Here is a 1112792-nt window from a genome sequence, read left to right as displayed (position 1 = left end):
TCATCTCTGTTTCTTTGTTCTTTAATTCTTCTAGGTCTTTGTTAAACATTTCTTGCATCTTCTCGATCTTTGCCTCCATTCTTTTTCCAAGGTTCTTGATCATCTTCACTATCATTAATCTGAATTCTTTTTCTGGAAGGTTGCCTATCTCCACTTCATTTAGTTATTTTTCTGGGGTTTTATCTTGTTCCTTCATCTGGTACATAGCCTTCTGCCTTTTCATCATGTCTATCTTTCTGTGAATGTGCTTTTTGTTCCACAGGCTGCAGGATTGTAGTTCTTCTTACTTCTGCTCTCTGTCCTCTGGTGAATGATAGATGATTGATAAAGTATATTGCATTATGCTTAGATCTAGTTAGTTTTCAATGTTGTAGAACTTAATAGAAATTTTATGTTGTTCAGTCTCAAAGCCTGTTAGGTAACTGTGCTGGCTTTATTTTTTGCTGTAATGTATATCTCCAATTTACCCGTTAACAGCAAATAGAGAAGAAGCCATAGAAGTTATAACATTAAAAGAGATGAAAACCTTAGCAAAGATTTAAATGGGGGCAAAGAAGTTTAAGATAGTTAAAAATATACATATCACTGTTTTCAATTTGAGGCATCCCTAAGAAAGTCACAAAATATTTACTCCAAGACTTGTTTTCAATTGCAATATATATAATATTTACAAAATAAATAAAATTTTAAAAACCTAAAACCCAATAATACTATAGGTGACTTATTGGCTACTCCTAAATCTTCCTTATGTTGGACTTATCTAAATTCTAAATTGAAATATTTTTTTTTGGCCTTATCATGCGGCTTGCGGAATCCTAGTTCCCTGACTAGGGATTGAACCTGGGCCACGGCAGTGAAAGCACCGTGTCCTGATCACTGGACTGCCAGGGAACTCCCTAAAGTGAAATTTTTAAGGGAAGACTTTGATATTTTTCTAGACAATTATCTTCATCTTGAGTGATTTATCTCTTGATTTGGATTTTATTTTATGAAGTTTATACTCCACCTACATTTTATTCTATATCTTCACAGATATATTATTACTAGAAGTGTTTGTAAATATTTCAGTTAGTCACAGTTTTCATGATTGAACTGGGAGCAAAATAAGTATACTCTGAGACTTAGAAACTGTCCTTCAATCTTATTGCCATAAGATGTTTGCTGCTAACTCCTTTGAAGTGACACATATTTACTGTTTATGATTGTTCTGGTTACCATACTCATGTATTTAGACATGAAAAGTCATTTTCACTACACTTTAACACAATATGGATTTTCTTAATGCCACATCATAACATGAATAATGCTATGCTTCATTTACTGATCTTCCTAAATCTTATATCAATTCATTTTATAGAGTAATTGAATTCAATTTTGTCTTTCTTAGCAATATGCCTGTTTTTTAACATAGCATCCAATTCCACATAAACTATGGCAATTTATATTTTTTAAAGTAAGACAAAATGAAACAAAATATACTTTGGAACTGTTTTTTCTGAGACATGTTTCTAGCAATTTTTTTTTGATTATCTCTTCCTCCTCAACTTGTTTTACTGCATTTAAAATGTGGGATTTAAAGAGAACCTATGGAAAGTTTGTTTCACACTCATTTCTAAACCCTCTTTTTTATTTTGTTTTAACCCATTCTATGTCAGTGTCCTTTATTTAGAAGATTGTTGATCATTTTGAACATGGATTATCTCATTTTCTTCCTTAAATGTTTAGTAAACTTTACCAGCAAAATAACCTGAGCCTGGAGTTTTCTTTGTGGAAAAGTTTTTGAAAACAAATTCAAATTTTTAAATAGAAACAGGACTATTCAGATTTTCTTTGTGATCTTGTACTAGTCTTGGTAAATTGTGTTTTTCAAAGACTTGTTAATTTCATCTAAGTTGTCAAATTTATTGGCATTTAGGTGTTCATTACAATTATTATCTTTTTAAAGTCTGTAGGATCTGTAATCTTATCTATCCCCTCTTTTGTTCCTGTTATTAAGTGACCCCTGAGTTAAATACCATCTTTAATCCCCTTTTCATGTGGGAAAATAAGGCCCCAGTGATAAAGTGTATATCTTGCTGGCTCAAGATGGCATGATTTACTGTTAACTTCTGATTTGCAATGTACTGTGTTTTCCCATGTGTACATTTACCTGGAATAGCTTACAAAATTTTATTTGGCAAAGGATCAAAACTATCACTGGGATAAAAAATACTACTAATGAAAATCCAGGTCATACAGGTCTTAGATATTTTGGGTTGGAATAATTCAGTATCAAAATTACTAAGTATCAAAAATACTAGGAGATATTTCAGGCCTAGAATTGAAAATTATAGATCATAGCTGCTACAGATTGCAGTAGTTTAAAGATACTTCTTTTTTGTAAAGTAATCATTTGGAGATGGACTGCTTGGTGTTGCTCCACAGTCATCATGATTCCAGTACCATCGTGATGGTGGAGGGCTACTATCAATTTCTTCCTTCCCTTTACAAGCATGCCATACTCCCATCAGGAGACAGAAGAAAGAGCCCGTTCCTTTTCTTCTTTGAATCTGGGCTAGCTTTAGTGACTTGCATGATGAATAAAATGCGACAGAAGTGATGTTCTGGAACTTCCAAAACTAGATCATAAAAAGCCCTGCTTCTGCCTGGGCCTTTTGAAACACTCATTCTTGGGGAAACAAGTTGCCATGTAGGAAGGCAGATTTCTCTGAGCTCATCATGCTCTAGAAGTCATGTGAAGGTGCTCCAGTCAATAGTCTGAGCCTGTGTTCTAGCCATACCCATCAAGGCACCAGACGTGAGGTCAAGTCATCTTGAACCCTCCAGATCAGCCCATCTACCAGCTGAATGCCACTAAGTGACTTAAGTCAATGCCATATGGAACAGAAGAAGTTAAGCCATCCCCAAATATCTGACCAATGAAATTGTGAAATATAATAAAGTGCTTGTTGTTTTAAACCACTAAGTTCTGGATTGTGACACAGAAGAAGATAACCAGAACAATGACTATTATGTAAATGGAGGCAAACATCCCTATTATCTGGCCTTTTAAATACAGCTGTAATATTTCAGATTAGTTGAGAGAGGATCTGGAAAAATGCCACCACCAAATCTGTCATGCTAAATAGTACATCCTAGGCAACTTCGTGCCTCTCCACAGTGCGAGAATGGGATTATAATTCCTAAAAATTATAAAAGGTCTTGCCAACGCAGTTATTTCAGTTTAAGATGATTGACTCTTTCTGGTCTTCAGCCAATTCTGACTTATTTTTATGTTCAAGGTGCTATAATGAACAGGACTTTTAGATTATTCAGTATGATCTTAAAGAGAAAATAAAAACGTCTTCATGTATAAGGAAATGTTTGAGTAGTGATGCAAGGGTAGGGCTGTGAGGTTTTGGCTGGTAGACTTACTGGGCTAGTTCAGATTTCAGACTGCTTTGAAACAAATCTTTGTGATTGAATTAATCTGTGATAGGGGATTTGCTTCCTGAGAGAATTCTCTCACTGGCGTGTTGAAAGGCTTTGTGATGGGTACATGTGGAGCCCTCTGTAACTTAAAAGTTACTCTAAGCTTTGCAAGCTACTTTAGCCAAGAGGATCATAAGCAATACAACAAAGGTGAACATATAACTGAAAATGACTGTTAGGGCTTCCCTGGTCGCGCAGTGGTTGAGAGTCCGCCTGCCAATGCAGGGGACACGGGTTCGTGCCCCGGTCCGGAAAGATCCCACTTGCCGCGGAGCGGCTAGGCCCGTGAGCCATGGCCGCTCAGCCTGAGCGTCCGAAAAAAAAAAAAAAAAAAAAGCTAAATTTAATCAAATCTCTAGGGCTTTAAAAATAACATCCTGGATCATAAATTACTTTTAGTAAAAGCCTAGTACCTAATTTGGCTTGGTGAGAACTTAATTGGAAAGTGTATGTAAAATAATTGAATATGTTTATTGTGAGTCTTTAATATTCCTTTTTATTCTTTAATGAAGAATAATTGTATAGCAACAGAAAACACAGTCAATATCTAAAGTCCTTGATTCCTTTCCTGCTCAAGCAAGGATCATTCTCCTTAAACAAAAATAATGTAGAGGGCTTCTCTGTTGGTGCGGTGGTTGAGAGTCCGCCTGCCGATGCAGGGGACACGGATTCGTGCCCCGGTCCTGGAAGATCCCACATGCCGTGGAGCGGCTAGGCCTGTGAGCCATGGCCGCTGAGCCTGCGCATCTGGAGCCTGTGCTCCACAACGGGAGAGGCCACAACAGTGACAGGCCCGCGTACCACAAAAAAAAAAAAATAATAATAATAATGTAGAGAAATAGTTGCCATTAAAGAATCATCTCCTTGGGGCATATTAAAAATTATTGTAAGACTCATATGGATACCATGCTTCTATAAAGTGAGCTCTTTTTATTTAGCTTTAAAGCAGTACTATCAAAATTGTTCAGATTACCAAAGAAAATAAACAGAAGGTGAACTGGCTCATATGCCCACTGAAAGCAAACTGAGTTGAATGACTTAAACTTCCAGCCTTGTTTTTAGCTCAGAAGGGCAATTTTTCAAGTCTTTTTCCGTGGTCTTAACAAAAGCCATTAACTACTGAGCAGACTTTTTAAAGAAAATGGCTTATAAACACTAAATTATACCTATCCCAAAGCTCGATAGCTAGATAAATTCATAAATCAGTTAATAATAATGACCATTTTAGAAAGTGTTGATTTCGCTGGATATACAAAGTCCTATGTCAGTAGTAGAGTGGCTTGTATTTGGCAACCATTGTTGGGAAATGAGTAGAAAATCTATCTTATCTCCTGAGGTTACTAAAATATAAAAAATATTTTACTCATTGAGCGGACCAAATTGTTTTGTGATGTGATTACATTGTAATTCAATAAAAACCATAATTTAAAAGCTGTTATTTTTGGTTATTTATGTATATATCAAAAGGTGTATTGTGGATTATTCGTATGCATTGCAAAAGCTCTTGCTTCCTCCTATATTCTGGAGGGTTCATTAATTCATTCATTCCTTTATTAACAGGTACTTAATGAGCATCTATTGCTAAGAACTATTCTGTATTCTGAGTTTGCAATGGTAAACAAACCAGGAAAAAAAATTCCTTCCCTCTTGAGGCTTACGTTCAATTTGAAGAGAGAAGAATAAACTAGTGGTTACCAGTGGGGGACCGGGGAAGGGGAGAGGAGGGGGAGGTACAAACTACTGGGTGTAGGATAGGCTCAAGGATGTACAACATGGGTAATATAGCCAATATTTTGTAATAACTGTAAATGGAAAGTAACCTTTAAAACTGTATAAAAATTTAGAAACATTTTTAAGTAAAAAAATCTTTTTAATTAAAAAAATTTTTAAAAAGCAATTTGAAGAGAAAGTTGATTTTTAAATTTCAAATAAGCATATAATATAATGTCAGAGGTTAAAAATTAATGTGAAGAAAAATAAAACAAAGTATGGAATAGAGTATAATAAGTATATTTTTGAGGGGATGATCAGGGAAGTTCTCTCTGAGGAGGTGACATTTTCATCTCTGCAATGAAATGCAAATGAAACAGAGGGAAAAACCATGGGAATATCTGGGGAGAGAACGTTCCAGGCAGGAACAGCAAGTGACCTTGAGAAGAATGGTTGGTAGTGACGATGGAGAGATGGCCAGTAGCTTGGATTTTATTGTGTGATGAGAAGCCTTTAAAGAATTTTGAGCAGAGAAATGAGGGAACCCTTTAACTCCTTCTTAAGTGACAATAGAGACAAGAGAGAAAGCTCTGAGAACAATTTGAAGCAGTTAGGAGGCTCCGGCAAGAGAAGATAGCGCCTTGGACTAGGGTGTGTGCTGGATATTTTCTGTTTGCCTCTCCAGATCCCTTTCTATCCTTCATGGGTGTTTTGTACCCAGAAGGCTGGTTTGATTCAGCCAATAGGAGATACTGGCAGAAACTGGAGAACAGGAGGAGAGTTAGGAGGGTACTTATTCTCCAGGCTCACTCCCTGCAGGGTCACAGGAGTTGGTCCATTCCTCTACCATAGCTTCTCCTGAGCGGCCCCTGTCCAAACATCTGTTCTCTCCTGGTTCTATAACATCTCCCATCAATTGCCCCTTTAAACCTATAATGATAAGGCTTTGTGCTTTGGTAACCCCAAGATTTTATACTATCCCTTGTTGAGTTTCCTAAACTCTACTCATACCTTTAAACAATCCCTTCAATATATCGTCCTCAAATTAGCTGGTTTTAATGAGCCACCTGTTTCTTGCTGGGCCTTGAATGGCAAACGATGATAATAGTGAAGATGATAAGAAGTAGTTGGATTCAGGATATATTTTGACAAGATCTGGTGAAAGACTGGATGTTTGCATATAGCATAAGATATGGAGAAGGGATACAACTCACTTTTTTTCCCCCTTAATAATATGGAAGTCTTCTAAGTTAAAACATGTACCTGTATTTATTTTCAACTAACTCAAAAGAATTCCAGAACATGGATATACCATAGCTTATTAATTAATCACCCCACTTGAAATGATTTAGGTCATTTCTGACTTTTTGCTAATCCAAATAATGCTGCAGTGTACACTTTTTTTTTTTTTGTGGTACGCAGGCCTCTCACTGTTGTGGCCTCTCCCGTTGCGGAGCACAGGCTCCAGACGCGCAGGCTCAGCGGCCATGGCTCACGGACCCAGCCGCTCCGGGGCATGTGGGATCTTCCCAGACCGGGGCACAAATCCGCGTCCCCTGCATTGGCAGGCGGACTCTCAACCACTGCGCCACCAGGGAAGCCCTGCAGTGTACACTCTTGAATATACATCTTTGTGCATGTGTGGATTTCTTTTTTCTTTTCTCCTTTTTTTTTTTTTTTTTTTTGGCCTCGCCACTTGGCTTGTAGGATCTTAGTTCCCCTACCAGGGATCGAACCTGGGCCCATGGCAGTGAAAACACCAAGTCTTAACCACTGGACTGCCAGGGAATTCCCAACAGTCCATTTCTGTGGATTTCTTAAAGACCGACATATAGAAATAGAATTACTATACCAAGAAATATATACCTTTAAAACTTATTTTATTATTTCCAAATTGCACTCCAAAAAGCAGTACTAATATCACTTCTAACAATATTGCCTTTCACCCTTACCATTAGGAGATTTTTCTCAAACTTTTAAAAAATCTTATGATAAAAATGTTTGTTACCTTCTTTGCTTTTACTTGAATGCTAGTGATAGTAAGCATATTTTCATGATAGCTGGCCAATGTTTGTTGAGGAATAGGATTAAACACAGCTTCAAAATAGCTTTCCACAAAATACTTAATTACAAAGAGAAAAAAAACCCTCACAGTGGGGAAATCTGATACCACCTTAATTAAGTGACCAAAGTGAATGTCATCAGTAATGAGACAAGTTAAAATTGTGGACCACCTCATGGCAATGAGATATGATGAGAAAACAGCATCACCTCTGTGATATTACTACCAAAGATAGATAATCTGACTCTAATCATGAAGCAAACCCAAACTGAGGGACAAACTACAAAAAAATCTAGTTTGTGTTAAATTCATGGAAGGCAAGGAAAGACTTAAGAACTGTTTCAGAGTGAAAGAGACTGAAGAAATATGACAATTAAATGGCGTCTGTGGATTAGATGGTAGTCTTGAATCAACATTAATTTTCCAATTTTGAAGGTTGTATAATGACTTGTAGGAGACACGGGTCTTGTTTATGGGAAATTCACACTAAAATATTAGGAAGTGATGGGGCATCAGGTCAGCAACTTACCCTGAAATGGTTCAGAAAAAGAAGTTATTTGTGTTCTATGTGTAATTGTTATGAAAGCTTGAGATTATTAAAGCAACAACAACCAAATTTTTCACATTGGTAATCTTCTGAACACTTCACTCTGCTTGGCACGCAATGGACACCACATATTCAACCTTGTGACAGGATAAATCTTAACTTGCTTTCTCTTTCTTAGTTTTCTTTTTTTTTGGCTGATATAGGTTTCAGCAGTCATAAATCATATAGCATAATAGTTGGAGAAATATTTCATCACACTATCTACAAGTCAGAAGAATAAAAGTTTCCCTGAGCTAATCAAAGGCTGTCTGTCATTGAAGGGGAAACCTCAGTAAGGTACTGGCTTGTTCCTCATATACTCCAGCCTTTTCAGGATTTAAGATGTAGAGAAGTCTCCTGAAATCCTGTGTTAAAGTAATTCAAATGTTATGCAAATTTCAGACATTAAAAAATAATAATAGGTCACCTAAATCTCAATTCTCTACAAAAACAACTGTGTTCTCTACAAATTATTTGCAAGAATCAACATAATTTGGGTTCAAAAATTGGTTGCAGATACTGTTATTGAAATAAAGCATGAAAATCTCTAAATATGACTTAAGCCAAAATATTTGCTTTCAGAATTATTTTTGCCCTTATAACTAAAGAGTTATATTTTAACAATATCTTCTCAATCTACTTCACACAGGAAGAGTTACTATGAAATATCCCTTTTAAGGGAAAAAAAACCCCTGAGAATCTATTGCAGAGTTTCGAAAACAATATGATTGTTATTATTGTTTCATTTTCTTTTTTTCTCTATCCCACCCCCTTTTTTAAATAAATTAAGCTGAAAACTCAAGTAACAAGCTTTGAAAACAGATACAATTGTTACTTTGGGCTGCCATCTAGTGTTAAAATAAAGAACACACTTGCCATTTCCTTTTGAAAACTTGTATTGATAATATTTTCAATATGACAGAAGTTAGAAGCTAATACTATAGTTAAAATATTTTTAAAATAAAAGTTAAATATATTTAAGGTATATAACATGCAATTTGATATATTGGGTTGGCCAAAAAGTGCCTTCGTTTTTTAAGTAAAAATAAAGACACGTTTTTCATTTTCACCGAGAACTTTATTGAACAACGTATTCACCCTTTTGTTTCACTACCTTCTGCCATTTTTCAGGCAACTTCATAATTCCATCTTCCCAAAATTTTTTATCTTTTTGAGCAAAGAACTGTTCCAGGTTCCTTTTACAGTCTTCCGGGGAATTGAAATTTTTTTCCATTAAGAGAATTTTGTAAAGACCGAAATAAATGGAAATCCGAAGGTGCAATGTCTGGTGAATATGGTGGATGAATCAGAACTTCCCAGCCAAGCTGTAACAGATCTTGCCTAGTCGTCAAAGAAATATGCAGTCTTGAGTTATCCTGATGGATGATTATGCATTTTTTGTTGACTAATTCTGGATGCTTTTCATCAAGTGCAGCTTTCAGTTGGTCTAATTGGGAGCAGTACTTGTTGGAATTAATCGTTTGGTTTTCCAGAAGGAGCTCATAATAGAGGACTCCCTTCCAATCCCACCATATACACAACATCACCTTTGCATGAAGACGGACCTTTGGTGTGGTTGGTGGTGGTTCATTTCGCTTGCCCCACAATCTCTTCCATTCCACATTGTTGTAGAGTATCTACTTTTCATCACCTGTCACAATTTGTTTTAAAAATGGAACGTTTTCATTACATTTCAGTAGAGAATTGCATGTGGAAATACGGTCAGGAAGGTTTTGTCCGCTTAACTTATGTGGAACCCAAACATCGAATCAATTCATATAACCAAGCTGGTGCAAATGATTTTCAACGCTTGATTTGGATATTTTGAGTATGTCAGCTATCTCCTGTGTGGTATATTGTTGATTGTTCTCAATTATTGTTTTCATTTAATCGCTATCAACTTTAACTGGTCTACCCCACCATGGAGCATTGTCCAGTGAGAAATCTCCATCCAGCATGGGAATTTCACAAACCACTTTTGACACATTTGATCAGTCCCAGCACTTTTTCCATACACTGCACAAATCTTTTTTTTACGTTTCAGTTGTGTTTTTACCTTTCTTGAAATAATAAAGCATAATATGCTGAAAATGTTGCTTTTTTTCTTCCATCCTCAGTATTAAAATGCCTACACAAAAATTCACCAATTTTAGTAAGTCTTTTTTTAAATGCACACAGATATGACAGCTGTCACATATAATCTAGCAAAAATGTTTCAAATGAAGTTAAAGACAACTAAGAGCTACTAGAACCATCTTATGGAAAAAATCAAATGAACCTTATGGCCAACCCAATACATATACATAGTGAAATGATTACTACGGTCAAGTCAGTTAATATATTCTTTCTTTACATAGTTACCATGTTTTGTTTGTGACAAGTGCACCTGAAATTTATAGTCAGCATATTTCCTTGGTTCAATACAGTATATTTTTTTTAGTTTAATTTATTTTTGGCTGTGTTGGGTCTTCGTTGCTGTGCACAGGCTTTCTCTAGTTGCAGCGAGCGGGGGCTACTCTTTGTTGTAGTGCACGGGCTTATTGTGGTGGCTTCTTGTTGCGGAGCACAGGCTCTAGGCGTGCAGGCTTCAGTAGTTGTGGCACATGGACTCAGTAGTTGTGGCTCCGTGGGCTCTAGAACACAGGCTCGGTAGTTGTGGTGCACGGGCTTAGTTGCTCTGCGGTATGTAGAATCTTCCTGGACCAGGGCTTGAACCCGTGTACCCTGCATTGACAGTCGGATTCTTACCCACTGCACTACCAGGGAAGTCCCCAGTATAGTATAAGTATAGTCATCATGCCTGTACATTGGGTCTTTAAACTTATTCATACTCACATAACTATAAATGTGTACCCTTTGACCAACATCTCTCCAATTCCCCCACCATCCCAGCCCCTGGTAACTATCCTTCTACTCTCTACAACTATAACTTTGATTTTTTTTTTTTTTTAGATTCCACATACCATATATGGAATTTTATATATATATATGATACATCTTTATTCATATGTCGGTGGACACTTAGGTTGTTTCATATCTTGGCTATTGTTGAACAATGCTGAAATAAACATGGGAGTATAGATATCTCTTTGATATCTTGTTTTCAATTTCTTTAGCTTTTTTTTTTTTGCGGTACACGGGCCTCCGGACGTGCAGGCTCAGTGGCCATGGCTCACAGGCCCAGCCGCTCTGTGGCACGTGGGATCTTCCCGGACCGAGGCACGAACCCGTGTCCCCTGCATCGGCAGGTGGACTCTCAACAACTGCACCGCCAGGGAAACCCCTCTTTAGCTATTGACATCCAGAAATTGGATTGCTGCATAATATGATAGTTCTATTTTTAATTTTGAAGGAAACTTCATACTTTTTTCCATAGTGGATGTACCACTTTACATTCCCATCGACAGTGCACAAGGTTCTATTTTCTCCACATCCTTAACAACATTTGTTATTATTTTTTTGATGATAGCCATTCTAACAGTGTGAGTTAATATTTCATTGTGGTTTTGGTTGCATTTCCCTGATAATTAATGATGCTGAGAATTTTTTCATGGACCTGATAGCCATTTTTATGTCTCCTTTGGAAAACTGTCTATTCAGTTCCTCTGCTTATTTTTTAATTGAATCATGGTGGGTTCTGCTATTTACCTGTGTGAGTACTTTGTATATTTTAACCCCATATTAGATATATGATTTGCAAATATTTTCTCCATTCTGTAAGTTTTCATTTTCTTGCTGGTTTCCTTCTCGGTACAGAAGCTTTTATGTTTTGATGAAGTCTCACTTGTTTATTTTTGCTTTTGTTGCCTTTGCCTTTGGTGTCAAATCCAAAAAGCTTTGCCAAGACAACTGTCAAGGATCTTGCTCCCTATATTTTCCTATAGGAGTTTTACAGTTTCAGATCTTGAATCTGTTTTTAATTCATTTTGTGTTGGTTTGTACATATGGTACAAGATAGGGGTCCCATCTCATTCTTTTGCATGTGATTGTCCAGTTTTCCCAGCACCATTTATTGAGGAGACTATTCTTTCCCCATTGTATATTCTTGGCACCTAGTCATAAACTAATTTATATGCATTTGTTTATTTGGGGGCTCTTTATTCTCTTCCATTGATCTATGTGTCTGTTTTTTTTGTTTGTTTGTTTTTGTTTTTTTGCGGTACGTGGACCTCTCACTGTTGTGGCCTCTCCCGCTGCGGAGCACAGGCTCCGGCGCGCAGGCTCAGTGGCCACGGCTCACGGGCCTAGCCGCTCTGCGGCATGTGGGATCCTCCTGGACTGGGGCACGAACCCGCGTCCCCTGCATTGGCAGGCGGACTCTCAACCACTGCGCCACCAGGGAAGCCCTATGTGTCTGTTTTTATGCTGACATTATGCTGTTTTGATTACTATAGCTTTTACAATATGTCTCATATTGAAGCCTCCATCAGCTACATTTTGACATTGGGGCCCAGCTCCTGTCTCTGGAAGTTCCAGTCCACGTGTGTATCCCTTCAGGAAATAGAACTTGCTCATTTTTCTGAGTTTTGTCTTGGTAAATGCCTAGCATTCTCGTTCTGTCACAGAAACAGGGCTCAGCCATGCCCAAGACCAAAATCAGGTTCCCTGGCTGATGCCTAGTTTCTGATACCTATAGATGCCCTTTGGCCTCCTGAGATTTCTCAGCATTTTTCAAGTAAATCCACCATTACCATGCCCCTTTACCATAGGGTTTTTGTTACCAACTATTTTCAAAATGTTTTAGTCAGCCCCTATTACAAGGAGAGTTTCCTTGTTCTTATCAGCCCCAATAGGTATGAGAGTCCTTGGTCTATGCCTTATCTTATTAGAGGTTAAGTGGGCAAAATCTACTAAATCTAAGAAATGGCAGTTTTACAAAGGTTCACCTCATTGTCTTCATGCTCAAGAGCTAATGACTGGAGGGGATTGGACTGCTGCTGTCCTTCAGAAGAAGTGCCATATTAACCTAGGAATGCAGTTTTAATGGCAGTCCCATTAAGAAGGATTTGGGGATTTTCAACACTTCTTGAATCATTTCATGCAAAGCTCATTTCATTAAAAAAAAAATTGCCATTATCTGTGGGTTCAAAATCTGGTAGATATTGACCAAGAGCCAACCTGGGAGTTGTGAGGCTCAGGGAAATACCTTTGTCTTATCAAAAAGGAAAAATACATACATATTCTTTTTGTATTTTCCTAAAAGTTGCATTTATTCTTCTAATCATTACAGTAATGAAAGAAATAATTTATAATTGAATCACACTGAGGTTAAGTATTCCCAAAATATAGGAATATTTTTCCAGTCCATAATGTCATAACTGGCAATTCTCCTCTTTAAACTGACCCTGTTTGTGGTAGCTCAGTGGTTCTCAATCCTTGCAGACCCAATGCCTTATTTTTTATTGCAAATATTTGGCAACATTTTTACCATTCTAAAATAAAATTCATAGATAATACAACCCTTCCATACATGTAATGTTCTAACTGTAATATAAATGAGTAGTGAAAGAGAAAGTTATTTATAATAAAATATATGTATTTCTGTGTAAATGCTCAGACATGATCACAAAAGGAGACAAAATGAGGCAGTCTGATGTTGGCACCTATATCTAATATCAACCTGAATACTACAGCTACAAATATTGTTTACAGGTGTGTTATGTTGTTTGTTAATGTCACAGATGATATTGCCATTGACAATGTGATTTTCCAAAGGAATGAACAATTCTTGTTAAAGTTCTGAGGAAAACAGAGTAAAATCTTTCCTCAATATCTATGGTAGCTACATTTCTGGAAATTTCAGAAAATTAAAACCATACCAAGAAAATACTATGTGTTTATGAAAACTGAATAAAACCTAACTAACTGCTCTGATTATTATGAGCATATGTTTCAATTCACAAATGTCTGGAAGAACATTCAAAAACACAGCAAGACCTGATAATTTTGAATTGTGTGCAAGGCAGGGTGTCTAGCCTCTGACCCCAGCCATCAAATGCCAGTGGTGCTCTCTTATAATAGTGTTATCCAAAGTGGCCTGAGAGGCCAGTGTCACCCCCACTCCTGCATGAGATTCACTTGTAAAGCAAATAGAGACAAAAAACTAGCAAATTGAAATTTTTTGTTTATTCTGTAAATATTAATGAATAAGATATTTTATATATTGCATTTCTATATTTGGGATAGTATTTCTTATAGGTCCACAAAAATAGGCCCTTTATTATAATATCTGATAATACAGAGAAAAGCATAATTGCCAGACCTCAACATAATTTAAAGTCTGGAAGAGCAATACAATCTACAAGCTAACAGATATTATGACAGTAAGATATGGATATATAAGAAGAGAAATGATGTAATTTTCATAAATAATTTTTAAATTTTTAAAATATTTTACTATAATTATTTTCTTACACATTTTATGGGTGTAACAAATTTTCTCACAACTTTTTTGGGTCTTAGAAATTTTCTTACAAATATTATGGGTCAAATGAGAAGGAAAAAACTAAGAAAAGGTGGGAAAAGAAGACAAATAAGAAATTTAAAAACTATAACTATAACTTAAAAAGAAAGAAAGATGAATAAGTGAAGGTTTAAAGCAGGAAAAAATTTGGATAAGTCATGTATGTATGTTGTTGCTTTTTCTTCCTCAAAATTAATTTATATGACTCAGCAATTTTAGTGATCATAAAACCTCCAGGGGTATTTCTTATTAATCTGATAAATTTGTGGATGCATAGAGTATAACAAATAAAGAAAAATCTTTAAATCCTGAACATTTATCTTGCTGGGGAAAGAAAAAAGTTACCTTAATTCATTCCGTTCTTCTCTTCCTACCATGAATTGCTTCAGGTTCAGAAGGCTCAAATATGAAACTGGATCAGTTCTTTGGAAAGTTTCAAGATTGTGAAACTTTGAGGGAAATAGTAGAAATATGGGCACAAGGCAAAAAAATCCATAAGCCTGTGTTTCAATTTAGCAGCCCCATCTCATAGCCTAAATTAATGGTTTTCCCATATATTTCTCAAGAGTTCTTTTTTTTTTTACAATATTGTTTTTAATTAATTGAAGACACAACTTTAAGGGTGAGAGGGAACTCTAAGATTTCAGTATAACTTTGTCTGCAAGGGAAATCTAAATTGTGGCCCAGGATATCTAGAAATCCTCCAAAAAACAGAAAGGGGGAAAATTAAATCACTTCCCTTGGGAACTCATTTTAATGCCTAGCAGCATATTGGTCAGGAATATTGTCTAAGTTACAGTTTCACCATTTTTTAGATATACTCAGTAAGCTTTTAAATGATTTTTGGAGATATTGAGGGAGTTGATCCCATGTCCTTAAACCAGACCTTTCAAAGGACAAATCTAGAAAATTATTATAGCAGAAGGCCACAAAGAGATCTGTTTCTCTTGATGTCTAGATAAGTGACTTCCCACCAAAGTTATGGTAATCTAAAAAAGTTTTTTACTACTCTCTCCCCTTATCTGTTTTTTGTGAGGGTGTGAGTGGAATAGTCATCTCATCTGGTTAGCCAAATAGAGCTTGTGTCTTTGAAATGACCATGATCAGGATTAATTTACCTAAGGTTAAGTGGAATGAAAAGAACTAGAGGGCTGAGTCCAATCCAAAGCCTAAGAAAAGACCATGTTTCAAACTGAGGAAACTAAAATAAGCTAGTAAAACTCAGAAACCATTAGACCATGGTACCTGGATGGGCCAAGTAGATATTTTATATTGGAAAATAATGCAGTATTGCAACACCAGGTAAATTGAACATTACTAGTCTTTGTATATGTATCATTCAGAGATGGTAGGAATTAAATAAGGGCTGAAATGAAGGCTCTGACATTTTATAGTCCTTTTATTTGGCTGTATTAAGGCATGGTTTTAATCAAGTAATGAAATAACTATTCCTGTTTCCACTCTCAATATTAAGGAAGTAATTCTGAATACTATACTTTGTGGTTAACGGCACAAAAGGCAATTCCATAGGTCAATTATCTTTTGCTTAAACCAACGGCTTCCCCCAAGAACAAAGAGCAGCAAATCAAAGCAGCTAATCGCTGTTACACTCAAGAAGATTTCATTATAAAATGCAACATTGTCATTACAGTCACTTGAATGTGCCATAGTGTACAAGTAATAGATCCTAAAGAACTGGTAGGGAAGGAAGCAAATAAGAATGACGCCTATAAAAAGCAGGTTTTTCAACTGGGCCCAGAACTCCTGATGGGATAGTAAGGAGTGGTGTAGCTTCCGCACCATCAACACAATGATGATGCTCTGGAGGACCAAGAGAATCACTGCAATAACTATGACGATAATGGTTATCAAATAGTTGATGACTTGCACATATGCATAAACAAGTTCTTTCTGGAATTTAAAACAGTGGTATTTGTCATAACCCTCATGAATTCCATACTGAGAAACAACCAGGGGCACCACAATGATAATCACAAGTAGCCACAGGGCAGTACTGGCAGCCACAGCATGCAGTTTTCTGTAGAATTCCACTTTGTCCTTGTGCTTGAAGAAGATGAGGTACCTGATGGCTAGGATCACAACGTAGAACAGGAATGTGAGGTACATGTGGATGTGCAGCATGGCGCTCACAAATCTGCAGAAGGGCAACCCAAATGTCCAAGTGTTCTCGATGAGGTAGGTCAGGCGAAAAGGCACTGTCAGGAGAAAAACACTGTGGACCACCACCAGGTTAATGACTGCTGTGGTGGTCACAGACCGGGTGTTCATTTTCACCAGCAGGAACAAAATGGAGATGATGCCCACCAGCCCTCCAAAGAGCACTATGAAGTAGAGCCTGGTTAAATGGGGTGACCTTATAGGGTTATTGCAGGAGGAACTATTGTGGTCAGCCATACTTCAGGAGTCACCTGGAAGAGATAAAGCACCAGTATAACTAACCAACTTCCAGAATTTTGTTCATATTTTGTTCACATTGCACTGGCAATGTGACTTTGTCATTTATCTGTTTACATGACGTAAGCTTTATGTGCCTTAAGAATGAAGATTATTGTCATATGCATTTCTGTGTACTCTACACTGAAAGCACAGTTAAGTCATTGATTCTTGACCTTTAATGGTTAAAGACCTCATCAAGAGGTCTGTATATCTACACAGTAAAAACTATTTGCATAAAACTGATTGCAGACCATTTGAAGCTGATACATGGACACTATTACTGTAGCAACCACTGGGGGAAAACAAATCTTAAGATGGACAGAAAGATGAGTGGGTGCATTAAATACGTGGAATATTTTTTTCTTTTATGTATCATTATAATTCTCTAATTCCTTCCAGCTCATCAGCAAATGATCCAAGAATATTTATGCTTAATTCCTTTAGGATGCTGATGAGTTTGGCTAAAAAACTGGCTAAATCAAGGCAGCAGCAAGCAATAGGAGGGTATATCTGAGTTTCTCATCACAGTTATATTATCATCTAAAAGTGAGACCTTGGCTAAGTTTTTATCATGGGCCCCACTAAGAATATAGCATGTCTCCTAATTCTCCCATTCCCCCACCTTTAAATTCATAAAAGAACCACTATCATTTTTCCTCTGGACTCTTGAAAGATTCTTTCCCTATACAGTCTTGGGCCCTTCTAATTATTATCCACATTCTAATTTATTATTTACTAATTAATAAATATAGTAAATAATAAAGACGTATTAATCTAAATACTTATTAATCTTTACTTACTCTAATCAGGACACCTCACTTTCTTATTTAAATTCCTTCAATGGCTTCCCATTTCTTCTAAGGTAGAACTCAAAATTCTTGCATGTTTAGAATGTTCTGAGTTGTGGCAAAATCTGATCCCTTGAGACCAGATTCAAGAAATAATCTAGAGATGAAATTGACAGGATTTGACATGAGTTGTATATTGGGAAATGAAGGGAGAGGAAGTGTCTCAGTCACTCTCAGATTTCTTACTTGAACAACGGGGTGATAAGAGGTCTGTTTACTGATACCAGGGAAACTGAGGCTCAAATTTAAGGAAGAGCAGTAGTTGAATTATGCACTTCATAATTATGCACTTTGTAACATGTTTGCAATTATTCATTTTTTAAATATCTCTTCATACAATCAAACTTACCTAGCAATAAAAATGGACCAACTACTGATAAAATACTGATGAATCGAAAAAGCATTATACTAAATCATATATTCTCAATAGGGTAATATTGCCCCCAAGGGGGCAAACGTTTGTTCTGGAGGTGTGAAAAATCTTACTTTTACTGTATAAAATACAGATATACATATAGTACATAAACAGACAAACAGTATATCTGTGGCATTAAAATTTCATAAGAGGGAGAAAGATAATTAGGGAAATAGGTCTAAAAAGGCTCTTTAGAAGGGCAATAATAAAGTTGAGAACACTATACTAAATAAAAGATGCCAGCCACAAAAGACTACATGCTGAATGATTTCTTTTTCTAAACAATCACAACTAATGTGACAGATCAGTGTAGCTCAGGGCCCAGGTTGCAGGGGAAGGGATTAACTTCAAAGGGGCCTGGGGTAATTTATGGGATGATGGGATGTTTTATATTGTGTTGGTTACAATCGTAGTTATTTGTCAAAGCTCATTGAATTGTACACTTAAAATTAGTGAATTTTCTTGCATAGAACTTATACCTCAATAAGACTAATTAAAAAATAATAATAACCTGGCCCCAGAGAGCCTCTACTTTCCTGGGTATGGAATAGAATTTCCTTGCAGCCGACCTTAAAACTTGCCTCATGTTATACTGGTTCTGTGTGATGTGTACTCTCTGTACTTGCCTTTTATTTTTCTCTGTAGAAAAGTAGTTCCATCAGGTAAATGTGAAATTATACTGTGTTCATATCTGATTCAAGGATGAATAAGTTCTGCTCATCATTTTTTCAGCTATTTACCTAGAAGGACCAGCTTCTAAAAGAAGAAAATATGATCAGTTGCATATCATCTATCTCAAGTCCTCCTTCCTTATCACCAACTGCCATGGTCTCTCTCTTTCAGATAGAAGAAGCTCATGTTAAATCTCTTCTATGTACCAGGTACTACATGAGATGCTTGCCTGAACATAGTCTCATTTGACCCTCAAAGCAGTCCTGTGTATTGTATACGTATCACTATACTGATTTTCAAATGAAGAAACTGAGCCCCAGTCTGGATATCATTTGCCAAGTTTTCCAAAGTCTCTCTCTCTCTCTCTCTCTCTCTCACACACACACACACACACACACACACACACACACGCATGCACGCACACACACTCATTATTGTAAGTCATGGAGAAGCACGTGTGCACGTGTGCATCTCCTAAGCCCAAGCTTCTAAATCTTAACATAAGAAGGGGGGAGGCCATGAAAAAATTTGGTTCTACTCACATAGCTGTATGCCAGTATATCTTAAAAGCTGCTTTTCCTTCTTTTTTTTTTGGCCGTGCCATGTGGCATGTGGGATCCCAGTTTCCCCAACCAGGGATCAAACCTGCGCCCCCTGCACTGGAATCACTGGACCACCAGGGAAGTCCCTGTTCTTCTTTCCTTTTGGATTTCTTATTTTCTTATTCCCTTTACTTAGTTTACAGCAGATCCCGTAAGTTAGCTCATTCAAGATCCATTCTAACCTTTTCTGGTCTGCCAGAAAATTTCTGTACAGATTTTTTGCAGTTATAGTGGTTGTATGTGAACTAGTTTCTGCCAGTTTGTTGCACTACTGCAAAACTTGGAGGCAAAGTGAAGGATATCAATGTGGAGAGAGTTTAGATCATTTGGCAAGACAGTAATGGAAATGTCTGGTTGCTCTAGGACAGCAATGGCACAGGTCTCCAGAGCTATACATCATGAATTTCAGGAAGCAGTAGTTAGTGATGTTTCTGCTATTAATCCCATGGTAGTATTGAATATTTTTCTCTACATGGAGCATGTCTTTGTAGCAGCCAAGCCTGGTTCCCAGACATTCCATGATATTCTGTAAACTGTTACCTTCTAATAAACACCTTCTGCTTAAACCAGCTAAAGTGGGTTCTGTCGTCTGCAACTAACAACCCTGATATACCCGGTTAATTCCTATGATCTTTTAAGAATCAACTGAGGCATCATTTCTCCCAGGAAGCCTTTCCTAATATGCATTCTCAATTCAGATTGGATGTCATTCCTCTTTTGTCCCATGGAATGCACCAACCACGCTTACCTCTATTATAGCACTTATCACACAGACCATAATTCAGTTCTGCCTTCCAAACGAGACTGAGCAAGGAAGAATCCAGTTTTCCTTTGTATTCAAAGAATCTAATGAAGTTATTTAAATTAATGTAAATATTATCATTGAAAACTAACATACTTATAGTAGAGTGCCCTAATATGAGTATACAGTTCAATGAATTTTAACATAATAAACATACCCTCACTGAAGGTAATCACTATCCTGACAACTAAAACCACATAGTAGGTTTGTCTACTTTGAATTTTATATAAACTCAGTGTCGTTTTTTTGTGTGTATCTAGTTTAATTCACTCAACAATATGCTTTAAGATTCATTCATGTGTATGGTTTTATCTTATTTAGTATATTGTGTCATTGTATGACTATTTCACCATTTATCCAATCTATTGTTGATGGACAGTAGTGTTATTTCCACTTATAGGGCTATTATAAATAACGCTATAAACCATAAGCAAAACAAAAAGACAACCCACAGAATGGGAGAAAATATTTGTAAACAATGTGACCCACAAGGGATTAATCTCCAAAATATACAAACAGCTCATGCAACTCAATATCAAAAAGACAAACAACCCAATCAAAAAATGGGCAGAAGATCTAAATAGACATTTCTCCAAAGGAGACATACAGTTGGCCAAAAAGCACATGAAAAGATGCTCAGCATCACTATTATTAGAGAAATGCAAATCAAAGCTACAATGAGCTATCACCTCACACCAGTCAGAATGTCCATCATGAAAAAGTCTACAATCATACTAAATACTGGAGAGGGTGTGGAGAAGAGGGAACCCTCCTACACTGTTGGTGGGAATGTAAATTGGTACAGCCACTATGGAGAATAATATGGAGGTTCTTTAAAAAACTAAAAATAGGGGCTTCCCTGGTGGTCAGTGGTTGAGAATCTGCCTGCCAATGCAGTGGACACGGGTTCGAGCCCTGGTCTGGGAAGATCCCACATGCCACGGAGCAACTAAGCCCGTGCGCCACAGCTACTGAGCCTGTGCGTCTGGAGCCTGTGCTCTGCAACAAGAGAAGGCCACGACAGTGAGAGACCCGTGCACCGCGATGAAGAGTGGCCCCCACTCGCCGCAACTAGAGAAAGCCCTCGAACAGAAACGAAGACCCAATACAGCCAAAAATAAATAAATAAATAAATTTATTTATTTTAAAAAACCCTAAAAATAGAACTACCATACGACCCAGCAATCCCACTCCTGGGCATAGATCCAGAAAAAACCATACTTCAAAAAGACACATGCACCCCAATGTTCTTTGCAGCACTATTTACAATAACCAAGACATGGAAGTAACCTAAATGTTCATCGACAGATGAATGGATAAAGAAGATGTGGTACATATATACAATGGAATATTACTCAGCCATAAAAAAGAGTGAATTAATGCCATTTGCAGCAACATGGATGGACCTAGAGATTATCATACTAAGTGAAGTAAGTCAGACAGAGAAAGACAAATGTCATATGATTTCACTTATATGCGAAATCTAAAAAACGAACTTATTTATAAAACAGAAACAGACTCACAGACTTAGAAAACAAACTTATGGTTACCAAAGGGGAAAGGATAAATTAGAAGTTTGGGATTAACATATACACACTACTATATAAAAAATAGATAATCAACAAAGACCTACTCTGTAGCACAGGGATTTCTACTCAATACTCTCTAATAACCTATATGGGAAAAGAATCTGAAAAAAGAGTAACTATAAGTATATGTATAACTAAATCACTTTGCTGTGCACCCAAAACTAACACACCATTGTAAATCAACTATACTCCAATATAAAATAAAAATGAAAAAAAAATGCTACTCTGAACATTCTTTTTTTTTAAATTAATTAATTTATTTATTTATCTTTGGCTGCATTGGGTCTTTGTTGCTGTGCTCGGGCTTTCTCTAGTTGTGGCAAGTGGAGGCTACTCTTTGATGTGGTGTGCAGGCTTCTCACTGTGGTGGCTTCTCTTGTTGCAGAGCCTGGGCTCTAGGTGCCTGGGCTTCAGTAGTTGCAGCACGTGGGCTCAGTAGTTGTAGCTCTCAGGCTTTAGAGCACAGCCTCAGTAGTTGTGGCACACGGGCTTAGTTGCTCCTCGGCATGTGGGATCTTCCCGGCCCAGGGTTTGAACCCATGTCCCCTGCACTGGCAGGCGGATTCTTAACCACTGCACCACCAGAGAAGCCCTGAACATTCTTATAAATATCTTTTGTGAAAATAAGCATTTCTGTTGGGAATTTACGTAAATGTGAAATTGATGGATTGTTTGGTATGTATATGTTCAGTTTCAGTGAAAACCGCAGTTTCTGAAATAAATTCCCACTAACAGTAGATGAGAGTTTCAGTTGTTCCACAACCTCGAGAACATTCAGAATTTTCTGTCCTTTTTGTTTTTGCCATTGTAGTTGATATAGTTGTATTGCATTGTGCTTTTAATCTGCATTTACCTAATGAATAGTAAATATGAGCACATTCATAGGTATCTGTTGGACACTTGCATATCCTGTTTTGTGAAGTGCCTTTTGAAAGTCTTTCACATTTCTATTTGGTTGTCTGCCTTTTTCTTATTGATCAGTAGTAGTTCTTTATGTAGCCTAGATATTACTCCTTTGTTGGAGATATGTATTGTAAATATCTTCTTCCACTTTCCTTTCATTCCTTAATTGTTATCTTTTGATGAACAGAGCATCTAATTTTTGGTATTACCAATTTGTCAAATTTTCCTTCAGTCAGCACTTCCATGTTCTTTTAAGGAATCTGCCTACTCAAAAGTATTAAAGATAGTATACTGTGTTTTCTTCTATTTAACTTCCTTTTTTTAATTTTTAGATATACAATTCATCTAGAATTGATTTTTTTAATATAAAGTAAGGTAGGAGACCATGATTATTTTTTCCCATACAGATAACCAATTGACATGGAATTGGAAATACCATCCTCACCCACATAAACTGTGTCATAAATCAGGTGACCACATATGAGTCAATTTAGCCCATTTTTAGGTCTCCAGTATGTTCCACTGGTTTATTGATCTATACATGTGCGAATACCACACTGTCTAAATCACTGTTGCAGTATAGTAAGTTTTCATAGCAGGTAGTGCAATTTTTTTAGCTTTCTTTTCCTTAAGATCACCTGAGCTATACTTGACCTTCTGCATTTCCATATAAGTTCTGTAATCTGCTTTAAAAAAGTCTAGTGTTTTTAATGGATTTTCATTAAAATTGTAGATACCGATAACTTCAGACAGATAGTAATAGCTTTTCAATATGTCTTCTAATCACTGAACGTAATATATCCCTCATGTTCTTTTTTTTCTAATTTTTTAATTATATTTTTTTGAATTTTATTTATTTTTTCATTCAGCAGGTTCTTATTAGTTATCTATTTTATACATATTAGTGTATATATGTCAACCCCAATCTCCCAGTTCATCCCACCACCACCCCACTGCCATTTTCCCCCCTTGGTGTCCATACACTTGTTCTCTACATCTGTGTCTCAGTTTCTGCCCTGCAAACCGGTTCATCTGTACCATTTTTCTAGGTTCTAGGTTCCACATATATGCATTAATACACGATATTTGTTTTTCTCTTTCTGACTTCCTTCACTCTGTATGACAGTCTCTAGATCCATCCATGTCTCTGCAAATGACCCAATTTCGTTCCTTTTTATGGCTGAGTAATATTCCATTGTATATATGTACCACATCTTCTTTATCCATTCGTCTGTCAATGGGCATTTAGGTTGCTTCCATGACCTGGCTATTGTAAATAGTGGCTGTATCAGTTTACATTCCCACCAACAGTGCAAGAGGGTTCTCTTTTCTCCACACCCTCTCTAGCATTTGTTGTTTGTAGATTTTCTGATGATGCCCATTCTAACTGGTATGAGGTGATAACTCATTGTAGTTTTGATTTGCATTTCTCTAATAATTAGGAATGTTGAGCAGCTTTTCATGTGCTTCTTGGCCATCTGTATGTCTTCTTTGGAGAAATGTCTGTTTAGGTCATCTGCCCGTTTTGGATTGGGTTGTTTGTTTTTTTTACTGTTGAGCTGCATGAGCTGTTTATATATTTTGGAGACTAATCCTTTGTCCATTGATTTGTTTGCAAATATTTTCTCCCATTCTGAGGGTTGTCCTTTTGTCTTGTTTATATGGTTTCCTTTGCTGTGCAAAAGCTTTTAAGTTTCATTAGGTCCCATTTGTTTATTTTTGTTTTTATTTCCATTACTCTAGAAGGTGGATCAAAAAAGATCTTGCTGTGATTTATGTCACAGAGTGTTCTTCCTATGTTTTCCACTAAGAGTTTTATGGTATCCAGTCTTACATTTAGGTCTCGAATCCATTTTGAGTTTATTTTTGTGTATGGTGTTAGGGAATGTTGTAATTTCATTTTTTTACATGTAGCTGTCCAGTTTTCCCAGCACCACTTATTGAAGAGACTGTCTTTTCTCCATTGTATATCCTTGCCTCCTTTGTCATAGATTAGTTGACCATAGGTGTGTGGGTTTATCTCTGGGCTTTCTCTCCTGTTCCATTGATCTATATTTCTGATGGTCTCCTTTCCTCTGCAGAAGCTTTTTAGTGTAATATAATCACACTTGTCTGTTTTTGCTTTTGTTGCCTATGCTTTTGATGTCACATCCAAGAATTCATTTCCAAGGCCAATGTCAAGAGGTTTTTCCCCTATGTTTTCTTCTAGGAGTTTTGTGGTTTAAGCTTTACAATTAAGTCTTTAATCCATTTTGAGTTAACTTTTGTGTGTAGTATAAGATGAGACTCCAATTTCATTCTTTTCCCTCCAGTTTTCCCAAGACCATTTATTAAAGAAACTACCCTTTCCTCATTGTGTATCCTTGTCAAAGATCAGTTGACATATATGCATGGGTTTATTTCTAGGTTCTCTATTCTGTTCCGTTGGTCTATGTGTCTGTTTATATGCCAATGCCATACAATTTGCATTACTTTGTAATGTATTTTGTATTACAGCTTTTTATGGTAGCTTTGTAATATGTTTTGAAATCAGAAAATGTGATGGCTCCAGCTTTGTTCTTCTTGCTCAAAATTGCTTGGGTACTCAGAGTCTTTTGTTGTTCCACATGAGTTTTAGGATTTTTTTCTCTTTCTGTAAAAAATGTCATTGAGATTTTGACAGGGATTATATTAAATCTGCAGATCACTTATGCCAATATGGATTACTATGAGTAGTAATTATAACAATATTAATTCTTTCAGTCTATGAATGCAGAGTATTTCCACTTATTTCTGTGTCTTAATTTCTTTCATCAGTGTTTTATAGTTTTCAGTGTACAAGTCTTTTACCTCCTTGGTTAAGTTTATTCCTGAGTGTTTTATTCTATTTTATTCTCCTATTGTTAATGGGTTTGTTTCCTTAACTTCTGTTTCAGATAGTTTATTGTTAGCTTACTGTTAGCTTATAGAAATGCAACTGATTTTTGTATGTTGATTTTGTATAGTGCAACTTTAATGAATTCATTGATTAGTTCTAACAGGTTTTTTTTTTTAAGGTTTTCTACATATTAGATAACATTATCTGCAAATAGACATAATTTTACTTCTTTCTTTCCAATTTGGATGATTTTTATTTCTTTTTCTTGCTCTTTTTGCTTCTTTTTAATTGCTGTTTTAATTTCTTTTTCATTTCAGTACCGTGGTGAATAGAAACAGCAAGAATGGGCATCCTTGCCTTGTTCCAGATCTCAGAGGAAAAGATTTCAGTATTTCACCATTGATTCTGATGTTAACTATGGATTTTTCACATATGACATTTATTGTGTTGAGGTAAGTTCCCTCTACACATAATTTTTTGAGAGCTTTTATCATGAAATGGTGTTGAATTTTATCAAATGCCTTTTCTGCGTCTATTTACATGATTGTGTGACTTCTATCATTCATTCTGTTAATGAGGTGTATCACATTGATTGGTTTATGCATATTGAACCATTCTTGCATACAGGGATAAATTTCACTTGGTCATGATGTTGGATTTTCTTTAATGTGCCATTGAATTTGATTTATTAATATTTTGTCAAGGATTTTTGCATACATGTTCATCAGGGTTATTGTGCAGACTCCCAGATGGTCTGCCTTAAATCCCAGCTGCTGCATTCTGCTGTATCTTTTGGCTAAGCTGTGCTGTGCACTCTCTCAGCCTGCCTGCAGGGGGCACACTCTCACTCACATCACTCCCAAGGAAACCATCTCCACTGTGGCCTAGGTAACACAATGAGAAAAGAGAGGTTAAAAGGCTCTTTCTTCCTAGAGGGTGTTCCTTTTTTAAAAACTCTCTTCCTCTTTGCCTCCTTCTACATGGCACTTTCTCTTTTTTGTTCTCTTGAAGACTGCTCCATTTCACACAATTGTCCTCCTCCACCAGGATGGCTCATCAGCTTTTGAAAGCCAAACAGAACTAGAATGGAGCCTAGAGGAAGAAGACAATGAAGCAGTAAAGGCTTTTGAGAGTCATAGGTAGTAAAGGAGATCAGATAGGGATTTGGGCCCAATTTCTTGGGGGGGGGGGTTGGAAATGTGTGTCCAAGAAGTATTCCTCTGCATGTGGGATATGACTCCAGTGATTAATAGAAAATTTTAATTAGTTGGCATAAAAATTTTATTTCTCCTCTCCTTCATTCTTTCTCAGAGAAGCACTTAATTCTCCTACATAAATGACTTGCTTGTAGCCGTGACTGTGTATGTCCACACTATCAGTCACTTTCCCACCTGTGTAGGGACATTGTGAGCAATGTCATATTTTTCTTACTGTCAAATTTCTTTATACAGTGGTTTACTTCAGTGACAATAGCAACATCAGTTCAACCAAAGTAAACGGATTTGTTTGAACCTAGATGGTTAAATGTTTCCTAACCTATTACTTTATGTGTTAGAGTTGGACACCCACAAAGAATAGGGGATAGCTCAAGTTTTTGCACAAAATTGGAATTTCAAAGCTTAAAAATCTTGGAAAGAAATGCCTTCATTTCAAAAACTTTGAACCACACAAAAATAGTAAATGCCATTCAGAAATGCTTCCAGTGCATCACTGTAGAATAATAGCTTGCTAAAGAGAACAGTCCTACACTGGAAGAACCGAGAGGATGTCTGAGAGAAGCAGTAAGCTGTGTGACAGACGGGCCTGGGAGACAAACACCACAGGCAGGACCTGGGGACCTGAAACAATTGAGCCACCACCCACAGTCATAGCGCTCAAGGGCAAGCTCAGTTGAGGGCTTTGACATGTGTTATATATAGAACTTGACAAGTGAGGTTCAGTAAACACTTGCAGATAATATATACTCTCTTATTAAACGAGAAGTTCTCTTTCTTCACCTGGATGTCAAGTTTAGATGCTATGTGTTTGGATTTTTTAATATTCAGGCTTAGGTTTGAAAATTTGCCCTGTGCTTTGGGACAGACATTTTGAAGAGGAAAAAGCCTGAAACTTAGAAGACACCTGGATCGAATGTTTGAGACACACTAGTTATTATTATTTAAAGACTCCACCTCACACCCAATTTTTGTAGAAAAAAATAATGTGAGCACTAGCGCAATATTTACTGCATGGTAAGTGGCCAGTATATCTGTAGTGATTGAATGAGTTAGTGAAAGAAAAAGAGAGAATTCAAGAAAAAGGGGGATGGAAAGATAGAGAAGGGAGAGGAAAAAAGAAAAGAATAAGAAGGAGGAAGAGGGGGAAAAGAAGAAGGAAGATGAGGAAGACAGGCTGTAAGGTTCCCAGCCAGCCATGCTGTCATCACTTGCAGGCCTTGAGCTGACTAATATCTTCCTGGCATCGAAGTCTTTCTACCTGGAAATAATACAAATATATTTATTTACTCACTTGATTGTCTACTATAATATGAACTTTTTGCAAAAGAGTGCAGCTGACCTCTGTAAGACCTGAAAGTAAGGGCTATAGTTTCTGCTTTCAGGGAGATGATCCATTATGAATACAAGGAGCCAGGGAATTTTTTATTTTATTTATTTTATTTTTTTTATACAGATTCTTATTAGTCATCAATTTTATACACATCAGTGTATACATGTCAATCCCAATAGTCCAATTCATCCCACCACCCCACCACCCCCCGCCGCTTTCCCCACTTGGTGTCCATACGTTTGTTCTCTACATCTATGTCTCACTTTCTGCCCTGCAAACCAGTTCATCTGTACCATTTTTCTAGGTTCCACATAAATGCGTTAATGTACGATATTTCTTTTTCTCTTTCTGACTTACTTCACTCTGTATGACAGTCTCTAGATCCATCCACGTCTCTGCAAATGACCCAATTTCGTTCGTTTTTATGGCTGAGTAATATTCCATTGTATACATGTACCACATCTTCTTTATCCATTCGTCTGTCAGTGGGCATTTAGGTTGCTTCCATGACCTGGCTATTGTAAATAGTGCTGCAATGAACATTGGGGTGCATGTGTCTTTTTGAATTATGGTTTTTTCTGGGTATATGCCCAGTAGTGGGATTCCTGGGTCATATGTTAATTCTATTTTTAGTTTTTTAAGGAACCTCCATACTGTTCTCCATACTGGCTGTATCAATTTACATTCCCACCAGCAGTGCAAGAGGGTTCCCTTTTCTCCACACCCTCTCCAGCATTTGTTGTTTGTAGATTTTCTGATGATGCCCATTCTAACTGGTGTGAGGTGATACCTCATTGTAGTTTTGATTTGCATTTCTGTAATGATTAATCATGTTGAGCATTCTTTCATGTATTTGTTGGCTATCTGTATGTCTTCTTTGGAGAAATGCCTATTTAGGTCTTCTGCCCATTTTCGGATTGGGTTGTTTGTTTCTTTAATATTGAGCTGCATGAGCTGTTTATATATTTTGCAGATTAATCCTTTGTCTGATGATTCATTTGCAAATATTTTCTCCCATTCTGAGGGTTGTCTTTTCGTCTTGTTTATGGTTTCCTTTGCTGTGAAAAAGCTTTTAAGTTTCATTAGGTCCCATTTGTTTATTTTTGTTTTTATTTCCATTACCCTAGGAGGTGGATCAAAAAATAGCTTACTGTGATTAATGTCAAAGAGTGTTCTTCCTATGTTTTCCTCTAACAGTTTTATAGTGTCCAGTCTTACATTTAGGTCTCGAATCCATTTTGAGTTTATTTTTGTGTTTTCTGTTAAGGAGTGTTCTAATTTCATTCTTTTACATGTAGCTGTCGAGTTTTCCAAGCACCACTTATTGAAGAGACTGTCTTTTCTCCATTGTATATCCTTGCCTCCTTTGTCATAGATTAGTTGACCATAGGTGTGTGGGTTTATCTCTGGGCTTTCTATCTTGTTCCATTGATCTATGTTTCTGTTTTTGTGCCAGTACCATATTGTCTTGGTTACTGTAGCTTTAGAGTATAGTTTGAAGTCTGAGAGTCTGATTCCTCCACCTCCATTTTTTTCCCTCAAGACTGCTTTGGCTCTTCAGGGTCTTCTGTGTCTCCATACAAATTTTAACATTTTTTGTTCTAATTCTGTAAAACATGCCATTGGTAATTTGACAGGGATTGCACTGAATCTGTAGATTGCTTTGGGTAGTATAGTCATTTTCACAATATTGATTCTTCCAATCCAAGAACATGGTATATCTCTCCATCTGTTGGTATCATCTTTAATTTCTTTCTTCAGTGTCTTATACTTTTCTGCATACAGGTCTTTTGTCTCCCTAGGTAGGTTTATTCCTAGGTATTTTATTCTTTTTGTTGCAACGGTAAATGGGAGTGTTTCCTTAATTTCTCTTTCAGATTTTTCATCATTAGTGTATAGGAATGCAAGAGATTTCTGTGCATTAATTTTGTATCCTGCTACTTTACCAAATTCATTGATTAGCTCTAGTAGTTTTCTGGTGGCATCTTTAGGATTCTCTATGTATAGTAACATGTCATCTGCAAACAGTGACAGTTTTACTTCTTCTTTTCCAATTTGTATTCCTTTTATTTCCTTTTCTTCCCTGATTGCCATGGCTAGGACTTCCAAAACTAAGTTGAATAATAGTGGTGAGAGTGGACATCCTTGTCTTGTTCCTGTTCTTAGAGGAAATGCTTTCAGTTTTTCACCATTGAGAATGATGTTTGCTGTGGGTTTGTCATATATGGCCTTTATTATGTTGAGGTAGGTTCCCTCAATGTCCACTTTCTGGAGAGTTTTTATCATAAATGGGTGTTGAATTTCATCAAAAACTTTTTCTGCATCTTTTGAGATGATCATATGGTTTTTATTCTTCAATTTGTTAATATGATGTATCACATTGATTGATTTGTGTATATTGAAGAACCCTTGCATCCCTGGGATAAATCCCACTTGATCATGGTGTATGATCCTTTTAATGTGTTGTTGGATTCTGTTTGCTAGTATTTTATTGAGGATTTTTGCATCTATATTCATGAGAGATATTGGTCTGTAATTTTCCTTATTTGTAGTACCTTTGTCTGGTTTTGGTATCAGGATGATGGTGGCCTCATAGAATGAGTTTGGGAGTGTTCCTTCCTCTGCAGTTTTTTTGAAGAGTTTGAGACGGGTAGGTGTTAGCTGTTCTCTAAATATGTGATAGAATTCACCTGTGAAGTCATCTGGTCCTGGACTTTTGTTTCTTGGAAGATTTTTAATCACAGTTTCAATTTCATTACTTGTGATTGGTCTGTTCATATTTTCTATTTCTTCCTGGTTCAGCCTTGGAACGTTATACCTTTCTAAGAATTTATCAATTTCTTCCAAGATGTCCATTTTATTGGCATAGAGTTGCTTATAGTAGTCTCTTAGGATGCTTTGTATTTCTGCGGTGTCTGTTGTAACTTCTTCTTTTTCATTTCTAATTTTATTGATTTGAGTCCTCTCCCTCTTTCCCTTGGTGAGTCTGGCTAATGGTTTATCAATTTTGTTTATCTTCTCAAAGAACCAGCTTTCAGTTTTATTGATCTTTGCTATTGCTTTCTTTGCTTCTATTTCATTTATTTCTGCTCTGATCTTTGTGACTTCTTTCCTTCTGCTAATTTTGGGTTTTATTTGTTCTTCTTTCTCTAGTTCCTTTAGGTGTAAGGTTAGATTGTTCACTTGAGATTTTTCTTGTTTTTTGAGGTAGGCTTGTATAGTTATAAACTTGCCTCTTAGAACTGCTTTTGCTGAATCCCAAAGGTTTTGGATCATCGTGTTTTCATTGTCATTTGTTTCTAGGTATTTTTTGATATCCTCTGTGATTTCTTCAATGATCTCTTGGTTATTTAGTAATGTATTGTTTAGCCTCCAAGTGTTTGTGTTTTTTACGTTTTTTTTCCCTGTAATTCATTTCTAATCTCATAGCGTTGTGGTTAGAAAAGATGCTTGATATGAGTTCAATTTTCTTAAATTTACTAAGGCTTGATTTGTGACCCAAGATGTGATCTATCCTGAAGAATGTTCTGTGCGCCCTTGAGAAGAATGTGTAATCTGCTGTTTTTGAATGGAATGTCCTATAAATATCAATTAAATCTATCTGGTCTATTGTGTCATTTAAAGCTTCTGTTTCCTTATTTATTTTCATTTTAGATGATCTGTCCATTGGTGTAAGTGAGGTGTTAAAGTCCCCCACTGTTTTTGTGTTACTGTCAATTTCTTCTTTTATAGCTGTTAGCAGTTGCCTTATGTATTGAGGTGCTCCTATGTTGGGTGCATATATATTTATAATTGTTATATCTTCTTCTTGGATTGATCCCTTGATCATTATGTAGTGTCCTTCCTTGTCTCTTGTAACATTCTTTATTTTAATGTCTATTTTATCTGATATGAGTATTGTTACTCCAGCTTTCTTTTAATTTCCATTTGCACGGAATATCTTTTTCCATCCCCTCACTTTCAGTCTGAATGTGTCCCTAGGTCAGAAGTGGGTCTCTTGTAGACAGCATATATATGGGTCTTGTTTTTGTATCCATTCAGGAAGTCTGTGTCTTTTGGTTGGAGCACTTAATCCATTCTCGTTTAAGGTAATTATTGTTATGTGTGTTCCTATGACATTTTCTTAATTGTTTTGGGCTTGTTTTTGTAAGTCCTTTTCTTCTCTTGTGTTTCCCACTTAGAGAAGTTCCTTTAGCATTTGTTGTAGAGCTGGTTTGGTGGTGCTGAATTCTCTTAGCTTTTGCTTGTCTGTAAAGCTTTTGATTTCTCTGTCGAATCTGAATGAGATCTTTGCCGGGTAGAGTAATGTTCGTCATAGGTTCTTCGCTTTCATCACTTTAAGTATATCATGCCACTCCCTTCTGGCTTGTAGTGTTTCTGCTGAGAAAGCAGCTCTTATCCTTATGGGAGTTCCCTTGTATGTAATTTGTTGTTTTTCCCTTACTGCTTTCAATAACTTTTCTTTGTCTTTAAATTTTGCCAGTTTGATTACTGTGTGTCTCAGCGTGTTTCTCCTTGGGTTTATCCTGTATGTGACTCTCTGCGCTTCCTGTACTTGGGTGGCTATTTCCTTTCCCATATTAGGGAAGTTTTCGACTATAGTCTCTTCAAATATTTTGTCAAGTCCTTTCTTTCTTCTCCTTCTGGGACCCCTATAATGCAAATGTTGTGCGTTTAATTGTCCCAGAGGTCTCTTAGGCTGTCTTCATTTCTTTTCATTCTTTTTTCTTTATTCTGTTCCACAGCAGTGAATTCCACCATTCTGTCTTCCAGGTCACTTATCCTTTCTTCTCCCTCAGTTATTCTGCTATTGATTCCTTCTAGTGTAGTTTTTATTTCAGTTATTGTATTGTTCATCTCTGTTTCTTTGTTTTTAATTCTTCTAGATCTTTGTTAAACATTTCTTGCATCTTCTCGATCTTTGCCTCCATTCTTTTTCTGAGGTCCTGCATCATCTTCACTATCATTATTCTGAATTCTTTTTCCAGAAGGTTGCCTATCTCCACTTCATTTAGTTGTTTTTCTGGGGTTTTATCTTGTTCCTTCATCTGGTACATAGCCCTCTGCCTTTTCATCTTGTCTGTCTTTCTGTGAATGTGGTTTTTTTTGCACAGGAACAGGAACTTGCTTCTGCTGTCTGCTCTCTGGTGGATGAGGCTATCTAAGAGTCTTGTGTGCAGGGAATTTTTTATAAACAGCATCTATAGTATTTATTGCTGATGTTACTTAGATATGTCACCCAAATATCTTATTGTGTTTCCCCTCCCCAAAATATTATACCCTATTCATTCCCTTCTGCACACTCCTGAGGTCGAAACTCAAATTCCTTTTCTTTCAGGAGCCCTCTCTGGCCCCCTTATACATTCTCAGCTGCTTTCTCAAAATGCTTCACCTAAGTGTCTCATTCCTTCTTTCATTGCTTCATTAATTCCCATTTTAATTTTTTATTTTAGTCATTTGTGTATCTGTTTTTAATGTTGAATTTCTTTCAGAACTAACATGAGTGTTTTTTTTATAGTAGGCATGAATTTTTAACTGAATGTGTGAAATAATGGTTAAAAACCACCTTGACCTTATTAAACATATCCCTGAAAGGGCTGCGTTTGGATCTAATTCAGTAAGTGATGTCGCGATTTTAGAATAAACTGTGGGCCCAGGGCACACTCTCCTAAGGAGCAGGGCTGCCTCCCCGGCTCTCTGTGAGCCACCTTGCCTTGGGCAGTGAGCTCTTCTTTATCTCTGTCATTGACCCCTGAAGCACAGCAAGAAGCCTGGCCTCAAACTCTAGTTTCCCTCTGCCTTCTCTCATTCTCCTACTTTTGGGGAATTCCCTGGTCCAGGGGTTAGGACTCTGAGATTTCATTGCTGAGGGCCCAGGTCTCGGGTTCAATCCCTGGTCGGGGAACTAAGATCCCTCAAGCTCCCACAAGCCAAGTGGCAAAGAACAAACAAACAAACAACCACGCTTCCTTGGTTCCTTTTAGTGAAAAGAATGAAGTCTGACGCTTACCACACCACACACCGTACACACCATATAAGCCATTTGTAATCTGACCCCAACTTATATTTCAAAGCATACTTTTTGTCATGACCGCTCTTTCCTCACCCCACCCTCAGCTGATGCTCCAGACCTACAGGCCTTCTTGCTATTCCTGGAATGTTTTTTTTTTCATACCTACAAGTTGTTTCTTCTCTCTATAGACCCCAAATGTACAGTTTGACACAGGAGACTGAGGTCTAAATTATATCCTAAATGATTTTATTTCTGTTCTTAAAAACTCCCGCTTGTTTTCCCATTGCCTCTCAGAGATGTATAAATGTCTTAGCATGACATACTAAATCTCTCCCGCCAGCCTTTATAATTCTATATCCAGCCTCTCCGCCACTGGAGCACCAGGATTCCCCCATCTTCCCTGAAGAACTTCTTCATTGTTCTGCTCTGACCTCAACCCACACAGGAGAACTCTTCAGCTTTGCCTGAGGCTTGGCAGGGGCTATTTCCTTGAGTCTCACCAGTTCCCTTCCCCATGCTTTGCTCACAACCCTGCTTGGGCCCCAGTGGTCATTACCCATGGCCTGAGGCCTACCTCCATATCATAAGTAAGACATAAAGTGGCTTCTGTGGCTGTTTTATAAGGAATCCATGATGGAACCAACATTAGAGGCCAGTCTACGAGTTGAGAATCCTAAAAAAAAATTGTACAGTCCTACAAAATAGCATTAGGCAATCCATATCCTCATGAGTGCCTAGACTTCAGGTCCCAGGACCACCTCTCCTTTCTAGAAGTGCATCTATAATCTACTTTGGGATTTCTCACTTCGTTCAATAAAGAAATCATATTATTTTACGTATCTTTCATCTAGTAGGTAGTTAATATTCTGAGATTAATAAAACATATCCCTCCCTGCATTTAAATCTCCTTCTGTCTAGTAGGGGAGAAAGAGGTACATAAGTTATTTACAACAACACCTACACCTACAGGAAAATGCCACAAGAATTCAGAAAGGGGAGTAATTTATTTAATGCAGTGGAGAGTGAAGGCATCAAAATGTAGCAGCAATGGAGTAATGCTTGGGCACAGATTTGTAACAGGTGCTGGATCTTGAAGGATGCATTCAAGTTCTAGATGCAGACAGAAAGAGGTAGAGCACTCCAGGTAAAGACAAGAGTCTGAGAAAAGGCATGGATGCATGTTCAGGGAATTACCGATAGTCTGATGTGCCAGGAATATTAGGTAAATGAGTAGAAAAATAGGTGAATATCTGTAGATGAAGCTTGTCTACTGAAAATTATAAAGATGCAAATTGTAAAATATCAAATGACGTTTTAATATTTCAATTCCAAAAGCTTACTTTGGGCAACAGAATGGAGAAAGGATTGGAGGAAGGCAGGACAAAAAGATTAATACTGTTAGCAGGCTATTATGCTGATCATGTTTAAATATTATAAGGATTGGTGCAAGTTGACACCACATAGGAGAATTCACCCCCAACTAACAAAAATTGAAGACTCAGGTTGGAGAGGACATTGCGTGCTTCACGTACATCCGTTAGCAAGTGATGACATTTATATATTAAATCAACAATAAAAAGACAGGAATAATCACTGGACATTTAAAGAAAACAAATGCCACATTAAAAAAAAATCAAACTCCGCAGGCAAATGAACTAACAGACTAGCTAGTTTGCTAAGAGGACAAAGGATAAAAAGTAAATTTAAATGTAATTAATACCGTCAAAGAGAAGAGAATGATGTGAAAGAAATTCAGTTATAGTTGTTACTGAATAATAGATGTACCAAAAACCCAATTGGTGAGCTTGTAAGAATGTTCAGAAAGATTCTCATAGATGGAACAAAGAAATGGCCAAGAGAGAATATTGAAAATGAATGCTACAAGACACTTAGGGCAAATCTAGAAGTTCCAACATCATCTGGAGTGAACAAAATGGCATGGAGTACTCATAATCGAAGACCATCTCCTACACACAAAAAAGATGACATCTTTATGTTAGTAGATCTCACCCAGTGCTGAGCTGAAACAATAGAAGAGATTCATGTTTAGAATCAGGATGGAATTTCAAATCACAAAGAACACACTCACATATCCACTTGGATGTCTAATAAACATCTCAAATTTAGTACATCCAAAACTGAACTCCTGTACCTTTCTCCCCCCACATCCCAGACATACACATAAACTTGTTACTCTCAAAGTTTTTCTAGTCTCAGGTGATAGTAACTCCACTTTCTAGTTGCTTGAGTGAAAAACCTTAGAGTCATCCTTGATTCCTCTTTTTCTCCCCAAATTAAGCTCCACTCCGTAAGCAACTTCTATCCTCTTTTCTTCAAAATAATCAACATAGGATACCTGGACCAGATTTTTTTTCTATAAAGTACATTCCTGAGACAATTGACACAGAGTCTACAGATGATGTAACAGAATTGCATCAGTGTTTCTTTCCTGACTGTGATTATTGTATGTGGTTATTTAAGAGAATGTACTGTTCTTAGGAAACGTACACTGCATGTCATAGAGAATAAGAGAATGTACTGTTCTTAGGAAATATATACTGCATGTCATAGAGATAAAAGCATCATGTCTTCAACTTATTTCCAAATGAATCAAAATATTATAATATGTATATATAAAAAGTGAAAGGTAAATGTGGTAAACGTTACAATTGGGGAATTGGGTTAAGGATATATTGGAGTCCTTTGTACCATTCATATAATGTTTTTGTAAGTATAAAATTTTTCTAAGTTAAAAGTTACAAAAAAATAAAATAAATCTAAGGTGTGTCTTCTCTTCACCACTTACATTGCTACAACTGTAATTCAAGCCACAACATGTTTCACTGGGATTATAACAAATTCATGAATTCTCCCTTTTTTTACTCTTGCCTCCCCTATAGTCTATTCCCAGTTCAGCAACCAGAGTGATCTTTCAAAATGTAAGTCAGAATGTAAGTCATTCCTCTCTTCACAACCCTCTAATGGCCTCTCATTTTACTCAGAATCTAGTCAAAATTTGGAAAATAGTCTATTAGGCCCTACAGAATTTAAGCCCTCTTCCCTCACACTCTCTTTCTTTGATCTTATCTCCTATAACTCTCCCTTCCACTGGTATATTCCAACTAAACATAATAACTCCTTGCTTTCCCTCAAACATCCCTGGCATGTTCCCACCTCAGGGCCTTTGCACATGAAGTTTCCTCTTCAGGATGTTCTTTCCCCACATATCTGCACAACTTGCACCTTCACCCCCTTCACATCTCTGACCAAAGGTACTTCACTGATTCCTTTCCTCCATATTTAAAATGTCAACACTTGACCACTTCCACCCAGCACACCTTTTCCTCTTTTTCTACTTTATTATTCTCCACAGCATTTATCACCAACATACCATGTTTTCATTGTTTGTCTTCTTGCTCCCTCCACTATGATTCAAACTCCTTGAGGACAAGAAATTCTGTTTTGTTCACTTTTATACCTCCAGCACTGGGGACACAGCTTCGCACATAATACCTTCTTAATAAATAACTGTTGAATGGATGAAACCAAACGTACTAAAAGTTCTCATGGGGTGGTGGAGGGGGGGAATCCAGATACTCTATAAAAGAACTTAAGAAAAATCAGCATCAGACTTCTGACATAGTGAATGCTGAAGAAAAAAATCTAAATGGTTCTGAAAGATGATTTTGAATTTAGAAGTCTGCTTTCAACCAAACCACCACTTGAGATGGAGACAAAAGGAAAGATATACATGAACGCTCAGAAAGTTTACCTCTCTCAGATCTTCCTTGAACTATTAATGTTTGTTCTAGTAACATGAAAAAGTTACATGGGATACCAAAATAAAGTAGTCGGGGAATGACATCAGCATCACACTGATGTGAGAAGCTCTCTTTGTTCTTCCCCTTCAATCTGCAACCAGTAAAACATCCACAACTCAACAAAGGTGCCCCTGCCCAACACACCAGGGTGCTGGGGAATTCCACATATCTGTACATCTAAAAGTGGATGCATTGGAACAAATAGAGGAGGTAGAACCAGAAAAACAGTAGAGGTGACACCTGCAATCCCAGGTCACCAGTCACAGCAGCTGAGCCCAGAGTCCCAGAGAACTCAGTAGCAGCAGAGGAGGAGGTACAAACAGCTCTGGCCTCCCAGCCACCTCCCAGCCACAGCCATGGATAAATGGGCAGCAGTGTGGTGGGTGGCCTGTGACCCTATCCTGCCAACTGCAGAGGAACCCACAACTCCAGCCCCTCTGCCCTCTGTGTGCAGCAGCAGAGCCTGTGAACCTGACAGCACCAGACATGGCAGAGGTGCCTGCACCACCCCAGCTCCCCATCACCTTCCCCTCTCCCGTGGTGAGGGAGTGTGCAAATCAGGAGATCCTGAGCTTAGTGGAAGAGCCTACCATTCCGGTGCCCCAGGCAGTGATGCCAGTGACATGGGCAGCAGCAAGGTACCAGTGATGCTGGAGGCACAAGCAGTGATAATGAGGGCTGTGGGCCACATCTCTGACAGGCAGTGAAGGGCAGAAAGTGCCAATTCTCAAATATAACCAGAGGCAGCTCAAGTAAGAGAAACCAGAAACTCATGCTATAGTGCCAACTACTGGAAAGCAAAAGAAAGGCCTTTAATTTCTAACCTGTTGAATTCTTAGAGACAAGTGAAAAAACAAAACAAAAAACAACTTTACCTAAAGAAGAAAGGTGTGCAATACTTCAGATGCGCCAGCAAAGGAAGAAGTCATCAAGCACCACAGTAACATGGTACTACAAAAAGAAAATGACAGTTCTCCGGAAGCCAAACTTAAAGTCACAAAATATTGTGATCTAACTGATAGGAGAATTCCAAAAAGCTATCATGAGGAAACTCAACGTGCTACAAGGAAAATCAGAAAGGCAGTTTAGTGAGCTCAGGAATAAAACTAGTAAACAGAAGCAATACTTTACCAAGGAGATTGAAACGCTAAAAAAATAACCAAACAAATTCTGGGGCTAAAGACCTCAATAAATGAGATAAAGAATGCATTAGAAAGCATTCTAAACAGAGCAGACCATACAGAAGAGGGAATCAGTGAGCTCAAAGATAGAAATCTAGAAATGATACAGATAGAAGAGGAAAGAAAATCAAGATCCCCCAAAATGAAGAAACTCTATAAGAAGTATCCGACTCTTTTAGGAAGGGAAACATTAAGGTGATGGGTATCTCAGAAGAGGGAGAAGGGAACAGAGAGTTTATTTAAAGAAACAATAGCTGAGAACTTTCCAAACCTGGGGAAGGAACTGGATATACACAACTGTGAAGCTAAGAGAACATCTAATTACCTCAATGCAAAAAGACCTTCTCCAAGACACAATATATTAAAACTATCAAAAGTCAATGACAGGGCTTCCCTGGTGGCGCAGTGGTTGAGAGTCCGCCTGCTGATGCAGGGGACATGGGTTCGTGCCCCGGTCCGGGAAGATCCCACGTGCCGTGGAGCGGTGGGGCCCGTGAGCCATGGCCGCCGAGCCTGTGCGTCCGGAGCCTGTGCTCCGCAACGGGAGAGGCCACAACAGTGAGAGGCCCGCGTACCACAAAAAAAAAAAAAAAAAAAAAAATCAATGACAAAGAATTTTAAAGGCAACCAGGAGAAAAAGGATTGTATCCTACAAAGAAACCCCTTTTAGGCAATCAGCAGATTTTTCAGCAGAAACTCTACAGGCTGGGAGGGAATGGGATGACATTCTCAAAATGCTGAAAGATAAAACTGTCATCCAAGAATACTCTATTCAGCGAAGTTGTCATTCAGATACAAAGGAGAAATAAAGACTTTCCCAGACGAACAAAAGCTAAGGGAGTTCATCAGTAAAGACACAGTTTGTAAAAAACGTTGAAAGGAGCTTCTCTACCAGAAACAAAAGGTAAAAATACACAGAACTTTGAGTAAGGTGATAAATAGACAGACAGGATAAAAAAATTGCAACTCTATATCAGCATATGTTCTTGAACACTTTATTAAAACATAAAGGTTAAAAGGAAGAGAAGCAGAAAATAATAACTATAGCTACTTCAATTTGGTAAAAAAAAAAGCAAAAACTCATAAAAAGGGATAATTTGAGACAACAAAAACACAAAAGGGGAAGAGGAAAAGGATGGATCTCATGTAGGTAAATGAAGATAAGATACTATCAGCAGAAATGGACTATTTTATCCATGAGACGTTTTATATAAACTTACGGCGACTATAAAACATAAGTCTAGAGCAGAGACACAAAACAGAAAAAAGAGGAAACCAAGAAAAACATTATAAAAAACACCAAACCAAAATGGCAGATGGAAGCACAAGGAAAAAGAAACAATGGAGATATAGAGCAACCAGAAAATGAAAGATAAAATGAAGAGACTGAAAAACATGCTACTGAACAATTATTGGGTCAAAGAGGAAATCAAAAGAGAAATCAAATAATATCTGAAGACAAGTGTAAGTGAAAATATGACATATCAAAATCTGTGGGATACAGCAAAAGTGGTACCAACAGGGAAGTTTGTATAGCAATACAGGCCTACCTCCAGAAACAAGAAAAATCTCAAATAAACAATGTAACCTAAACTTACACCTAAAGGAACCAGAAAAAGAAGAACAAACCAGGCCCAAAGGCAGTTAGAAGGAAGGAAATATTAAAGATCAGAGTGGAAATAAGTAAAATAGAGACTAGAAAGACAGTAGAAATGATCAATCAAACTAAGAGCTGGTTCTTTGAAAACATAGACAAAATTAACAAACCTTTAGCTAGACAAATCTTTAGCTACGAAAAAAAGAGAGAAGTCTCTGATAAATAAAATCAGAAATGAAAGAGGAGAAATAACAACAAATACCACAGAAATACAAAGAATTATAAGAGAAAATTATAAACTGCTGTATGCCAACAAATTGGACAACCTAGAAGAAATGGACAAATTCTTAGAATTATACAACCTTGCAAGACTGAATCATGAAGAAATAGAAAACCTGAATAAACTGATCACAAATAAAGTGATTGAAATAATAATCAAAAACCTCCCAAAAAACAAAATCCAGGACCAGATGCCTTCACAGGTAAATTCTACCAAACATTTAAAGAAGATTTAATACCTACCCTTCTCAAACCCTTCCAAAAAATTGAAGAGGAGGGAATGCTTCCTAACTTATTTTACGAGGTCAACATTACCCTGATACCAAAACCAGACAAAGCAACCCCATAAAAGACAGTTACAAGCCCATATCTCTGGTGAACATAAATGCAAAAATCCTCAACAAAACATCAGCAAACTGAATACAGCAATACATGAAAAGGATCATATACCATGATCAAGTGGGATTTATTCCAGGGATGTAAGAATGTTTCAGCATCTACAAATCCATCAGTGTGATACACCACATTAACAAAATAAAGGATAAAAACCATAGGATCATCTCACTAGTGGTAAAAACCTGAAAGCTATTCGTCTAAAATCAGGAACAAGACAAGGATACCCACTCTTGCACTCTTATTCAACATAGTATTGGAAGTCCTAGCCAGAGCAATTAGGCAAGGAGAACATATAAAACTCATCCAGATTGGAAAAGAAGAAGTAAAACTGTCACTATTTGCAGATGACATGATTTTACATATAGAAAACCCTAAAAACTCAACCAAAAAAACTATTAGAAATAATAAATGAACACAGTAAAGTTACAGGGTACAAAATCAACATACAAAAATCTGTTGCATTTCTATACACTAACAATGAACTAGCAGAAAGAGAAATTAAGAAAACAATCCCTTTTACAATTGCAACAAAAAGAATAAAATGCCTAGAGATAAATCTATCCAATAAGGTGAAACACCTGTACACGGAAGATTATGACATTGTTGAAAGAAATTTAATAAGACACAAATAAATGGAAAGATTTCTGTGTTCATGGATTGGAAGAATTACCATTGTTAAAATGTCTATATTCCCTAAAACAATCTATATATTTAGTGCAATCCTTATTAAAATCCCAAGGACATTTTTCACAGAAATAGAACCAAAAATTCAAAAATTTATATGGAACCACAAAAGACCCAGAAAGCCAGAGAAACCTTAAGATGAAAGAACAAAACTGGAGGTAACACACTCCCTGATTTCATGCCATATTATAAAGCTATATTGATCAGAACAGCTACTAGGAGAAAAAACAGATACATAGATCAATGGAACAGAATTGAGAGCCCAGAAATATACCCACACATACATGGACAATTAATTACGAATAGAATATACATATGGAGAAAGGACAGTTTCTTCAATACATGGTGCTGGGAAAACTGAGCAGCTACATGCAAAAGAATGGAACTAGACCACTATCTCACACCATAGACAAAAATCAACTCAATATCGATATAAGACTTGAAGGTAAGACCTGAAATCATAAAACTCCTAGAAGAAAATATAGGCAGTACACTCTTTGACATTGGTCTTATCAATATCTTTCCAGATATATCTCCTCAGGCAAAGAAAACAAAAGCAAAAATAAACAAATGGGACTACATCAAACTGAAAAACTTCTGCACAGCAAAGGATGAAAAATGAAGACAACCCACCAAATGGGAGAAGATATTTATTGACAAAGGCAAAGAATTAATACAGAGGATCAATGGCTAAGTGGCTGCCTTAAGGTCGGGAGCAGAGTAATGAAGTATGACTCACAGTGGCTGCTGTGCCAGTAACTGGGAGCTTTGGGTGACCTGATCAGGCTCGTGATAAAAGGCCTGGTCCCTCGGACCTTATTCTTCATTCCTCTTTGCTTCCCATTCCATCCCTGGGTCACTTCTCCTGCTGCACACTGAACAAAAGGGACTGTGGGTGACAGCTTCCTGATCATTCAATATCAGAAAACAAGTCCTACCCCAGTTATTTCTTCATAGTGCTTATCACTGTCATCTGACTTTCTCCTTGTCATCCTCCACACCCACATTTGGACCCTTCTGGAAAGAAAGGATCCATGAAAGCTGTATACTTTACCACTGTGTCTGCAGGGCCAGAGGAACACCTATGCCAGGGATCAGAAGACAAAAATCACAAAATCTTAGCATTAGGGTGAAACCTAGAGCTTCTTGTGTCCATTTAAACTGAGGAAGACACTGCGGCCCACACAGGGACCTTCCTTACCTAACACAGCAATCACTAGCTTAATCTCAGCAATCCTGTTCCCGTCCAGAACTGTTCCCATGACACAGCACCATTATAGGAGGGCATCAGAGGCCTAGAGAGGTAAAAGGCAGCTTCTACATGGCAGAGCCATGCTCTAAGCCCACCCTCATATATACCTCTTCAAGAACACCAGATAGGAGCCACAATGAATATCCAGCCCCAGCTAGAAGAGGCAAAAACATGAGAAAGGTTGTGGACAAATGGCTTCCTTGACTTTGAGATACCTTTAGAACAAATTACATTTTGTTATTTCTGTTGGAAACAAATAGGGGCATTCACTTTAATCATTCTGGGAAAATCAAACAGCGTTTTATCCAAAATATTTTGAGAAAAGACTCTGGAATGACAGCTCCATGTTAAGAACCACCTCAGGGTAGCTAAAAAAAAATCTGTCTGAAAATATCAGAAGCAGGGTGGAAAACACAAAACAGAAATATCGGTTCTAAAGAAATCCATGTGAGGGACTTCCCTGGTGGTGCAGTGGTTAAGAATCTGCCTGCCAATGCAGGGGACACAGGTTCATGCCCTGGTCCAGGAAGATCCCACATGCCACAGAGCAACTAGGCCCGTGCACCACAACTACTGAGCCTGTGCTCTAGAGCCCGTGAGCTACAACTACTGAGCCCACGTGCCGCAACTACTGAAGCCTGTGTGTCTAGAGCCCGAGCTCCGCAACAAGAGAAGTAACCTCAATGAGAAGCCCATGCACCATAATGAAGAGTAGCCCCCCTCTCCACAACTAGAGAAAGTCCACGCGCAGCAATAAACACCCAACACAGCCATAAATAAATAAATGAATAATTAAAAAAGAAAGAAATCCATTTGAAAGAATTATATGCCTAAGTAACATTAAACAGTCACCGCTCTCCTGTTTTTTCCTTGTGTTTGTACTCTTTCATGGTCATTTTCCTTTGCTTATACTATTTCTGAAGTTTGAAAGGAATCTCCTGCTTCTTCAACTAAAATAGCAAAAAAAAAAAAAAAAAAAACCTTGCTTGGGCAATTTTAAGTACAGTTATAGATCTGCAGCCTCACGAATGAAAAAATTCAGTTTCAACAAACAACAGCATTCTGGATTTGAGCTATTATTTTTGCAATCACTTGAGGAGTTAAACCTTGTTCCCGACTTGATAATTTCTGGTGACCCATAAGGAAGTGAAAGCTGGGGTCAGATCCCCACGAGGGTGAAACTCAGAGCCTTTGTGTTTGTACAGAGTAAGAGCCACACTGCCCTGCAAGCCACTCAGCACACTATTTCACCACCTACTTTCTCCAAAATAAGGAGCAATCTGTGAGTTCTTTCCATTCCCAGGGGCAGCTTTTCTCAGATATCGAGGTCTGTTGGTAGTAAATGTGAATTCTGATGCTCGCATATGTCCCTCACCTCCTTACTGGAAATCTTCCTCCAAAGAAATACCTAGTTGCCCAAGGATTGTGTGTTCTCAGAAAATGTTAAACCTGTGGGAGTGTGTTCCTGGAAATCCCCTATGCCCAAGGCTGTAATGGTCTTCTTGCCACCTTCATCACAGGACCTGGCCTCCTTAATCACAGGACCTGGCCTCCTTAATCCACCCCAGCCCCAAAGACAGAAACAACCTGTCAGGTAACCAGTAAGGGAGGAGGGCTTCCGAGAGACAAAACTCGGTAGTCGGCCATGCTAGTAACTTCCTCGCCTCTAAGCTTGCATATAGCCCAATGAAGAATTGAAACTTAACAAAGTCAGGATAGAATATCACTAAAGAGGCTGCTTTTCACATTTTCATTTCACATGATTCACGCTGAGTATGTTTCATCAAGAGTATCACAAGTAGGCTTTCTTCTTTTCAGCACCACTCTGACCATTTTTGGTGCTTAACTATCTACTTGTTCATCTTCTCCATTTTTTTTCCTTCATAATAACTACAATGGTTTTGTTTCCTTTACTTTTCTCGGTGTTTCTATGTTTTATTTTATTACAGAAAGAGGCAACAAAACTAAAGAAAAATTAGATGAACAGAATTTTTCCACTCTCTTGAATATTTTAGTATATTTTCTGCTAGTATCTTTCTATTCATCTATGTTAGTGAGATAGATATAATTACATTGTACCTCAATTTTCAACCCATATTTTTCACTAGTGATATATTGAAGGACTTAGCCTTGAAGCTTCTGTACTTATTTTTTTTTTTTTTTTGAACGGGGGAAGTTGGAGTGGGGAGCTCAGAAAGGGGCTACAGGCAGTGTCTGTGGGGAAGGTCAGGGGCCCCTGCTCACCCTTCCTTGGTGACAGTGACTCTCAGAGGGTGGCCGGCTCTCCACTTCTTTTTTTTTTAAAGAAGATGTTGGGGGTAGGAGTTTATTAATTAATTAATTTATTTTTGGCTGTGTTGGGTCTTCGTTTCTGTGCGAGGGCTTTCTCTAGTTGTGGCGAGTGGGGGTCACTCTTCATCGCGGTGCACGGGCCTCTCACTCTCGTGGCCTCTCTTGTTACGGAGCACAGGCTCCAGACGCACAGACTCAGTAGGTGTGGCTCACGGGCCTAGTTGCTCCGCGACATGTGGGATCCTCCCAGACCAGGGTTCGAACCCATGTCCCCTGCATTAGCAGGCAGATTCTCAACCACTGCTCCACCAGGGAAGCCCCAAGCTTCTGTACTTTTAAATAACATCCCATCAAGTGGTCATCTTCAAATGCTATTTAACCAAATATTCAGCAATGGGACATTTCCAACTTACTGTTGTTATAAATAACTCTATGATAAACATTTTTGTGAATTAAGTGTTTTACATATTTTGGATTATTTCCAGAAGCTGGCATCCAAGAAAAGAGTGGTTGTATGACATGAAAATATTTATGGATCTAGATTTACAGTGCCAAATTGTTTTACATTGACGGATACAAAATATTCATTTAAAGTAAAAAGTTTCTTCCTGCTTTCTAATTTAAGCTGTTACTCTCAAGCAGGTTTTTAAAAATACTTTATCTAAATGACTCCAATCAGCCAGCAATCGTTATTAGTTGTTCTTATGGGCAGAATACTGAAATGAGCAAAACGAGGAACTATGGGTAAAATGCTGTCCTCAAGTAACTAATTGCCCCTTGAAACCATACCCTCAGCCCTCAGCAAGCTAAGCCAACAACGAAAGAAAAGTATTCCAGAAGTTCTACAGGTATTCTCCTGTTCAAATCCTGTCTTTGCTTCACATCTAAATAGAGCTCTGGAAAAATCACTGACCTCTGTCTTGGAGCTCAATTTAATCTGCCAACAAGTCAAGATGCCACTGCCAACAGAACATCTAGGGAGGACTGGGAATGGGAAATTACTTTAGAGAATGTTGAGTCTCTTTATTAAGGGAAAGATGACTTTTCATTTGAGAACTCACCAACATCTATGGTTGGAAGGCACCATACCTCCAAGGCGAATGTGAAATATCTTAGAGCAGTAAGGCTTTCCACAAGTCAAAGCTACTGAGAAATTAGCAAGGCAAATCTGCTGAGGCTCCCCCTTCTCTCATCTTCAGTCCCAGGTGCCTCTGGGTCTGTGCTTTCTCATCAACAATGGACATGTTGATTCTAGCACAATTTGTTGATAACAGAGCTGCCATGTTCTCAGTTCTTCCTCATTTTGGAAATGTCACATACGTTACTTATAATCCTCCCAAGAAGTCTAGGATCTGGGTATTTTTATCCTTAATGAAGAAACTGAGGCTCTGAAAAGCTCAGAAACTTTCCCAGGTTCACTCAGCTAACTAGTGGCAGCACTGAATCCCAAATGCTGAGTGCCAGTTCACAGAGTTGCAGCAGTACAGAAGTCTTCCTCCTGTGAAAAAAAGTGGACATTCCATCCTGCTGCAGCCCTGCTTTCCTCTGAGGTGGGGATTCTCCTAGATAGTTGGTCCTTTTTTCTCCACTGCACTTGTTTACACATCTATGACCAGTTACCAGGGTATTTAAAGGCAGTTAATTTGAATACTAGCAGAAGACTTGGAGAAGTAATTAAATAGGCCACTTGATATTCTCTAAAGCCAATAAATGTTTGAGAAGTGGTTCATCAGGTTGCACGATAATAGAAAAACAAAACCACATTAAAGTTTAATTACCAAAATTTGATTTGTCCTGAAGATAGAGTCCTGAGCCCCTTTCTTAATTCCTTTTCACTTCTTGAACTGTAAGTCCATAATTCCCCCTTTTTGTGATTGGAAATCACACTCAGAGATGGTTAAAGTGAGCCTGACTAGCTGCTCAACCCCAGATGAATCTAGCCCAGGGAGAGCCATGTCTAGCTATCGATGGACACGAGGGGCTGCTCTATGTAAGTGCCTGCTGCCCGGTGCCCAGGGATCCCTGATGAGCATCTGGGACACAGTCTTCTCCTAAGAATGTCAGGCTGGAGTCATACCACACCTCTCCTCTGACTGCTTTTTGCCTAGTTCCTGGTTTTGCTTTCCAGCCCCCTCTTGGTCTTGAGTTTCTCTGAACCCAAAAAACATCTTCACATTCTGCTGCTTCTGTCTTTCACTCCATGCCCTCGCATTAATTTAGATGTGTCCCTCCCAGGACCAGCCAGCCCCTCAAATATTGACTCCAGCCTGGCTCTAAAGTTCTTTAGGGACTCCTTCCTCTGTTATTCATTTTGGCCCCTATTTCCAAGGGCTGCTCCTGCTTCCCTTCATCGTTGCATTATTTCTAATGGAATCTCTGGAAGAATTCAAGCTTTGCCTTATGCTCTTATTCCCTCACCTCTTTCCTTCAAAGTTTATCCCCTATCCCATCCCACAGGGGCTAAAGTAAGTTCTTGCAGAAATCCCAGCATAGGAGGAGGTGCCACTTATCTCCTCAGTTTCCCATCTAATTCTCAGCTCTCCCCACTCCTTTGTTTTTGATTTGCTACCCAGCTGCCTCTGAACTGCGTATTCTAACCACAGTCAAGGTGAATTCTAAGATAAGATAATTTAGTCCCTTCTTACAAAAATGACTCATGACTCTCAGATACGTGTGGCAAAGGGTACGTTCCAATATTTTCTAAGAGAGGAAACTAAGTTGCTAGGAGCATTTTGGTCCTCTGTACAGGAAAAGAGGACCATTTTGTCCATTATTAAACACAGGGTGAGATCCATGTCAGAAGTTAAAATGGGTAGAAGAAGCAACGAACCATTAATGCCCGATGAAAGAAGAGGTGCCAGATATTCAAACATGGATTGGAAAACTTCTTGGCAGATTGTTGTACAGAAAACTCATCACTGAATCTGATGGTAAGATAAGATGACCAATCCTGAGATTCCATAATTTAACAAAGACAGGGCTTTTGCAGTCCTATCTTAACTCCATCTCTTAGCTCACCCAGACTTCCGCTTTAGGCTCAGACAACAGAACTGCCTTGTGATGGTCTGATTACCAGACAGCCAAAGGCATTTCTTTCTTGGCTCTGATTCACCCTCAGCTTCTTAAAGCTACCAAATACCAGTATCAGTAGCTTCTCTGGATTCTGGCCACAGAATTATTCTTAAGATAGAATACTCAAAAAGGACTTGGACTTTCAAGTTCCAAGAATGGCCAACAGTGAAAAGCATTCACTGGAGATCAAAAACCTGTGTCATTGACTTGTCCTCAATATTTTTCCCCTGGATGATGTTTTTTCATCTCAGGTGACATGCTAGTATTGTGGCTAATATTTCTATATTCATTTATTTAAGCTACAGCTATGTACAATGAAAGTAGAAATGCCTTGCCTTTCCCATGTTTTCTGAGTAAGATGGTGTAGTGGGGTTGAATGGTGGCCAGCACCCAGAAAGATATGTTCAATTATTAATCCCAGAAACCTATAAATGTGACCTTATTTGGAAAAAGAATCCTCGTGGATGTAATTACATTAGGGATCTCAAGATGAGATCATCCTGGATTATCCATGTGGACCCTAAATCCAATGACAAGTGTCCTTTAAAGAGACACACAGGGACTTCCCTGGTGGCGCAGTGATTAAGAATCTGCCTGCCAATGCAGGGGACACGGGTTTGAGCCCTGGTCGGGGAAGATCCCACATGCCGTGGAGCAACTAAGTCCGCGCACCACAACTACTGAGCCTGTGCTCTAGAGCCTACAAGCCACAACTACTGAGCCTGTGTACCACAACTTCTGAAGCCCGCGTTTCCTAGAGCCCATGCTCCGCAACAAAGAGAAGCCACCGCAATGAGAAGCCCGTGCACCACAACGAAGAGTAGCCCCTGCTTGCCGCAACTAGAGAAAGCCCGCGCACAGCAATGAAGACCCAAAGCAGCCAAAAGTAAATTAATTAATTAATTATTTTTTTAAAAAAGACACACAGAAGAGAGATACACAGAGAGAAGAGAAGGTTGTGTGAAGACAGGCAGAGATTGGACTTTATGCAGCCACAGGCTAAGGAATGCCTGGAGCCTCTAAGAAGCTGGAAGAGGCAAGGAATGATTTTCCCATAGACCCTTCAAGGGGAGTGCGGCCCTATGAGTCTTTGATTTTAGACTTCTAGCTTCCAACCTGTGTTAGAATAAATTTCTATTGTTTTAAGCCACTAAGATTGTGATGATTTGCTATGTTACCCCCAGGAAACTAATACAGGTGCATATTAGTTTGGTGTTTACATTAATACCAGCAGAAGAAAGTCTGAATTGTGGCAGAACCTCTGAGTCTGTAATGTCAGAACCCCCCAGATTTGTGTGAACATTTTCAAGTACAAATTGGCTGTGTTCCATACCACTGGCTTCGCAGATTGCAGAAGGAAGTTAAGAACATCTGATGAAACTCCTCATTTACAAATAGTAAAACAGACTCTTCATGCCTCTATATTGCACCCCCTCAAAACACACACACACACACACACACACACACACACACACACACACCACGTATCAGGGAAGTCTAAAATAAAAGAGTATGAATCTGAGCTCTGCTTGAGTTATGTATCTTCAAATTCCATGCTGTGGGTGGACATCCAAAACTTTAAAAAATTCCCTAAGGTCCTATGAGTCAGAGATATCTTCATATTCTCTACCAGCCTTGAGACCTCAGAAGAGCCAAGATTTACGTGGATGAGGTGCCAGTTGGCAAATGTCCTGTTTCCTTTGCCTACTGGTGGCTCTTTCAAGAAGTTCCCTGAATGGGTGTCACTCTTATTGCCTCAAATCAGACTCACCAGCGGAAAAGCCTTTCTAACCCACATTTTCCCTAAAGTTTCTATTTTATCCAGAATTATCATTCACTTTCTTCATATCATTTAATACAATGTCTGTTAATGTATCTGTTAATTTGTATATTGATTGACCATTTTCCTCACTAGGCAAGAATCTCCATAAAGACAGTGACCATGACTATTTAGTCCATCACTATTATGATGCAAGGTCCATAGTAAACACTAAATATTTTGTTGATTATTTGTTGAATTTAAGACTTCTAATCTCCCTTACTAGGTATAAACTTTTTAATGGTGGAAACTTTCCATATAATTGATGTATTTTATCCCTGAGAGAAAAAAGGAATACATTGCAAAGCTATGAGACCAGGGGATCCATTTCCTGGTGTATTTATTGTCTTTGAATAATTATATTTAAGATGCATATGTTTTCCCAAGAGATATGTAAAGATTATATAGTAATGAATGAGGGACACAAAGTAAAAGGAGACACAGGCCTGCCCTCAAGCAGCTTATAATCTAGTGTAGGGGGCAGATGCATGTAGTAGAAATACATGCAGGTGGAATGAGATATTGCTTTGAGGGCACAATGGTGGGGGGAGAACAAGCTGCACTGGGAGAAGGGAGAATCCAGGAGGGCCTCACAGGAGAGGCTGCTTTTGAAATGGAACTGAAGGATGGAAAGGATTTTGCAGGCAGAAAGAGAGTAGATGAAAGGAGGAGGAGACTGGAAATGTCAAGGGATGGAACAGCATGAACCACAAAGAACAGACAACAAACTTTGAAGGGTTTGTTAAGGAGCAACATGGTCCTCTCCATTATGGGCTGAATGTGTCAACCAGCAAACACACAACCTCCATAGATCTTGATGATCTAGTCCTGGTTGTTCAGAGATGTCCTCAATGCATTTAACTTTTGGAGAGAAGGGTGGTGACAGTAAGAGATATGTCTGTATTTCTCTTTTCTTGTTTTGTTTTAGACCATATGCTTTAGACTAGAGGAAAGAAGTGTAGCTTTTCCCTTTCGTAGATTTGGAAGCAGCTTCTCATTCTTCTCACAAAGCCTCAGTCCACATTTTCTGCAGCCACATTCCCTGCTGACAGTTATTATGTGTTATAAAAATGATGTAAATTTTAATCTTAGTCAGAGACACACACAATTAGGAAGACCTGTCTGTAATCAGAAATAGCCATGGTTTACACATGGCCTTGCTCCACTGTGATAATATCCATCATGGAAAATTGAGGGTCTTTGGCTAGGGAACCTACCACATATCTTCCTGGGCACCTTATATAGAGCTGGGTCCTAATAAATGCTCACAGCACCCTTGGCCCTGTGGGAGACACTTTATGCAGTCTGTAAGGGAAAATAATGCTCAGATACAAAGAGTTTGAGTTGAAAACCTAGCTGAAAGTTCAGCAACATTATGTCCTCTTTTATAACAAATGAGATACAAGTAGATAAAGTTGAAACTTCATTCAGAAATAGAAATTCTTAAGGGAATCATGTAAACTGAAAGAAAAACATGCTTTGCAGTACACGGATTCCTGAGCAACAGAACTAACTCACCTGAGAATACAGAAGTTACCACTTTCAGCCAACAAGAAATGATACTTTTGATCACACGCTAATTTATTTTTTTACCATTCTTATTGAAAAAACAGATCCAAGTAAAACAGTGAAATAGGATAATTTTTGTTCTTTAGGGTGCTACATTTTATACTAAAGGCCTGGATATTACTTCCTCCAGTCTCTGTCCATCCTATTCCCTAACAAATCTTATTTTTTTCCTGGGTCCTAATTTCTCTCAGCAACATATTATACATGGCCCAAAAAAAGTAGTCCTTTATGCTCTAAGTCATCTTTCATTTCCTTTAAGAATTTTCCATTATTCCTCTCCAAGGAATCTTTCCCACCCTAATACTTAGTTGTACCAGTTTTGTTTCACATCATTTCAAGGTGTCATTATAGTCATTAATTTAGCTTCTCCCTCTCTATAATGAAATATAGACACCCATGGCAGGAACTGTGTCTAATTCTTTTCAGTTTCCCCCATAGTTCTTAGCAAGACTGTTGTCTACATGGTTAATTGAAAGAATGAATGATTTGTAGACAGATGTGTTTGCCTGCCTCCTCAGGCTCCGTTTCTGCCTTCCTCAAAGCCCATCATTTCCATTTCAGGATCTATGTCATTCTCAAGAAGTTGACTCCATGCCTCAGCTTCGAAGATGGGATTCTATACTTGGGTTAAGGTAAACTGAGTAGTACATTTCATCCCCCATCTTATACATAATTGCAATTATTGGTTCAAGATAGACATACGACCTCAGATGGTCCAGTCAGAAAGAATTTCAGGACTCTTTCTGGGAATGCTGGGCAAAGGCAAATCCTCTTGTTTTGTTGTTTTTGGCTGTGCCACGTGGCTTGCAGGATCTTAGTTCCCTGACCAGGGATTGAACCTGTGCCCCTGCAGTGGAATCTCCGAGTCCTAACCACTGGACTATCAGGGAATTCCCCAAATTCTCTTGTTTTTACTAAGTAGAGTATATTTAGACTTAGAAGTGTTGCAGTCATTTCACTACCATAACAGAAATCAGCATACATTAGGCTCATGATGCTCGTTAGTGATAGCTTGTCAGTAGACATTTAGGTATCTGGTATATGAAATACGTTCTAATAGAAAAAAAACAACAAAAAAATAGGAGACAAAATCCCCTATCAAGTTTTGAACCACTAAAATCTGATAATTAAAGAAGTTAAAGTTTTATCCAGTTTGCATTCATAAAATGCTATTACAGTATTTCCTCATCTGTAATATGGAACCAATAATGAGGTAAATTATGTAAAGCACTCAGCATGGGCCTGGACACTGAGCAGCCACTCTATAAATCTCAATAGTTTCCCTTTCTTTTCTTCCCCATCTAGAGGTCTTTGTCAAAAAACAAAAAAAAAAAAAAACCAGTAAAACCCTGAAATATATCAATAACCTGAAATTCTTATAGTAGCATGTTCTGAAGAATTCCGAAAAAAGATAAATAATACTCAGGAACGAAACTTCATCTTCCAACTTTCATGAGGATACAACTAACCCATACCAGGACTCATATTTTTGAGACTCCTAGTGCTTGAGACACTGATTAATGGGAAGCCATTGCAAAGACCTTACATCCTGTTTCTACACAACATAGTAACAAACCATGGTGTAATAGTACTTGCTACACAAATGGCAGGTTAAAACACAAAGAAAAATAAACTCTCGATTTCTCAAATTAGACCTTTACAGTAAAAAGTATTCATTGGAAAATAAGGATAATGTAAAGGTATAAACTTCAGTTTGATTTATTCAAGGTTATTTGGATAAATTCGAGTTTGCTTCTTTTTTGATTGTCCTTTACCTTGAATTGCCTAAGAAGTTGGGTAACCAGCAGTTAGTTACCAAGAGTTCTAAGTTATTAAAAAAATCCTATTACAAACATAATGCTCTAGAATCTAGTAGACTGTAAGCCTGCATAGTAATTATCTTCTACCAACTTACCTTTTATTTTGTTGTAATGTGAGGAAAACCCACTCTATTACTATTCCTGAAATATTTTAGAGCCTTATAGGAAAATACAGTCCTTTGGAGTCAAGTTAACCTATTAGTTCCATTAGCAAAACTGTAGACTATCACTTTCTTGATTACCATGATTAAATGTAGTAATTTAAAGGATATATATAGGAGAAAAATAGCCTGAGCCTGGGTCCTAGCTCTGCCACTTATTGGCTGTGTACATCTCTTCACTTTAAAATATTACCACCTCAGCTTTATAGAAGATAATAATACATGCCCTGCCAAACCCATAGACTCTCAAGAGACTAAAAAAGGATCCCACCAACATTTGCCACCAAAATATCTGGCATAAAACCTATCCTTCACTGTATATCAGAGGGAAATCTAGAAACCCAGGTCCAGGAGGGAAGAAGAGAATGAAACAAAAGACATGCAGAAAATAATAGAAAAGCCATTGACTTTGCAGACAAAAATGACCATATTTGAATTTTGATACTATTATCAATTTGAACTTAAGCAATTCAGGGAACTGAACTGGGTTCAGTTCCCTTATTTATAAATGGAGATTACACTAACAACACTGCAGAATCGTTAAATGAGAGAACAAAGAGATGCAAAAGGTCCAGTTTAGAGGCTTGCGTTAAGAACTTCTTAATAAATGGTTGCTGCAATTACACAGAATAGTCAAGTAGAGAAATAAGGTTTCAATCATGTAAATATGTAACTAATGGGTATTTTGTGCAGTGAACTGGAGGTTCTTTAGCAACAAGGCAGCATATATTGAAGACGACATATATTTAAAGTGATGGAACAATTGCAGATATAGAGTCTGGGAACTTTCATTAAGTAATAAGGCTCAACGCAGACAAGTGTAACCCTGGAACCATGTGGAACCCAGAAAAGCACTTAGAATCTAGGCAGCAAAAAGGAAGAGATATCTAAACAAGACCTAAGAGATATGCCTGGGAGACATTGGCTAAGGTTTCTGTTTTGTTTTGTTTTTAACAGTTTATCCATAAGAAAGCATTATAAATTAGCATCAGAATCTAATGATATTTTATCTGAATTTTCTTATATGTAAATTGTTTGACTTGATTGGTATCACACTGTGTATATTTGTAGCAGCGCATTGTTTGCCCAATTCTTCACCCTTCCCTTTATGCACACCCTCCAACCCGTGACTTGAAGTCCCTAATTTATTTCCAGCTCCCTTGACTGTGTTTGGCCAAGTGACTTGCTGTAGCCAAAAGATTAAGGTAGAAATGACAGTATGAGAGTTTCACACTTAGACCTTAAGAGGCGGTATTTCTGCCCGTTCCCCATGCCTCTGCCATTACCCTGAGAACAGAATCCTGGGCTAGCCCCTGGTCCCATAAGGAGGATGAAAGACACACGGAGTGGAGCTAAATCATCCAGGAGAGTCCAGCCTCAGTCAGCAGACACAGGATGTTGGAGCAAGACCAGCTGAGATTTGCAGAGCTGACCATCTGGGGCTAGACCAATTGGCTGACGCTCATTTTGCTATTGAGTCTTGGGATGACATATCACATAGCATTTTGCTGGCAGTAACTAACTGAATACAATGTCCTTAACAGGTGTTTTGTTTTTTAAAATAATGTCCCCATCTAGCTCATGCATTGCCACCAGAAATGTAACCACTCTTTGCCATCTTTCAGGCATCAGGTTTATGGTTTTTTTTAAAAAAAAATGGCCTTTGATTCGTAACCTGATATGTTATCCAGAGACACGGAGAAAGGTTGTGTGAAAAAAAATTTTAACAGTAACTGGCTATTTGATGATATTAAAAAAATATTTTGGGCAAGATAATAGTATTAGAGTTATTTTTTAAACAGAATCCTTGTCTTTTATAGATACATATCAAAATATTTATGGATAAGATGGTATTACATCTGGGGTTTTCTGGGGTTTTCTTCAAAATGATCCAGTTTCAGGGTAGGTGTAATAAATCAAACCAGAGCAGCTGGGAGTTGCATCATTGTAGCTGGCCGTAGCTGGGTAATGAGTACATGGGGTTCACTACTCCCTACTGTGCTGTATATCTCAAATTTTCCATAATAACAGTTCTAATTAGTAACCTGAAAAAAAAAAGAGTAAGGGCAGAAAACATTTTCTTTAAAAAAGACAAATAATGGTGAAAGATAGATATACTTCCATTTTCTGTTATGAGGAGTAAATATGATAAAATTCAATACCTCGAAAGGAGATATTGCCAGTGGGGCTCCCTCCAGATCACCAAGTACTCTCAGCTTCTCTACTAGGAACCCATCCTCATTTTACCCTCTGCAGAGAGGGCTTTGTGAACAGAGAATCCACGCTGTGGGACAAATGCAGAGGGGAAACTTAGTGCAGGTGTGCTGGGCACACACAGACATTCTATGACTGTTCGCTCAATAAAAAACTCCTGGTGGAGGGAAGAGAGGCCAGCTCACACACAACAGACACACTGTAGTCCCTGCTACTGTGCTCCCAGCTTTTACACTCAACTCCCAAGCCTCCCTCTCCCTTAAGTACTTACCACACCCACTGGGGGTTACTTGTGGTTGTCTGAACTTCACCCTTGGCAGGAAACATCTAGTTCAAGACATCCCTTTACAGATACTTCTTTTATCTGTGCCTTAAATGAGTTGTGTTGGCAAGGTATTTAAAAACCATTGCCATCAGTGAAAATCAAAACAACACTAAGATCTTTTTCATCTAGTGAAGTAAAATATTGTGACAATCTTCAGTGCTGGCAAAGATAAGGTAACACTGCTCATTAGAGTTGAAATTGAGACCACATTTCTAGAAATCAATTTGGCAGTGTATGGCAAGTTCATGAAAAGCAATCATGCTCTTTGAGTCAGTAATCCCTCTTCTACTAATTACTAAGAGCAATATTAGCAATGTGTACAAAATGTACACACTAGACGCAAAGAGATTTGTTAACGGTAAGTTAATTCTGCTACACCCATATGACCTACTATGCCACTAAAATAATGCTTATAAAGAAATATTAAATAAAATAGAAAATTCCTGTGATAAAGAAGACAAGACTGTTTATACACTGTATTTATTGAAAGTGACTTTATCAAATATTTGAGTAGTTGCTTTGGGCAGGTGGATCATGAATAATTTTGATTTCTTTCTGAAGACTTTTTCAGTGTTTTCCAAATTTTCTTCAATAATAAGAATAAATTTTCATTATTATAAAAATATTTTAAAACAATTAAAACTATTAGTTCTTCTAATATTTCCTCCATCATGCAAAATTGCCCTATATTTCTTTTTTTTTCCTTTCTCATTTCAGTGTTCTTTTTTAAAGTAAAAAAAAAATTTTTGTTGAGGTATAGTTGATTTACAAAGTTGTGTTAATTTTTGCTGTACAGCAAAGTGATTCAGATATATATATATATATACATATATATGTATATGTACACATTCTTTTTCATGTTCTTTTCTATTATGGTTTACCACAGGATATTGTGTATAGTTCCCTGTCCTATACAGTAGGAACTTATTGTTTGCCCTGTATTTCTTAACTGCCTGATAATAATGACTTTGATGACAGACACAAACAACAGCCTTAGATATACTCAGAATAGGGGCTATGGCTTGTGCATCTATATATAGTTTTCCTTGGCTTAGTTAAAAATATAACTTAATAACACCTTCATCTCAAGGTCATTTTGAAGATAAAAGAGACACAATGTATGAAAAGTTTTTATAAGCCTTTAAGTTCACAGTTTCCTTTGTATGTAAAATGTTGAGAAGACATGGGTAATATACCGTACGTGAACATGCCTTGTAAACTATGTAAAATTGCCGTTATTATTGCTTATTTGAATGAGTACTTTAAGCAAGGCATTTGGACCTTGATATTTTGTTGCTGCTCAAACCCTCTTACCTAATACAGCCAAGGGTTATACATAATAAACCCTGGCTATCTGGGGTCAGTCCCTGCACATGACTCCCTCTTCCCCCTCATCAGTTTCCTGAAGTCATCTGCCCTTTCCCGCGAGGGACACGTGCCTTTCCTGCAAGCACAGCGCTCCTCTGAGACATGACATTATTACTTCCAGGTCTTACAAGGGCAGTTTTAGCTTTCACTACTCCCTGCAAATGACACCTTCTTTTGTCACCACCCTGTTAGAGCTCCCATTAAACTGTGGAAGAAGAAATGTGCCTCTTAGCACAAAAATAAATTCAGGAAGAATAACAACTCCCTGCGTAATTGGACAGACTGCTTTTGGCTGGCTTTTTTGCCAAGTAATTATTTAGGAGACAATTTGAAAAAAATGCTGACGGAATGAAAGACCAGATTCAGAGCTCAGTTCATTGACTAATTAGTTCTTTACCCAGGTTTAGCCATTTTTCCTCATCATGCTTCAGTAGGGCCACTTATAAAATTATAACCTTAAATCCGCTGGGCTGCTGTGATGGTCTAAATGAGCTAACTTCTAGATTCAAAGCATCTTAGAGGTCACATATTATCTGAGAGGTCATCCACATTCCAAGGTTCTTTTCAATTTAGGAAATTTCTTTCATACCCAGGCAGACACTTTCAGCTTCACAGAATTCACATTTTTATTTTTCGAGACAGTCTGTGGTATTGTTAGACAAAAATAATAGCCGGAAGGTGCTTTATTGTACGTACAGAAGGCTACCCTCCTCTAACAACCCCCCCACAGTTAGAGTTCTGTTCTTGGGGTCTTTACAATGTAACTGTTTTTCCTTTTTAAATGATATTCCTTCATCAACTGAATATTCCTACCTTCTCTCTTTTCTCTCAGTACCCTGCCATCTTTTCTTATTCAGGCAAGTAACTAAGGTTTTCAGCATAGTGTAGGATTATAAGCTTTGGCACTGGAGTCTTGCCTTTATTATTTACTAGCTGGGCCATCTTGGGCAAGTTAATTACTATCCCCATATTTCATTTTCCTTGTCTGTCAGCTGTATGACTATAATGGTACATATTTCATAAAGTTGTTGTACTAAATGTTTTACTTGCATGCAGATAGTCTACATAAAACACATCACATAGAACTTGGTACAGAGGTTGCACTTCATAAATGTTCATCATTGATGATGGTGATAAAGATGGTGTAGTTTCCAGCACCTTCCTTATATGACTAGATTATTTGAACATTCTAGTTTGCCAGTGTCCTTCTTAAATTATAATGGCAGGGGGACTTCCCTTGTGGCACAGTAGTTAAGAATCTGCCTGCCAATTCAGGGGACATGGGTTCGATCCCTGGTCCAGGAATATCCCACGTGCCGTGGAGCAACTAAGCCTGTGCACCACAACTACTGAGCCCGCATGCTGCAACTACTGAAGCCCGTGCACCACAACTACTGAGCCCACATGCTGCAACTACTGAAGCCCGTGGGCCTAGAGCCCCTGCTCCACAGCAAGAGAAGCCACCACAACGAGAAGCCCGTGCACCACAACGAAGAGTAGCCCCCACTTGCTGCAACTAGAGAAAGCCCTCATGCAGCAACGAAGACCCAATGCAGCAAATAAATAAATAAATATTATAATGACAGAACTGGAGGCATAAACGTGTTATAATCAGGAAAACTCAGAACACAGTGGAGTGCTCACCACTTGATCTGGGTGTTAGCTATTTGAAATTGAGTAAGTTAGCTATTTGAAATTGAGCAAGTTATTCAGTCTCTTGAAAGTCTACAGATTCCTCATGTATAAAATGGGAATAATAAGATTATTCACTTTGTAAGGCTGTTGTGAACATCTTAGTAACGGTGCTCTACTAAGGTACTAAATATGTACAAGTCATGGTTCTAAGCACTACATTTAGGACCATCTTGACAAACAGTAAACATTCAGTATTATTATGACAGGAGAAGGTCTAGGAGGTTTAGGGTACAGCTGTCTGAATCTAGGGTGATATTTTTTCCCTAGGCTCAGGGTCTGAGGTTACCTCACCCCTGAGAAACCCCACACAGATCTGACCACATCTCTGCCCAGCTCCACTACCAGACACTTTAACAGGAAGGAGGTAAGGGGAAGAAGAGAAGAAGGTTGGGGAAACACAGGAGAGAAAGAGGAAGAGGCCATAGCAGTGACAGAGAACTAAGGAACACACCAGGTGGGTGGTCACTCTCAGAAGGAGGAAAGAGGAGAAGAGCTACCAACAAGAGAAGGGCTTTCTCTTATTTTCCTTCATCCATGCCCTTCTCTTTGCAAGAGTCTACAGTCCATAAGATTTCTGTAAAAAAAAGAAAAAGAAAGAAAGAAAAGAGCCTTACAATATTCAAACTGTCACTTGCTTATAAAGAGGCAATGGCATGAAGAGCAAAGAACATGAGCTTTGGTATCAGATGCATTTTCCTTTTTTTGTAGTTGCATTTTCATGGCACCCATCAATAAACCTCTCCATTTGAATACCAGATTCAGCTGTCTCTGCAAAGTATAGCTTTTGATTCATATGACTAAGATTCTTCTTGTAGATTCTTTTTGCAATTCATTTGTGAATTCTTATCACTGCTGGAAAAGTTAAAGGCCCTGTAGGATGATAAAAGATATTTCCACTTCCTCTTGGTACTTACAGAAATCTGGAGTATTGAGAAAAGTTCTGTCCACTGGGAGAGTTTAACCTCAAGCCTCTTTCTTGGATCTTTTACAAGCATGTTGATGTTCCGAGTTACTGATAGGCCTGAGTCCCTCTGTGCTCTGAATTTTGGAAGTTTACCCATCCCAAACCAGTGATTCTCAATCTTTTGACAGATTTGCACCTTTTCCCCCCTTCTCTGCAACCCCTAGAATCCCTGCCCAGAGGGTTTAGTGTTAGATGCCACCAATAATAAATATCCCCGTCACAATCTGAAGGTGAAACTGAAGAGAAGCCGTGACTCTTCCTGTGTCAACAGCATCCAGGCCCGAGGGCTTAGGAGACAGCAGACAACCCCTTCTAGTGGAGGGTCTCAGTCTTCCTCTGAATCACCCTCCTTGGAGCATACATGGCTGTCGTCTTCAGTGGTGGTTTTCTGAGATCCCTGTACCTCCTGATTTACAAAAAAATGTAGCAGATGCCCCGAATCTTTATTCTAATACCCCTTCCAATAGAATCTCTATTCCTATAGCCCTCCAAGTGACATGGAGGTTAAATTTGTTCTAGAATAGACGATGGAGAGAGCGAAGTAAAGGCAATTTTCTGAGAGATAATTGCTGATTATAATTGCAGCTTCTGATCCTCTACATTAAATTCCTCCCTGTTTGGAACACCTAGAGTGTTGTGTTTTTCTTTTTCTTTTTTTTTTTTTTTCCATGATGCTCTGGCTGTTGCATCAATGCTGGCTGCACAGTAGAATTGCCTGGGAAGCTTTTGAAAAGGACTGATGCATGGCTCCCACTTCTGGGAAGGAGCCAAGGTATCCAAATTTTTCAAATGCTCTTCAAATATTTCCAGTGGGCATCCAAAGATGAAAACCACTGTCTCAATCTCAAATTGAATTCCCAACCTCAGGGTTTGATTTCTTTTCTGTCAGACCTCATCTTTTTTTTTTTTTTAATGTCTTTATTGGAGCATAATTGCTTTACAATGGTGTGCTAGCTTCTGCTTTATAACAAAGTGAACCAGCTACACATATGCACATATCCCCATATTTCCTCCCTCTTGCGTCTCCCTCCCACCCTCCCTATCCCACCCCTGCAGGTGGTCACAAAGCACAGAGCTGATCACCCTGTGCTATGTGGCTGCTTCCCACCAGCTATCTATTTTACGCTTGGTAGTATATATAAGTCCATGCCACTACCCTCATCTTTTTATCATTTCAAATCAGGTTTATTAAGTCAGAGGACTCACTCTATCCCTTCCCTCAGTGTTTTCCCAACAAACTGAAGAGAGGCCAGTATAAGCAATTTTCAAAATGGCTCAGGGTTTCTGGATATCTGGCTGAAAGTACATGGCAGACACAAATCCCAGTGCAAATGTAAAAATATAAAGAAATAAAATATTTAGCATAAGTGATTTTTAAAAATTGATCAGGCAGTTTGAAAAATAAACGAAATTGTATTTTGAAAATGAAAAATATACCCATAGAACCAGAATCTCAAAAGACATATTCGACAAAGAAAATAAAAATTGGTGAACTATATAATAGATATGAAAAAAATTACTCAGAGTGTGGCTCAGAAAGGAAAATAATAAGAGCAAACACACTATATACATTTCTTATCACAAAAAAGAAGTGACATAGAGGTTAAATTTGTTCTAGAATAGACGATAGAGCAAAGTAAAGGCAATTTTCTGAGAGATAATTGCTGAGCATTTTCCAGATTTGATGAAAAACATCGATTGTCAGATTCAGTAAGGTCAAAAAATCTTAAGCAGGGTGAATAAGAAGAAATCCAAACCTAGACATAGCATAGTGAAACTGCAGAATACTAAGGAAAAAGAGATGCTGACGCTAAGCCAGCCTATTAGAAAAGATGGATCACCTAAAAAGAAAAGCCTTCACAGATACAGGTGGGTTTTTAAAAGCAGCAGTGGAGGCCAGAATATAGTAAGATATTACCTTAAACAATGAGTGAAAATAACCATCAACCTACAAAGAATACACAGCAAAATTGTCTTTCAAGAATGTAGGCAAGAAAAAGACCTTTCGTACAACAAAAATTGAAAGAGAGTAACACCAACTTATTCTTTCTAAAGGAACATGTACAGGATATATTTAAGGAAGAAGGAAAGTTATACAAGAAGGAAAGTCTAAGTTACAAAGGAAAAAAATGTTAATCAAGGAAACTAAATATATGGTAAATCTAACCAGATTTTGTATAAAACAACAATAATAAGGGTCCCTAATTTATTGGGTTAAAATACAAGATAATACTAAAATATTGGGCAATAATATCATATATAAATGTTGGAAGGGGGTTCTCTGTCAGTGTATTCCAAGATCTGTATATTGCTTAGGAAAAAAGTAAGACATTGTTTAACTTCAGGGTTTTTAAATTATATGGAAGTTCATAATTCTTTAATAGCACTAAAAGAATAAAACTTGAATGTATATCTTCCAAACTAGTAAAGGGAGAAAGATGAAGTGAAGAAAAAACAAAGTTCAATTAGTCCAAAAGAAAAGAACACAAAGATGGAAGGAAGGAAAGGAGGAAGGAAGGAAGGGAGGGGAAAAAAATGAAACCTACAAAAATGTATACAAATAGAAAGCAAAAAATTAAAAGGTAGAAATTAGATGCACCTTTCATTAATAATTCATTTAAGTGGACCATACTCCACAGTTTAAAAAGATTATCAGATTTATGCCGCATAGCACAGGGAGATCAGCTCGGTGCTTTGTGACCACCTAGAGGGGTGGGATAGGGAGGGTGGGAGAGAGGGAGACGCAAGAGGGAAGAGATATGGGGATATATGTATAACTGATTCACTTTGTTATAAAGCAGAAACTAGCACACCATTGCAAAGCAATTATACTCCAATAAAGATGTAAACAAAAAAATCCATTAGAAGTCCATTATTTAGATACATCTTAAATAAAAGAAACTGGAAAGTTCGAAAGAAAAAAAATTTAAATGCTATGCAAGGTAAACTCTAATTTCAAAAAAAGGGAGGGAGGAAAGAAGAAATTAATGTATCTATTATCATTACAAAACAGGCCTTAAGTTGTGTATAATAAATGCCATATGAAATAGGTACAGCCTATTGTGAGGGAAAAGGGAGTAGCACCTAATTCTTCCCAAAAAGGTTAGGGGAAGAATTGAAAGAATTTGAAGGAAGAAAAGGAATTAAACATTTGGGCAATGTTTGCTGAGCAGCTGCCTATTCCTGGCCCTACCCCAGGTGATTTATTTGCATTCTCTCCTTGCAATTCTTATGACAAGTCTCTACAATATGAATTATTACCTCCAGGTTAAATAGGTTGCCTAAGGGCTCATATGTGGCTGAACAGGAAATTGTATCAAATTCTGTGTTTTTTTTTTTTTTTTACATCTTTATTGGAGTATATTTCTTTACAATGGTGTGTTAGTTTCTGCTTTATAACAAAGTGAATCAGTTATATATATATACATATGTTCCCATATCTCTTCCCTCTTGCGTCTCCCTCCTTCCCACCCTCCCTATCCCACCCCTCTAGGTGGTCACAAAGCACAGAGCTGATCTCCCTGTGCTATGCGGCTGCTTCCCACTAGCTAACTATTTTACATTTGGTAGTGTATATATGTCCATGCCACTCTCTCACTTTGTCACAGCTTACCCTTCCCCCTCCCCATATCCTCAAGTCCATTCTCTAATAGGTCTCTGTCTTTATTCCTGTCTTGCCCCTAGGTTCTTCATGACCTTTTTTTATTTTTCTTAGACTCCATATATATGTGTTAGCATACGGTATTTGTTTTTCTCTTTCTGACTTACTTCACTCTGTATGACAGACTGTAGGTCCATCCACCTCACTACAAATAACTCAATTTCATTTCTTTTTATAGCTGAGTAGTATTCCATTGTATATATGTGCCACATCTTCTTTACCCATTCATTTGTCAATGGACACTTAGGTTGCTTCCATGTCCTGGCTATTGTAAACAGAGCTGCAATGAACATTGTGGTACATGACTCTTTTTGAATTATGGTTTTCTCAGGGTATATGCCCAGTAGTGGGATTGCTGGGTCATATGGTAGTTCTATTTTTAGTTTTTTAAGGAACCTCCATACTGTTCTCCATAGTGGCTGTATCAATTTACATTCCCACCAGCAGTGCAAGAGGATTCCCTTTTCTCCACACCCTCTCCAGCATTTATTGTTTGTAGATTTTTTGATGATGGCCATTCTGACTGGTGTGAGATGATATCTCATTGTAGTTTTGATTTGCATTTCTCTAATGATTAATGATGTTGAGCATTCTTTCATGTGTTTGTTGGCAATCTGTATATCTGCTTTGGAGAAATGTCTATTTAGGTCTTCTGCCCATTTTTGGATTGGGTTGTTTGTTTTTTTGATATTGAGCTGTATGAGCTGCTTGTAAATTTTGGAGATTAATCCTTTGTCAGTTGCTTCATTTGCAAATACTTTCTCCCATTCTGAGGGTTGTCTTTTGGTCTTGTTTATGGTTTCCTTTGCTGTGTAAAAGCTTTGAAGTTTCATTAGGTCCCATTTGTTTATTTTTGTTTTTATTTCCATTTCTCTAGGAGGTGGGTCAAAAAGGATCTTGCTGTGATTTATGTCATAGAGTGTTCTGCCTATGTTTTCCTCTAAGAGTTTTATAGTGTCGGGCCTTACATTTAGGTCTTTAATCCATTTTGAGTTTATTTTTGTGTATGGTGTTAGGGAGTGTTCTAATTTCATTCTTTTACATGTACCTGTCCAGTTTTCCCAGCACCACTTATTGAAGAGGCTGTCTTTTCTCCACTGTATATTCTTGCCTTCTTTATCAAAGATACGGTGACCATATGTGTGTGGGTTTATCTCTGGGCTTTCTATCCTGTTCCATTGATCTATATTTCTGTTTTTGTGCCAGTACCATACTGTCTTGATTACTGTAGCTTTGTAGTATAGTCTGAAATCAGGGAGTCTGATTTTTCCAGTTCAGTTTTTCTCCCTCAAGACTGCTTTGGCTATTCAGGGTCTTTTGTGTTTCCATACAAATTGTGAAATTTTTTGTTCTAGTTCTGTGAAAAATGCCAGTGGTAGTTTGATAGGGATTGCATTGAATCTATAGATTGCTTTGGGTAGTAGAGTCATTTTCACAATGTTGATTCTTCCAATCCAAGAGCATGGTATATCTCTCCATCTATTTGTATCATCTTTAATTTCTTTCATCAGTGTCTTATAATTTTCTGCATGCAGGTCTTTTGTCTCCTTAGGTAGGTTTATTCCTAGATATTTTATTCTTTTTGTTGCAGTGGTAAATGGGAGTGTTTTCTTGATTTCTCTTTCAGATTTTTCGTCATTAGTGTATAGAAATGCCAGAGATTTCTGTGCATTAATTTTTTATCCCGCTACTTTACTAAATTCATTGATTAGCTCTAGTAGTTTTCTGGTAGCATCTTTAGGATACTCTATGTATAGTATCATGTCCTCTGCAAACAGTGACAGCTTTACTTCTTCTCTTCCGATTTGGATTCCTTTTATTTCTTTTTCTTCTCTGATTGCTGTGGCTAAAACTTCCAAAACTATGTTGAATAATAGTGGTGAGAGTGGGCAACCTTGTCTTGTTCCTGACCTTAGTGGAAATGCTTTCAGTGTTTCACCATTGAGGACGATGTTGGCTGTGGGTTTGTCATATATGGCCTTTATTATGTTTAGGAAAGTTCCCTCTATGCCTACTTTCTGCAGGGTTTTTATCATAAATGGGTGTTGAATTTTGTCGAAAGTCTTCTCTGCATCGATTGAGATGATCATATGGTTTTTCTCCTTCAATTTGTTAATATGGTGTATCACATTGATTGATTTGCATATATTGAAGAATCCTTGCATTCCTGGGATAAACCCCACTTGATCATGGTGTATGATCCTTTTAATGTGCTGTTGGATTCTGTTTGCTAGTATTTTGTTGAGGATTTTTGCATCTATGTTCATCAGTGATATTGGCCTATAGTTTTCTTTCTTTGTGACATCTTTGTCTGGTTTTGGTATCAGGGTGATGGTGGCCTCGTAGAATGAGTTGGGGAGTGTTCCTCCCTCTGCTATATTTTGGAAGAGTTGAGAAAGATAGGTGTTAGCTCTTCCCTAAATGTTTGATAGAATTCGCCTGTGAAGCCATCTGGTCCTGGGCTTTTGTTTGTTGGAAGATTTTTAATCACAGTTTCAATTTCAGGGCTTGTGATTGGTCTGTCAAATTCTTTCAAACCAGAAAACTCACTATGTGAAAACTGAAGCTCAAGGTTTTGTGTGTAGAGTTGACAGATAAAACACAGAATACTCAGATTTGAAATCCAGATAAACAAATGATTATTTTTGTATAAGTATCTCATGTAATATTTGGGACATATTTATACTAAAAGAAAATTATTTACAATTTATCTGAAATTCAGATTTAATTGGGAGCCCTGTATTTTTGTTTTCTAACTTTGGCAACTCTAGGTAGGGATGAAATAAAAGGGAGGGAGTTGCATTGAGTGACAGTGCTTATCAGAAGTCTCCCCTTGGGTCACGAAGCAAGACTCCCCTCCATTCCTCTGGCGACAGCCCATTCAAACATACAAAGAAATATATAGACTATCATTTTCTTAATTGTTATTTATTTATATTTATTATTACTATATAATACTATATAATAATTACATTATTATTATTATGTCACAAAGCAATATAAGAGGTTGGAGGAAGAAACTCAGGAAAAATATTAATACATTCTCTTTTTTGCCATATTCCATTTTGAGCCCTTGGAGGACCTATTTGTAGCTTGCTAAATCACAAGTGAATTGTGAGATTTATTGTCCCTAAGTTTTCAAATGGAATTCTTAGGGGTATATTTACTATAAAAATGTTTCATCACAGCTACATAGTTTCATGCATCACTGGGGTCCACATTTGCTTCATAGTCTAAGCTGAGGGTACAAATCCTGGTTGGACTGGAAGAATGAAGCACCCAGGCTGGGTTATTCATAGATTTCCTGGGGCAGATGTGTTTTAAATTAAGCTTTATGGGAGGAAAAGAACATAGGTTAGACTCTTCTATAAAAAAGAATATTGCCTAGTAGGCTGTATCATAGAAATATGTAGGAGCTGGGTAAATGGTATAAATAAATGTCTAAATTATAGGACTTTTAATTTACGTGAAAAATATCAGTGTGATATTCAATTTTAAGTATGAAATCATATAAATACATATGTCAATTGCCCATACACACTTGCATTTTTTCTGCACATTTGAAGAATGGGAGATTCTAATTAAAAATCCCTTTTCATCAGAGCAGTGGCATCACATGTGCTTGGGAAGATTCAGAGTAGAACATCTCCTGTGATATGCCTCACCCCATCTTTCTACCCTCAAGTCACAAATGAAGACAATCTGACATGCTGATGGTAGGTGATCCTTTTTTTTTTTTTTTAGCTCAGACACTATGTTATGCCTTGCTGAAAGAGAAATCTATAAAAAGGGAATTGGCTGTTGAGGCTAGACATGCAATGCCCTTCCGATGCTATGCTACTGAATTTCAGTTTCCACATTCACCCCCTAACCCAAATTTTTCAAAGAGTTAAACTGTAACAAAATACATGTCGCACTAAGTTTATTCTGATCATATAATTTTTCTTTGATGATTCAGAAAGCAACCCAAGCATCTTAGCATGCTTCCAAGCCATCAATTCCATAATTTATTAAAATTGAGGCATAGGGTGTAATGAAAAGACTGTGGGGCTTAACACCAACTCTACCATAATATGGATAACTGAGGACAAGTGTTCAACTCCCTGAGCTTCATTTTAGCTAACAAGAGTTATCCTTTAAGAAATAATGAAAGGAGGCACGGACTATCTGTTAGGCCCTTTGGCCTCTCAAGCTCCAGTTCTCACTATATAGGATCAGAGAAGCAAATGGTATGAGGCACCATCCTGATTCTTTATCATGCCTAGAAATTGGCAGTTTATTTAAATAAATAAACAAACCCCAGATTAAATAAACCCATTTATACCTATAAATATTTAACTATTACACATAGTTACAATTTTTAAAATTAACAATTTACACATATTTAATTATTCAAAATGTAAAATACAATTTTAAAAAGTCAAATTGATTTGGGATTTCTGGCTACTTGTAATCTAGAGCATAGGTTTGCAAACTACAGCCCAAGGGCCAAATCCCACCTGCCAACCAATTTTATAAGTAAAGTTTCATTAGAACACAGCCATGCTCATCTGTTCAAGTATGATCTGTGGCTGCTTTCCTCCTACAGTGGCAGTTGAGTAGTCATGATAGGGATGGTATAGCCTACAAAGCTCAAAATATTTACTATCTGTTATTTTACAACAACAAAAAAAAATGTTGCCAAACTTTGATTATAGATCAAAGGATTTTTTTCTGTTGTAAGTAAACTTGAGTGTGATCCATTTAGAGTGATGGGCAGGAATTTATTCATGGTCTCCAGTGGTGACCAAAGCACAGCGCAACAAGGTGGTAGCATACCAGACTGACAGCTTCTATAGTTAGAAGTCAGATCTGGCTTCAAATCCTCCCTTATGTAGATAATATACATGTGAAATTGTTGGGAGGATTAAAGCTAAGCATGATTTAGTAAGTGCCCCCAAAATGTTCAATCTTTCTATTTAAATAAGTTTAAATAGAAATTTAAATTTCTATTCTGTTTCATCTCAGAAGAAAGAAAGAGAAAGGGGGATCTCTCAGGTATAGTCACTCTGATAAAATGAAACAAAACAAGGTCCCCTTGCAGCACTATTTACAATAACCAGGTCATGGAAGCAACCTAAATGCCCATCGACAGACAAATGGATAAAGAAGATGTGGTACATATATACAATGGAATATTACTCAGCCATAAAAAGGAACAAAATTGGGTCATTTGTAGAGACGTGGATGGATCTAGAGACTGTCATACAGAGTGAAGTAAGTCAGAAAGAGAAAAACAAATATTGTATATTAACACATATATAGAGAATCTAGAAAAATGGTACAGATGAACTGGTTTGCAAGGCAGAAATAGAGACACAGATGTAGAGAACAAACATGCGGACACCAAGGGGGGAAAGCGGGGTGGTGGTGGTGGTGGTGGTGGTGGTGGTGGTGGTGGTGGGATGAATTGGGAAGTTGGGATTGACATGTATACACTAATATGTATAAAATGGATGACTAATAAGAACCTAATGTATCAAAAAAAAAAAAACAAAGCAAGGTCCCTGTGTAATTTTATCTAAGCATAGACAAAAACAAGGTCACAGGACCATCCATAAAATACCAAATACTCCCTTTCCTGATTAAAATTAATGACTTCTTTTTCTTCATTGAGTGTAAAATAGTTTCTGCCTTATGACAGCATCCAGTACAGAATGAAGCCCCACATCCTTAGACACTCCCCTGAATCACCCCATGAAAGCTCAAACCCTGTAATAGATTGTTTCTAACACTGCCTCACTGAGGTGCCCATGGTTCCCCATGGTGTGTGCTTTCCCTCCTTGCAATGAATCATAAACCCAAGTTGTCCAACTACAGGTGTCCCTGTGGTCTTTGGCTGAAAGTTGTTGACAGTGAGATATGAATAGTTTCAGTTTGTTTTATTTGTATTATAAAAACTATAAACTGTACAATGGTGGTAGCAGGGAAGAAGAGTAATAATTATTGAATAATACTATGTCCTAGGCATTTTTCAAACGTTATTTCTTTCGATTCTTATAATTCTCATTTGAGTTAGATATTGTGATCTACCTTTTACTGACAGAAGAAGCTAAGGGTTGTTGAAGCTGACCAAGGTCTGGGGCATGGAAGATGTGTGTGTCACTTAGAAGTGTGTAATGGCTGAGAGAATCACAACTTTCTATAAAGAAAGCCAATCTAGTAAGGAATAAAGCCTTTGTCTCCCCCTGTGACAGCCTCTCTTGTATATATCACACAGTGCTGGGCACTGGGGCCAGGATGCATAGATTGTCTTTCTGAACATCTTAGAAACTTCTCCATTCCTCCTTCTCTTAGACTTAAGCCCTCAGAGCAGCTGTTAGTTATGTCCCTGCTGTGAGCACTTACAATACAAGGTTAGGAATATGGGATGAGAAAGAACCAACCACCCAACCACAAGCCTTCAGAATCACCCTGGGAGATCAGTCAAACCACTGATGTCCAGAGCCCCACCTCAGACCCCTGAATCAGAATCTATGGGGAGACCTTGATATTGGTGCCCTTAACAAGCTGTTCAGGTGATTCCAGTACAGACTCACCTTGAGAATCACTACTTTAATGTAAGTGAGTGTCATATTCCTTGTTGTTTCTCCAAATTTCATCCACACATCAAGTCTCATTTAAGAGTCTCAACCTTCAGACCTCTCTGTCTTCAGGCACGTTCCTCCTCACTGAATTACCCCAGCACTCAAAGTCTGCATCACACAACTCATGCCTGAGTATGGAGTCTGATGGGGAAAAGTCGGGACTTGAAGACAAAATTCACTCTCCTGATCTGCCAGGGTATCCAGGTGACCTTAAGCCTTGATTTCATCATTTGCAGTATAAAGGAAAAATAGTCTCAAACCTGGCCTAGGACAGAGTTTTCTGTGTAATCCAGTTCACATGTTCTTCTGGAAAGCAATTAGCTTTCCTGATAAAACACTTTAAATTTTTTCTAATAAGACTTAATATTATTAAAGACCTGTTTTAGAAAACTAGTTACCCATCCAATCATTTGACTAATGATTTGCACTTATTCTTTTTCCTTTTATGTGATCTAATAAAGATTATCTAACCACTTTTTTTTTTTTCTGTCGTTGCTTCTGTCAAGAGAAAAGTCTTAGAATTGGTCTGTTCCAGATCTTTTCCCTTAAAGGAAATTTGACATTAAACTTTCACGTTCTCTTAATTAAATTTTCTGAAAAAATTAATAGTAAAATAAAGATTAATATACCTACCTCCTCCTTATAAGCTACAAAGCATTTGACAAATATAGAGTCTCATAATGACTTATGACCTTTGCATTTGTTTTACATGGATAAATTGTGTCTCTCCAACTATATTATTGTCTCCTGGAAAGCAGGGATCATAAACATCTTTGAATATTTCTGTATGTCTTTCTCTCTATAATATTATAAAGAGTGAAGTAGATATAATAATTCCTATATTCCTATCAAAATTTTTTTCTGAAAATTAAGAGAAATTAAGAGAAACTGAAGTGTTTTATGTCAAACTTTCTTCATGGGAAGAGATCTGAAACAGACCAGTTTAACAATTTTGCTCTTGGTAGAGATGTTTGTAGGTTAGATTATGTTTAATGGAGTATGGACAGAAAGAGAGAGGGAGAAAGCGGGGGAGGGAATTGATGAATGTGACAATTTTTTTCTTAATTCCTGAATCTCATGTTCAGATACCAACTAAAGTTTCTCTAAATTAAGCCCTTACATAGAATACAGTCTGTGCTTGATAGGGTCATGGCTTTGCAAAGAGATTACAGTTTAGGAAAAGATAAGACCTGCACTAAAATAATCTTATGCAGTCTATGCTGAATTAATTACATGAGTGGCACTGTATCTGCTGTGAAATAATAAGAAATAAACATATTGCTCTGCCCCTGGTTCACAGAGCTCCTAAAACCATTGTAATTTGGTGGCATTAAAAGTGTGGATCACAATATTCCAAAGAAAATAATGTGTGATGTGCATTTGAGGAAAGAGGAGATGTGCTAATAGTTGATGCAGAGGAAACAGACTGGAGAGTAGTGGGATATAATTTATGAAAAGTATACAGTCAGGTGTTCTCAGACTAGTCCCCAATATTTCTAGACCAGAGATAGCTGGAAGCCAGAATAGATAGGCAGTTTATTTTTTCATGTGATTCTAAGTATAGAAGCAAGAATTTGCTTTTTACACAAGAGAACAGATATTACGGTTCCATTTATGTGAATAACTTAAAATAGTCAAACTCAAAGAGACATAAAGTAAAATGGTTGTTACCAGAGGCTGGGGTAGGGGGAATGGGGAGTTACTGTTTAAGAGGTACAGAGTTTCAGTTCAGGATGATGAAGAAGTTCTGGAGATGGGTAGTGGCGATGGTTGCACAATAATGTGAATATACTTAATGCCAATGAACTGTACACGTAAAAATGGTTAAAATGGTAAATTTTCTGTAATGTATACTTTACCAAAATTTTAAGAAGAAACAGGAAAAGAGTTTTTTAGGGTGGACTCTCCGTTTAGCCAAGAAAGCATAATTTTGGTGAGCCTTTAGCTGTACAAATGGAAGGTAAGTGACACTCTGAGTACTGAAGGTGCTTCAGACCTAGGTGGGCCACAGTTCTGTTCAATGGGTCTTGCTCTTCAGAGATAATTATGATATGAACTTATTTTTGACACCCTCTAACTGGGGATTAATGTAGGAAGGAAGAGACTTGAATTTGTGGATGTAAAGATAAGGAGGGGAGAAGACCTCTGCCCAGGATGATAAGTAGGCCCCAGCAGCATGGCCTCACACCAGGGCTAATGAGAATGGCTGCTGGGAAGAAGTGCTGATGCCTCTAGCAGGTGATCTCTAACTTTGAGTTTTTCATTTCTGTCTAAAACATTGTAATTTCTTAAGCTTGTTATCAAGCCTTCATATAATTCGTGGGCCAGAAAACTATAGCCCATGGGCCAGCCACATGTTTTTGTAAAGTTTTTATCTGATCACAGCAATGCCTATTTATTTATGTGTCATCTCTGGCTGTTTTCATACTACAACTGGAGAACTAAGTAGTTGCAACAGATATTGTATGGCCCTCAAAACCTAAAATATTGATTATCTGGTCCTCTAAGAAAGAGTTTGCCCCAAAAAGGCATGTCACAGGTTCAAGTTAGTTGTGTTTGAGAGGAAACTGAAGGGACCTTGTCCACCTGTTGGAATAAAGTGGACCAGAGAGGTGGAGAGATGATATTCAGATAGACCTGAGGGCAGCAGTTAGACTGAGGGGCACTCCCTGTCGTGGATTTGTAGAACGTGTGAGCCAGGTCTCCAGAAATCTTTGGGAGGGGACTGAGCTCCTCATCATCACTTAAGCGAGACCTTGGACCAAGAACAGAAATGAGCTATATATTTGAGATTCCATGTATGAAGCTTCTGGTTTTGGGACTCTGTCTGACTAGTCTTAATCTCTAAGGAGATCCAGTGATATGCAAAACCTCCAAATATTGATAATTGAACAAATGATATCACTTAATGCACAGATACTGCACAGGCACACTCTATAATTATACCCCAAAGTGAACAGCAAGTTGCTATTTCCCTCACAGTTTCTGAGGCAGAGGGAGAGTGAAGGGAGGGGAGGAAGTAGGACGCACCCTTTAGAATAAGGATGTTCAGGCATAGCACCAGATTATACAAAGCTCTGTAGTCTTTTCTTTAAACATTTCTTAAATTTTTTTCAATCTTAGGATTTAAACTTCCCTAAAGAATTTTAGGGAAGTTTACAACCAGCTATTGTAGATTGAATTTCTCTTTCAGAAAATGAAATTATTCCTAGAGAGAGAAGAGAGGTATGTTTGGATCTCAAGTCATTTCCCACCCCCTGTAGCTGTGGGGACTCCCCAGCCAACAGTGCTCAGATTTTGGCATCGTCAATTAAGCATGCACTGGAGGTCAGGCTGAACTTCTTTATCAGGGAGCAGAGTGATATCCTAAACCCTATTAGATCTGACTTTTGGATTGCCCAGGAAAACCTTCCATTTATGTGTAATGCTCAGCTGGTACAGCTTCTACCTGATGCTGAGAATGCTGCTATTCATTAACAAAACTTCACTCTCCAGTCCCTCGATCCCAGAGGCTAAGTTATTGGAAAATCTGTAACATGTGAATTAAATTCAACAGACTTCGCTCTTTTTAAAAAATGGCTTAATCTCCAGGAAGTATAATCTTTAGTTGACCAAGTATTTTGAAATCCCAGTTACGTCCAAAGTTGAAAAGAAAAGCAATCTTTGGACCTAGTAACTACTGTTTTTAGAGCATTTGGGGTTCAAAGCCTTTAGTATTTATTGTACATAATCTTAATGACAGTGTCTTTATCTTTTCATTCATTCATATATTCATTCCAGAGATGTTGAGTACTCAGTGACAAACACCATTCTAGAATACAAAGATTAAAAAAAAGCATAGTTCCTGCCTTTAAGGAAATCATATTTTTAGGAAAGAGACTCTGTTTAGATTAAGTTTGATTATGATTGTCATGAATAATGCCATTGTCATCAAAAACAAGTTAGGACAATGAAAATATTTGATGAATATTTTTACATAACTCATAATAGATTTGAAGACATTTTGCAAAGCAATATTTTCAGAAATGTTTGGCCAATTACAGAATTTTTCTCAGGGTTATTACTTGGAAGGATATCACTGATGTGTGCATATTAAAATATTCTTTAAAATATTTTTGATGTGTTATTTTAGTCATAATATGCTAACATCTCTTATGGTGCCAGCACAGAGGCTTAGACATGGTAGACACCCAATAAGCATTCCCTTGAATTTTAGATTTGGAATTTTTAGGAATCAGCTAGTCCTGTGGTCCTTAATCTTAACTGGGTTTTAGAGCACTTTGAAAATCTAATGAAATCTTTGGAACTTTTTTCCCATTAAAAAAGCACATATTTACAAACACTTAGATTTTTGTATACAATGTTAGGGGATTGGTGGATTACCTTAAGTATCATCCATAAACTCCTTTGGGGTCACATAATCTAGTCTATATCTTCCATTTTATAACTGTTAAAAATCATTGCCAAGAACCGGGATTGGAAAATTATGGCCCTGAGGCCAAATCCACCCTTCTTCATTTCTTCTTCTTGTACAGCCTGAGCTAAGAATGGCGTTTACATTTTCAAATAGTTACATTTTAAACAGTTATGTAAGAGCCTGTATATTATCTTCAACTTTGCCTTTTGGCTTGCAGAACCTAAACTATTCACTATCTAGGCCTTATAGAAAAAGTTTGCCAATCCTTGCCCTAGAATGGTCAGAAAATCTTCTAAATCACTCGGTCAATTACTAGAAAACAGAGGACTAGAATTCATACCTCCTGATTTCTCATCCATTGGTCTCTCATTACTCCTGTTGATCAATTAAACTGTTGACTGATTGATTTAAACCCAATAAAAAAGAAAACAAGGAGTTGTAAATCTGGAGTACTTGATAAACAATTTCTTAGATAAATAATTGGACATTTTTGCAGGAAGTTGAAATCCAGAGAACTAAATGACCTATCCAAAATCATATTACAAATTTGTTAAGGAAGCAAGACTAAGCTGTGAAACTCAGGCTGCGCATTACTGACTACTTTTTTAAACTTTGCATTATTTTCCATTCCACATGTTTGAAATGCAATACTTCTTGTGAAAGGAAATAATGGTATGGAAGGAACTTACTTAAGGAAAATATTTGAACAGATGCTGTTGTTAACTTCTAATTAAGTGATTTTTAAAGCTATTTTCAGATTCCTCCTGTCATGTCATACTGTAAAAATGGAATGCAAAGAATTATGATAACCATTATCACAAAATCACACATGCTATCTTGAATATATTCTTTTAGAAATTTCAAAGTACCTGATTGCTATTGATTGTTTTCTTCTATCGATTAGGGCTGCCAAAATGGTTTCAAACTATATATGACAATATTAGCAATAATATAGTTTAAAGAGTTTCATAATAAAAAATAATAAAACTACTTAAAAGATAAACATATGGGGCTTCCCTGGTGGCGCAGTGGTTGAGAGTCTGCCTGCCGATGCAGGGGACACGGGTTAGTGTCCCGGTCCGGGAGGATCCCACATGCCACGGAGCAGCTGGGCCCGTGAGCCATGGCCGCTGAGCCTGCGCGTCCGGAGCCTGTGCTCCGCAACGAGAGAGGCCACAACAGTGAGAGGCCCACGTACCGCAAAAAAAAAAAAGATAAACATATGAATAATATGTGAAAGCAATACCAGATCCCCTAAAGACTTCTATGAGGTTTTTAGCCACAGTCCTTTTTTTTATTTTCTGATCGGTTTTGAAAACATTTTTGTCCATATTTAACCACTAATAAAAATTAGGTGTCAAACTCAGAGTAGTGTGTACTACACAGGAAGAACAAAACAATTGTTTCTATAAAGGAGGAGTTGTGGTCAGAGTAGATAAGCTTGGGGGTTTTTTCAATATATTTTTTAACATCTTTATGGGAGTATAATTGCTTTACAATGGTGTGTTAGTTTCTGCTGTATAACAAAGTGAGTCGGCTATATGTATACATATATCGCCATATCTCCTCCCTCTTGCGTCTCCCTCCCACCCTCCCTATCCCACCCCTCTAGTTGGACACAAAGCACAGAGCCGATCTCCCTGTGCTATGTGGCTGCTTCCCCCAGCTATCCATTTTACGTTTGGTAGTGTATGTATGTCCATGCCACTTTCTCACTTCGTCCCATAAGCTTGTTTTTCACAGTAAGACTGTCTGCAGATTCTGAACTAGGACTACGTTGGTAAGTCTGGCATGCTCTCTTTATGCATAACCTCTGTTCACATGCCCCCCAGCCCAAGTCTTTTGCACTTACCTGAAAAAGCCAGATTTCTCAGGGAAATGTGCAGAGTTAGGCCATCTGTCTGAATTCCAAATCTGATTCTTTTTCAATGACAAGGCTGCTTGGGCACTTCCACGGTCTGCATGCACTCACAGGGCCTGGCCGGTTCACCAAACAAAAGGAAGCTAGTGTTTTAAGTTAAGTTCTGCAAAGAATCAACAGCAACCACAAAACCTCAAGACCATTTCAAACACACTAACACTGAAAAACCAAGCTCTTAAAGATGAACAGTCCAAGTTGCAAAATTATAGGAAGGCCAACTGTCAAGAAATTCTTTTTTAAGGTTTTAGGACTACTATGAGAACCCATTTTAAAAAAAATTATTCAAACTGAATTTTGTAGAGAATGGGGGGAAAAGGCAGTGATATTATAAAAATGTGTGCTGAACTGTGTGCTGTGTTTAGGGTGGAAGAATATATATATATATATATATATATATATATATATATATATATATATATATATATAATTTCCTTTCAGAAAATTTACGGAGTTGTTCTATACCCCATTGGGGACCTAGGACTCCTACTCTTATAATGTATTTTGGTGATTAGCTCTGTCATTGATATATAATATTGACTAAAACATGACACTAACATCAGCTCATTTAATTAGAGTTAAGAAAGAGGATATTTGAACCAGAGTCTATTATAGTGCCAGAGGAGGGGAGTATGTTAGTCCACAGCCTCGTTTTTTAGACCATGAACATTATCTTCAAAAGAAGTTCTGCACACAGTGATAAAGATATACTGCAAATGTTGAAAGAAAACTAAGTTCCTCAAACTGCTCTAACTTGCCTGCCATTTTATGCAACACTATAAATTAACATTTTATCAATATTGTAATTATCTTGTAAATCACCTAATAACATATAGAAATCTGTGACTTTAGATTGCTAATTTATTAAATATCAACATTTTAAACACCACTCGAATTTTTAAACTCTAATTTGACATTTCTTTATTTAAAAAAAATTACGGGAGCATCAAACTTGTACCGTCCCTGAGTTCTCTCTACTTTAAAGGCCCAAATTAGAATTATGATTTTGGTAACTTCAGATGATTTGTGGTCTCCTTTGCAATGCTGGAATACTAATATTCTAGGCAAACATTTTGCAGCTCTTGTTACTCATTGTTCACATTTCTCATTTCAAACATAATGTTATAAATGCACCTGATTTTGTTTTTTCAGTTGCAAGGGAAGTATTCTACATCTGGAAAGTCTTCAATTTCGGCAGGTGTGCACCATTTGTGTTATAGGAATAAAAATGTTATATGCTTCAAAATAACTCATGCTGGAGGAATTTCAATTCTTAGTAATGGTAGAGAAGACTGTTATAGACAAACCCACCCTCTGAGAAGAACTAAAAAAATTGGATAGCATATAAATTCTATTGGCTTTAGAAAGCTGGCCAGGCAGTGAGAACCTGAAGAAACCAAATCCCCGGGAGAAGAGAAGTACAAAAAGTGAACCTGATTTTTGACTCTTTTTTACTCAAGGTGCTCCTGTTTATAACTGGCCACTGAGAAGCAGAGAAATCAAGCAGAAAAGGGTAGCATTATTGGCAATAAACAATGGGAATTTCATTATGATAAATGCCACAATCTTTCTAAAATATTACAATTCTAAATTTCTTGCACTTAATAATGTAGTTTCAAAATATATAAAGCAAAATGATGACACAATTAAAAGGAAAATGGACAAATCCATTATCCTAGGAAGAGTTTTAACAGATGTCTCTTAGTAACTGATAGACCAAGCAGATAAAAATTCCATATGGATATGGTAGATTTTTAACAATGCCATCAGTAAATTTGACCTAATATACATACCCTATATCCAGCAAGAGCAAAATTCACATCAAATGTCAAAGCCAGTTAACTAAGTGATGGGTATAAAGGAAATCTCAACAGAGATCTAAAAACTAAAATTATACACAGTATATTTTCTGACAATAGTAGTTAGGCTAGAAATCAATAACCAAAAAGATAATATTAAAACTTTCTTATGTTAGAAAAGTTCTTGATATAAGTACTTTTAAATAATTCAAAGGCTAAAAAAAATGAATACAAATGAAAATTAGGAAACTTTTTCTTTGAATGATAATGAAACTTCAACTTGTCAAATCTTTCAGAACACAATTAACACCATACTTAAATGCTTATATTAGGAGTTAAGCTGAAAATAAATTCTCCAAGCATCCATGTCCATAAGTTAAAAGAAAAATAAACCTAGGGAGAACAAATAGAAACAAATAATAAAAATAAAAGCAAAAGTCAATAAAATATTAAACAAACATGCACTGGAGAAAATCAATATAAAAGTTGTTTTTTTAAAAAAAGTTGGTTTTAAAATTTGATAAATCTCTGAAAGACAGGTCAAGAAAAAAAGAAAGAGGGCACAAAACACGAATATTAAGAATGATTTTATTCAAAGGAGGGATTTCAGTACAGATCCCACAGTTAAGAAAATGAAAACAAGAGGATATCATAACAGCTTTATAGTAATAATTTCAATGAAACAATTAGATGGTTTTAAAAGCCATAATTTTCCAAAAGTGCCAAAATACCACAAGAAGAAATATAAAATACAAATAGTTTAATATGTAGTAAAGAAATTGGATCTGTAACTAACATCCTTTGAAAACAAATTTCCAAGCCTGGCAGTTTTACTAGTGAATTCCTCCAAACATTTAGAAATAAAAATCAATCTTACATATACTATTCCAGAGACAGAGAAAGAGGAAAAATTTCCCAAGTCATATTTTGAGGTCATTGTAACTTTGGTAGCAAATACTGGTAAGAACATTACATTAAAGGACCTAAGGGAGCCCACTCTCTTATTTATATAGATACAAAACTCTTACAAAATGATAGCAAAGCAAATCCAGTGATATATAAAAACGATAATACAATTATTCCAGGAGGGCAAGCTGGTGTAATATGTGAAAATCGATGAATGCAATTCACCACATCAACAGAATAGAGGAGAAGAATCATAATCATCTCAAACAGAGGCAGAAAGATCACTCAATAAAATTCAGCATCTATCTGTGATTTTAGAAAAGAAAACCTACAAACTAAGAATAGAAGGATGTTTACAACATTTTATAGCAAACATCATGCTTCAATGGAAAATATTGAAAGCTTTTCTTTTGATATCAGGTATACGTAAAGGATGACTTCTGACTATTAGAATACTATTCAACATTGCATTCTAATCTAGGATCTATCTTAACCCAGTGTGTTGAGGCAAGACAATCAATAGAAGGTATAAGTATTGGAAAAGTAGAAATGAAACTATCTTTATTTGCAAGAGCCCTGATTTTATACATAAAAATTCCAGATTTTTGTAGTTCATATAACTGACAAAGGACTCATATCAAATATATATCAATAAGAAAAAGACAGATAATACAATAAAGTTAGTATACACAAAATACATTAACAATTTGCAAAAAATTTCCCAATAAACCCACAAAATGTTGGTCACTCTTATTAGTGATTTGGGAAATGCAAATAAAAACTGCAATGGAATATCACTACACACCAGATAGCTGAAATTTTTTAAAATTTTTTTTATACAGCAGGTTCTTGCTAGTTATCTATTTTATACATATTAGTATATATATGTCAATAAACACACCACCAGGTGTTGCAGAGGGTGTGGAGTGAATAGAATATTCATATACTACTAGAAGGAGTGGAAACATGGCACAACTAAAGCTTTACTTCTAAAGCTGAGTATACACATATCTCATGAACTGGCGATTGCATTTCTAGATACACACCCAACAAATAATGCATATGTATGTGTTCCAAAAAAGTTACAAGAATGTTTGAGACAGCAGTAGGTATAACAGCCCAAGTCTAAAATCTTCCAGATGTCAATCAAAAATAAAACGTATTATCAGAAAAAAGTGGGATGTATAGAATTGCTCTTACCATGAACATGAATAAAGTACTGCTACATGAAAAACCATAGATGAGTTTTGCAAACAATGTATTAGTAAAAAGAAGCCAGACACAAGAGAAGTCGCTGTGTGATTATGTTCATACAAAATTTAAATACTGGCAAAACGGATATGATATTATAAATCAGGTAGTTGTTACCTCTGGGATAAATGAGAGGAGTAACTGAAAGAAGGGGGACTTCTGTGCTATCTCCTGGTCTGGGTGGTTGCTCCCGGTAATTCTGTGGTTGTACTACTATAATTGGTGCACTTTTCTGTCTGTACATTATACTGAAACAGTAAAAGTTTATTTGAAAAAATGACCCTCACTGGAAATTCGGTGCTATACTTGATTTAACACTAATTATTTTCACAGTTCTATTATTTCCACATAAGGATTCAGCCAACAGTCTCTTTCTTCCTTGAGGCTTGAGATGGAGTGTCCTCCTCTTCCAAATTCCTTGCATGCTCTTGCTCATTTTCTGGGATATGATGCTAATACATCCTCTTCCTCACTTTGAAATATGTTTGGTCAGTGCTTCATCCCCACTGAAATAGTGCCAGAACAATTCGGTCCAAATCCATATTTAGAGCTCATTAAGAGAAAATTTGCATGTGGCATTTGTGAACTTCCAGCTCTTACCTATTAAATCAATGTGCAAAGTACACTTTGGTTGAACTCTGCTGCAGATCTTCAGAATCATCTTAATCACATAAAAAGAATGATTTCCAATATTGGCACCCCATATAAAAATGAGGCTGGTGATGATAAAATGTCAAATATTTAAAGAGCAGGAGAGGGATCTATGAAGACAGAATCTCAGTGTTTGAAGATAGGCACTGATACTAGAAACACCTTCCACGTAATCATCCAGTCTCTACCTGTTCATTGACAGCTCTGATGTTTAAAGCTATTCATTACTTACAAGCTGAAATGTCTCACTATACCATCTACCCACATGTTCAATTCCCCCTCTACCACAGAGAAAAACTTAATCCCTTTTCTATACGACAGCACTGTAAGTGCTGATAATACTTGACTTGTCCAGTCTTCTCTTCTCCATGCCTGGAGCTTTGTTCTGTTAAAACAATACATGTGTGGTGTGGCTTTGCGCTCCTCCATCCTCCTGGCCACTCTGCTTTCAATACCCTTCAGTTTAGTTAACTTCCTCCTTCTTCACAGTTTATCCAGAATGGCACCTAATGCCTTCAGTGTACTGTGACCTGTGAAATGATGTCTCTTTGTTATATGGTGCTTTCTTTAAGAGCTTCCCACAAGCACATTTTCCACCATCCTGTGGTTTAGACCCAAGAGAAGACCTTTGCATTGATCTTTGCTAAACTTTACTTTGCTCCAGGCTTTTCCATAACTTTTTGGATCCTAAATCTGATCACCACGTCGCCATTCAAGGTGTCCAATAGACCATAACTGAAGCTCAAGGCCTCTCCCAGCCACCTGAAAGCTTCCAGTTGGGCAACAGTCCATTCATGTGTGTCCTTCAGCTAGAGCCATTCTCCAGATATCATCCAGCCTAGGATTCCAGAATGTCAATATGGCCAGCAGCTACCTTGCTGAATACCTGGATGAAAACCACATAATCTATGTCTAATGAATATTGTTCATCTTCATTCTGGTAACATGTCCAAGATATCCCTGTCACAATTTAACTTTCCAGCCACGTGAATTAGCATGTGGACTCTGTACTCACAGTAGAACACAAGGATTTGGAAATCATCTGCGTTCAAGTTCCTCCCTTTCACCTGGTTAACTGAGTATCCTCAGAAAAACCACATAGACTCTCTGAGCCTCATTTTGCTAATTAAGACAATAGGCTAATTGCCTAGGCCTCTGCTGGAGAATTTTGCTTTGATTTGTTTTATGATGTGCATGAACTTTGTCTAAAGCAGCATTTTCCCTGTAAATTATTCCATGAATTGCCAACTCCACATACAGAATGTTCTGAAACAGACTATCAAACATCCCCATGAGTGCAAAGGCCCAAAGTTTTTACTATTTAATGCATTCAGACACTATATTTAGTTATTAAAGAAAAGTTGCCACCTGTAAAGAAGTACTGTTATACAGGAAGGTAATGATGATGAGAACAACCATAGTGAGGATGACAGTGATGATGATGATGATGCCTTTATATTCAAACTGTGGCTCCCACCCTGAAGTCTACACCATAAAACTTCTGTTGTTGGAATAACTAATAACACTCACCTGGCTTCTCATAGTATGAGGAGTTCTATTTATATGCATGTCAGGATATTGTAAGGCATTTCAGGGCAGTTGCTAGGGTGACGAATTAATTATATGAGGAAACATAAATGTACCTCAAATCTATACTTCCTCTCAGCAAGGGACTAGATTTGAGGTCTATGTAATTCCTAGGAAACAAGCTTCATGGTGCCATTTTTAAAACAGAACTTGGTTTTCTAGAAGCAGAGCATCAACCCTTGCACTGTAGGAGACTGCCCTCCTATAAATAGATAAGAAATCTAATGGTATTTTGACTTAGGCAGGAAATCTTAGAACATTGGGGAAGACTTTCAGTTTTCAATGTATTTATTCACCAATAAATTTCACACACACACATACCCCAAATAGATCTAGTAACTGGATCACCAGAAACCTTTATTCTAGGCTAAGCCAGGCCAGCACCTAATCTGAGCTTCACACATCCCCACCCCATTTTCAGAAATAGTCTTGGGCTTTTCCTCTTGATCTTAACCTTAACTTTTTGCCTCATCATCCATTTCTATGTACACCCAGCTCCCAACTGTTTGGCTTTGTCTTCCCCTTAGTGGATCTGTGCTTGCCCTTTGTAGCTTAAGGTAGATTTGGCTTTTTCAGTTCCAGGAAGCCTCCCTACCTGATTGAGCCCTACCCTGGAACTCATCAATGATGGTTTCCTTGGTTACCTAACACTCACTCCTCAAGTGAGAGGTTGAGAGCATTTACTTGAGAATGGGCAGCTCTTGCCAGAGAAGTTTAAGAGACAATTGCAATAGACCTTTCCTTTAGCAGCCCCCAAAGTTTCATTCTCGTTGAAAAAAAATCTCCCCAGGTTTTCTGTTTACTTAACATTTTTGTCTCAGTTCTCTATTTTGGTCACTGTGTCTCCAGAGTACATTTTTTTCTTGAACGATAAATTTATTAATTTATTCAATGAATACTTATTGTACCAGGCATTGTACTTAACGGCATAGCTCCAGAAGCTTCATGTTAGTTTGATTCCTGCCTTTGCTGGGGACCCTGTCATCTGCTTGTGCAACATCACTCATGGGCCTCGTCACATGGGCCAGCACTCTGCTAGAGAGTGTCTCTTTGTCTTTGAATTCCTTCACCTGGGAGTACAAGTCTTCCCATTCACACTCTCTCTCTCATTTGCTATCATCCCCAACTTGTTCACCAAAAGCTTAATTTCTCTACCATAATAAACTCATTTGTTTAATCCAGTGTCCATATGTCATGTACAGTTCAACAGAAGATGAGATCCATGAAATTAGGGACTGTGATTTATCTACATCCAATTGACCAAAACTTAGCAAACAGCACAAAACACATTGTATACATTCAATAAATGATTGCTTAGTGAGTGGATGGGTTGATGGATGGATGGATGGTTGCTTAGTATGTGCCAAGCAGATACTAAGAATTTTATATAAAATAAATAAACCCTGGGGATGTAATGTTCATCATGGTGGAACTAGTTAATACTGTATTGTATATTTGAAAGTTGCTGAGAGTAAATCTTAAAAGTTCTCTTCTCAAGAAAAAAAAAACTTGTAACTATGTGCAGGGTTGGATGTTAACTAGACTTATTATGGTGATCATTTCACAATATACACAAATATCAAATCATTATGTGGTATACCTGAAACTAATATATGTCAATTATATCTCTATTAAAACTAATCAATAATTATATTATCCCCTCAGCAATTGTAGGGAGTAGGAATCATTAGTCTCATTTTACAGATGCAGAAAAACTCAGAAATATTTTGATAACTTTCCCAAGATTATTGTTAACAGTAATACTGTTATTTTGTTTATTAAGTTATAGTTGATTTTCACTATTATATTAGTTTTAGTTGTACAATATAGGGATTCAAAATTTTTATAAATTATACTCCATTTGTAGTTATTATAAAATATTGGCTGTACAATATACCCTAGTAGATTATTTATTTTATACATAGTAGTTTGCATCTCTTAACCCTCTACCTTTCCCCTTCCCCTTCCCTCTGCCCACTGGTTTGTTCTCTATATCTGTTAATCTTATTTGTTATATTCACTCATTTCTTTTATTTTTTGTAGTCCACATATAGGTGATATTATACAGTATTTGTCTTTGTCTGTCTGACTTATTTCACTAAGTATAATATCCTCCAGGTCCATCTGCGTTGTTGCAAATGGCAAATTTTCATTCTTTTTTATGACTGAGTAATATTCCATTGTATATATAAACCACGTCTTCTTTATCCATTCATCTGCTGATGGACACTTAGGTTGCTTCCATATTTTGGCTATTGTAAATAATGCTTGTATGAACACTGGGATGAATATATCTTTTTGAGTTGGTGTTTTCATTTTCTTTGGGTATATACCCAGGACAGCAATATTGTTATTACTTGGTATCATGTTAGTCAGAGTTGCATTAATGATTAATAATGATTAGTAACCCTGTTAGCTAGCATCCATTGGATATTTATGCCTTCAATAAGTATTTTCTTCACATTATCTTATATAGTCCTCAGGTAACTGTAGAATAGGGCTATTATTATGTCTATTATATGTATTTTTTAATGCCACCTCCAAAAGTGTCCTATAGGTGCATGACACTCTGAATGAAAGATGTGAAAGCTACCTTTTCACTTATTCACAGTTCTTTCTCCATGGCCAACACAGGAGGTAGAGCATACAAAGAACCCCTGCTTCTGCTTTTCTAGGAAGAGTATTGCCCAAAGCAAATAAAATCAGTAGATATCTACAGTTGCTCCTTCAGTTCTTCAATACTAGAAAGATAGTCATCTGGACCACTAAATTAGTTTGAATTTATCTCCCAGTAGGGATAGCAATTGGGATAGGACCACAAGGTTTTGACAAGCTATGATAGTATTAAAAAATACATATATTTCTCTTACACGCCATCTCAGACAATTAAATAGCTAGTTAAATGTGGTGTTTTTGTGATGAGGACACAACTATGAATCAAGTTCATCTAATGTCATCATTCCTAATTTTATTTATTTTTATTAAAAATTTTTACTGTGGTATAGATGACATATAACTAATTGTTATATTAGTGGCAGATATACAACATAATGATTTGTTATTTATATATACGGAAAAATGGTTACCACAATAAGTCTAGTGGACATCTGTCTCCTTAAATAGATACATTTTTCCCTTGTGATGAGGACTTTAAAGATTTACTCTTAGACACTTCCAAATATGCAATACAGTATTATTAACCATAGTGATACTAGTATTCTAGTACTAGTAATACATAGTATTATAATATATACATAGTATTATAGTATTATAATATAGTATTATATATAGTATATATAGTATTATAATAATACATAGTATTATTAGCCATAGTGATACATTACTCTTATATCGGCTTTCCCAATAGAGACTGATAGCTCTCACAGGATTTCTTCACTTTTTAAAAATCTTAATTCTCTCTTCTCTTCCACCTGAATCATTTTTAAATATATAATCATTTTTATAATATAGTATTTTATAGTATTTTATAATATAGTATATATAGTATTATAATAATACATAGTATTATTAACCATAGTGATACATTACTCTTATATTGGCTTTCCCAATAGAAACTGATAGCTCTCACAGGATTTCTTCACTTTTTAAAGATCTTAATTCTCTCTTCTCTTCCACCTGAATCATTTTTAAATTTCTCTGGGTCACTTATTCTCTCTTGCGTCAGATCAACTGATGCTTTCTAATGCATTCTTCATCTCATTCATTGAGTTCTTCAGCTCCAGAATTTCTGTTTGGTTCTTTTTAATAATTCCAATCTCTTTGGTAAAGTACTCCCTCTGTTTATTAATTTTATTCCTGAGTTCATTAACTTGTCTTTCCGAGTTTTCCTGTAGCTTGCTGAATTTCTTCACAACAACTATTTTGAACTTTTATCAGTTTAAGTAGCAATACTTCATGCATTTGAATTTTACCACTGGAGAATTGCCATTTTCTTTTCGTGATACCGTATTAACATGATTTTTCATAGTGGTTGATGAAATGTGCCTCTTCTGTTGCATGTGAAGTATCAGATACCTTTCTTATTTACAGAAGGAAGGCTTTGTTTACTTTGATTCTGACAGTTCAACAATCTAGCAATTGGAAACTTTTCTTTTGCTTTCCAGAAGATGGTGCTATAACACAGGGTTTTGGTTTGTTTTACTGAACAGACTCTCCATGCTACACACTTTCGCTTTCCACCTCCTCTGCCAGAGAGGTCGCCCCTGCCACCACCACAATCCCAGCAAGTGGCAGTGTCGGTCTGGGTTGTGAGGCTCCCCTGGCCTGTTCCTCCTTTTCCTCTGCCTCCAAACTCATCTCCATCCTGTTCTGATGGCTTGCTGAGTTCTCCCGTCAGGTGGGCTACACCTCTACAATTTCTCTGTCTCCCATGAGTGCCCAGTTTTGCACTCTCCAGATTACCTTCTTCCTTTTGGTAGCAAGTGGGGGTGGGCAGGCTAGTGGGTGTGGATCCACATCTTCCTCTGAGGTCCTATCCACTTCCTATCTACTTCTCACAGGTGGAAAGGTGGCTTTCCCGGGTGTCTTGGTGTACTGTGCAGAGGCACTTTTGATGGGTTATGGATGTCTGGTTAGTTGTGAATCAAAAAGAAGAGAAAAAGGGAATGACTCTTGCCACCACTATGTCCACATCACTCTCCTCAAAAACTTTGCTTTAAATAAGAGTGGCCCGGGGCTTCCCTGGTGGTGCAGTGGTTGAGAGTCCACCTGCCGATGAAGCGGACACGGGTTCGTGCCCCGATCCGGGAAGATCCCACATGCCGCGGAGCGGCTAGGCCTGTGAGCCATGGCTGCTGAGCCTGCGCGTCCGGAGCCTGTGCTCTGCAATGGGAGAGGCCATAAGTAGCCCACGTACCGCAAAAAAAAAAAAAAAAAAAGAGTGGCCCTAGGATAACTATAGGAAAGTATATTTCTTTTCTATTTATTAAATATTTCACCTTTTTGAAAATATAAATCTAAATGATATATCTTGGTCCTGGTCAGCCTTTATCCTGATGTGATAATGCTGCAAGGATGGCTGTTTGCCACCTCTAGTGAGACTTGTGAAAAATGATGCTCATCATGTCATGTCTCTGACTGCAGCCCAGGACACAGCTCTTCAGTGGCAGAGGCTTGTCTCCAACCAGCTGATGCTGCATCACAACCATGTAGATATACAGAGAATTAAACCTCCTGTAGCTATGGTGACAATAGACTGGAATATCTGTGGGTACATCCTGTAACAGGGCCAATGTCACAATAGTGACCCCAGCAGGTTTTAGGTTCTCCACTGGACAGGCTCACAACAAAGTTTAATTTGAGTTGAGTTTTATCTATACTGATGCACTCATTATCTTTTGTAACACATTGTTATTCACCACTCTGTGTCCTAGTTTGAATAAGCATCTTCAGGAAGCATATATCTTTTTTTTTTTTTTTAATTTTTGGCTGCATTGGGTCTTCATTGCTGCGTGTGGGCTTTCTCTAGTTGCAGTGAGTAGGGACTACTCTTCGTTGTGGTGCACAGTCTTCTCATTGCAGTGGCTTCTCTTGTTGCGGAGCACAGGCTCTAGGTGCACCAGCTTCAGCAGTTGTGGCTCGTGGGTTCTAGAGTGCAGGCTCAGTAGTTGTGGCGCACGGGCTTAGTTGCTCCGCAGCATGCGGGATCTTCCTGGACCAGGGCTCAAACCCATGTTCCCTGCGTTGGCAGGAGGATTCTTAACCACTGCACCATCAGGGAAGCCCACATATATCATTTTATGGGATGCTTTAGGCAGGGGTCAGCAAACTTTTTCTGTAGATGGCCAGATAGTACATATGAGCTCTGCCACAACTACTCAAATGTGCCCTTATAAGTCAAAAGCAGTCATAGACAATAAACCAATGACTGTGGTCCAATAAAACTGAATTTATAAAAAGAGACAGCAGGTCAGGTTTGGCATGTGGGCCATATTTTGTGGCCTTCTGCTATTAACAGAAACAATTGTAGTTAGATGCAGGGTTCTAGAGCAAACTTGAAGCAGTTCTGAAGAGTATTATATAAAATAATATTATATCAAATATATATATTATATTATATAAAATCCAGTTTGATCCATCTTCAGACTGCTAAAGGTTTCAAATCGTTGGAATCTTGATCCAATTGTTAAACATTCTGAGCCACCTCAGACATTTCACTAAAGCACTGCCATTCTTACTTCTTGCCCAGGAAAATTGTGTGAGAATAGGTGTAGACCTTCTGAAATTTATCTGGTACCTTTTTTCTTTCCTCTGCATTATCTTTGAGCATAGAAAATGGGCAGAACCTCTAGTTTAAAAATTTGCCAGAATAAACATCTGATCTGGATACTGCTGCTAACACTTTCCAAATTTCTCTTTCAACTCAAGGGCTCTCATCTGTTCAGTTGGTACATAGTGGGCTTCATGACTATTCTCTTGCCAGCCATGGTGCAAAAAATCTCCCAGGCTTCTCAGGAATTAGCCTGAGTGATGGCAAATTGCAGTATGAGTGCCTGTAACCAGTTATAATCTTGAAGGACATTTTGCTCTGAAATGAGTTCTAAGCTGTAAACTCACCCATTTTAAATTTTAGGGTCTTGTTAAATCAGTCAACAATTCCTACTGTAACTGAGTCATCACAAACAAAATTGTCTTGTTATATATAGGATTTTAGAAACTCAGACATTAAGAGATTTTGAAATTTTTTCCCTGATCAATTTCCCATCCCTTTCCTTAAAATGTTCCAAAATAAAACTGACCCCCATTTTGGCTGCTCATTCCCCGCCTCCCCAAAATAGTAAATCTCTTTTTAAAATTGTCTGTGCCACGGTAATTTTAGAGAACTTTGTCATTAAAAAAAAAAAAAAATCACCTTTATTCACATAAGCAGTCTAGGCAGAAAGCATGTATTTATCACATCAGAGAAAGTTCTTTCCAATAAGACCTATCTTGAGGCATAGGTTCGGACAAGTATCTAACTTTTGGCAGGCGGCTCATTGGGAACACACTCGCTGACCCAGCCCTGCTTTAACGACCTTGCAGCACACTCCCGTATCATTTGCAGAAGCATCCTACTGCAGCGTAAAACTGTGGTGGCAAACTCCTGTATGAGTTTTTTATAATATAAACAGTTCAGAGTTTCTGTCATAAAATTAAGAGTTTCCCTAATAAAACACAACATCTGCATTTTATATCTACCGTGGGTTATGAGCCCCAGCAGATCAGAGAGTTTGAGTTTGCCTTTTCCTCCTCACTAGGTACCAGGTACAGGAAAGCTATTCTGAGTTCCAGATTATATCGATTATAAAGCTATCCACCAGAAGACATTTAGAAATAACCCTCCCTAGGAGACCTTTCACATCAATTGCCTGGCTGATCTTAGGAAAGAATTGTGAGCAACAGATGGTGGAGGCTGATGGTCCATTCTCATTGGCAAACACATCCAGGCTCTCATTTTCTTGGTCAGCCATAAAGCCTTAACATGGAGAAGGAAATAACATGAAATAAAATGAATTCTATGTAATACAAAGTCCATCCAATTAATACTAAAACCCAGCTGGACTGGAGTTTCAAACCCCTTCTTGGTCTTTAGCTTCTGAAATACAGAGCAAACACCAGCTTTGTTGATAGTGACAGTGCCCCAGAGAATAATTTTTTTTGCATAGCGTCAGAGCCAACCTCTGCAAACCATGTCAACCTACTTTTCCCTCTGCAGTGAATTCTGGGAGACTCTTCTTTCAGTCTCTTAGACCACTAATCTGTTCTTATATCAGCTTTGCAATTCAGTTCATCTACTGTTTTCTTTTTAATTTCCAAGGACTCTGTCTCAATTTATAACATCTATGAATTCTCTTTTGTTAATGTTTTGTTTGTTTCCCCCATTAACTCTGCTTCCTTGAATATTTCCTTTGTCTTCATCTTATCAGTGCCTCTGTTTCACACTATTAGCCTTCTTGAAAATTTGAAGATTTAGAACTCTATGCTGGTATTTTGAGTTGAGGGTTTAGACGTAAAACACTGTTGGTCACGAGTCTATTTTCATTCCCCAAAGAGGGTTCTCATTCTCCTCCTGTGGCTAGAAGTTCTGATCATGGACTAGTGGTGTTTGTTGACAGGAGGGCCTGGGGATGAGGTTGGGCAGAGTGGGCAGGAGGTCAAATGAGTAGAGTGGTGCTCTCCATTCTTCCCGTCAACCAAATGCTTCTCTGGGAATCTCTATGTCAGAACTTTCTCTACAGCAGTTCCTGCCTTGGCTTTAATCTAGGGGTAAAGCCTGGTGTCTACTGCTCCTTTTCCATTTTTAATTCCCAGCTGTCACCCAAAGGTAGAGCCTAATCTCCACCTCTGCTCTGCCTCTTGGTCCAGCCCAGTCTCCCCAGAGATTTCACTGGCGGGCAGTGCAAGTGGAGAAGCAGCAGCCCCCAACTAGCTCAGCTATTTTGAAGGAAGACCTTTAATAAATTACCCCAATGGTTGCCTTGTTTGCATTTGTTGACTCTGACTTTAAAATTTCTCTGGATCTCTTTGGAGAGGAAAGAATCCCATCTGAGATACTTTTCTCCAGCCTGTATTTTGGGTTGTATTCTTTTAGCTCTGATTCATAATTGCAATGCCTCAAGACTTCTGCTCTACTGATAGCAGACTTTCATTTTTTTTTTCCCATCACTGTTGGAAATTATATCTTTTAAAATACATGTTTCAGATCTGTCAATGAACTTTGGGACAGAAGAGGAAAGAGGTGCAAGTGCTGAATCCTTCAACTTACAGCAGTAGTTTGAAGAGGTTATTTAACCTTGTTAACAAGAGGCAAATCTTGGTAAAGATGTATGGGTTTGCTTTATCATTTACTCTCTGTCTGTCTCTTTCTGTGTGTGTGTGTGTGTGTGTGTGTGTTTGTATGTGTATGTATGTGTATACATATATTTATATTTTTCCAAGCCTTAAATGATCTTTTAAAGTATTATGATCAATTTTATGGATGAAAAATTCAGTTGAGGCTTAAGAACAATTAACTTGATATAATTTCAAACAATAGGTATCTTCGAACTACACCTGATCTAGTACATCATTTTATCTAATTTTTTATACTTTTAAGTGATTTGCCCCATCTAGACTTTGAACTGTATCATTTCAGGATAATCGTTTATTCATCTCTGTCACTAGTGCCTAGTAGTGGCTGACATATACAGTAGGCACTCAATGCATGTTTGCTAAAATCAGTTGAAGTGAAAGAACCAGGACTCTAATCCAAGTTTGTCTGACTTCAGAGTATACGTTGTTTTCACCACATTCTCCATCAGAGCTGACAACTGCTCTAATTCTTTAGAGTTAAGACATCACTCCTTCCCAATGCAATGTAAGGAAACTGCATACTCTTGCAATCCCCTTCCTCTAGCTTGACACATTTCCCCAAGTGATCATTTGCGTATTCAGTAACTATTCTCCACAGAAGTCTCTAGCAATGAGTTTTAGAGACTAGAACCCTAGAGAAGACAAGCAACACGTCTCCGTTTTGCTTTTTCGAGTTGCTTCCCTGGTGGTCCACAAACTTAGGATAACATACAAGTTGGAAAATTAACCAGATGTGAAAATAAAATATAATGTCAGGAGTAACAGCTTTGGAGACAAACAGAAGCAATCAATTAAAGCTGAGGCTGCACCAGTGCTGGAATTCAACAGTGTCTGATCATGATTAGCAAACAGCACTTAAAGGCTATTAGTTCACATAGATCCATTCAGGCTAGTGCTTTTGCTTTGGTTTAAGAAGAGAAAGGAGGCTGTACATGCAGGTTTACATGAATACATAAAGGTTCAAAAAGGGCTAATGGAAGCAACTTCAAGTATCTTCCCAAGACTGAGTTCATGGGCTCAGTTCTAAGTCTTACAGAGGCTAAAAGATCTCCTTTCACGAGGAACACTTTCAGACTTTCAGGCATGAGTAGGGTAACTTGGATTTCCAGACCATAGATGAAGTGCAACACAGAGTGGGTACGATGAGCATGGTCCTCGTTTCTGCTCAGAACCCATTAACTATCATGATTCTAGTCCTGTGAATTAGTGCATTGATGATGGGGGCCACAGAGTAGTGACAGGACACCCATGGAGACCAGGAGGTCAAGCAGGAGGTGCTGTAAGCCCACTGGAAACTTGTGAAGAAAAACAGCAGTACCTAGACCACATTTGTAATATTTGTGAGACAAATGACATACCTTGTAGGAATCCCTCAGAACTTTTGTGGGAGGTGGGGGCTGCAGAAATCGACTTCACAGGGGACCAAGAAATAAGTTAATAAGCCAAAATAATTTGAGAATTAATATGAACATGACCTCACTTTCACCCACAGCTCTTGGGATCTATGAAGATTCTGATTTTATTTCCTTTATTTTTAACCATTTCCTTAATTCCTAATATCATGTATGTTTAGGCATACTATCATAGCTTATTTAATAAAATAGTCTCTGAAATCTCACTGCCCAGTCTGGATACCCAGTTTTGTCATTTGCTAGTTGTGTTACTGCCCTACATTTACTCCTGAGCCTTTGTGTGCTCACTATACACATCTGCAAAACAGTACCTCCTTCAAAGCATCATTGTGAGTATTAAATGAAATAATGGATTCAAACATAGCATAGGGCTCAGCCTCCTGTAAGCATTAGTTCATGTTAGCTGTGTAGCTATTGTCATTAGTATCATCATCATCATCGTTATTATTGAGTTCATCTTCATTTGGGGCATTAGACCTACTCATCTCACTGTAATTTTCATTTTCTCAACATGTTTTTTTTTCATCATAGACTTCTTGGCTTTCTGAATAGTCACCTGCATGCAACGACTTAACTCTCGCTGCGAATTTTCCCTTTTCCTTTCAGCGGATAGTGGTGTTTGTTGATTTATTTATTCCTTCATTATTCACTAAATCACTTAGTCAACCACCGTTTAGTATGCCTACTTTATGTTAAGCAGAATTCTAGGAACTAGGCATATGGCACGGGAATCATGCATACAGCATTAAACTGCCCTCAGGGAGCTTATATTATCATGGAGGAGATAGACAATAAGATAAATAAATATGTAATGTAATGTCAGGTCAAGACAAGGGCTATGAAGAAAAATAAAGTAGGGCAAATGAAGAGAGAGTGACAGGTAATGTAAGTTAAAATAGAGAAATCAGGAAAGGTACCTCTTTATTTGTAACAGAGCATGAGGATGTTCAAGCTTAAGGACACTGATGAAAGCAATAGAGTTCTTGGAGGTAAGCAATTAAGAGGAGTCTCCTTGATAGCAACAAGGAAAATGGTAAAGCAGCTGGAAGTATAACAGAGAGAACCAGAGAACAAGATAGCTAAGAAGAGCTGTACTGGGGTAAATGAAGCCTCAAAGACTACCTCTGCAAAGGGGCCCAACTCTAATTGAATCAGACTGTGGAGCAATTTATGACCCAAGGTGTTGTCAAAAACAATAGAGAAATCAGCCGGCAAATAGTGGAGGCTAACAGCTTGGTGTGATAATCTGCCTAAAGCTTAACAGGGTGTTCAGGGAAAGAAACAGTCAAAGAGAACCAGCTAAAGCCATATTCATCCCTGGGGAAGGAGGTCAGTGAAACTATGCACATGCCCAGGGCTGCACCTACATGGGAAATAGACTTCACTGAACTAGCCCAGCCATGTCACTAAATTAATAAGCAAGCAAACAATAAGAATACCAAAGAAAATAGGGAGGAGACAGATTTGTATTCCTGTTTGCAACAATATATTATTGAAAATGTCTGGTTTTCAACAAAAAAAGGATAAGACAAAAATAAACAGGAAAGTGTTGCCCGGAAACAGAAAAAAAGAGTAGACAACAGAAATTGCCTTTGAGGGCATCAAAGCAGCCATTATAAACATCAGAGCTAAAAGAAGCATGTTATAGAAGTAAAAAAAAAAAATGATGTCTCACCAAATAGAAAATGTCAATGGAAATTCTGGAGTTGAAAAGTACAATAACTGAAATTAAAATTCACTGAATTGGTTCAACAGATTTGAGCTGGCAGAAGAAAGAATTAGCAAACACAAAGATAAATTGATAGAGGCTGTGTAATCTGAAGAATGGAAGGAAAGAAGACAAAAACTATAGTCAGCCCTTTGTATCTTCCGGTTCCACATCCTCAGATTTAACAACCACATAACAAATTTCAAAGCTGGTTGAATCTGCATATGCAGAACCCCCAGATACGAGGGCTGACTCTATTCCACCATTCTATATAAGAGATTTGAACATTACTGGATTTTGGTATCTGCAGGGGTTCTGGAACCAACCCCCTGCAGCTACCATGATAATCTCAATACATACAGAAAAAGCATTTAACAATATTCAACATGCTTTCATGAAAAAAAATTTAACTAGAATAGAAGATATTTCCTCTCTCTGATAAAAGGCATCTACAAAAGTCTCACAGCTAACATACTTAATGGTGAAGCTGAAGACTTTCCCTTTAAGGTCAGGAACAAAACATGGATGACCACTCTCATCACCTGTATTCAACATTGTACTAGAGGTTCTAGACTGAGCAATTAGACAAGAAAGAGAACTAAAAGACATACAGATTACAAAGAAAGAAGTAAAACCATCTCTAGTTTCAAGTGGCATTATATTTTATGTAGAAAATCCTAAGGAATCACTAATTAATGAGTTAAGCAAGGTTACAGAATATAAGATCAACCTATAAAAATCACGTGTATTTCAATAGCAGCAATGAATAATCTGAGAATGAAATTTAAAAAAAAATTTTTACTTAATAGCATCAAAAAGAATAAAATACTTAGATGTAAAATTAACAAAAGAATTGCAAAACTTGTACTGCCAAAACTACAAAACATCATTGGAAGAAATTAGAAGAAAACTAATAAAATGTAAATATGTTCATGGATCAGAGACCTAGTATTGTTAAGATGATAATACTCCCCAAATTGATCTATGAAGTCAATGTCATCTTTATCAAAATCCCAGCTGGCTTCTTTGCAGAAAAGTCATCACGGGACTGTGGAGTAGAGAACAGATGGAGAAGGCAAGAGTGGAGGTGGGAAACCCAGTTTACACGTAATGCCACTCATCTAAGTGAAAGACGGTGATAGTCTGTATTAAGCTTAGGGTGGTGAGGGACTTCCCTGGTGGTCCAGTGGTTAAGACTCCACGCTTAAAATGGAGTCTGCAGGGGGCGCAGTTTCGATCGCTAGTCAGGGAACCAAGGTCCCACATGCCGCAGGGCACAGCCAAAAAAAAAAAAAGAAAGCTTACGGTGGTGGAGATAGAGAAATGTGACTAGATTCAAGACATATTTGTGGGTTAAATATGAAAAAATATGAAAGTAAACATAGGTATAAATAACATGTCTGTAAATGTATATGATCTTGGAATAATTTCCTCTAATGAGCCCTTCAGAGAATAACTGCCAGATAAATCTAAATAAATAATGAGAATCTGCTCATTGACTAAGATGCAATGTTATTCTTCAGTGAGTGTTCTGCAGAAAAAGCAACATCTTTCTTGATTGTTCTTGGCAACTTCTCAGAAATTCTCATTTAATTGTTTTATTGTGGAGCAGGAAATCTTGCTGTATCTTTTAAAACCTGAAATCTTGCTGTATCTTTTAAAACCTCCTTCCCCAACTCAAAGCCTCTGGCAGAGAATTAGGGGGTGGGAAACAGCACAGGTTCTCAGGATTCCTAATAAAAATAGAAAGCCATTAATTTCAGAATAGATGTTTAAAGCTATTACATTATTAACATAAATGAAGGTCTGAACTTTTTTTCTAATTTCCATTTTATTGAGGCATAATTGACGTATAAAGTTGTAAGATAAATTGTACATCATAGTGATTTGATATATATATACACTGTGAAAGGATTCTCCTCATCTGGTTAATTAACACATCCGTATCCATCACCTCACATATTTATCTTTTCTTTTTTGGGGGGTGAACATTTCAGTTCTACTCTCTTAGCAAATTTCAATTATACAATACAGTTTTATCCACTATAGTCTGAACTTTTAAGCAATTTTTTTCTATCTCTCATCTTCAAGATACTACAACAGATAGCAAGCAAGAGACAAATACAAAAGTTGTGGTTTTCTTGTAAATATGAGTTCATTCTCAGGCTGCTAAATCAAAAGGATTAAACCTACTGATGTCTATTTAATCATTAAACTAAGTAACGGGATATTTTACTTTTAGCCTTATAGTCCGTACTTCAGGTATCAGCTTTAGCTCCATCAGCCAAATTCATCCTTTTAATTTATGACTTTCATTCTAATTACTAATTTCTTTACACAATGTGTTTAACTGCATTTTTGTACCTGGGATTATCTCATTTGAAACTCATTTTATCAAATATTTTAACATCTCATTTTGTGTGTGCTTTCAGAATTAGATAGCCTAGAGGGAAAATGCTTTGCTGAGCCAACAATAAAAATACTATTTAAAAAAATTCTATACTAGCAGATGCAGTTGACATGGCTTTTTAGAATTTTTATTGACTATGGTTACCCTAGGACTTTATATTCATTGAAGTCAAAGCCCATGTTTTAGTTACCTTGTTATTAGGAGGTAGTGCATTGTTATGTTTTGTTTTGTACACATAGTTCTTCTAACTCGGTGCTGAACTCAATACTAATATCAAAACTAATGTATTTTTATATTTAGCATTTATGCTGTAACAGTATTAAAATGTAAGAGTTTTTAATGTGATAAGCTCTGCAAAGTATTTGTAGAAATTTCAGGATCTGAAAATCAGATATCTTTAGGACAGATAAATTTTTTGTTCTAATAAGAGTTTAATTTAATTCTAGGTAAGTAAAAATCAGGGAAAGGGCTGATTAATAAAGTTAAGGAAAGAAAAGAACAAGTACTTACAGGAAACCATCTGTGGAAATGTTTTAAAATCAAGTACATTATATATAATGGCAATATATACCCATTTACGCAGACTCCAGATATAACCAAGCAAGTATGACAGGCCATTATGCTGGCTGTAATGAGACTCCACCTATTCAGATAATCATCCTTTTGCTTAAATCACACTACATATCTTTCCTTGACAATGAAATTAGGTTAGAGGGGAAAGAGAACATTAACAGTTACTATGTGCTGACCATGGGGCTTGGTCCCAGGTTCATAAATTGATTTCAGACATTAGAGCACCAAAAACTCCAGTGTTTTTCCTCAGTGATACCATCTGTAATTAAGTAATAGCAAAACAGAGAACTCCAAAGATGCCAGGCCAAATTATTACCACAAATAAAAAATAAAACATCCAGATTTATAGCAGAAAACTGAGATAGTGGTACAAAGAAACAGAGATGATAAATGTTAATAATTACCCACAAATACTGCAACTACTACTGTTTGTGCACTCCATAGCACAGTGTGTGCACAGAGCCCTTAATCTTCCAACCTGGTAGTATTTCAAGGAGGTATTTTTGTTGCATGTTCTCATCTTAATATTCCCCTGTGCAAAATGGTTAAGCTTTGGATGCAGCTTTGTGAATTCAGTGAGTCAACATTTCCAATGTGATTTGGTCTCAGAGAAGCAGGTATTGCAGAATATGATAAGCTGCACTGTAGACATAGACACATAATGGATGGGTGCATGAATATTTAGACAGAAGCCACCATTTCTTGAGTACTTCCTATGCATCAGACACTGCACTAGGTACTTTACATAATTACTCCTCACAATAGAACTATTTCCCCATTTACTTTGCTATAAAGCAGAAACTAACACACCATTGTAAAGCAATTATACTCCAATAAAGATGTTAAAAAAAAAACAAAAACTATTTCCCCATTTAAAAAGTGTTCAAACAGCAAGGTTTATTATTGTACTAAGGTTAAATGAGGGCAGACTAGGAATCCAACCCAGGCTTGTCTGTTTCTAAACCATGTGGTTTATAAAAATCATTACATCATGCTCTGTCTTATAATTAACAATTGTGTAGGAAATGTTTACTGGGTGCCAGTGTGTTTACCCTTTGATTACATGGTATGTGTTTCAAATACATGAGCTCATCTCAGCTGAGGATTATTTTACACATGAGGCTCAGAAAAGCCAAATATTAAATCGTCTAATGACTGCTAAACTCTTGGAGTCCTTTGTTTAGTGTCCAAATTCAATCACTTGGAAAATATGTCTTTCCTCTTAAGCGTTTCTATAATCAATGCTTAGGAAGGAAGAAGCAATATCTTTTGTTTTTAACTTTTAGATGAGGCAACTGAATCACAAAAAATTCAGTGACTTGCAAAGTCTCCTTGGCCAGTCATTGGTAAAGTCAAAATAATAGCTCCTATATCTGAATCACGCTGTTTCTCTGGACTGCTCCTCACCTGAAAAGGCTACAATCAGCCTTTGTTATTCCACTGCCCATGAAGCTCCTATGACTTTCACGTTGCTTTTGTCCTCTTGATGGTCTCCAGGGAGACCAGGAGGATGCTGCCTGGAGAAATAGTGCCTCTCTTCTAATATACAATAAGACCTTGATGGGTCTTTTGGCAGTGCGAGTTTTTTCTATGTGTGGGGCATGTGTGTGTCTTTTGTTTTTAATAAAAGACACTTTGGAGGGATAATATGCTGGCTGGACTTCAGTTTTAAAAATAAGTTTTTTCAGCTTGTAATCTAAAGGACTCACCAAAGATATGAAAAACCTAATAAAAGATTGATGATAAAGGACTCATAAGCAGCACCTGTCCTGTATATACATGTGAGGCCCCAAGGGGAGAACCAAAGCTTTGCAAAGCAAGATCTACCAAAAATTCAGCCTCTTCTGCAAACAGAAGCGCCTATACTGTAAGAACACAAAGACCTGCTTCCTGACTGGCCTTGGCAGAGGAGGACATGCATTCTTATTACCATGACACTGGTTAATGTGGGCTGTTAGCTCTTACAGGGGGCAAGGTAAGGGCCAAGCTCTGTACTGAGCCAAATGGCCAGTATGGACAAGAAAGAATGGACAGCTAAGGAAACTTACACAATCCTTGTTCCTAGGAGGTTTAGTAAAAATAGCACATATTTAAGCAGGTAACCTGAATTAGTCACCATTCTTGATCAGTAAAATTTTGGTAAAAATAATAGCAACTACAATGATGACCTTACTGGGCTGTTGGGAAAATTTAAAGAAACTATATCTGCATGTGGTGTGTATTTTATATACATAAATATTTTACAAATACTATATACATATAAAGCATTTAACAGTAATTATGCATTCATTCAAACACACAATAAATGCTGGATACCTAGGTTCTTTTTGTTCTGCTCTCTTGTCTTATCTCAACCTGAGTTTTGGCACAATGCTTGAGATGCCTCTGAAATCCATTTTTCTATTTTGATTTGGATTTAAAATACATTTAAAATACATTTTGATGGTTTAATGGTTCTGAAGAACCTAGGGGCAGGACAGGAATAAAGACACAGATGTAGAGAATGGACTTGAGGACATAGGGAGGGGGAAGGGTAAGCTGGGACAAAGTGAGAGAGTGGCATGGACATATATACACTACCAAATGTAAAATAGATAGCTAGTGGGAAGCAGCTGCATAGCACAGGGAGATCAGCTGGGTGCTTTGTGACCACCTAGAGGGGTGGGATAGGGAGGGTGGGAGGGAGATGCAAATGGGAGGGGATATGGGAATACATGTATATGTATAGCTGATTCTTTATGTTATAAAGCCGAAACTAACACACCACTGTAAAGCCAGGGTCTTGGGAAAAATCAAGGATGCTTTTTCAGATACCTTATAGTCAATCCTTAGGTTAAACCTAATTCACATACTATGTATGGTGGCAGCATGAATACAACACCCAGGATAATACGAGTTGTGCTTTCTGTTCCACGACTGTGTACCCTGCCCTTCTGAACACCACCAGGCACACAGGAAGGGAAGGGCATCAACCTCTGTAGCTCTCCTGTGATGTGCCAGTTATTTTACCTATGCCATTTCCTTGAAGAGAAGGATGTAATTCTGTTTATTCCGTGTTGCCTAAGGCACCTATGTCAGTCTAGAACATATAGCAAGCATTGTATTAACTATTAATGCTTGTTTAAAAAATTGTATGAATGAAAAGGGGGATCCTATGACATGCAGGCAACCATAGATAAGCAAAAACAATGGTTACTTATGGGGACATGTTTTATATACATGTGATTTAGAAGAGAGAACTGTAGCTGGAATAAAATTCTGAAAATTAAAAAAAATACATTTGGTTAGTGCTATAGTAGAAAGTGTTGAAGTAAAAGGCAATTAAGAGTGTGTTAATCACTGAGATAAGTTCTTAGCTAACTGTGAAAAGATAACCAAATTTGAATAGGTAAGAATAAGGAGATGCTTGTTATGTGGTACCTACCTCCAAAGACATTGCCTAAGAAATCTGCTTGGCTTCAGCATAGGTAAACCCTCTAGATTTTGTTTGTGTGTTCACGATGGAAAATTCCAAATAAGTGCAAAAGTAGAAAGAATAATACAATAAATCCATGCACCCATGGTTCAAACTTCAATTTTTTTTTTAATATTTTTTTGATATGGACCATTTTTAAAGTCTTTACTGAATTTGTTACAATATTGCTTCTGTTTTATGTTTTGTTATTTTGGCCGTGAGGTATGTGGGATCTTAGCTCCCCAACCAGGGATCAAACATGCACCCCCTGCACTGGAAGGCAAATTCTTAACCACTGGACTGCCAAGGAAGCCCCTCAATTATTTTAAACACATGAAAAATCTTTCATTTATACCCCCACCATTTCTCCCATAACACTAGATTATTTTGAAGCAAATCACTGGTATTATAATATTTCCTCAATGAATGTGCCAATCCTAAAATATAATGACTCTTCTTTTTAACATAACCACAATACCATTGTTATACTTAAAAATTATAATTCCTTAGTATCTTAGTATCACAATATATCACATAAATGTTTTTATTGTTTATTGGTTGGTTGGTTGTTTTTGTGTTGTTGTTACTTGGTTGTTTTTACAGCCGGCTTGTTAGACTCAGAAGCCAAACAATCCATATCTTGTATTGGTTGATATATCCCTTGTGTCTCTTTTAATCAATAGTTCCCCCCTCCTTTGTCATTTTATTTGTATTTTGTTTATCTTTTGAAGAAAGTGGGTCATTTGTAGAGTCTTCCACGTACTGGATTTCACTGATATGTCACCAGAGTGCTGTTTAACATGCTCTTCTGTCCCTTGTGTTTCCTGTACAGTTGTACTTAGAGGCTTGATAGATTCATTTTCGATGTTTGGCAAGAATACTTCATAGCTGGTATTTTGTACTTCCTTTTGCATCACTTTAAGCGTCACACAGTATCTGATTGTATCTCTGGTTTTTGTTGTGTTAAAATTGATCAGTAGATTCAAGTGTTGCCAACCTGAGCAGTCCACTATAAAGTTTTTTATTAGTGTTTTTTTTTTTTTTTTTTTTTTTTTTTTTTTTGTTGCGGTACGCGGGCCTCTCACTGCTGTGGCCTCTCGCGTTGCGGAGCACAGGCTCCGGACGCGCAGGCTCAGCGGCCATGGCTCACGGGCGCAGGCGCTCCGCGGCATGTGGGATCTTCCCGGACCGGGGCACGAGCCCACGTCCCCTGCATCGGCAGGTGGACTCTCAACCACTGCGCCACCAGGGAAGCCCTTTCATTAGTTTTAACCAAATAATTTTAATAGCCTTTGATACTCTTTGCCTAGATGCAGTTTTCATTAGGGGTTGTGAAATGTTGGTATTCTAATTCTCTCATTTTTTCTGCATTTATCATTTAGAATTCTTTTATAAAGAACATTTTCTTATCAATGGAATATGAATATGTATGTATATTTAGTCTTCATTATAGTTTGTATACAAATTACAGGATAAATGCTTTCCCTTTGTTTACCAGTTTTCAGAATGAATTGGTTCCCTAGCATCTAATAGTGATCACAAGTTTGTTTTTCTTCAAAGCATTATGAACTCATGGATTAAACACGTTCAATACACTTCAATTCACTGTAGTTATTATCCCTATTGATGGTTCAATTACCCATTTTTGAGACAAGTAGAAGCCAATTCAAGTTGCCTCTTGAGTCCTTTTGATATGGCTCCAGTGATTTTCAATAATCTCCTTACTTTCAATATTGAGATTTCAGGCTAATTTTGTACATTTGCTGCCACAGACCTGGAATCAGCTATCTCTTCAAAGAGCTCTTGTTCTTTTTATGGAAATGAGTGTTCAGGGACTACAGTCTGGATGCTTGGGATGATCTTTGCTCTGGGTTAGTCATTTTTTCTAGTCCTTTTCAGTGGACAAACTTAGAAAATATGTAACTTTTGAAGAGAAAACTCATCAGGTTTTTATAAAGTTCGTATTTACAATTCAAATTTAGGCCTATGGGTTTTTACACAATTTCTTTGATTTTATATTTGCATCTCTTTCCTCTTATACTGAAAATATTGACTCAACAGCATTAACATAATTACTTATTTGCTTTATCCATATATATATACACACACACATATGTGTGCATGTGTACACACCCTTATTATACACACATTGGTTTAGGAAAAAAAATTTCCATAACATTAACACTATGATTACTAAAAACAGCTAAATTTTGTTGTTCTTTTTGTCCATAGGATCTATTCCACAAAGGATATACTGTCAAATTACTGTGTTTTACAATCAATGAAATAATTTTTCTCTCACTGATAAAACCACCAACTCAATACAGAGTTAGTTTCATTTGTGTCATTTTGCCTTTTATTACTTAGACTTAATTTTGTTCATAATAATGTGAAGAATATACATGATTCCAAATCAAATCTACTAAATAAGACACATGCAAAGAAGTCTAGCTTCTGTCTTTACCCCTTCCAATCTATTTTCTCCCTCCCCCTAGAGATAACTATTCTTAGGTTTATCCTTCCACTGGTTTTTAAATATAAGTAAATGTAGGTATATATTTGTATCCTCTCCTTTCTTAGGTAGAAGTTAGTATAGTTTGCAAGCTTGTCTCCAGAGTGCTTTTTTCATTAAATAAAAAAATCCTAGAGATCCCTTTATAGTGACATACGGAGAGCTTTTGCATCTTCTTTATGCAGCATGGTCCTCCAGTGTCCTGACCTACTAGGGCTTATTCCTCTACTAGTCTACATTTGTCTGGTCTCTAGGCTTTTACTTATCAGAAACAGTGCTGCAATAAATAGTCTAGAACATGTATCTTTTCGTATTTTTACTATTGTATTTTCTGGATAGATTATTAAAAATGAGATGGCTGAGTTAAAGGGTAAATGCATATGTAATTTTGCTAAATATCACCAATAGTGAATGAGAGTTTTTCCTTTCTCTCAGCCTTGCTGACGATGCATGCTGTCATACTTTTGGATTTTTGCCAATCTGGTATGTGAGAAATGGTATCTCAGTGAAATTTTAATTTACACATCTCATATCCTGAGTGAGGTTGATCATCTTTTCTCACACTTCAGGACCATCTGCATTACTTTTATTTTTTTCTAAAGATTTGTTGAAATTTTTCTTCTCTATTTCTAGAAGTCCTTTATGCATGAGGTGATATAAGTTGAAGTATTTTTCCAAGTCAGCCATTTGTCTTTTTACTTGCCTTATCATGTAAAAGTTTTTTCTGGAATTTGAGTCGTAAGAGGAAAGTATTCCACACTCCTAATCCATAGAGGAATTTGTCCATGTTTTCTTTTAGTATTTATATAATCTTTTGCATTTAAATTTCTAATAAATTTGAATTTATTCTAGTACACAGTAGAGGGATAGATTGATTTGTCTCTTTCCAAATGGGTATCTAGTTATGCCAATATCATTTATTAAAAAGTCCACCTTGCTCTTCCTCTTTCTTCCTCTTCCCTTCCTTTCTCTCCATTTTTGGAATAATACACTTTCAAAGCTATTTAGTGGAGTGTCCCCATGTGACACAGAGTGGTAGTGCCTGAGTAGAGTGAGAAGACTCAAAGAGGAAAGGCCTTAAATAGGATATCAGAGTTCGGGTTGTGCCTGAAGGGGGTGTGTGTGTGTGTGTGTGTGTGTGTGTGTGTGTGTGTGTTGGTTAGGAGGACCCAGTGTTAGGCGTGAGAACTCAACGAAGGAAGGTGGACATTTACATGTTTGGGAATCAAAGTATGAAACATCAGGGCCAAAGCAGAATGAGGAGGTCATACGCACACAAGGTTGGCCTGGCACACAGTGTTGAAGCCCAAGCAGGGAGAGGAGGATGTCCACACTGGGGGGAACCCCAGCATAGGGTGTCAGAGGCCAAGTAACATGTTGTAGAAAAGCATCTGCATGGAGGAGGATGTGTGGCAGTAGTGACAGGAGATTGGTTATATCCAGAGGAATTGAAACAGGTAAATATGTGAAGGATTTTGAGAGATGATTATCTCATTGTTAAAGAGTTACAACATAAAATGAAACAAAATGAAATTGGACCCCCTTAAAATAGTGCAGAGAGAAATTAAAGAAAAACTAAGTAACTGAAAAGAAATACAATGTTAATGTATTGAGAAACTCAATTAAGGAGTGAATCTTTCCCAAAGTGATTAATAGAGTCAATGTCATCCCTTTCAAAATTCCAGTGACATTTTGGTAGAAATTAGTAAGTTGATTTTAATGTTTATAATGAAATACAAAGGATCTAGAATAGCTAAAATAATTTTGAAAAAGAAGAAAAAAGTTAGAAGACTACAAGTATATGATTTTAAATCTTATTATAAAATTATACTAATTAATAAAGTATGCCATTGGCATAAGGATAGATATATATCCATGGTATAGGTCTTGTTTAATTTCTCTCTGCAATATTTTATTGTTTTCAGCATAGAAGTTGTACATGTCATTTGTAAGTATATTGAATTTTTGACTCTATTTTAAATGGTGTTGGCTTTTAAATTTGATTTTTTAATTGGCTGTTGCTAGTGTATGTAAATAAAATTAACTTTGCATCTTGACTTCTATCCTGTGAGCTTGTTATATTCCCTGTTTAATTTCAGTTGTTCTTGTGGATTCATTTAGAATTTTCTACATATATAATCATGTCATCTATGAACAAAAATAGTTTTTTATTATTCCTTTCCTCTGTATACTTTTTATCTCATCTTCATGCCTTATTGCACTAGCTAGGACTTCCAGTACAATATTAAATAGAAGTGATGAGAGTGGGAAATTTTGCCATATTTCTAAACTTAGGGAGAAAAGAAGTCTTTTACCATTAAGTATATTAGCTGTAGTTTTTTTTGCAGGTGTCCTTGATCAGGTTAAAAAAAGCTTCCCTTTATTTCTAATTTGCTGAGAGGTGTTGTCATAAATAGATATTTAATATTTTTCTGTATATATAGAAATGATCATATGGTTTTATTCCTTTATTCTGTTAAAATAATGAATTACATTGACTGATTTTCAAAAGTTAAACTAACCTTGCATTGCTGGAATAAAACTCAGTTGGTTATAATGTATTATCTTTTTTATATATTTCTGGATTTTATATCCCAATATTTTGTTAAGAATTTTCTATCTAAGTTAATGACACTATAAGTTTGTAATTTTCCTTTCTTATAATATCTTTTAATATGTTTGTCTTATCATCAAAGGCAATATGTTATGTTGGCCTCATAAAACAAGTTTTGATATATTTCCTCATCTTATGTTTATTGAAAGCACTTGGGTAATATTAGTTTTATTTCTTCTTTAAATGTTTGTTAGAATTCATCACTGAAGCCACAATAGCCTAGACATTTCTCTGAAAGAAAGCATTTAATTATGAATTCAATTTCTCTAATAGAGATGAGACTATTCACTTTTTCTATTTAATTTTATGCTATTTTATGTAAATTGTGGGGTTTTTTTTTTCAAGGAAGTTTTCCATTTCATCTAAGTTGTTAAATTTTTTGGTGTAAACTTGTTCATTGTTTTTTCTTATCACCTTTCAATACCTATAGATCTTGTATTGATGTTCCTTTATCCTTCCTAATGTTAGTAATTTCTGTCTTCTTTTTTCTTTGTCTTTATCAGTCTTGCCAAAGTTATCAATATTAGTAGTCTTTCAACAACCAAACTTTTGGAGTCATGATATTCTTTATTAATTAATTTCTGCCTTTATTTTGGTCATTGCTGGGTATCTCTAAATATATGACACATTTCAATGCTCAGATATGTGGAAGTGACCTGTTTATGCACAGAGGCCAGTCAGGAAATGAACTTCTATTTGTCAGAAGTTACTGACTGACTTTCAATAGAAGCTATTTAACTAACCGTTAGACATAATTCAGTTAAGGAAAAAAAGCAAAACAACCCCTTTAATAGAATAGGAAATGCAGATAAAAACCCTAGTGTTATTTGATAAGACTTATATTTTATTGTTAAACCTAAATCTTCTAAATTATTCAAGTTCAGTCACCTGGGTTGTAAAAAAAAATATTATTTTCATGGTATAGTACATAATCGATTGCTCATAGCCAAAATTTTTCAGAAAAACCTTTGACTTTTAATGAGAAAAAAATCATAGACCTAAACTTTGATTGAGAAACTAAAGAGAGTGGTTTGCATTTAAAGGTGTGCCATTTTTTAGTTTATTTAATAAGATTTTTTTTATTGGTGATGAATTTGTCATTGATATCTCTGAATTCAAGAAATAACATACATAAGTATTTTTCAGAGAAATGGTACTCAGTGTCTGTGTAATGGGTACAGTGTTTTAAAAACATTTTCTGATTTGTTTTTTCTAACTGTGAATCATTGTATCTTGGCCAATACGAAAGGCTTGGTTTGAGAAGGGGGAGGCCTGATGTAAAGAAGCCTCAGTGGAAGATGAGAGTGTGAAAAAAAAAATGCACTCTGGTCCCTAAAATAGACGGAAGAAAGTGACTGAAGGATAGAAAAGTAGTGAGGCACTTGGATCCCGATCTCCTCTTCTGGTCTAAAGTCCCAGAGTAGGCTAGGGGAAAGCCAAGGGCAGAGGGGCTTTCCTCCCACTTCCTGCCTGGACTCTGGGAGGAGACCACCTTGCAGGTTGCTCTGCCTCCAAACAGTGGTGGCTTCATCAGAGTAAAGGGCAGTACAGCAAATCTGGAGAGGGGACGAACCATGTGTAAGCCCGTGAGCGGCATTGTCCTGCTGCACCTTCAGTAGCTTATTCTGCTATTAGGTGTCAGAGCTGAAATGCCAGCCTGGCAGTCTACATTCAGAAACTGAACATTTAATTACCCAGCTGTGCATGGAGAGAGGGGGCATGGAAGAGAATCTCTGCTGTTTCCAAAATGCAGTGAGCCTTCCTAAGATCACTAGTGCTATTGTTTTCCCACCTGAGCTTAAAGGTCCTCCAAGCATGACTAGACTCGTGGAAAGGCTTATGCCCTGCCATCCAGCAAGGGATAGCTACACCTGTATTAAGAGAAAGATGTATAGCCTTGAATGTACTTGCCATTAATTAAGAATGAAAATATATAGCCTAATATTCAAAAGAAGAAGTTAGAAAAGCAATGATAAATAACCATTAAAAAAGCAGGTGAGAAGAATTAATGAAGATAAAAGCAGAAATTAACTAATTGGAAAATAAAAATTTTGCAAGAAATGAATACATATTGATTCTTTGAATATACCAGTCATCAAAACAAATCTCTGAAAATCAAATCAGTATAAAAATAAAGAAAATATGAATATGAAACATCTGGAATTAGAAAGAGAATATAACTAAAAATACAAAGGGGTATATTTTGTTTTAAGTTCTAGGGAATGTTATGTATAATTACATGCTGAAACTCTGAAAATTTCATTGATACTGATGACCTTTTAGGAAAAATAAGAAACCAAATTAAAACAAGAAAAGGAAATAAACCTGAACTGAGCAATATTCATGAAAGAAAAAGATGAAGCTGTCGAAGTGCAAAAGCTGCTGCCCCTGGGGAGCCATTTCTCAGACAAGTTTGTTCAGATCCTAAAATGTATGTCCTTGCTGTTTAGATTCTTTTTGAGCTTATAAAATTTCCTTATTAATATTAAAAAGCTAACATTTCGGCTTCCCTGGTGGCACAGTGGTTGAGAGTCTGCCTGCCGATGCAGGTGACACGGGTTCGTGCCCCGGTCCGGGAAGATCCCACATGCCGCAGAGCGGCTAGGCCTGTGAGCCATGGCCGCTGACCCTGTGCTCCGCAATGGGAGAGGCCACAACAGTGAGAGGCCCGCGTACCGCAAAAAAAAAAAAAAAAAAAAAGCTAACCTAATCCTGATTCCTAACCCTAATAGAAATAACACACAGAGGGTAAAAACAAAACATATTGCATCTTCATGTATAAATGTTAATGCACAAACCCTAAATAAGATAGAAAATCTAACTTTTTCATGAAAAAGCTGAATTGAGAAATTCAGAGAATTTTGAATTCAAAATTCAAAGAATTTTGATTCTTTGAATCAAAGAATCAAAGAAATTTCAAAGAAATTTCCTGGCTTCAAGTCTTCTCAGTGCCTTTAATTTGTTCATATACAAGAAGGAGCAATTGTCTTCAGTCTTTCCAAATTTAGTTGATTATAAAATCTTTTTTAATGCCTGACATGCTGTGCTTGATAACTGTTTGAGAAATATTCAGCAATGTCAATAGATGAAAGCAAGGGAAAGCAGGTGATCATTTTGATAGATGGTAGAACAGGGAATGACAAAATTCATTTTGCTAACACACTTTGGAAAACCAGAACGGGAGTGTACTTCAAAACTAAGAGCCAACATAAAATTTCACAATGATGGATTAGAGGCAGTTTTGCTAAAGTCAGAAAAAGAAAAAAAGACTCAGCACACTTATGTAAGAATGCTTATATATTCCCACTGGGGTACTGATGAAAGAAAAGAAATAACAGACACAAATACAGGGAGGGGAAAATATAGTGTTAGTTTACAATGACTGGTTATCAGGAAAAGAACTCAAAAGAGCCACCCAGTAAAAGTTGAAATCATAAGAATGTTCAACAAGGTAATCAGTCAGCAAAGAAAAGCTCAAAAGTATATTAATAAAAAATAAACTATTAGGAAATGGAAAAATCTTCCTATTTTCCATAACCACAAAATATAGGAAGTAAATAGGAAAAAAGTAAAAGAAGTATCCTGGACTTGAACAAGATGCTTCAACTCCAATGAGGGACATAAATGAAGGCTTGGATAGCTAGAGAGACAACATGACTCTGACAAAGCAAATATCAAGTTATCTAAAGAAATGCAGTACAAGAAAAGCAAGTAGGCTGATGAGGGGGAGCCAGCAGGACCAGGATGGTTCCTTACAGAGCTGACATGACCCGACCAGAATTGCTGGTTATTGGGCAGCTAGTTCATCACCCTGAAAGAGTATGATGTGATGGTCGAACAAAATCCACCCCAAGGAAAGGTTCTGTGGAGGGCTTTGGGCCCTGGGACAAGTATCTGTTAAGACTCCTGTTGGGAGAAAGCAGATCAGCACTGTGGTGAGCTCCAAAGAAGTTTCAGATGGCGTATTCAAACCTACTGAGAACAAACGTGGATAGGCTGAAAAAGAGGGACAGAAAGCAAGAGTAAGAAGAGCAGAGCAATCCAGTGGGAGGCACAGAATTTCCTGCTTTCATTTTACTTTTGGCTACAAAGCCAGATTCCTGGTTCCCCCACAGTAACTGTTTTCGTGTGAGATTACGGTCATTTTGGAGGAAAGAAAGTTGTAATGTTTACAGGGCAGTTGTGGTAAGAAGCCAGGTTACTTTAGATCTGGCTAATTGGTCTGGGTTGTATGCTTGTGTATGCCTGGATTATAGTTTAGAGCCTCTGCAGCCATCTGTGTGAAGAGCAATGTTCACCATTAAGAAAACAAAACAAAGGAAAAGAAAAAAGTTACTTTTTGAAGAAAAACAATCAGGGATAGAGTAGGGAAGACTTGGAATCCTAGATGTAAAGCCACATTATTTAATACACTGTGCTATCAGAATAATGTAGGGTATACAAATCAATGACACATATTAGAAGGCCTTGAAACACCCTCTAGTATGTATAAAAATACATTCATTATGAAAGTGATTTATCAGTTAAGATAAATTTGGCTGCATGAAACAGAAATCCAGTTATGCAGAATTCACTAAAGAGGAGTTTCGGTTTCTCACAAGCAAGACGTCTAGAGCTAGCATGATTATTCCAGAAAATCACCTGGGGTCAGAGTTCTCTGACCTCCTGTCCCACCATCCTCAGCAGATGGATTTGCCTCAGGGTGGGAAGATGGTTACCTCACTGACTAACAGCATCCACCTCATATTTCAGGAACAAGGAAGGAAAAAGGTGAAATGACACTTAACAGTGAGACCACCACTTCATAAGATGTGAGCTGTTCTGCTCTCTGGCACACACAGTCAGCTGCAAGGAAATATGTGCCCGTTGCTCCCGACAATTGGGTTCTATTAGTCTAAAAAACAATGAGAAACGGCTATGATTAGTAATGAGTCAGCCATGAGTGGCATTTTAAATGAAGGATGAAAGGTTGGATTGATCAACACATAGAGTGATGCTGGCTAAGCATGGCACGGCAGGGGTGGGGGGGAAGAAAACTAAATTAGAATTCTCCCTCACTTACTACATAAATATAAATTCCACGTGGATAAAAATGTAATTGCCAGGATAAATCATGGGTAATACTCATGCAGTCATGCGGTGGGGGGGATGCTTTTCTAAGCCCAATGCCACAAGCGTAAAGCAGCATAAAGAAAAAGGTTGATGAATTCAGTTATTGAAATGTTGAAAACTATTTTGCTATAGCTTCCAAGCAACAAAATATCCATGAACATAATTCAACAAAAAACTATTTATTAAAAAATCTTTTCAATATATACTACAAAGGGTAAATCTCCTTAATGTAAGATTTAATTAGAGAATAATTAATACAATAAATGGCAAAGGTTCATTAACACAGTTTGGAAGAGAAGAGAAAATTAACCACCTGATACATGAAAAGATGCTTAACTTCATTATTAAGCAAAGGAATGCAAATTGACAGTAATGAGTTACCATGTTTTACCTATAAAACTGTCTATTAAAAAACCTGATGACATCAGTGACTGGGGTACAGACATATATGCCTACTAGGAGAAAAACTCGAACTGTTTTTCAGTGGGCAATATAACAGTATATAATACACAATATATTATAAATAGTATATAATATATTAAATACCTTAAATGCCATTGCTAATGTTTATTCTATAAAAATTTTTAGAGATCTGTGAAAGGCTTAGCTATGAAATTTTTGTCATGATATTGTTATTCAGAGTAAAAATTTGCAGAAGCATAAATGTTCACAACGGGAAATTGGTTAAATAATTTTGTTATACAAAAATAGTTTATTCTCTCATTATTAATTATACTATACATGAAATTTTGTGATATGGAAATACTCTCCTGATATATTAAAAATAACATACAGGGTAAGAAACATTAAAGAGATTGACAAACAGAGACTAAGAACAAGATCAACATGCAGAGAAGATTCAAATGAATCTTTGAATTTATGTTTCAATTATCTGTGATTTCCTTTTATAATTAATATGCAACATTTATAACAACATCAAAAAGCAATAAAACTTATCGTGAATAATGTTACAGCAAAATATCAATGATGGTTATCCCAGGATCAGAGGACCGTGGAGGCTTTCTGTTTATGTTTTCATTTATAAACTTTTCTGTGTTTCCCTTTAATGAACAAGTAAACTGCAATCTGAAGAAACAAATACTATTTTTTAAAAAATAACACTGAGATGCTCTCTGTTGCTCTCATAATAGAGTCCAAAGTTCATTAGAAGCTATGTAAGTTTCTTCATGATCTGGCCTTTACTTGCCATGAGACTCTCTCTTACTATCTGTTCTACCACAGTCCAAGGCTGGCCAGAACTACTTTCAGTTCTCTAAAAATAGCAAAGCTCCCCCTCCTGCTCTGGGCCTTTGCTCCTGCCCACACGCCCCTTCCTGACTTCTCACAGCTCCTTCTACTGGAACCCTCCCACCCCCTCACCTTCACCACCCAGCTTGGCGGGTCAGGTGCCCTGTGCATGCCTATATCATTGCATTAATCGCACACCATTTTCTGTTTGCTTGTCTTTCTCACACACTGGATTCTACATTCCTATAGGGAAGCATTTAATGAGTGATCAACAATTATTGTTGTCAAAGCAGGTAATGAATGAGTAAGAGAACAAATGGAATCAGCCTCTGTGTATCAGATCCTGCTGTGGACATCTCATTTACTTTATCTCATTGAATACTAACCAAGATTTATGAGGCAGGTGTTATACGCCCCTTTCTAGCTAAGGAGACCAAAAATTTAGGAATTTGGATCACACTCAGCAGCCCCTGGCGCGTAGTAAGTGATAAAAATTACAGAATAAAAGTGCACTCACAGTCTGTGGCCATTTCTATAAAGTCAAAACTAAGTGAAGAAATGAGATAATTAAAACAAAAAGCACTTTGCTATGATGAGGTTGAGAGTGGAAATAGAAACAGGTTATTTTACTTTTTTCTTTTCATCTTGAATTATTTTAGATGTCTACATAGAGTGCCTGGATTCATCTGCATTGAAACCCCTTGAGAATTTTGATAGGTTGAACCAAAACAGAATAATGAAATGCACCCTTCTAGGCAGGAAGGCAGAAGCAGACATAAAAGAATATTTCTCTGTGTTATTTGGCCTTTATGGAAAGGACCATGATGAGCTTCTAGAAAATGCATTATTGATGTGATGTAATAAAGTGAGCTATCTTTCTTCTTTTCCAATAATGACTTATTTTATATTAACCGTGGTATGAAACATTGCCACTAAAGTTGTTTTTCAGCACAAGTGAATTGCATTTGATCTCATACCCTGCCTTTTCCATCTGTTTCAATAACTCTCATGTTTCATCAATGAAGCTTTATTCATGTCATTATTCCATTTCTAGTTCAGCATGGATGCAATGGATTCGAGAAATTTTTCTTGCCTGAATCATACCCTTTGTTCCCTACATTTAGTTTTCTTTGGTTTCTGAGTGATTCTTGGTCAATTCACGCTTACCTTCATATTTCATTTCCTTCTACAAAAAACCTTTAACTGCACTACAGTTGAGAAAACAGATGTTTGCCAATAATTAAATATTCTGTTTTTTAAAACGGCAGCTGCCTCTGCTTAATGTCTTGAAAAATATTAAAATCCACAGCCCTGTTCTTTTACTGTATATGTGTATCTTAATTGCATGCAAGACTGTTACTGGAGCACCAGGGCAAACAAACTCAAAATCCAAATAAAGGGATTTTTATTTAGAATATCAATTTGGAGGAGAAAAGCTAATTAGGGCTTGATATAACATTTAAAAATCCAAATTATACAAACATTAATGTTCTTCCCCAGCTACATTTGATAATGATGTATTTGTTGTCTACTTAGCATTCAGTTGGCACGAACTCATAAATATATACATAGTGAGTGAATATCCATTTTCTTCCTTCCCATGATGGAAAGTCTTTTGTGTGCCAGGCACTCTGCTAGACAGCGTCTCTGTTCTCTCGGAGCTCACGGTCTCGGAGGAAGATGAAATCACACTGATGAGTGTATAATTACAAGCCAAGGTGAGTGCCCTGAAGACAAGGAGCAGGGTCACAGGAGCTTCTCTGGGGTGAGACAGTCCACACCTTCCAAACCTCTACACTGTGGTCCCTGGGAAATCTGTGAAATGCCTGCCCTGCCTGTGCTCACACTGAAACATTTTCCCTGCCAAATGCTTGAGGCAAAAAGTTTGATAGACCTGACCTGGCCAGAATTTTAAAATTCAGTTAGAAAGTCCTTGCTTCTGCGGTTGATACTGCAATGCATCTTATTTTCAGATTTTTTAAGTTTTTTAATTTTTAAAAAAATAAATTTATTTTTGACTGTGTTGGGTCTTTTGTTGCTGCGCGTGGGCTTTTTCTAGCTGCAGCGAGCAGGGGCTACTCTTTGTTGCAGTGCACGGGCTTCTCAGTGCGGTGGCTTCTCTTGTTGGGGAGCACGGGCTCTAGGTGCACGGGCTTAGTAGTTGTGGCGCACGGGCTTAGTTGTGCTGCAGCATGTGGCATCTTCCCGGAGCAGGGCTCGAACCTGTGTCCCCCGCATTGGCAGGCAGATTCTTAACCACTGCACCACCAGGGAAGTCCCTTATTTGCAGATTTGAAATGAGAAATTTCATCCAGGTGGCTGCCCACCTACCAAGGCTTTATTTAGAATGTTTGGTTTAAAGAGTATCTGCAGCAAAGAAGGGCCTGGAACAAGCACCAGAGTTAAATCCACTGTGGCAATGGCCAGGCAATGTGGTAGTGCTAGGCAGCATGCCCAGTGTTGCCTGGACAACTCTGTCTCGCTTCACCATTGCTCACAAACTCCCTTTGCATCCCATGTACACACACACACGTAACCCTTACATCAAATGCGTACTATTAATTAGAATCATTAGGAAAAGACTGATAAAGCAAGAGGTGCTTGAGTCCATCCAGGATAACTGAAACCCAGGGAAGGAACTGAATGAGAAGAGTAAAAATTTGGCCTTTTGACAAATACACACGGTCAAGGTAAACACTGTATCTGGGAATGATTGACTGGGCTCCCGGTTAAGTGAGTTCATGTTAGACACTTGATGACTTCACATGGGGTAAGTATTATCTGACCAAGCTGCAGAAAAACACAACTCAGAAAGTTAAGTCTGTTAGCAGAGAAGGGAGGGGAGGAGGGAGGGAAGGACAGCCCAGTCCTCAGGGTTATTTCATTTCTCTTTGAATGTTCAGTTTCAGATTTGAACCCAAGTCTCTCTGACCTCAAAGCTCTACATTTTCTGCTAAAGTGTAAGCATACAACAAAATCCCCATTTCCAAAAGTCAGCCCTCCACATAAACTCAGTTCATGCTGATTTCAAAAAGCAGAGGAAGTTTTAATGGTTTCCCGTGACACAATGAAAACACCAAAACTCCCAGAAAGGCTTTCACAGCCTCCCACCCAACAGCTCGACTATTGATCTGCTCTTACTTTCCACTTCCAGGAAAAGCTCTAGTCTGCAGCATCTCATGTTTTTGGCTGTCTCCCTCTGGACGTCCCTTTCCCACCCACCAAAGTCCTTTGTGTTCCTTGTGTCCCTGCTTCTACCATCCCACCTGCTGTAGGAGGGCTTCCCAATTCCCTTCCCAATTCTTGTCACTCTCCCTGGGCTTCTGTCACCTGTCTCATGTCTGAGGTTATCTTCAGCCATCTGAGCATCTCTCTACAGACTCAGCACAATGCAGGGCACAGAACTGGCTTCGAATAAATATCAGTTACATTGAATTTAAACATGATGGGTCTGTAACTTTATTTGCAGCTAATCTTAATATCCTCTGGAGGTTTCTCCTGGAAAATGGGAAAATCACATTTCAATGATTAACACAAAATTCAGAGGGAGCAAACCCAGCATGGCTGTCTTGTAAGTGGCTCCTGTTACTTCCGGTACCTGATTAAGAACCTGCCTGCCCAACCAGATTATGTGTTTATGTTAGACCCAATTTGAAGGATGAAATGATGCTGGATAGAAAAAGTCCCATTGATTTTCTTTCATGTGCCTCAGCTCAGCAGCTATGCCTGGGTGCCAGCCATGTCCAGTGTAACAATAACCAGAGGCCTGGGTGTTCTGAGGTGAGCTATGGGCTTGAAAGGCACGTTACAGGGTCCTCAGTGTTTGCTCTGGGAGATGCACCTGCTTAGATGCCATTTGAACTACCAGTTTCTTGATAAATTGTCCTTGTACAGCTCCAGCAGACCCCGGGGGGCTGTCTGCACAGCCCTCAGGTTGATGGCTAGCAGACCTGCTCTGCAGGACTCTAGAAATGCAGCTCCTTTGTCTTCCTTAATTCCTTAATTGGCACGGAGGAGATTCCATCCTCCTGGGAAGGCCACAGAGAGACAAAGAGCAGCGTGGTAAAAAAAAGCATCCCGCCCACCGAAATGATACCCATTTATTCCATGAGCACTTACACCCAAAAGGAAACAAACATAAAATTACAAAGTAGTTTATGCCTTTCTCCTTATTCATTATTTCCAACATTATTCTTCACAGCCACATGCTGCCTTCCTTTAAAAGGCACCAAAACACTTCTCAGATGTTGTCTGGACACAAACATCCTGAACAAAAGAGCAGAGGCTGCCGAGGGTCATATCCTGTCCCTGCTTCAACAGCCTTCTCCAAGTTCAGCATCATTTGAACATGAGGAAGGGAAAAAAATGGTAAAGAGAGGAGGTAGACTGGACAGACAGGCAGATATAAGGACCTGACAGAGACAGCCAGAAAGAAAGACGGAGAAGAGAGAGACACGGGGAGAGAAAGGGTGTGTCCAAGACAGCCTTCACCCAAGTGAGTGCCAGGGGCTGTGCTGGGCTCAGTGGCATCCAAGACCTTTTTTTTCCTCCCAAGCACCACTCCCTCTGCTCCCCTGCTACACGTCCCTCACTCTTCCCTCCCCCAAAACACATCGGCCCTCTAAGATTCGGGATGCCCAAGTTGGACCCAGCCTGGGATGGCAGTGACAAGGAGACGTTCCACAGAGTAACAGAGTAAGAAACAGACTCAAGAAAAGAGAACATGAGAAAATAGCCATGGGGAGAAGAAAAGGAAGAGAGAGAGAGAGACAGGGTGATGCTGAGACAAGGATGAATCTCTCTGGGAAGCCTTTTTCACATTACAAAGTAAACCTGCTGGGAGCGGGCATGGGGAAGGTGTGGGAGGATTATCTCCCCACGTTGCTTCACCTACGCTGGGGCCACACTCCCTGAGAGGTGCAGTGGGGGCCTTTTCTCTGTCCCTTACTTTGTAACTAAGATGCCAACCACCCGTGCTTTCCAAGTTCCTCAGCTTTTAGGGCTCACCCTGCCTTTTAATATTTAAGTGACAGTGGCTTATATTTAGGAAATATATGCTTCAGTCTATAGAGTTCAACTGTCATGATGCCCTGCAACTTACATGCCAATGGCTCCTCCAAAAATAAGGTGAATAATAAAAATTTAAAACATACATAGAAAAAGAGAAATACAGCAATTGTGGCTAAATGTTAATAATCCTTGACTCCATGTAGTGGGCTTAAGGAAGTCAGAGTGCTCTTCTTTCAACATTGCAGGATGTTGAAACTTTTCAATTAATATAAAAGGTTGAAATATCTTTTAAAAATAATAAAAAGCAAGGAAAAAGTTCATGAAGGCCCTTGCCCAGTGAGTGGGTAATGGCCGCACTTCCACATTTCTCCCAGGCGTTGCTTGCTGTGACTTTCTGCACCTGCCAAATCCTCTCATCATTTTCTCCTCAGGTTTGCTGATGCTCCCTTCTCTACAGCTGACACAGACCAAACATGGAATATGAGCCCTTCTTCCTTGATTCCCACAAAACTCCCTACACAAGGCAAGTGTGTGCGATCACTTTGACCAAAGATCCTGGGGCAACGGTTGGGGGCAGGGCTTACGTTACAGAGCATCAAAAGAATACATGAAAATGGAATAGTTTTCTTTTTAAAAATAATTTTTATTGGAGTGTAGTTGCTTTACAATGTTTTGTTAGTTTCTTGCTGTACAGCAAAGTGAATCAGTCATATATATACATATATCCACTATTTTTTGGATTTCCTTCCCATTTAGGTCACACAGAGCATTGAGTAGAGTTCCCTGTGCTATACAGCAAGTTCTCATTGGTTATCTATTTTATACACAGTAGTGTATATATGTCAGTCCCAATCTCCCAATTCATTCCACCTCCTTCCCCCCTTGGTAACCATAAGTTTGTTCTCTACATCTGTGACTCTGTTTCTGCCTTGCAAATAAGTTAATCTCTGTCATTTTTCTAGATTCCACATATAAGCGATATTATACAATATTTGTTTTTCTCTTTCTGACTTACTTCCCTCTGTATGACAATCTCTAGGTCCATCCATGTCTCTGCAAATGGCACTATTTCGTTCCTTTTTTAATGCCTGAGTAATATTCCATTTATATATGTACCACATCTTCTTTATCCATTCCTCTGTCGATGGACATTTAGGTTGCTTCTGTGTCTTGGCTATTGTAAATAGTGCTGCAGTGAACATCAGGGTGCATGCATCCTTTCAAATTAAGGTTTTCTCTGGATATATGCCAAGGAGTGGGATTGCTGGGTGATATGGTAGCTCTATTTTAAGTTTTGTAAGGAACCTCCATACTGTTCTCCATAGTGGCTGTACCAATTTACATTCCCACCAACAGTGCAAGAGGGTTCCCTTTTCTCCACACCCTCTCCAGCATTTCTTGTGTGTAGATATTTTGATGATGGCCATTCTGACCTGTGTGAGGTGATACCTCATTGTAGTTTTGATTTGCATTTCTCTAATAATTAGTGATGTTGAACATCTTTTCATGTGTTTGTTGGCCAACTGTATGTCTTCTTTGAAGAAATGTCTATTTAGGTCTTCCACCCAAAAAATGGAATATTTTTCAATCAAACTTATAAACACCATTTTCCTTTATGGTTTTAAAATGAGTAATGCACTTTAACATCCTATTCTTGAAGTCATATTTTCAATAAAGTAAGACAACTGAAAGGTGGCCATTGCTATTTCTAGAAGTCCCCTGGCCAGTCCTACTACCAGGAGGACCAGCCTAAGGTTTTTTGCTGCTTTTCTTTTCTCCTCAAGGCCCAGCCTCCCATCACGCACTCAGCTGATTCCCTTTCCTCCTCCACCCCCTCCCTCTCTGAATTCAACTCAATTTCTCATGCAAAGCCACTCATTCTCTCTATATTCTGTCCCCTGCCTTCAAACCCTGTGTCTATCTGAGTGGTAGGAGGGAGAGCTACACTCAATAGAGCCACAGATCTATTAATTCATTTGGTTAAGCAAAATATCATTTGCCCCCGAGAGCAATCACGTTAGCAGAGGGCAAAAGCATAGATGCAGTGTTTGTTTAAATAGCAATTAGAAAAATTGTTGCTACCCTGAACTGTGGCTTCACCAAAGAACCCTATTTTTTTTTTTAAGAACCCTATTTAAAATGTAGCAAACACTCAGTGGCAATTTGTATGCGAACTTTGTCTATTTGGCCTGCTGCAGAAAGGCAGTCCTCTTTAAAATGAGCTCTAGAAATGCTACTGTCATCGTATCTTCCTGGGTCACTAGCAGGTGACAGGACAATTGAGACAATGTAAAGAAGACTACCCCTACCCCCTTTTCCCAGCCCAGTGATCTGCCCAACCATCATTGGTATTCTTGACTCAGCCCTCCCACAACAGCTCTATTCAGTCTCTTCAATTCTGTTCAGACTTTTTGACCTGGATCTCAAATCCTTTTGGGGGCCTTACTTTGTACTTCCTATGCCAGGGCCCTGGACCTGTTCTGAATCCACCCTGATCCTGGAAAATCTGCTTTCTGTGCATTGTCCCCACTCCAGCTAATCTGTTTGGCTCCATATGAGCAGGATTCAGTGACCTCTGCCTTCATATCATTTCTGCCAGTCCCAATTTCAAAGGTCACATGAAAACCTTGAGGAACATCATCCTTTCCCTGTCATTTCTTCGTCCAATATCCCAACTCCCACTGGGAGCTGACGTTTCTTCCCAGAGGCTTATTCCAATCCTCCACCTTTGAGTGGAGTGCACTCTCTGCCTTGCTTCTGGAACTTTGAACCATCAGAAAGAACCATGGAAATATTACTGGTCTAAGACCAGCCAAATGCCTCTTTGTTCTGAACAAGAGGATGTTGGAGTCGTTTGCTTGCATTAAAATGGAAATTTCAGGACAATAAGAAATAGAAACTTGCTCAAGGTCTCACTCTCCAATCCCCTATTAAATGAAGTACCAGGGGATATTTAAATAGCACCTGCACTCCTGGATAAAGGAGGGCTTCTTCAGCTGCAGACCTGCAGGGAGCCCCAAGCAGTGGGTGATGGCCCTCGAAGCAACCAAAACGCTGTGAGCAACCAGCATGACCCTTTCCGGGGCAGGGCAGCCATCTCTACCCTCTTGCTATTGCATCCAGGCCCAAAGGTATGATCATAACTTGTCTTACCAGATTTGGGACAATATGGGGTAAATGTCATCCTAATTTTGGTAGAAACATAAAAGCAAGTAAGCATGATTTCTAGACAGATGGAATTTTAGTCTAGGGTTTGCAAAAGTTATACTCGCCTTCATTGTAATTGTAATTGCCTATAGAGTGGCAGGTAGAACTCCTTGTTCCTTTCCTAAAAATCTGCAACTAATAGCCTCAGCCTGTTAATCCTGTTTCTCCTAATTGGGAAACACTGTCTGATGGACTCAGGGGTCTCCTGTAACAACCACATGCCAGCGAGTGGTACTGTTCTGAGAAGAACATCTGCCTTCCTTGAGGACCACACACCCTGGTCCTCTTACAGGTGGACACACATACTCTGCCTCAGGGACTAGTCTGGGGTTGGCAACATCTTCATCCTGGGCAATCAGAGCCCTTCCCATGGAACTGTGTAACTTGAGCTCGCCAGAGACAGCCCTTTCCACTCTGGAGGTAAGATTGGGAATATGTGAGTCCAGAGCCATCAGCTGCTCCTGGGCCTACTGCCTGTCCCAAGCCCACCTGCAGGAGGAGAAAAGGAACCTGACACACACAAGAGAAGCAGAGGTGAGGGACACCGAGGGGGCCCGAGGTTCCAGTGACAAAAGTCCTTAGAAAAGTCGTGGGTACAGCCTTCCTGAGGCTCTGTTTTTAGGTTGTGGTTTTTTTTTCTGATATTGGTTTTGACTTTCTGAACTACCTGATCCCTCCAATGTATCTTTTTTTTTTTTTCTAAGAAGATGTTGGGGGTAGGAGTTTATTAATTTATTTTTGCTGTGTTGGGTCTTCATTTCTGTGCGAGGGCTTTCTCTAGTTGTGGCAAGTGGGGGCCACTCTTCATCGCGGTGCGCAGGCCTCTCACTATCATGGCCTCTCTTGTGGCAGAGCACAGGCTTCAGACGCGCAGGCTCAGTAGTTGTGGCTCATGGGCCTAGTTGCTCCATGGCATGTGGGATCCTCCCAGACCAGGGCTCGAACCCGTATCCCCTGCATTAGCAGGCAGATTCTCAACCACTGCGCCACCAGGGAAGCCCACCTCCAATGTATCTTTTTATGCTTAGATGAATCTATTTGGTTTTCTAATACCTGGAACTCAAAGAATCCTAATTATCAAATGGCCCATTATTTATCTTGATAATTGATATAATTACTATGTTCCAGGAATTGTGTGAGGCCTTGAGGAAATGCACATAAGTAGAATGGCTTCTCCTCCTACAGTACTCACCCTCCGGGGAAGCCGCAGCTGGATAGCACTTCTTTCTCTGAGTTCCTGGATTTATCTGGGTGTCAATGACCCTTTCTGAGGATACTTTAGCACACTCTCTCCACAGGAGCAGCAATGGCCCTTTTTCCATTTTATATTCCTATTATCTAGTGCAATCATAAAGACCCTCTGAATATTTGTTATGAGAATAAGTGAAATGCAATAATAATAACAACGAAGATGTTTTATAGTTTTCAAAGCCCTTTCAGATAAATTATATCAAATACCTAGAATATCCATGGGATCTTTATAGTAGAAAGTTGATGTTTATCAGCATCACAGCCAAATAAAAACGTCCTGTAAGACCTTCAGCTTCCTTCCCTTTTCTTATCTAATCTTAATCTGGCTTTCTAAGGAGGCCTTCTTACTGGGAAAAGAATGAGCTAATGACCAAGAGCAGGGGAGGAAGGGTGATAAAAGCATCTGGTTAACTTGGTTGCATTTCCTGAAAATAAAATTAATTGGTTTCTGTCGAAGATGAATCTCAGGGCCTCAGGTACCTAACAACCTGATCCTCCAGTGGTGACCCAGGAAGCAAAGTTCAGGATCTGCAAAGCTGAGGCCCCGACACCTCATTCACTCTTTCATTCAACAAGTTCTATTGAGTGCCAATTATGTATCAAGCATTACGGTAATTGTTGTTACTCTCCCCACTCTCCGTAGTTTACAGCCTAGTACAGTGGTTCTCAAACTGACTTGTACCTTGGAATCACCAGGAGAGCTGATATCTGAATCCCATCCCCAGAGACTGAAATTTCATTAGTCTGGGGTGTGATCTGGATATCTGGAGTTTTCACATGTCCCCAGGTGATTCTAAGTGTGTCACCAAGGCTGAGAACCACTGGTGTAGGGAAAGAGAAAGGGAATTACTAGCAAGATTTAAGCACATGATGCAATGGGGCCACGTGAGACCCTCTCTGCCCAGGCTTGGAAGACCCTGAGAGGCTTCCCAGAGGAGGCAACAGAGACCTAAGGGGCCATGAGGACTGGCCAGGTGATGATGTTGGGAAGATGGGAGAAGAGTATTCTGAGCAAAAAGAACAGTAGATGTCATAAGAAAGTGCCCTGAAGAGAGAGAGCAATCCTGGTGTGTTAGATGAGAATAGAAAATGGCTTTACAGCAAAGGAGGGATAAGCAGTGATAAAAATTGAGCTTGAAAAGGTGAGCAAAGGTCAAAACACAAAAATGGAAGTTTTGGGAAGTAACTCGGAAGGCAATGGGGACACGTGACAAGGTGTGCCCCAGGAGAATGAAAGCATCAGCTGTGTTAGAGCCAGAACCCTCATTCATCGGAATAACTGTGATGGCCACACCTGTAAATAGGACCAGCTTGGTGGCGTGTTAATGTGGCTTTGTAATTGTGTTAATGATTTATCCTCCCTTTTAAAAATCTTGTCTATACCTAGTCATTGTGTGTGATAAATTTATAGGCTTCTTTTTCTCCCCACGAGATCAAAGCTACTGCATCATCTCATTAACCTTCACCACTGGAGAAGATGGTGAGGTAAATGATATCATATTAGGGAAAATTTTAAACACTTAAAATCTAAAAGACTTGCCAAAAACTCAGTGTGGTAAACTGAGAAAATGCCAAGTTCTGGGGCTGCTTTTTCTGCTGATTCTTAGGCTCTGATTTATCTGTGAGATGACATTGTGGAGAGAGGGGAACAGGTCAAATTAGAGCATTTCTGAAGAGCAGGGTAGCACCGAGCTTCAAGCTAACCCGCATTTAGAAAGATATCAGAGGGGAACGAAATTGCTTTTTGCTCAGAGAAACTCTTCCGGTTTCAGTTCCAGGGGAAATAGTTAATTCATGAACTGAGCTGTGAGAGAAATGAATGCACTGGTTCCCAGAGGAAAAGGGATCTGGCCATCTCACCAACTGCTAATACAAATTTTAGGCTATTTTACATTTGCCCTGAATGCTAGATGAGCTAGCTAGATATTGCTTATCTAAAGCTAAAACACTTTGGACTGGATTTGACGGGTAGATTTTTGCTAACTCAGCCACAACACGATGAGGTTGGCCCATTTATTTGGTTTTGAAGCGGTCGAATGTGTTTCCCAACAAACTGGCAGCTCTTGTAGGCCCCCATCTGATTTTCTGCTGCTCATGCCTGAAGTTGCCTCTCAGCCTGATCACCTGAAAAAGGTGGTTCAAGTTCATCTTTCGGTTCCAGCTCTGAACTCAGTCCATTGCCTGAGTTCAGACAAAGAGGTCAGAGTGTGGATTAGACCAGTACTTCTCAAACTGTAATGCATGTACTCCCACATCACCTGGAGATCTTGTGAAAGCGCAGACCCCACATGCTGCATTTCCGACAAGCTCCCAAGTGGTGTCGATGCTGCATGTCTATGAGCCACACCTTTTTCTCTACCTGTTCTGAAGCTCTGAGATCTCTCCTCTCAAAAGCATCTTCCCCGTCAGCCTGCTTCAGTTTCTGTTAGTAGAACATCTGAGTCTTAAAGGCCTTTTGCCCTTCCAGAGTCTCCTTTTTAAAACACTTTCCCTGGAGGATTAATATTTGATGCTGTGTCTCAGCTAAGAGTATCAGGGATTAGGTTTCAGTTGGTTGAAATACAAACCAAACTGGAATGAGTCAGGACTGTAGATATTAAAGGGACAAAAGCAGCAGGGAACAAAGAAAGGGACTCATTGATGATACATTCTTCCCCAATTAAAGGGAAACTAACAAATGAAAACCAAGCCACTCTCCTTGCCTTCAGTAGAGTTTCAAACCAGAGAATGTTACCTAGAACACACTGGAAAGTCATAACCTTGGAGGTAAATCCCACTCTGCCCTAGGCTTGGGATTTAGGGCAAACTATGTAACCTTCTGCATTGGTTTCCTAATCTGTAGAATGGAAATGACAGTACCTACTCCATCCACCCCAAGTTATTGTGAGGGTTAAATGAGATACCTAATCTTAGCTATTGCCAAGCACCTAGTATGGTGGCCCTAATAGTCACTCAAAATATAATCAAAATGTAACAAACAATGCTGTTGAGGTCTGCAAAATTCAGATTAGCAGAAGAGCTCGAGAAGGACTTCAGGAATTCAATAAGCTCCAGTTTGGGATGTACAAAGGAATTACACATCATCATGTAATTTGTCCTCTTGTATCTCAGCTCTCCGCCTGCGATGACGCCTTCCTCGACTCCTCCTTTTAATGATTGTGCCTATCTCATTTACTCCTAGATTCTTTTTCTAGGAAAATGCATATTCAAGAAAGAAAACAGCCGGAGGAATTATTACAGATTCTTCTTGGTATACCTTACTTAATTAGAAGAAAACACTGAAAATCCATTACTTCACTTGCCATTTACTACCTGATGTTGGGCAAATAACAAACTTTCCCACCCTTGGTTTCCTGCTCCAGGAAACCAAGTGGAAGCAAGAGCAGCTATCCCAGAGGGTTGCTGTGCAGCTAATATGGAATATTATTGTACATGGCCCTTCAGTCATTGAAAACTGCAGTCCCTTCTACCCCAAGCCCCCTTCAGTGTCCCTTCATCCCATGTGTCAAATGGACTAGTCCCTTAGAAGCAAATAAACCAACCTAAACGTTGATTCTAACGTTATTGCTTCATTTTTTTTCCAAACACGATATGTTCACTCCTGTTCTCTTATCCCTTCCCAAGCTGATGCTGCCCATTGCTGCCCATTTCTCCCCAAACCGTAGCAGCCCAAAGAACTATTTGGAGAAGCTGAGTTGAATGTGATGTTTTAGGGCTGTTCTTTTCTAACAATAGGTCTAAACAGGGCCAGTTTGAATTTCTAAGGAGGTCAGCATCTCAGCCACTCAGCCTCACAGTGGGAACTGCTCATGCGAAAAGGAGGTGTCAGGGACAATACTGCAGGGGACAATGGGGATCCCCCAAGAGGGGCTCTCTTTCTCCTCCCTAGGACTCAAATGGCCCCAAGCCAAGAATCCAAAACAAAATTGTCAACATATGCTTCGTTTCCCGACAAATGATGTTCGGTTTAGGCCATGATAATTTTTCTAAAATACCATTTAATATAAATTTTGTTTTTTATATGGGTTAGCAGGTGGGGCCTGAAAGGTGCAGAGCAGAATGGCTGTGTGGTATGTCATAAGTCAAGTTGGTAGAGTGACAGGTTCCATGGGTCTGCATGGGGTAGGGAGCTGTTAAAAAAATAAAAAGGAAATCAAGTCAACACTTAGGTGTTGTGAAGATGGAAAAAAATCATAATTTAAGAATCTAGGGGTTGTTAATCTGATTTTTTTTTAAGATGGGAAATGAAGTGTTGAAATACCCCTTGGGTAGAGTACCACTTTTATCAATTCTCACCTCCTCTTTGGGTCTCAGTTTCCTTATCCAGAAAAGGAGGCTAGTTTTGGGTCAGAGATCACAAAGAGATTTCCCTTCATGTGCTAACTCTGACCTGTGGCAGTGGCTGCTCTGAGGACTGGCCTGAGAAGTCTGAGGCTCCAGCTGGACTGGTGTCACGATAAGTAATTATCTGTCATGAGTCTAGGGTAGAGCCGGTTACAGTTGTGCTAAACGCTTGAACCCATGTGAATTAGATGGTTTCTGAAGTCCCTTGCATTCTTTTTTTAAAATATTTATTTCTTTTCCTCTTTTTTTGGCTGTGTCGGGTCTTAGTTGTGACACATGGGATCTTCGTTGAGGCATGCGGGATCTTCTTGTTATGCATGCGGCCTCTGTTGTGGTGCTCAGGCCTCTCTCTAGTTGTGGCACACAGGCTCCAGGGCACATGGGCTCTGTAGTTTGCGACACGTGGGCTCTCTCATTGAGGCTCATAAGCTCAGTAGTTGTGGTGCATGGGCTTAGTTGTGGCGTGTGGGATCTGAGTTCCCCGACCAGGGATTGAACTTGTGTCCCCTGCATTGGAAGGTGGATTCATTACCACTGGACCACCAGGGAATTCCCATGCCTTGCATTCTTAATAGTTATTGAGCCTAATGTGCCCACCATGGGATGAAGGGCACAGGAAGAGGAGGAGCTGCAGAGTATTAGATTGGGAGGCTCCAGAGAGAGGAGAGTCACCTACAGGTCACCTAGGAGCATAGCTTTGGTTAAAAGACACCCTGAAGTTTGGCTCCCTTTGCAACTAAATGCCACCCACAAAAATTCAAGCCCAGGAAATATGTGTGACACAGAGACCAAGAAACATTTTTTTAAAAAAACAACAAAGGGCTTCCCTGGTGGCGCAGTGGTTGAGAGTCTGCCTGCCGATGCAGGGGACGCAGGTTCGTGCCCCGGTCCGGGAAGATCCCACATGCCACGGAGCGGCTGGGCCCGTGAGCCATGGCCGCTGAGCCTGCGCGTCCGGAGCCTGTGCTCTGCAACGGGAGAGGCCACAACAGTGAGAGGCCCGCGTACCACAAAAAAAATAAAAAATAAAATATAAAAGAACAACAAAAATATAGGTCCTCACAGTTCCCTCGTTTGGCACGTAGGATGGGTTGAATGGTGGTTCCCAAAAAGATTTTTCCATTTCTTCATGTCTAGAACCTGTGAATGTTCCCTTATTTCATAAAAGGGTGTTTGCAGAAGTAATTAAGTTAAAGATCTTGAGATGAAATCATCCGGGATTACTCAGGTGGGTCCTAAATCTAGTGATGAGTGTCCTTATAAGAGACAGGAGAGGTGACACAGGAAGAGGAGGAGGGATTGTGGCCATCGAGGCAGAGGTTGGAGTGATGCAGGCCAAGGAGGCCAAGGAGGGCTGACAGCCACCCGCAGCTGGAAGAGGCAGGGAAGGATCCTCCCCTGGCCCCCAGAAAATAAACATGAGAAAATAAACGTCTGTTGTTATAAGCCACCAAGTTTCAGGTCATTTTTACAACAGCCTCAGGAAACTAATATAGCAGCCTGTTGGACTAACGGTGGGCACAGAATGGCTCAGGCTGGCCAGAGGAAGAGTCAGCGTCGTGGGTTCTGCAGAGGACACTGGCCCAGGTCCCCACCATTCCTTCCAGCCTCCCCTGCCCTTCAGACTCTCTGCCTGACACAGGATCATTTCCGTAGCCCAAGCAAGGGGCCCATGCCCGGATTCCTCTGGGCCTCCACTCAACTGCACCACCTTAGCCTTCAGATGGCCTCATGCAGGCCACCCTCAAGCCCACCTTGACCTCAGCCAAGTTCTATAGTCTAACTCAGCTATAAGCTTAATAATTCAGGTAATTCTAGTTGCACAGAACACTCCTGGCTCTGTTGGAGAACATACTCTCAAGATAGACTCCCTCCGCTTTATTACCCAAATGACAGCTTATGACTGCGTGCACAAATACCACCGAAGCTTGGCCAGCATTTGCCAGCTGAAAATGGAGCAGAAGAGGAACTCAAATGTGATCAACCTCCCTGAAACAGTGTTTGATAAGGAAACGTTACTCTCCAATTTGCAATACATAATGGGCAAAGGGACCATGTCTGAAATTTCATCTTGATAACCTCAGAATGTCAATCTATAGGAAGGAACAGCAATTCACAGTAATAACAAGTAGACCAAACCATGAATTTCTTTTGCTGTTATTGCCCCTGCCTTACCTTTTTCTAATGACGGGTATTGCTGGGCATACTGAGGAAATCTGAATTTCACTATATAGCAAGCCCCTCTCCCTCCCCTGAAACTTACACACACTAGGCCCACTTGTCATTTCATTCCACAGCCACTTACTAGACCTCTCTAGGAAAAACAGAGACAGCTGTCCTGTGAGCTCTCCCTCCCCACCCCTGTCACAGCTTGTGGCAAGGGACTAATGTGGCTCAAACCTCTCGTTTTATTATGAGAGTTGTGGTGAGGAAAACCCAGGCCACGGATTCTATTTACTATATATTGCTATAATACCATATATTATTATAGCTTACTATTTACCATCTGTGTGACATAGAGCATTTATTTGACGTCTGGGAAACACTGGCTTCTCATCTATGGGGAAGGAATAATAATAGTTTTCTTGCATGATTACAGTGAGAATCAACGTACTTAATTCTGGGCCCGGCACATCTGAAGTCCTCAGGAAATATTCGTTACTGTGATTCCCATTGCTATTTTTGTGATTGTTGTCTTGACTACCCTCCCCCAAAGATACATAATCCTCTACCTCCCCCCCACCAGGTCTGCTTGCCTCCATGTTTGCTCATATGATGACTGAGGGAGGGATGCATGGAAGAAATGGAAGCACAGACTTGGAGCCCGCTGGATCAGAAGGGGTCCGAGCCATTCCAAGACTAGGAGATGCATCTGTGTACCAACCTCTTCGATGAACTCTCTTTCATATTCTGTACACAGAGTCCTCATTAGACACTTTTGCTTCAGAAATCACAGCAGCCTAACTGACACTTGGTTTTATCTCCCAAATCACCAACCTGTGTATGAAATATGCATCACCCCGAGAAACCCATCACAAATTTTGCTTTGTGAATAATTAGACACGTTACTCCAAAATTGCCCAGTGCAGACAGCCCAGGCTGCTTTGGCCCCTCCCTTCCACCTGGGATGGCCCTGCCAGTCACCTTTGGCCACGCACAGAGGGAAGGGCTTCTGTTTCTGTCCCCACCAACCTGGTCTTTGTCCACCAAAAACTCCAGCCTCATCCCCCTTGGGGTGCCGGCTCTATGCAGCACTTTAAACTGTGGTGCATCCCACTGCACCCCCTTCTGCGCCTCAGCTCTGACTCTTCCCCTCAACCTGCCCACCGCTGCCCTCACCTCTCCATTTAGCCATGCTCTTCTGTACCTGTACACATCTGGCTCTTGACCAAAATGCAGGTTATTGACATTGCCTCGGACCTCCTTAGGCGAAGTTCAACCTTCCTGATTGTTCCCACCAATGTACTCCAGCTCTGTTGTAAGTGGGAGCTGGGGAGCGTGCCTGGTCATCCAGGCAGTGATCAAAATCGCCCTGCAGTGTCCTCACCCGAATCAAAGTTCTCCCTTTTGCTGTACAATCAATCAGCCTCGAAGTTTACCTGATGAACTTATGTAAATGACTGTGAGAAAGCAAAGGCTCTCCCTTCGGGACTGGTAACCTAACAGGTAGGCATTCCTCAGGGTCCTCTGTTGGCCAAAACATTGGGAACCTTTGTACCCTTTTCAAAAATGAGTTATTTAAACAAAAGTCAGTCAGTGCGTTAGTTTGCTAGGGCTGCCATAACGAAGTATCACAAACTGAGTAGCTTAAACAACAGAAATTTATTATCTCAGTGTTCTGGAGGCCAGAAGTCTGAAATCAAGATGTGAGCAGGGTTGCTGCCTTCTGAGGGCTGTGAGGGACAATCTGTCCCACGCGTCTCCTCCAGCTTGTGCTACCCTCAGGCGCTCTTCGCCTTGTAGACGGCTTTCTACCTGTGTCTTCACATCATCTTCCTTCTGTACATATCTGTCTGTGCATCCAAATTTCCACATTTTATAAGGACACCAGTCATATTGGATTATGGACCGCCCTAATGGCCTCATCTTAATTCGATCATCTGCAAAGACCCTATTTCCAAATAAGGTCACATTCACAGGCCCTGGGGGCTAGGACTCCAACACATTTTGGAGGGGACACAACTGAACCCATAACTTAGGTACACTGTATCCTTATTTATATCAAGGATTCATTCCCCAAAACCTCATATGATATAAAGCTTTCATAATTAATTTTTCTAAAGGAAAAACAATAGTTGAGGGCAAGGTGGAGGGACAATTATCTCAAGATGTATTTATCATGTTGTTCTTTAATATCTCTTTTTTTCTTTTCTCAGTCTCTTCTCTAATATTTTCCTTTGGGGACTCACTGAATTTATTGCCTGGCCTATCCCAGTGGTCACTTGGCTCATGTAATGGCATTTTATGTAAATTTCACTGCAAAGTTACTGATTTTCAGACCTGATTTTCAGCACTTGCACAAGCAATATGACAGTGACATCTTGGATGATACAGTTATGTGATACAGAAATTTTTAAATGTTTAAGTAGCAATGAATATTAAAATAACAGCACAAAAGGGATCAAAACCCCTTGCAGAAATTCTGGTGCATGCAGACCTGAGGGTGATCCACAGCCCTCTGACAGGGAAAGCAGGGTATTTCCATTAAGCAGCTGAAGTGACACTGTCGCCTGGCAATAGTGTGAACACAGGATGCAATTCATACAGGCCCCCTGCTTTGAAATTGTGAGAATTTTTATTTTATTGAAGTATAGTTGGTTTACAATGCTGTGCCAGTCTCTGCTGTACAAAAAAGTGACTCAGTTTTACACATATAGACATTCTTTTTAAAATAATTCTTTTCCATTATGGTTTATCCCAAGAGATTGGATATAGTTCCCTGTGCTGTACAGTAGGGCCTTGTTGTTTATCCATTCCAAAGGTAATCAGTTGTGTGAATTTGTTTTTAATTTGAGGAATTTATCACTTTTTTTAAATTTCAAATTTGAGTAACCAGTTGAGACCTTGTTATTACTTCCAGGTCACGCTGTTTCAAATTCACATAGCTCAAATTTGCATTAAGTGCCACTGAACTGTGTAATAAGCATCTTTCCTTTAGCAGGAAGAACCGTAGACTAAAACTACCCAGAGGAAACCAGACAGATGGAAGCCTCATGTCTAGTCACAGACGCCAGCTTCGTGTAGATCAGTGGGTTTAGACATGTCTCATGGTTTTAAATTATTTATTCCCCAGTCCCTTCTGCCTAGCTCTGAAGTCTACTAACAAAAGAAATATTACCTTTATTATATGTTCTTTTGTCCTCCCCGTCTCCAGCTGCCGAAATAAGCTTTCGTTTCTTGGTATAAATGCTAAGCTCCTACAGCAAAATGACCTAAAGGTGACATGAGGCAGTTAGCACTCAGCAGCGTCCTGCTGTGGGTGTCCTCATATCGGGAGTCCTGAGACTCAGCTTTTAATTAAGACTTGGCTCTGCCATTAACAAGTGATACTTCTTGGGACAATTTGTCTGGGTTTCCATGTCTTCATAGTAATTGGTTTTGTGCATTTTTGTTTGAAGTGATGGAATGACAAAGGCAACACAGGAGATGCATGACTATGCTCTTTTAAGGAGAACTATGGCTCGTGAGAAGGGGATCTCAAATCCTGAGCCCTCTCTTCTCCCCACTACAATCATGGTTCTCCCGAGTCCCCAGGTGGTGCTGAGGTTTCATGGGCCGTGGAGAGCCCTTTGGGCCCTTCCCACCGCTTTGCTAACGTTCTCATTACGAATGGCTACACACCACCGACTCCCAAGCTTTCGTCTGCACCTTCACCCAGCCCTTATGAGAAAGAAGAGGCTATCTCGGCAGTGTTGTGCTCATCCTGACTTTAACTGCCCCACAGGTCTTGGACCAGCCCATCCTTGGGCTCTTGGATAGAAGGGCCTCAGGTAGACACAGTATACATTTTTCTGACTCAAAGCACATGATTTGTTTCACAAGAGATTTGTGAATTTTCAAATAATCTGAAAAATATGACAATCAAATCATATTTAGTTAAGCCTCTAATTAATTGCCTTGACCAAAAAAGAACACAATTACATTAAATTCATCTACCCAAGGAAATCAGAGTGGAACCCATGACCACTCACTTCTCCCTTATTAGTGAGAAACAAGAATCCTCTCCCCCGCCCCAACCAATCTCTATTTGTGATTCCACAGTCCAGCCCCATTTTTTTTTTTTTTTTTTTTTTTTTCCTGGTACGTGGGCCTCTCACTGTTGTGGCCTCTCCTGTTGCAGAGCACAGGCTCCGGACGCGCAGGCTCAGCGGCCATGGCTCACGGGCCCAGCCGCTCCGCGGCATGTGGGATCTTCCCGGACCAGGGCACGAACCCGTATCCCCTGCATCAGCAGGCGGACTCTCAACCACTGCGCCACCAGGGAAGCCCCAGCCCCATTTCTTCTTTCCAAAATCCTTTCCTCTCTATGTAAAGGAAAACATTAATTTTCAGCCTCATGGAAAGATAAACAAAAGGAAGAATGCATCTTGTCCCAGTCTTTAGGAATTTCAATGTAAAAATGCGTTCCATTTGTAGAACAAAGGCTTGTTATTTTCACCCCATCTTCAGGAATGGTGATTCCCAGAAAGGTCTGGAATTTTAACTTTTGGTTTCATGCTTGACATCTGGATGGGTTTGTTTATGTGTGACTGTTTCTCATCTTGGGAAGGTGGGAGTGGCGAGAGAAAGGCATTAAATACTCAACTCTTGCCTGCCCATCAGCACTGGCAGCAACTGGTGTCAATAAAGATAGTGGAAAATGAACTGTGATTCCAACATCTGTGAACCAGGTCTCCCTTGGAGCTGACGTGCAAGTTGGAGACAGGTAGATGGCGCCTTGCCTCTTCAGGCTGCAGTGGGGCAGAATAACTTCTTAGGGAAGGTAAACAGGCTTCCCAGGCATGAATATCATTCTACTCATTTTCTTCTGGAAACAGTGCTCCGAAAAAGGTTGATGAAGACGTCAGGATACCCAGTTATTTTAAAGCCATTTGGCAATTTTTTCTGTAGTCGTCCAAAAGGTCATTAGACTTGCCGACAGCCGATGTTGCATGCCAACTTGTTTGCAGAAGAACCCAATTATCACACACAAAAACCCTCCGGTTGCAGATCAGTTTACTCGCCTGCCAGCTTTCAGAAAAGAGAAAGAAACAGATGTTCCTCATGCTCTGACTTCAACAGGCCTCCAACCAACCCTTCCAGCAGCAGAGACCTGATCTCAGCCCAGTGGGCACCTTTGAACCAAAGTCCTGCGTCCCCTCTGGCATCTGGTCCACCCCACCCCCTCTGCCCCCAGCCTCCCAGGCCCAGTCAGTGCTCAGAGGAGCCAGGTCTCTTCTAACTTGTTTTCCTTTTTTAAAACAGAGAAGTTATTTTTTTTCTGGTTTTGAAAATAACCAAGAGCTGCAGTGCTAACTCTCAAGGTGAACTTGGCCGAAGGGAGGTGTAGTTGTGGACTCTGTGACCTGCCAGCTTGAGTGACAGGATGTTTACAGTCATCGGGAGACTCTGAGAATTGAAGGCCTCTGTAGATTTCTTGGTTTTTATGAATGTTTAAAAATACAGTGATTTTTTAAAGGGCCTCATTTAGGAATCATCTATCTCATGTTTTCTAATCTGTATATTTAAACTTCTATGTCATTTATCAATACAGTAGAGGCACTAATGATGAATAATTATGAGTGTGGAACTGTAAAAGTTCAGAATATGTAGTAATTTACAGAGGCAGCGCAGCACAGTGGTCAAGGCACAGACTGCCCTTGGGTTTGCTACAGCAGAATGCCCAGAAATCCAACTGGCCCTAAGGTCCATGCTCAAGCTGCCAGTGCCTGGCCTTCACAGCCTCCAGGCTCTGTGTTCATTTTTCTAGTCAGGCCATGGTATAAACTGAATTGGTGACCCTACCCACCCACCCCAATTCATACAATGATGCCCTAGCCCCCAGTGTGACTGGCCTTTACAGAGATAATTAAGGTTAAATGAGGTCATAAGGGTGGGGCCCTAATCCCATAGTACTGGTGTTCTTAAAAGAAGAGGAAGAGACAGACGCCATGGAGCTCCCTCTCTCTCTGCACGTGCACAGGGGGAAGGCTAAGTGAGGACACAGTGAGAAGGTGGGAAGAGAGGTTTCACCACAAACCAACCAACAGCACCTTGATCTTGTACACCCAGCCTCCAGAACTTCAAGAAAATAGATTTCTGTTGTTTAAGCCACTCGGTCTGTGGTATTTTGTGATGACAGCCCTAGCAGACTAATATAGACCATAAATGTCCAAACAGGTCCACTCAACAACTAATAGGAATCGCAGTGCAGTAAAACTCCCCACACGCTTTCTCAGGGAAAGACATTTCTGGGACACCTTTTGCCCCAATGATTATTCCTCACCCACTGATTTCTGTATTTCAAGGAGAAGCTTCCCTTCCTGCTGACTTTAAGCATCCTGTGGAATAAAGATCATCTACCGGAAAGGCTTCATCTAATCTCAACCACAGAGACTCCCTGAGGGATCAAGGAACACAGCCAGAGAATTTCACTCTCTGGGCATCTCTGCTCCTATGCAAAGAGGGGCTTATGCAGAAAGGATTTACCCACATGACAAAATTGCCATAAGGTAACTGCTAATGACATGGCTGCCGCTCCATGCAGAGCACCTGCCGCCACCTGACACAGCACAAAGCTCCGCATTTTGGCAGCACTTCTTTGTCTAACACAAATGATCTTATTTTCACAAGCAGCTGGAACTGCCAAAAGCCCCAGTGAACAAACACAGTCTGGCAGATGCCACGATGGGGCTGAGAATATGAGTTCCTGGGATGGGAACTGGCAGGTTTACACACTTCCCCAGGTCCCAGCAGGCAGAGCACAGGCGACAGACACACACTGACCTGCATGTTAACGTCCCCAAAGTGCAGAGAACAGGACATGGGAGACGCAGGGGTGAAAGTGGTATGAAAGTGCTTTAAGGTGAAACGAAATGCTTCTCACCGCTTTAACCACTGAGGAGATTTTCAGATTATTCAAAGGCAAAGGCAGCCTATAAACAAGGTACAGGCACAGAAAATATGTTTTTAACTGGAAAAGCAATCCACGGCTGTCTAAATGCTTCATATGACAGAAATATTTACATTTACACAGAAGGAAGAAAAATGGTTAATTGGATTCTTTTGAATGAAGGACCGTTAAAGTGTATTTTCACAATAATTGGTAGCTTCTTGCCCAGGGACACTTGCAGCTATAGGAGTCCCTCAGGAATGTGGGAAATCACCCCTTCTCCAGTGGCAGCCTCTTGGATACATCCTCTACACTGCCACCGTGCCCCCCCAGAGAGCTTTATAAAATGCACAACTCTTCCCATCCTCCCGAGGGTTGCTCTTTTTTGCCCTTAAAGTTATAGCTACAGTCATAAGCATGGCCCATGCATGAGTCCCTTCATGATGGCCTTTGCCTACCCCTCTGCCATCATCTCCTGCCCTCAGACATCACTCCACACAATAAAGATCCCAAACTACTCACTCTCAAGCTGTCTTCATCTCCATAACTTTGCATATACTCTTTCATCCTCTACTCTGCTGAGTGAATTATGACCCATTCTTCAACATATGGGTCAAATTTACCCTTCTTTTCAAAGCTTCCCCGATGCTTCTAGGCTGTATTACTTGCTCCTTTCTTTACATTCCCAGAATACTCGAGGAGTCCCTTTGACGTGAGGTTTAATATTCCATTTTGTTAGGATGTCTTGATACATATTGAGATGATGGGCCCAGGTGGTAGGTACCATTCTTATTTTTCTTTGAGTCTCTTTAGTATCTCTAGGGCCAAGCATATTTAGCTGTTTGCCTAGCAAAATCTTTTGCTATTAAAATATGTGGAAACAGACAAACAAATGAAAAACACAAGGTGATTCATAAAATATCTTGAAGTATATGGAAAAGGTAATGTTCCCTAAAAATGTAGAAAAGTATACAACAAAACAACAAAAGAGGAAGGGAGGGAGGAAGGAAGGGAAGAAGGAAGAAAAGAAGAGCAAAGAAGATTATAGAGGACATTAGCTTGATGTCTTCAAAAAGACATGGAGGGCATGACCTCCAGGAAACAAGATCAGGGAACCACAAGAACAGAAGAGGTTGTGATGAAAGAAGAGACGTGACAGGAACCTGTGGAACTGGGGGAAAAAAAAGCAAAAAGCAAGGAATTACAAAAGCAAAACCAAGACTAAATTAGAGCCATAAAAACCTTTCTTATTGTTCAGCTGTGTTTCCCCAGCTGGCACATCAGGCCCTGGCTTCTTCCTCCTGCCCAGTCTAAGCTACAGGAGTCCCAGCAGAGCTCCTGACTTAGCCCCACCCCTGCTAGGAATCTCTATTATCTGGAAGAATCCCAGCTGAGGTAGAGGGTGATAAGAAGAGCATTTAATTAGCCTTCTTAGGTAGGTAATCAGCTGCATCTTGGTCACTGGATGCTGAAAAATTGAAGAAAATAAGTTATCAAAGAGAGAGAAAAGAAAATCAAAAATTAAAAGAGTAGTAAAAATAAGAACAGAGGCAAAGATTGTTATCTTTACAAAATATGCATTTTGTGTTTTAAAGATAAGTTATGAGTCTGACTCCAAAAGTATAGGCCACAAAAGCAAAAGTAAACAAACTGCACCATATCAAACCAAAAATCTTCTGTACAGTAAAGGAAATCATCAACAAAATGAAGGGGCAACCTACTGAGTGGGAGAAAATATTGGCAAATCATAGATGTGATAAGGAGTTAATATCGGAAATATATAAAGAACTCTCATAATTCAATAGCAAAACAAAATCAATTAAGAAATAGGCAGAAGATCTAAATAGACATTTTTCCAAAGGAGACATACAAATGGCCAACAAGTACTGAGAAGATGCTCAGTACCACTAACCATCAGGGAAATGCAAATCAAAACCATAGTGAGATATCACCTGACACCTGTTAGAATGGCTATCATCAAAAGGACAAGAAATAACAAGGGTAGGCAAGGATGCGGGGCAAAGGGAACACTTGTGCACTGTTGTTGGGAATGTAAATTGATGCAGCAACTATGGAAAACAGTATGGAGGTTCCTCAAAAAATTAAAAATGGAACTACCGTATGATCTCACAATTCCACTTCTGGCTATTTATTGAAAGAAAATCAAAACACTAATTCAAAAAGGTATCTGGACTCCCATGTTCTTTGCAGCATTATTTATAATAGCCAAGATATGGAAACAATCTAAGTGTCCATCAGTGGATATATGGATAAAGAAGATATGGCGCATAGATAGATAGATATAGATAGATAGATAGATATAGATAGATACTACTCAGCCATAAAAAGGAATGAAATCTTAGGAAATCTTGCCTCTTGAGAAAATATGGATGGACATTGAGGGTAAAATGCTAAGTGAAATATGGAACACGGAGAAAGACAAATATTGTATGATCTCACTTATATGTGAAATACTTTTAAAAAAACAAACAAGCTCACAGATAAAGAGAACAGATTGGTGGTTACCAGAGGTAGAGGGTGAGTGAAATGGGTGAAGAAGGTCAAAAAGTGTAAACTTCCAGTTATAAAATAAAGAAGTCCTGGAGAATGTAATGTATAGCACAGTGAGTACAGATAATAATACTGTATTGCATATTTGAAAGTTGCTAAGAGAGTAGATCTTAAAAGTTCCCATCACAGGAAAAAAATTTTTTGTAACTATGTATGAGGATGGAAGTTAACTATACTTGTTGTTGCGATCATTTCGTAATCTATAAACATATCATATCATTACGTCATACACATGAAACTAATATAATGCTATATGTCAATTATGCCTCAATACATCTTTTTAAAATAAAGTTAAGTTATATTTTTATGACAAACATCAGAAAATACCCAAAAACAAATATTCAAAAGAAGTAAAAACTATCCTCAGATTATCACTAACATTGTAATCTATATTTTTCCAAAAATTACAGTTTTCATACTCTCATACACATTCCCTACATCAATTCTGTAAGTTCCTGTTGAAGATATTCTGTTAGACCAAATAAATTTAGGTGCTATTGAAAGATAAACCCAGAAATCTGCATGTTAAAATGATAAAAGTGTATTGCTTTCTCAGATCACAGACCATCGCTGAAAACAGAGAGATTCTGCTTTTCACTCCAGGGCTCCTTCCAGCTTGTGATGCCAGGATCTCGGAGGCAACATCTGTGATATGTCTCCAAGGTCACTATGGAAGGGGAAGAGGGCAAAGTGAGCTTCTGTGGGGACAGGCCTGCAAAAGGTGTGCATCACTTCTGCTCACATTCCATTGACTCCATCGACTGAAAGGGATGAGGATCTAAGATTTAGCTTTGTGCCCAACATAACAGGAGACACACAGAGGTTGGGGAGCATTAGCAGTCTTTGGGTTGTGTAGTGGTTTTAAAAGAAGCCCACAAGTTGTCTGACGCTCCTCCCTTCAAAAGGTAGAGCCTAATTTCCTACCCCTGAGTGTGGGCTCAAGTTCTAACAAATGCATATGATGATGTGTGACTTCTAAGACTGGGTCATAAAAGGCATTGTAGGGCTTCCCTGGTGGCGCAGTGGTTGAGAGTCCGCCTGCCAATGCAGGGGACGCGGGTTCGTGCCCCGGTACGGGAAGATCCCACATGCTGCAGAGTGGCTAGTCCCGTGAGCCATGGCCGCTGAGCCTGCGCGTCCAGAGCCTGTGCTCTGCAACGGGAGAGGCCATAACAGTGAGACGTCCACGTACCGCAAAAAAAAAAAAAAAAAAAGGCATTGTAGCTTCCTCCTTGCTTATTCTGTCTTCTCTCTTGAATCATTTACTCTGAGCAAATGCCAGCTGCCATGTCAGGAGGATGCGCAAATGGTCCTATAGAGAGGTTAGGATGATACAGAATTTAAGACTCCTGCCCATAGCCAGCAATAAATCGAGTCAGACTTCCTCCTAACAGCCACAGAGAGGGCCATCTTGGAGTTCATCTTCTAGCCCCAGTCCAGCCTTCAGATGACAGCAGCCCCAGCCCACAACATGACTGCAACCTCATGAGAGGGCCCCACCAGAAACACCCAGTAAAGCTGCTTGGATTCTGGCCCCAAAAAACTGTGAGACAAACAATGTTTACTGTTTTAAGTCATTACGTTTTGGGTAATTTATTATGTAGCAATAGATAATCAGTGCAGCATGGGTCCACACACATAGCATAAGACGAAGCAAAGTTACCTCTTTTTCACTAAGTGAGACTTTGGGACCAGACCCAATATGGAACCTTTAATGGAGACTCCGTGACTCTCTTGCTTACACTTGGCAGCTATGAGACTTAGGGACGATGCTGAGAGAGACACTTCCTCTATGCATTTCCTTGAGGCCCAAACTCATAGTTTAGCCCTCTAATTATTGCCAGTCAAATGGCCAGGTAAGGCCATTCCAAGGAAAACCATGCCAAGTAAAAGCAAGGAAGAGGGAGGTGGAATCTGAATCTGATCAACAGGCCCATGGAGGTGGGAGGAGGGGACGAGGAAATAGCTTGTAAGAGGACACAGCCGCTCACCCTCTTCACAGAAGCAATCCCGGAAGAAAAGAGCAAATTTGCAGAAAAGGGAAAACTTTCCATTCTGACCTGAAATCCAAACCTCTTTCCTTGTCCCTCAAAATTCTCCACCTCCAAGTGCTCAGAGTTATTAAATATCTGTAATCAGATCCATTCATATTAGATTCCTCTGACCTGGGATGCAGTGGGGTTAATGCAAAGGAGCTTTATGCCTTCCCTGGAGGCCAAATGGCATTATCTCCTGGCCTCCTAGGGCTATTGTTCTCTGCTTTTTACTAATAAAGGCTGGGGTCTGATTAATTCTATGACAGAATAACAGTTTCTAATAATAGCCTATCTTCTCAAGTTCATTTTCACTTAATAACATCATACTCTAGTACATAGAGTCACTCAAACGAATAATCAACCGAGTGTTTTCACACTTACACCTTGCTAAAGTGGCTTTAATGGGCAGCGTATTTAGCACAATAATTGTTTACATACAGCAACAAAAAATTGCATGAATTCGTTAATGTTTGTAATTTTTTTTCTAAATTAAAACTGTCCCCTTTTATTGAATTCTCTAATTACTTTCATCTTGACAGATAGCTCATATTATGCTTTTGAATTATCAGCAAATTGATGAATTTGTGTAGCTTAAATGAAAGAAGTATTTCACCAGCAACAGCTATTTGACTATTGCCCAGCAGTCAGTTTCATTCCTTGTTTAAAAGACTAACTTGCATGTTGGGCCCTTTTTTACGTGGATGGATGGATGGATAGATAGAACAGGAGATAGATGGGTAGACAGACAGACAGACAGGGAGAGAGAGAAAAAGAGAAAGGGAGAGAGAGCCACCCGGGTATACAGAAATGGAAGGCAAGACTGAACCACACAGGAGACAAAAAGTCATTACCACTTGATAGAAAGCACAACACACTGGAATCTGAGTCCTGGTTCTGTGCTCTGCTCCGGCACTTACAACTTTTTTGCCCAAAGCAAGTAACTGCAACCATTCTCAGGTCCATTTCCTTGTCTGTGGTAGGGGATACCACTGCCCCCTGTCCTGCCTGTGGTGTTGAAATATTTGAGTAGGTGACAGTGCTCTAGAATGACAATCAACAGTGTAAGAGATCATAAAGATGGGGAGAAAACCCCTCATGTGGCTGCCACCTTAATTCCTACCCCTCTATTTCCAAAACTGCTTATGCTGTTCTGATGGGCACAGCGTAGGATTCTTGTAAGGATTCCAGTGTTTGGTTCCTTTGAAACACCGCCTCTCAGGGACTATGGCCAAGTACCTAGAGGAGCAGCCAGGGAGTATCTGTATCAGCACCTTATCACACTCCAAACACTTTGTTCTTGCCTACCCCAAACCTTCACTTCCAGAATGGACCCAAACTCCTGCTAAAATAAAAATTAGCATAAAAGTGACTTTAATATCACTGAGCACACAATAACCAAGACCCAAACTGTGATTAGATGTTCTGCTCTGCTTGGCCCTAAACTAAAACCACCAAAAAAACAAAACTGTTCCCTCTCTCTCTTCCCTCCTTGCTTCTGGCGGGTTGGAGTGACCTTTGATGACCTGTGCCCTCCCTCTAGGACTAAGAATTTTAATCATGGCATCCCGAAGCCTCACTCAAAGCCATCGAGTTCTCCTCATTTTACAAAGCCCACCTTGAGCTGTCGAGACAAGCACACAGTTATACGGCCCCTGGGATGCCCCCACTCCCACCTCCCCAAACACAGGATTGTGCAAAAGAGCATGTTTTTTGCCCATCTTTTCCCCTCATATCCTCTGTTAACCTGTGACACAGTATTTTGGTCAAAGCGTCAATGAATGAATCACAAATGGTGAGAGAGAGTTTCCACTTCACAAATAGTTTTCAGTGTGGGTGGTACCTTACCTTAGTAGATTTGTCAACTGCTTTTTCAAGCTCGGGAATCATGGAAACCTTTGCAGCACTGCACAGAGCTCAAGAAAAATTAGCCGAGAAACCATTAATGTGATATAAAAATGCACATGTGCCCTGGGCCAACGGAGGCGAAGGCAGATGTGTAATGCTAATGAGATGATTCACAGGCACTTCCGGGTCCTCTAAGGATGCCCAGGACCCAGAAATAGTTGTATCATCTTTGCAGCCGTTTGTATCAACAAAATACATTTTTCATTGGCCATGAAACAACAACAAAAATGCTCAGAGATAATCTCCAACATCTATTAATCCAGTCTGAATTTTAGGGGAGCCAGGGAAGAATTCTACGGAAACGTGGGTTTTTATCACCTCTAGGCAACTGAATGAACACGCTCATCACTTTAAGACTCTTTTCCACAAGCCCACAAGTGCCATCCTCTCTGCCAGGAAAACCTAAGCATCCATGCTCACTCGTCCCCTCTGGATCTTCACTCTTATGCCTCCCTCAATGGCCACCAGAAAAGACATTTATTGGAAGCCACATCAAAACCAGATGGCTCGTCATGGATTTGGGGAGCCTGGCTTCAGCCCACTGTTGCCGTGACTTTCATGACTTTTTATCAGCATTGCCACCACTGCCACCCCAGATGATTAATTAAGAGAAACCAGATCTATTACTATCACACCAAGTGGTGGATCCAAATAATTCTGAGAGTCCTAGATGGGTGAGTATGTCATAGTTTAGAATCAGGATAGGAGTGGGGTTTTGCTTATTTTCTTATTCTAAGGAAAAGCAAGCTCTCAGTTGCTGGCCTCCAGCCCAGATTCATGGTCAAAGACCTGGGCTTTGTGGCCTTAAGCTTTCTCCACCTCCACTCCTCCCTTCCAAACTACATGATGCAGACTCTGCTGATGTCCGTGGAAGATGCTGTGATGTACAGCCCAGATCTCCCTTCAGGAATGAAGGGCTCATTTTCCTGGCTGTTCAGTGGGCAGCTGGCCAACAGCGCTTAGCTCTGAGCCCTCTCGGGGAATTGCCTTGGCTGAAGGGACCCACCTTGCCCAGGGCAGCCCTCATCCAATGACTGGTCCACAGGGGGATATAAAGACCCTTCCCCTTTGCCCCAACTCAGGACAACTCTGAAGAGCCATCCTTCCTTCAAAGCTCCCTGAGAGGTCAGCTGCACCTTCCTTAGAACCGTATCACAGCCAAACAAACTTCTCCCTCTGCCCACGCCTGCTTTCTTCCATCCCCTGCAGGTGTTGATCCCAAGAAAACTTCCTATAATATTTCTTGCATACTCATCTCTTATCCCAGAGTCTACTTCCTGGAATCCAACCTGTGGCTATCCCCATGTCCCTTGGCCCACCTCCATTTTGACTTAAGCTGAGGCTGAGAATCTGGTGACTGACAGCGTCCAACCTCGAGCACCTGCATTTCTTGGCATCTCTGCCTGGGGCTGCCTTAGCAAAGTGGTACAACTGGGGAGTGTGGAAGTTAACAGCTCTGGAAGGACCCAGGATAAACGCCCACCTTCCCATATTTGGGTGGCACAGTTCGGAGGCATATTCCACAGTTTCTCCAGAGTCCCTGGGATCTGAGTCTCCACTGTGCCCCCAGCCACCTCACCTGTGGACACATTGTTGGCTTTCTCCTTCTTTGTCTCACTGCTTCACTCCCTGCTTCTCTTCCCGGGATCACCTGCCAATAAGCCACTAGCACCCAGGTTCCTGCCTCAGAGTCCACCTCTGGGTGAGATGTGCTTATTTCTTTTCCTTTCTAAGCTGGAAACTCATCTTCCTGGGGGCAGAACCAAGGGGGCACTTGCAGGAAGGGGGCCATGAGTCACGATGAGTGTGAGTGGCAGGACAGCTGTGGAAGATGCTAAGGACACAGGCTAGATCCTCCACAATGCCTGGCTAGTGTTGACGTATTTTATGATAAAATTTATTAGGAGAAGGTAGGCTTAGATGTCACCCTTCCCCCATCTTCCTGTGTGGGAACTCCCCAGGTGCTCCAGAGACTGGATGACAACAACGACTGTCGCTTACCAAGCCCTGTGCCGATTCAGGGAGGAGCATTGGACAGGATCTCACTCATCCTTCGAGATCGATAAAATCATTGACTCAGGTATGAGAATGGTGAATGATTTCTATGGTCTCACCATTAATCAGCTAAGAGCCAGGATTCAAATCCAGAGCAGATCACTTCAAACTGCTAATTCCTAATCGGGGTGTAAGAGGTCACTGAAATATGCATGTGCCCAGGCAGGCGAATGCTGGGCAGCTTGGGGTCAGTGATTTGAAGAGGAGAAATGAAATGGTCGTTGTGTATTTCAGGGATACCTAGGAGAGCATGTAGGAAAAGGGCTAACAGGGTCCCGAAAGCTCTAAAAGCAAAAATATACTGAGGAGGGTAGAGAATGAGAAAAGATAAAATAACCACATCATCTTCCAGGTCAGCAGGGAACCCTTGAGAAATGAACTTGGTGACAGTCCGAGCAGGCTGAATATGATCTGTCCTGAGGAGGGCCTCTGGTTTCGATAGTGTGCCCCCAGATGTCACTTTTCAACCAATATTTATTGAGCGCTCTTGAACTGGAGACGTGGAAATAAGCAGAAAAGGCAAGTGCCCTGCCCCCAGAAAGCGAATCTACTAGTCAGGGGAAACTGACGAGAAATAAATAAATTGATATATTATAGATGTCCGAGAGTAATAAGAGCTATGAACAAATTAAAGTCGGGGTGTGTTCACAGTTGATAATGGCAGGTGCAATCTTAGATGAGGCAGCAGAGAGGCCTCTGGGGAAGGTCACATTGAGGGAGATAGACGAACAGGAGGCAAAGCGTCCAGGGGAGGGACCAGCAGTTACCAAGGCCCTGTGCAGGGCTGGGGAGCAGCCAGCAGGCCAGCGTTGGGGTGCAGAGGAAGCAAGGGAGACGTCAGTGAGAGAGGAAGCAAACCGAACGGAGGCATTTTCTTGTGGCCAATAACATCCAGGCCTGGGAAAGTTTAAAGCTCTCCCCCAAGTTCCTGTGGGCCTAACACTCCCCACGTCCTGCTGCTCCAGCCCCTTCATCCTCCTTTACTGTGTTGGGTTCACCTGGTGACAACCAAGAGTTAACCTATCACAGCTTTTTTTTTTTTTTTTTTTTCTTTTTTTTGTGGTATGTGGGCCTCTCACTGTTGTGGCGTCTCCCGTTGTGGAGCACAGGCTCCGGACGCGCAGGCTCAGCGGCCATGGCTCACAGGCCCAGCCACTCCGCGGCATGTGGGATCTTCCCGGACCGGGGCACGAACCCGTGTCCCCTGCATCGGCAGGCGGACCCTCAACCACTGCGCCACAAGGGAAGCCCTATCACAGTTGTTTTATAAGAAACTAACCAGAACAAGCAGTTTCTGGCTGTTCCATGTATTAAGATCCAGGGTATGCGAGGGAAGGCTCGCTTAACCCAGCCCAGTCCATCGGTCCTCTCTCTCCCCCTATTTCTGCTCCAAGTGGAAATCTTAAAAGCATTTCTTCACCAAGGTAGATCTTCCCTAAGAGGAATCCTCCAACAGCCACTGAGAGAATAAAATGTTCTCGATCTCGTTAGAACCCCGCCCCCCGCCCGGGCAGGTGTGCGGTAACAGCGCTGGAACCCAGGGGCTGGGCAGCAGGACGGAAGTGGCATCGGTGTGCAACCAACAGAGTCGGCTTGCACGCAGAGCCGCGTGGCGTGTGCATTTTTCGTCTAGAGAAAAATTAGGTCAGCTATAAATGGAGAGGACATGAGCACCGTGAAGCCTGCAGATCTCTGCTGGGTTTCCTAGAGGATGATCTACGGTACGGAGCTGTGGAGGTGTGCTTGGAATACGGGGCTCAAGTCGGGCATTTAACAGAAAGCTCAGCTTGCTTTCTGATAAATACACACACCGCTTTAATGTTAAGCCTGGGGAAGGTGTGTATTTAGTGGGGTGTTTTATTTTTCTTTCGTGATAATCTAGATTAGGTAGTAAGATGAAAGATGGATTTCAGAAAATAGATAGGCCATGCATAAACATAAATAGTCCCCAGCCTATGATATCTTTGTGACACAACTCTTTTTCCCTCTCTCTCCACCCCTTCACCCTTCCACCTTGGGGGTGCAGATATAATTACAGTTGCTGCCATTTCTTGCACTCCTAATATATGTGCAGGCATTATCTTTAATTCTTCTAAAACAAGATAGTTAATACTACTGTTTTATAGATGCAGAAACCAAGGCTCATGGGGGCTTGCTCCAGGCCACATGACTAAAACAGAGAAGTGCCTAAGTCCTTCTGAACTGATTTCCCGTAGCCTCCAAAAAAAAAAGTCTTTGGCCTTTTCTTGATTCCGAGAGGAACCAATCTCTCTGTTCTCTGAGAGTGGCTTTTGCAGGATCAATCCTGGGACAAGCCCTCAATTGAGCTTATTCCTTGGCAAAGCCAAGGTGGTTCAGGTCACCAACGGGTACTGAACATTTGCCATGGGAGGCTCAGAACAGAAAGAGCAGAGGGTGCAGGGCAAACGGGAGCATGGAGGTGTCCAAAAAACAAGGGATGGAGTCCCTCCTTCCCAAATTTCTAACGAAATTTTAAACATGCCTACTTGGTGACTTTACCAAGCTGTCCGAAGAATCCAGGAGCAGGAAAGATGCATGTCTCTCCCTGTATACCTCCTTACTCCTCTCTTTCCCATCTTCATGGCTTACCCTGTGGCTGGTTGAATATTATTCTGTCCCATATCTTCCTCGTTTTGCTGTCAGGAGGATCCAATACGATAAGGTGTATGCCAGTACTTTGTAAACTCTACTAAATTACTAGAAAAGCACCGTTCTTGGGTGTGGTATTAAGCCTGGTGGAGGCCATCCACATGCTTGTTTCAGTGTCCTCACAGGGTGTTGCACCTCAGTTACAGCCATTATCCTCACCAGCACCAGCAGCAAGAAATATTCATCGACCTCTTCTGTTATGCCAACCTCTACGCTGAGCACAAATGTAATTCTATCTAACCTTTCAAAACACTCTGCAAGGGAGGTATTATCACCTCCATTTTACAGAGGAGGATGTTAGGAATTTCATCCTTAAATAAGATGCTTTGGGTGAATTAGGTATATTGCTTTCTGGAACCATGTATTTGAACGTTGCATGAAGTAACTTTCTTGGTTAAACTATATACTTCAAGGAGTTAGAAGAAAAACAGTAAGGACAGGTGCTCTTAGGGAAAACAAGTGTTTAACAGGGACCCCTTAACTCAGTCCACAAACCCGTAAGTCACAGAAATATCCTACAAGCATCTCATGTCCCCTCATCACCATGAGCGTAGATAATTCCAAGACAAGCTGCTCTGGGAAGGTCATTTGCAGCCAAGTCAGCCTTTGAGAGAAGGAGACAAGCTGTGACTTATGAATGCATCAGACCCAGGCTGGGGATGACATGTCACCCCTGTTGTGTCAGATTCTACTTGGTCCCTCCCTGGGGCCTCATTTGCCTCTACTCTTTCCCTGCTTTCTACCCCTACTTCCTTCTGTGTCCTCCACAAATCTCATTACCAATCAACCCAATATTGGAACTTTGTGTTTAGAAAAGGCAGTAACAATGATGGTCCTGTTTAGTCACGGAGCCAGGTACTGTTCTAAGCGATTTACATGTACCTCGTTGTCAGATCCTCACGGGCACCTGTGAAGCACTCTTAGTCCCCATTTTACAGATGAATGAACTAAGGCACACAGAAGAGAAGAGACTTTCTTAAACTCATCCTGACTTTAAAAGGCAGAGCTGGAGTGGGGACCCAAGCAGTCCAATGTTGCTGCTTTAGAGACTGTTTCAGTCATTTTAAAAGATCATTTTATTCTGGAAAGTCCCAAGTATCCAGGAAGATGATAACTGAAAATGTGGTAATCGGTGAATATGTCTCCGGAAAGCCATTGTTCAGCCTAGAACTGGATTACAAAGGAAAAGAGTGGCAGGGCCTCACTCATAACAAGAGTGGTTTTAAAAAGACAGATGAAAATAAGAATGAGGGATGGAGCGCAAAGCAAGAGCCCCAACCTGGAAACCCAGATACCTTTCAGAAGTCCAATGAGAGCTACTATGCACAGAGTGAGCATCTGGTATGGAAACTGAGCCAGGGCTTTAGAGCATCACCTCGTTGGGTGTTCCCAGCCCCCTGAGAGGGAAGTCGTTTGCCAAAGGTCTTTGAGCCAGTGAGAGGGCGAGTTGGGGTCTGAATGCCTTTCTGTGGGAGGCCAGAGCTGGAGCTCTGAACCACTTGCTATGCTTTTCAGAAGGTTGAGATAGAAAGTCAGTTGCAGCTGGCTAGGTGCTGTGCTGATGACGCCAAGTGTCGTGCTGATGGAGCTAAAGATACAGGCACTTTTCCCGAGGTGGGCAGCTTCATCAACAGGGTAGAAATAAGTGGGGCGTTCACTTGACCAGCTCGGTAAGGACCAATGAAAACTGATGTCCATCCAAGAAAGACCACTCCAGGAGGTCCTACCAAGACCAAATAAAGACACTTCTCAGCTTATATTAGAGGTAGTTCCCTATTACATATTAATTATAATGTACTCTCTGGTCTTAGTAAATCAGAGTGGGAAGATAAATGTTATGCCTACAAATCTAATTTAAAATAAAAATGTTCTCTGTAACTCATCTTTGATTCTTATGAGCCAGTTTATTGTCATATAAATGGGTGAGAGTTGATCATATTCTAAGAAATATCGCTTTAAATATTTTAACTAAAGTCCTCTCTAATGGTTTATTCAACCGCTAACCATTTATTAAGAAACTACAACTCAGTTGTAAATGTCATCAGTAAGCATAAAATTGTTAAACACCAAAATAAACTCTGGTAGGAGCAGCAAAGGACAGTCCTGAATCTAGTTGCTGTGCTATTCTCTAGTCCTGAATCTAGTGGCACTGACAGTCCTGCCTGGGAAGCCACCACAGAGTAAGGGCCCACCAGGGAGCAGTGTCTGGGAAATACTCTTCCAGATCAGAACTTTTATCTTTCCACCAAAATCTGGTAGAACTAGAAATTTCCCCCGACACTGCCAGCACCAACAGTGAGAAGGATAGTCTATCTGCTTGTTTTTAAACAGCTAGTAGATTTATAGGATGAGAACATCACCTCTCCAGCAATTGCACAGACTTGTCAAGAGCAAACAGGAACACCAACAACTAGAGTGTTAGAAATGCAGTAGATAATAAAGACTCTGTGACATTAAGTGGGAACTCAAGCCCTTGCAGGGAGGAAACCCAATGCACAGGATCTAGATGTCTAGAGTCCCATTCTGAGGGCCTCTGAGCTGAGCGAGGAAGTGGCAGCAGCAGAATCTGTGCAACATTTCCAGTGCTCCAACGTGCTGGCGACAAGGTGTGCTGCTCGTCAACCTTGGAAGCACAGCGAAATTAGTTTTCTTTTTGTTGTTTGGTCGTTGGCTATACCTGTGTTGAACAAAAGGAACCTCCTGGGGCTTCCCTGGTGGCACAGTGGTTGAGAGTCCACCTGCCGATGAGCCATGGCCGCTGAGCCTGCGCATCTGGAGCCTATGCTCCACAACAGTAGACAAAACTAATAATAATAATAAATTAAAACATAAAAGGAACCTCCTGTAGATTCAGTTTGTCTCAACTAATTCTTTTGTCAATTCTACAGATCTCCAGTTTAGAAACCGCTCCGGCATCTTTAAAGAATCTTTCCAAAATGGGGTCGACCCACATGACAATGACTGTCAAGATCCTGGGGACGCGAGTGAGCCCACACTCTAAGTCAGCAGCCACCCTTCCATTATAATGTTTCAGACAAAAAGTGGGATGATGAGAGATACTTGGGATTCAAGGTCTCGAGGTCAAACATATTAAATGAACTGTTAGGTGACTGCACCCTTGAGAGAACAGTGAGGAAAGAGCATGTTCTTTACCCCTGGGGAATTTCTTAGTGTCGTGAAAGGTGAGGAACTGCACTGGAGGACATGGGTTGATTAAAAATATCAATGCAGTGAAACTTTGGAATCTGGAAATCCTGGACTCAAACCAAGCTCTGCCACCTATTAGCTGTGGTCCTTTGTGCAGTTTCATTATCTGGGCTTTATTTTGAGCCACAGGGTCATAACAGTGAAGCACCTGCCAGGAGTTGCTACACTGCTCTTCTATCTATTTGCCACTTTGTTTATGTTGACTGCCTGTCTCCTTCCCTTGCTCATCAAATATGTACTAATTATATACTCTGTTTCATCTCCCCTCATTGTTACTTATATATGCTTTTACTATTTCTTTATAAGTAATAAAAATTAACACCTGATTACAAATGGATAAACATTATATGAGGTACTTAGAGTAATCAAATTCATAGAGCCAGAATGTATTTAAAATAGTGGTTGCTGGGCTTCCCTCGTGGCGTAGTGGTTGAGAGGCCACCTGCCAATGCAGGGGATGCAGGTTCGAGCCCTGGTCCGGGAAGATCCCACATGCCGCGAAGCCGCTGGGGCCGTGTGCCACAGCTGCTGGGCTTGTGCTCTAGAGCTCGTGCTCTGCAACCCCCCGCTCACAGCAACTGGAGAGGGCCCAAGCGCAGCCAAAATTAAATACATAAAATAAATAAATGTATTAAAAAAAAAAGTAAAATAAAATAGTGGTTGCCAGGGGTTCCGGGGCAGGGGGTGGTAGGGAAATGGGGAGTTAGTGTTTAATGGGTATAGGATTTCAGTTTTGCAAGATGAAAAAAGTTCTGGTGATGGATGGTGGTGATGGTTTCAAAATGATGGGAATGTACTTAGTGCCACTGAACTGTATACTGGTTAAAAATGGTAAATTTTGTGTTATGTATATTTTATCATAAATTAAAAAATAGAAACAGAAAATAAACACCTGACTCACTTTCGCGACACTTACCTACAAGATCCACCAGAATAGAAATATTTGTCACATCCAGACCCACCTCAACACTGTCTTTTGGGAAGAACTGAGGTGGGAAAATACACACGCTCCCCGCTCCTCCCCCACCCACCCCCACCCCGACAAAGAGGATATACACAGTACCCAGCAGAGGGCAGAAGAGAGTCAAGGAGGCATTTCGCCTGGAATTTTGGTTTTGTGATCATTCTTTCTTTTCTAATTTGCTGTCTTAATTAAATGTTATTGCCTTTAAAAGTGAGTGTCTTTCAAAGACAACCACATTAGAGGACAGAGGATAAACAACTCTTCCACTGAGTTAAATGATCACATCATTTAAACTATCACATGGAAATAACTGCTCTGTGCTGGGTTTTCTGGTAGTACCAAGTTCCAACTTAACTAGTCATTTTTGTTTTGTGTGTATATCCTGTACCTGGATTATTTTACAAAGTACTCTATGAATAACTGTGTTTCCAGAAAGGACAGTAAGAACTGCACTAAGTCTCAGTGGAAACACTATTGTAAAATTAATGGGATTCAGGGATTTAGGTGTTTTCTTTCCTCCCAGCTGAGCTACACTGCCAACCAAATACCGTAAAGGTGCTGCCATTCACATTCACTTTAACTGAGATAATAGCTTTCTCCTTCCCTCGATTTTCTCCCTACCCTGATTTGCTACAACATAGTTACAGTTATCCTTGATGGGCAGTAATTACTTTGGGGAGATTTCTTTCTGGCTTAAAAGGATATTGCCGTTTTATTATGTTAAAACACCAAGGGGATAATTTTCAAGGAAGAGAGCAGTGTTTTTACGACAGGGGTTTTCTCACTTGTCTCTTAAAGGAAGCCGCATTTAAGGTTGAGGATTGTTTTCTGGCGTCTGGTTTCAAACAGCCTGGGAGTCGCAGGGCTGGCCTGTTTAATGATGATGAGCATTAGCTCTCGCCTTCTCCCGTGGCAGCTGCTAGGCATCGTGTTAAAACGAGGCAGCAGCAGTAACTGCCCAGGCAATAATGGTTCTTCCTTTTCTTCAGGTAATTTGGATGCACATAGCTCTCTCTTTCCTGTATTGAATATGATTCAAGTCCCAAATATCCGTTATTATTTCACCTGCCTTACAACGGGAATTGTAAGCGCTCTGATAAATGATTTGAAAGACTGTCTAATTTCCGTAAATACCTCTGCCAGCTGTTAACTTGCAATTTTATAACGTCTAAAACATTCTGAAATTCCTCTGTGCATACCCCGAGTGAGCTGACAGCCAAGTGTCCCCTGCATCAATTATGCCAAAAAAAAAAAAAAATTAGAGAGAAAAGAAAACTATTTTTCTCTTTCTCTGGCAGTGGAAGAATACTGCTCACAAAATCCCGCTTGTGTGAACAATGAGCCTTTTTCTATAGAATAGAAATGATGGGGGAGTCCATCCCTACGCGTGCTAGGATGGGCTTAAGTAATTTAATTTCTGTCTTCAGAACATTCCCTTCTCCTTTCTCGGAGTCAAGCTGAAGGGAGAGTGGGAGGGCACAGAGATGGGAAGCTAGGAGATCAAAAAAGAACTAGACAACTGAACAGCCTTGAGTTCTTTCAGAGGCTGAAAACCCTCTGCGTTGAGCTACCTTGTGTTGTGTGCTATGTGAATATTTGTGGCAACGTAAAGATGGGTCGATGTCATCTCTAAGCTCATTTGCCCTTCAGTACATGGTAATCGCTTGGTTTACAATAAGCTTCAGGAAAACCCACTTTCATGTGGAGTTGACCACATGAAATCTCTGTAAGAGTTATTTTCATAACCTTAAATCCCGAATTTCCATGAGGAGAATCTAAACAAATTGTACAGACTAAATAAACATCATTGTGGTGAAGGAAAGGCTCCAATATGGAAATCATGGTGACACATGCGTTGGCAGGAGACGCATGCTACAGTAAAGTAAAATGTAAACAGCTTTCCTTGATAAAGAATCCCATATGGAAAATGTAATCTGGCTGTAGAATGCAGACCACATAAAACACCATGTCTCTGCACTGAGTGGTAAAGCTAAAGAAGACAGTGTTCATGCTTGTGTTCATCCAGGCTGCACCAGGAGGGTGAACTTGTCTGTTGAACTCCATTGTGGAAGGTGGGTGCCCAGCTCCCCAGGGCACACTCCACTACAGCTCAGGCTCACAGAAAGGTTTGTTTCCTTGGGTCACAACTAAATTCATCACAATAGAGACTTCGTCCTTCTGACAAGGGCTGTGGAAAAGGATCTGAATCCATATTTAGTGTGCCCTATATGCCAGACGCTATAAAATTTAAATAAAAATTTAAAATAAAAGTACAGAAAACAATTTAACAAGCACTGTCTCCAGATTAACAAATGCCAATATTGTATTCTACTTGTGCGTTTGTATAAAAGATGCCAAATATTCCAGCTAAAACAGAAGCTCCCTTTGCTCCCCTCCTGAGTCCTTTTCCTCTCCCTCCCTCCTTCCCTGAAAAGGTGCCGCCCTGAATTTGGTGAGCATCATCCTCCTGTGGATATGTTAACCACGTTGCCTCATTTATTCCTTCTAGCAACTCTCTGAAAAGGGTATTATCCCCATGTTACAGATGAGGAAACTGAGACTCAAGGAGATCAGTATTTGCCTAGGGCCACACAGCAAGTTGGTAAAAGAGTTGAGGTTCAAAGTCAGTTTGATCTTATTCGAAACCTGTGCCCTTTTTACTGCAGCCTACATCCAGAAGAGCTGGTCCTATTCCTCACGGCACCTGAGGACCACATGGATCCTTCCCAGCTGAATTATTTCACCTCTCCAGATCTTGATACATGAGCTTTACTTTACGATTCCTTAATGGAACTATTTTCAAAGGTTTGCTTCTTGGGTTTGTAAAGCCCAAACACAAACCCAACTGGGGAGGGGTAAAATGGGAGAATTACACTATCTTATTATATGCATGTGGACCTCCTATCTAATATTAAATACACCGCTGGTGCATGGTTGCCTCCCTGAGGGCTAACTGTGCATCCCATATTTCATTGGTTCCATGCCATTAGGGAGCTAACATCTACATTAAAGATTTGGGAAAACGGAATGGGCTAAAATATGAAACAACTTGTCCCACTTACTGGCACCGGGTAGTGCTCAATGAATTGTATCTAAAGGAATGATTACGTATATCTAAAAGGGTACAGATCTACTGCAAATTCTAGAAAAATGTCAAGACTGGATTTAAATATATAAAAAGATAAGAATCCGATTTATGTTGTGTGCTTTTTACTACAGTAAAAAAAAAAAAAAAGAACAATCTGATTTGAGCTAATGGTGTAGGGGTGGAAATATTTTCCTCTACCCTCTTAGGTTTTGTACTAGGGGTCTGCAAATTAAACAAACTTATAGCTTAACAAGGAATGCACCAAAAAGTGGCTCTCTAAGCAGCTAAAAATGGGAGTTTATATACCTAACTTAATGGCAGGGGAAAAGGGGAAGGAGAGAAGAATATTCTATGAAATGAACGAATGGTTTTCTAGGGGAACAAATGGGAGATAAGAAAGTTTGTGATAATGTCTGCTTAGGCAAATGGGAGTGGTCTTTTCAGATTTTTTCTTCATGGCCATAAAGCTCCCGGGGTAGGGGATTCTTGGCAGCCTCACTCCCAGAAGTTTCTGCTTTTCGTGGTAAAGGAAGGCTTCTTTCTGCATCTGTTAGATCTAAAATGTCTTTACTAAAATAATCATCATATCAATTGTGGGCATCTGAGTGGGTCTCCACATTGGCATTAAAACCCTTCCCCACCCCTATATATTAAATAAACGTGCTATAATGTTGTTAGGCAGATTTTATAAAGTTTTAAAATAAAGTGATATCTTCTAAGCTGTTACTGTGTAAACGAAGACAAAGGAAGCCTTTCCAATCCAGGAGAAAAAAGTCCTAGCAGAGTGTAGATTCAGAGACCATTGCAATGGTGAAAAGAGCCCTGGATTAGTAAGCCAAGACCTTTGTCACAGGAACAGTGTTTACCTCCTGTGTTCCACCGCCCAAGGGTCTGGGACCTGCTGGTCCTCAGTTTTTTTACCTATAAAATGAGGAGGATAATAATGTCTAAGTTACAGGTTTCTTTGAATAAGATCTATGTAGGCTGAAAAATCATTTGGCTTATAAAGGCTCATTTATGTTAGATTAAAACATTTTAAAACAGTATGATCCTATAAATAAGATGTCATTTTATTCATTTAAATCAACAGAGATGGGACGGTGATTAAACTTGAAAACTTAACTTAAAAAAATACATATATATATATAAATACTCACCTCCAGGGAATGCCAAGCTGACATTCACCCTTAGGCGCTCTGGTGGCTATAGTTTAGCACAATGACAGTCAATGCTGTTGTTTTGGAGACAAAACTTTTTAAAAAACTGGAGTCAAGTAAAGCCAGAGACCTTACTGAAATAAAGCAATAGCTACTTAAGGACGTCCTTGAGCACGGTGACCTTGTAGAATGCAATTGTTCTTACAGAACGTTGTGTCCTCAATACTTTAGCCTTTTTATTTTCCTGGCTCAAGCCAGAAATGCCAACCTCTCCATCCATCCTAGAATCTCTGGCATGTTTATGGATGGAAAATGGCTGACCATAGGTTCATTTTTGGTTAGGTGATCTTCAGTTAGAACTGAAATTCATCTGCTATTTTAAGCAAGATTTTATGAGCTAGCCACCTACCCTCCCCACCCCAAACACACAAGCACACTACCTTTCATAAAGAGTCCTCCCCAACCTCACAGGTTTATCTGGAAAAAAGTGAAGCAATCGTCAGCGTAGCTATTAACACTAACTTCAGAATTGCAAGGTCCAAGTGGATATAAACATCAGTATAAAGTATTCTATGTGCAGTGATTTTTTAAAAATAATATGCTTCTAAAAATTAAGCTTTTCATGTGGAAATTGTCAAATAAATAGCTGTGCTCATTTCTAAAGGGATAAATAGCTCCAGGGTTTCATTATGTGCTCCAAATTTTCAAAAGAATTGATTAAAACTCACATCTGGCTAGCAGTCCCTGAGAGACTCTCCTATTTTCCACTAAAATACCTACAAAGTTGCTTTTTGTTTGTTTTTAAATGTCAGTCATAAAAAAAAAAAAAAAGAACCACTGTGTTCAAACTCCTTTCATGGTCTGGCCTTTCCCTACTTGCACTTTCATCTTAACCTTTTCCTTCTTAATGGAACAAACTTCCCACCTATTATACCAGGTGATCTTCTATGCCTCAGGCTCACGTGCCCCACCTGACTCCAGTTCTTTGAATTACTGTTTATTCTTCAATACTCAGCTCAAACACTGTCTCCTCCAAGACCCATTGTCCATTGAATGACTTAAAAACCCACCCAGTCTTATGGAGTTCCAGAGCATTCTGTAGCAGTAGTTCAAAAACCTCTTCACATTACATTGAAGCTATCTCTTCCCCTGTCTATTTCTGCTCTGTTAACCTAAAACATTATAAAAGAGCCAGGTTTTTTTACCAGCAAAATAGGGTTTACTTGGGAGCAGCAAAGAATTGCAATCCTAGACACGCATTTATGGCGAACCACATGCATGTCAGGTTTAGCAAGGGAGAGGAGAAGGGGAAGTGGGAGAGGCTGTTATAAACAAAAAGTTCATTGGAGGGAACTGGGAGTTCAAAGTATAGTGGTTTTTTATTGGCTGAGCTGTTGCCAGGCAAGGAGAAAGCCTTTCTTCTTCCTGCTGCCTATAGTAATGTCACTTTCTGCCAGAGATCTAAGAAGGTGTATCTCTCCTTATTGGGATCTGTACTGATACAAGTGGTAGGTGCATGAGAGCTCCCCCTTCTGGCCTCCCAACTCCATTTTCGTGAAATTTCCCTTTTAATTTTCACAGCTCCCACTCCGCCGAGGTCTTCAGGACAGAGCTGATGTGCTGTTTAGCAATTCCTAACTCAAGGTTTCACCATGAAATGATTATTTCCATTTTATAATGGGTAGTTAAAATGTCATTATTCTCAAATTAACAGTAAACTATGTAGTTAATTACAGAGCACAGAGAACAATGGTTCAGTTGTTCCAAATTCATGTTTAACATATGCATGCACATCGTATGTGTGTATGTGCACAAAATACCTCTGAGTTAAAATAACCCATGAAACCAACATTTTCTAAAGCAAATTTCTAGAAACATTTGTTTCATGAGCTACTCAATGAAAAAAGGAAAAGTGAAATTAAATATTCTGAGATATCCTACACTAAGAACATCGTTGATCACAATGGTTCCAATAGTTATCTGACCATGACACCAGTTTTGTCAAGTACGCTTCTGGACATTCAGAGGAAGTAGAGTCAGGTGGACATCCATTTTGAGAAATGCTGCATGACTTATTCTAACCAGCCAGTTGCTAATGGGGCAGACAGGTCAGACCTAGATGTCCCAGCACAGATGGAAGATTTTTGTTGGACTGGACTAAGCTCTTACCATAGCACAACCAGAAGGAACAGACACATTCCAAGTGGTACTCTGTTGGAGGACTATCCATCTTATCTTTTCCAATACTAAAAATTCTGCTCTGCTTTCACAGGCAGTCCTTCTAATTCAATGAATAATGTTTTCTCCTTTTGGGGCATGTGTAAATGAATTGTTACCTATTTTGAAAAGTACCCATCTGTGATAACAGTCATGCTTATGGGTGGCAGTTAATTGAGACAATTTGGGAGATGATGATGACTCACAAACAGGAGGGAAGAAAGGGCAGAGAGGCGCCCCCTTTCTTTATAATATCATATTTATTTTTAATATCATATTTTCATATTTATTTTGTATTTGTGTATAGTATCATATTTGTAATATATTTTCCATTTAGGTGTTTTTTTAAATTAAAGCATAGTTTGGGGAGTAGGTACCAAAATGCACTCCTAATTGACAATTTTGGGTGGAATAAGGACAATTTAGCTTCTCCTACTTTATTCATGAAATCAGCACAGGAAATGCTACACTATCATTTGTTTGTGGCTTCATCTTCAGCACAAAATTAAGTTTTCTGCCTGGTGTCATTTGTCAAACAGTCTTTTAAAGCAGCAATTTCCCTGCATCCCTTACAAAGGCAGCCCATCTTTAAAACCACTGCATGCCTACGTCACGCAACAAACTGTCACTAAGGAGAAGGAACATGCTGAGAGTTATAACGCTGACCAACTGCAGAGCAGACAATCTCTCTGACCATCATCTTATCACAAATGCAGACTCAACTGTTAACTTTGGTAATAGTTCAGAAGGTTAACACTCTGCCCTATGTCCCACAAAGTAGGCATAACTACATTATACACAAAATCGTACATGTGTTGAACATACCAACTATACAGAGGAGCCCAGTGCGCCATAAAATATACATGTATCATATACAAAATGATGAAATGCCAGCCTAAATATTAAAGAAATTTTACTCTAAACTGAATGTTCCAGCAATAATAAATAATTTACAATATTTGATGAAATATACATTTGCTAAATGCTTAGGATTTAAAGATGCTGTAAGGAAATTATAGGGAGTCCATATCTTTTTGAAATGTTGGACAGAAAAGTCCGGTTTTCAAATCCCTGCCTAAAGTAGCATTCAAATCATTTTGCGTTTTCAGGAGAACCTGTAATGACCACCTTTCACGCTAGGTGGTGTACTCAAGAACAGAAAAAGCTATCAAATGGCTGAATACATTTGATTTAGTAAGGTCAAAAGAAACAGAGAGAATAATTTTAACCTTGGAAAGAGGTAACCATCTTATAAAGAATTCCAATGTGTTTGATAAAGAAAACAGAGACAGTCAGAGAGGTATGGAAAAGTGGTTCAAATAGTCTTGGGGATACCTCTCAACAGGGATTCTCCAAGAGTAAGCCACCTACCACCAGGAGAGCTGGTTAAAACACACATTCCTAGGGCACACTGGCACACCCCCAAATTACTGCATCACACTGATGAGGATGAATTAGAGACCTCAATCTGTCTAGTAGTAAGAAACCTCAGTTGATTGACAAGTTCTTGATGTTCAGAAACTTTGTTTTCAGCTTCCTATAGCTCAGAGGTCCCCAATCTTTTCGGCACCAGGGACCAGTTTCGTAGAAGACAATTTTTCCACGGCTGGGATGGGGGGGAATGGTTCAGGGGGTAATGCGAGCGATGGGTGGCGGCATTTCGCTCGCCCGCCACTCACCTCCTGCTGTGCGGCCCGTGGGGTGTGTGGGAGGTTGGGAGACCCCTGCTATAGCTTGTATCTTGAAGATCAGCCGTTGTAGGTTTCACTCTAAAATCTCCAGATTAACTTTTGCTAAGTTACTATCACTCCAAGAAAATTCAGACTGGCAGGTTCAACCCTGTATGTAATAAAATATTTGGAAAGCACTTTGAGCTTTGTAGAATGGGAAAAATGTGTTTTATGAAATGCAGTGAAAATGAATCTCTTCTGGGAGGAATGGGTGGTATTTATATTAGGTATTCAAAAGTCGAACCACATTGATCTGCCTTTCGAAGTAATTACATTGATCTCTGGAGTGTACAGAAATGTATTGCTTATTCCCTGTGGATATTTTCAAAACCTCTTTTAAAAAACCAAAGCAGTTTTCTTCCTCTAGTCTGAGTCACAAAGGAAAACATCTTCCTGAATTGCAGCTAATTATCGTGAGTAATGTGTGTGTGTGCACACGCGCGTGCGTGTGTGCTCTCTAGAACCTCCTGAAGTGAATTTTCTGGGTTTAATTTAATTTAATTTATTTATTTATTTTACATCTTTATTAGAGTATAATTGCTTTACAATGGTGTGTTAGTTTCCGCTCTATAACAAAGTGAATCAGTTATACATATACATATGTTCCCATATCTCTTCCCTCTTGTGTCTCCCTCCCTCCCACCCTCCCTATCCCACCCCTGTAGGTGGTCACAAAGCACCGAGCTGATCTCCCTGTGCCATGCGGCTGCTTCCCACTAGCTATCTATTTTACGTTTGGTAGTGTTTATATGTCCATGACACTCTCTCACTTTGTCCCAGCTTACCCTTCCCCCTCCCTATGTCCTCAAGTCCATTCTCTAGTAAGTCTGTGTCTTTATTCCTGTCTTACCCCTAGGTTCTTCATGACTTTTTTTCCCTTAAATTCCATATATATGTGTTAGCTGGTTTTATTTTAAATGAGAATTTTTTGGTATAGTCAAAAGTTTGCTCTTTTAAACTCACCTGTTTTAAAATATTTTAAAATGGATAATATACTAAGATAACCACTCCAACTTCAACTGAGTATACAGAATAAAATATAACCATTGCTTTAAGACTTAGCACAATCTGTGTGAAAATATATTCTGTACAGAGTTTGAAGTAGTGGCTTCTTCAGGACCCACTGAGGACTATTGGCCCCTACAGTACATGAACCCAGGCATCTTTGCTCTTTGAATATTTGTACCTACATTGTATGGTTTTCTTACTTTTTCCTTACTTTCAATTGTTATTTCAGGTCACTATCAATACACCAAAGCAGTAGGGAGGACTCTTTCTATTTCTAATCTGCGGAAGTCTTGGAAGTTGATAACCACATTTAGTTTGTTAGAAATGTGTATAGAACAAGGAGAGTAGGGGTCCCGTGGAGTTAAGGAATGCTGCATTAATGAAGTGGCACATACTTTGCGATATCTACTCTGCCAATGCTTTCTAATTATTTTCTCATTCTTGATTGTTTTTCCAAAAGGTGAAACTGCAGGTAGTTGAATTGTGGGTAGTTGAACTATTAGTTCAAGCAAATCTTCCTAATCTACTTTACTTGTGATTATAATCATAATATTTCTAGAAAAGATTTGTGGCCCCCTCCAATTATATGTCTTCTTAATAATAGTAGAACATATTTTCTTTCTTAAATAAATCTAAATGTGCTTCAGAGTTTTCATTGATAAGAAAGCGTATCTGTATTATTTTCTAGGCATATATGTATATGTACATACACACATATACATGCACATATGTGAGTGTGTATTTAATATGGGGCAGAGTGAAAAAGGAGCTCATTCTTCCACGTTGGGAAATGACTTCACATGCATCTGCTTTCTTTGAGTTACTTTTACTGCTTAATTATCTTTATCAAGGTCATGAAAAGGTAGAAATGCCAACAGAAGCAGGAATAAGGGTACTTTACAAAGGATCAGTACACCAGGACTGGAACTGTTTGTCTGCTCTCTCTGGGGCAGGATAGGGGAGTTGCTGAACAAAAGTAGCCATTTCCCAGAACAAACAATGGCATTCTCTGTGACCTGGAGCACAGCTGGCAGCCCTGGATGCCCAGACATAACTCCCTCCCGTGCTGACTTTTCCTCCAGCCACGTCTACAGTGCCAGCAACTCAGACACGTTGAGCATCTTACTGTTTCTTTTTGATTTTAAAAAAAACATTTCTTCTAATGGAAAAAAATTAGCATTTTCTTATTATTTTTCTTTTAACTAAAGAACAACTTTGGTAAATTTATAAATCTCTAAATACATGGAGTTTGTTTGTTGGGACTTTTCTCTGGAATTACTAAATACCCACGTGACCAGGTGCTCCAGGAGGATGAAGACAGGATTTGCTTTGCTCAACATGGTCTGTCTACCATGGCCCAGTGCCTGGCACACAGTAGGCCCACGCTAAACATTGTTCATCAACTGACTGATGATAGTTACAAACAGAAGCTCATCTGTGGGTGGAGATTAAGGTTAGCCATTACAGGGATCAGTTGGATGACAACATAAATGTGATTTTTTGTGTGTCTCTTACTGATTTATTTCCTCTTGTTCCCCTTACATAGCTTTGAAAACATATTTTAAATTTCATGAGGAGCAAATGACATGTTCCACTATGCCATCTAAAATCTCCTTCTCTTTCATCTTAAGTGTGGAAAAAGTGATACAGGCTCACTGTAGAAAAAGTAAATACAAAAAAGTATATTTTTGAAAATACCCATAATCTCACTGACCAGAAATAACAACCACTAAAATGTTTGTTGTTTCCTTATATTTTTCTGTATTCACATCTTTAATTTATATCTACATTCACATAATTGGATATTGTAAATATAATTTCATATTCTGCTTTTAAAGTTAATGTTATTTCTTAAGCATAGGCAATATCATTAAAACCTCTTTAAAAAAGCATAATTTTGATAGCCATGTTGTATTCTATCATAGAGAGGTGCCCCATAATCAAGTAAAATTCATGTTTCTATTGTTGAGTATTTAGGTCATATGGAATATTTTATCTTTATGACCATCTTTGCACATAATGTTTGTGAACATCAGAGTACTTTCTTGGAACCCTTTCCTAAAAATATACTTGATTATTTTTAAGGCTTTGTTTGATTAAGTATTGCCATATTGCTTTCTGGTTTTATTACAATTAGTAGATTAAACTTCTATCAACAGTGAATGAGACTCTAATAGTAGCTGATAGCAGCTACCTTTTTTGTTGAAGTCTTATTATCTGCCAGATACCATGCTAAATGCTTTACGTGTATTATCTCATTTAACTTTATCCATAACAATATAAAGTAGGTATTATTTTATACCCATTTACAGATGACAAACTGAGGCACAAAGAGGTTACATAACTTTCCCAAAGTCATACAACCAGATTTTTGGACCCAATGATCTGACACCAGAGCCCTGGCCCTCACTATACTGAAGGAATCTATGGCAGCATTGAAAGGTACACCTTATATCCAGTATTTTAATTCTTTGCTAATTTCATAGAAGAAAAAACAGTATCTCATTGTTGTTTCTAAGTTTCATTATTTTAATATTATCAACTTTATGTGCTTTGCTGATATAGTTATTCAGCCAGTTGTTTTTCTGCCAGTGTGAATTGTGTGTTTCCATCATTTGCTACTTAGTGACTTTTTTTTTAATATAAACTTACTAAGTATTAAAAATATTCTAATTTGTCTGTGCCTGTGACTGTTGTGGTTAAATACGGTTCCTGTTTGGCATTTAATTGTATTTACGATATTTTGGATATATGAAACTTCTTCATTTTTAAGCAGTTGAATATATTGATAGTTCTCTTTGTGAGTCCTTCCATGTCTTTCATGCCCAGAAAGTAGTTCCATAGCCAGATACCAGATCGATGTTAACTTAAATTTTCTTTAAAAACTATGTGCTTTCCTGGAAAAGGAAAGTCTTACGGATAGCCTCGGGTTTCTTCTATTCGTCTGAGACTGCATTGTTAGAATCAAAGCGGAAACAAATATTTTCTAATATTTTTGGTACACTGAAAACACAATTCATAGAAGTTTCAAGGCAGCAATTTTGTCTGTCCCTCCCACCCCTCCCCGCCAAGAAGGGGAAAACAAAGAAAGCATAGGTACACATTGCCGATAACAATCTGATACAAAGGATTGGGTTTTGGTTCCGGGCATTCTGTTTTGGTATCACCAACGTAGGTTCCCCCTTCCTGGCACTGTAATACACTTGGACTGGTTCTCAGTATAAGACGCCAAAAGACTACGGTTACTCATGAGGTGTTACTTTTAAAATTTAAGCCCTAACAGGATGTAGTTCTAATCAGAAATATCTGCCTTCTGAGCTAGACCACTGTAGAGTAGTCTTTGTTTACAAAGCCTCTCATTAAATGGCAACAAAGCCTCCTAATGCCACAATTAGGGCTCCTTTCATTTTGCCAACACTATTTGCTGATACTTCTTCCCGTAAAAGCTTTGACATAAACCACTTTTTCTTCATTCTACTAACTTGTATCAACCTATTTGGGAGTATAATATTCTGTTTAAAAAGAACATATTTGGGGGAGACAGTGCAAAGCTTCTTCATCCACTCTAAAATCTAAGCCTAAAATTATTTACATGCAATCTTCAGTGATTTATTAATAAATTATCAACTAAAGTAGGGCTGATGTTGAAAAGGGTAGATTTGCTATTGGTTACTGATGTGCCAGGAAAAGAAAACCTATAATTATAAACAAGACACAGGCAACCATGGTAACAGAGAGATCTACTTTTCAGAACAAAAAAAAAAATTTCAAAAACAACTAATGTTCCTTAATGTTTGACTAGTTGTCACAAGGAATTCCAATGGCCTCTGTTATATTTTTTAAGAAGTTAATGTCTAGATAACTATAGATCTAGACCCATTAACTTTAGACTAGCTACATGGACCTGGGTTTTACTGACTTTAGATTTTAAAATCCTGCAACTGTTTTTTGATCCAATTTTAGACTATTCTATAATGTAAGTAACTTATCAACAGTCAATAATGTGGAAGCTACATAGTGATTTATAATGCATTATAGGATAGTGAGCAATTACTCTTTTAAAATAATAACTGTAATGGGAATCAAAATGGTTTTCCAAATATAATGAACAGTCACTCTCATCCAGCTACTTTTCATACCACAAGACTGGAAGATATTTCACAAATTATCTGGACCAGCTTTGAAAATAAATCCAAGAAACTGAAGGGAATAAAAATCACCTCCCAGAATACCCTAATCAGAGATAATTATTCATAGCAACAGCTAAAATTTATTGAGCACCTACTAGATGCCTGAGAGTTTCCAATCAACTGACATTGATTTCTCAGGTGCTGTGTTGTCCTCATTTCATGCATAAGAAAAATGAGGCTTAGAGAGTCAAGTAACTTGTTTAAAGTTAACCTTCCGGTAAGGGGCAAGCCTGGGACTTAAACTTGACCTGTCTGAGTTCAGGATTCAAGCTCCTAACTCCTATGTAATAAATAAGTGTCAACCACATTTTGCCAACCCATCCTAGGTACATGACTATTAATAAGGCTGACTCTTCCACCCTTCCCTAAGCTTCATTCAGCCAACATAGTGTTCAAGATATCTGGGAAATTGGGATCCCACAAAAGATGCCAGGAGTGACCCAATTAGCCAAGATCACTTACCTTTAAAGATAACTAAGACTGTTTGAAGATCTCTTATTTTTGGAATAAAGGACCCCGCCTCCCTCAGAGTAATGCACTACCTTTTACATAGAATTTTTTCTGTGTGGGAATAGAGTTCAAGGTGGCCCGGAATAGCTTTTCATGGGATCTTTTTTTTTCATGACACATGGAATGTCCGTGTGTGACTAATTTATAGCCATTCTTTAAGCAAATAGTGGACCAGAACTCCAAATACTAAGTGTACCTCTCAGGCTTTTTGATGCCCATTCTCTCCTGCCATAAAAATATTGCCAATTTCTTGATTGAGTTAATGTACTGTATTACATAAGATGGTATCATTGGGGAAAGCTGAGTGATGAGAACATGGGACCTCTCTGTACTGGTTTTGCAACTTCTTATCAGTCTATAATTATTTCAAAGTAAAAAAGTTTTAAACTATTGCCAAATCTCCATTTTGCCTGGGAAATGAACTTCTGATTTTTGCAGCTGGTAACTTTCAAGGTTCCTCTTGGGGAATTGGCCATGGGTTTGAAGAATCACTGATGTGTGAGACGGGCACGATTTGTTAGCATACAAGGAACAACAGAGCGTGTCCATAAACCTGCATCAGAGGGTCAACCACATGCCCTTCTCCAGGAATCCAGCTGAGGGCCAGGCTGCCTCTGAAAAGCCTCATTAGAAATGAAAGTCAGCCTGTTGTGGAAGAATCCCAGCTACCTCTGGTGCCACTAACACCCCTGAACAAGAAGAACTCACCAGGTGACAGGATGAGCCGGAGATTCCTTCCTGCAGGGGAGGAATTTGCCGAACTCCTCGCCTGACTGCTGCCTCTGCATGTTTACTGAAATGTATCCGTTTCAAATCCTGACAAGGACAGATCACAGGACTGCTGGGTTCCAGGAACAGAGTGTGCAATAGAGAGAAAAGCAAAGCAATCTTGCACGGGAGATCAAGGCCAGCCTTGAGCAGAGCCTCAGGAGGGTGCAGGTCCCTTGTCACTGGGGGATGGTATGCCCCGTCACCCAGGAAGTTTACTCTCTGTAAAACGCCTTGAGCAACGCCTTGAGCAACTAGGAACAGTTGCTGAAATAAGACACTGATGTGAAGAACTGAAGGATGCTAAAGGAAAACATTGAAAGATTTGTTCTGGAGGCACCTGTCTGAAATATGATCATTGCCCTTTTTTTTTTTTTTAAGAGGGAGAGGAGGGAAATAAAGGACTCAGTAGCTTCATCCAGTTAATGAGGCTGATCCTGGAAGTTCCTGGACTCACTTTGGCTCATCCTGCCCAGAAATGCTGTGCCAATAAAGGTTTGTCTCCAGTCGGTAGTAGAGGAACCTGTCGAAGGTAGTATTCAGAAAAAAGGCTGCAACTTTGAAAAGATAGTTTCACGCTGCACACAGCATGAATTCAGAGATGGAAGAAGATCTGCTAACAGAATCTTGGAAGACAAATGACAGGGCAAGGAATACAAGGAGCTCTCGCATGAGCCATTTCACAGGCTGCCTCGAAACTGCCCGTTCGTCTTCTGCCGTCAACCAACTAAAAGCCCTGTTGGCCTCTCTGGAAATAGATTGCTAAATAAACCTAAGCTTTTTTGGTTTGTAGGATTGGGGAATCAAAGGGGCAGCAGATTTATTTCATGCCTCTAAATATCATTTATAACATGGCTAAGTGCCCCAGAGTAAAACCACAATAAAGGTGATTCATGCAGGAAACCCATTCTGTTGAGGCAGAAAAGAAAATCCACATTAAACCACAGTCCATTCTGTGCACGGGGGGAGTTAGATCAAGCCAAGCTCAGTGGATTCCCAGGCACACCGAAGGCTGAATGCAATTGCTCTTGTAAAATGGGTATATGAGACTCCTTTATAGTGAGAATGCAGCCTCCAGCTCTGGGAGCAGGGGCACCCCTGACCACGGTGAGTTACCCAGCAGCCCTGCCATGTGGGTATCTGGGACCATATTCCCAGATGGCAGCCAGCCTGAGGATCTATTCAATTACCACAAGCTCCTTGCCGGGAAGTTTTCATCAGCTCCACTATCTACCAAGACAACTGGACCAAGTACAGAAACCCACCTTTGCAAATTGCCCTTAAAGGGGCATCTGTGTGACTGAGTCAGGGATGTCCACTGCCTCTTGGCACTTGAACTCAACCGTAAAGTTGATCACCTGAAAAAGTTGTTGATCCTCACCTTCACCTTCCTTTCTTGCCCTGAAGGTCTAAAGTATTAAAGAATGATGTAAGTGCAAGAACGGGACATAGACATAGAGAACAAAGGTATGGATACCAAGGGGGAAAGGGGTGGGGTGGGAGGAACTGGGAGCCTAGGATTGATACATATACATTATTGATACCATGTATAAAATAGACAACTGATGGGAACATACTGTATAGCACAGGGAACTCTACCTAATGTAGTGTGGTAACCTAAATGGGAGGGAAGTTCAAAAGGGAGGGGATATCTGCATGTGTATGGCTGATTCATTTTGTTATGCAGTGGAGGCTAATACGACATTGTAAAGTAACTATACTCCAATAAAAATTAATAAAAATAAGAAACATATAACCAAAATAAATAAATAAATAAATAAAATTTCAGTAAGCTAAAAAAAAAAGAGAACAGGTCATAGAGCACGTGTGACGGCCCACTATTCTCCACGTGGCTTATTTTTTGTGACATTAAATTCCTCCTAGCTTTTCTTCCTTCCTTCAGCTGACACCACATTTCTTCCCTTTTTCCTTCTGACATCTATCAGTTCTCACACCTGGGCATTGGTAATGATCAAGTGAGATGCTTTCTGTGCCCAAATCCTCACTTTTCAGTGAGAAGTTGACTGGGGCTCCATCATAAGGCCTCCAATTACATTGTAAATTAATCAAAAATGTAAACTCTTTTTAGTACATCTGATTTGGGGTTTTCCTTCTCCATTGGTTCTTTCCTTTGCGTTAGTAATGTTGCAACTTCACATATAGCTATTCAATCATAGTGAACGATCTCTAATGCAAGCTGGTTGACAGCAAGGGTATCTGAAATGGAGACAGTCTGTAACTACACACAGATCAGAGTGGTACTGGCCATAAGTCATTGGTCCTCATCTGTTGTCTTTACTGAAAGCTGACTGTGGTCATTGTGACACATTCTAAAGGGTGGTCTAAGCAGCATGTCCAGAGCTGTGATAAAGGTAGTATTCCATCCACAATGAATTTAGCAAAGACAAAACCTCATCAAAGCAAAGCTCTTTCCCTGAAAAAAAGGAAAATCTATTAACTTGTTACACTTTTATCAAAAGTGCTGATGTCCTTAGAGGTAATAGTAAGCTATCTTGTCTATTGACAAAACACTTGAAAACTGGATTTAGATGGGAATCGTTGGCTTTCTTCAAAAATAATTCATGTCTATTACTATGCCTGGAAGGGATGCACTGCAAACACCAGCAATAAAGAAGGCTTATTTTATGGGAAAAGCAATCTGGTAGACTGAAGACAGAACACTAAATTTGTGTGGTCATGCAAATCTCATAAGCATGAACTAAAACATACTGAGTGCATCAATTAACCAGAGCTCTTATTGGATTTTTTTTTCCTACAAAAATGGTTTCTCATCTCAAAACAGTCAGTATTTTAATTTGTTTCCTTTTCAAAGACTAAGGATGTGCTCCTGCTAACAAGCTGCTGCTCATCAAACTATAAGGAGAGAATTAATTTAATGAAGAGTTTCTATGTAGGAAGAAGCAGTAGGAGGAAAGGGCAACAGTTGGAGCTTCCACCAGGCTGGCTCGGGTTTTACATGCTGGAGAAGCAGCTGGAAATTTGGATGACAGTTTTCAAAGATGGATGATAAGGAAAAGGTCACTGAAATTGAAATGGTGGGTGGGAAAATGGAGCAGACCAGGATAACGTGGCAAAACTGAATCATCTCATGCGTGTTAAAGTTGTTAAGGAACTCTTTCCTTTTTGTTCCAAACAGTTTGCTCTTCTCCCTGGTGACTAACTGTCCCATGAATGGCATAGATCGTTGGCCCTTTTCTTCCACCCAAATCAATTCTAAAAGCAATTTTTAAAGTTCAGTTTATATGATAGAGGATGTTCCCTTCAGACCCAAGAAAAATTGTGAATGTGTGTCTTTTGCTTAAGTATGACTTCTTTTAAGCAAATGTTTGTTTCCAAACTACCTTAAAAACAGTGTCTGTATTTACAAAACTAACAAACACTATAACCTGGAAAATTCCTTTGGCACAGACTGGAGCGATCAGCCACAAATGCTCCTGACTTAAAAGCTGCACCAAATAAAACTTGACAGCAAGGCAAAATATTTTATAGGCAAAGTGACATTTTATAATAATGGAATAATAAATGCAGAAGGGAAAATGAAGCAAGGCTGAAATATCATCTCAGATCCATTGGATGCTAAAGAGGGGTGAATCTCAATTAGACTTTTCCTGTTTTTATTGCGCTAATTATTATGGCTAAGACTGAAGCACTCAAACTTGGAGAACTCCAGTATTTCTAATCATGGTGTCACATGTCTCCAATCACTTGTCTATATGAGAATGTGCAAAAGCCTTGGCAGCATGCTGAAGTGGATGGAAGAAAGCGATGGGCAAATCACAGGACCACTTTATCAAGCACTTCAATTTGGAACCAAATCAAGCAATGTTTTAATCATCCTGATGAACACAATCCAACCCCAAACATCTAGAACTTGACAGAAATCAGATGACAAATGGAATTAATAAAGACCAAGTAAGTTTACTTGCCTGTCTCCATCTTCCTCCCCTCGATGAAACTCAACTACCAGAGGTGATTTGGGCCAGTTTAGGAAAATCAGCAAGAGTCTATCAATCACTCTTCTATTACATAGCACAACAATTGTAAAGAGGGTTAAAAAAAAACACACAAAAAAACCCCCAAAAAACCCTGATGTTTAACTCTGGGAAAAGAGAAACAGTCAAGGCTGGTCTTAACACAGTGGTTTTTTAGATTAGGATGAAAAGACAGCCAGGGTAACAAGGAGAGGAAAGTTGGGGTGTGTTTTCACTCAGTTCTAGAGATATGCATCTGCCTTTCTCTAAGTCCTGGTCAAATGTACTTTGGGACAGATGGTAGCTAGACTTATTGTGATGACCATGTCGAAATGTGTATAAATATCGAATCACTATGGTGTACACCTGAAACTAATATGATACCGTATGTCAATTGTATTTCAATTTTTAAAAATGTATTTTGCATTCACAATGGACTCCAGACTGGAAAAACCCTGTAAGTCCTCATTTTCATCACTCAGAAACAGATGTTTCCACAAAAGAATGACCATGGTGTAACACAGAAGAAATAAACCAAGGCAACAAGGAACTCAAAATCATCAAATTAGTAGATAAAACAGTGATTTAGCTAAGGCATTAATTATTCATTCATTTGATAGCCATTTATTGATGCCCACTTTATCCAAGGTACTTATGAGGTGATGGAGTACAACTGGAAAAGACTCAAGCATCTTATCTCTGGATAGTTGGTTTCATTAGGTCTGGAGGGGGGTTTAGAAACAGGTCACTGCTTTTTTTTTTCTTTTTAACTACTAAAATAATTCTAAGGATCAGCAAATTGGGAACTCATGACCTGAAACAGTGATTATCAATCTCTTTGTTGTCTGGTAGGTCAGAGAGAGAGCGGTAGGGAGGAATTAGAGCTGATCCAGAGACCATTGATCATAACTCCAGTCTCTGTGGTTGTAGGACAGCAGCTACAAGGTGTGTTGCTGGGGAAGACTCAGGACTCTTGATTCAAACACCATGTTACTGCTTAGAAGATGTGTGACCAGGATCAAGTCATTAAACTCGAAGAGGAAATTACACCCACTTTCAGAATTGTTCAGCATTCCAAGTGAGATCATAACAAGGCTCTGCCCAGTGCCTGGTCCATCGTAAGGCTGAGTTTCTGTCCTTTTCTTGCATGTGGTGTACCCTCTCTTTTTTCCCTTTTACTTTTAAAAATTGTTTTCATTTTTCATAACCCAATCCCAACCCACATTCTCCATGAAAGCTACTTGACACCCCACTACTCCCACCTCTAAGGCTCATTGACCTCCCTCTTCTGTACTCCTTCAGCCCTCATATTCAGGATCACAAAATCTGATGCTGAATTGTCCTCCAATTACTTCATAAGTATTGCTTTAGTTTTCCTGGCTGGGTTCTTGTTGAGCACTTGGACAATGTTTTCCTCCATAGAGATACAAAAGAATTACTTGTTGGTTGGTCAAAAGTACCTGTTGGGCTGCTGCCATAAGAGACATCTAGGGCTTCCCTGGTGGCGCAGTGGTTGAGAATCTGCCTGCTAATGCAGGGGACACAGGTTCGAGCCCTGGTCTGGGAGGATCCCACATGCCACGGAGAAACTAGGCCCGTGAGCCACAACTACTGAGCCTGCGCGTCTGAAGCCTGTGCTCCACAACAAGAGAGGCCACGATAGTGAGAGGCCCATGTACCGCGATGAAGAGTGGCCCCCGCTTGCCACAACTAGAGAAAGCTGTCACACAGAAACGAAGACCCAACACAGCAAAAATAAATTAATTAATTAATAAACTCCTACCCCCAACATCTTCTAAAAAAAAAAAAAGAGAGACATCTAAAGAGGGAGGCGATACCCTCACTTTTCTGTTGGCATAATGCAGTCGAGACCTGCCAACCCTGCCACCGCCTCTGGTGGGCATTAGTATTCTGAAAAAATCATCAGAATGCCAGTCTCCTTCCACCCCCACTCATTTATTTTGTTGGAAAAATGCAGGTTTTGCATTTTTCCATGAACCAGATTTTACTCTATGCACAGAGTGAATGCAGCGCCTGTGTTTAGCATCCCAATGTGATAATTACGCATTATGCTTACTCCGTGGTTAAATCCTACATTTCTACACTAAAACACAAAGGAATGACTAAATACTCTAGTGTGTTATCTTGCCCTTCCTTTCCATTGTGATTTTTTTTCTTATCATCCAGATTGCCCCCATGCTGAACCGTGACTGTAAAAATTACAGAGAAACCTCAGATGCGTATATAACTTGAAAGGTGAGTGACAAGAAGAGGGGAATTGCAGGGACATCTGTGCCAGCAAACACATGAGCATATTGGGAAGAGGTAGCAGTGCGTGTATCTGTGTGTGTGTGTGTGTGTGTGTGTGTGTGTGTGTGTGTGTGTGTGAAACAGTATGCCTATGGAGAAAAGAGATTTTTTTTTTTTTTAATGAGAAACAAAAGCTGGGTTATGTAAGCAGCATGGTTCAGAATGGCTTGTATAGCAAGAATGGAAACAGGGTATGAATATTAATAAGTAAAATGGAAGAAGTGTTCATTTGCAAGGAGGGAGTGAAGATGAAATTCTGAATATCATTTGACCACAATTTTATCCAGGAAGCTTTAGATGTGTAGATCACATAATATATCATACAAATTCAAAACCAACTAACCCCATTGCCTAAATTTCCCCCTTCAGCACACTAATAACCAGTTTATTAATACTTCCACATATTACTCAGCCAATTTGCCTTAAACAAATTAGAATTTTGCATCTCTGAAGACCTAAAAGTGAAAGAAGAAAGAAATAACAAAACAAGAACCATATACAGAAATTAATTCCAAATGGATCAAAGGATTAAATGTAAGAGCCAAAACTATAAAACTCACACAAGGAAACATAAGGGTAAATCTCTGTGACCTTGGGTTGGACAATGGATTCTTAGATATGACCCCAAAACATAAGCAAGGTAAGAAGAAAAAATAGATACGTTGGGCTTCTTTGAAATTAATTAGGTACTTTCAAAAGACACTATCAAGAAAGTGAAAAGACAACCCACAGAATGGGAGGAAATATTTGCAAATCATGTATCTGATAAGGGCCTTGCATCTAGAATATACAAAGAACCCTTATAACTCAGTAATAACAAGTAACCCAATTAAAAATTGGCAAAGCATCTGGGGTTTCCCTGGTGGTGCAGTGGTTGAGAATCTGCCTGCTAATGCAGGGGACGTGGGTTCGAGACCTGGTCTGGGAGGATCCCACATGCCGCGGAGCAACTGGGCCCATGAGCCACAACTACTGAGCCTGTGCGTCTGAAGCCTGTGCTCCGCAACAAGAGGAGCCGCGATAGTGAGAGGCCCGTGCACTACGATGAAGAGTGGCCCCCGCTCGCCACAACTAGAGAAAGCCCTCACACAGAAACGAAGACCCAACACAGCAAAAATAAATAAATTAATTAATAAACTCCTACCCCCATCTTCTAAAAAAAATTAATAATAATAAAAATTGGCAAAGCATCTGAATAGACATTTCTCCAGAGAAGATAAACAAATGGCCAGTATGCACATGAAAAGATGCCCAACATCACTAGTCATTAGGGAAATGCAAATCAAAACCACAGTGAGATACCACTTCACATTCACTAGAATGGCAATAAAGGCATACCTTGGAGATATTGCAGGTTTGACTCCAGACCACTGAGACAAAGTGATTAGCTCAATAAAGGGAGTCACACAATTTTTTTGATTTCCCAGTACATGTAAAAGTTATGTTGACACTACACTGTAGTCTATTAAGTGTGCAATAGCATTATGTCTAAAAAACAATGTACACACCTTAATTTAAAAATACTTCATTGCTAATCATCTGACAACTCAGGGTTGCCACAAACTTTCAATGTTTAAAAATGCACTCTCTGTAAAGCACAATAAAATGAGATATGCCTGTAACTCAAAAGTCAGGTAATAATAAGTGTGGGTGAGGATACGGAGAAAATGCAACCCTCATGCACTGCTAGTGGGAATGTAAAATGGTGCAGCTACTTTGGAAAACAGTTTAGCAGTTCCCCAGACAGTGAAACATAGAATTGACATTTGACTCAGTAATTCCACTCCAGATATATACCCGAGATAAATGAAAACACATGTCCACACAATAATTTGTACACAAGTATTAATAGTAGCGTTACTGATAATAGCCAAAATGTAGAAACAACCCAAATATTCATCAACTGATGAATGGACAAACAAAATGTGGTTATCCATACAATGGGATATTAATCAGCCATAAAAAGGAATGAAGTACTGATTTCATGCTATATCGTGGATAAACCTTGAAAACATTGTGCTAAGTAAAAGCAGCCAGTCACAAAAGACCACATGTCATATGATTCCATTTATATAAAATGTCTACATAGGCAAATTCCTAGAGATAGAGAGTTGAGTAGTGTTTGCTTAGGTCTGTGGAGAATATAATCGTGACAGCTAAAAAGATGTGGGGTTCCCTTTTGAAGTGATGAAAAATGTTCCAGAATTGACTATTACGGTGGTTGCACAACTCTGTGAATATACCAAAACCCACTGAATTGCGTACTTTAAATGGGTAATGTATGTGAATTATTATTTCAATAACACTTTGCAAAAGAAAAAAAAAGAAGAAAGAGAGAAGAAAAAGGAAAATGAAGCAATCAGCATGATCTTGGACTCTGTTAGAAGCTCAAACTATCAAATAAAGCCGTATCAATGAAATTGTTAGTGAATTCGATGATAGAACAAAATGAAAAGAAAATGCTCACATGAAACCCCATCCCAACCTCTAATCCATCCCCTAAAGCTCATGCACCATGATGTGAATTTCAATGTTGGGCTCTTACATATGTGAGATTTTCTTCCTCAAGCAGAACTTTGATCCTCCATACATTTGTCTTGAAAATTGGAAGCCTCAAAGCGAAGTTGGTGTCAAATGGCCGACTACCAGGGGGCATTCGTCACAGCGTTCAACCTCTGATAGTATTTTTGTTGAGTAATCTCCCAGCATTTGATTAGGAAATCAGTGAATCTCGAGAATGAGATCAAATGACCAAATCTTAACTCCTGAATCAGGGATAGTAAGGGCAAAGATTAAATATACTTCAACCTGTTCAGGGAATCTAATTAGCCCAGAATGGATCTCTAGGCCAGTATTTTCAAACTGTGCCCTGTGGAGGTTACTGTGGGGAGAGAGCCCAGGAGGATATGCTTCAGGGCCTCCCCCAGAGAATCTCTGCTTCTACCTGTTCTAAATACAGAGTTTCCGCTTAAAGAAGAGATTTAGCAGATTTTTGGCTAAAACAAGTATTGAAACCTAGGGATCTAGACCCTATTAATTCACAGAAGCATCCTCACAAGGTTTTTGGCAAAAAATAGATCGCATTCAGGTCCTGATATCACTCACAGAGGAAACCTCACCAGCTCACAGAAGACCTGCTTCCTACAAAGGAGCCTCACCCAAAATATTTCTGGGAGGGTCCTGGAGGCATTTTGCATACTCTCGAGAACAAGTCAACATTTATTCACTCACAAAGCATCACCTCTGTGCCTGGCACAATGCAGGTATCTGCCATGCTTCAGGTCAGGAGTTCCTGCCCTTCCCTCATCCTTGACTTAGTTTTTTTGGCTAGACAATACTAACACTTCCAACCATGAGAGACAGCCTATCTTTCTAGTCACTTTTGACCAGCTACTAATAAAAACAAAATGCCCTAACACCTTGATGTTTCCTTCAGGAAACATGATTCTCCCTAATCCTTCCAACACAAACACATACCAAGAAGATTTTCTGGCTCTTAAAAAACGATCGTCTTAGGTCAGAGATAAAGCTAGATTTTCATCATGTAGCTTTAGACTATGGGGTTTCTAATATTAATGGACTACCTGCTGTTTGCAGAATAAACAGGCTTTTGAAAATCTAACTACCAAAACCAGCCATTGCTGGTTTCATGTGGAACCTAACTAGCAGTTTCTGACTTGGCCTCACCCAGCTTCCCACTAAAATACCCATGGGGACTCAGAACAATGACCCCTCAGACAGACAACCCACCCATTACCAGAGTATGTATGGCAACTGCACTAACTCATCAGTGGTGTTCAATATTTGTAGGGAAGAAACCAGCTTTGGCAGAACCAATGAAAAAACCTTATGCCTTCCACCCTGACTTAGGGATCTGAGTCTCTCCCAGCCATAACTTGGACAAGTGCTCTTTTGCCGTACTCCATCTGGGAGGTCAAAGCATTAGAATAAGTCAATCTTTTCAGAGCAACCTAGGTAGAAAAAAATTGGATATTTAGATTTTTATCTCTATATTTTTGGCAATATTGCTTCTATGTGCCAACACTATGGTGAAATTATCTTAAATTTAAATGATGATAGAAAGAATTCTATTTTGTTCACTGATGTGCACCCAGTACCTAGAACAGTGCCTGGCCATAGCGTAAACACTCAGTGAATATTCACTGTTTAAATGTTTGTATGTAATTAGTTTTAAAAAAATCAGTAGGACCTCAATTGGCTTCTAATCACACTTGCACTTTAGTTTTTGAAGAGAATTTAGGCATGGGATTCTTTAATAATTGATGGATAAATAATTTCATAAAGAATTTAATCATGAAATTCACCAAGAACTTAGAGGAATAAAAGTAGGAGGTGGACGAAAGAAAGAATAGTCCATTTAACAGCAAAAGAATTAAAATAAAAAGGAACTTTGTTTATTCGTGACCTTCAAGGAGTCAGCCCCGCATCCTCTCCCTGCCCACCGGAAGCCAGTGCCAGCAAGTCTGCTCATTTGCCAGAGCAGAGCTGGGTTCCCTGTCAGTGCTGCTGACAGCAAAAACAAAATAATTACTTCTTAAAGCCATGTATTAATTGAAGCCCTTGGGAGAATTCAATTTGTGAAAAAATACAGAATTCAGTGGGAACAAAAGAAATACTGTGTTTAAAGTCAGAATAGAAAGGTTAGAGACTAAAGAGAGGTGAACTGAACGAAGTGTGGGGGAAACATGGTGAGCGGAAAGCACTAGGGAGACCAACCCGCACGGTAGTGTGCTTTGCACACACCTCTCCACCTGCCAGTGTGGACACCGCCATCTGCACACTTACACCACCTGCCTCCCGCTATCCAGACAAAGTAGGGAAGACTCACTAACCTCCTGGTGTTGATTCTAGAACCTACTTATTTTAGGAAAGGGCACTGATGTCATGAGTACTGATTGGAGATTGAAGTCCACATGGCGTTAAAGGTAGCTCTGGGGCCTTCTTTCTTTCTCTTTTCTCCCTGTCCCAACTCCTATGACTCTTATCTCTAAATTATTCCTTGACTTCCTCAGCTTTGAGGAATAAACATAAAGTAGGAGGCTAAAATAGTTTTGTTTTTTTTTCCTTTTTGCGGTACGTGGGCCTCTTATTGTTGTGGCCTCTCCCGTTGCGGAGCACAGGCTCCGGACGCACAGGCTCAGCGGCCATGGCTCACGGGCCCAGCCACTCCGCGGCATGTGGGATCCTCCCGGACTGGGGCACCAACCCGTGTCCCCTGCATCGGCAGGCGGACTCTCAACCACTGCGCCACCAGGGAAGCCCCTAAAATAGTTTTAATTCTGTCATTTAAAGGTGCTTTCAAATATAGGTTTTATTATGCTTTAAGTATGGTAAGGCCTCCAGATCAGAAGACAACTGCCACTGTAAAAATAGTTTGTTATACTCACAGATGCCAAGAAGAGGGGCATACTACATCATGGAGGGCTACATAGGGAAGCACCAGGGTTGGTCAGGAGGCAGAGGGAGAGGGGAAAATTGTGAGCAAGAGCCTTTACTATGATTTCTGAAGGAAGGAATGGGTCTGGCATGGTACATGGACTTAGGATTGGCTAATTTGGACCATTTCAATGGGCTCTGGGGCACAGAGTCAGTTCCTAGTCTGTCAGTTTTCTAGTACCTGACCCTGTGGAGATTAGGGCAAGTGGACAGTGGCCCAGAATGTGAAAGCTGGATAAAGGCAGTGACTGGGGATAAGGGCTCCGGATTGGTTGCTTTGCATTTGAAAGGCGTGCTAACTGTCCAGTTGTTCACTATCTCTAGGAGTCGGCTAGCCCCGGGAGGGGTAGTCCCTCCAAGGTCAGCAAGGCCCTAGAAATGAAAGCATCAGAACACAGAAAATAAAAGACAAGGTTCATACAAGAGGCACTTGCATAGATTGAGTTTATGAGACTAGTAAAGCATTTCACTTGGTGACTTCCATCATAGCACAGAACTCCAGTTTTTGGAAGGTCAGGCTCCCTATAAATTCAAAACCAAAAAGGGTCCCACAGTGAACGCGAATAAACTGCTTCTATTTCTTGGGAACCATCCTCATCCTTACCCTGGGGATTTGCCCTCTCTGAATACTAAGAAAAATGCTTCAGGAGAAGGGTGCTTTATATTTCATTATTGACGGTTAACATCACAATATGAAGGAAAAGGATGGTTTAGGAACTGTGGATGAGAACAGGGAGATTTTCTCTCCATCACAAGGTGAAAATCCAGCCTAGTACATCAATAGTAGAAGCTCTTATCAGTCAATAGAAGTTCAGAGCCTTGGAGAAACGGGTCTGCAGGAAATTACTTTGCTGGAGTGAAAAAAAAAAATGACATCAGGTTATTGGCCCCAAGTGGCTCTTAACTTCCAAAAATAAAATACAGATGAAGATGTCAAAAGAAGGGGGAATGTTCAACCACACTAAAAATTAAGATTTCCTACAGCATATTACTGGAGTTTGGAAAGAATTCTCTCTAGCACTAAGGCTGATGGAGTTGAATTGAAAAATATTATCAGTGGCTCATTCAATGAATACCAGTTTGCCGAACGGTAAGAAGAGCTTGCTTTCTTCTTGAACTGTTTACGCCCTGGTTGCTGGAACCCAAGAGAGGGTATATAGATTTATCGTTCTCTGGGATGGATAGACAAGCAAAGCAAAAACAGAAGCAAAATATGCCCATGGAGAAAATGTATTAACAATGAATAAAGGATGTCAGACCCGATGCTGAAAAATAAGCCTCTGAAATGGCTTTATTTCAGAAACGAAAGGAAATTGTTAAAAACTGTCAACCTTAACAGGATGAAAGATACAACTTTTGTGGAAATGAAGCAGGAAAAAAATAGGAATAGAAAAGTCTGAGATGAAAAGGGGACTGGGTGAGATAAAGAAGGTGTTCAAGAAAACTAAAAATGTAATGATAGCAGAAATCTGAACCACAACAATTACTGGGAAAAAACTGAAACTGTCAGAAAATCAAATCAGTGTAGAGGAGGCAAGATTTAGAAACTCTTCAGGAAAACAGAAAGAAAATAAAGAAATAAAAAATGATAAGAAAGAGGATGATAAATATCTAGGACAGAGAACAGAGAGTCAGCCGAGAAATTGTGTGGTGGACCTGAGGAAGGAAACACAATGACAGAACAAGAGCAAGAATCAGACAGAAACGTGTACCACTTCCCCAGACCAAAAAAACTGGGGAATTTGACTCGGTAGCCTTCATCACATTCCTAGAAAATTTAGCACATCTTCACAAAATACTTGATATACAAGAACTACAAGAAAGGAAAAAAAATATATAAGCCTATAAGCCAAAAAGTGGGTTATGTGCAAAGGACAAAAATCAGGTTAGCCTCTGTGACACTAATCTGTGACTAGATTTTATGGTGTGAAAAGTCAGCTGATAACGACAGGAACCACTTAGTGCAAATAACTGTTGAGAATTTAGTTACAATATCAAAGACAAGTCCAAAAATACTTTTTGAAAAAGAAAGTATATATGACAAAAGAATAATTTAATTCTTAAAATTTAAGTCAAAAACTTAAAATTGTGTTATAAAACCCAAGAATTAAAAAAAAAAAAAAACAACAAAAACCCCCCCAAGAATTAGGGCAATTAAAGTAGGAAAAAGGTTTTAAATCCCACATATCATATGAGGACTCAGAAGATTGCTATCCATTCTTGATTTGATGTAAGAAGATTACAGTTTTTAATGTTATTTAAAAAAAAAAGGTTAAAGACAACCAACAGCAACATGAAATGCACAATACATGACCTGCAAATCAGGGAAGATAAGTGCAAACGTATCACAATATGATCCTGGTTTTAGTTTTTACAATGCCTATTAAAAAACTCAAAATGGATTAAAGACCTAAATGTAAGGCCAGACACTATAAAACTCTTAGAGGAAAATATAGGCAGAACACTCTATAACATAAATCTCAGGAAGATCCTTTTTGACCCACCTCATAGAGAAATGGAAATTAAAAAAAATAAACAAATGGGATCTAATGAAACTTAAAAGCTTTTGCACAGAAAAGGGAACCATAAACAAGATGAAAAAACAACCCTCAGAATGGGAGAAAATATTTGCGAATGAAGCAACTGACAAAGGATTAATCTCCAAAATATACAAGCAGCTCATGCAGCTCAATATCAAAAAAACAAACAACCCAATCCAAAAATGGGCAGAAAACCTAAACAGACATTTCTCCAAAGAAGATATACAGATTGCCAACAAACACATGAAAGGATGTTCAACATCACTAATTATTAGAGAAATGCAAATCAAAACTACAATGAGGTATCACCTCACACCAGTCAGAATGGGCATCATCAAAAAATCTACAAACAATAAATGCTGGAGAGGGTGTGGAGAAAAGGGAACCCTCTTGCACTGTTGGTGGGAACGTAAATTGATACAGCCACTATGGAGAACAGTATGGAGGTTCCTTTAAAAAACTAAAAATAGAACGACCAAATGACCCAGCAATCCCACTCCTGGGCATATACCCTGAGAAGACCATAATTCAAAAAGAGTCATGTACCACAATGTTCATTGCCGCACTTTTTACAATAGTCAGGACATGGAAGCAACTCAGCCATAAAAAGAAATGAAATTGAATTATTTGTACCTCAGTAGGTGGATGGACCTAGAGTCTGTCATACAGAGTGAAGTAAGACAGAAAGAGAAAGACAAATATTTTGTTCCTTTTTATGGCTGAGTAATATTCCATTGTATATATGTGCCACATCTTCTTTATCCATTCATCTGATGATGGACACTTAGGTTTTTTCCATCTCCAGGCTATTGTAAATAGAGCTGCAATGAACATTTTGGTACATGACTCTTTTTGAATTATGGTTTTCTCAGGGTATATGCCCAGTAGTGGGACTGCTGGGTCATATGGTAGTTCTATTTGTAGTTTTTTGAGGAACCTCCATACTGTTCTCCATAGTGGTTTAAAATAATAATACAAATTATATATATTTATACAATATAAATATATATATTATATTTATATAATAAATAAATATAATTTTATATTAACTTTTAATATAAAATGTTTTATTCTTAAAAAAGAGATGTCTCTCATACATAAATGAAAAGAAATTCATTGGCATTTTCCAACCAGTTTCCATGACCAGCATTTGTTTATTCTGTGCAATTCACCATCGGAACGGCCCTCATGGGCAGACTCAATTAAAAAGCCTAAGAGAAAATGGTCTTAGTGCAAACTTCAATTGGATTTTTGGAAAAAAATAATCTGAATTGCTTTAGATAACTATTTTGAACATTTACTGAGGTTATATAGAAGGTTCTTTTCTTTAAATTCTAGATTGGCAATTCTTTGTGTGCCTTTGTCTTTGATTAGACTATGGTCTCTTGGAGGCCCAAGATTTTTTTTTTTTTCCGATTCCCACTACCTACCCCAGAACCTGAATATATGATTGTTCCATTGAAGTGAAATGAAATGATGTAAATGAAATTATTCTGCCACATGGTTGTTGCCATCACCATGTTCATTCCCATTATTGGACAAAAGGCATTGAACTCACAGCTTCAGCTTTCTTTAGTTGCATCTTGGGCAATTTCAAACTATTCCTCCCTCCAATTTTTTTTAAAGTTTACTCACACCTGCAAAACCCAGGTGGTGTTTGTTACTATAAATGCTTTTAATTACCAGTAGCTTAAATGTACCATAGTTGTAAAATTGTATTTTTTTTGCTTACATTTAAAACTTTTTCCATCATCTGACTTTATTTAGGTCCTGACTTTTCTTCCCCCAATTTCTATATAGCTGCATTAATTTTACTTTCTTCAGAAAACCTGAGCTAATAATTTAAACATGACATGCTTTTTCACAGCTCCAGGCCTTCACTCATGCTGTTCACTTGGCCCAAGCCTCCTTTCCCTTCCTTTCCCCCCATCATATTTATACTCATCTGAATTCAAATGTCACCTCTTTGATGAAGCTTCTTTCCCTATGAGTTTTCATTGCACACTGTATGGTCATTATGCTAATGCTTCTCCAGCAGGGCAGCGCCTGTCTCCTTCACACCCAGCCCCCTTCTTAGAACACTATGACATACAAATATTCAATAAACCCAATTTACTGAGAATTGACCATGTGCAAAGTCCTCTACCAGACCCCCAGGGTACAGCATTGAACAGGCAAGTAACAGTGACAAGGTACTGTCCTCAAGTAACTCCCAAGCTTGTCTAATAAGATAAAGATTAGTTTTGATAGAGCTGTGACCAAAATAGAATGAATACGTGCAGTGTCTGTTTAGATAGGAAGGGTCTGTTCTGATAGGTGATCAAGGCAGGCCTACTTGAGGGGAATCTAAGGCCAAGGTCTGAAATATAAGAAGGAGCTCACCACGCGGAGAACCAGGTAAGCGCCTTCCAGGCAGACAGAATAGCACGTACAAAGGCCCTGAGGAAGGCACAAGCTTGCTCTGTTCAAGGAAAAGGCCAGTGTGCCTGGAGCAGAGGGTGAGAATCACCCCCAGTGGAGAAGAGTGGTATGAGTTGAAGTCAGGCAGGGGGACCCCGATAACGCTGGCCCTGCAGCCAGCAGGGAATTTTGTTTTAATTCCATTGGCCATGAGTTCCCACTCAAGAGTTTTAAATTGGGAAGTGACATTACCTCATTTCTATTTTTAAAAGGTCACCGTGAAAGTGGATTGTTGCAAGACATATTTTGGGTGGATAGTGGTGCTGTTTACCAGGGTTGGGAAGAAGGTGGGGTGTGGAGTGTGTTTCCGGGGCTGGGGGTAGGTTTTAGACACAGTGTGTTTGAAAGTGGAACAATCAAGTAGGTAGGCAGATTTATGAATTCACACTTCATGAGAAATGTCTGGCTCAGAGATTTAATTTAGGAGATAGTCGCATCTAATGGTATTTCAGGCTATGGCATAGTAAAAGATTATTTTGGAAGAAATGGAATAGGACCCAGGTCAAGTCCTGAGGCAACCAATCATTCAGAGGTCAGATGGAAGAGGGAAAACTAGCACAGGAGTCCAAGAAAGAGAAGCCAGTAATGTTGGGGGAGTGTGACTTGAAGGGAAACAAAAGGAGAGTATTTTAGAAGGAGGAAACAGCCTGCTGTGTGGAATGATGCTGGCAGAGTGAGTGAAGGAGGATAGAAGATGTCCTTCTGTGTTGATAAATCCCAGGTGGTTGGCCGCTTTGTCAAAAGCAGTTTTGATGGGGTGGTGGGAACAGAAGTCAGGTTGGCATGGATTGTAGAGACGGTGGAAGTGAGAAAGTAGAGACAGTGAGGGAGTTGGCCTTCAAGACAAATTATGCTGTGAAGGGGAGCAGAGAAGTCACTTTCTACCTATCTCCATAATACATACAGGACATAAGGTTTTGAACACACTATAATACTTCTTCACTACTGCTCAAAATATAGCAAGAGGGCTTCCTTGGTGGCGCAGTGGTTGAGAGTCTGCCTGCCGATTCAGGGGACCCGGGTTCGTGCCCCGGTCTGGGAGGGTCCCACATGCCGCAGAGCGGCTGGGCCCGTGAGCCATGGCCACTGAGCCTGTGCGTCCGGAGCCTGTGCTCCGCAACGGGAGAGGCCACAACAGTGAAAGGCCCGCGTAACCGCAAAAAAAAAAAAAAGTAGCAAGAATCAACTGACCAAACAGCAATATTTACAAGAAATGGTGTGGTTGGGAGAAGTCTTCTTTTAATCACGTATTGAAGCCAAGTTCCCCTGAGACTGAGTTCCCCTGCCAAGTTTATGATTAACTTCTTTATCCAAAATTTTATTCCTTTTCTTATCCACTCTGACCTCAATCCTGTGCTAACTGAATGCTAAACATCCAGTGTAAGATGAATAACACTGCTGGTGTTGATAACACTGTTAATGTACTGAGACTCAGGTTGCTTCTCCTGGGTAAGACGAGCTAACAGACCCACCCCGCCGTGCCCCTGGTCATGAACCACCAGACCAGAGACCCCTAAACTGCAGGCATCTTGACTCCCAAAACTACACCTAAGAAATGTCACAAGACGATGAGTACCCCAGCCTCTTTGTTCTTCCCCTTTAAAAAATCCCTAACTCAAAGACCAAGTTGGAGTGGATCTGAGGCTCGTCTCCCACTCTCTTGCTTGGCGCCCTGCAATAAATCCTGATTTTGCTGCAAACACCTGCCATCAGAGTTTAGCTTTCTGTGCCGTGGGCACATGAGCCCTTGCTTGGTTACAGTGTTTTTTCGTTCATTTCTGTACTATCCTACACAGCTAAATTAACAATAGCTGACATCTTAAAGGGAATTATAATTTTCCAACTAAAATATTAATTTATTCAATACTCCTAACAACCCTATGAGACAGATACTCTGACTATCCCATTTCATAGATGAGGAATCCAAGAGAGTTAAGAGAGTACACCAGACCACAGAGCTAGTGAGTGGTAGAGGCAGAATGAAGACCCAAGTTCTAACTCCAACCTCTGCATTCCCAACCTTTGCAAAACAAGAGGTGGAGATAAGAAAGAAGTTATTAATGGCTTAGGATAAACACTGGAATCTTAGCCATCCTCATTTAAAGAAAAATGGTCTTTCTCAATTCACTAATAATTTTGGTAACAAGATGAATGGCTTTGTTGAATAATCCTTAGTAGTAATTTAAATAATTCTGCTGGTAGCTAAGAATAAATGAATGGAGGCCTTAGGTATGATTCCTTCCCTTTTTTTTAGTGCTAGAAGGAAAGGGATTTAGGAAACGCTGTGAACTTCCTACTAAATTTGGAATACTGAAGACAATATTCTAAATAAAGTCTCTTACAATATGCCCCAGATATTCATAAGAGAAGTGTCTGAGTAAAAGTAGTAGTACATGCTTTATCTACTGGATTTATGAAAATGTGCTTACAGCAGTAGCTTCTAGGCATGTTTAAAAAGAAAGTAGGTTCCCCAAACATTTGACAAACTTCCATCAGTAGTTAAGGCAACATCCAGGTAGAAAAGTTGAGTCACATGCATTACCTAAAGAGATCACCAAATGCATAAACATCAAGAAATGATACACAGGAAGTGTGAGCATACACAGGATGGATGCCCCCTTAAAACAGAACCCATATGGCTCTTCAAATATGGCTCTATGCATTAAGAGAGCAAAGTGACACAACTCAACTCTAAGAGATGTTTAAGGCAGACAGTCATTCAATCATACATGCAGTTAGTCATCTCACAAATGGTTTTGAGTTTTTCTGAGCACTCAGCATTGCAAAAGAAGAGGCTCAAGCTCTTGGGGAATTTATGATCTTCATGGAGAGATGAGTTCTTTGGCTTATCTGTTGAGCACCATAGGAGTGATAGACATAAGAGTGACATTAGGATGAATGAATACAAGGCATAGTTTAAAAACTTTTTTTGCAATTTTTAAGGAAATATGTGCCTGGTGTTTAAATTACAAACAAAAGAAGTAAAACAAACACACACAATTCATCCTTAGAGAGCATTGATATTTTTGGATATGCATTTGTACAGTTGAAATATAATGTACATACAAACATCTATCTCTTTTTTTCATTCAATGATATGTAGTGTTTCACACCACATGATATAATTTCTAACATCATTAAAAATTCTTCATATATACAGGCCATTTTAATGATCATTTATACTCCATTATATGGATGGATGAACTGTAACTTATTAAAGCATTGCCCTATTGTTGACCATTTGAGTTTCATACAACTTTTGATTGTTGTAGCTATAAGCTAAGCTGGAATAAACACATTTGTGCCAATCATGTTTGTCTTTTTTTATAAATTTATTTTATTTTTATTTTTGGCTGTGTTGGGTCTTTGTTGCAGTGCGTGGGCTTCTCATTGCGGTGACTTCTCTTGTTGCAGAGCATGGGCTCTAGGCACATGGGCTTCAGTAGTTGTGGCACATGGGCTCAGTAGTTGTGGCTCGTGGGCTCTAGAGCACAGGCTCAGGGGTTGTGGCGCACGGGCTTAGTTGTTCCACGGCATGTGGGATCTTCCCAGACCAGGGCTCGAACCCGTGTCCCCTGCGTTGGCAGGCGGATGCTTAACCACTGCACCACCAGGGAAGCCCTCATGTTTGTCTCTATCCCTTATTATCTCCTTAAGTACACATCACCAGGAGTGAGTGAAACTTCAGGGTCAAAAGATATGAACGTTTTTAAGGCTCTTGTCAGATCACTTTCCAGAAAGACTGCAGCAATTTCTACTTCTTCAAGGAATGTATAGGTGTGTCTGTCTCATTAAACTTTGGACCACTATAATCCCAACTTTAAAAAATATACATTTGTTAGTTTGATGAGGAAAACAATTAGTCATAGTTATTTGAATTCTTTGAGATTTTATTTAAATTCCATTAATGTTCCATAAGCCACCTGCATTTCTTCTTTTATAAATTATCTGTTAATATCATTGCTCATTTGCTTTTTGGAGTTTTAGTGTTTTAATGATGTGTTTGAGTTAATTGTATATCAATATCATACCTATTAACAAATATTTCAAAATATCTCCCTCACTAACAGTTTGCCTTTCAATTGTGTCTCTGCTTCCTGTCCACAGGATGGACAGGAAGCAGAGGCAGAGATGCATTAAAGCATCTCTTTGGGAGGAAGAGGGTTCAGGTGGGTGTGGAGTTTCCAGACACATGTATGCCTCTCTTCTGGCAGATGAGGGTGAAAAGTGTGCTGGTAAGGGCTGTGTATGGTTCATACTTCACATTCTTGTTAGTACGTAGCGATGAACTATTGGAGGCTTAAAAAAAGTGACATAATCAGATCTGCATCTTAGAAATCAAGATCTAGTGGTAGGGAGGAGGATGGATTAGAGGGAAAGACATTTTCATTCAGCTCCTGGACTCCTGGAAGACCCTCCTCAGTGGTCTCCTGGGTTTAACTGATACAACTTTAAGTTTCTTTATGTTTAAATTTAAATATTTAAACTTAAACTAAAATATGGAATGAAGTAGGGTCAATAATTCTTTCTGAGAGAAAGAAATAAAATAGGTGAGGATGAGTGAAGAGATCAATAAATTGAAAGTGTTTATGGGACTGATGTTAAGGGAACACAGGCCTTTCTTTTGTAGTATGTGCCTGTTCGGTGAAATATTTGACTAAATCCTGGCAATCATATAGAAAAGTAGCAGAGATGAAACTGTAAGAGATGGGCTAGCCTGACAGCAGAAGGCATTAGTGTTAGAAGTTAGAATTATTTGTAGATAATGGGTAATCTAAAGGTTTTAGACATGAATAGAGTAGCTTATTGGGAACATTAGCCTGGGAATGTACAGTTTGGATTGGAAAGAGAGACCAACTAGAAGCAGAAAGCTCAGTTATGAGTTCATTGTTTTGGCACAATATTTCCAGAGGGCAATTTGGTGATAATGCAGCAACATACATAATACATCCATCTTCTGGCCCTACAATTTCACTCCTAGAAATTTATTAAAGAAATAATAGGGAAAGTGTTTAGAGTTGTATGTTCAAAGTGTTCATTGAACTGCCATATATAATAAAGAAAATGTAAAAACTAAACTTCCAACAATTCATAAGATGAAATACTGTGAAGTGATTAAGTACCATGAAGTAAATCTGTATTTATGAACTTTGAAATGGTTTCATAATATACTTAAATACCCTACATTTAGAGTGCCTCCTTCACTTTAATCCATATGTCATCCTATCCTGGTGATGCTTGTAAGATTGTTATCACAGTGGTGATTTCTAAAGCAAATCTTATTTAAAGTAAACTTCACAAAATAGAATGGTTCAATTCTCCTCTTTCCTTCCTATAAGGAATGAAGTAAAACAGGACAAGGGCCAGGGCTTGTTTATACACAGTCCCTGATGCAAAACAGCACTCCATAAGTCTGTGCCTAATGTTAAATTAGTGCAGGTTCTGTGGTCTGTAGGTTAGTAATACACAGTAATATACCAATTCTTTTTCATATCAATGACTGCCAAGGCACTTTTCTCGAAATACAGTTAGTCATCTGAGGGATTCAAACTTAGGTCTTCAACAGTCTCCAGAAGGTCCGCTAGAGAGATGCGGTGTGGACTTCTACTATAGCAGAATGATCCTGGCTCTGGATTGAGAAATTTGCTTTCAATTTGCATCTGTCACTTTACAGGTGTATAAATTTGGCAAGTCACTTAACCTCTTTGAGTCTCTGCTTCATCTTTAAAATGGGGATAATAAAATATCTTTCCTTTAGTTGTGTAGCTGAACAAAAACAAAAGCCCTTCCATTACTTAATCCTTGCTACTCCACATTAGAAATTTCAGACAAGGAATATCAATATCTAGAAAAAGTTATTTTTTATCTTACTTAAAAGTAACATACCCACAACCCACTATCCAGAATGCTAAACTGTTTTCTCTTTATAATTAATCTCTTTGGAATAAACCACAGATCATTTCCCCCAAATATTACAGAACTTTCCTATTTTCATAAGTTTATATGCAAATTGAAGATCTCACCTCAGTTATGAGTACTCAAGATAACATAATTATGTTATTCATGTAACCTACCTTGAACTTATCTTCAAATCCATAGTGTATTTTCCAGAAAAGAGAGCCTACCTTCTTTAGGTTCATCTAAAATGTTTTTGCTCGTGGAAACAAAATGCTATTTAAGATTTTTGCCTTCAGGCAAATATATAGGGAATCTCACTTGCCCTTTACTTTCCCTGTTTGTGTCCCAAATACTAGACTCATTAGGGGAACAAATTCACAAGCTTATTTGGAAAAGAGGAGCAGCTCCATCACAAGGATCCCGCATGCAACCTTTATGTAACCATACACCTCCTTTCTCCCTCACTTTCCCATCCACCATCGGTGACCCCTGGCAACCACTAATCTGTTCTCCATTTTTATAGGTTTGTCATTTCAGGAATGATATTTAAATGAAATCACACAGTGTGTGATGTGTGACCTTTTAGGGTGGGATTTTTTTTTTTTTTTACTTAGCATGATTCCCTGGAAATTCATCCAAGTTGTCATCAATATTTCATTCCTTTATATTGCTGAGCATTATTCCATGGTATGGATGACCACAGTTTGCTTAGCCAGTCCCCTACTGAAAGACAAAATGACTAATTTTAAGTTTAAGGTTTTGATGAGTTTTGACAAATTGATATGCCCTGGAATCATTGCCATAATCAATAAATAGGACATTTACCCAAGAGAAAAGAAAATATATGTTCACACATAAGCTACATGAACCTCTGTAGCAGTTTAATTCATAATAGCTAAAAACTAGAACTAAACCAAATGGCCAACCACAGATGAGTAAATAAATGAATAAATAATGATATATCTGTACAATGCAATACTACTCAGCAGTAAGAAGAAGTGAACTACTGATATAAACGTCACACATAGCGAAAAAAGGCAAGACATAAAAGAGTATATGCTCTGTGATTCTGTTTATATGGATTTCTAGAACAGGTAAAGCTAACCCGTAGTGTCAGAGAGCAGATCAGTGATCACCTAGAGCTGGGTGAAGGGAGGCGAGAGATTGACTGCAAAGGGGCACAAGAAAACTTTTCACGGTTTAAGAGAACACTTTAAACCTGCAACCTGGAGAGAAACTACTGCTCAGAACAGAAGGGCCTTACTTTCACAGAAATCAAGAAACTGGTGCAAATTAAATTTGTTTATGGAGGATAGGAAAAAGAGTAAAGTAGGAATAGAGGCCCAAAAAACCAAGGTATAGAAGAATAATGAACCCCAAAGGTGAAAATAGAGGAAACCTGGAAAAAAACTTATCAAAGCTTCAAACTGCAGAAGGCTGATGGGAACATTGTAACACGAGGATGTGAGCTTCATCTATTTGACATCAAGTTTATAGTATGCAAATTCCCCCTCCTTCGCTTGTGATCTTTACACAGCTGTGTGTCTGCCTTTCTTTGGGTCCTGCAGGAGAAGTTAGCCCAGTAAATGCAGAAGGAAAGGGTGTTGAGATTGCAGGTGTGGTCTTTGACAGGAAGATTCTCTGATTCCACTAATTAGTAAAGACATGAAATTATCTCTAATAGCAGAAAGCAAACAAGGAACAGTTTCTTGGCTTTTCTTGGGACCCTTTCATGACAAAATACATTGTCATATTTTCCACCAAGATCCTTCTGGAAGCCCTCTCTATCCCTCTGAAAAGCATGTAGTGCTAATGTAGTAAATGGCATGCCTAGATAGAAATAAGCCCTTATGGCAAACATATATGCCAAATTCTTTCCGCCTTTGAAGGAGACAGTACTTACCTGGGTTGTAGGGAGAGAAACTGGAGCAAAGACAATGGAAGACTAGCGACATGAGTTGAGTCTGAAAGAGAACAAAAGAAGGGAGGTTCAAATCCAGGTGAGAATAGGGATAAACGTCCATTCCAGGGGACTTGTAGGTGAAAGAGAAGTGAGATATGGTTTCTGGAATTCAGAACTGGGGAAATAAACTAAAGTAAATAGGAAGCCAGCTGGAATTAAATTGTAATTGGGGAGAATTATCAGTAGATGCTAAAATCACTGGGTAAAAGATTGTTCTGGAATAGGCTACTTGTACAGTGTAAAATATCCTCCCACAGATTTCTTATTAGTTGTCAAAGGACAATGTCCTTTTTCACTGGCCTAATCTAGCTGGTGGTGACAACCTTCCCAAGAGTGGCACAGACTGACAATGCATATATGATGGGATGCAGCATCAAGCACCCGTATCACCCATGAAGTGTTCATGCCAGAAATGTTTAACCTGAAGCTCATCACACCTAACGCCTACAGAAGCACAAAGGATAGAGGGATAAATAAAATGAAACCATAGGTAACAGGCAAATCCAGAGTGTTTGCTGTTCTATAAGAGGACTTGCCTGTACCCTATACATTATTAGTAATAGTAATTAGTAATAGTTCTAGACAGAAGGGAGGATTTCACCTCCTAATACTGTAGGCCTTAGATAAAGTTAATTGACAAGTTATAACTCAGATGACTAAAGAAGAAACTCCAGATAGATCTTTAGACCCAGTGCTTAATAAGCAAAAAATTGGAGGTTAAGGCCAGGGTTTCATGCTATAGCATTTGTAAAATATAAGTACACATGTTAACTAAACTATTAAATATGTATAGTTTTCATTCAACATGAGTTCAGTCATTTTCAACTTGTCCTTTTGTTGTTGTCCTTATAGAGTCTCACATAAAAGATGTCTCTTCAGAGATGAAAGATGTCTCTTGTAGCTTTTTACAAGAACTTGGTAGACCCCACTTCATTCCAGTAGACAAGATTCTAAGGCTCAAGGAGAGCACCTTACAGGAGAAATCTATTAATTCAGTGGAATCGGCCCAAGTATTCTGCATCAGCTGGCCAATACAAGTAAATCTAAGTCCCTGCCAGCTTTCGATAAAATAACTCAGGACTGCTCCCTCCAAAAAACATAATTTTGTCCCTTACGTTTTATTTTGAAAAATTTCAAGCATACAGAAAATTTGAAAGGCTATTTAAATAAATGCCTTTGTACCCTCCTTGTATGTTCAAGAATTGTTAACATTTTGCCCAATTTCATTTATATATATATATATATATATATATATATATATGTTAAGACATTCTCCTCCATAAGCCCAATACTATTTTTATACACAAGAAAGTGAAAAATACCATATCATCTACTATACAGTGACTAAATTCCCCAGTTGTCCCAATAGTACATTTTACAGCTTTCCCCAGTGAATTAGGATCTAATCAAAACTTACTCATTGTATTATTTATGTGTGATTAACATTTTTTATCTCTTATAGTCTGGAATAATCTCTTTATTTTTTCCTCACTGTTTTTTTTTTCTTTCTTTTTTAAATCTTCATGACATTGACATTTTGAAGAATCCAGGTAAGCCCCCCTGTTCATGAGGAGTGGGAAAGCTTGGCTGCATGGGGGCCAGAGCATGGGGAACTGAGTGCCAGGGCTTTGGAAACCACAGCAAGCAAGATCTCCATGCGTGGCAGAATGACCTGCAACGCCGGCAGACTTGTCAGCCCTCATCACGGAGGCTCCAACATGAAGAAGCCACAGACCAAAAGACCTCTTTGGGGGTCACCCATAAACATTCTCATCCACTCATATGATCGTGGAGGGGGTGATGGACCTATACAATCAACTGAGATTGGATCTCCAGCCAACTCAGTAAGTGGGTGCTAAATTAGAGTGAAGTGATTTGGAAAATTAAGGGAGGTTTGTGTTGAAGATGGTAGCCTGAACACTTGGGTTTTCTCACCTTTGTCCAAAAATCCCATTGAAATAACAGTAAAGGTATACAAAAGGGGATCAATAGGTAACCACAGAGAGAACAGAATGGGGGAACAGAGGCCAGAGTTTTGATGAAATTATGTAGCATCGAAGGTGGACTAGATCTTCGTGATCATCTATCAGAGTGGAGGGAGCTGTTACTTAGAAGAGACACAGGGGAAGGATGATACAAAGACATAGGGGCAGATCTGTCCAGCAAACCTTATGCTGGCTCAGAGGCTGCAGGCACTGGGAGCAAGAATGGACTACGGAGCAGTAATCAAGGAATTTAATTAAGCAATAATCAAGGACTGAGTACAGAACAGCTGGGTCAGTGGGACCCACCTATATTTAGAGGGTGACCAGCATCAATACTGTTTACCACTTAGTTAAAAATGGAGAGCTACTGTCTGAAGAAACTAAAAGATATGCCTGAAAATACCTACACATATACGATCCGTGTTCACAGATATAAATATTAGGAAATATAAACTGATAATCTGTGATCACTGGACTATCAAAGAAAACCATCAGTCCCAGAGACAAGAACCAAGGTGAACAAACAGAAAAAATGAACCTCAAATTAACAGATAATTCTGGAAACAGAGAATTTATAAACAAAACAAAACAGTTTTTAATTAGAATCTTCGAAGAGGTTCGAGAAGACATGTCCTTAAAAAAGGAATTGGCTGCTATGAAAAACGGAACAATCAGAAATACTAAAAAAAAAAAAAAAAAAAAAAAAATGATGGCTGATACTAAAAGAATTCACTAAAGGGGTCAGAGGATAAAGTCAGGAATCTTCTAGAAAAGCACAGAGCAAAAAAAGGAAAGAAATGTAGGAGATAAGGAGATATGATACAGAAGGTCCAACAATGATTTAGATAGAACTTCCAGAAAAGAGAATATAAAAAATGAGATGAAAATGAAGAAAATACAGAAAGAAATCTCCTGAGGTTGAAAGGGACAAGTCTTCGTTTGAAAGGCTTATGTAGTGCCAAGAGGGAACAGTGATAAAATACCCTCCCCCATTTCCATCCTGACAACAGTTCAGAATGTCAAGGATAAAGAGAAGATTCTAAGTGCTTCTAGAAATGAAAACACATACACATAGGCACACACACTGGTACATGAGGCAAACCACAAAAGAAGAAGATGGTTTTGACCTCTGACTTCTTATCAGCTGGAAGACAGGAAGCCATGTTTTTAAGAGTTCTGATGGCTACTAATCTGCCAATCAAATGTAACTGCAAAGTAAGGATAGTCTCAGACATGAAGGTTCTCAGAAATGTTGGCCTTCCATTCACACTTTCTAAAAAAAAATTTTTGGTTATGTATTTCAGTGAAAAAAAAAGAGCCTTAGAAAGCAGAAGACAAGGTATTCGAGAAATGGGGGACATAACGAGAGGGTAATGGAAAGAAATTCTAGGAAAACAGTGAGGGAGTAGGCGACAATGGGACAGAAAATCTGAAGGCTCTGTGGAGAATGTCTTCAAGAGTAAAGTGGATTCCATGTGTAAGGACATGGAAGACTTTAATATGTTTTGGCAATTTCAGACTCCAAGGAGGGAAAAAACCATAAAGTCACTATGCCTCCATGAAGTAAGTTAAAATATACCCAAATTGTGGACAACTGACAGACTTTAGAAGAGAGAATCTGTTCAGTCTTGACTCCTGACACATTCTTCTTCAGGGGTGACTGGTTTAATGACATACGATTATATTCCTTCTCTTTCAGTGCAGTCATGCTATTTGCCTCTGCCATGTGTAATAACATATAATACTGTAAACTCTGCTTTAAAATTTTTAGAATCAACTAATAGACAATATATAAAGAAACTTTCATTATAGTGTCAGGAAAGAAGGTAGCAGAATATAAATGTAATAAACACTGAAAATGTAAAACTAGTATTAAGTTTGGAAATATAATGTCATAATTACACACATCTAGTCCTCCTCTAGTCCCAACCCCCTGGGGCTAAAAAGAAGAGTGTGTAGCCACACCAGAAAAGGAAGGAAGGAAGGAAAAGAGGGAGGGAGGGAGGGAAGGAAGGAGAAAGAAAGGCCACCAGAGTTTTGGAGAGTAGACTGGATCAGATATAGCGAAAATTAACATGGGAGGAAACCTCAGCTGATCTCTTTTTGGCTCTAGAGCTGGGATGGCCTTGAAGAGATGCTCTGAACTGGGCAAGGGAGGGCAATTCAGGGAAAGGTACTCAGGCATGAGGTATCAACACCGATATTCTCAGCAGCCTGGGGGGATCAGGGACAGGGTGGTGATTCCACAACTGAGCACCTTGGTCCTGAGGTGGGGGTGGAGGATAGAAAGGAAAGGGGAAGGGGTTTGTGTGGTGCACACAGCATCCACTAGAGGTAATTATAAAAAGTGTCGATTAGAGAATCTGGAAATTAAAATTTTGATCATCAAAAACAAACAAAAAACTAAAATAAATTAAAGGTAAGAATGGACAAGGCTAAAGAGTGAATTAACGAGCTGGAAGACAGAGCCAGTGTACTCTCCTAGAGGACAGTATAAAGACTCATAGGATGAAAAGAATGAGAGAAAGTGAAGTGACATGAATGATAATATCAGAAGGTCTGTGTCAATAAATAAAACACTATCATCAATAAAACACCAAAATGTGATGTTATAATCAGAAAGAAGAAGAACTGAGAAAGAAGGGGTAAGCCAAAGTTTTAGAAATCTTTCATAGAAAGGAATAAATAAGATACTGTATGAAATTGATAAACCAAGAGATAATAGTATAGACAATTAGAACCATGGCACTAATCACCTAAATAATTAAAAACAGAAATGATTAAGTGTGTTGACCTCTAGGGACCAGGACTGGAAATGGCGGGGGTAGGGGGGAGAGAGTTTTACTTTTCATTTACTATTTTATATTTTAAAAAAACATTTGACATATATTTCTTTAAAAATTTTTTTAAAGAAAAAATAAAGATTATTGTACTTCCACCTGACCATTATAGAAGAGGTTAATAGCCATTACTAGTGCAGAGTGGTTAACATTCATCTTGGCTAAATTTACTGAGTACTTACTATACGCTAGGCATTGCTTGAGAGAAGTATCATCATATAATCAACTCCATATTATAGGCTCAGAGAAAAATACAATAATTTGTTCAAGGTCACATGGCTATTAAGAAGTAGAGCTGGGATTCCTTTCCATATCTATAAACTCCACAAGCCTGGACATTTGAACACTTTGCAGATTTTGCTCTGATGAGACTGGTGGGTCAATCCTCTTGTCAGTGTTTACTGTAACACTGTAGGGATTCCTTGAGTTATTGATCAATGCAATTTCTTTGGCCATTATTCTTTGGGCAAGGGGAGGTAGAGAGTGGATATAGATCTGAAAGTCTTGATAAATGCCCTGCTAAACACAAATCCAAACAGGAGAATGCATTTGGTTAATGGATGACTTGGCAGTCCATGGAGATATTTTTTGTTTAAAAATAGGGTGGGATGGCTAGAGCAGAGGGAGCTGGTGCAGGGAGTAAAGTTTACATGTTTTGATGGGTGTCCTCCACCACTGGACAATTTATAATTACTATGAAATGAGGATCTGCTGGGCATGAACCCAGAGTAATGGTGTCACAGAAATGGTCAGTAGCCAAACAAGAGTAGAGTCATCCCTTTCATCATTTCTCGAGCCCGTCCTTGACCTGGGGGCAAGTGTTGCAGGTAGTACCATGTTGGACACAGGGTTACAAGAAGGCCAACCAAGTTCAGTGTTTGGTTGGGCTGAGGCAGCAAGGCAAAAGCAAATCGTTTGTTTGTGGGCCTCTACAACTAGGATGACCGACCATCTGTTCTACGGGCCCTCTGCTTCCTTTGTAACATTTCCGTTTCTCCAGTTCTCCCCAGGCCCTTGGTTTTGGTGACTTAGGCTCCATCTTCTCTAGCCTTAGCTTCCTGCAATAACTCCCTATCGGTTCTTCCCACGTGCCTTTTTGTCTCCCCTCTAATCCATTCTCTATTTGGTAGCATGAACCTTTAAAATAAAAAACCAACCACGATAGTCTCTTGCTTAAAATATTCCACTTGGAAAACAAAACAAAACAAAACAAAAGAATTCCGAACAAAAAACTTTTCAGTGCCTTCCCATTATCCTTAATATATTCAGTATGACTGCCAAGGGCTTCCAAATTTTGGCTTTTGCCCTGTGCTCTTAGATTCAATTTTGATATTCTCACACTTTAACCAAATTGACTTTTTTAAGGTGCTGCCTGCACTATGATTCCTATAGACCTTTGTGCAAACTGCTTTTTTTGATCTAGAACCCCTCCCCATTACCCAGCCCACCGCCTTCCCCCACTGTCCTGGCTAACGTATACTCACTCATCCTTCAGGTTCCAACTCTAGCAGAGCTTCCCAGGGAGACTTACAGGTGATGGTAGCATCCCTACCTCCACATGGTACTTCAATATTTGGTTATTACTATGTTCTTCTGCTACATTCTGTCTTCTTAACTAGGTTGGAAGTGCCAGGAGGGGCCCCCCATGCTTCTCATGCTCACCATTGTAGCCTCCCTTCCTCCCACGGTAGCTCACATTTAAGGCCTTCAGTGCACATTGAATTAAGGAATGATGGAGAGAAGGAAGGCCCTGGCATACAGACCCCCTTGTCACTCTGCTTGTCCCAGGGCTGACCCCAGTGGCTCTGGACTGCAGGTGTCTGCCTGCTACCCAGACATTGTTATCTCTGGTATAGCAGCTTCCTGGAGCTGAGGTCACTCTCTCTACCCCCAGAGCTGTTTCAAGACTGGAGTCAAGCCATCGTGAGCCTGATTCTAAGACAGGAAAAGAGAATAGATTTTTCAAGCTACAGATCAAGGAAGTTGAGGCTGATTTGAGGCAAAATTCTGAAGCAAATTATGAAATGTATTATTAAATGCACAGGGCTTATTTGCAGTTCAGTAAGTGTTTTTTTAAAATGAATTAGAAATGAATATTTGTGAATGCTTAGGAAGGAAAGAGTTGATCAACATGAGTCATCATTGATTAAAAATATAACAGGCCATTTTTGCAATTTGGGTTTCATGGTGACATTTGGGTACTCATCCCTCCTCTCTTGGAGTTCTGTAAACACAAGGAAGAATAAAGATGTTGGAAACACAGGATCGAGTTATTAAATCTGGGAAATTCGCCCAAATACCTCTCTATCCATCAACAGTGCAAAGCTGTCTTGTAAGCATGGTTGCCGGAAGCAGTTTAGACCTCAGGCTTCAGGGAATTTTGTTCTTTAGCCAGCTCTCTCTGCCGTGCTTCCTTTTCTCCTATAGCCATCTTGAGACTGAGATGGGTGGTCCTATAGGGGAGACCCTGAGTCCACTTCCCCAACCATTTGAGATGTAGATGAGGCTGGCCCAACTGCAGAGAGCCTAGCCCTGCCCTGGTGGACTTACTGCAAGTGATGAGCTGCCCTTGGGTCCTGATCCTTATTATAATGGCCACCCTCTCTACCACAGCATGACCTGTGGGATTGAACGGCCCAGTCTCTGACCAGGAGCTGAAATAAAATCAGAGTCGTGATACTAGCTCTTTCCCTGCCCTATGGGTAGAAACTGATGCGTGGGAAAATGGAGGAGATGTTGCTCTTGTTTACTGATTAGAGGACTGTTATAGATAATAGCTAAGCTAACATTTAGTGAGTGCTTCTATGTGCCAAGCCCTGTTCTAAGAGCTTTACTGTATCAACTCATTTAATCCTCACTCAACCCTCCCAGGTAGGTATAGTTTTAGTCCATAAGTTAAGTCACTTGCATAGGGTAATGCAGCCAGTAAATGGCAATGCTGGAATTTATATCCAACAACCAAGTCCAGAGATGGAGCCCTTCTACATGTTACCACCACACTGCCCGCTCTACAAAAGTGCCCACTGCAGACCACCAGCTAGCCCAGGGTGAAGGTGGATTTCTCTAAGGCATTTGACACATCTAATATGTCTTTATGAATACAATAGAAAAATAAGACTTGGTAATGGCACAGTTAAGAAGGTCATTAGTAACTGAATGAACCAGTGAACTCAAAGAATGCTGATCCCCACCATGGTGGAGGGAGCTTCTTAGTAGGGTGTCATCCAGGACCCTAGTGTTCTAACCTAACCTGCAGACATGGGGAGACACTGGATGCCTGAATCAAGTCCAAAGAGACTTAGAGAAGGTGGACCAGAAACTGGTTTCCAAGACTAACTTCATAAGCATGGACATGGCCTAATCGTAACACAGCAAAGAATTTCCAGTCTTCCCCTTGCACTGGGATTAACAGTGAGATGTATCTGAAAAATAATTGACAAGAGCTTATAAATAGTTTTTAATGGTTAGTTAGTTAGCTAGTTAATTTATATGACAACTAACTTTTTTAAAAGGCAGAGACAGGTGTCCTTTAAAAAATGGTGAAAGAGATTTGAAGCCATATCACATGAAAAGGAGTTAGAGTAGCTGACAATATTTAATCCTCGGAAGAGAAAGTTTAGGTAGAATTCTAGGGCTATCTTCAAAGATCTGAAAGATTATCTCTTGCAGGAAGGATGTGACTTACTCTGTGTTAACTGCAGAGGGCAGAGCTGGGAGCAAAGGTTACAGGGAGGTGGATTTGTCTAATTGCTGTGCAAAGTTCCCCGTCTACCCTTGGAACAATTATGACACCTAACATTTACCGAGTATTCATGGAGTCTGCACTAAAATAAAGGTCTTTATGTGCCTTAGCTAGAAAGTTGTGGATAAGATTCATACTTATCACTATAAAAGTGTCTCATCATCATTAGTAAAGGCTCCATTTACTGACTGCTTATTAAATTACCTCATTTGATAGCTGCCCTGTTGACTGTTATTATTGTATCATTACTGTTTTACAGATGAAGAAATAAAGAAGTGAAATTACTTTCCTGGAATCATACTGTTTTAAGTTATTAGTTTATAATGATCTGGACCCGAATATTCCAGCTACTAATACTGCCTCCTGGGGTTATGCATGTAATAAGGGGTCAGATCAGGGCAGTTCATTAGAAATATAATATAAGCCGCTAATGAGAACCATGTGTATAGTCCTACTTTTCCTAGTAGTCGTGTTAAAAATGTAAAAACAAACCAGTGAAATTATTTTTAGTGTATATAATATACATTTTATATCTTAACCCAACTGAGTCATCACATCTAAACTATCATCATTTGTTGGAATGATGTAATCAACATTAAAATTATTAACGAGCTATTTTACATTCTGTTTTTCACACGAAGTCTAGTGTCTATTTTACACTTAACAGAACATCTCAGCATTAGCCACATTTCAGCGTTCAATAGCTACTTGGAACTCTTGGCTGCTAATGGACAGTCGGCACATGGTTAAAATTTAAGTCTCCTTGGGGGGCTAGGGGGTGGGATTGAAACTTAAAGAACAGGTTTGCTTCCACCTTACATTCTAATGCATCCCTGTCCCCGACTTACCTCCTTTGTCATTTTGCAGGGAATGTATAGCAACTGCCTTTGCCTTTTCTGGTAGAGCCAGCGTAGATATTTCTGAATTCGGAGAGGACAGGTGTTTCTCCTGCAACCTTCCAACAACTGTCATTTCCCTCCTGGCAGCTACTCGGAGTTAACGTGTTTGCTTTCTGCTTTGAAAAGGACTGAAGTAGGTTGTATGAATCAAATAATGTACCCTAAATACCAAATTGGGGGTAGAACGTTTTGCTTTATGCAAAGTTATGCAAAATTAGGGAGTCCCTGGCTTAATTGATGAGAAATAAATCCTTTGGTCGGTAAATGCACAGGTGACTGAGGAGGAGGAAACGTTCTCTTGTTAGTTTTGTCGCGCCGTCCAAGGGTCGAGGCAGAACGTCAAAACAAACACATCAGCCTCTTCAGGTAGCTTTAAAACAGCCCACCGAAGTTTGTCCTCAAAATTCCAAACCAGTTGCCCAAATTGAAGGCTTATAAAAAGATACCGCGTACTCTCGGCCTCCCGGAGGTGGCGCTATGAGGGTGACGGAGTTCGTGCCTGCAAAACGCCGCGTGTGAGCTCATTCGAGAAGTCATGCTCTGCACACATATTATTTATAGCAGAACTGAGGCGTACACGGTGTTTGACATTTTCTTCTTTTTAAGTAGGGGGACTTCAAAAAGTCGTGGGCACCCCCATCCCCCAGGCAAAGTGCAGTGGGCCGGCGTCAGGGCGCCGGCTGGAGGCGAACGCGCCAACCACGCGTGTCCGGGCGCAGGTGCGGGGGGCGACGGCGGCCACTCCGCAGCGTCCGCTCGGGAGGAGATTTCGCGGCTAATCTCGGGATGCCTTGCAGATGCAAAATGTGTCTCTGGCCAGCAGGAGGAAGGAAGAGGAAGTGAGAGCAGCGGCCGCCGGCGGCGCAGCAGCCGGCCGACCCGGAGTGTAAGTGCGTGTGCTCTGGCGAGCGCGAACCGGCGAGGATGGGCAAGGGATAGAGGCAGAGCCACTCACACCGCCGGGGCCCCGAGTTGGGCGACAGACCCTCCGGTCCCCCTTCAGTGGTCGCGGGGTCGCCAGAGCTCTGATTGCTGGGAACCCTCGCCGCCGCCGCCGCCGCCGCCGCCGCCGCCGCCGTCCTGCGACCCCGGGCAGGTTCGTAAAGTTTCCTGGGCTGGCGCGGCGCCCTGACTCGCTGACCTCAGCGCAGCCGGGGAGGGAGCTGGGGCAAGGAGGAGGCGTCTTGCGCGGGGGGACTCTGGGCGCCGCGGAGACACTTTTGTTTTCTCCCTGGGGGCGTCGCGGCGCAGGCGGGGGGTGGCCGCCGGGGTGAAGGCTGCGGGCGCGTGGGGCACTCTGCCCCAGTTGGGAAAGTCAGGGCGGAGGGGGCGGCGGGAGGGCGAGTGGGAGCGGAGGAAGGGGCGCAGAGGAGGGAGCGCAGGGCCAGTGGCCAGGGAACCCGCAGAGATGTTTCGGTCAGGGCGGGCTGGAGGGGGCTGACTGAGGGCTGGGCTGCTGGCGCCGGGGGGCTGGGGACAGGGAGCGTGTGGAATTGTGGGCTTGGAGACCCGAGAGGCTGCGCGGGAGAAGGGACTGGCAGCAAGGACTCCCGGCTTTTCTCAGGCGCTCGCAGATGGAAGGGAATCCCCCGGCGAACGCGCTCCTGGGAGGGGGCGGTGATGGTCTAGAGGCGTGGAGGGCCGGGAGGGACGCGAGGGGGCGGTTGGGGCAGCTGGGAGCCCCGGGCGACTGTTAGTAAATACCCGCCTCCCGGGGACACGCCGAAGTCCCCCCTGGGACCGGGAAAGGAGGTGGGGGGCTTCGATGGGTGATCCCTGCCTCAGAGAGGGGGCGCACCGGGTGCGCCTGAAGAGAAGGAAGGCAGCCGAGCTTCGGGGGCCCTGGAATCCGAGCAGAGAGGGGCGGCCGAGATCGCAAGAGTAGCTTTGAGGAAGAGGAAATACAGAACTCAGCCGGCCCGGGGGTGCGCGCGTGCGTTTGGGATTGGGAAGTTCGTGTGGTGCCGCGGGCGCGCGCGAGGGCGGCGAGCGTGTGTGTGTGTGTGTGTGCGTGCGTGTGTGCGTGTGTGCGTGTGTGTGTGTGTGTGTGTGTGTGTGTGTGTGTGTGACCGCGAGGGGCTCCGGAGCCGAGTGACCCTCTGCCACCTAGGGGCTGTTTGAAATTGGCTGCTCAGGGCAGGGGTTGCTGGCGGCGGGACCTGCGTTGACCTAAAGCCTAGCGCTTGGCCCCCGGTAGTGACCCTGCTCTGCGTGCCTCTGGACAGCTCCGGGGACTCGCGGGGCATATTTCGTGATGTCCAGTGCCTCAGACGTAGGGCCTGCTAACACCACTGGCCATAAATGATGCGGATCTGGTTCGTTATATTTAAGATTTCAGAGAACCTATGGCAAGGGTTTCTGCCTCTGGAGGCAGAGGCCACAGGCTCCTCGTTTACGGCTGCCAGTGACTTGGGGGTGGTGTGTGGGGCAGTGGAAGAATTTCTGAGTTGTTGTTCTTGGGGTTTTTTGTCTATAAAAAAAAATAAAAGTACATAAAAGTTACTGTCTAACCCTAACCCTAACCGAACTAGTAAATAAAAGTAATTAATGACCCGTATTTATATATCAACTTTACAGAACTGGGCACTGTGAGTTAGAAGGTCAGATCCCCTGCTGTCAAGTAGCAGACTTTTTTTCCTTACAGCTGACCTTCTGAACCCGCTCTTTACTATGGTACATTTCCTATCTCTTAAGGGCTGTGGTTAAAGGTTCATGTTAATTTCTTACCACACTTATTACTCACTTTTGTTTGTTTTTAATTAGATGGATTGTACCTCCTCTGGGGAAATTGTGAGGGAATGACCTAGAGTGTTGGGACTCTCCAGGGTGGATGGTGTGAGGAGGGAAGGGAACTAGGGAAGAAGCTTGGTAGGTGTCAGGGAGGGGGTTGCTGGGAGGCTGGCCCAGACCTGGGTGGAATTCAGGACCTGGAGCAGTTACTGGGTTACAGGATGGGTGGTCCTATTGATGGCCTTATCCCCCTTTTCCCCCCCTTTCCCGTGTCTCATCTCTCTGCCTTTCTTGACTACAGACAGCTACTCTGACTGTCTTACATTCTTCTATTTCACCAAGTTCTCTCATGAGGGCCTTGGCACGTGTTATTCCTTTTGCGCAAGGAGCCTCTCCCCACAGTGCCCAGTTGGCTCACTCTGTTGCTTCCTTCAGGTCTCTGCCCAGTTGTCAGTTTGCAGGAGGACTTCCCTGACTGCCTCATATAAAATAGCAACCAGCCACTCCCTGGTCCTTTTAAGTCACTTAATTTTCCCTCTTAGCACTTTTTACCCTCTGGCATTATATATTCACTTGTTTGTTTGATTATTGTTTGTCTCTCCCCTTAGAATGGAAGATCCACGAGGGCAGGAGCCTTGTCTTGTTTACAGGTCCAGAACTTAGACTGGTTCCCATGTAGTAGGTGCTCAAGAAATACTTGTTGACTAAGATACGCCTTTATGGTAGAGGCTCACCAGGGAAATACACCACAAAAGCAAAATACTGCAGCATCAGCGGCAAGTAAGAAGCCCAGGTAACGGGCTTTTGCTTTTTCTCCTCTGTCCTCTCCCCATGCCCAGCCACACTTCTTGCAGATCCCTTTCTACCTTGAGTAAACTCCTCCCCTTAGAATTTCAGCCTGAAGAAAGGAACAGAGAGGTGATTTCCTTGGGGGAGTGGAAAACCAGAACAGTTTATTAATAACACATAACTGCTTCAGATCTGCTGTCTGTGTCATCACTCTCCTTGGAGAATGTCTTTTAAAAGTGTGTGGTACTTTAGCCAAAGAAAGACTCCCCTGGGAAGAAGGGAATTACTGTGAGTGGAGTGAAGTCAGAGACATCCACTGTATCCCACTCCACTCCCCCAGCAGATGGGAGACAAGGAGAGGAGAGGAGTAAGGGAAGAAGGAGAGGGAGACAGAAAGGGGCTGGGTGGCAGGTGCTGGGGAGAAGAGAGATGAGAAATGCCCAGGAGAAGCAAAATGAAAGAGAGAAAATGGATGAGGGGTTTCTACAGTGCTGCTAAATCGTAAGCCTTTATTAAATTGAGATAGGGCAATATTTGAGTGTTTTAAAGTAATATACCCCTTTGGATGTTGGGTGTGAACGGGTCGGGAAAGGTGGAGGAAGGGAGTGCTTTGAAGCCTTGCAGAGAGGATGTGGCTAGGGGTGTGCCAAGGGGCTCTGAGCACACACTTTGCTGACATTATTATCTTTCTTAACACTGAAGGTTTAGAGGTAATCATTCCTACGGAGGATGTTTCCTGTCCGGAGCTAAGACAGTGGGTACCCTTAAGGTTTGTAACTGAAGCCTGCAACCACTTTTCAATGCCTGAAACTATCCAAGTGGGTAGTTTGATTTATAAGACATTCATTTTGTTGAACTTAGAAAAGGTGGGGAATTACTAAACCCTCTCTCCATCACAAAGCCTCAAGTGTTTGCTGCTAATTGTGCAACTCCAGTTCTGCTTCTTCTAATTAACTAGTCTCGTGTTTTTGAAGCTTAGCGTTACAACTAGGAATGGATCATAATATCAATTTATTAGGTCTGGACCAGCAGTTGAAAACATGAAATAGAAGAGAGTACAATAGAAAATTGAGTGTTTTACAAAACGGACACCAAAACTTAATGTCAAATGTATCACTTAATGTGGGTCATGATGAAAAAAGTCTGCTTTAATAATTCTGGAGGCCCTAGGAATGTACATTTTAAACCATTTACCAGGGATTCTGATGAAAGTGGTTCATAGGGCCATACTTTAAAAAACACTTAGCTCCCCGCCCCCCAAAATGCTATTGGTTTAATCTCCTGCAAGAGATGCTGTTTCCAAATGTTGAATCAGATGCAGTAAAAGCATCAGTCATTGACTTAACTTTTAAAATACTACTGTTTATAGAACTTGATGGTCTGCTAGGCCCCGAGGCTGACGTCCTGGCAAAGCTGGAGAGCCAAGTGTATGTATTTCACTTTAGTGATATGGAGAGACAGTAGATTATCTGTAATAACTCTTTAAGTTAGAATAAAACGAGTGAAAATACTCTTTTCTGGACAAGTTTTAGTTTAAGCTTTTGAGATCTTTAAGTTTTTGAGGTCTTTGGAACCTTACTTCACTGAACTTTTCCTTTCATATTTTATGCCTCACGGTCCCCATATGCATGCTTTTAATTACTTTCAGAGGTTTGCAAAGACAGAAGTAATCTCTTCTGGTGGCAGCCACACTGCTGTGATACACAATCAGATTAAGCTTCTTAGTTGACCAGGGCTTGGGACTGGCTATAACCAAAGAAGAAAAAGGCTGAGAACTTCAGCACTGTCCAAAATATCAGGATTTTGAAGACCAGCCATCCAGGGTACAGAGTGTGGCTCCCATGAAATGCGTGTGGCCCGTGAAAGCCTTTGAATACGCCAAGCACAGCATTTTTAGGTACAACAAAGCCAGCCTGCAAGCACAATGCAACACTGGTTGCAGTTTTCGGTTCCCTGGATAATTTAGGTTGTCTGAGTGTCAACAATTGGAACTTATAGATCGTAGCCAGAACTGAAGCTCTCAAGTCACGCTTTTGATCCATGATTAATTTAACTTGTGACTTAGTACTATGCTTCCAAGCTTTCACAGGATAAGTACAGGTCTGTCTGAGCAGATTTTGGTCACTGGCCTAAGGTGGGGTGAACAGCCAAGTATTGTGTAGGAATCCATGCAGGAGGAGGGATGCTCGCTCATCAAACAGAATTAACCACAGCAACAACCTGGCCTAGTGCTGAGTGGAGAAATTAGTCACATGTATAAATAGAATGAGATGATGAGTCTCAGTCAGTGTTCTAGGCCCCCGCAAACACTGATTTCCAGAATCTGAGCAGGATTATTATTGGAACCTCCATTTTAGGAACTGAGGCTACAGTTTTGACTATTTTCGTTCTAACAGTTAATACGGGGAGCAAAACTTCCCTCAGTAGAAAACACCGGAAAACGTCCGTACTAATTGCTGGGCTCCAGGACTGCTATGGGTTGGGTGGGTCGTACTTGCCGGATAAGGAGCAGTGGTTTGAGGGCGGCAGGACTGAGTAAGCCCTGACTGAGCGTTGCCCCAGGGGGCTTGAAGTCACAGGATCCATGCAACATTTTCCTCCTTGTGCCGACAGCTGACATGCTTCCTCCTGGAATGCTGTTTGCGAAATGGTGGGGATGAACTGGTATAGTATTCATATCCCATCTTATAGAAGTGGCTTGGAGAAGTGAAATGTCACTAGTGTATTTGGAGAGTAGATCTGAGCCTACACCCACCTCTTCTGACTCTTTTTACCCTGTTGTTTCTTGCCCGTGCCCCATGACGCCTGTGTTGAATACTTATTCTTCTTGTTGGTTCTCCTGGACTAGCCTGGTCTGAGGCCAGGATCCCCACATTGAGCTATGCTGCGGCCCTCCCAGGGGGCCCTTCACTCCTGTATGCTGGTAGAAATTCCCTGGGATCTGATGGTTGTGCCCTGGGTTACCGTGGCACCTAGGGATGTGTCTGCCACCACCGAGGCCAAGTTTTTCAGTGCCTCCCTTTGGATATCCCATTCTAAAGCTGACCTCTTTAGTCCTGAGAGTCAGAGATCCTTCTCTCAGGGACAGCATGCCCATCAGCGTGCTCATGATATTGACGCGTATAAGCCAGAATGCAATTCATTAATCAAAAATGAGAATGATGTTTGCTGAGGGGAATAGACACATATTCTTTAGCCAGCATATTTTTTTCCTCTGTTGGTGAGTCATGGTGAAAGCAAAAGCATGGAACCACTTGGGGGGGTGGGGGGGACCAATTTGGGGGAGGGAATACGTTTAACAGAGTAATTTCCAGCTAGTCATATTTTTTGCTGTTTCTCCTGCCCCATGTATTAATACCAAACTAAGTGAACCAGACTGGAGTTCTTAACCAGGATGGTTTCTCCCTTGGGTGATGCTGAGGCTACTGATTCTCTTCTTTTGCTTCCTGCAGGCTGTTGCCCATTCTACGTTGACCATTTATATCAGGCAGTCTCAACCTTGGCACTGTTGACATTGATTATCCAGAGGCTGGATAATCCTTTGTCGAGGCGGGGGGGTGCCCTGTGCATTGTAGGAAGTTTACTAGCTTCTCTGGCCTCTACCCACCAGATGCCAGTAACAGCACCCAGTCGCGATAACCAAATATGTCTCCAGATGTTGCCAATTGCTAACCTCCTTCTCCTAGTAAGAACCACAGTTTTTTGTGGTTTTTTTTGTGGTACGCGGGCCTCCCACTGTTGTGGCCTCTCCCGTTGCGGAGCACAGGCTCCAGACGCGCAGGGCCAGCGGCCATGGCTCACGGGCCCAGCCGCTCTGCGGCATGTGGGATCCTCCCGGACCGGGGCACGAACCCGTGTCCCCTGCATCGGCAGGCGAACTCTCAACCACTGCGCCACCAGGGAAGCCCCACAGTTTTGTTTTCTTGCGTAAATTAGTTCAACTGTGGGCTATCAGACATGCTAGGCTTTTGACAGCAGTTATAAGTGCCCCAGTTTTCTATTTACTGGTTATCCCTTTGCCCTAAGGTGGTTTATTCACAGATGGGTGGTCTCGTCCTTTATGTTCATTTATTTCCTCTACTTCTCCAAATTTCCTCTCTAGCTTCCTCTCCTCCTAAAATTGCAATTGTCTCCCTAACCCAGATTGCTTTCAATTCTGAATTTCATGTGTATTTCTTCCTGGCACCCTCTGGTTGAAAAAAACTGTAGCTGGTGACTTTATGCCTCAGTTTCCTCACAGGGTCTTGAATTCTGGCCCCTGGTTACTGTGTTAGCTATAACGTCCACGTAATGCGAATAAGATAAATGAAATGAGGGAGGTGGTCGCAAAGCTCAGCTGGGCTCTTTCAGAGGTCTCTGTCACCAGATTAAGGAAATGTCTGCTTGGGAATGAGTTAACAGGGTGAAATGCCTCCTCCGCTGGTAAAATACGCCTTGGGTAGTTGAGTAGTAATAAATATTGATGTTCCATTAGCATGACCAGGACATCGCTTTAAGGTATTGCTATATGTGGAGTCCTTTTCCACTCTGTCCATTAGATTTCTGTCCTAATCTTGCCACATTTGTTTTCTTATGTAATTATCTGTCAACCTGTTATTTACCTTCGCTGTAGGGCTGCTGTAGCAGAGTAGCATCTAGGGGCTTAAGGGATGGAGAGAGATTGTCCAGCCTGTGTACTAGCTTGTCTCCCCAAGGCAGTCGCCTTCTTATAAGTCACAGCCCTACAGTAAACCTCCACCCTTCCTTCCGCCCTTTGTGCCTTTTTTTTTTTTTTTTTTTTTTTTTTTAGCTTGAGATTGCGTTTAGAAAGCCAGCGTTTTGTGCTGTGGGGTTCTGCGGCTGAGCAGTCCTGGATGAGCTATATTTTCCAGGCTGCTACACACAATTACCCTTAATTTCGAAGCATAGTGCATTTCAAAATAATTTTTTTTTCTGTTTTCAGGCTCTTTAATCCAGATGCAGAGCCACAGCTGGCTTTGCCCTTGCCCACCAGAAGGCATGTGGCTTGGGAGGTAGAACCAGTGGAGGGACTTTGGTTAGATTGCGTATTTTTGGCTGAGTGAAGAGTGAATTCCAATAACACTCAGTAAGGCTGATTTTTACTTGACTCCTGCCCACCCTCACCACTGCCCCACCCCATCATTTTCACAACATTTTTATAGTGGACCATGTGACCTAGTTATTCCAACTGTGGGCCATTCATAGGAAGTGACCAAGTATTCAAAAATTTCGATTTGGGGGAATAGGACTGATCCTTTCATACACTAAATAGTAAGTGTGTACTGTGTATGTATGTGTACGTGTGAGAAAGACACCCCCCCCCACACACATATATCCATGTAGCTCTCCCAATATTGAAAGGTCTTTAGGAGCAAAGAAACTATTATATCACCTGCTAAATCCTATGTTCTCCAGTGCTTGTCACTTTTATAGCAAGTCAGTATAAATCACATTAAATCAAAACTTTTCTCAAGGAATGAATATATTTCCATCATCCTTAGACTTACTTTACTGCCAAGAAGTGAGTTCAACTCGTTAGAACTACTTTCTCAATTACTGTCCATTCTTTGAGAGTTTTGAGAAACATTTGCCTGGATTAATATGAGAGAAGCACAATAAAGATTTATTTATTAATTGTAGTATATTTTTAAAATGTGTGCCATATACTTAAATATGCATATAAATATTATTAAATTGAAATACTGTTGGGCTTACAGTACCCATCATAATACTTCACTCATTCATTCATTCATTCATTCATTCTGCAGCCATTTTGATTGCATTTTATGTCCTGTAGTCAAGTCTCTTGCTGGTCATTATAAGACCTGCTTCATATGAGCAGTGTGGTGAGAGGGGCTGGAGGGGAAACAGATCCATTAATAGATAGCCATTATAGAGTGTGATAAATATGTGTTTACAATGTGTGCAGATCACAGAGGAAGGAGCTCACAGTGAAGTGACTTTGAGAAGGACCTGGAAAGCTGAGCGTTAAAAGAAAGAACCTGGTAATCCAGGGAATACAGCCATCAGGGTAGTGGGAGAATGTTTGAGAGAGGCCTTGTGTCAACTCTTCTGGGAGCTGGGCATTTGGACTGAGCGGAAAGGAGTGCTGAAGGATTTTAGGCAAGAAAAGACACAGTTGGAATTCAATAAGAAATCTAAGTCCCAAGGCCACATGGAAGACAGATGAGATGGTACAGCAGGAGGGAGGTGCCAAGGAAAGATGGAAGCTGTAAGCCCTTTCCTTCTAGGCCTACCCGAATAAACACACAATCTTGGTCAAATGAATAAATAAAGCAGTGTGTTTGCTGTGTAAATGCAACTCCATCTTCAAGTCTGAGTAGTGGGCCAAAACTCTTCCTTTAAAGAGACAACTTCCAGAGGTCCAATGCCCCACCCCCGCTCCCCAGGTTGGATTCAAGCCAAAAGGAAAGGATATTGATGTTGATGAAAAAAAGATTTGCTGACTGAATGGATTTGGGGGGAAAGGGAAAAGTCTTTGAGGTGTAAAGCTAAGTAAATACATACTTGTTGGTTGAGGATTCAAATTATCTTTTGGACTCTCTTGGCTGGTTGACTTGGTGTATGTTAATTACCTTTCTCAGCCTCAGTTGTTTTTTTTTAAGAAGATGCTGGGGGTAGGAGTTTATTAATTTATTTATATTTATTTTTGCTGTGTTGGGTCTTCGTTTCTGTGTGAGGGCTTTCTCTAGTTGTGGCAAGCAGGGGCCACTCTTCATCGCGGTGCGCGGGCCTCTCGCTATCGCGGCCTCTCTTGTTGCGGAGCGCAGGCTCCAGACGTGCAGGCTCAGTAGTTGTGGCTCATGGGCCTAGTTGCTCCGTGGCATGTGGGATCCTCCCAGACCAGGGCTCGAACCCATGTCCCCTGCATTAGCAGGCAGATTCTCAACCACTGCACCACCAGGGAAGCCCTCAGCCTCAGTTTTTACACCTTTCAAATGGGCGTACGATAAGTCCCTACCTCTTGGAGTTGCTGAGGTAATTAAATATAATAATAATTGTAAAGTAGGATACTCCGAAAGCATTGGTTTGGACTTGCTATTATTGTTGATGTTATTAGTACTAATTCAGTAGTTTTTATTCAAGTTTTCAATTCAAATATGTTGCTAAAATCATTTAAAGACGTACATTTATTACTTTATCTTCTTTAAGTGGCTTGGGGAATTCCTCCTAAAATCTTGACTAGACTATTAGGTTGATTTACATATCTTTTCTTCAAGAATACAGCAGAAGTAAACTGCTGAAAAACAGGTCAGGTAAAATTACCATCGATGGTGAATTAAGAGAACTGACATAACAGATCATGTTAGCAATGTGGGATCCTCAAATAAAACCTCTTGTAAACGGATCTCTATCTGCCATTCATTGACAACTAACCTGGGATTTTACTGTTTTATTATTATTTTACTTTGGGTAGAGAGAATGGAGGTTGCTAATCGGGGGTCTTTCCCTTTCCTTGAATCCAGCCTTCTGGGGGCTGTTTGTACTTGTCCGGCGTGGATTGGAGCCCAGTGAGAAACTCCCAGTTTGTGAAACAGTAGTGGAGGAGCATGTGGCAGGACTTTAATTGGTTGAGCTGGGTTTCATATGATTATGTTGTTTGTTAAGGAGTTAGCTCAATGGTTCCAATGACGCTTTGTAAATGTCCCTTTCTGAATCATTTGGAACTTCCTGTGAGTAGGGGACAGTTCAAATGTTCATTGGCCGGTGGGTGGTAGGAAAGTATTAATTTTTCTTCTTAAACCTGAGCCTAGAAATCAGATTAGAAAATATTCTGGAGATGAAAAATAGAAAAATAAAAGTAGGACGTCTATAATCCTGAGTGCACAGACCCACTATAGCTCTGTCATCTCAGCATGATTAACTGTACCAACTTTCTCTTTCAAAAGTGCCCCAGGTTGGACCATTCGTTTTATGGCCACCTAAGTAGAAGCCACCTGTTTCCATTTCTACTCATTCTGTCTGGCTGTTGCCAGTTTGTTTGAATGCCTTTTCTACTTTCTGTTCCTTCAGGAAGGCGACAACTAGCTGACAGGCTCACCAGCTCATTAAGCAGAGGCTCATGTACCCGCCACTTGGTAATGGCTTTTATGGAGTGGGTCGAAAAAAAAAATAGACCTCAGTGTAGACACTAAACTGCCATGAAGTATGGGTGTAAGAGAGAAATGTGCCGAATGAAAACTACTTCTCCAAGCTTGTGCTTTGAAAAGTATAGTCCCCGCACCTCCTGTTACTATAGTCATGAAAAGTCACTTATCAATCACTATAATCAAATCTTGTTTGGCACCTGACAAATTATATACTCTCTTCAGTGTACAATAAAAATCTCCGTCACTTTCTCTTCTCCCAGACAGGGTGATAAGTATGGATTTTTCAGCTGCTAGATTGTCAGTTGTGTGACAATGCCTCTTTACTCTATATCAGGATTAGTGCGGAGCTTTAAATAGGATCCAGTGTTAAATAAATGTTTAAAGACCCATAAAAAGATTTTTATGGTGAAATATAGATTTACAGTAAATCACTGGGGAATTATATCCATACCAAAATATACATCAGATTAAGAGTGAGTCAAACATATTAATTCACCTTGGACCCATTTTACAGATGAGGAAATTTACTTGTCAGGGAGGCTGGCTGCCCAGATCAATGCAAGGCCCAGGGAAATGGTATAATAGCAGTTGTTACGTTGAATTTCACTCTTCTTTCAAAATCGAGGAATTTTCTGCAGCGTACCGAATGCTACTCTCTTTTGCTTCCAAGTCTCCGTCCATTTGTCCAATTCATTTGTGCCTCAGTTGAACCCATTACATGGGAATATTGTGTTCAGCTGGGAACAATTTGCTGTGAGAGCTTTGCTTCAGGAACATGTAAAAGAGCACAGTCAGGGCAGCAAACCATTCATTACCTGAGCCAGGGCCTACTGCCAGCAAGATGGCAGAGAAAAGAGGGCAGTAATGGTTGATTCGTTTATATCCCCATGAAACATCATTCCACTGTAGTAGAGATTGTGTTGTAATTATGGCCAACTTATTGAGGGCCATTCGAAATCATTTACATATGCTGCTAACAATTCTAGCATTTGAAGATGCAGTGAAACAGTCTGAGAATTGGCACCTGGAGCTGAGAATGGTAAGATGCACGAAGGTGTACACAAATATAAGAAGTAAGTCATCATGGAAACCCCCAGGTCTCTTTTCATTTCAACATACGTCTTTCAGACAATGAATAGGCTTTAGGGTAATTTTTCATAACTAGATCAGTGCAAGGCCCAGAGAAATGGCATAATAGCAGTTTTAATGTTGAACTTCACTCTCCTTTCAAAATGCAGGAATTGCATTAGGAAGAGTTGGGCTCATCCTTTTGAAGTGGTAAGTGCAAAAGAAGGTATCTAGTATCATATGCAGGGGAAGGGAAGCTGCCATAGGACTTAGTCTTCAGGGTGCCGGCGAGACCCTGGAGCTTTTAACTTTTAGGAGAGGGATCCCAGTGTATTTTAAATTCCTGGTGGCTATTGTGGGTCTGCCTTTGCCTCCAGTGTTTGCTTTTTAGATACTCTTTAGTTCCTTTGTTCATTCACAAATATTTAATGAGCACCAGCTATGTTCCATGGGTGTGCTAGGTGATACATAAACAATGATGGGTTTCCTTCCTAGGGAAGAAAACGAAATAGTCCTTTAGCTGATGTCATGGGCTACTTAGACACCGGTGGAGGAAATGTACATTACTCAAAGGATTGCACAAATAAATGTGACATTTAAACTGTGCCAGGGGCTGTGGGGGAAAGGGCTGATGCTGGGAGAGCCTACAGCAGGGGGATTTATATAGTCAGGGAGATCTGGGAAGAGGAAGAACGGATTTTACTGGGGAAAGAAGAGTCCCTGTGGGTGGCTAGTGTGTGTGAAGGTCATGTGAAGGGCGGACTTGGATGCTGAAGGAACTGAAGACCAGAACGTTGGGCAGGGGACACTCCGGGCCTGGATTAGGCTGAGGAGGTGGGCTTGTTGGGACCACGGCTCTGGGCCTTTACCAAAAGATCAATGAGAAATCACTGAAGTGTTTATCCAGGGGAGTGATGTGACCACATTTACGTTTTGCAGAGATCTTTCTGACTTCAGTGTCTAACTTTTACATCATTTAAAACCGGTCACAATGTGACTGCACCATTACTACTTTTAGAATCTTAACAATTTCTAAAAGAATCAATTTAGCCACTGGTGTCTCCTTCAGATTTTAAAGAGCAATTTAACTGAGTGATTTAGCATGGGTGTTGCAACCACTTAAGAATGATATGGTACCGACAACTGTGGTTCACAGACTTCAAAATGCCTAAGAATCGCTGGGGACCCAGAAATTGCATTTTAACAAGTCCGTCAGGTAATTCTAATGCAAGTGGTCCTGATTCCACTTTGAGGAGCCTGGCCCTACAAAGTGCTAAGGAGTGAAAGAAGAATTATAAACCTCAAGGTAGGACATTATCAGGCAGCCAGTAACGGATGGATCCTCTCTACTGCCTGGGTTTTAACTTGGACCTGTTCTCCCCACACTGGCAGGATATTCTTGCAGTGCACCTGAAATGGATTCTAAATCCTTTGAGTTTCTTCTAATTTCTTTCCTAATCCTTTCATATGCAGCTGTTTTGTCAGACTTGTGGCTTACTACTTCTACGTCTCTGATATTTTAGTTTTCATTTTGTAGCCATTTCATAAGAATCTTCTTATGTAAGTGCCGAAGGAAGCCACGAGGCAGGGAGGTAGTGGGGAAGCCTGACCCGACGAGGAGGGTGGTGAGAAGCCCCTCCGTGGATTTCGCTTACTTCGCCATCCGAAGCAGGAGACTGAGCACATTGTACGAGGGAGAGACCAGACCATAGTTGCCACAGTGTGGAATTGTTTCCAGGGACGTAAAGGGCCAGGGATACAGGAGGATTACTTTGGTGGGGAGGGCGTCTCCTTTAAAGCTATTCTCTAGTGCCCTCTTAAAATTCTGCTCAGAAACCGATCATGAGGAAGAGAGTGGGCTCATGGCTGTTCCCCAGGGAGTGTAAGAGCCCAGAATTCCTTCGCAAGTGAAATCAGGTTGAAATGAACATTAAGAGTAAACTTAGGACAGAAAAGTCACAGAAAAGGCATCAGGCAATTGGTGGCAAGAAGAGAGAATGAAGTGCCCTGAACCCACATCTCCCCCTGGTCAACGTGACACATCTCAGTAGTCACCGCCTCAGGGAGCCTTCCTTGATTTCCTGGTATCCCCTCCTGGGACACGCGGAGTGCTTCCCTGTGCTGGCATTTATCATGCCTCTTGTGCCTCTTTACGCTCTGCTTCCTGTCTTTGTTCCTGAGTAGACTGGAGGTCCTGAGGGCAGATATTCCCAGCGCTGAGGCCACAGCAGGTGCTCAGTCAGTGCTCGCAGGGAGAAGCACTAGGGTACGTGTATGTGCGCACTGCGTCCTTTTGGAAGAGCCCTTTAAAATGGCTTCTTTGCCCCGAGTCCGGGCCGCAGGGCCATGTGGCTCGGGGATGGCTGGCGTGTAACTCATTGCACTCAGTTTTGCTGAAGACCAGTTCTGCCTGAGGTCACTGTGATGGAGGCGGGGCCCAGACCATATGTCAGATGTGGAGGACAAACGGCCGCTGGCCTTGCAGTGCCCTAATCCTGTGGTGGCAGTGGTTACTGCTTTACTGTCATTCCCCTGGACCCTGCGTGTAATGAACACTCCAGAGGAGGACACCAACGTTGTCATCACATTACTGTCTGCAGAAGTATTTATACCTCATGTGTCTGCTTGTAATTCTCTCCTAGTCACCAAAAAATCCTATGGGGCAGAGATATTAGAAGAGCATAAGCTGGAAGAATGTAGAAAACATTTCTTGGCTTAAACCCTGAAACTTCTACCCCCTCTGTGCCTTTATCCACAGTTCAGCCAATGTTGAATCTGGAGAATATGTTTCTCTCTTCCTTCCTCCCAGGGCCTGTGGGCGACCAGGCATTCATGACACAAACTGGGGCTGGGATCCTTACCACATACGTGGTTGCCTACATTTTATTTATTATATTCTGAGAGCACTGTGACCTTTATAATTTATGTTTCTAGGCTAAAATTGCACATTATTTTTCTAGCAGCTATCAAAGGTTTCAGCTAGCAATTGAAACTTGATAGGTGTCGTGGCTCTTCATTGCTGGAACCATTTATCCTGATGTTCAAGTGCTGAGCTGAGCCCATTACTTTTAAGCCAAACAGCACACACACTGTAAACCCCAAACTTAGCGTTCTGAGTTCACGCTGGAAGTGGAGCATATTTGGGCCTTTGGAGCCACATTCTCAGACCTTCTGCAGCCCTTTCCTCCTTCAATTAAAGAACCAAACGACTCCTTGCTTCCCCAGCATGGGGATCATGCCAGTTGCTGAGTATGTCTATTCCGATTATGTATTCTGGAGCTGGGGAAATAACCACAGGATGGGTTTGGGGACCCACTGCAAGATGGATCTGAGCTGAAACCCCATTGATCACTTGAATTCCATAAGCACTTTCTCTGACTGGTGGGCCACCAGGGACATTTGGGGTCTCCTGGAACTAGTGTCAGTTCAGAGGCTGTGACCAGTAATCCCCCAAAGGTTTGATTATTTCCTATTCCCCACTGCACAGTCTCCTTAGTAAAAGGCTGCCAGTCCCTTTGGGGGAAGACTGGGAGAAAGATTAACAGTATAGATTTTCGGCAATGTACCAGGGTCCTTCCTCAAGGGGGCCCTGCCTCCCCTTCGGTTAAGGGATTTTGGGTCTATAAAGTGGTTCAAGTTGAGGAATTGATGGAGGGGCCACGACTCTGTTTTTATGGTTCATGTCAGACTTTCATTCACTTGACCTAGAGCTCTTCTGCTTCTACAGATCCAGTAAGAATGTAGTAGGCTTCCTGTATATGTCACTTGTAGAAACACCATGATTAACTAGCTAACACCATAGGCCTGTGCGAACCCGGCTGTTCTGATTGCCGCTTTGACTCTGCTGTCTGTATGGGAACCACGCCACACTAGAAGGTACTTAAATAGAACCCTTGACTGGCTGGAGGCCTGACGCCCTCGCTCCCTTAGACACTTTGCTGAGCTGCCTTGGGGGAGTGACAGAGGCAGGATCTCCACAGCTAAACAGATGGAGTTTGAAATGACTCATTCTCTACTTGCTGTGGGCAAATTCATTAAGCTCTCATAGCTTCCATTTCCTCTTGTATAAATGGGAATGGTGTCCATGTAATGCCACGATAAAATGAAACACGTTGCCAAGGAACAGAGTTCCTTGGCTCCAGCGGGTGTGCAACAGATGTGAAAGGATGTATACGTTTTGAACCTCTCCTCCAAGATTGTGTGTTCAAGACCAACAGTTGGTTAGAAGGGATGGAATTAGGAATCACAAATGAACTCACAAGATACACCATTCCTGTATCTTTCCACACCCTTCAGGTTCGCTGACTCTGAAACACGTGCTCGAGTTTAACTTTTGTAGAAAAAAAAAAATGCCATTTCATTAGAATAGGTTATGTCTACAAGAAAATTTCATGATGTTTTCTGTTCTTTGCATTATGACTTTTTAAAGTTCACTGTGTTTTCCACTACCAGAATTGATTCCTGCGTCTTATTTTTCTCTCTTTAGAGAAAATAAGGTCCCTAGGACAGGTGACCTTCTCAGTACTTCCCTGATGCTATGCAGAGTCCTGTTTGTGGACCCCATTTGTGGACTTCATTCATTGACTCATTCTTTAGACACTCGATGCCAGGGAAGTGGTGATACACAGGGACTGACTTTCTTCCCTTTGGGGGGCAGGAGGCAGTCATGGACACACCAGTAACGCAGTGTGGCTGGTACTCTCATGCAGGCACCAACCACTGTCGCTATTGGTCAACGTCCTGCTTCATGGAAGATGTTGTACGTCATGAGCTCTGCAGGCTCTGGTGGTCCAGGCATGGAATTCAGGGTCAAGTGGCCAGAGTCTTGGTCCCGGGGCTGAACTGACTTTAATCTGTGACTACCTTGATGGCCTCAGTTTTCTTAGCTGTATAATATGGAGGAAGGGGGCTAGATGTAATCAATGGGTCCCAATCAGAAATCTCTGGATCAGTCAACTGCTTCAGAATCATCTCAGTAGTTACAAAGAATTAGAATCTGGGCCCTCAACACCAGAAATTCTGATTCTGGGTGAGTTCTGGAATCCGTATTTATACAAAGACTTCCTGCCCTAGCCAGTTGTGCTATGAAGCCCCTTTGGGGAATCCTGGATGACTTCTAGGTGCCTCTTCCCTGTAGTTCTGCTCTTCATCCTTTACAACCTGTTGCCCTCTTAAATGTCTCCTGCAGAAAGCCTTCTGACCTCTGACTTATTGGTCTCCATAGAGAATTAGTTCATGCATCTGTGCAAAAAAAAGGAAGACAGACCTCATCAATTTGTGCTTGTTTACTTTTCTGTCTCTTCTGTTGGCCTGGGGGCTCCTGAGTATACTGAGGGTACCATATTGGTCTTTACATCCTCTGTGCCCTGCCCATTGCCTGGCATGTGGAATGTGCCCAAAGGGACATTTTAAAGACAGCAAGATGGGAGAGTATGAAACTGAAGATCAGCCCTTCTCTCTGCCTGTTAGCACTTCTGGGAAAGGTTTAAGAGACGTTTTGAACAAATCGCTCCAACAGGTTTGCCATTGCCCATTGAGTTGGTTAATCTATGCTGGCCCCTTCCTTTCAAATATCTGACTGTTACAGAGGTAACTGTATTCCATCCTGTAGCCTTGAGACCCCCAGGATGGATGTGGAATCACTGAGAGAAGCGGGAGGAGGAAGGCAAGTTGGAAATTAACAGTTTAAACTCAGGGGTTTTGCAAATGCAAGTACTTCCAATATATGACTTGGCATTCCCTCTGTATGCCTGCTCCCTTCCCCAATTGAAAAAGACAACCGACAGTATGTGTGCCCAAATCATCCTCTGGACGGAACAGAGTCACACTGAGAAAAGGAGAGTTGCTTTCCTGGTTGCCCTCCCACTCACAGAGTTCTGGGTGGCGCCATCCCACACTGTTTGCATCACTGAGCTACACACACTGCCAAGACTGTGTCTTAAATTTAAACACATTCTCGGGAGGATGAAGAAAGCCTGAAGGAAAAAGGTAGCACTTCGCCATAGAGGTGCGTAAGCACTGTACATTGTATGTTTTACTTCTGCTTTTGGGTTAAGGACAGAACATTAATTAAAAAGGAAAAAGCTCATCTTCTGAGCAGCAATTAATGTGTGTATTGCTGTACTTTCATCTGTTGAGTCTTTGAATTTTTGAAAACATAAAGACTGAAAATTATTTCCTAGGGGTCTCTCCAGTGTGCCTTCTCACTTAATTGTTTTGATCTTTAGGCTACATGTTGACGTGGGAAAGAACCAGTGTTAAAGAAAGAAATGTCATCGTAAAGTTCTGGTTCCTGATTTGCCGTCCGTGTGACACAGATGTGACAGGGCTCTAAGCGTATACTCTGCTGTTCACTGGTTCTGCCCCACCCCCGTCCGGAGTCGAATGCTCCCATTTAATCAAGGCTGTTAAGAAGCAACATAACTGGATTCATTAGGCTGAGTTCTGAAAGCTCCTCTGAAGAGTTATTTTTGTATTCATCCAATTTTAATATTTGGGGACAGGCTGAACCACTTTCCAGGTGCCAAAAGTGATCGTTCAGTTTTCTTATTAAATACTATTTTAGATTCAAAATTATTATTATTTTTTTTGTGGACTGCTTTGTGCCTTTGACCCGGTTCTCTTTTCCCTGGGATGTGTGTCCTGAGAGGATGAGGTTTATGATATTAGTAATACCTGAAATATTAATCCCTTTCAAGTGAAATCACTGCCCCACCCTCCTCCAACGCACACACAAACACACACACACACCCTCCCTTCCCAAACATGCATCTTTCATGTTGCTAAACTGCCTTTGGAGCATGTATGGGGAAAACTGATTTTTCTCCTCTTTTCAGAATGAGAAAGAATATACAGAGGCCTTGTGAGACAGAGCTGGAGTAACCAAGGTCTCTGAATTCGCAAACCTGGGCACTGTTGTCTTTACTGTTCCTTTTAAGCAGGACTTCTGTGCTCCTGGATGATGTGCCAGGAAGGAGGACCACAGGCCTTGCAAGAATGAGTGAGCGTGCCATTCACAGAAGTGGGGAAGCTGTCAGCAGCCATTTCCTCTAACTATAATTTGCTACAGCCTGGAAATGAATAAGCAACAGCTATTAAAAGGGCTTTAGAATGATTGCAGTTAAAAGTAAAGATATTATAGACTACCACTTATACTTGTTTCTACTCATGGAAGGGCTGGATATTGGGGCCCATAAAATGTTTACAAAATAGTATCCTTGGTCTTTTCTATTTATGACCAGTCTACAATACTCTTTATGTCTTTTTCCATTTCATAGTGGCTTTGGTTTTGCTCATGTCTGAAGGAGGGTGACATTACATTGGAGGGAGCTGTGACACATTTTCAGCATTGGTTGCTGCCAGCCTGGGTGAGGTGACTGGGGGTTATTTCATCTGAGTGTTAGAGTTCTTCAACATGTGCTTTTTCTGGGGGTGGGATGGGGGTAGAGCAGGTGCTCTTGTTCTTGGCTGGGTGTCCTTATGCCTGTTATATGCTTTTTGTGAGTTTCAGTTGTGGAATTCGAAAAAGTCTTAGCCCGAAACATATCTTAAAAATGTCTCCCCACCTTCAGCTAATGTAGCACATCCTAGAGATGCCATTTTTTTTCTTGTGAATTGAACTAGAGGATCGTTGTCCATTTTGACAAGCCATTTTGTTCCAAATAAGTACACACGTTAATTTGCTTGACAGAGGAAAAGAGTACATGTATCTGAACTTGGGAGAGAATTCTGAAGGTCATTCTTGCTTTGGAAAGTCCCAGGCAACTCCATGCCCTTTGTCATCTCTGATTTCCTGCTGTTAAATGATTCGAATCGAGTTTCTAAAAATGCTCCCTTCGATGGTCTGAACCATGATGCTTCCTTGCTGGCTGGGTGGTGGTTGGCATTTGCCAAGCTTTGTTTGTGATTTTTCAGGAGAGATGATATCTCATCTTTTACTGAAAGGATCTTGGAGATCCTGAGTTACTACTTCCCAGTGTGTGGTGTTGAAGATGATTTAGGTATTAATGCTGGCTTTTGAAAGGTATTTAAATAATTGTTCATTCATTTTAATGCATATTGGAAAAAGGTAACAAGCGCATCAAATATATGATTTCACAGATTTTCATGCATAGGGTGAGACTAAGGGGAAATAATTTTAAGAGAATATTAAGTAAAATAGGGCTGGAAAATAGTCTTTGAAGAGCTAGAGTTTGGGAAATGCTGATATAATCCAAAGTCTGCCTTTTGCCAGTGATAAGGCTAGATAGGGACCAACATGCCAAAGTCTGCTTAGTGGTGACTTTGGGACAGAAATCCAAACAGTGTGTTACACTAGTGAATAATAACAAGGACAGCTAACCTTTATTGAGTGTTTACTGTGTGTGATGCAAAGTGATTTATACACATTATCTCACTTAATTCTCACTACAGTCCTTTGAGTTAACTACTATTGATATTCTTATTTTATAGATAAGAAAACTAAAAGTTTAGAGAGGGTGAATAGCTTGCCCAAGGTCATAGAGCCAGAAAGAGGCAGAACCGAAGAGAAAGATGGACTGATGTCAGCTGATCTTAGGTCAATGAGAATAGTTAACATCAAAGAAGACCTTGAAGAAGGGATCCTTTTGTTAGGAGATTTGAAGACCTGCGGAGCAAATATTTGTTGAGAGCTTAAAAGTGTGCTCAACTGCTGGGCACCAGGCACCAACTGAGACTTGCGGAAACCCTTGTGAATTAAAGGGTTTTGTAGCCTTGTTGGAGTGGGTGACTTTCGTAAGACTTTCTTGGGGAGATTCTCTATGAATTAGCATGTTAAATGCTGAGAAGCCTCCAGTCAGAGATCTGTTTTCTTCTGTAACATGTTGGTTTTCAAACTCAGTTAACCACAGTTTCCCTCTTTCTCCAAATAAAACCTATCACATTTTGTAGAACCATTATTCTGTGTAGCACCCATTTGTGATCTCACCTAATCCTTTTAACTCATTGTACACGTGAGAAATCGGAGGCCCATGACTTGGCCAAAGTCAAAACTAGTTGTTGGCAGAGTTTGTGTCATTAGTTTATTCATTCAATGGATATACATCTAGTGTATGTAACTATAATTGCTATCAATTTTGGTGTGTATTACTCTTTGGTACGTTAAAAACAAAATGTTGCAGAGGTCCCTAGACTGAAGTGAGTCTACTGGTCATCCTTGCTAAAAAGCCAATTCTGAAACCATTGACCTTAGACAGTCCTTAGAAGACAGATTATTTATGAAAGCAGTCATGTTGGAAAATCATCTCTATAGGTTTCTCAGCATTGCTAAATTGTTTCATTGGCTAGAATTATCATATCACATCTGTTTGTTGATTCCTGGGCTTTTGGCCATGTTGCTACAGTGCCAGCATCTCTAAGGCTCTACCCAAATTGCTAATATGGACAGATTCCTGAGTAGGATATAGTTTGTTTAGTTACAATAGAGATGGGACACAGAATCTTATCAGATGGCTAGCCTTTCATAGCTTCTGTTTGGAGGAACTACCTGTGGGTACTGGGCAATGTGTCCATCTGGTGATTTTCTGAACTATATAGCACACTGTGGCCTTGTAAATCTCTGCTCATGAATACTGAAGAGGACTCATGGAGGGATGCATAGCTTCTGTTGCGTCGTACATTTCAAGCATACAAAAAATGGCTGCCCACTGGGGAGTCCACTGGGCTAGAGAAATAAGGTCAACAAACAAATGGCTTTTCCACTTGCATATCTCCTTCTCTAAGGGATTTGAGACTGAGGAAGATCATTTTGCTATGGAGGAAATGATGATCTGGTGCTCATGGCTCTTTACAGTTTGCTTTGTTGTCCTGGGAAAGGGGGAGGTGCCATGCTGGGCCTTGCTCTGCATCCCACAGGGGGCTCCCTGCTTCTGAGGGGCCCTCACCCATCAGCTCCACCCACATAGCCCTCAGGAAGCAATACTCCATCTCAAGCAGAGCATTTAATTTAGGAGAAGGGTATCCTGAATTTCAGATAGGGGTATTTTAATGGTTAGAAATGCAACCTCTCTGGTAGAGGACACTTATGATTTAAAAGAAGAGAAACGGAAATGAACCTGACACTGTCTATCAAACTCATTTCTAGGTTTCTCATGGGAAATCTAGGTTTCCCCAAGCGGGTATTTCCCTGAGAAGGAATTGTTTATTTCATTCTACGTGGCTTTATGGATCACAGCATAATCAGACATTTATTTCTGGGCTAAAAAGGCCAAAAAACACTTACATAAAAAGGTTAAGAATTGAGATAGATGTTTTAGAAGTAATATAAAATGGGAAGCTGCAAGTTTTATTTAGCCTCAGAAGTGAAAGCAAAGCTGTAAGAGGTTAGGTAAAGAGACACAAGCTTAATCGTATCTGTAGGAGTTTACTGTAGGCTATGAGAGGAATGCCTGACTACATAGAAAAATGACTTGAAGGGAAATGGTGGACTTTTTTCCCTTCCATATTTTTAGGAAATAAGCTGTAATGTGGAAGACATTGGTACAGGTCAAAGAGCATGATACCTGGAGCTTGAAAGAGCCAGGCCTGAATCCCACATTCTCCATTTACTAGATATGGGAATTTAAGCAAGTTATGTGATATTTTTGAATCTCAATTTCTTCAGCTGTAAAATGTAGATAATAATACAGACCTCTAGAGGATGCTATGCAGTGCTTAACAGGCCTGACACATGAGGAGTGCCCAATAAATGGTAGCTTTTATTAGGAGCTATAAATAGGAAAGTATCTAAGTGCTGCCCACCACACCTGGAAAGGAGCTCTGAAATGCTCTCTGGAGGTGCCATAGACCCTGTGACCTAACTTAGTGTGGCATCATGCTTGTCCAATTTTGTTTGTTTCTAAAGAAATCATATAGTGCATCATTACTGGAACACATTTTAGAGTTTTTACAATCAGTTAACTAATTCTAAAACCCTTTACCTAAATAGGAAGGCAGGTGTTGTCTGCTTCATCTGTCTGTTCGTACACCTGTTTAAGCATTTAAAAATCCACCAAAACATTTAAAGTCATGAAAGCTAATTGCTTCATGACTAAACAAAATTCCCTAAAAGTGTATATTCCTGCCAACAGTTGAATCCTCTAAAAGAGGCAGGAAAACCACATGAGCTTCTCTCTACTAATGCTGTTGATGTGTTGGGACTTGTACCAGGTCCCTTAGGCCAAAAGGAAGCACAGATTTGGGGGGGAAAAGTCTGATGAGTTAAGCCAATAACATCCAACCTCTTGGCCAGAGAGATGTAAATTCTTTGTCTAAACTCACAGAAATAAGACTTTCAGGGTTGGAAAAGACTTCGATAAGTAATGCAAACTCCTCTTGTTATTGAATTTATTTCTCTGGATGCTATATATGTAATTGGTAATCAATAAATATTATTTGCTTGCCTTGTGAAATTGTTTCAAGTTGGGATAAGGATGAATCTGTTGTGTTGAAATAGAGGAAAGCTAATTTTCTTATGCTGGGACTGGCTGTAATCTTATTAGCCAGATGGTCTAACCATTAGAGCTAACCAGCCAGACTAGGCCACAAATATCTCAGTTGCACAATGCAATTGGATTTGTGAGCTGCAATCTTTTTTTTTTGGACATTTTTATTTTATTCTTTATTTTTTTATTTTTTAAATTTATTAAATTTATTTTTATTTGTGGCTGTGTTGTGTCTTCATTGTTGCGTGCGGGCTTTCTCCAGTTGTGGCGAGCGAGGGATACTCTTGGTTGCGGAGCACGGGCTTCTCATTGTGGTGGCTTCTCTTGTTGTGGAGCACGGGCTCTAGGAGTGCGGGCTTCAGTAGTTGTGGCACGTGGGCTCAGTAGTTGTGGCTCTCAGGCTCTAGAGCGCAGGCGCAGTAGTTGTGGCGCATGGGCTTAGTTGCTCCGCGGCATGTGGGATCTTCCCAGACCAGGGCTCGAACCCGTGTCCCCTGCATTGGCAGGCGGATTCTTAACCACTGCGCCACCAGGGAAGCCCCTGCGAGCTGCAGTCTTTAAGCATCATCATTTGTATGGGGACAGAGGCACTTCTTGTCTGCATTTTGGGAGCGTAGGTTGGCTCCCTGGTCTCACTCAGGTCAGCAACACCTCTGCCCATCCTTACTGGCTCCAGCTCCTTGCGGTTAAATCCCAGTGCATTTGTAAGCCCCAAGTGCAGGGGCCAATTTTGGCCGATGAAAGTGGTTAACCTTTCTGGCAGGCCCTCTCCTGCTGCTGTTTATGAGGCGTGGCTCTTTCATCTTTGCCTGTTGGAAGAGCATTCAGAAAAATCAGTTGCAGCTCCCAATTTTGAAAAAGCCTTTAATTTTCCATTCTTTCCTTTTGCAACTTCATCCACTTGCTGAATATTCAACCCCAAAGAAGCTGGGGTTGAAATGAGATGATAGATTCAGAACGGCCTGCAGTTTAGAGGATGAGATTATAGTAGAGGGTTTCCAGCCTTGAGTTTGCTTAGCTTTGAAATCTGGAGGACTATCCTCACAGGGAAAGATTCCTGGCTTCTGGGGAAACAGCACTGTGGCCCAAATGAACTGTGATATTTATCTTGATAAGGTGCTTGAGGAGGTTGCTGGATGTAGAAGAGAGTAGGTCTCTGAAGAGTACAAGCAATCTTGAGCCCTCTTGGCTGATAACTGCAAAATGTACGTGCCCTAAGAAATCAGAAAATATGTGGTGGGTATGGTAGGAAGAGTCAAGTTGGCTAAAATAAAGAAATAGGGAGAGAAAGCTATTTAGAGAGAATTTGGCATATATTTGGTATTTGTGTCTGTTTTTCTCTTGAAATGGGCTCATGTGTTGGCAAGAAGCTTCTAGCTGTTGTCAGAGATATGAACATCTGTGCTCCTTCACAGAAAACTCAGGATTCTAAAGTGTTTGGGGGAAACTAAGTAACTGCCACTTACTCTGTCTCCTCCTTAGGAGCTGAGTCTCTGCTGCTCAGAGTGTGTTTTTAAAAGGAAGACGTGGCTTATGGCTTTCGGCTTTACTTTTGCATACCACGTGGCAGAGGAGTTCCCAGAGATGAAATCTAAGGCTGTCGGATGTAAGTGTGCATACTTGAAGCAAATCAGTTTTACTTGCTTTGTTAGAAATAAGAAGGAAAGATGCCAAGTTAGCAAGCTCATTGTGACACAGGTATGCAAGGAGAGCCATCAAAGGTGTGAAGCCTTTGCTTTAGTCCTCGTGGCTAATGCTGAATGCCGTTACAATGACCCCCAAATATCAATGGCAGCACAATAAGAATGTAATTTTTGATCACTTTAAAGTCCAACGGGGTCACCCTAGGCATCAATATCTACCCAATACACTACCCATAGTCTGTCTTCCTTTAGCCAGAACTCAATCACAGGCGTGGCCAAATGCAGAGGAAACCGGGAAATGTACTTATGCCATGTGCTTGTGGAAAATGCAATTGGTGTACGGAACTTTTAGTATCATCTCTGCCATCTCTGTCTGTTCTTCCTAGACAGTTGTGGATTTGGGTTTTGTGGGGTCTGAAGCTTATGCAAGTCTGGGACTTACGTTAGAAAATTACACAGAATTAGATACACAAGTAAATATTTATTTAGAAGGAGGATGGGAAGGATTCAATCAAGTGAGAGGCCCTGGAGATTAAGGTTGCTCAGCGCCATGGTAAATGTCTCTCTGTTCTTAGATGTCTGCATATAAAATGTGTTTTTCCCCAACTTGCTCGGTGCCCCCATGGAGCACTTAGTGCTAGTGAGGGTGTCCCAGGCCAGCTACCTCACATTGCCCTTCAGAGTGAAAACTGCTCCAGCCTTTCTGGGAAGCCAGTAGTCTGGCTATCCGCGCTGAGAGCCTGTGAGACGTCTTCAGCTCTAAGTCAGTGGTCTTGCCTTTGCATGCCTGTGAGAGGCTGAGGGCATGGGTGTAGATACAGATTCAGGCTGTTCAGAACCCAGCCACCATTTACTCCACGTTCTTTAGCTTTTCCAAACTAAAAATTCTGCCCTCCCCCCCAACCCCCTGCCAGATTTATACAGTTGGCATAGCAAAGCACGTAACTCGGTGCTGGTATCAAGATTAGCTGGGATAATGCATTGAAAGTGCTTAACTTAGTGCCTAGAAGTTAGCAAGAACTTCATCCATGTTGTCTGTTTTTTACTATCATCACACTAGGCAAAGATTTATGTTTGAAGATGCTCAATCTGCATTAGCCATATGTAAGAAAATGAAAGCTTTCTAACTGGCCAATGACAGGTAAATGCTTGAATTATGTCTCCATGCAAAGGACTATTACAGTAACTAGAAATGATGATACAATGTTTTGTTCAAGGAAAAATGCATATCATATAATAAGTGAAAGCAGAATGATATGAAACAGTATGATCTGAATTATGTAAATCATGAGTAAATTAAAAAAGCACAGAAATTAGGAAAACCTTAGCATTGCTCATCTCTGGGTGATAGACAAATGACCAAACTTTATTCTCATCTTTATAGTTTCTGCATCTGGCAAATAGTATTTATTTATTTAAATAATGATACTGCTGATCCTGCCTTATAAATCCAATATTGCAGCCTTAAATTTGCCTAATATTATATTTTATTGTTTCCAAAGTGCAATCACATCACATTTAATCTTCACAACAATTCTGACAGAACAACAAAGGAAAAACATGCTTTTAATGGAAAACAGATCAAACAAAACAAACCCACCCAACCACTAAAAACTTTGAATTGGTTGAAATTTCCAGACATCATCGTCACAGAAGTCTCCATCTCCTGCCTCATGTTCCCCTAATTAATTCTGCTGTTCGCCAAGCACTGTAACAAAGGAAAAAAGACTACTCCCTTCTAGATTAATATAGTTTTCTATTTAGATTTGTAATTACAAGTATTTTAACAGTATTGGTTTGGATTATTTCTTCAGAGAAGTTTTAGAATGGAGCTTGGAACCTTAGCCTTGTTCTACCAGAAAAACGCTTTCTGCATTTCATGGAGGTGAAAAGTCCACTTTAGGTCAGAGCCTGCCTGCTTTCTGCTCTGTGCTCCCCACCCTCCCCTCCCCTGCAGGCCCAGCCCTTGAAGATGGGGGCGGGTGGGATTGCTGAAGGAGTCTCCAGGACCAGGGAGCCAACACCTCCTGATCAGGTCACCCTGGATGCTCTTCTCCCCTGGCTGACTTGTGTTCTGTACCTGGCTTCTGCTTTGTTCCAAGTGCCAGCATCCTTGCTAGAAGAACCCACTGAGAGCTGGGCCCTGGGCTCATACCAGTCCCTCCTTCCTTCCTGCCTGGTACTCCTCTGCAGAAGCTGGAGTTTGCCTCCTGCCCTAGCCAGGTGACTGACACCACCTTATAAGTCTGATTCTGGCTACCTGCCTGTACCTGGGAATACTGTGTTCTCTGATTGGCCTTGCCTGATGCTTCTTATTTCCAATCTGACCTGCAGATGCTGACCCAGTTACTTGAGCTGACTCTAAGGCATCCTTGCCTTGATATTCAGCAGGTACAGAGTTCCACTGGGGCAGTTCACTCCCTTCCAGCTACCTCAGCTGCCTTTCTCCTTGCTGTCGGCCTTGCTCACTCCTGGGGCCTGGGCAGATCCAGTTCCAGGTTCTGGAATCTCCCATGGGTCTTACCTCATTGCGGTGATCTGGGCCAGGTCACCAGATACTGTGCTTTGAAAAGACAATCTGTTTTTAAGTTGCTAACCGCTTGGAGGACAGCAGAACTGCAGACTGCTGGAGGGGCTGGAAGTTAGGGAGCAGGGTAGGATACTCATTTCAATTTTGCTTAAAAATACTCTTCAAGACAGTTCAAAATATGTTGCACTTTCTACTTGTAACAGTCTCAAGTCTGCGAAAGTATCGTGGAATGGCAGTGTTCATTTCTCTTCTTTAACAGACAGGTCAGGTTAAGTGGAAGTGTGGGCAGGGAAAAGAGTACTCGGTGAGAGCCTGGACTGCTGGGTTCGATTCCTAGGGCTGCCCGAACAAATTGCAACTGGGTGACTTAAAACAGCAGAAATTTGTTCTCTCACAGTTCTGGATGCTAAGAGCGCAAAATCAAGGTGTCAGCGGGGTCTTGCTCCCTGGGAAGTCTCTAGGGGAGGATCCTTCCTTGGCTTTTCCAGCTTCTAGTAGCTCCAGGTATTCCTTGGCTTGTGCAGCACAGCTCCCATCTCTACCTCTATCTCCCCATGGCCATCTTCTTTTCATGTGTGTCTGTCTTTCATGATGTTTTCCTCGTCTTGAAAGGATGCCAGTCATATTGGATTAGAGTTCACCCTAATGACCTCATCTTAACTTGATTATACCTGCAAAGACCCTGTTTCCAAGGCAGGTCACATTCATGGATACTGAGGGTTAGGACTTCAATATAGCTTTTGGGAGACACAATTCAACCCATAACTGCTGCCTATGATCCAGTTCTGGGTGCCCACTTCATTGGTGTGGCCACCAGCAAGGCTGCTTTGGGTCTCAGTTTTCTTGGCTGTAAAGTGGAGATAATAATAGTGCCTTTCTTATAGGATTGCTGTGAGAATTAAATGGGAAAAGGCTTGGGATATTATCTGGCTTATAGAAAGTGCTCAGTAGGGGTGAGCTTTTAAGGCCAGTCACTTCCAGTCCTAGGATTTCACAAGCTAGTTCATGGAGAAATTGAGGAAGTGAATGAGCCACACACAGAGTAACATTATGGTAAAGCAGAGGTTAACTCTTTCGATGCTGTGGTGCACAGGGCTCATCTGCATACAAATTTTGCTTCCAAGGTTGTTGTCACCACTGATTTTGCTCAAGTATTTGCTTGATGGAAATCTCCTATGCTGCTCTTTAAAGTGAATGCGAAATAACCCTGTTGGGCAAGTTCTAGAAAATCTTGGCCCCTAGCTGGACTGAGCAAATGTCTCTATCCTTTCAGGGTGGTCCTGTAAGACACCTGGCTTGTGCACCACTCAGCTCCAGGGTGCAGTTCATATCGTGGTCTGTGTGAATGCTGCCGCATGCCTGGACCCTGTGTGTGGTGGCGCCAGGTCCTTCCTGGGGTTGTGTGGGGTTTTCAAGTAGCATAGTCATGGTGTGAAACTTGAACCACATTCCGCTGACCTAATTATTCAATAGAAACGGGGTTCCCAAGATTCTAAACAGTAGTCCATCCCTTTGGAGAATATATATGTCTATTACCTTATCCATCAGGATAAAACCTGAGAGTTGAATGCAAGTCAAATTGTTATTTTTCTCCCTGATTCATCTTTGTGAGGTTGGTGTCATCAGTTTTATAGTTGGCAGCACATCTGATTTAGGAAATAGATGCTACAAGTTGAAGGCCTAAATAAAGCTAAATAAATCTAAAGATTGAAGTCCAATAAAGGAATTATCTATAGTTAGTTCACTTATTTCTAGTACCAGTCAGTTGCAAATCTGAAAATCCAGGCTTAAATCTGCATGTTCATTTAGTTGTGCTGATCATCTGAAATGCTGGTCATTAGAAAGGTTATAGTTTCATTATGGAGTATACTTTGAACTTAATTTGTATGTGGGTCTATTGGTGTTCTGGGAATTTTGCTCTAAGATGTGTTGAAGGTATGCTGTAGCTATGAGGTGTATGAGTGTTGACGAGTTGTTGAGGTGCTATTTATTTTTAATATACTCTCTTCTTTTTTCTTCCCAAAGCGAATAATCAAGGATTAATGTTTAAGTGGGATCCATTTACTTCATACTGAGAGTTATTATTACTGTAATTCATGTTTCTTTTCTCTTGAAGCTCTGATGTATCTTTGGGAAGATAAACCTTTTTGTGTATTAATTACTTTTCAGTATTAATTATTACAACACAGCAGTGAACATTATTGCACACTTATTATGTGTCCGGCACTGTGCTAACTGCTTTAGATAGATTTTTATTATTTAATTTTGCTATCCATACTAGACTTTTGAGTAATGTCTATTAGAATTCGCGTTTTATAATGAGGATCTGAGACCTGGGGAAGTGGACCTGCCGAGGTTTCATGTTTGTGAGTGGCGGAGCCAGGGTTTGAACACAGGTATTCTGGCTTGGGATCCCCTGCTCCTTAACCCTACAGTCTTGATATTGCAGATACAGGCAAATCTTTGCATTTGAGGAGAGAACTACAGATGCAATCTAGCACTTTCCAGTGATTCAGAAGGGCTCTGCGTTTCCATGTAATATGAATTTCGGGACAGTGGATTGATTCACTTTGATTAATTTGTTTTGTTCAAGTTGGCATCCTGCTAATTTGCACAGGCAGTAGCTGAAAGCAGTGGGAGATACCCCAATAGGGCTCTGGGTTGCAAGATATGTTAACATGGAATTAAGAAGTTCACAGGCTTCATATATAACCTTGAGACTGACTCACTTGTTATCAAGATGAAAACTATGGCCCAAAGTATGTGTTTCAGAACATAGGATGTTACTTGGTTTTCCGTAATAAATAATAGCAAAGTCAACTTAAATAACTAGCTTAAGTTATTAAATCAACTTAGATAACTGGTCTAAAAAGTTAAATAAGTTTCTTTTTTTTATTTCAGAAGATTTTCCAGGCCTTTAATATATGTATGCTATGTGCACTGCCATTTCCAAGAAGAAAAAAAAGGAGTATTAAGTGTTTTTGGAATGTACCTGACAATTATTTGATTGTTCATTTGTTCTGGCAGATAAGATTTGTCGTAATGCACCCATGATGCATTGTTTTAGATTTTTCCAGTCTAGCAGTTAGGATGACTTTGATTGCAAGTAACAGGAGACCCTGCGCCTAGTGGTTTAAACAATAAAACTTTATGTAAGTGAAAAGGTTAGAGGTATAGGGAAAGATAGAATTAATTAACAGCTCGATTCAGCCACTCCCTAGGTCATTTAGGGTTTGGTTTCTTTTTGTTTTTCTCTGTCTGCCAGAGTTGAACTTTGGAGCTGGGCAAGGGGCAAATTCCCCTAGCTAATGAGCCGGGTGATCACCAAAGAATGGCAGGACAAAAATCTGATACTTTTTAGGAAGAGTGAATGGGAGCATGGATGTTTGAGAGGCAGCCAACCAATGTCCACTGTGGCCAGTGACCTGGTACCCCTAACTTAGATTAATGAAGATATTAATCTCCTCTCTTCTTCACCTTGTATGTATTGATATTCTACACGTATTGTGTAGGCTTTTTCCCTGCCTCAGGTATTTTCAGTGAATATTTCTATAGTTACCTCTAAACACAGAAAAAATTTCCAGCAGCATTCTTAGAGGTAGCATTCTGCATATTTCAGTTTCCCATATAGCAATCCTGTAGACCTGATAAGATATTAGTATTGGCTGTTAACATCTAAGAAAAGTTTTTTCCAAGGAAGTTAAAAAAAAAATTTTTCTTAGCAAATTGAATGCCATTATGACATGTTACCCATTCCCTGCTGTATGATTCTTATTTACACTTAATATTATTTTGATATTAAAATATCCTGGTGGATGTAAATTGAGTTCTCTTAATTCACCCTTTCACATTACTGCTTGCAGGTTTTCCCTCGGTTCTCAGAAAAGTGCTGAAGGATGTTTCACTCAATGACAGGCTGGGGTTTTAGACAGCAAGAAAAAGAGAACTAAGGGCTGTAAGTTTGCATGTCACAGGGACAGTCAGTTTTGGCCCTGGGGATTTCTTCTGAGAAGTGAGAAATGCCTTCAGATGACTTGGTTCATTTGGTGGTTGACCTTTTTGCCACGTTGTAACAACTGATATTTCCTTATGTTCAGTAAATGGACCGAGTGTCTGCTCTGTGCAAGGTATTTTGTGTGGAGTCTAAGTTGATTGGGAGACTTTCCTTAGAAGTACAGGCTTCCTGGTCTTTCAGCCTGGTCAGGGAGATGAGACAAGCATACAAATAACTAATACAAAGGATCAAATGTGGAGGGAGGCACAGAGAAAAGTCTAAGGGGCTGAGAGGAGGGAAAGATCCCTGGGAAGATGAGGAGTCCTGTGTTTGTGGAGGAAGGGGGAAGAATGGGGACTTCAGACAGAAGAAGAGTTAGGAAAAGGGTAAATAATCTAGTTTGGTTAGAGTCTAAATGTTGTGAAGCAGTTAAAAAAAAAAAAAGAATTCTCGTACTAGTGATTTATTGTTGTATAACAAATTAGCCCAAAACTTAGTGGCTAAACCAACAGTCTTTATTATCTTCTATGGTTTCCGTGGGTCAGGAATCCAGGAGCATCTTGGCTGAGGGGTTCTGGTTGAGAGTCTGGCCTGAGGTCATAGACACATGTCGGCTGGGGCTGCAAGTCATCTGAAGGCTCAACTAAGGCTAGAAGATTTGTTCCAGGGTGGCTCATTCACATAGCTGGTAAGCTGGTGCTTGTGCTCTTGACATGACAGCTGGCCTCTCCCAGAGTGAACTTTTGAGATCGAGATGGTCAAGTGGCAGCTGTATCCTTTTTATGATCTAGTCTTGGAAATCACAAAGCATCATTTCCTAAGCATTCTATGTTTTAGAAAAGGCCAGTCTAAGGGGAGTGAGTAGGAGTCACTTTTTAAAGGGAGGAGTGTCTAAGAATGTGCACACATAATTTTAAAACCACTACTGTTCTTGAAAAAATAAATGACAGAAGCAGAAACAATAGTTGCATTGCAGTGGTTTTCCTTTAGTTGTTTCTGCTACAGTGTTACTCATCTTATATTTGGCATGCTAGACTGTTTTGATTGGTAAACTATGGTGTAAATAATGTCGAAAGCATATTTTCTTCCTCTAAGCTAGTTATTTAAAATAAAAATTGGTAATTTATTCAAAAGTTTCTCCTGTAGCAGAAACTTACTACATTAAGAGAGATAAAGCAGAAGTGACTCAGGCTGAGGTTGTGGGGGAGGGGTGCAGCCTCCCATCAGCACCCGGGAAGGCCCCACAGACACCTTGGATGCTGAGAATGGCACTCGGTTTGGAAGCCATGCCATGGATCCATCCAATTCTTTTTCGATTTTCTTCGAGAATTCAGTTTGTTCTTTTGAAGAACTCTTCCCCATTCAGGGATTCAGAATTGCTTTGTAAAGTGTATTCTAATCGTTAGAATTATTTTCTGTAATTTAAATAACGTGCTTGAGCCATGGCACTGAATGATGGTTAGTATTGTTTTATTCAAAATGTGTGTTTTGTGGGTGATGGTGGGAGGTGGTTGAGAGAGAGGAGGGGACTTTAGTTGGAACAGACTTTTCCCCTCTGTGGAGCACACATTAGTTAAATACACACTTGGGACTCAAACATAAAGCGATGGTTACAGCAACGAAAGACAGGGCCCACCATTCTCCTGTGAAATCAAGACTAAAAGCTATCCATGACCATGTGACCTCAAACCATCACGATGTTGCTGCTGGAGTGGGAGGCAAACTTCCGAGAAATGGAGAATGTTTGTGCTTTGACATGAGTGTTTTGATAATTACCAGAAGTAACAGGGGAAATTTTCATGAACCAGGTAAGGAAAAATATGCTTATTAGTCATATGAATAGTAGTTTTCTCAACACGATAATATACTGCTAAAGTCCACCCCCCCCAAAAAAAAGCCCTTTCTGTAGACTGCAGGAAAAGAGACTCTTTAATACAATAGAGAAATTGGAAAAGCAGAGTGCGTTACCTCTCTCTAATTTAGCACATTTAAAGGGCAATAGCCAGCAAAATTAAATTTTATTTAAAGAATTTTGAGGATGAAAAGCATGAAGATATTAATTTTTCTCCACTACCACTTTCCACTTTCATTGCTGCTACGATCTACTTTACCCATTCATTCCTGGAAAAGAAAGAACGTAAAGCTTGCTGCAGTGATTTCTTTTTAAAATAAAGAAGTATTGTAGCAGATGTAGAAAGCCTAGAAGAGACCAGAAGCTGGGTGCTAAATGACAGAAGGGAGACTATTTATTTTTTTACAAAGTTGTGTGTGTGGAAAGTGATGATTGCTCAGTGAATTCATCCATTGACCATCAGTATTAATACCAGTGGGATTTCCCATTTAGAATATTGCTAAGGTAGAATTAGTTGCTGTATCTCCACAATTATTTCTTAAAATGATTTTCTATGAGCCAGTAAAATGCCATGCTACTTTTTGTCCCTACTTCCTGTTCCTGCTGTTCTAGGTTTTATGTGAAAATGTATTTGTGGGAGTGTAAGCCTGAGCTCTTAGCAGAGGGCCTGGCATGGAGTAGCATCTGTAACCATGAATTCCCTTCCTCCTCTTCTCCTCATGCGTATTTGCACTGACCTCAGCATCCAAGTTGGGAGGGTGTCAGAGAAGATGCCTATAAATTGCATCTTTTCTTCATGCAGCTGAAAATTTTTCCACTTACGTCTTCTTCGCTTTGCAGGTTTATCTGTTTCTCTCTCAACACGCAACCCACTGTTTCTTTCTCCACCAAAATATAAGTCAGGTTGCCATCATTTAGGCCTAGGCCAGCAGGACCAATGATGGGATCTCATTTCTCTGTTAGTTTTCTCTTGTTTGAATGAGGAAAGTGATTATAAACCTGGATTATTGTTCATTCTGTTTTCATCTTTATATGCCATTCATTCATTTGTTCAGGATAACATTTATTGTGGGTCCACTGTGTAGGGCTATGTGTGTGTTGGGGTGAGGTGTGGGGCATGGAGGTTACTGTGATCTAGGTATCCAGGCCTTTGTCTCTGCCTTTTGGTATCTCACAGTCTGGTGGAGGGTTGGAGAGATAGACATTTAAACAAGTAGGTACATTTCAAATAAGCACTTATGGACCTCCTGTGGTATGCAGTGAAGTGAACCAAATATCATGTAGATGTCAGGTTTTACTAAACTTCCTTTCTTTCAAGGAGTTCATAGTTTAGTACAGGAAAGAAGACATACCTAACTTGGCAAACATTTAGAGAGCTGTGTCTGTCAGTAAACTGCTCTAGTTGGGAAGTTCAAGTTTATTTTCATGTTAATTACATGAAATAAGCCCTTCATATGCAAAGAAAGTAAAGACCTTTGGAAGGGACGTAATTAGAGTGGGAATTGTGGAGGAAGTGGGAAGCAGAATAGTTAAGAGTAATTAAGGGCTCAGACTCTGGGAGTTATATATATCTGCGTTGGATCTTGGCTCCATTACTTAATAGCTGTGTGATTTTCGGTGTGTGTGTGGGTGGAATTAATTTCCTCTTTAAGACTCAGTTTCTCCATCTACAAAATGGGGATGATATTGGTAATATTTACTGTGGTAGATGGTATTTTCTGAAGATGTTCAAACCAGTATCTCTCATCCCTCATGTTCTTTTTACAATATCACTTTGACAGTCCTTGCATCTAGTGATAGAGTTTATGTCCCTTCTCTTTGATCTTGAGTGGAATGTCATGACCACCTTGACCAACGAAGTATAGCAAAAGTGTTGCTATATGACTCGCAAGGCTGGATGATAAAAGTGCTATGCATCTCCATCTTGCTGTGTGGTGTTCATTATTGGAAGCCAGCCACCATGCTGTGAGGAAGCCCAGGCTGCCCATGGAGAGGCCCAAGTGGGAGGAATTGAGGCCCCTGGCCCACAGGCCTGGCTGAGCTCCAAGCCGACTGCCAGCTCAACTCTCCAGCGTATGAGTGAGCCCTCATGAAAGTGGATCCTGCAGCATGCTGCCCGTGAGTTGCCCTGGCTGCCTCTACGTGGAGCCTAGACCGGTCATGCCTGCCCAGTCCTGCCAAATTGTAGTGTCATGAGCAAAGTAAATGACTGTTGTTGTTTGAAGGCCCTAAGTCTTAGGATGGTTTGTTACACAGTAATAAATAACCAGGACATATGCCATATAAGGCTGTCAGAAGAGTCAATGAAATGATGTGTGTAAACCAGCACAAAACTAATGCTTCACTAATGATTGCTCTTTTCATTATTGTTGGTAGTTGAGAAGATATTTAATGAAAATCAGCATTAATTCAAAGTGAGCTCACAACCTAAAGTTCCCCCCAAGAACTTCTGGTATCTAGTAGGTTTTAGGGAACTTGTTTTATTCACTTTTTTGTCATTTGCAAAATCTGTTTTGTGTCAGCTTCCTAGAGTCCTTTTCTCCTGGGTTTGTGATGCTGACTTTGTGCTGGACTCTGTCCTCTGCTGAGTCAGAGTTTCACTCAGGCTTTCAGTGTCATAACCAGACTTGTAATCAATGTTTAAACTTTCATAATGTTCTTTTTTTTATTGTAGTAAAAAAAGTAACATAAAATTTATCATTTTAATCATTTTAAAGTGTACAGTTCAGTGCTGTTCACTCTATAATATTGTTGTGCAACAGATCTCTAGTAATTTTTCATATTTCAAAGCTAAAACTTCATACCTATTGAACAACAACTCCCCATCGTCTGTTCTCCATCCCCCCCCAGCCCTAGGCAACCACCATTCTACTTTCTACTTTCTATTTCTAAGAGTTTGACTCCTTCCTGTAAGTAGAATCATGCAGTATTTGTCCTTTTGTGACTGGTTTATTTCACTTAATGTCATGTCCACAAGATTCATTCATGTTGTAGTATGTGACAGGATTTCCTTCTTTTTTAAAGGCTGAGTAATATTCCATTGTACATATATACCACATTTTGTTTACCCCCTTACCCATCAGTGGACATTTAGTTTGCTTCCACCTCTCGACTGTTGTGAGTAATGGTGCAGTGAACATGGGTGCACAAACATGGCTCTGCTGTAATTATTTTCCCCTCCCACCAACAGCAGAATCTCTTTGAAGTGCATTTGAGAGAGGTAGGGGCTTATCTGTGTTCATTGCCATCTTTTTTTCCCAACATATCTTAAGAGAGTTACAAGTAATCAGGTAGTGAGGCTGCCTGGATTCTAACGGGGTTTCAACCTCAGTAGGCATATCTGTTGTGTAACCTGAATAGTATTAGAGTTATACCTCTATTTGTAGGCTCTATTGCTTTCAGAGCAGTTTTAAAAGCATTATTTTATTTAACCCTTGCTACATGGTGGCTGTTTCTTTCATATGAAAAATATGAGGATACAATTATGGTACAGATATAAACTCTATGAAGCTATAGGTATTCAACGTAGTATTCACTATTCTTCGCCAAAGTGGGCTTTTCTTATGAATAAACTTGAGATAGTTTTTTACCTGTCTTTTAAATTAATAGATGTTATATTTTAGAGCAGTTTTGTTTTAGAGAAAAATTGGGTATAAAGTAGAGAAAGTTCTCATCCCCTCTCTCCCTGTACCGTGTCCACTATTATTAACATCTTGCATTATTATGGTACATTTGTCACAACTGATGGACCAATAACAATATATTATTACTAACCAGAGTGCAGAGTTTACGTTAGGAGTCACTCTTTGTTTTGTATAGCTGTATGCATTTTGACAAATGTATAATGTAGGTATCCATTATTCCAGTATCACACAGGATAGGTTTTATTGTCCTGAAAATCCCCTGTGATTCACCTATTCATTCCTCCCTTCTTTCCTCCCCGCCCCCGACTGACAACTATTGATCTTTTTATTGTCTCTATAGTTTTGCCTTTTCCAGGCCATCATACAGTTGGGATAACAGTATATAGCCTTTTCAGACTGGCTTTCTTTACTTAGAAATATGCCTATAAAATTAATCCACGTTTTTTGTTTGTTTGTTTGTGGCTTGCTAGCTCATTTCTCTTTAAGGCTGAATACTATTCCATCGTGTGAAGGGACAGCAGTTTATCCACTCTCATATTGAAGAGATGTCATAGTTGTTTTGGGGTTTTGGCAATTAATAAAGCTGCTATAAACATTTGTGTGCAAGTTTTTGTGTGGACATGTTTTCAACTTATTTGGGTAAATACCATGGAGTGTGATTGTTAGATCCTATGGTGGGAGTATGTTTAGTTTTGTAAGACACTGCCCAACCGTCTTCCACAGTGGCTCTCCCATTTTGCATTCTGACCAGCAACGAGTGAGAGACTTCCTGGGGGTGCACATCCTCACCAGCATGTAGAGTTGTCAGTGTTTTGGATTTTAGCCATTCTTACAGGTATGTTGTGCTATCTTGTTGTTTGAATTTGTAATTTCCTAATGAAACACAATGTTGATAATTTTTTCATATGCGACATGTTTTTATTTTTATTTTTAAAAGTTTTATTTTGAACTAAGTATAGACTCACAAGAAATTGCAGAAAAATAGTATGGTGGGATTCCTTAATTCAGCTTCCCCCAATGGTAACATCTTACTTAACTAGAACATTATCAAAACCAGGAAATTGAGACTTCACAATACAATGACTAGACTATAGACGTTACTAGAATTTCACCAGTTTCTGCATGCACTCATTCCATTTTTATGTGTGTATCCAGTTTTATGAAATTTTATTGCATGTGTAGATTCATGTAACCATGGCCACAATCAAGATAGAGAACTGATCCATCACCACAGACACTCCCTACAGCTCTGCCTTTGTGGTTGCATGCTCCCCCAAACCCTGCCATGCCCCAATCTCTATTGACCACTGGTCAGACATATGTTTTTAAAAATTAGCCCTGGAGTTATTGATGCAGTTTTGTCTCTGCATCAGTATAGTTTGAAGGTTATTGATTGATTGATCTTCCTTTTGACTTTGATACTTATGGCTCTAGTCCCAGGTTAGTTAGAATGAGCACGTGTATCTTCATGTATTGTTTGGAACAGGAATCTTTGCTTCTTAGAAGTTGGGTACAAAGAAATTTTGCAGAGTGCACTGCAAGGTTTTGAATGGGTAACACAAACAGTTGCAGTTTAGTGAATTTGAATAAAATGGGAACACTTCAGGAACTTGGGACAGGCTTGTTGCTGCAGATCCTGAACTATAGTCACGAGTCCTTATGCAGCAGATAAAAGTAGGCTTGCATTATTATTTTTATTATATGTTATATATATGTATATTATTATAATGTTGCAAAAGTTTTATTAGCAAGTTCCTTTAAGTAATGACCTACTTTAGTTCACTGAAAACATGATTCAATTTCCTGAAACATAATTTACAAATAATTTTTCAGATGAAATACCAATGGGTATTTCCTAACCAGCAAATGATAGCACTGTGAGGAAGTGGAAAAGTCATGAGAGAGAAAACACAAGGTGGGAGAAGGAAGGAAGGAGTCCTTGTGAATGTGAGCCTGTTTCAGGCCTGGTGAATGGTGTTCAACAATAGTGCTGGAGCCCATGAAAGATATTTATTGAGGGTGCTGGGAACATTTTAATCTCTTATTTCAAAGGAGAGAAAAGTGTACTTCAGAAATCACTGGTGATTTTTATTAAAAAAATTTTTTTTTTCTTTTAAGGAAAAGGAAGCACAGCCCTCAGACTCCAGCCAGTGGCCACTTAAGAGGTCTACATATAGTGGGAAAGTTAAATTTTTGCTGGGGGATTATTAGTTAAAAAATTAATTTGTAAAAACAACTGCATTCCATCGTTCTAGAGCAGAGTTTCCCAACCTCAGTGCTACTGACATTTTAGGCCAGATAAGTTTCTCTGTTGGGGGGCTGTTCGTTGCATTGTAGGAAGTTACCAGAATATTTGGCCAATACCCACCACAGTAGCACTCCCTGCCCAAGTTATGTCAAAGAAAAATGTTTCCAGACATTGCCAAATGTCCCCAGCGGAGGAGGAGCTACTCCTGTTTGAGAACCACTGGTTTTATATTATATATATATGTGTATAAACAAACACATATATTCTTGAAAAATATATAGTATTATTTCCCAGTTGACATAATGGTGTAGTGTGTGTATATGGTTCTGCATCTTGGCTTTTGTCCATTTGTTAATGTTTTTGAGATTCAGCCATGTATATAAATACAGTTTATTTTTATTTAATTGCTGTATATTGGGTCACCTTTAGACCGTATCACATTTTATTTATCTATTGATGGGTATGTAAGTTGTTTCCAATTTTGCCGTAAAAAAAATTATTCCTCAGTGATTATTTTTATCCATGTCACCCTGAGCATGTATGTGATCATCCTAGATATTGAATAAAAGCCCACTAGAATTTATTCAACTTTACTGTAAATGACCAAATTGTTCTCCAAACAAGTTATATTAATTTATACCCCCAGTTGGCAGTATATGCGATCCTATTTACACCACATTCTGACACTTGATGTTGTAGAATTGTTTAATCTTTGTTCATCTGAAAGGTGAACATGGTATCTTATTGCGGTTTTAATTCACACTTTCCTGATTACTAGTGAGTCATCAAGTTTTAAACCTGGAAGGAACTTTGGAGTCTTCTAGTCAACACTTATATTTTAAAGATGAAAAAAACGAGACTAAGAATATTTTCTTAATTCTTTCTTACCTTTACTTTTCTTCACTAGGAATATTTTTCTGCCTCATTGTTTTATGTCCCTCATTGTTTTGTCATATTGAATTCAGTAGCAAATCAAATGAAACCTTTCACATTTGCAAGGAAGGCAGGAAATGTATAGAGAAAAAAATGAAAGATTTTGATAGTACAGATTTCCTCCTTGCAATATTGTTTTTCACTAGCCACCCCAAGAGGATGGCTCTTTACTGAACTTATTGTGTTAGGCACAGGACCTAAACCAAGGAGGACACACAGGTGTATACATGAATGATGGAATGAACCCTAAGATGTAATGAGCAAAAGATAAGATCCTAGAAGCATCTAAGGCTTTTTTTTCTCATCTCCTCTGCATCTTGAGTTTAATTTCCTGATTGTGCCTGCAGCCTCAGCGGACCTGGGAATTACTAAGAATGGAAGGAAGTGTCGCTCTTTTCCTTATTTGGACGGATTCCCCAGTGAATTTTGATCCACGCTTCTGGGGTCAGCCCTCTTGAGTCCAGCCTCTTAGATGCCAGCTGTTGAGACCAGCAGAGTTGACCCTCCGTGGCAGAACAGCCTGGGCACTGTCCCCTGAGGGACACGTGGTCTCCTCTGTAAGGCCTCCAGACTGGAAGAGGTCCTGCCTGTCTGTGTTATAACTGGTCCGACTCTAATAAGCCTATCTTCCTGAAAACTTCATTCCCAGTAATGAACGCAGCATCCCGAGTACCAGTAAGCATGTCCAACATGATTTCAGTGCCCCACGCACGGGCAAGTTTAATTGCTATGTGCTTGCCTCAGATGGGAAATGAAGGCACATGTGACCTACAAGGCTAGCATTGCGGTTCTATGTCATCCATTTCATCACAGGTATTTGTGTCAGTCAAAACAACATGGAAATATATTTGTTTTATTTTGTGATTTGGGAGAATAACTGCAGATAAGCCAGCTTTCCCCAGAGTTAAACTCTGGGAGCTTATTTTTATGCTAAATGGTGCACGTAATGCATGTTAATATTTTGTCAAGCTGAAAAATATTTCTTGCTGAAAGAGACTCTGTTTAGAGGCTTTTTCAAGCCACTGCATGCAGGATGCGCTAAAGCCCATTTGTGTGTTCAGTTCTTCTGTGATTTGTGTTTTGAGTAGGCATCTGTTGATGACCTATTATGGGCAGCATACAGTCACGTTGCTGGAGCTAGAAAGAGGACTAAGAGGAAGACCCTGTCTTTGGAGCCCTCTGTCAAGTGGAGACAAAGACGTGCAAACAGATAGTCACTGAGAAAGGAGCCAGGTACAGGCAATAGGGGACAGAGAGGAAGAACTGAATAACCACTTTGGGGAACTTGCAAGTTTCCTCAAAGGAGGAGCATTCCTGCTGTATCCTGAATAATGTGTGACGGTGACAAGGATTGGGGTGTGGGCGGGGCTGAGACTTGGGTTGGACTGGGAGGGGAGGGCGTTCAGGCAGAGGGAACAGTATGTGCAAAGGCTGGGAATTGTGAGAAAGCCTGACCTTTTGGGAAGAATTGTTAGTGACTGTTCATTCTTGTTGTTTGGTCTGGATGTATTAAAAACACCCATGCCCTGCTTATGGGAATGATTCATTTGAATAAAATCCTATTACCACCCCAAGTTATGCTGTGTAACACAAGCATTTCAGCTCCCCAGCTGGTGGCCCCCATTACCAAGGCTTCAGTGATCTGGCCACAGTGACTTCTCCCCAGGGAGTATTTGCTCAGCAAATGCCTTCTCCGGGGCCAATTTCATAGCGTCCACACTTTTAGTGAGGACTCTTGATAGTGCACCCATTTGCATTTTATTCAGTAAAGATGGAAAGGGGGAAAAAAGAGGGGAAGAAATCTGAACCAAGTAATGGCTGACTTTTTTTTTTTTTTTTTACTAGATATTTTGTTTTTTCTGATGAAAATAGTAATTGATAGTAACAGTTATCTAGCTACAACCTCAGTCTATTTAGTACTAAACTTTTAAGTTAGCCTTTCAGAGTCCATAGAAAACTATGAAAAAAAGATCCAGGAAACTTTTGGGACTGGAGTGTGAGACCTCCTTCTTTTCATGCTGAATTCAGAGTCTTTGCTACATTTCTGCAGAGAAGCTAGATCTCAACACTGATTGGAATTCTGGGTCCTGCAGATGAGGAGTCGTTGGACAATGTTAGGGTATAAGAGAGCCCTTATGGAAACAACCTGAAGGACCCGGGGAATTTACTTATTACTTACTAGGTTGTTATTTCCATTAATGCAGGGAAGCGTCTGAACGATGCCTTTTTTTCTGGAGATGTCATTATCAGAGTAAAAATAAGTGGGAAGCCTAGGGATGCCCTGGAAAGCTGAGGGAGCTGCAGTAAAGTGCATTCCTTGGAGTGAAGTGAAGGTGAAGGGGAGGAACCGCCCAAGGTCAAATTCAGGGTTGGGTCTTGGTGGGAGGGGGAGAGGTCGTTTGTTGAAAGGTGAGGATGGCAGATGCTCATTCAAACCTTCCCATGCACTCCTTAAATTGGGTAAGTTTCTGAACTGATTTGAGAAGAAAACTATGATAATTTTAGGGATTCTTCCCCTCCCCCAGTCCCCTCTTTCCTTTTTCTTTTTTTTTTATGAATAGACTTTACTTTTTTGGAACGGTTTTAGATTTTACAGAAAAATTGAGCAGATAGTACAGAGAGTTCCAATATACAATCCCCTTTCTGCACAGTTTTCCCTACTAGAAACATCTTGCATGAGTGTGGTACATTTTTTAAAATTAATGAACCAATATTGATACATTAATATCCATTAACATCCACAGTTTACATTAAGGTTCACTCCTTGTGTTGTACATTCTGTGGGTTTTGACAAGTGCGTGTGTCACGTAGCCACCATTACAGTATCATACAAAGTAGTTTCAATGCCTTAAGAATCCCCTGTGCTCTACCTGTTCATCACTCTTTCCCTTCTCCATCCCTTCCACCTGCACTCGCAGCCTTCAATCCCCTGGCACACACACATCTTCTGATCTTTTTACTGTGTCTGTAGTTTTGCCTTTTCCAGAATGTCATGTAGTTGGCATCAAACTGCCTGTAGCCTTTTCACACTGGCTTCCTTCACTTAGAAATATACATTTAAGATTCACCATATTATTTTATGACTTGATAGCTCCAGCACGGCTGCTGGGTTGTATGTTATGGACTAAATGTTTGGCTTTGTAAGAGGCAACTGTCTTCCAAGTTGGCTGTGTCTTTCCTCCTTGCTTTTGAACCTTCCACATGACTTTCGTTTGGGAGCAGAACTTAGAAATAATTTGTGGGAAAATGCAGCTGCTACTTAAATTGTAGTACACGGATTCTGAAATACCTAGAGAAGTGTTTTGTATTAGGTAGATGTGGTAGGTGGAGACCTGACCAACAGTCTCTTACTGTAAAGACATTTATTGTTTACTTAACCAGAAGTCAGGGCCAGGTGGCTTCAGATTCATTAAGTAGCTCAAGAAAATCATCAAGGACCCAAGATCTTTTCTTCTGCTCTCCCATACTAAGTATGTTGGCCTTTTGTCTTTTGTTCACACTTATAGTCTCAAGATGGCTGCTGTAGTGCCAGGCACTATGTCCTCACACCCTTAACAGGAAGAAAGAGGAAGGGGAAACACCAGCAGCTCTCCTGTTCCTTTGTTTCTTATATTAGAAAAATGACCTTTAGCAGATATCCTCTGATGTCTTTTCGGCTTCAGATGGTTCATTTGATCACTCTAGCTGCACAGAGGCCAGGAAGTGGCTTATCTGAGCCCCTTGAATGTTTGACCAGGCCTCATTCATCTATCTCGGGGACTATTGCACGAGCTACTTGTCACTTTCTTTGGCCTCAGCCTCCTCACTCATCTGTGGTATGATATGTGAGATCAGTCACTTTCAAATTGTGCTTCCATGAGACCAAACTTTCTGAAGATGAGCTTAGAGGTCACTGCAGGGGGAGTGAGTGGGAGCGGGGGACAGTGAGCCAGGCTCTGGCCTCCCACTTCTTCCTGGATAAGCACACTTCCAGCTTCCTCACATGTTAGGGCTCCTGGAGGGTTTCCTTTGGATAAGTCCTCTACAGCTAAAATTAAGGGTGAAAGCACCCTGGGTTAGATGATGGTGAATGTTTCAATTCTAAGAGTCAGACTTTTGGACGAAAGTGAGACAAGGTTATTAGTCTCTTCCTAAGTGCTTCACAAAATTCTTAGCATTTTTGCCTTGAAAATTTTACCAGATGCACATGCTGTACAGAGATGTTGTCCTCTGTCCTAAAGGAGGAGGACTTTGCCATTTGTAAAGTGGTTTAAATCTTACCTCTTCTTTGACGAGGAGATGGTCTGGAGGTGGAAGATAAAAAGATGGTCAACAGCCTGAGTGTTATCCCCAAAAAGTGAAAAATTTGATCTTCCTTCATCTTTTCAAACACAGTTAATCAAATGTCCCTGAGTAATTGAAGAGGATGATTTGTGTTCTCTTCTATGCTCTTTGAACTCTTTTCCATGTTTATGTGAAATATGTTGACTTCTCAGGTGGACATTTTATCTTTGATGTAACTATGTCATCTATAGTGAAAAATGTTATGGGCTTTTAAAATTATTTCAGTTAAAATGCTTTGTAATTTATATTTGTCCCCGGAAGTGATTTTGTGAAATTTTAGGAAGAGAAAGTACATTAAAAAAAACCACAAATAGGGCTTCCCTGGTGGCGCAGTGGTTGAGAATCTGCCTGCTAATGCAGGGGACACGGGTTTGAGCCCTGGTCTGGGAAGATCCCACATGCCGCGGAGCAACTAGGCCCGTGAGCCACAACTCCTGAGCCTGTGAGTCTGGAGCCTGTGCTCCAAAACAGGAGAGGCCGCGGTAGTGAGAGGCCCGTGCACTGCGATGAAGAGTGGCCCCCGCTTGCCACAACTAGAGAAAGCCCTCGCACAGAAACGAAGACCCAACACAGCCAAAAAATAAACAAATGTGGGGTTTAAAAAAAAAAGGAAAAGAATTTAAAATTAATCAATACAATCATAAATAGCATGTAGGTCAAATAATAAAGCATAATTAAAAAAAAACACAAATAGGTATGTGTTTAAAAGATGGGCAGAGGGTCTTAATAGACATTTTTCCAAAGAGGACATGCAGGCACATGAAAAGATGCTCAACATTATTAATTATTAGGGAGTTGCAAATCAAAACCACACTGAGATGTCACCTCACACCTGTTGGAATGGCTATCATCAAAAAGACAACCAATGGAGAGTGTTGGCAAGGATGTGGAGAAAAGGAACCCCTCATGTACTGTTGGTTGGAATGTAAATTGGTGCAGCCACTATGGAAAACAGTATGGAGATTCCTCAGAAAATTAAAAACAGAACTACCATACAACCCAGCAAGTCTACTCTGGGTATTTATCCAAAGAAAATTAAAACACTAATTCAAAAAGATATGCACCTTTATGTTCATTGCAGCATTATTTAAAATAATCAAGATATGGAAGCAACCTAAGTGCCCATCAACAGATGAATGTATAAAGAAGATGTGGAATATATATATATATGGAATATTACTCAGCCATTAAAAAAAGTATAAAATCTTGCCATTTGCTCCAACATGGATGGACCTAGAGGGTATTATGCTAACTGAAATAAGTCAGAGAAAGACAAATACTGTATAATTTCACTTATATGTGGAATCTAAAAAACAAAACAAATGAACAATTATAACAAAATAGGAACAGAGTCAGAGATACAGAGAACCAACAGGTGGTTGCCAAAGCAGAGAGGGAAGAGGGGTGGCCGAGGAGAGAAATAGGTGAGGGAGATTAAGAGGTACAAACTCCCAGTTGCAAAATAAATGAGTCAGGGGTATGAAATATATAGTGTGGGGGAATAGAGTCAATAATTATGTAATATCTTTGTACGGTGGCAGATCATAAGTAGATTTATTGTGGTGATAATTTTGAAATGTATAGAAATATCAAATCACTATGTTGTGTGACAGGAACTAACATAGTGTTGTAGATCAATTATACTTCAAAAACAAACAAACAAACTCACGAAAAAAGAGATCAACCTTGTGGTTACCAAAGGTGAGATATGGGAGAAGTGGGAACTGGATAAAGGCAATCAGAGGTACAAACTTCCAGTTATACGATAAATAAGTACTAGCGATGCATTGTGCAACATGGTAAATATAATGAACACTGCTGTATATTACATGTGAAAATTAAGAGAGTAAAGTTAAGAGAGCAAAGCCTAAGAGTTCTCATCGCAAGGAAAAAAATGTTTTTCTATTTCTTTAATTTTGTATCTTACATGAGATGATGGATGTTCACTAAACTTATCGTGGTCGTCATTTCATGATGTATGTAAGTCAGATCATTATGCTGTACACCTTAAATTCATACAGCTGCATGTCAAGTATTTCTCAATGAGACTGGAAGAAAAAAAAAAGAAAAGTGAACAAACAAACTAGGTCTGTGCTCCCTAAGGACGAGTTGGTGAATCTACTGCTGCGTGAAGCTGACTTTTCTGGGGTTTTTTTTGGAAATAATTCCAGTGGCTTCATAGTTGGCACAGCACTTTGTGATATATGGACAACATGCTGATGCAGATTCCATCCAGGAATGCCCCCCAGATCCTGGGCTGCATGCTGCTTTTCAGGTCTTATTGGTACAGTGTTTAGATAGAGGAACCCTGCTGTGTGCAAGACAAAGGGCTTCAGTTCTACCAGAGCATATGCCCTCTGATGTTCTACATAGTCATGTGTCATCTCATTACGATGCATAACTCCCTCCAAAGTAGAAGTTATTACATTTTACAGGGGAAATGGCAGAGCTGGAGCTGTAGTCTCCCCAGAAGCCTGAACATTTGCCACTAAATCAGTTGCTCTGCCCTTCTACAATTAATTGGCATTTCTCACACAAATGCGGGGAAAGAGAATTATCAATTTTTGGAATACGTTTTTGGGTCAGATAATTTGCATATTTTAAGATATTTAATCTTCACATCAACCCTAGGGGGAAGAGAGTTTATGCTAGTACTTGGAGTGGTTGTTACAGTATTATCCTCATTTTATGTCACAGCAAATTGAGAATTTTAGAGGAAATGGGTCCTTTAAAGGACATGTGAAAATCTGCTCAAGATGTTGGAATAATGGTACTACAGGAAACTCCAGATAATACGGTTTCTGGCCTCTGTGGATTTATAAAGGTCCCCCCCAAACAGAGTCACTCAGTTTATTCCTTTTACAGAAAGCACAATGCCATGCCTTGTCCAAAAGGATGGTGAGTGTTTGTCTACTGGAAGAAAAAGATAAAAAGTCCAGCCTTTCCTCCTCTCCCACACACTTTCACAGTGGCTCATAGTCAGAGTACTTGGGTTCCCCCTCTCTGCCTGCATCGGGCTGACACTGGGGCTAATGTAGAGGGTAGGATGTGTTGGCACATTGTAACTGTCCACAGGGCTTCCTGAGAGTGGGTTAGGGCCCTGGTGAAATACAGAATCGGTGGTCCCTCCAGCAAGGACTCACTGACTGAAAATCTCTACATAGAATTTAGATCAAAATTGCCTGACACTCCATTTCCCCAAGTCTAGGAAGAGACTCATTTGCCTCCCGCTCTCCTCTCCCCTAAAAATTTGTTGAGTGAGTTGAATCAAGGGCATGATCCCAGCCCTCACTGTCCTGTCCTGGCAGAGCCTGGGTGGGTAATGACATCAAGGAGAAGCCAGAACCTGGAATGGATGTGCCTCTTGGATGGAGGTGGGTTGCAGATGGGAGGGCGTAAACCAGCTGGGGACTGAGGACCTTGGTCCAGCCAAATGGCAGAATGTGGTGTCCAGAGTGGAGGGTCTCAGGGGCAGATGTCTGGCCAGCAGTTGTTGGGTTGGTGAGGGTGTATGTGAGGTGGCTGCTCCTTGTCACACCAAGTATTAGCATTAATGAAGCTGTGTTTGGACCAGCTCCCTCTAGTGTTCCAGTGTATCTCAAAAGTTGGTACTGGGTTAGAATATGCTAGGAAGGTGGGGCTGATTCTCTTAGGAGGTCAGAGTCTTAAGCTGAGCATGGTGTTTCCCAGAGAGGAGCCAGCAATAGAATAGGGCCCCTTGAAGGAAGCCCTACTGTGCCTCTGGGTTGGGGTTGAGGGTGATGAGGGAGGGCCTCCCACACGGGACACAGACCTGCTTAACAGGTCTATCATGGGGCTGAGTCCAAGAAGTATTAATGTGCCTCAGTTAGGATCATCCTTTTTTCCATTTTCCAAAAGGGATTTATGGGTGAAGGTGAGGCTGGAAAACCGTGATGTGACAATAGCAGCAGTACACAAGAGCCTGTGCTATCTTCTGATCTCTTGCCCTTCTTTGTCATTTCCCTGGGGGAGGAACCTTCTGCCCTTTGGTTTCCTTACTTAGAAAAGTTTTCTTTTGTTTCAAGTGTCCAGGAATCATGTCAGGAGGTAAATAAAATAATGGAAACAAAGCAGGAACATAAACAAGGTTGGTGAAATCAGCCCCTTTTTGGTTCCCATCTGAATTTCCTTATCCTGTTACTTGAATTAAGCAGTGAAGAGAGCTTCAGAAGAAAGAGCATGTCATGATTAATTGAACCCTTACTTTTAAATAAATATATAGATTGAATTTTCATGTGAAAGAAACTTGAAAGTCCTGGAGGTAGGAAGTGAAAATAAAAATAAACAAAAAAATAGTAACCTCCTTACTTTCTAGGTGACTGAGAATACAGTTCAAAAGCCCTTTGCTGTTTTTCATGTATTTATACATCACCCCCCAAAAATGACCCTGGGAGCAGAAAAAGGTAGTACTTATTTACTAGTGTCTAGTATATGTCAGGGACTGTGCTGGAGTTTGTATGGACGTGAGCTCATTTAATGCTCACAACAGTCCTAATGAAATGTGTATTATTGGCCATGTTGATGAGAAAATTGAGGTTCAGAGACATTATGTGGGCTGTCTACAGGAAAATCACTGGTAAATGGACCTGTAGGATTCTAATTCTGTCTTCACAAACATGCTGTTCTTAACCCTACTGGTGCACCTGTGCCACCAAATGGGACTGTATTACAGATAATCCTTTATAGTCATTACTTTTACCCTATATATTCCTCATATATTGATTCAAAGATGAGCTTGAACCTACCTTCAACTTTCTTTATCTTTGATAACTGAATCTTCCTATTTTGAGCATGAAGTGTTTTAAGCATTGCTATTCAAAGGGATAGAAAGATAAAGAAGAAATGAAATTAAGAAATTTTATACTATGAGAGGCTGTAAATTTTACAAAGTATTTTGAGCTTCTCTTGGGTCTTATATTATTTCTTGTTTTAATATATAAGTTAAATAAAATTCAATTGGCTATACATGTTGCAGACATTCTACTGTTCATTAGAGTTTAAGAGTATGACTGATTTTATATTTCCAGCCAGTTTGTTTCTTTCTGATGAAAATTCCTATCTTCAGTCTATACCATTCTGTCTTTCTTAGGGTTATGCTATCAGATTTAGACAAATAATCCTTCATAACATGATGCAGGCATTTTTTATTTTCCCTTTTTTCTTGTTCAGTGAAATCGTTTGATGCTGTGAATTTTCCTCTTATTACTTCTTTGCCTGAGTCGTCTTGTAGGATTTTGTATATAGCTTTCTCAAAATAATTAGTTTCTGGATAACACATTGAACACCTGTGACGTTCTAGTGAAGAGGGAAAATACCTGAAACTTGGAAACAGGCGAATAGGCAAAAGGATAACTGTGTGTCCCTTCAAAGTCATACTGGATTATAGTCCCTACCCAAGGATTATCTAATTCTATAGGCTTGTGTGCCTTTCTTTGCTTTTCTTTGATTTACTATTTACTGTTGTAAAATAGTTTACAAATCTATAAGGGTGGATGAATACCTATAGAAACTTGTGCAATGCAAATGATTCTTTTCCATTAGAAAAGATAATCCCCAAAGTATAATTTTGATGCTCTGCAAGGCATTAAACAAAGTTTGTATCTACTTTAGCAATCTGATTTCAGCATTCTTTCTTTCAGCGACTACATATAAATATTTCTCTTCCATAATCCTTTGAAACAATATTTCTGTTCTGTTGGTTTTCTCATTGAATTAAATACATCTTTAATTATTTTATGAGGGTCATTTTTTAACATTTTGGAAGTTGCTTTACACTAGGAACAATGTTAGAATCTTTCACCTGTGTCAAAAGAAAAACCAGAGCTGGACAGTAAAGTCATAAAACCAATTTTACTCAGGGACCATTGCAATAGGGGGAAAAAAGGCCTTAGTACAGCTCAATTCCAAATGCAACAAGGGAAAGTGGGGATTTATAGCCAAGGAACAGGGTTGGGGAGTGGTCAGTGGAAGGAAACTCACTAAGGGGAGACATTAAAAATAGGGGGATTCTTGCTAAACAGGCTCGACAGGATTCTTGCTGAAGGCAGGCCAGCGTGATCACAGTTCACCTGGAGGATGAGGAATTTGATCAGATATTGAGGGTGAGGATTCTTTCTAAGACAATTTAACAGGATTCTTGTTAAAATTGGACTCTACAAGGACAGAGACGGAAGCAGAGGGCTCAGAGGAGCCTGACTAAAGTTTGGCAAGGAGAGGATCTTTGTTATGTGTATTATGCAATTTAATATTCACATACATCTTCTTAGGTGAGCTTATCATTGTCTCCACTGCGCTTAGGAAGAAACAGAGGCTCAAGAGTGTTCAGGTGGGGCTTCCCTGGTGGCGCAGTGGTTGAGAGTCCACCTGCCGATGCAGGGGACAAGGGTTCGTGCCCCGGTCTGGGAAGATCCCACATGCCGCGGAGCGGCTGGGCCCGTGAGCCATGGCTGCTGAGCCTGTGCGTCCGGAGCCTGTGCTCTGCAACGGGAGAGGCCACAACATTGAGAGGCCTGTGTACAGCAAAAAAAAAAAAAAAAAAAAAGGAGTGTTCAGGTGACTTAGTTCAGGATGGACAGGGTATAATGTGGAGGCACCAAATTAGCCCAGGTTTATATGAATCAAGGTCCACTGCTGACTATACTTCACCATGTTGCCCGGAAAACTCACATGCTTCCCACCAAGGAGAGTGATGACAAAGTGTGGCTGAGGGGTGACCCAATACTGTGCACGAAAGAACATAGATAAATAAAAGACAGAAATAAGTGAAGGAAAAAAGGCTGAGATGGTCTACAAAAGAACTATGATACTGTTGGGTTTTCTTCTCCCCGTAAATCAAAAAGAAAGTGTGTAAAATGTGTGTGCAATTATTTTGAGTCATTGGATGGATTTTACTTGGAAAATCCGCATCTCTTACTTCAGACCTGAATATTTGCTAATTGGGTGTATGGAGAGAAGTAGGTAAAAAATAAGAAGTAGCAGAGGTGCTTGCTTTACATTAGCAGAACAAACAAAACATTGGGGGGGAGAAGCGCCATAACTGCTTCCAGACTTTGGCCAGACATCGAGTTTTCATCTTTTACTGTGTAAAGGTATAGTTCCTAAGCTTAGCTTTTGAACACTGTAGGGTGTTTTCAGTTTTTCTCAAGGATCTCATAAAGTTCTCAAAACAAAATTGGTTATAAGTCACATTACTTAAAAATAAATATATGAGAGGTGTGCTATGACATTAAGTCAACAGTATGCTGCCTCAAGTCCAAAATTTCTGGAAATGATTAGGGAAACGTAAGTGGTAGGTGGCAGTGAGAGAGGCAAGGATGAACAAGTTTTAAACATCTCTCTCTCTCTTTCTCTTACTGTAAAATTACCCCCAGCTATGCCCACAATAATCACTGTAGTAGGTAATGTTAGGAACTCAAATGTATTTAAAATACTAGGGCTGAAACTCAGTATGCTGTGGTATCTATCTGTAACAGCAAACAGTCCTTGAAATCCTCTACTAACCCGGATTTGTGTAAATTCACTAGAATTCCAGATTTAAGAGGTTGGGAAATTGGTTTTATGTCTGGAAGTGTCATTAGCAACACCTACTGTTGTTATATTCTGGATCCTGATTCAAGGCATCCCACTTACATGCACTTAATCCAGAAGCCCCCGGGCTTTTCTGTATGTCTTGATCCTCTACTTCTCACACTCCTTGGATGCTGCATCCTGTGTTTCTGTGGAATCTGGCCCCTGTTTCCTCCTCATTGTTCCTGTCCTGGACTAACCTTCATCAGCTTCTGGTCTGACCGATAACTGCAATTTTCTCCTCACTATATTCTGTGTACTTAGCTTCCCTTCTGTTCCCCCTTCTTCCTCTCTGTAGATGGTTCCTCGAATTGTTGTAAAAATATCTGCATGATCTTGCCACTGGGCTTCAAACCCTTTAGTGGTTCCTCATGGCTTAAGGGACAAGGTATGCAGAGTCTTGCTAAACCTATGAAGGCCTTTCTGACCCAGTCCCTGTACACCTCATTCTCCAATCTCCCCTCTCCTGCAGCTCACCTTTGCTCTCAGGCTGATCTGAGATCTATTTACATCTGCTTTCAGCAGAACACGCCAGACTGTGTTGAGCCAGCCGATCCCTGTGCTGGATTGCTTCCCTCTCAACCTGGACTAGATTCTCCTTCTCAATACTGCACTGTAGCTCTTCATTTATATTGAATAACATTTCTGGGAGGGACCATGCTGTCCTTCAGGGCAGGGCAGTATCCACTGTATGTTGGTGTCCCTGTGCCTAACAGGGAGAGGCTCTGCATAAATGTTTGTAGGTTGAATGAATGAATGAGTGAAGTGGGACCTTTTTTGCATGAATAAATGGATGCAATTTACCTCTATGGAAAAATTGTGTGAGTAGGACCTAAGGAATTGTATTATTTATCCGCAAAAGCATTTCATCTGTCTTCTTTTCCTTTCTCTATATCTCATCTCTGTAAATGCATCTCTGTGAATCTGCTGTCATTGCCATCATTACAGTTCCCCCCAAGGGGGAGGCAGAGCAGGGGGGCACTGTTTGTGATAGAGGGCAGAGAAGGTACAAACCAAGATATGCCCAGATCCTCCCTAGCTCAGCCAGTCCTTGGGTTAAGCAGGCCAATCTTCATGGACTTGTGGGGATTTGAACACCACACACAGACACACACACAGACACACAGACACACACACAGACACACAGACACACACACACACACACACACACACACACACACACACACACACACACACACACAAGCGGGTGGGGGGGGAAATTGAACATTACCAGCAAAGGGAGAAACCAAAATCATGTACCACTCAATGACATTCAAGGGAAAGGATGTACCATCACTTTTCCATGATGGTCTGCCAAAAATTCATAACCTGAATTTAATCAGAGGAAGCATCAGACAAAGCCAAATTGAGAGACTTTATCCAAAATAAACAGCCTTAAAAATTGTCAAGGTCAGAAAAATCAGGGAAAGACTGAGGAAAGTGTTTTAGAATAAAGGAGGCTAAGGAGACCTAACAACTAAAAGCACTGTGTGATTCTGATCCTTTTGCTATAAAGTACATTCGTGGGACATTTGGTATAATTTGAATGAGGTCCAGGAGCAAATGCAACATGTATTCAATGTTAATTTCCTGATTTTGATGGTTGTGTTGTGGCTATGGGGGAGAATGTCATTGTTGTAGGAAATGCTCACTAAAGTATCACTGAGTGATGGGGCTTCTGTTTGGCAAGTTACTTTCAAGTGTTTCAGAAAGAGAGAAAGGTTTTTATACATGACTTACAATATTTTTTGGTGAATTTGAGATTGCTTGAAAATTAAAAAAAATTTTTTTTAAAGAAAAAAGTTAAGAAACCAACTTGGACTTTTTCTCGTGGACAAGTTGCCTTGATGAGATTCGATCTGCATTATATGCTGAGGGAAATGTGCAGAAGAGGGGCCTTGGTGTTCCTTGAGAAGATTTAGGGGTGGAGACGTGGTGAAGCCCAGGGTCATAGCCAAGAGCAAGCCTGCATCTCAGCAGCTCTCAGCAAGTGAAAACAGACTCTGAAGACAAAGACTGTCAGCTCTGGGAGAGCAGAGCGACCTCCCAGGGGCAAGTGCAATTAGCAGGTTTCTGGGGACTGGGGAGCAAGATGCCAATTTGATGATTTAGTGTGAGAAAACATACTCAGGGCCATTGGCACTCTTTGACTAGCGGATTTCCTCCCTGTTGCAGACTTCAAGGGGGAAGCCAGGTGGCAATCAGGAGACTGCTTGGTAAATAAGGAATCACAGTGAGAGGAGCTGACCAGTGTGATCAGAGCATCCAGAGGCAACCGGCCAGGGCAGCCTGATTTCTGCATTCTGCACGTGAGCCTCACACTTGGCAATGCTCTGTGGAGGCGTGAGTCTGGGGTGGCGCTTGCCCTCCCTTGGGCAGAGCTGGGGTGGCCTCCCAAGCTTCAGCTTTTGTCTGCTTTCATGGTTAGCCACCTCTCTGCGTGTGTTCTTTCTCTGGATACGGTAATAGCCTCAGCCAGGCTGTGGACCCCTGAATGTCTTTGCTTGTGTGTGATTCTGTGTTGCCTCCTTCTGGGTTGATTTCCTACGTTCACTCTCAGGGACATATACTCTCTTCATTCAGGTTCCTTAGAGATCCTTCTTGCTGCTACTGGCCACATGAGAACTGTGTTAGAGAGAGACTGCACTCTAGAGTAGCAACTTCCCTCTTCCTGTTTTTATTTATTTTTTTAAGTCTGCAGCCATGTAAAAGGAAGGAAAGACTTTTTTTTTTTTTTTGTAAAGAGGCTTACCTGCTTGGAATATCATATTATCCTCTGACTTCCCTGGGTTGCAGGCTTTCTTTTAAAGATTTAGCCCAAATGGATATTTATTCCCTGTTGAGGCCAGCGTGCCCTCCCCTGCTATGAACCAAAGGAATTCGGTTCCTTGGGGCAAAGTCCACGCAGGGCTGTTGGATGTGGGTGGAGATTACAGTTCACTTTCTACAACTGAGTAGTGCTGTCTCAGGGGTGAGACCCCACCCCTGCCAACCCTGCCCCTTCAATCCCCCCTCCGCTGGAGGGTTTGCTGTTCTTTTTCCCATAGGTAGCCATATCTCCTCCAGGTACTTGAAGGCCCCGGGCTACTTAGCCCTGGAACCTGTGGTCCCAAATGGCTCCTTATGTAAAAGCCGTTCGTTTCCTGGTGAGTGTTAACGCCAGTTGCCTCAACCTTGAGGCTGCTGAGTGCTAGAATCTGTTTTTGAAGAGGTGCTGGAAACCCGAAACCTGGCATGCAGGTTAAGTCTGCCTGCGGCCCAGAAGCAATGGTTCTGTATGGCTCATTGGTTAGAGACCAGCCAAGAGGGTCTGGGTCCTTCTGTGAGTGATGAAGACCATGGGAGCCCTCAGACATGAACCCTGTATTCTTCAAAGGAAGGTTAGAAGGTTGTTTTGATTTTTACAAAGGAAACACACATACATATATGGACTGGCCCACACTGGTCTAACTTCAGAGTCCTCAATTTAGTGTAATTTTATATTTTGTTTACCCCTTTGCCCATACCATGATAAAGCCTTTCATACAGATGCCTTTATAAATAACTACTCCTTTTCCAGAACATGCCTGATTTGCATTTCTACACTGTGGACGTTGAACCACGTGTTCAGTTGGGGTGTCTAGCAACCCCATGTAGTTGCTACACGCTCACTGGGTCAGCTGTTGAGTCCTGGCTTGGCCATCTGTGCTCTGTGGCAGATGTCGGACCATCCTCTCATCTAAAAGTGCTGCCTCATGAAGAGCTCGTGGCCCTTAGCACCTGGCGGACAGAAACACTAGCTTAGAGGGTGGAGTGGTGAGCACCTGCAAGGCTCAAGGAACAGAGACTTGGTATCCATTTGTAAACAAAACAAAACCAAAAGCCCCATGTGAATTTTGGCACTAGTCTTTGCCATCTGTTTGCTTTCTTTACTGGGTCAGGCGCTGTGATGAGTACCAACCTCTGCGGACCAGTGAAAAGGATTAGAAGTAGAATCACCTGAAAGATGGCATTCAGAGCAGGTAGGGCCTGTGGTCTGCTTAGGGACGTATAACTTTCACTTGCGTTCTGTCTCTAGTCCTCCTTGCATCTGGGAGTAGGGGCTGGGGTGGCGGGGAAAGGCAGGCAATAACAAGAAATGTGTCCCTTGGGGTCTCCTACTAAGCTGTGCCTCTGTCAGTCAGATTTCCTATTTGATGGAAATAGTTCTGCCCTCTCCAGCTCTGCCAGGCATCCCCCTTGGAGAGAGGGGTGGGAACTGGATGTGAAACTGATGTGAAACTGATCCCATTCCTCCAAGTGGCCAAGTGGCTGGAGGCTGACAGCTGTGTAAGGAAACGCTCCCTGTCATGGGCTTTGGGTCCCTGCTCAGTCAAAAGGCAGACTTTTTACTCCCAGTGACAGCTGCAAAGTACAGATTTCTGGTGGGGCGCTAGCTCTGAATTCCAAATACCATTTGAGTTTCAAAAGCGTCTACGTTTCCATGTCTGTGGTGCTCTTTTACAAGTTGGCACTGTGATAGCCGATGCACGGCCATCCGCTTTTACTAAGAATTCTAGCCAAATGATTGGCGGAATGAGAGCACAGGTGATAGATACTTAAGGCTTTGCTCCTTGGGGGATGAAAGTGGTGCGGAATGTGCTCTGAATTTCAAGAGATGAGAAAGGTGGGTGGTATGGGGAAGGAAGGCGATGAGATTTTGGAAGCTGGGTGACGCCTGTGAGGCTGTGGAAAACATGTATTTCTGTTTGCAATGATTAATTTTTGTTTCAGAGAGCAGCTCTCCCTACTGAGGGTTGCATGTGCCAGAGAGTTAATAAAGGATCCTGGGGACACCCGTGCTTCATGCTTTATGCATGCCCGTAGGTGGAGGTGGAAGCATTTGGATCTAGTACAACTTGACAGTCTATTTCCTAGGGTTGAGGGATGGCTGGATTCGCTACTGTAAGAGCAGGTTCTGGAGACTAGCTTCGCCCAAGCTGTCATTCTTGCCTGTTAATGCAGGATGGACGGTGTTATCTTTTAACTTCGATAATTTGTGACTCAGAGATTCTTGCTTAGCCGAGATGTTTTAACAATGGATTAAAGTATACAGATTTCAGGTAACAACTTCTTTGCTTCTGTTTGAGGCAATACACTTGACTGTCCACATTCATGTCAACGCAGTGGTGGAAAATAAATCTCAGTGTTTTAAAATAGACTTTAAAAAGCATTACCAAGACTACTCAGTGCCTTTAAAAAAAATCCTCCTCCTGAACTTTGAAAGTCTTTCTCTCCAAACATGAAGGAAAGGTCTTACATGGCTGTTTTGCTTAATGTGGGCTGGTTTTATTTTGGACTCTTTGAAACCCAGCATGAAGGCTAAAATTCTGCTATGTAGAGAAGTAAAAATGAAAGAAATGGTGAGGTTTTGGTTGTGCTAAATTAAAGTGACAAGGTATAGATAACAGGGCACGGCTGTGTCCACAAATTAGCCCTCTCTAATTTGCTTCTGTGGAAAGTACTGCTTTGGTGTTGCATTGTAATTTCTTTCTTGAATTAAAAGTTTTAAAAAGAGAAAGTCTACTTTGCTCAAAAGAGGAAACCTGAAAAACTCAAGCCTTTCAGTATTTAAATGGCCTATGGTTCCCTGTGTGCAGGGAACTATTTGAGCAAATCCTGCTTCAAAAATATGTAAATTACATGGTTTTATTTTTAGAAGCCATAGTATGTGTTGGATTGTTTTGTGTGCTACTTAAAGTTATCCTTTTCCAAAGTTTTTGTTGTAATTCAGAATGTATTTTGCATTGAGCAGGTGGCAGCTGTATTTTGTGTGGTCTCTTGTGTAAATACGGTACCATGTCATGTACAGAATAGATTTCTGATGGCTGGAGGATGGGGCCGGAGTGGGGGGAGAAGTCCAAGTCTCCCTTCTCCAACTTCTGTTTAGTTCTACGCAATAACCCGATGCTGGTGGGGAGCCAGGATGACATTTGGTTTCCCCAGTCACAACATGTCTTGCCCCAAATTATGATATTCTTTTCCCCAAAGTCAACTTCCCAGAAGGCTGAAATGTCATTTTGCAAAATGTGGTGGCACATGAACTATTTTATTATATTACAGAAAATCAGCTGCACAGATTGCAGAACAAAAGTCAGGATTGTTTATCACAACACTTTAAAAAAATTGCAATTTGTGATCATTTGTCTTTTGTTTTCAGTTTCTTATGGGTATTTGCTCAAGGAGAGACCCATGACTCCACATCAGACCGTCCATTCCTGGGTGCTGACACTTTCACCCTCCTTTGAGGCTTTAATTCGTCATGACTCATTCCACACAAACATCTAAGGTGTTTCCTAAAGTGTGTTCCACAGATCATTAACAGATGTTTTGTTGAAAGGGTTCCACAGTCAAATTTGAGAGACACTGGGAAAAACAAAGTTAAAAGACTGCTTTACTGAAGGACTGTTCCAGGGCCTTTAACAGACAAACGTGCATGTGAATTGTCAGGACAGTAAGTTCATCTTCTTGCTGTGTCCTCACCTGTGGTCTCTTTTGAAAGGGCACCAATCTCATTCATGAGGGATTCACCTTCAGGAGCTAATCACCTCCCCAAACCCTACCTTCAATACCATCACACTGGGATTAGGTTTCAACAGAGGGAATTTGGAGATGCAGACATTCAGTCTGTAACATGATGGTTCAGTGAGAGGCTGTGTGTGAAGGCATTGAGTTCAGGGCCTGGGAGACCAGCGTTAGACTATTGGGAGACGTATCAGGAAACCTGCCATTCTCTTCTGCAACCCCTTCCTCCTCAGTGAGGCTCCCTAGAGAGGAATAATCTGCCCTGCTACCTTATGCCTGTTATCCAAACCTTGATTCCTCTTTCCTTATTCCTCTCTTCCTCCCCAACAGTCTGCTCATAACAAGCCCAACATTCAATAGGCTTCCAAAGAAAAGGAAACCTGCATTCTTTGTTTTTTAAATTGTTTTTCTTTTTTAAATTAATCTATTTTTTTGGCTGCGTTGGGTCTTCATTGCTGCATGCAGGCTTTCTCTAGTTGCGGTGAGCAGGGGCTGCTCTTCGTTGCACTGTGTGGGCTTCTCATTGTGGTGGCTTTTCTTGTTCCGGAGCCTGGGCTCTAGGCACGTGGGCTTTCAGTAGTTGTGGCACGTGGGCTCAGTAGTTGTGGCTCACGGGCTCTAGAGTGCAGGATCAGTAGTTGTGGCGCAAGGACTTAATTGCTCCACTGCATGTGAGATCTTCCCAGACCAGGGATCGAACCCATGTCCCCTGTGTTGGCTGGCAGGCGGATTCTTAACCACTGCGCCACCAGGGAAGTCCCAGATAACTCAATTCTGTACGCAATACTGGGTTGGCTCCCAGACCAGGGAAGCAAATTCTTTGTTTTTGTACAATAAAGGAAATAATTGGGCCAATTAGTGAAATTTGAATAGGAAATCATATACTACTGTTGTATCAGTTTTAATTTCATGACTTTGATAATTGTGCTTTGTTTATGTAAGTGAACTTTTTTTTTTTTTTTTTTTTTTTTTTTGCTGCGCTGCACAACTTGCAGGATCTTAGTTTCCTGACCAAGGATTGAACACGTAATCTTGGCAGTAAAAGCTCGGAGTCCTAACCACTGGACCACCAGGGAATTCCCTGTAAGTGAATGTTCTTGATCTTCAGAAATACATGTTGAAGTATTTAGGGGAAAAGGGCATCACGTCTACAACTTATTCATATACAGTTATAGGGGAGGAAAAACTATTCTTTTTCCATTATGTTCTAGTTTCTCCACTTGGGGCCCTGCAGATTAGACTGAAAAAGACAGAATAATGAGAGAAAAACAAGTAAGTTTATTGACATAAGCAGCAACTCAGTGATGAGTGACTCAAAGGGATGGCTAGGACTTGGGTTTGTATAGCATCTTAATAAAGAACAATACATTTTAGAAAAGTGATAGGACAAAGGAAAGGGGCTTTAGGTTTCCAAGGGTGGCAAACTGTGGGAAGGTATATGTACGTGGAAACTAATGGAAGGTAAGGGTCAATTTAATAAGGTTCGTTTGTGCAGGTCTACCTGGTGCCACCTCAACTCGGGTGTTAAGGTTGTTATTCTGTTTTTGAGCAGATTAGCAGAGGGCAGAAAGCTCATCCTGTGTCTGCTTTTTAAGAAATTGCCTTCAGTCAAAACAATCCTTGTGACAGAGTGGCGCACTTTGGGGTGGTGTACTCTGAGCTACCTCACAATTCAGAAAAAAGTAATAATACAAAAAAGAGATAAAACGTTAGTATTTGGGGAATCTGGGTGAAGGATATACTTCATATTCATCTTGGAACTTTTTTTAATTGAAATATACTTGATGTACAATTTTATATGTTACAGGTGTACAATACAGTGATTCACAATTTTTTAAGATTATACTCCATTTATAGTTATTACAAAATATTGGCTATATTCCCCAGGTTGCACAATACATCCTTGTAGCCAAACTTATACCCAGTAGTTTGTACCTTCTACTCCCCAACCCTTATATGGTTCCCCCCGACCCCCACTGGTAACCACTAGTCTGTTCTCTATATCTGTGAGTCTACTTCTTTTTTGTTATATTCACTAGTTTGTTGTATATTTTAGATTCCATATATAAGTGATATCATGTAGTGTTTGTCTTTGTCTGACTTATTTCACTTAGTGTAATGCCCTCCAAGTCCATCCAGGTTGTTGCAAATGGCAAAATTTCATTTTTTTATAGCTGAGTAATATATGTATATATATGTTTTATATATGTATATATATATATATACACACATATATATAAAATACATTTTCTTGATCCATTCATCTGTTGATGGACACTTAGGTTGCTTCCATATCTTGGTTACTGTAAATAATGCTGCTGCTTTGAAAGTTGGGGTACATGCATCTTTTCAAATTAGTGTTTTTATTTATTTTTTGAATATATACCAAGGAGTGGAATTGCTGGGTCATATGGTAGTTGCAGTTTTAGTTTTTGAGAAACCTCCATACTGTTCTCCACAGTGGCTGCAGCAGTTTACATTCCCACCAACAGTGTGTGAGGGTTCCCTTTTCTCCACACCCTCACCAACACTTGTTATTTGTGTTTTTTTCTTTCTTTTTTTTTTTTTTGCTAATAGGCAATCTGACAGGTGTGAAGTGATATCTCATTGTGGTTTTGAGTTACATTTCCCTGATGATTAGCAGTGTTGAGCATCTTTTCATGTGCCTGTTGGCCATCTGCCTGCCGTCTCTGGAAAAGTGTCTAATCAAGTCTTCTGCCCATGTTTAATTGGGTTGTTTATTTTTTTGATCATTTTGGAACTTTTATGTAAGTCTGAAATTATTTCAAATTGTGAACTCTAAATTGAGTTTAGGAGAGAACATTTAGTTTTCTCCCAAACTTCAAAACCATTTCTAAGCTAGTAGTCTCTAAATAGTAGGAAGAAGGCTCTTCTTTTTTTTTTTTTTTTTTTTTGAGGTACGCGGGCCTCTCACTGTTGTGGCCTCTCCCGTTCTCCTGTTGCGGAGCACAGGCTCCGGACGCGCAGGCTCAGCGGCCATGGCTCACGGGCCCAGCCACTCCGTGGCATGTGGGATCTTCCCAGACCGGGGCACGAACCCGTGTCCCCTGCCTTGGCAGGCGGACTCTCAACCACTGCGCCACCAGGGAAGCCCGGCTCTTCTTTTTTAAGTATAAGGCAAGTGATTTTGAGATTGCCTTAAATTCATATCAATTAGCTAAAAATATTTCAGACATTATACCTTCTATCCATAGAGTAGTGTGAGTCTTGACATGCTAACAGAGCCACTTAGCATAAAGTGGACCAGTAGGAAGTATTTTTCTAATGCTGAATTTGTAAATAGTCTTAAATAGTCTTTTAAATTCTTAAATAGAAAACTAGTCTGTAATTGAAGATATTTTTACTCATACTGTTCATAAACTTACAGGCTGATCTCAACCCTTGTCATTGAATGTGTTTTAAAAGAGTAAATAAAAATGTACTAAGAAGTGAGAAACCGTAGAGGGGATTTCCTGAAAAGTGAGCGTGATCATGTACTGGAAGCTTGTTGAAGAGTCTTTCCTCCCCTGTGGACTAGGAAGAGGCACAGATACTTGATTTCTCATGGTCTACATGTCAATATACCTGGACATTAGTCTGTGGATGATTCAAGTTTTGACTCTTAAAAATATTTATAGCCCCACAAATTTACAGTTTTTATTAATCTTAGGACCTACATCCCATTGTGAAATCACCCATTGTTATTACAAGTAACTTGGGACTCCCTTGTGAATTGTCACTTATTAGTAGCTAGTTCCTGCAGTTTAACTCTGCAGTAGTGTAGAGTCATAGATTGCTAACTACTGTTTTACAGATTTGTATCCATTCTGTGAAGAAGAGTTTTGCCTCTCTCTGTACTTTCCAGTGGAACTTTGATAAACTGACAATCTAGGAGTCTTAATAATTATAACTAATCTAGCTAGAGTAATGGTACCCTGCTTTAGAAAGAGCAGTTCTTTTCTTGGTGATACTGATCTAATGAATGGATGTAAGCTGTGAAGTTGGACATTTTTTCTGGGGTCCGTCCTCACTCTAACGTATCTGTATAACCTTATACAAGCTACAGTCCATCCTCATTATTGGGGGCTTCCATAGTTGTGAATTTGCCTACTTGAGAGTAGTAACCTCAAATCAGTGCTTTTGTAGTCATTCACAGACATGAACAGAGCAGTGAACATTTGGAGTTACCCAGTGAACAAGTCCCCAGTTGAAGTCAAATAAGGCACTCTGCCTTCTTTTTTCAGCTCTTGTACTGTAAACAGATGTCCTTTTTTCATAGTCTATTTAATGCCATGTTTTCCACATTTTTATGCTTTTTGTTTGTAATTTCACGGTTTAAAATTAGCCCAAAGCACCGTGATAGAGAGTTCTCTGTGTTCCCAAGTGCAGGAAGCCTATGCTATGCCTTAAAGAGAAAATATGTATGCTAATTATCTTTGTACATGCATGAGTGACTGTGTTGTTGCCATGAGTTCAATGTTAATGAATCAACAATATATACTAAATGAGGTGTCTTTAAACAGAAACACACATGAAACCAAGTTATTTATTGATTGGCTGAAGGAAGTATTGTGGCCAGTCACTAGCTCGAGGAAACGTAATTCTGCATTTCCCCTTGGAGCAGTGGTTCAGCATTTGCTAATTTAGTGTTCATGAAGACTCTATAGAGCATTACTACCATGAATAAGGAGAACTGACTCCTTATTTGATCTCTCCAAATCTCAGCTTCCTTATAGGTAGAGTGACTATATTACTCATCATAAAGCCCAGAACGAAGGTGAGAATTTATCAATCGTTATCCTAGTTCAACAGGTGCAAACAAAGACTGTGTTGAGCAGACTGGGTCATATAGTCATCCTATCACAGGTAATGTGGAGATTAAAATATCTAATTGCAGTAGCATTCAGCAAATATTTCTTGATCCTCTCCTATGGGGCTGGGTGTTGTATTGGGAGATAGCTATCAGTGGTAAACAAAACCACCATGTCCCCTGCCTGCATAGAGTTTACTGTCTGTTGGAAGAAGGGACATGAATGAATAAGCACACAAATAAGTATATTGTCACACGTCTTGACTGATTCTATGAAAGAAAATTACAACCAGTTCTATAGGTTTTAATTGTAGAGAATATCTAATTTTGAAGTTGGGTGTGTTGACTGAAAAAAAATGCACAACCTAAAATTGAGAATTATGTTTTACTCGGTGGACTTTCTGAGGACTCAAGCCCAAGAGGCAGCCTCTCAGATAGCGCTGAGGGGCTGGTCTGAAGAGGAAAGAGAGGAGCCAGGATATATAAGAGTTTTTGCAACAAAAACCAGGGAGTCAGAACATCAAAAGATTACTGTTAATTAAAGAAAACCAGACATCTCAAGTTAATGAATTCAGCACTCTTCTGTGTATGGGAAGATGGAAGAGTCTGGGCTCACTGAAATCATTCCTTTGATATGCACCTTAGATATCTGGAGCCAGCATCCTGTTCTTTCCTGTCCTGAGCCCTCTCAGGGTGCACTGTTGGGGTCCACTGTAGTGGCTGATGACTTGATGGCCGCAACATTCTTTTCTTTTCTTTTTTTTTTTTTTGCGGTACGCGGGCCTCTCACTGTTGTGGCCTCTCCTGTTGCGGAGCACAGGCTCCAGACGCGCAGGCTCAGCGGCCATGGCTCACGGGCCCAGCTGCTCCACGGCATGTGGGATCTTCCTGGACCGGGGCACGAACCCGTGTCCCCTGCATCGGCAGGCGGACTCTCAACCCCGCGCCACCAGGGAAGCCCCCCAGTGTAGACGTCTAATGTCGCAGTTCTTATATGTACACATCTGAGCTCAGCTGCTGCCCGGGTACCCTCAGCCAGCATGACTGGATTGTGGACAAACTCTCCAGATCCTGTTTTTGAACTTGGGTTTTACTTCTGACTTTTCCTTCTGTCTTTGGGACCTGCTGGGCGGAAAACTTTTCCTCTACACACTTAGGTTGGTCTGGGGTTTGCCCATTAACTGACAATAGCCAGATTAAAAGGAGAAAAGAGAAACCTTATTTACCTGTGCTTGGCAATAGTACTCAATAAGGAGTAATTTGTCAAATATTCAGAGGTAAAGATCTATACACCAAATTTAAAAAAGGGTAGGGGGCTTAGAGCTTCAGTGGGAAAGTATGGAAAGTTCTGTTGGACTCCTTGATGTTAATGGAAGCAGAATTCATACTTTCTGGTGGTAAGGGTAACTCTTCCCTCTGAAGGGGAGGTCAGGGTCAACTGTATTATGAGGAGGCTCTGCTCTGAGTTTAGATAATTTTTTTTCTGTAGCTGTTGATTGTTTTGATGTTTTCAGTTTAAAGTAATTTTAATACCACTTTGGTGGGCTATTAACTAATCCCTTCAAACTCTAGGTTTCCTTTTGCTCAGGACAATCCCTACCCATCTGAGAGTCTAATAAGTTGAATGTCAAAAGGAAGGGTTCTGGGTCCCTTTTTTACTGGCAACTCCTCTATCCTTATGCAAATGTACCCATCTTCTCCCCTTTGAATTGCTCTGCCTACCGAGGATTGTTGGGTAACCCTTTCAGGTCACAGAAGGTCATGGCCCTCCCTTTCCTGGTGAGGTACTAGTGTTTCATCCCTCATTTGCATAACTGTGTGAGGCCACAGAGGTGACTCATCCCTGAACTAAGATCCGTTTCTAGTGACCTAAGTTTGCTGACCCAAAGACAGACACATGGCCTGTCAGCTTCCCTTTCCTGAAACTTTAAGACCTGCCACATCCTATGGATATGGAGATTTTTAGCTAATGGATAATTAAGGGATGCTTTGAATTAAAGGCTCAAGGATTTCTTGCAACTTTTTTATCTTGGATAAACAAAAATGTTTAAAAAAACAGTGGTTATAAGGCCAGGTCTCTGTTCAAAGGTGTAATCCTAAACCTTGCTGAGCTGATTCAGCCTTTCCCTCTTGGGCTGCATGAACTGGTCCTTTCTGATTAGGAAAAATTTGATATCTGGTTACTGGTTCATAAGAACAGAAAGATTTTCCTTCTTTTTCAGTTACCAAGTTTTTAGAAGGGAAATGGTAACCTGTTAAGGTGTGATTATGTGTGCTTTTGAGTACTGCTTTGCTTCCAAGGAGAGAAACTGTTAGAGGCATCAGGGAGATAGGAACAAAGAACCAAAAATTACTATGTAAAGCTTCCAGATTTTTTTTAAACAATTAAGTAATGTTCTTTTTACCTGGCAAGTGATAATGATGCCCTGGATATATAGTATATTGGGCTTTTGCAAGACTTTCAAAAATTTATTATTAAGTTTTTGGGCAACGTGGAGAAATGGGAGCTAGATGCCTATACAGTTAGGTACAAATGGTTGTATAACAACAGCAAAGCTTCAGCAGCCACCTCCTCCTTCTTCCTTCCTGGACTGCTTGGGTGTTCAAGGCACTGGCCTTCAGCCAGGACTCTCTGGTATACTGGTCCCTCATGGCCAGAGTCCATTCTGATTGGTCACCGTGCACCCTGTGTCTGTGTTAAATATTTTAAATGTGATCTTAGGGTATAAACTACAGCTCTTGGGAAAAGCAGGCTGAAGCTGGGCCAGGGCCATATGAGCTCTTTGGGAACGTCATACGTGGTACCCATACCCCAGCTATAATTGAAACGAAAAATAAATCATAGTGTCAGGAAATCCAACACAGTGCATATTTTCCCATGATGTAGACTTCAGCTTTCTGTTTAGAACTATTAAGTAACAAATTACATTTTATTTTCTCATTGATTGGATGCTCCTGCTTTGTTAGTGCCTTAAACATGAACCTTTGCTGAGCTCGGAGTGGGCCTCCTAAGGCAGCAGGGAAAGGAGAGAACTGGGGATTATGCATTGATTCTACTTACATTTTGAGCTTCTATTGGTAGTTGCCTCGGCTTAAAGTGAGTAAAAATTGTTTGCATAGCCATTAAGCATTTATGATACTGTGTAAAGTTGTTTTTTTAAAAAAAGCATTGCTTAAATTAAAATAGCACCATGAGCAAATAAGCCTTAGACTTCTTGTAATAAAATAAATGAAGCAAAATACTCAACAGAGGCATTTGCCACAAAATGTATATTTATTAAACGACCACTTTGCATATTGGCTTAGTTACATGATTTGCTTTTGGCTTTAGGGTAAATAAGCGTGCTTTTGCCAGAACAGACCTCCCCTAGCGCCATCTTCTGTTTTACACCTGACTCTCCTGCTGTCATATGAAATGCTGACTTGCAAAGCGGATGATGGGGTGGGATTTGAGGTGATGATATTTGGGGTGATCTTTTCCTAGAGATGTTACAGCGTGCTGTGACTATTTCTCAGCCCTGAGAGTCTGGGTGGAAGACTAGCAGATCTTTACAAACCTCAGGATGGGCTTCTAGCTTCATTTGCCATCATAAAAGCCTGTCTGACTGGGGAGATGTCTCATGATAATCTCAAGCTCCCTTCTGCTCTATGCCAGGTGGAAAAGAAAGATAATTATGAAAAAAAGAGTGATGGAGAGAAGCACCAACTGCCGGATCCCTTAATGAGTGAAGGATTTATCTAGAAACACAGCTGAAAACACCCATTAAATGTGTAAACTAGACTGAAGGGATTGACAGAAAGTAGAGGGACAATTATTTATTGAATTACTGCATTTTTATAAGTTTGAAATGCACTTGCATATGTTCCAGTTAGCCCTGGGGAGGAGAGAAAAGTATATTAGTACAATTCAAAGTTATAAAAAATGTTAATTATTAAGCTGCTATAACTTTAAAAATGAGATCTGTAGGTTAGGGTTGGATGGATAGAAAGAGAAATCTATAGAAAATTCTGTTTTGGAACTACCAGGCTTTATGACCTTAGGAAATAAAGATAATAAACATTTACTGAACATTTATTGTGTGCCAGGTTCTCATGGGAGCACTTGGCATCATTTAATCATCATAGTAACCTTATGAGGTAGCAGTATTATTCCCGTTTTACAGACGAGTTACTGAGGCCTGGAGAGCTTAAGGGAAGGTATTTGGCCAGAGTCACCTGGCTAGTTAGTGACACAACCTAGGCCCTCTGACCTCAGAAGTTATGGTCTTAAACATATGAAGATATGTTTCTTGCCTCTGTCATTTAACTTCTCTGGGTAGTTTTCTTATTTTTAAAATTAGGGATCGGGACTAGATTATTTGTGATTAATCAGAGATTTTTGAAACTAGAAGCTCATTGTTTTTTTTTTTTTTTTTTTAACTGAAACTGAGAAGAGCCAATGTTCATCCTATACTCAATACAAAAGGTCAAGAGAATGACTAAAGGGCAATTACTAGCAAGTATTTGTAGCGACTTAAGTCATTTCAGGATTTTACTTTTGACAGTTACTTTTTATTAGTTTTAGTAACAGGGACATGGAAAAAAGGTATTTCTGAGCCTACATCTCAACTGCTTTCTCATTTCTCTCTGTATGAACCCCACCCCCAGCCCATCATCCCCCGGACTAGCTAAATAATCACATGACAAGCCATCAACTCATCAAGGGAGTGATGCAGGAGGTGCATGAGAGGAGGAAATTTCAGGCAAGGAATAAGGAACATGCCCCTGATTAAGAGAATCAGGAAGAAACAGCAGTCATTCTGTCCTGTTCAAATCTGAAGGTTTTTAAAGTCTACAGCAGTAGAAAATATGCTCCTTACTTCTTTACGAAAGAAACTATTTATTCTTTACCAGATTATAGATTCTTCTATGTTATGCATAGTTTCTTAACACATAGCTAAGTTAAATATATACAGGAAAGTTTAAAGGTACTTCCAATGTTTATTAATTAGTAAAGGAATGCATCATTCTTTTGTTATTATGCTAAACTTTGGCCTTTCATATAAGTGAAGTTGCTAGGTAAATAAATACCAAAATTTAACATTTTTTTTTTATTCATACAGAAAGTCACAAAAAATATAATCATCCTCATCGGTTCACACAGTCCCATGTAATTAATTTTGTTTCATCTTGATCTTTTGTTAGCACTTTTATGAATTCATCAGTTTTCCATCAGAGTTCTGAAAATGCTTATTCATTCAGTTCAGCAGTATAGTCAGTTACAAGAAACCTGTACTTGTCAGAGTCTTTTCCATGAATTCCTTGAAGATGAAACCCTTTTATAGGAACATTTTTGCAAAAGCATCAGAGTACACCCAGAACTGTCTGTAAATGACAAAAGACTTAAAAATGACCACGGTTAAAGTCTTGATGAAAGTTCATAATAATACAATTGACAAGGAAATTTAGTTATTTCTGAAATATACATTTTAAAGTAATAACTAGAATTATGACTTATAACATTATACCAGAACATATAAGATTTTTAGGAATCTCATGTAATGTCTGAAACATTTATATTAACATATTTCCATACAAATAACCCAAAGAAAGTTTAGTATTAGTTTTTTTTTTAATTTTTAAATTTAATTTAATTTATTTTTTTATACAGCAAGTTCTTATTAGTCATCAATTTTATACACATCAGTGTATACATGTCAATCCCAATCACCCAATTCAGCACACCACCATCGCTACCCCCCCGCAGTTTTCCCCCCTTGGTGTCCATACGTTTGTTCTTTACATCTATGTCTCAACTTCTGCCCTGCAAACCGGTTCACCTGTACCATTTTTCTGGGTTCCACATACATGTGTTAATATACGATATTTGTTTTTCTCTTTCTGACTTACTTGACTCTGTATGACAGTCTCTGGATCCATCCACATCTCATAAAATGACTCAATTTCGTTCCTTTTCATGGCTGAGTAATACTCCATTGTATATATATACCACATCTTCTTTATCCATTCGTCTATCGATGGGCATTTAGGTTGCTTCCATGACCTGGCTATTGTAAATAGTGCTGCAATGAACATTGGGGTGCATGTGTCTTTTTGAATTATGGTTTTGTCTGGGTATATGCTGAGTAGTTGGATTGCTGGAACATATGGTAACTCTATTTTTAGTTTTTTAAGGACCCTCCATACTTTTCTCCATAGTGGCTGTATCAATTTACATTCCCGCCAACAGTGCAAGAGGGTTCCCTTTTCTCAACACCCTCTCCAGCATTTGTTGTTTGTAGATTTTCTGATGATGCCCATTCTAACTGGTGTGAGGTGATACATCATTGTAGTTTTGATTTCAGTTTCTCTAATAATTAGTGATGTTGAGCAGCGTTTCATGTGCTTCTTGGCCATCTGTATCTCTTCTTGGGACAAATGTCTATTTAGGTCATCTGCTCCTTTTTGGATTGGGTTGTTTCTTTTTTTTTAATATTGAGCTGCATGAGCTGTTTATATATTTTGGAGATTAATCCTTTGTCCGTTGATTTGTTTGCAAATATTTTCTCCCATTCTGAGGGTTGTCTTTTCATCTTGTTTATGGTTTCCTCTTCTGCACAAAAGCTTTGAAGTTTCATTAGGTCCCATTTGTTTATTTTTGTTTTTATTTCCATTACTCTAGGAGATGGATCAGAAAAGATCTTGCTGTGATTTATGTCAAAGAGTGTTCTTCCTATGTTTTCCTCTAGGAGCTTTATAGTGTCCGGTCTTACATTTAGGTCTCGAATTCATTTTGAGTTTATTTTTGTGTATGGTGTTAAGGAGTGTTCTAATTTCATTCTTTTACATGTAGCTGTCCAGTTTTACCAGCACCACTTATTGAAGAGACTGTCTTTTCTCCATTGTATATCCTTGCCTCCTTTGTCATAGATTAGTTGACCATAGGTGTGTGGGTTTATCTCTGAGCTTTCTATCCTGTTCCATTGATCTATATTTCTGTTTTTGTGTCAGTACCATATTGTCTTGATTACTGTAGCTTTGTAGTATAGTCTGAAGTCAGGGAGTCTGATTCCTCCAGCTCCGTTTTTTTCCCTCAAGACTCCTTTGGCTATTCAGGGTCGTTTTTGTCTCCATAGAAATTTTAAGACTTTTTGTTCTAGTTCATTAAAAAATGCCATTGGTAAATTGATAGGGATTGCATTGAATCTGTAGATTGCTTTGGGTAGTAGAGTCATTTTCACAATGTTGATTCTTCCAGTCCAAGAATATGGTATATCTCTCCATCTGTTGGTATTATCTTTAATTTCTTTCATCAGTGTCTTATAGTTTTCTGCATACAGGTCTTCTGTCTCCCTAGGTACGTTTATTCCTAGGTATTTTATTCTTTTTGTTGCAATGGTAAATGGGAGTGTTTTCTTAATTTCTCTATCATATATTTCATCATTAGTGTATAGCAATACAAGAGATATCTGTGCATTAATTTTGTATCCTGCAACTTTACCAAATTCATTGATTAGCTCTAGTAGTTTTCTGGTTGCATTTTTAGGATTCTCTATGTATAGTATCCTGTCATCTGCAAACAGTGACAATTTTACTTTTTCTTTTCCAATTTGTATTCCTTTGATTTCTTTTTCTTCTCTGATTGCCATGGCTAGGACTTCCAAAACTATGTTGAATAATAGTGGTGAGAGTGGACATCCTTGTCTCGTTCCTGATCTTAGAGGAAATGCTTTCAGTTTTCACCATTGAGAATGCTGTTTGCTCTGAGTTTGTCGTATATGGTCTTTATTATGTTGAGGTAGGTTCCCTGTATGCCCACTTTCTGGAGAGTTTTTATCATAAACGGGTGTTGAATTTTGTCAAAAGCTTTTTCTGCATCTGTTGAGATGATCGTATGGTTTTTATTCTTCCATTTGTTAATACGGTATATCACATGGATTGATTTGCGTGTATTGAAGAATCCTTGCATCCCTGGGGTAAATCCCACTTGATCATGTTGTTTGATCCTTTTAATGTGTTGTTGGATTCTGTTTGCTAGTATTTTGTTGAGGATTTTTACATCTATATTCATCAGTGATATTGGTCTGTAATTTTCTCTTTTTGTAGTATCTTTATCTGGTTTTGGTATCAGGGTGATGGTGGCCTCATAGAATGAGTTTGGGAGTGTTCCTTCCTCTGAAATTTTTTGGAAGAGTTTGAGAAGGATGGGTGTTAGCTCTTCTCTAAATGTTTGATAGAATTCACCTGTGAAGCCATCTGATCCTGGACTTTTGTTTGTTGGAAGAGTTTTAATCACAGTTTCAATTTCAGTGCTTGTGATTGGTCTGTTCATTTTTTCTGTTTCTTCCTGGTTCAGTGTTGGAAGGTTAAACCTTTCTAAGAATTTGTCCATTTCTTCCAGGTTGTCCATTTTATTGGCATAGAGTTGCTTGTAGTAGTCTCTTAGGATGCTTTGTATTTCTGCGGTGTCTGTTGTAACTTCTCCTTTTTCGTTTCTAATTTTATTGATTTGAGTCCTCTCCCTCTTTTTCTTGATGAGTCTGGCTAATGGTTTATCAATTTTGTCTATCTTCTCAAAGAACCAGCTTTTACTTTTATTGATCTTTGCTATTGTTTTCTTTGTTTCTATTTCATTTATTTCTGCTCTGATCTTTATGATTTCTTTCCTTCTCTAACTTTGGGTTTTGTTTGTTCTTCTTTCTCTAGTTCCTTTAGGTGTAAGGTTAAATTGTTTATTTGAGATTTTTCTTCTTTCTTGAGTTATGCTTGTATAGCTGTAAACAACCCTCTTAGAACTGCTTTTGCTGCGTCCATTAGGTTTTGGGTCGTCATGTTTTCATTGTCATTTGTCTCTAGGTATTTTTTGATTTCATCTTTGATTTCTTCAGTGATCTCTTGGTTATTTAGTAACGTATTGTTTAGCCTGCATGTGTTTGTGTTTTTTACGTTTTTTTCCCTGTAATTCATTTCTAATCTCAGAGCATTGTGATCAGAAAAGATGCTTGATATGATTTCAATTTTCTTAAATGTACTGAGGCTTGATTTGTGACCCAAGATGTGATCTGTCCTGGAGAATGTTCTGTGTGCACTTGAGAAGAAAGTGTAATCTGCTGCTTTTGGATGGAATGTCCTATAAATATCAATTAAATCTATCTGGTCTATTTTGTCATTTAAAGCTTCTGTTTCCTTATTTATTTTCATTTTGGATGATCTGTCCATTGGTGTAAGTGAGGTGTTAAGAGTCCCCCACTATTATTGTGTTACTGTCGATTTCCTCTTTTAGAGCTGTTAGCAGTTGCCTTATGTATTGAGGTGCTCCTATGTTGGGTGCATATGTAGTTATAATTGTTAAATCTTCTTCTTGGGTTGATCCCTTGATCATTATGTGGTGTCCTTCCTTGTCTCTTGTAACATTCTTTATTTTAAAGTCTATTTTATCTGATATGAGTATAGCTACTCCAGTTTTCTTTTGATTTCCATTTGCATGGAATATCTTTTTCCATCCTCTCACTTTCAGTCTGTATGTGTCTCTAGGTCTGAAATGGGTCTCTTGTAGACAGCATATACATGGGTCTTGTTTTTGTATCCATTCAGCAAGCCTGTGTCTTTTATTTGGAGCATTTAATCCATTCACGTTTAAGGTAATTATTGATATGTGTGTTCTTATGACCATTTTCTTAATTGTTTTGGGTTTGTTTTTGTAGGTCCTTTTCTTCTCTTGTGTTTCCCACTTAGAGAAGTTCCTTTAGCATTTGTTGTAGAGCTGGTTTGGTGGTACTGAATTCTCTTAGCTTTTGCTTGTCTGTAAGGCTTTTGATTTCTCCATCGAATCTGAATGAGATCCTTGCTGGGTAGAGTAATGCTGTTTGTAGGTTCTTCCATTTCATCATTTTAAGAATATCATGCCACTCCCTTCTGGCTTGTAGAGTTTCTCCTGAGAAATCAGCTCTTAACCTATGGGAGTTCCCTTCTATGTTATTTGTCATTTTTCTCTTGCTGCTTTCAATAATTTTTCTTTGTCTTTCATTTTTGCCAATTTGATTACTGTGTGTCTCAGCGTGTTTCTCCTTGGGTTTATCCTGTATGGGACTCACTGTGCTTCCTGGACTTGGGTGGTTATTTCCTTTCCCATGTTAAGGAAGTTTTCGATTCGACTATAATCTCTTCAAATATTTCCTCTGGTCCTTTCTCTCTCTCTTCTTCTGGAACCCCTATAATGCAAACGTTTTTGTGTTTAATGTTGTCCCAGAGGTCTCTTAGACTGTCTTAATTTCTTTTCATTCTTTTTTCTTAGTTTGTTCCACAGCAGTGAATTCCACCATTCGGTCTTCCAGGTCACTTATCCGTTCTTCTGCCTCAGTTATTCTGTTATTGATTCCTTCTAGTGTAGTTTTCATTTCAGTTACTGTATTGTTCATCTCTGTTTGTTTGTTCTTTAATTCTTCTAGGTCTTTGTTAAACATTTCTTGCATCTTCTTGATCTTTGCCTCCATTGTTTTTCCGAGGTCCTGGATCATCTTCACTATCATTATTCTGAATTGTTTTTCTGGAAGGTTGCCTATCTCCAGTTCATTTAGTTGTTTTTCTATAGTTTTATCTTCTTCATCTTGTACATAGCCCTCTGCCTTTTCATCTTGTCCATCTTTCTGTGAATGTGGTTTTTCTTCCACAGACTGCAGGATTATAGTTCTTCTTCCTTCTGCTGTCTGCCCTCTGGCGGATGAGGCTATCTAAGAGGCTTGTGTAAGTTTCATGATGGGAGGGACTGGTGGTGGGTAGAGCTGACTGTTGCTGTGGTGAGCAGAGCTCAGTAAAACTGTAATCCACTTGACTGTTGATGGGTGCGGCTGGGTTCCCTCCCTGTTGGTTGTTTGGCCTGAGGCAACTCAATACTGGACCCTACCTGGGCTTTTTTGTGGGTCTAATGACAGACTCTGGGAGGGCTCACGCCAAGGAGTACTTCCCAGAACTCCTGCTGCCAGTGTTCTTGTCCCTACTGTAAGCCACAGCCACCCACCCGCCTCTACAGTAGACCCTCCAGCACTAGCAGGTAGGTCTGGTTCAGTCTCCCCTGGGGTCACTGCTCCTTCCCCTGGGTCCCGATGTTCACACTACTTTGTGTGTGCCCTCCGAGAGTGGAGTCTGTTTCCCCCAGTCCTATCGAAGTCCTGCAATCAATTCCCACTAGCCTTCAAAGTCTGATTCTCTCGGAATTCCTCCTCCTGTTGCCGGACCCCCAGGTTGGGAAGCCTGACATGGGGCTCAGAACCTTCACTCCAGTGGGTGGACTTCTGTGGTATAAGTGTTCTCCAGTCCGTGAGTCACCCACTCAGCAGTTATGGGATTTGATTTTACTGTGATTGCACCCCTCCTACCGTCTCATTGTGGCTTCTCCTTTGTCTTTGGATGTGGGGTATCTTTTTTCGTGAGTTCCAGTCTCTTCCTGTCAATGATTGTCCAGCAGCTAGTTGTGATTCTGGTGTTCTCGCAAGAGGGAGTGAGAGCACGTCCTTCTACTGTGCCATCTTGGTTCCTCTAGATCTAACATTTTTATTTTAATAAATTATGATGGAATTCTATAATTTTATTAAGTGCACTATATAGACAAATGATGATATATAAAAGATATATATTGTTTAATGAAGAATAATAAAATTAATACCCAGGTACCTACCACCCAGCCTAAGAAATAGAACATCACCAGTGCCTTTGAAGCCCTGATCCCATTTCATTCCCTCAACCTTGTAACCTTTGTCTTGAATATTTTATTAATGATTTTTTGTTTAATTTTTAGAGTTACACAAATATAAACTATATTTTGCAACTTTATAAAAAATTGGATTATTCTTTATGATCTTTTCTGTGACTTGCTCAACATTAAAATTATGTTTTTGCGATTCACTCATGTTGATGTATGTATTGGTAACTGTAGTTCATTTTCACTCTTTATAGTATATTCTTCTTTATGGATATGCTGCAGTTTATTTTTCTTGGGTTAGACATTTATTTGAGTTGTTTCCAGTTTCTTGCTGTTAGGGTGATGCTGTGAATATTTTCGTACACTTCTCCTAGATGATCAAGAGTTTCTCCAGGATGTATACCCAGGAGGAGGAGCCATGTTTTAGTGTGTACAACCTATGGCTTTACTAGGCAATGATAGTGTATTCCTAAAGTAGTTGTGCTAATTTAAATTCTTCCCATGGCTATATGAAACTTCCTGTGTCTTCATCTATTTGTCAGTACTTGAGATTGTCAGGTTGTATAAATTTTCTAGTCTCATGCGTATAAAATGGTGTTATATTGAGGTTTCTTTGCATTTCTTCAATTACTTATGAAGTTGACCATCTTTTCATAGGTTTATTGACCTTCATATTTTCTCTTGGATGAAATGCCTGGGTATACCTTTTGGCTTGCATATTCTTTTCATATTGATTCATTGGAATTCTTTATATATTATATGTATTAAGTCTTTGTTCATTATGTTACATATATCTTCTCAATATGTGACATATTTTTATATTATATTTTTCTTATGGTACCTTTTGATAAATAGTTTTTATTGATCATTTTCTTTATGTTTTGGACTATTTATATCTTGTGTAAGGTATCCTTCTTATCCTATGATAATTAAGATGTTCTTGTATATATTTTTAAAGATTTTCTTTCTGTTCATTTTAATATTTAATCTCAGGAATGGTTCCATTTAATGTAAATTGTGAGGCAGGGGTTGAATTTAATTTTTTCCTTCATTGTTCCAGAGCCATTTATTAAATAGTTCATTTTTCCCCACACTGGTCTGCAGTGTCAGCCTTAGCATATAGCAAGCTTCTGTCTGTCTGTAGACCTTTCTCCAGCCTTTATGTGTGTTATATGTCCTTGTTGATGTCTTTACAATGTTGATTCCTCTTATTCATAAACTTTAGATATCTCTCCATTTATTTTGGTGTTTAATATTTTTCAGTAAATTTTATTATCTTATACAGAAAGATCTTGTAAAAATCTCTTTTGTTATTATTGTATATTTAAAAGACTGCTATTTCTAATGCTTTCTTGCTGGTGTATAGAAATGCAAATCACTTCTGTATTTTGATCTTATATGCAGAAACCTTGACAAATGTCTTATTAACACTAATAAGGTTTCTAGTAGACAATCATATCATCCAAATAATGACAAATCTGCTTTCTCTCCCTTCCAATCCTTATAATGCGTGTTTGTTTTTCTTGTCTTATTGTGTAGGCTGAGACCTGCCATACAATATTTAATAGAGGTTGTGCTATTTGACTTCCTTGCCTTGGTTTTGATTTTAAAGGGAAAGCTTGATTGTTTATAATTAAGAATGATTATTGTTTTTTGTAGATATCCTTTAGGAAGAAAATTCTGCTCTACTCCTAATTTGTCTACTTTGCTAAAAGGCTTTAAAAAATTATGATTTACTAATGTGTTGGCAATTCTGATGCCCTGTTTAGTTATGGCAGAGAGGAGTTAAGTTTATTATTCGTGATTGATGAAGATGCCTGCAGTGGTTGTTAGTGGAGAAGGGAAGTTAGGGGGAAGTAACATGTGATTGCTGTATGCTTATTTCTACTTGTTTATATTGCTATAAAACAATTTCACATACATCACATCATTTTGATTATTCCCAGCTTTTTTTTCTTGTTTAGAGCATTCTGATTCCATGACTGTGACTGGAACCCAAGTCTGATGCCCACCAATTTTTCCAACTACACTCTGGTAATACTTAATTTGCACCATTCTTAAGTAACCAATTCTTTCTTCTATTGCCTTCCCCAGTCTCTCCAGTTCACACACTTACTGAATTTAATCTGCAACCTGTTATTTTTCACTGTATTTCTGAGGAATTGCCTTAAAGCATCTAAGAAATAAATGACTTCCTCAGAATCTGATCAATTTATTCATTTATTCACTTCCTCATTCACCAAATATTCATTGAGAATATACTATGTGACTATAGACATAATAGTGAAGAATACAGCATCCCTGCCCTCATAGAGCTTATACTCTGGCGTGGAATCACAATAAACAAACAGATGAATATATAATATGTTGCAAGGTAGTGATAAGTGATGAGTGAAGGGGGGTGAGTGAGAGAGAGAGGGAGAGGATGACTGGGAATGTGTGTGCTGGGGTGTGTGTGCCAATTTTACTGGCATTAGGTCATGTAGAGAAGGCTTCTCTGAGGAGATGACATTTGGGCTGAGTCCTGAATTCGGTGAACATGCCAGCTATGGGAAGTTGTGGGAACAGTGGGTGGAAAGTGTGATAAATCTGAAGAACTTCAAGACTTCCTGGGTGGTCAGAGGAGATTGAACAAAAAGGAGCAGAGTAGGAGGTGGGGACAGAGAAAGAGGCAGAGGCCAGAAAATGTTGGGCTTGTAAAAACTCATCAGATAGATTTTGCTTTCCTATTCTTTTTTTTTTTTAATTTTAATTTTTATTTATTTATTTTGTTTGTGGTACACGGGCCTCTCACTCTTATGGCCTCTCCCGTTGCGGAGCACAGGCTCCGGACACGCAGGCTCAGCAGCCATGGCTCACGGGCCCAGCCGCTCCGCGGCATGTGGGATCTTTCCGGACCGGGGCACAAACCCGTATCCCCTGCATCAGCAGGCAGACTCTCAACCACTGCGCCACCAGGGAAGCCCTTTGCTTTCCTATTCTGATTGCCATAATGGAATTAGGTAGGTATAAAGTAATTCAGTAGCATCTGGTATCTTTTTGTTCTTTTACTGTTTCAGTCCATTATCCAGTTGTTGAGAATAAGAATGTAGACTCCTTGAGAGCAGCAGCCTAAGTTCTTTCACTCTTGTGTCAGAGTCTCCAGGCTCCATGATTGATGGAAGGAAAAACCTGTGTTAATATTTATGAAACAAATAGAGAATCTCTCTTTTTCCCTTAGAGGTGTATGGGGAACACTGTTACTGAACTGGGTCAGGTTCTTGGCATCATGCTGGGAGATGCTGCTGTTCTGCAAGGACTCTAGAGGAATGAAACTTGGAAAAGGGCAGGTGTAAGCTAGTTGTCTTCCCAGCCTTGAAATGCTCCATGGATGAGGCTCGTTATGTGAGGGTTAGAACTTCTCAGAGTCTGACTTCCTCTCTTCAAGTGGTAACATGTAACTTAGTCAAGTGTAAATGATTCGTTCATGATTCCTAACTTTGTCTTACTTCAGCTACTGTTCTGAGCACTAGGTGTTAGGAGATTGGAACTAATCTTATTTTGAGCTGGGTCTTAACTTCTATGCCTCAGTCTTCTACCTGTGTAACAGTATTTGCCTCCCTGTCTCACAGAGATTCTATGTGTGATGAAATGAGATGGATGTTGGAAGGTTTGGTTTGTCTGTTTTAATATGTGAGAAATAGCTAATACTGAAGTCTGATATAAAATAGTAGTTGCTAATAATGTTTATTTTTGTTGTATGCAACATAATCTAACTTTGAAGAAAAAATATACTGGACATTCCATTGAGACCACCTAAATATGAATGTGGTTTCTTCCTTCATCTTTTAGAAGAATGGCACAATTATGAAAATTGAGGGGCAAAAGTAAGGATACTTTTTCTGAATTTTCCTTCTCATCCTTTAGCCTCTTTGAGCTTGATGGGGTTTTCTGCTTAGAATTTAGAAACAACTTCTAGGTCATTTTAATAACAGTAGGAACCTCATTGGTGGAGAGGTCCCTGTAAGTGGTGGATGGAAGTGAAATCTAGTTTGGTGACTCATCCATCTGATGTTTTCTTATCAATGTAGTTGTTGTAATCTTTAGTAGGTTATACAGTGAATATTAACTATTTTACATTTTTATACTTGTGAAGCTTAAAATAATTGCACGTAGTTGATATTACGACAACACAGGAAGGGTAACGGTGCTCATGGCGATACTTTACTATGTCTCTATCTGCCTAGCAAAAGCTAAGTGATGAGTTGGAATAATTACAAGTAATGGAGAGAAAAGAGTCCACTATTGAGGAAAAGAAGAATCTTCAGATGCGCCGCATTGATTAACTGGTTGGTTAGTTCTTCAGCTCTTCGCTTTACCTCAGAAGCCACATTTTTTTCTGTATCTTCACACTGGGTTTGAACTTTTACCATCACTGAGATCAAAGTTTTGGTCTGAAGAATTAATGACTGAGATGAGTAGTTGGTATTTGAGAATAGTCAGTTCTGCAGTAGAAGACGGTCTTCTCTTCTGCTTTTTCTAATGAGGAGTGCTTCTCCAGGTACCAGTGTTGAGCAGATCTCCTGCTGCCTTTGTATCCTGCGGCTGCTTTGGTGCTGGCCAACACGAACCAGAGGGAGCTTGGATGTGTCTCTTCCCTGTTGAGAGCTGAACTTCTGGCTTCATTCCTGTCTCCTCACACTTCAAACACGATCCCCTGCAGCGGCAAGCTTGGGAGTTGATCACTGTTCACCAAAACAACTTCTTTTATTTTCAGGTGCCCTTTTAAAAGACTCTTCATTCTGTGAAGTTTCACAGCCTTTGATTACTCTAGGAATTTAGGACCACAACTTAGAATTTAAAACACAAAGTGGAAATGTGCCCTGATATTATAAGACATTTCAGTAAAAGTGGATGTGTTTCCCAATGGATGGGAATAGACAGGAAAACTACGATTGCTTTCCCATTTCATGCAGGCTCCGATGTAAACCTGTGGGAGTGAAGAACTTTTTATTTGATAAAAGCTAAAAACTTACCTGCATTTCTCACCTTTCAAGTTATGATAGTCATTCACAACTGCCAAATATAAAGATGTTTTGGACACCATTCAGAGCTTATCTTTAGCAAGTTCCAAGTGTGAGACGTATAAGAGTTTATAAAAACATTCTGAGCTTTGTTAAGAAGATGCTTCTGACCCACTTTCAATAGGATTCACTTTTTGAGTTATTTTTCCATCAGTGGTGGTGGAACAGGAAATATCCTGAGCTGTCTTGCACCTGAAAAACAGGATGTGTCCACAAAAGCACTCTAGTGTGCTCCATTTTCTCAAGCAAAACTTGCCAAATTTTAAGATGGTGAAATGAAAGGAAGAAGAAATTTGGTTTGACTTGAACTTTTATTTTAATTATTAAAAGTAAGGGTTCTGGAAAAAAAATTTGAGAGCAGAAATAAAGACCAGAATTAAAGTACTAAAGCATGTCTTATAGAACTCATCCATTATTTTTCCTATACATTAAAGGTTTTTGAAATGAACAAATAAATATGGAAAGAAATCTCTTTTCCCAATTGGATTAACATTTAGGTGAAAGCAAAAATGGTCAAGTTTGAGTAAAACTCTTCAGAAGATCCTTAATTTAAGCATAAGTCTGTTTTAGCACTCTAGATCTTTGTCTGAAACTTGGAACACTTTTAGTCATAGAGTCAATACTATATTTGGCAGAATTGATGTTAGACACACAGCCGTATGAGGGCCCCCTGAGTATCTCTGAAGTCTCATTTTGTATTAATAAAGAAAGAGATAGGGCCTCCCTGGTGGCGCAGTGGTTGAGAGTCCGCCTGCCGATGCAGGGGACGTGGGTTCGTGCCCCGGTCCGGGAGGATCCCACATGCCGCGGAGTGGCTGGGCCCATGAGCCATGGCCGCTGAGCCTGCGTGTCCGGAGCCTGTGCTCTGCAGCGGGAGAGGCCACAACAGTGAGAGGCCCGCGTACCGGAAAAAATAAAAAATAAAAAATAAAGAAAGAGGTAAAAACTGATTGGAGAATTTGATTCTAAGGGAAAAATGTATTGAGGGTTCCAGTTTGGCATGCTGGGAGGATATTATCCTTCACCACTGCTTATTCCATCTTAAAGTTTTATGAATACCTTAAGTGATTAAATAAATTTCCTATTAGTAAACCTTATGTCTGTTTATAACATTCTCCCATTGAAAACAATGCAGTCACCAACTGTGTAGATGGCAGTGAGTTCAATATTATTCCTACTGATTAGGGTGCAGAGTGCAATTACTCTTTATTCCTGGCAGTTGCTTGCAACCACATATGCCTTAAGGAGTCAGTTGATCTGGGGATTGGGTTGAAATCCTTTTGAAATTTGAGGAGCTTAATTTGATCCCCCCCTCTTCTTTTTTTTTTTTTTTTTTTTGCGGTACGCGGGCCTCTCACTGTTGTGGCCTCTCTCGTTGTGGAGCACAGGCTCCAGACGCGCAGGCTCAGCGGCCATGGCTCACGGGCCCAGCCGCTCCGCGGCATGCGGGATTCTCCCAGACCGGGGCACAAACCCGTGTCCCCTGCATCGGCCGGCGGACTCTCAACCACTGCGCCACCAGGGAAGCCCTGATCCCACTTTTGAATAGACAGTCACCTACCTCCTGGTGGGTATGCCAAGGAGTACCCTCAAGCAAACCCTGGATTTTTCTCAAAATAAGTAATTTGTGTCTCTTGGCCCCTAAGCTTGTTTTATGCTTTAATGCATGGCTGAATTAATTTTTTAAAAAAATATTTATTTATTTGGTTGTGCTGGGTCTTAGTTGCAGCAGGAGGGCTCCTTAGTTGCGGCTCGCCGGTTCCTTAGTTGTGGCATGTGAACTCTTAGTTGAGGCATGCGTGTGGGATCTAGTTCCCTGACCAGGGATTGAACCCAGGCCCCCTGCATTGGGAGTGCAGGGTTTTAACCACAGAGCCACCAGGGAAGTCCCTGAATTAACTTTTGCCTGGAAGTTTTTAAAGTAGATGTTTGAAATGTCTACCTTATTTTTTTAAAAAAATCTCAGCGGAATTTCATAAACTTTCATTTTAAGCTGTGTAACTCCCCAGTGAACTCTCTTGTGCCTGAGTAAATTGATTTGCTATTTAGGTTCTTTGCCATAATAAGCTCATTAAATGCTGAGGCCTGCTACCAAAAAGTCATTATTTCAGTTCTGAGTACTTGTTCTGAGGCTGTACTCTGACAGAGCTAGGTGTCAATTAAGATTATTCCTTGTTAGTGGAAATAAAATCATTTTACCTGTTTATAAAAGAATCCCTCTGTTCTTTCTCTGGGGGAGAGAGGGATAAACTCACACAAAGTTTATCCATTAGGAGAAAAGGTAGAAAGATAGAGGTCGTGAAAAGATCCCTGTCTAAACTCACCGGAAGTTATGATCGCAGTCAGGGGGTACTTTTCCTGCAGAGCTGTGTCTCAAAGTGCCTTTCAAGTTGCAGGTTCTGTCACAGCATCAAGAGGTATGTCTGTGATACGCCTGAAAAACTCAGGCTGTATGATTCCTGTCCACGGGGTCAAAGTCGGAGCAAGTTCAGGAAGTCACCGTCAATATTATGTAAGTATGAGATGGGAAGGTGCCGTAGGAATCCACGATGGAAAAAGCATTTAATGCCTTCTTCCTTGTGAACCATATTGGTTGTAAAAGCCTAGAGTTGCTGATTCATAGGGCTAATGGCGGCCGGTTCTCAGTTTGCGCCAGGCCCTGTTCTAAGCACTTTGTGTGTGTTAAAAGTCAGAGGAAGTTGAATATAATGGTCTGAGCACAGACTGTGGACTGAATAGATTGCTAACGAGCCAAGTAAGTGGCTGGTTTCCTCAGTGACTCCATCTCTTCATTTTTAGAATGGGGATTATAAGGGCACCTATGTCACAGGGCTGATGGGTAGACTGAATGAGTTAAAATACGTGAACTGTTCAGTAGGGTACCTGGCACATAATAAGTTATGTACACATTAGCTATTACCATCATCATCTTATTACTCATCTCAAGAAAGCTGTGAGATAGTTACTGTGTTTTTCTCCATTTTAGAGTTGAGTAAACTGAGGCACAGAGAGCAATTTTCCCAAGGCCTCAGGCTAGGAGGCAGTGAAACTAGGATTAGAATACAAGCAATCTGAGTCCAATCTGTGGCCATAACTGCTATACTCTGCTGCCTCTCAACTTAGTAAGAAGGAAGTGGCCATGAGTTTTAGAGGTAATCTGCCGTAAAGCAGATTAGGTTTACAGAGAAGAGGAGGAGGGGTGTCTCTTGTACTAGAGGCTTGGACTTTACTACTGGGTCATCCAGGTGAGTCTACTCGGTAGTGGTCAGAAATTGGCTGGGATGCGTCTTCCTTTTGGAGTATTCCTATCTCAGTAATGGCATCACCATCTATTCTGTTGTGTAAGTCAGAATCCTGGCTCACCCTGGACTCCAGCTTCTCCCTCTTCCCCTAGATTCAGTTTATCATCAATTTCTGTTGATTTTTATTTCTAAAAACAGCTCATAAATCCTTCACCTTCTCCATCTACAAGGCCACCACCCCAGCCCAAGCCATTGCCATCAGTCTTACCAAGCCTTACCAGTCCATCCTTGCCCCATTCCAGTCTGCTCTCCGATAGGCTGAGGCAGAATGCAAAGCTACTTATCTTGTGCCCTGACTTAAAACATCACCCACTTTTGCATTCAAATCCAGATATGTCTGACTCTAGAACCCGTCCTCTTTCTTATGCCATCTTGCCTCTATAAAGTTTGGAGCCGTTGGCTGTGATTTGCAAAGCTGAAGAAAGTAAGATTCTTAGGTGTCAAGTGGAATCTGATTTTCCTTGACCTCATTTATTAAATTCATGCTTCAGGTAATTAGGCCCTAGAATCTGACCCCACTACCAGACCTGTCAGCAGAACTCAAGTGTTCCACAAAGATTTATAATATCTGACCTTTTTTCTAGGCAAGGCAAAGTATATTACAGTAGGAACATAAGATGCAGGGCAGTTCTTTCTAATTTTCTTCACAATCTCCTTCACTAATCTAGCTAGGTTTTGTGTGTGTGTGCAGGGTTGTTTTTATTATTATCGGTTTGTTGGTTTGCTTTTTGTATGACTGAGTCCTTATCAAAACAGATATTAGCAGGTTGAGTCTGAATTTTGCTAGAACTGAGTACAGATAAAAAGAATCTTTAAAATTCTTTTAATTGACATATAGTTGATTTACAATGTTGTGTTAGTTCTGTTGTACAGCAAAGTGATTCAGTTATACATATGTATACATTCCTTTTTTATATTCTTTTCCATTATGGTTTATCACAAGACATTAGGTATAGTTCTCTGTGCTATACAGTAGGACCTTGTTGTTTACCCATTCTATATATAATAGTTTGCATCTGCTAACTAAAAAGAATCTTAAATCATCAGCATGCTGTTAATTAACCAACATAAATGTGAAAAGGTACTCAGTTCGCAAACTGCCGCACTGAGTTGGAATCCTTCTATCTTCCTCTTATCAGTTTTTAATCTCACCGCTTCCCAGGGCGTGCAGACAGATTGTAGGGAAGCTCTGCCCAGTGAAAAGTGAAGGGGAAAAGCATTTTTAAAAAAATCCATCCAGAATGTGATCTTCTGGATATCAACAACCTCAAGGTGTAATCAGTAATACTGGCTTTCAGAATAGAACTGCAGGCCACCTTTCCCCCAGTGTGTACCCTGGTTTTATTTTATTTTTTTAAATTCATTTATTTTTATTTTTGTCTGCGTTGGGTCTTCGTTGCTGCGTGCGGGCTTTTCTCCAGTTGCTGCGAGCAGAGGCCATTCTTTGTTGTGGTGCGCGGGCTTCCCATTGTGGTGGCTTCTCTTGTTGTGGAGCACGGGTTCCAGGCGCGTGGGTTTCAGCAGTTGTGGCTCGTGGGCTCTAGAGCACACCCTCAGTAGTTGCGGCGCACGGGTTTAGTTGCTTCTCGGCATGTGGGATCTTCCTGGACCAGGGCTCGAACCCGTGTCCCCTGCATTGACAGGTGGATTCTTAACCACTGTGCCACCAGGGAAGCCCCCATGGGTTTGATTTTTAAATAAACATGGTGAGGAGTTTCTGGATTCGTATATATATATGTGCGGAAGAGCAATCCTTTTGTTCCCCCATCCACAAGGAACACTGACCCCCTGGATCCACTGTTATCTTGGTGTTTGTGTGAAGCACTCTTCAAAGTGTGGCCACCTGTCCTTGCTGCTAGCACGTCCTCTGATAGTATTTTATCTTAAGATAAACTGCAGCAAACTTGTGAGGGAACCCAGATAAAAACCAGAAGGAAGAGACTTCTCTCCTACAATCCAGGGAGTTTTGATAGCACCTCCTAAGGTGAAAGAGATAGCGAAAAACCTACAGGCTTTTGTTTCTGTTCGTGTTGCTGGGGTGTGTGGGTTTGTGCCTGGTAACCAGAGGAATAAACTACCTAAAACCCTGAAAATGGTGGAAATTCATGTTTTCTAACAAAATCTTTCCTAAGAAACGTTTTGAGGTTCTTCTGTTTAGAGCCACAAGAGGAGCTGTGTAATCATTGGCCACTGTGCCTTTATCCCCACTGAAACCTCAGCTTCTGCATAGCTGCTAGGACACACAGCTGGGGAGGCTGTGCAGTAACTGGGGCAAACCCCCCTGCTGTGCAGAGAGCACTCCTTTGGTCCTTGTTTGGGGACTATTAACTGCCTCATGACTGAAGACCTCAACCACTTCTCCTTGTGGAGAAAAGGTCTAGAAGAAGCCGAGTCCCGGTCACCTCCCTATACTCAGAGAACCTTCCTGGGAGACCTAGGCCTTTGGTCAGGAGAGAAAATGGGTCTCTTCTGTTTCAGCAGGTTATCTTCTCAGGCGGTTCTCTGTGACTTCCTGCCTTTGCAGTGCAGGTTAATCCTTCCAGAATCTTAACCCTAACCTTCCTCTTCCAACTCCTCCCAACCTGGTCACTTACCTAGAAACTTTTGCTCATCCTTTAAAACCCATAAAAAAAAAAAAGTTCAAATCTCTAAAACCTCCATGGAGGTTCAGGCTGAGTTATCATTCCCTCTCGACCCTCAGAACAGTTTGTCCACCTCTATTATGGTGCTTAAGGGAAAAAAAATTGCCGTGCATTGGGACCTGCGTGTGTTTCACTATAGGAGACAACAGACAGCATCACCCAGTTTATTCATCCAGGTACCGCATGCCTGGTAAATTAATAGTCATCATAATGCCACAGCAGACCCTGTTCTCGTTGCTTTACGTGTTTAGTCTTCACTGCAATCCTATGAGAAAGGTTCTACTGTTGCCCCAGTTTTACAGATGAGGACGTTGAGGGTGAGCCATGTTATGTAACTCGTCCAGAGCCACAGAGCTGTGGACATGGAGAGCCAGGATTAACCCAGGCAGACGTCTGACAACACTCACTCACATGCCTGTGCTCATCTGAAGAATAAAACCTAAAACGCCAGAGGAGGGAGAAAAAGGCAGAGGCTATTGCCATCCTGTGTGCGTGGGGCGTGCGGCATTGCGTCAGGCACTGCCGTTCAGTATGACTAATTCTGTGCTGAGTTGTCAGGTGGAAGTCTGTGGAAGCACAGCCCAGCACCCGCCTTCTGCAGAAGGCCCTCACTGCTAATCTGATGCAATCGAATTTCCTAGGGTGGCCTTTAGGGCTCTGCTGTGGCTGGAGAGGGAAGGAGAGAGGTTTTGCGTATTGTTTTTTGATCAGCAGGTTTGGAAACTTTGAGTGTTTGGCTCACAGGATGGTGGAAGTGCTCCAGCATTTCCTGTGGCCTCGAGTCTGGGTTCTGAGATAGGGAACTAAGGCTGAGCTTTGCCTGCCCCACTGGGGAATGTCAGCACACATCACCGAGTGACAGGGATTGCCGGAGGAGGGTAGCTGGGAGAGATGCTGGGGGCGGGGGGAGGGGAGCAGTCACTGGCATTACAACAGCCGAAAAGGAATTTGAAAAGCAAATATCCAAAAACCAGAACAAGGGAGGAAGTGTGTACATTAGTTTGAAAATAATGAACTTTCCATTTGAGATGCTGATTCCCTAAGTGTGAGAGAGAGAGCTCAGAGTTGAAGGGATGAGAATCAGCGGCTCTGATCTCATCTTGTTTTTGACAGAATTTCTCTGGGAGGAAGATGAATCTGGAATCAGCCCTGCTCTCACCTGTGAGCATCTCCATTTCTTTTTCTGTCCAGTGGACAAATGACTAGGTGCTGCTTGAAGAAGCTCCTAAAGGTTTTCTGTGCAAGGAATTCTGGATTTTAAAAATGCATCATTGGCTTGAGTAATCTCTCATATCAAAAAAAAAAATCTCTGAATTTGCTTTTAAGGAAAGAGTGATTCATTTGTTTATTTATTCACTTGTCTGAAAAATATTTATTGAGCAGCTGTTTGCCATGCCATCTGGTCAGGAACAGAGGTACAGAGATGAGTAAGATATATGACCCCTGCCCTTGGGGAACTCATAAACTAATAGCATAAGGTGTAGAAAGGTGCTCTGGTTGGTGCATTGTAAGCACCTAAGAAGACAGATGTTGCGGCAGTTACTTCTAGCCTTGGAGGCTCTGGGGTCAGGGAGATCTCTCAGAGGAGCGGGCACATGAAATTGGCTTTGAAGTCTAGTTGGGAATTTTTGAAGCCAACACAAAGGGAGAGGAAGAGACGTTCTGGAACGCAGAGGGAACATTATGAACAGAGGCAGGAGCCACAAGAATTTGGCAAGCCCAGGAAATGGCCAGCAGTTTGATGAGGAGAGAGATAGCCAACATTTTACTCGGTGCTGTCCCTCTGCGTTCAGTAGATCATGGTGCACTCGGAGAGCGATCCTGACCTGGCCAGTCTGGGGCTTGCCTTCTTTAAGTAGTGCTCCTATCAGCCACTGCAAAAGCACTGTATCGATGATCTTAAGGGAAAACCTATTTGTCATCATGTCTGACTTACAGTCTTTGCCTGTGTCTGTGGGGGTAGGACGCAGGGATACAGTTTGGTGGGGAAGGGTGTACTGGAGTTGTGGCACTCAGAGGCAGGCTGGAGCCAGAAGGGTTTATGTGCCCTGAATCACCTTCCAGAGATTTAAAGCAAGAAGTGAGATGTTCAGATTCTAGCTATCACAATTACAACTCTTCTCTTTTTTTGTTATTTATCTTCTGACAGTTTGCACAGTAGAAGCTGTGGTTAGTTGAATTCCTGTGTGAATTGGAAAGAGTTACTCAAAGAACTGGGCTGCTTTCCTGGAGACAATCCCGTAGACGCAGGTGATGATAATTCAATACGGGACTAAAGGAGAGAGTTTTCTCTGCCACTTTCCACTATATTTCTGGCCAAGACTATTCAACAATTCATTTTTCCTGAGAGACAAAGGAGGCAAATGGACTGAAAGCATCACTTCTCAAAGTGTGTCCCATGAGAAACCGGTGTCACTGGATCCTCTAGGAAAAAGATAAAAGAGTTTTCTGGACAGATACATTTGGGAAACATTGTATATTGCATATGAAGATTTCAGAGTACACCTACATTACATTAAAGGCCCGATCAGTCCTTTAGTAAATAAACCGTTTTCAAAATATGGTATAGTGATTAAAACCATGGGCTATGGAATCAGACCAATGTGGATTGAGTTCTGGCTGGGCTCCATAGGTGGCTGTGAGACTTTGGGCAACTTACTTAAATGTCTCTGCATCTCAGTTTCCTCGTCTGTAAAATGGTTTAGTAAATGGTACCTATTTCATAAGGTTGTTATGAAAAGTATGTAGTCCGTGAAGTAGTTATTATTATTAGCTATTATCCATTCAGTGTTTTACACGAGCTTTGACTTTTTTTTTGCATTAAATTAATTAATATCTCAAAGAAATAGTGCTGTGTGGGAAATGCTAGACTAAGACTAATTCCTGAATTGCAGGCATGACTGCTGTTAGCAGTCCAACAGAGCAAAGGCAGCTCCTAGGCACCGAGGGCTCCATCAGGAATATGCATGTACAGGTATCAGAGCTCTAGAATTGGGGAGCACAGTATCATTCCCTCTAGGCTGCGAGGTTAGATTGTGTCACTTCAGTGTGTTTTGTGTGCCAGTCATCTCTAAGGGAATGGCAGGATTCTAACTCAGGGTAGTAAAATGTTATGGTAGCGTTGATTTGTTAGTTAGGAGGTTTTCAATTACAGGTGGTGGAAACCTAACTCAAACTCACTTAACATAACAGGGAATTTAAGAGTTCATAAATCTAGGAAGGATATTAGGATAGATCAGAGATCGGAAGGAAACGTGTAGGAGACAGAAACTCAACGAGGCCGCTTTTCTTCCCTCCTGTCTCTCCTCTCTACTTGTCTTTGCTTCTCTTTGCCTCAGTCCTTCCTATAGCAGATGGCCCTTCCCTATCTGGAGGGAATATGGCTGCGGACAGCTTCAGCTTAACAAACCCTGCAGAAAGAGAGAACTCTCTCCTTCCAAGGCCTCATAAATCAATCCCCAGAAATCGATTTGCTTGGACCATGTCTGTCCCATGGACCAATCACTGTTGCCAGGGAGATGGGTGCTGTCATTGGCCAGGACTGCCACATGCCTGTTCTTGGTTAGTAGCCGGTGGGACAGGGCCTGCTACCTGAAGAAAAGAGATGGAAAAGCTCACTAGACCACTAGACAGACAGAAACTGAAGCTACAAGAGCTTGCTAGAGCTGTGTGTGAAGGAAATAACGCTGGAGTAAAATGTTCCAAATTATCCTCAAGTGGTATCAAGGTATTCATGTTTTATGTCAAATTCCCTTTCCTGTTGGTTTTCTTCAATTGATCCTTGCTCTATATCTCAGCTCCCTTTTCTGTAGTTAAAATGTTATATGTATTACTATTAATATCCACTTTGTAAAGTTGGTCTCTATAAAAAGTTTTTTTTAAAAAGCAAGATTAGAATCAGTCACCTGAGTGACCTGGTTCTCAACCATGGGTGATTTTGTCCCCCAGGGGACATTGGGCAATGTCTGGAGACATTCTGATTGTCGTGACTGGGAGGTACTACTGGCCTCTGATGGATAGAGTCCAGGGATGCTGCTAAACGCCCTGCGTTTAGCAGGATGGATCTGGTCCAAAGTTTCATTAGTGCAGTGCTTAAGAAATGCTGCTTTAGTGGTTTCATCAGAACTGAAATTATAACAGCCAAATTTATTACTCAATTTTATGGATTAAAAATAAATTTCTTATTTTCAAAGGGCTTTTGCTTTTATCTTTTTTTCCTTGATGGTAACGATATATGAGAATATTATTTTGCCTGCTGTGTCACCAATCAATAAGTGTTTGTTTCTTTTTTACCGATATGATATTCAACAAAGGTATTTTTGTATTTTAATTTGAGTTTCTCTTATTACTATTAAGTATGAAGTTTTTAGGTATTTATTGGTCATATAGTTCCTCTTGTGTGAATTGCTTTGTCTGTTTTTTTTTCCTTTAGGTTGTACAAGTATTTTTTTCTTGTAAATTTATATTATTAATGATATTTATGCCAGGTTGGGTCATAGTTGTTGCAAGTATTTTCTCAGATTGTTTTTTGTCTTTAAATTTTTATGGTGCTTTTTGGAATGCAGAAGATTCTAAGCATCTTTGTGTTAAACAATCAGCCCCTTATGTTTTGTGTTTTTGGTGTCGTGAGTTTGCTAGGGCTGCCATGACAAAGTACTGCAGACCGAGTGGCTTAAGCAACACAGATTTATTGCCTCACAGTTCTGGGGGCGGAAAGTCTGAGATCACGGTGTTGGCAGGGTTGGCAAAGTGAGGTCTCCCTTCTTGGCCTGTAGCTGGCTCTCTTCTCCCTGTGTCCTCAAATGGTCATCCCTTTGTACCTGGGACCAAATTTCTTCTCCATATAAGGACACTAGTCAGATGAAATTAGGGCTGCCCTAATGACCTCATCTTAATTTAATTACCTCTTTCAAGGCCCAATCTCCAAATACAGTCACATTCTTAGGTACTAGGAGTTGAGACTTCAACATGTGAATTTGGAGGGGGACATACAATAACCCACAATAGGTATCATGATAGAGAGGCCTCCATCGTCTTGAGAATATGTAAATATTTGGAGGAAGTTATTCAAACTGCTGAGATTGAGCATCTTCATTCATTTACTTCAGATAGTGGCAGCTGTCGCTGGGGGCTGAGGTGAAGAATAAGTGAGAAAGTGTGTATTTCAAGTGCCCAATTCAGTGCCTGCTCTCAGCTCGTGCCTGCCCCTTTCTGCCAACTGTCCCATAGCCTCCATGATGAGAATTCAAGATGCTGTGAAAGCACTGTTCTCTGCAAGTTTGCAGCATATAGTAAGCCAAGAGTATCTAATTTCACATTTCCCCACCTGGCAAGTAAATGGGCCGCGTTAATAGTGAGATTACCACATGAGGCTTTTGTGCACAGCATATCCATAAAATGAAATATTGGGTTTCTGCATTTGATTCAATTCTCTTTACTTTCGTCGGCCATCATTTCCCTAACTCAGATGGAGAATCTGAGATGGCAGCCCCACCATTTATCGCTCCATACGGACCCTCCAGTGCAGGGGGCACACGCCCACTACCTATGGCAGTCATTGCTTACCTATGTGACTGGTAAAGAGGAGTGTCTGTCCCTCCCTGATATATGTTTGGGAAGGGAAACAAAGGCAGAGTTCAGCAAGCCTGAATGATCACAACATCCCAAGTAATGTCCAGCTGACAGCTCCTATTTCCTGTATCTTCTACGTAGACAGTTAGGGTGTTGAGATACTATAAGTCTATTTGGAATAAAAAGAATGTTGTACAAAGAAGAGGGGAACAAAACTTTTATGCAGATGTGTTTCCAGTGAGCCTTCCTGAGGCACAGTGTATGGTGCAGGGCAGTGTCCTCAAAAGAGAAAACTAGAGAGCTCAAGGCAGACAGGGTCGTCAAAGGAGATTGGAAGATGCCACCTCAAAATATTCCACTTTGCGTTAAGGATTATTTTTGAGCTGAAAGCAATTAAGAAACAGTATATTCAGAAGGAGCTCTCTGCCCTTCTTCTTTCTACTTAAAAGCAGGGCATAAATTTCCATTTGTAAAAATGTCCTTCTCTCCCAAACTAGAAAGAGGACTATTCCAGAGACAACTCTTGTCACCTGAGAGGACTTGAGATGGCATAACAAACCTTACTAAACAACCCTTTCTTACCATATATTTCCAAGTTACCTTTCCACAACATACATTTCCACCCCACCCCCACCCAAGAAGCCCTAACCCCCCTCGTCCTTTGTCTAGCCTTTTCTCCACACTTTATCACCCCTTGTTAAGACGGTTTGTGAGCTCCAACTTTTAACCATCTCTTTGAGTTACTCATCTCTGAGTTCTTCTGCATGTATAGGCATTGCATGAATAAATAAACTTTTTTTCTCCTGTTAATCTTTGTTTTGTTAGTTTAATTTCCATGCCTCAGCTACTGAACCTAAGAGGATTGAGGAAAGGTTTTTTTTTTTTGTTTGATTTCTTCCCCCCCCCCCCCCCCCCCACATAGTACAGAGAGAAAGGCTGCTTTCAGTTCCACTTTCAGAGGTCCTTTTCCTTTGTATGTAACTCGAATGCCAAGGGAAAACATTGTCTATTTCTTTTTCTATCAAGGACCACTTAACATTTAAAATATGGGACTAGTTCTCCCTCCCCACTATTCATTCCCATAATCATTATAAACCTATTATCTGTCATAAGTGGATAATGATGGCCAGTGGGGCAGAGGACAGCTTGCCTATGGAGAAAAGGGACAGAGGAGTTGAAGCAAATCGTTTCTCCAGCTGTTTGGTGTTTCTTTCCCATTGATCTGCCTTTTGGCCTCTACTGATCCATCTGTCAGGCTCTTTCAGTTTGTGGCGGCACACAGTTCACCAGGGCAATCGTGCTAGTTTTCCCACTACACAGGTCCTATAGAACATCCTCATAGGCTTAACTTTTTATTCTCTTAATAGGGTTTGCTGGTGTAACAGAGAGTCTAGAAATAAGATAAAAGGGTTTAAAGCCATTCAGGGACCCAAAGCTAAAACTATATGGAAAATTCAGCAGAAAAAAATGTGTGAGGTATTTGGGAATTTTATGAACTCCAAGACCTAATCAAGCTGCCTGGAAAAACAGGGAGAGACGTAACAGAACTTTAAGAGACTTTAGTGAGATGAGTTTCCAACACAGACACGTAGCACTTTGGGCTTAGAACAATGTGTAGCAACAGACAGATTCCTAGATGGGAATCAGGAGTGGTTTTTTGGAGACATGACCCAAAGATAAGAAGGAGACATTCAGCAGAATGATAAAGACAATTTCAGCTTGCTCAGGGGTTATATATAGAGTCACATCTGACATGCAGATTTTGGTAACTAACTCCCAAGTGAGAAGTGACTCCTTTTTTTCATTTAATTCACTCAACTATAAACAATCTCTTTGACATGCTTATTAAGGTTGTAGAATCTTGGTACTGGAATAAAGTAAATCGATCAGCAGTGAAGCAGGAACATTGTAGAATTCTCCACTCATTCCCTAGGTAGGGAGAACCACAAGGCAGAGTGGTTGGAAGGTCTAGCCTACACTTCCCTTTAGTGATTCTTAAATTTTAGCTTGCATAAGAATTATTATATCAAGGAGTTTATTACACAACTTCATGCAGCTTATATTTACTGGGCAAATTTGACTAGACTTGGTTTTATCGCCAGTAGCTCTGATGAGATGTCAGTCGTGGAAAGTATGCATTCAGCCGACACCATGAATGAGATGCTTGTGTGCCCTGGTGAGGTAACTGTGTTCAGGATGTGCACCCTGCCATGAGAGTGCTCCAGGTGTGGTAGGAGGAGGTTGAACAGAAGACTCAAGTGCCCTGAGTGCTGTGCCCGGGGAAGCAAAGACTCTAGGAGATTGCGTTTGTTGACTGAAATTTAGAAATGCATTTCCATCTCAGTTACGCCTGACCAAGCACGGGGCCTGCGTGTTGATGTTTCTTGGAGAGTCTGATGAGACTGTTTGTCTTATATGAAGTTCAGCCATGGGTTTCCCTGATCATTAGTAATCTGCCCAGAGAACTTGGTAGCTCACAACTTAACTGGAGGATGATTTTGCCTCACAGAGGACTTTGGCAGTGTCTGGAGACATTTCTGCCTGTCACAGCTAAAGAGGAGTATTGACCTCTAGTAGGTAGAGGCTAGGGATGCTGCGAACCATCTTACAATGTACAGGACAGCCCCACAGCAAAGAACTATGGCCCCAAACGCTAACAGTGCCAAGGGCAAGAAAACCTGAGCTACAAACTTTCTCTTCTGAATTACATCAGTAGCAACAGTGACGATATATAGAAGCCTCAGAGCTAACTGTTCCCTCCTGGAAATATAAATTCAAGAGGATAAAATGTGGACTTCTGAGGATAACGATGTGGTTCAGATTATTCATTCTGCACTTGTGCACCTGACTCTACCCATGGGAGCCTGGCTGCACCCTGTCTGTGCCATTTGTTAACGTGGGGAAAACTGATGAGGTCTAATTTGGCTGGTTAAGTGAGTTCCCAAGGGATGAACCCTCGCCTCTTTGCTCCCAATGGCTGCTTTATACACTGCTCTAATGTTGTTCTCCACAGAGACACAGGGAGAACTGCATTATTCTCTTCTCACCTGTTCAACAGGTTTTGTCTGAAGAGTCTTTGAGAAATAAATATCAGTTAAAAAGGAAAAAAGCACGCTCGGCCTTTGATTCCTGGAAGGCCAGATGACCTCTTTCAGTGTAATTCTAGACTATTTTGTGTAGAGTTGGGAGGAAGGCGCTCAAAATGCATTTTTATTTCTATTATCTACTCTCTTAACCACCAAGATTATGTGTTCTTTGTTTTGAATAGTGTTACCTGATATTTATACTGAGTCTGTTTTCACATTAGAACCTGTTTTCTTAACTCTTACTCTAGGAAGTGTAATTGAATCTAGATCTTGAATTGAAGTGACTTGGTACAGATAAAATACACTGTCCTTGGAATTCTCAAGTGAATTAAAAGAGTGTAGAGACTATGAAGAAGTCTGTCCCAGTGCAGATTGTCTGCTTGTATTTGTACCTAGGAGATCCAGAATTTATGGAGCAAGTTCCTGTTGTTGAATATTAAATTGTTGTCAAGTTTGGGGAATTACAACCAAAACAGCAATTGGCATTGTTATGGTTAAGTTAATAATTATTTCTTGAGGAAGCATCCTAGAAAAGTAAAATCACTCAAAGGGAACACAGAATTTTAAGGCTTTTGGTACAGTCTGCCAAAAGTACCTCTGGAAAGTTGTACCAATTTATATTCTGAATAGGTGTGCATGGACATGGACTTCCTTCTTTAGAAGTCACGACCAAGAGTTAGGGTAGGAGTGTCTAGGGGGGACAAGAGTACGGTCAATGAACCTACCAAGTTATGATCCAACAGCTGCTGGAACTCATTCTCTTATTACTCTAGCTCTTACTTGCTTGGCTTTGGCCACTCACCTGTTTCTGGAACATACAAGGCATGCTTCTGCCTCAGGGCCTTTGCTCTTGCTGTTTGAGAAATAGAATATTGCCTACCATATTGGTAAACAAAGAATCTAGCTACCACATGACAGCCACCCTGATTGTGAGCCCTGAGGGCACTCAGGAAGGAAACAAAGAACGCTTGCCATCTAGCAGTCATCAGACTGCAGCCAACCCCTATGGTGCAGCTTGAGGAAACTCTGGATGAGGAAATACTACTGGCCCCAGATAGCTGAGGTGCATATCAAAGGAATGATTTCAGTGAGCCCAGACTCTTGCATCTTCCCATGCATAGAAAAGCATTAAATTCTTTAACTTGAGGTATCTAGTTTTCTTTTATTAACAGTAATCTTTGTTCTGACTTCCTGGTGTTGTTGCAAAAACTCCTATATATCCTGGCTCCCCCCTTCCTCTTCAGAGCAGTTTGCTCAGGGTTATTTAAGATGCTGCCTCAGGGCTTGAAGTCCTAAGAATGTCCAATCAATAAAACATAACTCTCAACTTTTAGGTTGTGCATTTTTTTTTCAGTCGACGTGTTCCCTTGGCCTGTGACATGATTCCTCCAGATGTCCACATGGCTCACTGCCTCACTTCTCATAGGTCTTTACTGATGCTGTGTCTCACTGATGCTTTCCCTGGTTTCCCTATTTAAGACTGCAGTCCTGCCCCTCCCACAGAGATATACTCACATGCTTCAGATTCTCCTTCCCTGATTCATTTCTGTCCATGTCCCTTGACGCCACCTAACGTGTAGATTTGCTGCTGTATCCCCAGCACTGAGAACAGGGCTGGTACAGAGAAGGGCTCAGTAATTATTTGTTGAACGAGCTGTTGAACCACTGCTTTGAAGATTTGCCTCTGCTGGTTAGCACTCATTGTCGTCACACCAGGCTGTCTTCATCATCCTTGGCCAAAGGGACAGCGGTTCTGTTTTGCGTCATTTCCTTTACTTGTCAGCTCTGGTGAAGTTAGTTATTCATATAACTGCTGGTGTTGTTATGATTAACTGCCATTAGGCTGCCGTTATTATCTCTGCTATCTCTATCATCTTAGTCACGCCCAAGGGCCACTGAGCTCGGGGGATAGTAACTGACAAGGCCCACTCTGGTTTGATAAAGAACCAAAGGCACATGTTTGATTAGCATCTTCATACAGAGATCAATTTCTGGAAAAAGGCTAAGAACCCAGTAGAAAAAAGGCAAAGTATTTGGACAGTTCACAGAAAAGTAGACATGGAACTTTGCATCTTTATATTCAGCCTCTCTCACAATAAGAGAAATAGACATTGAAAGTACATTGACGACTTCCCTGGTGGTGCAGTGGTTAAGAATCTGCCTGCCAATGCGGGGGACACAGGTTTGAGCCCTGGTCTGGGAAGATCCCACATGCTGTGGAGCAACTAAGCCCGCGCGCCACAACTACTGAGCCTGCGCGCCGTGGCTACTGAAGCCCGCGCACCTAGAGCCCATGCTCCGCAGCAAGAGAAGCCACCACAATGAGAAACCCGCGCACCGTAACGAAGAGTAGCCCCGGCTCGCTGCAACTAGACAAAGCCCGCACACAGCAATGTAGACCCGACGCAGGCAAAAATAAATAAATAAATTAAAATAAAAGGAAAGTACATTGAGATACATTTTTTTTCAATTCATCAGGTGTGCAAAAGTTCAATCTGTTGGTGAGTCTGTGTGTGAAGAGGCAAGCCTCATCCATTGCTAAAGGGAATATAGATTGGTACAACTCTCACTGTGGAGATATACTTGGAGATGGCTATCAAAATCTAAAACTGCCCATGCTCTTTGACCCACAATTTTGCTTCTGTGAATCTACTGTAAAAATATACTTGCACATGAGCAAAATGATGTATGCATAAGATTTTTCACCAGAGGCTTGTTTATAACAGCCAAAGGTGAGAGATCACCCAGTGGCCCACGGCAGGGGACTGGTTCTTCAGATGAGATACTGGGAAGTTGTTTCATAGCACAGGGAGATCAGCTTGATGCTTTGTGATGACCTAGAGGAGTGGGATAGGGAGGGTGGGAGGGAGGCTTAAGAGGGAGGGGATATGGGGATATACATATACATATAACTGATTCACTTTGTTGTAAAGCAGAAACTAGCATAACATTGTAAAGCAATTATACTCTAGTAAAGATGTAAAAAAAAAAACAAAAGGCTGATAAACATAAAAAAAGAAATCAAATAAAATATTAAAAAAAAAAGGTATAAAGAACAACTATGCAGCTGTAGAAGGAACCAGGACACAAAATTTGTATTAATATAGAAGGATTTAGAAGATACATGAAATGAAAAAAAACCAGGGTATAGAATGCTGCCTTTTATGTAAAGGAAGTGGGAAATATAATATGCTTTTGCATTTGACTTATATACCTGAAGAAGTTCTGGAGCGATACATAAGAAACTAGTAACAGTGGCTAGCTGGAGGGGTGGGGATGGAAGTGAATATTGGGTGGATGTATCATTTCAGGAGGAGGGAGTTTCTACACTGTCTTTACATGCACACACACACTTGCACACACGTTCAAGTTTTGAATCACATGAGTGTTTTACCTGTTCAAAAATATTGTTTTTATTTATTTATTATTTTGTTTTAATTTATTTATTTTATTTATTTACTTTTGGCTGCGTTGGGTCTTTGTTGCTGCACGCAGGCTTTCTCTAGTTGCAGTGAGCTCGGGCTCTAGAGCGCAGTCTCAGTAGTTGTGGAGCACGGGCTTAGTTGCTCTGCGGCATGTGGGATCTTCCCGGACTAGGGCTCGAACCCGTGTCCCCTGCATTGGCAGGCGGATTCTTAACCACTGAGCCACCAGGGAAGCCCCCCAAAATATTAAGTTAAAAAAGTTATCCTAAAAGAAACGAGTGAGTCTGGGAGAGAGAGGCAGCAGAGGATAATCTTACTTCCTTTGTGTAAGCAACACTATTCATTCCAGTGAGAATTCAAGGTCTGTTCTGAATGCTGTACTAGGCGCTACAATTAATTTTCTTCTCATCTTGTGAACTGGCCGTGGGGAGCGAGTGTGTGTGCATGTGTGTGAACCTTGGGGCATTGTGCCTTCCTTAAGATATCTTGGTTGCTATAGTGCAGAGGAGCTCTATTTGTGACACACAGAAAACATTTTAAAGATATGCTGCTTCCTGGCCATGACTTCCTGGATGATCTGTCCTTCCGAAGGCTGCTGAGCACGAGGAGTTTGCATGTACTTCTGGGCAGAGTGAGCCAGGCTCATTCAGACCCTGGGCACCATTCAGAGTAGAAGCAGGCAGTAAGGGACGCCTTGCTTCCCACTGAGACCTTGGGAGGCTGTTGCCTCTCCGGGGCCTCATCTCCAACTCCAGGGCATTGGCACCGTCCCCTCCTTTGCCTTCTCTCCTCTGGAGCCACCCGTGAATGGTGCAGTTGGCACCCTGTGTCTTCTGCACCCAGAGCCGTTTCTTGTACCGAAACCACCAGTGAAAACAGGAAGTGATAAAACAAAATTCGCCCTGCATCTGTACTGAGCGACTTCTCTTTCTCTTTTTGTCATTCCTCATTAGGTATAGACACGTGCGGCCATCTACACTGTAGGATCCCGCTTCCACCGGCTTTGGACATTGCGGGGATTTGCAATGCCACCACCTGCGGACATCGTCAAGGTGGCCATAGAATGGCCGGGTGCCTACCCCAAGCTCATGGAAATCGACCAGGTTAGTAATACTGGCAGTCGTTTAGGGGTTATTTTAGTTTCCCTTCTATTCTGAATTTACACAGACTTCAGATAGCTCTTTTTTCTCCCGTTCTCTCTCTGGCTGTGTTGAAAAATTGGTGCGATAATAGTTGCAGTGTAGTTTGATTTCTGTACCACATGCAGTGGCGATGGATGGGGTTTTTATACTCATCCAACATCTACTTGGAGTGTGTCAATACAGGGTTTGTGTCTGAAGCTGTGAGGGAGGCAGGAGGGACAAGAGGACTAGACTCTGGGCAGTTGACACAGTGGAGGCCGTCCCAGCCCTGCCTTGCAGAGACTCATGACTATGTGCTGATTGTTTTATCATAGACAACACAAATCTTAATTTTTGGAATCACTCTTCTCTTTGGTTTTTGCATAAGCAGCCAACAAGTATGTTGCTACTTTGTCATATTAATAGTTTGGTCATGCGTGGATGGATCTAGAGACTGTCATACAGAGTGAAGTAAGTCAGAAAGAGGAAAACAAATATCGTATATTAACGCGTATATGTGGAACCTAGAAAAATGGTACAGATGAACTGGTTTTCAGGGCAGAAATTGAGACACAGATGGAGAGAACAAACATATGGACACCAAGGGGGGAAGTGGCGGCGGGGGGTGGTGGTGTGATGAATTGGGCGATTGGGATTGACATGTATACACTGATGTGTATGAAATGGATGACTAGTAAGAACCTGCTGTATAAAAAAAAAATAGTTTGATCATGAAATTAGTGTAGAGGAATGAGTCTTGGATCCTAGCCGGTTGTAATTTTATTATTAGAGTAAAATGCACTCTGGGTCTAGTATATTGTCTGGTATGTAATAAATACTCAGTACATTTTTAGTGAATGAAAAAATGTCAAGAAGACTTTTAAAATGGTTTTACCTATGGAGGCATCGTTTAGTTTGTGTACTGACAGTCTTATGATGTAACTCTCATTTACTATTGATTACAGGCTATCTCAGGAAGGTGGTTTTTGTCATTGTAAATGATTTAAAGGAAAAAAAAAATTGAGGCCTAGTGTATGCTTAAGGGTTTCATGAAGCATATAGTATAGGATTCTAGATGGCTTTCTACATTTTTGAAATTAGGGTACCATGGCAACTCCACTTTTTATGTTCTTGATATTATTTTATGATCTATACTTTTCTGATACTATTTTATGATCTATACATTTTTTCTGGTCAGATTTTATTATCTGATTGAAGACCACTGCAAAATTTACATGGCATTGTGTGGTCCCAAAGGATTCATTAGAATAAATTATAAAGGTCAGATAAGAATTAGTTGAGTTTGAGCATGAATGTAAGAAAGGGTACATTTTTAGGTTTGTTTTCAAAAAAGGTGTCATCAGACCAGCATGTCATAGTCATTTTAACTGTTCTCTGAGGCAGATTTTGTTGACTTCAGAAGCAACCCATGAAAGTAGAGAAGCCCGCCCAGTAATTTTATATACATTTGTGTCAGACAACAGTTGTTTACCGTTTTTTCACATGCTGTTTGAGAGAGGATATGTGTTGAATGTTACTTTAAAATATGGCTGGACTACTTGGTGAAGTCTAAATGTTGTTAAAATTAGGTTTGTCTACAACCCAAGAGAACAATGGTTCAAAGAGATAGAAGTTGGCTTCTCAAGTCCACATGGCAGTCCTGGGCTGGCATGATGCTCCAGTGGACCCAGGCCCCTTCTGTCTTGTTGCTTTGCCTTCTCCATAGGTGGGGCTGAGGACCAGTTGCTTGAGCATCACCTGAGAGCTCAGTAGATATGCAGAGTCTCAGACCCTACCCAGACCTCCTGACCCAGATGTGCGTTTTAACAAGATCCCCAGGGGATTCCTTGTGTAGTTAAGTCTGAGAAATGCTGAGCTGGATACCAGGTACCCAAGCCCAAGGCCACATCAGAACCACCTGGGGCACTTGTTCAAATGTTCTCTGGGGCCCCAGCCCCCGAGATTCTAAGTTAGTGGTTTAGGTAGACTATTTCTTTTTGCTTCTGCCATGGCCCAGGGTGTTTGGAAACCTCTTCTTTAAGACAGTAGCTCTTGATACATACTCTTAGGGGCCTGTGGAGTCAGTATCTTGTTCCTGCCTTTGGGGATGGCCTTTGCTGTATGTGTGTCTTAATAATTTTTTTTTAAATATTCTTTTTATTTTGGAACAAGTTTAAATTTATAGACGAATTATGAAGATTGTATAGAGAATTTTTTTATACCTTTCACTCAGTTTCTCCTGATGTTAACATCTTAATATAACTGCGGTACATTTGTCAAAACTATGGTAGATTACTAGTAACTGAACTACAAACTTTATTAGGATTTCATCAGTTTTTCCACTAATGTCCTTCTGTTACAGGATCCAGTGCAGGAATACCAACTGCATTGTGATGTTTCATGTTCCCTTTGTCTTCTTCAGTCTTTGACAATTTCTAAGTCTTTCCCTTGTTTTTCATGGCCTGATAGTTTTGAAGAGTAACTTTACTTCAGTACAATTTCACACGCAGAAATGACAAGAATAGTACAAAGGAATTCCTGTCTACCTTTTATCTAGATTCACTAGTTATTAATATTTTGCTTCATTTGCTTTATTGTTTTTTCTCTCTCTAGTATACCTATCCCCTTTTGAACCATTTGAGGGTGACTTAGGAGCATCACCTCTGTTTACCCCTAAATACTCAATGTGTCCTTCTTAAGAACAAAATCATTCTCTTACATAACCACAGTCTCTTTAAAGAAACCAGAAAATTGAACATTAGTTCAACATTATCATCTAATTCAAAGCCCAAAGCCCATATTCAAATTTCATCAAGTATCCCGATAAGGTCCTTGATAGGTATTTTCCTCACAGTCTGACATCCCTCCAGGATCATGTATTACATTTATTGCCATGTGTCTCTGGTCTTCATGGATCTAGAATGGTTCCTTAGTCTTTCTTCATCTTTTGTGACCTTGATAGTATTGTAGAGTACAGGACGGCTGTTTTGTGGAATGTCCTTCAGTTTGGGTTTCTCCGATGTTTCCTTCCAATTAGATTCAGGTTTTGCATTTTTGGCAGACAGGCAAGAGAGATGAAGTTGTGTCCTCTTCAGGGCTTCATATCAAGAGGCATCTGAAGTTTCTTTGTCTCCTTCTTGGTGATGGTTCTACATTTATACATGATAATATTGAGGTTCATAGAAGTTAGATGATTTCCTAGTTAGTGAGACCAGGACAGAAACCCAGGCCTCCTGTACTTTGAAGACTGAACTTTTAAACCGTTGGCTAAATTGTAGGGCTCCTGCTAATGCCATAGGGAGACCTCCACAAAGAGTTAGAGACCCAGTCCCTTTTTGCCCTGCAGCCGCTGAAGTTGGAGAGTGGCAGTTTTGGTATCAGGTGCTGTTTCTTTTTTCTTTTTAAGATTTATTTATTATTTATTTATTTATTTAATTTATTTTTGGCTGCTTTGGGTCTTAGTTGCAGCACGCAGGATCTTCGTTGAGGCATGTGGGATCTTTCACTGTGGCGCGCGGGCTTCTCTTCAGTTGTGGCGTGTGGGTTTTCTCCCTCTAGTTGTGGCACACGGGTTCCAGAGCGCGTGGGCTCTGTAGTTGTGGCGCACAGGCTCCAGGGCACATGGGCTCTGTAGTTTGTGGCGCACACGCTCTCTAGTTGAGGCACGTGAGCTCGGTAGTTCTGGCGCGCAGGTTTAGTTGCCTTGCAGCACGTGGGATCTTAGTTCCCTGACCAGGGATCAAACCCGCGTCCCTTGCATTGGAAGGCAGATTCTTTACCACTGGACCACCAGGGAGCTCCCCAAGTGCTGTTTCTTGATCCAGTTGGAAGTTGGCACAAGAATTGGAAATGTATTTGCACAAACAAGGAAGACTTGAGCAGTGATTATTACTGGGGTTTTCTCCTAATCTTCTACCTTGATCAATAAAGGTCACACCACCTGTTTCTCTCCCATGGCACATTACCTTTGCTCCTTTGCTCTTAGCTACCATTTCACTAAAAGGAATTTCTGGAAGCTGGGTCAGGCATTGCTGCCCCATCTTCTCCCCAAACCTCCAGTACCCCTCCACTTGTCACACTGTGTTGTCCTTGTCAATCAGCTTAAACCAGTGGTCCTCAGCCTTGTGTGTGCCCAAGAGTCACCCGGGGAGCTGGTGAGAAATGCACATCCCCAGCCCAGCTGCAGAGACTGTGATTCTGCCGACCAGGGATGGGTCCTTAATCTGGTTTGTGACGAGCATTAGGTGAGTCCGAAGCAGGGCCTCCCACACTGCATCATGCAGGGGCTCGTGAGAAACAGCCATGAGCCCGAGTTACTCCATTTTTGAATACTGTTTCTCTAGTGCCTGGTGAACAACCTTCCTTAAGAAGTGAATATTTAATTAATGAATAACCAGGAGAGGGAGCTTCCTGAGTGGGGATCAGTTCTGCTCAGCCAGGGCCCATGAGGTTCAAGGGGATGTCAGCTTGGAGTGGATTGGTTTACCTTCCTTCTGGATTTTGAGGAGACCATTCTGTGTTTCCACTCCACAGGAAAAGCCCCGAGGAGCTTCTCACAACTGGAGTTTGGTGTCATATGAGGCTCTCGGAAGAGCTGTCAGCTAGCTCTTTTGCTCACGGCGGCAGCCTCTGCACCTGCCTTCACTGTGTGTTGTTGGCTTTCAACCTCAGGAGCCACTTGAGGCTGTAGGTGATGATTGTCTGGATACACAGAGCCAGAAAGGCTCCCCATCCACTCTTCCTGTTAACCTAATATTTTTTGAACAGCATATTTCTTAGTCAAGAGTGTCAAAACCCTAGTGCTTTTTTTTTTTTTGGCGGTACACGGGCTTCTCAGTGTTGTGGCCTCTCCCGTTGCGGAGCACAGGCTCCGGACGCGCAGGCTCAGCGGCCATGGCCCACGGGCCCAGCTGCTCCGCGGCATGTGGGATCTTCCCAGACCGGGGCACGAACCCGTGTCCCCTGCTTCGGCAGGCGGACTCTCAACCACTGCGCCACCAGGGAAGCCCCCCCTAGCGCTTTTGACACGAGGCATAATGCTGAGAGGCAGTGTGTCCTAACAGACACAGTACGGGCTCTGGGACATTTAAATCTGGGTGTGGGCCCTGGAGCCCCCCATTCTGTAAGAACCCAGTTAGCCTCTATGAGCCTTGGTATCTTGGCCTGGTCAAGTCGAGATAATAATTTCCCACTTCTTTAATGGTTGTGAAGATTAAAGAAAATATATGAAAAGAATATAGGACACTGCCAGCTCAGAGTAATTACTCAGTAAAGGCATTATTGCTGCTAGTTTAAGCAAGTGCTCATGAAATTAGAAAATTAGATGCTCTGATTTTTGTTTTTACTTGCCCTTCCATCATGCACAGTTTCCCACCTTTCTCCTTCTTTATCTGCCTAGCTTTGTAAATGTCTAGAAGGAGAAAAAATTAAAGGGCAAGTGGGAGGGAGGCATCAGCTAGTAATAAAGGAACATGCTAACTGGATATGCAGCCAATTCATGCTATGGAATATTCACTGGCTCCCTAGTACTCCTCCACAATATTTTCTCCCATCTCTTGGCCACCCACCAATATTCTGGGAAGCAGCCCCTCTGTTCCTTGCACATGCTCTTTGATCCTCCAGTCTCTCCTGCCTCTGTCCTTCCCCCACATGCCTTTCTTTACGAGTACACTGAAGCCAGAAAGCCACTGCTCCCATCCGTGCCTCAGAAGTTCTCTGCTATGTGTTTGCACACCTCCAAAGACCACTCGATGCTTTTGTCTCCTGTCATGCTGTCTTGCTTTTCCACTGCCAGCAGAGGAGGGAAGATGTGTCCCTACTCTCTTCCTAAGGCATTCAGCCTGTCCCAACCCCCATCTCTTTTGCTCCACCTGTGTTTTGACTTGTCCTCTCCCCTTACCTGAGGCTTTGCCCATCAAAATCCCCTTCATTTGTTCTTTTCTCCTCTGCTTTCAACAGGAAGCTCTTCTATACCTACCTTGGAAAATCTTCCTCTTGACCTAGTAACTCTCTTGCTGGAGTAGAGTTTATTTTCTGTCTTTCCATTCCAAGCCGATCTAAGTGCTGTCAGTATATGTCATCCATGTTGCTTTGGCATCTACTTGATCTTAGTATGAATAACAATTTCCCTCCCTCTGGTGTTGCTGTCTTTGATGGTACCTATGCCCTCCCGTTTGCTAAATCGAGTGGTCCTCACTCTGTCTTGGTGTCACTCGGCAAAGCTGCTCGTTCGTATCTTCTTGAAACTACCCCCCTCCCTTCATTAAGCTTCAGTTCTGAGATTCTCCCTCCTTGTCTGATTAGTCTTTGTGAGTTTCCTGCATGGTTCCGTGTCTTTCTCCTTCTTTCTAAATCAGTCACAACCTCAGTGCTTAGCCCTCTGGTCTGCGTGTTCACCAGTGACACTCGTTGGCTCAGATTCCATGTTCTTTCATGGATTTAAGTGTAACTTCTCTCTGAATAATACCAGCTCTGGTCACCGGCTTGTCCTACTAACTGGTCATCAGTTCATCTCTCTGTTTAATGGATGCATTATTTCCCTCTATAAACCTTCAGTTGCCTACAGAATACAAGCAAATGGTTGGTAAAACTGCTCATATGTGAACCTGAAGGAAGGGAGTCTGATAGATGTTACCAACTTTTGGAAGTTATTTCATGTAGAATGGGGTTCATTAGCTGTGTTATTTATGGCCCCAAGTGTACAAACTCCATCCTCTCCATACAACAAGATAGATCTCATCTCCAATCAAGAAAAGCCAGCATGGGCCATCTTGGCAGGCAAGGAGCCCTGATCATCTCTCTTACTTGTGCATCAAACACTTGGGCAGACTGCTATGCTGCAAGTTCAGGCCCAGAGAGGATGATGGGAGGAGATGTGCGTTTTTCAATCTTAGTTCTGCAGCTCCTTCTCAAATGGTTCAGGGGCGAGGGGTGTGTGCCATTTGCTTCCAGGCTCTCCACGCTCACTCCTGCCACAGCAGCTGCTATTGACCTCTTTTCATTTTTAGATGCTTTGGGGAAAGAGTTTGTTCGAAGAAAGTATACCACAATTAAAAGAAAAAGTCGCGGATGATTCTTGAGCTTTCTAGTATCCCTGAGACTTGAGTCAGATTCCTTAGCTTGCCTTCATGTCCTGCCATGATTTCCCTTTACAGTATCCCAGGTTCAGCGTATTTGCGGGTGCTGCGTGCAATTCTCAAGTACCCTCTTGCTTTGTAGAAGCTGCCCCTTTAGGAGTGTGTCCCTGCACATTTTTGTCCTTTTTTTTCTTTTCATGTCTTGTAGTTTCTTTCTAACAGCCAGCCTGCTTGGATTCCTCCTGCACTCTCTTCCCCTCTCCGCTCCTCTAAATCCTGGCTTTGCTGGCACTGCGGAGAGCCTTCTTTCTGCTCAAGTCTTTTTTGATCATGTAATGTAGTTGTTTCTCCATCCTTCTTATACCATTTTCTTTGCCTGTAGATTTTATTTACAGTTAATATAACCTGTGCCTGATATTATTTACATGTGCCCATGTCTTTTGAAGTATATTATCAGATGTAGATTATAAATAGATTATAAGATGTTATTATAAGCTCTTGTTGGTTAGCCTGATTTACATACTACATTTGTATCCTGTGGTCCATCACAATGATCTCTATTTATGTGGGTCTACTTTTGGCTTGAATTGTGAGTAGTAAAGATAAGAATAAAACACTTGTTATTCTCCATTCTCCAAACAGAAAAAACTACAATAGCACTCCTTCTCGTACATGGTTGCAGATTTTATTTTTCTCAAAGAAACATAGATGCATGTGTTTTTAGGCAAGCATGTACAAAATGATTGCCCACGGTTTTCCCTCAGCTGTCCTATTTCTGTAATATATTTAAGATATAATTCAATACATATAAATTTAATTTACCCATAAAGCTCACTCATTTTTAAAGCTCAATACATAAAGTACATTGAAGTTTTTGTGCTTGACATGGAGTTTAACTCATTCTGTACATAACACTAGTAGTGGTAGTAGTAATAATAGCATGTACCATCTAATCAGCACATATTGTGCGCTAGGCACTGTGTTAAGTGCCCTGCACAGAGTATTTCACCTCCTTCCTACAGTCCAGCAAGGCAGGCTTTATACTTCCCGGTTCATAATTGTTCAGAGGCTCAGTGAGTTGCCTGAGCTCACACAGTTAGGAAGCTACTGATGTGAGTCTAGCACTGGGTGACACTAAAACCCAGACAGTTTCTACTAAATCAGAAATCTGTTCAGTAGTTCTTTTTTTATTTCATTTCAGCTTTATTGAGGTATAATTGACATATGGTGAGAACAATTGAGTTTTACTCTCTTAGCAAATTTAAAATCATACAGTATAGTATTATCAACTACAGTCACCATGTTTTACATTAGATCCTCAGGCCTTGTTCATCTTATAGCTGAAAGTTTGTATCCTTTGACCAACCTTTCCATATTTCCCCTACCAGCCTCTGGCAACTACTTTTCTACTTTCTGTTTCTATGAGTTTGATTTTTTTTTTTTTTTGTAGATTCTACATATAAGTGATACTAGATGGTATTTGTCTTTCTCTGTCTGGCTTATTTCATGTGTTTGGTAGTTCTCTTTGAGTCTCTCCATCTCTTAGGGCTCAGTTTAATGGTGGTTTGAAGAGATGCCTATGCCACTGCCAGCTTGCCTGCTGCGTCCACTGACAATGTGACTTCCAGGGACATGCTGCATTATGAAAGCCAAGATTGTATTACCTTATAAGTTAGGGAAAATATGGCGAGTGGTCTGGGTTATTACAGAAGGAGCCCACCTGAAGTGAGACAGAGCCTTGAAAGCCAGGTTTCTTTGGGGCTGGACACTGGGAGAGGCAGGCTGGCCTGGTGCTTATGGGCATGGACTTTGGGTGGACTTATTTGGACTCAAAATCTGGGCTGCCACTAAGTGCTGTGTGACTGGGGACAAGCCTCCTGCTTTGTAAGGAAGAATTGTCAATATTTATACGTCCTTCCTGGCATTGTGGGGATTCGGTGAGGTAATCACTCAGCGCCCTGCTTAATAATAGAAACCATTAGGAGCCAATTATGATTTTTTTCAGTCATACATAGAATAGAACAAGTTTCTTATGTTTCAAGCAAGGCTGTAACCAATAATACAAACTTTTCCTTAAATGCATTAAAGTTAGCTTTTCAGCCTGAAAACCCATAATTCCCAAGACATTTAAGTATTGAGAGCCTGGTGAACTAAAATGACAGTTGAGCTCCAAATAAAGAGTCTTGAATTCAGATGCAATCACACAGAATATACAATTTGAGTGTATTTAATACCACTGAACACTATGTTTAAAAATAGTTAAGATTGTAATTTTAATGTTATGTGTATTTTACCACAATAATAGTAATAAAAAATCCCATAGAGTCAAGAAAATGAGACTGAATTTCTGGAAAGTGAAGCTCCAACCTTGCCCTGCAGAAATGAAAAGTCATGTAATTTTTCTGGACTGTTCTTTCCTGAGTGGTTGGATTACATCAGGATTTCTCAACTTCAGCACTATTGACATTTTTGACTGCATAATTCTGAGTTTTGAGGGCTGTCCTGTGCATTGTAGGATTTGAGCAGTATCCTGGCCTTTACTCACTAGTTGCCAGTAGCATTCCCTCCCCCAGTTGTGACAACCAAAAATGTCTCCAAACATTGCCAGTGTCCCCAGGGTGGGAGACAAATTTCCCCTTGTTAAGGATGGACTAAATCAGTGGTTCCCAAGCTTGGTTCTGCATCTGAATTGCTTATGAAACATATTGAACACACAGAGAGGATTATTTGTAGGTATGGTTCGAGGCCTGGGAATTCCTGTGTTTTTCAAGCTCCATGGCGATACTGATGCTCTCGGACCCAGATTTAGAAATGACTGTCTCTACACCCCACTACATCTCTAGCTCTATCTGCTTGTGATATCTCTGGCTCCCTCAGTAACGTTTATGGAGTGCTTCAGTGCTTCCATCAGTAAAATGGTCCTAATGGTTCTTCACCTTTAATTACTCTACAGAGAGTATGAACATAACACCCTCAAGAGCTTCTTCTGTTCCACTTAAGAAAGCCTGGGTGATGTTGCACCACTGCTTTCTGTGCTGTCATAATCAGGTAGAATGATATCGGGACAGGAATAGTCATTGCTCATCTGATTTTTGCAACTCTTGGATTTGGTATTGTAACAACTATTTCTTTTTTAAAAAATTTATTTATTTTAGTTTTGGCTGCTTTGGGTCTTTCCTGCTGCACGCAGGCTTCTCTAGTTGTGGCGAGTGGGGGCTACTCTTCGTTGCGGTGTGTGGGCTTCTCATTGCGGTGGCTTCTCTTGTTACGGAGCACGGGCTCTAGGCTCACGGGCTTCAGTAGCTGTGGCTCGCGGGCTCAGTAGTTGTGGCACACAGGATTAGTTGCTCCACGGCATGTGGGATCATCCCGGACCAGGGCTCAAACCTGTGCCCCCTGCATTGGCAGGCGGATTCTTAACCGCTGCGCCACCAGGGAAGCCCCTGTAACAACTATTTCTTAAACTTCCTTTACTATAAAGTGACCGAAGTACTTCCCTTTCTGGTTTTAGCTCTGTCCCTTTGTATGTGAGAGTGTATGTAACTTCATAAAATCTTAGAGTTTGCCATGCTTTGGAAGAGAAAGACAGAAAACATATGTCTCCCTTCAGCTGAGAACCCAGTTTAATTGCACAGGAATGAACTCTAGTGTTCTGCTTTTTCTTCTGAAAATGAACTACAGATTTCAGTTTGCTTTCTGGGTAGGAAGGGGTGATAGTCTCCTCCATTCTATTTCCCTTCCTCAACTCTGTCACTAAGAGCACATTGGGTAACTCAGGACAGAGCCTTTTATCAACCGTGCTTTCTTGAGAGTTTGGTGACTAAGACATCTCACATTTCTAGAACGTTTTGCGTGTGTCACACTTTGTACTTCATTTTCCTGTTAGGTCAACTGGCAGTTTGCGGAGAGGTATATAAATATGTAGATTTCAGCATTAAGCAGGACTCTGGGTTCCCAGAAAAAGCTGTTTTGTTCTGCAGAAAGGCAGCTTGTACTTTGTCTCTAGGGGTATATAGACCTGTGCAGTGTGCCCAGAACTGCGAGGGAATGAGAGCAGCCTCAGGGAAAGAAAATATGTGCTCTTCTAGGTTGTTTTTTCTAGAATTTCCATCAGATGTACTTGCGGGTCCTCTAAGTCAGCGGTACCAGCGTGGCTCTGGACAGCCTCCCCTGCAGCTCCCAAAGTCTCTCAAATAGCAAGTCCTGTGAAGGTTACCTCCTAAATGGTTCTTGATTCTGTCCACCTTTTCTCCATCCTCGCTGCCACTGCTCTCGCTTGTCTCCACTTACCTCCTCAGCTGGCCTCCCGGTCACCTCTCTTACTTCCCCTCCGATGCATTCTCCCAGGCATTCTGCAGTGACTTTCCCGCCGCACTTAGAATAAATTCCAGACGTCCTTGCTGTGGTTATTAGGACCCTGCTATCCTCAGCTCTTGCCTACATCACCAGCTTTGCTTAGAGTCAATGTGGCTTCCCCCAAATTCCTCTGTCTTGGTTCTCATTACAATTGACTTTTTTCCTTTCATGAATGCATAGTTCTCAGAGCCTTTACAAATGTGATTTTTCTCTTAACTGGCAATTACCGCCCCTTCATTTCTCTGCTTATCTAACTCTTGTTCACTCTTCATCCCAGATGAAGAGTAAGCTGCTTAAAAGTCTTCAGATTTCTCAGATCAGATGAAGGCCCTTGTTATATGCACTTGTAACATCCTATATGGCCCCACTTATTCATTGTGTGATGTTCTGCACGGGCCAAGTGTGTTCCCAGTGCCTAGGACAGGGCCTGATATGTGGTAAAATCATAATAATGTGAGCAAAGGAAATAGGTGAGGTTCGTACTTTTTCTGTCCTATGATGCAATTAAATATAATTATGAAAGGAGTGGCCCTGGTGAGAAGAACATCCCTTCCCTTGTTCCCACCATGCATTCTAAATATATTATTATATCTTATGAATTGACTTTATGAAGATCTATTTTTGTCCTTCCATCAAAGTCATCCATAATCGAAAGACAACCAAATGACTTTGAGATAAGCTGTATCAATTTTCAAAATGATTATAGATGGATCATTACCCTGGGACAAGTTTGTGGTGATCTATTTGCATTCATCAGCCTCGTCACCATAAGATGCTCATAATTTCTGCTGTCGCTTCATTCTTGACCTCCTGACCCATGTAAACAACTACCTATCTGCTTACTTGTCATGCCCATCTAGATGTCCCTTGCACCTCAAACTCAACATATTCAAAACAGTCCTCATTGTTCCTTCCAACCCCAAGCCTGTGCAGTTTTGCTTTTCTTCATATTTTCCTTTTCTCAGTGACATATGAACATACACCCAGTTTACTGAAGCTGAAATTACATGTCTTCCTAGACTCTTCTCATTCCCTCAGCTTTTCTGTCCAATCAGTTACCTCAGAAAACTTACCTGCATCTGGTCCCTCTTTGTCACACCTGCTGCTGCTGCTGCTGTTGGTGGCCCTATTCCCTCTGGTCAGTGTGGAGGAACATAGAGATCAAGGGAGGACTTAAAAATAAGTGTGTCATAGATCCTCAAAGGAAGAACTTTAGAAGAGAGAGACTAGTATCTACACAAACAGGAAATTATGCACACAAAGTAGGTAGACATAAATTGAGAATAGAGGAATATGAGAAAGAAACAATTAAAAATCTCAGAAATAAAAAATATACATATAGTAAGTAAAATGTAAAAAAAAAAAACCTACAACAGGAAAAAAACAATAAAACACATAGAGTTACTCTACAGTGGATTTGGCTATAGAGAGAACCAGTAACTTGGAAGATGAAAATAAGAAATACATCCAGAATATATTCCAAAAGATAAGGAATGAAAAATATATATGAATTTGAAGTTGTGTTGAAAGGACACGTGAAGAAGTTCCATCCTATGTTTAATTGACAATCCTATTAATGAAGAACACGAATGGAAGGAATGATGGAGAGGTGATATTTGAGGAGATCCTGGCTAATATCTTACCTCTCTGGCATTGAAAGAAGTTCCATAGGGGCTCTGGATCTGGCTGGTTGGATGGATAGAGGCTCTGCCATTAGGAGTTGTACTGACTTAATACTCTGTCTAAGAGTCATGAAAAAAGGGAAGGTTTCTAAGCAGGGGAGTGACATGGTATGATTTGTACTTTTGGAAGGTCAAAATTTGAGAATTGTTTTGTGAAGGTAAAATGAAATAAGAGAGACTAGTTAGACAGCTCTTGCAGTAGCCCAGGTGAGAAATGATTATTATGTCATGGCCTAGGATAGTGACAGAGGAGACAAAAAGAAGTCAGACATATGTCTCATCAAGACATATGAGAAGATTAAATTGACAGGAAATTGGTGATTGATTATACGTGGGAGGTAAGAGAGAGCAAAATGTTAAGGATGATAACGAGATTTCTTGTGAACAACTGGGCAAATGTTGGTGACAGCTACCAAGATAGAAAACACTAGTGGAGGAATATTCAGGTGGAGTCGCATTCTTCATGGAACACTTACAAATGGGTACAGGAAAATACGAAAGCTTATCCATATGGTTGGACTTCCTTTCAGATTTCCTTTGTGTTTTGATACACTGGCCAACTTGTCTCTTGGCCTCCAGTGTAATCGCCTATCATTAGAAAATGCACATTTGATTGTGTCACTTTCCTGCTTAAAAAACCTATGATGAGGGGCTTCCCCGGTGGCGTAGTGGTTGGGAGTCCGCCTGCCAATGCAGGGGACACGGGTTCGTGCCCCGGTCCGGGAGGATCCCACATGCCATGGAGTGGCTGGGCCCGTGAGCCATGGCTGCTGGGCCTGTGCGTCCGGAGCCTGTGCTCTGCAACGGGAGAGGCCACAGCAGTGAGAGGCTCGCGTACCGCCAAAAAAAAAAAAACAAAAAAACAAAAAAAACAAAAACAAAAAAAAACCTATGATGAGTCCAAACTGTCAAGTTAGACATCTTTGGCCTCCGGCTTGCCTTTCTAGCCACTTTCTCTCATTCACGCATATGACATTGTCAGCTCCTCCATATGCAACATGAACATCCACTTACCGTGACTTTATGGGTGCCCTAAGTAATCCAAATAGCAACTATTTTTAATTGCTTCTCTGTACCCATGGGCAGAATAAAGAGGTTTAGAGAGTAACCTCTGAGGTTGACTTGGCAGGACTGAAGAAGAACAAACAACATGAAGGAGAGGGAAGACGTAACGTTGATTGCAAGATTATTTTCTGGCAGACCAGAAAAAGATGACTAAAAGTTGAAAAGTGAAAAAGAATTTTGGAGTAAGATTTGAATTTGAGGTTATGGAAGGATACACGCTCCAGTTAAAATGGCCTGAGACAGAAGGGGACTATGGAGAAGTCAGGGCTGGAGGTGTTGATTTGAGCATCAAAAGTGAGAAGAAAGTTGGAGCAGAGAGTTCTTCCCCTGGATATCAAAAGATTCAGTGTTGACTTGGGAGTTCATCATAATTTGTGTGGGTAGTCCATGAAGCAGGATCATCTACTATTCTCATTGAGCCTTAAATAACATTTTTCAAAAGCTCACTCTGTGCCAGGAATTAAGAGGCCCAGAATTTCATTGCCTTCCCCTCAGGTGTTAGCTCTGGGCCCTTGGGCTTGTTGTTGATGGTTGCTAGTACTCCAGATTTGGGACAGAGTTAAAGAGCAAGGGTTCTGGAATTATATAGGTCTGGATTCAAATTCTGGCTTTGCCCCTTATGCTGTGAGGCTTTGAGCAAGCTACTTAACATCTCCAGATGCTCATACAGTTTTCTCATTTGTAATGTAGACTTAATAACATCATCTTGTAGGGGATATATGGTAGTCACTCAATAAATAGTAGCTACTACTATTATCATTATTATCAGAAGGGCTAGCCAAGTGATGATAGATAATGAAAGTCTGGGTTGATGATATGTCAAAGGTAGGGGAGTTTTAGAAAGTGCATGAGGTTGTGGCCATTCTTTGGATATTCCAGACCCTTCCAGAAGAGCCTGTTTTATTGTTCTTTAAGGCTGTGGTTTAGCCTCAGGTTGCTGTGGTCACATTCATGGGACATATATTTGAGACTTGGAAGCTCACTTCCTCCACTACTTGCTGGCAGATATCTCAGCACATCCATAAGCACTCTAGAAAGAAGGATGAATAGGCGTTAGTGCATCCACTCACGAACAAAGTAAAGCAACTACATGGCAAAGTGAGACAAGTAGTAAAAGGGGGCAAAAAGCCCTACATTAAAAAAGTAAACTCACTTCTTAATACTCCCTTTGCCACTAGTTCCTCTTAGTATTCTTCGACAGTTGCCTTATACCCAATCTCAGTTTCTTCGCAGTTGATAAACCATCATAATCCTGTGTTTAAATTGAACTTGAACTCTACTTTGCCTTCAGAGCTTATCTGGCTTTTTCATATCTACCCACCTGGTCTGATATCACCCTGTCCATCAGAGTCAGCGGTCATTTCTGTTTATCCTACCGAACCTGTCTGACTTTTTTACTTTCATACCATGCACATAAATACGATTGACCTTCCACATATGAACTTGACACAAATAAGGAGACTATTTCACAGGAGTGAAGACAGGCAAACCTTAAGACCTGAACTGAGTCACAGTGTGAATCACTCATTTCCACATAAAACAGGACACTTGACTCAAGGTGTGGTGGAATGAAATGGCCTGCCAGCCAGGCCCGAGTCATCTGGGAGTACTTCTTGGAAAAGACGGATATTAAGGAAGGTAGAGAGGGATATAGGAATTGGGAAATTTGTTGTTTTTGCTGCCTGAGATATTGAAATTTGGAAAAAGATTTTATATCCATAGCAACATTGATATTAGGACAATGTAAAATAGTCAAGGACAAGGAAGGAGACTCAGAAGAGATAACTGATGTGAGTAGGGCTTTATTTTTGCATTGTTCATCTCTACATTTCTGTCCTTTTCTAAAATTGCAGTTTCCCTTCCAACTGAAGGGGAACACAGTTTCTACTGAGTAGAAGTATATCACAATTCCTAAAAGAGAAAGAGGTGTTTCTATTCCTCTTTAACCCACTAATACGTGAGAGCACTAATTATTTTTTGTCTTTGCTCACTTACATAGTCCAGTGATGTTTATGATGCCAAGATTGTACTTTGTCTTGCTGAATCTAATATTTAATTAGTTTCATGAAGCTTGAAACAAATCATTTTTAGTAAACCATTTAGACACAAATCATTTGTCAAGAAAAAGGTGGCATAGCCTGTCATCTTTCCATTTTTAAAATTAATGTGATACATAGTTTTACTACTTTGGAGATGTAGTTGTGAGCTCCCCCCTTTGTCATTTCTGACAGTCACTGAAGTCTTGTGTCAGTGATTCACGTTGGAACTGTCGTCAAAATACTTGCTTTCCAAGAACCAGCTAAATTTGTCTCAGGAAAGTGTGGCTTTTGTCGTTAACTTTCAGATTATTTAGGCAGCTGTTAGGAAAACAGAATACGCATACACACCTCTCGGGACGCATTGGATTCCTCCATATTAAAGATGTATGGCTCAGAAGCATGGAGAGTAGTCATCGGGCTGAATGGAGGAGAAATAACGCTGTTGTAAAATGACTGGTGTCATTGACACAGTGTCAGGAGGCACCTCTGGGAACTAGAAGGGTTATTGCACATGAAATTTTCTCCAAGTCACATTCTAGGCTAAGTCGTAGTAAACATGCATATCCCTTCTCAGAGGTGTCCTGACATTTGGAAGCTGGGTTTCTTTTCTTTCTGGGCCAACATTACTCATAACTGCTGTGCAGAATATGTTCAATGAATTTCCATCTATAAAAGCAAAGTAAAATCCCAAGTGCTGTCTAACTGTCAAAATAAAGCAGCTGTCACATTCTTTTAAAGCACTAGAGAAAGGCTTTTTAATAGTCTGGGACCAAAAACTTTAAGTCTTTGTGGAAAATGGTTTTGCAATTACAGGGCTGTATGACAATGGCACGACGCGAGGGCAGCTGCGTGGTGGTGATGGGGGATTGCTCCTGTCTTCCTCTTGCTGTCGGTCTTCCATCTTTAGCTCCTGCCTGAGCTTCAGAGGCAGTCGGAAGAGACCAGAAGAAAGGGAAAGAAGCTAAAAGTTTGAAAAAAGAATTGTTCTTAATCAAAAAATGTTCATTAATTGCACTCTTGTGGCCTAGCAGCCACTCGCTTGGGAGGTGACAGAGGTGTCTCAGAGGCAGTCTCTGCCTCCTAACGAGTATAAGCTAGTTAGCAGAAGAAAGGAAAATGAGTTGAAGAATAAAGAACAGGATGAGATGAGTGCCAAAGGCAGCACTGGGAGTTGGAGTCACTTGAGGAAGAAGGAAGAATTGGGTACTCATTCATTCATGTATTTAATTTCTTTAACCAACTTGTAAAAAAACGTACCTGCAAAGCATCCAAGCAGGATTTAGGAGCTGAAAGAACCTATTCATAGGTAACATTTATCCAATGCCTTGCTATGTACCAGGTGCAATTTCAAGGCTTTTACATACATCCTCTCAGTTAATCTTCACTGCCCTACAATGTGCAAGATACTGCTTTTATTTTCAGAAAAGAAAATGGAAACATTGAGAGGAGAAGTAAAAAGCCTAAAGCTACAAAATTAGGGACTGCAGAAGTTGGGGTTCAACCCCAGGAAGTCATTTTCTAAAGTCATTCAAGTGCTCATAGTTGGGGGAAGGTATAGAAAAGCTAGTTGGTAAAAATTCAGCCTTCAAAATGCTTTTCTGGTGTCCCTTCACTTACTGTCATCTCATAAGCATTTTTCCCCTCATGTCTTTAAAAACATTTGAAATACAGAAGATTTCAATGAAGCCAAGCTTTGTTTTGGGGATGATGCTCATTTTAGGACAGACCTGGGCCTGAGAAGTAGATGTCAGAGGTGGGAACTGCAGCCCACGATCCATAGTTGCTGACAGGCGTGTATCACATCGGATGGGGAAGCTACCAGCCTCCATGGGCTGGTGTCAAGGCATCAGTGTGGGCAGCAGCAGACTTGAGAGCTCCGAGGTGAGCATTTGGCCTGGGTAATATCCGCAGGCCGGTGCCCTGCCAATGGGCAGAAACAGATGGTTGAACAGGAACTGCTCAGCTCCTCAGGGAGGGGACACTGATGAGGGACAGCAGCTGGGTCGTGTCCGGAGAACGTGTCTCAAGGCAGGTGGGACTCCACAACCTCCGAAATAAACAACTGGGGACTCCCAAGGATGTTTCTTCTTGGGGTTCTCTCATGCCTGAAAGCAGCCATGAGCTTTGGGTGCGAGAGTGATCTTTTTTTTTTTTTTTTTTTTAAGAGATGAAAGGGAGGCAGGGGGAGGATCTGGTTTACTGAGGAAGAAGATGAAGTGTTAATCTTGAAGGGGTGGCAGGACATCCACCAGGGGTTGTTGGGAATGGAGGACCAGACCTTAGAAGAAGGGTCACAGTGGGTGACATGGGTTCAGGAATTTATGACACTGGCATTTCATTAAAGGCAGGAGAGAGTTTAGAAAGGAAAGCGAAGGATCAACATCTACTTTAAGGATTAGGTAGAAAGAGTAAATATTCTTTTCTCTCTCTAATCCTTAAAAAAATCTTTTTTTTTTCTTACCCAATTGCAGTAGGTTTAATAGTGGACCCAAAAAGTATGTCCAAGTCGTAACCCCCAGAATATGCAAAGGTGATCTTATTCGGAAAAAGGGTTTTTGCATATTTAATTGTGGATCTTGAGATGAGATCACCCTGGATTTAGGGTGAGCCCTAAATCCTCCTTATAAGAACAGGAGAGAAGACCATATGAGGACAGAGGCAGAGATGTGGATCACAAATGAATTGCTGGGGAATTTGGCCATTCTCAGGAATCTAGGTGATTTCATGTAAAGTAGATCAATCTTTCTGTACAGGAGATTTGCCTTCTGGACTTACTCTTTGATAAATTAAGTTGAATAAAGGAATTCTTTTGGAGAATAAGAGTAAAAATAAAAAGGGAGGAATAAATTTCCCCCCCAGAAAAACAAAAAAAGCTTACCCCTTGAATAGAACTGTTGGCACATGGTACCTTTCCAATCAAATTCGGATGGAAATGCATACTTTGACAAATAAAAATTTTTGTGCCATCATTAAGATTTTCCCAGATTAATATAAAGAGAAGAATTACTTTCTCATGCTGCAAGATGACCTCACCGTTGCTAAAGGGAACGGGGTAGAGAGTGCACATAATCCCCAGTCCCCTGCACAAGGAAATCTGGTAACTGTCTAACCCTCTGGGTTATCCTGAAAAACATTCCTGCTCTTCCCTTCTCACTGCTGAGTCTGAGAAGGCAGTTTTGACCTTCAGAACAAAAAGCTTAAGGGATTTAGTTACGATTTTTTTAAGTTATGAAAACATGCTCAGGCAATTAAAATAATTGTGCCTCAATACTCTACATCCAGATATATTCATGTCGAGTGTAGAAGTTAGTTTTCATTCCTTTAGAGTTATGGAATCAAAGGGAGAGGAACCAGTTTTCATCCTTTTAGATCAAATTTTCTTTTCTCCTGGGCTTTCGTCTCAATGAGGTAAAAGGCAAATTATTCCGTGGGTCTACAAAAAGCTACCAAGGCATTGCACTTGTCACCCTACTTCCAAGTCAGAGAGAACTGGGCAGATAGATGGAAACATCTTATGTGACCTGAACAAATGTTAACTAAAGCATAGAGCCGACCTTTGGCTTAGAATTTAAGTCAGGCAAGGGGCTCACGTCAAATTGAGGGCTTTGTATAGGAAGTGAGAAAAGCACTGCTACCAGAAGAGTGTATTTGGGGTATCTCATTCAGTCCCTGTTTACAGGAGCAGTTCGTGCTTACCTGTGTGGCCTTGCTAATGGATGGAGACAATTATACCTGTTGAATTATACTCTTCATCACCCGGCTTACTCAATGCTCTTCCAAACTGTGAATCACAGAGTGGTCTGTGAGGGGAGTAGTGACAACCTTCACATGTCTGAGCAGCTGCTTAGAGCCACCCCGCAGTGGTTTACCTGGTAGGAGGTGGGATGTGTGCTGATTAATCCAGGCTGTCCTTCGAAATGGTTTACTTTTACAGTCAAGCCTTTTTTGTTTGTTTGTTTTGGAAAGGAAAGTTAGTGAACGTGTGGATTTTCCATTTAACAGAAGTGTACTGAGTCTCCTCTGTGTACTGTGCAACTAGTACTGAGGGGTGGAGAAGGTTACGAGGATGAATTAAGGTGCCTTGTTCTCAAGGGACAAGAAGATAAGGCAGATATACCAAGTCCTTAGGAGTGATATATTTAATGTGCTAAGCACAGAGGGACTGATCTCTATCTGGGGAAGTCAGGGACATCTCCTCAGAGGAGGTGTCATTGTTAGAGTTGGAACAGAAAGGAGGAGATGGACATTTTAACAAATGGCATTAAGTGAAAGTATGGGGGTGGGATTTTTTTGGATGAATCATCCGCTAATCCAGAAGCATGGGGAACGTGTACAACATTAGTAAAGCTTGACTGCTTGAGACCAGATTGTGGAAGGCCTTGGATGACAAGCTAAGGGATTTATACTGTATAGGTGATGGTCATGGAGGACCTATGAAGGCTACTGGAGCCAAAGAATGACATGAGTTAAGTTTGTGGGGAAAGCGTGATTTTGCCTAATTATAGTTAACGTGGGGATTGGAGACAAAGAAACTGGAGATGCAAAGACTGTTTTGCAAGGATCTGGCACCAAGATCCTGAGAACTCCTAACCAAAGGTGGTAGTAAGATCTGGAAAGGATTAAGGGGAGAGAGGTTGTGGAGGAAGGAATGATGGGACGCAGTGTCTTGTAAATATCCGTACGTCACAGAATAGAGAAGGCAAAGATAAGTTCCCTAGAAGTGTACATGGAAGAACTGCCAGGAATAGGCAAGGCAAGTGCAGGAACTAATGGAAGATAGGAATCTGAGTTTGATAGACCAGTGGAGCATTTGATTGGAAACTTATGGCAAGTAGTTAGTGCTAGTAATGATGGGCTGGTACTCAGGAAAGACACTGGGGCTGAGGAAACAGAATTAAGGGTGATGGATTTGGGGTATGACTTATGTGGTAGGAGTTGGAAGGAGGAGTGTCAGGATTTTAGAAGAGTGGTTAGGAGGAGGTGAGAAATAATGATGTGAATGTCACAGAGGAAAATGCTACATCACCTGTAACAAATCAGAACTGGAGAGTGAAGAAATAAAGGTTAATGATGCTCCGGGCTGTAGTGGTGTCATAATAAGACACAGAAATCATGGCTGGGATGGAGGGAGTGTGGGGGCAGGGGCATGCTATTATTGGGGTAGATTGATGGGTAGGGAATGGTGAGAGTGATGATTTTTTGTTTGTATATTTAATAAAATGCTTGAAGGAGAGTTAACATGCTATTTCTAACAAACTGTCAGAGATTTGCAAGGGTGTTTGGGATCAGGCTATAGACTTGGGGCAGTTGAAATGAATGAGGAACTGACCAATTAAGTAAAAACAGAAGAGATAGGAACAGAAATTTGGAGTTAGGAAGCTAGAGATAAAAGAGAAATAATGAAGGATCTCTTGAATTTTATCGAAGGATTATTGATTATAACTGTAGGAGACTGAAGGAAATATAGCAGCTCTGGAAAGAGTGTTTCAAAAAGAAGGTAGTAATGATATTGTCAAATAAGGTGGATGGATTAAGGGAGATGAGAATTGCGAAAAGTCATTGGAATTAGGTTTGGGCAGTGGAGCCAGTGTTTCATTGGAACAGATAAAGAATGGAGGAGACAGGTGTAGGAAGTGGGCCGTGGGACCAGCCCTGTCCTTACATAACATTCGTTTTAACTGGTGAGGCTGCATTATGAGTGCATTATGTTCAGTTAACTATGGTTCCTTTTCCTCTGTGGTTTAAAGTTTTTCTTTAATCTTTCTCTATTAAATCTCTAAGTTTTGTTCTTCCAGAGTCTTTACTCCTTTCATATATCCAACTTCAGAATGTTCTAGATATGACAGTTCTAGAAGCCCATAGACTTCTGTCTTTTCAAATTTGATTCTGAATCTATGAATCAGACCTGAATTAAAATCCAAGAAATTCCTCTAAGTTACCTAGGCTAAGAATTCTAATTCTGAAAGCTGTAATTTAAATGCTTTCTCCTACATCAATAGCAATACTTTCCTGGGCTGATCTGTCCTTTCAATGTAATTTAAGTCTGAAATCCAGCCCTGTTATTTATATTTTAGTTTTGAGGGTACAAGAAGTAAGATTAGGAGGGTAGGAGACCACTAGGTCCTCATGAAATACCGACAGCCTGGAGAAGCCACTGGCAACTGGAAGTGCAAAATCCTCATCTTATGGGAAAAGTTTTGTTTCTAAAGCTCCTTTGTCCTTTGGTTGTGAGAGCACATTTGCCCCTTGACTCACAGCCAGAGCCATAAACAATGGACAAGTTCTTGCAAAGGTCTAGGAGTTGTGTAACCTGTAACCTCACTGTAGAACCCAATCTCCATTTCCAATCTTATTCTAAAGGAGACCAACTCAGAATGTCAGGAATACTTACCATCTTTCCACCCCTCAACAATTCTAGGTCCCTTTTCTGCCCACTGCATTTATAGTTGTAGGTTTAGTCATAGACCCTAGAGCTCCAGAGGGAGGGAGAGCATTGAAGGAACACTGAGGACTGTGTTGGAGCTTTTATCAGGGCCTAGAGGCCCTTCGAAAGGACTGTGAAGAGTGCTCAGAACTAACGAAGAGGGCAGACATAGCAGCATCGGGTCCAAGGGCAAGGATGCAAAGAGGAAATCAAGGTCTTCTAGTGATGTGAGAGGGTAAGGAAGTGGAGCCCTAACCCTTTTTTTTTTTTTAATATTTTGCCCTTTGTTTTAATTCTCATTTAATTTAATTTAATTTAATTTAATTTAAAATTCTTACAACCGCCCTGAGGACTAGATAGGTCCTCTGCCCATTTTACAGGTAAGTTAGTTGAGGTTCAGCAAATTAAGGAAATTGTAGGTCTCACTGCAGAGAGGTTGACACAGCTAGGATTTGAACTGAGTCTGCTTGATTCAGAATTCCTTCCCCCATAGGACAGTGCCCCTCAGAGGGACAGGAGGAAAACATGTTTAGATGCTTTTCTGTGGTTGTATCTGAAAACCCAGGGCCATGTGTTGTATTTCTTTGATTTCTCTTCCCCATTTGTTTCTTGTCTGTAATGTGTTCCTTTGGTTGACACACTACTGCCCATCCCAGGAGATAGCCAGGGTCTGTTTGCATCCAAAGCAGAAAGAGTTTCGACATCTCTGGGCGAGCTGTGTGTGTCTCTTCACTACATTCTTTCAATCTGGAGGCAGGCGGAGCACAGCTGTGGCTGTTAGGCCAAGAGCACAGCTGTAGTCAGCCGCCAGTTGACACCATGGCACATGGTGTCATGGTCCCGTTACTTGAGTGTGCCCTGCTCAAGCCGCTGCGTGATTGGCATTTTCATGGGCCACAGTTGGGGGAAGAATTCTCTGCACTTTGTAGGAACAATGTCACCATGCTTCATATTCCATTTGCCTCATGTTCTCATAAAAATATCCCCCATCCAAGCTTGTTTGCATAAAATGAAACTGCTGGTTGCCCGATTCATGTACTCCTCTTGAGGAATTCTGGTTATCATTTGACCTTGCGAATTGTCATTGCCTGTGAGATCTTTGACCAAAGCTCTGTTTCATCCTGATTTTAATGTGGCTAAGTTAAATATGATCTGTTTTTTTCAATTAGCAATGTTAAAGTATAGAAAAAATGACCACAAGGGTGATAAATCATTAATACAGTTGGTGGTGATGGCTGGTCGATTATTCCCTTGAGAAAAACAACACACTCACTGACACAACCAAGAATAGCATATGTAAATTCTTCTTACTTAGATATCTCTTTATTAGGCCTCTTCTTCTTCTTCTTTTTTTTTTTAATGTAAAATGATGAAATGAAACTGACACAAAGTATTTCCTTTTTTTCTATTTTTCAGAAAAAACCACTGTCTGCAATAATAAAGGAAGTCTGTGATGGGTAAGTGTTACTCAGGATTTATCCGGGGAGCTCCAGTCCACAAATTGAAAAGCAAATAAAATATTCTTGAGCAATCATTAAATATTGTTCACTAAGTCACTATTTGACCTGCCAAAAGACACCAAGAATTGCTATGTAAGATTTCCATGCCTTTTCAGCCAAAAAAATTATCACTGTTTCTCAAGGAATAGAAAGTGTAGAATGGCTGATATGTGGACACTGGAATTGATATTATTTATTTTGAAAAGTTGTGGTTCATTCATCCTGCTCACCCGGGAGCAGTGTAAGTTCCTGAGGTTAAGTACACACTTCATCTGGTATAAAATGAGAGGGCCACTCAGGTCCCCATAGAAGATAAAATAATTTAAAAGACAGGTCAATGGGCGGTTGTGCTGCCATGTGGAACTCCACAATGATAGTGAACTTTCCTCCTTCTCTGGGGTTGCTCTTACAATCCAAAGGAAAAGCACATTGATATGGAAGTTGCGTGAGGTTTTTTATTTTTAAAGCAGAAGTGTGAATAGAGTATTACCTGGAATTTATTTAAGACCTGAGATCCTTAATTGGAACGTTCCAAGCTACAGCAGGCATACCGATTGGGGACTGTAGACTACAGAGACAATTGAAATGTAACCATTATCAAAAATTTAAATTGCACTTATTTCCCTCTCTCTGCTCCACTCACTCCTTCATAATAGGGAGGAATGGAACTTTACATTTAAATACCCTTCCCTCAAAGCCATGAAGATAAAATGCCTAGGGCTTCCCTGGTGGCGCAGTGGTTGAGAGTCCGCCTGCCGATGCAGGGGACACGGGTTCATGCCCCGGTCTGGGAGGATCCCACGTGCCGCGGAGCGGCTGGGCCTGTGAGCCATGGCCGCTGAGCCTGCACGTCCGGAGCCTGTGCTCCGCGACGGGAGAGGCCACAGCAGTGAGAGGCCCGCGTACCACAAAAAAAAAAAAAAAAAAAAGATAAAATGCCTAAAGGTGAGCAATAGGCTTGGAATAACACCTAGATGACCCACATCTGAAATGGTTGGTCTCAGGGTCATGAAAGGGGGGCTAATGCCATTTTGTTTTAGGAACTGCACTGTGGGTAACTTGGGTACTGGCTCAATTCCAATCATAGGGTGTTTATTTCATCTAACTCTTTCAAACTATAAACAAGAAAATGACCCTTTTTTGTTTTTTTCTGATCAGTTTATGCTTGTATTTTTCAGGTGGTCCCTTGCCAACCATGAATACTTTGCACTGCAGCATGCTGATAGTTCAAACTTCTATATCACAGAAAAGGTAGGTCAACCGCGTTATTTAATCTGGGACACTTATATTTGAAGGAGATTAAAACATAAATGATGTTTCCTCTACTCAGGACTAAACATGCTGGTCTAAATTTTGCATCTCTACCATCCACAAAAATAGAGTCTGCAAAGCAAACAACTGCTACTTTAGTATTAACAAGGGGATATTTAGCCCACTCAAGAGTGAAGACCAAATATGTTTCTGCGTCCTGTTTTAGCAACAGCATTTGCCTTCTAACTGTGAATTTACTAATTATCTCTCTTTCTTATTGCTTGGTTAAAGTATTTATTTGATACTTAATGACTTAGTCTAGCTTTTCTTTCTCAGAATTTTTTTTCAGAATAACCTCTAAGCCCTGCTTAAAGTTATTGAAAGAATGACAAGAAACCATTTCGAAGGTGGCATTGTGTAGGCACTGAGTGTTCTGTGGTTCTTGGGAACACTGCTTTCTTCTTGGGTGATTTTATCTCTTTAGGAGGCTTGGAGGAGAAGGAGGGAATTGTGAAGACTACAGTGGCTCTGACAGCAAGTACAATGAATGTCTTAGAGATCCCTAATGAGAGAAAGGAAAACCAACATTTATTCAGCACCTACTATGTGCCAGGACCGGGACCAAGCACATCACCTCTGTTTGTTGATTTTGTCCTCAAGACTAATCTGTGATGGAAACCACAGTGGCTTTGGTTAACAGATAAGAAACCGAATCATAGAAGTCAGATGGCTTGGCCAATATCTCAGGGGTAATAAACCACAGAAAAAAGTGCTTTATTCTTCCCAGATGGTCCCTGGAATTTTCATAACTGATCATGTTTTCTTCTGCACACTGATTGCCAGAAAGCTGAGAGTTAACAAGTGGACTAGATTTCCTGGGCTGTGTTGTATTTATTCCTTTTACTTGTTGCTTTGATTCATTCCGCAAACAGTTTCCTGTCTTTACTTCCCCCTTGCTTCGTTTTCTTCAGATTTTTTATTCCTTTTATATTTATATAATCTGCATGCTATTCTCAGTGAGATAAAGAGGATATAAATAAATAAAAGTTAAATGTTAGCAGTTGAATGTATTGTTGTTGATACCCTTAAACAGAAGACTGTCTCATTTACCTTGGTTCACCTTTTAAAGGTAACTAAAATATTGTGACTTTGGGGGTATTATTGGAAAAGATTGGATGGCTCTCTACTATTTAGGATATAATATGAAAAAGTTTAAAAATTATTAAGTGATAAAATTATAGGACAACAGAGGTTATAATAGTGTTTTTCAAATATCACCATTTAATGGGTAGTGAAATCAATTTAGTGGGTGTTCATAGCATTAAAAATTGGAATATAATAGAGTAAAATAGGTCACAGTACATCACCTGGGTTGTTTCTGAGAAACTTATGTCACACACACACCTGTATATAATACTAGTATATTGTGCTAGTGTTTTACCCTAGGCTGTGCCCCAAAAGCCATCGAGTCACAGTTAACTCTGCCTTTGATTAACTGTATTGGCTTGTGTCCCCTGGTGGCTGTCCTGTCTTCTGTCATCATTCTCAGGAGACCTCAATGTATTGGTGATTTTACTAAGGATGGAATTCTCAGACTAGAGAACATAAGCATCACAGGGAGAATCATTTAAAAATGTAGGTTTTTCAGATCGCAACCCCAGAGACTCAGAATGAGCAAGCCTTGGATATGGCCTAGGATTTTGCAGTTTAAGAGCCCTCTGTGGAATTCTGATGCAGGTACCCAGGGACTACTTGGAGGAACACTGCTCTGGGGCCACTTTTCTGAAGAGATGGGACCCGAGTGTCCCAGGCACTGTGCACTATGAACAGAGGTCAAGTGCTAAGTTTCATTTAGGAGGGTGTTTGTGTGCGGCCAATTCGTAGAATAATTTAAAAATTCATATACTATTTATGCTTTTACTCTAGTTAACATTAATATCTAACATTAATATCTAATTTTCTGATATTAACATTAATATCAGAAAATTCAAACTACTCAGAACAATGGGAAAATTATTATTTTATTGGGCATCCTAGTTATTTTCTGAGAGATCTTGTTTGGCCTGAGGAAATCCTGAATGTTGAATTTAAAGGGACTGCCACCTAAATCTGTCATCAATCTGTCTTTCTCTCTTCATTGGCCAGTAGTGAGGATTCTTCCTTTACTAAAAGTTTAGGGAATGAGGAGGCTCATTTTCCCAATTGCAGCTCTTTGTTTGTAAGTAAAATGTCATCGCTCTTCCTCCTACAGCTGTCACAGAGCACAGTGTATGCATGTGACACAGAACATGACACACAAAGGGCAGGAGATGGATCTTGAGTTCTGGGTCCACAGGGGCAAGCCTTCAGTCTGCGGTTAGGTCCATCTAGTTCTTTGCAAGTATTCTTAAAAATAGAGCCCATTTCCCCCCCTTTTTTTAAAGTAATGTATTTAGCATCATCTTGGTTACTTACAGCCCAGTGAGTTGTTAGGTGATATTTGTGTTACCGTGGTAACCGGTGACTAATTTTCGAAACTTGTGCATGTTCTTAGTTAATGACTTTCCCTTGTATGTGAGGTGGTCTCCCTTCTTCTGACACAGGTAAAATATCACCTGTAATTTTAAAGAAGAAAAATTCTCCAGCCCTGGCTGGACAAGCTAACATATTCTGTAACTGATAGATGCTTGTGATTCTCTACTAAGATCCTCAGGAAGGCACCTCCCCTGCTTTTCTCATGTTATCCAAGCCCATTTTCTGAAATTGTCTTCATTTGCTTATTGGGCCATTAACTTCTGTTTTTCGTCGTAGGGGGTAAAAATGTCACATTGTTGAGCAGTGTTCAGCAGAAGCATAGCATGCAAATGCCTTAGAGAAAGTTAAGATTCAGGTATTTACAAGTTCAAATTCTGCCCCAGAAACTTTCATATTTCAGGGTGATGTCTCAGACACAGAGAGAGAAAATACAAAATAAAAAGTGAATTGTGTATTTTTCAGCTTTACGGAGGTGTAATTGACAAACAAAATTGTAAGATATTTAAGCATATGTCATGGTCATTTGATATACATATACATTGTGAAAGGATTCCCATCCTGTTAATTAACATATCCATCATCGCTATTTATTTATTTGGTGAAAACATTTAAATTCTACTTTCATAGCAAATTTCAATTATACAATACAGTGCTATCAACGAAGTCACCATATTTTACATTAGCTCCTGAGACCTAGTCATTTTATAACCTGAAATGTTGTACCCTTTTACTTACTTCTTTCTATTTCCCCCAACCCTTCAGCCCCTGGCAACCATTTTTTCTACTCTCTGTTTCAATGAGTTTGACTTTCTTTTAAGATTCCACGGATAAGTGATTCCATGCAGTATTTGTCTTTGTCTGTCTGACTTGTTTCCCTTATCATGGTGCCCTCACGGTTCATCCGTGTTGTTGCAAATGGCAGGATTTCCTTCCTTCTCATGGCTGAATAATATTCTATTGTATATATCTACCACATCTTCTTTATCACTTCATACGTTGACATCACTTCGGTTGTTTCCATATCTTGGCAGTTGTGAATAATGCTGCAGCGGGTATGGGAATACAGATACCTCTTCGATATCCTGTTTTCATTTCCTTTGGATATATACCCAGAAGTGGGACGGTTGGATCCTTATTGTAGTTCCATTTTTGATTTTTTGAGGAACCTTCATGCTGTTCTCCATAGTGCCTATACCAATTTATATTCCCACCGACAGTGTATGAGGGCTCTCTTTTCTTCATGTCCTTACCAGCACTTGTCTCTCTCTTTTTTTGTTTTTGATAATAACCATTCTAACAGGTGTGAGGCGATTTCTCATTATGGTTTTAATTTGCATGTCCCTGATGATTAGTGATGTTGATTAGTCATATACGTGTTGGCTGTTTGTATGTCTTCTTTGGAAAAATGTCTATGCACTTTCTCTGCCCATTTTTTAAATTGGGCTTTTTTTTCTTTGCTTTCTATTGGGTTGTGTGAGTTTGTTACGTATTTTGGATATTGACCCCTTATCAGATATATGATTTGCAGATAGTTCTCTCTTTTCCACATATGGCCTTTTCATTTTGTCGATGGTTTCCTTTGCTGTGCAGAAGCTTTTTATTTATTTATTTTTTTAACATCTTTATTGGGGTATAATTGCTTTAGAATGGTGTGTTAGTTTTTGCTTTATAACAAAGTGAATCAGTTATACATATACATATGTTCCCATATCTCTTCCCTCTTGCATCTCCCTCCCTGCAGAAGCTTTTTAATTTGATGTAGTCCATTTGTTTACTTTAAGTATTCCAGTGGAATTTGTCTTCCAAAAAAGAATTTTATATAGAGAGAGGGCTAAGCATTTTAGTCCATTATCTTCATTCCAGTCTGATGAGGCAGGTTATTATTATCTCCATTTTACAATGAGGAAAGTGAGACAGAGAGAGATTATGCAACAACCCGTTTAGGTCATACAGATGGGCAGTGGTTGAGCTGAGACTTGGACCCAGGTGGGTCTGCCTTCAAAGCTGTCTATGCCACCTCCTGGAAACCCTCTGCCCCCACTACCTGGGCCCTGGTTTGTTTATGATGCTCCTTTTTTTTTTGCTGACACCAGGCCAGTGATCCTGATGGTAATTGTCTCAGGACGATAAATATAGGAAGTTACAGCCTGTGAGCATTGCTTACCAGCTTTAGTCTGTGACCTTTTTAATTCCTTAAGAGGATGGCTTGGAGGAAGTTGTAACAGATAATCTTCCACTCACTGGGGATTAGCAAAACACATTTTCATTTGCCTTTGGTCTGGACTGTATAATTGTCTAAGGTAGTATTATTGCATTAATACCATATTTTTTAGGCAAACAGGAAAATTGCCTTGTCATCCTTAACCCTAAGCATGCAGACAGGTAGGTCCCCAGAAAGCATGGGGCATGGTAGAGGGCACCTTTAGGAGATCGTGTACTTGTGGACAATTGAAGTTTTCTCGTGATTTCAGGATGGTATTTTGGTCCCCTGTGCTAAGACCTACTTCAGAATGTGTGAAGTACAGTGATATACCATGGCAGTATCTTATTTCTATAAGTTTTTATTTTGTAAGAATAGAGATATCCATTTCTCATCCAGGCCCTCTCTGCAAAGCTGGCCCCAGGAACTTTTGGGGAAAGAAGTGGGGTCATTTGAAGGGCACCCCTTTTTAATGCCATTCCCACTTCCTAGGTGCTCTGTGTTCTCAGACAGGCCTTGAGCTTCCCCGAATCCCTGGGCAGACAGGGCTTGTGTATCCCTGGGACTTGTATGTCCGACCGGGGTCAGGAGACTACTCAATCATAGTGTGGAATTCAGTTCACCTGTCACACTTCAAGCACTGGGCTCTACAAAGAGCTCAGTGAGATGAATCCCTTTCATTCTCTGCATCCATGGATCTCAGGGTCTAGTGGGGGAAGAATACCTTGAAGTGGGCACAGGTTTTGAGGAAGAAGAGGCAGGAACCAAACGATTATAGAAGAGAAGAGGGATCCAGAAGGGTCCTGGAGTGGGCTAACCACGTCTGAACTGAACTTTGAGAAACTAACGGGAAAAGTATTCATTCAAAGACAGAACTCTGTTTCTGAGTTTTAGGCACCTTCACAGGTTAGCTGGGGCGTTAGTCGGGGGGATGGTAACAACTGTCCTGAACATTTGTTGGATGCTTGCTCTGTGGCAGGCGCTGAGCTAAACGCTTCACTTCACATGGGCTCTTTGTTGTACTTGAGTTTCACAGGAAGCCTGTGAACCAGGTTTTATTGTTACCTGCTCCATTCTCTGGAGGGCACAACGGGGGCTCAGGGGTGTAAGCAACAGAGCAGGGATGGACACAGGAAGTCTGGCTCCAGAGCCAGTGTCCTGTGCTCTTGAGCCGTGCCGTGGGACAGGCAAGAATCTCGGCAGTTCTCATCGTGCTGTGCCACAGATGGAAGGCACACCAGTTCTTGGTGCGGGAGGTGGAAATCCATCTTTCCATCCTCTCTTTTACCTCCCTGGTTTCCTCTACTGACAGTCCTCATTCTACTACCTCTTGGTTCTCCAAAAAGCATTTCATCCTATTTATACCCGTGACCCAATAACCCAATTGCATCAGCATTGCTGAGCAAAGTAATTTGCCTTAAAAGTTCCCCAGAGATACACACGTTACCAGCAGAGTTTCTTTTCCATTTGGAACGAGGCTGGTGAGCCCAAGGGAGCTGGTTCCATCCCTGTGTGGGAAGGTCGGCTTTGCACAGAGACAATGGTTGGTGCTTCTCAGCTGGGTTGGTTAACCCAAGGGCGTGAGTCCTTATTGGTCACTAAACAAATTGGGCACAGGGGTGTCATGTGACTGCCTCAAGGACACTGTAATGACAACAGTTCAGTGCACTAGACATGTCTGGTGCACTTGCTTCATCTTTTAAAAAGTGGCCAAAATATTGTGGGGTTTGGGGTATTATTGGGAAAGGATGGGGGAATTTTCTTCTATATGAGTATAATGCGAAAAGTGTAAAATTGTCTTTGAATGATAAAGTTACAGGACAATAGAGGTAATAGTAGGGCTTTGGAAACCGTTGGTCATCACTTGTTAGAGGGTGGTAAATCAGTTTAATAGGTTGAAGTAGCATTAAAAAATGGACTATAACAGGATAGAAAACAGAGTGTGTTACATGTGTTGCTTTGTGAAATATTTGTTTCATGTGCATTCATATGTAATACACGTTTAGTCTTATTTTTTACCCTGGGGTCAAAAATGTTTGAAAGTCACTGAAAATATTTACGAGGTGGGGGATTAACTAGGGAGAATAAATGCAAGTGCTGTATGTTAAGTAGTTTAAGGAAACCTCATGTTTGGAATGTGTTCTTCCCTGAAGAAGGTAATACACACACCAGCACCACCAGCACCAGCACCAAACAAAATACAAAGCAAACTGAGGCATGTCTTTTCCTGGGGAGCTGCCGGCCGACTGGCTCCTAGGAGGGGCAGCGTATGGCCTGGTGCCATGTGTCCCTTCTCTATTGCCCCCAATAGCTAAGGGGACCAGAAGTTGACACCTTACCCTAGCTGAGCCCCCCTGGCCCCCCGCACCGTGCTTCTCTTCTGGGAATCTGAAATTGAGAGGTGAGTTGGGTGATGATGTTTGCTAGAACGGGAAGGTGAGATGGAGTTAAAGCTGCTGTGGTGTCAGGGCAGATGCATCTTCCTACAAGCTGAATGTGGGGCTTTGCAGCCCCGGCCATAAGTACACAGAGTAACACCAGTCTGCAGAAAGGATTGAGATAAGTGGGGATGAAGGCCTGTGAGGGAGTCAGAGGATGGGCAGAGGGAGCGGCTTCCAATCCTGATTTCCTCTCTGCTTTCTGTTTCCTGTCTTTGCATCCCTGTGAGAGGATATCCTGTGGCTTTACAGTCCTTCCCCTGAAACCACTGTACTTGGGTCTCTGTTACTCTTTTTTTTTAAAAAAAAATTAATTATTTATTTATCTTTGGCTGTGTTGGGTCTTCGTTTCTGTGCGAGGGCTTTCTTCTAGTTGCGGCGAGCGGGGGCCACTCTTCATCGCGGTGCGTGGGCCTCTCACTGTCGCGCCCTCTCTTGTTGCAGAGCACAAGCTCCAGACGCAGAGGCTCAGTAGTTGTGGCTCATGGGCCTAGTTGCTCTGCGGGCATGTGGGATCTTCCCAGACCAGGGCTCGAACCCGTGTCCCCTGCATTGGCAGGCAGATTCTCAACCACTGCGCCACCAGGAAGCCCTCCATTACTCTTGATCAAAGAACTTTCACTGGGACAGGCATTTTAATTTGAGCAAACCAGAGCCCAGGAACATTGTAAATTTCCTAACCTAGCCACACATCCTATGCGACATTCCTTTTTCTGCTGCTGCTTGTGGTAAAAGATTCTGGATTTGTTCAACAGAAGCCACTGTGGCTGCCTCAGCAAGTTATCCCTCAGCCAGGTGTGATGAGCATGGGTTGCCACCTGCTGATCTGGGCCAGTGCCTCCAGGACTGGCTCTCAGCAGGCAGAAATGGGCGAAGAAAGACGGTCCCGCTTTTCACCTTGCACTGACTCTTCAGCTCTTCTGGGGCTCCTGGCTCCCAGCATTTCTCTCTTGCTGCCCTGTTGCCCCATCTCTTGCCTTTCTCGTACCCTGCTGCCTGCTCTCCCTTTGTTGAAGACTCCACATTAACATGTGCCTCGCCGCTGAATTCTTTCTCTTTTGATTTATAACTGAACCTGACTTCTGGTGTGGATGCTCCTTGCCCTGCTGGCTGCTTGTATGCCTGTCACCAGCCTTTAGAAAGCACTGAACTCTTCTAGACAGGCTGCTTGTCTTGGATCTGCCAGCTCATAATCCAGGGCTGTCAAAACATGCCAGGAGGAAAAGAGCCATGCATGCATGTATTCAAGGAAAGAAACTTGTACTGACTTCCCATATGTGCCAAGCGCTGTGCTAAGCTTTTAACGTCTTAATTGAGATATAATTCATACACCATAAAAACTACCATTTCAAGTGTACAATGCAATGGCTTCTAGCATATTTACAAAGTTGTACAGTACTTAATTTTTTTAATTTATTATTATTATTCTTTTTTTTCCGGTATGCCGGCCTCTCACTGTTGTGGCCTCTCCCATTGTGGAGCACAGGCTCCGGACGCGCAGGCTCAGCGGCCATGGCTCACGGGCCTAGCCACTCCGCAGCATGTGGGATCTTCCCGGACCGGGGCACGAACCCGTGTCCCCTGCATCGGCAGGCGGACTCTCAACCACTGCGCCCCCAGGGAAGCCCCAGTACTTTATTTTTTAGATAGTAAAGCTGTGTCATTTCTATTCAGGGTATTTTCAAGTTCCAAACCAGAAGCTCTCAGATGCAAATGGAGATCACAGCCTCAAATCTAGACATGCAGATCCACTAGATCAAGGCTGCACTTCAAACATTTTTCACAAGTCCAGGTGGTACTAGTGCCCCATTTGAACATTACCCATTAGCAATGTGGGCAGCCTCTGGATCTTTCTCTTTATTCCTGCATGCGATGTGTCGGCTGAAGAAAAATGCGCGACCTAAAAGTGGCCAGTTATGTTTTATTCAGGGACTTTACTGAGGACTATAGCCCAGGAGACAGACTCTCAGGTAGCTGTGAGGAACTGTTCCAAAGAGGGAAGGGAGGAGCCAGGATACAGAGGAATTTTTGCAAAACAAAAAACAAAAAATAAAAAACAAACACCAAAACATTTAGTCAAACATCAAAAGATTACTGCTAATCACAAAAAACCAGGCATCTCAAGTTCATGATTTTAGTGCTTTCTACATTTGGGAGGATTCAAGAGTCTGGGCTCACTGAAATTATTCCTTAGATACGCATCTTAACCATCTAGGGTTGGTATCCTGTTTTTCTACATCCTGAATTCCCCTCAGGGCACAGGTTGGGGGCCGCTGCTGTGGCTGATGGCTTGATGGCAGCAACATTTGTTGTTTACCAGAATGGCAGGCAACATTCTTTGTTTACTGAAATGGCAGGCAATATTTTTTGTCTGCAGAAGAAAACCCATGTTGTGAATTCTTATCGGCTAGAAGTCCTGTGCGCTGCCTGAAGTGGTGACATCATTCTGCTTGGTTTTCACTGTTGCTGAGAGAGAACGAGGTCCAACTTTCTTCCTAACCTGGCCGTCAGGGTGTGTGTCACAATCTAGCCCCAGTCGACATGTTCTTTTTGCCATCTTTTTCTTGTTCTCTCCGCTTTAGCCAAATTGCCTTAATGTTCTCCAAATAAACCTTGCTCTGTCTCCCCCATGTAGCTTTACTCACCTGGAATTCAGTCCTGCCTACCCTCCCTCCCTCCATCGCATTCTGTTTCAGGCACTAGATTAGATGCTGGGAATAAAGAGATGAAATGACAGACTCCTTGCTTCTGGGGGAGATGAGTCTTACCAACAAACACAACCAGGAAGTAATGCCATTAAAACGACTGCCATTTCGGGACAGCCGACCCTCCTCTCCCTCCCAATCCTAAATTGTCTGAGCTGGAAGAAACCATAGCTGCTTGCCTGAAATAATCTTAATACTGATGTTGGAGATTAGTGCCTTCATTCAGTCCTTCAGCTCTAAATCTCTTCCCTTCTTCTCTGCTGCTACAGGAATTATTGTCTTTTTATTGTCTCTTAGGTCCATTTGATAGCTAAGCAGGATCTGCATGTCTTTATTGTTGCCTTGAAGTGGTACTTAACCATTTGTGTGCTAATTTGTATTTTCCCCTCCCTGGAGTTGCAAGTGACTTACAAGCAAAAACTTCGTGTTCTCCCTCTGGGGCCCCTGCAGTGTCTCGTAGTTCCTTGAACATATTCTTCAGGTGTTCGAAGATTGTTTGTGGATTTTATGTGATGCAGCTTTCTCTGTAAGAGAAAAGATACAATTAGTTGCTTAATAAATTATGTATGATGTTGGCTAATTCAATTACCAGACTATGCACATAAACTTTCAGATTATTCACAGTGGAGGGATCATAGAGTGAGTAAATGAATCTTAATGCTCCTCTTAGAGTCTTAAATCAGTGTTAAAAAGTTGGCTTTTAGTATCGCAGGACTGATTAATTATCTTTTCCAAAATAAGTACTTACACACATACACACACACATAATATTTATACTGTGCTGGGTGTCGACTAAAATTTTTAAAGATTCATCAGATTTCATAAGATGATACTTAAACCCAGTCCCATGGATTTAAGTACTCCTTCTTTAGAATAAATGACCTGTTTCTGAGAATTTGGTCAGCTGTATGAATTTATCTAGTCCACAGCAATAGCTATGGGGAGGGAAAAATAAGAGACCCTCTGGTACCTCATACAAATAATTATTCATTAGGCAGATGGTCAAAGAGTAATATTTCAAAGTCAGTATTATCATTTTTATTTTCATTATAGCAAACAACAACTTCTAAGAACCAAACTGTAGTTTTGACAGATAATTTACCCCCAATTTTATGATTTTTGTTGTTCAATTCTGAGAAAGTGAGTTTTACTTTACTTCACCAGGGGGATCCGTTTATATTCTTGTAGTTCGCCCATCTTCGGTTCTTTATTTCCGGCAGTTGGCTCTGTGGAAGCAGTGATCACGGATGAGTAGAGAGATTCCTAGACTTAAATACATGCTTTAGAGTTTCCATGAAGGAAAACATGGGCAGTGACTTTGAAACCTTGTCAGCATTTTCTCCCCACTCCACATACTCTTTTTCATTAAATGAAGGAGAAACTTAGGATAGTCACACTCCACTGTGGTGACACATTTTCCAATAACCAAGGAACAATTGAATGCAAGTGTTTGCAGTTGGAATTATGTGTACATACGGTGAAAGCCAGTCACTAAGAACAGAGGTTGTAGCAAGAATCTTGAGCAACAGGAAAAGCACTTTGGAATTTGTCATATCGTGTTTGCTGTGTCTTAGTCCTTTCAGCTTGGCTATCAAAAATACCATAGACTGAGTGTCTTACAAACAACAGTTTTGGAGGCCGGTAGTTCAACATGAAGGCGCTGGCAGATTCAGTGCTTGGTGGGGGCTGCTTCCTGGTTCATAGATGGCCCTCTGTCGCTGTAACCTCATAAGGCAGAAAGGGAGAGGCAGCTTCCATAAGGGCACTAATCCCATTCATGAGGGCTCCCCTCTCATCATCTAATCACCTCCCAAAGGCCACACCTCATAATACCATCACACTGGGCATTAGGATTTAACAAATGGCTTTTGGGTGGACACAAACATTTAGTCTATAGCAACATGCCACATGTGAACCAAGAAAGTTTTATTATCATCCCCCAGACCTTACATTTTGAGTTTCTCCAAGCCAGGAACCAAAAGATTATTAATATTATTCATATTTACTTTAAGAACATATTGGATTTTTCCCAGTTCAGTCACCAAAGACAAAAGGCTGCAGTTGAGCTAAGGGCAGGATGATAGCCACATGACATACTTGGGTTTTTGGTTCCTGGGACGTTGTTTGGGATAGAATGATACGTACTACTCTTGGGTTCCCTCAGCCCTTTCTCAGTTCATCAAGCCCAACCTGTGAAAATTGAAGTATACTCACACACTGGTACACATGCATACATGCATCAGAGTGTCCTAACTTTCCCCAGGAGCTATCCAGCCCTGCCATTAGGCTTCAGCCAGCTGTTTTCTTTTCTGGGAATGTCGCCCCACCCCTCTCCTGGTACTTTGGCTCTTAGTGACTCAAACTAAATTGGCATTAAACTTACTGAAGTCTCTAAAAACATTTTTTGGGTGTTTTTAGAGTTTTCTAATTAAGAGTTTGGGAATTGGATGGGAGCTATCATTTAAAATCATTTAGTGCTTTTCCTCTAGAGAGGACTTGGAAGAGTATATACTTATTTCAGGATGAAGTAAAAAAAAAAGACAGTCCAAGTTGAGTAATATAAATGAGAGGGAGCAGGGGAGAGGAGGGTACTGACTGCCACCAGCATTACTCAGATGTCAGTGGGTTTTATGTCTTGTTATTTAATGTTTACCACCGACTGTTGGATAGAGGCTATAACAAGATGATTGCACAGGCGGCTAACTTTTTTTGCTTAGGCTCCCTAGCTTGTGTTTGGTAAGATACTACTGCTTCTAGAATTGCAGGCAAAGATAAATGCCAGAGGTCATGATAATTCCATGTTCTCCAGTTCAGCTATTAAACAAATGAATAGATTGACTCAAGTACTGAAACATTTAACTGTGTAATGCTCAGTTACAGGATGAATGACACATGGCAGGCACTTGTTTACCAGAAATGATCCTAGAAACACCAGAACACCCCTTGTAAAGAAAACAAACAACAGTAAAAAGCAAAAACCCATTATCAGTAGAGGAGATTAGTTCTGAGAATGGCCCTGCGACTCTTACATTGTGTCCCAAAGCCAGAAACCTAATTGCAAATTTCCTAAGTACAATCCCATTCATGTTTTTTATACTCTAGGAGTGAGGTTTATTTTTGAATAGCTATTGGACTATATTTCTCCAAGTTTTAAGTTGAAGACAGAATATATACATTGTGCCAAAGCTAACAAAATAGTCATGAAACAAGTCACCGAAATGCGTTTTCATTGTTGTTGTTATTTTTAGTCTATTATTTTCTGTTTTGTTTTATGTTTTTTAAATGTTTGCTAGGATCCATCAGGATGACTTCATGACTTTCACTGATTGTGATCCATAGTGTGAAAAACATTTCATTACGTTCTTTGCTGTACAGTGTCGCAAAGTTAGATATCCTCACTTTACTTTCCCAGTATCTAGAACAATGCACAAAAAAATATTTATTTAATGAAAAAATGAATACCCACTACATCAGTAAATCAGTGACTCAAGGGCACACTTGAGGGATAGGCATGAACAAAAGGAAGAAGAGAAATAAAAGAAAGATACAAAATTTGGTAGAAAGACTGGGGAGAGGGCAGAGGAAGGAGATCTTGCCTCAACCCAAGAAAGGTAGTAAGCCTGCAGCTGGTTTCTGGATATGGCACTCTGTGACATTTGGGGCTCTAGGATGCCCACACACTTTCCACTGTGATCAGAGTTACGTTACAGTAATAACTATTGCATGATCATTTCTTTTTATCTCCATAGTTCTGTTCATTTTTGCATTAAAAATACCCCATATTTGGTAACCTGAAGCAAAACCCATTGTTAGTGGAGATGATACTTACTGATTCTCTGGGTGAGGCATTTGGACATGGCAAAGCAAGGATGATGGCTTGTCTCTGATGATGTCTGGAGTCTCATCTGGGAAGGCACAAATACCTGGGGGCTGGAATCATTTGGAAGCTTCTTCACTTACATGTCTGGCTCCTGGGCTGGGATGACGCAAAGGCAGAGCTCAGTTGGGACTGTACACTGGACTGCCTACCTGTGGTCTTTCCATGTGGCTTGGGCTTCCTCACAGCATGGTGGCAATGTTCCTAGAAGCCCCCTGAGAGGGCATTTCCTGAGAGCCAATATTCCAGGAGAACCAAGAAGAAGCTGTATGCTGTATGGCTCTTTATGACCTAGCCTTGGAAGTTCTGTAGAATCTTCTGCTGTACTCTATTGCTGAAATTAGTCATAACCCTCCCCAGATTCAAGGGGAGAAGACATGGGCTCCTCCTCTCTATGGAAAGGATGGCAAACAACTTTGGGGCTTTTTAATTAAACCACCATATGCCATATCCCATTACCTTTCTTTTTCAGGAAAAAGCTGTTAGATAGAGTTACTATTTTCCAGAAGTTATCCAAAGATTAAATTTATCTTTTACTTTTGCTAGATTTCAACTTTTTAAGCTAAGAGGAAGAAGAAAAGGTAGTTAAAATAAGAAATATAGAAGGAAGTTTACAGCATTAAAACAGAGAGCAGCAATGAGGTGATTTTCCACATTGATAAAAGATACAGGAGGAGGAACAATTTATTGCTTCTTTTTCTTAAGGGTGGAGAGGGGAAGCTGGGTAAATTGAACAAGTGTTCAGAGGAATTTAGAGGGAATTAGGCACCTTGATATTTACACCTTCTTTTGAGTATAATTCTTGGGGAAATGGGTTTACTTCCTTTGCCGTGTCTGAAGATTAAAGTTAAAAAATAAGTGCTTTGTTACCATCAACTCCACTTGTAAACCAGTAACTGCTCTTCATTTATCAAAGACAGTCTTGTGCTTGGTACTGTGACTAAAGAGAAAGCTGAAAGATACCTGGTTTGTTAATTGCAGTCCTATCAAGTCTCTAGGGCTGGTGCAGGGCAGGTTAACCTTGGTTATCAAGTACCTTCTTCAATCACTTCTCACTCTTACAGGGGAAAAATACAAAAAAATAAAAAATTACTTTAAAAGTGATTCATTGTGATCTTATCTAAGCTTTTCCATTTCATTTAGAGATGAATAGGAAGGGATGGTTCCTCCTCTATTCTTATTTTTTAAATGTATTTCTTCTCTTTTCTCATTGTTAGTCTGCTCCCTATTGTTTATTTTTAGTTCTCGTCTGACCCTTTTTCTTCCTGCTGACCCCTTCCTTCTTCCTTCTTTCCTTTCTGTTAGTCTGTAACTTTATTTTTCTTTCACTCCATCTTTCCTCACTACCATCTCCTTTTTTAGGTTATTAGCCATCTTTTTAAAAATTTCTCTTCCTAGTCTCTGTTCATCTCCTTTTCTTTCTCTCCTCTATGTTCAGATGCCCTCTCTCTTGAAACTTTAGACTTGCAAGCACTGTAGTTAGGTTTAGATTTTTAGGTATAAAAAAATAGTGAGGTGCCACTTGACTAATATAATGCAACTTACATAAAACTTCCCTTTTTTCAGTATCTGCTACTCCTAAGCAAACAGATATGAAATCTCAAGTTTCATTAAAAAATTTACATAAACAGATAAGCACATTGGAGACATATTAGAAGTAAAAAAAAGAGTACAAATTGTTTTAATTATCAGAATCCTAGTGCTCAGAGAAAACCACTGACATTTTAGTATATACACTTCAAAATTTGAGTTTGAGTGTGCATTTGTTTTGTAGAATGTGATCATAGCATACACATTCTTTCATAACTTGCATTTTAACTTAATATATAGCGGGCATCTTAACATGTTAGTGTACTCTGCCTACTTCACTATGTAATGAAGATTAAATTGGATAATGCTGGCAAAACACTTTGCCAGGCACTTAGCCCACGGTCATCCCTCAGTGAGTCATATTTCCTATTTATTCGTCAAACTTAATGGCTGAGAAGTATTGAACTCCGTTTTTAAGTCAGTTCTTTTCGTTTTGATTTTTAGATTGTTTGCTTTTTTTCTTTCTTCCTCTTTCTCTCTCTCGCTTTTCTTTAAACAACACTAAAGTGTCCATTCCTTAAACTGAGTCTTTGTGTAATTCCTTAACCATTTCCTTACAAAATATCAATAGAAGTTGAACGAAGAGTCAAACTGGGTCGTCCTGACTTAATTGAGCCACTGCTTACTGATGACCCCTTGGGTGCCAGGCACTTTCATGAGTGATTTCATTTAAGCATTTAGGGCTCACAGAGGTCTTGGGAGGTTTTGGAGTTTAGGTCACACAACTATGAGTGTCATCTTTGGAACTGAAACTGAGATCTTCTATATTATTGTGAAGAACGTTCCATTTCAGGGGATTTTAGGGATGGTTCATGAATTGCAGAAGTATTTGATTTATCTGGCCTTTTAAATGGTTATTTTGAACTGTTTCAGCATGAATAAAAAATCAACATAAACTGTAGTAATAACCTTATTATTATTAACTTAAGCTGTTGGGTTAAGTTGACTTTAGGTGGACCTCAACATGAAGCATTTTATTTCCTTCATCCTTGTGCATACATTTACACTTCTTATAAACGTGTCATTGACTGGGAAGATTGGAGTGTTTTATTTTAAATCAGGCACGAATCTACCCACTCGAGTAACATCACCTAAGTAAGTTTACCTGTGCCGCACCTGAGTGCCTGGTTCATGTACAGTCAGGGCTAGTTCAGGCTTCTCGGTTGGCTGCATGTCAGGTGTCCAGTAACAGGGGAAGACCCAATTTTATTCCTTTATGTAAGCTTGGGGTGCTTTTCTACCTGACTTCCAATATTTATTATGAGGAATGAGAGTTGAGGTTGTAAGCTTGGGGTGCTTTTCTGCCTGACTTCCAGTATTTATTATGAGGAATGAGAGTTGAGGTTAGATGTTAGTTATACAGATCTGAAAGAAAAAAATGCCCTATTGTTCCCTTTCCAAGCATCCGGAGAAACTCCTGAGATTTAAAGGTCACCATTGACAACTACATATCTGGGTATGGTAGGCAGAATTCTAAGGTGGCGCCCAAGGTTCCCATCCCCTACTGTTGCATGCCCCATACAAATCCTTCCTCTTGAGTGTGGTCTGGACCTGTGAATCTGAAGGGATGTCACTCAGGTGATTACATCACAGTTTGTCAAAGGGATTTGCAGATACAGTTAAGGTCCATGATCACTTGACTTTGGGTTGGCTTTGGGTTCATCAAAAGGGAGATTAGCCTTGTGCACCTGACTCAATCAGATGGGCCCTTTAAAGAAGGTGAAGCATTAAAGCGATGCTCTCCTGTTGGCCTGAGAAGGTGCAGATTGCCAGGTTGTGGAGAAGGCTACAGGGTAAGGACCTGAGAGCAGCCTCTGGGAGTTGAGCATGATCCCTGGTCAACAGCTGGTGAGGAAATGGGAGGAAGTGGGAGGAAGTGGGATCTTAGTCAAACAACCACAGGAAACAAATTAAGTAGCAACTGGAATGAACTTGGAAGTGGCCTCTGAGTTCCAAATAAGGATGCAGCCATCTGACACCTTGATTTCAGCCCTGTGTCACCCCGAGCAGAGGACCGAGTTAAAATGTGCTACCCTCCTGACCCCATAGAAACTGTGACATCATACATTTGTTTCAGCTTCTAAGGTTTTGGCAATTTGTTTTGTAACAACAGAAAATGAGCACATTGTGTGAATGTATCCAGATTTTCTCTACATTGAATAAGATAACAGAACACAAAAGCAAATTGAATGTGGAAGCTTGTTATATTATTGTAATGATCATCCATAATGCCAGATATTAAATTTTTATGTTCATAAAAAAACCTTATTCTTGCTGATTACCTTAAAAAGTATACATTTACAAACCTAAGCTCATAAAACATGTTAATATTAATACAATACCTCTTTGTCTATTTTAGGTTCTGAGGGATTTTTTTCCCTTTCTAGAACAAAAAGGTTCCATTATTTGAAAACCACTGGCTTGACTAATAGGCACTTTTTAAAAAGACTGCATTTTGGTTGTTTTAAGAATGTAGCTGTTGGCAGGGAAAAGAGCGGGATTGTACAAGGCTAATTTATAGTCAGCACATTGGTTTTAAATATATGTTTATCTTTAATTGTTCCTTCATTACAAAGTAATGCATAGATGTAAGAAATCCAGCCACTACTTTTGATTTAGACAGATGAGTTTTGCACTAGTGATCGTTTTGAAATCAGAAGTCATTTAAATAGTAATTTAAAACTTCTAAAGCATGCAATATTTCAAACCTCTCAAAAAGTACAGAAAATGGGGGCTTCCCTGGTGGCGCAGTGGTTGAGAGTCCGCCTGCCGATGCAAGGGACACGGGTTCATGCCCTGGTCCGGGAAGATCCCACATGCCGCAGAGCGGCTGGACCCGTGAGCCATGGCCGCTGAGCGCCTGCGGGTCTGGAGCTTGTGCTCCGCAACGGGGGAAGCCACAACAGTGAGAGGCACGCGTACCGCTAAAAAAAAAAAAAGTACAGAAAATGATATAACTGATACCCATACACCCAATCATCTAGATGTTAACAGAGGCTAACATTTTGCCTGTTGCTTCAGGTTTTCTTTTTTAGAAAAGTACAAATCCATCTGCAACGCTCTTCTATCATTTCTCCTGCTTCTCCTATTCCTCCCTCCCCAGAGGTAAATACTAGCCTGAAATGGATGTCTATTATTCTCATGAATGTTTTATAGATTTTCTACATATGTATGTATTCATGAATAATATAGAGAATTGTTTTATACTTTAAAATTTAAATGATTGGTATCATACGGAAGGTAACATTGTGCAATTTCATTTTTTCACTCAAAGTTATATTTTTGAGATAAATAATGAATAATGTCCCATGGTATGAATAAAGCACATTTGATTTATCCTTTTTTCTTCAGATAAGCAGCTGTTTCCCCAGTTTTGGTATCACAAATAGTGCTGTCATGAATATTCTTGTTCATGTATTCATGTGATTCCATTTGAACATTTCTCTAGAATAGAAAGTAGGAAGCTGTTGGGTTGAATCTTTAACTTTGCTAGGAGTTGCCAAACTGCTTTCCAAAGCGGTTCTGCTAGCCTGGTCCCACCCACAAAGTAGAGTTCCTCTTCCCTTCTTTTCACCCTGTGTTTGTTGTCATAGTCCTGCTAATGCTAGCCAACTGGATGGGGCGTGGGGGGCATGCGACTTCTTGTGGCTTTAATGTGTATTTCCCTAATTGCTGAGGCTGAGCCTATTTCCTATGTTTGTTATGCTTCAGACTTCCCTTCTGCAAACTGCCTGTACAGTCTTTGTCGAATAGCGGGAGGGGAGTGTTTTATTCTCGTTGATTTATAGGAGTTCTTTATAGGATATGGACAATTCTTTTTTATCTAGCTACCCCTAGTCCATAACTGTTTAATTTTCTATGGTGTCTCTCGTCAAACAGAAGTTAATAAGAGCATTTTAATATGATCAGATTGATCACTTTTCCCTTTATTGCTTGGGCTACTTATGTTTTGTTTAAAAGCACTTCCACTAGTCATGTATTATAAAGGTATTCTCTTTTATTTTCTTTCAGAAGTTAAAGAGTCTTGATTTTCATATAGATCATTAATCCATTTTGAAAGAGAGAGAGAGAGAGAGAGAGAGAGAGAGAGAGAGAGTGTGTGTGTGTGTGTGTGTGTGTGCACGCGCGCATGTTTCTATTAGGTAGGGATCTAATTTTATCTTTTTCCTCCTAGCACCTTTTATTGAGTAATTCATTACTCACCTTCCCACCCCCATGATTTATATCTCACCTTTGTAGTGAGTCAAGTTTCCGTGATTATAGGCATCTCAGTGGCTTTCTGTTTTGTTCCTTACCGTACAGCTTTGAGCACTTACAACTCGGTAACAAGGCTTGATGTTTAGTGGGATGAATCTGCTTCTTTTCCTTTATCAAAATCACCCTGCGTAGTGTAAGTCTTTTACTTTGCCAAATGAATTTTAGCATCAGTTTGTCAAATCCTGTAAAAATTTTGATTAAAATGGAATTAACTTATGGATTAATTTTGGAGGGAAATTGCTTTCATTAGCATATTGTTTATCTCATCCACGAAAACAATATATTTTTCCACTTATCAGAATGTTCCTTAAACTTTTTCAACAAAGTCATAATTTTTACCTCAAAGTTCTTGTATATATTTAGTAATATATGTGCCTAGGTACCTCATAATTTTGTATCTATCATAAATCGTATCTGTTTTTAAGCACTTCCACTCTTTATGACTATTTATGTACGATTTATTGAGTGTTTGCTGTGTACAAGGCTTTCTGTTGAGCTTAATTTCTGCAAATACACCGAGATGTATTTATCAGTGTATTTCCTGTTTTTTATTATTAACAAAATTAAGTATCAGAGAGATTAAGTAACCTGATGATTATATATGATTAACTGTACAGCCTAGATTTTAACTCAGTTTTATCTAAATCTTTTATCTAAATCTTTACCTTTTGCTAAAAGCCTTTTCTTTTAAATCAGCTAATGTTTCTCTGATGTATGTCATCTTGTTTCACAGTATTTTTTTTTTTTTTTTTTGCGATACGCGGGCCTCTCACTGCTGTGGCCCCTCCCGTTGCGGAGCACAGGCTCCGGACGCGCAGGCTCAGCGGCCATGGCCCACGGGCCCAGCCACTCCCCGGCATGTGGGATCTTCCCGGACCGGGGCACGAACCCGCGTCCCCTGCTTCGGCAGGCGGACTCCCAACCACTGCGCCACCAGGGAAGCCCTCACAGTATCTTTTTATAGTAAAAACCCAGAATTTCATTACAGAGTCTCTATGTGAAAAAGGCATTTATTTTACCAAGTAGAAGTCCCTTCATACCAGTTAGTTAATTCATCTGGATAGCACGTTTATGGCAGAGAATAAGTCTATAAAAGAAATGTTTCTCTGGCTGTTATTTTTGGATCAACTCTTAAGGAAAACACCTGTCCTAATTGACTTAATGTGTTATTTTTCTTGCTCACTACTTCACTTGTGCTTAGAGGAATTTAGGGTGAGTCCTCCCGACAAGACAGACAGCTTCTAGAGGCAAGGCCTGGATGTCCAAGTGCAGGGTGGATGCTCCAGTGAAATACAAGAAGAAAAGCTAAGATGTAGATGAGCTTTTTAATACATTTAAAGTTTTTTAAAATTGAGGTATAATTGACACAACATTATGTTAATTTCAGGTGTACAGCATAATGATTCAACATTATGTATATGGTGAAATGATCACCACAGTTAGTCTGGTTAACACCCCTTACCATATGTAGTAAACAATTTTTTTCTTAGCAACTTACAAAGATGCAATACAGTATTATTAACTGTAGTCACCGTGCTGTACATGACATGCCCATCACTTATTTACTTTATAACTGGAAATTTGTACCTTTGACTCCGTTCGCCCATTTTGCCCACCCCATACTCCCCGCCTCTGGCAACCACCAATGTAATCTGTTCTCTGTATCTATGAACTAGAGGTTTGTTTGCTTTTGTGTGTGTGTGTGTGTGAAGATTCCACATATGAGTGAGATATACAGTATTTATCTTTGTCTGACTTATTTCACTTAGCATAATATCCTTAGGATCCATCCATATTGTAGCTAATGACAGGATTTCCTGTTTCTCATGGCTGAATGATATTTCATTGTATATATGTATACCACATTTTCTTGATGCATTCATTCATCAGTGGGCACTTAGGTTGTTTCCATATCTGGGCTATTATGAATAATGATGCAGTAAACGTGGAGGTGCATATATCTTTTCAAGTCAGTGGTTTCATTTTCTTTGGATAAATACCCAGAAGTGGGATTGTGGGATCATATTGTAGTTCTATTTTTAACTTTTTGAGGACCCTTCATACTATTTTCCATAGTGGCTGCAGCAATTTACATTCCCACCAGCAGTGCACAAGGGTTCCCTTTTCTCCACATCTTTGCACACACTTGTTATTATTTTATCTTTTTGATGATAGCCAATGAAAACGGGTGTGAGGCAATATCTCATTGTGGTTTTAATTTGCATTTCCCTCATGATTAGGGTTGTTGAGCATCTTTTCATGTACCTCTTGGCCATTTTCCTTTGGAAGAAAATGTCTACTCAGTTCCTCTGCCCATTTTTTTTTTTTTCATCAGATTGTTTTTTTGCTATTGACTTGTAAGAGTTCTTCATATATTTTGGATATTAACCCCTTCTCAGCTACATGATTTGTAAATCATTTGTAAATTATTTTTTGCCATTCAGTATGTTGCTTTTTCATTTTGTTGATGGTTTCCTTTAATGTGAAGAAGCTTTTTAATTTGATGTAGTCCCACTTGTTTATTTTTTTACTTTTGTTGCCTTTGCTTTTAGTGTCAAATCTAAAAAGTCCAAGGCCCATGTCAAGAAATTTACCGCTTGTGTTTTCTTCTAGAATTTTTATGGTAATACCTTCAAAGTTTTGACTGTTTAATTACCTCCTCTTTCATTTATCATCCATCCTGACTTCTCTGGAGAAGTCTACTTAAACTCTAATTTTTCTCCTAGTGCAAGAAGGAAGAAGAGATAGGATAGAAGGGAGGAACCTCTAGTGGGATTCAAGCTAAAGCCCATTTGTTCTCTAGTGTGTCCTGTTGGGTACTTTCTCTTCCAACACTGAGGCCAGTCCTGCTTTTCTAAGGCCCCTGTCTGGCCTCTTCTCATCACTGGGCCCTTCCTCTTAGGGTTGAAACAGGTGAGTTTCTGGGAGTGGTTCTGGACGGTTTTGTGAGCGTCAGAGCTCAGTTGTAGATGTCTGGGGCTGTTTGTAACTCTGCTTCTGTGCTAGAGCAGCCTGATGCTGTGGCTTAGGTGAACAATATGGTGGAATATGGTTCACTTCCATTCAGGACATTATTGAGGACACAAGGATTGATAGTGGGACATGAGCAATTATACCTCAGTTATCCCTTTTTTAAAAATGCTTAATGATACACGTGCCTCCTAGTAGGCATGAAATAAATAGCCGCTGGTTGACTGAAGATTGTAGAATAGGGAAGGAAAGGAAAGATGGTCTGAGATTTATCTGAATTGTGGGAGGAAGAAAGGGACAGTGTTTCTATCTTTGAAGACATAAGTGGCCAGTTAGTTTTAGTTTACAGATATATTCTGGCTATTGCTTTAGGTCCTATTACGATGAAAATATCCATTCCGTTCATTCAAAAAGTATGTATTGAGCATGTTTTACATACAAGGCACTGTTTTTGACACTGGTGATGATCAAAACCTGAAGATGCCCACTCCTCTCGTGTATATGTTCTCATGGGTGTGGGTAGAGACAGACAGGAGATTTTAAAAAAATGAACAAGGTATTTTCAGATTGGAGTAAGTGCTCTGAAGGAAATAAATGGGGTAACATGATAAAGATTTGGGGGCAGAGTGTGGTAGGCAGGCATTGCTGTTGAGCTCAGTCTGCCAGGCTACCCATGTAATTTAGGTTCAAGAATGGATTAGAAATACGACTTGACTTGGTTTAAAGCCAAGATTGCTGTAAAGCATCAGGGAGTGTCCTTCTAAAGAGGTGACATTTGTGCCAAGACTTGAGAGTCACAAGGAGGCAGATCATAGCATTGCAGGAAAAGGCACAGCCAGTACAGAAGCCTTGAAGCACGAAGGGCTTGGTGTGATAAGGAGCAAAGGGGAGCAGGATGGTGAGCTGGGGAGTGGGGGACTATCAGATATGATTGTTAGAGTTTGGCCAGGGCCACATCGGGAGTTTTTTAAACCATTGTAGGAATAGGGATTTTCTTCTAAGTACAGTGGAAAGCCACTGTTTTAACCCAGGCTCCATGAACTTGTATAGGAAGAAAGTTATAACTGTGTGAAAATAAAAATTTTGCATTATTTCAATGATGAATGTAGACAACCAGCCATGATAGTATAAACAGTATCTGTATTGATGTTACCGGTAGAAATCATAGATATTTCCACTTATTACTGTTATTGCAGTGATCTCAAAATGTCATTTATGATCATTACATTAATTAGAAATTACGGTAGTTATTAGCGCTTATAATGTATCTTGTTATTTCATGCATTAATAAAGGCGCCAGTGAACTATAGCCTGTGGACCAAATCCAGGCTGCCACCTGGTTTTGTAAATAAAGTTTATTGGAATACAGCCATGCCCATTCATTTATGTATCATAGTTGCAACAGAAAATTTCTTTCCCTGCAATGCCTAAACTACTTAGTACCTGACTCTTTCTGGAAAAAGTTTGCTGATACCTGTACTGATAAAGAAGCATATATATTACTATGGTACAATTTTAAAAACTGGGTAACTGTTGGTTTCTTTGCAAGCTCATGTGTTTTATTTTATGCATTTGAAAACGTTATTTATAGAAGTGACCCATAGGCTTCACCAGACGGCCAAAACATCCATGACCAGGGGGCAAAAAGAAAGGAAAAAGAATCCCTGCCCTGCAGTGTTCCGGGCAGGGAGCAGAATGGCTTGACCTGTATTTCCTCTGCCTTCTCCCTTCTTGATCTGGCAGATTTTTCATGTTTTCATTACCCAGTACTTAAGCTGCCTCTTCTTTTTATTTATTTATTTATTTTTTGTGGTACGCGGGCCTCTCACTGCTGTGGCCTCTCCCGTTGCGGAGCACAGGCTCCGGACGCGCAGGCTCAGCGGCCATGGCTCACGGGTCTAGCCGCTCCGCGGCACGTGGGATCGTCCCGGACCAGGGCACGAACCCGTGTCCCTTGCATCGGCAGGCGGACTCTCAACCACTGCGCCACCAGGGGAGCCCAGCTGCCTCTTCTTTATGGATGATGTTTTGAGTCCTTCCCGTGTGCCAGGCAGGGTCTTTATTAGGACTGTCTAATTTAATGCCCATGACAGCACCATATGGCCTAGGTGTGACGGTCTTCATGCAGCAGTGAGGGAGGCTCGGAGGTGTTGTCAAGCCCATGTATTAATTTACCGAATGTTCACTGAGCACCTGCTATATGCCAGGCTCTGTGCCAAATGCCCAGGTGACAAAGCTGTCTGTGATGATGCCAAGGTTTGACTCAGGCCCATCTGATGCCAGTGTGGGGGAGGCTCACATCACAGCAGGTGATGTTCAGGATGACAGGTGACACCACACTGTCTCTTTGAAGCCAGCCAGCAAGCAGCCAGCAAACTCGGTCACTCTTCCTTCTCTTGTGTTTCCATCCCACTTTGCTCCGTAGCTCTCCTCCACTCTAAAGGTTTATGTCTCGTTCTCACTCCTTAGTCTGTCGTTTGCATCGGCTTTGCCTAGAATAGACCATGGAGTTGGTATTTTCCCAGCTGTAGCAGCAACCTTAGTGATCCCTGCCAATGCCACTGGAATGGCCCTTTAAAATCTTTCTTTTTTGCAAGCATGAGCTTCTTTCCTGTAAGTGCATCTCTCTTCTCCAGAACTTTGTGGATTTCTAAGACCACAGGCTCTAATTTGCCCATCACAACCCAGGTTTAAACATTTGCACATGTCATTTGATTGAGGGGTAGTTTAAAATTGATAGCAGGAGGGCCTGGCAATCAAGTCTCTATCTCAAATGAATAGAAAAATGGGACTGTAGGGCAAGGCCTGGTCGACGTGGTTCACCCCAGCTTGTGCAAGTCCTTCTGTCCAAAACCAGGGAGGTTGCTTTCTTCCCTAGAAACATAGCCAATGTTCGTTAGCTGGGTTGGGCAAATACAGTATCAGGCATTTTTCTTAATTTCTTTTGTTTTTTCACATGTTGCAAGTGGAGAGCATTGTTCACCTGATTATCTACCTGGGCACCAGGATTTTATCAGTATCTACACACATACTCCATCAATTTGAACTCATACTGCAATACTGTTTTGCAGCCTACATTTTTCGCTTGCTAACTAAAAAAATAATGCAGGAGGCTGCAAATAAGAAAAGAGTTTATTGGGGGTCTTAAGAATTGCAATTCGGAAGACACAGGTTGGGGTAACTCTGGAAGAGTGTTCTGGAAGAGAAAGAGTCAGGGGCGTATAAAGACAAAAAGGCACAGGGTTGTTAAAGGTTGCCTGGGGTGAGAACTGTGGTTGACTCTGACGTGAATCAGAAAATATTTGTCCTTAAGGAACCACAAGCTGTTTTAGGAAAGGGGTCCAATAAGTCGATAGACCATCACAAGTTATTTTAGGATAAGGGTCCAATAAGTATCTTGAATTTCTGGCAGGTGTTCTGATCCCTTCATAAGGTCAAAAGGTCAGATTCCATCCAGTGTGACATGTGCATAGGTCACACTTCCTTAAAGGTCCCCAGCTTCATTTTAGAGAGGTCTCTTCACAATACGGACTCCATTTTTATTTTCCTTTCACATACTTCACAATACAGTGTGACATGTTCTCATATTATTAAACACTCTTTCATACCAACACTTTAATGGCTATATCAAGTATCATTGGCCTGCTTTACCATTTTTATTTAAATTTTCCTTCATATTAAGTGACATTTGGAAGATCTGGTATGTCAGTCAGGGTTCAGTCAGGATACAGTTCAAATATCATTATTTGAACCGGGGAAATTTAATTTAAAAATCAGTAACTAGTGGAATCTGTTAACTGCGAGCAAAGGGGTAGCAAAGGACTCTGGTGGGTCCCCAGAAGGAGCAGTTGTAGCAAAGTAGCTGTGGCCTCTAGTCTGAGGAGGAGAGGACAATTTAAGAACTAAAGACCCCCCAGGGGGCACGGCCCCCTTCCCCAGGGCTCTTCAAAGAGAGCATGGCTACCACAGAGGCCTCACCACAGTGATGAAGGATGCAGGCCTGTGCTGAACTATGGGAGTGTGTCTTGCTGGAAGGTTGAGTAAGCAGAGCTGCTTGCAAGTGGCTTCTGGTAGGAGTAGGGCCTGAGGGTGGATCAGACCTGTGGACTTCTACACTTACTACTACTACTACTACTAAAATGGTGGCTCAAAAGAGAACTGCCTTTCTATGACCAGGCAGGATTATTCCAATGCTCTCTTTTGGTGAAGCTTAACATTCTCCTACGATGGCAAACGGGAAATGCTTGCAGGGTCCATCTCCAATATACAAAGTGAGGCCAAGAATGTTGGATTTAGGGTTGAGAGACAATAAATGAATAACTGAAACACTTGGGCTTGCTTTTAGTTGTATTTCTCTGTTATAAACAATGTTTCAGTGGACATCTTTTGTAAAATGTCCGCCTCTCTGATGTTTCCAAAGGAAAAATTCATAAAATTTGATTTTTAAGGCTTTTATTAAACATTACAAAATAACCCATGAAAAATGTGTCTCTATTTACTGTCCTTCAAGTTATGTGTGGGAGGAAAGGCACATATTTTTGTCATAGAACTTATTACTCACTAGCTTTTCGGTTCTTGGGTTTATCTATTGGATTGTGAACTTGGAGACTGGAGGTGCTCCGAGCCAGGAGTCCTATGGTTGGAGCCTGGGGTCTAACTTAGTAAGTGCCAAGCCCTGCAGTGATGGAGGCAGCTGTGTGTTGTTGGAACCCTCCACCACCTTGCCCAATCTCCTTAACTTACTCCCTTTCCATTCTAATTCGCTGCTGCTGACAGATTTATTTCTCTGAAACATCCCCTTGGTCATAATGCTCAAAAGCCTTAAATGTTTCCTCTTTGTTCATTGTATTGAGAATAAAAGAGAAGTGAAGAGAATTGACCTTGGGTGCTGGGCCTCTTGCTTCCATTCTTTTGATGAGGAAACTAAAGCCAATGGGCTTGCCCAAGGTCACATTGGAAGTCAGTTGGTCCAGGCTCAACCTGGAGCTTCCTTCCTTCCAGTTCACTGCGCTTTCCAGGCTTCCAGACCCCTGCTGGTCAATTGTCCTCACCACCTTGTTGTTCTCCCAGCACAGCACCTGTAGTGAAAGAGAGTCTATGAATACACGTCCGCATCCTTTGACACTCATACTATGTCTCTGCTGGTGCTTATCCCACCGTCGGTATTGCCAGAAAGATCCCCATCACCTTCTGTGCTCAAGGGACTGGCTACTCTGACTGCAAGGTGGATTCCATCTAAATAGTGACCTGCCATTACTTTTTTTTTTTTTTTTTTTTGTGCCACACCACATGGCATGTGGGATCTTAGTTCCCCAACCAGGGATTGGACCCACACCCCCGGCAGTGGAAGCATGGAGTCTTAACCACTGGACTGCCAGGGAAGTCCTATTACTTTTTAACAGATTGGACTCAGTCAATTCTTATCCTAGGGTGTTAGAGGGACACAGATGTGGATTGGGTTCTACCCTGAGCTTTTGGTCCTGGGGCCTGGACACCAGGTAGAGGCAGGTGTGTGCTTACTCCTGCCATATGAAAGTGGCTGAGGAAACAAGCATCTTCCCTGACTTTCTAAAAGGGTGCCTCTTTTTAAGCAGCAGTGAACATCTAATAGTGCCTGTTGCTTTAAGATAAGCATGTTCTTCTCCAGAAAAACACTGTTCTTTTTCTCTGTCTCCTACAAGTAGTTGATTAAAATGCCAAGGGAGGCAGGCATTCTCCTGCTGTTCCTCCCCTTGGTCTCACCACACCCCGTAGACTCCCTGGGCTCCTGCAGGCTGTCTGACCGCTTCGCTCCACTTCTTCCACCCAGGTCTTATTACAGGTAGAAAGAGAGCCAAGTGGTCCGGTCTGTGTTTACACAGCACAAATAAGTAGTTAACAGAATCTTACTTAACACCTGTCTTGTCTGTCTGTTCTTGGTTTGGGGAATTGTGTAAATGGTACATGGATGCTGTGAAAAGTAAAATGATTAAAGAAACACAATAACTGAGAATAGAACCTAGCTAGAGGCTTGAAGAAAGAGTGGAACAGAAGTCAAAGCAAGATCCTTCAAATCCACGGGTGATGATGAGCTACTAACGCCATATGGGGCTGAGGAGTGGGTGGGGGAGGAACGTGGTCCCTGATGGGAAGGACCCCTGGGGGAAGGCTGAAATATTAGTTACGGAAAATGTACATTTAGAATAGTTTGCCACCCTTTCTTCCTTATCCTTTTTCCCCACCTCACCTCTCAGCCTTTTTTTCCTGGCTTTTGCGGGTTCAGATTTATTTTAGGGTATTTCTGTCCTCCTCCTCAAATGTTAGACCTGTAGTCCTCCGTCTAGAGGCATTGCTCTGTAACCTAGCAACCGGCATGTCATATGCGGTCCTCACTTATTTCCTTCAGCCCAGAGATCTGAAGATCATGCAAATAGACACATAAAGGATGGAAAGGATCAGGTCTACATGCAAAATCAGTCTTTGTGATGATTGAGCAATGGATGCGAAGAACAGCCTTATTTCCTAGTAATACATCCAAAGTAAGGGCCTCATCACATCAGGAGAGAGAGACAGTGATAGACAAAGACAGAGCAAGGAGGGGAAGAAGGAGCCCAAGAAAAGATCCTGGAGCTTCCCGGGCTTGTGGGGTTGTAAGTGCCCCCTCCCCCGCCGCCTCCCCCTCCGACCTCCTGCTTTCCTTGCTCAATAGCAGGAAGAGGGGTAGAATTTGGAATTTTTGACCAGGGAATGATTCCTAATTTGTCTGGCTACATAGAAAGTTGGCATACTGAGATAAATTTCAGAGGGAAAAGTATGACAACAGTGACGTTTTTCTTCAGGATCTTATTATCCAGTCCACACAGAGGCCGAGTCACTGAGCTGATTCTGTGAAGAAACACAAAGCCATCCTCTCGAGACGCCTGTGAATGTCAGGGGCTAGCACAGTCTGCCACTGCTGGCTTAGGAGTAACTGGGACAGTGGGGCTTTAGCGGGCTTTCACTGGGCCCCTTGTCATTCTTCCCGCGCATTGTGCGCCGTTAGGACGTTACCCCGCAGAAATGTTCTCTCTGCTGCTTTCTCCTCCTCAGTTTTGAGGAGCTGGCATTAGTCTCGTTTGCCTCACTTTATTACCTCGAATTTCAGAATACTTACTCTAAATGTGATGCATAGTCTTATGAATTAGACTGGGATGATTCTAAACTTCATTGTTCATCAGAATTACTTGGGAGCAGAGTGAAAATATAGAGTCCCAGGTCCCTGAGTGTGGGCTTGGCGAGCTGGGGAGTCCCGGAAATCTGCATTTTAATACTCATGGTGATTCTAGAGCCAATGGTGTGAAGATCCCATGAGAATCGGAGATTAAAGGCTGATTTCCTAGAGAGGGGCATGGGACAGTTTCTTGGCTCTGTGAGTTGATGGATACATTCTTCATTATTGCAGAATCCCCCTCTCCATTTGAAGGGAGGGAGTTCACTTTTATTTTTTGTTCCTTCCCCATGTGCTTTTATATGTCATTTAGTGGTGTTCCTTGTCTGGCCCGAGAGACGTGACCTTGACTCTGTTGAATGCTAATGGATAGGTCTTGTTGAAAGCTGCTTCCCAAAGGTCAGTGGCATAACCTGTTGATGAGGCAAAGCTGGCCAGTGTATTAGTCACCTCACTAAGGGAGAACAGTACCAGGCCAAGCTGTGGCAGCGCCTCGGCAGGTAGAGGTGTATCGGTCAGGGTTCAACGAGAGGTGATGGTCAGTGGGTAGAGGGCGGCAGCCAATGGACAGGATAAGGAAGTACAATCACACACACACCCATACACACACACACAGCCCTTATTGAATGCTTGGAGGACTGCATCAAAGAAGGCCCCTCTGAAACAGACCTAGAGGCCTGAGACTATGATAAAAGAGTGAGTGGCAGCTCCCCAGCCTTTGATGCGGAGCCCGCTGTGTGCCAGACCTCCCTCCTCAGCCATGCTGGTCTGCTGATAGAAGAGGCGTACAGTTGCTAACGGTTATTCTGCTGGATATGTGCTGCTGACTTCCTAAAGTCTTAGACTCAGGATAACATAGATGGCACTATTCTTTTTACTGATTGGATTACATATAGAGAGAGACTAGCTAAAAACAAATAAGCCTATGCAGCACTGTGCTTTTTAGATGTTATTTTTGCACTAATGATACACAGCTAACTTTTTTTCGTGGGTGTTTGCAAGGTGTTTGCCATTCTCTGCTCTAAGCACTTTAAATGGATCGTTTCAGTTAATCCTCAGAACAGCCTTAGGAGACAGGTGCTCTCCTTATTTTACACCTGAACAAACTGACACAAAGGGCAGCTGTGTCACTTGTAGCAGATTCCCCAGGTGAGAAGTGAAATGTGGGTCCAACTGAGACTGTCCTATCTGGAAATCCAACTCTTAAATGATGCTGCAGCGTCTGGATGGAACTTATGAAATTAAGAGTAAGTCCAAGCCTTTTCCTTTGTCTACATCACAAGTTAGACAGCCTTGGAGAGCAAAGGGTGTCATCAGTCTGTGGCAGATGAGGTGCAATCCAGGTGATCTTCCTGATAGAATAGTCTCTGAAGCAGATGTCTCCCATTGCCTATTTCTTTCAGTTTATCTACCTTTCTGTCGGGACCTTAACGTTTTTAATGCATATAATAGTGGCTCTTCTACTTATCTTTTTTATTCCAAAATACAAAATGCTGATTAAGAAACATCTTTTTAGGGAAAAGGAAGAGACAGAGGGCAAATGGACTGCCAACTGGGAAGGGAGGCGTGCTGCTCTCGATGTAATAGTCCAGATCGCTCTCATTTTTGAACCAGATCTAGGCCAGGCACAGATCATCTGTCATGTCTGGTTCTTACTACATCCTCTAAGTGATGACTTGTTCTTCCCATATTAGGGAAGAGAAAACTTAGATCAGAGTGGTTAAGTAGCTCGCACTGAGCACACAAGCTGGTGCGAGACGGAGGTCGTTTGAACCCAGCCCTGCCTGTCAGTGGTTTTAACACTGCTTTTGTTTTAAACAATCCTCAAGACCCTTTCTTCAAAGAACTCCTACTTGGGTCCCAGAAAGTCAGGAGTCAACGTTGCAGGAGCCAACATGGGGGCCTGGAAGTCAACTGCTTGAGGTCACCCCAGCCATACTCCCACCCGGTGCCCCGTGCCCAGGGCATCCCAGGGAACACCTGGAAATCTGCAGAGCATTTGTTAATACCGTTCTTACTTCTTTGCTCTCATATATGTTGACCAGGTGATGAGCTCCCCCCTTGAAGATAAAGGCAAGATCTAGATCTTCTTACCTTTTCCAGAGAGAGCACAGCATCTGGTGTCAGATATGCTCCCCACCCTGATGAGTGTGAGTCCGCCCTTCCCCCTCCATGATGTTGGGCAAATAATTTATCCTCTTGGTAGCTTTGGTTTCTTATCTTTAAAATGAGCATCAAGTTACTATGATGGTTAAATAAGTATTCCAACAAAACCCAAAAACCCTCACCCCAGTGCCTTTCAATAAATGTTAGTTTATTGCTTTTATTAGGAATGCTTCATCGTCACTCCTAATTTTCATGAGGAGAGATTATTGCTAAACCCTCCTGGTTTCTTCATACCCTCTTTCCCTACTTGATTCATTATTTGGGAAGAATAAACTGGGCCCCCTTTTCCTCTTGGGAAGGAACTTGCCTTTGGTCTTACCTCAACGGGTATGTTAACCTGAGGGTTTAGTTATCTGTCTGCTGGTTCTCACTCTCAGCCTTGTGTTCCACAATCACTAATAAAGGAGGTATTTTAGCCTTTCATCTTCTGACTCTCTTTCATTTAGAACCTGACAGGAAAGAGGTATGCTATGTGTCCGGCTTCCTTAATTCTATAATTACTATTTGTGGTCTTCCTCTCCAATTCTCACAGAGGCATAGAATTTTAGAGTTGAAAGGAGTTTTTTTTTAAAAGACTGAAATTCATTTCACCATCTCATACCTGAGCCTGGCTGCCAGGTGGCTATTCAGCCCTTGCCTGCACACTTCGGGTAATGAGGACCTTGCTCTCTCAAGAGGTGGCCCAGGGTGTCTGGCTGGGGATGCTCTAGATTGCGCTGAAATTGCCCGAGGAAGGTTTGGATCCGGCAGTATGGAGTTTTCAGGCCTGAACTCAGTATAAACGTTCAGATTAGGTTTTCTTTGGGAGAGAGTATTGGCCTGAAGCCTGTTCGCTTTCAGATAATTCTTTTACAAAATTCATTTTCCAATAAGTAGTCAGAATTGGCTGAGGGAGAGAGTGAGTGTTCTATGTGTTTTTGGCAGCTCATCCTGAGAAATTTCCCAACAATTCAGCGTGCCTGCTGCATCCTGAGCAAATTCTAGCTTGGGACTTGTCTGAAACGGTACAGGAGAAGGGCCCACAAGGCACTTTATTAACCTCCTGGCCTCAGTGCTCCAGGGTGAGGGATGTGGTGTTGTGACTCCCAGAAGGCCAACTTCTGAAAGCTGAGCATGGTGCGTACTCTGGTGGCCGAAAAGAAAACTACCAGTGAAATTCTCCCTTCAATGCCAAAGATGCTAAGTGAAAGTTTCAAGACACCTCAAATACACTTGCCAGGTGGAGGTGGACCGATTTGGGATCTGCTCGCTCATTTATGCTGTTTGTTCTTAACTTCAACGCAAAATGCAGTAGGGACCAGCAAATGTTAAGAAACCAGGTTCCTTTCTAACCTTTCCTTTAAAAAAGAGCAGCTTTATTGAGATATAATTCATGTACCAAAAAACTCACCTTATAAAGCGTTCAATTCATTGGATTTTACTATATTCACAGATTTTTGAAATCATCACCATAATCAATTTTAGAGCATTTAATCACCCCCCAAAACCCCTGAACCCATTAGCACTCACTCCCAGATCCTTCTCTGCCAGCCCTTGGAAACCATTAATCTGCTTTGTTTCTATGGATTTGCCTCTTCTGATAAATGGAATCATAAACTATGTGGCCTTTGCCTCTAGATTCTTTCACTCGATGTTTTCAAGATTCATCCATGTGGTAGTGTGTATCGATACTTCATTTCTTTTTATGGCCTAATAAGATTCCATTGTATGGATTTACCACATTTTGTGTATCTAGTCATCTGCTGATGGACATTCAGGTTGTTTACACTTTTGGCTATTATGAATAACGTTTCTATGAACATTCATGTACACGTTTTTATGTGGACATACAGTTTCGGTTCTCTTGGGTATATATGTAGGAATGGTATTGCTGGGTCATAGTCCCTTAGTAACCTTTTTAAATTGCTTTTTTTAATTGCTGTCCTTGGGCCCCGTATTCCTGTTTTCTGGGTTGATATTCACTTCCTCTGTACTGAATGCTGTCCATGACTTGGTATAAAGAAACAGAACAGAAATAGACTCACGGACTTTGAAAACAAACTTATGGTTCCCAAAGGGGAAAGGTCGGGGAGGGGGGGAGGGATGAGTTAACAGTATGGGATTAACATATACACGCTACTATATATAAAATAGATAATCAACAAGGACCTACTGTATAGCACAGGGAACTCTACTCACTATTCTGTAATAACCTATATGGGAAAAGAATCTGAAAAAGACTGGGTATATGTATATGTATAACTGAATCACTTTGCTGTGCACCCGAAACTAACACAACATTGTAAATCAGCTATACTCCAAAATAAAATTAAAATTAAATTAAACAAAAAGAATTGAAGGGAAAAATATAAAGTTAATACATCTGGGACCCAGTTTAAAGTTCTTTGTGAAATAACTAAAAATTACTCAAGTGAGAATAAACTGAATCATATGAATGCTTATTATATAGAGTCTCTGCTAGATTATATTTACCTTTGTTCTCTTCCTTCCCAAGCGTCCACTCGAAGAGTTACAAAGATTTTTTTTTTCTTTTCCAGAATCGCAATGAAATAAAAAATGGCACTATCCTTCGATTAACCACATCTCCAGTAAGTTGATCTTTGTTTGTAGCTTTCTAGTAAAGTCTTTGATCTGCAGTTTGTTAAAGGGATTATGGGATGTTAATTTTTCACGGTGACTTTTGTGTGAAACAAAAGATCTTTGGACGGTTCTCATATTCTGGACTGGCAGGAATGCCCCTCCTTCTATTTCCCATTACAGAAAGGGCAATTTTTGTTCCAGGTTATGTGCAAGTAAATTGATCTTAAAGTTTGAGTTTGGGGGTCATCTCAGCAATTCTCGTATTACAGATGGGATAACTCAGCTGTACTGATCGGTTTTTACCTACCTGTCCACAGATCCACCTAAGGCCATCTGAACAAATTGAGACAACAAACAAAGGAGATAAAACTAGAGACAGCCCGTTACTTCCCTTTGAAGTCAGAGGGTGTGTCTGTGTGTGAAAGAGAGAGAGTGTTTAAGCATTTTCTAGTTTTGGTCAGTTATTATGACAATTCATAAAAATATAGTTTAAAAAATGTTTGCCACTTAACGCTGTTTCACTGACAGCTGATTCTAGGAAAAAAAAAACCAAAACACTTTAAAGTCTTCCAGATAAAAGCTGCTAAACAAAATGCTGCAGTATATTTAGATTACTATAGCTGACTGTGTTGCTTATCTTGATCTTTCTTGCTGGCTTATAGATACTTTGGGTAGTAACATTAGCATATTTAAACTACGTAGTTTTCACAGTGCATTTTACCGCTCTCCTAAAAAATAATCTGCACAAAATACACCAAGTGTTACTATTTTCACTTGCATATGTGATGAAAACTGTGTCTAGCTCTCATTTTCAGTTTCCACTGAAGCCATGTGGTAGGCTAAAAATAAATTTAAAAATTGGGAAAAGCATCTGGCTAAAATTAAATTGTGGGTACTGTAACCACCACAAATTCTTCTTGTCGAAAATTACATTAAGAGAGGCTTACAAACTCCTGAACATTTTACCCAGTAACATTTCGAGCCTAAACACAGTGATGGACTCCATAAGAATATGCCGCTGGCGTTGGCTGAAGTGTCTTTTGGTACCTTCTTTTCCACTTAATGGGAATTATGATCCATACTCACTTTTCAGTGGCTACATGATGAGCTGAGACATTTTTGTCTGCCTTAGCATTGATCTTCTTACTTTAGTCAGCATGAATTCATGTTAATTTGACCTTTAGAGACCATGGTTTCATTTGGGTTTTGTAGTTCCTATTTATCCTGCTGAAATTATTCACCTGCTTGATGGGCAGAAAGAGTACACCTTGCCTTTTGTTTCGTCTCAGAATTAGAAAGGCACTGCTTTTTGTTAAAAATCTAGGTCTTCACTAAATGAAGTCAATTCTCTTTTTTATTTGCCGTGGGTTCATGAACAAAATTTCTGCAGCGCTAAGCTACCCCTTGAAAGAATGTTAGGTGTTGGGCAGGGTGGAGTTTGTCAGCATCTGGAAAGTCAAGTACTAACACCATGGCATGACTTGGCATCACTGGGGACAATGGAGCTTGTGCCCTTCATATACCCAGCACGGTGAATGGAGAGATGTGAAAGCCAGTGCACAAGGCAATACTATACGATGGAATTCACTACAAGAGATTGGTTTACATTTTCCAGAGGACAGTGGTCCCCAAACCTGAATCGTTGGTAGAATTTTTAAAATGCTGATGTCTGAGCCTTTAAAGAGAAGCTGAATAATGGTATCTAGGAATAGGGTCCAGGCACCTGCAGTTTAAGTAAGTATTTATGATTTGACTGTAGCCACAGGGTATAGAATTGGGAATTATACTATAATCAAGGTAGTTTGGATCTGTAAACTTCACTTGTTGCTGGTTGATATATTTTTTTCTTTTCTTTTTTTTTTTTTTTGCGGTACACGGGCCTCTCACTGTTGTGGCCTCTCCCCTTGCGGAGCACAGGCTCCGGACGCGCAGGCTCAGCGGCCATGGCTCACGGGCCCATCCGCTCCGCGGCATGTGGGATCTTCGCGGACCGGGGCACGAACCCGCGTCCCCTGCATCGGCAGGCGGACTCTCAACCACTGCACCACCAGGGAAGCCCCTGCTGGTTGATATTTTAAAAATTACTTTGTGTTTGACTGAAAAATATGGGTCAGCATATGCTAACTCTTTCACTTTTTACATACACAATAAAAATATATTAAAAAAATATATTAAAAAAATAGCTGTCTCTATTAAATTTGCTAGGAGGTATTAGAGTACCATAAAGAAACTGGCAAGCAGTGCTGCGCTAGCTTTTACAAGTCCTTTCGTCTACCTCAGCTGAACTCTCCCTGTAGCCAGAAAAGACGCACACATGCCCACACTCGATACACACATGCATACACACACTCTTGTTTTAGGCCATGTGCAGCTGGGCTGAGTCTCACCTCCACTCTATCAGTGATGGTATTTTTGTTGATGGATTTATTTTCAGTCCTCCTCTATATAGAACTATCCTTTCTGGATTGTTCCTAACAAAATAGGGCATTAATAAGAGAAGATCGAAGAAAACAACCTGCATTTTTATTCTTTTAAAAGTCCGACACTTGGGTGATGGTCTTCCTCTGCATTGCACATCTTTAGACAGTCTCTCTAGTGACCATCTTAAACATGTATCTTTTGTAGGTGTCCTATCCTTATCCATCTCTCCAGTATCATGAAAATCTAGCCATGAACATACTCAGGGAATGTGTACAAATGTGTGTGAATTTCTGAGCATTTCAGGGTTTGGAGACCTTCAGATTGTGCAGCTAAGTAGTGTGCCCTTGTACCTGCCATGATAATAATACCTATGGAAATCTAACCTGAGGTCACGTGTTGCATAAAGCATATTTTACATAAATTTTGGCTAGTGTTCCTATTAGAAGAAGCTTGCGTTCCCAGACCATTGTTTTCACTTTCCTGAAATTTTTGTTTTTAAAAGTTTTCACAGTAAATATATTTGTAGTCTTGGAGTGTGGAAAGCCACTCTAAGTAGGGCACAAAACCCAGAAGTCATAAAGAAAAAGATTGATAAATTTGACTACCAAAAAATAAAAACAACCCTACCAAACCTTCCTGTTTGGAAAGAATTCCAGAAACAAAGTCAAAAACAGCAAATTAAGGAAAACAATTGGCAACGTGCATGATAAATAGAGGCCTAATTCCTCAATCTGCAGGATCTCTTATGAATAAATTAGCTGCCCCCAAAGCAGATGGCCAAAAGCTATAAACAAAGATGATTTCTTTCTCTCTCTTGATCTATAAATCTCTCTATATAGTCTATCTATAGATATATATAGATAGATGGATCTATATAGATCTATATATGGCTATTTAGCTATAGCTGTATAGATCTATATAGATATAGATACATATGAAAGAAAAAACTCAATCTTTCTCTCGAAAGAGATGAAAATCTACACTCCTAGATAATCAAGGTGTGAGGCAAAGACGCTGTGGTGTCAAGAGTGTAAATTGTAAATACAGCCTCTTTGGAGGGCAATTTAGCTGTATCCACCCAAGCTTAAAATACATATGTCGGGGCTTCCCTGGTGGTGCAGTGGTTGAGAGTCCGCCTGTCGATGCACGGGACACAGTTTCGTGCCCTGCTCCGGGAGGATCCCATATGCCGCGGAGCGGCTGGGCCCGTGGGCCATGGCAGCTGGGCCTGCGCGTCCGGAGCCTGTGCTCCGCAGCGGGAGACGCCACAGCGGTGAGAGGCCCGCGTACCGCAAAAAAAATAAATAAATAAAAATTAAAAAACAAACAAACAAACAAACAAAAAAAAATATGTCTTTGTCCTAACAATTTTACTGCTGGGAATTTATCCAATAGATAGACTCACAAAAGCACTGCAGGACGCACACACACACACACACACACACACACACACACACACACGCACACCATACACACCCATACAGGGCTGTATGCATCATTGCTTTCAGTAATCAAAAACTGAAACCTGTTAACTGTCTATCAGTTGGGACTAGTTAAATGCATTAGGTAATAACCATGTGATAGAATACTGTGTAGCTGTAAAAAAGAATGTGTTATGCTGCCTCAGAGGCATCTAAAAATTTTATTAAGTGCAAAAGCAGGTTGCAGAACATTGTGTATGGAGTGACAGCATTATGCACAGGGAAAGGAGGTATATATGTATGTTGATAAAAGGATAAAAATGATTCTCAAGGGGCACAAGAAACTGTTAACATTAGGCTAACTTTATTTATCATTTTATAACTTCTGGTAGTACTTACATATTTCTATACCATGTGCTGGTGTTATTTTTAATTAAATAAATACACACACAAATACATATCATAATGTCACTACAGTATACAAGAGGTGAATCATAACATTCCATGCTAAAACCATTCCAGTATTCCAAACTATTAGATTTTTAAGAGCCGTTTTATATATGACCCGAGCTCTTCTTGCCTTTTATCCCTCATTTGGCCCGTGTGGACATATTAAATAAAACTGCTGATCAAGTATCTACTGTTGCTTTGTCAGCTCTAAGCATAACCCTGCCTTTCTGTTTTCTCTCGTTTGGAGAAATGATATTAGAGGCATCTGGGTCAGAGGGCTTGTCACACTGATTTTGGGGGCCAGTTACCCTAGCTAAAAGAAAAGCAGTGTTATCTCACTCTCTCTGTGGATTCAGGTTACCAGAGATTCTTAACAGGGAGGCCATTAAAATTTTTGGAACCAATTTCTCTCCACGGAGCTGAGAAACTTGAAAAGAATTGTAAGCTGTCTTAAGTTCTATTTCTCTCCATTGCCCTATGAGCCTAACTCAGAAGAGAAGCCAGTGGAGGCTTTTAGGCAGAGGAGTGACAAGATCACTCTGGCTGCTGCCCAAGAACAGACTGTAGGTGGCAGGGGGACAGGTTAGGAGTTCAGTGCAGCAGTCCTGGCAGGAGATGAAGATGGTGCGGGCTGCCTGCGTTGTAAGGATGCGGAGGGTCTGAAGGAGTGTTAGAGGGCAAGCGCTAGCACTTCCTGATACTTTGGATGTGGTGCCCCTTGAGAGAGGCTGCGAGGATGGCCCAGTATTTGGGCACAATAAACAGTAGTGTTGTTTACTGGAACAGAAAGTTTGGGAAGGGGAAAATGAAGAGTTCGAGATGCCTGTTATGTGCCCATGAGCACAACATGTCAACCAGGCAGTTAGGAATGTGTGTCGGGCAGCCTGGAGAATACAGGTGTGCCAGCCATCACAGGTACGTGGCATGGAAGGCCATGCGCCGGGTGAGGTTGTCCGCCACAGGGAAGGCAGGGCCCTGGGCACACTCTCAGGTTTGGAGGAGGAGCTGGCCAAGAAGCCAACAGAAGAAAGTGCCTCAAGGAGAAAGAAAGGAACACTTAGGTGTGCTGAAGGCTGCTGAGACAGTAGGAAGATCAGATGAGCGAGGAGGGTGTGCTGCACAGAGGTGTTGGTAGCATTATGGAGCTGCTGTCCGTGGAGGTAGGGGTGAGGGTGGAAGCCTCGTGGAGGTGAGGAGAAGAGAGAGTATGAGGTGAGGTGAGTTGCAGCTTTAGACCCACTCTTTGTTCCAGAACTTTTGCAGAGAGTGGAAGCAGTGAAATGAGGGCCTGGCTGGAAGTGAATAGATTGGCTCAATGTACAAAGGTTTGTACATTTCTGTTTGTTCTTTTAAGACAGGACCAACCTATTAGATATGTTTGCAGCTGGAAATGATCCACTGCAGGGAGAGAAACTGATGTAGGGGTGAAAGGGGGACAAAACAGAAGCAGAATACCTGAGAAGGTGAGAGGGTAAGGGCTCTAGAGCTGCAGGGAAAGATTGACCTTGGATAGGAAATAGGGGCCGGGTGCATAGAATCAGGAAGAAGCAAAGCGTGAGAGTAGAGACCTTGGGCCGTGTCCTTGGAAATAAGAAGATGAAGGAACTCTGGCTGTGCTTTTTGAAGTAGGAAGGTGCAGGAACTCCTGGCTGACCGCTTTGATTTCCTCAATAAAATGTGAGGCAAGATCACTGGTGTGAGGGAAGCAGGGGATGGGGGAGTTTAAGGAGAGAAGAAAAGGTGTGAAGGAGTCATTTTGGAGGGACATAGCAGACATTCTAGGAAAGCGTAGTCTGGTTGCTGGGCAATATTGAGTGTACATTTGAAAATATCTGTGAAACCTGTGATCCTAAGGACATTTTAGATTACTTCTTAATTGGTATCACGGACCCGGAACCATTCTGGAAGTTTCTTGGGAATAATTTTAAGTAGGACCTTAAAGAATAGAGATGGTAAATACCTGGCACACCTGTACCATACATACCCATTCTGTGTTCACCTGTGATCACTCGGAGGCTGTTTCCCTCTGAGCCCGGGCCCAGAACTTTCTCAGTCCAGGACATTAGGCAGTCACACTGAGCTGTCTGAGGGGCTCAAGGCGAAACTTGTTTTCTATCCTTAGCACAATTCCAGAAAATAAAACTTACTATCTGATACAATCACCCATATAGCTGCTAGACTCTTTTCAGTTGTGCTAACTGCTTGAAAAATCAGAACTAAGGTTATTTTATTTTTTAATAATGTAGATTTCCCCCCAAACATAAAAATATTGCAGACTCATGGAATATTTGAAAAGTGAAGCCTGCTACAAAACATTATGTAGAATATTACAATTCATAAATAACAATGGGTCATATCTTGATTTGTTTCCTTGGGTTGTATTTATGCAGATATGTGTGCATAATATTCATTTATTTCTTCAAGCACTTAGTGGAATTTTTTTGAACTCCTGGTAAATGCCAGGCTCTGTTCTAGGTACCGGAGATAAAGTGGTGAGCAAATCTGACATACTTCTTCTCCTTTACGTTCCAGTGGATACACGCCCACACCCATACACATATACCTCTGCCCCTCAAACAAGAAAATATATTTGCATCCTCCCCTTTCTCCTAATATTCCATCATGAAGATGTGCCCATGCTATCCTATATTCTCTGAAAGTTTCATTTTTAATCCCATATGATATTTCATCCTATGACTATATCATGAGTTTTTTAACCATTGTCCTATTGTTGAACATTTTGGTGGCTTCCAGGGTTTGAATCTAATGCTATTTTTAGAGCTCCAAAGGTACCACACATCTGTCTAGATATCTAAATGCATCCTTTCAGTCAGGGATGCTCATCACCACCCAGGATTCCTCCAGCTCCGCTGCTCATGAACTCCTTAGGCCGCCTGGCCCAGTCGGCTTGCCTGTCCTCACCTCCTGCCACTTTCGCCTTTGCTCTCCAACCCCAGATACATTGGTCCTCCTTCTGTCCCTCCAGACATGACGGACTTGTTCCTCCTGTACCTCCTTTGTACTAACCATTCCTGCTGCCCAGAATATCTTCCTCGGCCCTTGCCTGATGTGCCTGACTCCTTGTCAATCAGATCTCTGCATCAATGTTGCTTTTTAGGTTGCTTGTCCCTGAAAACCACTCCATCTTAAAAAGCCACCCGTCACTATCTCATTCCTCTTTTAGGTTTTGCTATGAACTCAGTGATATTTAATTTCTTACTGTTAATTTGTTTTATTGTCTGCCCCCCACCTCGAGGACGTAAGCTCCAGGAGGGCAAGAAGCTTGCCTCCTGTTTGTTGCAGAATCCTAAATATATAGAGCAGCGCCTGGCTCAGAGTAAGCTTCCAGGAGTATTTGTTGAATCAGTGAGTGAGGATTCTGTCTTTGATTTTGAAGGGGCATAGCTGCCCAGGCTCTATCTTAGCTCCAGCATGGACAAGCTGTGTGACCCTGGGCAAGTTACTTAACTTCTCTACACTTCCATTTCCTTTGTAAAATGAAGATAATGAAAGCTCCTGCCTGATAGATTGAATGAAGTCCTTCAGGAAGATATTTTGAATAGTGGCTCATAAAAAACACTAGGTGGGAATTCCCTGGCAGTCCAGTGGTTAGGACTCCGCACTTTCACTGCCGAGGGCGGGGATTCGATCCCTGGTCGGGGAACTAAGATCCTGCAAGCCACGCAGCGCGGCCAAAAACTGAAAATCTCTAAGTAACTGTCAGCTGTTTTTATTAGTGGTATTAACAGCACCAAACACTATTAATTATGACAATGAAATCATTTTTGAGTCCTCATTATTATCATAATCTCTATAGTAAATGCAGACTTCCTGCTGGGAGAAAAATGTATTTTTCAAGGAATTCAAAGTGACTCACTTGGTTTAAATATTGTATGTTACTGTTAATGCTGTATCTGCATTTGAAAATTTTGGAGAATGGTACATCTTTGAACAATGTAGAAAGATAAATAAAGTGATTCTCCCTTTCTAAACAATGGAATTTAGGGTTTGAGCCGTTTGTCAGCTATATGGGTATCAGTGAACGAGTAGGAAAGGTTCTTATTCTCCTGCACCTTCCTTTGCTTCCTTCTTCTATTCTAGTTTCTGATGCAAAATGTCAAGTTTTGGTTATAATTACATGGGAGACCATAGTATATGTCTCTGACCAAGTGATAGCAGTATGGGTTTCATCTGTCTTGGTCACTGAAGGATTGCATTGGTTTCCCTGCTGAATCCCCTTCTTTCTGCGGGGCTGCTTCCAGGTGACAGTGAAGGGAAGCTGGACAGGGAGGAAGGGGGCACTTGGGGTGGAGTGCCTTTGCTCTCAGTTCCTGTGTGGGTTCTGTTTTTTCTGCTCTGCAATCTTAGCCCTCTTATAGTTCACATGGGGCTCCTCTGATATTTCTAATCAGTTTCTGTTTGGGAGAAGATGCCTCATTGTTGGGGTCAAATATACCTTCTTCCCCTTTCTCAGAAATATGACAAGTTTCAAAGGAGAATATGAGAATGGCAGAGTGCTTCAACCATTGCAGTTTTGAGTTAATAACTACAAAGATATTCAGTTATTTCTATTAAGCAAAAACACAGGCAGAAAAATTTATTATCTTATTTTTCCTACCTTCTGTCCCAGCTGAAAGGTAGATATGGAAACCTTGACTGGGTGAATGAGAAATACAGAAGACACATTATTATCTAGAAGTTCAGCTCCTCCAGTATACTTCTGTCCTGCATGTAGAAGCAACATGCAAATGCCTTAAAAAGGGGAACTTTAATTGGAGACAAAGCTGCTAATTTGGTTGCCTAATTATTTAGGCAATAGCTAATGCACAGTGAAACACGAGTTGTTGAAAAGTGGAATTTACAAGCCGCATTGTGCTGTGCTGGAAGACTTTCCGAAACCCAGAAAGATGATTTGGGTGTCTAATGAAGCTTTTAAACATTGTGTGTAGGCAGTTATTACTCAGAGTATTGACGGAATGGGTGAACATGCTGTATAAATTTGTGTAATTGCTTAATTGAGCAAATAGCTTTCTGTCATTTATAGATAATAATTTTACTTAAAAAGTAAACATTCTCCCCTCCGCACTGCCATACCCGCTCCATTTCTGGGGTTTTACTGTTCTTGGGTTCTTGCTTTTCCTTGAGATGGGAATATGGGTCCTGTCAAAAGAGGGCAACTGATTCCCGCTGTGAAATTGACAGGCATTGCCTGAAGGTGGAGTCATTATGATTGGAAATCTGCCCTTGGTTTGTAATACTCATCTGGTCTTGTGATTTTGGCCTTTGAGTCTTCATTTCTCAATGAGATGTTAATATTTTGTCTGTTGTGGTTTCCTCCGTGAATACTGTGCTTTGTTTTTGTCCCCGGTGAGGCTCAAAACGCCCACCAGCTCCATGAACGAATCCAGTCGTCGAGTATGGACGCCAAGCTGGAGGCCCTGAAGGACTTGGCCAGCCTCTCCCGGGATGTCACGTTTGCCCAGGAGTTTATCAATCTGGATGGCATCTCTCTCCTCACGCAGATGGTTGAAAGCGGCACTGAGTAAGCATCTTTTACCTAGACTTCCAATCTGTCCTGTACTTTGTAATGTTTTGGGTATTTGTTACTTTTCTTGTACTTGCAATTTCTAGTTTTAAATGCCAGGAATTGTCTAGGCTCAGGGAAAAAAAAATGGCGTTTAAGATAATGTGTGGTCTGTGGTTTCGTAATGTATCACTATGTTCTCCACCCACCAACTAGCCATTATCTAAGACAATCTCTGAAATTTTAGATTTATAAGGAAAAATATTAGTCATTATCTCTAAGGGCCTTTCCAACACAAATTATAATTCTTCAAAATATAAATCCCTCACATCCTTTGCTTATCCCTAAAAAAAGATTTCCTTCCCTGACTCCATTTTTTTAAAAAGTTAGAATACCTCCTTATGTTTCAAAGTCTTAAACCAGGTCAAAATAACATCCCTGAAGTAATTTTTTTAAAAAATTAACACTTGACTGATGAAATACATGTCCTTAATTATTTATCATTAAGTACAATAAACATTTATTAGGTACCCATTGTGTGCAAAAAAGTGGAAGTTGGGAAAATTTTAAATGATGTGAACCTTGCCATCTAAATATTTATGGAGGCAGAATTCAGTTGAGGTACAATTCCTCCTGAGGGCTGGGAGTCTAGAGGTTGGACCAGTTACATCTCATGGAACCTTATAGGGGGGTGCGGGGGGAGGTATCAGTGAATGGGCCTTGAAGGAGTTTGAGTTCTACCATGAGCAAGGAAGGAATGGGCATTGGGGAGCTCACCTTCTCAGGGTAGGGTTTGATCTCTGGTGTGATTCTCTGGCTACAGAGCCAGATGGGTCTAGCTTTTACATGTGTGGACAGATAACTCCCTTGACCACAGAATACCAGGGTAGGGTCCACAGGACACTGCTCATTTCCGTATAGTCAGGTGCAACTGGTGAAGACTGTTAGAGCATGCCAGTTAGAGCATGTGAGAATGCTGAGCCAGCTAACTACATAGTAATTTGCTAAATAAATAATGTGCAGAGTTGAGATAGGCATTTGTTAGGAAAGAATAAATAGCACTTAGAATTGGGGTGTAAACCTGGGCCAGTTAAATCTCTCTTCAGTACGTGGTGATTTAAAGAATGACCTGCTGACTGTACATGGTAGAGACCTATCTTGACCCACTCCCTTCCTTCCTTCCTTTCTTCCTTCCTGTCTCCTCCTACACTTGGCATTATTTAGCCTCTGTAGTTGGCACTAATGAAGATTCTTTTTTTCCCCTCATTCAAAGAGAGCATGTTTTATAACAGCAAGAATATCTCCTGTATAAGAATGTTCTCTAGAGTTCGGAGTTGGAGGCCTTCATAAAGAAGTAGAGAAAATATCTAGGAGTGAATGGGGGCAGGGGAGTCAAATCCAAGAGGACTGGCAGGCAGGACTGGGTGATCTGGAAAGGCTCAGTTGTAAACAGGTATCATTTATTTTTTTGATGATGACTAAAACTCTGCTCATTACATTTTTGGCAAACATCAGCTTAGAGTAGGGCAGAGAATCTCAAATCCTGGGTGTTACCAGAATCCAAAGTGGTTACTGAAAAATTGGGGTTGGAGCTTGAAACAGCTTGAGGAAAGTTAAATTAGTTTAAGGATCCAGGAGACTGGCCCAAGGAAAAGGAGAAAGAGGGTTCTGTCTTTGTTGGAAGCTCCAGCTGAAATCTAGGGTAGCGCGTGTCAGATCCCTCGTTCCTTGTTACTAGTGAGCAGTGGATTGCGAGTTGTGATTGCAACCACCTTCCCTGGTAACTGTGGACAACTTCATGGGACTGCCACATGTGGTAGACCCCTCTTCACGCCCACCACTGCTTCTGGTGGGACAGTGAGCCCTGGGAGCTTCTGCCTCCATCACATTTACAAGGTGTTAGATAAAAATGTAAAACTGTCCTCATGTTTATTGATTTATCTAAGTCCCAGCCATTGATGTATCAAAAACACTGCATCGGAGCCAGTCATAATGGAACCTGCTAATATTAGGTGGTTCTGCCACAAATACCTAAGTATCCAGGGGCTTAAGCTCTGGAATATTCAGAATGACATTGTGTTAATACTTCCAAATTTATCAGAATTGCAATTAATTACAATTACAGTGGTACATACGCTGATAGCCAGAGTCCATGTGATATGCGCCCTGAATAGAGGACTGGAGCTGAGCTCCAGTACCTCTGGAGGTTGGCAGTTATATATTTGACAATGAGGGAAAATGCATGTTAGGGGCTTTACTTTTTTAGTTTCTCATTATATTTGTTTGCTAGTGCTTCCATAACAAAATAGCACAGACCAGGTGGCTTAAAGAACAGAAATTTACATTCGCACAGTGCTGGTGGCTGGAAGCCCAAGATCAAGGTGTTGGCAGGTTTGGTTTCTTCTGCAGCTCTCTCCTTGATTTGCTAATGGCCACCTTCTTCCTAAGTCCTCACATCATCTTTCCTCTGAGCACAAGCATCCCTGGTGTCTCTTTGTGTGTCTAAATTTCCTCCTCTTATAAGGACACCAGTCAGATTGGATTAGGACACACCCTAATGACCTCATTTTAACTTAATCACCTCTTTAAAGGCTCTACCTCCAAATACTGTCCCATTCTGAGGCACTGGGGGCAGGGATTCGACATATGAATTTGGGGGGGGGGACACAATTCAGCTGATAAGACTCATCAAAGGGACACTCCCACCTTGTGCTCCAGAAGAGAAAGAGTAAAAATACTATGTATTGTCTTGTCAACATTAGGACTTTTCATCTGTGCTGTTGCCTTACTCTATAGTTCATCTTGACTTACTGAGTGACCCAAAGACTGATCACTGGGGACAGGAGGTCTGAATTATATCTCTATGTTTCACATGTTAATACTGAATTTACTTTATGTGGACCACAGTAACTGAATTCTTTTTTTCTATACTGTATCATCCTCATTAATATTTTAATTATTTATAATCTGTAAGCCATCCCAATTTGTTACATGCAGCCAGATTTCAGACAGATGAGCAAAACTCAAGACCAGATCTTGGGTGAGTTCCGGTTTGCATTGTCTCTTACACTTTCCCAACACACTATGTTACTGGGAAGGGATGATGTCTCTCTGAATCACCTTAGTGTGTGCCCTCATCACCATTTTATATAAGTTATAGGTCATGCTACACTTAGGGATGGAGGAAAGAGGGCACTGGTGCTGTACAACCTCCTCCCTTCCTTCTGCAAGGTCCTGCAACTCATGCTAAGAAGCTGCTCATTTAATGCACAGCTATTTTCAGATCTTTTGCTCAGATGAAAAAGAAAAGAGAAAGACACTTTTCTTAAAAGGAAACCCGGCTTCTCAATTAAACTTAAACAAGACTTTAATTAATTAACAGGAAACCTCTGGAATATAAACGGCACAAATTAAATAGACCCTACAATTTGGAAGGCATTTACTTATGACTCCTGGGCAGACTTCCAGCTGGGAAGGGCAGAGGTTTCCTGAGCAGGACCTGTGGAAATTTTTAGGAAACACTGAAGAAATGTAGCTGGAATTTTTCTGCTTACTTTGAGCTGTAATGAGATTCAAAGATACACTTGCCAGTTTGCCATTGCCCAAGGCTGAGCTTTTAAAGGTCTCTCTCCAGCTGGTACCAGGAGCGATGATGGGGGGAAAATTAGCCACAAAGGAGCAAGGGGAAGTGTCACTTTGGCAGAACACAGTGTCTAAAACTTGAATTTTAATCTTTCCATTCTTGTGGAATTTTGAAATTCCATGTCTAGTTTCAGCTTGAAACATCGATGTAGAAGCAAATAAATTTGTGGGCAAACTTGTTTCCCCAACCTGAGCCAGGAAATGGTGCCCATTAAGGAATGGGCAGTGGTTTTTTGTAAAGATTTCTCTGAAATTATATATTTTATTTTATTTGAAAGAAAAAATATTGTACCTGCAACTCTAAATCCATTGTAGTGAATAACACTACTTTTCTTTGGGTTTTAACAAAACACTGTGTTCTTTTTCTATGCTGCTATGCACATAGACAATTGGACAGTTTACCCTGTGCCCTTCTACTGTTCACCCATCAGAAGAACAGGGGGAACATTTCCAAGAATGAAAGGATCCTTATAGTTTCCCACTTGGCAACATGACAGGAAAATTATGCCCTTGGAATATGAGTAAGCAGTAGCAACACTCTGGCAGAAAAGTTAAGAGTGAAAGAAATTAAATTCACATGTTTACGAAAAACTCATTTTTTTTGAATTAGCTTTTTCTCCTTAATAAAAAAAATACATTTATTGTTTAAAAAATAAGTGTAAATAAGCAGAAGGAGGAGAATAAGAGTCATTTGTAATCTCCCTTTCCAGAGACAAATATTTTTAACATCTTGGTGTATATTGTTTTTGTATATGCTTTTAGATACACACGCACACACATACACTGGCTTTACAAAAGTAGAATTATATTATTCATGCTCTCTGTAGCCTGCGTTTTGTACCTAACAATATTCCCACGTGGTTAAATATTATTCCCCTCATCATTTTTGTTATCTGCCTATTAATTCATTTTTAAAGCTCTGTTGAGGTACAATTGATATGCAATGTAATAGGAGAATTTCAAGGATATGCAGAGTAGAGTTAACCATTCCCCTGTTGTTGGATATTTACACTGCTTTCAGGTTTTTTCAGGATTATGAACATTCTCTCATCAGTTTTTCTTTCAGCAGAATCTCTGTGAATATTTTTTCTGTTGGAATAAAATTCCCGATTCAGAGGATATACACATGTTGAAGCTGTGTTAAATTAAGAACAGCCCCATAGCTTGTTGACGTGTCCTAATTTGTACTTTACCATTCATATCGGGGGTATGTCCATTCCTAACACCCTGGGCAATACTGGGCTGGCGTTTCCTTAGGGATTCTAGCTTTCCTAAGAAAAATAGCAGTGAGGTATTTGAGGAGCTTTCACTGATCTGGGGAATTTATGAGTACTTTTTATTTGCTTGGTTGGTCATTTCTCCGAAATTGGCTGTATTAGGAACAGGTCAAAGAGTCCCGTAGTTGTTTTAGAGATATGTAAAGCCCTTAAGTAATTGTCTTAAAAACAAACCACATTTGCTGTATAAACTATCAATCCCCTCCGCATTCTGTCATATAGATGACGCAGATGAGGATGTTTGGGTGTATGTATAGCTATGTGTGTTTGTGTTTATAACAATTGTCATTGTTAGCACACGAACAGTTTCATATTAAACTTCGATTATTCAGATCGTTTCCTCCTGGCTGGAATCAGAGCTGTGACTGTTTCTCAGGAGATGTGAAAATTGAGTTATGACCTGAATTAAGCACCCTGAAATGATGTCTTGGCTTTGATGTTGCCTGGCACCCACACTTGAGGATGGATTTGTAGGTTTTATTCATTTAGCAAAGTATATATTATTTAAGTGCTGAATATTCCTGACACTGGGTTAGGCACATGGGTGTATGTGTGTGCGTAGAAAATACAAACATGCATGACAGTTTGCGACTACGTGTGACATTTTTTGAAATTTTGTCTTCACACAAAAGATGAATTTCTTTTTTGAAAGTAACTTTGTTAACCTCCGCGGACATGGATTGTTGGCTCTAACTCATGCTGTCGCTTCTGAGAATTCAGTGTCTCTTATAATCCTTGGTTGTTCTGGAAGGTCCAGGCCAGGCCAAATTCATCAGCGACTCTTTGCCAGCCGCCAAGCACAGGTCACACCATGTGTGTCTTGCACTTCACCTCGGACAGAGGCCATGGGGAGGAGCAAGTACCTCCCCAGACAGAGTCGGAAAGAACCTGCTCTGTGTGGTCTGTGGGCCCCAGCTGAGAAGCCTGCTGCGTCTTCCCAGCTCCCTCTGTCTGCTCTCCTGGAGCTGCAGTTAGCAGAGCTCAGGGAGTTCCAACTGCAGCAGCCCTTCTGGGGCCCTGCCAGAAATTTGCATCACAAACGCTAAAGGGGCCAACCGTCTAGGGCTTTGTCGGGGGTTGTGTGGCAGAAAATCCCTTATGCTGGAACTCCGCCTGGCCATCCCTTTTTGCTTTGTTTCTGTGTCTTTGTCTATCACTCCGGTAATGGAAATGAGAAGGGGTCACACAGCCTGTTTAAAGAAGAGATTATCTTCTGCTCGGGAAGAGATGCCATAGCTTGGGCTGAGGTGAGGGGCTTCTGATCACTGTGAAACATCAGTCTTTCGAGAATCATTTGTTCTCCAGATATGTTTCTTTTAAAGTGAGTATATATTGAGAGAGAGAGAGAGAGAGAGAGAGAGAAACTCAGTTAGGAAAACAGACATCACAACAAAAAGTTCGTCTTCTGCTTACGTTTACTCTGAAGCCAAAGTGAGGAAGTGGAGAAGTAAGAAACACTGTTTAGGCAATGAATTTCTTTCTGCACTCTGGTCAGGGAGAACTTTCTAAGGCCAGGGTCTGCTACAGGGGGTAGAACACATAGATAAGCCTAAGGATGCTCAGGCCCTAAGCGAGAAAGTTATTTTGGAAAATTGCAGTGACTGCTTTATATGTTACACACATCCCACAGCATTAATTTTGTAGCAGTTCTGTTAAAAGATTAACTGAGGCATATTAAAAATTTTTAGAGTGTATTTGAGCAAAAATCAGTTAGAATCGGTCAGTGCCAAACTGGAAGTGGTTAGGAACACTCTACCCACCGGGGCTGGTGGGGGAGAGGGGAGACTCTTGTAGAGAAGAAGTGGAAGCAAAGCAAGGGAGTTGTTGGATTAGCTGTAGTTTAAAGTCTAGTTGGCTGTTTGTGATTGCTTGTCCTTAGGTTTCCATTTCCTAACCTGGAGGCATTTGCAGGTTTAGGGTTTTAGATTGCTTTTACAGGCCTCCAGAGCATTAGAGCCCCTTCGGTCTAAAGGCCTCCTTGTTCAATTAATTTAACAGTTCCAGACTTAATGGAGAAGTTGCAAGATCAAGTTTCACCAGTTGTCCTGTTTGTGTCCTTTACAAAGACCTAACTCCAGAGAGCCCCTGGCACCCAGTTGTCCTGTCTTCTCCTAATTGTTGCAGGAAGGGGGGGACTCCTTCCAGGGCCCGAGAGTGGGCTCTTGTCTAACACTCAGAAATGAATTGTCCTAGGAGACACATGTACTGACAAAGCAAAAGACTATTGGAAAGGGGAGTCCGGGCAGAGAGCAGCAGGGTCAGGGAAGCTGGGAGAGCTGTTCCTCCACGTGGCTCACAATCTCAGGTTTTATGGCAATGGGGTTAGTTTCCAAGTGGTCTCTGGCCAGTCATCTTGCTTGTGCTCATATTTGGACTGACTCGGGGTCCTTCCTGGTGGCACGTGCATCTCTCAGCCAAGATGGATTCCAGTGAGAAGGATTCTGGGAGGTTGATAGGACATATGGACTGGCCTCTCCTCCCTCCTTTCGGCCCCTCCCGAATTCTCCCGGTTAGTTTTTGGTGGCAGCACCTTATCAGGACCTCTTGTTGCCAGACAACTCATCCAAGTGCCTGGCCAAGGCGGGTGGTTTCAGTCTCTTGCAATCTGGAGCTATTCCTTAGTCTTTCCTTTCCTCTCATGGCTTTGACATTTTTTGAGATTAGAGGTGAGCCATTTTTAGAATATTCCCCAGTTGGGGTTTATTAAAAGGTAATTAATTAAAAGGTAATTATCAGGGAAAGATAAAAGCATGGCTTTCATAGAGATTATAAAATTGAATATGTGTTAAAAGATGTATTTTACTCATCTGATATGAGGGAACCAGGGAGATGTTTTCACTGGTTCAAAGGGAGAGTCAAAAGGGCACAAATTTATATGAAACAGAGCAATGTCGAAGTGAATTGCAAATGGAGACAAAACTGGTTTTCCACCTGCAGGGAGGAAGTTAATTAAATCACCACTAGGCAGGACAAAATATACATATGCATCAGTTACCTACAGCTTAAAGACAGCAGGGCTGGAATCAGGGCTGGATAACCCAGAAGAGTAAGCCAGAGACACTGCATAGTTTCCTACTGAAACACGAAGTCCTTTTTCTACAGGTTTCTCCAGTGTTTTCTTCTTTTAGGAAACATATGTCTTTGGCTAGAACATCACAGATGCTTGTGTTTATTTCATTGCATCCTCTTAATGGCACATGATGTCTCTTTGTCTTATTACTGATGTTCACTTTGACCACTTGTTAAGATAGCGCCTTCCTGGTATCTCCCTGTAATGCAATTTCGCCCCTTTGTAAATAATTAAGAAATAATTTTGGAGTAGTTACACCATGGGAAATGGAAAGTGGTACAAATCAGGTTTGTATATTTTCTTCCAGAGATTTGGTTCTTCAACAATACTAACACACCACTCTTTAAAGCAATGTAGGCCATTTGTTCCCTGTTTTATTCATTGGGCTATAATTTATCACTATTATTATTTATTTTGATGTCCAGTTTGTCCCAGATATGGCTTTGGAAACTTCATCAAGCTGTATTCTGTGTCCTGCCTTGTCTCCCATTATTCTTTGAGCATTTCTGTACTTTTTGGCTCAGCGAAATTTTCCAGGCTTATCTACATCTTTCCAGCCCTGGACCGAGTCATTTCTCCAAGGAACCCCAGTTCCTTTTAGTGGAGGGTAGTGTTTGGCTCTTGCAAAAGGGCCCAAACTCTGCTCAGGCCTCCTTCCCCATGGCCACCTACTTCTTCCACTCTGCCCAATGGCTATTTGAAGGAGAAGGAAAGGAAGCTAACATATATGTGGATGAAAAATGTCTGCCTGCCATATCAGTAAACAAAGGACATTGTGGCCATCACGTCATCAGCCACTGCAGCTGCCTCCCACCACCCTGAGGGGGTTCAGGATGGAGAAAAGCAGGATACTGGCCCTAAATCGCTAAGGTGCATGTCAAAGGAATGATTTCAATGAGCCCAGACTGTTGCATCTTCTCATATATGGAAAAGCACTAAATCCATTAACTTAAGATGTCTGGTTTTTCTTTAGTTAACCATAATCTTTTGATGTTCTGACTCCCTGGTTTATTGCAAAACTCCTATGTGTCCCGGCTCCTCCCTTTCCTCTTTGGAGCCATCCCTCAGCACTATCTGAGAGGCTGCCTCTGGGACTGGGTCCTCAGAAAGTCCAGCGAATAAAATATAATTCTCAACTTTTAGGTAGTGCATTTTTTCTATATATATCAAATATATATATATATATATATATATATTTAAATAAAGGCAGGTTAAGGAGGGGGAAGGGCACAGGAAGAGGAAGATCACCTTATATACATTTTTAACTCCCCAGGTTTTTTTTTTTTTTTTTTGTGGTACGCGGGCCTCTCACCGCCGTGGCCTCTTCCGTTGCGGAGCACAAGCTCCGGACGCGCAGGCTCAGCGGACATGGCTCACGGGCCCAGCCGCTCCGCGGCATGTGGGATTTTCCCGGACCGGGGCACGAACCGGCGTCCGCTGCATCGGCAGGCGGACTCTGAACCACTGCGCCACCAGGGAAGCCCTAACTCGCCAAGGGAAGCCCTAACTCGCCAGTTTTATCAAATACTAGATCTGATCTTCTCGTGGTCAGTTAGGTTTCTGAAGTGGTTACATTTTATGTGGTCGAAAATGTGAAACTTAACTTCTTCCGAATTGAGTACCTACTCTGCATGTGCCTGACATTATAGTAGTTGAGTTACAGAGCGAGCCTTTGCCTTCAGGTAGCTAGAAGGACAGTGAGATGTCCTAAGTCATGCAGCTGATGTATTCTCAGCACTGTGGACATGGGCGCCACCCTCAGTCTGGTCAAGGAAGGGAAATCAGAAGTCAGGGAGGCTGCACAGAGGAGCCTTGAATCAGATGAATTTGGGGTAGGACTTAGCTAGTCCGACAGGGAGGGGAAGGGTATTCCCCCAGCAGAGGGAAGAACACACTTAATGCCAGAGAAATGTGGCAGACTTGAGGAATGGGAAGTGGTTTGATAAGGTTAGAAACACTTGTTTCCGAATCTTTTTGACGTAATCTTTAGTTTTTAAAGAAGCATAATTGTCCTTTTTTACAGACATGTTTTGTTGATTGTGCACTTTTTTTGCAGACTACTGTCCCAGGGTTCCATCTGTGGTCCTGGAATTATTGCAATGTCTCACGGTGTCTTCCTTCAGAAGAAGTTTTTTTTTTTTTTTTTTTCTCTTAAGAAAAGAGAAAGTAGAATTAGTGGGCATTTTACCAAAGAAAGATAATCAAGTATTTCTCCATTGTTGAGCATGTACTTAAGAACAACTGGACTAGTGTTTTTTGGCTCTGCTTTTTCATTGAAAATATGCCCCTCTTATTTCTAGGGATTTCCCCCTGTTGAATATATACCCATTCTGAGCCAAATGGAGTGTTCTTGTTGCCTTTACTCTTAAGTAAATGCAATAGGTTGGTTACAGTGGTTTAATTCCCATCTTTTGATTGTTTTGTATCATTAAAAAAAACACCAATTTATTGCTTGGAGAAATGTTTTGAAATGAATTAAGTTCTCTTAATGACTGTTAAATCTGCCCTATATCTCATCCTGGGCTTTCTTCGTGATATGTAATTTGTGTAAAACTCATTGCTTTCACACATGCTCCTTACGTGACTGTTTTTGAATTTTGCAGACGATACCAGAAATTGCAGAAGATCATGAAGCCTTGGTAAGAATTTCTGATGCGTTGATTCAGATGATATAACACTTCCTTCTTCTCTGCCTAATGAAACCCTGTCCTCTGACTGATTGTGTAACTATGTGTCTAGATGTTTTGAGTAAGTGATTTATTTTTGCTTTTTTTTAAATTAATTTTTTTTTAATTTATTTTTTTTTTGGCTGTGTTGGGTCTTCGTTTCTGTGCGAGAGCTTTCTCTAGTTGTGGCAAGCGGGGGCCACTGTTCATCGCGGTGCGTGGGCCTCTCACTGTCGCGGACTCACTTGTTGCGGAGCACAGCCTCCATCCAGACGCTCAGGCTCAGTAGTTGTGGCTCACAGGCCTAGTTGCTCCGTGGCATGTGGGATCTTCCCAGACCAGGGCTCGAACCTGTGTCCCCTGCATTGGCAGGCAGATTCTCAACCACTGTGCCACCAGGGAAGCCCCTTTTTGATGTTCTTATGAACAGGTTCTTTAAAAATTTATTAACCTTTTCTCTTTGCTTTCTGGTAGAAAGAGTATTTTATGTTTGTAACCATAAAATGATCACATCAGGATTGCTACCCTTCTCCTGGAGCAAGGCTAGGCATAATTTTATGTATTACTTAAAAAAAAACTTTCTTTTTTGTGGCCTATGTGATGTTCAAAGTCAAAAGTCTTTGATTTTCTTCAGTGGTTTGGTAAGAAAAAGATCCGCATTAAAAAAAATATTTAGGGCTGAAGTATGGAATGAAAATTATTTACTTTCAGTCTGAGAATGTGTTCAACCACCTATATATTTGTGAATTGCCTGATAATTACGTCTGGAAATCTCAAAACTTCTTTCTTAGAGTATTCCCTCCTCAGTGCCTTTATTATCCACTAAACAAGGTGAGTCCAAAGAGGATCTAACAAACTCTCTATAATAGGTTGAACAAAGTCCCATTTTGCTAAGTTGTTAAGTGTACAGTTTCGGTTTGAGAAGGAAGACTGAACAGTATCTGAAAATGTGCACCTTATTTTTTAAGCCTTCAGAGAAAATTCTGATCAGTGTATGATAGTGGTCTCAAATCATTCATCTTCCCCTACCCCTCCCACTAGAAGAAGTATTAATTGCAGGAACTCTTCAGTTATTAAATTCTAATAAAGTAGAAATATTGAGTTTTTAGGGTAAAGCTTCTTAAACCTAACTTTGATATATATTTTTAATATAGTAGAAGCACTTAATGGTAATAGCGGTAGAAGCCATCTTTTATGGGAATTTACTCTGTCCTGGGCATTGTCTCAATGTTTACACTCGTTACTTCTAATTCACACTTTTATCCACCATACAAGATGAGTAAAATTAGAATTGTTTCCTTTATGATGAAGTTAAAATGAGGTGGTGTTGGGATTCAAACTGATTTTTTCTCTAACAACCTCATACAATTTGCTAATGCAGAAGAATTTTGGGCTCTGAAGCCAAAATAATTTCTTAAAATTTATCTGCCAGTAGTTTTAATCTTTTGGTATATAGAGGTGTTGGAAGTGTGACTAAGCGTGAATCATGATTTCCATTTATCAATCGCAGACAAAATCAATGCTCGGGGCCCTGGTAATTGCAAAGTAGCTTAATCAGACTAAGTACCATAGATAATAATTATAAACTCTAGACAAAATATTGCAAACAGAAACATCTAAAAACAAGTGTCTGAAGAAACTGTCTAGCAACTGAAAACAGACAGAAAGAAGTAAGTCAATCTTTGAGAGAACAAATAAGCCCTAGATGAGATTTGTGTGTTTACAGCTTTTTGCCTGAGGAGTCCTGCTTATCCAGGTATCATGGGGTGACAAGAACCCTCAGTGTTAGTAAGTTACTAAGAGGATATAGTTTGGGGCTGGCAGAGCGGCTAGATTATTAAGGGGAATCCATGAAAGGAAGGAGGCTCAGAGGGTATGAGACGACCCCATATCTATATATAAACTCTGCCAAATCTATCACTGATCACTAAAGTGTGAATATACGTGTGTATGGGAACCCCAAAGGGACCTGGTAAAATTAGCAACTGGAAATGGGAAGAATTGGGAAGAGATTTAAACTGTCACTCACTGAGGAGTTTGGAGTCTGATTCTAGCCAAGTTAACTTCCTACTAGAACAAAAACCAATTCTTCAGAAGAACAAAGCTGAACTATGGCCTTGGCAATGTTTCATTCCCAATGTTCAGAATACAGTAAAAAATTACTAGGTATATAAGGAATAGGAAAAGATGACCTATACTTAAGAAAAGAAATAAAGCAAGCAGTAGAAGCCTGCCTTGAGATGACCCAGATGTTGGAAATAGCAGATGAAAATTTTAAAGCAATGTTTATAAATATATTAAAAGACTAAAGAAAAGCGTTAGCATATTAAATTTGCAGATGGGGAGTCTCAGCAGAGAAATGGAAATAAGAAATAACCAATTGGAAATTATGAAACTGAAAAGTATAATATTTAAAATGAAAAATTCAGTGTAGGCGTTGAAGATGGCAGAAGAGACAGTAACCTTGAAGATATATCAGTATAGGTTACCCAATCTGAAGACTAGATAAGGTGAATAGTGAATAATTGACCTGTGAGATAGTAACAGTTGATTTTAAATACATTTAATTGGGGTCCCAGAGAGAGAGGAAAAAGATAACGGGGCAGAAAAATGTTTGAGGAAATAATGATAGAAAATTTCTGAAATTTGTTGAAAAACATAAATTTTTAGATCTAAGAAGCTTCTTGAACCCAAGTGGGATAGATAGAAAACTACGCCTAGAAACATCATAGTCAAACTTCTGAAATTGAAGGATAAAAAGGATACCTTGAAGGCAGCCAGAGAAAATCAACTTATTACATTAAGAAAATGAAAATAAGAATGAGAGCTGACTTCTCATTAGAAATATGGAGGCCAGAAGGCAACCTCTTAAAAGTGCTGAAAGAAAAAAAAAAAAAACTTGTCAACCCAGAATTCTTTTCTAATAACTATCTTGGAAATGAAGGTGAAATAAAAGTACTTTCAAATAAAGGAAAACTAAGATGGTTCATTGTTAGCAGATACACACTACAGGAAATATGAAGGAAGTTCTTCAATTAAGAGGCTTCAGATCAGATCTGAAAAAGCAGGACCCAGCTATATGCTGTTTACAAGAGATATACTATAAATACAAAAGAACATGTAGTTTGAAAGTGGAAAAACATACACCATGTAACTGGAGATAATAATAAAACATTTGTTTTATTAATATCAGTCACAATAAGACTTCAAGGCAACATATTATCAAAGATTAAGAGAGATAATTCACAATAAAAAATGGTTGGCTCATTAGGAAGACATAAAGTGTTAAATGTGTCTGTACCTAATATATAAGGCTTCAAAGTACATGAAGCAAAATCTGACAACTAAAGAGAAGTATAGACAAATCTGTAATCATGGTTGGAGATTTTAACACTCTTTTCTAATTTCTTTTTTAATTTCTAATCTCCCTTCAAGAAAGAATTTGCTCATCAACCCTGAGGAGTACAGTTAGCTGATAGCTTCCTGCTATAGCACGTCCAAGATCCATAACAGCTTTCAAACCAAGACCATACACGCTCTTTCTAGGCAGCCCCTAGTCAGTGAGCCTGATGAGCACGGTGCACATACCAGGGCCTGGCCATTTCTGCCCATTGTGGGACCCCTCTAACAATCCGTATTTATACTGAGCTTCCTCTTGGGTTGGCTGGGACTATCAGAGCTACGTCTGCGTCCTCTTTCCTTTCACAGGCATCATGTCTACCTCGCGGTCTGAAGGGTATTCTTACCCAGTCTTGCTTTGTGCCTCTTTATCTTTCACAAGCACCACCTATCTTCCAATAAACCTCTTGCTCTCCTTACTCCATCTCAGCGTTAACTGAGGACTAAACTGACACAAAACTGACCTATGAGGAAATAGAAAATCTGAATACCCACATCTGTTAAAGAAGTTGAATTCATTTTCAAAAGCCTTTACACAATGAAAATAGGTTACAATGGTGAATTTAATTATACATATGCAGAAGAAATACCAAATCTGCACATATGGTTTCAGAAAATAGAGGTAGAGGGGAAAAGTCCTCAGTCATGTTATGAGGCCTATGAGGCCAGTATCACTCTGATACCAAAACCTGACAAAGCCAATGCAGGAAATAAAAATTAATCAACAGAGGTGCAAAACGTATGAACAAATATAATCAAGCAATGTATAAAAAATATTTGTGGGGCTTCCCTGGTGGCGCAGTGGTTGCGAGTCCGCCTGCCGATGCAGGGGACACGGGTTCGTGCCCCGGTCCGGGAAGATCCCACATGCCGCGGAGCAGCTGGGCCCGTGAGCCATGGCCGCTGAGCCTGCGCGTCCGGAGCCTGTGCTCCGCAACGAGAGAGGCCACAACAGTGAGAGGCCTGCGTACCGCAAAAAAAAAAAAAAGATTTGTGGCCTGTAAAGATGTAAAGATTTATCTCAAAAATAGTTTAACATCTGAAAAATCAGTCACTGTGATTTAGTATTTAGCAAAATAAAGGAGAAAACTTAAAGAGAAAAAGCATCTTTACAGATACAGAAAGTAGATAATAGATACAGAAAAAGCATTTCATAGCGTCCAACAGTCATTCATAAAAATTCTCAGCAATCGAGGAATAGAGGGAACTTCCTCAACCTGATAAAGACTATCTGCAAAAAAAAAAAAGCGTTATACTTAATGTTGGAAGACTGAATCCCCACCCCTCCCAATAAAGATTGAGAATAAGGCAAATATGTAGCACTTCTATTCAACCTTGTATTGTAGTTTTTAGCCATAGCAATAAGTCAAGAGAGAGTTAAAAGACATAATGATCAGAGAGGAAGAAGTAAAACCAACTCTATTCGTAGAGGACATGATTGACTATGTAGAAAATCCTAGGGAATCTATAAAGAAACTGCTAGATCTCATAGCTGAATTTAGCAAAGTTTCAGGATATAACATGAGTATATAAAAATGACATATTTTTATACCTTAATAGCAAACAACTGGAAAATGAAATTTTATAATTTCCATTTACAAAGTGTCAAAAATCATAAAATCCTTAGGAATAAATTTAACAAGAGACATCAGTATCTGTTCACTGAAAAAAAAATATATTGCTGAAAGAAATTAAAGAAGACCTAAATAAGTGGAGAATATACCATTTCATGGATTGGAAGACACAATATACTTAAGATAGCAATTCTCTCCAAATTAGGTTCAGTGAAATACAATCTTTTAAAAAGTAATTACGAGCCAATCCTAAAAACTTAAAGGAAATGTACTGGACCTAGAAGAGCTAAAATGGTCTTGAAAAACTCATAAAAATCAGTAAAGTTGGAAGATTTCATTAACTGACTTCAAGGCTTCCTGTAAAGTTAGTTATTAACACAATATGATATTGGTGTAAGAGGATAGACAGATCCATGGAATAGAATAGAGTCCAAAATTGATCCACAGTTAAATTTTCAACAAAGGAGCCAAGAGAATATATGCTGACGTAAGAAATGCTGTGATTCTAAAGGGTAGGGGAATGTCTGAAGGGCAACAGAAATCCATACATTTCAGTGTATATAAGTTTTACCAGAAACAAAATAAAATACTAGGGAAAACTCAAAGGGCAGGGTAGAACTATATTCATTAATTCTGGCAATTAGGGATATATTCAGTATGATTTATTAATATCTTTGAAACTGGTCTTTATTTTCATCTTTTCTCTGCTTCTCTTTTGAGCATGACACCCAGTGGAGACATTTGGAAGCACTATTCTTTTATAAAATTAGCAGCATAAAATTTAAATGCTTTGAGATTGGCTGAATTTTGTTGGAAAGAAGAGGGTCTCTACTGAATTGATGAGAAATATTTATTTGAATCATTCCAGCACACATGGTGTGTTGGCTGTGACATGGCTGTCAACCAGCATGTAAAGTTTGCAGTCGGCTTAATTTGTGTCAGTCAGTGCTGCAAAATCTTTAGCTTGGCACCTTCTAAAAAAAATAAACCAAACAAATAAAAATGCTCCCCGCAGGTGCCATGTGGTTGCTTTATATTTGTCGTCCTTTTAGCCTTGATCTTCTGCACCCAGCACTGATTTCAGAGACAGGACCCCGGCTCCTGCCTTCCCTCTTGGAGCCTGAGTCACTCCTCTAGCAGTGAAATAAGCATCTGTGTCAGGGTTCAAGAAGAGCTTTTATAGCTGCCTCATTTGAAATGAGATGATTGAGTCCGTTGATTTGGAAGGTGATACAGTTTTAGCATGGCTCTCCTTTTCTTGCAACTAAGGATTTGAAGTTGAATTTTGAAAAAATTCTCCCTCATGTAAACCTAGTATGCCATCCAGCAACCAGTTATAATGAATTATATATGTCATATATATACTATATGTATAATATAGTATATATGCATATTATATATTTTATAATATATAACATAACATATAAACAGTATATCTAATAACATTTATATCTATATATTTATAAGATACATATATATGATTATATATAATAGATGTCTAATAACATTATATCCATAGAGTATATAGTTATATATTTAAATATATTAAATGTAATTAGATAATATTTATATAAATATAAATTATATAACATTTATATAAAACATTAGATGGACCAAGAGAGCTCTCCTTCTCCAGGGCACCTTGGTGTGATGTGAAGAAGCTTCTCTCATTTGTCAGTCGTTCACGTTAATGGGTTATCACAAAGCACAGAAAGCCCTAGCTGCACTCTCAGAAATGGTGCTCCAACTCCTTAACAACCTTGGGGAGTTAAATCCTGGTCCCAAGAGCAGCTTGGAGGTTTGGAAACCAAACAATACTCTTTCCCTTTTTCTCCATCTTTTTCCCAGGTCCTTGCAGCCTGTCTGAGGAGCCTGTAGGCAGAGCTCTGGAACACTTGAGGGACAATCCCCAGATGTTACTAAGGCCATTTGGATTATGAGTCCATTGAGCAAGGAGCAGAGTCATTTTGCATTCAGATAATTAGACAGCATAAATACAATTTATCTTTTGCTTTTAAAGCAGTTAATGAAGACTAATATCATCTCTAGTCCCAGCTACAGGGAATATAAAGAAGAGTTTGATTTCAGCAGCATGTTACTCCTTTTTCACTGCCCGTTCCATTGCTTGTTCTTTTAGTGACAATACTGAGGCAGTATTTTTGCACTGTGTGGAGGTCACAAATGCCATCCTCCAATGTCTTATAGATGGGCATCTTATAACAGTTGAGGTCTTTTAGCGTGCCAGGTGTAAACAGATGTCAGCCATTCGTTATCACTTGGTGGTTGTTTTTTCCTTTTTATAAGTAAAAAAATTGCTAATATGGTTTATCACTAATAATATAATAAAATAATAAATTAGCTAATATTGTTTACTAATAATTCTATACATTATTATGTAATAATATTTTCACAGTAATTCTAATGCCTACATAATCTGTTAATAAATCTTACTAATTGCTTTTATTTCCTGGCTCTCTTATTTTCCTGAGGCAATTTCCTGCCTTTTTTTTTTTTTTGCAAGCTAATGTTTGGATTTTCTTAGGACTCATTGTCTGTAGAAAGAGCCATTCTGGAATTTTTATATAACCTTTCTTGCTAGTATTTTTAATCCATTTTCCGCCTATCTTTCTGCTTTTTTTTTGTTTTCTTAAAATAAGCTTGAGTTTTCTGGTTTGGAATTTCCTTTTTGGGGCATGATTCTCTGATGCCACCCTGTATGATTGGGATTGCCCGCCTGTGACTCAGAAAAGCCTTAAAAAAATATTTGCTGCTTTTCTCTCTGGCTTGAAACGTTTGGCTTTTCTTGCAATTTTTTTTTTTTTTTCCTCTCTCCAAGGACAGAGAATTCTTGACACAATGAAGACAGACATTTGAAAATCATGGGCTTTATGTACCTTTTTAAAATACCACTTTGCATAATGATAATAACTGACATTCACATACTGCCTTCCATGTGCTATACAGTGCTTAGAGGGCTCTAGGTATGGTAGCTCCTTTCATTTCCCCAGCAATCCTCTGAGTGAGGTATCCCCACCACCACCAGCATCACTGTCGTCCTCATTTTTATAAAATGAGGAAACCGAGGCATACAATGTGTCCTTGTCCACTGAGAGCTGGAGGGTAGCCTCTGCTGTCTGACTCCAGAAACCAACCGCTTAGCCATTTCTATCAGGCGCACCTCATCCCCTCTGATCTCCGGCAGCTTGGGATCACGGTCCTTTCCTGAGAGCCACTTCCTCTTTGGTAGGTCTCTTTTCAGCATCACAGCTTCGGAGATGATGCAGAATTTTCCAGGTCTGTTATTGAGGCTGGGCTGAGAACACTAGGAAGAAGGGAAATTGTGAAGCTGTTTTAAAAGAAATATGAGGGCTTCCCTGGTGGCGCAGTGGTTGAGAGTCCGCCTGCCGAAGCAGGGGACACGGGTTCGTGCCCCGGTCTGGGAGGATCCCGCTTGCCGCGGAGCGGCTGGGCCCGTGAGCCATGGCCGCTGAGCCTGCGCGTCCGGAGCCTGTGCTCCGCAACGGGAGAGGCCACAGCAGTGAGAGGCCCGCGTACCGCAAAAAAAAAAAAAAAAGAAAGAAATATGAGCTTGTTTCCTATTCTATTAATTGAAAATGGATGGGAAGATTCAATCTAGACACTTTATGAGACTTTGTAGTGTAGCAATTGTGATATATAAGAGTCTACAGATTAAGAATCTGAACAACTAATTTTATTTTTAAAAAATCAAGCATATGAATCAGTGTGGTGTATATAGTGTGGAGATCCTGGTGGGCGTAATTCAATGTACTTGAAGAGAAAGTACTTCTCTTGAGAGTTTTGAGTTACTATTTATTATGGTGATAACTTACAGTAGAGGTGAGTTTCTGTAAAAGATTCTCAGTGTTGTTTTGAAAGCCCTAGAAATCAGGGTATTGTCTGATAAGGGTCACGGGTGGAGCTTGTTTAGAAGGCCGTTCTTTTACTTGAGCTTGCCTGATCTCTGCTTAGACTTCTAACCCACTCATGAGACCCTTCCTACAGCCTTTTGAATCACAGCAAGTCTATGGCCAGCAAACAGTTATTGTGTATAATATTCTAGAAAGATATTATATAAAGCCTATTAACTAAAGATAAAATGCTGGCCAGTGTAATATAGAAATGAATATGTTTACTTACATATATATTTGTATCTATGTGTGTGTGTGTAAATGCACTCACCCAAACACACACACACACACACACACACACACACACAAATATAGACCACAAGAATCCTTTGCAAAATGCTAATACTGTTAATAGAATTATTTATAATCTTCCCTGTTGGATACCCAGAGATAATAAAAGAAGCATATTGCCCTCTTCCTAATTTTTGTTTGCTGGGAAGCTTTTTTAAGCTATCATTTACTGAATTCTTGTATGTTACACACTTTATTAAGTGCTCTACAAGCAGCCCTGTGATGAAATAGATTTCACTATCCAGTTTTTCAGCAGAGAAGACAGAGGCTCAGGGAGATTAGGGACCTGCCCAGTACAACACAGCTCACCTGAGTGAGAGTGTGAGCCCAGCTGTGTCCCACGGAGGCCCTGGCTCCCCTCTGTGAAGCCACCTGCCTCCTGCCTATTGACTCATGTTTGCAAGGACATTGCCTGTGGCCCAGCTGCTTATCCCAGCGATCTCTTACAGTTCTGCTTGTATTCAGCTTTCTAAAGCTTTCTCACTTCTGTCTTCCCTTGTATTTAGCTCTTGGGCCCATCACCCTTATACCATCTTGTGTTTTCCAGCTTTGGAGACATGCTGTCCTTCACCCTGACGGCCTTTGTGGAGCTGATGGACCACGGAATAGTGTCCTGGGATACGTTTTCGGTGGCATTCATTAAGAAGGTAATTCAGATTGTGCTTCCCAAGGTCAAATCACTTCCTTCTTTTACAGATGTTTTTCTCTGGTTTGAGCATATTTTAGAATGGTTTCTTTTAGTTCTTTGTGTTAAAGTGTGAGTGTGGTTTTTGATAGTATTATGTATGTGGGGGTCAGGGCACCTAAATTCTGTATGAAAAATGATGTTTTCTTCCCACTGGGATCATAAGAGATTGTATAATACATGAGAACCCGTAGTCAAGGAAAATCAAGGTGACATGTTAAAATCAGAGAAGCATCTGCTGAGCCCCTGTTCTGGACTCTGCTGTTCTCAAGGTCTAAGTAGAGTTCCTGCTGTCCTTCCCAATCCTTCTCCCCTTAACCAGGTGTTCAGGAAAAGGGAAAGAGGCAAAATATACTGATTATTATATGACTGGGTCTGAAGCAGGAATGTAAGAGAAGGTGTGCTTGGATCCATGCCTCTTAGGCCGAGTAAGCCTGCTTACTGGTAATCTTGGTGCAATAAATGTCTCTGAGATCAACTAATTCGATTGGTTCCTACTTTCCTTAGGAGGAAACTAATGAAGGTACAGGCAAAGGTGGACCTGGTTTGGGGAGAGAGGGCAGAAGAGACCCTACCATTCCCAGCGTTGAATAGTAATAAAGACGTGTCTGCAAATTTACAATTCTGTTTCCAGTGTTCTAACCAAAAGTGAATAGCCCTGACTTTATAACTATTAAATGTAGTATTAAATCAAGAATCATTATTATTTATTAATTTGTTAACTTATTTTTCCTCTCTTTGTATTTGTATTTGTGTATCTAGATTCCTGGGAAGGGTTGTCTAAAATAAAGAATTTCAGAGTCTGTGCAAAAGCTGGAAAATCAAAGCAAAATCCAGTATGAGTCACTTGAGTCTTTAAAGACTTTTATTTTGAAATCATGGTAGAGTTATAGAAAATTTGCAAAAAAAACAGTACAGAATGTTCCATATAAGCTTCAACCAGTTTCCCTAAACATTTTGCATAATAATATATCATTATCAAAACTAGGAAATTAACAGTGGTGTAATACTGTTACCATTATTTGATTTCAGCAGTTTTTCTACCAATTTCCTTTCTCTGGTTAAGGACCAGATCCAGGATCCAAGACTGCATTTAGTTGGCGTGTCTCCCAATGTGACATTTCCTCAGTTTTTCCCTGTCTTTCATGACTTGGACAATTTTGAAGAATACTGGTCAGTTATTTTGTAGAACGTCCCTCAGTCTGGGTTTTTTGATATTTCCCTCATGATTAAATTAAGGTTATGCATTTTCGGCAAGAATATTAGAGAAGTAATGTTGTGCCCTTTTCAGAGCATCACATTGGGGTATGAGAAGTTAATATGCTTATTAATGGTGATGTTGACCTTGATTATGTGGATAAGGTGGTATCTTCTGGGTCTCCCCACTGTGAAGTTATCTCTTTTCTTTTTGAAGTTAGTCAGTACCTGGAGGGAGACACTGCCTTGAATTGAAGAGCATAGAAGAGCCCCTAGTCTGTTCATTGAGGGTGTTGGGAGCAGAAGCCCCACAGATTGAACGCCTTCATGATGTTGCCTATTTTTTTCAGAGGAGGGCCGATTGGGAACCCAGGGCCTTCTTGACGCACCTCTGAATCCCTTTTTCCTACGAGGGAAACAAGTAATGGGAACCACCTAGAAAACATACAAAGAAGGATGAAGCCTCTTTTTGCCTATATTTGTCAGTGGTATGAATTGATAAAAAAAGGAGAAATGACTGTAGAAGAGAAAACCAAGGAAATCCTAATATGTTAGGAAGTACTTTCCTTTGGTGGTGACAGGAAATGCAAGCATTAGATTATGAATGCAGAGAAAAAATTGCTGTAATTTTTCTTTCCAAGATAAAAGTTCTAGAGAAATGGGATATTATTCAGCCGTAAAAAGAATGAAATATTGCCATTTGTAGCAACATGGATGGACCTAGAGATTATCATACTAAGTGAAGTAAATCAGACAAAGACAAATATTATATGATATCACTTATATGTGGGATCTAAAAATAGTACAAATGCACTTATTTACAAAACAGACTTACAGACATGGAAAACAAACTTATGGTTACCAAAGGGCAAAGGGGAGAGGGATAAATTAGGAGTATGGAATTAACAGATACACACTACTATATATAAAATAGATAAACAACAAGGACCTACTGTAGAGCACAGGGAACTATCTATATTCAATATCTTGTAATAACCTATAATGGAAAAGAAGCTGAAAAAGAATATATGTATGTGTGTGTGTATATATATATATATATACACACACACGTATATATGTACACATACATATATAAAACTGAATCACTTTGCTGTGCTGACACTAACAGAATATTGTAAATCAACTGGACTTCAATTTAAAATAAAAGTTCTAGGGGAAGTAAGTTCAAATCTAAAAATACTGGGTTTTGCACATTTTTTATACTTAACAGAATTTTTCAGTTCATTCTGAATTTATGGCAGGCCTTTCTTTCCTACATCCAAATTGCTTAGCTTTTCTGATATTAGAGCCTCTTTTGCTATAAAAACAGTGCCGTTCTGAACGTGAATTCCTTGAAGTTATGTTATGCTTTCACCCACATTATCTCTTTTGATCCCCACAGCAAATCCTTTGCGGAACAGAGCAGTTAGTCTTTCTATTCCTGGTCAGGAGATGAGGACACAATGGCTTGGGGAGATTGAGTGAGGTTATAGAGAGCGGGGTGTCATTGGTCCCCCGGGTCAGGGCTCCCTCCCCCATCATCATGCACCTGTGTTTTAAGCGATGGAAAGAACAGCTCCTGAAGAATAGTCCTGTTGAAGCAGCGTTACCTGTTGTTCAGCCCTCCCTGACCTCACTGGTGCAGAGTTAACTGATTTCTTCTGCTCCCCATTCTCCTTGGATCTTGTATATGCCACTATCCCAGCACTTACCACATTTCTGAGGACTTCTTGTTCTTTTGACTGGCTCTCCCAAGAGACCATGAGTCCTTGGAGGGTGGAACCGTGACTTTCTTCCTGTTTCTATCCTTAGAACCCGGCATAGAATAAGACCTTAATACGTTTCTGTGAAATGAATGAGTGAAATTTGCTTTGGAAGCATTTTTTTAAACCCTGAAACTTGAAGAAAAAAAAAAATACTGTGCCACTGTATTTAAATATATTTCAATTAAAAATTCAGTTATGAATATAAAGGAATTACAAAGCTGTCTTTCTTTAAATGATGTGAGATGTGGTTAGAGAGAATGACAATAATCTAATTTCCTAACTGCTTATGAAAACAGTTTTCATTCACTGAAATTAAATAAAAATCATATTAGATCTAAGGAAGCAGACTAGCAGTTTTGGCAGTTTAAGTTAAAAATTAAATATTTTTCAAAAGGCAGCACGTTTAATATATGCTATCCTCATTCCTAGCCATTCTGCTTCCTTTGCATTGCTACTTAAATGTCAACTCCTTATGTGAATTAAAAAAAAAGTGGTCATCAGAAAATGACTTTATAATTGATAGTTTTTGTAAGGTTAACTTTTTTATTCATTAGCTGGATCAAATTCAGCACTTTGACAACCCAGGAATTGTATACAGGCAACTGTCTTTTAAATGGAGCTTTATCTAGACAAAAATCAACTAGGAAATGCGCCGACAAAAGATGCTTATCTCTGTGGTCCAGACTTGGCTTCCTATTAATGCCAAATTCATACGACTTTGGAGCAATATTTTTCCCCTGCCAGCCTTGGTCTCCTTCTCCACTATCTATTTTGTTATGTGTGAATCTAGATTCTAGTTTACAAACTTTTTCTGTAATAAATAACATCATTTCATAAACACTTTGAAACTTGGAATCTCTTGATGCCAATATATAACATTGTTGCTTTTTAAAGACTTGGCTTCTTAGGGAGAGGGTCAGAAGGCATGGAGGGGAAAGAAATGAAAAAAAAAAAAAAAAACCTAGAACTTTCTGTGCTACCAGTTGGTTTTCCCCTAGCCAAGTATAATATCAGTGATTTTTCTTGGAAGGAAAGTTTTATACAAATGCTCTTGAAACCTTAGCTCTGCAGGAGGGCCTGGTTCACCCTGCAGTATTTTCAGTGCCTGGATAAACACCCAGCCAGTTTCAGCTTAGAGACCCAATAATTTTTTCCTCTTAAAAACTTGAGAGATTTATGGGCCTCTGCCCAGATAATTTAAAATATGGGAGTGGAGCTCCATGTTCTCCATGGATCTTTTCAGTTTTGATAACTTAGGATAATTTTAAGATCTCAATCTAAGTGATTCAAAGAAGTGTTTATGTAATTTTAATAATTTGTATCATTGATTCATGTGATGACCCATAGCTTCTAAAATGTCACCCAAATATTCCTATGTTTTATTTCGGTAGCACTTTTAAATGAGTGGAAGCACGTGGAGGTAATATATATAATTACTTGTAGTTCCTCCTACCTCTTTTTCCATTTGATACAGACCTACTTTCAAGAAGCTGTCCTTTGATTGATTTAGGCCGGCTCACCTGTATTGACCAAAAGTACAGAAATGGAGCTGGGAAAAATTTAAAGGCGAAGGAAGTCATTATTGACTTTTGGGAAGACAAGGGAAATTAAAATTTAACCAGACTATCTTTAACCTTCTATAAGCTATACTACGATCTATAGTTTTTAAACTAGACATAGAAAATAACATTTATACAGTCACAAATTCGTCCAGGCACCAATAAGAAACCTGTCTACAGTCATCATGTTTGCTCAATCAGCCCTGATGCCTTGGTTATTAGTACTCATTAGTTGACAATATTGGGTCATTTAGATGTCTAGTTAAAACTATTGACAAAATAAGGCAAAAGATAGAAGTTAGTTTCAAAAAACGACTAGGATCTCCTACAGAATTGTGCATAGGACTCTAGTGAGTTGTGTGCCTGCTCTCTGCCAGCTTAGTGTGTTACACAAAATTTTGTATCCTGCTTCAGGCTTGCTGAAGAGATGGGATCTATGTGTCAAGGAAGAGCTGAAGTGATGGAAAAGATTAACTTTAAACAATACCTTGAGGAAGGTAATGGATTAGTTTCATGAGAGAGAAATATATAAAAATGGCAAATGGAAATGGAATATATATGTGGGGTACAATGTCTGAATGAAAGCAAAGACCATAGCCTGTTTTACCATCATTGTATAAGCCTGTTGGGAGCAGGTGAGAGTTAATAATTTGCAGAGAACTTTAAAACCCATTATAAGAAAGTGTGTGCTTCATACCAGGAAAACATTGAGAGTTTTGATTGAGTATTTCAAGAAAGGAAATACTGTCACAGGATATTTATGGAAGTAAAGGGTAAATTTGTATTAGAGGGAAATCTTGAATATAGAGGAAACTGAAGAAGATGCTGTCTTAGTAACCCAGGAACGAGTTGGACCGTGGGCCAGTGTCATGTATATACAACTGAACATGTATCATAGGGGAGACATTGCAAATGTGTCCACGGAAATAGAAAGTAGGGAACTAAGACTATTAATCACTAATGATTATGGCAAACTTCGAGAAAGGTGATACTTGAGAAGGCAGGAATAAGAAGTCAATGAGATTGATTTTTAGCCCATTTAATTTTAGGCTTTGTTGGAATGTCTAAGTGGAGGTATACTTTTGGATGCCAAGAATAAGCACGTAACATACTTCATAGTAAATGACTTTTTTTTTTTTTTTTTTGTGGTATGCGGGCCTCTCACCACTGTGGCCTCTCCCGCTGCGGAGCACAGGCTCCGGACGCGCAGGCCCAGCGGCCATGGCCCACAGGCCCAGCCGCTCCGCGGCATGCGGGATCCTCCCGGACCGGGGCACGATCCCACGTCGCCTGCTTCGGCAGGCGGACTCTCAACCACTGCGCCACCAGGGAAGCCCGTAAATGACTTTTTAATCTGTCTGTGCTAGATTATAAAGTCCTTGAATTTAAAAATCATGTGTGTTTGCTCATCTCTTGATTTCCAGATCCTAGGTCAGTGCAAGCCTGTTTCATAGCATATGGTCAATACATATTACTTGAATGAATGCAAAGAAGGGATGAAGGCTAGAGGGTGGGGGAGGGAGGTTGACCATCAGCTTTCAGCTGGAGGATTCTCCATGGAGTCTTAAAGGTACATCCAAATTTACTAAATGGAGACAAGAAAAGGAGCATGGAAGGAGAATAGAACTAGTGCAGAGAAATAAGAGTTATTGTCAATGCACTTCTTTGTGAGTTCTTCAGTTTTCTACTAAGTGCCAAGAATTATACTGGGACAATGAAAAATGGTTGGGGTGGTGCTGGTGGGGAAGTCAAAGAATTTATATTCTATTTAGAAGAGATCTAAGTTAGGTGTTAAACCATGAGCACGGTATGAGGGTCATTGGATTTGGGGGAGAGAAAGTTGGCCTTAGAGAAGGAAAGGTGGCATGATAGATATCATAGGGGAGCTGACCCATCTATGAGGATTAAGGCGAGGGCTTGGCAGGGACAGTAAACAGATTAGAGAAGTTTACTAGCTGTGAAGGGAGCTAAAGCAGTCTTTTGAGAATCTTAAAGTTCTCATACTCTTCCTGTAGTCTGTATTATAAAATAATAGCTTTTTGGAATATAAATCATAATGTTACTTTATTTCTTCATGTCATTTATTTTTCACCCCCTGAGATCCAGGTGTATCTGGAGGCACAGAGGGTGTTGATATCTGTACCCCTCACCCCTACTTTCACTGGGGAGTCATTGGGCTAAAAACAGTTGAGCTGGTAACTGTCAGTTGTCATGGTCCTTTTTGCATTTTATCTTGTACAATGATGGAGAGAGGATGAGAAGGGGACAGTGAGACAGCAGAAAGGGAGAAATTAGTTTTGATGGGGGGGGGAGCAGTAAGTGTCAATTTGTCATGGAACCAAATTATTTAGCTTTTAAGAAAGCAGTCATTATGATGATATAATAACAGCGTTTTAGTGCGAGTTGTCAACAGACAGTAAGAACTTTTAATGAGGCCTCTAAAATAAAACCTTCATGGTACCCATGTGTTTGGGTTACTGTGATCCATTATTCTAATGCTTATTTTACTTCCCTCTTACATTGTGATTTATTATGCTTGAGGCTTTAGTGATTAATTCCTTAGGGAATGTATTTTAGAGCTTAAACGACTATTTTAACTTTTAACACTTCTAATTTAAATGTTTTCCTGTTTGCTAAATTTGAGAGAGATGAGAAGAATTTATTTTAACCATAAGGAATTGGAAGAATGGGGGAAAGAGTGTTTCACTGAGTGTTCCGTTGAATAAAAAGGAGAATAGCCAGTGAGTGAAAAGTTGCCAGTTGCATTGTGTTGACAAGTGTGATTTGTGTGAGTCCCTCAAGAATGTAACAGGAGCATAATAAGAACATAAAAGCCACAGATCGTGTGGGTGAAGGAGTAGCCTGGAAATGCAAGGGAATGGCTATTAGTATATGTTGAAATTACTGTCTCAAAGAAACACAAGAGTTCTTACAATATATGTGTTGAAATTGTCTGCCCCTGAAAGCTGAAACTCAGAAGAATCATTCCAGAAACGCCAGACAAAGTAATTATTTGAAGCTGTTTCCTTTTTAAGATTGCTTATTACTGAGCTAGAGAAATAGGATATAAATAGTGGTCTGTAATAAGCTGGTGAACAATCATTGTTGACTCCATGCGTTTCTGACTATTCTTCTGTAATAGTACTATTCCACGTACTTTTCGTCCTCGGTGTCTGGTGTTTCTTAAATGAGCTCCCGATTTACTTGATTTGCTCCCTTCTCTACTTCTTTGCTCTGCTTACCATGAGTTGTGTCCCGCTTGGGTTTTCAGATAGCAAGTTTTGTCAACAAGTCAGCCATAGACGTCTCCATCCTGCAGCGGTCCTTGGCCATTCTGGAGTCCATGGTGCTCAACAGCCATGACCTCTACCAGAAGGTGGCGCAAGAGATCACTATCGGCCAACTCATTCCCCATCTTCAAGGGTAAGCAAGATTGACTCCACCACAGTGGGAAGGGAAAATGCTTCAGGTGGACAGCCACCATAACCCCCTGGGAAAGGTTTCATATTGGTTTGACTAATACACAGAAAAAGAACCTTGATTTGGTATATAATCAAACCATGTCCCATGCTTGTCCCCCATCACACTGACATGGCACAGTTACTTGCCCCTGGGTGCTCCCCTTGTTTGCTTTTGTCACTGGTCTGCCCCCAGTGCCTTGGTAGGCACTCACTTCTGATCAATGTTGGTAGATATCGGTAGAGTTTTACTTTTAATAAGACACAATAGGACAATTTGTTCTCTTAAGTTCTCAACAGTCTTTATCCTTAATCATATAAAATAGTGCTTTCTGTGATATAATGAGAATTTTCATACTTAATTAGGAATTTTTAAAGCCAGACTTCTTTCTTAGGCTCCAGGTGATTACAATGGCCTTTGATTGCTGTATTCTATAATATACGAATTTTTTAAGAGGCTTGAGCTATGAGACAGCTGCCCTAGCAGACTTCGGTCTTTGGGGATCTCTCCTTCTCTCTATGCTTAGGTAACTAGTAAGGTTGCCTCCGATGATACAAGCCTGAGAAGGAATCCCTTGTACAATGCCACTTTATCAATTAAAGTATTTGGATTGCAGGTGGCAAGAAGCATCCTGAGCTAGGACAGGGAGTTTATTGAAAGGATACTGGCGCACTTTATAGAACCGAGGAATGACTTAAGTAGCTAAGCCTTGGGAAGGACAGAAACTATGGCCTCCTTGGAGTCTTCACAACAGGCCTTTTCTCTAGCGTACTGGCTGGCAGTCACGTGACTTGGCTCCCAGTAACTGCTGCCCCTGGTCTCTCAGGTCACACTGGCAGATTTTCAAGAAGAAACCTGATTGGCCTGTTTGGGTTGGGGGTGTAGGATGGGGATGCGAGGGAGTATTCAGTAGTTCTCAATCTACCGAAAATGTTGACTGTGTTTATAATATAAACTACCAAAGTGCATTAGACGTTTCCTTCATATGGAGGGGGTATGGTGACTAGAATGTAAAATGTTAAGTAACACAGTTTATGGATTGTGGCCTCAGGGGAAATTAACATATGCTCTAAAATGATGATTTTGTGTGAAATCTCTCTGGAAATAATACCAGTTTCACATGTCCCTGAATGTGAACTGTATCAACTTAAAAGTCTGTATCTTTTCTCTGAATCTCGAGGGCATCACTGTGCATTTATAGAGTGCTTTGCCAAGTGGAGAGTTTCTCATTTGCCAAGTGCTGTACTAAAGATTTTATATGCATTACCTCATTTTATCCTAAAGGCAGCTCCTTGAAATAGGAGTGTTTTTACCCAGTGTTACAGATGAGGAAACTGTGTAGGGACACCCTGTGAACTTGTCCAAGGCCACACAGCCGGGCTGTGGGGCACTGGGCTTAGAATTTCATCCTGCCAAAGACTGTGTTCTAAGCTCTGCCTCTTCCTAAATTATCTCTAAATATAGCCTATAGGCCTCTGGTCCTTAGCCTTGGGTCCTTCTTATTTACTATTTACCATGCAGCTAACATTAGATCTTGGCTTTATTTGAAATTTCCGATTTCATTCCTGTGAAAAGCAAATTTGTAAACATAAAAACCTATTCTTTTGTTATTTAAAAGTTTCTATTTGGTAGATAGCTAGTGGGAAGCAGCTGCATAGCACAGGGAGATCAGCTCCGTGCTTTGTGACTACCTAGGGGTGGGATAGGGAGGGTGGGAGGGAGACACAAGAGGGAGGGGATATGGGGATATATTGTACATAGAGCTGATTCATTGTGTTGTACAGCAGAAACTAGCACAACATTGTAAAGCAATTATACTCCAATAAAGTGTTTTTTTTGTTTGTTTTTTTGGGTTTTTTTTTGTGGTATGCGGACCTCTCACTGCTGTGGCCTCTCCAGTTGCGGAGCACAGGCTCTGGACGCGCAGGCTCAGCGGCCATGGCTCACGGGCCCAGCCGCTCCGCGGCATGTGGGATCCTCCCGGACCGGGGCACGAACCCGCGTCCCTTGCATCGGCAGGCGGACTCTCAACCACTGCGCCACCAGGGAAGCCCTCCGATAAAGATTTTAAATTAAAAAAAAAGTTTCTATTTGAGAAATAGATTTTTAGAATATGTAATATTATTGTCATGGTGACAAAACAGTTTCCTTTATCATAAGCTCAGGAATGTAGGGAATACCCAGGACTATTCCCAGGTATACTTCATGCATCAGACAGAAAACCACATACACACACACACATACACACATACATCCCCTGGTCCATGTTTTTGACTCTAATAGAGGAGAAGTGGAGAGAGCCAGCTGGCCACCTGTATGTCTGGGTGATCTCCACTGAGCGTGTTTTGCCTGGCTAGCAATAGTAATTGTCCCCTCACTGTGTTTCGAGCCTCGTGATGGTCGAAATATTTTTTCAGTGCTGAATGCGTTTTCTAGGTCCTGGCTTTCTCTCTCATTATTTTGGGGGGACATAATCATGAGCTTTATCATGGTCTAACTCAGGGGTAGCCTCTTCTGACTTTCTGTATTACTGTGTGTCTTTACAGGACAGATCAAGAAATCCAAACCTATACCATTGCAGTGATTAATGCACTTTTCCTGAAGGCTCCTGATGAGAAGAGGCAGGTAAGTTGCACTTCTTTTGTCTTAAAGACTGTGCCCAGTTGTGCTGGCAACTTTTGGTGCAGAGAGAGCCTTCCCCTTCCCATCCCAGGAACTCCTGTGGGGCTCCTTGCTGCCCAGTGGTTTGCCTGGACAGCCTGAGATCATTCACAGATCCAGTGGGAACTAGGTGGAGATGGGCAAGCCCCTGTCTGATGAGGAAAGTTAGGAGTGTTCCAGTGGTAGAGCCCTTTCATCACATGAGACCCAACATAGGAGCCCAGAACAAAGAGATGAAATAAAGATGAAGCTCTGCCTCTGTGATGGATGCAGAGTTAGAAGCCCCTGTGATCTTCTGTCATTTCATTGGATACTCACTGGGTCCAGAGAGGGATTGTCCCCATTTGCCTGATGAAAAAATGTAGACCCTGAGAGTTGTCATGCTTTCCCCAGGGAGGTGTGAGATGGGAAGGTGAGAAGACAGGTTCTTCTTCAACTAGGGAAAGGACTATTATCAAGTGGTTGTAGAAGAAGTGGGTTTTTGCATGTCTTAGAATTTGGTTCACACCTCAGAATCCATTCCTGTTTTTTTTTCCATCAACATAACATACTTGTTACCTTGGTCACAATTTACTGCATTTACAAACTCGATGGAAATATGAGATTTTTCAACCTTTAGAAGGTGTACTGGGGAGCTTGATGACAGTTATCAATAAATTGTTTTAGGAGAATTTAGAAAGCTAGCATGCTACTGAACACTGTGTCAAGAATTTTATTTTTTTACTTTATTTTTTCGTTGCCAAGGATTTTAAATCTCAGTGGCTAAATGTGAAGGTTTCTGGTTTGTTTTCAATTTAGGATTGTTTGCTCATTCCTAGGGGCTATGTTTGCACAGTAAGTAGAGTGGCTTTCTAGTTTCCTGTGCTTTTTGGTTTGGTGTTGGCTGGAGCCAGGAGGTGCCTGTCCTCCCCAAGCCTATGCTCCAGGCTGGATTTTTAAGGGTGACTTTGCAGATCTTAAGTGGGATCATGGGTAGGGCCGCTCCTTTTATATTTATATCTAAATATGGGCTCATGATAATTCCCATCATCCCAGCCAATTGCCTGGGCATGTTCACAAGCCTGACATGGGCAGCACATACATAAACCTGACATGGGCATTGAGAAGCTTGATCCTTCTACTGGCCAGGCCACTGATGGCTGCTTGTAGAGTGGGGTCAAGAGCTAGGTCAGAATGCTGATCGGACCTCTTGAGACTGTCTTTTTTCCTGTGGCTGGATTAGAGGAAATGAAAGCTCATGCTCACCCCAAGTGCTACGATTTCACTTGGATCTCTGCATCTAGACACGAGTAAGATGCATACACCTTGCATCTTTCTGTTACACTGAAACTACTGTTAATCTGTTGAATTGGAATTGAACGACCATGGAAAAATAGGGAATTAGATGCCAATCTATGCTGACTCCAGGACAATGATAACAATGAAAACATAATGGGGGATACCATTATGTTAGGAATACCATTAACATTAGGTTTGGATTCCGCTAATCAAATCATTTTTTATTTTTGAAAAATTAGGCTCCATGAGACGGACATGGTACAGTTTGGCTGTATATTGCTATATTAATAATAAATCACAAAGGGTAGTCTAATAACATTAAACCATTTAAGAAAACAATTCAACTAAGAAAGATAGGGTGTATATCAACCAGCAGAAAATCCAAAGTATTATATGACTAATTTAGTCTTTGAAATAAAAATGATGATACTTGTTGATAGAAAATTAACTTGGACTTTATAAACTATGTTGAATTTAAGATGAATCAGTGATTATTGTTGGTCAAGAAAATGAATATTTCGATTTTTAATTTTTAAAGTACATTTTAGTGAGTTAAGAGAGCGTTGGCTCAAAATTATTTTGAGTTCATAATGAAGAAAAGTTTATTTGTTGTTATTTTCTGAACATCAGTGGAGGCCTTTAAAGCAGAAGATCAAGCTAGTTGGTGACATCTTGCTGTATATTATATATTGTTATTGGCTTGTGTTTTGAAAGATTGAAAGGTCTGAATTTTTTTGGCAAACAGGAAAATTTCCCAAAGCCAGTCACCAGTGATAATATTTGAGGGTTTGCCATGCACCATGCCATGTTCAGTGTCTTACGTCATTTCATTTAATTCTCATATCTATAGAAAGTCTTATTATTTCCATTTTATAAATGAGGAAATTGAGAGTCAAAGGAAGTAGAGAACTTGACCGATTGCTGAGCTGATAAGAGTCAAAGCTAGAATCCCAACTTCATTCTTGCTCTTATCTGCAAAGCATCCCACTGAACGCCGGTCAAGGAGACATCACCTGCAGAATGGCCTTGTATTTGCCTGGTAAAGAACTTACTGACACCTGAAAGACATCAAGCCCATTTTCTTACTCCAATCAGATTAAAACATAATTCTAAACACTTATTTACTGGATTTACAGGAATGTCCCTTTTCTTGTTTGTTTGTTTGTCTTTTTAAAGCTTTTGGACATTGGATAAAATTCCACTTCAGTCAAAACATTTTATTTATTTCAACATTTCTTTCCAACTTGGGCTCAAACACATTGGTAGGACTCTATTATCTGGATTTTCTTTATTTTTCAAAATGTTAATGAATTTTGAAGGATTTTAAATACCTATACCTTATTTCTGCTTTTACTGAAGAAAAATATGACTAAAGTCAGATCTTTTTACTTGGCAGGCAGACCTGGGCGATATTTTTGTTTTGCATTCATTGAGTTGGCCTGCCTGAGAGAGCAGTGAACTTGGACCTGGGGTATAACTGCATCCTCTGTGGATGTTCCCCTGTCATCCTCCCTGGGAGGTGGGGGGGTTGGGTCATGCTTTCCCCTGCCTCCTAGGTATTGGAGACTCTCCCTTTTCCTGCCCAAACAAAGGGAAGGGGTGCTTGTTTTGTGGGAGAGGGGATGGCTATTAGGTGGGCAAGTGGATCCTTTTTCTTACAACTGGTTGCCATTATTTATTTTATTATTTTCATGGCAAAGAAGTTGGTCAGATCCCTTCCAAATTTCTCTACAAATATTTATGGCTTTGATAAGGATTATTTTAACAAACCCCTTTATAGTTAAAATATTTGATAGAAAAATCCGAAAATACAGATTCCAAAGGAAGAAATTTTAAAGAAACCTATAATTGCATTCCCAGAGAGGGAACCACTGCAACTACACACATCTGTGGGACTGTCATGGTCCTACTTCTTGCTTTTTGTGCAAAGACTCTCCTGCAGACATCATTTTTTCACTAGATGTGATCATACGGCATGCACTGTTTTTTTGTTTCTTTTTAACTGCTTTTAAAACTAAAGAAGATTTTGTGGACATCTTTCCATGTCATACAGGCAGACCTCGTTTTACTGCATTTCACTTTATTGTGCTTTGCAAATGCTGTGTTATTTTACATGTTGAAAGTTTGTGGCAACCCTGCATCGACCATGTCTACTGGCACCATTTTCCGACAGCATTTGCTCACATGGTGTCTCTGGTAATTCTTGCAAAATTTCAAGCCCTCCATCAGCAAAAAGATTATGAGTCTGTGAAGGTTTAGATGATGTTATCATTTTTTAGCAATAAAGTATTTTAAAATTAAGGTATGTACATTGCTTTCTTAGACAAAATATATTGCATACATAATAGACTATAGCATAGTGTAAACATAACTTTTATGTGCACTGGGAAACCAAAATATTAGTGTGACTCACTTGATTGTGGTATTTGCTGTATTGTGGTGGTCTGTAACCAAACTTGCACTATCTCTGAGGTATGCCTGTATCCATATCTATCTATATACTTTTATATCATCCTAATGGTATAAAATATTCTCCATAGATTCTCACATTCACTCAAACCATTCCTTAATATTGGGCAAAAAAAAAAAAGTCCATTATGTGGACAAGGATTTTTCTGTTTTCTCTCTGATCAAGTTCCTGTTCCTTTAGGAGGGTAGCGGGATGTTTTATGAAACATTCATTGCCTACTCTGTGCCAACCATTGTGCTGTGGCTGAGAATGCAAAGATGAAAAGGACAGTCTTTGTGCCCTTGAGAAGACCACACTCTTATGCAGAAGATAAATATTTTAAGCAGCTCATTATAATAATTGCTGTAGTAGATGTTGGAAATATACTGTCCCTTCTAACTTATTTTAAAAATGGTTAAGTCGATAGGCTGACTTAGGCACAGAGAATTTTTTTCTTTTTTTTTTGTTTGTGTGTCAATAAAGCAATAATTTCATTTTTATTAAAGAAAAGGAATTATAAAAGAACGTTGGGCCTTTTGTTTTCATCTGATCCAAGAAGAAAAAAGATGGACCTTCCTGTTTTGATCAGGAAGAAAGCATGGCTTTCTGCGACCCATGGAAGGGCAGTTCCTTCTGGATTGCCATTTAACTTGTTTCCGATGGTGTCCTCATCCTTGCCTTCTTGTTTTCAAGAGGCTGGAAGAGGACTTAGTATTGGGTTTTGTTGTTGTTGTTTTTTAAAAATTTTTTTGGAGTATAGTTAATTTACAATGTTGTGTTACTTTCTGCTACACAGCAAAGTGAATCAGTTATACGTATACCTGTATCCACTCTTTTTTTAGATTCCGTTCCCATATAGGTCATTCCAGAGTATTGCGTAGAGTTTCCTGTGCTATACAGTAGGTCCTTATCAGTTATCTATTTTATATATAGTAGTGTAGTATTGGATTGACTTTGATGCCATCTAGCCCTTTTAGATCACCTTAGCGTATTTGTGTGCTTTTCTCTTCAACGCAGCGGGTCAGCAGGGGTGTTAAAATTAAGCTGTAACGTCTAACGGAGTGCTCTGAATTTCCATTCCTTCTTCTCTCCTGCTGGCTTTCCTTTCTGTGGTGGCGATGGCCGTTAGGTTGGTGTAGAGAGCAGTGTTGACATCCTTGATTGTCCTCTGACTGTAAGTCCCCACGTTCCCTTTGTCAGCACAAAGTGGGCCTTGCACTCCCATTCTGCCCCCGTCCAGCCCTGCCTGTGCGCCCCCTCGTACTTCCTCCCTGGGTTCTGAGTTCTCCTTGCTATCTCCAAGTTTATTTTGACCTTGATCGAATTCATGGTTGTGTTTTTAAATCATAGCTTAGTTTCTTCTCTACTCATTAAGAGTAGTGACACTAAAAATACCCCCCCACCACCACCACCAGAAAACAACATTCAAGTGACTTCCTGAATATGAGCAGTATTTTTCCTTTGGGATGTTTGTACCAAGACTGTGTTCCACTATTTCATTTCCCCTTAGTACCTGTTTGACAATATTCAGAAAGGGCATCTGTGAATCATTTCATTTAATAAAATCACCTGCAAATCCTCTATGCCAGTCAGGCAGGCCAAAGCACAAAGCACAGCCTGCAGAGTTGAGGCCCAGGAATGCTGAGTGCGGCCCCTAGGGCTTTGCATCTGCCCAGATGTTTGTCCTTTGCTAAAACTTCACTCAGTTCATTTGCATAGACTATTAAGGCCTGGGGTATGTACTACTCACTCTTTGGTTTTGCACAGATTAAGATGAAATGGCTTTTAGAAGTCTTAGACCTTTAAAGTGATGGCTCTCTAGTATTGAAATCTCCTCTGTGCAGGTGTTATGTTGCCTTGTAGTAAAAACTCTGCACATATACAGTCTAATAAAATCTGATGAGCCATTCCAGTGGGGAGCCATCGCTTTCATTTGGAGTGTTTGATTTTTATTCAGCACTTACCTTTTCCTGGAAGGAGGAAATTCCCAAGAAAACAAAGAAAAGAAATTTGCAGGTGCCAGATTTCCTTCCTTTGCTGTTGGCTACTGCTTTGTTATCTAAACAACATTCAAAAAGTAATTCCAATACTACTATCCACTTGAGTCCTTTCTTTGTTAAGAAATACTGCTGATATCCAGTTTTGAAGCACGCCCCAGGATAGAGTCATCTGGGGCTATGTGGAAATGTATCTTTCTAACCAAAGCTTTCCTGGCCGTGTGTTTTTCTTCCACAGGAGATGGCGAATATTTTGGCTCAGAAGCAACTGCGTTCCATCATCTTAACAGTGAGTACCTATGTGCTGTGACCACCTTGTTGGGAAGGAATGGTCTGGTGTATTTATTCATCTCCTCTTTTGGCTTGGTTTTGTGACTTGCTTCTGTGGTGAAGCAGTAGTAACTAGAAAGGAGGAAAAAGTGTGCTTTTGGAAATGGAATAAACAAAGCTCTCCCACAGGAATGGCCTCATGATTGGAGGGAGAGCGTCTCTGGAACTGCTCTAGAGAGAAACGCATTCCGGCAGGAAGGGTTGGAAATCTCTCTCCGGTGGGGCAGGTTTATTATACTCACTGAAGCTTTAGCTTTGCGTTTAAGGAAATCAGGGGCAGTCTGACTTTAAAAATTCCACCAGTATGAGCTTATACTGTTTTTAGTGAGGAAACTAGCTGGAAACATATCAGACTCTGAGAGAAGTCCTGAAATTTCGACCATCATTTTCCCGGGCCCCTTTCCTAGAGAAAGGCAAGAAAGACAGACATGAAACCCACTCATTAACTGTGATGCGAAAAAGCCCTGAAACCTCAGTGGAAAAGAAGCTCTATATGTTATGTTGTGAATGTTTAGAAATAAATCAAATAGCAAGATTTCCTGAGGCCTTATCTGCTACTTGACTTCTAACCAAAGGCTGAAAGAAGCATGTGTGATTGATTCTTCTGCTTACCAAGAAAAAAAAAAAAAAAAAAGTGCTCGTGTAATTCTGAAAAGAAGTTCTGCAAGCTTATAGTTACACACACACACATACACACATTCCAATACAATGAGGCCTTTAAAAATTAAAAACCTTATGAGGGCAAAGAAAATAAATATTCTAGAACCCAAAGCCAATAATAATGACCACAATTTGTCATCAAGTTTCATGTTAAACTTCCTGGCTGTTAAGGATAAAGAGAAACCATATGAGTGTAATTTTCACTGTTTGATAAAAGAGGTACCCCAGTTCTTCGGGGGATGACATATTTTGCCCCCTGGAACTGGAATCTGAAATGGGTATTGTTAGAACATTCTAATAGATTCTTGGTCCAAGAGTGGCTTTTTAGAAATCACAGAGGGATTCATAATACGGTTATTTTTTATACTGGCTCTCAATAAAGGTGGAAGCAGTGATTTTATTTATTTATTTTTGGCTGCATTGGGGTCTTTGTTGCGGTGCGTGGGCTTCTCATTGCCGTGGCTTCTCTTGTTGTGGAGCACAGGCTCTAGGCATGTGGGCTTCAGTAGTTGCAGCACGCGGGCTCAGTAGTTGTGGCTTGCGGGCTCTAGAGCACAGGCTCAGTAGTTGTGGTGCATGGGTTTAGTTGTTCTGCGGCATGTGGGATCTTCCCAGACGAGGGCTCGAAGCCATGTCCCCTGCATTGGTAGGCAGATTCTTAACCACTACGTCACCAGGGAAGCCCCCTGAAGCAGTGAGTTTAAAGCATAGTTCAGTGAAGGTGTTTGTGCAGGGGAGGAGAATGGGGAGATAAAGGAGTAGAAACTTGGAATTAAGGTCTTAGCCTGTTGTTGGTATCACCTTGGTAAGGCAGTTGGAGTTAGATTACCCAGAGATGGGGTGGGTGGAATGACTGTGGCCATCATGTCTCAAAGATCAGTTTGTTTCAATGGGACTTTTTATATGAGATTTTGATGGCTAGAAGTTCAAGGTTGGTATTCTCTGGCAGTAACTTGGAGTGCAGATACTTTTGAGTTGCTAATAAAATAGATACCCATATGCTCTAGTACCCATACACTTTGGGTACTCAACATATACTATGAATTAACATTCTATTGGGAAGATGGGAAGATATGAGGTTTGATTCTCCCCCCATCCCATTGCCTGGCGTCCCACCCTCCAACCTCCATAATTTTGGTTCAGCCACTTCCTTCTATTCCTCATTCTTCACGCCATCCCTCCTTCTTCAATTGCTTATTTCGATATGGTGCTCAGAGCTGGCTGAGGAGTCCAGGTGCACGTCAGGTTGGGGGGCACCCAGAGAAAGTTCTTTGAGACAGCAAGATGTGGTTGGGTCTGGCACGTTCAAAATAACTCATTTGAACGGGTGTTTCACCACTTTGACTGGTTGGTTGGCAGTTTTAAGGCACAACAGTGGTCTCTGACAAATTGGATGTATATTAGACCCAAATGCGGCCTCCCGTTTCAAACCCAGCCCTGGTGTGGGCGAAGGCCCCCATATCTGTCTCCTGCCACTCCTTTTATATTTGTTCCATTCTGGTTCTGTTTCAAAGGGGAAGGGTCATTTTTTTTAAAAAGAATTCATTGTTGGGCTTCCCTGGTGACGCAGTGGTTGGGAGTCCGCCTGCCAATGCAGGGGACACGGGTTCGTGCCCCAGTCCGGGAAGATCCCACATGCTGCGGAGTGTCTGGGCCCGTGAGCCATGGCCGCTGAGCCTGCGCGTCCGGAGCCTGTGCTCCGCAACGGGAGAGGCCACAATGTTGAGAGGCCCACGTAGCGCAAAAAAAAAAAAAAAAAAGAATTCATTGTTAACAGGTGAGTAAAAAGTAATATATATGAATTGACTCACTGCATTGTGGTGACAGTAGTTACTGTACAGTTTCCACGGTGAATTAACTACAAACCTGATAGTTACTTCGCTTTTGTGTGATGCTTCTAAAACTTTTCCCTGTTGAGAAGTGGGATCACTTGTCAGGGACAGTGGCAGGGTTAAGATGATGGCAAAATTGCTTACAATACGTATGCACCGTTCATTTCTCTACTGCAGGCAAGGGATGCTTCTGTTGTAGAAATCCACAGTCCTTCTCAAGGTGCTTTCATTTCAGGCACACCTTCTCTTGGTTTATATGGATGTAATCACCACAGAATTTCCACTGCCTTCCCCACCTCCACTCTTCACTGCACACAGTAGGTCTTTTCTCCACTTCTGGCCTAAAGATCAGGAACCTTACTGGGCCCTGAGATGTAAAGGAATGCTCCAGGGTCACCTGTGTGCTCATCTTTCTCCTGAAGGGTGGTTCCACCCACTTACATCCCCCATGCTTCCAGATAAGGACTTCTGAGGTTCTGCTTGGCATCATGACCAGGGGGGTAACTTAGGTTATTTGCTTTTTCTTTCTTCCTTTGTTTAAAAAAATTTCACTTGTAAACCATCTCCCTAGCATGTCATCCGAGCTCAGCGGGCCATCAACAATGAAATGGCACACCAGCTGTACGTGCTGCAGGTGCTAACCTTTAACCTTTTGGAAGACAGGATGATGACTAAGATGGACCCCCAGGACCAGGTGAGTGCTCGTTAGACAACGGTAAAAGCACATGAGGGAAAGAGTGTCATTAAAAGTCTTTCCTTGGGCTACTTGGAAACCAGGAGGTTTTAGATGATGATAATATTATTTTATTATCATCTCAGGACTTAGGGGAATGGATTTAAAATTTAGGTGAATCTAAGATCAGAGAATAAAATAAATGAATTATTTCATTATGCATCAAACACATGCATATTCTTTCTTTATTGGATAAGAAAGCTTGACGTCACATGGCTGCAAACATTGGCCCTTGGCCCCAATACCTTCAATGGTGATAGCTTTGGAGTCAGGTTCCCAGAACACCTAGCCACTTGGTAGCTCTGTGTGAGATTGATTCTGCAGGCTGAAGGAGTAATTTCCATTCTCCAGTGATCAGTGCCACGGGTGGAGGTCCCAGGTTACATCTGATTTCTGGGCTTACATCTTTGTCAGTTGTCTCTTTGCTATAATTCTCTCTAGGTCTCTGGTTGTTGTGCATGAAAAATTAAGTCTCGATCCAAAACGCTTTGGGGGAACTTTACTGTGTGAGGACGGAGTGAGAGGAAACAGCTGGGAGCCCTGCTGTAGCACATTTTCAACTTAAATAGCGCTGCAGCTTTGGAAAGGAAAACACTCATTACTGGCACGTGAGGGTCTGATCTCTAGCAGATGTGGATGCACATGCAAACTGTGTAACCACCGCAGCACTTCATTCATGGCGTGAGGCCATGAGATTAGGAATGATGGAGAGGCTTCGAGCAGCTGCCTAACATGCCCCACGCTTTTGGCAAGATCAAGTGCGATCACCCCAGAGAGATGCGACTGTCTTACTACTTCTAGTACGAAAGGCAATGTGTCTTAGGGTGAAACAGCCCTCCCTGCTTGGAAATTGCCTCCTTTTATCTAAAAGATACATTTTTTCTTATTGTGGTTAAATATGCCTCACAGAAAATTTACCGTTTTAACCATTTTTAAGGTTTGTTTCTATGAAGTCACTTTTCAGTGGAGTTAGGGATCCCTTGTCACTTACATATTGTTCATAAACCTTACGGGCCTCTTGCTTTATTTCTGACAGTACAGGACTCCCAGGTCCTCTAATTTTTTTTTTTTTTTCCAATCACAAGCCTTCCATCATATTTGGGGCTCTTATTTAGAACTTCACGAGGTAATTGATATCAGTACTCCAAGTGGTTTTGCTGTGAGGGTAATTGTGGAGTAAAGCCAGGGCTGACCAGCAGGGAGAGTGGCAGGAGGAAAAGAAGTATACAGAGCTGTAACTTAGGACATTGGTTGCCTTTTATCGGTTTTTCTTTCGCCTGTATGCAGTGATTCATTTAGACCCTGGGGAATGAGGGAGTAAATGTAATGTCACACAGTGAAGGCAGCTCTCTCTCCCCCTCCCATTTTTTCTCCCTAACCCCTTCAGGCTCAGCGGGACATCATATTTGAACTTCGAAGAATTGCTTTTGATGCAGAGTCTGAACCAAATAACAGCAGCGGCAGCATGGAGAAGCGCAAGTCCATGTACACCCGGGATTATAAAAAACTTGGCTTCATTGTAAGTAAGACATCTCCAGTAAGCTCTCCTTCCAGCATCCCGGGGCCTGACCTCAGCCACATAACTGATGTCTCCTCCAAGCGTGTGGTCCTCTTGTGCCTTACAGAATAGTTTCCACATTTTCCAGATGTTTAGCTGGTTTAAACAAGATCACATGAAAATCTCTTCTGGCTGCAGTGAAATGGAATAACTTGCACAAGTGTGACTAATACTGAGTTTGTTTATTCAGTTCTGATTAAGTGTAACCAAGAGTAGTTAGCTCGGAAAGCATCTAGACTTCATTAAATCTACTTCACAAGAGGCTTAAGGTTCTATTTGAATTAAATGGGTGATGGCAGCTGTGGGATGGATCTTATTACTGGGCTAGTGATTGGATTATTCACATACATCGACTTCGTATCAAAATCAAATTGAGTCTCCTGAAATTTAATCACGATCTGATTTATGCAATTTGTATTTTCCTAAAAGTTTTGTCTTGCTACGGATATCTCCTAGATTTTCTTTCTTTCAGTTTGCAAATCAGAACACAGCTTGTCCTGAATATAAACTGTTGTTTTTGTTTCTACTTCTGGTCTATTCTTGCTTTTATCACCGTCATATTTCTATATGACCTTTGGCTAATTAATCTCAAATTCTGAAGGTGTGAATTTGGGTTTCTTGTTTACCTCCTTCATAAGCATCATAAATGAGATTTCTGGCTTCAGTGATTAGAAATCACCAGGCATTATTTTTTTAGTTTTTCACACACACACATTGTATTTTATTTTTACAAGAGATAAATAAACTGACACCAAGCATTGTAAGTGGATGACCACAACAAAAGCAAGAATGATTGCAATTACCAAACACGAAACACACTCATACTATTGTCATAATATTGACATTAAGTCCACTAATCCTCCACTGTAACAGCTCCTTTGCAGTGAAAATTGATTTGTATGTTTTTTGCCTCTGAGTCCTTGTGGGATTTTTTTTTTATTCAAACAGAAGGTCACAAAAATTATAATCATTCTCATCAGTTCACTCAGTCCCATGTGATTTTTTTTATCTTGATCTTTTGTTAGCACTTTTATGAGTTCATCAGTTTTCCATTAGAGTTCTGAAAATGCTTGTTCATTCAGCTCAACAGCACAGTCCGTTACCAGAAACCTGTACTTGTCAGAGTCTTTTCCATGAATTCCTTGAAGATGAAAAGCTTTTATAGCAACATTTTTGCAAAAGGATCAGAGCACACCCAGAACTGTCTGTAAATGACAAAAGACTTAAAAATGACCACGGTTAAAGATTTCATGAAAGTTCATAATAATGCAATTGACAAGGAAATTTAGTTATTTCTGAGATATACATTTTAAAGTAATGACTAGAATTATGACTTATAACATTATACCAGAACATATAAGATTTTTAGAAATTTCATGTAATGTCTGAAACATTTATATTAACATATTTCCATACAAATAACCCAAAGAAAGTTTAGTATTAGTTGTTTTTGTTTGTTTCTTTGTTTGTCTTTTTATACTGCAAGTTCTTACTAGTCATCAATTTTATACATATCAGTGTACACATGTCAATCCCAATCGCCCAATTCAGCACACCACCATCCCCATACCACTGCGGTTTTCCCCCCTCGGTGTCCACACATCTGTTCTCTACATCTGTGTCTCAACTTCTACCCTGCAAACCGGTTCATCTGTACCATTTTTCTAGGTTCCACATGCATGTGTTAATATATGATATTTGTTTTTCTTTTTCTGACTTACTTCACTCTGTATGACAATCTCTAGATCCATCCACGTCTCTACAAATGACCCAATTTCAATCCTTTTTATGGCTGAGTAATATTCCATTGTATATATGTGCCACATCTTCTTTATCCATTCCTCTGTCGATGGGCATTTAGGTTGCTTCCATGACCTGGCTATTGTAAATAGTGCTGTAGTAAACATTGGGGTGCATGTGTCTTTTTGAATTATGGTTTTCTCTGGGTATATGCCCAGTAGTGGGGTTGCTGGGTCATATGGTAATTCCATTTTTAATTTTTTAAGGAACCTCCATACTGTTCTCCATAGTGGCTGTACCAATTTACATTCCCACCAACAGTGCAAGACAGTTCCGGTTTCTCAACACCCTCTCCAGCATTTGTTGTTTGTAGATTTTCTGATGATGCCCATTGTAACTGGTGTGAGGTGATACATCATTGTAGTTTTGATTTCAGTTTCTCTAATAATTAGTGACGTTGAGCAGCTTTTCATGTGCTTTTTGGCCATCTGTATGTTTTCTTTAGAGAAATGTCTATTTAGGTCTTCTGCCTATTTTTGGATTGGGTTGTTTCTTTCTTTAATATTGAGCTGCATGAGCTGTTTATATATTTTGGATATTAATCCTTTGTCCGTTGATTTGTTGGCAAATATTTTCTCCCATTCTGAGGGTTGTTTTTTCATCTTGTTTATGGTTTCCTTTGCTGTGCAAAAGCTTTGGTTTCATTAGGTCCCATTTGTTTATTTTTGTTTTTATTTCCATTACTCTAGGAGATGGATCAAAAAAGATCTTCCTGTGATTTATGTCAAAGAGTGTTCTTCCTATGTTTTCCTCTAAGGGTTTTATAGTGTCTGGTCTTACATTTAGGTCTCAAATCCATTTTGAGTTTATTTTTGTGTATGGTGTTAGGGAGTGTTCTAATTTCATTCTTTTACATGTAGCTGTCCAGTTTTCCTAGCACCATTTATTGAAGAGACTGTCTTTTCTCCATTGTATATCCTTGCCTCCTTTGTCATAGATTAGTTGACCATAGGTGCGTGGGTTTATCTCTGGGCTTTCTATCATGTTTCATTGATCTATATTTCTGTTTTTGTGCCAGTACCATATTGTCTTGATTACTGTAGCTTTGTAGTATAGTCTGAAGTCAGGGAGTCTGATTCGTCCAGCTCCGTTTTTTTCCCTCAAGACTGCTTTGGCTATTCGGGGTCTTTTGTGTCTCCATACAAATTTTAAGATGATTTGATCTAGTTCCGTAAAAAATGCCATTGGTAATTTGATAGGAATTGCATTGAATCTGTAGATTGCTTTGGGTAGTATAGTCATTTTCACAATATTGATTCTTCCAGTCCAAGAACATGGTATATTTCTCCATCTGTTGGTATCATCTTTAATATCTTTCATCAGTGTCTTAATAGTTTTCTGCATACAGGTCTTCTGTCTCCCTAGGTACGTTTATTCCTAGGTATTTTATTCTTTTTGTTGCAATGGTAAATGGGAGTGTTTCAATAATTTCTCTTTCAGATTTTTCATCATTAGTGTACAGGAATGCAAGAGATTTCTGTGCATTAATTTTGTATCCTACAACTTTACCAAACTCATTGATTAGCACTAGCAGTTTTCTGGTGGCATTTTTAGGATTCTCTATGTATAGTATCCTGTCATCTGCAAACAGTGACAATTTTACTTTTTCTTTTCCAATTTGTATTCCTTTTTTTCTTTCTCTTCTCTGATTCCCGTGGCTAGGACTTCCAAAACTATGTTGAATAATAGTGGTGAGAGTGGACATCCTTGTCTTGTTCCTGATCTTAGAGGAAATGCTTTCAGTTTTTCACCATTGAGAATGCTGTTTGCTGTGGGTTTGTCGTATATGGCCTTTATTATGTTGAGGTAGGTTCCCTGTATGCCCACTTTCTGGAGAGTTTTTATCATAAACGGGTGTTGAATTTTGTCAAAAGCTTTTTCTGCATCTGCTGAGATGATCATATGGTTTTTATTCTTCTGTTTGTTAATATGGTGTATCACATGCATTGATTTGCATGTATTGAAGAATCCTTGCATCCCTGAGATAAATCCCACTTGATCATGGTGTTTGATCCTTTTAATGTGTTGTTGGATTCTGTTTGCTAGTATTTTGTTGAGGACTTTTACATCTATATTCATCAGTGATATTTGTCTGTAATTTTCTTTTTTCGTAGTATCTTTGTCTGGTTTTGGTATCAGGGTGATGGTTGCCTCATAGAATGAGTTTGGGAGTGTTCCTTCCTCTGTTATTTTTTGGAAGAGTTTGAGAAGGATGGGTGTTAGCTCTTCTCTAAATGTTTGATAGAATTCACCTGTGAAGCCATCTGGTCCTGGGCTTTTGTTTGTTGGAAGATTTTAAATCGCAGTTTCAGTTTCATTACTTGTGATTGGTCTGTTCATTTTTTCTGTTTCTTCCTGGTTCAGTGTTGGAAGGTTATATCTTTCTAAGAATTTGTCCATTTCTTCCAGGTTGGCCATTTTATTGGCATAGAGTTGCTTGTAGTAGTCTCTTAGGATGCTTTGTATCTCTGTGGTGTCTGTTGTAACTTCTCCTTTTTCATTTCTCATTTTATTGATTTGAGTCCTCTCCCTCTTTTTCTTGATGAGTCTGGCTAAAGGTTTATCAATTTTGTTTATCTTCTCAAAGAACCTGCTTTTAGTTTTATTGATCTTTGCTGTTGTTTTCTTTGTTTCTATTTCATTTATTTCTGCTCTGATCTTTATGATTTCTTTCCTTCTGCTAACTTTGGGTTTTGTTTGTTCTTCGTTCTCTAGTTCCTTTAGGTGTAAGGTTAGATTGTTTACTTGAGATTTTTTTTGTTTCCTGAGGTAGGCTTTTATAGCTATAAACTTCCCTCTTAGAACTGCTTTTGCTGCGTCCCGTAGGTTTTGGATTGTCGTGTTTTCATTGTCATTTCTCTCTAGGTATTTTTTGATTTCCTCTTTGATTTCTTCAGTGATCTCTTGGTTATTTAGTAACATATTGTTTAGCCTCCATATGTTTGTGTTTTTTACGTTTTTTCCCCTGTAATTCATTTCTAATCTCAGAGCATTGTGGTCAGAAGAGACGCTCGATTTGATTTCAATTTTCTTAAATTTACTGAGGCTTGATTTGTGATCCAAGATATGATCTATCCTGGAGAATGTTCCCTGTGCACTTGAGAAGAAAGTGTAATCTGCTGCTTTTGGATGGAATGCCCCATAAATATCAATTAAATCTATCTGGTCTATTGTGTCATTTAAAGCTTGTGTTTCCTTATTTATTTTCATTTTGGATGATCTGTCCATTGGTGTAAGTGATGTAAAGTGGTGTAAAGTCCCCCACTATTACTGTGTTACTGTTGATTTCCTCTTTTATAGCTGTTAGCAGTTGCCTATGTATTGAGGTACTCCTATGTTGGGTGCATATATATTTATAATCGTTATATCTTCTTCTTGGATTGATTCCTTGATCATTGTGTAGTGTCCTTCCTTGTCTCTTGTAACATTCTTTATTTTAAAGTCTATTTTATCTGATATGAGTATAGCTACACCAGCTTTCTTTTGATTTCCATTTGCATAGAATCTTTTTCCATCCCCTCACTTTCAGTCTGTATGTGTCCCTAGGTCTGAAGTGGGTCTCTTGTAGACAGCATATATATGAGTCTTGTTTTTGTATCCATTCAGCAAGCCTGTGTCTTTTGGTTGGAGCATTTAGTCCATTTATGTTTAAGGTAATTATTGATATGTATGTTCCTATGACCATTTTCTTAATTGTTTTGGGTTTGTTTCTGTAGGTCCTGTTCTTCTCTTGTGTTTCCCACTTAGAGAAGTTCCTTTAGCATTTGTTGTAGAGCTGATTTGGTGGTGCTGAATTCTCTTAGCTTTTGCTTGTTTGTAAGGCTTTTGATTTCTCCATCGAATCTGAATGAGATCCTTGCCAGGCAGAGTAATCTTGGTTGTACGTTCTTCCCTTTCATCACTTTAAGTATATCATGCCACTCCCTTCTGGCTTGTAGAGTTTCTGCTGAGAAATCAGCTGTTAACCTTATGGGAGTTCCCTTGTATGTTATTTGTCGTTTTTCCCTGGCTACTTTTTTTTTTTTTAACTTCTTTATTGGAGTATAATTGCTTTACAATGGTGTGTTAGTTTCTGCTTTACAACAAAATGAATCAGTTATACATATACATATGTTCCCATATCTCTTTCCTCTTGCATCTCCCTCCCTCCCACCCTCCCTATCCCACCCCTCTAGGTGGTCACAAAGCACGGAGCTGATCTCCCTGTGCTATGTGGCTGCTTCCCACTAGCTATCTACCTTAGTAGTAGATAGTGTATATATGCATATATGTCCATGCCTCTCTCTTGCTTTGTCACACCTTACCCTTCCCCCTCCCCATATCCTCAAGTCCATTCTCTAGTAGGTCTGTGCTTTTATTCCTGTCTTACCCCTAGGTTCTTCATGACATTTTTTTTTCTTAAATTCCATATATATGTGTTAGCATACGGTTCCCTTGCTACTTTCAATAATTTTTCTTTGTCTTTAATTTTTGCCAATTTGATTACTATGTGTCTCGGCATGTTTCTCCTTGGGTTTATCCTGTATGGGACTCTCTGCGCTTCCTGGACTTGGGTGGCTATTTCCTTTCCCATGTTACGGAAGTTTTTGACTATAATCTCTTCAAATATTTTCTCAGGTCCTTTCTCTCTTCTCCTTCTGGTACCCCTATAAGGCGAATATTGTTGTGTTTAATGTTGTCTCAGAGGTCTCTTAGGCTGTCTTCATTTCTTTTCATTCTTTTTTCTTTAGTCTGTTCCACAGCAGTGAATTCCACCATTCTGTCTTCCAGGTCACTTATCCGTTCTTCTGCCTCAGTTATTTTGCTATTGATTCCTTCTAGTGTAGTTTTCATTTCAGTTATTGTATTGTTCATCTCTGTTTGTCCTTTAATTCTTCTAGGTCTTTGTTAAACATTTCTTGCATCTTCTCGATCTTTGCCTCCATTCTTTTTCCGAGGTCCTGGATCATCTTCACTATCATTTTTCTGAATTCTTTTTCTGGAAGGTTGCCTATCTCCACTTCATTTACTTGTTTTTCTGGGGTTTTATCTTGTTTCTTCATCTGGTACATAGCCCTCTGCCTTTTCATCTCATCCATCTTTCTGTGAATGTGGTTTTTCTTCCACAGGCTGCAGGATTGTAGTTCTTCTTGCTTCTGCTGTTTGCCCTCTGGTGGATGATGCTATCTAAGAGGCTTGATGGGAGGGACTGGTGGAGCTGACTGTTGCTCTGGTGGGCAGAGCTCAGTAAAACTTTAATCCACTTGACTGTTGATGGTTGGGGCTGGGTTCCCTCCCTGTTGGTTGTTTGGCCTGAGGCAACCCAACACTGGAGCCTACCTGGGCTCTTTGGTGGGGCTAATGACAGACTCTGGGAGGGCTCATTCCAAGGAGTAATTCCCAGAACTTCTGCTGCCCATGTCCTTGTCCCCAGGGTGAGCCACAGCCACCCCCCGCCTCTGCAGGAGACCCTCCAACACTAGCAGGTAGGTCTGGTTCAGTCTCCCCTGGGGTCACTGCTCCTTCCCCTGGATCCCGATGCGCACACTACTTTGTGTGTGCCCTCTAAGAGTGGAGTCTCTGTTTCCCCCAGTCCTGTTGAAGTCCTGCAATCAATTCCCACTAGCCTTCAAAGTCTGATTCTCTAGGAATTCCTCCTCCCGTTGCCAGACCCCCTGGTTGGGAAGCCTTACGTGGGGCTCAGAACCTTCACTCCAGTGGGTGGACTTCTGTGGTGTAAGTGTTCTCCAGTCTGTGAGTCACCCACCCAGCAGTTATGGGATTTTATTTTACTGTGATTGCACCCCTCCTACCATCTCACTGTGGCTTCTTTTTGTCTTTGGATGTGGGGTATCTTTTTTGGTGAGCTCCAGTGTCTTCCTGTCAATGATTGTCCAGCAGCTAGTTGTGAGTCTGGTGTTCTTGTAAGAGGGAGTGAGAGCAGTTCCTTCTACTCTGCCATCTTGGTTCCTCCAACCCAGGCATTATTTTATAACTGCAAATACTCTTTTCTTGAATTCACACACACACACACATACACACATATTAATATTTATTTATACACATTGGTATCCATGCCTTATTGTTATTTGGGAAACCTTGTCTTTCATGGGAATTGTCTTTGAAAATGTTTCCACATCAGGTACTTGGGTTGTTTTTCATTACTGAAGAGTTTTTATTATTTGGATGTACTACAGTTTATTTAACCAAGCTCTTTTACTGAGTGTTGCAGTGTTTTGAAATTACCAAGAAGTCCATAATTAACATCTTTGCCACCCAGTATTTATGTACATCCATGATCATGTTATTAGGGTAAATCTGTGGAACTGGCATTTCTATGGTATATATTTTTACAGCTTTTAACATCATCAATTTGCTTTCTACAAACATTGAGTAATTTCCACTTTAACCAACGGCGGATCAGAGTAACTGTTTTATAAACCTCTCCTATGTTTCTTAAACTAAAAAAAAGCAACCTAGTAATTTGATGTTATTCCTTTTATACTGGTAGTCTTAACATGTCTTTTCTAATAAGAATACTTGTGAAGCATTGTATTTAGCTTTGCAACTTGCTTGACAGAGGTATTATGACATCATTTTTATACTGTCATATCCCAAATTTTGGCTTGGACATTCCATTTGACCTTTTAGCTGAACGTATTTTTCTAAATTTTAGCAAAAAGTTTTTAGCAAAAAATCTCTCTTACCCTCAAGTCATATCAAAATGGCCAGGGAAGAGACCAAGGTGTGTACATTTCAAAATGCTTCCCCTTGATCCTGATATTCTGTCCTGGTGGAGAGCCTGGTTGTAGGGTACACCTGAGTTACTGCCACTTCAGTTTTACTTGGATTTTACTTGGATCCATTTTACTTGGAGTTCTAGTGCATTTGAACTATGTAGAAAATGCAAAATGATCTCTTTATGAGTACTGATCCCTGGACTTGAAGTGTCTTTACCCCAGGTCCTAGTGGTTTTTGTTGGGGGCAGTTGGATCTCAGAATGGACAGTATTACTTCTTTTCCTGGGCATGTGTATGAGGGATGGAGGAGAGAGGGAAGTTGGGGAAAGACCACTTGGTGGGACTCAGATTATCCCAGGTTCTCGGGTTATTACAGGTCCCTAGGAAGGATATACACAATGGGGGTGGGAGGTATGAATTACCTCCTTTTATTTTCATGCTCTGCTTCTGTGTGAAATCGCTGGGATATCCCATGAGCCAAATTGAGTGATTTCTCTCAATGGAGCTCCATCTGTCTTAACATGATTGTTAATTCCTTCCACAGTTTGCTATTAGGGTATATCCTACTGTCTTAGTTTTCAGTGTCAGATGAGTGTTCTGCTTCATGAGTACTTTATTAAAAACAATGCATTTTTAAGCTGAAAGTTAATTTGATGTGGTTTTAAGGCCTTTAGTACTTATGTGGCCTCCACTCCAAGGACTTGAAAAGTCGTTTTAGAAAAAGCAAAGGCCTTGAACAGAAAATAACCAAAGGAGAGTGTCGATGTCCTTAATTTTTCCCCTGTTCTTTTTTGAGTTTTCAATTTAGTCCTTTCTCTGAAACTTCCTCCAGGCCACGATCTTGTATCAGAGGATGGAGAAATTGGAAAGACTAGTCAGTAATGATTTCTAATGCTAGAAATGATGCAGCTGCTTTCGCAAGCAGTGATTTTCACTTTTGACTAACCCTCGGTCACCAGAAAGAGACCAGCTGCAGTGATGGAAACACATGTTCATTGTGCCACCTAGAGGCCATTGTGCAAAGCGCTGAAAGCTGCTTGAGGACCTCAAGTGTCTGGCCACGAAAGCTCTGGATGCTGGAAGCTGCCCTGGTGCAAGATTCTCTCTGTGCTTCCGAAGGAGGAATAATCTTGCCCGTTAACTCCTTACTGACCTCCTTCCTGTTACCTCCTTCAGAAGCAGTTTGAGATTTGGATAACCTTCTGGATCTCCTTGAAGGAAAGTTCAATTCATATGAGATTGCTGTTTCTCATTTCATGTCTCCAGAGTAGGCCGTGCCCAGGAAGTGTTAAGTGACAACTTTTTGGAGTTGAGCGGGCCTAGATTTTAATGCCCTCCAGCCTACTTCCAAGCCATTTACTAAAAATAAGCCATTTATTAATAACTGGCCAGTGGGGCAGTTATTTAACCTATTTGGGTGTCAGCTTCCTCAGTGTGAAACTGGGCAGGCGCTCTTCTACTTTGCGGCTGTTTCAGGGCCCTGTGAGACCATCTGTGAGCAGCTGGCACTGTGCCGGGCACAGCGGATGCACCCAGCAGACGGCATTTCCCTTCGTTGCTTTTTGGAGAGCAAGGAAATCATAGTCAGCTTTTCAAGTTTTCCAAAGTAGAGGGGCCATTGCTCCAACAAGGCAAGAAGAACAGTTTGTTACAGGATAATAAAGCACAACACCTTTGAGAAGGCACATGGGCCTCACATTTCTTCCCAGCACAGCATCCCAACGGAGCAGATTTTTCTGGTGAAATCATTCTAAAATCTCAGTCTGAAGTGGCTATATGGCTTCTATGTTTAGTCCTAACACAGAAAAGTATTTGCTTTTAAAGCAAAGCTGCTTATTCTTCTGAGATCTCTTAGTTAATGGTTTCTTAGTTGCAAAATGGACATGCCTTTGTAGGTTTCCCGGTAGGAAGACGGGGTCAGCGTTGTCTGAGTTAATACTAATCTCATGGGAACATCTAAGGAGGGGCATGTGTACTTCTCAAGGTGACAGGCAGATTCTATGTTTAGAATGATTTTATTTTGAAAATGGGGGAAATGCCTGTATACAAACTATATGCCCTGTTGATTATAATGACCAGAAGCTGTGCAGCACGGTTTTCATACTCTGAGGAGGTGAATTCCTGGCCAGAGACCCTTCAGAATGTAGCTGTCTTGATGTCGAATTGACAGCTTCTCTATTTGTGGATTTTACCTTTGTCCGGTCTATTGGACAAACATTAAAAAAGAGATGTCTGTAGTTCATTTTTCTGAGCCCTCTTGGACCAAGGCTGACGTTAAAATTGGACAAAGCTGGGTTTTTTCCGAGTTCCTTTCTTTTCTTTTTCTTTAGCTTGACTGGGGCTAAAATAAGCTCAGTTTAAAAAAGAAACTGCTTCTGAACAATATAATGTACTTTAATATGAAGCGTTTTGATAAACATTTCCCTTAACATTTTCAGATTGTCTTAAAAGAAAAAGATGGCTAAAATGTAAAGGTGGAAGAAAGTAACGGGAAAAATTTTATTTCAGAATTAAGACTCTTTTAAAATGTAGGTTTTATTGTATTCAGGTGTGGTAAGGCCAGCAGTGTCCCTGGGGATGGTTGCTGTTGAAAAGACAGTTTGTTATTCATAGTTCCCAAGAGGAGGGAGCATGTCACATCACACAGGGACACAAGGGAAGCACCAGGGTTGGTCAGGAGGCAGAGGGAGCCAGGGGAAAACACAGGCAACAGCCTTTGTTGTGATTTCCACGGGAAAACCGAGGCACAGAAGGTAAGTAGGCTCAGAATTGGCTACTTTGAATGATCTCCTTGGGTTTTGGAACCTCCCTGCTACCCCTAGTTGTCTGGTACCTGGCCCTGTGGTCATTAGGGCAGGGGGATGGTGGCCCAGAGTACAAAAGCCAGCTAAAGGAGGTTGTTGGGGAATAGGACCTGGGTTGGTTGGTTTGCATATGAAAGGCAGGCTTCTTATCTCTAGGAAGTAGGTCACCCTTCGAAGGGGCAGTCCCTCTAATGTCAGCAAGGACCCAAGATACCAAAGCATCAGAAAGTACAAAAAATGAAAAAAAAACATGATTAATACAGATTTATGTTCAAATTTTTAAAGGATTTTTTACCTTCTTAGGTGATAGAAGACGATTATGCATAGTTGCACAAGTATAATTCTACATAATTACATATGCAGTGCTTGGTGTCATTTCAATATATTTTTTAAATACAGATGGCAGGGAGTGAAATGAGATGCATATTTATATATCTCTTCCTCCATCTCCATCTCCATCCCTGTTCCCATATCACAGAGGAAAGCATCTTAGTCTAAATGCTACTAGAATCCAACAGCTACTGGGAGAGTGTGACATTGGGATTAAGCTTGTCCAGGGCTGCTCCTGACTCTGTCACTCACAGGCTGAGTGATTCCGACAAGGTACTTGACATGGTCATGAATCAGTTTTCTTGTCTTTAAAATGGGGCATGTTAGTTGATTCTATCAATAGGTTTGTTGCGTGGATTAAGTGAGTAGATATTTATAAATCATACAGAACGGTGCCTGGTCATAGCAAGCAGACTACGAATTTGGAGGCTGTTATGATGATGTTACAACCACTATTAATATTATTATTGGAATGTTGCCCAGTGTCCCATGACACTGTGACACACAGTGATGGGAGAATGTGAGAGTTGTAAGTTGTCCCAGGAAGATAGGGAGAAACTGCATGGTTCAAAGTAGCAGTGAAAGATGAAGGAATAATGTGTGCTTGGGAAACTGCAAGTAATTTGTTGTGGCCAGTGTTTATGTTGCCTGGGGACAGAGAAGTAGAGTTTAACTGCAAGCGAGAGACAGATCACAGGGAATTTTAAATTCAGAAGGGTTGAAATATGCAGTCAGTCTTCACGGATTCCATATCCGCAAACTCACCTATTCACTAACATTTATTTGCAACCCCCACATCAGCCATTGTGGTGCTTTCATAGGCGTTTGCAGACAAGCAGAGTGGCAAAAAATTTGAGTTGCTGGGCAGGCCCATGAGGTCAGACAAGGTGGCTCTCTGCCTTCTTGTTTCAGCTCATAGTGTAAACGAGCGTCCTTTTTGTAGTCTAGCTGGGGCCGCGTTTTCTGAAACCTTGTGCTTTCTGTTGGTGATTTTGCTGTTTAAAATGGCCCCCAAGCATTGTGCTCAAGTGCTGTCCAGGGTTCCTAAGTACATGTAGGAGGCTGCAGTGGGCCTTAAAGAGAAAATATATGCATTAGATAAATTTCGTTCATGCATGAGTGATAGTGCTGTTGCTGTGAGTTCAGTGTTAATGAGTCAACAGTCTGTGTTAAATAGTGTGTCCTTAAATAGAAACGCGTGTAAAACAAAGTTATATATTGATCGGTTGACAAAAGTCTTGTGACCAGGGCCTCGAAGGAATCTAACCCTGTGTTGCCCCAAGACCGATGGCTCAGTGTTCGTTAATTCAGGGTTTGTGGTGACTTCGTAGAACATAACTACAGGAAATAAGGAGAATCAATGTACTTTAAGTCCCTGAGGAGCTTTCAGGCAGGGATGAGCCATGGGGAAGAGAATCCCAGGCGGTCCTAGGCTCAGTTCTCTCCTAGCCACGTGTCCCGTACGTGTTAAGTGGGGAAGAGAAAGCCTGTCCTTCGCTAGCTCACAGGCGTGTGAGAGGTTAACAGACATTTGCAGAGCAGGGCAGTGCTCAGGACAATGGGACTGGGAGGGGCAGAGTACTGTAACCTACTGTGACTTGAGTCATTTATTTCAAGAAGCTGCCTTGAAACTGCTGCTGTACCAAAATACCACGTCCCTGAAATCAGGTGAATTTTCGTTCTCCCATCAGTTTTCATTCTAAACGCATTCTACACAGATGAGAACTCAGCCTATGGTGGACCTGGCTTATATCTCAGCATCACTCCTAACAGGACTTTCTTAAAGGTTTTGTCACTGAGAATGTGATTCAGTTCCTTGGAGTACAAGGACAGCATTAGGAAGAATCTAGAACATACGGAAAATAAATTTGAACATTTACCTAGTTTTTGTGGTCCTCAACCCCCTTTTGCAACAAGGCATACCTGGAAACCACAAGTTAAAGCAGATTTTAATAAAGAAAATCACATTTTCCCATAGGAATGATTAAATAATTGGGATAGTATTCCTAACCAAGCACCCTGCTTTCAAATAGTTTAAGATATGACCCATAAACAATAGGCATACAAGCAAAAGGACAAAAACTAATATTTTTTTCAGTCATTTATTGAAATTCTGTAAGTTTCAGCCACACGGGATTCAGGAGGTCCCCGGGGGGGGGCTGGAGCCCTCTGTGAGGAAGCTTTGGCAAGTAGTAGCCAGTCCGCCCAGGTCCAGGCTATCCCTTCCACGAGGGACCTTCTGCGGACGTTGGTGGAGGGATTACTGAGACCCCTGAATGTTTAGGTTCGGTCTGGGTGGACTTGCAGGCACATACTGCATGCACCTATTCCACAGAACTAGATCTGTTTTCTGCCTCATTGACAGTGTGCTCTGGCCCATTCTGATCAGAAACCCCCTTTCCCTACTTAAAATGCAGCAAAACCCCAGTCCTAATCATTTCTAGTCTTGCTCCACCTGGCTGTAAACTAGCCAGGAGATTCCAGTTATTAGTGAGGCCTGAGCAGAATCAGCCACTAGACGGTGCAAAACCATAGCCATTGACGACTCCCAGCCAGACCGCCCCCTCCCCCCAGACTCGGAGGACCAGCCACTGGGACACCCAACTGCATTACAGCTCTGCTTATCAGCCTGCAGAGTGTGAAGTTGTGGGACCAAGACAGGGGGCCTTAGGATCTCCTCGGGAGGTCTGTTTAGCCTCAAGGCCCTGCAGAAGCTAGGACCATTCTAAGATGCCCAGCTGGCCTCCTTGTTAAGCGAGATTGGCCTGCGGTTCATGGCACGTGAGCATTTATGTAGTACCCACATCTCCTGACTCTCATTCCCAATTATTTTTCCTTATGCTGTAGTGAAAGTCTTTTATATGGGGCATAACAATCTATACAGTCTAATATTTTCTCCTCTCTTAACATGGAAATGCAGGAAAGAATGCACCGGAAATAGAATATCCAAATAAATATTCACTGTAGAAACAATAATGTATTTGGGGACTTAAAAATATACATAATTAAAATGTGTGACAGCAGTAACTTGGAGGGAGTAGGAGTGGTAAATTGAGTCAAAATGAACGAGCATCACTGGGATGTGGTACAAAGCTGTTTGGGGAAGTTTGAGCTGATTCTTCATATGTATTTCTCAGGTGAGTAGAAACTTAGAGATTCACTTTTCAACTTTTTCTTTTAAGTAGCCACTTCCGGAGTTCAATGTTCAGAGATATCACTGAAACTTCCGTCTTGATGGTAGGGGGTACTTGAGCCTCTTAGACATTTTTTTCCTTTTATCTCTGCCTTTCCCTTCCTCACTTCAACAAAGAGCAAGGGGGGTGCTGAGAGGAAAAGCAACCCAAGGAGAGCATTCTTTGAGGATTCCCATAGTTTAAGCCAAAACTTGCAGGCAGTTCTGTTGGTCACTTCCTTGATTGGCAGCTGAGAGTCCTGTCTTTCCAGTGACTCCTCATTACAGGTGAAGAGAAGACCACCATGGCCAGGGAGGGCTCTGCGGTGTCTTTCTTGGATGTTTTCGGTAAACGATACGTAGCATAGCACGTGCTGTCTTCACATTTGGTTTTAAGCGCAGGGACCGTAGCTTTGTTGAAGTTGTAGCTGCACATAAAGAAAAGGAAAAGATAGCTTTGGAAAGTCTCTGGCAGAACCCAGGAAGATTGGATATCGGGCTTTATCTCCCCATCATTGAACCGAGTGGAGCAGGTCACCAGACAGAGCTCCTGCACGGCGGGCTCTTCATGTTGGTATCCGCAGCCTCGTAGGGCCGCCTCCATCTCAGGGTAGCGTCATCTCACTTGCTAGTGATGCAGAGAGATACCAAGAAGTCCCATGTAGATCACTTGCAGGACTTTTCTTCCCTGTCCCTCCTTTGCTGTTCGGCTGGAGTGGGAAAGGACCGTCCAAACAGGCACAGTGTGTCCGGCTTGCTTGCAGGGGGCAGCCCTCACGTGTGCTCCGTCGCTGACAGAAGTGACAAGTAGGCCCGTTTCCGCTGCCTGCCTATTACATCAGGGCTTGTGCTGTCGCTGCCTCAAGTTGGTGGCTTTACATATGTGACAGGTTACTTCCCTTCCCCCTTCCCCGGCAGGGGAGGGAGCTTGGAGGCGCAGTGAGAACTGGGGATAATCTCATCTCAGAATCAGCCTCCAAAGAGCCAGCAGTTACCTGCTGTAGATGCCATGTGAAGACGGTGAAAAGTACATCAGGCCTACAAGGGACACATGAATAATTGTGCTCTTGAAATGCTTTGATATTTTTAAAGGAAATATTCGAAAGGAAAACTTTGAAAAACAAATGAACTGTGATTCATTGCTATGACAATATTTGAACTTCATTCTCTTCTTGTATTTTAATGTAATTAATTTTAATTCTGGGCAGAATTTCTGAGGTGACTATTGAAAACTTAGTGAGGAGATGGGTTTCTCCTGCTCTGTGTTTTCCACCTCCTTTCCTGTTCAGCACCCGTTGTCCAGCCTGATGTCCGTTTATCTCCTGTTAGTGCTGAATCTGTTCTTTAGTCACTAGGGGGCGTTCCTAACAAAGGCATGTGTATCCATTACTCTCCAGGCTGAAGATGTTTTCGTAAAGAGCAGCTCTGAGAAGGTGGAGTACTTAAAGGGGTAATTTTTATTTTTTATTTTTTTGCGGTACGCGGGCCTCTCACTGCTGTGGCCTCTCCCGTTGCGGAGCGCAGGCTCCGGACGCGCAGGCTCAGCGGCCATGGCTCACGGGCCCAGCCGCTCCGCGGCATGGCATGTGGGATCTGCCCAGACTGGGTCACGAACCCGCGTCCCCTGCATCGGCAGGCGGACTCTTAACCACTGCGCCACCAGGGAAGCCCTAAAGGGGTAATTTTTAAAAGGTTCAGAAGAACCATTCCCCAGCCGAAACCTTCTGCCTTACACTTTTAGCTTAAAACCCACAAGAATGTTGTCCCCGTTAAAACAAGACTGTGGCAGAGGGTGGTAACTTATTAAACAGTGTTAGTCATTAACCCCTTAGAGTACCCCTTTCCTGGCATCCTTTCTTTGTACATAGAACTTTGGAGCAAAGGAGCACCATCCAGCAGGTGCAAGGGTGTTACAGAGGGAATGTGGGCTTATGACATATAAACAGGTCAGTTCATCTGAGACTAATATAGCACAGCTTTTATGAACACAGCCTCTGGGACCAGACTGCCTGATTTTCCATCCCAGCTCCATTGCTCCTCAGCTGTGTGACCTTGGACAATTTACCTAACCTTTCTATATCCCAGTATCTGCATTAGTAAGAATGGTTTAGTAATAGTTCTTACCTAAGCTTTGTTGTGGGGATTAATAAGTTAATAGAAGTCGAGTTCTTAGAAACCTGCCTGGCACTGAGAGAATTTTAATAAATTCTAATTATTGATGTTACCATTTGGGTCTGGTGGCCGCAGTGAGTATGGGGTCTGCATTTTGACTGGGATAGTTCTTCATTTGACCATAGCCAGCTGGATCACAGATTAGAAATATGCAGCTTCAAAGTGGAGCTAGATTACTCTGAAGGGTGATACCTCCCAAAGTCCATGAATTCCAGAGAATTTTTATAAAAGTGCTTGGCAGGGCAGGAGTTTTATAATCCTCAAAAAGCCTCTTTAATGAAGAGGTGGTTCCTTTTCCTCTGCCTTGAGTAGCAGCTCAGGAGCTAGCATGCAGGCCCATCCCTAAGCATGTCCTTAGGGATCTGGTTCTCATAGGCACCTGCTCCTGTGTGAATTTTCAAAAGAGGGGAGGGCTCAAAATCACTATATAAATCAAATTAATTTTGCTGTTCACAGCAGGAAGCACCTTTCAGTTGGCTGACTCTATCCAGGATAACCCTTTGGAGTACCTTGGACTTAGGCTAGACAGTGCTAGAGCCAGAACCAGATCAGAGTCTAAAATAGGACAAGCAGTTATGGGATTCTGGTACCTATGATGGATTGCTGTAAACATCCAGCACCTCCTCCTGTTGGGCTCTGCTGTCCTGGCCTGGCCTCGTGGTTTCTGCCCCTGGTAGGATCGTATCAAAGCACCTCTGAGAGCAGTGCTGGCTCTACTGGGGTGCAGGCCAGAGGGTGAAGAAATGCCAGTTCAGAGACCCTTGATGCTGTCGCCTGCTTGCTGTCCACCCTGCCTTGGACAGTCACTGAACAGCTCCACATCAAGTTAGCGAGCCTTCTATTCTCATACTTTTTCCTGAGACTTTTTTTTTTTTTCCTTTTTTGCAAATGGTCACCATTTGTTGATGTGTCTCATAGTTCTGAATTCGGTGTGATGTGACCTCGGGAGAGGAGGTGTGAACACGCCACGCAGACCTGTTTTATGTCTGGGAGGAAGTAATTTATACACCAGGAGCTGGCTCCCTGGCGTGGGATTCTAAATCTGGGCATGGCATTTTGTAGGTGTAGGAAGGCTGTCAAAACCTTTCCAATGGAAGGGACCAGAACCAATTTGAGAATAACGTGGTTATATAAGAACCGTCCCGGCACAGGCATCTCGGCACACTTTCTGTACTTGTTCATTCCGAAGAGCAGAGAAAGGGAAACGGGAGGAACTCTCCGTGAACTCTTGCAAACCCACAGACCTCCCAGTGAGAAATGACACAAGCTCCTGAGATAGGAGACAACGTAGTTAAAAAAGGGTAATGGGTATTTGTGAACCCTTTGCTTTCTTAGTATTCCTGCCCTTTCTCTTGAAAAGTTCATCAAACTGATTGGCCTGCTGAGTCTATTATCATTTTCAGGTTGGCCCACTGGGGTTTCCGTTGGTTTTATATCAGTAACAAAACAGCCACAGTGGCACCCCACCAGCAGCAGCATTTTGAGTCCTTCTTGGGACCTGGGCCAAAGGGTTCCCATGCAGGGTCTCATTTCATCTCTACAAGGCACAAGGCACAGCCATTATCTTTCCTATTTTAGAGATGAAGTCATGTGGTGGGGACATTTGAGATGGGCCTTATAGAATGGGAAGTGTTTGGATGTGCGGGAATTGGAGGGCAAACAAAGGGACAGGCACGGATTAGCCCTGGAGGAGGAGAGGGGGGTGGACAACTGGAGATTGTGAAGAAAATGCTCCTTTGACGACAGGCCGTGAAAGATCTGTGCCTGGGTATTTGGATGATATTTGATCATTTTAAATTAGGAGATTATGTGGTTAAACATGAAGATTTCACTTTGGTGGCAGTATAAAGAAGATGCCGTTTTGGAGTAGATTCTTTCAGCCTCTTTTCTCTGCATACACACGGGGATGTTGTAGGCTCTCCAGTGGCAGGAGTACTGCTACAGCACGATTCGAATACCCAGGGTGGTTTCTTCTGAGCAGAGGATGCGTGATAGATTTACAAGTTGATGTGTGTGCATGTGTATGCGTATATCTGTGTGTGCACAGATGTGCGGGCCCATCTGCCAGCAGGAGAGAAAGTGATGAGAAGAGAAAATTGGAAATTGGATGGCCTGTAACACAGGAACTCTCTGTGTTATAGGCCATTATAGCTAGGAAACAAAATTGATACTCTTCCTATAAAAAGCCTTTTGCATTGTCCTATTTTTAGTGTTTCCTAGTGACTCAACACTGTATATATAGTACTGCCCTGTTTTTAGTGCGGGGTGTGAGTCTACTGCCTAAGGCTGCTGGTTAGCAAGGGTGCCCCACCTCCAAGCTCCCCGGTCCGGCAGGGACCCTCCCAGAGTAGTGGCTCGTGTCTCTGTGTCCTTCTCTGTTACACCCTGAGCCCGGCAGAGCATGTCCCTACCCCAGTGGGCAAAGGGTCCGACCTTTCTGTCCTCCACTGCTCCTTATGTAACAGCTTGTCATGTTCATTCAGTTTACATGTCAGAAAAAATTACCTCCGTCTTAAAAGAGATTTCTGTGAAAACATCAGCCTGGCAGAAGTATGGGAAGCCAGGGGCCCTGGTTGGATGAGCATCTTTTTGTGGGTTTTGCACTGTAATCCCTGTCGGGTATGGGGGCTTCGCGTTTGCTTCACTGCCCCCAGCCTTAGTTCTCACGTGTGTTCTTCTCCTTCCTCCTGGAGAAACCAAGGGGGAGGTGGTCAAAGAACTCATGGAGTCCTTGGCAGTTATTACAAGAACAAACGTGGTAAACGGATAATTACTTGTCAGGTTGAATCCTTCAAAGCCCTCAAAAAAATTCTCCTGGGCTTCCCTCGTGGCGCAGTGGTTGAGAGTCCGCCTGCAGATGCAGGGGACGCGGGTACGTGCCCCGGTCCGGGAGGATCCCACATGCCACGGAGTGGCTGGGCCGCTGAGCCGCTGAGCCTGCGCGTCCGGAGCCTGTGCTCCGCAACGGGAGAGGCCACAGCAGTGAGAGGCCTGTGTACCACAAAAAAAAAAACAAAAAAAAAAACAATTCTCTCTCCAGATCTAAACACGTATCTGCAATGTTTGGTTTTGGTTTTTGTACTTTTACCTCGTGGACTTTCTATTTACACTTTTTAACAGTCTTTCTTTCTGCTAGTCAACTTAATACTTCCCTATTGTGGAAACTTTGGAGAGGAGAGGAAATTGTGAAGAAGCAAAGAAAACATACAGGAAACCACAAAAAAAATACCTGTGACCCCACCCTCCACTCGCAAACACGCTACTGTTTAGTATATTTCCTTTATTGCTTTTTCTATGGATTCTGATCTTTACATAGTTGAGATTAAATTTTATGTTCAATTTCCTATCATTTCCATTTGTCACAAGTAAACCTTGATAAAAATCATGTGTAGTGGCTGGATAGCACTGCAATAAGTGATTGAACCGTAATTTACTTAGGTGTTCTCCCATATAATTAAGAATATTTTAAAATAAATCACAAAAATGATTCAACAAACATATGGTGCATAACTATTTGTCCACATTTAGAATTATTTCCTTAGGAGACATTTTTAGACACTTGGGTCAAACTTTAAGAATAAAAGCTCTCATTTATTATTTTGTTTATTTGTACTTCCTATTTTTAAATTCTTCTTGCTTTCCTTGAAATGGTTTTTATTCACATTGTTTCTAACTACATTATTTGAATACTCTTTTTAACTCTTCTAATTCCGAAAGCAAGACAAACTGCAGAGAATTCAGAAATATAGATAATCAAAATGATTTAGAAAAAAAGAAGCCACATTCCTTCATATATAAATAAAATAGTTACAATTTTGGTGCGCATCTTTTCCAGATATTTTCTATGCTTACGTAAATAAGTATGCTTTCTCTAAAATGGGATCCTATGGCTTTTTAAATTTTCAAAGTGAATTTTTATTTTAAGGTTTCTAGTGAAAAGGCAGTAGAATTTATTATATCATTTTAGTATATGCTTAGCTTTATCTGACAGAAACTTAGTGAAAATCTTAAAAATACAGGAGCTAAGCTACACTATTGACGAAGCCTGCCTTTTCTGTACATACTCATAGAAGCTTCTCGCAGAAGGACCAGTCATGGGTGGCTCCTGCGGCCACAGCCAAGAATTCCGTGCCTTTGTCCCCAACAAGATTTAGCCGTGCAGTGTTTTTAGGGATTTTGATGCATGTTGCAAAATTTGTTAGAAGAAACACTGTAACAATTTACATTTCCACCATGAGCCTTAGAAAGTGCCCATTTGACTGAATCCTCAATAACTCTGAAGACTTTTGTCTTTACTAATTTCACAAGCTTTAAAAACTCTCCTAAGATGCCTTTTCTCTATATCCCCACAGCCACATTTCCTGTCTGCCTATTAGAGTCTTCTTTTGCTCTTATTTATCATTATTTTTTTTTTAATCTTCTTCCACTGGCCTGTGATTTTGTCTTTCCAACAAGAAGCACAGTCCAGAACTAAGCACTTTTCCCCCTTTGAATAAAGGATTATAACTCATTTAACTTAGGATAGTGCAGTAATCCAGTTCCTGCCATCCAATTAGCCCTCAGGGTACCACCTTGCTCCATCTTCCTCTGACTGCAGGCCAGCAGTTTTGCGTCTCTCTGCTTATCTGCTTCTTTGGTCACTTCTGCAGACTGCTTTTTCTTTCTTTCTTTTTTTTTTAAAGGCTCATTTTATTTTACTTTTTGGCCACGCTGTACGGCATGTGGAATCCTAGTTCCCTGACCAGGATCAAAGCCACGCCCCCTGCACTGGAAGCGCGGAGTCTTAACCACTGGACCACCAGGGAAGTCTCCGCAGACCGCTTTTTCTTTTTTCAGCATGAATAGGGAAGACAATGGCTGTTCCATCTCTAGCTTTATATAACGTACCCAATCCTGTGCCCATTTGATGATTCATGGCTTCTAAGAGAAGTACTTCTAATTTTCTGGATGGAAATCTTGTCCAATTTGAGTCAAATGACCACCTTCGCCCAATCAGACCTGCCCAAGGTAGTGGGTCCCTCCAGATTATATCCAGAACTGTTTCTCCAACAAGAGGATGTATATAGGGTGTAGATGATTAGAGTGTCCACTGTAGCTCCCTGCCCAGCAAGTGGACCTTTGTTTGGAACTTGGAGGTCACATAAATACTTATTGTTATTATTTTTATCATGTTTATTGGAGTATAATTGCTTTACAATGTTGTGTTAGTTTCTGCTGTATAACAAAGTGAATCAGCTATTTGTAGTGAGGTGGATGGGCCTAGAGTCTATCATACAGAGTGAAGTAAGACAGAAAGAGAAAAACAAATACTTATTATTTTTTCAGGAATATTCATTTACTTTGTAATTATTAAAACACAGTGTTACTTTAACAAGCAGTAAAGGGAAACAAGTATTATCAAAGACTTCCGTTGTATAAATGATACTAGTTACACCTCCCTATTAAATATGCTGGTCATGTATCAAATTCCATTGTAATCTCTTTAAAAAGTATAGAAATGGTTTCTATTTTAAAACTCTGCTTGACTGCTGCTGTGCTAAAAATAGAGATGGACAACAAACTCAACATAAGATGCAGTTTGTTTGCCTTTAGGCTATTAGAGTCCATTCAGAATAACTCAGTTCCTTAGAAAGTCTTTAATGATATGATGGGAGAGGAAATGGGAAATGCCTCACAGTAGCCCATTCTCTGTTATCCACCTACTTATAATGGAGAAATTATAAGTTTCGATCTTCATATGTTGTGACTTCTAAAGGTGAGAGGATTTTAATGTAATAGACATGAAGATTGGTCAAATATGTAGATCAGGAGAAAAAAGGTGATTTAGTGATTTGTGATGGACTTAAGCGTACGTAGAAGTTCCAACAAATGCAGGTTGGTTTGGGTGAATGTTTTGGTCTAGGTTTGCTATATTTTTATCCTGTAGGGAGTATGGTTTCCCAGGCTACATTTTAGGTTTTTTGCCCTCACTATATAAAACAATTTAGAGGGACCCATATCAACAGGTGTCTGCAGTTGTAGCTCTAGTGCTTGAAGTCAGACCACCTCGGCAGCCAGAGAATGTATCCTAAGCTCTGTCTGCCCTCATCTTTGACCTCAGAACGACATGTGCATGGAGCAGACTCAAAGCAGCCTAGCTACAGACAAAGAGTCTGAACTGAGGCCAGAGCGGCAGCCCCCCAGACAATCTGCAGTTCAAGCACAGACAAGAAAATCATCTGCTAAAACAAAGGAAACAACACTCATTAGAGAAAAATGACAGAATCATGAGTCTGCACAACATAACGTTCATAATGCCTGGAATACAATCCCAAATGCCCTGATGTATGAAGAACGAAGACAAAAATCTATCAAATCCAACTCTAAGATGAACCAAATGTTGACACTAACAGACAAGGAGTTTTAAAAGATCATGAAAACTTGGTCCACAGTGAAAAAAAGCAAACCATGTTTTCAGTGAATAAAAATCTTAGCAGAAAGATTAGAAGTCTCAGTAGAGAAATAAAACCAATAGGAAAGAATGAAATGGACATTCTAGAATAAAAAACACAATGTCTGAAATTCCCAGTACATAATAAATCTTCTGCAAATGTAAGCTATTATTATTTGTAAGAACAAAGGTAAAGCATTTTGCTTTTATTTTATTACATTTTTACTAATGAAATAGAAGCAGATAGAGCAATTCTAGCCATCTTTTCCTCTTCTAAACCTTATTCTCCTTAACCTTGAGGAAAAGAGAAAGTTCTGGAATGTGAGTAGTGAAGTGAGAAAGTTGAGGGAGTTGGGGAGTATATCGTGTAGACCCTTGACTCCTATCTCTTCTGCACTACTTTCTACACTTTGGGCACAGATTTGTCGATTTTCATAGAGCAAATTCCACTTCATCTCCTGATTTATCTCTCTCCCCTGATTCAGCTTCTAGGTCTTTCTTCTCTCTTTCCCTGATAGGAGTGGAATGAATGGGCACTGAGTGAATGAATAAAGCTTTTGGGTCCCTCAGTTTCTGCTGTCATCTCCTTGCCTTTTTCTTGGAATTGTCGTGTCTTTATTGCAAATGCTTTTGGGTGATTTACAAGAAATTACATAATTACTGAAGCAATATTACTTACTGAGTACACTGGCAGAATGTTTGCCATTTTTCTTTATCGTCAGGTTTTATTTTTGCACAGTGTATTTAATCACGGTAAAAATGAAAGTGTCACTCACTATAAATAGACCTGTCCTTCCTCCTCCTACCCCTCCACACCTGTGTTCCATCTTCTATTCCTTTATTAGTCCTTCCGGGCAGGTGTTATGATGTCCATCTCTAAAATAGGCCCCTTTAAAATGGTGCCGTGACAGTATGTCTACACACCAATCACTTTTACCAAATGTGTCTTAGTCATTGCATTTTGAGTCTAGCTTCAGTGTGTGAGCTGTTTTTTGACACTTTTTTGGTAGGGCTTTGAAGAAAAAAACAAGAGCAAGTAGCAGAGATATGAATTCTCTTTATGGATCACCAACCCCAGTGGGGAAAGAAGAACTAGACATCTTTTGTCTACTTATTATCCTGTGCCAGGGCCTCTCCTGGGTGTTTGACACGCGTTCCTCATTTAATCTTCACAACCAGTTTGTGAAACAGAGGTTTTGCTCTTATTTTATATTTGAAAATACTGAGGTTAAATAACCTGCCCAGGGTCTCACAGGTAGTAAGAAATGACACCAGAAATTCAGTGATAAATTTATCTCATCCCCAGGCCACTGTTGTTTGGCACTGAACCGTACTGCATCTCTCTGAAATAAAAGGTTAAGAGAACTCAGGAATGCAAATGGAAGGTGGTTGTAGAGCATGAGTTTTGTGTTGGTTTTGTGTAATAGTTTTTAAGCTTTTCCCGCTAGGAAAGCCCATGATGGAATTCACACACACACACACACACACGCACGCACACGCACACACACACGCACACGCACACACCTCTCTTCCTTCTCCTGAGAGCTGTTATGCTGCCTCACTCTCAAGAGCACATTGAAGTGCAAGTGAATAGCTATGGGATTGTTATATGAATCTACCCTCCAGTATTTGCAAGTGTGTAAAACTCAGTGGTGTGTAAGATGCACGGCCAACGTTATAAAACTGCCTAGAAGATGAGAAACTCCTGTCTTTACTGTGCTCCGCTAATTGCCTCGTGCTGCCACCAGGCGGCAGCATCTTCACATAGTTTCCAATTTAGTGGGCGTTTGGGGGAGTGAGCCATGGCATGCTGTGATCAAGTTCACCCCAAACCTGGTCACTCTTCACCCTTTATTTTCCAAGCCAGATGATCCAATCTTAATAGGGCAAAGTGCGTGCAAATCAATTTTCAGTGGGCAAAGTGAGTGCAAATCAATTTTCAGTGGGCAAAGTGAGTGCAAATCAATTTTCAGGGGAGGTCAGTGAAAGGGAGGAAATACCCCTTGTATGTTAGCATACACATTAAAATGTTTGGTTCTTTATATGAACGGATGTGTTCTGTGTATTATAGAGTTCTTTCCTCTACTGAGAGCACCCATTCCCTTTGCCAGGACTGCAGTGCTGAACAAATGTCTCAACTGCAAGTTAAACTTTATTTCCCCCTAAAACTTTAGTGTGTATATATTTCCTAAAAGGGTACCTAGCACAATTACCAAAATCTCAGAATTTAACATTGATAAATACTATTTCGTAATCCAGTCCTTACTTGAATTTCATGAAATGTCCTTTAAACCATTTTCTTCTGTCCAGATCCACAGTTACGTGTTGCACTTACTTGTCCTCTTTGCTTTCCCTTAATCTGGAGCAGCTCTTTTGCTTTTCTCTCCGTTCCTTGATGGTTTTTGAAGAATATGGGCCAGTTATTTTGTACATTGTCTCTCAATTTGAGTTTGGCTAATATTTTTCATGATTAGATTGAAGTTCTCATTATATTTCATACCATACTATGGAAAAATGAGTCCTGATTTCCAAACGCTAGACGTAGGAACATTGTTCATCTCATACTATCTCTTCAAAAGCCAGAAATTGTGTGTAGACGGCATTTCTTAGCTCTGCATTGTAAAGATACCCTAACCCTGCGGGCTCCAGTGATATGGGATTTAATTTCCCTAAGACCACCAGACATCTGCAGCGTGGGGATTCAGGAATTGTTTAACAGGAGGTTTATGGCTTCAAGACTGGAAGGCAGTGACTGAGAATCATGTTGTGTATCCCTCTGTGTTAACATCGTTGTTCTTTGTTATCATGGAGCCAAACAGAGTTTAACTGTATGTTGAACAGTTAGATGTTGAGTGAGAAAATGACACTCAACATCAGATGTCAGATGTTGAGTGAGAAAATGACAATTTGCAATGTAAATTGTTGGAGTCATTAAGCGAGTCTTCTAGGGCATGGCGAAGGCTGCCTGTTTGACTCTTGTACCCCTTCCCAGAGAGGATGGAGCGCTTCATTTCCTTGGCAGTGGCATTTCCCTCTCCAAGAAAAAACACGTTACTACCCTGAGAGTAAAAAGAAAATCAACAATGTCAGTTTTGATATATGGCTAATTTCTTAAGACTATTTTATTAGCAGTGGTAGAGCAACTATTAGAAGCAGACCCAGGGAAGTGACTCTGCCTTTCTACTCTTTTCTCCTCCCTTTATCCAGCCTCCCCCAAATCTTTGCTTTCCCTTTCCCCATCCTGCTGTATTTGATAACTCAGCTTTTCCTAAAAGAATTTTCGCTTTTGTTGTAAAAGTTGAAATGAAAAAGCTATATGCAAATATATGCAGATTAAATTTGGATTATTTTTAAACCACATGGACAAAATTCCCCTTACCAGTCTGTTCCCACTAAGAAACATTCCTCTGTTTTTCTCTTTCTTTTTTAAATTTTTTATTTTGAAATAATTTTAGATTAACAGAAGTGTTGCAAGTATAGCACAGGGAGTTACTGTAACCCTTCATGTAGCTGCCGGTAATGTTAACATTTACACAATCATAGTATATATTTTTAAAACTAAGAATTAACATTGGTATGATACTGTTGACTAAACTACAGAGTTTATTAGGATTTCCCAGTTTTTCCACTAATATCCTCTTTCTTTTCCAGGATCCCGGGTTGCATTTAGTTGTCATGTCTTCTTAGTCTCCTCCAACCTGTGATAGCTTCTCAGTCTTTCCTTGTTTATAACAACCATGACACTTTTAAAGGAGATCTAGTCAGGTGTTTTGTAGAAAGTTCCTCAGTTTGGGTTTGTCTGATATTTTCCCATGATTAGACTGGGGTTATGGTTTTTAGGAAAGAATATGATGGAGATGAAGTCCCATTCTCATCACAGAATCTCATCACCTCATATCTGGGATATGTGATATCTGTGCTGATGTCTATAATTTTCTTATATTCTTCCTCTGTTTTGTAATTTATAATACCTCTTTATGCTACTACAGCTGTTTTTAAAAAATTGAATACTGTGGTCAGTTACTTGGTTGTTCACCAAAAATCCTCAGAACTCCTTAAGTTTTCTGTAAACATAGGATATCTCCATGAAAAAAAAATCAAATGAGAGCATTGCTTCCTCTTTCTCAGATACTTTCAGCCTTTTCAACTCCACCTGAAGAGCATGGGTATTGCCCCTTTATAAAGTGTTTAGAGAATCTTGGACAAAACATGGCACATCTTGAGATTTCTTTTAAGGTTATTCTTAGTGAACCAGACTTGTGCACTGGAACAAATCATGCCAGAGACGTAGAAGGGCTTGAGTGCGTTCCGCCGTGCCTGACTCCCTACCGAAGCCAAAATATGACTCTCTGAGTTTCAGAGAGGGGGGCTTTGTTTGGCTCAAAGCATCTGTGGATATTTCAGAAAGCTGATTTTAATCTTAATATAAAACTTCCCCTTCCAATACAGGGAATAACATGGGCGTGGATTTTCTCTCATTTCCCCTTCATTCATGAACTTTCTGGGTCCTAGAAATATTCAATTTAAACAGTGAGTCATGCATTGCAAATCAGTTCACCTGTACCATTTTTCTAGAATCCACATATATGCGTTAATATACGATATTTGTTTTTTTCTTTCTGACTGACTTCACTCTGTATGACAGTCTCTAGGTCCATCCACGTCTGAAATAGAGACACAGATGTAGAGAACAAATGTATGGACACCAAGGGGGGAAGCGGGGTGGTGGTGGTGGTGGGATGAATTGGGAGATTGGGATTAACATATATACACTAATACGTATAAAATAGCTAATAAGAACCTGCTGTATAAAAAAATGAAATAAAATAAAATTCCAAAAAAAAAAAACCAGAGTCAAAATGAGGAAGGGCCTAAGTGATCCACAAACCATAATTAATGTGTGACCACCAGTTGCTGAAATTGTTGCTCTTGAGCCTCCTCTAATTAGAAACCCCCCTTTTTTATTGAGGTATAAGTGACATAAAACATTGTATTAGTTTCAGGTGTACAACATAATGTTTTGTATATAATGCATAAAATCTTTATAGTAATGGCCTCCTGAACATAGAGTGACAAATAAAATAAAACACGTAACAAAACAAATACGTAATTTTCTTTTTATAAAGCTAATCGTCAGAAGGAAGATCACCCTTGTTTACGTCTTATGATTTAATTCTAATTATGGCTCCCAGAACACATTCTAAATTATTGTGTTGTAGCTTGAATATTGCTAATTACCTACGCTTCCAATTGGGAGGGAAAAAAAAAAGAAATTTAATTAGCTCTGAAGTTCGAGAACTATTGAAACAAGCACTGTTTCCATGCCACTTCTCTGTGCTTTCTCGTGCAGATGATGTATTTAATTGCTAGTATTTCTTGCTTGATGTGTGAATGTGTTTGGCAGCCATCGCCATCGAGTTGAGTATCATGAGCTTTCCTAAGCCACATATGCTCAGAAGGTTTTCTGACAGGGCAGAGAGAAGAAAATCTCAGGTCTGCTCCACTCACAATCTTCTACTTGAACACGCTATGTCTAGAGTACTGATGAGTGAGCTTTCTAATTGGAAAGGGTCTTTTCTAATTCCTTGAAGCTCTTAATTTTCAATTCCACTGAGAACTCTTCCTTCCCTTTCTATCGCATGTCTTTTTAACATGAGACATCTCTTTCTGAGTTGGTCTCTTTCTCCACTGGAATGTACATCTGCATTTTTTTCCTTTAGCATTTTTAATTGCTATGCCATCTCCATGCTTTCTCACTGAGCTGTATACCATCTTGGTTTATGGTCTGTATTGTCTGATATCGATAGTATATGCTTCTAAAAGCTGTGATCTGTTTTCCCCTTCTTCCTTCTTTAATTTTTTTTCAATTTTTGTTTATTGCACAAACATCAGCATAACAGTAATAAGGAAACAGAAGAAACATCAGTTCTATGTTCACATTACAATGGACCAGCAATTTTTGTTCTGTTTCTGGGTTTTGATCATACATGTAAATATTTACATAACTGTAATACTAAAGGACAGATTATTTCATATTTTACTTGAAGCATTATATCATAAGGATTTTTTTCATATTGCTGTATCACCATCATCCTAATGACTTTATGTCGTTGAGTTTGATACACTGTCATGTATTTAGATATTTTTAATTGCTGGACATTTAATGTTGCAGTATTTTTCTATTTATAAATAATATTCTATTGTGCATCTTTGTTCTCATGACTTTCTCTTTTCTTTTGAATTATTTCACTGGGATAGGTCACTAACCAAAGTGCTTGAAGATTTTCATTGTTCTCAGGCTCTACACTGTGTTTCTTTTGTGCTTGTTTTTAGCACAATGTCATTTATAAGAAGGCACTTTTGGGACTTCCCGGGCGGTCCAGTGGTTAAGACTCTGCGCTACCAATGCACAGGGCATGGGTTCTATCCCTGATGGGGGAACTAAGATCCTACATGCCTCACAGCGCTGCCAAAAAAAAATAAAATAATTAAAAAACGAAGGCACTTTGCCAGTGTCTTGGGATCAGATGATGATAAGGAAGTCCATTTCGGAAGCAGTCTTTTTATGTGAGATCATTGTTGGGGTTCTGAAGATGTGCTTTTAGGAAACGATAGTGAAAGCGAAGCAGCCATTGAGTCTTCAGGGAGCTTATCAAATCGTTGTGATTTAAAAGGCCAATTGGAAATTCATTCGCCAGCCCACTGTAATCTATACTGAAATTATTTCTAGTAACAATATATTCTCAACAATATCAAAGACTATTTTAAAAGCTGGCTTGGTGTCCTATATATTATTCCAAATATCATTTGAAAGTTTTATGTCTAACCGGAATCTCAATCTGCTGTGGAAAATCATTTTCAGGTATTACAGTCCAACTTGCAATTAAGCATAGCTACATTCTTCTTCATAGAGGGTAGAGACACTGTCTTCTACTATGACCATGGGCATTTTTGGGGTTTTGAGATGGGCATGGAGCAGAGGGAAAGCAGTGTCCCTGTAGGGTTGAGAGGTGATTGAAGATGAGCCTTGATATAACTCCAGGATAGGGTCCTCTTTCTTAAAATCTGTTTGGTTTCAGCTGTCCTAAGGGGAAGATTCACTCTAGCCCAATAGTGCCTTCTGTGATGGGTTACCATTGTGATCCCCTTCCAATCAGACACTGAAAATTTGCTGAACGAATTTAAAGAGCTGTGGGGGGCTTCCCTGGTGGCGCAGTGGTTGAGAGTCCGACTGCCGATGCAGGGGACACGGGTTGGGACGCGGGTTCGTGCCCCGGTCTGGGAAGATCCCACATGCCGCGGAGCGGCTGGGCCCGTGAGCCATGGCTGCTGAGCCTGCGCGTCTGGAGCCTGTGCTCCACAATGGGAGAGGCCACAACAGTGAGAGGCCCACATACCGCAAAAAAAAAAAAAAAAAAAATGCTGTGGGTACTTACTAATTTGTAATGGGTGAGGTGATGATAGTACATGACAACTTGATTTGAAGCCCATATTCAACATTTGGAAGTGATAAACATTTTATTTATATGCTCTTCTCAAAAACTACCCCAAATTTCGTTTTCTTTTACTCTCTCTGTCCTTTTATCCCTATTCCGCCCTCTATTGTTCTCTTTTCTGATGTTTCCAGTGCTATTTTTCTCCTCCTTCCTCCCTTCTCCCCCCCACTCCTCCTGCCTGCTCTTCGTTTTCTATATCATTCCTCTCTCCCCCCTTCCCTCACTTCGTTTTGAGAACCCCCTTCCGTCTTAGTCTCTGCCATTCTTAATTCCTTTCTTTTTCCCTTGGGAAAATAGGCTTTAAATTTTGAGTGTGCTAAGGGAATGTCATTTCCTTTCTTTTTCCTTTGGGAAAATAGGCTTTATATTTTGAGTGTGCTAAGGGAATGTCATTTTCTTTCTTTTTCCTTTGGGAAAATGGGCTTTACATTTTGAGTGTGCTAAGGGAATGTCATTTCCTTTCTTTTTCCTTTGGGAAAATAGGCTTTATATTTTGAGTGTGCTAAGGGAATGTCATTTTCTTTCTTTTTCCTTTGGGAAAATGGGCTTTACATTTTGAGTGTGCTAAGGGAATGTCATTTCCTTTCTTTTTCCTTTGGGAAAATGGGCTTTAAATTTTGAGTGTGCTAAGGGAATGTCATTTCCCTTCTTTTTCCCTTGGGAAAATGGGCTTTACATTTTGAGTGTGCTAAGGGAATGTCATTTGCTTTCTCTTTCCTTTGGGAAAATGGGCTTTACATTTTGAGTGTGCTAAGGGAATGTCATTTCCCTTCCTTTTTCCCTTGGGAAAATGGGCTTTACATTTTGAGTGTGCTAAGGGAATGTCATTTCCTTTCTCTTTCCTTTGGGAAAATGGGCTTTACATTTTGAGTGTGCTAAGGGAATGTCATTTCCTTCCTTTTTCCTTTGGGAAAATGGGCTTTACATTTTGAGTGTGCTAAGGGAACGTCATTTGCTTTCTCTTTCCTTTGGGAAAATGGGCTTTACATTTTGAGTGTGCTAAGGGAATGTCATTTCCTTTCTTTTTCCTTTGGGAAAATGGGCTTTACATTTTGAGTGTGCTAAGGGAACGTCATTTCCTTTCTTTTTCCTTTGGGAAAATAGGCTTTATATTTTGAGTGTGCTAAGGGAATGTCATTTCACAGTGAAAAACTGCAGGATTCCGGGACTGCATTTTGTGGCTTATTGATAAAGAGAGGCTGCAGGAGCTCGTGCTTATGGCAGTGATTGAAGGGTGATGGCTCCGTGTCTCAGATGGACCTGATTATGTGTGGGACAGCTGGGTTCCATTTTCGTCTCTGGATTCTGTTTTGACCTCTCTTTGCCATGTAATTAACAGTGTGCCAGCCACAGATCATAAAGTGAATGCGGTTCAAGGAATAGTATTACATAGTGATGCCTGAAGTTTGTCTTATCCATAGGACCTAGTGGGCATGGGGTATGCCTGGATGTCTAGCCAAGAGTGACATTTAAACTCAATTGCCTGATGCTGGGTTATGAGAGCTCTGACATGCATCCCCAGACAGCTGCTCAGTACAGATGGCGGATGAGCTCTGAAGCTTCAGGCTGACGTGTCCAGGAGCCCAGAGGCAAACTGACCCTTTTCTCTTCAGGCTCAGCGTCTGTGTTGGCTGTTAGAGATAATCAGAATACCTTTTAATTTATTTTCCAGATGAAGCTTGGGAGGCTTAATTTTTGGTGATTAAACTAGACTTCTGAATAGATTTCCCCAAACCCCAAACACCTTGCATAGAGATTCATATAGTGAAGTAGCTTTGCCTCCCTTGATGAGTATTGCATTGAATTCAGCCCTTTTCATGGCTTTTGTGTTGTGTATTGATTAACAGAGAATGAGTTGACTGCCCGGCACGTGCACAGAAAATAAGACGTGGGGAGGGTATTAAGCATGGAATGGATAACGCTCATTTGCTTGAGATGCATAAAATAAGTTGAGGTAGAATGGGGAGGGGTACAAGACAGAAGATTTACAACCCCCAATCATGGTTTCATTTACTAATTAAGGGGTTCAGCAAGGTTGTTCAGACAGATTCAGAGGCTGAGTGTAAGCAGTCTTCCAATAATCACTAAGATGTTATTCAGGACACAAACCAGATGACTTTGGTTTCACAACAAGATGGGCAGAGATGTCCGCATAGTCAATTAGTAACTCTTGGAATTCCAGGAGTCTGGGGTGGGGCACCACTATTGTGGTTTTTCTTTGTCCAGCCTCATGAAAGCCAACAGAGCAGGTGCCCTGCTGTGCATTTGAGTTTGGGGGTGGGGGTGGTCCTGAGAGGAGCCCGAAGGAGGGAGAGAGGTCCTTTAAAAGGAAAACATTTCTTATCTCTTCTCTGAATGAGTTTTGAGCTTAACATGAGATGGCATCACAGAAGGAGTTCACCTTGCGTTTATGCGTTGAGGCTGCCTGTGGAAAGATGCCACCGCCGGGATGAAAGAGGAGGTCAGCATGGGCTAGGAGCTCTTCAAGCTTTTGCAGTTTAGTTTCACTATTTACTTTGAAATGGATTCTCTGATAATTGGCTCCATGTAAAAATCAACAGATTTGAAATAACACATTCAGAGGTAAATCAGAAGGATTTTCAGTCATCCTTTTCGTTGCTTTTTTCCATCAATGGGGAATGTTGTGACTTGGCTCCTACCACCTCGGTGGTCCCTTTCCTTGGACCCTCGGATGGTGACATGGGGCTTCCAGGTGGGGTATAAGAAGACGTGTATGCCTTCCTATGCACCCACGCTGGCCAGGTCTGAGAATAGGCGGATATTACTGAGGCCAGTAGATCTAATTTCAAAGAGTGTATCTCTAGAGTTAAATGAGTTTGCCTTAAATTCTGAACAGCTGCAGATGATGTAATCCTTTGAGACATTTTATTAGGCAGATTAAATTAAGATACAAGAAACGCTATTTCACATTTCATCAGAGAGGAAAGTCAGGTCTTGTGAAAGTTGTTTACTCTAACAGAAGGTTGTTGTGTGTCTGTTTTGACTTAATTTTCTCATTGTTTCAGGATCTGTGTTCTCTGCTGCCCTCTACTCCTTTCACAGTAGAAAATCTAGTCTGCTAGGAGCTTGTTGAGATGACTAAGTGCCTTATTCCGGTTTTGGGAAATTTGGGCTCAATGAAAGTACTCCATGGAAACCCCTGTTTGCTGTATCAAGTATGTGGTACTTACATGCATACATGGGACCTCTTTATTTAGCTCCAGTGTTGTAATAACTAAGATGGCCATTTTCCTTCTAGGCATAGCATATGTGTGCACTAACTTGACAGTAATTGAGTAGTTAACTTGAGCTCCGTTTCTGGTATTGTTGGTCATGTGCCCTCCACATAAGATAAGGTGTGGCTAATTGCTGTGGACTCTAATATTATAATCATAATATCGTTAAGTCCATTAGTACCTCTTGATAGCAGACTAGATCCTAAATTTACATAAATGTCACATCAAATCTTACCTTTTCTTAGCTTGGCTGATGGAATCTATTGGAAGATAGGGAGAATAATAAGCTGGTTTTGGTGAGTGATATTTTGGATAGGGGTGTGAGGAGGAAACAAAATGAGGGATGCATTGGAATGTCTCACTTAGCCTTTCTTATGTTCTAGATATTGAGAGTAAATTTCTTTTCTGAAATATCTTAAGTGGCTCAGAAGAGGATTTCAGTATGAAATGACTTTTTAAAAAATGAAAGCACAGACAATTCTCTTTCTACCCTCAACCCTTTACAGATTTTCAAAGGAGAGGAGAAATAGAAATGAAGCTGACAAGAGAAGCCATCTAAAATTAAAACTCTCCATATGGAATTCCTTTTTCTTTTGCTCTAGATATTGTACTTTAAGTCCTAGAAACTCAGCTCCATCTTTGAGAATTTTCTTACAGAATGGTCATCGGAGGCTCTTTTAACTCCTAACTTCTATCGTTGTTCAATGATTTATATCTTCTAAATGGTGAAAATGTGTTCTTCCAAATGATGTTTTTATTGAAAGAAATCCTTACTAACTTTCTTATATATTGAGTAGACAATAGTACAAAATTCAAAAGGTACAGAAGGTAAAAAATGGTGAAAATTGTTCCTTCCACCTGTTTTCTCCAGCCTCCCTTTTCCTTTCTTCAGAGGCAAACACTGCTGCCCATTTCTTAGTTTATTTTTATCTTTTAGTTTGAATCTGATTGGGTTTAGGAGCTGATGGAGTGTAAGTAGCTCTTTATGCTAGATGTGCTTTATTGGTTCCCATCAGTTTAAAATGTGTTAGATGAGAAAGCAAGGCCTGGCTATAGTAATAAACGAATGGAGTAATATTTAGCTAATCACATAAGTTTACCTAGAAATCTCCTGGGTAAATCTTCTTGCTACTGTTTCTACACTTATATGCCCATATTTCATTGTCCAAGATGCCATTGAGTGGTAGCTATGCATTTTATGTACAACTACGAATGGAAATAAAACCTAGCCAGTGAACTATTAACCAGTACTTCCTGTTATTTAATTATTTAGTTAAGTTATAATATTAATTGTAAATATTTATAATACTACTTTTTTAAAAAATATTTATTTAAAGAGCTCTTTTAGACTTGCTGATACATAGATGCTTATCATTCAACACTCTTGTAAACACATGGAAAGAAATAGCAGGAAAATAAATTAGATAAGTTTCATTCCTGAAAGTACTACCCATGGACCCAGCTCTTATGAATCATTCACCTCAACTTTTATTAACTGTATTTTTCACACAATTTGCCCTGTGTGCCGTCAAGAGCACTGGTGATACAGTTTTACAAAGTATCTGAAAACGAATTAAAAGTCATTGGTTCTGAGCTCTTAAGCTATCTTACTTCTGCAGTTTTGCAGAATTAACACATTTTTGGCTGTCACTGGGCTGGAAATGTATCGAAGCATGCTTGGTTTCCCTCAACTCCTACCTCTTCCCACAACCATTGGGTGCTTAGGGTTAAAAAAGCTCCAGTATTTTCTCAGCGTTTTTACTGCAGACCCTGATACCCATTCTGTTATCATGATGCTGATGTTTTTAATATTCACACATGCTCATGCAAAGAAAATTACTTTGTAACTGATGTCTGGTAGAGAGCACTTGAAACATGCCATTGATTATGAAATTCTCCCCAAATTTAGAACTGTTAAAATACGAAAAGCAAGTGCATCTTAGAATTGATAACCTTAATTCTGAATCGTATTAATAAAAAATAGAATTTCTAAAATATTTAATCTTTCCGATGAGAATTATCTCTAGATTGTAGACTTTGGCAGTGCTCATAACTCAAAGCCATAAGTCAAAAACACTAGGCTTTGAGGTTTTTTTTTTTTAACATCTTTATTGGAGTATAATTGCTTTACAATGGTGTGTTAGTTTCTGCTGTATAACAAAGTGAATCAGCTATACATATACATATATCCCCATATCCCTCCCTCTTGCATCTCCCTCCCACCCTCTCTATCCCACCCCTCTAGGTGGTCACAAAGCACGGAGCTGATCTCCCTGTGCTATGTGGCTGCTTCCAGCTAGCTTTCTGTTTTACATTTGGTAGTGTATATAGGTCAATGCCACTCTCTCACTTCGTCCCAGCTTAACCTTCCCCCTCCCCATGTCCTCAAGTCCATTCTCTATGTCTGCATCTTTATTGTGTCCTGTCCCTAGGTTCTTCAGAACCATTTTTTTTTAGATTCCATATATATGTGTTAGCGTATGGTAATTTGTTTTTCTCTTTCTGACATACTTCACTTGTATGACAGACTCTAGGTCCATCCACCTCACTACAAATAACTCAGTTTCATTTCTTTTTATGGCTGAGTAATATTCCATTGTTTATATGTGCCACATCTTCTTTATCCATTCATCTGTCGATGGACACTTAGGTTGCTTCCATGTCCTGGCTATTGTAAATAGAGCTGCAATGAACATTGTGCTACATGACTCTTTTTGAATTATGGTTTTCTCAGGGTATATGCCCAGTAGTGGGATTGCTGGGTTCTGTGGTAGTTCTATTTTTAGTTTCTTAAGGAACCTCCGTACTGTTCTCCATAGTGACTGTATCAGTTTACATTCCCACCAACAGTGCAAGAGGGTTCCCTTTTCTCCATACCCTCCCCAGCATTTATTGTTTCTAGATTTTTTGATGATGGCCATTCTGACCGGTGTGAGGTGATACCTCACTGTAGTTTTGATTTGCATTTCTCTGCTGACTGGTGATGTTGAGCATTCTTTCGTGTGTTTGTTGGCACTCTGTATATTTCTTTGGAGAAATGTCTATTTAGGTTTTGTGCCCATTTTCAGATTGGATTGTTTGTTTTTTTGATACTGAGCTGCGTGAGCTGCTTGTATATTTTGGAGATTAATCCTTTGTCAGTTGCTTCGTATGCAAATATTTTCTCCCTTTCTGAGGGTTGTCTTTTCATCTTGTTTATGGTTTCCTTTGCTGTGCAAAAGCTTTGAAGTTTCATTAGGTCCCATTTGTTTATTTTGTTTTTATTTCCCTTTCTCTAGGAGGTGGGTCAAAAAGGATCTTGCTGTGATTTATGTCATAGAGTGTTCTGCCTATGTTTTCCTCTAAGAGTTTTATAGTGTCGGGCCTTACATTTAGGTCTTTAATCCATTTTGAGTTTATTTTTGTGTATGGTGTTAGGGAGTGTTCTAATTTCATTCTTTTACATGTACCTGTCCAGTTTTTCCAGCACCACTTATTGAAGAGGCTGTCTTTTCTCCATTGTATATTCTTGCCTCCTTTATCAAAGATAAGGTGACCTGATGTGCATGGGTTTATTTCTGGGCTTTCTATCCTGTTCCATTGATCTATATGTCTGTTTTTGTGCCAGCACCATATTGTGTTTTTTTTTTTTACATCTTTATTGGAGTATAATTGCTTTACAATGGTGTGTTAGTTCTGCTTTATAACAAAGTGAATCAGTTATACATATACATATGTTCCCATATCTCCTCCCTCTTGTGCCTCCCTCCCTCCCACCCTCCCCATCCCACCACCCCAGGTGGTCACAAAGCACCGAGCTGATCTCCCTGTGCCATGCGGCTGCTTCCCACTAGCTACCTATTTTACGTTTGGTACTGTATATATGTCCATGCCACTCTCTCGCTTTGTCACAGCTTACCCTTCCCCCTCCACATATCCTCAAGTCCGTTCTCCAGTAGGTCTGTGTCTTTATTCCTGTCTTACCCCTATGTTCTTCATGACATTTTTTTTTTTCTTAAACTCCATATATATGTGTTAGCATACGGTATTTGTCTTTCTCTTTCTGACTTACTTCACTCTGTATGACAGACTCTAGGTCTATCCACCTCATTAAAAATAGCTCAATTTCATTTCTTTTTATGGCTGAGTAATATTCCATTGTATATATGTGCCACATCTTCTTTATCCATTCATCTGTTGATGGACACTTAGGTTGCTTCCATGTCCTGGCTATTGTAAATAGAGCTGCAATGAACATTTTGGTACATGACTCTTTTTGAATTATGGTTTTCTCAGGGTATATGCCCAGTAGTGGGATTGCTGGGTCATATGGTAGTTCTATTTGTAGTTTTTTAAGGAACCTCCATACTGTTCTCCATAGTGACTGTACCAATTCACATTCCCACCAACAGTGCAAGAGTGTTCCCTTTTCTCCACATCCTCTCCAGTATTTATTGTTTCTAGATTTTTTGATGATGGCCATTCTGACTGGTGTGAGATGATATCTCATTGTAGTTTTGATTTGCATTTCTCTAATGATTAATGATGTTGAGCATTCTTTCATGTGTTTGTTGGCAGTCTGTATATCTTCTTTGGAGAAATGTCTATTTAGGTCTTCTTCCCATTTTGGATTGGGTTGTTTGCTTTTTTTTGTTATTGAGCTGCATGAGCTGCTTATAAATTTTGGAGATTAATCCCTTGTCAGTTACTTCATTTGCAAATATTTTCTCCCATTCTGAGGGTTGTCTTTTCATCTTGTTTATGGTTTCCTTTTCTGCGCAAAAGCTCTGAAGTTTCATTAGGTCCCATTTGTTTATTTTTGTTTTTATTTCCATTTCTCTAGGAGATGGGTCAAAAAGGATCTTGCTGTGATTTATGTCACAGAGTGTTCTGCCTCTGTTTTCCTCCAAGAGTTTGATAGTTTCTGGCATTATATTTAGGTCTTTAATCCATTTTGAGCCTATTTTTGTGTATGGTGTTAGGGAGTGATCTAATCTCATACTTTTACATGTACCTGTCCAGTTTTCCTAGCACCACTTATTGAGGAGGCTGTCCTTTCTTCACTGTACATTCCTGCCTCCTTCATCAAAGATAAGGTGACCATATGTGCGTGGGTTTATCTCTGGGCTTTCTATCCTGTTCCATTGAAGTATCTTTCTGTTTTTGTGCCAGTACCATACTGTCTTGATTACTGTAGCTTTGTAGTATCGTCTGCAGTCAGGGAGACTGATTCCTGAAGCTCCGTTTTTCTTTCTCAAGATTGCTTTGGCTATTCAGGGTCTTTTGTGTTTCCATACAAATTGTGAAATTTTTTGTTCTAGTTCTGTGAAAAATGCCAGTGGTAGTTTGATAGGGATTGCATTGAATCTGTAGATTCCTTTGGGTAGTATAGTAATTTTCACAATGTTGATTCTTCCAATCCAAGAACATTGTATATCTCTCCATCTGTTGGTATCATCTTTAATTTCTTTCATCAGTGTCTTATAGTTTTCTGAGTACAGGTCTTTCATCTCCTTAGGTAGGTTTATTCCTAGGTATTTTATTCTTTTTGTTGCAATGGTAAAGGGGAGTGTTTCCTTAATTTCTCTTTCAGATTTTTCATTGTTAGTGTATAGGAATGCCAGAGATTTCTGTGCATTAATTTTGTATCCTGCTACTTTACCAAATTCATTGATTAGCTCTAGTAGTTTTCTGGTAGCATCTTTAGGATTCTCTATGTGTAGTATCATGTCATCTGCAAACAGTGACAGCTTTACTTCTTCTTTTCTGATTAGGATTTTTTTTTCTTCTCTGATTGCTGTGGCTAAAACTTCCAAAACTATGTTGAATAATAGTGGTGAGAGTGGGCAACCTTGTCTTGTTCCTGACCTTAGTGGAAATGGTTTCAGTTTTTCACCATTGAGGACGATGTTGGCTGTGGGTTTGTCCTCTATGGCCTTTATTATGTTGAGGAAAGTGCCTGTATGCCTACTTTCTGCAGGGTTTTTATCATAAATGGGTGTTGAATTTTGTCGAAAGCTTTCTCTGCATCTATTGAGATGATCATATGGTTTTTCCCCTTCAATTTGTTAATATGGCGTATCACGTTGATTGATTTGCATATATTGAAGAACTTGCATTCCTGGAATAAATCCCACTTGATCTTCTTGTATGATCCTTTTAATGTGCTGTTGGATTCTGTTTGCTAGTGTTTTGTTGAGGATTTTTGCATCTATGTTCATCAGTGATATTGGCCTGTAGTTTTCTTTGTTTGTAACATCTTTGTCTGGTTTTGGATCAGGGTGATGGTGACCTCGTAGAATGAGTTTGGGAGTGTTCCTCCCTCTGCTGTATTTTGGAAGAGTTTGAGAAGGATGGGTGTTAGCTCTTCTCTAAATGTTTGATAGAATTTGCCTGTGAAGCCATCAGGTCCTGGGCTTTTGTTTGTTGGAAGATTTTTAATCACAGTTTCAATTTCAGTGCTTGTGATTGGTCTGTTCATATTTTCTATTTCTTAGTGACTCATCTTGGCAGGTTGTGCATTTCTAAGAATTTGTCCATTTCTTCCAGGTTGTCCATTTTATTGGCATAGAGTTGCTTGTAGTAATCTCTCATGATCCTTTGTATTTCTGCAGTGTCTGTTGTTACTTCTCCTTTTTCATTTCTAATTCTATTGATTTGAGTCTTCTCCCTTGTTTTCTTGATGAGTGTGGCTAATGGTTTATCAATTTTGTTTACCTTCTCAAAGAACCAGCTTTAGTTTTATTGATCTTTGCTATCATTTCCTTCATTTCTTTTTCATTTATTTCTGATCTGAAAATTATGATTTCTTTCCTTCTGCTAACTTTGTGGATTTTTTGTTCTTCTTTCTCTAATTGCTTTAGGTGTAAGGTTAGGTTGTTTATTTGAGGTGTTTCTTGAGATAGGATTGTATTGCTATAAACCTCCCTCTTAGAACTGCTTTTGCTGCATCCCATAGGTTTTGGGTTGTTGTGTTTTCCTTGTCATTTGTTTCTAGGTATTGTTTTATTTCCTCTTTGATTTCTTTAGTGATCTCTTGGTTATTTAGTAGTGTATATTTTAGCCTCCATGTGTTTGTATTTTTTACAGTTTTTTTCTTGTAATTGATATCCAGTCTCATAGTGTCATGGTCGGAAAAGATTAAGCTTTGAGATTTTGAAATATCTTAGTTTCGTAAGTGTGAACCTTCCCTTCCTTTGTATATTCACAAATATTGACGATACATTTCTTTTTCAGAACATCTGAAGTGTGTCAGTTTGAATACTTACGTGGCAGATTAAAAACTCTTTTCTTTTCTCCTCTACTGAGTCAGCTATTTGTTTTACTCTAAGAAATTCAGAGATCAGATATAAGGATGATCTTCTAATTGAAAAAGGGAAAAACAATGAGAAAACAGTCTACATTTGCACCCCAACTTGCTCAAGTCGTAGCTATTTTTTTTCCTTCTTTGAAATGTGTAGTATTATTGTCAATAAGTTACTACGAAAAAAATTCAAAACTTAGAAAGTAGGTAAAAAGTAGAGTGGCATATCCTTTCAATGTTGTGCTGGAGCATTAAAAAAAAGTCTGTCCAAGGATAATTTAATTCTCCAGGAAAGCATCCTTGTGTTTTACTTGGTTGTTTACTGTTACTAGGGCCTAGATACTGGGAAATGATATGTTAATGTGTAGTTTTTAGCTGGTAGAGCCGCCCAGTAGGAAAGCTTACCCCAAGTGTTGTAATGCTCTGTAGGACATTAACCAGCTTTGTAAGTAACCTACTAGTCTTTTACTCAAATTCTTTTTGCAAATGCTACAAACACCTTCCCCCTCACATGCTGTTTGAACCAGCTTTATCATCCTGCTGGTTTCTTCATTATTGAGCTGAGTAAATCTTGATACGTGTTTATTCTGTATTTTTATAAGAGTCCTGTTATTAAATTTTTGACCATTTTCCTTTGTCAAGATTTTAATCTGTCTCGTGAAACAGAGTTATTACCAGGCGCTATGATATATATTTGTAGATTGACAAGTGTGTGTGGTAGTAGTTCATAGTAACCTGAAAGCATGGTAATGCATGTTTACCAGATTGTTTACCAGCAATCTACCAAAAGTAGATTGCTGAGGCTGTATGAGTTAGACATTTATCCAGTGATTCCAATGTGATTAGAAGATGATTCTGCTTGTGCGGATGGGAAAGTTTCAGGAGATGGAGCTGGGCTTGTTTAAGGGATTCTAGCCAGAGCTGGAATTGTATACAGAAGTCTGAGAGCCATCTCAGGAAACAGCCCTAGGGTGCAGGGGTGCCCTGTTTTGTGTCTACTCCTTTAGCGCCAGGAGTGGAGTTTTCTAAGCCCTCAGCCATGTACGTAGTGGTTCCCTGGAGTTATCACCCTTGTCCTTCAGGGACTATCATACATTAAATTTATTCAGTTCAGGTCACCCTCTCACACCCTGATTATTCTCTCATTATACCTCTCCTGCAATCAGTCCTATTTTTCTCCTTCTTCCTTTCTTCTCTCTGCCTCTCTATCCATTAAGGTATGCTCCCTGACTTGGAACGGTATGGCAGGTGGCATTATGTTTAACTGAGATATACATTTGTTTGCTTACTTCAAGGCTTTCTATAATGTCTTAGAAGCAGCTTTCACAGTAACTACCAATCAATGAAACACACAAATCAGTAGAGTGAAATTTCCTATGTATTTGAACACTGCATTGATCACCTTCTCTGGTGTGCCTAAGCCATTTTCCTAAGATGATAATTAAACTATCTCATATTTGAAGTGGTTTAGGGACACTAGTTTTGAAGTGACAAAATACTCAAAGTACAATGCTGCATGATCTTATGTAACTTGGCACCTGGAAGTCAGGTAAAATGTTGCTGAATGTATAAATGAGTGGAAGAGGAGAAATGCTATTGAATCTTCTTTGCCAGAAGTCCCTATAAATAGAACAAGTTACTATGCCTGCGGGAGACTGAAATTTTCCACTCTTGACTGCAGGGAGTTGGGGAAGGTACAATATCCCCCAGGATCTTTGGGGAGCTTTTGATTCTTTAATTAGTTGTTGTCTGATCCTGTTGGCAGATTCCTGGGGTAGGGATCTGTTCAACAGTGTCGGGAAGGAGGCCCCCTTAGCATGGTATTGGTGAGATCCTTGAGTAAGTGTGGGCTGAGCGTAGTCTAGGGAATCGGATCCGTGGGGCCAGTGAGAAAGCCGAACTTCGAATTAATGGCATCGGAAGCCTATGAGTTCAAGGTCCCTTGATATCTTGAGGGGAACCAGACCTAGAAAAATGACCAGGGTTTCCGAACTAAGGATCTTTGGCAGAAGGTAGGGGAGGACACTGATGCAGCTCTAGATGGAAAGTGAGTAACCCACTGCTACCATTTACCTGGGGCTTACCTGGCTCTCTGTTCAGGGTGTTTTCTTTACATCATCCTGTTTGATCTTAACCAGGCCAATGAGAGAGGCAATGTCTACACTGTGTTATGGGTGAGAAGTGGGTTTTAGAAAGTGAAGTTTCTTTTCTAAGAGCATCAACTAATTTTGAAGATTGCATTGGAACCTGCGTTGGTGTCTCTCCAGATCTGGGCCGCTTACCACCACGCCGTGCTGCCCCCTGCCTGTGCTTGTTTGGCCCTTTGAGGTTAGCCAGGCTCTTTACTGATGAAGTCCTTGTCAGGCTTGAAGGACCAGAGACGTTCCTGTCTGTACAAAGACACTTGAGGTAGAACATTTGGAGGATAAGCCCCATGAACATGGTGGGCACAAGACCCAGGAAGGCTTTCTTCCTGCAGGACACTGTACTCCCAGGAGGGGGCCTCTCTAGGGTCTTTTGGGGGGCCAGCTGTGCTCCCTTTGAGCTGTTCCTTGATTTTTCCCATCCCACTCCCTGCACCTGGGACCACTGAGGGAGGTACCACCTACGCCAGCTTTACTGGTGAAGAGAGTACTTTGTGAACGAGTAGACTCATCCTGCCGCCTCTGCCTGTTGTCTGATGCGTGAGAACTCGACAAAGCTCCTTCCCATCAGGGCGCTGAATTAAAAAATCGATCCTTGACTGGAAAATGGGGACTGGGAGAGGAAATCATGCTCTTCTGTAGACGAGGGAGGAATTTATATAAATATGCTCCGAATGGTTTTACAGACTGCCCATGTATGCACTGAGTCTGTTCAAGAAAGATTCATTTGCGGAGGATTGAAATATTCCTATTAATATTCCTTATCTAAGAGAAACAGAGGCATCTACTGAATTTCACGAAAGGTAATATGAAAACTGATCTCCAAGAATCTTCTTTAATATTTGGCTTCCTCTTTTGTTGTTGAAAGTACATTTCAGTTCTCCTTTACATGCCAGCGTACAGCAGAGGCAAAAGCACAATCAGTATGAAAGTAATAAATGTTAGTGCCCATTTGTGATCCTGGCAGCAACCTCTTTTCATCTTACGTTTTATTATTCTGTACTTTTTAAGGTGCAAAGTCCTAAAGCTATTAAACCTACATTAGTTTGCTGTGGTCAAATAAAATTAATAAAATGTAGACTCTCTAAATTTAAATCGTAATTTTGAACTATTTCAATCGGAGAAACATAACAGCATATAAAAGGCATTCATGTATGTACCCCACCACTCAGGTTTAATAGATGGTAACATTTTGCTATATTTTCTTCAAACATCTTTATTTGGGGAGGGGGCATGAAACAGGACATTACATATTCAGTCTATGTCTCTCCCTGCCTGTCCCCTTTTCATCCCTCCTCTGTCTTATCGTGATGCAGATACATATTATTTCCTTGCATGTTTTTATACTTTGAAAAAATGGTTGTGGAAATTTCGAGTCAAATTTTCTTCACAAATATATTTTGTGATAGCATCACTTTAAAGCCATAATGTATATTTTTAAAGTTATTTTTTTCTGTGGTGTATAATTATCAAAGACCCACTTGTTAGAGGAGGTTGAAGTTAGTAAAGTAACTACCAAAAAATAAATTAGATTTTAAGAGGTTAGTTCTGGTTTCTCCTGCCCATCTTACTGCCCTCAGCCCCTGAGTAACCTGACGGATCCTTCCACGTGTGTGGGGCCTTTGGGACAAAGTTCCCAGAGCACCTGAGGTTTGCAAGACAACTGAGAAGTTTTTTTTTTTTTTTTTTGACATGGAAGTTTTTAATTCTGTTTAATCTGTTTGCTAAGGTTATGGGCAACTTGGCATTCACATGCTATTTATCTAACATTTCCAAGAATTCTCATCCTCTTTCAGGGTTTATTGCTCTCTGATGAGTAATGGTCTCAGATTCTTATTTTTCAGATCCTTATTCTTAGGACTGAGAAAGTCACAGTCACTGTGTCTGCAGATGGGTAGATTTACATGAGCAAAACCAAACCAAAGAGAGGTTTCCCGCTTTTTGTTGGCCTCCTAGGAGTCACAGCCAGGAGGGGAGATATTTCCCGTTGGTTTTTGCTGATTTCACAGAGGCGGGAGGTGTGTTACAAGATGCACTTTAAAAAGTTCATTTAAAAAATCAATTTTAATATTTATTTTCAAACTAAAACTATGGCACTCCCTCAGGTCTTTTTATCCTCAGCCCCCCGCTGAGTCCCTTTGGAACTGCTTCCATTGCATCCTCCAGAAGGCCGTCTCCTTTCAAGAATTTTTGAGACGACCGGAGGTGATTGCATCTGTTTAGCTTGACCATTTTTTGGTTGAACCACGTGAAATTCCATTTTAGTAGGTCATAAATGGTCAGATATTGGCAGTTTCAGTGGTTCTACCCTACATATTTGGGGAACTCTGAACATTTACAATTCAGCTTTGGAGCTGGAAGGTCCCATCAAGATTGTCCAACTCTCAGCATTTACAGGTGATCGCCCTTGGGCTGGCCCAGGATTGCCCATTCAGTGGTCAAGTGACTCATCCAGGCCGAAGCTGTGATCATACAGTTTCCTGACAAATGAAGTGAAGTGTGCTGTGAACTGTCAGGCTTCAGGAGATGCTGGCTTAAAGGGGTTATGTTAAAGGAGCGTGGGGTGGGGGGGGCTTTAAGCCTAGAGGGCTGTACCCTGGTAGGGCAGGCAAATTGAGCAAACACCCTGCAGCTCAGATCAGATCAGACAAGTACCTCTTCCTGGCCTCCTTCATCTGAAGGAAATGTCTGAATTTACATACTTTCTGAAATGCTGTTAATCCAAGCTGTCCATCTGCCTGCATAGGACTTACTTGGGCAGGTGGAGATGAGCCTTTCTGCTCGAGCACATCCCTTGGGCACAGCTGGACGTGAGCTGCAGGGAGGGCTTCAGCAAAGGCTTGGGAGGCTCCAGGGTAAGAATCCAAACTGTATCTCATGTTCTCCTGCAGGATGGTCTCTGTTTCCTTTTAGAGAACAGTGGGCACAGCTCTGATCAAATATAAGTAAAAATCAATGCATCCTCATTAGAGAAAATTAGAAAAATATGGACAGGTAGGGAAAAAAGTTTTCCATCTTCCCACCACCACAAATAATTACTATTAACACTTTGGTAAATTTCCTTCCAGTTTTTAAAAGCATTTTTTAGAAAACTCACAATTACATGCTAAATATATATCTTGATATTGCATACATATATATATAATATATATATATAATATAATAAGACTGTATTATATAGAGAGTACTCTATAAAATACACAATGCCAAGGAATATATACTACTATTGAAATTCTATATAAACTACAACATATATTTTCTATTCCTATTTTTTTCATTTATGATAACTAAGTACTCTATGAAGAGAATTTTTAAAGGCTGTGTAGTATTCCATCAAGTGATTTTTTTTTCCCCCCCACTGCATAGGTAGCCAATTCTCCTTTTAGAATAGTAGTTAAGAAATGGACTCTAGTACATCTGGGTTCAAATTTAAGCATAATGGGTTGTGTGAATGTGGGCGATATCCTTAACCTCTCTACACCTCAGTTTCTTCATTTTTAAAATAAGCATAAGAATTCTACTTATTCTGGTATGGAAAAAGGGACCACAGTGTCCAAATTTAAAAGCCAAGACTTTGCCATTTACAAGAGCTGCACTGAAGGGGGGAAGCAGGAGAGTGCTTACCAGACACAATCCAGGTCCCTAACTCATCAAACTTACAGGTAGTCTTATATAAAGGTATATAAAATAATAAAAATGTATATAAAAGTATAAAGGTCTTATATAAAAGTGTATAACAGAACCCCTCCGAGGTTTGCCTTTGGTCAGCAAGGGGAAGGGGCCCAAAGACACCAAGATGAGGCCTTGAGTCACAAGTTAAGGCTACTGAAAAGGTTCATCTCAACATAACATTTGCAAAACACAGAATTTTGTCCAGCTAAAACTTGGGCATCTTTAAAATCATTACGATATTATCCAGGGGAGCAAGACAATGAACATTTACAAAGGGCTTATGTTGTCCAGGAGGCAAAACATTAGCATTTCTTTATTAATTGAGATTTTTAACTTTGGTTAAAGAGGGACTGATTTTCTTAACTCATTGAATTGCCTTGAGAACAAACACTTAGAAAAAGGTTTGGCAAACTTTTCTTGTAAAGGGTCAGGAAGTAAATACTTTAGGCTTTGTAGGCCAAATGCCAAACCAGGCATAGACAATATGTAAATAAATGAGCATGGCTGTGTTCCAACAAAGCTTTCTTTATGGACATTGAAATTTTAATTTCATTTTAATTTCATGTAATTTTCACGTGTCAGAGATAAGTATTCTCCTTTTGATTAAAAAAAAGATTTTAAAAAGGTAAAAAAAAAAAGACAGGAAACTTTTAAACTCACAACTCTACAAAGTTGAATGGTAAACCCAATTTAGCCCGTGGGCCAAAGTGACCCATGCCTTAGAACAGTCCTTGGCACTCATTAAGTGCTGTGTGTGTGTTAGCTGCTACTTCCATGATTAAAGTTATCACCATCATCACTGTCTCTACCCTAGCGCCATGCAGTGCTAGGCCCTGGAGGAGGGCAGGGCTGCAGTACACAAGCCCGCGCATCCCTTTGACCTCCTGAGAGTCCATTAGTAGCAGCAGTAGCTTGATCAGCTCCTGGCTCCATTGTGGCAGAGAGGTTTCATCTCCCATGTACGTGGTGGTTCCCTTACCAGAGGCTGCCTGGAGAGCTTTGCTGGGCTGGAGGGAACAGGTTTCCAGCTTGACTAGCTAGACCAGCCCTGGAGTGATGGTAGCACACATTCTGTGTCCTTTTTTTTTTTTGCGTTACGCGGGCTTCTCACTGTTGTGGCCTCTCCCGTTGCGGCGCACAGGCTCCGGACGCGCAGGCTCAGCGGCCACGGCTCACGGGCCCAGCCGCTCCGCGGCATGTGGGATCTTCCCGGACCGGGGCACGTACCCGCGTCCCCTGCATCGGCAGGCGGACTCTCAACCACTGCGCCACCAGGGAAGCCCCATTCCGTGTCCTTTGATGGAACTTTTAGCCTGTGCTCTTCCTGGGGATGAGTGGAAAAGGGAGACAGAGAAACCCACTGTGCATAACTGGTGCTAGTCCACTTCCTGTTTTAAAACTACAAAAGGTGGGAGTTCTAAAAAGATCGGTGAAAAAGGAGCTGGGAGTTAAGGGAAGAAAGAGTAGGGTGTTGCTGCGCAAGCCACAGTGCTTGGGTCGTTCATAATCTGGCATGCACTCAGCTCGGTAGAAAAATTGCAGACATCTTTATAAACCTTGACAGCATTGTTTCATTATTCATGAAGACTTTTGTTTTTTTAACCATAACCAGCTTCATTTTAAAGATTTATTCCCAAGGCATTTTAATTGCGTCTTCATGGTAATTCTTTGTATTGACTGTGAAATCAAGATACCAAATAAACAATATTGGAGTTTACTCTTTTCTTCGGTAAGTCTCAACTCTGCTTCTTCAAGATAATGAAGTGAGAGTGAATCCAGATTTTCATGAATTGAATACACGGCACTGCACGGCCTTTCCTGACCTTTTGAGAGTAATTTTAAAAAGGACATTGTTTTTTAACAAAGGAAATTTGCCTTAAATCCAGAATTTTCTATGTGAGAGCTTCCACAGTGTGCATGTGTGAAGTTACTTATGCCTGTGGTGTGTGTGTGTGTGTGTGTGTGTGCAAACATGCATATTTCAAAGCTATATTATTAAGGATTTTTTTTTAATTTTATGAATTTATTTATTTATTTTTGGCTGCGTTGGGTCTTGTTGCTGCGCGCGGGCTTTCTCTAGTTGCGGCGAGCGGGGGCTGCTCTTCGTTGCGGTGCACGGGCTTCTTATTGTGGTGGCTTCTCTTGTTGAGGAGCACAGGCTCTAGGCCTGCGGGCTTCAGTAGTTGTGGCTTGCGGGCTCTAGAGCACAGGCTCAGTAGTTGTGGCGCATGGGCATAGTTACTCTGTGGCATGTGGGATCTTCCCGGACCAGGGCTCGAACCTGTGTCCCCTGCATTGGCAGGCGGATTCTTAACCACTGCGCCACCAGGGAAGTCCTTGTTAAGGCTTTTAATAATTCACTTCTGAGACAGAAGTTCTGTGAAGACAAGTACTATTTTGTTTTGAATTAATCTCTGGATGAAATTTATCATGTCTATCTCCCATGGTGCCTTGCACAGTAGTAGAAATCCAAAATGATTTGATGAGAGAAGGAATGAATCAGGGGCTGCAAAGTATCTCAAGGTCATTTACTCCAATTCTCTACCCTTTAGTTCTCTGGGCATTATTCCTGCTGGACATCCTGCTTCAATATTTCTAAAAACTCACTTCTCTGCTAATCCTGTTTCCTGTAGCTGCCCACACAATAATATCAGTCCTTCAGATGCCTAAGGACAGTAGTGGTCCAACTCACAACCCCCATCCTACCTCCACCACATATACTTTTTTCCCCCGGGCTAAATATCTAAAGGTTTTTTTGAACTTTTCTGATATATCCTACTGTTTAGATATTTCTGCTTCTTCCTGGCCACGCTTTTGTACATGATTTCCTGTGTGTCAGGAGCTGGCTCCCAGCGTAGCCCCCAGAACTGTGTGTTGTGTCCAAATGTGGCCTCAGCTGGGCCCCGTCGGTGGAACTCTCCTCTGTTCTTCTTGCTGTTCTCCTGTTAATAAATCCCAGCCTGTCAGAGCCTCCTGACTGCCACTCAGAATTGACTCATCTTGGACTTACACTGCCAACTCTAACTCTTAGTTCTTAATAATAGGATTGGTCATGGACGCTCCTAGGTTGCAGAGCAAGCCCGGGGAGGGGGTCCTGGTGATAGTGGGTAGTTGTGGATGGTCCCAGAGCTCTAGAACCAGAGGTATTCCCCAAAAGATTAGTTGTGGACCTGCCAAGGAGGGAAGATGGAGCCAGGTTGAAGGTCAGGAGAACGAAAGGGTAGCAGGTGGATGAATGACATTAGAGAGATTAGCAGAGGTGTTCCAGAGGCCAGGCAAGGAAAAGAGAATGTACAGCTGAGAGGGAGGTACGGCACGGAAGCCAGGTAGTTTAGAATCTGTTGGCCTGAACCCGTAACATCTTCCTGGGTGTTTCTTTCATGCAGATCCTTTGTACTTTACCTAAAAGAATCAAATTTTAATGATGTGGAGCTGGGATCTCATGAATTATTTGTAAGCCAGATTTCCCTTGTTCTGTAGTAGATGTGTTTTTGAATTTTTTTAAAAAAATTTTTATGGGACGTTACATTTCTCTGATTAAACTTCTTTTTGATAATGGGGCCCATCTTCCTATTCTCCAAAGGCCGCTTGAACCTAAATAGGAAAAACAAAAGCTGCAGAGCTGAAGTGGTGACTCTGCCACTTCTAACCATGCTCTTGCACAAGTCACAAGTTCTCACCCCCATCTGTAGGAAGAGAATAATAACATTTACCTCATTCATAAGTCGCCTCACTGGGAAGATTAAATGAAATCACGCCTTTGGAGTGCCTGGCATGACGCCTGCCTGTCCCTGGTCACAGTTATTTTTCTGCCCCTCAGCATACCACCTTGCCCACTCTTAGGTCAGATTTAGTAGGCTGCCTTCTCTGTATTCATGCAAACTATTCATTTTTATTGAATTTACTGGAGAGGGACCAAGAACAGAACCTGAAGATGTCTAAAGGCTATGTCTAGGACTCTTTGGAACATTGATCCATGTTGGGGGTCACAAGGTCGGATGCTGTCAAGAATCTCCTTATATAAATGTGTGAATCAGCCAGGTGAGAGAGTGCTGGGCCTGTGTCAGCTCGGAGAGTGCATGTCCTCCCTAAAGCAGGCATCCCAATAAAAGCCGCTGCAAACCAAACACTTCGATACAGGGAAGCAAGGTTCCAACTCCATCAGTTGTTGAGTATAGATCCCTAGAATGCTCTTGCACTGGGTTACTGTGGCTTTAGAACAGAGGTTCTCAAAGTATGATCCAGAGACCATCAGTAGCACCTGGGAATGTGTATGAATGCAGATTCTCAGGGCTTACCCAGACCTACTCAACCAGAAACTCTGGATGGGGGGGGGGGGCGCAGCACCAGCAATCTGTTTGAACAGACCCTCTAAGAGATTCTGATCACGTTCAAATTTGAGACCCACTGATTGGGGAAAGCGTTCTCAACCCTGGCTGGACTTTGGAATCACCTGGGGAGCTTTAAAAGTAAAGCTGATTTTGGGTATCAGCCTGGACATCAGAATTTTTCAGAGCTCCCAAGGGGATTTTCAGGGGCATCCAAGGTGGATAAGTGCTCTTCTAGGAGCCTGTTGAAACACCCACATACCCTTTCTCCTGAGTGGGGAGGGGAAGAGTGGGAGGCACGTGTAATGTGGCACAGCTCCCAAGGGATCTGCTGCAACCATCAAACCCTGCTTCCCCTTGGAGAACATGACCTTAAACTACCAGCCTCAAGAAAGAGCTTTGAGGGCTTCCCTGGTGGCGCAGTGGTTGAGAGTCCGCCTGCCGATTCAGGGGACACGGGTTCGTGCCCCGGTCCGGGAAGATCCCACGTGCCGCGGAGCGGCTGGGCCCGTGAGCCATGGCCGCTGAGCCTGCGCGTCCAGAGCCTGTGCTCTGCAACGGGAGAGGCCATGGCAGTGAGAGGCCCGCGTATCGCAAAAAAAAAGAAAGAGCTTTGATACGGCCTTTCCTAGACTGAATGAATATTCACTTAATGTGATTTGTTTTAAAGGTTGCTTTTAATGCTGTATTTGTTCAGCAAATGTAGGCACTTGTATAGCACAAATATTAACTCCTAAATCCTCCAAGGCTTTCCCTGTGATATGCCATCTGGCAGGCATTATTGTAATCATCTCTTTATTATCCACACTAATGAAGGACTAGCATGGCATTGGTAATTGAGAAACACAGATCATTTACAAATCATTCAGGCTAGTGCCAGCACTGCTTCCCCAACCAGGAATCATTCAAGACTAGAAAATATTGACTGATGACAGTTTCCTACCTTCTCTGTGGAGGTACTAATAATATGATTTTAGTCAGAAATTTGAGCAGTAGGAGAAGTGAGAGGCTTCTAAATTACAATTCCTTTTTCTGAATGAGGACGTTTCCGTTTTCTCAATAAGAGGCCAAAGCACAAAGCAGATGAACAGCAAGTATATGTAAAATGCACTGACCTTTGGAACCAGTCAGTTCAAAGCATGTTAGAGTAGAAGCTCACGGGATTCAAGCGATCAGTGGATCTGGGTCCTAGATCTTACTTTGATATTACCTGTGCTGTGTGGGATGTGCCATTCCAGCCATCAGCGGGTCTCAAAGTGTGGCCCTCAGATAGCAGCATCTGCATCACTTGGGAACTTGTTAGAGAGGCAGGTTCTCAGGCCTCTCCCCAACCCACCTGAATTAGAGACTCTGAGGGTGGGGCTGGCAATTGGTGCTTCAACAAACCCTCCCAGAGATTCCGTTCGGATGCCTGCTCAAGTTTGAGCACCGCTGTTCTCCAGGCACTCAGTTTTCTCAACTTCAAAATAAGGTGACAAGCCTAGTTTATATTTGAGGTCCACTTCAGCTCTCCAGTGGCCTTAGTGTATGGTTCTGGAAGGTTGAAAGAGTCTCTGTCGTAGACCTTGAATGTGCGATTGAAATAATTCAAGTAAAAAACTGGCATGTGTGTAACAGAAGAGAAACAGATCTCTAGGAACTCTATACACAAACCCCATATAGGATGCTCACTTTATTTTATTTATTTATTTATTTATTTACACCTTTATTGGAGTATAATTGCTTTACAATGGTGTGTTAGGTTCTGCTTTATAACCAAGTGAATCCATTATACATATACATGTATTCCCATATCTCTTCCCTCTTGCGTCTCCCTCCCTCCCACCCTCCCTATCCCACCCCTCTAGGTGGTCACAAAGCACCATGGGATGCCCACTTTAAATAAATAGTGCTATCTTCAGTTGGTTGGTACCATTTTCTGAAAGTGAAAAAACCTTGGTGCTTTGGAAAGGGAGGTGGCCGCTCCTCCTTTCTCCAGGGGCTGAGAGCTGTCTGATGTGATTCACAGAGCAGCACTTCTACAGGCTCTAACAAATGGCATTTCAGAAGGATGTACAGAGGTACACAGGCTTTGCAGTAAAACAAGGGATATTTTCAAGTCATTTATGAAAGCTCTTGCAGCTTCCATTTCAAGACAGGTGGAAAAAAATCACATGGAACAAGAAAAGAAAATAAATCTGTATCCAGAGCATCTCATAAATAAGGAAGGAGCGGGGGTCTGTTGGCCTTGCTGGGTTCTCAGAGTATTTTTGTAACAGTACAGAAAGCTCTCAAATGTTTTGGCAAGTAATTCTTATACTGTTTCCGTTATCAAAATCTATGCTTGTAAAATTATTTTGCTGGCTGTTAAAACCAAAAGAGAAAAAGGAAACAATCATTTCAAGGAGAGAGAGGCTGGGAAGATGATACTCAGAGTTAAAAAAGAGAGAGACAGAAAAAAAGAATATAGTTCACCCACAACTGCAAAAATTATGTTTCATCTAAAACGCAGTGACACTTCATAATTTAGAGCGAGTCATAGAAAATCGAAGGCAATTTTCTAATTGGCTTTTGTTTAATTAAAAGTCTATTTGTTGGAGACAATAGGACCTGGTTTGTTGGACTTGAGAGAGACTTTGTTATGTCTGGGAGGGATGGAGAGATTATAGCTTTTATTGAAAAGGATGGATCGCAGACCCACTTTGCCTGAGCAAAGCATGTTGATTGAGGAGAACCACAACGATGGGGAACCTGCACTGGACATCTTTGTGAAATTCCCACTGGCGTCCGGTTGAGCAAAAACTTGACCCTAAAACCCTGGTTAAAAGCCTGTCCTCTGAGTTCAAATTCTGGCTCTGCCACATACCGGCTCTGAAACTCTGGGCAAGCTACCCAGATGCTCAGTGCCTCAGTTTCCTTCTGTCAAAGGAGGAAAATAATAAGACCTGTCTTGTGGGAATTTTATGAGGATTAAAAGTTAGCATATGCAAGGTGCTTTATATAACACCTGCCACATAGCAGGCATTACTTTATTAAATAACCATATGGATCTTTAAAAGAACTCTAAAAATGTGTTACACCGTTTCATAACTGTAAGACCTTAGAAAGCAGCAGTGCCCTATTTGATACCCCCATTGTGTGCCTAAGGAGGTGTGTGATTGATGCAAAGAGGCTTCCAGGGCATCCTGGGAGCACAATTCAAACAAGCCTGATGATTCTTAACCCATGGGGGGCTTCTCCCTGGTCAACTTCACTAGCACATAGCTTTGGGGGGTTGTTCAAACAAGATTCAGAGAAACTAATTTTTCTCATTTGATTTCCTTTTTGTGTATTTATTTTTGGAATAGATTCATAGACCAACTCTAGAAATAGCTCTCAAATAAATGTCATATTTTTCTCTCTTATATTTGGCACACTCTCCTTTGTTGGCTGGACCATGCTGTGTAGCAGCTAATACTGATTAGCCTACGTTTTTCTCAAATCAATTTTTCTCAGGCTATATAAAGTCTAAATGCTGGCAGTACTAAAACAGATGCATTCAACTTATAAACTGGTGGTAAGGAAAAAGGTATGGACAAAAGCACGCTGAAACATATCGTCCAAGCAAGACATTGCCTGCTCTGCCAAATTCAAGTTGCCAGGTCCTGGGCAAGCTTCTTATCTCATCTGAACTGCAGTTTCCTCACCAATAAAATTGATGCAGCCACTGTGGAAAACAGTATGGTGCTTCCTTCAAAAACTAAAAATAGAACTACTGTATGATCCAGCAGTTCCATTCCTGGGTATATATCCGAAGAAAACAAAAACACTAATCAAAAAGATACATGCACCCCAGTGTTCATAGCAGCATAGCCAAGATATGGAAACGATCAAAGTGCCGTCAACAGATAAATGGATGAAGATGTGGTGTGTGTGTGTGTGTGTGTGTGTGTGTGTGTGTATACACACACACACACACACACACAGTGGAATACTACGCAGCCATTAAAAAGAATAAAATGTTGCCATTTTCAACAACATGGATGGACCTGGAAGGTATTATGCTCAGTGAAATAAGTCAGACAGAGAAAGACAAATACTGTATGCTATCACTTATGTGTGTAATCTGAAAAATAAAACAAATGAATGAGTATAACAAAACAGATGCAGACTCACAGATATATAGAGAACACACTGGTAGTTACCCGTGGGCAGAGGGAAGCAGGGAGGGGCAGCATAGGGGTGCAAACTACTATGTATAAAATAAATGAGCTACAAGGATATATTGTACAGCACAGGCAATATAGCCAATATTTTATAAAAACTTTAAATGGAATATAAGCTATAAAAATATTGAATCACTATGTTGTATACCTGAAACTAATATAATATTGTAAATCAACTATATACTTCAATAAAAATTACAGGTAAGAAAAAAATGTGAGATAAAAATCTCCCATAGTTCCACTACCTAGAGATAACCATTTAACATGTTGGAATACTGTACTCCAGAATTAAAAAAAAAAAATAAAACAGGGTCATATTATTAAAAAACAAATAATAAATAATAAAATAAAATGGCGGTAACAATAGTGCCCACCACCTATTAGATGAGGTAACACATGTGAAACCCAAACTAGTGCTAACCCCAAGAAAGTACTCAGCAAATTCTAACATTTTTATGTTTCTTGTGTTCATGGAAATCGAACGTATCGAAGTCAAAATAATAAATGTATGCATAATGAGGGAAGTTCCACTATTCTTTTCTTAAGAACTGAAAATATCATAAAATCTTTCATTGCAAGTTACTTCTGAGACTAAATCTCTGATCGTTGATTTCCAGCGTTTTGATTTTCCCCTCGCTATTGAATACACCAATGAGTATCAGATTAAAGCTGAAACCCACTGCATTTGATGTGCCCGGTGATTTTCATTTTTGTTACAATTATATTTATTTTATGAAATATATCTTTCTTATCATAAGTAGTATACTTTTGTATTTTAAAAATGTTCCAACATCTTAACAAGCAAATCAGGATAAAATGCTAAAATAAAATATCGAAGTCACTACACTGACCCAACTTGCTATGCAGATATGGACAGGAGAGCTCTGGAAATTGTGGAACTGTGGCCAGTAGGCAGCATCACTGTCCTATAATTCTGGGTGTTGTTTATTAGCTCATAAAAAAATTTCAAATCAGCATGCAAAAGACAGGTTCTGTGTACTCTTGAATAATGTAGAAAAGTGTAGGTTGTTTGAACCTTGAACAAGTGAACAAAATGTCCTTCCTGTACTTAAATTAGAAAAAATTACAGCTGACCATAATATCCCTGGCAAATCAGAGAGCCAAGCTGTTTATCAAGAAATATTCAGGGGCTTCCCTGGTGGTGCAGTGGTTGAGAGTCCGCCTGCCGATGCAGGGGACACGGGTTCGTGCCCTGCTCTGGGAAGATCCCACGTGCCGTGGAGCGGCTGGGCCCATGAGCCATGGCCGCTGAGCCTGTGCGTCCGGAGCCTGTGCGCCACAACGGGAGAGGCCACAACAGTGAGAGGCCTGCATACCTTAAAAAAAAAAAAAAAAAAGAAATATTCAGGAAGAAAACAAAAATATGTCCTTTCATAAAAATTACCTAGATTATGAGATAAGAGTTTTCTTTAATATCTCTTTAACTTTTCCATTTTTTGAACGTAAGAATGACTTCCCTTATATCATTAGCCATTTAGATCTGAATTTTCAGGACAGATCTTGGTCATCATTTTAGACAATTAGCAGTGGAGCGTGGTTTACTGCCCTGAATAGGGGTCTCGTGGTGTTTACTTGGTGATCTCCAGCATATGGAGAATTTGTTGGGCATATTTATAACTATTGTTTGTCTTTGTGGTTCTTGGAACAGTGTGGGTGACCACAAGGCCAGAACACTCCCTGCAAGTAGGCAGATGTTAGGACCCTGTGGACCTCTGAATTTTATAGAGTGCCTGTGCTCAGAGACCTACAGACTGTGTAAGTCTGGAAAGTTCACAAACACCATGGACAGGTGTGTCCATACCTAACCCTCACACACGAGGATGAGGAAGTTAAGGTGAAAAAAGGTAAATGGCAGAGATGTGGCTTCATCCCAGGTTTTTCTCCCCAAATGCTGTTGGTTCTGCTAAAGCACAGCCAATAATGTAAAAATACAGTTTTTACATTATTTTCCTTTCCTGCAGTGTCACATGTCTAAGAATAATCCCATATTTCGATCTTCAGCTGAGTTTCCCAACCCTGGGTCTAGAAGCTGGTTTTGCTCCACTTGTAGAAGGAAGCCCTCTTTGCCACCCTGATCGGTTCACATGGAGATAGCAAATGTCATCCTACTTGATTATTCGGAGCTTGCCTTGTGGTACTTTGGTCTTCTGGAGGGAAATCAGACCTCCGGCGGTTGGTGAAATCTGCTGAAGAATTAACCTGATCAAACATTTTGTTTTAATCACAGAATCATGTCAACCCTGCCATGGACTTTACCCAGACACCTCCTGGGATGTTAGCTCTGGACAATATGCTCTACTTTGCCAAGCACCACCAGGATGCCTACATTCGGGTAAGCGCACAGCCCCTTTCAGCTATTGTAGGGTTCCTACTGAATTCGAATTTCACACTTACGGATATGGAGGGATTACTTTTAGATGAGTGGCCCCAGAGATTGGCTTTTGTCACTTAGTAAAGTAAAAATGAAAATTAAATGAAATTAAAGAGCACCAAAACAGGGATTTTTAACTTTTAATTTTTTCACATGACATTTAAAAATATATTAGATATTGGAAGAATATTTTATATAGTTTATTTGATTATGACAAAAACTCTTAGCCTTAAATAACAAAGAAGAGAGACAAACTATCTACCAAAAACCTGCATGATCCCAACGTTACTGAAAACCACTTAGGCTTATTTGGCTTCTTGAAAAGAGGCCCAGGATTCTGTCTAGCACTGCTCTGTTCAATCTAATGCTGGAGATACAATCAGATAAACAGAAAGAGAAGTGTGGGAGGGACGGGAGGGACGAGAAATGCCTTCTCTCATTTCATAACAGATTAGTGAAACTCCAGCTACTAGGCAATGCCTTTGTGGGTGGGGCTGAGGAAAACAGAAGCAGCCACCTGCCTATGCAGAGCAGGGGCGGGAAGGACAAAGTGCGAATGAATTGGAGCATAGGGACAGTGACAGAGAAGGCCTGCGAGTCAAGGCTGCTCCACTGGAGGCCCTGGATTTGTGCTGACCCCTGTCCCCTGTCCCCAGGGAGAGGAGCCCAGGTTCAGTTGGGCGAGGGATACAGATCCACGATTGAGATGAAGGAGGATATGAATAAATGGGACAAGGGCATTGGCAAGTGGTTAAAATGATGACTAGATATAAGCTTAGGAAATATTCGATGAATGAATATCCTAATGCCGGAAGAGTAAAGCTGAAATCAGAGTAAGGTATGAGCCTGTGCCTCTGATATTCTCTGTTGGCTCCCTCTTGACACTGGCTTTCTGGAGACCAGGGTTCAAAACCTGGCACTGTTGTTACCTGGTAATGCAAATGGGGCCATTCCTTTTGACTGGGCTATAGTTTCTTCTCCAAACTAGGGAGCATTAGTACCTGAAGGAGCATTTGGAAATGTGTGGGCATGTTTTTTCGGTAGTCATCATGCCCATTGGGGTGCTACTGGCCACAGCCCTCTAAAACATGGGACAGTCTGCACCATGAAAAATTGTCCTACCCAGTAATGACCCCTTTGAAAAAAAAGTCATGCCAGGTCTGAATTCCCTGTAAGCACTATATTTTAACTTTATCTGTTTTTCTATATATGCAATTTGACAAACTTTGACTTATATTGAAACATTATTTGTACTTTAATTATATGAAGGATTTTATGCATTTCTCTGAATGGTGTTATGTGCTTCTCAGGTATTTGATTAGAAATGCAATTTTTCATAAGAAGATTGTTTTTTCATAAAAGTTTAATTTGGTTTATATGTATATATATTTATTGCAAAGATTTTTTTTCTAGGAATGTAATCTGCTCTCACAGTAAGTAATTTAATATTTTTGAGGTACCTTGTGGTATAGCCTCGGAGAGTTGAGTGCGAAAAGAAGAAGCCTAGCAGAAATTGAATTTAGCATTACCTGATTAATGTTTGTGGATGAATGTTTCTAAAGTTAGAGAATATTGATTCTGAATGTATTGTAAATTGCCTAAGAAGCATACGTCTCAAGAAGAGTAATTTAATATTTTAATCCCATTTTCTTCAATGTGTTCTCTAAACTGTCGTAAGTGAAATTAATACATGGCAACCTGACAGAACTTTATATCTGATGGGAACTTAAAAAGAAAATCCTATTTGAAAAGAAAGGTGTGGACTTTTTTGTCCACATGCACTTTCTTTCTGGTTAGACTGAGAAAGGAATGTTTTCTCGAAAGTGTTCCTTTCCTAATGTGTTCTGTGTCCCATCTGACTTTGGGACCATTAAATGCTGCGTGGAAAGCTAAAGCTATTTACATGAATGAATGGGGTTAGGGGATCATATATAAAGCTGAGGCATTCTGCAAGGAAGCTTTGTGGTGACTTATGAAAACAGATGTCCCAGTGGTAGTGACATAGTGATGGAGACAATGAAAGTGGTCATCCCAGACAGCTAATTAAATTTTGATCTATGAGCTGAGTTGTCTTTTCTGAAACATAAAGATGGGCTCTTGGTTTTTTAATAAGCTTACATTTTGATAAAATTTCCTTTTTTTGATGAGGTAAATTTCCTGTCTGAATGCAGTTATTCATTTATTATTTATATCTTTCATTCAATAAACACGTATTCTGTACCTAAATCTATAGTCTCACTTTTCACTTCGCCAGTCAGATTTATGGTTGAGATTTTCAAAAGGAATTGTAACACACACACACACACACACACACACACACACACACACACACACACACATTCCCTCTTTGCCCTTGACACGCCCATGCCCTCCAGCTATCCTGTTGCCTCAGACAATGTATATTTTTCCAAGTTGTCTTCTTACCCCGTTTTCTAACTCCCCTGCTGCTCACTTTTCAACACTGTACCCATCACTTTCTAGAAGCTGTTCTGCTACATGGGGAGCCCTCTCCTCTTCCTTCGTCTTCTTTGTCCTGCCATTGACGCTGGACACTTTCCGTTGGCTGGTTCTCCCTTTTTGCCTGCAGCCCTTGCCGTCTGTCTTGGTTCTCTCCTTGGCTGCTTCTCTTAGTCTCTCTGATGGGTTTCTCTCCCTCTGCCTGCCCATCAAATGCACATAATCCTCACGACTCTGTCTGTGGATCTTTTTTCTTTTTCAGGCACTCAAGCTGCACATGTTTACTGACTGAGTAACTATCAAATGGCCTGCAGTGAGGGAGGGGATAGAGATTCCCCAAGGAACAAGTCACTCATTGTCCTGTCATTGAGGATTTTACCGTCTAGCGATGGAAGGAGGGGTAGTTGGAGGAAGAGTTAAATGCCAGCACTTTCCAAGCCACTTAGAATGGATTTTGATTGGGCAGGAGTGATACTGGGGGCACAGAGGAGAGTCATAAACACAGATGTGGGAGTCAGGTCAGTAAAATTTCCTTCAAGAAGTGGCATCTAGGGCTTCCCTGGTGGTGCAGTGGTTGAGAGTCCGCCTGCCGATGCAGGGGACACGGGTTCGTGCCCTGGTCTGGGAGGATCCCACATGCCGCGGAGCGGCTGGGCCCGTGAGCCATGGCCACTGAGCCTGCGTGTCTGGAGCCTGTGCTCCGCAGCAGGAGAGGCCACAACAGTGAGAGGCCCGCATACCTTAAAAAAAAAAAAAAAAAAAGTGGCATCTACACTAAGGCCTGTTGGATAGTACTAGTTATCAGGTGAGGGGAAGGAGGATGTGAGAGAGTACTCCAAGCAGAGGGAAACATGTGAACAGAGGCATAAAGGTGTGTGCTTTGTTCAAGGAACCACAAATAGTACAGCATGGTTAAGACAGGGAGTGGCAAATATGATCATGGCTTGGGAGGCAAATGTGGGCTAGTTCATTAGGGACCCTCCACACCGTATTAAGGTGCTCGCTTGTGCCTTAGCCCAAAGGCAGTGAAGAATTTCTGAACTATTTTAAGTAAAGATGATGAGAGTTAATTTTAGAAAAATCACTCTCCTGCCAGAAAACAAATGTGAGAAATCAAGACTAGCAGCAAAAATAAAATTGGGGAAATTAGAGAGAAATGATGGTAACTTGATAAGGCTAGTGGCTGTGACATTGGGGAGAAGCAGTTAGAATGAATTATTTTGGAGCTAAGGTAAACTAGACTCTCTCCAAGGAAAAGGGAGATACTGGCTTGAGTGGATGGATGGTGGTGTCATTGATGAACTAGATCTGTGGGTCTGAGGGGTTGGTCATTTGGAGACATCCAGATACTATATGCATATGGGACAACTGTCCAGGTGGGTGTTTCTAGTAGGCAGTGAGATATGGGCAGTGGTGGTCAATAAGAATGGCAGGGTCTAGTTCTTAGGTAACAGAAAATAGAACAGCAAGCAAAGGAAGAGAGTATAATTTTTGTTGTTGTTTTGTTTCGTTTTATCTTGTTTTCTTTTTTCCCCCTTGGGTTTTTTAAAATTTTCTTCTGAATTTTTAAAAGTGACCTATCCTTGGCACATCTATCAAGTCATAAAACTGTTTTACTTGATATTTATTTGCAGTTTTCTACACTATATTGAGCAGATATTGAGCAGATAAACATTTCACTGTTTTATAAATTATCATACTGTTTAACCATATCACAATCACTTAGGATTTGCTTCCTTCCCCAGAGACCTAATTTTAAACAGTGGCACTACTTCTTAGAGAAATATTCTGATGTTGAGTCAATATGGAAAAGAACAAACTTGACCCTTTTTGTATATTTTATTTGGTGTGGTGCTATGTTATAAGTAAAAAAATTTTTTTTTTTTTTGGCTACACCACACCGCTTATGGGATCTCAGTTCCCCAACCAGGGATTGAACCCAGACCACGGCAGTGAAAGCTGGCATCCTAACCACTAGGGACCAGGGAACTCCCAGTGTTTCCTTAATGAGGTTGTCTCCGAACTAATTACACAATTTATAAGATCTCAAGTCTTCTAGTAACAAAATTAAAAGTAAATTCTGGAAATGGCTTGTTCTTTATGTGCCCTGAAGTTCTTTGCCTCAACATCCCTCAAAATTTACGGTCAACATCTCATCCAGTTGGAATATATTTGCAGACTGGGTGACTGTGATAGAAGAGAATGAATTTCCTGAGAAGGGAAAATAGAAATGCCTTCAAAAGCAAGATTTATTTCAATGGTTTTATGCAGTTGTGAGCCAGGGCACATGTGTTTTTAGTATCTTACTAAATCAGAACAGAAATATTTATAATATGTCAAGTAAATAAGATTATGGGGAAAGACGGCTATTTGTACCTAAGAGTTGTTTTCTCAAGGTTCTTTTATGGTAGCCATTTTTAACAGATGAAAAAATTTAAGTATGTTTACACTATTTTAAAACCTTTCTTCCTCCTCGTGATGCGTACATAATAAACAATACTTTTTACGAATAGTTGGGAGAAGTAATGGTGTAGACCCTAACTCACTGCTGGGACATGAGAGGCCTTGTTCTTGAGGCAGTACTGACAAGAAAATGCTATGAGATGATTTAGCATGAGAAAAGCTTCCATATTTTAAGTCTTTACTGTATTTTGAATATTTCACATACATTATTTGTAATCTTCTCTTCGGTGCTCCCAGAGGTGGGAAGATAAGGTAGCTTTGGTACCCCTCTTCTTCCCGTATGTAGATCTCTCTGTCCATTGAGGCCCACCTCAAGTTCAAAGTTATTCTAGGGAAACTCTTCAACTTTTCCTGTGTCAGAGGGCATAAACATAGTTATAATAGCAAACGTAGAGCTTGCTGTGAGATAACAAGTATGCTAAACACTTTCATTAATATCTCACAGCACCACTGTGAGGTTGACACTGTTATTATTTCCATTTTGTGGATGAGGAAACTGACACACAGGAGGGATTACCCACAGCGAAGGAAGTGCTAGAGCTGAATTTAAGACAAAAGTCTGCTTCCAGTGTCCACACTCTGCATTTTAGGAGTTCAGAGATTCATATAGGGGTTGCAGCCACAGTTCAAGTAAGTTCTAAGGATGTATTTTGCTCAACTGGCACAGTACTTTTAAAGGGAAGAGAATGTGAATTACCTGAACTCCCTTTCCAAATAACCATGAACCCCAGGACTCCCTATTATATTCTGTCTGGCTGCTTTATGAATTCTAGTTATCTGCCTGGTACTTGAGGGGCTTGACTTGGTGGCCATGATATTGATGACCTTTGTGAAGTTCTGAATGCATTGTCGACACACAGTAGGTGCTTAACTTCTTTTACTTGCCTTTTCCTTTTCCACATAAAGTTGTACTTGATTACTGTCCCTTCTCCTGGGGGTTTCATATTTCTGCACTTAATGTTTGCTGTCCTTCCATCCTTGTGGTCAACTCCCGGAGAGCAGGTTCTTCATCTTGTGTTGTGTATTTGTTCCCTTGCTGAGACTAAAGGACTTTAATTTCAACCTCCCAAGTGTAGAGGAAAAGATTAGGCATGCTTCTCAAATTCTCTGGTTGTAAATATTAAAGAAAAAAAGTCATCCGATATTATTATAAATACGGAGGCCTAGTATGCTTGGCGCTCTCAGCACAGTCAGCCCTCTGCGCTGTGTGTCAGACCACACAATGGAGTTCTTGCTGCCCTTTAAGGGGGACAGAAACCAAGTATCCCTCATGTACCAAGGGGGGTGTGATGGAGGCAATGCTGAGCCTTTAAAATAAATTAAGGAACTTTTAACATTTCAAGGGGGAAATTGGCAGTTTCCCAAGCGACATAATTACAAGACAGTGTGTAATGTGTAATTAAACTTAACTATGAAGCAAATGATTGGAATAAAGCTTAGTGGCACATCATTTTTTTTGTTCCCATAGTGCTGACAGATCCTTCCCTCCCCTTGTCCCTGAAATGGCTTCAGCAGCAATTGCTCCTAATTTTTTTTAAATGAAATTATATGTTGCCAGTGAAACACACAGTTTCATGTAAAGGAACCTTTTTTTTTTGTTTGAGTGACATTTTCCTTCTAGGTGATCTGGAGCACAGAATCCATAGAATAACAAGGACCTCAAGGCAAAGCCTTGCTGGGACTTTAAAATGAATCTTTGTCTAATAATTCATTTAAATACTTTATTCTTTCTAATTTTTTTTTCTTTCTTTGACCAAGGTCCACGGCTTGGAGGCTTGTTTTTTTTGTTGTTGTTTTGTTTTTTTGTGGTACACGGGCCTCTCACTGTTGTGGCCTCTCCCGTTGCGGAGCACAGGCTCCAGACGCACAGGCTCAGCGGCCACGGCTCACGGGCCCAGCCGCTCCGCGGCATGTGGGATCTTCCCGGACCGGGGCACGAACCCGTGTCCCTTGCATCGGCAGGCGGACTCTCAACCACTGCGCCACCAGGGAAGCCCCTGGAGGCTTGTTTTTATGTAGTTTTCTTTCATGTTTTAAAAATAGTGGCATTAATTTTGTTGATTGTGAATAACCAAGTGTTATTGCCAAACAATCAGGACCCCCTGAGAGTCTGAATGTATGTGATTAGATTTTTACTAATTGCGCTGGCAAGTAGAATTTCTGACTTCGAAAACCAGTGATTTGAATGGAACGCTTCAGGCCTCAGGATGAGATCATTTTTCAGCATGGGCTTGGTTTTATCTCAGAAGATCCATCATCGGAGGGAGGGAAGGCAGGTTCCACATCCATTAATGATTGCTGGATATAACAGTGCTTGTACTCTGAGTTCTCGCCATCTGAGTTCGTTTGGTACTGGCTTCAGTACCTGGAGTCTGAAGCAGGTCTAAAACATGGTAGTTACTTATTGCATTCTCCTTTGCTACCAGCCCAAGCTGGGTATTAGGTTTAGAATTTTTTACTTAGCTATCTGAAGGGTTTTTTGTTTCTGTTTTTTTAAACTTTAAAACACAGTGGGGCTTTAAAGCACAGTGGGACTTTAAAACACATTGATGGATTGCTTGAGAAAAAATGTAACCAACCAATAGAATGAAATATAAGCAGTTGACACAGTGCAAACCTAGGCCCAGTGTGAATTACAAGGTTAGAAACTACAGACAGCCTTATGTGTGGATGACACTGTCCCTCGTTAGGGCACCAGCAAAACCCTTAGTCAACAGCGGCTATCCTGGGGTCTCTATCTTAGACCCAGTAATATCTTCCCATTGTTTCTCCAAACTGATTCTTTCTCAGTCCACATTGTCCATTTTTTTGGTCTCACTAAATTAGTTAAACAAATATTTATTGAGTACCTTCTCTGTGACAAGCTGCCTCCTTTCTGCTGTCATTGACCAAGCTTCCCCCTTTAATTGTGCATTTTCTACCTTCATTGTGGAGGGCTCAGTAGCTGCTGTGCTGCAGGTTTGCTGTGGCTTCTCCCCTTTCTGCTGTAACTGCTGTGCCATGTTGTAGAGCAGAAGTTCCGAGAGAGCTGTCCTTCACATCTGCCTGTCCCTTTAAGACGGGAAAGATTTCTGGGAATCCCCTCTCTTCTGTGTGTCTCGAACTGGAAGGTGTTACAGACCTCACTGGTTTTTAAATTATTTCTAAATAATGGACATCATTTTTTAGAGCAGTTTTAGGTTTACAGAAAAATTCAGCAGAAAGTACAGAGGGTTCCCACATATCCCCTTTTGTCCCTCTCCCACACACAGTTTCCCACATTATTAACATCTTGCATTAATGTAGTACTTTGTTTGATTTAATGAAACCAATAACCTACAGTCTTGCTGTAATTGCCTGTTAGTTACAGGAGGTTTTTTTGTTGTTGTTCCTTTGAAATTTTCTAGATAAACAATCATGTCATCTGTGCACCAATAATTTTATTCTTCCTTCCCAATCGCTATACTTTTTAAGTCCTTTTCTTATCTTATTGCATTAACTAGGACTTCCAATAAGCAGTTGAATAGTAATAGTAAGAAGGAATATCCAGATATTAGGGGGAAAGAGTCAAGTTTTTCACCATTAAGTATGATGTTAGCTGTAGAGTTTTTATAGGTGTTCTTTATCAAGTTGATGAACCTCAGTATTAGTTTGCTAGGACTGCCATAACAAAGCACTATAGACTGGGTGGCTCAGAGAATAGAAATATATCCTTTAACAGTTCTGGAGACTAGAAGTTTGAGATAAGGTGCCTGCAGGGTTGGCTCCTCCTGAGGCCTCTCTCCTTGGTTTGCAGACAGCTGCCTACTTGCTGTGTCCTCACGTAGTCATCTTGCTGTGCACTCACATCCCTGGTGTCTCTTTCTCTTCTTATAGGGGCATCAGTCATATTGAATTAGGGCTTCATGCTGATGGCCTCATTTTAAATTACTTGCCTCTTTAAAAGCTCTGTCTCCCAATACAGTCACATCGTGGGAGACTGAGGGTTAGACCTTCAACATACAGATTTTTGGGGGACACGGATCAGTTCATAACATTCTATCTACCTTGAACATCCCAGGTGATTCCAACCTCTGGTCCTGGTACAGGCATACCTCATTTTATTGCTCTTCACAGATATTGTGTTTTATTACCAGTTGAAGGTTTGTGGCAACCTGTATTTGAGCAAGTCTATTGAACAGCATCCGTTCGCTCTGTGTTTCTTTGTCACGTTTTGGTAATTCTTGCAATATTTCAAGCTTTTTAATTATTATTACATTTGTCATGATCATCTGTGATCAGTGATCTTTTTAAAATTTATTTATTTATTTTTGGCTGTGTTGGGTCTTCGTTTCTGTGCGAGGGCTTTCTCCAGTTGCGGCGAGCGGGGGCCACTCTTCGCGGTGCGCAGGCTTCTCACTATTGCGGCCTCTCTTGTTGCAGAGCACAGGCTCCAGATGCACAGGCTCAGTAATTGTGGCTCACGGGCCCAGTTGCTCCATGGCATGTGGGGTCCTCCCAGACCAGGGCTTGAACCCGCGTCCCCTGCGTCGGCAGGCAGATTCTCAACCACTGTGCCACCAGGGAAGCCCTGACCAGTGATCTTTGATGTTACTATTATAATTGTTCGGGGGCACCACGAACTGCACCGGTATAAGATGGTGAACTTGATAAACACTTGTGTTCTAACTGCTCCACCGACTGACCATTCCCCCATCTCTTTTCCTCTCCTTGGGCCTCCCTATTCCCTGAGACACAACAATATTGAAATTAGGCCAGTTAATAACCCTACAATGCCCTCTAAGTGTTTAAGTGAAAGGAAGAGTCTCATGTCTCTCACGTTAAATCAAAAGCTAGAGTTGACTAAGCTTGGTGAGAAAGCCATGTGGAAAGTCAAGATAGGCTGAAAGCTAGGCCTCTTGCACCAAACAGCAAGTTGTAAATGCAAAGGAAAACTTCTTGAAGGAAATAAAACTACAACTCCAGTGGACACACATACGATAAGAAAGTGAAACAGTCTTACTGCTGATATGAATAAAGTTTTAGTGGTCTGGATGGAAGATTAAACCAGCGACAACATTCTATTAAGCCAAAGCCTAATCCATAGTAAGGCCCTAACTTTCTTCAGTTCTGTGAAGGCTGCGAGGGTGAGGAAGCTGGAGAAGAAAAGTTTGAAGCTAGCAGCGTTTGCTTCATGAGGTTTAAAGCAAGAAGCCATCTCCGTAACATCAGCGTGCAAGGTGAAGCAGCAAGTGCTGATGCAGAAGCTGCAGCAAGTTATCCAGAAGATCTAGCTCAGATCATGAATGAAGGTGACTCTACCAAACAACACATTTTCAGCGTAGACAGAATAGCCTTCTATTGGAAGATGTCATCTAGGACTTTCATAGTTAGAGAGGAGAAGTCAATGCCTGGCTTCAAACTTTAAAGGACAGGCTGACTCTCTTGTTAGGGGCTAATGCAGCTGGTGATTTTAAGTTGAAGCCAATGCTTATTTACCATTATGAAAATCCTACGGCCCTTCAGAATTATGCTAAGTTGACTCTGCCTGTGTTCTATAAATGGAACAAAAATCCTGGATGGCAGCATATCCGTTTACAACATGGTCTCCTGAATATTTTAAGCTCACTGTTGACACCTACTGCTCAGAAAAAAACGTTCATTTCGAAATATTTCTGCGTATCGACACTGCACCTGGTCACCCAAGAATTCTGATGGAGATTAATGTTTTTTTCATGCATGCTAACACAACATCCATTCTGCAGTCCACGGATTAAGGAGTAATTTCCATTTTCAAGTCCTGTTCTTCAAGAAATACATTTTTGTGAGGCTATAGCTGCCATAGATAGTGATTCCTCTGATGGATCTGGGCAAAGTAAACTGAAAAGTTTCTGGAAAGGATTTGCCATGCTAGATACCATTAAGAACATTGTGATTCATGGGAAGAGGTCAAAATGTCAACATTAACAGGAGTTTGGAAGAAGCTGATTCCAGCCTTCATGCATGACTTTGAGGGGTTCAAGACTTCAGTGGAGGAAGTAACTGCAGATGTGGTGGAATCAACAGGAGAACTAGAATTAGACATGGAGCCTGAAGATGTGACTGAATTGCTACAATCTCATGATAAAACTTTAGCAGATGAGGAGTTACTTCTTATGGATGAGCAAAGAAAGTAGTTTCTTGAGGTGGAATCTACTCCTGATGAAGATGCTGTGAAGATTATTGAAAAGGCAGTATAGGATTTAGAATATTACATAAACTTAATTGATAAAGCAGTGGCAGGGTTTGATAGAACTGACTCCAATTTTGAAAGAAGTTCTGCTGTGAGTGAAATGCTATCAGACAGCATTGCATGGTACAGAGAAATCATTCATGAAAGGAAGAATCAATCAATGGGGCCAATTTCATTGTTGTCTCATTTTAAGAAATTATCACAGTCACCCCAACCTTCAGCAGCACCACCCTGATCAGTCAGAAGCCATCAACATCGAGGCAAGACCCTCCACCAACAAAAAGATTAGGCCTAGATGCTGGTGAAGCCTCAGATGCTGGTCAGCATTTTTTAGCAGTAGAGTGTTTTTTAATTAAAGATGACATTGTTTTGCACACTTAATAGACTGCAGTATAGTGTAAACATAACTTTTATATGCACTGAGAAACCAAAAAATCTGTGACTCACTTTATTTTGATATTCACTTTATTGCAGTGGTTTGGAACCAAACCTATAATACCTCCAAGGTATGTCTATACTTGCCTCTTCGTTTCCAGGGAATCTGCTCCCCACTTAGCCAGGGACCTTCTTCCCTCGCTTACTCTAGGCTCAGGGTGGCCTTTCTTCACCAGCAAATATAAAGCCGTAATTTCATCCCTTACCTCCCTGTCCATCTTACCTCTTTTGTTTTGCTCCAAATGTAATGCTTGTTTACATACTCTAAATTTACCTTTGTGTCTATTTCCTGTTTACCTGTACAAGTGTGTAAGCTCCATGAGGGCAGGGACTGTGTACTGCATCTCTCCTGTGCCCCAGTGCCAGCGCAGTGGCAGACACACAGAAGGCACTCAGCACATATCTGTTAAATCGGTACCTGAATTGAGTGCGTTCTGGTGTTCTGCCGTCTGGCCGGATCGCCAGTCACCCCAAGGTAAGATACCACAGAACAGGTTTTTATCTGGACTATGCTATCATCTCCCTGACTGCAGCTGTCCTTCTGGCCTTTGTGCATTCTGGAATGGAAACCAAATTAGCAGTTATATTGGTGTGGCCCAAAATGGGCTTGCCCCAGATACGCTGATGCTTATACTTGGGTGAATCACTGCTGACTTTCATTTTTAAATTGTATTCATGTGACCAGAGTCCAGCCAGTATTAGCAATCTGCCTACCAAATCAGAAGGCAATTTGTATTGGTATAATAGAATTTAGGTGGTAGTGTTCCTGAATGTTTCATTGTATTCTGTAAAAATAGCTTTCCCCTTCAGAACTAGGCAATACACCTGGTACACCCAGGAGTGTTTGACACTGTCAGGTAACTTTATTTTTACATTGACCTTAATTTTATCGACTTTTCCTCTGCCTTGGTAAAACCCAAGGTTCCAAAATTTAGTATAAATCATAGACAATATTTTTCTTACATTTGATAGAGCAACTGAAACACTGTTAGTAACAGATATAACAGCCCTAACAACTAATTTCTCTCTGGCTGGTTTATCAAATGCTATTCTGTACATAAGTACAAGCGTCCTTGAACTTGGTGGCTTTTAGAAGACCCTGATATATGTCATTCATACCTGTCTACAAACTTGTGATTACCAAGATCAGGGAAGTCAGTTTCATTTCTTGAATGGTGATGCTTTTGTGCCACAGGGCTCTTGCACATGCTGTTCCTGTTATCTCAGCCCCCCTTTTCTCTGCCCATACTTACTTGCCCACGTAACTCTCATTCATTCTTTAGGACTTCATCCTGAAGGCTCCTCTTTTATTGCTTTTCTTTCCTTGTTATTTCCTTTATAGCACTGACTTAACTTGGAATTATATAATTACTTGTTTTATTATTTGATCATTATTTCTCTCAAGCATGACATTTTTGAGCAGAGACCTTTTTCCTCTTTTTTTTTTTTTTTTTGGTCTTTTGTCCTCACTGTCTAGCACCGGGACATTTAAATTATTCACTAAACAAAAGATTAAAGAGTTGATATGTCGAATCCCTGACCAGTGTTACATCTCTCTTTTCCCCTCGGAAGTCCTTCATGGCCATATGTGATATTTGTCAGAGAATCAAAACTGAAATCAGACTTGGAAGAAATCTGCCTTTCAGTGGGTGGGGTCATTGAAATGGCCACAGTTTGTTAGAACTGATGAGCTACATGGTATCAAGCCTCACCTAAAATCTTAGTTATGAAAGCCGTGAGAATAAGTGTATGTTACATGAGTAGACATGGGTTCTGTATAAGAAAATGACTAAGAGAACCTGCCCCCATTCACGCAAACCCAGATTCTGGGTCCCCCTTCATGGCAACAGGAGGCTGAGGAGTGGAGCGTGAGGGGTATGTGGGGGGCACGTTCCTTTGCTATGGAAGTTGGCCTCCTATCATCTCAGACAATTTTTCCTGCTGGTTTTCATTCTCAGCATCACAGGAAGTGTTTATAGCAAATAATTGCCAAGTGTTTTCCATAAACATACAACTAAGGACATTTTTCCCACATTCCAACTCTCTGTAAATGTTTGTTTTCCCCATGCCCAAAGAAGGTGAGTATTCAGTTTCCTTAAGCAGGCCTTTGGTATGTGGGCTTTGGCCCAGAGAGAATTCCCTTCTGAGTTTGTCCTTCATCTGGCCATGTTGTCCCTGCACAAGCAGTAGACTCAGAGAGTTTCTAAATGAGTTTTCCTCCACAGCTTGGATTCCTAGCCACACGGCTAGACTCCAGGTAACTTCTGGGTCCTGAGCACCCCCTCAGCAAAGGACAGGGTGAGGTCAGAGGTTGCTGGGAGCATCACAGAAGTCATTGCTTCTGATAAAATCCACAGGGAAATACAATGGGGAATGTGGATGACGGGGGATAAGGAGGTAATTGGAACTCAGGATGCACGTGAATGTTAAATAATAGATTATGAAAATTCTCATATTAAAACCAGGCAAGGGACTTCCCTGGTGGCACGGTAGTTAAGAATCCGCCTGCCAATGCAGAGGGCACGGGTTCGAGCCCTGGTCTGGGAAGATCCTATATACCACAGAGCAACTAAGCCCGTGTGCCACAACTACTGAGCCTGCGCTCTAGAACCACAACTACCGAACCCATGTGCCTAGAGCCCATGCTCCACAACAAGAGAAGCCACAGCAATGAGAAGCCCTCACACCGCAACGAAGAGTAGCCCCCACTCGCCGCAACTAGAGAGACCCCACGCGCAGCAGCGAAGACCCAATGCAGCCAAAAAAAAAACCAGGCAAGCTAGTGTTCATTGTTCATTAATAAGTGCCTAGTGTATGCTGTGGTGTGGGGAATTCACAGGTGACTGAGATATGGTTCCTGACCTCAAGGGCTCAACCCCACCAGGGGAAGTAAGACATGTATTTCACCACAATTTGGAGCAGAAAGTGAGAATTGCTGTGAGAAAGATATAGATAAAGGACTGTGGGTTTTTAGACAAAGGAATTGCATTAGGTTTTATGAAGAAAGTGACACTGGCTTGGGGCCAAAGGAGAAGGACAATTTAGACAGGCACGGGAGGGGAGGTAGGGGTGGACGGGTGTCAGGGGAAGCAATTCCCACAGAAGGAATCACATATGGACCTACCCCTGTAGGAGGGCTGTCTCACAGCAGAGATCTCTCGTTTGGCAGAATTAGCCAAAATTTGGGATGCTTATATAGAATTAGATATAATGAGATAAATTCCTTTTAAAAGGCGAGATTTAATAGAAGAAAGATTTCCTTTTCACATGCCTTTAACTTGAAGTAAAACAATGTATGGCTTAATTTCTTAATTAGGTTCCAATAAATAATTTTTCCATTGTAGCTAATTTAATATGTGTATAATTGGAAAATTGACATTTTTTGTTTGAAAATATTTCTGCAAAGGCAGATTATTATTGTCCAGAAGAGGGTGATGGAAAATATTTCTCTCTTCCTCACCTTTTCATCCCTTCATGTCCATTCTCCCAAACCAGAGTGAATTTATAAATCTGTGAGCCAAGTGAGAAAACGAAAAAAAAAAAGTCAGGTGTGATCTGACTTACAGGAATCCATTTTATCACTAGCTCTCCGAGAATGTGTTTGTTTAGTAAAGTGAGTTACATCCAAATATGTTTCAGACAAATATATGTGAGTGTAACATAGCTTTAAGACTGCAATAACTGTTAAGACAAGTGGTGACAATTTCTCAGTAAGAAGTCAGGCTTGAGAAATGTCAAGGCTAATTTTTCATCCAACGGTGACTGTCAGACAATGCCAAACATCTTGGTGTCTTTGTATTCCACTGAAGGAGACAGGAGGCATTTGTATTCAATAATGCAACGTTGAGTGAGTCAAAATTCTGACTTGTGATCGTGTGATTTATTGCTAATATTGCCCAAGATACAGAGGGGCTTCTCTGCCTTCATTCGGTATCCATTTCCCAGTTGCAATTAATCTTTACTACAGTCCATAGCTCACCTCTGGTTTGGAATGTTAAAAAGATGCCTCGGAAGAGAGTCTGGAATTAGTTTCTGCTCCTTCAAGTTTTATCCTCTTGATGAAGCTTAGCCTGCCTGCCCACTGCGTTTCACATGAACCTTCATCCCAGAGAGTCGTACTTCCTTGTAAAAAATGCAAACAATTTAGAAGGACACAGAAGAGTTACATAGCAAATGAAAGTCTGTCCGCCCTACAAATCCCATCCCCATATGTCTTCCAAGTAGACTGCAAGCCCCTGAAGATGGTATTTTACTCGTATGTGTATTTTTAGCATCCAGCAAGTTACTTAGCAATAATCAAGGCTTAAAGAAAAGCTTTGTTGGATAAATGAATCAATCAAAGGGTGTGGAGGAGAGTGGGGCTAGAACTTCCGTGGTAGATTTGGGGGAGGATAGTATTTTGATTTTCAAAATGTGGTGCTTGGACCAGCAGCATCAGCATCTTCTGGGATCTGGTTAGAAATGCAGGGCCTCAGGCTTACCCCAGGCTACTGGATCAGAATCTGCATTTTAACAAGATCTTCAGGTGATCAGTGAGTGCTTTAAAGCTTGAGCCAACTTACGGTTGTCCTTTGTATATCTGCAATATCATAACCTAGGGGTAAGACAGGAATAAAGACACAGACCTACTAGAGAACGGACTTGAGGATATGGGGAGGGGGAAGGGTGAGCTGGGACAAAGCGAGAGAGAGGCATGGACATATATACACTACCAAATGTAAGGTAGATAGCTAGTGGGAAGCCGCCGCATAGCACAGGGAGATCAGCTAGGTGCTTTGTGACCGCCTGGAGGGGAGGGATAGGGAAGGTGGGAGGGAGGGAGATGCAAGAGGGAAGAGATATGGGAACATATGTGTATGTATAACTGATTCACTTTGTTACAAAGCAGAAACTAACACACCATTGTAAAGCAATTATACCCCAATAAAGATGTTAAAAAAAAAAAGTGAGCTTTCACAAATAAATGCAAGGAAAGGCATGTGATTTGCATTTAAGCAGTATGCAGTGGAGGCCTTATCCATCAGTGTATACCGAAGGAATTTGTAAGGCCTTCATGCTTCACTCCCTGGGTGTGAAGCTGTCCTTGGGTGTGGCTGTCCTTGGGTGTCCTGTAGGACTGTCATCCTGGGCCATTTCCAGACCATCACCTCTAGGGCCCACATCTGGTCAGTCCTAAACCCCAGTTTGAAATAGACACATTTCACTTCACCCAAGAAACAGTTCAAACCACAGTATAGAAATCACATAGAAGCCTTGCTTGTTGACTCAGGATGCTGGTACATCACATTTAAACTGCTGGACAGCAGGCATGTTATTCAATGCCCAAGGTATGGTTTCCTCATCTGCAACATGTCCTGCTTTGATGACTTATGAGGACTAAAGGAGTTAAACACTTGAGAGTTTGCACAGGGTAATCAGTCCATGGGTATTCACTCTTTTCTTAATTGAGGCAAAATTCACACAACATAAAATTAACCATTTCAAAGTGAACTGTTCAGCGACATTTGGTACATTCATGATATGTTGTGCAAACGTCACCTCTACCTAGTTCCAGACATAAATTATCATCACCCTGAAAGGAAACCATGTACCCATTAAGCAGTGGTTTCCCATTCTCCATCCCCCCAACCCCTGGCCACTACCAATCTGCATTCTCTTTCTATGGATTTTAACTCTTACTAATGATATTTTTATTAGTCACAGAAAAAACAAACAAACCCAAAAAACTCAGATTTATTTCTTCTTCTGTCTGCTTTCATTGCTTTCCATGGTCCGAAAAACAGGAGGTTTGCTAATGATGGAAACTGGAAGTAGAGATGTGATATAACTTTAAAGCAGTGGTCCATAAAGTGTGGCCCCAAATTAGCAGCATCCACATTACAGGGGAACTTGTTAGAAATGCAGATTCTTGGGTTTGCCCCAGAACAGCTGAATCATAACTCTGGGGGTGGGGCCCAGCAATCTGTGTTTTAATAAGCTTCCAGATGATTCTAACGCATGCTTCCGTTAGGGAACCATTGCTTTAAATAAACCAGATATCACCTCTCCAAGCCTCTAGGGTTGCCTACAGGTGCCTTCACGCACACCTGTGCCATCCTTGGGCCCAGGAAGACGTGTACTGGCACAGGAGAGAAGGTCTTCCAGCCCTATTTCTTTGATGCAGGCATCAGCTAGGGAATCTTTCCTGCTATCCTCTGGCCTTTGGAACAGGCAACAGAGCTGTTGCCTAGGCTTCCTCCAGTGACATCAGGGTTACTGTGCAGGCACAGGCACAAATACACTGTTATTTAATCGTTTCCCCTCTTGGTGCTACTTCATACTCAAAGGGAGGACTTTTCAGCAGCGTGTGGGTGTGATTGCTTGCTGTATTTCACACATCCTGCTTTTGTTGCACGATATCAAAGTGCAGGCAGCATTTCTTTTTGGTTGATTAATGTTCAATTCGAGGTCTGTTATGAACCTCCAGGCTTTAATTACTACACCATTACCCAGTCAATTCCTTGCCATTTTATATTTATGGCCTTTATTATGCCTCTGCATGTGCAATTGCCTAATTTTATTCTGGAAGAATTTCACCTCATTAGCTGGGTTTTGTACCATTCTTCTCATTTGTCCATATTGTTATTTATCTCGGTTCCTTGTGTGTGCTTTCCACCTTATTTTTTCACCAATCTGACCCTTTGTACATACTTCTTCTCCTTTTCCTGGGATGCATTGCTCTTTTGCCCTTGGAAACAGCTCTTCAAGTTTTTGCACACTCTTCTCTGGGTGGTCTTTTCCCTGGTGATCTGTTACACTCACTCTTAACTGGTTTTTCCATCTGGATTGCTTGGTGTCATTGGCCCTTCCAAAGGCCTGGAGGCCCAGCTCTTCAGCCCTGGACATACCATGGACAGTGGTTTCTCTCTAAAGGGCCAATTGAGGATCAGGGAAGAAGCTTTTTTCTTTTTTAAAGACTATGCTGCTAAAAATAATTTTTAAAAGACCTCTAAAATGCCTTACTAACACTCCCTGTCTCAGGCCCCCCAGTGCCTCAGAAGAATTTTGAGTTTGTTTTGCTTGCTTTTATATTTTCTTACGTTCCATCCCAGACCTGCTGAATCAAATTCCGGGGAGCAAGCCAGCAGTCTGGGTTTTATAAGCCCCCAGATGATTCTGATGCCCACTCAAGTTTGAGAGCCACTGTTCTCAAAAGATGCTGAAAGACGTTCAGGAAACCCACCTAAGTCAGAAACAGTATTTATTCCACCTGAGTCCTTACTTGGCCAAAGAGCAAGATTAATAATTTCGATAGCAGTTGTGTTTGGGTTTTTGTTGTGTGTGGTTTTTATCAACATCTTTGCCCTAGAGTTATAAGAATATTTCTGTAAATCAAGAGCTCATGTAATTATTATAGCAATAAAAGATCAATCGTCTCCCCCACTGAGTATTTGAGATGTCTCAGGCACTAAGAGATCTTTACCTCCATTTTTTATTTTCATTTAATCTTTACAGCCCTTTGTAGGTTGGTATTCCTGTTCCCATTTTTATAGGTGGAAACTCACGTTAAGGAATATGTGTTAAGTCACCAAGTCTGTTAGATGTAGATCTAGGAAAATCGTCTTTGTCCAGAGCCACATTATCCAGTCATCTGCTACCATGTTAAGGACTTTCCTGATCAAAGCTTTATTATTATTATTTCATCCTCTCCTTTTTCAGTAAGTGTAGGTATCATGTGTTTCAGTAGGAATCAGTAACCAGGAATGTGTGCTCTAGGGTTAGGCCACCTAAGTTCCTGAGCTGGGTCTGTTTATTTTTGTGCTATGTGAACCTTGGGCAAATTATACAACATCTTTTTGCTTCAGGTTCTCCATCTGTAAAGTGGGATAGTACAGTATTTCTGTCATGTGGTAGTACATGTACCTTACGTGAGATAATGAGTGAAAACACTTCGAACGAGACCTGGGAAATAAATGCTCTTGATGAATACTAGCTGTGATTTCTCTTCCTCTGCCCTCTTGTCTGTGCCGTTAAAGCTCTTTACTTTGGGGCTCACTATCCTGATCTGTGAGGAAGGAGTGGTGGATCAGGTGGACTAACAGCCTGGAATTCTGATTTTTTTCTGGTTTATCTTCCTGCTTGGCATAGTTTCTATAATTTTAATGTTCTTTGTTCTTTGCCCACTTAAAATCATATTAAGGCTTTGGCATGTTTATTTGATTTTAGGGACTTGCTCAAAATTCATGATCACGGTTAAGCTCTTGTGCAACCCCCTTGAGGCAGTTCAGTGCTCTTTCTAAAGCTTCCCTCTGGCTTTCGGAGACCAATCACCATTAGCATTAATACCAAAGGGAGCATAGAAGGTGGCTCCCTCTTGGCCCGCAAGTCCTGTGAGAGGACCCCACTGTGGCCTTACCCGTTGACTTTAGAAGATGTCTGTGTCTTGATGATGAGATCTAAGGGCTAACACTTCACTCTGGGGTGTTCCCTGATTCTGTTACTAATGTAAAAGTACCCCTGTGTTGGGGGTAGGGAGGGGGCTCATGGATAAAATAAAGGTTTTTATTTCTTTTTTTTTTTTTTTTTTTTTGCGGTACGCGGGCCTCTCGCTGTTGTGGCCTCTCCCGTTGCGGAGCACAGGCTCCGGACGCGCAGGCTCAGCGGCCATGGCTCACGGGCCTAGCCGCTCCGCGGCATGTGGGATCTTCCCGGACTGGGGCACGAGCCCATGTCCCCTGCATCGGCAGGCGGACTCTCAACCACTGCGCCACCAGGGAAGCCCAACAGACAAGTTTTAATAGAGCTTGTGGGGTTGACAAGACTCCGAGGACTGGTGTCCTATGGTGGCTGTAACTGTTTAGTATTGGGACTTTATTGCCAAAACTATCAGGCTGTGACTTATTCTTTGGTGTCCTTGCTCATTCTCTGCACTTGCACAACCCCGTATTCCTGTGGAAGATTCCTGCTTGAATATGAGCACATGGGACTTCCTATCTTGCATTTCTGGTGTAAGTAGGTGGTGACACCGGTTTTATGCTTCTCATGCTGGAATGATGGGAGAGCCTTTGCATTGCTTTCATCTGTCCCCAGAGGCCAGTCATCAAAGAGCCAGTCTCACTGCAGTCATAATTTTTGTTTAGTTGCTGGTAAATGTTGGCCAAGGGCCTCAAGGAAAAACGAAGAGGGAGGGCAATAAAGCGATTATAAACACCAACTCTGTCAAGTCTGCTTTAGGCATTTTGCCTTTGTTTTGTGATTTAGGATGCACAACAGTCCTATGAAGTGGGCTTTCTGGAATTTGTGTACAATTCACAAAAAGACGCAATGCCTCATGCAAGCTTACACTAGTTTGGCCCAGGTTCTCTATGTTACACATGCTTCCCGCAGCAGCTTTGGGTCAGAATTGGCGCGAGACGGACAATCCCTTCTCTTGGAGAGAACACGGTCCAGGTTCACATACTGTCCTTGCTGGCCTGTGAGGAGACCATTAAGCTTCATGTGACCGTCAGAGTCAAAACAGCCTGAACAAAAACCTCCACAGATGAGAGGAGATGGAAGAAGCCCTTGAGGCTTGGTCCAGGGCTGGCTACAGGGAAAGCAGAATGGACTGGACTCACCCCAGATGAGGAGAGCTTAAGAGAAAGAGGAGGAAAGTGTGACAGGGACAATCAGCTGAACGTAAGTCAGCAACATGTTGCTGAAGCTAAGAGACAAGTACTAGAGTGTGGTTGGCCATGTACTTGGCACTTAAAGGTAACTCCCAAGCCAGATAAGTTTGTCACTAATGGAGAAGAAGAACTCAAAATGCATGGAAGTAAAGCCTGTGGGAACCCTCCACACAAAGTCATTAACCCTGAGCAATAGATACTGACCCTTAGGGGATAAATGAGATAAGAGAGAACCTTATACCTTTGTCTAGAAGGGTCTGGGATTTATAAACCCACTTCAGTGAGATAGAGGAAATTGATCAAAGTTCCCTTAGCCTCTTGAGACATGAAATCCATTGAGTTTCACGGCAATGTATATGTGAAGGCAGTGTGTGAAATATAATGGGGAAGGAGGAGATTTGGAAATTGAAGACCTTAAAAATTGAATTCCAGGAGTGACTTAGGCTATGATCTAAGCAGATCACCTCTTCCTCTTGTTTTAACTTTCTTAAGAGAATAATAATAATACCTGCCTTATCCATTTTATGGACTTGTTGGGGAATCAGTGGATAGAAAATACGTAAATATACTCTGTAAAGTTGAAGTATTTAATAAAATGTTTTTTATAGTTAATATTGCATAAATATCAAGTGTTCTATAAAATATGCAGACAGTTTCAACTACTTTCGGTATATGAAGTATTCTAAAATGAGTGATAATAGCAGTTTTTAATATGTACTCCATCCATCGAGGTTTCTGTTCCAGCATGTTTGCTTTTAAAACCAAAGAGTGAGGGAAAAAAATACAGATGAAAAATATGCTTTGATATTTCCAGATAGAGCTCAAAATATCTCACGTAAACATGATTAATACCAGAATGTTGAAATTGAAAATAGATATATTAGTGTATGTATTAAGTAAAAAAAAAAAAACTACTGTCTAGTCTAAGAATGATCTCTCACTGTAGTAATATCTTATTAGTAACATTCATAACCATAGTCTTTTCTGAATATTTCTGTAACAATGTTGACCTTAAAGCCCACACAGGCAGCTTGAAAGGTTTGTGTCGGCTTTGTCTAAAGAAACCAATCAAGAAGGAGAGTCTGTTTTTCTCTAGGTGGGTAAATACAATAAGATGGATGGCACATTTTTTTTAAAAACAGATCTTTGTTCATAGGACTCTTTTTTAAATTATTTATTTACTTATTTTTGGCTGCGTGGGGTCTTTGTTGCTGTGCACAGGCTTTCTCTAGTTGCGGTGAGTGGGGGCTACTGTTCGTTGTGGTGCGAGGGATTCCCATTGCGGTGGCTTCTCTTGTTGCAGAGCACGGGCTCTAGGCACACGGGCTTCAGTAGTTGCGGCACACGAGCTCAGTAGTTGTGGCTTGAGGGCTCTAGAGCGCAGGCTCAGTAGTTGAGGCACACGGGCTTAGTTGCTCCGCAGCATGTGGATCTTCCTGGACCAGAGCCTGAACCCGTGTTCTCTGCATTGGCAGGCGGATTCTTAACCACTGTGCCACCAGGGTAGTCCCTAGAGATGGATGGTACATTAAAGAGTAAAGAGAAGGGCTTTTCCAAGCTGATTTACGTATTGGTTACTTAAATTACTCCTTAATTTAGTACCTGCTAATAAACAGTGCCTTGGAAATGTTTTCGGAACATTTATTGGCTGCAGTAATTCCACCTACAGTGTATTCAGATCACGTCCTCATTAAATATTGATGCTCTCGTGAAATGTGAATTGTTAATGTGAAATGCCAGGGAATGTCCTCGCTGGGAGCTGGGGGCTGGGCTGAAGACTACCTGTCTCCTGTCTTTTCTTTATTTTCTTCTTGCTCTGTTTTCCCCACTCATTTCCCATCATCAAGAGATTCAGATTTGCCCCTTGATGGGGCAATCTCAGATACAGACATTTTCAAAGAGAAAGATTCACTGATTGATGGGAACTTAGTTGTTCTTCCCTCCTGCTTTCCTGAACTGGAATTCCTAATTAGAGCCAGAAAGGATTCTCCTAAAAAGAAGAGGGTGATACAGGCTCAGGCGAATGAGACTGTTCACGTTCAGGCAAATTTCCAAAAGAGACCATGAAAAGGGGCAGAGGCTTTCAAGGACTCCAGCGCTGGTCCTTCCTGCTTGCCAGGAGAAAGGATTTAGTTGGATTTTATGACCAGCTTTCTCAGAGGAAAAACAACCAACTCAGAACACGTGTTGGCTAAAGAGACTGTAAGGAAGAATTTTATAAATCCCAAGGACAGCAAAGGCTAGGTTCATGCTGATATGCAATGCATAATTATTTATGTGAGCATGTGCTGCAAACACTTGACAGGTCCCACAAAATGGGATGGTTCATCGACTTCTTGGACAATCATAAGGGTGATAAAGCAACAATGATGAACTTCGAAAACTGCCGTGATTCAGCAAGTGGAACTGTTTAGGTTGTGATTAGGGTTAGGTATACGTGCAATGCTGGAGGAACATCCCCAAATGGAAATGGTTGATTTGTTAGTGTGGTACTGTCAGTGCATACAATAATTATGTGTGTGTGTGTGTGTGTGTGTTATTGTTACAGTGTTTGTGCAGATAACAATGGGAGCACATTTGTATTGAAAACCTCCTCCTTTGGCTTTATTTTATTTTATTGATTGATTGATTGTTTGATTGATAGGTAAGGAGTGGATTTATTTAGAAACACACTCCACAGACAGAGTGTGGGCCATCTCAGAAGGCAAGAGGCCCCAGGGTATTGGGAGGTTAGTTATTATTTAATTAATTAATTTATTAATTAATTAATTAATTTATTTAATACAGCAGGTTCTTATTAGATATCTTTTTTATACATATTAGTATATGTGTGTCAATCCCAATCTCCTAATTCATCCCACCACCACCACCCCACCCCCACTTTCCCCCCTTGCTGTCCATACGTTTGTTCTCTACAGCAGTATCTCTATTTCTGCCTTGCAAACCAGTTCATCTGTACCATTTTTCTAGATTCCACATATATGCGTTAATATACGATATTTGTTTTTCTCTATCTGACTTACTTCACTCTGTATGACGGTCTCTAGGTCCATCCACGTCTCTACAAATGACCCAATTTCGTTCCTTTTTATGGCTGAGTAATATTCCATTGTATATATGTACCACATCTTTATCCATTCGTCTGTTGATGGGCATTTAGGTTGCTTCCATGACCTGGCTATTGTAAACAGTGCTGCAATGCACATTGGGGTGCATGTGTCTTTTTGAATTATGGTTTTCTCTGGGTACATGCCCATTAGTGCGATTGCTGGGTCATATGGTAATTATTTTTAGTTTTTTAAGGAAACTCCATACTGTTCTCCATAGTGCTTGTATCAATTTACATTCCCACCAACAGTGCAAAGGGTTCCCTTTTCACCAAACCTTCCCAGCATTTGTTGTTTATAGATTTTCTGATGATGCCCATTCTAACTGGTGTGAGGTGATACCTCACTGTACTTTTGATTTGTATTTCTCTAATAATTAGTGATGTTGAGCGGGCTTTTATGTGTCTCTTTTCCATCTGTATGTCTTCTGTGGAGAAATGTCTATTTAGGTCTTCTGCCCATTTTTGGATTGGGTTGTTTGTTTTTTTGTTATTGAGCTCCAGGAACCTGAACACTGCCCTGTACAATTCCAAACCTCTCCACATGGTAGACGAGGCAGTGTACAGAGGTTGTGTCCAAAACACATCTTACTCAACTCAGGGGCTCTGTCCTTGATCTCTGCCTGAAACAGTCTTTCTCCCAGACCTTGACATGGCAAGCTCTTTCTCACCCTTTGATTCCCAATAGTCACCTAGTTGTCTACACTCTCCTCCCCAAGTCTTCCCTGTTATTCTTTGCCACCTCAACTACTTTTTTTCATGGCACCTGTTATAAACTGTCATTACCTCTTTTGTTTTATCTGTTTCCCTCAATTAGAGTGGATGCTCTGATAAGTCAGAGCCCTGGTCTTGTTCTCCACTTTATAGGCCTAGACATCTTCCTGGTAGACAAGAGGTACTCATTTATTACTGTTGATTGAATGAATAAAACATCATTTCTGCCACCGAAGAGGTCATAGTCTGGGGGAAAAACAACATAAGTTGATGTACAACGTTGTTGTAAACGCTACTGGGATGCACCTACTCAGGGCGGTGTAGCTTTTGAGGACATTCCAGACAACTCCATTGAGGAAGTTGGAGGTGGTGTCAGAGATGGATATGCTGATTATTCCTTTTGTCAACGTATGAATTTGAAGATTGGCAACTTTTTTTTTTTAATTTTGTGCATTTTAGAACAATTGGCTAATTCCCCTTTATTTTTGAAGTTTAGTAACTTTAAAATAGAGGTTTCCTCTTTTGTTTTCCTTTTGTTTAATACATGTGCAGAATGACTCCCTTAGTTATGGTAGGAATATCTCAAACTAGCTTAAGGAAAGAGGAGAATTTATTGGATGGCCCAAAGGATTTTCAGCGGAAGGATTTAGCAAATAAACTGTACGGTTAGGGAAGTAGCTTTGCTCCAGGAACACGTGGGATCAGCCGCTCAAACGCTGTCAGGGCTACCAGTGCCTCTCCTCTCTGTTTTCCCTTGCATTTTGGCTTGCTTTCCTTTTTTCTTTTTTTGTTTTTTTTCTTGCAGATTCACTTTCAGGTAGTTCCTACACTCATACCTCGTGGGTACTGTCAGCGTAGTTGGGCCAGTTTTTCCCTTTTTGTGTGATAAGTCTCAGGGAAGGACTCTGGTTGGTCCAGTTTGTGTCACGTGTCCCTTAGGTGTGGTCCGGTCAACTAGTGCCAAGGGAGAGATCTTGTAAGAACATGGAAACTCCTGTGGGAAATATGTGATTAAACGTAGGAGCTGAACCATTAAAAAAGGACAAAATAATGCCATTTGCAGCAACATGGATGCAACTAGAGATTATCAAACTAAGTGAAGTAAGCCAGAAAGACAAAGGCAAATACCATATGATATCACTTACATGTGGAATCTAAAATATGACACAAATGAACTTATCAATGGAACAGAAACAGAATCACAGACATAGAGAACAGACTGGTGTTTGCCAAGGGGGAGGGGTTTGGGGGAGGGATGGAGTGGGAGGTTGGGATTAGCAGATGTAAGCTTCTATATATAGAATGGATAAACAACAAGGTCCTACTGTACAGCACAGAGAACTATATTCAATATCCTATCATAAATAGAAAAAAATATTTAAGAAAAGGAAAAAAATGTAGGAGCTGAAGTCATAGAAAGAGAGTTGCTATTCCCAGGAAAGAGAAGATATGACCGGGAGAAAAAGAGAGTGGTTTTGTCACTTAAGTAAAAAGTCTTTACTGTGCTATTTTAAAAAACTCTCCATGGGCACCTCTGTGTAAGTGGAAACCAATGAGCAAGATATCCTCTTACAGAGTTGAAAATGGTTTTAGGAGATTTGGAAAACATGAGAGTTTTCAGTCCTTTTACAGAGAATATACTTAAAGTACAGCTTTGTTCTGCCCCCAAGAGCCCTAGTTTGGTGGTCTGGAGTGGATCTGTTTCTCTTTATAGTAGAGCCAACATTTTTGATGTTTTCTACAAACTGACTTTCCTTTCTGACCTGTTCCCTTTCCTGCTTGCAGATTGTGCTTGAGAACAGTAGCCGAGAAGATAAGCATGAATGTCCCTTTGGCCGCAGTAGTATAGAGCTGACCAAGATGCTGTGTGAGATCTTGAAAGTGGGCGAGCTGCGTAAGTACACATATTTCCCACAGGGTGTGAGGCTTGGCAGAGACCCAGCTTCCAGGGTAGTGCCCTGACCTACATGCAGGGTTCCCAAGATGCTGACAGCTAAGCAGGAGCATCCCCGTGGACCGAACATTCTTTGGCTCAGGTTTCCAGTGTATGTATTTCTTCATGTCTGCCCTGGGAATAAATATTACTAAAATCTACAGGGATGGAAAAATGTGCAGGTATTGTGACTGAATTTCAAATATTATAAAAAAGAATGTATATTAAGAAATGAGTATATATTTCTCTGTTTAGGAAATAGATCTATGGATTCCTTTTTAAAAATTCCAGTTTTTACGCTACCAGTAGATCACTTTCTTTTCTTTCTTTTTTTATTGAATTTTATTTTATTTTTTTTTATACAGCAGATTCTTATTAGTCATCAATTTTTTTTTTTTTTTTTTTTTTTTTTGCGATATGTGGGCCTCTCACTGTTGTGGCCTCTCCCGTTGCGGAGCACAGGCTCCGGACACGCAGGCTCAGCAGCCATGGCTCACAGGCCTAGCCGCTCCGCGGCACATGGGATCTTCCCAGACCGGGGCGTAAACCCATGTCCCCTGCATCAGCAAGCGGGCTCTCAACCACTGTGCCACCAGGGAAGCCGCAGTCATCAGTTTTATACACATCAGTGTGTACGTGTCAATCCCAATCTCACAATTCTTCACACCACCACCCCCACTGCCCCACCACTTTCCCCCCTTGGTGTCCATACGTTTGTTCTCTACATCTGTGTCTCAATTTCTGCGCTGCAAACCGGTTAATCTGTACCATTTTTCTAGGTTCCACATATATGCGTTAATATACGATATTTTTTTTCTCTTTCTGACTTACTTCACTCTGTATGACAGTCTCTGGATCCATCCACGTCTCAACAAATGACCCAATATCTTTCCTTTTTATGACTGAGTAATATTCCATTATATATATGTACCACATCTTCTTTATCCATTTGTCTGTCGATGGGCATTTAGGTTGCTTCCATGACCTGGCAATTGTAAACAGTGCTGCAATGAACATTGGGGTGCATGTGCCTTCTTGAATTATGGTTTTCTCTGGGTATGCCCAGTGGCGGATCATATGGTAATTCTATTTTTAGTTGTTTAAGGAACCTCCAAACTGTTCTCCATAGTGGCTGAATCAAATTACATTCCCACCAACAGTGCAAGAGGGTTCCCTTTTCTCCACACCCTCTCCAGCATTTTTTGTTTGTAGATTTTCTGATGATGCCCATTCTAACCAATGCGAGGTGATACCTCATTGTAGTTTTAATTTGCATTTCTCTAATAATTAGTGATGTTGAGTGGCTTTTCATGTGACTCTTGGCCATCTCTATGTCTTCATTGGAGAAATGTCTATTTAGATCTTCTGCCCATTTTTGGATTGGGTTTTTTTTTTTATATGGAGGTGCATGAGCTGTTTATATATTTTGGAGATTAATCCTTTGTCCGTTGATTCATTTGCAAATATTTTCTCCCTTTCTGAAGCTTGTCTTTTCATCTTGTTTATGGATTCCTTTGCTGTGCAAAAGCTTTGCAGTTTCATTAGGTCCCATTTGTTTATTTTTGTTTTTATTTCCATTACTCTAAGAGATGGATCAAAAAAGATCTTGCTGTGATTTATGTCAAAGAGTGTTCTTCCTATATTTTCCTCTAAGAGTTTTATAGTGTCTGGTCTTCCATTTAGGTCTCGAATCCATTTTGAGTTTATTTTTGTGTTTGCTGTTAGGGAGTGTTCTAATTTCATTCTTTTACATGTAGCTATCCAGTTTTCCCAGCACCACTTATTGAAGAGACTGTCTTTTCTCCATTGTATATCCTTGCCTCCTTTGTCATAGATTAGTTGACCGTAGGTGCATGGGTTTATCTCTGGTCTTTCTATCTTGTTCCATTGATCTGTGTTTCTGTTTTTGTGCCAGTACCGTATTGTCTTGATTACTGTAGCTTTGTAGTGTAGTCTGAAGTCAGGGAGCCTGATTCCTCCAGCTCCATTTATTCCCTCAAGATTTCTTTGGCTATTCAGGGTCTTTTGTGTCTCCATACAAATTTTAAGATTTTTTGTTCTAGTTCCATAAAAAATGTCATTGGTAATTTGATAGGGATTGCATTGAATCTGTAGATTGCTTTGGGTAGTATTGTCATTTTCACAATATTGATTCTTCCAATCCAAGAACATGGTATATCTCTCCATCTGTTGGTATCATCTTTAATTTCTTTCATCAGTGTCTTATAGTTTTCGGAAACAGGTCTTTTGTCTCCCTAGGTAGGTTGGTTCCTAGGTATTTTATTCATTTTGTTGCAATGGTAAATGAGAGTGTTTCCTTAATTTCTCTTTCAGATTTTTCATCATTAGTGTATAGGAATACAGGAGATTTCTGTGCATTAATTTTGTATCCTGCTACTTTACCAAATTCATTGATTAGCTCTAGTAGTTTTCTGGTGGCATCTTTAGGATTCTCTATGTATAGAATCATGTCATCTGCAAACACTGACAATTTTACTGTTCTTTTTCAATTTGTATTCCTTTTATTTCTTTTTCTTTTCTGATTGCCGTGGCTAGAACTTCCAAAACTATGTTGAATAATAGTGGTGAGAGTGGATATCCTTGTCCCTTTCCTGATCTTAGAGGAAATGCTTTCAGTTTTTCACCATTGAGAATGATGTTTGCTGTGGGTTTGTCGTATATGGCCTTTATTATGTTGAGGTAGGTTCCCTGTATGCCCACTTTCTGGAGAGTTTATGTCATAAATGGGTGTTGAATTTTGTCAAAAGCTTTTTTTGCATCTATTGAGATAATCATATGGTTTTTATTCTTCAATTCGTTAATATGGTGTATCACATTGATTCACTTGCGTATATTGAAGAATCCTTTCATCCCTGGGATAAATCCCACTTGTTCATTGTGTATAATCCTTTTAATGTGTTGTTGGATTCTGTTTACTAGTATTTTGTTGAGGATTTTCACATCTATATTCATCAGTGATATTGGTCTGTAATTTTCTTTTTTTGTAGTATCTTTGTCTCATTTTGGTATCAGGGTGATGGTTGCCTCATAGAATGAGTTTGGGAGTGTTCCTTCCTCCACAGTTTTTTGGAAGAGTTTGAGAAGGATGGGTGTTAGCTCTTCTCTAAATGTTTCGTAGAATTCACCTGTGAAGCCATCTGGTCCTGGACTTTTGTTTGCTGGAAGATTTTTAATCACAGTTTCAATTTCGTTACTTGTGATTGGTCTGTTCATTTTTTCTGTTTCTTCCTGGTTCAGTCTTGGAAGGTTATATCTTTCTAAGAATTTGTCCATTTCTTCCAGGTTGGCCATTTTATTGGCATAGAGTTGCTTGTAGTAGTCTCTTAGGATGCTTTGTATTTCTGCAGTGTCTATTGTAACTTCTCCTTTTTCATTTCTCATTTTATTGATTTGAGTCCTCTCCCTCTTTTTCTTGATGAGTCTGGCTAATGGTTTATCAATTTTGTTTATCTTCTCAAAGAACCAGATTTTAGTTTTATTGATCTTTGCTATTGTTTTCTTTGTTTCTATTTCATTTATTTCTGCTCTGATCTTTATGATTTCTTTCCTTCTGCTAACTTTGGGTTTTGTTTGTTCTTCTTTCTCTAGTTCCTTTAGGTGTAAAGTTAGATGGTTTATTTGAGATTTTTCTTGTTTCTTGATGTAGGTTTTTATAGCTATAAACTGCCCTCTTAGAACTGCTTTTGCTGCATTCCATAGGTTTTGGATTGTCATGCTTTCATTGTCATTTGTATTGTTCATCTCTGTTTGTTTGTTCTTTAAATCTTCTAAGTCTTTGTTAAACATTTCTTGCATCTTCTGGATCTCTGCCTCCATTCTTTTTCCAAGGTCTTGGATCATCTTCACTATCATTATTCTGAATTCTTTTTCTGGAAGGTTGCCTATCTCCACTTCATTTAGTTGTTTTTCTTGGGTTTTATCTTGTTCCTTCATCTGGTACATAGCCCTCTGCCTTTCATCTTCTCTATCTTTCTGTGAATGTGGTTTTTGTTCCACAGACTGCAGGATTGTAGTTCTTCTTGCTTTTGCTCTCTGCCCTCTGGTGGATGAGGCTATCTAAGAGGCTTGTGCAAGTTTCCTGATGGGAGGGACTGGTGGTGGGTAAAGCTGACTGTTGCTCTTGTGGGCAGAGCTCAGTAAAACTTTAATCCGCTTGTCTGCTGATAGTTGGGGCTGGGTTCCCTCCCTGTTGGTTGTTTGGCCTGAGGCAACCCAACACTGGAGCCTACCTGGGCTCTTTGGTGGGGCTAATGGCTGATCTGGGAAGCCTCATGCCAAGGAGTACTTCCCAGAACTTCTGCTGCCCGTATCGTATCCTTGTCCTCACGGTGAGCCACAGCCACCCCCCACCTCTGCCGGAGGCCTTCAAACACTAGCAGGTAGGTCTGGTTCAGTCTCCCCTGGGGTCACTGCTCCTTCCCCTGGGTCCCAATGCACACACTACTTTGTGTGTGCCCTCCAAGAGTGGAGTCTCTGTTTCCCTCAGTCCTGTCGAAGTCCTGCAATCAAATCCCACTAGCCTTCAAAGTCTGATTCTCTAGGAATTCCTCCTCCCATTGCCAGACCCCCAGGTTGGGATGCCTGACATGGGGCTCAGAACCTTCACTCCAGTGGGTGGACTTCTGTGGTATAAGTGTTCTCCAGTCTGTGAGTCACCCACCCAGTGGTTATGGGATTTGATTTTATTCTGATTGCACCCCTCCTACCATTTCATTGTGGCTTCTCCTTTGTCTTTGGATGTGGGTATCTTTTTTGGTGTTCCAGTGTCTTCCTTTCGATGATTGTCCAGCGGCTAGTTGTGATTCTGGTGTTCTCGCAAGAGGGAGTGAGAGCACATCTTTCTACTCCACCATCTTGGTTCCGATAAAGCTGAATCTTTTTTCTTTATTTTGAAACATCTTTTTTATGTAAAGAACAACTGCATACCTTAATGAAATCCTCTTGCTTCCAGTATTTTACTTGTTTAGAATGCTTTCTCTATGGAAGAAGGAATTATTGAAGGAAATGGGTAGATGATAATGAAAAATGTTGTCAGAAATATGCTTATTGCTCTTTTTCTTCCTTATATTATAAAATTTAGGAGAGGACACCTAGAAATAGAGAGCATGATAATTTTCTTGCCTTTTGCTCACTGGCATAATTTGGCTTTAACTTGTTAAGGCAAATATGATTTAACCTGGTCTGCAATCATTGTCAGCACTGAGTCTTCCTATAGTAGGTAAATTCCATTCCCTCCACCAGCTATAGAGCTGACACACAGATAAATCTTTCCTTGTAGGCTTAATAACATGGGCACCAGAGAAGGCTGTTTATACCAGAGAAATGTCAAGTGTTTGCTATTATTGTGAAAGCGTAAATATTTAGTCACCTGCTTGAGAGCTTAAAATAGTGGTCTGAAATGATTAATGGGAAAGAATCTAAAGATTAAATTGAGAAGGGGGTTATGTTTTATTTACAGTGTAGAACTGACTACACACACTGCTGAGGTAAATTTAAAAATTTAAAACTTAATAAGGACGAAGCTAAGAGTTTGAGGTGTTTGACCAAGATGTTATCATCCTCCCATGTAGGGGTGTGGGGGAAAGAAGTTGAAGTGGACGTTGAACTGCCATGGAAGTTTGTTACTAGTGAGCCCAAATTAGGGCATTTTTGCATTAAGAGTAGCAGCCTGACCTGAGAGATTTCTGTTCTCGGGTTCACTCATCACCAATGTTAACATTTCAGTTTATCTGGGTGCTTGAAGTGAGTTATTCTTCCTACTCCTCATTCGACTAACTTGTGGAGATTTATGTCCGCTCTGTAGCTTACTGTGTATTCCGCTGAAGGATTCAAGTCCTGAATCAAACAAATTCTCCTGAATTCCTCAGTCAGATAACCATGCGTATTTTGCATTCATTTCGATTTGGTGGGGGAAACTGTAGAAAGTCACTTGCTTAAAAGCACTGCAAGACCATCCAGGATTTTGAGAAACTGGAGAAGAAGCAGAATCATGCTCTGCTTGGCTGGTACTTCTTGTGTCCAGGTTATTGCCCTGCAATGTCCTTTTCTTACCCTGCTTTCATTTTCATCTTCCCCAATGGCCTGCTTTGGCTATTAGCTCTCATCCTGATGGCAGTAGAAGGTATATTCTTGTGTGCTTTGCCTGCCGTACCCAGCTTTCTCCTCTTCTCCTTTGCCTAATGGACATGTTAAAAGTTAGCACAGAACAGAGATATGGTGAACTAGAAGGAGAATACTGGGGACAAGGGCCAGCTTGGTTCCATCTCTGCCACTTATGACTTTTGTGTCCTTGGGTAATGTACTCATAAATCTCACCGTGCACTTATATTCCTACATTTCCCCAGAAATAGATTGGTAGGATTTGAGGTGATGATTTGAGTAGTTGCATTCATTTTGTCTGTATCACAAGTAACGTTGGTGGCTGAAATTGCAGTGGGAGGCGTGAGAGGAGTATCCTGGGAACAGATAGTATTCAACCTAGGGAAACTAACTTGGACAAGATAGCCAAATTTCAGGCTGTGTGTGGGCAAGGTAAACGTGGATCTGATCTGGACTCTCCTCCTTGTCAGTGGGACCCCGTCTGGTGGGCAGATGGGAACCTTGGTGGCAGGAGTCTGAGCAGACAGTGCTGCTCAGGTGGACGTCACTCTTTGCTTTGAGGGAGGGAACTGGTACAGAGTAAGGGCTGACCTCTAGCTGGTGTACAGCAGCCTTCCCAGACTTTTCAAGACCTGGTAGTCAAGCCAGGAGCCAGGATAGAATCCCATTCGCATGGGCTGAGGTAACAGAGTGGGGATGAAAGCAAATACCTTTGGGATCTCTGGAGGTGCCCCAGATGCTGTTCTTGCACTATATATTATTCCAGAAGGTGAGAACCTTCTGTTGCAGAGAAGGATTTCAACATTCTGCCACAGTTTGCTTAGCATCTGGTCAGGTCTGGTCTCTGCAGTGAGGTTGGGCTTGGACAGCTGGGACCTGACATACTCATGGCAGGCTTCCTTCATCTAAGATGACAAATGCATTTATTCATTTGTTTAATAAAAATTTACAGATTACTTACAATGTACCAGGGACTCTACTGGACACTGCAGGTGCAAAGGTGAACCAGATACAGTCTCTGGCCCCAAGAGTCAGTCTTGCATTTGGGAAAGTGTAAGAATGAGGTGGGACTGATATTTTTTCCTATTGGTTATAAATGTGTGTATAAATATTATATATATATTTATATATTATCTATCTATCTATCTACCCATTATCTGTTGTAAAGCATATTTTTTCCAATATTTTGATAGTTTGAGATTTCAGGTTGACCTGTGTTCGCCCTCTACTGACTGCAAAGGCCATTCTTGACATTTTGCAAGGCCTACCAAAGACTCCCACATTTCTGAAATCTACAGATTCAGAAATGCCCAAATTAGTTGCTTTCTGCTCATAAAATATTAAAGGATTGCTACATTCTTTTTTTTTTTTTTTTCGGTACACAGGCCTCTCACTGTTGTGGCCTCTCCCGTTGCGGAGCACAGGCTCTGGACGCGCGGGCTCAGCAGCCATGGCTCACGGGCCCAGCCGCTCCGCGGCATGCGGGATCTTCCCGGACTGGGGCGCGAACCCGTGTCCCCTGCATCGGCAGGCAGACTCTGAACCACTGCGCCACCAGGGAAGCCCAGGATTGCTACATTCTGATTGAGTGCTAGACATCAAATTATAAAACACCCTGTAGTAAGAGGAAAATTGCTTTTTAATGGATTGCCTTTTGTTCATTGCCATATTAAATAAGTTACTAATAGGAAAAGTAAATCTGAACGAACCCTTATGTTGGAGGAGACATCTGTTTTTCTTCTGAGGAAAATTAGGTTCACACACAGATTCATCTTCCTTTGGTTTGTGTGTGTTTGCTTTTCTCAATTCCTAAATTCATGGTTTTTCTCAGGTTCATGTTAATAATTGACCTGGAACATCATGGTCACATTACATCTGTAAGGAAGTACTAAGACCAAAGAAGTACCCAACTAAAATTCTAACTGATTTTTCTACAAAAGTGGAACGATTCAATTTTCTAGAAATGTTTTGTCCTTTGATTTAACTTAAGGTCTTTTGAGGAAACCCACTTCTGAAATACCTATTATATTTTGGTGTCTAAAGCAAACATATAATGTTCAGTTAAATTACTAACACCAAATATTTATGCACAGATTTTTTCTTTTTAGATTACTTTTTAAAAAGTGCTGTTTCTGCATCGCAATTATTGGCATTGTAAGGTGCAGATGTTTAATAGTGTGGTCTGAAAAACAATGCCTACTTATGTACTCAGAGCACTTTATCAAGGTTATTTAATTGAAGTCTATAACAACCCCAGGAGTTAATCAAGATCAATAGCACCTATGTTTATTAATGAAGAGAAGACATGTACTTACTGCATATTGTCTAGGGTCATTGAGCTCAAATCGGCGTTCAGGTTGCCCAAAGAAGGGTGCAGAAAGAGACACGAAAGTCGAGTGCTTGCATTTTGGCATCTGAATGACCCATTTGAATCACAGCTCAGCTGTTAATCAGACGCCTTGGGCATGCTTCTTCTCTGTTCTGAGCTTCTAGTTCCTTATTCATAAAATAAAGATAATATCTGCCACACATATTTGCTGAGAAGGTTAAATGAGATAATGGATGTTGCTTTAGTTGGAAGAGGGATAGTTTTTGGCAAGTGGTAGGATCTTACTTTCTAGAAAGAAACTGCAGGTTAAGCGAGGGAGGGAGAGTGCCCTGGTTTAAGTGACAGCTGGAACCAGGACCTGGAACAGCGTCCCTTGTTTCTTCACTCTCTATATTATGACCAAATTTTTTCTTTTAACCTGCTTTCTTCATGAGGTTCGTTTGAGAGCAAGGCACTTGTGTTCTTAGTTTCAATTTTAAAAATCACAAAGAAGAATTCTGTTGACCTGGATGTAGTCGCATATCCCCATGGCCTGGGTTGTAGAATTGTCAGCCCCACTTAGGAGAACAAGATTAAGTAGAGGAGCAAGTTTTCAAAAGAAGAGGTATGCTTGTGAGTGTGGGGTGGGTGAGGGTCGGGGGAAGCAGGAAGCGGTTTCCTTACCGAAGAAGGGAGGCGTAATACAGATAAATCGATAAGACTCGTTACAGCTATGAAGTCCTCATGAAGAAACCCTGCTCCTAATAGGAGCTAAAAATGTTACTGTTTTTGTTATTGTAGTACTGTCTCCAAAGCAATAATAAATCATTGAGGGAGGTAATGAAAACTTGATTTCTGATATAAATAAGTTAATTACTTATCTTTTGAGTAAGTAACACCTCATTCAGTTACATTCCAGTTATAGTCAGAACTAGGATATTTCTTTTTGTCTCTCACTCATTCATTCAATAACTAGGACTCCTCCTCTATGAGTCAGGATCTAATCCCTGATGATTAGATCCCTGAAGGACTTAGTACACACTCCATCCTCAGGCAGTTCACATGCTGACTGGAGAGTCTTTCACATAAACAAATAATTATAAAACATCTTACTATTTGTAAGTTACATTTAAATTATATTAATGTCACTAGGAGGCAGTGTTCAGGTTTTTTTGTTCATGGGGAGCCAGGCGGGCTGAGGAAGCAAGCAATGTGACATGTTCCAAGAAGAGATATTTGAGTGTGTGGAGTCACAAAGATGAAGAGAAGAATAACCAGGCAGGCCCTTGTGTGTGACCAGGCAGGCCCTTGTGTGTGTATGGTGGGCAGCAGCTGTTGAAAATTCTGGGCAGGGAGAACTGTAGGTGAAAGTAACCCAGAGGTTCAGAGAATTCTACAGTCCACCCTTCGTATCTCCGTGTTCTACGTCTTCGGATTCAGCCAGTCCTGGAACCAATCCCCTGCATATACTGAGGGATGGTACTTTAGTGTGGCTAAAGCAGAAGGCTTGAGGGAACAGGAAAATGGAGGAGATGCTGGAAGAAGAGGCAAGAGTCAAGATAGAAGGATTTGCGGTGCAGAGGAGTTTGGATTTCACCAGGCGGTGGGAACCAATAGAAGAATTTTAATGACAAAAAGGAATGTTCCAGTCCTGGGCATAAAATTCTAAAATTGGATTACATTTTCTGGGTGTGACAAGAACTTGCAAGTATGATAATGTGCAGTACCAGGACCAGGGACGAGCTTACCTTACTCTAGCCCTGACCTAATAATAATCAGCTGGGAGTCCGTTAGGAGGCTTTCAGCTTCAAGTAATCGAAATCCCAACTCAAAATGGCCAATGTAAGAAGAACATTTATTGAGTGTCACAGTTTCACAGTTGAGTAGGTCCTGGGGTTATCTGTTCAGTGGTGTCACCAAGGACCCAAGTTCTTTCCATCTTTTGGTTCTGCCATTCTTAGTGTACCAAATTTGTCCTCATTGCTGGTAACAAAATGGTGGCTACCATCACAAGGTCCAGGTGAACAAGAGGCTTTCTCTTCCAGTGAGTCTCTTTTAGGTGTGTGAAAATGTTTCCAAAAGCCCTCAGACGAAGTAGGGCGCATTAGGGTGGTATGGCCGCAGACCCAAAAGCCCTTCAGCAAACTTTCTCTCGTTATCACTGACTAACTCTATGGCCTGTGCCTGTGCCTAACTCGGTCATTGAGAGGGGGCTGGAACCTTCTGAGGGTCAGACCACTCATTAGCTTCTCCCAAGATTGAAACCAGCCTTCCTTGAGTGGCCATAGGATGGTAGGTAGCTGAAGAAAATTGGGGTTCTGTTAAGATAAGGAAAAACTACTTGAAACCCTTAATTCTGTCCCTTTACCCAGAAGAGTATTTTCTGCAGTTTCCTTACTGCTGCAAAAAACCATAAGAAATTGAAGCCAGATTATAGCCCTCTGTCATTTTGCTTTTATTGGGAGTTGGGGAAATGCACTGTATTTTTTTAAGCAGCAGTATCAAAGGTTGCAGAAAAATGGAAATTGAAGTTTGATTTTAACGTATTTCATTTTTCATCACTACGCTACTAGGGCTCCACTACCTTACTTTCCTTTTAGCAAATGGATATTTCCACGTCCTCAATTATGCTTTTGTGTGTGGGTTATTCTCAGGTGTGTTCTGAAGGGCAGAATGGACATACATTTGTGATTGAAGCCTTCTTATTTCTCTGAAACAATTTTGCCAACTTCACCTGTATGACCATACATAATTAGATTAAAATTTAATAACTACTTGTCTTTAAAAAAACAAGAATGAAATCTATATCACACACTATGAAAATGTTCGGCATTTCCTTACTTTGTCTTTCAGTGGAAATATTTATTATAACACACCAGTGGTGCTGAGTGAAAGCACCTTGTATAATTCATCACCCAGACACCTCTGCTTTAGCAAGTAAAAATAACACAGATGAGCAATCTGAAGGACTCTTTGGAGTGCACAGCAATTAGAATAGACACTTAACTCTGGGACATTGATGTTTTCATACTTTGAGAAGTACCATCCATCACTTTCATTCTTAGAACATCCTGGCTAAAGAAAACTCAAGAAAATTAGCTTTTAACAATTAAACCTCTTAAGGACATTTTTTCCTCATAATACTAGCTTGTACTTATGCTCCATGGAAAGTTGAAGCCTCTCAGATCTTGACTTTTTTTTTTAATAGATCTTTATTGGAGTATAATTGCTACACAATACTGTGTTAGCTTCTGTTGTACAACAAAGTGAATCAGCCATATGCATACATATATCCCCATATCCCCTCCCTCTTGCGTCTCCCTCCCACCCTCCCTATCCCGCCTCTCTAGGTCATAGCAAAGCAAATATCCCTGTGCTATGCTGCTTCTTCCCACTAGCTAACTATTTTACATTCAGTAGTGTATATATGTCCATGCTACTCTCACTTCGCCCCGGCTTCCCACTCCTCCCCCCCAACCCCCCGTGTCCTCAAGTCCATTCTCTATGTCTACATCTTTATTCCTGCCCTGCCACTAGGTTCATCAGTACCTTTTTTTTTTAGAATCCATATATATGTGCTACCATACAGTATTTGTTTTTCTTTTCTGACTTACATCACTCTGTATGACAGACTCTAGGTCCATCCACCTCACTACAAATAACTCAATTTTGTTTCTTTCTGAGTAATATTCCATTTTATATATGTGCCACATCTGCTTTATCCATTTATCTGTCGATGGACATTTAGGCTAGGACATTTAGGCCACATACCCCCCCACCCCCCCCCCCCACACACACACATTTAGGTATCCATGTCCTGGCTATTGTAGATAGTGCTGCAGTGAACACTGTGGTACCTGTCTCTTTTTGAATTATGGCTTTCTCACAGTATATGTCCAGTAGTGGGATTGCTGGGTCATATGGTAGTTCTATTTTTAGTTTTTTAAGGAACCTCCATACTGTTCTCCATAGTGGTTGCATCAGTTTACATTCCCACCAACAGTGCAGGAGGGTTCCTTTTTCACCACACCCTTTCCAACATTTATTGTTTCCAGATTTTTTTTTTTTTTTTTTGTGGTACTTGGGCCTCTCACTGCTGTGGCCTCTCCCACTGCGGAGCACAGGCTCCAGATGTGCAGGCCCAGCGGCCATGGCTCACGGGCCCAGCCACTCCGTGGCATGTGGGATCCTCCCAGACCGGGGCACGAACCAATGTCCCCTGCATCGGCAGGCGGACCCTCAACCACTGCGCCACCAGGGAAGCCCCCCAGATTTTTTGATAATGGCCATTCTGACCGGTGTGAAGTGATACCTCATTGTAGTTTTGATTTGCATTTCTCTAATAATTAGTGATGTTGATCATCTTTTCATGTGCCTCTTGGCCATCTGTATGTCTTCTCTGGTGAAATGTCTATTTAGGTCTTCCACCCATTTTTTAACTGAATTGTTTGTTTTTTTGATATTGAGCTCCATGAGCTGTTTGTATATTTTGGAGGTTAATCCTTTGTCCATTGATTCATTTGCAAATATTTTCACCCATTCTGAGGGTTGTCATTTCGTCTTGTTTATGGTTTCCTTTGCTTTGCAAAAGCTTTAAGTTTCATTAGGTCCCATTTCTTTATTTTTGTTTTTATTACCATTTCTCTAGGAGGTGGGCCAAAAAGGATCTTGCTGTGATTTATGTCATAGAGTGTTCTGCCTATGTTTTCCTCTAACAGTTTTATAGTGTCTGGCCTTATTTACATTTAGGTCTTTAATCCATTTTGAGTTTAATTTTGTGTATTGTGTTAGGGAGTGTTCTAATTTCATTCTTTTACATGTAGCTGTCCTGTTTTCCCAGCACCACTTATTGAAGAGACTGTCTTTTCTCCATTGTATGTTCTTGCCTCCTTTGTCATAAATTAGGTGACCATATGTGTGTGGGTTTATCTCTGGCCTTTCTATCCTGTACCATTGATCTATATTTCTGTTTTCGTGCCAGTACCATACTGTCTTGATTACTGTAGCTTTGTAGTATAGTTTGAAGTCAGGGAGCCTGATTCCTCCAGCTCCATTTTTCTTTCTCAAGATTGCTTTGGCTATTTGGGGTCTTTTGTGTTTCCATACAAATAGTAAAATTTTTTGTTCTAATTAAGTGAAGAATGCCATTGGTAGTTTGATAGGGGTTGCATTGAATCTGTAGATTGCTTTGGGTAGTATAGTCATTTTCACTATATTGATTCTTCCAATCCAAGAACATGGTATATCTCTCCATCTGTTTGTGTCATCTTTGATTTGTTTCATCAGTGTTTTATAGTTTTCTGAGTACAATTATTTTGCCTCCTTAGGTAGGTTTATTCCTAGGTATTTTACTATTTTTCTTACGATGGTAAATGGGATTGTTTCCTTAATTTCTCTTTCTGATTTTTCATTGTTAGTGTATAGGAATGCAAGAGATTTTTCTGCATTAATTTTGTATCTTGCAACCTTACCAAATTCACTGATTAGTTCTAGTAGTTTTCTGGTGGCATCTTTAGGATTTTCTATGTACAGTATCATGTCATCTGCAGACAGTGACAGTTTTACTTCTTCTTTTCCAATTTGTATTCCTTTTATTTCTTTTTATTCTCTGATTGCTATGTCTAGGACTTCCAAAACTATGTTGGATAAGAGTAGTGAGAGTGGACATCCTTGTCTTTTTCCTGACCTTAGTGGAAATCCTTTCAGTTTTTCACCATTGAGTATGTTGTTTGCTGTGGGTTTGTCATATATGGCCTTTATTCTGTTGCAGTCATTTCCTTCTATGCCCATTTTCTGGAGAGTTTTTATCCTAAATGGGTGTTGAATTTTGTCAAAAGCTTTTTCTGCATCTATTGAGATGATCATATGGTTTTTATTCCTTAATTTGTTAATATGGTGTATCACATTGATTGGTTTGAGTATACTGAAGAATTCTTGCATCACTGGGATAAATTCCACTTGATCATGGTGTATGATCCTTTCAGTATGTTGTTGGATTCTGCTTGCTAGTATTTTGTTCAGGATATTTGCATGTATGTTCATCAGTGATATTGGTCTATAATTTTTTTGTGTGTGTGTGATATCTTTGTCTGGTTTTGGTATCAGGGTGATAGTAGCTTCATGGAATGAATTTGGGAATGTTCCTCCCTCTGCAATTTTTTGGAAGAGTTCGAGAAGGATTGGTGTTAGCTCTTCTCTAAATGTTTGATAGAATTCACCTGTGAAGCCATCTGGTCCTGGACTTTGTTTGTTGGAAGATTTTTAATTACAGTTTCAATTTCATTACTTGTGATAGGTCTGTTTGTATTTCCTAATTCTTCCTCCTTCAGTCTTGGAAAATTGTACCTTTCCAAGAATTTGTCCATTTCTTCGTGGTTGTCCACTTTATTGGCATATAGTTGTTTGTAGTAGTCTCTTATAATCCTTTGTATTTCTGCGGTGTCAGTTGTGATTTCTCCTTTTTCATTTCTAATTTTATTGATTTGCGTCCTCTCCCTTTTTTTCTTGATGAGTCTGGCTAAGGGTTTATAATTTTGTTTATCTTCTCAGAGAACCAGCTTTTAGTTTTATTGATCTTTGCTGTCATTTTCTTCACTTCTATTTCATAAATGTGAAGGTTATGAAGGTTTATTATGAAGGTTTATTATGAAGGTTTGCAAGTATGTTGTAAAGACCTTTGTATTAACTAGCAATGGACCTTGAATTTGGCTCAAAGGTTTGTTTGTGCCAAGGAAGCAAAAGAAGTTCAGTAACAGGAAACAGATCACTTGCCCATCTCACTTGAATAATCTCCATATGAAAACTGACATGCTAATTTCAATTAATCCAAAATAGTATTTGATAACATTTATTACCATTTTTTAAAGATGGAATAGGATATATTCTTAACATCATTTTTTAAACTACTATAAAGCAACAAGCCAACATGATACTTAAAATGGTAAAAACAAAACAGCTTTGCCATTAAAAACTGGAACTAGAGTAGGATGCAAAGGACGCTGATACTCACTAGGCAGCACATTGATAGAAACAAAGTATTTTAAATTAGAGACAATAAAACTTTCTAGAAATCCCTGAAGAAACAAAGGAAAAGCTGTTAGGATGAATGTAATTTAGAAGAGTAGCTATATAGTGGGTAAACAAAACTTAGTAGCATTTCCATATGTCAGCAGTAATTAATTATAAAATGGATAAAAAGAGTTCTTCTAGCAGTGGCAATAAAAATGTAAACTGCTTTTGGAATAATCCTAATGGAAAACATCCTGGACTCATGTGAAGAAAACTGTAAGACTTTACTAAGACATGCAGCACAAGTTTCAAATAAATAAACAAGCAAATGTTTTATTCCTGGGAGGAAAACATTAATATTTTGATCAAGATCTAAATTCCCCAATCAATGTGCAGGCTCATATCTCGTTCCAAAATACCAATGGGATCTAGGATGGAAACTTCAGAGAATGATGGTAGAGTTCATTTGGAAGAATAAGGACGTGAAAATTGGGAAGGAGAACTGATAAAGAAGAGCCATGAAAAATGACTGGAAATAAAAATATATTCCTTTTTTAAAGACTTTTTTTGTGAAAAAGTCCAAAGAATTCATGCATATATCTTTCACTCTGCTTCACCTACTGTTGTGTTATCATTTTGCCACAATTGCTTTACCATTCTCTCTCTCTACACATACACACATACACACGTTCACAATAGGGGGTATGTGAAAAATACGAAAAAAATATGTTTTATAGCAGAAAAAGATTTTAATATAATTTGAAGAAAAAAATCTAAATAACTAAATAAAAAATGATTTTAAGTTGGATCCAGCTCTGGCATGTTGGCTCTTGGAGAGAGCAAAATGTGCTAGGAGCCCTGCCTAGCAAGAGGGTTCCTAGGATGGCTGTGGGAGGAAGGTTAGGGTGTCACTGGACAAGCCATCATCGTGGAAGCAGTGGTGGGAGCCTAGCTCAGAACATTTGCTCACCTTGCCGCTGGAGGTCTGAGAGAGGCTCACTGCTACTCGTCACCTCCTTGGTGCAGGTCAGGGGTATATACGGTGAAAGTTTCATCACCTCCCCTCTGTTCTTCCACAACACTGGGGATGTGGCTTACCTAAAATCCAGTGGTTATAGATACGAAAAACCATGGATTTCAGGACATCCAGCTTCTTATATAAGCAGAAACATCATTTAAAAAAAAAAAAGCCCATAAAAGTAAAGTGATCCCAGTAGATGAAGCAGGCTGTCTTCACTCCTCATCTGAGAAGTCAGTCTAGTATTAAAGTTACTAGTCTCATTCCAAAAATGTGAAGGGAAACCATCTTCCCCTAGTTCTGCAGATGTCTTTCTCTTCCACACCCCGGGCTTGGACCCACAGGCTATTTTTCTTCTGAGCATTAATCACACTTCCTAGCACTTATTGTAGGATTGTGTCGCAGCAGGTTTTGAGCTAAAAGGCCCTAGGATGTTGTAAAAGTAGAATATTAATTTGGGAGGGGTGAAATTAGAGGCATGAAATTAGAGGGAAAGTATAAGCAGAATTCTGGAAGATTCAAATAGATGGTAAGCGGAACAAAATAGATCAGAAGAAAGGAATTAAAACAACGGAATCAGGATGCCATACTGCACTGAAATGGTGATGAAATGCTAACTAATAAGGTTTTTAAAACCAAAATGTACATGAGCAAAACGAAAGCAAACAAACAAAACCCCAGGAGCATACACACATCTTCAGTCTTTAACATAATTCCTACAGTGTTGGATTGACCCCCAGGGAGTCCGCATTGGTTGGGAGAGCAGCAAAGGACAGAAAGCTCTAGGATGCCTTTGAAAACATCTCATCCTTAACCTGAGGCCTTTGAATGGAGAGATTTTCCTGGTTGCTGCAGTAGATTAGGAGATAGATGCCAGTGGAATCTCCCAACCCTGGGCACCTGAACTTCAATCAAAAACCGCTGTTGATTTAAAGATGAATGGAAAGAATTTATTTAAAAAAACAAGACCACTACCATGTATTAGATGCTTTCTATTTGGCGGGCAATTCTATAAGGTCAATACTCTGTTAACCCTTAAGCATCTCCATTTACAAATGAAGGACCTGGGACTCCGGGAGAGGTTAAGTAGACTGAGGTCACAAAACATTAGATGCAGTTAACTATTATGGGATACTGCTGTGCTGTTTACTTATAACTACCATGCAAAACTATCAACCACTGCTTTCATTTTTAAAAGAATATCCTCTCTTCCTTACAGGCTGTAAGCACTTCGAGGACTAGACTCAGAGTGAATTCACGTTCCATCCTAGCGTCTGGTCTGGTGCTTTACGCAAATCTGCATTTAATAAGTATTTACTACATGGAAAGAGTAGCTTTCTATTTGCTTCAGGGTCCGTTCCAAAAATATTTTGCAGACATCACTAAATTTTTTTATGAACAAACACTATGTGTTTTACCCCAAAACCTCTCAAACCATCATCCCTTTTTCTTCTAAAGTAAGTGAGAACGAGTTATGCAAAAGGGGTCCTCTTCATCCCTCCTCCCCCTCCTCCTTCTGGGCTAATTTGATGAGAGGGCCTCCTGGGTCCAAATTTGAATTAGAGAATATCAACACTACAGTATGTTCCCCAGAGAGGAAAAAATTATCTATTTTCAATCCTATGTTTCAGAACACACAGCTGTGTGACTTCCTAATTTATTATATTCCCCATCTGCCTCCAGTTCTCAGCTTGCTTCTTCTTTTCTACCCACCCCCTTGCTATGGGAAACGGGGCAGACTTTAACCAGTCCAGAGCTTGGACTCTAGTGAGAGGCCAGTAAACGGCTCCTCCCAAGACGCCTCCTCCCCAAGCAGGTGCGTCCAGCCACTAGGACCCTAAGGGAGCCAGGCTCCACGGAATGGCAGCTGTAGGTTAGGGAGCCAAGCTGCTAGCTCCTTGAAGGTCAGTGCCAGCTGCCTGTGTGTCTGTCTGGAGTGTGGCCGTTCCCTGTCTCCTGAGAGCGGGACAGAGCTTTGGGTCCCAGCAATCAAGCCCAATGTGGCTTCCCTTAATTGGGCTTTCCAAGGGTTTTGGCCACAAGAACAGATTGCAGCTGTGGCCTGAGCGTCTTTAGAAATGTGAATCATTTTTTTTTTCTCCTAAAGAAGCTATTTTGAGCTTTATAATTGCATATTTCCATGTTGTTTTTTCACAGAGTGAGTAAGGAGAGTGACTTGCATTTTTTAATAGAAATCTGCTGGTTTCTTTGCTCTTCTGTCTTGCATAATCCAGGCCGGTGATTCCTGAACCTGGCCATGCATGAGATTCACTTGGGGGAACTTCTGTGAAATGTAAATTCCTGCAATGGAATCCTGAAATCAGCATGTTTTATAAACTCTCCAGTGCATTCCGAGGCAGCCAGACTGGCCTCTCCTAGGTTTGGGAATGTCTTTTGAACCCCCTCTCCCTCCCCCATGCTAATTTGGGTCATGGTTAAACCGTTATCTTTATGGGGTGGTAAGAGCTCTAGATTGGGCACTAAAAGACCTGGAATCTAGTTCTAGATCCACTACTGACCAGCTCTAGATAAATCTCGCCTCCTATGTCCTCAGTTTCCTCTGGTGAAAACACTGCTATTGCCCAGGTGGCTTCCAGGTCCAAAACTGCTGTGTTAATAAGCAGAGCCCTTTTTATCAACCCAATAAGGTGACCCTAACCACTGCATTAGTTAATTAGAACTTTGCCATCATCAGTTCTCGAGTGCCATGTATATAACCTAGATTGGTTCGTGGATTCTGTGCCAGAGAATTAAAGAGATGCCCAAAGACCTTGTGAGGAGGGGCTGCTAGTGATAAGGCAACCTCCCAGCATGGACCAGAAGACTTGCAGATACGACTGCTCTCTCCTTTTGAACAGAAACTTCTGTTTAAATATGATTTTCCCTCTCTGAATGTTTTCCTCTTTTGAAGTATCAACTTTATTGCCAGCAGTGTCCTTTGAGAAGAACTAAGCCTTAATTTTGCCAGAAAAGATAAAGGAAATGGCAAGAAAACATTCCTCTCACTTCATTCTTCCCTGCCTAGCTGATTTCACCGTGTCTCTTCCCACCTTGTCATCCTCTCAGCTGGGTTTGATGGCTTTTGCCTCACGCCATGGTGCGGTGGGGCTGTCATGGGGCTGGAGCAGCTGCCTCACCCGTCTTTATTTGGAAACAGGAGTGTTTAAATAATCTTGAAACTTGGAAGAAGACACAAGCCTAAATCCAAATGCTACCTAACATTTCTGCAAGTCATATCTATCCCCACTCCGAGAAGCACAGCTCTAATGGTTCTATGGCTTTTATTAGCTGTTTAGTGGTTTGAGGAATTGCTTAGCACTGGAGCCCGTAGAATCCTACCAAAGTGCACACACCATCCCAACGTGGCCTGGTTAGGATGGCCTGCTAATCCTGCTGTTCTTCTGTGTCATTAATGTCATCAGAGGAAACCGCAAAGTTAAGGCCTCGTGGAGTTGACTGTTTTGATCATTTAAAAAATTTTTGTTTTGGATTAGGAGTTTACCTTAATGCATATACTTTAACAAATTTTCCTTATAAAAATGAGCTAATGTTATGCATATTACTTTGTAATCTGATACTTTTCTCTTAAGGTGGTAACAGACCTCTTTCCTTTTAGTAAATGTATTCATTTGCAGTTTATGCAAACTTTTAACAGTTGAATAGTATTCCATTTCATATGTATGGGCATCTTGTAGATATAGATATAAATAGTATCCTATTTTCTGAAAGTGTGGGTCTCTTATTGGCAGATATTTACATTGTTTACAAATCTTTGTTTTTATAAAGGGCATCAGGATGAACATTTGCTCAGTAAATACACTTAGAGTCTTAGCAGTGGGGCTGTGGCAGTAAAATAAAACAGAATACTATCCCTTCTCTTAAGTAGCATATATTTTACTTGGAGAAAAACAAACAATAAGCAAATGGAGAAGTATGTCACATGGTAAAAAATGCAACAGAGACAGATCAGACAGAAAAGGGAGGATGCATGACATTGCCTCAATGAGATGATGACATTGATCAAAAATATGAAGGAAGTGAGGGAGTGGACCAACATAGTATCTGGTCAAGAGCTTTCTTGAAAGAGGGAACAGCAGTGCAAAGGCCCTGAGGCAGGAGTATATAGCATTGGAAAAGAAGTGTAAGGAGACCAGTGTGGCAGGAGCAGAGAGAATCTGGGGGAAAGTAGCAGGAGATAAAGGGGGTTGGAGGAAGGAGAGATTCTGCAGGCCCTTGTAGGCCACTGTAACAAATTTGGCTTTTACTCTGAGTGAAGAGAGAAGCCATGGGATGGACTGAGTATGCATGTGACATTATAGGACTTATGATTTGAAAGAATGGTTTGGTTTATTTATTGAGATTAGACTATAGGGGAGGGCAAGTTAATGCACCCTACTACAATGAGCAAGCTGAGAGATAATGGTGTCTTGAACCAGAGAGTTAGCCGTGGAGATACTGAAAAGCAGTTGGGTTCCAGGAAATAGAAAGAGGAATCAAGGATGGACAACTAGAAGCCGGAAATTGTCATTGAGATTGATGTAGGTCATAGAAGATCAGCAGTTCTGTTTTGGTCATGTTAAGGTTGAGATGCCTTTTAGACATCCAAATGTTGACTTTGGATGTTGACTTTGTAGTTGAACGTGTGTCTAGAGTTCAGGGAACGGTTCTGAGCTGGAGATTTAACTTTGGGCATCATCAGCATATAGATACTATTAAAAGTTATGAGATTAGATGAGAACAGTGAAGAGGCTCCAGGACTGAGCCCTGAGCATCCCAAAGTCGAAGGTTGAGGAGAAGAGGAAGAACTAAGCAGAATCATGGGGATGTAGGAAGAGAACCAAGAGAAAGTTCAATTAAAGATAAAGGAGAGATTGCCTGTATGAAAGGCTGCAGACCGTGGAGTTAAACAAGGATTGAGAATTGAACATTGATTCTAGCAACGTGGAAGTCCGAGGTGACCTGAGCAAGGGTGGTTTCAGTGCAGGGGTGGGGAAGAGAGCCTGATTGGATGGGTTAACAGCAAGAGAGGGCAGAGGGATTGGGACAGTGAATACAGACAAGTCCCACTCAGCGTGCGGGACTTGATGATAGGAAACTGTATCTTGGTTGCTTCATCTTTGTACACATCTTTAGTAATTTTCTTAGTTAAATGTCTACCAAAAGATCCTGAATCAAAGGGTACATACTTTTAGTATTTTTTAATTCAATGTAATATATGCTCATTGTTGAAAAGATTTTTAATGCAGAGAAGCAAAATTGATAATTATCCATTATCCTACCACCAAGATAGACTGGTATATATCTTTTCCATTACAATGAGCTTAAACCATAATATTTAACATATCCTATCCTTTCCATTTCCTATATTGTGACTGTCTTCCTATAACAACAAATATATAATTACATGTATCATTATTTATGGCTGCTTAATATTTCATTGTGTGGATCAACTATAATTAATTTGACCAGACTCTTATTACAGAATATTTAGGGATGTTTCCATTTTTTTTAGTGGAAATAGCACTGTGATGAGCATCCTTGTAATTCCATCTGATTATTTCCTGAGAATTAATTCTTAGTAGAAGTTCCATGTCAAATGATCTGAAAATTTATAACTTTTTATTCCTTTACAATTTACCCATAGAAAGGATGAAGCGTTTGCCCTCCACTGAGCAGTCATGTAGATTTAGATACAAGGTTTAACACAGTTTTTTAAACTACTGAAAGAATTGGGGGTGGTGGAAGAAACCTAACTGAGGTGGTGGGATCTGGGGTGATGATATGTAGGGAGATGTTCAGATAGATGGACATATATCTCCTAAATGTATTGTAGATGATAGAGGCTTGTAGGTCAAGACATGACATTTAGTTATCTCCACCACAGCCACGTTATGACTTTCATGAGCCCCAGCTGCTTTAACCTTTGTGGGCAGCTTCCGCTGTAAAACATATTAAATTTTATATTTTAAGCCTGCATTGTTATAAAGATGACTGTAATCCAGGCTAGATTCATTATTATATGTTCATTATTATCCTATTTATGTTTTTCTTCTGACTTTAAAAGCAATTAAGATGAAAACAGTTTCATGGGCTTGAAAGTACCATGCGCCCTCAGAACTGTGCCTGCCAAGCCCCATGGATAGATTGGCCCTGATTATGCGTCTCTGTCCTTTTAATATTTTTAATAATGAATAGATATGACCAAAACATACAAGAGAAAAATGTCAGACTAAATTTATAAATATTCATGGTCCCTAAGTAGTTTTGCTTCACTTTACCCACAAAAGGAGGAGATACATTCCTCTCCTCTCTTATGTTCCATCCCATTTCCTCCTTATCAGTGGGCTGTAACGGAAGACTTGGTTCCTGCCGTAAAGAAAAGTAAAAGTAAAAACTCACTAGCTTTCCTCCCAAACCTGCCACTACTCCTGATCTCTGGTGCCAGCATTCACCTGGTTGTCCGCCCTAAAACTTGAGGTCATCCTTAGTCACAGCCTCATGTCCACGACCAATAAATGACCAAGTCTTGTCAAGTCAGCACTTAAAGGTTTCTTTCTTTTTAAAGAAATTGAGATATAAGTGACTGTAACACGTATTAATTTTAGGTGTACAACATAATGATTTGGGAAGGGAAGCAGATGTACGTATATGTTGCAAAATGATGATCAGAATTAGTTAACATCCAGCACCTCACATAATTACAAATTTGTGTCTGTGATGAGAACTTCTAAGGGCTATTCTCTTAGCATTCTTCAAATATACAATACTGTTAACTCTAATATTGTTAACTATAGTTACCATGCTGTATGTTATATTCCCTAAACTTGGTTGTCTTATAACCAGACGTTTGTACCTTTTGACCACTAAACATTTCTTCCGTCTCCCTATTTCTCTGTGTTTCCACTGCCATCATCCTGATTCAGATCACCATGGTACTGCCTCGACACTTGCCCTCTCTAATCCACCCCTGCCCCATCCTGCAACCTGGGCTTTATCTAGGGCATAAATCAGATCTGTTTAATCCAGTTTATTAAAATGAGAAGCTCCTGTTGGCTCCTGTTTCCTCTCAGAGTAAAATCCAAACTTCCGTTTACCACCCTCACCCTCCAGCAATCCCAGCATGACGTTCTTCCTCTTCACTCTGGACCTTGGCACACGCTGGCTCCTTCCTAGAACATCCGTCCTTTGTTCCTCTGCATCCCTACCTCAGACTCACTCTTCAGCCCCCACTCCCTGACAGCGACCTTCCACAGGGCTGGGTTTGACCCCTGATCTTCCCCCATTGAGGCACATCTCACACTACATGGAAATGACATTTACTTGTCTGTCTTTGCACATTTTCTCCCTTCAGCTTCATCTGCTTCATAATTAGTACAGCTCCATCCAGATTCTTGTATAAGGTTGTCCATTAATCCAGCACAGATGAGAAGTGCGGAGAGGCTACATGGGGGGCAGCTAGTGGGTGTCATAGAGAACTGGAAGGAAGACAGATTTTGTTATAAAGCTGAATCCTTTGGCTCTGGGACCATAATTTGGACAGATAATAGTCAATAAAGCCCCCCAACCAGGACAAGCAATGTCATGTGGGATGAAGAAGACAGTGGGTTGGGTCTTAGCCATAGTGTATGACAGGCAGGAAGAGCTCAGCAGATACTGCCTGTCACCTTCATCCCAGTTGGGAATCTGCCCCCCAGGGTTTGCCCTCTGCTCTGCTGGGTCCTGCCTGCTGGATGGTGGAGCAGCCCCAGATTGATATGACACTGTCAGTCAGATGGAGGTCAGAAACCAGCAGGTGAGTCCAGTTGTGTCTAGATCACTGGTGTCCCATCACCAGTAGAAGCAAGATCTGTGTTCTCTTTATGGGAGAGTGGAGCCCAAGTTTCTTTGCTGCTCTTGGCCTTGAGAAGAAGTCAGAAGTATAGGCAGTGACACTTATGGCTATTTTGTCTGCCTAGAGGGTTGGGTTTTCAGGTGATGAGGAAATAAACTAAAACAAAACCCAAACAAAACCAAAATAAATCTAACCCTCTAGCTGTTGACCCATTTTGCTTCTCTCTCAGAACATCGGTCATTGCAGCTGGTAAGATGGTAAGAAGGGGACCCTTGGACCTTTTTTTTACCACTTCTTATACCAAGTGGCTGCCTGCATTTATGCTTAAGATAATACCATAATTTCTATTGTTTTGAACATTCCTCTGGGTCATGAGTCATTTGATTTCTAACTTTAATTGTTCATGAGATGTGGTTATAAGCATTTTATCTGAAGAAATAGGAAGAAAATATCTGGAAGGAGGCAGTCAAATGGATTACAATCTTGAAGTAATTGCGAAGAGTGACTCATCCTGGTAACGAAATCACTTTAGTGTGTTTTGAATAGTGTTTTTAAAAAACGGGATAAAATAATTTTTAGAGCGCTTCACAAGTAGCAAAGACAAGTGTTCCGTTATATCACTTTGACCTGCACGTATACTGGGATGCAATGCAAGATGTGTTTTGGGCTGTAGGTCATGGTTGAAAAAGTTTAAAAGCCCCCCTCCCCTGCCCCGTCATAAGGCAGGTCACCTTGAAATTACTCTAGAGCATTGTCTGCTTTCACACTAGTATATGCATTACAGAGTTTTTTTATTCAAATGTGTTATTCTATCACAGTTTATCTTAATGGATGAGGTGCCTACCTCACAATGATACACGTGAGGCTGATCATCTCCCATAAGCATCTCCTGCATGATTCCTGCTCACGGCTTTTCTCTCGGTACCGCTTCTGGCTCTCAGTGATGTCCCCAAGTTTCTAGGTTCTTGCCTCTTAGAAGGGCTTCTCTACAGATTAGAAGATGAGAATTGTATACGTGATATTTCCTACGTGTACCTGAGAGGGAGCCACAAGACACGTCTTTAAATGAAAGCGCAGCATCCGGTCTTTTGTGCCAAAAATGACTAGAGCCTTCGAACAGCTTTTGTGTTTCTGATTTATTTCAGTGTTTTGCCAGTGTTGTATCTGAAAGACAATTCTTGTTGTATCTGTTTTAAACAATTCTAAATGGAAAGCCCTCAACCACCATTTATGTAAAAACCTGTATCTAAAACTCGAGCAGAAATGTCTTGCTAAATGATAAATGCCCTTCTTTCCTCCCGAGCTCCCTTCATGCCATCGAAGGAACATGAATAAGAATAAGTGGGGCATGAGAAAGCAATTTTGAGGTTCTGACTAATAAAATCATTGAACAGTCACTCACTCCCACTCAAGCCTAGGACTGTGGACAATCCACTGTTGCTTTGGGCCTTTAGAGACTTCATAATCTGGCCTCTGTCTGCTTTTCTAACCTGACTGTACAATTCAAAAAATAAAATTTAAATTTAAAAATAAAGAAAAAAAACCCCCTAAACCGTAAACTGCCACAACCAGCTTGCATTTTATTTTGATAGAGCCCATTTGCAGTTCCTTAAACAAGTCAAACTACCTCATTTGTGCCTTGGCTCTTTGGCATTTTCTGTCACAGCTGCTTTTGGTCTAGTATCAACACAGCCTGTGTGGTCCAGGTTATTGGTACAAAACCTTTAGGGATCCTCCTGATTAATTTGAATTCAGTGTGCTTCTGCAGAGCACTTACCACAATTCAAGAGCTGTGCTCAAAAAATACAAGCTTCTTCATCATCTCTCCCTCCAGAGAAGCCAACGTTCAGAATCATTAGACAAATATGTCTTGAGCATCTACCATGCCCCACACCTCGTTCTAGGCATTGGAACTTTGCTGATCTGTGGACGATAATCTAAAAGTCAGTTGTGGAATTATCTTTGTGCTCTTCATTAACTTATATCCTAACATGAGTGCAGCCATGTGAATAAAACTATTTATTAGAGCTATAACAAAATCTCCATGCATCGTTTTAAGATGTTCAACAAAGTGTTCTATAGAAACAAAATAAAAGACTAGTAAGGCTATTTCCCCCAAAGGTATCCTTTAGTTTCTATCATTGTTTAGACAAGGGATATTTTGTAGCATGTATTTTATAGCATGTACTTTATTTCTAAATATCCTTTATGATATTATACATTTTATAGAGGATCAGATTTTTATTTTTTTAAATAAATGGTTACATAGTAATTGCCCTTGATTTTTCTCTGCCATTTCTCTATCAGAAAATTAAATAAACCAGCATCATATCACATTTATATGTATATATATAAAGATTATAAAATCAACACATTAAAAATAAATTTTTAAAAACAGTGTGTGTCCACTGTTGAAATTTTAGAAAATGGGAAAGTTTTTTAAAATTTATTTTATTGAAGTATAGTTGATTTACAATGTTGTGTTAATTTCTACTGTACAGCAAAGTGATTCAGTGATACATACATATAGATTCTTTTTCATATTCTTTCCATTATGGTTTATCACAGGCTATTGAATATAGTTCCCTGTGCTATATAGTAGGACCTTGTTGTTTATCCATTCTCTATATAATGCTTTGCATCTGCTAATCCCAAATTCTCAATCCATCCCTCCCCCACCCCACACCCCTTGGCAACCACAAGTCTGTTCTTTACATCTATGAGTCTGTTTCTGTTTTGGAGATAAGTCCATTTGTGTCACATTTTAGATTCCACATGTAAGTGATATCATATGGTATTTGTCTTTCTGTTTCTGACTTACTTCACTTAGTATGATAATCTCTAGGTCCATCTACGTTGCTGCACATGGCATTATTTCATTCTTTTTTAAGGCTGGGTAATATTCCATTGTGTATACATAATACATCTTTATCCATTCATCTGTGGACATTTAGGTTGTTTCCTTGTCTTGGCTATTGTAAGTAGTGTTGCAATGAACATTGGGGTGCATGTTTTTTTTTTGTTTTTTTTTTTTTCGGTACGCGGGCCTCTCACTGTTGTGGCCTCTCCCGTTGCGGAGCACAGGCTCCGGACGCGCAGGGTCAACGGCCATGGCTCACGGGTCCAGCCGCTCTGTGGCATGTGGGATCTTCCTGGACCGGGGCATGAACCCGCGTCCCCTGCATCGGCAGGTGGACTCTCAACCACTGCGCCACAAGGGAAGCCCTGTATTTTTTTTAATTATAATTTTGTCTGGATATATGCCTAGGAGTGGGATTGCAGGATCATATGGCAACTCTATTTTTAGTTTTTTGAGGAAGCTCCATACTGTTTTCCATATTGGCTGCACCAATTTACATTCCCACCAACAGTGTAGGAGAGTTCCCTTTTCTCCACACCCTCTCCAGCGTTTGTTATTTGTAGACGTTTTAATGATGGCCATTCTGACTGGTGTGAGGTGGAACCTCACTGTAGTTTTGATTTGCATTTCTCTAATAATTAGTGATGTTGAGCATCTTTTCATGTGCCTGTTGGCCATCTGCCTGTCTTCTCTGGAGAAATATCTATTTAGGTCTTCTACCCATTTTTCGAATGGGTTGTTTGTTTTTCTGTTATTGAGCTGTACGAGCTGTTTGTATATTTTGGAAATTAAGCCCTTGTCAGTTGCATCATTTGCAGATATTTTCTCCTGGTCCATAGGTTGTCTTTTTGTTTTGTTTATTGTTTTCTTTGCTGTACAGATGCATGTAGTTTGATTAGGTTCCATTTGTTTCTTTTTGTATTTATTTCTATTGCCTTGGGAGACTGACCCAAGAAAACATTGGTATGATTTATGTCAGAGAATGTTTTGCCTGCGTTCTCTTCTAAGAGTTTTATGGGGTCATGTCTTATATGTAAGTCATTAAGCCATTTTGAGTTTATTTTTGTATATGTTGTGAGGGTGTTTTCTAACTTCATTGATTTACATGTGACTGTCCAACTTTCCCAGCACCACTTGCTGAAGAGACTGTCTTTTCTCCATTGTATATTCTTACCTCCTTTGTCAAAGATTAATTGAACGTAGGTGTGTGGATTTATTTCTGGGCTCTCTATTCTATTCCACTGATCTATATGTCTGCTTCTGTGCCAGTAACACACTGTTTTGATTACTGTAGCTTTGTAGTATTGTCTGAAGTCTGGGAGGGTTATGTCTCCTGCTTTGTCCTTTTTCCTCGGGGTTGCTTTGGCAATTCTGGGACTTTTATGGTTCCATATAAATTTTAGGATTATTTGTTCTAGTTCTGTGAAAAATGTCATGGGTAATTTGATAGGGATCACATTAAATCTATAGATTGCTTTAGGTACTATGGCCAGAAAATGGGAAAGATTTTTAAAGAAGAAAATTAAAGACACTCACTATTCTGCCCCCCCTGATAACAGCTACAAGCAAAGTGGTGTGTGCCTACCCTGTACTGTGTCTGTATCCTCACTGTATAATATTTGTATATTATCTGTAGATATACATATGTTTGCATATACTTGCATATATTAAAAATGTGAGATCATACTGCCTCAGAATCCTGTTTTTCTCTTCACTCAGAATTATAATATCTATAACAACTTTCTTTATCTTGAAATATCCTTCAGGGATATATTCTTTAATGACTAGATACCATTCCACTGTGTAGCTACATCGTAATTTATATAACAGATCTCTATTTTTATATGTTGAGGTTTTTCCTAATTTTTACTATCATAAACACTGCTGAGATGATCATGCTTGCAGATAAATCTTACATTCATCTTTAGTCTTTTACTCAGAATAAATTCCTAGAAGTGAATTTGCTAGTCATGTACACCCTTAAGTTCTGGTTACTTGTTGCCAGACTCCCCTCTGAAAAGGTTATCTCAATGTTTGCATCCCCCTCAACAGAACGTGAGAGAGTGTCTGCTCACCACACTGATTACTGTTGTAAAAAGAACAACAAAACCAAGCAATCTCATCATTCACTTGAGAGTTCAAAATGTTGTCTCAGTCTTGGCTCTTTTATGAGAAATGTTAAACATTTTTTGATGTATGTATTGGCCATATACATTTTGTGTATCAAAATGAGTGGTTCTATCTAAATTGGTTCTATCTTAATCTTAATTGCATGAGAACCGTGCATGCCTTATGTTATATGAATCAGAGAAACCAATGACATTATCAGATGACACGTTTTTGAGTTTAGGGACTAGGAAGATCGATTCTTTGAAATAAATGAGAATGGGCGATTCTAATTTGGAACATATATAGGTTGATCATCTTACTTTAGATATTTCAGACTGTTTTTAAAATATTTTGAGGAGCTATGCATCAACTTGCCTTCTGAAATGATAAGTTAAGTTGTGGAGACCCAAACTCTTATTGTCAGAGGGACCTTTAAAAAAAGTCCGTTTTGTAGGCGCTTCAACCACTTTGGGGGACAGTCTTCTCTTTATTGAGTTGCCAAAAGCCTATAGGGTAGTATTTAATTTGTTAAGGTTTTCGATTCTTTTTCATTTAATACTTTTGTTAAAAGAGTAGCACATGATATTATAAAGTATGTTAAATTATATAGGAGATTTAAAATAGAGAGAAATAATGTCCCTCTCCATCCTCATCTTGTTTCTCCTTGGGTCCCAGCTCCCAGCAGTAACCTTGGTTTGATGGGCTCTTCTAGTCCTTTCTGATTGCATATACTAATGTATCGTGTGTGTGGGGGGTGTGTGTGTGTGATATTATAGAACTCATTATTTTATTTTATTTATTTATTTTTTTAAGAAGATGTTGGGGGTAGGAGTTTATTAATTAATTTATTTATTTTTGGCTGTGTTGGTCTTCGTTTCTGTGCGAGGGCTTTCTCTAGTTGTGGCGAGCGGGGGCCACTCTTCATTGCGGTGCGCGGGCCTCTCACTGTGGCGGCCTCTCTTGTTGCGGAGCACAGGCTCCAGACGCGCAGGCTCAGTAGCTGTGGCTCACGGGCCCAGTTGCTCCACAGCATGTAGGATCCTCCCAGACCAGGGCTCGAACCCATGTCCCCTGCATTAGCAGGCAGATTCTCAACCACTGCGCCACCAGGGAAGCCCCTAGAACTGATTATTTTAAATGGCTGGGTAATATTCCAGAGTAACATCTGACATAATATAATGCTTGGAATATGAACACAAACAGTGTTAGGTTTACCTGCAGGGAATTTTGTTTATTTTAATCGGTTGGAGAAATTGAGGGGCCCAGGAGATGACCTTTTTTGACTAATGTTAGTAGAGAAGGTATAGCATGAGTATTTTATTAAAGTTATGCCAAGTAAAGGAACATGATACCAAACTTAAATTTTCCTCTTTTTTTGGAGCCCAGTTAAATTTGGGGAGGAGAGTAATAAACAGAAAGTACATCATCAAGGAGCTCTCTCTAGAATTCTGTCTAGGAGAGTTAATCAGAATGTCCAAAATTGATTCTATTCTTGAACAATAGTCCCACTCAAGACTCTGAAATACAGTTATGAAATCCTTGTTACTTTCTTCTTGGAAGCATGAAGCCAGCTTTGGGAAAAATAGAATTTTTTTTCTAGGGTTGAGAGTGTGGTGAGGAGTATGAGGTGCGTACGTGTGTGTATGTGGGTGGAAGGGATGAATGATTCACCCTCTTCTACCTACGATCCATACAAATGGAATCATACAGTACGTAGCCTTTTGTGTCTGGCTTCTTTCACTCAGTATAATGTTTTTGAGAGTCATCCAGGTTGTCACTTACTGTTTGAATGCTAAGTGTGAGCTTTGTTTTGTTTTGTTTCCCTTCTCCTTTTAAGTCAGGCGTATTGAGGTATAATTAGCACAGTAAAATTCACCCTTTTTAGGTATTCAGTTCTTTAGTTTTGATAAATGTGTACAATCATGTCCCACCACAATCAGGATAGAGACTGTTTTCATCTCCCCCCAAAGTGTTCTCTTGACAATTTATTTTGCCTTTGACCAATAGTCCTTAACCAATAGAGAGTGGAGGGGTCACCGGGGAGCTGGTGAAGTTATATCTAACCTGATTGCCATAAGCCTTCAGTAATCTTACCTACTCAATTTTCAGAATCACATGACTACTCCTTGATGAGAGTGTCCCCCCCCCCCACCCTTTGTGAATCATATAGAAAGGAACGTCACAGGAGAGTCGAGAGATGGCATGTGTTCCTCTCCACTGGGTTACCACACTTTGCTTAATCTTAGTATGGTAGTTCCTTGGGATGGACCAGAACCTTTCCCTGACAACAAAGCAAAACTCATGCCCATCATTCTGAGATTCATCACATCATCTTTAACTAGAAGTCAGTAATGTCCAGAACCAAATAGGAAAGCCTTGCTCAAGAGAACAAGGGTTTATAGATGACAACGTGGGGGTAAACCCACCTCATTCGCTAACCACTGTTCCTAATTTACAGATATTATCCAAATTTGATGCTTAAACACAGGTTATGTATAAAACACACAAACACACACAGGCCCACAAAGTTCACAGATGTCCATGGAAGTCAAGAAAGGGTGTGATTTTTAGTGAACTGACCAAGTTGATAAATAAGCCCTTTTATAGGTCTAAGCCCTCTCCTACCGACGATAAAGAAATAAAGAATAAAAGAAGATTGTATCTTCCTATGAGTTTTTCTCAGCGTACCATATCCTCTTTAAGTCTGTTTATCACACTCCCGCAAGATGTGGAAGGCTCTGGAAGCACTACAGAGTGAAGGGAGTTAAGCAGTACAGTACAGCCTCTTCTGCCGTCAAATGGTGCCACGAAGTTAGGGTAATGAGGATTTAAAATGAGGCAGTTTAGGCTTCCTCTCTTTTACCCCCCTTGATTACTCTCTTCTCACCCCACCACAGAGGAATGTCTTCCATGTCTAATCGGACGAGGTGAAGAAGAGAAAATTGCATTTATTTTAAGCTTAAAGTTTAGCCAGATGGGAGCCAGCTTAAGTTTCGTGTGAATATAATTTGATTTTTTTCCCCATCTCACCATCCCATGTTGAGTTGCCTCTGACAACTGATAAAATTCACATTTCCAAGCAAATCTAGGATTTAGATATAAATATGCAGAGTGAGCACGCAAATTAACTCATGTTCTAAAAGTTAAAAAGGGTGAAATCAGACCAATTTCACATAAGAAAAATTTCGACAATGCTGGTGAGATGGAGCAAAATAGAATATAACCCATAATCAGATTCCAAAATTCTTCCAATTCATACTTTTTGACAGAGTGAGTAGGAACATTCTAGCAAAGTTGATTACGAAGTCTGAGATCAATTTTCTCATTAACTTTTGGTATGAAATTGGAGATAAATTCCATTTGGAATAATTTTCCCAAAGATTGACCTAAAAATGCTTGTTATGAAATAAATTAAAAATTTGGGAAACGTTGAGATGTGAGACATTAGCAATTTCAGCACCTATTAGTAGTTCACATTTCTTTGCTGCACTAAGGCACAATTTGAGAATTGGGATTTCTTCATTTCATACTTGCAGCCCACAAACCTTTCTGCTTTTAGTTACTCTGGTTCTGGATTTTTATCCTGTCTCATAGGTGAAGGGGTTGGGAAGTGATGGAGTAGAATTTGGTTTTTCTTTGTTAGTCTGATTGAAGATTAACTTTCTAATTCCAGTGGTTTGGATCTAGAAACAGATACTTTTCCTTCTAAATAGATCAGTCTTAGGAACAAAATTGCAAGGTATGGATAAAGCAAGCTTTCATATGAATCCCCGTCTTCCCTAGCTAGACCCAGTGGGGAAGAAGGGTAGAGATGCTGTCCAAATGGTGGAGTAAAAAGTAAACGTAGTAATTCTCATCACTTCAGGCAGTGCATAACTGGAGTGGAGTCATTTCCACACTTGGAGGCTCCCCAGGCAGCAGCAGCTGCAACAGTAGACATGTGATGGGTGGCGTGTCCTGGGAGAGAGGTCACTGCCGGACTGTCACAGTACAGTTCTGACTTTCAATTGGAGGGATCAGGCATTTGGAAACAAGTGACCCATCAATCATTTTAAAGTGAGGTCCTTAACACTTTCATATTTCAGAGGCAGAATTGTTACTTAAATTCAAACCGGTATTTTATAATTAATTTCTATCACCCACCTTTATATTTAAGATCTTCAGCCTTCAAATAATTTGGGGGACCATATGATGACCTAGGGGGCAGAATCATTACTGAGCAATATTTGCTTGAGGGGCCCAGACCTTGTAAAGGGGATTTCTCTAGGACCCCTCAAGATATCCATTCTTTTGTCAGCAGCTCCATCTCCTCCTTTGTAAACCAGCCTGAACGTTCCTGAGTTTCATTCTGTCAGTGCCCTACTCCGTCAGTTCTGCAAGTTTAAATATCGTGTATCATGTTGATTTCTGAGCTAGCTGTGTTGTAACTGTTTTGTTCTTTTGTAAAGTTAATTTTCTTATTTATGTTTTACTCAAACAAATGTTAAAATTTGTATGCCTTAGTGGAGAGGGCATTGCAGATATACTGGCAACTAATGGGTGACATCTGCAAATTTAAGAGCTTCATCTAAAAGTGAATGGATAAGTTTCTGTAGAATACATGGATCGCAATTTTTATGGGATCCTCTTTAAATTCTGACAAAGTTTGCCTCATAAATACAGCTTGTGCTGAATTTTTCTGCCCCTAGCATTGCTAAAATGGAAAATTTATTCCCAAGTCCTTTTTATCGGCATCTCTGTCCAATCAGTCGTAAATCTTCTTGCAGGTGATTGCACCCTACTAGATTTTCCTAACTGGGTAATGCAAGTGGATTTTCAAGTATCAGGAGCAAATCACGAATACATTGCCCTCCAGTTTCTTATTTTTATAATTAGTTTTGCTCTACTCTAAAATTGATATGAGCCCTTGAGTCCAGTTTTCTCAGTGTCAGTAGCTCTTTGAGGCACTAAGGCCCACTGACCTGCAGTCACAATGCCTTCTCAGAGGACGACTCCGGAAGGCCTGGGTGCTGGGTGCTGACAGACACCCCTGTGTCTGCATCCAGGGTCCCTGTTCCTCAAGAGTCACTTTGTGCCAAGAGAGATTGCATTTTGCCTAGTTCTTGCCATTGCCCTCAAAGTGCTAAATACTAGATTCAAAAGCATCAGGCATAAATGCCTATATATTTCCATTAATGGACATGCCCCTCTGAATGGTAACTGCAAAACTCAGTGCCCTGCAGCTTTGGCTCCAGATCTTCCTTCAGGGACTTGCGTAGTTGACTCTCCCTTCTTCCCAGATAGCCTGACTGCTGTTCAAGGCAGGCAGCGTTCCTATTCTTGTTTGTTCCTCCAGGTCTGCTAGGATTGTCGTGTTTTTACTGTCAAAATAGGTACACATTCAGATCAGAGAACATAGGAGGAAAGGCTGTGCTGGAGATAATCCACTGGGAGTCATTGCCATGTGAATTGGCGGTAAAATCATGGCGTTGGTAATGTTGTCTGCAGGGAATTTGGAGTGAGACGCATGGAGGTCCGGAGGCAGACCCATGGGAAACCTTCCTCTGTGTGGACCACATAGAGGAAGAGGAGGATACACAAAGGAGAGGCAGGAGGGGGAGGGGCAGAACCAGAAGACACAGAGGTCACGGGTCATACATGTGGATCTAAGGATGAAGGATGAAGGCGGAAGTGGTGGTGAAGAGAAAGACTGTGGTCCTGGTATTATTACCAGAGTATTTATTATTAAATAACATATCATTTAACATCTTTGTATGAATGACCTTTGGATATGGCTGACATTAGTTGACAATTTTACAGTTCACTAACTATACAGGTCTGTTGTATTCATCAGAGAGGGAAAGCATAAGCATGTCATAAATTTTTAAACTTTGTTCAGTGCTAAGTTTGGGACCTTTTATTAGTATCATTTTTAAAGATTTAGATTCCTTATTGAACCTGAAAATGAGTGCTGGCATAATAAAGAAATCCTAATTGGATTAATATTAGTCAAGGTTTAGTTATTCCCTAGAAGCTACTTATTGATTTAAAATGCAATCTTCAGCTCCTCTCAGGTGATACAATCAGACTCTGTTCAGCTGTGAGCATCATCAATTGCATTGACAATCACATAAGACTAAAACTTTGCCCTTCACCTAAGTTTCAGATCCGTGCCTCCTTTTCTCTCTTGGACTCTCATCAAACCTAGAGGGAATTGGCATTCGCAAGTAACGGTATGTTACAGTGCAGATTTTGTGGATCCTTTTCTTACTGGGTGGATGACATAAAATCGCATCCCATGCCTTAGTGTGCAGGGCAAAGGGGTCTGTTTATTCTCTTTCATCTCTCTGGAATTCCTGGGCCCATGTGCACTGTACCCTCACCTGGTCAAGTGGTGTCGGTAGAAGGAAACATTTCTCTTCCTGAACAATAGCCTCTAGTGAGTTACTAATACAAGTGCTGTTTCCCCTGAGCAGCAGCCCATAGCGAGTTTACTAATGTGAGTGTTTTTCCCCCTGGCCCTCCTCTTGAGGTGAGTTGGCTACTCCCTTAATGTGAAGATCAACCTAACTGTGGTTTCTTGCTTAGGGACAGTGTTTCCTCATGCTCTAAGTAGGATTAATTTTCATAACTTAATTTACCAGGTCCAGGAGGCGAGCTGCAGTTGCTATAGGAACAGTAACTGAATTTCCTGGCATTAGTACATTTAACACATCAACAGTGATGCTATAGTGACATAGGTATGTCTTCCTTTTTCCACTTTCATTTCCTTTTCCCTTTTTAGATGGATTACTGTTGGGGAAAGGAGAGGAGGATTGAATTTCACAAACTGGTTTATCTGATTAGTGTGTCATAATGTTCACCCGGCAGGTTATTTTCATGGTAGTTACACATCCAAAGGATGCCTGTGTCTAAACTTTACCTCCCGCCTTTGGTTGGTGCTACTTTTGACAGGCTTTCTAGCGTCATGGAGGCCCTTGCAGAAAGAAAGAAAAATATTGTTCACCATCATACTCTGGGTGTCCAACTTGGTGCCCCAAACTGAATAATTGATGATTGAACATCACATGGCTTTGTGTACGATGATAAGTGGTGCTCACTCACCTTTCGTCTTCACCACCATGAATCATGTCTTTGCTAAAATTGAAAGGCCTCTTGGGTTAGATATCTATACGCACACAGAGTGTGACTATCAGAGAAGTACTTGCATTGCATTTCTAGGCCACATAATCTTTAGCCTAACATTTGCATATTAATGGATAATTGTAAAACATTATGTAAATTATACATGGTGGTGAATACGTTATCAAATCAAATGGCCTTTAGGGGTAATTACAGGATGCTGCTATGTCAACTAGGACGCTGCGGGTTGAATGCTGAACACTTCCATAGAATGAAATATAACACAGCCAGGGTTTATTTCCGTCCAAAGTCACGTGTCGTCTTTCAGTGTGATTTTCATTTTATTAGATGAAGAATCTAACACTTGGGATGATATTAGTTGCAGAATATTAAGGATTAAAAGAATAAAACCCTGATTTAAAAAATATTAGAATGAGGAAACTCTTAATGTTGGTAATTAATCTAAATGTTTGAGTCACAAAGTCCCATGAGTATTTATCTCTCTCATTGTACTTATTCAAACATACTTTCTTTTTCTTTTTTTTAATTTTAAAATAATCCATGCTTGGGGCTTCCCTGGTGGCGCAGTGGTTGAGAGTCCGCCTGCCGATGCAGGGGACGCGGGTTCATGCCCCAGTCCGGGAGGATCCCACATGCCATGGAGCGGCTGGGCCCGTGAGCCGTGGCCGCTGAGCCTGCATGTCCGGAGCCTGTGCTCCGCAACGGGAGAGGCCACAGCAGTGAGAGGCCCGTGTACCGAAAAAATAATAATAATAATAATAATAATCCATGCTCTTACTAAAATGCAGCAGACAGTGCAGCCTTCTTCAGTCACTCCACTGCCAAAAGACTTCATTCATTTACTGACGTGCATCCTTGAAGACCACTCTCTGCTTTATCACTCTATTCTCCACGAGTCCAACTCGGTGTCTGTCCTATATATGGTGGCAAGAAAGCAATGTAGAAGGAAGGAAGGAAGGCAGATAGGGAGGGAGGACAGGAGTTGAGAGGGAGGCAGGGAGGAAAGGCCAGAGGGAGGGACGCAGGGAGGAAGGGGATGGGTCAGTAAGTGCTACCACCATGAGGCTGAATTCTGGGCAGCCCTAGTCACTTTCTTTGACCATTTGTTAGGCTTGCTGCGTGAGGAAAGAAATAAGGCTTCTCTTTAGAACATATATTTTTCCATCTATAAATATTGACTGTATCTAGTGCTTTGAAGGGAGGCTATCTCTGTAAATATCTCCTGGTAATAAAAACTAGGTGGCAGACCAAGGTCTTTATCACCATTTAAATCTATTCCTTTCTAACCCCTTCTTCCTCAAAACCCCTGTCCTACTGGATTTCCATGCAAAATGATCCCCCTACCACCATTATTCTAACGATTTCTGGTTCTCTGAGTTCTCTATTATGTTAGCCAGTGAAAATTAAGGGTGAAACATTTTATCCTAAAACAAACCTGATATTATGGCAGGTATCCACTTTCCAAAACCAACATATAAACAATAAGCAAATTTTGGAGGTCAAAACCAGTCATTCTTCAGAATGATCATTCAGATGTGTACTAGGAAATCTGAATCTCAGCCCGAGGAGCCTCTGAGGCCAGAAACCTTCTGTGTCTGATTTCTCTGCTCCTCCTCTTCTGTGCCTCCGACCCCAGCCCATCACCAGATTGGGCTGGAACTGGTGACTTGGGATGTTAACCCACATTTTTTTTTTTTTTTTTTTGCGGTATGCGGGCCTCTCACTGTTGTGGCCTCTCCCATTGCGGAGCACAGGCTCCGGACGCGCAGGCTCAGCGGCCATGGCTCACGGGCCCAGCCGCTCCACGGCATGTGGGATCTTCCCGGACCGGGGCACGAACCCGCCTCCCCTGCATGGCAGGCGGACTCCCAACCACTGTGCCACCAGGGAAGCCCCTAACCCACATTTTTGACAAATAAATTTACTTGGTTTACTTATACTGTAAATAAAATAAAGCCAGTGACCTAACATTATATGGGCTATAAAGCACAAAAGAATTGTTGACTGAAGTTTTTTGTTTTGGTTGATTGTTGTAGAATTTTGCAGGCCCATTTCTAACCGGACAAAGAGAAAGGAACTATGCCTCATTAAAGACATTCCTATTGCTTTCTTAGCACCAGGGTTCGAGTTAGATGATTAAATCCCTGCTTTGCCTCTTGCCGATTCTGTGACCTCAGATGAGTACTTTCATAAGCCCTTCTGCGATTCTTATCTCACAGTTTCATATGTGAAACTATGAAACATATGAAAGCCCCTAACAGAGGGCTTAATCCGTAGAAGGTGCTCAGTACATGTCTTTTCTTGTTTGTAACTCTCCTCGTTGCCATTCTCTTCCTGCAGTGGTATCACAGAAACCTCTAAAAGTGACAGTTGTCAAAACTTACATGCCAACAGGTAGCCAAGGTAGAAGTCTACGCCTGCCCTTGGCAAGTCATTTATTCATCATTAATTTGCCTTTTTTCCATTTCCAGCTCAGATGGGTAATTTGGAGCCATTGGAAACTAATGGAAAATGGAAGGCATGCTATCATTATTGCCCTGGTGTCATGAGGTTTCATGTGGGAAAATTTGAGGGAGGAAAAGGAAAAAAAGAAACCTGCCTAGAATTAAGCTGTGCTATCTTAGGGTCTCCTTCACGTGACTTCAAAGCCACATTTCCTTAAGTGGGAGTTAAAGGTTTAATCTCCTTGCCAGTTAGAATAATTCTTAATTATTAACATAATAATGAATCATTTTTTTGGCTCTGTGAGATACTTGATGGCAGTACTGAAAAGCAATGAAACACAGAAATGGCTTCTACCATACAATGAAACAGAAAAATATAGCAGCTAATTAACAGGCCATAAAATATTTTCTACTACTGTGTACTAAAAGTTTGACACGCACACTGTTAGTTTTGAATAAAGGTAAGTTATCCAATTTTCATGTTGTTCCATAAGCAAAGAGCTGATACATTGGCTCTAGGCTCACATTCCTGCCCTGAAATCATACTCACGACAACAGGCACTACAGAAAATTGTAGCCCGTCAGCCTCCCTGTCTTACAGAACATCTGCCTGTAAAAGCCCTCTAACTGATGTGGTAGTTTCCCTGAGCAGATCAGAATTCCACCCGCCCCCCAACACACAACTTGGGTTCATTAAGATAATTCATCAATACAGAAAATACAAAAGAGCAAAGGTAAGGGAGCTGTCTCAGTGTGGCTCACTGAGCACTGGACACGATTCCAGCATCCAGCTCTTATTAGAGACTCTCATCACAGGGAGACCCGAGGTGCCCTAGGGGCCCTGGTAGGAAATCTCAAGCTGATAGGATGCCTGGTGGATATCAGCACAATGCCTGATGACATAGGTCCCTCCCCACAATTCCCCTTTGTCCTTTCTTGGAAGTCCCCCTAGAAAGGAAGGAACCTACCATGGGTTTCAGAAGTCTCTGAAAAATCCTTTTAGGGTAAGGATGAAATTAGACTGCCAGCTCTAGACTTTCCAATGGTTCACAGTCTTTGAGGAATCCCTCCACCAAGTATTCTTGGATAGGGATATTGCCCATGTGGAATCAGGGCCTCTTGGTTTCTAGGGGTTATCTCTATACCGCACTCAATACCCAGAGGCGGTCCTGGTCCTGGGGAACCACCCCAGGGTTTCCTGTATTGAGATTCTCTGAAGGCGAGGTCACATCATGCTCTGGTAAAAGGTGTTTGACCCTTGCTGAATCTGCAGAAGTTATTTATTTACCCTCATGGCTATATGAAGTCATTTCCCATCAGTGCCTCTAGATAGTCTGATGAAAGGTTGGCAGGATTCCTTTTCCTCACTTTCTTTCCTGCTCCCCTCTGGTTGGCCTGCCCACCCTCCCCAATTGGCAGGAAAGTGAAGGAGCAGTATAGAGGTACCCTCAAGGGTAGGAGAGAGAACAGATGCCACATGGCTGCTTGCCTCTCAGGTTTTAAAGTGGATTTGTAAATCTGCAAAGAAAATGTGATGAACCAGCTAAAAAGTCCCCCACAAGAGCAGCAGGAGATTATTTAAAAATTTTGCAACTCTGCTCATTTGAGTTGAGTGATATACCTTGGAGAATTTAACATGTATGTGAAACCAGCCCCACAGAATCAAAGAAAGAGAATCAGTAGGAATTTTAGCATAAGGGAGTCTAAGGGACTCTGGACTGAGGACCTTACTAGCCTGGGATAGGATTGTCACTGTTCAGCAACCAGTGGTATGTAATGTAATGTATTATATGTGTTTGTGTATGTTAGTATAAAGTTGCCATCTGTCTTTTGTAGCACAGAGGGACTAACATTTTTCCCCATCTGTGTCCTGCCAACTTTTTTAGGGTTAAAAATGACTTGTTATTTATTAAATGTTGGTGGTAATGGTAGAGGACTCTGTAAATGGTTCTACTTGACACAAAGGGGAGTTGACAACATTATGTCAGTTCCCAAATTTAAAAGAAAATGTTTGCTAGTCTGAGAAAGCTCAAAATAGACACCATTATCTAGCAGAACTGCCAGCAACCACTCCCCACCAAACCCAGGTTTTCAGAAGAAGCTCAGATATGTGAGAAGTGTCCTCACTAATATTAGACACAGAGGTCAACTCATGGTGCACATGTGCATGTGTGTACACACCTGTACATCAGAAGCTTAGACTAGCCTCTCCTCCTCCTCTGATGCTCTAAATTTGATAGGCTCGGGGTGTGTTACAAAGCTGGATAAGCGCCTCTGTATATTAGAGACATCTGAAAGGAGGAATGATGAAAGTCTTTTAAGAATAAAAGTCAGGAAAGAATCTCTTTTGTAGACTATATCATGAGAGCCTCACAACTTTGGGAGAATTTGATTTCTACTCCCAAATGGTTTTACCATTTTCTACCTGGAGTAACGCAGCAGGACACCTAGCCTGTGAAAAGCAAGCTGTACCTGACAGAGGTCACTAAAAGAGTCAGTCTCTAACACTTCATTTTCTTTACTCCTGTAAAGTTAGGTATTTGCATAAATCATTGTTAAACTTATTTTTTCCTCAAAAACTTGACAAATTTGCCCCATACTATCATCGATTTTTAACCTTAAATCAGAGCCAGGATGCAGACCCCACCCAAGAATGTATAAAAGGAATAAAAAAATGTATAATGTGCCATTGGTAATATAATTTCCCTCAAAATGATCAGAATTCACATCTGTCTTGTTACATTTGTTTCAATCCATTTAACAATCGTTTATTCACCCTTTTCCTCCTCTTTTCTTATTATACCTCACATACTAAAGATACAATACCAATATTTTTTATTACTTGGTATGTACTAGACACTTTGCTAAGAATTTTTTCATCTATTATCTCATTTAATACTTAAACTGTCCTAAAAAACAGGTACAATCTTAAACTCCATTTTACAGATGAGAGCAGTTATTCAGAGGTCCAGTGACTGGCACAAGATTGCACAACACAAAAAGGGGTCCAGATAACAAGTGGAACTCAGGTCTCTGTCTCCAAGCCTCCATCCTTCACACTGGGCTCCACTGTTCTGGTCCCGAGTGTATCATTGCATTTCTCCTCCTACCTTCCCACCACCACATACACACCCACACAAGGTCAGAAGAAGCTGTTTTGTTGGTGAGCAATTCCATCCGCTAGTCCAAGAACAACTTTCCTCTGTGTCCAAAGGGGTCCCATTCTGGTGCCTTACAACTCAGAGTAAACCACATAGTCAAATCTGCTTGCTTAGAAGGAACCAGAGGTGAGGGCATATTTCTTTCTTTACCATATCATCCTTTTTGTATTTAAAAAAAATTGACAGATTAAGTAGACCTAAGTCGTGGTAGGGATATCCTATTTTGTTTTCTAACAGGCAATGACCCTCCATCTAATGGACCACAGTTCGATTTCAGCTTTTCCATGGGAGCTGTGCCTGGTCTGATTACAGTGGGCACAGTAGGAATTCTGAAGGATGGTGCTCCCAGAATTAGTTATCTCGTTGTGAACTGATGAGTGAAAAGCGGACCCTGCCTGGTGCTCCTGTCAAGAAAGTCACTTAGAAGAAACTGCAACTGTTGTTGCTTTTTAATCACTGCATTTCTTTCCTCGTGGGTACACTGACCTCATAAAGAACTGGCTCGGGATCTATAGTCAATAAAAATAGCTTGTGTTTATAAATCACCTTTCGTCCAAAGTATAAAAACTACTCCACAAATTTTGGCTGGAGCTAACACCCTGTTGAACATTGACTCACAGGCTGTTTGGAGCAGATCCCGTGAATGGGTGGTGGAGACCATGCTTTGTTGGTTCTGGGGAGAAGAGCTGGGCTATGAGTCTATAGGGGGTGGGTTGGTATCTTGACTGCTAATGCTTTGATTCTAGGCTTACACACATACCTGAATGGACCCAGGGGTCTTTAGCTTCTGCTATAGTATCAATTGTCAAAACATGAAGAAAGTGAGGCTCAGAGAGAGACTCAGCTTGCCCAAATTCCCGTATCTAGTAAGTGGTTGAGATAGAGTTCCCCCAAATCTTTAAAGCTTGTGTTTTTTGCAGTTACTCTGCTGCTTCTAGTTTGGGTAAGTTTTTTCTATAGACATTCCAGCTCTTGGTTTCTTGTTATTGTCTCTATGTATTTGTCCACTGGCTGCAGAAGCCATTTTCTCCTATTCATTTTAATGTTCAGTGTTTACATTTCAGGATGAGTCACAACTGCTTTTGACATATTTGACAGGGAGACATGGGTATCTTGGGGAAGCTAAATGGTAAGCTCCTTAGAAATCTGTTCCCTGGGTGATGGAATATGCCTCGCTCTATTGTTTATAAGCAGGAGCATTATTGCTAGGACAAGAAATGCAATACATATAGTAATATGTGCATGAATAATTGGAAAGATGGTTGAACCAAAGAAGCTTGTCTGTTTCACATTTAGAGGCAATGAAAATTGAAGTTTTTTAGCAGATTTTTAATGAAGATGGGAGAGGTGCCAGAAACTGGGGATTGCTACGTAGTGATGCCTTCTTCCAAATTACTATAGGCTTGCGTACTATTTGCAAGGGGAGAGTAACATTATTGCCAATCTTGAAATCCTATGATTCTGTAAAATATTACGTAATATATCTTATACAAATCCCCCAGATATGTTAAGCATAATTTGAATAAACACAGATTCTTAAATTTAACTTGAATTGAGATTATGCAAAATGCTAAAAATTTTCTTTTCACATCCTTTGTGATTTCCTAAAGTATTTAATAAAATATTAACATATTTTGCCTTTTGTTACTAACCCCAATGTAATTGTGCCCGTAACCAATTCCCCATTCTTTCCACATCTTTGAAAATAGAATCCATTTATTATGCATCTTTATGCATATTATGCAGGCAGTTAATCAGTGTATGCTAAGGGACTGGGGGTGAATGTTATTATTTTCATTATCTTTAAAAGTGGATTCTGAAAACTATTATCACTGAAAACATTTTAAATAGATTGTTGAAAAAGACTAGTTTTTGGTTTTTACAAGAGAAAGTAACAGATACTTGGAGTCATTTGGGTTCCTAAATTTAATTTTTACCCAAAATTACTTTCTTTTCTGTCATAAATATTAACATGATAAATTAGATAGGTGCCCTAAATATAGTGTATCTAGTTTCTAAGAGAGGGCACATTTTAGGAATTTCTTAGAATCATTTTCTTGGAGGGCGCTGTATCTTTTTAAGGATTTGAATCCATAATCTGAATAAAGGCATGCAAACTATACTTATCAGACTTTTCAGAATACCCAAATCAAGAGGAGCATTTCATAATTAAAGATTTTTAAATGTCCTAGTAGACTGAAACAGTGGGACAAATATCAAGATTAATTTAACTTTGACAAAATTCTGCACTTCAGTTTTTAAAAATCCATTGCACAAGTTTAAAACCAAGGAGATGACTTCGATCAATCTTTCTGGGTAAAGAACGTGAGCATTTTAGTTGATGACATTGTCAGTTAAGCCCAAGGTAAATGGTTGTTAAGTAAAACCAGTGCCATCTCAGGCTGCACTCACCAAAATAGAGTTCCCAAATACAAGGAGAGTTAATAGTCTCATGGTAAATATACTTGCCTTAGACAGTTCCTGCAATACTAGGGATTATTCTGGGGCACCTATTTTAAGAAGGTCCTTGGCAAATAAGAGCATATATAGAAGAAAATAATATCTGTAAGTAACAGTTGAAGAAATGAGGTATGATTAGCCTTTTGTAGAGAAGGCTAAGAGGAGAAATAAGAACTTTCTTCAAATATTTCAAGGACTGTCAAGTGAAAAATTATCTGATCTACTGCATATAACTCTAGAGGTAAACTAGGACCAATGTGTGTGGAGTTTTAGGAAATTAGGCAATGAATTTTGTTTTTGTTTGATTTTTGTTTGTTTGTTTGTTTTTTGCGGTATGCGGGCCTCTCACTGTTGTGGCCTCTCCTGTTGCGGAGCAACAGGCTCCGGACGCGCAGGCTCAGCGGCCATGGCTCACGGACACAGCTGCTCCGCGGCACGTGGGATCTTCCTGGACCGGGGCACGAACCCGTGTCCCCTGCATCAGCAGGCGGACTCTCAACCACTGCGCCACCAGGGAAGCCCTTTTTGTTTGATTTTGTTTAAACAAATGAAAGTGTATTTCGAAGTTGTGAGGCACTGCTTTTAACCAAAAATTACATGATGGTCTTTCATGGATGTTGCTAATTATGAAATTTTTAAAAATGGGTTTTCTCCATGTCTGGAAATGTAGATTCTTAGAGGGATATTCTAACAAAACTACTTCCAAGGATAGAAAAACTGATAGCTGGATTATTTTTACCTGATACCCAACCCACCCCAAGACATTTGTTGAACATCCCATAAACCACAGATGCTGGTTCCAGGCTTTCTCTGTGGAGGAGACTAGATTGTCATCATTAGGGAACCTCCACAAGCCCGGCATGTGGTTGGTGCTCTCCGTGGTGCTGAATCAAGGCAGGGCCTTTCAGGCTGCATCTATTGCCTGTTGTTATCCCTCAGTATTATGGCTCCGTACCATATAGATCACACCCTTACATCCAGCTTTCTGATAATTTTGCCTGCCTTTCTTAAATTTGACTGGCACCCAGCCTGCCTTGATCTCAATCCACTGACCTCTCAAGAGAGGTGAGTTATGGAAGAGATTTGAGATTTTGAGAGAGCTGCAGTAGGTGAAACATGACATTCATATATCTCTCTCGACCTATTAAACAATTACATTTCTAATAACATGCAAAATCATCTCATGGTATATATTCATTGATCTTGGTAGACTTAGACATGAAGGCAAATATTGGATAAGATGGGTATCTGGCTGAGAAAGAGGGTCTTAAGGGTTTGATTATATTCCTGATAAACTAGATTTTAAAACTGGAATTTTTTCTTTACACTTTTTGTTTCTCTCATATATACAAATCCCTGTTCTTGGTTGCTGGAAATATCAATTCTTTACACTAACGTGGTCTTGCATCGAATGAAATGCCTTGAGTAAAGGTCATTACATGACAACTTGAGGAACCGCACTGACAGAACATCTTGACAAAAGAAACAGAGATCTGATAAACTCAGTCTGTGCAGAGTAGACAGTCACGTTCTGCAGATGAGAGGATGATACAACTGGACCAACCAGGGAAAGGTACTTCTGTCCTCCTGTGGGGTCTCACCAGACACAGAGAAATTGACTGATGTGAGTATTGTTCTCTGCAGACCCAGAGATCTAGGATTGAGCTCAAATGAGAAAATTTTGGAAACCTAAAATTAAAAGGAAGTAAAGGAACTACTAATGGAGAAAAGGACTATAAAGCATAATGGAGAGAAAAGTCTGAAAATCTCAGATATTTAATGATAAATAACTTATATAAAAACCTGCATAGAAGCCAAACCATTTAAGATTCATAAATTATATAGCTAGATTTTAAATGTAGAATTCATTAAGAAAAGGATTCATTGAAAGTTCACTAGTTACAACTTACAGAACATTTCTGTACCCAGTTATGGACTTAGTAAATGCTTTCTATGATACATGTAGGTTTGGTAGAAAGAGAAAAATCCCCTTAAAATTAAGGGAAAAAATAGAAACATGGTTTCCGGAAATATAACAAATGATATAGTTTATTCTCAAGATTCATCCTGTAAGGTTTTGTGATTAAGTAACAATTCACATAAAGAACTTTGAGGTGAAAGAAATTATGCTCATTCAAAATTTAGACCAGTTTTTTAACATCTGGTCAAATTCAAGGTCAGATTTATTAGACTTAGAAAAATTATACAGATTACTAAAGAGCTGGTCTATTTATTTAATAATTCTCTTTGAAAGTTTTTTTTTTTTCCTGAGTAAAATATTCTCCAGAGCAAAGGTGTCCCAGTGTCCATTTGCAAAGCTCTTAATATCATATCTTACCCAATGTGATTAAGAGGCCAAGTACACAAGGCCTGTTTCTCATCTCCCCCCCTTTTTTTAGCATTGCAGTTCTTCTGAAAGAAAACAGTATTTGATCAAGCAGTCTGTAATAGCCAGAGGAGGAAAGAAGCTGATCATGTCAAAAGGAAGAATTCTTATGTGAAATTCCACATTTATGGCAGGGCATCCTGTCCAAAGCCCTTACAGTAAACCAGGCCCTCCATTTGTGCTATCTTCTGTGGTTAAATTGTCTCCCTGGATGGTAGTTAACCTCAGTTAGAACAGGCTAAATATCAGCAACCACTGTTTGACTTTCTTCCACTGAAGCACAGATGAGACTCATAAAAACGCTTCAAGCTAGTCAGCCTCTGAACTTGGCTTCTACATCTATCAAATATAGGTTGTGTTAACTACCTTGTAGAGTAGCTCTAAGGCATTTGGGTCATTGTAGGGACACAATAACTGTTGGTTCTCTTTCCACCTTCTCTTTCAAGGCTATGTTAAACACTACTAAAAAAGAGAATTGGGAAGTAAGTATTATTCTTGCCAAACACCGAGGTATCATCTGTCCCTGAAGGCCTCATATCTAAGTAAAGTCTATGATGGATCCATCTCCTCCTGAGGGGAAGTCCAGAGGGCAGCTTTCTTTGAATCCCATGATTGGATGTGGCAAATAGGGCTGCTGACCTAAGCTCTTGGTTTCTCCAGTTGTTCTAAAGAAAATGATAAGACAAAATATTCCCAAGAGAAAGCCACACTTGGAGAGGCAAGTGTCTATTGATTGCTATGGTTCTAAATTTAAAATTTATTAAAGGAAACAAAATGCTTTTCAGTGGCCAGAATGATAGAAGATGGAAAAATAAGATTTAGAAACAAAAAGAGAATGGAGAGTGACTGCTAATAGGTGTGAAGTTTCATTTGGTTGTGCTGAAAATCTTCTAACATTATATAATGATGATAGTTGCACAGTTCTCTAAGTACACTAAAAAACATTGAATTTCACACTTAGGTGGGTGAATTTTATGTTATGTAAACTGTATCTCAATAAAGCTATTAATTTTTTAACAGATGAAAAGGTGGTATTTTCCAACAGCATAGGTATTGAGGATGAAAAGACTTGTCAGATCCCCATAACTCTACAGTTAATGGTTGGGTGGCCCTGGGCAAGCTATCCAACTAATACCTCTACACATCAGTTTTCTCATCTCTAAAACGGAGATAAAAAATACCTTCTCCTAGTTTTGTGAGGATAATTGGGATAATGTATGTAAAATATCTACCAGAATGCTTAACTTAGAGAAAGCCCTCAGCAATGCTAGTCATTGGAAATGGGGGATTTGATGGTGCTGACAGTATTAGTAGAAGTAAGTCTTCAGTATGAAAGTTCAGAGCCTGTAAGAAACCCTTGTGAGAGAAAACCTGACCATTCCATTTCAGGATATATCTCTTCCCCCAAAACTGTATTAAAGGAAATTGATTTCATTGTTTTCTCTCAATAAGCCTGCCTTTCTTCACTCTTTCCCTGGGCTGATCTGGAGACCAAAATCAGCTAATTCATTTACGCAAGTGTGTGGTTGGAAATCAGACAAAGCCTGTAAGCTCTTCAAGGAAAGTGGGAGAGTTCTACACCTTCAACTCTCCCCCCCCCCGCACCCCCCCACCCCCCGACCCCCACCCCCCGCCTTCACCACCTGGTTTCCTTTAGAATAGGAAAGCTGAATTGCACAAAGAAGAAGGATGTTGAACATGCCCCATATCTTAATTAGTATAAAAAGGCCACCAGCTGAATCCTTTCTGTGGCAGAATGCTCTTTCTATGGAGAGGAGATACAGTCAGAGGTGAATCCTTGCCAGAAAGCTGAACTGAGGACCTTTTGGGGAGAGGATCCTGGGAGTCCCAGAGCGACATTGGCAGTGGTCAGGCTGCAGGAAGTGCCTCTCCCCCAGCTCAGATCCTGCATTTATTTAACCAGTTCATTCAGTAATATGTGTTAAGCGCCAGCTGTGTCTGAGGTGGTACAGTATGTGCTTTTGTATTTATCCATTAACAAGGTAAATGTGGTGGTCTCTGTCAAGGCTGGCATGCCAACTGGAAGACAGAGAAAACGAGTTAAAGAGAAATTAAATAATTGCAAATTGCTATGAATAAAGCAAAGTTACAAATAGATCAGAGGACTAAAAAATTAGAATAACAAGCAAGTGATTGCTTTCCCGGTGGGCCTGTCTCCATTAGGCTCATTGAGAATAACCCTCTCCACCCCATCTTCACATCTGTGAAAGAAAAAGAAAGCTGCCCACATAATCCAAGCACTTTCAGTGAATGCAGGATGTTCCAGGTCAACTGAACTCTTAGTTATCCAAATAGGTTACTACCTAGGTTCTGTTTAAAAAAATCTTACAGAAGACAGTGGCTACATGAGTCTAAAGAGAGACAGTGCATGGGAAGCACCTGGAAAATGTTAAAGGACCTATATAGGAATCACTGTGATGATGCCCTGATGAAATATTTTTAAACATGTGTTCAGACTAAGTCTTTGCATAGCAGCTTTGAAATACAGGTACTTATTTATTTTGTGAGCTGGGTGGGTAGCTGATCCCAAGACAAAAGCTTCCACTCTTTCATACCAAAGGTCTTTTCAATATTTCATATAACAGAATAATCTAATTATTGTGCAAATGCACAGGAGAAGTTTTTTCTTTTGTTTTCTGATAAAAGAATTAAAATCAGTTGCTACAGTGCAGAGAAATCATTTCACTTTTATAATTTAAGAAAAGCTATTTTTGTAAGTGTATAATACATTTAATAAAGTAGGTTTTCCACTAGGTTTTCATAGCCAAATCAATGGCTCTCAACCAGGGTCGGTTTTACACCCAGGGTAATGTCTGGAGACATTTTTGGTTGTCACAACTGGTGAGAGGGCTGCTACTTGGTATCCAGTGAGTAGAGGCTAGGGACGCTGCTAAACATCCTTCAATACACAGGATAGCCCCTTCTCAACAAGAATTGTGCAGCCCCAAATGTCAGTAGTACCGAGGTTGAAAAACCCCAGCCTAAATCAGTACAATTTTTTGTCAAGATGTGAAATTTTAGCACAATAAAGGCAAAACCTATGATTTATGATAAAGTAGGATGATTTTTCAGCTAAACTGCCAGAGTAGATATTTAAGGTAGTGATATATTCTGATCAAAGAGAGCAAGGTTCTCTTTTTTTTAGGATACCTTTAAAAAAAGAAATCGCTCTTTCTCTTAGTAAGAGGTTAGGGAAAGAGAAAACTGTGATAGGAATTCCATACCAGGGAACACTTATCTGATAGCCTCAACTGAGTGCATAAAGATCTCTTGGTGAGGGCTTCCCTGGTGGCGCAGTGGTTGAGAGTCCACCTGCCGATGCAGGGGACACGGGTTCGTGCCCCGGTCCGGGAAGATCCCACGTGCTGCGGAGCGGCTGGGCCCGTGAGCCATGGCCGCTGAGCCTGCGCGTCCGGAGCCTGTGCTCCGCAACGGGAGAGGCCACAACAGTGAGAGGCCCGCGTACCAAAAAAAAAAAAAATCTCTTGGTGATAAATAGATAACATCAAGTTTAAGCATTAAAGTTCATATACTTTATTTAGAAAAGTCTCTCAGACTCATGCACAGGGTGTGTTTATTTTTAATTTAGATACAATTCAGAACTTGTTTGTGGTGGCAGGCATGGTTATGCTTATGGTACTTAACTGGAATAGGCCACATGACCCAGCTAGGAAGAGTTTGCCGCTGTGGTGCAGCCAGAATTTTCTTATTGGGGAAGATCCTTGAATGATGATGTATTAATCCCATGGGGAGCAAGTGAGAGTGGGTAGCTGCATCCACTCACTGGGTATTTGTTCTCCTCTATACACCTTAAATACCTCAAGTTCTCATAAGCTAAAACTGGGGCCAAGCTGGCATTCTTGTTCATTATTGAACCCGAACCTGCTTTTGTGGTCAGTCCAGCTCTCTCAGCTGTGTGTTTCAAAGCTTATACAAGACAACAAAAATCAGAAAAATGTAGAGAGGAAATTCTGACAGGCAGGTGCATTGATTAATAAGCTATTTCTGTATTTAACAAGCTATTTTGTTCAATTGGCCTCTAAAATGGAAGGCCAGGTCATTTGTATTCAACAAACATGTTCTGCAGACAAAGTGTTAGAGGCTGGGGACAGGAAGGTGAGCCAGTGGAGCCCTGCTCCTCTAGAAATTCGTTTCTATGGCTCAGTGCTTCCTCTTTCTCCTTTGCAAGTTAAAGAAGCAGCAACAGCAACTACCAATGGCAAACTGTGCAGACTGTTTTTTTTAAGTGTAACATTTGATTGATCCTAAGTGATAATTTTTTAATATGGCAATCTGTGACTTGTAAACATGGAAGGAGAATTTGTTTCATTAGTGAGCACATGGTGAGTTGTTCCCAGCATTTCACAGCCCCTTCTACAAGCTTAAAGGATCTTGAAAACCCCTTTGTGCTGGAATTGCTTAGAGAGTTCCCGGATTCCCTTTAAAAAATCAGAAGGTGAATTTACATTAGCTGTTATTTTGCTCCAGAAACTCCCTTGATCTCTCAAAGATCTCCCTTCCCGGTCTGTCAAAATCTCATGCAAGGTATGTATTGTTGCCTTCCCCTTGATCTCTTCATGAGTTTCAGAGCGTCAGGGTTAACTGCAGACGTTTGCCTCAGTCTTTGATTTGTCTCAGGCTTTGATTTTTTTGTTTTGTCTTGTTTTCATCATTCTCATTCCCCCATCTGATTCCTCGATGATTATAAAATATCAAAAACATCAAACCTAAACTGCTGCTCTAATGAGAGCAGACACGCCAGGGTTCTTTTCTCAGCTGACTGAAGCCCAGAAGGCAGCTCCAAGTGGGATGCTCACAGCGCTGCATTCGCCAGCAAGAAGGTGGCTGGGCAGAGGCCTGGGCCCCGTTTTTCTCACCTTAGTAAGTACTAATGTCTTGGGATTTCTTGTGGGAAAAATGTGAAGAATGCTTGAAGTTTCTGGCAGAGTCATCTGAGATGGTTCTGATTTCTAACAAATATGACTATACATGGATAGAAAACATTTTTCTCTCTTTCCAAAGCTGACCTTGAGGTAGTCTGTTGAAATTGTGTATAACTGCTGGACAGTTACACATACTGTATAATTTTAAAAGGAGACAGGTAAAATGTATGTTTTAGGTGATAAGGAGAGATCAGCTGGCTCTTGGCTTATTTATATTCAGGAAGCAGGGAAGTGGTGTACATGCAAAGGTGGACATCGTGATTATATACTGAGGATTGCTTTAGAATTTGGCAAGGTGCTTCTGTGGGTTTAATCCATTGAAGGCTGCGTCTGGTGTGGCAGCAGTGGCTCCAGGACCAGCAGTGTGTAAGAGAAGCCATAAGGTCTGCAGGAAGCAGACAGTCCTGGATGGCTTGGAAGGTTTTACTTTGCCGCTGAGAGCCTCAGTTTTCTTGTCCCTAAAATAGATATAATTCTAAACCTCCCAGTAGTTACGTAATGTATGGCAATGTGTTGGGAAATGCTTTGTTAACTCTGAAATATCGCATAAAATATACTTTTTATCATGGAAATATAGGCTGTTTTGTCTTCCTAGGCTATTTTAGGGAAACTAGGAAAAGGAAGACTTTATTTAACCGTTTTCCCTTTCTCTTAATTCCTTTGTAGAATGAGGCACTTCATAAATATATAAATAACTCTTTCTCCTCCCAAATAAGTGGTATTTTTAAGATTTAATAGAGAATAAAGGACAAGGAACTTGCTGCAGAGCAAAAGCAGTCAGCAACTGGGGGAAACCTTTTTAAAAAAGCTTTTGAACTATTGTCATTTGAAAAACATATCTGTACTGTCTTATCAAAATAAATAAGTTTTTTATAATAATGATATGTTATAAGTTTTGGGCAGTAAGTAGACAATGCAAAATCTTAGCTTCTTGTGCCACTAAATTTTTTTAATGAACTTGATTTTTTAGTATAGTTTAGATTTACAGAAAAATACAAAGAGAGTACAAAAAGTTCCCATATGCCCAGTACGCAGTTTTTACCATCATTAGCATCTTACATTAGGATGTTACATTTGTTTCCATTATTAATAGTAATATTAACTAAAGTCCATACTATATTCAGATTTCCTTGGTTGTTACCAAATGTTCTTTTTCTGTTCCACGAGCCTACCCAGAACACACTTTATATTTAGTCATTGATTTATACTCTAGGTGGCCCAGAGTCCAGTTCCTAGCTTGTAGTGTGTCTATATGTGTGTCTCTGTGTTAAACTAGTTTCTCTTTCTAAGGGTCTCTGTTGATCATCCTAGTATAGCATTCATAGCCTCATACTGGGAGACTAATGTTACCTCCATCCCAGAGCTCAACTGTGTAGCCACTTTATCTGAGCAAAGCACAGGCAAAAACTTAGCATGGAAATTTAAAAAATAGCCTGGAACAGTTGCAGTAAATGACAGAGTGCCAACCATATTCATGCACATCACTTCTAGCATTACTTCTCTAATTCATACTTATTTATTTTGATTTTACCCACTTTTTTTTTTTACCCACATTTTTAACCACTGTGGCACCATCGAATATTTTGAACGCTCAGCTTCAAACTCAGACTCAGAATGAGTCTATACCTATAAATAGCTGAGGGCTACTTGAAACTCTAGAATAAATCTCAGACCGAAGACCCAGAAGATAGTGAGGATAAAAGTATTCTTCTTTTAATGGTTTTAGTAGCTTTTGAATTCAGTATAATGATATGAGTAAAGAGGCCTATGATGAGGATAATAACAATGTACACGTGTTCAAGGGCATGGTAGTAAAGCTCAGTGTCTAACTCTAGGCTCTGCTTATCTCACAGGAACTTTTCTAGAACATTTCTTTGGAGTATGTAGATGAGTGGTAAATCATCCTTTTAAAGCTAGAAGTACTCAAACAGCTCAATAGTTGTGACTTACTCTTCCACCTGAGAGGCCGTACCACCTGGGGAAGAAAGGCACAGAGTCTGGCAGATCCTGGGTCAGGACTGTGAGCTGGTGCAGGACGTGTGGCCGTCATGAACTCATCCATCCTCTCAACTAATATTCAGCTAAGCGCCAGCCAGCCTGTGATGACACTTAGGGTACAAAATCAACAGATGAGACAGAGGCCCATCTTGGGGAGCTTACATTCTGTTCTCTCCTGTACCGATAATCTTATTTACATTATGAAAGGATCCTTCTGGATTCTTCGTGGAAAAGAGACTATAGCAAGGGTGGAACAGGATGCCTAATTAGGAGACCACTTGAAGCAGGAGGTGATGTGACTAAACCAGGTAGTGGTGGAGTTGGTGACCAGGTGTCAGGTTCTGAATTTATTTTCGAGAGCCAGCCAGATTTTCTGTTGTATTGGATATGGGTTTGAGAGAAAAAGGGGTCAAAGATGCCTCAAGGCCTTTGGCCATTTACTACAGAAGGGAAGGCTCGGGGAGGGGAGGGCTTGAGGAGGGAAATCAAGAATCCAGTCTTGGCTGTTTGTCTGAGGTGTCTGTGAGACATCTGAATGGTGATGACAGTGGAAAATACGCATTGGCTGCAGGGAGAGGACTCAGAGCCGGGAGACTAGATGAGACGTCATCACCCAGGGAGTGAGTACAGGTAGAGAAGCCAAGACGTGCAGGACTGAGCCCCAGGTTTGGAGGTTAAGAATAGGAGGAAGGACCAGTGAAGCAGGAGATCAATTGTCCGAAGAGCCAAGAGGAAGTGAGGTCTCGCCCGCAAGGGGAAAAGTGAGCACCACGTCAAACTCGAGTGATGTTCAGGAAGGATAACTTGGCACATACCATTGGATTTGGTAGCGTGGAGATGGCGACAAAGCCATAATGTCCCTGTTCTTAACTGAAGACAGTAATAGTCTTACCTATAATGTTGTCAGGATTAATATATGACGTGAACGTGCTTAGCACAGTAAATGTGCAATTCACGTTAGCTAGTTTAATAGGATACAGTTGACAGATCACTTTCATGTAGGTTGGCTGTTCTGAGCCTCCCGAGTGATCTGAGGGAGAGGAATGGACATTACAACCTTTGTCCTTGTTTAATAGTAAGGACACTTGCCCTCAGAGAGATTAGAGGGAAGTATCAATAGTAACGTTTCTGGGACAGAGCTCTTCACAATCTGCACCTCATGGAGGATTTTCACATTAGCCCCAAAATAGCCTATTTGCTGTAGTACCAAAAAAAAACCAAAACCAACCAAACAAATAAGCACCTGTTTATTTTAAGTCTTTGTTTGAAAAAAAAGAAACCAAACTGAGTGGGTTGTAGCGCTCTTCTCTTACAAACATCCCATGCTTCACAACACACCCACTGAGCCTGTCTAATTCGTATAAAAAAGACTCGTTGTTTCTAGTCCCTCACTGCGTGATGGGGACGGCAGCCCTGTAACGAAGAGACAGAAGAACATGGTTCACAGACCTCAGAACTGAGAACCCTGAATTCTTTCTCTAGAGCTGGCAGCACAGCTGGCCTTCGGCCCTGCCGCTTCTAGCCAGCCTCCCCTTCTTCGTGTGACTGTCCTATTGCCACAAGTTCTAGACTCGCATCGGTCTCAGTCCTGGCTGCATGTTAGAATCACTAGGGAGCTTTTCAGTAATGTCCTGGCTCGCACTCTGATAGTCTGATTTAATTCATCTAGGTTAGGCCCAGACACCAGTAGTTTTTTGCAACTAGGTTTATTGAGGTGTAATTTACATATGGTAGAGTTGACTTTTCTGTGTACAGTTCTCTGAGTTTTGACATACACACATACAGTCATGCAGCCAACACCACAGTCAAAACACTGAGTATTTGTATCACCCCCAAACCTCACTGTGCCGCTTTCAGAAAACCTCTCCCCCGAACCCCCTGACCCTGGAGGCTACTCATTTGTTTTCTGTGGCACTGACATTCTTTAAAGGTAGATGATTCTAGTGTGCAGCCAGGATTGAGAGCCATGGTCATTAGAGCTGTCTACCAGTCTTTAATAAAATTCAGGGACACAGGAGAGGAAATCTGAGGCGTTCTGTTAATATATGCAGGAAATCCATCAGTTTATCTCATACTTATGCTCTCTTTACTAGCTGAGAGAAGACCAGTCTATTGCTTACTGTTTGCTGTGGTTGTTTCTTTGTTTTAATGGCAGAAGAAGGGAATGGAGTGTTTGAGAGGCTCAGAGGCGTTGCCTTGGGAGAGCAGACCTCCCGTACCTCCCGTGGTGGGCAGTGTGAGGTCACCGAATATGTATGCAGTCTTTTCTAGGGGTCCACACTGTTCTTAGCATCATGAACACAATGGTAAACTAAATATACAATGCCCCTGCTCAACTGGGGCTTACTTCAAGTGGGTGGAGATAGCAATGAACAAATTAAAACCTATACAAAGAAGAAAATATCATGTAGTAGAAAACACCATGCACAGAACAGAATCAGGGTGATAGGGTAGAGCAGCATGGAGGCTACTTTAGATTGGGTGGTCCAGGAGGGCCTCTCTGAAGAGGTCACATTTAAGCTGAGACCGGAATGTCTGGAGAAAAGTAGCCAAGCAAAATTAGAGAAAATCGCAGGCCGAGGAAACAGCCAGTGCAAAGGCCTTACAGTTGGAACGGAGATTTGTGAGTGTTGGGACAGAAGGAAGACCAGTGCATCTGGTGGGAGGGGCAAGGGGAGAGTGGTAGAGATGAAGCTGGGGAGGTGGGCAGGGGTCAGAGCTCCTGGGGCTTTGCAGAATGACATCCAAATAGATTTCATTCCAAGTGTGATAGGCATGTGGTTTGATGCAGGAAAGAGCATGCTCTGATGTATTTTAAAATACCACTTGGGGTGCTGTGTGGAGAATGGGCTGTAGCAGGTGGAGTGGGTACAGATGGAGTGAGGAGGACTGGCTAAGAAGCTGGTGAGGTGAGAGGACAGTGGCTCCTAACACTGGGGCTGGAGAGCAGTGGACCGATTCAGATCGACTTTTAAAGACAGGCCTTTGAGAGGGGGCTCCTCTGCACTGGCAGTGGATTTGGTGTGGGATTTGAGAGAAAGAGCAAGGCGGTCTCAGATTTTGGAATTGAATTTCTGATCACTTGTGATAGATTTCTCCTTGTCTCTCCCCATATAACCTGCATCTTTTTTTGTTCATATCACCAATCACTGCCTGGAATTACAAGTTTCTGGGCCCCAAAACATTAAGCCATAACCCCGATATCCCCAACATGGCAACTGAGCAGCTCTGCTTGGGCTGCAGATTAACCCAGGGAAGAAAGAAATCAGGCTGCAACTAAGAGAAATCAGTGCCTAGCAGCAGGAATAGGGTTAATATGGAAACTTCTGATTAATTCCTACAAAACTGCCCCAAATAAACTCGGTTTTACAAAAACAGCTGCCTCGGAATATGCCTTTACAATGAAATGTAAGGTAAAATAGAAAACTAAAAAGTCCCAGGGAGCATGTAACTCTTGAACAAAATAGAACTGTCAAGAATACATGAAAGCCGTTATATATGTTGTGAAGCGTAAATCACAAACCTCTTTATTTTGGAAAGTGTAATTAGCTACAAGTGTTTCATCAGGATAGAAACAAAATCAGGGACATCTAAGACCACTTTGGGGTAACTCGACAGACAGCAGTTCTCAGGACATGCGACTGGGTGGGCGGCTGCTCTGCCTTACTGTGTTCTTGTGGGCAAGGTCACCACTGCGCATGGCTCGATACTCATATTTTTAGTCTCCTTTCCTTGGCCAGTATTTCAGCGGTTGTGACTTCATCTTGTTAGCTGCATTTTTAAAACTTATGTCAAAAACTCAATCTTTTGTGTCTCTTTGGTAGTGCTTTTCAAACAATGCCTATATTCTACTCCCCACTCCCTTACTATAGCTGATAATTTCTAGGAGAAATTGGACAGAGGGGGAAATATATGTATATATATTTATACACACACACACTCAAACATTATAAATATGTGTGTCCTCTCTAGGCCTGAAAGAGCAGCCTTCTTTTGGCCCCCCTCTGCTTTCCTTTGCCAAACACAGACCTGTACTGTTCCGAAGATAACTCAAGAGCCCACAGTAGTTCAGCAAAGTAGGCAAAGACCTTGCTGTTTGAAATATACCTTATATATTTCAAGGGCCCGCTGTCTGTGCATGATGAATAAGGCCTTCATGTGTTCAGGCTTATGGCTGTAAAATGACAAATGGCAACATTAATCTTCACATTGTTCCTTTCCCCTAAGGACATTAGAGGGACAGCCAAGGTCATGCAACCATGTAACCTTAGTATTGTTTCTCCTTATTTCCTCTCCTATACAGAATGTTGACATTACCTATTATATATGCTACTCTCTTCTCTGATCTCCCCAACTTCCTCTTCCCAAATAACTTTTAGACTTATATAGAATCATAATGTGCAAGTAGAAGGAAGGCACAGCATTTATTTCTTATACCCACCATTTTTGACTGATGAGGTGGGCAGCAGAATGTCCTATTCCTCCTTCTCTGGCAGAGAAATACACCAAGTGGTGGCAACATGGTGTGAGAAACATACACTCCTACAAGGTTGGGACTGGTTGTTTTTGTTCTAGGGCCCACTATCAATGAAGTCATATCTTGGTGGGGGGGGTGGACTTGCCACTCTTACAGTGTTGCCTGTCACATCAGGCAAATACTCATCACAGCCAGGTGCTCTAGTGTTTATATTTTTGTTATTTCTGTAGCAGTTAATGTTTTTGTTTTTTTGTTTGTTTGTTTTTTGTTTTTTTTTTTTTTGTGGTACACGGGCCTCTAACTGTTGTGGCCTCTCCCGTTGCGGAGCACAGGCTCCGGACGCGCAGGCTCAGCGGCCATGGCTCATGGCCCTAGCCGCTCCATGGCATGTGGGATCTTCCCGGACCGGGGCACGAACCCGTGTCCCCTGCATTGGCAGGCGGACTCTCAACCACTGTGCCACCAGGGAAGCCCGCAGTTAATGTTTTTGTCATAATGATGCTAACTCCTTTCCACGTGGGTTCACTTCTGTTGGTCGTGGATTGGAAGACTTATGCAAGAACTCTTTGTACATTATCACAGCTACTTTTAACAATGTCACCTGTTCAACCTGTGCCACAGGGGCCTCTGATGAGTAAAATGATCTCAAATTATTTCTACTTGACTTTAGTTTTGCGCTCTGAGGATGATTCTAGCTAAATTGGAGAAGGAAATGCAAACATATATATCACCCTGGAATAAAAACAAAAAGCTTTTGAAATTACTGAAAATAACAGAAAAACATGTGTGACTCTCCTACATCAGGCACAGGAACTGCTGGTGTCAAACCTAATCCCAGGAGACACTTCTTTGTTGCAGATTTTCTTTTGTTAAAACATTAAAGGGCATATGCTACTCTTTCTCCATAGGAGAGTTTCCATTTTCTTTGCTGTGAGACTAGTGGATGCAGAGAATTCCACAAATAAATTTTAACCCTTCATTTTATAATTTTATTGGACGCTTACCTTTTATTCCATAATAACCCCACTGGTATTTCTCACCAGCAAAGTACTTACTCCTCACCATTTTACCACCTTCTTTCCCCACCTTTCCATTTTCATTGGCCACTTTATTCTCCTGTGATTTCTGCCAACTCAGGCTCTCAACGTGATCTTTGTTTCTTTTATCTTCTATATTCAATTTGTTGAAAACCTGTCATGAATAGTTCCCTATTATGGAAGTCCAAACCCTGGTTATATCACTTCTGAGTTACTAGATCTTTTCCAGAAGCTTCCCTCCAACTTCAGTATCATGCATGTATTTTAAAAAGAAGAAAAAATTCCACCACCAGAAAGTATGACTCTCCTTTGTGGACTTTCTCCTGATTTTTCCTCATTCCCACCAACTCAGCTCAGTTATCACCATCCCTGACATTTGTATGATACCAGAACATCTTTGAGGATACTTTTTATATATTTTCTCCTTTGACTCTCTCAGCTGTGTGAAGTTGTGAGAAATTAAGTAATTCCCCCAGAAAACATATGTCTATTTGGTACCAGAGAGTGGACTATTACCTAAGGCTTCTAAGAGTCTAATTTCTTCCTTCTACATAGCGCTGTAATCTAATTCAGCACGTTACTCACTAACTGTTTACACCTTTCCTTTATCCTCTGTTGTCTTTATTCTGCGTCACTGAATACCACTCACCCCTTTTGGCCTTGGGCATTGAAAGGTTTTTCTCTCGGTGTCCTCTGTGTGTTCTTTTCTTGACTTTTTAAGAATCAATTCTGATTCTCTTGGCCTCCAAAATTTATGTCCCCAATACCTCATTGTGGGACAAACTGCCTTACAATTCCTTTTCCTGATTCTTTATTCTTAGAAACCTCTATTATCAAAGATACCAAATTTGCCTCATTTCTTCATATATTCAGTGTACCCTGAATAGTTATGGTCCTACCTCCTGGGAAAGGACTTTCAGGCCTTGACTGTGTAATGCTGACTTTCTTGAAAGTTATAATCTAGTGTCTGGTTTTTCCCCCCTAAACACATGATCTAGACATTGTTTTTGCTTCCTTTTTACCCAACATTCATGATAACACAGCTTTGTTTTCACAGAGCACTTTTTGCCTAAAAATTCAAAGTGCTTTGAACATTATCCATCCTGGCAGTGTTCCTCTGAGGTAAGTGGGTGGCAAGTATTTTTATCACCTTCTATTAAAGCAGAGGCAGAATTCACTGCACCATGATCCCCTGGAAAGCAGAGCAATCTGGACTTAGTGAGTCTCTGCTCTCTTTAATTCTTGGGCCACGGTAAAACTATTCGTGATAGAACTGCATAGAAGCATCTCCCTTGCAGGCAGACTTACATTCATGCATTTAAATGGCTTCCAAGAGACGTTGATTATGGAATTTGGAGTCTGAATGTAAGTGAATTTGAAATGCGCCTGGCTGGGAAATTGTTCTGAATGAAAAACACAGTCAGAACTATGAATTAGATTCTACCCATCCTTTGGTCCAATTCAAATGCCAGTTCCTCTAAGAAAATAAACCTGCACTTCCCGGGACTCTCCTGCCCTTTACATATTCTTCCTTTGTGGTATGTAACTCACTGCACCTTATTCTGCAGCTGATTCCATGCTTGACTGCCCTCTGTGGCTAGCCACTTAAAATGTTTCCTGGAATGGAATGAAAGGAATTAACCTCTATTGTTTATAACTATCACGGAGCTTAAAACTTCTTCCGTTGGCAGGGTCTGAGTGCCCTGGATGACATCTAGAAGATTGCAGTCCTTTGGCTGTCCTTCCACTTTGCTTCATGTTCACAACTTGGCCATTGATTATTCTGGAGAATGTCTCTCTCCTTAGCCAGGCATTTGCATATCATAACCAAGAAAGAGTAGCCAGCCAGCCATTTATCAACAGTGGCTCTGGGAGACCAGTTTGAAGTGTCAGCCGTGCAGAGGGACCTCGTGCAGTGCCTCTACCTCCTTCGTGCCTTCCTCCTCCCCATTGATGACAGCGCAGGGCAACACGGCCAGATACCGGCCTCCCAGGTGAGCTTTGGATGTGTCAGACCTCCAAAGTATCCTGCTGCTCTGATGAAAGGTGCGTTAAGTAGCGTAGCTTGTAAAAAATAAATAATACTCATTCTCAAGCTGCCCCTGGCTCCCTTAGATGTTTCTAAAACGTGCCAGTGAAGCCCAAGAAATATTGGTAATGGATAGGAAGGGAGAGCAGGTTCTTTTTGTTGTAAAAGTGAACTGTGACTCATACCTCCTGACTCATTGCAAACATGCAAAGGAAGCCAGTCCGTGGGGGGCACTCTAATAGGATGTTTCTCCAGTGACTCACGTAGGCCTGGAATGAGGAGCAGCCTGAATCAAGCCAAACAAGAGTATTTTTAAATACGGGAGGGCATGTTTCCTGGGACAGTATGTTGATGAGTCCTACACACTTACATGCTTATTTTAGCCCAGGCATTGAAATATGTGGGCGTGGTCTTTGTGGAGCCTTCTCCTGTGATCATGTTTTGTTTTGTCAGTGGGGAGAAATGTTTAGTGATTAACTGGCACTGGTGAGAATACAAGATTTCAGGGCAATATTTCAGTGTAAGGAGATGAAGACTTTTTGAATATTGCAACTTCAGTAATGTTGCCCCATGGGACAGGTACTTCACATCTAACCATGCATTCAACAAACATGTTTGGAAACTCTAAGTACAAAGACAGAGAAGTAGTTCTGGGTCTCCAGGGTCTTTGAATTTCTATGGAGAGACACAAAAGCAGACATAGGATTGGGGAATTGACAGAGGGTGAGATGGAGACACTTAGACGTGTCGGCCTAAAGATAATGGGGGCAAGACATCCCACAGAGGTGGTAACAACTGCGCTGGGTCTTGAAAGACCTTTGGAATTACCACCAAGTAGGGGAATGAGATGAGGCTGGGTGTTTCAAGTAGAGGAAAAGTGTATGTTCGAGTCTAGAAGTCTTGCAAACAGTTTATTTGATTTGATTTGTTTTGGTCATTCTATTTTGTTCTCAAAATTTGAAACTGTTTTCTCCCTCTCACTTGATAAATACATTCTGGAAATTTTATTTTTAAAAATGTGGAATTGGTGTCTTCAGGGCTAGGCAGGGTACACATGGTAAAGACTTTGGGAGGAGTTGGGACTTTGAGGGATCTTAAGCAGAGTGGCTCAATTATTTTCACCATGATAAAGCACTAATAAAACTAGGTTTAAATGCTTGTTACTGCTCTATCTGTATCTTGCCATGGCTATAGTTAGATATTCATGAACTCCTCATGCGTGGCAGTGAGGAAAATGAGTCTGTCTTAAGGGTGGGGGACCATTTTCAGGCCTTTTATCACCATCTGGCACAGCAGTGATGAACACTTGAACCCAGCCCAGTGACAGTGGGAAGGGAAAGGCGGGAATATATTCAGGATATTAAGGTGACTGAGAGAGGAGTCCAGGCTACCCTGGAAGACTGAGCGAAGGAGACAGCTGAGACGGGGAACCCAGCCCAGACAGAGAGAGTGAATTCAGTTTGGGTTATTTTGAGTGTGAGGTGACTAAGGGGCATCCAGGCGGACATGTCCAGTAAGGAGCTGGTTGTCTGAAGCTCAGGGAAAAGTTCTGGGCTCAAAAAGAGAGTTTTGGCAACTGTGAGCATGGACACCTTAGGACTACATGAGTTCTTTTAGGGTAAGAGCGAAGAGAGAGAAGAAAAGAAAGATGGGAACAGAGCCTTGGGCAGAAAAAAGCCCCCCCTCCCCGCCCCAACAAACAAAAACAAAAAGAAACAAGTCTATGAAGGAGACAAGAAAGAGCAGTGAGATTGAGAAGAAAAGCAATTATCCAGTGCTAGTGGGCTGTTGTCATTATTTTTTTCTCCTCTGAGGCCTTAATGGCTGTCAAATAATCTTGAAAGCATTCACAAGGAATCCGTATGCATATATACATGCTAGATATAATGTCTTTTTTACCAGGAAACATAGTGCCATGTTGGGTATCTTATGTATATTCCAGTGACCGTATGAGATGTCCTGATCACGTGTATGTGTAAGTGAATGGTAGTGATATCAGAAACACTCTCTGTTTTTAAAGAATTGGGGAATTTTTATAAAATGAAAGTTCCTGAATGCATTTGTCATGGGAGAGGGAGAAAACTGTTTCAAAATATCAAGAACAAGATCAAAAGACCAAAAAGTAAAATAAAATAACTGTCTGCGAAGAAGGGGAATGAAAGTGTCTGAGAACATTAACTTTTATTTCATATGGAAGGAAGGGTTGAGAATTTTCATCAGAATCTTTCTCCTGAAGTTATGGACATCTTATTTTTAGTCTCATCCTTAGTTCGTTTCTTCATTAAGATGTGTTCTTATCTAAAATGACCTCTTCTTGGTGAGGGTTTAAAAAGAAAGAGAGGGTTTCCCTGGTGGCGCAGTGGTTGAGGGTCCGCCTGCCGATGCAGGGGACACGGGTTCGTGCCCTGGTCCGGGAAGATCCCACATGCCGCAGAGTGGCTGGGCCTGTGTGCCATGGCCGCTGAGCCTGCACATCCGGAGCCTGTGCTCCGCAATGGGAGAGGCTGTAACAGTGAGAGGCCCACGTACCGCAAAAAAAAAAAAAAAAAGAAAGAGAACGATGATGGCCAAGAAGCTGAAGACCAAAATAACCTTTGTTGCATTTGGTTTAGGACAAATTCAACTGGAGGCAGTCTGTGATTGGATAACAACCACCTGAAAATACAAGGATATTATAGAAACTTCAGGAGTTAATTATCATTGTATGTCAGCAAGACCAGGGGCGGAAAGTAGTAGACATTCAGTATAAGAAGAGTGTGGATAACGAAGGGTTAAAATATATCTTTACCCATCAATTTGTCTGACTTCTTCACAGACACACATTTCTGAGGCAGAATCTATATGTGTGGCCATCCCAGGGGCCCAGGAACAAGAAACCAAAGTTTCATTCCTTGGAATACTAATTAGCCCGCAATCTATAAGATGAAAAACTAGTCTCATTAAAGCAGTAACAAGAGCTTAAACCTAATTTTATTAGTGCTCTTTAATAGTGAAAATAATTTTATCAACTGCAAAACCAGATTCACTTCTAGGATGTCTGTGTGTTCAAGACAGTGAGATGTACTCTGGGAACACACCCTGGTCAATGTGCCACATTTTACTCAAATATATTTCCCAAAATACCACCAAATACCTGGTTGTTTGTTTGTTTGTTTTTGAGGCTATTTCTGTGAAATAGAAATCCAGTCCTAACATAATATTTTAAAGAAATCAGAGTGCATAAGGGCTATTTTTAATGAACAGAAGTAGTATAATTTGGCTACTTATTCTAAATCTGAGACATCTGGGATAGTCATGGGTATGTGTGTGATCCGTCAGGGTCAGAGGGGCTCAATGGCTTTATCATGTGAACACTGGGAAAGTTCTAGCTGCGTAATGGTTAGGACAGCAGCAGCAGCAACTGTGCAGTTAAAATCCACTGGGGCAAGGAGACCTCCAAGTACACTGATTACACACATATTTTCTTCAGAGAATAGCCTCTGCAGGCTGAATGCCTCCTACGCTTACATTCTGCCTCTGCCTCTCTCTGGCTGTGTGACTGCAGACAAATCACTTAGCCTCTCTGTGCCTTGACTTTCCTCGCCTGTGAAATAGAGATGAGAATCGAACCTGTCTCATATGAGAATTAAATGATTTAGTAATTGTAAAGCACGGAGAACATTGGCTGGTATATATTAAGCGTTATATAATTGCTTGACAAAAAATAGATTGGTCTGATTAGCTTGATTTTCTTAATCTTCCAGGATATTAGTCTTGCATTAAAAGAGACAAATTTTGTATCTTCTTTATTAAGACAAGGATCTATTAAGCCAGTGAACAAATAACATGTCCCTAAGAGTCTATGAATTGTTGATTTTTTTCCTCTGGCATGAAAACAGTAACATTTTCATGTGAATACATGTCTACCATAGATAAATTGGAAAATGCAGTGTTCTTACCAACTCTAAGAACTGCATATCCAAAAGTTACCTTAGTTACCAAGATCAAGTCTTCATTAAAATAATGGATTAGAGAAGAAAGAAATGGAATTAAATTTATTTTTAAATCACAGTAAACAGGCGTTCTAGAAAGTATTAACTTTCTGCTTTAAAAATCTTCCATAGAGGGAAATTGATGTCTGTTGAGTGGCTTGATAACAGGGACTCTGGACCCAAACTGTTGTTAAACCCTGGCTCTGCCTCTTCTTAGCTCTGTGAACCAAGCTACATCACTCCTCTGTGCCTCAGTTCTCTCATCTGTACAGTGGGGATGATAATAACTCTACCTACCTTGTGGAATTGTTATGAAGATTAAATGAGAAGGTACTTGTAAGGAGCTTAGAACAGTTCTTGTACATGGTCACTGCAATATTCTGAAGTAAATAGCTTACCTTTCTAGGCTGCTCACCTTCTAATTTGCTGAAATAAATTCCCCAAGTGTCTTATAATTCAGATTATGTCCTTTTCAAGTTTTCCAGGCAGCTGTTACTCGTCTGATATGTAATGCCTTATCCTTTAGTTTCCTGTCTGTTTGGTAAATCTCAGTCCAGTACCTGTGTGAAGCTTGACCTTTTCCTAAATTATTTACACGATGCTTGAGGATATGCTTCTTGGGGCCTGGTGTTCTGTTTGTGCGCTGAGAGGGCCCTCTGCACAAACCTGCCCACGTGATCCTGGGTAGGAGAGAGCCATGCTCCTTATCATGCACTCCTCTGTAAGAGGATTGAATGGAGCTATATATAGACAAAAATATTAGGGATTTAACTCTATTTTGTTCACTAATATAAATCTTCATCCTCTCAAAGCCCATGTTGGCAAAAGCATGATTGTCAATAGATTATTCCTTCGATATCCCCCTGTATCTCCCTTAATTCCACCATCCGGGGGGGTACACATTGTTAACACTGTTCTGCAATCCTTGAGGCCGTATGTGCCATGTGACAGAGTGTGACACGGACCTGAGATGGGCACTAAGTCCTAGTGCTCCTGCTGAAGGCCATGTGTGGTAAACGAGGCGTGTGGGGGGTGGGTAAGTGACCCCCCCCCCTCCCCGGCAGGACTAGTTGTTGGTTGGCAGTTGATCTACAGAGGAGGATTACCTACTGTATTTTGGGTACATATCAGATCTGGGTTTTCTTTTCTGTGCATTTGTGTAATTAATCTGCTTCCTTTATAAAGTTCCTCATTTTTTTATTAAGAGAACACCTATATTTGGATTTCAGAAAACTGGGAGAGAGAAGGCAGAGGACTGGGTTATTTTTCAGGTTGCAATATTTATTTTAAAGCAGTGGGTGAAGCATGTGTGGAGCCTTCCAAAGTGCCCCTGTCACAGCAAGAGTGCTGAGACATGTGCTGTGCAAAAGCTGGCGGACATCCCTCATCCCGTTTTATTAAAAGTGCATGAAGTGGGGCATAATAGAAACCATGTAGAAGAAAAGCATGTTAAGGGAGGCACGAGGGGGAAGGAAACCAAGGAAGGGAATGTGGGCATGTGTCCATGGAAGGCGGGCCATGTGAGAACCATGAAGAATGCAGAAATTACTAAATCAGGATTCCTATTTTTTGTAGGTTCATAATCAAGTGTGGGGATTCCGAGCAGGTAGAGGAAATAAAAGGTCTATGGAAACACAAGGGAAGTGGAAGTTGGGCAGGGCTAGAGGGAAGTGCATTTAACAAAGGGATGGGCTTTGGAGGATGACTCAATGGACTCCGCGAAGAGGGAAACCCAAGAGCTTAACATGTGCAGATACAAGCAGGGGTGTTTTATTTGATGAAGAGGTAGAAACTATGGCTGCCTTTAGCATTCAGTCATAGGTCAGAGGAAAGTTAGGAGAATGGAGTAGGGGCAGACTGGGACGTGTTGAATGTTTTGCTAAAGTATTTGCATTTTATCCTAACACCGACAGGTAATCACTGAGTTTTTAAGGGGAGTCATATACTGAGTACGAAAGACAAGAAAGAACGTCTTGGCCTGTCCTCTTTCCTTAATTTCGTATTTATCGGACTTAGGGTTACTTATTTTTAGCCCCTTTTGCCAGCTCCCCAGCTCTGGTTGAGGCTCTGAGCCTCAGGTCAAGATGTCATCCAGGGTCATGTGATGGCACACAGTACTTGCTGGGTCTTCAGTGAGGCACATCCCAGCTGCTCATTAATCAGCCTCTATCCCAGCATAACCCTCCAGTGCCCATCTCACATGGGCAATTATTTATATCCATGCTAAATTTGCTGTATGACAGTCTCTTAATGTGTCGCTTCTTAGAATAATTTTCCTTATAAAGGAAATTTCAATAAGGGCATGCAGAAATTGCTTCTTGGATGTGCTGTCCTTTGCCCTGCCTTGGACTATTTACCACCCAAGTAGAATTTTCCTCTTTCTTTATCTTCCACTGTACCTCCCAGTGCTGCAGCCACACCACCCCCAAAAGGTAGCTAAAAATATTTCACATTTGGTTTTACATTACTAATATATACCACAAACTGGATACTCCTTTCCAAAGAATTCATTGTTTTTCCTATTCTTTTCTTCTTTGAGCTAAGAAAGAGACCTTTCATAGACCTCTAAGTGGATGCAGAAACAATTATTTTGCCAAGAGGTAAGGTGTCAAGGATCCAGGTTCTGTTTTCCTGCAACTCTTAGTTGTTTCGGCCAGAGGACCAAGAAAAAGCACAAATACAGAGCATGTCAGTAAGACCATTTTTCAATTATAAGCTAACTTCTAGGAGTCACTTAGCTCACTCTTTTTTTTTTTTGCGATACGCGGGCCTCTCACTGTGTGGCCTCTCCTGTTGTGGAGCACAGGCTCCGGATGCGCAGGCTCAGCAGCCATGGCTCACGGGCCCAGCCGCTCCGCGGCATGTGGGATCCTCCCGGACCGGGGCACGAACCCGTGTCCCCTGCATCGGCAGGCGGACTCTCAACCACTGCGCCACCAGGGAAGCCCTACCTAGCTCACTCTTATCATAAATCTTAATTTCCTGGAATTTCTGCACATTTTGTCATTTGGTTAAACGTAAGATGATGAGATGCTGCTCTGTAATCTTCCAGGTGAACTGATACCTTCATGAAAGAGGTTAAAGTGAATAAGATTTCACACAAGCTAAACCTTGTACTAAATTCAAGATTTGAGGGAAAATTACACATCATATTTGTATTCTGCACAACATTTTATAGCTACCATTTATTGAGTGCTTATTATATGCCAGGCACTATGCTAAGTGTTTTATGGGAATCCTCTCACTATATCTTTACTCACTTCTACAGATATAAATTACTGTTATTATCATCATAATAACAGAGACTTGGTGACATTAAAGGACTCAGTTGAGAAGGTATAGAGGAAGAATTCTAGCCGCAGTCCTGACTCCTAACCACTTAGTACTCAAGTTTTTATGTGATTCATCACTCGTCCTTAATACACTGAAGTATCAAGTAAGTGGAGTCCAGAATAACAGGAATCCTCAAATTACCTGAATATTAATTCTATTAAAAAGAGAGAAAGGGTAGGGGAAGAAAGGCGATAGGAAGTTGTTACTTTATTCCACTCCTATTTAAACCCTGTTAATGGCTTCCCATTGTAGGTAGAATAAAGCCCACACTCCCTAATATGTTCTACAAAGAATTAGATGATCTGACGCCTGCCTACTTCTTCCACCTCATCTTTTACTCATCTCTCTTTGTCCTTGAACTCAAGGTCATATAGATAATGAGTGGCAGAGCTAGGATCCAGACTCAGGCAGAATGGCTCCAGGGCCATGCTCTTAACTACCTTGCTAGTTTGATGTATGGATGAATGAATGGGTAGATGAAGGAATGGGTGGGTGGATGGATGGATGAGTGGATCAATGCATCGATGGACCGATGTATGGACAGTTAGGTGGACATGTACATGCGTGGATGGAAGGAAGGATCTATAAATGAATGAAGGAAGTAAATGAGGCAGGGAGGAAACTAATTTCAAACAGACTTGTGACTCAGAGTTTATATACAACTAGTCAAATCTATTATAGCTTTTCCATCAGCATCTGCAATACTCTTCAGTGAGATCAGGATCCCCATTCACAAAAGTAAATGCACACATATACTCTTTTATCCATCTAACAGATGAAATTGAACTAAAGTCCAGGTGTGGAGAGGTACCCCTGAACAACATTAGAGGCTGATACCACTTAGGTGATTGGACTAGGATGCCTGCATAGACAGGCTATATGTTTTCGATCCAGCCAGTAAACCTGGCTGCATGAAATGCCAATCCCTGGCTCCAGAGGTGATAGGCAGGGCAAATATAGCACTACTTCTGAAAGCCCATCAAAATCATCTGCAGTAGTTTGTAGTTTTACACTGTCTGAAATGTTGTTGTTCCTTTTTATTTGCTTAGAAAGCTCATATTCTACCTTTTTAACTTAACTTTTTTATGCCAGTGTAACTTAAATAAATAGAAGTGTTCAAATCCTGAAAGCACAACACAGCTCAGTGAATTTTCCAGTCAACAGCTATCCATTTTGCTACTCCTTAGCTCAAGATAGAGAGTATTATGCAACCACCAGAGACAATTGTGGGCTGCCCTCTCCCCAATTTCTTCTTGTCTCCAAGAGAACAATACCCTGTTTCCACCACCATCAATAAATTTTCCATTTTGAGCTTTACATAAATAGGACCACATAGTATGTCGTCCTTTGTAGAGGGCTCTGTTTGTTCAACATTGTGTTTTCTATTCATTCATGTTACTGTGTGCAGCATAGTTTTTAAAAATTATTTCTTTGTAGTAATTATGTTGCTATATGAGTAAGCTATAATTTATCCAATGTATTGGATGGACATTTTGGTTACTTCAAGATTTTGGCTGTAACAAGTAGTGTGATTATTAACATTCAGGTACCTTTCTTATGTAGCACCTGTGTATGCATTTCTTTTGGGTTTATATCTTTGGGTAGAATTGCTGTGTCATTGGCTATGAATATTTTAGCTTGACTAAATACTGTCAAACTGCTTTTCAAAGTAGTTGAACCAATTTAAACTCCTAACAACAGTTTATGAGAATTCCATTTTTTCCACATTCTTATCCACACTTAGTTTTTTTTTTTTTTTCTAATCTCTTCATTGTAGCCATTCTGGTGATGTTTGAAAATATCTCATTGTAGTTTAAATTTGCATTTACCTGGTGATTAAAAAAGCCAAGCATCTTTTCATGTTTATTGGACACTTAGATATCTTATTTTGTGAAGTACCTATTTACACTTTGCCTGTTTTTCTACTAGATTGTCTCTCTTTTTATTATTGATTTATAGGGTTATTTATATATTATGGATACCGGTTTTTTTTGCCAGGTAATGTTGCACGTTTTTCTCCTACCCTGAAGTTGCCATCTTTTTTGTATCTTTTGATGAACAGAGGTTCTTGATCTTAATATAAGCCAATGAACATTTTCCTTAGGGTTAATAATCTTTTTGGTCCTGTTTAAGAAATCTTTGCTCACCTCTAGGTTATGAATGTATTCTGCTGTATTTTATAGAAGCTTCATTGGTTTTTCTTTCACATTGAGACCTATAATCTACTTAGAGTTGAGTTTTGTAGATGGTGTGAGGTAGGGAGTCATAATTCACTTTTTAGAGGCATATATAATTGGCTCAGCACAAATTCTTTTCACTGTGGTGTCACCTTTTTCATAAATCTAGTGATTGTATATACAAGACTATATCTGAGAAACTTAAAAGCTTTTGCACAGCAAAGGAAACCATAAACAAGGCGAAAAGACAACCCTCAGAATGGGAAAAAATGTTTGCAAATGAAGCAACTGACAGAGGATTAATCTCCAAAATTTACAAGCAGCTCATACAGCTCAATATCAAAAAAACAAACAACCCAATCCAAAAATGGGCAGAAGACCTAAATAGACATTTCTCCAAAGAAGATATACAGACTGCCGCCAAACACATGAAAGGATGTTCAACATCACTAATCATTAGAGAAAAGCAAATCAAAAGTACAATGAGGTATCACCTCACACTAGTCAGAATGGCCATCATCAAAAAATCTACAAACAATAAGTGCTGGAGAGGGTGTGGAGAAAAGGGAACCCTCTTGCACTGTTGGTAGGAATGTAAATTGATACAGCCACTATGGAGAACAGTATGGAGGTTCCTTAAAAAACTAAAAATAGAACTACCATACGACCCAGCAATCCCACTACTGGGCATATACCCTGAGAAATCCATAATTCAAAAAGAGTCATGTACCACAATGTTATTGCAGGTCTATTTACAATAGCCAGGACATGGAAGCAACCTAAGTGTCCATCAACAGATGAATGGATAAAGAAGACGTGGCACATATAGACAATGGAATATTACTCAGCCATAAAAAGAAATGAAATTGAGTTATTTGTAGTGGGGTGTATGGACCTAGAGTCTGTCATACAGAGTGAAGTAAGTCAGAACGAGTAAAACAAATACCATATGCTAACACATATATGTGGAATCTAAAAAAAAAAAAAATGTTTCTGAAAAACCTAGGGGCAGGACAGGAATAAAGACACAGATGTAGAGAATGGACTTGAGGACATGGGGAGGGGGAAGGGTAAGCTGGGATGAAGTGACAGAGTGGCATGGACTTATGTACACTACCAAATGTGAAATAGATAGCTAGTGGGAAGCAGCCACATAGCATAGGGAGATCAGCTCGGTGCTTTGTGTCCACCTAGAGAGGTGGGATAGGGAGGGTGGGAGGGAGACACAAGAGGGAGGAGATATGGGGATATAGGTATATATATAGCTGATTCACTATGTTATAAAGTAGAAACTAACACACCATTGCAAAGCAATTATACTCCAATAAAGATGTTGAAAAAAAAAAGACTATATCTGAACCCCCTATCCTATTCTATTCTGTTTTTCCATTCATGGACCAATATCAAGCTAGTTTAATTACTATAATTTTATAATGTCTTTCTATCCGCATATATAATTCCTCCAAATTTGTCATTTTACCTAAGTACAATAATAATTTTGCTATTAAAACTGGTAACAACTAGCACTTACTGTTGCTTGTTTTATCTGTTAATATGTGAATCATGTATCACTTTAGATTTAATCTTAGCAGTAATCTGATAAGATGCATTTCCTTTTTTTATAATGAAAAAATTGAGACCCAGAGGAAGGGTAAGTTGATAAAGGTCACATTGCTATTGAGTAGTGACACCAAGATTTGCACCCAGGCCGACCTTGCTCTAGAACCTGCTCTTTTATTAACACATAACTGTGTGCCTGGGATGTGGCCTCAGGTCAGTCTTTGTGAGTCGGCTATCTTTTGATGCTAGTGTCTGATTTTCAGTCCTAACACTAGTAGGTATTTTTTTCTCTCTCCATGTCCATAAAAAAAGGCCCAGAAGGAAAGTGAACAATGAAGCATTGGATTAGACGGTGTGTCTTTTTAGTGTCGATTTCATACTATTTTTAGGCATGAGAGAGGATAGAAGAGAATATCCAGAGTTCTATTAAACCAGGTTTCAGGGGCTGCGTAGAGCTGAGCAGCTTTCAACCCTCTGATCCCCTGTCCTGAAATAGCAGGGGTGGAAGCTTCTACACTAGCAGAGCTCAGCAGTGGGGGAACTTCACATTCTTTGTCCTCACTCTCTTCGCCTTTTCACCTCTCCCACCTACAAAAGGTTTTGAACTTTTAGCATCTTCCTACACAGCACCAAAACTCCAAAACCAAGCTATTAAAGAATAGCCGTTCTAAAAATAGAAACTCAAAGGTCACAAGGGTAAGATCTTCTGCAAAGGTATAAAGAGACATTGCATCTGAGAATTCATGGGTGTATTACCCAGACCGACCCTAGAGCCACAAAGAGTTCTAGTTTGAGTTTCCACGCTTTGGATACCTAGTAAGATTTTACAACCGCTCTGGCAGTTTTCATGTATGAAATGCTTCTGTGTTTATGATTTATCCCCTTCTTCCTGCAGCTCAGAATTTTAAGACACAATGCCCTTTGTGTTAGGCCAGTGCTTATCTCTCTTTCAAAGTGCACCATTTCCAAACACTGTTGCAGTTGAAATAGCTCATTATTTCATGGTAAAAATACTCAAAGTTTGCCTAGTGCCTCCAAAACATGTGTCCCTGTATTCACTTGCAAATGGGTTCACAGTCTCAGTATAACAAGGGTCATGGAAAACATGGGACAGAGCTTTTCAGCATGTCAAAAATTATGTTTGTCTAAGAAAATTCCCGTGAAAGTGCAGAAATTACGTGCATTTGCCTGTGTCATCTTGTCATTCTATCTTTAGTCATGTAATTTTCTTATGTAATGGTCTGCATTAGGTGATATTAATAGATTGAAAGGGGCTGAAAACAAATAACAAGTTTCTTATGAAAAGAAGAGTAAATACTATCTCATCAAACATTTTCTAAGCCTATCAAATGCCACTTTGATGCCCTAACACCCTAACTGAAATGTGTAGCCATCCTGTCATTCAAGGAAATAATACTTTAGGACATAGGTTAAATGCAGGTGTAATCTCCAAGTTCTATAATTATTGATGGATATTAGGGACTTAAAAATACATTACGTGGTGTGTGTGTTAGTATGTGCGTGTGTGTAATGTCTTAGAATCTGAGACTTGGCAGGAACCTTACCAGCCCATTTACAGGTAAGAAACTTGGAGCCCTGGAGCTGAGGTGACCTTCTAAGGTCACAAGGCAGCACTAGAACCCTTTCTTTGTATGCACCTTTCATTGTTTACTTGCTGCACTGCAGTAGCCCTTGTTCTTTGAGCCTCCAGTGATGATACCTGCCTCACTTGACATTATCCAATGAAAAATGGGGACAAATCTACTTTGAAAGGCAAAATGCTACATAAGTGTATAGCATTCTTATTTTTTATTTTTAAAACAAAGGTGTGTGGATTATAGAAGCTTTCAAAGTTGGCCTATTTATAAATGAATTAGGTGTCAGTAAATTAATAAGAACCCATTTCACCCTCAGCCCTGAAAATACCTTAATATTCCAGACTTAAAAGACCAGTAAGTTGATTTTTTTTTTATAAAAGAGAATCTCATTGTGTTAAAAATAGTGTGCTTAAAAAAATTTGGTTTTGGGGGCTTCCCTGGTGGCGCAGTGGTTGAGAGTCCGCCTGCCGATGCAGGGGACATGGGTTCGTGCCCCGGTCCGGGAAGATCCCACATGCCGTGGAGCGGCTGGGCCCGTGAGCCATGGCCGCTGAGCCTGTGCGTCCAGAGCCTGTGCTCCGCAACGGGAGAGGCCACAACAGTGAGAGGCCCATGTACCGCAAAAAAAAAAAAAAAAAAAAAAAAAAAAATTGGTTTTTGAAAAGTCTTGCTATTTTTGTCCCATTGAAAACTTCTCTTTAAATTTCATGTATAAAATCATTGCCTACAAATTCACTTTTTTTCCTCAAAAAGTGTTTTTATTTTCCTTAAAAAGCAGTAGTAAACCTCCCCCTCTCTGTTTTTATCTGTTTGTTTAAACCTCTGAGTTAAGGACCCTGTTCATGAGAGTCAGGGCATCCCTGTGAGCTGATACAAGCTCACCTTTATCACTGGGATGGCCTGGGCCAGGGTGCACTTGCTATATGATGACGAGCATCATAATCCTGTTGGCTCACACTTGCACTGAGCTTCTCCATGTAGTCACTGTTCCCTTTTAATCCCCACAGCCACCTGATGAAGTTTATACTACTGTTGCCCCCAGTTCACAGATGAGAACACTGAGACATTGACAGATGAAATGACTTGCCCAGGTGACTCAGCAGTAGGCAAAAGAACCTGTATTTGAACCCCAGCAGCCTGGCTCCCAGCATCTTTGCCCCTTTTCCACCATCATGATCTCTTGGACAAGTCATTTTGCCTTTCTCACTACTCTTACCTGCAAAATAAAAGAGGGAAACAAATCAGATAATCGGGTCCAGTCCTTCCTGCTCGATCATCCTCAATCCTGAATATCTGCAATTTGAATGTTTTTGAGGAAAAAAGTATTAATACTTATTACTTTTTCCTTGCCTCTAATACAGGAACATCCTTTTAAGGATGTAAAATCCCAAAATATATCAGTCTTTTCATTGTTTCTTTTGTAACATGTCAAGGAACAAATTGTTTCGATTTGCTCTTTGCCCGTTCCTCATCCCAAGGGATGAGTCTCAAAGAATCTTAGGATGATGGCAAAGCCATCCTCATGTGGAGGTTGAAAACACTGGCTCTGGTGTAGAATGTTGGGTGTGATTCCTGGTCCTGTCACTGCAACAATGATGGGCTTTGGAGCCAAGTCGACCTGAGTTTGAAACCCAGCTCTGCCACTTGAAAGCCACGTGACCTTGGACAATTTTCTAACTCTCCTATTTCTAATTTTATAAAAAGAAATTGATGTTATCTTCCTAGGGGCTTGATGTAATAAGTAACAGTAATGGTGCCTGGCACGTGGCTGGTGACAGTGGCATGGCCATTGTTGGTACTGTCACATGGCCAGGTGTTGTCCATCAACAGGTGCTGGCTGGGCACTTATTGTGAGCCCCACTGGACTGCAGGTCAGGATGCTGGTTTCTGTTGAAGGAGGAATCCAAGGAGATCTAGGAGTGTGGGTGGAGAAATTAATTTTCAAAGTAGCAATCACAAGGAAATGCCCTGAGCTCTTGATATCAACTAAGGCAGGAAGCGGCTGCTGTGTCAACTAAACTGTGGGTTTCCAATGCTCGTGTGGAGCCACCTAAAAAAGGCTCGTGAGGGAAGGCTTAACTTCTCCAGGTTTCACCTGTCTTATATATACAGTGAGGATAAGCATCGTGCCTACCTCCTGGGTTGCTGTGAAGATAACGCCTGTAGAGCCCTTGGGGAGTTATACACAATCTTCTGTCCCCCCCGCCCCCCCGCCCCGATCCCTATTATTAACGATGTTGTTTCCCTCCCTCTTCACCCAAACAAGAGACGGGCTTGTTGGTCGCAGTTTTGTTTGGCTAGCTCAGCTCCAGTAGTCCCATAAAACTTTAACTAGGGCATAAAATACACATATAATCACACTAGCCCCCCAAAAGATACCCTCATAATGTGATTAATAATGAGGTTTTGTATGGCGATAGTGGTTTAAAGTGCTCCTGTAGACTGGTAAATTTTATTGGCTTCAGTGCTTATGAAAGTGACAGCTCATTGCCCAGGGCAGCAAACACATAATCCTGTGTTTACTTTTCAAGTTCCTTAAATAGCTTTGTGTATCAGGTCAGAATGTCACTTTTGCCATCTCTACTGGTAATGAGCTGGAGTGGGATAACTTATATGTTCTTGCCTCTAATTTCTGAGATGTAACAGGCTTGACTTAAGAATTGGAGGAATCAAAAAACAGCCTATGTTCCTGGAAACAATATGCTGGCACGACATTCATTGTTATCACCACCGCCTTGCTCCAACTTTTATCCTTTCAAAGCACTTTCCTGTGAATCGTGTTATTTGAGCCTCTCCATAGCCTATGGAGAAGGCAAGGAGGTTTCATTTCCATTTTTTAGTTTAGAATATCAAGGCTTAGAAAGGTGAAGTGACTAGCTTCTCATTGTCATGGGCTGGACTTGAACTCAAACCTTCTGCCCTCAGACCCAAACCTTTTCTGCATGACTGCAAGCTGTTGCTAGCCTATGCCCTTACCTTCTCTGGAAGAAAACAGAATTTACTATGATAAAGTGTGAAGATAGAAGAGGTTTGTGTATAAGTGTGTCCCCCAAAGCAGAGCATGTCCTCTTAGGTTTGATCAGGGTTCACTCACCAGGGGCCTTCACCCGAGGATCCTCTCTAAGTAGAATTCATGTTCAACTACACGGTGGGCACCAGGGTCTTCCCCAAGTACAGAAGTTCTCTGCTGTAAACCCTACTCCCGCCCCACTCCATCCTCCTCTCCTGGGCTTCCAGAGCTTAAAATTCTATCATTTGGGGTCTTGAAGACACATTGGTCTTTAAATAGATTCCAATTAAAATCAGAATTCTTTCACTGTAAGTAACAGCTTATATTTAAAGAAATAAAATTTAGAATCTTGTTTTGGGGGGTCACAAAGCCCACTTACTTGAGCTCCAGTATCCTCATCCCTTAAGACATAAACAGGAAGATGCGTTCTAAAGATCAAATGAATGTACGTAAAAGGGCTATAAAAAGGTCAGCTTGACAGAGAGCTGAGAATGAAGGGGCTGGTGTACTGGTCTGGGAAGGAGGAGAGAGGTGGCCATACCTAGAACTCAAAGCACTGGGTCTGACCATTACTAAGGAAGCTTTGTAATGGGGTGGATTGAAGGCAGTCTGACTGACTTCAGGGTTTGGTCCAGGACCGAACCAGTTGCAGCCTTCAAAGCCACTTGGGTTGCTTTGACCTCCAGCCATCTGTGTCTGAGAATGTAAAACAAATGGTTAATGGTGTCTGAGGTTAATGATCTCAAATATCCCCTACTTAATGCCATAAGAGGAAAAAGAGCCCCCTGGAGAAATAATCAAGGATGCTATTTTCAAAGTTGCAATTAATTGTGTATTCGGGAAAACTCATCTTCTGCCAGTTATTCTGTTGAGAAATAGGAAATTAAGGGTGATGGAAGAGCTGTGACTGACAGGGCAGTTTGAATAACCTTTATAAGGTCAAGAAGGCAGATGCAGAGCCCATATTCAACACCACGGATCCTGGACCAAAGCCATAAGGATCATATCATGGAGTGAGTTAGGAGCTCACTTCCTTCGGTCAAAATATGCGCCTAAGGGTGGGTCTGACCATCTGACCTTAAACTGTGAAGTTTCACGGTGACTACCCTTTGGTTGCCTTTTCAAAATGCCTTTTTTTCCACTGTGGCTTGAGCCAAATATGCCTCTCGTCATCTCCCTTTGGAGCATGTGTCTGTATCCTTTCATTTCCCTTCTCACACTTCCTTCTTTCCCTCCTCTTTCCTCCAGCTAGTGAGACCTGCAACGATTTCCACCCGATGTTCTTCACCCACGACAGATCCTTCGAGGAGTTTTTCTGCATCTGTATCCAGCTCCTGAACAAGACATGGAAGGAAATGAGGGCAACCTCTGAAGACTTCAACAAGGTAAGGAGAATCTGAAGCAGAGACAGAAGCTTCCTGTGTGCCCGGTGGAGGCCCACCCACCTTTGCATGGTCCCTTCGCTGGGTGTGGAAGGAGAATGAGGACGACTGTGATTTTAGGTGACGTTAAGGTTGGAGAAGGAAAGGCGTACCTATACAGACAGGAAGCTGGGTGCCAGCGATGCTCTTATCTCTCTAGGGATAAGCTTGGAGCCCCTTTGTTCTTTTTGGCTTACTAAGCAGGGGCCACCAGCAGAGACCCTTTCTTGAGCAATATTGATAAGATGAACTTTTTCCTTTAAAAGCCTTGGTCTGGGATGCCTTGTTATTACAGATCTAGTGGGGAAAATGCCTCCACTCCACCTGTGCAGGTGGCTGCCAGGGAGAGAATGAGATGAGGAAGGCTGCTGTGGTCACTTCGTTTCTTTGTGGGTTATGGCTGCGTTGAGATAACTGCCCTTTGCTCTGTCACAACGAGTATTAAAATGCAAGACCTCTTTCAGGGAGCTGAGTAAGTTTATATGGAACATGTCTTGGTTTACAGAAAGCATTTGGTTTTTTTGAAGAGTGTGAATTTCACAGTTCTGTTTGTGAGTGAATGTTGGGTGGAGAGAAGAGTGCTGACCAACTTAAAGGAAGCAGAAGCATCGTGGACACTTTTCAAGATAAACGAAGTCTTTATCCTTGGATCAAAGCCTTGTTAGCAATCATGACGTGGCTAGTAATAACTGATGGTTGGGACAGGTATGCTTAGGTCTTTAATCATTCTGGTTTGCTACTATATGTGACTCTGGCTTTGGTTGGCCCCATCACCCATGCCTGCTGACCTGGTAACGGGGGGCATAACTGTTTCTAAGCGTCTAAGTGTCTGGTCTCACAGTCATCCCGTGGGGCCTTCATGGGTTTGTGCTTGGGGCATAACATAATACCTGAATTCCAGCGTCACTCGATGTCCTTGTTGGTCTTTGCCTCCCAGTCCTCTTTTTTCTGAACTTATATCTGGTTCTTCTTTCCCACCATATTTCTGGTCCATGGCATCTTGAACCAATATTGGTTATAAAGAAAGAAAATTGGGAAGAAGACACTCTTCCCCAAGCCTTCCCCAAGGTTAGAACCTGACGGTCTCCATCAATATAATGATCTTAGCTGCAGTTGTAGCAGAGAACGCCATTCCATCCCAGTCATTCTGAGCCACCTATTCAGTTCCTTTCTTTTGCGTTTTTGGGAATCTGTTGCATGTTTTTGATTTGTGGTTACCATGGTTTTCGAGTATTGTAACTGTATTGACTTGCTTTAGGCTGATACGTTCAGTCGTGTAAGTTCAAACACATTCTAAAAGATCTACATTTTTTACTCCCCTCCCCTACAATTTGTGATTTTGATGCCCTATTTTACAGCTTCGTGTTTATCCTGTTGCTGTTCATTGTGGTTATAATCACTTTTACAAAATTTTTTTATTGTTTTTTTACTCTGTATACGGGCCTAAGTGATCTTCAGTCCTTTTATATATTTGTCTGGGCCATCTATTTAACTCATTGAAATAGGCCCCAGGGACTCCCCTCTGTGGAAAACACTGATCTGTAAATTGCATGCTAGAGCTGCAAGTGTCTGAGCAACTAGAGCCAAGGTCAGACGTGAGTCAGGAGGGGAGGTGGAGGAAAGAAGCCCATTAATTCCCTTATGATTGTTAACTGTAGCCTCCTGAGTGTACTTCACTTGATTATGAGGGACTTTGCAGTTCAGGTGTAATTATCCTTGGGAGAGAGGGAAGAAGGAGCACAGAGACCTTTGTTCAATCAGGCCACAAAAAAAAAAGGGGAAAGTTAAATCAGTAGTCTCTGAAATTGCTATGGCCACGTTGCTTCTGGATCAGTTCAACTCTTCCTGTACTGCACTGTTTCTGAAAGCCATCCAGTCCTCAGCTCTTGTGTCCTGGGACACTTACTCCTCCAAGAGAAGGAGACTTCACTGACTCTCATGTGTTCTGGCACTGAGCTATCCATCTGCTGAGGGCATTTCATTCATCCCACTTCTCCAGAATTACAGAAATCTGCATTTCTGTAAATAATAAAATCAAATATTATTGCTGTTGATCTATGCACAGATAAGGTATATAGAAAACATTACCAAATTCCTGCAAAGGAATGGCTCAAGGGAATGAGTACTTAGACACTTAATTTCTGTAGAACTTACAAGTTTAGGACATGAAGCCCCAAGAATACATACACTGTTAGCAAAGGAGACCAGAGGCCTCCGTCTGGAGTTGCTGAGAGGGGCTTCAGGGCGGAGACGAGCGTGGCTCTCAGGTCCGTGTTATTCATGATGGCTGTGTGCTCGGGTTGGTGGAGGTGATATTCTCATTGCTCAGGGTGAGGTCCTGCTAGGTGATGGCAAGCCCCCCAAAGGGTCATGCTGAAACCTTTTTGTAATTAACTTATATGGCTGCAAAAACTTCCTGCAGCAAGATCTCAGAGCCAGGTTCCAGTACAGTTTCTCACTGTGGCCCTAGTGCCATCTTTTTGCCATGGACGATTGTAAACTAGCTGTGATGTTACACATCTGCTGCCGAGTAGGGGTGGTAGCTTATGGCCGTGGGCAGGCATCTGGAGGCCTGAGAGGCAGAGGGTCCCACTCCACATGTCCATTCATTGGTTAAGAATGGATATCAGAGGAGGATCAGGGATGGGTATGACAAGGCATTTCAATTTTCTACATTAACTATGTCTGCTTTCCTCTTTCTAATACTATGCATGCCTTCCTTTTGTAACCAGAAGAGTTTATCAGTGATGTACTTTTTATCTCGTGTATTATTACTTTCCTAGTACTGCTGGAACATATTGCCACAAACTTAGTGGCATGAACAATACAAATTTATTATCTTACAGTTCCATAATTCAGAGGCCAAAAAAGGGGTCTCCCAGGGCTAAAATCAAGGTGTCAGCAGAGCTATGTTCCTTTCTGGAGGCTCTTGGGGAGAATTCATTTCATTGCCTGTTCCAGGTTCTGGAAACTGCCTGCATTCCTTGTCTCAATGGCCCCCTTTGTCCATCTTCAAAACCAGCAACTGCAGGTTCAGTCGTTTCCACATTACTTATCACTCTGATCCCTCTTCTGCTTCCATCTTTCACTTGTAAGGACCCCTGTGATTACATTAGACCACCTGGATAATCCAGGGTAATCGTTCCTATTTTAAGGTCAGTTGATTAGCAACCTCAATTTCACCTGCAACCTCAATTCCCTTTTGCCATAAAAGGAAATATATTCACAGATTATGGGGATTAAAATATGGACATCAACGGGGAGCCATTATTCTGCTTACCATAATGTGTATTTAAGTTGTAAGTACATTAGATTTGTAGCTGTGGGTATCAGTTTAAATTAATGAAACATGGACAGATGAGGTTTTTTGCTGTTCTTTTGGCTGGTAGACTAGCATAATACCTGTTGCAGAGTTCTGCTAGTGGTTGCTCAAATTCACATATAATTATGTCCTTTTTCTTTTATTTCTCTTTTTTGTCTCTTCGGCCTTAACAAAAAAAAGGACCCTGTGTGAGGGCCTCTAGTTCAATGTGAAAAATGTCTTTTCTGATTTTTTCCTGCTGCCTATCAGCCACCTTTTGCTTTACCAGATAATAAATTGGAAAAGAGAGAAGCTGAAATTTTAATCAGTTCACTTTTCTTCTTGTTATTAACTTGGTAGCAGAAGAGATTGAATTTAGGAACAAATTTGGTTTTGTGTTACTGGTAGATTTAATGTTTTTCTTGTTTGCTAAGATTGTCCAAATGGGAATTCAGAAGTATCTTAAAAGAGCCCAACATGAGACACAGTTTCTTTGAACTTTCTTGGACATCTTTCCAGGCTTTCACCACTTTGAATAGAAGCATAGATGGTGGATTTAATTGTTGACCTGAGACCCAGGGTTCTGTAAGAAGGGCTTAGCTATCTGCCTTCTTTAGCTCATTACTGGAGAAGCAGTATCCCTCACTCTAAAATTGTGATTTTTTTCCAACAAACAATATCAGATTCCAGCAGGCACAGGAATCTCTTCTACAACCCGCCTTGGTGGGGACACTAGTTGGTAGATACCTAGTGCTTGGTAGTTAATGCTGCTGCTGGAAGTGAGTGTTTGGAAAAGCAGCTGTCTTCCTGCTCCTCCAGGCCTGGGAAGCAGCAGATGCGATGTTTTTTATTTATATAAGAGAAGTAGAATTAGAGAGTGGTTAAAATATTTATTCTTTGAAACGTACTTTCTTACAGTTTCTCAGTATAGTAGTCTCCGCAGAGTAATCCATTGGTTCAGACCATTGAGTTTGTATTGTGTGTTTTTGCCTTTTATTACCAATATTTCAGAGCATGCCTTATTCATTGACATGGGAAGAGCTAAACCAGAGCTGGATACCTTGGCACGCAAGTGGCCCCATAATTATTTCATTGAAGCCTTTATTTATTTATTTTTAACAGCTTTATTGGAGTATAATTGCTTTACAGTGGTGGGTTAGTTTCGGCTTTATAACATAAAGAATCAGCTATACATATACATATATCCCCGTATCCCCTCCCTCTTGTGTCTCCCTCCCACCCTCCCTATCCCACCCCTCTAGGTGGTCACAAAGCACGGAGCTGATCTCCCTGTGCTCTGCGGCTGCTTCCCACTAGCTATCTATTTTACATTTGGTAGTGTATATATGTCCACGCCACTTTCTCACTTCGTCCCAGCTTACCCTTCCCCCTCCCCATGTCCTCAAGTCCATTTTCTACGTCTGTGTCTTTATTCCTGTCCTGCCCCTAGGTTCATGAGAACCGCTTTTTTTTTTTAGATTCCATATATATGTGTTAGCATACGGTATTTGTTTTACTCTTTCTGACTTACTTCACTCTGCATAACAGACTCTAGGTGCATGCAACCACTACAAATAACTCAATTTCGTTTCTTTTTATGGCTGAGTAATATTCCATTGTATATATGTGTCCCATCTTCTTTATCCATTCATCTGTTGATGGACACTTAGGTTGCTTCCATGTCCTGGCTATTGTAAATAGAGCTGCAATGAACATTGTGGTACATGACTCTTTGTGAATTATGGTTTTCTCAGGGTGTATGCTCAGTAGTGGGTTTGCTGGGTCTTATGGTAGTTCTATATTTAGATATTTAAGGAACCTCCATACTGTTCTCCACAGTGGCTATATCAATTTACATTCCCACCTGCAGTGCAAGAGGGTTCCCTTTTCTCCACACCCTCTCCAGCATTTGATGTTTGTAGATTTTTTGATGATGGCCATTCTGACTAGTGTGAGGTGATACCTCATTGTAGTTTTGATTTGCATTTCTCTAATGATTAGTGATGTTGAGCATCCTTTCATGTGTTTGTTGGCAGTCTGTATATCTTCTCTGGAGAAATGCCTATTTAGGTATTCTGCCCATTTTTGGATTGGGTTGTTTGTTTATTTGATATTGAGCTGCATGAGCTGCTTATAAATTTTTGAGATTAATCCTTGGTCAGTTGCTTCATTTGCAAATATTTTCTCCCATTCTGAGGGTTGTCTTTCGCCTTGTTTATGGTTTCCTTTGCTGTGCAAAAGCTTTTAAGTTTCATTAGGTCCCATTTGTTTGTTTTTGTTTTTATTTCCTTTTCTCTAGGAGGTGGGTCAAAAGGGATCTTGCTGTGATTTATGTCACAGAGTGTTCTGCCTATGTTTTCCTCCAAGAGTTTGATAGTTTCTGGCCTTACATTTAGGTCTTTAATCCATTTTGAGCCTATTTTTGTGTATGGTGTTAGGGAGTGTTCTAATTTCATTTTTTTTACAAGTAGCTGTCCAGTTTTCCCAGCATCACTTATTAAAGAGGCTGTCTTTTCTCCGTTATATATTCTTGCCTCCTTTATCAAAGATAAGGTGACCATATGTGCGTGGGTTTATCTCTGGACTTTCTATCCTGTTCCACTGATCTATATTTCTGTTTTTGTGCCAGTACCATACTGTCTTGATTACTGTAGCTTTGTAGAATAGTCTGAAGTCAGGGAGCCTGATTCCTCCAGCTACATTTTTCTTTCTCAAGATTGCTTTGGCTATTCGGGGTCTTTTGTGTTTCCATGCAAATTGTGAAACTTTTTGTTCTAGTTCTGTGAAAAATGCCTGTGGTAGTTTGATAGGGGTTGCATTGAATCTGTAGATTGCTTTGGGTAGTATAGTAATTTTCACAATGTTGATTCTTCCAATCCAAGAACATGGTATATTTCTCCATCTGTTGGTATCATCTTTAATATCTTTCATCAGTGTCCTATAGTTTTCTGAATACAGGTCTTTTGTCTCCTTAGGTGGGTTTATTCCTAGGTATTTTATTCTTTTTGTTGCAGTGGTAAATGGGAGTGTTTCCTTAATTTCTCTTTCAGATTTTTCATCAGTAGTGTATAGGAATGCAAGAGATTTCTGTGCATTAATTTTATATCCTGCTACTTTACCAAATTCATTGATTAGCTCTAGTAGTTTTCTGGTAGCCTCTTTAGGATTCTCTATGTATAATATCACATCACCTGCAAACAGTGACAGCTTTACTTCTTTTCTGATTTGTATTCCTTTTATTTCTTTTTCCTCTCTGATTGCTGTGGCTAAAACTTCCAAAACTATGTTGAATCATAGTGGTGAGAGTGGACAGCCTTGTCTCATTCCTGATCTTAAAGGAAATGGTTTAAGTTTTTCACCATTGAGAACAATGTTGGCTGTGGGTTTGTCATATATGGCCTTTATATTGTTGAGGTAAGTTCCCTCTATGCCTACTTTGTGGAGGGTGTATGATCCTTTTAATGTGCTGTTGGATTCTGTTTGCTAGTATTTGTTGAGGATTTTTGCATCTATGTTCATCAGTGATATTGGCCTGTAGTTTTCTTTCTTTGTGACATCTTTGTCTGGTTTTGGTGTCAGGGTGATGGTGGCCTCGTAGAATGAGTGGGGGAGTGTTCCTCCCTCTGCTATATTTTGGAATAGTTTGAGAAGGATAGGTGTTAGCTCTTCTCTCAATATTTGAGAGAATTTGCCTGTGAAGCCATCTGGTCCTGGGCTTTTGTTTGTTGGAAGATTTTTATTCACAGTCTCAATTTCAGTGCTTGTGATTGGTATGTTTATATTTTCTATTTCTTCCTGGTTCACAACTCGGAAGGTTGTGCTTTTCTAACAATTTGTCCATTTCTTCCAGGTTGTCTGTTTTATTGGCATATGGTTTCTTCTAGTAATTTCTCATGATCCTTTGTATTTCTGCAGTGTCAGTTGTTACTTCTCCTTTTTCATTTCTAATTCTATTGATTTGAATCTTCTCCTTTTTTTTCTAGCTAGTGGTTTACCAATTTTGTTTATCTTCTCAGGGAACCAGCTTTTAGTTTTACTAATCTTCGCTCTTGTTTCCTTCATTTCTTTTTCATTTGTTTCTGATCTGATCTTTATGATTTCTTTCCTTCTGATAACTTTGGGTTTTTTTTTGTTCTTCTTGCTTTAGGTGTAAAGTTAGGTTGTTTATTGAGATGTTTCTTGTTTCTTGAGGTAGGATTGTATTGCTATAAACTTCCATCTTAGAACTGCTTTTGCTAAATCTCATAGGTTTTGGGTTGTCATGTTTTCATTGTCATTTGTTTCTAGGTAGTTTTTAATTTCCTCTTTGTTTTCTTCAGTGATCTCTTGGTTATCAAGTAGTGTATTGTTTAGCCTCCATGTGTTTTTATTCTTTACAGATTTTTTCCTGTAATTGATATCTAGTCTCATAGTGTTGTGGTCAGAAAACATACTTGATATGCTTTCAGTTTTCTTAAATTTACCAAGACTTGATTTGTGACCCAAAATATGATCTATCCTGGAGAAAGTTCCATGAGCTCTTGAGAAGAAAGTGTAATCTGCTGTTTTGGGATGGAATGTCCTATAAATATCAATTAAATCTATCTGGCCTATTGTGTCATTTAAAGCTTGTGTTTCCTTATTTATTTTCATTTTGGATAATCTGTCTATTGGTGTAAGTGAGGTGTTAAAGTCCCCCACTATTATTGTGTTACTGTCGATTTTCTCTTTTATAGCTGTTAGCAGTTGCCTTATGTATTGAGGTGCTCCTATGTTGGGTGCATAAATATTTACAATTGTTATATCTTCTTCTTGGATTGATCCCTTGATCATTATGTAGCGTCCTTTGTCTCTTGTAACAGTCTTTATTTTAAAGTCTATTTGGTCTGATGTGAGAATTGCTACTCCAGCTTTCTTTTGATTTCCACTTGCATGGAGTATCTTTTTCAATCCCCTCACTTTCAGTCTGTATGTGTCCCTAGGTCTGAAGTGGGTCTCTTGTAGACAGCATATATATGGGTCTTCTTTTTGTATCCATTCAGCCAGTCTATGTCTTTTGGTTGGTGCATTTAATCCATTTACATTTAAGGTAGTTATCGATATGTGTGTTCCTATTACCCTTTTCTTAATTGTTTTGGATTTGTTATTTTAGGTCTTTTCCTTCTTTTGTGTTTCCTGCCTAGAGAAGTTCCTTTAGCATTTGTTGTAGAGCTGGTTTTGTGGTGCTGAATTCTGTTAGCTTTTGCTTGTCTGTAATGGTTTTAATTTCTTCATCAAATCTGAATGAGATCCTTGCTGGGTGGAGTGATCTTGATTGTAGGTTTTTCCCTTTCATCACTTGAAATATGTCCTGTCACACCCTCTGGCCTGCAGAGTTTCTGCTGAAATGTCAGCTGTTAACCTTATGGGGATTCCCTTGTATGTTATTTGTTGTTTTTCCCTTGCTGCTTTTAATATTTTTGTTTGTATTTAATTTTTGTTACTTTGATTAATATGTGTCTTGGCATGTTTCTCCTTGGATTTATCCTGTATGGTACTCTCTATGCCTCCTGGACTTGATGGACTATTTCCTTTCCCATATTAGGGAAGTTTTCAACTATAATCTCTTCAAATATTTTCTCAGTCCCTTTCTTTTTCTCTTCTTCTTCTGGACCCTCTAAAATTCGAATGTTGGTGTTTTTAATGTTGTCCCAGAGGTCTCTGAGACTGTCCTCAATTTTTTTCATTCTTTTTTCTTTATTCTGTTCTGTGGTAGTTATTTACACTATTTTATCTTCCAGGTCACTTATCCGTTCTTCTGCCTCTGTTATTCTGCTATTCATTCCTTCTAGAGAATTTTTAATTTCATTTCTTGTGTTGTTCATCATTGTTTTTTTGCACTTTAGTTCTTCTTGGTCCTTGTTAAACATTTCTTGTACTTTCTCCATTCTATTTCCAAGATTTTGGATCATCTGTACTATCATTATTCTGAATTCTTTTTCAGGTAGACTGCCTATTTCCTCATTTGTTAGGTCTGGTGGGTTTTTATCTTGCTCCTTCATCTGCTGTGTGTTTCTCTATCTTCTCATTTTGCTTATCTTACTGTGTTTGGGGTCTCCTTTTCGCAGGCTGCAGGTTCATAGTTCCCATTGTTTTTGGTGTCTGTCCCCAGTGGCTGAGGTTTGTTCAGTGGGTTGTGTAGGCTTCCTGGTGGAGGGGAGTGGTGCCTGTGTTCTGGTGGTTGAGGCTGGATCTTGTCTTTCTGGTGGGCAGGACCGCATCTAGTGGTGTGTTTTGGGGTATCTGTGGCCTTATTATGTTTTTGGGCAGCCTCTCTGCTAATGGGTGGGGTTGTGTTCCTGGCTTGCTAGTGGTTTGGCACATGGTGTCCAGCACTGTAGCTTGCTGGTCGTTGAGTGGAGCTGGGTCTTAGCGTTGAGATGGAAATCTCTGGGAGAACTCTCGCCGTTTGATATTACATGGAGCCGGGAGGTCTCTGGTGGACCTATGTCCTGAACTCAGCTCTCCCACCTCAGAGGCACAGGCCTGACACCCAGCCGGAGCACCAAGACCCTGTCAGCCACACAGCCAGGTACGTGGGGAGTTTCTTGCCTTTTGGGAAGTCTGAGTTCTTCTGCCAGCATTCAGTAGGTGTTCTGTAGGAGTTGTTCCACATGTACATGTATTTCTGATGTATTTGTCTGGAGGAAGGTGATCTACACATCTTACTCCTCCACCATCTTGAAGGTCTCTTGAAGCCTTTATTTTTGAGCGCGGACAGGGTTTAGGAAAGAGGACGCAAGTGATTTGGCTATTTCAGGTATGGGAATCTCATTTAATGATTTTGTGGCTGACTGCTCCACTTTAAAAATTCAAATAGGGTATACACGTCAAAATCTGTACCTGTGTGTAGCAGCGTTTCTCAACCTGCCTATACGTTAGAATCACCTTGGGGGCTTTTGAAAGCCCTGTTATCCCAGCGCCCAACTGCACCACGTGCCAATTAAATCCTTGGGGTGGAGCCAATGCTGTCGATGAAGATTTTCACTAAGGTACATTTGATCAGTAAAAGTGAATTGTGTCCGTAGAATTACCATCAGTTGACACACGTAACACGTCACCAACTCGTGGCATGCATTGGTAAAGTAGTGTGTCTGTTGGTCTGCAAGGCCCAGGCTCTAATCCTGATTCTTCTACTCAGGAGCTGTATGCCTGAAAGTTTAAAAAAAAAAAGTGGATATCAGTATTCCACCGCTGTCTCTTATGGTGGTGTGATCTTAAATTGAAGTAATAAATGTAAATAGACTCTGAGGAAGTAAAATATTGTATGCAGTTGTAACGTGTTCTTTTTGTATGTAATAAGATAGATCCTGTCTATACAATATGAGTAAATTGCCCTTTTCACAAGAAGACATTTTTTGGCCATTATGTTAAGAAAAAGGGAAGAAAGAAAAGTGAAGCTGTCTATGTACCCCCAGTTAAGTTCTGAACTGAATTAAACAACTCATTTAACTTTGGCGGAAATAAGGTTTCAGCTGAAAATTTGGTGGTGTCTTTCTCCAAACAGCTTTATTAAGTACCTTGGTTTTCCACGTGACAAGCCATGAGTAGCAGCCTAAAAATCAGCAGGTCCCACAGTTTTCATGTACTTAATGGCTGGCAAGAGTTAAGGCCTCTCCTGCAATTACCTAGTTGCCCAGACCTCTCCAGGGATGGCTGAGCCTTCGAGATACCATCAAAATATTTGCTCATAGCATTAGTGTTACCTCAGATACTATCAGAATGGGCATTAAAAACCAAGATCAAATGACTTTGCCATGCTTTCAAATTACCAAAACGGAAGAAACTAATGATTTGAAAAATGTAGTCACTCTAGAGTGAAAGCACTATTTTGAAACGTTACCCGGCAGCATAAGAAGCAAAGCACACGTGATAGAGTTTATACTCAGGCTCGCAGATGAGAACCCATCCCTTCAAAGAGGAGAGGCTGTGCACGGGGAGAACCCAGGCCCATCAAACAAAGCTGCAGCTGCCTCTGGCTAAGCTTACCAGCTTCTTCCGAGTCAATGGGTGTGAAAATATCAATTCAGTAGGAAGAATCAGAGAGCAGGACACAGGACGGAGGAAACATCCTGAGAAGTCCCCTGGAAGGTTATCCTTGGAAAATAACCTCTAACTCGTCACATCTAATGGATTATGGTGTGGTATAGAAAAGGGATTGTTTGAAAGCTCAAAGGCAGGGATCGCATGAATGAAAAAGGGAAATATGTTTGCTCCCCAAACTGCTTCCAGCTTACTGACTTTCTATGCATGCTTTTCAGGGGACAATTAGATATTCAGAAGTCCCCTTCCTAGGCCAGCTCAACTGCGTAGTGGTGCAGAGGGCGCTCTGTTAGCTGAGCTGGCCTAGGGAATGAAAGGTGGTCTGTAACTCTCACCATGAATAAACATGAAGCTCTTCATTTGCATGAGGCAGGTGACTGTAAAATATCTTGGAGCAAGTTGTGAAAGGAGGCTTTGTGCCTCTGTGCCCAGGGGAAGCTGGGGAGGACTCGGTGTTGTTTATCTTCATTAGAATTCCATCTAGTGCTGCTGTTATTGATCTGAACCCGGGCCTGGTGTGGTTAATAAAGTAGGTGTACGTTTTAACTGAAACATGAATATTTAAGTAGAGGAGAAGTCTTTTAAAGGGCCCTCATGTCGTATGAGGTTATCCATTTTTCAGCTGTCTAGGCCATTTACAAGTATTTATTCAAAAAGCTTCTCATGTTTCACAAAGATCTTTAGGTTTGGAACGCAGGAAATGGAATCTCCTCTAGAAGCAAATGTGTTAACATGAATTGATTTATTTTTTTCCTTTGATGTTTCCCGTGGGAGAGGTAGCGAATGGTTTGTGTGTGTGTGTGAGTATGTGTGTGTGTGTATGTATGTTTGAGTGTGTTTAAGGTATCCACTGAAGGTAGTGTTACCCTTTTTCATGTAACTTGCCAGTTTCTGTTGGGCATAAATCACGGCACGTCGTCATCAATATCGATTATGCAGTCTAGAGACAGTGGAAAGACCAAGAAAGAGACAGACTTCACTAATCTATTGTTTTCAAGAGTTATCTTTTTAAACAGACCCCAGTGTCTACACTTTCTAAGAAGAAATGTATTAATTATAAGTAACAGTCCCAGCCAAGACAGGGAGGCTGCTGTGGTGTGAAGCAGTATTTCTCCAACTCTTGCGTTAAGGAGGTTTTGTAGACATCTTTCCACTAATCACCCTCCTCCTGAAATTTTAATTATGCAGATATGTCGTTATCTGTTTATATAATGTATGTACATCTGCGCTTTATACGTTAAAAGACTAAGAATTTTGCTCCTCCAAGAACCAGTTTTCACCCCTGGGGGCACTGTCCCATGCCCCATTGAGAATGCAAGGTAGAGAGGGAAGAACCCAGGCTGAGAGAAGCAGGAGAGTCTGCTGGCAGTCCCAGCATGGTCCCTCGCCAGCAGTGTGACCTTGAGCATGTCCTTTAGCTGTCAAGTCCCTTCCCATCTGTAAGCTGAATAGCAATAATAACAATAATGATAATAATAGCAATGGTATTTCCCTGAATCACAGTGAGAATTAGGCCCTCAAAGGTGGGCTTTGTAAATTGCCACATACAGATGGGAGGTGCTGATCTCAACAGACAAATAGTAATTTGCACTTGGTTGTGCAGTGTAATTGAGCTGCTTTGATTTCCCAAGGTAGTTAGTCCAAATATCTATAAATATAGATTTCCCCATGCCTCTGTAAGGGGAGCCATTGAACTTTAGCTGCAAAGGGGGATTTTGACCACAGTGGGGACAAATTCCTATGTGAGGAGGAAGTCCTCTTGTGCAGGTTCGTAGTGGTGAGGGACGCTCTCCCCAGCCTGCCCAAAGATGTACTGCAGGTGATACGGGAGCTTAGCTGAATCTCAGAGGCGGGGCACGCTGATCGTTCAAGAGCCCAGGTCCCCCACTGCCGGCTGGATAACCTTGTGCAAGGGACTCAGCCCTGTCAGCTTCAGATTCCTCATCTGTGAGGTGGGGCAGGAACATTACCGCGGCTAGGCGGGCTGTGAGCCCTGGACCGTCTGGCCTGGAGCAAGCACCAGGTGACACAGGACTCTAAATCCCTCTGAAAAAGAAAAGGATACTCATGACAAAGCTGACGGCAAAACATTTTCAGGCTTTTCCCTCGGATTTAGTGATTAACTTAACAGAACGTCCATCTCAGAGTGCCATCTTAGTGGTCCCAGCTACATAGCATCTGTGCAACTTTTATGAGAAAACAGGGATGGCCGTAAAGGGGTTCATTTCCAGGGACTGCCACTAAGAGCCTGGGTGTGCCTCCTTATGAAGTGGTTTTATATGGGGATCCTGAGTCATCCAGAAAGAATTAGATTTTGTTGACTCTGTTCTTGTAATTTCCATAAGAAATAGTTAAACTGTTTAAAATCTGTTTAAAAGTTGACTGGTAGATTTAGTTGGTTGAGAACACTGCTAACATGTTTTGCTTTCTCGACATTCTCTATAACTGGAGCATTTATAAAACATAATATTTACCGAGATTGAGTCTTACGAATAATTTTGGGACAAGCTTGACAATAGTAAATATACATCTTGGGGGTTCCTTTGTGTGCAGTGTCTGGCTTAGGGCTCTTCTTATTACCAAAGTCTTCCTAGAGTCAATGCATCTTTCTCTGAATGTGTAACATGTGCGAAACTTCTCAATTATGAGAAGCAAAGAGTCGATAGTTTCTTCTGCTGGACAGCGGTAAGACACATCAGTTCCTTTCTTTTAATATACATATATTTTATTGAATTATAATTGACATACAATGTCATGTTAGTTTCAGGTATACAACATAGTGATTCGATATTTTTATACGTTCTGAAATGACCACCGCGACAAGTCTAGTTACCATCTGTCACCATACACAGTTATAACAATGTTATTGACAATATTTTCTATGCTGTACATGACACCCCCATGTACTTCAGTCCCTTGGTTCAACTGCAGGCCATCCCTGAACATGAAAATAATGACAACTCTTTAAGTTAACTGCTCTCTATAACTCTATTCAATGACTTTTGAAATTTTTTTCCCTTTCATTAACTATACTTTGGGGCACTGTATGCACTGCTAACTGGTTCCTATGACCTGAATTCCATATTCCATGGTGGATTATGTGAGGGATTTGATAGTGACACAGTAACCATTTTATTAGCATATGTCCAATTAGAAGGAAATTACCTACATTTTAAGTTAGGCATAATGAGATTTAGGCATTTTAAATTAAAGGGCAGATGGGAAACAGAGTTGGAAAGCTAAGAAGAGTACCATTAGATGGGAATCTCTCAAAAACTTCCAAGTCCTTTTGGATTTAAAAGAAAATATTTATCTTGTAATTGCAAAGTGTAAATTATGTTAAAAGGGAGTCGAGAACACACTCCTACAGAGGGATGTGTTTCCAAAGGTAGAAAAGAAGTACATAAGGTAGTGTAAGACCCAGCTCAACTCCTCCAAATTTTCAGGTCCCCCTCTTGCCAACTGAGGGTACCAAATGTTGAGGTGAGGTGGGGGATGGAGGGCAAAGAGGGGCCCTAGATAAACTGAGGACTCAGAATGAGATGGTAGCGTCAGAAGCCATTTGCTGGGACTCCAATAGAAGAGGTGGGATAAGTAAGAGGATCCCAAGTGAAATTTCCAAATATCCCTTGCAAAAATACCAGATCTTGGGGGTCGGGAGTTAAAATATATACTTAATTATTTAAACGTAGAAATTAAACTTCTCATTTACACTAATTGTATGCCTGTGCAGGTTTTTCAAAATCATACTTTTAATCTGAACAGTGGTAAATGATGGGTCAAGAGTATCCACCTTCATTTTCCCAAACAGGAGCTAAAGCACTCACCTGCATGGTTCAACACCAGATGCTGGTCTGCCCACGCCGTCTCCAGGCGTAGATATAAGCCACTGAGTCTAACAGGTCAAAAGCAGGAGCGAAGGTTGAGAGACAAAAAGAGGGTACCAAAGTAACACTCAAGTTTACAGCAGTTTCCACAGCTGATTGTTATAGAGAGAAAAATCAACATGGAAACTTGAATTTGAGAGATGAGAATGCCAAACTGCTAGTTTCTTCTTTTCCTGTCCTTCCTCTCTCCATTCTTGCATTGTTGCTGTGTATTTTCCATGCAGTTCTGGTAAAATTAAAAATAATAGTGAGGGGCTTCCCTGGTGGCGCAGTGGTTGAGAGTCCGCCTGCCAATGCAGGGGACACGGGTTCATGCCCCGGTCCGGGAGGGTCCGGGAGGATCCCACATGCCGCGGAGCGGCTGGGCCCGTGAGCCATGGCCGCCGAGCCCGCGTGTCCGGAGCCTGTGCTCCGCAACGGGAGAGACCACAACAGTGAGAGGCCCGTGTACCACAAAAAAAAAAATAGTGAGTGCTCAGTGTAGCTATGTGGGAGGAAGTCATTTAGGCAGATAGTCAGTTCAGATATTATTCCCACACCTGACCAACACCTTCCCTAGGAAAGTTCTATAGCCCACAGCTATCTCTTTTGGCGACAGCTCATTCAGATCCCCTTCAGGTGCTCCCTTTGCTCTGTCCTTGTGAATACCCATACCTAGAATTTACCACAGTGAACTTCAATTGTCTGTCAGGTTTCTAGTGAGCAGAGCCTTGCTTTTTCTGTATTCTCGGAATCTACTCAGTATCTGGGATATAGAAGGTATTCAGTGTTACTGTCCCACAGCCATCATATACACAGCATGGCCACATCAGTGGTCCACTTTTGGTTAATAGTGTTACTGTCCAACCTAAACTTTAAATGCCGTCCATCCTTTCAACAAACATTATTGTGTTTTCACAACACAGTGGGCACTGCCCCAAGCACCAGGAATACAGAGGTAAACTAGACAGATGGTTCCTGCACTTATGGGGCTGGCAGTCTGGTGAGTTTCTATTTGGAAGTTTATGGACTAGACCCTCTTTGTGAAACTAGTCAGTGACCAAAGTCACTACAATCACTGTTAGGTCCTCTGCCTTCTCATCATTGCCTTGATTCAGATATTCCTCTTCTCTCCAAATCTGGTAGACTGAATGGCTGGTTGCAGTTCTTCACTGCTCCATGGGAGTGGTATATCTCCACATCCTTGCCATGACATCATGGTGAGTGAAGTGTATTTCTCCTGCCCTTCAACTTTTGACTTGGTCAAGTGATTTGTTTGGGCCAGTGAGATATTCATGGATGTGAAGTGAGCAGAGGCCTGACTATGGCCCGTGTGGTTGGGTTGGGTTCTTGCATTCTACCTTCATCATGAGATGAAGTATATAACCTGAGCAGCCACTACCCCTTCATTGTAGGTCCCAGAATGAGGCATATGGACTATAGTTTCCATACCTAGCCCATAGAATTACAGCTTAAAACAGCTACCTTAGCTGACCTATAGACCTGTGAGTATAAGAAGAGCTTCTTAGCTGTTGGGATTATTTGTTACACAGCACTGGTAATAGCTGACTAAGAAACCAACTATTGCAGTAACTTATCTCCCAGCTTCAAAACCTTCCCACTTTCCAAATGTCCTCAACACAGATCTGACCATATCATACTTGATTTAATCCACATCTGTGGCTGTCCATTGCCTGCCTTATAAAGTTTCATAACCTTAGCAAGATGTTCAGATTTCTCTTCCATTGGCCTAACATACTTTTCCTGCTTCATCCCCATATCTTCACCCTGCACCTGTCCTAAGCTCTGCATATCCTGAACTTCCCATCATTCCTTGCATATGCCATCATGCTTTCCTAGCTGAGGTGTTTGCTCATCCTCCTTCCTCTGCCAGAAATGTCTTCCTCCATCTGCCTGTTGAAATTCTACTTTAGGATTTTGCACAAGTGCCACCCCAGTAAGATGGTTACCATCTCCCTTTCATTCAGAATGAAATTCTGCCCCTCTGCCTTCACAGCATGGAATTCAAAATTTCTTTTGGAAAATATCTTTGAACTATAGACTAGTAGTTTATTTACAAAGCTATCTTTCTAAATTAAGTAAGCATGTCATCGGAAGCAAGAACTATAGCTTTATATCTTAATATGGTCACTGTTGTTCTATTCCTAGAGACTATAGGTACTAAGTATTCTGCAGTTCTGTGGAATAAAGGATTTTCTTGCCCCAATTTCCGACAGACCTTATTGAGAAACACTTCTAGACCCTTTTTTCTGAATCTCTTCTTCAGATGTCAAAACTTTGAGGGAGTTACAAATGGATTTGGCCATTCATTTCTTAAGAAAAATGAAAATTATTTTCCCACATCTGTAGCTTTATATAAGATGGATGGAAAGCCTCAAACACATTGAACAGTTGCAAAATAAACTGAATTTCTTTTTTCCAAGGAGAGTGGTTGGACCCCCTAGTTAAAAAGAAATCCCTCTATTTTATTTTTTCACCTTCACTCATTTCTTATATCCCTCTTACATCTGCTTAATTCACATGCCCTGGCCATTTGGGGAGTACTCTGTTTCTCCCTAGTCCTGTTTCCGGGCCACTGGGGAAAATAGTGCCGATACTGGCATGTATCCTTTCACAAGATGGCCACCGAGAGACTTTCCAGTGCAGAGGACAGACGCACCTGCCAGCAGTCCATCCCGTTTAGGTGACTCCTCTCTCCCCGAGCACACCCAAGAAACTTGTGCCTGTATAGCATGTCAGAGAGGAAACGTGAGCACACCATGCGGTTCACAAAAATTATCTTTTGTATTTTACCTTTACCTCCCAAATTTCTCTTAAATTAGAAAAAACAAAGTTGCATTCCTCAAGAGTCTCTTAAGAGCAGGAAGATGTGATTCGTGCCGCAGTGATTGTGTGTTTTAAGTGCTGGAGGAAGTCAAGTGCCTGGAACTCTTCTGGTCCCGATTTCCTTATTTCTCTTTCACATATCCGTTTGCGTGGCTTGGCTTGATTCGAGGTGTATGGCATATGGCTTTTTGCCGCTTGAGCTGCCACAGAAGTAAATGTCACTGGCATATAATGCCAGATTTCCATTTTTTGAATCACAGAGCATGGGATTCTGTCTGAAAGCTCCCAGGCCGCTGTGTGTTCTTAAAGCAGAAGCAGAAAAGGATAAGAACCACATCTCAGAGATGCTCTTCCTATTAAAATGTGTCTATTGCAATAAGAAGTATATGTAAAATGGAGATGCTGTTGCCCTCAAGTGTGTTAGAAAAAGCTGCTTGGCTTGTTTTATTGGGCACTGGGCAACCCTGGATATCTGTTCCAAGCCTCAACTAGGCAGATATCAGTCAGGACTCTAGAGTTGGTTTTGAATTTTTTCAGACCGAGGAAATTCAGTGGTGCACGTACCAGAAAACATACGACTGTGAATAAAAGATATTGATGGTTTTTTGATGCAGTTTACCAAAATTTTGTATTCATTACACTTTCAAGTTATAGAGCTCTTTAGGACAGACGTGGCTGAGGAAAGAGCCCAGAAGCTGCCACAGGCCTAGCCTCAGCCTTGGCTTCCCACTTCACCCTCCTCACTGCCCTCACCACCTCACTCCCAATCCCCTCCCGTGGCCGAGGAATCAAGAGGAGGGGTTGGAAATTCACAAAGAAGCAAGAAGTTCAGTCAATAAGTTCAATAAGTCAAGAGCATCAAGAGCATGCAAGAGCATCAAGAGTTCCTAAGTCAAGATCCTGAACCCAGAGTGGGATTCAAACCCTAGTGCTGAGTGCTCTTTGGCAGATTAATTACCTTGCTCTGTTTCTCAGTCTCTTCATCTGTGAAATAATATAGTTGGAACTTAATATAGTTGTCCTTAAGGATTAACTGAGCCAATATGAACCTGATCATATGAAATGGCAATTTTTGACCATTTCTGAATTGCAAAATTGAAAATTCTTTATGGTTTATCCTAATAAAGCACTTGGGCCATTCCCATGAGGATCACACAGTGCTCCAGATGAGGCATAGGAGGCGTTAGTTCTGGCTTTAGTTTAGTTAGTTCTGGCTTTAGTTAGTTCTGGCTTTAGTTTAGTACGTGACCCTGGGCGGTTCTCCTACACCTGCACTCAACACCTCTTTCCTTTGTAGACAGAGGTGGCACCTGAGACGATTCCTCCCTCTGTGCTTTGAATTCTCTCGCTTGTCATGTCTGCTCCAGGACTCTACTCACTAGTCTCCTTTCTAATCCTCACATCATCAGTCTCGTCCTCTTGGGTGCTGTCTTCTCACCAGCATAAAAATGTACTCAAATCTCTTGCATTTTAAAAAAACAAATAAATAACTCCTTCTCAATCCTCTCTCCACCTCAAGCCAGGTTTCCTCAAATAGTTGCCTCTATGTACCATGTCTTTTTTTTCCTTGCCATTAACTTATTAATCCACTGCAACCTGTCTTCTGCCCTCACTAAAAATATAACTCAGTAGAAGGAGAGAAATAGGACTCTAAAAAGCACTCAATTATACTGTCAATACTTGAAAACCTCTTTAGCCACAAAAGCCACCAGTTTTGACAAAGTCAAGAATGACCTCTGATGGACATTTTAAAATCTCTGTCTTATTTGCCTTCTTTGGAGCGCTTTACCCTGTTAGCCACTCTCTTCTTAAAAACTATCTTACTGTGGCTTTGGAAATGAACACATACACAAGATACATACATGATACGCTATACATATTAAAGGAAGAAATAAAATAATTATCGTTGTTCCAGTTACTAGAGATATTTTTAGACAAAAAATTTTTAAAGGTAACTAAAAATATAACAGCTCAAGAAGAGAAATACGACTCTAAAATGCACTAATCCACATTTTGAATACTCGAAAACCTCTTTAAAGGCATAATTTCTAAGAGGCAAGTGGAGATTGAGAGGAATCATTGAGTTGTTCTAATTTAAGACTGGAAAGAAGTTACATTGTTACGAATCTGTGTTCTGATGGAAAAGACATCAAAAAATTTATAAAAATAAATCTTTTATCCTTTACTCCTTTAGACTTATTGGCACCCTCCCTCCTCCCTCTTCATTTTCTTCTCTTCACCTAATAATCTCTCCGGTCCTGTTTTTTTCACCCCTGTTCCTCTTTCAAGTTCTTTACGCTCTCTTTTGTTCCCTGCACGGCCAAATTTTCCAAGAGAGATTGCAATCTCCTTGCGCACCTCCTCCACTCGCTGTGGTCTGACATTCACCCAAGTCCACCTACTGAGACTGCTGTATCTAGGTCAGCAGTCACCGCCTGAGTTTCAATCTGACAGCCTGTTCCCTATGTTCATCCTGTTCCATGGCCCTAAAGCCCTGGCTCGTGTCCCCACCTGTGCTTCCTGGGATCCTCTCCATTCCTTGACTCCCAAAACACTGAGACCACCTCTCAGTGACCCCATAAGCATAGGCATTCCCCCAGGCCTTCTTCTGGTTTCTCTCCTATCGCTTCCTCCTCCCTACCCACAGCCTCTCATCTTCAGTCATCCATCGACTCCACGAGTGGCACCTTGTCTCTTAGACCTGGAACCTTGGAATGATCCCTGGCTCTCCTCACCTCTTCTCCTGACGGGTCCCCAGATCCTATGGGTCCAGCAGCGTATGATAAAGGGTCATCTGGCTTTAATTGCTCTTACCCTGCCTCCTGCCACCATTACCTCTGGTGGAGACTGTGTTTGTCTTTTCATGTTCTCCCTGAATCTGGACTCAGCCCACCTATAAGTTCTCTTTCCCCTAGCTGCCAGAAACACCTTTCTGGAACACAAGTCTTCTAACAACACATCCATACTCAAAAACCTTCGGCTTCCCCTTCTTACAGCAAGATAGCAAAAGCTCCACTATTCTGTTGTGAACCACTTTTCTAAATGAAATGGTGATTGCACCCTGCAAAACACCCCCTACTAACCTGTAATTAATCATATTGATGGCTCCCCAAGCATGCCTTGCACATCCAAGTCTCTATCTTTACCTATGTTCCCTCAACAAGGAAGACCCTTCACTTTTTCTGTTGAAATTCTGCCCATCCTTTCAAGGCCCAGCCCATGGGTTCTGCAGAGCCCTTCCAAGGAGGCATAATTAATTTTTTTCTTTTAGATGCACTTTCTTTTTCCCTTTCTTGTATCACTTAACATGCTTGGCCATACCTTGAGTTTGAGAACTTCTTTTAGCCAGTTAGCTTGCTTCAGGCAGGTCCCTTACCAACCCTGATCCCACCTCATGGCTACTTTGAGGCAACACTGTGGAATCCTGGAAGGACCCATTGAAAACCATGGTCTTGGATTATAGTTAGTTACCTGCACTCTCTCCTTCTTGACTCTGCTCCTGAGAATAAGGACAGATTCTGCCTCGTCCTTCTATCCCAAGGTGCCTACCAAAAATTATACAGTTGCTCAACAGACATTCCATGGATTGAATCTTTATCCTTCCACTAATGGAAAAAAAGAAAAAAGCTGATCATGTTTATTTTTTTAATAAGATAATCATGTTTTAAAATGAAAAAAAGCACATCCCAGAACAAACTTTGCAAACTGTAGAACAAATTCATTCTTAAGTGAAAAGTATTATTGTGTGGCTACAATGAGACAGGAGAAGGAGTGATAGATGCTTCAGTGACAATTCCTTTCTGGACCGGGAAAAAAATTAAGGCACTTCCAGGAGAGAAAGAAAAGAAATACTGTGTGTTTGTGTGTGCCTTAAAAACACCTTTAGATTTTGTTTTGGTGGTATTTAGTGCCTGACAAAAGCCAATTGATTTTTTGTGCTGGCGTGCACTCCTGCACAGAGACCAGGGCCTGAGATGCTACAAACACATTCACAACCCAAACCAGGCTGTGGCTGAGCCTGGGAGACCTAGCCTCCAGTTGTTTGTGAGGTTGACTACCTCCCATCCTTCCCTTGCTTTTTTATATCGGGTGGAAGACCTGGAGCTCCCTCTGCAAAAAAGAAAGGAGGAATTGGCATCCTCAGTGACATTAAAGGGTCCCTTGCTACCATTTTGTTGGCAGAAACCTTGACATTTCAGAGAATTTTAAGAAACAAATTGGGACAAATTTCCTGTTGGGAAATTCACCAACAATTGATGACCCTCACTTATAAAGCCATGCAATACAATCCAGCTATTTAGAATCATCGACATTCCAGTGAGAAAATGAAAGGTCTGTGTATAGATGTTCATGTCATTGTTATTTACAGAAGGAAGAAAATGAAAATTAAACCAACAATTTAACAATGAGAAGATGATAAATTAATTTATGGCCACATTTATTTATATGTCGGATTTTTCAGTCATTTAAAATGACATTTGTGAATAGTATTTAAATATAAGAAAACATTTTTTAATATTATATCAAATGTAGTGAGGGAGCAGGATGCAACATTATATCTCAACCAAGTAAAACTATGAACAAAAAAGCTCTTAACATTAAATTTGAATGATTTTAACAATGGTTTCTTCTTCACGGTGTGATTAATTGTAATTTTTTCTCTTTTATTAAGTTTTAATGTTAAGCATGTTCTCTACTGAGCATGTATGTTCTTACAGTCATATTTTAAAAGACAAGTTTAAAGTATGGGAGTACAGAACTGTCACTAAGCTCCAGTTGTAGTCTGTTAAGTGGTACAGGTCTAGAGGGAATTCTTTGACCTCTACACCCCACATTATACACTCAGGCTAAGTTTGTTTAGTCTTCCTTAAAATAAAGCATGGGGTTGAGCCAGCTGAGCCAGCTGTGCCAGCTGAGCCAGCACCCTGCATCTTCAACCTGAAGTTGATTGGTACTAAGATCAAAACCCTCTGAGGCTCCATTTGAGGAAGACTCATTAACTGGAAAAAAGTTCTGAGCAGATGTTACATCCTTGAAAAAGTGAGCCAGATCACAGACAGAGCGGGTCCCAGCACCTGGGCTGCTTATAAAATGGGTTTGCGAAAGGGAGGTTTCCAGCTGCTTTCCAGTGCACCCTCTTCCTTCTGACGTTGGGGATGCAGAAGTGGGAGGAAGGAGGAATGGGAGAAAACATGAGATGAGTCACTGAGATGTTTTCAAAGATATACTCATCTCATAACTTCATCCATGATGTTGGGTAGAGTGACAGAGAAGTACTCAGAAGGATTTTATCACTTCCCTAAGTGTAAAGGTTTGCAAAAAGATTTTGTATTTTTGGCTAAGGTATCAGAGACATGTAGAGATGGTGTTCCTAGTGTTGTGTGAATAAATCTGACTCTAAGGAGTTCACAGCATTGGGCATAGCCCTGGAAAGAGGTAATTACAAAAGAATGTGGCGTGCAACAGCAAAAGCCCATACGTTGTATGAAAGTAATTCAAAGGAGGGATTATATAGGAGAAGGAGTCTACTTAGGAGGGTTTTAATGTATGAATAGAAGCTTACCAGGTGAGCAGAAGAGAACTGACTGGGAAAAGACATGAAATAGAATGAATACATCAAGAGAAAACTTAATAAATGGAGCTCTCTTGCTTTCAAGATTTTAAGGTTGTATTCTTGGGTTCCCAAGACTTGAAACAAAAAAACATGAAGAAACATGTGAAAGCATATTGTCAGTACTTCCTAAACATTAGTTGAATGAGTTGGAGGCCCAAATTCCTTACTTAAAAACTGGACTTTTTTGGTGAAAGCTATTTTTTCAGTGTATGTACAGAACAACTGAGATGTCTGACACACAATAGATTGCCCCCAAATATAAACAAGAGCACTTATTCATGGTTGAACATATGTCATTTTTTGAAATATTTGCTTCACAATTCTCATGCTTGTCACTGCATTAAGAGAATTATGGGCAATGCATTTTGGAAATCATGTTTCATATTTGCTGTGGGATGACTTGGAGGGAGAGCATTTTTGCATTTAAAATGGATTGATTATTGCCCTCTGGGTCCAATTTTTATTTATATTATCAAATTAACTCTTTCCTGCAATTACTGGCTTTAAAAATGCAGGCCAGTACTGATCAATAAAATAAAATTATACTTTGGTCTGAATTTAATTACTGCACAAATGAGGTTGCAGAGCTCATTCTTTGTGAGAGTTGGGAATAACCTGTTAATATCATTTGCCTAGGGGTCATGGTTCACATTAAAAAGCTTTCTTTAATTGGAAGTAGGATAGAGAACAGTTTGCAAGCAATCTGGCTCTGACAAGCTGATGATATTGAAGGACTGAGATTAAAAATAAGCCTGTCCTTGTGGTGGCAATGCCGGTTTGCCATGAGTGTTCACACTCTGAGTTGGTTTTTCTAGAGAAGCGCTGGGTTATTGCTGATATTGAAGCACTGGACACATGGTTGTAACGTGACTGGCTTCTGACAAAGCCAGCTCCTTTATCAAGGGACAAAGTAAAATAACTGAGTTCAAACAGAACTCAGCCTAGAATTTCATACGGTGACCCCCTTGGTCCTGTGGGTGTCCTCACCTTGTGGTTTCATACCTGGCTCTGTACAGACCTCTTGGACCTTATTCCAAGCCCTCAGACTCTTTTGCTTTGCCCATCCCCTTCCACATCAGATCATGACCTCCTGAAATCTGACAGACTAAATCTCTAGTGCCTTCCTCTTCCTCCCTCCTTGCCTGAATAAACCACATCTATTTATCTTCTTGATCTTCTTGGCTTCCCTCTTGCCCAGCAAACCCTCTGTCCTTCCCCTTCATCCCTGACTTACCCTGTTCCGTTGCAGTGTAACCCCTGTTATAACAGGAGACCAGGACACATAGTTTGTCTGTGAATCTGTAAGCAGAAAGAGCAGAGAAAGTGAGGGCATCAAATGTCAACCATTTGATGAAACAATAGATTTAATCTCTACCAACTGCAATGCAATTGGTCCTTTTATTGAGAATATCAGAAACTAAATTTTTTCTCAAATGGTAGAATTATTTGCATGTGAAATTCTGTGTTTTTCAGAATTGAGAAAGGTTTACTTATGCATTAGATCTGAAAATCAAGAATGTGATGACACCCCAGAATCATCCCTTTTCCTAGTGGTGAAGACGCTGTTTCCCATTTTGCATCGTCTAAAGAATAATCTACCATTGGCCCAGTAGCTTTTTGCCACCATATTGCCAGTGGACATGCTTGGCAAGGCTGAGCTGAGGATTTTGGCATTTTCATTTTTCCTTTTGGCATGAGTTTTCATCACCCTGCAGTTCTGGAATGCGCTTCCATAGTGTACTTGAAAAATTTGAGCTGGCAAGACCATAAGCTTTCAGAATTCATCAACTATTCCTTTAAAGGCAGCCAGAATTATAAGAGATGCATCATATTAGGCCTTGCTAGCACTTCTGGCCCCCACGGTCTTCTCAGGTCAGCTCATTCCATTTGGTCAAGTCCTTCACACCCCAAGGACTTCTAGACCTTGACTCTCCAACCTTATGAGTGCAAATCATGGCCACCACCTATCAGAGGTCTGTACTCTGGAAGAGGAAAGAAGAAATGCATGGGTTGGAGGCTTGTTTATAGATGGGTTTGCACTTCGTGGATCTGGTTTTATTTCAGTGTTTGTAGGTTTTGCTGATATTTTAGGCATTTTTAAGGGAAATACAAAAATAGCAAAGTTCAGGGACATAAACTTCTTCATACTAACGTCTCATAATGTGAGTTACAAAATATAACGCAGTCTTAGGATGCTAGTGCGACTATCTCGCCTGCTCTAGACTCCTTACTTATGGGAGTCCTGAGGCATGGTGCAGTATACTGCTAATGGTGCTTCACAGACAGACACCTGACTTTGAATCCTGAGTCTACCATTCACTGGATGGCGACTGTAGACATTCTACTTAAATATCACGGATCTTAATACCCTTTTTGGAAAACAGGCATTATTATGATATTGGCCAATTATAGGTTCCGCATATGCATGTGCTATTATTTCTCTCATCTTTCCATGGATGTTGAGGCTACGTCACATAGAGCTTAGCATCCTGGGACCTAAAGATACAGACATTATAACAGACTTTGTCAGTTCTGCTTATGATCACCTCATCATGAAGATGAGAGAAAGAGAAGCGGCTGTCTGTGTGTGGGGATTTGTCTATGGGATGTTGTCGTGATTATCTCCCCTTGGGGATAAAAAGATATGTAAAAGTTATCCAGACCATGTTTAGTTGAGGTTTTACATATGTTTTCATTTTAAAATACACCCTGTAAAAAAATCAGAGCTAACTATGTACTGGCCAGCCCAACCAACTAGAGAAACATCTCTCGATATCTCTTGAATGAAATAAAGCTACAGAATGGACCAACAGTAATTACACTTCTGACCTATTAGGACAGAGTCCTTACTTCTGACCTCACACGCTTGGGGAATATGGTCTGGCCCAGTCTGTCCTGGGACTGTTTCTGTTAGGGTAGAATTGAAGTCGGCGTGTGGGTGTTCTCACAGTAGGGAGAGGGGGTGCCTTAAGAAGGCCAAGATGTCGTTGGGGGTGAGCCTTGTGCATTAGGCACCCTACTTGTTCGAAGTTTACTTGGAGCTCAATTGGACCCTAATGACCTCCCTCCCTCTTAAGAATGAATCAACCAAACAAAAATGGGACTCAGTGTGGCCATGTCATGAATTAAGGAGGTCATTACCATCACATTCATTGCCAGCAATGAACACGAATCCTGATGAAACGGGTGCCCAGCTTGTGGAAGTGATCTCTTTGGGACCAAGAGTTGGCAAATAGGAGGATTTGCTATTAGTGCCGCCTCTTTATAACTCAGTGAGTAGAATCTTCTTCAGCTCTCTTTCAAATGCCCAATGTAAATGGTGCTCATTTTAGTTAAAACCTGTAGGTAGACTAAGGAAAATGCAGAAATCACCCCACAATAGTCACTATTTTCTGATCCCAAAATGTATTGTCCCCTAATGTAATTCTTTCTTGAGTTGTATATTTATTTTTAAAGCATTACAAAGTTATATGACTTACATCAAATTTGGTAATAATTACATTTAATAAACCATGTTTATGGAAAAGAATAGAATTTAATTAGCTTGAATCTTTCCCTAAGAAAAGCCTGGATAAATGGTACCGGCAGTGCCTACCTGGAACGGAGCAGAGAGTACAGGCTGTAATGTGTAGGTGAAATGGAAAGAGATTTCTTCTGATTTTTTTCAGATGCCCCAGCATGATTACTTCTCCCTGAATTTTCCAGGTATTTGATGCTGTGATTCCCTTCTCCTGTCTGTAGACACCATATAATAAATCTGAAGCTTGCTGACACACTACCAACAATACATTTTGAGCCTCCAGTGTGCAAGTCCATTAAATGTATGCTTCATACCAGTTCTTGAGGACTTGACAAGCAGAAATTCAAATATCAAGCTAATAAAATCCAGGTTTCCCTGTTTTTTGAGGTCCAGCAGCAGCTCTCTTTTTTTTAATTGAAGTAGAGTTGATTTACAATGTTGTGTTAACTTCTGCTGTGCAGCAAAGTGATTCAGTTATACATATGTATTCTTTTTCATATTCTTTTCCATTATGGTTTAGAACAGGATATTGAATATAGTTCCCCGTGCTATACAGTAGGACCTTGTTGTTTATCCGTTCTCTATATAACAGTTTGCATCCATCAACAGCTCTCTAAGCTTGTATATGCTCATTTCATTACATAGCCTAGAAAGGGAAGAATACCCAATAATGGCCAAGTTAACTCACCCAGTCTGTTATCTCAGTAACAAAACTACGAGACAAGTTTCCACGGGAAAAATTTGGGGAAGATTTTCCAAAGACTCTGTAGCTATTCTGTATAAAGTGACTCCTTTGGAAATGTGGATGAAGCTGCTTATTTTCCAGAACTAAAACCATGACTAGCTAGGTGAACCAAAGTTCCTGCTCGCTAGCTTTTGAATAGAGGAGGGGAGTGGATCAGACTGAAGGCCAAAAAGTATTCTCTGTCTTCCTTGCAATTTTGTCTTAAAAATGAATTTTCTAGAAAAAAATTACCCAAAGATAATATGTGATTGTTCACGCTAGTATGTGATCTACCTGTCTTCTTGCTGGCAGGTCTGATAGCATCTCTCACTACCTGGTGAATCTGGTCTTCAGGAGCTCACGTGTTCTTTCTTCACATACCTGCTCACCAGCATAGCTACTGAGCCCAAACTGTGCTACCGTACCCACCCTCAACTCTAAAATTGGTAGTCAGTCAAAGGAACGTTACCTTGTTCTGATGTAAATGGGTCCTTTGGGGTGGCCTGGAGTAGTGAGATGCCCCCATTCTCAAAAAAAAAAAAATGCCCTTCTCCATTTTATACATTAAAAATTAATTTAGGGTTAGTCTTTTCTTCCTTTATTTAAACCTGTCTTAGCAGTGATTCTCAAGCTGTGGTGTATGTAAGAATCCCCTGGAGAGTTTGGGAAAATGTTCCTCAGCTCCACTCCTGACATTGTGGGTTAGGAGGGATGCAATGGGATCCCGGCAACCTGCATTTTGTTGAGAAGTCCAAGTGATTCTGATCCGGGTGGTCCCTGTACATCACACTTAAAGAAACTGGAGCTAGAATCTTTTTGTTCACATCCCAGCTCTGCCGCTTTTTATCTTCGTGACCGTGGTCAAGTTACTTAACTTCCTTATGCTTCCACTTCCTCATGGTTATTATAGGGATAATAATAATACCTCATAGGGCTGTTGTGAGGCTTAAATTGGTTAAGCCAGATCACGTGCTACCTGGACTATTAACTGCTTCATAGATGTTTAGCTACATCAGTCCAACATGTTATGGGTGCCTTGAAACTGACCGTTTCAATCAGGTTGATATGCTGTTAACTTGTTGCTGAGAGTATCTGGGGAATATATTGAGTTATGTAAGTGTGTTTGGGGCGTGAGGGCAGGGAGTCATTTAGTGAAGTACTTCAGTGGCTTGTCATTGCTTACAGGATAAAAACCAAACTCCTGAACATGATTTCTGGGGCCCTGCAGGTCTGGCCTCTGCTTGCTGTCAAAGCTTATCTCACACCATCCTTTGAATCATTCTCACTCTGATGAGCCACGCTTGGCTTCTTTCAGGTTTTCAAAGATGTCACCCTCCCTTGTAGGCAGTGCACGTCTAGGCAGGCCCTTTGCGTGTATTATTCCTTATGTCTGAGACACTGTTCCCCTCACTTTCAATTCATTAACTTTTACTCTTCTTTGGATCTTAGCTCAAATATCACTTCCTCCAAGATATTCTTCTTTACCTCACTAAGTTCAATCTCTTTTATTATTTGTGCTCATAGCACATAGCTCTCCTTCATCCCCCATACGAAAGTTACATTTTAATACTTTTTGTGTCCTCTGCTAGGGTCATTGTGCTGTAAGGCAAAAAGCATGCCAGTTTGTTTTGTCACTAGCACAGTTTTTGATTTTTGTGTTTTTTTGGGCACATAAACACTCACTAAATATTTGTTAAACAAATGATTAAATTTTGATTAAATTTCCAACCAGGGAAGACCTGGTTGGAATGATGTTTCTGCATAAAAGCAGTGGCAATTTGGACAGTCTCAGGAGGGTGAGAGGGCAAAGGGTAGGTGTCCCCACGGCAGAGGAAGGTAGGCAGGCGAGGTTAGAAAGTTTCCAGAAAGGTGGTAGAGGAGACCTGAGATCACGCCCCTGGAGCATGGAGGTAGTCTGGACAGAGCTGAGAAAGACTGCTGGGTCCCTGGAAGGCAGAGCTGGGGTGAGAATTCCTTCCCAAGCTCACAGTGGCACAAAGAGACAAAATGGAAAGCTAGGACTCAGATTTTGGAGAGGGCAAATACAACATCAAGACCACTGGGCCAGAACTGAGCACTTGGAGACATGGTTTGGAGCAAGAGTCAGTTAGGAATAAAGGAGGTCCAGGGCTTATTAGACACTGGGTTATTAGACACTGGGCATGTGGTAATGAAGAGCTCACCTTGCCTCCAAGGGCCAGAGACATGCAAAGAGCTGGCCTCAGCTCACTCGGAAGCCTGGTCTGTGTCTGGTTTTTTTGGGTTTTTTTGGCTGTGTTGGGTCTTCGTTGCTACACGCGGGCTTTCTCTGGTTGCGGCGAGTGGGGGCCACTTTTCGGTGCGGTGCGTGGGCTTCTCATTGCGGTGGCTTCTCTTGTTGTGGAGCACGGGCTCTAGGCGCGTGGGCTTCAGTAGTTGTGGCACACGAGCTCAGTAGTTGTGGCTCACTGGCTCTAGAGTGCAGGCTCAGTAGTTGTGGCACACGGGTTTAGTTGCTCCGCGGCATGTGGGATCCCCCCGGACCAGGGCTCGAACCCGTGTCCCCTGCATTGGCAGGCGGATTCTTAACCGCTGCACCACCAGGGAAGCCCTGGTCTGTGTCATTGATAGTTTGAGGGCACCAGACTTGCAGAGACCATTAAGAAAGAAAAGGTTCTCCTTGAGATTCATTATGATGGGACAGAGAATAATTCCTTTCTCTCAAACTTAAGCCAGAATCATAGCCTTCTTTGACACTTGCCATTTTCAGTCAGTTTCTGTAGAATTGAGGACTTCCCACAGACCCACGTGGCAGATTACCACCATCTGATCCCCGTCCTGGGTTTGACCAGGCCAAGCAGCCGTTCGTTGCTCAGTGGCGGCCCCTGTTGTTAAAGAGAAATGTAGCAGCATATCCAAAGTGTGACATAACTCTGGTCATGCAACCAGAAGAATTTGGAGCAAGCAGGGGAGGAGTCAGAGGGGATGTAAACGGACTGAGGAAATCCCCAGGGGGATTCTCCAGCGTTCAGGGTGCTTTGGTGAGGTGCTAATACAGAGAAGAAGCTGAGCCTAAAGGCTTTGTGCAAGCTTTCTTCCGCAAGCACCCGGTTTCGTCGCTTTATTCCAAAGGTCTGCTAGGAATCGCCGCAGTGCCCTCCGAGAAATGCCATTGCAAACTTCTATTTGAGGGCTTTTAGGGCTGTTAGATGACAAATATTTTAAAAGCTACTGCACTAATTCTTTAGGTGACTTACAGTAAATTTTAATTAGAGGTGGAGGCACGGGAGGAGCTGTGTGTGTTTGTTTACGTCCTGAGTAGGAATCAGAGAATGGATCCTCCCGTGGGAACCCTGCTGGGATTCACTCTTGCATGAAGGCATTTATGGGTATGTGAGCACCCCTGGCATGCGTGTGCTATGTGTACAGAGTGAGGCTGTTACATGACATTTCTGGACAAAAACTGTATGTGAAGAAGAGGAGGGAGAAAGCAAACTCACAATCAAATAAAAGTAGGGAGGAGAGATGAGATTGCAGTTGATTATGGGTCTGGCAGCAGATGTTCTACATGAATCCAACTCACTGCAGCCAGTCTGTTTCCATGGCAACAGAATCAGTAATTATTGAGCCCGGAGCTCCCCCCTCCTTTCTCCCAACAAGGTGGAGGCTGATGAATATGAACCATCTCCAGCCCACCACCAGCTCTTTCTTCTTCTTCTTCCTCCTCTTTTTCTTTTGTTTTTAGTTCCTTATAAGGGGAGAGTATTGAGTAGTACCAAGAAAAGGAGCTGTCTCTTTATTGATGAAAGAGCATAGGGCACTAAAATTAAATGAAGTTATTGTTTTCTCTTGTGATACTATAAGAGAAAAGCTCTTCCTAGAAAAGCCAATGATCTCCGAAGATGCTAAATAAATGAGCAGGAGTTTCCCTGAAATGGAGGCTCCCTTTGATTGGCTGATCTTTCTGCGATTCCTGCCAATCAGAGCACCCCTGGGCTCCAGCTCCATAAACATAAGCAAAGCTACATGCTTATTCTTCTGGACTTGAAGTGTATACCATTCAAAGGTGTGCGGCGGGTCTCCATTCACATGGCTCAACTGGAAACCTGTTTCGTGAATAAGCTTACTCAGGAACCATCTGATATTCCAGCACATTGTTCTTCTGGGGGTCGACTTTAAGTCATTTGGTGGCAACAGCAGCTTAGAAGCAGTATTTGTAGTTGGGAAAGATGGACTTACGGGAGCTCGGTGAGTAAACCTCAGTCGTACACATCTGTCTGCTGGTATTAGCAGCCTGAGCTAAAATGTAGCTTTGTCCTATTGTCTGCCGAGAAAACTGTGAATTGGAGCAAGCACATGGAAGAACAAGCATTCTGGGGTTCCCGTGATGTGTGAGCGTCTGTCTTCCAAAGGCTGCATGCACTGCTTGGTTATGACCGGATTTGTAGTTGACTGTGTATTATACTGGGACATCGGTTTGTCTAGTTAGGATCGGTGTGAAGAGTGGAGTTTTGCATTATCTCCCTGGGCACTGATCCATTTCAAAAGAAGATGCTTTTAAAACTAAATTTATAAGAGTCAACCCTGTGCATTGCTGGGAAGAGGGAGAAAGGTGCAGGAACGGAGCTGAGCTGTGAGCTGCTTGACTGTGTTGCTGGTGTTTGCATTGTGAAGGGAGATGTTATTACAATGGTCTGTCAAACACTTCTTCAGACCCTCAGCCACAGAAAGAAACATCTCTTCTGGGTGTGCTGCCGTGCTCTGCTCGGGAACGGTGCAACTGAGCTAGGTCGTGTCCCTTTCTTCTTTTGTGAAACCAGTCTCCAAATTGAAATATGTCCTCTCTCTTTTTAAAAAATTATTTGCAGAAAGAGTTAGAGTACAGTCAGAGAGATTCTAGCTGTCAAAAACCATGCTTCTAAATGACTCTGTTTTGCATCCTTTTAAACCAGAGAGGGTTTGCAAAGTTGTATTCAAGGATTGGCTCTTTGCCAGGGAAGGGATGCTCTGGGCTATTGCTCTGCTCCCTGGGGTTTAACTTTCTGACACTGGTGATGAAATTTTCAATTTTGTTGGGTAGAAGAAGGAAGAATAAGAAAGCAGTGCTATAAACAGGCAATGGGGGGGGGCAGCGTGTGAAAGGAGAAACTCTTTTCCTTCAGGGACCCTCCTAGCTGAAAACTTAAAAATATATGTGGCAAGACAGAACTCAAGGACTACACTCAAATGTAGGATTTTAGAGGAACTATAACCCTTCCAAACGAGAAGAGGAGAGGCATTGCTTTTGGTTTGGGTGCAGAGAGTGGCGGCTGAACTTGGGGCTTCCAGCTCTGCCTAAGAACCTCTCTCTCCCCAGCGTCTCTGTCTGCTGATTTTGTGATTTCCTATGTTATGTGCCTGGGAGGCTGACAGCACACTTGATGTCTTCTATTTACAGTCCACTTGGGTTCAAATAACAGAGAGAATAGAGAAAAAAAACACATTATCATCTGGTTCATAAATATATGCACGTGAAAGAGTCATATATGGAAAATCTTACTGGCTCATCCTGTGAAACAACGTCCTATTGACAGAATAGTGTTGCGGGTCTTCACATGGCTCTACAATGGAAATTGCTGTGTCCTAAACGAGCTCTGTGATGAACGGGTAAAGAAACAAAAGAGCTAGGAATGTTTTGCCTGTGGAAGACTCGAAAGCAGGGTGAGGGTGATTGGGTGTTTAGGAGAGACCTTCTACTTCTGTGACCAGTAAAGAGATGGGGTTGACTCTCTGGAGGAGAGAAAGAGTTTCCCAACTCTGGGTGACTGCACACAACACAGGGGAAACCTGGCCAGACTAAGTCAGTTTGTTAGCTGAAACGTCTCTAGAAATGTAGGCTGTCCTGTGATCCCAAGAAGCTCAAGATGGTGTGCTGGATTGAGCATTCCACTTGATGGGAGGCAAGCGTGAGCATCTCTCCCTGCTGCATCTCACTCCTCGGTACACCTCAACACAGGCACAGTTTGGAGGAAGTCTGTTTTCTAGTGGCTGTGCGTTAAGTGACAGTCATCTCATTAGAATGACCCTCCATCCTCTTGGTCTCTTCTCTCCCCCACTAGTGTCACTTGACATGAGTGAAGTGCTGGCACCTGTTGGCAAGAATGAGAGAAGAAACAGCCTTTTATGGAAGCAGTCAAAATGTAAAAAAAAAAAAAAAAAATTAAGAGTAGTTAATTAGCCTATTTTGGGATCATGGAAGTCTAAGAATTTGAAAGCTATGAAACTCTCCCCTGGCCTTAAGAAAATACATTTATGCCTAATCACATAATACTTCAGTGACAGCCCATTTCAGGGTCAAGTAAGATCTCTGCCCTGCGTGACTAGCCAAGAATTTATTGTACTCTCAAGTTCATTATCTCCTTTTTGCAAATGGGTCCACCGAATACGGCCACAGCCCTATCTCATTTAGCTGCTGGCTTAAGCAGTGGCTTCAGTACCTGAATGAGGTCCTGGGCATTGTCATTTAAAGTCTGAGTTAAGAAGTTTTGGAAATGATTCTAGATCACGGTGGTTTTCTCACTCCTGAGCTTGGAGGGTTGGTGAAGCTGGAGTTATGGGACTTGAAATGAAAATGCTCTTTCAGGGACCAGAATTAACTGCATATGCTTGTAACTGTTCTATTTGTTCCTGGGAGAGAAGGCTTCTTCCCACTGCCTCTTCCTGGCATTTGCAAGATGTGGGACATATTAGAAAGATAAATGTAAAGACAAAGAAAAGCGAATTCCCTTAGATTTTCAAGTGACCATCAGAGTTTCCCAGTATAAGTCAAAATGAATATAAATACATTGAATCTAATCCCTGAAATTCAGCACTGAGAGCTGGAATCATAGGATTCCTCAGTTCTCCCAGCAGTTGAAATAAAATCAATCTCAACAGGAATAGCTAACCTGCCTCGAGCATTAGCTGTGTGCCAGGCACTGTTCAATACATTTTATGTAGGTGTAATAACTCATTGAATCTTTATAACAGCCCAACAGCACTACTTGTACTCCTTATTTCCTAGATGAGGAAATGGAGTCACCAAAAATTTAAAGAACTTGTTTACGTTTACCCAGCTAGAAGCTGGCAGGTGCTTGGCGTGCTCACACAGTTGATCTACTTGTTTGCTGCATTCATGGATGGGTGGAGTCTGAGTGGGTAGGGAAGGAGGTCTCCTAGGCTATCAGTCTGACTAGTGGAGTCAAGGCACAGGGCGTTGAGCGAAACAGTCATTGCAATAATTAAAGTCAAATTAGAAAGGCACTTTGGGGTGGTTGGTTGAATTATTAATAATGCCATTTAAGAAAAAAATTTTGAACTAAGTAAAAACCTGTCACCAAAGTGTTGCATTTGTTCGCCCCCTTGTGTTCCTGTGCGACGTGCCACCTTATTCTGCAGAGTGTTTATTTGACTGGTGTGAACTGGGTCAGTTTCTATATGAGACCAGCTCCTCCTGGACCATCTGTGAGAGGTGGAAGGTCGCCAGTTTCATGGCTGCCCTTTGCTTGCATTTGCCGGGAATGGTTTGCAGTTGCCATAGCAATGGTGAGGGTCATGACAGACCAGAACAACAGGGCAGCCAGTTAGGGGGTTTCATGTCTCGCAATGGCTGTGGGGATTACCAGGGCTACTGTGCTTTCTGAAGAACTTGTAAACAGGAGTGATGATCCCAGCTCAGAAAGAGATTCCAAATAGTAATAGTGGACATAAAAAGATGGAGCAACTGAAGACTCAGGTTAGGCCTGGAAATCGAGTGACATAGATTTCAAAATATGCACCCCAGAGTTGGGGTCATTGAGGGGACAGGGGTTATGTGGTTGGAGGTGGTAGGTCTTCAACTCCCACTTTAACCAGAGCATCTCCATTTCTGTCTGTTTTATAAACTGGCAATCCCCACTGAAGACTTACTAATGAAAAATGAAAGGGAAGGTTAGGCTACTAGAAGGAAAAATAAAAACTATTGATCTCAAAACTTCCGAATTGACATATAAAGAAATGAAAGACCAGAGCATATAAGCCAGCCCACACTGCTATATGGAAAAGGAATCAGTAGGGGTCTTAGTAACAGCTTTTAAAAACATGGGTTATTTGTTATGCATGCCTAATGTTATGTAGTTTCTATTATTACACCAATTATGCATATGTGTAGAAGACAATTTAAATAACTGTTCAATAAATAATGTCCTACAGGGACAATATGGCAGATCTCTTTCTAGACCAGCACTGTCCAGTGGGAATACAATGCAAATTATGTATGTAATTTCAATTTTTTTAGTAGTCGCATTAAAAAAGTAAAACAAAAACAAAAACCCCAGGTCTATTCATTCTAATAATACATATTATTTAACCCAGTATGTCCAAAATATTATCCTTTCAGTATGCAACTATGAAATTATTAACAAAATATTTATATTCAGTTTTTCATGTTAAGTCTTTGAAATCTGATATATATTTTACACTTACAGCACAACACGATTTGGATACTGAATTTTCACAGGAAATCTATATTTAGATTTCACAAGATTTACAGTTACAAAAGTAGATTCAGGAATGGAAATTGTTCTTTAAAAGTTTTCCAGTAACTGAAGTATCCATTTTAAAACTTAAATTAGCTAAAATTAAATAAAATTTAAAACTTCAAAAACAAACAGTAAAGCAGAACAAACAAAAAAGCTTAATTGCACAGTCACGCTAACCACATGTTTCAAGGTTCCCATGGCCATGTATGGTTAGTGGCTACTCTACCAGACAGTGCAGGTCTGGACCCTAACTCTCCTCTTAAACTAGGCCAGTTACTTTCCTCACTTCCTCATCACTCCGTGGCACCTTCCTCTCTTTTATCTCCAGTAGATACCTGGCAGACTTGCCCTGGTAACAAAGAGAGAAATAGAACAGTAGTATTCACAGATGTGTTTACCTTTGCCTTTAACCATTGCATGTGTCAAACCCAGCATGTGGCTAAATCTTGGTTTCTCCATTGCACTGTTTCGCATGGGGGAATTAAAAGGTGTGCCATTTCCCATTACAGAAAGTCAACACACCATGTGTGGCATTTCTCAGTCCTCAGATATCTTGGCCTTGCCACTCTCTGTGCTTTGGAACTACCTCCTTCAACTCAGTATGTTTAGGGAACGTGGGTTTCATTTTAATAATAAGCTAAGCAAACCAGAATAAGAAGGTAAATCTGCTTCAAACAGTTAATTCTTTATGAAGACAAGCATAAATTGAGGCTAAGGGACGATTTAATTGATGTCATCTTATTCAATTCTACAAATTTTAACTAGAAATTATTGACTGAATAGTTCTTCCAATTAATTTGGTCTTAAAGTCTTTACCTTCAACATCAGATAACATCCTTATCTAAAGTTTTCTTTTTTTAGTACAAAAGCAACCATGAACACAGAATCAACCTCTGCAGTAACATACTGCAAAGCCTTCTTAGAGGCATCCAGTCCCAGCCTCCTGAAGATGACCTGCAATTTCAGCCAAATCTGCAAGTGGAAGGATAAAGCTCACTCCAAGTTTGGTGCTCTTGAACTTTCCATTCATAAAGAGCTGTTTTAGAAATAACACACAACACTGAGAAAGGAAAATTATCCATAGCGTTCAATACCATCCCTAGTATCAGGGATGCCTTCGAGTCCAACTCTATCCATTTCTAGCATGTTGGACAGAGTTGCCAAGGAGAACGCCTTGTGCACTTTAGCACTCAACAAACGTCTGTTGGATTAAATTGTGTGGATCCTTTGCAACTTCTTTCTTTTCGTGGCATGACTTCATCTTTGTTTCTGAGGCAACAGTGGCAAACCAAGTAGATTAAACCATAGGCAGGGTTGAATCTTAAGAGCCAGATGACTTGCTTTGTGAATCTGCTGATATTTGGCCAAGCCAACGGCTAATACACTCAATCAATCAGGAGCAGAAAGAAGTGCTGTGGGATTTCAGTGATTGCAGAGACACTGGGAACTAGCTGTAGGTTACATAAGTAAAATTATCATTACAATAATTGTCTTTGCATTATCACAGAATTTTGAAGTTCCCTAATTTTCTGGCTTATTTCAAGCGATCGGTGATATTTCTAGAAATACAGAACTAGAAAATTATTTGCATAGATGACAGAACAGTAGTCTTGGATTGTTGTCTCTAGTTTAAGAATGAAGTTTACAAGTCACTTAACCCTTTATGCTCCTCAGCATCTTCACATGGGTAAAGAGTAGTTTAGACTTGGTGACTTCCAAAGTCTTGTATATGTCAAGCTTCGAAACAATCTATCCTCCATGGCCCATGCTCCATTGATCCTAGCAGTCTTTCCCACTATACCCAGATAGAGCCTTGGGATCCTTCTTAACACTGCTCTAAGCCAGCCACTGATAAGTGATCAGAATTGGCTTACAGCTGGAAATGATTTTTTCGTCCCTCTCTTAGGTCCTTTCCTCAGCTCTGTGCCTTGTGCAAGACTTTGGAAAGGAATATACAGGGAATTATCATCAGTATGCAGGGCTCCAGCGATAAGGGAATGACAGTTCTTTACTCAGCCCCTTGCTCAGCTGTTCCATGGAGGTGTTGCCATCTGACAAGGAGAGCTGCAGCCTGCACTTGGGGAGCTCACTTTTCTCTTCCTTTGAGCTATAAGTGATGAGAGACCTGTCAAGGAGAGCAGTTCACTGGCATCATTCCCAGACCTGGAACATAATGAAATAAAATTTCATTCTGACTTGGTTGGAATTCTTCTAGCTGAACGTTCGAGATAGCATCTGGGGCAATTCTAACATCCAGTTGCCTAGTTGGACTGAAGCACCCATCAGCTAATGGCTTTCATGCAGTCAGGGCCTCTTGGGGCAAATCATTTCTAACTAGAGCCAGCCAGTCCATAGGTCCCAGCAGGTAAGGTAGAACCCACTCATGTCTAATGGGCCAGCAATGTGAAATCTGCATTTCAGAAGCTTTATTATTTACAAAGAGTGATATCAAAGCAGGAAATGTCTGAAAGCCACCAACACTGGTACTGCACCTAGACCTAGACTCCTCAACATTTAAGGCTTTAATCTGAGACTCGGGTTCTGGAGGTGTTATGTTAGTATTGTCCATTGACACTCGTTCTGGTACCCACAATAGTGATAGCAGGGCCATCCCCTTCCAGCTTTGGAGAAGGGTGGAGGTCAAGGGGCAAAGCCCCCATTCTAGATTCCGTGAGCCAGGTTCAAATGCCTTTGCAAATTAGACCCAACAAGATTTGCAAAGATCACCTTATGGGCAATCCCTGTCCACCCTAAATTTCCCGAGCACTGTGTAGATGACTACTGAACCTCCCTGAACCCTAGTTTTCCTTATCTGTAAGAATGGATGTAAAGGTACATATCTCACAGGGCTGTTGAATTAAAATTAGAGTGATGTCTATGTGAATGATTAGTATGCCATAATGCACTATGTAATGAGAAAATAGTATGATTACGTTCCTTGGGTAGAAGCCATTTATTTTTCATATCTCATAGAATGTCTAGCTCAGCTCTTTGGCTATGGAAGATTCTCTAATTGGACAACCAGGGTGCATGCTGTCTGCTCTCAAATCATGCTCCTAAATCCTCAGAGACTACCCAACTCCTGCTAGCACTGGAGGCCACCCAGAGAGAAGAGAGCACTTCACTTAGAACCAGAAGCCTGAGATAAAAGTCCCAGCTTAGCCACTAGCAAGGTTTAGGTCTTTCCATGTTACCTCTCCAGTCTTTAGTATTTCTTTTCTTCATGGATAAAATATAGATATTATCTACACTACATTAACATATAGAAATGTCTAGAGTACAAATGAATTAACATATTCCATGTGCTTTGTGGATTGTAACATAAGGTATTACTATTATTATTTCAATCTAGTATCTCCTAACAACTCAGCCTTGTTTTTTGAGGAGGGATAATTGGGAAGATGTTTCTGGAGGCAGAGTACCAGAAGCTCCAGGATGGTGATGTATACTTTCCTGACTTTGGAAGCCAGTCAAGATCAAATGATATTATGCTTCTAGGCAGATGTCTGTGGCATTCAGGGAGGCTGTGAACTGCCGTAAATAATTGGTGGCTTTTACATTTGTAAGTCAAGATGTTCTTGGTCTCTGCAGATGGCCTGTAAATCTTTCTGGATAGCCAAACCTTAGCCATATAGCACCAGCTCTGTCCTTCTTGAAAACACAATAAAAGCTTTGAAAAGCATTCATATTTGGGTTCTTCTATATGCACGTTCTCAGCCACTTCTTGATCGCTTTCTTCCCCTCCCCTTCCGACCGCCACTGTCGCCAGCCAGGTCCTTCACACCCCCTGAATTACATATTCTGTCAAGAGAGGAGAAGAAGTGATTTCTTCCTTTGTAACAGTGGTGCTCTGTTTACTGAAATCCCATAACATCCTAGATCTTGAGGAAACCTGAGTCCTGGGGCGGCAAATAAATTTCATCTAGTGACAGCTTGGGTGCACTGGTGGTAGCTGCCCAGGGCTCCACATCTGGGCTCAGTGGTCCTGTGGGCAAGGAGAGGAGGGCAGCAGCATGCCGTTACCTTATTACAGGTAAAGAAAGGGAGGTTCAGGGAAATTCATTGACTTGCTAATATATTTCTGTTAACAAGGGCCAACAACCACATTTCCTTGCTCTCTCAGTTTATTCAACAACCAGTACTTGCTGAATGCCTACTGCGTGTAAGTTCTAGGCCTTGGTATTATCAATGAACATAGATAATCTATGAAGATCTATGAATTAACCTGCACAGAGCTTTATTTTTCAGGCAGTCTTTGGTGTTGGAACTGCCCAGAATACAGAGGCTATGATAAGAAATATTTCCAACAGACTAGTTATTTATATATTCATTAATTCATTCATGCATTCACTTATGCATTTATTTCCATGCCCAGTTCCATAAAGAATAAATATCCACTTTCAAAAATTGGGGCTTTGTAAGAGCCGTTTGAAAACAATTTGAAAGAAATTGATGAAAACAAATTGACCAATTACTGCCCTTACCTTCTGCCATGCCTCCTCCCAGCCTCCTTTTCGGCCTTGCTGGCACAGAGTTGGAAATGAACACAGAAGAAAATCTGAACTATAAGAGCAAACTCAAGAACTGTACACTATCTTAGTTTTGCAAAGCAACTTACAAGGTGAAATTTGGATGAACCAACTGTTTTTCACTTTACCAAAGGTTTCTGAACTGTTAGAATTATCAAAGGACAAAGAATGCAACTATGGTGATTGAGAACTGTGGCAATTCCATGTCACCTGGGTAGAGGTATAAATAGCAGTGGACAGGAAAATCTCTTAGCCAAAACTCTGAGCACTGTAGGTAACTATACAATAATCACACTAACTGTGTGTGGTGATCTGTCTCTCTCTCCCATCCCTGGTTGATTGGCCTTCATAAGCTCACTCGCAGTCACTTGCGTCAAGGCCAGAGCAATGTCAGAAACACTGTCTGGTGGGTATATGAATTGTGCCCTCTCTGTGCTAGGCACTTTGCATATGCATAGGTCCTTATGATGGAATTTCCCAAACCTTTAAAAAATATTTCTAGTGTAACTATTATTTCTAAATTGCCACATGCCGTGGTCTATCAGGATACAAGTTTTTTACCAAAAAGTGCATCCCCATATACTCAAAGGATGAATGGAAGTAGGGAATCAGGGAACTTTTAGTGCTGATTCCCAGTATCTATCCTTTTTCCTAACATAGTTTCAGTACAGTGGTAAGAGCAATGTTAAAAGATCTTATATCTCCTTTTACACATATGGAAACAGAGATGTAGAAGAGTTAGCTTATGACCCATCTAGTAAGTGGCAGAGTGCAGTTCAAATCCAGGTCTGTCTGACTCCCAGGCGTGTGTGTGTGTGTGTGTGTGTGTGTGTGTGTGTGTGCGCGTGCGTGCGCGTATGACTTCCAAGTGATATATATATATATATATATATATATGTTTATGTTTCATAGAAGTATGGTAGCATGATTAAGAGCTGACGTTTTAGCATAAAATTCTATTATGATAAAATTCCATTTGAGTAGAATCAAGATAGTATGGGGGAAATGGGAAGCAGAATGGGAATTTGAGCTCTAGGACAGAGGTTGGCAAAAGTGACTCCAATCCAACCCATGGCCTATTCTTGTAAATGAAATTTGATTGGAATACAGCAATGCCTGTTTGTCTATATATTGTCTGTGACTGCTCTCATGCTACAACAGCAATGTTGATTAGGGATGACAGATACTGCTTGGAAGGCCTAAAATAATATTTGGCCTTTTATATTAAAAGTTTGCTGACCTGTATTAAAGGAGAAAAATAAGGATGTAAAATTTCCAACTATTAAGAAGAGTTTGTTCATGTATGTTTAAATGAGCAATTATGGGTATCAAATCACTCTTGTATGTATATCCAAGGATGCATTTTTAAAAGTGATGCAAGGGCTTCCCTGGTGGCGCAGTGGTTGAGAGTCAGCCTGCCAATGCAGGGGATGCGGGTTCGTGCCCTGGTCTGGGAAGATCCCACATGCCGTGGAGCGGCTGGGCCCGTGAGCCATGGCCGCTGAGCCTGTGCGTCTGGAACCTGTGCTCCGAAGCGGGAGAGGCCACAACAGTAAGAGGGCCTGCGTACCACACACACACAAAAAAAGTGATGCAATCATTTTATTTTTTAAATATCAATATTGTAATACACTGAAAATTATATTCTTTGCAACTATTTTAACTTTGATTAAAAAAATTTCAAAGTCAGTTTAAAAATGTGTAAGAGGGTATGTAGACTTTTAAAAATAGAGAGTTAGGAGACCACTGCCCTAGAGTACAGATCAGGGATGTGACTTTCCATAGTTCAAGGCCATCCTGTGATGAATGGGAGCTTGTTTCCTTCTCATGGGGCAAATTGAGCCCCAAGTGTGTACCTCACCCCTCAATCAAGCTGTTCTCCCACATCCTCGAGGGCTAGCTGATGGAAATGTGAGACTCTAATAGGACAGTGCCAAAGAGTGATTTCTTAAACATCTGGGCTCAGTCCTACAGATCAGGAAAACCTTCAAGCGTCCCTATATTGGCCCTTCTATCAGCCAGCAGTGCCCTTTGAGAATGTAGATGGCTGGGCTTTTCAGAATCTACCTGTAGACTTGATGGGAGCCTGTGCTGTGCTCCAGCTGCACTGACTGTGGGGTGTACCAGACAAGTGGATGTTTAAACCTGCCTAGCAACCTTGATACATGTTAGGGGTTGAATTGTGTCCTCCTCCAAAAAAGATATGCTGGTCTTAACCATCAGCACCTCAGAATGCGACCTTATGTGGAGACAGGGTGTTTACAGAGCTAATCAAGTTAAAATGAGGTCATTAGAATGGTCCCTAATCCAAGAAGACTGGTGTCCCTAAAAAAAGGGGAAATGTGGGTACAGAGGTAAGACATGCATTGAGGGAAGACAATGTGAAAAGACACAGGGAGAAGATACAAGCTGTTATCAGAATACATCTAAGGATGGAGGACTGGAACCAGGAAGACTTTATCCCTGGCCCCTAGTCTCCTTCCTTTCCCTTAGAACAGTTCAGCAGAGCATTTAAGATCAAAAACTCTGGAGCCAGTGATTTTGGGTTTTAAATCCTACCAGCCATGTGACCTGGGGCCCAAATAGCCTCACTTGTTAAATAGAAGAATAATAGTACCTGCCTTGATAGGTTATTGTAAGAATCAACTGAGTTAATAACAGGTAAAACTCTTAGTGCTTGGCACATAGTAAGTACTCAACAGTGAAGTGTTCATTACTGGGAACCAGAAGAACAGCTTTTGCCTAAGACCACCCCAGACCCATGAATCACCTAGCAAGAACTACCCGCATGTTCCTCTGGAATTCTAGAAGTTTTATTTGTGAAATTACCATATACGTGTTTGAAGGGGGTTTTTGAAAAAAATCTCTGATCATCTTTTCTTGTTTTATCCTGTCTTATTCTTGGAAAGGCTAATATTTGAGAATAGCCAGCATGCCTTATTAATCCTTTAAAGAAAAAGTGTCTTCTCTGGTACCAGTTGGCAGGTAGATTTCATCAGTCACTCAAGATTATGGATTAGCTCACTGATCTTTTTACCCTTCCAGCTAATTAGCCTTTGGACAAACACAGCTAGTCACAAAAGCCAAGCACAGCTGACCAAACACATTTTAAAGTAAATTCGGTGGGTAAGTCATGCCAAGCTTACTTAGATCTCTCGATGTTATTGCTTTTCTGAGTCACTAGAATCTCGATGATGTCTTTCCCAGCTAGATTTGAAAGTGAGGTGTTTATAACCCTTCAAAGCAATAGGAAAAATGTGACTAATTAAACTAGCTATCTCCTCCCTTCTTAACACCCTCCCATTTAAAATGATTTCTTCTCTTATGTCCTCAAATAACTGGCCCAGTTTGACTTTAAATGATTTAAGCATATCCTTTGGGACTCCTGCGTAACAGATAAGAGAGACTTTCCTAGATCCCCAGATGAAATGCAATTTTTCTCAATGTATTTTAATTACTACTACCTGCCAAGGCTTTCTCATACCTCTAGAAGGCACCTTACACAGTTCATACCTCACCTTGGTGCGAAGGCTTGCTAAGTACTTGTAGATAATAATCATATCCTCTTAGATAGTGTTTGGTGAAACTCAAAATCTTTAGCCCTTTCATTCTTTGCTAAAGAAGACCTCTGCAGCTAATTCTTTTCAAGCTCCCTTCAGTTGAAATTATTCTCACACTATAAAATCATAGACAGCCTCCCCAGCAAGTCCTCAGTAGTTGCAGGGAGCTTCTCCGTGGGGTGGGACCATCCCCTTGGTAGTGACAGCTGGAATGGTGTGGCCATCCTGGTGTTCAGCTCTGTTGGCTTCTCCCTCGACGACTCATCACATGGACAGCCTTGCACTGTGCATCTGTACTCTTCTGAGTGACCACTGCTTCGTCCTGATTCCACAAGGCAGAGTTCTGGTGAAGGGATTCTAGACAGAGTGACCAGCTCTGACATTGAATAACCACATACCTAAGTCACTGGGTTTTGGTTTTTGTTCTTGCATTTGAGAAAACAGAAAATAAGAAATGGTTTAGCTCTTATTTCAGAAGAGTAGTGTGATGGTTTTGCATTGTCATCAATATTCATTGATTCAACAAAACATTTATCAAGTGAATACTAAGTGCCTAGTGCTGTGTTTGGTAAATGGGAGGAATCCAAAGAGAACACAGTCTAGACTTTGCTCTCAGGGATCTTAGTAAAGAGTGAAAAGCTTACAAGATAGTAAACATATTGAACAGTATTATCTAGTTAATAACAAAATTGAGAGCTTCAAGAGGACAGTCCTAGGCCACCATTCTGTCACTAGTATGTTTGGAAAAATGTCCCATGGTGAAGAGCACTGCACTCTACACTTGCGTGGGCTTCCCTAAACCAAGTTATTGTGTGTGATACCCAAGTGGCATCTGTCTAAATAAATTATGATAATATGAGTTAATTACACAGAATTACCTATATTTGACAGGAAAAATGACCAAGAAACATTTCTCAGTGAACAAAGAAGGTAGGAGGACAATACACAGCATATGATCCCTGGTATGTGTGTCTATGTGTGTATGTTAGGTGTATGAATGTATGTGTGTGTGTGCATATATGTAAGGAAAGTCTGGAAAATGAATAAGACAATGTCAAGAATGGTTAATGCTGGAGGATGAGATTGGGGAACCCAGAAGAGGACTTTTATTTTTAATATGATGTTCTTCTTTACTCATTTTTGCTGTAAGTATACACTGACTTTTATATTTATTTTAATTTAATCATCAAAGTGAATTCTTAAAAAATATAAATCTTAATAAAATATTAGTAAAAATCAAAACATTTTACAATATTATCAATATAGGAAAGTGTGTTTACTCTTGAATTTAATTATGGGAGAAATGTAATTTTGAGTTTGTTTTGGAAATATTTAAAGCAGTGGTTCTCATTCCTTGGTGCACATTATAATCACCTATTGATTCTTTTAAAAATTGAGAGACCCAGCCCCTGGATCACCTTAACTTTATAAACCAGAATTGCAAGTGGGGCTTAATTAAGTGTGTTTAAAAACAACACACACACCCCACCACCAACAACAACAACTTACTCAGGTGATTCTGATGTGCACCAAGTTAAAGCATAGAGCTAGAGAGGAAATGAAAGGATGACAAATGCCACCCATCTTGGCCATATACATACTAAGTTAAACTTCCTGAGAAAAGATAAAAATCTTAAATTGGATTAAAAAACAATATATAACCATGTTCTACTCACAAAATAATCACCTAAATAAATGACAGACAAAAATTTTGAAGGAAAAATATAGCACACAAGTTGGAGAGAAAGAAAATTGGAATAGCAATATGGACATCAAAGAAGAAATTAAGCCTAAAGTCATCAAATGGGACAGAGAATCATTTCATAGATAAAATGTTCAAACTAAAATAATAAAAAGTCCTGAATCTTTATTCACAACATATCAGTATCGTCAAAAGAAAAAGGAAAAGTTAAGGAAAAAAGAATGGACAAAAATATAGCTGTTATAAAACATCATTGCATTATTACTATATTGTTTCAAATAAAATATATAGATTTTAAAATATATAGATTTTAAAAACATAATTGTCAACCAATAGGTACATATTGAATTGGCACCTTACACTGAATGTATGCCTTCTTTTCAAGTATCCATGCAACTTTAAAAAAAAATGTCACATGGCCAAATGTTCTTAATAAATTCTGAAAGTAACAGGCTTCTAAATAACTATTGAGTCAAAGAGGAAATAAAAGCTACTATTAAAAGCTATTTAGAAAGTGGTGACAGTGAGAACATGGCATGCCAAAACTTACAAGATACAGCCAAAGCTGTCCTCAAATGGTATATTTATAGCCCTAAAAATCATTATTTTTATAGAAAGAATGAAAATAAATGAACTAAGGACCTACATTAGAAAACAACAACAAAAGAGCAAAGAAGGGGCAAGAGGAAAGATATAATAAACTAGAAAATAGAGAAATAATAGAAACAGTAAGTAAATCCAAGAACTACTTCTATTAAGTAACTAACAACCATTGACAATTTTATCAAAGAAAATATAGAGGAAACATGAATTTAAAAACTTATCATTGAAAATAAGGTGAAAACAGGCATTAGGTGACTAAAACATTATTAATGAATTTGATGGGTGGCAAAATGCTACTATACTGGATAATGCTCAGTGAGTGCACAGGTGACACAAAAAGCATGTATGCATGGCATATCAAGACTGAGGATGCCATGGACTCTAATGTTCACTGGGTAGTGTGTGTACTTTCCATTTCCTTGAAGGGGGAATAAATGAAAGATGGAGGGAGAAGGTTCTAGCTAGTACATGCTCTCTCTCCAAATGCTGAGGTCTTTGGTGTCCCAGTGCTTCCATCATGGGCCTTTTATCATTAATTCCTAGGAAGTCATCTGTTCCTTGCCAGATATTTAAATCTCTACTAAAAATACCTCTTACTCACCCAGGAACACTGACTCCTTTTCCTTGTTTTGCCCCTTTATCCTTTCTTTCTGTAAGTCTGAGCTTTTGGAAGCAATCAGCACCCTCCCTTTACCAGAAGCACAAAATTTGGCAAACACTCCCCCTAGTGGCAATTTAACAAATCTCCTAAAATGGCTTACCCAAGAGCCAGGGCTGAAAGCCATGCCAGCCTGTGTTAACGGAGGCGGTTGTTAATGAAAACACATTGCTGGGCTCCACATCAGAAGGGTGGCTCAGAATATATATCACTCTTCTAACAAGCAGCCCAAATAATTAAAGTTTGCGTCTATTGACCTAGGTTATATATCTCTGTATGATTTAGAAAAGATGGGCAATGTGAGAAGAAATTCTTATAAACTAACTTAGTATTAATTTCCAAAAAGCGTAGGAGCCAGAGGTGTTTGTATTAATTTTCTACAATGAGCACTTGCGAGAACCCTTGCTGCTACTTTTCTTCCTTATACTACCTGCTCATATACGGGAGTATAAATTACAGACAAGCCAGTTGTACTTGGGCATTGTTGCTTCATTATTCTCCGTTCATATTTCTAAACATCCTCCACACCTTAGATTTCTCTCTCCATTTTCTAGATTGCCAGCCCATTCAGAACAGCCTGCTGATTTCATCAACATGCTGCTTATCATGTTTTCCAGATTTTTTAATGGGTCTCTTAAATAAAACTGGCCCTTATTCTAACTGGTGTTTCTACTCTGGTCCCTTTCATAAAATCATCTGTTTCATGGTCGGAGTTTCTTTTCATTATTTCTCTGTAGTCTTTGGTGATCCCTTTTCACCACTTCCTTGTTCAGAATTGTCAAATGGCACTTTAATTCGATTCATTGATGTTAATAGTAGTTGCAGGGAAGAGGAGGCTGTTCATATTAATATCAACACATTACCCAAATCGTTTATCATCTGCATGTAAAGTTTTAGAGAATAGGTTTGTCATCATTATTGATTAAGAGAGGAAAGAGCCTTCTTGCTGAGGAACCACAGACAGGCAGTGTCCATTGCTGCCTCTGCTTCGGGAAGGAGTATTCTCATCATGTGAAATGGCATTATTTGAGGAGTGGCGTATGTGGATCGAGTTTTCAGGAGTCCCACCTGAAAAACCTGTGGTCCTAGTACTCACTGCTAAACAAAGGATTCCAAGTATAAATAACATTTGAGCTGACCCATCGATTCAGGTCTCATTCCCATTTCACAAGTGGTTTCTAAGGTATACAGTTAGGTCATATAAAAGTGACATTAAAACTCATGTTGGCAGAATGCCATTGTGGCATGACTTCTGTAATAAATAACGGCTGCAAATAGGCAAGATAATGTAAGATTTGAATGGGGTTACATTCTGAAAGGAAGGCAGCCAGAGGTCCTGAGAATTAATGGAGGAGCTGCAGAAAAAATATGGCTCTATTACACCAAGCACTTTCCTATTTTCCTTTTTATTGCCTGACTGAGATGATTTGGCAGAGTTGAAAAATAAATGAACTGTATTCATTTTTCTTCAGAGCTCTTCTTTGAAGGCATTCTGTAAGAAAAAAAAAATGAAATACTAACACAGGCAGCATGGGGGAATCAAGACATGAAGATGTAAGCATTCTATCTAGCAGTACATATTTAATAGCCCAGCACTCCTCATGTGGGGAAATATGCTTGGTTCCAACTAAGGTCATATCATACAGGCAAATGCGATGCTTTAAAGAGATGTTAATGATCTGCTAGGTAATGCAGAGGAAATGATGTTTTGAATGGGTTTCAGTAGCGTTTGAACCTTTCCACTGCCATCTTTACACTGCACCATATAGTGATAAGGATTATGTTTTTTATAGCAACTCGATTCCAATTTTCGGTACTAACTAGAGACAGGATTCTTTTGCAGGCTTATTATTTATGTTGATTATTCCTTTTCACATTTTATGTTAGCCACAGAACATTTATTCTAAACAGAGTGGACCCCTAGTTATAAAGCACATGGAAGTACAGCTCTGTGATGGAAACGAGGTTGGACATCTCAGAGATCCCCTCCCCAACTGAGCCTTTTTTCCAGCGCATCCCTCACATCTCCCCATAGCCAAGTTTGAAAGCAGTCTTCTGGGAGAAAGACAAGGTTTCTTCTTTATAACCTAGAGGGGGGAAATGCCTTTAATTATTCATTCATTCTTTATTGGGATAAATATTTTTTTCAGTGATGTTATAAGCCAGGCCCTCTTCTAGGCATTGGGGATGCAACAGTGAACAGGAAGGACCAAGTGTCTGCTCTCAGGGAGATAGTGAGGGAGATGGCCAGGTAACCAGGAGGTGATATGAAGAAAGTAAAGAATGATGGATGAAGGGAGGGGTCCTATGATGAGGGCTAACATAGGAAGAAGAGTCAGGTAAGGAACTAGAATGCTGGGAAAGAGTGGCCACATCCAGAGCTTGAAAGTGTTTCAGGCAAAGAAAGCTCCTGAAAGCCCTGAAGCAAGGGTATTCAAGGCATGTCTGACAGGCAGGCACCTGGAGCCCAACAGGATTATGGGGGAGCTGGGGGCTGTGGCAGACAGAGAGGTCAAAGTTAAGGAAGCTTGTTGACGGAGCATCTACTATACCATGATGGAAATTCTGTATTTCTCATTTTATTTTAAATTTACTTTTAATCTTGGTTTAATTATTTATTATTACCCACTTATGATTAAACTCTTCACATTTTTATCCCCTTAACTTCCTAAATGGCTTTGAGGTAACTTATATATATTCTGCCTAAATACAGGTGCTTTCAAATAAAAGCTCAAGACCATTTAGAGGGAGAATGAAATAATAGGTAGTGGGACTGAGAATTTAAAATACAGTTCTGGCCTTTGCAGGGGCTAATGGTGGACACTGGGATGGCGCTTCCCAAAGAGTATTTCCCAGAACTTCTGCTGCCAGTGTCCTTGTCCCTGCGGTGAGCCACAGCTGCGTCCCACCTCTGCAGGAGACCCTACAACACTAGCAGGAAGAGCTGCAGCTTAGCATTATCGTGTATCTGTGGGCTAGACCAAGACCATCCCTGAACAGGACAGCTACCTGCCCACCATCCAGCAGTGACATCATTCGGCCAGCCTGGAGGACCTGCCCCATATCTCCTACACAACAGCCGTGTGGCTGCCAGGGTCTTGGTGCTCCGGCCAGGTGTCAGGCCTGAGCCTCTGAGGTGGGAGAGCCAAGTTCAGGACATTGGTCCACCAGAGACCTCCTGGCCCCTCATAATATCAATTGGCGAGAGCTCTCCCAGAGATCTCCGTCTCAACGCTAAGACCCAGCTCCACTCAACGACCAGCAAGCTCCAGTGCTGGACACCCCATGCCAAACAACTAGCAAGACAGGAATACCCATTAGCAGAGAAGCTGCCTAAAATCATAGTAAGCTCACAGACAAACCAAAACACACCACCAGACATGGTCCTGCCCACCAGAAAGACAAGATCCAGCCTCATCCCCCAGAACACAGGCACGAGTCCCCTCCACCAGAAAGCCTACACAACCCACTGAACCACTGGGGTAGACACCAAAAACAATGGGAACTATGAACCTGTAGCTTGTGAAAAGGAGACCCCAAACACAGTAAGTTAAGCAAAATGAGAAGACAGAGAAATACACAGCAGATGAAGGAGCAAGGTAAAAACCACCAGGCCAAACAAATGAAGAGGAAATAGTCAGTCTACCTGAAAAAGAATTCAGAGTAATGATAGTAAAGATATCCAAAGTCTCAGAAATAGAAGGGAGAAAATACAAGAAACATTTAACAAGGACCTAGAAGAACTAAAGAGCAAACAAACAATGATGAACATCACAATAAATGAAATTAAAAATTCTCTAGAAGGAATTAATAGCAGAATAACTGAGGCAGAAGAACAGATAAGTGACCTGGAAGATAAAATAGTGGAAATAACTACTGCAGAGCAGAATAAAGAAAAAAGAATGAAAAGAATTGAGGACAGTCTCAGAGACATCTGAGACAACACAAAACGCACCAGCATTCAAATTACAGGGGTCCTGGAAGAAGAAGAGAAAAAGAAAGGGACTGAGAAAGTATTTGAAGAGATTATACTTCAAAACTTCCCTAACATGGAAAGGATATAGTCCATCAAGTCCAGGAAGCACAGAGAGTCCCATACAGGATAAATCCAAGGAGAAACACGCCAAGACACATATTAATCAAACTATCAAAAATTACATACAAAGAAAAAATATTAAAAGCAGCAAGGGAAAAGCAACAAATAACATAAAAGGGAATCCCCATAAGGTTAACAGCTGATCTTTCAGCAGAAACTCTGAAAGCCAGAAGGGTGTGGCAGGACATATTTAAAGTGATGAAAGAAAAAAACCTACAACCAAGATTACCAAGATCTACCCTGCAAGGGTTTCATTCAGATTCGACGCAGAAATTAAAACCTTTACAGACAAGCAAAAGCTAAGAGAATTCAGCACCACCAAACCAGGTCTACAACAAATGCTAAAGGAACATCTCTAGGCAGGAAACACAAGAGAAGGAAAAGACCTAAAATAACAAATCCAAAACAATTTAGAAAATGATAATAGGAACATACATATTGAAAATTACCTTGAATGTTAATGGATTAAATGATACAACCAAAACACATAGATGGCTGAATGGATCCAAGAACAAGACCTGTATATATGCTATCTACAAGAGACCCACTTCAGACCTAGCAACACATACACACTGAAAGTGAGGGGATGGAAAAAGATATTCCATGCAAATGGAAATCAAAAGAAAGCTGGAGTAGCAATTCTCATATCAGACAAAATAGACTTTAAAATAAAGACTGTTACAAGAGACAAAAAGGAACACTACATAATGATCAAGGGATCAATCCAAGAAGAAGATATAACAATTGTAAATATTTATGCACCCAACATAGGAGCACCTCAATACATAAGGCAAATGCTAACAGCCATAAAAGGGGAAATGGACAGTAACACAATCATAGTAGGGGACTTTAACACCCCACTTTCACCAATGGACAGGATATCCAAAATGAAAATAAATAAGGAAACACAAGCTTTAAGTGACACATTAAACAAAATGGACTTAATAGATAGTTATAGGACATTCCATCCGAAAACAGAATGCACTTTCTTCTCAAGTGCTCATGGAACATTCTCCAGGATAGATCAGATGTTGGGTCACAGATCAAGCCTTGGTAAATTTAAGAAAATTGAAATCGTATCAAGTACCTTTTCCGACCACAACACTTTGAGACTAGATATCAATTACAGGAAAAAATCTGTAAGAAGTACAAACACATGGAAGCTAAACAACACACTACTTAATAACCAAGAGATCACTGAAAAAATCGAAGAGGATATCAAAAAATACCTAGAAACAAATGACAAGGAAAACATGACGACCCAAAACCTATGGGATGCAGCAAAAGCAGTTCTAAGAAGGAAATTTATAGCAATACAATCTACCTCAAGAAACAAGAAACATCTCAAATAAACAACCTAACCTTATACCTTAAGCAATTAGAGAAAGAAGAACAAAATATCCCCAAATTTAGCAGCAGGAAAGAAATCATAAAGATCAGATCAGAAATAAATGAAAAAGAAATGAAGGGAAAAATAGCAAAGATCAATAAAACTAAAAGCTGGTTCTTTGAGAAGATAAACAAAATTGATAAACCATTAGCCAGACTCATCAAGAAAAAAAGGGAAAAGACTCAAATCAGTAAAATTAGAAATGAAAAAGGAGAAGTAACAACTGACACAGGGGAAATACAAAGGATCATGAGAGATTACTACAAGCAACTATATGCCAATAAAATGACAACCTGGAAGGAATGGACAAATTCTTAGAAAAGCACAACCTTCCAAGACTGAACCAGGAAGAAATAGAAAATATAAACAGACCAATCACAAGCACTGAAATTGAAACTGTAATTAAAAATCTTCCAAGAAACAAAAGTCCAGGACCAGATAGCTTCACAGGTGAATTGTATCAAACATTCAGAGAAGAGCTAAGAGTGATCCTTCTCAAACTCTTCCAAAAAATTGCAGAGGGAGAAACACTCCCAAATTCATTCTACAAAGCCACCATCACCCTGATACCAAAACCAGGCAAGATGTCTCACACACACACACACACACACACACACACACACACACAAAGCAACAGGCCAATATCACTGATGAACATAGATGCAAAAATCCTCAACAAAATACTAGCAAACAGAATCCAACAGCACATTAAAATGATCATACACCATGATCAAGTGGGGTTTATCCCAGGAATGCAAGGATTCTTCAATATTTGCAAATCAATGAATGTGATAACCCATATTAGCAAATTGAAGGATAAAAACCATATGATCATCTCAATAGATGCAGGAAAACTTTTGACAAAATTCAACACCCATTTATGATCAAAGCTCTCCAAAAAGTAGGCATAGAGGGAATTACCTCAACATAATAAAGGCCATATATGACAAACCCACAACAAGCATCAATGGTGAAAAACTGAAAGCATTTCCTCTAAGATCAGGAACAAGACAAGGTTGCCCACTCTCACTACTATTATTCACCATAGTTTTGGAATTTTTAGCCACAGCAATCAGAGAAGAAAAAGAAATAAAAGGAATCCAAATTGGAAAAGAAGAAGTAAAGCTGTCACTGTTTGCAGATGACTTGATACTATACTTCCTAAAGATGCTACCAGAAAACTACTAGAGCTAATCAAGGAATTTGGTAAAGTAGCAGGATACAAAATTAATGCACAGAAATCTCTTGCATCCCTATACACTAATGATGAAAAATCTGAAAGAGAAATTAAGGAAACACACCCATTTACCATTGCAGCAAAAAGAATAAAATACCTAGGAATAAACCTACCTAAGGAGAGAAAAGACCTGTATGCAGAAAACCATAAGACACTGATGAAAGAAATTAAAGATGATACAAACAGATGGAGAGATATACCGTGTACTTGGATTGGAAGAAACAACACTGTGAAAATGACTCTGCTACCCAAAGCAATCTACAGATTCAGTGCAATCCCTATCAAACTACCAATGGCATTTCTCACAGAACTAGAACAAAAAATTTCACAATTTGTATGGAAACACAGAAGACCCCTAATAGCCAAAGCAATCTTGAGAAAGACAAATGGAGATGGAAGAATCAGGCTCCCTGACTTCAGACTATACTACAAAGCTACAGTAATCCAGACAGTGTGGTACTGGCAGAAAAAACAGAAATATAGATCAATGGAACAGGATAGAAAGCCCAGAGATAAACCCACGCACCTATGGTCACCTTATCTTTGATAAAGGAGGCAAGAATATACAGTGGAGAAAAGGCAGCCTCTTCAATAAGTGGTGCTGGGAAAACTGGAAAGCTACATGTAAAAAAATGAAATTTGAACACCCCCTAACACCATACACAAAAATAAACTCAAAATGGATTAAAGACCTAATTGTAAGGCCAGACACTATAAAACTCTTAGAGATGTAGAGAATGGACTTGAGGACACGGGGAGGGGGAAGGGTAAGCTGGGATGAAGTGAGAGAGTGGCTTGGACATATATACACTACCAAATGTAAAACAGATAGCTAGTGGGAAGCAGCCACATAGCACAGGGAGATCAGCTCGGTGCTTTGTGACCACCTGGAGGGGGGTATGGGGAGGTTGCGAGGAAGATGCAAGAGGGAGGTATATGGGAATATATGTATACATATAACTGATTCACTTTGTTATACAGCAGCAACTAACACAACATTGTTAAGAAATTATACTCCAATAAAGATGTTTAAAATAATTTTTGGGGGGCTTCCCTGGTGGCGCAGTGGTTGAGAGTCCGCCTGTTGATACAAGGGATCTGGGTTCGTGCCCTGGTCTGGGAAGATCCCACATGCCGCAGAGCGGCTAGGCCCGTGAGCCATGGCTGCTGAGCATGCGCGTCTGGAGCCTGTGCTCCGCAACGGGAGAGGCCCATGTACCGCAAAAAAATAATAATTATAATAATAACTATTTTGTAAATAAAATGTAGTTCTGTGTTTCATCAGGCCCAGGGGAAAAGAAAAAGGAAGAGAATGATGGTTTATGTAATTCTGATTAATTAAAAGGGAAGACTATCTGTTCTGGAAGAAACTTCTAAAGTAAATTCAAAACATAACATATTTCATTGTGTCTTATACAAGAAACATCAATAATTCTCTTTATGAATATTGAATACCTACTATATGCAAACTATTGACCCTCTAGGGAATACAAACTGTAATCAGACATAAATTCTGTCTTCCATGAGCTTGCAGTTTAATAAGGTGCATAACAAACATACACAAATAACTATACTACAAAGTAAGGTATGTAACAATAAATTTAAGTTTGTTTTCAGAGTCTCTTGAAATGCACTTTCATGGAACTTTGTGTCAATCCCAGGTATGGCATTAAAGCATGACTCTGCAAAATTTCATGGTTAGAGGTAAGACTTAAAATAACCAGCCAGGTTTATAGATTTTCCATAATCCAAGGACTTATCACAGTACCCAGGGTCAGGCCAGCAGGGCAGGCTCTGTAGGCTGGCTTTCTGTGCCCTCATTCATCTCACAAGGAGGAACTGGTCCTCATTCAGTTCAAAGGTGACTCTTTGTCAGAGCATGGGATGCAGGTATTCTGTATTGCTAACTGAAGAGACACATGAACTTTGGATATCAGATGTGCAGGTGGAAAACTGACATTCTTATGAAAATTGAATAGTGCTTTTTCTTTCTTTAATAGGAAAAAGAATATATTTTAATAATATATTTTTATATAGAATTAATTCATGTTTATAGGTAAAAATAGAAAATGTAGGCATCACTAAAGGAAAAACACCTATATTTCATCTATCTAAATAAAAACATTGTTAGGGCTTCCCTGGTGGCGCAGTGGTTGAGAGTCTGCCTGATGATGTAGGGGACACGGGTTCGTGCCCCGGTCCGGGAAGATTCCACATGCCGCAGAGCGACTGGGCCCGTGAGCCATGGCCGCTGAGCCTGCGCGTCTGGAGCCTGTGCTCTGCAACGGGAGAGGCCACAGCAGTGAGAGGCCTGTATACCACAAAAAATAAAAACACTGTTGATTTTAATCTGTGTTCTCTCATTTTTCTACGTGTGTGTATGGGGAGAGGATCATACCATCTATACTGTTCTGTGGTCCCCTTTCCTCATCTCTTTAAACATGGAGACATACAGTTCAATGATGTCATTAGTAACTGCTACCTGGCACTCTAGTGTACAAATGTATCATTATTTATTTAACCAATATTCTAGAGTTGACACATAGGTTGCTCCAATGTTAGCATTAATGCTGGGATGAACAATCTTTAGAATATCTCTTTTTCCGCTTTTTCAGTTTTCTGTAATACTTTTCTAGAAGCAGAGAGAGTGGTGATTTGGAGTAAGTATCCTAGTTCTAACTGAGTCACATACATACCCAAAGCCTTTCCTTCAGACCTTTGCTGATTGACTGTAACTGCAGGCAATGCTAAGCTATCTTTTAGACAGAGGGAAGGGGGCTTCAAAGCACCAAGTGAGTCCCTGAATTTTAGATTCTCATTTGCTTTTCCTTTCTTCCCACCCCAATCCCATTAATTACCTTAAATCAATAATCCAGGCCAGAGGATGGATAGCACTGTCAACTCCTTCTATTCTCTCAATGCCTACCACATCCAATTAGTCACCAAGTTATTTAAGTTCTGCCTCCTAAAAAATGCCCTGAATCTGTACGCTGCCTTCCTCCCACTTAATTTATCTGGCCCTGATCACTGACCCTGATTCCTGCAGAATTTCCTAAATGCTCTCCTCTTCTTGGGTTTGGCTCACCCTCTAATCCATCTTTCATATTTCATTTTAATGTAAATCTGATGATGCCACACTCTGCCTCAAAGTTTTTTATGACGCCATATTACTTTCTAGATAAAATTCTGAGCCTGCAGCTTGTATACAGGCCTCTGTTTCTGGGCCAAGTCACCCAAGCTGAGTCCTGAGAATCTGTATGTGTCACACCTTCTCTGTGATTGCAGTGCAAGGAGTTTGGCCCTTCATGAGTCACAGGATGGGCACATAGTAAGCACTGGTCTGCTTGGAACCCACTCGAGAGCAGGAGGCCAGCTACAGCTGGAAACTTCCCTCAGCCACGGCTTAAAATTATTCAGCACGATGTGATTATTTTAGGAAAAATTTCAAAAGCATTCCGCCAAAGAGTATAGATTAGAAAATCATTTCCATTTAGGAAGCCTAATTTAATTAAGTGACACAATTTTTAAGCTGTAAAAGCTTTTCCCTGCTGAGTCAGGATTTTTTGCTTCTTGGCTAATAGAAAATAGGTAGTAGAAATTAGAGACTGGCTCCAGAGACTGCTACATGCTTGGCTGCATCAACGTCCAGAATATAAAGTATTGTTTTGTGGGGTAGAGGGGCGAGAGGGCATTTTGTTTAACTCTTGTTAAAGCACCATGTGAAACGTTTTTATTTAATTAAGACATTTAAAATCTAGCTTTCTTAGAGAAATACTGAAAAGCCACTGAATTATTTGCGTTCCTTATAGAAAATGATATTCATAAACATCCTCAAACTTAAAAAAAAAGAAGAGAAAAAGATTTTGGAACAGTTGTATGTTTTCTTGGGATTAATGGTGAAGTTTTTAAAGAAACAGTACACTTGTGAGACTGAAGAAGATATTGCTATAATAGAGGTTTATTTCATCTTATCTCTTGCTAATCCTCAAGGAGTTTGGTGGACTAAAACTCCCTAATTGTCATGCCAGGTAACGTGAACACCCTACATAGTCATTAATATCATTAATATTACACGTGGAAGATACAGAGTTGGGATTTTTTTTTTTTTTTTTTTGCGGTATGCAGGCCTCTCACTGTTGTGGCCTCTCCCGTTGCGGAGCACAGGCTCCAGACGCGCAGGCTCAGCGGCCATGGCTCACGGGCCCAGCCGCTCCGCGGCATGTGGGATCTTCCCGGACTGGGGCACGAACCCGCGTCCCCTGCATCAGCAGGTGGACTCTCAACCACTGCACCACCATTTCTTTCTGTCTCCACTAAAATGTAATTTTCATGAAGACAGAGTCTCCGTTTTGTTCACACTGCATCCCCAGCCCCTGGTTCATGGTAGGCACCAGTAAATATCTGCTAAGTTAATGTTTGCCTGCCAAAGAGTGAAGATTTTGTGTAATATACTCCTCTGTGGAGATATAAAAGGAGAGGGAAATTTGACCGTTTACCTGAAGGAAGCTTATAATAGTAGCAGTTACCTCTTTTTCTTGCCCACCTGATTTATCCAATTATGATCATGCTATGTACATTGCAACATGATTCTCAATAGAAAATCTATTTTGTCTTCTTTCATATCTATCCGCTCTCCTCTTTTTGATACACATAATCAATACATATATTCCAAAATTGTCACTAATGTATATGTCATATGTATGTGGAAGAGGCATCTTCCTCATAACACAATTATCTCCAGGTATGTTCAGAGGTTAAAAAGTAGTTTTCAAAACCATAGATAAGAAGTTGCAGGAGATACTGGGCTAGATGATCTACATCAGTGTTACTCAAAATGCCGGTCAGTGAGCTCTTTGTAACTGATCTGCAACAGAATGTAAAGCAACTATGTCATTAAGCACACAGTTTAGTTCAGATTATACCTTTCCCCGGTAAGACTTTCTTCATGCGGGAAGCAGCACATTGCCTTGCATTCTCATGCAAGCTCTCTATCTTGCTGTGATTGGATCTCAAGCAGTTCATAGACTAGCACGGCTCTACAACCACACCTTGAACAGCACTGATCTTCATCAAAGTCTTACCTACTTCAAGGAATCTCCAAACTTCCTTTTAAAAGTATCATTTTCAGTTTGTTATATGGTTATTTCTCCACTAATTACTTATGTGATAATAATTAATACAAATAATATAATTAATTATATTTATATAGATAGATGGATATATAATGTCATGTCAAGTAGAAGCAACGTCATAGAAAAAAAATAAGGCTAAAGGGTTAGAGAAAGGTAGGGGCTGCTTTTTTGGTCAGAGTTCTCTTGGGTGGTTTCTGTGAGGAGGTGACACTGGAGCTGTAGAGAGAAAGCTATGTAATTATAGCTGGGAAAGAGCATTCTGGGAAGAGAGAAGATTAGGCTCAAGAGGTTTGAGAGGAGAGCAAGCTTGGTGTATAAAAAATAGCAAGGCAGTCAGTGTGCCTGGAAGGCAGTGAATAAGGAGGAGGGTGGTAGGGAACTGGGTCAGAGAGCCAAGGACCAGATTTTGCAGGGCCTTGTAGGCCATGGAAAGTACCTTGGCTTTTGTTTTGAGTGAGACATGGAACCCTTGGAGAGTTGTGAGCACGTGAGTGCCATGATCTGATAGGTTTTAAAGGATCGCTATGACTGCAAAGGAGTAAAGGTGAAGTGAGGCTGGTGAGGAGGCTGTGGCTGCAGATCAGGCAATGACGGGTGGTGGCTTAGACTAAAGTGGAAGGACTGGCGATGACAAACTCACATCCTGAATTTGTGTTAAAGGCGCAACCAATAGGATATGCTGGCTGGGTATGACAGGTTGGGCGTGGGGTAGGAGAGAATGAGTGAAACCAAGGATAACTCTGGGTTTTGATGGCGTTGTTTATGGACATGAGGAACACTGGAAAATGACAGATTTGGGGTGAGGGAAGAGGAAGAAAGAGTTGAGCTTGGACCTGTTGGATGTGAGATGGCTGAAAGACATCCAAGGGCAGATGTGGAGAGAGCAGTGCAATAGATGCATCTGACTCCTAGGAAGAGGTTGGGACCGGAAATATAATTTGGGAGTTGCTAGCTCATCTAGGGAGTGAGTGAAAACAGAAGTCTAAGGACCAAACTCAGGGCACTCCCAACAGTTAGAGATCAGAGAGATGAGAAAAACTCAACAAAGGATACTAAGAAGGAGATAGGAAGCACACAGACCACAACAAAATGTGGCATTATGAGTGTCAGGAGAAGAAAGAATTTTTTTAGGAAGAGGCAGTAATCATCTGTTTCAAGCACTTTGTGGAGTGAAGATTGTAAATTATCTATCAGAACAGGCCTTATGGAGGTCATTGGTGCTCATGATTAAAGCAGTTTCAGTTCTAATTCACTGCCTAATTAGAGGAGTTCTCTTGTGATTGGTTTTAGTTTCTTAGTGAAATGAGAATCAGTTATATGATGAAAACTAAGAAGGAAGGAAGGGGCCTTGGAGGTTTTCGAATAGAGGAGAAGCTATGAAGAGTGAATCAACCGGGTAAGTACAGTAGGATTGCCAGCAGAGCTAAGAACTCACTTGTTAGTTGAGGTTATAGATTTAAAATGACACCAGACAGCACCACTGTATGCTCTCCTCCAGCCACCCAACTATGTAGATAGGCAGAGGCAGAGGATAGGATTTAAGGAAGATCGGTGTTTTACTGGGCAAATATGATGGAGGGAAAAGGTGCTGGGTATTTGGGAGTAAATGTCAGGGAGTGATTAAAATTATAATGGATTAGAGATTAGGTAAAAAAGCGAAGACGTGAATGGCGAAGGAAATGATGGCGATGTCAAAAGTCACAGTAGGTTCAAAGAATGTTTGGAATGGAGACATTAGAAAGAGTGAGTTGGAAAGATGAGATAATAGCTGTAATCTTGAGACTTTGGCGAATGTTCTGTATCAGCAATGACAACATTTAGGGTACAGTCAAAGAGTATCCAAAGCAGAGTGGCTTTGGAGTATATAATGGACAAGTCATTGGTTGAGGAGGCCATGGAACTAAGAAGCTAGATGTTGGATGGATCGTTTGTGAGCGTATTGAAATTACTGAGAAGAGTAACAGAATGATGGCAAAGGGAAAAAAGGTAAGAAAATCTTCAATAAATTGTGGGCATGACCAGGAGGAGAGTAAATAACATGAGGGATAGTGAGTATCATAGTCTGATGGCAGGCATGTCAAAGGGACTGGGCAGGGGTTAGGGAGTAGAAAGGACAGTGGTCTGGAAGGAGCAGGGAGGAGCAAGAAGGACAACCTGTCCAACCTGCAAGTTCAGTAGTACCAAGAGGTAGGAGGAAGAACTTGAGAAATCTACAAGAGAAACAATCGCCTAGAAAGTCAGCCAGATTTCCATCAGGGCAAGAAAGAGAAACAAATGCTTAGAGAAGATACAGGAGGATTTACCAGTGACAGACCTTGGGTTTCAGAGGGCACACTGGAAAGGTTTGAAGATGACAGGAGGGGTGGCCAGAGCTTCAAGCAGATTAGGGAATAAGCAGAACCTTTGGGAATGCAGATCTGGGAGAGTCTGGGAGATGAGGAATGAGCTGGAGTCATGACTGAGGTACAAAGGAATGAGAGATGTGACAGGCTGATCCTGGTGGTCTCAGAGGGAGTGGGATACTCGACACTGAAAGCAGTTACTTGTTGGGACTGGTCTCTTTGGTGGTTCTTATGAGGAGGTGGGAAGGACTGGAGGAGGCAGAGCAGAAATTGCACCAGAAGCCAGAAGCGCTTGGAGGACTCCTCGGATGCCAAGGAGAGTGGTCTGACAGGGGCTGCAGAGCTCTAGGGATCTTGCCTCCATCCTGTCAAGAGCAACCTCAAGGTTTCCGGAAACCATACTCCTTAGTTGTCCATTATCTTCTCTAGATTAGAAAATCACCATCCAGTGATTTTCAGGCTCTTTGCCTGAATGTATTTCAGAATTACTAGGTTGGTTGAATCCTTCAATAAGTACTGTTTTTATGGAGAGAACTTCAAATTTACATTGGAAAAGAGCTGGTACCATCCTCTCCACAAAAACAAGGCTGACAGCATTGAAATAGCTTTGGCTGTCTCTTGGGGAGATCGCAGTTGGTGGGAAATTGACAACATTACTTGGAACATAACTTGGAAATGATATTTTTCTTTGCTCACCACTAGACATTTTGGACTTGGGAAACTCAGACTACCAGAGAAGTAGCTAATACGTAAGGGCAGTAGAGACTCGCTTCGGCGAGTCATTCCTTGTAATTTTTTTTCCCTTCATTATAATCAAACCTACAGACCACTCGTTATTTACCTACTGTAAGTTTAGCTTTCCTGCTTTTCCCATTTCAAAGTCGTCATTGAAAAATGGCCCAGCTGATGACTTTTATGCAGACTGATGACCTGTGTGTAGGCACCACATATTTTTATGATCGTCTTTCCAACAATTGCTAAAAAGCTTTGTCTCTACAGGCTGTCGCAAGATGGCCTCACTTCTTAGTCTTAACGTCTAATTAGTTTTCTTGTACATCTTGGTGCATTTTTAAGCTGTAAAATAAAACTTCTTGGATAAAGTGACCTTTTTTCTTTTATGCAATCTAGCTGATTTCAGAATTGTCCTTTACAAGCATTTAATACATTGATTGATCTGATGGCATTTGGGCCTAAAATTACTTCTTGGATATAGAAGAAACCAAGGCCTTGTTTGGAAAGTTTCTGGCTTAATTGTTTTCTTTCGAAAAAAGAGAAGAAGGCAGATTCAGAATTTGGAGAGAATTATTGATTTTTGTCCTGGCCTGTTCCTGAATCAAAATGTTTATAGGCTTAAGGACACCCTAGACAAAAGAAGATTTTGAAAAAGCGAACAGATATTGAGAGATAAATTTGAATCAGGCATCTATTTATGCATCAGGCACTGACTAAGAGAGAGAGAGACATAAAAATGAAAAAAGGATCTTGTCTCAAGCATCAGATGGTCTAGCAAAGGGGACAGACATAAACCAATTACCCTGTTGAATTCCATTAGACTTAAGTAGAGGCCGTGAGATCAGTTTATCCTCATGGAGGAAGAAAGAAAGTGGGTAGTGGATGGGGCAGGGGGGAGCTGGGACTTCGGAAGATGATAGAGAATTTGCCACATCCATAGGAGTGGGGTAGAGGTCATCTGAGAGAGAATTCAAAGAGGAAGCCACAGCCCAAGCAGAGGACTGGAGGCACGAGTAGGGTAGCCTGTGAGATCCTGGGGAGGCGGCAAGGGCAGAAAGATGTCACAACTCTGACTGAGATTCTTTGTACCTTTGACAAACATAGGGAGAATAAAAAGATGTATACATGTTTCGAAGACATTATGAAGAATGCTCATTTTTATTTGTTATTCGGAGACATTCAGAAATCAAATTATTTTACTGAAATAATATGGAATTAGACCATTTTTCTATAATGAGTCCAAATAATTCATTTGGTGAATGTTTTCATAAAGGAAGGCTTTACCTGCTCAGCGTCTTGTTTTTCCAAGTACATTTACTCAGGAATTTGTTCTTAAAACTGGATTCTCCATCTTTTGGGAATGAGACCAAGGGGTGTAGTGGTGAGGTGAGAATTAAGAGAGATGAGATGGTGTAGAGAAAGAAGCAGAGGATTTGAGACAAGAGAGGAGGGTTTACTTCCTAGTGTGAGCAGTTAGGAGCTATGTGATGGAGACTAAAGTCACGTGCCCTCCTGGCATCTGTTCCTTCCTCTGTGTAAGGGGGAAGCGATGAGTTGTTTTGAGATATCAGACAGCAAGTATAGATACGAGAGTTGATAGTGACACTAATCTCTCAGTTGTGAACTTAGCTTTGTTAAGACCCCAAGGTCGTAAATTGTACAATGAACTTAGAGAATGAGTCTCAGATTTTCGGGTCCAGAAACATTTCTCACCTGGTATACTTGTAAAAATGCCAAATATGTGGAATCACCTTCAGAACTTCTGATTCAGTAGGATTTAATAGAGAGAAGGTTTAGGAATCTGCTTTTTAAACAAATACCCTATGTGATTCCAAAGAAGGTGATCCAAGGAGACCATTTTTAGAGAAACAGTTCCAAAAGATCTGAAAAGATATATGCACCTAGCAAAATCAGGCCAGAAAGTTTCCAGCCTGTTAATAAAACCCTGGATTCTTACCTTCCAAGAGAAAGTGCACATACCCGTCGTTGAGCTCTGAGGTTCTCTTTGACTGGGTGCCACAGCGGAAGTCTGCCTCACTACCTTGAGCCAAATCAAGAAGACACCACCTTTTTGAAGTCCCGTGATTGTGTTGGGGCGGAGGATAGGAGACCCAATTACCCTACCTGCTACGGAGCACAGGCCTCCCCCTCCTATCGTGTGGAGCCTTTATTCGGCAGCAGTGTCCCCTGGTGAGAGTCAGCCTAACTGCCTTCCAGAGATGTCCATCCTTCCCCTACTTCTCCACCAGCCCTGCCCCATGGCATCTGCCTTCAGTAGGAGGTACCCTAAGCATTTAGTCTGAACTCTGATCCTGATACTTAGTGACTCTGTGACCTCCAGCAATTCCTTTACTTTCCTAGTTTCCATTTTTCAACTGTAAATGAGGGTGACACACCTAGCTTGCAACACTGCTATGAAGATGAGGCGAGATGGCTAAATGCTCTATGTAAGCCTGCTGTGTGGGCTTCTCCATCCAGACGGTAATGAGCTCCTGCCTCCCAGAAACTTGTGTGTTTACGCTCTTAGGAGCAACAGCAGTATCTTTGGGAAGACTGCCTAGGAGTCAGAGCAAGGGTCCAAGTTTTAGGCATGGAGTCAAGAGCATGAAAATTTTCAGTACAAGTCTGTTAGCTTCTGAAGAAAGATGGTAACTTTGATTGAAACATTAATTCCCCTTTTTCCAAAATTTCCCTACAGGTGACACACACACACACACACACACACACACACACACACACACACACACTACATACTGTCCAAGGTCTGGAGCAAGGAAGGGTTAAATCTAGTCGTTCACTCAGCAACGTGGTAGCACTCAACACCCATGAGATGCCAGACTCTCCCTGGGTCCATTTCATACAGGCTAAAATTGAAAATCACCTACATGTTCAGCAGTAGGAAAAAAGTTAAATAAATAGAAAACTGTGTTTTCCTTAAAGATAATGATGCATTAGCATAGATATTTATATAGAAAAGGTGTTTATGTTATTATATAACAAAAGCTTTTAAAAACAGTATGTACAATATTTTCCTAAAACTATTCTCATGAAAACTTTTAGAAAGATATGCACCAAAAATTTTAAGTGTTTTTTTTTTTTGTAGATGGTAGGATTAAGGATCATTTCTTTAAATATTGCTACCTTTTCTTTCTAACTTAATTACATTGAATTTAACATACTTGTGTAATAAACAAATATATCTAACAGATTGGAAGAGTCAGGGCTTTCAGACATTAACTGCAGACCTAAAAAATATTTGTGCAGCTAATTTGGGGCTTTTATGTGATGTTCATATTTATTTGAAGAGGGCAGTACCTATCTTCCATCATTTGACACCTGACCTCGTGATACTGAAATGGCGTGAGAGTCCTGTCATCTTCCTGTGGGTCCCCTAAGCAATGCTTTGGAGGTAACAAAGAGATTTGTCTCCTCCAAGAGTGGAAAGAACTCCAGTCTTCTACGATGTCTGTATTGTTTTCCTCCCCATCTGTTCACGTGCCAGTAGAATTTCTTTCACGTAAGGGGACCTCTCTTGAGACTCTCTGTGATGGGAAAGAATGTGTTAAGTCTTTTTCTCTCCTTTTTTTTAAAGCACCATTACAATTCTCACTTTCCCTCCATTCAGTTTCCTAACTGAGTCTAGAGTGATTGCTTTTTCTTTGAACCTTGCTTAAAAGCATCCCAGTCCCTTTACAAACGTCCCTTTACCTGGAGCCTTGAAGGTGAGAGCGATGACATGGAGGGGCTGTCTTATTAATCAGATGTTTGCTCTGCACTGGGCATTCATCATACAAACCCACCCAGCTGGATAAGATTCATTAGTGTCATCTTTCACTGCTCTTGTCTGACTACCCCGCTCACTCTCTGCAGCATTCGTTAAAATGCCACCGATGCTTCCGTAGCTGGCTCCATCTCTCTCTCTCACCTCCCGTGGCCAGGTGCAGTGTGTGACCCCCCAGGGGCAGGGAACGATCACTAAGAGGTTACCAAGCAGAATATTTAATTAAAGAGCCTCTGATGGCCTCTTTGACTGATTTCCTTTCAAATCTGCCTGGATCCTCTGGGAGCTTCTTCTTGGGATCCATGTTCTACACTGAGCCAGATGGCAGCCCCCGGGGTGGAGATGGGCCTTCGCCCGACACTGAGCATTTATATGGTGTGGGCTTTGCCAGAGTAACACACCTATTCAGCAGTCACTGTGCCTCACAGGGGACATCCTGCTGGTGCCCAGACCCTCCTCCTTGGTTCCCAGCCAGCTCCTGCTCCAATCTACTTGCTAATTTCATGTAGACGTCTTTGAGTTCAGAGTCTCTTGCTCTGGCCTTTGAATCCCCCTTTGTGTTGTCATTCTTTGAAGAAGTATTTATGGAGCCTCTGCCATGTGCCAGGCCCTGCACCAGTCACTGGGGACTCAATGCTGAGCCAAAGAGACATGGTTCTGCCCTCATGGAGTTTACAGTCTAGCAGGGAAGACAAGCAAAAGCAAAACAAGAGTAAACAAAGCAAAATGGTCTCAAATGTAAGAAGTGCTAAGACATAAACAAAAAAGGGGCAGAGACGGAATCTACCAGGGGTGGGGAAACCTTCTTTCAAACAGTGTGGTCAGAGAAAGCTGCGGTCCCTGGACCAGTAGCACCAGCATCACCCACAACCTGTTAGAAATGCAGATTCTTGGACTGTAGCCCAGACCTCTGATTCAGAGACTCTGGGGTGGGCCCAGCAGTCTGTGTTTAACAAGGTAGCGCTATGTGAAAGTGTGTAGAGGAAAGTACATTCCAGGCAGGGGGTGCAGAAGACCCAAGAAGGGAGAGAGCTTGACTTGCTCAGAGAAGTGAAATCAAGACTGCTTTGGCCAGAGCAAAGTGAGGGGGAAAGTGGCAGGAGATGATGTGTGCGATGTGGGCAGGGATCAAATCATGCAGGTTCTTGTAGACCAGGTAAGGGGGTTGGACTTCAGCTAATGTGAGAAACGATTGAAGCATTTTAAGCAGTACCATGCACTGATCTGAATTATTTTTGAGGTGATCTCCATTACTGAGCCCAAACTAGATTGAAGCAGCTTAAGAGTGGAGGTAGGAAGACCAGTTAGGAGGCTGATTCACTGGTCTAAGCAGTAGGTGATGGTGGCCTGGATTAAGGCAGTAGGAGATAGAGGTAAGAAAGTAATTCCAAGCTGTATTTTAGAGAGAAGTTGACGGTCCGGCTATGGGTGGGGAGTTGTTATGGAGTGGGGAAGGGTCACAATCGACTCCTCCGTTTCTGCCTTGAGTAACTGGGTGGATGGAGGTGTCATCTACTGCTCTGGAGGGGTAATAGGGTAAGTATGCCTTTCTGGCCTTTATCTCAGACGCCCGCCCCCTAACCTGTTTCGTCAGGCATCCCACTGTAACAGCTTCCTAGAGCCTATGCTCAGCTTGACTCGCGGGCTACATCCTCAGTCCGACCCAGATGCCTGACAGAGGAGCCCCTGGACTGGTCCCCATAAGAGCTCTGTCCCTAAGGCACAGTGTCTTGTGTGCGTGAAGATTTGAGGGATACCTATATGGCTATGTCGGCATGTAGAGCAGTGTTCCAGTTGGAAAAGGATGGAGTCAGTCCCCAGCCTTGCTAAGAGGTGCATACTTGCTATCTTCACCTTAGGAAGGAGAAAAGAAGTAGAGAAAAGAGAGGTAAATTGCCTGGGGTCAGGAAGCACAGCTGGCCCTGGAATCCAGTGCGGCTTGAACCAAAAGAAGCAGAAGACAGGAATGGCCGGAGGCCAAGAAGGAAATTGGGGAAATCTGGGGCTCTGTGGTGAGTGACCCTTTGCCCAGTTACCCACCAGGAAGAGTGAACTGCAGGAGGGAATAGCAAGGAAGACAGATGTTTAAACTCTTCGCATCTCCTGCAGAGATGGTGGGCTGGTTACATAAAAAGCTGCTTGTGGGCTGCTCAATTCCTGTGTCTTGCTCATGAGGCTAAAGGAAATGTCACCTCCTCTGTCACATCTGTGAGTAATGGGCATGTCAGCCAATCAGGAGTCAGTCACCTCCAATTGTCCACATGCCTTAGTGTTTGTACGCTGTGCATAGTATTTTGTTCCTCATTTACTGTGTCTGTTTGGGATATGCAGGTGGTTGCATCTTCTAGAATTAAACTCTGAAAAAATTGGTGAGTTAGACAGGGGGGATATAAAAGAATGTAAAGAAGCATGGGGGGGAAAAGAGAGCTTGGGAACTCTGACCAAAGGAACCATGACCTGAGAAGGTGAGAAGTTGATCCAGTAGCATCAGCTTAGCCAGGAGAGCTCTGGGAATTTGCTTTGGAAAGATGTTTACATTCTACATGATAAACATTTGAGACCATTGGTTCTCAAATAGGGGGAGGGATTTACCCCAGGGAGCATCTGGCAATGTCTGGAGACACTTTTGTCACATTTGGGTAGGGGTGGGAGAGGGTGGAATTTGCTATTGGCATCCAGCAGGTAGAGGCAAAGCATGCTACTAAACATCCTGCAATTCACAGGACAGCCTCCATGACATAGAATTATCTGCACCAAAATGTCAGTGGTGCTGAGGTTGAAAAACCCTGGGCTGTACCACGTGAGGAGGACAGAATAAGAAAGCGTGGTCCGATGCCTGCCGCCAGAAGAGGGTATGACATTCACACTGGGAAACGGTGTTTGTCTGCTGGTCTCTTGTCAAAGGAACAAGATGAGAAAATTCCAAGAAATCACACCTGTAATTCCAGCTTTTGTCTGAGTCTCTTGGGAAATCAGCAAATATTCCCTGCCCACCATCTATGTGTAAGGCACCAGGTGAGGTGGTGTGGGAGAGCTGGGGGCTGTGGCAGACAGAGAGGTCAGAGGTAAGTAAGCCCAGCCCATTTATGGAGCATCCAGTTGGTTATAATGAAAATTCTGTATTTCTCATCTACATTGTAGAACCTTTGTAAGGGTAAAATGATAATGTATGCAAAGTGCCTATACCTGGCTGACTTACTAACCAGATGCCAGATCTTCTCCTTGCTCCAGAGTTTAACTGAAGGAGTTCAGCTTCTTCTGCACACAGTTATGTGCATTTGGATCCCACATGTTGCCTTAGTTTCCCTTACCTTCCCCATCAGTGCACGGAAGCACCTCTCCCTCTCCCCCATCTATCTCACCAAACAATTTTAAGGACAAAGTGTCCTCTAAAGTGCTTATAAGCTGCTCTAAGATAACTTTCATATAAAATCAAGATCCTATTCATTCTAGTTATGTTTTTCACCACTTTTTACCACTTATCTATTCAGTCTGCATTTCTTGAGCATCTACTTCATGCTGGGAACTATCATAGAAGCTAGGAAAATTAAGTCAAAGAACACATAATCCTCCACTTGACTGTCACAGACAAGTGTTTGCTCATCTTCTGTCACTTGAGCCCTACCTTCATGAATCTTGTCATATTATTTAATCGATATACTCAGGCTACATCCTGAAGGAGGATAGGAATCCTGGGGGCTTGTGGGATATTCCAGGCAGAGGAATGTGGATGCTCCCCTGTGGATGCTTCCAGGTCACTGGTCAGCGTGTGAGCAGGTGAAAGGCAAGAAGTACAGCCGCAGGGGTGAGCCAGGTCAGCTTGAGAAGGGCTTTGTACAACCTGCTCTACAACCTGCTTTGTACAACCTGCTGTGGGGAGCTTGGGCTTTGTCCCAGGGTTATTAAAGACTGCAGAAATATTTTAAGCCAAGGAGAGACATGGTCAGATTTGTGCTTTAGAAAGAGAACTCTCTGGATTGAAAAATCCCAGATGACCAGAGGAGAGACCAGTGTAGGAGGTGGTTGCCTAATCTAACAAGGACATGACACGGGCCTGAATCCAGGTAGTGGTGAACATGGGAACGGAGTCCATAGATGTGTAGGCTGTAGAATCAACAGATTCGGGTGATGCTTTGGATGTAATTGAGAGTGAGTTGGAGAATGAGACATTGAGCATGATTTCCTGGTGGATATTGGAGCCTCCAACCAAGACAGAGAATATGGGAGTAAGAACAAACCAGGATTTGGGGGAGAGATGAGTTCAGTTTCTGAGCTAGGTGGGAAGTGCTTTGGGTACATCCACATGGGAATAATGTCCTATGCAAATCTAGACAGTCTAATGAGCAAAGGTGAGTGGGATGCGCTGGAGATAGAAAATTGGTGTCACAAGCACGAGATAGAGCTGTAAGTCATTTGAATAAAGGAGACCACCGAGGGAGAAGGTGGAGAGTGAGAAAAGAAAGAGGGCCCAGGATTACACACCTGCATTTATTTTTTAATTGTTTTAATTTTTATTGGCGAATAGTTGATTGACAATGTTGTGTTAGTTTCGGGTGTACAGCAAAGTTGAATCAGTTTTATATATATATATATGTATCTACTCTTTTTTAGATTCTTTTCCCATATAAGCCATTACAGAGTATTGAGTAGAGTTCCCTGTGCTATACAGTAGGTCCTTATTAGTTATCTATTTTAGATATAGTAGTGTGTATGTGTCAATCCCAGTCTCCCAATTTATCCCTCCCCCCCTCATCCCCTGGTAACCATAAGTTTGTTTTCTACCTCTGTAACTGCATCTAAGGGATGTGCAGATGAAGGCAAACTCACAAGAGACACTGAAGAGGATGATTAGAGAAGTAGAAGAGAAGGCTGCTTTCAGTGAAAAATAGGGGGTCCTGATGGTTTCAGAAGGAAATTGTAGGTTCCTCTGGAAAACCACCCCACCCCCATTCTGACTATAGGTATCAGTCTTCCTTTGGAAGGCACAGACATGCGCACTCCTGTGCACACCCATACAGGCACACACACGACATACACACATAGGCAAAACACACACACATAGAGGTTGCTGGCAGCAAATGCCGTTTTGGTTTTAGCCAGGGGTGTCTTTGAAGCTTCAACCACAAAGAAGTGACTGGGACAATTCCACTTTTCTGTCCAGACAGCCTTTTATCTTCACAGCATATCAGGAGTGCCCAGTGGCCACTTGGACAGCAGGTGCACTTTCCCTGTAACGAGTAACACTACTCATTCCCGTACCTACTGGGAGGGAGTGTAGCCCTTGTAGCTACCCCAAGCCTCTCTTCCTGGTGATGGAAATTTCCATCATTGGCGGGAAAACGGCAGGCTAATGGCACAGATGAATTGTAAATTTTGACAGCCCCGACAGGTAAATATTGGCTTTGCACAAACAGGTTTCTATAAATAACCTGTCTGCTGTAGAAACTCCACAGATGGCAGCACGGCTGCCCAAGCGCTGATTTTCCCAGGGTGTTCGGTGCAGAAAAGCACAGCTGTCAGCTTTGCTGTGCTCCTTGTGAGCTCAGGACGCCTCTGCTGTGCCGGCAGCCTGTCCCCGTCCCATCCTCCTTCGGCAGGCAGAGGCGGGGACAGGTGGAAATCAATCATTTTAATAACCTGCCTTCAATGCCTTTCCTTCCAGGATTCCGAAGGGGTTTCTTTAAAATGCCACCTTTTCAAGTTTAGCAGTCAGAGTGAGAATTTGTCTGATATGGGGATTTGTTGGCCCGTTCTAATTTCAGTTGGTCCAACTGAAAAGAAAATCCTGGGGCTTCCCTGGTGGCGCAGTGGTTGAGAGTCCACCTGCCGATGCAGGGGACATGGGTTCGTGCCCCGGTCCGGGAGGATCCCACATGCCGCGGAGCGGCTGGGCCCGTGAGCCATGGCCGCTGAGCCTGCGCGTCCGGAGCCTGTACTCCGCATCGGTAGAGGCCACAACAGTGAGAGGCCCGCGTACCGCAAAAAAAAAAAGAAAAGAAAATCCGGTGAAGTGAGACACATAGTCACCCTGGATTGTGTGCTATGTGGCTGCATTGCTAAAAATAATGCTTTCAAGGGTTCTGGGCAGACGTTGGGCTGTTGCGTGTGGGCACGCCATGGATGCTGACCTGAAAGAGAATGGGCGGGGTGGAGAATCACTCACATCAGCAAGTCATCTTCCTGGGAAAATTTGCCCAGTGGCCATCTCACCGCATCCAAGAACCAACGGGAATATAATGAGCCACTGTTGGAAAAATACGGGGCATTCTTATTTCTTAAACAGTGGGCTAAGAGCCTGTAGCTGAAATAATGCTGATTGAAGTGAAGGCATTCTAAATGACCATTCTAAGGATGCCCAGAAAGCTTTGTGCTAAATTAAACGCTCCGTCACTGTGGCTGGGCTCCGGTTTGGGGTATGCCTGTACTTCCCTCCCTCCCTACTGTTTTTTTCCTGCTGCTTCTTATTTCTCTGGGCTCATTGATCTAGTGCATTCTATTGTAAGCCTCTTCAGTCTCTTTTGGAAGTAGACAAGGTATAAATCATATAAAGTGAGTCAAATGTTTCTAGAAGGTGCCTAAGATAGCAATAGTGATCAAAAAATCATTATTTTTCCCCTTCCACAAAAGTTTGGAGAAAGCAAATGGTAGTAATAGATATCATGCAATGAAACAATTCGAAACAGAAAATGAGGAGGAAAACTTTGTGGAGAACTGCAATAGGAAATAACACGTGAATAATGAAGCAATGTTGGCGTCCCATCCAAAGCAGAGTTGGTGGTTTTTCCCTTTGGCCTTATCCCAAGGGAGGAGAGCAACGCTGACGGGAATCAGCCATCGGTATAAAGTATAGCACGTATATTTGCTGTGCTCTGCGTTCACAGAGTGAATTCAGGACTTTTCATTCCTCTCTTAGGCGACTTATGACCGTTAGCAGAGTTTTCCTTGGCTTTTTCTTTTTCTGGGGTTACCTTCTAGTTAAACTTACACATTCAGAAGGACTACTCGTTTATTAGGATTTAGGGCTTTGGGCCTTTTCTCCCAAGTCTGGTCTCCGTGCATAAAGGCCTATGTTTCCAAGAAGGGCTTTGAACGCCTCCTAGGCTGGGCTTGTCCAGTGCTTTCTGCTTCCCGAGCAGTCTATACAGTGCCCGGCGGCCAGCAGGCAACAGGCAACAATGTTTGGGGAGTGAAGCCAACTCAATGAGCTCTGGTTATCAGGGAATCTCATTTCCATATTGGGGAAGAGACCAGAAAAATTCTTCCCGGGTAAAATTATAACTTGATATTCAATAGTATAGCTGAGCAAGGTGTTCAGCATAGAAAATAATGAGTTATCTTCCACTCAAGCTGTGAGAAGGAGAGAACATGTATTTTACAGGAGGCCCCAGTAGGACAGTGGAAAGTGCAATTACAAAGTGGAGCTTTGCAATCAGACAGGCTTTATTTTAAATTGTGCATTCCTTATGTGAATTGGCTGACTCTGGGCAAGTTTTTGATCCTCTTTGAATCTCAGCTTCTTCATTTTCAAAATATAGATGAAAGTCATCACCAAATCCTCAAGATTGTGACATCCAAAAGGCAGCCTAATGTCACCGTTGCAAGCGGGAACTCTGGAGCCACATTACCAGGTTCACCTCCCTGCTCTGCCGTTTACTAGAAAAGATGCCCTGCCTGGGGTGCTTGCTCCCTCCACCCCACTCTCTTACTCTCCCTGTGCCTTTCTGAACAATTTCCTGATCATTTTATTAATTGTGGAACCAGCCACAGTATTGGCATCTTCATAAAGGATTGCACAGCTCTTGTCTAATACATATGGCCTCACCAAGACGGCACCTGTGTCATTTCCACACAAAGCCAAAAAGGAAGCCTTTGAGGCCCCAGGAGGGAGAGGGGGTGAGTGTTGTTATGCAGAGCTGGAGCTAAGGTTCTGTTTCTCTTCTGTTATGAACATACGTTCTTTAATTGAAAAAAAAATTGCAAAGTATTCCCAAAAATCCAAAATAATATGCTTGTTTACCTAGTAAGAGGTGAGTGTATTTTTTAGAGGCATATAATGTACTTCACTTATTCAAGATGTTGATATATACTCCAGTCATTCATTCATTCATTCAGACTCTCTTATGCAGTGATTGTACACTGGGTCGTATGCCAGGTGCTGGGGATAGAAGTAAGAGCAAGACTGTCTTAGCCCCCAAAACTCCAATCAAATTGGCAATGCCAGTTAATGAAATTTGATGACACAAGCAATTGAATGAAGGTCTGTTCATGAATGATGATCCAGAATACCAAGAGGGAACTCTAGACTAGGGGAAGGTGATTAACCTCGTGTTAGGACTGGTGTAGTACCTTAGCTAAGGCAGAGCTTAACAGCAGACGTGGGGCAAGGAAGATTGAATTTATATAAACACCAGTGCTACTTTGAATTTTTCTTAATAGTTAAAGAAAAAATATTGTTGACAATCCCAGAACTATATAACCAATCTAAGTAAGTGATCATGAATGTGTACATTGGAAGGACTTTGGTGAATTTGTTTCATTCTCACTTGCATGTTCATCGTCCTCTAACCATGTGATCAAGGGTGTCCCTGATGTACAAATGAAGAATCTGGAGCTCAAAGAGAATAAGGGATTAGCCACTCATAGGGAGCACCTGTGAGATGGGACTCCAGGTTCCCCAGGTGGCTGAGATCCCTGTCACAGTGCACTGTCCTGCTAGGCCAGCCTGCTGCTGCTGTGATCTGAAGGTGGTTTGTCAGGGTGATTTATCCCTGCAAGCGAACTCTAGAAGCTCTCAGTGGCATGTTGTAACAACCGCCTTTTTTATTCCAGCTCTTCGGGCATCTTCCTCCATCCTTCTGGGAACATCTTACCAGTTAGTATAACAACTCTTGGGCTTCCTGTACTGTGTGTTCATCATACCTGTAGGTTTTTTCACAGAGCCTAAAGATATCCTGGCTGGGGTAGTAAATCTACTAATTAACATGCAAGGCCATGTATGATCTCATGTTATGACTCCTTCAAGCTAAAACACAGTGAACCCGCCACTGAAGGAAGCGCTTCCTTTAAGAGGTCATGCCATTTATCCAGATTTTCTCGTTCATGGTATAAATCTATGGTTTTCATGTAACTAAGACAATTCATTGTCTACAGCAAAGAAAATGTCCTCTCCATAACTCTCCTGAAATTCCCATCCCACATTGTCTGTCTCCTGAGACCAAGAAAGCTCCGCTTTTGAGCCTTAGCACAATTTGAGGACTGTCACTTGTAATTGCTTCATGTTTCTATTTCAAGGGCTGTTGGCTGATGCTTTGGAAAAATCATTTTGTTTCTTCCAGCTACAGCTAAGGGGTCTTAGAAGTAACGTGCAGCTGCACTTCCTGGTGGAACAGGAAAGATTCCCTAGATGTGGCAGAGGAGGTGACTACTTAGTGAGTCAGGGATGGGTGTGGCTCGGTGACTTCTTTGGTCAGTGTCCACCAGGTTGTGAACCAGTGTGTGGAGATCTGGCCTAACAGGGGAGTGCTTTGGACTGTTGTACCTTAAAAAAATCTGTCTCTGAATATCCATTGGTGATATGATGACTGTATTGTCCGTTGGATTTATGTAAATTACAGATTGCTATTTACTTCTGTCCCTAAAACCCTTATTCCCTAGAATCATCCAGCACTAAACTAAGGTGATACTAGCTTTCCAGCACTATTGTGAATCCAAGACAGCTGGGGTAGAGTGACCAGGAAGGCTTAGGAAACAGAATTCAAGTCCTGCTACCTCCCAGCTGTGCAGTCTTAGGCATGTTGGTTTACCTTCTCTGAGCTTTAGTTTGCTCACCTGTGAAAAGGAGAGAACTAAGGCCCACCTCACAAGGCATTGTGAAAGGCCGTGTAAGGGTGTTTTGTAGAGAAGATGCAGAAGATGAGTTAAATCCTTTGGAAGTGCATGTTTGATCATCTTCCCTAGGCGTGGCCACAAGGTCACAAGGCCAGAAGCCACAGACTTTCTTTCCAGATTGCCTGAATGGGTTTAGGTTTGACATGCTATTCTAATGACCCATCGGCATTGCATGCCAATTGCTCAAGGCAACAATTTCCAAGATGAACTAGAAAATTAGTAGGTATTATGCTAGGAGATAAAAAGTCTTAATGACCAAATGTGTTTGTGATATCCTAGGTTTAGTAAATTGAATAGATTTAACTCGTATACGCTAATATATATAGCGAGGCTCCAGAAGGGAGATACAAAAACTGAAATTTCTCAAAACTATACATCACAGAATGTGATCCAACTATACAGCCAACTTCCTTTCCCCTACCCCACCCGGCATATCGTGGAACTAGTGTAACCCAAAGCATATTCTAAAAAATGCTGATGCAAAGAATTCTAAGGAAACTACCCTTAGCTTTTTATACCTTTGCTAGTAGAAAGGCATGGTGTCATAGATAACGTCAAATACCAAATACTGTGTAAAGTGTTGATACATGACTTCTGAATATACCGTAAAGTAGCAAATGAAGGTGATTGAAGCAGTAGGGTTTTTTCCTATATGGTCTCTGTTTAGCTAATATTTGAGAAATCAATTTATTTATTTAAAATAAATTGAGAAATCAATTTATTTTTTCTAGAACCAATACAGATAAGAGTAATGGAATTTATTCCAAGAACATATACTATATAATTGGAAACTAATTTCGAATTTAGTTTACATTGCTTAGGGATATTTCATAAACCGCATAGCTGAGGGCCAATGCCAGCTTGTTCATAAAGCTGATCTGACTTCCCCAGCTAGAAGTTGTCTTTTCCTTCTCCCAACCTCTTATCACACTTTAACTGTGCCTCTCTTGTGCATTTATAATTTTCCGCCTCACTCAAGAGCTAATTGTGTACATGGCTTATCTCCCCTGCTGACCAAGAAGCTCCTTTTGCGGACTGCTTCGTAGAGCCCCACAATGCCTGGCAGAGAGCATGCATGTCCTAGACACTAAGATGATTGCCTTGGTAGAGTTTCTCATATCTCCTTGAGATTATTCAGTTACTGTTATTATTGTTATTATTACTTAGCTTTTATTCATTAGCCAATATTTGTTAAACATCTACTATGTGTTAAGCGCTTGGCATTGATTATTTCATTTAATATTCACAACGAAACTCTGAGGTAGATACCTTTTCCCCTCAGTTTACAAATAAAGGAACTGAGGCTTTAAGAAATGCTAAATAACTTGCCCAGCATGAGAACCAGTATTCCAAACTATGTGTGTCTCTTGCCCAAGCCTGTGCTTCAGATCACTAAGTGTCATCCTCTCAGGGGCTAATGAATAGACAAATACTCGCAAACCAGAAGAGTAGCCTCAGTGGTACCTTTGTAGTTCTCCATTCTGAGTCCCACTGTAGAGAAAATCACCCTCATAAATGAAAGACTTATAGGCCACCAGCCAATTGCTTTTTCTCCTACAGTTTGAGTGTGGAAGACCCTCTTTGGCCTGTTCTGTCTGAGGTTGCTTTCACCAGCTACGCCCTGCTGTGACTGTAAGCCCTTGTTAAGTTTGGGTTAATTGCCAGTTTAGGCAGTGTTCTCCTTTAGAAAGTCCCTCCAGAAAGAACAGCTCAGAACTGGGAAATGGTTGTCTCTTTGCTCTCCACTTACCCAGCTGCTAATGGGGTTAGGAGGATGCCAACAACATAGGCCACTCCAGATTTTTCTCATTTACAAAGTCTTGATGATTTACACACAGGATGATTTTCAGCCTTTTGCCACCTGTGGAGTCAGGACGTCAAACCAGCCAGTATCTATTGGGCACAAGCCACATGTAAGGACAGGGTGGCCCTAAGAACTCATTCACACTCATTTTGATTCTTCTTTTTCCTGGTTTTCTTTTGCCAGGGGCTTAGAGTATGGTGAAGATTAGAACAGGAGACTTGAGTTCTCACTTTCGATCACATACCACTCCATGCGTGCCGTAGGCCAGCCACTTGGCCCCTCTGACCCCCAGTCTCCTCAGCTGGAAGCAGGAGGGTGGGCTGTGGCACGTGCTGCTCTCTCCTGCTTGATCTGACTTTCTCATAGTGGGTGCAGCTCCCCAGGGAAAGCGTTTATCTGCAGTCTGAACGGGGTTGGGGACTTTTGTAGCATATGGAACAATCCAGAACCATTGCAATACTGCTGGTATGTTTTACTTACCCCATCATCTCTGAGAATGTTCAGAAAACACAGTTCGTGGTAAGTGAATGGAATAAAAACAGAAATGCAAGTCGGAGTGGGATTTACACTCTGTAGACTTTTACTTGCAGGAGGTGAAACAGGCAGAGCCTATATATAGAGCTGTTCTAAGGGTGCTGGCCCTCACCTGCCGGGGTTAGGGGTGGGAGAGGTCTCAGACTTCTGTCTCTGGTAAGTGACAAAGTCTTTGACCCAGATATGATGTGGTCAGGAAATCAACAAAGTCCTTCCTGAGACTCATGCCTAAGGTATAATTATATCCAAAAGGAGGTGATTTATGGGTCATCTTCCATTTTTAATAGCTTTAAAAATTATGCAAGCAAACACATGTTCCTTTTTTTAAATTAACAATGCCTATGATGTTCTGAATCAATAGAATTTTTTTTAAATGAGCATCACTGAACAAAGCAGGCAAGCATTCCCTCCCTCATGGAGCTTCCATCTAGGTGGCCACTGATGACAACTAAGGTAAAAAACCAGCATTTGCCCATCCAAGAACAGAGCATCCAAAATGAAGCAACTGCAATAAAGACCCTCTTACCCCATGCCGCTGGAGCTGGTAGCTAATTAGTTAACAAAAAAGACCATGAACATGCTTATGGCTAATCATAACATGATATAAGTGTACCTGAAATATTTTACTTTAACTTAAAACATATAAATGCATATTAATTCACCATTTTTTTAACGTGAGACTAAAGCATTTTTTAGATTTGCTGATTGGAGTTTTTAATGACCATTCTTAGACAAACCCTGCCTAAAAGGCATCATCTGCAATTCCCAGTTTCAGTTTTCTTAAAGTGGAATGAGATCTTGAAGGCCCTCAGGAAGCAATCCAAGTACAGAATATTCCAGTCTTTTGTGGTTGACCCACTCACACCTGGCTCGACAGCAGGTTTGATTTTATTTTAGCAACTTTTCCCCTCAGTCTTCTAAAGCATGCAACTTAGAGCATTTTCTTTTTCACACCCACATTTCATCAGTGTATATAATATGCGACCAAATTGCATAATTACACTAACAAGTATAACTGGCACATCCCAAAATCTCACATCACACCTGGTAGAAGCAGAAGCACAGGGGCATACCAGCAATTAGACAATTAGCTTGTATCAGCTTGGGTGTCAGTCAGTATATTAACAGGAAGGATGCCAAGCATTTCTTAATATGGCAAGTCAGTTATGCAGTAATCAGTTAAGAGAACTCCTACTGTACTCCTGAATGTGGCCATAAGCACCCATTATTAGCATCCCCTAGAACAGTATTTCTCATTTGGAACCCTGATGATTTTCCTGGGGGCTCAGGGGTCATTAGAAAGAGTTGACAGCATGTCTGAATCTCCCTAACTTCCTTCAACTGTAGGAGCTGCACTTTCATCTGTTTTATACATCTGACTGCTGCATTTGATTTCATTTTTAAAGAAAAGATCTAGAGAATGATTGTATCTTTAAGTAACGGCTATTGGGAAACTTTTGGAGAGGAAATTTTAGACTTTTAGCAGCCTGGCATAAACCACCATAGATAGAGGACACCTGATAACATTTTAAAGTTTTTAAAAAGAGGGATGATTTTAAATGCCTGGTTTCCACCTGATTTCTTTCCATTAAGTGTTTCTGAATAGGCAGTGTATTCATTTCCTAGAACTGCCATAACAAAGCACCACAAACCAGGTGGCTTAAAACAGTGGAAATTTGTAATCTCACAGTGCTGGAGCCTGGAAGTCCAAAATCAAGGTGTCAACAGGCCCATGCTCCTTCTGCAACCTGTAAGGGAAGCCTTCCTTTCCTCTTTCTAGCCTCTGGTGTTTTGCTGGCAATCCTTGGAGTTCCTTGGCCTGCAGCTGCATGTTTCCAATCTCTGCCTTTGTTATCACATGACATTCTCCTTGTGTGCCTGTGTCTTCACATTGCCATCTACTCATAAGAAAACCAATTACCTTGGACCAGGGGCCCACCCTACTGCAGTGTAACCTCATCTTATCTAATTACATCTGTAATGACCCTATTTCCAAGTAGGGTCACATTCTGAGGTACTGGCATCAGGACTTTGATCTATTCACACAATTCAACCCATAAGAGACACTAAGGATTTTCTGGATATAGTTCTTCTCCCTGCCCTCCGCACAATTCCTAGACATTGCCAATGAACAAAACAAAGCCTCTCACCCTTTATAATGCCCGTGATGTCCCTGTGCTTGAATAAAACCAAAATAGGTCTCTGGGATAATCCCTTAATCAAGGTGAGGCAGTATAGCCAGAAAAGACACTACGGTGAAAGGAACTATCAGGTTTTGAATGCATACCCTGTATTTAGTCTTATGTTAAGCACAGCACATCCATTTTTTTATACTTTATTTATCTTCCCCAAAATTCTTATAGATGTCTATTATTTTATATACTTTAATTTTTAATTTATATACTTTAATTTATATACTTTAATTTTCAAGTAACAGAAAATTTGCAATTGTTAATTATCTTTAACAAGAATAAAATGTATTGGCTCATATAACTAGAAGCTAGAATTGTAGACCTCAGGGCTAATTTAAACCAGGGGCTGTACCTCTGGAGTCCCTGGCCTCCACAGCTTTGTGATTCTCTGGACTCTGCCCTCATCTGTGTGGCAGCTTTAGTGCTGAACGTTGCACACCACAACATCCCATGAAAGAGAGAGGGAGTCACTTTAGGATATGATCCCAGAAAGAGCAAGAACGTTTATAGAAGCACCCAGGCAACCCTCTGCTTGTCCCCTTGGCTTGAATTTGAACACACACCCTGTTCTGAGCAAAATACTGTAAAAAAAAAAAAAAAAAAAAAAAAAGGTCGGGGGGAGCGGGGGTGCGGGCTCAGACCAGTCAGATCTGCATCTGCAGTCAGGGTGGCAGGGGAAGCATTAACCCGGGTTCAACGAAGAAGGAGGAGGAGGGCAACCTCCGTGTAAGTCACCAGTAATGCCCACCTCAGCAGGACCAGTGCACAGATGAATAACTAAGATTTAGGGAAGTTAATCACTCCTTTCCAAAATCGCATAGCTTATGAGTGTTAGACTAACATTCAACACCGAAGGTCTCTGACTTTCTCATGTAGCAGGCTACCACCAGTTCCATTACTGGAGTGGCTGAGCTCTTTGTGTGCTTTCTGGAGTAGTTATTTAGTCTCAGCTTCTTAGAAACCTGGTCTCCACATCCTTGATTGTGCACCTTCTTATAAGAGTGCCAAGAGCCCCATGTGATGTGCTTCTGTGAATGAATAAGGCTGCTGAGGCGTTGAGTGGCAAGAGAGAATTCTAGGAGGGCTTGTGCTGGGAGGATGGATCCCGCACCTGAATAGACAGCTTCAATAGAAGTACTGGATTGTTAGCTTCCCTTTTGTGATTTAATGCACTCTGGGCAAGATAACAGGGAGGCTGGCTCACCAAGTAAGAATATCTGAGAGAGAGAGAGAGAGAGAGAGAGAGAGAGAGAGAGAAGAGAAAGGTACTCCCTCCAACTTTGCAGTTAGACCAGTTGGGTATTGGGTTCTTTTTTGGGAGAGACAAGATAATACCTTTATAGCCTCTCAGGAGGAACTTGCAGTGATAGAAACTGTGGTGGTGTCTATTATGGTTGAGCAGGAACAATTAACGTCCAAGATGGAAGAACTGAAACTTTCCTGCCTGCCCAGCATCTCACTCAAGTGATGAGAAATGAGGAATGAGTTTCCTCACACTCAGACCTTGGGTCTTTGTCTCTAACCCTTAGTTGAGCTACTTCTACCGAGTTTCCTTTAGCATTTCTCTGGCCCTTGGCTATTTCAAGTTTTTTCCAGCAACACCAGTGGAGCATTGCAAAATCCAAAAGTTTTTCAAGGACGTTTCCTCTGTGAGCATCTGTATTGTCAAGGAAAAAAAATTGTTTTGCCCATTATTAACCTTCATGCTAATTGTTTCTTTTTTCATCTCCTAATCATCGAAGCACATGTTTTCATTTCCATTTCAATCATTTCAATTACTTGCATCCAAAGCAGAAATAATCCCAATGTTATTAACTTTTATAATGCCCTAAAGTAAACAGCTCTTGACCTTACCTACCCATGCCTGAAGGTTCTCTTTTCCCTTGGAAGGCACTCCCACCAGGTTTGGTTTCACATGCGTGTTCAGGGAGAGGAAAATACTGTGAATGCTGTAAAGCTGATGCCCTTCCCTACCTGCAGAGTCTCTAAGGAAAAGACAGATGTTGTCCACTCCTCAGACCATTCTGGCTCCTGAGCCAACTGGGAGAGGATTTCAGCAGCCTCGATCCCGCTGTCTCCATTAGGGGAAGGGCTGAATTAAACATGCACATAATAAGCCTGATTTGCAGGATGCCAGGAATGTGACTTGCCATCTGAGTTGTCCCCAGTTCTCCACATTCCTGCTCCTTGTCATGGTATCCCAATCTCTACAAGACCTCACTCTCTCTCCCTGTTGATACACATTTCTTCCAAGAGTGAGACCTGCCCTCAACCCTTGGCCTTACTCTAACAGGGCTCTCTCTAGCCCCTGTACCCACCCACATCTCCTGGGATCCTACCAGGAAAGCTAGATTCACATATTCCAAACATTCCCACAGTCAAAACTTTTCGAAGGAAGAAAGGAAGGAAGGGAGGGAGGAAGGAAGGAAGGAAGAAAGGGGGAAAAGGCTAAGGGGAAACTTAAAAGCAGAGCTATTCTCACTTAAATAGGAGGGGACAACTTGATGTCCTGCCCCTTGGTCCTCTGAGGTGAATCCCTCCATCTCTTTTGAACACAGTATAAAAATCACAGACCTGAAACCAAGAGATCTCTGGTGTGGCTGGGACTGTCACTTCACCCTGCATTCTGCTCTGCTGCCCCTTGCTTCTCTGCCTAGTAGTTGGAGACCCCAGGACTCCCAGAGTTTTTCATGTGTCTGGAAGATTCCCATGGAATTACCCTTCTTCTCACAGAGATGGAGCCCTTGCATGCATGAGAGTGTTACCCTCATTCTATTGCCCTGATTCTGGAGCTCTCTCCTCCCGAGGGCTTGTGTTGGTCATACACCTGTCACTGTAGCTCACCAGAGCACAGAAAGTATTTCCCAGAAAGCTTTTAAGGTGTGTGTATAGACAAGTTTGGATCACTGTTGTTCACACAATTGTGGTTTCACCACTAACTTCTCACCTTGGAGGGTTGGAGGGAGCTACGGTGCATCTTCCCACACCCAAGTTCCAAAAGAAGCACATAGACTTAGGGTCCTTCCTGTTCTTCAAGGAGAAAATGACCTGATCTTTCTGGAAGAAAGTGACTAGTCATTCCTATCTGGGGTGTCTTGAACCAAATGGATTAGTGTCCTTGAAAATGTCATAGTTACACTCTGTTCCTACAAAATTCTAGCTATACAAAGCCTGTGACATTGTGAATAGTAATATCTAAGTGAGCTTGGAATACAGTCATTCCCGGCCTGCAGCCTGGACTTGTAAAGTCTTCTCCAAGTATGGTGAGTGGCATAAAAGGTAATTTCCAGTCCCATACGCTCTTTGAGGCCAGGGTTAACTAAGCCAAATGGACACCTTGATGTGCCTCTATCACGGTAGTGTTTCTCTGGGTTGCTGTAAAAAAACAAGGCAGCTATGTGGAACCAGAGAGTTGGCACTGCACGCAACACCTTTCCACAGGACGTCTGCCATCATAATGGAGATCCTAGAGGTCTTGAGTCCATGAATAACCTCCACTTCTGGGTCTCTTGGATGCTTACTTCAGGTGCCGACATTCCTCTGCCTCTGATGCCTACCATTTCTACAGTATTTCAGCGTGGACAGTGTGCTCCTCGAGGACAAGGAAATCAAAGCAGAGCAAAGTGCTTTGAACATAGTATTTATGCCTGGTGTCTTTTTCACACCTTAATTCACTGGCAAGCATTCCTCATACCAAGTTGAGGAAAAGTAATCCAATAAATATATCTTAAGAATTTAAGACCTGCATCATAGAAGACATTGAGCATGGCCATTTCCCAAAGACGAGCTCCCCAAAGGGCACAGAGGTGCTTGCCCTTTCTGCGTTTATGCCTCTCCAAACCAGACTCCCTAGAGCCCTCAACCACTCTCTATATGACTTGGCTTCAAATTACTTATGCACAATATCCAACATGGCATGTATCAAGAATGATTCATCATAGCCTTGTTAAATAGCTTGCCCCAAACTTGATCCGTATCTGCAGGTTGAATCAAACTGGAAGCAAGAATACCTTGGCATTCCCACTTGAATCAGTAGAAAACATTAGAGACTGGGACTTATACCATTGGCACTCCTGAGGCCTTTGGACTCACACTGAAACTACACCACTGGCTTTCTGAATCTCCAGCTCCCGGACCACAGATTGTTGGACTTCTCAGTCTCCATAATCAGCCATGTGGCTGACAGGGTATTGGTGCTCCAGCCTGCTGTCAGACCTGAGCCTCTGAGGTGGGAGAGCCACGTTCAGGACATTGGACCACCAGAGATCTCCCGGCCCCCCATAATATCAATCAGCGAGAGCTCTCCCAGAGACCTCTATCTCAACGCTAAGACCCAGCTCCACCCAACGGCCAGCAAAATCCTGTGCTGGATGCCCCACACCAAACAAATAGCAAGACAGGAACACAACTCCACCCATTACCAGAGAGGCTGCCTAAAATCATACTAACTTTACAGACACCACCAGATACAGCCCTGCCCACCAGAAAGACAAGATCCAGCCCCACCCATCAAATACAGGCCCCAGTCCCCTCCACCAGGAAACCCACACAAGAACTGAACCAACCTCACCCACTGAGGGCAGACACCAAAAACAACAGGAACTATGAACCTGGAGGCTGCGAAAAGGAGACCCCAAACACAGTAAGTTAAACACAATGAGAAGACAGAGAAATACGCAGCTGATGAAGGAGCAAGGTAAAAACCCAACAGACCAAACAACTGAAGAGGAAATAGGCAGTCTACCTGAAAAAGAATTCAGAGTAAAGATAGTAAAGATGATCCAAAATCTCGGAAATAGAATGGAGAAAATACAAGAAACGTTTAACAAGGACCTGGAAGAACTAAAGAGTAAGCAAACAATGATGAACAACATAACAAATGAAATTAAAAATTCTCTAGAAGGAATCAATAGAATAACTGAGGGAGAAGAACTGATAAGTGACCTGGAAGATAAAAGAGTGGAAATAATTACCACAGAACAGAATAAAGAAAAAAGAATGAAAAGAATTGAGGACAGTCCCAGAGACCTCTGAGACAACATGAGATGCACCAGCATTCAAATTATAGAGGTCCCAGAAGAAGAAGAGAAGAACAAAGGGACTGAGAAAACATTTGAAGAGATTATAGTTGGAAACTTCCCTAACATGGGAAAACAAATAGTCAATCAAGTCCAGGAAACACAGAGAGTCCCATACAGGATAAATCCAAGGAGAAACACGCCAAGACACATATTAATCAAACTATCAAAAATTACATACAAAGAAAAATATTAAAAGCAGCAAGGGAAAAGCAACAAATAACATACAAGGGAATCCCCATAAGGTTAACAGCTGATCTGTCAGCAGAAACTCTGCAAGCCAGAAAGGAGTGACAGGACATATTTAAAGTGATGAAAGGGAAAAACCTACAACCAAGATTACTCTATCCAGCAAGGATCTCATTCAGTTTTGACGGAGAAATTAAAACCTTTACAGACAAGCAAAAGCTAAGAGAATTCAGCACCACCAAACCAGCCTTACAACAAAATGCTAAAGTAATGTCTCTAGGCAGGAAACACAGAAAAGGAAAAGACCTACAATAACAAACCCAAAACAACTAAGAAAATGGTAATAGGAACATACATATCTATAATTACCTTAAATGTAAATGGATTAAATGCTGCAACCAAAAGACATAGACTGGCTGAATGGATCCAAGAACAAGACCTGTATATATGCTATCTACAAGAGACCCACTTCAGACCTAGCAACACATACACACTGAAAGTGAGGGGATGGAAAAAGATATTCCATGCAAATGGAAATCAAAAGAAATCTGGAGTATCAATTCTCATATCAGACAAAATAGACTTTAAACTAAAGACTATTATAAGAAACAAAGAAGGACACTACATAATGATCAAGGGATCAATCCAAGAAGAAGATATAACAATTGTAAATATTTATGCACCCAACATAGGAGCACCTCAATACATAAGGCAAATGCTAACAGCCATAAAAGGGGAAATCAACAGTAACACAATCATAGTAGGGGACATTAACACTCCCCTGTCACCAATGGACAGATCATCCAAAATGAAAATAAATGAGGAAACAAAAGCTTTAAATGACACATTAAACAAGATGGACTTAATAGATATTAATAGGACATTGCATCCAAAAACAACAGAATACACTTTCTGCTCAAGTGCTTATGGAACATTCTCCAGGAGAAATCATATTTTGGGTCACAAATCAAGCCCTGGTAAATTTAAGAAAATTGAAATCACATCAAGTATGTTTTCCAACTACAACGCTATGACAGTAGATATCAATTATAGGAAAAAAAAACTGTAAAAAATACAGTACATGGAGGCTAACAATACTCTGCTAAATAACCAAGAGATCACTGAAGAAATCAAAGAGGAAATTTAAAAATACCTAGAAACAAATGACAATGAAAACACGACAACCCAAAACCTATGGGAGGCAGCAAAAGCACTTCTAAGAACAAAGTTTACAGCAATGCAATCCTACCTCAAGAAACAAGAAAAATCTCATATAGACAACCTAACCTTACACCTAACACAATTAGAGAAAGAATGACAAAAAAAAAAAAAAAAAACCCAAAGATAGCGGAAGGAAAGAAATCATAAAGATCAGATCAGAAATAAATGAAAAAGAAATGAAGGAAACAATAGCAAATATCAGTAAAACTAAAAGTTGGTTCTTTGAGAAGATAAATAAAATTCATAAACCATTAGCCAGACTCATCAAGGAAAAAAGGGAGAAGACTCAAGTCAACAGAATTAGAAAATAAAAAGGAGAAGTAACAACTGACACTGCAGAAATACAAAGCATCATGAGAGACTACTATAAGCAACTATATGCCAATAAAATGACAACCTGGAAGGAATGGACAAATTCTTAGGAAAGCACAACTTTCCAAGACTGAACCAGGAAGAAATAGAAAATATAAACAGACCAATCACAATCACTGAAATTGAAACTGTGATTAAAAATCTTCCAACAAACAAAAGCCCTGAACCAGATGGCTTCACAGGCAAGTTCTATCAAACATTTAGACAAGAGCTAACACCAATCCTTCTCAAACTCTTCCAAAATATAGCAGAGGGAAGAACACTCCCCAACTCATTCTACAAGGCCACCATCACCCTGATACCAAAACCAGGCAAAGATGTCACAAAGAAAGAAAACTACAGACCAATATCACTGATGAACATAAATGTAAAAATCCTCAACAAAATACTAGCAAACAGAATCCAACAGCACATTAAAAGGATCATACACCATGATCAAGTGGGGTTTATCCCAGGAATGCAAGGATTCTTCAATATATGCAAATTAATCAATGTGATACACCATATTAACAAACTGAAGGATAAAAACCATATGGTCATTTCAATAGATGCAGAAAAAGCTGTCAACAAAATTCAACACCCATTTATGATAAAAACTATCCAGAAAGTAGGCACAGAGGGAACTTTCCTCAACATAATAAAGGCCATATATGACAAACCCACAGCCAACATTGTTCTCAATGGTGAAAAACTTAAACCATTTCCTCTAAGATCAGGAACAAGACCAGGCTGACCACTCTCACCGCTGTTATTCAACATAGTTTTGGAAGTTCTAGCCACAGCAATCAGAGAAGAAAAGAAAAGAAAAGGAATCCAAATCAGAAAAGAGTAAAGCTGTCACTGTTTGCAGATGACATGATACTATACATGGAGAATCCTAAAGATGCTACCCGAAAACTACTAGAGCTAATCAATGAAATTTGGTAAAGTAGCAGGATATAAAATTAATGCACAGAAATCTCTGGCATTCCTATACACTAATGATGAAAACTCTGAAAGAGAAATTAAGGAAACACTCCCATTTGCCATTGCAACAAAAAAGAATAGGAATAAACCTACCTAAGGAGACAAAAGACCTGTATACAGAAAACTATAAGACACTGATGAAATTAAAGATGATACAAACAGATGGAGAGATATACCATGTACTTGGATTGGAAGAATCAACATTATAAAAATGACTCTACTACCCAAAGCAATCTACAGATTCAATGCAATCCCTATCAAACTACCAATGGCATTTTTCACAGAACTAGAACAAAAAATTTCACAATTTGTATGGAAACACAAGAGACCCCGAATAGCCAAAGCAATCTTGAGAAAGAAAAATGGAGCTGGAGGAATCAGGCTCCCTGACTTCAGACTCTACTGTGAAGCTACAGTAATCAAGACAGTATGGTACTGGCACAAAAACAGAAATATAGATCAATGGAACAGGATAGAAAGCTCAGAGATAAACCCATGCACATATGGTCACCTTAGCTTTGATAAAGGAGGCAAGCATATACAATGGAGAAAAGACAGCCTCTTCAATAAGTGCTGCTGGGAAAACTGGGCAGCTACAAGTAAAAAAATGAAATTAGGACGCTCCCTAACACCATACACAAAAATAAACTCAAAATGGATTAAAGACCTAAATGTAAGGCCAGACACCATAAAACTCTTAGAGGAAGACATAGGCAGGAAACTCTATGACATAAATCATAGTAAGATCCTTTTTGACCCACCTCCCAGAGGAATGGAAATAAAAATAAACAAGTGGTACCTAATGAAACTTAAAACTTTTGCACAGCAATGGAAACCATAAACAAGATGAAAAGACAACCCTCACAATGGGAGAAAATATTTCCAAATGAAGCAACTGACAAAGGATTAATTGCCAAAATGTACAAGCAGCTCATGCAGCTCAATATCAAATAAACAAACAATCCAATCCAAAAATGGGCAGAAGACCTAAATAGACATTTCTCCAAAGAAGATATACAGATTGCCAACAAACACATGAAAGAAGGCTCAACATCACTAATCATTAGAGAAATGCAAGTCAAAACTACAATGAGGTATCACCTCACACCAGTCAGAATGGCCATTATCAAAAAATCTACAAACACTAAATGCTGGAGAGGGTGTGGAGAAAAGGGAACCCTCCTGCACTGTTGGTGGGAATGTAAATTGATACAGCCGCTATGAAGAACAGTATGGAGGTTCCTTAAAAATCTAAAAGTAGAACTACCATATGACCCAGCAATCCCACTACTGGGCATATACCCTGAGAAAACTGTAATTCAAAAAGAGTCATGTACCACAATGTTCATTGCAGCTCTATTTACAATAGCCAGACATGGAAGCAACCTAAGTGTCCATCCACAGATGAATGGAGAAAGAAGATGTGGCACATGTATACAATGGAATATTACTCATCCATAGAAAGAAACAAAATTGAGTTATTTGTAGTGAGATGGATGGACCTAGAGTCTGTCATACAGAATGAAGTAAGTCAGAAAGAGAAAAACAAATACCATATGTGAAGACATGTACATGGAATCTAAAACAAATAAATGGTTCTGATGAACCTAGGAGCCGGACAGGAATAAAGACGCTGACGTAGAGAATGGACTTGAGAACACAGAGAGAGGAAGGGTAAGCTGGGATGAAGTGAGAGAGTAGCATTGACATATATACACTACCAAATGTAAAATAGATGGCTAGTGGGAAGCAGCCGCATAGCACAGGGAGATCAGCTTGGTGCTTTGTGACCACCTAGAGGGGTGGGATGGGGAGGGTGGGAGGGAGACACAAGAGGGAGTGGATATGGGGATATATGTATATGTATAGCTGATTCACTTTGTTACACAGCAGAAACTAACTCAACATTGTAAAGCAATTATACTCCAATAAAGATGTTAAAAGGAAAAAAAAAAGGCAGAACTCATTGTTCTTGCCTTTTGGGGGCAAATCCAAGCAAAATCCTTGAGCCTTGTCTGGAGCACCAGCCTTGAGAAGGCTTTTCTCCATCCACGTCTCTGCAGCCCCTGGAGGAACCCTGAGGTGGGAAACAAGCATTTCCCATTCATCTGTCCAGTCAACATACATTTACAGTCTTTTTTGTGGCAGCCACTGAGCTTGGGGCTGGGTACTGAAGGATGAATGGATTTCATGGGACAGTGTTGTCAAGTTGACTCAGCAGACTGAAGAATTATGGGGACATTTCATCTTAGGAACATCCAAGAGACTATTGGATGTTAAGACATAGCGAGCGCAAGACATAAAGGAAAGAATGAAATCAGCTCTTGTCTTTGCTCCCCGCCTCTGCTCTCTGCATCCTCTCAGCACACTTTCTTCAATCAACAGAAACATATACCCTGCAAAACCTTCCAGTTTTGTTTCACTTAGTATTTCCTTAGCATTCTCTTTCTCCCCCCGCCTTACCTCTACAAGAGTAAGCACAGTTAATCTTTTTCTAAATTACAAAGACTTTCAATTAGCAGGTTCTGAACTAATGACATTTTTTATCCATGCATCTCAAGGTACCCAGTTAGAAGTAGATAGACTCCTCAATCTTAATATATTTTTTCCCCTCCATCCATGAATCTGAAAGTGACAGAAGGGTATTAGCACATTCCTTTCTTTTAGCACTTATCACCCAATCCTTGAACTGATTTTCATTTGTCTCCCAGTTAATCAGAGATCTCCTTGAGGAAGGAAAAGAAGGAAACTAACACTGATTATGAAGGATACTGAGCCAGGAACTGTGTGGGAACCCTGTGTTGACAGGGGCTGTGTTTTATTAAACTGGGTCTACTAGTGCCTTGCCTGCCTCTTAATACCCACAATAAATGATTTATGAATGAATAAGGTTTACCCTCTAAAGAGCAGGCCATTTTACATCTCAGCACATGTGTACCACCCGGACCCGTATAACTTCTTGTGTATAGTATCTGGTTACCTGAAACAATACCTTATATCATACAGGACTTTTCTGATTTTTATTCACATCCTTAAAGAGAGACACATATACACAAAAGTTCCTGGCACATAAAATTTGTTCAGTTACTAATTGATACATACAGATGGTCATTAAATGAATTCTGTAAAATGGGTAATACCATTCTCCTTTTCATGGAGGTTATTGTATGTGTGTCCAAGGTCACAGCTCACGTTTTGGATTTGTGTTCAGGTTACATGTGTTGAGGACCTGCTATGTGTTGGATGTGCCATTAGGTGTTGTCTGTGTGTTTGTAATTTAATCCTACAACAACTCTTCAGAGTCTGTATTAACGGTGTGATTAACTGAGGCCTTAAGAAGGTAAATGAGTTTTATTTAAGGCCACGAGTTCATACTGACAGGCCCCCTTTCCAGTAGTGCTTCTTACAGCTCAAGCAACTAGTACTAGTCCTAGGAGGTGGACCCTTGGGATAAATCCCCAAAAGCTGCCTTACATGTTCTAAAGGAAGCATTTTTCTTTCCAAGTTTGCATCTATCTTTCTCACTGTAAGATGGTGCTCAATAGTGTGATAGTGGCCCAAGTTTCCACGTTATTCAAATTCTGCATAAAGAATAAATGCATCAACTATTAAATTGACATTAATGGATCAAGTGCAGTAGGAAAGCCAGAAACTCATTTTCATTCTGACCCCTTCCAATGACTAATAATATGATGGAGATGCAGGGAGAGAGAAAGAAACTAAAAGTGCCCACATTCTCATCTCACATGTGAGCTTGTCTGAAAATGCCCACTGAATTTGTCTGCATGCCCTCCTTGTGCAGAAGGGGAGGGAGCATGCCCTTCCCACCCTTGAGAACATGCTCTGACCGTTTTTTCTTCCACTTGCCTGGTTGGAAAACAGCTGAAATTCTAAATATGACATGATTGGAATGTTGGACTTTCTCAGTGAGAGGGGAAAACACAGTTAAGTTTATTTTTAAAAATCAGTGAGATGTTTCTAAAAGCAGAACATTAAAAAGTGATCTACCTGGGCAAGCTCTGTAGAAGATGATTTTATCCTGTTTTAGTGGGTATTTCAATTATGGCTTACTCTTACGGGGAACGGTGCCCTGGAACACGGAGTGAGTAACGAAGCACGGCATGTGGCTTGGGAGGCTTCCCACTAAATGCAACTCATCAAATTAAAAGCATAAGTAATTTTAATGACAGCACAGAGAAACGAACCTTCAAAGGTTAGGAAATTTAAAATAGCTTTAACTTGAGGGAATTGCAGGGAGGTAGGCTTTCAACTCTTTTCATCTTAAAAAGGCACATCCTAAAATATTACAACATACGCGTGTGGAATAAAATTCACTGAATCTGTAATTCGGAAGCAAAATATAGCTTTTGAATTTCCTAACCTTGACCTGCTATTGATATTATTAACAAAACTGCCTTGGGCCCCAAATAGCCCACCTAGAATTTCTAGACACATCCGGGGCCATGGATACTCCCTGGTCAATGGCAGCTGGCCTGTAGGTGGGGGAATCCAGCACACCACGGTATTCAGCTCAGTTGCAAGAGAAACAGAGAGAGAGGAACGAGCTCATGGCTGCTCAGTGACTTAATGTGTTTCCCACCTCTTTTTCCTTTGGGTTGACCAGTTCTCCTCACAGCAGGGATGCTACCTAATGAGCAACATAATCCCCAAACATAATTTAGGCCCTTGTGGAAATGCATTATTTATTAGGCCGCTTGGATCTCATGGAGCAGAAGACTCTTCATTTTCTCAATTCTTCCCAAAGGGGTGTGCAAAGCTGATGAACCTCCTTACACTTTGGGAGTCAATCATTGACCAGATAAGCATTGGCCCGTATTTAGAGGACTGATGGGGCAGTGGTGTTTTTCAAGTGCATTTGGAAACCAATATGATGGATTTGGCTACCATAACTTTAATACTTAATATGACAGTATGCCTTTGCCAGCTACTTTTATATTGTTCTGCTACAGTGACTTTAAGACATATCCTCTTATAAATTCATCAGCTGATTGAACCATTCATTGTTCATTCATTCAGCAAGTATTGACTGGGTCCCCACCATTCAGAGCTGGACCACACTGAACCTGGAGCTTGAGGACTTTAAGGTGCTTAATAAAGGTTTAGAAGGTGCTACTGAGGTCGTGGTATATTTGCCCATTAAGAAATAGTTATACAACAATTTTATTTATTTATTTTGGACTGTGTTGGGTCTTCACTGCTACGTGCAGGCTATCTCTAGTTGTGGCGAGCAGGGCCTACTCTTCGTTGGGGTGTGTGGGCTTCTCACTGTGGTGGCTTCTCTTCTTGCGGAGCATGGGCTCTAGGCACACGGGCTTCGGTAGTTGAGGCACACAGGATCAATAGTTGTGGCTCACGGGCTCAGTAGTTGTGGCGCACGGGCTTAGTTGCTCTGCAGCATGTGGGATCTTCCTGGACCAGAGCTCAAACCCATGTACCCTGCATTGGCAGGCGGATTCTTAACCGCTGTGCCACCAGGAAAGTCCTGACAATTTTAATTACAACCTGGAGTGAGAAATTTTCACTAGTGTCTTAAAATGTGTTCACCTTCTTTCAGAAAACTCAGATATGGGAGGCAGGAGGCTGCACAGGAGAAGTGATCCTAGCAAATTAAAAGGAGAAGGCAGTTTTCTGCATTTATCAACTAACCTTATGATCTTCTCCTTTATTATGTTTATCTGGTTAATTATATTGAGTGTTTTACGTATCTCTTATTAACAGCATATACTTAAAAAAAACTTAGCCTGACCACCTTTGTGCTGTAATTGGAACATTTAGTTCCTCAACATATGATGTCATGTCTAATATCCTGAATTTAAATCAATAATTAAAATTTTCTTGTCTTCCTCTTCTATTAAAAAAAAAAAAATGGAGATGGCAGCATCTACTGTTCCACCCACACAGGAGGCGAGGGCAAAGCTCAGCAATATGGCTGGCCTTGGACTGGGAAGTGAGTCCACACCCCAGTCTGCAGCTACCCACACTGAGGTCAGTCCTCCAAGATAGCTGTAAAGAGTATGCGCTTTAGTGTCTTGTGCATCTTCTGTTTGGTTCCCAGTCTGCTACTTACTAGCGGTGCCACCTTGAGTAAAGCTCTTAACTGTCTCAATTGCCCTTTCTTGGTAATGTGAGGATAACATCTCCACCACTAGAGCAGGTACAGCACTCAGCTCAATGGCTGGCCAGAAGAAACGTCCCATGAGTGCTGGTCGCCAGTGGCTGGAGTGGCTATGCTGCCACTGCTGTCTGTCACTCCTGTTCTTCTAGTGCATGGCCTACATTTGCGCACGTGCACAAGTGCACACACACACCGGACAGCTCTGTATGTGTCAGATGTATAGAATGTACATTCTTGCCATTCAGAAAAGCTCTCTTTCACATTCACTCTAGTAGGAAGAGGCTCCTCAGCAGGGGTTGTCTGATTCCCTGGGGCCTCTCCAAGCAGCCCGATGGGTGGGATGATTGGCTGCAGCATTTTTAGACCACAGTTAGTATTTACAGCCAGGACTGGGAATAGAGGTGGGGGATGGTTGGCCGACTCTAGAGGCAAGTGTTATTAACCAGGCAGCGGGAACCAAGCAGGGCCTGAAATAGATGTCGACATTATCTTTTGGTTGCAGGGTGTCACTGCCCTGCTGCTTTTGTTGTCAGTGCTTCCTGGATCGGGGTTTTAAAAAAAGGCAAAATTCACCGTTCTTATCAGAGACTCAACTTTTCAAAGATAGAATGCTGTTTATGTGTCACTGATGCTGTTGGAATTGCCTTCAGCACCTGATGTATACAGATGGTTCTTTTTGACTGGTTACACTGAATGATTTGCTTAAAGTCCTATTGATTGGAAGGAGAAGGGTAAGCATTACTGTCAAAGCCCTGGAGTCTGCAGGATAGAAGGTAGGGGGAGAGTCAGAATGTCTTAAAATAACCCTGTTCTTGGAAAGAAGTGCAGGTGGCAAGAGACAGCCAGCCTTTTGTTTTCTGGGGCAAAGGAAAGACACATTTATGAATCCTGGAGTTAATCTTGAAGCCTCACTTGAACCAAAGGAGCTTAACAAGTGGCAAGAAATAAAACTTCTGAACCGTCTTCTCCCTCATTTGCCTTTTGAGATTTCAGAGATTTACCAGCACCCAAGGAAAATGATAAAGCACTAAGAGGTTAAGTTTGGATTTCTGAATAATCAGAAGTTGATTGTTATGATTTACTCATATTGAATTTAAGTCTGGCTTCCCAGAAGAGTTGAGAGCCAGTCACCTATTTTCTGCATTTGAATCCCAAAATCTCTCCCCCTTGAACCTATTACAGTAATTGAAATGACAGTCCTAAGAAGTAACCAATTCCTTTAAATATGTACATAGCCTCTGGGCCTCTATCAATCATTCATACTCTGGTATGAACTAGTTCCTTCAAGTTTGATTTCTAGAGTTATACTCATTGGATGGGAGGAAGGGGCATGTGTTTTGCAAAAAAAAAATAAAGTCTGGTACTGTCTGCCAAAAGTAGGACTGAATGTGTTACCACAGTGGGTAGTTCTAGGCTACCTGTGTACTGTAAGCTTCCAAATCTGCTACTCCAGCTTCGAGCTTTATGTAATCCCGGTCAACAATGAGATGTAGTAGACTGCAGATGAAAGAGAGAAGCAGAACACCCAGCTACACTGAGGGGATGACTGGGTGCTCATAAATGTAGACTTCATTCATTCACTGAATATTTACTGCTCTGTGTCTGGTACTGTGCTAGGGGGTTTTGGTCCTGGGAGCAAGGAAGGGCAGCTCTAGCCTTTACTCAAACCATACCAAAAAGGAATTTGCAAAATTACATTTCGAAGATACACATGAGAAAGTCTGTGCTCAGCTTACACAAAGTTGCACAACTAAAGAGTGGTGGATTTAGAATTTGCCTCGAGCTCTGCCTGACATGTGACCATGCACGTGCCCATACATCACGCTGCATCCCTCTTAGAGCTCAGAAACCACCTGGAAACTCCCAAGTTACAGCTGTCTGCTGAGGTTTACAACTGGTGATTTGAACTGTTTGAGTGAATCTTATTAGCTGTGGGTCCCTCTCACAGGTGAAAACTGGAAATTGATTTTTCAGAAAAGCAACAGAAGCAGCTGCCCCAGACGTGAACTTGGAGCCATATTCCAAGGATGCCATGTCCATCAGCATGGCCCATAGTTCTCTTCTCTCCCATTGTCTGGGACGTGGGTTTTGGTTGCCAAAGGTGGTGAGGGCCTGAACGTGCTATTCACCAGCCTCATCTGGCAGGAATCACTCAGCTTCTTTAAACTGGAAGCGAAAATCCACTCAAAGGGAAAATGAGAACAGCACTTTCCATTGTGTCAAGGGGAGTTGAGAAAGAAATGGGGAACATAGACACATGAAATGTCTCAATCACTCCTTGGTCTTTCCCAAGTCCTGGTCCCCCCATTTTTTGGTTTGATAGAAAACAGAGTGTACCTGTTACACTTTTCTAGATACCCTGCCAAAAATGGTGGAGTGAATCCAGGGAAATCAGTAGGTTAATTAGGATATCTGCATGGCTCTTCAACAGCAAGAAGCATAATGAAGCCATACTGTGGACAGTTAATAATGACTTCTCTCAAGGGAAGGTTATTAAGCTCCCCCCTTGGTGTTTAGTGTAAGAATCAGCCTAGGAAGACTCTGGAACTTTACTAGCACTAATTTAAACAAGGTTTCCTGTACGTGGGATTGTTGCTGAGCAGCAGATTCTAAATTACATCCCACGGAATACATGTTCGAGATTTTGTAAGCAGGTATAATAGGTAGCAGTGTTCTGCGATCCAACAAGTTTGAGGAAACACTAAGTTAAGCAAAGAATCTTGAATTTGCTAGTTGTTTATAGATTTCCAATATATCCTTTGTGTTTCTCCTTGGCCATTAAACTTGTTGCCAAGGAGCATCTTTGAGGCAGGATAGCCTCGTGATTAAGGAGTCTGGAGCCAGATAGTCTGGGTTCAAATCCCTACTCTGCCACTTATTATCTGTGTGGCCCTCAGTAGGTTGCCTCAGTTTCCTCATCTGTAAAATGGGGATCATAATAGTGTCTACCTCCTCGGGTTGTTGACACAATTAAATGAATTAAACCATATAAGACATGTAGAACTATGCCTAGTACATGGTAAGTGCTCTCTAAGTGGCAGTATTATTATTATTGTAATTTTTGAAACTAAAAGACTGGGCATCTAAGCACCTACAGACAACTTCATAGGAACCAATCTCTGCAGGGCTAATTGTTTGTTGTTTGCTTCAAAATAAGTTACAGGGATTTCTTCTTCTCCAGCATGTGTGGAATTAGGACAAACTTAATTTAAAAAGCAGGAAACACAATGAATTATGGGATTCCATTGCATTAGATATATAGAAAACTACAAATCCTGAGAGTCAAATAGGAATTTGAACATAATAGTTTAGAAACATTGAAGGACAGCCTCTGGCTTCAGAACTTAGTGTGTGAAATAAAAGTACCAATTACCAATGGCAGATCATGTGGTTCCCACTTGCCCCTCCATATTGAAAGCACACATGAATGCAGCCTTCGGTAGAGTAAGAGCAAGGCACTGACTACTGGGTTTCTCTCCATCCTCCCCTTCTTCGCAGTAAGGCGAGAAGGAGGAGAGGGGAAGGTTTAATCATGTGAGATTTAAGTACAGTTCTGAGTGAAGCCCAAAGCTAAAAGGGCAAAGACCTGAAGTTAACAATGCTGGTTTGAGTGGGTTGTTTCCCCCATGGGACTCTGGGCACTCATGAGAAAACTCACCCTAACCCTGCCACATGTGAGATAAAAGGAAAAATTGCCCACCATACTCTTCAGAGGCAGGAGTCCAGTAGGACCTGGGCCCTAATCTCGCCACTAACAGAATGCATGACCTTGAGCCAGTCATTCCCGGCCCAAGCCTAGTTCTTTTGTAAAACAAGGGGACCCGCGTGAGTCTTAGCCCTGCCCTCCCGTGGGACAGTCTTCCATTGTCCTGACAGCAGTGAATTGTGCTGAGGCGTACACAGCAAGGTAGAAATGAGGACAGAGTCTCTGTCGGTCACGAATTCAGAGTTTTTCCCTCCCTCCGCCTCCTTGCCTTGGGCGGCCGCGATCTTCCTTATGTAACTTGGTCGGGAAAAAGAGGGCAGGAAGGTAAAAATATTACCCCACAGTTGTAGCCAACCCAGTACTGAGCTGGGTTCTGGCGATGGAGGAACGAAGATGAAGGCGACTCAGAGGGAAATGGGAAGGAACAGAACGCACGTAAAATCGAGATTGAGTCCTCTGGCCCGGGGCGTTCATCCGTATTTGGTCCTCCATGTGGCTGCTGGGTCTGGGCTGGAAAAGATGCCGCGGCGGGAGGGGGGAGCGCTGGGAGGGAGATGCATCCATCACCATGGCTCAGAGTGTTTAATTTTCCAGAGACTGTCATTAAATCAATTTCTGCTGCAGCCTGGCAGCCCTCGCAGACATTTGTTGGAAGAAAATTACAAGGAGGTGATTTGTCGGAGGTAATAGCTAGGCGGGGCTCCAAATTCTTAATGGCAAGTGGACCTTTTGCCTTTTAAAATACTGCTTGTTAGAAAATTCATTTTCTGGCCTGTCTTTGCAATCAGAGTCAGAGGAGTTGGGGAAATGTGAAAAAAAAAAAGGCAAAAAAGCTTGCTGGGCTTTCAGGCCTGGAATTGGGGCCAAGAAAATTGAAATGAGTAGGGGGCAATACAGGGACCAAATGCTAGGGATTGAATGATGGGGTGGGAGGGATGCTGGGCATAAGGGAGGATGCTTTTCCTGGACATTTCTGGCCATTACCTGCCAGGAATAGCATCCTTTTATAATTTAAGATCTTATCTTTTGCTGCCGCAGCAGCTAGCCCGGAGAGGCCCGGCAACCCCCTGCACAGGGAGGATCCTAGAGGCTGGGCTGGGAGCTATGTATAGAAGGCAGGGTTGCTCTTACTGAGAGAGCCGTCATGAAAAAAATGATCGCTCTGTTTGTTCCTTGAAGTATAAAAATGATTTTATTTTTAGACATTACAGTGTTTTTTAAAGAAATCTACTGGCAGTTGTCTTCAAATGAAGCCATGGAAGGTACAGCCAAGGATGGGTGCAGGCAGGAAACTTCGTAGGGTGCCCAGGGTTCCTCAGCCTCAGTGCTATTGACATTTGGGGCCAGACAAGTCTTTGTTGGGGGGCTGTCCTGGGTATTGTAAGATGTGTAGCAGCATCCCTGGGCTCGACACCATAGATGCCAGTAGCACCTCCCCACCTCCAGCTGGGGTGGCCAGACATTACCAAATGTTCCGTGGGGGGCGAAATTACCCCAAGTTGAGACCACTGCCAGGAAAACACAACCTTTCCCATGGCCCCTGCATTCAGTTTTTCTTCACTGATCAACTATCCCCCAGACCACTGGTCTCCCCTGTGCCCACTTCGTATCCACTTCTCCACCCTGTGGGGGCACCATTCCCCCTCCATTGTCTGATCGCCTCCAAGATGAAATGCTTTCCACCCTCCTCTTATCCCCCATAATATGCAGTAAGTTTAATGCACACTGTTCTTGTCATGAAATATTTGCATTGTATTTACCAAATATATGTTCTTTAAGGAAAAGTTTGCCAAATGTGCTGCCTCAGCAGGAGAAAACACATTTCCACTCAGTGTTTCCATTTGGTTTTGTTTACGTGTGTTTTTTTTAAGGCAGCGCCAAGAGGACATATTTGTTCTGAGATCTCTGTGTTTCTGGGTTTTGGTTTTGGGGTTTTGTTTGTTTGTTTGTTTGTTGTGTACAGCTTAGATTCCTTTTACTCTCACCCCAGAGCACCTACATATAAGGTGGTGATTCGTACTGAGTGGCCACAGGTTCTAGCCCATGGACTTGCAAGCTTCTCGTTCCCAGATCCAACAAACCTCCAAAGAAGAAAGAAGAACATTTCTTCTAGGAAAGATGAGCTAAACCATGAAGTCAAGACCAGGGCTGTTGGACCACTGTCTGAGATCTACATGTTTAGTAAGATCTAAATTTAGTATTGGAAGTAAAGTCTAACTGGAACAGGTAGAAGTTAGATTAACAATTGTTCTCATACACAGCTCAGAAGGCCATCTCACTCTTTGTTTAGAGGCTTTGGCTCCTGCAGAAGGAATCCATCCTCCTTGGCCTGGAACAGAAGGCTTCTGTGATTTGCCTACAGAAACTTCATCGCCAATCTTTCCTCTGGCCAGTTCCCTCATTGTCTGTGTTCCAGCTCTACAGAACTATTTTCAGTTTTCCAAACATGCCAGGCTTTTTCACACCTTTTCCAGGAACGTCCCTCCTCTTTTCTCTTCTACCTGGGAAATTCCTACGCATCATTCTTGACCTAACTCAAAAGATCTTATCTTTGGTGCTACCTCTCTGCCTGATAACCTATGGTATATTATGGTTCTTCTCCTGATATATTACAATTATTTATGTTCCTTTCTCAGTTTCCAATACTGACAACAAAGTAGACACCGCCTGAACGTAATCGAATGAACTAATGCATGATCCCAGTCCCAAAAAAAGTTATTTAGAATTTGCTGTTCTTGAGAAGAGTTTAAAAAAGGAAAAATGCATTCACTAAAGTTCTAAATTCCAGAAGGTGCCTTGAAATTTCCAAGGTCCCCACCCAACCTCTTCCTCTTTGGAAAGCCTAAGCCCATAGACCAGGTCCCCTGCTGCTGCAAATCCAACCATCACCGGGTTTTTGTCATGGTTTCCCTTCTTCTGTGATTTTCAGTTGCCGTGGCATCGTTAGGATTGTCTTCTCTAAACTGAAACTAAGTTTCCTCTTTACCTTTGCTATTCTACCTGAAGATGTAATACTGACATAGAAGACTTTCCTGCAAGATAGGAGTCCAGATTCAGAAGATATTTCACCCATTGTTAGGTTAACGAACCCATTAGTTCTCGAAGTTGCGTTCTATTCTGGGAGTTTGAATAATCTCTCTTTATTTTCATTAATTAATTAATTGGCATCTAGGGGATGTAGAAAAGAAAAAGGTATAGTTCCACCACCGAGGGATTCACAGTCTAGTGAGATCATTATCTAATGTTTCCACTGCCCAAAAAACATGCTCTCATAGTCATGTGCTGGGAATAGGGAAAGCCTGACGGAAGGAGGGAGAGCGTGTAGGGAAGCCCAGACAGACTGCACAGGGGGTTGTGAAAGTGAAATCCTTGGATGCCTGTGGGGTGCCCTTCTTGATTACATCCTCTTCTCATTCATCTTCCCTGACCGCTTTCACTGGGGTTCTTCTTACTTATTATCACCCTTAAGAAAGATGGAAGGTACATTGAGAAGCTCCGTGAACACTTTCCATAGGCAACACGTCGTTAAGATGAAGTTTTAAGCTAACCCCCGGCCATTTAAAAAAGCTATCATGAAAGACAAATGTGCAGTGGAGGCTTTTAGACCTTGATTCCTGCTGAGAGCCAGGGGCAGCATCCACAACGGAAGCGTGCGCTGTCGCCCGGAACTCAGACACCCATCGCCCCTTGATACCTTCCCAGCAGAAGCAAGTTAATCGTTAAGCCGAGTCATTTGTAAGATGGAGGTTTTCATGTTTTTCTTTGTCTTCCTTGTTTTCCTTTTCTTTTCCTTCTCTGTCATGTTTGGGAAGGTTTCTTAATTTTCAGAAGGAAAAGATCCCAGAATCCAAGAATAAAACTAAGTATAATGACAAAATGACCAAAATGAGAAAAATGACAAATAATCTGTAGGCTGAAATTTTCCCAAAAGCCAGGAATAAATAAAATGTCTCTTAAAGTGCCTGGTGGAGGAGGCTGATAAAAGAAACTCAATTATCTGTTGTTTCTTCTTCAGTCTGTGATATCTGACTTTAAAAGGGAAAAATGGTAAAAAAAAAAAAAAAAAAAAAATTTTAAGGATATGCAGTAAAATAATAAATAGAAGTTCATGAGCGTCTGTGAGTTTGGAAGTTGAGAGAAAATGTATTCATAGTAAAATAACTAATGAGTCAGTAGCTCTGCTTTCAAGAATAGATCATTCAACTTAGCCTCCTCTCTTATGTTAAACTGCTTCAGCTGGACAATTGGACACCTACCACCTACTTATTATTATTGGAACTTTTAAGCGCTTTACTCTAAATAGATACCCTACTTTGTTTCCCTGGAATTTCCCTCATTCTCATAAGAAAACAGGAAAAAAGCAATTAGCAAGGAGCAAATATAGAGAATTCCAAGTGTTTGATGGAGAGTGAGGAAAGTTCCATAAGAAAGGGAAGGAGATCTGGCCCATGCAGAGAAGTCCTACCACTCTTTAAAGAGACCTTACCTGTGCACTTTCTCATAGCTAAAGCCCAGCAAATGCCCTAGAGTCAGTGTGATCCTTCTTCAGAGGACTTTTTCAAGAGACATACAACCTTGAAAGATAAATGACTACCGTAAATATGGGGATTTTTACAGTGAATCCGCTATGGTCCAAATACTTGTATCTCCCCAAAATTAGTATGTTGAAACCCAAACTCCCATAGATGATAGTATTAGGAAAGGGGCCTTTGGAAGGTGGTGCTCAGGTCATGGGGGCAGAGCCCTCGTGAATGGGATTAGCGTTCTTATAAAAGAGGCCCCACAGAGGTCTCTAGCCCCTTCTACCATATGAGGACACAATGAAAAGATGCCAGCTATAGATCAGGAAAAGCGTCCCCACCCAGCATGCTGACACCCTGATCTTAAACTCTTAGCCTCCAGAACTGTGAGAAATAAATTTCTATTGTTGGCTATATGCTACCCTTCATGGTATTTTGTTATAATAGCTCAAACAGACTAAAACAGAATCTTATCTGGACCCTTGCTCCACTGAAGAATATTTTGGGAACTTTTCTGTGTTGAAAATAAGGGATTTTAGAGAACTCGTTTGATAGTTATTGAATGCTTATGGTATACCAATTATTATACTTGACTTGAGGCAAGTGCGAGAAACAGACCCTCATTAGCTGTCAGGGAGGTCACAGACTAGGTGGGTAGTAGTAGTAGTAATACTACTAGTAGTATTACAGACTAGTAGTAGTAATAATACAGACTAGTAGTAGTAATAATAGTAATAGCAATAACAGCAACAACAACAACTATTATTATTATTTGAAGGTAGAGTACCATTATTATCCCCACTTTACAGTTGAAGTAACTGAGACCAAGAGAGGTTAAGTAACTTGATAAAGCCACCTAGCTACTAAGTGGCAGAGCCAAGTTCTAAAGGCAGGTCTGGTCCAGTAGTCCAGCCCCTAACCACAAGGCAGCACTGCTTCTCAGGGACATGGAAATTGATCACCTAAATGTGCTCATAGAGGCCTATAAAAAGAGCTTTAGGTGAACAGAGAATAGAGTGACTTGTAGTGGAGTCAGAAAGGACTTCTCAAAAGAGGTGACAGTTCAAGAGAGACAAGATAGTCAATCTAACAACAAAAAAGTTAAATGGCAGAAAACAGCCTGAAATTCTGTTCATAAATTACCGTTGTGGAGAGTGATTTAATATGCATATTTTTAAACTTTATTTATTTGTTTAGTTAGTTAGCTGTTTTTTGGTTGAGTTTGGTCTTCGTTGCTGCGCACAGGCTTTCTCTAGTTGCAGCGAGCAGGGGCTACTCTTCATTGCGGTGCGTGGGCTTCTCATTATGGTGGCTTCTCTTGTTGTGGAGCACAGGGTCTAGGCGCGTGGGCTTCAGTAGTTGTGGCATGTGGGCTCAGTAGTTGTGGGTCATGGGCTGTAGAGCACAGGCTCAGTAGTTGTGGCACAGGGGCTTAGTTGCCTCATGGCATGTGGGATCTTCCTGGACCAGGGATCGAACCCGTGTCCCCTGCATTGGCAGGCGGATTCTTAACCACTGCGCCACCAGGGAAGCCCTAATATGCATATGTTTTACGCCAAATTTTAAAAAAACTTTTATGCATAAAATCATAATGATCTATTGATAGTCATTAAAATATGTGCACGTATATATGCATAAATTTCATTATGTAGATATATAAATTAATATATTGGGTGAGAGATTATGTTTTAGGATTTAAAGTGAACACTATATTATTATTCAGTTTTAAGGAACATTGTTGTTAGTTTTGGACGTTGTGGCAGTTGTTTTAAATATCCACAAATCAGCAGACTGGGAAAACGTGAGCCCTTAGGAGCTCCATGAGGTCAGCGTCTCAGTGCCACGTGACGGTTGCCTGCACTGGGCAACAGACCAGCCACCCAGTCAATCCAAATCTCATCTGGCCATGAGGAATGATGCACTTCATTTGCTCCATCATTCATTTTCATGAAATCACTGACTCTTATGTTCAACAGATATTTTTCTGAGTAGGTCTGGAGCCCTGTGTTGGCTCTTGAATGGCTCGGCTAATGGGCATATTACACAGAGAAGAAGGGGCGAGATCTGGGTCTTAGAGGCCAGGCAACAGGATGAAGTCTAAGGCTGGCCTGTGGAGGAGAAAGCTATTAGACATTTATTAGCCCAGGCTAGAATGCCCAGAGGGAAGAACCAAGCCTCCTGATCAGATTACTGCTGGTGTCCAAAGAGGGTGGGGGGCTTTTGGCACCCCATGCAGAGTTCCCGGTAGTGACACAGTATAGCTCTGAATGGTCCACGGAATCTAAGATCTCAGTTCCATTGGCTAGCGATTTGGGGATGACAGCGGCTAGGCCTCTAGGGAAAGAGGGCTGGAAATGGCCAGATGGGTTGTTCCAGTTGCAGCTAAGATGGTATTTGGGTTCAGGAAGGGCTCCATTTCATGAGTTTCTTTGGATTGAAGAAACTCTTCCACATGAGCCCAGCACGAATCACAGAGCACAGAGATGTGAACTAGAGTTCTGTGAGCACTGGGGGCCATAGCTCACACAAGAGGACTGGATCCTGGGTTTGTAGCAGTACGCTTGCAGCAGTCTCACTTCCATATTTTCCAGGTCCACTCTGTTTCAGGCACTGTTCATTCACTATGTGATGCTCACAGCAACCCAGCAAAGTTGATGTCATTATCCCATTTCACAGATGAAGAGACTGAGACTCAGTCAGTAGATGACAGAGCCTAGTTTAACAAACCCAGAGTTACCTGACTCCAAAGCCCATATTCTTCCTATTTTACTCAATGCTGCTTCTGTTGAGCCAGTCCAAGCCTGCCTCACTGGCAAGAGAGATTGGTTCAGGAATTTATCAGGTATAGTCTTAAGGTCTCCAGCCAGCATCTGAACAGCACTGGAAAAGGCAGAGACTGCATGGTACTAAATGCTGTGGGAAAGAAAAGAATCATACAAAAGAATGACTGTCCTAGTCAGTATTAACCAAATGCTGGAGTCCATGAACACACAGTGACACGCAACAGAGAGAGCTTCATTCTCTGCCTTCTAGGATCTTCCAGCCCAAGATGCACATTTACTTGCTTGAATATTGAGCTAAGAGAAGGAAAGTCGCTAAATTTGTGCAAGTTATTTTTATTATAGATGCCTAATTACTTTGAGTTAGTTGAACCGTCCTCAGGTGTTGACTGAATGAATGAATGAATGAATGAAGGCATGTTTGCTTGCTCTTACAGATAAGGTTTTATCTATGGATAAACCAAAAGAAAAAATATTTTCCCATACCCCCTAAAGCGAGTCTACTTTGTTTTGTGGGAGGAAGCAATTTATAGACCTATCTACACATTATTTTCTAAAACTCAAGTATTTTGGAAGAGCAGATGGAGTACCATACTGTACACACTAGTCATATATTTTGAAATATATTTCTTTTTGAGCAATTCAGTGCTGCTTTATTTAGCAGAAGCTGTTGAAGGTTTTAAAAGCAATGATCCAAAGAACATGAGTGGCTGAGATCACAGTGGACAGACAGGCACGACGGCAATGCTTTTCAAATTGTACTCTTCAGACCCTTCAGACCCTTCAGACCCCAGCCCTGGTCCCCATTGCCTCCCCTGTGTAGAGATGATGATTCATTTTGTTCCAGGGGATGTGGCGGCGGAGCCTGGTTATCTGTATTTTTTGTAAATCCTCTGGGTGATTCTGATATGCACCCAGGTTTGAGAACCAATCTTCTATACCCATGTCTGAGTCCTACTCTTGGTACCTTGTTTTCTTGAGACTCATTTATTTTCATCGATTAAATTATTAGACAAACGAAGGAAAGAAAACTCCATTCCCTTTATACTTCCTAAGAGTCGTGGGGGAAGCAAAGAGGTGTTGAGCACCTCCACTATTGCCAGGAAATTTGTCTTATAGATTTCACTTAATCTTCACAAGAACTCACCAACATTTTAAGAATCAGCCCTCAGATTTGAGTTATACATATTCCTCAGTCCATACCTTATCACCATAAGTCCATGCAAGACTTTCCTTTTATTTTGTTATTGTTCCTCTTCACCCTTACTCCCAAACCCATTCCCCTCCCCAACAGAGAACTACCTAAATATGATGGAACTCAAATATACATGTGTCCTTTTAAAATAGATCTTATTATTTGTGTATGTGTATATTGTTATTTTGATAAATGATAAATCTGTAATACAAATAAGCTATAAAAAGTAAGAATGTTTCTTAGCTTTTACTTAACATTACATTTTCAGGTAGATCCCTGTTACCGTGTAGACTACCAACATTTTCATAGTATTTCATTGTCTGCCTTTCACTCCATTTTATTTCTATCCTTCCAGTTGATATACACCCATGCTACCTCCCGATCCCCACTGTCACAAAAAATTATGCAACGAACATCCTCATTTGTAACCCTTGGGAACCTGTGTGAGAATTATTTCTGGGATGCGTACCCACGAGTTGGGTCCTGCAGTCATACGATCTATGCATATTAGTTTCAGACTGGTTTCCTAAATGGAAAGAGCACATGAGTGTTCTCACCTCCCTACATCCCTTCCAACATTTGGTGTGGACATTTGGTCATTCCGATGGCTGAGAGCACATGTCATTGTTGTGTTAATTTTCATACCTTGGGTCACTGGTGAATTTGAGCTTCTTTTCATGTGCTTCTTACCTGTTTGGATTTTTCCTTCTAAGAATTGCATTTTTATGTCCTTTATCTACTTTTCTATTTCTTTTTATATTCTAGGTATTAATCCTTTGTCAGCTCTGGCTGCTGCAATAATTAACTCCCAGTTAGTTATTTGTCTGATAACTTACCAATGTTTTTTCAAAAATCCTTACTATTTAATGTAGGTAAATCCAACAATTTTTCATCTTATGGTTAATGATTTTAGGATCTTACGAAGTACTTTCCCACCCAGAATAAGGATTTGATTCCTATTTTTGTAGGTAAGGAAATGGGATCACAGTCTTGATACCCAAGCTCACGCTATCAGTTAGTGTGATTTGAAACTATTAATAATTAGCTGTTAATAAATGAGATCTTGGTGTTCACAATACTTTTAAACCAATCAAGTATTATTTGCACTAAAAACATCCTGTGAGTTTCACTCAGAGATCTCTCAAAAATACCAGTCTGCAGCTTGCATCCCTCAGATTTCACTAAATTTTCCTTCCTGCCCCGAAATTCTTCCAAAGTGTCTCAAATTGCATTACAGCCAGGCTGGTCATAATTACAGCTTTGGCCTTCATTAAGCTAATTACTACTTGGACTCAAATTGAACCATTTCGCTCAAATAACACTGTAAACCAGTCCTTTCTCTGTGATGTCTCTGCCTTTTCTAGGAAAGTACAAGGCTGATATCAGAGCTCTGTCTCTCCTTAAAGCTGGGGATTTCAAGCCGCCTTTTTCCAAGGACCCCTGGGGTACAGCTCAAGTGTCTCATAATGTAAGAGAAATGGGGGAGGGAGTTGCAGTCTGGAAGGACCGTGAACACAGGCCCTTTCCTCCAATTTAACCCAGTCAAGCTTTACCTTTATTTGTTGTGTGTATTGGATGATATGTCAGATCTATTTGAAAAGGGATTCTACTGATAAAGGGAGGGTGGGGGAGAAGCACTGCCTTAGAGAACTAGACTACTTAATATAAACTGATATATTTTCATCTCTATGCTCATGTTACATTTATATAGTGCTTTACATTCTGAAAAACACTGACATTTCTGTGTGAGGTAGGCATATTTCAACAGCTGCAGCACAATTTTCTCACAATTAAATGCTCCGTCTTGCAGCACCTGTTCTAGCAGGCGGGCTGAAGGACCATATGCCAAGAGATAGTAGAGATTATCAACGGCTTGGGTCGAAGGTAGAACTAGATGATATCTAATCTCTCTGTTTGTGCAAAGATGTTATAACTGGGAATGCTTAGAGAAGAAAGTAACATCGCGAGAATTGGCTACACTAAGCTTCTTGTCTGCTGGGGAAAGAAAGACTCCACACATTTCTTGAACACCCGCTCTGGTCTAGTCACCGTGCTAGGTGCCTCATTTCATTTAATCTTACAGCCACTCTGGGAGGGAGGTATTATTATATCCATTTTAAAGGTGTTGAAAGTGAACCATGTCAGGTTAAGTGGGAAAAAAAGCCTGAAGCCCAGAGCTTTCCAGCTCCAAAACCAGGGCTCTTCCCACTGCATAAGGATACCTCCACATAAACATTGCATCTTTTAAAAATCAGCCTCCTTGAACTTCATTTAAGCAGTTATATTTGGAAGGAAGTTTTTCATGAGTCATTCTGTCTCATGCTGGGCATCACATCAATGCCTTGGTCCTCTCCCTCCCTCTGGTCTTTACCTCCTGCTTTTGGATCAAGCCGCATCATCTGTCATTTATAGCTACTTTCAGCCTCCTTGTTGATGAGGTCACTTGCCATGACTCAGCTGTTAGCATCTTTTCTGCTTTGATTTCCTGGGTTTCCAACACAAGCCCATGCTATTTTTGGTCTTGCCTCAGATAGGAAGATTGGAAAACAGCAGTCCAGCCTTCTGGTTCTCCAAGTTGTTGATTCGACTTGGCTTTCTCTCTTCATTCATGAATTCCTTCTGGGCTGCAAGCTGAGGAGGTTTGCATGATTGAAACGTTCTTCTCTCTTCTCAGAGGGTGTACATCTGCGACACAAACAGGGGCCAAATGTGGTATCAGCTTTGGTTATCTTTGTTTTTACTCTTCTGACCAGAATCCCTCAAAGCACACAATCACCCTTTTCCCCACCTATTTCTTAAATAAAAGAATAAATATATTGAATAACGATGTTGAGTAGTTTTATTTCAAATATGCATATATTATGACTAGTGTTCTGAGCAAGACAGTACAATTACCAAAACTAGGTTTATTTAATCTTTTATCACTAGGACCAATCTTTCAATGAAACTGTGCTCTGTTAAATGGAAGCTGTCTGGTATTCACAGCTTGTGCTTCTGGGTTCTTGCATTTTATACCAGGAGGCAGTTTACTCATATGTTTCTGATCATTCTAAAATGATGGAGAGCAAGAACGTATGTTTGCATAACACCTTACACTTTATGAAGTGCTTTCAGATGTATCGTCTGTTTTACCTTAATTACTCTGTGGGGTAGGTTTTATCATCCCTATTTCATGTAAGTAAATTCAGATGCAAGGAGCCTTAAACTTTATAAAAGAGCCTTCGTTTTGAAAAACAAATGTACGCATAAGGACATTGAGCAGTCACCCAGACCTAGCACGTGCGAGTCATCAGCTTCTTTTGCCACAAACAATGCTGTGTTGATGAAGAAATAATATAATACTATACTTTGGGAGAAGCTGGTGCATATAAAAAATTGAGGTAAGACTGAATTGTCCTTCAGCTGGCTGACACTCAGGACAGTATCAGAGGGGCAGGACTCATGGAATTAAGCAGGGTTTGATATTCTCCACGTCAGAAGTAGAGCCTTTATTTGTGAACTGTTTTCCCTTCGTGATGGTTTCCGACAGCTGGTTCTGTTGGCCAGGCCTTCAGAGCAGCCATCAGGCTTTCAGGATCCCCCAGCCAGAAGAAAACGATCACACCATGGATTCTCAGGAGGCTAGGCAATATTCTAGGTGTTGAGCCTAACACAGTTAATAGGAAGTGTCCTTGCCCAGAGAATATAACAATACGGTGGGAAGTAGAGGGGTACAATGAGATCCGGGATGTGATGGGTGACAAGCCTGCTTGCGTGAAGGATGAGCAGTTAGCCTGTTAAAGAGGGAGGATTTCAAAAAGAGACATCAACATAGAAGAACGAGGAAATCACCCAGTAACTCAGTGTTTCTAAAAGGCAGTGTCTGAACTTGAGAAATAGGCAAGCTATAGGCAGATATAGGCAGAGGCCCTGTGATGGAGGACATCTTTTCTGACCCAGTTCATAACACTGTAGAGATGGGATAGGAGGAGTTGAGCATGGAGTGAGGGAGATAAGTTAGGAAGCTTCTGAAGTAGTCCAGATGAGGGATGTGGAGGCTCCACAGGCAGAGAAAGTAGGAGTGAAAGGAAAAGGGCAGAGATGAGAAACATGGAGAAGGTGGAGTCACAACTTGAGGACTGGACCCGGAGGTTAAGGAAGAGAAAGGTGTCTAAGATGACTTCATTATTTTTGGTCTGAAGGAGAACTCCATAAATCCGTATAGGGCAGGCTCCAGGCAGGACAGTTTTAAGAGGAAGATAATAAGTTGAGTTTTAGAAATGTGTGAGAGGTGTTTATGGGACACTTCTAAGACAGTGTTTTACAGACAAAGAAATCAGTTTGTATCTCAAAGCTAGACATACAGCTTTTGCTCTGGTTTGCATTTTTTTTTTCTCGTGCTACTCTCTTTAAATCAGTGATTCCTTTGGGCTTCATCATGACCAACTTTATAAATCCGATGACAGCAACGGATTCCCTGGGGGTGGAAAAACACACATGCACACGTTCATAAAACATGACATAAAATTTCAGGTAGTTTGAAGAGCTCCAAGTTAATGCTACTTGCTTTCAATGGGACTTGGAGCTTTAAGACTCCATCTAAATCTCAGAGCAGCCAAGTCACATATTGATTGACTGTGAAGGATCTTCTACTATTGCTCTATGACTGGAGGAGTCCAGTTGCAACCACATGGTTTACTATCAACACAAGTCAGTGGGAGATCAGAAAGCAATTACAATACCGAGAAACTGGAGCACACAGGCTCATTTTAACTCTTCTGTGTACTACTTAGATCTTTTCTCATGACCCCATTCTTTGCCTGTGTCATAAACTCCTCCCCAGACTTTCCCCCAAGGCGGAGCTAATAGGACACGAGTTGTTCAGACTCTTACTACTTATTGATGCAAACGTGGTCTTTCTTGTCCCAATTCATTATCATCATAAGGTGAGGATCCCGTTGTGAGGACAACCTCGCTTCATCTTCCGCTCAACTCACTTTTGGTTTCACAAGAACGTAAACATCCCACAGCTTTCATCTCCATATTTTAACTCTTTTTCTACAAGCTCCATGCATGTTCATGTGCAATAAACTTTTTCACACATTTTGTTCTCATGCTGAGGAATGTTGGCATTCCTCTCCTCTAATGCACTAAATAGTCCTTCGGATCAACAGAGTCCCCCAGACAGATACAATGGTGCATTAAAGGATTCTGTCACCTAATATTTATTGAGTACTTCTTATGGACTAGGTCTCCCTTAAGGTTTTCCAGTCTAATGAAAGAGGCAAATGTAGATTTATAAATCACATACAGTGTGATCATTGCATTAATAGAGGTATCGAACCCAGGAGCTCATAATATGCACGCTACGGTACCCCTTATCTGATGGGCTGAGTCTTTTCAGTCATTTTTCTGTGAGCATTTGTCGCACCCCTCCTGACTGGGCTTCATGGTGCTGTGGGGATATATACTTGGACAAATCTTGAATTTGAGAAACTTTGACGGCTTAACAAAGATGTACAAAATAAGCTTTAATGGAAGGTGGAAGTGATACATGCCGTAAGTATGAAGAAAAACAAAGGGGAAACTAGCATTTATTGAGTACCTACTATGTGTCAGGGATTATTCTAGATACTTCCATTTACACTTTCTAACTGAATGCTCCTACCTGTGTTTAGGCTTAATTAGGCTTTTCTAACTTAATTTACAAGTTAAGACTCAGAGATGACAAGCAAATTATCGAAGATCTCCTTGTTTGTAAAACTCACGATATTTCCACTCTATATTGCTAAAAGGACCTTAGGAAATATATCAAAATAATAAAGTGAAACAGAATATACTCATTTAGTTACTGCTCGGTGTTCCAGTTTTCTCTCAACTTCATTTATGTATTTTGCCCTGCCCCTTATGGGTCAGTACATACCCTAGAACATACTTAGGGCTTGTCCCTTACCAGCTTTAACTATCATTAATATTATGGCAATTTCAAAAATAAATCCCTTTGGATGTGGCTCAGTGACTGGCTCCTATCTTTCTCCTGTGATTTCCTCAGTCCCCGGTAGCATTAACATTAGAGATAATTAAATTTGCTACCTTTACAGGATGACTTTCCATGGGCATGCCATCTTTTTTCTAAAGTATGAACGTTTCTTAATAAGACATAGATGTGGCAGGCACCTTTTCTTATAATTCAAGGCCTTCTAATGTCCTTTTAAACAAAACTACTGACAAAGCCACTCTTAAGTTTCCTTTACTGGATGGGAATTATTACAGCTCAGATCCATTTATCCAGTGTCACACAAGTAGCTGGATATATTTGATAAACGACCCAAATTTTAACCTTCTTACAATTTAACACTTTAAATAAAAGCCAACAAGCTTCACCTCATTGGAAAATTACTATATGTCTGAAACCATTGGGATATCAATATCTGTCAGACAGCCTTCCTAGGTGTAACGTCTAAAGCAAGACTCATTGAGGTGACTCACGTTCTCTGCATGGTGTTTACCCAGTAGTCATCACTCATGTTTGTTCATTATGTGTTGGGGTGATGAGCCAACCGCTGTACTGTCAGCTGGGGCTAGAGCCTGTTTAGTTTGGCACTGATTAATGATGTGCCCAGAGTGAGCCATTCTCAGAGCCATCTTAGAAACCCAGTTAGCCAAACACAAATAGCTGGAACTTGGCCGATGGGAGCACAGGAGGTGTGCTTTTGAGAGAGGGGGAGTCATTTAGAAACATCCGTATGACTTTTGGTTGTCTTAACTAGGGAAGAGGCAGGTTCTGCGGTAAAAAAAAAAAAAAAAAAGCCTTGGGGTGTGGTTTCTTGGTAGGCACCCCGGATTCAGTGTAAGACATGTTACTGATGTATAATACTTGTACAACTGCATTATTTTTCTGTGCTTTGGGTCTCACCATTTATAAACTTGCTTATGGAGCCTACCTGCTTCCCAGCCACACCTTCAGACAAAAGGCACTTGTATCAGTGAGTATCTTGAGATGTTCCTTTTGAAGATCTTATGCCAAAGAACAAGCATCTATAGCTTTACATTTTCTTTACCAAATGAACTTTACACACACACACAAAGTTTTAAGGGTAGTGTTTTTCTTGCCTTTGTACCTTATTTTTCCTTCTCATTTCATTCACCTGTTGTACCATGTTGGTTTGACATCCATTTCTTTACTCAAGATTTCTCCTCTTTGCCTCTTTCTGTCCTTTAGGTGGGACAATAAGGAAGAGTTACATTGATCTTGAAGTTTTAGAGAAAATGTCTCAGTGCTAATTAGAGTGCTGGCCTTTTAGTGGTATCCCCAAAATGGGCACAGCACCTTATTTTATCCTTTCCAGAACGACCTTCTCTCCCTATTACTGACAGAAAGCATCTCTGAAGTTCCATTGGCAACTCCTGGCCCGAGACTTTAGGAATATTTATTTCCAAAAGATAAATAAACCCCTTTTTAGAGGGCATTTTTTCACTAGCCCATCCAAAATGCTCAACTCAAAAGTTGCAAGGATGCCCAAATCCACTTTGTGGGAGAAAATACAGAGATGAGAGAATGAGCCCAAAGTTACACAGGAGGCAGGATAAGAAGAAAAATGCAAAGCCAGGTAGGCACTAGGTATCCTGGTTTAGTCATTAGTGTTTGACTTTATGACTTTGTTCCTCTGCTCAAAGATCTTAATTTTTCATCACTTCCTGCAAGATACAGTTCAGATTCTTCTGCTCGGCAGCTACAGGCATCCATAGTTTGATCCTGACCTGTCCCTCACAGCTTACTTCCTACCCCTCTCCCTAAGTGAATAAGAATAAACAATAATCATCATGTATGTCTAGTCTCATAGAAGCTGCTCAACAAACATTCCTTTAATCCTTACACCACACTGCAAGGTCTACACTGTAATCTCCAGTTTGCTGGGGATCTGAGGCTTAGGGAGGTTCAGAAATTTGCTCCAGGACACATAGATGGTAAAAGTGAGAGAGCCAAGAATCAAACCCAGTTCTGCCTGACTCCAGGGCTTGCTGTTTTCCTTTCACTAAAGCCAAAGTGATCTTGAGCAACTGCCTTTCTATTGGCTTCGAAAGCCCATCCCCCTCACTTCTCTTTTTAGATCTAAATCATACCCATCCTGCAGGACCCCACCCAGAGCCTGCCTTGTTCATACAATGCTTCCTAACCACCCCAGCTGGAAGTGGTCTCCCCTGCCAGGTAGGCGTCGGGAGCTTTGGGCTCAAATCGCTACTGTACCACTGTCTAGTGTGTGATTTTGAGTAAGTCACTTAATTCTACCTTGGCGTATGCTGCAACCTGACCTCCATAGTTCTACCCAATCAAAAGTTGTAGAATTCTGAAGTTATATATAATTTCTTGTATGTGCTGAGTCCTGTATCTCTCTGCCTACCTCATCCCCATTTCCCACTGGCTAGTACAGTACCTTATGCAGAAGGAGGGGCACAGCAGATAGTATTGTGGAGAGACGCATCTACTCTTCAATTCCAACTCACTCCCATTTATTTGTTTGTCTCTTTTATTCACTTAGTCATCCATTCATTTATTTATTGCTAGGGCTGAATTTTTCTGTAACTTCCATGATCCTTCTTGAGATGTCCTAGAAGCCTCACCTCCACTTTTAGACAATATAGTTATTGGTTTGGGAAAAGTTATTGGGCAATACTTAATGCCTTGAAGGAAAGGACTTTTCATTTTTTATACTCAAAGTAGATAAAACAGAAGGAGAAGTCACTTTGACAATATGAGATCTCAGAAAAAGAAGTTTGGACTGATAAATACTTTTTAACATTTTCTGTGTCATGGCTCTTTCAGCATCTCATCAATCCTTGCACACCTGTGCATACCAGCCCATGGTTTCCAACCTGCACAGAAAAATGGATGGCTACCAATTAATTGAAGTCACCAGGTTTCAAGTTTGGTTCCAAAGGACTATCATCTTCTCTACCATCTTCAGTGACACTTGTCCCCTTTTGGTCCTAAAATCTTTAGCTCCTGCAGGTCCTCAAGCATTCCTTTAGGAGACAGTGATTCTGCTTATCCCGTCAGCAGACACCACTGGGCAAAACAGATCCCATCTTCCTCCCTCCTACTCCCCAGAAAATTCTTGGACTCTAGCTTTCCCCTGTCAGATGTTCATGCTAATTGAAATTTGAAAAGAAGGGAAAAGGCGATTATGTTCAACATCAGAAGGCCTACAGTTTGAACAAGAAGACCCATGTCTTCCCACTATTTTATCCATTCAACAATTGTGTCAGGCCCTCCTGAGTGTTTGGCACTGTTCTTAGGCCCATGACTAAGTCCTTTCCCTGGACAGTACACCATTTCCAAAGGTGTTAGTATTGGCTTCAATTGCCAAGATGGTAAGTGAGATAGAAATACTGTTTAGCTATTGAGCTGAATAACATGTAGAAAATACTACATGTTATTTATGGATAAGGCATATGTAGAATTATAAAAATATCTACAAAAAGAATATATCTCAGGCAAGAGTAGAATGAGGAAAGGATGACACCTAAGGCATTTTGAATCTTTAAAAAAGACATCTAAAACAAATACGGCAAAATGTTGACATAAATAAAATTGCCATGGTGGATGATTATCTGCTATATTATTTTCTGTTTGAAATATTTCATAATTTTAAAGTTTATAATTACTTTTTTTATGAAGTAAGACTACTGGGTGGGAACAAAATATCGCACTCTTAATTTCACGCATACCGAAAGGGAAAAGTATTTGGACAAGTGTGGCAAGAACATTCCTTCCCTGTATGTCAGAGTTTAGACCAGTGGGCTCTGCTTCATTTAAGTCCCACTGCGTGGCCATCCCCCCTGCCTGGTGTGTGTGCTGAGGAGCTTCCACCAACACTTTCCTTTTGGTGGCACTGTCCTTCTAGAGTGACTTGCCAAGGCAGCGATTCCCATGTCCTCCGAGTTCGGGAGCCTTGCCTGGTGGCAGAGCTGGCTTATAGAAGCCAGACCTTGCCTTTCCCACCCCATATCCCCTGTGGTCTTGCCTGAGCAGTCTGCTTACGAAAAGTTTATTAAATCTCCCTTCCAGAGGGGTACTTTGTCCCCTTTCGTTTGTCGCTATCTAACAGTTTATGCAAAGTATGCTGGGAGAGCCAAATGTGCGAGGCTTTAGGATTTACCTCCATGTGAGACAGTAGACAGTGCATTTATTTCCTAATGGTGATTAATTTTAGAATAGTGTGGGGCTGATTTATCTGGTATTTTTTCTGTCCATTTTCCGTTTAGCTCATTCATTCACTCTGCGAATATTTTTGAAACTCATACTGGATGCTGGACACACAGAGATGAATTGGGTAAAATTCCACCGTCCACAGAGGTTGAGACACATGGGGGAAGCTCAACACCTGAGCAGACGGTCACCGTTCACTGCTTTTCTTCACACCTTACCCATGAATGAGTGAAGAAGGCAGTGAATGGATCTCAGATTTGTTGGTAAACAGCCCATAATGTTTAAAGGGGTATCTGTGGATGCCATTTACCCATGAACAGACCTAGGAAATTGCTTATCATGTAGTACCGTGTATTTGGGCATCATCATTGTGGAACTTAAAAAAGAAAACTCCTTGCAGGCTCAGTTACTTCTTCAATAAAATTCCTCCCCTGCTTTTGGGGAGCTCCTAGGAGAGGCAGTCCAGCCCCTACCCCCCACCGTGGTCAGCCAGGGTACCGTAGAGCACAGCACCTCGGTAGCAACTCTAGTTTGGGAGACTGGCCCGTTGGGAAGGTCATTCTTTGTAACTTTCAGAAGCTTTGCCTAAGTCTTTGCTTTCAACACTTGAGCTTGACAAAGTATGGCTAAGTTTGGTAAACGAGCATTAGAAAACCAACAGTAGCAGAATTATTAAAAATTTGTAGCCATTTCCCCCCAAACCTATTGGAAGAGAGTAGTTCAACCTTCTCTGCCGGAAAACCAGCACCATTGGTTTCTGCCCTTCTCACCATTCATGGTCCCATATTTTGACTGACTAACTTGACATGTTGTTTATTCAAAGCTGTGGATTAAATGCCACCCACTAATATGATTGGTGTGGACTTTGCTTGCCTGAGGCCAGCATCCTCAGACACTGGTGAAAATAGCTTCCTGCTGTCCAACAGAGCCTTAGTTAGCCAGCCTGCAAATCTAGCCTGATTGCTGTATTAATTTGTCTCCCCATTTCAGTGGGGAAAGGAAGCTTGGTCACAGGACTGTTTGCCTCTTGATCTCTCTCCCCTCAAGGGCAGGATACAGAGGGAAGGCAGTGATCCCAAACCTCACCTTTTCTGTTTCCTCTTTTGAGCTGGCTTCCTGTGGTTGCTGAAGAAAGTGAGAAGGATGTTTCTTCCATATCCTTTGTTCTTCAACAAACCCAGCACTAATTGATTTTAAGACTAATTGCTGGTTGAAAGGTTTAGTTCTTTTACTGGCTATAAACATGCCTGAAACCTTAAATTAAAATGCCTTCTTGTGAGGAGGAGGGCAGCTCTTAGTGTCTTAGACTTTGGAATGTGAAATCACCCAGATAGCATCTGCGGGGAATCGCAGGTCAGGTGTTGTATGATAAGTTATTAGGGGGCTAATGGCAAAGCCCTCGGAGCTCTCGGTTTGGATTATGATCAGATTCTCAGGATGCTTGGAGCTGCCTAAGCATCACTACCCTTGCCATCTGATTCCTACTTTATTTGTAGCTAAAACCAGGGGACGTTCTCAGCAAGCAAACAGCAGTACCAAGCAGCTAGCTCCCTTTCTAACTGCTCCGGTGCCATCTGTTTTGCTCTCCGGGTGAGTCTGAAAAGTCATCTTCTATACTCTCTCTAATAACAATCCTCCGTCAGGTTCCCCAGGCCCGTCTGGACGCTGCTAACGGCTTGCCCGCTCAGGGGCGGCACTCGGGCTACTGCCCTGTATCCGGAAACACTGATGCTGATTGCTGCCCAGCGGATTGTGGGTTTACTGGGGAGACGGTGGCTGCCCTTGCTAAAAAAAGCCCTTAAGAGGCACCTGAGCCAGGTAGGCAGATGCTCTCACCACAGTGGCTGTGGCTGCCTCGGTGAGAAGCAGCCCACCGAGTGGAGGTGGCTTCTAAGAGCCCTACCCAAGCATGCTCAGAGCAGACACGCTCTCCTGACCATCTCTGTGACTTCCCAGGTGAGAGCACTCATCTTGTCCCCACTGTAGCTGGTACCCAAAGGCCACCCCTTGGGGGAACTGAGGGCAGTAACAAGCTGAGGCCTGGGCTTCTCATCTGTAAGTTACATTGACATTTCTAAGGGAAGGTCGCATGTCCCTTTCTCTTTTCCTAAGAATGGCAACCATCATAGCTCCTTCCTACCTTCTTACGTCTCCTCATTTAGACCAGTAGCCCTCAACCCCAGATGCACATTAGTACCCACTGGGTGGCTTTGTAGAGCATGACCAGTGTCTGGAACCCATTCCAGACCAGATGAATCAGAATCTCTGGGGGTGAGGCCAGGCAGAGGTACGTTTTACATTTTGTTGTAGACTGAGGGTTGGGAATTCCTGGTTTTGAGGCTATTTCTTTCTTTTAATCATTTGTCGAGTCCATCAGTCATAAATTAAACAGACATTTTGTCAATTACTATGTGATCGGATCATGCAGACTCTGGATATGCAAGAGTAACCAAGGACACAGCCCATGACATTATGGAACAGTCCTATGATGGGAGAATATGTGGTCCTACGTTGCCTTTAGGGGGAGGGCTGCAGGTCAGAAATGGATTTCTAGAACTGAAGAATGAGCAAGTGTTAGAAAGGAGGGCATTAGTCACAGGTGGAACGGAGAGCACAAATGAAGGCACGGGGTGACGCTCGAGGCACTGAGAGGACCTCAGTGCGGCTATAGGTCATGGGGTCTGAAGGGTGGTTCCAAGTAGGAGGCATCGGTTGCGGGGGTGGGAGTGGAAGGTAACCACGAGGGCCCGTGTGGTCACACTAGAGGAGCTGGTCTTCACCTGCAGGCAATGCTGAACCAAGCAAACGATGTGATCAGATTTGCATTTGGGAAATAATCTGGCCTCTGTGAGGAGGGGCTGGAAGGGGTAAAGTTGAAGTCAGAGGTTGTTGGGTAAACCTGGACAGGGACGAGTCAGTGAGAATGACATGAAGTAGAGGAAGGGACAGATATTCAAGAGGTGAGTGAACATCACACCACTCCTGAAAACTATAATCCTCAGAGCAAAGTTCCCAACTTTCATGAACATTCAGGTTCCTAAGCCCAGGTAGTTCCATTAGTTTGATCATTGCTACCTAGTTTTTCATCACTCACCAAAGACATAATGTAACCCAGAGTTGCATTACGGGCACAGTACAGATACGAAGTGTCCCGAGAACAGGCCTTGGCTATAAGCAGTTTGCATTCCAGACTCGAACTTGGGAGAAGTGAAACCAATGGACAGTCCCAGTCTACAGCGAACTGTTCTTATTCTCAGCTCTTGGGTACAAATCTTGGCTTTTAACGTGATGCATAACAAGCCTAGTATTTGCTGGGTTCGGAAATACCATCTTAGGGAGGAACAGTCACGGTGACCTCACTGTCCACGTCACACACAGCGCTGGCCTTTGGCCCAGAATTAGGTCATCATCAACCCCTCAGAGGGATGCCCACAGGAGCTCAGACCTCAGAGGGCTGTTAAGACCCACTGGAGCAACAGAGACAAGGAAAAGTTAAATAGCTTGCTGATTCTTATGATTACTGCATGCCAGGATTAGATCACATCCTCTGTGAAGTGCAGAGGCACTCTTTTGCCTTTATTAATGAACAAACTATTTCAAATTCATCTGGTGTAATTGAGGACATACGATGAGATCGAGGATGGGCTGGAGGTTGCACACCAGCTGAGCTGACCCTCTGTGATTTCAGAACACTTTCTGTTCAGTTGCATTAAGCCGACCCCAAGGGGCCCCGGAGAGCCAGACCCGTCAGCAGGGGACTGCACTGGTCAAACCCCAGTGGGAGGTATGGCAGGAGGGTGCAAAGGTGGGCCAAAGCATCTTCCAGTCCCTGAAACCATTCAGGGGGAGAGTTGAGAACACTGTTTAAAAAACCAACTCTTGGGCTTCCCTGGTGGCGCAGTGGTTGAGAGTCCGCCTGCCGATGTTCGTGCCCCGGTCTGGGAAGATCCCGCATGCGGCGGAACGGCTGGGCCCGTGAGCCATGGCCGCTGAGCCTGCGCGTCCAGAGCCTGTGCTCCACAGCGGAAGAGGCCACAACAGTGAGAGGCCCGCGTACCGCAAAAAAAAAAAAAAAAAAAAAAAAAAAAAAAAAAAAAAAAAAAAGAACATTCTTGGGAATAAAACTGATCCAGTCCTAAAGCCCAGCGATGAGAACTGTCCGCCATGAGTCATTTTAAAGCTGGACTGTGTTGGCATCTGTCTTCTCCAAGACAGCCTTTTCTCTCCATCATGAAGATAAATCCATTTAATGGGCACCATGGATTGGGGAAATTGCACTTTTTTGTAAGCGCTGACCCTCCTTTAGTGGTGTACTGCTGTGGCTTCTTCAGAAACCCTCCGCTCAGCTTCAGATCAGCCCCTTCCAGCTCAGCTCTGGAAGGAAGCCCAGAATGCCCTCTGGAACCCTACAACACCATCTCAGAGCCGCAGATGTTATTCTTTAGGCTGTATAGAAGTATTCTTTGAAAACCCTGTTAACAGTCTTACAGTTCTGTTAAGGATGCATTTGTTTAATTCTACAGATGAAGGGTAGGAGCCTGAGAATCTTTGATGTTGAACATATGCATCATTACAGTCTGGAAGATACTGGCTAAGTCCCGTGGGCCACAATACAAATAAGAAACGGTGCCTCCTCTCCAGGGATTTACAGTCTAGATGGGGTGAAAGGTACACCAATCACTAACTTAACTGCTCTACAGTGATATGACAAGAATTGCTACAGAGGCCATACTGAAGGCTCAGAAGTGGTGCTGGAGGTCTGCTGAGATCAGAGGTTCTCACACTTGAGGGTGTATCTGAATCACCCGGAGCAGCTGTTGAAACACTGATTCCTAGCCCCACTCCTAGAGTTTCTCATTCAGTGGGTCTGGGGTGGGCCGAGGAGTTGAATTTCTAGCAATTTCCCAGGTGGTACAGATGTGGTCTGGGAATATTTTTATAGGAGAAACCTCTGACATAATTTCATTATCAGAAGGTAAGAGAACTCACATTTGTTGTGATTCTAGTATGTTCCATTTAATGTATCAGGTACTTTGCATGTAATACCTTGAATAGATTTTGCAACAGCCCTGTGAACTCTGCACTGTGCTTACATAGTAGCATGCATGGTAGTATGCGTGCTGCTGCGTCAGTGCTTCCACTTTACATGAGCAAACGAAGGCTTGAGAAGGGGAACTCACGTTTGCTAAATATCTACAATGTACCTTAAAGGGTGTTAGGCTTCATCTCAGTAACAATAACCTGATGAATCCCAAATGATTTGTTCTCCCAGTTTAGAGATGATGCAAATGAGTCTGGGAGGGATTGAGTGTCTTGAGGAAGTCTGCAGCCTGGCTTCAAAATTGTGTGCGCTGAGCTCTAAAGGCTGTGAAACTATCCTGAACCCAGTACCCAACTGTTTGCTGAAAACTACCAACGTGGGCTCCAAAAGCATATTTTCTTTAATACCTGAGTCATGCACTGCCTACCTTCTGCCTTTGTTCTTGCCCGTCCCTCTGCCTGGATTCCCCTTTCCTCTTCCTTCACCTCATAACTCCCGTTCATCCTTCAAGTCCCAGCAACAATTTTGTCTCAACCATGTAGACTTTGCTGACATCCCTCCTTTCCCCAGCTGGACCAGGAATAAAGATTCCTTCGCATGTGTCCCAGCCTACTTTCTATTATTGAATCCCATCATACCTCTCCAAATCCTCTGATGATTTATCATTAGTAACAGAAGAAACAATCCACGGTTTTCATCTTAACCAGCAAAGCCATCCACCATCTGCCCAGCCTTACCTTGCAGCCCCACCTCATTCGTCCAACTAAACGAAACCACCAGCCACTCTTCCCCACCCAGAGCTGTAGTCTCCTCCTTCCGAGCCAAGGTTCATGCTGTTTCCCCCACCAAGACTGGCTCCTTCCCTGCACCTCTTTGTGTCCACATCTTGCTTCTCCTTAAGCCCCAGCCAAAGTCCCCGTGCCATACCCTCAGCCCGCTGGCCCTCGAGAGGGGCTCCGTAAGTATTTGGGGGATAAACACCTTGCCCCTGCTCCACTGTGACGTCACTTACTCTCTTGGGGGAGGCAAGTATGTGCATGTCTTTCACTCTCCCAGACCGGGAGTTCATTCAGCACAAGCGCTCGCTCACAGGGCCTTGTACATTGTAGGTGCTCAAAAACAGTTGTTGAATAAATGGATGAACGATGCTGGATAAAGGTGTGGCTCTAAAGGCAGGGTCAAAGGTGACGAGACCACAAGCATGTGGGGGCTCAGAGGATCCGGAGCACATTTCAGTTAACAACGATGAAACCAGAGCGTACAGTTAGACCAACAGCATGCTCGCTTCTATTCAGGGATCCCCAGCACTTACACCCTTTAATCCGCTCTGAGGAGCCAAAAGGTTTTCTCCATTTGAAGTACAAGTGTCTTGTGAGACCGCCCCCCCAACTTCTTTTGTATTTAACGTGTGACGTTATTACAGCAAACATGTGCTGGGAAAACTCCAGAAACACACGGCTCAGACCACAGGCAAGGTTCGGACCTTGATTAAGTAATGTCAATACCAAATTCAGATTCTAAGAGTATGTTTTCTTTGAAAACACACTGTAAAGCACATGTTGTAATGAAGAAGTTTTAAGTTCATTGATTTGCTGATACCCCTGCAGCGCCATCTGTGGGTTTTTCAAACAGTGATTAAAGGTCAGATAATTTCCAAAGAGGACAGAGTTTAAGGATGGTGGTTGTGAGAGTCTTGATTTAAATCGCACGCATAGAGCATTAACAGAGACTTTACGCCATCAATTCTAATCTTGGTAGAAGCTACTTTGCAAAGGAATAGAAGACTAGTTGACCTGTCTGACTATTTTGTCCCTTCTTAAAAAAACAATGACATCTGCCGTGGGGGTCACTGTGCTTGGCACACGGAGTGACCATAGAACAATGGTCAATGGCCAGTGCCAAGCAAAACTGTGAAGTAGGTAAAACCAGTCTTTGGCTTCTGTATTATGCTGTATACCTACCACTTGCATCCCTTTCCCTAGGGCCAGGGCCCTCTAGACCTCGTCTCCCCTATCAACCTACTCTTAGGAAATGGGCTGTATTTTCTTCAAATTGAAGTGTAAATGATTGCTGGGGATTTAAAGAATTGTTCCACCTGTGGATGCCTACATCTAGCAGGGATCGAAGTCTTAAGCCAGAGAAATGGAACTCCAACTGGATTTTAAGCATAAGATATAAGTAGGAGCTACAAAGTTTCCCATACTTACATAGGGGATTATCATCATTTCCATGCAAAGGTACAACCATGAGCATATAAATGAATATGATTTTTTAAGTTATTTCTTATCAAAGCAGCTTTGTTTTTTCTATCCAACTTCCTTCTCCTATTTTTTCTCCAATCTGGGCAACCTCAGCCCCATAAGCTGGTACTCCTGCATACTTCATTGCATGTATTTGTTGAGATCTTTGGTTGAAAGTGACAAGAATCCCATTCAAACCATTTTAAGAAAAGAAAAAGGCTTATGTAACCAAACCAGCAAATGTCAGGGTCGAACTGACTTTGTGGTTGAATATGGCGTCACCATTAACACATTCTTTCACACACACACACACACACACACACACACACACACACACACACACTTTCTTCCATCTGATTCTACTGGCATTGGTCTCATTATCTTCCACTTTCCCGAATATTAAGGGACAGTCTTACAGGTCTCAGTTTGAGGGGAAAAGAACATGCTTCAGCTATGCCTCAAGTCAAGTCAGGAAAGTCTGGGGAAGGATGCTGATTGGTCAGTTCATGTCACATGCCCACTTACTAGCATGATCATTGTGTCTAGTCACATGTAGTCTGGTGACTGTCATCTCTGACACACCTTAAGAAACACATGAAGAAGGGGAATCACCGGGCCCTCTGGGCTTCTGTCTTCTGATCTATAAAACAAGGGAAGTGGAGATAGCTCTAAAACTCTCTCAGCATTAACCTGATTCTATTTTAAAATCGCTTCTTCATTTTTGGCATTCAAATGGCTATATCTTTGTCTCTCTTACGTGTCTTACCTCCCACCAGAAGGTCAAATAACATTAGGAGATGACAGTTACCTCCTCGGCTCAACTCAGAGTTTCTCTAAATGAGGAAAGGGGCAGCTCCTGTGGTGCCCCTCACATGAAACTGCAAAGTGTTATAATTCAGCCTGGACCAAATTTAGCCCCATTTATACTGCATGATATGAGATGGTAACAATCTCAAAATCTGTGAAGCATTCCAAATTTAGCATTTTGCCTGAGTAACTAAAGAAGCAGATCAGGTGGAAGGTCAACTGGAAATTTTCCTCTCTGCCGTTATGCTGGGGGCATGAAACAATGTTTATGTAACTGGTTCCAATTCAGATACAGCCCAGGTTCCAAGTGGCTAAGATGTGGTCATTTCCATATTATTTACCTATTTCCATACCACTGAACAGCCATTCTTTCTGCAAAATCCATGTGATGTCTTCTTCTCTGAAATACCTTCCCCCCCTGCCAGCAGTGTTCATCAGTCCACCTGCTCTGTCTCGTCCACACTCCTGCTGTCATATCTTTGTCCGTCCTGGCTCTCTTATTAGACCCTTCGTTCACATTAAGGCAAGGGCCTTAATGTCCCTTATACTGTCCACCCAGCATAGACACATGGTAAGCACTCAGCAACATTTGCTGTACTGACGTCACAAATAATGCTTCTCGAGCAGATTTTTGGTAATAGCTTCTATCAATACAGTCTGATTTATAGTAAGCTAATAACCAGTTGAGTTGTACTGAAGACAGCAGCCCAGCCATGGCCCTAGAAACTCCCATGAGTCAGTGGTCTGGAAGACAGTTGCCTTCATGCCTTGTATATCACTGTTATCACCAGCAACCTCTTCTTCACAGGGCAAGCATGGCACGCAGGTCCTCTGAGAATAGTGGTGCCTACTGGATAAAACAGATCCATAAGTGGATGATACAGATCTGTTATCCTTCACTGTTTCGTCTGCAGTTTCCCGAGATTCCTGCCATTAGATTTATTTCTTGTGATAAAGTATTGCTTCCCAGATAGCCCCTATGAAAATGCAAATAGGTTACCTAGTAGAGGGTATTCTTACTGTGGACATGGATTCCTAAAGGTCAGAAGCATATAAGGAAAAATGAGGGTTGATATCACTTGAAAATAGATAGACCTGTTTGTCTCGCAGCCACCAATGGCTTATCTTACCCTTGGTTCAGCCATGTTCAGTTGACTAAAGGAAAATGCGGTTGACATGGGATTCCTGGTTACACGAGGACACTGCAAGCAATGTGTACGCAGATGACTAAAGAGTGAGGATATCGGGCATCCCTGAGCTGAGGGGACTCATGGGCTTGTGGGTTCCCCTGATGCTCAGGTTTTTCTGAAGGCATATTGGGTTTTGCTACCAAGGAGGACTGACTTTCTTGTTCAGCCTCCCGATGTCTCTAGACCCCAGCAGATCACTGGACAGCTCCTCACACGATAGGACTGCTATAGGAGAGACATACACTTGGAGAAAGCAACCTGCACCATCAGAGAGGGGGCAGCACCATTAAATAGAGCTCAGCAAGTGCAAGGAGCTGTCCCATGTTTGGAGGATATTTCAGCTGTCTAATATGTCCCAAGGTAGTGAGATTTTTCCCATCACCTGGCCATCAGGCAGGTTTGAAAGTTCTGAATTGCCTCAGTCTTTTCCGTGCTGTCAAACTGTTACTTCTATTACAATAACATTTCATGAAAGTGGCATTTTGGTGGGACTAGTCAGTGAACAATTACTGAAGTATCCACCATGCGTGAATCGTTGAATGAACAACTGATTAGAAGCCGTAGGAGCATACTGAGATCACATTTATAGTGACAGGAGAGGTACCCCAGGGCTGTTCAACACCCAGTGTATGCTCTGAACACCATACGGGTATCTTAGAATTCAACTAGGTATCTGTGACCTTGGACAAGTTCTCAGTCCTTCTCAGTCTCCATTTTCTTAACCTTTTTAAAAAAATTTGTATCTTATATTGGAGTATAGTTGATTTACAGTATTGTGTTGGTTTCAGGCATACAGCAAAGTGATATAATTATGCATAGTCATATACCTATTCTTTTTCAGATCCTTTTCCCACAGAGTACTGAGTCCATTTTTCTTATCTTTAAAATAACGTTTAAAAACACCTACGCTACTGTATCGGAAAGAGGATTAAATGAGGTGATGAACAGCAAAGTGCCTGGCACAGAACCTAGCACATAATTGAGGTGCATTTGTGATTTTTTCTTATTTGTAAGTTGCAAACAACCCAAAAATGGTGGTACGGGGTGCAGTATAATACAGTGTTTACAGTCCTAAGTTCCAATCTCAGCTCACTCACCTACCAATCAGCTGTATGATTTTGAACTAGTTAACTTAAGGTTTCGAAGCTTCAGTTTCTTCATATGGAAATGTAAAAGGTGATAATATCTACCTCGTGGATTTGAGTAGATTAAGAGGAGGAATATATATAAAGCACCTTCCTTAGTATCTGGCACATAGTAGGTACCTTATCAAGGGTAACAATTGTTGTTCTCATCTGTAATGTAAGATTAAAAAAAGCAGCAGCAAGATTACAGTCTCTTGGATGCCTCTGTGTGTTTTCTGGTCTTTTCCTGCTCTAGATATTCTGATGAAGATAAATCCACATTAATAGAGGCAATGGTTAATTGCCTCCTTGTGGGCTGGACCTGTTCTAAAGCAGAAAATTACCATATTCTTCTTTCTTGAGGTTTCCAATGGGATATATCTATTCTAATTCAGTAGACCTCTTTTTTTAGTGCCTGGCTCAAAGAGGCAATACCACATGCACATTTCCAAATACATCATTTGTATGAACACTCAGGCCTTAACTACATGGGGAAAGCAATCCAGGAGGGGGTGGGTGTGGGTATTATTTCACATTCACTTGAACCGGTGCCAACCAAACTTCCACAGTTAATTGTGTCTCAGCGATTTTCTCCTGGAAAAAAATAATGATTATGCAGACTTCTAGCTGTTGCTTGGACTTCTTTCGTTCTTGAATTTGCGTTGTTTACAGTCATGTAATATATCAAGCAAATGAATATGCATATATCCTCCCACCCCAAGTCTCCCACAGTCCCCCCCCCCATTTCATAGTTAGTCAATCCACCTCCTTCCTTGCGGTTCCAGCGGTACAGGAGAAGATAGAAGCTGCACATCATGGTAGTTGACTCTTTGGAAAAGCACTCTCGAAGTTAGGGCTGAGAGTGCAAACTAAAGGGATCAGTGGGTAGGGAACCGTTATCTGTGGAAGACTTTTCTGAATGGGTAAGTTCAATCCCCAGGAAAATTATGGTCTTCCTTTAATCTCACAGGTAATGCAGGTGGTGAAGGAGCAGGTTATGAGAGCTCTTACAACCAAGCCTAGCTCCCTGGACCAGTTCAAGAGCAAACTGCAGAACCTGAGCTACACCGAGATCCTGAAAATCCGCCAGTCTGAGAGGATGAACCAGGAAGACTTCCAGTCTCGCCCGATTTTGTAAGTTACCCCCGACCCCTACCTCTCAAAGGCTCTGATGCACCATTTCTAGAGTGAAAACTTATCACGCAGCTGGGCTGTATTGTGAGCTCTTTATGAAGGCCAGCAAAAGAGCTCTACTCAGTTCCTGAAGTCTCAGCAACTCCTTGAGAAAAGCTGGGCAGGGGTGGGCTAGGAGGAGATGGGGACAGGTGCTAGCAGAAGGATCTAAACCAAGAAGTGGCCCAGTTACTGACGAGTCCACCAAGAATTTGCAGCTGAAAAGTTTGAAACCTTCTGTAATACTTGGGACAACTTTGTTTTGCCCATGAAGCTATATTCTATGTAGCTACCCTTGAGTGGCAAGATGTTCTGCCCCAGCCAGAGTGAGACCTACCAATAACTAAAGTAATATGAACATTGAAGTATCATGAGTAGGAGGGAGGGAGAGCCAGCTTGAGAGGAAGAGAGAGACCCACTTTCTCCCTGCCCCGTTGGCTCTGCTTTGAGTCAGAACGTCTCATATGGCTATTGTGACTATCAACCCACAGGCCTAAGGTGGAGAATCAGGGGACCCCTTTTTTTTTTTTTTTTTTTTTGTGGTACACGGGCCTCTCACTGTTGTGGCCTCTCCCGCTGTGGAGCACAGGATCCGGACACGCAGGCTTAGTGGCCATGGCTCACGGGCCCGGCCGCTCCGTGTCATGTGGGATCTTCCCGGACCGGGGCACGAACCCGTGTCCCCTGCATCGGCAGGCGGACTCTCAACCACTGTGCCACCAGGGAAGCCCCCTGGGGGGGGACCCCTTTTTATAGGACTTTGTATCAGATGCACTTGCAACGGTTGTGTAATTTCATGAATCTCCATCTTTAAGAAGTTCTGAACCTTGAACATGAACACTGTTTTAGACTATTTTGTTTGCTTTATCTTTCTTAGTATTGGCCTCTTTATCTTCCCTTGTTCTTTTCTAAGAGCTAGGTCAGCGCTGTTACCTTTATCATTTATAAGGAAGGGAATAGGAAACAGGCTTGGGGGTAAGGAAGGTGTTTGACATTTATTCTTATTGTTCCCTCGGAAGGCTGGACACAGCTTCTTCTGAGCTTTCGATGAAGCCGTCTTACATCATAGGTGTCATGAAGTTCATCTTAAACCTTTCTCTGTGATTCTTTTTCTTTCTTCCCCCTTTCTGTTTCCTGCTTTCATATATTTGTGTTTAATGATTGGCAATTTGCAAAGCACCTCCTCATGCTATTTCATTTCCTCACACCTGTGTGAGGTAGGCCAACCTTATTCCCATTTGAGGACCAGGATATAGTCTAAAGAAGGGAGGACCTTGTTGACAAGTGGAGAACCAGGACTTGAACTCCAGCCCACTGATCCCTTAGCTAATTCTTCATCTACCCTACCAGATCTCCTTTGCCAAGTGCAAGACTAAGATGAAGTTTTAAAAAGTACACAGAAAAAACCATAGCCAAGCTATGGTGTCTACTTTGTGTTTGTTTTCAAGCCTTAAGAAGCACCATTAGAAGCTGCAGAGCAGAACTGCAGGCTTTAGTGGGGATGAAGTTAGGCAGCAGGGGAGGGGAAATGCTTCCTCAGGGTCTTTGGCTCGCATCTGCATTAAACTATACCCACACTGGGCAGCAGGCAGCTCTCATGAGAGGCAGAGCTGGGGTTTTGCTTTGGTCCTCAACTAGAAGTTAACAGCCCCATATACCAAGTAGAAAGAACTTCAAATAAATGACTCCTCCGAGATAGTGTTTCTTTCTTTTTTTTAATCTTTTTACTGAAGTATAGTTGATTTACAATGTTGTGTTAGTTTCACGTGTACAGCAAAGTGATTTAGTTTCAGATAGGTAGATAGATAATTTTTCAGATTCTTTTCCCTTATAGGTTACTACAGAATATTGAGAATAGTGCCCTGTGCTATACAGTAGGTCCTTGCTGGTTATCTGTTTCATACATAGCAGTGTTTATATGTTAATCCCAAACTCCTAATTTATCCCTCCCCTTCCCCCTTGGTAACCACAAGTTTGTTTTCTATGTCTGTGGGTCTATTTCTATTTTGTACATAAGTTCATTTATATCATTCTTTTTTTTTAGATTCCACGTATAAGTGATTTCATAAGATATTTGTCTTTCTCTGTTTGTCTAGCTTCACTTAGCATGATAACCTCTAGGTCCATCCATGTTGCTGCAAATGGTATTGTTTCATTTTGTTTACGGCTGAGTAGTATTCCATGGTATGTATATACCACATCTTCTTTATCCACTCCTCCATTGATGGCATTTAGCCGTGTCCTGGCTGTTGTCAACAGTGCTGCCGTGAACACTGGGGTGCATGCATCTTTTCAAATTATGGTTTTCTCCGGATATATGCCCAGGAGTGGGATTGCAGGATTACATGGTAGCTCTATTTTTTAACTTTTTAGGGAACCTCCATGCTGTTCTCCATAGTGGCTGCACCAATTTACATTCCCACTAACGGTGTAGGAGGGTTCCCTTTTCTCCACACCCTTTCCAGCACTTATTATTTGTAGATTTTTTGATGATGGCCATTCTGACCAATGTGAGGTGATACCTGATGCAGTTTCTGTCTTGCAAGGAGGGACAGTGGCGCCTTGCCCCATCCCAGGGCCTACAATACTAAAATGTTGGATATAATAATGTCTGTTTCAGCAGATGTGTGAACACAAGGAGATTTTATTGTGCTTTTGACAACAGTTCTTAAAACCTAAAGGGAGACTTGCGGAACCACTTCAGTTAAGGCCAAGTGATTCTAAATTAACGTTTGACCGTGACTTTGTTCCAAGGAAGACTGTTAACTGTTTGTCAAGTATGAAAACTTTGCTCCTGCTTTGGCTTCATAACTTTACTTCCCAAGGCTCTGCCTGTGACATTCTGAAGTCTCTTTTCCCTTTATTATAAGAAACTCTTACTTTATGCTTATTATTTAGAGAGAAGCAATGGAAATATTAAGGAAATCTCCTGTTATACGTAACTTCGGCATCATCACTCGGCCACAGGACTGAAAAGCACCACGGTCCACCGGAGCTCTGGGTATAGTTGCAGTAAAGTCACAAAGACTTGTCAGAGCTACAGCATTTCACGGGGGAGGCCGTGAACCAGCCTGGTCGTTATCCCAGAGCCCTTAAAACAGGCAGGAGGGTACCAGCCTCCAGCTTCTTCTCCAGCGATGCTCTGTCTGTTAGAATGATCTGCTAGACAGGAGCTCACCGTGGGGTTAGATGAAGTCCAAATGCTGTCACAGTGGCTTATAGGATAAGCCCAAGTCAAGAAAGAAAAGGCATAGACCATGTACGATAGTCTTCAGTCATTCATTTAACAAACGTGTATTGAGTGACTCCTACCTGCCAGGCCCAGCCTGAGGTGCTGGCACGGGCAGAGAACCAGACACTTGGCCGTCCCTGTGCCAGACTTCAAAGCTGGGGTCTGGAGGGATTATCAGGGACTGTGCTCAGGGCCAGGTGGGAGGAAGCACAGGTGGGGGGGTTGTCACTAGAGCACACAGGAAACACATCTAACCCAAGCTTGGGGGTGAGGATATTCAAATTTTAGAACTGAAGAGCATCTTTAAGGTCATCCCGTTCAAGCTTTTCGTTTTGCAGACGGGGCAGTGGCTCGGCTGGGGCTTGCCTGCTGGCGCGGAGCCCCGCTGGCTGCCCTTTCCCCGTCACCTGGCTGCTGCACGCAGCACGGAGGCAAATCTCAGCGCCATGAAGATCCCTTGGGCATGTGTCTTGTTTTTATAAAACGTTTATATTTCCTGAGAAGGAAAATGCAAACTGCAAGTGACCAAATATTTTGGGAGACTGTGTATTCAGTGGGTTGAAGAAACTCTTATTTCTTAGCTCTTGACTAATTATTTCAGAAGGAGGTATTTGTTATTTTCTACTTAGTGTGACTTTATGGGAAGGATAAGTCCATCCACACAATTAATCCGAGTTCATGGATATAAAAAGTTTGAATAGTCCCAAAATAGGTCATTTACGATGATGTTGGAGGAAGGGGAGCTGCAGGGACAAACACCAGGGAAGCAGAGAAGCAAAATGTGGAAAATCCAGACCCAGGAGCTAACAGACCTAGGACCAGATTCCAAGGCCATTATTTGCAAATGTGGCTCTTTAGTCAAGTTCTGTCACCCATTCTAAACCTGTTTTTCTTACGTCTAAAAGTGAAGATGATAAAAGTGTCCACATCGTTGGATTGTTAGGAGGACTCAATGAAATAGTGCATGAAAAGCCCTTAGCACATGCCCCGCACATAACATCCACTCAGAGAAATGGTCACCCTTATTACGAGCTGATAACCAGAATTTAACAAGTGTCACAGTGTCAATATGTAAATGGTAAAACTGACACTGTGAATATATTTGTTTATACCTCATCTTATCTCAGAATGTACAGTAAAAGTAGGTGAGAAAGAAACAGTAAAAGCAAATAGAGCCAGAAATAAGGCTAGTGCCTATCCTGCAAACCTGCATCCTTGCTAAAGATTGGCCACAAGCTTTGCTCACGGCTCTCGTAGCTAAAGCCAGTGTTCAGTGCACTTGACAAACACTTATCAAGTACCTGCCACTTGCCAGGTACTGTTCTGTGTGTTGATAATTCAGCAGTGAAGAGAACAGATACAATTATCACCCTTGTAGTGATTATATTTAAATGGGGAGAAATAGATGATAAACATGGTAAATAAGATTGTAGCGTGTTAAAAGAGGATACAGGAGTGCTCGCTTCAGCAGCACATATACTAAAATTGGAATAATACAGAGAAGATTAGAATGGCCCCTGTGCAAGGATGCGTGAAGTGTTCCATATTTTCAGTAGGTGCAAACCATGACATATAGAGTGGCTGAACAACAAGGTCCTATTGTATAGCACAGGGAACTATATTCAATATCCCATAATAAACCATAATGGAAAAGAATATGAAAAAGAATATATAATGAACAGCAGAAATTAACACAACATTGTAAATCAACTGTACATCAATAAAATAATTTTTTTTTCAAGAGGATACAGGAAATAAAAAGCAGAATAAGGGCAATGGAGAGTTTGTGATTTTAAATAAAGTGGCAAGAGTAGATCTCTCTAGTTGGCACGGTGACATTTGAGTAAAGATGTGTAAAGGACTAAGGGAGCAGGCTATGTGTGTATGTGGGAGAAACGATTTCCAGCAGAGAGGATCACCAGTGCAAAGGCCCTGAGGTCAGAGTAGGTCTGGGCACTCAGTTAGTAACAAGGAGGCAAGTGTGGTTGGAGCAGAGCAAGCAATAGGAGGCAAGGCCAGAAAGGTAGCCAGGAGCCTGAATTTGTGGGACCTTGTTGGGGAACCATTGGCGCAGGGGACTGGTGTGCTCTGACTTGGGTTTTTAATGATCTCTCTTGCTGTTGTATGGAGAATAGACTCCAAGGAGGCAAGTTTGGAAGCCGAGAGGTCAGGGAGGAAGTTATTTCAATAATCCAAGCAAGAGGTGATAAGAAGTGATTAGAGTCTCTACCGTAGATTATATAGATTTTGAAGATAAGAAGCAAAGGTATTTACTGATCAATTAGATGAAGGGTATAAGAGAAGGATGAACTCAGATTTGGGGCCTGAACAACCAAAGGACAGAGTGAGTGGAGCAGGCTTGGACAAGGGGATCAAGAGTTTAGTTTTGGACCTGTCAAGTTTGAGGCATATGCGAGATATCCAAATAGACAGCTGGATTGATGAGTTTGGAGTTTGGCCGAGAGGTCTAGGTCAGAATAATAAATTTGGATGTAGTCAGCAGAAAGTTGGTGTTTAAAGTCATGAGTCTGAAATATAAAGACCAGAAGAGGTGCAAGGAATGACCTTGGGGACCCTGTAGTAAGACAGAAACAGATCAATTTCTATGAAATAGACACTGTGACTCAGCCCAGAGTCTCCCCAGAGCCCTTGTAGATCAGGGATTGGCAAACTATAGCTCTTAGGCCAAAATGGCCCACTATCCGTTTTTGTAAATAGAGCTTTATTGGAACACAGCCACGCTCCTTTGTCCGCATGCTGTCATCTGCTTTCACTCTACCATGGCAGAGCTCAGTAGCTGCAACGGAGTGTATGACCCACAAAGTCTGGAACATTTACCATCTGGCCTTTTACAGAAAAAGTTTGCCAGCCTCTGTTCTAGATGAACACCAGATGGCAGCTTGGCAGGGCAGACCCCAGGTCCGGGAAGGAGTCTCACTAGTCTAGTGGTGCTGTCTGTCCTCTGCACATGGCACCGGCCTCATTGGGCCTGGACTTGGGATTCTCTTCAGGAAAAAGTGTTAGAATTTGAGTTGCTCTTCACACACTCATTTATTCTTCCTCCTTTAATCTTTCTCCTTTTATTTATTTACAGGGCTTTTAGATAGAATTAGGGGAATATTTATCAAAGCAAAGCCAGTGAACCCATGACCTTGACCTCATTAGCCCCAAGCTGAGGATTTCAACACCCAATTCCAGCCCATGGTTACTACCTGGATTACCCTAGAGGTCATATCTCATTCACAGAGACACCATATAGGGATCACATATGTTTTCCTAATATGAGTGAATTTGGTAACTACTGAATCCATTTGCAGGGAAAGAAGAGGATGTAACTTAGGGGGAAAAAAAAAAAACCTGTTCCATTTCCCACATTGCCTAATCATGTTTTGGAGTCCTTTGGGTTCATAACAAGAAAAGGTAACTCTTGTAGCAGCAAATCCACTTATTCTGATAGTCTGTCTCCGAAGATGGTTCATAATGGAGTGTGTCCTGATGAGCACATCAGGGTCTTACACTAAAAATCATAAATCGTCAAGTTCTTTCCGTTATTTCCTCCTTTTGGCCCTTGTCTCTGCATCTTCATCTCCATTTTAATAACTAAACTCTAGCCTAGTAAAACTATTATTTAAAGATACATCTCTAACCTCAGACTTGATGAAATTCAGATTCTCTCTCCCATGATTTCCCCGTCGCCCCAACTCGGAAGCCAAGAGTGGTGATTAATTGTTCTGTGCGACTGCCCTGGCAATTCCCCACCTTCTTCTCCGTTCGGAGCAGGGTTCATCAAAGCTGCAATTTGCTGAGTCCATTCTACAAAAGCTGAATGCTGATAATAGATAGTTTTAGTGATCTGAAAGCCTGAGATGAGACCCTGTGAGACCCACACTGGAAAAGCAAATGCAAGTAAAGCAAAGGCACCAGGCTGTACCTCTGGGGCTGAATCTTCACGTTAGGCTTTATAAATAGTCAGTTGGAACAGTATCAAATGACAGGGAATTTGAGGCCATTTAAGTCCAAAATATGTATTAACAGCTTTCTAGAATACCTTGTTAGATGGCCAGATCCTTTTATATCACTTTTTATTCTTTTTTTTTTTTCTCATGGGTAAATAGATGCAGTTTGCACAAGAAACACTTGAGTTTGTACCCCTATTCAGGGCTTCACCTCTGTAAATTCGTTCCCGTCTGTGAGATGGGAATGATGATATTAATACCTGTTCCCAAAAGTTGGCGTTTTTGTAGTGGGGAGGAGGGAAGTGGTGTTAAATGAGCTAAAATTGCATGGTACATACTATCTGGCTCATAGCACACACGTACCGAGTGTCTGTGCCTTCCGCACCTGGAAACAGAACACCATGTTAAGACAGATTGCCTGCAATCCAGAGCAAGCCCAGAGTCAAGGCTGAAGCTGACAAAAATGTGAGCCTTGACTACAGTGTAATATGGGCACCAGGAATAGTTGGCTTGAGGAAAGAAGAGAATATTATCAAAGCTTCAGTAACACCTTGCATTCCTGCCCAATGCTTACAGCTAACTTACACTCACACTGTCTCCTTTGGGACAGGAAAGATTCTTATTCCCATTTTACAGATGAGGAAACTGAGACTTACAGGAGCTACCTGAAATGCCAATCATGGGCAGAGCCTAGACTGAAGTCGTATCCTTCTGAGTTTGGGTCAGTGCTTTCAACACTGCTCTGAGGGCTGGACTCTGGGTCTCTCTATACATCCTCAAGTAGAACAACTCTAGCTTTACTAGACTCAAATGCTAGGGCACTACATAAAATTTCACACGATAAAAAATCTCTGCTCTTGAAATAAAAGATTTAAAACCCATTGCACTCTATTATCATATCTTTACAGCATAGTGCATCTAAACCTAAATTACATTGTATTACCCTGAGACAAGATGCAAATAAGCCTTCATTTATCCTCTCATTATCCCAATCTCTGTGGGCTACAATCTGGGTCAATGTGTTGTTCCCAGTTGTAAGTGACAGAATCCAAAGCAAAATGTGGTCCTGTACTTTGCCCAATACTGTGTTTGCTGTGGTGGCAGATCACAGATGCAGTCTAGGGGTTTATCTGCTGTAAGGGGGCAGAACATGACCAGAGAGTCATTGTCTCAGCAGAGCTGAGTGAATTTTCACATAAGTTTATATCTGTGGCTTTGTAAAACAAGAGAAGAAATTTCTCAGGAGACCTTGGTCTAGAAAAACGTCACTGAAGTGATTGGTGCTCTTGTGGGTATCTGTAAATGTCAGAGAACCTCTTTCCGCTGATGCTTAATAAGTGATTCTCTAAAGCACCCACCTGGGAGTATCGGGTTGTTCATGAAAAGTTGCAGCTTGCACTCGCCTGCCCCGTCTGCCCACGGTGCCCTTTCAGCCAAGTGCTGTTCTCAAGGCGTGCTGTGGAATATGTGTTTATCCTTTCACAGGGAACTAAAGGAGAAGATTCAGCCAGAAATCTTGGAGTTGATCAAACAACAACGCCTGAACCGCCTCGTGGAAGGGACCTGCTTTAGGAAACTCAACTGCCGGCGGAGGCAAGGTATTGTTTGGGGCCACTCCAGACCCAGCAAGGAAGAACAGTGGCCTGCCCCCTGCGGAATCACACGGGCATGGGTGTTGGTTTAAGGGTAGGCTATGCAGCATTGTACTCAGGACAGGACTAGCAGTCCAGGTAAGTTCTGATTTCCCATGTATACCCAGGGAGAATCAAAATCTAGAATCACCAGGAGACCTGTGGAACGGAAGAGCCACCTGGGCCATTTCGTGCCTCAAGTCTGCCAGTAGTGGTTCAACAACAGCTGACGTTATTGAGAGCTTACCATTTGCCAGGCTCTCACTTTACCTATGTTAATGAAGCTCATCTTCCCGGTAACCCTATGAAGTAGCTACTGTGATTACGCCCACTTTACAGATAGGGAAGGTAAGGCAGTGAGGTGCGAAGTAACTTGCTCAAAGTCACAGAAGAGCAGGGATTTATACTCCAGCAGCTCTATGGCGCTAACTTTTAATGATTCACTATGCTATCAGGAGAGCTGGCACCCACTGTTGGATTTGATCTTGAAATTTTCAGCATGGATGGCCCTTATTTTCAAATCCCCATACTGATTCTCTTCCAAGTCAGAATTATTTTATTTGTAGATATAAGTAACAGTGAACCAAGGTGGGATAGAGTCAATTTTCATAATCTTGTAAGTCAAATTTCTGAACTGTCTCTATAAACTTTAATCCCAAAATATCCAGTTAAAATGGATGCCATTAGACTAGCTCCAATAGGTGGAAAGAATTTCCAGCTGTTTCTTAGCCAGGGAAGTAAAGTCCCTTGATTGCTTTCTTGACATACTGCTCATTGCAAAGTACTCATATCATACTGTCCTGGAAACAAATAGAAAATAAAATTGAAAGATAAGATTTAGGGAGAGGTGACGAGATTGGGGAACAGTCAGGAACAAGCATAAGCATTAGCAACTGTACCAAGAACAAGCATCAGTTATGGCCCCAGAGAAACCCTGGCAGATATTTTTGAAACCCGATGGATGCCCTCCTCAGACACAGACCTCACCCACTAATGACAAACATCACTTCGTGTTTATGCTGAGCCCATCCTCCCGGCCATTTACTTTTAATGGCTTTGCGCTGAATATTGAGTAAATTCAACGTATTTCGAATGTAAGCATTAAAAATCATATTAAGGAATGTCCAAAGGCAGAACTTCCTTGACAAATGAAAATGCAGGTTATTCCCAGAGGATAAGAAACCATGACAATGGGTATATGCCCAGTAGTGGGATTGCTGGGTCATATGGTAGTTCTATTTGTAGTTTTCTAAGGAACCTCCATACTGTTCTCCATAGTGGCTGTACCAATTCACATTCCCACCAGCAGTGCAAGAAAACCATAATTCAAAAAGAGTCATGTACCAAAATGTTCATTGCAGCTCTATTTACAATAGCCAGGAGATGGGACCAACCTAAGTGCCCATCATCGGATGAATGGATAAAGAAGATGTGGCACATATATACAATGGAATATTACTCAGCCATAAAAAGAAACGAAATTGAGTTATTTGTAGTGAGGTGGATGGACCTAGAGTCTGTCATACAGAGTGACGTAAGTCAGAAAGAGAAAGACAAATACCATATGCTAACACATATATATGGAATTTAAGAAAAAAAAATGTCATGAAGAACCTAGGGGTAAGAAGGAATAAAGATACAGACCTACTAGAGATCGGACTTGAGGATATGGGGAGGGGGAAGGGTGAGCTGTGACAAAGCGAGAGAGAGGCATGGACATGTATACACTAACAAACGTAAGGTAGATAGCTAGTGGGAAGCAGCCGCATAGCACAGGGAGATCAGCTCCGTGCTTTGTGACCGCCTGGAGGGGTAGGATAGGGAGGGTGGGTGGGAGGGAAATGCAAGAGGGAAGAGATATGGGAACATATGTATATGTATAACTGATTCACTTTGTTATAAAGCAGAAACTAACATACCATTGTAAAGCAATCATACCCCAATAAAGATGTAAAAAAAAAAAAAGAAAATAAACCATGACAATGAGCTTCAGGCTGGGCCTCGGGGGAGGACAAATGGGCAGAGTAAGAAAGGGCTGAGTTACAGCTGGGACTGACAAAGGCTCACGTTAGGAAGAAGGAACTCACCTCCCCCATTCAGCCGTTGGAGGACTGGTTCACCCCCTCTTTCCTCACTGCATTCCTTGCATTTGGGCACCGTCATCAGAGTGAATGCTGTTCTAAGGAGATAGTGTGGCACAGTGAGGAAGACAGGAGCCCTGGAGCCAGATGAAGTGGGTACCTTCCTACCTCTGTCCCTGTCCAGCTCTGTGACCTTGAGCAGTCTCCCCATCAGAAATGGGGTTAACAATGCCTGTCTCCTAAAGTTATTGTGAGGAAGAAAAGTGCTCATGAATGCAGCTCTTAGAAAGCAGCTTTAAACAAAGGGGGTGGTAGCTACTGTTTTATTCTGGATGATCCTGTAGAAAAGAACAATGAGCTGGGGGTGAGTAGACTTGGTTCTTGGTACTTACAGAGTTAACCACCTGGGTGTTTATATGCAGAACACGTGACCTCTCAGGGCCACAGTTTCTCATCTGTTAAGTGGGAGAATAGGACTAGATGATCTATTAGTTCAGTCAGCCAGATTGCCTGCTGTATGCTCTGATCTCCTCATTGCCTTTGGCAAAATCAATATTCAGGATATATTGCCCACGTAAGGTGATTTATAAAGTTTTTATTTACCCGATATTGGGCAAAAGGCACAGAAGTGGGGGGAGGAGAGAGGTGGCAAATAGACACATGCCACCAAATGCCTCCGCTCATGCCTAGCTAGAATCCTTCGGAACCTAATTCAGAGAACGCAATTTGACCTTCCAGTCTACTCCACCACGAGACTTCCCTTTCTAGGCTGAAATGGGTAGATTCTACTTGAATAATCCTGATTCTAGATGTCATAATTACAGTTTTTTGGCTAAAGAAGTGTTAGTCCCAAATATGCCACTTTTTCCAGTTTTCTAAAAATGAATTACCTACTGAACAAAAAATATTAGCATCTAGATTATAAATTTATTAGTTAAACTCCCTAGGGAGCACGACCATCTGTGTTTAGTATAAAATCATCCTTCCAAGTGAAGGAAGGCTTTTTGGTGTTTGGTAAATTGATCTAAAACCTGGTGACTAGCTCTGTGTGCTTAAAAATAGGGATTCAAAGCAGACTGTGCTGAAATTGGTTTCCTATCACCCCATCAAAACATTCCATTTAGATTTACCCACATTAGTGAGGACATGATGGAAAATCATTTTAATCCCTTGGAGAAAGGTGAGATCTCAGACAGGAACAGCCACGAGCCATCCCTGGTTAAAGAGCAAGCACATACGCAAAGGGCCCGTGCGTGACCACACTCCCTCTAAACTTGTCCTACGGTGAGTCAAACACAGATGAGTGGATTTAAGTATTAACTTTACAGGGGAAAATAGGAAAGAGCTTCCTGTCTCACAGAACTGGAAAGAAGAGGAGCAGATGTAGAGCCCCTTAGTGTGCCACGTTTGGCTAGAAGGCCCCTGAGTTGCTACTTGCCCATCATTCTACCTGCCTCATTTGCAACTCTGCTACTTGGTTAGTCCAATATAGTTATATACAAATCTGGATTTCTGGGAATTCTGACCACAGTAGAACTGAGAGGCAGTAAATCATGGGAGACACACCAAACTGCATTCAAGTCCCTGCCTCCCCACCCCCTAGCTGGGTAGCCTTGGACAACCTAATAAATCTCTCTGTGCTTCTGTTTCCTGATCTGTCAAGTGGGGATGATGTCAGTTCCTACATCGAATCATTGCAAGGGTTAAATAAAATCATGCATCTATAGCACTTGGTGCTCAGCACATGGTCAAACATTCATTAATGGTATTTAGTATTAAGTTTAGCTTACAGTTACTTAGAATATAGGTTTTTAAACACAGGCCATAGAGTGGCAATGGCTGTCACATACTTGCTTCACTCTGTCCCGCATTCTCTATGGAATGTGAAAGGCTCTTGTTCACAATCCTTCATAATGAGCTTGCCTTGCTTCCGTGTTTCCTGAACTTCTCAAGAGAGTTAAGATGAAATCCCACAAGTTGTCTATGTTCGAGCTGTTATATGCTTCATGAGAATCTACAGGCTCAGGAACTGCCTCCTATTTTCCTTTCTTTTCAGAGATTAGGGTCTTTCAGAATCACTTGCATTGAATAGTCTTGATAAGAGCCCAGGGCTACACACTGGAGTATCATTTTCAAGAAATGATAGTATGAAACTTTTGCTTCTTGTTGAAGACAGTGTCCGTTTTGTTGACCAGTATCCCTTCTCTAAGCATTAACATGACAAACTTAATCTGAAACCCACTGGTGAGTGAAACGTGTCCCCAGAGGAGTTGGCATGTTCCTGCGCCGAGGCCAAGGGCGGTGTACCTGCCGTGTTCTTTCAGCTCGCTCAGAAGACCTAGAGCCGAATGGTACGTTCAGGCCATTTCAGTAACCATGTGAACCCTTTTGGGGAGCAGGTTGTTTCTTCCTCTTTGATTGAAATTTTCTTTTAATATTTAATTAAACCTTATCATAACTCATTTTTACCAAAAGGCAGGTATAAGTAAATGTGTTTTTTCAAAAGAAGAGAAGCCAGATTATTTTCAGAAAAAAATCACTTTGCAATAGATGAAAATAACAGATAATCATTGTTCTCAAAAGGCGGAGGGACCAGAGCTTCCCTGGTGGCGCAGTGGTTGAGAGTCCGCCTGCCGATGCAGGGGACACGGGTTCGTGCCCCGGTTGGGGAAGATCCCACATTCCGCGGAGCGGGTAGGCCCGTGAGCCATGGCCGCTGAGCCTGCGTGTCCGGAGCCTGTGCTCTGCCACGGGAGAGGCCACAATGGTGAGAGGCCTGCGTACTGCAAAAAAAAAAAAAATTAAAAAAAAAGGTGGAGGGACCAGTAATGTGAATGAGAGGGGTTACCATTGACTAGAAGATTAGGAAGGCACTAATATTTGAGAGCCAGCTCTGTGGAAGGTGCATGATGGGTACTCTATATATGTTTTACTCATATAATTATTCGTGTTACTTAACAAAGGAACCATAGGGGTCCCTAAGGTTTTTATAATTTGGCCAAGACTCCATAGCTGATGTGTCAAGACCAGGTGTGTAACTCAGGTCTGTGTGACTCCAAAGTATCAGTTAGGCCAAACCATCTTTAAAATGACTCGGGGGCTCTGGAGTTAATCTTTTGCTATGAAAGGAGAGTCTCCAGGGAGACAGAATTCTGAATCAAAACAAGAGTATCTCGTTCTGAAAAATGTTCAGTGAGGTGAGGAAGATTTGAAAGGCGGAATGACCTTCATTCTGTATCCGTAGTTGTTGTCTTCCTTTACTGAACCAACAGAGATATCTTCTATCTCATCACCTGGAAGATGACATTTCCCTTTAAAAGCATTGCTGGGGTTCCTCATGTTTTGTGACTTGGAAACGTTTGACCCTAGGCAGGAAGCAGACCTTCCCCTGAGCACGCTGAAGATTTCGCACATTTTAGGTTAACCTAAGAAAGACCCAAAGTCCTAGTGGAAGTGCCCTAAGATTTCACTTTAGTAAAGGCCGCCTGTCTTCCAAACACAGGACTTTCAGGGCCCCCTGGGCCAGCAGCCAGCTGCCAACTGTGGGCTTTGCGCACAAGACAAAGATGTCCCCCTGAGTCCATGGCAGAGTCGATCAGGACTCGGTTCTTGCTGTGCCCTGTGCCTCACTTTACAGTCCACATTTCACACTCGACAATGGTAGCTATTCAGCTTGCCCGTCTCCCATAAACACCTGCTGGCCGACCCAACACTGGTCTCCAGCCTGGGTATGAAGAGAGACAATGAGCTGCACTGTTCCATATAGCTACCTATGGCTATTTAAGTTAATTAAAATTAAATAAAATTCAAAATTTCTTCTATTCCTATTGAATAAGCAGGTACAGAGTATTTGCATCATTGCAGAAAGTTCTTTCGAACATTGCTGCAAGAATTACAGTTGCCAAGGGTGATTAGCTGCATAATGATCTATGTGACATATAACTTTAATCAGCCCTGGAGACCTTCTTACCAGGCTGTGAGCTTTGAAACCAGCTTTTCCCTCTGACCTTCACACACACACACACACACACACACACACACACACACACACAGAAAAAAAGAGTGAAGCACAAAATGATCTCCATACTTTCAGTTTTTGAGTTGGGGGAATGAAAACATGGCTATTAACGTACTAACATTTCTAATTGACTGAAAGACCTCTATACTAACTCCTGTTTTCTCTTTAAATGCTACTAAACAATCTTTGCTAATGTTCTCACTGCTTCCTGCTAATTGCTTTTAGTGACACAATCCACTCATTCATTGCCCAGAGGGATTGGGGAACTAGTAACATCATGCTGGGTTTTGAATAGAAAATACACATTTTTCTTACCATAAAAGAAACTGCGAATCAAGCTGCCACTGATGGCTGACACTGAAACTGTCTCACCCAACAAGTCGGTGCGCTCTGCTGGTCGGAGGTGGCATCTCTGCTCTCCTATATAGGGGCTCTGCCTTCAAGACAGCCACACACAAGTTATGATGCCTCTAAACCTTCCCAGAGCTAACGACTCCAGCCTTTATCCTGAGAGAGATACTGGCTGAGTATCCACCCATTTGTTTGAGTCAAAACAACCTTCCCAAGCCGTTCAGCCCCTTTTCCAATATTTTGTCATCCATCCAAGACTTCCTATTTGATGGGAGGAGCAGAACACATCACTCACATCGATGATGCACCGATCTTTTGTTCTCCACCATCTTAGTAGTAGACAGAGAAAGAGGAACTTCTATAGGATAAGAGAAGAGGTAGCCAGAGGTAGGAGGAAAACCAGAAGCTGGTGGTGTCATAAAAGTCAAGAGAATTTAAGCCTCTGGAAGGAGGAAAATCTGTCAGCTATACCCTGTATTGTTATGGCAAGGTTCCAAGTAGCCTTTTGTGTTTCTTTAAACAAACAGTGACTACAGCTTTTCAAGGAAGACGGTTGTTTTACCTCCCGGAACCCTGATAAATAGCCACTGTTTTCAATAGTTTCTGAATGTAGGAGTGTGTTGCAGAAGAGATTTTCCCTGTTCCTGTTTTTCCCTGTAGTATAGGCAGAGTTGCTGAGTCACAGTCCCTACTTCCCAGACCTGGGAAACAAGTGTTTCCACCATATTTCTTTAAGTTGCCACTAAGAGCTAGGGAGCTCCTTCTCCTTGAGCTGCTTGGCTTTGTCCCTCATGTCTGCCTTTCATCCTAATAATTTTTGCTGCACCCAGTAGAGTACTGTAGGCACTCTGCAAATATTCACTGGAGAAATAGACGTAACGTATTAAATAGACAACTTACGAAAGTATGTGTGCAGCAAATTTTTGAAGTGTTGCAAATGAATGTAAGTTGTGCATTTTACTCCACAGTATATGTTTGTACCACTTAAAGTTCTCAATGCTCCCCCAATTATATGGAGGATGATTGACCCATTTGTGCCATATTGACCCTTGGGCTTCAGGTTACCACTGCCAATCCCTAGAGTTTACCCCGGTTTGAAAAGTGAGGGATTTCTAGGAAGAACAGGCTAAGACCTCACTCAAAATAAGACCAGCGTGTCCAAGCACAGCTCACCAACTTCCTTCCCAGCTTTCTGTCACTGTTCTTCAGTCGCTTACTTAGCCAAAGTCCCATCTCAGAGGTAGCAGGGGAAGGAGAGCTCTCTAGGAAATTTTTCAAGCTAGATTTGTGGCCATCACAGTTCATTTAGACAAGGTGAAAGGTCCTTCAGGGGGAAGAAATCTCTACAATTACTCATGCCAGGTTCCCAAGAGCACTGTTGGTGCTCGTGGCCAAAACTTGGCCCTCTCCTTTGGAATTGCAATTCCTATTGTGAATTACAAGTCAAATTCCCAAATGTGTTCTCCTCATGGAAAACTGCCTAATTGAAATGGTTATGAATTATTCAGGGAATAACTTTATTTTCTCCCTTTGAAATGCTCTCCCAGAAGAATGACCTGTGCTGTTGAGTGTGTGTGTGTGTATAGGTATATATATATAACAGAATTCTGAAAATTTAGCAATTCCAGATGTTTTCCTAGCACTCAAATCACTGTTTCTTTCCTCTCAAATTTTCCCACCAGCGTTTAGATTTTTTTAAGTATATGGATTGCCATATTCTGGCTACGTTCAGGAATTCTCAAACCCTGTTTATAGATGAGAAAGGAATCACAGAGGCATTTTGCTTTTGTGGATCCAGTTTGGGTGTTTTCTTTGTTCATCGTGTGGCTTTTACTTCCAGTTTTAAAACTTTCTTTTCTACAAAAAGAATTGTAGTTAAAATGTGGTTTTGCAGTGAAAGCAATTTTAGGTAGAAGAACATTTTTCTTAAACATTATAGAGACCTTTTTGGTCAGAGTGGCTTCAAAATAATTTGTGTTTGTAGACACAGTAATGGGGTGACTTGACCAAGGCCACTGTGTTTGCCAATTGCATAATGTCACAAAGGGGTTTACAGGTCAGGGATGCTCTGTGGCTTAAGCATCTTGACCAGTGGGTCTTCATTTATCAATTTAGCCAACAGCAACTGTGTAACTTCCACGTGCCAGGCACTGTGCCAAGGGACCAGTGCAGTGCAATTGTGAAGATGGTGGTTGTCATCAGAGCGCCCTGGCTTCTCCACACTGTCAGGGCTGATGTGTGTCCTGGAGTCCTCTTCTGTCAGTAACCTTTCACACTGAACCCACTGGGGCAAGTTGCTTACCTAGGGTCTATGGCAGATAATGGGGAATACTAAGGGGCTTAACATGGGAGCACCAAGGATCCAAGGAGATGCTGGAGCAGCTAAGAGGATGGGACGGGTCCCTTTGGCTGCAGTAATCAGAGAGGGCTTCCTGGAGGAGGCAGCATCTAGCACAGCCCTGAGAGCTGCACAAAGATTGCTGTCACAATCTAAGTTTCTTATCTAGAAAAAGCACTCTCTGCCTCCTTCTTGCTGCCTCACCAGCTTATTCAAAAATTTTTATTACATTTGGGGAAGTCAACTTAAAGGAGTTATTTATGAGAATGATCCTAAGGTACTGGTCACACTTATTTAAGAGAACTAAACTCTAGGAAAGAGAGAGGAGATGATTGCAATATCCTCATTCTTGGATAAATTTCTGAATTATTAGTGTATTTCCTCATGAATTCCATCCCTTGTGTGTATCACTAGCTTCCTAACAGTTTATTCGTTGATTAGTTTGTGTGCATAGGCCTCAGGGGTGAGGGGTTGATATGCCAACTGACATACGGCACAACCATCTCATCAGTCTTACAATCTCACAGAGGAACGTGGAAGCAGAAAAATTCTGCGAAAGCTGTTTTCTCTTCATCTCCCTCCCCACTTTTGTCAGGCCCAACTGAATAAAGGATAATCCCCTAGTCATTCTAGTAACCCTCTGGAAGCCACCACCTCAGAAACTCTGTTGCCGTTGTCCTCAAAGGATTTGATAACTTTCCCAGTGGTACCAAATGTCTACCAAGAAGGACAGGAGCTAACTAAATATCAAAATCGAGAAGGGACTAACTTCCAGGGCTCTAGAATGATTCCTTCTTGAAGAATTAAAATCGAAGGAACTGCGTGTTCTCCTAGGCAAGACTATGACGAAATAAGGATGTCAATATTTTTTGGAAACCAGAATCGCTTACCTGGTAAATTTGTGTTTTTTTCCCCCAGACAAGTTTTGGTATTGTCGGCTTTCACCAAACCACAAGGTCCTGCATTATGGAGACTTGGAAGAAAGTCCTCAGGGAGAAGTGCCCCACGATTCCTTGCAGGACAAACGTAAGTGCCTCTCCTGTGTTGGAGGCCTGAGTTTTGGTTGCTTGTTCGTTTCCTGGTCACAGAATATCATGCAGAAAGACTGTCAACCTCAGTAAACCCATTAGGCATGTCTCATCTAGCTGTGAGTCCTGGCCGAGCCGTCTCATCACGCATAAGACCTTGATGGATTTGTGGTTTGGGACTGAAGAGGGGAGGGGGTAAAAGGAATGCTCACCTACCTTTCCTGAAAGATGTAAACCTGGGGTTCAAACACCCACTTTTACGTTACTTGTCCAAGTGTTATTCTAAGGAGCAAAAACACTATAAACCTGATTGTCAGTTGTCTTTTTCTGATGACCCAGAATAATTTCACATGAATCATGTACTTGATCCCACCACGTTTATGCGTTATAGTTCACTGTATCCCACGCTTATAACGCAGAGCTAATGCCAGACCCACGTATGGCTCGTTTACTTCCAAGAAGTAACTCAGACACTCAATAGCATTCTGTGGTTTCCTAAATATTCCCCAAAATACATATTATTTATACCGATTTGCTATTTCTGTACCATGTCTCTTAAAGAGCCAGTCATATGCTAGATTGTTTTAGCCCAACACCAAAGCAGGTTCCAGGTTTTTTTAGTCAGCATTAAGTGTACTAATTAAACAAAGTATTACAGAAATATTAAAATACACAAAGGTAATGGATTAATTTGGAAGAGAAATGAGATAAAGTTAGACATAGCCTCAGAGGATATCTCAGGTAGAGAAATCAAAGAGTGAGAAAAAAGTAAAGACACTTTAAAATAACTTTTACAAGTCACCTTGACCCTGCCATGAGTCATATGAACAAGTCGCAAACAGAATCCTTACCTCCAGGTCCTAGCACCTTCCCCCTTGTCACCCCAGGGCCTATGGAAGTCAAATCTGTACTGTCTTCCTTGCAGCTCATGGCGATCACAGGGGAAAATAAACCACAAGTGGCAAATTCCTGACACACTCAGACTCTGGGCTGACATATCAGACAGACAGCCTGGAACATGCTCGCTTCCTCCAGCTTAAAAATGGGACAGTCTGGTCTTCATAGTGTCATTTAGTTCAGAAGGCAATCTTATTTCCTTTCATGGGAGCACTGCCTCTTCAGCCCACGTTATTTGAAACCCAGTACCGCAGAGTCTGGGGCAGTGTCTATGCATTCTTGCTATGGGGTCTCCCCAGGCCTCTGCCTGTAATAAGGACCCTCCCTTCAGGTCTCAGAAAGCCTTCCGCATCCCACCATGGACAGAGCTGGACCAGTGGTTCTCAGAGTGTGGTCTTTGGACCACCAGCAGCAGCATCACCTGGGAAATTACTAGACATGCAGCTTCTCAGATCCTCACTCCCAGACGTGATGAATCACAAACTCTGGGGATGGGGCCAACAACCTCTGTCTTAACAGACCCTCTAGGCGTTTCTGATGAGCGCTGAAACTGAGAAGTGTGGAGCCAGATGTTGCCTGACACGCTTCATAGTGAGTCCCTAAATTGGGCTTTCACCAATATGTAAATATTTTAAAACAACAAGAAAAGTGAATCGACAGTGGGTTGCCAACTTTCAGGTTTGGCAGAAATAAAGGCTATTATAAAAGAAAATCTAACTAAAATTTAATATCACATTGCTTTCATTTTAAAAAGGGCTCTTGATCAAACAAAACGAAAGACCAGAAAGGCCTAATCTTGGAATAAAGGACAGTCCCTTGTACTAACTTAAATTAACTGTGTGAAAAACTCACAGCAGTGTCTTCATTTTCCTCTGTTTGCTGTTAACTGGTGAAAAACTCACTGATGAAACCTCCCTCATGAACTCAGAACTGTCCAGAGGCCAGCTATTTGGAATCTCTGCTCTAATGCAGTAAAATGAAGAGTTAAAGGTCAAAGCAACCACAAGCTCTATATGAAGTCTTTCACTGCCTCGTTCTTAACCTGACCAGGAAATAGGGAAAGTGGTCTGGGCAGGAAAACAGAAAAACCACAGCTGGATTCATTCCTAACCCACATGGCCCAGAGAATCGGCGCTCCTACTCACTGGCTGTGTTATTTATCTCCATAGTTATAGGGATCTAGTCCTCTTCTCCACCCACAGATAGGCACTAGATGGGCGTGGATTGTAGGTTTAAATGCAGCGCTCTCATTCTCGCTGGTTGTGCTGCTTAGGAAGTCGGTAGCCCTGCCCCTAGAGGAGGTCAAGTCGTGGACAGTACCTGAGCCTTGAGTAGGGACGGTCTCTGGGCTAGAAACCCGAGGGCCGATGCCAGGGAGAGCCAGCTTGCCAGGGTGGTTGCAGAAGAGCCAGGACAGAGCTGCAGATCTCCAAACAGTTTTTGGTCGTGGCCACAGAGTGAGGCTGCTTCTCGGAAAGGGTTGCATCAGTCCCTCTGACAGTGGCTGTGAAACTCATCCACTCCTTTCCTCTGCGGCCTTTGAAGTCTAGTAATTCAGAGTTCCAGAAGAGCTGCTCCGTAAACAGTTATCCATTGCAAGGCAAACCAAGAATGAGTACCTGTGCAGGTGTGTGCATATGAGAGGATGTGGTGTGTGTGTGTGTGTGTGTGTGTGTGTGTTGAGGAGATTATATCTGTATGCACATGTGTGCCAGGGAGGGGGTATATTTCATGTAATGAAGTCAAATGAAACTATTGTGTGCCTGAGATGAGAAGGTCCCAGCCTAGGAAACTAAAGTTTGCTGCTTCAGGCCTGCCATCTGGTTTGCATTTAATTACAGATCGCATCCTGCCTGGAGCAAAATAGTCCATCCTCTTGGAGCCCTTAGTCAAAAACCTCATTCCACTAGAAAAATGAGACATTCCTTTAATTCATTTCAAGTACCCTTGCTCTTGCTGTGTACAATTGCCCTCTCTTGCGACCAAGGGGAAAATTGTCTTCCACCCCTTGAGTTAATCAGTGCTGAATACTGAGATATTGGTGAATCAAATAGCATAATTGAATCCTCTTAATCCAGAGAGTGCAAGTGGAGATTGAGGGCCTCTCCTTAGCTGTCTTCATGTCTAAAGATTTAGCAAATCTCTCTTCTCGTATTCCTTTTGTTAGGCAAGAAACATGGCCCTTGAAAATCCACATCTAACCTCCCTTCGCCCCACATTCCTCCCACCAGGTTTATAGACTCTCATCACCCCCACTAAACACCAGACTCCTCTGCTTTCCAGCAGTGCCTGGGCCCCTCAGAGACTCCCTTTGAAAGAGTCTAGGCCAGCGCTCTTCACTCCCACATCAAAGGGTTTTGCTCCCTCACACAAGGCCATGAAGCCTATTACAGCAGAGGAGAGGAGCAATGGCCACAGCAAAGCAAAGTGGGCAATTTGGGTCATTGAAGCATGGGGAATAATTCAGGCCCCTCAATCTACAGAGAGAATTAACTTTGACTGTTGATAATGAGAACAACCGCAAATAACATCTTTTGAGTGTTTACTCAACAGCAGGCACTGTGCTAAGAGCTCTACGTTACATAATAAATTATCCCCCCCACAACCTGAAGAGGTAGGTATCATTGGAAAATTAGGATTAGGAAAATGAGGTACAGAAAAGTTAAGTAACCTGTTGAAGGTCACATGTCCAATAAATAATAGAGCAAAGATCTGAATGCAGCCATCCAACTCCACGGCCTAGATTTTTACCCACTTCTCCAGACCACCTAGATTCAAAGCCAGCAATGATCTTGGCTCCAGCACTGAGTTAATTCTCAGAACAGCCCTATGCGATGGATGATATTATAGTTCTACATTGTAGACAAGAAAGCTTATGCTCTAAGAACTTAAGCCCAAAGTGGTATAGCCTGTAGGTGCACCTAGAATTCGGATCCAGGCTCTGTGATTCTAAAGGCACAGCCCTTCCAACCACTCCAGGCTCCCAAGTTAGAGTCCAGATTCTTTACTAAACTGTACGGGGATCAGCCTGCCCCTCCTCTGTATTTCTGCCCATAGGAGCTTCCACGATGGAGCTGTGTATACAGCAAGTGCTCATGGCTTACTGGTTACTTCCTGGGGTGATTTCTGTCTCAACTTGGCTCCCAGGGGTGAAAGCTAGAACAATTTTTATCATGGTGGCCACATTTACTTTTTCAAAGGCATTTTTTTTTAATCACAATTAAAGTTCCTTCCCCAGATAGTAGCAATCAAAGAGTTTCCTGAACATATCTGAAGTGATAACCACTTCCAGGGCTGTGTTCAGCATGATTTGGGGGGCTGACATCTTCCAAACATAGGGAAAAATCATGGCCTAGCAAGGGACCATAGAATAGAAGAAAGAGCAGCAGTCCCAGCTCTGTCCCTCACTAGCTGTGTGATGTTGCGTGATTTATTTCTTCTCTTTAGTCCTCAGTCTTCCCATCTATAAAATGGGAGCGTTGAATTAGATTGTCTCAATCCAGCTCAAACTGAAAAAAGCATTGAAAGAAATGAGGCCAGGCTGCAAGGAGTTAGAGTTGGCGTTAGGGAACCAGTGGTGACCCTTCTGGTTCTCATATCTCTGAACCCCACTTAGTTATGTTGCTCCTACAAAAAAGGGCCTGATAGAAACACCAGCCCTGCTTTGAAGTAATCAAGGGCCCTCTGTTGCCTCTTAAGAGTGTAGATTCAAAGGATATGAGTCTGATCCTGCTCATGGGTTTAGAGAGGACAGCATTTTAGCCCTTCTGATGCCTAATTTTCTGGTGCATCTAGAGACCAACTATGTAAAGAGCAACCTTTAAAAGCCATGCTGTATTTTTAGAATTTTGTGTTTTCCTTTTAGCCGTAATCCTGTGAGTAATATAGCAGCTCGTCTCCTTGACAGGGGACAATGCATGTAAAATACATAAAATATGTAATGCCACAAGCACGGTGGAAGAGTGCTTTTTCTCTGCTGATTCCTTCTCATTAGAGATTCTAAAGACTGCTCCCACGACAGACTTTAGTGTTACTCTTGTCCCGTTCCAAGTTAATCTTGCCCAGTTTTCAAAGCCAAGGGGTAAATTACTATTTATAGATCTTCAAAGACAAGGGGTAACTTACTATTTATAAATCTTCATTGACCATGTTACATTATTATACAACAGAAGACTACCCTGTGACTCAAACTCCATCTGAAGCTTGAGGAGGGTTTTGGAGTTGGTATGTTAATTATATCACAAATTCACTTCAGTGGTGGATTTTCATTGAAAAGTAAATGTTAAGTAAACCCAGCTTCCCAAAGTGCCCAAATATCTCCTCCTGGGGTAGTGATTAGGGAGCCAGGTCAGCCACTGAGAACAGGGCTGATTGTTGGTTCTGAAAATGGTTTTGAGGAGAACTGAAGTCAGAGGCTGTGGTCAAAGGTAGTTCAGGAATCACAAGGACCGTCTAAAAGAAGATGCCAATCTCGAGCAGCCAGGCAGAGAAGGAAAGCAGTCCAAGGTCAAGGGTCATGCCATTCAGGAGAGGCTGCATCGCTACATTTTGCTGCAAGAATAAATAACCTCCACAATCTCAGTGGCTCAGGACAGCAAGAGTTTATTTCTCACTCCTCACATTACGTAACTGACATGGGCTTTCGAAGGACTGGTCCACACAATCACAGGGACTCAGGCCAATGGCTGCTCCACCATCCCAGAGCTGTGCCATCTGGATGGACCATGGAACCGGATCAGTCCCTGTGGCTGGAGAAGAGAGGCTGGTAGGCGTGGACTTTTCACTGCCTCAGCTAAGAGAGAGACAGGCCATTTCCTCTCACATTTCATTGACCAGAGCTAATCGTATGGCCCCACCTAACTGCAGAAGTTGTTGGGGAGAGTAGTCTTCCATATGGCCGGAAGGAGAGGAGAGGCAGTCATTAGTGAGTACAAGTCAGGTCCACCAAAGAGATCTAGAATCAGGACTGAGCTAGCCGCGGGTGCCTGCAGAGAATCCTGGAAGAGTTCCTCACAGCCTCACTCTTCTCTAGGGTTTGAGAGAGCTCTAGAGGTGTCACAGATTTGGACAAAGTTCTTAGCAACTTTAGGGTACCCGGACAATGTTAGCTTCTAAAGAGCCTTCCTGTTAACGTCGTTTTGACATTCTATATATTTTATAATTCTCTCTTCATCTAAATGTCACCCCCAAACCCAATGCCCCAGTAAAAATAGGTGAACTTTAATCATGAAATCTCTCATTATCTTCATCATTAGAGGAGTCTAAGGAATTGATGACGCAAAGCTTCTGCAGATCCTAAGTCCCTTACAGGAGTGAAAGATTAGGAATTGGAAAGGGACAGATGACTTTGCAGTTTTTTAAATTAAGCTTCCAAACCATCCTACTGCCTTCTCTCCATCAGATGATCTTAACAAAAGCTTTAAAGGCCCAAGCCTTTCCACATCTTTTATCCTCCCCCAGGTTCTGAGTAGGATGAGAGATAACATCATTTTATCAAACTGCATTGTGCTCAGGATTTCCAAGATAAACACCAGCTACCACTTCCCTATCAGAAAGGAATGTTCCCTTTATTTAATTGAGTTTAATTTCATTGTCCATAAAATAGGAATAATAAAACCTGCCTCACAGAATCCTTGTGAGAAGTAATGAGATGGTAAGAGGGAGAATTTGGAGAATGAGAGTTCAGGATGGTTTAGATTCAGATAAATTTTTTTGTGATAAGGTTACTTCCCCTCATTATCCAAAACTCAGAAACTAAAGAGATGTAACAACTGTAGCAGGAGATATCCATCTGTAGGAAGCATTTGGCATTGCTCCTGGCACATAGATGTCTTCCATAAAATCAGTATCAGTACCACTATTAGTATGATTATTACTGCTGCTTCTAGTACCATCACTTTTAATGCAACTATGATGGGTTTGTTGTTGTTTCTGGTCTTTTTTTTTAGGTATTTGCTTTATTGAACCAAATTCTACTATGAACATAGATTTTTCTCCCCGGGGATGCTTTTTACCAGGGTATAAGGATATATTTTAGTTCCTAGCCCTGGACACCGCTTGACTTCTCTTTTCTTTTCACCTCTTTTCTCTTCTAGCGGTAGTGTCTGGGAATGGCAGCCATAGCAGCAGACTCGATGCTTAGTCTTGCTACTTTCTGGACACTTAAGCTGTCACATGATGTAGTTACTTTCATTTTCTCTTATGAATTGCAGTGCCGGTGGCAGATATCAAAGCTGTGGTGACGGGAAAGGACTGCCCTCATATGAAAGAGAAAGGTGCCCTTAAACAAAACAAGGTATGTTTTCCGAGTTGCAAATTGTTCTATCTGCTCAATGCAGTTACTGACTGCAGTGGGCCGAGCCCTTCTTTGGTAGCTATGCTTGTGTGGTTGGTGTGTGTGTGTGTAAGTGCACACACGCACACACAGTTACACATCTCTTAAACTCAGCTCCTTTTCCTTTCCTCATTCCTTTTACATCTCTTACCTAGTCTTATTCTTTCTCTCACTGATCACTTGTCGAATCTCCACCATGCCTTGCATTCTCTCACTTCCTTTCTACGTACAGCCCTAGGAATTGCCCTCTCTCTGTTGTCACCAGTCTTCTCTCAAGCCTTTTCCACTCATCTCCGTCCATCCTCTGGGCCTCTCCTAACCTTCTATTTATGTTCATATTCTCCCTTCTGCACTTCCACCCCAATCCCTTTCGTTTCCTCCTTCTTGTTACCCACCTGGTGTCTCAGTGAAGTCTGGGAAAGGGAGGAGAGACTAGATGGCGCAAAACAAATCTTAGAAAACTTTTAAAGGCCTGATATTCTTCAGCATCATGGGAAATATTGTGAAACAGTTCAAACCCAGCTTAAGGGAGAAAATCTCCCCAGAGGTGAATATTGCTTAAATACTCTTCACATTGCAATATTCTTCACCCTCCCCATCATGTTGTTCACCATGACAGCCTACATTCCATAACAGAGGGTATGGGAGGTGGCATTTTCCGAAAAGATGGAGGAATTTCCCTTGCCCCCCGTTTGGAGGTATTTGCCCTTGGAGGGGCCATCAGGGAGCCAATTTTTTACTTCTTGGCATCTTGTGTTACATAGTGTCTGTCCATGAACAAAATTAAGCAGCTTCATCTGAAAGCTTCAGGCACCTCGGAGCCAAAAATGTCACATAGATCAATAGGTTGCTTCTTTATCGTCCCGTGTCGTCATTATCTAAGAGAAATGTAAACATTATACACATCCTATTTATCAATCAGTGTTGAAGTGAATAATGCCTGCCCTGCAATTTCAGTCATTGTAAGATGAAGGTGAATCCAGGTCTGCATAAGATAACCCTATCTATGGTTAAGGAAAATCAAAAGCACTACAAAAGTACTGTTTAGGAAGAAAACAGGGAGAGGATACAGCCAAGGAGACAGATAACAAGATCTTTGTTTCTGAAGTTGCGTAAGTATAACTCACCTCAAGTCCATATGAATCCTTCTGTGTCGAGCCTGTCACAGTGCTATCATATAAAACACTGAGTGACATAAGGGCATGCCTTGGGGTCTGTAGGTCATCTGTTACACAGAATTTGTTTCTTCTCCAAGATATGGGGAAGTAGGGATTCAACAGCTCATCATATACCAGAAGAGCATCCTTAACTAGAGACGCAAGTCCCCAACCTTCATGGTTTGCCTCCTGTGGGGCCGCCTTCCTTCAAGACCACCTGATAACAGACGGAGCACCGGCTCTGCTCAGCTCCAGCTGAGGTCCCCGTGGTTATATAACACTTGGAGCCGAGCAGGACAAGGTATGAGGAAATTGGCAGCAACAAGAGTCTGTAACCTAAAGAAGGCTAGGAGGGGTATAGTTGGCAGCCAAGCAACTTGCAAGGACTCAAGCATTCTGATTGGGACAGCGAATTATGTAAAACAGGTGTGAAGGAACTTCTGGTTTCACCCCAACCTGTAAAGAGCCTAGGAGTTGTCACTCCTATCCTTACAGTAAGAAGAAACTGAATAAAGTGAAAATCAACAATTTTCTTGGAACTACCAAGAGAACTGATGTTGCAGGGGAGACCACAGCCATGGAATCTGGAGAGTCAGGTGCATCCAGAGAGTCACAGCCAGATCTGCTCACCTGAAGCAGAATCTACTGGAGCCGTAAGCTGTAAGATCATTTAGCTGGCAATTCTGATGACTGCTAGTATGAGAGTGAGAAACTCCTGGGGGTTGCAGTCTTGTGGGGACATACTTTGATGGGCTTTATTTCCAGTAAACCTAGCAGATTCTCTCAGTGAAGATCTTATGGAGAGTCCCCCATCCCCCACTGCCCACCTCCATCATGGCTCTGGGAGGGGAAAGAGGTGAGTAATCCTGGAATATGACAGAGCCTTCTCCATAACGAAGCCCTGTTCTCCAAACCTTTATCCCAGCTAGGGGAAAGGAATTTCTCCCATTGCATTCCTTTTTAGACTTCTTATCTCAACCACAGGGTTGGGGTTGGGGGAGATATAATCAACAGCAGTCAGAACCTCAAGGAAATCAGTAGGAAACTCTGTAGCTATGCTACTGGGAAAGCTATACTACTGGAGATACACTTGAGAAGGTGACAGCCACAAGACATAGGACCCCCAAAAGATGGAGATTTAATTGGAAAGTTATGGAGTGCTATCCCTCACCCATATCCTACCACTATACCACTAGATTCCAAAATAGTAACACTGGATTATACCTGAAAGTTCTGCAAGATACAACCTCTCTCTGAGGAGGAGTATTTAGGGAAGCTCAAAGTCAGTAGGGTAGACAAAAACAGGGACACTAGATGAATTTGAAGCCTCTGGCACTTAGAGTATAGCAAACATTTAACATATCCCAATCCCTTGCTAGATTAACATAAATCATCACTCTAAAGGTCTGTGTATCTCCCTTCCTATTACCTGATACAGCATGTCTGGATTTCAACAAAAAGTTACAAGCATGCCAAAAAGCAATTAAAAAACAGCCTGGAAAAACAAAGCAATCATCAGAACCAGACTGCAGTAGGACACAAATGCTGGGATTATCAGACAGAGAATTTAAAATAACTGTGATTAAAAGGATTAGAGGCTCTAATGGAAAAAGTAAACAACATGAAAGAATAGATGGATAATATAAGCAGAGATGCGGAAACTCTAGAACTGAATCAAAAGGAAAGGGTATAAATAAAAAGTACTGTAACAGAAGTGAAATAAAATATGCTTTTAATGGGCTCTTCAGTAGACTTGACATGGCTGAGGAAAGGATTAGTGAGCTTGAAAATGAGTCAGTAGAAACTTCCTAAACTGAAATGCCAAAAGGAAAAAAATTAGAACATCAGAGAACTGACAGACAATTGCAAAAAGTATAATATATGTATAATTAAAATACCAAAAGAAAGAGAATAGAACTGAAGAAATATTGAATCAATAATGGCCAAGAACTTTCCAAAATTAAAGATAGATATCCAACCACAGGTCCAGGAAGCTTATAAGATACCAAGCAGGATAAATAGCAACACACACACACACACACACACACACACACACACACACACACACACACACACACACACACACACACACACCCCCCCCCCCCCCCCCCCCAGGCATATCATATTCCAACTGAAGAAAACCAAAGACAAAGAGAAAATCTTAAACCAGAGGAGGAAAAACACCTTACTGGTAGAAGAACAAATATTAAAATTAAAGCAGATTTCTCATCAGAAACCATGCAAACAAGAAGAAAGTAGAGTGAAATATTTAGTGTTAAAAAAAAACAACAACTTAAAATTCCATATCCAGTGAAATTATCTTTCCAAAGTGAAGGGGAAACACTTTCTAAGATAACCAAAGCCAAGGAGATTCATTGCCAGCAGACCTACTCTGCAAGAAATTCTTCAGCCAGAAGGAAAATTATATAGGTTAGAAACTTGAATCTACATAAAGAATGGAAGAGTGTCAGAGAAGGAATAAATGAAGGTAAAATAAAAATATATTTTACTTATTAATTCATCAAAAAGATAATTGTTTGCTTAAAATAATAATAGTAAAATGTGTTAGATGATTATAGCATATGGATCAGTGAAATGAATGACAGCAAAGTCATAAGGGATAGGAGGGAGGAGTTGGGATACTCAAAACAGAAGACAAAAAAAGGGAGAAAATTAAAAATAAAGAACAAATACAACACATGAAAAGAGTTACAAACATGGCAGATATAATCTAACTATATCAATAGTCATTTTAAATGTCGATGGTCTAAATACACTGATTAAAAGACAGACATTGTCCGAGTGGATAAAAAGCAAGACCAACTATATAGTTTTCTACAAGAAACCCACTTAAAGATAAAGACTAAGATAGGTGAAAGTAAGGGGATGGACAAAGATATCAAAATACGTGAGACATACTGAGAGAACTGAAAGGAGACATTCACAAACCCATTATTATCCTGGAGATTTTGGTACCCTTCTGTCAGTAATTGATACATCAAGTGGAAAGAAAATCAATAAGGATATTGATTACTTGAACAGCACCATCAGTCAACTATGTCCAATTAACAAATCCACCCAACAACAGAATACACATTTTTCTCAACCTTACAAGAAGCATTCACCAGGATAGACCACATTCTGGGCCATAAAATACATCTTAACAAATTTAAAAGAAGAGCAATCACACAAAGTATGTTTTACTTCACAATGGAATTAGACTAGTAATAAAGAACAGAAAGATAGATAGAAAATCCCCCGAATGTTTGGAAATTGAAAACACACTATCAAATAACCCATAGTTTAAAGAAGTCTAAAGAGAAATTACAAAATGTTTTAAACTAAGTAGAATGAAAATATAACTTATCAAAATGTATGGGTTTTAGTGAAAGCCGTGCGTAGAGGGAAATTTATACCATTAAATGCATATATTAGAAAAGAGGAAGGATCTAAAATCAATAAAGTTTCCACCTTAGGAAACTAGAGAAAAAAGACCAATTTAAGCCTAAAGCAAGCAGAAGAAAAGAAATAGTAAATATTAGAGATGAATGAAATTGAAAATAAGAAAACAGTAGAGAAAATCAACAAAATCAAAACTTGGTCCTTGGGCTTCCCTGGTGGCGCAGTGGGTGAGAGTCCACCTGCCGATGCAGGGCACACGGGTTCGTGCCCCGGTCCGGGAAGATCCCACATGCCGCAGAGCGGCTGGTCCCGTGAGCCATGGCCGCTCAGCCTGCGCGTCCGGAGCCTGTGCTCCACAGCGGGAGAGGCCACAACAGTGAGAGGCCTGCGTACCACAAAAAAAAAAAAAAAAAACTTGGTCCTTGGAAAACATAAATAAAATTGATAAATTTCTAGCCTGACTAACCAAGAGAAAATGAAAGAAGATACAAGTTACCAATATCAAAACAGGTGTAGAGATGATGTTCTCATTTGAGCCTAGGATATGTGTGGGTAGTTTTGGCCTTCTTGTAGGAGATTCCTCTCCCCTTAGAGGAGATCAACAAAACAAACTGAGTAAATGACATTTCCAAACTTTAAAAACAACCTTGTAAATGACACATAGAAAATTGGACAGGTGGGTGGACAGATGGATGGATGGATGGATAATGGGGCACACTGCTATAAACACATAAATAAGACTTCAAATGGAGGCTACTTCCTCGGATTCACTGACAGAGATATTCCAGCCACTCCCAGCTTTTCTAGGCTGCCTTGAGGGCTGAGAGAAACAGCGGTATCTCTACCAGCCTGGCTCTTTCATTTGTATGCATATGAAAATTGTTTGTCTTGTAATGTTAATAGCATTCATACATCTGGTTCATCAGGTAAAACGTCAAAAGGCAGAAAGGAAACCCACAGTTCTAATAATTTATTTCCTCAATCCATCCACACCCACACCCCTTCCCCAGTGCTCCAGAGGCCTGCTCCTCCCTACGTCTGGGACTTCTGGACAGGAGAGGGGAGACCTGCAGCTTAAAAGGAGAGTTGGCCAAAATCTGTCCACAGGAGGTCTGTCAGTGCTCGGCAGTGGGCAGCACCCAAGGCGTGTTGCTGGCTCTTCAGCTTTTCCAGCTAGAGAGTAGGTTCTGACATTTTGTGCCACAGGACTTTCCATTAGCTTAATTACTGAACAGGGCAAACTGGGACATTAGCATCTTTAAGGCAGACACTTGTTAATAGCAAGATGTTGGTAACTGATAGTACTTCTCACTCATTCAACATCTGGCATGCCAGTCATGGTCTAAGGCTTGCTCATAGAGTCATTCACTCAGTGCGCATTAGAGCACCTGAGATAGGATAGACCCTGGGCACAGAGTGACGAACAGGCAGACATGGCCCTGTCCTCCTGGAGCTTAGAGTCCAATGTATTTAAAAGAGCTTGGTGCAACAGACAAATTTCTGTGGACACAAGAAGTGTTGGCTTCTTCACAGAGAGATTAGGAAATGTCTAACACTTAGGAAATGTCTAACACTTGAAAAGAATTATCATGGGTGAATGCAAATTCAATTGGAAGAATTTGACTTTCGAGGATTAAGGATTCTAAATTTAAACTCTGTGGTTCATAAAATAAAGTTGATTTGTCGCCGTATCTTTGAAAGTGGGCATTCCTGGTACTTATCCCACTGATTTGGGCCTTAAGAGTTAAACAGTTAACATGTAATCCCCAGAGGGAAGATGTGACCAGATCTCAGTGAAAGGGATAGGAATATATTTGACATGAAAGAAGCTTGAATCTCACCATGTCCAGAGCCCAGCTTTTATTTTTCCAGTATGATTTCATGTACCTGAAATAAGAAGCAGATTATACTAGAAGCTGAGGTTCTAGCCTCAGCTTGAAAAGCCTGGTCGTAACCAAAAAGCCTTTTATTCAGATTTACTTCGTTCACCATTCATACTCATAATGTATAGAGTATCTTCTTTATACCAGGCCTGTGCTGGGTGCTGGGAATCCAAAGATTCGGTATTCGACCTGGCGCCTGTCCTTGGGTGTCTAACAGATATAAGACTTAAGTATCAACGTGAAATGACAATCCAATGTTGCCTCTGCCCCAGTAAATTTAAATACCAGGAGAGCCTGGGAGACTTGAGAAAGCTTGTGGAGGAAATGATGTCTGAGCTGGCTTTTGAAAAGGAGAAGTGAGGGGAAGACTTTCTAGGAGGAGGAAACAATATGTGAAAAGGCACGTGGGGCCTTTTGACATGTAAAAGTGCATCCTCTGATGGAGAAACATTCAATTCAGAGTACAGGATTGGTGGGGACAGAGAGAAGAAAATGGGTTAGAGAACTATTGGCTGATCATGCTAAGATAGCTGGGGACCAGAACATTATAGCTGCTTATGGAAGGCAAGATCCTATCTTATTATTCACGATATGAATGACTGAGTTTGCCTTCTAAAATGTAAACTCAAACTCATGGATATACAGGTGAGCAACAATGCTTCATAGCTATGATATCTAGTTCTCTGCTTATATTTAGCACACACACATGCCAAGTTATATCCTGCACCTTTAATCAAAATTCTTTGACCTCAAGATAATGTAGATAGATGGTGGAGAGCCAACATAATTAAAGTGAATGCCAGGCGAGATGGCCAAATGAGGCAAGTCACCCAAAGCAACGTAAGGAATGGCGGCCAATGCTATACACCGAAAATATGTTGTCTAAAACTCTACTCTCGTATTCAGTCAACCCATCATCTGACCCCTGGAAGATGGCAATCCCCAAACCAAGGCACCATCATGCCCTGAATTTCTCTGAGCATCCCCTGACCCCACATGCCTTGTCTCTAGTCCCAGGGCTAGAGGGTTGAATATGGGGTCAGAGACCATAGGATCAGTTCCTCCCGTATCCTCTAACCCCAGAACTCACTTATCCCAGGCCTTCCTCCACATGGTGAGGTGGGAGATGTGCATTAGTGGAACAGAGGATGGAAATAAGCTGCTCCTGGACATGATTTTCCACTGACTTAAATCCAGAGGGAATAAAAGACCTTAAGTAGTGAGTAGCAAAGCCCCAGAGCATCAGATGTCTAAGAAAGTGTTGTGGTGTGTGACAGGGAGCCCCTGAGGGGGACACTGCCCCAGATCCGTGACTGCTTACTCCACCATCTCCTGGCATCTCGCTCCCTCACAGACAGTTTGGACAGGTGGCAGCTTCTGGAGTGTTAGCCTGAGAGGCCACCGCTCCCAGCTCCTCGGTCTGCTTGCTCAAAGGGCTGGAGAGCTGACCTCTGCTGATGCCTCAATGACAGCCGGCCAGGGACGTCAGTAAAACTCATTATAAGTGATAGCAGCCTTTAACGCAGGCATGCGGGTCAGAGAAGTAATTCCTCCAACCCCTCCCAGGCAGCTTTGGTGAAATTAAAGTGGGGAATGATATTCTCACGAATTTCCTATTTCCTCCCTGTGTTTATCAGAAATCTAGGTCATGACAGCTCCGCTCATTCACATCTTCACTGGTAAATGCCTTAGAAGGGCAAAACCCAAAGTTTGAGGCCCCCTCCTTTTTCTTCCTGCTCCCTCCCTGCCCTGCAGAAGAGAAAGTGTCACAAAGGACAACCACGCTGACACTCTGGTCTCAAGTGACTTCAGCACCTAGTCAAGAGGCCACGTCTGGGCTCTGGTGATGCTCACACCTGCTGTCGTAAGCAAGGGGATGGGTTAGCCATGCGCCTGCCCTAAGCAAAGTGGCAGTCATGGTCCAACGTCAGCCGGAAATCCATTGTCAGATTCATGTTTTCCTGTTGACCTCCGAAGGTCACGTGGTGCTGCTGTAATGTACTGACTGGGTGTCCAAAAGCAAAGCCTGTCCTCTCCTTTCTCTCCAGTCTCTCAAGTATGAGTCAAAGACTCTTCCTAATGAATGACACTAAGATTAGTAAAGAAATCGTCATCTATATCAGTGTTTCTCATCTAAGAACAATCTTTATGAATTTATGAGATTAGAGCTTAACATTTTGTTGAAAAAATGTTTTCAGTTTTTTAAAAGAAAATAATCACCTGTGATCCTAGCACCTTAACATAATTATTTTCATTTCACAGTTTGCTTCCAGTTTCCAACCACAGGAAGACATTGTTCATAATTGTTATTTGTATGTATATAGTGTTCATTTCTCTTGCTTTTTTTCACTTAAGATCAGATTTTCATAATTATACTGAACGCCTGACTGCATGTATTTCTCTGGGTTGCTAATTTGTGATTTTTTTGATGGTTTACCCAAGGAAGGGAGGACATTTATTTAGTTTCTCATATTATGTTCTTACAGGTAATGATATATACAGCTTTTGCTTCCTTTTGAATTTTCTTTAGGAATAACCCCGGGAGCGGGACCCCTCGTTCTTGATATGGATTGCCTTACTGACTTTTTTAAAAGGATGACACCAATTATGGTACCACTACTAGGGCCCATGACCATTTTCATTATAAACTAAAAGACCCAAAAGAGATGCCAAACTTATGTGAAAATTGTTTTTGTTTGTTTGTTTTGGCGAACTCTTTTTTAATATTATTGATCTTAACTGGGCAGGCTTGAATGGAATCCTAAGGAAGAAAAAAATGAAAAATACAGGAACTTCCCTGGTAGTGCAGGGGTTAAGAATCCGCCTGCCAAAGCAGGGGACACGGGTTCGATCCCTGGTCTGGGAAGATCCCACATGCCGCGGAGCAACTAAGCCCCTGCGCCACACTCCTGAGCCTATGCTCTAGAGCCCACAAGCCGCAACTACTGAGCCTGTGTGCCACAACTAGTGAAGCCCACGTGCCTAGAGCCTGTGCTCCGCAACAAGAGAAGCCACTGCAATGAGAAGCCGCACACCGCAACGAAGAGTAGCCCCGGCTCGCCGCAACTAGAGAAAGCCCACGCGCAGCAACGAAGACCCAACACAACCAAAAATAAATTTTTAAAAAAATGAAAAATGCAGAGGGGGGTAGTTTTGCAGAACAGATCCCATTCTATGACTCAGCATTCTTTCCTTCACTTGTTTCTATTTCTGGTAGGGCGAGGATGCCCTAAGAGTATGAGACACTGGTAGGTCTGGGCTCAGAACAAGAGCTGTTTTCCCTTAATGATGGGACAGCTAGAGGTGAGCCAGACACAGATAAAATCCATGAGAGCCACAAATAGCCTGATGGTTTGCTGTGTCAGGAGAGGCATCCAGCTAATGCTGGGCCTTTGGAGTTCACTTGGAAGAATTCTTTCTCATCTGAAATCTGAAGGCATTGACCTCATCTTTCTGCCTGCTGCCTTCTTTCTGGGGGCATTCTTGCTGTGACTTACTGGCCAAAGGCAAATCCTCTGACAAATGTTGAGGTAGAGAATGATGTGGAGAGATCTACCTCCCCAAGAAAGAACACCTGTGGGTAGTTACTGAGAGCCCAGTTCCCAGATCATAGCACAAGGGAAAGGGGCAGTCATCAGTGGTGCCTAATAGACACAGAGAAGGAAGGTTAGCACGTGTGTTACAGTGATGCAGAGCACCGAGGTGGACTCATTTGGCCCTTCCCTCCAAATTAGGAGTTGTTAGGGTGTTGAGATGTGCGATGACTCTCATCTTCCATAGGTTGTACCCTGCTGTCAGTCCAATAGAAAAATCATAGTATCCAATATTGCACAGTACATACAATTTGAGAAGCATATATTAACATACATATTAGGCATGACACTGAGTGTCTCAGCCAAGGTCATTCAGCTACAATGAAATGACAATGTCACTTAGTCCTTGGTCCTGGGGGTCTGTCTCATAGTCTGTATTATGAATGAACCCAGACATTCGAACGAACACTCACCAATGAATGAACCCCAGCTATTCTGCCACTTGGGCCCATGTTCTCCTTTATACCCTGCAGCCACTATAGGATAAAACTAGATTTTGTGTAGCCTTTGCTCTACAGTAGTTCAGAGGTCAAAGGGCAGACGTGTTACCTACAGATAATGGGTTCATCCAGAAGCCTCATTACCTCCTACGTAGCTTTCATGTTTTAGCAAGTTTATACGCCTATGGACACCTGTCTGTTTGGAAATGATAGAAGATAGAGCAGCCCATAATGCTGCTGATTGGGAAGGAGTTTACTGTTTTTCATGGTCTCCCTGGGAGGGAGATGCTGAAGATAGGAGAGTAGCACAGCTTTGGGGATATGTGGCCTTGGACAACTCACTTAACCTCTCTGAGCTCCTTTGCACAAAAGGGGAATGATAACATTTGCTCCATGCGCTGTCTTGAGAATTAAATGAGATGGTTCACGCAGACTCCCCCTGAACAGAGAGAAGGAAATGTGCTGTGAACCTTGAAAAACATGCTCCTTCCTCCCGTCAGCCTCACGGCTGCTCCTCTTGCCTGGACACACTGTAGGCACTATTCCATGTTCAATCTGCAGCCATTTGTGACTACAGAACAAATGTGTCAACTTTCCTCAATGTGGTGTTTTCTCTAATCTCTCTTAGGAGGTGCTTGAACTCGCTTTCTCGATCCTGTATGACTCAAACTGCCAGCTGAACTTCATAGCTCCTGACAAGCATGAGGTAAGGGTCTCAGTGGGGTTAATTTATGAGAGAACGTCATATTTTCTCAAGAAAAACAAGCAGGTAAAAAATATTGGGAAGATAGAAATTTCATTTTTTAAAAATGTCTACCTGAGAAAAATCATGAACGAAGGTACATCTTGTTGACTTGGAATAGAACGGAAACCTCTCGAAAAACTGCAGGTTGTAACGGATTCAACTTCTTCTTAGCTTGATCAGGAGTTTATGGTAAGGACTTCCCTGGCAGTCCAGTGGTGAAGACTCCGTGCTTCCACTGCAGTGGGCGTGGGTTCGATCCCTGCTTGGGGAACTAAGATCCCACATGCCACGTGGCGTGGCCAAAAAATAAATAAATAAACAAAAACTTAAAAAATAAAGAGTTTATGGTAAAGAAGAAGAATGTACACATGCTTCATACTCAGTAAGGGCATAATCGTTAACCCAGAGGAAGTATCAGCCCTGGCTTATAGCTTTGGTTTTCCTTGAATATTTAGCTTTGGGCCAGAATTTTCCCATGATACACTTATTTCTATTCTTTAAAACATTTGATGAAGTAGGTTTTTTACCATGTTTCTGTAAGTTATTTTAAGAGGTTTAGGGCTGTCTCTGCTGTTGGAATTTTATTTTTGAGATGCTTTTATTCCTTTTGACATCTTGTTATATGTATAATTTGTTTCTCTTCTTGAATCATGCTGTCAGCTATATTTAACATATTTAGCATAAATCCAGGAAAATGCATTTGTAAGATGAAGTAGCAGCTCTGGTTGATTTAACTTTTTCTCTTGTAAACTAGAACCCAACATCATGCTTGAAACTCTTATTTTTAGATGATACCATTCAAATTTTTGTTGTGCATGTGGTTACATAGAAAGCTTTTAGAAAGGAAGGAACATTTTAATAGAATTTGAATTTTGTTCCCCATTTCCCCTGGGAGACTTAGCTCATTTAGAAGTTATTCTGTATTTGGTTTTCACTGGTTTGAAGCTTTTGAATAAAATCGTACATCCCAACGAGAGAAGAAAGATTATATGCAAATCCTGCATTTAGAGCGGCACTTAAATATAATTCTGTGTTACTTGACATTTCGTTCACAGAAGGGGATGACTTTGTCTTCATCTTCCTGAAAATACACTTTGTCCTACCATTTCTCTTTTTAAATAAAATTGTGGTTGTACACAGGCCACCGTATTGAAGATATATACGGATGTATAGGAAACTACTTCAAATGGTAGAGCTGCAGATGCTATTTAAATCTATACAACGCTGTTTTTGCCAGTATACATTAATTCCAGATAAGGATAAATGTTCTGGGACTGCCACATTTTTATTCATATCTGCCATTTTTTACCGATGTAGTGAGGAGAAAAATGCCATACACTTGTGTAAATTAAAAGTATTCTTCAGACCACTTCCGTATCTATTACCTCATTTTATTTGCATAATCGCTCCATAAAATGGAAAGTTCTGTCACAGATATCCTTGTTTATCAAAGGGGGAGAGAGAGGCCTCCCAAAATTGAATAACTCGACAATAGTACTGATAATAGTAATTATAACCGGAATACTCTGCACCAGGGACCATTCAATGCTTTATGTGCTTCACCTCTCTTAATCCTCATTCTGTAACTCTTAAGGAACAAACTAACCTTACTCCCATTTTATAAAAAAGGGAAATGAGGCACAGAGAGGTTAAGAAACTTGTCCAAGACGAAACAAGCAGTAAGTGATAGAGCTTGGATTTAAACCATGGGGGTCTTGTTCCAGAAACACTTTCTCTTTGGCCCCTGCACTGTGTAGCTTGGAAGGAGGAAAGCAGGACCTGGACCCATGACTTCCTGTCAGTGCCCATCCCCAGCTTCAGCAATTATCAGCTCATGGCCAATTAGGTTTCACCTATACCCTCACTCACACCCAGCTGCCACAACACCCCAGATTATTTTCGAAGCTCATCCAGATATCATATCATTTTATTTGTAAATATTCCCATGTGCATCTCTAAGTAATAAAGAGTCCACTTGGAAACATAACTATCATACCATGATCACACCCAATTTTATAACGTTTTAATACCACGATTTGCAGTCCGTTTTCAGATTTCTCCAACTGTCTCATTTCTGGTTTTCTTTTTTTCTTTTATACTTTGTTCAGATCAGAATCCAATTAAGATCCATACATAACAATTGGTTCACGTGTTTCTTCAGTTTCCTTGAATCTACAGGTTCCTCTCTCCTCTCATGAACATGTGCATGTGTTTTTTTTCCTTGCAATTTATTCATTGAAAAAACCAGCTCATCTGTTTGGTAGCATAGTCAATAGTCTAGATTTTGCTGATTTTAATTCTGTGTATTAGTTTCCTTGGCTGCTGTAACAAATTACCACAAATTTAGTGGCTTAAAGCAACATAAATGTATTATCTTACAATTCTGGAGATCAGAAGTCGGATGCAGGTTTTTCTGGGCTAAACTCAAGGTATCGACAGAGCTGAACTCCTTTCTGGACTAGGGGATAATCCATTTCCTCACCCCTTCCTCACCTCCATCCGTCTCAGTAACGGCGGGTTAAGTCCTCACACCGCATCATTCTGACCGCCTCTTCCATACTCAAATCTCCCTCTCTCTCACTCCTGTTCTGTTTCCCTCTTCCACTTTTAAGGACCTTTGTGATTACATTGGGCCCACCTAGATAATCCCAGATAAAAATCCCTGTTTTAAGATCAGATGGTTAGCAGTCTTAATTCCCTTCACCATGTAACCTCACATACTCAAGGGTTCCAGGGATTAGGACATAGGTCTTATTTCAAAGGAGGGTACTATTCTGCCTACCATAACCTGCTCTATCATTTCACGTGTTTATCTGCATCCTGTATTTCCTATTAAGCGATAGTTAGACGATTCATCAGACTCAGGCTCTACTTTAAGCAGCAGTAGTGTTGTATTCTTCCATGATGTCTGGTTGTCTCTCTTTTGGAAATGTTTGCAGCCGTTGATGATTATCGCCTAGATCCTTGGATCTATTAGACTTCGGAAAAGGTTGATATTCCAATTCTATTGTAGTTACATAAAGACAAACTGGCCTCATCAACTCTTTGGTTACCCTGAGGTTAAACAGTGTACATATGATAGGCAGGATAATGCTTGATTCTCTGGACCAGTTTTCAAAATCATGAGCATCTTCAAAGGAGGCCAGTGAAGGATTTTTGGTGTTTGGGTATCATTATGAAGTTATGGATTTAACGTATTTGTATATCAATAGGTTGCAGTTATTGTCATTATCAGTGTCCAAATTATCTAGAGAAAGAAGGAACACCTTCTGGTTAGCTTCTGAGTTCTATGGACAGATGTCTTTGGCAGCTTTCAGGCGTTCTGGCATGACAGGATATTCCAGGTTCGTCTTGTACATGTCCTACCTTTTCTCTGTGGCGCTTTGGCTCCTTTTGGTATTTAGCGACCAGAATCTGGACATGAGGTGTGCCTGTCACTACTGCGTTGTTATTATTTTCAGGTTTTTTGTAGACAGAGCTTGGAGTTATGTTTTTTTAAAGATAAAATACACTGTAAGTTCGTATTGATACTTCCAACTCAGATTCAGTACTACAGAGTTCTTATTTATTGGTTGATGTATTTTTTAATAAAATTTTCTGTACTTGCTGCTTCTCGAAAGAAAAGCACCACAGAAGTGTTCCTGTGGGTTAAATTAATCTGTACTAGGAAGCTAGCCAGGACTGGGAAAGCTGTGTACAGAAAGCGGTAATCCCCCCACGTAGGGATTTACAGTGAAACAGTGCCGGAGCTGAAAGGGGCCTTAAAGAGCATGGGGTTCAGTGGTGCCCATATCTGGAGGTACATCAGAATTAGCTAGAAGCTTTTCCAAATAAAATTTCCTGACCCAAGATCCATAAGATCAGGATCTGCAGGGTAGGACCTGGGTATCTATTTTTATTAACGTTATTTATGAGGAAACGAATGTTTCGATGTGTTCGGAATCTATCTAAGGACACTAATACTTCCAGAAATCCTTTAGCACTCAACTGATGTTTAGATAGGTTAAATGCTTTGGCTGAGATCCCGTAGCCAAGGCAGAACCAAAGCTCTACAGTTCAGGGCCGCGCTACTCAGACACGGGCCTCGTAATACACCCGTGGTACACCTCCTTGGCTTAAAAAGCGGTGCCTCGAATGTGCGTCGTGGTAGATGTCTATCACCTCACTATGACTTAAGATTTGTGTAGTGCTTGCCATCTCGTAGTACTTTTACGTTGAGATCTGCTATCGTATTTTGGAACATAGCCCAGGTAACCACAGTGCAAAGGACAAGCTAAGTAGGGTCTGGAATTGCAGCTTGACCCAGTGAGGGCAAGAGAGGGGGGAATCTAGAGCATGTTCTAGAAGGAAGACCAGTCCCACAGAAAAAGCAGAGGAATTGCTCTCAAAGAGGTCCGACATAGGACTAGGACATCCTAAAAGGTGAGCAAACAGAACATCCAGAATGCAGGCATGTTTCTGAGATGCGGGCAGCAGGGGCTAGTTCTTCCACCAGGTATCATGGCTCTAATACCAGGGCAGGGCAGGGTTTCAGCCTCTGGAGGGAAACTGACAAAAGCAAGGCAGGTCCTCAGATAAACGGAGCACAGTTCCTAGTCTACTGGAGAGGCAAAGGACACGATTAATTTTAATGAGAGGGGAAGAACCAAACTCTTGGTTGGGTACTGTGGAGTGCTTTCCAAAACAGGGGATGTGCCCAGGGACCAGGCTCCAGAGACCTGGAGGAGAAAAACCTTGGAACCTGGAGACCCAGGCAGAAGGGGTCCCTAGACCGGCAGCCAAGCCACCTTCCGTTAAGATCACCCAATAATTTTAGCCACTTTGCCCACCAGACATTGGGCAGCACTCAGATATTTCCTAGACCTTTTGCTAAGAAATGCAAAGGTGGGACTACCATTGGGCTGTCATCGTGAGTGCTGGGAATCAGACAGGATAGGCAGAGATTAGCTATTAGACTGGGAACCATACTTGGAGTGAGGAAAGAAGCAAGCTTTACCTGATGTTGAGTCCAGGAGTGTTGGGATATATTCTACCAATACCTTAAACTCATTGACTCACTGGTGGGATGTTAGAGATATTATGTTGCACAGGCACGAAAACCCAAACCCTCCTGCTGCGCCACAGGGAGGCATCATGGGCACAGAAGAGTGCAGGCACTGGAAGCAGATTGTGTAAGTTCAAATCCCACCCACTCCACGTACTACCAAACGACTTAATTTCTCACCACCTCAGTTCCCTCATCTGTAAAACAGAGATGCTACCAGACGTGTCAGCTTTATAGAGATGCTGTGCATGTTAAATGATAATGTAGGCAAAGCACTGAGCACAGAGCCTAGACCATCCTGAGTGATCAGTAAGCGTTAGCTATTGTTTCTCCTCTTGTTATGGTCATCAGTAGTTCTCACTGTCACCTCCCTTCCCACCAGTACTGTATCTGGACAGATGGGCTGAATGCGCTGCTGGGGAAAGATATGATGAGTGACCTGACGAGGAATGACTTGGACACGCTGCTCAGCATGGAAATCAAGCTCCGCCTCCTGGACCTGGAAAACATTCAGATCCCCGACGCACCTCCACCCATCCCCAAGGAGCCCAGCAACTATGACTTTGTCTATGACTGTAACTGAAGCGCCCGGGCCCCAGAAGCTCCCCCTCCAAAACTGGAAGAGCTAGCTAACAGGAGAGAAGAATGAAAACGCTCCCATGCCTTGGAATCCGCTGTGGTAGAGGAAAGCTGTGGTCCACATTTCCTTTGGCCCCAACGCCTCTAGCCCCGGCGTCTTCCTGCCCCTCCCTGGCCTCCTGCTCACCGCCCTGATTCCGTTTCTAGACTCCGATGCTTTAGGTCACCTCCCATTGCTGCAGCCTAAGGTGGGAGAAAAGCAAAACCCACCGCCAGTAAGAGAGCCAGAGGGCCCTTCCATCTTCATCCCAGCAGGCAAGCCCTCCCCTCCTGGAGGCTGAAAGCCAGCAGCACCAGACCGCCCCCAAACCTACAGCCAGACCCAGGGGTGTGCCCGAGGCCTGTGTCTGGAAGAAACAGTCTAGCTACTTGAGAAGACCAAACACCTCCTCGTTCCCCTGCTCTCTAGAGTCCGCTCACACCACCAGTTCCATGTGAACTGAAATCTGCTTCCAAGCCCCCTCCCTCCCGTGTCCCGGCCTTTGCCTGCCCTGTCCCTCTCTGGTCCCAAGAGCAACAGCAGAAGCTTCTTCCTAGTTCTTCCCAGGGCTGGGTCTCCAGACACAGTCCGTGGGTCCCATGGCCACTTCACGTCTGCCCTGTGACTGTGACCACCCTTCCTGCCTCCCAGCTAGTCTTGGCTTTCCTCTCCCCGCCCCAGCCCAGACCTGCCCTCTTCATTGCCACACACCCTTCCAGCGCCTTAGCTGAAAGCACAAATGGTGAAACCAGTCCCCTTGCTCCATCTCTAATGTACTAAATCTAAAAGCCCCGATGAGAGGCAGTTGCTTATCGAAGGGTTTGGTGGTCCTTCTCCTGGTGGTTCTGCTGAGCACAGGTTTCCACAGGATGGTCAAGTATCCAAGTTTACATCATTGTAATTATTACAGGTATTGACAGTTTGCAAGGGTTCAGGGTTGTTGGTTTGGGGTGGGGAGTGGGTTATGTTTTTTTGGTTATTTTTTTTCTTTGCTTTGTTTTTGTACAAAAGAGTCTAACATTTTTTGCCAAACAGATATATATTTAATGAAAAGAAAAGATACATAAAGGTGTGTACTTTCCAAGGTTTTTTTTTTTTTTAATTATTTGAATCCTAAACCTCTTCCTGAGAATAACATTCCCCTAAACATGCTGTGGAATAAAATTAATTGTGATGAGTTGTGGGGCTGGTGTTTTGATTTGGTAATTTAGGTTCTTGCTGCTCAGGCGTCAGCATCACCTGTGAGCTTGTCAGAAATGCAGAATCTTAAACCTCACCCCAGCCCTGCAGAATCAGGTGATGCACATGCATATTAAAGTTTGAAAAGCACTGGCCTAGGGGACTCCTGACCATTGCTGTGTCACCATAGGCTCTGCATATCAGTAAAGAATGATCCTTCTAAGAAGACCACCTCAAGTCACCTACAAAAATCAGACCCACTATGTAATAATACGATCATTCATTTTACACTGTTGCCTCCTGACGGTGACTTTCTCTTTTATTTTTTCTTCCTTACCATTATATAATTTATGGAACTGACCAAATGAAACACATCACACTTTGAAGGAGTACAGTGAACAAAGGAAAAGAATGCAGACCCAGAGACCAGAAATCAGTCAAGCCAGAACTAGATGAATCTAACTATGAATTAATGAAATATGGGTAAGAGCCCAGCAAAGGATTTTTCTGAGGTTAGTTCCATTGGAGGCATATCTGGATCTGAACTCCAAGGGCTGGAAGGGGTATCAGAAAGGTCCCAGTGATGCAGTATCTACAGCACAAACCACTCTCGACTCTCAATAGAAGTGTTAGATGCCTCCAGGCATCTGCTGTTTATTGTTACCCAGATGTGCAATTACAGATTGTCCTGGGTTGAGATGACATTACAGGAAAAAAAGAAAAAAAAAGACCTCCTTTATAACCCACAGTAATTCCCAAGCAATTACACTTTACATCAGCGCACTCACACCTGAGTGTCAAGTTGATACTTCCTTTACATTAAGCTTTGGTGATATTAACATGTATGTCCTTCATGTCAGGAGCGCTTATTCATCTACCCATCATCCTGATAAAATGATAAATGTTAGGTAAAAGAAAGCAGACAGAGTCATACCATTTTTTACTTAGGAATTACCTGACTCCATCCATGAACAGGGGAATTCTTTGGACCAAGATATCTGAGGTCCTGGGACACTGAGTTTAAGTGATTGATCGTCCTATGACCCTTGCTAGGAAGAGCAAACCCTCCTCTGTTCTGTTGCTCCTGCTTTGGTGTATTAAATAGAAACTAACCCTTTCAGGGCTATTAAAGCATTCTGCTTCATCCCTGTAGACCCTCCTCTTGAGGACTGGTGAGGTCCTGAGAGTGTGACATCATTCCTTCATTTTGTGGCAATATGGTGCAGGGTTGCTGTCCACATTTGCCCACCTCATCTTCTCAGCCTAGGCTGCCGAAGGCAACTTTCCCAGCCAGTGGGCTTCCAGCCAGCTCAGCTCCCGTCGCCACAGGTTTCTAAGCTTGGATAAATCAGCCAAAGCCAAGGGAGCACTGAAGGAGGAGCCCAGTTTTGTCGTGAAACCTAAGCTGCATCCTCCAATTCAGCTTTACCTGAAATAAAACTGATCATTGAATTTTAATCCACTGATATTTTAATTCCTCTCTTATTCTTATTCAGAACCTATAGGGGAAAGGGTAATTAACTGGCACTCTCAAACACAGAAGTGACCAAGGGCAGGAAAATCTGATGATTATTGCAGAAGAAAAAGTGCAAGGTTGAATGCTTCTTGAGTCTATTTGCAAATCCATTCTAAACCACCTTCCAACTAGCAACTCAAGCATTTCCTACCTACCTGCTTTTATAATGAACTGAGCAGTTGTACCATTGACATACATGCCTTTTATCAATTTTGTCTTAGTTATGAAATCTTTAACTTAAACCTTTAACTTACTATAAACCTTTAGCTTAAAGGAAATAAAATATTCCTATGATAATCAAAAACATGCTTAGAGCTAGACACTGGAGTGCAACAAGAATAAAATTTGTAAAATCGGGAAGGTTATAATCAAGTAATTTAGTCGAATATAAAACCAAATAATTGCAGCACAGTGTGGAAATGATACCATATAACTGTGTACAACATAGAGTAGTAGAAAGGAGGTCGTGCTCAACACGCTTGAAAGTGGGGTAAGGGAAACCAAGAGAGGAGTAGAAACTTGAATTAGGTCTTGAAAGAGAGAAGCTGTTTGCCACGCAAGAGATAAACATTCCAAGTAGAGCAAAACATACAAACAGAGCCTGGAGGCAGGAAAACTGGTGACTATTCCAGAATCTGTAAAACATTTAGTGTGGCCAGTATGTAGGATGGATATGAGAGGGGAAGGGAGAGAAGACTGCAGAGGATGTAAGAGGCACAAATCATGAAAATCCTGAGATGGGTGGCCAGGGATTTTACTTGAGGGCAAAAGAGTGTATTCAGAGGAGTGATGTTGTCAGATTTGCCATTCAGAAATATCACAAAGACAAAATACCCATGTGGGGGAAAGATCAGTGTGGGAGAAATGGAAAGAAGAGATATTAGCAAGAAGGTGATCGACGTAGTCCCAAGCAAGAACCATTTGAGCCAGACTTTGGTATAAACGATGGGAAAGGGGAGGAGAGTAAAGCCATTAAACAGCAGAGTTAGCTGCCTTTTTAGTGAAGGAGAGAGAAGAATGCCAATGACTCCTGAGTTTCTGGAATGGGTGAGTAAGCAGATAACAAGGCTGTTACCTAAAATCAGGAAGAGAGGAGAAATGGGAGATTTTAGAAATAAAAGTGAGGGGACATCATGAGACAGCTTGTTGGACTTCTCCAATCAAAGAAATGGAAGCCAAACCTCATTCTAAAATGGAAATCTCATGACTTGAGAAACCTGTGGATGAGGGGCCTGGAAATTGTCATCGCTCCGTAAGTAAATCCCCTCCCATCCCTTTGCTCCCCCATCCATGCCCTCTCCTTCCCTCACGTCCTCTCCTTTCCTTGATGGTAACACAGTGGTTGAATGATCTTTAGTATAGTTCAACTATACGGCATGTTTCAACCAATTCAGCCTGTTTTATGAAAAAGGAAAATAATAAGCAAAGGAAAGGAAGAAAGGAGAAAAATTTAAATTTGAACATACTCTTGAAATAAATATTTGAGGTAACTTGCAATAAAACCACAATTTAAAATAAACTTGGGGGATGGGTGGGTAGGTGGAGGATATATGGTATAATTCTATATGAAAATATAGTTATACCCTATATTTTTCTTTTAACGGAATTACATTTTTTTCTGACAGTAAAATGAATGTTAAATGTTTTTAATCAGAACACACCCAAATGAAGGAAGGAAGTAATTCTACCAGAAACATGACGTGTAGTTGATCTACTTGAACATTAAATCTAAATCTGGGCTTCCCGGAAGCCAATGTAGATAAGGAAGCAAGTTGGGATATGTAGCTCTCATTTTTTAAATTAAATTTCTATCACCTCATAAGCAAATATCCTTTCCCAGGCACCAAATCTCGGAGAGGACATGCTATTAAAAGCACATAACACCTTCAATAAACACTTCTTAGTAGGTGCTATTTGTCTGCCACTCTGTTTTGCTAATGAAAAGAGTTACCCCCCCTGAAGCCCCTTGAGGGATGGAAGCAAACAGGTACCAGAGAAGGGGCATTCTGAATGCTAGAGTCAGTTTAGGGACAAAGTATAGAAGAATCAGAAGAGGAGTCTGGAAGTCGAGCAACCAAGGAAAGCTTGGCCAGAGCAAGAGGTTCAGGAATGCACCGGGTGGGTCCAGGGCTAGGAGAGGTGCTGGGCACAGACAGGCAGGATGCAGGAACTGAATCCCCTTGCGCTTGCATCAGGCACTCACTATGCACCGTGCACAGGGCACAGGGATACAAGAGTAAACAAGTGACTCGGCCTCCTAGAGTCTCATAGCCTAGGACAGGAAAGGCAGACAAATAAACGCAATCCAGAGCTAAAAGGATCTTAAGTGTAGAGAACACTGCGCTAGCACACGGAGCAGGAAGTGACTTCTTCTGCCTGGAGGGAAGTGAGGCCTGAGAGAGGGTTGGAAGGATGAGCAGGAAGCCACCAGGGGACAAGGGAAAGAAGGCCAGGCTCACTCTCTACTCACCCTTCAGGTCCCAGTATGATCATTTTTTTCCCTGGACATCAAAGTCAAGGTTGGGGGCTCCGGCTCTGTGTTCCCAGAGCCACTTTTACTTGTGGTCATTGAGCTTTCACTGTCTTCCTCACTTGCCGGGAACCCTATGAGAGAGGGCACCTGGCCAGCTGTTCTCACCACTTTCATGCCCTACCCTGAGCCCAGTGCCAGGCACCTAACTGCACTCCATCAACTCTTTCTAAGAGAATTGATCAAGGGCTTTTCTGGAAGGGGTAACAGCACGAAGCAATATGGGTTATGGCTGGAACAGACATGAGTGTGGGAGAGAGAAAAGTAGGAGATAATCTTGGAAAAGAGAGTGAGGACCTTGAATGGCAGACCAAGAAGTTGGAACTATATCTTTTATGTGGCCGGGGCCACTGCCATAGATACTTAGGTGAATGGAGTAAACTGATTTGCGTTTTAAGATCACCACTTTCATACTGACAGCAGCACAAAAGGCAAGTTCAGGAAGAGTGTGTCCAGAGGCAGGGAGGCCAGGCTAAACATGTTTCCAAGGTGCCTCACTCTTTTTTTTTTTAATTTCTTTTCTTCTATTTATGTAAGTGCAATATCACTATCACGTTCGGCAAATGCAGCAGTTAACACCTTACTAGAAGAAGTGACTTGGCCAAAACATAAGTGGTAAAACTAGGATTTGAATCCAGGTTCTCTGGTTCCAGCTTCTCCTTCTTAATTCCTTTTGCAAGCCATTTTATTTATTTGTTTGTTTGTTTGTTTATTATTGAATTGCCATTGGCATACAATATTATATGTTTTCAGTGTACAACATAGTGATTTGATATTTTTTCTACATTAAGAAATGATCACCACAATAAGTCTAGTTGCCAACTGTCACATACAGAGTTATTACAATATTATTATTATTATTTTTTTTTTTTTTTTTGCGGTAATTGGGCCTCTCACTGTTGTGGCCTCTCCCGTTGCGGAGCACAGGCTCCGGACGCGCAGGCTCAGCGGCCATGGCTCACGGGCCCAGCCGCTGCAGCGTGTGGGGTCTTCCCGGACCAGGGCACGAACCCGTGTCCCCTGCATCGGCAGGCGGACTGTCAACCACTGCGCCACCAGGGAAGCCCTACAATATTATTGACTCTGTTCCCTATGCTGTATATTACATCCCGTGCGGCGGGCCGTTTCCGACCAGCAGAATAACGAGCCGCCACACGCAAGATTCTTCTCGTATCACACTTTATTGGAGCACAGCTTGGTTGAAGAAAGATGGAAGGAAGACCCCACAATCCTATAGCAGTCTGCTTATATAGGGATTAAGAACATGTGTCGCTCTGTGATTGGCTTTCGCCGATGGTGCGATTTGTGAGCCAGCATCGGATAGGTCGCTACTTTAAAACCTCATTAGTATACTTAGCGCAAGCGCAGTGGCCACAGGAAGGATGACTCAGCTTATTTCAGCTTCCTGCCGCGTAGCAGTTAGCTGACCGCGCCCTACATCTCCCCCTTTTTTATTTATTAGAACACCAAGCAGAACATAGCCCGTACGAGGGCAGTTTTCTGTTGGCATGTCTGAGGCACCCTCCTGCGTGCAATGCCAACAAGGGCCGCAGGGTGCAAGGGCTGCCTCAGAATAATGGCTGATTCCCTATAGAGGTGCGATGGCGACAAGGCCTCTCTGTGCAAGGGCAATCAGGACTCCCTATAGAGGTGCAATGGCAACAAGGCCTCTCTGTGCAAGGGCAATCAGGACAATGGATGACTCCCTATAGAGGTGCAGTGGCAACAAGGCCTCTCTGTGCAAGGGCAATCAGGACAATGGATGACTCCCTATAGAGGTGCAGTGGCAACAAGGCCTCTCTGTGCAAGGGCAATCATTTCGAATTATTCAGGGCGGAGAGCCAGGCTGCGGGAGAATCTCCTTCATTAATAGCCAGAAGTGCCTGAGTGAGCAGGACCCTATCTCGATGTGCCCTAATGCGCACACGACAGACCAACCAGAGACACAGCATAATCCCAAATACACAGCAGACTCCAAAGATTCCTACCCCCACCCACTCCCCAAAGAAGGAAAAGGCAGAAGAGAGCCAAGAGGCAAAATCTCCAAAGGCAACGGGCTCCAGCCCGGCAGCACTCAGTTGCACAATCTGAATAATCCTTTGTGGAATTCCAACTAATCCTTTTGTTTTCTTTTTTCTCTTTTAAAAGAGGATCATGACAAGTCCAGATTTTTTTTTGGCGCACAATATTCCACATATCTCCAAGCAACCTCCGAAAATCATTCAATGCTTCTAAGCAATTAGTCCCAATCTCAATTTCTTGAGGTACTATCTTATTCCCATGTACAGCAGCTCCTAAAAAATTTACAACATCTCCCTTCTGTATTCCCTCGGGAGCAAGAAACAATCCCCCATTCCCTAAATATTTAATCAAAACGCCTAAGGCCTGTTCAAGCAACTCCATACAAGGGGCTTTATCTCGACTATTCAAAGGAATAGAAAAGAAACAATCTTTACGCCATTTCCCTAATTTTTTCTTAATTATTCCAGGGTGACTGGGAGGGTTCTAAATGCCCTACTTGTAGCTGCTCATCCACTAGTTTGGATGCCGCCTCCAGCTTTTCCTTTAACAAAGGCCACTGAGGTACCCACACAGGTGTTGTGGTCCTCCATGTAATAGGAATCATAAACTCAGTGACCCTTGAGAAAAACCCAAGCCTCGGCGGTTTAAATTTCCGCGGGCTTCTATAGGGGCGGTCATGCCTTATAACTTACGTCTTATCCCTCTATTAGGTATCAGGGGCGGAAGCTCTAGCCTCCGCAGGATTAAAATATGGTGGGCTAGCGAGTGGCGGCATGTACCAATGCCCATACCGCTCTTGTTCATATGCCGCGGCCGCTCCTTCTAAATCTTCCTCCTCTCTAGGATTTAATTCATCTTGAAACAAATATAATTCCTTAAACTCATCTAGGATTGGATATAATCCTGGCACCGTTTCTTGCTTTTCCTTTTGTTTTCTTTTTTCTCTTTTCATAATTTCAGGCCTATCTACCGTAGTCCCTGTTTGTTCATTCTCTGATGCGCTATCTTGAAAACATAATTCATCTTAAAACAAATATAATTCCTTAAACTCATACCTGACTGGACTACTCACCGACGGTTCACTCCGTGTGTCGAGTTCTGAATCGGTCCTCCATGCAGGGCGCGAAGTTCCCGGGTTTCGGCACCACTTGCGGCGGGCCGTTTCCGACCAGCAGAATAACGAGCCGCCACACGCAAGATTCTTCTCGTATCACACTTTATTGGAGCACAGCTTGGTTGAAGAAAGATGGAAGGAAGACCCCACAATCCTATAGCAGTCTGCTTATATAGGGATTAAGAACATGTGTCGCTCTGTGATTGGCTTTCGCCGATGGTGCGATTTGTGAGCCAGCATCGGATAGGTCGCTACTTTAAAACCTCATTAGTATACTTGGCGCAAGCGCAGTGGCCACAGGAAGGATGACTCAGCTTATTTCAGCTTCCTGCCGCGTAGCAGTTAGCTGACCGCGCCCTACAATCCCGTGACTTATTTATTTTACAGCAGCAAGTAAAAGTACCTCGCTTTTAAGATGATTGAGCTTATCAATCAATCAAATTACTAGGATCAAACTGAGTTCAGAAAAGAATATATGTGTGTGCTGTAAAAGAGGTCAAATGATCATCACTGCAAAGACAGAAAAATTAAAGGCAAAAGGATGTATAATTGAAGCCTAATGTATAAATACAAAAATAGAAACGAGACCAGATCTTTCCCAGATTGCCTGAACAAACAAAATCTGGACAAATGCTGGTTATAAGATATCTGCCTAAAATAAAATGACACAGAATAATTGAAAAGACAAAGGTGAGCATGATATACTGGCAAATACAAAGTCACAGTTTCACATGAGGAGAAGAGATGGTGGGAGGGGAGAAAATAAATATCAGGAAAGTAAAATGAAGATAAAAATCTATGGAAAAAGAAAGTAACTTTGTAATACTCTTTAACATTGATATAATTTACCATGTTGATATGACTGATGAGAATATCTAATGTCACTGCTAACCGGTAAAGGGCTTTCACCGGTACCTGACCTAGCTGACACCCTGATCCTGGACTTCCAGGCTCTAGAACTATGAGAAATTTCTGTTCTTATAAGCCACCCAGTCAGTGGTATTTTGTTATAGAAACCTGAACAGACTAAGACACATGGTTTTTAGCTCACCTTCAATAAATAAACTCTGGTTTGATGGTGTTCCACTTAAAATGTCACTTGAAACGAATCACAGTTTTCTAAAACTGTGACAGTCCAGCAAACAAGACCTTACTGAATTTGTAGAGAATTTTTGCATAATTAAAACTTAAGAACACAATCGATTTTTATTTTATTTTACTTCATTTCATTTCACTTCATTTCATTTTTGGAACCAGGTAGTACTATCGACCAAAAATTCTAGGAGAGTTAGCAAGGTCTGATGCTACTAAATATAATTTTTAAAAACAAAAGCACAAAATATGATAGCAAAAAAACACATACGAGAGAGAGAGAGAGAGAAAATGAGAATGTACATGTATGTTGAGGAAAAGCCTAACTTTGGAGCAATATCATGGTTGCACAGTTGTTAAGAAAATATAAGCTGTGAAGTCCTGTGCCAAATTCCAGTTCCAGTGCTTGCTAGCTGTGTGACCTAGTTATTTCCTGGTTTGTAAAATTTTGTCTATACAATTCTTTTATAACAACTATTGAAAGATTATATTAAATCATGTTTATAAGTTTCATGGGACAGTGTCTTGAGTATAGTAAATACTCAAAAAATAGTAAATAGTAAATACTCACAGCTAGACTTTTCTGATGCCAAAAAGTCAAACACGTCCACTTGAATCCCTTTGAGTCTGAGAATTGGGCCACACTCCAACCCTTTTCCCAGGCTAGTTGCTGACCATGTGGATCTCGTTGTACCCTTCACACTTCGCCCTCATGAATTGCTACTGTCTTATTTCCACCATTCAGATCTTACCCCCACTCTCCTGTATGGTAGTAGTGGATGTTGAACAAGTGGTCCAGACCCTGGGTGTTACCTGCACAACCAGAATCGGTGGCCCAATCTGCAGGAATAGAGCTAAAGTGGAAACTAAGTCAACATGAAGGAGCCAGGCAGAACTAGCAACGGCAAGGTCGGAAGCCAAGGGGTGTTCCATGTGGCACCAGGAATAAAGGGGAACTCTCTGTATCTACCTTTATTGGACATGAGAAGCGTGGTGCCTGTGTGCTTCTGGCTGCCATGTACTGACCATCTGGTTGGCAGGCATTGGGCGACACGTTTTCCTCGCAGTACATCATTTTCCTCTCCAGGGGGCTGGTATTGTTACCTATTTCACAGATGAGAAATCCAAAGCTCAGAGAGTTTAGATCACTCCCCAAGGTGACATAGTAAGGAAAGAGTTGAATCTGGGGCTTTCTCTGACACAATGCCCTCTACTGACTCAAAAGGACAGTGTGTGGTGGACCCCTTCACCTTCTGATGCTTATGCTATACAGTTTTTTGAACCTAAATTTGGGACTTCACGTTTCTCTCCTGGATGAGGAGAAGCAGGTCATTGCATTTTGCTGGTGGAATCCCTTACCTCTGAAACATGAAGCTTCTCTAGAAGCTTCTCTTAGGAGCTGCACGCCATACACCAGCTTGCTGAAGGTCCTGCCATTGCTGTCATGGTCCCTCAGCCCGTGCATCACCTGCTCAGCCTCACACCTGAGCAGGTTCTCTCCAGCTGCATCAGTTCTCCTAGACTTTTCATCAGGGGTGTGTAATACCTTATTCTGGTCATAAGCTGTAAGAGAACTTTCACACTGTTCTTAAACTTCCCTACACGCCTTGACTGATTTATCTTGGATTCTCCAACTCTTCTCTTCCTGGCCCATCTCTCTCTCTCTTATAGTTGCTCTCAGTTAAGTTTTTTTTTTATCAGCTACCTCCCCATTTTCTTTGGGATCATTGTGGTCCTTGAAAGCTGCCAGGGTAGCTCTTTAAGGTTAGATTCCAAAGTACATGCCCAGAATTTATGAGGAATCCCTCCAAATACAAAAGAGAGCTGCCCGTTTGCTTTTTCAGTGAATGCCATCGGATCACTCCCTATGACAAGGAGCATCTGTGGTTTTTCCTATAAAATAGCTTTCCAGCACTTTCCCCATTACAGACTAGTGGCCCTTTGAGAAGTGAGACCATTCCTTCACAAGACTGGGTTTTGCATTTTCCTGTTTACATTTGGAAAAGAGCGATCTGCTATCACTGCAGAGTGCAGAGCAGAAGAGGGAGTAAGAGCCACTTTGGGAGTGGATCTTCGTACCCCAGCAGAGCCTGCTGTGGGGCAGTATTGCTGCATTGGCACATTTGACAGCTTTGTGCGGGTCTCCAAAGAGCAAGCACCCAAGGCTGATGCTGCCTCTGGACAGGAAGGTCAGGTCACGCCATCCCTCTGTCCTGTAGTGGGCTATCTATTTCCCACACCCACTGTGAGAGGGGTGAGGAGGAATGAACAGGCATAAATGCAATTTCGTTTGGCCAAAGTCATTTCAACATCTGTAAAGCAACCAAGAATTCATCCATCACCAAATAAAGTAATTATCGAAGCAGCTGTTACCCAGACATGACTCTCAGCTGGGGCAGTGGGAGAGCAATTTATCTCTTAGCAGCAGCTTGCCAACATCTAACTTGTGATTTATAGAGGAGGAGAAATCCTCAGAGTATAAGGTTCAGGCAGATGTGTTGAAAATGGCTCTTCAAATTCTTTTGAAATTTTGTCTACTGTTATTCAACTTATAAAATACTCATAGAAAAGTTGGAATATTCAGAAGCAAGTATACAGGGAAAAAAATGACTTCTAATCAAGATAACCACATCAATATTTTAATACACGCCCCTTCCAGGCATTTCTCCATCTGTTAGATAGATAGATAGATAGATAGATAGATAGATAGATAGATGATAGACACTGTGTAATTGAGAATATATCACATATTTATATGTATTTGTATCATCAACTGAATGGAATCAACCAGGGAAAATGAGGCTATCCGTACAACTCTGCCCTCATTGTAGCCAGGATTCCTTGGGGTCTCATCCAGTGATCCTCCTTAGCTTTTTCTAATGTTTGGCATCTTATTTCACATGGCCACTCCCAGGACTTCTGGAAATGTCCCATGGTCATTCTGGGCACCCTCAACTTCATATACCAGGATATTTCTGTCTGTTTCCTGTATACGTGCTTCTGTGTTTCTCAGTATCCAGTATGAACAGATGAGAAGGATAACACACTTAAGTAAATCCCATATATCAAATGGGGAAAAGTTGAAGGAAATACTTCAAGTCAAAAGGAAATGAGATAATGCAGGATGTTAGAGAAATACAGAGCCCAACTTGAAGACCAAAGAGGAAAGAAATGCAGGCCACGTCAGGCTGAAGAGAACTCTTCCCCTACACTCAGTAGTAAGAGCAATCCCATTTGGGTATTTTTCCCAACTCTCTTTCAAACCTTCTTTATGGGAAAGGAAGATATATCAGGCACATTCCTTACCTTCAAGGAACTCATGAATAAGAATATATACCATCCTCTAGGGCCAGGTTTCTCAGCCATGGCACTACTGACATTTAGGGCCAGTTAATCCTGTGTTATGCGGGGCTCTCCCGGGCTTTATAGGATATTTAGCAGCACCCCTGGATTCTACCCACTAGATTCTAGTAGTATCTCTCTCCACTTCGCCCCACCCCGACCAGCAAGTTGTGACAACCCAAAATGTCTCCAGATATTGCCAAATATCCCTTGGGGGGAAAAACTGAGATCCTCCCCAACTGAGAATCACTGAACTAGATATGGGGGATGGGGACGGGGGGATATCCTTCTGCTTGCTGACCTCAAGCAAAATAATCCTATTTGCAAATCATTGGAAAAAAATTCCAGCAGCAATGACCTTAGGGACATCAGGGCAGAGAGCACCCAGAGCCATTTGGGTTTGGGAAAGAGAAAGAAAATAAAAATGGATTCACATACCTCATTTATTTTAAACCTCTGAACAATCTTTCAAGGTAAGCTTTATTCGCTCACTTTACAGGTGAGAAAACCAAGACTCAGAGAGGATACGTAACTGGCCCAGGACCACAGAGCAGGTAAGCAGGGTACTCCCCACTCCACAGTGCTGTATGCGGCCAAAAAATAAGAGTTCCTAGAGTTTGGAGAAAGGAAGTCTTACAAATTCTAAATGTATACATTTAAAATCAGAAAACCTGGAGAATGAGGAGATGGGTCTGAAGGGAGGAAGGCTTGACTGACTTCAAAACCTGAGTGACTCCAAAGAGAAGATTTTACCCACTTTGAAATGGTTTGTTTAGAATTACGTTGTCAGCAAAATTGTCGTCGCAATATTTTGTCTACTGATTGGGCCCTACAATTAAGCCTCCCTTGATGAAAGCCTCTTAAGGCTAATTTTAAATCTGATTACCGTCAGCATGACATCCACTTGGAGCTGCTTTTCAAACAAGCAGCAGTGTTTTCCCGGGGATGTCAGTGTCGGAATTTGTGGCCAGAAATCTCTGCAGCCACATGTTCCTCTCCCACCCCTGTAACCCCCTCCAGACACCGTCAGTTCGCAGCATCTTAAACTCAAAGTGCCTTGATGCAAGGTAAGCTGCAGCGCTTCTCTCAGGAGCCCAGAAATGCCGCGGTGTCTAAGCATTGGCCTGAATCAGAGAACAGAGGAAGATTGAGTATCTAATCAGATTAGTATGAGAAAAGGCTCTGGGTCATGTCGTGCCGTCCCTTGACTTGAAGCTTCTGTATTAATAGTAGTAATATGTGATTTGTGCCACGTCTGCTCCGTTGTGGAAGGATAAAGGCAGGGGGATTGACACGGATTATTAAAAAGCCTCTTGGCCCCAAGCTTTCCATTGTCTCTGGTCCTTCTGGTCCTCCTTTGAATAAAACATATGTTAAGCAAGACAGGAACTCTGAAGACTGTCTCTTCAGACTCTCTTCAATCAGTGGAGAAGCTGACCGTCCACCTCTGCTGCTTAAGATGACACCACACTCAGAGAAGTGTGCCAAAGGGGGCAGCACCGGGCAGAGCTGGCATCTGGCATCTGCACATCTGCCTGGGTCCAGTGCTAACCAATCTTTTTTCTGACTCTCAATTTTCCCCTCCCTTTGAGATGGTACCCATCTCTGCAAACTATTGTTTTCATTAATTCCCAGCACCCAAACAAGGAACATGAAATCCTTGTTTATCTCTTCAGACCCATCTCACTTACAGTGAGGGCTTGAAAAGTGCGGGGTTGATGAAGATAGAAGAGAGATTTGGGAGGTAGAAGAGGCAGCATCTGGTGGCCAACTGAGTGTGGGAGTGAACACGAGGGAGCAGTCCAGAGTGACTGTGAGGTGACTTGCTTCATTGATTAGGGCAATGGTTACACATTAAGCAGCAGAACGAACTTGGGGTGGGAGGAACACATCTGGGGGGAAGATGGGTGACTCAGTTTAGGTCATGGAGGTCTGAGTACTCAGGGCCACCCCAGGACCTGTGCCGGGAGAGAAGACGAGCTCTCTCTGCCACAACCCCAATTGCTCCAACAAGCTGGATCCCTGCTCCATCATCTACACGGATTACGGAAGGTGACCTAAAAGGAAATGGCAAGCCAGGGTGTTAAAGTAAGATTTTTGGCAGTGGGGGAAATAGGAGAAGAAGGAGGCTACTGGTTGCTTCCTTGCATTTGCAGACCCACCAAAACTTGACATTGACGAAAGGAACTCATCCTTTACATTCTGCAATAGCGTCTGGGCTGCAGCTCTGATCTCCAAGCTCAGTGGTGAAGACCTCAGTCTCGCAGCTAAAAGACACCTGCCTGGGGCCAGGAAGAGTCCACAGTCTCCCCCAGCAGCAATTTACTTGTTTGCTTATGCTTTTCATTGTTGATATTATTGTTGTTTTTAATATCTCAACTTTAAAATGGCTTTTTGTTATGTCATTTTGGTGTGTTTTTCCTCCTTTTGAAGTGTCTAGTCTTATCTAGCTGCTTTCCCATTCGATATTTGACCTTCTGAGCTCAGAGCCAGAGTTTCCCTTTTTATTATTTTTCCTTGTTTTTATTTTTACCATTCTACCTTACATTACATTACAGAAATTTGGATTCATTTTGATTTTCATTTTAGCATTTGAGCTGAAGGTGTTTAAATTTTTGTCTCTAAAAATCCTTCCCTTTGCATCTGTTTGAATTTTTACTTTAATCCTTTTATTGATTCATTTTTAAAATATTTTTTTCTTTTATTCATTTTCAAAATTTCTACTCTTAAATTTTTAGTCCATCTCTCACAATCATTTTCTTACTAGGTTTTCTCTTTTTAATTTCCTTTTTTATTTATTCTTAACATTAAGTCTGTCATTGCGCCCACTGTTTATTGTTGTTGCATTAAGGTTCTGGAAATAATTCCCCTATTTCCCATGCAAAACAGAGATTAGACGTCTTTTCCCTTCTAACAGTATACCTCCTTCCTTTCTGTCTGGCCCTGATAAATTTTTCCACATAGGTTTTTAGAAGTGAATTCTAAAACAATTCTAAAATAAATTAGACATGCAAACACACACACACACACACACACACACACACACACACACACACACACCTCTTACCTTATAAAATGAAATCCCTTCCCAGTCAAGAAAGCTGCCTCTGCAGATGTACATCTGAAGATTTGGAATGATGTATCACTTCACCACATTATAAGAAGCCATGAGATTTATAATCTTTGACTCCAAAGAATTCAAAGAACAATAGAAGAGAGGGATTTCAATGGTCTGCTCTGCAGACCACTTGCATCAAAATCTTCCAGGTTGTTTGTAAAACAACCTGGGTCCCATTTCCATTTTTAACAAGCTTCCCAGATGATCGCTTACATTAAAGTTTGAGAACAACTGCTTTATTGTACTGAAATCTATCTGTATCCACATATAGGTATATACAAAACCATTGAAGCTATTATGAATAATTGTTACTTCTGGGGAGTGAGACAGAATGGTGGGGCAAAATATAACTTTTTAAATAATAAACATTTGCTACATTTATAGAACTAGTTTTAATTAAATAATTTTTAAAGTTATTACACACTCCTTTGGATATTTTCTTATGCTGTTGGAATCTCTTTTGACTTTAAGATAGAAAGTAGAACAAGTTACAAGTACATAGCCTCTAAAATACTGACACTGCCTCTCACTACATTAAGACAGGAGTTGGAATTCCGTGGAGTGCCAGCATAGGAAATTCACCTGCTCTGGCCCTGCCATGCTCCTCTTCAAAGAGCTGGAAACTAAACAAGGAGGGATGAGGTCGCCCAGTTTCTCCTCCTTCCACTCCTTTCACTTAACTTCCACGTGTCTACAGGATGGAGAGCAAACATTTGGCAGAGAATTCACTGGTGCGAATGAGTGAGGCTGTCCTTGTTTTAACACTCCAGCTACTTTCATTGTCCTATTTCCAAACATTTATTTACACAGCCCCATGCCACTTCTAGACAGATTTCCGGGTCAAGTCTCCCCAGCTAACTTTAATTGGTCAAGGCCAAGAGCTTGTCAGTGTAGTCTTTAGGGATTTTAGCCAGGGTCAGGCCCTGAGCAACTGGGATAAGGATGGAAAGAAGACTGGAGAGGACAGGAAAAGAGGGAGGAGGCAGGAAATCTGCTATCACATACTTGGTGGACTACCTGGATTAGTGCCTGTGGCATGTCTGGCTCAATATTTATGAAATCCCGTTATCAGCATTTCTCTAAACTCCAGGGTATGTGTGTGGGGTTGGAGATGGGGTGAGCAGGTTGACTCCCTCAGACCCTGTGCCCAGAATCACTCCTGTGTGTTGAAAGGCCCTGCCTCCACCCCTCTTTGCTCTTTCCTTATAGCTTGGGCATTTAATTTGAGCAAGCATCTCTAATTATCTCCTTAGGATAGATTCCAAGAAGTCAGATTACTAGGTCAAAGAGTAATCCTGCTTTGAGAACCTTAATTTATGTCTATTCATTAGGCAAGTGTTAGGTTTTTCCCACTGGGTGACCAATTATAGACAAACATTCTATAACAGATATGTGTTTGTGGGCATATGAATAACAAATTATTAGAAATAGCAGAGCTTTAATGCTCTTCAATGCGCATAACACTTGACTAGCCCCAATCTACTGATTGGTGGTCCACAAAGCCTTCAGTGATAATGCCATGCTCTATATAAAAGAAAAGTTTAAGATTTCTGACTCAGGTTAGTCAAACTAATGTGGAATCTATGGTTTGAATGATCCAGACAGGCTGTGTCAGCTAATCAATAACCTAAAGGATCCATGTGTCTTGATGGCTGTGGAAATGCAGGCTCATGCATATGATATGCCAGCACTCCAGAGGATCTATCAAAATTGAGAAATAATTCACACACGGTAAGAGTCTTTTTTTAGGTATGCAATTCAGTGATATTTAGTATGTTCACAGGGTTGTGCAATGCCACTATCTAAGCCCGGAATATTTTTAGCACTCCACAAAGAGACTCCATACCCATCAGCAGTCCCTCTACGTTTGTCCTCCCTCCAGCCCATAGCAACCACTAATCTGCTTCTTGTCCGTATCGATTTGCTTATTCTGGGCATTTCATGTAAATGGAAGTATACAGCATGTGGTCTTTTGTGACTGGCTTCTTTCCCTTAGCTGAACATTTTCAAGGTTCATCCATGTTGTAGCATGTGTCAGTACTTCGTTTCTTTCTATGGCTGAATCATATTGCATCTCATGGATATACCACATTTTGGTCATCCATTCGTCTGTGGAGGGTTTTTAATGTTAGCTTTTAATTTATTATGGAATACACCCAGAAAAGATTATACTAATGATAATTATACACTTTGATGAATTCTTACCAAGTGAGTAACCAGCACTCAGATTGTGAAACAGAACATTACCAGAACCCCAAAAGCCCCCCTGGGCCCTTTTCCAGTCCCTAATTACCCTCCAAATATAACCATTATCTTAATTCCTAACTCTACAGATTAGTTTTGCCTGTTTTTGAAATTTACACAAGTGAAATCCTACACTCTATGCTGTCTCTTGTGTCTGGTTTCTTTCACTCAACTCTGTATTTGTGAGATTCATCCATGTTGTGGCATATAGCTACAGTTGATTCTTTCCCAATGCTGTACGGTTTTCCATTGTGTAAATACTACTGTTGATGGATATTTGGGTTTCAATCTTTTGCTGCTGCTCACAGTCTCTAGGTGAATATATGTGCACATTTTTGTTGGTTATACATCTAGGAGTGGAATTGCTGACTCATAGGTGCCTATATGCTCACTTTTAATGCATACTATGGAATAGTTTTCCAAAATGATTATATCAAGTTACAATATCACCCTCCGTGTATGAGTGTTATCGTGGCTTCACATCCTTGTCAACAGAGAGTATTATCTTTTTCATTTCAGCCATTCTGGTGGAGGTATACTGGTATCACATTGTATTTTTAAATTATTTCACTAACTAAGTTCAGCACCTTTTCATATAGTTATTGGCCACTTAAAGCCTTCTTTTCTGAAGTGACTGTTCAATGTTTAATTTTAATGTAGTCCAGATTACAAATGTTTTCCTTTATGGTTAGTAATTTTTTTATACGTCATGTTTGAGAAAGCTTTTCCTACCCCAAGGTCATGAGATTGTGTTTTAATATGCTTAATATTGATGTGTTTGATATTGAAATGTTTATTAATTATCAACTTTATACAAAATGGTGAATATATCTCTGTTACGGCCCCATCAGGAAAGGCACACAATATATTAGAGATATCTGAATGGAAATAAGAACAAAGGAACAAATCATAGCATACAGTCTGCTGACACCTAGCAGAGATCACATACTTCTCTCTGTTAGCCTTTAAAAGAACCTGGTCCATGGTTGTCTCTCAACTTATTGTTTCTGGCTGTATCTCTAATTCTTTTCCAGCTTATACATTATCCTCAGTTGTAGAAACAATTTGTTTTGACTTCTTAATCTCTGTCTTTTTGTCTAAATATAAACCATATTTTATGACTCTATTAGTCAATTTGTAACCATCCAAGCAGGAGTAAGGAAATTTCTGGGAAGAGCAGCTCAACAACGTTCCAATAGATTTATCTCTCCGTCTGAACCCTTCTCAAACATGCCAAGTGTCCTTCCAATTACCAATCTGGTGACACTTTAAGCATCACTATAATTTATGTCAGAGGGAGCCTAGGGAGCAAGAAAGACAAATTAGCTAGATTTTCAATGGCATTGCACTGTCACATGAAACAGAAAGATTGTACAAAAGCCAGCTCCTCTCCAAGGGTCATGGTGCCTTCCTGGCTCATCCTGATATACACAGTATTTGCATCAAGCTAATAGTGATGATTGATTCTGATACTGTGTCACACTGCAAATGGAAAACGTACTCTCCCTCCAAATTATCTGCTGCTAAATAATATGATCAGGCAGAGTTGCACAACCAGATTGTCAAGAAAGGAATGATTCACTGGGTGCTTGGAATAGCTAGCCAGCACATCAGAGAGTCTCACACCCTCACAAAGCACAGCAGCTGCATCTCCTGAGGATGCGAAGCTCTCTGAGCACACTTCATTATGAAGCATGGAAAGACTCACAAAGTGGGACCAAGGGGAGAATTAGCAACAGCAAGGGAATGAGAGGCACAGGTCAGAATGACATGTGTTTGCCCCAGTGGCACTCCTTAATTCACACAGCAGGTGTGGAGGGCTGAGACTGAGGGCCATAGGATTGCTTCCCCAGAGACTGGGTAAGAGAATGGCTTGATCTTGTCTCCAAAACTCTCAATTCTCTCAAAGTTTGGGAGAAACAGATAGATAACGAGCTAAGAATATTAAAAATGCTTATAAAAGCTACCATGTATGAAGAGTTAGGGAGTTCCATTGTCTAGTGAAATGAGTAATACTATCTCTCCAATACAGCCTGAAAAACATTAGCCACTAATTCCTTTTATCCTAAACTAGGTTCTATTGCAACATATAGCCTCTCTGCTCTGTGCTTGGAGCATCTCTATTCTGTAATGTCAGTGTTTGTCCTAGGTTCAGCCTTATCTGTAGAGTGGGAAGTGGAGTTTATTCTGCTCTCTTTGACATGAGCTGAAGGCAGGCCCTACAGTGGGCATGCACATGGATGCCATAAAACATCACGTGACTCTGTCTGAGGTCCACCTTTCTGCAGTGATCAGAAATTTGATCACTTAATTCATGCTTTAATTAATGGATGCCATTGTTTATGTAGGCCAGTGAATTCCAAAGTTGGCTCCTGTTAAGAACCATCTGGGCAGCTTCTGAAAAATACCCATTTCCTATATCTCATTCCAGAATATTTGGATTCATTTTGTTAATCTTCTTGATTTTGAAGTTCTTCAGGTAAGCCTGATCATCAAAAAAGTTTGGAAACAGTTGCAGTAGGCTAAAATAAAAGTAGGAAGTAACGAAGAGCCATTGAAACAGTCATATCAGAATTTATGTGTGCTAAGGCTGATGTCCTGGAAGCAAATGAGATGCTGCCTGTTCCTGTAACTTCTTACTTGTTAAAGTCCTGAGGATGGAATTTCCTACCACACTGGCTTTCCCCCTCTTTCTACTCACTAAATGCCTAAAGTGCATCTTTTTCCTTTCCCTGTGGGGGCAGGGAGTTGGGGAAAACAGACTTCTAAATCTCATGGAATGGGTTCTCAACTGTAAAGGGAGTTTTGTTACCAGAATATGGGGGAAGGAGAATGGATAAACCATTGTGCACCTCGGAGAAATTGCCAACTGCTAACATTATACAATCATCTGTCCAGGATGGAAAAAGGAAAAGAGAAAAGCTTAAATAGTCTACTGTAAGTTGGATGATACCAAGTTTGGAATGTTTGAGCAGTGTCATGAGAAATCTCTGCTCCTGGGAGAATGTAAGTGTGTTGCATAGAAAATATCTTGTTGCCTGTGTTTCTTTACAACAAAGGAGGATTTCATCTCCAGCTCCAAGCCAGAAATGGTTTTTCCCACCTAAAGGAATTTAAGGCATCCTTCAACTTGTTACAGTATGCCAAGCACATGGTCATCAGAGCTGAGAGCATGGGGTGTAACAGCCAGAACAGATAATCACAGAATCTACACCCATGGAAATACACAGTCTACCTGAAAAAGAATTCAGAATAATGATAGTAGAGATGATCCAAAATCTTGGAAACAGAATGGAGACAATAAAAGAAATGTTTAACAAGAAACTAGAAGAACTAAGGAGCAAACAAAAAATGATGAACAAAAAAATAAATGAAATTAAAAGTTCTCTAGAAGGAATCAATGGCAGAATAGCTGAGAGAGAAGAATGGATAAGTGACCTGGAAGACAAAAGAGTGGAAATAACTACCACAGAGCAGAATAAAGAAAAAAGAATGAGAAGAATCGAGGACAGTCTCAGAGACCTCTGGAACAACATGAAATGCACCAACGTTCGAATTATATGGGTCCCAGAAGAAGAAGAGAAAAACAAAGGGATTGAGAAAATATTTGAAGAGATTATAGTTGAAAGCTTCCCTAATATGGGAAAGGAAATAGTTAATCAAGTCCAGGAAGCACAGAGAGTCCCATACAGGATAAATCCAAGGAGAAACACACCAAGACACATATTAATCAAACTATCAAAAATTAAATACAAAGAAAAAATATTAAAAGCAGCAAGGGAAAAGCAACAAATAACATACAAGGGAGTCCCCATAAAGATCAGCTGATCTTTCAGCAGAAACTCTGTAAGCCAGAAGAGAGTGGCAGGACATATTTAAAGTGATGAAAAGGAAAAACCTACAATCAAGATTACTCTAACCAGCAAGGATCTTATTCAGATTCGACACAGAAATCAAAACCTTTACACACAAGCAAAAGCTCAGAGGATTCAGCACCATCAAACCAGCTTTACAACAAATGCTAAATGAACTTCTCTAGGCAGGAAGCACAAGAGAAGGAAAAGACTGACAATAACAAACCCAAAACAATTTAGAAAATGGTAATAGGAACATACATATTGATAACTACCTTAAATGTAAAGGGATTAAATGCTCCAACCAAAAGACATAGACTGGCTGAATGGATACAAAAATAAGACCTGTACATATGCTGTCTACAAGATACCAACTTCAGACTTAGGGACACATACAGACTGAAAGTGAGGGGATGGAAAAACATACTCCATGCAAATGGAAATCAAAAGAAAGCTGGAGTAGCAATTCTCATATCAGACAAAATAGACTTTAAAATAAAGACTATTAGAAGAGACAAAGAAGGACACTGCATAATGATCAAGGGATCAATCCAAGAAGAAGATATAGCAATTGTCAATATATATGTACACAACATAGGAACACCTCAATACATGAGTCAAGTGCTAACAGCCATAAAAGGGGAAATCAACAGTAACACAATCATAGTAGGGGACTTTAACACCCCACTCTCACCAATGGACAGAACATCCAAAATGAAAATAAATAAGGAAACACAAGCTTTAAATGATACATTAAACAAGATGGACTTAATTGATATTTATAGGGCAATGCATCCCAGAACAACAGAATACACTTTCTTCTCAAGTGCTCATGGAACATTCTCCAGGATAGATCGTATCTTGGGTCACAAATCAAGCCTTGGTAAATTTAAGAAAATTGAAATCATATCAAGTATCTTTTCTGAAAACAACACTGTGAGACTAGACACAAATTACAGGAAAAAATTTGTAAAAATTACAGATACACGGAGGTTAAACAATACACTACTAAATAACCAAGAGATCACTGAAGAAATCAAAGAGGAAATTAAAAAATACCTAGACACAAATGACAAGGAAAACACGACGACCGAAAACCTATGGGATGCTGCAAAAGCAGTTCTGAGAGGGAAGTGTATAACAATACAATCCTACCTCAAGAAACAAGAAAGATCTCAAATAAACAAACTAACCTTACACCTAAAGCAAGTAGAGAAAGAACAAAAAACCCCACAAAGTTAGCAGAAGGAAAGAAATCATAAAGATCAAATCAGAAATAAATGAAAAAGAAATGAAGAAAATAATAGCAAAGTTCAATAAAACTAACAGCTGGTGCTTCGAGAAGATACACAAAATTGATAAACCATTAGCCAGACTCATCAAGAAAGAAAGTGAGAAGACTCAAATCAATAGAATTAGAAATGAAAAAGAAGTAACAACTGACACTGCAGAAATACAAAGTATCATGAGAGACTACTACAAGCCACTATATGCCAATAAAATGGGCAACCTGGGAGAAATGGACAAATTCTTAGAAAAGCATAACCTTCCGAGACTGAGCCAGGAAGAAATAGAAAATATAAACAGACCAATCACAAGCCCTGAAATTGAGACTCTGATTAAAAATCTTCCAACATGGGCTTCTCTGGTGGCGCAGTGGTTGAGAGTCCGCCTGCTGATGCAGGGAACAAGGGTTCGTGCCCCGGTCCGAGAAGATCCCACATGCTATGGAACGGCTAAGCCTGTGAGCCATGGCTGCTGAGCCTGCGCGTCCGGAGCCTGTGCTCCGCAACGGGAGAGGCCCCAACAGTGAGAGGCCCGCATACAGCAAAAAAAAAAAAAAAAAAATCTTCTAACAAACAAAAGTCCAGGGCCCGATGATTTCACAGGAGAATTCTCTCAAACATTTAGAAAAGAGCTAACACCTATCCTTCTCAGACTCTTCCAAAATATAGCAGAGGCAGGAATACTCCCCAACTCATTCTACAAGGCCATCAACACCCTGATACCAAAAAGAGACAAAGATGCCACAAAGAAAGAAAACTACAGGCCAATATCACTGATGAGCACAGATGCAAAAATCCTCAACAAAATACTAGCAAACAGAATCCAACAACACATTAAAAGGATCATACACCATGATCAAGTCGGGTTTATCCCAGGAATGCAAGGATTCTTCAATATAAGCAAATCAATCAACATGATACACCATATTAACAAATTGAAGGAGAAAAACCATGTGATCATCTCAATAGATGCAAAACGAGCTTTTGACAAAGTTCAACATCCATCTATGATAAAAACCCTCCAGAAAGTAAGCATAGAGGGAACTTACCTTAACATAATAAAGGCCATATATGACAAATCTACAGCCAACATCGCTCTCAATGGTGAAAAACTGAAACCATTTCCTCTAAGATCAGGAACAGGACAAGGTTGCCCACTCTCACCACTATTATTCAACATCATTTTGGAGGTTCTAGCCACAGCAATCAGAGAAGAAAAAGAAATAAAAGGAATCCAAAGCAGAAAAGAAGAAGTAAAGTTGTCACTGTTTGCAGATGACATGATACTATACATGGAGAATCCTAAAGATGCTACCAGAGAACTACTAGAGCTAATCAATGAATTTGGTAAAGTAGCAGGATACAGAATTAATGCACAGAAATCTCTTGCATTCCTATACACCAATGATGAAAACTCTGAAAGAGAAATTAAGGAAACACCCCCATTTACCACTGCAACAAAAAGAATAAAATACCTAGGAATAAACCTTCCTAAGGAGATAAAAGACCTGTATGCAGAAAACTATAAGACAGTAATGAAAGAAATTAAAGTTGATACAAACAGATGGAGAGATATACCATGTTCTTGGATTGGAAGAATCAACACTGTGAAAATGACTGTACTACCCAAAACAATCTACAGATTTAATGCAATCCCTATCAAACTGCCAATAACATTTTTCACAGAACTAAAACAAAAAATTTCACAATTTGTATGGTAACACAAAAGACCCTGAACAGCCAAAGTAATCTTGAGAAAGAAAAACGGAACTGGAAGAATCAGGCTCACTGACTTCAGACTTTACTATAAAGCTACAGTAATCAAGACAGTATGGTACTGGCACAAAAACAGAAATATAGATCAATGGAACAGGATAGAAAGCCCAGAGATAAACCCATGCACATATGGTCGCCTTATTTTTGATAAAGGAGGCAAGAATACACAATGGAGAAAAGACAGCCTCTTCGATAAGTGGTGCTGGGAAAACTGCACAGCTACATGTAAAAGAATGAAATTAAACACTCCCTAACACCATACACAAAAATGAACTTAAAGTGGATTAAAGACCTAAATGTAAGGCCAGATACCATAAAACTCTTAGAGGAAAACATACGCAGAACACTCTATGACATAAATCACAGCAAGATCCTTTTTGACCCACTTCCTAGAGAAATGGAAATAAAAACAAAAATAAACAAATGGGACCTAATGAAACTTAAAAGCTTTTGCACAGCAAAGGAAAACATAAACAAGATGAAAAGACTATCCTCAGAATGGGAGAAAATATTTTCCAATGAAGCAACTGACAAAGGATTAATCTCCAAAATTTACAAGCAGCTCATGCAGCTCAATATCAAGAAAAACAAACAATCCAATCCAAAAATGGGCAGAAGGCCTAAACAGACATTTCTCCAAAGAAGATAAACAGATTGCCAACAAACACATGCAAAGATGCTCAACATCATTAATCATTAGAGAAATGCAAATCAAAACTACAATGTGGTATCACCTCACACCAGTCAGAATGGCCATAATAAAAAATCTACAAACAATAAATGCTGGAGAGGGTGTGGAGAAAAGGGAACCCTCTTGCACTATTGGTGGGAGTGTAAATTGATATAGCCACTATGGAGAACAGTATGGAGGTTCCTTAAAAAACTAAAAATAGAACTACCATACAACCTAGCAATCCTACTACTGGGCATATAGCATGAGGAAACCACAATTCAAAAAGAGTCATGTACCACAATATTCATTGTAGCTCTATTTACAATAGCCAGGACATGGAAGCAACCTAAGTGTCCATCGAGAGATGAATGGAGAAAGAAGATGTGGCACATATATACAATGGAATATTACTCAGCCATAAAAAGAAACGAAATTGAATTATTTGTAGTGAGGTGGATGAACCTAGAGACTGTCATACAGAGTGAAGCATGTCAGAAAGAGAAAAACAAGTACCGTTTGCTAGCACATAAATATATGGAATCTAAAAAAAAAAAAAAAGGTTCTGAAGAACCTAGCGGCAGGACAGGAATAAAGACACAGACATAGAGAATGGACTTGAGGACACAGGGAGTGGGAAGGGTAAGCTGGGAAGAAGTGAGAGAGTGGCATATACAGATACACACTACCAAATGTAAAATAGATAGCTAGTGGGAAGCAGCTGCATAGCACAGGGAGATCAGCTCGGTGGTTTGTGACCACCTAGAGGGGTGGGATAGGGAGGTTGGGAGGGAGACACAAGAGGGAGGAGATATGAGGATATATGTATAAATAGCTGATTCACTTTGTTATAAAGGAGAAACTAACACACCATTGTAAAGTAATTATACTCCAATAAAGATGTTAAAAAAAAGAATCTACACCCACGGCTAGCGTCAGCCAAGTGAATTGGAGGCAAGAATGCCCATGCTAGAAATCAGTGATGAAGATTCAGAATGTAAACATGGTAGTTGTAGGAAACATAACCAAATACTAAGACTTCTTAATAAAGTCCTAAAACAAAGGAGAGCAATTGGTCATCTCTTTTATGACTCAAGCGCAATGTGTAACACCCAGGAAGGATTCAGCAAAGAATGGCTGTGTTACTTTCTCAGGGAGAAGTAGCCAGGGATTAACATCACAGTTCATTGTCCATGTTTTGGTTGTTTTTTATATATATGCGTGTACATGTATGTCAGCCATGTGGTTTTCATTAATGGGTTGGGTTCATCTTTGGTGTTCTCCATCCTGCCTGAGCTAGAAAGTTCTAGGGCTGCATGGTTCCCAGCAGACAGAGTTAAAGTTCCAGGGTTCAAATCATGTGCACACTTTCCCTTCCAGAATTCTATCTTGACAAAGGTTGTTTCTTTCTGGGATTATGCAGAAGTCTTCAATCCCATGCTACTGCACAAATCTTTATAAGAGTCTTGTTAATTTTTTTTTTTTTTTTTTTTTTTTTTTTGCGGTACGCGGGCCTCTCACTGTTGTGGCCTCTCCCGTTGCGGAGCACAGGCTCTGGATGCGCAGGCTCAGCGGCCATGGCTCACAGGCCCAGCTGCTCCGCGGCATGTGGGATCTTCCCGGACCGGGGCACGAACCCATGTCCCCTGCATCGGCAGGCGGACTCTCAACCACAGCACCACCAGAGAAGCCCCAAATACCATAATTTTTATAATTCAGTTTTTATTTTTATCAAAGTTAGACATGTATACATATGGAGTCAAATAGTGCTACCAGAATTATTACCAAAATCAAACCAAACCCAAACAAACCCCTATTCATCACCCACAATCTCAAGGTTTTATTTCCAGGAGACCACCTTTTGCAACTTTATAAACTGTTGCTCTTGTTTTTTACCTGTATTTCAATAAACTACACACTTTTTTAGCACTACTTGTGATTTTCCAGTATTAGCCAGCATAAATTGACTTCCTACTATGGAAGTAGGGATTTAGTTCTTTTTTTACCGGATTCTCACTTTTCTAGAAAATCAAAGGGTCTTCTGACAATAACTTTAGCCAAATCTATGCCTCTGGCTGTTGTCTACACTGGTGAATTACCCTGTGGAATCTTTGTACCATTCAGTAAGATGGTTGTTGGAGAAATAGCATGCCACTCTCAGTGTGGGTGGGGTTTATTACAACACTTTGTATCTGTTATTCCATTTAAACCTCATAGCAACCTGGGAAGGTGAGTGTCGTTTTCTAGAAAGTTGTGATCCACTCAGGTTACACAGAGAGTGTGCAGAGCCACAAGTAGTTGTCTGCTCTAAATAACTCATTAAGTCTCATCTAATCTTTATTCCCCTGCACTTTCTGTCCCTATGAGCTCAGCTTTATTTCCTTGTAAATATCAAGGTTCCTGCATTTTGATTCTCCAAGGTTCTCAGAGGTTCAGTTTGGGCCATTCATTGCCCAAAGTAGCACAGGCAGCCCCTCCAGTAATCAGGAATGTGGCCAGGCAAATTACTGGTCTCTGACTGGACCTGAAATAAGCCAACTATGAAGGCCAAATGCTTTAACTTGAGGGCTACAAGCTAGTTATTGAGAGGATAAAAGAGATTCGCTGCTGTGTTTAGGGAAGCCATCCTGCTACGGTAATTTCTAACTAATCACACCAGCTCATGGTCGGCGGGTTTGGCTTTGTAAATAGAAAGCAGATTTCCATGGGAGCTGCATGAGTAAGGAAAATAGCAGAAATGGCTTCAAGCTGTGACAGTTTCAATGAAAAGGATTTGAAGAAATGATGGGTAAGTTTTTAGACATTTTATTAAAAGTAGTAGTGGGTGTGTATAGCCAAAAACCTTATTCTTTTCTGAGAAAAGCTGCCCGACATATGTTTCAAATAAACTTTCCAAATGTCCTTTTCAAAAACAAACAAACAAACAAAAAGATTGGGGGATGTAAATAATTATCTATCTTCCTTGCAAACCAACCTATTTTTACAAAATTCGTTCTTGTTCTTTCAGAAGTAAGACACATATTCACAGTGTCTATCACGTGCCAGGTACTTTACAGCTGTTATCTCCTTGAATTCTCATAAAAACCCTGCAAAGGAGATGGCTTTTTTTTTCTAGTTGGATGAGGAAAGGAACGCAAAGAGAGGGAAACAACTTGCTCTGGATCACACGCTGGCAAGGGGAGGAGCCGGAGAGGCCCCAGGTGACAGGCAGAGCTGGGGTGGAGCCTGGTGACCTGAGCTCTGGCTCTGCAGCAGACTCACCTGGTCCAAATCCCAGCTCTACCCTCACTGGCTACAATGCCTTGGCCAAGTCATTTAAGTTCTCTGTGCCTCAGTTTCCTCAACCGTAATGTAGGAATAAGGGACAATAAACCAACGACGGTCAAACCATGTATGACAGTAGAACTCTGGCCCTCTACCTCTACAGCAACCAGCCCAGGAAGCCAAACCACCACCTGTGCAGTAACTGATCCAGAACTGTCAGGATGTAGCCGAGACTGCCAGCTTCCCTAGATTTTTGCCCTTCCTTTCAACTCACAACCAACCAAGGAAAGCTAAATATGCTCCCCAAACAAATCACATAAGATGCCCCACTTCTAGGTAGCCCACCTCCTGCATCTCTGTGCCAACAGCCTCTAATCCGAGCAGACATGAAGGCTGCCCCTTTTGATAGCTTTCCCACTCCCCTGACTGCGCTGGAGTCCCTGCCAGACGCGAGGGATGGTGGCCGACTCCCTTCCTGTAGCAAGCCCTGAACAGACTGTTTGTTTTCATTTGGTTGGTCTTCATTTATTTCCACAGGGATAATAATGGCACCAAGTTCATAGGATTGTCAGGAGGATAAATGTAAGCAATGCAGGTAAAGTGCTTAAAGCAGAACCTAACACACGTTAAGTGCTCACAAAGATAGGGTTTTTTAAAAATTAATTTCACAATGAAAAGTGGTAAGGCAGATTTAAGTAAATTATTTGCATAGGAAAAAAATTTAAGAACTACAGAAGGATGGGGATTTGGGCAGATATTTATCTGAGGCTCTTCTCTGATCTGTCCCAAGCAATATCATTTTCCCTGCTCTATAGAATAGAAAACTGAGACTCAGCAAGGCTGAAATTTGAGGAAGAAATTGGACTCCAAAATCCAACTTATTTCTACTTCTCATGCTCATTTTCTATGAAGATTTTTTTAAAAGGTTTCCCTTGGAGATGTCTACCTCTTAGGGGTTTGTGTCCTGACCTTTGTATGAGAACAGAGTGGGTAGGTCACATGATTCCCTGATTTGAGTCCACCAACCATATTTATATCATGCAGAAATATTATGGTGGGACTTTTCTGAAAAAGTAGTTAAAGATGTCACTGGGTTGAAATTAAAAGGTTTACGGTTAATCTCCTAGAAAGCAAGACCCAGAGCAAAGTATTTCTCAGCTCATGGCACAGTAGTGGATGGATGTGAGTTAGGAAACCTACTTAACTGGTGACATCTATGTTCTATTTTCAAACTAATAAAATAGATGGATGGCACCAGGACCTTAGATAAATAAATTGATAGATAGATAAATAGATTGATAGAGAGATAGGTCTGGCTTTCTTATTGACAGATTTTATCAATTACTTAGATGAAGTGAGAACCCAAATTAGGAGCAGTGGGTGATCGACATTGTATATTACCATATTAAAGGCTATTTAAAGGCAACAGAGGAAAAGACAAGAAAGTCTCCAGAGAGATGAGCTTCAGGTAGTGCTCCACTCTTACAGAGAAAAAAAGGAAAAACTGTTACATGACTTTGGAGCTCAGTGAGGAATTAAAATGTGTAATGGTTTACAATAGCCAGGACGTGGAAGCAACCTAAGTGTCCATCAACAGATGAACGGATAAAGAAGTTGTGGCACATATATACAATGGAATATTACTCAGCCATAAAAAGAAACGAAATTGAGTTATTTGTAGTGAGGTGGATGGACCTAGAGTCTGTGAAACAGAGTGAAGTAAGTCAGAAAGAGAAAAACAAATACTGTATGCTAACACATATATATGGAATCTAAGGGAAAAAAAAAAGGTCATGAAGAACCTAGGGGCAAGATGGGAATAAAGACACAGACCTACTAGAGAAGGGACTTGAGGATATGAGGAGGGGGAAAGGTAAGCTGGGACAAGGTGAGAGATTGGCATTGACATATATACACTACCAAATGTAAAATAGATAGCTAGTGGGAAGCAGCCGCATAGCACAGGGAGATCAGCTTGGTGCTTTGTGACCACCTAGAGGGGTGGGATGGAGGGAGATGCAAGAGGGAAGAGATATGGAAACATATGTATATGTATAACTGATTCACTTTGTTATAAAGCAGAAACTAACACACCATTGTAAAGCAATTATACTCCAATAAATATGTTAAAAAAGGGAAAAAAATAAAATAAAATGTGTAAAAGAGATAATGAATACCTCTATTGCACAGTAAAAGTTCATCTTGCTGTAAAAGACAAAGAGCTGTGAAACAGCCCTGGGAAGCCCATACATGGGAGAAAGATGAAGCAAATTGTTAAAAGAAAAGCTTCAACAGCTAAGTTAGCAATGAAACTTACAATACACAGGAGTTATTTGTACTCTTTTGACACATATTCTACCTGGAGCATTGTATAGCTTTTAAGCAAAAGTTATGGTTCACTGATCCACTTGCCTTTATATAAATAAATAATGGTATCTTGTTTAAACTGGTAAATTTGATGAGGTCTATGGAAGACCCCATATTTAACTCCCTTTCCTCCCTAATTTCAATGACAAAGATATAAAAAATAAGAAACAGTCTGGAAGGGGGCAAGGAGCCCAGAGCCCCCTGCACCCGTAATCTCAGCAGAGAGGAGCCCCCCCGACCCCGTGCAAGGGGACTCCCTGGGGCACACAGGCAGCACAAGATTTCAGCCCATAATCACGTGGAAGTACCAAGAGTGTGGTTCATTCACCTCCTGACTGTAGGCCTCTCTCCCACCACCTTTGAAACGCCTGTCTCTTTTTGCAGGGACTGAAATCACAACTATCTATACTTCAGCAAGAACGGTATCTCTCTGTAAAGAAAAATCACCAGATGTTTGACAAGTTTCAGTGGTTCAAATGAAAGGAGCCTTATATAAGAAATTCAGGAAAATACATGACAAACTGAAAATAGCCACATACAATTACATTTTTGAAAAATGTATTTTCAGCATCTTGACAGGATCCAAGAGAATGTTGTTCCATTGAAAGAGGATCAAGATGATGAGAGAAAATATTACGTGGATATGAGAAACTTGGTGAGTGGGTTTTAAATGCATGACCTGACTCAGACAATATGGCTTCATGAGAGCAAAGGTTGCCTGGAACTTTGTAAAGAAGGGGCTGAAGTGAGGACTAACGGTGCTAGTGATCACCTTAGCATTACTTAAGGCAGTTCATCCGGGCATTCTGCACCTCCAGATGTGATGCCATGGGAAGTACACAGCCCCACCTCTAATGGAGTCTGGCCAAAGAGAAGTGAAAGAGAATCTAATAGAATCTTTTAAAAGTTAGCCACTTATAGAAAACATGGGTGTGAGGAGAAAGGACAAGTCAGTTGACACCATAAGGCTGCAGGACATTTTAGAAGACAACTTCCCGGCATAAAACAAGCCAGGAGAGAAAGGGCTGCCTAGGCTAGGAGAGACTTAGGAGAAAAGACAAACAAATGGTGTACATGGACCCTGTTGGCATCCTTATTCAAACAAATGGCAAAAAGACATTTTTAGAAACATTCAGAGAATCTTGATTAGGAAATTGGATATTGCGTGATACTAAGGAATTTTTGTCCGTTTTATTAGATGTAATTGTGGCATGGTGGTTATATGTAAAGATAGGTCCATCTTATTTTAGACTTGCATGCTTAATATTCAGGGGTAAAATGATGCTGTCTGGGATCATTTTTATTTATTTTTTCCAGCTTTATTGAGATTTTATTGGAATATAGTATATGTAAGCCTGAGGTGTACAATGTGATGATTTGATACCACAAATTATGAGATGATTGCCACGATAAGGTTAGTTAACATCTCCATCCCCTTACATAGTTACCAATTTTTTGTGATGATAGCTTTGAAGATCTACTCTTCTTAACAACTTTCAAGTCTATAACACAGTATGGTTAATTACAGTCACCGTGCTGGATATTAGATGGGATTATTTTTGTCTTCAACAATAACAAAAATTGAATAGATAAAGAAAATGCTGCAACATCTTGAAAATTGCTGAATCCAAGTGCTGGTAAATAAGGGTTATTGTTCTTTTCTCTCTATCTTTTGGTGTTTGAAAATGTTTATGTTAAACATTTTTATTGTATCAGTAACATCTCAGTCAAAATGGACAGAGTGTTCACCATCTGATTTCCTATCACAACGAGCAGCCACCGGAACAGAGTATTTTTTTTTGGATGATCTACTTACTCCCCAAGTTATCCCACACGAATTTACTGATGTTAGATCTGTAAGTACTGGCGTGTGTGCTGGGTGCTGTAATGCTTTGTCTGCGTCCTCCTTCAGGACGGAGGGACTATTTCCTCATCTGCCCAGAGAGTTCCCTGTTAATGTCTCAAAGCTGAATCCCTCCCCAGGAGCTGTCCTTGGCCAAAGGGGAGCTGACTTGTACCAGTTGATGGCCCCTTCGGGAGCAGTTCACATCCAATTTCTGGTCCATGTGTGGATAAAGGCCCCCGACCTCAGTTTGGGACTCCACGGCCCCTTACGAGATGGCTGTGAGCTTTGTTGTGGCTGCGTTGCAGTTGACCTTCTTCTCATCATTCCTGCTCCCTTTACTATCCCACAGGTGTTATTCTTAAGAGCAGTAGCTAATTATCCTCCTACACACAGATCTCCATCTCAGCTTCTGTTTCCCAGGAAACCTAACCTAAGCCAGCATGGAGAGACCTCGACTACCTGTTGTTGAGTGAAAAAAGCAAAATGCGAAAGAGTATGAATAGAAATTTTCCATGCACATAATAGTGGGAAAAAAAGCATACATTTCTATATGGGTGTAAATTCACAGAAAAAGATAGAGAAACTTATATACGTCTTTTTAATTTGGGGAAGGGAAGTAAGTTGGGGAAATGTTAAGGGCAGTTTTCATTTTATTTGACTCGCTTTAACTTTTATCAATGAGATGAATTAATCTGCTATTTGTGTTATTAAAAGTAAGTCAACAACAAATAAATGAAGAAGAATTCCTTGGTGCGAAAAAACTAGAAGCTCAGAGCAAAAGGGTTTTTAATACCAGGCAAAAGAAATGCACATTTATATGGTAGAATTTTTAAACTTAAATGACCACAATAAATGTCTTACAGGCATGCAGCGATTAAAAACAGGTGGTTGTTCAAATATAAAAATAGTTCAGTGGGCACCAGACTTCTTTAAAAAAATCTCAAATACCAGAAGTTAACAAAGAATGACCAGAGCATTTGAGAGGGAAATATTGTGACCTAAGGGTTTTGCATCCAATGAAATGATATTTAACATGTGCAAGAGAATCAGAAGAGAGTCTCATACATGCAAGAACTAAGAAGCTTAGAATCCACATATTTTCCTTAAGAAAAATTATGTGAAGAAGTACTGATTCACTAATTCTCCAAGCCAAGAATTTGAGTCTGGAGGTTGGATAAGAAATTAATGGTGATGAGCACTAAAATAAGTAAAATTTTGAATTAGTCTAAATAATTAATATTAGCTTGGAGTGAAACTTAATGCAAGCACCAAGAGTAATTCTTTAAAACATGGATGGACCTAGAGAATATTATACTTAGTGAAGGAAGTCAGACAGAAAAAGACAAATATTATATGATATCACTTATATGGAATCTAAAAAAGAATACAAATGAAACAATATACAAAACAGAAACAGACACACAGGCATAGAAAACAAACATACTCACCAAAGGGGAAAGGGGGGAGGGATAAATTAGGATTAGGGGATTAACAGATACAAACTACTAGACATAAAATAAATAAGCAACAAGGATTTACTGTATAGCACAGGAAACAATATTCAATATCTTGTAACAACCTATAATGGAAAATAATTTGAAAATATATATATAACTGAATCACTTTGTTGCATATCTAAAACTCACACAGTATTGTAAATCAACTATACTTCTATTTTAAAAAGAATAGTTCTTTACATTTAATGTTCATAACATTTAAAAAATTATTATTATCATTAATCTGGGTGGAAAGTCCACTGTCTATTGGCAAAACCAAAGAAAGACGGAAGTCAAGAAGTGGGGAAGGCAGGAGAAAGTATGAGGGTGCTAATCTCCCACAGTTTATACAGGTCTCCAAAAGACATATTATCTTATCCTTGATATTAATTGGGAAATATATCTTTTTCAGTTTAAAGGCTATCACTGGTAGACCAAAATTACAAATTTTGGTTTCTAAAGAAATAGAAAAAAAAATTAGGGATATTTGGCCAATGTGAAAAAAAGTAGGAAAAGAAAAAAGTGAAAGATGAGGAAAAATGCCTAAAAGTACAAAATAAGATGACAAAATCAAGGTGATACAAATTATTAAAATGAATATAAACATATTAACTAGAAATCTTAAAAACAAAAAAATTCAGATTTAGCTAAATAAAATATTCAATTATATGGGATTTTCCAGAGACTCAACTAAAATTAACTAAAATTAATTAAGAAAGGTTAAAAATAATGACTTAGGTAAAGACACACTGGGCCAAAAAAGAATGTAGGGATGGCAATAATAATAACAAATTAAGTTGAAATAAAGAGAAACAATTGTTAAAAGGGACAAAAGGGGTTTGTTTCATATTTTTGAAATATATTTACAATAAAGATATAATACTCATGAATAATGATTGAACCTATTCATTGACTCACATAGCATTAAAATAATAAAACTATATTAGGAGGAGAAATTGGCAAAAAATATATCTAATAGGAAATTTTAGCATGCCTGTCCTAGAATCTAGAGTAGTAGAGACAATTACTAAGGATATGAAAAATTAATATAATTTATAAGCTTGGATCTCTACTATCTATCTATCTAACCATCTATCATTCTATCTGTCATTAACTGCACTTATTACTATCCATAGTATATTTATGAAAATTCATATCTAGGGCCACAAAGCAAATCTCAATAATTCCAAAAGAGACTACATACTAGCCAGTTTTTCATGACGGTGCAATAAAACTGCAAATTAATAGCAAATGGCTTTTTAAAATTCTACTTGGAAACTGAAAAAACACAGCTAAATAACACTGAAGTGAAACAAGAAATTAAAAGTGCAGTTAAGGATGACTTAGAAAGTGATTATAATAACTAGAATGCATCTCAAATTTTAATCGGGTATAGCCAAAGCTAGATCAAAGACATTTCAAGAAGATTAAGAATACATGACCTATGCTTTTATCAATATCAACCTAAGAAATGTATAAATTTGGAACAGAACAATTGATAAATAAAGAGATTTAGTTCTGAGCAGACTAAGGAAACAAAGAACAGAAATATACAGCATTAAAAGTGAAAAAGCATATGTTACTGTAGAAAGAGACAAAAATTAAATTCTTAGAGATGACAAGAATGAGATAAACAATAAAGATTACCTTCCCTATTACAAGACAAGGGTCCTCACATTATTACCAGATTTTTTCTTAAGAGATACATCTAATAGCAAATAACCAGAATGTTTTAAATGAAAGAGAGAGGCAGAGATCTACCAAGTGAACACAAACACACAAAAAAGTAGGAGTGGTGATATTATCTGACATTGCAGAATATAAGGCAAAAGGATTAAATAAAACAAAGAACCTATTTTTAATGGATAAGCCTACAATTCACAATGGAAATATAGCAGGTGTGCACCTGTCCATGTCAAATAACATAACCCAGAAATAGACAAACAGAAAGACAAAAAGACAGGAAAAACAAAAGGCCACAATTGGGATGTGCTATAGGAAAACTCTTTTTTTATTATTATTATTTTTTCTTTCTTTTTTTTTTTTTACATCTTTATTGGAGTATAATTGCTTTACAATGGTGTGTTAGTTTCTACTTTATAACAAAGTGAATCAGTTATACATATACATATGTTCCCATATCTCTTCCCTCTTGCGTCTCCCTCCCTCCAACACTCCCTATCCCACCCCTCCAGGCGGTCACAAAGCACTGAGCTGATCTCCCTGTGTTATGCGGCTGCTTCCCACTAGCTAGCTACCTTATGTTTGGTAGTGTATATATGTCCATGCCTCTCTCTCGCTTTGTCACAGCTTACCCTTCCCCCTCCCCATATCCTCAAGTCCATTCTCTTGGAAAGTCTTTTTATGGGCTGAGGTTCTTTAGTATTGCCATGTGAAAAACCGTCCTTCTCTTTGAAAACAAATGGAATTAATAAAGTGTGGCAGTTTTTCCAAGCTCCATTTTCTTTCACAGAAGGACCACGTAATGTTTGCAAAATTCCTCCGAGCACTCACCTCTGTCTGGAAATGATGCTTGCTTGCTGTTTAATGTTCCTATTAGAGAAAAAGAAAAACAAACAAAGATGGTCCCTTAGCATTTCAAATCTGATAGCATTATGATTCGATGTCATCCTTAGGCCCTCTAATTCCACCCCAGGAGAAATAATAAAAGGGGACAGGATTAAAACTCTTTGAACTAGTCACCTGGTAGAGCCCATCAGTGGCAATTCCTGGGTCAAGGCAAACTCCTTGTGCCCCCCTTTTATTTAAGGGAACTAGATTAACATGGGAGCTTGGGATTGCATGCGAGTAGGGAAAAACAGTTCTTTTTCTTTCTTAGCAGAGAGACTGAAGCAATTTGGATACTATATGCTTAGCCTCATCTTGCTTTGATTGGACCATCAAAACTCTATACCTTTGCCTTTAAAAGATTTTCACATTAAGTCTTGCCCAAAAATATAATAATCTCTACAGTACTTTTGACACGTATTAAAACATGATGGACTGCTTTAAACATTTTTTCTCATAAACTGAGAGATCGAATAGACAAAAATACATGAGGATTTAGAAGCTCTGAAATATACACTTAAGTTGTTTAATAAATAAACAGAGCTTTTTACCCTACCAAAAGAATGGATTCTTTATCCCTAAAGCATTTACAAAAGTTTACCAATATTGGCTAAAAATACATCAACAAATTCAGGAATAGAAATTCTACAGGCCCCATTTTCTCATGTATTCATTTGTTCATTCATTCATCCATCCATCCAATATCGAATGGGCATTACCATTTGCCAAGGAGTATGCTAGGTGCTGGTGATGGAGCCAGAAAATTTAGAAATTTATAAAAAAAATAAAAATAAAACAGACAAAAATCATCAAGCTTTTGAGTTTGGGGGAACTCAAAAAATATTTCTCCTAAATAGCTCTGGGATCAAAGAATAAATCAAAATGCAATTATAAACTACTTAGGACATACTAATGGTAACTATATCACATTCTTGCGAAAACTGTACTCAGGGGAAATTCATAGCATTTGATACTTTTGTTATTAAGGGAGAAAGATTTACAATAAATAAGTGAAATGTTTCTGTTAGGTTTAAGAAAAAAAAACTTAAGAGTTGCAAAAAAACTAAAAAACTGATTCTGGAATATATTCAAAGGATTCCCCAGTCCTCCAGGGGCCGCCCGTTGGGAGACTCCTATTTTTCTATAAGAATAGGTCACAGAATCAAAAGAAGAAAATAAAGTCAGAACTCAGCATCAGGAACTCATGAACCTTTCTTGAAGATGCTGGAACTGGGGTGAGTTAACCTCTGCCCCAGAAGGGCTCACAAGTTTATGGAGGAGAGTGGCTAGTAAATCTTACTTAATAACTATTATAATGTAAGTGAGAAAGAAGGACATATATGCAAAATTCTGGGGGTTCTCAGAAGAGGCAGTGATTAATTCCACAGGAGTGGAAGGCAGCATGGGATGAGGTTGGAGAGCATATATATACTGGTCCAAAGGGTAATTGATTCACTAGGCAGGAAAGGAGGTTAGGAATAATGGGAGAAAGGCTGAGTAATGAAAGTGACTGAGAGTTTGTGGGGAAAATAATTCATTTGGGTGGGGACCAGACTGAATGTCTGAAGTGAAAAGTGGAAACAGAAGTCGGAATGGCTTCTGATAGAGAAGGGCCTTGGAGGCCATGCTAAGGTATCTGGGTTTATGATGGAGAAAATGGAGTGCCATCGAAGGAGTTCAGGAAGGGAGGGGCATTATCATTTGCACATTGTTGCCTCATTCTGGTAATTTCTCCCATGATGAATCTGTTGGTAGGTTGGGGGGTTAGGCGGTAGGGACTGAGGTTGTCCTCAGGTGAGAGATGGTAAGGGGCTAAGGATGGCCAGTGCCATGGGAATGGAGGGCCAAAAGCCTACCCAAGACATTTCTGAGGTGAACTCGATATACATTAGTGGGTGTATAATGGAAAACGGTTATGGGTGGGGGGCAATAAAGTAGAACCAGAAATTACCCATAGGCTAAGTTGGGGGCACATGGTAACACCCTAAGCAGAGGTCGAATTTCATGCAGACCCACCCAATCACTCATTGTCAAGCATATTTCTAAACTCAGCATCATAGATTTCTAGCGAAAAAAAAGCTCCTCCCCGGAGCTTGAATCTCTTCACAAAATCACGTAGAAGGAATTGTTGATAGTTGTTACAGACGCTGAGATGTGTGTGTGTGTATCTTTGGGGGAGGTGTGCCCTTTCTAAGGCAGCTGCTTCTATCACTGGAGAACAGGACCCACTTTACCTCCTCCCTGCAGGAAGCCTCCCGCTTCCTTCCCAAGCCTCCTTGACACCTCCCCAGCTCTCCGAGGGAAAGCTAGAACTGGTGTTCTAATGACCAGTTCGGTAGTGACAGGCTGTGTTAGGAGCAACTAAATCTTGGGTGTGTACGTGTGTGTGTGCTTGCTTATGTGTGTCTGTATGTATTTTGGCGGTGTCATGTTTGTGTGTGTACTTGCCTGTGTGTGTCTGTATGTATTTCTGAGGTGTCATGTTTGTGTGTGTACTTGCTTATTATGTGTGTCTGTATGTATTTTTAAGTTGTATCTATGTGTGTGTTTGTGTTACAGTTGCCAGATTTAGCAGATAAAAATCCAGGTCCCACAGCTAAATTTGAATTTCAGATAAACAGCAAAGAATACTTTTAGCGTAAGTATGTTCCACATGTATTTGTGTATGCAATATTTAGGACTTATTTATACTAACATAAGTACTCATTGTTTACCTGAAATTCAAGTGTGAAGCCCAAGTGTGCATTTGTGTATGTTTTATGTGGGCCTCTGCGTTTATAGCTGTTCGGGGTTTGTACCTGTGTGTTGGTGTGTATGTGGGTATGTGGTTTCTGTGCTTGTGTGTACATGTGGATCTGAGTTATAGCACTCCTAATAAGAGTGCTATACAAGTTATAAGAGTGCTATACAAGTGATAAGGTTGCTATACAACCATCCAGGCCATGGGGAAAATAGAAATAGAACTCTCTACTTAGAAGAAAAAAAGCAAGCAGGTTTTTTTCTATGATTAATTTTGACTTTGAACAAGTCACTACAAAGTGAAGAGGTTGAACAGATTTAACCATTTAAATATTTATCGACCATCCTAGGAGCAGAAGGTACAAAGGCAAATAATTCACAGAGGGCTCAGAGTCTAGAGAAAGGACATCTATACAACTGATGAGGTTACGATGTAGTTAATGCCACGATAAACGTGCCAGCCAAGATCCCAACGACTGTGGTGGTACCTTCCAGTTCTTCGTATCTGTAAAGCAACAGATATTTCAGTGTGATGCTTTTATCATTTGCAATCTTTAAATTATGATTATTGGTGGAAGCATGCGTGCTGCTCTGCTAAGCACAGATGATCACCCAGGCATCAGTTTGTTGGGTTTTTTTTAACAGCAGCAGTATTCATGAGAGCCAGGAAATATCACTGACTTGTGCATTTAAAGCATTTCTTATCAGGCCTCCTGTCATCCCGGGCGGTGCACATTGCTGCTTTAAGGGGCCGCAGCTTCCCCTGCAGGGCACCTAAGCTCCCTCGGAGCTGGGTTCCTGACGCTCAAAAGAAGTGGGTTTCCACTTCTTTTGCTCACCCACAATTTTCAGGATCTATCTTTCCAAATACAATTAGCTGGCTAAGTGAGATATTGGCCATGCAGGCTTGGAATCTGTCTCAAGTGAGCACTCACACCCCTATAGAAAGCTGCCTTAATATCATAATTGAGGAATTATGTAGGAGCGTCTGAATCCAATGGCGTTCAGCTAGAAGACAGGCTACAGCAAAAACACCTCAGTGGTGGCAACAAGACAGAAGTTTATTTCTCACTCACCTAGTAGTCTGAGCCCAAGCTGTTTTGCTGGACACAGCAGTCCCAGAGCGACAAGGAGCCCCGTTCCTTCTTCTTGGTGCTCTGCTACCTTCAGTCCATGGCTGCCAGCCCACGCACGGTCTAAAACACTGTCCTGTCTCTCATCGATGTGGCCTCATCCCAAGTAGCAAAAAGAGAGAGAGGCGGGAGGTGCAGGTCCAGTTCCTTTCCAGACCAGACCTGGAATTTGCATGTAGCACTCCCCAACCCCACCTCCACGGCCATACGTGAAAGTGCGGCCAGCCTCGACTTCAAAAGAGGCCGGAAATGTGAGCTTCCTCTGGACCGTCACAGGGCCTCTATCACTATGGAAGAAGGAAAGGTGGATATCGGGGCAACCAGTCACCTCTGCCCAAAGAGTTATTTGCCTTGAACTATTTAAGAGTACTAAGGGCAAATAGCCCTCAGAATACACTAGTCTGTTTATAGCTGGCAGGACCAAGAACCAATACTGAGCATTCACTCTGTTCCAGACTCTGTGAGAATCATTTAGTTAGTGTTATTTTCCATAATCCTGATAGGCAAAGGGCCTGAAGTGAAGTAACTTGCCCACTCATAAGTATGATGCCAAAGGGGTTATTTGGACTCAGGAACTTTCCCACAGAGCATCCTGACTCCTATAATCTACTGGTGACTGAATGAATCCCTCGGCTGCGTGCTGGATTTGGGGGTGTCAATTAAGCATTGCTACCATCCCCATCTAGGTCTCCTCTGCATTGCAGAAGCAAAGCAGGAACTGCCGTTCCCAGGATGCCATTCCCTGCAGGGTCCAGGTTAGAGCATCAGTGAGAGACATTTGGAAGGAAGGAGAGAGGCAGAGGCTTTTATCCTGCAGAGGTGGTTGTATCTAGACACCTAGGCAGATGGAGCTTCACAGCAGCTTCCCACCGGCTCCTGAAAACTTCTGGCTTCAGTGTTTCAGGCTGAGATCTTTGGCTGGTGGCTTCTCTCACCTTTGCACCCTGGCTCTTCCAAGGGTTACATAAATCCCTGATTACAATGTAAAACTCTCCATACCTGGAGCACATAGACTGATCTCTCACAGACAAAAAATATGAGATCTGGCAGAGCTCTTTCTGTGTGGCAGAAAGAACACTAAAATTGGTACTGGATGAACTGGATTCATTTTTTCTTTTTATTGAGGTAATGTTAATTTATAACATTATATATTTTTCATGTGTATAACATTCTATTTCTACTTTTATATATCCTATAACCTGCTCACCACCCAAAATTTATTTTCCATCCGTCACCATATAGTTGATCCACTTTACCCATTTCACACTCCCCCGCCGACCCCTTCCCCTTTGGTAACCACTACTCTGTTCTCTGTATCTGTGTGTTTGTTTTTGTTTGGTTTGGTTTGTTCATTTATTTTGTTTTTGTTCGTTTAACATTTTTTATATTCCACATATGAGTGGATGAACTGGATTTAAATCCCAGCTTTCTTACCAGGCATGTCCTTGGGCACATTAATTAAACTATGTGAGCATCCATATTTTTTATTTATCAAGTGGGAATAACAAAATCACTGGGAGGATCGCATGTGATAAAATATTTAACAACTGTTAGCACAACAGGAAAGTAAAATGGTATCATTGTTATTACTGGTAGTAATAATAACCAAGCATATTATAAACATGATTTTATTTAATCCTAAAACTACTCTGGTTAGTAGTATTATTCTTATTTAACAAGTGGGAAAACTAAAAACTAATTAAAAAATAATTAAAACTAATTAACTTGCAAACGATCACCCAGTTAATTCCTGACGGAGCCAGAAATTGAACCCAGTCTTTCTAGTTCTAGAGCTCACACTCTTTAACAAGTATGTGTTGTGTTTCCTGTTAATAAGCATTTCAACTGTTCATTTCCACTTTCCTCCTCAACAAAGTTGCCAACAAGTGAGAGAAAATAATTTGTGGGCAGCCATACATATGGAATAACCACCTAATAATTTCAAGAACTCAAGATGGAATTAGTCTATCTGGTGAGATGTCTGGTCACTGGATGTTTTCAAGAAAAACCTCAAGAACAACTGACTCAAAGGCAGTGGTTCTCAACCTGGTGCGACTATACCCTCCAGGGGACATTTGCCAATGTCTGAAGTCATTGTCAGAGATTGGGTACTAATGGTATCTAGTGGGTAGAGGCCAGGGATGATGCTAAACACCCTGCAGTGCACAGGACAGCACTCCTCCCCACGCTCCACAAAGAATTATCTGGCCCCGCTCAACAGTGTTGTTGTTGGGAACCCCTGCTTTAGGAGGGGTTATGAGATTTTCCACTCCTGATACGGGTTACATGGGACGTTCTCTACTACTCTGTTGTCTAATATGGTAGTCACTTGCCACGTGTGACTAAACTAAACTAAACTTAAATTAAATTAAAATTTTGATTCCTCAGTTGCACTAGCCACCTTTCAAGTGCTCAAAGTTATGACTAGTGGTCACCATATTAGACAGTACAAATTTATAGAACATTTCCATCATCTCAGAAAGTTCTTTTGGACAATACTGTTGCAAGATCTTCTTTTACTCTGAAATCCTATTCAATATCTCAAGCTGTAGTTCCTTGCACATTATGGGAAACCAAATATTAAAATGGTGCTTCTTATAACAGATAAAATAGGGCATATATATTCACATCATAAAAGTAATCTTTTAAATGTGAATGTTTCTAATATATTTGATGGCTTATGTCCTTGTTAAGAATCTGATTTATGTGTTTATAGATCATTAAAATGGGGAAAAAAGTGGAAACTTAAACCTAGCATTGGCAAAGCCACTACCAATTGAAGCTCAAGGGAAGAACTCGAGGCAGCTCTGAAATTACAATCTAAACCAAAGATGTTTATGAAGCTGTAGAATTTTTTAGCTTAAAATCAGACTTATCTAATGTTTTTTGGTTTAAATTTGCATAATAGTTTTTAGGGACCACAAAGTTCTTGGAGAATGTAGTGAAACACACTGATTATCTCTTCACAAGTGGGAACATGAACACACAGATATGTACAGATACAATTTTCTATACAATTCGTGCAATCAATGACTTCCCAAAGCCCAGGGAAACCCTCTGTTTTCCACTTGGTCCCCACCCAAAATGCCCATTTCACAGATGAGGACTCTGAGATTCTGAGAAATTAAGTGACCCGCCCACGTTGACACAGTGGCAGAACCTGAATCAGAAGATGGACATTCTAATTCCCAAGCTTCATACATTCATTAAGAAATACCAATTTATATAAAGTAACAAAGGACCTAATCGACTGTATCATGTAAGATAGACTAGTACTGTCTAAATTCTTTTGCTTGGCGTCTATGAAGGAAAGGGAGACGGTAGTGCTTAAAAGGCAAAGGAATGGCCTCTAAAATTGCCAGAGGGTAGAAGAGAGAAATGCAAGTCCATGCAATATTCCACAGACTGGATTGTGTAGCTCTGGATGAAGAAGCACGTTCTTTAATTTCTGATTTAGAATTTTTATCAGAACGCTTCTCCTTTGAGAATCAACTGCCTTTCTCCATACAACACATTCCCAGTAATAATATAAACTCCTCACCCAAATGCCTCCATCTTTCTCATTAAGGCTTCAGGAAGCAGAGTTTGTGAATTCCCCTTTGAATAGCTCATTAATTTATTTGCTTTTGTTCCTGCCTCCTGTCTCCTGTGTTCTGCATCCTTATTCGTGCTTTCTCTTTAAAGCCAACAAAGAGCCTGGAAAACTCCCTTATGTAAAAATTCCAAAATTCAATTGTGTATTTTATTCCTCGGCTTAATTATAAGAAGTTGTGCCTATTCTATACCTACGGCTTTTCAAAGTGTGCTATTACGTAGAGCAGCAAGAAGAAGCAAAAGGGAGCAATTGGAAGTCTAATCCACAGAGAGCCCCCCCTATTGAAATGCTATAAATAGAAATAATATTCAAGCAAAAAGAAATTGCCTCTGGATCTGCGCCCAATAGATCTACTTACAAATCCCAAACAAAACTTAGCGTGTCAAGTACACTTAGCCTAATGTCTGGAATATAACAATCAGTTAAAAAAATATTTGTTGAGTGAATACACTATTTTCATTTCCCCCCTTGCCGTTCATTCTCTGCTTTTCCTCCTCTTCTGCCATTCTCTGTCCTGACCCCTGCAGACTGCTTCACCCAGGCATTTGTGCTGCATGGCTGCCCGCTGGCTACTGGCAATGGGAGGTCGGAAGATGGAAAGAGACATTGCGTACCTCTTTCCACTCCCCTTTCCTTCTGCACTTTGCTTCTAGGGTGGCTGTACTGTCCACAACCACAGCTCCCACAGAGCGGCCCCTCTTCCATGGCACCAGGTCTCACTGGCTTCCAGAAACATTATTGCCTCCTCTTGCCCCTTTAGGTGTAAGGCTAATAACAGTTTCTCACATTGTTGGTTCCCGGCTGTCTCCACATCGTTTTTGGTTTCTTCAACTCTGCCCACATCTTAGTAAACCATTTGTGTTAGTCAATTTGGGCTGCTATAACAACACACCATAAACTGGGTGACTTAAATCACAGAAATTTATTTCTCACAGTTCTGGAGGCTAGGAAGTTGAAGATCAGAGCATCAGCAGACTCCGTGGTGAGAGTCCACTTCCTAGATAGCTGTTTTGTTTTGTTTTGTTTTTGCTGTCACCTAGGTCCTGCCTGCTACCCAACGCCTTGTCCCCACACATTGCAATATTGACAGGGTAATCTTGAGACACTAGTTATTATTTTATTCAGTATTTCTTTTTTCGAATGAATACAAAGTGGTAAAATGGAAGGAGACATGCATCCCATACCTTCGTCTATGTACTATGTGTAATACATTTCACAAATATGCACGAGAGTGCATACGTATATGGCTGAATGTCTCTGTTGGGTGGCTTATGCTGTCTTTACTGTTCCTATCCAAAGAATTCATAGGTCACCATGTGTTTTGTACTACTTACCCCACTATCCTGGTTACAACCTAGCGAGTCATAGATTCACTATAGTTGGTACAAAGTCCCCATCTACAGCTGGCTGAAGGCTCAGAGAGCTGCTTGATTAACATCTCTGCTGGCAGGGAGCCTGTCTTTTGCAGAGTGATTATCAAATTAGCTAGAACTTTTCTTTTGGAGATTTCAATGCAAAATACTTAGAGGTTCATGCATTTCAAAAAAAATATTTATTAACACCCTTTGTATGCCTAATACTGTGGTGAATGCTCAGGTTAAAGTAGTAAACAAGAGTGAAAAGTCCCTGTCCTCACAGACTCACACCCAAAGGCACACTGTCTGCTGTAGTAGAAACTCAACAAATTAAATGAGTTAACTCATGGCAAGCACTTAGGACAGTGTTTGGCACATAGTAGGTGCTTTATAAGTGGTATTAAGAGTGCTGGCAAGTAGTAGTAGTAGTAGTAGCAACAGCAATAGTAATATTATTTGTGGAATAAATGAGTGAAGGAAGGCAGGAAACCCAGAGAGTTGGCAGTGAGCAAAAGCTATAAAGCTGAAGATACTATGAGGCAGACAGATCTGCAGAGAAGTAGATGGAAGCAGCAGAAAAGTAGACGGAGAAGTAAAAAGTGATAGAAGTTGAGCCATAAAGGTAGATATAACAAGCAGCAATAAACATAAGAAAGCCAAAGTAACAATATTAATATCAGGGAAAAGAAATTGCAAAACAAAAATGATTACTGGAACTAAAAAGGAACACTTCAAAGTGTCAAAAGTGCAATCCATTAGGAAGACATAGCAATCATAATTATGGATATGTCTAATAACAGAGCTTCAAGATACATGAAACAATAAGTTATAGATTCAAAGGGAAAAACAGACAATTCCACAATCAAAATTGTAGATTTTAACACACTACTTTTCTGTCTTTGATAGAAAAACTAAGTAAAAAAATTGTAAAATCATAGAACTGAACAATACTATTACCATTGTGCAGAAATCAATGTTTATAAAACATATACCCAGGGCTTCCCTGGTGGCGCAGTGGTTGAGAATCTGCCTGCTAATGCAGGGGACACAAGTTCAAGCCCTGGTCTGGGAAGATCCCACGTGCCGTGGAGCAACTAAGCCCGTGAGCCACAACTACTGAGTCTGCGTGTCTGGAGCCTGTGCTCCGCAACAAGAGAGGCCGCGATAGTGAGAGGCCCGCACACCGCGATGAAGAGTGGCTCCCACTTGCCACAACTAGAGAAAGCCCTCTCACAGAAATGAAGACTCAACACAGCCAAAAATAAATATAAAAAATAAATAAATTAATTAATTAAAGAAAAAAAAACATATACCCAATAACTATAGAATACACATTTTTTTCAACTGCCATGATTTATTTGTCAAGATAGAACAAAAGCTGGGCATAAAACAAGCCTCAGTAAGTTTGAAAAGATTTATAAGTATATTCTCTGACCACAACATAATTAAATTAGAAACCACAAACAGTATCTAGGTAACCCCTCTAAGTTTCAAAAATAATAAAAACCTACTTCTAAATATTCTACGAATCAAAGAAGTCACAAGGGAAATTAAAAATTTTGAATGATAATAAAAATACAACATATCAAAATTTGTTGGATGCAGTTAAAGAAGTGTTTAGAGAAAAAGGTACGGCTTTTAATGTTTATATTAGAAGAAGATTTGGTAAACCATTTCCCTTGGGACAAATTTGGTGTGTAGCCTGTCTTTTATGGCCTGTGAGCTAAGAATGTTTCTGCATTTTTCAATGGTTGTAAAAAATGAAGGAGGAGGAGAATAGGAAAAAAATGTAACAGAGATCATATGTGATCTGCAAAACCTCCCATATTTACTATGTGAACCTTTATGGAAAACATTCACAGAGCCCTGGAAAAGAAAAAAGGTATAGAATCAATGATCTAAGTTCCTACCTTAAGAAATTAAACAAAAAAGGCAAATTAAACCTAAATATGAGGAAGTAAATAAAGAAGATAAGTGTAGGAATCAATGAAATAGAAAATAGACAAAAAATAGAGGAAAAAAACCATTGAAACCAGAAGGTGGTTCTTGGAAAAGACAAATACAATTGATAAATCTCTAACTAGACTTTTCTCTTTTCAAGAGAAAAAAGAAAAGACAAAAACTACTAGCATTGAGAGTGAAAATGGGGACAAAACCTACAGATGTAAAAGGATAGTGAAGGAATATTACAAACAACTTATGTCAATAAATATGACAATTTAGATGAAATGGAAAAGTATTAGAAAGGCTCAAATTACCAAAACTGGCCCAAGGACAAATACAAAATTTGAATACTTTCTATCAATTACAGAAATTCAATTTGTAATTTAAAAAAACCCTTCCACAAAGAAAACTTCAATCCCCAATGTCTACTCTGATGAATTCTATCAAAAATATAAGTAAGAAATAATGCTAATTATACACAAACTCTTTTAGATGTTAAAAAAAATAAAGGAGGAATACTTTCCAATTAATTATGTGATATCACCTCAATATCGACAGACAAAGATACCCTAAAGATATTACAGAAAAATATTCCTCATGATCATAAAGATAAAAATCCCTGAACAAAATTGTGATAAATGATTCCAACAGTATATTTAAAAGATAATAAGTCATGATCAAATGAGTTTTTACTGAGAATGCAAGCCTGATTTGGCATTTGAAAATCAATTAAGGTAATTTATCATATTAAGTTAAAGAATAAATACTTCATTTTAATAGATTCGGAAAAAGCATTTGGCAGAATGCAAATCCATTCATGATTAAAAAAAAAATCTCAGCAAACTAAGAATAGAAGCAAACTTCCTCTACTTAAGGACATCTGTGAAAAGATCACAGCTAATAACATACTTGTACTAAGGTTTTCCAGGGAAACAGAATAGGATGTATGTGTGTATGTGTACATATACACATACATTTATTTATTTAAAGTAATTGGTTCACATGACTATGGGATCTGACAAGTCCAAAATCTACAGGGCAGGCCAGCAGGCTGAAGACCCAGGGAAGAGTTTTTGTTGCAGCTGGAGTCTGCAAGTAGTCTGGAGGCCAAATTCTTTCTTTCTCAGAGGACCTGTCTTTGTTAGCTAAAGCCTTCAACTGATTGGGTTAGGCCCACCCACGGTACAGAGGGTAATCTTCTTTATTCAAGGTCTACTGAGTTAAATGTTAATCACATCTAAAAAAATACCTTCACAGTGCTATCAGGACTTAATTTTAATCAAATGTCTAGGTCACTTAGCATAACTCAGTTGACACATAAAATTAACCATCACAGTACTCAATACTGAAAGACTCGTTTTCTATCTAAGATCAGGATGAAGGCAATTCTACTCTTATCATTTCTATTCCACATCATACTGGGGAGCCTACTCAGTGCAATAAATTAAGAAAGATAAATAAAAGCAGACAGATTGTAGATGAAGGAATAAAACTGTATTTATTTGCAGATCATAAGATCATGTGCATGGATAATCCTAAGGAATGACAGAAAAAGGTAATAGGACTGATACAAGAATTCAGCAAGATCACAGGATACATGATTGAGACACACAAATAAATTGTATTTTGATATACTAGCAACAAACAACTGGAAAATGAGATTTTTTAAAAAATCCATTAACAATAGCATAGAAAAGTATTCAGGAGTAAGTCTGACGAAAGATGATTTTCAAGACCTGTACACTGTAAAATACAAAAGATAACCAAGGCAAAATTTTAAAGACCTAAATAAATGGAGAGATATATTATGTTAATAAATCGAAAGACTCAATATTGTTAAGAAAATAATTCTACTCAAACTATAGAATAAAAGGAATCCCAATAAATATCCCAGCAGGATTTATTTTTGAAAAAATTGACCAGTGGATTATAAAAGTTACAGGTAAATGCAGAGGAGCTAGAATGAACAAAATAATTTTGGGGAAAAAAAAGTGACTTTAAAGAACTTACGTTATCAGATTTAAGATGACTTACTATAAATGTGCTGTAATTAAGATATTGTGATATTAGCATAAGCTTAGACACATAAATCAAAGTAGTGAATCCAGAAAGAGATCCATATATATACATAGATAGTTCATTGATTTTTGACAAAGCTACCAAGAGGGAAAAGATAGATATTTTAATAAGTGGTGCTGGAACAACCGGAAAAAAAGGAATCTCAAACTTTACCTCACATGATATACAAGAATTAACTGAAAATGTATCAAATACCTAAATGTAAGCACTAAAGCTATAAAACTTCTATATGAAAATATAGAAGAAAATCTTTGTGATATTGGTTTAGCAAAGATTTCTTGAACAAGACACAAAAAGCGTGAACCATTTAAAAATTGATAATGACCTCATCCAAATTAAAAACCTGTGCTCTTTAAAAGATACAGTTAGGAAGATTAAAAAGAAAACCTTAGACTGGGAGAAAATATTTGTAAACCGTATCTGTGATTAAGTGACTATATCCAGTATACATTTTTGAAAGCTCTTACAATTTAATAAAATAACAAATAATCTGATATAAATGGGCGAAAGATTTAAATGGATGCTTAACAAAAGAAAATACACAAATGGCCAAAAGCATATGAAAAGATGCAAACTAAACCACAATGAGATAGCACAACACACCCACTAGAATGGCTAAAATTTAAGAGACTGTCAACTTCAAGTGTTGGAAAGAACGTAGAACAACTAGAACTCTCATTTGCTGCTGTTGGGAATGCAAAATGGTGCAGCAACTTCGGGAAGCATTATGATAGCATCTCATAAGTTAAACTTACCCTTGCCACAATGACCCAGCAGTCTCACTCCTAGATATTTACCCAAAAGAAATGAAAACATACATCTATAGGAAGACTTGTATGCTAATGTTCTCAGCAGCATTATGCATAAGAGTCAGGAACTGGAGACAATCTAAATGACCATCAACTGGTGAACAGATAACTAATCATGGTATATCCTTACTACGATATGTAACTCAGAAATAAAAAGGAACAGAATATCAATTAAAACAACAAAGTGAATAAGTCTCGAAAGCATTGTGCTAAATGAAAAGTCAGATACAAAAGACTACATGCGGTATGATGCCATTTATGTGAAATTCTAAAAAGACAAAACTATAGTGGCAGAACAGTGGTTACTGGCTGCTGGAGGTTGAGAGAAGGGATCAACTAAAAAAGGCATGAGGAATATTTTTAGGTCGATTAAAATGGTCCCTCTTTTCCCTCTGCCTGAATAATTCCTATCTGTGCCTTAGGATTCCAGTCAGGTGTTGGCTTCTATTCAAATCCTTCTTTAACATGCGTCTCCGCACCCCACTCCTCTCTGTCCGCACAGTACCCTGTGCATTTTACCACAAGGTCCTGCGATCACTGGCTGTCCTATGTGTCTTCCCCCTGACTCTGAGCATTTTGATGGCAGTGTCTATCTTTTATCTCTGGCATATAGTTGGGCTTCGACAAATGTGTACTAAGTGAGGAGTCAGGGAATCTCATGATGTTCCAAGTGGCCCTAGAGAAAGATTGTATGTATCTGCGAATATTCGTACGTGAGTCTGAGATTGAACCGTCTTAACAAAACGCTGGAAGTGTAGCCAGCATCTTCAGAGTGTGTTGAGGGAGGGAGCTGGAGGTAGGCGTTCAAATGCCAAGTTCACGGATCAGGAGTAAGGGAGGAACTAGAATGGTCAGGAGTAGGGTAACCAGGACAGTACTGTGGAAGGCAGGTAATAGCCCCAACAGATGTCCATGTCCTAAACCCCTAAAACTGTGACTATGTTCAGCTACATGGCAAAGGGAAATTAATAGTGTAGATGGAATTAAGGTTGCTACTAATTAGCTGACCTTAAAATAAGGATATTATCCTGGATTATCCCAGTTGGGCCAGTGTAATCATAAGGTTCCTTATAAGTGGAAGATTGAGGCAGAAAATAGAGAAACAGTGAGATGGCCATGTGAGAAACACTGAATCCAAGGTTGCTGGCTTGGATGATGGGAAGAGGCCAAGGAATGTGGGCAACATTTTGTAGTCGGAAAAGGCAGGAAAATGGATTCTCTCCCAAAGCCTCGAGAAGTGAGTGTGGCCCTGCCCACACCTTGATTTTAACCCAGTGAGACCCACTTCAAACTTCTGCATTCCAGAACAGTATGTGTGTTTTTTTAAGCCACTAAATTTGTGGTAATTTGCTGCAGAAGAAATCAGAAACGAATAGAAGTAGTATTATCAAGTGAATAAACTTGGGCAAAATATTTAATTTCCCTAAACTTCAGTTTCCTCTTGTAAAAAAAGGGATAATACTCATTCTGTGATTCTGAGGATTGAATTAGATATTATATCTAAAGATCTTGGTAGAGTGCCTGACATATAGTGAGCACTCCATAAAGAGTAGTTAATTGCTATTAATAATATCATCATTGTTATTATTGTTCACTAATTTGCCTAGTATGTCTGGACTGGAAAGGAAAAAAGACAAAGTAAAACAATGAATGTCTCTTTTGGAAATCTGCAGGCATATTTGATTTTAGCTCTGTTGTCACGTGTCTTTTAAACTCACAAAATGTACTTCATTTCCTTCTGCTTTCTCTCTCTTACTTTAGGTATTAAGATCTATTTTAAATTTAGTCATTTCAGAGTCTCCTTGGCATCGTATAAATGTCACACCATTAAATATATATTCAATGAGTGCTCAAGCAGCTAGCTTCCCTGCCAAGAAATGGAGTCCTGTAGGTGGGCAGGTGGAAGGATGACAGACACCCCCTGCCATAGACCCTGCTGTCCTTACTTACCAAGACCACGTTTACTGAGCTCCAAATTGGGATGTGTGGTCTGACAAATGTGTTTTCTCCTGAGTTTTAATTTATTTTTATGAAAAGGTTTTCATGGGTATTAAATTAAATCACATGAAATTCAGTGGCTAATCTTTATTGCAAAGAATAAAACCTCAAGTGAAAATTCAAAGAAAATATATATCAGTTTTTATAATATTTGAAATTTGCATTATCTATGACAATCTAGAATGTAAGGTTTGTTGACATCTGTGGGTTTTTGTTTTGTTTTGCTTTGCTCTGCTCTCAGGCATCCCCCTACCCTTTTCCTCTGAGCCATGCTTCTCCCGTTCTAATCAGGTGACTCTGGTGAGCAGCCAAACATAGAACCCCAACTTCTGGTTGATCGAATAGACATGTGACACTGACCTGGCCAATCACAGTATCCCACTCCCTGACCAATGATTGGTCCCATGAATAGGCACATGACTCAAATGGAGCTAATTTCATACAGACAGATGAAGAACACAACTCTCTCTTTCCTCTTGAATAACACGCAGTGGAGACATACGTAGAAGCTATGGCCTGCCATACTTGCTACCACAAAAAGGAAACATCTGCAGAAAGTGGATGAGGCCAAAAACCAGAAAGAGGCAGGGCTGAGAAATGGAGAGGAGAAAACCTCTAATGTTATCTGTGAGCCCTCAGACCCTGCACTGCCTGACACCACTTACTCCCCATCCTTCTCTGTGCATGAACCAATAAATCTTTTTCGAGTGAGTTTTCTGTCACTTGAAATTGAAAGAGCCCTGGCTAATACACAGGGTCATTGCAAAAACACTGTTGGCAGAAAGAGACCTCAGAAAATCCATCCCAGAGGTGGGCAAAACAGGAAAAGGAAGAGAGAAGGGTGGATACAGCAAGCAGCAAGACAAAGTGAGAAGAGAACCAGACTCAGAGAGCACCAGGGTTTATGTTCCAGCTCTACCATTTACCAATGACCCTGGTAAGGTGTGATCTTGCGTGACAGCGTTAACATTTCTGTTTAATGATCTGCGGAGTGGACGGCTGATCCCGCTGCAATATATAACGAGACGCGCTGCGGGACGCTCACCTGAGATGATAAATGTGAGCACTCCTTGTAAATGTTAAGTGCTTGCAAATGGCATTTATTACACAGAAAGCAGCACATTTAAAAGACTGTGGATTGAAATAGAGACTAGAAGGGTAACGATAAGCCATAAGTAGCTGAACTCTTGAGAGAGGAATATTGAACTCAGTTAATAGTTGACTCTTCTATGAAGTATCTAAAGAGCTGACGATACTGAATGTCACTGGTTTAAGTAGAAACATGTGCAAACTCTATGAAAACTAGAAAACAATTCTTAGTCTGTGTGTGAGTTAAGAGCAGGAAGAGACAGAAGAGAGAACCCATGTTTGTGAGGTGTCCACAATATCTCACCTGTGCCCCACACAAGCTCTCATTTGATCCATGAAGCAATACTGCAATGGTCAGGTATTATTGTCCGAGTTCCACATTTGAGGAAAATAAGGCTCAAAACTTACATTCAAGCCCAGGTCTTATGATTCTACAATTGAATCGCTAGACTACACACTGATAATACATTTGAAGGTAGACTTTGGGGGTGTGATGAAGATATGCTTAGTTTTCATTCCAGATTATAAGAACAAATCAATCAATATTTTAATGAATCTCAGAATTTATTTACATGTTAAAAAGTTAGTTGCGAGTGGTTTTCTGCCAGATTTAAAGTCTAGTGCTTTCAGTAGTTAATAGGAATTTGTGTCTCCTCATCTGCATGTCGAGAATTGTGAAGGATCTGGGACTTTATCCTACTTAAAAGTGAATAATCTAGACTGTTACTATTCTATGGATGCTGGCAGAAGACACAAGACTCCCGGTCAGAGACCAAGGACTTTATTACTCATGACAGAAGCAGTAGCCAGAGGTTTACACTGGTTTGTGTTAGTTGGTTCTCAACCCCAATGCTCTCACCAAGTCCCACAAGTGTGACGAAGAGAGGCCATGGTGGGTACCCACACATGCCATGAGTTGCATTATGGGAGAGGGACACTAAAATTGGGGGATTTGCTGCTTTTGTAGAAAGTGGAAACAAGACTATTCTTTGTCTGGGGGAGATGTTACCTCATCCCTCAAGACTGCCTACTACAAACACAACTCTGAGAACTGGCCTAGGTAAAGAGTGGCCAGGGCCTTCCATTTTAGGCATACCCAGCAGGAGTATTTAGGGAGGCTCAGGGTCCATGGTGGACTGCCCTTCCCAGCACCAAGTCCTTCCCTTGACAACACTGAGGTCTTGTTTTTACTTATCCTCTCCAACCGCAATTTCATACTTTTGCTCTTCATTAGAATCATCTGTTGCACATATTTCTTCAGGTTCTTTCTCTTTCTTGTTGCAGACATCTCCCACTTTCTCCCCAAAGTTCTTAGAAACGCTCGTTGATGTGTCAACTAGGCTAAGCTGAACCACCAGAGAATACTTCCTCTAGTATTTCCAATCAGGGCAGGCTGCAAGGGATATTCCTTCGTGTAAACTGGAGGACTGAGGGAGGAAGCAGCTGTTTTCCCATGTTCTCCCAGTTACTTCCACAAACGAACACGAATCTAGATACTACCAGATTATCTAGTGTGATAATCTGTGTGAAGGGATTCTACAGATGTAAACTGCCTCATCAGTTGACTTTTAGTTCATTAAAAGGGAGATTATCGTGGATGGGCCTGACAATCCATTGGAAGCCCTCTAAAAGAGGGTTTAGGCCTTTCCTGAGCTGGAGTCTGCAAACAGCAGCTGGCTCTGCAATTGCTCTCTTTTCCCATTGGATCTATTTTCTGCCTGCTTGTGAACAAGTTTCAGCTTGACCCCATGGGGTTCCAGCTTGCTGGAGATCTTTCCTTCCCGACTGCCTGCCCTATGGACCTTGGGCTAGCTGAGCCAGTCCTCACAATTGTGTAACCCAATTCCTTATAATAAATGCTGTAATATATTAATAAGAATTAACATAATACTGTAATACTATAGTATAATCATAATATAAACATTAATATTTATCCTTGATAATATATTATTGATATAATCAATAAACAACACATTCATATTAAAATTAATAATTATTATATAATTTATAATGCATAGTTTATAATACTTATAACCAACGTATGTGTCCTACTGGGTTTGCCTCTCTAACTGAACCCTGACTGATACATGTGTCACTTCTTGGCAACTGCTCATCTGATGAGACTGAGACCTCCTTCCCGCCAAATTCAACAACTTTCTCAGTGCTTGTTTTGCATGATCCTTCCACTAACCATCACCTCTTTTTCATTTAAAAAAAAATTTTTTTAACATCTTTATTGGAGTATAATTGCTTTACATTGTTGTGTTAGTTGCTGCTGTATAACAAAGTGAATCAGCTATACGTATACATATATCCCAATAGCCCCTCCCTCTTGCGTCTCCCTCCCACCCTCCCTATCCCACCCCTCTAGTTGGACACAAAGCACGGAGCTGATCTCCCTGTGCTATGTGGCTGCTTCCCACTAGCTATCTATTTTACATTTGGTAGCGTATATAACCATCACCTCTTTAAATCACTTCTCCTCTAGTTTTGGAAATACCATTCAGGCTCTTTTCCCAGTCTCTCTCTCTCTTCTTCTGGTTCCTCTAACTTTGGTCATTTTCCTAAGAGTATTCATGCCACTTATTATATCTCTTCCTTTTCTCATGCAGGTGGTCTTCAGTCCTCATAGTCTTGACTATACTCAATGCCAATGACTCAAATATGTTATCTCTCATTTTCACCATCTTGGAATCTGTATTGCCCAGCCTCGTTTGTGAAAAATGCATTAAAAAGAAGTCCAGTCCCAAGTCTATTTGAATCTTCTGCCCCTCTGGACTCTGGATAAACTGCCTTCATGGTGATGACAATGCTGATCTCCACCACTACCATTTATTGAGCCTTGTTATGTACCGGATGCTACTGAAGGTGCTTTACAAACATGATCCCATTTAATTCTTACGAACATCCTTATGAAGTAGATACTATGATTCCCATTTTTTTCTTGTGAGAATCTGAGAATTGGGGAAGTATCATGTAACTCACCTTGGGACCCACAACTGGTAGATGTCAGAGTTCGGATTTTTACCCTTAACTCAAGCCCCAAGCAACTGGCAATATTGCCTTGGTCAGAAGATATGGACAGTGAGGGCATAATCATCAAAGACCATTTAAATTTGTAGGATCTGGCCAAGCATAGCTGTGCTGGGCAGGTAGCTCCATCTCAAAAGCTGGCAGTAGCACTCAAGTGACTATTGAAACCAAGAGAGGCATGGGTCTGTTCTAGCTGGTATAATCACAGCTTTCCTTTGCCCTTGGTTCCTCATGCAGCTTTGCAGATTCCCTGGATGTGATTGTATACACTGAGCCAAAGGACAGCCAAATCATTCCCTTGCCAAGCTGTCTGTCTCCAATGACAGACAATAACCCAGCTTCCAGACAATGCTATTGTCTCACTGATACTGCTTTACCCCTCCTGAGCCATGACCTTGACACCGTTGAGTCTCAGTCACACCATGTCCGGCAGACAAATACCCAGCAGGCCAAGGGATTTAGTGATCATTCCTGCTGATGTCAAGTCAGTGCAGTGTTTTTATAGAATCATGGTGTTTAAAGCCTCCTGCAGCAAAGAGCAGTGGAACATTGATGCCAATAGAAAAAAAAAAAAGCCTTCTTCCCCAAACAAGAATTTTTGGCAATTTCTTCTCTTGACTAAAGCCTTTATGTTTTTGGCGTGATGTTTACTTTATGGTCCAGTCATCAAACCCTAATGTGGCTACGAATAAAGATTATGTTGAATATGAAGAACAAATTACAAAGGTGACTGTGGAAGCCTTGCAGATTCCAAAGGAATACGTGCCTGGATGGGAAAACATCCTGGCCGATCCTTCTCTTGGAAGAGAGAGAATAGTATAATTACCTACTGATTCTAGAGACTTTACCTTCTAATTCTCTAAAGAAGGAGAAGTCCTTAATGGTATATTTTACATTAACCACTTCCTTTTGTGATACTTTGATGGCTTCGGTTTGCTTAAACATTTATTTCAGCTGATTGTGACTTTATTCTAGTCTTTTCAGAAACAAGTTTTACAAGATCCCTGTATCAATTCCCCCAGACAGAACAGTGACCACTCCACACCTTCTTTGTTTGTTAGTTCAGTGGTTAAGAGGAGCCCTAAAATGGCCTGGGAGTAGGCTTAGCTCCAAATTTAATTGAACTATGACTCTGATTTCAGGCAGAACATTCCTTCCTAGAATACAGATCTCCAGATAAGGATAATACCAAACACTACTCCAGCCACTCTCATTTCTCTTGGTTCTTAGGCCCATGCACTCAGGCTCCAGGGAACATGGCACCAGATATTGTCCACTGGTTTAAGGTAACTACTTGTAAGGAATTACCTTCATCAGACCATTCCAGTAGTCTATCAAGCCATCTGTTTCTGGGTGACAGGAGAGAGTAGTGAATGCCAAAGTCAACAGCCCTTTGCCACCCCTCCTTCACCGCCAAATAAGTGCCTTAGATGGCTGCAACATTTTGTGAGATACCATGTCAATGGATAGGGCATTTGTAGGCCCATGAGTGGGAATGCCAGCAGAAGCACTTAGAGAAATGAAGGCAAATGTGTATCTGGGATATATATCTATTCCTCTGAGGACAAATCATTGTCTACTTTGGGGAATGGTGTTTTATTAGGACTCAAAGTTGGCCTCTGATGTTGGAAAGTTGGGCAATCGGTAGCAGCTCTCTCCAAATCAACCTTGGGAATGAAAGTCCATATTAAGCCTCCATCTTTGTTTCTATTGCCACTCTCTACATTAGCTCATTGAACAAGCACCTATGTTGCCAAGGAAGGACAGTGACCAACAGCCACCTTTCCCACTGTCTATCGAGAGCATTTGCATGTCAGTAGCTAAAAACCAGGCACCAGGAGTAATTATTAATTTGCTTCAGTAACGATACCACATCCAAAATCTCAACTGTGATTTCCATAACCACCTCCTTAAGTCTGGGACAATCTACAATTATTATCTAAGACCATCTGGTTTTTGCACCTGCCAAACAGACTAGTTAAATGGAAATGCAGTAGGTATAATCACGCCTGCACCTCCTAAGTCTCTGATGATGGCATTAAACTTTGCAGTTCCTCCAGGGATGCCACATTACTTTAAGCTGATTATTTTGGGGCCTCTACTTGGCTCTTCCTATCAATATAATCTTCATTCCACACCATAGGGAACTAATGTGAGTATTCTGCCAGTTGAGTACATCAGTTCTCACTATACTTTTAGGAGTGGGAAAATAACTAGGGGGTGAGAACTGGGTAAGAGGAGACACTTTTGCATGCCAAGGATTATATGTGTCTTATCCCTTTCCCTCTCCTCCCATCGTGGAAATTATCTATACCCTCCTCAAATACAGGCAACCCAATCACAGAACCTCATTTTAAGAGGCTGTGTCCCAGCGGCACTTCTGTCAGTACTAATTACTATGTAATTCAAGATGCTGGCAGGAAACAAGTAGTACATTCAAATTGGGGTAATTAGAGAGTGTAATAAAGGGACATTTTACAAAGATGTGGGCAGATTTAATAGAAACCAACAAGGGATAGAGAAGAACAACAGGGTTAGCAACAGTGGGAGCACCCCTTGGAACTCAAGGGAGGGAACCTGGAAAGAGCTGTAAACTTCAGTAAGGACTGTAGCCACTGCCAACCTGTAACCTAGCGAGGAGGTAGCCAGAGGAATAAATACCTTGATTTCAATGCACTACCGCCTTCCAATGCCCTGCCAGTGTCATCCTTTGGCCCAACTCAATGGGAAGTCAGAGAGTGAGAGGGCCCATTGGTGCAGCCCATATAAGTCATCCTCCCAGGGCACAGAACAGGATGAAAGGCAAATAATAGATCTGGAAGGGCTAACGGAGACTATCCAGCACATCATCTTCAGCAAGAGACCCACCCTGAGAACTCTAATATATCAATATGTCCCCAAGCCCTGGAATTCCCCCTCCTCTGTATCTTGCTCTTCTACTTTTCTTTTCCCATGGCATCATCAGCATCTACCATATGTGATTTACTTATTTATGATATTTGTGGTAAATTCTCTCACTATCTCTCTGGTAGAAAGTAAGTTCTCCTAACATAGATATCTTCATCTGGTTTGTTCCCTGATGCCTCCAAATTACCCAGAACAATGCCTGGTACAAAGTAGTGTTCAATAAATATATGTTGCTGAATACAAATAATGAGCTGTGGATAATGGGGAAGAGCTAGACAGAGAAGAAGGCAAACCTAAGAGCTGATATATAGTGATAAATCTCTAATCCTCCATAGGTCTTAAAGAGAGGATTTGGGACAAATCTGAGGTATAGAAAGAGGAGAGAAAGAGGGAGGAAGATTTAATTTATGTCAAGAAAAGAGAGAGAGCCAGTGAAGAATTTGGTTGTTATTCTAGTAAATCTCACAGAAGTATCAATGTAGTATTTACCCTAAGGATTAATGAGGAAATGTGACCAACACTTGAAATGGGCTCACATGGTCCAGGTGATAAACCTGGGTCTCCCCCACCTTGCTCAGAATCTATTTTTCTACTCTCAGCCTATAGTATTACAGCAGAGGAGGGGGTGAATGGGTCTGAGATTAACTGAGAAGAACTATAATTCCTTTAGGCTCTCAAATCTCTTCCCTCAACCCTAATACATTTATACCATTAAAAAACAGAATTGTATCAAAAAAAAGTTTTTAAAACAGCAGGGGTTGGGCAAACACGTTTGTGTTATGATGAGGGTCCAGAGGAGCAAGTTTGGAGCCATCTGTTGCTCTTGCCTACCTGGCAGCTTTTTCCCCTTCATTTGGTGACAGCAGCACATCTTACTTTGGAGTGTTATGGACTGAATGGTGTCCTCCCAAAATTCATATGGTGAAGCCCTAACCCTCCGGTGCATCAGAATGTGATTGTATTTGGAGATAGGGCCTTTAAAGAAGTGTAATTAAGGTTAAATGGGATCATAGGGTGGAGCTCTAATCCAACAGGACTGGTGTGCTTATAAGAAGAGGAACAGACACCAGAGAGGCCCATACTCAGAGAAGAGGCCATGTGAGAGCACAGCAAGAAGGTAGCCATCTATAAGTTAAGCAAAGAGGCCTCAGGAGAAACCAAACCTTTCAGCACCTTGATATTAGACTTCCAGCCTCCAGAACTGTGAGAAAATACATTTCTGATGTTTAAGCCACCCAGTTTGTGGCATCTTGTTATAGCAGCCCTAGCAAACTAAAACGGGAGGACTAAACTCTCCCATCACCCATGGCATGACAAAATCAACATATGGTTCTTTTTTCCTGCTTTTTGAACAAGGGGTCCACATTTTCTTTTTGCACAGGGGCCTGCAAATTACATAGCTGTAATTTGCAGCTATCCTGTCCATGATTGCCTGGGCCATCTCAAGTGGCTTTGGGATGTTTTGGTTGTGACCTGATGGAGGCAGGAGTGGAGGCTGAGAAGAAGGTGCATGAACGTCATTGAAAGGGATGCAGGGAGAGAGAAAAGGGTCTGGAAGGGAGATGACGGCATCAACCAGTGTCCTTTAGTGGTGTAATCACACAGCCTGCGAGGAACAACAGGGACAGTATCACTAAAGGAGGGGTGCTTAATGTTAAAAGGTACGTTCCTCCTTTTAAGCTGTGTGGATAAGAGCAATTCAGGGCTAAGAAGTGTTGTTGGAGAAGGGTTCTTTTCTCATATGATCGCTGATAACCTCCTATCACTCGAGCCCAATACTGGGATATATTTGTACAGAAAAGCTGAGAGCTTGCTCTCAGGAAACCCAGGGAACAGTGAGATAGATCGATTGATTTGTCAAGCCCGGGCAGACAGAAACAATTTCCTTGACTAGACTTAGTTAATGCAGATGGTAGTTTCCTTCACCCTTTAATACACCTCATCCTGGGCTTGGACGTGTTCCCAGGAGGATGTCACAGTCTCCCTGGAAGGGTCTGCACTTTTTCTCTAGGCATTTGAAAGAAAGAGGAGGTAAAACAACACAGCAGGAGTCGAGAAAGCTTTTAGCACAAGGTGAGTGTGCCTGTCTCCGTTTAGTGCGTCCAGTCATCCACTGGTGCATCTGAAGCTTTTGCAGGGAAAGAAGGCAAAGAATATGCCAACCAAATGCTGATTCTTTACACCTGGAGCGTGGGCTCCCCGTCTCTGGCCATTCCATTGAGACACTGGATTGTCAGGAAGTGCGTGAAGATGCAGAGCCTAGCAGTTTGGAACCTAAGTGAACGGGAGCCTGATCACCCTGCTTCTTGTCTCTTCTTCCCCGCACTTACTCTGACGTCACTGATCTTACTGCTTTGAAGGCAGGGAAGAGAAGAGCAGAGAACACCTCCCACCCACCCTGTACAAATACTCATTTCACTCTTCCCATTAAATGCCCCAACCATCTCTATCCTATGCAAGGCGGAGTTCGGGGGAGAGGGCGGTTAGGGCTGAGCACTGTACCACAAGCTTCCCATCTCTAACCTCTGCTTTCCGCGAACATTTCTGACAACCACAAATGGCTTGTAGTTCCCTGTTTCACCTGTTTTCCCCCTCCATGCCTTTATTTATGCTGTCCCCTCTACTGGAACGCCTTCTCTACTTCTTCATTGACTGGTGTTCATCAAATCCATTTCCTCTTCTTCCTGGCCACACAGGTAAGACTATAATTCCCAGCCTCCCTTGAGGTCAGCTGTAGCCATGCGACTGGGTTCTGGCCAATAGAATGTGAGCAGAAGTGAGGTGTGCCACTTCCTGATCTATAAGAACCTCCCAGACAAGATCCTCCAAGCTCTTTCCCTTCTGCAGACTATTGCCAGGGACCACAGTACCTGGAGAACTGAATGATAAAGGTGATGGGGACACAGGAAGGAAGCAGCCTAGGTCCTTTAATCTCCACTTGGAGGAGAAACACCCGCTGATCATCAGAAACACCTATTTTGGAAAGTGAGAAATAGACTTTTATTATGTTCAGGGGTTGTTTCAGCAGCCAGTGTTACCATAACTAATACAACTGACTTCTAATAATAGTCTCCCACCTCCTGAGGGTTATAACACAATTGTAACCCAGATATTAACTGCTCAGATGTCCTCCAGCCAGCTTTTCTTAGCATGGGCTCCCTGAAATCCCAGCCTCCTGGCCTTCCTGGGTCCTCACTTGGACTCTTGGACTCTCCCTCGAGTTGCAAAGAGGCAAAACCTAAAGATTTAGACCAGTGGCTGGCAAACTATGACCCATAGACGAGATCCAGCCTGCTGCCTGTTTTTGTATAACACACAAGCTAAGAATGGTGTTTACATGTTTTAATGGTTGGGAAAACATACAAAGAAGAATAAGATTTCTTGACACAGGAAAATCATGTGACATTCAAATTTCAATGTCTATAAATAAAATTGAACAGGAACACAGCCTACTCACCCGCTTGTGTATTGCCTACGGCTGCTTTCACAGTATAGTGGCAGAGTTGAGTAGCTGCAATGGAGAACAAAGCCTACGAGCTTTTATTTATTTATTTATTTGCAGGATCTTAGTTCTCCAACCAGGGATCCAACTCGGGCCCATGGCAGTGAAATTTCCAAGTCTTAACCACTGGACCTCCAGAGAATTCCCAAAGCCTGCAATCTTGACTACCTGGCTCTTTACAGAAGACATTTGCCTGGCTTAGACCCATCACAAGTAGGAAGGTCCCCATGGACACAAACCCTCTCTCATATGACTCTGCACCCTCTGCTTTGTCTTCTGCAATGATACCTGTCTATACCTGCGTTTCCCAAACTCTTCTGCAAGATGGTAATAGGACAGAACACAAATGGTTCTTTAATCTAATGAATAAAATCCTGGGCTTTTTTTTTATTTAATTTTTTAACATCTTTATTGGAGTATAATTGCTTTACATTGTTGTGCTAGTTTCTGCTGTATAACAAAGTGAATCAGCCATACATATATCCCCATATTTCCTCCCACTTGCGTCTCCCTCCCACCCTCCCTATCCCACCCCTCTAGGTGGTCACAAAGCACCAAGCTGATCTCCCTGTGCTCTGCGGCTGCTTCCCACTAGCTATCTATTTTACATTTGGTAGCGTATATATGTCCATGCTACTCTCTAACCTCTTCCCAGCTTACCCTTCCCCCTTCCTGTGTCTTCATGTCCATTCTCTACATCTGTGTCTTTGTTCCTGTCCTACCCCTAGGGTCTTCAGAACCTTTTTTTTTTTTTTTTTTAGATTCCCTATATATGTGTTAGCATATGGTATTTTTTTTCTCTTTCTGACTTACTTCACTCTATATGACAGACTCTAGGTCCATCCACCTCACTACAAATAATTCAATTTCGTTTCTTTTTATGGCTGAGTAGTATTCCATTGTATATATGTGCCACATCTTCTTTACCTAGTCATCTGTTAATGGACATTTAGGTTGCTTCCATGTCTTGGCTATTGTAAATAATGCTGCAATGAACACTGAGGTACATGACTCTTTGAATTATGGTTTTCTCAGGGTATATGTCCAGTAGTGGGATTGCTGGGTCATATGGTAATTCTATTTTTAGTTTTTTAAGGAACCTCCATACTGTTCTCCATAATGGCTGTATCAATTTACATTCCCACCAACAGTGCAAGAGGGTTCCCTTTTCTCCACACCCTCTCCAGCATTTATTGTTTGTAGATTTTCTGATGATGGCCATTCTGACCGGTGTGAGGTGATACCTCATTGTAGTTTTCATTTGCATTTCTCTAATGATTAGTGATGTTGAGCATCCTATCATGTGTTTGTTGGCAATCTGTATATCTTCTTTGGAGAAATGTCTACTTAGGTCTTCTGCCCATTTTTGGACTGGGTTGTTTGTTTTTTTGATATTGAGCTGCATGAGCTGCTTGTATATTTTGGAGATTAATCCTTTGTCAGTTGCTTCGTTTGCAAATACTTTCTCCCATTCTGAGGGTTGTCTTTTCGTCTTGTTTATGGTTTCCTTTGCTGTGCAAAAGCTTTTAAGTTCCATTAGGTCCCATTTGTTTATTTTTATTTCCAGTACTCTAGGAGGTGGGTCAAAAAGGATCTTGCTGTGATTTATGTCATAGAGTGTTCTGCTTATGTTTTCCTCTAAGAGTTTTATAGTGTCTGGCCTTACAATTAGGTCTTTAATCCATTTTGAGTTTATTTTTGTGTATGTTGTTAGGGAACATTCTAATTTCATTCTTTTACATGTAGCTGTCCAGTTTTCCCAGCACCATTTATTGAAGAGGCTATCTTTTCCCCATTGGATATTCCTGCCTCCTTTATCAAAGATAAGGTGACGATATGTGCGTGGGTTTATCTCTGGGCTTTCTATCCTATTCCATTGATCTATATTTCTGTTTATAATCCTGGGCTTTTTAAAAAGGATAAAATTATTTTGTTACTGGAAATGTTTTCAGCTCTTTAAATATGTTTTGTGGCCATCCAATTTGGGGATGATTGCTCAAGCTTAACATTACTCAAGTTTATTTCATCACTCAACAATTTTTTAAAGAATATCCATTATTCTTTAAAACTATGTTATGTTCCACATAACATAATTTTATCCATGCTACTCTATACCTTTACCAAATATCAAAAAATTGTCTTCTAAGTTGGAGCAAATAAATCCCCCTTCTTAGCGAATCCCCTTGGTCATTCACTCCCCTCTTCAGGCACAGAAAGTCACTGTGGTGATTGCTCATGCTGCCCCTTTCCTCACCACGGACGTGCTCACTCTTTCTCTCCCCGATCTGTGATCTCATTCCCCTCCCCTACACACACATCACCCCCTCAAAGACATGGGAAGACAGGAATTTTCAAGCTGCAAGTTATAACCGAGCAGTGGGTCATAAAATCGATTTAGAGGGTCAGTGACCAGCATTTTTAGAAAATAATAAAATAAAAGAGGATATAAAATATCAGAGTGCATCTCAACAGTACTTGATGACATTTTTGTACCTGTTCGGGGTCACAGCATAAAATGTATTTCTTCCTTTGGGTCATCGTTAAAAATGTTTGAAAGCCACTATGCTAAGGTGCAAACAAAATAAAAGAACACAGCAAAGCCTTATAGCTAACATTTGATGAACAGACATGTTGTACATCTGTCCTACTATTAATTCTTCTTATGTGTTTCCATTTTAAATTGTAAACATAAGGCCCCAAGGACTGCGTCTTTTGAATAACCTCTGTATCTCCTGCCCGTCACTGTCTGTGGGACTCACTTCCCTCCAGAGGCTGCATAAATATTTGTTGTTGATAATGAAATGGAAGTAAAAACTAATAGGGAAAACTCTTCGGTTTCTACAGCCGCTGTCTGTTTAAAGGATGGAAAGTAACCCTCTATGCCTTGTCCACTTCTGCATGGTCTTCCAGAGCTCCCTACACACAACCTAAGGTGACTGAAGGGGCAATGTTTCTCCTTTCTTCTGCAGAAAATGCACACACACGGCTCTAGATTCTTCCCATGCTGCCGTCTTCCTACATTCCACTCTCAGCTCTGCCCTCTCTTCCTGGGCACCCTACGTTCCAGCCACTGTCTTCAGGAATCCTCCATGCATCTGCATGCAAAGCTTCTCCCTCCACGCTTTCCTCTTACTGAAATCCTTCTTACCTGTACAAGTCTGCATTGCATAGACCTCTGTGAAGCCCCAACACATGGAGTTACTTGCATCCTTTTTTGTGATCCCACAGGACTTGTTCATGCATCTGTACAGCAACAATGGCACTGGATTCTAAGTTCTGATGTGCCTATGGCCTCCTCCTGCCCATTGGCTTCTCCAGGACACAGGATGTATTTTAATTCATCTCTCAGTTGTCCATGACTGGCATGGCATAGCACAAAGTAGGTACCCAATAATATTTTCAGTGCGAATGAAAAAGAAGAGATAGTATGAAATATCAAAGGGATGCAAAGTTTACTTATGGGGTAGACCATATTGCTTCCTCTCATGACCAAGCCCTCTCTAGCACCTGAGAAAAAGCTTGCTTGCCCACAGGTTGCATAACCTTTAGAGCTGTTTGTGGATGGAGGAATGGAGAGCAGATGGGTGCAGTCTTTCCAGGGATCTCAGGTGGAGAACTATTGCAGCTGCCTCTTCTACATGGACCAATCCTCCTGAGCTTTATAGTCAGGCCATTCTACATGCAAGGGGGAAGTTTTAATTGCTCGTGAAGTTCTATGTGATCACAGAGCCAATACAGCTAGTAGGGGGTGATTAGTAACTTGTAGAATTAGCCCAAATGTGAGCTTTATAATAGCTGTGAATATTGGAAACTGCAGAATTAAGTAGCTTTTGTTCTGAATTTCCTGCAAGCTTTTCTGTTCAGAGCCATCCCTCTAACACCCGCTGCTCCACCCACTCACCCAATAACCCTCTTGCCTTTGTTTTCCCCCAGAGTTAGAACACTGTCTCTCTCACCCATCAGCAGCCACAGGATGACCTGCAGCTCCCCGCAGTTGCTGTGTGGCAGTGGCGTTTCATGTCACTGCTGATCAGAGCAATACCTTCTCTAGGGACCGTCTAATTTCCCTGAGGCTGAAAGAGAGTTCACAATGGGTTGCTCCACCTGAGCCAAAGAAGTTGCTGAAGATTAAAAAGGGGAGAAAGCCACTTTTTGGATTCTACCAGGAAATCCACGCAGAGCCATAGAAACACTGACCTTAGTCAGGAAAGCCACACAAACCCCAGAGTAGAAAAAGAAAGGAAACAAAGGCCCTAGGAAGGTCCTGGCCCTCAGCCAGATGTAAAGGGAATGTCACTTGTGACCTTTATTCTCTTTGGGATCTGTGGGTTCCAAAGAAGCAGAACTGAGATTATTAAAATTAGTTGTGAGGGGCTGGCACCAAGCACAGAGGTCAAAAGTCACCAAAGAGGAGAACACCCTACTAGATGCAGGCTGACGATGAGTTCAAGTAAACCCAACCCCCTGGGAAATTCACCACGTGCCAGGGACTGAATTCAGCTGAGGGCTCTGAAGGCCCATTATACTTGGGTGTTGCAGACAATGCAAAGATGATACACTACATAGTGCTCATCATCTTCCTCCCACGCATGCTTCCACCTGGTGGCCTTCACCTAGTTCAAGGCATCGCTCTCCACCTCACTGCCTGGGCCAGACGTCCCTCACTCTCACATCCCTCATCTTGTCAGCAAAACCTGAAGACTTCACTCCCGAGATATTTTTAAATCCTTCCCTCTTCAGTAGAACCTCTGAGGTCCTTTGCATGAGCAGCCAGCCCTTAAGCGAGCTGGCCTGTGCCTGACTCTCCAGCCTCAGCTCTCTCAGACCCTCCTTCCTGCTTTGCACCCCATGCTTGGGGCTCTGCAGTGCTGACCTGTGGTGCTTCATGAGAACTGCAACAGCAAACACAATCCGAAGGCAAAAGACAAACAGGGAACAGTGTCTGTAACATACATAAAAGTGCAATGGTTTCCATATATATAATATATATGTGTATATATATATATGTATATGTATATATAAAATATATAAACTGCTATTACAGATCAGTAAGAAAATACATGAGCAGTCCAAAAAGATAAAGAACACATAAACAAGCATTTTTCAAAAGAAAAATATATGTAGAGAGAATAAACATAAAGGGAAAAGTCCCAACCTCAACAGAAACAAAAAAAATACAAATTAAAACAATGACATATTTTCTGCCTTTGTTGGTGTAATGAGGAGAGAATAAAGACCTATCCTATGCATCTGATGAAGCCCAACTGTCAAAGAATTTCTCATGGGAAACCTTGCTACCTGAAACAGTCTTTAAAACAATGCATATAACACTGACTAAGTAATTACTCTGGTATGATTTTATCCTAAGGAAATAATTAGTAGATTGGAAAATGTTTTCACTTTGGGGATGTATAACATAGTGTGGGTTTTAATAAAAAACATATGGAAATAATCCAAAGTTTCAACAATACGGTATTTTTAAAGTAAATTCCATGCAATACGCTGTATGCATTATTTAAAATGGAAGTGTGGACACATAATTGTGGATATGAGACAAATGTTTATTGGTAAATGTAAAGAGAAAACAGTTTATAAAAATGTATGACAGTATTTTTTTATTTAAAAAATTTATAGGCATAAAATACCAGGGAGAGTATGTACCAAACTATAAATATTGGTTATATCTAGAATAGAACTGGTGAGAAAATTGGTGGGGAAGCCTTTCTACATTTTTTTCATCTTTGAACAATAAAAATGATTTACTTTTATAATAAAAAGCGGTTAAAAAATAACTCAAACAAAATTGCCAAACTTAATGTTATTTATTACTGAAGGCAAAGACTCGGGCAACTTAATTTTAAAAATAAAGCCAACAATTTACTTCAATCTAGAAGACATTTATTCATGTTCTATGAGCCAGGCATGGTTTTGTGCTTGGTGTAGGGAACATGACATTAAAATGGTAATTCACATAGTTGCTTCAATAAACCTCATGAAATTCCAAATCAGGAAAATTCATTTGATTTATGAATCTTGACTACTGTGCCAAAGCTATTTTAGCGTTCATTAAGTTAGGTCATATAAAGAAAAAACATTTAAAAATGAAATGATACAGTTACACAAATATACATGTGTCAAAACTCACTGAACTGCACGTTTAAGATCTGCACATTTTGCTGTGTGCAATCATACCTCGAAATGTGAAGGCAGAAAAATGAAAACATCCATAAAGTGACACAAAATATTTTACATTTTTCATCTTGAATTTTGAATGGATCTCTGATATTGAATCAATTAAAAACCAAACACAGGAGTACTTCCACTTCTGGCTCTGATGGAGTAGAGAGAAAGCCCCTCTTTCTGGCCACCTCTCACTTTCTCCCCACACTTATCTTCTCCACCCCCTTCCCCCCAATTCTCAGACACCTCAGCACTTATACTTTTATTTATGCAAGCTTCTTAGAAAAATGAATCATTTTGCATCATGAGAAACTTCTCAGGCTGACCTGAGAACAAAGCAATCAAAATCACATTAAAATTATACTACGAGTTTTTCCATAAGATTCATTAAGGAGCCATGAGAAAACCAGTACCCCAACCTGTTGTGAAATCCCAGTATAATGTTTAACCAATTTTCTGTCTTTGGATTATTTCCCCACCATTAATTTCGTTTTCCTCACTGACAGTTTCACTTAATTTCTTCAAGGTGGTATAATAAACAAGTGAGATAAAATGTGCCCGTGGTCCTTTAGCCACCCCCTACTGCTCTGTTTCCTGACTTACCATGAGAATGCTGACTCTTGCTTTCCCAAGTCCATGGGTACCGGGCTCTCTTCTGCCCACTGCCACTCCCCTCCTCCCGGCCATTCAATCTGCGCTCTAGAATCTGCTGAATTCAGTGGCGAGAGTACCAGGAAGGAAAAAGGAGCCTAGCCCCCTTATTCATACCCGGCCCCTCCCCTCCCCTCCCCTCCCGTCCCATCCACAACATTGCTTTGGGAGCAGTTTTGCACTTGATCGCTCTCTCTCCCAGCCAGAGTTGATGGGTCTAGAGAAGGCAGATGAGTCCTTTTGTGGAGAATTGTAACTGAGTTGGAGAGAAACTTGGCTCTGCAACATGTAAACGCAGACGCTCTTGGTGGCTCTCAGGGCTGAACCTGGGAAGGGAAGATAGTCCAAAGTCAAAGGGAAGAATGAAGGGGAGGCTCAGAGAAAAACAGCGAGGATACCGTTCTGGATTTCTTATAGTTCCCGGTCCTATGTCTTCCTAAGGCCCTGTGGCTTCTCTGCCCTTGGCATCCATGAGCTACTGTAATACTCTTCCACTGAAATTTAAGTTTTGCTCAAGCTGGTTCCCACGAATTCCGGTAACTTATAACCAGAAGAGCCTAAAGAAGGTGCCAGGCTTCTGCAGCTCAGTTTCGTGGCCTCAGAGAGCCCCACTCCCTGTAAGAGGTGAGCACATTCCCTGCCCCCAGTAACTGCACCGCCCCCCTCAGAAAAGCCCCCCTGCTGCCTGAGCTGAGTTAGCCACCTTTTGGCTCTGTGCCCCCCGGCTCTCCTGGCATAATTCCTCCATGGCCTTTAGTCCTTCAGCCTAAAGGCTGAACTAACTGATCTTATTCCAGGGCAAGAACTGGGTCCCCCCATTACAAACCCCTTCATTCTTGATATCATTGCCGTGTTAACTGGGGTCAAAAATTGCACACACTGGGCTTCCCTGGTGGCGCAGTGGTTAAGAGTCCGCCTGCCGATGCAGGGGACATGGGTTCGTGCCCCGGTCCGGGAAGATCCCACATGCCGCGGGGCGGCTGGGCCCGTGAGCCATGGCCGCTGAGCCTGCGCGTCTGGAGCCTGTGCTCCGCAACGGGAGAGGCCACAACAGTGAGAGGCCCGCGTTACCGCCAAAAAAAAAAAAAAAAAAAAAAAGTTGCACACACTGCCAGCTTTTGTGAATAAGATACAGCTTCCTTATTTTCTACAAATGATGGAATCTTCCTTTCATCCTGTGGATAATGTGCATTGAGGTCACACTTTAAACGTGCCAATGAGTAAATCTCAGTCTCTGTGAGTTTCAGTTACCTTTCTGGGGTGATCAGGTCTGTTGGATAAACACTCAACCTTCCAGATCCCCTACCTTCTCCTTTTCAAGATGGCATCTGGGTGTGAGGAAATGAGGAGATTTCAGGGTGGTGGGAAAGACACTGGGGAATTCTAATTCAGACCTCCTCCCTTGCAGACCTGCTGCATCCCACGTTTTAGTCTGCCACAGTCACCTCATGCAGCTGAGACACTCCTGTGATGGGGTCCTCTCACAGTCCCAAACAGCAAGCAGAGTGAAAACCTCTCTGCTCCCGGCTGCCCCCGCAATCTTTCTAACACCTAGGACCCTCAGTTTGGCTGGAGGGAGAGAAGTTGTATTATATATGTCTGACTGCTTGTTCACCTGTCTCTGCTGTCCTTCTCCTCTACTTTGCTGGCCCAGAAGGGACAGGCTTCCCCTTCTCCTTTCTGTCTGATCTGAAACCCTCTTATGTCATTTTCTTACCTAGGCCAGTAAATCTCGAGGCCTGGCTGCCCTAGACAAAGGGTCCCTGGAAGGAGTTACATGCTAAATTCTCTAGGTTTCAATCAATATGAAAGCTGCAGGACAATTAAGAGTTAGAGATTATCAAAAATAAAAATAAAAACGTGCCCAGCTAGTACTAACTGAATAAATGAATGATGAAAGAATGGATGAATGAATTTCTACCAAACAACCTAAAGAAAATCTTGATATATCCAAACACTAGTACACTAGTAGAGATAAATAAAACTTTCACTGTGACTTTTGATATCAAGCATTATTCTGTCACACTTTGTAGCTAAAAATAATAGCACTTTCGTATAATATCTCATCTGGTAGTTGTAAGAATCAAGTAAAGAAGAAGAGAGAGAAAGTGCTGTGAAGCTCATTTTACAGAGGGAGAAACTAAGGTTCAAGATTGCAACAAGATGCACAAGCAACACAAGGTAAGCAGACTTCCAGTTAACTTTCTCTTCACCTGCGTATGACATGGCACCATAGTAATTATTGATTGATGTAAAATTACTTCTGAGATGTATATCTAATAATACAGAGCTAACTCTTGTTTATTTGGGGAATGCTTATCCAGAATATCAAACTATTCTGAACATAGATGACAAACTACAGAGCCTTTGGGGTCAAAATAGAGGCCACAGTAAAACCTTTAAATATCATATGGTCTGTGGGACTTCCCTGGTGGCACAGTGGTTAAGAATCCGCCTGTCAATGCAGGGGACACAGGTTCGAGCCCTGGTCCGGGAAGATCCCACATGTCGCGGAGCAGCTAAGCCTGTGCACCACAACTACTAAGCCTGCACTCTAGATCCCACGAGCCATAACTACTGAGCCCGCGTGACACAGCTCCTGAAGCCCACGTGCCTAGAGGCTGTGCTCTGCAACAAGAGAAGCCACCGCAATGAGAAGCCCATGCATTGCAGCAAAGAGTAGTCCCCACTCGCCACAACTAGAGAAAGCCTGTGCACAGCAACAAAGACTCAACCCAGGCAAAAAATAAAAATAAAATAAAATTAGAAAAAAAAAGATCATGTGGTCCTTTGATAGATTTCCTTGAGCTCTCATTCAAAGCCTATTTTCTCTTTTTTTAAAGAGAACCATAATTTGTTTGGTTTTTAGCCCACAAAAGAATGAAGGTATCAAATGAGAGCAAGGAAGCATGTACACTGTCTGTAAGAAGTGAGGGAGGAGACAAAAAGACTATGAGAAGCGCACACAAGAACTATGAAGGCATAGCCATCTAGAGTCAGCCAGTGAGGAGAAACAACCACATTCACCTGGGCGAACTCCAGGCACCTTGTAGTCCAGACGTTTTAGGGGACAGAGCCCAAGTGGGTTCCTCAGGAAGGCTGATCTTGCTTCTACTTTACCTCTTTGTTCTTTTTGAATGACATAGTCAATGATTGTATTAGTTCCCTATTGCTGCTGTAACAGATTACAACCAACGGTAGCTTAAAATAACACAAATTTATTGTCTTACAGTTCTGAAGCTCAGAAATCCAAACTGAGTTTTGCAGTTTAAACTGAAAGAGTTGGCAGAGCTGCATTTCTTGTGAAGGTTCTTGGGGAGAATCTGTTTCCTTGCCTTTCCAGCTTTTAGAGGCTGCTTGTATTTCTTGGCTTGTGGCCCCTTCTTCACATCACTCCAAACTTTGCTTCCATTGTCACATCTCCCACTCTTACTTTGCCCTTCGGCCTCTCTCTTATAAGGACTCTCGTAATATGTTGGCCCTATTCAGGTAGTCCAGAGTAATCTCCCTAGTTCAAGATCTCTAACTTAATCACATCTGCAAAATCTCTTTTGCCATGTAAGGTAACATATTCCCAGATTAGGACATGAACATCTTTGGAGGGCCACACTGAAAAATGAATTTCATAACCAATTCTAAATTAATGTCACCATTTCATCCTCTGTATGTATTTCCTCATGGCAGGGAAAAGGGAGGCAGCCCAGTACCTGTTCTCCAAATGGCCAAGATAAGGTGTTCAACAGATTTTACGAAAGGCAAAAAGAGGAATACAAACTGAAATAAAAGAGCTCGCTCAAATATGTAAAGTAAATATACAAAAGAACTTTGGCTTTACTGTTACAAACCGGAAAGAAGAAATGAAAGCCAGTATAAGGCATCTTGAGTGGGGAATGATCAGCCCTTGGGCTGGGGTTTCCCACACGTTGCCTCATGGCAGCAGCCAGACGCAGGGTTGACGTTGGCTCCGGTGCTCTTGCTCAACAGTAAGAGCTTATATCATGATGCTAATAAGGAAATAGGGGTGCCCCAAACTTTACACAATTTCTCAATCCAAGGGGATAAGTTTAAAGAGGAAAATGTCAGTTCATGGGTATTTCACATCTGTGGAATACGGAATAAGAAGTTGAGAAAAGTAAGATCTCACAAACCGTGAGCTCTTCACCTAGGACCCATGAACCCCCAGAAAATAAATAAATGGGTTTCAAGAATCCATGATGTTTTAAAATTCACATGTACAAATTAGTGTGCTTGTATATGTGCTTTTTTCCCAGGAAGCGGATCCATAGCTTTCATCAGATTCCCAAACGGGTCTGTGAGTGTATAAAATAGAAGATATTTCATATCAGGTGATCAATAAGGAATAGAGAAAAGGCTGCATGTCATTAATTACTCATACAAGAAGTAGTTTCATTTTATCTATGAAATGTACTTAAAAGCCAACATAGGAACCGATCTATGCAAACTCTAGAGCTCTGCCTCAGCACCCGCCCAAGGGCAGAGTAATACAAAGAATGCCAGCTTCCTGCCCCGGGGAACTGGTAGGTTTGTGAGTTTCCCAAGGAGAGGCTTTCCATACAGCTGCCTGTTCTATCATGTGATTGAATAATGACAAAAAGCAAAAGTGATTTAACTATATTTAAATAAACTGATATGCCAGGTGGCTCTTCGAGTCCCCAGAATGTAAACTCAGACAGGATGGGAATCTTTGTGAGTTTTCTTAACTTGATGGCTACAACCTTGCCCGGCCATAAGAAGGTCAATAATAGGTGATCAAGAAATATGCATTGAACTAAAGAATCAATAAAGAGTTTTCTAGAACTCTATGAATATTGTGAGTCTCATTATATTAGGCTAATTTTTTTTTTTTTTTTTTTTTTTTTTTTTTTTGCGGTACACAGGCCTCTCACTGTTGTGGCCTCTCCCGTTGCGGAGCACAGGCTCCGGACGCGCAGGCTCAGCGGCCATGGCTCACGGGTCCCGCTGCTCCGCGGCATGTGGGATCTTCCCGGACCGGGGCACGAACCCGTGTCCAATGCATCGGCAGGCGAACTCCCAACCACTGCGCCACCAGGGAAGCCCTGATTTTTTTTTTTTTTTAACATCTTCATTGGAGTATAACTGCTTTACAATGGTGTGTTAATTTCTGCTTTATAATGAAGTGAATCAGCTATACTTATACATGTATCCCCATATCTCTTCCCTCTTGCATCTTCCTCCCACCCTCCATATCCCAACCCTCTGGTGGTCACAAAGCACCGAGCTGATCTCCCTGTGCTATGCGGCTGCTTCCCACTAGCTATCTATTTTACATTTGGTAGTGTATATATGTCTATGCCACTCTCTCAATTCGTCTGAGCTTACCCTTCCCATTCCCCGTGTCCTCAAGTCCATTCTCTATGTCTGGATCTTTATTCCTGTCTTGCACCTAGGTTCTTCAGAAACATTTTTTTGTTTTGTTTTGTTTTACATTCCATATATCTATGCTAGAATACAGTATTTATTTTTCTCTTTCTGAATTACTTCACTCTGTATGACAGTCTCTAGGTCCATCCACCTCACTACAAATAACTCAATTTTGTTTCTTTTTATGGCTGAGTAATATTCCATTGTATACATGTGCTACATCTTCTTTATTCATTCATCTGTCGATGGACACTTAGGTTGCATCCATGTCCTGGCTATTGTAAATAGAGCTACAGTGAACATTGTGCTACATGGCTCTTGTTGAATTATGGTTTTCTCAGGGTATATGTCCAGTAGTGGGATTGCTGGGTGGTATGCTAGTTCTATTTTTAGTTTTATAAGGAATCTCCATCCTGTTCTACCTAGTGGCTATATCAATTTACATTCCCACCAACAGTGCAAGAGGGTTCCCTTTTCTCCACACCCTCTCCAGCATTTATTGTTTGTAGACTTTCTGATGATGGCCATTCTGACTGGTGTGTGGTGATACCTCATTGTAGTTTTGATTTGTAGTTCTCTAATGATTAGTGATGTTGAGCAACCTTTCATGTGTTTGTTGGCAATCTGTATATCTTCTTTGGAGAAATGTCTATTTAGGTCTTCTGCCCATTCTTGGATTGGGTTGTTTGTTTTTTTAATATTGAGCTGCATGAGCTGTTTATATATTTGGGATATTAATCCTTCGTAAGTTCCCTCTATGCTTACTTTCTGGAGGGTTTTTATCATAAATCGGTGTTGAATTTTGTCAAAAGCTTTCTCTGCATCTATTGAGATGATCATATGGTTTGTCTCCTTCAGTTTGTTAATATGGGTTATCACATTGATTGAGTTGCATATATTGAAGAATCCTTGCATTCCTGGGATAAACCCCACTTGATCGTGGTGTATGATCCTTTTAATGTGCTGGTGGATTCTGTTTGCTAGTATTTTGTTGAGGATTTTTGCATCTATGTTCATCAGTGATATTGGCCTTTAGTTTTCTTTCTTTGTGACATCTTTGTCTGGTTTTGGTATCAGGGTGATGGTGGTCTCATAGAATGAGTTGGGGAATGTTCCTCCCTCTGCTATACTTTGGAAGAGTTTGAGAAGGATAGGTGTTAGCTCTTCTGTAAATATTTGGTAAGATTCACCTGTGAAGCCATCTGGTCCTGGGCTTTTGTTTGCTGGAAGATTTTTAAGCACAATTTCAATATCAGTGCTTGTGATTGGTCTGTTTATATTTTCTATTTCTTCCTGATTCAGTCTCAGAAGACTGTGCCTTTCTAAGAATATGTCCATTTCTTCCACGTTGCCCATTTTTTTGGCATATAATTGCTTGCAGTAATCTCTCATGACTCTTTGTATTTCTTCAGTGTCAGTTTTTACTTCTCCTTTTTCCTTTCTAATTCTATTGATTTGAGTCTTCTCCCTTTTTTTCTTGATGAGTCTGGCTAATGGTTTATCAATTTTGTTTATCTTCTCAAAGAACCAGTTTTAGTTTTATTGATCTTTGTTATTGTTTCCTCCATTTCTTTTTCCTTTATTTCTGATCTGATCTTAATGATTTCTTTCCTTCTGCTAACTTTGGGTTTTTTTGTTCTTCTTTCTCTAATTGCTTTAGGTGTAAAGTTAGGTTATTTTTGAGATGTTTCTTGTTTCTTGAGGTAGGATTTTATTGCTATAAACTTCCCTCTTAGAACTGCTTTTGCTTCATTCCAAAGGTTTGGGTCATCGTGTTTTCATTGTCATTTGTTTCTAGGTATTTTTTGATTTCTTCTTTGATTTCTTCAGTGATCTCTTGGTTATTTAGTAGTGTATTGTTTAGCCTCCATGTGTTTGTATTTATTATAGATTTTTTCCTGTAATTGATATCTAGTCTCATAGCATTGTGGTCAGAAGATATACTTGATATGATTTCAATTTTCTTAAATTTACTGAGGCTTGATTTGTGACCCAAGATATGATCTGTCCTGGAGAATGTTCCATGAGCACTTGAGAAGAAAGTGTATTCTGTTGTTTTTGGATGGAATGTCCTATAAATATCAATTAAGTCCATCTTGTTTAATGTATCATTTAAAGCTTGTGTTTCCTTGTTTATTTTCACTTTGGATGATCTGTCCATTGGTGAAAGGAGGGTGTTAAAATCCCCTACTATGATTGTGTTCCTGTTGATTTTCCCTTTTATGGCTGTCAGCATTTGCTTTATGTATTGAGGTGCTGCTATGTTGGCTGCATAAATATTTACAATTGTTATATCTTCTTCTTGGATTGATCCCTTGATCATTATGTAGTTTCCTTCTTTGTCTCTTGTAATAGTCTTTATTTTAAGGTCTATTTTCTCTGATATGAGATTGATACTCCAGCTTTTTTTTGATTTCCATTTGCATGGAATATCTTTTTCCAACCCCTCACTTTCAGTCTGTATGTGTCCCTAGGTCTGAAGTGAGTCTCTTTTAGACAGCATATATATGGGTCTTTTCTTTGGTATCCATTCAGCCAGTCTGTATCTTTTGCTTGGAGCATTTAATCCATTTAAATTTAAGGTAGTTATCAATATATATGTTCCTATTACCATTTTCTTAATTGTTTTGGGTTTGTTATTGTAGGTGTTTCCTTCTCTTGTGTTTCCTGCCTAGAGAAGTTCCTTTAGCATTTGTTGTAAAACTGGTTTGGTGGTGCTGAATTCTCTTAGCTTTTTCTTATCTATAAAGGCTTTAAATTTATCCATCAAATCTGAATGAGATCCTTGCTGTGTAGAGTAATCTTGGTTGTAGGTTTTTCCCTTTCATCACTGTAAATATTTCCTGTCACTCCCTTCTGTCTTTCAGAGTTTCTGCTGAAAGATCAGCTGTTAACATTTTGGCAATTCACTTGTATGTTATTTGTTGCTTTCTCCTTGCTGCTTTTAATATTTTTGTTTGTATTTAATTTTTGATAGTTTGATTAATATGTGTCTTGGTGTATTTCTCCTTGGATTTATCCTGTATGGGACTCTCTGCGCTTCCTGGACTTGATGGACTATTTCCCTTCCTATATTAGGGAACCTTTCAACTATAATCTCTTCAAATATTTTCTCAGTCCCTTTCTTTTTCTCTTCTTCTTCTGGAACGCCTATAATTTGAATGTTGGTGTGTTTGATGTTGTCCCAGAGGTCTCCGAGACTGTCCTCAATTCTCTTCATTCTTTTTTCTTTATTCTGCTCTGCGGTAGTTATTTCCACTCTTTTACCTTCCAGGTCATTTATCTGTTCTTCTTCCTCAGTTATTCTGCTATTGAATCCTTCTACAGAATTTTTCATTTCATTTATTGTGTTGTTCATCATTATTTGTTTACTCTTTAGTTCTTCTAGGTCCTTGTTAAACGTTCCTTGTATTTTCTCCATTCTATTTTCAAGATTTTGGATCATCTTTACTATCATTACTCTGAATTCTTTTTCAAGTAGACTGTCTATTTCCTTTTCATTTGTTTGGTCTGGTGGGTTTTTACCTTGCTCCTTCATCTGCTATGTGTTTCTCTGTCTTCTCATTTTACTTAACTTACTCTGTTTGGGGTCTCTCTTTTTGCAGGCTGCAGGATCATTGTTCCTGTTGTTTTTGGTGTCTGCCCCCAGTGGCTAAGGTTGATTCATCGGGTTGTGTAGTCTTCCTGGTGGAGGGGACTAGTGCCTGTGTTCTGGTGGATGAGGCTGGATCTTGTCTTTCTGCTGGGCAGGACCACTGGAGGTGGCGTGTTTTGGGGTGTCTGTGAATTTATTATGATTTTAGGCAGACTGTCTGCTAACAGGTGGGGTTGTGTTCCTGTCTTGCTAGTTGTTTGGCATAGGATGTCCAGCACTGTAGCTTGCTGGTCTTTGAGTGGAGCTGCATCTTAGCGTTGAGGTGGAGATCTCTGGGAGAGCTTTCACCATTCATATTACGTGGAGCTGGGAGGTTCTGATGGACCAATGTCCTGATCTCGGCTCTCCCACCTCAGAGGCACAGACCTGATGCCCAGCCAGAGCACCAAGACCCTGTCAGCCACACGGCTCAGAAGAAAAGGGAGGGAAAAAAGAAGAAAAATAATAATAAAATAAAGTTATTAAAATTTAAAAGAATTATTAAAAATAAAAATATTTTAAAGTCATGAAAATAAGAAAGAAAGGAAGAAGAAAGCAACCAAACCAATAAACAAATCCACCTATGATAACAAGTTCTAAAAAGTATACTAAAAAAAAAAAAATGGACAGACAAAACTAGGACAAATGCAAAAGCAAAGCTGTACAGACAAAATCACGCAAAGAAGCATACACACTCACAAAAAGAGAAAAAGGAAAAAAAATATATCTATATATATAAAGAAAAGGAAGAGAGCAACCAAATCAATAAACAAATCTACCAATGATAATAAGCTCTAAATACTAAACTAAGATAAACATAAAACCAGAAACAAATTAGATGCAGAAAGCAAACCCCAAGTGTACAGTTGCTCCCAAAGTCCAGTGCCTGAATATTGAGATAATTCGTTGTCTATTCAGGTATTCCACAGATGCAGGGTACATCAAGTTGATTGTGGAGATTTAATCCGCTGCTCCTGAGGCTGGTGGGAGAAATTTCCCTTTCTCTTCTTTGTTCGCACAGCTCCTGGGGTTCAGCTTTGGATTTGGCCCCTCCTCTGCGAGTAGGTCACCTGAGGGCGTCTGTTGTTTGCTCAGACAGGATGGGGTTAAAGGAGCAGCTGATTAGGGGGCTCTGGCTCACTCAGGCCAGGGGGAGGGAGGGGTATGGATGTGGGGTGAGCCTGCGGCGGCAGAGGCTGGCATGACGTTGCACCATCCTGAGGCGTGCCGTGCGTTCTCTCGAGGAAGTTGTCTCTGGATCACAGGACCCTGGCAGTGGCGGGGTGCACAGGCTCCCCGGAAGGGGGGTGTGGATAGTGACCTGTGCTCGCACACAGGCTTCTTGGTGGCGGCAGCAGCAGCCTTAGCGTCTCATGCCCATCTCTGGGGTCTGCGCTGGTAGCCGAGGCTCACGCCCGTCTCTGGAGCTCGTTTAGCTGGTGCTCTGAATCCCCTCTCCTCACGCACCCCGAAACAATGGTCTCTTGCCTCCTAGGCAGGTCCAGACATTTTCTGGACTCCCTCCTGGCTAGCTGTGGTGCACTAGCCCCCTTCACTCTGTGTTCACGCAGCCAACCCCAGCCCTCTCCCTGGGATCCGACCTCTGAAGCCTAAGCCTCAGCTCCCAGCCTCCGCCCATCCCAGCGGGTGAGCAGACAAGCCTCTCTGGGTGGTGAGTGCCAGTTGGCACTGATTCTGTGTGTGGCAATCTCTCCGCTTTGCCCTCCGCACCCCTGTTGCTGTGCTCTCCTCCGTGGCTCTGAGGCTTCCCCCTCCACCACCCCCCGTCTCTGCCCGCGAAGGGACTTCCTAGTGTGTGGAAACCTTTCCTCCTTCACGGCTCCCTCCCAGAGGTGCAAATTCCATCCCTATTCTTTTGTCTCTGTTTTTGCTTTTTTCTTTTGCCCTACCCAGGTACGTGGGGAGTTTCTTGCCTTTTGGGAAGTCTGAGGTCTTCTGCCAGCGTTCAGTAGGTGTTCTGTAGGAGTTGTTCCACATGTAGATGTATTTCTGTTGTATTTGTGGGAAGGAAGGCGATCTCCAAGTCTTACTCCTCCGCCATCTTGAAGGTCTCCTAGGCTGACTTTTTAATTTCTTTTACCACTAATAAATTTATTTGGTTTTATTAAAAGCCACATATTGTCATTAAATCAAAAATTTTCATATTTTATTATAATTGTTTTCATTCTGAATGTCTGAAAGCTGTTCATTGAAAAATTTCATCTTTCATCAATGCGGTATTTCCTTATTTTTTATTAATATTTACATATGAAATAAAATGGGGAGAAAGGGCCACTACCTGATTCTTTGCATTCATAATCATGTAATGTAGGACCTCTGACTCCATGGAAATAAAAGATCTAAGTTTCAGAGCTAACAATGACGGGATGAAAGGCTTCTGCTGTTGCTGGTTGAGAATGAATTATTTCCCTGCATGGAGGAATTCAGGGATGTCCTTCATCGTGCTGTATGTTAATTGGATTGTCTTTGGTATAGCTGGTTTAAGCGTGGCACAGATCATTTCCACATGGGTATCTTGAGTCAGGCTGGCCTTCTAAACCCACAGGTCTGTTTTAAAGTCTGAGCACTTTCTCACATCAAAGAGCAGAAGGGAAGTTTCTGAATCAAAAACTAAGTGGATTTCTTATCTCATGGCCTGCAGCCATAGGGTGTGCTAACTTCCTGGGAGAGATGTCTCACCAGAGCTTTTAAAGAGAGGCATCGGCTGGGTGCTTTACCTTCATTGGTCAGTTTGCAGGGAGATGCCTTCAAAGGAGCCATGTTACAGAAAACACCCAGTTAGATGGTCTCATTCTTTTTGGCTTGTATGCTGGGAAGGTAGATGCATTGCTGCTACAGAGCAGTGAGGGGGTGGTGTCTCCAGAGAGGCTAAACCCCTCCTAAAATGTATTCCAGCAAAGCAGGGAACACCAGGGTAGCAGATGGTCTAATTAATGGCCTTCAAGAGTCTAGTCCCAGGAGAAGATAGAGGGATGAGGGTCTGAAGAAGGGTCACTCTTGGTCAGAGCAAACTGGGCAGGTCTGCAGTCTGCAGAGAAATCAACTTTGCCATCTTATTACAAAAACCATGACAAACTGGAGGAAATTGCACGACTCTAGACTTCACCCCCTGACAACGTAAGACTGTCACTTCTTGTTTTCTCTCTGCACAGTTATGGGACTGCATCTCAAATTCTAACTTGGATGCTTGGCCCTTATTGCATCCTTTGCTGATCTGATTCCACAGCATTTGCACTAGGGTTTAGTACTAAACCCCGAATTTACTGCCTTCAATGCTTTTCCTTTTGCATAATAGTCCTGAGAGCATTTTTTAAAATAGCTTCTTCTGTTTCACTGTACTGCCATAATATACCTTTAAATTTTTCAAAAAATTTTTATAATATCTTAAATTTTTTTGCCTTTTGCTTGCTCCTTTCTTTCCCCCATGATCATTTATTGAATACCTGCCATGAGTCAGGTGCATGTTCTACGGTGATGGAACTAAATAGCTTGGATGCTGATGTCGTTAGCATCCAATGGGGGGTGGGGGGGAATCAGGTGCCCACACTAATGGCCATGCCACAGAGGCAAGGCCCAGTGGAGGCTTGCCTGAAGTGTCCTGGGAGCACTGAGGATGGAGCAAACACTTGTGCTTGGCAAGGGACACAGAAGGCTTTTGAGAAGAGGAGAACTTGAACAAAAAGAAGTTGTCCTGGAGACAAATACTCTTATCAGGAGAAGGATATTTCAGGCAGAATGACAGCTCATGCAAAGGCACTGAGGCATGAACAGCTGGGCATGTCTGGGGACATCACTGGTAATTTGGTGCCACCAGAACATAGGGCACATGGGAAAGTGATTAGAAATGTGGCTGGAGGGATGAAGTCTCCGGACGATGAGAAGACTTGTGGGCCGTTCCAAGGAATTCACTCTTTATTTGGGGGGCGATAGGGAGCTTTGATGGGTTGTAAGCATCAGGGTAATATGATCTATTGTGTTCTTGACTAAGATTGCTAATTTTCTTCAATTCTAATTTTACCTTCAATTGTACTCCCTGTATCTTTCTTTTTCTTTAAAACCCATAATACTTATTCTGGTTATCCATTTTCCAAAACCTATAAAATTATATTCATCCCCACCCTGTCTTCCCTTCCATCACCCTCCCATTGGAAGCACTTGGCAGGAGTTTGGATGTGGATTTGCATACAACATTTTAAGCACTTGCTCTGTGCCAGGCACCGTGTAAAGCAATTTCATGATCTTCTCTCCTCTCCCCTTACTGTCTGTCCACTACCTCTTAACACAATGACTGGGAATATCGGGGAGAGAGCTTTGAACCGAATGAAGAGCTCCAAAGAAGCCTGTAATATACTGCTCTGAGCTCACCCTGTGCATCTGGGGCTCGTGCAGTAAAATAGTGTACACTCAGCTCAAGGCAAGTTCTTAAGGTGGTCTTATATTTAGGCACTTCACCTCTCAGACCATATGACCATGACTGCTCTAGTCCTCTGCAACTGCAACGTCCCATACCTTCCACACGCACCTTGAAGCCGCGTTTTAGCCTTTTGTTCACAGTTAGCGTGAAGCGTAGTTCATTTTACTTAGGCTTCCTCCATGAAAATATCCCCAGAAGAGATTTAACTAATCCATATTTTTTAATATAGTGGCAAACTCCCCAGTAAGTCAGGACCTTGTCTTATTCACGATAGTCCCCTGATCACAGGTTAGCCTGTCTCATTTCAGTCTCAGCTGTGATATTGGTTTTTGCCAATTTGTGTTTCCATGAGCTGTCCAGGACAAGAGTTGGAGAGGAAAGTGCCTTTAGGGAGCATCTGCTGCCCATGATTCAAAGAAAACCCCACTGGGAAGAATAGGACAGGCCTCATTCCACCTTCCAAAAACTCATAATGCAAGGTAATCTTACATATTCAATTCAGAAAGAAAAATATTCACATGTATTTATGTATAATATACATGGTAGGCAGTTGCCTCCCAATATTCTATTTCTCCTTCTGTTTAGAACCCTGATTTTTAGCAGAGCATGTTGCCATCAGAATAAGTGATGGCAGCTTCCCTTAGTTAGGAGTGGTCATATGACTCTATTTCCTAGCACCCCTTGTAGCCAGGTGTGGCCACTGAGATGTATGCAGAAGTGTTGGGAGATTTGGGGGAAGAAGCTCTTTATAAGGAAAGGTGTGAATTTCACTAGCCATCTTCTGCTTTCTTCTACTGCTGGCTTGGAACATAGACATGATGGCTGGAGCTCTAGCAGCTATTTTAGCCATCTAAGGTCTAAAATTTTCTGTCCTACTAGTTATAGGATAGTAGGACAGAAAATAAAAAGTTTTGGCACCTGAAGACACCATGGGACAACCATAACAGCCTTGAACTGCCTACCCCTGGACTTCTTTTATCTAAAAATGAATAAAAGAATGAATGAATGAGCTTCAAGCTTATTTCAGCTATGTTTATTTTATTTTGTTCCATATGTGCATTCAAACTCAAGTTTACATGTTGGAGATCTAAGTCAAAGTAGTTTAAGTCTACCTTCCTCCCGGTCTATAGCATATGGGAGTCTAAAGCATATGAGAATCAATCTATGATTGATATATGAGAGTCCAAAGCCCTCCCCAAGATACCCGTGAATCCCTGAGCATGTAAGCTCCTAGTCCTTCAGCTTCTGGAGTTGTTATTACCTGTGCTTCCTTTGCTCTGCCCTGCTCCGATCCAAACATGAAACTCATTTCCTCATTGATTTCCACAAGAATCCATTCAGGATCTTGGCAAAGTATCATCTCTCACATGGCACAGCAAACAACTTACTGATCTATGTTGAACTTCCTATTAGCTCAGGTCTTTTCGCCACCCCACTTCCCAGCACTTCTCTTTTGGCGCTTCAGCCAGGAAGACCCCAGTGTCTCATTTGATCCTGCTTCTCCCTTCTCTGCCCCTACTTCCTTCCTTTTACATCCAAATTCTACTGCCTCACTTATAAAAAGCAGCCCATGTGCCACAGCTCCTTTACCCAAATTTACTCTTAGGTGCCAGGCAGACAAAAGAAGTTCTATTTAATAGAATTCACTCTCCTAAGAAGGCAGTTGTCGTTGTAAATGGCATACCTCTGCCAGTGAGTGTGAACGTAGCTCTAAAGTCTTAAGAACCTCAGAGTGCACGAAGGAGTGGGTGGGGTGTATGGGGAGCAGGAAAGGAGTGTTGGAGCAAAGATCTGCCTGTGTGTCTGGATCACGCTGCACCCTTGCCATTGCTACATTGTTAACACATTGAGGATCACTGGTTTATTTCCTGGTGCGTGTCTCTTCCTGCTGGAAACTACCAGTGTACCTCTTGGGAGGTGGGTTTCCACATTCTCTCTCACCATGTGGTTATTTTCTACATTACATCTGCAAGTTTCTCTCCTACCAGTGATAATACGCTTGGGTGGCCACTCCTCTGGGGTGTTCTGAATTTCTACTTTGTATCTACTTAAGTGCCTTACTAAAATGGACATTCCTTTAAAGATTCCGAGAAAATATATAAAACATGTTAAAATTCCAATACTTGAGAAGGATAGTGTTAATTCATTGTTAGCTTTAAATTTACCTGACATTTACTCTTAGGTTTTTTTTCATTCATGTTGTCTCTTTAATCCTCATAATTTCCCTACAATATTGGCATCATATACCCCATTTTGTAGTTAAATAAACTGACACCCAGAGAGGTGGATCCGCTTGCCCAAGGACACACAATTAGTAAGTGATGAAACCATGATGAAGATGAAAGTGTCGCTGATCCTAAGCCCAGAACCCTTTTAATTAGCCGACACGCACCCTTGTCACGGATTAATTTACCGTTTCCCTAGCAGAGAGCAGAGACGTGAGGTAGAATAAATAAACCCTGATTGGGGAGGAGGGTCAGCAAAGGATCTGGACTTGGTGTGAACCAAGGGTCACCGCAGAGAATCCTGGGAAGCCAGAAGCAAGGGGAGGGATCCTTGGTGTCCGAAAGAGGAGGAAGTCAAAGCGAAGAGGCGCTTTTGAGGGAGCACCAGATTTTACAGTATCTCCTGTCACCCAGGTCAGTTGTTTTTGTTTTTTGTGTTTTTTTTCTGATTAAGGAACTTGCTGTGAATGAGATGATTGAGGCCAATGCAGTTCAAAATATAGTCAGGAAGCATATTCAAACAGAACAAGCCAGAACCACCGGTGTAACATTTGAGAATTATAAACCCTCAGCCTTCTGTAGCAGCTGGACAGACTGTGATTTGAATCGAAACTCTCCGAGTGAAGTAAGCAACAAAGTGCTCCAAGGAAGAAATCTCATTTCCCAAAAGCAGATTTTGAGAAACTCAGAATTGGAGCATCTGACACAGGTGTCCTCAAGGGACATCGTACAGGGTCCAACAAGTCGTTAGAAACCATTGGCAGGTCCAGGGCCTTTCAGCAAGTTGTACAGAGATTTTAATAGGTCATGTGCAGTCAATGCTCCAGGAGCACAGGTAGCCCTGTCGGGGAGATGAGACCAGGCAGTCTGAGCGATGCTTGTGCAAACAGTAGGAGCCCTGCACCTTTGCCTCGGCGACCGGAGGGAGGGTTTGTTAGTGGTACATGGGCTCACGCACTCCCTTCAGCATCAGTTAGTGAAATCACTTCCTGACTTCTGTGTTCCTCTTTTTTTTTCTTTTTTTGCGGTACGCGGGCCTCTCACTGTTGTGGCCTCTCCCGTTGCAGAGCACAGGCTCCAGAAGCACAGGCTCAGCAGCCATGGCTCACGGGCCCAGCCGCTCCGCAGCATGTGGGATCCTCCCGGACCGGGGCACGAACCTGCGTCCCCCTGCATCGGCAGGCGGACTCTCAACCACTGCACCACCAGGGAAGCCCTGTGTTCCTCTTTTGACCCTGCCAAGTAAGAACTCACCTTTCAAGCATGAAAATCACTTCCGTTTAGGGAAAACCTACTATATGTCAAACACTACCATGACATTCCCCCATAGCTGAAGAATCTCAGCCCTGGAAATGGTAAAGGACTGGCTCAGTGCTATACAGCTAACCCCGGGGTTCCCAGGGCAGCCAGCCCTGCCCGAAGCCCCAGCATCTCAGGCTGCCTCAGGACCGCCGTCCGTGTGGTGCTTGTGGGTGGAACTGCCTGGGTCACGCACACATGACCAAGGGCCTAAAAGTTGCACACAGCCTAACAGTGAGAAATGCCTCTCACCCTGAGGTGTCCCAGTCCTGCTTGCAGCTATAGATGTAGATCAGGAGACCCTCAGGAGGCCCAGAGCCAGGGCCAAATGCTTTTGCCGAAGCTGTGTGAAGATTCCTCACTCACCTATGGGTTAACAAACTAGACTCTGCTCCTGGAGGGCTGCCCTGCACACAGACGGTGTTCGATAAATGCAGCCTTCAGTAAATGCAGCCAGTGTCATTTTCCTATACCTTGGCCTGCAACTACCATGGGCGTCTTAGAATTCTCTCGAAATCTGGCCTGGGGTGCAGATTTCATCATACTCCTGCTGGGATAATAACCAAAGCTTTGATTTACCAAATCTTCTTGCTGGACACACTGCTTTATAGTATGAATACATCGTCTATTTTAGTCCTTCCAGCAACCCTGACAAATATTATTATAATTCCAGTATAAATGAAGAAGTAGAAGAAAGTATAGAAAGGTTCCATCACTGGTCTAATACATGACTCAGAAGTGAACAATGGATAGGATAGTTGAACATGTGTCTTTTTGTCTTTCCAGTCAGTGCTATTAATAACTCTATTATCCTGCCTGCCGAGGAATTCCCTGGAATTTCTCTAGGCCCTGAACCCTCTGTTGGTCGTGGTGACCTCCAGAGCTTCCCTTGGCCACAGGGTCAGAGACCTTGTGAAACAGCAGCTCAGCCTCAAAGGAAGCCACGGGTCCATGGTGACCAAGGACATCCATGGCATTCGCTGGCCTAACCAGTGCTGGACCCTTAAGTAGGGAAATACTCTGGTGTGTGATATCTCTGCTGCAGGTTCAGAGATTTGACAAATTGGCATTTGTTAAACTAATGCTCACCCAAGAAGTCTTCAAACCATAAAAATTGGTATTTCCTACATCCTGGAAAGAATACAACTCTAAAATTCTACCTGCTGCTTAAAATGCTGTTCCTTAAGTAAAAGCAGGAGGAGAAGAAATGTCTACCAATTTTGATAGCTTTTATAATATTCTGTAAAGTTTATCATAAGCTTTCCTCAGAGCCTAAACAGGGAGAATATTAATTGCATGATCCCGCAGGCTTACCTAGATTGCGGCCCTTTGCCCCACTCCCCTTATCTCATCGGAGAATGGCTTGTGACTTTGCTGTATCCTATTTTAGGACAAAGCATTTAGATTATATGTCTTTTCTCTATCTATGATCTGGTTTAGTTTTCAGTTTGTTTGTTTGTTTGTTTTCTTCTTGGAAAAATAGCATTCAATTCTCATCCTCAAAATAGAAAATCAGTCTTAAAAATGAACAAATCTTTCACAGGTGAGGGATGTAAACAGACTTTGAAATTCTGGAGGAAAGAGATGCATTGTGCACAGTCAAGTAAATATGAATTGGTTAATTTCAGCTCATCTTTTTTCTTATTAGATTGAAAATCCAGCCATTTTGACTGCCCCTTTACTGTCTCACTGTTCATTTTCTGAACACCAATGAATGGCCTTGGGAAAACTTGACCCTTCAAGGAATAATCCAACTTCTCCAGAGGAAAATAACTACTTGACCAGAATATTCTTTAAGAACAAAATAAGGAGCCCAACCTCACCATATAAAACTGTTTAGAGCAAAACTAAACTTCTGAATACAACGGATTATAATTTCTACAGCCTGTGAACAACTGCTGATCAAATTGCTAAAGGCTGCTGTTTTTGTGGTTGAGGCTTTCTTCTTTGGTTTTACTTTTAATGCAGTTTTGTTTTGCAAGAACAAAAGAGGAAGGGCCGCCTAACGAGGCTGCGGGACGATTCCAGCAAGCCTCGAGTTTCCTGGGGTTCACAGCCGCGGACTGCAGCCAGCAAGTGCAGAAGCGCTTGTTGCTGCCTCAGCTGCACCTGGGTTTTTCCTTGTCTTGCAGTTTGTAGCTTAGAAGAACGGTGTGCAAGCGACTCCAGCTCTTCCCACACCCAGGCCAGTGTGGCTCTCTCTCAGGGCTCTGTCATAGTGAAAAGTGTGTATGTGAGTGTGGTGTGTGTGTGTGTCAGAAAACGAAAGAGAAGGGGAGAGAGACTGATCGATTCGGCCTCAACTTCAGCATCCCTTAGTTGTCCGCTTCTGTCCCCAGGCTGGTGTCTTCTGGTGCAGTAGCTCCGAGATGAAGCCACCCTGGAAAATCCTTATGGCCACTCCTCTGTTCTTTCTCCTGACCCTTCACACCTTGGCCTCTCCAGCCTATGACCACCAGCCCAGCACCAGACGCTCCAAAGTCTGTATAGGTACGTAAATATTCTATTTTTAATGTGGATATCATGGGGTCAAATCCTTGACTTGCATAGTAAATCATCTATTTAATGGCATCCATAGCTATAAGATTCCAAGTAAGACACCAATAACCTTACCAGCGTAGAAAAATTTTGCTTCTTAGAGTAAGTGTTCACACTACATGCACATATGTGTGTATAGAAGATGCTATATAGTTGCTAGTTTGAATTAAAAGTCTTCCACCTCATTGGTGATTGGAATTTTTTCCCCCTGGATGGGCAACTATAAAAGCCTGAAATTCTTACCTGCTTTCGGGACAGTAGGCAGCATTACACAGTAGAAGGAGGATGGACTTTGACCTTTGAATTGCTGCCACCTCCTCCCCCTCTGTTCTGTCCCTTACAGTCTGAAACTTTGAGCAACTTAACACTTCCATACCTCTGTGTTCTTATGGATGAAACGAGGCTTATTATACGCACTTCATGGCGATGTGAGAATTGAGATCATGCATGTAAATGTATGGTATTTGCACACAGTAAGGATTCAACAATCTTAGTTTTCTTCCTTCTCTCAGTGAGTCCAGAGATGGCAATAAAAGGACAGTCACCTGGAAACATTGAACTTTGACTGAGATATGGCTTTCACTTATCTTTTATTGAAGTATTTTACTTCAAAGTAGTTGTTGTTGTTTGGTGTTTTGTTTTTCGTTTTTTGGGGGGGAGGGTGTTTTTTTTTGTTTGTTTTTTTGGAGAGGAGTAAAAGTAGGGTAAGACCTTTGATATTCATGTTATACCTGGAGATTCCTGAACAGGGCCAAGGGCTTTCAATGGGTCAGTCCATGGAGCCAAGGATACTCAGAAGTCTGAGTAGTAATTATTCAATGAGCAGATCTCAAAATAAAATCCTGGTTTAAGAAGCCAGAAGAAGAACTCGAGGGGTAAGTATGGTGGCCGTCTCTTACAAATGAAAAGTTTGGATACAGATTATGATACATATGAATTATTTCTGGAGAGAGTACAGAAGAATATCTGAATTAGTCCTATTTCCTGAAAAACCATGATTTCCAGTCTTTATACATGTTAAGGAGCACATCTCTGGTTTCAAGGTCTTCTTTTAAATTAAAACCTTAAGACCTGGATTCCCCGTGAATCTCTTCTCCACAGGCCTGGAAGCAGAGGTCTGTGGCCCCATTGGAGCCATGCCTGGGAGGTTATCCCCACCACTGTTTGGTTCCACCAGATAATTATTTACCACCTTCTATTTTCTCAAAACAAACACCTAAAACTTGTCAAGTGGAAATGCACTTGAGAAAGGCTTAAGTGGAATCAGTTCTGTTTCTAGGGTGGTTGCATCATCTGAGATACTTGGCCCTCCACCCCTATAAAGTAGACATGAGATACTCGTTCCCTTCCCTGCCCCATTCCCACTGAGGCATAGAGAATTAGAAGGAGGTGTTGAGGGGATTCTAGGATGCGGTTGTTCTGGCTATCTATTATTGCATAACAAAATTTAAAATAACCATTTTGTCATACCATGATCTTGTGGGTCGAGTGTGCACTTTTAGCACCAGCACGCCCAGCAGCTGTGGCGATTGGGGTGTCTCCTGAAAGGGGACCTGGGGGTGCTCTTAGGCACTGGCCAAATGTGGAAGTGTCTTAGGAAGCAGCGAAGTAAGCTTACTCGCAGCTAGCGGTAAGAGGAAGAGCCTCATAGAGGGGCTGGGAGAAGAGGAGGAATTGTCATTTGGACTTCTGTTAATCCCAACAACTTTCAAATGAAAAGCAGGACTACATGACTTCCAACTCATTGGCTCCCATAGTCCAGAGTTTGCACGTAAGAGGTCAACCCACACAGAGATGGACTCTTCTTCTGGCTGTCATCTAACATCCTGGCACAGAGAATCTGGGCTAAGTCTTTTAGCTCACTGAACAAGAGGCAGGGGAGAGTGAGGAGAGCTCCCAGTGCAGATGTGGCTGCCAGGGTCACGGAGGGAGGGGACAGCTCTCACAGAAGTGGGAACTCTTGTGACTCGAGAGATACTCCACAAGGAGCCACGGTAGAAGTTATTGAGTGATTGAGCCAACATCCCCATCATAAACAAACAACCCCAGCTCCTGTACCAAGAGGAACCTTTGCAGTGGGGAACCAACCAGCAGATCTGGAGGGCATGGCCTTGAACATATTCCAAAATCAGAACTAAGCTATGCAAAGCCCCAGTGGCCTCTTTCCCAATTTACCATAATTCCTTTGCACTGAACTGTACGTTCATTTGATCACTAAGTAAACTCTGATTCTACTGTGCTGGAACAGCCAGGGCCTCTTTCTGCCACTTTTCAAATGTTATGAAATCAATAATAAGCCATGTTCACTTTTGCAAAACATTATTTTCTTTACATGGCTGATTTAGGGGCAAAGTAATCCTTATGTTTCTAAGTCATTGACATTTAAATTAATTCACTGAATTTTGGTTTTTTTTTTTTTTCAAGGAATCTTTTTAAAGCGCTTAAAAAATTTTTTTTTCCCCTCATTCATGTTTGGTTAAATATATAAAATGCCTTCAGAGTCCAATAAAACCTCCTCCCCCCCGAACCACATCACACACACAGTGGTCAGAGATGACTTTATAGTTTGAAAGATAAAGGGGAAGACGTGATCCTAAGCTTTCAACCAGCATGAATGGTAAAATGACAATGTCGCTGACAAAAATAGGAAAGATTTAGACAGAGCCAGCAGAGATTGAAAATTTATGATCACAATTTACATGTACAGAAGTTTCATTTTCTCTATTTCTCTATATCTGAACACTAGTTCATAAGCCACCACCATTGCTGCTGAGGGCAGCAAACATTTCATCTTTCCACTCATGTGTTTAAATTTAGTCTCCTCTGGATAATTCAGGGCTCTCTTCTTTTTCCCCTCTCTGAGGGTTGCTCTCAGTCCTTGGGGAGGTCTTTTGTATCACCCTGACACGGTTCTCGGCCCTCAGAACTCCCACAGTGAAGTGTCACGGCTGGTGCAGCTCATGGGCTGTTCTTAACAGAATCCACGGTCACTCCCTGCTGACAAGCTGCTCACCTCCACCCTCGTGGGCCCTGCAGACCCTTCAGGTGTAGCCAGATGCCTGCTGGTTCCCAGCTGCAGCTGCAGCCCTCTGCACTTTGTCCCCCACCCTTCACACTTGCCCTCTTCTTAATCCCCTACTTTTGTTTTTAGATTATCACAGAATTTAATCCCAACCTTGGCACAGATGGTAGGTTTCTGATCATCTCAATTTTCACTAAACTCACCTTTGCCTTTTTTTCTTTTTTTCTTGGATTGTTCTGGGGCATAACCCTGAAGAGAAGGACCACAAAGGCACTCTAGAGAGAGGTCCACAACTCTGTGAAAGGTCCCAAAGTGAGCAAAACCAGAAGAATCCAAGTGGGCAGTATGCTTTTCCTTAAGGAGAAAGTGAAAATTTTCTTTTTTGGAGGGAAGGGGTGGGCAGTAAACTAGATCATAGTTTAAATGTACTATGAGAAAGAGGGGAAAAAAAGAATGTTACAAAGCATTAAGCAGAGTAAAATCCCCATAAAATTATATATAATGTGCCTATCTCTCTACTTATATAGCTGTCTTCCCAGATAGGATGAACAGCAAAATGCCAATAGTTGGTGTATGGTTATCTATGAGTGACGAGGTTACAAATGATTTGTAATCTCTTTTCAGTGCATTTCTGAATTTTCCACATTTTCTAGATGAGCTTGCAAAAACAATAGTAAGACATGGTGGTTAAGAGCAAAAGAGCTTAAGCTCTGGGGTCAGACTGCCTGGATTGGAATCCTGGCTCTGCCACTCTGTACATATGTGACATTAAGGGCACAGTTTCACCCTCTGTACCTTGTGTCCCCCATCTGTGAGATGAGATTACATGGGGCCTGCATCCTTGGGTGGTGTGGAGGGCTAATGAGTAAACACACATGAAGGACTTAGAACTGTGCTTGGGACATACTAAGTACCCAAAGGGGTTGTGATAATGTATTCTTTTGGAAATCAGGAAAAAAATATTGAAAATGAGCTATGGAAGTCCTGCATTTAAACCTATCATAAGGAAAAGAGGCCTGAGTAAACTGAATAATTACATGGGAATCTACATCTTATGCAAATACAAATTCTCAAATCTTGGATGTCTTAAGGGAAGATTCACTTATGAAAAAAGATTTCATAGTGTATTAGCTTTCTATTGCTGTGTAATAACTTGCCACACATTCATCAGTTTAAAACAACACAAATTTATCATCTCACGGTTTCTGCACATGAGAAGTCTGGACATAATATAACCCGGTTCTCTGCTCAGAGTTTTACAAGGCTGTAATCGAGATGTCACATGGGGCTGCGTGTGATGTGAGACTCAGGTTCTCTCGCAAGTTCAGTAGTGGTTGGCAGAATTCAGGTTCTTGGATTTGCAGGGCTGAGGTCCCATGTGCTTGCGAGCTGTCAGCCAGGATCACTCTCAGCTCTGAGAGGCTGCCCCTTTGCAAAGGAAGTTAATAACGTAGCTATTTCTTTCTTGTTTAAGAACTGCTGGAGCAAGCTCTCTACATTTAAAGGGCTCATCTGATTATGTTGGGTCCACCCAGGATAACCTTGAGTAACTCAAAGTAAACTAACTAGGGTCCTTAATTACATACGCAAAATCTCTCTTATCGTAGACACAATCACAGAAGTGATATCCAATCACATTCACAGGTTCTGCCCTCACTCAGGGGAGGGGATTAAGTAAGGCCTCTACGGCAGGAGACAGTAATCTTATCATTCTGCCTACCACTCATAGAAATGCTTCAAAAAGAAAAAGTCTTCAAACTAAACACCAGATAGTATTGCAAAAGAGAATTGATGTGACGTGGTCCCAAAGTGATTCACCAAATAGGCACGACTATATAGTAGAAGTTCATAGATGAAGAGTAAGCTGTGGGTTGAAGCGTTTTTTGTTTTATTTTGTTTTTGAGGGAAAGGGGCTTGATATTCAAGATTTTTCTCCTGGCCTTCACACTCAGAATTTGGAAAGGAAAACAAATTACTCCACTACCATACCCTTTCTCTCATATAGTAGTCGTTTTTCAATGTTAGTGTAGAGGACAGAGTCCCCACCTGAATCTTTCCCTGGACAAAGTCCATCTAAGACCAAGCATAAAACTGGAAAGACCGTCACAAGCAACCATTTCAGGACACTAAAAATCAACCAATGGCACACAATGAATTGAGGAAGGTTTATTCTTGAAAAACTGCTTGAACTTCAGGAAGAACAGACTCTGACCTTTTTGCCTGAGGCTGCTCCGTCTCCACTTGCCCTCAGCTTAGTGAGGAGGTCTAAAAGGGCAAAAGGGAAGATGCAAGGCCTCTTGAGGTCTAGGTTTGGACCTGACATGCTCTCACTTCTATATTCTACTGATCAAAGCGAGGTCACAAGGCCAGATTCAAAGCCTGGAAAATAGATATCACCTCTTCCTGGGAGGAAGTATAAAAAGTCTGTGGCCATTTTTAATGTACCACACAAGAGGGCTTTATTTTTCTATTCTGTGGGTGCCAAAATCTGGGTTCAGAGAGTTTAACCATCCTGCCAAATACAACAGCTCATAAGTAATAGAAGCAAGATTTGAATCCAGGTCTTTCTGAACCACAAATTCTTCGGTCTCTGCTGTACCATAACTTCTCCCTTCTCTTTCCTCCCTTCCACTCTCTTTTCTTCTCCTACCCACTCTCCCTATCTATGTCCAGACTGAGAGTAGGATTCAGAAGAAAAAGTGAAGTTTCAGTGTTCATACCTGGGCTGTGTGCTGCCATCTCTGGCTTGATAACTAATATCTTAGGGAAACAAAGCTGGCTGTAGGATCATTTTGGGTGATTGTTTTCCTACCTTTCTTTCTTATTTCCTTTTCTCTTCACCAACATGAGAAAGATCTGGGATAAAAGTTGTTGATTAGAATTACAACATATAAAACTATATCCTCTGCTCCCACCCGATTAGCGAAATCTGAGAACAGAATTTAGGTGATTGCGGAGGGGCATTGGGTGGGGAGAGAGGGATCAGGTGAGGAATGCACTTGACAATGTCATGCTGGTCCAACAGGGGTGCAGGGGCCCAAATCCAGGTGCGGTGTGACTCTAAAACCTGTGCTCCACGCTTCTCTAGGGCCCAAACCAGAAACAAGAGTCATCCTTGATTCTCACATTTCTCCTCAATTTATTAATAAATCCAATCGGGTCAGCCTCCATAACAGATTCCAGATTTGCCCATTTTCCTCCATCCCCACTGCCACTCATTACTCTATCCAATCAGCGATCACCTCTCTCCAGGACCAAAATAGCCTCCTTTTTCATCTCTCCGCCCCCAAGATCCTTCCTCCTCATGACAGCCAGCATGATATTTTAAAGACACAGATCACATAGTAGCAGCCCTCTCCACAAAGCCCATTCATCGTTTCCCATTCCTCTCAGGTTGAATCCCTACCTCTTTTGCCATCTACAAAACCCACAGACTTGACCTCCACCTGTGCCTGCATCGCATCTCCTAATGTCAGGTTTTCCCAGTCTCATTGCCGTGAGGTAGGCACCAGTTCCTCCTACCTACAAAGCCTGCCTGGCTGCTCACCCTGCTTGCTCCTTTCCATTATATGAGCCGTTTTTGTGTGTGTTCTTCAGAGAAGGCTTCTCTCTCTATCAGCTCTAGTTAATGTTCATACCACCTCGTCCTTGTTGCCCTCTGTTACTTCACCTTGTTCCTTTTCTTCATAGTACCTAAAATTATTTATAATTGCATGCGTGCTTACATGTTTACAATCACTTTTCCCTAATAGAGTATGATCTCTGAGAGGGCAGGAATCATATCTGTTTGTTCTCTGCGTGTACTCATAGCTCAGCATGGTGCCTGGACTCAACACACACTGTGTTCCAGTCCCAGCTCCCCTGCTCACTAGCTCCATAATTGGCAAGGCATCTAAGCTCTCTGAGCCTCCGATTGCTGGTCTATACAATAATAAGAACAGTAATTCCTGCATCTGTGAGTTGTTCAGAAGTTTGAATGAGATGATAATGTATGCAAAACCCTTTGAAATCTGCAGAGAACATTCTAGCCATGTGATGAATTATTTATGCCCTGACTCAGGGTCAAAAATGGAGTGTAGTCACGCCGATCCTGGTTCTGACAACTGCCAGGTGCTTTCAAGGCTTCTCAATGAAGTGTAGGCTTCAGACAAATGAGAAATCTACTAGACTGCTCTCGGCAGTTGGCTGAATTTCCAGCCAGCACAGATATGATTATAATTAGAGTTTCAAGAGTTCTGTTTCATTTCAAAAGGATTCCGTGGTACAGTCTGCAGTCTACCTGAGATGTGTGTCTAGAAGCTGATTGCGGTGGCAGGTGTTTTTATTCTGGCCTATTTGCTTCTTTTCCTACAATACCAGGGGTGTCTGTTTCTATTATACTCATTATTTTCAGTTGCCAGGTGAGAAGAGATTTTCCATATCTCCATATTTCCATTTCCATAATTTCACTATCTGAAATTTCAGATAGTGACCACTGAGCAAAATACGTATTTCTCACCCACTCTCATCACTTCCTAAATGAACAGTTGCTTGGACAAACTTGCTTTAGCAGACCCAGGCCTTTTATTAGCAGCCAGAGAATAGTCTATAAGGGGAGGAATTACTCTGCACATGCATTTCTCCAAGGAAAAACATTTTTTTAGCCTGTCAAGACAGTAAAAGCTCTTATTAGAAACTATAGCAAAGTCAATTTCTCCATTCTTGCTGCTAAAGGATTCAGGACGCACCTCACTGCAGACCCTAAATTCACAATCCAATGGGAGTTGAGCTCGCTGGAAATGGGCAGGGATGTCCAGGTGAGCAGGACTCAGATCAAAGCTGAGCCCAACATGGACGTTTACATATTTCAAGCCCCATTGCCTGCTTTTCTGCAGGGTCCTTTTGATCATAATAACTCTTCACTAGGCAGAGTGGCGATGGTGGCAAGATCCACCCAATCTTCAGAGACAGCTGACTTTTTCTTGTTCCTTCTTATTTATCTAATGATCTCCACTTTTAGCCAGCAGTGCTAAGGAGTCACAAAAGTCATGAGTCCTTGTTGGGATTGCTCTGAGTGAAAGAAAAGCCCACGTCTGTAAGTACAAAGGAGCAGGTTGGTCTCAAGCAGCACAATTCTCTTTGCATTCATCCTTCCACTCCAAGGATGAAGATAAATACATACCTGTGTTTCAAGTCCATTCTGGGTGCCAGATGCTGCAGCTCATTGATGAGACTCCGTATGAAGTGATTGCTATTCGAGGTCTCAACCCAATCTCCACCGCGTTCTTCTTTGATCCTGAGCTACACACCATGACCATTTGCTATAGAATCTGCTGGTTGACTTAAGAGAGGGTGCTGGTTGTTTCACACCAGGATGAAAAGTGGAGCCTTTTCCTGTAATGAGATGGAACAAACAGTAAGCAATGTCGTCAGTGGGATGACCGAGCCAGAACACAAATTCAGTTGCATCCATTAACCGTTTCCCATGGAGGTCCCCAGCAAGTGACAACTGAAGTGTCCCTCGGTTGGTTCTCCAGTCAGTTGGCTTCAAGTCAGCAACATCTCTTATATCCTTCCTCCAAACCAGGCTCTTATGTCAGGCACTCAAAGTTAGAGATACTAAGACCCCATTCCTGCCCTCAAGGAACTTATGCTCTCACTCTAAATTCTTAAAAAGAGGCTCCAGAAGGGTAGGTAACTTGTTCAGAGTTACACCATTTTAAGTGACTGATCCAGTATTTGAACCTTGTTTAAAAAAAAAAGTTTATTTTTTATTCCAAAGCTTCTCCCTTTTCAACTATACCACATTGCATCCTCTTGTCACATTGCAGTATAATTACTTATAATTATTTTCAATTGCAGTTATTAAAATGTATTTCGCTCCACCTAACTTAGCAGGTGATTAGCAGGGACATAAATCAAGGTGTAATAGTGCATTATAAATGTTGAAAATATGCCCATATATTAAACATATTTTATATATTTAAAATAAAAGTGAAATTGGTTTATCTCTGGGTGATTTAAGTGATGTTTATCTTTTTTACATTGTTGTGTATCTTAAAATTTTTCTGCAATGAGATTGCATTGCATCTATCTTTTTTGAAAAGTTATTTTTAAAATAAAACAAAATAGATATGAAAATGCTTTTTAGGCTGTAAAGTGCTAATAAGTATCAGCTACTGAATTCATTGCAATGTAATAAAACCCTCAATGCATGGATTAGGCTAAAAGCACATCCAATCAACCTTGGTAACTGACGTTGATAAATGTCCCAGAAGTGGGTGCTCCCAGAGCAGTAAGACTATGGTTATCACAGATTTGGTGAGCCCAGCTTTGCCCAGCTTTACCGGAGGGTACAGAACAAATGAGGCCAGAGCCTGCTCAGGTGTTGCAGTGTCTAGAAAGGTGGAAATCTCTCCCTTTTTGTTGCCAATCTCTCATTTTATGGGAGGTTTAAAGAAATGCCCAATTGTAATATTCACATCTGTTATCAGCCACTTTCCCTCAAGGATTCCTAGTGGGAATTTGGCTTTAATGACACTGCATGTGAACTTGGGTCCCCAGCTCCTTGAGCAGGTGGATAGCAGTGAGCTTACTTCTGGGCCAGGCACCCTGGAACTTCTTTACTTTGGATGTAATCCTTCTTTTGCCTCCTTGGAAACCAACCTCTGCCAATAAGTGCTACTCCTCCTATCCAAATGAAGCCTAACAATTTCTTCTCAGGCTTACTTATGTTTGACCAGCCAACCTCTTGCGTATAGAAGAGTCCCCTCCCTTTGGACAAAGGAGGTTTGGGCTTCCCTAGCAGTTTAGGAGATCAAGGTTGGTGATAGAAACTTCTAGGGGTATTAGCCTAGCAGTTCTGAGCCTTCACACTTATCATACATCAAGGTAGCTTAAGGAATATATTCCTAATTTAATCCAAGGTTCCTTCTAGACACTTATCATATTGGTACATGCTTTCAAGCAGAGTGCTTTATAGCTGGGAGGTAAAATAATATTTTACAATAGTGTATGATTTCAAAGGCACCTTCACTTGCACTTTTATTTCATTTAATCATCACAGCAGCCCTTTGGGAAACTTATTTACTTTGCAGTGAGGAAAACAAGGCTTAGAAAGGATGGGTGGTAAATCCAGGATTCAAGGGCAAGACTCAATCCCAGGTCTTCTGACTCCAAATGTTGGGCAATTTCCGCTGCTTTTCTACAATTAAAAATCTGACCGTAGGTCACGGGCTGAGAATGTGTAGGGTGAGAATGATCTTACTCACAGTGAAGCTGTCCTGCAGAAGGGAAGGAGAGGGGACAGGAAAGGAGCCACTGTCCACTGAGCTTCTCCTCAGTGGTGGCTGTCTTCCATGCACCATCTCCTGTAAATGTCTTCCGTGCACTATCTCCCCATTTACAGGAGATAGTGATCAAAAGGGAATGGAAATAAGGCAAGATTCAATTACTTCCCCGAAGCCACATAGCTTACAAGTGACAAAGGTAAGCTGGTAACCAGTCTTTCTGACCCCCAAATACACAATCTTCTTACCACACTTCATATTTCACTACAACTCAGTGCATTCACATACATGGTTGATTATAAAAAGCATGGCAAAGAAAAGTTCTCTGTTTTAGAAAGGTTTGTGTTTTTAAGGACACACGTATATCCCCTTTCTTTCCTCCAGCCCTCTGGCACAGCTTTCCATGTGACGTGGCTGATTTCTGCTCCCTTGCAGGGTGTGTGCTGGTGGTGTCTGTGATTGAACAGCTTGCTCAAGTTCACAACTCAACGGTCCAGACCTCAATGGAGAGACTGTGCAGCTACTTGCCTGGTAAATACAGAAAGGCTCACTTGGCTGTGGGTCTGCGTTTCTTTTTCATTCATGAGCCATCACGAGTGAGTTGATACCCTACATGTGCTCACAGAGGAGAATCTGATTGTGTTATTTCTGTGAGTTGATATTCTTATGGAACTCATAGAAATTAAAAGGAAGACACAAAAAAATACTTGAGGCAATTTTTTTCCCCTGACATTCATTTTCTTTCATGGCAGAATGAGATTGTTGTGGACATTTAGGGAGTAAGATGTAGAATGGCCGATTGTTGTTTTATGTGTCACATTTATAATGATTTGCCCACCTGGTGATCATGGCCTTAAGTACCGAGAAGGTCAAAATTATGAATAATGAATAATTTTCAATGATTTATGTTAATTTAAGCACACACACATTCTCAGATGCAAGCACCTCCTTTCTAACACAGAGCTTTATTTAGGCTGAGGGGACAATGGATCTTAAAACTCCAAATGGGAAAATAATCTGGGGACATTCCATTGATTTGAACTGGATTTCTATAAAAGCCTTTACACATCTTGCAAAAGAAGGAAATGATTGGTGGTTTAAACAAATTGTGTAGTTTTTTACACTCTCAGCAGAAAGAAAATATTGACGCTATTTCTCTTATAGAATACTGTTAGGTGTACAATCACAATGAATAAACTTCTTTGAGAGTCAAATTTTCATTCACTTAATGTTAAGGAACTAATTCTTCAAAGATGCCTACATTATTATTTTTAAGTAAGGTAGTTGGACTCATGACGATTTTATATTTGATTTAACAGACGTTGTGTCAATGGCATCAAAACATTTTCAGAAAATTTATTGCATGCAGTCTCAATGTATACTCATAAGCTCATTTTTTTAGAATTCAAAAATAAAGACTGGGAGAGGATAATACACAAATACATGTGTTCGCAATGTCCCAGTTTGACCATTGCTAAGATTTTGACATATTTCCACAGAATTAGAAGGTAACGAATACACTTGAAATGCCCTTTGGCCTCCCCCACTCCCAGTTACATTTTCCTACCACCTCCCTAGATGGAACCACTCATAGGAACTTGATGGGCATTGGGTTTGGCAAATTTTATACTTTTACATTCACTTGTATGAATCCATAGACTATGTGTAGTATTGTTGTGGATAATTTTTTAACCTTTTCTTGATAAAAGGAAACAAATTAAAAAAACACAAAATAAATGTAGAGCTTTATCAGTTATTGAAAGGTGAACACCCTTGTAAACATAGCACAGGTCAGGAAAGAACAGATAGGTAGCTGCTCCAAAAGTCCCATCCACATGCCCCAACCCATCATAAATTCCTCCTCCCCCCTAAAAAGACAACATCCTGAAGATTACTATAATCATTTCCTCGTATTGCTTTATAGCTTTATCACCCAACTGCGTATCTCCAGACACCATAGTCTTGCCCAGTTTTTAAATTTTTGATGTGTCTTTTAAGTCGATTTTAATCTACCAGTTTCCTTTCCATCCCTTCCTTTTCCTTGTAATTTAGCTGTGGAATCTGTTGTGTAGAGTTTCTGCATTTTGCTGATGGCGTCCCTGTGGTATGATTGAATGTGTTTCTCTGTGCTCTGTATTTCCTGAAAATTGGCAGCTAGATCCAGAGGCTTGATGAGACTCCAGTTTGATTTCTTTGGCAAGGCTATAAGTGATGGTGTTTTCTTTCAACAGGAGGCCATCATAAGTGGTTTTCTCTTTTCTATTTTTGTGATATTAGCAGCTGTTGATGCTCTATGACTAGGTCTATCAGTTCATTGGAGGTTGCAAAATGGTGCTATTCTAATCTATCAATTATATTTCCTTTAGTAGTTGAAATATATTAGAGACAGTTTCCCTCATCATCATCATAGCTTAGGGATGTTTTTCCCCACAGTTCCTAATGGTACTATTATTCATTCTAAGAAAGGCAGGATAAATGCTTGATTCTTTTGTTTTACTTGCCAGTTTTCGAATAACTCATTGCCTTTATAGTATCATCCCAAAGTAGTCACTTGGTTTTCTTTAAAGTATCATTATGAACTCATGAATTTATACACATTTGATGAGTTTCAGACTACTTCAACTATTATCCCTCTAAAGCTCAAATTCTCTCATCTTTGACCAGTAGGAACTTCAAGTTGGCTCCTGGGTCCTTTCGACATAAGTCTAAGTAGTCTTCGTAGCTTCCTCACGAACTAGTGTGACAAGTTGTTCCAGCCTGTCTTGTACATTTCCAACCCCAGGCTTGAAATCAGTCATTTCTTAGAAGCTCTGGTTTCTTTTAGTGGGAAATAGTATTAAGACCATGATCTGGGTGCATAGGAATCTCATTGCTACTCAGTTGGTCATTCTTTCTAGACTTCTTCTGTTGACAATGATAGAAAATATACATATATACATTTACATATATTATTTTAATATAAAATATATGAGTTCATTCTGACACTTCAAATTCAGGACTGCAGGATTTTTTTTTTCTTAGTTTCTTCTGTATCATATCTGTATCTTCTTTCCACACTCAAAGTCCTAACTCTCAAGGACCGGGAGATTGATAGAATTAAAATATCTCATAATTACTCATTTACCTATCCTTCTTTTTTTTTGTTTGCGGTACGCGGTCCTCTCAGTGTTGTGGCCTCTCCCGTTGCGGAGCACAGGCTCCAGACGCGCAGGCCTAGCGGCCATGGCCCACGGGCCCAGCCGCTCCGCGGCACGTGGGATCTTCCCGGACCGGGGCACGAACCCATGCGCCCTGCATCGGCAGGCGGACTCTCAACCACTGCACCACCAGGGAAGCCCTACCTATCCTTCTTTACACATATGATAACCTCATTTCTCCATTATTTGAGTATATGGCCATTACGTACAATATACACATTCCTTTTCATCTTCATTTAGTTTTAGTTCCATCAGCAACTGTAAGATTGATGTTCACCACCAGCCCTTATGCAGATGTCTCTCTAGTCGAGGTGCTGTCTAAAGTTCGTTCCTCAGGAAGGACTCATGAGAATAATATTCCCTGAATTCTTGCACGTTGATAACAAGCTGGCTTGTCCTTTACATTAGAAAGTCATTGTTTTTCCGGATATAAGAATCCTTGGCAGGGACTTCCCTGGCAGTCCAGTGGTTAAGGCTCCACACTTCCATTGCAGGAGGTTTGGGTTCAATCCCTGGTCGGGGAACTAGGATCCCACATGCCACAGAGTGTGGCCAAAAAACAAACCAAAAAAACCTTGGCACAGTTTCTTTCCCTAAGTGTCTTAAATATGTTATTTAAAAGTATAATGATAATCTAATTTTCTTTTTCTTATAAGTCACTTTGCCTAGTTTAAAGGAATTTTTTTTTCTTCTATAAAATTTAGTCATCTAACTAGACTATGTCTTGGTGGTGGCTATTGTATATTGACATTCTTAGGCATGCAGTGTGCTCTTATTCTCTCATTTTGAAACTAATATGTGGTTTCAAATACATTTTTTATAATTTCAGGAAAGTTTTTAGCATGTGGTCCGTTTCCTTGATTTGGTTTTCTTTGTCTGGGTTTCTAATAACCATATTTTAAATCTTCTTTGCCTGTATTCACGATTTTGCCTATCTCTTGAATGAATACTTTTTATCACTTCATTTATTTTTTATCTTGAAAGTTTTCCCCTTTTTCATATTCTATTTCTCTTAAAACGTCAGCTATTGTATTCCCTTCCTCTTGTGTTCATTCTAATTTAGATTTCATTACTTTTATAATCTTGTTTTCTTCCCTGAGTTCTTTTATTTCCATACCTGAGTTTTTCCAATTCTGATTTCTGTTGTTCTTTCATGTCTTATACCATTTTATTAATGCTTCTCACTCATTTTAAAATACTGTTATGTTTTAATCCTTTTTTTGGCATGATTTTCTGGCATGCTTTTGCTATCTGTAAGGATGTGATTCTGTTCCTTATTCTTTTTTTTTTTCTTATAATAACTTTGTATGGGAGTTGACCTAGATACATATCTGTTGCTCATTTTTATGTGAAATTAGTTTTCAAAAACTCTTAGAAAGAGAAGTGGCTCAGGGTAGCTTCTCCACATGCACAGAGCTCCTTCTTCCATTGTTTTTGTGTAGTGTTAAAAAGTTAGTAAAGAAACACATGGCTGCTTGCATTTTGAAATTTTCTGGTTCTGTCCCTCTGCACACTTTTACCTGGATTTTCTCTTTACTTTGCTTCTATCCAACTCAGTTTTGATTCCAAACCCACTAGTTTCCCCTCAGTGTGGACCCTGTCCTGGAAGGGAGGTCTGGTAGATCATTTTCTAGAATTTGTAAATGCCTGACCACTCAAACCCCTTAGTCTTTATAACCTTGAGTCCTTTGCACTCATCTGCTACTGCAGTGGGCAAACCCCCTCCCAGTTTCAGCTGATTTTAATATAAATCTGGGGATGTTCTTCATTGGCCCACCACACTTTGTCATCAATACCTGTGGGCTATTTTGGAGATTCTGCTATTCATCCCTTGGCTTCCCTTTACTTTCTCCCACACTGATGTTGATAACCCTTAAGTCTCATGATTGTGAGTGTTTTATCGTTGCCTTAATTGTATTCTGGGGTTCGTGGAGATATCTAGTTTTGTTGCAAGTATCATCCATGGGGTTTTGGTTTTCCTATCTAGAAGCTCTATTTTTTTTTTTTTTTTTGTAGAGATTCAGTGAAATTCCCAAACTCTGCTACCTCCACCATCATCTTTCCAGAATCCTCCCTTGTGGGGACTGTAGTTTTATATCAATGATTACTGTATATACAACTCTGCAACTTCTGCTTTTCACTCACCATTATGTTTTTGAGATCTATATGTGTCAAGACATATATAGACTTAGGTCAAGCCTCTTAATTACTCTATAGTCCTTCACCATATAAACGTCCCATATTTTATTTACCCATCCCCATCTTTATTGGACATTCAAAATCTATTATAAACCTTGCTTTATATTTTCACATCTCTGAATTAGAGAAAGAAGAATGTTATTACCATTTTACAAAAAGGAAGAAAAATTAAAAAGTCCTAATCGTCATTAAGACGTGTTTTGATTTTTGTCATTTCTGTGTAATAGACCACACTGACAGATATCACCATTTTTACCTTGAGTTTGATTTTCTCTTTTTAAGCAAAGTTGTGTTGTTCAAAGATGAAAGGCTGAGTAAAAATCTTATTTCTCAGATGATCCTGTCCCAAAGTACCAGCAAAATACAAAACAACATGAACCAAGATTGCTGGTGTTCAAGGTTCCACCTTGGCTCCTTTTGACTCATAACAGAAAATTTTAGTCTGCTGAGGTAAAGTGAGAGGTTGAAAAGTCAGATGCTGGCAAAAGAGAGGCTAGCACTTTGCCAAGGGAAGGAAAGTTGGTATTTCAGTGGAGAGTTACCTTTTAATTGGAGGCATTTCAAAGGATGAATAAGGCTATTTGGAGTTATTTTCATTTTATTAATTAATATTCACCTCTAGATAGAAATAAAGTACCCAGTTCGGATTAAAGGCTCTTTCACCTGACAGACATAAGGGCAGGGTTGGCGTTACTGTTTCCATTTTGTGGATAGGAAAGGGTGCACAGAATGGTCACGTGAATGGTATAGGGTGACAAAGATAGTCTGGCCCTTAGCTAAATATTTCTCCTTCTAGAAAACATAATAGGCCTGGTCCACAGTGGCTGCCTGCACCCAGTATTGCCTTCTGTCTGGTGAGAATGGGAGAGAGGGAAAGCCAAAATGTGCACAGCAACAAACAGTTATTATTTTAGAAATTATTTTTAAGTAGTACTGCTTTTATCTCCAAAGCTAAACAAGTATATAAAACGTAACCTTAGCAGAGAAACCATGCAAGCAACATTCTTGAGAATAATCACTCAGTAAATCATGCGGGCCTTTCTGATGCCTGGGAAGACAATTTTTTTGAATTGTGCAAAGTATTTCTGACCTTCAGTTTCACCCACTGCATTTGCCTCTGGCTCTCACTAGTAAACACCTTGGAAGAATCTCAGAATTGTTAATGGAAAAATGATTAATGGAATCATTCTCACCAGGGGTCAGTAGACTCATATGCCCTCAGATTCTTGCTAGAATTTCAGTTTCCTGGGTCACCTGTGCAGAAATCTTATCTCCGTGGAGTATGATAGCTAAAAACTCATGTCGTCTTAAAATGAGGAAGGCAACTCTCCTCACATTCTGTAGGTTCTGAAAATCTACATGCAGCCCAGAACACATAGCTACAAAACTCTCTCAGTGGTCAGTTCACCTCACTGTGCTGCAAACTTCTAATGAGTAGTTAGTGTATACCTGCCATACCTGAGGTAGATGAGGCATCAAATAACATGTCCTAAGTACGTTGAAATGCATACTACAAATAGTTTGGGCTTTTGGGGTAGAAGACTTTAATCTCTTACTGAACCACAGTGCTCTTGGGCAGCCTTACCTCTCTAAACCTCAAAGTTCCTTCCCATAGAATGAGGGTAAAAATAACCACCCCCTCAAAAGTTTCTTATGAGAAACGAAGTGATGATAAACATAAAAGTGACTTACAGCTTGGGATGTTCTAGATTTTATTTACACCCACATATGTGGATACACCTATCGTTCCTTTTTTAACCTTCCTTTGCCCTTGGGAATAGCCATACTTTTTTTTCCCCTATGCTGTTCCAAGTCCTTTTGATTCTGTAGAAATTAAATGCTCTTGTACCTTCCTGGTCACGGGCAAGGTTTAACTGTATACATTTTATATCAGATAGGTTACTAGCACTATGTTAGTGCCAGTCTTTTCTTCAGTTGTAGCAGTAACAGGTTACCATCTGATCATGGCTGACTGGGCCCTGTCTGGCTTTTTCTAGAGACTTTGCCTCTCTCTGCTCTGCACCCTTCTGTGTTGATCTAAAGTTTAGCTCTCAGAGGCCCATCTCTTGTCCCACATTAGCCATCTCTGCAGGAGCCTCTCATTCTTAACCATCACAGAATCTGTTTGAGAAAACTGGTTGTTCAGATGGCCCTGCACAGAGGGTGAGGAGAACATTGCTGCCACTCACTTCAACTTGAGCAAAATAATGTTCTATAAAAAATACACACACACACATGCAAATACCTCTTATTTTACCAGAAAAAAGAAAAATGTTCTCTGCCTTTCAGGCAGCACTGCAAGTATATCAAAGAACACCCTGGTGTCGATTTTTAAATTGCTCTGCTCTCGGCTAAACTAGTTTTACATTAACGATACTGGAAACTCATTTCCAAAGTACTTTGCAAGTTCACGTAATTTTGAATGTCAGTTACATAATCCTCCAAGCTTCCAAGACAGTGAAGGGAACTGAACTGAATCCTACTCCTACATTTTTCAGATGAGGAAACTGAAACCCAGAAGGGGAAGCAACCTGACCAAGGTCAGAAGCCAGCTAGCTGGTGCTGAAACCCTGGTGTCTGAGACTTGGGACATCAGAGCTTTTTTGACACCCCTAAGGAGGAACACCCAAGGGGTGCTGTTTTTATTTTATAACAGTTGCATTGATATTTAATTCACATGCCATACAATTCACTCATTTAAAGTGTATAATTCAGTGGTTTTTAGTATATTCACAGAGTTGTGCATCCATCGACACCATTAATTTTAGAACATTTTCATTAAACTGAAAAGGACCTCCATGCCCCTTAGCCGTCACCTCCCAAACATCCATTCTCGCCAGCGCTAAGCGACCACTAATCGACTTTATGCCTCTGTGAATTTGCCTATTCTAGGCATTTCATGTAAATGGAATCGTAGAAATGCATTTCTTTCACTTAGCATAATGTATTTAAGTTCATCCATGTTGTAGCATGTATCAGAAAGTCATTACTCTTTATAGTTGAATAATATTTTGTTGTGTGTAGATAGCCCATTCTGTTCATCCACTCAGTAGTTAATGGCCATTTGGGTTGAGGTATTTCCACTTCTTTGCTATTTTATATAATTCCTCTATGAACATTCATGTATAAGTTTTTGTGTGGGTATATAAATATTGAATTCTTTTGGGCCTAGGAGTCAGCTTATTGGCTCACATAGCAACTCAATATTTAACCATTTGAGGAACTGTCAGACTGTTTACCAAAGTTGCTGTACCATTTTATACACCCACCAGCAGAATATGAGGATTCTGATTTCTCCACATCCTCAACAATACTTGTTATTATCCTTCATTTTATAAAAATAAAAGTAACCACCTCTTTTTTTAATATAAATTTATTTATTTTATTTATTTATTTTTGGCTGCGTTGGGTCTTCATTGCTGCACATGAGTTTTCTCTACTTGTGGTGAGCGGGGGCTACTCTTCGTTGTTGTGCGCGGGCTTCTCATTGCAGTGGCTTCTCTTGTTGCAGAGCACGGGCTCTAGGCACGCGGGCTTCAGGAGTTGTGGCACACGGGCTCAGTAGTTGTGGCTCACAGGCTTAGTTGCTCCACGGCATGTGGGATCTTCCCAGACCAGAGCTTGAACCCGTGTCCCCTGCATTGGCAGGTGGATTCTCAACCATTGCGCCCCCAGGGAAACCCTTATCTGTCATTTGTATTCTCACATATCATCGTGGGTATCAAGTGGTATCTCACTGTGGTTTTTATTTACATTTCCTTTAACAGCTGATGTGTTTCATGTGCTTATTGGCTATTTGTATAACTTCTTTGGAGAATATCTATTCAGATGATTTTTGAAAACGTTTGGTACAATTCACCAGTGAAGCTATCTGGTCCTGGACTTTTCTTTATGGGACATTTTTGATTACTAATTTAATCTCTTGTTGTATGTCTATTAAGATTGTATATTTATTCTTGAGTCAGTTTTGGTAGTTTGCCTTTCATTTGCTGCCATGCAGATGTCATAGTATTTCCTTATCGTTCTTTTTATTTCTGTAAGGTCAATAGTAATGTAAGATTAGTTTTAAGTTCCTACTTCAAAAGCATAATGTGTTTGAAGTCTCATGCTTTATTGCAAAAAAAAGTCCCATGAAACTATCTATTTTAATATAAAAGTAATATTTACATTATTTACCATTGAGTAAAATTGAAGTACCAGAGAGTTTTCCCATATTTATCCTGAATAGTGCCTATTCTCCAAGCAACTGGTAGCCCAGTTTGAGGTAAATATGACAAGAAAAATTTTTCTCAGGGAGGGTTTCCCATCTGTCCCCAGGACAGTCCATCCGTCCTAACCATGCAAAAGCCCTCCATAGAATTACCAGGGTTCCATAGTCGGCTGACAAACTGGAGAAACAGGACCAGAGATTTAACAGGTTTCCTTGTCCAAACAGACCAATCCTTAAAGCCTTCCTGTATTTTCATAACAGGGGAAGCAGGAGAAGGAGGTTCTCTAGGCCATGGGTTTGCATGTGTGTGTGTGTGTTCTCTGGTGTAGATGGCAGTGCAGACACCTGTGACAGTTAGTATCCTTTTATGTCTGGAATACCAACAGCAACAATTAAATAGCCAAAGTAAAGTCTTTTTTCCCCAAATGAACATCAGAGAAGAATATTTTTAACAAAGCAATAGTTCAGATTATTTACTTTAAAGCAAGTCCTGTTTCTGTCATCATCAACAAATGAGACCCTTTCCAACCTTCAGACATTCCCTGCTGTACAAAAGAAAATGAGACTCCAGAATTTAACTGTATTTTTATCAAAAATTAGTGGTCTTTAACATCTACAGTAAACAAAGTGCCATTTACATAAACCTGAGATGGAAATGATATTTTCATGCATATATTAACTGTAACATTCCTCCCAAACCTTTACAATTAATCGCTTGAATTAATAATAAATTAAGCACTTAGCTTCAGTTCCTAGTAAAGATCATTATTAACTCATGTGTTAAATTCATCATAATGAAAAGTAATTTATTTCCCCTGATTTTTCTTAGAAAAACTGTTCTTGAAGACCACCTGCTATTTAGTGGTAGGCATATTTGGACCAGACATCATAAAACTGTGAGTATGCCAGCACATTAATCTGATTTGGTTGCTGGGACATGATGGGGGGGAAGCAGGAAAACTGGGAGGTAGCTGGCTCCATTTCCAGTTGGATGTACTTTTTGTAAAAGGGCGTAATATCTCTCCAGTTCTTGTTAATAGTGGAAAATTCAAACCTGACTCAGATCCTTTGTGATCCTAGGCAAAGGCTCCCTTTGAATTATAGTGTGGCAACCTGGCTCAGTTTCTCTCCAAGAGGATTTCAGAAGCAATTTCACCAATAATGCCAACAAGTGACAAGATCCTAGTGGCGGGACATGGGAATTTGACCCTTTCTCCCGAGCTTGCCCTACACTCCCTCCTGGGTTCTCGGGCCACGTGCTTCTCAGGTTCTTTCCTTCTCTCCTCCCACCTGCTGGTTTCCCGGCCTTCTCTCCAGCCCCACCCCTCAAGGTCCTGTATGTGCGCCCTTATCATTACCTGTCTGCTTCCTTTCTTTCTTTTCTCTTTTTTGAGCTCAGAGCACTGGATCAGATAAATCATATTCCTGTTCATGGCGCTTTCTCATCAAGGATTCATACATGGCTTTCTTGTATTTCTTCTTTAGTTATTTACCTAGTTACTTTGAATACTGTAATTAGCTTCCAAATTACCACCCAAGGCAAATTCTAGGTCCTTGACAATAACTTACCCTGACCACACGGTCCTTCTCTTCATTCTCAAGCTTTTCTCCACCTGAGTAATAAATCCCATGTTTATCTTTCTCTTGTTTCCTTTTTCTATAGTCTTTATATATATGTATATTTTTATTAATATGATAAATTATAATCATAAAAATAATATATGCTAATACAATAAATAATTATTAATATATTTATTTTATATATTCCTTTAAAGCATATTTTAAAATTCTGGTTATTTCTTTACTTTATGAAGAGGGTATCACATTGTTCATAATCTTTGGGGACTTCCACTTAAATTTGTATGTCTAAGATTCATCCATAGATTTGTGTCACTGCTGTAGTTCATGCACTCTGACTGCACACAATATTCCATTGTGTCTCTACAAGAGTCTATTTCTTCACTCTCCCATTGACGGGTGTTTGGGTTGTTTTCTGGTTTTGCACTGTCCACATGTGGCACTTGTGAACAGTGCTACTGTGAACATTCTTACATGGTTCCTATTTTATATGCCTCATATTAGCCTCAGAGCAGAGTGGCTCAGAGAAGCTAACCCCACAGAAGGGTAGCCTGCAGTTACAGAATTCTAAAGACAAAAGGAACTTAAAATGATACAGACCCGAGGGATGATCAGTGTTCCATCGTGCTGTGCACCTGCCTCTGTTTATATTGCCCTCCCTTTACTGTGGTCAGTGATTTTTCCCGAGCCCTGGACTGGGAGTTTTTGGAAGGCAGGGACCCCTTCTTCTTAGCTCATATCTCTATTACTGCCACTGCCTCCTAATAGGACCCCAGCCCTGCAGGATTGCCCATTGCCTTGCAGGTCCATAATCCGCATCCTAGCTGGCTAGAGAGCTTTTTAATGCAAAACTAATTATGGCAATCTCCAACATAAAATTTTCACACCCTTTGCAGGATTCCTTAGCCCCCTACACAAAGCTCTTTATGAACTGACCCCTGAGGACATTTTCAGACTCATCCCTGGCTGCTCCACAGCACACCATGCTCCAAACCACTTGTAATTCTCCCCACACATCAGAAGGTTTTTGCCTCAGGACCTTTGCATGAGCTGTTCACTCAGCTTGGCACATCCAAAACCTGTACCCCAAAAATATCTTACTTCTTTGGACCTCAGCTCCAGGGTCATTTCCTCTGGAAGCTTTCCTGACCCTCCCTAGGCTAAGATAGATACCCCCAACACACACACACAGACACACACACTCTTCCTATCCCGTGCAAACCCCTAGCACTTGCAAACAGCACTTATCATGTCTGTTTGTACTTTAATTCTCCATTTACTTTTTTGAGTTGATAACTAGATTGAAAGACTTCTGAGAACTAAGACTACACTTATTCATCTTAAGCAAAATACTGAATATGTGGAAGGAAGGAAGGAAGGAAGGAAGGAAGGAAGGAAGGAAGGGAGGGAGGGAGGGAGGGAGGGAGGGAGGGAGGAAGGGGAAGCAGGGGGCTTTGTATCTCCAGGGCTTGGTGCAATACTTGAGCATAGAAAGCCTTTAGTAAACATTTGTTAAATTGATTAATTCTTTATAAAAATAAAATTATCACTACAGATGAACTAAAGAAAAGAAAACAATTTAGCCTATTCAATGAATCTGTTTACACACCTAGTCTGAGCCAGGTGCTCTGGGGGAAACATCAGCTTGGCCAGAGAGGTTTTCCTGGGCCTAGATCAGGGAACCAGAGAAGTAAGTGGAAAACAGTCACAGAAAAAATGGGTCTGGCAAGCCACTGAAAGAGGCTGAATAGGTGGTGGGGAGGGGAAGAAAGTTTTTCCTTTGAGAGTCATAAGTGACTAATTCTCATTAGTATGGGGGAGGCCACTTTGAAGAAAGATAGATATAATAAATGATCCCCCTTTGTGGTTCCGTCCACTATTAGTTTTGTTTGTGTGTGATTTTCCAGGACCCATATTAGTTGTTTGCTGGTAGCAATTTCTCTTCCTATGGTGGCCTCTTCTTACAGCTTATTTTATTTTTTTTTTTTTTTATTTTTATTTTTTTTTTTTAAACATCTTTATTGGGGTATAATTACTTTACAATGGTGTGTTAGTTTCTGCTTTATAACAAAGTGAATCAGTTATACATATACATATGTTCCCATATCTCTTCCCTCTTGCGTCTCCCACCCTCCCACCCTCCCTATCCCACCCCTCCAGGCTGTCACAGAGCACCGAGCCAATATCCCTGTGCCATGCGGCTGCTTCCCACTAGCTATCTACCTTATTACCTTTGTTAGTGTGTATATGTCCATGACTCTCTCTCGCCCCGTCACAGCTCACCCTTCCCCCTCCCCATAACCTCAAGTCCGTTCTCTAGGAGGTCTGCGTCTTTATTCCTGCCTTACCCCTAGGTTCTTCATGACATTTTTTTTTTCTTAAATTCCATATATATGCTTACAGCTTATTTTAATCAATCACATGCAGTTCTGGGCTGATGTAGACCCTGAACATGACAACCTTACGATTTAGTTTTACCTGAATTTCAGGCTTCCAATACTAAATGTTTCCTAACCCAGAGGGCATCCCTCCTCATTATTTCATAGGTCAATTCTCAATGATTCATGGACTAATTATTCAGCAGTTACATTTCCTACCCACAGGCGAACCACAGGATGTTGTTAGGAAGTGGGACACCTGAGTACTCGGGCATTCATTAGCCCAAGAACCTGGGTCTGGCAGGGCGGGGCTACTTCCGGGAGCAACCAAGCCTAGCCAGTGACCACGTGCTCGGTCTTCCTTGTCTAGACTTCTGTTGTGCCAGAGGTTGCCATAGCAAAGCTGATGCTAGTCTTCTGTTCATCTCACCTTGCTTCATGGTATCTATTTATGCTCTCAATCATAAAATCTTATATTTCAAACTTAGGGAATATAAGATTTCAGAAATCAGGAGAGGCCTAAACTACTAACATGTTTAGAAGAAAAATGCAAAACAGGGTTTAAAACAATTTTGGTACAACTTAAAGGTAACTAACGTATATTTAAATAGCAAAAATATAAAGTACAATAATACAACTGAGCCATTGACAAGGTAATGACAAGATTTATAGAAATGATTAAATTCCTAGTACACTCCAAAGTGTGTGGTCCAGAAGTGAGATAAAAGTGTTAAGTCGTATGAGGAAGATCTTCTTTCAATGCTGTGAGTGTATCTCTGTGGTTATATATTAATGTATAAATTCTCCTTTGAAAGTGATGTCAAAGGTCTAAATCTGAGAGCTTCCTTGTGTGAAAGGCTCTGTCCTTGCTCCCTGCCATAAGCTATCACTCTACCTGTCTGTTCAAACTTAACCCTGATCGTGCTCCCTTCTTTTGATTTATGATGATGAGTCATCAGCATTGACTTCCTTCTACCATGATCCTAATTAAACTTGTTAGTTAGCTCTGCCGAATGTGTTGAAGCTTCCTCCCCACGTGACTCACTCCTGTACAACTCTGTTACCTGTAAAGGTAGTAAAGGATGTCAATTGAAATGTGACTATTTTGGTCTTATTTGCAGTTCCGGGAAAAGGAAGGCAATGTTGGATGGGAATAGTTATTAAGGGTTTGGAGATTTCCTAAGGATTTCACAAATTATGTATAGCCTAAGCCTTCTGTCCCAAGGTTGGTTAAGAGCGCACATGCTACTTTGCCACTTCTTTGCATCTTGCACATTTCATGGTCTTACACTTGTCTGGATGTCTGAGGCTCAGCACTTTCTATTCTTGTGCAAAGGGGTGCTTCTCAATTCCAGTCTTTTGATGATAAAGCTCTGATCTTAGAGGATTGGGGAGGGAAACCACATACCCACTTCCCCTCTTCTATTTTTCAGTTCAGAGAACCCAAGTCTCACTCGCTGAATGAGGTCCTCACTCCCATATTCAAGTTCACTTACTTGAAATTTTGCTCTGTTTGCAGGGGAAAGAGAATAGATCTTGGACACCATATGATGAGTTAGCTCTGGTGGTTCTGAATTGCCACAGATGGGATATTGGCCTTAGGTTGAAAAAAAAAAAAAAAGATTAAGCAGAGCCCTATTTATTACCCTCCTGAGTCCACAAAATACCAGATCTCCCCAAAGACAGCAGTCATCAATTAAATAAATGAACCATTAAGTTGAGAACAGATGTGTGAAACCAGCCACCCTCTCCTGATTTACTGACCCTTGGTAGGCATTACTTTGGTAATGGACCTTGTGTGTCACAAACTGCTTGTTCCACAGCTTAGTCACCTTTACGTTACCTTCCCCTCCACCTCCTATGAAGGAACCCTGGGGCCGAGCAGATGACTCTCATGATGAGCTCGTTTTCCTGTCTTAACTCAGATGCTCACAAGAAGCTGAAAAGCCATCTAGCCAGTCACATTGTTAGTCTCATTCAGCTGGAATGAGATTTGAAAGCCATGATCCCAGCCTATGTTTTCACATACTAGTGACCATCAAAATATTTTCCCTTTTTTTAATTGAAGTATAGTTGACTTACAATATTGTCTTAGTTTCAGGGGTACAGAAAAGTGATTTGGTTATACATATATTCTTTTTCATTATTTTCCATTATAGTTTATTACAAGATATTGAACATAGTTCCCTATGCTACACAGTAAAACCTTGTTGTTTATCTGTTTTATATATGGTAGTGTGTATCTGTTAATCCCATATTCCTAATTTATCCCTCCCCCTTCCCCTTTGGTAACCATACGTTTCTTTTCTATGTCTGTGAGTCTGTTTCTGTTTTGTATATAAGTCCATTTGTACTATTTTTTAGATTCCACATATAAGTGGTATCATATAACATTTGTCTTTCTCTCTCTGACTTGCTTCACTTAGTATGATAATCTCTGGGTCCATCCACGTTGCAGCAAATGGCATTATTTCATTTTTTTATGGCATTGTTTAATTCTTTTTTATTCCATTGTGTGTGTGTGTGTGTGTGTGTGTGTATAGACACACACACACACATATCACATCTTCTTCATCCATTCACCTGTTGATAGACACTTAGGTTGCTTCCATATCTTGACTATTCTAAATAGTGCAGCTATGAACATTGGAGTGCATGTGTCTTTTCAAATTAGAGTTTTCATCTTTTCCTGATAGATGCCCAGGAATGGGATTCCTGGATCACATCAAAATATTTAAAGATCTCTGAGATGGACTCTCTTTCTCCGATAGGCTTTTCATTAATATTGGGGCAGTTCTTTCTGCAAGAAGGTTCATGATATAAATTAAGACTCAAGGCCCCTCCTCGCATTTTTTGCTTGGCAGTCCAAAGTTAAGATTATTAGAGCTTTTAAAGATGTTTCGATGTTCAGCAACTATTAAAAGTGCTACTTATGCACACTAAGTGAAACCAGGATGCGTTTCTGTTTTATTTTGTTTTGTTTGCACCTTGCTTTTGTTTTATGTCTCTAAATCTAGTTTTTTATTCTGCATGTCCAGGTATAAAACTCCCTTGGAGGAGTGGACAACACAATGGAGGGTCGCTGGAATGGTTATTGGAGGAATAAAGCAGAAATAGGAGTGAAGCCAGGGAGCAGATCCAATGACTTACATCCAGGCCCTGGTCACAGGGCCAAGCATTGCCAGGCTCACCAATGCTTCAAGGGCTGGCCCATGCGTGGGCTGTGACTGCCTTCAGTCTAAAAAAACAAAAAGACAGAAACAACTTAGCTTTGCTTGTGAAGTAGAAGGAAGAGGAAGAGGAGAAGGGTCAGGGAGAGAAGAATGGTGGTAGTGATTGTAGTAGCTGTAGAGATAGTCACTGTAATAGTTGGAGGGGGAGCGTGTTAGAGTAGATTTATTACAAGGGCACCTAAAGCATGTCATGGAACTTAAAGACAGGAAAATATCCAGGCTTCAGACAGAGCTGGAAACAGGACTGGGAAGTCACCAGGAACAGAGTCTCTTCCTCACTGCACACGTTGGGTTCTGCCGCCTGAACCCCATCCTACAGACTAGCTTTCCAAATGCTCTGTCCTCGTGGCAGGAAATGACATTACAGTCCCCAGTCACTATAGCTCCTGCTATTCTTGGAACAGCCCAGAATGAAGTCAGACTTTTTAATACCAATTCCAAATTTCCCTGAGAGAGAATCTGATTGGTCCTACTTGAATTGCAGTCTAATGAGGACCAATCAACTGGTGGGAGATATGAAGTATATACACAGTTGCCAGGAACCCACCCCTACAAGTGAAGGGGGACAGTTAAGTGATCTTGTGAGTTGAGAAGAAACCCCTCAAAATAGCTTCTAGAATCTATAACTGTCCTTCCAAGATTAGTCTCTAGATATTACCAACGTATGTTTCTGGAGTCTTTGTTTTTGTTGTTTTGATTTGAGTTTGAGTCAGTAGTTTACTTGGAAAAGTTACTAAAGGTCCACACATGATTTGTTCCTTCATTTGAAGCAGCACATTATACTCATTCTTCTTGGTTTAAGAGTGTTGGGGGTGGCATGTAGAAAATGAATATGGAAGGTTTGTTTTAACCCCTTCAAACCCAGACATAAACCAAAATGTTTGAAGAGCACTATCCTTACACCATACTCAGGGGAAAAAGTCAAAGATAAATATATTTACTTTAAAAGGAAAAGAGGTGATTTGGATTACATCTAAGAAGATAATTTTAGGTGTTTAAGGCTATATCAAAGATTTTTTGCTATAAGGCTCAGTAAACATTAAAATGTTGTTCTGGGACTTCCCTGGTGGTGCAGTGGTTGAGAGTCTGCCTGCCAATGCGGGGGACACGGTTCGAGCCCTGGTCTGGGAGGGTCCCGCGTGCCTCTGGGCAACTGAGCCCGTGTGCCACAACTACTGAGCCTGAGCTCTAGAGCCCATGAGCCACAACTGCTGAGCCCACGTGCCACAACTACTGAAGCCCATGCACCTAGAGCTCGTGCTCCACAACAAGAGAAGCCACAGCAATGAGAAGCCCACGCACCACAACGAAGAGTAGCCCCCAATCGTCTCAACTAGAGAAAGCCCGCGCAGCAGCAAAGAGCCAACACAGCCAAAAATAAATTAATTAAATAAATAAATTAAAAAAAAATAATGTTGTTCCCATGAAATTACACCTCTGTCCATTTTTCCTTTCTCAATTTTATTTGCGGCTTCTCCTGAAAAGCGTCACAGTGCCCGTGTGAGAGGCCGGCTCACAGCTCAGTGCTGTGAGTCGTCTCTCCCCACCCCCAGGACCTTATTCTAAAAGTAGGAGAAAGCAAGTGGCAGGAAATCGTTATGATCCAGCAGCTGCATGGAACTGGACTCAAAGGCCATACTAGAATTCATTCTGGGAGTTGACCTTCTTTTGAAATAGCTTTTGTTTCCTAATGCCTGAGAGCTTTTAAATATCCTTTGTTTTGCCCTATTTCCCTCCAGGCTCAGAGCGGATGTAAATGCTGATGTGGTGTGTCACACCCTGGAGTTTTGTAAACAGGACCCTGGCCAACCCTTGTGTCACCTCTATCCCCTTCCCAAGGTGAGTGCTTTTTCATTCTGAATGCCAGATTATGGTGATATGCAAGCCCTTTGGAAATCTGGTAAAGGGAGGTTCAGCTTCACTGGCTCAGTGGTCTGGGGACAGGGACTGGAAAAATGACATTTTCCATTACATCGCCTGGAATAATATTCCCAAACTTCAACTTAGATCCCTCCCCCATGCCATCAAAGAACGTCTTTGCTGTTTATTTTAGACTGTAATCTAGAGCTGGGCCGGCAGTACACAGGAAATCTGACCAGCCAAGGTGAGAAGAGGTTAAATCCCTCTCTACCCTTTAAAAATCAAGCAAGTTACTTTTATAGAGTGACCAACTCATGCAGTTTGCCCAGGACTTTCCTGGTATAAGCAGTTGGAAGTCCCACATCCTGGGAAAACTTGGGCGGTTGTTCCCCCTACTCTAAGCTTTATTGTTCTCACCCATAAAATTGGTCTAAAAATATACCTAAAAAACCTCCCTCATAGATTTGTTGGGGGAAGTAGGTGAACTAATATATATAAAATGCTTAGCACAATACCTGCTGCATAAATAAATATTAATAAAAATGGTAGCTAATATAATTATTACCAATATCATTATTATTCAGAGGTAGCTTTTCAGAATACCGTGTGTGCATTATATCATGTTGGACAATTTTTAATTTTTATTTATTTATTTTTTAAAATATTTATTTATGTATTTATTTGTTGGCTGCATCGGGTCGTAGTTGCGGCACATGGGATCTTTCACTGCAGCGTGTGGGCTCTTCATTGCAGTGCATGGACTTCTCTCTAGTTGTGGCACACAGGCTCATTAGTTGCAGTGCGAGGGCTCTCTAGTTGTGGCATGTGGGCTCCATAGTTGCGGTGTGTGGGCTTAGTTGCCCTGCGGCTTGTGGGACCTTAGTTCCCTGACCAGGGATTGAACCGGCATCCCCTGCATTACAAGACAGATTCTTAACCACTGGACCACCAGGGAAGTCCTGACAATTCTGAATTGGAATGCAGATGGAAACAGACAAATGTGGACACAATTTCCTGCTCATGCTATGAATGAGAGTATGATATTAGATCTGGTTAGGCCTCAAAATAATGATTTTCAGAAACTTCCTATAAAATAAAATAAAACAAAATAAGTAAAATAAAAAAATAAAATTCTATGCCCCCTTTCCCAGAATTATAGTCTTTCTATATATAACACAACAGGCTTCTGTTTTATTTGTAATTTCCTTTTTATTCTTATTGAAATAAAGTCATTTTAACACTTTTTGGCCTAACCAATGAACACGATTTGGGTTACTGGTAATAGTAAATATCATAAGGCTGTCTCCTTGAGCAGGAAGAAAGAGATGCAAATACCTGGGGTACATGTGCATTTCATGCTACCTCGATTATTGACTAAGTGCCAGTTAAATTTCCCTTAATTCTACCTGAGAAGATGTGGTCTCCACTGACTTCTAGAAGAGTTAATTTTAATTAAAATATTTTTTCCACGTATTCAAATAGCATGCAAATATAATAATATTCACTGTTTGATAATGTACAGAAGTAACGTGTCTCTATGTACAAAGGCAAGTGATATGGGTTTTTGTGATTTCCTTAAATAGCATCATTTTATATATTTTCACACTCACAGCTATACATAGTCACAAAATGTTCAACTTTAAACTATCCCATTTAAAATGACATTCTTTATTTTTATACTCTGTAGAATTTATACTCGAAATAGCATTTCCTTGTCCTCCCATCACCACCCCCTTTTCAATTCCCAACTTGGGAACATTTCGACCATCATTTCTGGCTGGGAGGAAGTCGGAGGATTTCATCTCAGAAATGTTCAGCTTCCACCCCAGCTGGGCGTGCTCCCTGGTCCCTCCACCCTCCTCCTCAAATCCCATCGCCAGCCTCCATCTCTACGGAGGACACAGAAAAGAGGGGCAGTTGGTGCAAATGTGGACAGCTTCATCCTCTTCTGCCTCCACAATTTCCTTTAATAGCAATAACTGATATTTACTGAGCATTCACTGTACTTATGCTTCATCCTGTCTAGTCCCCCAAATAGCCCCAGTGTGGAAGCACCATTATGACCCCTTTTCTAAGACTGAGGAAACTGAGGGTTAAAAAGGTTACAGAATGTGCTGAAAGTCACTCCCCTGAGAAAGACCAGAAATGGGATTCACATCCCTGTCCTTTGCTCAGAGAGGTTGGTTGGTCTCTCAACCTTTGTGTCAATGTTTCTTGAAAATACCCTCGGGATATCTCTTCACAGTAGTCCACCAAAATCCCACCACCAGAAATAACCAATATTAAAATATTGGAGGGCTTCCCTGGTGGCGCAGTGGTTGAGAGTCTGCCTGCTGATGCAGGGGACACGGGTTCATGCCCCGGTCCAGGAAGATCCCACAGGCTGCGCAGCGGCTGGGTCCGTGAGCCATGACCGCTGAGCCTGCACGTCCAGAGCCTGTGCTCCGCAACGGGAGAGGCCACAGCAATGAGAGACCCGCGTACCGCAAAAAAAAAAAAAACATATATATATATATATATTGGATATTTTCCTCTTAATTTTTAAATAAATTATATTAATTTCTTTGAGAGTTATGATAATGTTATATGTACAAATTTTTATCCTACTCTTCCCCCTTAACATTACATTTTGAGTATGCATTTTTTTAAATGGTACATATCAGACCTACTTTTCATTCCCATGGCACACAAATTACACCTACAAAGCAGGTGTGAATTAGAAGTAAAGATACAGATAAAATTTCCAGCCTGCCAGAGCCTTCCTCATGACCCTTCCAGTCAATAACCCCCCCGCCAATACAGCCACTATTCTGAAATCTACCACCACAGATTACTTCATTTATATAAAGTTCTACTCTTGAATTTCATGTAAATGGAAGAATACAGTATATTCTTCTTTGTGTCTGGTTTCTTTTGTCTGTGAGAGTCATCTGTGTTATTACAAGTAACAGTATCATTGCATGAAGTTTTCACACAATCATCTTTTGATGTTACTCCTGCTATAGCTTCCCAACTAGTTCAACCAAATCTGCTCTTGACCTCTTTCTATTTCTTTCTTTCTTTTTTTTTTTTTTTTTTGCGTACGCAGCCCTCTCACTGTTGTGGCCTCTCCCGTTGCGGAGCACAGGCTCCAGAGGCGCAGGCTCAGCGGCCATGGCTCACGGGCCCAGCCACTCTGCGGCATGTGGGATCTTCCCGGACCGGGGCACGAACCTGGGTCCCCTGCATCGGCAGGCGGACTCTCAACCACTGTGCCACCAGGGATGCCCTCCTGACCTCTTTCCAATAAATTTTCCATACGGATGCCGGAAATGTCTTTCTATAAAATAGATATGATCTTGTCCACCCCAAAATCTTTGCCTGAAGGATGAGGAAGCCATCCCTGACTCCTTTTACACACTCTTCTTGTCAAAGCTCCTGTAGCTTCTTTCTTTGAACTTGCCTTGTCTTGAATGATATACCTGCATGATCATCTGTGAGTCTCTCCCACTAGGCTATAACCTCCAGGAGGTCAGATTCTATCTTGTTCATCTATGTATACTCAATGTCTAGGATGGTGCCTTATACATAACAAAGAAATATTTGTCGAATGAATAAACGACGTGCCACTAGTTTCTCATTTGCATTGCTGATGGAAATTCTAATTGTCCTTACTTCATGGCCACACTAATTTTCCTGTTGCATACCTCTAATCATATTATTTCCCCCAGCCTAAGACCTCCACATTGCCTGCACAATTAAGTACACATTTTCACTTAGCATTTTAGGATTCTCAAAAAGCCTTCCTGGACCTCTACTATTATCCTTGTGTAGCTCATGCTGTAGACCAAAAGGAGTGATTGGCTCCCCCTTGAACCCATCTCAACCTTCCCAACCCTGCACCTTTGCACCTCTTAATCATTCCTTCTACCCAGAATGCCCCGTCAACACCAAGCGATCCTTCTAGCTCATCTCATTGTCACCTTCTCTGTAAAATAACTCTTAATCCTCTCCACAAAATGTTAACTCTCCTCTCAACCAACAGCCTGAAACACCTTTTCGAGTACTACAATGTGCCCGTACTTTTCTAAATGTTTCATGTATATTAATCATTCAGTCTTATGAAATAAGCATTGTCGTCACCCACACGTTATAGATGAGGAAAGGGAGTCACAGAGATATTAAGTTTACATAGATTTCCTTATTAGAATGTAAATATAGCAGGCAGCAGCTCTGCATCTTGCCCATCTCTGTCGCCTCCATCTTGCCAGGCACATATGTGGTATGTGAGTAATGTACCAGGCACTGCAATTTACATACGTGATCTCATTTAGCAGTGCTCTTGGGGGTGTATTTATTTTGCAGATGAGGAAACTGAGACTAAAAGATAAGGAGTTTGCCTAGGTGACACAGCTAGTAAGGGGCAAGGAGAGGATTCAGCCCTGGGTCTGTTTGTCCTTAAAGCCAAGTTCTTACCACTGTGCTCTGTGCCTTACTGATACCCCTGGGGTATTGGTATTCTGAGTCAAACCACTGCTCCTGGGCCAGCTAGTTCCTCACAAGCAGGACTCTGCACCCTCAATGTCCTGCTTTTCATGTGTTTCAGATTCCAGTAAAATGCAGTATGATGCAAGCCATCGTCCCTGAGAAATGCATGCTATGGAGTAGAGGGACAAAGGGGTCTCTCTGCTCCAGGGGCCTGCAGGGGCGAAGCCCCGCAGTGCAGAGCAACAGGTGCCTGACTTTAGTGGGGCCAAAAGCAAAAGGTGGGACAGCATGTAGGGACTGCAACGAACCCGTGTTCATTATCTACAGCAAAGCTGAAATTCCAGCCTGCTTCTCGCCAGTCCTTTAGTCACATCTCCATATCCTTCTCTACCATGCGTTCAAAAATGACAAACTCCTTCCATCATTAATTGAAGCAAGAAACAGTCTACAGTGTTCACTGGGCACGAGGAGGATGGAGTGGGAATAGGCGGAGTGGAGGGAAGAAGAGGACAAGACAGGGAGAAAGGAGAGAGGAGGGGAGGAGAGAGAAGAGGAGAGGAAAAGGAAAAGTGCAGACTGTGTTGTAAAGACCACCCAGATGGTTTTGTGCTACTTTGGGGGGATTATTTATAGCATTCCTCCTCTCATTTGCACACAAAGCAAGGCCCTGCCTGCTGCCAGTGTGCATGTGCATGAGCACGATCCCGACACCACAGCTCTCCAGCTGAAAACTGTATGTGGTTTCTTCACGTGTGCCCTGTTGCTTTAAACCTCTCATTTTTAGATCAGAGGGTTACCATGTACGAGCCCTGATTGGGCCTAGTGCAGCCTGGAGCCTCCGCAGTTTTATGCTGCTCCCTCCTGGGTCCCTTAACTCTGAGATCCCCAAGCAGACTCTGTGGCTTTGAACCGACCTCCTTCCTCACCAACCCTGAGCTGGAGGGACGGGCCGTATTTAGCAACATCTCTAAGGCATAGTCAAGACTTACTTCACACACTTTGATCTACATTACAAGAGAATTATGTTCAGAATGTGTGCGCTAGTGGAGATAGATTCTTCTGTTTCCCTGGGGCCTCCAACCCATTTAAACGACTGCAAAAGAGACCTGCTGCCTTAGGAAAGCAATCCAGACTTTGCGACAGCTTTTCCCACAGTAAATCCGATTTCTGCAGGAACCAGAAGCTCTCCAGTGCTGAGTGTGTGGGCGTGTGTGCATGTACACGGAATTCGTGTTTCCCTGGAATCAAACTACCAGGAAGCCGACATAAGGAGAAAGTTAGCACTTTTTATGAGAAAGTGACACAGGACAAATTCTCGTTCAACTGAGGAATAAACAATCTGACCTCAGGAATTTATATTTTTTAAACATTAAGTGTCAGATAAAATATCTGGTGTCTCTTTTAATGGGAGGTAATAGGGTTTAGGAAAAAATTATAGAGGGATAGGAAATTTAACATTTTCTAAGATTTACTAATCACTGAATTTCCTTCTGTACAATGGACAGTGCCTTTCCGTTCATAATGACGTGCTGCGCTCTGTGAGCCTGCAATGTGCTTTACCGTTTAATCGCCCCCAAACTCCGTTTTTTTTTTTTAATAAGATTTTTATTTTGGAATAATTTCAGGTTTACAAAAAAGTTGTGAAGATTCCATAGAGAGCACACCCTCACCCAAGTTTCCCCTAATGTTAACATTTTAACATTACTTGGTCAAAACTAAAGAAGCCGACATTACCCTTGTACGTGACTAGTAACCAAACTTCAAAGTTGATTTGGATTTCACCAGTTTTTCCTCTAATGTCCTTCCTCTGTTCCAGGATCTAATCCAGGACACACATTGCATTTAGGGTCTCCCTAGTCTCCTCTAGTCTATGATGGGTTTTCATTCTTTCCTTGCTTTTCATGACCTTGACAGTTTTCAGGAGTACTGGTTAAGTATGTTCATTAAATGTCCCTCAAATTGGGATTTGTTTGATGTTTTTATATTGATTAGACAGAGTCTTTTTTTTTTTTTTTGGAAGGAACACCACAGAGGTTAAGTGCCCTTCTCATCACATTTTATCAGGGGTACCTGATACCCACATGACATCCAGGGGGACGTTAACCTTGATCACTTTGTTAAGGTGGTGTTTGCCAGGCTTCCTCATGGGAAAGTCACTATTTTTCCCTTTTCCTTTTCTCTGTTCTTTAGAACTGGGTCACTAAGTCCAAACCACACTCAGTAGGATGGGGGCTCTAAGCCCACCTCCTGGAGAAGGGAGTATATTATTGGGAATTCTTCTGCAAAGATATATCTCCCCTTCCCTATTTATGTATCCAGTTATTCATTTATGTCAGTATAGACTTGTGTGCATGTATTTCATACTTTGAGTTATAATTCAGTACCACGTTACTTATTTTCTTGCTCAGATTTTTTCAGCTTTGGCCACTGGGAGCTCTTTCGGGTTGCCCTGGGTCCTTTTGACACAGCTCCATTCCATTCCTTTTTTTTTTCTTTGCTTGTTGTCTTTCTTTCTTTCTTCCTTTCTTCATTCCTTCTTTTTTTCCTTTCTTTCTTTAGAATTTCCTTACTTTCTGGTAATGCCAGATGATCCAGGGTCATCTTGTATTTTTCCTGCCCCAACCCTACAATCCACCACTTTCGAAGGTGACCTGGTTCCTTTTATTGGGGAATGGTGTTTAGAAACTGAGATCTGGTTGCTGGGTGTGCCTGTTGTTACTAGGATGGCATTGCTTCTAGATCCTCCTAGAGGAGAGTTTAGTAAAGTATATTTGTAGGTATGTAAGCCATGAATCTACCCATCTGTCTGTGTGTGTGTGTGTGTGTGTGTGTGTGTGTGTGTGTGGACATGAGTTCATACTGATGTCTCCAACTTTAGTATAGTATCACAGGGCCAAACTCTATTTTATAGGTATAGTTATCAAACATATTTTACATCTGAGGCTTAAGGTCTTGACCCAGGTCTCATACCTAGTGAGTAGAACCTGAACTCAACCTGCAGCTCTTCACATCAGCACACCTGTGTTTGGCATAAATTATGAAGCACATTCAGAGTAGCCAGTCCTCGGTGTCAGAAAGTAAACACGGCTCTGGTTTTAGCTTTAATGAAATATTATGAAGAGCTTAATTTCCAAGAACCTTGCACAAGTATCCCAACTTTCTCATTACCAGTTAAATCATATAGTCAGTCACTCACATAGTCAGTCACGCCTCAACAAACATTTCTCGAGCACTTACTGTGTGCCCGCCCTGCTGCGAGGCACCCTGAGTAAGCTATCTCTTTTAACCCTCACACATCTGCAGGACAGATATCATTCCCCCATTTTATTTATAAATAAGTCTACTGAGACCTAGAGGATTAAAAGACTTGCCTAAAGTCCTGTAGCTTCTACAGAATGATTCTGTTTTCTTTTTTCCGGCAGCAAATATTTATAGAGAATGAATTATGTAGGACAGTATTCCAGCAAATGAGGTGGGCAATCACGATGCAAAGAGTGATTCTAGACAGGGAGACCAACTTGTAAACAAACTATGATGAAGAGACAAGTGTCCCAACGGTAGGTGCAAAGAGGAACAGAAAGCTCAGCAGAGAAGGGCTGGGCCCTCCCTGGGAAGGAGTGGAGGTGACTGTCTTCAAGGTGGAGTAAGTGTTGACGCGGCACTACAGGCCTCACCTGTCTCAGCACCTTGTTCTTGGGCCCTTTGCCCAGAACACTTCCAGTTCTCTGCACGGTCAGCACCTTCTCCTCCTTCAGCTTTCTGTTGAAATGTCCCCTCCTCACAGGTGCCTTCCCCAAACCGCCCATCTGAAGAAGGTCTCCTTTGCTCTCACATAACACTCTGTTTCTTTCATAGCACTTGAGGGCAGGGACCATGTCTTTCTTGCTCACCATCATGTTTCCAGGACTGTGCAATGCCTGGCGCAGTGTAGGTGCTTCATAAGATTTGTTAAATGAAAGCTAAGACGGGAAGGGCAGTTCTGAACATGTATGTGCTTTACTTCCTCTCTTGTGAGGATTTATCTGGTCTCAATGGAATATACCAGAGTGTAAAATGTTTAGCTTATTTTAGAATGTGAAGCAGTTTTCAGAAATATGTGTGGAGTCCCACCTCAGTGCATCTGGTTCAGTATTTCTGGGGTGAGCCTATGCACTTCTACAAAGCTTCTGATGAGCATTAAAGGGTGAGAAGTGTTGGCTCAAGCCTGAAAGCTGCCATCAACAAGCCTGAAAGTATTGTCTCTCCTCCTGCTACTGGCCTTTTCTTTGTCATCTGGTAGCTTCCACGTGTCTCCACTTATCCCCTAGCATTATCCTTGGTTCCTTGATTTCTGCCCCTTTTCTCATGGATTCATTAACAAACTCTGTTTGTGGGTTTCTAGTCTCCAGTCCCCTGGGAATAAGGCCTCATAGAAGGGCTGAGGGAACTGGAGGTTTTAGAAATAATCTATTTAGAGTTCACTCCTTTTTTATGGATTTTCTCATAACAGTATGCTAATTGGGCAAGGTTGCACTGAAATTATCTACACCCAAGGAAGAAAATGCGGATACCTATTAACCTGCTCAGGTCTCTCCCATTCCAAAAATTAAATTAAAAAATAAACCTCCCAGAACCCCCATTCTTCTCCAGCTACAATCACATTTCTCTGCTGCCTCTAATTGAGGGGCAGTTCAACAGGGTGGTTATGAGCACAGGTCTTAGAGCCAGACCACCTGGGCTCAAAGCCTGGCTGCATTTCTTACTCTGTCTCTCCTGAAGCAAGTTGCTCCATCACTCTGGGCCTCAGTTTCTTCATCTATAAAATGGTGATAATACTCAGACTTCATACGGTTGTTATGAATATTTAACAATTTAATATATATCTCTATGTGTATTTATACGCATACGTACATATAAGTGTGTATGTGTATTGTCTGAGGGGGGAGGGGATTGAGTTTTAGGACAGTGCTTTGCTTATAATAAGTACTAATAAGTGTTAGCCGCAGCAGCAGCAAAATCCAGCAACTTTTTAAAAGAGGAGAGCTTTTCTTCACCTCCCATTTGCTTCTCAAGCTACTGCAGGCTGGCCTCTAGCTCCATCACTCTAATGAAACACCTCTCCTTAAGGCCACCAATGACCTCCTAAACATCAAATCCAAAAACCTTCTTACCCATCATCTGCTGCATTTGACACTGCTTGCCACTCCCTTCCCGAGAAACTCCTCTGCCCTTTCCTGGTTCTCTTTGCACTACTCTGTCCCTTTGAGGGTTACCCTTCCCTTCCTAAGCACCAGAACCCACCCAGCCAAGACTCTGCTCACTCTGGGCTTTCTCCCTGAGTGATTAGAGGCAGGACAGCCTGGTGGCTAAGCACAGAGGTTCAGATGCCAGCCTGAGGGCGTCAGTGACCCTGGCTCCACCGTGTACTTGCTGAGTGATTTGAGATACATCACCTAACTTCCTTGTGTTTCTTCATATGTTAAATGGGGAATATAGTAGAGCCTACCTCCAAGGGCTAATGTGAGGATTACATAAATTAACATGCGTGGAAATTCTTAGAATAGTGACTCATCATTATAAACATACAGAATGTTTGCTCTTGTAAGCCTCACAAATGAAGCCCAAGACTTTCCTCAGAGCTTCTGCCAGTGCACACAGCTTCCAGATAAATATCCTCATTTGTAGGTCCCAAAGACGCCTTGAACATAACATGTCGGAAACCGGACTATCGTCTTTTCCACACATCAGCTATCCCTCCCATATTCCATATCTCAGTTTTGAAACCACCTTTCACCCACCTAAATGGTTCTTTCTAGTCTATTCCCCTTCTCCATCCTCAATTCCACCTGCCTAATTCAGGGGCTTATCATTTCTAGGATGAAGTACTGCAACAACGTTGTAACTGATATCTCTACCTCCAGTCTTGGAATCCTCAAATCCAGGCACCAAAGTGATGTCTCCAAACGCAAATCAGACCATGTTCCCTTTCCTGCTTAAATCCCTCAGAGCCATCCATCAAGGTCAGGACAAAGTCTGAGTTCCATCAGTTAGCCTGTCCCTACCTACCCAGCCTTGTTCTTGGAGAAACTGACTTATCTACTTCTCTCCAGCAGCTCAACACTTCTTATCATTTCCATCACATCCTGCTGGGTCTCACCTCCCAGCCTTGCTCTATTACCCCCTGTACTTATAATATACCCTTTCCCTGAGTCATCCTTTAAGACCCAGATCAGTTGTCACCTTCTGCTAGAAACCATCTGACACTTATGCTCCCACTCCAGTGAGGATTAGACTCCCTTCCTCATTGTCCCCAAGATACCGTGTCCTAACAGCTATCATTGCACTTTCGGTGTTGCATTTTAGTCATTAGTTTAAGTGTCTGGCTCTATGAGACTGACTGCTGGACTACGAGTGTAAAGCTGGGACTATACCTGAGCCCGGTCTCTCTCGCCACTGCCTGGTATGCATATAGGAGGCTGGCACACTACCTGTGCACAATAAATGTGTATTGAATGAATGGGCTTACATTTGAACCCAGTTCTTTCTATAAAATAGGACAGTAATGCCTTCGTAATACCCCTTCTCTCTAAATTCCTTCCCATCACTCGCTGGAGTCTGTACTCCCAGACCATCTTCTTCTTTATCTTTTTTACAGACCCAACCTAAGGCTTAAGATGTCATGATCCCATTTTTTTTAACAATAAAGTATTTTTTAATTAAAAAAAAATGTCTTGATCCATCTATCTAGACTTGGGCCTTTCCTGCCACTAATCTTCCAGATGACTTATCATGGACATCCACTCTGTCCTTTCCAGTTCTCCACTCTGACCAAGGCCATAGCTATCTCCCAGAAATGCATCTCTGCATTATTCCCCTATTGAGACAGCCTAGAGTTCATTATAATAGGAGCCTCAAACTTGAATAGTTTGGGAGGCATATTCTCAGAGGCTACCACAGTTCTTGGAATCAAGTATATGTTCAATAAATGGTGATTTTTTTTAAATAAAATGAATTAATGAATGAGCAGTGAGGTCGAATTGGCAAGAGGATTGGAATTTAGCATCTCCTCTGTTTAAAACCAAACTGTTCTCTAGTAACCATCAATTATTCCTTTGTTCTTGTTCAAGAAAAGTAATCTCTGACCCCGAGCTCCATTTTGTTTAACATGGTGTGTGTGTGTGTGTGTGTGTGTGTGTGTGTGTGTGTGTTTGGGTAAATTTCTTTAACCTATCTGTGTTGTGACTTGGCTTTTTTTGTGGCAGGTACATAGAAAATAAAAATGGTTAAGTGTTCTCAGTTTAACAGAATCTCTGTGACAAACAAGGAAAGGAAATTTCTTCCTCTGTCATCGTGGTTACATTGGAGCCTCCAAGGTTACTACCATGGACAGCTCTAGCAAAATAGTAGCTCAAAACCTGAACTAAATAGAAAAAATTAAGCTTCTCTTCTCCTTCAGTTGTCTGGTCAACCTACCCAGCTTGTATTTGCTCTTCTCCTGTTCTCCACCCTAACCCTGTATAGTACGTGAGTGTTTTCTCACAAATCCAGGCCTACGAGAAAACAAATTATTAAATAAGAAAGAAGGCATTTGTGTGATCGTCAGAGTTTTAGGTTAAGGAAATTTCCTTCTTAAGTGATAGCTATTCTTCAACTGTGACTTGGCAAATCATTAGAAAATCAAATGTTATTTTTGAAGGGAACAAACATCCGAGAAAGAATAACCTACAGGGCCTCCCTGGTGGCGCAGTGGTTGAGAGTCCGCCTGCCGATGCAGGGGACACGGGTTTGTGCCCCGGTCTGGGAGGATCCCACATGCTACGGAGCGGCTGGGCCCGTGAGCCATGGCCGCTGAGCCTGCGCGTCCGGAGCCTGTGCTCCGCAACGGGAGAGGCTGCAACAGTGAGAGGCCCGCGTACCGCAAAAAAAAAAAAAAAAGAAGAAGACGAATAACCTACAGCTTTGGAACATTTTTTGTGTACCTTGATATTCTGGAAGACTTAATAAAGTTTTCCAAATTACCTCACTTAATAAACTCATAGCTGTGTCTGGAAGACAACCATATCTCTGATAACTGAGGCCAGAAATGGTACTAAGTTGAGAAGAGCCTTGGCTAAACCTGATAGGCTTTCAAGGCACGGACAGTCATTCTCTTAGTCTCATAATATGCATTTACTAAGCCCCTATTGTATGATAGGTACACATTAGGGGCTGAAAAACAAAAGGCAATTGACAACCACAATCTGAGTGGCTGTAACATACCCGAAGCTGGACTGAGTACTTATCATACATCATCTAAAATCCTCCCACACAATTGCAAAGTTATTCCATTATCCCAATTTTATACATGAGAAATCAAAATTCCAGTAAATTGTTGGTTGTGGAGTTGTTTACTTGACAATATTTCTAAGGTTCCTCTTTAAGCATCGCAGGAAATTATGAGCAGTGAGATAAATTACAGGGGAATATAGCCATCTAGATGCGAAAAAGTCAGCTTAAAAGCTTAAACTGGAACAGAATATAGTATCTAAAAATAAACCCCAATGCATTTGAGATTCTTGTTTTTGATAAAAAAAGATAGCCTTTCAGATCAGTGGCAAAATACTGGTTTATTCAGTAAATGGGTGGGATTAAAGACTAGCCATCTGGGGAATAAAATTTAAGCTAGGTGTTTATCTATTCCTTATGGCAAAACGCATCCCAAATAAATTAAAGGTTGAATCATAAAGAATAGAACCATAAAACAAGAAAAACCTGAGCAATTTTATTCATAATTTGCCCAAAGTCACAAAGGGAAATATGAATACATCTAACTTATAAAAGCCTGGCATACACAAAGTCAAAAGACAAATGGCAAACTGGGAAATGTTTTTGTAATATGCCATACTACAAATTATTTTCTCCATGATTCCAAGAGCTCTTACAAAATCAAAAAGAAAAACCAGAGCAAAGGGTGCAAAAAAAATTGGTCTATAGAAGAAGATCAAGGGGCCAAAAGTGACAGGGGGATATGATGATCCTTTTCTCATAATTAAAAAAGTGAAAACTAAATGAGATTCCGTCTACCTCTTATGTATTCTGCAAAACTCTCTGAGGTTCATTAGACAAGAAATTATCACAGAAAGAGAAAGGCTGTAAATATCAGAGACCACTAAATTAAATTGCTCTCTGAAGACTTGAAGGTTTAAAACGCTAACAGAACTTAGAACAACATTTAACGCCATACTTGGATGTATAGTCTGCTATTCAATAATTTCCCCCAGCATGTCAAAGGATTTGACAGACATGCCAAGCCGTATATTGGTTTAAGTCTATATTTGGAATCTTGGAGAATGTATCTACTCAGACTTATTTAAAGTCTTATTTGGGGGTCATTAAGCTCTTAGCAATGCCAAGAATCTTCAGTGGATAGTACTAACAATGCAAATGTTAAGTTATCCTTGACTTCTGATAAGTAGAAGAAATCAGATAACTCCAAGGAAGGTACCTACTTAGATGGTATTCAAATTTGGAAATGTTTCTTGCCTGCTTTTGAGAAGTTAAAAAATAATGACAACTATATATCTCTTGAGAATATACTTTCTTCCCTTAGCTCAAGAAAAGCTAATGACCCTATTGAATTTGAAAAGTTCTAAAAGATACTTACCTAAGGTATCTAAAAGATATCTTACCTAATTAATCACCCACATCTGAGCTCAGATCAGAAGTCATTTCTTCTAAGAAGTTTTCCTTGATGCCCCAAGTTAAGTTAGGTCCTCTAGGATTCCTCTTCTTTCATGGCATTCCATGCTTCCAGAACTTATCCCAGTTGTAATTAAACGGTTGTACAATAAGATAAATAACTGTAAAATTATTATTTAATGTCTGCCCCGTCTGTTAACATGTAAGTTCCATGAAAGCAGATAATCTGGCTGATTTATTTCTCAAGTTCCCTGTGACTTCCCCAGAGCCCAGCACATTTCACTGCATATATTAATTGCTCAATAAATATTTGTTCAGTGAGCAGTATTGTATACAGAATAATGGCCTCCCCAAAGAGGTCCACATTCTAGTCCTCAGAATCTGTGAATGTTGCCTTACATGGCAAAAAAGACTTTGCAAGCATGATTAAGTTAAGGTTCTATAGATGGAGAGATTATCCTGAATCATCTGGACGAGCCCAGTGTAATCACAAGGGTCCTTATAAGAGAAAGGCAGGAGGGTCAGCATGGGAGAAGAAAATGTGACAACAGACGTATTGGTCAGAGTGATGAGGCCATCAGCCAAGGAATGGGTGCAGCTGCTAGAAACCGAAGAGGCAAGAAACAGATTCTCCCCCTGGAAAGTACAGAGGGAACCAGCCCTGCTGACACATGATTTTAGCCTCCTAAGACTCATTTAGGACTTCTGGCCTCCAGAGCTATAAAAGAATAAATTTGTGGGGACTTCCCGGGTGGTCCAGTGGTTAAGACTCCGTGCTTCCACTGCAGAGGGCACGGGTTCGATCTCTGCTCAGGGAACTAAAGATCCCACAGGCTGAGTGGCATGGCCAAAAAACAAAAGAATAAATTTGTGTTGTTTTTAAGCTACCAAATTTGTGGTAATTTGTTATGGCAACAGTAGGAAACTAAAATGAAGAAATTGATTAATTGTGTAACGTAAGGCAAGACTGATCTAGGAACCTGAACGCAAATAGAATAACAGTAAAAAATTAGAATAGCGTGTTACAAAGTACTTGACCCGAGACAACCCAATGACTGAACCACACCCACTATCTGACGAACTCAATTATTTGCCAGAAATCATGTGTTTAAAGAGTAGGACAATATCAAATAATAAGAAAAACCCATGGAGTCCAGCCATGGAGAACTTGGGCACATGCCCAAGTACTAGGGAAGAAACTGTCAAAATGAAACAAAATTCATCGTGAGGCCTTGGACAATTCACTTAAATAGTACTGGGCTGTGGACTGCTCAACTATAAAGTAAGGTTAAGAACTGTTCATTCCTACCTTGCTGAGTAGGTATATGGTATATACAGTGTCTGATAGAGAACTTGATACATAGAAGAACCTCTGTAAGTATGTAGTGATGATGGCAGTGGCGGTGGTTAGAGTAAAATCAGTGAATTATATCAGGAAAAGTTGTGGGGTGGGAATAGTGTTATTTAAAATAAGACTTTTTTTTTAAATAGGTATTTCCTATAGAAAAGGATAAAAGCAGTGTGACTAAATGTACTCATGATACTAATAGCTCCACAGTGCAGAATTGGTCCAGGAGAAGAAAAGGAGGAAATTTAGCTAATGGTAAAATATGTATGAAGAAAGGACATTTAGTGATATAAGGGAATGCATTCAAAAGTGGTGGTGTTTTCTGTTACTTTTACAGTTCTTTCTTTTTCTCTCTCCTTTTTTGGTCTCTGGAAGAAGAAAATGACATGAACAGATTTCATTTTTTTCCATGTATCTTAAAGTCACAAAGCTGGGAAATGTGGGAACATGAAAATCAAATTGGACTTTGGTAGAGCTAAATCCTATGCATTGGAAAATAGCCACTGTAGGTTATGGTGGAATGCAGATAAAATAATAAACCAGCAAATTCCAGCCAGACATGCCACTATTTGATAAAAACTTATATGAGCAAAACCATCATGGGTATATGCTGCTGTGTGCTCTGATGATCACGCAAAGTGTCGACCTCTCCCCTTTTGTAGACTGCTAGGGAGCCATGCCATGTTGTCCTTGGAATTTTCCAAGTCCTTGAATAAAGAAGTGCAATATGCGTATCCATGTTCTTTGGGCTGTAAGACCCCAGGCTGAAGGCTTATATCTCTGTAAGCCTGTGGCATGGCTTCCTCTGCAATTCACTCATGAGAGTGTTGAATAGACTCTGAAGGGGATTTGAAACTGGAATAAGGAAACATTACAATCAAAGGGAGAAAGTAATGAGAAGCTGAAAAGATTTGACCATAACAGATTGCAGGATCAAATGAGTACTTCCAGAACCAAGCCCCTCATTGTTGATGGTGAATCTGCTTATGCCTCAGATGATTGCTCTCAGTGAGTCAGAAACATCATTACAGATTCGAGCTAGGAGGGTTTTATATCCAGCTCACAATCTATTCCCCAACTTTCTCTCCAACTACTGATTACAGTTGCACCCTCCATTCTGAAGTTGTAATTTTCAGAAGATGGAAGCGTGGTCTTCATACTTTAGAAACAATGGCTTAAACGCTAGATTGTGGACAGTGAAAAGTTACCAAGGAGAGAGAGCGATTATCTTCATTTTCACATTGCTTACAATTTGCCCCCTTTGCCTGTCATTGAGACAAGCAAACAAAATTAGCTTTAACAAATGTCTTTGAGTCCTTCCATCCAATTTTACAGATAGAAAGCAGACGCTCAGAGGTTACATAATTTAACCATGGCCATCTGCAAGCAGAGCTGGTGGTTCAGGTCTCTGGACTCCAGCACCTTTCCCACCATTGCCACACTATTTTCCAAGAAGGAAGTATGCCTGAAATTTTAATACAAGCCAGATAATATGACTCATGAGGTCATTTAGGCTCAGGGGAATGGCAAGTGTAGCTCTTATGGAGTGTGGATGACTTAATGCAGAGAATCACACGGTTGGGGGAGAGCTCTGGCTCTGTATGCCAAGCACCTGCGCAAATGTGTAGAAATTCATGTAACCTAGGGACAAGTGCAGTTGTAAGCATATGATTGATAATGAAAGGAGAAAGAAATACTCATTCAGCCAGTCATTTCTCTGTGTAATCATTCATTCTATTCATTCATTTCACAAGTACTTATTAAGTATCTATGTCATGCCATGAATTATATATTAGGGATGTAATAGTGAATGACACATAATCCTTCTCATCAAGGGTTTTATAACTTGGGAGAGAAGATTGACAGCAAACTGTGATAAGACTACAATGTAGAAAGTGTTAAGTAATAATTACTATTATCCCTATTTTATAGATGAGGTAACTGGGTCTTAGAGTGGATGCATAACTTGCCCAAAGTCACAGAGCCAATAAGTGGCACAGTCCAGATTCAATTCAGACCTGTGTGACACAAAAATCCTTGCTTTTACTCCCACTCTGGGAGATGCTAATAGGTGTGCTAGAGAAGAAAGTTGTTGTTGTTTTAAGTTTTAAAAGTTTGGGAAATCTGTAAACTAAATGTCCTGCTGGGAGAGCCACAGCACATATTAGCATATTCAAGGGTTGGAGCCACTTTGTGGTAAGGAATACTATTTAGAAAGGCATTTCCCAAACATTCAAATGTTTCAGCCAAAGCACACTGCACTGTATTGACAACGATGGGAAAACAGGCAGAGAATGTAGTGTGCAGGGGATGCTCCGTTACTCAACACAATGTCCCTCGACTTTTCAGGAGTATTGGTGAATTGGACAGGACACATTCACAAAGTGGGCCTTCTCAGGTTCTGTGATGTTAAAGAATTGAATTCTGGTACGCTCAGGAGTGAAGGAAATAAAGAAAAATCGTATTTTTAGGCATGAGTTTCTACAGGGAATAATTTTTAGTGATGGGGTTATCTGCTATCAATTATAGCAGCAGTAGATTTGAAAATTACAGAAAGTGCCTTTTGTTCACGTGGTACTTTGACAACAGTGACAGGCTCCACAAAGGAGAAAGCCCCTGGGACGTGAAATGATTTTAGACGTGAGTTTCTTATTGTCAAAGAGCAGGCATTTATGAGGGGGTTTGAGGGTGGGGAGAAGATCTCTGATCTACTCCAGATCTTTTCTAGAAGTTTATTAGGACAGGCTGTTCCTCTCCCCCAGATTTCATGGCGTAAGTTGATTTACAAATGGAGCACGGTTTGAACGAAGCCATCCCCATGGACTTGACTGCCCCCTGAAGGCAGTAAGTACATAAATAACTCCAGCAGAAGGCAGACCAGAAGAGTTAAGAGAGAAGGACAAAAGCGCTTTGAGGCCATTTCTGTTAGGTACAAAGACAAATGTAGGAAGCTCCGCTGCTTCTAATTTTTTATCAGATGGTGGAGTGTCGGGCCTTTGGCTGGAATTTGCTGGTCTATTATTATATCTGCTTTCCACTGTATCCTACAGTGGCTATTTTTCAATACATAGGATTTAGCTTTACCAAAGCATTTTTTAAAAGCACTTACGATTTTTTTTATTTTAAATGTTGGTATTAGTGCACTTAAGCTGTGGGAGACAGTGGTGCTCTGGTCAAGCCAAGACCAGATAAATCTGCCCTCAGCATTCCAGGGAGGACCCCAAAAGCAGCAACTGTGCCCAGCACTAAAGGGATCAGAAGGCATTTGGTGAAGCCCTTGTCACTTCTTCTTCTTCTTTTTTTTTGGTTGTCTTTATCCCTCACTAAACATTGATCTCCCCTGAGAACTGAGCTGGATTAAAATCAAATCAGTTATCTCGAGGGGATCCAAGTGGCCTCTCCTAAAAAGACATTGCCAATGCCCTCTCTCTGCTTCATCTCACTTCTATTTACTGTATTTACTGTACTAGTTCCTGGTGTCTCCTTGCCAGCCCAGAAGCTATGGGAGGGCAGGCGTGTCTGTTCACCCCCAGATCTCCAGGGTCCTCACCACATCCCTGTGCTGGGAACAAATCATTTTCTTCTTCAGTAAGAAACAGGGCAACATGTATTGAGTTCTTTTTTTTAAAAAAGCATGTATTGCTGAATTTGTATTCATTATTGAATATTTAGAAAACACAGAAAAGAACCAAAAGGAAAAGTTATCAACAATAGTTATTATGGCATATTTCTTTGCAGAATTTTTTTTGTATGTGTAAAATCTGATAGCCTGTTTTTTTCTTGCTTAGCACAATATCATAAATGTTTTCTTTTACTTTTATTTCTGTATGTATTGAGCACCTACTGTGTAGCAGGAACTGTGCTAGGCCCAGTAGATGCTTGAGATGGACCTTAAAATGCAAAGGGGTATTTCCAAAGCAGAGAAGCAGGGGACCCATAATTAAGGCAGAGGGACTCCACCTTCAATATTGTGGACAATGAACTTTAAGGTAACAAGGGCAACCAAAAAGGACACCATAATAGAAATTTGCAGCTAGATCTAGTGTCTTATAATGACCCTACCAGAAATACTTACTTGATACAATAGGAAATTTTCCAGGATTTGTCAAAATCCCAGAAAAGGACAAAATTGCAGTCAGTAAGGTCAGTTTTTGAATGGGGCCATTTCCTAAGCAGTCTTTCTGTTAAAGACATCGATGTCTTAAAAATGAGGATTGTGATGAACTGTCTTGGCCCTGCTGTCAGCCAATCAGAATGGACACTGGGTACCATGTTGGATCAAGGTCTGAAGATGCCCACCAGACTGTACCGTGACATTGGCCCCTACGTTGACTGATCACAGGGAGGTCTGGGGAGTCCTAAGGAGAGGCTGGATGGCCAAGGCAGTGATGGGGGACACTCAGGGACGCAACTGCTCACCAACTGGAACAGTAGTGCTTCAGTGGTTTAAGAAGCATACACTGTACAAGTGCATCCTGGCCACAAGACCTACCTGGAGAGCAACTTCTTTTCTCAAGTTGCTAACGTGCGCTCTTAGCTGTCAGCGGGCCTGCTGCCTGTGACACAAGAGCTGTGGTTTGCCATCCTTTGAACTTGAGCAGGTGGAATATGATTTGGGGCAGACACTAGGGAGAGGGGTTCAGAGCCAGTCCATGCAGCTGGCTCTGCCCCCCTCCTTCCTAAAGAACCTCCTGAAAAATTCACCCTAACCCAGGCTCCCACTGAGCAGTCGCACCTCCACTCACGTACACACAACGTGGCTGAGGTCTTCAGAACACACGGGGCTCCATGGTGGAGGAAGGCGTCTCCCAGGGTGAAGAACACGCAAAATGGTCATGTAGGGACTCAACTCCTGAACAAAGGCCAGCATCTCCCAAGAGGCCTCTCCTGCTGACCAGCCAGCTCCAAGTCCTATCCCAGTACCTGTATTTTCTGCTTAGGTGAAGGGACAACGTTCCCAGTTACCTGGACTGAGAACTATGGCACTCTCCCTGAACCTCAGCTTCCCTACTGATTTGGGTGAGGGGATAGCTGGGGCTGAAAGACAGTTTTCCAATCAAACTATCAATGACTGAGCAGGGGCTATCAGGGTAGGCCCTGGACTAGAGACCTGACATGATGTCCTGTAATCCTCACAGCACCCTATGAGGTCAGTAGCTATAATTCCCACGTTGCAGATAATGAAAATAGGGCTTTCGTATATGTCAAGGAATTCTGGGGATACTGAGGGGCTCAGAATATAACTTGCTTAAGGATTCACAGCTAGTCAGCAGCAGAGCTGGAGTTTGAACACAGGCATGTAAACCATCACCCAAGTTCTATTAGGGCCACACAGGAGACAGCCTGAGGAGGCGTATGGTGGGGTCAGGACATTTGAGGAGGGGGGACCAAAGCTCTGGGAAGCAGTGCTGGGAGCGAATACTTCCCCTCCCCCACCCCCTGCCCCAGGTTACTTTTCTCCCAACCCTCCCAAAAATACACAGATATGGAGCTCCACAACAAAAGTTATTGGTAATAATTAGCTAACCCTTTATACTTGCAACATAAACTCAGAAGATGCCCTTGGATGCTCTAGAAATGGGGATGTCAAAGCAGGAGAAGAAGAGGTGAACAAGAGGTGGAGTCAGCTCGAATGGCAGCTGTCATCCGTGCTTCTGTCCTGCAGCACAAGGCACTCAGATTGTCTGTCGACCGCCTCCTGCCCTGAGGCTTTCAGATCCAAAAGCAAGTTACTGAGTTTAGCATAGCGGGCAGGAAGACGGAGGTTCAGATGGCATCTCTGTCGGACACTGGCTCTGAGATCTTCAGACAGCTTCTTAGCTTTTCTGCATCTTAATTTCCTCATCTGTAAAAAGGTCATATATCTCAGAGTTGCTGTGAAGATTAAATAAGATAATATTTGTGAAGTGCTTAGCGTGGCATCTGGCAAAGTGCAAATCCCTTAATAAAGAGAGTTATTAACATGAAATTGCTTTCTTGTGAATTATTTTATCAGAAATTTATGGAATAATTCCTTTATTACTAGGTTACGAACTTAAAAAAACCTAACTTTGGAAAACACGGAGAAAGGCAAGATGAGTCACAAGTTGTAATATTGTCTAACTTAATTTTTATAGGAGACGTGGAAATTGACACTAGAGAAGGCAAGACAGATTGTCAAGAAATCCCCAACTCTGGTAAGCAACCAACGGGGAGAATGCCAGCATTTTCCTTGGCACGTTCACCTCCAAAGGCCAGGGGCTACCCCGGACGCAAACCCACAACACAACACGCCACAGATGAATTGGGTTGGAAGAGGAATATGAGCCCCTACCTCTTTTTTCTCCTCTCTTCTCTCTAGAGCAGCGTTTCTCAACTCTGGTTGTGGGCACCGTCCTGGGCATTGTAGGATGTTAGCAGCATCCCTGTCCTCTACCCACTAGGTGCCAGCACCCACCCCCACAATAGTCGTGACAGCCAAAAATGTCTCCTGGCATTGCCAAATATCCTCTGGTACTCACTGTTGAGAACTGCTGCCCTCCGGTAGACCGTATTGGAGGAGGCTGTATGCTCCTGCTTCTCCACTTTCTATATATGTGATCTAGGCTGAGCCTCCGTTTCCCTATCAGTGAGGTAGGGACAATAACAGTGTTCCTTTCTCAAAGCATGGATGTCAGGACTAAGAGAGTTGATGTGTGGGGGGTGTCTGGTATCATGCCTGGGACTTATCAAGCACTCTATATATGCCAGCTAAAATCATCACCATTATTATTCTTTTCCTCTAATTTTTCCTCTTTGCAATCATAGTTTTATTCAACAGAATGCCTAGTTCAAATCAGTTATCATTAAGTCAAGTATTTGACTTGGGCCCTGGTGGCCAATCAGCCCCAGTTGAAGAGGAAGCAGAAAGGTAAACCTTTAAAGAACACTGTCTCCCTAATGCTAGCAGTCCTGGCAGGAAGGAAGCATTCATCAGAGATGAGAGGGCATGGCCTTCGTCCTTGGCTTCTCTCTACTAGCCCTGATTCAATACATTCAAAGTAGTATTGATTTGGCAACATGGAAATAAAGGGGAGGAAAATTCCTCATGGCTTAGTTTGTCAGACTTAGCAAATAAAAACAGAGGATGCCCAATTAAATTTGAATTTCAAATAAATAATGAATAATTATTTAGTGTAAGTATGTCCAGTACAATATTTTATTTGGCAACCCTACTTGTGGTGGGCACATGGGTTTTGACGTACAAGGCTGATACATGTTGCATGACAGTATGTGGGCATTTCTGCACAATTGATTAATCAATCACAATGCCTGCATCTCCAATTATTATTTAATTCAGTGAGTAATTAAAGGCCAACCATAGCTGGTTCAGCTAATCTGCTTAAGTTATTGAATAAGAAACTGAAACATCACATGAAACCCTTGACCACCACCTTCAGAACTCTAAACAGACTGGAGAATAATACCGTTTCTCTCTTATTCTTCTCAACATGCATCTAAAAACTTATTCTCAGGACATCGTTTACTTCACTAGTACAAACTGCCTTGGCATTAACTCAAAGACTAATTAGGACTTTATAATTTTTCATTTCTGTCACCAGAATTGTGAGCATAATTCATGGGGCAGGATTCCAATCATGACTTGCAAGAAGCCAAAAAAAAAAAAAAAAAATCAACTGAACAATTCACCAATTAAAAAAAAAAAAAACTCCTCAAAAACCTCCTCCAACTTATTTACTCTCTAGATTAAAGCTATCAGGGAAAAAATAATCAGGAAATGCAAATAAGCATCTTGAAAAACTGCTCAGAAGATATTGGCTGCAATTAACTCCATTGTGAAGGTTGATGTAACTGCCGACCTAGCCGGAATGTGGAGAGAAACAGAATAGGTTGCGTGTCATTTCAGCACAGCCTGTCAGATGGGGAATCCAGACTGGGGAAGAGTTTAGTGTTACTGAAGGGAATGGAATGTTCCAGAGAAGATCTGCCTCTCAAGGAGGTCCCGAGAGGCTCCTCGGGGGGTCTTCGTGGATTTGGCAGAACACTTAGCATCTGAGGGTTTAGAACACCTGAGTCATGGCATCAATTTATTTAATTATCACAAAAACTCCTACAAAGTAGATAGCATATTTCTGTTATCAACCCTATTTTACAGATGAGAGGACTAAGGGTGAGAGGTTAAGTAATTCCCTCACTCCACATAGCTAATAAGTGAGAAACCCATCATTTACATCCAGATTTAGCTTCTTCCAAGTTTCTACCCCTTCCACTATTCCAATAGCTCTCAACCAGACCTCCTCAGTACTGAATTTCAGGAAGGACCATTCACATCACAGGCTATGTGAATATTAGAATCTTGTAGTGCACAACCTGTACTGCTGTACGTGATGGTCCTGATTTCCAACCTACCTACTCAACAGAACCATCTGGAAAGCCTTTAAAAATTGCTGCTGTTCAAACTTGCCCCAAGTAAAATAATCCAAGTTAAATTCAAGTAAAATAATACACAGCAATGGTTTAAAAGCACTTCATCACACAGAAATTCAATCTTAAGTTGGCTGTGTACAGAAGAGATGTTATGCTCCCGCTTTGACCCTCTATTTACCCCATTCACCTCATTCCATTTATTCAACCCCTGTTTGTTGTTCTGTATTCATTTAACATCCTGGGGTGGGAAAGCTCCAGATGCAAGCAGAAGCTGGTTAAATAGATGGCAAAATAAAGATGCTGCCTGACTCCTGTGCCCTGGGACAGCCCGGATTTGAGACTTTCATTTTAGATGGGATTACATGCAGTCAGATGTGATGTTTTAAATCCATTGCTGAGTTAATAACAGCCCACATTCTGCCTCTATCTAGTAAGGTTTGAATTGAAAGGAAGGGGCTGTCAAACGTGCAAGTGAGGACCTCTGCGCTGTTGCTCTGTGTCCATCTAAGTTCCCTTTGCAAGTTTATAAGAAGAGGTTAGTCCTTCCCGTACTGTGTGATGAAAAGGCTGCATGATCAAACAGAGGGAATTCTGGGGGTCCCTGGACAAGTTGCATCATCTATTGCCCACATCCTAGATCGAATTTCTGCACAGTGAATGTCAAAGACAGCTGCAGCCTTCAGGCTGAATTTTGACAGTGAACAGCTGTGCAATTATAACATTTTATTCCATTGTATCCCTTGTATAGTAATTATCAGGCTGTTGTATAAATTTTTTAATGTATTGGTTATCATCAGTGTTAAAATCTACATTGCCATTTCGTTCATTAGACCAAGGCCTTCAGACTAAAGTAAATATTAAAAGAAGTAGCTCACACATTCAAATGCAGTCTGACTCTGGGTCTTAGAATGTGTCTCTTTCCAAATTGCCACCGATGTTGGGTATAATTGCACGCTGGTGTTTATTTTACAGTGTATCTACACGGCTCATCTCAATCAGTTACCAGGTCTCTAAACACCCCTCCTTTGCACCACCATCCTCCCCCTCCTACCTCACATCTGTGGTTCCCAACCAGGGGCAATGTTGTCCTCCCTCCGCCTCTCCTGGAAACGTTGGCAACATCTGGAGACATTTGGGGGCTTCTGGCATATAGTGGCTAGATGCCAGATATTCTGCTAAACATCCTACAATGCACAGGACAGCCCACAACAAAGAATTATTCAGGACCCAATGGCAGTAGTGCTGAGGTTAGAAACCCCGGGATCACGTCTCGGATCCTTATCTGCCAACAGGTCTCTCTGTCCCATATTGCTTCCTCGAGGTCTTCATGTCACCTGCAGAGATACCTTTCCAAAATACAAATGTGATCCCTCTGCTTAAGACCTTCCAGGATTCCCCACTGTCCTCAAGATAGCACGTAGTGCAGTGTCCTAGGCTGGTCCTAATGTCTCCTTCCTTCCATGGTTCACCGTGTTCTCCCAGTTCCTTATACTCCAGCCAGGTTGAAATGTTTGGCAGTCCCCCAGGACTCCAGCCCAGCTCATGTGCCCACAGCACTGCAAGGGAGCTCCCTCTACCAGCGGCCGTGCTTTTCCAGCTTTGGTGTGTACTCCAGCCACCTGGGACCTTGCTAAAATGCAGATTCTGATTCAGCAGGTCAACTGAATCTGGGGCCAGAGACTTTAGTCCTGAAAGTTCCCAGATGGCCTCAATGCTCCTGGTTTGTGATCACACTTTCATCAGCTAGAACCTAGAGCAGTGGTTCTCAAACCTTAGTGAGCATCAGAATGACGGGGAGGCTGTGAAAACACAGATTCCTGGGACCTACCCCAGACTTTCTGATTTACTAGATCGGGGCGAGCCCATGAATTACATTTGTAACAAGTCTGCAAGCTGTACTCGGAGTTGAAAAGCATAGAGCATCTGTCTCTTCCTTCCCACCTGCCTCCTATCTGATTTCTGGGTCCTTGCCTGCCTCCTCCTCCAGTTCCCAGAAAGCCATATTAATGCCTGGACCACCACGGACATCACAGAGCATGCTAAGAGCTGGGCTATTCACCCCGATGCTCCACTAGACAGTAAGCTGCATGACAACAAGGACAGTCTTTTCTGTCTCCAAATCTTGCATGCTAATCAGCGTTTTTCCTCATCCTAGAAAGTTGGGCAGGCATCCTGAAGATCCTTAAAAACCTCATTTATAACCAGAAAAGGTTACCTGTTCACCTTTGCTAGTGTCAAAATATTACCAATGCTGTTAATACCACTCACAGCCATCTGAAGAACTTTTTGGGCTAGAGGGAATCACTACAGGTTTCCCCGCTATCCAAAAGTAAAGCATTCCTATGAAGTCTTTCCTAAGGCAAAGAAGCAATTACCTTAGGACACATCTTGCTAACAGATGCACAAAATAAACTGAGATCAAGCACAGAGGCTCACAGACACAGTTCAAAGCTATGGTGGCCTGATGCTGAGATGCTCAGTGTGGTTTCTGGGGAAGGAGCTGGGCAGTGCCCCTCTCACTGTTCAGGGTCCTCGCTGCCTCTCCACTGGCTCCTGAAAAACAAACGATGAACGTTATTTTTACTTTGTTTTTTTTTTTTTGCAGTACACAGGCCTCTCACTGCTGTGGCCTCTCCCGTTGCGGAGCACAGGCTCCGGACGCGCAGGCTCAGCGGCCATGGCTCACGGGCCCAGCCGCTCCGCGACATGTGGGATCCTCCCGGACCGGGGCACGAACCCGTGTCCCCTGCATCGGCAGGCAGACCCTCAACCACAGCGCCACCCAGGGAGCCCTATTTTTGCTTTTGGCATTTTTTTTTTTGTGAGAGCAAAAAAACTACTTTGGATTTCTTTCAGTTCGTGAGGAGGTAGTAACCTAGGTCTTTCACAGAAACAAAGTGGTGTGAAGCGAACTTTTGAAAAGCGCACTATCTCTCCCTTTGTTGATAAATGCTGGTTCCTTACATTTTCTACCCTGTTGATTTTTTCTTTTGTCTGAGAAAAGCATCAAGGGAACTGCAATCTTTCTAAAATCATTACTTGGTAAAAAGCCAGGGCTTTTAATTTATCCCACAAGCTAGAGTCTTATGGAAACTGCTGTTTGAAATCCCTTTGTTCGGGAAGCTTTGAGGGGCTTCATCTATACACCCCTCCTTCCTCTACCCCGCCTCCCCCAGGGAAGGGACCTTCCTTCTTCCTTCTTCCTAAGCCAGTGTCTCTCCCGTTAGTCTTTATTTTATCTCATAACAGGAAGGAATTATTTTATTTGAAAACAGTCTTTATTTTCAAATCCTTTTTTAAAGCCACTGAGGGCAGTGAGGAGAGGAACGTTGTCTGAGTAGAATGGACCAAGATGGGCCAGACCCTTTTGGGAAGAGGTGGAAAAGAGATGAAGGTGGGACTAGCTGGCTGGGGGAGAAGGGGAAGCCTTCAGGCTGAGGAGCCGGCATGAACAAAGGCACACAGGTGGAATGAATATGGAGCGTGGAAACAGGAACAAGAGGTAAATTTAGTTAACTAAAATGACCCAGATTCTGGAGAAAGAAGAGTCCAGAAATCCAAACTGTGGAGCCAAGAGGAGAGGAAGGGCCTTGAGAAGTTGGAAAATCATCCCTTGAACTAAACAACTCTTTTTTTGTTTTTCTCTCCAGACATATTCCAGAAGTGGTTCTGATATTTGTTCACTCCCATTTTTGGCCAAGATCTGTCAGAAGATTAAATTGTACGTATACAAGTTCCCCTTCCTAAGCACTGGCAGGGGATAGCATCTTTGGTTGTCCCTGTTTTCTAATGACTAAAATGAATTTCAAGTTAAAAGGCATCTTTCTGAAAGTGAAAGTGTTTCTTGCTCATGACTTGTACAGAAACTAGAAGACAAATTAGCTCAGAACAAATCATTTTGGAAATATACTGAATACCAGCATCTTTGAACCTCCAGCCTGACTTACTGCCCCGGACTGGAATGCAGCCTGCCTGCCAGTGAGACTTGTGAGTGGCTCAGGGCATGCTCGCACCGCACCTGGGGACAGGACAGCTCCTCCTTGCTGTGTAAGGTACAGACAAGGTTGGCCAGGGACTCTCTGAGCATCTCTAGAACCAGGCACTCACAAGGCTGGAAAAGGACCATTTTTTCACAGAGCCCAACCTATTACCTAGAAAATCTAGCTCTGCTATGTATGAACAGGATTCCTAATACAGAGACACGGTCCAAAGTTCCCAAGCCCTCCTGTCTCCGTTTAAAATCCCATGCTCCCTCCAGCTGCACTCTGAGTCTGAGGTTATGCTGGGTGTTATAGTAATCACCATCCAAAACATTAAAAGGTGGAACAGTCCTGCGAGGCATGTTGGACTAAGCAGCAAAATAGCGTAGGTCCACCTTCCACTCGGCTGCTTCCCGTGCGACTGTGGCAGAGGCTGCTGCCAGGCAGTGTATGGCACTGTTCTGGGGTCCAGATGCTGAACTTTCAATGCACTTCTGCACTGAGTTCTCACAATTCCATGAAGTAGGGATTATCATTATTTCCATTTCGCAGAGAAGGAAACTGAGTCTTACAGAAGTAACTCCTCCCAGCCATGAGGACCCAAGATACACCCCCAAGTATATTGGACCCCACTTGTTCTTTGGAAACATCCAGTTTCTTGACTCTTGTGCAACGCTGCCTCTTGAGCCAGCTTTGAAGACTTGAGCCACTTAATGTCTCTGAGCTTCAGTTTCCCCATGTTGAAACTCAAGCTATAGACCCATTTGGAAAGTTTTAAAAATGCAGACTCCTTGGCCTGAGACCTGGTGGGGCAGCGTGGCATGTTCCTAGGTTCCTGGTTGACTGTGTCCTCCCTAGTGCTCTCACATTCTATTTCAGGAGGCAGACCACAGATGCACCCTGTACAGATGACGCTTTAATGACTCAAAATAATGTTCCTTCACTGTGAGACATTCACAGAGACCGCTCGGTCTGCCCTGGCCCTGCTGCTTTTATTCTCACTCTCCCATAGGCAGTTCCTATCACTTGAGTGCATTCCAGTCCAGCCTGGCTCTCATGCTGGGGAGTTAGAGGGAAGAACTCCCCAGAGGTGACAGTCAGGCTGAACATCTGGACTGAGAGGCTGTATTGGTTTCCGAAGGCTGCTGTAATAAAACACCACAAGCTAGGTGGCTTGAAACAACATAAATGTATTCTCTCCCTGTTCTGGAGGCTGGAAGTCTGAAAGCAAGGTGTTGGCCAGATCCCTCTGAGACTCTGCTCCCTCTGAGCTTCCCTCAGGGACTCTGGGTCGAATCCTTCCTTGCCTCTTAGCTTCTGGTGGTGCACGTCCATCCTTGGCAACCCTGGGCTTGCAGCTGTGTCATTCCAATCTCTGCTTCCCTCTTCTTATATAGCCGTCTTCCCTGTGTGTCTGGTTTTCCTTTTGCAACCAGTCATATTGGATTAGGGTCCACACTTATGGCCTCATCTTAATTCAGTAACATCTGCAAAGACCCTTTTTCCAAGTAAGTTCACATTCACAGGGAGCAGGGGTTAGAACTTCAACATTTCTTTCTGGTGAACACAGTTCAACCCACAATAGAGGCCCTTTTCCTATGTTCCTCCATCCTTCATCTCATGAGCTTCATGGACGCTAAACTCATTGAACATCCCCCGTCTGCTTTGAAAGTATCTCAGGAGAGGAGGCGGCTGTGCATCTGACCCACATTCAGAGCCTCTTAGGGATCCAAGAGTTTAAAAACTTTTCCTGGTTCATCTGCCCACATAAGCTCCTGCAAGCCAACTGTGCAAAGTGCGGACTTGGATCCTGGAACATTTATCAATCTCGCTTTTCATGAATAGAAGTGGAGGCAGAGACCATCAGGACATGAGGAGTAGAGGGGAAATATCGGACATGAAAGAAAGTGAGGGAGGCTAAGATGCAGCCAGGTCCCAAGCCCCCGACTATTTCATCATGCTTAGCTCTTGTTGAATCGAGACCCCTGTCCCCTCCTTGCTGAAAGCCTCATTGCATTTTCTGTGTCAAACCAAACGTGGGCCCTCAGGACCTAAAACGACAACTCTTCAATTGAACCACCTTTGAAAACCTGAATTCAAGAGCATCTGTGGCCAGGGATTTTCCTGGCCCAATTTCAAAGGGAAATGTCTTCATGAAAAAGCAAAAGCAGTATGTTTTTCTTCTTTCTAAAAATCATTGTGCTTCTAGTGTAATTCGTACCGGGTCATGAATTATTCAGTGCTGCATGGGTTATAAAGCACATTTAAATGCAGCCTCGTTTATTCTTTAAAACAACCTGTGGCTCAGTAATAATAATGACAAGTAAAAGTTATCTGATACTGTCTCTGCACCAGGAACTCTTATAAATGCAACCTTGTTAGACAACATTTTTTTGGTCCCCTTTTTAAAGATGTAAAGCCGTTTGTCCAAGGTCACAGAACTAGTCATGGATAAATATGGTGTTTGAACCCAGCAGCCTGGTTATAAAGGTCAGGCTCAGAGCCACAACATTGCCTGTCCCTTGACTCAGAGCCTCGCTTTCAGATGAGCAAGTCGGTTCTAGTTTATTTAATGCTTGACCCACTAGCACAGTCAGCAGGAGGTAGAGACAAAGACCTATGTGTCTTCTGTTACATAATCCTTCCCTAAAATCCCCTCCAGTAAGAATGCCTTTCTGGCTCTGTGCCTCTCTTGTCCCCATCCTGTTTGGTCTAATGCCTTCATAAACAAGACGAAAAGACAGCTCTCAGAATGGGAGAAAATATTTGCAAATGAATCAATGGACAAAGGATTAATCTCCCAAATATATAAATAGCTCATGCAGCTCAATATTAAAGAAACAAACAACCCAATCCAAAAATGGGCAGAAGACCTAAATAGGCATTTCTCCAAAGAAGACATACAGATGGCCAAGAAGCACATGAAAGGATGCTCAACATCACTAATCATTAGAGAAATGCAAATCAAAACTACAATGAGGTATCACCTCACACCAGTTAGAATGGGCATCATCAGAAAATCTACAAACAACAAATGCTAGAGAGGGTGTGGAGAAAAGGGAACCCTCTTGCACTGTTGGTGGGAATGTAAATTGATACAGCCACTGTGGAGAACAGTATGGAGGTTCCTTAAAGAACTAAAATTAGAACTACCATATGACCCAGCAATCCCACTACTGGGCACATACCCAGAGAAAACCATAATTCAAAAAGACACATGCACCCCAATGTTCCTTGCAGCACTATTTACACTAGCCAGGACATGGAAGCAACCTACATGCCCATCGACAGACGAATGGATAAAGAAGATGTGGTACATATACACAATGGAATATTACTCAGCCATAAAAAGGAACGAAATTGGGTCATTTGTTGAGACATGGATGGATCTAGAGACTGTCATACAGAGTGAAGTAAGTCAGAAAGAGAAAACAAATATCGTATATTAACGCATGTGTGTGGAACCTAGAAAAATGGTACAGATGAACTGGTTTGCAGGGTAGAAGTTGAGACACAGATGTAGAGAACAAACATATGGACTCCAAGGGGGGAAAACTGCGGTGGGGTGGGGATGATGGTGTGCTGAATTGGGCGATTGGGATTGACATGTATACACTGATGTGTATAAAATTGATGACTAATAAGAACCTGCAGTATAAACAAACAAACAAACAAAAAGACAACTAATACTAAACTTTCTTTGGGTTATTTGTATGGAAATATGTTAATATAAACGTTTCAGACATTACATGAAATTTCTAAAAGTCTTATATGTTCTGGTATGATGTTATAAGTTATAATTCTAGTTATTACTTTAAAATATATATCTCAGAAATAACTAAATTTCCTTGTCAATTGCAAAAAAAAAGCCAATGGAGGTGTCTCCACCCATGGGCAGCTTTCCAGCTCCCAGCCTAGCTCCAGTCGCTTGGCTAGCCTCCTCCATACTCCATGCTTGCTGGTACCTGCTCCTGCACCCTGTTCTTCTCTGGCTGCTTCCCCATCAGTCTCCCACCCCCACCGACAGCTCTTGGAGAGCAGGGATACCATTTCTTGGTAAACTTTTTATCCCTGGTTCCTACCACAGTGCTTAGTTTTAGTAGGGGCTCTGTAGAAACAAGGGAATAAATAAAGAAAAAGCACTACTTTATTAGAAAAACAAATGTTTAGGATACCAGGCTACTACCATGGGGCAACCAAGTTTTTGGTTGTTTTCTTTTGATCAGAATTCACAGTGCCTATATACTGCCTATTTTCTATTGTAGCAGTGGTAGGACAGGAGGGTCCCCTCTTAATAATTTAGTCTTTTTATTGAATTTCCAAATGCATGAACCCACATATGTATTATTTCACATAAATTCACACAGACTTACCTTAACTGTGGTTTGTTTTTGTTTTTTTTGCGGTACGCGGGCCTCTCACTGTTGTGGCCTCTCCCGTTGCGGAGCACAGGCTCCGGACGCGCAGGCTCAGCGGCCATGGCTCACGGGCCCAGCCGCTCCGCGACATGTGGGATCCTCCCGGACCGGGGCACGAACCCGTGTCCCCTGCATCGGCAGGTGGACTCTCAACCACTGCGCCACCAGGGAAGCCCTAACCATGCTTTTAATTCGTCATTCTTTACCTTTTTTCATTTGTTCCTTCTTGCCCCTGCCCTGCTCTTTCCCCCCACATCGTCCTTGTCCCCACCACAAGGTGAGCCGTGTAAATACGTCAGGATGTGTCCTTCCATGGTTTTCTCTGCTCTCATTTTATCTTACAGGGATGCACGTAACGCATCCACACGCATATGAAACAGAGTCATGCTGGCCCTGGAGTACTGCCTGGGACTCAAAGATGAGGCAGATACACATGGACATTTTATTCTCCCTAGTTTTCTTTTGTTGTAATGCCCCAGTTTCATGACATAATTTTAGGCACTTTGAACTTGAATAGCTCACCATTATGTAACGAATGCCATTCAGCTGCAATCACAATTGCTCCCTGGGTCAAGGCTGCTAGCCCAACCCCAGATAGTCATAGGGCAGGAGCAACAAGCAGGTGATTAGCTGCACCAGCCAACGTGGTAACTGGGGTTCTAGGTATTTTCACTGTAAGTTTCTCTGCCTTAGACAGCCTTGCTGCCAAAAACATTTTTGCCACGTAACTAATTAGCCATGATTTTGCTGTAAAGATAAAACAATGAAAAATAAAAGAGACATTAAGAAGGACATCATGAAACATGAAAAATGAATTACAAAATTAAAGAGACTTTATTGCTAAATACAGAACATCTGAATATATTTAAAGTGTGTGTATATTTCATGGCGATACTGCGCAAATGACTGATCTTATTTCGTGACTTGTACATAAGCACTTGTCTTCCAGGTTTTTCATTCTTAGTATTTTACACACTGTTTTTTCTTGTCGATTCTTCTCCTCGTTTGGCATCACACTTTTTCTTTTTTGCTAAGATTTCTTCCTTCGTTAGGAGAGGTATCAGTTTCCAGATACTAGGATGCATGTTGATACCTAAGCTTTGTATTGTGTTGTGAAAGCCTCTACACCGTTGTGTTCTTGGCATCTTGTAACATGTCTGTTGATACACATTCCAAAGTTCTATGGGAAATGCGAGTTCAAATCTGCAACTTTCAGGCCCTCAACCTCTTTCTCCTCCATTGTAGTGTGCTTCAAAATCAGAAACCAGTTCCTGGGGCAAATCATCATCATCTGTCATGACTTTTGTATGATATATATCAAAACAAACTATCAACCAGTCATTTTACCTTTTATGGCAAAATTGTCTTATGACCAATTAGTTATGCAGTGAAAATGTTTACAGCAAAAATGCTTGCTGCAAAGGTGCTTACGGTAAAAATACCTAAAAATAGTGGACACGCATAACTGGACGGAACATTGTGTGGCTGGGAATCTGAAAATCTGAAGAGAGTCCATGGATTGGATTCGAGATGTCTCCAGAAACTAAAATGTCATAAGAGCAGACACCTGATTCCTGTTTGCCCAACCCTAGAAACCATCCTTGGAATAACTGTTACCATTGCACATAATAATGAAAAGAGCTAATATTTTGTGAGTACTTATCACATGCTTGGCACAGGTCTTCCTTGCTTCATACGTAACAATGCTATTAGTCTTCACAACAGCCCTAGGAAGCAGGTACTGACACTGGCCCTATTTACAAATGAGGTAACAGTTGTACAAACAGATTAAACAAGTTGCCCAAAGTTACATACCAAGTAGACGGCAGACCTGGGATTCAAATCCAAGGAGTCTAATTTCAGAACCTAGAGCTATGTTAGGGGGCTTCCCATACTTTTCCTTCCTACTAGAGCACCCACACCCATCACCCAATTACTTGCTTTGAAAATGCTTTCTCATCCTTTAGCTTCCACCTTAAGATCACCTCCTTCCCTGTGTAGAGTTAGGAATGTTTTCCCTCTGGGTGCACAACCCTCTTATAGAATTTTCTCCATAGCACTGTGGTTATCTGTTGATGCCTTGTTTCCTGCCACCCATCATTAAGCTCTTCTAGCATAGGAAATGCATCTTATATTCAGCCCTAATATCTAATATGATGCCTGGCACATGCAAGGACTTCAAAAATGGCTGTGGAATGAATGAATGAATGAATGAATATTTCAGCATACAACCAGATACCTGTAAGGATACACAAGGTATCAAGTTTAGATCCAATTTTGCAGAAGTAATAGTAGTGAAAGTCAACAATGCTTTATCCAAAACAGAGCCAGATGTGATTTCGAATTCGGATTTTAAGAAAGTAACATACTATATACCATAACTCACCTAACACTCCCAGCACCTCCTAATCAGACAAATTTATATATCAGCAATGAAATATATGGATAGTCACACTAAATAAGGTACAGCTTATGAATTGCCTTAGACCAGTTTGGGTCAAGTTTTGCCACCAAATGTGTTAGCTGCAAAGTTGAAAATAAGAAACAACTCTTGGTGTTCAGACCTGTTTGGATCTGGGGGCTATGAATAAGGGATTGTGGAGTTTATGTAAATTGCAATTTATGTGACTTATGATGACCAATCTACCCTCTCGTGTCTAGAATGTATGTCGTCACTCTGAGCCTTTAAAATAAGCAGGTAAAGGTTAATTTAATGAACTAACTTTCTAATTCTAGAGACAACTCATTGTTCCTTCCTTCAAGGACAAACTCTCATCCCCGAGATGGCAAAGGTGGAAAGGGGTAGCTTTGTCATCCTCAGTGAGACCTTTCACCCAGAACCTTTTCTCAGACTGAAAATATAGCTCTTTGGGTCTGTTCGTCCTCTCTTTCTCTCTCTCCATCTCCCTCTCCCTCTGTGTCTTCCCTCCTTTTCTCATCTAGAAACATAAAATAGCTATCCAAGAGGTCAAATATGTACATGGGAGAAAACTACCTAGTCTTACAGGAGATGTCATCTCTCAAGAGGTCTATTAATGTGGACTTGCGGTGGGTCCACCATCTCAGAGCTCATAAGACAGGCTGCATACCACCAGTTAGGCTCCATGCTGGCTTTGGCTGAATTCACTTGACTTGAGACTCTCAGAACTGCTGAGAAGCTCTTGATTCAAAAGACCATTTACTAAATCCTATAAAGGGTCATGTGACTCCGTCTATATTCTAGGCTCCAGGAATAACCTCACCCTGCCATGTGATGGCACTTCCCTGCTACTCCGTAAGTGATTTTCCTAGAGGGAAACAGCATTTGCCTTTGGAAGCTGGGAAAAGTCTGGTAGTGAGATCTCAGGGGAAATCCTCACTCGGGGGTGTGTCCATGGTTTTGGCATGAATTGCTTGGTCATCAGTCACAACAGAGCCCTTGGTTCCCCAGGCTCTTGAATGGGAGTGACAACTAAATTTTCAGATTCTCAGAATAAGTGGTTTAAAAGAGGAGAATCTTAAGAAAAGATTTCCATCACAGAATGTGTAAACTGTGTAGTACTGAGCTCGTTGACTGGACCAAAAACGTAGGTTCTTTCCTGAGGACCTCAACAGCCATATCCCGTGCCCTCTAAAACTTGAGTTCATTATATTTTAACTCCCCGTATAGGTCAAGTAAAAAGTCAGAGAGAAAATAGTTCTGTTGAGTGGAGAGCAGGGATGAGCAAAGTTTGACTGGTACTCTTCATTTTATTTTTATTTTATTTTTTAAATTTTTATTTAGGTCCTTAATTTTATTTTTAGAATGGGGTTCTGTCACATAAACTCAACACAGCCATATCTAAAAATGTCTCTATTTGTTTTCACAAACACCATTTGTTTTTTCTTAGCTCACCAGGTGTTTTTTTTCTTTTAGGGCTATACAAAATTCTTTACCATTCAAAGATGCAGATTCAGACAAATACAGTGTTTTCCCAGTAAGTATCATTAAGACTAACCAGATGTTTGCTAAATATTGCATCGCTTCCTATAAATTTCTTTCCTTTAATAAGACAAGATTGAATGCCATTTGAATGTATTATTAATGTGATAATACACATTTTATGATGTTTACAGACTTTTTGGTATCTTACTAATACATGGACCATCAAAGTGGATCTTAGTCCTAGACTGTTTTCGTTTCCTAAAGCCATTCCCAGCTGGAATTCTCCACGGGGATAAGTTATCTTGAAATGTGTTGGGAATTATTTTCAAAATTCTTAAACGTATTTTAACTTAAAGTGTGTGTGTGTGTGTGTGTGTGTGTGTGTGTGTGTGTTTATGTCTGTGTGCACATGTTAGATTTAGAACAGTTAGGATGTCAGAATGTTCTCTGCGAAATTCAAGCAAGCAACAGATGTCACAAACTCTCCAAAGTAGGCGGGATCTCAAATACTCTACCTGGGAATGTGAGAAATAAAAACATTGTTTGACATTATCATGACTCTTGATTCTTTCAAATCAGACATGTCAAAAATATAATAAATCCACACAACTAACCAGTTTGGCTAGAGGTCTTTTAAATTATCCAGCAAAATGATTAATCACTGGACCAAATAAGCCAATTGTTTTGGAGCCTTTGATAGAGAAAGTTCAGGGAGTTGGACGGTCCTGCTCTTTGTGGAAGTGCACATAGACGCATACACATGAACACACATGTACACAGACACGTGTATAAAACATGCATTCACATAACAACCCATGTGAATGCACACGTGCCCACATGCATGCACATTCACACACATGCACCCCATACACTCACATATCAGCACGCACCCAACAACACACATACACACGCGTACACACACTCTCACCTACACACACACTTCATCTGTGATTGGCCCTGGTACCATATTACATTTCACCTCACACAGGAGGTCTCAGCATATCATCTTAATTTTCTTAGTGATCTCTAGTGTTCCTAGACTGTATTTGGATTTAAAATGGCAGATGTCAGCACCCCTCAGACAGCTCTGATTGGCCTTCACTGTGGATAACGTCAAAGCAGAACTGACCCTTCCTGTGTGTGCTCTTCAATTTCAGACACTGCGGGGCTCTCACTGGCGAGGGAGAGACTGTAACGACAGCAACAAGATGGCATACCCAGGCAGAAGGTAACGGTCTCTGCTGGTCACTGATGTTGAAAATTACCTTCTGAAAGGGAGGCAGAAGGCATAATTATCTCCCTCAGCCTAGGGGATTCGTGCTTACAGAGAGAAGGGACCTCCATGTCCTAATTGAAGTAAAGCGCAATGAAAAAACAGTGTTTGTTCATTCATTTGCCCAAAAAATGCTCATCGAGCGTTACCAAGGACTCTGCATCATGCTGGGTGGTAAACAAATAGAAATAGGCCTCCTCTCGAGGAGTTCACAGTCTAGTGGGACAAACACGTGAGCAGACAGGTTATTGTGGATGTTTATCCAGCCTCCTGCACGAGTTCTACAGGCAGCCCTGGGCCCAGAAAGTGTAGCCTCTTCCACCAGGAGGAGGGCGACGGGGGCAGAAAGCAGAGCACAGGTCACATTTTAGTCCCAGGCTGATCACATCTCAGACTTCAGACTGGGTATGCCAGCCTTCATCTTAGCTGTGACTACAGTGCGGAAGTGTTAACCAGGTGTTTGGGACTTTAGAGGCATAACTTTAATGGTGTCACCTGTCTAAATGAAATGGACTGCAGATGTGTTCATTATTCCTATCGACATCATTCCACAACAATACCTCCCATGAATATAGTCAATTGTGAAAAGACTGCATTTGGTCCACAGTTCCCAGCAAACATCCAAAGCCAAGAGAATGGCAAAGAGGCCAAGTGAGGCTTCTGTTGCCACAACACACAATGGTGTGCGGCACTTTTCCCTGAAGAAACTGTCGTCTATCGAAGACACTTGGTGTAGCGCTCATTCATTCGTTCCTTCATTTGTGAAGCTGACATTCAGAGTGATAAATACATGCCAAAGACCAATGTTGATGTTTTCTTCGTAGGCCGGACAACTGGGATACACATCAGGATTCAAACTGTAATGGCATTTGGGTAAGAGACTAAATTCAAATTTAACCCTGTTCTCTTGCTTTCCGCCCTCCTCAACAGCCCATTGCCTGTTTGCTTCAGTCAGACCTAAGGAAGAAGATGGTAGATTACAGCAACTCTTTTTCTGCTGTTTGGAAGAGGGGCATAGAATCCAATCACATGTGAAGAGTGTCCATGATGTAATGAGAGTTGAGGCTGTCTCTGTCACAGCCACTATAAGTCTTGCTTAACGTAATTCACATCTAATCCCTTTATTCTGTTTGGAACAGTGTGAAATTAAATGGAGAGTGGTGTTAGCAAAGTTTTACAGCAACCCAAAGAGCTATTGGAGCAAACCGCATGCTGTCACCATTTCATTGCAGCTACTTTTTTCTATTTCATAAGGCTAGTCAGGCAGAGTGGAAGTTATCTGTAGTTACCCCACTACCCACATCCTGAGGCATCTAATGCTGGTGCCCCAGTTCTCTATGAATAATAAATTAGCAGCTTCCAGGTAGAGAAAAGGAAAGGAAAGAGAAAAGCCAAACACTTAATCTTAGCACGACAATGGCAGCAGACCCAATTTTGTGAGGTCTTGAGCTTATAGGATTTGAGGGGTCCTCATGAAGAAAAAGAATACCAAATACAAAATCAAGAATAAAAGTATAATTAATTAGAACAATAAAAGAAATCTTAACAAATTCCTGGAGTCTTGGAAATTTAGGTCCCTTTCTTCTGAGATCTCTTTTCCAATTTACCAGGAGTGCTTATGTAGAAATATTGTTCTGCGTGCAGCCTGGCTCCTCTCCACCTAAAACACTCTATAGCTCCCAGCTGCTCCCAGCACTCACACAGGCAGGGATCGTACAAACAAGGAGCCTTGAAGTTTAAGATTCTCCAGCTTCAAGATAAATTGCCTCTGAATGGTTGCCTAATTTGTCTGCTTGGATGAAGAGGAGAAAGTTCCTGTAAATAGTTTCCTCTCTCCAGGACACTGACAGTCCATTTCTTCTGAGATATGGAGAGCAAGACAGATTGTATCCTGGTATAGCCCTACCCACCCACCCTATCATCAGTCACACTGCCTTTTCATGAGGAGGGGAAGACATGTCCCCTAGATCTTAAGGTGCTAAGGTGTCAAGACCCCCAAGGCAGCTCTTGTTCGATAAAGTCAAGCTTAGTTGTCATGTTGGAGGACACGGGGGGTTATTAGAAGCTGCTGTCTTGGTTCCATGACCCCATCCCTGCCTCTGACATGGGAGCCCACCTACATAAGGAAGGCCAATAAGAGACTGTGCTAGACCAGTGGAAATCCACCAGGAGCCCAGGGAGCCAAGACTCAGCGTTTATCATCAGTAATAGGAGAAAGACACACGACCTTCATACCTATCCCTTTCCATGGAGGAAAAATGACTCACGGAATCACAAAATCATAAACTCAGAGAGGACTTTACAATCACTAAGTCCAACATTTCCCAAACTGTGTCCAAGAACTCCAGTGTTGAGTGGGAGGTTAAGAGGTAAGGGAGGAGGGGCGCTATAGCAAAGTTTGGAAAGTACTGGATCAAATAAGCCTGGACAGTTTTCTTTACTTCCGAATTTCTCAGCACCTTTAATGTTTTAATGCATGTTGGGAGTCCCCAAGACCAAGACAGTGAACACACTGTTTCCAGTACACCTCTGACCATCAGCTTCTTTCTTCCTAAAATACTGTTAATACCATTAATATCTAGTGGAATGCCAGTGCTCTCCAGACCAGAGTTTGGCAAACAAAAGAAAAAAATTATATATATATATTTTAACTTTTTTAGAGTTATCCAGACTCTGCTCAAACCTTCCAAGGACCAGCTGCTCCACTAAGGCACAGACTTAGCTTTAAGTGTTAGGAAGTGCCCTCAGCTGTGGTAACTCTGTCCCACTCACAGGCTCAACCTCACTTCTGGGTTTCTCAGTCTCATCATATCAACATTTGGAATCATTCTTTACGGTTTGGGCCGCCTTGTAAATTGTATGATGGTCAGTTGCATCCCTGCCTCTCCCCACTAAATGCCGGTAGCTCCCCCTCCCCCCATTGTAACAACCAAAGATGTCTCCAGGCATTGCCAAATGTCCCTTTGGATGGCTGTGGGGCAGGGGTGGGGGAGGGGTGCCTCAAAAGCAGCCCTGTTGAGAATCTCTGCTCTAGAAGCATCAACCCTTAGGCACCAGAGGTGTCAGGACACTTAGAGCTCCAACTCAGAGACTGCTGAACCCAGTCTGCCACTGTGTCCCAGTCACTGAATGGACCCTCAATGCTCCCTCCGAGTGATACTACCAGCACCCAGAGCCCTGTCCTGCATCCTTCTGAACAAGATGGTCCAGTTTCTGGATCTCTCCTTATTCCTGCCCCCGGTTCCTTAAAGCCCAATTCACTTACCTAGGATGTTGCTATGTTGGATTAAGGGCTCAAGAGACTTTAAAGGATTTTATCTACTGATTTGTTTTTGTGCTTTTAAAGCCATTTGGGAAGGATTTCGTGTTTGTGTCTCATAAATTTAAAAGCAAGCTGCTAATGTCATCATTTCTCTTAAAGGGTGTTGATCCAAAAGATGGAATTCCATACGAGAAGAAATTCTGTGAAGGTATGAATTGTAAAAGTCAGTGTACTTATTCCAATAGAATATTCTTTTCTAGTCTGAGTCAGATTGAAGCAAACAGACCATCCAAGTGAGGAAGTGCCTGATGCTACAACATAATGTTGACCAATTTACATTTATTTTCGTGACAAATTAGAAAATGACATGAAAAATATTATAGACAAGTGAGGCAGAATCAAGACAAAGCAAAACTGAATTTGTTTAATAGATTCCTTTTTTAGGGAATTGGAAACTTTAATGATAATATTAGAAAAGGCTGTAAGATAGATAACAGGGTAACTGAAATCCAGCACTTCTCCAAATAAGAAAATAAGTGGAGGTGATAATTTTCAGTCTTCTCTGTGTCCTCCTCAATACACTACAAGGTCAGACGTCTAGACTTGTACTGACAGAGTCCTTGTGTCGACTGGGCTAAAGACTCATATCTGGGTGACTTGACGGAGACCTCCAAGCAACAGCCATTGAGAGGTCCCAAAAATACCTGAGCAAAAGCTCTGTATTCTAAATGCCCAATGCCACATACACCTGGGCTACCAGTGTTCTTAGGAGGAACCTATTACCACCCACATAGTACTGAAAACATGGTCCTGGTGATGCCCAAAGAGTCTCAAACAAGACCCTATGGTAGCATCACTGTTTTATGTTTAGACAATGCTTTCCCCTAACATTTAGAAGCATTTCATTCATTCATTCATTCAACAGATATTTCCTGGACACCTATTCCTATTATGCACCAAGGGCTATACTTGGCTCTGAGTTTTTATGAGCAGACACGATACAGTCCTTGCCCTCAATCAACTTAAAGTCTAATTGTCTGTAAGCTATTAGAAGGACAGGATGGAGATAGAAAATGTAAGGACCTGACACATAGTAATGCAGTTTAGAAATGCTTGTTGGATGATAAAGGAATGCATTAACAAATAGACAAATGAATAAGTAAACTCAGATCTAAGTGAAATCCTGGTGTGAGGCTCTGGGTTCACTGTGGGAAGCCTCTTGGATTCCCCAAATCCCAATCCCTCCTCAATGTCCTGGGCCTTCTCAGTCCCCATGTGTGTGGCCAAGTGCTAGCTGTCACAAGGTCCCGAGATAGGGAGCCGCTGGAATGAGGCTGGGCCATCCTCAGCTTGATTTGGGGCCTTTGGAGGTGGAGGAAGTAGGCTCTCCTCTCTGACTCTGAGAGGCACTGATTGATTCTTTCAGGATCTTAAGGGATTTGGAAGAGTTCATGCATCACCCATGGATGAATGATTCGTGTAGATGGGCCTTAGAATCCGATTAAGTGATTCTTAACCTCCAAACATATAGGGCTGCATAGAGATTTTATCTCTCCATCTCCCCACTAATCAGCCATAATTGTCCATCCAGTGCTTTTGTATATATAGATTAAGGACGTTAAAAGACCATAACATCTTTGAAAAAAATCAAAATTGCTCCATGAGATTACTAATTCCTAAAGTGGATATTAACAGAAATGAGTGTGTTTTCCAAGGAAGCAATTTTCAGAACCAAAATTTAGGGCATATTTCTGAGTTCAGATAAAGTTTTGATGCTTTTATTCATCTATCATTCACTCAAGATGTTGCACAGGAGTTTGTTTTATGCTGAGCTAGGAAGCACACCTGCATCTGCATAGCTTAGCTGGCAAGTTTCGATGGCCTGGAGATCTCATTCAGCTCCTAAATGCTATGCCGCTCACTCTCCAACACTCGAAAAGTGGCAACGCATCACTGTTACGATGCTCTATGCACAGAATACACACCAGGGTATGTGCTCACCTAACTACCCAAGCTGGAGGCTCCAAACTACTTGAGTGCATAAATAATGCAAATAAATTGTGCCACCTAGGTTCACAGCCCAGGGGAATCATTTTGCTGGGAGACTCAGCTGGGGCTCATTTTCACATCCCTCCCGATTGGATCACAGCTTCACAGATGTCTTTGGTAAGTAATTTGGGCAGTAATCATGTGGGATGTGCTGGCCTCTGTGTTTGTTTCCCCCTTGCTCTCTATAAATGTGATGCCAGATCCAAACAGGTGCAAGTTTCCCTTCTCAGCACAATCTGCCATCAAAGGCGCATGCATAGCCATTTCAGTTCAGTTCAGTTCAAGCACTGTGGTAAGAACAACAGGCTCATAACAAGAGCTGTCTCGTCCATTAGAGAAGGAGGATGGTGCCCCTGCCGGGTGGAAAGGAAACCTGGGCATAGTGGGGAAGCCCTTGTTGTACAGCCACCTCGGGATGTAGTTCTCTCTTCAACCTCCTGTAACATGAAAACGCTGATCCAGGGAAGTTAAACTACAAGAATTATACATTCTTCTTCGATCCCTTTACTCACACTGAAGAAATCAGACATGAACCTGAATACTCTCTGATGGAACCTCTCCCAAGTTCTAAAACTGGGCAAACACAGACCTCCCTTGTAAAATGAGCAAACAGAGAAACATTTGAACATAGAAAAAATGTTCATGGTCTCCAAAGAAAAGAACTCTTGAAAAAAGCTTGCTACAGGAAAGTGAATTTTGTAAGATATTAAATCCAGATTCTCAACAATAAAGTGAGGAGATTATACTCATGAAAAAGGAACAATCTGAGGTTAGGGAAGACTACTTTTAGGTGAAACAATAATGGCCTGATGTAAAAATGCGATGGCCATACTGACTAGCAAGTTGGACAATGTAAAAAACAGGGTGAGAAAACCAGTCAGCCAAATTCTGGAACTCACATAAGAGGCATATAGGATAGGTTCAGGAGATTGAATAGGAAACCCAGGGGAGGAGAACACATCAGACAGAGAGAAAGTGGTGACCAAATAAACAACAAAATATAATTTTCTTGAGTTGAAGAAATCCTTGACTTTAATCCAAAACCTCACTGAACTCCAGAGAATATAAGAGACTCTCCTTGTCATGTCTTTCTTTTCCATTATATTCCAAATATAAAGAAAAATCTTGTAATCATTCAGCCCAACAAACAACCAGGGGACATACTAGGAGGAAAAATCCTTTTGACATCAGACTTATCTTTCAATGATAAATTTCAGAAAATAGTGGAACGGCCTCTACAACATTTTGACGATAGTGTGTCAAAACTGCTCCAGCTGCCAAGATCTGGTTCCTACATAAAGGCCACAGAAATGTATTCTCAGTCATTCAAAGATTCAGAAAATAGAACAGACTTATGCTTTCCTGAAAAAGATTATTTTAAGAAGTATTCCAATCTCTCTGAGCATGGTATTATAAAAGCAAAGCCAAAAAAAAGTATTACTGGATTTAATTACATGAAATCTTCAAATGTATACAAAGTCCAAAAATTCATAGAATTAAAAGACAAATGAAAAACTAGAGCAATATTTATAACATATAAGACAAGATTTAAATTCTCTAATAACAAAGTGTTCCTGCATATCAATAAAGAAAAAACAATTTAATTTTTTAATGATCAAGAACGCGACCAATAAATATAAAAAGTTTCATCTTCAGTAGTAATCAAAGAAAAACAAATTAAAACAACAATGAGGTATCATCTATCATCTGTCAAATAAGCAAAGTGATAAAGGCCTACTTTTAGCAAGAATATGGTGAAAGGGACATGTTCCTTCACCACTAATGAGAGTTTAAGTTGCTAGAACTTCGCTGACAGGCAACTTGACAATATGTATAAAGTGACATTATAATGTTTGTGATTTTAACAAGTAATTCCGCTTCTGAAAATTTCTCTTTAAAACTAAGCAGTCATTTGTTCGAGAATCTATGTACATGAGTATTCATCAAAGAGTTATTTATAAGAGCAAAAATGAAAAAAGAAATTCAAAAAACAAAATAGGGGATTAGGGGTGGAGTCAAGATGGCATACTAGGAGGATGCGGAATTTGCGTCTCCTCACAACTAGGCACCTCACAACTACCAGGCACCAGTGGGGGACCACAGACACCTAAGGAGATGGGAGGACCCCCCAGCAACCGGTGATCTCTCCTTTTGGCTTGTTGCCCGCCCCCCTTTTTTTTTCTTTTTTCTGCTTTGGTTTTATTTTACCTTGTTGCAGTTGTTTCAATTATAGTTTTGTTTTTCCTAATTTTTTTTTTTTTTTTTTTTTGTGGTACGCAGGCCTCTCACTCTCATGGCCTCTCCCGCTGCAGAGCACAGGCTCCGGACGCGCAGGCTCAGTGGCCATGGCTCACGGGCCCAGCCGCTCCGCGGCATGTGGGATCCTCCCGGACCGGGGCATGAACCTGTGTCCCCTGCATTGGCAGGCGGACTCTCAACCACTGCACCACCAGGGAAACCCTCCTAATATATATTTTATCTTTCTAACTTTATTTTGTTTTTTATTCTTTGATATTGTACTGTTCCTTTCTTCCTTTTTTTTTTTTTTTTTACCATGCCACGAAGCTTGCAGGATCTTGGTTCCCAGACCAGAGGCTGGGCCGGAGCTCCCGTGTTGGGAGCTCCAAGTCCAAACCACTGGACTAACAGAGAACTTCAGACCCCAGGAAATATCAATTGGAGTGAGGCCTCCCAGAGGTCCTCATCTCAGCACCAAGACCCTGTTCTATCTAACTGCCTGCAAACTCCAATGCTGGATGTCTCAGGCCAAACAACCAGTAAGACAGGAATACAACACCACCCATCAAAAAAAAAAAAAAAAAGAAAGAAAGAAATGACAAAAAAAAGTTACAGATAAAAGAGCAAGGTAAAAACCTACAAAACCAAATAAATGAAGATGAAATAGGCAAGCTACCTGAAAAAGAATTCAGAGTAATGATAGTAAAGATGATCCAAAATCTCAGAAACATAATGGAGAAGATACAAGAAACATTTAACAAGGATATAGAAGAACTAAAGAGCAAACAAACAATGATGAACAACACAATTACTGAAATTAAAAATACTCTAGAAGGAATCAATAACAGAATAACTGAGGCAGAAAAAAGGATAAATGAGCTGGAAGGTTAAATGGTGGAAATAACTGCCAGGGAGGCAAATAAAGAAAAAAGAATGAAAATAATTGAGGACAGTCTCGAGACCTCTGGTCCAACATTAAGCGCACCAACATTTGAATTATAGGGGTCCCAGAAGAAGAAGACAAAAAGAAAGGGACTGAGAAAATATTTGAAGAGATTATAGTTGAAAACTCCCCTAACATGGGAAAGGAAATAGTCAATCAAGTCCAGGAAGCACAGAGAGTACCGTACAGGATGAACCCACAGAGAAACACGCCGAGACACATATTAATCAAACTATCAAAAATTAAATACAAAGAAAAAATATTAAAAGCAACGAGGGAAAAGCAACAAATAACATATAAGGGAATCCCCATAAAGTTAACAGCTGATTTTTCAGCAGAAACTCTGCAAGCCAGAAAGGAGTGGCAGAACATATTTAAAGTGATGAAAGGGAAAAACCTACAGCCAAGATTATTCTACCCAGCAAGGATCTCATTCAGATTCAGCAGAGAAATTAAAACCTTTACAGACAAGCAAAAGCTAATAGAATTCAGTACCACCAAACCAGCTTTACGACAAAATGCTAAAGGAACATCTTTAGGCAGGGAACACAAGAGAAGGAAAAGACCTACAATAACAAACCCAAAACAATTAAGAAAATGGTAATAGGAACATACATATTGATAATTACCTTAAATGTAAAAGAATTAAATGCTCCAACCAAAAGACATAGACTGGCTGAATGGATACAAAACAAGACCCGTATATATGCTGTCTACAAGAGACCCACTTCAGACCTAGGGACATATACAGACTGAAAGTGAGGGGATGGAAAAACATTTTCTATGCAAATGGAAATCAAAAGAAAGCTGGAATGGCAATTCTCATATCAGACATAATAGACTTTAAAATAAAGGCTATTACAAGAGACAAAAGACACTACACAATGATCAAGGGATAAATCCAAGAAGAAGTTATAACAATTGTAAATATTTATGCACGCAACACAGGGGCACCTCAATACATAAGGCAAATGCTAACAGTCATAAAAGGGGAAATCGACAGTAACACAATCATAGTAGGGGACTTTAACACCCCACTTTCACCAATGGACAGATCATCGAAAATGAAAATAAATAAGGAACACAAGCTTTAAATGATACATTAAACAAGATGGACTTAATTGATATTTATAGGATATTCCATCCAAAAACAACAGAATACACTTCTCAAGTGCTCATGGAACATTCTCCAGGATAGATCATATCCTGGATCACAAATCAAGCCTTGGTAAATTTAAGAAAATTGAAATCATACCAAGTATCTTTTCCGACCACAATACTATGAGACTAGATATCAACAGCACATTAAAAGGATCATACACTATGATCAAGTGGGGTTAACCCCAGGAATGCAAGGATTCTTCAATATATGCAAATCAATCAATGTGATAACCCATATTAACAAACTGAAGGGGAAAAACCATATGATCATCTCAATAGATGCACAAAAAGCTTTTGACAAAATTCAGCACCCATTTATGATAAAAACTCTCCAGAAAGTAGGCATAGAGGGAACTACCTCAACATAATAAAGGCCATAGATGACAAACCCACAGCAAACATCATTCTCAATGGTGAAAAACTGAAAGCATTTCCTCTAAGAACAGGAACAAGACAAGGTTTCCCACTCTCACCACTATTATTCAACATAGTTTTGGAAGTTTTAGCCACAGCGATCAGAGAAGAAAAAGAAATAAAAGGAATCTAAATCTAAAAAGAAGGAGTAAAACTGTCACTGTTTGCAGATGACATGATATTATACATAGAGAATCCTAAAGATGCTACCAGAAAACTACTAGAGCTAATCAATGAATTTGGTAGAGTAGCAGGATATAAAGTTAATGCACAGAAATCTCTTGCATTCCTGTACACTAATGATGAAAAATCTGAAAGAGAAATTAAGGAAACACTCCCACTTACCACTGCAACAAAAAGAATAAAATACCTGGGAATAAACCTACCTAAGGAGACAAAAGACCTGTATGCAGAAAACTATAAGATACTGATGAAAGCAACTAAAGATGATACAAACAGGTGCAGAGATATACTATGTTCTTGGATTGGAAGAATCAACATTGTGAAAATGATTATACTACCCAAAGCAATCTACAGGTTCAGTGCAATCCCTATCAAACTAACAATGGCATTTTTCACAGAACTAGAACAAAAAATTTCACAATTTGTATGTAAACACAAAAGACCCCGAATAGCCAAAACAATCTTGAGAAAGAAAAATTGAGCTTGAGGACTCAGGCTCCTGGACTTTAGACTATACTATAAAGCTACAGTAATCAAGACAGTATGGTACTGTCACAAAAACAGAAATATAGATGAATGGAACAGGATAGACAGCCCAGAGATAAACCCACACACTTATGGTCACCGTATCTTTGATAAAGGAGGCAAGAGTATACAATGGTGAAAAGACAGCCTCTTCAATAAGTGGTGCTGGGAAAACTGGACAGCTACATGTAAAAGAATGAAATTAGAACACTTCCTAACACCATACAAAAAAATAAACTCAAAGTGGATTAAAGACCTAAATGTAAGGCCAGACACTCTAAAACTCTTAGAGGAAAACATAGGCAGAACACTCTTTGACATAAATCACAGCAAGATCCTTTTTGACCCACCTCCTAGAGTACTGGAAATAAAAATAAACAAATGGGACCTAATGAAACTTAAAAGCTTTTGCACAGCAATGGAAACCATAAACAAGACGAAAAGACAACCTTCAGAGTGGGAGAAAATATTTGCAAACGAAGCAACTGACAAAGAATTAATCTCCAAAATATACAAGCAGCTCATGCAGCTCAATATCAAAAAAACAAACAACCCAACCCAAAAATGGGCAGAAACCCTAAATAGACATTTCTCCAAAAAAGATATACAAATTGCCAATGCACACATGAAAAGATGCTCAACACCACTAATCATTAGAGAAATACAAATCAAAACTACAATGAGGTATCACCTCACACAAGTCAGAATGGCCATCATCAAAAAATCTACAAACAAAAAATGCTAGAGAGGGTGTGAAGAAAAGGGAACCCTCTTGCACTGTTGGTGGGAATGTAAATTGATCCATCCACTATGGAGAACAGTATAGAGGTTCCTTTAAAAGCCAAAAATAGAACTACCATATGACCCAGCAATCCCACTACTGGGCGTATACCCTGAGAAAACCATAATTCAAACAGTCATGTACCACAATGTTCACTGCAGCACTATTTACAATAGCCAGGACATGGAAACAACCTAAGCGTCCACTGACAGATGAAAGGATAAAGAAGATGTGGCACGTATATACAAAGGAATGTTAGCTATAAAAAGAAATGAAATTTAGTTATTTTTAGTGAGGTGGTTGGACCTAGAGTCTGTCATAGAGAGTGAAGTTAAGTCAGAAAGAGAAAAACAAATACCATATGCTAACACATATATAGGGAATCTAAAAAAAAAAAAAGTGGTTCTGATGAACCTAGGGGCAGGACAGGAATAAAGATGCAAATGTAGAGAATGGACCTGAGGACATGGGGAGGGGGAAGGGTTAGCTGGGACAAAGTGAGAGAGTAGCATTGACATATATACACTACCAAATGTAAAATAGATAGCTAGTGGGAAGCAGCTGCATGGCACAGGGAGATCAGCTCGGTGTTTTGGGACCACCTACAGGGGTGGGTTAAGGAGGGTGGGAGGGAGACTCAAGAGGGAGGGAATATGGGGATATACGTATGCATATAGCTGATTCACTTTGTTATACAGCCGAAACTAACACCATACTGTAAAGCAGTTATACTCCAATAAAGATGTTTAAAAAAATAGGAGATTAGATATTTAAAAATATATTGCATCCACAAAATGAAATATTATGCAACTGTTAATACACATATTATAGACACATTTCTTAGCAAGAAAATATGTTTATGGTAATTTGTTAGGCGGCAAAACCAGGTTACAAGATAGTAATATATGGGCCAGTTTATATGAATATATGTGTGTTCATGTGTACAGACAAAATAATTTGAAGGTTATAGATCAGTATGTTAACTTTGGACTCTAGAATTCTGGATAACTTTTATTCTAATTTTTCTTCAATGAATTTTTGTTATGTATGTACCAAACACTTGAGGGATTGTTTTGTTTGGTTTTTAAGCAAATAGCTAAGGAAACCAGCTAAAGAATACTAAAGCATTACTTTTTTAATCTTCATAAAAGCCCTCTAACGTAGGTGTTATTACAACATATCCTCACTTTCCAGACAAGTACTCAGAAATGTTGAGTAGATAGCCTAAGGTCACACAGCTAAGAGGTGCAGAACCACTTCCTGTCAGTATCATCTTGAACAAACCACCTAACCAGAAACTCTGTAGATGATGAAGGAAGGCCATGAGCTTCAGTGAGCTAAGGTCTGTGAAAAAGCTTTAGAAACTGTATGTTGGATTCAAACCAGGCAAAAGTAGATTGACACACAGCTCACGTGGTGCAGTGGTGGTAGCTAACCAGGCTGGTCGATGTCCTCATGCTTGACCTTCCTATCCCACACCTGGCCTCTGGAGACTGAGGTGAGGGGTGCCTCTCGCTTTAGGGTTCCCTTGGGGAGGGCAGCCTCTCACTGGAGCTGGCAGCTCTCTCCGCAGTGTGCTAAGTCTCTGGGGAAGAGAAAGACCCATTGAGAAGATGCTTTAAAGAAATCATTCCCACAAGCCCAGTAGCCAGCCCCGTCCTGGAATCCAGACAATTGGAATTTGGATTGTAGCAATTTTTTATTTGCTATTTGCAACAACAAATGAATTGAAATAACTGCAGATCAGCAGTTGTTGGTTTGGGTTTGGGTTATTTCCCACCCCACACCCATCCCTTTTTGGCAGTAAAGTAGTGGTTCTGAAAAGTGACTATGAGAATGGCAATGAGGAACCCATATTGGTCATAATGGTAATTGGGATTCATTAGTATCATCAATATGTCAATAATGCTATTGATGGTAGAGAAAACACTACAGTTTTAGTGTTAGTTTGTCATCTGTTTCAAGCCTTTGATGTTCTAGGATTCTTAAAATATCTCTCCAGGGGCTTCCCAGGTGGCGCAGTGATTGAGGGTCCGCCTGCCGATGCAGGGGACACGGGTTCGTGCCCCGGTCCGGGAGGATCCCACATGCCGCGGAGCGGCTGGGCCCGTGAGCCATGGCCGCTGAGCCTGTGAGTCCGGAGCCTGTGCTCTGCGACGGGAGAGGCCACAACAGTGAGAGGCCCGCGTACCGCAAAAAAATATATATATATCTCTTCAGGTTAATATTCCTCTCCAAGCTAAAAGTTAGCCTGGGCACTCCCAGCCTGGGCCACTTCTGTGGGATACCATTTGATAAGAATGAAAGATGGGACAAGAAGAATAAAAGACAGAGATTTTGCTCAGAAAGTTGATGTTGAAAATGAAGATTTATCACTGAGTTATTGTCAAAATAATGCTGTATACATCACCCAAGTCTCAATGACTTAAAACAATTGTCATGTCTTCTCACTCACACAGCTGTTCTAGGCTGGGCCCTGTTGGTCTTCGCTCCAAGCTGAAGCTTGGGTCCAGGTCTGCTCCACGTGTCTCTCATTTTTCCTTGGTTGGGCAGTCTATCCAGAGCATGCACTTTTCATGATAATGTCAGAAGTGCAAGAGGGCAAGGCCCTCACACAAACATATTTGCTACGTCATGTGCACCATCAACCCATAGGCAAAGCAAATCACATGGCCAAGACCAATAGGGAAGAAAGTAATCTGCCCAAAGTGAAAGAGGGAAGAGAGGGAATGTTTGCTCTGTTGCTTTTATCTAATCAGATATGTTAAATATTCAGTGGAGAAAAATAAGCAAATACAGAAATTATGAAGAAATTATTAAAATTTCCCTTGTGCTACCACCCAGAGAGAATCATTTTAACATTTTGGAGTATCAGATTTGTTTTTTTGTTTTTGTTTTTGTTTTTTGCGGTACGCGGGCCTCTCGCTGTTGTGGCCTCTCCCGTTGCGGAGCACAGGCTCCGAACGCGCAGGCTCAGCGGCCATGGCTCACGGGCCCAGCCACTCCGCGGCATGTGGGATCCTCCCGGACCGGGGCACGAACCCGTGTCCCCTGCATCGGCAGGCTGACTCTCAACCACTGCGCCACCAGGGAAGCCCATCAGATTTGTTTTGAAATATTCTTTTAATATTCTTCTTATTGGGGAAAAAAGAAGATGTAAAGTCAACATTAGAACCAATTATGAGAATATTAAAAAAAAATTATCCCCACTATCTTAAACTTTTCTCTTCCCCAGTACTCTACCCTCACTACGCATGCACGCACACACACGCGTACACACTATGTAGTCACAAGAGTAGCAAGTAAGCAATTGGCAATGCTCCTTTTTTTTAAAAATTAGTACTAATCCTAATCATTTTTCCACATTGCTACTTAGTCTTTTTACTCATTATATCTGTCAGTGTTTCATACTGTCCTTTTCAGTGTACAAGCCATAATCCACGACTGGATATTAAGCTGATTCACGGTTTCATTTTCTGGCCAGTATAGATCATACTCCTTTTTTTTTTACTTATTACTTTTTATTGAAGTAACATCAGTTTGTAACATTATATATGCTTCATATGTACAACATTATATTACAACTTCTGTATACACTACAGCATGTTCACCACCAAAAATTTAGTTTCTATACATCATCATACAGTTGAACCCCTTTACCCAGTGCCCATCGGCCAGTGCATGGATAAAGAAGATGTGGCACATATATACAATGAAATATTACTCAGCCACAAAAAGAAACGAAATTGAGTTATTTGTAGTGAGGTGGATGGACCTAGAGTCTGTCATACAGAGTGAAGTAAGTCAGAAAGAGAAAAACAAATACCATATGCTAACACATATATATGGAATCTAAAAAAAAAAAAAAAAAAAAAGGCTCTGATGAACCTAAGGGCAGGACAGGAATAAAGGTACTGGCATAGAGAATGGACTTGAGGACACGGGGAGGGGGAAGGGTGAGCTGGGACAAAGTGAGAGAGTGGCATTGACATATATACACTACCAAATGTAAAACAGATAGCTAGTGGGAAGCAGCGCATAGCATAAGGAGATCAGCTTGGTGCTTTGTGGCCACCTAGACGGGTGGGATAGGGAGGGTTGGAGGGAGACGCCAGAAGGAGAGGATATGGGGATGTATGTATACGTATAGCTGATTCACTTTGTTATACAGCAGAAACTAACACAACATTGTAAAGCAATTATACTCCAATAAAGATGTTTTAAAAAAAAGAAAAGAAATGGAAGCATAGAGAACTTAAGGATCCTGCCCAAGATCGATCAGATAAAAAAGATCAAAACCATGATTAGGAAAAAAAAGAAGAAGATGTGGTATATATATACAATGGAATACTACCCAGCCATAAAAATAAAAAGATGAAATCTTTTCATTAGCCACAACATGGATGGACCTTGAGGGTATTAGGGTAAGTGAAATAAGTCAGATGGAAAAAAACAAATACCATGTGATTTCACTCATATATGGAATATTTTTTAAATGCTCCTTTTTAAAAAAGACTTCCAGTTTTTAAAACATTATCTATAGAGTCTCTTCATTTGCACAGAGAATCAGGTTAGGTATAAGTACCATGCCTAGCGGACACCCATGATGTATGTTGAGCTCAGATGTCTCCTGTTTTGGTTATTTGGGTTTTAATGTTTGTAAGCAAAATATCACTAAATCCTAACCCAGGACCTACCACGTGCCAAACACTGTTATAGGAGCTAATGACACAGAGGTGAAGAGGATGGGAAGAGCCCAGGTCCTCAGAGTTTCAGGCCTTGTGGGGAAATGCAAGTAAGCAAATAGGCAATTCCAGAGTGTGAGCTGCTGTGATGTACGCGTGCTTCCTAAACTGGGAGGAAGGAGGCATCGGAGGCATCCGTCCCAGCAGACCTAGGAAGGAGTGTCTTAGGGGCTGAAAGAGCACGTGCAAAGGCTCACAAGTAAGAGGGTGCAGAGTTATGAGAAGTTTGGTGGAGCTGAACTGACATTGATCCAGGACAAGGTCTGAATGTAAGAGAAGAGCCTAGGAAGGTGCATAGGAGCTGATCTCAAAGGACCTCAAAGCCACGTTAAGGAACTCAGAGTTTATCCTGAAGTCAATAGGAAGCCGTCAAAGGGGTTTAAACTAAGAAATAGCATCAGTCTGACTGGAATTTCAGAAAAATCACTCTGGTTTCAATGCACAGGATGGATTACATTGGTGGGGGGCGTGGGGGAGGAAGGGGGAGCAGGTCAGAAACTCAGCTAGGAGTTTGTTATTATTCTAGTAAAAGTGTCCTAAGCTAGAAGAGTACCTTGGGAAGAAAAGAAATGGACAAACTCAGAAGTTATCTAGAATCAACAATGGATACGTAGTTTTCTCACACCCTGCCTGCTCTGTGGACTTTACATCCAGTTTCTGAATAGACCACCCTCCTCCAGCCAGATATCTCAGGCTGCGGTTAACCCAGGGCTGTTCCCAGCATCCTTGCATCTGGGGAGGCTGCCTGGACTTCATCTCCCCAGTGCATATCTTCCCTGCAGGGTCTAAGCCAGGCTTTGGAGACTCTACTGGAAGAGTCTGCCCTCCTACAAAACTTCTGGTGCTTCTGGTTCCTCTGCACCAAACTCCCCTAACCCTAGAGGTTGTGGTGGTCTTATAATTTATTGCCCAAACTTGAGAGAAGAGGAATCATTACTGTTAATTATGTGAGGACAACAGGCATTACCCCAGACCGGCCCAGACATATTGGGATATATAGCCACCCTACTGATGGCACGGAAGCCATTTGTGAAACTGACACCATGAGCCCAGAGGGGAATTTCAAGCCCCTAAATTATCTCTGCATAAAATAATCTTGGACTTTGAATCAGACATACCTGTGTTCAAATCCTGGCTTAGCCACTTACCTTTACTTATTTTCTCTGAGATTTACTTTCCTTCTGTATAAAATATAAATAATGATAGATATTTCATCAGAAATTCAGGATGATTTTATAACAGATGTTAAAAACTGGACTATTTATTTCTACCTAACTTTCAAGTGAGAGCCTTAGACAATGGGGGCCAACTAGACCCACCTTCCACAGTCAAATATTAGAAGGACTTCAGCAGGACCTGCAGAAGAAGGGAGTGAAAACCATTTCTGCAACCTGTAGCTTGAGGCTGAGAATCGCTAGTGTCAGTATGGCAGCGGGGTTCCGCTGTCCCTGTGGGGGAAGGGCAGGGTGCTTCCCCTCACTGTAGGAGGCCACTAAGAGACTTGGACAGGTGTCTTCGGAGACTGGGGTCAAAAAAGCTGGAGTCTGACACTCTTGTGAGTAATGTAAGGGTGGTGACTGAGTTATCAGGACAGAAAGAGTGTGTGTCCTGGGGCAAGGATATGGACCCCAGGAAGGGAGAGCCAACCTGGGCCATTGAAAATCCTGGAGAGGATTGCCTGGACTTGACCTCAGTGTGGGGATTAAACTCCAGATGACCAGGGGCTAGAGCATGAAACTTAAGTGACTAGTGAGGGTGAAGGGAATGTACCAACTCCACAATGGGATTTATTAACTCATTAGAAAATAACAATAAGAAACACATTAACATAAATAACATATTTTTATAACAACTTTATTTTCTGAAACAAACAAACAAAAAGGCTAAAATAATAGCATTCTTTTCTACTTTTGTGAATCTCCTTGATATCTGGATAGAAGACAGCTAAATTCCCCTATCCGCTTCTGCCTTCAATCTATTTCTGTATCCATGTATGTGGCCTCTTGAAAATTCCATTGTACGCTTATGAGTGAATTAAAATAAAGATAAATCAAGTTTTAGTATTATGATGATAATAGTGATCTCATGAACCCTCTCTGAGGGTCTCAAAGATCCCCAGGGGTCCCCAGACTTTGGGGAGAACCACTGTCATAGCGTTTTCCCACTGCCTCCAATGTCCAAACTTTGAGGATTTACAAAAGAAAGATGTGGTTGTGGGATACTGCAGTGTAGTTTTCAAAATTCTTCACATGGGAAGAGCTTGCACTCTAAGACAGACCGCTGCAGGGCAAAATGGGGAAGCCATCAGCATGGTGTGGGCTAGTCCCTCAACCGAAGTATTTCTGGAGCACATTGGAATGTGCGAGGTTCCCCAAGAGAGCATCTCCGCCCATCAGACTATCCTCAGTCCTCACTCTGCCCACAGGTTCCCCTATTTGAGAGCCTTTTAGTGATGTCACCGCAAAGAGAGAAAGCCTCCAATATTTTGGCTAATTCATCATGTGGAACCCTTTTAAACTGGGTTTCTTGTCACTGTCAGAGTCACCATTTATGAGGGGTCAGTCAGGAAAATGAAAGCATTCCAACAGAGGGGATTTAATATAGGGGATTGGCTACCCTGGTAGATTTAATACAGGGAACTGATTACACAGGTATTAGAACAAAAAGGGGGATGCTGAAGTTATCAGAGATCAATCATTGCAAAAAGCAGCTGCTGACTGCAGGGCTAAGGAACAACAAGGAGGAAGAGGTGTTACCAGAAGCTAGAGGGAGGGGTGCAGCTGGTGTTTGGACTACTGCACAGCCTGTACTCTGACTGCCAAGGGCACACAAACCAGCTGCTACTGAACCACTGAGGAGTGTGGAGAGGAGCTGGAAGTAGCACAGAAGGCTGGAGGCTGGAAGTTGCTGGGGGATGCCGACCTCAACTAGACGCCAGAAAATGGTTCCTCCTCTCCTTCTCTCACCCCCACTTGCCCATCTCCCACCTGCACCTCTCATTGGCAGGGAGACTCAGAGGAATCTGGGAAGTGTAGTTTTCAGAGTCCAGCTCCATAGCACAGAGCAAAGATTAGAGGGGTGGGCTTGGAGCCCAGAGGCCATTGGTGTTTACCCAGCACATGCCGCTCAAACCCTTTCAGATCAAGTCTGGAATCAGTTCCAGCCAGCACTGGGCACCAGAAAGCAAAGATGTCCAAGGGCATTGAAGTGCAGCAGAAATCTTATGTGTTGGCTCAAGGCTGGGTGACTGAAGGGAAACAGCTGTCAGAGGCCAGTGCTGATTACTCAACCCCATGGGCCCTGTGGATTCAGAGGCCTGGTTGGTGGTCAGCATGGCCTCAACCCAGTAAAGCCTCGTTTCTTTACGTCCTTATTAACCTGGGACCCGCCTCACCCAGGGAGCACGCACACTGGTTGTTATTCAGTTAATGCCAGATCGTCCCCTCTTCAACTGCCTTTAGGAATCCTTCCCAAAATGACAGAAGAGGGCAACAGCCAGAAGTTGTCTTTTAAAATGAAGCTGTGTGACCTTTTTCCAACCTGTTCAGCAGAAAGAGGTTCTGAATTTGGATTCTGTACCACTGACTGTGAAAATTGAAAGTACCCGCTGACCCCTAACCCCACCCTATAATCCCTCCACGATCTCATGTTCCATGAGGAATAGTAATGGGACCACCTCTTCCAAAGTGAACATTTGGCTGGGGTCTGACCGTGGGAAGGCATATTATCAACCAAGACCCTTCAGGAAGCCCCAGCGTGTTTGGTGCCATTCCTTTGCTGCACCAAGTAGTAAATCATATTCTGGGAAGAGCAGTAAGTGCTGTAGAAAAACAAGCATTCATTGTTCATAATAGGCCATTCTGCCCTTTATGAGACTAGTCAACATGTCTTTGCTTTTGTCTCCCTATAAGGCAGAAAACACTCCTGCCGATACATCACCCCATCCCAACTGTGCCCATCGAAAAGGAATTCACAGTCTTGGGTGTCTTTCCTGCACCAGCCCCCCTCCCCTCCTGCTCATGCCATCCTCTAATTAAAGCATTGCGACACCCAAGAGGCCTGTTTACAGCTAATGAGATTAGGAGTGTGTTCATCTGGAAAGATATCTGTAGTTCAATAAAGAGAGTGTGAAGAATCACCCTCATGTTTCCACAGAAACTAAGGGTTCTGAGCCTCACTCTGCCCTCTTCCTCCTTCAAAACACCTTAGCGTCTCTCCAAGATGTCCTTAGCAGTCAGGTTCAACATGAGCTTCCCATATCACACAGAAGACCTCAACTTAGAAAGGTTTCAACAAAAAACAAATCTGAAAACACTTTCATGCTGTCTTATTTTTTTTTTCCTTTCAAAGGAAAAAACAATCACTGCTTGAGTTGTTTTGTTGCAGAAGAAGGGGAGGTAGAGAGATCATCAAGGCCAGCAGTAGATGCTGCCCTCCTGCCTCTTCCCCATCTGCTTGAAAATTATTTCCAAAATATTAAATGCTGCATTTCACTGAACCAGAATTGCATGTCGAGTTGCGGGGAGGCGGACAGGAAGGAAGGAGAAGTGATTCTGAAATACAATTTCCCAAATGTTTATTTTGCTAGCAAAGGCTGTTGCCTGTACTATTATAAAATCTTAGCACGACCCCTGGCAAGCTGTTGTCTGTAGGGTAAGTAGGCACAGATTGAATTTCGTGCTGTGTCAAGGACAAAATGTACCCTTAATCTGGCTGCAGAAAATGCATATTCACCTGAGAGCAAAGCGGCTCCGATCTTCCAGGCCCCTATGCATTTTTTTCCTCTCTTTGAGATGATTTTGTAAATCAGCCTAGGCTACTCTTTATTAGCCCACAGGTGACACAGGCAGTATCTGAGCTCTCACCCTGCCTCTCACTAACCCGCCCTGCCTCCGCTCTCTGGATTTAGCAGTGAGCATAAGCTTCCATTAAGCATAAAGGCTGACTTTCATGGTGCATAATAAAATATGGAAATTCTATCTCTGCTAACGTCATGTCAACTCCAGAAATATTAAGAGTCAGAGTACTTTTTAATTATTTTTTCCGATGAGGAAAAGCTGTTGTTTAGTAAAACTGGACAAAATTACATTTTCTGCTCCTCAGACATCTTGCAGGCTGGCAGATTAAAGATGCTAAACAATGAGGAGAGAAGCCCCAATCCTAGTTATTTCTCATTTATTCTGTCAGAAAAAGAGAGTTGTATGCCCCATGGTGAATCCTTTTCTCCAATAGCAATCAGGCCACAGGAGACAGAATGTTCTTGTGTTGCCTTTCCCTGTTCACGGGCACAGGCCAGACGGGCTGTTGACTTGAGTCCTGATCAATTCAATGCCCTTTTCTTCTTGCTCAAGGTGAGCATCTGGGTCTCTTACCTGCCAGCAAAGTCAGGGGCTCTTGCAGGCTCATTCTTCTGAAAACATCAGTGATCTTAGCCCTCGCTGCCTTCTGCAAGAATTAAAAAGACATAAACACTGGTTGTTATGAAAAACTACAAGAGGAAATTATTTTAAGCTCCATACTTCTGAAAGGCATTTATAATTACTCAGCCCACATGCCTGTTCCCCCAGCACATTAGATAGACATCTCCGCATAGATAGTGTGTCAGTAAACACCTGTGCAATCCAGTGTATTGCTAAGACCAGAGAACAATCCCTTGCCCTCTAGTTAATTATATCTACCATTTTGCTACACTCTCCCTCAAGTTCCTCAGCCATAAAATAGGTTTCATGGAAGTGACTCTTCATAGGGGGACATTTAGAATCTCAAATCAGTTGGCATGTGGGAAGAGGACAACCCTAGCATTTAAAAATAATTTTGGAAAGTTGGAATTGATTGCTACATACCGTTCACTCATTGGTTCCTTCAACTAGTTCCCTCCATGCCACTCCTGGGGAAATGATGAGGACAGCAATTACCCAGCCCAGCCCTTGCCAAGGTCTGGGGGTCAAGACTGGCTTCTGTGTGATCCTGGGGATTTCCTGCTTAAGGCAATGACTGGAGGATTGGTCAGAGGTAGGAGCTCAACCATCATTCCTAGAGGGAAATTATGAAATACAAGGTCCAAAGATTCCAGAAGCAGAAACTGAGGACAGCGTCACCAAGAATTTAAACCCTGATTGATAAAGAACCCAAAGGTAAGTAGATCAAGAAGAACCAAAGGGTATATATACACAATGGAATATTACTCAACCATAAAAAAGAATGAAATCATGCCATTTGCAGCAACATAGATGGACCTAGAGATTATCATACTAAGTGGAGTAAGTCAGAGAAACACAAATATCACATGATATCACTTATATGTGTAATCTAAAAAATGATATAAATGAACTTATTTACAAAAAAGAAATAGACTCACAGATATAGAAAACAAATTTATGGTTACCAAAGGGGATGAGGGGGGCATAAATTAGGAGTTTGGGATTAACATATATGAACTACTATATGTAAAATAGATAAACAACAGGACCTACTGTATAGCACAGAGAGCTTTATTCAATATCTTGTAATAACCTATAATGGAAAAGAGTCTGAAAAAGAATATATATGTGTATATATGTATATGTATGTATGTATAACAGAATCACTTTGCTGCACACCTGAAACTAGCACAGCATTGTAAATTAACTATAATTCAATTTTTTAAAACAGAAGCACCGAAGAGGTCATGCTCTCACGTTGATAACATATTAGCCAGCAAGAAGGGAGGGTAGGTCAGCACTTCTTAAAGGACTAATTATTAATCAAGGAGGGTATGGTCTCAGCTGCTGTGAAAGAAAGCATCTCCAAATTAGTGACTTAAGGTGGAAATGTGCTTTCCTCTCATATAATAAGGTGTGATGAGAGTCGGAGGAGGGTACCTCACAGAGGAAGGGCAGGGCAGTCAAGAAGGTCAGCATTTAGCTAATGCTTGACTGATGAGCAGCAAGTGATCAATAAAGACAATGAAGGAAGAGGAAGAGCTTGTGACAAGCCTGGAGGTCTGAGGGGCTGCAGGTGGTTGAGTGGTGGGAGAGACGGGGCCGGGAGAAGAGGCTGGGGCACTTGGAGGATGATGTTGAATAGCGGCTGTAGTCTGTAGAGCAGCCTTTCCCAAACTTGGCCAGTCACTGCAGCCATTTAGGGCACTTCTTAAAAATAAGAAGTCTAGGGCCCCACCACAAACCTACCCAAACAGGATCCATATTTTAAAGAACCTCCCCACGAGATTCTGGGATACGCCGCTGAAGACGGCGGCACTAACTCAAGTTGGAAGGATAGAAAGAGCGAGGTTTTGTGACAGCTTCTTGGTAGAAGGTGAAACAGAGGAGAGAAAGAAAATGAGATCATTTTTATGAGTGAGACAGTGGGTTGGAGAGCCCAGCTCAGGCCTGGTCATGAGGTGGCCCAGTAATGGCTTCCATGTCCTTACCTCCGTAGCTTGAATGTGGACTTTGGGCTTCTTCTAGAATCTAAGCCTGGATTTTAGCTCTCAAAGGAAAACTACCCCCGCTTCAGACAAATAGCGGCCTACTGCTTCAGGAATGACTAAACCTTAGCAAAATCCGGTGATGGTATCTTGAGTAGACTTTTATGATAAGCACCCTTTGTTGCTGTTTCTGGCCCTTAGAGGAGTTATTTTTTCTGTTTGTGAAAGAATTTTTTCATTGACCCCATGAAAGACTGATTTGTGAACATGACATCTTTTTTAAAATATTGACTGATTGATTGATTTGGTTGTACCGGGTCTTAGCTGCAGCAGGCGGGCTCACATTTTAAACTCTTGTTTTCTCACTTTTATGAATTTGGATACAGTTCTCCAATCCCTCTGGAAATGATGATGGAAGGAATTGAATTTGTAGAAAAAGTCCAACTACACGATGCATTTTCACTGGATATGGGGCAGTTAGATAAAAGCATCCCTCCACTCATTCATTGAATAAATAAATCATGGGGTTAGAAGTTAAATAGTAAATAATAGAAAAAGGAAAAGACTAAGAGGAGCTGACCAGGTAAAAATAAAAAAAATAAAAAGACCTATTTTCAGGCAAAATGATGAAAGATTGTTGCCTGCCATTCTGTCCTCTTTATATTTACTGGTCATATTTGCTAGAATTCTTTATTTGACATTATCTTCACTGCTCCATAAGTTTTTGGACGGGCACAGGGTCAAAGATGAAATGCTATACCTTTTCCCTGAAAATCACTTCTTTAGCTCAAGTCGAAGTTTAAATGTGCATTGAATAGACCTCATCCCTGGGGCTGAGCAGTTACTGTTACTGATCTGCTTATAGGTAGTATGTTGTAGGCTGCTGAATTCAGAGGTAATTTGTTACATAGCAATAGATAACTGGCCAGTTTTGTGTTTGGGCTTGGTCGGAGTGGGGGAGTTTGTCGTCTTCCTTGTATATAATATGATGGATTTAGCCTTGTGGTTTCACCTATGGCATAGCCAATGCTTAAACTCTGTTTCCCTACCCCTCTTCTGCTGGGTCCCTCTTACTAACCTTACAGGACTTACACTGGATAACATTTCTTTCAAGATTCCTTCCCCAAATCTCCACATGTGGAATAGGGATCTTTTCTATTACCCTGGACTTCTTAGGAGTACCACTAACTTTTATTGAGCACTTACAATTCTAAACTTTAGGCACAGATTAGCTTTTCTAATCCTCTCAACCACCCAATGATATACGTGCTGTTATTTGTCCATTCTATAGATAAGAAACTGAGTGAGACACAGAAGAGTTAAAGAAAGTCTTCCAGGTTACTCGGCTGGGAAGTGTTTATTTTCTGTGCGCCTCTAGACTGTGAGCTCCACGAATAAGGCACAGTGGCCAACAGAATGCCAGTCTGACACTTGCTGTGTTTCTTAATCTCCTTCTCTCTCTCTCTCTCTGAATGTAATGAATCATAGGGCCACAGGGACCTCAACAGCAGACTCGTCTCGCTGCACATGAGTTGCTAAAGTTTACAAATCTAACTCAGAGTTACATTATGTTCTTAAAGTTGTCTATATCAAAGCATTAGCTGAGTGAACAGTGCTGCCTGCTCTAGTTAAGCCTGAGATTACAGAGGCAGAAACCCAATGATTTGTTCTCTCCTTGTTCTCCCAGAACTTCATCTGCCAGGCCCCGCTGGAAGCTAAATCTCCAGAGCAGCAGAGTGCACTGTTCTCTGTGGCTGCCTTTCCCCAGCATGTGTCAGGCCAGAACAGGCCCTGGAACGTGAGTGGGGTGTGTGAGTAGGTGTCTGTGTAGGGTCCACGTATCATTTCAGTACTTATCCCCAGAACACTCATTCTGCATTCTTTATAAATTATGCATGGCTTCCATAAAAGAGAAACACAGAGGAGGAAAAGCTGGAGACAACTCTAGAGATATCTATAGGCTTCTGAACTTCTTACCCGAAGCAGTGTCTGAGAGACCGTCCCCTCAGCAGGCAATCAGGAAGCCTCATTTTCAAAAACTAGCAAACCCAGCTTAGCCAATGTTGTGATTCCAGGAGATCTGGCAGCTTAAGGGAAAAGCAAGGACCAGGTACAACAGGGCTATCAAAAGCTGAGCTTATGAGGACCCCTGCCTGTTCCAAGCCTCTCCTTTCTTAGTTCCACCAGAACCTGGGTTCAAATCCCAGCACCACTGTTTACCAGCTCTGTGACTTTGGCAAGTTATCCAAATTCCCTCTAAGTTCCTTTCTCAGTAGTTTTTCTGGGCCCTGCTGCCCAATGTAAGGGATTCTTCCACCAACAGAAAATACAGAAATCCTCCGTGGACCAGAATGAGTGATGGGAGGCGCCGTCTTAAAAGGACCTTTTTCAGTATCTCAGTTGGGTTGAGGCAGGGTCATTTAATTTACTGCTGTTTGTATGAGACCTGGGTACTTGTTCTTTTTTTTTTTTTTAATTTATTTTAATTCATTTATTTTTGGCTGCGTTGGGTCTTCGTTGCTGCATACAGGCTTTCTCTAGTTGCGGCAAGTGGGGTCTACTCTTCGTTGCAGTGCACGGCCTTCTCATTGTGGTGGTTTCTCGTGTTGCAGAGCACTGGATCTAGACGCGCGGGCTCAGTAGTTGTGGCACGTGGGATCAGTAGTTGTGGCTCGTGGGCTCTAGAGCACAGGCTCAATAGTTGCTGCACACGGGCTTAGTTGCTCTGTGGCATGTGGGATCTTCCCAGACCAGGGCTCGAACCCGTGTCCCCTGCATGGACAGGCGGATTCTTAACCACTGTGCCACCAGGGAAGCCGTAGACCTGTGTACTTGTTCTTTTTTAAGAGGTAATATCCAGCTTCTGATACACAGTGGTTGCTCAAAAAGTGCTTACACAAAAAATGGTATATACTTGCCAATTATGACATAAAACATTTTTATGTCATTGATAAAATCAGAAGAAAACTTGAAGCAATGCAGTAGTTGATTTAATACTCATTGAGTTTCTGATGCTCTTTACAAGCCTGGAAAATTTTTCTTGGTAAATATAAAGTCTTTCCACATATGCACATTTAAGGTACATTTAAGATGAGTTTCCTGAGAACATAAATGCTTAAGAGGAATAAGCAGGAGTTCATGAGGGAGGTCTTAATTTGCATATTTCCTGCCTTAAATGCCTGAAGTATCTTGAGTATAATGTTGCTTAAATAAGGCTTTTAGTGTTTAATGTGATAGGACTTAAACATTCTCTTTTTGCTAAGGTTTATAAAACCTTTGGCTGTTACCTCTCGTTTTTAGCTACCAAATTTCCTAAGGAAGAACAAATAGGTAGAGGCTTCCATTTGTCTGCTCAAGTCTTTTCTATTATCTGTCAATAAACTTTATTCTTCTTAAAACCTGGGACGATCCACTTGGAAAGGGAGAGACTAGGTGATCCATCCTAAACATGATGCTTTACATAGTGTAGGCCTTCTGCTTGTCAACCTGCTTCTCTCACTGTCTTTTGATCCTCCCAACAGTCTTATTGAAGTGGATAGGATATAATGAGAGACGTCAGAGCTGGAACGCTGGTAAAGCTACATTTTCCTTGATTTTGCACAGTTAGTAGTAGTAAAACCTTGCCGTAACACCATAAGTGAAGTCGAAAATATTTAACCAGGAAAACACAAATTTGCGTTATTTCAAGGTTAATCAAATAACCAGGATACACCTATGCAGTTTACCTTCCTGGGCCTTCTAGGGTCAAACTATGGAATGCAAACCCACCCTGATCCCAGCCATAATTCAGCACCTGGTCGGGATGATTCCACAGATGGTGGGGGCTTCTTGAAGAGCAAAGGGTCCAGGATTCTCCCAGGTAGTTGAGACCATTTCTTCAGGTTGATCCAGAAAGATTGAGCTGGGAGAATGCTGGGGACATGGAGACCCCACTTCTCAAGACAGGGTGGCTGGCCATTTCCTCACTGGTCCTACCCCTTTCTCAACATCTTTTCATCCCCCACCAGGGAGATAAAATTTGTTTACCCGCCCCTGATTGAGAATGGGGGCTATGTGAAGTATGGAACCTGTTTCCAGAGTGTCATATCCAAACCATGAAGTTTTGCTGTATTTGTAGAGCCAGACATAGAAGTCAGATCTCCTAATTCCTAGAGCAGAGCCCTTTCCCCACTCTGCTGGCACACTTCAGAACTACCATCCCTGCCATTATTATTCCAGGCTGCACACCTCCCTATGTGAGCAGAGTTCTTGCCTAACAACTTCTTCTGAAAGAGAGAGCAGACCCACCCAGAATCAGAAGCCCAGTTCCAAACCCAGTTTCCCAAATCTGGGCTTGTCATTGTGCGGATGACTGAGAAAAATGTGAGAGGGTGGTGTGGGGGAGTGTTGTATCGTTCTTTTAAGTTTTAACATGTTTTTACAGGTTGCTAATTTACTTAACACAGCGCATAAATTCTGCCTGCATCTCACAAACCACTTGCCTGCTCACTATCTCGACTTACCACAGCTTATGATTTTCATCTATTCTATGTGTTTTTCTTGTCTTCTCTAGCAGAATTGAATATATAAGCACACATTATAAGCAGAAAGGCCTACGGAAAAAAATAAGATAAACAGAGAAAACATTTGAGTTACAGTGCCAGGAGGAACAAAAACTAAAAGAGAGTTCTTGCTCAAAACTCCACCTCGGTGGGCTTCCCTGGTGGCGCAGTGGTTGGGAGTCCGCCTGCCGATGCAGGGGACACGGGTTCGTGCCCCGGTCTGGGAGGATGCCACATGCCGCAGAGCAGCTGGGCCCATGAGCCATGGCCGCTGGGCCTGCACTTCCGGAGCCTGTGCTCCGCAGTGGGAGAGGCCACAACAGTGAGGGGCCCGTGTGCCGCAAAAAAAAAAAAAAAAAAAAACTCCACCACGGTAATGTGGTGGGTGCTTCTTGCTAAGGGGGAACAAAGTGTCAGTTACTGGAATTGCACGGTGCTCCGAGACTTATTGGAAGCCACCTTTCCATGAGTTTGTTTCTGCTCCTTTGACGGGGATAAATCATAACGAATACAGATGTATCCCAAGAAGCCGTCCTTCCCAACCACCTCCCATCCACTTCCAGCCCCTACTGTGCTGGAAATCACACTTGGGATAAGAATAAGGCTGGGGACCTTGGGATTGACATGTGCAAGGGGGAGGTGATTGAGGAAAGGGGAGTGAAGGAAGCTCACAGAGCCATGGAAAAGAGTGCAAGGCACCATGGGATAACCAGTGCATGTGGAATGTATTTATTATATGACTTACTTTGAGAAGTCAGCATAATAGAAGGGTTTATATCTTGGACCCCTGAATCATAAGAACTATAAGCAAATTGTCCAATTCAGGCCATGTCCTCATTTTCTAGGGCTACCACAGCAAAGTACCACAAACTGGGTGACTTAAAACCAAGGAAATTTACTCTCATAGTTTTGGAAGTTGGAAGTTGGAGATCAAGATGTCAGCAGGATGGTTCCTCCTGAGGGATCTGAGAGAGAATCTGTTCCATGCCTCTTTCCTAGCTTCTCTTCTTCCTCTTCTTATAAGAACCCCTCATCATATTGGACTAGGAACCCTTCCTACTCCAACCTCATCTTCACTTAACTAATTACATCTGCAATGACCCAATTACAAATAAAGTCACATTCTGAGACGTTGATGGTTAGGCCTTTAACCCAACTTTTATGGGAACACATCCAACTAGTAGCAGTCCAAAACTGAGAAATACAAATTTTATTTTATTTCTTTTGAGTACTCATTCTCTATAGGATAGTAGGGACTATCACACACTCTGAAGTAGGAAGAATGAGTAGATTCCATTATATATTATATACATATAAATAATACAAAGTGTTAACAGTGGTTATCTCATAATAGTTATCTCTTAAGGAGAGGTGATGGGGGACTTTCATTTCCACATTGTATATTACTATGATGTTTGAATTTTTATAAGAAGCATGTACTACTCTGCAATCAGAAAAAACAATAAAGATACACTTTTGAATGGTTAAGGAGAGAGAAATGTGGCTTCTCCTTCCCTCACAGCCTCCATATTCAGAGTCTCTCTAGGAGACAAGGTAAGGATGATCATGGGTGAGAAAGTGAGCAGGGGGCAGGACCATAGGCCACTTGAAAAGTCCTATTCAGTGCTACAATTGCTTTGATGTGATTTGTCTTAGGCATTATCTGTCATTTCTTTTTCATTTTAAAATAAGATTGAAGGTGGACTCAAGGCTTTCATGTTCATCCAAAGAGGGCATGTGTTTTCAAGGTTGGGAAACACAGAGAACATGGAGGAGATGACATTATTTCCTGAAATAAACTGCTTCCTGCAACCAGGCACTGAGTTTTCCTGTCAGCCAAGGCAAAAAGGGATCATTGGCTTTCTGAGATTTTATCCAAACTGGGATTCCCAGGTAAAATTCAGGACACCCACTTAAATTTGAATTTAGATACACAACAAATAATTTTTTAAGTATAAGTATGTTCCAAATATTGCCCAGGACATACTAATACTAAAAATTATCCCGTTTAATTTCAATTCAACTTTTTGCATATTCCTGTTTTAAAATTGTGGTAAAATACACATAACATGAAATTTGCCATCTTACCTTTTTTTTTTTTGCGGTACGCGGGCCTCTCACTCTTGTGGCCTCTCCCGTTGCGGAGCACAGGCTCCGGACGCGCAGGCTCAGCGGCCATGGTTCACGGGCCCAGCCGCTCCACGGCATGTGGGATCTTCCCAGACCAGGGCACAAACCCGTGTCCCCTGCATCCGCAGGTGGACTGTCAACCACTGCACCACCAGGGAAGCCCCATCTTACCATTTTTAAACGTACTGTTCAGTAGTGTTAAGTATATTCATACTGTTATACAACCAACATCCAGAACTTTTCATCTTGCAAATCTGAAACTCTATACCCATTAAATAGCAACTCCCCGTTTCGACTCCCCCCAGTCCCCGTCAACTACCATTCTACTTAATGTCTCTGTGAATTTGACTACTCTTGATAGCTCATACAAATAGAATCATGCAGTATTTGTCTTTTTGTGACTGGCTTCTTTCACTTAGCATAATTTCCTCAAGGTTCATCCATGTTGTAGCATGTGTCAGAATTTCCATCTTTTTTAAGACTGAGTAGTATTCTGCTGAAAGTATGTACCACATCTTGTTCATAGGAACTCAAATTTAACTGAGCATCTGTATTTTTACTTGCTAAATCTGGCAACCCTATTCTGAACACATTAATCTAGATAAGACTTTTCTAGGAATTAGACCAGAGGGGAGGAGGAACAATCAGGAGACACAGCTGGCAACATTTTTCTTCTGTGATTTTGCACAAGTCATAGAATGTGGTTCAAAGGAATTCTAATTTTGTCAACACTCTATGTCAGGAGTTCTTGAACAGGAGTCTATGCAAGAGTTGCAGGAGTTCTGTGAACCCCTTGAAGTCATAGGCCATGTTGAGTATATGTGCATCTTCATGAAGAAAGGAACCATAATTAGATTTTTCAAAGGTGTCTGAGGACCCTCCACCCACCCAAGGAGGTCAGGAGGCACCATCCTAATGACTGAAGGCATAGCTTTGAACTCAAGGAAGGCATATTTGCTGGAGGCTTGGGTATTATTACTTTCCAGACAGTCAATATTCTGATTATCTAGCCTTAGAAATGGAGAAAATCTCAGAAATTAAAAGAGTGGAACGTTTATCTGTCTCTCAGAAGAGGGATGAATAAGAGCTGCCATGCGTTCTACATTTTTCCCAGGAGCTGAATGGAAGCAAGTTCATGAATAATGCTGATCCTTGTGAATTTTCTGATGATGGTTAACCTTAAGAGGTATAAGCTTTAAATGCAAAGGCCCTTAAAGAAAGAGATTAAGAAAGAGAGTGAGAGAGAGGCAGACAGACCACAATGCCTGAGCAATAGATAATCTTACTCCTTATAGAAAACAAGTGATCGTTTTGATAATTTCTACTTTATTTTTCCTTTAGAAATCCTTCTTCAATTTACCAACAGCTCTTACCAATGAGCTCGACTGGCCCCAACTCTCTGGCACTACTGGATTTCTGGACTCCACTAGCGGGTATGTGTGTTTGCACACCTTCAAACATTTCAATATGTCTATGTAAGGAAACAACAGGAGATGAGATTTGTCCCCAAGATGTTGAAATGAGAATTATTAGAAATTGCTTCTGGAACATGAGTGACAAACAACAAACCCACCACTGACATAGAGTCTACCGTGTGGTGGGGCTTATGCAAATTAGACTTTACTCCTGCTGGCAAGGAGGGGGTGTTCCTGCTCAGGGGCTCTAGAGTTGACCTCCAATGAAAAATTCTCAAGCACAACACTGAATTTTTCTGCCTCAAGAGACAAAGAAGTTTACTTGCTTATTTACTCTCATATATTAACATTTTAAAAGGCAGCAGGCAGTTCTATTTTTAGTTTTTTAAGGAACCTCCATACTGTTCTCCACAGTGGCTGTATCAATTTACATTCCCACCAACAGTGCATGAGGGTTCCCTTTTCTCCACACCCTCTCCATTTATTGTTTGTAGATTTTTTGATGATGGCCATTCTGGTGTGAGATGATATCGCATTGTAGTGTTGATTTGCATTTCTCTAATGATTAATGATGTTGAGCATTCTTTCATGTGTTTGTTGGCAATCTTCTTTGGAGAAATGTCTATTTAGGTCTTCTGCCCATTTTTGGATTGGGTTGTTTGTTTTTTTGATATTGAGCTGCATGAGCTGTTTAAAAAAAAAAAGGCAACAGGCAAGTCTCAATGGCTTAGAATCATCCTGGTTTTAATGCTCTGGAGTTGAAAGTAGAGAAGATGCATGGCGAGTCTGAGTGAACACAAACCCAGTGTGCTGTGTGGGATTGGGTGTTTTCTTGGGGCCTGGGGACAGCCATTTAGAGTTTGAGCACCCCATTTTTTAATTTAATAGACGACCTCGCATATCCTGAATAACTTATTCTTATCTTTACTCACTCATTTTAAAAATACTTATTAAATACTCACTACCTAATAAGGCACAGATGCCGTAGCTATTTCAAAGATAAATAAGGCTCATCCTGCCTCTGCAGTCAACTATAATCAAGGAGGGCAGATGAGAGAAATGTGCAAACATTGTTAATATGGGTTAAATGTGCCAAAAGGCAACCGTCAACACAGAGCTACAGGGGTCAATAATGAAAGAAGAATTCATGGAAATGGTCAACAGCCACCTCCTTTTGGGGTGTTTGGCAAGGGGCTCAAACCTGAAAGGATTTAGGAGATGGGGACAATGAAAAAGGTAGAGAAAAGCTAGAAAAGATAACCAAACTTCAGGAAATGGCACTCATATTTATATAGAAATCATAATTTCCCTTATATTCGTGAGTATAAGGGAAAGTAAAAGAAATGTGTCTTCAAGTTTAGGTGTAGATTTTCACATTTAATCATGTAAAGAAAATTAGGTCAGTCCTTGCCATTAAGTGTAACAATACTTACAGTATGATTAATAGAGATAATAGGAAGTAACCTTCATAGGCATTCCCTACATACCAAGCACTGTACTGAGTGTTATTTAGAGGTTTTCTCATTTCATCTCTTTGTGAGGTGGGTGGTATTATTTTCTGCATTTCAAAGTTGAGGAATCTAAGGGCTAAGTTGATAGGCTAAGAAACTTGACCAAGGCCACAGGTGAATAAGAAGTGGTAGGATCCGCGGTCATGGAACCTTGTGAATAATGGAACCAGAGAATAATTTGGTGAACCAAGGCACTCCTAGCTCACAACTTCCAACTTTTATGTGCTGTTTTTATTCTACCTGTGGGAACGCGATCCCCTTTAGCCATTGTCCCTGTGTTTGAGAGTGTAGCTCTAGGATGAGGAAATGACCAAGAACCAAAGATGCCCTCCCCACATGAAGAGGTGGCATGCATTGTTTCAGACGTTGATCATGTGCCCATTGTCCCTTCCTAGGGCCCCCATACTCCCAGTGGCCTGAGGCCCCTGACAAAGACCAAAGGTGGTCTTTGTCACCTGGAACACGTCCAGAGATAGCCTGCCTAAAGCAGCATTGAGGACAACAGTCTTGTTTATCTCCCCACTGTCAACATCAAAATTGAGAAAATATTATTTAAGTACCCTCCACGCAATCCAGCTATCTATGTATAAAAGTACTTGGAAATTTCTCTAAATCCAGGCCTTTATGACAAACAAAAAGAATTAGTTATGACTGAGAAATGGACACAGTTTACCATACTTTTAATGGAAGCTTAAATTTACATATGAACCCCACCTTTTGACCTAAAGCCTCATGAAGTTGCCATTGAAGAAATACTAATCTGATGTTTAAAATTAATTGTTAAATAGTTTAAACCTTCACTGGAGACACTCAAAGAATGAAAGGGGAATCCATTCCCGTGTGCAGCTAAAATGATGAAAACTTGTTTCCTCATCTTTTTCCACTTACAGCTCATACCCGCCAATAGTTGCCCCACATGTCCTAAATGTAATTTTCCTAAAACCTCTACCCAAACTTAGCGCCTGCTCCCAAGCAGACTCTGTTCAGTTGTTTTCAGTTTTTGTTGGGCGGTGGGAGCGGGAGCCAGTGTCCCTCTTTCTTTTCTGCCTCTATTCTGTCCTCAGACCAGGGGGTTCCTCCGTTATCAATGTGAAATCCTGCTAGCTCGCCAATCCTATTGCAGTTGCCAGCCATCATCCTATGAGAGCCCAGCAGGCAGATAGATCTTCCTTAGGAGAGAGGCAGCGGGGGAAAAGGGAGAGGAAAAGTTGTAAGTCATCAGACACAAATGGTTTATAATTCTTATGAAGGCTATGCAGAGGAAAAGTTGTAAGTCATCAGACACAAATGATTTATAATTCTTATGAGGGCTTTGCAGAGGAAAAGTTGTAAGTCATCAGACACAAATGGTTTATAGTTCTTATGAGGGCTATGCAGAGAGATTCTGACCACATGGCACGAAGGAGGGAACCGTCTAGGTGCAGCTTATGTGAAAATCGTCTCTATCGTGAGCTAGTCTGTGCTGACATAACACCTTCTTGTATTAGGCTCTGTACTGCTATTTACAAAACAGTCTGCTCATGCAACTTGCTCAGTGTTGACTCTAAGCATTATCCTTACCAGCTGTATTTCTAAGGAGATGCGCACCTCAGCTGGTTGGCCACCTGCCCTGCAGGGGTTTTTTCTCTATGCTTTTGTGGCCCAATTTTTCTAGTTATCTCTCTCTTAGTGCTCTTTTGCCACCTGTTTCTGTGTACTGTGCCTGTGTTCTCTGCCGTTTAGCTGGAATGGAGAAGAATATATTTAACTCCCTTTGATAAAAAGGGAAATTATCTGTCTGGAATCAGAGTTGCAATGGATCCCCCATTAAGCAAAAACACAGCAGCATGACAGTCCCTGTGTGTCACCATCTGGTATGTCCCTTGTAGCAGTAGCTCCTATTAAACTCTCATATACTCTCATGTAAATTATACCTGCAGGTAACCTGTGCTAGTCCAGTCTTCTTAAAAGAACGAAGAGTTATCAAGTGTGTAACAATTACTAAAGAGAGATCGGCATAGGATGGGGGTCCTCTTCTGGTGGAGTCAGGAGAATAAATAGAACACTGACCTAGAGGCAGTGTTTGTGAGAGATGTGGCAGCTGCCATAGGCATTTTGAGCAAATGTCCTTTTAAGTCCAAATGCTTATCAACGTGGGGTAGAATTTATGGATTTCTCTATTCAACTGGATCTCTAGAAAGTGCCTCCTATTATCTGTGATCAGCCTCATGCTTTGTGTATTAACAATGTTCTTTGGAAATGTACCTTTGAAAGCAAAAGTTTGGAAGAGAAGATGGTTGCTTTCCTTTCTTCTTCCATTATGCCCTCCACCCCCTCAAAATTTAGTATCTCCTGTATGAGATGAATATAACTCTAATTGAAATTACATGCATGTATTAAAAGACAAACATAACCGCTTAGTTTTACAAATCTTTACATCCTTCAGTTGAGTCAACATTAATGAAATCTGTTCTCTTGACTCCCAGGCTTCAGAAAATTCAAAAAGTTATATCCCTTAAAACCATGTGTTTTCTGAAAGAAATTGAGTAGTTCAAAGGCGAAAGCAAAAAGCCCTCTGTGAGGTTGGCAGCTTGGGGGCTGGGACCCTGACAATAAGGAGAACTCTAACAGTAAGTGAGAAGAAAAAAGTATTTTTTAAAGATTAAAAATAGTTATTTGTGTTCAGATCACTTTCAAAAGCAATTAATGTAACAGGAAAATCCTATTTAGGTTAAAGAAGCCAAGGCCCAGTAATCCATGTAGAAGGATAAAAAACAATACCAAAATTTCAGGAAGGAAGAACTTCTTGCTTAAAAGCAATACATAAATAGATAAGGGAGATTAAGAGGTACAGACTTCCAGCTGCAAAATAAATGAGTCTCAGGAATGAAGTGTACAGTGTGGGAAATATAGTCAATAACTATGTAATATCTTTGTATGGCAATAGATGGTAACTAGACTTATCATGGTGATCATTTTGAAATGCATAAAAATATCGAATCACTATGTTGTGTATCAGGAACCAACAGAGTGTTATAGGTCAATTATACTTCAAAAACAAACAAACAAACTCATAGAAAAAGATCAGATTTGTGGTTACCAGAGGGGAGGGGGAGGGGGAATTGGATGAAGACAATCAAAAGGTACAAAGGTACAAACTTACAGTTATAAGAGAAATGAGTACTAGGGATGTAATGTACGAAATGATAAAATAATTAACACTACTACACATTATATATGACAATTGTTAAGAGAATAAACCCTAAGAATTCTCATCACAAGGAAAATAACTTTTTATGCTGTATCTATAAGAGATGATGGCTGTTCATTGAACTTATTATGATAATCATTTCATGATGGATGTAAGTCAAATCAATATGCAGTACACCTTAAACTTATATGGTGATGTGTGTCAGCTATATCTCAATGAAACTGGAAGAACAAAATGCAACATCTAAAATTCCAGAGCACTGTGAGTCCATGTGGTAGAGTAGGAAGAAGTTTGTGTCTACAGGTGAAAGGGTTCTGGTTCTGTGTGGCTGTTAGGTGGAACATTTAGCATCCCTGGACTTCATTTATATGATGAAGTGGAGTTGCACCTGCCGATCTCTGACGTTCTCTCTGACATTCAGGTTTGGTTGTTGTAGGGCAACATGATGTTCAGGTCCACATCCTACTTTATGCTGCTGCTTGATTTAGAAGCATTAGGGAAAACTGCTGGAGAGAGATGCTCCTGCTTCTCTCCACCAAATATGCTTTCTCCGACCCTTAACTAGCCGTGCCTTGAGAAAAGATATGACTAAGTTTATGGGTCAGAGCCTGAAATGTTCTAGGAACCATGTTTCTCTAGGGCCAGGGATACTGTGCAATAGAAGTCAAGTTCGTACATAATAAGCCCTGCATTAGGTGTTTGACCAGCTTATTAGTTAAAGCGGTTCTCCATTATAATCCTTTATGCATACTATTTCTTCCAAGTGACCCCCAGAGAGGGAAACAGGTGACTCCAAATCCTTAACAGAAATAACCACCTGAACCCAACGCCTCTAACCTGAGAATTTATGATTATCCAAATCCCCTTCTGAAAGTGAGGCCAGGAGTCGGTCCAGACAGTGGAGTTCTGCCTGCCGGGGCTAAATGATAGAGAAGTTCTTCAAAGCTGGGAGTAAGAGCAGGGCAACAGACACAACTTAAAAAAAATAAAGTAAGCCTGCAGTTAGCCTTAAAAAGTCACAAAAGCCAAAAGAACCAAAAACAATGACCAAAGTTACCATATCAAGCTAGAGAGTTAAGAGTGAGACCAGTGGGTCAACATAAGTGGGTGCAAACTAGATGGAATTTTCTAGGGTAACTTGCTCCCTCTGCTTCTGACTTAAATTTGCTATTTGGGGCCAGAAACAGAGCAAATGCTTAGAAAGAAATAGACAAAGCCATTGTTATAAGTGGCACAGTAATGCTATTCAAGGACATTTAAACACACATCTTTGATGAGAGGTGTCCTAGAATCTGAGTGTTAAAGGTTATCTATTCTCTCCAACCCAATAGACATTATATGAGAGAACAGTTTTGAAAAGCAGTGTATAACTCCAAACCAAGTCACTTGGGGCATTAAAAACATAAAATTGGAGAGAAGGGATTTGCAGCTAACATTTGCCAACCTAATTTCCTGTTTAAAAAAAAAAAAGACATGTAAGTACGAAGCACTAATAGGCTTAATAACCTTATTAAAACCATTATTCAAAATTTACATGCGATATAATTGCAAGTGATTAGCCATCTTATAATTATACTTTGCAAAACAAATAATTAGCCAAAGAGTTGGTCACTTTGAGGTTGGGTGAGGCTGATTGGAGTGAGAGATAGTCTACATCAGTGATTCTCCAAATGTGGTCCATGGACCCCTGGGGTGGGTCTCTAAGACGTTTTCAGGGGGTCCACAGGATAAATCTATTTCACAACAATGCTAAAACAGTAGTTGCCTTTTGCACTGTGTAGCCCTTTGAACTGATGGTGAAAAAGCAATGGTGTGTAAAAAACTGCTGACATCTGAGCATGAATCAAAGCAGTGGCACCAAACTATATTAGTGGAGTCACTGTGGTCTTCACCTCCACACCTCCTGGATTAAAGAATAGGGGGGATCTTCCCTTGAAAATGTCACCTATAAGGTAAGAAAAAAATTATTAATTTTATTAAAGTAAGTACATGATTTTTAATGATTTCATCTGATGAAACGGGAAGTATGCATAGGGCACTTCTGCTGCATAACAAAATATGATAGTTATTCTAAGGAAAAGCACTTGTGTGAGAGAGTTGAGAACTGAATTAGTCAGTTTTTCATGGAACACCTTTCTTACTGAAAAAGACTGGAAAACAAGTTATAGTTATTTAGACTTGGATATATGGCAGGTATTGTATCTAAAATGAATGCAATGAGCTTGTCACTTCAGGGAAAACAACTGACAGTATTGATTACCAATCATAAAATTTGAGCTTTCAGAGAAAATTTAGAATTTTTGAAAAGTTGTGTCTTCTACTATAAACTTGACAGCTTCCTAATACTCCAAGTCCTTTCTAATGAGATACGTGGTGCTTGCAACAAGTATGATTTTTCAATATTGTATCATAAGATGCATCAACATTTGGAATATCTGCATAACTCAGTAAACCAATATTTTCTAAATGACAAGTTTGTGATACATGAAATCATGCCTGGGTGAAAGATCCATTCAAAGTACAAGCTAGACCAATGTACTTGAATGCAACATCATGCAAAAAGTCCATTTCAGATTCCATATTGCAACTAATCACCCTTTAAGAAACAACTGCTTGCTGAGTTTTGGTGTAGAATCAAAGAAGGCTATCAGTTGTTATCTAAAAAGGATATTAAAATGTTATTCACTTTCAACCTAAATGTATACTTAAGACAAGATTTTCTTCATATAATTCCATTAAAAGAACATATCACAACAGACAATGCAGAAGCTGATGTGAGAACCTAGCTGTCTTCTATTGACATTAAGTCAGACATTGAAGAGATTTGCAAAATGGTAAAACGATGCTTTTCTTCTCACTAATTGGGGGAGAGGTTGGAAAATATGTTTTTTTCAGAAAACAAATATTTCATTTATGTTAACATGTAATGGGCTTATTATTATTAAGTGATTAATAATTAAATGATCTTTCAAATTTCTAAGTTTTAAGTTCCAGTATATAAATATTGGCAGCTATAACTCACATAAACAAAAGCTCTCCGGTTTCTTCAATAATTTTAAAAACATAAAGTGGTCCTGAGAGAAAAAAATTGAGAATTTCTGTTACAGGGAGTGAGTGTAGAAAAGAGATGTGGCTGAGGAGAGTGGTTGGGGGACGTCAACACGTAGAGGTTAAGGAAGAGAAGGAACGGCCCTCAAAGGGGAAAGAAAACTAGAAGCATTTAGTGTCCTGGAGGCCAAGTGAAGAAAGTGTTTCCAAAGGAGAAGTGCCCATCAGCCAGATGGTGCCTGAGGAAGAGGAAGATGAGAACTGAGAAGGACCACTGGGTGTCCAGGCAGTGATCAAGGGGACACTTTGACCAGAAACGTTTCAGTGGGGCGGAGATGGAAGTCTGATTGGAGAGAATAGGTTCAGGAGGTGATGAAGTAAATGCAGGTGAGCATACACAACTCATAGAGTTTTACTATCAAAGGGAGCAGAGAAGTGAGGTGATAGCTGATGGGGAATAAAAGATGAGGGAGACATTGTTAGATGAGAAATCCTGCAGCATGCTTGTGGAGTTAGGAAGAGCCAAAAGAGGGAGAAAGGCGGACAAAGGAAGGAACAGGTCTTAGACAAGGCAAGAAGGAATGGAATGCAGGCACAGGAAGGCTGCCTGGGGCAGGAAGGACCACCTGGAGACCCCGACTGCTAGCCCAGGACTCTTCCTGCTGTGTACTGACAAATCTCTCCACTGCGGTGATGTCCCCTTTGACCCTACTTAGTTTTGGGGGGTTCTTTTTTTTGACCCTACTGAGTTTTTAATTTTATTTTTTAATTTATTCAAATCATGAATACATTTTTATTTTACAAAAAATACTGAGCTATATAATGTAAAAAGCCAAAGCCCTCTCCCAATTTCATTCCCTTTCTCAGAAGAAAGTCCTGTTATCAATTTAGTGTGGTTTCTTCCAGACCCTTTCTATGTATTTGTACATAAAGAAATAAATGCTTTGTTGGGGTTTTCCCGTAAATGACATCATACTATGCATAACATACTATAAATTAATGCTTTAACAATACTTCTTGAAACACTTTCCATTCTTGTGCAGAATGGTATTTCATAGTATGGTTGTTTTATTCTCCTACTGATGGACAGTCAACTTAATTCCAAGTTCTCATTAATTCCAATAATGCTGTAATGAACATTCTATGGTTCTCTTTATGACTACATGTAAGGATGTCTTTAGAAAAAATTTACTGGATCAGAATGTATACATTTTTAATTTTTTATAATCCTTCCAAAATGGCTACACCAATTTACAGTCCCACAAATATTGTATAAGAATACTTGTTTCGGGCTTCCCTGGTGGCACAGTGGTTGGGAGTCCGCCTGCTGGTGCAGGGGACACGGGTTCGTGCCCCGGTCCGGGAGGATCCCACATGCCGCGGAGCGGCTGGGCCCGTGAGCCATGGCCGCTGAGCCTGCGCATCCGGAGCCTGTGCTCCGCAACGGGAGAGGCCACAGCAGTGAGAGGCCCGCGTACCGCAAAAAAAAAAAAAAAAAGAATACTTGTTTCCCCACACCTTTGTCAATACCGGCTATTGACAAATATCTTCTTAATTTTTTTCTGATCTAACAAAAAATATTTTATTGCTCTTCTAATATGTAACCTCTTGATTACTAGTGAGTTTGAGCATTTTTCATAGGTATTGAACCTCAGCTTTGTCTTATCTAGTTACCCCCGTTCATGCTTCAACAACCACCAGTCAGGGGTCAGTTCCTTTTGACGGCCTCTCCACACTAACCCCCATCTGACTATACGATTCTCTCCTGAGCTCCTATTTTGCCCCTTCAATACCAATGTCGTCTCACTTGTCATAACTGTTTACTCACTGTCTCCCCACTCCACCCACCCCATACCAGACTCTGAGCATCTCGAGTGCCAGAATTCGGCTTGACTTCGCTCTGGGGCCCTAGCCCCTGGCACAGAGTGTGGCACCATAGCAGGTACTCAATAAAAGAATCACTAAGTTTATAATGACATCACTTTATATTTGCAGAGTGTGGTATGATCTACAAACATCCTTCCCTTGCATTTACTCAGATTGCCTAAATCAAATCAGATTTGCAGGAATTAACATTTCAGGGAAAACACCAGGAACATGGGAGGAGGAGTATAAACAGCATGAATTTGATCACCAGCTACATAACGGGACGCATATAAAAATAAATCAGTGTAACTTAAGCCCTTGGACTTCTAAGTGGGTTCGATAATAAATGTTCTACAAGAAATTAGCAAAATTCATCATAATATTAAAGTAAATACACAGTCAACAAATTGGAGAAAATAAGTTTAAAGTAAAATGATCAACTCAGTAGTCAGGTAGAAAGAGTAAAACAAAGGAGAGATCTGCTATTTGGTCAATAATAGATAAATTAAGCATTGATGTGATTTTTTGTCCAGAATGATATAATTTTACAGCAGTCTAGATTGATCAAAGTAAATGTACAACCTCCAAATTTTTCTAGTAGAATTCTTGTAACCAACTGAACTTGAGATTTTAGGCCATCTCATAAAGCTCAAATATAGATCACAGAGATAGTTCATCAGTATTCTTCAAAAACTGTTTCTGTGAAACGCTAGTTCCACAAGATGTTAAAAGGTATTATGCACACTTTTTAAAAAGATTCCTAGGTCAAATAAGTTTTGGAAATGCTGGTTTAAATAAAGGGAAACAAGTTTATTCAGTGTAAGGCTTATCAGAGCCTTCAATAAGCCCCAAAAGTTTTGTATATAGCTCCAAGGTATAATATGAAACATTTCTTAAACTAATCTGACCACAGAACCATGTAGAATGTGTGTGTGGTTTATGAGAAAAATATGTCTCAAGAAACTAGTGTTGCATCCTAGTGATGCTCAAACTAGTAGAGCATCCTTTGAGAAATAGTGCTGAGATTACTAAAACAATCTTCTTCTGTGCCACAAATGATCTTTTCAGATTTATAAGCATCCACAGGCTTAAATCCCTCCGTTTTATCACAGTTTAAAGTTTACCCTGATACAGTGGCCTAGAATCAAATCTGAGGCTGGCCAAAGCCAGGATGGAGAGAGTTATAATGCCACAAGCTCAGAGAAGGGCAGAGGAAGGAATCTTAGTGGAAAGTTAACAGGTAAGAAGCCTTGTGTGAGTATAGCAGCTTATGAATTATTGAACACGATGCCCCTGAAGTCTATTTCCCTCTACTATTTTGCTGCTCCAAATTCAAAAATCTATCATGCTGTCTTGCTAATCTTTTCATGCCTGAACTCCTGGGACCTCCTCTGCAGTCATCCTCACCCTGCAAGCCCCCCTGCATAATTAGCCCATTGCCAGGCTCTTTGAATACACAACGAGTCATATTCTGCATGTTTATCTCTCTCTGAGGCTGAAATTTTGGTTCTCCGGTGATGCAGTGAATTAGGGGTTACACAGGGCTCTGGGATGTGGCTAGTATCAAAGAGCTAGAAGGAATTTTAAAAGTTCTTTAATCCATCTCCCTGGCCCCATGCTGGCCTGATCTCCATCCACATCGGAAAGCAAATTATCCACCCTTGTCTTAAAACTTCCTAGCAGTAGAGGTCCCTGAATAAAGCCTGTCTAGTCTCTAAATTATCCAACTTTATCCCAATCCACTCCCCTGTCCTAACCGTTCACATCAAATGTTACCATTTCTTTCTCACTCACATTCCAAGCCCCAGTCTTTTTTGTGTGACTTATTCCCATTCAGCTTCACAGGGTCTCAGAATTTATACCCAAACTAGCTGTGCTGCTAAAGAGAGTCAGAAATAGACTCAGAAACAGGACCTGATACATCACTGCTGCTTGAATACTATTTCACTCGGTTTATCCCAAAAACCCTCTGATATGCTAAGCCCTTTGGGAAACTGTTTTGTTGCCTCTCTCCAAGTGGGTTCTGCTTGGAATCAACATAGGAAGTGATAATTTTTTCAGTTTTAAAACAACTCTTTTAATTTGTCTGCATTATTCTTGAGTCTTGTTCTTAACTTTACTCTTTCTTTTGTTTTGTTTTTCTCTCAGCCATAGCGAAATGAGGTGGGGGGGGGGGTCATTAGAAGGCTCTCAGAGAAGGTGATTTTTGTGTTACCTGAGCCCATGTTGGGGAAAGCAACTAGTAGACATTCTGAGATTTATCTGTTTTGAATTTTGGTATTAGAAATCAAAATATGACTAGTGTGTCCTCAGTGGAAGGGCTGTACTTCCCAGGCCCTACAATAGATGGAGCTGATAAAACTGGGAATTTAATATGGTGAACCTCCAAGCCCACTCTCAATGCTGAGGGCACCCCTACCTTAGACACTGGGGAATGTGTGAGGAAGAGAACTTTCAAACACTCCTTCTCTGCACCCCTCAAACTACAGGACTGAAGCTATTACCTCTTCTACTAACCCGTTGGACTGGGTTTTGATGCACAACAGAGGAAAAAGAGAAATAAAGATCATACAGGAGGGCTTCCCTGGTGGCATAGTGGTTGAGAGTCCCCCTGCCGATGCAGGGGACGCGGGTACGTGCCCCGGTCCGGGAACATCCCACATGCCGCAGAGCGGCTGGGCCCATGAGCCATGGCCGCTGAGCCTGCGCGTCCGGAGCCTGTGCTCTGCAACAGGAGAGGCCACAGCAGTGAGAGCCCCGCGTACCGCAAAAAAAAAAAAAAAAAAAAAGATCATACAGAAAACTGGAGTCCAAGTAGGGAGAGGGGAGTGAGAAGAGGGGAATTTGAAACCAGAATGGTGATCACCGTTAACCTTACTATGCACGGTATCCTCAGTTTAGCCTATTAATTCAAGTTTCACTGACCCTGTATGTAAATAACTTTCTATTAAGCAATCTCCTCCATTTATAGGCATCTCAAATATTGTATTACAAGCTTCTCAACATATTGTACTGATCCCTCTATCTTCTCAGAATTCCTGAGCACTGCATGAGAAATTCAGTTCCTAAGATTTATAAGAGAGGTTATGTATTGAGAATGGGGATGAATGAAAATAGTAACTTTTTAGGTGAAATAGTTTCTAGTACTTAGTATTACAAAACCTTAATCCCAAAATTCTAGATGCTATTTCTGGTCAGAAATAGTAATGGAGCTATTTGCCTATTGATAAAGATTTCTATGTTCTTTCTGTAATGTGTGACTAACTGTATCTATAATATTAATATCCACACTGTTTACTCTCTATGGGCAGGTCAAGAACAAAACAATATTTCAGTACATAAATTCCATTTTTAGAATTATCAAAAATACCTTTCTGGCTAAATATTGGTAATCATTACTTTCCCAAAGGAAAATAACCCCTCTTTATTGACTGTGAAATTATTTTAGTATTGAGCTCAGATCTAATGTCCATTTCCCATCTGTTTTTTCAAAATATAATAAAATAGTCATGGCAGAGGGCGTAGATGATGCAGTGTATAAAGTATTCATTTCAGGCTTCTGGGTAAGATAGCAGGTTGAACAAAGCATTTACTTCTCTTCCTTGAGAAACCCCACTAAAATGACAGTAAACAAATTTGTCCACAAGGACAAAGAGAACAGGAAGACCCAACAGCCACAAAATGTTGGAAGCCAGAAAGCAGAAGGACAAGTGGTAACTGACTTAGTCGATTCAAGAAAATTGCGTCCTAAACTAGGAGGAGGGACAGCTGAGAAGCAACCCAGTCTACACCACAGAACCCCAGAGGCCTTGGGAACTGGCTCCATATGGTAGCTCTAGAAATGAAAGTGAGGCTAAAAACAAGTCTTGGTTGAAAGATTGTTGAAGTAGTTAGATCCTCGGATCTCTTCCCCTCCCTTATTCTGATATAAGACTAGGGTTTCTTCTCCGGAGATGCTAAAATCAAGAGCTTCTGGACTGGAAGACAGCAGACAAGGGGAGGTAGGAGCACTGTGCTAAAGCACAGGCATGCTGAACCTTAAGTCCACCCACCCCTGGACCCAGAGGACTGGCAGCCCAGCTGGACACTAGAAGACCCTTCTCTGGGGAATCTGCACATCCTCAGAGGAAAGCCCCAAAGACTCGGACAGCAGGGGTTCCCTGAGAAAGGCCCAGCCAGTCCACCCTCTAGTAAGGGCCGTAGACAACAAGCCACACCCAGCAGGCCCACTTTCCTATCAGCTTTTGAGTTTTCAGCTAGTTTCCACTTTTACACATAAGCCAACAACCCAAGATCATCAGATATCTGAGACCAACCTCGAATGTGAAAAACAACACAAAAAACAAAGAGAAAAACAACTTCAAGATAACAGAGACAGTGCTCCAAGGGGAAATCTTTTTTAACTTTAATTAATATCCTACTTATAAAAATAATTAAAATGATATCTTCAAAAAAATAAGAGGAGATATTACATTCATGAAATTAAAACATTATACTAAAATTAAAGAAATATTCAGAGACCAACAATGATCATTGGGAGATTATACTAATGACATAAGATGAATTTCATGGATGTATTGAAAACTCATGTTGAGGATATCATCCAGAAAATAGAGCAAAAGACAAAGAGATGGAAACTAAGATAGAAAAACTAGGAAAATTAAAACTAAGATAGAAAAACTAGGAAAATTAGGTCACCAGTCTAGGTGACCCAGTATCCAAATAATAGGAGTTCTAAGAAAGGAAGAAATCATCAATGGAATAATTCAAGAACACCTCTCAGAACTGAGTGACATGAATTTCCAGGTTGAAAGTGTGTCTAACACTGAATGGAAATAGAACCACACCAAGCCTGTCATCATGACACTTCAGAACACTTGGAACAGATGCTACTCAGGTTCTCAAAGGATTGAGGCACAGAATGGCTTCAGACAACAACATAGGTAGGTCAGGATCCAATGGATTGACTCCTTCAAACTTCTGAGGGAAAACGATATTAACCCAGAATTCTATAAGCATCTGTTCTGCACATCGACTGTTGTGTAAAAAGTACTCCAAAGTTTAGTGGCTTAAAACAAGGCATTTTTATACCTCACAGTTTGGGGGGTCAGGAATTCAGGCAGAGCTTGGCTGGCCAATTCTTCCTCTCCATGTAATATTGACCATGGACACGACAGTATTCACTTAGCGCTGGGCTGGAGGGTCCAAGATGGCTTCACTCACACGAAGTGGGTGCCTGACAAGTGGTGACCAGAAGGTTGGGTTTAGCTGGATCTCTTTTCCTTTCCAGGTAGGGTTTGTTTTTTTTTAATAAACTAATTTTTGAGCAGTTTTAACTTTACAGAAAAAATGAGCAGAAAGTACTGAGAGTTCCCAAATAATCCCTCATCTCCTCAATTCCCCCTATTATTAACATCTCACATGAGTGTGGTAGATTTGTTATAAATGAAGAGCCAACATTGATACGTTATTCTTAACTGAAGTCTGTAGTTTACATTAGGGTTTACTCTTTGTGTTGTGCATTCCATGCATTTTGACAAATGCATAATGACATATATCCACCATTACAGTATTGTACAGATTAGTTTCACTGCCCTAAAAAGCCCCTGTACTCCACCTGTTAATACCCGTCTCCCTCCTCTTAACCCCTGGAAACCACTGATTTTTTTATTGTCTCCATGTTTTGCCTTTTCCAGAATGTCACATAGTTGGAATCACACAGTATGCAGGCTTTTCAGATTGGCTTCTTTTACTCAACAATATGCACTTAAGCTTCCTCTATGTCTCTTCATGGCGTAATAGCTCACTTCCTTTTATTGCTGAATAATAGTCCTTTGTATGGGTGTACCACGGTTTATCTATTCACCTATTGAAGGACATCTTTGTTCTTCCACTATAGGGCCTTTTTAACATGGTGTCTCCAGAAAGATAGTCAGACTTCTTAGGTGGTGGACCAGGGCTCCAAGAGACCAAAGTTGCCAAGATTCTTAAAAGCCAGAGGCCAAAACCGGCATAGTGTCGCTTCCACCATATCTTTTTGGTCAAAGAAGTAACAAGACAGCCAAGATTTAAGGGCAGGGGTGTCAAAGATAATGAGGCTATTCTTAAATCTACCACACCAGTCAACAAGAGGCAAACTGATAATTCTGGAGACCCATTTCCTCTTTCCTATCGGTACTTAACAAGAAGCTGATTCATCCTGTTTGGAACGCCTCCTTTTTAACAAAACAGTTACCTATCCCTGAAATTTATTATTATTATTATTATTATATAACAACTTATAAACACCAGAACCTGCTTTCCCTAAAAATATATAGGGTGTCCCATATGTGTCCAGTCTAGCTATGTCCTGTCTAAGACACTTTTCTATGAGACAATGAGAGTTCAGGGACCAGGTGAACGCTGCTACTTCTCTACTTGAAGTTCATCCCCAACAAGTCCTATTAACCCTTATTTGTGTTTGTATTTATGGTGCAAGCTGTGTTTCTGGGCCCGCCCTACACCTCACCAGCAATACCTCACCACCCTACACCTCACTAAGTCAAAAATAAAAACATTTTCAGATGCTAAAAAAAGTAATGTTACTTCACACACATCCTTCAAACGTTACGTAAAAGTACTCTCCATCAAAAATAAGAAAAATGTGGTCTTCCAGGAAATAGGATATCTAACAAGTCAGGAAGAGGTGAAAAGGATCCCCAGGGTATGAAGAAGGAGGCTCCCAGGATATCTGCTCTGCAGCAGAGTGAGAGGGCAACAAGTTCTGATTAAGCAGGGCAAGAGGACCCAGGAGAGATTTCCACAAGGAGATGAAATTAAAAAACTATCTGATACATCAGAGCATATTGAAAAGAGATCAAAAAGAGATCAAAAAGATGATAAACAGTTAAGAAAATTAAACAAAGAAACAAAGGCAGCTATTAACTCCAGGGAATTGAAAGTATTGTGAAGAGAAGAAAAAGCAATCATAGATCTGCTGTGAATAGCTAAATCCTCCTCTTGATAGTGAGAAGTGAATAGATAATGCCAAAGACTAAAAATCAAGAAGTAGCCTTGAAAGTATGTTATTTAGAGATAAGAAAGAAAATACGAAAAGACTCAGTCAAATAAGGTTGAAATTAATTGCCTCTGGGAGTGGAGAAATGGGGAGGAACGGGGAGTGTGAGCTTGCTGTTTATCACTACAAGCCTTATAGACTAAAATAGTTCAACTGTTTTGTTCTGTAAGGCTCAGCACTTCAAGTCTTTGCTCACATCCACCTTTTCAATAAGCCTTGTTCTGACCACTCTAATCCTAGCTCCCCTGCCTCCCTTTTTTCCATAGCATTTACTGTCTTCTAGCATGCTCCATAATTTGCCTATTCGTGATGTTTAGTGGGTTTTTTCCCCTGCCAGAATGTCAATGACACAGGGGCAGGGATCTTCGTCTTTTTCATTTACCAGTAGGACCCAGGTGCCTCGAATAGTGCCTGGAACATAGTAAGGCCCCTTAAACATTATTCAAGTAAAATGAATTTGATTTTTAAAACTATGCACATGGGTAGCTTTGATTTTAAAAAGTAAAATAAATCACTCACCTCAAAACTCTACCACAAAGCAATAATTCCATAATTATAATACTGTTCAGAGATCTTGGTCTTCTATTAAGAAATGTTACTAGTAGTTTCTTTTTTGGGGGGGGTTAATTGAAGTATAGTTGATTACAGTGTTGTATTAGTTTCTTTATTACATTCTTTTCCCTTATAAGTTATTACGAAATAACTTATAAGAGAAAAGAATGTGCTATACAGTAGGTCCTTGTTGGTTATCTATTTTATATATAGTAGTGTGTACATGTTAATCGCAAACTCCTAATTTATCCCTCCCTCCCCCTTTCCCCTTTGATAACCACAAGTTTTTCTTTCTATTATTATTAGTTTCCTCAGACTTCAGAAAGAACAATACTTACAGTGCATTCTAAGCGCCCAAACCTGAAGCACCGAGACAGTAGGCAAGCACTATAATACAATGAGTGAGGCTTACATAACACTTAAAAATAAGTGATGATTTATGTAAGGTTGTGAGATATGAAGTTTATTATAATGAAGAGAAGATAAAATACATTTGAGGAATAATCAAATATATCTGAGTTTAATTATTATTCATTAGTTTATACCTGGTCTTGTTTCAAAATGGATTTTAGGAAGCCTATAAAAGTATAGAGAACATAACATTAAATTCCATTTAAATTAAATTAAAGTTGGGCAAAAGAAGATAGAAAATCAAAGATGGGACAAAGAGAAGCCAATAAAGTGACTTAAAATATGTGCAGTTACAGCCTGATGCTGGTTGAAAATTTGTCTCTAAAATCTGTGTCCATTAGTGTTAGATTCAGCTATAAGTAACAGAGAAACTCAACGTATGGGTGGTTTAAATAAGATGACAGATGAGTTTATTTCTCTCACATGTGCAGTCCAGGTCTGATATGGGAGGTCAGCTCCACTGGTCCTCAGGGCCCTTCCAGCTCACGCCTCTGTTTTCTCAGTGTAGAACTTATCCCCATAGTCCAAGATGACAGCATTCCTATTGTGGGCAGCAGAATGGAGAAAAAGGACTAAGCAAGGGTCACCTGCCAATTGTTTCCTGAGAAACATTCCCAGAAACTGTCACTGGATACTTCTCCTTCCATCTTATTGTCCAGAATTTAGTGAAGTGGCCACTCCTAGCTGCAAGGGAAGCTGAGTAAAGCAGTCATCATTCGGGGCAGACACATATCCTACTGAAACTTCTATTAAAATGGATGAAGGGGGAGAAATGGATCTGAAAGACAACAGGAGTGTCTGCCACAGCTTTACAGCAACCAAAAGAAGAAAGGGAACACGATCAGATTCAAAATAACCGAGTTGGTAAAAATGACCAGTTGCTCAAGAGACTTACAGCAGCTCTTGGTTAAAAGGTTAGAAAGGGATGACTGGAAGTCTTCATAAAAAGAAGAAAAAGTTTGATCTATCACATCAGTGCAACCCATTTTGTAGAACTGTTTCTTATAACAACTCCTAATAATGTATTGACAGTTTAGAGAAAATGTGCCAGCAGAGATTTGATTTTCTGAGTTCATTTTCACATTTAAAAAATCATAATAAAACCATGTTTCTTTTAACTCCATCATGTGAATGTCCTGTCATTAAATATACACATATATATTTCTTTCAGAGTTAAAGAAAACTCTATTTACCTTCGTTTACGGAAAAGAAACCACTGCAATCACAGGGACTACCAGAACATTTCAAGAAATGGTATGTAGTGTTCCATTGAAACTTTCACCAATGTGCCTTTAATGATTGGTTTTATTTCATAAGTACCACAAAAGCAGAGGATTAGATAATAATGAACATAGAATAAAATGAACAGTCCCCCTTTTCAATACCATTTCCTTTTCTGAGAGAGGGGCCCTTTTAAGGCCTTTTACCCATAGCAAAAGAGAACAAGACAAGATGCCGTTAAGGTAGAGACCACGGGGGCACCTCAGTCATCCAAGAGCAAAGCTCTAGAAAGGCCAAGGTGCAGGGCATCAAGGCTCAGGAAGCAAGACCAAAGTGAGCATTTGCAGAACAAGGGCTGAGGGAAATCAAGGTCATTGCAAAGACTCTGCCCTCCCGTATGGTGCAAAGTCTCCCACATTTCTACTGGGGTTGGAGTTTTATGAAAAATAGCTAAAAGTTTGTGGCTGAAACCCCCCAAAGCCATTTTAAAAAGGAACGTGTTTTCAGGGTATTGTCTCCATCAGCTTCCCATGTTTCCCAGACATCTGTGTCTTCTGGGCTTGTTTCTTACCTGTGTGGTTCTCACCTCCCACCTGGGACCCAGATTCAGTCCACAAGATTTTGATGTAACTCCAGATTGATTAACCATGGCGTGGCTAGTACCTAATGAGCTGCTGAGTAAGGTTTTGTGACACATAATGCAGAGATGGTACTTAGTCTGTGTGTTGCCACTCCGTCTTCCAAAGTCTGGGGAAGAGATTAACTAACCCACCTCAGCACTCTTGTCTGCTCTTCTGCTTCAGCGATTCTCACAACACAGCACACCTGCCAATCATCATCAACAGATTAGACTTGGCACATAAAGTTAAACCTATTTGCCATCCCTATGCCATCTCTAATCAACAGAGCATTAAGGAATTTTCCAAGCAGTACAAGTTTTATCTAAATATATGACCTACAAATAATGTATTGTTTATCATATATATTCTATGCAGAACAAATGTTCTATTCTAAGGACAACATAGTTTTTTTCTTACTAATAAAATAATAGCTGATTGTTGATCTCTTCCAAACGCTAAGAACAATTTATGTATAATATTTCACCTAATCCTTTCAACAAACTATAAAGCAAGTATTTATTATATGACATATTATATTACTTCAATTCTAAGATAGCATTGACTGTATTAGCTCTGGGGAGTGTTAATGGTGGAAAAAGGAAAGAAAAATGGCAATGTACACATTGATTGCAGTGCTCAACCCAGTATCAAATGTATTAAAATACGTTTCTCAGAATTGGGAATTTTTAATGATATCTACACTGTTACAGCTGAGAAAACAGAGGCATAGAGAGAACAAAGAGTCCTGTCCAGGTCACAGAATAGAAAGTTGCAGAGCTGGAATTTGTACCCAGCTTATCTCACTCCACTCAGACACCAACAACGATAATACAGTCACTGGTCTGTGATCCGAGATTGACCCACAGAAAGAAATCAACCTTGTCTCTCTGTGTATGAACATGACCAACAGTCTATTGGAAAGTTGTCCTGCAACCTGGCTAAGAATCATCATAGACACAAAGTGAATACTGACCCCTTGTTGCTCTCTCTCTTCTCCTTTAATGAGATATTCAAACAGTCCCAGTGCTGGCAAAAGCTCTCTGTCGGTGTAGACTGTAAAAACAAAGAACACAAAAACACCATGTGGAATATTATGCAGCTCTAGAAAATGAGGACTAAATGTCCATATATTTTTATTTAGAAAGACAAAACACCGCCAAAAGAAAAATTAGCATATAAAATTGGATAGTATAATTTAATTTCTACTGTATTTTGAAAAGAAAAGAAAAAACTAGCTGTACATAAGAAAATTGGTAGAAAATACACCAAAATCATTATGTTTGATAAATTATGGGTGATAGCTTTCATTTTTTTTAATATTTCTGTTTCCCACAGATTTTGGTTTTATATAGAAATAACAACCAAAAAAAATCTAGATGGAAACTGAAGGAACAGTAAAGACCTTGCCCAAGGTCCGCAGCCAAGAGTCCATGTTAGGGTGCAGAATAAGGAATAGGATTCGGCTAGAAATGCAGGCTGGAAGCTGCGCTCTCCCCGTGTGCCTGTGACACCAGCATTTCTCTCTCACAAGACCCAGACGTGTCATCTCAATGTCACTTTGCTCCCACAATGAATGCAGCCATCTTCTGTAAAATCTAAAAGACCAAAGTAAAATTCTCTGAAAAGTACTCAGTACAATTTATAGTAGACATCTCTCCTTTTGTGGTACCCTGTCTTGACAGCATTTCTTTAAAATTCAGATCGTGGAGATAAAAAAGGAGAAAGGAGTTGGGAGGATAGCCTAATCACGAAAAAACATGTATGTCAAAATTTGATTGACATCCATGGCTTCTGTCAGACTTTTATCTAATGAATAGATGCTGGGGTGGAGTTGGGGGTGAGGAGTGTTTCTGTTCTTTTCTTTAAATTCAAAATCCTTAGAAATACAGAGAGTGTACACTTTGTCTAGTATAACTTCTTTGAAGATGCTTCTTGACTATTTTTCTAAGGATGTAATTATAAAAAAAATTTTTTTAAGTTTCTCATAGTTACTCATTATTTAATGTCCTGGCTTTATTCTCCAGCACATCTTCCTGTTTTCTGCTGCTTTCCTCACTATGGATTTTTCCTTTGATTATTATGCAGCGTGTAAACTGACTGCCAGTGCCAAATTATTTCAATTACTCCCCAAGGTTTTTATTAAATATAGAAAAAGTCGGCTTTCTATAGCCTGCATTTTTATGTCTACACTTATTTTTCAGAACCAGTGAGAGAGAAAGGAAAAAGGGAAGAAAGAGTTGAATGGAATATGAAAGTGTTTCTTAAAAATTGTGTAATAAGAATTAAAGAAACAGCTCCTATTTTCCTCTTGAGGTTTATGTACAAGATCTCAAAAATTTCTATAGATAGCTCTCCCATGAACCATTGCCAGTGATTATAAGGTACTTTAAAATGTAAACTGTTGAAGTCATTTTAACTTGGGTACTAATTCTCTGGCATAGAGGGTTAAGCGTAGGAAGTTTCTTGCTAAGCCTTCTTTACAATCAGCAAAGGAGATGGGTTGCAGCAGCCCTTACAGCTCCCAACATGCCAACACAGCTCGGGTGGGGAGCAGAAGGGAGTACGGTGAAGGGGGAAAGGGTCAAAACACCAGGGGGTTGGCTGGGTCCTCACAGAATATCACCTCACTTCTCAGGATACAAGGTGAAGCCCAGAGAACAGAGAGCAGAGGTCTTCCCCTCCTTGTTACTTCATAAAGTCTTTTTTCTTTGTGTATAAAATAGCAGACTGGTTTTGAATTTAGGCCCTGGAAATGTTCTGTGACTTGGACAAATTGTTAAATTTCTCTGGTCCGTTTCTTCATCTATAAAATGGGGATCATGGTTGGATGAGCACAATTGCCCAAGGCGATGCCAGGATCTCATTCTTTGTTGCCATTGCAACAAGCCAGCTCCAATGGGATTCTTCACCCCACCCTCCTGGGGGAAAGGCTGCACCCAAACTCAGCGGGATGATGGGGTTCAGGGGACAAGCCCAGCCTTGTAAGTTTGTCCTTTCCCCAATAAAGTCAATTCCTTAAACTATGTCACATGACATGAAGGAACTCATCACAGAACCCAGATGGGGCTCCCTTTGCAAAGTGGCGGTGATAGCAGTCCATACTTGAACTTCACTGGGCCATGGTAAGGTTGAATGGGGAAATATAGTGCTTCCTGATCTTCCATCTTTGTTGCTACCTTCACCCACCACCTGTCCTGTTATTTACTCAGCATTTTAAAAAAATCAGTCACTTTTTCAATATAAATTTTTGTTTAAAGAAGCAAGTAGATTTGAAAAATCAAAAATAAATTTAAAAAACACATGTCCATGTTGGGAAGGCCTGTGGCTCCCAGAGTTCAAGGGCAGAAAGAGGGACATCTAGCATTGAGTTTCCTGGCCCCTGGGAACAGTAGCTAGCAGGAAGGTAATGGGGATAGGGGAGGGGCTGCCAGCCCCATCGGGAGAATCTGGCAGAAAGAAAGGGGCTTCCTCTGGGAGGAAGAAGCTGGGCTAGGGATAGGAGTGGGCAGTGATGGAAACTGGTAGCTGGCAGATCTAAGATTGACAGAGGGGATCTGGGGCGAAGGCTAGAGGAGAAATGAGGGGACTGCAGAGGGAGCCCTGGGGAATGGGAGGCAAGTGCAGCCTGGGGAGCAGGCTCGGGGCTCCCCTAGAGAGGCTGGAGGAGACAACGGGCAAGGGCAGGGTTAAGGCAACGCTGTGAGAACTGAGGGTGGGGCAGTGAAAGACCCCTGCTGATGGGTGAGGCAAGAGGTGGAAGCTGTGGGTGGAAGGGGCTGGAGAACAAGCCTTGGCTGCTTGAGCTGGAAGCTCTAGAACATGTTGGAAGGGGCAGAAGCAGATGAGGGGTGTCATCTTCTACCCAGCAATGATCACCCCTCAGAGACTAGTGCTTCAGGCGTGGACGCCAGTCAATATTCAGCTGGGGAGGCCAACACAGCAAACATGGACCCCAAAAGCACCTGCTATACCCGTGCTGCACATTCCAATCTTTGGGACCTCATCAAAGGTCTTGGGCCTTAGGCCTCGTGCTCAGAGAGGACTCAATAAGTATTAGTTGTTTTTTTTTTTTTTGCGGTACGCGGGCCTCTCACTGTTGTGGCCTCTCCTGTTGCGGAGCACAGGCTCTGGACGCGCAGGCTCAGCGGCCATGGCTCACGGGCCCAGCCGCTCCGTGGCATGTGGGATCTTCCCGGACCGGGGCACGAACCCGTGTCCCCTGCATCGGCAGGCAGACTCTCAACCACTGCGCCACCAGTGAAGCCCAGTATTAGCTTTTATTCAGCCCTCACATAAGCCCTTTGTCCCTGCCTCTGTTGTTGCATTTCTTCGCCTGTAGCTGAGCCATTTGCTTTAAGTCTGGCTTCCCAGTCTGACGGTGAGGACAAGCTGCATGGGAAACAAATTTGTACTCCCAGCCCTGAGCTGAGCTTCTGCTGCACATAGTAGGGACTTGTCAAACTGACACGCTTTTTTTTAAACTAAATAACTCTCAGGAGTTACATTTAACCTTTGAAGAGAAGAAAAGCACACACAGTAATCTTTTGCCAACCTGAATACCTCCATGGTGGGCAAAAACCATGAGTGACAAGATTATGCTTCATCTAAAATAAAGGGTAGAAGAAAAGCAAATGTTAACATGATATTCAATATCAATATGTATTTTAAAGTAAAGAAAAATTCGTAAGGCATCTACTTCTAAAATAAACAAAACTCATCTGCTTATGAAACAAGCAAATCCCAGCCCTGAGCCTCCATGGCCACACAGCCTGCAGAGGAGGGCACTCTGATGGTCTTAGAGGCTGCACCACGGATCTCTTTACAGTTTGCAAGCAGGACTTTACTGGCTTGAAACAGAATGTCTTTTTCACCTGCAGCCTTCCTCATTTTATTTTTGCAAGTTTAGCAAAACCTTGGTGTCAACACCTGTTTGGGGTTGTTTTGTTTTCAGAAAGTCAAAAGTGCCGAAGAGCATGTCTTCTTGGAGGGGCCCATCCATACAGTGAGAGGTCGCCCCTCTCTGTGCACCCATCTACTCACCCACTTAGTGGGAGAGTGGGGAGTAAGGGACTAACTGCAAGTATATAGATATGAAAAAGGGAGAATTTTAACACTTGCCAAAGTGCATGTGTTTGCAGCCTCACCTACCCAGCCTCACCCCAATCCCTTTGCCACAAACCAAATTCAGTCTTGAACTTCTTAAATTGTCTACCCACCCTCCATCCCCCACACCCCCCAAAAAACAACTTCATCTTGCTGGTTCCCTTGTTTAGCCTTTGGTTAAACCATCTGAAGAATGGGAGAGAATCTGACAGACCAGGAGAAACTAGAAAAAAACGGGCAAAATTCAGGCAGCCTGTGGAATTCATACTCAGACCATCTACAGGATAAAGTCTCAGGAAGTCTAAGTGGGTGGGGTGAAGAGAAGGGAAAGTTGGGCAGCGAAGGGGTGAGGGAAGAGTTTCTAAGGCAAATGGAGGAGGAGGCCTTGGAGCAGAATCAGAGTGAGGGGAGGGGATGGCAGAGGAGAGGGGGTTTCTACATGATGCGGGACATCACATCGTGTCCATGACAACTGTGAGTCCAGCTCAGGGCTCCTTCTCATGACTCTTGGACTGTTTCTCCTACACATCGCTGCTCTGGGATGAATCATATGAGATTCACATGTGAATCACGTGAGCAAAGAAAACAACCTTATTCATATTCCACACGATAATGCGACTCTCTCCTGTTGCTCTGCAGTGAAAAATCAGGAGAGGCGAGCTCCAGATTCATGAGAATGATCCTTCATGCCTTCATTAATTCTACAGTTATTTTTGAGCACCAGTCGCTGTAATAGACACAGAGGATAAAAAGACTAAACGTTAATGCAAGCCTAGACCGTGTTCAGGTTCTGACCCCGCAATGGCTGGTTCTATAACCTCAGTGAGTCCCTTCCCCATTCTGAGCCTCAGTTTCCCTGAAATAAAGGGCTTAAACAGGATAATCAACGTCCATCCAAGCTCTATGATTCTGAAATCCTAAATCAGAGTGTCTTAGACTAGCAGTCCTCAGACTCACTCCATGTTTAAGTTTTTGGTTTTTTTAATGTGGTTTATTGCCAATGTTTAATAATCAAGAGATTTTACATAAAAATCCAATTTCCTATTTCTCTTAGAAAATCAGCAGTTCTGGTAAACAGCCATGCTCCTGCCTGGCAACAATGGGTTGGCACTGAGTAGTGGCCTCCCCTTCAGGTGGATCATGGGCTGTGTGTTTGGCCGAGGTTCCCACTCTGTTCCATTCACACGTGGACTTAGCTACCTGGCCCCTGTGGCCATTTGAGAGTTCAACCCCGTCCCAAGTCTAATGGTCAGCTATTCAAGGGAAAGTGAACTAGGACTTTGATGCACAACAGGTCAGATGGTGCGAAAGTGAGGAATAGCTCTTGAGAGTTGACCGGGCCCTGGGCGTCCAGCAGAGGGACAGAAGCTGCCGCTGGGAAGTGTTCTAACAAGAGTAGACACGGGGGAGAAATCCATCCTGCTCTTAAGCCTGACTGAGAGGATTTTGATTCCTCAACAAGCACAAGAACTGTCAAAGGAGCTTGTCCTGGGCACAGAGATACCATTCTTCAGGCCTTACTCCAAGCCAGAAGGAACAGGTTGATGTCCTTCCAGTCTCCAGGCAGCTAATCGTGTTTCTCTCAGAAATGCTGCAAAGGACCGTTGGTCAGGGCACAGCCCTCTACGGCATCTGTTAGCAGGATGGGCAGATTCAGCTGGAGAGTTGTTTGAAGTGGCTACTGTTATTATTACTTTTATAGACTTTAGCTAATACTAAGTACTGCTTAATTAGTTCAGATTGCTTTAACCAAGTACCACAGTGGGTAATTTATAAATGGAAATTTATTTCCCACAGGTCTGGAGGCTCAGGGTACCTGCATGGGCAGGTTCTGATGAGAGCCTTCTTCCAGGTTGCAAACTGCTGACTTCTCGTTGCATCCCCTGGCAGCATGGCAGAAGGAGAGTGAGCCAGCTCTCTGGCTTCTTCTTAGAACGGCATTTTTTCTTATAACGGCACATATTCATGATCTAATCACCTCTCAAAAGCCCCACCTCCAAATACCATCACAATGGGGATTAGATTTCAATGTATGAATTTTGGAGAGAAACAAATATTCAGTTAGAAAGTACGTTCTCTAAGCCAGACATTATGCTAAGTACTTTACATACTCGATCCCCATTTAAACCCCACAGCAAAGTTAGGTAACTTGCCCAAGGTCCATTAGCTTGGTAGAGTTTAAACTCATGTCCATCTCCTACCAGATACACCAGAGCTTGTCTGTCCCTGCTCCCCACCATGCCATACTGTCCCCCTTTTGGATTCTAGCTGCTAAAACCACTATCTTGCTGTCTAGGACAGCCACTACCTGCCCTGGAGGCAGGTGAATGTCAGAATTAGATATCTTGATCCAGCATTCTGTGTCAGCCTTCTTTATCAAAAGTGGTCCTCTCAGAAAGGGATAGAGGCAAGGAAAAAGTAAAAGAAGGATGAAGAGAAAAACTGCAAATGAGTATTAATCCAGGCTTAGCTGAATTCAATTATACATACAAGGGCTTATTATTTTTATACACCCTCCCACCCCATAAGATCTCTGTATTAGAAGAAAAAATGTTTTGTACCTTAAACTAACTGAGCAACGGCTACTGTATTCTTGCCTCTATTCAGTCATAACCTGAATTAAATCATGAAGAAACATAAGACAAACCCAAATTGAAGACATTCTATATAATAATTGGCCATGGGCTTCCCTGGTGGCGCAGTGGTTGAGAGTCCGCCTGCCGATGCAGGGGACACGGGTTCGTGCCCTGGTCCGGGAAGATCCCACATGCCGCGGAGCGGCTGAGCCCGTGAGCCATGGCTGCTGAGCCTGCACGTCCGGAGCCTGTGCTCTGCAATGGGAGAGGTCACAACAGTGAGAGGCCCGCGTACCACAAAAATAATAATAATAATAATTGGCCAGTACCCTTCAAAAGTGTCAAGGTCATGAGAGACAAAGAAGGACTAAGGAATCAGCCCAGATTAAACGAGGCTAAACAGACATGAAACTACACGCATGTGATCCTGAATTGGATCCTGGCCCTGGTCATTAATGGGGCAATAGTGAAATATGAATGAGGTCTTTAGTGTAGACAACGTATTGTACCAACATGAATTTCCTGATTTTGATCATTGCACTATGATTATGAAAGATTCACATTTAAGGAATCTGGATGAAAGGGTCTGTGCAAATCCTTTGCTCTATTTTTGCAACTTTTTGTAAATTATTTTGAGTTTTGGAAATTATTTCAACTTTTTGGAAATCATTTCAAAATGAAAATGTTAAGACAATATTTTCTAAAAGCACGGAGCATTAGAAGAAGCAAAGAAGTCACCTTTGCCAAACAGAAATAGGCCCTCAGTAATTATTTAATGAACCCAACCACTGGGTAGAATATTTGGTCTCAACCCAAGAGGTTGACAGGAGATAACAGAAATTACTTATAACAAAACAACTAAGACATTTCCGTTTGGGAGCCATGATCCAGTGTGGTTACAACAACAAAGAAAGACTTTAATACCGATATTTGAGATGCTTGATCTAAAAGGAAAATGCTTACAGGGCTACAGGCATCAAAACTTGTTCTCTCTCTCAAAGACCAGAAGTATCTCCAAGGTACAATGTTTAATTATAATAGAAACTTTTGAAAGAGAAACATTTCAGTGTGACACATTTTATACAGAGGGACACATTTTCCTCCTTTTATTAGAGGACATCATTCCAATTTTTAATACTTTCTGGAATTCCAAAGAATCTGATTCCAATCAGATTCTGATTCCAATGGGACTATTTCTTAGGACTTATTTATGCAGCCCTTCCTGGCTTCTGCTTGTTTCATGCAACTCATCCAAGTAGGAGCAAGGCATCTGACAATGATTATAATATGAAGAGTGCGTGCTTTCTATTCTTCTGTTAGATCAAGATTTTCATCCTGTACCTCTTGAATCAGCACACCTGCAGAGGGCAAATTCAGAAGCAAATATCTTACACTTTTGTATGTAATTGTCAATGGCAAGGGCTCCTGAAGTCCTAAGGGGTCTCCTTTCAATCGATCCCTTTTGTTTAGGACTTGAGATAAAGGACATCATAGGGAAAGCTCACTGCTACTTGTGTGGATAGCTTAAAGGAACTTGCCGGGGTTTTGTCAGTTTCAAAGCATCTTGGGAGGTGCCTTTTACCTCTGGTCTTCTCTTTTACTTCCCTTCCTCTCATTTTCCATTTGATTTTGCCCCACCGCTCCCTCTCTTTCCTCTCCAATATTGCAATAGCTCCTAGAAACAGAAAGGTGAACAAGACAAAGTCCCTGCCTTCAAGGAGATCATAAGTAAACAGAAAAGAGAGACAAAGAAGGAAAAAATTATGGTTCTTGTAAAATAAATAGAGGTAGGTTGAGGTCTCTGGAGATGAGAGACACAACTCTGCCTGGAGAAGGAGTGGAAAACTTCAGAGAAGATACATTTGAGCAGAGAGCCTTGCAGAAAAAAATAGCAATCCAAAAACCATGGGGGGATGGTGACTCAGTGCATTGATGTTCCAAGGGCAAAATATCTTTAGGGAAGAGCGAGAGAGAAGTTCAGCATGGCTGAAGGCTACTTGTGAAATTATGTCAAGTTTTGAGACCAGGAGGTAGATTAGAGCCGCTTTGGGAAGGCTGTTATATTCTTTTAAAAATATATGTTTGGGGGAATCATTTATCTAGTTTGTCACAGAAATTCAGAACCACGCATGTGAATTTGAAAGCATTTTTGGTAGTAGAAACACCATCAGAAATTGTCACCACGAACAGTTATTAAGTACCTACTATTTTGAGCTGAAGGTCAGTGTATTAGTCTGAATATTTCTGCTTATTGCAAGAAAGATTTTTAGAGAAAACAAGGAAGTTAAATTTCTCCTGGCTGATTTTTTAACTGGATTATACAAATCGCACTCTTCAAAATGCTTCCTAAATTTATAAGCAAAATCTGCATTATTTAAAATCTAATTAGAGTTAAATGGCATTATTAGATTGATTTTAGGTCAATGTGTGACACCACATTTTTCATGAACTATTTATACTCTCTATAATGCATTTGGTTCCTGGTTCCGGGTATAATGGAGTAAGCAGACTTCACCCTGTCTGTCCCACTGAATGCAGCTATAAAACCTGGACAGAAGATATGGAAAAGGTATTGGAGGACGCTGGAAAGAAAATAGTAGCCGACTGAAGAAGCAAACCAGAATGAGGAGTACAGCCAAACCAGCAGTTGACATTTTGTTGTCCTCTGATATCTCCCAACCTAGACTCAATGCTGCCCCAAACCCGGAAGTGGACAGTGGCATGGAGAGATGGCATCAGAAGAAACCCTCTAGTTCTCACTCTAGAAGTGGGAAAGGGGTCTCTTTGCAGTGACAGGGCAGCAGTGAGGAGGTGTCTAGAATTCTGGGTGGGGGGACAGTCCCTCCAGTTAGAAGAGCTGTGCTCCCAGGAGGGTGGAGCAGATACCCTATTGCTTATTTTCTCACTCTGTCCTCTCATCTCTAGTTAATTTGTGAGACGTGCACAGGAGAGTGGGGGAAAGAAAGTTGGGGCTTAAGGACCAAACAGGGGAGCCCAAGGAACTAGAAAGGACCGAGGAGCTCCTAGAGACGGAGGAGCTTGGGAAAGCAACCCCAGAAAGTTGTGTGTGAACTCCTGGGCTTTCTCTTGAGCTGCACATGCACAGATCTGATCCTTAATTGCATACCAAAGACTCTGAGACCTCAACTTGGACATAGACCACTGCCCAGGTCCCAGAATGGCCACTCAGTGGCACAGACATGAGACAAATCAGAATAACACTACAGAGGGTTTGAGAGTGGAACTGACATCGAAACCATAACCTCCCAGAAGACTAGTTAGAACTTGCCACCTGAACCTAACTGGGTGGATTGCCTAATAAGACAAAAGTATAAGGCTCAGAGTCTTATAATATCCAAGATGCCCAGGATAGAATCCAAAATTACTCAGCATATAAGGAACCAGAAAAATCTCAACTCACATGGGAAAAGAAAACTAACAGATGTCAGATGTTGGAACAATCTGACAAAAAATTTTATAGCAGTGGTTGCAAAATGCACCTCGAAGTCCTTTTTACAGGTTCTCATATAAGAACTAGATCTTGTAATTCACATAGTCTCATTTAAGAACTGAAATAATCTGTTTCAGTCATTACTAATGTGTAGTAATTGGTACCTGAAATGGGTTACTAGCTGAGATGCTGATTGCTAGCTGTTAGACCTTGAGCAAGCCTCTTTCCCTCTCTGGGCCTCATCTGTAAAGTGGGCTACCTGATCACATACTCTCAAAGGTCCCATCTAGCACTGATGCTCCAAGGCTTTGCACTCGACGTCTACGGAGTGCCAAGAGGCAGAGTTATAAGGCCAGTGACGCTGAAGCCTGAGGGCCCCTCACTTGCCTGGTAACCATATGGATTTGTAAAATTTACCAACTTGAGATATTTAACCACAATTGATTAAGACTTGTGTCTCTTTGCACTCTGGCTTCTCTTTGTGTCAGGTCTCATTTTTGTGTTTTGTGTTCTTTTCCTTAAAGAGGGTCCTCCAAATTATATAATCTTCAGAACACAAAACCTGGATCTGCCCCTGTCCTATTCAGAGAGTTATAACAAAGATGGCATTAAACTAGAGATTTGTTTCTGAGTCGTGTCTAGAAAGCATCCAATATTTTATTGGGAATTAGTTGCCAAGTTCTTCTCTTAGGACTGCAAGAGAAGAAGCACCTACTTTTCTTTCAGTGCTCAGCTTAATACCGCTTCTTCAGGGCTTCTCAGAATCCCTAACACTTGATGTTCATTACTTATGAATAACTCTAAGCCTCACAAAAACAGGGACCATATCTTTTCTATTGACTGATGTGTCCCCAGCATCTATTACAATGCCTGACACATAGTAAGTACTCCATAAATGTTGCTGAATGAATGAATTAAGTTAAGAAGACCTATTATACTTATACTTAAATATACCCCATGAAGAAGTTGAGACTGAGCTCTTACTCTGGGCCAGGCACAAAACCAAAAAATTCCAGGCTTATTTAGAAGACCGTTAAGAGTATCTTACCAGTTGATTCAAATGTCCAGAATATGAAGCACTTGCTGCTGTGGTCAACACTGATCCAGCAGTGGGAATGTATGCTGAAATTTACTCATGAAAGACAACCAGTGTTGAGATTATGGGAAACGCTTCTTTACTTGCAATGCACTATGCCTTATGTAAAAGGGACTGAATGAGCCAGAGTTCAGACTTTTGTGGCCAATAAGGACCCTATTCTTTTCTTAATTGGGGACAGGTAGATTCTCCATTGTACCACCTTGACAAATAAATTAAGTGTCCCTATTTCAGAGTCAAAACTTTTCCATTTCTCTGAACTATTATTGTAGAGACCAGGTATGGACCTCTTCAGGGTAGCACCAGCTCTTCAAATGCTCACCTTGTTTTGCCTCATCCCACAGGCTAGAAGCTATCTTTCTCTCCTGCTTACATCTTCCTGTTCCAACTACTTTATTAAGTATTTGCTGTAATAGTAGCAGCAGCCGCAACAAAATCGGCAGCCGAGAGGAAGTCTATGCACAGGAGGAGAGAGAAAAGAGCGCTTGGGAGGGAGAGAGACAGTAAATGATGGGGCTGGCAAAGGGATAGCAGAACAACAGGAAAGGGGGACTAAGAAGAGAAAGTGACATGGGAATTACATAAACTCATTACATAATCTCATAAAACTGACATTTCCAAAAGGAAATGGAAATCGTGGAAGGTGCCACAACTCTGGAGCAATGAAAATTCTGGGCTCCTGTTATAAACACCCACCAGAAAAAATAAACATTTGGGTAAGGAAGAGCGGGCACTTCCTCTCTCCTTGGGTGGACGTTTGTGATTGCTACTTTCAGGTCCACCGCAAGCCGTTGCCATTGGCCTGCCATCTTTGCCCTGAGCATCAGAGGGATGTAGGGATGTGGGTCCAGAGAGGGGCTGCCCATGTGGCATGCCATGACAGGTTTTCATTTCCATCTTCCTCAAGCTCTGTGGGTGCTCCACACCTCACATTCCCAGTTGTACTCTGGGTAATGAGGAAAATGATTGGCCTGACCTGGTCCTTTAATTTTTTTTTCCCACTCATGGCTTGAGCTTTCATTAGTTTTCAGTTCTCATTAAGAGAAAAATCAAAGAGTGAGAATTAAACACCTCCTGATTTATTAGTTTACTGAAAATGGGAAGATGAGAGTCCTGGGACTGGCACTGGATGAAGGGCCCGGACGATGAGACGAGTGAGCCGCCGTAGGATCCCCATGGCTGTCTTCCTTCTCTTCCCTCTTGGGAGCAAGAGGGAGCCATCTCACACCCAGAAATCCTTTGAGTCTCTATGTTTATGACTCGGTGTTGTGAAATCTGGCACCGTCTCTGAGCCAAGATAATAGACTCAAATCACATTGAGTTTTCTGGGTTTGGTTGCCTTAAACCTTTCACCAGCGCTCGGTTATAGGTCTAACCCCACAGATGCTAATCCTCAGGTATAGAGGCTGTGTCCAACTCATCTGCTAATTCCCTACTATGTGCAAGGCACATGGCAAGTGCTCAACAAATGAATGGAGAGGGTGAATGAATGCATGCATGCTGAGATAAAATGACTGCCCTTAAATTGTATGTCTGTGTGCATGTTTAATACTACCCCGCCTCACTACAAAAAGGAAACAAAGACAGTATGATGATTCCTAAACAAAAATTAACCATAGCATTACCATAGGGTCCAACAATTTCAGTTACCTAAAAAGTAGGGACTCAAACAGATACTTGCACACCAATGTTCATAGCAGCACATTCACGATAGAAAAATGTAGAAACAACCCAAATGCCCATCAGCAGATGAATGGATAAACAAAATGTGGTACGTACATACAATGGAATATTATTCAGTCTTTAAAAGGAAGGAAATTCTGACACATGCTGGAAATGGATGCACTTTAAAAACATTATGCTAGGGCTTTCCTGGTGACGCAGTGGTTGAGAGTGCACCTGCCGGTGCAGGCGATGCGGGTTCGTGCCCCGGTCCGGGAGGATCCCACATGCCGCGGAGCAGCTGGGCCCGTGAGCCATGGCCGCTGAGCCTGCGCGTCCGCAGCCTGTGCTCCGCAACGGGAGAGGCCACAGCGGTGAGAGGCCTGCGTACCGCAGACAAACAAACGAACAAAAAAACATTATGCTAAATGAAAGAAACCAGACTCAAAAAGGCGAATATGGTATGATTCCACCTATATGAGGTACCCAGAATAGTTACATTTATACCAACAGAAAGTAGAATGGTGCTATCAGAGGCTGTGGGAGGGGTATTCTCTAATGGATACAGGGCTTCAGTTTGGGATGACAGAAAAATTCTGGAGATGGGTAGTGGTGATGTTTGCACAACAATATGAATGTATTGATACTTAACGCCACTGAATCGCACACTCAAAATGGGTTAAAATGGTTACGTTTATGTGTTGTATATTTTACCACAATAAGAGAGGAAATAAAGCGATATTCATCTATCGTACTAACATTCCTGAATCAGCCAAGAGAACATCAGTGCTGCCCATACAGCTTGCATCTAGCTGTACGTGGAAAAGGAGGCAGTCCCTGCATGGTCACACGGTTTTGAGGGGCCATGGGCCAGCACGCTCCTCATGGGTGTGCACTGCCCTTTTTCCCATGTGGATCTGCAGGAATCTGGCCTTCCCCACAAGCTTCCAAAGCTGGAAGTTACAGGAAAATCTTCATTGCCCCTTGAATTGTACCACCCATCTGAGGATTACTCACTAATTGCTGCAGACTATCTTCCAAGGGACAAAGAAACACTAAACCTATGTGGGTTCACCCTTTCTAGACACCCGGTCTAGATAAGCACTGTCACACAAGGAACCAGAGCTCAGCCTCACAGAAAGGACTGAGTTTGAATTGCAGCTCTCCGAATGATTAGTTGTGTGGCTGTGGGCAAGTCACTTTAAGTGAGCTTCAGTTTCCTCATCTATAAAATGGGAATACTACTATGCCTACCTCGTACAGTGGTTGTTAAGGTCTAAATGAACTAATAATATAAGTGCTTAACAGAGTGTCTATAATAAAATGAGTATTCAATAAATATAATTTTCATATAGGAGATGCATGACAGGTGGTAACAAGGGTGGGGGAAGGATGGTTATGCATGTCACTACAGAAGCTGAAATATTTCAAGTCTACAATCTAAACCTTGCACAGGCCAGCCAGTCAGGAGGAGCCTCAGGAGTGAGCAGGAATCCTGGCAGGCAATAAAATGGGGATTTCTAGGGAGATGGGCGGTTCTCAAATAATCCTTTTTATGGTACCTCTCATCCCTCAACTCATTCCTTAATCTTTGGGTAGTTTCTGTCTTTGCTGATAGATTTATACCTTTTTCTCACATCTACTAGAAAGTGTACCCATTCATGCTTAGGAAATATCTTGAAACCTGTGAAACTAAAAATTTTAGAATTATGTTAATTATAATGCCAAGCAAACAGAAGACCCATTAAGGAGAGTTGCAGGATGAAGTCATTCCCATCAGCATGATGGTTTGGATGAACTTTGAGTGTACAGTGATGCTTCTTCCATGATTTCAGTCAATCAATCAAACTCTCATACTGGGGGCTTCCCTGGTGGCGCAGTGGTTGAGAGTCCGCCTGCCAATGCAGGAGACACGGGTTCGTGCCCCGGTCCGGGAAGATCCCACATGCCACGGAGCGGCTGGGCCCGTGAACCATGGCCGCTGAGCCTGCGCGTCCGGAGCCTGTGCTCCGCAACGGGAGAGGCCACAACAGTGAGAGGCCCGCGTACTGCAAAAAAAAAGAAAAAGAAAAAGAAAAAAAAAACTCTCATACTGATTATGCTGAATTGAAGTTACTAACTTTAATTATTTTCTTAATTTTAAGGTGCATCTTCCCAAAGCCTGGAGAGATTTATAGAAAGGTAAGTGGAAGAGGGAGGGATACAAGAAGTTGTTTTTAAGTTAAGTTTCTATTTTGAAAAATGAATAAAAACTCTCTGTTGTTACCCAGTAACCACTTATACTGAGCATCTATACCTTGTTAGTCACTTTCCATACACTGGGAAGTTGTCACTTCTTGGGCCAGTGACCATAGGAAGTGATTAATTTACATGTGTCCATAAAAATGCATACAAAGTGGGTAAAACTTAGGTCTGGCCAAAGTATTGCTTCTTAATCCTTGAACAAGAAAACAATTTTGTGCTTGTATTGGACTTAAAATTCAGAAGCAAGGCCTTGGGCGTCCAGAATAGAAACCTTGATAAACCCTTGATTTTTCAAAGTTGACCACAGGTCCACAGCTGTAATAATGTCCTACACGTCTGGACACAAGTAACTCAGATAACTCACCTGTGTTTATTCGTGACAACTTCTGTGAAACATGCTGTAAAGATAGTAGTGTGTCCTCCTATGGGAGACTTCAATCTGCTCTTTTAGTTCTATGCATTTATGGGGTCTTTTCCTAATGGATAAGTGGGTTAACATTTATAGAGAAGAAGAGGGAAATGGGAATGAAAGAAAAATAGCAAAATGTTACCAAGAAGATGGTCATACAAAGATTCACAGCTAGGCTTCCAAGTGTTTGACATTCAGATTCCATCTATGGTTTCTCAGTTTGTCTAGGAACCAGCTGTTGGACCAACCAGCCATTGTCATATACGCCATGATTGGAAATGATGTCTGCAACGGGTGAGTTACTGAGAAAGGTTTGGAAAATTCTTTGACTCCGAGTTTCCCTGTCCCCTCAACTCGATCCACTCCATTACAGTAGCCTGCTGTGGAACTGAATTTCCCTATCTTAGCAAGTCCTAGACACATGTGAAATCAACGAAACCAAGCTGCAAAGCAGAAAGACTTTAAGAAGATCTGACCCATTCATTCTTTGCTCTGATTCATAACAAAGGAGTGTGTCATGATCAACTCTGAGTTATACCGCAAGAAATATGTTAGTGCTAATGAAAAATCCAAGATTGAGAATCACGGCTTTTTAAATAAAATAAGGCAAAATCACAGCTCTCTCATAAGAACAGCTTCCTCACTCATATTCTGATTCACTTACCCACGTGGTCGAGACAGCGTAGACCTGGAACTTTGCAGAGAAACTGCACGTAATTCACAGCCAATCCTATTTATGCCCATGGCCCATCGTAAGAAAGTAGTTTTGCTAAACTGCTAATATCAGTAGTGATTTCAAAATGTTGAATGCCTTCAGTCCCCCACAACATTTTGGAAGGCTTCTCGAAGTCTGTGCATACCCCTGAGAATACGCCGCACATGTGAATGCCATCTGTCCTGTGATCATGGCCAAAAAGATAGGTGAGATCAGCTCTAAAACAACTCCCCAGTCGCCACCCACCCATCATGTTAGTAAAATAGAAAAGCAAAGCCAAGAGAGGTGACACGACTTGCCCAATTAATCGACTGATGGCAGAGCTGGACTCCAACCCAAGAGGTGTTAGAAGCAGGCCACCCTGTTCACTGCCCACCTTTTGCTTTCTCGTACTTCACTCACCAAGTTTCTGAGCCTGTGCTAAAAACATGGTTCTGTATTATGAACGTGTGTTTGCCCCCATGGACACCTCCAGGAGAGCTCCAGAGCTCTTACGGTGAAGGAGGTGTAGGCCTAAACGGTGAAGTGAGTTCAGGGCAGGAGATACCACACTGCCATCCAGAGATACTGATATGCCCTGCCTTGGCAGCCCCTAGACTGGTTTACCACTGTCCGCAGAACCCCAAGTCTGCCAAGACTACATGCTGAGGACCCAAGGTATCTCTGTAATGACCCACCTGGAACTCTGCAGTAAATAGCAAACAGCCCCAAAACCTTCCATAAGCCAAGAGCCACACCTGTCTCTATATCAGGTCATCCCCAGAGCAACCCTAAGAAGCAAATGTGATTGTCCCATTTTACAAATGAGGAAATTGGGGTTCAGCAAGGTTAGGTAAGGAACTTGCTTCTGCTGTTATTGAGCAGTAAAGCTGAGAGCCCATCCGGGTTCTCTGACTAAATTCTGTACTCTTTCTACAGTCCACACTTGCCTTATTTGCTTTCTTTTATGAATTCACTTTTAAACGTACGTATTGACCACCTATGAAATGCCAAGCTGTGTGCCTGGCTTTGGGATATGATGGCAAAGAGGCCACCGTCCCTAACTTCAAGGAGCTTATGGAAGGAGAAGCAATGAGCTTCAACCCCCAGTCCCATGACAAAACAGAACAAACCTATGGTCAGGTCAGCCAGTGCCCCTCCAACCTCTGGATCCTGTCCCGCTGGAGGGGACAGAGAACAAGCTGGTTATACTGCATAAAAAACACCTGCAGAAAGAGCCTTTTAGTCCAAGAGCCCAAAATCCCTGAAACTGCACTTTTCCAGCAGAAGCTGTACACGCAGAGGCCCCTCCAGCCCAGTCCTGCTCTTCGTTTTCCAAGGAGCCGAAGGGCAGGCAGACATCAGTCAGAGACCCACGCCAGCCTCTCTGCCCTCTGGGGATCCGGGCAGAGAAGCAGCAAGCATTTGGGTGAAAGGATGGAGTTGGCAGTGTGGGATGTCCCCGCAGTGCCCACTTTGCAACGTCCTGTGGAGGGGTTAGAAAAATAAAGACAGATGGCAAGTATACCTCCCCATCTGCCAGAATGTCGAGGTGGAGGAGATTACCCCAAATGAGCAAAGTGATTTCATAAAAGCCCAAGCCAGCAACGAATTGCATAAGTCCATCCTGAAAAAACTTTTAGGGTATTTGCCTGACTTCTCTCTTTTTTTGTTACAACGATGCTCGCTTTTAGTAAAATAATGCAGCTATGTGCTTCTTTCTCAATTCTCTAAACAAACGTAGATAATAAATACTTGTTAAATGAATGAAGGTCATGATTGCAAGATAGCTTTTAGCATCAGGAATTCAAGAAGAAAGGTGAAATAGACAAACCTAGCTTTCTTGTTGTACCTCTACTCCATTTGGCCTAAGCTAACCCAACTTCTTTGCGCCTTTCCTATCATTGCCTTCAAAAGCTATAGAGTGTGAGTGATACAGAAGGAGAAAAATTCCTGGAAATAGGGCAAGTATGAGTGAGCTACAGCAGCGGAGGCTTGGGTAGCAAGGGCAGCAATGAGAAATGGGAATGGCCTCAAGTCATAAAGGGCGATGACAAACCTTCCCCAATATCCGATTACAACATCCCTGAAAGAAACATTGTAATTACTGGAAATGTATATAAAAAAAAAAAACAGAAGCATCTAACACTAGCCACAGAAATGGACATGGTTCCATTTTTTATAGTGGACCTAGACATTATAAATTGAACATTTTTCACCTAATGGAGAGAGCCAGAGCCGCCCTACGGAGGCTGTCTGTGTCGCCAGCTCCCAAGTGTTTTTCAGCAATGCCGATGTTTCAGTTGTCACCTAGGGCAGCTGGTCAGCACTGCATTAAGAGGAAGCAGTCAAGATGCTGATAGATCACAGACTCCAAGGAGCTGAACTGCCAGGAAACAATCCATTCTATCCAGTCAAGGGTAGAAAACCAGCAGAGAAGGGAATGGATAGAACTCTGCTGCTCAGAGGAGTCTTCTCTCCCAGCCTCCTCAGTGAAGGTGTGGGTAGCCAAGGGAAGAATGAGCTTCTCTACCAGCCAGCATGTTCCAGGCCATATCCTCTTTTAGGGGACCCAGGATCTCTATGCATCGGGTAATGTGGGCCCATTGAGACCCCACCCCATTCCCAGTCTATGTCAAGATGCCTCCTCATGGAGGTTGCATGGGAGGTCAATAATGTGATTACAACTGGGGGGCCTGAAACCAAGGGCTACCTCTATTACCTGGATGCTTCAAAAATACGAAAGCGAGCTGTGAGTGAAATCTGAGCGCTCAACCACAGCTTTGGGCTTTCACTCTGGTTCTGGGCAACGTTTTCTGCAGAGGCTGTTTACCTTCCTCCTTGAGAGGGGGGCACCCCTGCCGTCAGCCATCAGTGAAATCTGGCTGGAACACCCGCCAGGGTAATGGCCCTGCACCCAAGTCATGAGGCTTACCTTGCGTGATCAGGCACAATTCATTAGGACAGGGACAGACTCTGAGCCACCTGAAACACGAGGCTCTTTATCTGTTCCAAGCCCACCACGTGTTCCTGACGTGTGAGAGCGTGGCGCTGGGCACCATCTTCTCTCCCATTATTTTCCTGGAATGAGCATCACGTCTCTCAACCTGGCTTTCATAGTTCTCCCCTGTAAGCCCTGCACCCTCAACCCCTCACCTCTCCAGGACTGACCAGCGTGAGCTCACCGGTGTGTGAGGAAGGGTGCAGGGCACTGCCGCGGCAGGCAAACACGGGATGGCAAAGTGAACCTGACGTGGGCTCCAGAGCACCTGCGTGAAGAGGTTTAGACACTTTCAGCTCAGCCCATGCAGCCTTTGACAGCAGGGCAGGCCTAGGAGGTGTTTCCCAAACCACTGGGACTCTTTGGTCCCAAAATACTAGTGCTAAGTCCCCTCAAATATTACTGGAGGAGAAAGAGTACACAGGTCAAAGGGTGTTGAGAATTTTTCAGGGACAGGGTCAGAGGGACCATCTATGGCATCCAGAGGAGGTGACCCACCACCTGTCACTCAGACCCTTTTGCCTTTGCCTGAACTAAGAATTGGTTAATTTTGCTATACACACTACAGGGTTTACCTGGCGATGCGCGTATGTAAATTATCTAGCTGTACGTGATGGAGCAAAGATGACTGGAGAATGTTCCAGCAGAAACACCAAGGCTTCCATTCTTCTTTTTTTTTTTAACTTTCTATTTTATATTGGAGTATAGCTGATTAACAATGTTGTGATAGTTTCGGGTGCACAGCAAAGCGACTCAGCCATACATATATGTGTATCCATTCTCCCCCAAACTCCCCTCCCATCCAGGCTGCTGCATAACATTGAGCAGAGTTCCCTGTGCTATGGGTAGGTCCAGCAGGACCTACACAGTAGGTCCTTGTTGGTTATCCTTTTTAAATATAGCAGTGCGTACATGTCAACCCCAAATTCCCTAACTATCCCTTCCCTCCACCCGGGAACCATAAGTTCTTTCTTTAAGCCTGTGTGTCCGTTTCTGTTTTGTACATATGCTCATTCCTATCATTTCTTTTTAGATTCCACACATAAGCGATCTCATAGGATATTTCTCTTTCTCTGTCTGACTTACTTTACTCAGTATGACAATCTCTAGGTCCATCCATGTTGCTACCAATGGCATTATTTCATTCTTTTTGATGGCTGAGTAATATTCCATTGTATATATGTACCACATCTTCTTTATCCATCTCTCTGTCGATGGACATTTATGTTGCTTCCATGTCTTGGCTATTGTAAACGGTGCTGCAATGAACACTGGGGTGCATGTATCCTATCAGACCATGCTTTTCTCTGGATATACACCAAGGCTTACATTCTGATTTCACTTAGCAATTAGCCATTTTAGTGATGCTTGCTTAATTTGTGAGGTGCCCTTTCATGAATGCAAATGAGCTGAGATTCTTTGTTTATCATCAGGGTTGTGTCTCTAACTAAAAAATAATCATTAAATAGGGAGTATGGGAGAGTTTGCTCCATCTTAACTCATCTTGCCTTTAGGTGGTTGGAGAGTCTTAGCTCAGCATCATTGCTTTGTGCCAAAGCATTGTATCAGCAGAAGAAAAAAAAAAAAACAAAACCCTGAGATGCCAAGGCGAAAGTTAATAGCCGTGCATTCTAGCTTTACCAATGACAGAAGACAGGATATAGACACCCAACTTGCTTTGTTTCACCCCTGCTGTCACACTCCAAACACACAGTGAAGACAAAACCTGGTTACTCTGAACCTCGTTCTCCTGGTCTGAACAAACGCACGAGGCAGCCTGAATCCCCTTCACAAAGTGGGGTCCTTCTAGGGCTTCTGTGCATCTGCAAATCAAGCCAAATCCTTAACCAACCTTTGGCCCCTAGTAGGTAGGCAACCTATTCTCAAATCCTTCTGAGTGCTTTTTATGCAGGCTGGAGAGCTTCTTATTCATAAAGTCGTATAATTTTCCCCAAAGTAATGAAAAACATGAATATAGCATTTTATTCTACATGCTGGGGTTTTGTACAATGGGACAGCTCTTTCTCTTTCCTCCGATCTCTCTTTCTCTCTCTCAGAAAGTCCAAGGAACTCATGACCCAGTGCAGAAGCACATACACCAACCACACCGAACGCCCCGAACGTCAGATTTGCTCCACCTTTTCCTCTGTGCAGCGACATATTGCCCCTCACAACCTGGCCTGTGTGACCTTCACACCCATGGTCAGCCTGTCACCCTCTGGACAGCAACAACGTGAAAAGTCATTTTATTTCACTAAGTGACATAGGTGGAGGGGAAATGACATAAAATTACAATGTTTTCTGCCCCTCCCATTAATATTTAGCTTTCTTCCTCATTTTAGAAAGAATAAAAATGATATGAGAACCCCTTTCATTTTGACTGTTTCTCTGATTACAAAATAACATGTGTTGTGAGAAGTTCAAATAATACAGGTCTAGGAAGTGAAAGTTTCTCCAGAATCACTCCCTACCGCCCCACCACCACTGCTTAGAGCTAACCACTAGAGATGTTTCCTGTATTTGCAGCCAGATTTTTTCTATGTAAGTTCTAATGTACAGACTGATTAATATTCATTGAAATAAAATAATATTATGCTCACTGCTCTGTTATTTGTTCTCTTCGCTCAACAATACTTTTTAGCAGTCTTTTCCATGCTAAGACATACAGATTATTCTTTTAAAAAAATTGTGTTTTATTGAGGTGAAATTCACATAATGTAAAATTAAGCATTTTAAAGTGAACGATTCAGTAGCATTGAGTACATTCAAAATGTCGTGCAACCATCACCTATATCTAGTAACTTCGTTCTTTTTAATGGCTGTATAGAGGTTTACTGCATGGATCTACTATAATTTATATAGCCAGGCCTTTTAGCTTTTCCCAATTTTATTCTATTCCAAGAACTGTTGTCATACTTGTATGTATATTTTTGCACATTTGTGGAAATGTTATGATAGGACCACTTCCCAAAAGACAAATGTCAAGGTCAAAAGTTAAACCAACTTCAAGTTTTGACACATTCTGAAAAATTCCTTCCAAAATGACAACACCAATTTCCATTTAGGAACAGCTCCCTTAAAAGTGACAAGAGTGGACACCCCTAGGGGCTTCTTTCTGTCTCCTCTTCCCATGTCTCTTGTTTCTCGGGTCCAGCTCGTGAGTAATGAACTTACTTTTTCTGGTTTGGAAGCTGTATCAAAGTCCCTAGGGCTGCAGTGACAAAATATCACAAACTGGGTGAGTTCAAAAAACAAAAATTTATTCTTTCACAGTGTTGGAGGCTAGAAGTCCAAAATCAAGGTGTCAGCAGGGCCATCTCCCTCTGAAGTGTCTCGGGGAAATCTTTCCTGTCTTTTCATCCTTCTCGTGGCTCCCTGCAATCCTCGGCATTCCTTGCTTGTGGCAGCATAACTGCAATTTCCACTTCCAGCTTCACATGGCCTTCTTCCCTATGTGTGTGGGTCTCTCCTCTTCTTAAAAGGACACTAGTCATTGTATTTAAGGCCCAACCTAATCCAATATGACCGCATCTTAACTGATTACATCTGCAGAGACCCTGTTGCCAAATAAGGTCACATTCTGAGGGAGGCTATTCAATCCACTCCAGGATCATTAGGTAAATCTGGAATTTTAAGGACTTAAAATAGAAAATAACTTATAGCATGATTCCATTTAGGTTAACAACAGGCAGTTTAAAGCCTAAAGAGAATTCTGTTTTCAACTCCCAGGTTAATGCAGGTTAGTATCTTAATTCAAATTTGATATGTTCCTGAAGGCTTGTACAAAAGTCAACGGTGCAAAAAATGAACAATAATAGACTTACATATTAAAGCCAAAAAATATTCTAGAATCCCTATTATACCTTGCCTTTTTTTCCCAATAAACGTAAGTTTATTGATTCAATCCTTTAATCATTTATTCAACACACGGTTACTACATGCAATGTTCTGCTCCAAGCACTAGAAATACAGCAATGAGCAAAACAAAATCCCTGCCTACATGGAGTGTAGTTTACCTACTACAACTACGAGTATAGTTCACAGTACTGAGCATTTGGCCAGGTAGCAGTTTCAAAAATAAAGAAAATGGGTAACATGAGGTGTGGTCATCTACAAACACTGGCATTAACAGTTCATCCTGTCCTGGGAGAAGCAAAAGAAATGAGACATAGGGAAGAGCAGACAGTAGAGGGTCTCAGTGCTAAGCCACAGAGTTTGAATTTCATTCTGTAGTAGGTAAGAGTCATCAAAGTGTGTTTTAATGGCAGGGAAGGAGGAAAGGTTGTATTAAACAGTTCAATAGAAAGTATGTTAGTATTATGTTAAACTTGTCAGTCATTTAGGTTCTGGGCTTCAGTGTGATAGTCTTTTATCATTGCCCTCTGAAATGCTATTATGTAAATTAATTAACCACTCCTTAGTTTTCTTTATTCCCTTAAATCATTTTTTGTTTGTTTGTTTTGTTTTGTTTTGTTTTTCGGTACGCGGGCCTCTCACTGTTGTGGCCTCTCCCGTTGTGGAGCACAGGCTCCGGACGCTCAGGCTCAGCCGCCATGGCTCACGGGCCCAGCCGCTCCGCGGCATGTGGGATCCTCCCAGACCGGGGCACGAACCCATGTCCTCTGCATCAGCAGGCGGACTCTCAACTACTGTGCCACCAAGGAAGCCATGTTTTTTTGTTTTTTGAATTTTATTTTATTTATTTATTTTTTATACAGCAGGTTCTTATTAGTTATCTATTTTATACATATTAGTGTATATATGTCAACCCCAATCTCCCAATTCATCCCACCACCACCATCACCACCCCCGCTTTCCCCCCTTGATGTCCATATGTTTGTTCTCTACATCTGTGTCTCTATTTCTGCCTTGCATACTGGTTCATCTATCCCATTTTTCTAGATTCCACATATATGTGTTAATATACTATATTTGTTTTTCTCTTTCTGGCTTACTTCACTCTGTATGACAGTCTCCAGGTGTATACCTTGCCTTTTAAAGATAACAAGAAAGAAAGGAGGAAGGAAGGAAGGAAGGAAGAGAGAAGGAAGGAAGGAAGGAAGGAAGGGGAAAGGAAAGGAGGAAGGAAGAAAGGAAGGAAGGATGGAAGGAAGGAAGGAAGGAAGGATGAGAGAAGGAAGGAAGGAAGGGGAAAGGAAAGGAGGAAGGAAGAAAGGAAGGAAGGATGGAAAGAAGGAAGGAAGGAAGGAAGAAAGGAAGGAAGGAAGGAAGGAAGGGAGATTTAAATGGAACTTTCAATGATGTATTTCTAGTATTTTGTACAGTCCTCACTTTTGTTCTTTTCCAAACCAAATGAAAATAAGACAACCAGCTTAAATTCAGTAAATGTCTAATTGAAGCTAAAGATTTGCTACTTTCACTTATGATTTACATCTTTGTCTTAAATTCTTTGATTTTAGGACTGTGCTCTTATGACTACTTTCAGCACTTCCTTTTTCTGTTTTCACTAATTTTGTGGAACAAGAAGATAAAAATATAATTAAAAATTTCATATATCCTCTATAGAGCACACGCACTTCTATATAGAGAAAGGCAGTGATGCAAATTGGAATTATCTGTTGACAGATATTGTTGCAGGGGTATAGCCTGGAATAGCAGTCTATCAGGAAATTCATGAAAGTTCAAATTCATTGTAGAACGGAAAGATGTAATGTGGACACATAATGTCACTTCATTTCTCAGTGAAATTTCATCTCCCTGACTGTTACATATGTGAAAAGTTTTAAAGACCAAGTTGCAGAACTCAAAGTGTCAAACAAATAATAAGCAATACCAGACCCCTTTGATTCTATTAACTGTGTGTAACAGTCAGGATAGGTGAAGTTATGCTGCAGGAACAAACAGCCCCTAAAATCTTAGTAGCATAAAGCAATAAATATTTATTCACTCACACTACATTGTCCATCAGGGATCACCATGGAGCTCTGTTCCAGGACTCAGACTGGTGAAGCAGCTGCTTTCTAGAACATTGCTCAGACTCATGGCAAAGAGAAATGGCATCCTGGAGGCTCTCATACAACCAAACATGACACATGTCACTTCTGCTCACAACTCATAGGCCAGACCTGGCCCACCCAACAACAAGGGAGTCCAGAAACCAGAAATACTTTTCAAATAACACCAATAACTACTGTGTGTGTGTGTGTGTGTGTGTGTGTGTGTGTGTGTGTGTGTGTTTTGGGGGTGGGTCTTATATTTGCGTGCATTTAACCTATAATATACTAAGATATTTTCTGTTTCTTTTGTGAACAGGAAGATTGATCCCGTCCCAGGAATGACCACTCCTGAAAAATTGTACTCAAAGGTCATGCAGACTCTGCAGTATCTAGATTCTCACCTGCCAAATGGCAGCAATGTTATTTTATACGGCTTACCAGATGGAACCTTTCTCTGGGATAATTTGCACAGCAGATATCATCCTCTCGGTATCAGTTTGAAGATGTTTTTACTCTTTAACAATGTCAATGTATTCGTAGTTCAAATATATGTAGTTCAAACCATATAGGAATACACCTAAAATGCCACCAGAACGATGAAGGGAAGAGCACCCAGGTACAGGATCTAAAACGTCAGTATCCAAAGGTGGCCAGAACCAGATCCAAAGTCAGAAAGGGCAGATGTATTTGGCAAAGAATTAGGACAAACTGAAAGGTAAGAGTTTAAAACTCCTTCACTGAAGGTGAAATCTAGAAGGAGCCAGTGAAGCCCAAACAAGAGATAGGAAGGAGACAAAGGGAAGGATTTCTCCAAACCTCAGTGGTGAGTGCCCCCTAGTGGCCAGGATTCTAATGACGTCTGTGCACCCTGGTAGCCAGTTAGAGCTCTGTAGAACTGGGTCCTCCAGAGGGCTTGCTCCCTGCTTCTGCACTCTCTTGGAGTCCTTGGCTCTGAAATGCTTTAAAGTTCCAAGAAATTTCTAATAGAATCTCTAGCATGCCAGATGCTTCACAAACATTGTGAAAGTAGTAGTAATTCACCTTGGGAAGGGCTGCCATGCTGATCCTTAAAACAATTCTGTGAGATAAATGTTTCTATTAATTCCATTTGATAGATGAAAAAACTAAGGCTCAGAGAAGTTGTGTAGCTTGCCAAATGTTGCACAGCTTATTGTATATGCAAGCTGGGTGTAGCAGGGCTCTCTTTCTGTGTTTCAGGGAAGAATGTCCTTCCAAAAATACTTATTATATGCCAGGCGCTGTTCTAGGCACTGTGTAACCATCAGTGAACATAATAGTCAAAAATCTCTGCCAACATAAGCTTATGTTACAGTGGGAGAAAGACTCCAAAAGTCAGAGGATGATAAGTGTTACTACAGAAAATTAAGCAGGGAGGGAGGATGGGCAGTGCTGGCCTCAGGCCTTTCTGACAGGCATCTACAAGGAGGGGCCTGGGGACCACCCCCTCAGCCCCATATCGACAGCACCTGTGCCAGTCTCTCATGGAAAGGGGCTGCCCTTTCCCTGGTATTGCCATAGCCACCTCCTTAGACCAACCCAAGCGACAGTGCCCAGGTGCTACAGTGTCCTGGAGGTCCAAGCAGTTCCTTATGAGTCAGGTGAGCAGTTCAGAGGGGGAAGACCTGAAACTCCTTCCTTTGCGCCCTCCTTAGTGGGTAGAGGTGGAGAGCTTTCCCTTGCATACATAACATCCTTGTGTCTTTTCAATCCCCTCTTGTCCTCCTCCTGTAGTTCCTGTTTAAGCCAACCTCCCTACCAGCTCCCGCAGGAAGTTCTGCACCGCCCCACATAAGAGCAGGGACCCTTTAACCAGCTCTCAAAGGGCTCTGACCCCTTCACTGCAGTCCCTTCACTGGGCAACAATGGAACATGTCCACATTCCAGGCTCCCCACCAATGCGACTGAAGTCATTTTCCTCTTCAATTATGAAATGTGCCACAAATGTTATTATTCCAAGGAAACACTGTCCAGCCTCTCATGAGGAAAGCATGTTCCTCCTATTCACATGGCTTTGACCACGCCCTTTAGAAATGATAACATGATCACACAGTGAACTTGACTCCATTCTGGGCTGCTTTGGACATGTGACGGACAACCACTTGGGCTGATCATGTCTCTTTGAACCATTTGGGGATGAAAAGTTCAGTTCCCCCAACAGATGTTCTCAGACTCCTAGATTTCTCCCATGCTAAGAAATGCTTGGGGAAGGGGAGTTGGGAGTAGGGGAGATGTGCTCCCAATTTACTGTCACACCAATAGGGACTTGACTTTGGGTTTTCTGACTTTAAACCCCATTCCCTTCCCATGAACTGCAGTTAGACTGCCTCCATAAATTTTCTCAGATATGCCAGGCCGTTCCCTTGACTCAACCATAGTATGTAAAAATGACTCCACGTAATTTGGAAGAGAGCAAGGGAAGGAAAAGGGTGATTGATCAGGGGACTCATCAATCACTTGGTGGATTCTCTTGGCCGGTGGTTCTCATCAAGGGGCAACCCACCCACCCATTATCATATCACCCCTGGAGATGGAGTGCTACTAGCATCCAAGGGGTAGAATCCAGGAATGTTCCTAAACATCCTACAATGCACAGGACAGCCCCCTACGACTGAGAATGTCGACAGCACCAAGGTTGAGAAACCCTGCTCTAGGCTTTGCGTTATCCTCAGATGGCCTCCCTCCAGCCGCTGATCTAGACTAGCACTTCATAGCACGAGAGCAATAGGTGGAACAAGTGTGTTCTATATAAACAACTCTAGTTTGGGGGTAGGGGGAGTCCAATGAGGGAGAAAGTTATAACCACCTAAAATTTGTTGAATGTTTTTCAGTTATTATTCACATCCTAAATTATCCCTGCTGCCCGGTTGCCATGAGAAATAAATCATAAATTCCTCAACGAAGCATCAGGGTCCTTCCTAAACAGACTGGGGAAGTAGGTGGGATTTACCCAGCGTCCTCATTCGTCCCCTGGCAGGCTCCTAACTCACATAAGGTGAGAAGCTTGAACAGGGGGCTGCTGCCCTCTCATTGCCTCCATTCTGCCCTGCTCCACATCCAGTCTTTGAATCTTCGTTCCCACAGACAGGAACCGGCCGTGAAGCAGGTTAATGCTAGCTCAGCCTCAGGGCTTGGTCGCGTTGCCCAGGTTAAGGTGGATCTCATCTTAATCAACAGCCACACACCTGAGTCTGGTTCCTGGGGCACTGTGCTAAGGGTGGGGCAAGCAAATAAAAGGGGGTTTCCATTTATTCTGCCTTTGAGCCAAGAAACATGATGATGATAATCTGTAGACTTGACTTTAGCCACCCCTTAAGGATTAAGAAAGAGGCCGGGAGCAAAAGGGGTCAGGGGAGAAGCCCTGCGTCAGTGATGACATTCTCTGCTGCCTCAGTAAACAGGTGGGAATTCAGCCTGACTATTCAGGAAAGAGAAGGTTAAATGCCACAGCATCAGGTGTGCAGGTAGTGGAGGCCCAGAACAAGAATGGGTGTCTTGCTGACTCCTGCTGGGGAGGAAGGGGCTAACATCATTCCTCTTAGCCTTGTCTGTGAGTCACGACCCAGTCACTGCCTGACCGCCAAGGGCTGTGACAGCCCCACAGGCTCTACCAGCAGTTAAAATTCCTGGTGAGAATGTCTTGTCTTTTTGAGGAATTACCAGAAAGTAAGTCTCACACATTAGGATTATACATTCATAGATCTTTCAAGTAAGTTTATGTTTGATCAGGGATGAGTCCTCTCAGGCGCAGTCTATAAGGAAGGCAATCTTTCCATTAATATGTCTGAGATAACGATTATGTGCTTTGAGGGTAAAAATGATGCAAAGATGAAGTCCTTGTCCTCTAAGGAAAGGACAAATAGTATATAGATCCTGACAGTGAAATTAACGAGGGCCAACGACACCTCTCTAAGCCATATGCATTCAGGGAGCTATCCAAAGGGTCAGACTATGATCAGGAAGTCTGGGAGCGCTGGCTGCAAATAAGTCTGTGAGGCAGCCTTCTTTGAAGGGCCTCTGCCACAAAATAGCCGCAAAAACTCCGTTTTGTCCCAATTACTCTTAAACTTGAAACCTAATGTATTTTAAAATACCTTGTAGCATACCTTCAGTTTTATTACTGGCTTCCTCCCTGTCTAAATTAACGTGGTTTTACCAAGGTTTAACACACTCAGATGGTATTTCATGAAGGTGTGGCTGATCTCTGTTAGCACTAAGCTCGTACGGTAGCTAAAATTTCAACTGTGGTCCCAGCGTTTAATAAATGCCAAAGACTCTGCCCTAAAGAACATACACATGACTGAGACTCGAGCTGCTACTATAGGAGCTGGGGTAGATCCCTTTGATCTTCAGAGGGAGCATATGGTATCAACTGGGCCAACCCACAGGCTCCCATCCCTTACACACACACACACTGATGGTTCCTGGCCACTGTGGGACAGCCCTCTGCCCCTGTCCTGGGCAGTCATGACCACCTGTCTTCACCAGACTCACTTTCTAACCAGGGATTCACAGACACCACCTCTTTGCACGTAGGTACAACATGTAGGTAGGATGAGTCTTTATACCAGGGCTTCTCGATATGGAAGAATACCATTAAAGTAACAGGATAAAAAGTCATACATAAAAAGAAAGAGCGAATAACTGACAGTTCCAATCAGTGGAGAAAAGCATAAGAACCGTTCTCCCTCTTCGTCATAAACCCATCACAGGCACTCCCAGCCAACCTTCCACATGACCAGCCCCAGGGACACGCTGACCTTTAATAGGCAGGAATACCAGAGAGAAGGGAAACCAACCCATTATACCTTTCCCAGTTTTCTTCTAACTACAGCTAATGTGTGCTTATCCTGTCCACAGACCCACCTACTCACCTAAGAATTTCCCCTCCATCAACCTGGTCCAATTAGAGCCAGTGCCAGAATAGCAAGGACATGAAGCGGAGGGAACAGGGATTGGTCCAGAAGGAGGATATGCCTTGTGGTCTCATCCTAACGTGTTCCGGGACCTCAGCAGTAAGACAGTAGGAAGAGGGGAGTAAGCTGGGATGCAACGAGGCTACGGCTCAGCTCAGCCCCCAAAGGGGAGCCAGCAGATGAGCTTCCAGTATCCAGGGGCAGGATAAACTCCAGTCCCCCTGGATATCAGAGCAGTCCAGTCTTGCAGGTGGGGAGGGAGAGGGTGCAGGAGTGGTATTTACGGTCAGGCATGAGGTACCACCTCCAGCAGGTTGAAGACACTTCATCCACTGGGCAGGGAAAAGAGAGAGGCCACCAGGTGAGAGTCAGGGCCAAGCAGGGCGTCAGGGCCCCAGCCAAGCTCCCTAAGGTTTATTACAAGGCCCCCCCGTCCCAACAAAGAAACAAGATGGCAGAGGGAAGGCTGCCGCTCAGCAGGGGGCGAGGGCCAAGTCCTCTGGGCAAGTGGAGGATTGAGGGTGGGGAACGCAGGTTGAAGGTGTCAGTCACTGCAGCTGGGCTGGACTGAGACAGGCAGGGACGCATACAGAAAGGAGGTAAATTACAAAAGCACACACCAAAAAAAATAGAGGGAAAGCAGCCTCTGTGATGGAAAGCAGGATCTTGGAGAAAGATGGATCATGGAGCTCAGAGCTCCACGTGGAGCCCATAAAATGAAAGTGAAGACAGAAGCCAGTGGCTTGGGATTCATCTAAAATGTGAAAATGCAGCCACCTCTGGAGCACAGAGAAGACCCAGCATGTCACTGTGACTTTAATGGCGATAATGAGCCTGTGGTTTTCCAGTCCTGGGATTCACTCACCCACACAGAGAGAGAATATATTTTTCCTCTATGACAAGAAAATTGAATCTATCTTTCAGTCTAACTGATCTGAGGTATAAGTGAAAAATAAGACTGTGTTCTATCACCTTCAGTCTTTCTCTTCGCTCCGAGATAGGCCCTATTATTTTCCTTTATTTTTTCAAGCATGAGGGAAGTGTTAATGGATAAGACATCGGCCATTCACCCCCGAGATTTGGGAGAACCTGGATTTTGGGTCTCAGCCACAGTATGAGACTTGAATTGCCTGGGTTCGGGGGTGGGGCGCACAGTGCGGTAGAAGGGGCGGTGGTGGGAGGCGAGAAGAGAGAATAAATAACGCCCCCAGATTCTGGGTCCACAGCTGATATTTGGAAAGGCTCTGCATGAACTCACATTTGGCGTTTACCACTTCATGCGTGTGTACTTCTTTAACCTGCACCAAAAAATAGAGCCTATCTACTAATGATGGCTCAAATAAGATAACCGCTGGGCCATGAAGGGATAGAACGAACGTGCCAGCCTCCCCAGTCCGATAGCCACACAAGCACTTGTGGAAAACCAGTTCACCAAACTGCAGGACAGTGCGTGGTCAGACCTTCAGACCCTCCAGAGTCCCGCCAGGTCCTCAGCCTGGGATGATCGGGTCAGACCTGAGTGTTTCATAAACACAAAAGGAGGAGGATTTGGTCAACTCCCACCTTCCATGCTCCCTGGACCCCACAGGGACTTGACGTTTCATACCATTGCCAGGAGAAAGCCACTGCTCTGCCAGTCCTTTGTTAGTGGTGTTCTGGTCCATACGGTGCCCTGAATCCCTCTACCTGGGGTCCAGATAAGGTCAGGCCCCTCACACCCTGCCCTAGCCCGTGTGAAGAGCTCGAGAGAGGAGTAAACTCCTTGGGGCCGCTCCCCAGCCCCAGGTCTGAATTTCTAGGGGGCTCAGAAAGAAGGAAAGCACAGGCATCTTCAAGAGCAACGCTAAATGCATAGGCAGGGCAGGTCCCTGGAGGCGCCAGCCTTCTGCAAGAGAGGCAGGCTCACCCACCAGGGTCCCTAGGCGGCCGCTCTATCTGAGTGAATGCAACATGCCGGACCTCTCTGTTTTCCAGGCCAGCTGAACAAGGACGTGACCTACGCGCATCTCTACTCCTTCCTGAGCTGTCTCCAGGTGAGCTCACGCTGACTTGTTCCAAAGCTATGTTCCCACAACCAGCACTGTTCTTCTGTAATCAGTGTTTTCCTGCTCTCAGGTCAGCCCCTGCCACGGCTGGATGTCTTCCAATAAAACGCTCCGGACTCTCACTTCAGAGGTAGGGCTGTCGCAGGCCCTTTGATACTGTCTTTGATCATTCTCTCCCTGTGTTTGCTGCAGGGTTTTCACTGGGGCTGGGATTTTGGCAGGGTGATGGCCTCCAAACTGGTGAATAAAAGAAACAAACTCCCGGATGCTTGAGGAGTCAGGAGAATGCGGGGTGCCCTGTCTCCCTCCTTCTGCCTCGCTGAGTCTGTAGTTCTTGCTGGGTTTCTCGATCACTGTCTCTATGTGTGCCTGTCTCTCTTGTACACACACATGCGTGTACACGCACAAACACACACATGCCTTTGAAAGCTGGTCCTAGGCATATTTGTAGAGTCAGAGAAGTGATGAAGGTTAGGTGTACGCAGTGCTGGAATTCTCCCAAGGTAGGGGAGGACCAGCTGCCCCAGAGCCTTCCTTTCTTCTCTGAGAAAGTTTTCCACATTTCTTTCACAGATGGTAAATAATTTCTTTGTAAGGAATTTAGTAAACATTTTTTACAAGGGAAATATATTTCAATTTTTAAAAAACCTTAGAAAATGTAAAAAATCCAAAAAAAATAACAAAAATCACTCAAAATCCCACCACCCAAAACTAATATATATGTATGTCTTTCCAATATTATTTTCATAGATAGTTATTTTGGGGTTTTTGCCTACATAGTATCAGAACACACATATTGTTTTGTGCCTTCTGATGTTTATAATCATTCCTCCACATCATAATTTTTTTTTTTTTTTTTTTTTTTTTTTTTTTTTTTTGCGGTACGCGGGCCTCTCACTGTTGTGGCCTCTCCCGTTGCGGAGCACAGGCTCCGGACGCGCAGGCTCAGTGGCCATGGCTCACGGGCCCAGCCGCTCCGCAGCATGTGGGATCTTCCCAGACCGGGGCACAAACCCGTGTCCCCTGCATCGACAGGCGGACTCTCAACCACTGCGCCACCAGGGAAGCCCTCCACATTAGAATTTTGTAATCATTTTAGAAAATAGAGCGTATGAATATGCCATGATTTATTTCATCCCTTGGTGTTGGACATATGGATTGTTTCTAATTTTCCACTATGATAGATAGCGTTGTGATGAACCTTTGTATATATGAAGATGTATGTCTTTGTGTACCATGTCTATTTCCTTAAGACAAATTCCTAGGAAATTATTGGGTCAAAGAGTACGTCATGTTTAACGATTTGATCCCTATCACCAAATTGCTCTCTAGAAAGGTTAAACAGATTGACATTCTCAATCACATATCCCATGGCAATACTCTTTATTATCATGATTGTTCATCTTTTCTTTGCCAAACCCATGGGGAGAAAGTGGTATCTTAATACTTTAATTTGCACTGATTTTGTTCCTAATGAATTTTAACAGTTTTGTATGCTCGTTGGTCATTTGTGCATGGATGGAATTTAATATGCAGAGCTGCTCTCTGCTGGTGACTTGCAGTCGGGGTGGGGTGGGGACTATTGATTTCTTTGTTCTGCCTGAATTGTCTCCCTAAAGCCCAAGTCTAGGTTTCATGAAATTCTCCTTGTTTCCTTTGTATTCAGAGAGCAGAACAACTCTCCAATATGCTGAAAAAAATTGCAACCAGCCAGAAATTTACGAACTTCAATCTTTTCTACATGGATTTTGACTTCCAAGAAAGTAAGTTTTGCTTGGTTTAGGTATTGACACAAAACAGAAGCAGCGGCTACCATTTAGAGCCTACCTGGGCAAGGCGTTTGTTTACAAGCCAACAGGCAGTATATTGGGCAGGGTCGCTTCTCCCCATTCTGACGCATTAATAGCTCTGAGTATTGAAAAAAGATAAAGTGTGAGACTCTTTCTGGAAAGGTGGAAGCTTAGCATCACCTCCTTACTTCACCATTATTTTAGAATCCCTGAAGCAATAGAGCCAGTGACCAGCTGGAAACAGCTTTGGGCTGGGAGCCAACAGGTCAGTGGAATCATCTAACTTATTCTTGACAGTTTAGCAATGCCCCTCTTACGGCTGGGCTAAAGATGAGTGTGACAGGAATGAGGGGTAAGGCGGTGCCTCTCCCTGGGGCCACTGGATTACCCAAGGACTCAAAACAAGGCAGATTCCCAGACCTCACACATGATGAAACTAATGAGTCTCAAAGGGAGGACTTCAGATGCCTATGGCAAAGTGGACACACCATATCCCAGCTTTCTGGAAAGAACATTACTGCTGCTTTTCTAGCATTCTATCCAAACATTGGGGTCACTGATGAGTGGCCACAAGAAAACAGGCATGATTACTAGATTTATCCTTTACATCTTGACTCTGAAAAATTATTATCTATTGACTTTAATCCTTCCAGTCCCCTTTTCATTGCTAAGCAACTGTTATGCAAGAGAAAAGTCTCTGTTGATCGTCTGCCAGCTGAGATGATGCTAATGAAAAGCTTTGCAGTGTATGCAAAGAGTGGACGATTTCTCATACGGAGTTTATCATCTCTGTCTCCCCACCACCAACTCCCCCAGCCCAAGCATCTGGGATGAGACAGATGGCCGTCATGAATTATCAAATATTACATTAGCTGACACGTTTTGCATTGTAGACTCTAGTACTTCAATTCTGAACATCTTTTCAACAAGACTGATCTCCGTTAACTAGATTTCCTGCCTCGGTGATATATATTTCTCTCATGGGGAGAGACATTTTGATAAATAACCTGTCATTAAAATGCAGAGTTAAAGCCTCATTAATGAATTCCTGGTGTAAACAAATGCACCACCAAGTGATCTTTGATCATCACCCACCCTGAATATAGATAAAGTTTTTAAAAATATAATATTGCCTAGTATTCACTAGAGACTTTTTCATTTTCCACAGTAATCTCTAGCTCTGTCATTTATTATCTCTGGGACTGTTGGCGATTCCTTGAACATTTCTAAACCCTCCTTTCCAGACCTGGAAATGGAGACACTATATCTACATAAGAAGTCTTTGTGATGATTATGTAAAATAATGTGTAATCCTCCCAAATGCCATGCCTGGTACATAGCCAGCACCCAGGAAAGAGCACCATTCCCTCACACCCTTGCCACTCAATACATAGCTCAAAATGAGCAACATCTATACACCTGGGGACTGGTTAGAAATGCAGAGCCCCAGGCCCCACTCCTAATTAGGACATACCTAATCAGAGTCTGCATCTGTACATAATCTAGAGATGATCTATTAAAATTAAAACACACATTAAAATTTAATAAATGGGGCTCCTGTAACGCTCCAAGATTAAGAACTTAGCCATTTAGTCATCAGATTTTTACTAAGCCCTCCTGTGTGCTGCGTAGGTGCTGGGAATATAGTTGTTAACAAAACAGAACAGTCCTCTCTTCATGAAAGATACAGGGAAAAGAGCTTTCTCCTGGACCCCCATACTGGCCAGCATTCCACATGCTTGGAAACAGAGGTTCCTCAGCACGTTCTTATCCTCAGAGCAACAATAAATGCAATAAAAAAGCAAGAAGTTCAGTTAACCTGAACACTCTACATCAGCATGACAGTCGGTCGCCTTACTGAGAAACCTCCTAGGTATCGCTCCTTGTTTGGTACTTCTCATCAGCAGTTCAAGGAATTTGCTGACACTTTGTAATTCCCTGACGTTTCTTAAAAACGAAGGTCCAGTTTTGGTCCAGGGCCTTCTTCACCTTCTCCATATGAAGTTAGTCTCCACTAGAGAAGATACAGTGGGAGGGAGAGTGGAGGCAGAGGAAATGGTACTCTGGGATCTGCCTCCAGAAACATCCGATACAGCATTATGCATTTAATGGCTACGTGCTATCACGTGTGCTTCTGAGAGAGCTGGCGTTTTTATCTAGTTTTCAAGAACTGTGGTAAGGTCTTAACTTACGCCCAATGGTAGACTACTGCAAAGGGCATGCCTACCTTGAGATTTTAGCATTTTCCAGAGTAGGCAGAGGGTGCATCCACTCCCAGATCCATCTCTGTGGATAAGCTCCCCCACCTGGGCAGCTCATCACCCTGGAAATCTGCCCTAACTCATGTAGGTGAAAATGTTATTATACAAAGAGCCCAGAATTTACAACCAGATAGACCTGTATTCCTATCTCAACTCAGACATAGAAGAGCTGTGTAACCTCGAGCAAATGAAATAACCGTTCAAGATTAGTTTCCTTTTGTGCCCGGTAGCAGTAACTAAACCGTGGGCTCTATGGAAGGGTAGAGACAGTGCTTGTCATGTAGTAAGGACTCCGATACCTGTTAGCTGACACCCTCCCATCACCACCACCATCACTGTATGTAAAGCACCTGCTACATTCTTCCAGGGCTTATGATAGATGGATAATAAATGTTTATTCTTTTTCAGTGTCTAACCCTCCCCATCACCAACTGAGCCTGTGCATCACTTTGAGTTCCTCACAGGAAGCTATGCTAGAAATGCATCTCCTTATCACAGTTTCCTTTTATCAGAAATTAAAAACCCTATAGAGTCACTGATTAAATCTGCAGTCTCACTAGTCACATGAAAATCTCTGCTCTCATTTCTATACTGTATTTGAGCTATTGCATCACAAATATCACTTTTCATATGAGATTTGCAATTTTATACCCTGTGACAGAGCAAATGACAGTTGAGGGTCCCTGTCCCTTGAGAGTAGACGCGAGACCTATCTGTTCTCTACTCTGACAGCCTCAGTCCAGCACCAAGAGATGACTGCTCACCTCAGAGACTTTTTTCTCTTGCTGACTCATCCTCCAACTGGTTATGAGCTAAACAGAGGCAGCAATTTTTTTTCCCTTCAGGAAATGCCAGCTTGAGCAGGTGATATCCTTTTTCTTCATCTCCACCACACCTCCCATACAGAGGAAGCAGCATGCCACTTGGCTGACAAGGCCATTTTTTCACTGACACTTCACATATACCACCAGCTCCCCTCAGCTTCTAAGACAACTCAGTTAGAGTTTTGGTTCTTAGCTCCCCTCCCCTCAAGTGTACATTTGTCAAAATGACCAGTGACTTCATAGTGCTGACCAGAATTCAGATTTCTCTTTTTAAATATCTGCTAATCATCAAGGAGCTACCAAATGTTCTATGAAACGCCTGTGATTTCTATTGCATCTCTGAAAAACCGGTCATCAGCAGAGCTTCTTTGACTTTACAAATAAAGGAAGTACATTACGTACCAAATCCAAAGAGATCACTCACGATCTTTCAAGAGCTTTAATTCAAGTGTTCCAAAGAACAAACGGCGATTTATTTGCCTATTTTTAATTATGGCCCCAGGCAGGAAGGGAACTGACCAATCTACCATAATAACCTGCTTGGACCACCCAGTCTAAATCAGGGAAGAAGTAGAGACCACTGTCTGGTATTGCATTTATTCTAAGAAAGCAAAATTTCACCCTGAGATAATCAAACTAAAAAGGGTCACTCTGTCTAGCACTCGTCATAATACAGGTAAGACCTTAAACTCTTGCCTGTGAGTTACTGACTCTTCCTGTAAGTGTTATAATTCTTATGTCTACAGATATTCAGTGACTGGTAAGCCTCAGAGACACAATAATCATATGAGAAAATATCCTACGTTATGGGATCAAACCTCCAAGGGGAGTAGAAGGAATCACCATTCCTTCTCACTTTGAAAAATAGTCACTAATTCTGATGACTAAGTTATGTCCATCTGTTCCATGAAGTATAATATCTATCACCACCTCTCCCTTTCTCTAAGGGCCATAATTTTTAGTTTGGTAGTTAGTAATGCACATAAAATTCAAATCAAAATGGAAACAGCCTAGACTAACTTTAAGTCTCGTTAAGACTAGCATTGAATCACACTAGAGGAAACACGGGTATGAGAAAGTCTGGTGTTTTTAATATGGAGCTCTTAACAAACATTCCTCTCCAGGAACACGAGCTTGGCTTAAACCGTGTTTCATTTATAAGCTCAAATTTGCTTTCCACTGTCGATTTTCCAGATCTCCGGATCACTGTAATTCCTTTCTGAACATTCTCTTGGCCAGGGAAGGCACAAGTTTAGATTCAATTCGTTACTCAACCTTCTCGGCAAATGTGAAGAGTCTAAAAGTGTTATGAGGAACTTCCTACCCCCGCTGGGTCAGAGGATGTGTGAGTGGTCCAGGTCAGGCCCACGGCTTGCTGTCTATCTCTTTAATACAACCCTTTCTCAGGTCTTGACTGGGCTTGGTTCCCATTGTCCAACAGGCCTGGGAATTACTTAACATCTGATTGAGATTTTCTTTCATTCTTTCTTTTCTTCCTCCTTTTAACATTTGTATAGCATAAGGTGAAACCAAACTGAAAATAAGGGAGAAGCAGGAGAAAGAATTGAAAAGTTCATTGAGGATTTACGTGAAGGAAGCGAGGTCACCTCTGAAGTCACAGAGGAGCTTAGGAGGCTGACATCTTGCCTGGGCTGGACCTTTCTGCATCAGTGTTGATTTCTGTATTAGACACCCTGTGGGGCTGCAAAGTAGAGATGAGACAAATAGTACAAAAGAACAAAAAGCGCTGAGGGGGCTCAGTGGGGGTGACATTGACTTTGTATTTGAAGAAACCCTTCCAATGCCTGGTGCTCCATTAAGGGTAATTGGTTGGATGTTCAGATTGGAAATGGCTCAGAGAGAGAATCAGCATAAAGTTAGAAAGTAGAACAGCAGGACCCAAAAAACAAGTAGGAAAGTGACCCATTGTCTCCCGACCAAGGGGGAGAAAGAAGAGTCTGAACCAAGCATGGGGAACGCATGACAGGTGAGCCAGGATGAGCAGGGCTGGGCTGGGGCAGCATGGTACACCCGGAAAGACAGGAGGGACCCACAGGTGCTTCAAAGTGTCAGACCCAGAGGGGAAGGGGAAGCACCCACAATTGAACCTGAAGCAGAAAATCCGGTTCCGAGGTCATGCCTAAAAAACAGGACAGCCAGGTAAACTGAAGCTAGAGCCAGGCAAGCTTCCCCAAGGCTCTGTCTTTCACGGGGTACCTAGGGCCAATGGCAGGAAACTGTGAGGTCTGCAAGCTGGTTCAGCAGAAGGAATAAGCCTTCATAAGGGTCAGTGTGGTTTCAGTAGCATTGTAATTCTGAGCTTCCTATCAGAAGAGCAGATACATACCATTCCTTCAGAGAGATACACGGTTTACCAGCATGAAGCAATCTCTCCCTTGTGACCACAAGTGGAGGACACAGTGGACAATATCCTTGATTGGAGATTCACAAGAAATGCAAAGGCCACTTTCCATTAGCTGCTGCTTCTAGCAACCTCCAGTAAAACCCAGGCATAAAGCATAAGAGAGTGGCTCAGTGGTGGCCGTTCTGGCAGGGACAAAGCCAACAGGAATTGGTGATCCAGTATAGGACTCCAAAGCACCAGCAGGAATTGTTTCCTGTGCTCTGAGAAGGACAGCAGTATTTAAAGCCCCTCTGGGGACAAGAATTGGGTAGCAAGTGTGGACGGCCTGGCGTGATATTAGGACTAATTACAAAAGCAGCATAGTATTGATTCAGCTCTGGGAAAGTCCAGCTTCTCTCACCCAGTTAAAGCCCCTAATAGCATTTCCATTCCTTCCCTTGGGGCAAAAGAGAGATAAACAAAGAGGGCAAGAGGGAACATCTCCCTGCCCTTGAGTTTTTGTGAAGTGAAGAGGAAAGAACTAGAGGAATCTCAGCTGTGCCGGCTCCCCTCTCTGGACACCAGGGAATGAGGACATGGGCTACACTGGGAGTGGTTCGTTTCACATTTTTCTCTCTGGAGGCTGTCTAGGGACTTGAAGTTTCCTTGAGGAGTTCTTATTGACTGTATGATATTATAATGTAGAGTTCATTATGCCTTTGCCTTGGAGCGACTGACATTCCTGGTCTCACCCCTGTTGAAGGACAGTATTATTGCTGTTCATCATTTTGGGGCTCATAACGTTTTCTCTGTAGCCATACTCACTCTAAATGTGATGTCCAGATCATTTTAGGTAATTATATTTCTGACAAACTGTGAGTTTTAATGATGATTGCTTGACATATGCAGGCAGTGTCTGGAAATGGCAGCCAATGAAAGGAGATGTTAACAAAATGCTTAATATTTTCCTCCTACCCCTGAAATTCTGTCCTCCTGGCCACTGAGAAATGAGATGGACTTAAATCGATGTCGAATATTTTCCAGCCCACCCTTCCCCACCACCCTCCTCACTCTACAAACCACATTCATCCAACACTCTCACACATTTGTCTTCCTGAGTTAGAGAAAAAATAGTGACACAATGGAAAGATTATTTCTGTTCAGAAAGCCCCCGGCAGAGGCAGACGTGGCTGGGTAAGCATGGGCCCAGGAGGAGCCTACTTCACAGCCCTTGCTCTTGGGTGTTAACTGTTGCTCAGGAAAGCATGTCTCTAACCCTCTGTGTGTGTATGTGTGTGTGTGTGTGCACGCCCCGCAGTCACGGAGGAGTGGCAGAAGAGCGGAGGGCAGCCCTGGCAGCTCATTGAACCCGTGGATGGATTCCACCCTAATGAGGTAAGTGCAGTCACACGATGGTTGCTGAGGGCAGTCTGTTACGTTATCTTTGTAATATAATTATGCACACATGCATTCGTTTTTATCCTATTTTATTCCAGAAAGAATTTGAGGTGATGTGCACACATGTGTAAGATAGAAGATAAATAAATATAAATTAAATTGATAAAATATAAATAAAATAATAAAGTGAAAATCAGAGTAAAAAGAAAATAAGGTAGAAATGATACCTGAATTCCTGACTTAATGTCTACAATTCACAACGTGTCCCAGGAAGTTCTAAGAAACAGCCTGCAAGGGCCCACAAAATCAGCTCCACGCTTCCTACGCGGCTGATGCAAAGAAGGGCATAAGTCATAGCCTTAAGAAGATAAAAAATAAATTAAGTACTCAAAAAAAAAAATCAGAAGGACTCCTGGAAGTGAGCCCTGTGAGAAATTTCTTCTATGGATCCTTCTAGAAAAAAAGGAGAACCATACAAGAGGAGAACAGTGTCCCTAGCACTATCCTGCAGTAAGAGCTGTTTCTCATTTAGAATTCCGAGGAACAATCTGGAAAGTAGTTCTACTCTGGCCTCTTCACAGAGCAAGGGGAGCTAGACGGTGGGATTCTGTCCCCTCTCCCTCCCCCGTCCATTGTCCTGGCTGCAGCCAGGGAAGTTCCACTTTTATCTGTTCTACCTACTGGACTTGCTCACGATATTTCTTTGTATAAAAAATAGAAAAAGAAGTGGGGGAGTAGCTCTGCTGCTTCTAACATTTTGAAAGCCAGTCCCCTGCAAGAGGGATGGGCCATTTACCCACAGGCAATCCTCTGTGGCTCTCGTCTTTCTGATGCGGCCTTTGTGGCATTGACAAGGGTCCAAATGTGAGAAGCACTCCTTGTAGCCTTGATCTCCATGGCCAGCCAGGCCACAGGGAGGGCTGATCATCCCCTAAGAAGCATGAAAGGAATCATAGTCCTCCCTCCCCCTGAGCTCTAGGTGCCATGAATACCCATGGGCAGGGCTAAGAACTGCCTCAAAAGAAAAGGAAGAGGGACTTCCCTGGTGGTGCAGAGGTTAAGAATCCGCCTGCCAATGCAGGGGACACGGGTTCGAGCCCTGGTCCAGGAAGATCCCACATGTCGCGGAGCAACTAAGCCTGTGAGCCACAACTACTGAGCCTGCGCTCTAGAGCCTGCGAGCCACAACTACTGAGCCCACGTGCCACAACTACTGAAGCCCGAGCACCTAGAGCCCATGCTCCGCAACAAGAGAAGCCACCGCAATGAAGAGTAGCCCCCGCTCGCCACAACGAGAGAAAGCCCGCATGCAGCAACGAAGACCCAATGCAGCCAAAAATAAAAATTAATTAATTAATTAACTAAAAAGAAAAGGACGAGTGCCATTCCACGATCAGATGGGTGGACAGTAGAGTCTCAGAGATGCTGGGTAAATTTTAAAGTGAGTATTAAATGCGCATACTGTGTTAAGTAACAACAACCCAAACGATCTAAGTAATGCGCCTCAGAATATCTGTTTCCTGTGTATCACGTGGATGGGTTGATCCAAGAGAACTATTGGCTAGAAGCTGGTTAAATATTAGAGTTTGCCCCCCCACCAAAAAAAAAAAAATGATGTCTTTGGTTTTAGAATAGTTAATGTGGAGACCTGCTTTCTGGCAATAATTAGGTAGTAGTTCTTGTCATTCTTTGGACATTACAGAATTTTGCCCTTCTGATTCTACAGAGAATGGGGACAAGAGGAGACGGTCAGAGAGGGAGCAATGAGGAACAAACTAAAAAGAAGAGGGTCAAAGACAGCTTTGTTGTATCCCTCGGGACATATTTGTCTGATCTATCAAAAGACAGTTCTGTCCCTGACTCTTAAAATAGTATTAGGGTTAGAGGTCTGTCAAATTGGGGCTCTTCCTTGCACTCAAACAGCTTCGCCGTTAACTTATTGTTGAGAACAGAGTCAAAAGCTGAGGGGCTTCCCTGGTGGCTCAGTGGTTGAGAGTCCACCTGCCGATACAGGGGACACGGGTTCGTGCCCCGGTCCAGGAAGATCCCACATGCCGCGGAGCGGCTGGGCCCGTGAACCATGGCCACTGAGCCTGCGCGTCCGGAGCCTGTGCTCCGCAACGGGAGAGGCCACAGCAGTGAGAGGCCCGCGTACCGGAAAAAAAAAAAGCTGAAAATCGGTGTGTCATAATCTTACGTTATTCCTGAGAGATTTGTTCACATGCTGAGAGTGGGTGATAGAGTGGGCAACAGTGGCGGAGCCACATCTAAAGTGGCTGACAATGGATAGATATGCCTAAAACCTGCCTAGTTATCATGTATGTTGAGCTGAGCAGTCTAGATGGCAAATTCCCATCCTAGAATGTCTATTGAGTGCCTATGCGGTATCAAACACAGTGAGAAGGGTGAACAGGAAACCACCCCTGCCGGTTAAGGAGATTATAGGGTAGAGTGGGAGAATGACAAATAAACAGATAATTAAATGTAAAAAGTAGTCAATGCCTCCAACTGTGCAAGCACAGATGCTGTGGGAGCATTATGGGGGACGGAATGGGAGAGAGGGGTGCAAGAAAAGAGTTTCAGAGGAGGGAACTCAGAACTAAGACCATGAACTAGCCAAGTGAAAGGAAGAGGGGAGGGACTGCAGAAAGTGTTGAGCTGAGGAAAGTGCAAGGGCAAGGACCTGAATACGAAAGGAAGCATGGCACATTGGAGGTAATAAAAGTGCTTCAGTGTGGCTGGGACATAGAACACGAGAGTGGAGTGGAGAGAGAAGGAGCAAGAGAGATATTCAGGGACAGGTCACATAAGGTCTGAATAGGGTTCAACCTTTTCAACTGTGGAGAACAGAGAGCCGTTGATGATTTTTCAGCAAGAGGGAAAAATACCTAGACTTGTTCTCTGAAAGGATACCTGTGGAAGCAGCATGAAGAATGGTTTGGTCTAGCAGGGGTGTGGACACTCCTGTGCACAAGAGGGTGATGGCCTGAACAGAGGTAGTGAGGAGAAAGAAAGGCCTGTATTGGAGAGATTCGGATAGTTGAATCAACAGAACATGGTCATTTATTGAATGTCGAGGTGAAAGAGAAAGAGATGCTGAGCATTACACTTCTTTTGTGACTTGGGAAACCGGATAGATGATTTCATTGACTGCTGAGGTCAAGAACACCTTTAGGGGGATAGGGTGGTTTGAGGACGAGTTTGGTACATGTTGGATTTAAAGAGCCTCTAGGATGTCCAAATGGGGATGTCCCTGCAGCAGATAATATACGAGCTTAGAGCTCAGGAAGGGATCTGAGCTGGAGATACAGATGTGAGCACCATCAGGACGGGGTTGTGACTTGAAGCCTTGAAGAGGGGCCGCTGGCTGTCCCTGCGTACTCGCCTCCCGATGGTGTGCCCTACAGCAGAAGCAGTGTGAGGGGATCCTTCTAGACCATGGGGCAGCTATGGGGGTCCACATCTTTTCCATCTTGAAAGAGTCAGACGGGCAAGGCTGAGTCTCAGGGCCTCATCCTTATGGCACAGACATAATACCAACCAAAAGAGTAGACTCGGACCTTTTTCAAGTGCCCCCTCACCAATCCTGTACATCTGAGCAAAAATAGTTGATACCGGCCCCTCACCACCAAGGGGTGAGCAGGCTGTATTTTATTGGCCTGTTTCTTCCTAAAACCCTGCTAGAGAAGCAGGGGAGAGTGCGTAACCACTATTGATTCAACTGCTCCAGTTGAATGGGCTATGTTGAACAGCCCATTGAAAAATATGGGCTATGTTGAACAGTTCAAATTTATGATTGATAGATATTAATTTTTGAGCCAGATTATATTCACCATCTAAATTCTTTACTTATATTTTAATGGAAAATAAATAAGCATATAAAAATTCCTGTACATCAATAGACTGAGAACCACTTTACTTTTTCATCTCATTTCCAAAATGTAGAACCAGAATTTTAAGAAATATATATAATGCTAGACTTGCTGATTGATTGGATTTGGTGGGTGGGAGTGAGACGACTCACAGGATTCGACAACTGGATGAAGGGAGGTGAAAATAAAAAGTCAAGGAACTCAGAAGAAGGAGCAGATTTGAACATTCTGAATTTGGGGTGCCTGCACAGTGTCCAGCCATTAGATCGTATTTATGGGTGCTGATCTCAGGAGACACAGGTTTGGGAATCACCAGCTTCTAGCTGAGAGCAGGAGACACTGGCAGGGATGAGATTGGCCCAAGGGATCAAGTTATGAAGAAAAATAAAGATCAAAGAGAATTAAGACTGAGAAGGTATTTTAGTTATCTATTGTTGCATAGCAAATGACTTAAAAACCACACACATTCCTTTTTCTTTTTAACTTTTTATTTTTTATTGGAGTATAGCCAATTAACAATGTTGTGACAGTTTCAGATGCACAGCAAAGGGACTCAGCCATACATATACATGTATCCTTTCTCCCTCAGACTCCCCTCCCATCCAGGCTGCCGCATAACATTGAGCAGAGTTCCCTGTGCTATACAGTAGGTCCTTGTTGGTTATCCTTTTTAAATATAGTAGTGTGTACATGTCAATCCCTAACTCCCTAGCTATCCCTTCCCCCCACCCCCACCCCGGTAACCATAGCTTTGTTCTCTAAGTCTGTGAGTCTGTTTCTGTTTGTAAATATGTTCATTTGTATCATTTCTTTTTAGATTCCACATATAAGCGATATCATACGATATTTCTCTTTCTTGTCTGACTTACTTTGCTCAGTATGGCAATCTCTAGGTCCACCCATGTTGCTGCAAATGGCATTATTTCATTCTTTTTAATGGCTGAGTAGTATTCCATTGTATATGTGCCACATCTTCTTTATCCATTCCTCTGTCGATGGACGTTTAGGCTGCTTCCATGTTTTGGCTATTGTAAACAGCACTGCAGTGAACATTGGGGTGCGTGTATCCTTTCAGACCATGTTTCTCTCCAGATATATGCCCAGGAGTGGCATTGCAGGTTATGGTAGCTCTATTTTTAGTTTGCTATGGAACCTCCATACTGTTCTCCATAATGGCTGTACCAATTTACATTCCCATCAATAGTGTAGGAGACACATTTCTTGTGGTTTTTTGGGGTTTTTTTTTCTTGCAGTACGCGGGCCTCTCACTGTTGTGGCCTCTCCCGTTGCGGAGCACAGGCTCCGGATGTGCAGGCTCAGCGGCCATGGCTCATGGGCCCAGCCACTCCACGGCATGTGGGATCTTCCCGGACCTGGGCAAGAACCCGTGTCCCCTGCATCGGCAGGTGGACTCCCAAGCACTGCACCACCAGAGAAGCCCTGGAGACACATTTCTTATCTCACAGTTTCTGTGGCCAGGAATCCAGACACAGATTAGCTGGGTATCCTGCTCCACTGACTCTCCCAAGTTGCCATCAAGGCGTCTGCCAGGGCTGGGTCTCATCGGAAGGCTTGACTTGGAAGCTCACATTTGTTAGCAGAACGTAGTTCCTTGAGACCTGTTGAACTGAGAGTCTCAGTTCCTAATCAGTTGTTGCTCAGAGGCCACCTGAGCAACCTGCTTCATCAATGGGTGCAAAATGGCAACAGAGAGAGTCTGCCAGTTATGTCAGTCACTACTGTACGTAACCTAATCACAGAGTAACGCTCCATCACCTGTGCCATATTTTAGAAGTTAAAAGCAAGTTACAAGTCCTACCACACTCAAAGGAGAGGGATGACGCAGGTGTGACTACCACAAAGTGGGAACCATTGCCCATCTCCGCAGGACCCGCTGGAAAGAAGTCCTAAGAGATCGCTAGATGCTCCAGAGAGAGCAGGTGCGTCCGAGAGTTGGGAATAGCAGTCAAACTGCCGACAAAATGCAAAGAAAGTTTTTCTTAGAAAAGAAATGTCATTGCAAAGACCCGAGACCCAGATTTGTGACCTGTTGAAGCTGTAGCAATTCTATCTGTTTAAACACCCACTTTTTAACATCTTTGCAAAGTTAAGTATCTGAAAAGGTACGTAAAAGATCTCTGGGCCTAAAATCAGACAATAGTAAACAGAAAACGTTGCAAGAGCCACGAACATACATCAAGTCTGCTTTCCTTGGCTATGCTGAGACCACCCGGCTAAACATTCCTAACACCTCCTGCCTTAGAAGCTTCGCGCAACAAAGCTCTCTGCAAAACAGCCTCCTCTCCTCTCCTCATGGAAGTAGCAACTCAAACCAATCCTCTTAAAACTCTTCCTACAGGCAGTGAATTTTCCATGACATCAATCCCCTCTTCTTTCTTGAGACCTGACCCTTATACACTGCTGGTGGCAGACATCAGATATATAATCAGTGGATTGGCTTTAAATAAGTTAACAGTCTCTAGGTCTTTATTTGTCTCAACATGTAAGCCCCTGGGACCCAAGGTCGTTGACAGACTGGTGCAGCCCCTCCTCAAAAAACGCAGTTAAGCTGGCAGTGGGGAGAGAGAGGAGGGAGGGCCTCCTGGGCCAGGGAACCCTCAAATAACAGTCACTTAGGCTGGCCCTCCCAGGCATCAGGGACCATGTTTGTTTAGTTTGCTTTATACACCAACTGGCAAGCAGTGGTTTTGGTGGTGGCAGCCTGAACCAGCACAGACAGGCTCGAGCTGGAAATGTAACATTTTTCCTTAAATGTTTTTAAATACCTCTTACACCACTGTCATGTTGTAAGTTTACAAATGTAAAATTAATTGGGACCAAAAGTAACCAGGTCCAATAGACTGTGTTTCTGGACAGATTAAGAGGCCAGAGAAGTAAAACTGTGCCTTCCCTGTGGTGAGGGCTTCCCTGCAGGTGTTTAAAAGCAATCTTACAAGACAGCCTGGAATTGTTCTCCCTTCAAGAAAAATAAGTTCACAGTAGATTTTTTACTTTGGTCTGGTAGAAGCCCAGAGTTAAATTTAGCAAGAGTTCAACTTAAAAGGTATCAGTCATGCTAAGTTGTTGGTGAAATCTATATACTCTTGCTCTGGATTGCATTTATTCTTTAAAAATATTACAAAAATGTAGTTACTGGTCAGGGTTTGTTTTTATGATTGTCTTACTAAAGAGTTCCATTTTTGTAGCAAAATACATACAGTTAGCTTACAAAGCGGGAATGTGGAGGAATCACAGATGATGTCCAGCTATGACCACTGCTGGGCTTCTATCATGTCTGGATATGCGAGCAGATCATGAGCATGTGGGCTGGATCTGACATGGTATATTTTCTTGGAGGACCCGGTACTCTCCTGGTGAAGAACTCATCATAAATAAAAATGTGGTTAGGCAAAGAAGCGTGGCGCAATTTTAAATTGTCATTAGAAGGGAGAGAAATTCTAGAAGCCATATGGTGGCTGTCACCAAGGGCTGAATGAAGAAATGGCACCAGGTCCCTACCCTCCAACTCCCCTCTCTGTGGACTCATGCCTGAATCCTAGGGAGATCAGGGGCTGCAAGTAAAAACTGAAAAAGCTGCTTCACCAAAAACTTATATGACAATGGAGTGTTAAGTTGCCCTACTTTGTCACCCCTTCTATGAGAGTTTCAAAGAGAAAACTTCACAGTGGACCAATGACCATCACATGGTTTTGCCACCATGAGGGCTTCTGAGTAGCAGCAGTAGACAGATGGGTGGGTGGCAATGCCCCACAGAAGCACTGGAGCTGCAGGGATGCCTGCAGAACAGCACCAGTGCCCATCGGATGTGGACTTACCCAGAGGATGGGCCACACCTGCTAGAACTGAGTGGCACCTAGACAAAAGCAGCACCGCCAATGTGGCAACCATCTGGGCTCTGCAGGTGGGGCCCTGCAAGAGCTCAGGCAGCTGAATCAACTGCAAAGGAAGAGACAGGGAAGGGCCTAACCCTGTTAACCAGAATATTCCACTTAACCAGAACTCCACATTCCCTAGCGTTCTGCTGGACCAGATTTCTTTCCGTGCGCATGTCTAGTAGGTTTAGTAAATGAGGCAGCCTGTGAACCCCTCCTGGGCTGCAGATGTTGGGCACACTGGCAACAGGAAACTGTCTCCGCCCCTGTCCGGAGGACAAATGTTAGGGAGATGTGTGCGAAAAAAATGCATTGATGAAATAAATTAGCTTGCACGTATCTGATGGAATATCATGCCGCAAATAAAAACGATACAGATCTACTTTTAGTGGCAAAGAAATATGTTTGTAATATAGAGCAAAGTAAATAAAAAGCAGATTAGAGATTGTTGCGATGATTACTCAACTGAATGCATTTGTCAACACTCATGGAACTGTTTACCAAAAAGAGTTCATTTTACTGTGTGTGAATTATACCTCCAAAAGAGCAGATTATAAAACATTTACAGAGGGATCAAATGTATGTATGTGTGCATGTGTGTGTGCCTCAGAAAGGCTCAATGTTAACAGTGACTATCTCTATTATAATTAAGATAAATTTTATTCTGTTTTTCTTTTTGCTTAATTGTCCTTTAATTTTTTCCCAAATGAATAGATATTGCTTTAACATTTTTAATTGTGAAAAGGGAAGCACAAAACATATTTGTGTTCAAGGAACACCTCGCTTGGAGTAATGAGGATGACTGGGCCTTGCCCTGTGCAGAGCATCATGGGAGTTACAAGAGGAGGTTGGTTATGAGAAGCTCACAACAGGTGCTCAGTAAATGTTTCTCAGACGAATGAATAATTATAGTAGGTCATTTTATCACAAGTATCTAGTTTAATAGTAACAATACCATTCTCATTTTAGATCCAAAATATTGGCAATGCACACATGAATATTTTAGTCTCCATTAGAGTGATAGCCAACTAATTGCTTTCAAACCAAATAGTTACCACATGCTCAAATCTCAGCTCTTTTACTTTAACTTTCCTCTGCTTATCCTTACCCCCATCTCCTCCTTTATTAATTCACATTGGGAAATAAATGACCACAAATGAATTGATACCACATAATTGTTAGGAAGACTGCTTAGGTATATCGAAGTGAAAGGCAAAAAACAAAAAAGAAGAACCAGTAATTTTCCACGGACTTGGAAGCAGCCTACTTTGTTGAGAAGTAGCAGGAAAAACAGCCCAAACTCAGTCCTCTGTTTTTGAAGACGTGACTGCTTATAGTGTGAGAGATGATCAGACCCTTCCTGGAAACGTGCTGGCTTGACAATCAGCCTCTTTAGGTCTGAGAGGTGTGTGTGTGTGTATGTGGTATGTGGTACGTGTTGTGTGTGTTGGTGGCAAGTGGGGTGTGTATGTGTGTTAGACACCACATGGATATGATCAAGATTACATTGTTGGATGGATGGAATTTGGGGTCCACCTCAGAAGGCTCAGGAACATATTAAAATACTGGGGATATTTAATGTATCGACTCAACCAGTTCTATTTTTTTCTAACAACTGCTAAAATCTTACACACAATTTAGACCCAGAAAAGTCTTTAGATCATTTATTCATTTTGCAAATGAGAGGATTTCAGCCCAGAGAAGAAGGCTGAAGAGGGCTGGCCAGCATCACACAGGGAGCTGGCTGCACTGCTTGTTGGAATGATGAACAGCATGTACCCTTTGAAGACAATGTCCATGTGCTTCTGTTTATAAAGTCAGGGACATCCCTGAGCATCTGCCCTGAACAATGTGTTCCCCTCTGAGGCCTTCAGCAGTCACGTTTCTCTATCAGTCAGCATTAACCCCCCCACACCCCCCTCCCATGGAGATGTAGCCATCTGGGGTCTGAAGGCCTGTCCAGGGCCCATTTGCTAAACGAGGGCATTATCTGCAGAGAAAGACTCCTCATCAGAGGCATGTTAATGACAAGCCAGAGGACCGAACAACCAAGAATGGATCCTGCTGCCATTGTGAATAAAGGGACATACGACAATGCAACCAGAGAGTGGGCATCAGGCCAAGAGAGAGAGGGACAAGCCTATTGTGCATTAAGCCTGTACATTCCACAGCCTGGCACTCCAACCACTCTCTCCGTGCCCACAGCCTCCTTCGGGAGCCCAGCCCTGCAAGGGGACCGGTTCAGCTTCATCTCCCAGGCACCCATAGTCCCCCTCCATGACTTTCTCTTCCACATCTCTCAGCTTCTGCATGTGCTGCGTCCTCTACCACATACCCTGCCTTCCTCATGATCCATCTGGTGAATTCCTCCTTGAAAATTCAGCTCAGCCACCACACTCTTCAGAGAGGACCTATCCTTTCTTCGCACCCAGCAGAGTAGCCACCTCTTCCCCTTCCAGCCGTGTGCATCCCTCACAGTCCTCCCTGTGGGTTTGGTGGTGTCATTCTGCATGTCTGGGTCCCTCACTAGGCTGGGAGTTCCTTCAAGGAAGGATTCATCCTGTTCACCTCCAAAACCCAAGCCTTAAGCCTGCAGTAAGTGTTAGCTATCCACAGGTAAGTGAATAAATGCCTTTCTGAGAAAGCATATTTGCTGTCTGTTACTAAATAACAAATTACCACAAATGTAGCAGCTTAATACAATACACACTTGTTGTCTCACAGTTCCTGTGGGTCAGGAGTGCTGGCATAGTTTAGTTGGGTTCTCTACTTAGAGTCTCAGAGGCTAAAATCTGCATTCTCACCAGGAGACTCAACTGGGGAAGATTTGATTTCAGAGTCACTTGAGCTGTTAGCAGAATTTATCTCCTTGTGGTTGTAGGACTGAAGACCCAACTCCTTACTAGATGTCAGCTGGAGGCCACCCTCTGTTCCCTGCCATGTGGGCTTTCCAACATGGCTTCTTACATCATCAGCCCATCAGCGAGTCTCCAGAGCAAGTCTGCCAGCAAAGCAGAGCCTTAGATAATGTAACATAATCACCGAAGGGACATTCTTTCACCTTTACCATGTTCTATTGCTTAGAACCAAGTGATAGTTTCCATCCACATCAAGGGAAGGGGATCATACAAAGACCCAAAGGTAGGAATCCTGGGGAACCATCCTAGAGTTTGTCCACTGCACAAGGAATAGAGTAAATCTTGCTGGTAACTTCTTTACTTTGTTTTAATTTCCCTTTTACTCCTCCTTTGGGTTCTCTCTTGCAGGTGGCTTTACAGCTGTTGGCAGATCGCTTCTGGAAGAAGGTGCAGCTCCAGTGGCCCCAGGTCCTGGGAAAGGAGAATCCATTCAACCTCCAGATTGAGCAGGTGTTTGGAGACCAAGGGGGGCACTAAGTCCTCAGGGACACCTGCTCCTGGGGAGCTCAGGAAGGCAGAAACTTGGGTAAACTCATTCAAGAAACGGTTATGGGAGCGGCTGTGTCACAAGCTCACAGGCCCCTCTTCAGCAGCATCTTTGCAAAGTGCTTTTCTCCCACTTAAAAGCCTAGTGTCACTCTCTTCACTTCCCCTTTCCCACTTTTGGGGATGGCTTCCCAAATAAACCACTGGCACCCAAATCTTTGTCTCAGTAAAGACAAAATTATAATAAGTGTGTGTATAATTGTGTATGCTTTATTATTTTATTACTTCTAAATGTATTTATTTATTCCCGATAGGGAGCTATTAATACTTCTATTTTGGCTAGGCACCAGCATGAACCAAATCTCCCACTCATCGTATCAATGATTGGAAGACCTTACCACAGACTAGCTTCTGGCTTTGCGCATTTCACCCCTTGTTTCTCCTCCACGATCCACACACTTCCTATGCTGGGAGCTGTAGGACACTCTCTCCTACTGTGATCTGACCACTAGCCCTGAACCTTTGCCAGGGTGCTGGTGGACAACAGGGGCGTACCCGGAAGCCCTTTCCTGCACCAGGATGGCTAGCGGTACCTTAACTGTGCACAGAAATGACAGCTAACCACATAAATAGTCCAACCTAAATCCAGCCTAAACAGATCTCCATTTCAACTTCCCCAAAATTCCCATGGCTTTTCCAGAGCCACTGGATATAAGGGAAACTGTGACGGAGAGGAAGCGATAGTGTTTAAAATATCTTACTTTTGCAAATTTTACAAAGCATAGGACCCTGTGAACTCATTGTTGGGGCCCCTTCCAGGGCTTTGGAAGGAACCCTAACATTTAATCTTTCTTGGACTTATGGTACATCCACCTCTACTCACAAGATGAACTGGCCAGATTTGTGTGAGCTTCAGTCTGGGGGGCCAACACACTTAAAAGGTTGTGAACCCATTCATTTCTGTCGCCTGGGCAGAATCCTTGGCTCAGCATGGCCAGCGCATGTCCCCAGGAGGCAGATCAACAGAGGACCAACAAGCCCCCAGGAGGCTGCTTGTTTCAACCAGGAAATACAAACTCGGAGTATAGACTGAAGGTGTGAGGTGTGGAGGTGTGGGGCTGTGGACACCTGGTATATCCACCTCCTGCTGGTTTTGGTGTTCCAACATCCCATCTTATTTCTAAGGACTAAAATACCAATACTTGTTGTAGTGTTGTTTTGTTATTGGTTTTTTAATCTGAAATCTTAATCGTTCAGTCTCAAAATATACCCAGAGAACAGTGCACTAAAATTTTGTATTCCTTTAGAAAACTCTATTCAATCCCCCCGTTTAAAATGCTTCCAAGTTATTGCTATTCTAATTTTTATTTCCAAGTACTAGTGAAGTCAATAATCTTGTATTGCTTTTGATGTTGTTGGGGGGGACGGAGAATTCATTTTAGGCCCTGATCTATTTCCAGAAGGCCCTGAAGGAATAGAGTTATTTTAAAAGTTGAGGGAACATAGAGGGAGTGTCTAGGGAGATTTGGAAGGTACAGGGAGGGGGCTCCCAGGTTGGATCCTCTTGAGCCCGACCACCTCCCAAGCCCGACCACCTCCCGTCTCCCACCCTAGACATCATCTCTGTCCCTGCCACTTTTTCCTATTTAAATTCTCTTAAGACTGAACCCCCCACCTTGGGGATAATTTAACCAGTTCCATCTTCCTCATTCTCCACCTGAACAGGTTCAGATGGGAGGATGGAGGTACCTGGGTTCTGAGCCCTGACCTCATTCCTGGGGCCAAGCACCAAGAAATCAAAGGGTGGGAGAAGATGGTGCTCCCATCTCAATTTTTTTTATAAAACACTAATGCTGCACGAAATACTAGGTATCACCGTTGTCTCCACAAGAACTGGAGTCCCAGGCCAGGCCCACTTCCCTGGATTGGGAGCGCATGGGTGAGGCCTGTCCACTTCTGCCTCCATTTTCTATACTCCCATCCAGACATGTTCTTTCTTTGAGATTCCACCATGTCTTTCTCTCTGGCTTGGGGATATTCTGTCTCTGTAAGGTGTTATATATACTTCTGATAGCATCTGAGTGTCCAGAATTTATGGTAGAGCCCTGGGGGACAGTTTCTATCCCGTATTTCTGCACTGGTGCCCCTTGAGCTACTGTCTTCAGCCTCTGGTTTTTCAGAATCATAGTGTATGAGTGCTGTCCTTTGACAGGCACCTGAAGGGCTTTCTTGGGGTGGCTTGCACCCCTCTCCATCCCCTTCCCCAGTTCCTGGACTGGTGTCCTGGAGAGAAGAGCCAGAACCTGAACAGAAACTCCAGGAGATGAGAACCAGGCCAGTCAGGTTCACTCCTGTATCAACAGCCCTACAACAATGCCTGGCCCATGAGAGGTGCTCAGTAAGTAGTACTGATTGAATGAATGAATGACTATTAGAGTTGCTCTCCAGGGCACACTTCCTTATATCTTGCTATTTAGGGGGAAAAAAAGAAGCCTCTTTTTGACACATTTGAATTAGCCCCGTTGAATCATACTCCTTGTGGTGTGAAGGTTAAGAAAGAAAAGCAATCAACACAGGGGATGCTTTCCTTTCTGGGCACCCTTGGTCAGAAGACATGATTTTCATCTAAACGCCCCAATACTATATTGTCATTTGTTTCTCCTATTTTCAGATTAAAGACCTCTCTTACCCTTTGCTATTGGAATGGGACTCCTCATTTTCCACATGAATAATTGTCAAGAACTTCTATCATAGAGCCTTTTGGGTTCAGGACCTGGTGGAAAATATTTCAGACCCCCCAGCAAGAGCAACTCAGCTAAAAAATCTTATCTGAGACTTGTATTGACCCACAACATAGCAGGGACTGGAGCCCCCAGGAATTTTCACCAGCTACCCCACTTTACCCTCTCCTGAGTTAGTCCCACTAAAGAAGGGATTCTGAACTGTAATCTGTGGGAACTACCCTCTCCCAGAATTAAGAGTGCCTATGAACTTGAATAGGAAATATTGTCTTTACTACCCTCTAAGTAAAATTCACCATTGCCTTTAATTATGAACATAGGCAACAAAACACTGTATTTTTTTACAAAACACTGTATGTTTGCAACTGTATTCATAGCTGTCTGTCACAGATATTTTCACATCACATTACATTTGTTGCAGATACAGTCAGTTCTCATTACTCAGGGCAGTTATGTGCTATAGTCACCTTGAATACTGAATTAGCAAACGCTGAACCACTGCGCCTAGCGGAAAAACGGGCTTACATTCCTGTGAGCCTCTGGTCACAACGTTATCATCAACCAATCAATACACAATCCTTTTTTAATGTGTGGTTTTGTTTAAAGACACCTTATTTAATTTATAGTTGATTAATTAATGTTGAAGTCACAGCCAACAGCACGACAACTCACATCTAAATGAAGCTTAACTACCCATCTATTTTCTTCACAAGGCGCGTCACAGTCTCCTGCACTTAAGCACACAAGGTGGCACTTCAGCACTGCACTCAGAGACCGTTTTAAACAGTGAAGTCCCCAACGAAAGGCATAAAAATGCCCAAAATGTGGCAGTAAATACACCGTGAAAAAGACACCTTTTTTTACAGGGCGCTGCCTTTTTCAACCTCAGCTGGGAACGTGCAGGTCAGGTGATTGAAATTTCTCACTGCTCAAATGACCACAAAAGTGCCATGAGTATTGATTTGGGGGTTACAGATAAATTTTAGCAAGTACACGAATTCACAGATATAGAATTTGTGAATAATAAGGAATGACCTTATCCTGAAATATCATTTATGGCCATGAGTACTTGAAACACCTGTAATTATTAGATCCATTAAAAAAGAAATACATATATTAATGCATGCCCATTTTTAAATATTTCAAAATATTTTTAGTAGTGTGATATTTGGTTTTGATACAAATGGTTTCCTTTGTAATCCTATGTGTTTTATTTTTTGCACTTAAAAACGTTATTCTGAGAAGGGATCCCCAGCTTCCCCGGCCTGCCAAGGGGGTGCATGACACATACAGAGTTGTATGTTCTGGGATGTGTTGCTTTGAGAAGGAAGAACTCCACAGTCTAAAGAGAACTCCACAGTCTAAATAGTCTGGAAGCACAGCATAACTTCTCTGCTTCCTGGAAAGCCACAGGGTGAAAATTCTGCAGTAGAGAAGTGTGTTCAGCTCATTATTTACCCAACATTTTTGACCTAGAGGCCCTTCTCCTCCTATGAGAGGTATTAATACTCTGTGGTCTTCATGCTCTACAGAAACACCTTGGGAGATGCTGCCTTTGTCATTTTTAGTTCTACCAGAAAAGCTCTTGTTGCAGTGAGAAGAATTCCAAAGACATCCTGTTTTATACAAAAGATGAGGGGTGGGGATTCTAGTCTGAATATACCTGGGAAATTCCTCACACTGCCGGTGAGTGTGTTAGAGGCTAATTCCTCTGGGGATTACACTTTTGAAGCTCTTGGATGGATAGAAATGCAGGAGAGGTAAAGAGCACACAGAGGCTTGCTAAGGATTTATCTGGGCATTGTGCTCCCAGCTGGCTGCTTTGTTTATAATTAATTACAGGGAGTATTTACAGGAACCCTTTGGGCCTCAGAATGCTGCAAATGTAACTCACGGGTTCACAAAGCTGCAGTCAATAAACTGCAGCAGAAAGATGGGCAAGAGGACACACCAAGGGCTTCCATGGCAGCCCACGCTCAAGGCAGCTTCAGACCCCGGAGACTTCCAGTCTCCCCTGAGGACTCTCCCCTCTGAGAGGCACACTTTGCACAGGCTCAGAAAAACACCAGGTGTTAGTATTTTTACAGTGATTCCCCCCATTGTACCTCTGCAAATATCAGCAAGAGCCTGGACGTTGTACAAGGCTCCTAGGGGAGCAGAGAGCTTTTGAGAAATAAGAGGTGGGAGAGGACAAAACTCTGTCCTGCTGCCTCCTGGCTGGGGGACACATCAAAGCACAACCAGTGGGAAATTCAGGAAGCAACAGGTTTTGGAGTCACTTGTCTGGGTTTGAAACTTGTTTAAGCTCCTGGTGCCTCAGTTACTTTCTCTCTCGAATGAGAGCAATAATACCTGTTTCCTAGCGCTACTGGGAGCACTAACGACAAGAGCTGATGTTTACAGAGGGCTTTGGGACGTGGATTATCTCACTTACAACAACTACATTAGGCAGGTCTGCCATGATCGTCTGCTTTTACAGACAGGGAAATAGAAACAGAGAGCAGTTAAGTAACTTGCTGCAGATTGCACAGCTAATAAATGATGAATCAGGAGTTTGCAGCCAGGCCGTCTGGCTCCAGGCTCTGTGCTGTTAGCCACGAGGTGACGCCGCCTTTATTATGTAAGATGATGCTAGTACAACGTGATGAGTGATGGACCAACACTTGCTCTCATTGTCTCTACACCCAGGGTATAGTTTAGCCACCACTCAGGCTGGAGTCTGCTTTGTCTATAGAGTAAAACCGGGACTCATCAACACCCACAGCCTGCGCCTCTGCAGGCTCACTCTTTCCCTGCCCATTTCTTTTAGCCTACATCCTGGCCACAGGAAACTTGTCATTACTACCAAATGTAAAATAGATAGCTAGGGGGAAGCAGCTGCATGGCACAGGGAGATCAGCTCGGTGCTTTGTGACCTGAGGGGTGGGATAGGGAGGGTGGGAGGGAGGGAGACGCAAGACAGAGGAGATATGGGGATATATGTATATGTATAGCTGATTCACTTTGTTATAAAGCAGAAACTAACACACCATTGTAAAGCAATTATACTCCAATAAAGATGTTAAAAAAATAAATAAAATAAAATAAAAAAGATCCATCTCACCCCGTTGTTGTCAGGCATGGGAAGACACAGACACACACAGTCTGTCAGAGGGCGTAAGTGTCTCTAGGATTAGGTTCAGCTGCTTATGAGTGAAATCCAAAAGAGCAAGGCTCTAAAAAGAGAGAAGGTTATTTTTCACAGAAAAGACTTCCAGTGGCAGGTGGTGCAGGGCTAGAAGGAGACTCCGTGTTGCCAGGGACCCAGGCCCCTTCTATCTCGTTGCCACCACTTTCAGCATGTAGCTTCCACTTTGTGGCTCAAGAAGGCTTCCTGGGCAACCACTGCCTTGACTGCACCTGGGCCTGCGGGAAGAAGGGCGGGGAGAGGAGTGGCCACAGCCCCTCCCAGACAATGACTTCTACTCACACCTCAGTAGGCCAAGCATAGGCACAGGACCACCCAGCTGTAAAGGAGGCTAAAAATTCTGTCTAGACAAGTGTGCAGCTGAAAATAGGAAGTTCTACTACCAGGAGAGAAGGGAGGATGGATATAGTAGGACAAGTAGCAGTCTCAACTCAGCGTAAATTAGAAGCCTCCCGGAAGGCAATTGAGCTGTAGCAGTAATCCACACGTCAGCCACCTCCAGCCCTTGCTACTCAAAATGTGGTTCTCAGCGTCATTAGCATCACCCAGAAGCTTGTTAAAAATGCAAAATCTGGGCTTCCCTGGTGGCGCACTGGTTGAGAGTCCGCCTGCCGATGCCGGAGACACGGGTTCGTGGCCCGGTCCGGGAAGATCCCACATGCCGCGGAGCGGCTGGGCCCGTGAGCCATGGCCGCTGAGCCTGCGCGTCCGGAGCCTATGTTCTGCGACGGGAGAGGCCACAACAGTGAGAGGTCTGCGTAGCGCAAAAAAAAAAAGCAAAATCTTGGGCTGCCTGCTAATTAATGATTTATAATTTGTATTATAACGATAGCCTCGGGTGATTTATTTGCACACTTCAAATCGTTTGGGAAGCACTTCAGTTTGGGAGGAACTGATCTAAAACAACAGTTTTCAACCCTGGTTGTACATCAGCGTCACCTGGGAAACTTTCTAAAGCCTCCTGGTGCCTGGGTCCTACCTACAGAGCACCTAATTTAATTGGCCTTGGTGAAATCCAGGCGTTTGTGATTCTAAAAACCTCCCTCCGGCGATTCTAATGTATAACCAAGTTTGGCAAACTGTGGCTCTAGGCTTTTTGGGGGAAAGAATTTGTCTCAAAGTAACTCCTGAGTCACCCAGGCTGCAGCGCCTCATCTGCATCTCTGGAAATGTGTTTGGGGCTTCTGCTCTCTTGATCATACCTCACCCCACTCTATTTTGGCTGTGTCTGTGCCTACTTAATAATGGTTTGGGAGTAATGCAGGAGGTTGCACTGTAGTGCAGTATAGAAGACGACATAAAACTGTGCAGCCCACATCCCTGCCTTTCAACACTCCCCCGCTACCCCACCTGGAAATCCTCCACTGGGTGCCCTTCTCCAGGCTCACTGCCACCTAGTGTGATGGTCAGTTCTACTCTTCCTCAGCTCCTCCCCTGAGCCCCTGTCTGAGGTACTCCTGGAAATGTACCTATTCTTACTTCATTATGCAGTGCAAATTATTTCTCCTCTCTTTACCTTACTCCGCTGAGGTCTGTCTTTTCACATTACAGGATTCATTAGGGAGATTGCCAAAAAATCTCCTCCGAAGAGAAAGAACGTCACTCCCTTGGGAGACAGAAGTGGCTATGGAAGACGATGTTTTGAATAATAATCATAAATAATTCCTCTTTACCTTCATGCATTTCAAAATCTTTTCGATTCCATATCTGTCTCAGATTCTAGAAACCACTGACATTTATAAATTTACTTCTTGAAATAAAAAGCTTTGTAAGGCAAAAATATACCATAAGTAGAGTCAAAAGGCAAATGGAAAAATGGAGGAGGGGGAATACAACTCATTTCACAAAGAGCTAATCATCTCTCCAACGTATAAAGAGTTCTTGAAATAAAGAAGGAAAAACCGATAATTCAAGGTTGAAACTGGCAGAGAATATGAATGGGCAAAGTTCACAGAAGGATCAAATGCCCCTTACACATAGGAAGATAGGAAAATATGCTCCACTTCAATCATAATTAGATAAATACAAAATAAAACTGCACTGAGAGACTTCTGGTTTCTGGTCTGGCATATAATGAGTTTGTGAGTTGTCACTCCATCCTAATAACAAGTAAAAAACTGAACAAACTGAAAACCAACAACTCCTCTTGTATGTGTCAGAAAATTTGAGGTCACAGAGCAAACCACTGCCCCCAGAGTTGGAGAGATAGACAGGCAGATACAGAGAATCACAACTTACTGGAGCAGAAACCTCCACGGAAACTAGTACTGAGTGCGTCATGTCTGGATTTCAAGCAAAAATTAGAAGACATACTAAAAGGCAAAAAAACCTGCACAGTTTGAAGAGACAGAGTGAGCATCAGACAAACCTCAGATATGACAAGGATGTTGAAATTATCAAACTGGGAATTTAAAATAACTATAATTTTAAAGTGAAGGCTAAAGAAAAAAGAAAAAAAAAAGAACAGAATATCCAAGAACTGTAAGACAACTACAAAAGGTACAATATACACATAATAGGAATACCAGGAGAAGAAAGAGAAAGAGAGAACAGAAGAAGTATTTGAAACAACAATGACTAAGAATTTCTCCCAAATTAGTGTTGGACATCAAAGCACAGATCTAGGAGACTCATTGAACACCAAATAGGATAAATGCCACCCCCCACACACACCAAAAAAAGCTACACAGAGGCATATCATTTTAAAATTGCAAAAAGTAAAAGATAAAGAAAAATTCTGAAAGAAGCCAGTGGGAAACAACAGCACATGGTGCTGGAATAACTGGATACCCACATACAAAAAAATGAATCTAGACACAGACCTTACATTCTTCACAAAAATTAACTTGAAATGGGTCATAGACCTAAATGTAAAACACAAAACTGTAATACATAACATAGGAGAAAATCTGGATGACTTTGGGTTTGACAAAGACATTTTAGATGCAACACCAAAGGCACAATCCATGAAAAAAACTGTTGGTAAGCTGGACTTCATTAAAATTTAAAATGTCTGCTCTGTGAAGGACTCCATGAAGAGAATGAGAATACAAGCTACAGAAACTATTTACAAAATACATATCTGATACAGGACTTTTATCCAAAAGAACTCTTAAAACTTGACAGTAAGAAAAAGAAAAACCCAAAAATCGGAACAGACACCTCTGCAAAGAAGATACACACATGGCAAATAGCATATGAAGAGAGTCTCAACAACATATGTCATTAGGGAACTGCAAATTAAAACAATGTGATAGGGCTTCCCTGGTGGCGCAGTGGTTGGGAGTCCGCCTGCCGATGCAGGGGACACGGGTTCGTGCCCCGGTCCGGGAAGATCCCACATGCCGTGGAGCGGCTGGGCCCGTGAGCCATGGCCGCTGAGCCTGTGTGTCCGGAGCCTGTGCTCCGAAACGGGAGAGGCCTCGACAGTGAGAGGCCCGCGTACTGCAAAAAACAAAACAAAACAAAACAGAACAATGTGATACCACTGAAAACCTATTAGAATGATAAAAGTCCAAAACACTGACAACGCCCACTGCTGGTGAGGATGTGGGATAACAGGAGCTCTCGTTCATCGCCGCTGCTGGGAATATAAAATGGTGCAGCTATTTTCGAAGACAATTCGGCAGTTTCTTACAAAACCACACACAATTCAGCAATCCCACTCCTTGGTATTTGCCCAAAAGCGTTGAAAACTTACATCCACACAAAAACCTGCACATGGATTTTTATAGCAACTTTATTCATAATTGCCAGAACTTGGAAGCAAACAAGATGTTCTTCAGTAGGTGAATGGATAAATAAGCTGTGGTACATCCAGACAATGGAATATTATTCAGTGCTAGAAAGAAATGAGCTATTGAGCCATAAAAAGCCATGGAGGAAACTTAAATGCATTTTACTAAGTGGAAGAAGCCAATCTGAAAAGGGTACTTTTTTTTTTTTTTTTTTTTTCTGTACGCGGGCCTCTCACTGTTGTGGCCTCTCCTGCTGCGGAGCACAGGCTCCGGACACGCAGGCCCAGCGGCCATGGCTCACGGGCCCAGCCGCTCCACGGCATGCGGGATCCTCCCGGACCGGGGCACGAACCCGTGTCCCCTGCATCGGCAGGCGGACTCTCAACCACTGCGCCACCAGGGAAGCCCTGAAAAGGGTACTTTTAAAAAATTAATTTATTATTTATTTTTGGCTGCGTTGGGTCTTTGCTGCGCGGGCTTTATCTAGTTGTGGCGAGCGGGGGCTACACTCTTCGTTGTAGTGCGCGGGCTTCTCATTGCAGTGGCTTCTCTTGTTGTGGAGCATGGGCTCTAGGCACATGGGCTTCAGTAGTTGTGGCTCATAGGCTCTAGAGCGCAGGCTCAGTAGTTTTGGCTCACGGGCTTAGTTCTCCGCGACATGTGGGATCTTCCCAAACAAGGGCTTGAACCCGTGTCCCCTGCACTGGCAGGTGGATTCTTAACCACTGCGCCACCAGGGAAGTCCCTGAAGACGGTACATATTATATCATTCCAACTACATGACATTTTGGAACAGGCAAAACTATGGATATCAACAGTTGCCAGGGGTTGTGGCGGAGTAGGGAGGGATGAATAAGTGGAGCACATGCAGTGTACTTAGGGCATGAAAATACTCTGTAACTAAATACTAAACAAGGCATGCAGATGGTCAACAGGTACATGAAAAGCTGCTCAACATCACTAATCATCAGGGAAATGCAAATCAAAACTACAATGAGATATCGCCTCACACCTGTTAGAATGGCCATCATCAAAAAGACAAGAAATAACAAATATTGGCGAGAATGTAGAAACAAGGGAACCCTTGTGCACTGTTGGTGAGAATGTAAATTAGTGCAGCCACTATGGAAAATGGTACGGAGGCTCCTCAAAAAAATGAAAACTAGAGCTACCATATGACCCAGAAATTCGAATTCTGGGTAATTATCTGAAGGAAATGTAAACACTAACTTGAAAAGATATCTAGACCCCCATGTTCACTGCAGCATTACGTACAATAGCCAAGATGTGGGGAAAATACTAAGTGTCCATCCACGGATGAATGAATAAAGAAAATGTGTTATATATACACACAGTGAAACATTATTCAGCTGTAGAAAAAGAAAATCCTGCCATCTGCAACACATGGATGGACCTTGAGGGCATTGTGCTAAGTGAAATAAGTCAGACAGAGAAAAATATCATATGATCTCATATGTGGAATCTAAAAAAAAAAAAAAATTGAACTTATAGATACAGAAAACAGATTGTTGGTTACCAGAGGCAAAGGGTGGGGAATGGGCAAAATGGGTGACGGTGGTTAAAAGGTGCAAACTTCCAGTTATAAAATAAATAAGTCCTGGTGCTGCAAGTGCAGCATGGTGACTATAGTTAATAATACTGTATTGTATATTTGAAAGTTGTTGAGAAAGTAGATCTTAAAAGTCCTCATCACAAGAAAAAAAAAGTTGCAACTATACGTGGTGATGGATGTTAACTAGACTTGTGATCATTTCACTATATATATATATATATTGAGTCATTATGTTGTACACATGAAGCTAATATAATGCTATATGTAAATTATATCTCAATAAAAATATACATATAATAAAGCCCTAAGTATATTTTTAACTGAAATAAATGGGAACTTCCTTCTTTTGCACTTTTTTCACTTTTTATTCTGTTTAAATATTTATAATAATTTCCATTTTAAAATTTACGATTCAGTGGCATTAAGTAGTACATTCACAATGCTGTGCAACCATCACCACTGTCCATTTCCAGGACTTTTTCATCATCCCAAACTGAAACTCTGTACTGATTGAACAAGAACTCCCCATTTCCTCCTTTCCCCAGTCCCTGGTGACCTCTACTGTACTTGGCTTTCTGTCTCTATGAATTTGCCTATTCTAGGTGCCTCATATCAGTGGAATCATGCAATATTTATCCTGCTTTGTCTGGCTTATTTCACTTAGCACCACGTTTTCAAGGTTCATCTATGTTGTAACACGTATCAGAATTTTATCCCTTTTTAGAGCTGAACAATATTCAGCTTGTATGCAGGTAACCACATTTTCCTAATTCATTCATCTGTTGATGGACATCTGGGTTGCTTCTACCTTTTGGTTATTGTGAATGATGATGCTGTGAACATTGGCCTAATAGTATCTGTTTGAGTCCCTGTCTTCAATTCTTTTGAGTATATACTTTGGAGTGGGGAATTTCTGGATCATATGAAAATTCTATGTTTAACTTTTTGAGGAACCACCAAACTATTTTTCACAGTGGCTGCAATATTTTACATTTCTACCAGCAATGCACAAAGCTTCCAATTTCCCCACATCTTCAACCAACACTTGTTAACTTCCATTTTTTCTTCGTTTTAAGTAACAGCCATCCAAATGTGTATGAAGTTGTATCCTATTGTGTGTGGGGTTTTCAGTTTGGTCGAGGAATAACTGACAAATAAAATTGTAATATATTTAAAGTACAATGTGGTTTGTGCACTTCACTGTAGGTAAATTTTATGGACAGGTAGGAAGCTAGGTGTGAAGGCATAAATACCTGTATCTGCTATTAACATTTATAAAAATAAGTCAAGTGTGATTTTTTTAATATCTTAAGGATGACATATAGATATATGTACACCTATAGATGAATTATTTTTCGAACAAATCTTGAAAGTCTATAAAATGTCACTGGAAGAATCCGTTAAAATGTTTCACAGTTTATTGTGAACTGTAATATTTTTACAGGCATATAAAAAGAGTTTTGTGTTCATGCAATTGCTAAGCTATTGGTTCAATTACAAGAAAGAAACAGCAGAGAAAAAAAGACTGTAAGCTCCTAAACTTTAGAGTATAAGTGGGCTCCTAACTTGGAAGAAGGAAAGACATAAGGGAAAAGAGAAAAAAGGATAATTAGGATGCGAAAAGAGGATAATTACGATGCAAAAAAAGAACATGGCTCATGAATTACCTTGAAAGCAGTTTTAAAATACAATTCTCTTAATTCATTCCCATCCTGAGAAAATGTACAGAATAAAGCCAACAGTTCTCCCTGGCCTGCTGACAACTTTATTAAACCAAGTGACTTCTGAAGTCTCCGTTCAAAGAAACAGAATACCTTTATGGGAGGCCAGGGTGGTGCAAAATTTGCAAAAGAAGGCGGGGGACGTTAATTAGATGCTGGATTATATTGCAGACAACGTCAAGGCTGATTAGCTGTGTGGACCAAGGGCACAACAGGAATCTCTAACCACTGGAAAATCTGCCATTTGCAGTGTTGACTGTTTGCTTTTCAGCATTGCAGCCAGGCAAGGCTGCTCTGTGAAGATGCCAGGGAGGGGCTTTACCTCCATCCATCATGGTGGAATAATTCACTATGCCTTCATATTCTCTGTCATGGACCCCAAAGAAAATAAAGAAGAGTGCAAAATATGGGTGAAAAAAACAAAATTGGCAAAGAAGTTAAAGTTTTTTTAGTATTTTAGAATATTTAGTATTTTTAGTAAATGTGGGAGATAATGCAACATTTTGCCTTTTGGAATCAGGCCAAGGTTTGAATGTTGGCTCTGCTGTGTGACATGGGGAAAGTTACTTAACCACTCTGATCCTCAGGTTCCCCATAGTCTTATATCCTTACGGTTAACATAGGACACCTGTGAGGATTAAATGACATAACACATGAAAATCACCTAATATAGCTCCATAATACCTTATCTGCATCCCCCAAATCCAAAAATCTCCTATAACCAAAGGTTTTTCCTAGCTCATTTGGAGGCAAAACCTGACATGACATGACATGAGGCCATATAGTCTTCATCCCACTTAATGTGAATATTCATGTTTCTCTTTAGAAGTAGTAATGTTTTGTTTATGGGGAGTTGCCCCAGACCCTTCTGGAGTATCACATAATATGCGGTATATACACTGGATTAAATTTATGAATTCAAAACATTCTGAATTCCAAAGCACATCTGACCCCAAGAATTTCAGATAAAGGATTGTGAACCTCTATGACATCCTCATTTTATTAGCACTTTATAAATTCACTGTTCCCACTTCATGGCACATCAAAACCTCCCATGTGTGGATTCAACTTATGTTAAAAGAGTTTATGTGAGTTGATTGTGGTTGCTTTTGATTCGATTATATAATATAAGTGAGGTTGGGGTCATCTTCCCAAAGAAAAGCACAGTCTCTGAGCAAAGACTTCTACTACCTCCAGACAGCTCTTGAGTCTCCAGGATACAAAGTTTAAGGAGGAAAGATTATGGTCACTCCCGTTCAGAAGACACCATTGAACAAATGAGGGGAGTCAAGGAAGAGGAGACCAGAAAATGACCATACCTTTGGTTCAAGCCAGGGAAGCCGAGAAGACAGACCGGCGACTTGCACTCTCCCTCTCAGCTTAGGAGCAAACAGCTCAACTAAGGAATCACCTGATGAGCTAGTGCGTGCGTTAAAGAGCACAGCTTCTGAGCAAGTTTTAATATTAAATGGCTGATCTACAAAGCAGCAGATGGCAAGAAAATGGAAATTCTGAAAGATATGACTTGTAAAAACTGGTTTTTGAAAGTTGTATAAATTAAATATAAAGTGAGAGTACAGTTACAGGAAATAAGTAGCTTTCCATTCATTTCAGGCTGCTTTATTCTTTGGCATAAATTGTTCTGAAGATGTTATAGACTTATACTCATTTTTAACTGTATATAAAGCTGAATTAATAATAAAAACCTTAATTTGGTTAACAGTTTAGGTAACCAGTCTTTAAAATGTCTCTCAGATGCCGGTTGAGAGGATGCCGAAGCATCCTGGCAAAACCTATCAGAGAAGTATGGGCGCCATCCTCTGGTGAAACTGAAAACTGCAACTGTGCATGTACCACTTTCAGCTGCTACAAACTCAATCCTTAAACTGAAAGAGGTTACTGATCAACAAGCCAGTGTTATTTCCCCCAGTGCTGACCTCCTTCCAAAACGTCTATAATCAGCTCTGTAAACTCACACCAGTAGACTGAGGTATTGTCATGTTTACGTTAAAAGAAAACATACATGAAAAAAGTTTTATGAGGAACTATTTTATAAGAATCAAAATACAGACACACGTGTATATACTTCCAGGTTCCCATCACTCAAATACTTTTAATCCTTTTCCCTGGCCTCAGAAAACTTTAAAAAATATTTACATGTATTAAGTAAATAATAAAGACATAAATATTTTGAGTAATCATTGTTAGCCTTCAAGTGTTGCCTTTGGGCTAGATGTGAGAATTAGGGAGATTTGGAAAACTGTGGCAATCATGGAAATAAACAAAGGCTGCCCAAATGTGAAATAGGCAAAGGCAATTTACTCAGGGATTGCTACAGCAAGGGAGTCAGCCACCATCTCTCACTTGTGTTGGCTGAGACTCAAAAGCAGGCAGAGGAGTGGGAGAGCTTTGGAAAAAGGGGAAGTCTTCCAGTGTGCCCTGATTGGAGGTGGCTGGCATGGGGAAGCTATGGCAGGCTACCTAGAAGCACAGCCTCTTACGATTGGTTAGAAGTGCGTATTTCACTTTCTCAGGTTGGTCCTAAATTGGAAGGGGGGACAAAAATTAGGGAAGCTGTCAGTTATTAATCAAGTCCTGGCCATCTGGGGTCAATTGTTACAGGGCTTACTGTTTGGCTTCCTGGAGCAATTACTAGAGATACGGCCTGACTTTCTACAAGTCTGACTCATAGATAGCAAACTGGCTTCCTGGGCTGCTTATTGTAGATAAGGAGCTGGTTTTCTCCGCTGGTTGCTGCAGATTGTGGGTCAGCGTTCTATTCTTATGTGTAGTCTGATCATTGTCTGTTTTGTATATTCAGGCTCTCACACCGAAGGCAACAGCCAGGAAGGGGGACCTTGAGAAGCAGGGGCCCTGTCATGAGTGAAGAGCAATGCCCAGTCCTGGGTTTACATCCCTGCACTAGGTTCCCCTTGAGCAACAAGACTGGAGTCTGTTAAAAGCCTGCTCTGGATCCTTCTTTGAGACAGTGAAGAAGGATGTGATGAACTAAGGAAGAAACAACAAATAGGATGTAGAATGAAACATACAATATTTAAATGTGCAAAATAGCATAAAAAGCCCCACCCCCCCAGCAGTGTTACTCTCACCTAGAGCAATGGTAACAACCCTCTACACCACCAGCCCTGTTAAAATTCTAGCTTCTCCTCTGAGGAGCTTAACCAAGGAGGCTCGGGCCCCCTTCCCTCTCAGAGCAGGGAGACTCAGGGTCCTTGTGTAGGAAGGAATTCATCAGACCAAACGTGCTCCTACTGGCTGCCCCTCCTCTCCATGCTGCTTTGAGTCCTAGGGGAGCAGGAAGCGGCATCCCTTGGAGAAACTGGTCATTGTCCTGAGTTTCTGGGTCTCAGTGGCTCCCTATGTGCTGCTGCCAGCAGCCTCCACCCAGGATGGGGGCGTGGACGCCCCAGAGGCCTGGGCTGGGAGCTGCCGCCAAGGCAGTGGCCGGAGACCCAGGCTTCCTGGATACAGTCCTACTCCACCCACTTCCCTCAGGCCTCCAGAGGCCCCTTCTGGGGCCCTGGGTGCCAAACAGAAGTAGCCGACTCCCCTGCAACAGTGGTTTTCTTGGAAACAGGGGAGTTCTTTAAGTCCATGTTCTCAGCCAAAAAGGCTGTGAAGAGGCTTTTAGAATCCCCTAGAGCAGCTCCTCGTCTACGTAAAGGACACAATTTTATTCCGATATTCAGTCATGCTCGGTGTTTGCTGCTGCAGAAGAATCAGAATGAAGGAGACTATTTGTGTTCTCGGAGCTTTTTCCTGGCTCCCAGCCCCACCCCATGCCGAGAGGAAACTAGGCCCTGGGTTTAGGAGAAGCTGCTCAGAGGTCCCCTCTTGTGGCCTCTTGAGGAGATTGTGCATGAGCCCCTGGGTGGAGAGAGGGTGCGGGGAGCTTTGAGGAGGGGGGAAACGAGACAGGACACGGGGGGGGAGGGTCCCAAGACTGAGGGGCCGAGTGAGGGTATAGTGCAGTCGTGGTGTGCCCAGGAGCCCCGCGCTGCCTGGAACCTGGGTGAGGTCAGAGATTGCTCCCCAGTGGCAGAACCGCCTGCCCTGGCTTACAGAGGTGCTCATTTTATTGAGAGCTCCAGGGCTCAAACCACATTTTGGAAATCAGTTTTCTTTTGTAATATATATTGCTTCCTTGAGAAATAAAAATGGAAAATATTTTGTTAACTTTTAGAAAAAATAACATTTATTTTTAAAATAAAAATGAAAAACATATACCTATATTTTTAATAGATAATACATTCATGGAGTTGAAAAATGAAAATAACATACAAAGGTATATAACCTTGCTCACATCTCCAAATAAACAAAAGTAATAATTTCTATTCATTTTTTCCAATCCTTTTTTTCAAGTACAAGCAAATATGAATCCATTGTCTTTTCTCCCTCCCTGCTCTGTAGCTTGCTCTTATGTTTAACATTAAATGTCGAAAATCTTTCCACATCAGTTCATAGAGAACTTCCACATCTTCTTTTACAGCTGCATGATATTCCATCGTATGGATGTACCCTAACTTATTTAACTACCTCTTATTGATGAACATGTGTTGTTTTCAATTGTCATTTCAAAATTGCATTGTATATAGTTTGTTTTGCAATTGTACAAATTCATCTGTGCAATTCCCAGAAGGGGAATTTCTGAGCCATAGAGTACACATTTATAATTTTGATAGACTTTTTGGCAGGGAGAAGGAAGGATTTATTACTTGCAGCAAGTAAGGAGAACGCCGGGAACATTTCCCAAAGCAGCGTCTCCTAATTTTGATAGATGTTGCCAGCTTGCTCCATAGGGGTTGTATTAATTTGTATTGTTATCAGCAGTACAACTATATGTAGAGTGTGGGACAAAGTGCAGTGAAGACCTGCATGCTATATATAGAAAAGTATATGTAAAACTTATCAATTAAGGTAACAAGCTGCTAAATAAAGTGTGTACATTCTATTCTACTGCCATGATAACTATACCTTCATAAGGACCTGGACTTCCAGGCTGAATTTAGAAATCATGGGTTCCTCAGTGTTCTGCATCAGAAGATGGGGAGCAGCCTCCAGCCTGCAGCTGCTCCTTTCTCTCTCAATCCCTATTTCAGTCCCACACTCAGGGGGCCTTGCACTCACACATGCAGACACCCACACCTCTAAACTCTATTCATGTCACCCTATGAACAGCCACCCCTCAGGGTCAAGGAAGCACAGGCATCATGGTCAATCCTTGAGAGGATGACCCAGGAGAAAGTCCCGCACAGCCCCCAAAAGCAGACCCTGGCCTTTTGGGTGGGGATTTTGAGGACCTGGAGGCCAGGAGCATGGTCTAGAAGGGGAGGTGCAGGCTGTGGGTGGGCATGTCCCCTTGGCCTCACAGAGGAGGTGCATGGTTGGAGGTGGACCAGGGCAAGAAGGGACAGGTGTCTAGAGCTTGGAGCCCAAGGAGGAGCCTATTGTCTGGAAAGCCACTTTCATGAGTCTTTGTAATCTCAGGAAGCAAAGTAATCTCAGAAGCAAATCTACTATGCTCTTTTCCCACTTCCTAACAGCCTCCTTTCTGCAGATTCTGGAGTGGGATTTTTAATACTCCCTTGGCTAAGAGAGGTATTTGTCTTCTCCAAAGGCCTGTCCAAGGACAAAATAGAAATATTACAGGCAACTCTTCAGGCAGTGTCCTGAATTCAGATTCTTAATGCTCTTAGCAATAGTCACAAGCCCTTCTTTATATAAATCCAAAGCAGGAGAGAAGCTAATGTCCCAGTTTCAATTAGTCTGTCCCACTGGTAAACCAATTGTCTGAATTTTTAGTTCCAGGGATATGATCGTTGTATGTGCCTGTACTGGCCATCAGGAATAAGTTTGGGATCTCATTATGCCTTAAGATAAATATGGGTTATAAACCATAGATCTAAGAGGAAGGAAGGAAGGAAGGAAAGAAGGAAGGGAGGGGGGCAGGAGGGAGGAGGGACGGAGGGAGGAAGTCCTCTCTGGGAGTCCTTTGTTATTTACCTTTTATAAATTAATTTGCAATAGCCAGTTATTCTTTGCCAAGGTCAGCAATAACAGTATCTTCCGACCCTGTTATGTTATGCATTTGAAAACACATCAAGAGCCACCACATGGAGATAACTTTCCTGTTTTGCTGTCAAACCTCTCATTTAACTTTTCAGCTCTTTTTGCTGCTGCTCTAAGATAAACAGTAGAATTCAAGAGTTAGCTTTATGACGAGGCCTTAGATTTTTCCTAAAATACTTTCAGCCAGTAAGCTCAAAACATTCCTTTTCTTAAAAACAGAATTTCTTGTATGCAATCTTATCGTGACAGCAGAAAAAGTATTAAAATTAAAATTCAGAAGGAGCTTTTATCAAGCACAATCAAATAATTGAAAAAGTCAATTAAAGTGGGAAAGCATTACAAAAGATTACACACACATCTCAAATATTCATTTTCATTCATCAAACGTATTGTAAGGACAAGGCCTTTCGTTTTAACTGAAGTGCAGAATGAGCTATACAGCTTCTTCCTTACATAAACAACCAATGTGCAATGTTCAGGTCCCTAAAAAGAACTAGAATTTAAAGACATTGTGAAGTAATCTCAGAGCAATATCCTTCTAGGTTTCTATTATTTTCCTCTTTTCTACTTAATATGACAGCACTTTCCTTATAGAACCTCTCCTAGTTCTCATAGGAAAAAAAAATTCCCTTTTCCCACTTTCAGTTTATGTAATATTTAACTATGTCATTTACAATAACATTTACAACTGGTGTGATCAGATTTGGGAACAAACAACATTGACTCTTCTGCCATTTGCTTGTGGAAGCAGAAATGCACACACACATTGGAGAGCAGCCTACTGGCATCTGGATGGTTATTAGTCAATAGATTTTACCAGGGGAATGAGCAACTTAATATAGTGAGATGGTGAAGTGAAACTTATGGTCTGTTTCTGATGCATGCATACGCACACACACACACACACACACACACACACACACACACACACACACAAACTCTCTGGTTTCTCAGGAGTGTGGTGCTAAGGAAGATCCTTTAGTTTTCCTGAGAAGGGGAAGTTTACGGGGATGCAAATGAAAGAAGCCAAGAGAACGAGAGGGTTTTGCTCTGTAACAAATTAACCCAAACTAAGCAGCTTGAAACCTCACCCATTTATTGTCTCACTGTGGATTTATCTCACTTGATCTACTCACAAAGGATCAAGTCCAGGCTGGCTTAGCTGGCTTAGGGTCTCACCAGCTGCATTGAGAGCCGGTCAGCTTCCGTTCCTTCCTGGTACTTGGGGGCCTTTTTCGAGCTCAAGTGGGTGCCGGGAGCATTGAGTTCCTTGTGGTGATGGGATGGAGGCCCTTAGCTCCTTGAGGACTCTGCCATTTTCTGCCATGTGGCTCTCTCCATAGCCAGTTCACATAATAGCAGCTGGCTTCTTTGAGGCCAGTAGGCGAGTCTCCTTCCAATCTGCTAAAACAGTCTTAGATAATGAAATGAAATCACAGGAATACATCTCATCACATCAGCCATATTTTATTGCTTAGAAACAAGTCACAGATTCCTCCCACACTCACCCAAGGAGAAGATTATAAAATTCAATGTCATTCAGTGGAGGTCGCCTTAGGGTATGTCTGCCAGAGGAGGGGAGAGAGGTGAGAACAGCAGAGCCTGGGGACTGTGGGAACTGGAAGACTGAGCTGGGAGAGGGACAAACAGAATGTAGGCAGCTACTTACGTGTCTGGGACTTTGGGGAGACAGAGAAACTTACAGGGCACATTTTAGCAGTTGGGCATGATAATCGCCTCCACTCTGTCTCTGGGACTATTCGGTGAAAATCTGTGTTGTTCTTCCAAGATTCTGGAATCAAGTTTGGGTTGTTGGGTTTTTTGTTTGTTTCTGTTTAGTTTGTTAAAAGCTTAATTCTCAAACTGATAAAAGAAAACAACCTACTTCTAAAAAAACCCAACTTTTCATACAATTAGAAAACATAAAGCTTTACTTAACTACTTAATGAGGGGATCAGCAGAAAGACAAAAGAGCTGGCAAGAAGAGCATTTGAGAAGTAAGGCTATAATAGTGAGAAAACGAATGCAAAAATGAGAATGTCAGATTAGATATAAAGCTGATTAACTTCCTTTAGAGCAATAATACCATAACATTTGGGGTTATCTTCTGTCAGGTCAAACACACACACACACCCTATCAGCTTTTATAAGTTAACCTCTAACTTTATGGGGAAGTTAAATGGATGGACCCTCATCAGCTGTGGCTAGTTGGTCAAAGCAGTTATATCCCCCCAAGAAGATCTTACCAGAAAATAGCATGATATTTAAAAATCAAAATGGTCCAGTTATATTTGGTTAAATATTTTGCTACTTATGATACAGAGATAAAGAACACTTAGTAATACTTTGAAACTGAGGAATGCATGTGGTGTAGCATTATTACCAGTTTAGAGATAACGAAACTAAGGTTCAAATAAGTTAACATACCTGGCAAAAATCAGAGAGTCCAACTCTGGTCTGTCTTTCCACTATAACAGAGAAATCTAATCAGGTAAATACTAGTTGTCTAATATAGGAAAAGATCTACTTTTTGTCCTTAGAATTTCAATTAATTAGAAATTCAGTGAGTTACTACAAGAACATAAGACTTTTCGGGTAGTAATCACATAATGTTTCAAAAGTCAGTTTTCTTACCAAATGTGAAGGCTTTTCACAACTTTATCTTTACATAAGAAAGCTGATGACAGATTTCTTGCAGGTTTTGAACTGGCGTGTGTATTACTTGTCAACAATAGTATTGTATCAGGTATCAACAATCATAATGGCATAAGAAAGGAAACTCTACAGTGTGTAAGGAGAATGGCCCAAGTACCTTCTTCCTTAAAAGGGAGAAAAAGTTTTTTCTTATGTATCTGTCAAATTCAATCAAAAGTCATGTTTGAAAGACCGTCTGAAATTATCTGGAACTTGTAAATAGGCAGAAAAGATTACAAGGTGTTCTTAGACTGTGGTGCTGCGCTTGACCTCCTATTCATGGAACTATTTCACAAATCTTTGGGGACAGAGGTTAATTTGTAGAATTTCGTTCAGTGGAGATGTAAATAATTTACGTTCACTAGAATAGATATCCTCAAAGGCAATAGTTTGTTGTCCTGTTGGACATTGACCAGTTTTACATCTAACCCAGCAATCTTACCAAACACTGCCTCAAAATATCTTACTTCTTCAGTGCTCTTTAAACTGGTTTTAGTGTCTTACCAGTTCCTCATTAATTAGTGAGTTACAGAACACCTTTGACATATGTTCATTTTATATTTATATGAGTCATGATTTTTTCCTTCTTGAAAACCATACTTTATCTGTCATCATGTCTCCATTGTAAAATAGGAGAAACTTGACGGAATGACCGCTGATTTGGGAAATAAAACACCTAGATTCTATCATTCACTTGCTGCATGATCTGCAGCCAATCACATAAGCTCCTTGAGGCTCAGCTTCCTCATCTGTTAAATGGGAGTAATAGTAGTGCCTTTTCTGCAGGGAATAATAATAGTTGTGAGAGTCAAACAAGGGCATGGAACAGGCTCAGTGAGTGAATATCTTTGTCCCCAAGCTGTTTACTGACAGCACGTAAGCTTTTGTAACAAAGGCTGCTGGTTTCCATGAAGGGGAGCTGGTAATAGGATTCCTCAGAGGTTTTTGTTTTCGTTTTTGTTTTTAAAAAAGACACATTTATTCGGCATCATGATCAGACTATTATATTAAGCAATAGACAGCATGGCTGCAAAACAAACAATCTACATTAAAACCCTTTGTTGAAATGCTTTACACTTTCCACAGAACAAAAACTAAAATAGCCTATTATACAATTAGTCACAAATACAGTCCTTGAGATTTTTTGCCCATACACACGAGTATTGTCTAAAACATGTCTTCTTTGTAGCACCACCACTGTGCTTGGCCGAGTTCACAAATCTGTTGTAGCCTGTAGCTTCCCCGTCACTTCTCTGGCTCTCCTCTCCTGCTAAGCTTTGTTTCCTGGCAGTAATTACAACCTTCTGCCACTGCCGTAGCTCCTGCTACTGCTGGAACCACCACAGCCACCTTGGTTTTGGGGTTTGGCAAAGTATTGGCCTCCACCACCATAGAGGCAAGAACTTCTGTCTCCAAAGTTTCCTCCTTTCACGGGTCCAAAATTTGCAGATTGATTGTTGTAACTGCCAAAAGCATTGTAGCTTCCACCCTCTCCAAAAGTGCGTCCATCATTACCGGATCCATTATAGCCATCCCGCTGCCACCATAGCCACCGCCACCACGGCTGCCACCAAAGGCATCTCGACCACTGACGTTTCCTCCACGACCAAAGCTGCCATTCCCACCAAAACCACGACCACCATCAAAGTTTCCAGAACCACTTCGACCCCTGTGGCTGGATGAAGCACCAGCCATCTCTCGCTTAGTCAGGGCTTTCCTTACTTCACAGTTGTGGCCATTCACAGTGTGGCGTTTCTGAATGACAATCTTGTCTACAGAGTCATGGTCGTCAAAGGTTACGAAAGCAAAACCTCTCTTTTTGCCACTGCCTCAGTCAGTCATGATTTCAATCACTTCAATTTTTCCCATACTGTTCAAAATAATCTCTTCGGTGATGTTCTTCAGTGTCTTCTTTAATGCCACCAACAAAAATCTTTTTCATAGTTAAGTGGGCACCAGGTCTTTGAGAATCTTCTCTTGAGACGGCCCTCTTTGGTTCCCCAACTCTTCCATCCACCTCGCATGGCCTTGCCTTCATGGCTGCACCCACCTCCTCCACAGTGGCATACGTGACAAACCCGAAGCCTCTGGAGCGCCTGCTGTTTGGATCCCTCGTTACCACACAATCTGTGAGCACTCCCCGCTGCTCAAAGTGGCTTCTCATGGGCTTCCCTGGCGGCGCAGTGGTTGAGAGTCCGCCTGCCGATGCAGGGGACACGGGTTCGTGCCCCAGTCCGGGAAGATCCCACATGCCGCGGAGCGGCTGGCCCATGAGCCATGGCCGCTGAGCCTGCGCGTCCAGAGCCTGTGCTCCGCAACGGGAGAGGCCGCAACAGTGAGAGGGCCGCGTACCGCAAAAAAAAAAAAAAAAAAAGTAGCAAAAACAGTGTTTGGAAGGTTGGCTGCAGGGCAGAATAAGGAGTTAGAAAGTGATCGAAGGTGATTCACAGTGTTAAATGGAAAATATACCCTGGAGCTTACCTTCACGTGGTCCAAGGTGTTTCCTGAGCAAATGGCATCACTTAGAGAAGTGATGCAGGGCCAGAGAGTGGGGAGAGAGGGTCTACAGTGTGCATTTCAACGACAATGGGAAATAGTCACTCTGACCAATGCTCTTCTCTGGGCTGATAACTGAAAATCCACCCTACAAATGCCAACTGTATAGCTGTAAGTATGGTACTTTACTAAAGTTCCAAATGTCACGAGAAATAAAGGTCTTTATGGTGTTATGAAACGCTTATACCTGAATGTGAATGAAGTTACAGACAGCTATTTCGTGGAGTGCAGGAGAGAGATTATCAGGACGCTGGGCACCAGTGGGGAAAAGTAAAAAACGCAGAGGCTGAGGGCAGAAATAGATCAAGGGGAAGCCAGGCTGGCAGCTACCCATGGTGCCACCCCATGATGGGCACCAAGACATCACTGGAATAGGAGGAAATGTTGTGCCAGTTAGCTCAGATTTCCACATGTAATTTCTTGCTTTATTGGGAAACTAATGGGTCCTGCTCTCACCAATTCCCCAAAGTACAAGTGGGCATTTGAAAAGCCATCCTCCCATAGGCCAACTGCTTGATGCTGTTTCAGCCTCTCCATCAGTGATGGAACGTGGATAGGCTGACCGTCCTACAATGAGGACAAAGTCAACCTAAGCTCTGGCACCTGGTGAGTTTTGACCTGGTGCAGTCAACAAAGAATGAGGGTTCTGCTTTACTGTATGTGTCTTAACCCTCTAAGAGGCCTCCCAAAACATTGTCCGGTTCAGGAAAAAATAAAACGGAAGGAATACAACATCTACCAAAAAAATGAAAAACGTTTGCCATTGTGAAAGTCATAAAAAGGCTTTAAACATATTTTAATAAAACTTTACAACTACATTCATTCGTTCTCCCTTATCATTAGTGAACATGAATAATGCTATGGAAGAATTGTGAAATAAAAGACATTTCTGGGACTTCCCTGGGGGTCCAGTGGTTAAGACTCCATGCTTCTACTGCAGGGAGCACAGGTTCAATCCCTGATTGGGGTACTAAGATCCCACATGCCACATGGCGTGGGGAAAAGAAAGACATTTCCTTTTTTTTTTTTAATTTTTATTTATTTATTTTTGTCTGTGTTGGGTCTCCATTGCTGCACGTGGGCTTTCTCTAGCTGCAGAGAGCGGGGGCTACTCTTTGTTGCGGTGTGCAGGCTTTTCATCCTGGTGGCTTCTTTTGTTGCGGAGCATGGGCTCTAGGCGCGTGGGCTTCAGTAGTTTGGCACACGGGCTTAGTTGCTCCACGGCATGTGGGATCTTCCCGGACCAGGGCTCGAACCTGTGTCCTCTGAATTGGCAGGCGGATTCTTAATCACTGCACCACCAGGGAAGCCCCAAAAAAGACATTTCTAAGAAAGTTAAAATATAATGCTACATTTATTCTAAATAACAAGCCCTTAATTCGAAAGAGATATACAATTTTTTAAAGAGAAAATTCATTTCTTCCCTTCAACCATCAACTAAATAAATGTTGAACAAACATGGGAAGTCCATTGGTTTGGGGGAGTTCCATATTGCTACCCTACTTTGGGCACCACATGTCTATAACCAGCCCTGGCTCACCATATCTACCCCCCCCACCCCAATATAGGTATATATTTTCTTTTGGTTTCGCGTGAATGCATTTGATTCCTTTATTCAACAAGCATATATTGTATGTCGACTACATGTCAAGTACTGTCCTAAGTACTCTTGAATATTATCACATTTTATCTTTATAGCAAACCTTTCAGGTTGTTTACAAATGAGAAAATTCATTTCAGAAGCTAACATCCCAGACTCCCAGACGCAATATTAATTTAGTGAATTGATTTTTTTTCCTCAACACATTCCAAAAAGGATTTAAGTCTTTTCCATTAAAAATGAAATCCTACATCTAATGTATGGAGTTTCTGAGTAATGATGGTGCATTGGACAGATGTGTTTACCTTGGCTCTCTCATGGAGGCCCACAAAAAGCCAGCAATGGAGTTCTGTTAAAGAGACTCATAATTTACACAAAGTCAGTGGAGAGGAAACAGCAGCAACAGCATGTGGAAAGTGGTAAAAAGCATCTGGCTTGGTCAACTCAAGAGAGCCAAGAGCCAAACCAGAGGAGGGGAAGCCCAGAAACCACCAGCACTGCCTTGCAGAATTTCACAAAATCTCAGAAACAAGCAGCACCAGGTACTCTCTGAAATCGAGGGTAAAATCAGAGTCAAAAACAGGACGGTGGCTTGAAAAATCTGTTAAGAAGCAGTAGATCGCTTCCCCAACCTCAGCAAAATGGTGTACGTTTATTTTGAGAAAATGGTGAGCCGGAGAGACTCTGCCCCAGAGTGAGGTTTGAGGTACCACACTGGAAACAGGAGGCTTTGGGAAGGCTGTCCGTTGAATCTGGAGCTGCTCCCAGGCTCCTCCCTCACTGGCAGCTGGGTCCTCCACCAAGGACTGGGACATTCTTCTCTGGTCATAGAAAATAATCCCACATATACTGACACTGTAGACCCACAGTGAAATGTGCCACCCCACGACACTTAAGTGGAGTCTGCCACATACAGAGTCTGCAGTCAGCATTTAGTCCCTCATTCGTAAACATGGACAGAGAGCCACGGACCGAAATTGAACACTTGGGGAAAGCTTCTAACGTGAAAAAAGAAAGCCCCAAACTAATAAACAGAAGAAAGAAACTTAGAGGAAACAGAAAATATGGGGGGAGGGGCAGGGGGTGACTTAAAAGAAAATAATTTCACTAAGATCTTCAAAGGAAGAGAAGATATTTTCCACAGGTCCCAAGAACAGAATGTTATTTAAAAAAAAAAAAATTCAGGAAACAGGAAAGCTACAATATACAGTTGAGGAGTGTCATAAACAGACTTCCAAAAATGTCCCCACAAGATCCCCACACTCCAGTTATGCAAACACTAATCTTGGTACTACTGTGAAGGGACTTATATGTGCAATTAAGGTTACTAATCAGCCCATCTTAAAGAAGGGAAATGATCCTGGATTACCAAGTAAGTCCCAAAGTAATCACACGGCCCTTAACTACAGACGATGAATCCCAATGATTAAGTGAGATTTGAGATGTGAAAGGGCTGTGCAGCGTAGGGGCCTCAAGTAAGGACACTACCTGAGAAGGGCCTCTAGGTGCTCATGGGAAGCATGAGAAGGAATGTGGACAGACTCTAGGAGCAAAGATCAGCCCCTGGCTGACAGCCAGTAAGGAAAAGGGGACTGACTCCAGTCCTACAACCACAAGGAATGGAATTCTGCCACCACCTGAATGAGCTTGGAAGCAGATTCTTCCCAAACCTTCAGCTAAGAGCTCAACCAGCCAACAACTTGATTTCCACCTTGTGAGACACTAAGCAAAGACCCAAATGAGCCACGCTGTGCCCAGACTTCTGACTCCTAGAAACTAAGATCATAAATGGGTGTTGTTTCAAACCGCTAAGTTTATAGTAATTTATTATGGCATCAATAGGAAGCTAATACACTGAGACCCTACAAGAATCAGAAATTAATAATAGAGAGAAGGAAAACCAGAGTCATGAGATTCTATGAGAAGACTGACCCAGAAGGTCCAAAACCTAAATAAAATCATTAAAAAGGGGGCTTCCCTGGTGGCGCAGTGGTTGAGAGTCCGCCTGCCGATGCAGGGGACGTGGGTTTGTGTCCCGGTCCGGGAAGATCCCACATGCCACGGAGCGGCTGGGCCCGTGAGCCATGGCTGCTGCGCCTGCGCATCCGGAGCCTGTGCTCCGCAACGGGAGAGGCCACAACAGTGAGAGGCCCGTGTACGGCAAAAAAAAAAAAAAAAAAAAGGGAACTCAGAGGATGCAAGAGAGGAGATTATTGAAGAAACAGAGAAAAATGCCCTTCAGTGGTGGGGTGGGGGGTGGGGGGTGGGGGGTGGGGGGGAGGGATAGATTGGGAGTCCGGGATTGACATGTACACACTGCTATATTTAAAATAGGTAACCAAAAAGGACCTACTGTATAGCACAGGGAACTCTGATCAATGCTCTGTAATAACATAAATGGGAAAAGAATTTGAAAAAGAATAGATGCATGTATATGTAGAACTGAATCACTTTTCTGTACACCTGAAACTAACACAACATTGTTAATCAACCATACTCCAGTGTAAAATAAAAATAAAAAGACAAGAAAAGAAAAATGACCTTCATTTGAAGGACGTGAGTTCTCACATTACAAAAGCCCAACACAGTGGATGGAAAAAGATCCCAGAAATGCCCATTATTTTCCTGAAATTTCAGAACAGAAAGAAAACCCAACAAAGCTTCCAGAGAGAAAAAACAAGTCACATCAAAGGATCAAAATCAGAATGGCTTTGGACTTCACAGCTGAAATGCTGGAACCTAGAAACCAATGGACCAAAGTCCTCACAATCTAAGGAAAAACTATTTCTAGACTAGAATGCTAGAACTGGCCAAATTATCAGTGAAGTATGATGGTAGACTAATGACATTAGACCAGTTAGCTCTCATGAATGTACCTCCCAGCATCATTCTCAGATGCTTCAACAAAACCAGGACTTTAACCGTGGGAGAGGAAGAGACAGGATTCAGGAGCCACGGGGCCGGGGACGGGGGAGGCAGGAAGTGCTGGTCTTATAATAAACTTTGTAGAAATATCAGACCCTTAAGATTTGATTAAAATAAAAATGGAAAAATAGGCATATTGTAAAAACAGAAGAATAAATAAATGAGGAAACGGATTGAAGAAAACAACCTGGGGTAAACTTAATATCTCAAATGCATACTGTCTGGCCTCAATTAATTCCAAGAACTAGACCACAGATTTGGCTTCATTCTTCCAAGATGCTGAGATACACAGTCAGTTACAAGATTTATAGTGTCCATAGGACAAACACACCACAGCTGTTCAACAGAAACGCAGCTTTTCCTAATACCTGAGACAAATTTTTCCCGTAGGTCCTCATAAAAAGGACACTGCATAATGTTGTAGTCGGTGTACCTGAAACTATCCCAAAGATGTATACAACAGTAAAATTTCCCATTGCTCTTTCTTATCATGTCCATCAAAATAGGCGGATGGCAAAAAAATGGAAACACAATTTAGAATAAGTGCCTGAGCTGAAAGTGCATGCTCCAAGGGTAACATTAAAAATGCTTGTCTTTCAATCAGTCCTCGATGAGCATTGCTTCTTACAACCTGGGATTTTATTTTTTCTTGCATCTCCATATTTACCCCAGGTTGGGATTTAGAAACATGAGGCAGATCAGACAAACTCAGGTAGGCAAAGGGTCTGAGATTTTTATCTTACTTGCAGGCTAACCATTTAGCCGGCCACAGTTTCATGTGTGCTGACAGAAGACAATCCTGGGTTAGGGACAAAGGACTGTATTACAGCAACAACAGTAATCAGAGTATCAGCATTTGTGCGGGTTCGCCAAACCTCAATTCCCATAGGACAATGCAACGAAGGCCAGATGACACCTGCACATACTCTGGGTTGAAATACTCTGTGTTTAGGAAAACTGCATCTTTTATAATGAGCAGTATGTCTGCCTTTTGCTCTCTAGAAAGACACTATCTCTAGCTTCCAAGGTTGTAAGCAAACCTGTTCTTTGCTCCAGAGGCTGAGACTTCATCTTCCAAAACCTTTCTACATCCGTGAAAAGATAGTCTAGAACAAATTTGCAAGATAAGTGCAAGTTGTGCAGAAACACAACAGAACCGTGGAAAACTGCCTGCCAAGAGTGAGTGGGTAGGAGGAATGACAGAAGGCAGATTTCAAGAGGAAACCTCAAGAGAAGGCTGTGGAGTCCCAAGAAAAAAATGTATCCCAAGCCTCAACAAGATACGAAGTTCAGATCGTAACAATAGTTGCCACTGGTACAAACAAATGGAGCACCTTTCTGCTCCCAAGTGGCTCTACACCCTAGGGCCTGGCTCTCTTCCTCCAGCTGGCAACTGGAGGAAGGATGGAACAGAGAAGTGCAAAGGGCACAGGCCAAGTGTCTCCAAAGGAAGTTTCCCAAAAGCTACTACAAACTTTGCACTACAAACTTTGTGCTTATATCCCATTTGCCAGAACTCAGTCCCATGGTCACTATGACCTGCAGGGGAGGCTGTGAAATGTAGTCTTTATTCTGAGCAGCTACATGCCATGCTTTGAGCTCTATCACTACAGAAAGACGGGGTCACTACAGTCTCCGCCACACCTTTCAAGGCATTTTCCAAAACAAGGAGTTCCTTTGGGGTAGCAAGAGTTCCTTTGCTACCCCAAAGGAACTCTAGGCCACTGCTAAAATACATTTTTTAAACTTGGCACACTAGAATTCTATGTAAAGACCCTTAGAGATCTCCTGGTGCTACCTGCTAATATTATAGGCAAGGTACATGAGTATTATTTATGCCAGATTATATGCAAATTAGCAATAGATTTTAATTGGTTTAATGCACATTCATTTGGCAAACATTTATTGAGCACCAACTGTGTACCACACACCATGTTCAGTGTGATCATCTCACTTAAGGAGCAATAACTTTCCACTGGGACTCACAGCTGTACACCCCAGGCCAAGCTTCATAAAGAATTTTCATATCACAATACGTTCAGAGTTTTGTTTTCATTTTACTAATCAGGAAGCCAGAGGCTCAGAGTAATGAAGTAGTTTGAAAAAAATTAAGCATAGAATTAGGTTGTAGAAAAGGAACGTATATCCCACGTCTTTCTTTTCTTCCCTAGCCTGGTGTTCTGTACCAAGGTGTGTTCTTCCATTATGCTATTCCCTTCTCAACATACTAGCCAAAAAGCGGATAAATGATTTGATCAGTTTGTGTTTTTTCTTTGGTTTTTATTCTCAGAAGATTTCTTATATAAGATTTCCTGAATTTCTAAATGTTTTCGTTTGACTGGGACGATTAAAGCTATGGTAACTCTTTCTCATCAACTTTAATATTGGCTTTGATTTAGAATACATTGTTTGGGGCTTCATATTATTTTAAGATTACATTAAAAATTTCCACAACAATCTGTAACCAAAAGATGGGAAGATGCTCTCCCTACAATGCTTATTTCAAATGCACTGCGGGAAGTGGAGTCAAACAAACTGGACCTTGTTTATCAGTCCCAAGGGGCACATAACATTTCTAAGAACTGAGCAAAATAATAGGTAATACGAAGCATCTACAGTATTCTCATAAGAATAAATTTTCTATACGCTCTAAGACTTCATCTTTCTGGCCTGGAGTCTCCCATTTCATTAAACATCGTATACTACGCCCAAACCTCTGAATTTTGGGAAGTACATATTTTTTTAAATGACTTCACTCACGTAAAAACCTAACTTTTGGAAGAAAGCAGATTAAGTCCACTTTCCACTTTTATAGAAGTGAAAGTTGTTTTAACTTCTCAAGGAAGTCTTGAAAACAAGAAAAAGATGTTATATTGAGTAGAGGCAATTCTAAAATCATATCATTACTGTTATTTTCTCTGTGACAAAACTTCAATAAATGCCGTAAAGTGCTATTCATTGCCAAGGGGATTTCTAGACACTTTTAAATTCCCAGCAACCTCTAACTTCAGATGGCAAGAATAGAAATCTTGGTGTTGGGAAGACAGCTGGCCCAATCAGATTTATATCTGCCTCTGTCCAGACTTTCTTGGGCATCTAATTCCACAGTAAACAATCACTACCACTTCTCAGGAATTTACTCTTGGCCTTTTTACTGGTCTGAGGCCTTAATAGTTATTGCCTTATTTAATGTTCCCAATAGATTATGTGGTAGGTACTGTGTGGCTGAAGGTACCATACTCAACCTGCAGCTGAAGAATACTCAGCTAGTAAAGGAACTGAGTGTAGATGCAGCCACGTACAAATGAACGTTAATCTCCCTAACATATAAGCTTACAAATCAAATAATAAGGGCAATTGAAATGTGGACAAATGACGAAAATATGGAATTCACAAATGAAGCAATACATGGGACCAATAAACACATGGAAAGATACTCAAAGTCAGTTGAATCTATCAAAATTGCCTAAGCAATTTAAAAAACTCATCAGTTTTGGGGACTTGATAGAAATAATTAAAGAAAAAATTTATTCCATAATAGAGAGGATCGTTTAAATTAACATAATTAAATTTCACAAGATGTGCTTGAGAACTCTGGAAGTTACAGACTGTTAAAACTGCATCAGTGGGGGCTTCCCTGGTGGCGCAGTGGTTGAGAGTCCGCCTGCCGATGCAGGGGACACGGGTTCGTGCCCCGGTCTGGGACAATCCCACATGCCGCGGAGCAGCTGGGCCCGTGAGCCATGGCCGCTGAGCCTGCGTGTCCGGAGCCTGTGCTCCGCAACGGGAGAGGCCACAACAGTGAGAGGCCCGCATACTGCAAAAAAAAAAAAAAACAAGAAACTGCATCAGTGGGACCAAGATGCAATAGATGCATTTCTCCCTATTCCTCCTTCTAAGTACAGTCAAAGCCCTGGGCATTATATATAAAACAAACACCAGAAGACCTAAAGGGTGGAAAGAAAAAGGTAGCCCATCTAGAGAACTTGAGACCCAAGGAACAACACGATGGTGAGTTCTCTGGTTTTTGTGTGATATATTCTGGACTGGATGCTAGAGAAGCTGGCAACCCAGAGAGGCCAATGGCAACAAGAAAAGCTCCTTCTGGCTGAAGTACTAGAAAAGAGGCAGGCTAGCGAGACAGAAAACTTTTAGACAATAACCACCCTATCCCAGCCAAACACCACAGAAAAAAACATGGCCCCACCACCATCCATGCAAAGGTCAACTGGGGACCCGGACTTCAACCCTCGAGCAGCTGTAACAAGACACACTGTGTCAGTAGGGTCCATGTCATTTTCCTGGTACGTAAAAACCTCCCAAACTAACAGAAAAGGGACAATTCAAATAGCAGCTTTCTCGGACTCTCAAGGCAGAATAACAAATCCTTTTGCAAGTCAGGTGGCTCTCATATCTCTGCTTTCAACAAAAACAAAGGAGTTAGAAGTAGTGGCAGGGCCTGCTGGTGGTCCCTGCAAATGGGAGGGGGTCATACAGTCTTTTAGGGTTCAGACTCTTTTTAGGGTATAAACGGTTAGGGTTTAGGGATTACTACCATAGAGGCCTGTGCAGAGTCTCCTTCTCTGCTATAGCTGGTCACGCTCTGACTTCATATTTGAAACCGTTGTGCAATTTTCCACATTGCAGTTGCCCCAGCCTCTACAAGGCTCCCAGTAGCCAGCATATTTCATAAATAAGGAGTAAAACCTACAGATCGCTGTCCAGTCCTCCATGATTGCATAGTTTGGGTGCCCCAATTCTACCATACTTGTTCACAAAGTTCCCATGAACGTGCTGACTGGGATGGGGTCTAAACTGCACCTATCATCTGGGTCCTATCACCCTTCACCCTGCTCCACAAATTCCTCCTCCCCCATCTCTTATATTCCTTTTTACCACTATCCTCGGGGCCTTCCTCACCTTTGGCTCTTCCCCATCAGAGCAGTAACAAATATCCTGCCTCAATATTTCCCCACCAAACTATTGTCCCATTGCGCCTTTCCCGTCTCAATCCAACAACCTGTAGTCTCTATTCAGTCTACCACTCACTCAAAGTTTCATTCCAATTTTAAATGTTAAAGTGTTCATAAGTGCACGAACACAAGCAAAATGAAAATATTTTCATTGTAAACATATCAAATATTCTAGAAATAGAGTCAAAAGTCAAAGCATTTCTCCACCCAGTACTACTCCCAACCTTTCCATTACACTTTCCCATATAAAATTTGGTGTGGCTCCTTCCACACTTTCATCTAGGTATTTATACACAGGTCTGTTACGTATATAGTTTCATGTTGCACGGCATATCCCTCTTTCCCATGAGTTGTTCTGAAAAGTTATATATATATGGATCCCTTTTCTTCTTTAACATTGCATGGTGTGTTGTAGAAAGGGTGCGCCATGATTTCCTATTAATGGGCTTGAGATTACTTCCAATTTTCTTTCCTGTTGATGGACTTTCAGGTTATCTCTATTTTTCCCCTTAAAAACAGTATCATAATGGTCAGCCTTCTATGTAACTTTGCTCACCTCAAAGTTCATCTGAGGAGAGTGGGGAAGAAGGAGTTAAAGTACCTGGCCTTTTGTTCTGAGGAAGGAAGGCAGGTGACACATAAACTCCTTGTAAATGTGCTGAAAACTTGACCTCCTGGCTAATAGACTAATGATATTTGCTAGATCTCTTATCTATGGAATGCTCTTAGTAGGATATGGCTGGTGAAGAATTGTTTATGGTAAATAAAGTTAGAATTTATGGATTCGTGAGGCAAGGCTCCTGAGAAAGTCACACAAGCTGTATAACTATATAGGGTACAAAATGGTAACGTTGCCTTACCTCCAGGCTCCCTGCTGTGTGAGATGTCCCACAAACATCATGTGAGATCTTATCTATTCCTTGTCCCAAGTAGGAATGAAAGACCCAGGAGGCATGCAGGATTTTGTAGACTTCCTGCTTAGCCAGTGCCTTGATCACTTGTGTTCTTGAAATTATGAGTAAAGCTCTATATGGATAAAACCTCTGACGCATGCAAGTCTGATGCGACAGTCTGATACTGTGTATTAGCTCAGAGATTACTGGAGGTTACCAAGTTACCATCCAAGAAGGCTGTAGCAGTTTCTATTCTCACCAAGGATATGGGTTTCTCAGCAACACTGACTAGTTCCAACAATTCAAGGGCCAATAACCCACTGCCTTTTAAATTCGTATTTTTGTTTATTAATATCATTTTTTCATTTGTTGGTTCTTCGGATCTGCGTGTGTGTGTGTGTGTGTGTGTGTGTGTGTGTGTGTGTGCATTTTCTACTAGTATTATTTGCCCTTCTTTCTTAGGTTAAATTTTCTTACTCTTAGTAATTTGAGAAACATCATACTATAATGATAAAGTATGTAGATTCTAGGTTCAAATGCTGATTTGCCACTTGCTAACAGGCATATTGCCTTAGAAAAGTTACCTAAGTTCTAGTTTCCTCATTGAATGCCCATACCATAAGGTCATGTGAAGATTATGAGATAACGCATGCAAAACACCAAGAATATAATCTGGTACATAGTAAATGCTTAAACGATGATAGCCAGCCAAAGGAGCTCTTTATATATTTTGTGTATTAATTCTTTGATTATTAAACCTGTTGTGAATATTTTCTCCTAGTCTGGGGCTTATATTTTAACTTTGCTTAAACTTTGTTTAAATTTGTCAGGAACGAAATTTTTTTTTTTTTTCTTGCGGTACGCGGGCCTCTCACTGTTGTGGCCTCTCCCGTTGCGGAGCACAGGCTCCGGACGCGCAGGCTCAGCGGCCATGGCTCACGGGCCCAGCCGCTCCGCGGCATGTGGGATCTTCCCGGACCGGGGCACGAACCCGTGTCCCCTGCATCGGCAGGCGGACTCTCAACCACTGCACCACCAGGTAAGCCCAGGAAATTTTTCATGCAGTCAAATCTGTCATTCTTTTCCTCTGTGTAACCTGATTTTTCATCTGAACCATTTTATCGAATTGACCATTTCGAATTTCAGTTGTTTTCTTTAACCCACTTTTTGATTTTGTGGTCAAATCTTAAGAGCCTTTTTTGGTCTCGGCAGACAGCACTCTTGTATTTCTTTCATAGAAGATAATCATCAGCTACTCCTTTTTCACTTTTCCCCTAAAGATCATGTTCTTTTTGCTCTTGCTTCTCTTTCCACCATCATACTCCCTGGATGATCTTATCGACTCTAATGGTTTCAACAATCCCCCTAGGCACATAACACTGAAATTTTCAGAGCAGTATTTCCCACGGTTTATGAGGTATTTCTTTCTTTTTTTTAAAATTAATTTTTATTGGAGTATAGTTGCTTTACAATGTTGCATTAGTTTCTGCTGTACAGCAAAGTGAATCAGCTATACGTATACATATATCCCCTCTTTTTTGGATTTCCTTCCCATTTAGGTCACCACAGAGCACTGAGTAGAGTTCCCCCTGATATACAGTAGATTCTCATTAGCTATCTATATTATACATAGTAGTGTATATATGTCAATCCCAATCTCCCAACTCATCCCACTCCCCCTTCCCCCCTTGGTATCCATACGTTTGTTCTCTACACCTGTGTCTCTATTTCTGCTTTGCAAATAAGTGCATCTGTATCATTTTTCTAGATTCCACACATAAGCAACATTATATATTTGTTTTTCTCTGACTTACTTCACTCTGTATGACAATCTCTAGGTCCATCCATGTCTCTGCAAATGGCATAATTTCATTCCTTTTTATGGCTAATATTCCATTGTATATATGTACCACATCTTCTTTATCCATTCCTGTTAATGGACATTTAGGTTGCTTCTGTGACCTGGCTATTGTAACTAGTGCTGCAATGAACATTGGGGCGCATGTGTCTTTTTGAATTACGGTTTTCTCAGGGTATATGCCCAGTAGTGGGATTGCTGGGTCATATGGTAGTTCTAGTTTTACTTTTTAAGGAACCTCCATACTGTCCTCCATAGTGGCTGTATCAATTTACATTCCCACCAACAGTGCAAGAGGGCTCCCTTTTATGAGGTATTTCTAACGTATGTTCCACAATCACCTTAAATTTCTTCTAAAACTGAACTTTATATACCCTCTATACATATACTAAGATATAATGTTTGCTAAGGAATACTGTTATGCCTTTTTCTTTCACTTACAACAACGAGTATGTGTGAAATATATTTACTGAACAAAAGAATAGAAATATGTTGCTGTAATATGCACAGAATCTCTCTAGCAGGACACGGCAAAATTGGCAAAAGTGGCTGTGACAAGAGGAAAAGACATACTTTTCACCTTAACTTCTTTGTGTCTTTTGAATTTTGTATAATGACATATAATGCCTATTCAAAAATAAACACAAGGGCTTCCCTGGTGATGCAGTGGTTAAGAATCCGCCTGCCAATTCAGGGCACACGGGTTCGAGCCCTGGTCCAGGAAGATCCCACAAGCCGCGGGGCAACTAAGCCCGTGCGCCACAGCTACTGAGCCTGCGCTCTAGAGCCCGCGAGCCACAACTACTGAAACCCGCACGCTACAACTACTGAAGCCCATGCGCCTAGAGCCCGTGCTCCGCAACAAGAGAAGCCACCACAACGAGAAGCCCATGCACCGCAACAAAGAGTAGCTCCCACTCACCGCAACTAGAGAAAACCTACGCACAACAACGCAGCCACAAATAAATTTATTTATTAAAAAAGAAATTAAAAAAATAAAAACAAATCTACAAATAAAAGGGGCCCTGTCATCAATCCTACCAAACCTATACCCTGTTTTGGCTGGTGATGTTACTTATCTACTCAGTCTCTGCTAAGCACTTGGGAATCATCCTCCATCTTCTCGAATGTGCGTCCGAGTACCATATTCTATTGAAATGCCTCAGAAATGGACCCTTCATCCACCTCCTGATTCAACAGTGACTCTAAGAACACACAATGGGCTGAGCACTGGGCTAGAGGTAAAAAGATGAATGAAATACCCTCACCAAGTCAGTACAATCCCCTCAAGAAGCCTGCAGTCTACGATGCAGGACAGCTGCACGGCACATTTTAATAATATTTATTAAATAGCTGACTCCTTAAGCCATTTGCAAGTATTTATTTAGGTAGGAGAGCATAAAATATATTTTTATAATACATGTAAGAAAAAACACATTTAAATGAATAAAAAATAAAATGACAGGAGGTGACAGAATTTAGTGTTTATAAATGAGGCCATCAATAACTAACAATTCAAAGAAAGTGATAGTGTATTTAAAGTTGCGACCATGCTTTACATTTACAATATTTTATAATTTAAAAAAAGGCATTAGGCTTTTAAAGGTAATACATGACTTAACAGTTTCTCAAGTGATTTTCATAATGGGTGTCTAGACACTGTCATACACTGATGTGAAAAAGAAAAAAGACAAGAACTTAGGCAAGCAAAGTATTAGTCATAGTAGCTTGGTAACGTTTACTTTTCTTATATAAAGATTCTTCAATTTACATTTGTTCTTGTTACAGGAACAGAAAGAACTAATTTGACAAGTATATCTGAGGAGTCTGTAAGCTATAGAGCAAAAATAGTTATTTTTAAAAGCCTGTATTCCATGAAAATGTGCACCACACAGCATTTATAGTAACTGAGTAAATGTAAACCATGTGATTATTAAGTCTTCTAAATAAAACATTTAACCCCCAAATCTCACACAATAATATCCCCTATGCCCACATCTCTTATTTGAAGGCAGCCTTAAGCTTCAGACTAATAAACATTTGCTATTTTGAAAAAGTTCTTACCTCCATTACTAAAAATGTTTCTGCAAGGTGCCTTAGATTTTTTTTTCAGTACTCTAGTAACAAGATATATCATGATCAATAAATGACCACAACCTTTAGAAAAAAGTACTGAGGCTAGAGAAAGAATGATCAAGTGTGAGGTTTCTGTCTCCAACCCTGGAAGACCTTTCTACTTTGAGACCCACAGCTCCAGGAAGACAACTCAAAATTCCTTACTTAAAAAAAAATATTTTAACATGAATAATTGAATAATTAGATTTCTAGGAAAATGGGGCTTTTAAATTAAAATTTGGCAAAATCAACTATAATACATTTTTTCTTCCAATCATTTATGAATAACAGAAGATAAATCGGGTGAAGTTTTGCATACAAAAGATATAAATACTGCATAATATGTAGTGAATGAATATTGGCACATACCCTTTTGTATTTAAAGCATAAAATGCAACCAGCAAAACTGATGCTCTTAAGAAACATTTATGACCTAAGTCAGAAAACCTCTATATGACTTGGAAATGTCCCACAGTTTAAGGCTTTCCAATAGGTTTATAGCAAGCATCAGGTTGCCAGAGGCGAATATCGACAAGAACTTGATTGAGTTTTTGCATCCAGAGATCCCGCTCTTCCTTGGTATCTGCAGACAGCCAGTTCCTACATGAACAAACAAAAAGATCAGGATCCTTTCCCCCATTCCATATCTCCAAGTACTCTTGCTGGGGCGGGATGGGGGGGCGGAGCCTAAATAGTAAAAGGAGTAATTCTTTACCACTTTTTAATGCAGCGGTCCCCAATCTTTTTGGCACCAGGGACCGGTTTCATGGAAGACAAATTTTCCACGGCCGGCAGGGGGGTGGTTCAGGCGGTAATGCGAGCGATGGGGAGCGGCAGAGGGCGCTTCGCTCGGTCACCCGCCGCTCACCTCGTGCTGTGCGGTCTGGTTCCTAACAGGCCGCAGACCGGGGCTTGGGGACCCCTGTTTTAATGGATGCTAAATCAAGAGACCCATAGTAAAGTGCTTCTCCAATTACAACAAAAGAGAAACATCTTGCAGGTTGGTTAGCTGAACCATAACTCACACTGATTACATTTGGGAAATGATGGAGTTTCACACCAAAGGCAGTAACTAATCGTGTATAGTTGGTCTGACTGGGCAATTTGGTGGTGCAGGACAGCCACTGAGCATGGGTCACTTCCTAGAAGAGCAAGCACACCACTGGCCTGAATATGGGAGCCCCCCCAGATCCCTCAGACTCAGGGTCCCCAAGAGCTGGAATCACAGACTCATGAACCTTCACCTGGCCTTATAGATACTATTTTGTACTGTCTCCCATTATTCTTGTCCCACTGTATTAGTAGAGCACAGTATTTACAGTAAATGATCTGAAGATCCTAAGACTTTGTCTATCCTGATCTCTTTGTTCATATCAGAATCTCTTCTTTGTATCCATATTTAGCTGCAAGTTGAATATCCAGTTGATGTGGCAGGCGAGGATGGGGGGAAAGGGGAATTCCCTAATTCACAAGCCAGACCATTCTTCTAGAGGACAGCCGGGTGTTAGAAGTATGTTGTATTGTACTCATTCTCCATCTTTATAATTTCTCCCCATTGGTACTAGAAATGGCATAAGTGTGAATAAGCAGTGAGTTGATCATCTATTGGTCAATGGAGAGAACACAATACTTACAGTAATGATAGTGACCATTCATTGAGCTCATTCCATGTGCGTGACGCCATGCTAAGTGTGTCTACTCATTAACCTCTACCGTCATTCTGTGGAGTTTATTCTTCTCCTCTGACACAGGAGATTTCAGAGGGCTAGCAAAGTTAAGTAACTTGCCATGGTCACATTTGGTGAGTCACTGAGTCAGGATTTAAACATAGATCTGTTGACTTCAAAGTTCAACTGTATAATACTGGCTCCCCATGTGATGAAACATTTCTAGTTCAAATGTATAATCTATATTTCAAAGTAGGCAATATTTATCAGATGATAAATATTTTGCATTGAAGGAGGGAAAGATAGCAAGGTTGGTTAGTAGAGATAAAAATGATATACATTAAATTTAGATAAAAGGCATAGGTCAAAAAGGCCCTGGGGAGAAACAGATAAATAATACAAAGGAGAATGCAGAACTGTAAAATGTATATACTCTGCAAAATATATGATCAAAAAGTGAAATAAGTTTTAAGAAGCCACCAAGCAAAGCTAAAAACTCAGCCAAGACTGAGCTGAGCATGGGCCTCTCTCAAATGCTTGGATAAAGTGTCCACTCAAATTACAATAATGTTATAATAAGAAAAACTGCATGCAAGCGAACTACAGAGTAATTAGAGCAATATGTGATATAACTATTTCTACCGCAGGAGAAGGTCGAGGTCTGGGAGGGTTTATGTAACAAGTAAAAGATAAGACTATATGAAAAATGTGAGTACTGTTTAAAAAGGGCCACTGTGGTCAGGAAGTACTTGGGGACTGAATTTTGGTTGGTTCCCTCACTGACTGTGGCCATGAACAGGGTAGCTACTAAAGAAAGTGACTATAAATCCAATTTGCCTCTCCTGTCCTGTCTGATGTCACTGCTGCACAGAAGGCGCCCGAAGGAAAGGAGTGGATGAGCTCAACTAAATTAATCTGAAAGTAATCTAGACATCAAGAATTTCCAAAGAACGCGTCCCCTCTTTCTCTGTTTTAAAACCAACTGGCGGTATCTGGGCAACTTTGTTCTATTTTAATAGAGTGTCTCTTGGCTGACCTTTCTGATATTTCCACATCGGAAACTCATGGAGCCAGTTCTACCCATCTCCCTGTCTGCAATATCCAGCAACAGTCTGATTAACAGAGATTCTGTCAAATTCTAACTTTTGTCCCTAATCATAATTTTGTACATTGAAGTTGGTCTGCAAGCTTCTCTTGGGCATCCAAGCAAAAGAACCTTACACTCTTAGCAATAAGCTTTTGCATCTTATACTTAAGATTAGGGTTAACGAAAAGTGACAGTCCCAGTAGTTTATTCTGTTAATCTCCAACCAGAAATTTCCAGAGTAAATTGTTTTGTAAGTCAGCAGGTTAATCGAGGGTATTTGGGGAATAGACAGGAAGGGATGTGTCAATTCGCTTTAAAAAATACTTGACTTCTCAATTACACATGAAATCTTCAAACTCAGCCCAAAGAATATTAGGTAACTGTCCTGAAAATGGCTATACTGTGAGTATACTAGAAAACATGATAAGCTAAGATATAACTTGAATGCTGTATTTTCCTTAACTATATTGATTTAATTATTAGCTTACTCTCTTACTGATGTGTGTGTGTTTTGTTTCCTCATTAAGACTGTACCCTCTTCAAAGACAAGGATCATCGCTGATATTTCTTACAGTGGTAAGAACATAGCGGGCAATCACTTAGTTGATAGAAATATTTATAGCCCAATACATACTTGGTGACACAGAGTGTGTCCCTGCATTGGCTGACCAGAGTCTCTCGGTCATCTTCTCTTTGTGGTCGGACAGTAATTAATTCAAAAGTGTTGCGTCTTGCACAAAATTCTCTGTTGGCTGGTTCTATCTGCCGACTGGTACAATTGGCCAAATTTAATCTTCCTATGGGATTCTTTAAAAACAAATTTTTAAAAAACATGATTAGTAGAAAATAAACAAGACCATTTAAGTCAATAAGCATTAAACAGTATTCTAGCTGATACAAATTTAAAATTAAAAAAGCATTAATTTAAAAGTTAAAGTTTAATTACACTGAGTTTAGAGAAACATATTTAACATTTATTATTGTTTTTTGCTGGTCATAAAAATAGAAACCAAAGATGTCTACTGGAGCTCTTAGTCAACTTAAAAAACAAACTTTTTGTTATGGAAAACTTCAAGGAGACACAAAATAAAAAGAACAGCATAATGAACTTCCATGTACCCATTAACCAGCTCTAACAATTAGAAACACACATTCAACCACCTTTTGTCTATAGCCCACTTAATTCCTCCCTTTCTATAAACAGAAACCTAGACATCAGAATTCATTTGTAAATATTTTTTATGTATCTCTAAAAGACCAGGCTAAACTATTGCTTTGGATTGTTGGAAGCCATGTTATTCCTATGGTATGACAGTCAAAGATAAAAATTCATAAGACTAAATGGTCCTGAAAAATTAGAAAAGGGACAAGTATGGGCACAAATGATTTTTAAAAAGCCAGAAAAAGTGCTAACTCTATTAATAATTTTAAGAAGAAATTAGAATGAAATATACCATTTTTAAACATTAGATTGGCCAAGTCTGGAAAGAATGGTAATAACCTATGTAGGTTGGTTGGGGTGGTGATAGAAACTCTCATACACTGCTGGTGAAAGCATAAATGGTCGACTACTGGTAGACAATTTGATAAGAGCAATCAAAAAACATTCAAAATGGGCATACCCTGATCCTACAACTTCACCTAAAAGAAATTTATACTAAGCAAATACATAGGTGCACAAAGATGTTTATATGGGTATAGTCCCTATTTTTTCATAATAGTGAAAAGATTGAAACAAATTAAATGACAGTAATTGGGGACTATTTAAACAAATAATAATATTATGTCTCCAGCAAGTATGGCAGACTAAATAGTCTAAAAGTCCTCCCATAATTCCCCAAATGCCAAATAACTGAACTCACAAGAAGGTGAAAGAAACCTTCAAAGGCCAAAATCAATGAGGAAGAGAAAGTGCAGAATGGTAAGCTAGCCTGAAGTCTGGCTTCCTTGGGGTACTGACCAATGAATGTTAGGAACTGGCAGCCTTGACTCACACAGGTTAAATGATATAATATGAAGTGTGATATTTGCTTTAAAATACCTCAGCAAACCAACAAGAACAAAAAAGTGTGTGTGCTGTGGAGAGAGAAATGAAACATGAAAGTTAATAATTGTTGAAGCTAGGAGTTCAATATACTATTTCTCTCTGTTTTGTGAACACTTGAACATTTTCAATTATAAAAAGTTAAATATACAGGTACACATATTTCCGTGTGTGTGTGTGTGTGTGTGTGTGTGTGTGTGTGTAAAATGAAGGACCAAGAATAAATAATACATTATTGAATAAAAACACAAGTTAGGAGACTTACCTTACCAGACATTAAGATTTATTTTAAAGCTATGGTAATTGAGACTGAGAGATACATACCAAAGGAAACAGAATAGAAAGCCTAAATATAGACCTACATATATAATGATATCTTGATACATGTCAGAAACAGCATGTGGATCAGTGTAGAAAGAATGGACCATCCAATGGGGCTGGCACAGTTGGGTTTCCAGATTGGGGGAAAAAAATCAATTCCAGGTAAATTAAATATGAAATATAAATCTTTATAACTTTCAGAAGTTATAAGGAGGTATAGGAGAATATCTTTATGACTATATAGATGATTTTCTTAACTAAGACTCAAAAAAGCAAACAATAAAGCAATAAACTGACAGATTTATCGTAGCATTAAAAATTTCTGTTTATGAAAAGATATTATAAAGATAAATAAAACATATGCCAAGCAAAAGACTACGGAAATAAATGGCCAAAACACATAAGAAAAGATGCTTACTCTTAATGTTCAATCAAGGAAAACCAAAATAAAAACACAGTGAAATAATCTTTCACACCTATCACACTAACAAGAGTTTAAAAGGCTGACATATCAAGTGTTGGTGGGATGTGGAATACTGAGAACTCTCATATAATCCTGGTGGGAGCAGAACATTGTACAACCAATTTCAAGAATAACTGGACAACATCTAGCTAAATTGAAGATGTGCGAAACCCTACAAACCAGCAATTCTGCTACTAGATACAAACTCAAGAAAGAGCTCTGATCCATGTAGCTAAGCTATAGCAGAGCTGTTTATAATAGCAACAATTTAGAAATAATCTAAGTGCCCATAAATAGGAGAAGTGGATAAATTAATTGTGATACATTCTTACAATGGAATACTTTAGTACAGGGAAAGATGGCTAGAGCTCTACAAACTGGAGCTACACACACCAGCCTAGACCAATGTCACAAATCATGTTGACTTAAAACATGCAAGTTGCAGAACAGTATATACAGTATGATCTATTTGTATAATGTTTCAAAATATGCAATTGCAATAATATACAGCCTATATATAATATATAATAAAAATTTAAAGAAATACATAGGAACAAAATAGTTTCAGGATGGGGTTATCTCTGAGGGAGAGAAAATTACATGAGATTTAACTGGACTGGTAACACAGAGGTTGATGGAAATTACTTGGTTTTTTTTTTTTTTTTTTTTGTCTATTTCAAGGTTCTAAATATTTCACAATAAACTTTAAAACAAAATTTTATATAGCTACAGTGTAATACATATAGCTATCTAACGCAATATCACAGATGTATTTTTTTTTTTTTTTTTTTTTAGCGGTACGCGGGCCTCTCACTGTTGTGGCCTCTCCCGTTGCGGAGCACAGGCTCCGGACGCGCAGGCTCAGCGGCCATGGCTCACGGGCCCAGCCGCTCCGCGGCATGTGGGATCTTCCCGGACTGGGGCACGAATCCGTGTCCCCTGCATCGGCAGGCGGACTCTCAACCACTGCGCCACCAGGGAAGCCCACAGATGTATTTTTATTGATGTGGAAAGATATCAGGATATTATCAAGTAAAAATTAAGCTATAAAAAACATGATACTTTCTGTTTAAAAAAGATTCATAAATGGATATATAACTATTATTACATATACATTTTAAAAATTTAGAAGGATACACAGCAAAATGTGAATAGTAGTTATCTCTGTTATAGACGATTTTACTTTATATTTCTGCTTATTTCTATTTTCCAGTTTTTGGATAATAAATGACCACACTTGGGCAATAACATTAAATTCTTTAAAAACAAGATGTAATGTATCCATAAAATTCTATTATCAAATTTTAGAAACAAAACCAAAACTACTATATTCCTATGGTAGTTTTTCCTTTCTGTTTTATCTCAGAGTTAGGTAAATCAACTGTTAATAAAATACAAAAGTGAATTGAAAATATTTCTGACTAAAAGTATCAATTAAAAAATATTATGAAACATTCCATAAAAAAAATATATATTCCTTAAGGTATTTCAAGAGTGGTCAAATCACAGGGAATGGATAAGATATAAAATTTTTACACAAATACACACACATGCACACACACACACTCACTAGTCTTTCAACAAGAACATTTTTAATGGCTTAGTAAATATTTTTAACAGGGCATTTGGGTGGTTGATGGGGGCCACGGGGAACACTTGCATGAAATATTCCCTGAAAGTCAGTTAGGGCTTTCACCACTGACCACCAATATTAATATTACCTTTCGTTTCTCATCATCTGGATAAGTCCAATAAGAGATACAGTTTCCAGAAAGAACACACCATCTTCGATGCCATGCACCAAAACCACTAACATCTTCAAATATGGTCTGGAAAAGTCAATGAAATACTGACTTTAGAAACTTGAGGATCAATTAAATGTTTTCTATACATTAAACCTCAGTATGTTGACATATTTCATACTTCAAAATCTACTTGCATGATTTTTTTTCTTTTCTCTCTTTTATAAAGTACTTAAGTTTATTTTTATTCTACTCTGTATCAAGGCCAGGAATCTTGTTATTTCAATCTCAAGCACAAAGTTAGTACAAATGACTCACCAGCTCCCTTTTGTGTTTACGTTCACCTTTTACATCATAAAGGTAATAGAAAAGGAAAAATTTGATGGATAAAAATAATACAAGTTATCATTACCCCTACTATAATCAGGGAAAAATAACAAGAGGATAGCTTTTTCATTTTTATAGCTGGGGAAACTGAAGGCCAAGGAAAGTAGATGACAATACACGGTCACAAAGCAGAACTGGAACCTTCTAGCTAAACCAGAATGTACTTTTCTTGCTGCTCATCAGTCTTGGCAGAGTTAGACTAGTACCATTTTAGAATCACTTAGCAAGTTTCTCTGGTTGGTAGTCTCCTTCCTTCCAGCTGTCCCTGGCACATCAGGAAGGAAAACTGAACCAAGCAACTGAACCACTTCAATTACTACCTCTACTTTTTATAGAGGTTAGAAGTAATTAAAAGGCATTGCTTAGACAGGGGACAGAAGTTATTTGGGGGAGTCCTGAGTAATTGTTTTTTACCACATTTCTGTAAGTGTGGATGTGATAAGAATGGCCTATAGGATTCAAGGTAGAGTAAACCTGAAAAGATCTAACTCTAAAGTAGTTAAGAGCCCTGCTCAAACATTAAGTAGGTCAGACATTTTAGGCAAATGAATGTCATAAGAGTGTATCAGGGGCGAAAGGTATCTAGAGTAAAATATGGAAATATTTACATTAAAGGAAAAGGTCAGTAAGTAAACACTGCTTTCAAGTCCGAAATTTGTAAGGACACTTTTCCAAGAATATCTAGCGCCACCTGCTGGATTTACATGTGAAAAAAGCTACGAAGTATGATTTACAGTCACCTTGGCCGCTTGGACTTTCTGTACAATCTAGCTCTTCTTTCTGTGCCCTTTGTCAGCAACTGCAAATTGACTTGTGATATCTTTTGTATAGCTCAAATTCTTGCTTCACAAAGAAAATCAAAGCTATTAGATTTTCTCTACTTCTGATACCACACCCACAATCTTCTGTGTATTCTACACACATACTTTCCTCCTCTGATAATGGAAAAAGTATAATTCTGTACAAGATCATGAACCGTGGCTTGGGTCTTATTTGTTCTCACTCTCATGACCTTGTTCCATGTGTTATTCCTTAAAGTGCAGGTTCCCCATTGCCTCTATCTTTGCCCTCTTTGGCCCTATTAGAAGCTACCCATTTGAATTAAAAGATGCTCAAATCTCTCCAATCTTAAAATGTCAACAAAATCCTTCTTTCACCCTACATACTTCTGCAGGTATCACACTCTCTTTACCCCTCTGCAGCCAAACCTTGTTTCAGAGTTGTTGCACTTCCATTCTTCACCCTCCACTCCCTTTATAACCATTTGCAATCTAGCTCCTGCTCTCAACAAGCCTAGAATGACCACTTCATTAATAAGTCCAACAGTGTCTAATAGATCCTTATCTAATTTGACCACTCCCTCTTGCAGACTCTCTTCCCCTGGCAACCATGATACTAAGTTCTCCATTGCCCTCCCTGTAGTCTCCCTTGAGAGCTTCTCTTCCTAGGTCTGTGGCTTAAATGTTAGTGTTCTCCTGGCTATTCAATGCCACGTGAGCTTCCATTACTATCTCTCTGCTGCAGATTTCCAAACCTTCACCTCATCTAAAATGTCCATCATCTTGAGCTCCAAACTCAAACTCTGAAACGCGTCTGTATGCATCTAAAATTCAAGTTATTTAAAACTTAACTCATTAAAACTTCCTACCTTGGGTGGGGACTGACTGACAAGGGGCATGAGGGAACTTTCTGGGGTAATATTTTCTATCTTAATAGAAATTTGGATTACATAGATGTATGCCTGTGTCAGAACTCAGGGGATGTACACTGAAGATTCACGGGAACATACTAATGTCCACAATATACTTTGAAATTCTTCCCCCCAAAATATGATATTTTCAGGACTGGCTAGAAGGATAGCTAGGTTGTAGATACATGATACAGCAAGGACAGTAAAAAATGTTAAAGGCAAAATCTAGATGCTGGCTATACGGGCGTTCATTGTAAAATTCTATCAACATTGCTGTATGCTTGCAATTTACCACAATAAAATTTGGGGGAAAAATGGTTTCCACCCCCAACATGGACACTTGCTCCCCACCCAGGGCCCCTTATCTCAGTATAACCACTGCCACCCAACAAGCTGTGCAAGGCAGGGATCTGGGTGACATCCTTACTTCTGCTTCTCCACCCCTACAGCCAAACCACTAGGGTCTGCACTTCTTCCTCCTTCATCTATCCATGGTGGGTCCTTCTCTCCACCCTGACTGCCAGCCCCCATCCCCTCTCTCATGCAGTAACTCAGTTTCTTCACTAATCTTCTTCAGTTCTGCCACTCCCCAGTCCACTTCCACACGTTAGTCAGAACGACTTCCCTAAACCCCCCAATTTGATGTTAATCCTCTGCTTAAAATCCTACAAGAGTACCCAACCGACTTCAGGATAAAGTCGGAAGTCTTTAAAAGGCCCTCTAACACTTGGCTCCATTTCTCCTAACCCCACCTTCCTCCCCAATCACTCCTCTCACTACCCCTCCTCCACACACACACTCAGAATCTAAGCTCTAGCTACCCTGAAATACCTGCCACTATCTAAATGTGTCATCTTTTTCTCTGGTGGGGGTGAGAGAGGGAAGGGCCCTCCAGGCCATAGTAATGCTTTTCCCTTCATCTGGAGCACATCTCCCTCTTCTCTCCCTCTGGCTAACTTGTTCAGCTAGCAGTTTACAAGTTATTTCCAATACCTTTCTTTAAGCCTTCCCACTCATACCTAAGACCTGGTGTCCCACCAATTTACACCCATGCACTCTATGCTTTCTCCCATTATAGTACTGTATGGTACTTAACTGTTCACTTGTATTTCTTCCTATTACACTAAAAGTTCCTGAGTGCAGGGATTATTTTCTGTGGCCTATTATATTCTAACACCAGCACAATGATTAGCATATAGTGGACATGCAACAAATCCGAACCAATTTATCACGTAGTCACACAGACTTTCATTCCTATTGGAAACCAAGCCTATGCTTCACAAAATGCAAAAAAGAAAATATAGATCCAGTGATGTTACTTACTAGAAAACCTCTTTCTTCAACACTTGAATTCACTTGACACTTTATTTTTAAGTAAATATGGCCTTCCAAAGGAGATAGAAAGGGTACCTGTGAAGAAAGAGAGTAAATTATTTGTAAAACAGTTTTTCTTGACAAAACATGTATAAATCATGAATAGAGAATATTATATCTTGAAAACACAGTATTTTCTAAAGCTGGAATATAAAATAGGTGGCCCAAAAGCCACTGGTTCCTTAGCAACAAATGCTTTTGAAGAATAAATTCATTCAATGTAGAGCCTGCTTAAGGCAGAACCCTAAGTCCCAAGTAATGTGATAAAGAAAACACGGATTTAAGAAGAGAATACATGTGTTTATCCATTCCCTATCAACAGAATATACTTGATAGAAGGTGGGATAAACCAACTGGCATATTAATACAATATAATATTATTCAGCAATAAAGAATAGTGAACCGCAGAATGGAAACGTTGATCCTCAAATTCATATGGAATTGCAAGAGGCCCCAAATAACCAAAACAATCTTGAAAAAGAAAAACAAAGTTGAAAGAATCATACTTCCCAATTTCAAACCAATCCAAAGCTACAGTAATCAGAACAGTATGGTACTGGCATAAGGATAGACATATAGACCACAGGAACAGAATTCAGAGTCCAGAAATAAACCCATACATATATGCCAGATTGATTTTCAACAAGGGTACCAAAACCATTCAATGAGGAAAGAGCAATATTTTCAACAAATGGTGCTGGGGAAACTGGATAGCCACATGCAAAAGAGTAAAGTTGGATCCCTTCCTCATACCACATACAAAAATTAACTCAAAATGGATCAATGACCTAAATGTGAGAGCTAAAACCATACAACTCTTAGAAGAAAAACAGAGGAGTAAATCTTCAATGATCATGAATTTGGCAATGCCTTCTCAAATATAATACCAAACCATGAGCAACAAAAGAAAAAACAGATAAATTAAACTTCATCAAAATGAAAAACTTTTCAGTATGGAGGTTCCTCAAAAAATTAAAAATAGAATTACCATATAATCAATCAACCCCACTTCTGGGAATTTATCCAAAAGAATCAAAATCAGGCTCTTAAAGGGATATTTGCACTCCCATGTTCATTGTAGCATTCTTCATAACAGCCAAGAGGTGGAAACAATCTAAATGTCCATCAGCAGCTGAACAGACAAAGAAAATGTGGTAGAGCCTCCTTTCTCCCCACTTCTGTATATGAAACTACTCTAGGCCATCCAGATCCTGTTCTTCTCAGAGCCCAAAGTTTGCCTTTTAGGCCTTGAGACTCTCAGTGTATATTTTCTTATGTGTCCTAACCCACAGCCCCACACCTCCTCACAGCAGATCCTTGAGGTCAATTATCGTGTCCTTCTCATGTTTGTTTCCATATCCTATTGCCAAATCATATCCAGACATTCAATAAATGTTTGCTTAAAGAACATTGTTTGTTTTGTCGAATAGTACCCAAATACTCCTATTGAAAAAAAAGAAGGCAGCCGGGGGACGTGGGGGGATGTAGTACATACAAACAATAGAGTATTATTCAGCCATAAAAAGGGAGGAAATCCTGTCAGGTGTTACAGCACGGATGAACCTTGAGGACGTTATGCTAACTGAAATAAGTCAGTCACAAAAGGACAAATACTACATGATTCCATTTGTATGAGGTATCAAGAGTAGCCAACTCAACAGAAGCAGAAAGTAGAGTGGTGGATGCCAGGGACTGGTAGGAGTGGGGGAAAAGGGAGTTGCTATTCAATGGGTATAGAATTTCATTCATCCAAGATGAAAAAATTCTAGAGATCTGCTGCACAACATTGTGCTTATAGTTAATAATATTGTACACTTAAAAATTTGTTGAGGGTAGATCTCATGTTACGTATTATTTATTACAATAAAGAATTTTAAACTTCTGTGTATCAAAGCATAAGAAAGTGAAAAGACAATGTACAAAACAGGAGAAAATATCTGCAAATCATGTACCTAATAATGGTTTAGTATCTAGAATACATTAAGAACTCTTATAACTCAAAAATAAAAAGACAACTCAATTAAAACATTCCAAACAATCCAACTTAAAAATTGGCAATAGACATTTCTTCAAAGACGATATACTAATAGCCAACAAACACATGAAAAGATGTTCAACATCAATAGTCGTTAGGTAATAATTGTTAGCTTGATGACGATGGTGACAATAATGATGAAGCTGAGGATAAGGACGAAGATTTTAACGGAAATCTCAAGTTGCCATTGTGTCCAGAACCATTTACTGAGGAATGAGTAAAAAGGAATCTGATTCTTTTATTGGAAGCACATTGCTTTGAACCAAAATAAACATAAGCTAAATTACAAAACCAACAATAAGTTATTGAAAGCAGATTTTTTTATTGCTTGTTTTAAAGTTGAATCATTCTGTATCTATAAAGCTTTCCTTATTCCTTAGATACAAGTATGTTTCCAACACTGATAATCCCAAAACTCATGCTATAGCTTAAACCATGCTATGACTAAATTGTGTCCCCTCCCCATCCCTAACCAAATTCACATGTTGAAGTTCTAACTCCCCATACCACAAAATGTGACTGTATTTGGAGATAGGGTCTTTAAAGAAGTAATTAAGGTTAATTTAGTTCATTAGGATGGGCCCTAATCCAATGTAACTTGTGTCCTCATAGAAAGAGAAGATTTGGACACACATACAGAGAAAGACCATGTGAAGACACATAATACAGCTATCTACAAGCTAAAGAGAGAGGGTTTAGAAAAAACTCAACCCTCCCAGTGCCCTGATCTTAGACTTCTAGCCTCCAGAACTGTGAAAAAATAAACTTCTGTTGTATAAGCCAAAAGAAAAAAACCCTCCAAACCCAAAAATTAGTCATTAGGGAAATGCAAATCAAAACCACAGTGAGGTGCCACTTCATACCCATTATGAAGGCTATAATCAAAAATACGGAAAATAACAAGCTTTAGCAAGGACGTGGGGACACTGGAACCGACATTACTGATAGGAATGTCAAACGGTTCAGGAACTATGAGAAACAGTTTGGTGGCTCCTCAAAAAGTTAAACAGAATTAACATATAACCACACAATTCCTCTCCTAGATATATACCCCCAAAGACTGAAAACAGGTATTCAAACAGGTATATGTACGCCCAAGTTTACAGCAGCGTTATTCACAATAGCCAAAAAAGAAACAGACCAAATGTCCATCAACAGATGAGTGGACAAAGTGTAGTGTATAACATAATGCAATAATACTCAGCCACAGAAAGTAATGAAGTACTGATACATGCCATATCATCTACATATACATCCACACATACATATACACACATATAAATTTACCGCCAAAGAACAAAAGTTATCTGAGCAATAATTACCTAGTAGGTTATACATAGAGAAAAATAAAGTTGCTCTATAATGTATATAATATAGAGCTAATCAACAATAATTTTCATCAAATGTTTGTACCATTTTACTTCCAGGCAGATTTCTAAAACTAAGGACCCCATATCAAACACAAGTCTGCATTACAGAGAGGGTAGAAAGTCACTAACATAGACCTAGTAGTGAAAGCCTATGTTGAAATCTATCTGACAAAGACATTTAAGTTGAATATGAAGATGGTCTGGAATGCCCTAAATCCACACCAGATGCAATTACTGTCATGATGTAATGACTCTTCACTCCCAACCATGGCTGATTTGCTAGCTACAGAGACACACACCAAAGTATATCTAAATTCTGTCCATTAAATCTACACAGCGTGCTTGGTTAGGGCGATACACAGAAAGGAGTTCGACTTCCATTACATGTTCAGAGCTCCACTTCCACTTAGGATGTGAAAGGTCACAAAAGACCACCATTTCTACTGCAACAGCAAGAAAACAATGGATAAGCTAAGAATATCTTATTTTCCTTAAAGCTATCTAAGAGTTGTGCAAGCAAAAAAAATTTAATGGACCAAATTCCAGTAAGGAATGTACCCTTCCTGGGTGAGCCAAATCAGGGGTGACCACTTTATTCCCTGGGAGCAAGAACTGACAGAGAAGCATGCTGGCAATGAATTTTGCAGGGAAAAGAAAAAACCAGTGAAGTCTTTAACAGCTAAATGAAGACTGTCTACCTAGATGAGCATCTCAAAAGAGCCAAGGGTCAGAGCTAGCCCACCCTAACTGCCAATCTCCCCCACTCCCCAGAATTTTGCTGAGTAAATGCTAATGCCACAAGTCAGAGGCAGATCTGGAAAGCAAAAAGAAATCTTGTAGACTTTCAGAATTTAGATCTCAAAGTTCTACTGAAAGGAGGCACCTAACTTCACTCTCAAGGCATTTGAAACAAGAGTTGAACCCAACTAACTAAAGCACTATCTCAGCTCAACTTCTGATTATACTGAGAGACAAGAGGGTGTTATTACCACCTACTTCAGTCTCTACTGTTCTTTTATAACATAACATAACATAACAACATAACATCACATCACATCACATCTAGCCTACGGTTTAAAAGTTTTACAAGACATGAAAAAGGAGGAAAAGGTGGCCTTTAATCAAAAGAAAACAAAACAAACCCTATCAATAGCAGATCCACAGATGATCTAGATGTTAGAATTACAAGACAGAGACATTTATAATTTGTTAAAGAATTTAGAGGAAAACATGGACAAAAATGGGTGAGAAGAGGGAGAATTTCGACAGAGAAATAGAAGCTCTAAAAAAGATCCAAATAGAAATTTTACAACAACAAAAAAAGTTGAAATTGATTCATTGGATGGGCTTTACAGGAAACTGGAGTACATTAGAAAAAAAGATAGATGAACTCAAAGACTGGTAAATAGAAATGATCCAAAATGAAACACAAAGGAAAATTAAAAACAAAAAGAGTGCCATAGACCTGTAGGAACATAGTCAAGAGTCCAACATACATTTAACTGGAGTCCTAGAAAGAAAAGAAAACAGTGCAAAAGAAATACTTGACAAGATAATGGCTGAGAATTTGCCAAAACATATGAAACACATGAACTACAGCTCCGTAAAGGTCATTGAAACTTAGTATGATAAAGAAATAACCCAGTATGACAAAGAAAACCACACCTAGGCAGATTAGGGTCAAACTGTCACAAATCAAAATACTTAAAAATATTAACAGCAGAAAAGGGGAATTCCCCAGCGGTCCAGTGGTTAGGACTTGGCACTTTCACTGCTGGGGGCCCGGGTTTGATCCCTGATCAGGAAACTAAGATCCTGCAAGCCGAGCAGCGAGGCCGACAATATAAAAAAATAAAAATAAAAGCAGAAAAGATAAGAATGATGGCTGACTTCTTATCAGAAACAATCAAAGCCAGAAAACAATAAAATGTCATCTTTAAAGGGGTGGCTGAAAGAAAAAACCTGCCAACCTAGCAGTCTATATCCAAGAAGAATATCCTTCAGAAATTAAGACAATGTAAAGAGAGACATCTTTGGATAAACAAAAGTTAGAGAATTCATTTCCAGCAGAAGTATATTACAAAAAATTAAAAAACAAACAAAAAAAAACTTCTTCCTGAGAAGGCAATAATCCTAGATGGAAGCCTAGCTCTACAAGATGGAATGAAGAACATAAGAACCAATAAGTATAAATGACAATTCTTTAAAATATATTTTTAAAATTTCTTTTAAAATTGATTAAAAAATAACAGTGCATTGGGGTTTATAATAAGGGTAGAATTAAAACATAATGGGGTGGGCAAATAGAATTATACTGTTGCAAGGTTCTAACTGTTATAAGGTACATGAAGAGGAATAATTGTGTTTCAATATAGACTGTAGTAATAGTAATAGGCTAAGGATGCATATTGTAATCCTTAGCAATAACTGAAAAAGAATACAGGGAGGTATAGCTAAAAAGCCAACAGAAAAGATAAAAATGATTACCAACATACTCAATTAGAAGTAGTCAAGGAAGGAAAAACAAATGACAAAGAACAGATGAGACAAATAAAAAATAAAGAACAAAATAGTAGGACCAGGGTCTGTTAACTTTTCGTGTAATGGCCCAGACAATTAATATTTTAGACTTTGCAGACCATACAGTCTCTGTCACAACTATTCAATCTGCCATTGTAGCATGAAAGCAGCCACAGACAATACATAAATGGTCATGATTGTGTCAAAAACTTTAGTTACAAAAACAGGCTGCTGAACTTTTGTTACTAATATATCAATATCAGTTCATTAATTGTGACAAAAGTAACTTAAAAAAAACAAACAGGCCAAGAGCCAGATTTGCCTGTAGGCTACAAGTATGCTTGCTTTGTGATAGACTAAACCCAACCATATTAGTATTGCATTAAATATAAATGTACTAAACACTCTAATGAAAAGACAAAAAATTGTTAAACTAACAAAATATGACCATAAAATATGCTTCTGATACACTAATTTGACATATATGGACAGGTTGAGAATAAAGAATGGAAAAAGAGAAAATTCCCTGGCAGTCCAGTGGTTAGGGCTGTGCGCTTCCACTGCAGGGGGCATGGGATCCCTGGTCAGGGAACTAAGAGCCCGCATGCTACATGGCACGGCCAGGGGGGAAAAAAAAAGAATGGAAAAAGATATACCATACCAACATTAATCATAAGAAAGCTGATGTGACTCTATTAATAACAGACAAAGTAGACCTTAAGATAAAGATGACTACCAGAGAGAAATTGTTAACAATTCATCAAGAAGATATAATAATCTTAAATATTTATGCACCTAATAGCATAGCTTTAAAATACATGAAGCATAAGTTGACAGAACAAAAACTAAGTGCCTAAAAATTGAGACTATGTTGCTCTTACTAGTTGGAAGTTTGAGGGACTGATATTTTCTTCCCAATAAAATCATGCTTTCTGTCTAGCATGAAAATATTCACATAAGAAATATTTTTAAACAAATCATTCTTAACAGTCTATTAATAATGAAGAGACCGCATGTCAAAAGTATCTTTTAAATTATAAAAGCTGCTTAAGTACATGTGATAATTTAAAATGATTCTGATGTGAATTAAAGATTACAAATATAAGAAAAATTCAATTGGAGAAGTTGTATCATTAGAGTAAAATGGTAACATCCAAATATTTAAAGTCATATTGACTTCTGGGTCAAGATAGAAAGGGGGATGCTTTAGTCTGTCATTCCTGCTGCCCAGTGAAGAAGAATGACACCCTGTTGGAATAATCTTAGTTCAGTCTAAATTAGAAAGTTTTTACTGTAAGATTAGTTTCCAAAAATTTAGTCCTCCAACCTAATAAAGATAAGTTAAAGGGGGGATTCTTGGCCAAAAAGTATGGATTTCAAGAGACTAACTCCATAAAATAAACCTTCAACTTTCTGAATTTCAAAGCCATCTATAATGTAGAGTCAAAACATCATACGCCTCATTATTATATTTGTTATAAATTCCCTTGCCGTTTTCTTTTCTATATTGTCAATGTTAAGTTCCTTAGCCTCTCAATGCTAATTGATAGAATTCTACTATTTAGCCCAGAGAACGCTCCTGGTAAGAAGAATCTCAGAAAGATGAGAAGAAAATGTTCCCTCTTACTCTACAGCTGTGAAAAGTAGACAATATTCTTGGTTAGAAGCTTGTCCTGAAGTGAACTGAGAATATTCACAGAAGAGTCAATGTTACTACACCCTGTCAAGTGTGGAGACGTGCGAAAATGTATGATCCTATTCTGTTTTCTGTTTAACAAAATGGTCTTTTAAGATTATCAACACCTCAAAGATTATCGTTAAGAGGTGTAAAATGTACCCTGTAATCAGGGTGACTATAATTTTTTATACGTCAGGATATTTCTGAGCGAGAATAATTATACCTGTTAATAATTAAACCAGACCAACAGGCATAAACCAGGATAGCTTTGGACACACCAGAACACCTAATCACTCTTCCTACAACCTCAAAATTCTACAGTGCTAATCATTTGTTTTACCTCACAGGTGTTTGCCCTAATACTATTTAAATTGACATCTCTATTTCCTGGAAGGTATAAATATCTATGACATTTCTTTAAGTCAGAAGATGAGTTGTGGGATATGCTTCTCCCTTTATCCATAAAAGTATAGTAAAACCTATGATTATTTTGGATTCTCTATTCAAAGAAAGGATTTGAGAGTGTGACTCATTGAAATTCATAATTTAAATTCCAGGACGTCAGACTTTACATCCGATATCTATAAGCTCAAATAAGAAAGCAATCCGTTATTAGTGGTATCCTAAATTTATAGAGCAAACACTGGGTTAACCTCAACAGAAATCTCATTCTGAAGGGGTCTCAGAGATAACCCCGTGACTTATCTTTATTGGTCAAGACACCAGTAAAATAAGCAAACGTTCCCTTGCACTGATGGTCTCTGGTAGGATATGGGAGACTTGTTTACTCTCTCAAATTTAATCAAATGGGATTATTATGTGAATATACAAGGTCTTCCATTTTTCCCACCAATTTAAAGAACATCTAAACTTAACTATCTTAAATATTCTCCTACATAACCACAAGGTATTAGAACAAATACTTGCTCCCCCCGCCACTCAAAAAAGCACATCTATGACAAATTTTTCATCTAAATTATATTGTATTTGACTCAGGAAGAGACTTTACAGTATTGGACACAACCATTAAACTGATTTGATTTTACACTCAGATTGGGTGGCTGGATATTTAAGTTATAATTTCAAAAAATTTTTTAAGAGAATGGACAAGTAATTTATTTTTAATTTGTGTGACGTTTTAAATTAAAATGGCAGTGAAAAAAATTTTTAAAGAACAATCAGTCTATATTTAACATATGTCATTGAAATCTCTTTCATTTTAGAGATTCATGAAATCTCTTACATATATAGAAATTGGCTATGGGACAACACCGAGTAAGGAATACAGTTCACAGAACTCCAGTCCTTATGTTTACCTAATTTGCAAATGTTGTTTTAAGAATTTAAAATACGACTTCTCTGGTGGTGCAGTGGTTAAGAATCCACCTCTCAATGCAGGGGACACGGGTTCGATCCCCGGTCTGGGAAGATCCCACATGCCGCGGAGCAACTAAGCCCACGCGCCACAACTACTGAGCCTGTGCTCTAGAGCCCGCGAGCCACAACTACTGAGCCCACACCCTGCAACTACTGAATCCTGCATGCCTAGAGCCCATGCTCCGCAACAAGAGAAGCCACCACGAGAAGCCCATGCACCACAACGAAGAGTAGCCACCACTCGCTGCAACTAGGTAAAGCCTGCGTGCAGCAACGAAGACACAAGGCAGCCAAAAAGAAAAATTAAAAAAGAAAAAAAAGAATTTAAAATAAAACAAAAAGTACTATCCAGCCTTTTGCAAGTTAGCATATCTATACACCCACAAGATGCTTGTGATTGATCTTCACAAAGATATTAAAAATCCTAAAAAAAATTTCTATAATATATGAATATATTTAGTATAATTTTAGCATTAAATGAATTTTAATTTTAAAATTAATAAACAGAGCATCAACTACATAGCAACACACCTATTAGCCAATTAAGACCACAGAAGTTGTCTACTTTTACTTAAAACATTACCAATAGTTCTTTCAATAAAGAGGAGGTCAACAATACTGAATAAATTTTAGTTTTAGACATAGTTATTAATTTGGCATTTGGTACCCGGAAAAATCAATGCTGAAGTGACGATAGAATCTTAAAGAATTATAACATGAAAAAAGAATATAAAAGCCCAAATACCAAACAGGCATGAAAAAAACTAGAGAACTTTTAAGAAAGCTTTAAAGAATTATGAGACTAAAGAAAAAGATGCCCATCTACAAGGATCTAAAGAAAGAATAATTTACATAATGTCCTTAATTATTCAAAATAACCAAGAAGACATGAGAGTGGTTAGTAAAACAAATACATAAGGGCCAAAAATTAAGGACTAATTTTTAAGCTCATTAGTTTCAAGCAAAGAAAATATGGCAACCTTTTCCTGGAACATATAGCCCAGTAGCTCTCGCTCTTTAACATCATAATTTATCTAAAACAAACAAAATAAAAGACAAAGAGAAAAAAAGACCCAGAATCACTCAATTTGTTAAACTAGTTGAATTACTAAATTAAAAGTTACATGAATTTTTTTAAACATCGTTATATTCTAACTACAGAAATCTCTTATAATATTTTTAAATAGTCTGTATTATACAGCAGAAGCCGACACTAGGACTAAAGTTTGCCTCTACTTCTCTTACTACTTAAAATGGTCTCGTTAGCTATTAAATATTTAGTCTTTCCAGTGTGGTGAAAAAGCACTCAATATGGTAGTGACACTACACAGATCTGAACTATGAAGTCTTAAACTTGGAAAGTACGGGAAGGAAATCCCTTAGATTCATGAGTACTTTTCCAAGAAATTAATCTATCTTTCCCTATCTTGTCAAAACTAAATCCAAAAAATGTTAGTCATTTCAAAATATTGGTTTCAAATGGGCAAGAAACTATGTTTAAAACTGTAAGCTTAACATCTATATGCAAGAAGCAATACTTTCTTAGTCAGAATTGACACTTAGAATAAACCAATATATGCTGCTTTGAAGACTTAACTATTAAGATACAGGGGAGAAATACTTCCAACATCAAAAAACATATCATGCAGCTAAACCCATGTCTAATTAAAATGTACAATTCTGAGAACATACATATTCAGCCAAAGATTTCAAATACTTGAAAGTAATGGGACATTTTCATGGGCCTAATTTTTCTATAAATAAATAAATAAATTTGGATTACCTTGTCCAGAGCAAATTTTGTGTTTCCTACTGAAGATAATGACAGCATGTAAGATCCAACAAGGGCAAAGTTGCTGGTACGCACAGCATTAAGACTGGCCATAACTAAAGAAAAAGGAAATGAAGTTTAGTTCAGAGTGACTTTGGTTAAGTATAAATAACAATTCCTCACCCCACTCTAACAGAATGAAATTAAACTGCCACAGAAAAAACTGCTTCATTTTCCTCCATCTCTAAATATGGAGGTGGGGCAGGGTGGGGGGAATAAAACATCAACACATTTCCTAATGAAAGAAAACTGTTAAGTATTTATATTTAATGTAAGTGAGGTACAGGCACATCTTAACATTTGAGACAGATGTGTTTTTAAAGATATAGAACCTAAAAACGTGTGCATAAAAAGCAATCTTCCTATGAGAGATATGAAAACCTTCACTGCTGTAGTCTAGGATGACATAATGAGCAGCAGGACTTTATCTGCACGGTTCTTCTTAGTTATTCTCTTGTGCCAAGAAACAGAGACCAAAAGTCCAAAGGTGAGTGAAACCAGCTCAGTCCTAATCCCCTTTGGAAAATTTAGGCCTAACGCCACTCTGGAAAAGTCTTCCCTGGCCTACTGGCACTCCAGTTTCCAGTGAACTAGAAAGATGCTTTTCTGACATGATGCGATGCCAGTCATGATCAGTAAAGTTAAAACAGGTGAACTCCTCAGTGTGGATAGCACAAAACAAATCTACAGAACAAGAGAAGATAGGGTGAAGAGTAATGCTACCTGCTGCAGTTGTCAAGTGACTAGGTATCCTATGTCTACTGCCTGCTAGAGCCTGAGCAATGTGCTGTTTGGTGGCCCGTGGTGGTTTCAGACAGCAGGTTATTCTCGCCAGTAATCTTATATGTTACTACCATACAGAAAATATTCAAAGGAGAGTAAGGTAAACACTCATAAATCAAGACGGCTATATGTATAAGTATGCGATTGCTTATATCCTAACGTTTCAAATAGTTCAAGATTCACTCACCTGAAGAAGGAAGGGTGCTTTTCTAAAAAAAAGGTGTGAAGAAGGACATAAGTTATTTTCTTTATTTGATACAAAGATTTAAATATTAAGTACAAACACTACAAGGACTATATTTCAGAAAACATTATTTTTTTCCTTTTAGGATATTTTAAAGATTCCCAAAGCACTTAGGGTTTAGAAATGGTTAACCAATTTCCAATCATATGTGTAAGATGAAGATTTCTCAAGGAACTTCAACTTCCAAAAAATTCTACTTACTGTGGTTACAGATGTGAGAAGTCGCTTAGGAGTAATAGCCTGGAAGAAAAGATAACTTAGTATATTTCCTATTAAACATTATGATTAAAACCAACCAAACTTGAGATTCTCCCACACAGAAAATAACTCTTAAATATCAATACGTTATACTTGAGTCTTTTATTCCGGCTTTACCCACACTGTTATTCCTTTTTTGTTAAAGCTAAATAAAATTCTTTTAAATGATGATTTAGACAAAGAACAAAAGAGCAAAGGCTAGGAAGGACAGAAACAAAGCTGTTTCTATTCCTCATGCCTACAGTGACCACATCATTCTTAAGTCTGGTTTAGAGGAGCTAGTAAGACAAGAGTTCAGAGGAAAGGCCTGAGAAAAGTTTAAAGAGATAATAATAGTTGTCAAGCAGATATGGAGAAAACAGAATTGTCTAGCCTGAGTAATAGCGGTAGCTTATACTTAGGGTCATGGTCACTCACTGCAAGTTTACTCTCAGTATTCATACCTATACTTATTATGTGCAGTAACTAGAAATTTAAGGCATAAAAATGACCCAAAAGCTTGATAATTATTAAAAATTATACATAATTGTAAACAGACATTATATTTCCTATTTCTGATTATATTTCTACTGGGTTTCTTTCATTCTCACCTTTGACTTGTATGCTTTTTTCTTCTTATCAGGGCCTGAGGGATCTTTCGTTTGTACCTACACACAAATCCAAAGCATAAGTAACTTAAAATCTGATGTCTTTAAGAAAAATACACTATTAGTTACTTTAGAAAGCTTTAACTGCTTACCAAGCTGTAAACTTCAATATTTATTTCAAAGTCATTTGACACATCCCGCCTGGAAAAATAAAAATATCAAATTATGCCATTAAAAATTATGCCACAAATACTGTTACAAGGCTGAGAGTAAAGGAATTCACTGTGTTTTAAAACTAAAGACAATAGTTACAAACTATTAAAGAATATAAAAACTGGTAAGAACAGTCTATTTTTTCCTATAATACAGGTCAAACATTTTCTTCAGCATTTTACAACTCAAGATCTTAAATAATAAAAGTAGTTTTTCTTCCAAACTAGATTTTGACTCTAGTTTCAAAATAAATCTCTGACACTAAATATAAATGTCTTTCACTGAGACTTAATGTTAAGTACATTAAGAGATTTAAAGTATATATTAAAAAATTGTGGTCCAGATTTTGCATGTGTGTGTGTGTGTGTGTGTGTGTGTGTAGTAAATATATATGTTAAAACACTTCAAAACATCAAATACCTACAGTCACGTGGAAGAAACATGCTACTCAATGGAAGAAAAGATCGGAAACATAAAAGAGTTAAACCAACAAATTGAAAAATGAGTTATTTGTCCATACAAAAACAATACGCATACTGCATTTCAAAGATTATAAATTCTACCTGGATGCTTAGACTGTATTAACTCTATTAAAAAAGAAAAGTATGTTTGAACCATCAAAAGCCTAATTTACTTACAAAGTAAATGTAGTAGTGAATGTTAGAGCATCGCCATTAAGAGAATTTGAGGTACTTGCTAATGGTGTGGCTACCATATTTTCAGCTCCTGCTTTTAGTATAATTAAGAAATAGTAATTTGCTGCATCTGTAAGAAATAATCACATTACCTAATAAGCACAAGCAAAATCAGATTTAGCTAATTAGCATTCTGGAAGACCAAATGAATAAAGTAATACTGCAACTGATTTACATAAAATTCATTTCAAATTTTCTAAAGTCAACTTTTCAGACACAAAAAGACATGACATAAGCAGACAGACATGTTCCTGGAACAGCATCATCAAGTCTCTTCATTTTAAGTGAATTGAAATAACTTCGCTACACATTACTCAGTTTCTGCTGACTTCAAATTTTACCTATTGACCCGAAATTCTTTAGCTAATAGTATACATCTCAAAAGGGTAAATTCTGGCTTGTTATTTCAAAACTGAGATTAAAATACTATATTTCTGTGAAAGTTACCATCCTGCCCTATTTTTCAGATACTGGTGCCATAACCTCCTTTACCCACTTCGTTTAAATATGATTTTAAGTAGAATACATAGCTTAGAAAAGTTTATTTATTCATTCTAGAGGAATAAAGGGAATAAAATTTGAATAGAAGTATCTACACTATGATGCTCTTCACTCCCACAACCAGTAATTCAGGATTCAAAGAACAAATTTACACGACAGAGTGAATTTTAAATAGAATAGAGTAAGTAAAATAAGTTCTTTTAGATGCCCAATACTTTCCACAATAAAATTAATGCAAGTCAAATGGTCTGTTTTATCAGAACAACTCATCTTAGTAATTTATTTTATGTTCAATATTATGTTTAACAAGCCTAACTTTCAGTTAGACCTATGTCTGTTATTGCATGGATCAGTAAGAACATATATGAAATTTTCTTGGTTATTTTTATACACCCATCTACATAAAAGGAACTAAAGGCCCGAGATACAAGCCTTGTGTCTTCATGCATGCTCTACTTGTTCCCATTTGCACAATTCCAATCTAGGTGAAATTCATAATTTAACATATGATCTAGAAGTGAGTAAATAAAAATTACCATACCTGGTTTCTGAACTGTACTGCAGACAAAATCTGCTTTTAGAGGCAAGCGGATTTCTGACAAAGTAATTGATCCTTTGGAAGGGACAAATTCACTTTGGGATATGGGACCAGCATTATTCTTCCTCTGAGGCCCTTCATTCTTCAACTTATTCAACTCATCAATCAAAAGTGTTCTCTTCTCAGCTATGTAGAAATATTCAAGTTAATATTTCAAATATTAAAACTGCAATTGTTTCTAAATTAAACCAATTCAAGAAAATGCACTCATGTGACAACTGTATACAACACCAAAGACAAAATCAGTAACTCTTCCTTCATATAAATAGATGGTAGGTAGTTAGGTAAACCTAGATTGCTCAATCTGTTCACAAAATCCTTGTAATTTAATACTTCAACTTTTGGTCAGTTTTCTTGCATGGTTAATCTCTCCACCCTAACATGCCCTGTCATCCATCACCACACATACACACAACAAAATTCACGTACTTATTTTTAGCTATATATATATAGACAGGTACAGAGACAGAGCATGTATGTGTATGTGCATAAAGAGTACGTATGTGTGTGAGTTCATGTATTCATTCTTAGCATACTCTTTACACTTCATTTCTTCAAATGCATTCCAGGTTCTTTCACCTTTTCATGCAAACTACACCTTATTTTACATGTAGTGTTTTCCCAAACCTTGTAAGAAACAAAAAATAGATCAGCTGAAACAGATTATCAAAAAAGCCCTTTCTCTAAAATTAGAAATTTCTGAGTATACTAGACAAAATGAGTTTTTCCTGGTTTGAAATTGTGTTGGAATTGTTTCAGGTGTATCACACATACTTGCAATTAGAAGAAGTCTTTCTGCTTCAGCTTCTTCCAGTGACCCTTTTCCATGGTCTTCATCAACACAACAGTTAAGAGCCTGGCTAGCCTGATAGATCACTGTCTGCTGCAAATTTATTTCATTATTGAGCTCCTAGTGAAACCAATGAAAGGAGGAGAAAAACTCACATTTTTAATCACCATTTTCACTTTATTTAAACTTTAATTATAATTTATCCAATTGGGTAATTTCCAAAATCTCCAGAGAGGGAAGTCAAAATGTTACAGTTTCATTGTTCAAGTTTCTAGACTATGCACCAAAAAAAGAGGACTTTTCTCAAACTGAATTCAGGAGTAAGCTCCTGAGCTCCTACATGTCACACACTGTCCTAGTCACTCAGGATACAGAGATGAATAAGGCTGGGCTCTTGTCCTCAAGGAGCTCACCATCTCACGCTGTCAACCTTCCAAATCCCCTTTCCACAGTACATACCTGCATTTTCTGTTTGATGTTAACCTGACAAGGAAAGCCATTCTTTTTTTCATTCAATTTTGAAGTAACATCTTCCTTCCGAACAATCACCTGCTTTATTGAAGGACGGTCTGTTTCTTTGACTCTTTGAGATCTATATGCATCAATGCTTCAGGAAATAAGTTATACTCTATTAGAAATCCAGCAACACACTAAGCACTATCCTTTGTTGAACATATCAGCAGAATATTGATATTGCAACATATCAGTAGAACACTTCACTAGAATGGAAAATGCCATTGGGTGAAAGAGAGTCTTCCCAAAGCTATTTCAAAGTTTTATAAAGATTAATACTAATAACACTATAATTATAAATAACAAAACTTGTTATGTCAATCTAAACCATGACCCTTAGTGAGTGAATGTCTTCTAAGATGTTCTCACCTGTAAGGAAGATCATGACCTTCATGACCTATACTATCACCAGACTCAGCTCGAGGGACACGGGTTCTTTGGAATTTTCCTGGCTTTGGACTTTCATCACTTATGCTGGTGTCTTTCAATTCCCAGCTAGGCGAAGAAACTAAATTCTGCAGGAAGGCACATCAGATATTAGATTTTATGGATGACATTGATTCTAAATGAGAAACCTGAGGAATTGAATGACTTTATTACTAGAAAATAAACATCCAATAAGTTGACCGATTCATCATAAAAACAAGGCAAACTTAAATAAGTTCCTAAAATGTATACGAATAAAAGTTCAAAGACAGCTGAAGCCTACACTTGTAACTCTTTTTAAAAAATATTTCTAATTGAATCAATCTCCAAAAAAAGGTGCAGCTATTCAATTTAGGGTGATAGCTTATAACAGTAGAGTTAGCTCTCAATAAATGTTAGTTATCTATCTGGTGCTAAATACTAATATACTAATATGACCTAATATGCACTTCATCCCCATGATGTAGGTACTATTTTTAACCTAATTTAACATTTAACTGTGGCAAAGAGGTTAAATAACCTGGCCCATAAACATCGCTTAATGGCAGAGCCAGGATTTGAGCCCAAATGTCTGGCCTTTTAAGCCATGTTACAGTTTGGATTTCATCTAAGGGCAAAAAGAAACCACTGAAGAGTTTTAAGCTCTCTTTTAAGAGAATTAACATCAGGTTTGCAAAATACCCCTGGCTACTGAGTGCCAAATCCCCATGCACCAACTAAAACAAAAAGGGACCCCAATTCTACTTAGTTTCTTTATGTGCTGGGCCTGTTTACATTTAGTCCTTTCTTACCTCTGGACTTACCACACCAACTGTCTGTGCTAATGGAGCAAGTAAAGACATTGAGGAGATATTCAGTGCATCTTCCTGTTCGCTGCTTTCTGCATCTGCATTATCCATCTCCTCCTGGCTCTTTTCCACATCTAGTTCACCTTCCTCTAGGACATCACTGAAGATGTCATTAATTACTTTTGAACTGTTGATATCATCATCCACACTCATCTCAATTTCACGTACCACCTCTGAAAAATATTCCAACAGGTAAATACTGTGATTCAGACCTTTAAGAATTAAACGGATAACAGAGAAGACCTAACATTCATATGCTTACTCAATAAACAGGAAGAAAAAGGCCTATGAAAAAGTACCTCCTAAACAAACAAAACAAAAAGAAATAGAATACTACTAATATAAAGTTCCAATAACATTTTCTAAGTAATAAAGGTGGGAACTATCAAAAGCTGATTCAATTCTTTGGGTTTAAGAAAGAATATTAAAAACCCAGACTGCAAGATAATAGCCAAAAGCTTCAGATTTACAAAAAATATTTTTTCAAATAATTCTTTTTCTATTGTTGGGAACTGCCCTTTCACATTGCAGTCAATAATAGGAAAATATTAACATCACTTAGGGCAGGGGTCACAAATAAACTTCAAGGGCCACTGATTCCTCTAACCATACATGCAGAGTGTGGAAGGGCAGCACATTTCCTTTCCCTTTGAAAGTGAGTGATAGCCTTAATCAGATTTTCACAGGAGCCTGGGACCTAAAGATAACTGTTCACAGTACTGTACTTCGTGAAAGCTAGAGTATTTCCGAGTGGGGAAAAAAAAAGAATATTATAAAATCATATTTTGAAATATAGAACACTGCATATTTGAATATGAGAATACTAATTCTAGCGTGTCCAGAGTTAATAAGAGACAAGGAATGAAAACAACAAAAACCAACCAGTCAGCTGTTCAACCTTTGGGTCTGATGTTACTTTTAAGGACTTTTCCTCTTCTAAAAACAATGTTATTTTCAAAGGGCTAGACTTCGTCATTTCACATTCAGTAAAACCTAAAAAAATTTAAGGAAAAACCATATGAATATATATATAAAAACTTAGAGTTTTTCAATTAAGGAATCTTACATATCTTGTTTTCTGATTATAAAGCTATGCATTTCAAATCCAGAAATGCATAAAGTAGAGAATCCCCCAAAGCACCTGTCTTCTCTTAACTTTCCCATCTCTCTCTTCTTCCCTAGAAGAGAAAGGGGACACTAATATTACCAGGTTATTGTTTGTTCTTCCAGTTTTCCCCCTATGTATACATATGTATATATCCCTTTTAAAAATTTTCCCATTATTTTATCTTATTTTATTTTATTTTTTAAACATCTTTGTTGGAGTATAATTGCTTTACAATGTTTTGTTAGTTTCTGCTGTATAACAAAGTGAATCAGCTATATGTATACATACATCCCCATATCCTCTCCTTCTGGCGTCTCCCTCCAACCCTCCCTATCCCACCCGTCTAGGTGGTCACAAAGCACCAAGCTGATCTCCTTATGCTATTGCACTGCTTCCCACTAGCTATCTATTTTACATTTGGTAGTGTATATATGTCAATGCCACTCTCTCACTTTGTCCCAGCTTACCCTTCACCCTCCCCGTGTCCTCAAGTCCATTCTCTACATCTGCATCTTTATTCCTGTCCTGCCCCTAGGTTCATCAGAACCATTTTTTTTTCTTTTTTAGATTCCATATATATGTGTTAGCATATGGTATTTGTTTTTCTCTTTCTGACTTACTTCGCTCTGTATGACAGACTCTAGGTCCATCCACCTCACTACAAATAACTCAATTTCATTTCTTTTTATGGCTGAGTAATATTCCATTGTATATATGTGCCGCATCTTCTTCATCCATTCATCTGTTGATGGACACTTAGGTTGCTTCCATGTCTTGGCTATTGTAAATAGTGTGATCATATTATACATGCTGTTCTGCATTTTGTTTTTCGCTTTTTAAAAAGTGTCAACAAAAACACTTAACTAGCAAAACACTACTTCAACATAATAAAGACCATATATGAGAAGCCCACAGCTAACATTATACTTAATGGTAAAAGATTGAAAGCTTTTCCTCTAAGATCAGGAACAAGACAAGCTAGAGATAAGCCCACTCTCACCATTTCTAGTCAACATAGCTTTTTAAAAGTCCTAGTTAGAGCAATAGGCAAGAAAAAGAAATTAAAAGAATCCAAATTTTAAAAGAAGTAAAATTATCTCTGTTCACAGATAACATGATCTTATATACAGAAAACTCTAAAGATTCCACACACAAAAAAACTGTTAGAATAATATACAAATTCAGCAAAGATGCAGAATACAAAATCAACACAAAAAAACCAGTTGCATTTCTATATACTAACAATGAACAATCTGAAGAGCAAATTAAGAAAACAATTCCATTTACAATAGCATCAAACAGAATAAAATACTTAGGAATAAACCTAACCAAGGAGGTGATAGACTTGTATACTGAAAAGTACAAAATATTGCTGAAAGACATTAAAAAACACACAAATAGATGGAAAGACATCCCATGTTCATGGACTGGAAGACTTAATATTGTTAAGATGTCAATACTACCCAAAGCAATCTACAGATTCAATGCAATTCTTATCAAAATCCCAACAGCACTTTTTGGAGAAATAGAAAGTCTGTCCTAAAATTCATATGGAACTTCAAGAGACCCTGAATATCCAAAACAATTTTGAAAGAGAACAAAGTTAGAAGACTGACATTTCCTGATTTCAAAACATATTACAAAGCTATAATAATCAATATAGTATGATACTAGCATAAAGATAGACATATAGACCAATGGAAAAGAAGAGAGAGCCCAGAAATAAAACTTCACATATATGGTCAAATGATCTTTAACAAGGCTGCCAAGATAATTCAATGGGGAAAGGGCAAATGATGTTGGGAAAACTGGATATTTACATGCAAAGAATTAAGTTGGACCTTTATCTGATGCCATATCCAAAAATCAACTCAAAATGGATTAAAGACATAATGTAAGACTCAAAACTATAAAACTCCCAGAAGAAAACATAGAGAGAAAGAAAGCTTCATGACATTGGATTTGGTGATGATTTCCTGGGTATAACACAAAGCAGGCAACAAAAGCAAAAACAGACAAATGGGACTATATCAAACTTAAAAACTTTTCTGGGAGCAGGGGCAAGGTAGGAGTAGGGGATTAAGAGGTACAAACCACTATGTATAAAATTAGTAAGTTTCAAGGATATACTGTCCAGCACATGGAAAATATTTTATGATAACTAAAATGGAGTATAATCTATAAAAATGTTTAATCATTATGTTGTACACCTAAAACTAATATAATATTGTCAACCAACTACACCTCAATTTAAAAAAAAAAGTTTTGTGTATCAACCTACTGAATGTGAGAAAATATTTGCAAATCATGTATTTGACAAGGGGTTAATATTCAGAATATAAGAACTCCTACAACTCAATAACAAAAAATCAACCTGATTTAAAAATGGGCAAAGGACATGGACAGATGCTTCTCCAAAGATGATATACAAATGGCCAACAAGCATGCAAAAAGCTGCTCAACATTTCCAATCACAGGAGAAATGCAAATCAAAATCACAATGAGCTAATAACTCACACCTATGAGGATAGCTACTGTCAAGAAAACAAAAAATAACAAGTGTTGATGAGGGTGTGGAGAAATTAGAATGCTTGTGCACTATTGGTGAGACTGTAAATAGTGTGACCACTATGGAAACCAGCATAATAGTTCCTCAAAATATTAAAAATAGAACTACTGCATGATCAAGCAATCCCACTTCTGGGTATACAGCCAAAAGAATTGAAAGCAGGGTCTCGAAGAGATATTTGCATACCCATGTTCATAACAGCACTATCCACAATGGCCAAGAGGTGGAAGCAACCCACATGTCCATCAATGGATAATGGATAAACAAAATATGGTATATCTACACAATAAAATATTATTCAGTCTTAAAAAGGAAGGCAGTCCTGTCACACATTTGACATGTGACATGTCAACATGGATGAAACCTGGGACGTTATGCTAAATTAAATATGCTAGACACAAAAAGACAAATACTATATTATCGCACTTATATGAGGTATCTAATCTATATGAGGTAGTCAAATTCATAGAAACAGAATGTAGAATGCTGGTGACCAGAGGCTCAGGAGAGGGAAAAGGGGAGTTGTTGTTTAATGGGTATAGAGTTTCAGTTTTGCCAAATGAAAGTTCCAGAGATCTGTTCCTCAACAGTGTGAATATACTTAACACTACAGAACTGTACACTTAAAAATTGTTAAGATGGGGCTTCCCTGGTGGCACAGTGGTTGAGGGTACGCCTGCCGATGCAGGGGACGCGGGTTCGTGCCCCGGTCCAGAAGATCCCATGTGCCGCGGAGCGGCTAGGCCCGTGAGCCATTGCCGCTGAGCCTGTGTGTCCAGAGCCTGTGCTCCGCAACGGGAGAGGCCGCAACAGTGAGAGGCTCGCGTACCGCAAAAAAAAAAAAAATTGTTATGATGGCGAATTTCAGTAATATGTTTTTTTACCACTACTGTTTTTTTTAATTTAACTGCCTATGATATATTAAATGCCATTACATACAAAGCTACCTTATTCATTTTAAGCAGCTACATAATACTTGATTACATGGATTTAGCACAATTTATTTACAGTCTTCTACTGATCTGCATTTAGGTCATTTAAATCTTATTACTCTTACAAATGGTGCTACAATTAATATATTTGTACATACACCTGTGCACACTAGTTCTAAGAATTCAACTTACAGAAACACTTGCAGAGCACACACACTTTACAATTCAAGAGATATTACTGAATTTTTCTCCAAAAAATACTTATAGTAATTTACACTCTCATCAAGTGTATGCGTTCTCACTCTGGAAAGATAATTAAGGAAGAAGGATATTGCATGGCTAGAAATGAGAAGGTAAGTGGAAATGAAGAAATGAATCTCTCTTTTTACACTAAAACAGCATTTCTGCTTTCCAATCCAATTTCCAAAACTATGGTAGACTGAAATCTACATTTTAAGTGAAGGAGAAATAGAAAACGCTTACCCGTAGGTTCTATACTAGAAGGTTGTGCTGGTGTCTGATTTTCTGTCACCTTTTCTGTTACTGGAAGTGATGGGGTATTTGGACCAACTTGTTTTCTGAGGGGAGTGTTCTGACAGTGAATTTCCTGCAAAAAGCAAATGAAGAGATAAACTTTACCTCTCAAAACTATAAATTTTGTCTTTTTACATGTCATTAAATGAAACAAGTAAGAGTCATTGTTCTATATAAGCTTCCTCAGAACAAAACAGATAATGAATGTGAAAGGGTCCAGCCATGTTTAGAACACAAAAGGCCTCGGTGCTAGTTCATATTCTTGGTAATTAATAGTAAGTAAAATCTTTTTTAGAGACCAGTAGGCAAGAGAGAATGAAAATCCACATCAGAGTTCAGCTTTAGATAAACCAATTCAGGTGAAAGCCACATATTGGGAAAAAATAATTGTCTCCTCAGAAAGAACAAAACAAATACAAGCAAAACCACACGCCACTTCCTCAACCCTTTCTAGCCACCACCTCCTTGCTCCCTTCCCTTTAGAACCAAACTTCTGAGGACTGCCTATACTCCTGGACCCTGCTCTTCACCCACTACCACCCGCATTCTACCCTCACCACTTCATTAAAAGGCTCTGCCAAGTCACAACAAGCACCTTATTTCAAAACCCAGTGGTCTCAGTCCAGTCTACGTCTGACAACAAACACTTGGCAATACCAACCACTCCTCCCTTCTGAAAGGCTCTTTCTTCCCTTGACTTCAGTTACGCCATACTCAACTGCTTTTCCCTCCCATCTTCTGGCTGCTCCTTCTGTGGGTACCACAGATGAGTTCTGAGGTGGGGAGACCCCTGAACTCCCCATTACTGTGTTCAGAATTTTCTTTACATGTATATGTGCAACTGTCTGGGGAGGGATTCCACAGGTTTATCAGGAATCATTTAACAAAAAAATCATTTAAGAACGGTTGCTTTTTATTTTCCAGAGATGTAGAAGGAAAACCATGAGACTATGACCTACCGGCAACCAAGTGAAGAAGGTGCTTCAAACAGAAGAGAGTGATTCACAATGTCAAATGCTGCTAATAATAGGTCAAGTTAAACACCTGAAAACTGATTACTGAAGATCACTGGTGAATTTGATACGGGTAGTGGTGAAAGCCTGAGTGGAGAGATCAAGAGAGAAGGGAAGAGAAAAACTGGAAGATACAAGTAGAGACACCCTTTTGGAAGAGTCTGGATGAAAAGGAGGCAAAGAAAGGGAGGGGAATAGGAGATCAAAAGAGTTGTTTTTGTTTTAAGATCACAGATAATAGCTTGCTCTATGCTGATAGGAAGGATTAGCCCATTCATTCCTTCTTCCAAAGACAAATTTACTGTGCTCCTACTGTGAGTCAAGCACTGAGAACATAGACAGAGATGAATAAGGCTCTCATAGACAGTGGTGAAAAACAAAGTTAAAACAATTATAGGAAAATAAATATTCCAGTGAGGTAAAAACAGGATGACATGGGCCCAAAAAAGCAGGAGGGGGACTGGGAAAAGGGCCAAGTAAAAAATTCCAGAGGGAATTAAAATTTAACCTATTCTTAATGAAGCAGGAGCTCACCACAGAGATATTTCATCCAGAGAGACTAGCAAGTCAAAGACAAAGAGATCTGAAAATATGCGTACACTTGAGAGACTACAAATAGTCTGCATGGCAGGACTGAAACACACATGTGGAGGAGCAGGGAAGAGAAGCCAGATTTCGGAATGATTCTAGATATCAAGCCAAGCACTTTAGACATTTTTCTGATGTTAGCTACGGGGAGCTCTCCAGGATTTTAAGCAAGGGAATACATGCCTATCTGCCTTCTAGAAATATTTTTCTAGCAGCAGTGGGTTAGATGGACTGGAGAGAAGCCAGACTAAAAGTAGGGTGTTCACACAAAGCTATGTTAATGATTAAGGCAATGGCAGAGGAAAATACACAAGACAAGGAAGCTTGGTGACACACTTAGAAAATATATCACTGGATGTGTGTGTGCTTATGTGTGCATGTGCTAGAGGCCAGCAGGTGGGAAGACACAGTAACAAGAGGAAGGAGCCAAGGAGGTACTGCCAGATTGTTTTAGATGAGGAAGTATAGAGTAAAGCCCTAAGTGAAGACAGAGACTACATGGGGAAGATATTCCAGCAAAGCATAGAAAGCTCTGCCAGCCAACCAAAGCTCAACTAGAGTTCAGGAGAGAGATGAGGGCAGAATAGCCAAGCATTATCAGCATTTCTGTGATTGACTGAAGCTAGGTATGAGGATGGGAAAGAGATGTTCCAGGACAAGTGAGACAAAAAAAATGGTCGAGATCAGGACCTTGAGAAACATGATTTGTTAAGCAAGGGAACTGATAAAATAAATAAATAAATAAAATAGATCCTTCTCAAAGAATAAATGTATTATTCTATTTCTACTGGTAGCCACGTTAAATATAGTTCTATTATTTTTAGCTTAAAAATACATCCTAACACAGGAAAATTAAGAGGTACAAACTTCCAGCTATAAAATAAATGAATCACAGGGATGAAAGGTACAGCACTGGGAATACAGTCAATAATAATGTAATATCTTCGTACGGTGACAGATGGTAACTAGACTTATTGTAGTGATCATTTTGTAATGTATAGAAACATCGAATCACTGTACTGTGCAACAAGAACTAACATAGTGGTGTAGGTCAATTATACTTCAAAAACAAACAAAATAACTCATAGAAAAAATGATCATCTTTGTGGTTACCAAAGGAGGGGGTAGGGGAAGGGGGAATTGGATGAAAGTGGTCAAAAGGTATAAACTTCCAGTTATGAGATGAATAAGTACTAGAGATATAATGTACAACCTGATTTACATAATTAACACTGCTGTATGTTATGAGAGTAAATCCTAAGAGTTCACATCGCAAGGAAAATATGTTTTTTTCTATTTCTTTAATTTTGTATCTATGAGATGATGGAGGTTCACTAAACTTATTGTGGTAATCAGTTCATAATGTATGTAAGTCAAATCACTAAACATTTACAGTGCTGTATGTCAATTATATCTCAATAAAACTGAAAGTAAAATGTGTATATACATATATATATATATATATATCTCCTAACACAGTATTTTGTACACAGTAGGCATGTAGATGAAACAAAAGATAGTTTAACACAGTAGGGATTTTGTTGAAGGCTTACCAATGAAATTTGACCAGAAGTAATATGAGTAAAGAGAAATCTGGGAGGTATTTGGTGACTGAAAGAATTACAGATAGTCTAAAAGTATGGTATTTGGAGAGAGATATATAATCATTAATGAGAAAAGTAGATTCTGAGAAACATTTGAAAACCAGCATCTAAATAGAATGTTAAAAGGAATCTGAAATCAACTGAATGATGAGAATACCTTTTAAATTTGATTTTAAGTAGGTCATCAGTAAACATGGTTAAAAGTTCCATTAAATGGCAAAATATCACAAGAGAAAAGCAAAGTTGGCATGAACATTTAAGGAGTTTATGAATGGAAAGCTGCATAGTTAATTGGAACAAGATAGTATATTAAGAATTATTTTACAATACAGAACCACAAGTTAAATCCCAGCACTACTTTGGTAACAAGTTCACTTTTACATTTCTTGTTTACATTACCTGTTTGGTTTCTAGTTGTTTGCTTCTTGAGTTTTCGCCTTTTTCTGCACTCCATAAACTGCCCTTGTCAAATCGGCCACGAAGACATGCTAGTTCTTTTTGACGTTCCTAAAATCATCAAAAGCTCTATTTTACACAAGAGCCAAAAATATGTTTAATAATATTCAAATTCTACTAACCTTGTCCTCAGTTTTCAGGTTAAAAAATTCACAATACACACAGAATATAGGACAATAATATTTCTAATTTGAAATAAGTGATACAGAGAATCAAGATGCTATTTATCTCCAGTCAAAAAGACTGGAGTCAGAATTCACAGTTTGACTTCTAGGTTCTATGCTCAGACCATGTAATGAATAACGTTAAAAGCAGTAAGCCATACCTGCTTGAGCTGTTGTGCTAAATGAGTAGTAGATGAAGATGCGTTTTGCTTGAATAATCTTTCTTGTATGGCCTTTGTATTTGGAGTGATAATGGGAGTTCTATGGGGTGTGCTACGAGCTGGACTTTCTTTGCTGTGCTCTTGACAACGCTCTCCAAAGCGTTCCAGGAAAGGCTTAATTCCTGCTCCTCCTAAAAATGCACACATTTTTGGGAGGCTGTTTAGAATAAGTAACAATTATGATTTCTATGGGAAAAGTTCTAAATCCATTTCAGCTCCAAAATGCTTTGATTCTACTAGGAATATTCATTCAGAAAGTAAACAGAAAGAAAATAGTTCAAAAAACTTTAAAAAAGGGCTTCCCTGGTGGCACAGTGGTTAAGGGTCTGCCTGCCGATGCAGGGGACGCGGGCTCGTGCCCCGGTCCGGGAATATCCCACATGCCGCAGAGCGGCTGGGCCCGTGAGCCATGGCCGCTGAGCCTGCGCGTCTGGAGCCTGTGCTGCGCAACGGGAGAGGCCAGAACAGTGAAAGGCCCGCGTACCACAAAAAAAAAAAAAAAAAAAGAAAACTTAGAAAAAAAGTTTTTTTACCACACTGTTTAATTCCATGTCCTAAAATTTGTTTTATAGGATTTAATTCTTTAAGAAAAACAAGAAGAAGAATTTTTAAAAAGTAGAGTAAGAGGACAGTAGGGATTAGAAAACCCTTAAACTAAATAATCAGAACCTAGATGATTGGAAATTGACTGTATGTGCATTAATAATAACCCTAACAACCAAGTATCCTGGCCATGATAACCCAACTGCTAATATTTCTACAGCCCAATTTATTTTCTTGCTTTTAGGAAGTCTAACATGGAAATCCAGTGATTAAATCCTTTTTCTCTTTCATAAATAATAATTAGGGATAATCTACTTTATCAAAGGATGTCTTGATTTTATAAAGTCTTAAAACAGTACTCATTTAAAATAGTATGAGATCCATTTAAAATAAAACAAATGGGATATATACCACCTCCATTATAAGAATGCTAGGGTTGCACTACATAAAAGGAGGTTACCTATATCATTAACTGGCAAACATTTTCCCATAAATAGCCAAAGAGTAAATATTTGGGGCTTTGCAGGCCATATGGCCATTGTTACAACTACTCAACTCTGCACTGAAGCATGAAAGCAGCCACAGACAGTAAATGGGCATGGCTGTGTTCCAATAAAACTTTATTTGCAAAAACAGGTGAAGGGCAGAATTAGACCCATGTCCAGCAGTGAAAGTGCTGAGTCCTAACCACTATACCACCAGGGAATTCCCAACAATGCCCTTTATGTTGTTCTTATCTACGCCATAAGTCTTTAGAAAATTGGGCGTCATAGTCCAATTTCACATGGGGATTTTGCTATTGTTTCCAGTTCTCATTTTGGCTCATCTGGAAACTGACTGCTGGTTTCTACTTACCCCATAACTAATGGATTCCCCACTCTCATCTCTCTGACTACTTCTCTTTTATGATGAACTATTATTTCTGGAGAGATTGTATTTTTAAGAAGTTAAAATGTAGAATTAACACAGTCTTTCCGAAAGCAATTCTAATGAAAAAGAATATAGCTCAAAGTACACTATATTACCCTATATTTGAACCATATTTTTTTAGTCCTATGTTTCTCAACCAATAGCATGCGGGGGTATCCCAGAAGGTGTAAGTCGCCACAAGATAAATATGGACGCCCTGGAGCATCAGTTTACCATAGTAAAATTGAATTTTCTTATGTATACATTCGCATACAATATACACACATATAAATTAAATGGGAGTGGAGTCATTTGTATACATATTCCCTTCCCTTTGCTACTATGGGTGCTTTCATAGTGAAGTTTGAGAAGCACTGCTTTGCATGCTTGGTTATAAGAACGCTTCTCCATTATATCCTTAAAATGTGATTTCCAGTTGTATATGCTTTGTCTGCATCAAAAAGTATAGAAGAAAGTATCTAGCATGGTCATTCTAGAAAAAAGCATGTTTAAACTGTTAAAATGTAACAAGTTAAACACTGACCAGTAACTGGGCTAGTCTACATTAATGAACATTCATTCAATCAATTAAAGCTGACTTTGAATAAGTCTCACTTGATATGTTCAGGCATTTGCCCTGGCAAACCAACACTGTACCATGAACAATTGGATATTTAAAATGCTAAGAACAGACACACTGAAAATAGTCAGCAGTACTTTAGATTTTTTTAAAAATATGTTACCTGGTATTGTAGATTTGTTCTTAGGTTGAGATTGCAGACAAATTTCTCTGTTTAGTTCCTCCTTGGGCCGAACTGTCCGGGATACAGGTGACCTCTCAGTTGTTTTTGACACCTCTGTTTTAAGAGGACTAACAGAGGTTTTTTGAAGTAGTTCAGGATTTTGTACCTCACAGTTTTTAGCACTGGTGATGGATGTAGTAGAAGATTTCACTGGGGAAGAAGTAGCTTTCTGAAACATGATAATACTTAGGGTAAATAACAACATTCACAATATCTAAAGGTAGTTCTATAAAAAGCACTCAAATCCTATAAAAAAACAACTCATATCCTATATGCTCGGTAGCCTTTATGTAAACTCATGAAAAAAAGTTTCTTACTCTCTAATAGATCAGACCAATTTGAAAGGTTTGAAAAAAATTAACTTAGAAAATGCCATTATTCAAATTATAATATGTAGTTTAGTCTGCATAATATACTGATGGGTAATTTACTACGAGGGATAGGGTCACTCACTATTTTAAAAAACAATTTCTTTTATATTATCACACTAGTACCTTTATAAATGTTAACTGTATTAGGTCAAATTACCTATATATTTGCATTTTAATTAAATCAATATTAACTTGACAAAATTGTATCATGTACTTGAAGGTGAACTATAAGTTATTAAGTACTTACTATGTGCCAAGCACCATACTAAGTGCTTTATGCACATTATCTCATTTAATCCTCCCAAACCCTTTCTTTCCCAATTTACAAATGGAAAAATAAAGTTTTGCAAGATTAAGTAACTCTCCAAAGCCACAATTCTAATTAGGTGGAAGGGCTGGGATTGAATGCAGGTCTGTCTAATTCCAAAACCTGGCTCTACACTTAAAGATAATGCTCAGAAACACAACATATTTTTCTGTTTTGGTTTTTTCATATTTTTTTAAAAAACGTTGAGATAACACATGGGCAAGGTAATCTTTCAAACATTTCAAAACAATATACAGTAAAGGTATCACGCCCACCCTTGACAATTGCCTTCTAGAGGTAACTACTGCTATAGTTTTCAGAGATATTTGATGTCTTTCTTGTATTTATACACATACATAGAGCATTCTAATAGAGAAAGTAATTTTCAGGCTCTCCCTGATGACTAAGAAGAGGTTCCACCATTCCATAGTATATACTTTGGAGTTACATTAAATTAGTGTAATTTAGTTGTCAATTGCTCATTTATCTTGGGACAGAATACCAAATTTATGATTTTTGCTTTCTATGAAATACTCTAAAAATACATATAAACATCCTATATAAAAGTTATAAAATGCATACCTACACATATATATAAATTATTACTCATAACAACAAAAAAAGTTTCCAAAGACCAAAATTATATATACTTACCCCAGAGCTGGAAATTGCAACATTAATCAAAGATGCACCCACAGCACTCGAGGATGAGGCTTTATTCAAAGAGGCATCGCCATCCCTTTGGGAACAGCATGTAGCTTCCTGCTTAACACTGCTGCTATTGATCCTAGCAGATGCTCCACTTGCAGAGGAAAATTTGGATAAACAAGTGGTACCAGGCTGTTCTTGGACACTGTTTTGCTTTGCAGATGAGTTTTTTACATCATCTTCCCAGGAGCAAATAGTTGCAGCAAGGTTGGCTAGACGGCCCTTTCTCCCAACTGGAGTTGCTGAGGCATCTGAAAGGGATGGTTTGGGAGGGGAGGTAGCCTCTGATGGCATTGCTGAGAAGGGTGAGCTTTTGTGTATATCATCTGAAAATGTTTTAGAAGTTAAAATTCGTGAGTTATATATGTGTGTAATAAAGGGATCACTCAAAAAAAAAAAAAGCTTTTCTCATATGCATGAAACTACCAAACTGCTTAAATTTGACAATATATTTTCAAATCAGATACTTAATCCAAATTTAAAAAAGAAAAAAAAAAAGAACACTTTGTTACACCTATTTTTTTTCAATTATTTGATGGATTATGAATCTATAAGACACCATAGATTTAGGTTATATTTTTAGGATTAATTTATGATGTTATAACACTGCACAACTTAAGATTACATATTCAACATATTTGTTTTAAAAATGTATTAGACCAGTGCTGTACAACAGAACCTTCTGCAATGATGGAGATGTTCTATATCCATGGTGTCTAATACAGTAACAACTAGCCACATATGGCTAGTGAGCATTTGAATTGTGGTAAGAGCAATAAGAAACTTCATTTCATTTTAATTAATTTAAGTTTAAAAGCTACATATTGCTAGTGGTTATGGTATTGGATAGCACAGGGTTAGACTAATATGTTTTTCTGCACAGTTACTTCATTGGGAGATAAATCTCAAATAAGCAATACTTAACTTACGAAGGCCTGTATGCATAGAGTATACAGGGCAGTCAAAGTTCACGGCACTATCTATTCCAAAAATTCAGCCAATGGAACAGATAGCCCTCCTGCTGTCCAAGGCTTATAATTCTGCCAGAATTCTCAATTCTACTCCTCCAAAACCTTCTCAGGGATCTCGCTCCAAATAACCCCTTCTTCCTTTCTACAAACTTTTTTTTCTACACATAAATATGCTCAAGTCTCTCTCATCTTAAAGCTAAACCCAAACATCCTCTCATCAATGTATACCCCCTTTTAGGTACTGTCCCTCTTTCCCTGCACTATATTCACTCACCACTCAACTCCCTTCAACCTGCCTTCTGCCTACACCACTGCCCTGAAGTTGCTTTTGCTATTTTCACCAGATGCCCACACACTTTGTGGGCCTTGTATTTCCACGTGACATCATCCTCTATTAGTTCTGTCTTTGCGGCCTGTCCTTCGTGGTCTCCTTCTAACTACCAGCTACCTCCATTTGACTATCCCACGGACACCGCAAATAATATATCTGAAGTTGAAACTGCCCCCAACACATTCCTCCTCATCACGCCTCTTCCTCCCTTCTCCCTTACCATCTACCACCCAGTCATTAAGTCCCACAGATTCTATCTCCTAAATCTCTCAAATGCAGCCTCCTCTCCACTTTCACAGGCCTTCATCATTATGCCTGAATTACAGCATTGGCCTTCTAACTGGTGTTCCTGCTTGGAATCTCTGCCCTCGTCAATCCCTCCTCAATACTGACGCCCAGTGACCTTTCTAAAACATTTGCCTACTTAAACTCTCTCAGTTCCTCTCCATCACCTCCTGCTTAAATTCCAAATGCTCTGGACCCGGCTGCTTTCTTCAAATTCATCTCTTGCTTTTCTACCACATGAACTATATACCAGAATACCTACTCTTTATACACACAGTATGCTCACGGTACCTCTGTGCTTTTCATCCGTTCTGTTGTTTTTGCCTAGAATATCTCCACTGTCTGAAGCCAGCTGCCCCTCAAAGTCCAGGTTAATTATCTCTGCCTCCTCCAGAAAAGATTTCCTGACCACCACCCTCCCTACAATACCTTTTTGCATACCTTCATCATTTTCTTTAGAATAAGCACTGTCCTCTAAGTAGACGACAGTTTTACTGTTATGTTTTAGGAATGGGCTTAATAGCTCTAGCTCCTCTAACTATTCTTTGTCAGAAAGAAAGGCTTCAGATAAATTATATTTTGGAATAATCCCTCAAACCTTTGATTGGCTATACCCACAGTCCTGTATAGTACTCACTAAATCATTCATCACACTTTATTCATAAGTTTCAATGCTTAAAATTAGACAGGCTATGATGCCTTAATGAGATTTATTTTCAAGGTCGAGGTGGACATTTGTTAACATTTGCTTTCAACATATTCGAAATCACTGCTGCAAAGCTTCCTTCTCTAGAATGTTTAGGGCCTTGGTTGTATTCTTGATCATGCACTAAATCACAACCCTCTTTCTTTTTTTTAAAAGGAAAATCTCCAGTCCTCTGCCCATAGATATTCCCTACAAAACAGAAACAGAACGTTCTTCTATTCAGGCACATTTACTGGTTAGCCTCCTCAGACATTATAAAGAAGCATGGTTAACCCCACCCACCACTAAAATAAATAGTTATAATTTACAACGTGAACTATCAGCACCCTGTAAACACGCCCCAAAACATCAGGCAGGTCATAAAAGTTGAGCCCTAGAGTCAGACAACGGGGGTTTGCATTTTAGCTGCTGCTGACTGTAGGCAGGCGCCTTAGTCTCTCTGAACCCAGTCTTCTCTTCTACAACATGAAGAAAAAGTAGTATGTATGTCATAAGATTGTTGTAAGAATTAAATGCTATATTACATTAGAATTTTTTTTTTTTTGTGGTACGCGGGCCTCTCACTGTTGTGGCCTCTCCAGAAAAGATTTCCTGCGAAGCACAGGCTCCGGACGTTCAGGCTCAGTGGCCATGGCTCACAGACCCAGCCGCTCCACGGCATGTGGGATCTTCTCGGACCGGGGCGCGAACCCGCGTCCCCTGCATCGGCAGGCGGACTCTCAACCACTGCACCACCAGGGAAGCCCTACATTAGAATTTTAAAATATTTAGAACACCTAGCATTTCACACAGTAAGTGTTTGCCCTTGAGATTATCATCACTGCCAGAAGGGATCATCTTAAATGTTTTTCTGTCCAATACTTATCAAAATTTCAGTTAAAAGAATTGATATTTATGGAAGACTGCCTGAAATATATGTAGCCCATCCATTTCCTCAGATCACTTGGTCTAAATTCTGGCTATGTGTCAGAATTACCTACAGAGCTTTAAAAAAAGAGAAAGGAAGGAAGGCAGGAAGGAAGGGAAGGAGGGGGGAGGGAGGGAGGGAGGAAGGAAGGAAGGAAGGAAGGAAAGAAGGAAGGAAGGGATAAAAAGCACACCCCAGGGCTCCACCGCACTCCTGAGATTCCAATCCAGTGGTCTGAATGATTCTGATCCATAGGAGCTGGGCTGAAAGCCAAAGCTTGGCTTCCTCGGGTAAGGCCCAGTCGTCACCCAGCTGTCTACCTGCACTGTGCTGGCTCACTTTAGAACTGCATTTACTGAAATGAGCCTGGAGCCAGCTATCTGCCTACCTTGAGAAACCTTACACCTTCACTAGCTCCCACAGTTATCTTTAGGACCCAGGGAAGAAAGTTCTCTTAGGTCTTAGTGCCAACCACGGCTCTGTTGTTTTGTTTTTTAATAAACATTAGTCATGTAATTGATAGCATTTCACCTCTCTGCACTGGCTGCTAGCAAGTTCAGAACCATCTCTAGCAAGTGAGGAGGACCTTAAGGCCTGTATTTAATAAACTAACTTTACCCTTCACTTTGTTTTTCCTTCTCTTCACCTTGATTTCTTCATTTTTCCCATTTTTTTTTTTTTTTTTGTGGTACGCGGGCCTCTCACTGTTGTGGCCTCTCCCGTTTCGGAGCACAGGCTCCAGACGCGCAGGCTCAGCGGCCATGGCTCATGGGTGCAGCCGCTCCGCGGCATGTGGGATCTTCCCGGACCGGGGCACGAACCCGTGTCCCCTGCATCGGCAGGCGGACTCTCAACCACTGCGCCACCAGGGAAGCCCTCCCATTTTTAATATAGGTATTTTTGTAAGTCATCCCAAGGCTTTTTATGTTACAAGGTAGGAGATAAGCTCTCCATCAGATTATGGACCCATGAAAGGCAAAGATCAGGTCACTTTATCTGTCTCTGGCATCTTAGCATGAAAACATGCTTTGCAGGTGCTCTAGAAATGTTTTCTGAAGTTTTCTTTCTCCCCTATTGAACAGCATTGCATACCTTAGTCACTCAAGTTTATTTAATTAGTGAATCCATGAAATAGGATTTCTTGAATACAGAGCTGAAGGGCAGCAATGCTGATAATGCCAAGAGTATAGTTTATTCTCTCCTGTTTTTATTGCGAATATAAGATGGTTCCGTTACAAGACCAGGGTTTTGTGAACCAGTCTAAGAACCTCATCATCATCTACTTCGATGAGAACACAACCAACTGACAAATATATATTGATATACAAACCATTTGCGAGCAATGGATACTCAGGATATAGATCAAAAGCGTTGACCTTTCATGTGTTAACTGATACATAAAATTTTCAACATACCAAGTTGAATCGTACTGACACAGATTTAAGGACCACACCATTCACATGGTTTATACCTGTCACATCATCACTATCCCAGTGACGCCGCTGCTCAGCCAGCTTTTGCATTCGTGTTTTGACTGAGGAGGCTGCAGTTCCTTCCAATCTTGAGTTTAGCCCTCTCCTCACTCCCAGCAGCGATGCCGGGGCGGCCACGGAATCACTGACACCAGCTGGCGTTTGTGGCGCTTGTGGCTGCGCCTGAGGAGACATAGGACTTGGAGAACAAGGTTTTGCAGAAGCTGACTCAACCGGTTTTTCATTTTCCAAGTTAGAAACTTCTACTTCAGTGTTGTCAGAACAGCGTTTTTTTGATGGTGATGGTTTTGTGCAAGATTTCTCTAGATTAAAAATGACAAAAAAATAAAAATTCTGTAATTCCTCGCAGCATAAAAAACTTACAGTAGGTACAAATTAATAAAACACCGTCTCTCTGTTCCTTTAAATGATTTTACTCACAACAAGAAATACGTAAAATTCTACTTTCTTTCGGTAACTTAGAAATCTGATATAAGAGATTTCCCTTTAAACAAACATATAATTTATGGTTTAAAAAAACCTTAATGAAAAAAATCTTCAAATAACATCCTCAAGAGGTATGCATAATATTCTATGTGGTCTTAAGACACCAGGAGATAAAAAGTGTACACACACAGAATAAGCAAATATTCTAAGGGATTTTAAAGATCATACAGCCCAATCACCACATTTTTAAATAAGAAAAATCAGGCCCAGAGAAATCAAGTTACCTGCTTAAAGTGACATAGCTGAGCTAAGAGTAGACACAAGCTTTCTGCTTTTAAAAACAATCTTTCATGAACAATAGTAAACAAGGGTAGAAGGGCACCTGGCTTGAGGTTTAGGAGGCAGAGAACCAAAACCTGACTGAATTATCTGGTCAATACCAAACAAATTCACTGGCACAAGCGTTTAACAACATTTTACATTTTAAACTTCCACGAACACCTATAAAATAAATTTAAAAGTCCTAAAAGAAAAAGGAGCTATTCAAACACAAGGCATATAATTTTTACCCAAGAATGAGTTTTAATATATCTCCTCGAAAACTAATACTTTAAAAGGTAGGAATGTAAATTCCATAAGAGGTCAGTTTCATTGGCTGTCTAACCAAGTGTTCTTGTTCTGGTAGTAACCGAAGTATGATTAGTGGGAAGTCATGATTGCCCTCATAAACATCAATCTAATTAAATGTACATCATGAAACTTTCCAGTCTTCTGCAACTCATTTAAGGGTATATTTTCAACAAACTTATCTCATCATTTTTTGGACGTATTCCTATTTAACATGCTTCATTATCTGAAAGTAAAGAATTCTTTGAGTTTACATTGCTTATAACAGTAAATCTTTCCATTTAAGCATCAAAACACAGTTCCAACCACTAGTTTTCAAGTACATAGTACTCAATATTTGATTGCATAAACCCATGCCACGATGAAGAGATCCTGGACTGGAGCCAGGCCTCTATTTCCTATGTAATATATACGGTATTCCCTCCCTTCAAAATGTATTAACACACAAAAATAAACTCTCCTTCTATGGTTAGCTCACAAAATAATGGGAGCCAGCACTATGCCCTCATCTCTTTTGTAATATTGGTTTTGTCCTCTGTAATACTCTTTTTCTATGTGTATTTTAAATTTATACTAAGGGAAATGATCATCTCCAGATTATTTCAAATGCTAGGAAAAGATTAAGCCAGCTGACTGACGTAGGCTGAGGATACCAGGATTTAGGAAAGAATCAGACAAGCTTCCAGGTGCGTGTGGATTTGTTGGGGGCGGGGGGTTGCTTAATTTTGTTTCTGTTTAGTTTCACCAGTTCTGTAGATTAACAACCTGTACTTTGTGTCCAGCCTGAGAGAGATGGTTCAGCAGACAGAGGATGAAAAGGCTCATCAAATTACAAGCATCTGCAGGCAGGTCTGCCTTTTGTTGCCCTGCTCACGCCACAGGTACATCTGAACCCGGTGGTCAGCTGCACTGGCACCTGTTGGGGTAGATAAACTCTATACCACGGCAGTGTAAGTGCCCCAGTGCTCCTTTATTATTCTTCCCTGAGAGGTTTTAAGGATAATTTTGGAATGAGGAAAATAAAGTTCAACCAGTTAATCTGAAATATTTGTTAAGAAATTCTGCTCTGGCCTGATAGGTTCTAGGCCTAATATAATAGGCCTGGAATACAACACGCTGATCTTTCTCCCAGAGGCTATTCCATCTGTCTCCTAAAGACCTTGGTTCTTCTGCATGAACAATAAAACGCTTGGCGCTTATCTCCTTTTAAAAAATGCCAAGTTTACTTTTCCCCACAAAGCCTTTTACCTTCACCACCAGACAGGGGCTGCTGGTTACTTGCTTCTGAAAGTGGCTCCCTGACTCGCTTGGCGTGAGTCGCAGATCTTGCTGCTGGGGTGGGCCGCTCAGCCATTTTCCTCTGAAGATTCTCGCGTCTGGCACGGGTTCGTTCAAGCAGTTTCTACGTATATCAGAGCGTTAAAACACAAGTCTCGTCAAAGGTTCAGAAAACTTCAGGTATCTTCTAAAATCACTAATTGCCACCATGTACGATAACAGTTAAATACATTTCAAAAGTGAAATCCTAAGTAATTAAGTCAAGATTCACCAAATGAACACCCCCATGTCAAAATTTAATTACGGACGTAATATGAACATTAAAGGGGGAATAAAATGTGTTAAGTTAGTTGTATGAGATTTTAAATTGCCACAAATTTTTTTCTGCTTCCATCAAAAGCTATTTGAATTGGGATGGCCTTATGATTCACTTTGACCATTAAAACGCAGCAGAAGTGATACTGTGTATGTGACTTCCAGTCCCAGGCCTCAAGAGGTCTTATAGTTTCTGCTCTCACTCTCTTGGAACACTGCCTCCACAAGAAGAAGCCCAGGTTAAGCCTGCTAGACACATGGCCCAGCTGACAGCCAGCATCAACCACCAGACCTGAGAGGAAGGCTATTTTAGACCATCCAGTCCTGGGTAATCTGTATATCACTACAGACTCCTATACGACTGCAGGGGACACCAGAAGTCCAGCCCAGCTGAGCCCAAATGCTAAGCCACTGAATCATGGAAAATAATGTGGTGGTTTTTTTAACCACTATGGTAGGCAGAATAATGGTCCCCCAAAGTTGTTCATTGTCCTAATCCCATGAACCTGTGAATATGTTACCTTACATGGCAAAAGAGACTTTGCTGACGTGATTAAATTAATGACCTTGAGATGGAGAGATTATCCTGGATTTTCTGGGTGGGCCTCAAAAGGGCAATTGTCCTTATGAGGGAAGAGCGCCCCAGAAGCTCAGAGTCAGAGAAGATGTGACAAGGGAAGCAGAGGTCAGAGTGATGGACATTTTTCGGCCACAGGCCAAAAAATGCAGGCGGCCTCTATCAGCTGGAAAAGGCGAGGAAACAGATTCTCCCTAGAGCGTCCAAAAGGAACACAGTCCTGCTAACACTTTGATTTGAACCCAGCAAAACCTATCAGACTTCTGACCTACAGAAGATAATTAATATGTGTGATGTTAAGCCAGTAAATTTGTAATAATTTGTTGTAGCAGCAAAACTAATACAACCACTAAGATTTGGGGTGATGGCAAGAGATAACTGGCATAATAGTCCTTTGAAGACATAAGACACTTCCTAAGAGAAAAATAAATAAGCCTAAATAATCTTATGTTTTATTTAATTAAATATCAATATATAATAGTTTTAAGGTGAAATCTTAGCCTTTCCATAGAATCGTGAATACTACTCTTTTCTAACCCCAATGTATGCTCCTAATTCGAATCAGTGTAGTATAGCAAACACAAGACCCTGTAAAACAATTCATTCTCTTTCAAATGAACACAACCAAAGGAGGCATGCAGATTACTGGCTGGAGTTTACAGACTGCCCTGCAAACACAGATATAGCAGTTAGTGCAGACTAAGGAACTAAACTCCATCTAACCTTTTTAGTTGCTTAATTAAAACAGAATAATAATTTTTTTAATCCTTCTGAGTATGCAAAAGAAGCATGAGCTAAATTTGGAAGAAGGCACAACTCTCTACTTAGGAATGATTTCTCATTGAAAGAAGTAACACTAAACCTAAATGCTATGTCACTGAAAGAGTAATTTATGAGCCAAATGCCTTCCAAAACACAAGACCTTCACCCTTTAAATAAAAGTCTTCAACAAACTCAAAAATGATAGTATTACACAAATTCATATATGTCTGATAATTTCCCCCACAATAAAATATATCACTCCCAAGATACAAAACTAGACTAACTATATTCATTCATGGACACGCCCACATTCCATTCTGGTCAGTTAGAATACTTATGAGTCCGTATATCTTCGGTTACTATGAGTAATGGGTCACAGAAGAATGTGGTTTTGCCATTCAAACATACACAAGTGTTCTTTTGCTACATTAGATTCAAAAATTTCAAGATTAAAACATATTAAAGTAGATAAGCAAAAAGTTCCCTAATCTGTAAAATAAAACTAATAAGCACCAAAGATTATTAATGTAAAGAAATGATGTATCTAAAATACATAAACTCAACAGCTCAATAAATGTAAGTCACCCTTCCTTATAAAAGTGTAACAGGAATTCAAGGGATCTTTTATTTATAAGGTACATTCCTTCAAATATCACACCTCCTTTTTCAAATAACAGAGGCATTAAAAAAAAATAAAACACTGCAATTACTAACATAATCAGGAAGGTATTCCACATGGATGAATCTAAGATAACTGAAGCATATAGTCCTAAAGCAATTTCTGCCCCATATCCCTCAAACTATTTCTGACAGAAATTTTTTCTAGGAGATACTACTGATTTTCTTGCCTTCTTAAACAAAGTAGACTCAATAACAATTAACTTATTATTTTCAAAATGCTGTAGCAGCATTCTTTCCCAGGTCATCACAGAGATTTTGCTTAGTTCTGGAAAATTAGACAAACTCTATCCAAAACAGTGATAGCATGTATATCTATTTATATCACAAGAAAAGATGCTTTATGTATTTTAATTGTAGCTTTTTCTCTTTTAAGGTTCCTACATAGAAAGCTCTGACTTGGCACACCTAGCTCTGGGTTTCTCTGTGCTAGTCTTGGAGTGGGATGACCATCACTAGTGAGCAGGTCTTCACACCAAGAGGCTAATACTGACATCATGAGTAGTAAGTTGATGGTTTTAAATCCACCTAACAAAAATTACAACAATCACTAATGCTTATACAGGACTTAATATAAAGTACTTTCAGTGTCTGCACACACTAACTCATTTCATCTTCAAAATATGACTTGGTAAAATTCTGTTTTTACTACTGTTTTACAGATGAAGAAACTCAGGCAGGGGTTAAATAACAAGCCATAGGTCACACAGTTAAGAAGTGTCAAGGCAGGGACTTCCCTGGTGGCTCAGTGGTCAAGAATTCATCTGCCAATGCAGGGGACATGGGTTCGAGCCCTGGTCCAGGAAGATCTCATATGCCGCAGAGCAACTAAGCCCACGAACCACAACTACTGAGCCCGCGAGCCACAACTACTAAGCTCATGTGCCTAGAGCCTGTGCTCCGCAACAAGAGAAGCCACCACTGGCTGCAACTAGAGAAAGCCAGCGCACAGCAAGAAAAGACCCAATGTGGACAAAAATTAAAAAAAAAAAAAAAAAAAACAGTGGCAAGCCAAGATTCAGAACCAGGCTCCGGAGTCTGGACTCTTAACTACTTTGCTATAAACTATCTTTTGACTAAATCCAATTGCTCTTTTAAAGAACTAATCATCAGCAAAACTAACCAAATTCATACAATCAACATAACTTTTTTAACACTATCTGCTGATCATAATAATAAACGTGTGCCTTAACTGTTTGTTCATCCATAAATCAAGATGGATTCTTTATCTCCAGTTGGTCCATGAAGAACATTAGGAAGACATGGTCCTGTGGACCCTGTCTAGATGCTGATTCAAACAAACTGCAAAAACATGGGACACTTAAGGAAACCTGAACACTTACAATGTTTGATGATATTAAGGAACTGCTGTTGATTTTTTAGGTGTGATAGTAGCATTATGATTTTTTTTAAGTCTTTAGTGTTCAGTGATAAATACTTAAGTGCTTACATATAAAATTATATGATCTCTAGAATTTGCTTCCAAATAATTCAGAGGGAGGGATTAGAAGGGGATACAGTAAAACAATATGGCCATGTGTTGCTGGGTGGTGGATGCATTATATTTGAAATTTTCTACAATAGAGAAAACAATATTGCTAAAATGTCCTAACAGTTACTGTTGTATATAATTATTTGCCTGTAAAAAGATTTGCACTGAATGGCTCTCTTCCATATCAATTTGGCAGAACATTATTGGATGTGCTTGATGTTAGGGAAACATCTCTCTGAATAGGAAACAACAGTCCTACTTCAAGAAGCTTACATTCTAACAGAAAACATGTTCAACAGGTAAATAAATGCAAGTGAGAAGGGTACTGTGAAAGGTGATCTCCCCTCTGAAGATGGGGAATCAAACTGTAAACTGCAGGTTGAAACAGAGTTTGCCAGGCAGAAGAGGCAGGGAGAGGAAGAGTGTGCCAGACAGCACTAGTGACAGCAGGGAGGAGAGAACCACTGCACAACAGCCTTGTCTGAGGAAACAAGAGTTTAGGATAGTTGTAGCCTTTCTCAACTAGAGTTACTAAGAGAATTAATCCCTAACGCCCTGGCATTAATGTAATTAATTAACATCTCTCCTATGCCTGTAGGGTGGTCTGGTTAAGAATCACCCTTGGGAAAACTGAGGAAACAGTTCTCTCAAATAATTTTCCCTGTTCTATGGTTCTGATAAGGAACTCTGGGTGAGAAAGTCAGTTTAACTGACTTCCAATTTTTTTTTCAGACAAGGAACTGTACCAGTTAGTTTCACTGTGCAAAAATGTTATGAATGCTATAATTAAGCACCTAATCTTTCGAACCAATTCAAATTGTTCACTCATTACCAATTAAGGAAAAGATGTCAAAGCTGTTTATTCCAACTGCAACCGATCTAATTTTTCATAACATAAACCATACATATTTCTGAGCACACTCTAAAATGAAGTTTCTTTTAAAGAAAAGTTTCTTTCAACTGAGATTTGTACTAGCTTCAGAATAATATTTTTAAGTAAAACAAAGTACAATTTTCAGCCAACCTTCAAAATGCTTTGTCCTGTCAGTTACCTAGGAGAATGAAAATATTCAGAACACATAGGGCTAATATTTTAAGGAATCCTATTCTAAGTTGGAACATAATGTATCCTTTTTAACTTCAATGTAAGTGAAAAATATGTAGTGCACGACCAGCTCTATTCTTTAAAGCTAATACAAAAATGTGTTCAGGATTTTTCTGTTAGAATATTTAAGGTTAACGAATTGATGTGTTTTCTCCCAGAGATGATTGAGAATTTGTAAACAAAAATAAACACTGTTGTGTTTGAACACAAGCAAACTCTAATTGTTGAAACTTTTAACATCTTAGGATTGTAAGTACATCTCAAAAAAAAAAAGTATTACCACTCTCCATTCAATTTTTCAATCTAGTGCAGAGACATTTTTAGGCTCACTTTGCAGCAACTGTTATTTTTTGAGTTGAAACTTGCACAACAACCTAAAAAATGAGGAACTGTCCTGGAAGAAAAGGAGTGGAAATTCCTGAGTGTGTCAAAGTACCTTGTCAACAAGAAGCCAAAGCTAGACAAATAATCGACACAATAACGATGTAATTAATCCATATTTAATTTCCAAAGAACAAAAGATGAGTGAAGTATTGCTGTAATGGTATGCTCCATAAACACACCCAAAAAGGTTTATTTCTTTACTATTTTTTTTTAAATCGTCGGCTATTAATTTTGGTTTGTACGTATTCGGCTAACACTGTTTCCTTTCAATTTGTATCAATCTCAGGTATGAATCTTTGCTAGTTAGCTGAGCAATAGAATCTGAAGGAACTATTGACTTTATAAGAACGGATGCAATGGTTTCAGGCACCGGCTTATTTTAACGTTTTGCTGTCATTTCGTTCACAGCATCCTTAAATGCACGGCTCCTCTGCGGGCCACAGGAACCCTGCAAATCACATTCCATTCCATTTCCGGGCGGCGGCTGCACACACAGCATTGAGTCACTCGGACACCCGACTCCACCTTGCAAGTTAACCCGGCTTTTACTTCCAGCGGGATCTTTTGGTCAGGCCCCCACCTCACCCTCGCAAGGGACAGGGATCCACTCCAGAGGGGCATATAATAACCGGGGCTGACAGGAGGTTTTTTCACTACTGCTACTGAGAACAGCCTCAAAGCTTCCCCACCCCACCCCGCCCCCAGAGCTTCATCTGCAGGAATAAGAACAAGAAAACCGCAGAACCGCAGTCGCAGAGCAGAGAGAACCGGCGGCCCCCTCCTGGTTTCCCCAGTCCGACACCCGCACGCACACTCTGCGCACGCGCGCGCACGCGCTCTCCGCCCGGTGGGTCCGGAGGGAGACAGAAGGTGGGAAGGGAGGGTGGGGGCCGAGAAGGGTCATGGCTGGCTCTGCCCGCAAGTTTTCTCACCTCGGTAAACGGGTCCATCGCCACGGGCTTCGCGTGTCGATTGCGAGACGACCGAAACGGTGGTTCAAATTCGGAAAAAGAAAAGAAGTGAGTGCCGGTTCAGTGTGTCACTTGGAGAAAACAAGAAGTCCGGGGCTGGGGAACTCTCCCAACCTACTCTCCTCTTCCCCACAGCCTCCAGTGTCACGCTCGGCCTTCAGCGGCGGTTCAAATTTGAATTTCAGCGCCGGGAGCTGCGCGCGTGCGCGCGGGGCGGGGCGGAGGGCAGGGCACGCCTCTCCCCGCACTGGCGCTGGATCACGTGGCCTTGACCGGGCTGGGAGGTTCCGAAGGGTAGCTTAGTCTTCTCAGTGATAGCCCACCCCTGGCGGCGGAGATGCGGAGGTAGGTGCTGCGCTCGGCCCTTCAACTGCCTCCCGGCTCGAAGCCCCACCCCAAACGCTCGCACACCCAAGCCTGTTTAAGCAGGTCCCTTCGCGCCTGTGCTTGGGCGTTTCCGCTTTCCTTCATTCCTAAATTTAGAATTAAGGGCCCTTCTGTTTGAAATCCCACTGGACCATAGACCTGACATAGCTTTCTGACCACCTGCCTAACCACCCCTACTTCACTCCTAGGGGGACTCAGGCTTGGCCTTCTTGAGGGCCAAGAAGGACACTTGGGGCTAATGACCAGTTAGCCACCTTGGACACTGGCCTTTCTTATTGGTAAAATAAGGTTAACATTAACAGACTGTGTGTAAAGAGTTTATACACGAAACTCCTGTCATCCTTTTTATTTTAATCCCATCAAACTGCATGCAGTGTTAGAGCTGAGAAGCTACCCACTTTAATCCTCCCTTTTACAGCTAAGAGAAGGGAAACCCTGAGACATTAAGTGACTGGCCCAGGAGAAATGCAAATCCCATTCTCAGCTCATAGCCTGCCTTCCACCGCTGAATCAAGCTGTATTTCATGATTATTCTCTGTAGATTACTGAGAATTGTAAAGTACGTTTTATAGTTACTGTATCAGATTCATTTCTTATTTAGTAAGTCTGTACTAGGGCTTGTTATAAAGACAACAAACAGGTTTGGACTTCTTCATCTGTAACAGAGTAGATTGCTGAGTGAATGCCCAACGGCTGAACAGGCCAAAACTATTTCTCCCAAGTAAGAAGTTTCGGTGTATTTAATAACGTTTCCATCTTAGCAGTCAGTAAACATTACAAAAAGTATTTCACTAATAATATCTCTAATTTGAATTTTGGTGCTATACGTTGTAATGGAAAGAATTCTGAGTGTGGGATAAGAAGAAATTCCTTGAGGTCTTGGCTCCACCAAGACCATGTGACCTTAGGCTTTAGGCAAATCATTTAACTCAGTATTTCTTAGACGTTTCTGGGGAGTCATAGACTCCTTTGAAAGTACAATTAAAGCTGACAAATGCCCACTCAATCACAAAATGTTTAAGATATGATTCCATGAAGTTCATGGTCACCAGGTTAGCCTCTTTGGATGTTAGTTTACTCATCGGTAAAACAGAAATAATCATCTGCCCTGCCAGTCCTCAGAGTTGTTAGGAGGATCAGGTGAAAAATTAAAAGAGATCCAAAAGTATTCTGTAATAAGTAATAAGCCCCTATCCAAGTGTTTGCTGTATCGAATTATTAATATTTAACTCAAAATATGCTACTTATGAACCAAAGAGAAAAGCCACTTGAATTTTCTTCCAGTGCTGGACCAGAAAGTGGTGGGTGTATTGAGGAGTGCGGGTTCAGGAGGAAGTTTACGCGACATTGGAAAATGAGTCAATAGAAATTTATGAAGCCGTGAGCCTTCCGGCTTTGGCCTCTGTGAGCCTTAGATTCTTTATGACCAGATCCTAGTCAAGACTAAAACAGATAAATACAGCAAGTCACTCAATATAACTACCCAAAACATTTAGTTTATCTTTCTTCACAAACCCCCTGTCTTTACCCTGATGATGATAATAGCAAACCACCACACAATAGCTGAAGTTCGTTAAACACCTACCATGTGCCCGAAGCTGTGCTAGAGACTCAAGTGTACTCTCAGAATACTGCAACTGTCTGCTAACAGTTTTCCCTATTTCCCTTCTTACCCTCTGATAGTTCACGCTTCACTTTATAAGCTAGAATTACTTTTCTCCTCTTGAAAATTGTGTTATAAAATATTTCCACTTTACCAAAACATTAATGAATGGAACAGATAACTGTGTACCCACCACCTAGCTTAAAAAATATGTAATTTTATAATTGAAGTCTCCTGTGTATTCCTCCTTAATCCCATTCCCCAAGGGTAAAACTATCCTGATTTTCATGTTTATCATTCCCATGAAATGTATGTACTTTTATTACATCTACATATATATCCATATCAATATATGGTGTTTTACATAAATTTTATTTTTACTATAAGTAAAACTTTCTGCAGTTGGTTTCTTTTCTGAATATTCTCTTTATGAGATTCATCCTCACTAACAGGTATAGCTGCATTTTATTCATTCTCACTGCTGTATTCTATTGTATTAATATACTTGTAATTTATGTATCCATTATCCTGTTAATGGACATTTAGCTCATTTCCAGTTTTTCATTCCAAAGACCCCATGATGCCATGAATATTTTTATGTCTCCTTATACATACATGCAAAACTTTCTGTAGAATAATATACCTAGGAAATAGAGGATCATTTCAATAAATATATTTCAATATTATTGCCAGATATTAAAAATAAATTGCTCTTCAAAACGATTGTAACAATTTGTATTCCAGTCAGCTTTAAATAAGCATGCCTGCTACTCTAGTGCCTCCCTAGTACTTGGATACTTTTTAGATTCTGTCATTCTTGTTTGTATGCATTTATCCTATTACTAATGGAAGTGAACATTATTTCATGTGTTTATTGGCCTTTAAGTTTTCCTTTTCTGTGAATTTCAAATTCACATCCTTTGCCCATTTTTCTATGTGGTTGCTTTTTCTTATTGATTTGTAGGCTTTTGTTGTTTGTTTACTATTTTCCGGGAAAATAACTCTTTTTGGTTTTTTGGCTGGCAAATATCTTTTCCTAGTTTATGGTTTGTCTTTTCACTTTAGGATGTCTTGGGTGTACAGAAATGTTTCCTATTAATATAATTAAATATATGTATATTTTCCAGTAGGGTTTGTGCTTTTTATGTCTCAAGAAATCCTTCCCTTTCCCTATCCTGAGGTTGTAAATATATTCTCTCATATTTTCTTCTAAAAAGCATGCGTTTTTCATGGTTTTGTCTTTAAATTATCTGGATTGATCTTGTTTTTTGTTTGGATAACCAAATGTCTTAGCAGCAGTTATTTAATTGTCCATCCTTTCCCCACTGACCTTAATGCCACTTTTGTCATGTACCAACTTCTCCCGTATATGTAGGTCTATTTAGGAGCTCTTTATTCTGTTCTACTGTTCTACTGTTTATACTGTTCTTTATTCTGTTCTGCTGGTTTATTTGTCTATTCCTCACCCAATATCGAACTGTTTTCATTATGTGTTGATATCTGAGAGGGCAAATTAAAAATTGACATGGTTAATTTTGTCCCCTTATTCTTCCATATAAATTTTGGGGTCAGATTGTCAAGTGCCACAAAGGAAAGAAAAATCCTCTTGAGATTTGTCATTGGAATCGTACTGAATTTATCAAATAATTTGGAGGAAAATGACATCTTTGTGATATCAAGCCTTTCCATTCCTGAACATGGATATATCTTCATTAATTTAAGCCTTCTTTAATATCGTCCAAAAATGTTTATAATGTACTTCCATAAAGATCTTTAAACTCTTTAATTTGTTCCTATGTATCTTTTTTGTTGTTATTGCTTTTATAAATGGTATCTTTTAAATTATATTTTAAAACTGTTGATATATAGGAACATGATTATTACAAACCTATTGAGCAATCTTATTAGTTTTAACAATTTATTCATAGAGTGGGAGCTTTTTAAAATGTAAATTTTATGGTGTCAATTTCTTGTTTTGAGCCAGTTTATGTCTTCTGTTGCAATTAGAATAATATCCAAATTCCTTATCGTACCTACAGGGCCCTACATGACCTGAACCTTGCTTGCCTCTCCTAGGATCCTAATATTCTCCAGATATCACAGTACTCTCCCTTCTTTTTCCCACTAGTCTCCAGCCTCATAGGACTTTTTTCTAGTCATAAAAATAGGCCAAATTTCTTCCTGCCTCAAGAACTTTCCATCCCCTGGATATTCGTAGATCTACCCATGGCTGGCTGCTCATTAATTGGGTCTAAGCTCAAATGTGCTATCTCCTCAAGAAGACTTGTTTGATCAGGTGGCCACACCCCTCCTCTCTCCCCACCAAGTCATGTTCTATCCCATTACTCTGTTATATTTTCTTCATTGCATTTACCACTTAACATGGGATCATTTTAGATATGTGTTTAAGTTTATCATCTACTTCTTCTACTAGACTGTAAGCAATGGAATGGCAGGGACTTGTCTTGTTGGTAATTGTAACCTAGCAGCTTCAGGGCACACGAGTTCAGTAGATATTGGTTGAATGAATGAATGTAAGATAACTATTATTCCTTTTTCATAGATGAAGAAACTGAGGTGCAAAGAGGCTAAGTGATTGCTCTAAGTCCATCACCTATAATTTGAACCAGATCTGCCTGACTTCAAATCCTGTTTATGATCTTGACATTTCAGTTAATTTATTTATTTTGATCACCAAAGACACAATAATGATGTAAATGTGCTCTTGAGCTATATCGAAAGTGCTGAATACATAGCAACCATGTTTTTCTCTTAAAATTGTTTTTAAAAAAATTTTAACTACTAAGTTAGGAAGGAAAACAAATATATTCACATGATTATTACCATTTAGTTATACAGTTTGGCCTAACGATGATAGTATTCTGAAAGTCATCAAAAGTGTCTTCTCTAGTTATTCAAATAAAAACCACAATTTCTCAAGTTATTTAGGTAAAGACCACAGCTTATTATATTAATTTAAGAATAGGATCAAGGCTATGCACTCTAGAGCCCGCGAGCCACAACTACTGAGCCTGTGAGCCACAACTACTGAAGCCCATGTGCCTAGAGCCCATGCTGTGCAACATGAGAAGCCACCGCAATGAGAAGCCCGCTCACTGCAATGAAGAGTAGCCCCCACTCACCGCAACTAGAGAAAGCCTGCGCAGCAACAAAGACCCAATGCAGCCACAAATACATTATTTATTTTATTTATTTATTTATTAAAAAAAAGAATAGGATCAAGGCTCTGAAGAAGAGATAACTAGAGATTAAAGGTAGCCCTAGTAATGAATATTTGCTCCTTCTAAGATCCTTTTCAACAAAGGAAATAGTAATCATGTTTTCACAGATAAAATTGATGGAAGGCTGAAAAACACAACAAGTCAAAAACATTTACTTCAATAAGGACACTCCATATGTTATGTATGTGCAGTTACTTTTTCAAAGTATATTCACACACATTCTCATTTCATTCACAAAATAAAACAATGACCTAAATATTCTTATTTTTATAGGAATCAAAAAGGCCAAGATCTAACCATAAGGCAGTGGCAAGAAGGATTAAGGTCAAGTTCTCTACTTCAGGTTATCTGGCTGAAGGGCCACTTTTACACATTCATTATAATGAAGAAATAAGAACTATCAAAAGATGTTATATACGTGTTACTAAAGGGCTGTTTTATTTGTTACAATATCTCCTATTAATGGTCACTAGCATCACATTTTAAGGGTTTTAAACAGTTTTAGTGGTCTTTAGCATCAGATTTTTTTCTTTTCTAAGTTAATCAATGAAAATGTTTCATATTCCAAAGTGAGGAAAAATAGATTGTGTGTGTGCTTTCTAACACATTGTACTGTTTCCAAAAACCCATGCAACAACAGTCATATTTCCTTTCTTCAGTAGAGTATTCTCAAAATGTATACAGCTCTAATCTCCTTTTTACTTCCTCAAGTGGTTAATACGGTATTAAGGGAATTCATATTTAAAGGACCATGGTAAATCCTTTCATAAAGACGAAGAATTCTTTTATGTACTTATTGCACTATAATTTACATATGCTATCTTTACTTTTCCATACCAAGATTTCTCAAAGCTATATTCACAGAACCTATTTTTAAATTTTTTAGCAATCCCATATAAAAGAAAAGTAGCTCTTAAATATTAAAAAATAGCAGAAGTCAATGTTTCTTAAACATCAAAATCTCTTTATTGAACATCAAAAATAAATTCTTCTCCTTTTATTTTTTGGCCATGCGGCATGTGGGATCTTAGTTCCCCGACCAGGGGCCGGACCAGGGACTGAACCCGTGCCCCCTGCAGTGGAAAGGAAGAATCTTAACCACCAGACCGCCGGGGAAGTCCCAAAATCTTCCCCTTAAGTTTGAAACAAGAAGGTTCATTGTACTCCACTGACATCTGTCATGAACTTCTTTATCTTTCAAACACTTCAAAAATTTCTCTTCACATACTCTTTCCAGACCTTGGTTCTTCCCCTGGCGCATTAGCCCTTCTAAATGTTGGCGTTCATGACATCTGCTTTCACTCTCTGCCCTGCTTCTCACAGCCTGACACCATCCACATTCATCAGCACCATTCATGCCTGGCGGGTACTAAGCCCTCAAGAAATGCTTGCTGATGAATTCTCAGTGACCACAGCCTCCTACGCTCTGACCTCACCATTCCACAAATCTTCCAACTCTACTGACCTCCACCTCTCTTCTGCTTGTCCACCACATATATGGCCACACTTGGACGCTAAACACAACCAGGAAGTGCTCCATCTCCAAGATTTCAAATCCCCAAACTGGCTTCTGATTGTAATCTAAAATCCTTATCTTTTCTCTACTGCTGCTCTCGCCTACTTAACCTGCAAGTCCCCTCTAACCCTAACCTTCAGTTTATTCTCCTTTCCCAACTTTTGGTCAAATTTAAAATGTCACAGTTCATTTGTAGCCATGCCTATGTATTAGCCCTGACTTCCCACCCTGCCCTTTTCTATGAGGCCACATGCTAAGTATTTCATCTATTCTTAAAAGGTGGCCAAGCAAGTTTAAAAAAAAAGGTAGGAGCTGGCAGGGATCACCTAATTCAGCCCCCTAAAATAGCAGATGAGGAACCAAGAAGATTGTGACTAGTCAGATTTCCAGAACCTGTCATTGGCCCTTCCCAGGTCTCTTCCCCAAACACTGCCCAATTTTGATCTTTTCCTGGGCTGGCAATAAGCAGTACAATGCTCATGAGGCTAGGCAGCTGCACCAAGATGCAGCTCCCAGTCAGCCATGTGATCGAGGGGTAAACAACCAAAACCCATACAACCATTCTGTTTTTCATTTCCAGTACAGTACTCAATAAATTACATGAGATATTCATCATTTTATAATAAAATAGGCTTTGTGTTCATTTTGCCCAACTGTAGCCTAATATAATTGTTCTGAGTATGTTTAAGCTAGGCTAGGCTAAGCTATAATGTTTGGTAGGTTAGGTGCATTTAAATGCGTTTTTGACTTAGGATGGGTTTATCGGGACATAACCCAATCATAAGTTGAAGAAGATCTCTCTCTCTGTGTGTGTGTGTGTGTGTGTGTGTGTGTGTGTGTGTGTGTGTGTGTAACTTTGTTGGCTTCTTTTCCTCTGCCCCACAACTAAGTAACTAAGAACTTTAAATTCTACCCTGGGTGCTCTTGTCTACCTACACACACACCCCCAGATGATCTCATCAGTTCCATTGACTTAAAATACCATCTGTATAGGGCTTCCCTGGTGGCGCAGTGGTTGAGAGTCCGCCTGCCGATGCAGAGGACACGGGTTCGTGCCCCGGTCTGGGAAGATCCCATATGCCGCGGAGCGGCTGGGCCTGTGAGCCATGGCCACTGAGCCTGCGCGTCCGGAGCCTGTGCTCCGCAACGGGAGAGGCCACAACGGTGAGAGGCCCGAGTACCGCAAAAAAATAAAAAAAATACCATCTGTATACTGATGGTTCCCAAATTTATTTCTTTGGCGTGATCTCTTCTTTGAACTCAGAACACTAATATCCAACCACCTATGTGAAATCTTGACTTGGACTTTTAACTGGTGTATTAAACTTAACAAATCCAAAATGGAATTTCCCCACTAAACCTATTCTTTCCCCAATCTTCTCCATTTCCATAAATGGCACCACTGTCTACCCAGTTGCTCAGGCCAAAAACCTAGGGGTCATATTCAGTTCTTTCTTCTTTTCCTCCTACTCTATCCACATACCCAACCTACCATCATCTCTGCCTCCAAATATATGCTTTACTTCTCTCCCTCTCTGCAGCTTCCATTCCACTTTAAGCCATCATCACCCTCACTGGACCTACTGCAAGAGTCTCCTGTCTGGTTTCCCTGCTTCCACTCTCATCCTCTTATCCATCGTTCTCAGAGCAGTCAATGCGATATTTAAAAAAAAAAAAAAGCCATATTATGTCAATGCCCTGTTTTAGTGGCTTCTGATTGTACTTGGAAAAAAGTCCAAATTCCTTTCCTTAGCCCCTGCTACCTCTGAAATCTTTTCACTTTCCCCCAGCTCACTGGACTCCAACCGTGCTGACCTTCACATAGCCCCAGGATCAGGACAAGATCATTCCCATCCCAGGGCTTTTGCCTTTGCAATTCCCTCTACTTTGAATGCTTGTCTCCCCCGCCCAACCCCGCCCCAAATTTCTCATGGCTGACTCTTTCTTATCCTTCAAGTCTCAAAAGTCACTTCCTCAAAGAGGCTTTTCCTGACCCCTCCGTACCCCAAGTCACCATGTCTAGTATACTTCTCTGATTTACTATACTTCATAGCACCTATTTGTATCTATTACATCATTTGTTTACTTGACTGTTATTTGTTTCTCCCACTATAAGTTCCAAGAGAACTGGGACTCTATCTGATTTACTCACCACAGCATCCCTGATGTATGCGCACAAGGACTGCCCGATATATGTATATCATATTTACATATGTGTGTATGCACTACCAGTAGTAACATAAATACTTAATAAACCTCTGTGGAAGGAGTAAATTAATGCATATCTTGATTTCTTCAAAATGTAATTAAGATAGGCAATATTTTTGATGTCTGATTAATAAAAAATATCCTTCCTCCCTCAGTCATTTACAATAAAACATCCTATCAAAAAAATATCACAGGGTTTCCCAGGATTTTTGTGCTGTCCTGACTATTTTCAATGAGGTGAAAGGCAGAGGCAGTTTCACAAAGCATTCTTTTATTTGGCTTCCACTTCATGTTTTTCATTCTCCTGAAAAAGACATACTGAAAACATTCCATTCTCTCAATACAGACATCCCAAAAGCATTCAAACTGCACTGAAAAAAATTTCTTAAAGCTACAGAAACCAACTTTCCCTGGCTCTTTTTTTCTTTCAGAGTCAAGGAACATTGTTTACAGCTGCCCTGAGGCTTCCTTTAATGCTTGTTAGAATCTGGGATGTTGCAACCAGTTTCTCTGTTCTTTTATAATGGCAAGCTGCAGATTAATTTTCCTCGATTCATAAATTTCCAATGACATAGAATGTTGTAAATTGTTTCCAAGAGAACAGGGAGGAAAGTGAAAAGTATTTTCTAGAAGACTCTCCTTCCCTTATGCTTTTAAACTCTCATCTGAAATGTAAAAGTAAACAAATTATTTTAATGTTCTATTTTTTTTTTAGTTACTGAGATAACTTCTCCTTAAGGAATTAAACTTTTTCTCAGTTTCAAGCATAATATATACTTGATCTGCTCTCAACAAAATGAACTTTTTCTATAGAAAGTGAAATATTATAGTTATTTGTCTCTCCACCAGCACTAACCATGCTTATTAGCAACCTTCTCCAGTCTTCACCATTCCTCTTTCTTGGCCTTTACTACCCAGCTTAATGATCAAATGTGTTCTAAGCCTTTAGAAAGGAAGATGTTGATCTTTTTCCTTAAAAAAAAAAAAACCCATCCTCTCTTACTACAGAGATGTTTTGACTGACTTCTTTTGTCCTGAAACTCCATTGACTGTGAGTAACTTGCCATGTATCAATAGTTTGTACATGGAATATACACATTAACATATGAGTTAATTAAACAAAAGTTACTGAAAAAAATAAGAAAAATATAAGTTATTTATCCATAACATAAAAATCACACCACAGATTAAAAAAACCCAATATTTCTCTGAAAATATCTATTTTCCTATCATTTTTGTATCTAAAATTTAATGGAAATCATCATTAAGGAGAATCAGAAATTGAAATGATCCACAATACAGTGCTGGTAGTGAACATAAAAATACCATTAAAAAAGTGAAGTATAATGCTGTGGTAGGATAACTACAATAGCATTCTTGGTTATTTTTGGAAAACTTAAGTTTAGTAAAACTTTAAAAAGGGGGGACGTGTATCCTTAGAGATAAACAAATTATTAAAAGCAGTTTTAATACTTCTTAACTTTATTTTGCAATCGGTGCTTTGAAAATGGAGTTTATATAGAAACAGGTATAAAGGAAAGTTTCTCAAAAAGATGGAATTGTTCATTGTTCTGGCAGATATGTAAAAACAATGCTGACTCAAAAGCAGCCAAGTGGACAGCTGCAGATGCCTTACCCAATGGAAATACTAAACAGGCGTAGCACGAATCAATAATTAACAAAGTAGATGCACAAAGCTTGATGAGGATGAGTAATTGCATAGGCTGGAGTGGTAAAAGAAGCTTGTAACAGTACTAGTTTTGTAAGAAATTAGATAAACTCCTTGTTTTCATGAATTTGTTAGCAAGAGTACTTCAGTGCCTAATAGTACACAAAGAATATCTTTTTTAAATTCTTTGAATTAATTGATATTCCCCTTTATATAGTATTTATCACTGAAGATGTTTATAAATCGAAATGATCCACAAGAAAATACTGGTAGGGTGAACATAAAAATAATTTTTAAAGTAAGCAATGAAATAATATTCTAGATGGGCTAACTACAGGAGCATCAAATTGTTTATTTTTAGAATTCTTAAGTTTAACGAAATGTTGAAGAGGGAGGTATACCTTTAGTGTACATCATTTTCTAACTTGTGTTATGTGTGTGTGTGTGTGTGTGTGTGTGTGTGTATATATATATATCCCTCCATGCATGTCAGTAAGTGTCTTGAGGATAGTTATTGTGTCTTTTATGTACTCTAAAAGCACTAAGCCCTGTCTCTTGTATATATATAAATAGCTCTGAAATTAATAAAATAATACATCTTGGTTTCTTCAAAATATAATGAAAATGGACAATCTGATTACCCATGCTTTAGTAAAAACATCCAGAGTAAATTCTTTAGATGCTGAACATATAACTTGGAAACATCTTTTAGGAGTCTTTATTTTTTTGAGAATTACAGTTCTTAAACTGTAGTGACTTGAAAAATTAGAAATTTGCAGAGGTAACAGAGGTATTTATAGCAAACTTGGAAAGCAGTTTTCAGAGTTTAAGGTATATAAGGAAGTTAAGGAAGGTATGTAAGGAAGTTAGGTATGTAAGTTTCATTTACATGCTTTTTCCTTAGGACATATGTTGCAAGAACAACTGCTCTTCTGAATGCAAAGGATTCATTGCTTATTACTATATCAAGTGTTTAACCTGAAGATGTGTTCCTTATCTACCTGCCCATTCTATATCATTTCTATTTTTCTTTGAATTATCATTGAAAATGCATGCTTTCTATTATCTACTTATTCCTTAACTTACAAATAATTGAGTACATACTGTGTGCTAGACATATTCTAGTTGCTTTAAGTATAGCAGTGAACAGTCAAAAATCACTGCACTTGTGGAAATTTTATTCTAGAGATGGAGACAGACAATAATCAAGATAAATCAGTAAGATTTCCTGTAGCACATGATGTGGGAAGCTGCCTCCGCCAGAGACTTAGCATTAGGAGTGAGGGGGTAAAGGAGTTTGGGGGTGTGCAGAAAGAGAAAACGTGTGCACACACACCCTAGGAGCAGGAACATCTTCCCTAGCTTCGTGGGATTCTCCTCCCAGCAGAGCAATGTGTAAAAGGAAATCTTGGGGCTTTGGTCTATCGAAATTGCTCATCTGGGTGATTCTTGAGCACCACCATCCAGAAGTGCTGGCGTCCGATGTATTTTCCTTTGCTTTGCAAAGAAGAGTCGTGAACTTCAAAACCCTCAGAGATGGATTATAAATCCTGCTTTGCAGGAAAGGAAAACCCTCCATCCTTGGCCACTGGCCACCCCTCTCCAGAGACCCTGCTATCGCCCAGGCACTCCAAGCCAGAAGGGGACACTTTGGGAATGACCGTGCTCCACGGAGGGACAGAGCCAGCCCCCTGCTTCTCTACACAGAGCCTCGTCCACTAAAGCTCCAAAAATCAAAAACTGTAATTGCCAGAAGAATCATTAAAAACAAAACAAAACAAAAAAATAGTCCAGCCACTAACCTCATATGCAAATGAAATAAGCACTCTGGATCCTGCATTGTGAGCTCCTCTCCATACCCTAATTACCTTTGAAGCCCATATTTTTTTTCATTGAACTTGCATCTCTTTAAGACACAAGATTAAAACAAAATACA

At 40.9% G+C, this 1112792-nt stretch overlaps 4 protein-coding genes and 2 pseudogenes across 11 annotated transcripts; 3 read left to right on the top strand and 3 right to left on the bottom strand.

Annotated features, from left to right (window-relative positions):
• Positions 1–15795: 15795 nt before the first annotated feature.
• Positions 15796–16707, bottom strand: LOC132430698 (probable G-protein coupled receptor 141). Its single transcript, XM_060019947.1, has one exon. It carries the CDS (start codon positions 16705–16707, stop codon positions 15796–15798), a length of 912 nt encoding a protein of 303 aa, XP_059875930.1.
• A 184396-nt stretch (positions 16708–201103) lies between these two features.
• ELMO1 (engulfment and cell motility 1) lies at positions 201104–748133 on the top strand. 5 transcript variants are annotated; one of them, XM_060020723.1, is made up of 24 exons: positions 201104–201376; positions 260712–260799; positions 300246–300395; positions 324472–324512; positions 325733–325805; positions 360246–360296; positions 369953–370122; positions 380697–380732; positions 390500–390599; positions 398431–398582; positions 401165–401243; positions 406136–406180; positions 407242–407292; positions 410397–410519; positions 411946–412077; positions 470134–470238; positions 497075–497183; positions 575452–575588; positions 703978–704141; positions 712854–712966; positions 722706–722813; positions 729925–730007; positions 741150–741227; positions 746693–748133. In XM_060020723.1, exons 3-24 carry the CDS (start codon positions 300318–300320, stop codon positions 746891–746893), a joined length of 2229 nt encoding a protein of 742 aa, XP_059876706.1. In that variant the 5' UTR covers positions 201104–201376; positions 260712–260799; positions 300246–300317; the 3' UTR covers positions 746894–748133. The 5 variants fall into 5 exon arrangements, with proteins under 5 accessions (XP_059876706.1, XP_059876707.1, XP_059876708.1 ...); XM_060020724.1 differs by lacking the exon at positions 260712–260799; XM_060020725.1 differs by lacking the exon at positions 406136–406180 and having other exon boundaries at positions 201105–201376.
• Positions 708868–708963, top strand: LOC132431438 (U6 spliceosomal RNA; annotated as a pseudogene).
• An 88427-nt stretch (positions 748134–836560) lies between the features above and the next one.
• Positions 836561–1007502, top strand: AOAH (acyloxyacyl hydrolase). Its single transcript, XM_060019946.1, has 21 exons — positions 836561–836713; positions 847487–847582; positions 857487–857553; positions 865586–865685; positions 887295–887354; positions 893235–893305; positions 901878–901938; positions 903044–903114; positions 903984–904032; positions 906581–906629; positions 908493–908587; positions 934881–934972; positions 953761–953843; positions 970463–970499; positions 971191–971265; positions 980940–981112; positions 987532–987590; positions 987673–987732; positions 989269–989365; positions 996140–996216; positions 1007251–1007502. The coding sequence occupies exons 1-21, from the start codon at positions 836593–836595 to the stop codon at positions 1007377–1007379; spliced, it is 1722 nt and encodes a 573-aa protein (XP_059875929.1). The 5' UTR covers positions 836561–836592; the 3' UTR covers positions 1007380–1007502.
• Positions 1007503–1030425: 22923 nt separating this feature from the next.
• LOC132430523 (heterogeneous nuclear ribonucleoprotein A1-like) lies at positions 1030426–1031295 on the bottom strand (annotated as a pseudogene).
• Positions 1031296–1045307: 14012 nt separating this feature from the next.
• ANLN (anillin, actin binding protein) lies at positions 1045308–1100348 on the bottom strand. 4 transcript variants are annotated; one of them, XM_060019945.1, is made up of 24 exons: positions 1100193–1100348; positions 1093918–1094071; positions 1091595–1091918; positions 1086870–1087249; positions 1085478–1085706; positions 1083223–1083413; positions 1082841–1082948; positions 1079186–1079309; positions 1074976–1075086; positions 1074037–1074266; positions 1073189–1073334; positions 1072766–1072913; positions 1072291–1072426; positions 1071460–1071642; positions 1070361–1070487; positions 1069662–1069710; positions 1069513–1069569; positions 1068866–1068904; positions 1068608–1068629; positions 1067590–1067693; positions 1056776–1056862; positions 1053355–1053462; positions 1049440–1049612; positions 1045308–1046651 (listed from the first exon to the last, which is right to left on the bottom strand). In XM_060019945.1, exons 1-24 carry the CDS (start codon positions 1100208–1100210, stop codon positions 1046528–1046530), a joined length of 3372 nt encoding a protein of 1123 aa, XP_059875928.1. In that variant the 5' UTR covers positions 1100211–1100348; the 3' UTR covers positions 1045308–1046527. The 4 variants fall into 4 exon arrangements, with proteins under 4 accessions (XP_059875928.1, XP_069397093.1, XP_059875927.1 ...); XM_069540992.1 differs by lacking the exons at positions 1093918–1094071; positions 1100193–1100348 and adding an exon at positions 1066787–1066840 and having other exon boundaries at positions 1091595–1091665; XM_060019944.1 differs by lacking the exons at positions 1093918–1094071; positions 1100193–1100348 and adding an exon at positions 1066787–1066840 and having other exon boundaries at positions 1072766–1072898; positions 1091595–1091665.
• Between the last annotated feature and the right edge of the window lie 12444 nt (positions 1100349–1112792).

This window comes from Delphinus delphis, chromosome 9, assembly GCF_949987515.2.
Source record: "Delphinus delphis chromosome 9, mDelDel1.2, whole genome shotgun sequence".
NCBI classification, from domain to species: domain Eukaryota; kingdom Metazoa; phylum Chordata; class Mammalia; order Artiodactyla; family Delphinidae; genus Delphinus; species Delphinus delphis.
Note: the sequence above shows the minus strand (reverse complement) of the source record. Positions and strands in the feature narration are given on the sequence as shown.

Bases quoted from the DNA above. Each gene is read 5' to 3' on its own strand.
- LOC132430698 (XM_060019947.1), bottom strand. From the start codon at position 16,707: ATGGCTGACCACAATAGTTCCTCCTGCAATAACCCTATAAGGTCACCC.
- ELMO1 (XM_060020724.1), top strand. From the start codon at position 300,318: ATGCCACCACCTGCGGACATCGTCAAGGTGGCCATAGAATGGCCGGGT. The intron at 325,806-360,245 runs GTAGGTCAACCG...TTTCTTTTCCAG, and splicing joins ACTTCTATATCACAGAAAAG to AATCGCAATGAAATAAAAAA. The intron at 406,181-407,241 runs GTAAGTCCCCAC...TTTCTTCCACAG, and splicing joins TCCTTGATTGTCCTCTGACT to GAGATGGCGAATATTTTGGC.
- AOAH (XM_060019946.1), top strand. From the start codon at position 836,593: ATGAAGCCACCCTGGAAAATCCTTATGGCCACTCCTCTGTTCTTTCTC. The intron at 901,939-903,043 runs GTAAGTATCATT...CTTCAATTTCAG, and splicing joins ACAAATACAGTGTTTTCCCA to ACACTGCGGGGCTCTCACTG. The intron at 934,973-953,760 runs GTATGTGTGTTT...TATTTCTTTCAG, and splicing joins TTTCTGGACTCCACTAGCGG to AGTTAAAGAAAACTCTATTT.
- ANLN (XM_060019945.1), bottom strand. The intron at 1,087,250-1,091,594 runs GTATAAACCATG...AAACATTTTCAG, and splicing joins GGATAGTGATGATGTGACAG to ATGATATACACAAAAGCTCA. The intron at 1,053,463-1,056,775 runs GTAAGTAACATC...TGACTTTTCCAG, and splicing joins TTGAAGAAAGAGGTTTTCTA to ACCATATTTGAAGATGTTAG.